At 37.4% G+C, this 1,063,964-nt stretch overlaps 8 protein-coding genes, 1 non-coding gene and 1 pseudogene across 18 annotated transcripts; 6 read left to right on the top strand and 4 right to left on the bottom strand.

Moving 5' to 3' along the window:
• Positions 1 to 37,556: 37,556 nt before the first annotated feature.
• BHLHE41 (basic helix-loop-helix family member e41) lies at positions 37,557 to 42,289 on the bottom strand. The gene is given in 6 exon segments (XM_020965099.2): positions 37,557 to 40,161; positions 40,163 to 40,470; positions 40,911 to 41,022; positions 41,344 to 41,451; positions 41,755 to 41,818; positions 41,956 to 42,289. Coding segments are annotated over 6 exon segments (1,521 nt in total). The 5' UTR covers positions 42,018 to 42,289; the 3' UTR covers positions 37,557 to 39,294.
• Positions 42,290 to 60,871: 18,582 nt separating this feature from the next.
• Positions 60,872 to 60,976, top strand: LOC144455272 (U6 spliceosomal RNA). The gene has a single exon (XR_013483993.1). It is a non-coding gene; the product is annotated as a U6 spliceosomal RNA (small nuclear RNA).
• An 82,899-nt stretch (positions 60,977 to 143,875) lies between these two features.
• LOC110193375 (NEDD8-activating enzyme E1 catalytic subunit-like) lies at positions 143,876 to 145,284 on the top strand (annotated as a pseudogene).
• Positions 145,285 to 169,305: 24,021 nt separating this feature from the next.
• On the top strand, positions 169,306 to 216,696 carry SSPN (sarcospan). Its single transcript, XM_020965118.2, has 3 exons — positions 169,306 to 170,065; positions 206,429 to 206,515; positions 214,341 to 216,696. The coding sequence occupies exons 1-3, from the start codon at positions 169,460 to 169,462 to the stop codon at positions 214,704 to 214,706; spliced, it is 1,059 nt and encodes a 352-aa protein (XP_020820777.1). The 5' UTR covers positions 169,306 to 169,459; the 3' UTR covers positions 214,707 to 216,696.
• A 140,716-nt stretch (positions 216,697 to 357,412) lies between these two features.
• ITPR2 (inositol 1,4,5-trisphosphate receptor type 2) lies at positions 357,413 to 866,758 on the bottom strand. The gene is made up of 57 exons (XM_020965011.2): positions 866,057 to 866,758; positions 782,797 to 782,867; positions 743,239 to 743,354; positions 738,469 to 738,555; positions 736,883 to 737,041; positions 728,668 to 728,766; positions 726,909 to 726,992; positions 725,903 to 726,049; positions 724,314 to 724,409; positions 703,708 to 703,752; positions 684,129 to 684,280; positions 682,543 to 682,642; positions 681,655 to 681,815; positions 676,077 to 676,218; positions 674,160 to 674,321; positions 671,974 to 672,146; positions 663,595 to 663,714; positions 663,293 to 663,478; positions 661,237 to 661,488; positions 660,095 to 660,239; positions 659,088 to 659,238; positions 638,571 to 638,764; positions 635,592 to 635,721; positions 634,023 to 634,080; positions 632,824 to 632,989; positions 631,559 to 631,732; positions 610,535 to 610,624; positions 610,296 to 610,421; positions 607,328 to 607,450; positions 604,948 to 605,148; positions 599,827 to 600,078; positions 596,355 to 596,480; positions 585,849 to 585,977; positions 585,076 to 585,196; positions 575,110 to 575,300; positions 569,140 to 569,282; positions 567,627 to 567,735; positions 521,681 to 521,783; positions 520,626 to 520,813; positions 512,069 to 512,252; positions 510,974 to 511,230; positions 509,916 to 510,116; positions 508,141 to 508,251; positions 501,073 to 501,168; positions 498,731 to 498,850; positions 466,648 to 466,755; positions 461,942 to 462,134; positions 451,316 to 451,441; positions 446,687 to 446,862; positions 439,083 to 439,247; positions 437,819 to 438,014; positions 424,238 to 424,330; positions 414,564 to 414,694; positions 412,931 to 413,096; positions 405,895 to 406,055; positions 363,795 to 363,956; positions 357,413 to 361,855 (listed from the first exon to the last, which is right to left on the bottom strand). Exons 1-57 carry the CDS (start codon positions 866,146 to 866,148, stop codon positions 361,769 to 361,771), a joined length of 8,097 nt encoding a protein of 2,698 aa, XP_020820670.1. The 5' UTR covers positions 866,149 to 866,758; the 3' UTR covers positions 357,413 to 361,768.
• SMC1A (structural maintenance of chromosomes 1A) lies at positions 640,662 to 645,140 on the top strand. Its single transcript, XM_020965012.2, has one exon. The coding sequence runs from the start codon at positions 641,085 to 641,087 to the stop codon at positions 644,784 to 644,786; it is 3,702 nt and encodes a 1,233-aa protein (XP_020820671.1). The 5' UTR covers positions 640,662 to 641,084; the 3' UTR covers positions 644,787 to 645,140.
• Positions 866,759 to 928,677: 61,919 nt separating the features above from the next.
• On the bottom strand, positions 928,678 to 960,692 carry INTS13 (integrator complex subunit 13). 3 transcript variants are annotated; one of them, XM_078154980.1, is made up of 18 exons: positions 960,447 to 960,604; positions 960,036 to 960,189; positions 958,157 to 958,391; positions 955,854 to 955,928; positions 951,799 to 952,001; positions 951,330 to 951,410; positions 950,431 to 950,521; positions 947,511 to 947,639; positions 945,317 to 945,401; positions 942,021 to 942,110; positions 941,712 to 941,801; positions 940,221 to 940,399; positions 939,370 to 939,540; positions 938,297 to 938,451; positions 937,810 to 938,040; positions 935,831 to 935,970; positions 932,827 to 932,962; positions 928,678 to 931,366 (listed from the first exon to the last, which is right to left on the bottom strand). In XM_078154980.1, the coding sequence occupies exons 3-18, from the start codon at positions 958,379 to 958,381 to the stop codon at positions 931,327 to 931,329; spliced, it is 2,121 nt and encodes a 706-aa protein (XP_078011106.1). In that variant the 5' UTR covers positions 958,382 to 958,391; positions 960,036 to 960,189; positions 960,447 to 960,604; the 3' UTR covers positions 928,678 to 931,326. The 3 variants fall into 3 exon arrangements, with proteins under 3 accessions (XP_078011106.1, XP_020820745.1, XP_020820744.1); XM_020965086.2 differs by lacking the exons at positions 960,036 to 960,189; positions 960,447 to 960,604 and adding an exon at positions 960,615 to 960,692; XM_020965085.2 differs by lacking the exon at positions 960,447 to 960,604 and having other exon boundaries at positions 960,036 to 960,284.
• Positions 960,693 to 960,979: 287 nt separating this feature from the next.
• Positions 960,980 to 992,509, top strand: FGFR1OP2 (FGFR1 oncogene partner 2). 6 transcript variants are annotated; one of them, XM_078154993.1, is made up of 9 exons: positions 960,980 to 961,070; positions 970,867 to 970,923; positions 972,310 to 972,449; positions 972,925 to 973,061; positions 976,963 to 977,080; positions 982,364 to 982,506; positions 986,390 to 986,503; positions 989,203 to 989,316; positions 991,221 to 992,509. In XM_078154993.1, exons 4-9 carry the CDS (start codon positions 972,927 to 972,929, stop codon positions 991,356 to 991,358), a joined length of 762 nt encoding a protein of 253 aa, XP_078011119.1. In that variant the 5' UTR covers positions 960,980 to 961,070; positions 970,867 to 970,923; positions 972,310 to 972,449; positions 972,925 to 972,926; the 3' UTR covers positions 991,359 to 992,509. The 6 variants fall into 6 exon arrangements, with proteins under 6 accessions (XP_078011119.1, XP_020820749.1, XP_078011117.1 ...); XM_020965090.2 differs by lacking the exon at positions 970,867 to 970,923 and having other exon boundaries at positions 960,985 to 961,070; XM_078154991.1 differs by lacking the exon at positions 972,310 to 972,449 and having other exon boundaries at positions 960,986 to 961,070.
• Positions 992,510 to 993,419: 910 nt separating this feature from the next.
• TM7SF3 (transmembrane 7 superfamily member 3) lies at positions 993,420 to 1,035,414 on the bottom strand. 2 transcript variants are annotated; one of them, XM_020965087.2, is made up of 12 exons: positions 1,035,144 to 1,035,413; positions 1,017,892 to 1,018,046; positions 1,017,115 to 1,017,265; positions 1,016,463 to 1,016,583; positions 1,012,842 to 1,013,013; positions 1,010,792 to 1,010,969; positions 1,006,074 to 1,006,160; positions 1,004,539 to 1,004,619; positions 1,003,190 to 1,003,342; positions 1,000,785 to 1,000,882; positions 999,353 to 999,515; positions 993,420 to 997,376 (listed from the first exon to the last, which is right to left on the bottom strand). In XM_020965087.2, the coding sequence occupies exons 1-12, from the start codon at positions 1,035,232 to 1,035,234 to the stop codon at positions 997,114 to 997,116; spliced, it is 1,713 nt and encodes a 570-aa protein (XP_020820746.1). In that variant the 5' UTR covers positions 1,035,235 to 1,035,413; the 3' UTR covers positions 993,420 to 997,113. The 2 variants fall into 2 exon arrangements, with proteins under 2 accessions (XP_020820746.1, XP_020820747.1); XM_020965088.2 differs by lacking the exon at positions 1,003,190 to 1,003,342 and having other exon boundaries at positions 1,035,144 to 1,035,414.
• Positions 1,035,415 to 1,052,119: 16,705 nt separating this feature from the next.
• MED21 (mediator complex subunit 21) lies at positions 1,052,120 to 1,060,118 on the top strand. 2 transcript variants are annotated; one of them, XM_020965048.2, is made up of 4 exons: positions 1,052,120 to 1,052,226; positions 1,056,589 to 1,056,703; positions 1,058,390 to 1,058,490; positions 1,059,263 to 1,060,118. In XM_020965048.2, the coding sequence occupies exons 1-4, from the start codon at positions 1,052,185 to 1,052,187 to the stop codon at positions 1,059,437 to 1,059,439; spliced, it is 435 nt and encodes a 144-aa protein (XP_020820707.1). In that variant the 5' UTR covers positions 1,052,120 to 1,052,184; the 3' UTR covers positions 1,059,440 to 1,060,118. The 2 variants fall into 2 exon arrangements, with proteins under 2 accessions (XP_020820707.1, XP_020820706.1); XM_020965047.2 differs by lacking the exon at positions 1,052,120 to 1,052,226 and adding an exon at positions 1,052,523 to 1,052,701.
• The last annotated feature ends 3,846 nt before the right edge of the window (positions 1,060,119 to 1,063,964 follow it).

Raw genomic sequence — 1,063,964 nt, 5'->3', positions numbered from 1 at the left:
GAAAAGAAAAGATTAAAAAGCTCCAAAACAGTAAATGGGGTAGGATGAAATAAATAAACATAAAGGGAAAATCTCTCAAATTGAAACAAGATGTATTAAGAGAGTTTTCAGAGTAGCTAATAATCTCAATGAGAGAAACTAAGGAACAAAAATGCATATCTATAAAAATGGAATTGAAATCAATGAAGAAGAAAGACCTGTGAATAAAAGAGCCAATAGTCTTGATGTTTAGCCTGGAGCAGATTCTGAGGGTATGATGACTGTCTTCAAGTATTTAAAGGTTCATGATATTCTGTGGGTTCACACTCCCTTAAAACCACAGCTCAAGAACTCCAATAAGTTTATTAGTCTGCTGGAAGATGCAATTAAAAGCAAAAGTCATTTAATGAAATAGCATGGTAAGAAAGGTAAGATATTTTACCTCATAAAGCTAGGGCACAAGCTCCTACAAAGACATCATTGGAAAGAATGTTCAGACGTAGATCATCAGGGAATAGGAGGTAGTCACAAGCAGGGAATACATGGTAAGGGAAGATGTTTAAGAGTTCAGCTTACACTCTAATGTCTTGTCACATTGAACAAGTATTTTACTTAAGTGTTTACTATGTGCCAGTCACTGTGCTACACTGAGGATACAAAAGAAGAACCACTTTCAGGGAGCTCACATTTGAATGGGAGAGACAATATACAATTATGTACATGCAAGATATATACAGAATAGATAAAATGTACCCTCAGAGGGAAGGCATTAGTGGAAGAGGTTGGGTCCAGGAAAGACCCCCTGAAGAAGATGAGATTTGAGCTAAGTCTTGAAGGAAACCAGTAGGTTTAGGTGAGGAGGAAGAGCACTGGGGAGGAGCCACTGGAAAAAAAAAACAGTCAAGAGAATGGAGTATCATGTGCAAGAGATAACAAGGCCAGTGCCACTGAATGAACCAGTTTGATGGCTATGTGTATAGAAAAGGGACTGTATACAGTTTTGTGAAGGTAGAAAGGATAAGACTTGGCAACAAATTGAATTTGTGAAATGAGTGCAAGAAATTGTAAATTGAGATTGTATATTTGAGTGACTGGGAAGATGGTGGTGTGGTGTCTGCACATAAAGAGGGAAGTCTGGAAGAGAGGAGGGTTGGGAAGCAAAGAAAGCAGGCTGTGTTTTGGACATTTTGAGTTTGAGATGCCTGTGGGACGTTTAGCTCAAGGTGCCCAGGAGATGATGACGTGAGCTTGGAGCTAAGAAGAGAACTTAGGGCTGGATGTACATCTGAGAATCACCTGCATCAAGGTCTTTGAATCATGGTGAAATCATGTTATTCTACTGGACCCACTCTCCACTGGTCTTTATATTTCTTGTATTTCCTGGTGCTTTTCCTTTACACTGTACTGTACTCATTGCTGCCACCTACTGGGCATTGATATAATCTTTAGCTGAGGAGCTACTTCTCTATGGGTGTTAAATCTATTGAAATTTCATTTGGCATCATCACTTCCTAATATTTCAACATTATGTTTCTATGGTTCCTGACCTACACCTTCCCAGCCTTTGGCAAATAGCTTATGAGCTATAAGCATTTAAATGAGATGTGTCATAGTATAAAAATCTAAATGTCAACTCCGACCATTTCTTTGCATGAACAGGCCAAAGGGGATCCATACAATGTGCTGAAGACCTGCCCACATCCTATAAAAAAAAATGCAGAGAAAAAAAATCAGAAAGAAGCACAGATAAGCAAGACAGCTTTGAAAACTTCAGGTTGTACTTATTATACCCTTTAAAAGAAAAGTAAGCTGTCCATAAGAGAGACCAGCAGTTTTATGCACAGTCCTCTTTTTCTGTCCTGCTAGGTGCATGCAAATATATATCCTATTTGTTATTTATTGATTTCAGAATAAAATTTAAAATTACAAATAAAGTGTGGGGCAGTTGTAAAGAAGGCTTTCAGGTACAACAAAATCTCAAAATTGGCAAACTCAACAACACAGACAAATCACAAAAGACTCACCTTAATTTTTATCTATTGACTCTCCTTTATATCTCTTCCCAGACATTGTCTAAAAAGTAAACAGCCAGAAAAGATGGAAAAAATGAACGGACTAGATAATCATACCTTGAAAATTAAGAGATAATTCAACTAAAATAGGGTCAGGCAGTGCAGGTCCAACCATTCCAGATACTATGCCAATCTCAGTTCTCCACTACCTAATGAGCTTGTATCCTTTTGCAGCACTCCCTCTAACTTCTGTTTTGATTAGTAATCTTCATATATTATGATTTTTCTTTTTTTGCCAACTGAAATTGCAAGGCAGACAGGTGGTGCAGTGGATAGAGCACCGGACCTAGAGTCAGGAAGAGCTGAGCTCAAATCCATGCATAATTGTGTAATCCTGGGCAAGTCCCATAACCTCTATTTGTCTCAGTTTCCCCAACTGTAAAATTGGGATAATAATAACACCTATTTCACAGAACAGTTTTGAGGATCAAATAAGATACATTTAAAAAGTAATTACTTAGTACAGTGCCTGGCATATAGTAGGTGCTATATAAATGCTTACTCCTTTTCCCTTCCTCTCCCCCCAGATTTGATACTTTAGTTTAATAATACCTATTTTATACTTCAAACTTTTCCTCTTCTTTAATTTTAGGATCTTTTTCATATTACTTAATTTTTAAATTTGAATTTAAAACAATTCAAATTTCTTAATATCAGAAATCTATCCAAACTAAGAAACTTAGGTCCAGTACAGATTCAAATGATAATTGCTGTGGATGTTCTCATAACACTCAGAATTCATTTTAGGAAATGATTGTGATAACATTGCTAAAAAGAAATAATTGTGCCTTTTTACTTTTGTTTTCAATCTTTAGCTGAAATCCCCCTTATTTTTTGTTCCTTTGCATTGGAGATAAAATATTTTAACTACTTTATTCCAAGGCCACCCATACTTTATATTCTTAGCTGCTTTCCTGAAGTACACACACACACACACACACACACACACACACACAGTCTTTTGAATCTATTCTTGTTGCTTTCCTCCTAATCTTTAGTACATTAAAATGGCTGTGTTTGTACTTTTATTACCATTTGCTCAATTTTCAAGATTTGTGGATAGATCTTACCAAAAAGAAAGCCATGAGTTACCTTTTTAAATTTTCAAATTATATACTATTGGGGGGAAAGATTCTTTCTCCTCAGTTTTCATTCTTACATATTTCTTAACATCTAGATACTTTGTTGCATAGCATCAAATCCTTAATCACATTCTATAAAAAATATTTTCTATTTCCAACTCAGTTTTTTTGCTACCTAATTTTTCATTTCACTTTACTGTCTCTCTTTTCCTTCCCTCCTCTGTCTCTCTTTGTCTCTTTCACCCCTCCCTCATCTGTCTTTCCACTCTCTGACTCTCCTCTTTCTCCTTTCTTTCTGTCTCTATTTTATCGCTAGCATTCAGCCCAGTGTCTGGCACAAAGTAGGCACTTGCTGGACTGACTACTGCCAGTTCATATGGATTCATGGAGATCTTGTCTCTAGGCATAAGTGATAGGGGATCTTGTTCTTCAATTCAGAACATACTCAGGTATTCTAAACAAGCCCGTGTTTGGGATGGCACCTCTTCCTGTTTTGTGTCTTCTTTCCTTTGGCATAGGGCCTTGTGATATCTTGAAAAGTTGGAAGAGCCACCAGAGAGCCAGTGGCCAAAGATAGGAAGGAGCTAATCCCAAAAGGTGTCCTGCTTGACTCTGTCTACCTTTAGATTGACCTAGTAACTGAAGTGTTGTGTCCTTCAAGCAAGGGAGCAACTCATGCTTCAGACATGCTTCTGAAGTCAGATGGCAGGAAAAACGCTTGTAGTTATCACTTTGATCTCACTCTTCCCAGGAACTTAGGTATAAGAGGAGGGAAGATGTCCAGGGTGAGGGTACTTTGGTTTTTGCTATATCTTCAAAATAAATATTCCTTTGTAAAAGCTATTTGACATTACCCTCAAGACCATGGAACCTTTCCATTGGACTTGCAGCTGAAATCTTCTATTTATGTTTTCTCCCCTCTTAGAATGTGAGTTACTTGCAAGTAGGAAGTGTTTTACTTTTCCATTTATATTTCCAGCTCTTAGGACAATGGTTTGAATGTACATAGTAAGCATTTAATAAATGTTTTGTTCATCAATATTAAGGAAATATTAATGGATTATCTGATATTGAAACACTAATCACTGGCAATTGGCATTAAGGAAAATAGACTGGAATAAGGGCTTTAGAGGCAGGCATATCTCAGGTCAGCAGCCAGTTAGTTCAAGTTTGATGTTGGTATGAAATGAGGTGCTCACAGATCATTAAGCAGTTAAGAAAAGGAAGCTTACTTAGCCCTAGCATAGAATATTCAACAAAGATTCTGTAGAACTTAGCTTCCATAGATGTGGCCCCAATTATCTCCATATAGGAAAGCATGTGGTCAGCAGGGCAATGTGTGGTGACTCTGACCTCAGTCAAGTCTGAAGGTCCCCAACTCTATATGGGATGCCAAATCAATATGGTCAGAGGCCATCAGGAAGTTGTGTCACAGCTTGAGCCTTGTCCTACTCCCAGGCCAAAGTTCCTGTTTTATTACCTTTTAGGGAAAAATAAACTAACTCAAGCTGTGTGAGGCAGGAAGGGAGAGAAGAGGAAACTCTGGTAGATACTGATCCTATCACAAAAGGATTGAGCCAATAGCAGGAGATCACCTCAACCCCACAGTGTTGCTCCCCGGAGTGGGAGACATAGCTACTGTCTAGGCACCTAATTTGCCAGTGTGTGATTTAAGACAATGACCACCCAGAGCTTATATGGCCTTTTATTTATTTATCATTCATTTATCTGGTGAGGCCAGGGGAAGCCCCATTTCTTACTGATTTTGCTAATTGTGAAGAACATTATTCTTTTTGAATGAATGTCATTTTCCCTCAGATAACATAAAAATTCAACAACAAAAAGTCATAGGCCATTAGTGAGTACAATTTCGAATACGTATAGGTTATTGCTGGACATCACAAAATCTTTTCGTGGATTATAAAGAAACCCATGGATACTGAAATTCCAACACTCCTTTGAAATCTTGAAAATGCAGTGTGATGGCTCATTTAAAATAATGAGGCTATTTCAAATGAGTTCTGTGGAGTAAGTTCACTTGATTTTAAATATATACTCTATTTCATTCTCTCTAATAGCCCTATAAACATTCTTCTCTTAGTATTTAAATCAGAAGAGTTATTTTGAATAAAAAGCTGAAATGATTTTTCTAACTTAAAGTTACATAAATTTAATACATTAAAGAGCATTTTCTTTTAAATTAAAAGTAACTGCTTCAGTTAGGGTATGAAATGAAAATCATTATAATGGATTTTCTTTTTTATTTAAATAAAAGGTTTTTTTACATACTACTGAAATTTTTGGTCAAAAATCGAAATCTTTTATTGAAAAATTTATCCTTTCATTGCCATACCATTCCCATCCCAATTCTTCCAACATACACCAGGCTCACACTTGCTTCTCAATTAACTATGTTATTCTTTCTGCCTGCCTGGATTGTCCTTCTTATCCTCTACCTACCCACAGACTGAAACTTTGAAGGCCCAGTTCAAGTCCTCCATCTTCTGCCAAGCCCTCTGAATTCAGGATAGTATAGTGGATTCCCCCACCTCTTAGTATTATTTTATTATTCCCCTTTATCTATTTTATGATCCAACCAAACTGACTTCACTTTCATTACACATGGACATTTCATTTTTTTGGCTCTGTAACCTTAGTCATACAAAAAGCATTTAGTAAGAATTTACTATATGCTAGGCATATGATGGAGATATTAATGAAGGCAGAAATATGGTCCCTACCCTCAAGAAGTATACATTCTAATGAGGGTATAAACATGCAAATAACTTAGTTACGTATAAGATATACACAGTATAAATGGGAGATTATCTCAAAGGGAAGGCACTGGGAAGGAGGGGCAGGGTAGGGAAAGCCTACTGGAGAAGGAGACTTGAAAGGAAGCTAGAGAGGGTAGTAGGGGCAGAGGTGAAGAAGAAGAAGAGCATTCCAGGCATGGCGGACAGCCATTTCAAAAGCACAGAGTTAGGAGGTGAAATATCATGTGTAAGGAACTGCCAAATAGGAGAGTTTCATTAAGCCCTGCACAGACTTCATGGAAGGAAGTAAATATGTAAGAGGAGTGAAGCTAGGCAGTGTATAAGCTGTGCAGAGCTTTGAATGATAAACAGGGGACTTCATATTTGATAAGGAGTTGCTGGAGTTTACTGAGTTGGGGGAGGAGGGTGACAGGATCAGACCCATACTTTAGGAAAGTCACGCTGACAACTGAGTGTAGAATGGTTTGGAGTTGGGACAGACTTAAGGCAAGAAGACCAACTGAAAGGCTATTGCAATATTTCATTTAGAGAGGTGATGAAGTCTTGTACTGGTGGAACCTTTGTAACTGCACCTCGTGCCTCACTTTCACCTTTGAGATCATTAGTTTCCTTCAAAATTTAGCTCATGCTACTCCCTACATGAGGCCTGTCCTACCCCATCCCCAGGCTCCCCCAGAAATTACCCTATCTTTATTTTGTATATTCTTGGTTGTACACATTGTCTCATTCTATAGAACATCAGCACCTTGTGGGCAGGGACAGTTCCATTTTCTTTGTATCGCCAGAACCAACCTGATATATAAGAATGTAATAAATGTTTATTTATTGACAAACAGTCCTGGCTCTCGAAATTAGTGCCTTTTGTGATAAGTTAGAAGCTGCATCACTTAATGAAAGACAATCCATACATAGAAATTTTGATATCTGAAACTAAAATGTTGAAGGACCTTTGGTGGGGCGAAGTGGGAAGGGGTATAAGTAGGCTGCTCTGTGGTCTCAAATGGATGGACTCTAGAGTGTTTTCATTTGGGGCTAATTTCCTAAGAGGAGTCTCTGACTTTGATCTAGTTGTTGGTCTCACTTGAAAAGTGAGACCTAAAAGCGTGCAATAACCCAAAGGTGGGGATTTTATTTTTCCTTACTTATAAAAAGGAGGCTCACTCTCTTATTTGGGCCATGAGGGGCCTATTAGCTTTCTCTGATTCTCAGATCAAGGCTCCATGAGGTTCATGAGATTAGAAGCTAAACTTAGCAGTCTTTGAGCCTGGATCTGTGATAGGACCTTTTTACCTGCTAAGGTTGAGGAAGACCTTTGGATGGATGCTAGATCTGTGAGTTTTTTGTCAAACAATGGAGGTACGCAGAAACTGGATCAATCACAGCATTTCTAGGGTCAAGGAGCCACAAATGCATAAAATATAAATTTGGCAACATTTTGGTTTGGTGTTAGGCAATACAGTGTAGCGGATTGAAACTACAGTACGGAGTCAGGGTGACCTAAGTTCAATGCATCCTGGCTGTGTGACCTCAGACAAGTCACTTAATCTCACAGTACCCCAATTTATAAGATTATAAATTCCAGAAATATTTTTAGAGTACATTTCCACATTAGAAGTTTCCTATACCACCAACGGAATCACATCCATTCTCTCTCTCTCTCATTCCAATACAATACTTTTTCTCTGACTAAAATACAAAAAATAATGTGTATGTCTATATAATATGTACCCATATATGCTTTATGTATACATACATATATATATATATATATATACATATATATATATATATATATACATATATCATGAGGAACTGATCAATGAGTGCTAAGTCCTTAGAAAATGTGTAGAAATACCCTTCCTGGTGGGTTACACAGAGCATGTGAAATCCTGCCTGGTTTCAAGCCAACACATGCAGGCTTAATGGACTTACTTCTGGCCATGAATAATTGAGGGGCTGGTGCTATGTCATGGTGAGGAGTTTCCTAATTTACTTCAGTGCTGGAAAGACTAATGGTGTAGTCCTAACTGAGTTCACATATAAAACGATTGACACACCCTTCCCTCTGCCATTTTTGTGTTTTTTCTTCCCAGAGGCAAGCAAATCTGCTCTGAGCTTCCAAATGGGTGAAGAGGGCATGGAAGTGGCTCATCTGCCTTATTTTTCCATATAGATACCATGAGTCCATTAACATATGACACCTCTAGATTTCTTTTTGCTTTGTGTTGTTTTCCTGATCTTAGGTAAAAGATTATCTAGAGATGGAATAGTGCAGGTGAGTTTTGAAAGTTGGAAGAACCACCAAAGGTGTGGCTGAGTCTAATAATGAACCAGCCCTGAGGAGCAACCTGTTTGACTCAGACCAAGTGAATCCATCAGGGCAGCTGAGACACTGTCCTGTAAGCAAGACAATGATTCATAATTCATCCATTGTCCATTCCACACCCAGAAGTGAACTTGGAGGATACTCCTCTAGGGAGAAAAGGACTCCAAAGGCCAAGGGATAAACCTCAACCACACTTGTTCCCTACATATTGGTTTCACTACATTTGGCAAAGTTCACCAGCAATGGAAGTTTCATATGATGGCCACAGCTGTCTTTCTGCACCCCATGGATGAAGATACCTACTATGTTGATGGAACCCAAGAGCATTCAACATTATTTTTCTCTGTCTTGGTCATATCTGTGACTGTGTCTTCAACTTGCTCTCTAGAACAGAGATTCTTAAACTTTTTCCACTCAAGACCCCTTTTCACATTTCAGCAGTGTTTTTTGGTGCTACATGGGTGTGATGGCATGCACAGTGCAAAGTGCACACGTTTTGTCTTCAGAACCAAAGCTGCAGTGAAGTTGCATGATGCAACATGGGCAAGCATTGCCAGAAACATCTTGGATTCATTATACATTTGATTTTTGATTCATTTTTGGTTGTCATAAGTTCAGAAACCTTTTACTGTTACCAATTTTTTTGCAACCCCACGGGGTGGCGGGCCATAGTTTAAGAAGTTCTGCTCTACAATGTTGATCCAAAAACACCTGCCAAAGGGGAAAATCTAACTCCAGTTCAGAGTCTGAAATAGCCAGTCTCTTTCTGAGGTGGAAAGAGTATAAATCCTCCAAATCTATGCAGCCGTTCTGAAATCTCTCCTTGACCTGCAGTAATTGATCTCAATATGTGGCTATGCAAAAATAGAAACAAAAGCCAATCTATTATTGCCCTCAAGGAACTTATATTCAATAAGACAAAGATAAAGCTTCAGGATTTCTTTTTAGTAGATAATCTTTAGGTTTCCATCCCTTTTAAAGCTTTTCTTCCTGGAAAAATCATTATGAACCAAACCAAACATTTTCAATGGATTTCTTGATGTTTTTCCTATATCAGTTGTCTGAACTTCACCTAGTAGAATGCAGGGCCCACTGCTTTGAAGAGCAGGACACAGGCTTCATCCAGCTACTTATTGGACTTCATAAAATGGGTTCATGTTGACTTGCAACTTTTAGTGTTATATTTACAAAATTCCTCCTGCCATATTATTACAAAGTGACTGCAGTACATACCTGAAATACAGAACACCAGAGTAAGCCAATTTTTATTAAATTATTAGAGAACTAAAATTTCATTGAAATGGAAGAGGCAGATAATATTTTCAACTATATATATACACAGAATTTTAATTAATCATTACCGTTTATGTTTTAACCATAAGTTTTTAAATTGGTCCTTTTTTTTTTTTTAAATTTCATTCTTCATATTGAATTTAGTAAAGGTGCCCATACTCATTTTGTCCCCTAAGGTCTTTTTCTCCGCAAATGTAAAAAGTCTTACACAAGGGGGCAGCAGTTACCCTTGGTATTTTAGCTACAATAACGTAAAGAAAGAGAATTGGGTGAAGATAACAATAGCAAAGGAGAAGTGCCAACTAGTTGGAGCTTTGGGTTTCCTCTTTGGTTTCATTTTAGTGTTTGTAAAAGTGGACAGGTTTGATTACCCCCCAACCCCCAAATTTTCCTTTGTCTGCCAAAATAGAAGCAACAATAATAATAGGAATATATTTTATTCATAGCACTCAGCTCAGTCCTGAAGTGCAAAAGTGAAAATGTCTCAAAGGTCCCCTAGCTGATGATTTCCAGTCAATGGCACAATTACTGCTAAATGAAAATGTTGGGCATTTTAAATGTGGGAATATTTTCATAAAACAAATCTAATAACTCATTTCACAAAAGTCTTGGGGCAGCTATCAGGCAATTATTTCTTTGTTATCCACAAAAAAAAAATCACATAAATTGAAAGGGATAGGAAAAGGACTATGATTTCATTGGAATAAAGAATTCCCTAGTGAGGAAACTCCCTCTATCAATGAGGGTCTGCACCTTCTCTGCAATCTATAGTCACAGAGAGTTACCTGGAACACTGATGGCTTGCCAAGGGTGACAAAGCCAGAGATTGGATATGAACTCAGATGTTCTTGGCTCCAAGGCCGGCTCTTTATTCACCACCTCACTCTGCCTCTCTTAAAAATTGAAAACAAATTTAAAAACCTAAGATTCTGTAAATCTTTACAAAACTCATACCCAGCCATTCAATTTTTTTTGTATGCTCTTAACTAGAATGCCCTGAAGAGGAATAAAGGTCCTATAGAGAGAATTACTGGAAGACTATTGACTTACTGTGTAGACTAGATTATACAAATAAGATATATCATCAGCAAAACAAATGTTTATAAAATCAATTAATAGAGATAACCACCAAACAGCTTACTTAAATAATCAATGTTGTAAGTACTGTGTCTCTGGGAAAAACTGCCACAAGGTCTTTTTAAGTCTATGTTTCCAAAAATTACCTCACATTATGTTTTCTCCTTCCTTAAGCCCACACCTCCAATGAATAGCTGCTACCAACTAAGCTGGTATAAGCATTGATAATCTCATCATTAAGTTCATCTAGGTTTGTGCTCAAATGTCAGCTAAGAAAAAGATAAGAGCTGTTATTACTTTTACCTTAAAAAGGAATCAGCATAGTGTTAAAGAATATGTGGCCTTCGATCACTATGTTAGGCTCATGCCTGATGAGGCAGATTTTAAAATGGCCCAAGTTTGTAGTTTAAAAGTGTAGTTATTAAATGACCTGTAATTATGTCCCCTAGTAGGAGAGCAAAAATCCCTAACAATGTGCTAGAAGGGTGTAAAGGGGTGGGTTAAAATCTCATTTTTATACTTGGAAAGGCTGCTCTTTCCTGTGTGTCTCCTAGAATTATCCTCTATGCTATGAACATAGCTTAGGACACCAAGAAATGTAAAAACAGGGTCAACCACAAATGTTAATGAGAAATAAGATTAGGTCTGTTAAATGTAATCTTTAACAAAAATTTTAAAAGGACATAATTAGAAATGGGCACCCATCATATCCAAAGGGTGGGCTGGAGCCAGATGGAACTGGTTCTCAAGAGCCAATAATTAAATTTTCAGTGTGAGCCTTTACACCACAGAAGTTGGCAAACATTACAAGCCAGGGCTTGATTTATTGTTTTGTTGATTGTCTAGACTTAAGAAAGTGAAGGGAAAAATGATAATAATGCAAATTAAACTTAAAAGTGTCATTTTTACACTTTTTCTCCAGAGAGTCAATTGCTAAACATTTACCCCATGCATCCAGCTGAAGAAAGACAAGGGGGGAGGTTTCTTGTATCTGTTTTTCTCTTGGTATTCCAGGAACCAGAGAAAGTGCCCTTGATTTTAAAACAACAATAACAACAACATAGTCATATACTTCTTCTCTTGTCTCTTTATAAGTCATCTTTTATGGTCTCTCATGGAGACCTAAAGGGTTTGAAGAAGGTAACTGCAGATATCACTACCACCAGCTGCCAAGGTCACATTGCTGTTTCATTTCTCCCTAGGAAGCATTGCCATCTCCCTCTTCTTTCCTTGTCATCTGTCCAAAAATTCTCAAAATTCCCACTGTACAAGAGGAAAACCCTGTCCTCCAGTCCTGATCTCACATTATCTTCCTTTCTTTCCAAGCTAGGGGAAAAATACAATTCCCAGGGTTTCTGAGGACAGCCCAAGCCTTGCCTGAAGGCTATCACAGTACAAATATTTATAATTATAAATATTAATTATTTAAGCACATGCCTTTGTGATATATTCCACACAGTATCTTGATACTTAGTAAATATTTTAAATCTTAATTTAAAGTTTTTAAGTTTTGCAAATACAATATAGATGTAAGTTTCAGTTATGTGGCATGGATACCAGTTCTGTAGCTGGTATCTATACAATACCAAAATAGCCATTTTAGTGGTGGAAAAAAATAAATTCAGTAAAACACACACATACACACTATACCAAAATAGTCCAAAATATTAATGTAGTTTGTGTCTACACAATGCCAAAATAGTCATTTTAGTAGTGGAAAAAAATCACTTCACTAAAAAAGAAAGAAATGGAACGGTTGGCATTATTGGGGGGGGGGAAGTCCTCCTTAGAGGCCACAGCTGATTTTGAGCCTTCACTTTAACCTATGAGAACACAAAATAAATATTTATGTACCAAGGAGAGCCGAATTTCATGGCATTAAAAAATATACATTTATACATATTTTAAAGTAATTATAATTTTTTCCTGTGTGCTGTATCTTAAGCACCTGTCCACATTACTTATTGCCTTCAATGTCTACTCTTAGTTGAAATTCTGCTCATAAGATATGGCTTCACAGTACCTCACCACATTGATCAATGTACTCCAGGCATAGTCTAGTTAGTTAACTTGCCCTTTAAAATATAATGTTCAGAAATGAAAAATTTTCCCAAGGTGGTATGACAGTGCACATAATGTGAGACTATTAGCTACCTTATACTTTTTTTAATGCAGTATAAAATTTTATTGGTGTGTTAGGGAAAGTTATATCATACTGTTTGCTCATACTGAGCTTCCAGTAGGCTAAATCCCACCAGTTTTCTTCACGATGTTGTCAGTGCTCCCCTATCCTGATTATGTATTATTTCTTTCAACCGAATGTAGGACTTTATATTTATCCACATTAGATGTAATCTTTTTAGATTCAGTTTATCATTTTTGTAGACCAAAACCCTTATAGTTACTGATTATGTCATCCAAAGGATTTATTGTCCTTTCTAGGTTTGTGTACTTTGACAATTGAGAAGCATGCAATCTTTATCTTTATCTAAGCTAGTGGTAAAAATGTTGAACAATACAGGGCTAAAGACTCAGCAGTCCACTAAACTTTTCTACCCAGATTGACACTGGCACATTAACAAACATATTTTGGGTAAAATTTTTCAACCAACTGTGAATGTAGCCTACATTACTCCATCTTGACTTTGACTTTGGTAAGTCTTGTTCAAATACAGTCACTCAATATCTGTCACATCTCTCTGCCTAGTAACTAAGAGTAAAGTAAGTTTGGTATAACTTTTCTTTATGACCATATGCTGAAATCTCTCAAGTATTAATAAATCACCAAATTTGTAGTCAGATGACCCGGACTCAGTTGCTGCCTCAGTTAATGCCTGTGTGTCCTTGGGCAAGTCTCTCCAACTCTCTACTATTCATTTTCTTCAACTGTACAATGAGAGGTTTGGGTTAGATGATCTTCAAGGTCACCTCTAGTTCTAAATCTGTGACTCTATGAAATCTTTCTAGTAACTAGGAGAAAAGGATCATAGATTTAAAGCTAGAAGGGAATTCAAAGGCCATCTGCTCCTTTCCCCCTCATTTTAAGGTATCAAGTAGCAGAAGTGACAACTGAGCCTAGGTTGTTTGACTGCAAATTGAACACCCTTTCTACTATACAATGCTATGCCTCAGGTTTCTCATCTATGAAATGGTTTATCTATAAGCTTCCTTCTAGGTCTAAAGCTTGATGTAACAGGCATGATCCTTTAATTTTCTAGAATACCTAAGCCCTAAATACTATTATTCATTGAATGAGAACAAAGAATCTTTTTCTATGATGCAATGGACCCATAGAACAGCTGTATAATGGACAAGGAGTTTTCTGGGAAGATGGAGATGAAGGAATAATGAAGAACTTTGGTGGGTTCATGAATACAAGGAAGGAGAATAATCTGAATCAGCATGGGGAATGCAGAGGCCAAGCAAGCTATGATTACTATTTGAGGCAAGTCAAAGCAAGCTCCTCCTCACCCCCACTTCCAGCTGTGGACTTGAGCTAAATAAGGAAAAAGAAGTTTTGAAGGTCATTTTGAGGCCTTTGGACCAGGCCAGAAATTGAATTTTAGGAGGAAAAATTTGTAAGAAACTGAGGATAAGGTGAAGGAAAACAAACACAAATTGAAAGACAAAGCATTCAGTTTGAAGGATCATGCAACTTGAAAAAAAATAATAATAATCATCTTCAGGAACCCTGCTACCAGGAAGGCTGAAGCTGGGGGCTAACTTAAGCTCAGGAGCTCTGAACTGCAGTATGCTAAACTGGTCAAGTGTTTGCAGTGTATTCTAGCACCCATGTGGTGAACCATCCAGATCAAGAAGCCATGAGATTATCTACAGAAGAGCAAACTGGCCCAGTGCTGAAATAGAGCAGCTCAAAACTCCCACACTGATCAGCGATGGGATTGGGTCTGTGAATGACCACTGTACTTCCAGCCTGAGATAGGGAGAGATGGTTCCAAAACAAAACAAAACAAAACAAAACAAAAAAGTGCTAAAGGTCTTAATAAGGCCCCTGTGGGGTGAGTTGTAAATAACTACAAAAATAACTTTTGAAAAGTAAGGCTGAGAATCTCAATCAAGACACACAGCAGGATAACTTTCGCAATGTGTTGTATTGAATGTGCAATGTTTGTATTTCTTCTACTGTGAAGTAATTGCTATCTATGTTCCCAGGCTGATATTCCTCCTAGAAGAGAAGGTCAAGGGACTCAATGAATAACTAAATGTTTCAGGTTATTAGAGATAATAAAGCATTCCCTTTAATAAATGAAAGCATGGCTTCAACGGAGGAAATGGATCCAAAGTGGGCTCAGGAAATTTGACTTTTGTCAAGAGAATAGAGAAGAATGTCACATACAGAGGAGGAAGAAAAAGAAAAAAATATTGTAAACTTGAAGCTACGTATTTGTGACTCTTACTAAAGAGGAAAAACGGAAATGCACTCAGAAAGAAACAGCTTCTTGTCTTGGAAGGAAGGATAAAGTAGAGACACAGAAACTTTCAGATTAGAGGGCATGTAATATGGCTCAGAGAAAGAAGAGAGTAGTGGTGGTTGGCATAGACACATGAAAAACATTTCATTAAAGTGTTCTCTTAGATAATTTTTAAGGTGAACATTTATTGAACAATCAAATATCAAGGGCATTATTTTTTTATTTGTAAAACTAGAAAACTAAAACAACTTAAAACTTAACAACTAAATTTTACTTTAAAACAAAAATAAGACTAAAAATAACAATTTTTTTGACAATGGGTTATTCCTCTGTACACCCAAAATACCCTATATCTTTAGGTTTTTAAAGTTTTTTTTAAAGGTTTCATTGATATGTTTTGTTTTCACATTACAAACATTTTCAGATTTTCCCCACTGTATGTGAGCTCTTTTGTAACATATTAAAATGATTAAGTAAAACTAACAATACAATGCTCTCATTTGAAAGTTCATGCAACATTTTACATCTGTAATGCCCTACCCACCCTCTATTTTTCAAGGTTTTTTTTTAAACTAAAATCTATTTTCTCTTCCTCTCTCCTCTAGCCTCACTGAAAAAAAGGTGAAAGGAAACAAATTCTCTGTAATAAATATGCATAGTTAAGCAAAACAAATTCCTTTCTTGATTGTATGTAAAAATACATCTATATCTCATTCTCTACTTTAAATCCATCACCTCTCACTGTCAGGAAGTCAATAAGCATCATCGTTCTCTGGAGTCATGGATGGTCATAGTATTGATCATCATTCTTACAGCTTTCAAAGTTGTTTGTGTTCTGGTTTTTGTATAAAATGTTCCTATTCTTAGAGACATCTAGGTGGCACAGTGGATAGAGCATTGGCCCTGGATTCAGGAGGACCTGAGTTCAAATCTGGCCTCAGACACATAACACTTACTAGCTGTGTGACCCTGGGCAAGTCACTTCACCCCATTGCCTAGCCCCCCCCCCAAAATGTTCTTATTCCTATCCTTCATTTTTCATCGGCCTATAAATTTCCAAAATTGTTTGATTTTGTAATGTTAGTATTATAGTATAAGTTGTTCTTCTGGTTCTGCTCACATCGCTGCACACCAATTAATCATCTTTTTATGTCTCTCTGGAATTATCTGTCTCTTTCCTTTCTTACCACACAATAGTATTCCATCACAGTCATATGCCACAATTTATTCAACCATTCCTCAATTGATGGATATCCCTTTAGTTTCTTTTTTTCACCACTGCAAAAAGAGCTACTGTAATCTATTTTTTTCATCTCTTTTAGTTATAAGCCTAGCAATGGTATAGCTGAGTCAAAGATAGCTATTTGTTGACCTTGATAACAACAAAAAACAAATACGCTGTTTTCCCAGGACAGGTATCTAAGATATAATAGAAAATTTCCTAATATTTGTCAAATGGATGACTATGACCCACTTCAATTATTTAACGACTTCTTTTTTGGCCCACTCATTCTATCGAATGCCATTACTTAGTTGTCATTTTGTTTGTGTTCCATGTAAGTTCCATGTGATATCTATATTCTTTATTTTTCCTGCTTAGAAGATGCCATATCTCTTTTAGCTCCATTTTTTTTGTTTGTTTTTGTTTTGTTATTTAGGCAATTGGGGTTAAGTGACTTGCCCAGGGTCACACAGCTAGTAAGTGCCAAGTGTTTGGTCTGAGGCCGGATTTGAACTCGGGTCCTCCTGACTCCAAGGCTAGAGTTTATCCACTGTACCACCAAGCTGCCCTAAAGTTGTTTCTTTTTTTAATGGATTTTAACCACCTTCCTATTTTGTTGGTATTTCGTGCAGTAATTTAGGTTTGTTTATACTATGTTGACCCTAGTCTATCCTCACAAGCTCATCTCTCCGCTCATATAACTGTACAATCGAAGCAGCAGAGATACATGGATAATCACAACTCACAGTTTCAGAAAGTTAGTCCCTGGAGAGAGGTGGTAACTTAAAGGATTCCTGAAAGCACAAAAAAAAAAGCCAGCTTTTGAGACAGACAGTCAGACCCTGGAAAATCAACTGAATAACCCACTCCGCAAAGATATCATACTAATATGAGTTGCATGAGGACTCTACAAATAGAAAAAGGATTTACAGCTCCTACAGTACTAGGAGTTGTGAGGTACTATGCCACAGGTTTTCCCGGGTCTGAGCCTATTCTTCCTAGGAACATAGTGTGTAATTGTGGGAGAGTGGGCCCCACAGTTTATGGAGGAAGTGTTTTATATCTACTCTTCTTACCATGCCATCCTTGGTATATGTATCTACTGCCTGTTTGTTATTAGGAAGCTCACTAATGGTACGATAGGAGCGACAGTAGTAGGGTGGTCTCCCATGACGTAACCCCTAGAATCCAAGAGTAATCACTTCCTAGGAAACCAACCCACAGTTTGGAGATATAGCCACAGTGGATACTAAAAGTTTGGTGGGTTTTTTTTTCTAGACCTGTGATTTCATTGGCATATCAGTGAGGAAACTCCCTTGATGAATGCAGATCAGCAGCTGTATTGCAACTTAACAGTCTTAGAGAATGACCTGGGGGCACTGACTTGCCCAGGATAATCCATTCAGTATGTTCCAGCTGCCACACTTGAACAAAGATCTTTTTTACTGCAAGGTTGGTTCTCTATTCATTATTTCTTGCTACGTCTCCAAAATAGTCATAGCTTGACTTTATGTGATAGGAAAGAAATGGGGAAGGAGGCCTGGGAAAGTGGGAATCCATTGATTGGGGAAATGTCTGAAAAATGCACATAATGATTATATTATTTTATTATTCTGAACTTAAATACCAAAAAAACATTTCCATATACACAGCTTGAACACACACACACAAAACTGTATATAAAACTGTGAATCTCCATTTTATAACTCTTGGGTTTTTGTAAGGAAAAAAAAGTTAATTCCATGTTAGTTTCAAAACTATCATGCTCATCTGTGTTTTCCTGTCCAATTCTGTGCATTAAAAAAAGTTTCAATTGGCCTCTTCTTTCTCTTTGGCATCACTATTGCTAACCTCACCTCTCTACCCCATCCCAATCAAACAAGAGAAAGAAAAAAAAACACTCAACTTTGTAATAAATAGGCTTAGTCAAATGAAAGCAATCCCCACAGTGGCTATGTCCAAAAATGTATGCCTCTGTACCTTGATTCCATCAACACTGTCAGGAGATGCATAATGTACTTCATTGTGAATTCATGATTGGACATTTTATTGATCAGTTCTTAGTCTTTTAAAGTTGTTGGGTTTGGGGGGTTTTTTGTTTTGTTTTGTTTTTTTACAATGATCTTGCCTTATATAAATTGTTCTGGTTATGCTGCCTTTATTCTGATTCAGTTCATATCACCCAGGATTACCTGAAATTGTCTCTGTCAGAATTTCTTAACAGGAAAATAATATATTTTCCTCCAAAACCCTCAGAACAGAACCAATCTATCCCTTCCTACCCCCAGGCCCTGGTCCTCTTTTTCTTATTCAACTCCCTCAATACCCTTTGAAGACATTAAGGTTCTGAAAGAACATTTGTTTTTTTCCCCTTTAGAATGTTAGCACTCTATCATCATATAACACTTTCCAATTGAGCAAATAAATTTATCTGTCTAGATTTCTCTTAAATCTTGTGTTTGTGTTTCAAAGTTTCTACTCATCTCTGGTCTTTTCATCAGAAATGCTTGAAAATTCTTTACTCCATTAAAGCTCCATCTCCCACTCTACCCCACCCCTCACCTCCCACTTAGCTTTGAGAGTCCTTGATTTTAAGCCTATGTCTTTTTCTTTTTGGAATATTGTATTCTAAGGTTTCTTCTTGTTTTTAATAGAAGCTGGTGGATCCACCTGTGGTTCCTTGATACTTAAACATTTTTTTTCCTGGGATCTTGCAGCAGTTTTGCTTTGATGTGGAATCTCTGGATTTTGGCTATGATATTCCTGGCTGAAAAGTAGAATACAAGAAGGGGGTATATTCAGAAAAGATTATGATATAAAAACTCCCTAATATACAAACAAAATACATCAATAAAAGATTTTCCTAGGAAAAAATTCTTAAGAATTAGAATTATCCCAAAGTAGACTAAAATGTCTTGAAAGGAAGTGGGTTTGCTTTCACTTGAGATCTCTGGGCAGAGGCCAGAAGGCCCCTTAACAATATCGTATACAGTTTGTCAGGTAGTAATTGAGCTAGATGTCATCTAAGGTCCATTTTGGGATTTCTGAGAAAAGGTTAAAATTCAATCACTCCTTCTAACCACTTTCAGAATCTGTAAGTGAAATTCAGAAATTGGTTGTTAACTTCTTTATTTATATGTGTTTTTGTTGGAAAATTTCAAGTGGTAGTGATTTGATCAAGTATAACAGAGTATACAAAATACCACATGAGCAAAGTTGAATAGAATGTCAAGATGAAAATCAATGATTTCCTTAAAATAGGAAATTATTTAATACAATGAAGATTTATGAGCAGACTCCTACAAAGAAATCATTAGGGTTTTAAAGCTATCTTCCTTTACAATTTGGTACCCCCTAAATTTTACACTTTTGTCACTCCATTCATGCTCCCCCTCCCCCACAACACCAGAATAAAAATGTATTTCTTCAGTCAGATGTGTGGAAATGGTAATATTCATGATGTTAACGAACTCTATAACCCAAATCCTGTTCTCCAAAGCAACGGAAAATGGAACTCATTCTTAAATAGTATTATATTCTTCTTAGACAGGATTACATTTTGGGGGGGGTGGAATTGAAGTTAAGTGACTTGCCCAGGGTCACACAGCTAGTAAGTATCAAGTGTTTGGTGTGAGGCCAGATATGAACTCAGGTCCTCCTGACTGCAGGGCTGGTGCTCTAGCCACTGCACCACCTAGCTGCTCCTAGGATTACATTCTTAAACAGTAAAGGCAACATGGCATAATAGGTAGAGAGCTTTCCTTGAAGCTAGGAAGACCTGAGTTCAAGAACTGCCTCTGACACATCCTGTCTGTGTGACCTTGGGTAAAGCCACTTAATCATTTCTCAGGACTCTAAGAAACTCTCTAAGGCTATAATTTGCAGAGAAGGTGTTGCTGATCTGCATTGGTGAAGGAATTTCCTAACCTAGGAACTTCCTAAACCTATGAAATCATAAATCCAATCACTACCCCTACTTGTGCATACTTCTCAGAGGGAAAATTATAAAATTACGCTTTTGTATATATTGTTATCTTGGCTTTTACAAAAAACCAAAAGCTTGAAAATTTGGCTGATGGAAAATATGACAAAATGTAGAGTCTTTAAGTGATGTCAAATGTCCGAAGCGATCATTCTACAGGTCTTCCAATTCTCCTTTCCCCTTGATATTTTTTAGTGAATAACTGTTTCCTGATTATTGATTATCCCAATATAATTTTTTTAAACTCTTTCTCACACTAGCTCATCCTATCCCCATTAATGTGGTGGTTAATCAGAGTGAACTTCAAGTAGGAGGCAACCTGATCCAGTGGAAAGATTGAGGAGTAAGTAAAAAACCTAAGTTTTGTCTATGTGACCGTAGGCAAGTTGGGAAACCTATCTATGCGTGTTTCCTTTTCTGTCAAATGAGAATTTGACATGAATTATCTATTATAAATGCTTCACAGAATATTTATGAGGACCAAATAAGATAAAAAAGTGAAAGTACTTTGAGAGAAGCTTGAAAGCACTACAAAATGTAAAGTGTAAATTAAATTAAGATGTTTACTAATTATTATTTACCATGGGCTTCCAAAATGACTTTGCAATAAAAGAATGAATCCTAGCTACTTAAACATCTATTTTGTTTTTATTTCTTTTTACCCTCCATTTGGTTCCTATTCAGATGCCTTGGAGAGGTAAGTACGTGATCCTGGTGTTTGAGAAGTTTGCTAACTGACTACAAACACTGGTAAATACTCCTAAATTGGAAAATTTTTGAGTAAGGGCTGTTAATAATGTAAGTCTGTCATTTGAGGACTAGCCAAGCTAAATTTTGAACAGGTTCAATAGGCAAAAGGCAGTCCAACTGAGTGATATATTTTTCAATTAAGGGAACTCACCAAGACTGGCTATTAAGGGATTTTGATCAACATCCCTAGAACGAATAGCTTCAATGACAAAATTACAGTAATAGTATTGAAATAAGGACCCCACTTTTACAGAAAGAAAATCTGCAAAATTAAATGAATAGAAAATGCATATAATTACAAATTAAGAATTTTTTTAAAAGACTTGCTTTCAAAAATAGATTATAAACCAGACTTCATTAAAATAATGAGACTATATAGATTTTTGGTCATATCTATTAGAGGTAAGGATTAGATAATAAAGGGAAACATCTTGAAAAAATGGGCAGAAAAGCTAAACTCAAAATGAAAGAATGGAAAATGCCACAACTGGATATGGTTCTCTTCATCTCTTGAAATATGACTATAAGAAGTACTCTAAAAGGAAAAGGGATTTTCTCGTGCCTCAGTCAGATCAGAAAGCAGTTTTGGTGTGTCCCAATACGCAATGTTGTGGTGGAAGCTGGCCGTGGTGGAAGCTGACCCAACTTTAAAGCCTAGCCAGCTGATTTGGGCCAAATGTGACCCGGAGGAAAGAAGTGTTGATTCACCCAATCAAGCCCTTCACCTCACAGGCGTTGTTGTTCAGTCCAGTCAGATTCTTTGTAACCCCATTTGGGGTTTTCTTGACAAAGATACTGGAGTGATTTGCCATTTCCTTTTCCAGCTCATTTTACAGATGAGGAAAGTGAGATAAACAGGTTTAAGTGACTTTACCAGGGTCACACAGCTAATAAGAGTCTGAGGGCAGATTTCAACTCAGGAAGATGAATCTCCTGACTCCAGGCCCCAAATTCTATCACCAAGTACACCAACAAAAATGCAGGTACAGGAATTTGGCCCTTCTATTTTCAATCACTTCTATTATCAAGAACACAATACTAATCAGACAATAAATGTATATGACAAGAAGACAGTTACATCTTTGCATATTTAACTTAATGTTTTGCCCTTTAAGAGATTTTTAATACATAAACAAACATCAGGAGATGTTTGCAGGGCAGTAAGATTACCCAATCACTTGATGCATAAGGAAAAATGAACGTGACTTACATTTTTAACATGGTCCTTGTGTTATAGTTTTACTCTGTACCTTTAAAGTAGTCCTTTAAAGGTTATCTATACAGTCTACAATCACTCTGGTAATGTCTTTGCAAATGCTCTGGAACCTGGCCAGATATTGCTGGCAATACCCCTAGGCTACTTTCCAAAGCATAAAGTAATGTGGCCCATTATCCAAGATTACCAGAATTGTATTTTTGTAGTGTGGTGATTCTTTGCTTTTGCAAAATCCCAAGATGTATTCAATGCCTTTAAGAGGTGTCATGAAATTTTCCCAAACTGGTCAAAATAAAATTCATTTCAATCACTTTAAAATAAATCTATGTTACGCACTATTTTAAGCAGAGTAAATTTCCACAGAATCAAATAGTATGGTGTAGCATATTTAAAGTTTAGGAATTTCTGGAACAGGGTTTGGAAACTTCAAGTGAGAGAGGGGGTTAGCCCAGTTCCTTTCCTGACCACTTTCTATAAATGACTCCTCAGTTACTCCCCATATTTGTTGTCCCCTTGGTATGCTGTTGTAAGTTACATAATTGTCTACACAGGATCAACTCTGTGATGTACTATCTCTTTTACTTTATTCATACTTTTGACAGAACACAAATATATTTTAGCATGATTAAAAGCAAACGTCAAAATTCCCCAGGTGCCTAATTAATAGGATTTGAATTTGCATGAATCTGAACTCATGGAAACATGAAATTCGTGTAGTAGGGCAGCTAGGTGGTACAGTGGGTAAAGCACTGGGCCTGAGGCCAGGAAAAACTGGTTTCAAATCCAGCCTCAGACACTTACTATCTGTATGACTGGGTAAGTCACTTGTCACTTAGGCTCCGTCTGCCTCAGTTTCTTCAAGTATAAAATGAAGATCATAATAGCACCTACTTTATAAGGTTGTGAGGATCAACTGAAAGAATATTTGTACAGCTTAGCAGTGCCTAGTGCATAGTAGGCCCTCAATACACAGCTTACTCCTTTCCCTGCCATGTGTAATCTATGCCTTTGATTGCCTTTTGAATTTTTTTTTGGGGGGGGGAGAGAGAAAAAAGCACAGATTAGAGAGAGAGGCAGAGAAGAGAGGGAAGCAGAAGAGAGGCAGAAGAATGAGGAAGAAAGGGAGGGGGAAGTAAAGGGGGGAGAGGGGAGGAGACAGGCAGAGAGGGAGGGGGGCAAGGGGGAGAGAGGGAGAAAGATGGGGAGGAATGGGAGGAAGGAAGGGTTCAGGGGGGGGGGACAGAGCCAGGGAGTGATTTGATTAGAATCCTGAAGGAAATCAGAGAAACTGAGGCACGGAGGGCCGGGGATGGTAAGGGGGCAGAGGCTCCTAGTGCAAAGACACAGAACCGGGAGATCGGAGCGTCATGTTGGAGGAAGGAGTCCAGAGTGGGTGGGAGAAATTAAGGGGTAAGAATCCTGGGTACGTAGGCCGCGTCCAGGTTACCAAGGGCTCTAAGCGCCAACCCCAAGAGCCTCGGAGCGGCGGGTGGAGGAGGAAGGCGTGGGCTGGTGCCAGTGTCACTCGTACGCCGGAGGCGCGGGGGGGGGGCGACCGGCGCAAAGGCAGGCCCCGGTGCCTGAGGCAGGGCCGCCGTCCCTCCCACGTGAATTAGCGCGCCTCCCTGGCCCCGACCGGGGTCACCGGTCAGTGCGGGCGCTCCTGTAAAACGGGGGAAGGGGGGCCGCGCCCTTGCTCGCACATCCCGCTCCTGGGGGGCCGAGCTCCCGACAGCCTCCCGACGCCGCTTCCGGGCCGCCGCCCCCCTGCCGGCCTATCCACGTGTAGAGGCTGCCTACTCGGGTGTTTTTGTCTTTTTTTTAAACTGCTGAATCAGACAAGTTTGAGGAGTTTTGAGTCCAAATAAACAGCTGTAATGGGGACTAAGGGGCGGCCCTCACAGTCCGCGCCGGAGAAGCACCCTGGGGACCAAGAGCCGGACCCGCCCCCGCCCCTCGTGTCCAGCCCGGACACAGCCGGCTACAGCCTCACCTCGCGCGGCAGCGGCAGCCGCCTGAGGAGGGAGCGCATGCGCAGCCGCGCCCGGCGAGGGGGGCCGCCGCCGCTTCCCCTCACGTGCAATGCAGCGTGCGCCTCCGCATGGATGAGGACACGTGGCCCCGTCTGGTCCAGCTCCGCTCCCTCGCCTCGCCTCGCCATAGGGATGTACTTTGAACCAGGCTGGGGGAGGGGGGCGGGTGGCTGGATGCTGAGGGAATGATATCATCAGCAGATTTATCGCTAGGCAACATAAGAATGCTTCTCTCCTTCCAGTCTTTAGAGCTCTTTAAAGATAGAAAGGCTGATTGCTTTATTTTCCCCCTTCCCTATTTCCCTCACCATTTGGGGGCCTCGAACAATGAATTTCAGAGCTGAGTGATCTTTACTGTTTTAAAGGAATATGCCGCTGACCCTGTGCTGGGTATTAATGTAGTGCGTATAGTAAGCAATCTCTGCATGCTCATGCAGCAATCCGAGGGGATGCACGCAGGCTTATTCACCTATTACATCTGCTTGTTCTGTATAGCTCTGAAGATTAATGGTGCTTGATATACTGCATAGCATAGATGCCATTACCTGTGTATAAAACTATACACTGAAGCCTCACTACAATGACATAGTCCACTGTCTATGCCTTAGAGAGAGCGAGAGAGATGAACATCAGAAAAGTCCTAACAATGGTAGTGGTTTGTTTTGTTTTTTTAACCTGGCAGCCATGGTAGAAGGAAACGATAACTGGATTTGAGGTCAGAAAGCCTGTCCTTGAATGCTGGCTCTGGGTTCCACTCTTGGCTCTGACAGTACCTGTATAAAGCAGTTGATCTCCCTAGGCTCAGTTTCATAGGATCACGGATACAGTATTGGAAGGAATCTCAGAGGCTGTCAAGACTAACCCCTTTATTGTACAGAGGAGGAAACAGGCACACGAGATTGACTGGTTTACTGAGGTCCTCTGACTCAAGAACCAGTACTCTCATTGTGGTATTGTTTCTTCTTTCTTCAATGGCAAAATTGGGGGTGATAATTCTTTCACTACCTGTTAATTACTCAACAAGCATTTATTAAACACAGGAGCTATGCTAAGCACTGGGGATACAAGCCCAATAAATGAAATAATCACAAAGCTCATGTACCTTCATTCTAATAGGGGAAACATAAATATAAAGTGAATATATACAATGTAAATATACAAAGTAGTTAAATGCAAGGGAGGTAGGGTACTAGGAGTTAGAGGAGTCAGGAAAAACTATGCAAAACATGGATCTCTCACTGGATAAGGGAAATTAATTAGGAAACTGTTGTAATAATCCAGATAAGAGGTGATGATGGTGTGAACTAAGGGGATAGCTGTGTGAGTGAAGAGAAGTCAGAGTGAAGGTGGAGAAGAGAAGATTTGGGAACTGATTGGGTATTTGGGGTTAGGGAGGGTGAGGAGATCTGAATAATGCTGAGGTTACAAACCTGGAATACCGGAAGGTTGATTGTGCTTTTGACACAAATTTGAAAGTTTGGAAATGGGACAGTGGAGGGGGGAGATAATGAACTCAGTTTTGGTCATGTTAAGTTTGAGATGTCTCTGGGACATCTGGTAGGGTATGTCCAATAGGTAATTGGTAATGGGAGACTGTCTACTGGCTCATTCCCTACTGCCTACAAACATCTCCTCCGCCCTGACAAACCCTCACATGATCCTTCCATCCCCCATAACTCTCAACAACTTTTCTGCCCTTTGTAGGTAAACAAAAAGGCCATCTACAGTAGGTGCCTCCACTTTCTCTCCTCTCACACAAGCCCTTGCAATCTGGATTCTGACCTTATCATTCCACTGAAACTTCTCTCTCAAAAGTTACTAATGTTCTCTTAGTTGTCAAATCCTACTCTTTTCTCAATCCTTATTCTCCTTGAACTCTCTGCAACTTTTGACACTGTTGATCACTGTCCTCCTTGATGCTCTTTTCTAAGTTTTCAGAGCACCTCTCTTTCCTGGTTCTCCTCCTACCTCTCTGACCACTCCTTCGATGTCTCTTTTGCTGGATCCTCTTTTAGGTCATGCTCTCTAACTGTATGTTGTCCCTTTGGGTTCTGTCCTGGGCCTTTTTCTCTTCTCCCTCTATACTATTTCACTTGGTGGTTTCATTAGCTCACAAGGATTTATTTACCATCTCTATGCTGATGATTCTCAAATCTATTTATCCTGCCTGACCTCTTAGCTGACCTCTTGCATCTCTAATTGCCTTTCAGATATCTCAAAGTGGATGTTCAGGAGAGAGGGAAAGGGCGAGGGAGAGGGAGAAGGAGAAGGAGAAGGAGAAGGAGAGGGAGAGGGAGAGAGAGGAGAGAGAGAGAGAGAGAGAGAGAGAGAGAGAGAGAGAGAGAGAGAGAAGAGAGAGAAGAAGAAGAAGAAGAAGAAGAAGAAGAAGAAGAAGGAAGAGGAGAAGGAGGAGGAGGAGGAGGAGGAGGAGAGGAGGAGGAGGAGAGAGGAGAGGGGAGGAGGAGGAGGAGGAGGAGGAGGAGGAGGAGGAGGAGGAGGGGGAGAGGCCTAGAATAGAACCATGGGAAACACCCGCAGTTAATTGGCCGAAAAGATGGTGATCCATTAGAATATAAACTCCTTGAGGGCATGGTCTTTGCCTCTTTTTGTATCTCCTACACTTAACACCTGGCCTGCAACATAATAGGTGCTTAATAAATGTTGATTCATTTATTGATCCAGTAACAGTGACTGGAGTGGTCGGATTTGTAGGAGAAAGTAGACTCAAGAAACTCCAGAAAAGAGAGAGTAATGAGAAAAGGGTGGTTGATTGTCCAGTACAGCAGGTAGACGAAGGAGGCGAGCTGAGAAAACACTTGGTGCCGGACTCATTGAAAAAGGGATGGGGAATGATCTGGGAGTCAACAGTCACCATAATACCTACCTCACAGGACTGTTTGTGGGTATCGAATAATATAATATAAAGTACTTTGTAAACCAACATAGAACATTGTTGATGTCAGATTGTAGCTCTAGTTCATCAGCCAGAGGATGGAATAAAAAAACATTGTGGGACTATAATTGATATTACAGAGAATTATAGAGAAGCACTAATAATAGGTGGTGAAGTGGATAGAGTGCTAAGCTTGAAGTCAGGAAGATTCATCTTCCCTGAGTTCAAATCCAGCCTCAGACACTTCCTAGCTGTGTGACCCTGAGCAAGTCACTTAACCCTGTTTGCCTCCGTTTTCTCATCTGTAAAATGAGCTTGAGAAAGAAATGGCAAACCACTCCAGTATCTCTGCCAAGAAAACCCCAAATGGAATCACAAAGCGTTGGACAAGACTGAACAACAAAAGCGTAACAGCCGTGTGTGTGTGTGTGTGTGTGTGTGTGTGTGTGTGTGTGTGTGTGTGTGTACAATTCATTGCTGAAGGTTTTCAACTTTATGGAGTTTCAAATACCATCCGGTTTGGCCCCTCCATCTTTTCTGTTTCTTTTCTGTTTCTTTCCTTTCCTTTCCTTTCCTTTCCTTTCCTTTCCTTTCCTTTCCTTTCCTTTCCTTTCCTTTCCTTTCCTTTCCTTTCCTTTCCTTTCCTTTCCTTTCCTTTCCTTTCCTTTCCTTTCCTTTCCTTTCCTTTCCTTTCCTTTCCTTTCCTTTCCTTTCCTTTCCTTTCCTTTCCTTTCCTTTCCTTTCCTTTCCTTTCCTTTCCTTTCCTTTCCAGATGAGGAAATGGAGTCTTAGAGAGAGGAAGGTCACATTGAAAATTAGTGACAGAGTCTAGCTGAGTACACTGGTCTTTTAACTCTAGTCCAGTACTATTTCCATTATTTGTAGCACCCATATGCAATATAACATGGAAACACACAGAGAGAACCTCAAAATAGGAATCATGGTGACTCTTCAGTTTAATAAATCTCTGGATACTTGGGGTTAAATAACTAAGAAAATCTTTTCCTCCAACTCCAGAGTCTAGTTCTGGGCCAAGACCTGAAAAGAGTATAGTCAGATTGGGAGAAGCATGAAAGTCTGGTTCAGGGCTAGATCACTTCTATTCTAAATAACCCATGGAAATTTAGGATAATTTAGGGAAATATGTCTAGTGTTTTAAGCCCTGGAATAGGTCTTCAGTTTTGCAGTTCATTCCTAGAAACATCCCCTACCTTCTAGTCATCCTCTGGATGGCTAATAACACTGTCTCCATGACCTTGAGCCAGTAACTTAATCCCTCCAAGCTTCAGTTCCTTATCCATGAAATGAAGGCATTGGGTTGCTAGATGACCTCCAACATTCCTTTGAGCTCTAAATCTATAATCCTGTAAACTTAGATGGGGCATCTAGGTGGTGAGGTGGATAGAGTGCCTGGCCTGAGGTCAGGAAGACTCATTTGCCTGAGTTCAAATCTGGCCTTAGACACTAGCTGTGTGACCCTGGGCAAGTCACTTAACCTTGTTTGCCACCATTCTTCATCTGTAAAATGAGCTGGAGAAGGAAATGGCAAACCACTCCAGTATCTTGCCAAGAAAATTGCAAATGGGGTGACAAAGAGTCAGACATGACCGAAACAACTGAACAACAAGATAAACTTAGAATGTATCAGCCTTGGACTCAACCAGAATCATTTTAGTATTTATGCATAGAAATGGGATGAAAAACTGAACCAGTATACTTTGTGATTTGTAAACCAAAGAGGACACTTAGGAATCCCTCAAATAGACAATATAATTTCATAGTGTCTGAAATTTCATTGTCTCTGGAATTCCAGGGTACATGCCGTCATCATTATTTACTTTTTAATGTCATACTTTCAGAAAGTCTGATTATACAACCAATAATCATCTTTCCATCACCATCAAAGTATGTATGTACACATTCATTGAATCTACTGATAATGCATTGTCTTTACTATTACCTGCCAAAGCCTCTAATATTTTCCCTTCTACTTCCCTTACCTTGAAATGTGTATTTGGAGGGGAGAATAGGATAGGGATATTAAGCTACTTTTTCTTTTCCAAGAAGAGGAGGCAAGAAGGAAGTAATGTAATTTTTTTGCAGGGCAAAAAGTATCCATACCTTTTGTAACAGAAAACATCAACTATGTCAATCCATTCTAGGAAGAAAATGATGGCCAGATCAGGTGTTCTAGTGAACTTTAGTACCTAGGACCACCCAGGTAAAGAGGGAGAATATATTTTCCTAGGATTCATGATGTCATTTCCACTGATTCCTTCCTTCCTTCCTTCCTTCCTTCCTTCCTTCCTTCCTTCCTTCCTTCCTTCCTTCCTTCCTTCCTTCCTTCCTTTCTCTCTCTCCCTCTCCTCTCTTTCTTTCTTTCTTTCTTTCTTTCTTTCTTTCTTTCTTTCTTTCTTTCTTTCTTTCTTTCTTTCTTTCTTTCTTTCTTTCTTTTTCTTTCTCTCTCTCTCTCCCTCTTTCTTTCTTTCTTTCTTTCTTTCTTTCTTTCTTTCTTTCTTTCTCTCTCTCTCTCCCTCTTTCTTTCTTTCTTTCTTTCTTTCTTTCTTTCTTTCTTTTTCTTTCTCTCTCTCTCTCCCTCTTTCTTTCTTTCTTTCTTTCTTTCTTTCTTTCTTTCTTTCTTTCTTTCTTTCTTTCTTTCTTTCTTTCTTTCTTTCTTTCTTTCTTTCTTTCTTTCTCTCTTTCTCTTCCTTCCTTCCTTCCTTGGCAATGGGGGTTAAGTGATTTGCCCAGGGTCACACAGCTAGCTAGTAGGTATCTGAGGCCAGATTTGAACTCAGGTCCTCCTGACTCCAGGGCCAGTGCTCTACCCACTTCACCACCTAGCTACCCCCTCCATTGATTTCTTTTATGTGCATCACAACATACACATACAATTCATTGGAATCTCAATCACATATACAGTGTGGGTAGATACACAGTGTCAGGGCAGATGTGTGGAGGTAACCTGATATAATGAAAACACTTAGAGTTGTTAGATGTGGTAGAGTCTCCAATAGTTTTTAGATGTGTGACCTCTGATTAGTTGTATGACCATGGGCACTTCACTTAATTTCTTTAAGACTCAGCTTCTTCATCTATAAAATGGGTATAATGATATTTGCCCTACCTACAGAGACAGCTAAGTGATTCAATGGATAGAGCTCTGGGCCTGGAATCAGAAAGATGAGTTCAAATCCTGACTCAGACACTACCTGTATGATCCTGGATAAATCACTTAACCTCTATTTGCCTCAGTTTCTTCTACTGCAAAATAGAGATGATAACAACACTTACCAGTAGGGTCGCTGTAAGGATCAAAGATAATATTTGTGAAGTGATTAGCACAGTGTCTAGCACATAGTAAATGCTATATAGAACTTATTCCCTTCCCCTGTCCTTCACTACCGTATACAGTTGTGAGGAAAATGCTAAAAAATTGAAGTGACTCATTGCCATTCATCTCTTCTCCAATGGGAGAATATATATATTCATTACCATCCTAACTGGCAAACCCAATGTTAAATGATGGGAGAATAAAAAAGACTTGGATTCTTTCTTTCTACCATGTCCTTCACTTTGATAAGTCTCATAGAGTCAATCCTGCTATAGCACGTTTCAGAAATGTGAATTTGTTCCAACACAATGGATATATTTGGCAACACTTTGACTATAACTTGAATTTTGAGTTTGAGGCTTCTTCCATAAGAAACATCTTGAATGCAGAAAACTGTACCACTTTTCAATAATTAATAGACGGCACTTCCACAAGGAAACTTGTCACGGTAAAGGGCCATTTTTATTGCATATGTTCTGGTGAAGTGTAGCTATGTTGGTGTATATGGGGTGTTCAAGGAGGAAAAGCACCTCTGGTACCAAGGCTTGCCAAGCCCTTTTCAAGGCTGCTCATCCACCTATGGTGTCTACCTGGCACTCAACTCTCGCCCATAGCTCTAAAAAAGCTGTAAGTATGTCCAGTGGCCGCAGCCTGGTAAAACTGTCTTGGAAGACAAGTTAAACCAGGTTAAGGGTAACTGACTCATCCGTGAGTTGGGGGGTGTCTACCCCAAGGATGTGAAGACTCCCCAGCAGAATGAGCACAGGACAATAATTTGTTCCAATGGCCATGAAGCTGGCTGAAGTTCTGTGAAGGGATTAGGGCTTGGTCAGACATCAAAGATGCCAAGGTCATCTACTGCATACTGGGCCATCACCCATTGTCTTGACTTTTATGTTGCCACTGGACTTTAATGACTCTGGAAGAGAGCATGAGGCTGACAACTTTGTGCAACTCTACCTCACTTCAATCTAACTCATAAAGCAGTCAGGATATTACCCTATGATTTCATTGGTTCTCTTAGAAAATGAAGGACAAACAGCAATAGCTGCAAGTGGAGGAGGGCTGTCCTGAGCCACCCTGACATGGCCTCCACCTGAGGTCCAGATTTTCAACCTGCCCAATTTACAGGAGACTTTGCCAGGCTCGTGGGAACTAGGGCACAGGCCAAGCAGCATCCTGAAGCTGCCAACACCAGCACTGTTTATTGTAGTATTAGTGTATTGCTTAACCTTTTTGTGTATCAAACTGTGCTATTGGATTTTTTAAGAATTAGGTTATCTTTTTTTATTGTTACTGATGAACTGACTGTAGTAGCAAATTCTAGTTGGCAAAAAGCCAGAGTTGAAAGCTATAACTAGTAGGCTGAATACTAGAAACAAGCTTGATGATTACCCCAACATCAGTGTACTTTAGGTAGCTAGGTGGCACAGTGGATGGAGTGGTGGGACTGAAGTAAGGAAGCAAGGAAGACCTGAACTCAAATCTAGACTCAAAAAGTTATTCTGGCCTCTGTGTCTTAGCCTGTGTTTGCTTCAACTTCCTCAAATGTAAAGTGGAGGTAATAACAGCATTTATCTCTCAGGGTTGATGTGAGGATCAAATGAGATGATATTTGTAAAGCACTTAGTATAGTCTCTGGCATATAGTAGGTACTATATAAATGCTAGCTACTATTAATTATATATCTTTTCTGTACAGTGTTTCCTGGTGGAGTAATACTAGAAAAAAGAAGGGGTGGCCCTTCATGTCAATTAAATTACTATGTCTTAGATTTATAACTCATGCAGTTAGAAAAGGGGGATAATAGCTATTATCCTGGTACTTATGTAATATTAGGAGACCTAGAAGAAAGCCTTCAACGTGCTGGGTGGATCCTTATGAATAATTTATGGGGGAACTTAGACACAGTAGTATGGGGGGGAAGTCATGGATGTGTTGCAATCTAGATCATAGATGCATAAAGTATTGAATTCAGAATCAGAATCACAAAAATCTCAGTTAGAAGGGATATTCAATATCATCTAGTCCAATCTATATTTAACCAAGAATTCCTGATACATACTCAACAGTATTCAGACTTATGGGGCAGCTAGGTGGCGAAGTGGATAGAGCACCGGTCCTAGATTCAGGAGGACCTGAGTTCAAATGCAGCTTCAGACACATAACACATACTAGCTATGTGACCCTGGGCAAGTCACTTAACCCCATTGCCTAATCCCCAAACAAACAAAACCAAACAGTATTCAGACTTAGAAGATCTGTCGTCATTCAGTTATTTTGTCAGTCACATCTGACTCTTTGTGACCCCATTTGGAGTTTTCTTAGCAAAGATAATGGAGTGATTTTCCATTTCCTTCTCCAGCTCATTTTATAGATGAGGAAGCTGAGGCAAACAGGGTTAAATGACTTGCCTAGGGTCACACAGCTAGTAAACATCTGAAGCTGGATTTGAACTCAGATCTTCCTGACTCCAGGCTCACCACTCTATCCATTGCACAGCTTGTAGACCATTTCACTTGCGGATAGCTCTGACTCTTAGGAAGTTCTTCTTTATATCAATCCTCAATATGCCTCTTTGTAAGTAAGCTGGTACCAACTGAACAACTCTGATTTCTTTTCCTCATAACATAGTTATCAGTATGCCACAGTGTTACTACTGGTGGTAAGGTTTCTTTATTTGTTACTTTATTTAGTGGCATAAAGCTATGAAGTCACTTTTGTTATCATGTATTAAAATCACTTAAGGACAAGAGAAACATGAAATACTTGAGGGACTTAAAACACTACAAGTACTACAATTTGATGACTGTTTGGAAGTTAGTTATCCAGCAAACTCAATTATCTAGAAATAATCCAAAAATACACAGAAGCACTCAAAATAGATGTAATAAAATCTATGTCTTACAACTCAGGCACTTTGCTTCTAGCAAAGTTACATTAGCCCCTCCCTTTATGTGTATTCACCATGACTTTAGACACATTCTAATCTACTCAGAGAAAGGATTGGTTTTAGTTAGATTTAGGTTATTCCCAGGTTTAACATTTAAAAGCTGTGTAGCGGTCACTTAAATTGCAAGTCTTAACATCTTCATCTATAAAAATAGGATGATACTTGTAATATTGACTTAACAGGGTCATTGTGAGGAAATACTTTTGTAAAATGCAAAAAATTTCTATATACTGGAATTATCATCACCACCACCACCACTATCATCATTGTTATTTTATTACTTGTGTATATTATTTCCCAGCCCATAACAGATTAGAAAAAACAAATTAGAAAAAGGAGCTGGTATACTGACTGACAATAGTAAGAATTCCACTCCAATATACTGAAGGAATACACAGTATATAGTTATTATTCAGTTTTCTTCCTTAAAACTTCAAAGTAATACCATTTAAAAATAATTGGTGACTATATAGGTTTGTTTGCCCAATAGACTGAGAATTTTGGTGAGATATATCCACTTGACAATTCTGTAGAATAAAATTTTAAAATACAGTCTAACTTTGGGTAACATAAATTTGGCTCTATCACTTCATACTGAGAAAGCTTCAAGAATCTCCACTTAAAGTTGTGAACTGGTCCAAGCATTCTGGAGAACCACTTAGAACTATGACCAAAGGGCTATCAAACTGTGCATACACTTTGATCCAACAAAACACTACTAGATCTGTGTCCCAAAGAGATTTAAAAAAGGAAAAAGGACTTACATGTACCAAAGTACTTATAGCAGCTCTTTTTGTGGTGGCAAAAAGCTGGAAAATTGAGGGGATGCCCATCAATTGGGGAACAAGTTGTGATCTGTGATTGTGATGGAGTATTATTGTGCTATAAGAAATGATGAGCAGGATGGTTTTAGAAAAACCTGGGAAGACTTACATGAACTAATACAGAGTGAAGTGAGCAGAACCCAGAGAACATTGTTCACAGTAACAGCAATATTGTATTATAATCATTTGTGGAAGGCTTAGTTACTCTGATCAGGACAATGATCCAAGACAATTCCAAAGGACCCATGATGAAAAATGCTATCCAACTCCAGAGAAATAACTGATGAACTCTGAGTGCAGATTAAAACATACTTTTTCACTTTTTTATGTTTCTTGATTTTTCTTGTTTTTTTTTCCAACAGGGCTAATATGGAAATATTATTTGCATGATTTCACATATATAATTGATATCATATTGCTTGCCTTCTCAATGGGTGGGAAGGAGGTAGAGAATTTGTAACTCAAAATGTAAAAAAAAATGTTAAAAAATTAAAGAAAAAAAAAGAGAATTTCCACCTGAAAGTTAAAAGAGGTTAGTCTATATGCTCCATCATTTCTTTTTCAAATCTTAACTGACAATAGTTTGTGAGCAAAGGAGTATACAGAGCAACCCTGATGGAATAGGCTTCAAGCTTACTTTATGTAGGACTATATAAAGGTCTATGTTATACACATAAACCATGCCATATGGATTCCAATTAGCAGCAAATAACAATCTGTTAGATATTATTAGCTACTTGATATCTTTCATGATTCCTGTTAAAATAAGTATTTTAATTTAAATCACTTTAAGAACTTTTTTTTAAAAGGCCGCTTGTCAATAGTCCTCATGGTTTGCTGGGAGAATTAGAGTATTTCCCTTAAAGACCCAATAGAATTATCTCTATTTTGGTCAATGTAGGTATTCGAGCCACTAGTGCAGCTCTCAACTCAATAGATAGTCTTCAAGAATTTCTGTAGCCAAAATAATCATTCTATGACTGACTTTGTGATTAAGCATACATTGGCCAACTTTAGTGATGAAGCTAATGGAAAGCTAGGCTGCTTCTCCAACAAGAGACATATATTCCTGAGGTCCATGCTAAGGCCCTCTTCAGCTCTAAAATGATATTCCATTGAACTCATTCAAACTATTAAATACCTCAGTAAGTTTTGACAGAATGCTTCCCCATGTTGCTTTGATTCTTAGTTTTTATTTACAGCCTTTATTCTGATGGCTTCTTTATGCTTCCACATTTATATAGTCCCATTAATGTCATAAATCAGGGCTCTACTTCTGGAAAGACTTGAAGTTTTGTGAGGCAGTCACTGCAATGTCGGTAGGGGGAGCACTTTTTCTATAAAGCACGTAAGTACTAGCCATCCTGTGAAATCTTCCTCGTCTTTAGGATGAGATTATGAAGTACTTCATTAAAATTAAGAATTGCTATATCCCCTAGAACAGTGTGGGTACAATTATGCTCATTCTATGTTTGCAACATATCTTATAATGTGACAAGTAGATGATGTATTCAAAATTTTTTTATAGAAATTATCTAAACCAATATGTATTATTCCTATCACTCCAATTCCATGGTAAGACCATATTATTTTTATTTTAAAAGAAGATCAAGGAGCTAAAACATTCTGGAATTGAAGATGGATATATAGTGCTGGGCCTAGAGTCAGGAAAACATGAGTTCAAATCTGACCTCAGATACTGTGTGACCTTGGGCAAGTCAATTAATCTCTGTTTGCCTCAGTTTCCTCCACAGTAAAATGGAGGTAGTAATTGCACCTACTTTCCCGGGTTGTTGTGAAGATCAAATAATATTTTAAAGCAAATAGCACAGTGCCTGGCACACAGTAGGCACTTAATAAATACTATAATTATTGTTATTATTAGTCCCACATTAACAATCAACTAGCTATGTGATCTAGGGCACTTACTCTTCTGATCCTCAGTTTTCACCTCTGTAAATTGTAAATAAGACTTATACTGCTTATTTCACAAGATTTTTGTGAGCAAATCATATAAAAACTATAAAATGTTTCATCAGTATGAATTACTATCATATGCTAGGGCAGCTAGGTGGCATAATGGATAGAACACTGAGCTTGGAATCAGGGAGAGTCATCTTCATGAATTCATATCCAGCCTTAGACACTTAGTAGCTGTGTGGCCATAAGCAAGTCACTTAACCCTGTTTGCCTCAGTTTCCTCATCTGTAAAATGAGCTGGAGAAGCTAATGGAAAGATCTGGGTTCAAGTTCTGCCTCTGATATATCCAGGCTGTGACTGTGGGTTTAACCTCTCAGTGGCTTGAGGCTCTACAAGACTTATGTCTGTAAGGCTGAGGCTATGTAACACATATCTCTAAAGACTATATTATACATGAAATTCCTTCTGGCTAGGTAGAGGGAGTTTCTATGCTGGTAGTTTCCCAACAATAATCACTCACACACACATACATGTTCTAAAATTCTACTTCTCTGCCTCACTGTGGTATGGGTTCTCTGAGTCTTTTAAGTCTATATCAGCAGAGCAACTCTAGTAGTTCTTATTAAGCTGTTAAGTTTCAAGGATGAATCCAACAACAAAATCAGACTAGCTATGTTTGGAGAGATGCCTTACCAGGCAGTTGGCTACCAAATGATTTTTTTTTGTCAAAATAACTCATAAACTATTTACTAAGTAATAAACTACATCGGGGGTTACTTACAGTGTTGAATATAGATCTTTTGAAGCCTTATGGTTATATAAAACAGGATGTTAGACTGGGATAGGACCTTGAGATCACTTAGTCCAGCATCCCTTATACTACAGAGGAGGAAACTGAGGCTTTGAAAGGTGAAATTACTTTCTCTACATCATACTGCAAGTGGCAAAACAAGAGCCTTAACCCAGGTCTCCTGATGACCAGTCTCACAATTTTTCTGGATTTATATGTAGTAGCACATATTTGCATGTGTTCACATGAATGAAAAATACCAAACTCCATGAACATAGGTGGTCTATCCAGTGTCAGACATCCCATATGAAAATTCAATTAATCATCCAAATATCAGGTAATTCAGCATCATACAGACAAAACAACCAGGTGATTGATGAAAATTTCTACTTTTCATCCAGATGTGTCACTATCAGGTGGACACACACCCAGAAGGTAGTTTTAATAGAATAGAAAAGGATGCTAACAAGCAAACTTGAAGCAAAGTTGTATACCTGAAAAAGTCATAATGACTTTTATTTGTGTAATGATACTAGTACTAGTTGTACAGTCCTTACAATTTGTTAAGGTAGGATCTTTAATTATTAGACAATCTCATATTGCATATTAAATTTTTTATTACTTGGTAAGAATTTTAAAATCACAAAATAGTGTGGAAATATTTAACTAATAGAATTTATGGAGTGCTGGAAAATACTGGAATATAAAGATCAATTTTTAGTATGCCACATACTAAACTGTTCTAAAACAGCTGGTTTCTTGCAGACAGTATTTATTTTTTTAAATAATTTAAGACAGCATAAGCTTGTACCAAGCATAAGCATTGTAACAAAGTGCAACTTTTCAGCAAATCCTCCCCAAAAGATATTAACTCAAAATATCATTAGCACATATTTTCTCCCTACAAAAATAGCATGTCAGACATCAGTAATAGGATGTATTAACAACTATTTACACACAGCCAACTTGTAGGCTAGTAAGATTTAACGTTGTTTAAACACAGCGTTTGAGGCAAACAGTAGCAACAGCAGCAGCAAATGCACCAAACTGACTAAAAGACCCAGATATTTTCTTCACTTGTAGTCAGACTGTTGTGTCTCACCTCTTACATAACATTCAAGTGAGATTTCTCACAGTGCTACCTTGGCAACAAACTAAAAATATCTAGACAAGGTCTTGGTTTAAACCTTATTTTAAAAGCTTTCTTTGTGATCATCTAGTATCTGGTATGGTCTCCAGAAAGGGAAATCATAGTAGCTGGAGACAGAAAGGCCTCATGGGGATTTATGCCACACCTTCATAACATTTTTAATCAACACTGACTAGTTCAAATGTCTCTATCAGCTTTTGGATTGTATACAATTTAGAATTTAGGATAATTTTTTAAAGAATATTAATTTTTTAGAATTTAGGTTTTTCTTAGTTCAGTGCACAGACTTTTTTTTTAACAGCAAGATTAAAAAAAAACCTCAGGAACATAATGATTTCAAAACAACAACAACAGCGTGGGTACAAATGCACTTGCTGTAAATATATTTCTATTTTGTCTAAGAGGAAATTAAGGTAAGTCTGATTCAAGGTCCATTTCTCAGTAAAGTGCTAACAAATTGTACTAAGGGTGCTTCTTACTTTCCTCAACACACCTTCCCCAAAGTCAAGTGCAAGTCAAGAAGTGGAACCTGGAAACACTATATATATGTATATAAAACCACTCAAAACAAAGTGCGACATTTAATTGGGAGAGAAATTGTATCTTTGCTTCTCTTAAAACAAAACTACCCAACAACAGACAATGTATGGATTCAATAAAGTTAAACATTATATACTGAAGAGCAAATTAAGTCTAAAAGATCCTCATTACCAGTTTGTGGAGACCCCACTCAGAGTAAGCAGGAGCTATTTGGGGACAGATACAGTGGGTTAATTACTGGATGCTGTAACCTGGCTCCAAGCACCTTTTTTTTTTTTGAGTGTATACCCTCTGTTTCAGTTACCTCCATTACATTCCAACAGATACTACAGACCTGCCAGAAGTGAAACTTTTCAGCTATATTAGCCCTGCCTTACTCATGGATAATGCTCAACATCTTAAAACTGTCACAGTCCAAATGGAGGTAAAACTTAAATAGTTGATTTTTTAAAAGACAGTAAACAAAACAAAAATAAAAACACACCCACAGCGCAGGATCTTTACAGCAGCCCGGTTGGAGGAAGGGGGGAGGGGACTGAGGACACACAGGAACTTGAAATCACGCAAACAAAAAAGGGTACTTTTAAGTATTACTGTTAATATTATTATGATTAACCACCCATCCTTCCAGCGAAATGGGAAAGCTTTCAAGGGTTTTCCTTTCCAGGCTGGGAGGAATCCCCCTGAGAAGACGCCTCCAGGTCCGAGCTCAGCCCAGGCTCTCTGGAGGAAGCTGCGAAGGGGAGGTGCGCGAGGGGGTGAAGGGGTAGGGGAAAGTGCTGGTGGGGGGCCACAGGAGAAGCCAGCTCCGGAGGCAGGATGGTTGGAGCCGCAGCGCTCGCCTTCTCAGGAGGGGGCGAGAGCACCGAGGACAGGCAAGGGAAGGCAGCAGCGGCCGCCGCCGCCGCCGCCGCCGCCGCCGCAGCCTGGGCTGGAATGCCTGGGTAAAGCAGGGGGATGGGGGCTGCCGCAGCAGGGTACAGGTATTTTTCCAGGTTGCTCTTATCCAAGAAAGGCTGCATGTAAGCAGCTGCTGCCGAAGGGGAGATGAAGTAGAAGGGTAGGCAGAAGGGGGCCGCCGCTGCTGCCGCCGCCGGTTGCCCAAAGGGAGTCCCCCCGCCTCCTCCAAAGGCCACTAGAGAGCTGAGCAGTGCGGCGTCGGGTCTCAGCAGGGCAGCGGCCGGATTCGGCCCCAGGAGAGCTGTGGCCGCGCTGCCTCCTGGACTGCTGCTCTCGCCGCAATCCAATTTCATTCTCTTGGGCTCTGGGGAATCTTCCCCAGGGGGCTCCTGCTTAATGGTGACACGACTTCCCCCAAGGGCATGGTATTTCTCCCGGTCAGGCCGGGCCTCGCCCTCCCCACCATATCCGCTGTCAGTGTCCGTGTCATTCTCCCCAGCGAGTTCAGAGCTAGGTTGAGTCCTCTGAATCACAGGGACACAGTTTGTCTGGGGCTCCAGCTTCTGTACGGTGCGATCCTGAGAGGCGTTCACAGACAAGAAGGAGGAGGGGGGGTGTTGCGATAGAAGAGGAGGAGGAGGAGGAGGAGGAGGAAGAAGAAGAGGTGGTGGTGGTGGTAGAGGAGGAGGAGGAGGAAGTGTTTCCTTTGCTCACAGGGACCTGTTGAGTCAACAGCTGGGGGCTGGGTAAGAACTGAGTGGAAACGGAGTGCAAGTGGTTGATTAGCTGGGCACATCTCTGCTCCCTGGGCGTCCAGCTTTCAAACCGAGAAAGGTATTGCATGACTTCTTTGGCGCATGTTTGAAATCCCGAATGGAAAGAATCCAAGTCGGCCTGAATGGGAGATTTCATAGATCGCTCCCCTAGGATGAGGAAGACAGGATCGGGGAATGGGAGGTGGTGGGTGAGGGAAGAAAAATGGCAGAAAAGAAAAACACTAACGTTAAAGCATCTGGCTATCACGTGGGCACTGGGCATTGACTAGTGTGCTATAGGTCTGTCTTCAATAATCAATAACCTGCTAAGTTCACCAGTTGCTATGGTATTGGGAGGGGATGCCATTGCTCTAGAATAAAGAGACAAACCAGAGTGAAGCTTTGACCACTACTTAAAATAAAAATCTGCCTCTTAGGAATTTTGAAATCTTTAATACCAATAAACCATAACTTCTAATGAACAAGTTACTCTTAAAAAAGTAAGCTTGACATCCCACAGAGGAGGGAAAAAAAAACCCTTCATGATTGCACCTCTATGGGCTAAGAGCAAATAAATTCCTGTGTTGGCATTCCTCAAACTGACTTACCATTTTGTAAAGCAATTATCTTCTGATGCTGCTGCTCTGTCAAGGCTGTCAACGCCTTTAAATGTTTCAAAGTTAATTCCAAAACTACTGCTTTCTCCAGGTGCCCTAGAGTCTGTAGTGGGGCAAAGAAGAAAGGGGCTTGTGGTTATTTAACAAAATACATTTGGCCCCAATAGTTTTCCATTCATCACTGGGACTTAAACTCCCTTTGAAAGAAGTATTTTTAACCTGGCTTACTTATACAAGGCAGGTTAAAAATGATTGCGTGCGTTTTTCGTGAGCACACATCATTCAGCTGAGTTTGTGGCAAACTCTAACAATACACCATAAGTTACTGTCAGACATCAAATATTTACATTTATTCTTAAATCTGGAGGAGTTTCTTTACCAGACTGTTACAAATCCCCATAGTGTAGAAAGGAATTTTACTTACCGTCAATTTCAGATGTTCTGGCAGTAAGTCTTTAAGCTGAGCAATGCATTCATTAATTCGGTCTCGTCTTTTCTTTTCTATCAATCTGTGTGGTAGTTTGTAGGTCTCCTTAATATATAAAAATTGAGGAAGAAAAGGAGATCAATACTATATTCAACCCACCAAGAACATATACTATATGACAAGGCAAGATACCTCTTTCTACTGTTCTGTACTGAACTGCAATTAAAATGCAGGTATAGTGTGTTTAACCTTCCCTTATGCAAGTTATCCGTCAAGCTAATTAAAATTCATGGTTAGGAGCAGCCAAAAGGTTGAAGTATTGTTGCAGTTTAGCGATCTGCTTTGAAGTGAAGAACCCTAATTAACTATCCAGGCAGGTTATGAAGATCATCAGAAACTTATTCTTACCTTGCTTTCGTCTCTCTTCATTCCCCTTTTGGGTTTACACATATACAAGGATGAATAGTCCAGTCTGCAAAACAGAAATAAGCATCAAATACCAATTCTGGGAGGATCTTTGCTCTCTCCGGCTTCTTACCACTTTCTGGAGAAGATAAGAGAAGAAAACAGAAGGCGAGACAGATATTCGTAAGGGTGCGTGCACCTTACCCTATAAAATCTCTATGTTCCATTAACTGTCTCTCTTGCAAACGAGAGATTCCTTCGTCCATGTTTGGCAACAGCTGCTGGTTTCTTTTTTGTTGCAATTTTTGGGGTTTCGTTTTCTAATTTGCGGGACAGTGCTCCTGGGAGATCTTGGGGAAAATCTGTGCGCCTCCAGCTCTCCCTCTCTTCCTCTCCAGTGCAGCAGTGTTTAAAGTGTGAAGCAGTTGATCTCCCTCTAGCCTGACTCAAATCTTTCTCTCTCTCTCTCTCTCTCTCTCTCTCTCTCTCTCTCTCTCTCTCTCTCTCTCTCTCTCTCTCTCTCTCTCACACACACACACACCACACACACACACACTCACGCGCGCGCACACCACACACACACACACATACACATAGTGCTGATAGTTCGCACTCGCTCTGTTCAGTGTTTGGCCACAGGGCACGCGCGTCGCCAGCCAGACCAGCACCCAGCTCACGTGCGGAACGTACCATCCGCGGTCCAGACTGGGGGGAGGGGAAGGAAGGAGGAGGAGGAAGGGCAAGAAAGATGAGGAAGGAGGGGGAAACTAGAGGGACGGAGGGCGAGGACAGACTGGGAGAAGAGGCTGGGGCACCTGATTAGGGCACCAGCAAGGAAAAACAACTTTGGCCAAGCTATTCGCCTTCTAAAAGGCGGGGAGGTGAAGGCAGGAGGAGGCGAGTGGAGAGGACGGGGTGCGGGGGAGCCAGGGCTTCCTCTCGCACGGAAATACGACTCCTTGGGCCCGTCATTACTGTGCATTAACATGGCTTGGGCTGTTCCACCGCCTACTCTGCTCTCCTGGATCTAAGAACGAGAATTGTCGTAGGGTAAACTTCGGTCCCGAAGAAGATTTTTGAGAATTGTTTGCTCAGAGACCAGTGGTGGCAGAGGAAGAGGGAGACGAGGGGAGACCCTTTGGCTCCAGTGGGGTCTCATGTGCCAGAGGAACCATTTGTAATCCGTTCCCTTTGGAAATAAAGAATAATAATTAACATCGTAGTCACAGGGTCCGAATGTCGTAATCCAAATGTCTTTCCGCAATATCTTGTCCCTATGCCACCTAAACTTCCCCTAGCACCCGGAATTGCGGAGTCCCTAATCACGACAGCCAATGAGACCAGGAGGTTTGAGTCCCTTTTCTGCTTTTAGTTCCCTGGAGAACACAGGGGGGAAGGGAGGGAGAGCTGAAGGATGCCACCCGAGAGGGAATACGCCACGGAAAAACTGCAGAATTAATCATTCTAAACTCTGCTGCCTTTCAGGGCCTGGGGTATATGCGCCTCAGCCCTCCTCCTCCCCTATTCTCCTCATGAACACTGGAAGTGTGCACAGCCCACGTTTTACAACCTCTGGCACCTAAAAAGCCTCTTTCCTTAAGCCTGTCTCAAACTGGTACAAGCACAGGGCTAGCAACGTGATCCGACTGGCTGCTGCCACATCACTGTGCTGGGAGCCCGTGCTGGGCTCGCCTCCGCTACCGCCGCCGCTGCCGCTGCTATCGCCTCCTCTGCTGTACTCCAGAGAGGGAAGGGGGGAAAAAAAAAAGACAGACAGAAAGAAAGAAAGCCTAGAGCACCTAAGTACAAGCCGGATTACCTTTTCCCTAGAGCGATCCTCAGGAAAATGACTCACTGCTAGTGAAAGTAACCAGGGATTCGAATTTAGTTGCGCATTACCTACGCCTCAGGGTGCAGCACAGCGGCGATTTGGAAGGGGGCAAGTAGGTAAAGGGAGGACATCTCGGAGTTGGGGGCGGGGGCTCCAAACCGAAATTCCCCCCCCCCACTCCCCCGCTATGACTACTGAGGGTAGTAGCTGTATGATAGCTAGTCAAGGATTCTTCCTTCTTGCTTCCAGTGTAATGTTTACATTCTCCCCAGAGCGATCTCCGAAGAAATTAATCATTGCCTGGGAACCAGGATGAAAGCTAGCGTAGGAGCAAGCGGAAGGAGCGAGGTCTACTGCTTTTCCTACGTCCCGACCCTGCTCGGTGTATGGGTGGCAGGGACAAGATCTGGGTCGCTGGAAGCAGCGTCTGGCTGGAAATCATGAGCCTGCAGCAACTTATTCTTTTTTTCACCTCAAGGAGCCGCCGCTGCCATCGAACCAGCTTGTCCTGCTGCTGCAGTCACCCAGCCTCAGTGAAGAAGAAACCATCTGGCTTGATAACCAAGGTGGCAGCAGGGCTGTAACCAAGGCTCTGCTTGTTTGAGAAACTTCTTTAATGGACCCAGTTAATTTGTCTTAAATGTTTTTTAATTCTGAGGTTTCATTTTTTCAAAACTATAGTTGAGAAACTGTTTTTAACTCTTTCATTCACTGGACCGGCCCCCCCCCCCATCCTAGGTGGTTTGGAGAGAAATTATATTTTGGGGGAGAGGGCAAGTTGGGACTTCACTTAGCATTCTTTTGTCATGACAATTCACTACACAGTAAGAGAAACTGGAGTATTGCCTAAATTTTCCTTACTAAATAAATCACTGGTAAAGTCTTTTAAGGCAAATATTTCTGAATCAATTCAAGGATTGAGGTTAGAGAGCAGTGAATTTATGTTTGGAAATTTATTTCATGAAAGTGAATCCCAGAGTATACAGTAAAGATAAAATAAGTGCTGGATTACTGAATCCTTTATGGAATAGCCAAATCCATAAATACAAATGTCCATAGTAAGGCACAATGTAAGTAAATGAAAGTTTGTTTTAAAAAAGAAGCTAAAAAAAGCTGAAATAATACACGTGAGTTTAGCTGACAGAGAAGTTATGGAGAAAATTAATAATTGAGTACTTTAAGTGTTATATTCAGAAGCACATGGCTGCCCACAGGGCCTTTGGTCAGAAACCTCTGGCTGCATACCTGGACTTTCACACTTGTATCCTTCCTTTCTCCTCTCATTTTTGTGTCCTTATTCTAACTGTAAAAATAGGTCTTCTTAAATTCTATTCCAAATTCTTATTGCTCCCTGGCCTCTTGCATTTATCCTCCTAAGTTTCTAGTATTAGCTGCTTCAGTCTTATTTTTCTGAATGGGGAGAGAGGCACATGAACTGCTGAGCTAACATCAGGAAGAGGCAAATATAAGAAAAAGATAGGATATAAGTACAGGTTCTTATGAATCTCAAGCTCTGAAGTCATGAAGTCAAATGTCTTAATAAATACCTCTTTGCACAGTTGAAATGATGGAAGGATAATTAATGAAGTCCTACACTTTGAGCTGGAAGGGAAATAGCTCATTTTTACAAATGAGGAAACTGAGATGCATAAAGGTTAAATGAGTTCTTCAAAGTGGTTTAGTAATGACAGAACTAGAACTCTAATTTGACTTCTGATTTGCAGTCTGGGGTTAATAATAAAATGGAAGTAAGTTGCCCAATGATCATTTATCAGATATATTGTAGAGGTGATTCAGTTAAGGGTTCCATCCAATTCAATTCTATAAAATGCCTGCTGTGTGTAAGACTAGGGGATAGACATTTTTAAAAATGACACTATGCCTGAACTATAGGAGCTTATACCTACTTAAGGGGTAGGTAATTTTCATTTCGTGTCCTACTCTTTGTGACCCCATTTGGGGTTTTCTTAGTAAAGATACTGGAGTTGTTTGCCATTTCCTTCTCCAGCTCATTTTGCAGATGAGAAACTGAGGCAAATAGGGTTAAGTGACTTGCTCAGGATCACACAGCTGGCCTAAGGCCAGATTTGAACCCACAAGATGAGTCTTCCTGACTCCAGGCACACTCTGTCTACGGTGCCACCTATCTGCCCCGGTAAGACTTACTTACAGTTAAATACAATACAAGGTAGAATGTGATGGGGGCAAAAGAGATATCCAGGCAAAGTTCTCAAAGCATATTTGAGGAGGGAAAGAATTTGAGGAGTAATGTTATATTCAGGAAGTAGCATCTGAGCTGAGCCTTGAAGTAAGAAAATGATTCTGATAGGTAGGAATGAAGTAGGAGTGAATTCCAGAGATGGCATGGGAGATATGTTTGGGGGAAAACCAGTAATCCAAATTTCCTAGAACTAGTGTGTGAAAGGGAATGAAGAGGGTCATGAGTTTGTATTTTATCCTATCAATTTGTAGTTTCCAAAATAGGGGCCAGGACACCTTGAGGGGAGTGATTGTGACACCCTATGTAAGTGATAAACGAATTGGAAGATAGAAAGACCAGTTGAATATAATCCTCAGCGCAACAGTCAATTCTTGGGCTTATCTACAGCACAACCATGCTCATAACTCAATTCTCCCTCCTTTACTGTGAAAGCTTTTAACCTTCCTATTCTGAACAGGGGCAAATATAACCTAAACTAACCACTACCTATAACAGTCTGCCATTAGGATATTCTTCTTTTAACCCCCCTGACTCTAATTAATCACCTTAAGACTGCATCGGGCACCCTTCAGTGTTGGGTGGGACAGAATGAATAAGCATTGATGAGTTGTGACCTGTATCAGAGCTATCATTACATTATCTATTTCCCCAAACCCACCTATTTTCCAAGCGTTACCATCATTTTCCAAGGCATCACTGGACTTAGTCATATAAGATTTACATACCCCAGTGCAATTTTCAACTTCTCACAATCCCTCACTCCATATCCATATATCTTATCAGTTGCCAAAGCGTTTTATGTCTACCCTCATCTTTCCCTTGTCTCCATCTGTGCATAAAACCACCCCATAGGTTAGACCTTTACCTTTTGTCTAGGTTATTTTCCTATTTGGTCTCCCTGCCTCATCTCTCTCCATTCTAGTCTATCTTCAATATAACCACAATGATTGTCCTGAACTCAGGTCTGAGAATGCTGTTTTCCCTACCTCCCTGCCTCTCCCCACCCACATTCAATAAACTCCAGGGGCTTCTTATTGCCATTAGAGTTAAAGATTATTTTTTCCTTATCTTATTCTTCTAACATTTTTATTTTCTGTGCAAGTATTTTGTAATGTACGTAATTATTAGTATAGTAGTACATACATATAATTTATAAATAAGTAAATATGCACATGTTCAGTTCCATGCTACACAACCTTCTGGTGATAGAGATACACACTTTCAAAAGTTTGGAGACCACTGCTATAGATAATAGGGAGCTACATGAAGACTTCTGTTCAGGAGGGTGACATGATTGGACCTGTGCCTTAGAAGATTGTTTCGGCAGCAGAGTGGAAGATTTACACTTTGAGTCTATTCGTACTATTTCCATTGACGTTAATAAAACTCAAACTCATGTGAAAGTTAACGATAAGGTTAAATTTTCCCCAGGCTGAAGGTTGTTTAATTGAGAACTGGAATATCTATCTTTGAGGATCTTTAAAATATGTAAATTCTTTATCAATTGAGGATGGCTTAAAGGCAGGCCTGCTGCAAGCAAAGGGGTTACAAAATGAGCCCCTGCTAGCCTACAATTATATAACTGTGTGATGCTTTGCTTTTGATTAAAAATTCTCAGCTTCATTCTTTTAATAACTGAGAGGAAATGGTTTCCACTGTTTTTCTATGGTTCAGTAGTGAAATGACTACCTAAGAAGAATGTAATGAAAGGCAATCTTTGCCTCAAGTTCCTCCCCCTCCCCTAACCTGTGTATTCCTCTAAATCACAGAATCAATATACTTATCTTGCAATCTTTGGAAGAATCTATCTTGTTTTATTGTTAAATCTTAGATTCTCAAATGAGCAGAGAATGGCTAAGTTACTGGAACTCTTTTTGAATTCTTGGCTGTGGCCAGTTTTCCAGCAGAGTGGATGTGGGACCTGGGTCCACACGTGAACTGCCAAAGCAGCCTGAGAAGTACCCAAGCCTGTGGCCTGCCTGGGCTATGGTGTCCTGCACCAGCACTATGTGACTGGCATTCAGGAAAAAACAAAACAAAACAAAACAAAGCACCATGAAATGAAGTATACCCAGGTGATACTTTTTATTCTTATTAAGTATGAAGATTGGAGTTACAGTGATTTTCTTAGTATGTATTTATCACTCTTAAATACAGGAGTATTGGAAAATTTCACAAAAGCCTTTTTCAAGTTGATTTTTAGTGCTTAAATCAAACCATGGATAGAAATAAGACAAAGATCAGGAATTGGTGAGCTCTACATTGTTCCAGACAAACAATTGTCATGAGAACATGGTTCCAGTCAGACTTTTGTCCATTGCCTCTGTCTGTCCTCCGATCTCCTTGTCTTTCTCAAGACCCACTGCACTGGGGTGGGGAAGGAGTCTTGTCATGAGAAGCACCAGACAAAGAAGGGTGATTGATGGAAGGTCAAGAAGCCAAAGAGATTACCAGGATCTCTATATAATTTAAAAATACTGCTGTGGTTGTTTATTGAAAGTACTAGGTTAAAATTCCAAAATAAGGGCTGCAGGTTCCCCATTGTATATTCAACAAAATGGTAAACCAGCACAAGTAATACAGACGTCTCTATTTAATTTGTGGAAGAATGTAAGTCTTTGCAAAGGCTTCTAACTATCATGTTTTGCTAAATATAATGTAATGGAATAATTCTTTATACTTAGCTTTATAGTACTCTGCAAATATTTTACATACTTATTAATCATCAAATAAGAACAAGGGGTATTCATGAAACATATTCTTTTATAATTTAAACCATTCAAATTCATAATGTAGATTGTAAGATCCTTGAGGGCATGGACTATCTTTTGCCTCTCTCTTTTTTTTTTATCCCCAGGGCTTAGCACAGAACCTGGCATATAGTAGGTGTTTAATAGATGTTTATGGATTGATTGATCTAAGCACAGGGTAAAAAAGAAGTACAAAACTGTCCCCTGCTATCAAAGAGCAAATATACTCCTTGGGGGAGGGGGCAACATGCAAATAACTATGTATATTATATGTGTATATATATATATATATATATATATATATATTATACACACACACACACACACACACACACACACATATATATAAATAAGGTCATCTCAGAGGGAAGGCACTAACTGTGTGGCTTGAAGGCATGAGATCAATAAAATCTTTCCCCAGAGAGATCTCTTATTAGACCATGGAAGCTTGTAGACCAATAGCTTCTCCACAGCATCTCCAATATCATCCAAGCCTTCACTTGAGAACCTCCGTTGAGGGGGAACACGTTACCTTTCAAAGTGATATCTATTTGGATAGCTCTAATTGTTAGGAAGTTTTGTTTTCTTTTGAGTTTAAAATACATAATGAATACATTAAAAAGGTACAAAAATATTAAATAAGAGCTGAATGAAGGTTGTTTAAAATGGGAATTCAGAAAGATCTTCATGGGGGATGTGCCATTTGAGTAAGGCTTTAAACATAGGTATGAATTCAGTAGGGGGAGAGAGGCATAGAGAGCAGTGTGATCTTAGAAAGGGTTAGAGATCTGAATTATGCACTTAGGAACAAAGATTAACCTATTGATAGGATCAGGAGTTTATAACCTGTGAACTTTAAAAATATTTTGACAACTCTATCTCAATATAATGAGTTTCCTCATAATACTTTGCAGTACAGCTGTAAACATTATTTTAAGGAGGAGTCCATAGGTGTCACCAAAAGGCCTCTATGACACATAACAGAAGGATAATAACCCTAGGATTTGAGCATAGTGTTCATGCATAGCAGCAACATGAAGCAGTGTTGTGCAGTGGTTCTGTAGTCAGAGGACCAGAGTTCAATGCCTGGGGGATCCTGGGCAAGTCACTTTAAGTTCCTGGGCCTTGGTTTCCTTCTCTGTAAAAAAAAAGGAGGATAGATTCATTGAACTCTATGGGTCCTTTCAGCTCCAAATTTATGTAAGGTGCCTGGAAAGCAAGACTTAAGCAAAATAGTACAGAACTTTGAATTCTGACAGAAGTGTTCATTTTTCTTGGCATATAGTAGGAGACTTTTGAGCCACAGAATGGCCAGATTTGTGCATAAGGAACATTTTCCTAGCAGCTGCATGAAGAATGGATTTTGGAAGAGGAAGAAAGTTAAGACCTATCTGGAGGCTATTGGGATGGTCCAGACAAGTGTAATGAGATCTTGTCCTAGGGGAGTGACAAATAGACCCCAGAGGAGAGAGATGTATGTGAGAGATATGTAAGGGTAGAATTAACAAGGATTGGTAACTGATGGCATGGAAAAGGTGAGGAGAAGGAAGAGTCAGAGATAACTTCAAAACTTCAAATATGAAGTGATAGCATATATTGAAAGTTTAAGGGAAAAGAACTGGTTTTGGCCTTGGGGAGCTCGTGCTGGTAGGATGTCAAGATGGAAGTGTCTCGTCAGCAGGTAGAGTTTATTACCATCATAGCTTTAGGGCTGGAAGGAATATTTCAAGTCATCTATTCTGTTTGTAACACTGGCCACCATGGCCCCCACTGCCTTAAAGCATTTCACTGCCTTACATTTCATTCCTCCCTACTGGTTCTCTGGTAACTTAAATGGGGTCTGGAGAGATCTAGGCTCTCTGCCAATGGTCTTCACTAATGGTATTTCCTCAAGTATACTGTGATGGGTGTTTTCTACCCCAGTTCCACTTAACCACTAATAGACAGATTAGATTCTACAGAACAATATTTGTTTCAAAGGTATAAATCAAATATATAAACAGCTTAGCTCAGTTCCTATAAAGCACAATTACAGTTCCAAGTTCAAAACACCCATTGGGCTAGAATCCTAGGTACCATGGTTTCTCCAGGTTTCCCTACCAGGCTAGCTGAATGCAACATTCCTCCTGAAATCTTACTTCTAAGATTGCCATGACTGGAACTTGCTTGTCCAGGGGGAATCACCGCCAGTACCTAAAAATGAGGACAAAATAAAACAGATGAAGACAAATACCCTTAGCCACAGGGTCTAAAAGGAGTGGGGGAAGGGTACCTCCCACCCCAATTCGGTTGATGGTACCCACACTGTGAGTAAACTGTGGTCCTCACTCTCTGGACACATCAGGAAAGACAGTATAGAGGAAAAGAACATGAGGCAGAAATAGCAGGTGTCTCAGTTTCGCATGTTTCAATTATGCAGCAAATCAAAGAAGGCTACCTCCACCCACATGGTAGAGGATACAATATTGAGATCCTCCATGTTAGATGATCTGGGCAGACTCCAGAGGCAAGCCCCCATCACATACTGTTTCACAGATGAGGAAACTGAGGTACAGAGAAGTTAAATGGCTTGCCAAAGTCACATAAGTGGCAGATCTAGGATTCAAACCTAGGTCCTCTCACTCCAGAACCAACATTCTATCAATAATACCAAAGTGAGTTCCAAGTCTGAGGCTTGGGAAAGATAGGAGGATTAGAAATGTAGATTTGGAAATCATATGCATTGAGGTAGGAGTTAAAACCTTAAAGTTGAATGACCTTGCTCAGGGAGAAAGAAGAGAGAAGGTCAAGTACAGACCCTTGGGGATACATACTGGGAAGTAGATGCTGAGCTAGTACTCAAAAAAGGATTCATAAGAGATGTAGTAGAACCAGGAGAATATGGTATCTCTGAAGTCAAAAGATAAAAAATGCTATAGTTGTAGGGATTGATCAATAGTGTCAAGAACTACAGAGAGGTCAAGAAGTATGAGTAACTACCAAACAGGCCATCTGAATTGGCAATTAGGAGATTAATAATGACTTTTGAAAGAGTAGTAGACACATAAATAGTAAGGAGAGAATGGGGCACTTCTAGCAGATAATTTGTTCATGTGGGTTAGTAATGAAAGGGAAGCATAAGATGAGATTACCATCTCATTACCTGGGCAGGTCAAGTGAGGGGGGTTTTGTTTTGTTTTTTAGGACTAGTAGATGTTATGTTTGCAGGTACCTGAACAAGAGCCAGTAGAGAATTTATTTCATCTTGTTCTTACCATATGTCAGGAACACAGGATGCCATACATCCAGAGCAAAGTTGAAAAATTCTGTCAGTCACGCAGCTTTTAAATTTTATTTGTACCAAACAGCTCTAGGCATCTTTGGTGTTCTGAATGCACTTCTTTGATATCTGTTCTGCAGAACAAATACTCAAGTGATGGATCAAATTTTTACTCTGGTTCTAGTAGCTATTAGTTGTCTTTCTCACCCATTGATCAGAAGTCAAAGTGTTACATGTAGTGAAACTAAGGTGTTTTTCTGATCCTCTTCTTCCTACAGGAATTATGAGATTCCTTAGGGAGTTACCCCAGTTAGCCTTCAGTTTAGTAAGAGAAAATTGACCACAGTGTACAGTGTGATTGAAGAACAAAATAAGTAAAATTGAATCCCCCATTTTCCCTACGTTTTTAATGATGTTTAAAACAGTTCCATTTTATTTTTTACTTTTTAAAAATTTCTTTGGTTTTCATGTCACTTTTATTTCCAAATATCCTTTCCTCTTCTACTTAGCAAGACATATTTTATGACAAAGGAAAAAAAGGTAGCCTAGTTCAATGTTCAATGTTCCAAACCCATAGTTTCTCACCCCAACAGATCCATTCTAGTTAGAGTTGTACCCAAATCACATAACTTGCCAACATTTTAAAATTCCTTTCATGAAAACGCTATGCATTCTCTTTAATAGCTATCATGTCACTAATTTTTAAAATGTTGTAGAGAACTAGGTATAAAGTATTCTTAAAAGTAAATATTATCTGAAATAAGCCATGAAACACAAAGTGGATTTCCTAAACTAGAGAAAGGATCTTAAGAGTGAACGATGAAAATAGTTCACATGTGAAATGTGTTTACAGTTGTAAAAGGTAAAATTCATCCTCATTGTAAAGAAAATAATGGATTACCTAAAATAAATGTGCAATTTGATACCTAGCAGCAGAATGCCTTAGACAGATCAGATTGGCTCTTGTGAGCCAATTGTTAAATTTTCAGTGTGAGAATTTACATGTTGAAAATTGGAAAATACTACATCAGGGTTGATTTATTGTTTGGTTGATTATGTAGACTTAAGAAAGTGATAGAGAAAATGTTAATTATTCAGATTAAATTTAAAAGTGGGTTACACATACTTTTTTTGAGAGTTTATTGTTAAACATTTACCAGCCTACTTCTTTCTGGAAGGTACTTCATTTTTTAGAAGACAGTCTGCTACACAGAACCTGTATCTGCACAACCTCCACTGTAGGCAAAATGCTTCCTGATATTTCACAGGGGGATCAACCTTAGTTGGTGTGTGGATGCTTTTACAAAAAACAAAAACAAAAACTGGAAGGAGAAACAAAAGCGATTTTTCATTGTATTGTATACGGTGACCTGTATGATGACCTATAGAGGAGGTAGGTGAGTTTAGGAACAGATCACATACTGGGTACACAGACATAATGCCAATTATCCAGATGTTTCCTGTATTTTTTTCCAAAACAGACTTTTTGAATTGCTTTAATGATAACTTCATGCTTCAAAATGTGGGGGTACCACTAAGGCAAAATTCTATTCAGGATCTGATTATCAGTAATGGTAATCCATCATGGAATTTGTGACCAATAAGAATGGGAAGGCTGTGAATAAGTCAAATATTAGATTTTGGGAAAGGAGATTTCAAAGGGTCCAGAGGAAGTATAGGTAGGATCTCATGGACTAAATCTCTAGGGAGAAGTCAGTCCAAGAGGGATGAGAAACTTTAAGAATGAAATTCTGAAGGCAGAAAGGGAAGTAATTCTGGTGAGGAGGAAGGGTAGCAGTTATCTGAGGGGACCATATGGATTCACCAGGAACTTACTCATCAAATTAAATTTTTTTTAAAAAGATGAATGCGGAAGATGGAAGCAAGGATTGTCAACAAGCATTTATTAAGAATTTATGTGCCATACACCAGAGATACAAATAAAGGCAAAAACATGGTTCTTTTTCTAAAGGAGCTCACATTCTGTCAGGGGAATCTACAAACATATAAACAAATCTATTCAGAATGCATACAAAGTAAATACAAGGTAATGTTGGGAGGGAGAACACTAAGAGCTGGAGGATTGAGTCTTGAAGGAAACAAGGTATTCTTAAAGATGAAGATGAGGAGGAAATGCATTTCATCATGGAAGACAGCTAATGCAAAGGCATGGATGAAGAAGGTGGAATGCTATGTTTGAGGAACAGCAAGAAGGCCACTTTGAATGGAATGTAGAGTACAGGAAAAGGAGTAATACTCTAGGATTGAAAAGTGATTGAAAAAGTTGGCTGATGGCAGGTGGGGAAGAATTTCAAGTGCTAAACATATTTGGTCCTAAAGGTAAGGAGGTGCCACTTGAGTTCACTGAATGCAGGTCAGATCTGTACTTTAGGAAAATCACTTTGGCAGCTCTGTGGAGGATGGATTGGAGATTGGAGAGATGGGGCCATGAGACCAATTAGGAGGTGATTGAAATGGTCTAGGCCAGGCAAGATGTAATGAGGACCTGATTTCAAGGTAGTGTCCACATAACAAGAGGGAAGGGGCTGGAATGAGAAATATCAGAGGTAAAAACAATAAGAATGAGAAACTGAATGAATTTATGGGATGAAAGAGAACGAGAAATCGAGTATAAACTGAGGTTGTGGACCTGGGAGACTGGAAGGATGGCAATGCTCTCAACAGAAAAAGAGGACTTTGGAAAAGGCATGGTGATAGTAGAAAAGCTAATGTTTCAAGTTGGGACATTTTGAGGTTGAGAAGTCTAGTTGAGGACTGAGAAAAGGCTATCAGATTAAGCAATTGAGATATTATTAACTTTAGAGAGAGCAGTTTCAATTGCATGATAAAGTCTAGTAATATTGTAAAAGGCGAGAAGTGAATGAGATGGGAGGAAATGGAAGCAACTAGAGTAGACAACTTTTTCTAGCAGTTTGAATGAGAAAGGTAGGAGACATACGACAATAACATGAAGGGATGGTAGGGCTTAATAAGGATTTCTTAAGGATGGGGGATAGTGGTGCATTTATGGCAGTAGGAGAAATACTAGTAGATAGCAGAGAAATTGAGAGAGAGAGAGAGAGAGAGAGAGAGAGAGAGAGAGAGAGAGAGAGAGAGAGAGAGAGAGAGAGAGAATGGGTGTAAATTTGGTAGAGAAGAGGACAAGATGCTATCAAAGTTAAATGAGGAGGGCAAGGATAAAGGCCTCTGCTCAAAAATGGAGCAAAGGAGGAAAGAATGGGTGATGTTAGGGGATTTTGAGAGCTACTGAAGGGGAGACTAGGGAGCTCAAAGAATGGGCTCTATTTCCTCAGTAAAGTAGGATACAAGGTCCTCAGTTGAAACAGTGGAAGGGGGGGAAGTGAAGGATCCTTAAGCAAAGATGAAATGGCTTGGAATAGTCTCTACAAAGAGTAGGCTAAGGAAGAGAAAAAGGATTGCCTTGCAGCAATGATAGCTCAACTGAAATTATATAACACATTTGTAATGGCCCCAGTCAGCTTGGTTTCATGACTTCTTCCAATACTCTTTAGTAGCATATAAACAGTAGTAGAGGAAGTCGATGGCGAAAGTAATCTAAGGTTGGGGTTTGGCAAGGCATGAACAGTGAATGGATGAGGGATTCAGAGTTAAGTTGAATTAGTTAACTAGAGAGTAGCACAGTGAATAAAATTGCGGGGCCTGGAGTCAGTAAGCCCTGAGTTCCAGCCTCAAACACTAGCTGCACAACCCTGGGCAAGTCATTTAATCTCTGCCTCTGTTTTCTCAACTGTAAAATGAGGCTAATAACAACACTTGCCTCACAGGGTTGTTGTGATGATCAGAGGAATATATTTGTAAGGCACAGAGCCTGGAACACAGTAGACACTGTAAAAAATGCGTGTTCCCTCCTTTCTCTTCCCCAAAGAATCAAGATGAGGAAGGTATAGAAGTAAAGTCAGAGCAGGGGCAATGGTCTAAGAAAAATACTTAGCTTGTAGATATTGGAGATATGGGTTCAATAAAAAGATAGGAGATTATGCTTGGGTGAGGGAATTTTTGAATTTTCAAAAATGAAAGTGCAATCCTTTTGAGAGATGGTGAGATAACAATTGTGACTATCCCTGTGTGTGGCTGTGGTGGAGTGGAGGAGCAGGTCTTGGGAGCCCCTCTTGAGGAAGTGGGAGGTCATTTGAGAGAAGCTGTTCTCCTTTAATGGGTAACAAATATGTGGAAGTATTTGTAAGCCAAGCAATACTTAAGCTTTTAGGATCTAATCCATGCAAATTATTTTATGTATAAATTTGCCAGAAATTAAAGAGGGTAATAATAATGGTGGTAATAATATCTGGCATTTTATATGGGTTTATCTTGTACAAATTTTACATATTTTTCTCATTTGACATAAACCTTTCACATAGATACTGTAATTCACAATAATGATACCAACTAATTCATGTTGACCTCTGAACTAACATTGACTTCATTGAATAATCACATAATTGAGCATAGTTAAGGAAACTGATCTTTATACATGGGGCTTTGTATGAAAATGATTCAAATTAGATAGCATTCCAATGAACTTTTAAAAACGAAAAGGTAAATGAGAACATTGAGGCATGGGGTCTGAGATCTCACTCTTATGTAGGCTTAGAAAAAGAGGATACAAGGGTTTTATCGTTGTTGTTGTTGTTGTTGTTTTAAGCAGTCACCCCTTACATAGAGATGAGAGGAGGGAAAAAAGACAATTTACCTGAGCAGAACCCATGAGGAAGGCTTATAAAAAGGAAATGAGTAGCAGAGGTGAATATTTCTTAGAATGAACACCACAGGTAAACGTTATTCATACAAATAGGTAATGTGATAGAGTTGGGTGGGAGAGAAGGGATATCCTGTACCACCCTCACATCTAATCTGAGCAAGGGAAGTATGTGTCAGGTGGGGATGGGTATCACAATAGAACCTTGGGCTGAAAGGTGGGATGTTGTCTGTGAAGGGAGATAGAAATCATGATGTGGTAAGAAAATAAGCCATAGAGACCTAATGCTAATTTTAAAAAACATAATACAATATAATTAAATGGAAAAAGGCACAAATTTAAACAATTATAACCTTAAATGTTAATGGTCTAAACTGGTCCAGATAACAAAGGAGAATGGCAGAATGGATGAGAAAACAGAGCCTCACAATTTGCTGCGTGAAAGAAAAACATTTATAACCTAAAGACATATCTGGAATTAAAATGAGGTTCCAGAATAAAATGTATTATATTTTAGGAGAATTCAAGAAAGTAGTCTTGATATTGGGTAAGGTAAAAGTCAAAATAAACCTGCCAAGGAGGACAAATTGGGATGTTACATTATACAGAAAGACTCTGTAAATATTGAAATGTTATCAATATCGTTCAGCAATATTCATTGTTAATCAATATATGAACTGCAAAGCATAACATCTAATGCAATACAAACTTTGATAGTAAGATAATTTTAGATGCTTTTAACATTATTCTTTTACAACTTGATAAATATAACAGAAAGATAAACAAGATGGAAATTATAGATCTGAACATATTTTATAAAAATCAGATTTCATAGACTTATGATGATTATTCAATATTAAAGAATTATTTTTCAGCATTATACAGTATTGTTCACAGAAGCTGGTCATGTGCTAGGCCAGGAAGAACTGATAAATGTAGGGCAGAAATATTAAATAATCCTTAACAGACAATAATGTATTAATATAATCATCATTAAAGAAAATAAGATCAATAATCCTAAATGGAGACTAAGTAACACTATCCTAAATAATGAGTGGATTAAAGAACTCATCACGGAAATATTTAATAAAGATTCCTTAGGAAAAATTTATATTTTTGAAAATATGCATTATACAAAGAAAAAGAGACACTAAAAGAATTAAACATGCAATTTAAAAACTGGAATAGATAGAGATTAAACCATCAAAATAAACAATGATAATGGCAAATTCACAGTGAATAATGAGGAAATAAAAGAAAATTATCAGAAGCTACTAACCACAACTATATGCCGGCAAGATTGAGAAGGAAAGGGATGAATATTTACAAAAAATAAAATAAAACTGCAACCAGTGTTTCTACACCAAGACTGACTAGTCCATAAGTGAATTCCTCCCAAAAACCCTCTTTCTGCACCAGGTAGTTAAATGATTCACCAAAATAGAGGGGGGAAAGCATTCTAACATGGCATTCTCCATTTAGAAAACAAGTAAATATTATTGATACCTAAGTCAGGAGGGGATTCATCAAAGAAAGAGAACTATGCACCAATATAACTAATGAAGTAATGCAAAAAAAAGTTAAACATAACTTTAGCATAATTTGTAATGTAGAAACACTGTAAATATTCTGCACTTTTAATAGCAAAAAATAAACAATAACAACAAATCTCACATGAATATATCAATAGATGTCCTCACAACTGTGGATAGACAAAGTCATAACAATAAATGGGTTAGAAGACATTACAAAACACAAAATAGAATAATTTTAAAATAAAATTTTAAAGCTTTTAAACAAATAGAATCCATTCAGGTAGAATAAGAAGAGATATTGTGAATTAAGGGGAAAAAATTCTACATCAAACAGATCTGTAGGGAAGATTTCCTACCAAGATTGCTGCCTGAATGGAAGCAGAGTACACAACTCCCTCATACTTTCTGACTGAACAATGATCAAGAAATCCAGTGAGAAACTACAGTGACTACTTCTACCCCTAAATATCACAAAAATTTGTAGTCCAGCACAATAAGAAAGGGGGCTATCAGCAAAGCCAGTGACAGCACAGGCAAACAAACTCTTAGCCTCTCAGGACAACTAGAGAAAGCATCAGAAATGTTGTAAATCCATAGAAGCATCCTTGGAAGTCCTGAGGAGCAGCACTGACTAATTGTTCTAATATTTCTGATTGTCTCATGGAGTCATTGACTTTTGGGTTCTATTCTAGCTTTCAAGTAGTCTGTTACTTGGACAAAGTTTACTCCTTTCTCTTCCAAACAATTCTTCCTCCATTTTTTCTTTCAAGAGCTTTTGGGTTTTTGTTTTTCACTAGGTAAAGTGGCCATTCTCTGACTCATTTCTTACCTAGCCTTAATCATTCAATGGGCATTGCCTCAGTCAAACTGAGATCTGTTAAAGACCTTAGCATAAAAAGACCATGGCCTCCTACTGCATCTAGGACCATCTCTAGTCATTCTGATCTATATATTGCCACTGGACCCAGATGGCTCCAGAGGAGAAAGTGAGGCTGATGACATTTCATAGCCCTCCCTTACTTAAATCCAATTCACATGCATGTCATGGCATCACCTCTTTGATGTCATGGTCTTATTCGAGAAAGAAGGACAAACAGCAACAACAAGAGTTTTTATTTTGTTTTTCATCTTTTGTTTCATTTTTCCAGGTATTCTTACAGTCCTTATGGAAAATACATTTCTTCTTTGAGTTTTTGTATGTAATTTTGTATGTAATGAGTTTTATATGTAATATAATTACATATATGAGTACATATATACACAAATATATATATATATATATATATATATATATATATATATATATATATAAATGTGTTTATATATGTACTCATTTAGTGAAATAGAGGACTTTCAAGTATTCCTGATGAAAAGACCAGAGCTGAATAGAAAATCTGACTTTCAAATACAAGACTTAAGAGAAACACAAAAAGGTAAACATGAAAGAGTAATTGTAAGGGACCTAATAAGTTTAAACTGTTTACATTACTATTTGGGAAGATGATATATGTAACTCCTAAGAACTTTATCATTTTTAGAGCAGTTAAAAGGCATTTACATAGAAGGCACAAGAGTAAGTCAATAAGAATAATCTCAAAAATATAAATAATGATGATCTAATAAAAGGATGATCAAGAAAGAGGTATGCATTGGGAGCAAGGGGAAGGGAGAGGAAGAACAGAGAAATTATCTTACATAAAAGAGATGTATGAAGAAGAGCTTTTACAATGAAGGGGCAAATGGCGGGGGTGGGTGATGGTCAATGTGTGAACCTCACTCTCATCTAAATTAATTCAAAGAGGGAGGAATGTATATACACACTCAACTAGGTCTAGAAATCTATCTTACCCAACAGGGAAGTAGAAGAGGAAAGAAATAAAAGGGTAGGGAGTGACAAAAAGAGGAAGATGGAGTAAGGGAGGCATTGGTCAGAAGCAAAGCAGACTTTTGAGGAGGCATAGGGTTAAAAAAGATAGTGTAAAGGATAAACAGAAGAAAACAGAATGAAGGGAAATGTACAGCTAGTAATCATAACTATGAATGTGAATGGGATGAACTCACCTATTAAGTGGAAGCAGATAGCAGAATGGATTAGAAACCAGAATCCAACAATATATTGTTTATGAGAAACACACTTGAAGCTGGAAGACACACACAGAATTAAATTAAGGGGCTAGAGCAGAATTTATTATGTTTCAACTGATGTAAAAAAAAACCCTGACGTAGTAATATTGATCTCAAACAAAGTGAAAGTAAAAATAGGCCTAATTAAAAGGGTTAAGCAGGGAAACTACATTTTAATAAAAGGCACCATAGACAATAAGGTAATATCAATACTAAACATATGGACACCAAACAGCATAGCATCTAAATTCTTAAATGAAAAGTTAAATGAGTTATAGGAAGAAATAAATAGTAAAACTATATGAGTGGGGAGCCTCAACTTTCCCCTCTCAAAGTTAGATAAGTCTAACCATAAAATAAATAAGAAATATGATAAGGAGATGAGTAGAATTTTAGAAAACAGATATGATAGGCTTCAGGAGAAAATTTAGTGGGAATGGAAATAAGTAAACCTTTTTCTCAGCTGTACCTGGCATCTTCACAAAAATTGACCATGTGTTAGGGCATAAAAACCTCACAAATAGAGAAAAACAGAAATATTAAGTACATCCTTTTCAGACCATAATGCACTAAAAATTGTATTCAATAAAGGGATGTGGAATCATAGATTCAAAATTAATTGAAAAGTAAATAATCTAATCCTAAAAAAATAAGTGAGCCAAGCTCACTTTGGCAGCACATATATTAAAACTGGAATAATACAGAGGAGATTAGCATGACTCCTGCACAAGGATAACACACAAATTCCTGAAGCATTCCATATTTTTATAAGAATACAAGCCATTCCCCAATTGATAAATGCTCGAAGGATATGAACAGGCAGTTTTCAGATGAAGAAATAAAAGCTATCTGTAGTCACATGAAGAAATGCTCTAAATTATTATTGCTTAGAGAAATGCAAATTGAAACAACTCTGAGGTACCAATTAAATACCAAAATGAAATCCTGAAAATCAAAGGAAAAATTAGTAAAATTGAACATAAAAAAGAAAAATCCATTGAACTAATAAATAAAACTAGGGACGAGTTTTATGAAAAAATAAAACAGATAAACCATTGGTTAATTTGATTATTAAAGAAAGAAAGGAAAAAAAACCAAATTACCAGTATCAAAAATGAAATGGCACCATCAATGAAGATGAAATTAAAACAATTCTTAGGAGTTGTTATGCCCAATTATACGCCAGTAAAGCTGACAATGTAAGTGAAATGGATGAATATTTACAGAAATATAAATCACCCAGATTAGCAGAAGAAATAGAATACATAAATAGCCTTTCTTAGAAAAAAAGAATTTTAACAAGTCATAAATGAGCTGTCTAAGAAAAAAAATCCCCAGTGCCAGATGGATTTACAAGTGAATTCTACCAAAATATTTAAGGAACAATTAATGCCAATACTATATAATTTGAAAAAATAGGTAAAGAAGGAGTCCTACCAAATTCCTTTTATGACACAAATATGTACCCTAAACCAGGGAAAGCTAAAAGAAAAAAAGAGGGAGAAAACTAGAGACCAATTTTCATATTGAATTTTGGTGCAAACATTTTAAATAAAATGCTAGCAAGGAGATTATAGCAATCTGTCACGAAGATCATACACTATTACCAGGAATGTTGGGCTAGCTCAATATTAGGAAAAGTGTCAGCATTATTGACCATATCTATAACAAAACCTCAAAAATTATATGATTATATCTATAGATGAAGAAAAAAAACCTTTTACAAAATACGACACTCATTCCCATTATAAACACTAAAATTTTAGCAGTAAGTGGAACTTTTCTTAAAATAAGTAGTATCTCTCTGAAATCATCAGCAAGCATTATCTGTAGTGGGGATAAGCTAGAAGTCTTTCCAATAAGTTCAGGGGTGAAGCAAGGAAGCCCATTATCACCAGTATTATTAAATATTGTACTAGAAATGCTAGCTATAACAATAATAGAGGGAAAAGAAGTTGAAGGAATAAAAATAGGCAACAAGAAAAAAACTACTGGGGGCAGTTAGGTGGCACAGTGGATAGAGCACCGGTCCTGGAGTCAGGAGAACCTGAGTTCAAACTTGTCATCAGACACATAACATTTACTAGCTGTGTGACTCTGGGCAAGTCACTTAACCCCAACTGCTTCACCAAAACAAACAAACAAAAAAACAAACAAACAACCCCCCCCCAAAAGTATCACTCTTTGCAGATGATATAATGCTATACTTAAAGAACCCTACTGAATTAACTAAAAACAAAACAAAACAAAACAACTAACTGAAACAATTAAGACCATTTGCAAAGTTGCAGGATATAAAATAAACCCATATGAATCATCAGTATTTCTATATATTATCAATAAAATCAAGCAGGAAGATATGGAAAGAGAAGTTTTATTTAAAATAACTTCAGACATTATAAAATACTTGGGAGTCTACCTGCCAAGATAAACTCAGGGGCTATATGAATACAATTACAAAACATATTTTTTCATACAAATAAAGACAGATCTAAACAATTGTAGAAATATTAATTGCTCATGGGCAGGCTGTCAATATAATAAAAATAATAATTTTACCTAAATTAATTTACTTATTTAGTGATATCCCAATAAAACTACCAAAGAATTATTATATAGAGCTAGAAAAAATAGTAACAAAACTCATCTGGAAGAAGAAAAGGTCAAGAATATTAAAGGAATCCATGGGAAGAAAAAAATGTGAAGGAAGTAGCTTACCAGTTTCAGATTTCTTTTTTTGTTTGTTTGTTTTTTGTATTTTTTTTCTTTTTTAGGCAATTGGGGTTAAGTGACTTGACCAGGGTCACACAGCTAGTTAAGTGTCAAGTGTTTGGTCTGAGGCTGGATTTGAACTCAGGTCCTCCTGACTTCAGGGCCAGTGCTCTATCTACTGCTCCACTTAGCTGCCCCATGCCAGTTTCACATTTCAAACTATATTATGAAGTGGTAATCATCAAAGTAATCTGGTACTGGCTAAGAAAGAAAGTGGTGGATCAGTGGAGTAGATTAGGTACACAACATGCAGTAGTAAATGATCAAAGATCCAAGCCTTTGGGGCGAGAACCCATCATCTGACAAAAATTGCTAAGAAAATTGGAAAGCAGTTTGGCAGAAACTAGGCATAGACCAAGATCTCTAACTGTAAACCAAGAAGAGGTAAAAATGGACATAAAGGGTGATATCACAAGCAAATTAGGGAAGTATGGGAAAATTTACCTGTCAGATCTGTGGATAAGGGAAGAATTTATAACCAAACGAGATAGAGAGCATCACAGGAAGGAAAATGGAAAATTTTGGTTAAATGAAATTTAAAAGCTTTTGCATAAACAGACCCAACACATCCAAAATGAGAAGGAAAGAAGGAAACTGGGGGAAAACATTTACAAGCTTCTCTGACAAAGGCCTTATTTCTCAACTGTATAGGGAATTGAGTCAAATTTATAAAAAATAAGAGCCATTCCCTAACTGATAAAAAGAAATCCAAGCTATCAATAGTCACATGAAAATGCTCTAAATTGTTATTGATTAGAGAAAAGCAAATTAAAATAACTCTGAGGTACAATTCAAACTGATCAGATTGGGTAACACGACAGAAAAGAAAAATGATAAATGCTGGAGGGGATGTGGATAAATAAGTACACTAATGCACTGTATGTGGAGTTGTGAACTGGGCCATCCATTCTGGAGAACAATTTGGAACTATACCCAAAGAGCTATTAAGCCATGAACACCCTTTGACCCAGCAATACCACTATTAGGTCAGAATCACAAAGATCATAGAAAAGGGAAAAGGACTGATAGGTACAAAAATATTTATGGCAGCTTTGTTTGTAGTGGCAAAAAATTGGAAACTGAGGGGATGTCCACATAAGGGAATGGCTGAACAAGTTGTGGTATATGATTGTGGTGGAATACTATTGGGCTATAAGAAATGATGAGGGGTATGGTTTCAGAAAAACCTGGGAGGACATATGAACTGATGCAAAGTGAAGTGAGCAGAACCAGGAGAACATTGTATATAGTAACAGCAATATTGTAATGATGATCAACTATGAAAAACTTGGCTACTTTGATCAATACAATGATCTAAGACAATTCCAAAGGACCCATGATTAAAAATACTATCTACCTCTAGAGAGAGGACTAACGAATTCTGAGTGCAGATGGAAGCATACTTTTTTTCATTTTGTTTTTGTGCTTCTTGCTTTTTATTATTTGTTTGCAATATGGCTAATACGGGAATATTTTTTGTATGACTTCCCATGTATAATTGATATCATATTGTTTGCCTTCTCAATGGGTAGGAGGTGAGGGGGGAGAGAATTTGGAAATTAAAAAAAATTTAAATGAATGTTAAAATTAATTAATTAAAAACAGAACAGTGGTCTAGAGAACATGGAACCCTGCTTTACCCTGATCTAAACTACACTCACACTGGTTACCATCATGTCCACAGTCACTTCCAAGAAACTTCAGTCAGGATCACACAAGACGTAACAGTTTCTACTAAAAAATCAGGAGAAATAATTTGAAATACAATATTTTAAAAGGCAAAAGACATAGGCTTACAATCAAATAGGCTTACTATGAGAAGCTGAGTATAATCCTACAAGGAAAAAAGTGGATTTTTAATGGAATAGAAGATTTTCAAGCATCTCTGATGAAAAGACCAGCACTGCCTAGGAATTTTGACATGCAAAAACAATAATCCAGAAAAACCTAGAAAGGTAAATGTATTTTGGTCATTATAATGGGCTATTTGATGATGTTATGCTAACATTCCAATAGAGGAAAAGGAAACAATTGTTCCTTCAGAACCTTAATGTCTTCAAAGGGTATTAAAGGAGAGAAGAAAAATAGAGGACTTGTCATTGAGCTGATTCTGCTCTGAGGGTTGAAGAGGGGAGAATAAATTGAATAAGCAAAAGGATAAAGTAGGGGGTAGAACTTGTTATTTCTCATAATTGAGATACATGAGAAAAACGGTATATAAACATCATAGAAAGGATGGGGAGAGCAGGCATCAAATGAATCTTACTCCTACATGAAATGGAAAAAGCAGGATTGTACACATACACGACCCTTTTGGAGCATAAATATATCACAAAGGACAGAAACAAGTGAGATTGGAGGGTACATTAAGAGTGATATAATAATGGAGAGGGAATAGACTCAGTTCTATTTTTAATCTTCCTGACTCTGAAGGGAGAATTAAAAGGAGGGAAAAAGCAAAGAACCAAAAATCTAAGGAACGCCCATCGGTTGTGTAATGGTTAAATAAATTGGTGGCTTATGAATGCAGTGGAATATTATCACACACTTAAGAAACTATGAAAGAGGTGATTGCAGAGAATTCTGGGTAGTATAATGATACAGTGAAGTGAGTAGCACCGGAAGAATAGTTTATACAAGGACAACAGCATCATAAAGAAAAACAACTTTGAAAGACTTAAAACTCTGTTCAATTCAATAATCCATGTCTGCAATGCAACGGTCTCTCCAGAGGACCTGTAACAAAACATGTTATTTATCTCCTGACACAGGGGATGGATGGTGCAGAAAGAGATATAAACTTTTTGGACATGAGCACCATGGGGATTCATTTTGCTTGATTATGCCTATATGTTTACAAGAGTTTTTTTGTCCTTTTATCCATTTAAAAAATTGAGGATGGCTTTACGAGGAGAGGTACAGCAAGCCATACTGTTTAAAAATAAAGCAAGTCATTGTGAATTTTTCTTAAATGCAGAGAAGAGAACAGAAGGAAGTATGGAATGACAGGACACTGTTGAAAATAATACATGGAATTTACTATATACTTAAAAATCCCAAGAGTTATGAAATAGAGATACATGGTTTCATGTGCATCCTCTTTTTGTATTTTTCTATCTATATAGAAATGCAGTTTTATGATATTTAAGTGCAAAATTTTAAATGAAATTAAAAACAAATTTATGGGTGGCATGCAAGGAGCATGTTTGTCCAGGGCACACATTTACAGGGGCAACTCACCATGCCTTCAACATTTTAGGGCTGTTGATGTTTTCTGGCAATGTCATAGCAAGCTTTCTTTATGCTGGGATCATGTGGTATTCAGTCTCTGCCAGGTAAATAGTCTCTGTGGAACATATGGTCAATGTGCAATCTCTTTTGGCATGGATCCCTGCTGGCAATACATGGCTACTGTTTGAAGGTGCTCTACGAATGTTGCAGTCACAACCTTTCACTCACAGGGTAGGTCTACTGGGAAACATTTATCATGAGTATATAAGTAATGATGTGATTCAGTTCTTTTAAAGGTATGTCGTTGGTCAGTCTGCAAAGGTATATTGTGTGATGCCAACATTTGGTTTCATGTTTATAAACTATCATAAAAGACTAATTCTTAGCACCTCCATCTACTTTTTTCCCACTCTGTTACTGATACTCTGCAAATGAAAGTGGGTCATATAGGGCTAAAGAACATTTTTGAAATTTTACTTTGTTTCTGAGGTTGCCATGGCAAAAGTATTCATTGCACAGTGACCGAACTATTGATGTTATAGCTAGATTTTTCCTCAAATAGCCAACTGAGTCTCTGACCAGCATCTTGCTTGAAATCTTTCTAGCATTGCAAAAAACCTGCTAGATTTATTGACTTAGCCTTTGAGAGCCCAAGACCCCAACCATACAATGATGAGAAATTGGAGTAGAGCTTTCTATAACTCTTTCTATATGTAAATATTTACCTCATTCAGTTGAACAAATATTAAGTTCATACCATGCGTAAGACATTGTGCTAGAAATTGGGAATACGAAGACAAAAATGAGATTGTCCCTGCCCTCGGAAAACCTCCATTCTATAGGAGCAATATAACAGGAACATAATTTTTTTAAAAAATAAAATAGGAAGGTGAATGGTAGAAGGGACAAACCTAAAAGTTCTAAGAGAGTTTGAAGTGGGAGAAAGCATTAACATTTGCAGGTATCAGCAAAAGCCTGAAAGAGGGGTTAACACCAAAGCTTGGCCTTAAAGGATCTTTAAAAGTTAAGTTGAGAATGAATACATTTTAAGCATGGGGAATAGTCTCTCCAAATTCATTGAGGGAGGAGAAATAATGTCAAATTTGAAGAAGACTAGATAATCTAATTTGGTTGGATAATGCAGTATTTGAAGTGTAGTGTGAAATACTATTGGAGACATGCATTGGTGATAGATCATGGAGGGATTGAATTTTCAGGCTAAGAAGTTTAGATTTTGACTTAGAGGCAATGAAACAGAGTTTTTGAACAAGTGAGTGACATGGTCAGACCAGTGCCTTGGGAAGGTGACCTAGGCAGCCACATGGAAGATGGAGAGGTGGTAAGAAGACATTAGAAGGCTATTGCAATAATACAAGTAAAAGGTCCCCGGATTGGAGTAGTGGTTGCAAACAGATGGATGGGAAAGATTTTGTGAAGTAAAAATTGTCAGTGTGTGGGGTGAGAGATAAAAAAGATCAAGAATAATCAAAGTTCTGAACGTGAGTGACCAGGAGGATGGGGGTGACCTCAACAGAAACTGGGATTTATACTTAGCACAAGAAGGAAAAAGCATGATTAGATAGAATACAAATATCTCAGATAAACTTTCAAATAATAATTAGTGCACATTCACATACTCTCTTATGAGAATAAATTAAACCTTGAAAGCAGTACTGCTTTTTTCCTTCTATCTTATCCTTCTTGTGCATGCCTAGTAATGATAGGAAAGATTTTAAGGAAAGCAGAAAAAATCTTCAATTTTTCCATTTCCTTTGCACAATGAATTGTTGGCAAGCCTCATGCTGGGCTGCCCTTTCATGCAGGTGAAGCAGACAGCTGCCCAGGTGGCATGATTTGTGAGCTGTTGCACCATCCTCTCTGCCACAAAGAAATTTTCCTCTCCTCCTACTAGACCTGAAATTCCTCTCATTAACCTCCTTCCTCTAAGTTAGACAACAAAAAGAAGGGAGATTTCAGAAGATCTTGCTTCTAAAAAGATGAGTCTTAAAATGCATATATAATTCCGAAGAGGAAGACTGTAGGAGAGATGCAGGAAGGATTTGAGTGGGAAGGGTAAGTGAGTAGAGGAGGGAAAGAAGGGGAAGAGAAGGAAGAAGATATTCTAGGTAGAGAAAACAATGGTAAGTAATGGTACAAAGGTAGAAAATGTGAGGGGCATATTCAAGGGAGTTGGAGAGCATCCAATAGTTCATCTTAGCTTGAAGGGGAGTGATGAAAGTTAAAGTCAGGGTCAACTTGCTGGAACCCTTGAATGATGAAGTTTAGACTTTACACTCCTTTTCTATATTTAAAATCAAAATTTTGTGTGTGTGTGTGTGTGTGTGTGTGTGTGTGTGAAAGAGAGAGAGAGAGACAGAGAGACAGAGACAGAGAGAGAGACAGAGAGACAGAGACAGAGAAATAGAGGAACGATGAGAGGAGAGAGAAATACAGGTGTATAATCAGTTTATAATTTTCTCTTTTAGCATTTTATGTTTTTGGCAATACCTGTGTCCTGCAATATTTTAAGCTCATTTTCGTGTTCTTTCAAGCATGCTGTGCTAAAAAAAATCTATGTCAGGCAAGGGCATAGACTCAAACTGTTATTATAGTGTATACTTTTTAAAAACTATGCTACATCATTAAGAAATTCTCTGTGTTGTACTGAAGTGTGACATTTCTATTTTGAAAATATCTTTAAAATAAATGAAGACTTGACAGGAATCAGAATGGCCAACAGCTAGATTTGCCCAATCGTTTCCAGCTAATCTAGTGCAATTACCATTCTCATCTATATCATCACACAGTCCTGCTGAGTGCAGTGTTCAACTGCCCTAAGTTTTCATCAGAAATTCTCTTTATCCCACCTCCAAGTACTATTCCTGATTAAGGGATACATTTAAAAAAAACTTAAGCAATGTCAGCCTTTAAAGGAATAATTAATTTTTCTTTTGGAATGTTTATATTATGTAGGAAAGTACTTACTATGAATTGATGGATTTGAAGTTCACGTTCTTTACTTTTCATAATGACCAACTTTAATTTGCCTGTAGGTACAGTAAAGTTTGTATACTTGACAGGAAGAATATTGTAACTGTGTGTGTTTGTGCAGGGGTATCCTGAGAGTGATGTGTAAAGGATGTCCCTTAGAGAGAATTGAGTATGACATTCTATAACTGATTCTGGTCTGCTAACCACATGTTTAGGAAATAACCTTTGGATTGGCTCTGTGGCTGCAACTGGAGGGTGATATCTACTGCCATTGACTCAAGCCCCCACCAATTGGGTTCCTCTCCTGTTAGATGCCAGTGAATGACTAATATCCTATTCTATTTAACCTCTTAACATCAATTTGAAAATACAGCAAGAACAAACATACAATTTCTCCCAACACCTCAGGGCACACTCTCCATTATACCACTTCTGTCTCTGGGGAGAGTATGCTCACTCTTAGCCAGTTTCTACATGAAATTGATCCCACCAAGTTCACATCCAGATACAGCATAACATGAATCTTAGTCTTAGCTGCTGCTAGGTTGGGTCTGAAGGTCACTTCCAAAGGTTACTCTTTGCCCCTCAGGACATTGAAGCTGAGCTGGCTCAAAATTCAAATTCTAGGACAGCAGGTGAGTACCTCTCCTGACCTTTTGAAACTCAGAGGTCAGAATCTCCAATCCCTTCACCTAAAACAAAAATAATGAATGAAGAGACGAACAACTGAAGCTTACTTCACAGAGCCATGTGGCACAGAGTACTGGACCTGGAGTCAGGAAGATCTGAGTTCAAATGTGACCCTAGGCAAATCTGACTCTGGCTAGCTTTGTGACTCTAGGCAAGTAATTATTCTTTGTCTTTCTCAATTACCTCAACTGTAAATTATTAATCGATATTAGAACCTACCTGTAAGGATTGTTGTGAGGATCAACTGTGATAATATTTGTAAAGCACTTAAGCATGGTGTCTGATATATAGAAGGTACTAAATAAATGCTTTTTCCTTTCTCTCTCTCTCTCTCTCTCTCTCTCTCTCTCTCTCTCTCTCTCTCTCTTTCTCTGTCTCTCCCACCTCCCTCCCTCCTTCCTTCCTTCCTTCCTTCCTTCCTTCCTTCCTTCCTTCCTTCCTTCCTTCCTTCCTTCCTTCCTTCCTTCCTTCCTTCCTTCCTTCCTTGTTCCTTCCTCCCTTCCAGCTGAAGGCTTGTTAATGCCTTTTGATATCCCCCCACAGTTGCAGCTACAGGGCCAATCCAAAAGTTATTTCCTAACCATGTGGTTAGCAGACTAGAATCAGTTGCAGAATGTCATGCTCAGTTCCCTAAAACTTGAAGCTTGAACCAGGTCTTTCTTGTTCTAAGGCTGGCTCTTAGGCCATTATACCATGCTCTCTCACTTATGATTATGTCAATAGATAGAGGAAAAGTTTTGACAAAGTACAATATTTATGCTAAAAAAAACCCTCTTGAAGTATGGGCATAGAAAGATGTGATCAAAAGAATATCAAAAGCTAGCTTTGTATTTAATAGGGAGAAAGCTTTCTCAATCAATATGAGTAAAACAAGAATGCTCCTTTCCCCACTGTTAATTGACATAGGCCTAAAAATTCTAGGAATGTAATAACATACACACACAAAAATCGGAGGCACAAACATAGGCAAAGAGGAGACCCACATGCTTATTTACAAATGGAATGATGAGTTATATATGTAAAGGGTAGGGATATTGTTCTTGTTTCTATAGCTTTTTTTTTTAATGTCCACATGGATCTGTCTAAAGATGGTTCACAGGCAGGCAAGAATAGACATCTCTAACATCTTCTCCTCCCACCCTTCTATAAGGGAGACTTTGATTTTTACCAAGAGGGGAAGCAGGAGGTTGGGGCCAGAGGCTGGCCATTCTGCTTTCTTCAGAGAGAGGGGGTACTGGGCTAGAATTATATCTATTTGCTCCATTAAATATTGTTAGAGTTTGGTGAAGGGGCAATACTTTATTAATAGACCAGGCACAAATCAAACCACAAATCAAATAACAAAGTATTTTATTAGGACTTAGTGGCTAAGTAAATAAAAAGGGAAAGAAAACCAGAATCATTATTTGCCCCTCATACAAAAGAGAGTACACTTTCCTATAGATTTACATTATGTTGGAGAAGGGTTTAGGGCCTAAACCTATTCCTCAAGCAAATCCCTAGATAACTCCCAGTCTGAGATGAAGGAGGGTTTGTAAATCAGTGCCAGTGATAGCTTGAAGGCTACTCCTTGAGTCATCAGTGCTCCATCTCCCAGCAGCTAACTGTGCCTCCTGAAGCTTCCTGGCAATCAGGAAGTCACCTGCTCCTGGAACTGTTTCTGTGGAGGTTTGGAAGCTTTCTACCTGGATGCTACTGCTGCTCTCAACAGCTGAAGTTTCATTATTGCTGTCATTGCTCTTTATAGCTATTGCTGCCACTATTGCTTCAGGGAAGTGTCATCAGTCCTTTGAGTGACACCTCCTGGGCCAGCATGCCTCAGGGCAAGTCAACATATTTTTTTGCTCTACTGTTAGTCAGCCTGGCTGCTGCACAAAAGGCCCACTTAGATTACTGTAAGGTCTCCAGACTCACCCTTCTCAACAAGATCCTAGCCCATATTCTTGGCTCAATTAGGTGATTGAGTTTCCATTCACCTCTTTCCTGACTCAGAATATAGAAAGTGTGTTCCTTCCCTGGTCAGCATCTCCTGCTGATTTTTTCTGAGGTTGAGAATAAGCACTCACTCCATTTGCCTTTTCAACTCCCCTACTAAATAGTGCAGACCATACAAACTTGGCTTGAAACTATGATAAGCTTCATATGGTATCAGTCTCCCTGGGAGGGGAGGGATTAAAGCTCACAAACTCTGCTATTAATGTTGGCATCATGGTGAAGCCCATGGCCCTCCTGCAATTATCTCATTTCACCTTTCCACTGACACAGATTACAAAACAACTTGTTTTGTAGCTAAGAATACAAAATCATTTCACATTTATTCACAGTAAATACTAGTCGCTCATTTTACAATGATAAAACTGGGGTGCCAAGAAGTTTTAATGATTAACCAAAGATTGCCTATTTTCAGCTGCTGAGTTAGCCAGCAGAATCTGGCAGAAAAAGCACTGTATTTGTGCTTCTGATCTGTTTGGTCACTTGCTGACCATGTGACCTTGGACAACTCAATTAATCTCTGAGATTCAGCTTATTTTTCTATAAAATGAGAAAGATATAATGTGCCCTACTTACTACACTTACTACTCAAATGAGAAAATGTAGACATAACACTATGTAATCATAAAGTTCTACATAAATGTTAATGATTATTTTTATTATTATTGTTTTTGTCTTGTTCTCATCTAATTCTATGGAGTTGTTAGAAATGACCCTTGAGACGAGTTGCAATCCTATTGTTCTTTTATGTTTAATGTTCTGTGAACTCTTACACAGGTGAATAAAATGACTGCTTTTTATAATTTAATACTAGTATTGAGATGTGAGCTCAATTTCTATAGGCTTACTGAAAGTATATTTGGGATAACTACAGGAGCAGGAGAGCGATGATGATGATGGTGGTGGTGGTGGTGGTGGTGGTGATGATGAGCATGATGATGATAGCAGACTTTTGCTGCTAAACCACATTCAGCAGTCCTATGTATATCTCCCCACGCTGGGTGGCTCTACTGGAATATGTAGGTGTATTGCAGTGTGTGAGCAATACCCCTTACATGCTCTTGTGGATGAATGCACCACATCCCCACCTCTAATTTTGCTTTTTACTCATTACCTTATAAATTCTTTTTCTCTCATTGGATTTAAAACAATCTAGCAGGTATGATCCATGATTACCTTATACATTACTTAAAATGTAGTTAACAGTTCCATACAGAATGACATTTTACTTATGTCTTCTCAGAAATGTCTGTTCATCTCTCCTCTAAATGCAATAGTTTGTTGAATTTGCTTCAGAATGATAATTAAAGTTTCTCAAATCTCCCTCAGAAATTCTCCTCACAATGTCTTCTCCCCAGAATACAAGTTAACTTACACTTCAGTTCTCCTCAGGACTCAGACAGTTAGATTCCCCCAATTCCCTTCTGGAATGGCAGTTAAACATCATTTTCTTTTTTTAAAATTTTATTAATTTATTTTGATTTATCAACAATCACTTCCAAGTGATTGAGTTTAAAATTTTTCTCCCCCTTCCTCCCCACCACCCTCCCCCAAGATGGCACACAATCTGATACAGGCTATATATTTACATTCCTATTAAACATATTTTCACATTAGTGAAGTTGTAAGTAAAAATTAAAACCAATAGGAGGAATCATCAGAAAGAGGAAACAAAACTCAACAGAAGAGAAAAAAAATGATAGCTATTCAGCTTCCATAGTTCTTTCTTTGGATGTGGAAAGCATTTTCCATCACGAGGCCTCTGGAGATGCCTTAGATCCTTGTAATGCTGAGAAGGGTTAAGTTTATCAATATTAGTCATCGCACAACGTGGCTTAAACATCATTTTCTTCAAGGGTCTGTGCAGCCTCTTCAAGATGACACTTAACTTCCCAAGTTCCTCACAGGTTTATTCTCTAATGGCAGTTAACTGGCTAAATTTCTCATAGACTGTCTCCAATGGTAGTGAACTGACCAAGTATCTTCAAGAAAGGTGTTCTCTCAGTCTTCTCTCAGAGCCTCCCACAGGATTCTTTAAAAATTCTTTAAAGACTTTAGCAATCCCCCAAGTAACAGTCAGTCCCCAGGATCCTTTATGAGTTATTATCCCCATTTTATAGTTGAGGAAACTGAGGTGAAGTGACTTGCCCAGGATCACACAAGCTAGTAAGTACCTGAAGTCAAATTTGAACTCAGCTCTTCCTGACTTCAGGCCCAGGGCTCTCTCCACTGTATCACAGCTGTTTCCTCTGCCAGAACAAACTGGTACTTATACCATTGATGCCATTGATCAATGATTGTGGAATAAAGCAAGCCTATTCCACCACATCTTTCTTCTTATATTTCTTTGCACCTTACAGCTTTATGTGACAGAGAGTCATGAGTTGAAGCTATTGGTACTGAAAGATTAAAAAGAGACTCAATAGTATTTGTGAGGGTGGAACTGAAAACAGAAATCACAGAATCTATGAAAGAGTGAGCCATAGATAGGAGTTATTATCCCCAAGAAAAGGAAGGGATAGATAGCATGATTGTCCTTAAAGGGTTTTGTAATAGTTGTGCAGGCAAGCAAGTAATGTGGCAACAATGGAGGAGTGGGTTAGAAAGAGGAATCGTGGAGTCAGAGGGAGAAGGCACACAGTTCCTAATGAGTAAGAGGAGACAGAGCGTTACAGTTATGTAATGAATCAGGGAGGGAGGGAGTAGGTAGGTTTTTAAAGACATTTATTTTATTGATACTTTGAAATTTTTATATCACTGGCATTTCTAGATATGCTGCCCCCTCTTGCCACGATGAGTCCTCACTCATAAAAGAGAGTCATTTAAGCAAAATATACTGATATCTCCTGAGACTGTAAGCAACATTATGCATCTACAATATCTGCCCATCCATTGCTCTCTGAATGTTACTCAATTTGAATTTTTCGGAGACTATAGTGCTCCATGCCTGACAGTTATAAAGCAGCATTGGTAGAACACTGGTATTAAAAAGAGAGGTCTTCACTGTTTTCTTAAATCATAATATCATTCTATGATATTCATATCCTGTAATTGGTTCTGTCATTGCCCAGTTTATGGGCACCACTTTTATTTCCAATTTTATTTTGCTGCCTCAAAAAGTGCTGCTATTATAAACATTTTGGTATATACAGATCCTTTCTTTCTGTCCTTGTACATATTTCCTTGGGATACATACATACAGTAGTATACCAGTAAATGTTTGACAATGGCTCTCTGGAAAAAAAAATGTATACTAGACATGCTTTTAAATTTAATCTTCATTACTAACATTTTCTCCATCACTTTTCTAAGTTTAGATCAATGAAATAATACATGAAGCCCTGATTTGTAGCATTTGCCAGTTTCTGAGGTTTGAATGCGCAGACTGAAAATTTAACACTAACTCTTGAGAAAGCATATGTCCAGGTGTGGGAATATCTGTGTCAAAGAGAAGATGGAAATTTAAGGAGAGGACACAAAAGTCCATTAGGATGTAAAGGTTTTGCCAGTATAGAAGTTGAAGATCTTTGAAAATGAAACAGAATCTAGTATTAAGGACAGGAGAAGTTGGGATGAGAAAAGCCAAAATATGACACCTACATAGAATGATGACAGAGCAGAGACACCACTGGGACCCATTTTTTTCTTTTTAAAAAGAATTTAGAGGGGCAGCTAGGTGGCACAGTGGATAGAGCTCCAGTCCTGGAGTCGAGGACCTGAGTTCATATCTGGCCTCAGACACTTGACAGTTACTAGCTGTGTGACCCTGGAGAGGTCACTTAATCCTGATTGCCTAAAAAATACAATTTATTTTGGACTTAAATACAAAATGACAAAAAACCCCACACCATTTCTATGTCCATAGCACAGCATAAAGAGAGGATTCAATATAAAACCATGAATTTGCATTTCAGACTGTTTACTTTAAAAAATTATGTCATACTTCACATTGTTTTCAAAACTACCCTGCTATGCTTCTAAGTTTTCTTTATTCTCTGCTGTGTACTTTTTTTTCTCCCTCCCTTCTTGCTCTACCCTAGAGAAGGCTACAATTAAACACACACACACACACACACACACACACACACACACACACACGCACGCATGTGTGTGTGTGTTTGTAAAACCATACTATACATACTTCTATTTATCAGTTCTTTGTCTTCAGGTGGATAGCATCTTCCTTCATAGGTTCTTTTTAGTTGATCTGAGTATTTTTTGATACTTAAGATGAAGTAGTTATTCAAAGTTGTTCTTAGAATGAAATTTCTGTTAATATTTATAACATTTTCTTGGAACTATTCATTTCATTCTTCATTATTTCAAGCAAGTCTTTCCACATTTTTCTAAACTCAACCAGGTCATCATTTCTTATAGCACAGTAGTATTCTTTCAAAATCATATACCACTATTTGTTTAGCCATCCCCAACTGAAGGGCATCTATCATTTTAGCCAATCTGATACATGTAAAGTGATATCTCTAAGTTGTTTTAATTTGCATTTCTCTAATCAATAATGATTTAGAGCATGTTTTATGACTATATATGGTTTTGATTTCTTCATCAAAAACTGCCTATTTATATCCTTTGGCCATTTATCAATTAGGGAATGACTTGTATTCTTTTAAGTTTGACAAAGTTCTTTATATATTTGAGAAATGAGAACTTTATCTGAGGCTGTCTATAAAATTTTTTTCCCTGAATTTTCTCTTTTCCTTCCAATCTTGAGTACCTTGGTTTATAAACAACAATCTGTGAGTAGGGTACTTTGGTTTCATTTGTACAAAAACTTTTTAGTATAATCAAAAGTATCCAGTTTACATTTCATAATGCTCTTCATCCCTTGTTTATACAGAAATTGTTCTTCTATCCACAAGTCCAATAGGTGATATGTTTCATGCTCTCATTTTCTTCTGATCTCTGTCTTGGGTCATGTATCCATTTTTGACCTTGTCTTGGTAAATGGTTTAATATATTGGTCTGTGCCCAATTTTTGCCAGACTGCTTTTCAGCTTTCCCAACAATTTTTACCAAATAGTGAATTCTTATCCCCAAAACTTAAATCTTTACATTTGTCAAACACAAGGTTACTATAATCATACTGTATATTGTATGTCTACTCTGTTCCACTGATCTACCTTTCTATTTCTTAGCCAGTACCATAGTTTTTACCATGAGATCTGGTACTGCTAAATTTCCCTCCTTTACATTTTCTGTTAGTTTTTAAAAAATTCTTGACCTTTTGTTCTTCCAGATGAATTTTTTATTATTTTTCTAAGTCAGTAAAATCTTTTTTTTTTGTAATTTAATTGGGATGTCATTGAATAACTAGATTAGGTAAAATTGCATTTTTATTATATTAGCTTTGCCTACTCATGAACAATTAATATTTCTCCAATTACTTAAATCTGACTTTATTTGTATAAAGAGTGTTTTATAATGATGTTCATGTAGTTCCTGGGTCTGTTTTAGCAAGTATACTCTCAAGTATTTTATACTATCTACAATTGATTTAAATGGGGTATCTCTTACTATCTCTTCTTACAGGGTTTTGTTGGTGTTATATAAAAATGCTGATGATTTATGTAGATTTATTTTATATGCTACTACTTTGCTAAAATTATTGATTTGTTCAACTAACTTTTTAGTTGAATCTTTAGGATTTTCCAAATGTATCATCATATTATCTGCAAAAAGAGACAGTTTATTACTTCATTTCCCATTTTGATTCTTTCAATTTTTTTGCTCTTATTGTTATTGCTAGCATTTCTAAAAATATTGAAAAATATTGATCTATAGTGTAGTTTCTCTGTTTATCTCTTTTAATGATGTCTAGTTTAGCTTTAACTTTGTCTGAGATCATGATTGCTACCCCTGCTTTTTTATATCAGTTGAAGCATAATAAATTCTACTCTAGTCCTTTATTTTAACTGTGTGTAGCTCTCGTTTTTAATTGTTTCTTGTAGACTACATATTGTCAGATTCTGATTTTTAATCCATTCTGCTATCCATTTCCATTTTACGGGTGAGTTCATCCCATTCACATTCCAAATTATAATTACTAGTTGTGTGTTTCCCTCCATCCTGTTTTTCCTCACTATTTATCCTTTTCTTTCTCTTTTTACCCTGTCTCTCCTCAGAAATCTAATTTACTTGTAACCATGACCTTGCTCTCCTATTCCTTAATCTACCCATCCTTCTAAGTGTCCCTCCCTTATCCTCTCCCCTCATTCTTCATAAGTCCCTCCCTTATCCCCTGTGTCACCTCACCCTCTTATTTCTTTAAAAATTTCAAAGATTTTTATACCCTTCTAGATATGTATGTTGTTTCCTCTTTAACCTAGTTCTGATAAGAATGAGGTTCCAGCACTACCAGCCCTCCACCCCCATTTGCTTCCTCTGTATCAATTCTTCCTTTCATGCCTCATTGATATGAGATAATTCCTCCTTTTTACCTCTCTCCACCAGTTTTATTTTTTAGAATCAACAGACCATACTCAGCTCAGCCCAAGTCCTTCTTTCAAACTACCCAAGTAATGATGTTAGTCTTAAGAGTACTGATAACATTTTCACATATAAGAAGTAAAGTTTGACCTTATTGAGTCCCTTATAATTGGTCTTCAATGTTTACTTTATGTTTCTCCTGCATCTTAAACTTCAAATTTTCCACTGAGTTCTGATCTTTTTGGCACAAATACTTGAAAAATCTTTCAGTTCACTGAATGTTCATTTTTTTTCATTCAGTATTATACTCAGCTTTGATAGGTAAGTTATTTTTGGTCACAACCCCAGCTCTTTTGCTTTTCAAAATATAATGTTCCAGGCCCTATGGTCTTTTAATGTAGAAACTGCTAGGCCTTGTGTCATCCTGATTGTAGCTCAACAGTATTAAATTTTTTTTTCTTGTTGCTTGTAGTATTTTCTCCTCAACCTGGGAGCTTTGAAACTTGGCTATAATATTCTTGGCTATAATATTCATCCCGTGATCTCTTTCAGGTGGTGATTGGTGGATTTTTTTTTTCTTTTTGGTGAGGCAATCGGGGTTAAGTGACTTGCCTAAGATCACACAGCTAGTAAGTGTCAAGTGTCTGAGGTTGGATTTGAACTCATATCTTCCTGACTTCAAAGCCAGAGCTCTATCCACTGGACCACCTAGCTGCCCCTTTTTTAAAAATTTCTATTTTGCCCTCTCATTCTAGAACTTCGGGGAAGTTTTCCTTAATAATTTCTTGTAATATTGTATCCAGACTTTTTTTGATTACATCTTTCAGATAGTCCAACAGGTGTTAAATTGTCTCCCCTTGATCTGTTCTCCAAATGAGTTGTTTTTCTAATGAGATGTTTTACATTTTCTTCTATTTTTTCATTCTTTTGATTTTGTTTTATTATTTCTTCATGTCTTATGGAGTCATTAGCTTTCCCTTGCCCAATTCTAGTTTTCAAGGAGCTATTTTCATCCTTAAGTTCTTGGATCTCTTTTCCCAACTGGTTGACTTTCTTTTCCTAACTTTCTTGATTTTCTTGGGTTGTTCTTATTTTTTTCTCCTAATTTTTCCCCCATCTCTCTTACTTGATTTTTGGAGTCCTTTTTACATTCTTCCAAGAACTTTTTTTGGGCTTGTGACCATTTGATGTTTCTCTTTAAAGTAAGACTGGCTTTCTTGGCTTCACTATCTTCCTCAGAGTATGAACCCATATCTTCTCTATCCCCATAGTAGCTGTCTATGGTCAGGTTCTTTCTTTTTTGCTACTTATTTTATTTTTGTTTAATTTTATTTTTAGCAGCTTATTGTAGTCAGGTTCTAGTTCTGAGGTGAGGAGAATGGTGCCTCACATCTTTCTCACTGTTATTTTCTGAGCTCTGCCTGGCAGACCTCACTCAGGTATTCCTCTCTATCCCTAAGCCATGGCCCACAGCCAACAGGGTCCCTGCCTTTCTGCTACCACACTTACCAGGTATGTGCACACTCCTTCTTACCCATAGCCACCGCTCTGGACCTTGTCTAGTCAGTGCAGCTGGGCCTGGCATCCTGAAACAGTGGAGGGTCCTTAAATCTTCTCCTACTCAGCTTTTGGACCTCTATACCCCTACTCCCCCACCCCACATTGTCCTTACGGTGAAAGTTTCTGTTGCTGAGGCTGTCCTCTGGGTTTGTTGTTTGTTGATTCAGCAGTCTGCTCAGAGGTGTTTGCATTTCACTTGGACCAGGCGCCACCCCTGGAGGTTGGGTCTTTCCAGTTGTCTTAGGAAGACAACTGCTTTACCCCAACTTTTCTCTATGTTCACTTAGAGGCCATGTACTGTCTTTTTATTTTTTTTGGGGGGGGGAGAATTTGGAGAGCCTGATATTTTCTGACTTATTCCTCCATCTTCCCAGAGTCAGGCCCAGTTTTAAAAAAATAGGAATATGGATCTGTGATCTGATTGATATGACAAATACCTTCAACAATGCATTTCCCAACCCATCTCATTGCCATCCTGTGAGATTCTTGTCTATCTATCATTTTCCTACAAGTTGGTCCATCCAACATTCTAGGACACTATGTCTTTTTATCTCCATGAGTTTTTCTTTGTACCTGTCATAGGACCAGCCTGTCTTTTTTTTGCTCATACATTACTTTGATGACATCTTTTACATTGGTTTATGTTGACTATTTGTTTGGAATGTGTTGTAGTCTGCATATACCCATCATATACCTGTCTATTTTCTTCTAAGTAATCCTCAATTCTGGGGCAGCCAGGTGGTACAGTGGATAGAGTTCTGAGCCTGGAGTCAGGAAGGCTCATCTTCCTGAGTTCAAATCTGACTTCAGATACTTACTAGCTGTATGACCTTGGTTAAGAGTACTGATAAATTTTCACATATAAGAAGTAAACAGTATGACCTTATTGAGTCCCTTATAATTGGTCTTTAATGTTTACTTTGTATCCCTCCTAGATCTTAGGCTTCAAATTTTCCACTGAGTTCTAGTCTTTTTGGCACAAATACCTGAAAGTCTTTCAGTTCATTGAATGTTCATTTTTTTCATTCAAGATTATACTCAGCTTAACCCTGTTTGCCTCAGTTTCCTCATCTATAAAATGAGCTGAAAAAGTAAATGGCAAACCACTCCAGTATCTTTGCTAAGAAAAACCCAAATGAGGTCATGAAGAGTTAGACATGACTGAAAAACAGGAACAGGAGCAACAACAATCCTCAACTTCAATTCTTTGGAGATTATAATGTTCCATGACACCCTAGACAGATAAAATTGCCAGAAGAATACTGGTATTAAAAATACAGGCCTTCATTTCAGGGAAAAGTTTGGAGTCACTAAATGAACTTTGCAAATTCTGAAAGGCAATACTATTAGCACCCTTCCTCCTGTCAAATTCTGGGCCCAGAGCATTGTTCATTTGTAATGTTTACCCAAAGTATGAACATACTGGTGGATGAGCCCTATGAGTTGTCTATCTAATTGCATATCATAATTTGGGTGATAAGCATTCTTCATCTACTTTTTTTTTTGTCTGGTGAATGGCTAAATTTTTTAGAATGATTTTTATTTTGGTCCAGAGCTGTGATTTTATAAGTGTAGGGTTAGGAAATTCTCTCCACCTGTGAAGACAGACAGCTATTTTGCAACTCAGTCATGGAGTTGTGTTTGGGTACTATGAGGTCAAAAACCTGCCCAGGGTTCCATAGCCAGTGTGTCAGAGGCAGGACTTTGAGGCCGTGCTGTCTCTTAGTGACTTCCAGTGTCTTCTAGGGCTTGATGTAACATCATCTGAAAACGAGAGTATCTGGAGGAGTTTACTATCTATAGGAAGCCCCTCTTTGATTTGGCCTCTGAACTGCATCTCATGTCAAAAAATATTTGGTCAATATATGACTCCCTGTTTTAGGCTTTGCTAGGTTAGAGAGTCATTGAATCTTGTGTAATTCTTATATGCATGGGAGACATCTTGTTGGAACCTTTAAGGTGGCACTTTGTTCTACTGTGTCAAATAGTTTTTGTTATACTCAATAAACAATAGGCACAGGGGGATTGTGTGTTTTCTATATCTTTGTGTTAATAAATTGTGCTGTCAATTGTGTTAATAAAAATTTGGTCTTCTGCACTGTTTCACTTATGTTAAAGTAAGCTTGCCTGTAATAACTTCATCAAGGATGCCCCTTGATGCTTCTTTTCTCATAAAATTTCATGTAGATGGGAAAGTAAGAAATTTGGCTAGAAAAAACACAAAAAAGAGGAAAGCAAAGATGATGAGGGGTTTTAACCACAACAAGGCAAACACCATCTTTCTTTCCTTTGGCCCAAGAGGTACCCAACTAATACTGAGAGAAAAAGAGCAAGTGATCATTTATTAATTATCACAATACTTGCTTGATGATGATAATGATGATATGATGAAAGATGTGGTAAGGCGAGGGAGAAAAAGAAATGCAAAATAAAGGATGTGTTTCTGTCTATGGAATAGATGTCTCATAGGGCAGCATAAAAAGAATGAGTTCATGGCCCGATGAATATGAAAGAAGTCCCAGAAGATATATGAGTAGTGGGCAAGAAGGATGGCAAACATACAGAATAAATTAAAAAAAAAACATTCAGTAGAAAGTAAAAGTGGGAGAAATTTCACAATAGCTGGAAAAAAGGGTTGTCTTAGAAGCAGCAGATGTCCCACATGAGAAATGTTCAGAAATGAACAGCTGGGTAGCACAGTGGATAGAGTGCTGGACTTGAGTCAAAAAGATCTGAATTCAAATCTTAACTCAGATATTTTTCTAGCTGTGTGACCTTGTGCATGTTACTTACCTCAGAGACTCAGTCTCAGTTTCTTCATCTGTAAAATTGGATTGGATCTATCTTACAGGGTTATTGTAAGGGCCAAATGAGATAACATATGCAGCTAGGCGGCACAATGGATAGAGCCCTGGGTTTGGAATCAGGAAGACTCATTTTCACGAGTTCAAATGTGGCCTTACATATTTTCTGCTTGTATAACCTGGGGCAAGTCACTTAATCCTGTTTCTCTCAGTTTCCTCCTCTGTAAAAAGGACTGGAGAAGGAAATGGCAAACCTCTCCAGTACCTTTGCCAAGAAAAACCAAACAGGGTCACGAAGAGTTGGACAGGACTAAAACAACTCAACGACAATATGTAAAGTGCTTTGTAGATCACAATCTTCTATATAAGAGCTATCTATTATTATTAAATAAAATCCATTTTGAGGAGTAGCTCACTGTGTACTTCTAGTGATTTTTATTGTATTGGTTCTGGAGTCTAATTATAGATCTGTGACTATTGGTGGCAGTCAGCCTGCAATGGATCATTATATCATGTGAATTGTAGTAAGTCAGGTTGAATATTTCCAGGAGATGAATAGTTTTTCTTGATTCTTATTATTTTCTCAAAGGTATCATAAATAATAATAATAAGAAGAAGAATATTAAGAACAACAATCCTAGAACATATAATTTTCTATGAATGATTTAGACAAAGGAAAAAGGCCTCCAATGGGAAATGAATACTTAGTTCACATGCTACTTTAATACATAAAACTGGACATTAAACATTTCATGTAGAAGTGACATTGGGGAATATCTGAACAAGTTGTGGTATAGGAATGTAAAGGAATACTATTGTGCTATAAGAAATGCTGAGCAGGTGGACTTTAGAAAAACCTGGAAAGACATACATGAACTAATGCTGAGTGAAGTGAGCAGAACCCAGAAAACATTGTACACAGTAACAGCCACATTGTGCGATGACTAACTTTGATGGACTTATTTCTTAGCAATGCAAGAATCTAAGACAACTCCAAAAGATTCATAATGGAAAATGCTGTCCACATCCAGTAAAAGAACTATGGAGTCTGAAAGCGGATCAAAGCATATTATTTGCTCTCTCTCTCTCTCTTTTTGTTTTGTTTTTTGTTTCTTCTTTCTCATGGCTTCTCCCATTGGTTCTAATTCTCCTTTACGACATGACTAATGTGAAAATAGGTTTAATATGAATGTATATGTAGAGCCTATATCAAATTACATGCTGTCTTGGGGTGGGGGGAGAGCAGAGATGAGGAGAAAATTCAGAACTCAAAATCTTATGGAAGTGAATATTGAAAACTAAAAATAAATGATTTTTTTAAAAAAAGAACAGCAATAAAAAAGAAGTGACATTGGAAAAGCAGTAGAAAGAAAGAAAAATTCAGAATTCTTTTACCAGCAACAAAATTGTGAGGCAGGCAAAATTCTACTGTTCCCTTACTTACCCTTGCTTTCATCCACTTCTCCACATCCCTGTCCCTCAAAGACATATTATATAGCCTATTTCGTGGCTCTCCCATGCCCTCACCTAGTTATTAACTAATCTCTGCTAAGATGGTACTGATAGCTAACAGGATTAAGCTGTCCTGACCCTAACAAGGGATTTTGCATTTTAATAAGACTCTTGAAAGCCAAAAATAATTCCTCTTTAATGTTGAATTTCAGACATTAGGCCATGAAGAAATATTTGGGGTCTGAGGAACCTTACAAGGTGCCCATCAAAGCATAATCTATTTGTAAAGCCATTCCTTCCCTTCAGACAGAAATAGCTTTAAAACTTAAGTTCAAGGAACAAGTCAAAAACTGAAGAGAGAAAAGGACACTTGCTGAGGAAGGATAAAGATTCAAGGATAAATGGGAGAATTGGGAAGAGAGGGAAATTGATAAGAAGAAATATAAGCTAAGTAAGATTTGCTGTTCTTTTTAAGTCATTTTTCAGCCAAGTCTGACTCTTCATGACCCCATTTGGGGTTTTCTTGGCAAAGATGCTGGAGTTGTTTGCCATTTCCTTCTCCAGCTCATTTTACAGATGAGGAAACTGAGGCAAACAGGGTTAAGTGGTCTGCCCAGGGTCACATAGCTAGTAAGTGTCTGAGGACACATTTGAACTCAAGTCTTCTTGATGCCAGGCCTAGCACTCTGTTCACTGCACCACCTAGCTGCCCTAAGTAAAATAAATTAGTGCAGCAAAATAAAAGGTTCATAAAGCAGAGAAAGGATATTTGACTGTCAAGGTGCTAATAAAGTGAGAAGGTGCTAACAAGGTGGGTAGAATAAAAAGTAGTAGTTGAATACAGTTTACTAAAACAGTTCTCCTGCAGAACTATTAATAAGTATGGTAAAGGACTTGGGATTTTCTTTTTGTCAACTATGGAGAGCAAAGGGAATTTGCAGCGACCTACAGAGAATGTGTGATGTCTGTATTTTTGCTCCTGCTAACTGGTTCTTATCTATTATCAAAGTGTAGGCTAGCATCTGTCCCAGAGAACAAGGCAAAGGATTTTGGAGAATATCTGACCTTTCAGGGAAATTGTTCTCAGACAGAATGAAGAATTCCTTTAAAAAATGGAAGAAGGGTTTCAATGTGAAAATAAAAATGGAAAAGGATCAAAAAAAGGCAGAAGGTAATTTTGACCAGTTTTGGGAAATTAGAAGGTAGAAGACTAGACCTAGGGGAGAAAAAGAAAATGGACCATATGTCACTTGAAGTGAAGTAACAAATGTGAAGCATTTCCCAAAGAGGAGGAAGTTGTTTGTCCTCCCAGGAATGACATCATGGATCCATAGTTGCTATCAGTGTGAGATCCTCTAATAGGTAGAAAGGAAAATGATACTGGTAGTGAGAACTGATGACTCCCTGCTTCGAGGTACCAAAGCAGATCTTTGTAGATTCATTCACAACAATAGAGACTTACTGTCTTCCTAGGACATGTATCTAGAAAATGACAGGAAATCTCCCAAACCTGGTCACCCTAGATGTCTATAACCCACTTTTGGTGATCTACATGGACACAAATAGTACCACCAGAAAGACTTTAGAGAACATAGCTAAGGATTTCAAAAGCTTGGGCAAGAAATTAAAGACTGTAGGGGCATGAGAGACATGTGTGATCTCACAGGTATCACTGAAACTTGAATGGGATGAGACCCATGACCAGAATATAGTGTTGAAGGATTATACCTTATTCAAAAGGAAGAGGATATGTAAAGGGAAAGAGAGTGGAAGACTTGAGTTCAGATCAAATTATGCTCTACTTTACTTTCTTCACAATTACAGTTACAAAAAATGAAACTATAAGTGATATTAATTATGACTGGAAATCAAAGCCAGTGGTTAAAAAAAGGCTCAGGCTTATCCTATTGCTATCCACCCCATCATCCCCTACTGCTTCCTAGCTGGGAATTGGGTATGTGTGTGTGTAGTTTCGGAGAATTGGCAGATCAGTAGTTCCTAATTAACGAATTGGTTTTAAATTAGATTTTATGGTCCTCAAGTCCTTTGCATTTTAAAACTTTGAACCTGAGTGGTTAGATTAAAACCTAATTTGTCCTTCGCTTACAATGCTTCAAATACTTGAAGATAGTTATGATTCCACCCTCAATTCCCAGACCTCTTTGATTCTTCTCCTAGCTAAACATCCCCAGTTTGTTCAGCTGATCATCATGTGGTGCAGATGCATGACCCATTAGCAATCTAATTGCCCTTACTTGGACATAGGCCAGCTCATCAATGTCCTTTCTAAACTGTGGCACCCAAACAATACTCTAGCTGTCATCTGATCAGGCCACAGAACAAAAGGATTATCACATCCTATCATGGAAGCTCTGACTCTCAGTGTAGCTCAAGATCAAACCACCTCTTTCAGCTGCCATGTCACAGTGTTGACTTACTGAGCTTGAACTCAACTAAAACCCATTGCTCTTTTTCAGAAAAAAGAAAAAGATTGCTCACCATGAATTTTTTTTTTAGCCCAAGCACAAAACTTTATATTTAGCTCTATTGGAGTTTCTCTTATTAGATTGATTCCAATATCCTAGACTGTCAGCATATTTTTTCAATCTGCCATCTAAGAAGACCATCTTTGTGGAATCTACAAATTTGAGAAATAGATTATCTAGGTAATTAGGTGGTACAACAGGTGGAATGCTAGACCTGGAATCAAGAAGGCCTGAGTGCAAACACTTACTAGCTGTGTGGCATGAGGCAAATCACTTAATCTCTATCTACCTCAGTTTCCTCATCTGTAAAATGGTTTTAATAACATGTACCTCTAAGGATTGTAAGGATGAAATGAGATATTTGTAAAACATTTTCCAAACCTTAAAGCACTATGCAAATGCTAGGTATTATTATTAACAATAAAAATACAATTATAATCTATGATTTTATCCAAGTCACTGATTAAAATATATAGATCCCTGGGGCATTCCACTGGAGACCTTCTTCTAAGTTCACATGAAACCATTAGTGATTACTCTATAAATCCAGCCATTTATAGTTCTGATTCTTTCTAAGTGTACTGATATCTTGTTCAAATCTCTCAATATTTTCTCAAGTATAGCATGAGATACATACTATCAAAGGCATTACTAATATCTAGTTTAAAAACTCTATGTACAGAATTCCCCTGATATATCAGTTTAGTAACCCTAGTTTGATTGGTATGGCACTGAATAAATGAATTAATTTAGGTAGAATTTTAATTTTTGTTATACTATTACATTATTTCATATAATATAATTTTAATTTATTTATTTATTAAATTTATATTAAATATTATTATATATTACATTTTTGCTTACCCATGAACAATGAATATTTTCCTAATTGTTCAGAATTAACTTTATTTGTGTGAAAAGTATTTTGTAATTGTGTTCATATAGGCCCCCAAGTTTGTCTTAACAGGTAGACCCCCAAGTATATTATATGGTTTGTAGTTATTTTAAATGGAGTTTCTCTTTCTATCTCTTCCTGCTGGACTTTGTTGGTAATATATAGAAATGCTGATGCTTTATGTGGGTTTTCTTTATATCCTGCAACTTTGCTGAAGTTAATTATTTCAACTAGTTTTTCAGTTGGTTCTCTTGGCTTGTCTAAATACGCCATTATATATGCCAAACGTGATAGTTTTGTTTCCTCCTTGCTTATTCTAATTCCTTCAATTTATTTTGCTTCTCTCTCTCTCTCTCTCTCTCTCTCTCTCTCTCTCTCTCTCTCTCTCTCTCTCCTCTCTCTCCTCTCTCTCTTTTTCTTTTTTGCTTAGGTGATCAGGGTTAAGTGACTTGCCCAGGGTCACACAGCTAGTAAGTGTTAATTGTCTGAGGCTTGATTTGAACTCAGGTCCTCCTGACTCCAAGGCTAGAGCTCTATTCACTGCCCCACCTAGCTGCCCCACCCCCTTTTGCTTCTCTTTAGCTAGCATTTCTAGTATAATATTAAATAATAGTGGTGATAATGGGCTTTCTTGCTTCACCTCTGATCTTAGTGGAAAGCTTGCTGATGGTTTTAGATAGACACTACTTATTTTAAGGAAAGTTCCACTTATTCATATATGTTTTAGTGCTTTTAATAGGAATGAGTGTTGTATTTTGTCAAAAGTTTTTTCTGAATCTATAATCATATGATTTTTGATGGTTTTGTTATTGATATGGTCAATTATGTTTATGCTTTTCCTGATACTGAACCAGCCCTGCATTCCTGGTATAAATTCCAACTGGTCTTCTTGGTGTATGATCTTTGTGATAGAATGCTGTAGTCTCTTTGCCAGTATTTTATTTGATTTTTTAAATCAATATTCATTTATGGAAATTGGTCTATTGTTTTCTTTCTCTGTTTTTGCTCTTCCTGGTTTAGGTATCAGCATCACATTTGTGTCATAAAAGGAGTTTGGGAGGACTCCTTCTTTGCCTGTTTCCCCAAATAGTTTCTATAGTATTGGAATTAATTGTTCTTTAAATGTTTGGTAGAATTCACTTGTGAATCCATATGATCCTGGGGATTTTTCCTTAGGGAGTTCATTGATGACGTGTCCAATTTCTTTTTCTAAAACAAGTTTATTTAAGTTTTCGATTTCCTCTTCTGTCAATCTGGGCACTTTATATTTTTGTAAATATTCATCCATTTCACTTAGATTGTTAAATTTATTGGTATGAAACTGGGCAAAATAGCTCCTAATAATTTCTTGAACTTCATCTTCATTGGTGGTGAATTCACCCTTTTCATTTTGATACTGTTAATTTGGTTTTCTTCTTTTTAAAAAACAATCAAATTAATGAATGGTTTAACTATTTTATTTTTCCCCCATAAATTGGCTCCTAATTTTATATATTATTTCAGTGATTTTCTTATTTTCAATGTTATTAATCTTTCATTTGATTTTTCAGGATTTCCAATTTGGTGTTTAATTGGGAATTTTTAGGTTGTTCTTTTTCTAGTATTTTTTTTAGTTGCATACCTAATTGATTGCTCTACTCTTTCTCTATTTTGTTAATGTAATTCTTTAGAGAAACAAATTTTCCCCAAGTACTGCTCAGGCTGCATCCCATAAATTTTGGTATGTTGTATCATTGTTGTCATTCTCTCTAATGAAATTATTGATTATTTCTACGATTTGTTCTTTGACCCACTTATCCTTTGGGATTAGATTATTTACTTTCCAATTAATTTTTAGTTTATGATTCTATATCCCTTTTTTGAATGTAATTTTTCTTCCTTTGTAATCTGAAAAGCATACATTTAATACTTTGGCTTTTCTGCATTTGTGTGAGGTTTTTATCCCTAATATATGGTCAATTTTTGTGTAGGTGCCATGTACAGTTGAGAAAAAAAAAGGTATACTCCTTTCTATTCCCATTCAATTTTCTTCAGAGGTCTATCATACCTAATTTTTAAAAAATTCTATTCATTTTCTTAATTTTTCTTGTTTATTTTTTTTGCTCAGATTTATCTTGTTCTGAGAGGTCAAAGTTGAGGTTCCTACTAATAATAGTGTTGCCACTTCTTCTTGTAACTTATTTAACTTTTCCTTTCAGAATTTGTATGCTATATCAAATTTGATGCATATATGTTTAATATTAATATTACTTCATTTATTATGGTATTTTCTAGCAAAATGTAGTTTCCCTACTTACCTCTTTTATTTAGATCTATTTTTTGCTTTTGATTTGTCTGAGATCATGATTGTTACCCCTGATTTTTTTTTTTACTCCAGCTGAGGCATAATAGAGTCCACTCCAGTTTCTTACTTTTACTCTGTGTGTCTATCTCTGCTTCAATTACGTTTCTTGTAAAAAACAACAACAACATGTTGTCAGATTCTGGTTTTTAATACACTCTGCTCTCTGCTTCTGTTTTATGGGTAAATTCATCTCATGTACATTCATGTTATGATTACTACCTGTATTTTCTTCCATTCCATCCATTATCTTCTCCCTCCGTCCCTCTCTCTCTCTCTCTCTCTCTCTCTCTCTCTCTCTCTCTCTCTCATCCAGCCCCTCCTCAAAAGTCTGTTTTGCTTCAAGCCACTGACTCCTTTAATCTGCCCCCCCCTTCTCTTATCTCTTTCCCTTCCTATTTCCCTGTTGGGTAAGTTACATCAATATCTCTATCTATGCATCTATTTATATTCATTTTTTGAACCAATTTATATGAGAATAAGGTTCACACAGTTATTATCCTCCCATCACCACCATTTCCCCCTCCACTGTAAAAGCTTTTCCTTACATGCCTTTTTTATGAGAAAAATTTCCCCTTTTAAACCTCTCCCTTCTCCCAGCATATACCTCTCTCTCCCTTCTTCATTTTTTGGGGGAGATTATTCCAGTTTAATCATAGTCAACTCACAATCATGCCCTCTATCTATGTAAACTCCTTTCAACTTCCCTAATAATGATAAAGTTCTTAGGAGGTACATGTATCATCTTTCCATATAGGAATATAAACATTTTATCTTAATTTAGTCCCTTATAACTACTCTTTCATGTTTACCTTTTTATGCTTCTCTTGAGTCTTGTGTTTGAATGTCAGATTTTCTGTTCAGCTCTGATCTTTTCATCAGGAATGCTTGAAATGCCTCTACTTTATTAAATATCCTCCCCCCCATCCCAAGAATTATATTTTTTTTCATTTTTTTTTTTTTTGCTGTGTAAGAGATTGTTCATTGTAATCCTAGCTCTTTTGCCTTCTGGAATATAATATTCCAAGTAATCTGCTCCTTTAGCTTGGAAGTGCTAAATCTTTTGTGATCCTGACTGTGGCACCATGATATTTGAATTATTTCTTTCTGGCTGCTCACTCTGGAATTTGGATATAATATTCTTGGAAGTTTTCATTTTGGGATCTCTTTCAGGAGGTAATCAGTGGATTCTTTCAATTTCTATTTTACCCTCTGGATCTAAGATATCAGGGCCATTTTCCTTAATAATTCCTTGAAAGGTGATATCTAGGCTCTTTCTTTGAGCATGACTTTTAGGTAGTCCAATAATTCTTAAATTATCTCCTCAATCTGTTTTCCAGGTTAGTTGTTTTTCTGAAGAGATATTTCACATCCCCCCCCCCATTTTTTCATCCATTTGATATTGTTTTATTATTTCTTGATGTCTCATGGAGTCATTAGCTTCCACTTGCTCAATTCTAATTTTTAAGGAATTATTTTCTTCAGTGAGCTTTTGTACCTCCCTTTCCATTTGGTCTATTCTACTTTTTAAGTCGTTCTTTTCTTCGGTGAATTTTTGTGCCTCTTCTACCATTAAGCCAATTCTGTTTTTTAATAGGTCTCGGGCCACGCTTCATTTGATCATTGTTTGGGCTCAGATGGCACAGAGTGACTGTAAATAGTAATTGGTTCTATTTTGGCCAGAAACCCTGAAGGTCTTCCTTTCCCAGATTAATTTTTTTTGACTAGGTAAAAGAGGTCATTCTTTGCCTGATTTCTTACCTAACATTAATCATTGAATGGGTGTTGCCTCAGACAAACTGATACCTGGGAAAGATTTTAGCTTAAAAAGACCAAAGTCTTCCACTGCATGAGGGTCATCTCCAGTTGTCCTGATGTTATCTTGCCACTGGACCCAGTTGGCTCCAGAGGAGAGTGAGGCTTGTGACTTTGCACAGCCCTGCCTCACTTAAATCCAATTCATTTGCAATTCATGACATCACCTTTCCCATGTCATGGTCCTCTTAGAGAACGAAGGACAAATAACAACAATCCTATTTTTAAAGGTGTTAGTTTCTTCAGAAGTTTGTGCCTCTTTTGCCAAGCTGTTAATTCTCTTTTCATAGTTTTCTTGCATCACTCTCGTTTTTTCCCTCAGTTTTTCCTCTACCATTCATCCCTTTTTGTTTTTTGTTTTTAACTTTTCTAGCAATTCTTATTGGGCTTGGGTCCAATTACCATTTTTCTTTAAAGTTTTTTTGTAACTTTTTTCACTTCGTTTTCTTCTGGGTTTATGCCTTGGTCTTCCCTGCTACCACAGTAGCTTTTAATGGTCAAATTCTTCTTCTTCTTGTGGTTATTTGCTCATTTTTCCAACCTATTTCTTGACTTTGAACTTTATATTAAAGTTGGGCTCTACTCACTTGGATGTGGGGACTTTTTCATGTTACTCTTTTCAGAGCTAGATCTGGAGGTCTGCAAGTTTTGGGTGCTTCCAAGGTGGTGTGATCCTGGGAGAAGTATGGTCACTGCTCTCCCAGTCTGCACTCTTGTCTTTGCCCAGGAAGGGCCCTTGGTCCTCTATAGCTGCGTGTACTAGTGCATCTTTTTGCTTTAGAACTGAGACCAGGGCCTGAGCTTCCTTATAACTGACCACAAGCACTCCTCTCCAGCCTGGAGCTACAACCCAGAACTGCGTATAAGCAAGAGAGTGCTTATTTAATTGTGCCAATTAGCACAAGCTGTATCCAGTGCCAGAAAAGGGTCCCCCATAGTCTCTTTCTGAGCAGTTGTCTGACACCCTCACTGTCTCTGGGCTAGAGCTCCCAAAGCTGCTGCTACAGCAGCTCTGAGTGTGTGTGTGTGTGTGTGTGTGTCTTTGTGTGGTCTCTGGACAGACCTCCACCAGACATCCAACCTGGTGTTACAGATTTCACTTTCCTACCTCTCAAGTTTTCATAGGCTGGAAAAATATCTCACCCTGACTTTTTGTTGGCTCTGCTGCTCCAAAATTTTACTTGAGGTATTATTTTAAAGTTTGGAGGGGAATGTTGGAAGAGTTCATTTGGGCGACTGCCCCTAATCCGCCATCTTGGCTGCCTCTAATTTCATTCTTGAGAGTTTCACATCCATTCTGGACTAACTTCCTCTATAGAATTTTAATTCATGGAATTCTACCCATTCTTTCTCTGATTCCTTTGAAATTGGGTCTTCCCCAAACTGAGGTCGTGTTTCAGACTATTCCTGTATTTCCTCTCTATTAGAAATATTAAGAATGAAAGGGTACATCTCCCACTATTTTTTTCTTTAGGAATCAGTTACTGAGAATTAAATCCAGAATAGAAATTTCATTTTCTGGCTCCTTCACCTTCTAAAGGATGAAATTATTGTTATTAAGGCAAGTCATAAAGTTGTTATTCTGCTTTAGGAGAGAAGGAGCTCTAGTTGATGTTTAGATAATTGCAATCACGACTGTGCTCTAGGTTTGGCGCAGATGAATTCTTCATCCATTTCATCTTCTGGTCCAGGGGGTCTATAGTATACTCTGATTACAAAACTACTTTGTTTTATCTTTTCATTGATCTTCACCCAAATGCTCTCTACTATCCTTCCCTGCTGGAGTTTATCTTGTTAATTTAGAGTGAGGCAGCTAGGTGGTACAGTAGATAGAGTGCTGGACTTGGAGTGAGGAATATCTGAGTTTTAATCCTGTCTCAGACATTTACCAGGTGTGTGACCCTGGGCAAATCATTTAAACTTCTTTAGCTTCAGTTTCCATTTCTGCAAAGTGAGGGTAATGGCATCTACTTCATGGTTTTGTCATGAGATCCAGCTGATCAAATGAGAGATCACAGATGAAGACCGGTGTTATATAAATGTTAGCTACTATTAGCCACCCTTTTTTATATTTTTTTGTCTTTTTAATAAAGTACACCCATTTAGAGCCATATTCTAATCATAAGTTTTATCCCACCAAATCTTAGTGATACCTGTGAGATCACGTTTGCTTCTTGGGTTAAAACTTTTTGTCCATTTTGCTTTTTGGCTAAACTTTATGCATTTAGATATTTGAGGTTCATTGCTGGCTCCTTTCTTGGATTTTGTGTCCTGTGAATTTTTGCGTATTCCAATTTCTATTCTTTCATTCTAGCTACTCTTTTTTTGTATTCTAATTTGATGGGTTTATATAAGCATTTTTCTCCCTCTACCTATCCTTTTTTATTTAGTTAGGCTTATTAGACACTAGACAAATAAATTCTTGCTAGACTTTGTTAGATGTACTCCATCTCTGACCAAAAGACTGTCATTCCTATATTTTAAGCCATTGTTCAGAAATTCAAGTGTCTTTATCAAAAGCCATTTTCTTAGTCAGCTGTTCATTTCCCTAAGCAGTTTTTCCCTTCTCCATCACTACTAGCCTTCAAAAGGCAGCATCAATGAAACTACCACTTGTATTCCTGGCCTCATTTTCCCGCTTGTCTTCATTACTTTTCCCCTAGGCTTTGTCATTTTTGTTTGTTTGTTTGTTTTCTTTTTTTTATTAATTTATTTTGATTTATCAATAATCACTTCCATATGCTTTTGAGTTTAAAATTTTTCTCCCCCTTCCTCCCCACCATCCTCCTCAAGACAGCACACAATCTGATATAGGCTATACATTTACATTCCTATTAAACATATTTGGCTTTGTCATTTTTGCCAAAGTTCTTTAGTTTCCTTGTGTGAGAATCATTTCTGCCCCCTGTGAATCATGAGAAGTGAGTAATAATCATCTGTTTTGACAGATCTTGGGAGGTTCTCTGCAATGCCTTGGATATATGCTCGGATGTGGACTTTGCTATTGTTGTTATCAGGTTAAAAAAAAAACTGCCTTTATACTCCCTGAAGAGTTACCAAACATCATTATTCCCTTTTTCTTTGTTGGATGATATCACCCCTGACAGTACCTATGGTTCAACTTTATCATTCCTTGAAAGACAGGATGTTCTTTCCTTCTACTTCAGAAAAAAGCCTCAGATTAAGGTTGGGTTTTTTTTTTCACTTTAAGTATAAAGTGCAGTGGTCCTTCTTCCCTTCTTCTGTATGACTTTTTTCTGCTCTTTAACCTTTGGATACAATGTAATACCACAAAGATTTATTAAACACTTACTCTATGTCAGGCACTATGAAGTACTGGAGATATAAATAAGAAAAAGAAAGACAGTCCCTGGCCTCCAGGAGCTTATAATCTAATGTGGGGAAAATACAGAAAGCACATGTGCCAGAGGGTACCCAGCACTGGGACATGATCAAGATAAGGATGGAGTTCAAACCAAGCAGAGCAGCTGGGGGCAAATGAAGAGATGTTTGGGGTTTTGAGCCCTCTATAAGGGGAGGCTGTGAGAGGAACTTTTTGCTTGCCCTCCAATCAAAGAAGGAAAAGCAATTGAGGGTATTGATGAGGCATGACTATCAAAGCTGAAACAATGTCTATGATGACGAGTTTCCTAATGATGGGATCATCTGGTGACAAATTTATCCTAGGAAGAACACAATGATCATGACGGAGTTGAAGCCAAACTGGGGGCAAATGAAGGCTCTATCACTTCAGATGCTTGGAAGATAAACCTTTTATTTTCTTGCATTGAAACCTACTTCCTTTTTCTTATTGTTGCTAAGTAGCTTTCCTGACACGCTAGAATGTAGAGAAGTATTTTTTGAGCTCCTTCATCTTATTTTGTTGCGGTGGAGATTGACTTGAATTTTGAACAGAGATGGCACTTGGCAGCGGGCTGAAATTCAAATATCCCACCCTCAGGACAAGTCACCACACAATTTTCTACCTGTCCATTCTGATGGAGCTTAGCTTTGTTTTCCAAAATGCTTGTGGATATTTACAACCCACCTCCTAACCACCTCATTGAGACCTCCTTAGCTTTTTGTCATTAACAACTTGAAACCATACAAATGGTCTTGGCCTTCTTTTATTAGCCTCATTTGTTTTTACCTGCTTATTTTTTAATTTAGTCATTTGTTCACCAAATTTGTTTTTAATTACCAGTTTACTTACCTTGCATTCTAACTTCTTATTGAATACTCTTTTAGTTCTTTCTTCTCAATCCTTTTCTTCTTCTTTTGGATGGAGCCCTTTTCCTTCTTTGGCTTCACTTGTTCTTCAACTCTCCCTTTAGTTTGTTCAAACTTTTCCATCAAAAATTTAATCTCTGGTCTTCAATAACAAAGATACAACAGATAAACTTGTTTCACAATCCTTTGATCACTGACATCAAATGAAGCTTAAAACAGGAATCTGTTCTCATCAAAGGCTTTTGCTATAGCCGAGCAGGAGACCCAGTGCAAGGCTCAAGGCAAGGAGAGATTTCCTATACTTGACACGCTAAGAGTGACATATGTTTTATTTAGATTGGGCTGGGTGCCTTTTTAAAAGGTCTGAGAGGCCATTCTTGGGGATCATCATCAGCTTGGCTTCCTTGTTGTGTAAGGCATAAAAGGCCTAGCCTGTGGGTAGTAGGTGTTATGGCTGTTAGTGGAATTACCACGGCTCTGCAGAAATACCTTTTTTTGACCCAGCAGAGCGGGTTACCTTTAGTAAATACAGCGTCAGCACAGAGTTTTATCTGAATTACTCTCTTTTTAACCTTAGAGATTGTATCCTTTTAATCCTATTATGTCCCATGAGCATCTCATTGCCTTCTAATCTCAAGCCTGAATCACCAGACTGTCCTAGAGAGGTCCTCCAGATGTTCCTTCCTAAGGAGGATTTTGTGCTGATTGCATGAAGCCCAGAAACACTGAGGAATCTCCTAAATGAGATATGCAATCATTAACTGTGCACATAGGAAAAAACAAGTGATCATAATGTCTAGGCTCTGATAATCAGTTCGATGGATTATGAAAAAACTACAGAGCTTTTCAGTCTATTGTCTATCTATCTAGATATATTACCTATATATAATTATATATATAGTCATTATATTATATTATATTATATTGTATTGTATTAAATTATATTATATCATATCATGTCATATTATATTATATAATTATATTATTATGTTATATTACATTACATTATATTATATTATATTATATTATATTATATTATATTATATTATATTATATTATATTATATTATATTATATTATATTATATTATATTATATTATATTATATTATATTATATATTATAGACAACATATCATATATCATATATAGTCATCATATATATTATATATAGTCATAATAGCTGTCATCTATCTGCTTATGTATCATTCTGTCCATGTATGACTATATAGAAGGAAGGAAACAAAAACTTATTAGGTGCTACTATGTGCCAGGTACTGTATAAATATCCCATTCAATCCTCCTAGTGGCTCTGTGAAATAGGTGCTGTTATCATCCATCCATTTTGTTGTTGTTGCCCAGTTGCGCCCTACTCTTTGTGACCCCATTTGAGGGTTTTCTTGGCAAAGAAAAGTTTGCCAAGAGTGGTTTTCATTTCCTTCTCCAGGTCATTTTACAGATGAAGACCTGAGGCAAACAGGGTTAAGTGACTTGCCCAGGGTTACACAGCTATTAAGTGTCTGAGGCTGGATTTGAACTCATGAAGATGAGTCTTCCTGATGTCAGGTCTAGTACTCCACTGCGCCACCTAGCTGCCCATCCCCATTTTATTTTTGAGGGAATAGAGGCAGGCAGAGGTTGTAATTTTCCTAGGGTCACACAGCTAGGAAGTGTCTAAGGACAATTTGAACTCAGGTCTTTCTGATTCCAAGTCTAATATTCTATCTCTCCATCTACTGAGCCACCTAGCCACCTCTTTCTTTCTGTCTCTATCTCTCCCTCCCTCCCTTTTCTCTTTCTCTTTCTCCCTCCCTTATTTTTTCCCTCCCTTCCCGTCCCTTACCCTCCCCCCCATCTATGGGCTATTTGTTTTGTATATCTATCTATATCTATATATTTATGTATGTCTGTATGTATAATGTGTGTGACAAACAATGCAAATAGATAATGAATTGAAGAAGAATAAAATATTAGACTGGATCAACATTGGGAAATTTTAAAGTTCATTGAAAGACCACAAGTTTCTTCCTGAGTTAAAGTCCTACATTCTTTCTTTATTTTTTATTTTTATTTTTTTAGGCAATTGGGGTTAAGTGACTTGCCTAGGGTCACACAGCTAGTAAGTGTCAAGTGTTTGGTCTGAGGTTGGATTTGAACTCAGATACTCCTGACTTCAGGGCCAATGCTCTATCCACTGACCACCTAGCTGCCCCAAAAGGCCCACATTCTTAATACCCATATTCCTTGGGTGATGTCAGATGGCTGTGTCATAGAACACTACTGTTTCTGATGAATTAAATTTGAGAGTTACCCAAGAGCATTAGAGAGGTACACATTGGGTAATGTGCACATAGCAACATATTACAGACAAGGAATTATAAAAGAACTAATATAAAGGATGTCATCAAAGAAATGTACAATCTGCCAAGAAGTTGGGCTAGTCACATGACCAGAGCAAGGGACAGTGAATGAGGAATGAATGAATGAATTAATTAATTTTTAAAAAGTATTTAGGAAGTAGTTACTATATGGCTCAATGCTTTGCTGAGTACTGGGAATGCAAATACTGAAATCAGAGTTTCTGCCCTCAAGAAGTTTATATTCTAATAAGGGGATACAACACATATAGGGGAATGATGTCCAGATTTGGTCTGGAAAACTACAAGGTTGGTAAGTAGAACAATCAGGCCGTTAGCTGACATACCTGTACCCAGAAACAAAGTTAATATCAATTTGATCCCAATTCCTAGAGTAAGAGAAAGAAAATTGAGAGAGCATTTAGGAGGTGGCAAAGAGGAAGCTGACTGGGATGAAGATTCATGGTCTCAGAGTGGGAGTTGAGAGCTAAATGGCTTTTTTTTAGCTCCTTCTGGGCAGTTTCTGGGAGGCCTGTTTGCTAGGATGGAGTAGCAATAGGCAGCAGGACAGAAGGTAGCAGAAGTAAAGAAGCATGGTCCCAGAGAAGAAATGTCGTAAGTCATGTTCAGTGCTTGCTATGCCTACTAACTTCTGACTTTTCAGCAGGAAAAAGGCTACTGAGTCATTGGTTTGCTTTTGTCCTCTTTCATTTCTCAATCCACATTTTTGCCATGTTCTCCACATCTTTCTCTGCACTTAGGTATCAGGCTAAGCCTTGGTTTGGAATGTTTTAAATTTTTGATAGAATTTTGTTACCACTTAATCCTTTGCAACAGATGGCTCATGAGCTGCCATTATCTTCATGCTCTTTTTGCTTATGCTTATCATGAGTATTGAAATGTGAGGTGCTCAAGTGTCCCATGAAATGATGCTTCTCATTTCCTTTGGGTAGATGCAATATCTCCTGAGTAAAGGGAGTTAATCAGGGAAATTTTGAAGCAAAATGGAGATAAAAAAGTCTTTTTTCATACTTAAAAATTGATACTTATAGTAATATATCTGAAAAATAATTTCATATTTAATATTTTAGAGAGAGAAATGTTGCTAGCATCAAAATTTTCTCAGAGGAACACAAGTAATAACCAGAAGAATTCAGGGATCCACAAAACATAGTGTGTAATGCAGATCTAAGACAAATTGCACTGATTTCCTTTAGGCAATATTTAATTCACATTGATGTACTCACTGAAAAATGACCCATATATTGTATGTGGTTCCTCTTCTTGTAGGTTTATGGTGGGGGGGAGATAGAAAAGGGGGTAGGGTGGGGAACCAGGACCTGTAACTTCATTGGTTTGGTTTAGGGAACTCTGAGGTGACAAAACTTTCTCTACCAATATAGGCTAGCTCCTTCTCTTACAGTCTTACAAGTGACTTGCCTGAGCCACTGAGATGTTAAGTAACTTACCCAGGGTCATGCAGCCAGCATGTGTCAGAAGCAGGACTCAAACCCAGGTCTTCCTGACTTTGAGGACAGCCCTCTAGCTGCAACACCATGCTACCCCTCACACATGCACATGCTTATGAAGGACAGCCAAACATTATAGGAATACAAAACTGATGGTTTAACTGCAACTCTAGTTTCTTTAGAAAGGAATCTTCTTTCTAAGGAATCTTATTATTCTTTCTTGGTGTCTTCAGTATTTTTCATGTCCCCCCCCCAAAAAAAATGAGAAAGAATGATTTGGCCACTTGTCTCATTCTTTACTCCTCTATTGAGCTGCCATACATTTGTATTTAAGACAGAGGCATTTTTTTGGTTTTTGACTCATTTGCTTTACAATTAATTTCAAGGACAGAGCTAGAAATGCTTGTAATTTTGTCTGTGTCTTAGTTTGTAAGTTTTTAGAGGGCAAGGAGATTGGGATGATTTCATCTTTCTAAACCAGTGGGCCATAGTACTTCTTATAGCTCAGTGCTCACACACAAATAAGCAATTAGTCAATGTTTTTGGATGAGGGGATAGAGATCCCAGAAATCCCAAAATAAGTCTCCTTCCTCTAAGATACCACCGGGCCCCATTCATGGCCTACTATACTCTCCTAATTTATCCCTATAAAATGGTCTTTTGCTTAAAAATGAGCCTTCAGTTTATCAAAAAAGTCAATTTACATTTTTAGCAGGCCCAAGTAATCACTGTAATCCACACACACAAATAACAGCAGTGCGTGAGTTTGTAAGACAAATTGCTCTGCTATTCAACACAACTACCAAAGCAAACTCATCTTCACATCAAATGCTGTCATTCATTTTGAGAAATTATACCCACAGCAACATTCAATATAAACATTATGAAAATACAGTGGCTTATTTAGTTTTCTTAACAAAAAACATCATGTTTCCATTTTCCTTTATGTAAGCCATCTCTTCGTCCTTTTAGCATCTTTTCCCCCTTACTGATCACCTAAACTGATATAGCTTCCTAGCCCTTTTCAATCCTGAAATTAACATGTCACCAACCTAGATCCATTCTTAACTTCTTACCTTGGTCTGTGAATACCTGTCACTTCACCTTATAACCACAAACATAAATACTCCATTTACAGAGCATTACACACACATACACACACACACACACACACAAAAAAACCCACATACAAAAACAAAAGCTCCTCTTCACAAAATGACTACTACCAAATGTGAGACAACATTAAATTTACCCTCACAAGACCGTTCCTTCTTTTCACAGGACAGGTCATCTAACCCAGCTTTCTGTCCATTGAACTTTCTAAAATATCTTTGATAAGTGGTCAGCCCAAGAGCTGGCAAGAATTTTAAAGATCATTTGGTCCAAACTTCCATTTTCAGCCACTGAATATATGAACCACCCATGACTGATGGTTTCCATTCATTTCTTAAAGATCTTTGGGAATGGAAGTTCAACAACTTCCTTTGGTATTCTATTAAAACATTTTAATTCCTAGGGACAAAAAACCCATGATGTAGTGGGGGGGGAAGCTGTAGAGTATTCTAAAGAGCACTAAATTTAGAGTCATGCTATTTACTAACTGTGTAATCTTGGGAAAATCATTTCAACTTTTCTGAGCCCTGATTTCTTCTTTCTTAACATCAGGGAAGTAATACACAGATTGATTCAATATTTATCAATATTGAATTATAATAATTAATTCTGCACACTCTGTGTATAGAACACTTTGCAAGTGTAATGAGGGCTTTGCTGTATATGCCTAGGTCATTCAATAAGGAGGCACACTGATTTTAGGAGAAGACATCCTGCATTCCCCTATCATGAGGGTAGGAGTAGCCTCCTTGAATCAGCTGCACGGCCAGAACAGTATGCATCATCAAAACTGCCAGACAGAGTCAGTCTCACTCTTTCCTGCTCAGCCTCCAGAACCAGTGTTAACCTTCAGTGTGGGTACCAGGTACTAAACCAGTGAGGGGGAAGGGCTTCTTTCCCCTGCTCTCTCTTTTACCCTGTGGCTCCAAGAAATGGACCTGGGGTCTCTGTTCTGTTTCATTGTTCTTCTTAGATTCTAGGTGTAGATGTAATTCTCATTGGACCCAGAATTGAGCCATGGCAACATCAGAGCCAGGTTACAGGCAGGATGTTGCAGCCAGCTAGCCTGGCAGGGAAGCCCTGAGAAGCCAGGGTGCCTGGGACTTGAGCCCAAGTAGGGTCTTGAACTTGGAAATGAAACTGTGCTATGTAGGAACTGAACTAAACTATAAACCTAATTCTCTTCTCCTCCCTGGAAACTGAGGTGGTATGGGGTGGTGGTTAGGGATCAAGGATTATGCTCTATGTGTTGCAGAAGCTAATCTGGCTGTTAAGTGATTAAATGGCACTGGAGTGCTGGGGACGCTTGAGGGAGCATCAGCGGTGGCTGGCGGAAATAGCAGAGCCTAGAGAATACTGGAGGAGAGTGGCCTTCAGGCAGTGAGGGCAACAGTAGTCAGTGTTATGCTAGGAACTAGGAGAAGACAGAAAAAGCGTAGACGTGAAATGGCTTTGCCTTTGTGGAGATTATAATATATTGAACTGTGTGTACCTCAAAGAACTGGTATGAGAACCATATGAAATAAAAACTATGAGGTTCCATATAGATGTCAGTTAATGTTACGTATTACATCATATATTTGTAACAAACATCTCTTACTTTAATTTAAACTCTCTCCTGTTTGATCTTCCATGTAAAAGTGTCATATACCTTATTCTATGCCAATCTCACTTGTGACCCAAAGTCCCTGGGCTCCCATGGACCTAGTCTATTCCTAGGGGCCTGACTCCCTGAAAGGCTAGTTTCCCTCTCTGGCTCATGTCTTAACCCCAGAGATTTATTCTGGTGAAATCTTCTAAATAAAACTTACTAATGGTTCACATTTGCTTAGGTACAATATGCATAACCAGTATGGGACAGCCTTTATTTCACCTGCCACCAAAATGCATAAGATGCAAATAACTCACCAGAGCTCAGGTACAAATACATGTACTCAAATCACCCATTAGACTATCCTCCCACCCCCAACCTTGGAGAAGATGAAGACATTTTTGGGAACTGGTGAACAGATACTTCCCATTCACAGCAGACTTGCATCATCCAAGCAGTATTAGGGTTGGCAGCATCCAGTTCTCTCTCTCTTCCTTTTCCCTCACTGCCCGCCCCCCTCTGCCCCATGGCACAGGGTAAGCACAGACATCTATTAATACTCTTCTTCTGAAGATCACCATGTTATTACTGCAGGGGTGGGAGACAAAGAAATTAGTTTCTTCTCTCCCTTGGCTCCCACTTCCAACCTTGCTGTACTTTAATATAGAAATCTAATGGAGAGATCCCAAAAATGACATCTCAGATCCGTTTTACACAAAGGAAAAGACCCCCAAGCATGTCAGCGATTAATCATCTTGGGTCCATGTGAGTCACTGGTAAGGGATAAGTGTAGTGACTTAGGTCATACCTGATTAGCCCCTATTACATTTTGATATTTCCAGATAGGATCTATTGTCTATCTTTTGGGGGGATTTTTGTAACTTTTCTCCCTACCCTCCAAGCATCTAAACAGTATTCTAATAAAATTATGACCCATGCGAAAGCAGGGTATAAAGAAGAACAATACTTACCAGCCTGTGGCTTTTAATATTTTAAGTATAAATATGAGGAAATATTGCATAATTGTTTGATAAACTGTTTTGTTCAAATGTGATTAAAATGTCAGGAAGAAAAAAGGTCAAAGATTCTTTAGGAGACAGTTTGAAGGAATTGTACAGTAGGAGGAATGCTTGCCAGAGTCCTCTGCCATGTGGGCTAGACTAATTTTTTTTCCTTAAAAGGTACTGAAAGCATCCTCAAGATTTAATTGACTCAGGGGACTAAAGTCTCCAGCTGTTTGACAGTACTTCTTGATCCTTCACCATGGCACAAAAAAGCCGTGCTGAGCTCCAGCTCCCCCCTTATTGCTGGACCAAGGCATCCTATAGGCAATACAGAGGTAGGGTGACTGCCCTCAGGTAAATCACTGTAGCATCTTAGTTAAATATCACTCCACTGCCATGATTAAGTACATCTCCGTTTGTTAACGGTCAGATCTTCTGTGAGTGTTTTATTTTACACTGCTAACAAACATAAATTACCAGAAGAGGGGCCTTGAGCCATGCCTTTTCTACAACAAGCTAGAGGAAGCCTGGTCATTTGGCTAATGAATAAATCTTAAGCAATTTAATGCAAAATATCACTTACATCAAAGCTGAGCTAATTAGTTGGGAGGAAGGAATTCACTGAATGTGCATTTTCCAGATTACAGTGAGGCCATCTTTGCAGAATAACATCACTGTACCTGTCTCTGCTTTATTTTCTTTGTTTTGTTTGGGCTTATGACAGAAAAAGAACATTGGAGTATCTTTGATAAGCTGTAAGTATGTAGTAAAACCTACTGATACTGTGGCAGCTGGGAAGCATAGTGGATAGAGTGCCCAACGGGGGGTCAGGAAGACCTGAGTTAAAATTTGGCCTCAGACACTTATTAGCTGTGTGACCCTGGGCAAGTCATTTACTGTTTGCCTCAGTTTCCTCATCTGTAAAATGAGCTAGAGAAGGAAATAGCAAACCACTCCAGTCTCTTTGCCAAGAAAACTCCAAATGAGATCATGAAGAGTTGGACACAACTCACCACCACCACCACCAACAACATCAACAACTGATACTACTCTGAAGTTCCATAGCACAGACCACATTGACGTGTGCACACACCAGGCCTGAGATGTTGGGACACCCAAACTCAGAGAAATTGAAAGGGTTCTCTCGGTTCTAGGATTCTATTTTGAAAACCAACCCAAGCTTTTCTTTTATACCTACTATAAGGAAATTGTGACTGGAGAGGTATAGAACCTGGGAAGGCTCTTTGTCAGAGATCCACAGAGGAGTTTATTGAATTTCAATAGTTGGTGTGGTCTGATTAACAAAACATGAACTATTTATATGCCCCAGCTTGGAGCAAGACAGTAAAGGAATACAGTTGAATGCAAAAGTTAGTCAAAACTACTATCAAGAACTCCTGCCTGGTTAATGACTCAAGGTTGCATAATGTTAGAAAAGCAAACAGCCCTCTGCCCACGTTGAAATGAACGGTAGTGCTCTGGAAGGGCCTCTGACATTGGGGAGTGTACCTTGTACTGCAGAAGCAGTTTTTCCATTTCCTGAAATTTTCCCTTGCTGCGCTCTGCCTTGTAAAGGAAGAGAGCAAACTCATCCTTTCTTGTTGTCAACCCTGTTTTTATTCCCTGCAAAACCAGGAGAGCCTAGACAGGTCAAAAGAATAACCTTCCACCCGACAGGCAGAAACAAGCTTATTTATCAAATGTCTCAGTTCAGTCATGCCACCTGAATAAACTTGAACACTTCTTCTGAAGATATGTAAATGTTCTCCAGACCTCATAGCCAACAGTGTGCATACACCTGAGCAAAGCTGAAGGGAATTTGGTTTGGACTCTAAACAATTATTCTTTTTATTTTGAGAAAATGGCTGTTAATTAAATTATGATATGTGTTTAAAAATATAGTATTATTTCATTTTAATACTGTAAGCCTTGTAAGAAAGCTGGATAAAATAAATAATCTAAGTATAAAACATTAGCAAGACTAAATATAGAATTGGCAGAAATGATCCAACTTGTGTTTACCAGGCAGGGTTCCTGGGAAACTTAATCAGGTCACATGAAAAATACAACATGTAGAGGGAAATGCATTTAGAAATCATCATATAAGTGTTTAATCCTTGGAAGAGTGAAGGGAGTAGTCAGAAAACATAAGGAATGCCATACTGAGTCAAACCATTGACCCATCGTGCCCTGTATTCTGCTGTGATAGAGGGTGACTTATGGGACAGCATTAATAGTTGTCTTTCACATCATGCCTGTGGGGATGACAAATACCTAAAGCAGTAAAATTGCAGCTCTTGGGGACTTCATCCTCACTGGGCCTCCCAAAGGCTATTCCAGGGTTAATTTTATAGGTCAGAATCCTTTTGAAATCATAAATCATGAACCCTCATTGATGTGTTTACTTTAACTAGTAAGCTAGGGGAGGTATCCTTTACCTCAAAGATATTTAATGAAATAGTCACATAGCAAAATAAAAGAATATCCCCCTCTGGAAGTCTGGAACTCATTCTCTCACAAATACACCCTCATTAGGAAGAATGAACATGAATAGGGGTTTCTGCAGTATAAACAACTGGGGAATTCTTGGGGCCAGGGAACGCTAATGAAAAGACATGAATAGTTATGGAATATTTGTGGCCAGGGCACCTGCTAGGGAGGTAGTACAACTCATACTTGTGCTTTTGCTCAGCTGAATGCCTTCTGGTAATATCATTACACCTTATCTGCTTGCTCTTCTTCCTTTCATACATTGTTCTCTGATGGTCCAATACAGACATTACAGTTTAGTGCCTCCTCTCTACCATACACTATTGACTGCCAACAAAAATCCTGGTCAGGTTCCCACAGTGGAACACCTGGGGCTCTCTTGCTCATGGTTTCCCAGAAAGCCAAGCTGAATTTTAAGTCCTTTGTATATCACAATTATCCTTAAACCTAGCTCATGAGCCCCCACCAATGTGTTTACTTTTATCAGTCAACCAGTAGACACTGTTAGTTCAAAACAAAGGCATTTAATGAAATAGCAGAGTAATAACAATTTTAATAGAGCATTTTACCTTCAAATTAAAGCTCACTGTCCCCCAAATAGCACTTTCAGTGGCAATAGGATCATGGATTCAGAAGTCAAAAGGACCTTTGAGGTCATGTAGTACAACCCTCTGATTTTATAAATGAGTAAACTTGAAGCCTGATGAGATTAAGTGATGCATGAAAAGGAAGTTACTAGCAAATCTGGAATTCAAACTCATCTCCTCTGGCTCTAAATCTATCATTCTTTCTAATATACCACTGCTTCCCACATGACCATACACACAGGGGGAACATATATGGCTAGGGCATATATGAAGGAGTATGCTTCTGACATTGCAGAGCTTCCAATGTTTTCTCGTGGTGTTGTCACACTGCCCTCTGCTGGGCCTGCTCCCATTTAGGCATCATGCCTTTGTTCCAGTTGGCCATCAATCCAGCTGCCTTAAGGTTTACTAGATATGTTGTGCAATATCCATTAGTGATACAGTGATTAATTAACCTCTCCTCTAAAAGAGAGCTACAGCTCTATCAACCTACTCTTTTTAACTAGTTCCACCATCCTCTTAGGGATATTATGGCTGATGGTAAGCCTTTTTCTTTTAGGGAAGGGCGTTAGAGTCTTTAGCTAATGTATCTTCATGGTAACATGATACTCTGATCCACTGTGGGTGTTGTGGTTAATAAGCCTCTCCTCTGTAGGGGAGAGCTAAAAGTCTCCTTCATCAGTTCTCTCAACTAATGATTATTAAACTCTTCAATTAATGACTATGAAGATGTATTTCCATCAGCTGGGCAGCTCACAGAAGACATTAGATACCATATGCTTGATGAGATCATCTTTTCTTTCTTATGTATCCTTTACTCAGCTACCACAGTGATCTTCCTAAAGTATAGCTCTGACCATGTTACTTGATAAACTCCAGTGACTCCCTCTTACCTTCAGGATGAAATATGAAATCCTCTATTTTGCTTTCACCACCTGATCCCTTCTTACCTTAGAGTGTATTTATATTTTACTCCCTTCTATGTACTCTATGATTTGATGACACTGGCCTTCTTATTGTTCATGAAAAACAACATTCCATCTGTCAATTCTGTGATTTTTCACTGCTGTCTCCCATGCCTAGAATACTCTCCCTCTTCATCTCTGCCTCCTGGCTTCATTGGCTCTCTTCAAAATTTAGCTCAAATTTCACCTTTTGCATGAAGCTTTTCCTGCCTCCACTTCTCCAATTCTAGAGCTTTCTCTATGAAATTACCTCTTATTTACACTGCATGTATTTCTTTTATATCCATAATACTTTGCATGTTGTCTTTCCTATTAGAATGTGAGCTCCTTGAGGGCAGAGATTATGTTTTTGCCTTTCTTTATCTCTCCAGTACTTAGCACAGTGCCAGATATATAGTTGTTATTATTAAGTTGTTATTGTTAGGTTATAGGTTAGCTAGGTGGCTAAGTGGATGGAGTGCTGAGCTTGGAGTCAAAGAATCATATTCTTGAGTTCAAATCTGGCCTCAGATACTTACTAGCTATGTGACCCTGGACAAATCACTTATCCCTGTTTGCCTCAGTTTCCTTATCTGTAAAATGAGCTGGAGAAGGAAATGGCAAAGTACTATAGTGTTTTTGTCAAGAAAATCCTAAATGAGGTCATGGAAAGTCAGACCTGGCTGAAAAACAATGAAATAACAACAATTGTTAGGTTATAAATGTTAGTTCTTGTTGATATAACTTATGGTCACACCCATTTTAGTTCACAGGCTTTTTTCATATCCTCTAGGCTAAAGCAAATATCTTCAGTATTCTACTTCCTCAAATGGTAAAGGAGCTAAGTAAAATGGTAAGAAAACTACTCTCTTATCATGCTGTTCTATGCACTGGCTGGATTTGTTAGAGAGGTCTAAAAAGGCCAGTGACCTTTTTCCACTTTCTCCCACCAAAAACAAAATCACATAGCTTGTTATCACTATGAAACAAAATCTTAAAATTATGATTAAATGGGCCTTCCAATCCCTTCTCTCCACATAATTATCAATCTCTTAGTTCCTAACATAATAGGAAGACAAATTAGACCAATGCCACAGATATGGAAATGGGGAAGCCTAATAACATCCATTATTTTTTGAATATATACTTAATAGTTTTTTGAGCAGGAGTATGGAATGGTTTAGGAACATTAATCCGTTTGCACACAGGATAGCTTATAGGTAGGGGAGATACTGGAGTTAGAAAGACCAATAGCAAGCTGTTGCAGTAATCCAGATGAAAATGATGAGATTTGGACTAAGGTGGAAGAATTGAGAAAAAGAACAAAGGGATAAATCTATCTGATATCCCTCAGAGATGGGATCTAAGAGATACAGGAAAAGAGAAAAAAGTCAAAAAGGACTCTAATGTTTAAAGCCTGGTTGGCTATGAGAACAGTACTTCCATTAGCAATAGGAAGTTGGGAAGGGGAGTTAATTCAGAGAGAAGATGATGAATGAGTTTCAGATATGTTTATTTGGAAGTAACTATGAAACATCAACCACAAATCTTTAGTAGGAAGCTGACTGTTAGCAGAAACAATTACTCATATTTAAATAGTGTTTTTACCAAACACCTTCTTCACAACCTCTTGAGATGGGTAGAGCAGGTATTATTGTTACTGTTTCAGAGATAAGAATGAGCTACAATGAGGTCAGGTGACTTGTTCCAGGTCACAAAGCTAGTAAGCGGCAGAAAAGGAACTTGGATTCTAAGTCTAAGCTTATTGATCTTTTTATTATCCCACCCTTCCTCTAGAAATATGAGGAAATTTCTGAAAGACAACGTTATGATCAGAAAAAGTATATTATTTTGCATTTCTCTTAGGAGAGAGATATAGATGAGAGATGGGTTTCTTGCATCGAGTTGGAGCAGAGATGTAAGAAGAAATTTTATACTATATTATACTATACTACGCTATACTATACTACGCTATATACTATACTACGCTATACTATACTATACTATACTATACTATACTATACTATACTATACTATATATTTATACTATAACTAAACCATAACATAGAACCTTACAGTTGTAGCCACATATCTTCAGCTGAACAATCTCTCCAATTTCCATCACCTTCTCCTTACATGTCTCTGCTCTTTTTGGGATGTCGTTTCTACAGATGATACAGTCTTTGCCTAGACAATGAAGGGCAAATGTACTGAAATAATGTGCTGAAGAAATGAAAAGCTTCACTCATGTAAAATTAAGAGTCAAATATTCATATATGTAAATTGCAACAAATACTTCTAAGTGCTATACTCTTTTGAGCTTAGAAAAAATTGGGCTAAAAATCAAATCTTCAGCCAACACTTACTGACTCCCTGCCACATTCAAGGCTATGCGCTATGGGAACAAGGTATCTGCCCTCAAAGAGTTTACAATCTATCTGTCTCATATATAGATTAATTGAATTTAAAGCCAAATGTTAGATGCTATACATTAATGTATGTATGTTACATGATAATAGAATATATTTATCAACATATTAATGTATTGATATATCAGCAAAATATCAACATATTTAAATTTACTATTAACATACATGCCAATAATATATTAATATAACACATTAATACAATGTATTAATTGAAATTATGGTACATTAATGCATATGTTAGATTATTTATTGTGCTATGTAATAGGTAATATATAACATACTATGTTGTTGTTGTTCAGTAGTTTCAGTCATATTGGGCTCTTCCTGACCCACTTGGGGTTTTCTTGGCAAAGATACTGGAGTGGTTTGTCATTTCCTTCTTCAGCTCTTTTTGCAGAGAATGAAACTGAAGCAAACAGAGTTAAGTGACTTGCACAAGCTCACACAGTTAGGAAGTGTCTGAAGTCAGATTTGAACTGAGGTCTTCCTCACTCCAGGCCCAGTGCTGTATCCACTGGGCCATCTAACTGTATAATATAATATGGTATGATGTGATATGATATGATATGATATGATGTGGCATAGCATGACATGACGTAAAACTCCTTGGGAAAGGGTACTTTGTCCCCATAGCACATAGCCTTGAACATGGCAAGGAGTCAGTAAGAGTTGGTTGAATAAATGAGTAATTCTTTCATTATACCAATACTATATTATATTCATTCAAAGACACTGAAGTAAATTTCAGAAATGTGGCACTATTTTGAAGGCCTTCATTTATTTATGGAACCTCAAAGAGTAGATTGATGAACATTATTGTATTCTCTTCATAGTAACAAAGCAATATTAAGAGTTCACACACACATATTCTTAAATTGTGTTCTTTACTCCTTTTCTCTAATCATCTATTGTTATGACTCAAATTTTCCCTTGGTGGTGATTGCCAATTCCAAGTTGGATAGGTATAAAGCGCTAGTTACAGTTGCAAGTTTGTTATTCTAAAAGCATATAGTTCCAGTTGTAGAATCTTAAGTGTTGTGCAGGAATAGATTCCAGAGGAATTCAGGAGCTCAGAGCCCAAACTAGGCTAAAGCTTTTGAGGGCATTGTGCCTATCACCTGCTGGAAGTTCTGTCCTACCTACCTATCTTTCTCTGTGTTCCCTATTGTGCCCAGGCTAGCATGAAATTTCAGTTTATAGCCTTGCTCCAATCCAACTCTTGAAATCCATTTCCAAAGTGATGATGAGCCAGTATTGTATTGAATATTATCAGTTATGGGATTAACTAATTGTGAAGTGACCCCTTGCGTTGTTAGATTGCTCAAATTATGTTAGAAAATTCTTTCTTGCTGAAATCTGCCTTCTTGTCACTTTTACCCTTTGTTCTATAGTGGGACGCAGTGAAATTTAGTCCACCTGATCTGCATAACCTTTCAAATAGTTGGTCAATAATATATTAATACAACACATTGATATAATAGACTAATTGAAATTATGATGTATTAATGCATATGTGTTATATTATTTGTTGTGCTATGTAATATATTATATATATAATATATAATTTATAACATATATACTATGTTGTTGTTCAGTCTTTTCAGTTTTGTTGGACTCTTCCTAACCCCATTTGGGGTATTCTTGGCAAAGATACTTAGTATCCCCAATTACCTTAACCATTTCTGGTTTAAACAAAGAACATCTCAGGGTACTGAAAGAGCTGTTAGATGTAATTTCTGAGCCACTTTTAGTGATCTTTCAAAGATTGCTAATTAGAATTAGAGAGTTGTCATAGGACTACAGAAAACCAGAAGAGAATTGAGTCTGTAATCAAGAGGCCATTGAGATTGACATTTATTCCTAGGAAAATTCTAGAACATATTGTAGAAGACTGGGCCAGAAGAGAAACAGAAATGGTGATTACAAAGAGCTAGTATGGTTTCACTGAGAACAGGTCCTGTCAGACTAATTCCCTCTATTTTATTTTATTTTTTTGGACTAGACTTCGTATATCGAGAGAATGCTATTGATATAGTTCATCTAGATATTAGCAAATTTAAAGTTTTTGGCTAAGTTTTTCATGCAAAGTTTCTCACTGAAGTAACATGGTGGTATAGGAAAAGGATTTGGAGTCATTCTACCCAGATTTGAATCCCAGTTTTGCCACTTACCACCTGTATGTACTTGGTCAAGTCCCTTTACCTATGAGACCTCATGTTTTTACTTATAAAATGAGGGGTCTGTTCTAGAGGATTGTGAAGGTCACTCCTATCTCCAAGTCTTCTGATCATTTATGGGTAGGCTATTCCTGTGGAAAAGAAGTGGAAATGTGGGTTAATATGATGATAAATGTAGGTGTGTTTGTAACTGACTGAATAGCTACTAAAATTTCACCTTCTAACAAAAGTCCTTTTCCAGTTTCCTTTCTCCCTCTGTTGATTATCGTCTGATCTTGTTTATACATAGTTATTTGCATACTTTCTCCCTTATCAGACTGGGAACTCCTTGAGAACAACTTTGTATCTACAGCTTAGCCCATTGTTATTATTGTTGTTGAGTTGTTTCAGTCATGTCCAACTCTTTGTGACCCCATTTAGGATTTTCTTGGCAAAGACAGTGGAGTAGTTTACTATTTCCTTTCTCCAGTTCATTTTACAGATGTGGAACTGAGAAAAACAGGGTAACTTGCCCAGGATCACACAGCTAGTAAATATCAGAGGTCACATTTGAATTCATGTCTTCCTGACTTCAGTCTTGGTGCTCTACCTACTTCACCACCAAACTGCCCTATACATTGCCTGACAATAATTGCTTGTTGACTGACTCACTAAATTATTTTATGTCAATTGGGAGGAGGCCCCTAGAATCTGTACTTGGCCCTTTTGCCTTTTGCAATTTTTGTATTAACTTGGCTAATGGCTTAAGTAGCAGTCTGGTCAAATTTTCAGATGATACGAAAGTGGAAAGTATAGCTGGCAAATACATTGAGTGACAGCATTTGAAAATGCTTTGGCAATCTACAACACTAGACTAAATCTGACAAAATGACATTTGATCAGGATAAATTTAAAATCTTGGGCCTGGGTTTAAGAAATCAAATTCATATGTAAAAGATTGGTGAAATCTGAGTAGGCAGTAGTTTGCTTGGAAAAAAAAAAAGACCTGGGGAGTTTATTCATCAACAAACTCAATATTATTCTATAGAATATGGAAGCCAAAAAGATTATGGGCATTTCAGGCTGTTGAGAGATATATAGTTATCTCTTCTACATTACAACTTTCCCCATCATGGCTTTGATATATCACAAGTCGGTATAAGAAATTAAATGGGAATTTTCGAGGAGGTTTGCAGAAGTCAGACAAAATGCAAAGACCAGCAAATATCACAGAAAAAGTTTAAAAACTCAGAAATGCATGAAACGTATGTATAGTATTATATAATATCAACAAATTTTATCTTTAATACTGTAAATACCCCATAAAAGAAAGAGAAAAAATTCAGACTTCACTGATTTGGAGAAGGGGCCAAAAATTTTTACACAGATCTTCTAGATCATGGGGTACTGTATCCCTAATCCCCATTATGTGGAAGGGATAACTGTAGTTTCCAAGACTAAGAAGGTGAGAGTCACTTTATATTCTGTCATCATCAGGCTACAACTGTAGTACTGTGCTCAGTTCTAGAGGCCTGGTCTAAAAAGGCCATTGATAAGCTAGAATCTAGAGGAAAACAACCAGAAAGATGAAGGGTCTAGAGCTCAGGCCATGTAAGTTTCAACTGAAGGGGTTAGAGATGTTTTACCTGGAGAAGAGATAAGATAAGAAAAGAAAAGTCTGTAGTGTAGAACAAGGATTAGACATGTATTTTCTTGGCCTCAGAGGGTAGAACTAGGAACTATGGATAGAAGTTGCAAAGAGGCCAATTAAGGCTTGATATAAGGAAATTTTCCTTTCAATAAGAGAGATACACAACCTCTCAAGATCATAGTATCACCTTGCACTTGTACAACTTATCTTAGGGAGGAGGCAGGGGAGAGAGGGAAGAAGAAAACTTGCAACTCAAAATTTTTAAAAATGAATGATTAAAAATTGTTTTTTACATGTAATTGGGGAGAAAAGTTAAATATTCAAAGCTTTAAAATATAAAAAAAAGATTTATAGTAAAAAAAAGAACAAAGGAGCACAGGTGATAGATCTATATTTAGAAGAAATCTCATAACACACTCACCCTACCCTCTCTTTTACGGAATGGGAGACTGAAAAAAAGGGAGGATAAGTGACTTTCCCAAGGTGACATAGATAGTCATCAACAGAGGTGGGTTTAAAGAACCCATGTCTTCTGGCTCTTTGCATTAGTGGGTCCCTCCCCACTTGAGGTCTTCAAAACACAAGGTAGATGATCAAAATGTTGGGTATGATGTTACAGATGATTCTTTTACAGTCCTGGTTTGCACTACATGATGCCCTCTGAGATTGTTGGATTCTGACTCATCATCATCCTGATCACCTACCTTAGTTTGTGTGTTCCTTTTCCCTTCCTTATTAAAGTTTCTCAGAACAGGGGATGTCAGAACCATTGCTCATTCCAGTTTCCATTTACTGCACTTCTCCATCTGAATTTTCTCTTAGTTGCCATTTTATACCATTCAACTCTTTTTGGTATTTTTGAGAACTATCTATTCAATGGCTTAATGTGAGATTCAATCCTATAAAGACCTTTTTAGCATTAATTAGATGTGCCTCCTTTTACTGCTCTATCCTCTCCTATCCCCAGTAATAGAAATTGATTTGAGGGCAATGATGATAAAATGACTTGTAGGAATGGAGAGAGAAGGAACAGTCTAAGATTCAAAGGAGTAACTTCATTCCTCAATCAAGACTCAGTGAAATCAAAGATCAATTTCAAGTAAGGAAGGAATAAAATATGTCTTTAAAGCAAAACAAAGCAAAGTTGATTTCTAATTCCCTTCCTTCCAAGGTAAACCACTATCCCTCCCAAGGATATGCCCCAACCGGGTGCACTCACAAGTCTTGTCTTTAGACCTATTGTCCTGATCATGGCAGAGGATAGTGAGGAGAAACTCGAAGTAGAAATAAAATTACACCAACAATTCAAACACCCTTCATGAGAACCAGCTGAAGTGTAAACACATTATGATCACTGGAGATCTGAAAAAACTAAAGGTCTAGATCTGGGTGGTAATAGTGTCTTTCCTCAGATAAAGTTGGTGAATCTACAGGTAGCCAAATGGAAGTTTAGTGGCATAAAAAGCATTATTCTATATCCCAAGGAAGTGAAGAAGGCTTAGAAAAGAGCTTTTTCTGGAAAGAATCTACAACTTGTTAATTTGTAGTATTAACATTTATTTTCTCAGTGCATTTGCACTGAGCATATCTGATATCAAAATAATGCATAGACAAAAGACAAAGTTAAGGAAGACTTTTTCCTTTCATTGACATAAGGATGCTTTCCTTTCCAAAGTGTATAACATTTCTAAGTTATTCTTGGCATTTGTAGATTCTCTCGTAGTTGTTGTGTCTTCATCTTTTTATGTTTCAAGGAATTTTGAGAATAGATATTTAATAATTTGAAACACACCTTTCCTATTATCTGGTTGTGTTTTGTTTTATTTTGTTGATTGTGGATCATATTTTAATATAGGTCATCTGTAAATGTGGTCAAACTTCATTCTCAAGTTTGGTCTATTACATTTATTTAAATAAAAATTTAAAAAAACTGTAGTCTTTTAAAAATTCCATAGTTTGTGTTAAGAGCTTTATTTTGGTGGGGAGTAGACCAGACTTACGATTACATTAGGATGGGGAGCTCCCAGTGAGGACACTTCCTTTACCATAGCAGATCCCCAATTTACAGTCTTGATTTATGTGCTGAGATGTTAAGTGATTTCACCAGGGTCACACATCTATTATCAGTCAGCCAACAACAAACATCTGAAACATTCCCATGGAAGATGTTTGGGATGCAAAGACAAAAGCAACAACTTTCTTGCCCTTGGGCAGCTTACAGGCTAACAAAGGAAGATGAACAGGAACATCTCTCTATCAAAAGGGTTTAGGAGGACTGAGACACTGTATCTTCTCTCTCTCTAATAAAGGGCCCCTCTGCTCTGGACCTGCACACACAGTGAATAGGTTTAGTCTAGAGGAGCCTGCCCACTTAGAAGACAGGTTGGACTCCCTTATTCTAACCAGTGAACAAAAACTACTTAAACTCTGGGTTTGACTAAGGATTGGTGCCTTCCCAAGGCAGAAACCAGAAAGGTACTAACATATAACATGAATCAGGTATGGAACAGGTATCAGTTTCTTAAACACAAAACATTCACAAGTGCACTCTGACAGAAAAAGTAAAATACAGTGACTAATAAATTATAACTACTGTCACATTATTCTAGGAGTTTGAAACTTAAAACGTTCCAATATATAAAGCATGTGGTGAAACTGCTGACTAGGCATTTTTACGTTTCCCTTTGGCTCATATTGTCCAAACAATTCCCCCAAGGTGAGTGTATTCTTGTGGGACAGTCAATGGCTTGGGTTTATCCTCTTGTTGGTGGTTGTTTTCTCTGATGGAGCAACTACTTTTGGCACCAGTATACTAAAACCAAGAGACCTACACCTTTCAACTTCTTGAATTCAAGAGGTTGCCTCCAAAATTGAAAACATCCATCTCAGGATCACTGTTTCATCACCTATGTTCTGACAAAAAGAGACCGCCAGAGGCTCCTCTAGCTTGACTGACTGAGCTCTAGCTCAGTTCTAGTTCTCTAGAGAGAAAGAGATTGGCTCTAGCTACCATGTGATCCATAGTAATTATGCTGCCAGGTGGGGGAAAGAGTACTGCCCCTCTTCTACCCCTTATAGGAGAGACTAGGATAGTCCTGAAATGATCTGATGCTTCTGGAAGAAAAGAGGAGAGATAGCTGAAACCATATCTCTCTCTTTTAAAGATCCATTGAATTTGTGGCCAGTAAAGGAGTTACTTTATCATTACCAAAGTACTCAAGTCCTTGAGTTCTAAGCCATACCACATGGTCAATTAGAAGCAATCTCTGTACATGCTCCATCCCATAAATGCATACACATATGCATGCATGCACATATATATTATATATATATATATATATATATATATATATATAAAATATATATATATATATATAAAATATATATATATAAAAATATATATATATATATATATATATATATAATATGGACATGTATGAATGTGCGTGTGTAAATGTGTGTATGTGTATGTGTACACAGGAGAATTTTGGGAGAAGTGACTTCATTTGGAGTTTTCTTGGCAAAGATTCTAGAATGGTTTGCCATTTCCTTCTCCGGTTCATTTTACAGATGAATAAACTGAGGCAAACAGAGTTAAGTGACTTGTGCAGGGTCACACAGCTAATAAATATTTGAGGCCAGTCAGGTCTTCCTAACCCCAGGGATGTCGTTCCATCCATCATGCAACCTAGCTCCCCCTCATCATGCCATACTGCCTCTCAAAAGATTAAATAGTAATATGAAATATGTAATGTCTGTGATTTCTACATGAAATATAGTTTTTACAGTGATAATTAGTATGTATGATAGGAAGAGATTTAGTTAAAAACAACAACCCCCCCAAAAAAAAACTTCACCACCACAGAAAGCAAATGTCCAGATGTGTGCCACTGAGGAAATAAATCTGCCTTTTCATAACTTAGTAAAGATGATGTGAAAATAAATCATCCAATACTATTAAGTAGGAGTCATGAAAAATGTTATGCATAGTTTGAAGGCCAAATTTCCACTTTGAACTAACTTTCAAAACATCATGAACAACCTCTCTAGTTTCTCCATATTATCTGAAGTTAAATATTTATGGATGTAAAAATTTATTATAATCCTAAATGCCAAAACCAAATAATTGAAAAAACAGACAAAGAAGAAAACAAAATCTTTTATAGAACCATTAGCATTTAATGAGATGAAACCAAAATATCTGTACAACAAATAATAAAAAAAATGCTCTATTCTATCCCCTGCCAAGTGTCCATGAAGTTCTGCCAGACTTGTGTAGTTCTGGTTTTGCTGATTTTGCTTTTCCTCACTTGATATAGAAGTGGGTTCAGGGCAAAAAAAGGGCAGAGCACAGGTCAGGACAGTAGTAAACACACATCTCCTTAGATCATGTCATTTCGGAAGAAGTGAAAACTTACAGACCCCTAGAATTAGTTCTGAAAACAACTACACAAAAAAACCTGAAGCTTAGGAAAGTGCCCCCTCCACTCTGGAAGTAGAGCCCCACTTTAGGTTGGAGTTAAAAGTCAAGAAAAAGGCTAGGGAAAATGAGCAAACAGCAGAAAAAGATCCCGACTATAAAAAGTTATTATGGTGAAAGAGAAGATCAAAACACAAACTCAGAAGACAACAAAGTTAAAACTGCAATATCCAAAGCCTCAAAGAAAAAATATGAATTGGTCTCAGGCCCAAAAAGAATTTTTGGAAGAGCTCAAAAATGATTTTAAAAATCAGATAAGAGAGGTAAAAGAAAAATTGGAAAAAGAAATGAGAATGATGCAAGTAAACAATGGAAAAAAATCAATAGCTTGGTAAAGCAAGCACAAAACATATTTTCTTTTATATTTAAAATTTTCTACTTAAAATTTATTTTCTTAATAAAACCTTAAAAGATAGGATAGGTGAAATGGTAAAAGAGGCACAAAAATCCACTGAGTAGAAAAACTCCTTAAAAAGAAGAATTAGCCAAATAGAAAAGGAGGTCCAAAAGCTCATTGAAGAAGATAATTTCTTAAAAATTAGAATTGGGCAAATGGAAGCTAATGACTCCATGAAACATCAAGAAATAATAAAGTCAAAAGCAGGCCTGCACAACTTTCAGCCTTCGAGCCACTTATGGCACACCAAAGGATTTCCACTACATACAAAGGAATTTTTCCTCTACATTTTCCACAGGCTGCCCAAAATCCTTTGGAGTGCTGCAAATGGCTCGAAGGCCATAAATAGCCTGTGGGCTACAAGTTGTGCAGGCCTGGTCAAAAGAATGGAAAAAAGATAGAAGAAACTAGGAAATATCTCCCTGGAAAAACAACTGACATGGAAAAGAGATTGAGAAGAGATAATTTAGGAATTATTGGATTTCCTAAAATTCATGATCAAAAAAGAGGATAGACTTCATCTTTCAAGAAATTATCGAGGGAAACTGCCCTGATATTCCAAAACCAAAGGGTAAAATAGAAATCGAAAGAATCTATTGACACTTCCAGAAAGAGATTTCAAAATGAAACCTCCCAGGAATACCATAGCCAAATCCCAGAGCTCCCAGGAACTTTCTCCCAAGAAGAAAGTACAGCAAGCAGCCAGAAAGAAACAATTCAAATATCATGGAGCCACAGTCAAGATAACACAAGATTCATCAGCTTCTACATTAAAGGACAGGAAGGTTTGGAATATGATATTCTGGAGGGCATGCAACCAAAAATCACCTACCCAGCAAAAGTGAGTAAACCCTTCAGGGAAAAATGAAAATTTGTTGAAATAGAGGACTTTCAAGCATCTGTGATGAAAAGACCCAAGCTGAATAGAAAATTTTACTTTAAAATACAAGACTTAAGAGAAGCATTAAAAGGTAAACAGGAAAGAGAAATCATAAGGGATTCAATAAAGTTAACTGTTTACATTCCCATATTGGAAGATGATACTTGTAACTTCTTAAGAAATTTCTCATTATTAGAGGAATAGACAGAGGGCACAGGTGTGAGTTGAATATGATGGAATGATATCTAAAAAATAGAAGTAAAGGGTGAGAAAGAGGAATGCACTGGGAGAAGGGGAAAGGGAAAGGTAGAATGGGGTAAATTATCTCACATAAAAAAAGGTATGAAAGAGCTTTTATAGTGCATGGGAAAATGGGAAAGATGGAGGGGGGGCAGCACTTGAACCTTATTCTCTTTGGAACTGGCTCAAAGATGGAATAACATTCACATTCAGTTGGGTACAGAAATCTATCTTATCCTATAGGACAGTAGGGAAGAAAGGAATAAGAGGAGGGGCTGATAAGGGGGCGTGCAGACTTGGGGAGTCAGTAGTTAGAAGCAACACTCTTTTGAGGATAGACAGGGTGAAAGGAGAAAGTAGGTTAAACAGGCAGAAAAATAGGATGAAGGGAAATACACAGTTAATAACTGTGAAAAAAATTTACAGCAAGTTTCTCTGATAAAGGCCTCATTTTTCAAATATATAGTGAATGAAATTTATAAAAATAAGAGCCATTTCCCAATTGATAAATGGTCAAAATATGTGAACAGGCAATTTTCAGATGAAGAAAGCAAAGCTATCTATAGCCATACGAAGAAATGCTCTAAATCACTGTTGATTAATGTAATGCAATATAGATTAAAGCAAATATTTGCTCCCTGCCCCACACCTCTCAGATTGGCTAACATGGCAGAAAAGGAAACTCATGCATGTTAGAGGGAATGTGGGAAAATTGAGACATTACTGTACTGTTGGTGGAGTTGTGAACTGATTCAACTACTCTGGAGAGCAGTTTGGAACTATGCCTAACATGCTATAAAGTCACTTTGTCTCAGCAATACCACTACTAGGGCTGTATCCTAAAGAGATTTTTTTTTTTTTGGTGAGGCAAGTGGGGTTAAGAGTCACACAGCTAGTAAGTGTTATGTGTCTGAGGCCAGATTTGAACTCAGGTCCTCCTGACTCCAAGGACAGTGCTCTATCCACTGTGCCACCTAGCTACCCCCAAGAGATCTTTTTTAAAAAGGAAAAGGATGTATATGTACAAATATATTATAGCTTTAAAAAATATTGTTTATACATTTATTATATATTATATTAATTATTAATCTAACAATAAATAGTATATCAATAGATTGTATATAATTAATAATAAATTATCAAAATATAGTATATGTTGATTACACATAAATATATTATAATATAGATTTTTATAGCTTCTTTTTATGGTGGCAAAGAATTGCAAAATGAGGGAATGGCCGAACAAATTGTGACATATGATTGTGATGGAATACTATTATACTATAAGAAATGACAAGTAGAATGCTTTTAGAAAAACTTGGAAAGACCTACACGAACTGATGCAAAGTGAAATGAGCAGGACCAGGAGAATGTCGTACACAGTAACAGCAATATTGTATAATGATCAACTGGAAGTGACTGAGCTCTTTTCAGCAATGGTCTGCAATAATTCCAAAAGACTTATCACAAAAAAGGTTATTCATCTCCAGAGAATGAACCAGAAGAGCCTGAATGCAGATTGAAGTGTTTGCTTTTTTATTTTCCTTATTTTTCTTGTTTTTTTTTGGGGGGGGGTTGGTCCGCATTTTCTTTCACAGCATGACTAATATGGAAATATGTTTTACATTACTGCACATGTGTAACCAAAATCAAATTACTTGCCTTCTCAAGAAGGGGGGTGGGGAGAGAGGGAAGGAGAGCATTTTGAACTCAAAATTTTAAAAAATGAATGATCTAACATTTATGGCAGCTCTCTTTGTGGTGGCAAAGAACTAGAAATTGAAGGTATGCCCACCAACTGGGGAATGGATGAACCAGCTGTGGTATGTGATTGTGATGGACTACTACTGTGCTATAAGTAATGGCTCATTGGCTGTTGAAAAACATGGATAGACCTGTATGAAATAATGAAGAGTGAAATGAGTAGAACCAAGAGAATATTGTGTACAGTAAAAGCAATATTGTTTTAAAAACAACTTTGGGGAGCAGCTAGGTGGTCAGTGGATAGAGCACTGGCCCTGGAGTCAGGAACACCTGAGCTCAAATTTGTTCTCAGACCAGACACTTGACACTTATTAGCTGAGTGACCCTGGGCAAGTCACTTAACCCCAATTACCTCACCAAAAGCAAACTGAAAGCAAACCAAAATAACTTTGAGTGCCTAAGTCATTTTGACTATTATAAATACCCAGATTAACTACAAAGAAACTATGAAAGAAGGCATTATCTGCATCCAGAGAAAGAACTGACAAATAGAAGAACATATAGAATGATTTTACATATTACATACATATTTGTGTCTATTGGTAGCTATCTCTAGGATGGAGGGAGGGAAAAAGGGAAAAAATGAGAGTTATATGATAAGTATTGCATATTTAAAAGGAATAGCAAGTTGTACATAAGAGATTTGCAATTTCATGAGCGATTATCTTTTTTAAAAATTCTACTATGTTATGGAAATGCTTGTTATTTCATAAAATAAAATTTAAAAAGAATTAATTTTAAATTAATGGATTTCAAAAATGAATATTAAAATGTTTTTTATGTATAATTGGGGGAAAATAAAATATCAAATATATTTTAAAATAATAAGAGCAGTAAGATCAAAATGCTGCTTAGAATAAACATAGTTTTCAGTTGAAGGTACTGGAAACAACCCAAATCTTTTAACTTATAAATCCCTAATTTAATATGAGAGAAAGAATTGTTTCTGTCATCCTGAAGCTAGTTTTCTTCAAATTCAAGAATTTGGATTTGAGATATCCTGAGGTCCCTTCAATTTCTAAATTCTGTGAAACTACAATGCTACTGACCTGTTGTCAGTACAATATGAACTGTAAGCTTTCTCTAGTAATGATATAATGGAATGTTTGTACCAACCCTTCAGTGGAAATATAACATGGCATAATAGAAGGAAAAACAGACTTGGAATCAGTACAGACTTGGATTTCAATCTTATTTCTAACATTTGGTAGTTATGTGACCATAAGCAAGTCATTTAATATCTCTTACCTTCAGGTTTCTCATCTCTAAAATGAGGACAATAACACCTGAAGATGCCACAGGGTTGTTGTTGTTGTTGTAAGGCTCAAGTGAGATAATGTATGAGATAATGCATGTGTAGAAATTGAAAACCTTTCAGTGCCATATAAATGTTACTTATTATTGTCTGATGTTCTCTCCCAATGACTTCTTGGAGCCAGTGATGTACATTTGCTAGATAACTGGCCTAAGTAAATGGGACTTGGATACTTTGATGGACCTGTGATCTTGGTGATTTGGATATTTCCTCCAGTCATGACAGAGATCACAACCCAACTAGACTCATCCAACTTGTGCAGCTCTTGTCCCATACATCAAAAAGGTCTACTCAAGGTGTTAGAAGCCTTCCTCTAGACTTCTGGCTTATAATATCATGAATATATATTATGTAACATACTAGATATCATAATATCATGAACACTATTGTCCATTGAGGATGCTTTTTTGTCTATTAATGATACTTTTTTCTTTTAATCAGGTGACTGACTTATTCCCCACCCCCCATGTCATATATTTCTCAGGGGGAGAGGAAGGTGAAAGAATACACATTTTTAAGTGCCTGCTATGTTTCAGGCACTGTGCTAAGCATTTTACAAATAGCATCTCATTTGATTCTCATAAGAAGTCTGTGAGGTGGGCGCGATCATAATTCCCATTTTACAGTTGAGGAAAGTGAGACAGAATCTGTGGCTTGCCTTTGGTCACATAGCTAGCTAGTGTCTGAGGCCACTTTTGAACTCAGATCTTCCTGACTCCAGGCCCATTGCTCCATTCACTGTACTCCCTAGCTGACTAATACCCTTTACGTCATTTTTTCCTTTGAAATTCCTTATTAGTGTAGATTGGATTGGAGCACTTTTCATGGAACTGGGCATGTGTATTTTAGTTCAGTGAGGAGGGACGTATCTGCTTTGGCCCCTTACGAAAGGGCATGCCCATCCAGAGGTTTCTGATTTGTTCTTTGGTCCCTGTGATGCAGATGTTACAAAAGAAGACTGGTGACTTATTCTATACCCAAAGTCTCAGGTTCTGTCATTTTGTCTCTACTTTGAATTAGTTGCTTGGGAATCTGCCAGTTGTTGCTTGGACTTCCTGATCTTGAGGAATGAATTTCTCTCCTCTCCTCCTCACCAGCAGTAGCTTATGGCAGCTGTCCAAATATAGTAGCTACATTCAAATGGCAGTGAGAACATATGCTCGTCTAGGTGAGGCTGATATTGGATTTCAAATCTCTGGCTGCTTCTTCTATTTTGTGTTACTTTCCCTGAACACGGGTCACCAAATAGCAATCCTGAGTGACTGGTGTTTCTAACTGTGGTGATTGTGGGTTTGAGAGGTCTGGAGTTCTTGGGTGCTGACTGGCAGCGAGAGGTGCTTCCTACAATTAAGATGCTCCTCAGAGGAGAGGACAAAGACCAATGTGATCATTCTGTGACCTGAATGCCCATGCCGTGATGTGGCTGGCCAGAAGACCTGGACCTTGAGTTGCTCTTCAGACAGTGCGGACTGAGGTAAAAGTGAAATCTGTTTAGGAGTTCCACAGATCATCTGAGAGATTTTAAAGTGTTTGACAATATGTGCTTATGAGTCTTGTGTTTTAAGCATTTCCTTCAAAACTCAGTTCAAATCCTACTACCTCTTCCTGACCAATGCTATTGCCTACCCACTGACATCACTTTTCCTTTTTACTGTGTATATCTTGCATATGTAGTTGTTTGCATGTTATATCTCCCTTACCCCACCCCTGTTATCTCATCAAATGAGATATTTATAATATTTTTAGCACAATGCCTGGCACATAGTAGGTGCCTTATAAATCCTTACCCCCTTCCCACTAGAATGTGAGCTCCTCATGGGCAGGCACACTGTTTTTCCTTTCTTTGTATCTTTGGCACTGAACATTGTTCCTGGCAAATAGTAAATGCCTAATAAATCCTTATTGACTGACTTCTATAGAGGGGGAAATTAATAGCTTCCTTATACTTAATGTCTACTACTCTGTAAATTGAATAACTTTTCTGGAAGAGATTTTATTTATCTTCCTCCCTCTCTCCCTTCCTCCCTCCTCAAGTATAGGCCAGCTATTAAGCTTCCTTTACCACAAAAGAAATGCTTAGAAAGTCTCATAAGTGTACATTAACACATACTTAGAACACAAACCCACCTCATTATTACCATATTATATTCTTCTGGAAAGCTGAGGTTTAAAACATAACACATTTTGTGGGACTGATGAACAAATCTCATTTTCACCTCTGAACCGCATTTGTCTAATCAACTCACAAATTGGGATCTCCTGGCTAGCCATGCCCTAGCTTGGGAATTCTTAGTCCTTTACTCTGTAGCATGCCCTTGGCACTGATCATCTTCTTCAAGAAGTCATAGAGATCTCTTCTGTTGAGCAACCAGCCCCCAGACCCAGGATCTCTTGAACTCATGGGGCTGTTTCCAAGCTTGGAAAAAACCATCTCAGAACTGCTGTTCAGATATCTGTGCTCAAGAAATTAAACACAGGGCTGAAAAGGCAGCTGGGGACTTAAAATCCAATCTCAGACTTACCTAGGCAAACACATGCTATCCCTGTCATGTTTGAGCATCATAGCTGCTAAGGATGGAAGGGAGAAATTTTCACTATTATTCTCACACACATATACTGAAGGTCTCTGTGAGAATTTAAAAAGTCCTGACATGATTGCAGATGGAAAGGGAAAGAAAGTTCATTATTCCCTTTGGGGGAGATATTGTACATGAGCCATACCTACGTTTAATTGAACAGATTTTCTGCAGGATTCCAATGTGATCATAGAGAGTGTGAGACTATTACAATCTCCTCTCTTCAGGGTTCAGATTACCCGAAGACTGAACATAATCTATATGAGTGCACAGCCAAATACCTTGTTGTGGAAAGTGGTCTCATTTGAGTTATAAGTGAGATTGCTAATGTGTTGCAGCCCACTCACTTCTATAGGCAACCCCTCCCCATTAGATCTCTGTTATTGGGCATAACCCTCTGCCAAGGGTTCCCGCTGTCCTAACTGGCAAGTCTCTGTTGGACCACTATTTCAGGAAAGTCTTTGTCACTGTGCCTCGCTTCACTCTCCACTTTCAAGCCATTTCCTTTGCCACTTTCTATATACCATTTAAACTCAGTTCTCTCAGGAAATGTTATCTTAATAATTTTTCTTTCTCCTTTCTTTGTCCTTCACAATTAACAGTCTCTCCAGAACTCTCAGTTTCCTCAAAGACTCCTCATAGACTAACAATTAAACGGAAATTTTCATGATTCTATTGCCTTCTAAAGATACAGAAACAATATCTGTAATCCCTAGCAAAGATACTATTGAAAACTGGTGTGACAGAAAGGTAAAGTTACCAATACCTTTTGAATCTTGTACATTTGTAAGGTATAGTCAGAGGCAACAGGCAGAAGAAGAGACCTTTATTTCCTCTTCCTCTATACCACAGTTTAGAAAAAAGACATTAATAACCATAGAAACATAAACCTTCATAGCTACGTGGAAAAGGTAAATTTTCCCTACCTAAATTTTCCTTGTGATATCTAAAAGCACATTGCATTTTTCCCCTCTTCTTTAACACCTAACATTATTGTGCTGTGTTAAATAAATGAGCCATTTTAGTCCGAATAGAGACTCTGGGTTGGGAGAAATCACTTTTGAATGGTGTATATAAAGAGCTTGAAAAGTGGGAAGTTAGTGTCATTGTTATCTTTTCTATAATCATCCTGTTTGAAGCATCCGATATATTGCTGGGGCTCACTCTGCTGAAAAAGCACCTTGAGCTCAAAAATCTATTTATTTAAGACCATTTGCATAAATTGAAGATAAAGAAGTTGAATAAAAGAGTGAAGGGATTATTGGAGAGATATATAACCATCATAGGAAGGAATTAAAATCTTTCTCAAAGCAAACAATCTCTGTACTCTGCCTATAGGTTCAAGAGGATTTGTTTGTACTCCCCATTACAGTTCCTTCTAGGTCTGCTTTGCTATGGCCAGATAATATAAAGAAACTGGACAGAAGTTGTTATAGCAAGTGAAATAGAAGGGAAAAAAGCCAAGGAATTCTATCTGAATTCCACAATACTTGAGGAAAACCATATAGTGCTTATCTAAAGGGAAGCTATTTTCTTTCTCACTCTGGTTATACAATCAAGCAAAATATTATGCCCCAATAAGTTGTTTTGAAAAGTGGTGTTTATTTTTTGTTTCTTTGTTTAAAATAGCTGTTTTGGTTATATTATCCAATATGGCTGGGGAAACCTTTTTATTTTGTTCGTTTCTTTCGTTGCAACTTCAGCATTATCTTCAATTTGAAGACCTGATACCTATGAGAATAATGCATTCAAAGAAAATGACTGTTCAGGACCACAGACTTTGAAGTTTGCAGTCTGTGGGCATTCTGGCCCTATTCTCAGGAATATTCAATTCTTTGCTTATTTTCTTAATGCTGCGAAGAAAAACCTGACAATTTATTCTAAAAGCACAATTTTATAGTTCAGTTTACCAATGTTTCTTAGGTAGTCAATGTCATCTGAAAATGAAAGACTGGGAAATAGAGGCATCAATCACATGCTCATGGTTTAGGTATTATTGTCTGGGATTTAAAGAATGCTCATAAACCTATTCATGACCAGACTCAAAAGTATCCTCAAGCCTGACAGAAGGGATGTCAAATAAGTTCAGCTTGGCACATTGCTAATTACTTCACAGGCACTCTAAACAATTTCAGTGACTCCATGATCTCACTGCTTTGAGATCCCCACTTGTACAGACTGAAACTCAGCCACACCTCCCATTCTGTGTGATTCCTGTCCTAATCTTTCAATATATTTACCCTAGAAGATCTGCTCAATGTACTCAGGACCTTCCTCTGGTCATTTAACTATTGCACAGATTCATTGCAGTAGACAGGCTTAAACCACAGTGCAGCCCCCTCTCTTCCTCCTCCATTCTGTGGTACTCCCCAGCTTGCAATTGTAAGTTCGATTACCTGGGGGCTGACCGTTCTAGTTCAAGGTAATCTGTGCATCTATACCTCTAAAACTATCCCTCCTGAACGCTATCCACCATGAGTTCATTTCAGTGGGCATCCACTTGGCCAAATTAGCCTAAAGCAAAGGCATTTACTGAAGTGGTATCTTTCATCCCTCATTCTTGCTAAATGACCTATCCCCTCCCTTTTCTGATCATATGTGTCCTTAATGATGTTTTTATGCCATTTCACTTTATGCCAGCCCTCACTGGAGATATGCTGCACTCAGCTAACATTTGCAATACATATTTATATCACTCTTTGAGTCAATTTTTATTCTTTTGAGGAGTGTAATATTCCATAATTTATAGTCATACAGTCATTTGTAGTCATACTTGAAGAATATTGGCTTATAAAAATAGATGGAGTTTTGTGCTAGCAGGCACAAAGTGGCATCACTATGTAGTTTCCCAGATGCAATTTACCCTTACATCTTTCTATTAAACTCTAGGTCCAGCTTATTTTCTATCTATAGCACCTAGCCAATACATGTATTGGTAGACCAATTCAATGCAATGCCTTTTCAACTGCATGCCATAATTTGGGCAAAGTATACCCCTCATACATTTATCTGTGTTTTTTTCTTTTTGTATGAATTACTAGACCAGTTTATTTGGAGTCAGGAGGCCCTGTAGTGTTCCAGGGACAAAGATACAGATATAGATAAGATCATATGAAGTATGTTTAGAATTACTGAATGATTCATTAACAAATTAGAACCTATATATCCAGTTAATTTTTTTCACTTTTAGAGTAGTCACCATAAGAGGCTATACACTTATTCAAGTAATATAAAGATTGAACTAAATAGTTTGAAATGCTCCACCTGAAAATTCCATGTTGGATTAGATTTTAGAGGTCATTTAGTCCTACCACTACTACACACACAATCTTGTCTAAAACATCCAATTTCTGTTTAGATATATTCAAAGATGAAGAACATTACCTCTTTTTTTGGTAAATGTCTTATTGAAGTTCTTTTCTTTTGTCAAATCACTATCACTTCCCAAGTCATGCCCCCCGCCCCACAAGGAGAACCCTCCCTTGAAACAGGTAAATACAGTCAAACAAAATAAATCAAGTCACTGACCATGGAAATGTATGCCTCATTCAGTACCTATTGTTCACTACCTCTTTGCAGAGAAGCAGGAGGCATTGTTCACTGTCAGTCCTCTGAAATCATGTCTGGTCATTAGCATTGATCAGAGTATAGAAGCTTGTCAGTGTTGTAGTCCATTACATTCTTGTGTCACCATATAGATTGTTCTCCTAGCTCTGCTTACTTGACTCTGTCCACATCAGTTCATACAAATTTCCTCAAGCATAACATGAGACATTCTTGTCTCTGAGATATACTTCTTGGTTCTTGTCAACCACATGGAAACTTTGGGGCCAGCTTCATTACTGAGGAAAGGGTTTGCAGGGGGAGATCATAAAGAGTCCTCTAACTGGTTGCATTGTTAGAGTAGCTGATGACTCAGTGGGTATACAGAAGAGATTGACCCCTTTGCCATTTCTGAGTATTGTTCAAGCTACTTTTGAGCTGTGTCCCAAGAACTGGCGTCAGGAAGGAGTGACTGATTCATTCCCTTACTCCAGCCTTCACGAAGCTATTATATGGTAGCTGAAATATACGTTCTACCTGGGCTCTCCTGAGCTAGACTTTGTGCTAACTCTCGTATTTCCCGAATGGATGATCAAGCAGGAACCTCAAGATGGACACCCCCAGGACGTGACCTTGAAAATTTGAAAGTTCCAGAGGTCTGCAAATGCATGGGCAGCAGGGTCCACTGGACAGTACTATAGTCTTTCCTTGCTCACTGCCCTGCTTATGGAAAGAATCAACCTAGGAAATGATTGACTGGCCGGGGATGTTAATGAGACCTGGTCAATTTCTTCACTCAACACTTCTTTTTTCTTTGCTATCTGATGAGCATTGTTATTCTTAAATGGTTTTTTTCCTCATAAATTGCTTACTTGTTTGGATAGCACTTTTAAATTTACTTGCTCTAGATTAAAATTAAGATTCAATCTTAACTTAATGCATTTTTTTAGGCAATTAGAATTAAGTGACTTGCCCAGGGTCACACAGCTAGTAAGTGTCAAGTGTTTGGGCTGAGGCTGGATTTGAACTCAGGTCTCCTGACTTCAGGGCCAGTGCTCTATCCATTGTGTCATCTAGCTGCCCCGTTTCAATCTTAATTTAGTTCTGAGTGCATAGGTTGTGTTTAGAGACCATGGATGGAGGAAGGCAGTGACTATTTGAATAAACAAACTTTGACAGGTTGGAGATCCTTATTTCTGGCCTGGCAATCAGAGGTCACTTGTGTCTGGAAGCTTTGAGCATTCGTAATTTTTATTGATAATATATATTTTTAAAAAGAAGAGCAAGAAAAGGGCCCATGTGGGTTTCAGCAAAAATTTGCCCCGTGGGGCTAAGCAAGGCACCTTGTATAGGCAGAACAGTTGCTTTTGAACATGGGTACCTGAGTCTGGGCAATATTCACTGTACAATGGAAGAGAGGAAGGGGATTGTGGAGAGAGAGAGGTGTAAGCAGAAAGAAGTATCTGAAACCAAATCCAATAGGTAGAAATGGTCTAAGATGGATTAGTTCCTTCTCCAAAAGGGATGGGGAAAAGTCCTCTTCATCCTAATTGCTCTGTTGATATCTGTTGGTTGAGCAAATTTCACAAAATTCTTCTCATGCACCATATTGTGTGGTGCTCTAATATTACACTCACACATACCAAATTTACTCCGCAGCTTTCCAATCTATAAGCACTCACTTTCTTTCTAGATCTTTGCTACTACTACAAAAAATACTGCTACAAATATTTTTGTTTATATGGAAACTTTCCCTCTTTCTTTAGCCTCTTTGGGTATATGTCCTAGTAAAAGTACAATTGGGTCAAAGAGAATTTATAGTTCAGTGATTTTTTAAAAAGTATAATTCCAAATTGATTTTCAGGAGGGTAAGATTAATTTATAGCTCTTTCAACAATACGTAAGTATGCCTTTTTTTCTATAGCTCCTTTCCTCCAACACTTGACTTTTTCATTTTTTGTAATCCTTGTCAATCTGAGGGATATGAGGGAACCTTATCTCCTCGGTTATTCTACTCCACTTTTCAATAGTTTTAAGAATTTCTTTCTTACACATAACTGAAATCTCTCTCCATGGATCGTTTCCTATTAATACTGAATTAGCAAACAGAGCTAAGTCTATTTCTTCCTCCTCATGGCAAGCCTTCGAACAGTTGAAGAAAGTGATTGTAACCACACTTAATCTTCTCTTGTCCAGGCTAAACCAGTTCCAATTTCTTCAAATGAAGGTTTTGAGGTTCCTTACCACCTTGGTTGCCTTTCTCTAGATATATTGCAGCTTGGTACTGTCTGTCCTAAAGTTAATTAATTGAAAACAACCTTTTTAGATCTGGTCTGACCACAGGAGAGCATAGTAGCACCATTACATCTTATTTTCCGGACACTATACTTTTATTGCAGCTTAAGATTGAATTAGGGTTGGTTGGTTAGTTTTTCAGATGCCACTTCACTTTATTGACTAAACTTATGGTTTAACAAGCTTTCAGTTTGCTAAAATATCCAGGCCTTTTTCATAAGAATTGTTGCTATCATCTATTGCCTTTTCATACTTCTGCCATGGCTCTTTAGAACCTAAAGGCAGGAAGTTAGAGTTATCCTATTATACAAGGTGTCCCAAAAGTCTTAGTGCAAGATATAATCGTTTAGTGCTTCATTAAGACTTTTGGGACACTCTAGCTTTAATTCAATTGGACTTTACCAAGTATTTCTGGCTTTTGATTTTTTTTTAATCCTTATCTTGCTCTGTAATGTACTTAGTACATTTATTCACTTTGTGTCACCAGAATATTTGACCAAAATGCTATCTATGCCTTTCTTCAAGCCATAGATAAAAATGTTAAACAGAATAGGGCCAAGGCAGAGCCCTGTGGCACAGCACTGAGGGATGTAACTCCAGGCTGACATAAATAAATTAATCAACATTCCTTGGTTCCAGTCCTGACCCAGGATAAGCCTGATATATCACTGAATCATGCGAGATACTGCAAGAACCAAAATATGGTAGCAAAAAAAAAAAACCCAACTTTATTTAGAGGTGAGAAAGATAAAAGATTAAATGGGTGAATTCATCTTTCTAGTAGCTGGGAACAGCTCAGACAAAAATCTTGAAGAATGACATAACAGACCAATGTCTTTGCCTCGGTTGAATAGAGGCTTCAAACAGCTTAATTAGGTTAGGCCTTCTTCATATGCAGATTGCCTGTAGACTTAAACCTAGAGGTCACTTGGGCCTCTGGGCAGTCGTTATAGACTAGTAGAGGAGGTTGAAGCCACTCTCAGTACAGGGCTAAGCAGGTGCTGAGGGCTTTTCTGTTTGAGTTCAGGCAGCTGCTAACACTACAGTGAAAACACCTACACACACATACACACAGAGCCTTTTGTTCACCCTTTCTTAATGTATATAGTCTTTTGCAAATTCCTAGTGTCCTACAATAATTCATTGTAACGGCCTTTCATTTTGTGCACAAGGATGTCATAAGAGATTTTTGTCAATTCTTTGGTGAAATAGAAACATACTATGTCTGCCACTCATTTGGCCATAATAAACTTCTGGGCTTGAGATATACTACCAGAATTCATAAGTCGTTTTTCCCCCATGGAGTATGGAAGCGACTTACTGGAAACTTTTGATATGTCATGTGTAAAGAAATTGGTTCTTTGAAAACTCAGGGAGTGGTGGTGAATGTTTAACAACCAGCTCTCCAAAGAACAGTTTGTGTGATACTCTTTGAAGCTTAGTCTTCATCATTAACACTTTCTCCATGGCTTTCTTAAGTCTAGACACTCAGCAAAACAATCAAGTATTTGCTTATTTCTGAGGTGAAATCTCATATTAAAAATTTAAGGATAGGCTCTCTGGAGCTGGCTACCAGTACTTATAATAGGACAAAAAGCTAATAATACAGGGGGGGAAATTCTAGAAAAGTTCAGAAGCATTTGGAGCCCTTTCAAGCTGTAATTCTTTAGCTCTGGCTCTCCAACATCGTGTTTGGTGAGTGCTACATGTCCTGAGCTCTGCTACAAAAGTTATTTCTCTTTCATTCTTCCCAACATGTGAATAATAATCAGTTAGAAATCACTCACTAGTGTGTTGTTGTGGAAGTAGATAGATTTTAATTAAAAGCAGCAGATAAGGTGAATGTTCGTACATGTTGGCTACTTCCACTGGTAACTAGAAAGGGAAGAAGTGTCTAAGAGATAGAAGGGTTTATTGCCCCCTGGGCAGAGGGGCAGATAAGAAGGAAAGAGCCATGTGCTATTAATGAGGGTCACAGGTCATAGGTCACTGGCTTGTTCCTTTTGTCTTTACCTGGTCACAACAGTCCTTGATTTGGATGTTCTTCCTTTACCTGGTCGTTGTTTTATTTCACGCTGTCCTGACCCTCACATCATGAAGAGTTATAACTCATCTTCCCCAGGTTGCCATCATCATCTCTTTCCTGAGAATGCCCAACACCAAAGACCAATTCCCTGGCCTCAGAGAAAGGAATAAACAGGCATATATCCCCGGTTGTCTTTCTCTTCAGCCATACCTTTGAAAGATGTAGCCAAGACTGAATTACACACATACATACACATTTGTATATAATTATATTAATAATTGAGGCCTTCCTCTCTCCCTTTTCGGAATCTTTGTGTGTCAGAAGTTTGTATCACCGGGGCCTGTAGAATATGATTGGTCATTAATTTGTAGCAACCTAGTGGAAAAGGCCTTTATCAAAAGGCCTTTGATTTCTCTGGAGAGAACTAACCAAAACCACCCCTTGGCAATAGCCTGGCAATTTAGAAGCAGAATTCCCTGGGAATGATCGTGCCCATAGTAATTGGCTATTATCTCATATACTGGTGCAGTTTTGATTGCTTCTCTCTCTCTTTTTGCTCTTACCACTAAAAAACAGCTGAAAAGCTCTTACCCAGCCTCTCCCTCCTAGAACTCATAAAACAGCTCTCAATCAAATTCATGCAACAAGTGGCCCTAATTCCACTTTCCAGTGAGTAAAATCGTCATTTATCTTTTATGAGACTTTGTCTGTAATAATGAAATGCTGACTGATTGTTTGTGACTAATTGGAGTTGACAAATTGGGAACTATCTAAGGAGAACTTATGATGTTGAAGCTGTAGTTATAGGCTTTACAACTTTTATAAAAGCTTGGTCCGAGTATGGACAAGGTGTGGTATGTATTTGGACAAATATGATACACAATGTCAAATTAACTATTTTAGAGTACAAAATATCACTCGCTATTTCACTATTCACTATAATATCACTATTTCCTCACAGATCCCTAACATACATTGCAGGTTACCATAGAGAAATACCGAGCTATAGCAGTCAGGTTGCTTTATCTACCAGTCCATAAGGGTCTCACATCTGTCACTGACACACACACTGCCATCAGGAACATATCCATGGCTAACTTTATATCACAGAATCATCACTGTCCCAGCCTTTCCATACATGGTCTATCTTAAGACCTTAATCAATTTAGAGTAGAGCTGATGGTAAAATTTTCTAAAGGAGGCGAAATAAAAGGAAGCACAGACACAAATACATGTGGAAATTCACTTAGTTAACCAGATTCCCCAGGACTGCATGCACAGCTCTGTACACACAACTCTCACTTGGCTCTTTCTCCCGCTCTCTTGTCAACCTGTGTAATGGCTAGTTTAGAAGTCTGAGTCCAGAAGTCTTCTTTTATAGGAGACCAATTAGAAGGAAAGGAACTGATATTGTCATCAGAGTTACTAGCAACAACTCTTGCTTTTTTGCTCCAAAGATAAATTGGATTGTCTTCCTGTCTTTGGTCAACATAGTCTAGAAACCCTACCAAAGAAGCAGATGTGGTTAGTATATCACAACTTGTTAATGATGAGTCCGTATGGTCTCTTGGTGATGAGCTTCTAAGTACACTTAAAGGCACTAACGTGTCAAGATAATAAACACTTATTAGGTGCCTACTATATGCCAGACTGTTTGTTAGAAGGACAAATACTGACGTTGAAGCTTAAATACTTCAGCCACATAATGAGAAGATGAGACTTATTAGAAAAGACCCTGGTCTTGGGAAAGATTGTAGACAAAAGAAGGGCATGGCCAAGGATGAAAGGAATAGATAGTGTCATAGAAGCAACAAACATGAGCTTGGGAGATAGTGGAGGATAGAACAGCCTCATGTGCTATGGTCTATGAGGTCATGAAGAGTCAGACAAAACTGAACAACAAATATGCCAGAAAAATCTGTTAAATAATCTCATCTATGATTTCTTAGGGAGTAACGCCAAGCTCATTTGTTCAGTCATTTTTCAATTAGGTCCTCTGTTTGTAGTTTTCTTGGCAGAGATACTGGAGTTGTTTGCCGTTTCCTTCTACAGCTCATTTTACTTATGATGAACTGGGCAAACAGAACTGAGTGACTTGCCCAGGGTCATACAGCTTGTGAGTGTCTGAGACCATATTTGAACTCAGGAAGATGAATCTTCCTGACTCCGGGCCCAGAACTTTATTCACTGTGCTACCTAGTTGCCCCCCAAAACCAAATTTGCTGGCTTATCAAACGCAGGATATAAGTGCTTCCTTTTTCTGAAACTGAGACATTTTCCAGGCTCCAATCCTGCAGCACCTATCTTGTTTTCCAGAGCATCTCAGAGATCACCAATAAATATTATCCAGCAGTTACATTCCTTTTGGCACTGCCTCTCATGGCACATTCTTTTGAATGGCTTATGTGGTGTTAGATTTTCATTCTTCCCAGGTAGACTTGGTTTTTGGGAAATGCCCAGTTATTCAAAGCCAAGTCTAGTGAGTGATCTTATCAGTGTTTCATCTTACTCTCCCCCAAAATGAATACAAAAACACACATACAACAAAATAAAATTGGGATGTAACCAACTAAATTCTATTATCCATAAGACAGTTCTGAAAGAAATGTTAAAAAATAGATGGAGTAAAGATAGCATCATTGGAATAAGTATATAACTTTCTAGGGTGAGCTCTTTAATGAGCAGGACTCTTTGAGATGTAGGAGTTCAGCCAAGTTAGGTAAATTAGCATTGTTAACTTTGAAAACACACTATTCTTGTTTTAACAATCTGTGCCATTAGATTCATATGAGACACTTGTCCTTCTAGACAGAATTCTTCCTTTTTCAAAAAATTGTTTTGGAAGATTTTATAATATACCTAAGAGTAATCCATATATGTGTGTGTATGTGTGTGTGTGTGTGTGTGCGCGCGCGTGTGTGCAAGTATATAAATGAACTAATAGTAAATTAATAGAAATAATTTACTAAGCACTTACTGTATGCCAAACAGAGTGCTACATACTGGGAATACAAATACAAAGGCAAGTCAATCCTAGCCTTCCAGAAAAGATGCACATCTAGGGAAGCAGAGATTACAGATTAGAGTTTTGGACTGAGAAGTCAATAAAATGGTGAGTGGAACAATAGGGCAATCAATTGACATACCTTTCTATGAAAACCTATGTGGTTTGGAAAGAAATCAATCATTCAATCTTCTTAGTCATCCAATTAGTACAGATTTATTGAGCATCTATGTTCCCAGCATTGTGTTAGATGTTCAGAGGTACACAAAAGAATCTTAAGATGTGTTCTTTGCTCTCAAGGAGAATGCAACATGGTGGAGAAGCCAAGGCCAACACACCTGTGACACAATTACATCTATAGTATTTTACAAGTTTATGAAATAGGAAACAATATAAATTAGTCTCATTACTCAATCTTAAATTGTTTGATGCAGTATTTGATAATACGGTAATTAATAAGTATTCAAGAAGTTCAAAGAAAGGGCAGGTTGCTGTTGGCTAGAGAAATCAGGCTTAATGGAGGAGTAAATACTTGAACTGAATATTGTCATTCAATTTAAGTTGTATTGGATTGAGCATATATTTTTCTATGAATGCCATAGACAATTTTCTCTAGTCTCTATCCTAAGAAAATAAATGTTAGGAAACATATGAGACAAGGTTTAAGATATCTTACTATGTAAACCAGCTTACGTAGAAAAATGCAGCATATGTTGGACGTTTGGATAAATAATACTGTAGTACTGTGTATCAGAGATAATTACTGGTGATTTTGTTGTTGATGTTTGTCATTTCAGTCATGTCCAACTCTTCATGACCCCATTTGGGGTTTTCTTGGTGAAGATACTGGAGTGGTTTGCCATTTCCTTCTCTGGCTCATTTTACAGATGAGGAAACTGAGAAAAACAGGGTTAAGTGACTTGCCCAGGGTTACACTGATAGTTAATGTCCGAGGCCAGATTCAACTCCAGGCCCAGTATTCTATCCACTGCATCACCTAGCTTCCCCATTAGATGACTTGTGCAGCAATTAATACCTTCTTCTTTAATAAGCATTCACCCAGAAGAAAAAAACTCATAAAAAATAGCTAACAAGATGTTATCAACAGTCTCTCCCAGGATAAGAGAGAGAAAATGTTTGTACTCTGAGAACAACCGAGTTTAGTTTCCCAAATTAGATAACTGGATCTATAGTTTCATTGACATAGATACCCTTTCCTGGAGTGATCCACAACTTTGATTCCACAGAGATTGTGATATTCTGAAATTTGCAATCCTGTGACATGACTGCGTGAACATTTGTGTTGAAAAGGAGAGCATTTGTGCCAGAGAGCAACTTGGGATCACTAAAAGCATCACTGAAAATCCCAAGAGCAATTCAGTCTGCTCTCTTCTATTCAGTTTTGGGTCCAAATCCCAGATCATTTGAGGTGACTTTCCCACATAAATTTTTAAAAATATATTGACTGCCCATGCAACTCACTGGATAAGAGGCATTTTTATACACTTGTTAAAGGTATAGATTGTTAAAATAATCTCCTTTGAATAATTTTGGCTGTCATTGAAAAGGCCCTGTAATGTTCTGTCAGGGTATGATGCAATGAACTTGATATCCTATGTGATCAGTAGAATCAAGGACCTCACCATCAATGGACTCCCCCTTTCATTTAGACCCCAAAGGAGACATTCTCCATAACAGTGGTGAATATCTTTGCTAAACATACATCGCCTTGTTTAACATCTCTGTTGTACTTCCTCTAGGTTACTTACTCAGCTTGCACTAGAATACAGAAGTTAGATCTAATTATCTACCCTGGGGTGTGTGGGGCAGGGCAGTGGGGAGGAAAGTTGCTAAACACATGCATGCTGATTGAGAAGATTATCCAGATTTTCATAAGTGTGAATGATACTCAGTACTCATTCTCAGATACATGACCCAGTACCAAAATGTTCCAATACAATTATGTGAGATGGGGAACTCTGAGAGACAGAGGTATGCTGTGAAATAAACATTGGATTTGGAATATGAAGGATGGGATCTGATCTCAACTATGTAGGCTCTTTGACTTTTGGAAAATGATTTAACCTTTCTGGACCTCAGTTTCCTGATCTGTAAAAATGAGGGTGGTTACACTAGAAACTCTCTAGAATTATTCCTAGCTCCAAATCTGTTTTACCCATGTGTTTGAGGAGATAGATATCTAAGGCATAGATATAAGACACTACATAAATCTGATCTTTGTGATAAGTAAAGCCAATTTGGATTTAATAATAACCTATGCACTTGTAAATTACATATCCACATTTAGTTGGCATTTTAGAGATATTCTTTTTTATTTTTTTTGCTCTTTGGTAAGGCAATCGAGGTTAAGTGACTTGCCCAGGATCACACAGCTAGTAAGTTAGAGATATAACACAGAAAAGCAGCTTTGTACTTTACGTGGCTAATAGGGAGTAATAGAGAAGCTTTAACAGCTTGACACTGTCCTAAGATTTTGAGGACATCTGCTCTATTTACTTTTGTGTCACACCTGAACAACATGTAGCAGTCAGCATTCTTAATGTTATATTATATGTTATATGTTACACATATACATAAAACATAAAACATGTATGTTATATTAGTGTTATATTAAAATACGAACTAACAATTGACTAAATTTGAAAAATGCTTTCTCTGTACAAATTAATTGTTATTGAGCAAATGCAAAACAAAGAAAATACATTTTGGATACAAGATAGCTGGAACTCTAGCAAATTTAAAAATTTTATTTAAGTCTATTAATAAATTTTATTTTGAAACAACAGCAACTCCTTCCTCTCCCCCAAAAAACTCCTCCAAAATAAAGCTAGACAAAATACATTCACCTCACCAAAAACAGTTTATCAAACGTTAATAGAAAGGATATGTATTCTTTGAATTTGATGGTATTTTAAGTAGAGTTTTTTAGTATTTCCACGTTGACTTTATTTGTGATACAGTCATATATGTTGCTCTCTCTGGTTTCTCTCTTCTTTCTCAGCGTTAGTTCATGTGTTTCTCCGTGTTGTTCTGAATTATTCATATTCATCATTCCTTATAGCACATAAAATGCAATTAAATTCATATGCTTTTGTGATCCCAGTGAGTTTTAATCTGCCTAAGCATCACTTTATTCATCATTAAAATGGGAATAGTAATAGCATCTACCCCACCGGGTTGCTGCAAGCTATTTCTATCCCACTCCCTATGATGGCTATTTCAAACCCTCTCTTCTCTCCTCAAACTTCCCACACCATGTCTACCCTCCATTCTTAAGGCTAAGGCCCTCATTTCATCATTTACGGAGCCAACAGGGGTCTTTTGCTATGAGCTCTCTTTTCTCCCCTCTTCTATGGCTCGTAACCAACTGACATCATTACCCATCATCTCTTCCTTTATTCCAGTGACTCTTCTCACCTCTACATGTGCCTCCCATCCTTCCCCCACCACCACCACCATATCTTCCCTAGCAACTTGTGCCCACATTTATCCCCTCCCTCTCTCTTACCCTGAATCTTTCCCAGTCTATTGGTTTCTTCTCTGCTGCCTACAAATATATACAAGGCTTTTTCCTCCTTCAAAAGCCTCTTTTTGATCCTGCTGTTCTCTCAACCTATCATCCTACCTACATGTTTTCTCCCTTTCTTAACCAATTGCTTTTTAAAGCCTATCTAAACTTCTTGGCTCTACTTCCTCTCTTCTCAAGTCTTTGTGGTCTGACTTCTTGCCTCATTTCTCAACTGAAAGTATTCACTCTTTCCAAAATTACCAAGAACTCTTAATTGCCAAATCTGATTGTCTTTTCTTAATCTTCACCCTTTTTCTTTTGGACTTCTTTGCAACACTTGGCACAGCCCACGCTCTGTTCTCCAGGATACTCTCTCTTCTCTGAGTTTTTCTGACCCTGCTGTGTCTTAGTTCTCCTTCTACCTGTCTGGCTACTCCTTCTCAGACTCATCCAGTCTCTTTTCCTGGATTATTACCCGTATCTCACACAAAAATGTAAGGTATGGGTATGGATATGCCAGCAATACCTTCCTACGTCCCATTCTCTCCTCTCCTCTCCTCTCCTCTCCTCTCCTCTCCTCTCCTCTCCTCTCCTCTCCTCTCCTCTCCTCTCCTCTCCTCTTCTCTTCTGTCTCTCTCTCTCTCTCTCTCTCTCTCTCTCTCTCTCTCTCTCTCTCTCTTTCTCTCTCTCTCTCTCTCTCTCTCTCTCTCTCTCTCTCTCTCTCTCCTCACTCACTCTGACTGATTTCATCAGTTCAGTTGGATTTAAGTATCATTTCCATGTTGATAATTAGATCTATAGCTTAGTTGCTTTCCTGAGCTCCAATCACACATTACAAACTATTAGACATCCTGAAGTGTATGTCTGGAGATATCTCACTCCTCTACCAAATGCCCCTATTTCTTTTGACAGCAACACTATCCATCCAGTCACCTAAGCTTTCAACTCTGTTTCACCCTTTACTCCTCATTCTCTCTCAACCCACATAACCTATCAGTTGCCAAATCTTATTTCTACCACCACATCTCTCATATCCATCCTCTTCTGCTTACTCATATAACCATTACCCTTGTTCAGGCCCTCATTACCTCTTCCTTAGATGTTTGCAGTAGCTTCTTAATTGGTCTTCTTGCCTCAAGGCTCCCACCATTACAAAACATCCCACAAATAACTGCCAAAATGATTTTCTGAAAGCACAGTTTTTAGAATGTCACTCAAAAATTGTTATATGCTTACTGATCAATATGTAAAAAGCCTTGCAAAACCTCAAAATGCTATATAAATGAGCTATTATGAACATAGAGCATAATTTCTTCAGCTATTCCCCAAATGTTGGGTTCATATTTTGTTTCTAGCCTTTTGTTATCACAAATTACGCTGCTAGGCATATTTTTGTACATATGGGCCTTTTCTGGCTATCATTATCTTCCTTGCAAAATAAGGGCAGTAGTGGAATCTTTGGGTCAAAGGATATGAAAAATTTTGCAATTTTTCTTGCACAATTCAGCATTGATTTGTAGAGTAGTTGGACAAAGTTATAGTTCTATAACAGTGAATTAAAAGGATCTTCCAAAAATTAATTTCTTTTACCATCTATATTGGTTTGATGGGTGCAAGGTGATACTTGATATTATTTTAATTAATATTTGTTCCAACTATTAGTGATTCTGAATATTTTTTTCAGATGGCTTGCATTTCTGCTTTTGAAAACTATCTACTCCTAACCTGTAACCACTTGTCTATCAGAGAATGGCTCAAATTTACATGACTGTTTAAGTTGTCAATAAATTTTAGTTAGAAGATTGTACCTGCTACATTTAACGCAAAATTTTTTCATGATCTGTATCTTTTCTCTTGATTCTAGCTGCTGTGATTTTGTTTCCATATGACAAAGATTGTTTATTTTGCTTTTTAGGTTCCCTTCTGTCATATGCCTCATTATGAATTTTCTCTTATCCAGAATTGTGAATCACTAAAATTTTCTATTCTCCTTTCCCTTGTTTATGAGGTGACTTTTTACATTTTGTTTATGTATTTGAAATTTATTGGGAAATAAGGTGTGCTGCTTTATATCTATTTTTAAAGCTATTTTATGGTTTTTTCAGCAATTCTCATTGAATAAAGAATCCCTTTCCTCTAATTTATGTTCTGAAGTTTATCAAATATGACATTATTATATTTGTTCATTTATATGTCTTACTTTCCTAATTTGTTCTACTGATCTATTTTTCAATTTTTAACAGCCAGTTCTAGATAATTTTACACATATATGGCTTTGTAATGTATGTTTTCATTACATCTTTTGATAGATTTGACCTTTTATGTCCTCTTCTGTCATTTGATAGGCATAACAGCAATTCTATAGATGTGATTAGTAATTTTTCCCATGGTGTTGCCCAACATACACATTGAATATCTCTCCAATTACTTGTATATGTGTTTCTTTCTTTATGTGAATTTATCTTGTACTTGTATTTATGTAAGTCCTATGTGTCTTGGTAAATTAATTTCCAGATGTTTAATGTATCATTATATCCCTTGATATACCTGACCTTTAATTTCTTTAGTTATCTCTTTGGTAATTTGATAGCTATGGTGATAATTCTGTAGTGAGAATAGTATAGGCATTTTTCCTATGCTAGTAAAGCCTGGTCATGAACACTGGATGTCTCTTCAATTATTTAGTCTTATTTATGTAAAATTTTGTTTTTCAGCTCTAGTTACATAAGCCCTGTCTTAGTAGGTTAATTCCTAGATATTTAATGAATTTGTGCTTATGTTAAATTAAGCTTCTCTTCTTATCTCCTTACGAACACTGAATGTCTCTCCAATTATTTAGGTATATTTTAAGAAAAATTTTTTTGTGGTTTTGACTTTTTATACTTCAATAAATTTATTTTTTAAAATTTCATTGATGAATTTTGCTTTATTATAATGATCTCTTTCAAATAAACCTCTCTCCTTCATAGAACCTTCACTTTAAAAAATTTAGCAAAACTCTCTGATAGTTCAATTGCAATGGACATGACATGTAACATTCTGTAATACTCTACCATTCCTTAACAGAATGAAAGAAGTATATTTCCACTCCAGTCACCTGGAAACAACATCATTTATTGTATTTTAATTACATTACAATTTAGTGTTCGTTTTTAAATTTACATCATTATAATCATTGTATATATTGTTCTATTTCTACTGTCTTCAAAATACGTCAATTTGTATGAATCTTCTCACATTTCTTTGAGTATAATAATGGACGGGCCAATGAGAGTCTAGTCCTGGGAGCATAGACAATGGACTCACACGGACATTTGGTGAGGATCCTTTTAGTAATCAAATAATGGCAGCTCTGCTCTCCTCTTTTAGAGCATGTACAATTGTTATATGACTGTTTCCAGTCTATTTACTTTTCAACTGGGTGCTGAGGTGGAATTCAATGCTCCAACAACAAACTCCTGCAAGAGTAAATCTATCTCTCTTTCTTGGTGGTGATTGAGACAAGGACTGCTGTAAACCTTCATGTAGTTGGAACAGTGCCTTCCTCATGCCAGCTCCCTATTTTACCACCTGAATCAAAACATGGGTAAGAACATAGCACCTCTGTTTCTTTACTTCTTTGGGTCATTCTTTCCTCCTCTTAAGTGAAGAATTGATGGAGGTAGAACAGATTAGACTGCAACCTTGTGAGATTAAAAAAGGTCAAGAGAGACACCTTTGTCCAATGATGGGCTACAGATACTAGAGATTATGGCAGCCCAGCCTAGTGAGGAGTAAAACCCCAAGTGGCCTGATTGACCCAGCATAGAATTGAATTAGTGACTTCTAAGAAATTGTTTTCTCCTGAAACAAAGTAATGTACTAAGCAAGAGGAATTTGTTCTTATCAGTATCCAAAGTTGTAAGCTCTTGAAGTCAACAATATGTTGTTAGGCATATGGCTTCTCCAACATGTCAGAGGGCTTCAAGGATCTCTTCAGGCATTCAAATGTTTGTACTCATGCTTGTATCTTTGATCAATGCTCCTCAGTCCTGGGATCTGGCCTGCCTCTGTGCTATCTCCTGTCACAAAACCGTACCAAGGCAGGAAGTATGGCTGAGGTGGCTCATGGTAAGGGGGGAAACAATATGGTGGATAGCAGGGAGCCAATGGCTGTTGATAGTGGATATGGGAATACTGAAGACTTGGGAAGGTCACAGGAATTATTTTTAAAAGTTGCTCATCAACCTAGACATTTCCACCCTCTGCTTTTAAACGGAGCAGTGAATTCTTTATTTTTTGTTGGATACACATAATTTGCTAGTCATTGGGGTGAGAAGATTAATATAAAAACTCCTGAAAAATATGACATTGTCTCATTTTAGACAAATTCATATAATAGATATAGATACTATAGACATTTTCAATCTAAATAAGTAATTTTTGTTTAGGCCTAGAGATGTTGGAAGACCTAAAGCCTAAGGTGTTTCAGAATTTCTTAATGACAGAATTCCTAATTGCTCTGTAGTTCCATATTTCAACAAGATTCATAATTTTGATAACACTTTCTATAGTCAATTTCATGTCATTGCATATACTCTAGACTCCATCATCTTAGAAGATTGATAAACAGCATGTTGATATCATTTCTAAATTATAAAGATAGCATATTAGAGCCAAACTCCATTATTATTTTGATAGATGGAGGAATAAGAAATTATAAAGGGTAATCCTCCCTGAAATGGCAGCCAGTATTGAATTTACCTAGAATTTTATGTCAAGTTATTTTTCCACTACACATCATTCCATCTATGTCCAGGCTACTAAAACATCGTATTGAGTATGCAAGAATATTGCAGTGGCCCAAGATACAGTCTTTTGGAGAGGAGGTTACATTATATGGAGATGATACTGATCATATTCAGTGAATTTTTCCCAAAATCTTTAGGGAGAATATCACAATTTAACATTAGAGGTGTTGTACATAGACTAACTCGAAGAGAGATAAAAAGAATCATTCCAGCAGTGGCTTCCCACAAATATTGTCATTGCAGCTGAGTGTACCACTAATTTTTAAAAATAGTAACAAGTATATGTGTGTGTGTGTGCATATGTGTGTGTGTGTGTGTGTGTATATATATATATATATATATATATATAATATATATATATATATATATATATATATTCCCTTTGATAATTACTTGGTATTCACTGATGTAGATGGGCTGCACACACATACATATTTGAAGCAGAGAATTGTCCAGATTGCAGCCAGCTTCCCCAAAATATAGTTTCCTTTGTCTGTTAAACTGGAAGAGGTTTTAGATTATCTTATTAATAATGCCTCATTGCAAATAGAATCACCAGTCATCAGATCCATATTAGAGGAAAAGAACATTTTTGCTTGTAGATGATAGCTTCCATTGAAAAATGAAAACGGTCAAATGTGTCTAAGACACTGAAAACGTTGGGACTTCTTAATGGACAAGAATTTGTCATTGCCAACTTTACTATGCCACAGACTGTGCTGTTCAAACATCATTTTCCCACTTGAGAACAATAAATGTTTGGATAAAATAAGATAAATTTCACTGAAAAATTGTGTCCTGTGTGAATGTTCAGAATAACCTAATTGATGCCCCTTTTAGTATTGGCATTGATCAAATTTGACTTTTATAATGAATTACTGTTTCTTACTTCCAAACTATCCCTATAAGCCATAATTTACATGATGATCATACATTTGTATCAATGTGTAGATTAAGAATCAGAGAGATAAGAGGGAGGGAATGAAGGAAGGAGAGGGAAAGAGAGACAGAGAGAGACAGAGACCCACACAGAGACAGAGATAGAGAGAGAGCAATAATATCACTGCTATTTAACTTTAGGAAGCAAAGGCTATCTTGTATGTGAGGGTTTGCAAATGGTCAAACTGTAATTTTCAAAGTTCAGTTGAACATATGAATATACATATACATATATATATATACACACAAATACATTTTAAAAGATTAAGACTTTAAATACCATTTTGTAAGTTAGATAAATAGAGCCTTTGAAGACTTAGATAGTTATAATATACTGAATTTAGAATGTTTCCTGCTTGAATTAATATTCAGTTGATTTCAACTATCTAAATATTAAATATTACAGATTTCTTTGTCCTTAGTATTTTATAAGTAGTATTTAATTTGACATTTATCCATGAAAATTGAAAATATTATCCCACATATTTATTATGCTAATATATAATGTTGGAGTCAGAAGCTCACTGATGTTCCATAACAGAACTTACTGTATGAACAATTTGGTACTATTATATTATGTACTAATAAAACCATATCTTGTCTAAAAACAACCCTGAGAGATAGAAGTTTGCACTTACATTTTGCAACTGTTTCAAAGCCCTCCAACAATCTCATGTAGATATACTATAGGAGACATGTCTCCCTCTACTTATGAAGCACTCAGGTCACAGGGCTGTCCCTCACAAAAACTGCCCCAGGTATGGCTGGAAGTGAAGTTACACCAATATCCAGCATTCCTCATGATGCAGAAATTACTATTGCATCCAATCCAACAGGCATTCACATAGCCACTATGTGTAAAGTGTAGTGCATGTGAAAAAAAATGAAAAGATTAAAAAAATTATCACATTTATCACCATTCATCCAACCACTTCTCAATTTATGGATATATAATTCGTTTCCAGTTTTATAATACTATGAAGAGATGGTATATTTGGGACCTTTCTTTAATATACTCACCAGATGGTAGAAACTCAATAGACATATCATTAAATGGCAAAACAATATGAATAGTTGGTGATTTTTCTTACATAATTCCAAATTGTTTTCCAGAAAAATGCACAGTTCTATGAACAGTGTGTTAATGTGCCTATTTTCCCTCAGCACCCACTATCCAATGTTGACTATTTTAACCTTTTCCAATTTTTGAAGTTTAATGGGCATGAAATGAAGTCTTAGGGTTTTTTAAATTTGCATTTCTCTTATTAGACTTGAAGCATTAACAGAAAATTTGATTGTCTATAGTTTGTATTTCTTCTTTTGAAAACTGTTTCTTTATAACTTTTGATCTCTTATAGGTTGAAGGACAGCTAAAAATATTTCCCCTCCACATAATTGTGAAAGATGTAATCTTCAGTTCTTCTCTAATTTTTTTTATAGTATCACCATACTTAGATGGCATAAGATACTAATTCCAGTCTATTTTTTAGTAGATTACTCTCCTGTTTCCCCAGCAGTTCCTATTAAATATGATGCCATTACCACTCCCAATAGTTTATGTTCTTGGATTTAGCAATCACTGAATGCTGTATTCATTTACTTCTGGGTCTTGCTTATTTAGTTTATTCCACTGATCTGCTTTTCTGCTGTTTTAAAAATCAGTACCAAATACTTTTGATAATTATTGTTCTTAAATAATTTGAAATCTGGAGCTCTAGGCTCTTTTCATTCTATGTTTATTCATAATTTCCCTTGATGTTCTTGAACTGTTCTTCCTTCAAGTGCGTTTTGTTATATAAACTACTCTCAGTAGTTTTGTTGGCACAACATGAAACCTTAAATTAATTTCATTATTCTCATCATTTTTATATTAGAGAATTATATGATTATTGAATATCTCTCCAATTATTTATCTCTTCTGTTAAAGATAGCTTTGTTTTGTATTTCTATTATGCAAGTTTGTTAGTTTAACTCCAAGATAATTTATGGATTTTTATAGTTATTTTGAATGGAATTTCTTTTCCGTCTTTTCCTCCTGTTTTTTTTTTCTTTTTTCTTTCGGTTAGATATTTCAAAGAAATACTGTACTGATGACTTTTGTGGATTGATTTATTCTGCTACTTTAATGAAGCTACTTATCATCTTGATTAGTCTTTGTTGATTTTCTAGAGTTTTCTAAGTAAGCCTGATCACATTCTCTGACCCTTTGTATGGGAGAACCTTCAATGCTCTTTTCCAAGCATGAGCAATATTGACTCATAAACTAGAAAAAAGCAGCGGAAGGTAATACCATTTTAAAAAAATGTTTGGCAAGAGACCAAATAAGTGAGGTCACTATGAAGAAATTGAAGAATTAAAAAAATAGAACAAAAAAATAGAAGAAAAATGGAAAAGACAAGATTTTTTTTAATAAAAATAAACATTTTTCACCATCAAGGACAGTCAGTTCATCACACCTAGACTCTTAACAGTCTTAGACATGCTTATACAGAAGGTAGAAATGGTTCTAAAGAGAATAAAGATAAGAAAAGCAATTGTATTAAATCAAGTATACTTTCATATGTGTTGGGTATAGAAGAGTTATGAAGGCACTGAGGAATTAATTCACAGAGTATCTGAAAGGCGGAAGACATGAGAAAGTCTCAGCTATTACTAATACTGGGAAAAAGTGACTAAGAAAATATCAAATATGAACCTGAACATCTATTTTTCCAACTATACGCAAATTTCATGAGAATAATACATCTGGAGTATTGTTGATGAGTTCCCTGGATGTCTCTCACGCAGACATAAGAATTATGAAACAATTCCATGAAAGACAGCATAAGAGAGATGACTTTGTTCAGCAACCCTCTATTCATTGGTAGAAAAAAAGGTGATACAACTGGGAGATATACACTTAGCAAAAGTACTTTGTTGCTGTGATGGAAGAGTGCAGTGTGGAATCCAAGTTTAAAAGGGATTCCTGGGGGCAGCTAGGTGGCGCAGTAGGGGGCAGCTGGGTGGCGCAGTGGATAGAGCACCAGCCCTGAAGTCAGGAGGACCTGAGTTCAAATCCAGCCTCAGACCAAATACTTGCCACTTACTAGCTGTGTGACCCTGGGCAAGTCACTTAACTCCAATTGCCAAAAAAAAAAAGGATGTCTTACAAATAGTTATATCTTCTAAGATATTCTTGTTCATAGGTGACATGTTGGTCATTAAACCCTGGGACATTGAAAAGATTCTTAAATGGGATCCAAAACCACTCAAAAAAGTGACCTAATCTTCCACATATGAAAAATCAAGTAGGTAAAATATGCTTATTGTCTAGACCAGTGCTCTTCAAATGTGGTATGTAAGCTAACCCATTGGGGTGCATTTTGTAGGACCAATCAATCTGAAGATCTTTCCTCTTCATGAGAGCCAGTTGTGGAAAATGTCTCAATTGTAACCCCATTATCCCTTCACTGGGGCACTGTGATATATGCTGGGGAAAAGATGTGCATAAACTAGGGGATATGAAGGAAAATTTTCCCAATTGTGTTTGAGCAATTACTGTAGGTAGGTGGGTCACAGTTATAGTTGTCCTGAGAGACCCCTACCTTCCTTACTGCTTTTCTACCTTATCACAAATTACTTGTTTACTTAAATTATTATTCTTTTAGTTTATCTATCTATCTATCTATCTATCTATCTATCTATCTATCTATCTATCTATCTATCTACCTACCTACCTACCTTTAGTATGGTTCAGAATCTTTCTTAGTTACTTCTTCCTTACCATCTCAACCTCTTGAATAAAATTTATTTATGGTACCCCTTTTGTCATTCCCTGTTATGATTCTTTCTATTTCTTTTTCTTATCTTATTCCTATTTATTGCTAGGATTTCAGATAAAATATTGAATAATATTGGTGATAATAGGCATCCTTGTTTCACACCTGATCTTACTGGGAAGGCTTCTAGCTTATCCCCATTAGGCTTTTAATGGTTTTAGGCAAATGCTTCTTATCAGTTTAAGGAAAAAATTCATTTATGCCTATGTTTTCAAGTGTTTTGAATGGAAATTAATATTGTGCTTTATCAAATGCTTTTTGTGCATCGATTGATATTATCATTTGATTTTTGTTACTTTTGTTATTGATATAATCAATTATGTTAATAGTTTTCCTTATGTTAAACCATCCTTGCCTTCCTGATAGGAATCTTGCTTAGTCATAATATACAATCTTTGTAATGTGTTGTTGTAATCTTTTAGCTAGTATTTTATTTAGGATTTTTGCATCCATATTTGTTAATGAAATTGGTCTATAATTTTCTTTCTCTGTTTTTACTTTTTCTGCTTTAGGTGTTGGTATCATATTTGTTTCATAAAAGGAGTTTGATGGGACCCCTTCTTTTCCTATTATTCCAAATAATTTATTTAATATTAGAATTAGTTGATCTTTAAATGTTTGATAAAATTCACTTCTAAATCCATCTGGTCCTGGTGCTTTTTTCTTAGGAAGCTCATTTTATGCCCTGTTCAATTTCTTTTTCTGAAATAGATCTATTTAGATATTCTATTTTCTCTTCTGTTAATCTGGGCTGTTTGTACTTTTGTAAATATTCTTCCATTTCACTAAAGTTGTTAAATTGATTGGCATAAAACTGGCAAAAAAACCTCCTTATAATAGCTTTCATTTCATCATTGGCGGTATATTATTCTTTTTATTTGTGATACTAGTCATTTGGTTTTCTTCTGTCTTTTTAAAAATCATATTAACCAATGGTTTATCAATTTTATTGATTTTTTTAAGGCCAACTCCTACTTTTATTTACTAATTCAATGGTCTTCTTACACTCAGTTTTATTAATTTCACCTTTAATTTTTAAGATGTCCAATTTAGTGTTTAATTGGGTATTTTAATTTGTTTATTTTCTAGCTTTTTAACTGCATACCCTAGTAATTTGTCTGGTCTTTCTCTTTTTTTATTGATATAGGCAATTAGAGATATACATTTTCCTCTGTTTGCTGCTTTTGCTGTATCCCACATGTTTTGATATGTTATTTCATTATTGTAATTTTCTTTAATGAATTACTGATTATTTCTATTATTTGTTCTTTCACCCATACATTTTTAAAGATTAGATTATTCAGTCTCCAATTAGTTTTTTAATGTTTGCATGATCCCTTATTAAATATAATTTTTATTGCATTGTGGTCCATAAAGGAAATATTTAATATTTTTGTTTTTCTGCTTTTAGTTATAAAATTTTTGTGCCTTAATATATGGTCAATCTTGTAAAACCAGGTACCTCTGAATAAAAGACATATTACTTTCTATTTTCATTCAATTCTCTCCGGATAGCTATCTTATCTATCTTATCTAAATTCTATTCACTTCCTTTACTTCTTTCTTATTTATTTTTTGGTTAAATTTGTCTATCTGATAGGGGAAGATTAAAGGCCCCCACTATTACAGTTCTACCATCTATTTCCACCTGTAATTCACTTAACTTTTCTTTTTAAAATTTAGATGTTTTGGTATTTGGTGCATATAAATTTAGTATTGATATTGCTTTATTATTTTTGGTACCTTTTATTATAATGTAGTCTCCCTGTTTATCTCTTTTAATTAAATCTATTTATTTGACTTTGATATCATGATCACTACCCCTGCTTTTCTGGCATTTGCTGAGGCATAATAGTTCTACTCCAGCCCTTTGTTTTACCTTTGTGTGTATCTCTCATTTTTAAATATTGTCAGATTCTAATTTTTAATCCATTCTGTTTCCATTTTATGAGTGAATTCATTCCATTCACATTCAAAATTATAACTACTATTTGTGTATTTCCCTCCATCCTATTTTCTTCACTACTGTCCTTCTCAGACTCTTTTTACCCTACCCCTCTCTAGTTTACTTCTAATCACTACCTCCCTATTCCACACCCTTTTAAAGAATCTCTCCCTCTTCCCTTATCCTCCTTTCCCTGTTCTACTCATTCTTCTAAGGGTCCCTCTCTTCTTCTTCCCCTACCCTCCTAAATCTTAACCTACACAGCTTTCTATACCCACCCCCTTATTGTGTTCCCTCACCCTCTTATTTCTTTATAAATTTAGAAGACTTCTATACCCTTCTAGAAGTATGTGCTGTTCCCTCTTTAGCCTAGATCTGATGAGAGGAGGATTGCAGCACAACCAGCCCTCACCCTGACCTGATTCCTCTGTATCAGTTCTTCCTCTCATGCCTCATCTGTGTGAGATAATTGCTCTTTTTACCTTTTCTTATACAATTTTGCTTTTTTAGAATCATCACATCATACTCAGCTCTTCCCAATTTTTCTGTTGAACTACCCAATTACTAATGACAATCTTAAGCATATGGATTACATTTCCACATATAAAAAGTAAACAAGTTGTCCTTATTGAGTTCCTTGTAATTGGTCTTTAATGTTTGCCTTATATTTCTCTCGGATCTTCTATGTCTGATTTTCAATTAAGTTCTGTTCTTTTTGCAACAAAGTCTGTCAATTCATCGAATATCCATTTTTTTTCATTCAGGATTATACTTAACTTTACTGAGCAAGTTATTTTTGGCCACAACTCTAGTTCTTTTGCTCTTCAATATATAGTGTTCCAAGATTTGTGATCTTTTAGTGTAGCAGATGCTAGGTCTTGTGTAATTCTAATTGTGAGTCCACAGTATGTGAATTGGTTTTTGTTGTTGTTCCTCCTAATATTTTCTCCTTAACCTGAGGTTTTTGGAATTTGGCTATGATATCCCTGTAGGTTTTCATCCTGGGATCTGTTTCAGGTGGTGATTGGTGGATTTTTTTCTATTTCTATTTTCCGCTCTTATTCTAACATTTCAAGACAATTTTCTTTAATTATTTTTTGTATTATTGTATCAAGATTCTTTTTCTGATCATAGCTTTCAGGTAGTCCAATTATTCTTATATTTTCTCTTCTTGATCTGTTTTCCAGATCAGTTGCTTTTCTTGTGAGATATTTCACATTCTCTTCTAATTTTCCCTTCTTTTTATTTTGTTTTTATTATTTCTTGCTCTCTTATAATGTCACTCACTTCCCCTTGCCCAATTCTAGTTTTCAAAGAATTGTTTTCTCCCTTAAGATTCTGGATGTCCTTTTCCAGTTGGTTGACTTTCATTTCTAATTTTCTTGGTTTTCTTGGATTGTTCTTATTTTCTTTTCTAATTTTTCCTCAATCTCTCTAATTTGATTTTAAAGTCCTTTTTAAGTTCTTTTAATATCTCTTTTTGGGCAGGTGACTATTTGATAGTACTCTTTGGGTGAGGTTTTTTTTGTTTTTTTTTTTGCTTCAGTGCATTCTGAAGAGGAATTCTGATCTTCTCTATTCCTATAGTAGCTATCTATGGTTGGATTCTTTCTCTTTTGCTTGCCATTTTTATTTTGGTTTTGCTTTTTTTTTTTTAATTTTTAGCAGCTTGTTGTTATAATCACTTCTAGTCCTGGAGTGTGGGGGCTGGTGCCTCTGGCCTCAGGTCCTTCTTACTGTTTTTTTTTGAACTTTGTCCAAGGCCCAACCACAGCACTGCTTTCCTCCTCTAAGCCACAGCTTGGGCTCCCAGGCACACTATGCTGGAAATGCTCTTGCTCCTTGAGGAACCTTCAGTGGCTGTAACCTTCAGTTCTTCCCTCTGACCAGGAACTGAAACCAAGAACTCAGCTCTCCTGTAAGTGCCCACAGCCAGCAGTGTCCCTGCCCCACAGCTTCTGCACTTACCCAGAATGTGCTGGTTCCTTCTCACCTTCAGCCAAAGCCTGGATCACATTTGTGTAGCACAGCTGGGCCAGTTGTCCCTTGGTGGTAGAGGGTTTTTCAATCTTCCCTGCCTCAGATGTCTGACCCCCCACGCTGTCTGTGAGGTGAGAATTCCCATGGCTGAGGCTGGGGCTACCTCCCCAACCCAGCTGCCCCAAGGCTTGTTGTTTGTTGTTTCGGCCAAGATAGCCTGGAGATTTTTGCATTTTACCCAGGCTGAACTCCATCCTGGGGTCTTTCCTCTGATCTTCTCCAGTTGTCCCAGAAGGACTACTTCTCTGCCTCAATTCTTGTTTATTTTTGCTGCTCTACGTTCACCCTGAAGCACTATTTTGTCTTGTTTGTGGAGGAAATCTTAGAGCTTGGAATTTTCTGACCTACTCTGCCATCTCCCTAGAATCCCTCTATGATACCTTTTCCCAAGAAGTTTAATTTATTTATTTCTCCTCCTTTATTTTTCTATTCTGACATCTAGTCTCTTATACATGCAAATGAATTTGAGTCAGAATAAAATGTAAAGGAAATAACCAAGATCTTTGCTTTCTACTCACCCAGATAATGTTTCCACCCTAGGGATTAATTTTTTTATTCAACCTAAATATCAAAAAAGTACATTTCCATGCAAAGAGAACACAAAAAAATGGATTCTATTTGAAATCATGATTCTCCACATCAATCCATTTGTTTTATTTTTTAAAGCCTATAATAAATTCTATATGTTACTTTCAAAACTGTCTGACTTGACTTCCTTCTGAACTTTCTTTTATTCTCTTTTGTGCATTTTAAAAATTGTATTAACAACCCACTTTTTTGGCATCACTATTGCTATCTCCCCCTTTATGCCCTAACACCTTGAATTAGTCAACAGAGAGAAGGAAAAGAAGACTTGTAAAAAAATAGAATAACAAGCAAAACCAATCCACTGAAATTGTTTATTGCATTGATCAGAGGTAAGTCTTTTAAAACTTTATTTTAAAACAGTATTACTGTCTTTGTATAAATTGTTCACCTGGTTCACTCTGTCATTTCATATTACTTAGAAGCATTTGAAGTTATCTTTTTCATCATTTATTAGGGCACAATAACATTTCATTACATTCATACAGCACAGTTTGTTCAGTTATTCCTTTAGAGTTGTATTTTGACCAGTGAAAAACCTTGCTTTTTCCCTAGAATGAGACGGTTGGGTTTTTGACTCTGGATTATAATTTAAATTCTATGTCTTCTTCTTTTCCTGACCCTTTTATCTATATTAAACCATTAGCCCCTTAGATCCTTTCTTTCCTTGATAATTTCTCTGGACTTTTTTTCCAGACAATAGCATTGTGGGTTAATGTGTATAGACATTTCTTCTTAATTTTATTCATTAACCTTATATTTCTTATTGCTGCATGACAAATTTCCCCTCTTTTCCTTTCTTGACTCTTTATCACATGTCCCAAAACATCTATTTCAAACCTTCTCTTCCTCTTCTCAAGCTATGAACACTGGTGCCCCCAGCAAACGACCTGACTTCACACTTTACTGAGAAAATTGAGACCATCTATTAAGGCTTCCTATTCTTGCCAATTTATCCCAAATCCCCTCAACATCACCCCCTCTTATTCTAGTCTTTTTTGTTCTTTGTTCATTCAGTGAGTCTTTGACAAAGTAGGACTTGAAATCAGTGAATAATTATCTAGCCTCTTTGAACTATTCACACTTGTTTACCTCAATTAAATTTGTCTGTTCCTAATGCAGTTAAAATATGTTGCTCATTCTGTTTTCTCAAAAAGAATGTTTGGAAGTCACAAATTCATTTCCAATTTTGTTTTTTCCTTGTAGAATTATGCTCACTTTTGCACAATATGCTATTGTTGGGTTCAAATTATTTTCATTTGCTTTTCTATATACAGACAGTTCTCACTTTATACATTACGATAATTTGACTCCCCTCCCAGACCTGGCTCCAACTCCTGGCAGGCTGTAGCAGGGTCAGCAGCATCAGCAGCACTGATACAACCTCTTCCCCCAGCCCCCCCTCAGAGGGATCCTCTTTTTCTGGAGTTGCTATGACTGTGAGGTCACAGGCTGCCAGCTAAAGAGCCACAAAGTGTGGGGGGGAAATGAAGGGGCATGAGTCCCACCAATGGAGAAGTCTGCTGAACTATCCACATATGTTATGCAAGAACTGATTGTATTATATTCTGTTCTTTCAAAAAAATTTCCCTTTTATCATGAGTAGTCTTGTATGATTTTTACTAGAATTTCTTTCGTATAGAATCTTTTTTTTTTCCCTTGGTCACTTGAAATATTTTCTCTTTGACTCAGCAGCTCTGGAACTTCTCAATCACATTTCTAGATTAATTAAATCTGTAGCTTAATGATAGGTGACCTCTTAGGTCATCTAACATATATTTTGCTCTTAGGTTCCAGGAAATTTTCACCTATGAGACCCTGAAATGCAGCATTAATTTTTACATTAATTACATTTTGGGGGGAACTCAATAATTCTAAATGTATTTCTCTGAACTTTGGTTTCTAGGTTAGTTTTTTTTTTAGCTATTTCATCTGTTCTCCCAATTATGCTGTCTTTTGTCCTAACCTTTTTTTTATTTTATGCCATCAAATTTTTGTTACCTCATTGATTCTGTTTTTCAGAATGTTTACTGCTCTGCCAAGCTGTTTCAGCTTCTATTCTAAGACATAGATTCTCATTTCATGTTTTTAATGGAGCTCTAATTTCTTGTCCATTTTTCAGACATTTTATTAGATCTTCTATCCACTTAAAGGTTACTTTTGGCTATTCAACTCATTTATGTTCTAATAGCAATTATTGAAGAATCAGTTTCTTCTTCTGGTAAAATTCTTGGCATTTATTGTTGTACCCTATAATATTTTTTAGTTACATTAGAAATTTTTTTGTTACTTGCTTATTTCCTCAGTTTTATTGCTGAAATTTTTTCCTTTGGGGGTTTTCTTTGTAAGGATTTCTTTGCTTTCCTTTATAGAAGGCCTTTCCTAGACACCATCTTCCCCCCTCCCAGCATTAGTGTATTATTATTTCCTCAAATAACATTGTATTTACTTTTTTTGTACAAAAATGTTAACACATTGAATAAATAATTTTGGTGTAGTTATAATTACATAAGTGATGTATGGAGAATATTGAACAAGAAAAATTTACAATATGATAAAATATAATTCCATAGCTCAGAATTAACACTTTTCTTTTTTAAAAAAAAAACACTTATTTATGTTAAGTTTTCAATATTCCTTTTTATAAGATTTTGAGTTCCAAATTTTTCCACCTCCCTCCCCTCAACCATCCCCAAGACAGCAAGCAATGTGATATAGGCTATACATGTACAATCATATTAAACATATTTCCACATTAGTCATATTGTGAAAGAAGAATCAGAATAAAAGGGAAAAACCATGAGAAAGAAAAAACAAAACAAAAAAGACAGAAAATAGCATGCTTCAATCTGCACTCAGATTCTATAGTTCTTTCTCTGTATGTGGTTAATATTTTCCAACATGAGTCTTCTGGAATTGCCTTGGATCATTGCATTCCTGAGAAGAGCTAAGTCCATCATCACACAATGTTGCTGTTACTGTGTTATTGTATTTACTTTCAATCAATACTAATGCTTCTACAATTTTTAATACCAAATTTTGTTCCATACTAATTGTTAAGGGTTGGATCAGGCATTTGCAAACACTAAGCACTTAGTGGCCTATGAGAACTTTATAAAATGTTGCTTGAATATATGTGTATTTGTTGTTTTCCTCAATACAATGCAAGTCCCTTGAGGACAGAGTTGGTTTTATTTTGTCTTTATTTTCCTAGGGTCAAGTGCAGTGTCTGGTACATAGTAGGAACTTCATAAACGGTTGTTGATTGATTGTTGATGCATTTTTAGTTGTTTTGAGGTGATGAAGTAGAGCTCAGCTTATAAAAGGTTTGTGAACAGGGAAATATTGTGGTTAGAATTATGCATTAGAAAGATTAATTTGACAGCTTTAGGACAGGAAATTTGGATAGGGGAAAAGACTGGAGGCTGGGAGACCAATTTATCATGTATTACACTTGCCTGGGTGTGAAATGATAAGGCCCTAAACCTATTTGGTGTCAGTGTGAGTTTGTTGTTCACCCTTCATTCTCAATAAGGATCAATGACATCAGGAGGGCGATGTCTTCTTGACTTGCAAGTGAACTGGATTTAAGTGAGGCAGAGCTTTGCAAAGTCATCAGCCTCACCCTCTCCTCCAAAGTCATCAGAATCCAGCGGCAAGACATAGGTCAGGATGACTGGTGATGGCCCTGGATGCCATGGAAGATGCTGACCTTTTTTAAACTAAGGTCTTTCCCAAGTCTCCGGTGCCGGTGTGACTAGAGAGGAAGGGATGGATATGAACAGTATGGAAGAAAGAGAATCAACAGGACTTGGAAAATGACCAGGTCACCAGGTCTAGCTTCTTTTTGAAGGTAGCAGTAGTGCAATGAGCAAAAGTCCTGGACTTGGAGGCAGGAAAGGTTCAAATCCTGGATCTTTCATTTAGTAGTAGTGTTACCTTGGGCAACGGATTAACCTATCAGGGTTCAACTTCAGCATCTACAAAATGGAGATGAATATACTTACACCAGTTCCTTCACTAGGATGTTGAGAAGGAAGTTGCAGATCTTAAAGTCATATATAAATGTGAGTTGGTATTACTATTAAAAATACCCTTGGTACATGGAGCTTGCAGGATATGAAATACTCTTCATAGCTTTGATTGTTTTAAAACTTCAGAAGTACTGTGGCTTACTGTTTTGTTTCTAGATGCATTTCCCAAAGAAACTTAAGTTTCAGAGGACCCCTAGGTTTCTCTGGCCTGGATCCCTAAAGGATAAATGTTTCAAAACAACAGAACTTCAAGACAGCTTTAGACAATAATGATGCAAAGCTCAATTTTTAGTTATTTTCCCCTCAAAATAATCCAACACCTTTTACAAATTACTAGGCAGTTCAATTTAACTGAAAAAAAATTGGCAGTTCTGAACTATGTGATCAGCCTATTGCATCTTTGTTTCAGCTTTGTCTCTTTTTTTTCCACTGACATATATTTGAAGGTTATTGCCTAACATAAAAACGGTGTGGTGGCATTATTCATTAATTATGAAGGACCTTTATTAATCATGAAAAGTTCTGTTAAACTATGTAAATAGCTGGTTTCTCAGTGTATATATTGCTAATATGTTAAAGACTTTCTCACAGCTTCTTTAATATTTGTCAAATTTCTTTTTCCTTTGGTAAGATAGGTAATTTTCTTTCTTTCATTTACCATTTCGGCATAGACTTAAGCTATTGTTTTCCCAGTAGCAATGTACAGCTGTAAGAGTTGGACTATAAGGAAGGCTGAGCGCTGCAGAGTCAAGGCTTTCCAATTATTGTGCTAGAGAAGACTTTTGAGAGTCCCTTAGACAGCAAGGAGGTCAAATCAGTCAATACTTAAAGAAATAAAGTCAGACTATTCACTGGAAGGTTAAATACTGAAGCTTAAATACTTTGGCCACATAATGAGAAGACAGGACTCACTGGAAAAGACCCTGATATTGGGAAAGATTGAGGGCAAAAGGAAAAGGGGATGGCAGAGGATGAGATGAATAGGTAGTATTATGGATACAACAAACATGAACTTGGACAGACTTCAATAGATGATGGAGGACAGAAGGGCCTGGTGTGCTGGTCCATGGGGACATGAAGTGTCCAACACAACTGAACAACAAAAACAGTATGTTGTCCCATGTCCCATAGTTTCTACTATTGTGAATATGAAAATACCACCCTCACCACTGTCAGCAAGTAATGTGTGACAGTAGCCACTGAGAAGATTCACCTGTTTAATGAGAAATCTAGCCAATGTAAGGCTGCCTCAACTAATAATTCATGATTTAGAGACTGAAGGATAAAATAGGCAATTGTGATCAGTTGCAATTAGCTCTTAATTTGGTCATTCACTTAGGGGGACTGTAATCTAGTTGGAATGAGTTCACCCCTACTAATTCAGTTTCTGATGTCTCAACCAGCCAGTTCAAAATAAAATCTCATTATAGGTATTTTATGCATGCAAACAGTGATTCCAGGAGCTCCCTCTCCCACTGAGGACTCTAGCTCTGGAGTTGCATGTACTATTACCCCATAGAGAGGGGATCAGACTTGTGTCCTTATCTTCAAGTCCCAGTAAAAATCTCTCAAAGTTCAGACTAGCATTTAGAGTCTCCTCGAAAGGGATTAGCAGATTGCCTCCTCCAAACATTACTCAATGGACAAAATAGGTATCAGATAGCAATTATATATTTCCTCCATCAGAAAAGAAATATTTAAAACCCAAAAGATTCCTTAAAAAGTATTGATAAATACTTAAAATATGAAATAGTTATAAGTCACTTCTGTTATACTCTCCTAGCAGATAGGAAAGACTTGTTGGATTGCTGAACAGGTTTCATTTTCATTTCAGCTTTCATTGTCTGCATAACTATTCAAGGTGCAGGTTTTCTGGTCAGTCAGGTCATGGCATGGGATTTTAGGTGTCAAGATGCCTTTTTCAGCGGTCACCCCCTTCTCTGAGAGGCAGCACAATCCCAGGAAGCACCTTCCACTACCAATCAGTATCCAAGAAGTCCCAAATTATCATACTCTTGAGTTGAGTGCCAGGGCTGGAAATATCCACCTCTCAGGACCGCTGTGCAATCATTTGCACTCAGGGAAAGAACTACAAAGCAGAAGAGGCAGCCTGGGAATTGAGGTCCTATCTCAGGCTCATTTAGGTCACGTATTCTTGCTGTTAGAGGTATTTCACTTCCATTTTTGCTGTTGGGAAGGTGGAAGGGACAGAAATCTAATTTTTCTCATTATTGTCAAAAGGAGAACTCTAAGAGACTTCAACAGCATACTCATATGAGAGGAAGACACAAAGAAGCAGAGACAGTGCTTTCCTTTTAGCACATACCACATTACAGAATGGATAGCTTCCTGGCTCAGTTGCCAGTTTGCTGACACACCCTAACCTAGGTCATGGAAACTAAGTAACCAAGTAGGAGCCACTGGTTACATATCTATTTTAGAAAGCATATGTGACCTACCAGCAAAGGCCAAAGAATCAGCTCTTTTCCATACATGCTCCCTGAACTGGCCACCACCACATTCTTTTCTCAATTAAATGTCTGCTGAATCCAGCAAATTAACTAGGGTGCTTTTGGCAAATCTGTCCTTATTCCAACCTCTGGATAATTCTCTGTAGACTTGGAGAGGCTAAAGTATTGTCTTTTTGAATGTCTCCCCCCAGTGCTCTGTGCTAAATAGTTTCAGAAATGTCTATGTGGCACTACTTTTAATCATCTTCTGATTGCTAGGCAATGAATCCCAGCAGTCCATTAAGCACAGTTCTTAAACTATCCCCATATTAACAGTCTTTTGTCAGATTCCAGACCTACCCTAACTGGTGGATTTGGAGATTACAATTATCTCCAAATTCAGTGTTATACAAATTCAACAAGCAAGCAATATTTTACAAGGCTGTCAAAGGCTACCATCTGCCCGGTACTTGGAAATGCCTGCTCAAACCCTTAAACCCAAAGCAATTTGGAAAGAACAAAATTTAGGATTAAAACAAAGCAAACAATACTACAAAAAAATTAAAGGAAAGGAAATAAAATCAATTTTCTCTTTTCAAATTAAAGACTAGTCCCAGTTAAGCTCCCAGAACATATAGGTCTCTTCCAACAGGAGTAAAGACTGGGTGGGTGTAGGGGGTTGGGAGGTGACTAGAAGTCACATTTTCATCCTTCTGGTAAGAAGCTGAACTTTGCTGGGGGAAAGTTTCTACTATGGGTCTCTTCAAATCATAGGTACACTCACACCTTTCATCAATAGCTCCTTTCCAACACATGAAAATCTAGATAGAAATCCAGACAAAATCTGAGTCTGCAACATATAGGGCATCCCTCTTTTCTACAATATATCCCTACAAAACTATAAGGTACAACATGTACAACCTCATCTGACAGTAAGACTAGAAATCTAAGTAAAAAAGAAACTAAATTTAATTCAACTACAACTATGTAGACTTCAAAAAGAGGATTTAGCACATGGGATGAGTTTGAATCAATCCTTCAAATCCTGGACAGACCTCCAGGATATTATTGGCAGCCTAACAAAGTCCCAGCTCCAGACTCAAGGTTCAGTCCTGGGGGTGCTTGACTTCTACAAGAAAGTAGTAAGCCTTCCCCACCCTCCTTGTGCTCCGTGGTTCATTATGATCCTTGGAGTTCCAGGAAAATTATCTTTAAGCAAAGCTTAAATATGGCTCATGTCTAAGGTCTCCCCTAAAAGGCCTTAACAGGTTAATTTCTGGAAAAGGGTACTCAGTGTATGAATTAGATATTATGCACAGGGTAGCTATTTCTCCTTCCCTTACTTGCTCCTTTCTTCTTTCCTTCTTTTCTTCCTTCTCTCTTTCTTAACTTCTTTCCTTCTTTCTTTCCTTCTTGCCTTCTTTCTTACCTGCTTTCCTTCCTTCCTTCCTTCCTTCCTTCCTTCCTTCCTTCCTTCCTTCCTTCCTTCCTTCCTTCCTTCCTTCCTTCCTTCCTTCTTTCCTTCCTTCCTTCCTTCCTTCCTTTCTTCCTTCCTTCCTTCCATTTTTTCCTTCTCTCTTTCTCCTCCTCCTTTTCTTCCCCCTCTTTTTCCTCTTCCTCATTGCCCTGGCTGCAAATGCAGCAGCCACTCACAGGCCCAATCCCAATGCTTATCAGCATGGAAGCTTAGACCTACTTCAATTTTTCCAATCAGGACTTATTCACCCAGCCTCTTGGCCTTCCATTCCCAGAGGCTTGCCATGTTTGCACCAGAGAGTATGGTTGGTGTTAGCCTTTCAGTGGCTCAGAATTCTCAAACTCCAGTGATCCACCAGCAGAAGTCTCTACCATTAGGAGAGATTTCAGGTATGTGTCACCAAGCCAGAATATTTATTTCCTCTACCACAAAATAAATGCCACAAATGACTCAATCATAAATTAAAAATATGTAAAACATGAGAGGTTTTGTGGGCTTGATGAACAGGTGTCACGGTCACCTCTGATCTGGACTGCCTGTGCAAATCATACATCCAGAGCTACTGGCATGCCAGGACAAGGCATGAGGTTTAGTCCTTCCTTTGCAAAATCCATTGACTGCGGTGCTCTTCTCCTCTGAGGAAACACTGCAGTTGCTGGAATCAATTCTGGATGGCAATCCGAATTCTTGATTCTGGAGCTCCTGAACTCTCAAGTTCAGCATCCTTCTCTATATTAGTGTTTAGTCATTTGTACTCAGAGATAGATAGAGAGGTATGCATTTATGAAGCACTTAAGTGCCAGACACTTTGTTAGCACTGGGGATACAAATAAAAGCAAGCAAGACAGTCCCTGCTCTCAAGGAGTTTATATTCTTATTGGGAAGACAACATGTAAAGGGGCATTGGAAGAGGCAGGGGTGTACACATGAGAGGCCATGGATACAGATGTCCAGAAAGTGCTATGGAGGCTTGAAACAGAGCCTATCAAAGTCCAGAGTGATTCCAGAGAGAAACACAAGGCAAAAAACAAAAACAAACCAAAAAAAAAAAAACCAGCCAGGGACCTGAGGTATAGTCTTAGGTTGACTTAAGTCCTGACTTCTACGTGTGAAGTTGCCACAGCTGCCCTTGGGAAAGGGAGGAAAATCCTTCCCTCCCACACACACCAGAAGTACCAGGGAAAGTTGTCGGAGTACCAAAATTAGAGTCCCAAAGCACAAGTTTTTTAGCCCTGAGCCCTCTGATCACAAGGATGAAGGAGGCATCTTGCATGCTTAAGCAGAGGGTAAGAGCATATGTCCTAATAGGAGGGACCAAAACAAACAACCACCTCCATGCACGTGGAAGATAGCTTCTGCTACACATACACTGGTGAAAAGTCTTATGTGAGTTCACTTCCATCCAGTCCTCTGGGAGTTTGTCCAACCTGTCTTTTCTTCCTTCTCTCATTTTCTTTTTTAAAAACAAATTTTATTGCTAGGTTTAAACATTGCCAGTGTTTCCCATTCATTCTCTATTGGCACTCTCCCCACTGCCTACAAACATGAAGAATCCTCAAGTAACGATCTACATCTCTCCTCTTTTTCATTATCAAATGGCTAATAAGTATTTCTATCTACTGCCTCTATTTATTCACCACTTGCTTCTCAGCCTCTCAAAATCTGGATTGTGATCCCACCACTCTGCTGAAATTGTTCTCTCAAAGATTACCAAAGCTTCACTTTAATTTAGCTGCTATTTGTTAAGTACTGCCTGTGCAAGTCACGTTTCTAGGCACTGGTGCTATTGACTGTTAAACACAAAGGCCTTTTCTCAGTCCAAATCTTCTTTGACCTCTTTTTAACACTATCACCCCATCCTCCCTGGGTTTTCATGACAGTGCTTTTTACGGATTCTCATCCTGCCCATTTGGTCATTCTTTCTCCATATATGTTGCTGGATCATTATCTGTCTCTCATTCTGTAAACATGGAAGTTACCCAATGCCCTATTCCCTTCTTTCTGTATGCTCTTTCCCCTTGTGATTTCAGTTGCTTCTCTGGTTTCAATTATCATCTCTACATAGATAACTCCAGAATCTATATATCTTGCTTTTATTTCACTAATTTTTCTCCTGAATTCCAGTCTCACATCACTAAACATTTCTATCTGAATCTTCTGCCAGTACCTTAACAAAAGGTTTCAAACAGAGTTCAACTTGTAAACATACCCTTCCTTAAAATTTCCTCTACTTCTGATGAGGACACCACCACCTTCCCAATCACCAAGGTTAATTACCTGGGAGTAACCTTTGATTCTTTTCTTTCTCCCACCCCACCCTTTACCTAATCAGTTCCTAAATTCTAAAGATTCTTCCTCCACATCATCTTTCATACCTGTCTCTTCTCCATTCAGACTGCTGCCACTCTAGTTTAGACTCATTATCTCTTTCCTGGGCTATTGAAATTGCCTTCTAATTGGTCTTCCTTCTAATCACTCTCTTCTCCAATCCATCTGTTATGCAGATGCCAAAACAATCTCAGTAATCCACAAGTCTAACCTATTGTGTCCCTACTACTGCCTCTAGGACAAAATCAAATTTCTTTAGTCTTTCACAAAATCACAGTAGTTGAGTTCTAAGAGACTTCAGCAGTCATGTAGTCCAACCTATGCCTGAAAAGGAAACCCCACTAGCACACATCAAACAGTCATAGAGCCTGTTTCAAGACCTCCAATGAAGAGACAACCTCCTCTCAAGACAGATCCTTCCACTTTTGGATGGCTCTTGTTTTTCCCAACATCGGTCCTAAATTGACCATTTTGAAACTTTCATAGACTGCTTTCAAATAATTTAACATAGCTGTGATGCTCTCCCCACCTCAGTTTTATCTCTTCCGGGTTGAACATCACAAATCCTTTTAATTTATTCCCAAATGATATGGACTTTGTTGCCCATATCAAGATATTCTCCAGGTTATCCTTCCTGTAGTATGGTATACAAAACTGAACACAGTATTCTAGAAGTGATCTGACAATGGTACCATGGGACCATAATGATCTTATTTCTGGAAACTATGTAGCTCAAGTTTACATCAGCCTTTTTAGCTTCCATTTTGCACTATTTTCTCACATTGAGTTTGCAATTCACTAAACTTCCCAGATCTTTTTCAAATAAATTGTTTTCTAACCATGCTTTCTCCATCTTCTGTTTGCTTAGCCCATTTCCTAAATCAAAGCGTAAGATTTTACATTTATGCCTATTAAATTTCATCTTATGAGATTCCTTCTCATCTTTTAGATTAAGTAAGATCTTTTAGGACCCTGATTCAGCCATTTAGCATGTTAGTTATCCCTTCCAACTTTGTGCCAGCTGCAAATTTGATAAGCATGCCATCCAGTTAATTTGCAAAATGCCTTTATCTTAAGTCATTGATAAAAACGTTAAACAGAAAAGGCCAAACACAGATTTCAGGGCACTCTTCTGGAGACGTGCAAGTTGACATCAAACTCTGCGTTTGACCAATTCAACTAGCTCTGAATCCATCTAATCATGTTATCATCCAGCCCCTATATGACTTTTCCATAAGAATAGCTTCAGAGGCTTTGGCAAATACTTCTAGGTAAACTATATCTAAAACTAGTATTTCCTTGACCTACTAGGCTAGTAACCCTCTCAGAAAAAAAGGAAATAGTTAGTCTGCCATCATCTGTTCTCCATCATCACTGCCCCCTTTTCTAGATATTTACCACTAGATGTTTTTCTAGAAGATTAACTCATAATCCTTTCTAGAAGTCTGCACAGAATTCAAATTAAGCTCACTTGCTTATGATTTTTTCCTTCCATTTTTTGAAAATTTGGAAAACTCCATTCCTGTGGGATCTCCTGTCCTCTATGATCCTTTAAACATCACTGACAGAGGCTTAGCGATGATGTCATTTAAACAATGTATTGTTTAAGGCCCTCCACAATCTGTTTCCAATCTAAGTTTCCAGCCTTTGTCTATACTGCTGCCATGAATACAAACTATATTCTAGGCAAACTGGACCACCAGCTGTTTCCCAAAGTCAGCATTCCCCCTCCTGAATCTCTGAATTCTTATAAGCTGTGCCTCATGCCTTCCTCCCCAGCAGCTCTTCTTTTGAGGATCTTCTTTCAAAGCTCTCCTGAGATGCTATGTCCTCTGTGAAGTCTTCCATAATCCTGCCCCCACCACTTCTGCCCACTCTTTAGAACTCTTTCCTAAGACCCAAATTTTCCTGCAGCACTTTGTGTGAGCTCTCCTTTGTCCTTTTCATTCCCCATCTTGCGTTTATTTGGGTTTGTTTCATCTGACCATCACCTATAGTACACTGTAAAATTCATACATAAACACTGTGTATGGCCAGGCAAATGGCCTGGAAGGCTTGATGTGATGCACAGGCCTTATTTCCCTCCCTCATCTATTTACATGTTGTCTCTCCCATTAGAATGTAAACTCTTTGAGGGCAAGGACAATGTTTTCACATTTCTTCGTTTCCTTAGCGCTTAAAACAATGCCTAGAACACAGGTCAATAATTAATAAATGCTTGTTGGCTAAGTGCTCCAGAAGAAAGGTATAAATTACTATGTATAAAATATAAAATCAGAGCATTTCCAGTACTTTTTATTTGTCACAAATGCTGCCTTTAAATTTTGATTTGATTTATTAAGGATAATATTGTTTGACTTCTTTATAAAAATGGTTACATAAGGGGCAGCTAGGTGGCACAATGTATAGAGCTCTGGCCTTGGAGTTAGGAGGACCTGAGTTCAAATCTGACCTCAGACACTTGACACTTACTAGCTGTGTGACCCTGGGCAAGTCACTTAATCCCGATTGCCTTGAAAAAAAAAGGATATAATGTACATATGAGGGAGAGAATGATGATAATGATGATGATGACGATGAAGATGTTAGGTGATTCTTGGTAGTATATCTTTTCTTGAGTTGACTGAGAAAGTTGTAACAAGAATTTCTTTAATCTGAGGCAAAAAACAAGTGATGCTATAGCTGCCTTGGAAGGAATGGAGTCTAGCCTGATCACCCTCACCTCCCACCCCCCATGGAGGTTGAAGGGAAAGGAGAGACTGGTACAGGGGACCTTGGAAATGGCACTCTAGGTATGGCAAGTGTACTATGCCACATCTCTGAAAATGGGAGTCTGAGGGTGCCAACTTCAGTGACACAGGTCTCATCCCTGAGGATGATCCAGTGTAGGTCTGTGAGGTAAGGTATGGAGACAGGAATGAACATGTAAAGGAAATATGCCACCCTGGGAAGGAAGTGCCCTTCCTCTAAATCAAGACACCCTGGGACAAAGTCCCATTCACTCTATGCTAGTTAAGGATTTTGAATAAGCTAGACCAAGATCATAGAATCAAAGGATTTTTGCAGCAGACATCATCTAATTCAAACCTCTCATTTTATAAATGAGGAAATTGAAGGTTGGAAGGGTCATAAGCAAGGGTTAAACCCAGGTTTTCTGACTCCGAATACAGTCTGTGAGAAGGGATTTTTTTCCTCTCACTTCTCAGCAATGTAAAAAATATCATGATGAGACTATTTCTTAGTATTCTCATTAAAAACATATACTTTCAGTCCTGAAATTCCACATGCTTCTGTTGTCTATGTTTTCTTTGGCACTAAATTTTTGACTAGTAGTTATATGACAAGAATAATGATTTAGTATTTGGCACAGGATACAAATCCCAAATTCCATTTTCAGTTCTTCACTGATTTGCTGTGCAACCACTTTGCACCTCAGTTTCTTCATTTGTAATGAGGATAATATTCCTCACAGCGATATTGTAAAGAGTGTTTAGATAATGACATATAGATGATCAGGTCAATACAAAGTATGATAACTGTCTTAAAAATATTGTCCAGCGTCTAGAAATATGAGATAGATTATGATTATCATAGTAGCTTTACAGATGTTTAAAATCTAATAATATATATCAATCAACCAATAAACATGAATTTGTTAAGCACCTATTATGTATCTGTCACTGTACCAAGCACTGATATATATATATATATAATACATATATATATATATATATATATATATGTGTGTGTGTGTGTGTGTGTGTGTGTGTGTGTATAAACACACACACACACACACAAATATTTGGGTGGGACCTATGATTTCATTGGTATAGAGAACTCTCAGTGAGGAAACCCACTATACCAATGAAGGTGGCTATTTCTTCTACTACCACTTACAGTCTTAGAAGTGCCTAGTCTTAGAGTAATTACTAAGAGGCTGAGTGTACTGCCCAGGATCACATAACCAGTATATGTCAGAGGCAGGACATGAACCCAGTTCTTCCTGACTCCCAGGCCTGCTATTTTTTTTAATTACTCCATGGTTTCTCTCAGGAGCTCAGCATTCAAAGACAAGGAACAAAACTGTCCTTACCCTGAAGAAGCTTATATTCCCAAGGCGGTATAGGGAATTTTTTCATTCAGTAGTGGAGGACTGAACCTAATAAATATTTCAATATATTCCCAAAGCATTGCAACATAGCCAGCTTTGTCTAATCTTCAGAATTATTCTTAGTTGTTAAAAGCAATGGAAGACTTTCAACATATGCCTTTAATTTTTCAATTTCAGGGCTGAAAGGGAACCTAAAGGCCATCCATTTCAAACCCTCATTTTTACACATGAGGAAATTGAAGCCCAGTGGAATGTACTGGTTCCCCCAGGTCACTCAGCAAGTTGGTGGTAAGGCAGAGACCAAAATTCAAGTCTCGGCTCTTGGGCAAGAGCTCTTTCCACTATACTAGGGACCAGATATTGTCCCAGTTAAAAAACCAAAACAAAAGCCATGGAAACTGCTTTGCTCCCCCTCTCCCTACTCTCCTAAGTCCTGATTTGGAATAACCACCTATTCACTGAACTATAATGATTTAAATATTTTGTTTTTACAATTAAACATTTATTTTCTCTCCATCTCACCTTCCCCATCTCCGCTGGAAAAAGAAAAACAAAATTCTTGCAACAAATATGCATAGCTTGAGGGCAGGAGCCTTGTGGGGTTTTTTGTTTGTTTGTTTGTTTGTTTGTTTCAACTTGTGCCTTTCTTTGTAACACCAATGCTTAGCACAGGGCCTGGCACTTGGCGAGCCTTTAATAAACACTGTAGACTGACTGATGCAAAGTGAAGTAAGCTGAAGAAGAATCCTTTAGACATCATAACAACATAGTAAAGGCAAACAAGTTTGAAAGACTTGAGAACTACAATGATTTTAACATTCCTCATTCTTCTTGGTGTCTTTCCCCAAAATGCCCGGAATCTCCCCTCTCACTGTCTCCAGCTGCAGTCTCTCTCTCTCTCTCTCTCTCTCTCTCTCTCTCTCTCTCTCTCTCTCTCTCTCTCTCTCTCTCTCTCTCTCTCTCTCTCTCTCTCTCTCTCTCTCTCTCTCTCTCTCTGTCCCTGTCTCTCTGTCTCTGTCTCTGTCTCTGTCTCTGTCTCTGTCTCTGTCTCTGTCTCTGTCTCTGTCTCTCTCTCTCTCTCTCTCTGTCACACACACACACACATACACACACACACACACACACACACACACACACACACACACACACACACACACTCCCTCCCACTCTCCTATTGCATGTCAGAAGCAGCACATGCTGTTCCTTCCCGGGGGCTCCCAGGACCCCCACGCTGGCTCCTGCGCGTGTGTCCACTCGGGTTCCCCTGCAGCCCCACACAGACGCTACGTCCCCTCTCGTTGGCAGTTCGCTATCCCCCTCGATTCCCCCTCTCCTCCGGGCTCCCTGTGGCATTTGGAGGCTCCCACCGTCTGCTCCAAATGTTTTCCATATTTGTTCAGCCTCCGTGATTCAAATACCGGGAGCGGCTCAGCCTGCGCCCAGCCCAGTGAGTTCCTGGGGGCCCCGCAGCCCACCCACCCACCGGCCATGGGCCAGAACGAGCAACCACCAGCCCCCAACGCTCCCCAAGGCAAGCCGAGGAAGGGGCCAACGGCGCCCGCCGGGGACGGGGGCACAGCGTCAGGGGCCCAGAGCGACCCGGGGCCGAAGAAAGGCAAAGGGGACCCCAAAGCGTGCCGGGAGGAGGAAGCCCGGACTTGCTGTGGCTGCCGTTTCCCGCTGCTGCTCGCCCTGTTGCAGCTGGCCTTAGGCATCGCTGTGACAACTGTGGGCTTTGTTATGGCAGGCATCAGCTCTTCCTTGCTAGTCAGAGAAACTCCATTTTGGGCTGGGATCATTGTAAGCATAAAGTCTGTTTTCCCTAAGTGCGTTTGCCAAACGTGAATGCAAACCTGCATGGTACATTTCAGACTAACTAACCAAACTTGCATGCCCGCCGCTGCCCCAGGTCTGAGCTACTCTAACTCGCATCCTGCCTTGTGATTAGAACCTGATTGACTTTTTCATGGGGAAGCTGCCGGGGGTCCACTCTCTGGCTGGTTTCCCTGAGTGCCAACAAGATGCCTGAATAGAATGTCGGGAAGCTGTGAGTGTAACTGACATCCAGTGGGGCAGATCGATTGATCACACTGAATCTTCTCGACAGCTTACAGCAAGTTGGTTTTTTTGTTCTCCTTTCTCCCCTCTCTAATGGGCAAAGGAGTCAGACCACAGCGGCAAAAACAATTCTAATAACGTACATTTACTAGAGGCATGTTCAGAGAAGGACTGTACTCTGATCTTCCACAGTGGGAAACAATCCATTTTTTTAAAAAGCCCCAAACTTGAGATGAAGTTCCATCAAGTTAGCTTGTTTAAAAAACTGTCAGCCCAAGCCAGAGTATGCTGTAGCTGAGAGGAACATAGCCACATTTCATTGAGGGACCAAAGCCTCTTGGATGAATCATGGGTGGAATTACTGACAGAAGTATATTTGGGACTTTGTATGTATGTTATGCATGTGTATTGAGCGAAATACTACACAGCCATTATTAGAATACTGTCTTGCTTAAATGCACATGCCTGGCATGACTAAATTGTGTCTTCATTTCTAACTTTGTAGTCCTTTCTAATCACAGTTTTTCAATCTGTTTTTTAAACCAGTAGTTGATATTAAATGGATAAATTCATTTTTATATGTAATAAATTTTTAAAAATCTTAATAAAACAAATCAGGTAAATATGACCCATTTAGAGCCCTAATAGTGATCTATTAGGTATAGATAATTAAAGGTGAAGATAAAGTAAATCATTACTGTTTTGAAGATACTTTGAACTTCTGAACTTATGAAATTTTCTTTATTAAATCAGCTACCACTGAAAAATATTCAACTTGTGTGCTTATAGTTCCTACAAAAGAAGTTTTTAAAGTAAAGTGACCTTTAAAAACCAGACTTTGTACCAATATGCATGGTAGATCCAATTACTTTATTACTTATTCAAAATACTAAGAAAAAAAGTCTTTGCTATAGGATTGTGGAAACATTTAAAAATAATATACAAGAGAGTGCAAATAGAGGTGTGAATTCTACTCTTGGTTCTGTCACTAAATTTGTAAACTTTGGCAAGTCATCTGGCCTCTACGGGCCTCAGTTCCCTTAGTTTAAAATGAGAAGACGGCATCAGATGATTTCTAAGGTTCTTTTTAGGTCTCAAGTCCTGTAATTCTATGTATAGATGAAGAATATCTGAGGGCATAATTTCCAGCCTCTTTTTTTTTTCAGCACTACTTTAAAAAGCTCAGTCCTTAAAAACTGGAAAAAAAAAGAATTAGAAGGGATATCTAGTATCAAGTCACACAATCTAAAATACGCATTATAGCATCCTAAGATTTAGGTAATTTTCTGAACCAACGTTATCATGATTTTAAAAAGCACAGCTTGAGCTATTAATTGCATGGAGTTATAATAAATGTGGTAAAATAATTTTTAACTTTGATTCTTTCGAAATGTGCATCTCCAGTGATATTCTTTTAGCTTAAAATGGCGTACTTTCAAAAGAATGTATTTTGAGCAAAATATTATACTGGTTATACTCAGAAATTGGTGAAGAAGATTGCTTTGAGGGCATTTTAGCAACAAATATAGCATGACCCCTGGGATGTAATGTTGATAGCTACCTCAGCCCAAATATGCTTGTAGCAGACCTTGAAGCATTGCCACTATGGGTTCACCTTTTCTTATGTCCATGCAGTCACTACTCCTGGCTTTCCAGGAAGGAAGAAGGACGGAAGATTATTAGTATACATTTCCTAGGAGTAGGGCTCTGAGAGTGAGTTATTACTAAATAAATTGTAAGTGGCACCACCTGATCGCTGGTCCTATAGACGTCATTAGACTTGCTCCATTCCTAAAATTGGTCTGAATCAGAAAAAAAATGTTTTACTTTAGTCCTCTCTACTACCCCTACTTTATTTTCAGACTAGGCTTTATTTTACTGTTAGCTAAAATGTGAGAGAGAGTGTCAAGCAGGATATATGTATTGTTGTTCTTCAGTTGTTCAATCATGTCTGACTCTTTGTGACCCCATATACCATAGCATGCCAGGCCTCTCACTGTCCATGGAGTTGTCTAGGCAAAGATACGGGAGTGGTTTGCCATTTACTTCTCCAATGCATCGTCTTTTGTCAGAACTCTCTGCTATGACCTATCAACCTTGGGTAACCCTACATGGAGTCAGAATTTCATTGAGCTATACAAGCTCTTCTGCTATAACAAGGCAGTGATCTGAGAAGGTAGGTTATGAATAGGACTCCCTAAAACTGTCCTGGGATGATCCAACAATGAATTTAGGAGAAAGCCACCCAAATCATCTTCACCATCTTATAAAAATGAGCTGGCCCAAATTTCTAGGGAACACAGGTCTAGACAAGACCAGTGCTAGCCAAACTCAAGGAGTTAAGACAGAACCTAATTATTCTCAAGAGTTCAAGCTTAATGCACCTCCAAGACCCGGTTTATGGTTTATGTCTTACCTTGTGGCTTCAGTGTACCCATTTTGTTTTTTGCTGCAAGTAGGTTACCATAACTCTATTGATATCTTTGTATAGCATTTCTACAACAGATCACGTCTGTCCAGGCACATGATTGTAATTGTGTGTGTGGGAAACTGCCCCCAATGGTGCAAATCAGTAATTCAGCTGTACCTTCCAGTCTCAGTGAATGCCTAGATATGAAGTGACTCACTTGTGCTCACACAGCCAGAAACAGGACTTGAACCCAGGTCTTCCTGACTCTAACATCAACCTTCCCTTCATTATGCCATGCTACCTCCCACATATTTTGTATCATTCAAAAATTTCACTTTCAGTTGTCTTCAGTTTTTGGAGGACTCAGTGTGCAATCATTAAGATGTGTGTTCAATGACGATGTCAGACCTTTGTAAGGTGAAATTAGAGATGTACATATAGAAAGTAGCACGTAGGAGTATTATGTGTAATCATTAGGTTCCCTTGACAGTTATAGTAAATGGCTATTTTTAGATTAAGCCATACATACAACTATTCCCCACTTCTAAAATATACCTCTGAGAGACCAGAACTTGGAAAAGAAAACACAGCATAGCAGCTGTGCAGGAGATAGAATATATTTTTAAAAGCTTTTGTATGATCATCTTTATTCACTATCCATTTTATGGGTAAAAACTCATTCACATGGATTCTGATTCAGACCATGATGACAATGTAAAGAGGATATAAGCCCTTCTGAAGATGAACTTTGTACAATCAGAGAATCATAGAAAATCATGGTTTTCTCAGCATTTCATTCTATTAATAAATTAATTGGTTGGGTCTAACAGAGTACACATTGAAGTTCATTCACCATTCAGAAGTTTGTTGGATAAGAGCACATTTTCTTTTATGATAGTGTGATCCAAAGTCAAAAAAAGCAGGAATTTCAAGAATTTTGAAATTGTTCACATCTTATTCTAATTGAGAGTTCAGTGTTTGAGGATAGATTTAGCATGGGGCCATTAGTGCTTCAGAAGGTTTCTAGTATAATCTATTAGTTTCTATTCTATCTAACCTATTAGATTCTAAAATAGAATCACAGAACTGAAAAAAAAATCCCAAAGAGATCATCAGTCTTCTTTAGTTATATGTCCTTATCACATCTGTCAGGAGTGAATACTTCTAATTAGACATTTTCGCTCACACAAATATTTTAAAAGCTCACTTACCTTTCATAATCACTTAAAATGATGTATTTTCTTTGGTATCTCTACATTAAATCATTTTCACAGCACACTTGTATTTCTTAGCCCCAGGCTAAGAATGGTGGTAGATTTTTAGTGCATGTCAATCTCTTGCACCAAATGGTGAACTTCTGTGAGAAAAAAAAGAAATTCCTTAGGCCTAAGGTGAAATACCTTAGGTGTTTTTTATCCTCACAATACCACACCATACACTAACAACATTATTTCTTCTTTATGCCATTCCTTCACTTTATTATCTAAGTCTATAAAATACAGTAGTCCAGCTAAAAGTTATACATTTTTTTTCATATTGCAACATATTACATTTCCAGAGGCAGATATAGCCTCCTTTAAAGAAAGCCAAATATATGAAATCTGAACTTAAGGAATCACTAGTGTCCTTACAAAAAGAATCACCATAGACAACTTTAAGTACCAACCTCCCATAATTCATTTAAAATTATTTCAAAAATTAAATATCTGTACAACTTTTCAGGTGTATTTTTTATTCATAAAACAAAATATCTATGCAGTCCACATGATCTGGCTAAAGATGGGTCACATAAATTATCTATAATTTTGAAGAGACTAAGTGATATTTCTAGGTTAAGTAACTTGGTTAGTATCAACAAGAGTGAAACAGCCAGGATTGCATGGAAGTTGTGGGTTGGTCCTTTGGCAAGTCAATAACTGATTCCAAAGAGTCAAGCATGGCCCTTAGGTTGTACAAATGCAAGACTGGGAGAATTGTAGTGTCCTGGGCAGAATTAGGGAAGTTTCAAGAAAAGGAAGATTTTGAGAGAAGATAATGAATGCTGGTTTTGGACATGCTGAATTTAAGATGTTTGTTGGACATCTAGGAAGAGATATGCAGCAAAGAGTTGACAATGTGATTGTGAAGTTCAAGATAGAGATTAGGGGTGGAGATACAGACTTAGGAATCGCCCAAATAAGGAACCTATTTGAATCCATGTAGGTTGAAGAGAGCTCCCCAAGAGCTCTTTCTTTGGTATCTTCCCAAGAAAGTGAATATAAAGAGAGAAAGGAAGAGTGCCCAAGGCAAAGATCTAGAGAACATCCACATGTAGGAGGTAGAGGATGAAGAATGAACTAAGGATTTTGAGGAATAGTTATACAGTTAGGAGAACTAGAAGAGTATAGAATCATGGAAGCCCAGAGGATTCATGAGGAAAGAGTACTCAATAATATTAAACAAGGTCATGGAGGCTAACAACTTTTTTAAAAAAAACCGCCATATTGACCAGTTAAGTTGTTGGTAACCTCTGAAAAAAGTTGTTTCAATAGAGAGGCTGAAACAGAAACAAGGGAATGAGAAGTGAGTGGGTGGTAATGAAATTAAGGCAGCAAAGGAAGATGATTTTTTTTTTGCAATTTTGGCAGTGATAGAGAGGAAAACAATAGCTTGATAGCTTGAGGAGGTAGTGGGGTCAAGTAAGGTTTGTTGTTTTGTTTTGTTTTAATAATATGGTAAGGAAGGCAGAAGGGGAAAACCTGAATTCATGGAGAAATGGAAAGATGAAAGGGAAGAGCTATCTTGAAGGAAATGGGAAGGGATGGGATTGGGGACGCAGGAAAAGAGGTTACTCTTCACAAGAAAGGCTTCCCTTTCTCAGTGACAGGAGCAGTGAAGTAATGGGTGGATGAAGATGGAAAGGTTTCTTGAAGTAAAGCATTGGGTTTAAGAGAGTTTAACGCGGAGAGCCTCTATATTATCAGTAAAGTAGGAAATAAAGGCTTCTGCTGAGAGAATTTGAGATGGAGCAGGCATCAGGGGCTTGAAAAGAGAAGAGAAGGTTTGCAAAAATTGCTTTGCAAAACGTGACAGAGTTTAGGATGAATACAATCTTTGCTGTGTAGCAGTAAGGGCCCAGTCGAAATCAGACAACATTGATTTTTAGTGGACCCAGTTGACATGATGTTGTAACTTCCTGCAGTAGTACTCAGAAGCATTTGAGTAGGAACAGAGAATCAACAAGTCATTCATTTAATTAATCAATAAAAGTTTATTAAGGGCCTACTAAGGGTTAATCACTAGGGATGCAAAGACAAAATGAAATGTTCATGTTCTTGGGTAGCTTTCAGGATAGTGTAGGGGAGAGGTTGATCCAGAGTTCAGGATTGGCTAGGCATGAATGGTGATGGGATAAACAGATAAGGAAATAAGGCATTGAGAAAAGTGCAGAGGGGCAGCTAGTTGGCGCAGTGGATAGAGCACCGGCCCTGGAGTTTGGAAGACCTGAGTTCAAATCCGGCCTCAAACACATGACACTCACTAGCTGTGTGACCCTGGGGAAGTCACTTAACCCCATTGCCTAGCAGAGAGAGAGAAAGAGAGAGAGAGAGAGAGAGAGGAGAGAGAGAGAGAGAGAGAAGAGAGAGAGAGAGAGAGAGAAAGAGAGAGAGAAGTGCATAGTTGAAATGGTAAACTATAGGGTCAAGATTGGGAAGAGAAGAAAGTGATACAAGAACAGGAGTGCTAGATTGATAAGAATAGATAGGAATGGAGAGGTTGAAAATTGTAGTGAGAGAAAAGAATAGGTTTTGAAGGAGTGAGGCAGAGGGAGAAATGGAAGAGCAAGGAGATTATCATGGTCAGAATAGAATTTCTGATTTCAGAATCATAGAGGTGGCATAGTTATGGGTGATGGTGAGATATAAGATGTGGCTGTGCCTAGTGGTTCTATAGATCACAGGAACTGAAGAGATTGTTACATTAGGAAGCCAGTGAGTTGGGAGGGACATTAATGTGTATACTGAAAACAGGTGCAAACAATGTGGCAGTAGTCAACAGATCTTGTCAACTAATTGGAGATAGTGGATGAAAGAGTGGGAAAAATTAAAGATAATAATAGTGTTTTGAGCTTGGATGTCTGAAAGGATTGTGGTGACTAACACATAAGGGATGTTGGATAGAGAGGCAATTTGGTGGGGAGTATGATGAACTCAACTTTGATTGTGTAGTCTGAAGCCTGGCTGGTGATCCAGGTGGAGCTGTCCAACAAGCAAATGAAAATGGACAAGTCTTTCCTATACTTCATACTATTAACAGCTAATCCTTAAATCTTTGGGGCTTCTTTTTTGTCTAGTTTAACTCAAGACGTCTCTCCAGATTGTAGGGAGAGATTATAGCTGGATATATTTATTTCTATGCCATCTATGTAATGGTGACAATTTAACCCATGGGAGTAATGGAAAGGAAAAGGAGTATATAGATCAGAACCTTGGAGGACATCAATACAGAGGTGACTGTAAGTAGATAATGAATCAAAGAAGGAGAATAAAAAGAAGCAGTCAGACAGGTAGGAGGTCAATCAGAAAAAAAAAAAGACAGCATCACAGAAGCCAGGGAAATAGAAAATATCCAGAAGGAGGGGTACTGATCAAAATTGTCCTTTTTTTTTTAACTTAAAGGCTTCTACTGATTGAAGAATTCACTACCGCTCAAAGCAGCCCATTCCATTTTGGAATACTATACATATGACTAATACTTTAAAGAAAATTATCTTACAGTTGGATGAAAATTTTTATTGGTAATGAGAATGTATTAGAAAAAATTCAAAGTAGATGACCAATCATTAAGCGCATTTAGTGGAGATTTATACTGAATTATATAGGTAACTAGGTGGCACAATGGTCAGAGTGTTAACCCTGGAGTCCAGAGTGCCTGAGTTTAAATCTGACTTCAGATATTATCTGTGTGACCCTGGGCAAGTCACCTACCCCTGTTTCCCTCAGTTTCCTCATCTGTAAAATGAGCTGGAGAAGGAAATGGCAAAGCACTCCCCTATCTTTGCCAAGAAGATTCCAAACGAGGTCATGAAGAGTTGGACATGACTGAAATGACTACTCAACAACAATATTGAATTGGCTTCTAATTTTAAGATTTTGTGATGGCAAAATTCAGTTTGATTAAAATAAGAGTAATCCAAAATAGTTTATGAAAATACACAGAAAAAATTGAGAGTTGTGAGGGGGGGTGTAATGATTGTCAGAACAGTTTATTTGGAAATATTCTTTAAAATGAGAATGCCATTTGGTTTAGAAAATTTAGACATTTCCCCCCCACTTCTATGACTAGCCTCTAAAGAAGTCAATGTAGTGCTTATGTAATGAGGAGATTGATTCTAATCTTCTCCTTGGTTCTTTTACCTGTGGTTTTCCTACAAGAGATTTCTCTACTATTTTTTTTTTACCCTATAGTGAAACAGTGTATCATAGAGGATAGAGACATAGACGAGAAGCCAGGAAAATGTGGGTTCAAGTATCTATCTGACGTGTAAAGGCTGTGTGGTCCTGATCGTGTCATTTAACCTCTTAGCTATTTGGACCCCTCTATAAGCCTATCACTTACAGAAAAAGTATTAACTTTCATAAATGGAGAGAATTTCATTACCAGGAATTTTTCTCCACTAATTAAATTACAGGTCTAGTTCCCTAGCCTTAGTGCAGATATCTGACATTTGAAAGGTTAACTTGAGGATTTGATCTTTAAAATTTTTGAGATTATTATACAGAATTTTAGTTTTTATATTCAAAATACTAATACACAGAATTAAGGGCTAAGCAAAAATAATGCAAAATACTCTATACCTCCCAAACACAATTGTAAACCTATTTATGTATTCAGGTGTTGCCTGGTAGCTCCCATTGAAATAACCATGTCCTATGTGATGGTTTTTGCAGAAATAAAGTCAAGCATATTTTAAGTTTATTGAAAATGGTTTTACATATCTCTTTTGGTATACCTCCATTATTTTGTTAACCAATTGGGCATTTGTTGTAAGTAATTTCCAGCAATGTTTAGAGAATATGACTGTGTTATGTGGAGATTTTTGTTTTCTGATTGTAAAGTGGGCAGACCTCCACTAAAATTCTGCTCTGATGCTACAGTGTGATATAGAAGAGAGTTTAGGTCCTTTAAGGCTGTGCTGGTGAAGCCCAAAAGGACCTACCCACCTACAAAAACTCAAGTGCAGGACTTAGGATGGATTGACATCCAAAGACAAGCATAGCTTGTGCAGAGGTACTCATCACCTAAAAGTAGGCCAACAGCTGGTGAATTTCTTTTAAAAAAATTGTAAAGCACTTAGCACAGTGCCTGGCGCATAGCAGGCACTTAATAAATGCTTGTTTCTCCCCCCTCCCCCATTTTTTAAGGTCGCAGCAACACCTAAACAAACAATTTTACTGAGCTGTGGAGAATTGGCATTGAGATCTAGTTGTTAGAAGAAATATCCACGTAGATGAGCTCATAGGTATTTTGCAGTATTGAGAATATAATGTAGGGTGTTCTTAAAAGTGACTTCAGGGAAAAAGAAAACAAGAAGATATTTTTAATCTATTTTGCTTTCACCTAATTAAGGTCTTCTGAGGTTGTTGTGGATTAACAATTGGGGTCAAATACGCGCCAACTTTTTCTCCCTCTGCAGTGAAAACAAGAACCTGCATTTCCTTATCCAGCAGTGCCCTGGACTATCAGGACTGTGTCTGCTTTAAATTTGGTCTGAGGAAAACAATTATATAGGCAATGTGGTGGTACAGTGGAAAGAAAGTGGAGCTGAAATCAGGAAAACCTGAGTTCAAATCCTGCTTCAGATGCTTTCTTAGCTGTGTGGTCCCAAGCAAGTCATTTACCATTTCTAAGCCTCTGTTTCCTCATCTGTAAAATGAGGGGGCAGACTCAGTGGCATAATTCTAGACTTAGAGTTTTCTTGCCTTTAGCTTTGACAAGATCTTTTCTGAAAGCAATATTTGCTACCTAGCTACATCACATAATTCAGGGTTAATATCAACATTGAAGAGATCTATGGAAGAAATCAGGTTCAACATGCATGCTTCTATATTACTACAGGAAAGAAATGAATTAGTAATTAAACTCTACCTGGTGTCATTTCATTCTGAAATGAAGTTCATTTTTAGGTGTGCTGCTTAGTAAACTGAAAGAATCCTAGACATAAGAGTTCATTGTGAACTTATACTTCAGGATGTCTCTTAACTCGTTTATTCTCATTAGGAATAGTACCAGCACAGCCAGGTTCCCTCATAGACTTAATCACCACAGAAAAGGTGATTTTCTCCAAATAAAATTTAATATTAGAAGTAAGATTTGTAGCATGTAAAATATTCAAGTTTGTTGCAGGGACACACCCTGTTTCAGCTGCTCAGAAGAAGGTTCAATTCTGTGGGGACTGAGATTAAACTTGGCAATGGTAACCATCAGATGCCTGAAAGAGAAGGCTCAGTGGCTCCCACTGGTTAATTTTAAAGTATGATACTTGGTTTTAGGATATATGGGAAAGAGTCCACCTACATGCATGGAAATAACTGATTTTTCCTTTTGTGTGAAAGGTATGAATATAGAAACTACATCATTTTTTCCTCAAGCTCTTTTCTCCAGCTTGTTTATTAAAGTATTAGAAACCTTGGTGAATGACATAAGCAAGCTAAACATCTCCTGTTCTCTTAAAATTAAGAAACTGAGCTAGCAAGCTGATATATGAAATTATTGTTGTTTAGTTGTTTTTCTGTTGTGTCTGACTCTTTGTGACCCCATTTGGGGTTTTCTCGACTGGAGTGGTTTGCCATGACCTTCTCCAACTCATTTTACAAATGAAAAAAATTGAGGCAAACAGGGTTAAATGACTTGCCCAGGGTCACACAGCTAGTAGGTGTCTGTAGATGAGTCTTCCTGTCTCCAAGCCCAACACTCTATCCACTAGGCCACCTAGCTGCCCAATATCAAAGTATAATGAAATATAATGAAGTGTTTATGTTGTAACAGCAGTAAAATATTCTTCCATTTTCAATTACAGTTTGGCCAAATTTAGATAATAGTAACAATAGTTGATACTTATAAGCTTAAAATTTGCAAAGTGCTTTAATACATTATTCTCACTTGAACATCACAACAGTGTAGTATAGGTGCAATTATTATCTCTTGCCACAGATGAGTAAATTGAGGCTATGAGAGGTTAACTGATTTGTCTAGACTCAGCTCATAAGCGCGTGAGGTAGGATTTAAACTCAGGTCTATGTGACTTCAAGTCTAGCACTATAGCTGCTTTGCATTAATTAGATTTTTTTTTAAGTGAGTAAGATATACCACAATAGTAGCTTAGGCATATTAGCAGGCACATAAATTCTTTAAGATGTCTATGGTATCATTAAACTATTTATCCAGTATGTTAGCCCATTAATCATATCCAGTTAGAAATTAGAACTATACAAAAGTGGAATGGATAGCCTTGTTTTCCCCTTCACTTTGTATCTTTACCCAAAGATTAGATGGCCATAGTTCAGACATTGCAGCCCTTGGAGATCCTTTTCAAAGTGTAGGTTATACTGAAGTCTGTTGCAGCTTGAATTGTATGGTTTTGCCTTGGCAAGACCACATCTGGAAGGTTATGCATAATTCTGGACAGCACAGTTTAGAAAGGACATTGTGAAGCAGAAAGATGGTAATGACACCATTGGTGCCTGGTATGACCATATCCCAAAGGGAGATGAATCAGCTGCCTCTGGAAGGAGAGAGTTGTCCCTCATGGGAGGTATTGTGGATGTTGTAGAGGTCACTCTTGCTCTGATTTGTTTGGGAAGGAGATGAACCTTGAGATCTCTTCCTCAGAGATTCGGTGAATTGTCCTCTCAGCCTCTTAGGAAAGGAGAACAGATAGCTGAATTACAAAATCATGGAATTGTAGAGTTGGGAGGGACACAAGTGTCCTCCTAGTCTCACTCATATGCAAAAATGAATCTCCTGCTATATTGACATCAGACCATTAATGACCAACCATTGTTTTGAATGAGCTTCTTGCAAAATCCTCATTAAGTAGTGGATAATAAACCCTTTTGTCTCTAGCTGAAGACAATGCATTGAAAGGCAGTGCCCTCTTCACCCACAGAGTTTTTGAAGTTCAGGGGAATCCACTTCTCATGATTTCTTTGTTTATGATCCATGGGTGTAGTATTTTCTTGTTCTTTCTTTCTTTCTTTTTTTTTTTTGTAGTGATTCTAAGTACCAGGTTACTGTTGGTTATTCTAAGCAATGGCTTTGGGTAAAAATCCGGAAAATTTCATTGAATGTGTTTTATTGTGGCAACTGTTTCACTCATATTACATTTTCCCTCTATTTTATAACTTTTCCCCAGTTACTTTCGCACTCCTGGTACTAAGCAGATTCTCTTTATCTATAAAATGAGTCATCTAAATAGTGAGCTGGTTTCTCCTTTCTCTTTTCGTCAATTTCTGAACAAATTTGAAATACTGGAGGGTGAAGGTACAGGAGAGAAATGAGTAAAAACCTGTCTGATTTCCTACTTCTCTGTACCATTTAATCTCAGTTCCCCGAAAATATCATGGGGGAAAGCATTCTGCTCTTAAAAGTAAATTGGGGTGCATATATCATGGCTACTGCAATGTTTCCATGTCAGCTTTAGGAACATATTTATTTAGGTTAGATATTCTCTGAGCTAAACATTGCTAGAGACACAGGAACTGGGCATCTGTCCTTCTAGTATAATTAGGCTAAAAAAGGATAATGTATTCTAGGGCTGAGTTTCATGTGAGCTGGCAAAAAGCCATTAAGATGACTAGACTCCAGGCCAATGGACCAAAAATGACGTATGCTTGTTCACAAATAAATCTGCTCATTTTTTTGGTGGAAGATCCATGGGGACTGTATTAGCCTAGAAACAAGCACTTCCCTACTTGATTGTCAATGCAGAAAGTATTGAAAGAGAAGGAAGACAAGACTGCCAGGATTCTTGTTTCAGTCACATCCCACTCAAGTACTGTTTTTAAAGGGTTTGATTCAGCTCTCATTGTAATGAACAGTTTAAAGAACTTTAAGGTACTTTATTCTAAAAGAAGCCTTTCTGTTATATGAAAGATACTAGCAGGTGACAAGGGAAGAAGAAAAATGACTAATGTGCCAACTAGACCCTGACTGGTGAGAGAATTTGAGTTGTATTACTAGAAAAATCACCCCACCCATCATTTTGTGATTGTCAGATGTATCACATTAGATTCGGCAGAGAGGTCTTATCTCACAGCAAACTCTGCCAGTAAAGCTGTGTCAGACTCTCTTCCAAGGCAGAATAGTATTTCCTTCCTTCTCATTTCAGTTGAGTGGGTACCTTCCTTTAGTGATAGAAAACCTCACATCTAGCTAGAGCTTACCTAACCCAGTGACATGCACATGATGGGGTATCCATAAATACTTTGATGATGACAAACTGATTTAAATAAGCTAAAAACAATTTGCTTCCTGCCCCAATCCGAAACTTTGAATCAGAACATTATATTTTACAGATTAGGCATTCAGATATATTTTTACACATTCCTCTCATGTTCCTACACAGCCAAGCTCTGAGGCAAAAACAGTCTATGAGTCAACACATAGCAAATTTTCCCAAGTTGGCTTGTTCTTTTCATTAACAAAGTTTGGGGCTGATTTTCAGGGTTTGGGTGGCTTATAAGTTGAAATGTTATTTTGAAAAATTAAGATTTGATTATAGTAATTTTGAAGTTTTACATAGCTTCACATATATTGCTTTTATATTGAAACTATGTAAATGGCTTGACTCTCATCATTTAAATTCATCAGCCATTTATTAAGTGTGAAAAAGACAGTTCTATGTTCTGGGTATGATACTAGATGCTAGATAAAAATTTGGATCTAGATACCAAGTCAAAAGAAGAGATGGTGTAGGACCCTAGTGGGGGGATAAGGGTAAGAATAGAAATGACAACTTACTTTATTGGCATAGGGAGCTCATGAGGTGAGGAGATTTCATCTATCACTGCAGGTTGGCACTTTCTCTGCAACTTATAGAGAGTTGCCTAGTGCACAGAGAGGTGACGTGAAACCTGTCCTGGGTCACACAACCTGTACGTGTCAGAGACAGGACTTAAACACAGTTCTTCAGGGTTCCAAGGCCAGCTCTGCAGCCTCTATACATGTTATACTACATAGTACAAGGTTATATAGTATATATATACATATATATACACACATATACATACATCTATACATAGATGTATGTATAGATATATTTGCATGTATATATATACATATATGTGTGTGTATATATATATATACATATACATACTATATAGTATATATATACATATATATACACACATATACATACATCTATACATAGATGTATGTATAGATATATTTGCATGTATATATATACATATATGTGTGTGTATATATATATATATATATATATACATATACATACTATATAGTATACACATTACTGCTAAAAACAACCTAAATCATGGTAAGTGCATACAAGTGGTACAAATGTAGTGTTAAATAAAGTCTGAGTGGAGATAGAGCAGAAGAGGGAATCATGGAATGCTTTGTTAAAGAGGTGACATATGAGTTGAATTTCAAAATATGGGTTGGAATTCAGAAAAGGGAAGGGGAAAAGGCATTCCCAGAATAGGCAACATGGTGAGCAAAACTCAGGGCATATACAAGGGACTCCAGTTTGACTGGGATTTAGAGTATGTGCAGTGGAATAATATGAAAGAAGGCTGGAAAGCTAAGGTGGTTCTGGATTTTCTACCAAAGACCTCCAAACTCCTCACCCAAGTCCCAATTCACTGTTATTTGCTCCTCATTCTTCTGCCCTCTGTCCAATATACAGATGTCATAAAAATCAGGATATCAAGTCATGATATTTTGTCATGAAAACAAAGGGGAGCAGGATATAAAGTTCCTTCCCCTGGCTACCTTGCCCCTTTCCCTGATACTCATCCATGTCAAACCTACAGATCCTCTGTCTCTATTCCACACTTACCCTCCCCTTCCATTATACCATATGGAACCACCATTTTATTGTGTTTAACTGGCCTTCCTATTAGACTACTCACACTTTTTCCATTTTCTTGCAGTTAAAGGAAACTAGCTTCCCTCAGAAAACACTGCATTCCAGGTCACCCGTCCCATAACAGATGCACCTTCCACTGTTGCTCTTATGTTTAGGAGGGGTTTCCCCTACCACGCGCATTCAATGACCAATCCTCCTTTGAGGTTCTCTCCATTCAGATTCATTATCCTATTAGATCCTGGAGCTCTTATATAGAGAGAAGAGCCCTGGAGATCATTCGTGCATTCTTTCTCCTTCCTCAAGTAGTTCAGTATCTTCTCTACCCCAAACCCTGCCCTTTTATTTGGAGACTTTACCTTTCAGATGATCCCCTCATATATCTTTGTGTCCTAATTAATCAATCTCAACTCCTATGATCTGCATTTTCCTTCCACCTCAGTCACAGACAGCGCTGGTCATACACTTGATATTCTCAGTTATAAATGTTCCACTTTCATAGGTCATAACTATGAAACTATAATCTCCTGTCCTATCTCCACACCGCTCCTAAATCTATTTTTAATCCTCTCCACAACCCCCAGTTACTTCATCCCTCTGATTTTCTTAGACCATCACCCCTGCTCAGGCTTCACTTTCCTCTTAAAATCTTGCTCTGATAGTTAACTAGTACAACTTCATTGTCCTTTACTCTTGAATCTCTTGATCCACTGTCCTATGGCCACTTATTCTTTCAAAATTTCAGCTCTGGATCACTCCCACTATCTGCAACTTAGTTGCTGAATTCTGATGGAGGAAGTCATGGAATCTTGCTGACTGGGTCCACTACAAAATCCATTCTCAACGGAGACCTCATAACTATGTGCCAGCACTTGCATCTTTTGTGACTATCACACCGTCTAAATCTACAGCATCTGTTCTAAGCCTTCTCTTCTTTACTCATACCATCTATAACACTACTCCTCCCTTTCTCAGTTCAGAGAACTTAGCGTTAACTGAAACAAAATCAAACAACTTAGGTGATACCTTGAAAGTTTCTGTCTTCCCAATTCCATACTTCGAATCACCTCAAAATCAGTCCCCTTTCTCTCCTCCTTCATTCCAATCTTGGAGGCACGAGTGGTTGTTCTTACCAATGCCAAGCCCTTTTCCTGCGTACTCCAATAATTCACCTCTTTGGTCACTAATTTTGTTATCACTAACTTCTTGCCCCTACCTAAAAAAAATTCAGGATTATTTTGTCATTCACCCTTCTCTCTAATTTTCAACCTCTCTGTGCTGCCCCCAGATGCATCCAGATCTCTTCCAGTCTTAAAAATCCTTAACTATTATACCCTCAACTATCTTCTTCTATCTTCTTCATTTCACATGCAAACTCTTAAAAGGAGGTTTCTATAGTCATATTTCACACATTCTTACTTATGTACATTTCCAACCATTCAAATCTCACCGCCCATTGTATAGCACCACCTGAATGTCCTACAGGTATCTCAGATTCAACGTGTCCAAAACTGAACTTGTTATCTTTTCAAGCTCACAATCCTCCTTCTAACTTCCTTGATAATGTTGAGACCATCATTCTTCCTGTCATCCAGGTTTGCGCTCTACCATTTGCCCTGACCTGTGGTAGGCTCATCAATTCATACTTGACTCTCCGCTCTCACGCCCCACATCCAAGAAGCTTCCAAGTTTTGTCCATTCTGTGTCTACAACATCTCTTAAAAATGTCCCAGTTCCCCTCTCACACAATAACCACACTAATTCAGGACCTCATCATCATTTGCCTGGACTATCATACCTACCTTCTAACTGGACTGCCTGAATTCTACCTGTATTCCATCTTCCATAAATGTGCCAAATTGATATGCTTAAAGCATAGGCCTGACCATGTCAGATCACTTTTAGTATAATATATAAACTGCCACAGTTGGCATTTAGAGACCTTCACAATCTTGCTCCAGACTACCTTTTCAGGTTAATTACACATTATTTCCCCTCACGTACCCTGTGGTCTTGCCAAACTGGCTGTCTTGCTATTCCCCTCATTCAACAGCACATCTTTCACTTCTGTGCCTTCACAAGGGTTGTCTTTGTTAAGATGCTCTCCTTTGTCTCCACATCTTTGAACTTCTAGTTTTCTTCAGGGCTCATCTTAAATGCCAACTCCCTTAGGAAACCTTTCTTGATTCACCCATTGTTAATCTCCTTAGCCGTCACCTAAAAATTTCAAGGCTATTTTGTAAATATCCTTTATGAATTAGCCTGTGAATATGATATGTCCCTCTAGTGGAATGTCGGCTCCTTGAAGGCACATTGTCTTTCTTTTTGTTCCTATCCTTGATGCCTAGCACATATGTTCAGTACATAATGTTTGCTCAATTGTGATAGGGCTGGAAAGCTAGAGTAGTAAGAGGTTTGTGAATTTTTCCTCTTGGACAACTACCTTCTCTCTCAATACCCTCTCTCAATACCCAATACTCAATACCCAAAGACCCAGTTTGTCATTCATCTCTCACATTTTTCTATGTCCAACACACATACTCATACACAAAAAAATCAGAATGTTTTGCCCACATTACCCTGAAAATTGGAGGTAGCAGGCTGAATATATGATTTTTTTTGTCAATAGTAACTTACCGACTTTGAAAAGCACTATTTTATGCAAAATGGCTCATGAGGGCAGGACTGAAGGAGGGAAGATGGGAGCCCCCTCTCCCCCATGTGAGGGGGCATTGGGGAGATAGCCCAGAGCTGAGGGTGGTGGTGCCCACTTCCCTCTCTCCCCTCCCTCGAGGGGCTGGACTCAGGTTAGTTTGGGGGTAGGGGGGAGGATCAAGGTGGGGAGCCTCCTGCACTTTTGCCCTAGGTTGGGGGGCAGGCCAGGGTATGCCCCTTTCCTCCTTATCTGCCCCCCCACCAGGCTGTACTTTCTAAGAAGGCACTTCCCCTGTCCCCCACCGCCACCCCTGGAACAATACATGTTGATCCTGTGCAATATTTCTTACTGTGCTGAGAAGCCTCGAAGACCAAGATTAAAGCTGTTTTAACACACACACACACACAAAGAAAATCACAAAGCACTCTATAAATGCAAAGATATTTGTATGATTTTATTGTTATATTTGAATTGACATTAATTAATCTCTGCAATTAAGAGAAAAGTTAGACCTAGTTAAACCTATAAAGGAATCTTAGAGATTATCTGATTCTTTGTTTTCCAAGTTCTTTTCCCTCTCACATCACAGAATTTCACTGAAATTTTGCAATAACATGATACAGTAAACATAAATAGTAACACACTAATAACACATATGATATGAGTTATGTAAGAATACATATAATTAGAGTGGGAAGGAAATGTAGATGCCATCTGGTCTAACCTGAATAATGATGGTCCCCTCCAAAGTATCCAGCCTGTGTTTTAAGATTAATAGTAAATGGAAGTTCACCTATAACCAAGGTTTCCCATTCCATTATTGGGTACCTCTAATTGTTAGAAAGTTTTTTTCTTTATACCAAGCCTAAATTTGTCTCTTTGAAACTTTCCCTTCGTTTTGATCTCTAGAGCCAAGCAAAACAACAACAATGATGATGACGATGACTATGAAGATGATGGTGGTGGTGATAAATCTCACATTTATGTTTTAGTTTAAAGTATTTTGCTAAAATTAAGGTAAACTATTTTTAGTACATTCACCTGTATATTAGCACTATTTTATAGTTAAGGAAATGGAAACAGCTAATAATGTACAAGCCCAAAACTTCCTGACTCTACCTTAAGTACTTTTTCCATTATATCAAAATCTTTCTATGTTTGATTGCTTCTGGATTGTGCTTACTTTATTACGCTGATAACTTCTCTCTGTATGTATTTTTTTTTAAACCAGTAGCAAAGAATTTTGTTTTTTACTCCTTCATTATATATAGTGAGATCTGGTAATGCTTCATTACCATTCTCATTATTTCCCTTGAGATACCTGACATATTCTTCCAAATATATTTTATAGTTATTTTGTCTAGCTCCATAAAGAAACTCCTTGGTAGTTAGATACATTTGTAAATTAATTTATGTAGTGTTATACTGTCTATGATATTGGTGCAGCCCAGCCAAGGACAATGAATATTGTTCTAATTATTTGACTCATTTCTTTTAAAAATATTTTATTGAAACTTTTTCTTTTTTAACACAGTTGCCGTTTTCCAATGATTTCCCCCTCCCTACTCCAGGAAACCTTTCCTTGTAACACATAAATATAATTAAGCAAAGTACATCAGCAAATTGGTGATTTCTGAAAGTGTGTGCCTCATTCTCCACCTTTTGTTTATCATCTCTTTGTTGGTAGGCAGGAGTCATTCTTCATCATCAATTCTTGTTAACTCATTATTAGTCAATGTATTGATCAGAGTTGTGAAGTCTTGCAAAGTCTTTATGTATTCTGTAGTTTTTTAAAAATGTAATTTGTTTTCCTATCTTTTCCTGATGAGTTTCCTTAGTAATAAACATAAAGGCTTATGATTTTATGGCTTTATCTTATGATCTTTTAATTGGGATAATAGAGTTTTAACCTCCTATTAATCAGTTATGCTGTTCTCCTTAGTCCAAATTAAAGCAAAATAAAAGTAAAATAGTTTTCCTTTCTTTCCTTTACTAATTATTATCATCTCATCCACTCCAACTAACAATCCTTTTGGTTCTTTGATGTTTCTCTTTGTCCAATATAGCTTAAAAACATCGTTTTTCTTGTCCTTAGCCAGCCTTAGATCATCCTCATTTTTCTACCCTTGATACTGTGCCTCACATGTATTTCTGTCTCTAGAGTCAGAGGATCAAGGTTAAAATTTTTATTCGAGTCACCTAACCTCTCTTGTCCTCAGTTTCCTAGTCTTCAAAGTAGGAATACTTATATTTAAATCTTACACCTTACAAGATTGTTCTGAGGACCAACAGAGAAATTGTATATGAAGTACTATAAAGTACAACTTGTTTATCCCCCATGTAAGTATAACCTATTATTGCATCATTTCTCAAGAGATCTATGATTTCAAATTTGTGAATACTTCCCCACTAAAACAGATCACAGCTTCTCCAGGGCTTAGTAGATTTTCTTTAGGAGTTGCTCTGGTGAAGAGATGATCACCAAGCAATCTATCTTTTGGTGATCAAAAGCAATTTTTACCATTATTTGGTACCTGTGTACCAAATTTTGAGGCTATGAATAAGAGTAGCTGACAAAATATAAATGATGTTGAATGAAATAGGGAAATTTTCAGTAGAGGTGGGTTTAGGGGGTAAGATGATGAATAGTACTCACCAAGAATAACCAAGGATATTTGACCAAGCTGAAACTCAGCACCTGAAAATCTCTTTGATGTAATACTTAAGGAAAGAACATTAATAACAGTTACTCTGATGTGTGTGTGTATGTGGGTAGGGTTTTACTAGAAAACCAGCTAAGATTTTGAGTAAAGATCCAGAAAGCCAACTAGAAAATGGTTTCAACACATTACTAATTAGCATATTTCAAGGCTGAAGGGCATTAATGTATAGAGAAACACATTTGTGATTTTATTTTCTTGACATCAACACTTCCATAAACAACTTCCCAAAAAAAACCTTTTAAAATTCTACTCCTTGATTTAATTTCAGTGCCTACCCTGTGCTAGGCATTGTGCTGAGGATACAAGAATAAAAGCAACTGGTCCTTACCTTCAGAGAGCTTACATTGATGTAGGGAACAGAAAATGGTATAGTGTGTTTGCTGGTAAGTAAATCAAAGGAAATTTTTTTTGAAGGAGAAGGTATTGACTAAAAGGATTGGACAAGGCTTTGCCGAAGAAGGGTGATATATGATCTAAGCCTTTAAGGAATATAGACATTCTGAAAAACAAAGATGATGGGGAAGTGCTTTCAGAGAAGGAGGTGGATTTCTGAATCTTGGGACTGAAATTTGTGGAAACAGAGTATATAAGGGGTAGCAATATCAAGGCAAAACTGGAAAGACAGGATAGAATCATACTGTGGAATGTCTCAAATGAAATGCTTAAAACTTTGCATTTTACCCTAACAAATCTTTTAAAGCAACTTTTGAGCAAGGAAGTGACATTATTTGAACTTGTGCCCTAGAGAGATTATTTTGGCAGCTGTGAAAAAGATAGAGTGGGTAGGAAGGAGGCTAGAGATAGGTAGTTAGGAGACAATTGCAATAGAACAGATGAAATGAGATAAAGGTCTAAACTAGGATGGTGTACATGTAAATAGAGAAGAGAAGAGAGATGTGAGAGATGTTATGGAAGTGGAATTGACAAGACATGACAGCTACCTGAATGTGGGAGGTGAGGGAGAAGATGGAGTTAAGGTTGATTTTGAGGCTATGAATAAGAGTAGCTGACAAAATATAAATGATGTTGAATGAAATAGGGAAATTTTCAGTAGAGATGGGTTTAGGGGGTAAGATGATGAATAGTACTCACCAAGAACATGTTGAGATGCTGATGGGACACCTAGGTTGGTATGTCTAGTAAGAAGTTAGTGTTGTAGGACGTCAGCTCAGGAGAGAGATCGAGCCTGAAATAGAGATTTGGGAGTCATTTTCATAGAGACGGTAATGGAATTGTGGTTCTCATCAAGGCTAGAGATTATAGAATAAAAAGAGAAGACGGTGAAGGATAGAAACATTATAGACACATATTTTGGGAGACATGAGTAAGGTGATGATGGGGGAAACCCAGAAATTAAACGGAAAGGAGCATTCAGATAACTACATGCATCCATTTTCCATGGATCTGGAATACTTCATTAATATTTGTGGGCCAAAACAATTCACAATTTCTTCTGATATTAATTTTTGGATCTGTAGAAGCAAGATGATATTTAAATTGAGCATCAGTTTTCAAAAATTAAGTGCTTTTCTTTGAAATATTTCAATAACCTAATCAGAGGAACACACACTACTCATTGTGGCTACCACAACTTGTATTTCCTTGGTAGTAAACAGTAAAGCAATTTTAGAGTGATTTTTATTAAAGAAAAAGATTAGTGCTAAAATTCTTAGATTTTTAAAAAAATGCTTGTCTGGATAGTGTAGCCATGTAAGCTCTGAGGATTTTTGTTCCTACTACCACCCTTACAGAGAAGTCAGATCCTGAGTCCGACTACATCTCTCCCTCAGAGTTCTGAAGGTACAAGAGAGGGGTTGGGAATGCCTTTCTCTAATGCCGTCAGCTTGGGTCCCCACTGGTGTGCTTCCTATCAGTTAAGGATCATTAGTCAGCCAGCCATAAGTAGGTTTTAGAAAGAAGTATTTACTAAGGTACTAAAATAAGAACATTTGCTCTAAAGCATGCTCCCCAGGGCTGTGATACACTCTCTCATGAACACATAAAGAGTCCCAGGAAAAGTAGGCTCAAGCATAGAGAACACATGGAGAAAAGAGACACAGCTCCTGGCTGCCGAAAGTCCTTTTGTCCTATTCATGGAGCTCCCCTTAAGCCTGGTGAAACTGTGTGCTGACCTTGGCTTCCAATGCAGACATGACCATTGACTACTCTGGGGATATTGCTAGAATACCAATGGGGGGATGTGGAAAGCCCAACATTCTCTGGATCCAGCCTGCCAATCTGAAAAGAGGTTGGGATATGCTGCTATTTCTTCTTCTTCTTCTTCTTCTTCTTCTTCTTCTTCTTCTTCTTCTTCTTCTTCTTCTTCTTCTTCTTCTTCTTCTTCTTCTTCCTATTCTCCTCCTTCCCCTCCACCTCCTCCTCTTCCTCCTCCTCTTCTTTTTCCTCCTCCTCCTTCTTTCTTCTTCTTAACAAATAACAAACACAGAAGAATATAAAGTCTCTGATCTTTCAGTCAGTTCTGTGATTGCAAAGATGTAGTCTACCATAGTATTTTGTTCATATTTTTATCAAAGCTATCCTTGATACACATATAGTTATTCTTACAAAGATTTTGTCAGGATTAGAAAGTGGGCAAAGGGTCGGTTATTCTTGACATCCTCTTGATCACCTTTTTTTCAGTAGTTATATTATCTGCAGGATTCCCCCCCATTCTTTTATTATCTTCCCTCCTCCCTCCATATATGTTATAAAATTACTATTTAGTGATTTGAAGATTGTGTTATCACCTGCACAAATTTGCCCTGTTCTAGTCTGGTCCAGTCATTCTCCTTGACTCCATCTTTTGAAATTTCTATTTCCCTTATTAGAGACCACAGCGTTATATTCCAACTGTGATGGTCCCACTGTCACTGGTAATGAAATTAACTTGTTCTGGAAATACTGATATATCTGTACCATTTTCCTTTTATTTGTTGTCTCATTTGCATTTTTAAAATGCCATTATTTAAAGATGAATTTATACCTTACCTTTCTTCATTTAAAGATGAAATTTAATAGGGTTAAATGCAAAATTACACTTGGGTTTTTTAAAATTCCATAAGTACAGAATGGAATGGACATAGCTATATAATACTTCATGTGAAAAAGACCAGCTAGCTTGCTATGAGTTAAAGGTGTGTCATGGGAGTGAAAAAAATAATATGACCTTGGATGTCATTAATAGAAATTTGGAGTCTGGAAAAATGAAGATGATAGTTCCACTATACTTCATCCTGCTCACACCACGTCTGCAGTATTATTTTCAGTCCTAGGTGACACAGAACTGTTCCACCTTTCAGAGTTAAGTTGCCAGGGTTCTGGGGGGACTCAAAACTGTATCATATTAGAGTCCATTAAAGGAACTCATAATGTTTAATTTAGAAAAGATAAGACTTGGGGATGGAGGATGAGTCCTTGACTTTAAACGTATGGAAATTTGTCATATCAAGAGTTAATTCTACTTAGTCCCAGAGAGTAGAACCAATAGGTAAGAGCCACAGGAATTCAGAAAAATGACAGAGATGATGATGATAGTGATGTTAACTTGTACAATGCTCATGGGATGTGGCAAAATGATACATTAGATCACCCAAGAAATTACAGATAGTCCCAAACTATCAATTAACTATGGTGAGCCTATTTATGTGTTTTGGTATTAGGTCCATTCCTAATAGCAATAAAGAGAAAGGTTCTTTTTTCCATTTTAAATGGGTAGAATTCAAACCCACAAAAAAAAATTCTATTTAGTGAGGCTGTTGGAGCTAAGACCACTAATATAAGCTGTTATCCAACTGGCAAATTTGGGTACAAGCTAAATACAAGTCTTTTATAGCCGCAATAATTTCACTGCCTAGGCAATTCCTTTGTAGGAAGTTTTTTTGAGTTGGGTTTAACTAGCTGATCCTATCCTTTGGGCAAAACTACATGAGGGACTATAATAACTCTGGGCACAGCCTGGACTGTGGTTTAATACTGTACGAAAACTGTAAGGCTCTACAGAGAAGACCTGATTAAATCTGTCTTTTTTTTTGTTCTGTTTTGTTTTTGAAGCACCAGTGAAACATATTATGGCATATTATTTAAACCCAAGTAAACAATATAAGCAAAATGCCCTTCTCAGTGACTGCATTACATTTTAAAAAGTACAGAATATTTAATTTATCATTTGTTAGTAAAGGATACCAAATTGCCATGGAAATCCAGTTAAGTAGATGAAAGTTCAGAGAAATTTTTGAAAATTATCATTCAACGAAACAGACATAGGTCTGTTCCTACTCTTGTTGGTCAGTTGGTTTTAAACTGTAATGTGATAGTCACAAAATGAGACTATGTTTACTGAATTAAAGAATTTAAAGCCTAGAACATGGGAATAATATTAGTGGTGATAAAACTTCCAGAAAAAATGCACATTAGGGATATATGAATGCAAAGAGTGGGGAAATAAGGGGAGGGGAATGGCAGGAGGAAAAAAAAGGACTATTAAAAGATTTGACAGGAAAAGGTTGTTTTCCCCAGAGAGCCCTGTCAGATACTCTTGTCGACCAAAAAGAAGAAGAAGAAGAAGAAGAAGAAGAAGAAGAAGAAGAAGAAGAAGAAGAAGAAGAAGAAGAAGAAGAAGAAGAAGAAGAAAGCAAATGAATTGGAAGCTGTATGTACGTAACAGGACCAGAATATAAATGTTCATGGCATGGAAAGAAGTTAATACCCATAAAGTCATTTTTTAAAAATGTTTGAGAGTAGAAAGATCTTTGGGCATTACTAAAATGAAAAGGGGTGGGGGCAGCTAGGTGGCAGCTAGGTGGCAGCTAGGTGGCGCAGTGGATAGAGCACCAGCCCTGAAGTCAGGAGGACCTGAGTTCAAATCCGGCTTCAGACCGAACACTAGACACATACTAACTGTGTGACCCTGGGCAACTCACTTAACCCCAATTGCCTAAAAATTAAAAAAAATTGAAAATGAAAAGGGGGCAAACTATTGATGAGGTCAATTTGTTCTGAATATTCCTGACTCAACAGCTAGGCATTCACATCATCTTTTGGATACTGATACTCAATAGAGAGAGAGGGTGAGCTGGATAGGCCAAGAAATAGAAACAAATTTTGTGACAAATAGTGTGAAACAAATAGAGTGACAAACTGTATGTAACTAGAACTAAATGTAATGTCTGGAGAAGAGTGGGGCAGGGCTTTCTAACTAAATCTGTATTTCTTACTGAGGGAGAAAGAGAGACAGGCAAAGAGATAGAGACACAGAGCACAACAGAGACAAGAAAAATATGTCTATCTATTGGCAAAAAGTAGAACCTAAATGCCTCTGTTTGTTGTTTCAGCTGAATGATGTGCAGGGTGTCATAGAAAGCTAGAACTATTAAATACACACCCAAATGCATCTTGATATCATCAATGGGATTATTCCCTCCCATAATGCAGATCACAACTCACCCTGTGTGATTTTTGTCCATGTCCTTCTATAAGTTCAAAACAAGGGGTCCACCCAGTGCGGTCCACCCAGTGCGCTAGGATCTAAGAGGAGCACTGGAGTTGCTCTCCCTCACCATGGCCACATAACCAGCTCATCTCTTTCTCCTTAATTTCCTCGTGGGCATCCTTTACTTACATTCTTTAAATTCTTATTTGCTGTACATTAGAGTGTGTTCATCACCAACATGCACCTCTCTGGTACTCTATATGATGCTTATCTTCAGATCTTTGGAGATTTTTATGTTAGGTGCCTTGTAGCCATAAAACAACTCTAGAAGAACAGTGGTGTTAAAAAGTTGGGATTTTTGCTTCTAAGACGAGTTTGATGTCATTATAGTAAATTTACAGTTTTCTTAAGGCAACCCAGCATGCCTTCCTCCTGTTTAATTTAGGGGCTAACATAGTGTTTATTTATACTGTGTGTCTCTAATATGTACGGACATGGAAAAAAGACCATTGCTTTTACTGATACATAGGAAACTACGAGATGAGACAACTCCTATCAATGAATGTTGACATTCCCTTTCTCTGTAATTTATACTCTTAGAAAGATACAAAGAGCACTGGGGTGTGTGTGTGTGTGTGTGTGTGTGTGTGTGTGTGTGTGTGTGTGTGTGTGTAGTATGACTTCTTTTCTATTTCATAGGTTTTCCATTACCCATTTTTATTCTGACTGAGCTTGAATAGTTCAGAAATAAATCAACCAAATTGGCAAATTTGACCTAAATTTATACATTATCTAAGTAAACATTATCTAGATATGAATGTATAGCTATAGATATGAAAATGACTGATGAGCTCTATAGGTCTCCCATCAAACCAAACATCATAATTTAGACAAAAAGACATTCTTTATCCACTTGGTTTTTCTGGAGTAGGTAGTTGAACCAAAATCTTTTGAATGGCTATGTATCTCTTCCAGAAGGTTTTGCAATGTTTATGGTCTTGATGCAATCAGTACTTTATCATTTGCAAATAGGTACATCTATAGGAACCCATCATTCATAGAAACTCCTCCTTCAAATTGGATTTTGTGTTTGATCTATTCCATCATGACATCAAACACCCTTAGGGATTATGCCTCTTCCTGTTTTATGACTCATCTGATATTTCTGATGAGAACATCAGTGAACGAGTTTGTCTCTATGATTATATCCTTTCAGGAATTTTGAATGATTTTGATTTATTAATGGGAAACACCTAACTTGAAGAAGGAACATTTAGGATAGCATTTTGCTCTACTGAATCAAGAGCTTTTTATAAATAATCAATGGGTAATAAGCACAGGAAGATTTTTGTATTCTTTCAGTCAATTTTCTATAAAGATTTGATCTACTATGAAATGGTGTGAAATTCTGCATGTTTCCTACAAATATTCTCATTTCTTCATGTGAGTGTAGATGATTCTTATTTTTAAAATGCATGGTAAAGTGGGTTTATAGGTCTATAGAGGTTGATGGTTGGGTATAAATAAATTCTGAGATTTTTTTCCACTTATTTTTTCTTTGGCATCTTCATAAGATATGATGGGAATTGATACCTCAGTGCCCTAGTACGAATACTACCTGTAGTACAGATCTTCTGTATATACACTTGACCTAATCTAGTTGCTTTCTCCATCTTTGCTTAAGTAATCTGAGACTATTACATTAGATTTCATGTGTGGTTCTATTTTCCCTGATGATGAACACAATTTTAAAGTGTTTGCATTTCCATTTTCCTTTTGTTTATTATCTTATTATTTTCTTCTTTAATTGCCTTCAGAATGATTTTACTTAGTTGGGCCTCTTGCCAAGTTTTCTTTAAACAAGTTTTACTTATCACTGCTTCTTTTTACGTAGTAACATTGCTTATAATCTTTCATTATTCTTCTCTGTAAGATTTTTACAAACACGTTTATAGGCTAAACCACTAGGCTCTTATCTCTCTAAGCTAGGCAAGTAAATGAAATCTTTTCTGACTGAGGTTCTTTTTAGTTTATTTTTATAGTCTCCTTTTCCTGGCAATTGATTTAAATAACTTAAAATAATTTATAACATTATTATAATTGACAACAATATTTTTCTTTCTTTTGTTGCCTATTTTCATTATTAATTGCTTGCTTGAATATATTAGAATTCAACTATTTAAGATGTGTCCTTGTTTAAAATTTTTATCCTTTTCACTACCTTTATTCTAATTTTGATCTTTGCTCTCTAGTTGGTGGTGCACAGCTGATTCATGGATAACTCCTAAATTAGTAATGAGTTATTTCCCATGTGGGAAAATATAATAAATTTCATTTTTGTGATGTTATTCAGTGCTTGTCAGTTCCAATACCTACTGATTCTTTTCTTTAAAAATATTCATCATATAAAAGTAGGAAGTTTCTGTGTAGTCCACAAGTCATGGACCAATGTCTTTTCTTATTTCTGAACCATATTCTCACTTATTCCCCTTTGCATTGAAATCATCAAGTATCAACGTACTTATTAATTTAATTCGGAGGGTCTTATTGTGCTCTTCATGGACTTTCTCTACCTCTGCATATTTTGAAACAGATTTTGGTAAATAAATGTCGATCATCTTCACGTGGTTTTTTTCCCAATTCTTTTCATGAGCACCGCGAAACAAGATGAATAAATATGTCATGAAATGATGTTTCTTTTGTCCCTTGGATGCACAATAAAAGCAACCCCACCAATTCCTGTATTTGACTCTCCAAGCAGTACCTGTGAACTATCCTTCCATTTAGCAACAACTTCCTTTTGGGGGTTTTATTTATAGCAAACATGTTAAGACTGACATGATCCTGTTCCTTTACGGGTAATTGGACAAGGACCTCTTTTCTAGAATACCAAAATTGTTAAACTTGATCATCAGTCTATAAAAAAGTTGTGTGATTCTTTGCATACTCTACTCTCTCCAGAATCGCGGGTGGTCCGGTGCTTCTATATTAATAGTAACAGAAACAAAGTAGCTATGGTGATGATTAGCTATCCTTCATTATCAATATCTTTAAATGGACCAGAATTAATTGTTTCAATTGTACACCCTATCTTTTTCTCATTTTCATTCTTTCTTCCAGCTTTGTACTAATTTTGATCTTTGCTTTAAGAAGTCAGTGGGAAAAATTTTTAAATATGAAAATTTGATTACAAAAAAGAAAATAATAATTTTTAAATAAAAAATAAGATTTAAAAAAAATTTAAAAAGAAGTGAGTGGTCTGGCCATGCATTGACAGCAGATTCAGAAATGACTCCCACATCAGTAACAAGTCATTTTCAGTCCATTAATATATCATTAATCAACTTCATCAGATAGAATGGATTTTAAATGTTATATAACCTTCTTTGTTAAAAAGCATAAAAGCACCAGACATCACTTATAAGCTGAATTTCTTATCACTGCATTAATTCAATCATATATATGTTATGTATAGGGTTTTTCAGTCTTATGCTTCTTAATGCAACATATTTCTTATTTAATTTCATGCTTTATGATACCAACTGCTTGTCCCCAGGTCCTGGTTTCTGGTCAAACACATGACTCCTTGAAAGCATCACATAACTACTTTGTTCTGGTTCCAGAGGCCTCACCTAACTATATCTAATAGGAGCACTGACCTAAACTCTAGGAAGGCTGATGGACATCGGCTTGGCAGGTCTCATTGCTGATTAAAAAGGGGTCTTTCCTTCCCCTCCTGGGAGGTCAAGAGACCACGTCTTCCTGGCACTCGTGTCTTGCCAGCTTGGGATGTGAAATGCTTAGTCTGGCACCTGAAATCTGGTTTCTTCCCTGTGGCCAGAAAACCATTCCCATTTCCAAATAGGTGGTAATATAAATACTACTCAAAAAATGCTTACACTTGAAGCAATAAAGAGTTCGATAATAAAGTATGCCTTTATTATTGTCTCAATATTTTGTTGTTGTTCAGTCATGTCTCTTTATAGCTCAGCCTTAAACCTTCTCTGGTCAATTCTGTCTTCCCTCTTTTTTTTTTTCTTCTTGGCTTCCATAGGGTCCTGTGGAATATCCATTCTATTGTAAGAAAACTTGTCTATAGCCTTGACCTTTTCCACAAATGCTTCTTTCACCTGGCTCTAAATCAAATCAAACCCAGCTTCCCATGGTGGCACTATCACTAATGGTTCTGAACTCTCCCGTAAAGGCTGCTCTTTTTATCAGTCCACTTACTCAGCTCACAAGGAGAGGAGGAGGAGTTGGCATGAGCCTGGCCCCCCACTGACTCTTCCGGATCATTACTTCATCTTTATCATTTGACAACCTCTCTTTTAAAAAAAAAATCCTTCATTATCTGTCTATTATCACCATTTCTCCATCTTTACCATTATTCAGCCTACAGGTCCCCATGCCAGTCCTTCAAATTCCTTAATAACTTCCAGTATCTCACTATTAATTCTTTCCACTTAATCTTCTAATATGATTCTTGGCAATTTCAACATCTACTTCAGTGACCCATCTAACATCTTGTTATCCCAGGTCTCTTATGCTCTCAGGTCTAGTACCATCCAATTCTACTTTATTTTAGCTCCCTAGTTAGTCAGCAAGTATTTAAGCACTTACTATATGCCAGACCCAACTCTTTGAAGATCTCTATCTCCAAAATATCAATCCCTAAAATTCTCTCCTAGACACAAAGTGTATATTCTTCCACCCACCACATGCCTTCACTTCAACTCAATTTGCTCTTTACTTTCATTGAAATGTATAGTCACTTAAGCTCTCCTATTTTCAACTATCAGTTTGAACCAGGGAAGTGAGACCTTATTTCAGTATAGTATCATAGCATGTTAAAACTCTTTTGACTTCCTTGGCCTCCTTCCCTAGCATATATCTCATAGTGAACTATTTCATGGTTGGCATTTTAGAAAATCTCCTCCCTTCACTCAAGACCTTTGTTGGACTTACTTTGTCAACCCCTATTATTCACTTTTTCTGTTTTTATTTCTAACTTCACAAGGGTTGAAGCCATGTTGAAGATGCCTTCACTTCATATAGTTGCAATTTAATTCATCTGAGCCCAAACTGCTATCCAACAAAGTCTTTCATCTTTTATTGATTCTCTATCATACTCCCTACAGTGAAAGTTCCAAGCCCTTCCTAATCTCCCCAACAAAATCCCTCTCATTCACTGCCTACTTTACTACAAGGATGGAAGGAATCTGAGGTAAGCTTTCTAATGTCTCCCCAACCCATCCATCCATAAATCTAAAAACTTCTTTTTACTCTTTTCTTTTGTCTTAGAAGAAAAATTGGCCTTCTTTCTTGCTATCACTTATCCTTCCACATTTTCTAATTCCATCCTTTCCCAATTTCTCCATTAATTTATTCATTAACTCCCATGTCTATGTTTGTTGTTGTTATTGTTCAGTCATTTTCAGTCATGTCTGGTTCTTTGTAACCCCATTTGGGGTTTTCTTGGCAAATATACTGGCATAGTTTGCCATTTCCTTCTCCAGCTCATTTTACAGATGAGAAAATTAAGGCAAACAGAGTTAGATGACTCTGAATATTCATCCCTAATGAGAGAAATTATTATTTCTTTCATATGCTAATAACTAATTATTGAATTAGGACCAAGGTTGTTCTCCTTTTTTACTTCCTCTTCCAGAAATCAACTAGTGTTGGAAATCTTAGGCATAGACTTAACCCAATCTAAGATCTAATCAAAGACAGTAAAGAAATTCTAAGTTTAGGTGAATGAGTGGATTCTTGCTCACTGTGTTTACTCAGAGTGGTCTGGGAAAATGTGGATTCACCTTTTATCAGATGGATGATATGGAAATTGAGTAATCTCTTTGACCAAGATTTGGGTATTCAGTGTCATGTACCCCAAGGCCCTCATTGAAATAAGCCCACTTCTTGTTATAATATTCATTCTTTCTTATTACTTGTTAATCAACCAGAACTGATTGTCACTCTTGGGAACACCCATCCTTCTAAGGGCATACAAGCATTGAGTGGGTTCAATGAAGGGTCTTTGGCATTTGAGAGTGTCATTGATCCTTTTATTAATTAAATGACTAATTACTCAGAAACTACATCTCTCAAACTTTTAAAATGTCATCTCTCAACTGAATTCTAGACCAGCACTTTCTTCTACCTGCTGAACAGCTTCACCTAAATGTTCTTCTAGGAGTTGTAGTTCAAAATAGACCAAACTGAACTCATCATCTTCTCCCCAAAACCTTCTGCTGTTGCTGACTTTCCTACGTTTATCAAGTACCACTCGTGCTTGACACCTCATAGACATCTTTGACTCCTCTTTTACCATTGCTCCTCAATTTAAGTCATAGCCTATCTCCTCACTATCTCTGGAAGTACTTCCCTAATTTACATTACCTTCATATACATCTTATTTTAGTCACTAATTACCTCTCACCTGGACTGCTGTGGTCTCCCTTTCTCCATTTTCCCCTCCAATCTACCATTGTAATCTTTATTCATAGCTTCAATTATGTTACTCCTCTGCTCAAAAAACTTGAGTTGCTCTCAACTGCAAACCAAATAAAGGCAAAACTCCTTAGATTATTTTCACAACCCTCTTTGGTCTGACTCCAATTCATCTTTCCAGACATCTCTCATATCATGCCTAGGATTCTGCCAAATTCACCACTCCACAAGCTTGCCCTGTTCTCCCCTACCTCCAAACATTTGCTTAGGATATGCTGATACCTAGAATTCTATTCCTCCTGCCTGATCTGTTTTCTTAAAATCTTATTCATGAAATGAATAATAATAATATATTGAAATGAATGAAATGAATAATAGTAATAAAATCTTATTCATGAAATACCTCCTCCATGTCACTCCCAGCTGCCTCTGTTACTCTCTTATCACACTCCACACTACTTTGTATTTATTTGTGTATATTTCCACTAGCTGTGAACTCCAAGAAGGTGAATCAAGTCATATATATTTTAATTTCACTGAGTTCCTAGTGCAGTGCTTCATAGAAGCACAGTAGAAATATAATAAATGTTGAATGAATGAATGATACTGTACAATAAATATTTATTAAGTACCTACTATGTATCAGTCACTGTGTTAAGTTCTGGGTATACAAATAAGAAAAAGATTGACAGCCACTGTTCTCAAGGAGCTTACAATTTAATGGAAGAAGATGCAAAAAGAAGTCCAAAAGGTATGTGGGGAGTGCCAGAGGGTACCTAGTATATGGGGCAAAATGAAGATGATGATGGAGTTGAAGCCAAGTAGAATAGCAGGCAGCAAATGAAGAGATGCCTGGGCTTATGAGCCCCCTTTAAATGGAGATTATGGGGGAATTTTTTTTGCACCGCTTTTGGTCCTCTAATCAGAGAGGCAGAAACAACTGAGGATATTGATGAAGCATGAGTAGCAAAGCTGAAGCAGCCTCTGTGATGATAAGTTTCCTGGTAATGAGTTTATCTGGTGATAAACTATCTTCATTCTAGAATGAATCTGAAGTGACAGGAAAAGTTACTAAATTTCATAATTTTTGTATTAGTCAACATATATAATACGATGGCATTGTATTTGTATATATTTGATTTCTATGAATTCAATTATGAGAGAGCAGGAGAGACAGTGTGTGTGTGTGTGTGTGTGTGTGTGTGTGTGTGTGTGTGTGTGTGTGTGTGTGTGTGTGTGTGAGAGAGAGAGAGAGAGAGAGAGAGAGAGAAAGAGAAAGAAACTGCCTTTCCACTCAAATGCGTATGCTACACAATGAGTGTAACATGGGAAGGCAAATTTATTATTCCTTCAGTTACAGAGTTAGAACATCTCCCTAAATGTAGTATGATTCTAGAATCTCCTCTTCAACACATCTACAATCTGTTCATTCTTTTTAGAGCTACTGATTGCTCTTAATTAGTGGATCTATTGATTGGTCTAACTTGGCCTTTCTAGCACTGCTGGTTAGCAAGTTGGCCTCTGGTGTGTTCTCTTTGACTTCCTTCTGTCTTCTCTTGAGTCATGGTGAAGCAGGAAAGCAGGTGAAGCAGGTTATGAGGGGCTGTGATCACTCCCTAATATCATTACAATTAGGTATGAAGTCCTTTCAAGTATATTTTCTCCCTCACCATCAGTTTTCCTGCTACCTGTTCTCTACCTATTTTTGTTCTCTTTTTTTCTTTAATAGAAGTCCTAGTTTCTTCTTTACTGATCAATAGCTTATATGAAATGTGAAAATAAAATTTACATTCAATTGTTTGCAGATCTCTCTGATCTCTAATACAGACTTATTGTTATTATTTATTATTATTTAGGCAATTGGGGTTAAGCAACTTGCCCAGAGTCACACAGCTAGTGTCAAGTGTTTGGTCTGAGGCTAGATTTGAACTCTGGTCCTCTTGACTTCAGGGCCAGTGCTCTATCCACTGTACCACCTAGCTGCCCCCCGACTTATTTTTTTTTAAGGAATCCCTAGTCCCTTTGCAACTACAACAGTTAAAAGATACTTCATGAAGGACATAAAAGATTTTTCAGGGGTAATTTCCATTCCGTGTGATTTCTGAATTAAACACTGAGTTTAGAAGGTAATCAGTATAAGATGCATTGTATAAACGTCATTTCTGGAATAAAATTTGACCTCCTATAGAAGTTTCGAATGAAGTTTTTTGGAATATTGTAGAAGGCAGAGACATGTTCACATAAAGTTTCTTTTGAGTGATAAGAAAATCAATTATAAACAAAGCTACAGAGGATTATGTAATAGAAAGATTTGTTCAGGTGGAGGTACAAAAAAAAAAAATCAGATTCATAAGGTGTTGCCAATTATACTGATTACTAAAATGTGAACTACTATCAGCATTGAAAACCATGGGCTGCAGAAATTTATTTTATGGGAGAGAATGCTACTGTATGGCCAAGATACTAACATCTAGATTTTCATTAGGAACAGAACCATTCCTAATAAATGCCTTAAAAGAGCCTGACGCCACAACATTATCGAATGTTCCAATTTGAAGGGGCCTCAGAAGCCATTGAGTTTTACTCACTCCTGAAGAAGATCACCTACAACATACTGAAGGTTAAAAGTGATCAAACCAACTTTTCCTTGAAGACTTTTAGTAAAGGGGATCCTACTATTTCATAGAAACAGCAGACCATTTCATTTCAGTACAGCTCTAACAATTCCTAAGTTTTTTTCTTCTACCAGGCTAAAATTTTCCTCTTTCCAATATCCATGCACTATTCTTAGTTATGTCCTCCAGGGCCAAGGAGAAGAAGTCAAATAGTTCTTGTACATAAGAACCCTTCAATTATTTGAAGATGGCTATCTTATCTCCTCAGAGCTTCTTCCATTCAATATAAGGACCTCCAGTTCTTTCAGTCAACCCTTACGTGATATGAGTGAGGGGTCTTTCATCATCCTTTACTGCTCTCTGAGGTAGCACTGAAACAAACTCAAATAGGTACTTATCATCCAGTGTTATGGTATCTGTAAATCCTTAGACCTCATCAGATTTAGCCCTAAAATATTCACTAAAAAAATCCATGAATGACTTGTAAATGGCAGCCATACCTTAGTTCATCATCAACATATATAACTTAGGCATCATTACCTTGTATAGCTTTCAGTCAGCTAGAGAACTGCTGTCTGTCCAAGATCTTACCGCTTTGTTTCCTGTACAGAGCTTTCTGGTCCATTCCAATTTGGAATTACTACTAACTTTTACTATTTACTAAATAAATACTATTTGCTATTTACTAAATAATTACTATTAAATCATGCAACCAATACTAATGATGCAAAAACTTTGGAAAGATTTTGGGATACAGAGAACATTTGGCATTTGGATTCATGAACTAGTAGAAAGCTCAACTCACATTTTTTTTTCAAGCTGATCATATGCATTAATTTCAAAGATTAGAGCACCTACCAAAAATGTAATGAAGGGAAAGAAGGAAATTTGCATTCCCTTAAAAATGTCACATTGGTTTATACTTTGGGAAGCTTTTTAACAGAACTGTTAACCTAATAGGAATTATGGTTTAGGTTTGAAAATAGCCTCAGGCATGAGGAATCCTGAGTATTATTAACTGAGATGCTGAATGACTTGCTAGATGACTGTAGACGACTCACCCAAAATCTTTCTTCTAGTAGCACATTTGTCACAGAAGGCAGTTCTATTGTTTATTTTTTCTATTATAAAACTAGCTTTCATAAATGCTTTTTGGCAGGGTAGAGAGAAGTGAAATGTGGTGTTGAAGACAGGGAGTTAGCCTTAGAGCCAGGAATTCCTGGGTTCAAGTCCTGGATTCAATCATTAAGACAGCTATGATTCTTAAGCTTTACAAAATCTCACGTGGATAGATGTATTATCTTTGTAAATTTAAAGGTCTCCAAAGTGCAATGGAAAGAACTGCTAAATGTTTATACATCATAGGATCGCTGAAAGGAACCTCAAAGATCATTGAGGCCAACTCCCTCATTTTATAAATGAGGAAACTGAGGCATAGAAAGGTTAAGGTATTTTCCCAGGGTCATACAGCTAATTAATGTCTAAAGCAGGATTTGAATCCAGAGGTCACTGACTCCAACTCCAGTACAACCACATCCCCCTTTGAGGTTGATTTTACTTTGTTTCTAAACAAGTTTCCCCAAGTCAAGGTGAAGGAAAAAGCACAAGTACAGGTCATTAAATGAAACAAATAGTTCCATTATAAAGATGTTGCCAGTGAAAAACAACTGGACATATGTCATTAGGATACATGACTTATCTTGACAGTGTTCCTTTTCTATGTACTTCATTGCAGGTTTGCGTGGTGTCCTATCTTGGTTTGTTTATGCTCTGTGTCTCATATCAAGTTGATGAACGGACATGCATCCAGTTTGCTATGAAAGTAAGTCGTGGTTGTTTTTTCCTCTCATAACATTGCTCAGAAGGAAGCACATGAGTGGCTTCCTATACAGCAAAAGACCAGCCACAAATTGCATTTTCCAGCAGCCAGCCAGCTAAAGAAATGCTTTGGGAGAGCACAATTACATGCAGATCCACTCTCCAACAGGTTAAGACTGGCTACCCAATCAATCAATCAATCAACACACCCAAAGCAAGAACTGGGAAAAAAAAGACTCCCCCCCCCCAAAAAAAATCTCAGGCTGGATTAAAAAGTTATTAGTAATTTCCAGCAGTTAGATTGGTATGAAGCAATTAGTCTCACTAAGAGAACTGCTGATGTACCTTCCTTTTTTCTTACCAGAAGTGGACTATGGGTGTGGAATATTGCACACATTGTCAGATATGGCTAATGTTGTCTAATGTTGTGGAACTGCTTTTCTTAAGTACTTTGTGACAAGGGATAGCTCACTGGATCCAAGGAAAGATATATTCAGAAATGAAGGTGATGCATGTTAAAACAAAAGATACCACAGGCTTTATAACACTGGTCCAACAACACTGGGCTGATCAAAAACCTTTGCTGAGTTTCTTATTACCATATATACATATATACACATACACACACACATATACACGTATGTGTGTGTATACACACACATATATACACACATATGTACATATATACACACAAATATATATTATATACCTTTCTATATGTACTTGTTAAAAGGAAGAATCACACGAATCTCCTCTTATGAGAGGGCTCGTGGAATTTTTTTTTGTAAAAAGCACATTGTGTACATTTACAGTAGCTTATCCCAAAAGGGGATGAGAAGAGGAACATGCAAGATTTAGCAGCCAGATGTGTTTTCATTAGCTGAGTATACTTTTCCTCTGCTATGGACAGTGTATTTGATTGGAGCAGAATCAAGTCCTTGGCATTTCCATTGCATAGTAGAATCTATTCCAAAGGGTGATGTAGACACACCCTTTTAAAGGGCTTAAGGGAACAGATACATAGTGTTCAAAGAAAGGAAAATCAAATTCCTACATTTCCTCCACTGCTTTAGCAGTAGAGAACACAAAGGTTTCTTGTACTGTTGGTTTTTTTCTCCTGTCATACTGTTCATTCTTCTGCTCTAAGAAAAACAGATATAAATATGCTATGTATTTTTAAAGTCAAAAAAAGTCATAAATGACTAATTTGAAAATGTCAGAATTTGAGAAAACAAATGTACTAATATATATATTTAAACAGATTACAATTGATCATGGGAGATGAAAGACAATGAACTGTCATGCCTAGATTTTTAAATTTTACTTTCGCTCTATACTAGGAATCTTTAACTTAGGGTGTAGATAGATTGCAAGGGATCTATGGATGGAAAAAAAAATTTGGATGGAAAAAAATCACATCTTTATTTTCACTAACCTCTAACTTAAATTAAACATTTCCTCAACTATTTAAAAATGTTACACTAAGAAGGGATCCATAGGCTTCACCAGATAGCCAGAAAGGTCTATGACACTAAAAACATCACGAATCTATGATTTCCAGGGTTGGGGAACCTGTGGCCTCCAAGCCACATGTGCCTTTCTAGGTCCTTAGGTGTGGCCTTTTGACTACATCCAAGTTTTACAGAACAAATCCTTTTACTAAAGGGATTTATCAGGCTCTGTGTTTTACAGAATCCCTTTAGTAAAAGGATTTGTTCTGTGAAGTCTGGATTCAGTCAAAGGGCTATACTTAAGGACCTAGAAGGCCACATGTGGCCTGGAGACCACAAGTTCCACACCCCTGGTCTCCATGGTTTGACATTTGAGGATTTACTTTAAATTTAAGTTAGAGGTAAGTGAAAATAAAGATGTGATTTTTTTCCCATACAAGTTCAGAGATCCCTTGCAATCTATCTATGTTGTTGTTGTTGTTGTTTGCCCTTCATTCTCAAAGAGGATCTTGACATCAGGGAGGTGATGCCATGACATGCAAATGAATTAAGTGAAGGAGGGCTGTGAAAAGTCACCAGCTTCTCTCTCTCCTCTGGAGCCATTTGGGTCCAACAGCGAGATATAAATCAGGACAGCTGGAGATGGCCCCAGATGCAGTGGGTGACCTTGGTCTTTTTTCTATGGAAAGGTTTGAGAACCACCACTCCAGAGTAGCTTATTGAAATGGGCTGAAATCAGTTTCAACAAAGGCCTTGTGCAGGGTCTAGTAGGCCAACTCAATAGATGAACCTGTCAATTTATAGGTGCCCACTTCACCTAGGCATACATGACAGGCTAGTATCACAATGGACTTTAAATGTTCTCACCATGACCCCAGGAGAGGGCAGAAATACTAGCAGAACCATCCTGACATTTGTGCAGTATTTGAAAGTAAAAAGTGAGGGACGGGGCAAGTCCTCCAGTGTCAGCCAGGTGGAGAATTCCACACTAGGAAGAACTCGTTAGCTCACATTTTTCACTTTCGACAGGCATTGACAAATACTGAGGCTGCATTTCTCCACTCCTCAATGTGACTTTCTGTGACACTCTTTGCCAGTTGTCTAAAATGCACACTGTAATTCGCTTTAGGTTTAAAATAAAATAGAGGAAACCCCCAAGTTTGAAGAAGTCCAGCAAATCCCAGATGGCTTCTTTCGTGCCTGTACTTCTGTGGTATAGAGGCTATAGGTAACAAAGGGCATCTTTCTTCCCACGACATCTGATATCTGTAATGTCACAAGCAGAGCAGACTGGTCTGGAATAGTTTGAAAATTTTTCTTCCCATCTATTCCAAATAGCCATCCTTTGGGGTGGTTGACTGCTTGTGACACTCAATTGGAATTTATCATTTTCCTCTCCCCACTTCACTCTCTTCATTTTTTTTTGTGATTGTCTTTGGGCTCCCTCTTTCTCTCAAATTTTGGGGAAAAAAGTCTCTTCCAGGAAGTACATTTTGGCTCCTTGGCAGCCTTTCCACACCAGGTCTGCCCTTTGCCAAGCTGCCTCTGGGGCTGTCATGGGATTTGTCTGCTGATGTCAGCCCTGCCTTGAGCTTCCAGGCATTATTCTCTCTGGACTCCTCCCTTAGTTTTAAGAAATGCATCCATTTTCATGTGGCTTGCAGGCACATTCCCGGCAAATTCCTCAGGAGGGTATTTATGAGCAAATTACCTTGTGCCCACATTTGGGAGATATTTTGGTAGCTCTGCACTGGCTGAGGATGAATCTTCAGGTATGGTTTAAAGGAAGTCCCTTTACTATCCCAGCCAGAGGGGGAGGTAATTAAATTTAAACAGTACCACCCTTATCCTGAGGTCACCCTCATTGTAAAGCTGCAGTCAGGGTCTAATTAAATTCAGGGGGAGCTGTGGCTTCTAAACAGAGATGTACATTCTAAAATTCCTTTATCGCAGTAGGAGGGGAGAGGCCACAATTCTCCAACAGGCCTTGCTCTTCCTCCCTCCACATCTCCTCCCCCAACCCCCACTCAGCTGACATGTCAATTGAAAGATTGATGTTTCTTAACAGTTGCAAGACAAATATGTCCTGAGTTTAGATTTTATCAAGATATATTTGCCTGGCTTTCCAAGGTCATCACAAACACTTTTATTGACAGTTCATTCATGTTGTGTAGGTAAAACAAGAGGCTTGGTTTAAAATTGCAGATTTTAACTCAGAAGCTTGTCGCTGTCTAGTCTAAAGATAAATGTTGTAACACTAAGGAATACAGGCCACAGGCTTATTTTGATTAACTAAATATTTTTTATTTTAAAAACTTGTTGCTGTGACTCCTACATGAATTCAAATTTTGACGTATAAGAATCAGATTCAATATATGCAACATTCATGGACATAAATAAATTAGTTTTTAAGTGTTTTATAGCACATGGCAGACTGAGGAAATTTACTACAAATTAAGCAATCAGTGATTTTATGTAACCACATTATTTCATATCACATCTGTAAATGAAATATGTACAGTTACTTCACGTCTCATAAACACTTGAAAAAACAAAGACAATGTGGTACAGCAATGATATTGAGAGCCAGATGCTATTTCTACACACTGTGTGAACTTAATCTTAACCTCTCTGAGTTAAAATGTCTTCATTAAAAAAAGGAGACTGTGCCTGTTTCCTTCCTACCACAGATGTATATTGGGATTATTATAAGAAAATAATATGTGTAAAAACCCTGAATTACTTGCAGATTGGGCACTAGGGATAATTATTATAAATTGCTGCAGGATATGGTCCAGATGTACATTTTAAGAGGTCTTATGCCTAAGGCAGGGGAATGGGGGGAAAGTATAATTTTTGCTATTTAAGCTACAACCAAGTGTTGAAAATGAAAATGGTTGGGAAGAAGTTGGCCAGAGACACACATAGGAATTCTGGCACCTGGGGCAAATCCAGAGTTTTGGTTTTTGGTTAGTTTTTGGTTTTTGTTTTGTTTTTTGGCTATGATCTCAGATGTTACTCTTGTGTATGTGATTGAGGTAGATTGGAAATAAAGGTTGAGGGTATTGAGAAAGTCGAGGAACTGAAAGTCCAGAGTATTTGAAGGAAGTGGTAGTTGGAGTCAGAAGAAGACTAAAAGCCAGTTATAGAACTCATTGGGAGTTAGAAGAGTGATCCAGACAACAAGAATATGTTGGATTGTGGAATGACCTTTAAAGGAAGAGAAGTAGTTGCTGAATGCTAATGGATGAGGGAGGGTCTGAAAGTGAAAAGGGGAACAAGGAGTATGTGAGCTCCTCTTCCCAACCTTCATGTTAACAAACGTGAAAGAATGAATAGCTAGACTTGGGACAGGACATGTTATCTTCAGGAGAAATATAGGCTTTGGTGAGCATAAGAAGATAGAAAGAATCTAGAAGGACCATATACCAAGGATTGTGGATTTAGACTTGAAAGAGACTTAGAGGTTATCTTTTCCAACCCTTTCATTTTACAGATGAGGAAACAGAGGCCCAAAAAGTCCAGTAACTTGCTCAAGGTCACAAGCACAGTAACAGTGTGTGACATTTGAACCTCTGAATCTAAATCCAGTGACATATCCACTGCATTACAACAGTGTAAATTTCTGAGAGGGCAGGGCTGAAGAGGATGGTGACTGGGAAAAAGCCTAAAACTATATTCACTGTCGTGAGTGGTTGGAAGCTAAAGGGCCATTAGTTAACTATCTTCTTGTTGATCTCACACTCTTGATTCTAGCTATCATGAATGGTAAAGGGTCCCCAGGCCAGGTAAGTGGCACCTTCTATCTAACTCCACTAGGAAGTGGCTGTAGGGCACTGTGGGGATGGCTGCCCAAGGTGGTCATTCTCCCCATGATAGCCCCAGTTCTATGATTCCTTTTACCCCACCAGGAAGCATAGGAGGACAAGGTGAGAAGTTAGTTATCTGATCTGAATCTTAATTGCTAATCTTGGCAACATATGGGCAACATATGGGCAACATTCATACCCACATGTAGGCAGCATAATTATTTATATGCTTAATGTCAAGAATTCATAGGGCTGAAGCAACCTGATGTTTTCAGCCTGATATCATAAAAGCAATATTTTGCCTTTTAGCACCTTAGCATCAACCACTTTGTATTTCTCTAATATATATCTCTAAGTGTAAATAGTCTTCATTCATCTTGAAGAAACAAAAAGAATGTTTAGCAGGCTATTTTATGGAAGAGGTAACTTGGGCAGATGACAACCTCAAAGTGTTTTGAAAATTAAACATTATAGATGGTGATACTGTGATCATTAAGATGCCCTCAAATATTCAGTTTTGGCCTCAGATGAATATAGTAACTCCTGTGTTTTTCAGCCCCACTAAGACCACCAAACTGGAATCTGAAAATATCAGTCCCTCCCGTATCCCCACCCTCCTATTCCTCAAAACCCACACACTCAGGTCTGTAACCTGATTAGCTAATGGATAGTACTAACCAGTAGAGGAGGTAGTACAGATGCAAATACAAACCCACCAGGGCAAACTGAGCAGGAACTGGGGGTTAGCTCCATCCCAGCTGCACTTTTACTTCAATTTCAGTTTTCCTAGATGCTGTCCCAGAATGCATCATTTATTATAAGGGAGGTGGGAGAAGTGAATGAAGTGTTACAGTATGTGAGTCCAGCCACCCAAAACAACAAAAAAATTGTTGTTTATTGTTGTTGCCACCTAGTTGGTCAAAATTTTGATCTAGATTTTTGATATGATATAGAGCCCCCCAAGCTAGGCCTAGGCTAAGTGAATGAATGGTTCAGATAATAGAGTCTAGAAGTGAACTAGACACTAGACATCAAATAGTTCAAACCTCCCACCTCTTTTACAGAAGAGGAAAATAAGGCTACAAAAGCATATGTAATTTGCCCAAGATCACATAATTCAAGGATAAGGAATCTCTGTGGCCCTCTAGGTTCTCAAGTGGGGCCCTTTGGGTGAATTCAAGTTTAGGTTAGAGTCAGAGGGTTAGGGTTAGGGTTAGAGTTAGACTCTACCCAAGTTTGGATTCAAAGGGCCACACTTGAGAACCTGGAGAGCCACATGTGGCCCTGAGGCTGCAGATTGCCCACTCCTGTAATAGTTTGTATAATTATCAGGAATGGGATTTCCTTATGCCTCACCATCGCTGCTGCTTCCCCTTAAATTTCCATAATGCTTCAGGGCCAAAACTAGGACTCAGGTCTAATTGTTTGTTCTGTTTTGTTTTGTTTTTTCCAATTCAAGGGCCAGCATTCTTCTGTCTAGGCTCATGGTTTTCAGATTTTTAGTGGCTGTAGAATGTTTGCTCATTAATCTTTTGTATTCCCAGAATTGGGAATTCTATTGGAATGAAGCCCCAGAGGTGCTGGGGCAGACATAAATTAAGCATGTCCACTAGAATCATGTACTAAACCAAGCCTAGTTTCATTGATGTGGAGCTAGTGGCCTCAGTACTATTACTTTTGGCTGAAGCTCTGTTAGACCTGCAGAAACCACTACTGTATTTCCTACTCTTGTTTCAGCCTTAATATCTGGGGTTCTTGAGGTTGGAAGGATGTTTTTACCCCTGAAACAGACAATATCTGTCTTTCAGGGTGGCCAGCTTATTTAATGTTTGCCCATCACAACAACTGCAGCATTCATACGTGAACAGCCCTGTCATAGATTAACACTATTCATGAAACACTCCAGCCTCTGTCAAGCAAATGCAGATGTATTCCAGGTCACAGACAATAATAACTAGCATTTATTTGTAATATTATTCATAATAATTATTATTTATATATTATTTATAAGAAATAGCACTTTAAGGTTTGCAAAGGACCATGCCTATGTTATCCTATTAGCTCTACACTTAGCTTTTTCTGAAGCATTGTTATGTACTGAAGACCATTATTTCAGAGACACCAGGGCATTACAAGATTATAGATTTAGAGGTAGACTAGGGCTATAGAACAGCCAGACAACTAGGTGGCACAGTAGACAGCGCTATGGAGTCAGGAAGACTCCTCTTAGTGAGTTCAAATCCAGCCTCAGACACTTACTAGTCACTCAACCCTGTTTACCTCAGCTTTCTCATCTGTAAAATGAGCTGGAGAAGGAAATGGCAAACCACTCCAGTATCTTTGCCAAGAAAACTCCCCAAAATGGGGGTCATGAACAGTTGGACACAAATGAAAAAAGACCGAGCGACATACGGAATGGCCAACGAGTTCACCCCTTTCATTTTACAGATGAGGAAACTGAGTTCCTACTCTCCAAGAACTTCTGGGAGGAGGGAATGAGCTTCGTGCTTTGTCTATAGGATGAACTGCCTTGTCTAACTGGACATCCTTCCCACTTTCTCTCTTACAGCTGTTCTACTTTCTGATGAGTGCTCTAAGCCTGGTTGTCTGTGTGCTGGCTGTGGCCTTTGCTGCCCATCACTACTCCCAGCTCACACAACTGATCTGCAAAAACACCCTCGATTCCTGCCAGTGCAGAATGCCCACGTCAGACCCCCTCAGCAGGGCCTTTGTTTACCAGGATGTCAGTGACTGTACCAGCATCACCAGCACTTTCAAACTCTTCCTACTCGTCCAGATGGTTCTCAACTTGCTCTGTGCCTTGGTGTGCTTGCTGGCATGTTTCATGATGTGGAAACACAGATACCAAGTCTTTTATGCAGGCGTCCGGTTGCACTCCCTAACTACTTCTGAAGGCCAACAGCAGAAAGTCTAATTTTTTTCATTAAAGATAGGGGGAGGAAACAACAATTTACCAAAATTCTGGGCAAATGGAAGACCTAAGAGTTAAACAGTAACAAGAACATTTTTTGGGGCACTGACTAATGTGCATCGGATCTCAATGAATATATTTTTATATATTTCAGTAATATTATTTCTATTGCAGAAAATTTTGATGGGAAAAAAATCTAGAAAACTATAGGATTGTAAAAGTATAGCTCAACAGATTATCCCAATAAAGCCAAATCTTGCTTATCTACAATGGGTAAGGAAAATAGCAATCATTAAAATTTGAATATAGTCCTTAACTGTCATTTTACTCAATAACTTTAGGCTTTTTAGGCAGCTAGGTGGCATAGCAAATAGAGTGCCAGGCATGAAGTTGGGAAGATCTATCTTCCTGAGTTAACATCTGGCCTCAGACACTTACCAGCTGTCTGACCCAGGGCAAGTCATGTAACCCTGTTTGCCTCAGTTCTTCATCTGCAAAATGAGCTGGAGAAGGAAATGGCAAACCACTCCAGTATCTTTGCCAAGAAAATCCCAAATGGGGTCACAAAGAGTCGGACACAACTAAAACAACTCAACAAAAATTGATATTCTAAGCCCTAAAACAAAGCATTGCAAAGAGACCCACTCACAAAATCCCAGAAAAACCCTCAAAACACACCCTCACAAGCTTCTTCTTTTCCTGGCTTCCTAAAGGGCCAAGAGCTTCTTGAGCAGGACTTACACCGTTCCCTATAGATACATTTATTTTTCATCTCCTGTCATCCAGCAGTGAAACAAATTCAAAGGTGGGCCTCAGAAGGAAAGGCAGGCAATAATAGCCCTGGATAAACCATTGACATAATCCTAAGAAATGAGAGGACAAAAGCCTTATCGGTATAAGGTATCTAGTACTGGTGACCACAAATGTTTGGTCAACTGAGTTACTATGAATTGCATCTCCAACAGGTATGTGCTTAATTAAAGGCCTCTACTGGTGACTAGCTCCTGGAAAACTGAAAAATGACATTAGGAACACACTAGAGGTTATTTTAATAATTACACTTGCCTTCTATTGCATCAAACAAATAGTTACAGCTATTTTTTAGTAAATTGTTGCTTATAATTATGTCCAGAAGTCTGCTTAATTAAACCTGGGTGCAATTACCGTGACATTACTAGTATTCCTATGAATTGTACTTATAAACAGAGGCCAAAAAGGGCTATTTTTCCTGAGAGCCAAGCTTTACAAGGAAACAAGATTTATAAATAACTCGAGTTAAAAAATAGATATATATTTAAACACAAATAGAAAGGAATTACAATGAGAAATGTTAGTACTGCCAGTGCATTTAAAAACTGTCTCGGTAACTAGTCTCCTGAAGAATAAAGAATGCCATATGTTCATAAAATACTTACTATGTAATCCTATTACCCATGTACTGGGGGTCCCAAATGTTTTAGTGCAGTTTTAAGCTATCAAAACTGCTAAAGCTAAGCTTAAAACTACATTGAGACTTTTAGGACACCTTCCATATTCAGTTACTTTTAGGAATCTGGGCAATATTTTAAAGTCCTTTCTCAAGTCCTTATATTAATGATAGTTGCATTTAGGTTTCTGTGACCCTATATACTATCAGTACTACATAGTGGCATTCATTCATCCAACAAGCATTTATTGATCACCCACTGTGTGCAAAGTGGTATTAACATTCTGTAAATTTCATGTACAAAACCTCTTTTTAAAATTGAATTCCATTCACTACTACGGTATCATCATTTTCAGGAAGGCACTAAAAATGGGGAGTGAGGAGGCATAACTACAAAAGAACATTGCCCGTGTAACACTTATGTTAGCATGAAACCATACATTCAAGTTTTTCCTTCAGTAATCCCCATATACTTTTTCTGTTAGTATTCTCAGCCAGCTACAAAAATGGCAAAACTTCTACAAAACCTTTTGTGACTTGGAAGACCAATAAATAATTGCAATATGATTGTGAAAATGAAGTCTCTTTCTATGTAATGCCAAATATCTGGATGAAATATGAAAATTTCATTCAATCTCCCAGATACGTGCAAATATCTAAATTATTTTAGCTGAAAACACAATTGCTTTTTTTTAAACTTTTTATCCAGTTATCTTGACATTGTGTAGATAGAGCTCAGATACAAAAGTAATAGGGAAGCGTTGGGGTGGGAGGAGAGAAAGAAATAATAGGAATAGTCTTCTAGAGATGGAAATTTGACAACTAAGACTGTATCTGTGCTGCACCAAGCATCCTCACAGTTAACTGAATAACGACTCACATTTATGTAGCACTTTATGCTTTGAAAAATGTTTCCTTCACAACAATCTTTAGAGGAAAAGAGAAAGTATTATTGTCTACATTTAGCAAAAGAGGAAACTGAGGCATAACACTATTTAATTGTCACACTCTCAGAGTCTGAAGAGATCTCAAATACCATATATTTCAACCTCAATCTGAAAAAAGAATCCCCTCTACAACATATCAAATCCAAACAGCTCTTTGTTTGGAAACCTTGAGTGGGGCAGGAGCAGGAATCAGGACTCCCCAAGGCAGTCCCTTCCACTATGGAACATCTACATGGCTTCCTGACAACTGTTACTGAATAACTGAAGAAACAATCCAAACTATACAATTCATTAGCTCAGGCATAATAAATGGGTAAACAGATTCTTCAGTCAGTCCAAAGACTCTGACTATAGAGTGAGATAGATTTTTTATGTATTAAAAACAATTAACCAAATAAGGTCAATTTTAATTAAAAGAAAATAATTAACTTAAAAAGTTAAGTTAAAATTAGGTAAAGATTTCTAACTGGAGGAAAGATTAGAGACTTTCCAAGTTGGGAGTGGGGAAAGCAAACAGGTACAATTCCCTGAAATCAGAAAAAGAGGTGTCCCACTCCCCCCAAGTGTCTGTATTCAATCAAAGGAACATGTAAACAATAATTGATTGACCGCTATGGAACCAGTTTTCAGACAAGACATATGGGTTGCCTGAGATACATAATTGTGAGGAAACTTCTTGCATCAACCTTTGGATCTGATTGGGTGTTTTTGGTCAGCAAAATCTATGTCCTTAGTTATTGGTCTCTGAGCAACAGGTAGAGGTGGTCCAGCTTTCTAGCCACTCAGGGCTAGATTCAAACAATGCAATAAAGTTTTCTCACAATTTCCATAACTGAATAAAGTTTTCTCACAAGACAGAAACGGACTAGACCCATCATTGAAAAGAAAAGCAACTGAAGACAATCCCAAAGGACTAATGATGAAACATACTATCTACCCCCAGAGAAACAACTGATACTGTTTGAATAACAGACCGAAGTATGCTATTTTTCACTGTCTTTCTTTCATTGTTTTTCTTTTACTCAAGTCTTCTTGTACCAAATGACTAATATGGAAGTGTTTTGCATAAAAGAGGAAGGGGGGCAGCTAGGTGGCACAGTGGACAGAGCACCGGCCCTGGAATCAGGAGGATCTGAGTTCAAATCTGACCTCAGACATATAACACTTACTAGCTGTGTGACCCTGGGCAAGTCACTTAACCCCATTGCCTAGCCAAAACAAAAAGCATAAAAGAGGAAGGAAGGAAGGAAGGAAGGAAGGAAGGAAGGAAGGAAGGAAGGAAGGAAGGAAGGAAGGAAGGAAGGAAGGAAGGAAGGAAGGAAAGAAGGAAGGAAGGAAGGAAGGAAGGAAGGAAGGAAGGAAGGAAGGAAGGAAGGAAGGAAGGAGGGAGGGAAGGAAGGAAAGGGAACTGAGCCAGTTCCAGAATTAATGGAGTGAGAATCCATCACAAGATGGAGTGAGAATTCATTCAATTCCCACACAACTTCCACCCATTGCTTCTAGTTCCGTCCTCTGAGATCAAGCTGAAAAGATCTAATCACTCTTTGATATGACAGATCTCGAACTCTAAAGCCAGCTATCATGTCCCTCCTTCTCCCACTCTACCCCCTCCCCACCAAAAGATACATCCCCTCCTCAGGCTAGTCATCCCCACTTCTTTCAGGTAAGCCTCATATACCATGAACATGAATCCCTTCACTATATTCTTTGCCACCCCCTGCACATTTTCTAGTATGCCAATGTCTCAGCTAAAATGTTGTACCCACTACTGAACACAATACTGCAGATGTATTGACCAGGGGAGAGCCCTCAACATTACAGTTCTCTTCATGAAAATTAAGATTGGAGGCCAGATCACAATGTGGGCCAATATTGAACTTGTATTCCACTAAGTCCTCCCAATTTTTTTCAGATGAACTGCTGTACCTCCCCTCCTGACAATTTAAACTTGTGAAGTTGTTTTTTTTTCAATGCTACTCTATGAAACTTTACATTTATCACTATTCAGTTCTATCATATAATATCCTGCCTGATGTTCTAAGCCTGTCAAGATCTTTCTGAATCCTTACTCTGTCGTACATTGTATTAGCTCCCTTCTCAGTTCTGGGTCATTGGCAGATTAGATAAGCATGCCATCTTTGTTATTACCTAATATCATTAATACAATGTTAAGTAGCCCCAGTCCAAATCCAAATGCTCAGGTAATCTTCTCAAATTGACAGGAAACTATAAATAACTACTCTTTGTGTCTGACCATTCAGTTAGTTCCAAATCTACTTATATTATTTTCTAGCCCATGTTTCCATCTTTTTCATAAGAAAAATGCTTTACTACAATCTAAAGAAACACCATATCTATAGTATTCCCTTGATTTACCAATCTAGTAATTCTCTCAGAAATGGAACAGAGGTGAGTCTGGTGTGACTTGATAGAGCCTTAATTGGCTTTTCCTCTCCTCCTTTTCAAACATTCTCTCACCATCCCTTTAAGAAGGTTAGGGGTTAGATCTGAGATTGCGTTGGTAAGGGAGTTCTTGCATGAGGACTTCCCTCTACCAGTATAGGTTGATGCCTTCTCTATAATTCGTCATCTCAGAGGGTTGCCTAGAGCACTAAGAGGAGATTAAGAGACTTTCCCAGGGTCAAAGAGCTGGTATATATCAGTTGGTATAGTTATCCCTTCCACATTGTAACTTTTCCCATTACAGTTTCAATACATCACAGCTCAGCATAAGAAATTAAATGGGAATTTTTTGGGAGTTTTGAAGAAGCCACAGATGACATATGAAGACTAGCAGATGACACAGAGCCTATGACCAAATACGTAACCCAAGTTTTACGATAAGGTAGTATAAACACCCCATTAAAAAAAAGAAAAAAGTGGACTTCTCTGATATGAAGGGAGGGCCAAAAAATTTTACGTGGATTTTCCAGATGGCAGGGGCACTGTGCCCCTAACCCCTGTGATGTGTAAGGGATAACTGCATTTGATCCCAGGTCTTCCAGGCTCTGAGTCTTGTTCTCAGTGAATGCCCTGATACCTCTTTTTATTGATACCTTTTAGAATTCCTTTTTAGTGCTCTCCCATCTAGGCCTCCACTGGTTTCAGGGTTTATCTCTGGAGAATCAAATCACTCTGAATACTCCAAGTGAGTAAAGAAAAAAAAATCTTATGTGAAAGAAGAGAAGGATTTCTGTGCTTGAAATTCTTTGTATATTGATAAATTTAAAAATCATGTTGTATGAGTAACAAACTGCTTTGGTCTGTCTTTGAGGTATTTTGATGTTGTGTTTTGAAAATATTGAAGTTATAATAATGGCAACAGAAAAGGAACAGATACACAGCTTACACTCAGCAAAATGTCACTTTTTTAAAATCTGGCAACAGGCCGAGATGGTGACTGTCTTTTCAAAGTCCTGTGATGTTAAGATTTGCACAGTCCTCCTCCTCCTCCACCTCCTTCAAGAGCATTAAATGAAACAAGACTTTAGAAAAAGGGAACAGCCGGGACTTGGCACTGGCTGAGATAGGAGGAATACAGCAGCCTAGATCTCCAGACTTTGTAAGTGAGCCCACTCATTCAGACCTTGCTTTTTCACGTGATTACCATCTGTGCCTCCCCAGCTTCTTCCAACTCTGTGTAGGCAGCTCCTTGGATTCATGCCTGAAAGCAAAGCTCTACCAGGGCCCTGGAAACTGTAGTCAAGTAACAGACCTAACTTTTATTCCCTCCACTGGATTAAAAAAAAATGGAGATGATCTATTCTGAAGGAAGATTCCAGCTACCAAAATCAGTGTGCTGCTCAGATGGAGATAAATCTTTATGGACTATTCTTTATTCCTGTACACATTAACATTTTAATATGTCTCCCAAATAGATCATAAATTCGGAGTTTAAGGGACCTTAAAAGTAATTTAGTTCAATCTCACTTCACAGATGGGGAAACTGAAGCTCCAGAGAGGTTAAGTAATTTGCCTATGGTCATGCTGGTAGCAAATGGTAAGAACTGGGATTTGAAACAGGTCATTTGACTGTGAATCTAAAGCAGTACCTCTTTATGCATGCTGTAAGTTTGGAAACTCATTAGAGATTTTAGCAAAGGACCTGGGCGGAAGATCTACTGGGGAGACATTGAGAGACAATAGCTGAGTGGTTTTTATGGATATTCAAAAAAGGGCTTAAGGGACACTTTAAGAAACTGTCATCTCTATGACAAAATATACCTTGATTCTTTCTATGACAATCTCTTTGAGCTACTACTCCATAGACACAAATGACTGGAGATCATGGCCACCCAAGTGTACTCAAAGATATCTGTCTGGTTCCAGATGTACATGGACCATTTGTCCAAGGAGCCTTTTGAAGAAAAGGGGAGGGAGGAGAGCAAAATGGAGAGGGGGGAAGGAAGAAATAAGGCCACTCCACCAATTGTGTTAGTTCACATGAGAAATGCTCATTTGGAAGTATCCTCGTATCGTACGCATGCAATGAATACCTTAATCATTTTCTTTCGCTTTTCCAGCATCTTATTATCTCAATTGCTTAGCTCCATTGTGGTCTGCTAATTAAATACTGTAGAGGCACTTTCATGCTCTTAGTTTATACTTCTGGCATAGAAGAAATGGTTAACAGAAATTGAAGCTCTTCCTACTTATTTAAGGGGGTTATTTTTAAAGGGGACCTGTGTAATGCATATTTCCTTTGGTAATAAAACACTTTCATATTCTCTTAAGACATCCATGTCTGAGCAAAGCTATTAAGACTGTGCTTAAAGTGACTATGCACAGGACATGAACTGATACACATACAACTCTCAAATTAATTTCTTCTTTAAAATCTGAATCCTGAGCATACAAGAGCTAATGCTCATTTCCACTCTTTTATTCCAGCTGCTATCTCTCTTTTGGCACATGTTCCCAAGGCAAATAAGGAAAAGTCTGACAAAGGCACCTTGAACACCAGTTTTTCATTTAAACATCTCTACTTGAGTTAGAAATCTGGATAGGTGGCAGCTGGAAAAAATGAGAGTGCACTGCATAGCAGTGTTGTATAGTAGAAATAGTCCTAGATTGGAGTTGGGAGATCTGGGTTCTAGCTGTATGGTTATAGTTAAATCACTTAAGCTCTCTGGGCTTCAGTTTTCTCATAGGAAGGAAGGAAGGAAGGAAGGAAGGAAGGAAGGAAGGAAGGAAGGAAGGAAGGAAGGAAGGAAGGAAGGAAGGAGGGAGGGAGGGAAGGAAGGAGGGAAGGAAGGAAGGAAGGAGGGAAAGAAGAAAAACTTTTTTCTTTTCAATTTAGCTATAGGCAACATGATGGAAAGAGAAGTTTTGCATGAGTGGGAGGAAGGGACAAATTGAAAGGGGAATTTCTGACAGGGGTCAGATTCAATGGGTTACCTGCCTTGGTTTGGCCAACAGGACCCATGGTCAAGTGGGCTTGCTCCTTGGGACTTTTTTCTCTTCTGAAGATTACAACTTTTACATAGAAAAGTGGTTAAATTTTGATGGCTATTGTCGGCAATTTTCATCATGACAACCTCAACAAAAGTAATATTTGAGGAATAATACAAAATAATCCTCAAATTAGAAATATTCCTTTTTAAATGGGAAAGGGAAAGCAAGTTTGTGCAGACATCATTCTTTCTATGAATAGGGAACCACAGACTACAAGACCTGGAGGAAACCTGAGAGATCATCTGGACCAGGGGTCCTTAAGCTTTTTCCTGTTATGGAGCTCTTTGGCAGTCTGACAAAGCCTATGGACCTCTTCTCAGAAAATGTTTTTAAATGCATAAAAATACACAGAATTACAAAAGAAGCCAATTAAGAATCAAGTTCACAGACCACAGATTAGGAATCTCTAAATTCTAAACCATCTTCGTGATTTTTCAGCGAAAAAACAGACACAGAGAAGTGATTTTCCCAAGTTTGCACAGCTAGTCAATGGCATGACTGAGACTAGAACCAAAGTCTTCTGTGGTCCTTCTTCCACTGTACCATACTACTTTAGATACAGTATAACTTCATTTATTCAGCTCCTCCTACAGTTCTCTTGATTCAAAATATTTTTCTGAGGGACTTCCCCACCTCCTTGATCAGGCAACATACCTGTCATGTTGGAATTGAATGTTGAAAACATTCCAATGAACTAATTAAGACCACGGGATACCTCCCCTTTGAGATGACCTTTTTTGCCCTTCTCCCAAACCAGGGAATAGTCCTCAGACACCACTATGTCATCTCAGTTGCCACTTATTTGTTCAAATGTTTATACATTGGAACACATTTGGTCCAAACCAATTCATGTGTGAGTGTGCATGTGTGTATGTTGGACTGTAACATAGCGTAATCTATTCTAATTCATGAATCCAAAAGGAATTTCTTCTAAATACTAAGTTGAGTGTTTCAGTCTCTAGGCTGAAAGTGAAAAGAAGATGAATCTTTAAAATTGTGCTAATCTCAAGTATAAAAAAAGTATTAGTAAAGAATTTAACATTCCTTTTCTTTTTTCATATATATATATATATATGTATATATATATATATATACATATGTATATATATATATATATATATATATACATATGTATATATATATATATATTTGGGGGGGGAGTTAATCGAGGTTAAGTGACTTGCCCAGGGTCACATAGCTAGTGAGTAGCATGTGTCTGGGGCCAGATTTGAACTCTGGTCCTCCTGACTCCAGGGCTGGTGCTCTATCCACTGCGCCACCTAGCTACCCCTATTCCTTTTATCTTAATTAAGTTTTGCCACCCATGTACCTTGGCAAATCTAAAGCTTTTATTCCATCTTGAGTGACACAGAATGAAAAAAAAATCATTGATTTTGGCCAGAAATTATTAATCCCTTTCCAAACCCCATTTGAGGCTATAGGTCCACAGTTTCTTCTTTTCCCCAATTCCATATTTCTAATCACCTCAACATCATTCTCTATAATCTCCCTCTTTGCTCCAGTCTTGGAAGATGGGTCATCCTTTTCTTTACCAACACCATTCTACCTACTAGCATCCTGGATCCCACCCCCTCCAATCTCCTCTGAGATATTCCCTTTTCTTCCTCATTTTCAAGCCCTCTTTACCCACTGGCTCCTTTCCTCCTTCCCCAGCCTTAAAAAATGATGACAACAACAACAATAAAACTTTACTTTACCATGCTTCCAAAAACTCTTGTCCTTTTCTTCCCGTCACAGTCAAACTCCCAGAGAAACCTGTCTTCACAGTTTGGTTGGTTAATTTTATTGGACTTTTTTTCCTCTCTTTTTAAATGCTTATTTGTTAAAAGAGATAATTTCCTGGGTTAAGAGAGGAAAGAGGCTGAAATTTGTTATGAAGAAACAAAGGTGATTCAAAAGCAAAGCACATCAACAAAATACCTTTAAAAAGACAAAAATAAGTAAGAATAAATTAAAATACCCCCCAAAAGAAAGAAAAATATACCTCCATTTATTATCTTTTTTTTCTAATTCTCATTCATTTCTCAACCCCTTGAAATATAGTTTCCTTCCCACCACTCACTCTTTGAAAGGTCATTGATAAATCCGTTTGCCTTTTCTTAGCCCTCAGCTTTCTTGATCACTCTTTAGCATTTGACACTATTGACCACATTGCTCGTCAGTCTACTCTTTCCTCCCTGGGTTTTCGTAACATTCTTCTGTCACTGATTTCCTCTTACCTGACCTTCCTCTGTCTTCTTTGCAGGATCGTCAATGAAATCCCACCCCTACGTGTGATATGTATACCATGGCTCCACTGGACCTGCTCCTCTGAATTTTTTCTCCATGATATTATCAGTTCTCATGAGTTCAACTATGATTAAAAATAATGCCCATGTCTGCATAGCTAGATCTTACCTCTTTCTTGAGCTTCACCTCTGGATCTCCAACTGCCTTCTAACTAGTTTCCCATGGGTGTTCAATAGCTATCTAAACCCAGTATGCCAAAACTGAATCTTCGCCATTAAACGCTCCCCTCCTCTTAACTTTCTTATTTCTATTGAAGGAACTATCATTCTTCCAATCACTCCTTTTTGCAACCTAGAAATCATCCTTAATCATTATTCACTCCATATATCCAAACAACTCTACTTCCCATATGTTCCCCCTTACCTCTACCTATTTCATAACTATCCTAGGCCAAGCCTTTATCACCTCTTACCTGGACTATGGCAATAATCTCCCAGCTTGTTTTCCTGGATCAAGTTTCTGCCCTCTTCTCTAATTCATCTTCCACGTAGTTCACCAACTGATATTCCTAAAGCACAGGTCTAACCCTGTCACCTCCCAGCTCAAGAAGTTTCAGTGGCTTCCTGTTGCCTCTATAAATTTCTCTGCTTGACATTTAGAACCTTTCATAACTGGCCCCAGCATACCTTTTCAGACTTACTGTGCATCCCTCTTCTTCATAGACTCTACATTCAGTCAAATTTGTCCCAATTGCTATACTTCATACATGAAATTTCACATTTTCCCACCTCCATGCCTTTGTACTGGCTATCCCCTCTTCCTGTAGTATTCTCTTTCCTCACATCTAACTCTTAGGACCTTTAGCTTCCTTTAGGGCTAACTTAAAATCCACCATCTTCAAGAGGCCTTTCCTGATTCTTCCAGGTAGGAGTGCATCCCATCCCAAATTACTTTCAATTTACTTTGCATGCATCTTTTACTTACTTATCTGTAACAATATTATATGTCCTGACAGGATGATGTAAACTCTCAAAGGTGGGGACAGTATTAGTTTGGGATTTTTATCCCTGGTGCCTTGCATAGTGCTTGTCATATAATACATGGTTCTTGGTTAATGGGTCGACTTAATATATTGTTACAAACTAGGAGAAAAGTTATTCCTGAGATACTTTTAATCTATGAGAGATTTGTTTTAAGATAGTTTTTTTTTTGGTAGGTGATGGCAAGAGGCCACAGACTTAGAAAATGAGTAAGAGGACACAGAAAATTCATAATATCAGAGTTATACAAGTCACTTAGAATAATCTTTATTTTCTTACTGTCTAATTGGAAAGATATTCTCAGAAAATGGAAAAGAAGGGGACAAACATTTATTAAGCTCCTACTATGTGCCAGGCACTGTGCTAAATGCCTTATAAATTTTATATCATTTATTCCTCACAATAACCCTGTGAGTTAGGTGCTATTATTATTATTCCCATTTTATAATTGAAGAAACTGAGGCAGACAGAAGTTAAGTAACTTGGCCAGGGTTACACAGTTAGTAAGTGCCTTAGGTTGAGTTTGGGCTCAGGTCTTCCTGACTCCAGGCCTTCTAGTTGTTGTTTATGTGAAAGATCATGAAAAAGTAAAGCAATCCTTACATTCATATACTAGACAGTGACATTTTCTTGAGTAAAAAGTGGTTTCCTATTTGCCTTGGGCAAGAGACAGGACAGCTTTACATGTCTCCAAGTCTAGTCTTTCAGTTCAGTTGGTAGCCAATGGTGAAAGCCCAGGATCTAATTCTGAAAAGGGGCCAAAATGAGGTGTTAAACTAACTGAAAAAAAAATGAGCCGTCCCGTTGATTCCTTTATGAGGTGCTAACAAGTCCCTCGAGTGCATTAGAAGGGGATAAGATGAAGAATGTTTGATCACACCCCCAGGTGACCTTTAAAAATCAATTCAGTCAGATTGAATAAGACAGAAGTCAGTCTTGAAGAAGAACTCAATATGGAGTTGCAGAGAAAGGGAGACCTAAAGAAAGTTATGTGAAACAGAGTGGAATCTTCAGCAGAGGCTCCAGATACCAAGAAAAGGGATAGTATTCAGCAAGTGGGCACAAGGGATGTGAAGAGAGATGCTGCACTGCTGCCTAGTGTTTCACACTACCCCAGACCACAGACCCCAACGTGATAATCCCGCATTTCCTTTCTCCTTTAGACTGCCTCACAGAACCCTGAAACCATTCCCTCTGAGCCCTGGGCAAAAGTATTTACTCTTTATTTTAAACATGCACTTTATCTTTATAAACAGTGTTTACCACACACATTTGATACTCAGGATGTACTTGTTAGAAATGAAGTTGGTTGGATACAATTGAGAGGGGAGCATCCTCAGAAAAGAGAAAGAAAAAGATTTATCGTGGAGGATTTTTCCCAGGGTGATTTTTTCTCTAGCTGGGGTTCAGATCTGAGAAAAAAAGATTCAGAAATATCAAAACTATCATACAACTTTCCATCTAGGCAATGAATTGCAGGGTATGGGAGAAAGGTAGGAAGAGCTAGAAAAAACTACTCACTACACTGCACCACCCTACATTGTCCTAAGTTACTCTGCCTTCCTACACCATCTATCCTCAGCAGCATATACCACCCACCACCAAAATACATTCTAAAATGACTCGGGCTAAGGGCAGATCTAACAGTGTAAAGCTTGTTTTTGGTAAAAATAGGAAGTTTGGTGCAATAGAAGAAATGTGAGCTTGAATCAAAAAAGCTGGGTTAAAATGTAAGTTCCAATGTTTACTAGCAGTGTGACTATGGGCTAGACACTCATCTCTGAAGCTCATTCTCCTGATCTGTAAAAAAGGGATAATAATACTTGTACTTCACAGAGTTTTGTGGAAGAATCTTAATTAAGGTTGTGAGCTGTTAGTTGTAGATATTTGATTCTTCTCCATCTCCCCTTTTAGAGTCTCTTTCTTGCTTCTTGAACTTTTATCACTCTCTAAAGGAAGACCACCATATCTGCTCCCTACTCACCTCCAATCCCAGTTATTCCTGTTAAGCCCTAAAAAGAAATTAATCCCTGCTAAGGACTCTTGGAAACATTCGTGTTTTTTATTCTATGCAACTAAATTTAACTCAGCTACATAAATATTTATTTGTGTGTGTGTGTGCCTGCTAAGCACAGAACACTGTGCTAATTCAGAGGAAAATATAAAGTTTAGATAAAACTTAATTCCTGCCCTCATGGGGTTTACAGTGTGATAATTTAGGAGGCAGCAAGGAACAGCAGATAGTGTGTTAGACATGCTGTCAAGAATACGTGGGTTTTGCCAAGGAGAAAATACTACAAGCAGCCAGAAAGAAACAATTCAAGTATTGTGGAAACACAATCAGCATAACACAAGATTTAGCAGCTTCTACATTAAGGGACCACAGGGCATAGAATGTAATATTCCAAAGGGCAAAGGAGATAGGATTACAACCAAGAATCACCTACCCAGCAAAACTGAGTATAATCCTTCAAGGGAAAAAATGGTCATTCAATGAAATAGGGGACTTTCAAGCATTTCTGAGGAAAAGACTAGAGCTGAATATAAAATTTGACTTTCAAATATAAGACTCAAGTGAAACACGGAAGAGGTAAACAGGAAAGAGAAATCATAAGAGACTTATTAAGGTGGAACTGTTTACATTCCTGCATGGAGAGATGATATTTTTAACTAATGAGTCCTTTGTCAGTATTAGGGTAGTGGGAGGGGAAAAAATTATATGTATGTATACATAGATAGAGGGCACAGGGTGAGTTGAAGATGAAGGGGTGATATCTGGAAAATAAAATTAAGGGGTGAGAGAGGATTATACTGGGAGAAGGAGAAAGGGAGAAGTAGAATGGGGTAAATTACCTAGCATGAAACAGACAAGAAAAGGCTTTTACAGTGGAGGGGAAATGGGGGAAGGTGAGAGGGAATGAATGAATCTTATTCTCATAGGATTTTGCTTAAGGAGGGAATAACATACAGAATGGGGTATGGAAATCTATCTTATCTTACAGAAAAATAAGGGGGGGAAGGGGACAAGAGAGCAGGGGGTTGATAGAGGGGAGGGCAGACTGGGGGAGGTGATAATCAAAAGCAAACACTTCTGAGGAGGGACAGGGTCAAAAGAGAGAACAGAATAAATGGGGGGTAGGTTAGGATGAAGGGAAATATACTTGGTTTTTCACAATAGGACTACCATAGAAGTGTTTTGCATGACTACACATCTATAACCTGTATTGAGATGCTTGCCTTTTCAATGAGGGTGGGTGGGGAGGGAGGAAGGGAGAAAATTCGCAACCCAAAGTTTTAAAAACATATGTTAAAAATTAAAAAAAAAATTGAAAAAAGAATGTCTTGCCTATAGCAAGAGCTTAATAAATATTTGTTAAATTGGAAAAAAAAAGAATACCTGAGTTCAAACCCTTCCTTGGATACTTATTAACTATGTGACCCTGGGTAAGTGACTTAGTCTCTCTAAGCCTCAATTTCCTCATCTATAAAATGGGAAAATAATAGTGCTTACCTCCCAAGGATTTTATGAGGATCAAATGAGATAATATATGTAAAGTTCTTTGCAAACCTTTAAATGCTCTGTAAATATAAGTTTTTATTAGCAAGAAATGCACATATAAAAATAACTCTAATAAAATATAATATACAACTTGTGTTAGTCCACTTCTGTATCTCAAGGAACAGAAACATAATCACACTCACCTCTAAACTAACCACGGGAGTTATTAATAATAAAGAAACCACTGTGGAACATCTCCTCATTACAAAGTGATATAAGAGGACATGTGCTTTTGCCTCAGCACTATTCTTGGGTCCCAGTCTTGGCTTGGTTTTGGGGAATGAAGCTTCACCAGTTGATTGCAACTACAGGAATCTTGATTATAGACTGATTTGTAGAAGCCTAGGGAAGAATGGGGAGGAGCATGCTCCATAGAGTTTCACACTATGGTAGAAAATAGGAGTCTCAAATCCTTCAAAAATGCAAAAGTCAACAGTAGTTAGACAGTATACCAATGAAGACTAGTTCAAATAAAAACAAACATTGGTTGGTAGTATCTACTAAAGATATGTGTAGTTTCAATCACTGGGGCTCCATTGATGGTCCTTCCATCAGGTTTCACATAACAAATGAGCCTAAAACAGTATTACTATAGACTGACCATACTCGTGAAATCCAAAATAAAAGCATAGAAAATAATGCTGGTGATAACAGAGTAAATTTAGTGCACCCAGGAAATGTTTCCCACCAGAAGCAAGAGTTCAAAGTTGTTGTCTTGTTCAGTCATTGATGTCTGTTACTGCTTATCATGATTGTTAGCATCTGCCACTGGTGGAGAAAATGCCTCTTGTTGTCCATAGGCAGCCGGTAGGGATATTGAGGGAGAAAGGTTGCTTCCAATTGGCTGGTTCATCAGGGAAGTGTCAATGGATATCCTATCACTCAGTCTTTGATTGTTTGCTGTTTGGTTTTTGTTTATTTGTTTGTTTGTTTGTTTGTACTCTGGGATGATCAGGCTTGTCTAATAAATGTCTAATGAAAAGAGAAAGGGGTGGGTTGGGGAATATCTGTCTTCTCACATTCCTATACTGAGAGGGAAAGCCTACACATAGCCAAACCTTGCCTCACAACAACAGCTACTGGTTGCATAAATATATACATCTATATATGTGACTATATATGTGAATACATAGAAATACATAGAAAACTTAGCCACAATAGGATAGGGATATTCAACAAGGTTAGGCATTGAAGACACCTGGAGTTGATTCAATTGGTGAATCTCCCTGGCCTGAGTTGCCCATCATTTTCCATCAGCCAAGCATCATCTCTGATGAGATGCCTGGAAGTGATGTCGGTAGCCTGAGCCTTTACTCCTCCGAACCAACCAAGTCTCAAAGATGGTCTCAATACCTTTTAAGGAAATCTTAGCCTAATTTTCATGGGAGTGAGGGTTAGGATATTGCTCATGCCATATTGTTCAGGATCTTTAATGATGGAGATTGGGCCAGATGGGCAAAGTCAAAATTACTAAAAATCTTTGTTAATGCGAGAACATCCTTTAAACCCGACATAAGGGCCTGCTAAAGTCAGCTCTCCATGAGGTGGTAAGGATATCTTCCTTCCATAAACCCTGTCCTTCACCATTACAAGGTTGAATGCCCAGCAAGACATGAGCACAAGCAGCTATACCTGACACACTGTGACCTCAGTCTTACCGGCAGTATCTGATAGGTCCCTAGCCTCAGTACTGCTTAATATATTTACCAGATAGCTGCAGGTTTTTCTAAACTTGAAAAGCATAATATGTTTCAAACAGTAGGATTTCTAGAAATCATCCTTCAAGCAAGGGTAAGAAAAATATGAACAAATGAATAACACTAACAGTTTATGATAATATAACACTGAAAGGCATAAAAAATACCTTTATCATTTTACAAGTCTATGATGTAGGGATTGTAGGCAGCATTATTTTAATTTTGCAGATGAGGAAACTGAGAGACAAAGACATGAAGTTTACCCATCATTATGCTGATAGTAATTAGCAAAGTCAGGATTCAAGCCTGGATCCTCTGGCTCAGAATCAAGCCTTTTATCACCCTTTAAATTCCTGGGGCCCAGCACATCTGGAACCTTGTAGACACACAGTAAATGTTTATTGAATTGGATTACAAATATTATTTCATGTAAATTCAGCTGGACCTTTATCACTGCACAAGAGGTCATTTCTAATGGACCCCTGTTCCTAACCTTCTCTCCTCTTCTGAAGGCTTCCTACATCTTTGCTTCAGTCTCTCTTCTTTTTGCCCAGGGGAATCTTTCTACTAATATTCTTAATCTCTTTCCCTCTCTCTTTATTACCTCTTTCCCTCTCCACAGCCTTTCTCTCTTTCTCCTCCCCTCTCTGCTTCATTCTGTCTCTATGTCTCTATCTTTGACTCTGTCATTCTTTTTCTCTCTCTTTCTCTGCTTTCTTTCTCTATTTGCAGCTCTGTGTCTGTCTTCTTATTTCTCTCCTTGTGTGTCTGCCTATGTATCTCCATTTCTTTATATCTGTTTGTATGTCTGTCCCATCTGTCTTCCTGTCTGTCTCTGCCTGTCTCTCTGTCTCTGACTGTCTGTGTCTCAGTCTCATAATAATAAACACACACAGAGTTACAAAAATTCACTTTATCCAACAGGGAAATAGAAAGGAAAGTGTTTAAGAGAAAGGGGTATGGGTGGAGAGCAAGAGGAACAGTAGATTAAGGGAGGAACTGGTTAGAAGCAAAACAGACTCTTGAGGAGGGGGCAGAGTAAAAAAGAGAAAGATAAGTATAAGAAAATTGGATGAAGGGAAATACACACTAATCATAATTGAGTATGAATGGAATGAATTCACTTGTGTACAGTTGAGAAATAGGTGTACTCCTTTCTATCCCCATTCAATAATCTCCAGAGAGCTATCATATCTAACTTCTAAGATTCTACTCATATCGTTAACTTCACCCACAAAACAGAAGAGGCTAGCAGGATGGATTAGAAACCAGAATCCAATAATATGTTCTGTTTCTTGAACTGGAAACACACACATAGAGTTAAAATAAAGGACTGGAGCAGAATCTATTATGTTTCAATTTAAGTTTAAAAAAAAAAGAGGCATGGGTGGCAATCATGCTCAGAAGAAAAAGCAAAAATAAACATAAACAAAAATTGACCATATATTAGGGCACTAAAAATCCCATATATGCAGATAAGCAGAAATATCAAGTGCATCTTTTTCTGACCATAATGTAATAAAAAAAAATTACATTGAATAAAGGGTCTTTGAAGCATGGATTAAAAATTATTTGGAAACTAAATACTCTAGTTCTAAAGAATGAGTGGGTCAAAGAACAAACCATGGAAACAACCAATAATTTCATTAAAGATAATACCAACAATGAGAAAAAATACCAAAATTTATAGGATGCAGCCAAAGCAGCACTTAGGGGAAACTTAATATCTCTAAACTGTTACATCAATTAAAGAGAGAAAGAACAGATCAATAAATTGGGCAAGCAATGAAAAAAAAAACCCAGGAAAACAACACATTTTAAACCCTCAATTAAATATGAAAAACATAAATCTTGACAATTAGAGCAGAGATTAGCAAAATTAAAAGTTAAAAAAATTAGCTAATAAAACAGGAACTTTTTTTTAGGGGGTGGGAATAAAATAGATAAACCATTGGCTAAGTCGATTAAAGGAAAGAAGTAAACCAATTTGCCAGCATCAAAAATGAAAAAAGTAAATTCACAACCAATGAAGAGAAAATAAAAACAATAATTAGGAGCTATTTTGCCCAACTATATGCCAATAAAACTGATGATCTAAATGAAATGGAAGAATATTTATAAAAATGTAATTGCCCAGATTAACAGAACAGGAAGTAGAATATTTAAATAGTACTATCTTAGAAAAAAGAAATTGAACAAGTTATCAATGAGCTCCCTAAGAAAAATGTCTAGGACCAGTTGGCTTTACAAGTGAATTTTACCAAATATTTAAAGAACAATTAATTCCAATATTATATGAACTGAAAAATAGGCAAAGATGGAATCCTATCAAATTCCTTCTACGACACAAACATAGTCTTGGTACCTAAACATGGGAGAGCCAAAATAGAGAAAGAAAACTATGAACCAATTTCCCTAATGAATACTGATGCAAAATTTTTAAATAAAATGCTAGCAAGAGGATTACAGAAATATATCACAAAGATTCAACACTATGACCAGGCTGTATTTATACCAGGAATGCAAAGCTAGGTTAATATTAGGAAAACTGTGAGCTTAATTGACCAAATAAATGACAGGAACATCAAAAATCATATCATTATATCAATAGATGCAGAAAAAGCTTTCGACAAAATACAATGGCTATTCCCCTTTTTTTAAAAAAATACTAAAAGCGCAAGAATAAATAGAGCATTCCTTAAAGTGATAAGTAATGTCGATCTAAAACAAAGACTGAGCATAATAAATAAAAGTCAGAAGCCTTTCCAACAAGATCAGGGGTGAAGCAAGGATGTCCATTATCACTACTATTACTCAATATTGTACTAGAAATGCCAACTTAAAAGAAAGACAAGAAAAAGAAATCGCAAATTGAACTATCACATTTTGAAAATTGAAGTCTGTCATAGTTGATCACACAATGTTGCTCTTACTGTGTATAATGTTCTCCTGATTCTGCTCACTTCACTCAGCATCAGCTCATGTAAGTCCAGGTTTTTCTGAAATCCATTTGCTCATCCTTTCTTATAGCACAACAGTATTCCAGTATTCATATACCACAACTTGTTTAGCCATACCCCAATTGATGGGCATCCCCTTAATTTCCAATTCTTTGGAAAGGGGCATATTCAAGAGATGTTGCAAAGGTGAAATTGACAGACTTTCACAAAACACAGATATGGAAGCTGACAGAGAGTAAGGACTGACATCTAAGTTGCAAGTCTAAGAGATGGAAAGGTTATGATATGCCGGGCAGCAGTAAGAATGTTTAGAAGAATGGAGGATTTTAGGGGGGAAAATAATGAGTTCAGTTTTGGATATGTTGAGTTTAAGATGTGTACAAGACATCTGATTTGAAATATCTGAAAGGTAGTTGTTGTGGATGCAAGACTGGAGGACAGCAGAAAGGTTAGGGCTAGATAGGTATACTTGAGAATTCTCAGCATAGAGATAGTAATTAAATCCATGGGAGCTGAGGAGATTACCAAATGTAGTATAGAGAGAGATGAGAAGTGGGCCCGGGACAGAACCCTAGGGGATACCCATCATTAGTGGGCATATCTGAGATAAGGATCCAGCAAAACAGAGTAAGGAGTGGTCAGAGAATCAGAAGAGAGAGATATCACAAAAATCCAGAGAGAAGAGAATATTAAAAAAAAAAAGGCAATTAACAGTGCAGTCAAAGGCTGTAGAAAGGTCAAGGAAAACAAAAACACATGAAGAATAGTGGAGATGGGAGGCAGATTGCAAAGAACTGGGGAAAGTGTGTGGTAGGAAGTAGGAGTCTCTGGTTGCATACAAATTTTTCAAGTTTTGCAGTAAAGGGAAGAAGGTATATGGGAGAAAGGAAGTGGATGGGAATAGAAGAGTCAAAGGAACAGGTGTTTTTTGTTGTTGTTGTTGTTGTTTAAGCTTATCTGTTTACAGACAGATAAGAAGGAGCCAATAGAAAAAAAAAAGAGATGGATAAGAGGTTATGATTGCTGGACCAAGACATTAAAATAATCAGGACATGGTTAGCAAGAATAGCCTGAACAAGGAGTTCAGCTGTGTTTCTTTGCCAGAGCCATAAAAAGAAGTAGGTGATGATTTTGAGCTTTGGGTAGTAGAAGAAAAAGTTTAAGGGAAAATGCATCATATGGATTTATGGACAACTAAATTGTGGATAGAGTGCCATGCCTGGAGTCAGGAAGACCTGAATTCAAATTTGACCTCAGACACTTACTAGCCAAGTGATCCTGGGCAAGCCACTTTAACCTTGTTTGCCTCAGTTTCCTCCTCTATAAAATGAGCTGGAGAAAGAAATGGCAAACCATTCCAGTATCTTTGCCAAGAAAACCCCCAAATGGGGTCGCAAAGAGTCTGACGCGACTAAAATGACTGAACAACCATCGTAAGGCCTCAGTCTTTCCTGTGAAGTAGAAAGCTAATTCATATGTGACTACAATTAGGGACTGGAGAAGAGACTGAGACTTAATTCACCCATGCCTGCTTAAATATTTCTTAAAGACAGGGTAAAGACCGGTGACCCAGGAGGTAGAAGAACACTCTCTCATTAAGGGGCCTCAGTTCCTCTCAAGCAGTCTGGGCTCATTCCTGCAGAGAACCTGACTTCTAAAAGAATAGATCAGACTCCTCTCATACTCTCTGGTTCATTATGTCTCCCTCCGGAAGCCCAGGGAAAAATACTTGAAGCCTAAATTTAACTCAGGTCTTAGGTCTTCCCAAAAGCTATTAAGAGGACTCTGTCTAGGGGCAGCTAGGTGGCACAGTGGATAGAGCACCGGCCCTGACGTCAGGAGGACCTGAGCTCAAATCTGGCCTCAGACCAAGCACTTGACACTTGCTAGCTGTGTGACCCTGGGCAAGTCACTAAACCCCAATTGGCCAAAAAGAAAAAGAGAACCCTGTCTAGAAACGTAAGAAATGTATAAAGTAGGCCCGGTAAAAAACTGCTCTTTTTTTCAACACCAAAAAAAAAATATTAAAAATAGAAAAGACTCCTAAGCATGCATCACAATTCTTAAAGCATGATACAATAACCCATAATTCCTACTAACCTCTCTTTGAAGCTTGATAGTTAAAACATGAAGTCCTTGCTGTTCTTCAAACATGACATTCCATCTCCTGACTCTGTAACTTCTTCCCTAGCTATCCTCCATTCCTGGAATACTTTCTCTCCTCATCTTCACCTCCTGGGCTCCCTGGCATCCTTCAAGACTCAGCTCCAATGATAGCTTTTTTACAGGAGACCCTTATCAGTACCCCCGGCTGCTAGTCACTTCTCTCTGGGATTACCTTTCATTTGTACTCTATCTATCTTGTTTCTGCAGTTATTTACATATTGTCTCCCTCATTAGAATGTAGATGGTGTTTTTTACCCTTCTTTGTATCCCCAGCACTTACGTTATTTTCTGAGACATAATAAGACATTAATTAGTTCTGCCCAGTTTTAATAAGACATTAATAAATGCTTGTTGACTGACTGACTGATTGACTTGGTGGGACTGCTAAATTTTCACCTCAGCTTTTAGGTCTCTGAGCACTTGACTCACGGACCTTATCTTCCAGGAAGCCAGGCCACAGATTGGGCTAATTTCACAAAAGGTGTCTCCTTTGATGATTTCTTTCAAAAATCTTCTGCTGGGAACCAACCAGCACTAGAACATGAGGAGTCTTAGAAGCCTGTTGAAAAGGCTAGAACCATCCATCTCAGGATTGCTGTTTGGTTACTTCTGTGCAGGGAAACATAAAGCAAAAGAACTTGAGATTCAGTCTCCGGCTTACCCAGATAAATACATGCATTCTCTGCCATGTGGACGAAGCCTGCTCCCCATTCCATGAGGTGGCTGCTATTACCCTAGAAAACCTCCAACATTCAAAGCAATAAAATCTTTATGATATCATGGCAGGCAAAAGGGATGGCATTTTGAGGGCAGAGCATCTCACTTTTGAATCACAATATGATATATTGATATATATGTATGTATACATATATATATATATAATATATATGTGTGTATATATATACACATATATATAATATATATGTGTGTATACATATACACATACATACATGTATATATATATATATGTGTGTGTGTGTGTGTGTGTGTGTGTGTGTGTGTGTGTGTGTGTGGCCATCCACTCTGCCTATTTCTAAGTCTGGCTACGGCTTCAATGGGCAGCCAGGTGGCACAGTAGATAGAGCAATGGGCCTGGAGTCAGGAAGACCTGAGTTCAAATCCAGCTTGAAACATTTAGCAGTTGTGTGATGCTTGGCAAGTCACTTAACCCTGTTTGTCTCAGTTTCTTCATCTGTGAAATGCGCTGGAAAAGGAAGTGGCAAACCACTCCAGCATCTCTGCCAAGAAAACTCCAAGTGTGGTCACCAAGAGCCAGACATGACTGAACGACAACATTGTGACTTCAACAATGGCTCAAGAATGTGTCTGGTTTAGTGGTTCTAGAGGTCGCAGAAACTGGTTGGAGTGGAGGACTCCCAAATGCTGAGAAAGGAAGGGGTTCTCCCCTCCCACTGTTTCAGATAAAACCGTACACTCCCAAGGGGTGGGTGAAACTAGGCAGAACTAGTAATATGAATGAACAATTCAGTCACTCCTAAAATTTCCACCAGTGCCAGGCCTCTGAGACTTCTTTGTGACAACTCACGGAGGTTGACTAACTTCTTCCTGATCCCCAGGCCTCTCTATTCATTTTCTACTGAGTAATTTCAGACATTAAACTCACCTTCTTGTGGCGGTCAGATGAAGACGTGTCTACCAATAAGAAGGGGAAATGGTTCACTTCACGTTGAAAAACTCCCCAATTGTAATCTATGGCGGTTTATTTTCCTCTTCACAAAACTTGTGCTCCCCCCCCCCCGCAGCCCATTGTTGTGGACTTGTGGTTTTTTGTCTCTTTTTTTTCTCTTAGATTTTATAGCCCAACATGCCTAAAGCCAAGAGACTTGGCTTGGGGCCCCCCACTGAGTCAGAGTCTGGACTGGGAAGCCTAAACCCAGAAAGCTCCTGGCTCAAACCTTCTACTTTAACTACCAGACCACACAGTGGCCTGTGTTCAATCCATTGGCTGAAAGTCCTCCCCCCTCTTTGTTTGGAAAGAGACATTGTCTTGCATAATTTGACAACCTACTAAATAGTCCATTGTCTCCCATTTTGGGGAAGCTCAAAATAACTTGTTAGTGTCTTATGACTGATTACAGAGCTGTCATTTATTAGGTTCTAGAGCCACAGTGCATGGAGATCTCTGGGCTGATCTTCAAAACAGATCAATAATCCGCGTAAGAGAATTAACAACTTCTACTTTTTTATCATAAGTTGAATTTGAGGTGTGGGAAATACTAAGAATACTTCATCCATAGTTCATAGGCCTTTACTCAAACAGCACAATAGTTATTTGTAATTCAAATAAGAAACCAAGAGTAACCAATTATGAACAGGTTATTATTTTTTTTTTAATAAATCAGATTTTGATTATCAGCTGTTGAAAATGGAAGGTGTGGTCACCAGAGGAAACAAATACATGGATGATGACCTCAGTATCTCTTATCCTCCCGGGTAGAGCATTATTGCTTTACTCCTATTGGTGGGTCATGAAATCAAAAAATAGTAAAAGGTACCCTGATTTCCAACAAGCCAGATGAGCAGAGATTAATGGACTAGTCATTCTTGTCCACTTTTGTTTTCTATGAATCTCTGATGAGTGCAATTGGGAATTACAATCATTTCTTTAAGCCTAGCACCTCCAAAAGAGAGTATACCTCTTAGGATTCAATTAAAAACTTAAGCAACCTTGCTCAGTGTTGCCAAGGAGCCCTCACAGTCTGAGGCAGGCTGTGCTGCCTGGTATGAATAAAACACATTCTGTATTCAGTGACATTTCCATCTGGTTCAACTGAAGCAGCAGCCGTGGGGAGAGAGCCAGAGGGAGAGAGGGAGCAGCCTACTGCTGCCTGCCTTCTCCTCCCTGTAGACCGTGGAGTCATTCAAGGGGTCCCTCAGGGTCTACTGTCATTCCTTCCTGTGAAAGCTTTTTTTTTTCTTATCAAGGCACTAACTACATGACTTAATTGGGTATGGAGCTAAATTTGGTTTGCAAAACAGAAGATTCACGTAGTGCCTTTGAGTGCCCCAGCAAAAAAAAAAAATTTTTTTTTAAAGAAAATATCTCATGTCCCTCTGGTAACTGCAAAAGAAACATTTCCAGACAACTTGAAATTCAGAGGCTTTTGGGGAGTATATTTATAGAGAGAGAAGGAGGCACCTGGCAAATGCCATCTCTCCTCTCTTCACTTCATCCATGCAGTTCAGAACAACACGAGTAATTAACCTTTACCAATCTCAGTTAACTGATCTGAGGCCAGTGGCTTCCTCCTAAAAATTTAGAAGATTTAGTTCAAGTGGGTACTACTAATAATTTCAAAGACTATAGGAACTAGATCTGTGATTTTATTGATAAAGGAAACTCCCAGATGAACTTCTTTTCACAAAAGCAGATCAACATCTTTGCAAATTACAGAGAGGCACCTAGTTCGTGAGAAGTTAAATGACTTATCCAGGGTCACACAGTCAATATGTATCAGAGACAGGGCTGAAAGCCAGCTCTGCCTAGCTCTGAGGCCAGTTTCCTATCCACTATACCCCACTGCTTTTCACTACAATGCCTTTAGGTTTCCAAAGCACTTTTCATACATGATTTCATTTGTCCTCACAAAAGCACTGATGTAGGTATTAATATCCTCATTTTACTAATGAGATACTTGAGGATCAAATTGTTGTCCACAATCACACAATGCAGGTTTCAAACTCAGGTTTGAACAACTCCATGATCGACCATTTTCCCACAACACCACCCACTTTCTCTAGCCTATTCAATGCTAAGCCCCTTTAAAAGGGACCCTTTTAAAAAGTTCCCAAAATAATAAGCATTTTTTAAAAGAGGGTAGAATATTATAGGTAAGGTTGGCCAAGCTAGCAAGAGGCAGGGCTGAACCTATACCCTACTTCTTTAAATGACTCAGTCCTTCTAATGTGAAATGAATCTTGGAATGTCAGCTCTTTTAAAAATAAAGCTCCATAGTAATTCCAGGGAGGAATTATAACCTCTCTAAGGGCAGGGATTTCAAAATGTACTCAGTTCCATTCACTGTGTGGCTCATTATCATGGCATATTCACATGGACAAGACCAGTGTTAATCCTAGTGGGATGGTAGGCCTAGGAGTAAACCTCTACCTCCTCCAATTTTTATATAGAAATGAAATTATGTTACAATGAACAACCCTGGACTGCTTTGAAAAGATGAAAATTCCCTAGAGGGTAGCCTGAGGTGGGGAGAGAGAGAGAGGGAGACAGGAGACAGGAGAGAGAAAGAGAGGGAGAGGCAGAGGGAGAGGGAGAGGAACAGTGTTGGGGGGCAGGTTAGGTGTCAGTCTCACTCCATTTTGTTGCCAGATAAAAGGTTTTTTAAAAAGGATGATTGCATGTATAATAGCCGCTGGTCTTTTTCTCCAATGCCAGATGGGAAAAAAAATGCTTAACCTTCCTCCCATTGTTGATTGCCTTCCTGTTGGTTGCCTTATTTTGCAGAAGAAGAACTGAGGCAAACAGAGTTAAGTGACTTGTCCAGGGTCCCACAGCTAGCAAGTATCTGAGGCCAGATTTCAACTCAGGAAGATGAGTCTTCCTGACTCCAAGTCAGGTGCTCTATCCACCTAGCTGCCCAAAGGAATACAAATACAAAGAATCAAATAATCCCTATTCTCAAGGCACTTACATTCTACTGGATGAGGTAACAAGAACATCTATAACTATGAAGAGAAAGCATATAAGTAAATACTCAGATGTTAAATCCAAGGGTAGTTTGAGCAGCAGGGTCTTAGCATGTGGGAGTGGGGAGGAGAAAGCTTCAAGCAGAAGGTGATGCCTGAGCTGTCTATCGAAGGAAGGAGTGCTGCACACCAGGTCTGAGGATCAACAGATCCTCAAATGGGAAATGGAATGTTGTGTTTGGTGGACAGAGAGAAGGACAGTCTGGCTGGATCTCAGAGTGGGGTGGAATAACGCCCAATGATACTGAAAAGATAGGTTGGGACCAGGTTGTTAAAAAGGCTTTAAAAGCTAAACAGAGTTCATAATTTATCCTGGAGGCAGCAGGGAGCCAAGCTACTGGAACAACAGTAGCTTGTTCTAATAGGGAGGATTGTCATTGTTGTAAGCATATTGCATATCTATTTTTTTATCCTTCTTTTCTAATTTGGTATTGATTTGGACCTTTGCTCTAACAAGTCAACATGTTAGACTACACACAAATGGCTGATTCAGAAATGACTCCCATTTTGGCCACCCATTTCTTGACTAAATCAGACTCACAGTTTTATACTTCCTGATTCTGTCTCATGTTTTCAGTATCCAGCTCTTTCCATGTCTTTTTCTGAAGATAAATACTTTATACTCATGAGATCATCAGTAGGGGTATACCCCCAATGAGTGGACAACCAAATATTCATACCTTCATATTCAGTGTAGTTCTCCTCTATAGATCCTTTACAATCTATTTAGTGTGGTAGCAACCTTCCTCTAGGTCTCTGTACGATATATGGATACCCAGATAGCACTCTGTTTATGTGTTAATCTTTTTTTTTATAACATAGTATAATAAAAATATGATTGTACATGAAACTGGAAATCTGTTATGTACAACTTGCTATTCCTTTTAAATATATAATAAAATTCTCATGTACATTTCTCTTTTTACCTTCCCTTCCCCCCCCCCCGAGATGGCTATCATTAGACACAAGTAGGTATAAGTAGATCTGTATCTATATGTGTGTGTAAAATTATTCTATATACACTTCTATTTATCAGCTCTTTCTCTGGATGCAGATAACATCTTTCTTCATATGTCTTTCATAGTTAATTTGGGTATTTGTAGTAGTCAAAATAACTTATTCACTCAGAGTCATTCTTAAAACAACATTGCTCTTACTGTATACAATATTCTCTAGGTCCTGCTCATTTCACTCTTTATTATTTCATGCAAATCTCTCCATATTTTTCTAAGATCACTTAGCTCACAATTTCTTATGGCACAGTAGTATTCCATCAAAATTATATACCACAACTTGTTTGGCAGTTACTCAATTGATAAGCATTCCTGCAATTTCCAGTTCTTTGCCACCACAAAGAGAGCTGCTATAAACATTTTAGAACGTATAGGTTCTTTTTCTTTTCCCCTAATCATTGTTAGAAATGGACCTAGTAGTGGTATTGCTAGGTCAAAGCATATATAGGTAGTTAAATAACACTTTGGGCATAATTCCAGATTGCTCTCCAGAATGGTTGGATCAGTTCACAATTCCACCAACAATGAATTAGTGTCCCAATTTTTTCCACATGCCCTCCAGAATTTGTTGCTTTCCCCTCCAATCATTTTAACCATCCTGATACATATAAAACAATACCTCAAGTTATTATGTAACTATAGCTTGTCTCCTTTTCTGATCATACCTTTGCAAATAATAAGAGAGGTCTTTTGTCTTCCTGGTACATGTATGTTTTTTTTTTAAAGGCAGTTGGGGTTAAGTGACTTGCTCAGGGTTACACAGCTAGTAAGTGTCAAGTGTTTGGTCTGAGGCCAGATTTGAACTCAGGTCCTCCCGACTTCAGGGCCAATGCTCTACCCACTGTACCACCTAGCTGCCCCTTGGTACATGTATCTTGAGACATGATAGAGAACTTCCTAAAACTTATCTAAATGGATTACTTCCATCATTTTCTGCTGATTCACATATGCATGAATGATATTGCCAGGAATCTAGAAAGGACTCAAATAAAATGGAGGTTCCCAATCAATGGTGAAGTTGCCCAAGTGAGTTGCAAATGAGGATAATGTTGTGCTAGTTGCATTAAGCCCCAGAACATTACAAAACCTCATAAATGAGATCCCTAATCACCTGGAAAATTTCAGTCTCATTTACCAAGCAAGGAAAACCAAGTGGATAAGGAATGCCTGTGTGTATACCATGGGACACAGTCTATATAGTTAGACCATCAGTACGTATATCTTGGACAGATGCTACAGTTGGAACATGAACTAGCCTCAGAATTGAATTGAGAAGGGAAGTACCCTGGATTATAAAAAGAATTGCTGCAATTATTTTTAATGAATCCAAGATTCTCCCTAGAACAAAGGCCCAATTTTTAAAACACCAATATTCTTCTGGTGATGCTCCATGGCGATTAATCATGGAAAACCACAGTCTCTGGAGAATGAAAGTTGTGGGTAACACAAATGGCAGTGGATAAATGCCTGTTTGGCATAAATAATCTGCTCTTACCAAGAACTGTACACCAGGAGACACATGAATGATGTGAACAAAGAGATACATGAATAAAAAAGAAGGTAGGTCATTATTTAACTGCCCGCACCATGTCAAAAGATTTAGAGAAAGGCCCCCAGTATGTTATGCGGACCTCTTGATAAAGGCAGCTAGGTGGCAGAGGAGATAGAGGGTTGAGCTTGGAGTCAGGAAGACCTGACTTCAGATCCTGCTTCACACACTTACTAGCTGTGAGACCCTGGGAAAGTCACTTACCCTCTATTTCTTTACTTACCCTCAGTTTCCTCATCTGTAAAATGAAGATAATAATAGTAATTCTATCCCAGAGTTGTTATGAGGAATAAATGAAATGATAATGATAAAGCCCTTAGCACAGTGCCTAGCACATGGTAAGTACCATATAAATGTTAGCAATTATTATTATTTATAGAAGGACAAGAAGAAGAGTCACATAAGATGAAAAGGTATGCTTTGGCGTCTAGCTCTTCTTTTAGAGAAAGTAGCCACATCAGTGAGATCACAGATCCATCAAAATATTATTATAGTAATGTTTAGTAAACATCTAAAAATGCATACGGTAATCACAGAGCCAGCATAGCTTTGTCAAGATCAGGTTATGTGAGGACAACCTCATTTCCTTTTTTGGCAAAGTAACCAGGAATGTGGATCAGATGCATTTTACATCATAAGATGCACTTTACAAAATCTCTCTTGTTATTCTTGTGTGCAATATGGTGAGCCTAGATGATAATATACCTAGATAGTTCATTTTTAGTTGACCGATTAGACCCACAGAGTAATTGTTATTAGTTGACTGTCACCTTGGAAGGAGATATTTTATGGAGTGGTGCAGGAATCTGAACACATCACTGAGTTGTTTTGCATTGTTAGTTCAATTCAACAATTATTTATTAGGTTCTTATAATATATGTCAGGCTATGTGTGAGATGCCGGGGATGAAAGGACAAAAAGGAAACAGTTCTGGCCATCTAGGAGCTTACATTCTAATGAGAAGTAAAGAAGCAATATGTGTACTGATAAGTAGACAGGAAAGATATACAAAGAGTTTGCAAAATAATTGTTTTTTTTAAGAGGAAAAGACCAAAGACTGGGGAATCAGGAAATATGGGAGGTGACATTTGAACTCAGACTTGAAAGGAGGTAGATTTTACCTTACCTTAAGAGGGAAAAATGATGAGCCACCTCTACGAAGACAAGGAGGTTAGAGATGGAATTTCATATACAGGGAACAGCTAGCAGACAAACCTATCTGGAATGTAGAATGTGTGAGGAGGTGAAATGTGAAATAACTCCTGGAAAGATCTATTGTAGCCAGATTTTGAAGGTTTTTAAATGCCTAAAAGAGGAGGTTTTTTGTTACAGCCTAGACATGGCAGAAAGCCATTGAAGCTTCTTGAGCAAGGGAGTAACATGGCCAGGATATTGATTTTAGCAATGCCAATTTGACCATTTTGTGGAAGATTGGTTGGAGAAGGAAAATGCAAAATTCAATTAAGAAGCTATTTTAATAGTTCAGCCAAGAGGTAATGATAGACACATTTATCACTGACTTGAATAAAAGTATAACTGATATAGTGATCATATTTGCAGGAGGGATAGTTAAAACACTGCATCATCAAATGAGGATGCAAAAAGTTGGGCTAAATTTAATAAGATGAAATTTAATAAGGATAAATATAAAGTCTTACCCAGGTTTTTAAGAATTCAATTTATAAGAGTAAGATGTGGGAGACATAGCTAAACAGAAGTTCTCTTTAAAATATCTGGGGGTTTGGTTGATTTTTAAGCTCAACATACACTAACAGTGTGATACAGCAGGCAAAAAAAGATAATTCAATCTTATGTCATATTGAAAGGCATAGTATCCAGGTCTAGGGAGACAGTTGTCTCTGTCCTAGACCAACCACACTTAGACAAAAAATTTTTTTCGTGTCTTTTTAATTCAGGGCATCACATTTTAGGAAGGACATTGATAAGCTAAGAAAAAGTCCAGAGAAGGGCAAGCAGTCTAGTAAATGACCTTGAGATAATGTCATATGAATGTTGGTTGGAGGAACTGATGATGCTGAGATTGGAGAAAAGAAATCTTAGAGAGGCTATGAAAACCATCTTCGAATATTTGAAGAATTGTCATATGGAGAAAGGATCATATTTATTCAGCTTTCTTCCAGAAAGTACAACTAGCAAGTTGCAATGGGTTGTCTTTGAAGGTGGTGCGTTCACCTCCCCATTGGTTTTGAAGTAAATGCCAGATGACCACTTGTTAGGTATGATGTAGAGAGGATTCTTGTTCAGGTACACATTTTGACTACATAGCCTCTCAGAGTCCTTCCTACTTTAAATATTCATACTAAGCATCCCTCATTTGTACTAAACATCTTGCCATGGAGTATGGTATGCTGGAAAGATCACAGAGTTTAAAGCCAAAGGTTTTTGTTCAGTCATTTCAGTCGTGTCCAACTCTTTGTGACTTTATTTGAAGTTGTTGTTTTTTTTGGGAAAGATACTCCAGTGATTTGCCATTTACTTTTCCAGCTTATTTTATAGAGAAGGAAACTGAGGCAAATAGTATTAAGTGATTGGCCCTGGTCGCAAGTGTCTGAGGCCAGGTTTGAACTCAGGTCTTCCTTGCAGATCCAGTGATCTACTGCACCACCTAGCTACCCTAACAAATAAGTATAGTCCCAATAGTCTCTGGGACACAGAGAAATGCATGATGGGAATTGAAATCTGTGGATGAATTGTGATCATAGGAATAACTCTTGGGGAAGGCACTGGGGGTAGCTGGGTATGGTTCGGTTTTGTTTTGGGTTTGGTTTTGTTTTAGTCATTGTTGTTCTTTGAGCTGGACGGTGCAGTTTCTCTTCCAGAAGCAAGGAGAGAATATCGGCACATCCTCAGTGCAGTCTGCATTACAGTGGTCACGTAGAACAAGAAGGCCAGGTTTCAGTCTCTGCCATGGAAAGGAGCCTCTGTGTGATCAGATTATGGATCCACTGGAGTACTATAATGTCCACTTTGTAACAATAAATTAAGAACAAACAACTTCTAAGGCTAAGACCTATGATTGATACAATAACCATTCACAGTTCCAGAAGACCAAAGATGAAACATGCTGTCTACTACAGAAAAGTGAAAGGGATTAGAGTATAGAATGAGCCATATAGATTTTTGTGTATAGCTATTGGGGGAATTCGTTTGGCTTGACTATGCACATTTGTTACAGGGAATTGGTTTTTTTCTTTTTTTCTCATTACTAGAGGGGAAGAGAGAAAAATAGATTTCTGTTTATTCTTTTTAGACATAGAAAATTGGAGGATACTAGGGTTGTGAGCTGTAATTGTATGTAATGTTAAAGAAAACACACATACATATACACATACATCAATAAAAAGGACTAGATCAGTCAATGCCAGAGTTAGACAAAATCTTCTGACTCTTTTTTCCAAGGAAAGTGTGGGATAGTGGAAAGAGCAATGAAATGCAAATCAGAAGTCAAAAAAATCAACCAGTTAAGGGAAGAGGAAGGGAACAAGCTTTTATTAAATAAATACCTGCTATGTGTCAGGCACTGTGCTAATTGCTTCACAAATTGTATATTATTTGATCCTCACAACTCTGAAAAGTTGGTGGTATTATTATTATTATTATTATTATTATTATTATTATTATTATTATTATTATTATTTCCATTCTCTACATGAGGAACCTTAAGTAGAGGTTAAGTGACATGACCAGGGTCACACAGCCAATAAATGTCTGGGGCTGGATCTAAACTCAGATCTTCCTGACTTGGGACCAGTGTTTTACACACTATGCCTCATAGCTGCCTACTATGTGCCAGGAGCTGGGGATACAAAGACAAAGAATGAAATGGTCCCTATTCTCAGGGAGTTTACACCTTCCACTTCCTGTATGCATGAACTTGTGTACTTACTTTGCATCTCATGGCCTTTATTTCCTTCTATAAAACGTGGGGTTTGGTCTAGGAATCAGGGGTCGGGAAGCTACTACCTCGAGGCCACATGTGGTGGCCCTTTAGGTCCTTGGGTGCTGCCTTTTGACTAAGTCCAAGTTTTACCGAACAAATCCTTTTATTAAGGGGATTTGTTCTGTGAAGTTAGGATTCAGTCAAAGGACCGCACTTGAGGACCTAGAGGGCCACATGTGACCTGCAGGCCTTAGGTGCCCCACCTTTAGGTGATCTCTAAGATTCATTTTAGCTGTAAAATCCCACAGAGCTATTCATGCCCTCCCAAACTGCCTATCCATTAAGCTCTTCAGGAGAGCATGAGAGTCTGGACAAGAATCTAGACATATCTGGTTCCCAGACCTGAATGCAGAAGTTCTATAAACTGGCATACCTTGATACACCTACAATGAGGAGTTAAAATAAACTAGATTTGTACTGATATGAGTACAATGGGAACACAGAAAAAATTTCTACTGGTTTACAGTCAACATTATTTTAAGGAGAAAAGGATAATTCCTAAGAATTATAAATAGAAATTAAACACATAGCCAGAGCCAAGTTAGCCCTTCTTTCTGTTGAGGGAGGGAAGGAGAGAAAGGGAGAAGGGAGGGAAATGGGGGAGAGAGGGTGGGGGAAAGGAGGGAGAGGAGGAGAGGACTAAGAGAGGAGGAGGGAGAGGAGGGAAGAAATGGTGGAGGGAGGAGGAGAGAGACAGAGATAGAAGAGAAAGGGAAGGAAAGGAGACAGAGAAGGAGGGAAAGGAGGGAGAGAAGGATGGAGGGAAGAGAGAGAGAAGAAAGGAGAGGGAGAAGGAAGAGACAAGGATAAGAAAGAGGAGAGGGGGAAAGTAGGGAGAGGGGAGGAGGAAGGGGAGGAAGGGAGGAAGGGGAAGAAAGAGGGAAGGAGGGGGAAAAAGGATGGAAGGAAGGGAGAGAGTGAGAGAGGGAGGTGGAGAGGGAGGTAGGGAAATGATTAAAATTTTGAGCTTGCAGGACTTGGAGTATGGTGCTGTCATGAACAGAACTAGAAAAGTCAATAAATGGGTTTGATTAGTGTGAAAAGAGGAGTTCAATTTATAGATGTTGAATTTGAGGTACCATCCAGTTGAAGAAGTCCAGCAGGATTAGCATTCACAGAAGTAAGTGCTAGAAATAGAGATTTGGGATTCATTTACATAGAAGTGAAATTGGAGGCCAAAGGAATGACTGAGATTAACAAAGGAGAGCACAGCATATTAAAGAGAGAAGGTTGAGGCCAGAATGAATAGCTACATTTAGAAGATCTACATCTAGTCTAATGCCTACATTTAAGAGGAATGATGAGGGAGAAATGCTTGCAATGGAGGAAGAAAAGAATTGGAGAAGTAGGGAGGTAGACACAGGAGTGCCATTTCATATAATGAGAAAAGCCTTTTAAGAAGTCAGGTCAAGGACAAAATACCTGCCTTGGAGGCAAGAGGACCTGAGTTCAAATCCAGCCTCAGACACTTACTAGCCGTGTAAGCCTGGACAAGTCACTTAACCCTGATCACTGGAGGAGGAAGAGGAGGAGGAGGAGGAGGAGGAGGAGGAGAAGAAGAAGGAGAAGAAGAAGAAGAAGAAGAAGAAGAAGAAGAAGAAGAAGAAGAAGAAGAAGAAGAAGAAGAAGAAGAAGAAGAAGAAGAAGAAGAAGAAGAAGAAGAAGAAGAAGAAGAAGAAGAAGAAGAAGAAGAAGGAGAGAAATCAAATCAACAAGGATTTGTTAAGCACTTACTGTGATTTGGTCAGATTTGAACGCAGGTATTACTGACTCCAGGTCCCATGCTCTCTATTCACTGTGCCACCTAGCTACTCCTACCTGGAATATACCTGGAGTGAGAGGGAAAGGAGGGAGGGAAGCATGGAGGGAAGAGAGAGAACAAGGGAGAGGGAGAAAGGGGAGAGTTAAAGGGAGGAGGGATGAGAGGGGGAAAGGAGGGAGAGGGGGAGAAGGAAGAGGAGGAAGGCAGGAAGGGAGGAAGGAGAAGAGAGAGGGAAGGAGAGGAAAAAAGGAGGGAAGGAAAGGAGAGAGTGAGAGAGGGAGGTGGTTAATAAATGCTTCTTGACTTAAAGTAAGGTTATCTGCTAAGATGAAAGGAGGCAAAGCATAGAGGTGGTAATAGGTTTGAGTAGCATGGTAAAATGTATAGAATGTGATGGCATCAGTAGGTGAAGACTAAGATAGATTGTTGATTTATTCTTCCCTGATGAAAATAGGTAACAATAAATGAACAAATAAGCATTTATTAAGCACCCACCTAAAAAATCACCTTTGCCTAAAAAGGTAAGAAAAATTTTATTGCAACTCCTATAACCCCGATTCCTTAGATGGACAAGGGAATAGAGCACTGGGCCTAGTATTGGGAAGACTCAAGTTCAAATTTGACCTCAGATACTTACTAGTTATATGACCCTTAGCAATTCACTTAACCTCCATTTGCCTCAGTTTCCTTATCTGTAAAATGAGAAGAATAATGGCCCCTACTTTGGAAGGTTGTTGTATGGGCCAAATGAAATGATAATTATGAAGAGCCTGGTATATAGTAAGCATTATCTAAATGTTAGTTGTTATCATTATTATTGTTTTTACTACCTAATGATTGTCATGAGATCTCAGAGATGAATGGTCTACGTGGAAGAGAACTTTGAGGTACATTATTATGAGCTGTTTGCCCCCTTCCACCCATAGAAGTCATCTATTTTAACCCAAAATGAATGCTAGAAAGAAAAACTAATTTGCCTAAAGTCACATAGCTTCTTCTCCTCCCTCTCTTCCTCCTTTTCTCCTTAATCTAACATTCACTGTAAACCAGTAGAAATTTTTTTCTGTGTTCCCATTTGCCTGATACACATATGTATGTATACATGTCATATGATATATATACACATATTTTACTAGCTAGCATTTATATAGAGCTTTCAAATTTGAAAGCATTTTACCACATCCCATTTGATCCCCAAAGCAACTCCTTGAGAAAAGTACAGTTGGTATTCATTTTAGAGATGAAGAAACTGAGGCTGAGAGAGGTGAAATGACTTTCCCAAAGTCATACAGCTAGGAAATGTCTTAGGTAGGATATGAACTCAAGTTTTCCTGAATCCAACTCCATCATTCTATACACTATGACATCTAGATGACTATATAATATACATACACACACAGTCTCTCTCTCTCTCTCTCTCTCTCTCTCTCTCTCTCTCTCTCTCTCTCACACACACACACACACACACACACACACACACATACATACACACACACATATACACATACATGTAAATTCTATTAGAATTTGGCTCTTTGAGAGAACTGTATAAATATTTTTAACCAATGTTCTGAGACTTCAACAAATGTGAAAACCTCTATAATAGACAACCCAGAATAAGTGATAGAGACTTCTTCTCAGTTTTGTAAAATCTCTAGGAGACCATCAGGAAATTAATTCTCATCTTAATATTTTTTATAATTCAGAAGTTTTACTCAAAAATATTCCTTGAATTTTCTTCTCCTCTGGAAAGGACAGGCATCCTTCACATACATACAGAAATGAGGTAGGCTAACTATGCCCAGTAATATATAGAGTGGCTGCTCAAATTCCTGCCTCAGGAAGTAGGGAATTCCCTGTCTGAAGAGGTCATTAAACAGCAGTTAGACAGACAAGTATCAGGGGGATTTTTAGAAGGGATTCGTGTCAGAGATTGGACTTGCCATTTATCACTGCTGTCTTTCATCTCTAAGGTTCTATGACTCTTTTCATTGTGAAACAGGAATCACTGAAGTGTTGATCCTTTTTATTCTGTTGCTGGGTTGTGGTTACATGGTGATTTGCTATTACCAGTCATGTTAAAATAAGTGCCACTTTGAAGAGCAGTAGATAATCATGTTTCCCTTCCCTTGCCCCAAATCTTTGAGACCCTAGAGAAAAGGGGAGAGGAAATTTGTCTTTGTATTTGTTCCAGATTCTCGATTGGGATATAATAATGTTGGTTTGACCTGAGAATGAGGAATCCCATGTCCTATATTATAGGGCCCTGTGTTGTCCACCAAGCATTACCTCCTATCAGTGAGTATTCAAATTAGAGTTATTTCTAGAAAGAAAAAAAAAGCTTTCTAGTGCAGCTGTGTTTCTCAGAGAAGTCTTTGATAGGTCTCATTTAACATCTTCTAGACTTTAAAAATGTTGAATATAATTTACCATAAAAACCTCACTTTCCAATTCACACATATAAGAATGTAGTAGAGGTTTATCATGGGAGAAAATATAGCACCAATGCAATGGATTTTTCTTCTGACAGACAAATATAATAAAGTTAGGGATGTGGGGTGACTTTATCTCCTTAGCTTACCTTTTGTTCTAGCTTAAATTCATTTGTATGCTAAACCTGGGAGGCTCTTAGGAATGTCAAATGCTAGGTGAGATAATTGTCTAGAAGAGAAGGATGTGACAAAGAGTTGAAAAGAAAAGGTGTTATACAAATGCTAATGCCCAGCAGAGAATATACACCCAACAGGCATCACAAGACTGCTGGAGACCAGTGAACAGTGCCCATCAATCACCAACAACTACCAGGAGAGCAGAAGAGCCATGCTCCTAATGGACGCGCCACATCTGGATGGGGGGTATGCAGGAGGGAGGGAAGCCCAGTGAAAGCAGCTCAATATTGCCAGAAGATATAGTCTTCAGCAGAATCAGAGGACTACTTTGTTTCTCTGTGTGCTTGTCATACATATTTCTTGTGCTATCCCTCACACATATTCTCTAAGCATGCCTGCTTTATTCACTAATAATGTGCACATTTTGGGGAGAGTGTACCTCCAAATTTAAATTTCCTTGTGACTTTTTTATGTTATTTCATTAAAAGTTTTGTTTTGAATTAATTGTGTACTCTAACTAGAAAAAGACAGAAACATAACAATGAGAACTCATTTTTGTTGTTCCTTCATTACAGTCATGTCTGACTGTCTATGACCCCATTTGGGGTTTTCTTGGCAAAGATATTGGAATGGTTTGACATTTCTTTCTCCAACTTAGTTTACAGATGAGGAAACTGAGGCAAACAAGGTTAAGTGACTTGCCAGGATTATACAGCTAATAAGCATTTGAGGCCGGATTTGAGCTCAGGAAGATGAGTCTTCCTGACTCCAGGCTCAGGGCTCTATCCACGGTCCCACTCAGCTAGGATTTTGAGTGGAGGTGGATCCACAAAGTACCTTCAACATGGAATAGCCATTCTAGGGGCCCCATGTTTGATAGAAGTGCCTCAGAGACCAAAAATGCATTCTATTTTCACACAAAAACTAACCCAGCAAAGGTCTACATTTCAGGGTTTTTCCCCCAATTGTCTTATTGTTAATATGCATGTAGAATTATTATAGTTGTTTTTCTGTCCAACTTCCTTTGTTCTTTCCAAGCTTGGCCACCCCCTCTAGGGAGGCACAGACTTGCATTATTAAGGACCTCCAGGGGAGTGGTTGGAACTAGAAATATAAATAACTCACCTTTATATATCACTTTAAGATTTGTATAACACTTCCCTCACAACAACCTGGAGAAATACACAATGTGTGTATTTTTTATAGCTGAGTAAATAGAGGCACAGAGTGGTGGAGTAACCTTTCCAGGGTCACACAGGTAATTGGTGTTGGAGTTAGGAGTACAAATTCAGGACCTCTGACTCAAAAGTGAGTGCTCTATTTACCATACCTCATCACCTCTGACTTGAGAACATCCATTGGTTCCATCCTGAGGGAAAAGGTTCAGTTTGCAAGTAATGAGATATTTCTATTCTTTATCAGAGCCCTAATCCTTCTGACACTGGGTAATTTCATTTACTGGGGTTTCACTGGATTTGTCAGGTGGTATCATATAATTACTGAAGGAAAACTATTGGTATACTCCAAGGGTATTTTTCAATTGCTTCTAATTGGCCTGACATGTATAAACTTCAACAGAGCTATTCTTTTTTAGGAAGAAAAATTAATGTCTAGGCTTTCCTGACAACAATGTGTGCAGAAACATATTGCACAGAAAAATCTCTCTGCTTCTGCCTCAATTTCTATGTCTTAATAGCTGTCTCTTTGTGCTCTCTCAGCTGTCTCTCTCTGTCTCTCTCTCCCCCTCTATTCAAACAAAAGTACCACGTTAATGGCACAAAACCCTAAAAGAGCAAGCAAGCTGCCCTTTTCCCTAGCCCTACAAATAAGGGAACAGTCAAATGCATGTTTGGAAGCTCAAAAACACTGGACTTTGAGCCAATAGGTAAAACAGAAATAAACACCTTCATTAAGCCACAGTGCTAAAGCAGATAGGAGTATTCATCATCTCCTTGACTTGAAAAGGCCCCCACCTTCCATTTCTCAGTTGCAAAGAAAGTGACTAATACTAAGGCAATAGTGGGGAAGCTTTCCACAGCTTTGAGGCCCAACTCCTCCACTCTGTGTAGGATCCCTGGCAACACCACAGACAGAGCAGGGAAAGGCAAGGGTGAAGGCAAATGATAGGATGACCTGAAATTTGACACAGCTGCTGAACTTTCTTTTCATTAGCTTTAAATTATATCCATCTTTAGTCTTTTCATTGCTTGGTAAGAGGAGGAAAAAAGAATACAAGGACAATCTGTCTGCTTTTAATTTGATTACCAATTAGCATCAATGGAATCAATTTTGCCCCACTCCCACAGCAAGAGGCTAGACATACCCCTGAACCTTTGCCCACCCTGCCTCCATTTCTATCTCACTGGCCTTTCCATTCCCTCTTTCTCCTAGTTAAGAGACGACCAAGAGTGAGTCTGCCTTTTCTGATCTTGACCTGCCTGTCTTTAGCCAGGGTGATTCACAGATCACAATACTCTAAGATAAATAAGGGAGGATTGCGGGGATGACCGACCTAGTGTTCTTATTCTTTCTGGCAGTTTTGTTCATAATATCCTCAAAGTGCCTTCAACAGAAAAACCCAAAAGCATTTGGTTCATTAAAGTGAAGTATTTAACCCATATCCCCAAGTGGAGACCAGTGTGACTAGTGTAGTGGAAAGTTCTAGACTTGCAATGAGGTATTAGAAATCTGTTTGCTTGAGTATCCTTGACAATATTAAAACTTTTTATTGAAACTTCATTATACAACTCTGTCTTAGAAAGAGCAATTGAACAAGTCATAAATGAGTTTCCTAAGAAACAACCTCAGGACCAAACAGATTTACAAGTGAATTCTACCAAACATTTAAAGAACAAATAATTCAAATACAACATAAATTGTTAAAAAAAAAATAGGTAAAAGAGTCCTACCAAATTCCTCCAAGATACAAAGATGGTTCTGATACCTATGGGGAGAGCAAAAACAGAGAAAGAAAACTGTAGACCAATTTCCCTAATGAATATTGATGTAAAAATTAAAAATAAAATACTAGCAAGGAGATTAAAGCAATTTATTCCAAAGATCATGTACTATGACCAGGTTAAGTCTATACCAGGAATGCAGGGCTGGTTCAATGCTAAAAAAAACCACAAGCATAAACCATATCAATAACAAAAACAACAAAAATCATATGGTTGTATCAATTACATGCAGAAAAAGTTTTTCATAAAGTAAAACCCCCATTCTCATTGAAAACACTAGAAAAATTCATTACAGATAACGTGGATAAACTCAGTATCATTGGAATTCATTAGGTACATAATATACAGAAGCAAATGATCACAGTAACATTGTGTTTGATAAATGTAAAGATGTCAGCTGTTGGGGCAAGAATTCACTACAAAAACTATGGGCAAAATTGGAAAGCAGTCTGGCAGAAATTAGGTATAGCCCAACCTCTTAGGCCATAAATCAAGATAAGCTCAAAATGGGTACATGATTTAGACATAAAGGGTAATATCATAAGCGAATTGTGGGAGCACTGAAAAAAATTACCTGTCAGATCTATGGATAAGGGAAGAGTTGGTGACCAGCAAAAGACAAAGAGGATTAGTCAGTAAAATGGGTAATTTTGATTAAATTAAATTAAAAAGGCTTTGCCTAAGTAAAATGAATATTGCTAAAATTAGAAGGGAAGTACAAAATGGAAGAAGGGGGAATTTACAGCAAATTCTCTGATAAAAGTCTCTTTTCTCAAATATATAGGGAACTGAACCAAATTTATAAAAATTTGACAAATGATTAAGTGGTCAAAACAGACTGTTTTCAGAAGAAATCAAAGCTTTAAGTAATAACATAAAATGCTCTAAATCACTAATGATTAGGAAAATTCAAATTAATACAGCTCTGAGGTACCACCCCACATCTAAACAGATTGGCTAAGATGCCACAAAAAGAGAATGACAAATGCTGGCAAGGAAAACAGGGACATTAATGCACTGTTGCTAGAGCTGTGAACTGGTCCAGCCTTTCTGGAGAAAACTTTGGAGCTACACCCAAAGGGCTATAAACCTGTGCCTATTCCTTGGCACAGCAATATGCCAGCAATACTTCTACTAGGACTATACCCCAAAAAGAATCAAAGAAAAAGGAGGAGGGCTGATCTGTTCAGAAGTATTTATAGCAGCTCTTTTTATGGTGACTGAGCCTAAAGTTAGTAACTTTCATCTTCTTAAGCTCAAATCTGGCCTCCGACACTTACTAGCTGTGTGACCCTGGGCAAGTCATTTAATCCTGTTTGTATCAGTTTTCTCATCTGTAAAATGAGCTGGAGAAGAAAATAGCAAACCACTCCAAGATCTTTGACAAGAAAACCCCAAAAGAGGTCCAGAAGAGTTAGACATGACTTAAACATGACTGAACAACACCAAAACAACAAAGCACTGATAGCTGAGGCAATATACATCAATTGAGGAATGACTGAACAAGTTGTAGTATAAGATTCTGATGGAATACTATTGTGCTGTAAGAAATTATGAAAGGAATGGTTTCAGAAAAACCTGGGAAGACTTACATAAGCTGATGCAAAGTATAGTGAGCAGAACTGAGAACATTGTACATAGTAATAGCAATATTGCAAAAATAAAAACAAATTGTGAAAGAGTTAGTTCCTCTTATCAATACAATGATTCATGACAATTCCAAAGACTCATAATGAAAAATACTATCCACCTCCAGAGAAAGAACTGAAGAACTCTGAATATAGATTGAAACATTTTCTCTTTATTTTTCTTGCTTTATTCTTTCACAACATGGCTAATGTGGAAAAATGTTTTGCATGACTTTGTGTATATAATGGGTATCATATTTCTTGTCTTCTCAATGGGTGGGAGAAGGGGTGGGCAGGAGAAAATTTGTAATGGAAAATAAAATTTTAAAAACTTCATTATCATTTAGCTACTTGGAATGGGGGCATAATAATTCACTCCTCCACTCAGCTCCAGCCAGAAAAAGGTCTCAGAAAAAGGAGATGGTATAGCATTATGGAGCTGGATTGAAGAAGCAGCTTTCTGTTGTTGGTACAACTGTATCTTCTGGATTCAAAACTTTCTAATCCCTTAGAAAGGGATAGCAGCCCCTATGCCCCTTCCCTCCAACCCGACCTCAGATTTGGCAGAGAACCTAGAATTCTTAAACCGCATTTTCCCTCTTAAAACCTTAAAGAGGTTCTGTGGAGCAAGCTACATAGAGACTCTAAGAAGAAGGAAGGACATAAATACACAGATATTCTGCTCATCCCTTCAGTTCTCACTTTCTGGTGAACAGAGCTTTCTTCCTAGCTTCTATTAGGATGTAGAGTAGTTGATAGCAGCTACTCCTTCTCCATTATTCTTCCTACAGGGCAGAGAAGCAAATAGTGCCTCCCTCCTTCCCTCTCTCTGTCTGTCTCTGTCAGATATGACATTTATCTGGAATGTCATTAACCATACAACATCAGAAGTTTGAATTACCCTTCCACAATTCCTTTTTACTGTCTCCTATAACTGAAATGCTCCCCAGCCTCTTGGCTTCCTTCAAGATTCAACTTAAACCAGATCATCATCATCATCATCATCATCATCATCATCATCATCATCATCTTCTTCTTCTTCTTCTTCTTCTTCCTCTTCTTCTTCTTCTTCTTCTTCTTCTTCTCTTCTTCTTCTTCTTCTTCTTCTTCTTCTTCTTCTTCTTCTTCTTCTTCTTCTTCTTCTGGCAACTGAAGTTAAGTGACTTGCCCAGAGTCACACAGCTAGTGAGTATTATGTGTCTGAGACCAGATTTGAACTCAGGTCCTCCTGACACCAGGGCTGGTGGTCTATCCAAAGTTGCACTTAGCTGTCCCAAAACCACATCTTCTTCAGAAGACCTTTCCCACCCTCATTCCTCATGCTAGTGCTATCCCTGAGATTAATACATACTATATATATATATACATATATATGTATATATAATATATGTATGTATATATATACACACATATACATGTGTATGTCTGTATGTACATGTACATATACATACATATATGCATCTGTATATGTATGAATACATATGTATATAGACATAGACACTGAAAGTACATCATAATTTGAATGATATCTCCCCCATAACCTCATTAAAATGTGAGCTTTTTGAGGGGAAGGACCATTTTTTTCTTTTCTTAGTATCCTTAGAGCTTAGCACAGTGTCTGACACATAGTAGGCACTTGATAAATTCTTGTTTATGCCCTGTCTATTGTAATATTTATTTGCAGGAGAATGCCTAGGGTTTGGGGTAGAGGGGGTGTCACATTCAATTACTACTTTTTTTTCAATGTTATAATGTCATACCATTAAATATCTTTGCTTTCAACTATTTCAACTATTTGGCTGACTGCTACAAGTGAGCAATGTACAAGGGTTTGTAAGTTATGATTTCAAGTGGAAGCAGACCCACATTATACTTTGAATCTAGGGTAGATTGTCTAGGATGATTCACATGCAAGTGAGGTTATACCAGGTGCTACATAAGACATTATCTTCAACAGAAATATATCAGCTTTCAGCTCCCAGTAAGTTTATATTAAGAGAATCTGTTCAGTCTTAGGAATCCAAGATTACAGTTTGTTGGTATCTTACTCCTTTTTAAACCTTAAAGTTTTTTACAAATGGCAGGGTAGGGGAGAATTGAGGAGGGACGGAATGAGGTGCTTCCTAATGAGAAAGCCAATTGTCATAGCTATGTCCTGGAAAGCCTATGATCCTCTTTTCTAGAGCCCCAGGGTATTCAGACATTTGGTTCCTACCTCTACCCAATGCATGACACATATCTGCTATTTGAGACAACTCTGCTCTCAGTCTTGCACTAATCTTCTGACCTGAAAAGACTCATACCTTCCTGGTCTCCTATCCATACCACTATACAACCCATTATCATGTCTTTTTTTTTTTTCTGCGTTTCCTCTCATAGGATTAAGGTATCTGTGGGTGAAGAGAAAAAAAACAGGCCAGAATCTCTGGGTTTTCCTTAACCACTTGCAAGAAACTAGGGAAGCATCAAAGGAACAAACTAAGAAAAGGGCTAAATTCTGATTCCAAAAATATTTCCTATTTGTTTTTTTCAGCAGCCTGGCTGTACCTTCTAGACACAGAGTTGCCTGCGGCACAAAATCTATGACCACCCAGCCAGAGTGCGTCAGAGACAGGACTTGTATTCAAGTTTTCTTGCCCCCCCAAGTTGGCCCTCTAGCCATTATGTCATGCTGCCTCTCAAGCATTTATTAAGAAGATCAAAATTAGAGTCATTTCAGATTTGACGCTTTAGATAAAGATTTAAAAGGCTTGCATAGTGTGGTTTGGATTGGCATGGGAGAGAGAGGGGGTAATCATTGCAATGAGCTCTTGTGATGAAATTACCATTTCCACACACAGGACCCATTATGCAGGCTCTTAACCATACTGTTTTTTAGCCCTAAATCTTCTTAGACGTTCTAATGTAAGTAGAATAACTAGGGGAGAAATAATCACCATGTGCCACAGCTAAGAAGGGAGAGCCAAGGATCCCATGCTGAACTCATATTCTATTATTCAAAATATCATATTTAAATCTCAGAAATTACTATCATAAGAGAAGAACTACAAGTTACATAATTAATCTACAATGGTAGAAAGCAGCCATGACTCCCAATGAAGTCCAAAAAAAAATCCTCCCTATTGATATGGCCTTTTTGTTGTACCAGTGTACTACAAAACTAGTACATTATAAAAATGTCATAAAAATAAAGTTTTTCAAAAGCTAATGACAAATGAAGGTTTTTATATGCAAAAACATGAATTCAAGTTATTCCGTTCCTCTGGACCTATTCGGACAACAATATTTCAGTAGAATGTAAGCTGTTTGGAGGTCACTTATGTTTCATTTTTGTGTTTATAGCCCCACTGCCTAACGTATTGCCTTCCACTTTTTTTTTTGTTTCCATCTGTGATTTTATTGGTCTAAGAAACTCCTGGTGAGCAAACTCCCTCACCCAATACAAATCAACGACTGCTCTATAACTTACAGTTTGAAAGAATTACCTGGGACTCTGAGAGTGAAAATGACTTATCAAGAGTCAAACTGGCAGCATATGTCAGTGGGGGAACTTGAACTGGGGTCTTCTTTGCTCTAAGACTATCTCTTTGTGCACTATGGCATCCTATCTCTCACCTTGAATGTAGTAAGCACTTAATATAACATTTGTTCAATTTAATTGACTTGAGAAATATGCCAAAATATATATTTCATTCATATAAATATATAAAATATAAGCAAAAGAAAATATTTTGCTTTTGTAAATTAAAAATATGAGGAATGAAGAATATAAAATTTTATCCTAAGATAGCTAAAATGATATACAGTGTATCTCAAAAGTCTTAGTGCATTTTTTGGACACTCTACATAGATGATTGCATTGGCAAAAAAAAATGGAAGTTCAAAGGCTTAAAAATAATCAATACCAGCAATATTCACAGAACTTCCTGGATAAAGTAAAAAGGTAAAAAAAGGAAAATAAATAATATTTTTTAAAAATCTAGTTCTAGTTTCTATATTCATTAACCTGAAGAGAAATGTATCAGGTTTGAATGAATAAATAAATAAGAATGAATAAAAACCAAAAGGAATTGACTACAGTATATGGTGACTGTACAACACACAATATTGCCAAAACACATAGGTAAGATGGATTTATAATTTCAGATTTTATTTTAAATATTGCCTCCAGTGAAACATGAATTTTGATAAACTCAGTGGTAAGCAATTGTGGGGGAGAGAAGGAAGGAGGGAATAAGCATTTACATAGCACCTACTATGTGTCTGACACTATTCTGAGTGACTTGAAAATATTATCTAATTTGATCAATTTTTAAAAATATTTTTCATTCTTCTGAATGGTCACATTAATGCTTACCGACAACTGAAATGAAAATATATTAATTGCAGAAAATAAAAATAAAAATTTAAACCAAGTGAGGTAATGTTGCAAATTGTCCACAGCTGTGGGATATTGGGCAAGATATGGAACAGTGGGTGAATATTCCAGAGAGGTGGACGTCAGTCAATATGAACAAAAATATTATAACATATAAAGCAATCTAAAAATAGAGTTATTGCTTCTGTGGGTAGCAAGTTCCTTATCACTAGAGGTGTCCAAGGAGAGGATGGATAACCATTTGCTGTATGTATTATAGAGGGAATTCTTGTTCAACCATATGTTGGACACTCCAACTTTGATATTTCTATATATTCAGATACCTGTCATACCCTTGGAGATACGCGTCAGACCCATTAGTTACCAATTCATATGGTCAGGTAAAATTTTAGAACTTATTATATTTTCAAGTGTGGTTTAAGGAGCTTCCCTGAATTAGGAATAAACTGTACTTTCTGAAATCTTCGGCTATAATGTCATCTCTTTCTCAGAAAAGAATGAACACATGCTCTTTTAGTCTAAGAGCCAGGGACTTTCCTCCAGCTCTTTTAGAAAATTAGCTGCCCCTAGTTAAACCATGAGATAAATATTAGCCTTAAAGGGAAAACTTGAACAGAAATTTGGCCTTTTTTCTTTACACTGTGACCTCTTTTCAGAGTTTTAGGTAGCAAGCATTTCATCTCTAGTAAGAGATTATGTCCCAGAAGCCAAGCTCATTAGGATCCAGAGCAGGATCCTTCCAGATACCTGATGTCTTAAGTTGTAATATTTTCTTTGGTCCTTACTTCTTAGTACAGAGACTTGAGTATTTTTTGAGACCACACTCTAGCTCATATCTGCCTCAAGATTTTAATCTCTGAAGGCTAGACTGTTTTATCCACATAAGGGATATTTACTTGATAAATGTCTTCGGAGTTTTGTGTTCCTTAGTTGTTTTTTTTCCAACTCCAAATTCCTTCCTCTCTACTATGCAGATGAGCAGACAGTTACAGCGATAGGGGGAAACACAGAAACAAAGCTAAGCCCAAAAGAGAAGGTCAATCTTCCTATACTTTTCTAGATGTATTCTTGGTTCTTTCCTATGTAGATATATATGATCAACCCAAGATTAAAGGAGATTTGAGCTCATCCTTTCTTCAGTAAGAAGAGAGACAAAGCTGTCTGCTGGTTCTCTTTCAATCTTGTTCTCTTCCAACCACTCTCTTCAATATCTAGGTCAAGCTCACTGACCATGGTTATCTCCCAAGGCTCTATCCTGGGTTCTCTTCTCCTTCTACATTTCATTTGATCTCATCAGCTCCCATTGATTCAACTTCATCTCTATGCAAATGATTCTAAGATCAATTTATCCAGCCATAATTTCTCTCCTGAGCTCAGTCTCACATCTCTAATTGCCTATTGGACATCTTAAACTAGATGCCCCACAGGCACCTTAAACTCAACATAGCCAAAATTGAACTCAATTATCTCTCCCCCTACACCTTCCTCTAACTTCTCTATTACCACCATCTTCCCAGTCACCTAGACTCACTCCTAGACTCATAGTGGTTTGCATCTTAATTCCCCCATTAGGTTGTGATCTCCTTGAGGCAGAGAGTATTCCCCACACGCACACACCTTTTTATCATCAGGAGTACTTGGCACAGAGCTGATGTTTTTTAACTTGACATGAATAAACCCAGGTGGACATATAAAGATGGCTTTCCTAGAAAATTCTATTATTTTTTTATTCAGTTTTCCCAATTATTCACCATTTTCAGCAAAAAACAAACAAACTGTACATACCGTAGGTATATTGCTATTAACCATATTTCAGGAATATACTTTGTTGCCAAAGTTTGGGTCCTTGTGATAGACAGTACTGTAGTTAGGTATTACTATAGATTTGTACTAACTTTTGTTGTGGTGTTCAGTTATGTCTGACTCTTTGTGACCCCATAGACCATAACATGCCTCCACTATCCCCCAAAGTCTGTCCAAGCTCACGTTCATTGCTCCCATTGCATTATCCATCTATCTCATCCTCTGCCATAGCTTTCTCCTTTTGCTTTCAATCTTTCTCAACATTAAGATCCTTTCCAATGAGTCCTGTCTTCTCATTATGTGGTTAAGATATTTAAGCTTCAGCTTCATAATTTGTCCTTCCTATAAAGAGTCTGAATTAATTTCCTTAAGTATTGACTGATTTGATCTCTTTGCTCGCCAAGGAACTCTCAAAAGTCTTCTTCAGCACTGTAATTTAAAAGCATCAATTCTGTAGTACTCAGCTTTCCTTATAGTCTAACTCTCATAGCCATACACTACTGGAAAAAAACATAGCTTTGACTATATATTTGTCATCAAGGTGATGTGTCTGCTTTTTAGAATGCTGTCCACATTTGTCATAGCTTTCCTTCCAAGGAGCAAGCATCTCTTAATTTCATGGCTACAGTAACCATCTACAGTGATCTTTGAGCCCAAGAAGATAAAATCTTACACTAATTCCACTTCTCCTCCCTCAATTTTCCAGGAAATGATTGGACCAGTAACCAAGATCTTATTTTCTTTTTTATGTTAAGCTTTAGGTCAGCTTTTACACTCTCCTCTTTCACCCTCATCAAGAGGCTTTTTAATTCTTCTTCACTCTGTCATCAGAATGGTATCATCTGCATATCTGAGATTGTTGATATTTCTCCCAGCTACCTTCATTCTGGGCTTTGATTGTCCAGCCTGGCATTTCACCTGATCTACACTACATATAAATTAAATAAATAAGATGACAATATTCAGCCCTGTTGTACTGCTTTTCCAATCTTAAATCAATCAGTTATTCCATGTTTGGTTCTAACTGTTGCTTCTTGGCCTACATACAGGTTCTTCAGGAGACAAGTAAGATGATGTGGTACTTTCATCTCTTTGAAGATTTGTCACATTTGTCATGATCCACACAAAGTCTTTAGTGTAATCAATGAAGTAGAAATAGATGTTTTTCTGGAATTCCCTTGCTTTCTTCATAATCCAGCAAATGCTGACAGTTTGGTCTCTAGTTCCTCTGCCTCTTAGAAAACTAGCCTGCTCTTCTGGTAATTCTTGTTTCACATACTGCTGAAGCCTAGCTTGCATATTAAGCATAACTTTGCTGGCATGTGAAATGAATGCAACTATTTGATAATTTAAACATTCATTAGCATTGGCCTTCTTTAGGGCAATAACATAAACTGATCTTTTCCAATCCAGTGACCACTACTGAGTTGTCCAAATTTGTTGGCATATTGAGTGCAGTACTTTGACAACATCATTTTTAGGATTTTAAACAGTTCAGCTGGAATTCCATCACGTCCACTAACTTTACTGTTAGCAATGCTTCCTAAAGCCCACTTGGCTTCATTCTCCAAGATGTATGGCTCTAAATCAATAACCATAAACTGCGGTTATCTACATTGTTTAGATCTTTCTTGTGTAGTGCTTTTGTGCATTCTTGCCACATCTTCTCGATCTCTTCTCTTCTATTTTTGTCTTTTATCATGCCCATTTTCGCATGAATCATTGCCTTGTTATCTCCAATTTTCCTGAAGAGATCTCTTGACTTTTCCATTCTATTGTTTTCTATTTCTTTGCATTGCTCATTTAAGAAAGCCTTTTTTAAGCTCTCCTTGCTATTCTCTTGAATTCTGCATTCAGTTAGGTATATCTTTCCCTTTCACCTTTCCCTTTCTCTTTTCTTCTTTCCTCGGCTATGTGTAAAGCCTCATCAAGCAGCCATTTTGCTTTATCGTTGTTCTTTTCCTTTGAAATGTTTTTTGTTGCTGCCTCCTGTATGTTATTGGGAACCTCTGGCAATAGTTCTTCAGCCACTCTATCAGAATCTAATCTCTTTTAGGTCATACCTATATGGTCTGATGGTTTTCTCTACTTTTTTCAGTTTAAGTATTAATTTTGCAATAAGCTCATGATCTGAGCCCCCAGTCACCTCCAGGTCTTGTTTAAACTGACCGTATAGCGTTTTTCCATCTTTGGTTGCTATTACTACTTCACAATAAAGAAAGCACTTTGGAAGCCAGGAAGCACTCTATAAATGGAAGTTACCATAATCACTATTCCTATTAATACTAGCAATAATAATAATAAAACAGGAAAATTCACTTTGATTTCTAAGAGCTGGGGAAAATCACCACAGCTAATAATCTAACTCTACTAAAGAATAATCCAATTTTGAAGTAAAATGCCTAGAATGAACTTCTAGATTACAGCTTGATTTTACTAAGTAAGGTTTGTTGATTTGTTTTATATTTATTGGACAACGACAATGTTCCAAACCCTAGTATAACATAATAAAAATATACATCTTGCTCACTAACAACTTTTCCACCCACCCAATCTAGACCTGTGATTTCATTAGTATAGAGAATTCTCAGGGAAACTCCTTGTATCAATGTAGATTTGCAACTGCTCCACAGTTTGTAGTCTTAGAGTGCTGCCTGGGGTTGTGAGAAGTTAAGTAGACTGTTCAGAATTATCAAAACCAGTACTCTAGTGGTAGGACTTGAAGGCAAGGGAAATGAAAGATAAAATTTTCCTTCCAGAAGCTGCATCAACTGAAGCCATATGATGGTTGTTCATTTATTTTAGTCATGTCTGACTCTTTGTGACCTCATTTGGGTTTTGGGTTTTGTTTTGTTTTTTGGCAAAGACTCTAGAGTGGTTTGCCATTTCCTTCTCCAGCTCATTTTATAGATGATAAAGCTGAGGTGAACAGGGTTAAGTGACTTGCCCAGGCTCCCACAACTAGTAAGTATCTGAGGCCAGATTTGAACTCAGGCCTTCCTGACTCCAAGCCTGGTGCTCTATCCACTGCCAAATTATTTAGCTGCCCATTATAAATAGTGTTATAAATATGTTTGTTAAATAATGTTATAAATAGTGGGGAGTTTTTTCAGGTCAGCCTATAAATGCTTATTTAACCCATATAATGGATGAGTTTGTACATTTGCATTAAAAATAAAAATACTATTATTGCAAAACTAGTGATTAAACAAAGCAAAAAATTTAACATGATTTTTTTTTATTTAAAAAATGTTGGGACTGCAGCAAAGGTTGGTTTAGAGGAGATTAAGAAAGTAGGCGGAGATGTTCGTTCTGAAAGGACTTTAGGGTACCTAAAAGGATTTTGGATATTGATAAAATTGTTTCATTGTTGAATTTTATTTTCTTTTAAAACTTAAAATTTCTTTTTCCTTCATACAGATATATTATACATATGCATATATATACATATGTTCTCTGTCACTACACTTATACTTATTGGTCATGATTAAATTTTCTTCAGCAGTCAAATAGAAAAGTAAAGGAATGAGAAGAAGAGGAGGATAGGGATAGAAATAATTTCCTGAGGGAATTAGGACATAGTAGAAAGAGTAGGAAAGGAGGAAGAGGCTTCAAGAAGAAATCTTTTTAGTGTTTAGATGCCCCAGGAACTTTGTGTCTTCTTCACAAGGTTTGAATTCCCCTTTCTCAGTGTTCCATCCATGAAGCCTTTGTTCTGACATGGACTCAGATTCATGGAGAGTTCACACACTTGTGCTAAGGGGCTATACAGAGACATAAATTTGACTAGAGATACCTGCACGTCTGAGCAGCCTCTCCAGGGAATAATATATTTCCCCTAGAGCGAAGATACAAGTGATAGACGAAAACACAAATCAACAAAGAGATATAAACCAATGGAAAAGTGAAAATGAGAAGAGAAGGAGGTACTTCCAGACAGAGATGAAAAGGGGAAAAGGGATAAGCACAGTAGGGAACAGTAACATAGAGAAACAATCTAGAATCATCCTTTGATTGGTACCATAATTCATGTAGACTGTGGGGGTCTTGAGAGAAGGTGGGGCTCACAAAAGGGAAGGTTGTTACTCTCCTTAGTGACTGAATTATTTCCACTTGCAGAAGATCCCACATAATGAAGTACTTTAAGTCAAGACAACTGGATTGGTTCCCAAAGAAAGAGGTCTTCTGAAGAGAGAGAGTTTGTGCTCTATTCTTGAAACTGAATTATTTCTGATAGTGGGAAGGAGCACCCATACAGCATGGAGAATTGCTTAAGTCCTTGGGGGACATTAAAACCAACCACAGAAGAAAAGAGAGGTATCCTAGTAGGCTTGGGTGCATGTCCATTTTGTGTCCTTTACTATTGCCAATAAAACTGGTCCTACTCCTGATGTTTGGTTAAGTCTGAGTGCTTGTATGGGAGCTAATCTTCCTTGGAAGGATGCAAAGCAAATTCTGATGTTCTGGGAAATTTCTTGAGGGAGATCAGAGGTCCATGAACCAATAAAACTTTTGAGAAAACATCTCAAAATAAATCTGGTCTCTCTAAAACCCAATTCTACAGCCCTGAGCCATGAGTTAAAGTACTTATATGTATGTATGTATAAGTATATATGTATGGGTGAGAAATATGTTGTCTGAGTTGAAATTAACTGTTAAAAAGCTATAAAAGGAAGTGGAGATGGGGTAGTTTGACACATACACAAACACCATGGTGATTAAAAAAAAGGTTGTAGAGAGCAGACAATTTTCTAAATTAGTCACTAGTTGACATCTTTAGCTTAGTGCAGTTTGGTTGCTATCACGATGGCTGAGGAAGGACGGTATACAACCAGATGGAATGTTTGCTAGTTGGCTGTTCATAACTGGAGTAGAATCTATATTAGCTTCTAATAGGCACATGGGGCTTTCATTCATCACTTAAACTTCTTTTTTTGTAACAAAGTATTGAGCATGGATGAACTTGTGATGCAAAATAAGGCATACATTTTTCTATATAGTCAACTTGGGAAGTTGTTTAACTTTATCCATATTTGTCACAAGGGCTTTCTTTTTCTTTTTCGTTTTTTTCCCCCAATCTGTGGAGAGGAGGAGAGGGTGGAGGAAGGCATGAGAAGTGGTTAGATCAGAGCAAATAGGGATAGAGTATCAAAAAAAAAAAAGAAAGAAAGAAAAAGAGGGCATTGGTGGATAGATAGATGTGTGTAAGTATACATATATACATAAATACGTATATATATATGTTTGTATAAATATATTCATAATTTTTTTTCATGCAGAGATAAAATAGGAGAAAGGCCAGAAACAAACACAGTTTTGAAAACTACAGACTGAATTTAATAGAGATCTGTAGTTTCATCCTCTTTTTCTATTCTATGTATGCAAACATCCATTTTATTTGGTGTTTGTTAAGTTCGGAGTTCAAAAGCTATGCCAGAAAAGTATAAGTTCTGGTAGCTCCTAGTAGGGTGAAAAGGTTTCAGCTATTGGTCTAGAGATGGACTGACCATGCATGTCTGTACTTCAAGGATGAGCTTAATTAAATTCAGAGAGGCTCATTACCAGATTGGCTTCAAGGTGACAAACTCTTGGCAGCAGTAATGTTGGAAGTCCAAGTCACAGTGCGGCTGCAGACTGGATCTGTGGCCCACACTGATGAAGTCACAGGTTATCGAAGTAGGCATGCATTTTCCACCGCCATCTACCCACTTGTACATCCAGATACAACTTTATGAGAGACAATATGGAATAAGTGGCTAAAACACTAGATTTGAGTCAGGAAAATCTGGAATCAAATTTTACCTTGGGACACTTACTAGTTGTGTGACCTTAAGCAAGTCATCTAACCTCTCACCCTCAGTTTTCTCATCTGTAAAATGGAGATGATAATAATAACAATAATAATAACTGTTCTGTAAAGTACTTTGTAAATCCTAAAAAAAGTGAACTATTTTTGTAAATATGAAGAATTCAAGTACCACTGAATTCAATTCAAGAATTCAAGAAGAATTCAAGTGATTTGAAGAAATGCTGAATGAGACTCCCTACTGCCCAATATTAATCTTATCACTTGTCATCCCATCATTACAATTTCATTTGCTGAATCTTGAAAACTTTTTTTTAAAGATTCTTCTAATAATAATAGTTAACATTTATACAGTGCTTGCTATGTGCCAGGCACTATATTAAGAGTACTTTATAAGTATTTCATTTGATCCTCAAAACAACCCTGCAAGGTAAGAGACATCATTATCCACATTTTATAGGTGGGTAAACTGAGGCAAACAGAAGTTAAGTGACATGCCCAGGGTTACCTAGCTAGTAAGTGTCTTAGGCTAGATTTGAACTCAGGTCTTTCTGACTCCAGACCTTGCACTCTATCCACTTCATCAGCTAACTACTTGGTAACATGCAAAGATCCCTGGGAAGTGGTCAACTTTATCTGTTAACACTATAGTGATTAGCTAACAGGTTATTGGGAGGATCAAATGAGATAATATTTTTAAACCACTTAGCACAGTTCCTGGCATATAGTAGGCACTTAATAAAGGATTGTTCCTTTCCCCCATCAGCAAGATAAACTGGAAGTTAGAACCTGCAGGACTGAGACACAGAGTAGGGCTTTGGGGTGAAGGTGCACATGCAGCAAAAGGGAACTGAAATCAAAGAGAAAGAGAAGGGCCCTGGTTGGAGAAATGTTAGGGGAGGTGCAAGAATGAAACAAAGATCAAATTTTAATTACTTGACAATTTTCCCCACTTCTTGATTTTACCTGGTCTCCTCTAGGAACCACATCCTTCTACCCCTCTGCATTTCTAACCATCAGGGAGGTCATAAAAAGCAAACATGAACACACCCAGTCAATCCCTTCCATTGTTGTTCATTCTTTGTTTTGGAGGACCAATGACATCATGATGGTGATGTCTTGACTTCTACATGAATTGGATTTAAGTGAGGCAGAACTGTGCAAAATCATCAGCCTTACTCTCCCTTCCAAAGTCATCAAAGTCCAGTGGCAGGATGAAAATCAAAATGACTGGCAATGGCCTGGGATACAATGGATGACCTTGGCATCTTTAGTGTCTGACCAAGCTCTAAGCACTCCACAGTGCCTGCTTCAGCTGCTTTCATGGGCACTGGAACAAATTGTACTCATCTGCCCCTTCTGCTGGGAGAAGTCTTCACATGCTTGGGGTAGACATCCCCATAATTGATGCCTCTTCCATTAAAAGGTGGCTAAAGATATTCCAGAAGTCTTATTTTAAAGGATGTTTGTTCAGATTCTGTGTTCCTGCTCTCTCCTCCCTAAGATTGGAACTAACCTCCTGGTGCACCTTAGTGAAGCATAGCATGGGGCAGCAGAGGTGGCTAAGGGTTGCCACTTGTCTGCTGTCCAACAGGCTTACTACCAATGAAAGAGGGGGTGAAGAAAAAGATCAAAGGAATGGAAGAATATTAGCTAGGTTAGCTGTGCCCCTGATAAGGCTGTAAAAGAGATGTGTGGAGAGAAGGAAGGAAAGGGTAGCATGACCAGGGCATTCCTGAAATAGTCACCTGGAAATGGCAGTCACCAACTAACCATACCAGTTGTAGCTGAGGCCCTATTCTAGCCATCTGCTCTTGATGGTTGCTTAGCCATTTTATTTGTCTTTGATTAAGGCTTCATAAAGGAGGTAGCAACTGAGCAGGCCTTGAAGAAAAAGAAGGACTTCAGCAGGTGGCAGTGAAGAGGGAATGCGTCAAGGGCAGGCTGAGGCAAAGGGCTGAGGGGAAGAGAGTGCAGAAAAAAAGATTAGGGGACAATGACAAAAAGTAATGGAAGATAAGGCTGGAAAGGCAGGTTGGGGCCATGTTAGGTGGCACCTTAAATGTGAGGTATAAGCAGTTTGCATTTTATCCTACAGGCAAGAGGAAGCCCCTGAAGATTTTTGGAGCAGGAGTTTTATTGTCCAAGCTGTGTGTTAGAAAGATTCTTTTGGTGGATGTGAAAAAGATGGATGCAAGAAGGGAGAGATTAAAGACTTGTAGGGAGGCCAGTGAGAAGACTATTGCAATAATCCAGGTGAAAGGTGATGAGATTGAACTAGAGTAGTAGAAATGGGAGTTCAGAAAATGGAGTGTATATGATGAGATTTATTATGGATGTGGAGTTGACAGAATTCAGTGCCTGCAGGAATTGAGGGAGAAGGAAGAGTGAAAGACGATTTCAAGGTTTTAAGTCTAGGTGACTTTATTTTATTTTTTTTTTCTGTTCATAAATTTATTTATTTTTAGTTTTCAACATTTACTTCCACAAGATTTTGAATTCCAAATTTTCACCCCATCTTGCCCCTCCCCCCACGCCAAGATGGCATGCATTCTAAATACCCCTTCCCTAGTCTGGCCTCCCTTCTATCTCTCCCCAGCCTTCTCTTATCCCCTTCTATTTTCCTGTAGGGCAGGATAGATTTCTGTACCTCATTTCCTGTATTTCTTATTTCCCAGTTGCACGTGGAAACATTTTTTTTAAACATGTGTTTTTAAAACTTTGGGTTCCAAATTTTCTCCCTTCCTCCCACCCACCCCCCTCATTGAAAAGGCAAGCAAGTCAATACAGGCCATACATGTGCAGTTATGCAAAACATTCCCATAGTAGACATGTTGAAAAACTAACTCTATTTCCCTTAATCCTATCCTGCCCCCCCATTTATTCTATTCTTTCTTTTGACCCTGTGCCTCCTCAGAAGTACTTCCTTCTGATTACCCCTTTCCCAGTCTTCCCTTCTCTCTATCATCCCCTGCTCTCTTGTCCCCTTCCTCCCCTATTTTCCTGTAGGGTAAGACAGATTTCCGTACCCAAATTGAGTGTATGTTATTCCCTCCTTAAGCCAAATCCTATGAGAATAAGATTCCCTCATTTCCTCTCACCTTCCCCCATTTCCCCTCCACTGTAAGAACCTTTTCTTGTCTGTTTTGTACCCCATTCTACCTCTCCCTTTCTCCTTCTCCTAGTATAATCTTCTCTCACCCCTTAATTTTATCCTCCAGATATCACCCCTTCATCTTCAACTCACCCTATGCTCTCTGTCTGTCTGTCTGTTTCTGTCTGTCTGTCTATCTATCTATCTATCTATCTACCTATCTATCTATCTATCTATCCATACATATAATTTTTTTCCTCCAACTACCCTAATACTGACAAAGGTCTCATGAGTTATAAATATTATCTTTTCATGCAGGAGTGTAAACAGTTCAGCCTTAGTAAGTCTCTTATGATTTCTCTTTCCTATTTACCTCTTCATGTTCCACTTGAGTCTTGTATTTGAAAGTCAAATTTTCTATTCAGCTCTGGTCTTTTCATCAAGAATGCTTGAAAGTCCTCTATTTTACTGAATAACCATTTTTTCTCCTGAAGGATTATACTCAGTTTTGCTGGGTAGGTGATTCTATCTCCTTTGCCCTCTGGAATGTAACATTCCATGCCCTGTGGTCCCTTAATGTAGAAGCTGCTAAATCTTGTGTTATCCTGATTGTGTTTCCACCATACTTGAATTGTTTCTTTCTGGCTGCTTGCAATATTTTCTCCTTGACCTGGGAACTCTGGAATTTGGCTACAATATTCCTAGGAGTTTTCCTTTGGGGATCTCTTTCAGGGGGAGATCAGTGGATTCTTTCAATTTCTATTTTGCCCTCTGGTTCTAAAATATCAGGCAGTTTTCCTTGATAATTTCTTGAAAGATGATGTCTAGGCTCTTTTTTTGATCATGGCTTTCAGATAGTCCAATAATTTTTAAATTCTCCCTCCTGGATCTATTTTCCAGGTCAGTTGTTTTTCCAATGAGATATTTCACATTGTTTTCTATTTTTCATTCTTTTGGATTTGTTCTACTGTGTTGTGATTTCTCATAAAGTCACTATCTTCCAATTGCTCTATTCTAATTTTTAAGGAAGTATTTTCTTCAGTAAGCTTTTGGACTTCCTTTTCCATTTGGCCAATTTTGCTTTTTAGGTCATTCTTCTCCTCATTGGCTTTTTGGACCTCTTTTGCTATTTGGGTTAGGCTATTTTTTAAGATGTTATTTTCTTCAGTATTTTTTTGGGTCCCCTTTAGCAAGCTGTTGACTTGTTTTTCATGATTTTCTTGCATCACTTTCATTTCTCTTCCCAGTTTTCCCTCTACTTCTCTTACTTGCTTCTCAAAATCCTTTTTGAGCTCTTCCAAGGCCTGGAACGGATTCATATTTTTTTTGGAGGCTTTGGATGTGGGAGCTTTGACTTTGTTGTCTTCTTCTGGTTGTATGTTTTGATCTTCTTTGTCACCAAAGTAAGATAATATAGTCTGACTCTTTTTTCGAGGTATGCTCACGATCCCAGCCAATTACTTGAGTTTTAAATTCTTTGTTAAGGTAAAAGTCTGCTTCCAATGTGGAGAATGTACTGTCCCAAGCTTTGGGGGTTTGTATAGCTGTTTTCAGAGATACTTCTAGGGACCTGTAAATTTTCAGTTCTTCCAAGGTGGTATGATAAGAGCCTGTACTCTGGTCTTTGAGTGACCGGCCACAAGCAGTCTTTTCTCTCTTGGAACTGTGAGGAGAGTTTCCTCTTCACCACCACTACAAGCTCCACTGTGCCAGTGCTCCTCCTCACCCTAGGACTGCCACCCAGAACTGTTACCCAGATCCAAGCACCAGCAAAGCAAGAAATTCCTTCCTCAGCACTGGCAAAGAGATCCCTGCAGTCCCCTTCTGATCAGCCACTTGATTCCCTCTCAGTCTGTGGGCCAGAAGCTCAGGCACAGCTCTCCATGCTCTGTGCTCTGGAACTGGCTCTGACCTAGCTCTTCTCTCACCGAAAAAACAGACTTTTCCCATTGACCTTCTAAGTTGTCTTTGGCGTTCGTGGATTGAGGAGTCTGGATGCCACCACAGCTGCCCGCGATTTGGTCCTCTGAGGCCTGCTTCAGGTTCCTCGCGGCCTGCTCCGAACTGCTCTCTTCTTACTGCCCGACACAATATGCCTTTCTGATCAGCCATCCAAGCTGTCTTGGGCTGGAAATTTGTTTTACTATGTCTTTTCGTGGGTTCTGCTGCTTTAGAATTTGTTTAGAGCCATTTTTTTTATGGGTATTTGGAGGGGTTTGGGGGAGAGCTCAAGCAAGTCACTGCTTTCACGCTGCCATCTTGGCTCCGCCCCCCTCTAGGTGACTTTAAAGATGGTGCTACCATCAACAGAAGTTGGAAATAGGGTAGGTTTGAAGAGGGGCAGTTGATGAATTCAGTTTGGGGCATTCAGGATTGAAGAGGCTCCTGGACATCCAAGTAAGAATGCCCAGGAGACAGCTGGAAATAGGAGATTGGAGTTTGGAGGACACATTGGCCTGGCTATATAGGTTTAGGTGCAGAGGGAGCCAGCTCAAACTGGCTCATTAGTGCCAATTGTCAAATTTTCAATGTAAGCATTTACAGCACAGAAATTGGCAAATGTTACAAATCAGAAGTTGATTTATTGTATTGTTGATTGGCTAGACTTCAGAAAGTTATGGAGAGAATGTTAATAATGAGGATTTAACTTAAGTATGTCTTACGGGTACTTTTTTTTTTTGAGCACACTTCTGTAGAAGCCATCCATATTGCATATTGGCATTAATCTGGACTTGCGATTTCATTGGTGTAGGGTGAAGAAACTCACTCTACTGATGTAGATTAGCAACTCATTGTAATTTATAGTCGTAGAGATTGGACTTGAACTTTGCTCTTTCTGACTCCAAGGAGAATCTTCTATCCTTCTAAGCCATGGGAGTAGATTCACCAAAGGACAGAGCTCACATAAGGCAGCTTAGACGTTCAAAAGAGGAACATTTCTCCAGGCGCTTAGTCTCCTAATAGTCTTGAATCCTGTCTGTCAACCCAGATTCTAAAGCCTTTGTCCTATATGTGAGGTGTGAGGTCTTCTATACAACTCTAGCAAACAAGAATCTGGCAAAGATAACCTAGCCAAATGATTATGGCTTAGCATTACTACCTTAGTTGGGTCAGAGTTAGACAATACCCCCTATATGAGGATGCAGGTCGTAGCTACAAGACCATATGCCTTTTACCACTAAGGAGGGTCTTAGGTAATTGTCTTCTGGCTCCTTTCTCCAGGACTGGCTGCTGCCTCCTTCCCTCTATTCTTCCCCACACCCATTCATTGAGCTTCCTCAGTGCCTCCATTTTCTTCTTGTCTCAAAAACTGCTTTGATATCCTTTATTCACACTAACGTTTAAACCACTAAGTGAAGCCTGAAATTCTTGCCCCTCCTAAGAGTCTTTGCTTATCAACCAATCTGGAAGACTTAAGCAGAAAGGATAAAGACAGAGCATTTGAAACTTAAGCCTAGGTCTTTTCCTAGTGCTCTTCTCACCTGGACTTAAGGGAGGTACCTCACAGTAGTAGACACTCCTGGGGAAGGAGAAGGTTAAAGTCTTGGGTTCTTACCACCTGCCAGATATGCTGAGGTTTTTGACCTGAACTAGAGATTGGACAACATTATTTCTGGGATCAGTTCTAGCATTGAGTCTATGATTCTAGTCCCAAATTGGCTACCAACCTCAATGCCAAGCTAAGTTTACTGTTTATTTTATACTATAGAAAATGCAGATCTTTTGAAGATTTTTAAGCAGAGATATAAGATGTTTTACCTCTCCTATCCAGGTCTCAGTTTTCTCAATGTGTACCACGAGTGGATTGGATTAGATGATGTCAAAGAGTCCTGCCAGCTCTAACATTCCATCTGAACACAAGCCCATTTACAACTATACTTAGATTGGTTTCCACTTAGCGTTCTAAATGTTTCACACTTGCCCTTCCCAAAGTTGTCTCAGAAAGGAAGGGGGACAAAAGATGGCTTTTCCATACATAACCATTCCCTTCTCCTTTTCCTTCAGTTTTCATGCTGAGAACAAATAGATTCCCAATTCCTTCCTCTCTCTCCACAGCCTAGAACTTGGAAATGTCACTTAGATGCCCTAGGTGTCAGTTTTCTCACCTATAAATGAGGGCCTTGGACTCCAGTTACATATCTTTGATCTTGGGGGAAAAAATCTAAAAACACCCACTCTGGCAGACATTGTTTTTGAACATTACATATTCTTCCTAGATTTGTTGAGTACAAATTCCCGTAAAGCAGTGCTCTTATCCAGGGGTATGCTGGAGCCAGTCTGAGAGCTAGCTAACTGTTAAATCTTCAGTGTGAGCATGTGCACCTGGGAAATTCGCAAATGCTACCAATCATGGTTTGATTTTTTTAATTGCCTAGACTTTAAAAAGTTATCAAGGAAATGTTAATAATTCAGATTAAGTTTGAAATATGTACTGCAAACTCCTCCTCCCCACCAAGGCCAGTTGTTAAATATTTACTAGTATACCTTTGGTATGCCTCTAAAAAACAAGACAAACAAACAAATAAAACCTCACACCCCTACCCTGTCCACCATGAAGTAGTTTTCAATAAATATTAAGTAAGCAGGAAATCGTTTCATTGAATCCAACATATTTCTTAGCCCCTGCCTTCCATAGTCAGGACATTTCTGAAAGATGGTATAATAGTAGAATAGATGTGATAGTACATAGGGTGAAAGAAGTCAACTTCAAAAAACAAATAGATCCAAGTTTTTTTTTTTCATAGTTCCCATGAAGCAGCAAACACCCAGACACTGTTTTAAGTCAGGGAGTTTCCAGGATTGCAACTGAACTCCCTGGCTACAAGCCATGGTTCCAAATAGCATGAGTGGGTGAGAGCTGGATGCTAGGGCTTGTGTCAATATTTCCAAGTTTATGATACATTTATTATATTAGGGTTTAGGATTGTACCTGTGGTATTTAACATATTTTAAAATGTTCTCTTTTGCAAAATACTCAAGCATTGATTTTTGGTGTCTTTTAGAGTGCTAAGAGAAAGCATGGCATAGTGGAAAGAGAACTGGCCTCAGTGACCTGGGTTCAAGTCTCCCCTAGGAGACATCATGATTATGTGACCCTAGGCAAGTCATTTAACCTATCAAGGGTCTAGATAACTCTCCAAGACCCTAAGTGGCAGAGAAGGTCCTGACTGGCTTTGGGAGAGGAAGTTTTCTCACCTGGGAGTTCCCTATGCTAACAAAATCACAAGTCTAGTCCCTATCCATTTAAAATATAGGTTATATTCCATGTCATCTAAACCAACTCCAAACTGAAAGTCAAGAGCCTGAGTTCAAGGTCTGACTTTGCTATTGTATGTGTGACCTTGGATAAGTCTCTTTACCTTTCTGGGTCTAACCTTCTTCCTCTGCAAGAGCAGGGGGTTGGATTCAGTGATCTGGGAGGCCCTTCTGTATCTAAAATCCTAGGGTTATTTAGTGAGTTTTTTTGTGTGTTTAGTTCATTGTTATATCTTTCTCTTGAATTAATACATGAGACATACAACTGTTTTCAGCCATCCACCCACACCTGAAAGTCCTAGGTGAGGACAAACACAAGGGGAAAATCTACCCTAAACACTCCATGAGGAACAGTTAGTGCTGTCAGAAGTTGGCTGGAAGTGCCCTATTGTATGTATCACACACTCAGTCCCTGCCTGTAGCAGAAGGGAAAGAAATCAAAGACAACTTTGAAAAGCAACTCAAATGTAGACACTCCACCCTGCACTGTGTACAGCCAGCAACAGGACCAGATGTTCCTTCCATATTTCACTTTGTTTAGCCAAAGACGAAAGAAAGAGAGAAACAAATAAAAAGAGAGAGAGAGAGAGAGAGAGAGAGAGAGAGAGAGAGAGAGAGAGAGAGAAGGAGGAAGAAAGAAAGAAGTAATAGAAAGAAAAAAGGAAGGAAGGAAGGAAGGAAGGAAGGAAGCAAAAGAAAGAGAAGAGAAATAAAAAGAAGAGAAAGAAAGAGAGAGGGAGAAGAGAGAGAGAGGTGTTTTTGGATAAAGCAACTCAGATTCAGCTATTAGTCTGAAGTTCTGTGTGGCTATTTTTCCTACTTTAGTGTATGATACTTGATTCTCCACAAGAAAGAAAGCATAAAAATAAGCCTTTCTAATGCCTTTAACCAACTGTCTAATGCAGTACGTGGGGATTCCTTCCTGAAGTTGAAACATTTCCTCACAGCCAAAGTATAAGATCAATTACCGTTATTATGAGGATTTAAAGTGGACTTACATTTTTTTAAACACCCCCCCCCACTACCTCTGGTACTTGTCTGATTATTCCTGAACTGAGAGGTGGCTGGGGTCCAGGTAACCAGGAGGATCATGGGGCCAGCAAGAAGAATGCGCCCTGGGCAGAGCTGCAGGGTGTGTCTGTTTTGCTTCTAGACAGCAGTCAGGCCCCGAATGGCCAGGCTTACCCACTGTGTGACCCCAGGACAAGTCACTGAATGATCTTCAGGAGCATACCCCATTTGCCCCCTGGCAGATTGGTCAGCGCTTAGTGATCCTTTCGTCCTACTTAGCCATCTTGAAAGGTTATTTTCCCATTTTAATTCCTTCCTTAGGAAATTGAGGGCTTTTAATGATAAAAGGAAAGGGTAGTTACTTCATCCCTCTTCTTTCCCATAACAGATTTTTTTTCCTGCAGATTTTCCCATCCCAAAATGGGGTGGGATCTGGGCACTGAGCTAGATACTGATTGTGCCTACCTAAAACTGAGTGGATTCCCTCAATTCCATGTGTTCTGCTGTCCAGCCTTACCCCTTACTTGATTTCAGGGTTAGGTTTCTTGTGCTTGCTGGGATCCAAGCATGTCTGATTTTAGCAGCTATGAGTCTCAAGTCTTCCCCAGGGAGGCTGCAGCTCCTTACAGGTCAGCAATTTCACTCATCTCCAGTTCTCATCAAAACCATGGCTCTCCCAGCTCTCTAGTGCTTGTTAAGTCAGCCTTCTACAACGTCGTATTTCTTTTTTTTTAAATTTTTCTTTTTTATTTTGAACTTTAAAATTCTCAACTAACACGAACATTTCAATATACAAAGAAGAAGCAGGAGGATTGCATAAGAAACGGAATTATTGATATATACGGTTTTTCTTTTTTTAAGAAGTGTATGAGGAGGGAAGGAGAGAGAAAAAGAGATAGATACAAAGACAAGATATACATAAAGACAGATGATATAGATATAAATACGCAGCACCCCCTTGGGGCTGCATGGTGGAAGGGCCATTCATGTTGGGCCATGTTGTTGTGGTCGAGTGGTTTCAGTCATGTCTGATTCTTTGTGACCCCATTTGATGTTTTCTTTGCAAAGATATTGGAGTGGTTTACCATTTCCTTCTCCAGCTTATTTGACAGAGGAGGAAACTGAGGCAAACAGGGTTAAGTGGCTTCCCCAGGTTCACACAACTAGGAAGTATCTGAGGCAACATTTGAATTCAAGTCTTCCTGAGATCCTAGGTGGCCTGCATGCATCACCTAGCTGCCTGATGTTGGGCTCTGAGGACTCATTTAATTGGCTGCAGAGCCAGAACTCTTCGAGTGTGTATAAAAGGCAATCTCTGACCCCCACCCCCCACCCCAGCTCTGTCTTCAGGTCTCAGCCGGTGCCTTACTTGGCTCTGCAACACTGCCATGGATTTCTATCATTGGACCTCTGCTGATTCTTCTGACCTTTTGAAACATGACCTGGACCACTCCCCTATCTCAAAACTAATTCACTTAAGAGGGAGAAAGAGCAAATAAAAAGAGGGAAAGAAACTGAGTCAACATGTGTTCCTGGACACAAGGAGGAATTGAGTGTGATAAGTGGAATCAGGAGTTACCTTTCTTCCCACTCAGAGGTTTACAGCAGTTCTTGCCTCGATCCCACCATGAAAGAGAAATCTCCTTTCTCCACTGAAGCCTTCTGTATACACTCTCAGCTGTAGCTCAGCAGTTCGTTGTAATCCTGCCTTAGATATTTACTGGATATGTGAACTTGGGCAAGTCACTAAACCTCTGTCTCCCTCAATTTCCTCATCTGCAAAATGGGATTAATAATAATACTACTACTTCCCAAGGCAATTGTGAGGATAATGTAAGATAATATTTGTAAAGCAGTTTGCAAACCTTAAATCACTATAGAAAAATTCTTTATTATTATGATTATTAGTCACCTTGTAGATAGAAAAGTCACAGAAAAATTGAGCATTCTCTGAATCAGAGGTGGAGTCCCTCAATTTTACATCCTCTTACTTCCAGAAGCAAGCTCACCAAACTCCCCCTAGGGACTGGTAGCAGGGTGAGCCCCCGGCATGTTCTGGAGATTGCATTCCCATCGTCTAGTACTTCCATTACATATATATTAAATTTAACAACATAGTAACAAAACTGTTCCATTTGTCTGTGTCCCTTTGTGCTCTTTTTTTTTCCTGAGCGTTTATAAAACAACATTTTATTGATGCTTTTTTGAACATAAAAATTTTTACCCATTAATCTACCTCCCCCACTCCCACATAAGCTCTCCCTTGTAACAAATACTGGATATCCCCTTCTTTGCTAGCATACACCCCCTTGAGGTCTAATTGGTTGCAAAGCTGTAGGTCAGTACGTTCTCTCATCAATGATACCTTTCCTGGTCCATTTCAACTGACTGCATGGGGGCAATGCAGAAGGTAAAAGTGGCTGTGAAATCGCCCACGGATACAGGTCCCCAGCTGGTGCATGTATCCAGAACAAAATGATGAGAAGATGTCCTCCTTTTCATCCTTTTTTTGCAAGCTTCCTGTGAAATTTTTTCTTTGTCTAAAACAGGTACTTCAATAGTTTGATGGATGTGTGGGCCCACCAAAGTGCATGGTCTTTTCCTCAGTTCGGGGTACAACTCATCCATGCCTTCTTCTCTTGAGTGATTCTTGCAACCCATGAAATTGGGTCCAGAAATAGACAGTAAAATTTCACCTTACCAAATTTGTTCAAGAAAAAGAGAGAAGAAAATCTACCTCTTTTCCTTCTTTACAAAGAAGGGGAGGAAGGGGTCTGGAAAATTGTATATTTTATCAGTCTGAGATAATGTGTTAGTTATTTTTGCTGACTTGCTTTTCTTTTTTTCTTTCTTTTAAAACTTTTGCTGTTGTTGTATAAGGTACAGCTTGCTGGGGAGGGGCAGGGGGCAGGGTTGTACATAGAAAGAAAGTGATAGAAAAACCAATGAAAACATTTTTTAAAAAACCCTTCTCCTTGATTCTTTCTGTTCCTTGGAAGTGATTTCCTTGGAAATTAGGGATTGGAATGTCTGGGTTTGAGGTTATGACAAGAGGTCATCTGGTCTAGCCCTTACCTCCTCCCAAGAATAATTTTAAAATTATGACCCCACCTCCTCAAATAACAGATAAACAATAGCCTTTCTTTTCCTTAGCCATTAAAACTCTCCTCTGTGTCTATGGCTTCCAATGTGGTAAAATGAGCATATAAAAGCAGTTAATTCTCTCTCCCTTCCTTGGAAATTGTCTGTCCTGTGTGGTCCTCCTTGGGTGGGTCCTTGGGCATAGAAATTTCATGCCATGTTTCCTTGTCTGGCAAAGAGCACTGGGAAAGTCCTGCTTCCCAAAGCTTAGCTCAGGCCCAGCAAGAGATAAGATCAGAGATGTTACAGCAGGGCCCCATTCTAACAAGACAGAAAATACAAGTTATTCTAAACACTAGCCTTCCTGTGCAAAAAACCAAAACCGAACAGCACACCCTCTCTGTTGGGTCTCTCCTCCCACCAGGGTTTCTCCCCTTGTAAAGATTGGTATCATATGGTGAAGAGTCATATCACTCCAGGCAGGCCTTTCCCCCAGTAAAGTTCTCTCACTTTCAATTACCCAGGCCAGCTGTAGATCTGTAACACAGCCATTGGGCTCCTCCTTTGGAGGAGGATGTGGAATCTTTTGGTGAGCTTAACAATGAGTCACTGCCAGATTTAGGGAGCAGACACAGTGAACTGTTTGCATTATTTCAGCAGGAACTTCTAGTAAAGGATGCTGATGAGTGAAGCGATGCCTCAGGAGGTCATGGGCCAAAAAAAAAAAAGAGTTTTGTCCAGAGGGAAACCACAGAAACCTCCAAAGTGCAGATCCCCAAAAGTGCCCTCACATCCAGACTTTGAATGGTATGTACCTCAGAGGCATGGGAAACTCAGCTGAATACCCTAAGAAGGGGAGGTCCGCTGCTTCTTCCTGCCTCTGGGGGTGTTGTAGCCCTCCTCCCTCCTCTTCTCAGGCTGGATCCAGGATGCTGCGGTGAAGACTGGAGCTGGAGAATGATTTGAATTTTTTCCCCAAATCTCCCAAAGAATACCTTTAACCTTGTCATATTTTAACTCTAAAAGAAAGCTGGGCAAGTGGTGATATTGAGGATTCTTTTTTTTTTCCTCTCCCCAGAGGAGGGACTGAGTTGTTAAGTGACTTGTCCAGGTTCACACAGCCAGTCTGCATCAGAACTGGGGTTCAATACAGACCTTCTTCACTATGAGGTCAGCTCACTCTCTCCACTGCATCAGGGGTGTCTCTCAAGGTTAGAGAGACAAACGACAAACTATAATGGAACGTGCAAAAGCAAACATATTCCTTCTCTACAAATCCCTCAGGAATCCCTGAGAGCTTTTCATAAGTTGTTTTTTGTTTTTTAGGCAATTGGGTTAAGTGACTTGCCCAGGGTCACACAGTTAGTATCAAGTGCTTGTGCTGAGACCAGATCTGAACTCAGGTCCTCCTGACTTTAACGCCAGTGCTCTATCCCCTTTTCATAAGTTTTAAAACATCTACAACAAAGGCAGCATGAAAAAAATCACTGGCTGATTTCAGTTCTTCCAAGCAAGTAATCACAATTTTTACCAAGACCTCTTCCTCAGTGCCAGTGTGACTTACTTTAATGGCTGTGGAAACAAAAAAATATTAAAGTTAGGAGGCTCTTTTTGTTCTTGTTGCAATTTAGATGCATCTGACTCTTTGTGATCCCATTTGGGGTTTTCTTGGCAAAGATACTGGAGTGGTTGGCCATTTCTTTCTCCAGTTCATTTTACAGATGAGCAATCTGAGGCAAACAGGGTTAAGTGACTTGCCCAGGGTCACACAGCTATTAAGCATCATTTGAACTCACAAAAATGAGTCTTCCTGACTCTAGACCCAGCACTCTGTTCACTGCAACTAATCTACCAAACCCATTTTACAGGCAATGATAACGGTTAGCATTTATTATTCAGCACTTGAAGGTTGGTGAAGCACTTTCTACATGTTAATTCATTTGGTCTTCCTAATAACCCTGTGAAGTAGCTTCCATTTTACAGATGAGGAAACTGAGGCAGAGAAGTACTAAGTGCCTGAGGCAGGATTCAAACTCAGGTCTCCCTGACTTCTAGTCCCACATCTGAACCACTAGCTTCCTAAATGAGGAAAGTGAGGATCTCAGACAAGTGACTTGCCTGAGGTCACACAGCTAGTCAGCTTAGCCATTTACCAATAGAAAGAAAAAACACTAGATTTGTATCCAAAAAAACATAAGTTTGAATCCTTGTTTGGCCTCTTGGAAAGAATGCTGAATTTGAAATCAGAAGACATGAGTTTAAATGTTGGCTCTATCACTTGCTGTCTTTGTGATCATGGACAAGCCACTTCATATTTCTAGGCCTCAGTTTCTTCATATGTAAAATAAAAGGGTTGGGCTAGACCATGAAGGAAGTAAAGTCTCTTCTACCTCTAAATTCTATGATCTGATCCAGCCCTTTTCTGGTCTATTTCTGCCTCCCATTGAGTATGACTTCAGCCTATGTGTGGTAATACCCCAGGGTTCTTGACCAGGCTCCTCTTGTCTCCTCTCTCTATAGACTCTTTTCTGGGGGTCTCATCAACTCCTACAGATTCAGCTAGGGACTCCATGCAGATAACAAATCTTCAGATCTAGCCCTCATCTCTCTCCTAAGTTAAATACCTAACTATCCTAAATTTCTGCCTGTTGAATGTTTCTACTTGGATAACCTAGAAGCATTTCAAACTCAACACATCTAAAAACAATATTCATGACGATCCTATGAGCTTTTCCCCTATAATTCTCTCTTCTCTCCTTTAACTTCCCTAATTTTGTTCAGGATAGCATCATTCTTTATTTCCCAGGTTCAACCTTGGGAATCAACCTTGGCATCCCTCTCACTCACACCTCATCAATAGCCATTGGTCAGTCAGCTTGTCTCTTCTGGGACCACAACCTTTCTCTCTCTGGTCCCCTTCTCTGTACTGACATGACTACCATTCTAATTTAGTCCTTTACCACCAGTCAACTTGCCTATTGCAATAGCCCTTTTATATTTTATTTTCCCCCCAATTACATGTTAAAACCATTTTTTAAAACATTTTTAAACATTTTTTAAAACATTTTAAAGTTTTGAGTTCCAAATTCTATCCCTTTTTCCTTTCCCCCTCCCTGAGACAGCAAGCAAAATAGGTTAATGTGCAACCATGTCAAACACGCCTTTTGGTCAGCCTTCCTATAGTCCACCTCTTCCTTGTCTAATCTACCTTCCACACAACTCCCCACCTGATTCCCCTAAAGCACAAGTCTGACCATGACTCTCCTGATGCTCAAGAAGCCCAATGGCTCCCTATTTCCCTTAGGCATTTAAAATATTTCATGATCTTACTCCAATCTAGCCTTTCAGGCTGATTAATCTCCCTGATGAACTCAGTATCTCAGTCTAACTAGCCCACTTGCTGCTTCTGCCAGACAACATCCCATCTCCATCCATATGCCTTTGGATAGATTTTCTCCCCTGCCTAGAATGCTCTTTCTCCTCATCTCTTTCTCTTCAAAGACTTGATATAATAGCTAATGCCTTGCATTCATATAGCATTTTCTGTGTGCCAACCACTATGCTAGAACTTTCCAATTATTATCTTACTTGATCCACTTAACAACCCTGAGAGGTAAGCGTTATTAGTATCCACATTTTACAGAAGAGTAAACTGAGGCAACCAGAAGTTAAGTGACTTACCCTGGGACACACAACTAGTAAGTATCTAAGGCTGGATTTGAACTCAGGTTTTTCTTTTACTCCAGGCCCAGTGCTCTACCCACTGTGCCATCTAACTACCTTAGTAACATCCAAACTTCAGTTCAAGTGCCATTTCTTACCAGAGGTCTGTCTTGATTTCCTCCCATTATCAATAAACTTCAAATCACATTTTAACCTACTTCATAAATATTTTTATTTATCTGAAAAATATTATTTCTTTCAGTAGAAGGTAGGCTTCCTGAAGTTAAGGACAGTTTCATTTCTGTCTGCTTAGCACAATATGCACATATGGTAAGTACTTAAGTACTTACCTACTTAAGTAGGTACTTAAATGCTCATTAACATTTTCTTCTGGGTCAGAGCCTCTGAAGGATTTAGTCTTTCCTCTCACACTCTTCCACAAAACACACAGGGATAGATTCAGTATTTTCTTCCCACATGGCCCAAAGGCCTATGCTCTACTTTTGAATACATTTATGGAAGCCCACCTCCCATAAATCCTAGCCTGGTATTCTCCAAGCCTCAAAGTGAAAATTCCTTTGCCAAGATAAAAGCACTAGATATGCCAAGAGTGTTTTTAAGACTCCTGGTGATCCTGTGTAGGTAGGGTTTGTGGGGATGCACAATTTCATAGTGGTGTTAGTGTAAGCTTACAAATTCATAAGTCCCCAATTCTGAAAATTTTAATTTTAGACTTCACCAGAAGCCCATCTACAATTGGGCTTGCATTAGAAAAAGAAGATTGAGAGTCAAGACAATTATTTCATTTAAGGGGAAAAAAATGAATCAAATTCCTAATTTTGAGGATAAAGAAGGCTTTCAGGGCTTGCTTTGATCCACTTCACTCTGTAATTGCCTTGGCTCCACATTCCCCTCAGCCTGTATGGGTATGAGCTCAGTTCCACATCAAAAGCCAACATAGCATCTCCCTTCGAAAGTGGATCTTTGCTGTCAGACTTGATTATGACTCTCTCCTGGGGGAAGCCACCACCAGGAACATCTGGGTTATCTCTGTTAGAGGGAGAAATTTTCAAAGTTTTCTTTGAACTGGTCACTTAGTCACTCCCTCCCTTTCCTCCACTGCTCACCTATCAGTAGGGCTCAGTGGGCTCAGTAGGGGAAGCTCAGTGGGGGAAGAAGCAAGATGCAGAGGGGCCAGTGAAAATAATATTGTAACAACCAACCTAGAGTGGTGGGCACATGAGTAAAGAAAAAGCTAGGGGAGAGAAAGAAATGTTGTGGCCTGAGAACCAACAAACATTGGCATCTGATTATTCATTAGGTGTGAATGAGAGAGAAGTCAAGGCTAAATCCCACATGATTCTTATTTTCTTATTGAAAGTCTGTAACAGTCTTTCTGGATGAGCTATGCTTTGGAGGTTAGTATCATGAAGGTTAGACAAAAAGCAATTCAATTTCTTAGGAAATACAAATTCCCTCTGCAAGAGAAGATTCTTGTTGGCTATATAGACATACAGCCAGGAATTCAGCTAGGTACAGAAACACAATCATATTGCTCCTCTTGGCATAGCCTTTGGACTTAGATCTATTTGCATAACAGATGCAAAGCATTTTCACTGTAGCCAGTGAAAATAATCCACTGGGTAAGACCTACATAGCTCTGTGGAGTTTCATTTCAAAAGGGCTCTCCCACCCCAACCAAAAAGAGTTGAAGGTACAAGACTCCAATGGAGAAGTTAAGCCTGGAATTGCATGAACTTTCCAACCCTAAGTCAGAGTCAGCCCTGACAAAGAGATTGCCCAGGAAGACAAGGTTAAAAAAAATTTTTAAACTTGAACTTACTAATGATGTGTGTCCCAAAGAATTTGACCACTGGAGTGAGGAATCTCCTCCTGGAAAGGAAATACCTTTTCTAGCCAAGGCTCATAGAAACAGACAAACTTCCTTACTGGAGAAAGCCACAGAAGGCTTTTTTTCCCCCCTTTTCTTATGACTCAGTGTATTATTTCTGTTTTTCTAAAAGAAATTGAACAGAAATGCCTTAACTAAAGAGCAGCAGCAGAGCCCATTCCTCTTCTTCTGAGGATAAGGCAGCACCCCAGCTGAGGCCTCTAGCTGAAGCCTAAAGCTGGAAGAAAAGATAAGCACAACCTTGTGCCCAATAGAACCATGGAACCAATGGACTAACCTTGAGCAGAACAGCATGAGACCACCAACATATGGCAGACAGTATGTCATAAGTAACTGAGTTTACACTTTAATATCACGTGTGGAAGAGATGAGATGCCTGGCCAATTGTGTGTCATATAAAAAAACAAAGGGGAAAAGCCCATGGAAAGCAATACAATGAATCATTGGAAGATACTGGTTGTCCTGCAACATTGCAGGTATAAGTGTTCATGTGCCCTGACTATACATACCTCCTCCACGAAATTGTCATAGCCACATATGTCCTCTATGTCCCCTTCAATATATTTGCCCTGGTCACAGGCGTCCCCTATGTGTATTACCTTCCACTTGTGTTTGCCACATGTGTTCATTCATCCCATTGACAGGTATGTGTGGAACAGTGTGACCCAGGTCACACAGGGGATCAGGTTTATGGAGAACTGCTTTACGGCTACTTTTCTTACTATCTTATTTCATTAAATGGCCTTGCTTTGAACAGATTGTGTCTTGTGGCTCACTAAATTCATTGGTGGAGGCTTATGAGCAATGGTTTCTACATGTACTCAGACCTCCACCCCCCACCCCCTAGAGTACCTTAAGTCTTATATTGAGGACTCACTATGGGGGTTGGGGCATGCTCCTTATGTGCCAAGGTTATGCTGCAGAATCAGTGACCCGGAGCAAATCCCATTCCTTACCCATTCTTTGTTCTGTTCTCCTTGTTCTAAGGGCCCCAAGCAATTCTTAGTTTAGCTAGGAGAGCTCTTTCAGAAGGGCAGATCTGATCGCTTAGATGTGTTTCTTTTCTTGAAAAAACGTTAATTTGTCCAGTTTTGTGGCTTTTTCTGTGGAACAACATTAGCTCATCCAAGTCTGTGGTTTATTTGAAAACGAAATTCCAGTAAATCTTTCGCACCATCTGGCAGTGTAGTGATTGGCTGGGAGAAGCCACTGCATACACAAGAAAACAAAGAGGAAAAAAAACCTACCCCAAGCAGAAAGACTCACTATAAGCCCAAGACCCAGGACAACCTGACCAATTCTGTCCTGGGAAGGCTCTGCCTGAACAAGAGCTGACCTGTCACTTCTCCAGAGAGTGCCAGCTTGTCTTAAGAGCTAAAAACCCAGAACTGTTCCTGAGGCTTCCAGCCTTTCCATAGGAATAGTTTTCCAGGAGGATCCCTGAGCTATTTAGACCTTTTCAGGTAAAGTTTGAACCATCAGAGAAAATGGGAAATCATTGGGAGAAATGGGAAATTTTAAAATCAGTGATTGAATTATTTAAGAACACATTAAAATCATATTGCTTTGGTGAAAATATTGTTGATAACTATTTGGATGTTTTTAAACTATCATTGTAGAATAGCTCTAAAGTACAAAGAAGTCATCTAGTCTAACCTCCTCATTATATATATGGGGAAACTGAGCCCCAGGAAAGATGAATGATTTGCCCAAAGTCACACAAGTGGTTAGCATCAGAGACAAAATCTGAACCCTGGCCTTCTGGCTCTAAATCTTATCACTGTAACACTCTTGAATTTTCAACTTATGCAGAGAAAGGTCATTTCTTTATTATCCGTAGTATGTTTTCTGAGATAATGAATGACACAGACCCTGGGAAGAATGTTGCTCAGCCCTATTTGAGCCATGGTCTTGAGTTTCCAAAAAATACTGCTTTTGGAGCTGTCACACTCCCTGCAATTTGGCCTACAAGGATATCTGGCATAAATTCACATCATTACTGGCCAGGCCACATTTGCTGGCAGCTAGATCCCACAGTAGATAGAAGCTTGGATTTAAAAAAAGGAAGACTTGAATGCAAATCTTGCCTCAGACACTTAGTAGCTGTGTGGCCCTGAGCAATGTTTCTGTACCTCAGTTTCCTCAGCCATAAAAGGGGAACAATAGCATTTACCTCACAGGGTTGAGAAAATCAAATTATATACTATATGTAAAGCATGTGTAAAACTTAAAATACTTTATTAATATTAACTATTATTATTATGACAAATGATAGCACACAATTCCTCAGTACTTTAAGGTTAGCTAATACTCTTCCTAAAAAAACTGCCTCGTGAATCAGGTAGTGCAAGGACTGTTATCCTGTTTTCAGAGATTAGAACCCCACAGAGTCTTATTCCTATGTCTCAGTGTGGTGTAGAGGGGACCAAGGGTTCTTGAAGACTCTGCCCCAGAGTACAAATGCTAGAAGGTTCTACCATGCTGAAAAGATTTTGACCATGATACTAGCAACAAGCTGCATCTCCTCAATATGGGCCAGTCTAGTTAAGTGCAGAAAGGCTCAGCCCCAGGTGACTGGGCATATGTTGATTAATTCTCTGGCCACAACAACCCACAAAACAAAGAAAAACACCAAAGACCCATATTCTTTCGCAACCAACTTCATCTCCTGCAGTGATGGTGAAATAGTTATGGGAAAGGGGATGGAGGGTGCTAAGTTTTGAGTATGACTATATATACATTAGCTTAATGGTTGGAATCCTAAATGTGAGAACCTTATCCAGTGACCAAAGGGAGGAAATCATAATAATATCCACATTTTCACTACAAATGAAATTAGAAATCAGAAAGAAGTTATAGATGAATGAAAAGGTAGCTTAACCCCTCTCTTTGGAGAGATAAGGAAAGGAGTGGGCGACACAAGTTTTCTCATGCTTCTTGCTCAACTCACCTTGCATTAATTTTGAACAGCATTTGTAAAAGAAGACTACTACAAAAATAATTACAGCTTATGCACCCATATCTGTTGCAGAGGACAGAGAGGTAGAAGAATTCTATAAGGAACTTAGTGATAAAATCCTCCAGATAAAATCAACACATACATTAATAATTTGAATATGTGATGGCCTGAATATAAATAGTCAAGAATACTGAAAAATATGCAGTGAAATATGGCTCAGAAGTAAGAAATGAAAGAGGTCAAAGGTTCATAGATTACAAAGAGGCTTTGTGCACACAGTACATCACGAATATTTTCTTCAAAGAAAGAACTGAAGAGCATTGGACAATGTGAGTAACAAGATCACAAGAAAAGAAATAGATTCCCCTCCCTGCCCCATGGATCTTTTTTATTTTAATATGTATTGGCTTCATGTTTTTACATTGTCTTCATTTTTTAATGTATCACTCTTTCCAAGCCATACCTTGTAACAAAGAGTTTTTAAAAGTTAACAAGAAGAGTCAAGCCAAACTAACAGTGGTGTCTGGCAAACAGATGGAATATTCCACCATACCCACAGTCCTTCACCTCCACAAAGAAGGGAGAGAGGTATATTTTCTCACCTCTTCCAAGGCCAACATTGGTCATGACAACTTGGCCCCAACCTACTTCTCCAATCTTATTTGTTATTCTCCTTCCCATGCTCTATAATCTCACCAAATTGGCTTTCTCGCTATTCTTCAAACAAGCAGTTGCCCAACTCCATGTACTCTGTTCCTGCAATGCCGTCCCACTTAGAATCTTTGTCTCTTAGAATCTTTGATCAAGCAGCACATTCTACATAAAGCCTTTTCTAATCCTCAGTCAGTGGCAAATCCCTTCCCCCTCCATTTATTTTGCATCTCTTTTGTGTACATCTTGCATATATTTACTTGTATCTCTTCGGACAAAACATAAGATCCTTGAGGGCAGGCACGATTCCATTTTTTATCTTTGTCTTTTAGCATCAAACACAGAACCTGGCATAACATAGTAAGTGTTTATTGGCTGATTGTCTGCTAATTATACCATACTCAATTTGGTTTTGTTTTTTTGGACTTTTCGTTTACATTGTTGTGGTTATTGTGTATATTTTCTTCCTGTTCTGCTTAATTCTCTTTGCATCCTCTCATGTTTCACTAAAATCTTATAATTTCTTCCATTGTGTTAACATTCCATTATATTCATGTACCATAATTTGTTTAGCCATTTCATAATTAATGGGCATTTACTTTATTTAGATTATATCTTAATAGAAAGGAAATGATTGGTTACCAATATGAGTCACTTCTCAATTAATCGTGTGTATAATAAACATCAAAATCAGTACCAAAAGAGAAGATATGGTGTGTGATTAAAACAATTCTAACTTGACTTATTTAAACAAGCTGTTGAAGCTGAAATATGGGAAATAGGGGAAAGAAACAGACATCAACAGACTATCACCATTTCTTAAGGACATTTATTTGACGTAGATCCATCACCACAGAGAGATCAAAAGTGCTTAGAAACTGCCTTCACCAGTAAACACTTGATTCTCTTGCCAAACAGAGAGATGTGGTAGCCAAAGGCAACAACAGTTTAGAATATAAACTCACTTGCAAAATATTACGGAAGATGATGAAAGTTTATAAGCCAATATCAGCCTCATAAACTAGACCCCAAATGGCGGGCCAAGTTTATAGCAAGCTTGGCCAAAGACCAAATTAAGTCAGATCATTCAGATAACCAGAACTGAAAGAAGGAAAACAAACAGATGAAAAAATGGAACAGCTCTATCAAGATGACTGTGACAAATAGCTGTTTACTAATGATAGCAGGATTTCCATATTTGAACATTAACATCACAGTATCCAATGTGCTTCATGATGATGAAAAAACAGCATTAAAGAAAACAAAGAACAGTTGAACTAGACCAATTATACATAACAGATATTTGTGGCAGAGGGAATCAATTTTAAGAGCAGTGAGAGGAGTCTATTTTGAAGTTATCTGAAAGAAGAAAGGATGCTAAATGCTTAGGGGTAAAAAACATGATGTTTCTAGGGAAAGATTAATTAAGAAAATAATAATAATGCATACACCTACTTTCCCATCTCCAAAAAAGCTTTATGAAAACTAATCTAAATATGTGTGCATGTATGTATACATATATGTATGCATATGTATTTGTTGTTGTTCGGTCATTTCAGTCATGTCTAACTCTTTGTAACTGCATTTGGAGTTTTCTTGGCAAAGATACTGCAGTGGTTTGCTATTTCCTTCTCCAGCTCATTTCACAGAGGAGGAAACTGAGACAAACAGGCTTAAGCAACTTGCCCAGGTTCACACAGCTATTGTCTGAGGTCAGATTTGAACTCCGGAAGATGAGTCTTCCTGGCTCCAGGTCTGACATTTTACCAACTGTGCCAACTCGATGCTCTATATATGTCTGTATATGTAAATGTATATGTAAATGTATATGTGTATGTATATGTATATGTATATGTATATGTATATGTATATGTATATGTATATGTATATGCATATCATGACACATACATATATATGAGAGACAGAGAGAAAGAACAAGCTTTCACAAATGATGGACAGCAAACCACATATTTACAGTAACAATTGACTAAAAGGCACAGAGAATACTAAACCCCACTGTGATGATTGCTGGTTGCCTTATAGAAGGCATTTAATTCTGTAGAGCAAAATACTAACTTAAGGGATTTCACTTCTTTAACAAAATATGTTGTGCCCATATGTTGAACTATTAAATATTCTTTGAAAGATGAAACAATCAAGATGTTTTTCAATAATCATCTATTAACATCAAATGAGGCATAAAACAAGGAAATGTATACATTATGGTGTAGTAGAGTGGTGTCAAACTCAATTAGAAATGGGAGCCATTAAAATGTACATAATGATACTTGCAAACCACATATTGGTCTAGTTTTGAAATGTAATATCTACTTCAATTATTTTACTTCATTATTTTATTTTAGTATTTTCATTTTTTATTGTTGTTAAGTATTACCCAATTACATTTTAATCTGGTTTGGCATCATAGAGCAGCCTGTGGGTAGCTCTGTTAAATACCTTTGGTGTAGTTGATAGGGCACTGCATTTGGAATCAAAAAGACCTGGGTTCAAAGCTTGTCTCAGACACTTACTAGCTGTATGACTCTGGGCAAGTCACTTAACTTCTCTGTGCCTCAGTTCCTTTATCTTTATCTGCAAAATGAGGGAATTAGACTTGACCTCCAAGGCCCCTTCCAACTCTATGATTCTATGCTCACCAAAGGAATTTGCAATTATCATGGAGAATCTCTAGTGCAAAATCCAAATGGAAGACAGATTTCCTAAACTATGAATGAATGATCCTGATCATAAATGACTGTATACTGATTACAACAAGCCCAAGAGTATTTTAAATGAGATTCCCAATCACTCAAAACATTTTATGTTATTGACACAGGAAAAACCAAGTAGATGCCTGTTCTCTGGATTGTGTTATGTAGCTGGATAAATAGCCCATTGAGCCAATCCATCAGAATGTATGTCTTGGACAGACACTACAGATGGGGCATGAACTGGGCCCAGAACCGTACAGTGCTCTTAGCTTCTACCTACAACAAAAGCGTACTTTCTAAAAATCCTGATCTTCTTACAAATCGTGGAGTACCACAGTCTTCAAAGAACTAAAGCTGAAGGTCATCCAAAAAGCAATGGAGAGATACACAGCAGGCATGAGAAGCCTGTAATATATTTCCAATGAATAGTTACACAGAAGAAACATTAACAACATATTAAAATATATGGCCAAAAAAAGGTTTAAGGGAGCTCAAAAGCAAGGAGATTAATTAGCTGGGTTATCTAATAGCCCTAACAAGTGATCACAAGGGTAAAGCCATCTGCTGAGAGATAGGGGATAGGGACAACATCAGCGGCTTGAAGAGAAAAGGGGCAAGGTTTGGAATAGTTGTCATAGGGAGTGTGACAGGGAGTCAATTTTCATTATGATATACTCAAGCTGGAGCCAGATTCAAATCTCAACATTACCACCTACTCCTCTACTTTAGTCAAATAATTTAACCTTTCTTAGCCTCACTTTCATCATCTATAAAATGAGGGTGCTGCACTAGATAACCTTCAAGGTCCCTTCCAGCACCACACTTGTGATTCTATGATCTTTCCATTTCTATAAAGCAGTGGGGCCCAGATGTTTAGATAAGATAAATTTGTTTTATGTCTTCCTTCACCAAAGTTCAGTAGCTCTAAAGAATTTTTACCCAGAAATGGAACTTAGCAGGTCATGAACAAGGGAATAAGAGATTCAAGAATGGAAAGATGTGCATCAGCCCTGGAGTCAGAAGGACCTGAGTTCAAATCTGGCCTCAGACAACATAATACTCACTAGCTGTGTGACTCTGGGCAAGTCACTTAACCCCCACTTCTTCATCCAAAAAACAGGGAAAGAGGTGCTTTGTGGAACTGACTAATAATGGGATCAAGACTGTGAAGAGAGGGATATGAGTCCAGAACAGTGTAACAGTAGTGATGAGCTGAGACAACCAGGAGGAATGGAGGGACCAAAAATCACTGTGAGCCTGAAGAGCAGGTTTAAGAAGAGAAAAGCAATGAAAGAATTGGATGATTAGAATAAAACAGGGGAATTTCTGCATCCGGTATATTTGAAGTGATGTTTTTGGGTGACGGTGGTTTGGGACCACACCTGTGGGTGGCTGAGGTCAAGTAGAGGTAGAAGTCATGGGAACTGAGGAAGTTTGATGAAGCCAGAGCTTTTAAAGGATCATCATGTATACTGAAGCCACCAAGGATGGTGGCAAGAGTCGGGAAAGAAAGATTATGAGATGACAAGTTGTTGTTCATCCTTCATTTTTTAAGGGAACCAATAACATCCCAGGATGATGTCTTGACTTGTTTTCGTGAATTGGATTTAAGAGAGACAGAGTTGTACAAAGTTATCAGCCTCAGTTTCCCTTTCAAAGTCATCAAAGTTCAGTGGCAGGACAACAGTCAAGATGACTGGCAGCGGCCCAGGATGCAGTGGTTAACCTTGGCATCTTTAATGTCTGACCAAGCTCTAAAAGCTCCACAGTGCCTGCTTCAGTTGCCTTCATGGCCATTGGAACAAATTCTTCTCATATGCCCATTCCGCCTGGGGAAGTCTTCTCATGCTTGGGGTAGACATTTCCGTAACTCAAGTATTGAATGTACTGAGGAAGAAGAGAGAATGGCTTAGAGGTCAGAAGATGACAGCAACAGAAATCCAGGTGAGCTGGTGAGTGAATGAATGAACGAATGAAGTGAGTGAGTAAATAAATGAAAAATAATTTATAAAGTTCTTACTATGTGTCAGGCATTGTGCTAAGTATTATAGATACAAATACAAAAATGGTTCCTACTCTTAAGGAGTTAACATTCTAACAGGCAAAGACAATGGGAAGTGGTAATTAGGGAGAGATGGTTTGGCCTGGGAAGTCACAGAAATGGTAGCTGGAGTCACAGGAAAATTGATTAACATTTCCTTCCCAGGAATGGAAAGTATTGATTAGATTATGATTCAGTGAACTAGAGGTATAAAATACAGTGTTGAGCGCTGAATGAAGATGACAGGAGAACAGCATAGTGGCTCTGGGTCTGGCCTAGATAGGGAGAATTCTCACCAATCAGGAATCCAGGGACATAGGGTGAGAACCAGAGTGCAGGGCTGGAGGCAGAGGCTGGAACAAGGACTTGAAAATGGTTGGAGAGTAGTGAACTGCAAAAGAGGAAAGATTGCTGAGTGATGCTGGCAGACAGAGGGTCTGGAAGTGGCAGTAGGGCTGGCATTAGAGGAAATAAAGTCAACACTGGAGAGTGTAGCAAGGGACATGGTATTTTCAGGAGGAAACAAGTTGTCTTTGAATGCAAAAAAGATTAAAGTTAGAGGAAGAGGTTCCAAAGAACACAGTTGAAGAGGAGGACAGAATGGGGATAGTTAGGCCTAAAGTGGACAGGAATGAGAGCATGGGCAAAGGTAGCAAGGAAACGGCCTTTTGTCTTTGTCAGCTAAGTGGCACAATGGATAGAATACTGGACCTGGAGTAAGGAAGACCTGAATTTAAATCTTGTCTCAAACACTTCATAGCTGTGTGACTCTGGGCAAGTCAATGAACCTCTACCTCAATTTCCTCAACTATAAAATGGGAATAATAATAGCACTTACTTCCCAGAGCTGTTGTGATGATCAAGATATTTGTAAAGCACTGTACACAGTGCCTGCCACATAGTAAATGGTTATTCTTTTCCTTCCCCCTTCCCTTTTCCTCTAGACTAATCTGAATCATATTGAATCACAAGGTTTTGAGGAACAAGAGGTGAGCATTGCAGGATCCTAGGACCATAGATTTAGAGCTGTAAGAACTACAGACCATTGAGTCCAACCCCTTTATTGTACAAAAGAAGAAATTGAGAGGTGAGGTGAAATCACTTTCCCAAGGTCACACAGCTAGTAAGTATCTGGGCAGGATTTGAAGCTGAAGTCTTGATGCCTTCAAGTCAATTATTCTATCCTCTACACCATATTGCTTGTTTATAAAACATCTCTATAGATTTCCACTAATATGAGGACATTCATTCCCCCATTCCCCATCCCCAACTTGCTTGCATCAGAGGAAGACTGAGGTTTATGGTGGTTCAAACTTCCTGAGCTGAAGAAAGCCTCTACAGACCTTCTCATTTGTTTGCAGGGGAGAGGGTTTATGCCTGTCAGGAGGGGTTTTATCACCATTTTTTCAATTATCAAGCATTTATCTTCCTTGCTTTACAACCTCTTCCTTCTCCCCTGCTTAAAAAACAAAATCTTGCAACAAATATGCGTAACCAAGCAAAACAAATTCCTGTGTTAGTCATGTCCAGAAACATGTTACCTTATTCCGCATAGTTAGTCCAATACTTCTCTTTAGCCTGCTTCATCCTATGGAATCATAGTTGATCACCAAGCCAAACGAAGTTCTTAAGTCTTTCAAAGCTGATTGTCTTTACATTGTTATATATTATTAAGTTGTTCTGGTTCTGCTCACTTCTCTCTGCATCAATTCATACAAGTCTTCCAGATCTCTCTCAAACCATCCCTTTTTATCATTTCTTACAAGAACACTAGTATTTCTTAGGAGTGTCTTGCCATGAAAGAGGCCTCTCTCGTTTATTGACATTGGCTAGGTTCACAGCAGAAAAGAAATGTAAGAGGCTCTTCACATCCCATTGCTCAGTGGAAGCTGCCTTGACTGATTGCAAGAAAGGGCCCTGCCCTGGGGGCCTGAGCATCAAGGATCTGAGCTTAAAGAAGCAGCACTGACTCTGCACTCAGAGGGCCTGAGTTCAAATCCAGCCTCTGATGGTTATTAGCAGCGTGACCAGGTGAGTCTTTTCAGAAGTATGGGCCTTCATTTCCTCTTTAGAAAAACGAGAACTGTGGACCCTGGGTTGTTTGAAAACCCTTCTAGTGCAAGGTTTGTGAGGCTATCAGTGGAAGGAAGGAAGGAAGGAAGGAAGGAAGGAAGGAAGGAAGGAAGGAAGGAAGGAAGGAAGGAAGGAAGGAAGGAAGGAAGGAAGGAAGGAAGGAAGGAAGGAAGGAAGGAAGGAAGGAAGGAAGGAAGGAAGGAAGGAAGGAAGGAAGGAAGGTGAGAGGCAGGGAAGGAAGGAAGGTGAGAGGCAGGGAAGGAAGGAAGGAAGATCAATCAACAAATATTAAGCACTAATTCTGTGTCTGGCACTATGCTAGGTCCTGGGGATACATCATCAACACGATACCATATGGACTCTCTAAATGGTGGATTTCCCTTTTGATTTGAGTAGACTCTGGTTTACACTCAATGAACAAGTATACCTTTGGCAACTATCACATTCAATAGGACGACCAAGATGACCAAAAATAAGGTAGGATTGTTATAAAAAATGTCAGGAGACAAGGAATCCCAGGTCCTGTTTCCAGTTCATATGTTGGCACATTCTTTGTCTATTGGCAAATCATCCAATCCCAGGTGGGTGCACTTGCTTATGTATGGACTTTGTCCTAGGCCCCTTACTCTCCTCTGTCTACACTCTCTTTTTGTAATGATTCTATCAGCTTCTGGGTTCAATTATAATCTCTCTACTGTTAATTTCCAAATCTACATTTCCCATTCTCATATTTCTCTTGCACTTTAGTCTCAGATCTCCAACTGCCTATTGTCTACCTGGATATCCTATTGGCATTTTATATTCAACATGCCCAAAATAGAACTCGTTGCTTTTCCTTAACTTTCCACCCCTCTCCCAAACTTCCCTATTTCTGTGGAAGCCACCACCATTTTTTAATTACCAATGTCTTCCTAGACTCTTCACTCATGTCTAATCAGTTGACAAGTCTTCCTGGTTCTCTTTCTCAACATCTGTTCCCCTTTCTTCACTCACACCCCAATCACACTAGTCCAAGCTCATATCACCCTTCATCTGGACTGTTACAGTAGCTCCCTCACTGGTCTCATTGCTTCCAATCTCTTCCCTCTCCAATCTATCTACCACACATCTGCCAAATTGATCTTCCTCTATCATGGCTCTGATGTAGAAACATACCTGAAGTAGCCCTCCATGGCCTTTAGTTCAAATCACTAACTCCTCCATTCGTTATTTAAAGTCTTTCTTATTCTGGCTCCAGCTGTTCTTATCAATACAGTACACATTACTGTCCCACATACACTCCAAGCTCCAATAAAACTGGCCTACTTGTTCCCCATGCATGACATGCCATCCCCTGTCACCATGTTTTTTCACAAACCACCTCAATACCTGGAATCCTCTCCCTCCTCAACTCTGCATTTTGAAATCTGTAGATCCCTTCAAGGTTCAGCTTGGGTGCTGTCTACTTCAAGAGACTTTTCTTGATTCTCCCAGTTATTAATGCCTCCCTCATTATTGTATATATTTTGTATGCATCCTGTATTTACTTATCTATGAAAATGTTATATCCCACCAAATATGTTATATCCCACTAGAAGCTCCTTGAGAGTAGAGATTATTTCATGTATTATATTTGTATACCCAGGACCTAGCACAGTACCAGGCATAGAGTTGGCATTTAACATTTGTTGGTTGATTAACTTTGGTTCTAGTAGTGTAAAGGTGATCCTTCCTTCCTCCTTGCTTTCCTCCCTCTCTTCCTTCCTTCCATTCTCCTTCCCTTCCTTCCTTTTTCCTTCCCTTCCTTCTTTTCTCCTTCCTTCCTCTCTCCTTTCTTCTTTCCTTCCCTCCTTCCTTCTTCCTTCCTTCATTCCTTTCTTTTTTTCCCCCTATTTCTTTATTTTTTTGGTTTACATTCATGCAGGGAATCCAGTAAGGAATTTCCTCCAAAATTGTGGATCAGCAACTCCTCTATAATGTATAAGTTTAGAGAATTGTTTGGGGACACTGACAGATTAAGTGAATTGCCCAGAGCTACACAGCTTGGATGTGCAGAGATGGATGGAACTTGGACCCATATCTTCTGAATTCCCTCTTCCTTAAGTACTGTACCTTACTGTCTCTTTGAGTTAAAAAAATTCTCAGGAGACTTTTCCATTTTTAATGACCTGGTAGAACTGCAAACATAAAGGATGTCTCTTTGACAATCTATTGAGCCTGGCTTCATTACCCAGAGAAGCTTTTGTCAACAGCTCTTGTGGGAATTATTCAGAAAAGTTTTTCAAGGGACTCATAGCAAAACCTCTACACAAAATGTAACTCAGGGGAGGAGGGCATTCAGATGTTTTGTTTTCAAGTTGTCTGAGGCAATGGAAATCCAGAGGTGGTGATGTTGGTGCATGACCCTAGGCAGCTCAGTCAGAATGAAAGTCCATGGCTAATAAAAGGCACCTTATCTCTCAGTGCTCTGACCCTGAAAAGCTAGACATGGAGTCTGAGAAAGTCTGGGCCATGACTATGTGAAGATTTTTTTCCAGTGGTCCCCAAAAATAACAACCCCCACAATAAGCATTTGTTGAGTGTCTACCACATGCTGAGCACTGTTTTAGAACACAAGTGTTTTAGATCTAGAGCTGGAAGACACTTTAAGGGTCATTTCATACGACCCTCTTATTTTTCAGATGAAGCCCCAAGAAGTTAAGTGATATGTCCATAACATCAGGGAAGAGGTAGAAGCTTGTAGCAGTCGGGGAAGGCTGGCCTTGTAAGAGAGGTGCTACAGCAATGTGGCATAGGGGTCATAGTTTGAGGCTAGGTGGGGGAGTGAAGACCAGCTGAAGAAGGGAGGGAATAAGCATTAATTAAGCACCTATTATTTTACAGTATAAAACACTACACTAAGCACTTTACAATTATTATCTCATTTGATCCATATAAAAACCTGGGAGGTAGGTACTATTATTATCCTTATTTAACAGTTGAGGAAACTGGGGAAGACAGAGTTTAAGTGACTTGCCTGGGGTCACATAGCTAGTAAGTATCTGAGTCAGGATTTAAACTCAGATCTTCCAGACTCCAAGTCCAGAGCTCTGTACACTACACCACCTAATTGCCTTAAAGTTCTGTGCTTGGCCTTGCTGCTTCTGATAAAATTTAATAGCAATAAATGTAAACTCTTGCATGCAGTAAATATCAACTTCATAAGTACAAGAGAAGGGCTTCGGATTTAGTGCCCTGTAAATTCAATGCAGGTCAATAGCGGAATATGGCACGCAAAGAAAGCCAATGCAACTTGGCCAAATTTTTGCCTTTGTTGTTGCTGTTGCTGTTGTAACTTGTGATTTTCTCAATGTAGGAAGTTCCACGTGAGGAGGCTCTCTTCATCAATGCAAATCAGCAACTATTCAGCAAAATTATAGACTTAGAGAGTTAGTTACTTGAGTCACTAGAAGGGTAAGTGACTTGGCCAGGGTCACACAGCCAGTGTATCAAAGGACTTGAATCCAGGTCACCCTGACCCCAAGACTGGCTCTCCATCCACTGGATTAATCTGCCTCAATAGGTTACATTAATAGAGGTACAATGTCCAACACTGATATTTTCATTGCCTCTGCCCTAATCACACACCTTGAGTATTGTGTTCAGTTCTAAGTGTCACCTCTTAGGAAAGATGTTCACCAGCTGGAATCTGTCCAGGGGAAGCCAACTAAGACAGGGAAGAGCGTTGAGCTCATGCTCTGTGAGGAGTGGTCAAAGGAGCCGGGGATGCTTAGCACTGAGCAGAGAACACTCGGGAGGACATGATAGCCTCTTCTGGTATTTGGAGTATTTAAAACAGTATCATATGGAAGAATGATTAGACGTGTTCTGTTTGGCTCTAAATGGCAGAACCTGGAGCAGTGGTCTAGTATTGCAACTGAGGCTTCATGTAAGGAAAAATTCCTTAACAATTAGCATTACTCAAAAGTGGAATGGGCTGCTTTGGGAGGTAGTGGGGAAGTTCCCTGCCACTGAAGAACTGTATGAATTACTTGTTTAGTTTGTCAAGGGATGAGAGGTATGGAAGAATCTCATTCAGGGTTGGCAGTAGATTTAGAGACAAAAGACCTGGGTTCAAATCCAACTCTGTACTTTACTACCTTCTCTCATGGCCTCAGTTTCCTCATCTGCAAAATGAGGAAGTAATTGACTTCTAAGGTAACTTCAAACTCTTAAAAAAAACCACTTTGACATTATAACTCTGAGATTGTGTGTGTGTGTGTGTGTGTGTGTGTGTGTGTGTGTGTGTGTGTGTGTGTGTGTGTATACATGAATACTCAAAGGACTCTAAGTGTGGAGAACCCTCTCTATTAATATAGGTTGCAACCAGTCTATGATTTAGTAGATCAGCCTTAGGGTTGCCTCAGGGTTGGAAAGGGGCCATTTGTCTGCAATGAGATTTGAACCTAGGTCTCCTAGACTGTAATCCCAGTATTCTACTTTGTTGGACTACCTCACGTTCACTCCAGGGATATGTGTCTCTCTGTCTCTCTGTCTGTTTGTATTTGGGGGGGAGTTGTTATATTGAAATCAAAACAGAAAATCCTGATGAATAGTTAAAGTCATCTCCTCTTAATTTTTATCCCTTATCTTCCCCCAAAATGTTGGTAGACAGTGTTTCCAGCCAGTCACAAATACAGATGTAGCTCCACTGGAGGCTGGGAGCATTCAGGAAGCTGAGACATAGTCCTGGAGAACTCCAGGCATACTATCCTCTTTATTCCTTGTCAGGAAAGATTCAGCCAGCATAACATCCTGGCAATTACTTGACCCAGGGATCATTAACAGATCTGATGTCTCTCATCCCCTATCTCAAGGTCAATTACCCCACCTATTTGGTTCACTTTTGGTTAAAGTGGGCAGATTTTTTTTTTTGAGGGAGGACAAAGGGGTGAAGGTGGGAAGATCAGCACAGGAAAGGTGGTACTTAATGTAGGTAGAGGCATCCCTGGGAAGACTTCTGGCTGATGGTTCTGTTTAGAAGCTACCTGAAGGACAGCAGATGGAAGAAAGATGATTGACTAGGAATCTCTGCAGGTGATGCATAGAACACTTGGGAATGCTGCCCACCTCCTAACACTAGCAGGAATGGATGTCAGATGATTGATACCTAGCCATTGCCTTTCTCAATCCTTGAAGAAGACCTATATAGAGTGCCCCAAAACTCTTAGTGCAGTTTTCTGCTGCTGCTAGAGCTCAAAACTGCCCTAAGACATTTGGGATACCCTGTATAGTTCAGGGTTTGGAAAGGAGAAGAGGATGTCCATTTTCACTTTACCAGTATCTTGAAACCAGTATTGCTCCCAATGCCAAGCATACCGTCTCTATCCCCTTCTTTCATGCTTCCAGTCAATTCTGGCCTGCTCTTCAATTAGCAGAGATGGGTGAGCAGAGATCTCTAACCATATGCTGGATCTAAGATCAGTTTCATGGATCATGCCGATCTGCTTGCCTCATCGATCACTGTCACCAGGACTAAATAGGCTAACTCAACATGGGCAGAGGGCAGTAATATGATGTAGATGAAAGAATCCTGAATTTGGAGCCATAGAACCTGTTCAAATACTGTCTTTTTTTTTTTTTGGACGAGGTAATTGGGGTTAAGTGACTTACTCAGAGTCACACAGCTAGTACATGTTATGTGTCTGAGGCCGTATTTGAACTCAGGTCCTCCTGGCACTCTACCTATTGTGCCACCTAGCTGCCCTACAAATACTGTCTTAATGACTTACTAATAGTGTGACCTTGGGCAAGTCACCAGTTAACCTGTGCAGGCCTCGATTTCCTTATTCATAAAATGAGTGAGTTGAATGAACCAAGGGAGGTAATATGGCACCCTAAATGGAAAGTGCTGGATTTGAAGTTAGAGGAGAAGCTAGGCTAGAATCCTGCTACTTGAAACCTAAACTACTAAGGCAGCTGGTGGCACAGTAGACAGAGTGCCTCAATCTGGAGTCAGGAAGTCCTGAGTTCAAATCCAGCCTTAGACACTAGCTGTGTGACCCTACGCAAGTACTTTACCACAGTTTGCCTCAGTTTCCTCAACCATAAAATGGGGATAATAAGAGCACCTTTCTGCAAGGTTGCGAGGATCAAATGAGACAATATTTGAAAAATATTTAACCTCGTGCCTGACACATAGTAGAAGCTTTAAAAAATGCCAGTTTACATCCTTTAGAGACCTCCCTCTGTGACAGGCAATAGCAATAGACACTTCTGACGTATTCTCCATGCCCTAAAGCTTGACCATCTCTGGCTTCCTCCTTCTCTGACCAAGGAAACACTCTGGAAGCTGTTTGTCCCCCTCATGTGATTTCCAGTCACATCCGTGATACTAAAACCAGAACTGGTTTACCAAAGCCTGGCCGTGCAGTCTGGTGTCCCTAATTAGGCTTTACCACAGCAGGGAGGAGGAACAGCTTCTCAAGCCCAGCATGTGACTGGCACATGCCCTGAATGGGGAGGACTGACGATAAGCTTTTAGGACACTTTCCTGAGCAAACGAGCTGTATTTGTGGCAGCAGTAAATTCTCTCCAAACCACCCCTCCTTCCCCACATCCCTCCTTTGGAAACACATGTACTCTGTATGGCCAGAGTAAAACTTCAGTCAAAGAAGTGTCTACCGATTCCTTCCAAGCTATAATTAAGGGGGAGGTTCATTTACCATTCCAGAGACTGCCATAATCAATTATATCACAGAGCAATCCTCTGGATCATTATATATCTATCTGAGAACCGGTGCTGTTCATCAACAGGATTTCTTTTTGTGTCAAATTTCTGATCACAGACTTCTTTTTTGGAGTGGACGTGCCCTGCCAATCTGTTTCTTCCCAGTTCAGTTAATTGCTGTGTATTGTAGCTATATGCTTGGGTAAAGGTAGATAGACTCTCCCAGGTCAGCATAGTGGAAAAAGGGTTGGATATGGCATTGGAGGACCCAGGTTCTAATTCTAGTTCTGCCACTTACAAATTATATAACTTATGGGAAACTCATCTAACTTCTCTGGGACTTGGTTTCCTCATCTGTGTAAAGGTGAGCTAAAAGCTCTATTAGAGCTGATGTGAAAGGCCTGACAATAGGACTAGAGAGGTTCGAAGTCCATACATGGGTAATGATGAGGCACAGCATAGCCTTCAGAGATTAAAACTGGGAGGCATGTGGAATACTTATCAAAGCTAGAATGGAGTCTCCAAAAGATAGACCCAATCCCCTGGACCAGAAGTTTAGTCCAAAGAAATATTAAGCCTGAAAACATTAGATAGCTGGTAGAATACTGCATCCTAATGAACTGATCACCTGGGATGAATAGTTTTTTGCTAGAGGTGAAATGGCTTCTAAACAAGACTCTGTAAAGAAACAGAAAGTTCCTTAAAAACAAGAGAGAGAAAGGTGATTTCTATCCTCTTCTTCCCTACCCCTTTTCCAATCCGGTGGCTGAGACTATCTTGGCTGCTGTCGTAAACACACACATACACACACACACACACACACACCTTTCAAACTAAAAGACCATGACACTCTTCTCATGAGGAAGAGACAGCATCACAGCCAAAGCTGTGTGACCATTAGACCTATGCCTGACAGCATCTGATGAAGGTCACATGGCCAACAAAACAACAATTGGCAGAGCAGTATCCAGTAAGAGTCTGGCCGAGACTATATGTCCAGCAAAGACCAAAGGAGAAGAGTCAGGAATAACTCAGAGGAATCACTAGAAGACATTAAGAGCTCTGTAGTGTCAGAGGTATGAGTTACCCCCTTCATATTCCTGTGCTGGACACACATGGCCCCACATGTGTGCCCCTCCACGTAAACCCCCCAGTGGCATGTGCTGCTTAGGGGTGTGCCTCTCCATGAATGTTCCCTACGTGTGTCCCCTCTCCCCACTGAGTATGCGTGCATTTGTGGAAGGATATGCCCTAGGTTTATGGGGGAAATATTTTATTTGCTGCTTTTCTTGCTATGCTGTTTCATTGGCTGACTACTAAGTAAACACACTGGTCAGTGTATGTGAATTGTGGTTAAGTGAAGCTGGGGGCTTCTCCTCCAGTGACCCACCTGGTTAGTTGCGTGGGAGGGAAAACGTTTCTAAGCACTACATCGGTAAAATGAAGAGGTTCCACTAGCTGGCCTCTAAGGTCCCTTCTAGCTCTAAGTATAAAATTATCCTGTGATCCCTGGGGTTTGGAATGGCATTTTCCTTCCCCAGAGAAGGGATTCTCTGTACAAGCTAAGTTGGCAGCATTCAAGCTTGCTTGAGGTTGGCACATAGGCCATCAGAAATCATCTGAATACCAACCTGCCAAACTAAGGCAGTCCTGTGGTTCAGGGATTTATTGCTAACAGAAGAAAGAAAAGAGAAGCTAGTTTCTTAACCCTAAGATGCCAGCAATAAAGTAAGCAGACATTCAGTGGGAGAGACTGGGTCACTGCCCCTATGGATCTGCTGCCTAATTCCTCCTGCCTGTGTTCTTGCCTGCTCTCTGGGACTGGGCAGCACAACCTCTTCTGCTACCGGGAGCAGGTGCCGAATTTGGGTGTGGAATTTCACAGCCCAGCCTTGGGGTCTGATGCTGCCATGGCAGCTGAAGCAGGGGAAGGGAATCACCACTTAGCTGCAGCTTCAGGAAGGGGAGAGAGGCCCCTCTTGGCTTCAGATTTCTCAGGGACTAGGCCATCCATCTCCTGGGAAATGGAGCCTTCTACTACAGCCCTGCAGGGAAATTTTATGGTGGGTGACCCAGCGGCCCAAGCTGCCGCTGCTCTTTTGGTTGTGGGAACCGCTTGGAATCTTTCCCAAATGCTTTCTGCCCTAATCCTGTAGCTCCAAACATGAGCTGCATTTGTAATGAATCCAATAAGTAACCAGAATGATAGGACTGGGACAGGGCCAAGGAAGTTGCCGGATGCTCTTGTTCCCAAATGGCCATTATTGTTGAACATTGGTTCCACACTACAAGCTTGGGGAAGTATCCTGAACAGAGGTTCTGACGCAGAAACAGATTTTATAGCATAATTTAGATGCAAGCTATGCCCCTAAAGGCATTGGTGGGCTCCAAGAAAAGGCAGGAAAACAAGACCGGGGTTTTGCACCAGTTGCCAGAGTACTTGGAGGTCATTACACTGTACATCATAACCCTGACTTCACTGATGACAGCAGATGCTTCCTGGCTGGAGCCTGGTCATATGGCTCATTCTCCCCTGTCCCCTTCTATTCTTTCTCCTTCTCAGCTTCTTTCTGTTGCAGAGGACTACTGAATATGGGATTTTAGGTCCCTCAAGAAAAGAGTCACTTTAAAAAATATCTTTAAATATCCTTCTTCTCCTCTCCTCTCTTTTTTCCCTCCCTTAACCACCTCTCCTTTCCTCTCCCTCTTTCCTCCTCTCCCTTCCCCTTCCTCTCTTCTCTTCTTTTTTCCTCTCCCCTCCCTCTCTCCTTACCTTCCCTCTTTTCTCCTCTCCCCACCCTCCTTCTTTTCCTCCCCTTTCCTCTCCTCTCCTCTCCCCTCCCCTCCTTTTTTCTCTTCTCTTCTCTCTTCTCCTTTCCTCTCCTTTCTCCTCTCCTCTCCTCCTCTCTTCTCTCCACTCCTCTACTTCTCATCTCTTTTCCCTTCTCCTAGAGTTCAGAGGATGGTATCAGAAGAGAGGGCAACCCTCAGAGTCTAGACTTTCCTCCCACAGAGACTGAGAGAATGATGGGTCATTGGGAGGGGAAGCAACAGAACCCTTTGGGGTGTCACTCTGGGAACAGTTTCTCTATGCACAGGTTTGTGGAGGACCATGAGGCAAAGTACAAGGGTGGTGATTGCCATGGGAAGGGAGCTTCCCCACCCCATCCCACCCCCACACCAGTGAGGAAAGACCCTTCTCCAAATTATGTTAGTGCCTGGGGCAAAACTTTTCAGTCCACAGTTATCATAGCTATGTTTGCAATCATGTAGTGAATCCTGAAATAGCATTGATACAGAGTGAGAATTTAAAAAGCAACAATAAGAGTATTTGAATGTGAAAATAAGACTACTCTCAGAAGTACTTCTGTCTTCCTGGGTGACTTCGGGCAAGTCATTGCCTGGGCCTCAGGCAGCACAAGGCAATAAGCATTTATTAAGTGTTTACTATGTGCCTGGCACTATGCTAAGCACTGAGGCTATAAATGCAAGCAAACAGAAAAGCAGTTCTTGCCCTCAAAGAGCTTACATTCTAATGGGAAAAGGTAAAAGTCAAAAAGGAGCTGAAGGGGGTGAGATGAAGGTACCAGATGGTGCCATAATGTTAATGTCTGGAAAGTCAGCACAACTGAGAGGGGATTGAAGGTTGGCCAACATGGGTCCCTCTCTAAAATGGAGGTCCCAGAAGAAATTCATCAATGGGACAAGGGGGCTGGCAAGGTTGATGGATGCTTTGAGGGGAGGTCCCGGTGCCTTGGGAAGTTCTTGGATGAGTCTACCGCAGAGGCAGGTGTTGAAATCCAAAAAGTTTTCTCACCTATAAAACAAGAAGACTGGACTCATTGGCCTGTGAGATCCCTTCTAACTCTATGTTTATGATTGTATGGGTGTTCCCTTTAGGGATAAAACCATGAGTAGATTTAGAGATTATATATTCCAACTCTCATTTTACAGAGGAGGAAACTGAGTTTCCAAAAAATTAAGTTAAATGATGATGAATATGAATTGAATGATGAAAAGATGAATTTCCTAAAGTCACAGAGCAGAGCCAGGATTTAAACCCAGTTGCTTTGACTCCAAACGTGCTTTACCTTAGAGAAGTATCTTAGAGAAGCCCAACCCATCCACTGCTGCCAGAATTAGCTTTCTAAAACACTATGATCATGATGCTTCACTGATCAAAAACATTTTTTTCCCTTCCTTTCCCCTTCCCTTTACTTTTCTCTTTATCACACATCCTCCAGGCCAGGAATATAGGTAAGGGTTACTCACTGTGGCCAGTCCATTTCTGATCTGGGCAAACTCTGCCCTCCTTGGACAACACAGTTCTCCTCCCCACTCCTGGGGGCTCACCTCATCAAAGTAAAGTACTCCAAGTTAAGAACATCTGAACTAGACAGTCCCTTCCACGTTTGGATCTATGATCCTAAGACTTACTTGGCTGTGCCAGACCATTTTTTATTAATATTTATGAGCTGGGCTGATGTCAGAGAGAGAGAGAGTTAGGAATAATCAATGGAGAGCTTGGTAGCTTCAGGATGTCAAGAAAATGGAGGGAAGGCCACATTCTGTTGGTGACCTTATGGGAGAATATGGACAGAGTCACTCAGGATGAGAAGGTATGGATGGGTTATGTTCATTGTGGATGGGAATACCCACATTGATAAGGTCACAACTCACCTGTTTGACAACCAAGTTCACCTCTCTAGAGCCTCAGCCTCCTCATTTGTAAGAAAAAAGGAAGTTGGACAAGATGACTTCTGAGGTCTTTCTACCTCTAAATCTTTGTATACCATGCATGCTATCATGATTCAATGTAGTACATACATACTTATGTCTTGTCTTCCCAGCATGGTTGTAAGTCCTCTGAACATAAGGTCTCTATCTTACATGTGTTTTTATCTCCCACAGTGTTTCTCTAACACCCCATTCCCCATTTTCAGTCATTTTGGCTGTGTCTGACTCTTCATGACCCCATTTTGGGGGTTTTCTTGGCAAAGATACTGGAGTGGTTTGCCGTTTTCTTCCTCAGCTCATTTTGCAGATGAGGAAACTGGGGCAAACAGGATTGTGACTTGCTGAGGGTCACCCAGCTAGCAAGTGTCTGAGCTCAGATTTGAACTCACAAAGATGAGTCTTCCTGACTCCAGGCCCAGCACTCTTTCTACTGTGACACCTACCTGTCCTGCCTACAAAGTTCCTCCCAGATACACTAGTAGACGCTCAGCCCATGCCTGTGAATTTGATGCCCCTGAAGTACACCTTAGGTTTCCATCCCTAAAAAGAAAGAACTAATGTCAGGGTGGGGTCCTGAATGAATGATTCAGGAAAACAGAAAAGGCTGGAAAGTGTTAGGAAAGCCAGGGAGAGGTTGGGAAAGGCTGCGGGATCTCCAAATATAGTCTAGAAGCCAGAAACATAGGCTGGAGGTCTATAAGAGCTATAATGGTACTCCTTGCACAGCCCTCCCTCACTCAAAACAAAGTCAAGTTCAAGTCATGTCATCATCTCCCTGATGTCATGGTCCTGTTTGAGAACAAAGGACAAACAAAACAACAATAAAGCTGAACAAAGACCTAGAGAAAAAGGCCTATTGAAAATAAATCAACAAATCAGCAAACATTTATTTATTACCTACTATGCATTAGGCACTCTGCTAGTTGCTAAGAATACAAGAAAAAAATGGAACAATCCCTGCCTTCAAGGAACGTATATTCTAGCAGAGAGACAAAATACACATAATTTAGTATATTCAAAAGAAATACCAACAAGGTAAATTGTTTCTTGAGGGGGAAGCCACTAGACATAGAGTGAGGGAAGGGATGATCAGGAATGGCTACAAGTAGGACTCAGTCAATCAATAAACATCTATTAAATGTCCACTACGTGCCAGGCGATGTGCTAAGTTCTTGGGATACCAAAACAGACAAAAGACAGCCCTTGCCTTCAAGGGGCTCATAATCTGAGTTTTAAAGCAAATCAGGAATTCTAAGGGGATAGGAAAGGAGAGGGTCCATTCACCTCAGTCAAGTGGAGCATCAGTACAAGGATGCGGAAATGGGATGTGAATTGTCCCATGTGGGAAGAACACAAGAAGGGCAATATCGATGGGAAAGGAAGGATAAGAATTCTGCACTGAGACTCTTCTGCCTGTCTGTGCTCTGGGGACTTTAGAGCTTCAGCTTGACTTGAGCCAGCTTTCTTTCATCTACTATACATCTCTCAGGTCCAAGTGAAGCCACAAGGATTTCATGTCTGTGGGGTGCAGAACAGAACAGAAGGGCCATGCTATCAGATAGTCAGTGTTTTGTGAAAGTTCTGTGAAGCAAAGGAAAGAAGGATACAAGTATTTATTAAGTTCTCATTGTTGTGACTGTTGTTGTTGTTGTTGTTGTTGTTGAGGTATGTCCACCTCTTTGTGACCCCATGGACTATGCTATCCACAGGGTTTTCTTGGCAAAGATACTGGAGTGATTTGCCATTTCCTCCTCTAATGGATTAAGGCAAACAGAGGTTAAGTGACTTACCTAGGGTCACACAGAAAGTAAGTGTCCATGGCTAAACCTTTCTGACTCCAGGTCCAGTGGTCTACCCACTGAGCCACCTAGCTGCCCTATTAAGTGCCTGCAATCTGCTAATCATTGTGCTAAGCACTTTATAGATATTACCTAATTTGGTCCTCACAGAAACTCTGGGAGGTAGATGCTATTTGATCCCCATTTTATAGCTGAAGAAACTGAGGTAGACAGAGGTAGCCCAATGTCACACAGCTAGAAAGTGTCTGCATTTGGATTTGAACTCAAGTTTTTCTAAATCCAGACACAGAGCTCTATCCATTATGATTCCTAGTTGTCTCAAACGGTTAGCAAGTCTACCAGCTCTGGGTTTTGGAGTTTGTTCCGTCAACTAAAGAACTCTTGAGACTGCTGTGGACACAACACTCCTTTTTGATGATAAGAATGATGAAATTAAGATTAAGAATGAGAATGATAACTCTAAATCTACCCCTCATTCAATGTATAGTCAAGGGGGGAAGAGGGGGAAAATGATACTGTACATTTGTACTGGATTTACAAACTGAAGACCTGAGTTCAAATCCTACTTCTCATACTTGCTACCTATGCAACCATGGACCCCTCTAGGCCTCAGTCTCCTTATGTATGAAATGAAGGGTTTGGACTAGATGGCCTCAAAGTTCCTTTTCAATTGCAAATCTGTGTTCAAATGATCCTCTCAAAGGCAAATGATTTAGCTCAGTTCCTTCATCTCTGAACTGGTAATGAATGTTCCTAGCATACTTCTCCCATGCGTACAACACTTTTTTACCAGCCTAGGCAGAGGCATGTTATTAGCAAAGAGAATAGTAGTTGGGGCAAGGAGGAGGTCTTTTTAAAGAAGGTTTCTGAATGTGTCAGACCCCTAATGCTAAATTTATTAATGAGTCATTTTCCTAGACCAGCAGGCACTGTGGGAGAAAGTGAAAGAGGAAGTCATAAGCCAGGGTCTGGGTTTTTTTGTTTTTTGTTTTTTGTAAATGTGTCTTGACTGTCTGTACACCAGAGTGTAGTTTGATGAGTATGGCTTAGGCAGGGCTCTGACACCAGAAACTTTCTGCTGGTTTATCCCCTGTTCAGAGAAGCTTCTAGGAATCTGGAGCCTAAATTTCATACTCTTAACTCTTAGAAAATTGGGGATGTCTATTCACTTGCTTTAGTAAGGCTCTAGAATATGTGGTACTTAATACATAGCTCCTGGTGGTGATGCTAATTTGCCTCACAATCCCTACCCTGCTTTCTTGATGACAACCACCTTCATTTCTATCATGCACCAGCTGCCCAATGATTTGTCTGTTATCTTGGCCTCATTAACAAATTCATTGCTGCATAGCCAAGACCTTAACTGTATTCTCTTAATTATCTGTTCTCTCTTTTTCTGTCTCTTACTCTCTCTTTGTCTCTGTCGTCTCTCACTCTCTTTCTTTCTCTCTGTCTCTGTCTGTCTTTCTCTCACACACACACATACACAGTGTCAGGATCCAAGACCATCCCTCTCTTTTTACTATTAGGAAACACTCTTTTCTAGAATCAAGGCTCAGCAAGCAAGCTGTGCCAAGCCTGGCATGCCAACAATCCTTTGCATTCACTTTCTGGATGAATTCTGCTACAACTAAATCACAGAACTGATGGTCCCTGAGCTTGGGCAAGCACCAAAAGGCCCCAATGTGAAGCCCTGCTACTAATGGACTTTTTGTTACTAGACAACCTTGCCTCACTGTTGCCATTGTGCCTTGCTACTGTTGCTACACTACACTGTTTGATTCTTTCTCTAGCCACAAATACATAAAGCAAGGCTTAGCCCCACTGCCTTGAGTATTCTACTAGAAGAGGCCCCAACATATGTGTCTAATTTCTCTCCCACAATGGAATAAAGAAAACTTTTTGCTTTTAACCTGTATGAGCTATTTGGTATTTTTGGAGTTAACAGTGTTTGCAAAACCTCTGTGACTCTTTGGTCATTTGTTACCAGAGTTGACAAAAGGAACACATATACCCCTTGTTATCTTTAATCACCTGGACCACCTCCAATTTCCTCCAATCATTCATTCAGTTTGTCACTAAGCATTTATTAAGTGCTGACTATATGACAGGCACTATGTTAAGTGTTATAGATAGACAGAAATTAAAACAAAATACTCCTTGCCTTCAAGGAGCTTACATTCTAATAGAGGAGACAACTTGAAATACATACAAATGTATGTATGTGTATAGTTAGTTAGCTAAAAGAAGACCTCAGGCCCCAAAAGAGGGACTGTAAAATGAAGCAGAGTCTGATCACAGATTACAAAGCATTTATTGTCTGAGAAAAGGATTTCAAGAGAGAGATGATCCTGTAAGGAAGCAGAGAAGGAGAGAGTTCTCAGCGGCTCAAAGGGGAGTGGAAACAAAGTGAAATAATATTGTTTCTAGAGGAACAGGGAGTAGGGGTTAAGGCGAGTGGGACATTTGTAGACACAATAAGCCAAGATATTTAGAAAGTCCTGAGCAAGGGAAGGTCTTGAGTCTGCAGCTGCTGCTGAAGATTGCTCTTGAACTGTTTGGTTTCTGGCAGCTACAGGCATCTCCAAAAAATTCTGCTAGAGTTCACTCACAAAGGATCACTGCTATGTGAAGCAGCTCTGAGCCTCAAAAATCCTTCTAATTGGCTGGTTGCTGTATAACTCTGTTGTCCTGCTCCTCTGTGAAGAAGGGAAGTTCTAACACATTTTATTTTTCGTTTGGCTAGGCAATGGGGTTAAGTGACTTGCCTAGAGTCACACAGCTAATAAGTGTCAAGTGTCTGAGGCCAGATTTGAACTCAGGTCCTCCTGCTCCAGGGCTGGTACTCTCTCACTGCGCTACCTGGCTGCCCCTAACACATTGTACAGTCATTACAGAGGGCTCGCTTGCGCTCGCTCTCTCTCGCTCTCTCTCTCTCTCTCTCTCTCTCTCTCTCTCTCTCTCTCTCTCTCTCTCTCTCTCCCTCTCTCTCCCCCTCCCTCCCTCCCCACACTAAGATGCCTCGTCCCCTTGACTTTTCACTGTGTCCAGCCAATTCCCAACTCTGAGCCACCCCAGCTGTCTTTGTTCTCTGCTTACTGACTTGAGGACAAACAGAAGAGCAAAATAGAACAATCAAGACCAGGTTTAGTACAAATTGAGGTTTATCCAGCTTCTTCTTAGTCCTACACATTCCTCAACAACACTCTAACTCATTTCTCATTATCTAACTAATCTACTATCCTTATGTCCCTTTCAAAGATTCTCAGATCTCAAACTGACACCCCTCACACTCCCTTTCCTTCTTACTTCCTACTTAAATTCAATTTTTAAAAAATCAGAGATACAAAAATGAAACTGCACATCCTCCCTCCCTTCCAGGAATTTATCATCTAGTAAAGAGGATTATACATTTATACAAACTATAATGTGACAAATGTATTAAACAGGTCCAAGAGATAAAAAAAAAAGATTGGAGAAGAGAGAAATTATAAAGACAGCATGATTCAGTGAGAAGAGTACTGACTCTGAAGTCAGAGGACCTGGGTTCAAATTCCACTTCTGATGCTTCTCTTTGTGTGGCATTAAGCAAATGACCTAACCTCCCAGAGCTTCAACTTCCTCATCTGTAAATTAAAGGAGTTGGACTAGATGGTTTTTCACTTTCTCTTTGTGATCCTGTGACCTGTAGCTGAGGGCCATGGGGAGAGTGGGGAAGTGCCTTGAGCTAGCCTTGGGGCTGACAATGTTTGACTCCAGAGTGTCTGCCTCCTGGAAAAAGGAATGGTCTCATTGATAATACAAGCATTAGGCTTGATAACCAAATTGAACGCCAAAAGAGGATACAAAAAACCAAACTTGATGGTCCCTGGAAAGTCTGAGCAGTACTTGCTTCTACTCTATTGAACAACAGAGAGGTCTGATATCTTCCCAGAATGTGAGCGAAAACCTCCCAAGACTTGTCAGACCAAAAGTCTACTACCCACTCCTGGCAATTCTCAGGATACAAGGAATCCAGAAAATATTGCTATAGATGATGAAGTCTTGGGCAAGAGGCTGAGGCATCATCATATGATAAACATAAATCTGGAAGGGAGCTTAGAAATCATTTAGACCAACCTTCCCAATTTTTATTGGGAAACTGAGGCACAAAGAGTCTAAGAGACATATTCCAGTCCATTCCAGCAGTTTGGGGCCTTAGAGGAGGCTTTTTGTACCAATAAGCCCTTGTTATTTACTCTTCATTTTAACTTTCACAAAGGTAGGCCCAAAGCCTGAAATGAGAAGCACTGGGGCAGGGACATGAAGAAACAGGGACAAAGGAAGATGGGTTCAGGGTAAAGGATATATCCAGGTCTTAATTACCAAAGAGGTTATCTGTCACAAAGACAGAGAAAAGCCATGAATTTTATGGAAAGAAGGTGGAGTTCCACTCAAGTGCATCAGATCAGATTCCTACTCTTGATGTCATAGACAGGGATGTGCAAATGATTGGCAGCAAACTAACTAGGAAAAGCAAGCAAGGGGTATAGAAGTGTCCAGCATGGAGACAGAATTTTTCAGAAAAGAAGAAGATAATGGTTCCAGGTTGGAGGAAAGAGGTATGGGTGTGTACATGTATGTGTGTGTGTGTGTGTGTATACACACACAGACACATATGTATATGTACATATATCATAAATATATGTATGTTATAAATGAAAGATTACATAAAATACTATAAGGGAAGTCATTACAGAAGTGATGGCAAGCTCTCAAAATAAAATTCTTAGGACATAATTCTGAAGCATAGGAAAAGGGGAAGTTGTCTATGGAAAATGGCTTTGTCATTTACTACTGTGTAACAAGACCTCTTTGGGCCTCAGTTTCTTCATTTGTAAATGGAGGAGCTGGGCTAAATGACCCTTAATGCTTTCTTCTAGCCCTAAAACTATAATTCTATGATCTGACCAACTCAGATTTTTTAAAAGACGTACGCAGAAGTGGGATGTGAGAGTAGGCAACAAGGCGTAACTGAATATGTGGTATGGTTCTTTAAGAATAGCATTGGGGTAGTTAAAGCTCAGAATAATCTGAGGCTGGTGAAGAAAGGTAAGGACAACAAAAAGGCATGGATGTGTGTGTGTATGTGTGTGTGTGTGTGTGTGTGTGTGTATAAAAATATATAGTAGGAAAAGAGAAGAATCAAAGAAGAGAAAGGACTGCTACTTGGAATAGATGGGATGTTTATAACTGACAAATGAGAGAAGGCAGAGCTACCCAAAATTTATTTCTTTCCATTTCCTCCGCAAGGAGAATAATCTATGGATTGGAAAGGATAGAACAAAAATAGCTAATAGGGAGTTGATTCTTGAGACAAGAATGAAATAGTAAAAGAATACCTTGCTGACCTTGATCAGTTCAAATCACCCAGATAAACTATATTCCAAAATACTAGAAGAAATAGAGATATGTTTGCTCAGCCACTGTCAAATGATCATGGAGAAAGGGAGAGGTGAAACAGGTTTTAAGAAAAACAACTGTTTCAATTGTAAAGAAAGAGGAGAGTCGAGCATGCAAACTCTCAGCCAGTAAGCATGACATATTCCTGGCAAAATAATTATATATGTTTGTACATATATTATTCTTATTATTAGAAGGATGGTTAGTGGACATCTGGCAAAGGAAAGCAGTAAGCACAAAGAATCTACATCAAAAATAGTTCATGGCAGACTAACTTCATTTGACTTTTTAACGAGGTTACTAAGCATGTAAAGGAAATACAGTCACTTAGCTTTTAGCAAGTATTTAACAAGGTCTTTAATTTGCTCTTGTTAGCAAGATGGAGAGCTGTGTGCTCAATAATAGTTGGGATTCAGAACTGTTTAATTCTCAATACCACATTTTCAGGAGTATCTCAACAAGTTAGAAAGTATCTAGGGGAGGGTTTAAAACTGATGCCTTCAACTCAGATGAGTTGAAGGAATTGGGGATGTTTAACCTAGAAAAGAAAAGACTTGAAAGGACATGAGAGCCTCCTGAGGAGCTGTCACCTGGAAGAGAGATTAGACTCATTCTATTTGGGCTTAGAGGATAGGACTTTACGCAATAAGTGTAAATTTCAGAGAACAAAGTTTAGACTTCATGGAAAGAAAAACTTCCTAACAATTAAATTTGTCCATATGTTTTTTCCTGTAGATTCTAGCACAGTAGAAATTCTAGAAAAACAATTGAATTTAAAATGAGAATTATATATTTATATATATATATGCATATATATATATAGACACACACAATTTATATATAAGATATATAATTATATATATGACATACATACACACATGTAAGACTATATATGTATGTGTGTATATACATATTATATATATATATATATATATATATATATATACACACACACACACACACACACACACATATATGACACTGGAAAGTGTCTTAAAGGTCATTTAGTCCAACTGCCTGCTCTTTAGAGATGCGAAAATTAAGACAGAAAAAAGTAAAATGACTTGTCCAAGATCACACAGTTAAAAAGTGAGAGGCAAGATACGAACCCATGTCCACCAACTGCATTCTCTCCACTATGCCATGCCAACCTAAATGAAACAGTGAAGTAATCAAAGTTTGCATCATATGGTCCCTCCATCCTTGAGTTACTGCTTCCTTCTGCAATTTTCTAACTTCTTATGTCCTTTTAAAGCAATTTTGTTTTGAGGTTTTGTTTTATTTCTTTTCTGGTAGTTGTTGTGGTTTGAGATTGGGTCTCCCTATCCCACCCAGGCTGGAAGCAGTGACTACTCACAAGTCTGATGCCACTTCTGATCATCATGAGAGCTTTTTTCTACTCCATTTCTGACCTGGTCCTGTTCGCCCCGACTCAGGCAGCTAAGTGGCACTTCTCCATAAAGCCCTGCTTTCAGGTGGTCACCATCTTGGTGCCAAAATTTTAGCCAAACTTAGTGCAGACACCCAGTGGGCTCAGCCTAAGGCAGCATGAAATTCCTGAGCTCAAGTTATCCACCAGTTTCAACCTCTCCTTGTAGTGTGGTTTATAGGCCTGGGCCAACCAGCTCAGATTGATAAATGTTTTATTGATTTTTTTTAAAACATCACTGTCACTTCCTAATGATTACTTGTCTTGGCCAAGAATCTCTCCTTTGCATCAAATGAGTACTGTTAAGTTAAACAAATCAACACACTGACCAAGTCTGAAAATGTATACTTCATTCTATATCTATCCCTCACCAATCTCTGGGCCAAGTAGAGATAAGACATTCTTCACTATCACTCTTCTGAAGTCAGGACTGATCACTGCATTGATCAGGATTCTAAAGTTTGTCATGGTTGGCTTTTGCTTCTGTTTTATATCCTTGTTATGGTTGTTTTCTCATTTCAATGGTGTCCAATGCTTCATGACCCTATTTGGGGTCACTACAGATACTGTAGTGATCTGCCATTTCCTTTTCCAGCGGAGGAAAGTAAAGCAAGCAGGATTAAGTGACTTGCCCAGGGTCACACAGGTAGTAAGTGTCTGAGGCTATATTTGAACTCAGGTCTCCCTGACTCCAAGCCCTGCCCTCGATCCACTGCGCTAGCTAGCTGTGCTTATATTACTGAGGTCACTATAATCTAATTCTGTTTATTTGGCTCTGCATTCATTCATAAAAACCTTTCCAATTTTTTATCAGAAAATTTATCTCTGCTGTGGTCATATATCTAACAGTTAGGGAACACAGTCTCACATTCAATCACAGACAGCTACATTTACAATAATATCTGCATACTGTCCTGCATCCTATTTAAAGACAACACACTACAGGCAAAGTTAGGTGGTGCAATGAAAAGAACATTGGGCCTGGAGTTAGGAAAACCCGAGTTCAAATTGGACCTTGAAGTTATTAGCTGTGTGACTCTGGGCAAGTCACTTAACTTTGCCTTGCCTCAGTTTCCTAAATTGTAAAATAGGGATAATAACAGCACCTACCTTTCAGGCTTGTTATAAGGATCAAATAAGATAATATTTGTAAGGCATTTGGCAGCACAGTGCCTGGCACATAGTAGGTGCTATATATATGTGTATTTACTTTTCCCACACACACACACACACTTTCTTTCTTCCCGATCAACTTTCTAGAGTTCTAACTTAGATCTTCTTCTTGTTGTTTAGTCATTTTCAGTTGTGCCCAACTCTTTGTAACTCCCTTTGAGGCGGGTTGTTGCTGTGGTTGTTGTTTTTATTTTGACAAAGACACTGGAGTGGTCTGTCATTTCCTTCTTCAGCTCATTTTACAGATAAGAAACTGAGGCAAACAGGGTTAAGTGACTTGCCCAGGATCACACAGCTAGTAAGTGTCTGAGATTGGATTTGAACTCAGGAAGAGGAGTTTTCCTGATTTCATGCCAAGCACTTTATCCATTGCAGCACCTACCTGCCCTTAGATGGTCTAGCTTCCTGAGTATTTTTTTCTAAGAATGTAAGATTTGCAAATGTGTTTGTGAAAAAATAATGATATGGTTCATTCAATATTTTCATTATATAAAGGAAAAATATTTTCTTTTAAAAAGAATTAATAAAAAGTAATTACTCTCCATGAATTGTAAGTCAATTGTGGTAAGCTTATCCCTCCAATGGAACCAAAACACCATAGATTTCAAGCTGGAAGGGACCACAGAGTTTATCTTGCTCAGACCCCTCATTTTCCAGATGAGTAAAGTGAAACTCAGGAAGGCTAAATGACTTGCCCCTGGGGTTACATAGATAGAAAGTGTCAGAAGCAGGATTTGAAATGAAGTCTTTTGACATCAGAGCTAGTGTTCTCTCCACTACTTCATGCTGCCTCCCTTGAAAGGTTATTCCACAAGGTGGAATAAAGCTTTGGAACTTTTATATCATCTCTTTCCTTATGTCATTCTAAGGCAAAACCAATATTTTTTCCCAAGTTTTGCACTAAAGGACAATTATGGCCATTGAAATTTTATTAAAAGGAGCAATTCTTGTTTCTCTTAATTCCTTCACAAAAGGTACCGTAATCCCACAAATGGCCTTGCAACATCACTCATATAAATACTCTAGCCACTGAGAAACCCAATAGATCACTGATAAAGCCAGTAAACAGAAGAAGAAATTTACTGATCTTTGGTTGTATTAGCCTAGAATAATGAAACCAAAACCTGCCATTGGAAATTGGAAATGGGATGAAAGTCCTTCTATAAAATATGTTCCATTCACTCTGTAGGCCAAGTAAGTTGCTGCTCTATAGTGTTGATGTTCATCTATCATAGATGCAATAATGAGAGATTCCATGATGACACCATACACTATTGCTGAGAATGTAAGACACAACCACCAAGGCATACCCCATGAAGCATGTGCACCCAATGTAATCTGTTCCATTTCAAACTGGGATGTTCAAACATTGTAAATGGGATCATCTGTTGTTGTTGTTGAGTCATGTCCAACTCTTCATGATGCTATTAGGGGTTTTCTTGGCAACTCATTTCATAGATGAGGAAACTGAGGCAAACAGGGTTAAATGACTTGCCCAGGGTCCCACAGCTAGTAAGTGTTTGAGGCCGGATTTGAACCTAGGAAGATGAGTCTTCCTGATTCCAAGCACAGTGCTCTATCACCTGTGCTACCTAGCTGCTCTTATAAATGGGATACGTTACAACATTCCATATTGGTGGCCTTTAACAGTCAAAATTTACTACCTGTGACTCTTTGGTCACTCTCTCCAAATCTTTCTGAATTCTTCATATTTGTCATTCCTTACAGCACAATAATATTCTACTGCATTTATTGGCCACAATTTGTCCAGCTTTTCCCTCTAGTTTTTCCCTACTGAAAAAACATGTTGCTATAAATATTTTTGTACATGTGGGACCATTCCCTCTGTCTTTAACTTTTCTATATAGTATTCTTGTTACTACAACATCTAACCATGTATACAGATTTTTTTTCATGAATCAAAAAGCATTTATTAAATGTTGGAATTGTTCTGCATTGTTTTCTAGAATGGCTGGACCAATTCATAGCTCTACCAACAGTGTCTCATATTCTCTTTTGTCCCAGGGCACTCTGCACCTTCTAGATGCCCAGGGCCTTCTGCTCAAGTATTACTTTAACTTGGCCTTCCCTAAACAGCACTCTATTGTCCTTGATTTTTTTCCCAACTTCCTTCCTGCCCCAACACACCCATCATGATTTGTCTGTACCACTTCCCATTAAATCAGAGTTGTGTTAAGTGGAAGGCTCTTCTGAGAAAGATATCTAATTTGAGAAAAGGTGACATAATGAAGTAGAAAGTACACTGGATTTGGAGTCAGGTAACCTGGGTTACTGCCAGCTCTTTCCTAACTGTGTGACCTTAGAAAACGATGAAGATGATGATGATGATGATGATGATGATGATATCTAGCATTTATATACTGCTTTATGGTTTGCTTTACAAATGGTATGCTTTACAAATATTGTCTCATTTTATTCTCACAACAATCCTGGGAGTTAAGTACCATTACTATCATCATTTTATAGCTGAGGAAACTAAGGCAGAAAGAGGTTAAGCAATTTGCCCAGGATCTCATAGCTAGTAAGTATTTAAGTCTGGATTTGAACTCAGGTCTTCTTAACTCCCAAGACTAGCCCTCTATCAGCTGTACCTCTATGGGCCTCAGTTTCTTCATCTGCAAAAAAAAAAAAAGGTTGAACAAGATGGCCTCTAAGGTCCCTTTCATCTCTAAATCTCTCATCTTATAGGCCTATTGTCTGTAAGGTCCCTTTCAGATCTATCATGGTAGCCAATCATGGTTTAATATGTTACTATACTCAGGAAGCATTTACATTTTATATAACAAAATATTTAAAGCCTTAAGTTCCCACGGAGTGATTAATGGTAGCCTTTTAAAAACCATGGAAGATTGGTCAGAGTAGGATTTTTTTGAAGGGGCTGCAGTGGGGAGGAGGGAGCTTTCAAATGTGCTTCATATCAACCCTGCATAAGGCAGGTTCAATGTACTTCCATTTAAAGTAGACCCTGAAGGGTCCCCTGAGTCTCAGGGTCTTCCCTAAAAGAGCAAAGGGGCCTATATATTTCTAATGCAACTTCAGGCAAGGACAGAAGCCAACTCTGCTCAGACTCTTCAGAGACCAGGAAGTTTGTTTTCTGGCATTCCTTTTTGGTACTTTGTTTGATAATTAGTCTAATGTTCAGATTGTCAACAAGATCGTTCCTTTTCCAGGAGATAAACATTCAGCAATCACACCATTAGTCACATGGGAGCCTATTCCTGGGGCAATACAGGTTTTTAACTCCTTGTCTTCCTGTTAGGAAGGGATAGCAAAAGAAGAATTCCCAGAAAACAAGAAAAAACCTAAGTGCCCTTCTCAAGAGTGTAACTACACTAGCATGTGTAAAAAGTGAGAATTACACTAATCCATCATCTTTGGGGGAAAAAATCAATCCATTGTTCTGGAATTCTCTGTCTCAATTCTCACTCAGCCATCTTAATTTTTAATAACTTGCCTTGTAGCTAAACTCTTGAGCTGTGTTTACTGTCATGGATAATATATCTGTGTCTGACATACTGAACCACCTACTAATTTAGGGGGGGGAAATAGTCTAAGTTAAAAAAATAGAGTAATGAGTAGAATAATAAACATTAGAGATGGAGGATGGTAAAATGGAGGGAACATTAGAAATGGTATTGGAAGAGTAATTGCTTTGCTACTTATTAGCCACATGATCTTGGGCAAATCATTTCATTTCTCTGAGCCTAAGTTTTCTAATCTGTGAGATGGGAGGAAATTTTACTGTAGGCAGCTACAGCGGATAGAGTGCTGGACCTAGAGCCAGGAAAACCTGAGTTCCAATTTTTAGCCTCACACACTTTATAGCTATATGACCTTAGGCAAGTCATTTTAACCTCTGTTTACCTCAGTTTCCTCAATTATATAATGGGCATAATAGTATCTCCCCCACCCAGGGTTGTTATAAGGATAAAATGAGATAATATTTGTAAAGAGCTTTGCAAACCTTAAAGTGCTAGATTTGCTGTTGAGTTGTTCAGTTGTGTGCAACCCTTCATGACCCCATAGACCTAGTCCACGGGAATTTCTTGGCAAACACACTGGAGTGGTTTTCCATTTTCTTTTCCAGCATATCTCCATTTTACAGATGAGGAACTGAGGCAAATTGGGGTGCTATGTCAGTACTAGCTATTATTATATTACTTTCCCTACCTACCTCAGAAAGCTGTTGTGAGGATCAAACGAAAAACTTTCATGAAGTATGTTAAGTTTAAAGTATATTTTTCATACTTTGCTTTCAAAAATATGTTTCATACAGTGCTTTATAAATGCCAGCTATTATTAACACTATTTGGGACAGTTAGGTAGCACAGTGGATAGAGTACTGGCCTGGAGTCAGGAAGACTCATCTTCCTGAGTTCAAATCCAGCATCAGATACTTACTAGCTGTGTGACCTAACCTTGTTTGACTCAGGTCCTCATCTGTAAAATGAGCAGAAGAAGGAAATGGCAAACCACTACAGTATCTTTGCTAAGAAAATGCCAAATGGGGTCACAAAGAGTCGGACATTACTGAACAGCAATATTATTAACAATGTTTATTAAGGAAGGATTACGGTATGTGGCTATATACATATAGGTAACAACATATCAATATGTACATATGGATACACCTTCTATGGGAGATAGCATAATATAGAGCAAAGGTGTCAAAGTCACAGCCTTCTGGCAAAACCATTGTAATTAGGAAATGTTTAATAAAACAAATAAAAATACAGTACAACATAGGCAATGTTAATTGTGGTTTTCTAAGTTAATATGTAGCCTCTTTCTATTTGAATTGGACATCACTAGCATAGAGGATAAAGTGTATGCCTGGAATACAGTAGGTACTTATAAATGTTTATTGGTTGATTGATTGACTATTGGACATTGAGTCAGAAGACCTAGCTGTCCAATTGGGCAAGTAACAACTTCTAAGAGCTGTTACTTATTTCTTCTGTTTCCTCATCTCCATGGGAATAATAACACTGGTACTACCTATCTCATTAGGTTGTAGTGGAAAAAAAAAACTTTACAGTATATAAATGTGAGTTATTAACATATAACAAAATCCCTGACTAAAGCCCTTCTATGACTCTCTGGAAGAGAGAATGAGGCTGACAACTTTGCCCAACTCTGCCTCATTTAATTCCAAATCAAGCTCAAGTCAAGACATCATCCAGGATGCCATAGGACCTCTTCATAAAAGAAGAAAGAACAACAGAACAACAGCCACAACTCTGATACTGCATTTTGGTGGCACAGTGACCCTGGGTTCTTGAAGGCTGTCATTATACATTCTGACAGGTTATGCCAAACAATAGCTATGCTTTTTTATACATAAGAAGACATATACAGCCAGAAAGGTCTTAAGTACAAGCCTGAGAATGCACTGGGTGTCTGTCATCCAAGGACCAACCTATTCAAGTACAAAAAGGTTCCTTACCTGAAGGTTGATTAATTTTTTTCTTCCATAGCATTTCATGATAACTGCCAAGAGAAATAACTACACCAGTATAATCATGGATCTTTGAAAGTATTGAAGCTACTCATAGCATACACGCTCTCCTTCAACAAGATGTCTCACATATGCATTTATTTAGGTCATATAAGACTCCCTGAAAAATGCAACAACTGGAATGAATAGCTTTGTTTGCTGACTCTCTCATTATTAATATCAACTCATTATTAATATCCCAATTGCCTCACTCCCCCCCCCAAAAAAAGAATTTGAACAGGATTCCATTTACAAGGCAGCTAGGTGGTGCAGTGGATAGAGCTCCTGTCTTGGAGTCATGAGGGCCTGAGTTCAAGTCCCACTTCAGACACTTGACACTTACTAGCCATATTACCCTGGGCAAGTCACTTAACCCCCGAAAGCCTCACCAAAAAAGCAAAAACAAAAAATAGCATGGCATAAAACAGAGGGGTATATTCTCCCTAAAGGTGGGTGCCACTGTCTTCCGTCTTAACGGTTGTGTAATACAGAGTGCAAATATGTTTTTTTAAAAAAGATTCCCTATAGATAATAAGGTATGTCCTTCAGATCCTCTTATTTACAGATGGCATTTTGCTGATTGCTTTGAGACTCAATATTGAAGAATCTCCTAAATGAAATCTATGATCACTCAAAAATCTTTGGCTTCGCTGCCTTCATAGGAAAAGCAAAGCAGATGAAAGTTATCTATTTTCCAGAGCATGATATGCAGTTGGACAAAAGTCCATTGAACTGCTACATTAATACATATATCCTGAACGGAGAGCAAAGATGAATCATGACGTGGGTCCAGAATTGACTAGCAGGAGGAGAGCAGTGTAGTACTTTTAATGATCCCAAGGTGCTTCCTGAAAAAACAGTGTCCATCTTTTTAATACCAATATTCTTTTGGTGATGTTATGTGGCTATTGGAATGCCATAGTTTCCAAAGAATGATAGTTGTGCATCCCCCAAAGGGCAATGGGGAGATGTAGTTAGCGGAATCATATTACTAATAAATAACTGCGCACCAAAAGAGGGATATAATATAACATCAATGAGATATATGACCAGAAAAGGAAGTGGGGTGGTCATTTAATGAGAGTAAAGGCTAATGGACAGTTCATGTGCCCCACTGTACCCTTTTTATATCAAGATCTTGAAGGAAGGAAGCATTAATTAAGTACCTAATATACAGCAGACACTGTGCTAAGCACTTTATAAATATTATCTCATTTGATCCTCACTCAACTCTGGGAGGTAAGTACTATTATTATTATTATTCCCATTTTACAGTTGAGGAAAATGAGGCATTTAGCTGAGGTTAAGTGACTTGCCCAGGGTCACACAGTAAGTTATGAGGCTGAATTTGAACTCAGATCTTCCTGACTCCAAGTCCAGTGTTCTATCTACTGCACTACCTAGCTACACTAGACACTAGGAGTACTGAGTCAACCTACTAAGAATAAATTAAAGAGAAGATATGGTTGAGTCTCCCATAATAAGAAAGCATGGATGGATTGACAAATTCACAAGTGGAATAAGAACTCATATCAATGTAATCACAGATCAATCAATTAATAAGCAAACATTTATTAAATGCCCTCCTATGTGCCAGGTAGTTGGGGCTTTTTTTAATTAACCTTATTTGTTCTAGTTAACAAAAATATTTGGTCTCTCTCTTCTCTGCCTCTTTGGATAAAAAGAGAAAAAGAGAAACAGAACCCTTCTAACACATATGTATAATCAAGCAAAACTAATTCCTTCATTGGCCATGTCCCAAAAAATATATGTCTCAATTTCAATTTCAGTCTCCATTACTTCTCTATCTCGAGGTTAGTAGTAATGTCATTCATCATTGGTCCTCTGGAGATGTGGTTGCTCATTACATTGATAGAATTTTTTTTTAAGTCTTCCAAATTGTTTGTCTTTGAAATGTTATTCTATAAAGTTTTTCTCCTGGTTCTGCTTATTTCACTCATTGTCAGCTAATACAATCTTTTCCAGGTTTCTCTGAAACGTATTTCTTATAGCACGAGAGTATTCCATTATTTTCATAAGCCATAATTTGTTCAGTCTTTCCCTAAGTGATGAGCACTCCCATAGTTTCCAGTTGTTTGCAAATACAGAAAGAATCAACATAATTATGTTTTGTACATATGAGTTCTTTTGCTCTTTCATCGATCTCTTTAGAGTATAGCCTAGTAGCTATTGCTGAGTCAGAAGTTATGTATACTTCAGTAAATGTAGGGGCATAATTCTGTTTTCCATAATGACTGGATCAATTCACAGCTCTTACACAATGTATATTATTGCCTATTTTCCCACAGCCCCTCCAACATTTATCATTTTTTATCAACTTTACCAATCTGATGAGACAAAAATGGAACATCAGAAATGCTTTAATTTGCATTTCTCTAATTATTAGTGTTTTTGGAACATTTTATGACTATTAATTGTATGAATTCTTTCCTTTGAAAACTGCCTTTCATATCCTTTGTCCATTTATCAGTTGGGGAATGACTCCTATAAATTTGAGTCAGTTCCTTATTTATCTTGGAAATGAGACCCCTATCATACTATAAAAAAATTTTCCCTGCTATCTGTTTTCCTTCTAATTTTAGATTCAATGGGTTTGTACAACAATCTTTAAATATTATGTAATCAAAATTGTCCATTTTATTTTCTATAATCCTCTGTATCACTTGTTTAGTATAAGCTCTTCCCCATCCATAGATTTGAAAGGTAATTTCTTCTTTGCACCTCTGATTTGTTTATAATGCTGCTCTTTATGTCTAATTCATGTGTCTTTTTAGAGCTGATCTTGTTATGCCATATGAGATGTTGGCCTGTAACTAGTTTCTGCCAAACTGCTTTTCAATTTTTGTCAAATAACAAGTTCTTACCCCAGTAGCTGATGTCTTCAAGCTTATCAAGCATTAGTCTACTGTGCTTATTTGCTTCTGTGTGTTGTGTGTTTGATCTACTAAATGATCTCTTTATTTCTTAATCATTTTTAAAATCATTTTGATGATTATCGCCTTGTAATATAGTTTGAGATCTGGTACTGCTGCCCTTCTTTCTTTCTCCTCCTACCCCCGCTTATTTCCTTTGATATCCTTAACCTTTTGTTCTCCAGATCAATTTTGCTGATTTTTATACCTTTATGAAATAATCCATTGGAAGCTTGGTTGTTATAGCACCAAGTACATAAATATTTTAGGTGGTATTGTCATTTTTTTATACTGACTTGGCTTAGTCATGAGTAATGAATATTTCTCCAATTATTTAGTTCTATTTCTAGAAAGAGTGTTTTGTAGTTATATTCATATAATTCCTGTGTATAATTAGGTGGGAAGATTCTTAAGTATTTTATCTACTCTGTAATTATTTTAAGTGAGATTTCTCTTTCTGCTGGATTTTGTTGGTAATATACAGAAATGTTAATGATTCAAGTGAATTTACTTTATATCCTTCAATTCTGCTGAAATTGTAATTTTTAAAGTAAGTTCTAGTTGACCCTTCAAGGTTATCTAAGTAAACTATTATCTGTAAAAAGTAATGATTTTGTTTTTTCTTTGCCTATGCTTATCCCCTCAATTTCTTTTCTTGATTTTCTGTTATAGCTACCATTTTTAGAACTATATCAGATAGAAGTGGTGATAATGCACATCCCTGCTTTACCTCTTATCTTATTGGAAAGTTCTCTAATTTATCTCCATTGCACGAAATGCTAGCTCTTGGTTTTAGATAGATGTTATCTATGTTAAGGAAAAGTTCATTTATTCCTATGTTTTCTAAGTTGTTTTTTTAAACATAAATAGGTGTTGCATACTGTCAAAAGTTTTTTTTCTGCATTTATTGATGTAATAATTTTATTGTTGCTATTCTCATGATATGGATTACTATGTTAATAGTTTTCCTCATATTTAACAAACCTTGTATTCCTGGTACAAATCCAGCCTGGTTATAATATATAATACCTTTGGGATATTGCTGTCATCTCCTTGCTGATGTTTCATTTAAAATTTTCATATTGGTTCTTTGAAAAGACTAACAAAATTGATAAACCTTTAGTTAATCAGTTTAACTAAAAAGAAAAGGGTAGAAAATTAAACATATAGAATTGCAAATGAGCAAGGCGAAATCACAGGAAAACTGGAAGAAATAAACAGAATAACCAGGACATATTATGCACAGTTATATGCTAACAAAACTGAGAACATAAGAGAAATAGAGGAATACCTTTTAAAAATATAAAATGCCCAAATTATCATTAGAACAGATAAAGACTTTCAGTAACCCAATCACAGAAAAAGCAACAGATCTAGCTATAAAGGAACTATGAAAGGAAAAACTCCTGGTCTTGATGACATAGGAGAATTCTATCAAGAATTTTATGGATAAAATTAAAGAACAATTAATACCCATACTTCACAAATTATTCTCAAAAATTGAGAAAGTCCCTTACCAAAATCCTTTTATGAGACAAATATAGTCCTAATACCTAATCCAGGGAAAGATAAAACATAGAAGGAAAAGTATAAGCCAATATCATTAATGAATATTGTTTCAAAAATTTTTAAATAAAATCCTGTCAAACAGCAATTTATTCAAGAAATCATTCATTGTGATCAAGTGGGATTTTTACTAGAGATGCAAAGATGACTCAACATCAGGAAAACAATCAACATAATTAATCATATTAAAAACACAAAACATCTAAAACCATATGATTATCTCAATAAATGCAGAAAAAAGCCTTTGAAAAAATGTAGTACTTACTTTGGTTCCTACAAAATATAGGTATAGAGGGACCTTATAAATATTATGCAAAGCATCTATCTAAAATCAAAAGTAAGTATTATATTTAATGGGGATATACTAGAACCTTTTCCAATAAATATAAGAGTGAAGAAGGGATGTCAATTCTCCCCATTGTTCCTTGATATAGTTCTGGAAACGCAACAGTAACAAGAGAAGAAAAAGAAATAAAATGCATAAAAATACATAAATAGGAGATAACACTATTCCTATTTTTGATGATTTGATGGTATACTTCAAAAATTGTAGAGAATCAGTAAAAATATCCATTGACAATTAATAGCTTCAGCAAATTTGTAAACAAACTGTCAAAAATCAACAGCATTTCTATAAAATAATAACAAAACTCAAGAAGCAATAATAAAAAGGGAAATCCAATTCCAAATAACTAAAAAATGCATAAACATCGGGGCAGCTAGGTGGCACAGTGAATAGAGCACTGGCCCTGGATTCAGGAGGACCTGCGTTCAAATCCAGCCTCAGACACATAACACTTACTAGCTGTGTGACTCTGGGCAAGTCACTTAACCCCACTGCCTAGCCAAAAAAAAAAAAAATTCATAAACATCTAGCAGTCAACCTACCATAGCATGCAAGATACTTGTATAAATTCAATTTCAAAGTATTCCTTAAATAAAGAACAATTTTTAAAATACTTTTTCAAAAATTTTATCTGTATTGGTTCTTTTTTCTTTTTAAGAAAAATCTATTTATTCATTTATTTTTCATTTTCAAAATTCACTTTTATAAGATTGTGAATTCTAAATTTTCCCCCTCGCTCCCTTCCTCCTCCCCAAGATGGCATGTAATTTGATATAGGCTATACATGTACAATCATATTAAACATATTTCCACATTAGTCACGTTGTGCAAGAAGAATCAGAACAACAGGGAAAAATCATGAGAAAGAAGAAAAAAGAGAAAATAGTATGCTGTGATCTGCATTCAGACTCCATAGCTCTTTCTCTGGATGTGGAAAGCATTTTCCATCATGAGTCTTAAGTCCATCAAAGTTGGTCATTGTACAATGTGGCTGTTACTGTGTACAATGTTCTCCCAGTTCTGCACACTTCATGTAAGTCTTTCCAGGGTTTTCAAAAATCCACATGCTCTTCATTTCTTATGGAACAATAGCATTCCATTACATTCATATAACACAACTTGTTCAGCCATTCCCAGATTGATGGGTATCCCCTCAATTTCTAATTCTTGGCCACCACAAAAAGAGCTGCTATAAATATTTTTTGTACAGGAGTCCTTTTCCTGTTTTTATGATCTGTTTGGGATACAGCCCTAGAAGTGCTATTTCTGGGTCAAAGGGTATGCACATTTTTATAGCCCTTTGGGCATAGTTCTAAATTGCTGTCCAGAATGGTTGGATCAGTTCACAACTCTACCAAAAATGCATTAGTGTTCCAATTTTCCATATCTTCAACATTTATCATTTTCCTGTTTTGTCATGTTAGCCAAACTGATAGGTGTGATGTGGTACCTCAGAGTTGTTTTGATTTGTATTTCTCTAATCAATAGTGATTTAGAGCATTTTTTAATCTGACTATTAATAGCTTTAATTTCTTCATCTGAAAACTGCCTGTTCATATACTTTGACCATTTCTCAATTAAGGAATGACTTATATTCTTATAAATTTGACTCAATTTTCTATATATTTTAGAAATGAGGCCTTTATTAGAGACACTAGCTATAACAAATTGTTTCCCAGCTTTCTGCTTTCCTCCTGATATTGGTTGTATTGGGTTTGTTCGTGCAAAAATGTTTTAAATTAACATAATCAAAATTATCCATTTTGTATTTTGTCATGTTCTTTATCTCTTGCTTGGTCATAAATTCTTCCATTCTCCATAAATATGACAGGTAAACTATTGCTCTCCTAATTTGCTTATAGTATCACCCTTTATGTCTAAATCATGTACCCATTTTGACCTTATCTTGGTATACAGTGTAAGATGTTGGTCTATGCCTAGTTTCTGCCATACTGTTTTCCAGTTTTTCCAGTTTTTGTCAAATAGTGAGTTCTTATCTTAGAAGCTGGAATCTTGGGGTTTATCAAACAGTAGATCACTATAGTCAATGACTACTGCCTTACGTACCTAACCTATTCCACTGATCTACTACTCTATTTCTTAGCCAGTAACAAGTAGTTTTGATGATTGCTGTTTTATAATACAGTTTTAGATCTGGTGTGGCTAAAATAAAGAACAACTTGAATAACTAGAGGAATATTCAGTGGGCATGGCTACGTCATGCCAATATAATAAAAATGATGAGATTACCTAAATTGATTTACATTTAATGTTATTCTAATAAAATTACCAAGGGCATACTGTAAGAACTTAATAAAATCATAATAAAATTTATTTTGAAAAACAAAAATATCTAGAATGTCAAGGGAAATGATGAAAAGAAAAAAAGAAGTAGAGCTGAGGGGAGAATAGCACTTCTAAATGTCAAACTATATTATAACACAACAGTCATCAAAAACAATCTGGTATTGATTTAAAAATAGAGAGCTCTGCAGAACAGACTAGACAAAAGAGAATCAGAAACAATGGAACTCAACATTTTGATATTGTAGAAAACATGAGTTACCTAAAAAAAAAAAACACAAAACCTCATTTATTTGAAAAAATATTGCTGGGGAAACCGGAAAACAGTCTAGCAGAAATTAGGCTTAGACTAACACCATGTACTGTATTCCACGATACATTCTAAATTAACATTCAGCCTTAACATTAAAGATTAAAAAAAAACTAGAAAAGAGGCAGATTATATGTCTCCTACAGCTATGGGCAAGAGATAAATTCTTAAACAAATAAGAGAGGCAATTATAATAAATAGATAATATATAATAGTATGTTATAGATAATAATATAATAAATAGATAATAGATATAGTAAATAAACAAAATTACTATAAATAAAACATAAAATAAATAAAATTATTGTAGATAAAAAAAGATAATATAAATAAACAGATAATAATAAAAATAGATAACCATTTACATGAAACCAAAAGGCTTCTGCAAAGACAAAATCAATATATTTAGTGTGAAAAAGGAAGTGGTCAAATGGGGAAAAAATTGTATAAAATTTCTCTGATAAAGGTTTGGCTTCCAAAATATACAAACAACTAATAAATATAAGCTTAACAGCCATTTCTCAATGGATAAGTGGTCAAAGCATATGAACAGACAGTTCTCAAAAGAAAAATTGCCACATATTTACAACCACATGAAAGAATGCTCAAAATTGCTAATAATAAGAGAAAAGAAAATCAAAGCAACCCTAAGGTTTCACATTACACCTTGAAAAATGGCAGATGACAAAAAATAGCAATTTTCAATGTTGGAGGGGTTGTGCTATGATAGGCACACTAACACCTTGTGCCTTCCATTTCCTGCAGGGTGCAGAGTGTCCCCTGAGGGAAAGCTGCTAGGGGCCAGGCTGGGCCTTTTGCTTGCCCCAAAGGACCTCCCATGTACAGGGAACTCACCACTTCCTCTTGCCACCTTGTAGTCAGGCTTTTCAGATAAGAAATCCACAAATCACTTGTTAGCACCTTGTGCACACCTGTGCAGTATGTCCCCTGAGGTAAGACTTCTTAGGGCCAGGCTGTGAGTCTTCCACCTACCCTAAAGGACCTCCCTATGTGTCCACCACTTTCTACTGCCACCTCAGGTAAAGTTACCACACCCTAGTGCCTTGTGTCATCTGCTGCTAGGTGTGTCTCCTGAGGAAAAGCTGCTGGGGACTGGGGTGGCATCTTCCATCTGTCCCAAAGCAACCACTTCCATCTGTGAGAGCACAAGGCAGATTCTATCTCCTGCTGCCAGTTCAATTTCCCAAATGGAATGTGACAAACCGCCAGTGCAAAGAATAGTGGCTCTCCCTTTGACTTTAGAATTCCCATCCCTGTCCTTTGAGGGTAGAGAAGTGGTGCCCTCCACTCAATGATGAACATTCTCACCTGGTCATAGCCTTCACATCCCAGTGAATCTGAACTCCTGCAGATTATCATCCAAACCCCATTCCACACTCTCTACCCCTTGATTCCTCATTCCCATTCCCTTTAACCCTTCCACCTCGAAGTTTCAACCCAGTCCTTCCACTGTGCCCTCTAGAATGCCTGTTCCATAGGCAACAAACTTCCCTTCATCTTCCTACTCCTTCCATCTACTTACTCTTACTGAAATTGGCTTTCCTTTGATGATACAGACTCCCTGGCCACCCTTTGAAATACTGGCTATAACTTTACATTTTTTTTTAGGCAGTTGGGGTTAAGTGACTTGCCCAGGGTCACACAGCTAGTAAATGTCAAGTGTTTGGTCTGAGGCCAGATTTGAACTCAAGTACTCTTGACTTCAGGGCCGGTGCTCTACCCACTGTGCCACCTAGCTGCCCCTATAACTTCACTTATTAACTCTGCTCACTAGTCAAGACAGGGGAGTTGGAATATTCCTTGATCCTCATTTCCACTTCCAGATTTTCTCTCTTCCTCCATCACTCAGTAACCTCTCTTCCTTTACAACTCATGCTATTCATATCTACTACCATTGGGTAAAATTCTGGTAGCTGTTGTCTTGGACCCCCAGGTCACTTCTCTTCTTTTCTCAATGAGATCAAAACTTGTCTTACAATTTTTTCATTTCTCCTCAACTCCTGACCTCATATGGGGGACTTAAATATACATATTAGTTCTTCCTCAAATGCTCTAAGCACTCATTTTCTCAACCTACTCATCTCCCATGAGCTACTCCTCCATCCCACTTCAGTCACACACAAAAATGGTCATATCCTTGACCTTTCCATCACCCACAAATGTATCAAGAATTCTGAAATCCCCTTATCCAAATATAATCTATTGACCTATCTCTCTGCCTTCCCTTAAAAAACCCTATTCTTCAACTATACTGTGACCTCTAATCTCTTGACCCATCAATTCTCTCCCAGGCCATCTCCCCTACTTCAGTCACTCTCTCCTCTGCTCCCCATCTTGAACTCTTTGGTGAACCAATTCTATACCAGACTGTCCTCTTATCTTGAATTCCTGTTTCCTTATCATATCAGCAATCAGACTCAGTCAAGTCTCAGTCTTAGAAACTGCCACTATTCATTGCTTTCACTCCTATATACATGCTGCTAAACAAAGGTAGAGAAAATAATACAATTGTTCTGACTGGTTCCACTACAAATTTACATTACATAACCTCAACTGAGTCCTCACTGCTGCTAAGCAATCCTAGGATATTTCCTTATCAACTCACTATCCCCACTTTCCATAGCAGCTCTTCTAAACCTTTTTATCCCTCTTCAAACCTCCATTGCTCCTTCTCCCCCCAGTTTCAAGTGAGAATCCTGCCTCATATTTTACAGAAAATATTGAGGCCATTTGCTGTGAACGTCCTCTCTCTTCTCCTCCCTTCCTCATCTCCTATAATTCAAATGCCTTCTGCCACTATCTCCGCCTACCCCACATCTCACATGATGAAGTGGCCTTACTCCTCACCAAGGCTAACCCCTCTACTTGTTCAAGTGATTCCACCTCAACAGATTGCTCTCTTTTTCATCCCTACTCTTTCACTTAATTTCAATCTCTTCCTGTCTACTGGATCATTTTCCACGTACTTACAAGCATGCCCATGACTCCTCCATCCTGATCCTTACTTCCCTATTATCATTCTGTATCTCTTCTGACCTTTGTAGCTGAACTCCTCAAAAAGGCAATCAACAATAGATGCTTCCACTTTCTCTCCTCTCACTCTCTTCTTAACCTCTTAAAATCCAGCCTCTGAACTTATCATTCTGCTGAAACTGCTCTGTCTAAATGATCTTAGTTCCCAAATCCAATGGCCTCTTCTCAGTCCTCATACTCCTTGACCCCTCTGTAGCCTATGACACTGTTGCTCATTCCCGCCTCCTTGATAATCTCTTTTCTCCAGGTTTTTGGGATACTACTCTTTTCTGGTTCTCCTACCTGACAGCTCCTTTTCTAATCATCTTCCAAATCATAACTGTAGGTGACAGTAAGGGTTCCATCCTTGGCCCTTCTCTTTTTTTCCTCTATACTCCTTTACTTGGTGATTTCATCTCCTCCCATGGATTCAATTTCATCTCTATGCAGATAATTCTCAAATCTACCTATCCTATCCCAACCTTTCTCATAACCTCCAATCACCTCTCCAGCTGCCTTTCAGGCATTTTGAACTGGATGTCCAACAGACATCTTAAACTCAATAAATCCAAAACATAACTCATTACCTTTACCCCATCCTCCCAGTCCCCCCAGTTGTGAGCAACTCACAACCTAGGAGTTATCTTGGATTATCTCTTATCCCCCATATCCAATCTGTTGCCAAGACTTGTTGATTTCACCTTTGCAACATTTCTCATATACCCTACCCATTTCTCTTCTGCTGCTGACACTATTGTAGCGCAGACCCTCATCACCTCACACCTGGATTATTGCAATAGCCTGCTGGGGGGTCCTTCTACCTCAAGTCTCTCCCTACTCCAGTCCATTCTCCATAAGGCCACTAAAATGATTTTCCTAAAGCATGGGTATGACCACATCACACACACATCTTACTTCCCAATAAACTCCAGTGGTTCCCTATCACCTCCAGGATCAAATGCAACATTCTCTATTTGGTATTCAAAGCCCTTCATAACCTAACCCCATCCTACACACACTCACACACACACACACACTTTTCTAGTCTTCTTAGACCTTACTCCCTACCAGGTACTCTTCAATCCAGTGACACTGGTCACCTTGCTGTTCCATGAAAAAGATACTCCATCTCTCAGGTCTGGGCATTTTATCTGGCTTTCCCTCAAGCCTAAAAACTTTTCCTCTTCTGCTTTACCTAGTGACCACCTTGGCTTCCTTTATGTTCCAACTAAAATCCTACCTTCTACAAGAAGCTTTCCCCATCTCTCTTAATACCAGTGCCTTCCCTCTGTTAATTATCTATATCCTGCATATAGTTTGCGTTATATATCTGTTTGCATGTTGTCCTCCCATTAAATTCTAAATTCTTTTGGGGCAGGGACCATCTTTTGCCTCTTTTTGTATCCTTAGCACTTAGCACTGACATATAGTAGGTACTCAACATATGTTTATTGATTGATTGGTTGATAAATACATTGTTGGTGGAACTGTGTGTACAACCACTTTGGAAAACAATTTGGAATTATGCAAATAAAATGACTAAATGTCTATACCCTTTGAACCAGAGATTCCATTACTTAGTTTATACCCCAAGGAAGTCATTAATAAGAAGAAAGTCCCATAACTACCGAAATATTTATAGCAGCACTTTTTGTGACAGCAAAGAATTGGTGAAAAAAAGTAGGTGTCCATCAACTGAGGAATAGTTAAACAAATTATGGTATGTGAACATAATGGAATATTTCTATGCTGTAAGAAATGATGCATGTGAAGAATGGAAAGATCTAGTTGAACTGATGCACAGAGAAATAGGCCAAGCCAAGAAAACAATATATACAAGAACTATAACAATGTAAATGGAAAGAACACAAAGAAAGTGAATGAGGAAGGTGTGAGGAGGGCTGAAGGTTTGGTATTGGTGCAAAATTTAGCAACCTGCCTATGGCCTTGAATTCATTAGTGCCATGATCTAATCACACAAGCTAACCAGTTACCAGATGTCCAGCAGCACAGATATACCACCAGATAATTGTAGTCTCCTCTGGGGTAGTACTGTCTTGGCCAGGTTTCAGCTTTTCAATAGAGTGCCTAAACTTTAAATTGGATTAATATAATAAAAAGTAGACATTCCCATAAGCCCATAAAATTGGTGACTCACCAGTGGCCACTGCAAACATTGTGGGAGTGTTTCCACCTCTTCGTCATTTAATTGAATACAAATAAACCATAAAGAATTAGACTCAGCAAACTTTGTGACCTAGTCCAATCTGGCTGCAGTCTAAGTAACTAGCTCCTGAGTCTCTGGAGGGTATCAAATCTCCCTTCACATGGCTGAAATGTTTCAGTCACATACTTTTGAAATGCTCTACGAATTACTAGCTGCAAAGTTACATAAAGGAAAAAGAGGTCAGGATACTGCCTCTCCTGATATTATCTCTCACCAGCAAACCCATGGGGAATCCCTATGAGCCAACCATCTCTAGCATTTGACATTCATATATTTCATGTACAAGAAGAGATGGCCTTTATTCCAACATAATGGAATCATTACAAAAAATGTGTTCTCTGAGAGCTGTGACATGGAATCTGGACCAAGGTTCAGGAGCCTGAGTGATTTTGATTAAGACACTAGCTGTATGACTCTAAGCAAACCATCTGACCTCTCTGTAATTTGTTGGCCCAACTGTAGAACTGAATCAAGGGCAGTAAGGAGTTCAATGAGGTACAAAAATGGCATTATGATCCTCTTGGCTCAGCAGCAGAACAGATCCCAGGCATGTCAGGTACAGATGCCCCACCCATCTGGTGATTCGAAGCCATACCAAGGGTTGTACTTATTTGGATTATTCCTTTTAAAATCAACTTAAATATACACATATAGAAAAGAATGTCTATGTCCATGAGCTGAGATTTGACCAATTCTCCAGCACCTCAAAGATCCTGTGGCCTGAGGGGGGAAAAAAAGTAGAGTGTATGTGTGTATAAGAGAGAGAAAGAAAATGATAGAGACTGAGAGACAGGGACAGAGACAGAGAGAGACAGATAGAGAGACAGAGAGAAAGAGAGAGACAGAAAGAGATATGGGGGGGGCTTTTTCTGGGAATAATAGTGAATATGGGTAATATCATTCCTTATTTTTTAACCTTAATTACCACACCACAATGAGGTATTGAGACACGAGACAATGAGAGATTTAAACATGACTATAATTGATAACAATCCAGCTATATATTAGCCATCATTTAGGAAAGCAGCTCCTATAGAAAGGAGACCTGCCATCCCCACCAACTGCCAACCAAATGCTACTCACATAGTAAGTGCTCCTTCCTCTCTGGCTAAAGCAGCAGGGTACCCTGAGGGAAAGACAGGAGGCAAAATGTGCCATGAAAGCTAGATTAGGGGATTTCCGCTTCCGGGAGCCAAGATGGTGGAGTAAAAAGTAAGTCACTCTCACCATCCCTTATTAACCTCTGAAAGCCAAGAAAATATTGCCCCAAGAAAAACTCTGGAATACCTGACCCAGCAGAAAGATGGGGTGCAGCAGTCCAGTAGTCAGGTAGCTTGAGGGATTTATGAGAAAGGCCTCCTTTGCCCTGGGAGAAGGGGAGCAGTATAGAACAGGAGACACCCCAGCAAGCTAGCAGAAAGCCCTACCTCAGCATATCAGGAGACCCTGAACCCAGGTGGTAGAGCAGGCAAGCACCAACACCAGGACCCCCTAGTACCTCAGTATGGGCAGGGGAAGCTGTGGAAACAGGCTCAGAAAACCACCACGTGCCACGGCGTTCTCTGGCAGCCAAGTCTCCCAGCGCCTCAGCAAAACTCTGGGAAGTACAACCCCAAAATTCTACCCAGGCAGAGAAACATCCTACAGCAGTGAAACATCCATCTGCAAGAAGCCGAAGCAAGCGAAAGACCCACGTGAGCAGGCAACTTCTAGGGGCCAGACTACCCAATTCTACCCCTAGAGTTCCAGTGTTGGTGATTCCAGCCCAACACCAACAGGTAAGCTGCCAGAACCCTACATCCTCCAATTGCCAGCACCAGAGGCCCCAACACACAAAGCCAGTGACCAGGCACAAGAAGCTTGGGTCAGTGCTCCCTGCTCCTTAGCAGGAGAGCTCAATTTTTTTAAAGGCCAGGAAATAAGCAAACACCATGAGCAAAAAGAAACATACCATAGATTCTTATCATGAGGACAGTAAAGATCAAGGCAGAAATTCTGAAGAGGACAACATTGTCAATAAACCCACATCTGAAACCTGAAGAAGGAATATGAACTGGTCTGAAGCCCAAAGAACCTTCTTGGAATAGCTCAAGAAGAATTTTAAAAGTCAAACAAGAGAAGTAGAAGAAAAATTGGGAAAAGAAATGAGAGGTATGCAATAGAGAGTCAATAGCTTGGAAAAGGAAGAACAAAAATTAACTGTAGAAAACAATTCCTTAAAAAATACAATTGGCCAAATGGGGAAAAAAGGTACACTAAAGAAAACAAGTCCCTAAAAAATACAACTGGCCAACTGGAAAGCTGAACCACCACTACCACCTTGACCACCATCTGCCCTCACACCCTAATGCAGAGAACACAGGACCCTGAATTCAAAAGCCTTTGGAATAGCAATTTCCAGCCCAGCTTCTGAAGTCATCATCCTGGAAAGCAACCCCTGCAGAAATGAAGTCTGGCAATTACTCCTGCTGGTGCTATCGATACATCTACAAAGTCCTAAGTGTTGTCAGATAGGTCAGTATCAAAAACCTATATGATTTTATCAGTGGCAATGATAAAGAATAGGCATTACCACCTATTTTACTAATGCGACCCATGGACCATGGGACCTTCCCATTTCACTTAAAGCTGAAACCTTCCATATTTTTTATCTCTCCCATTAGAATGTGAGATCCTAGGGGCACCTAGGTGGCCCAGTGGATAGAGTCCTGGCTTTGGAGTTAGGAGGAACTGAGTTCAAAATTGACCTCAGACACTTAACCCTTACTAGCTGTGTGACCCTGGGCAAGTCACTTAACCTCAATTGCCTCACCAAAAAAAGCAAAAAATTTAAAAAAAGAGAAAAGAATGTGAGATCCTAGGGAGCAAGGGCTGTATTACTTTTCTCTTTGTCTCCCCAGTGCAGCACTTTGCATAGTAAGCAGAATGCTAGCACAATAAGTATTTAATAAACGTTTCACTTATTCATTAACTCATGTATTGGTAACTTATCCTACTTACTGAAAATTGTGGATCTAGAATTGAAAGTGACCTCAGGGACCACCTAGTCTCACCTCTCCATTTTACAGATGAAGAAACTGAGGCCCTTTAAGATTAAGTGATTTGCCCAAGGTCACATTGAAAGTATGAGGCAGTATTTGAACACATCTCTCCTGACTCAAGAATCAATACTTTTCCCACCACACCACAATGTCTCCCTAACAGGGCAGTTGGTGGGGAAAGTATCTTGTAATCTTTAAAATTTTATATATATGTAGAGATATAGATATAGATATATATATATATATATATATGTATATACACACACACACACACACATACATATATATATATAAAACTGAATTGTTGTTATTGCTAATAATAACAACCAGATTATAATTGAAGGCTTGGATATATAGATTTGGGAATTATTTGCATAGAGTTCATAATGGGACCAATGGGAGGTAGTGAGATTAACAATAACATAGAAAGAGAAAAGATGGATCCCTGTATGTTCCTTAAGGACAGGGATGACATCTTACTTAAGGAAAGTAATATGGTGGTAAGAATCATAAACTTGGAGTCCAAAGACTTGTTTAATAATAATGAGGAGGACGTTAGGGGAGGAAAAAAAAGATACTAGTAATGACAGTTTTGTGACTCATTTTTTCCAGGCACATAACATATTAGTCCTGGGACAACATCCCTTTGTTGACTGCATTTTGAGCCCAGTGTTGCATCCCAACAAATTAATATAAGAAAAGTTAAAAATGTCCTGTGGCATCAGTGCAGGCTGGGTGTACATTAGGTAAGTTTCCCATTTGGGGCACTGCTGTGGTAGACGCAGCATATACTGGCTCATTTTCCATAGTCCTTGAGTCTGCCAGAAGGCAGGACATCACTTCACTAAATAACCAGGAAATATGTGACTCTGCACCATGTAGTGCAATATTCAAGCCATTAGCCCAGTTGTCGCATCAAAGTCTGTCTGAAAACATGCACAAATGATCTCTTCATCTCCTGTGCTGTTCTGTGCAGCTGGGAAGGCTTTAATAAAAAACAAAACAAAACAAAACAAAAACAAAAACAAACCCCACTGCTGGCCAGATTAAAAAATGATATGATTTGGTACATGTCTTCTTTTCTACTCCAGCCCTCATCCCATTGAATACCTTGGTCTCCCAGTTTCTCAGTTTGTTCAGCTCCCATGATCCAATACCTCAACCACATGACTCCAAAAATTACTAAAAATAGGAAAATCTAATACTAGCTAAGCCCCAATCTCCACATTCATAAAGCTCAGACAAGCAACATTCTGTGGTCACTCAATGTATTATGTATAAAAAGAAATGGAAAAGAAAGAAATCAGGCACTCTTGCCTGGCATATCTGGCACCCTTCTTCTGGTCATCCCTATCAACAACTCTTTACTACCTTCAGATAGGAAGAGGGATGAGGAAAGAGGTATTTATGTGTATCCTGGACCCCCAACTCCAATTAGATCTTAAAGTTTAAATAGGAAGGCAAGTGTAGCATTGGGGGTGGGAGTGGGGGCAGGGCACTTTCCCTCTCTAGGACTCAGGCTCCTGATCTACAAAATGAGGGACTTGAGCATCCAAGGACAGGTCCATTTCAGCTCTAAATCTCCATTCCTAGATCCTCAATCTCTTCTTCTTAGATTCTTTCCATCTTTTGGTACTTAATGAAATCCAGCTTTCTCTTAAAGCCAAAAATGTTCTTGGTGTCTCCAACCCTCTCCAAGGTTAGCTGTTCTTTCTCTCATACCCCTTGCCACACAAAGCCAAGAAGAGTCACTAGCATACCCTTTGCTTCCCCTGTCACTTTCAGGTACTCTGTGACCATCATTGTTGCTGTTGAAGAGGACCTTCATTCTTGAAGAGTACAAATGACACCAGGAAGGTGATATCTTGACTTGAAATGGAATTGGATTTAAGTGAGTCAGAGCTGTGCAAAGTCATCAGCCTCATTCCTTAGAATCTTCGGAGTCCAGCGGCAAGACATAGGTCAAGACAACTGGCCTTGGCCCCAGATGCAGTGGGAGACCTTGGCCTTTTTAAGCTAAGGTCTTTCCCAGGTCTCAATTTGTCTGAGGCAATGCCCATTCAGTAATTAAAGGCTAGATCAGAATTGAATAGTAATAGCTGCCCCCCCTGGGAACCCAACTGGCCATTTCAAATTGGGCAATGTGGCTGTTTCCTCCTCCTCCTTGTCCTTTTCCTCCTCCTCCCCCTCAGTTCACATGGAGAGTCATACTTTTACACATGGGTACTCTGCCCAAAGGAATATAAATTTTGATAATTTATACTTCACAAGGTACCTTGGGTTTAGGGGCTAGATTTTTTTCTTCCGTAGTTATTTATTCTATCATTCCTCCCCACCAAAAAAAAAAAAAACTGGGACAATCTTTTGTCTCATATAGTTTTTATTTATGATTTCTTGAAATATAGCTCTAAAAAAAAAACAGGCTTTGTTAAAACCCGTAGTGATCCAAATGGAGCTACTTGACTATGCCTTTAAACCCAAACCTCTCTGGTTTTTACTAATTGGCCAATAATAGGTGCTCATTGCTCATAGCAAGCGTGTTCATTGTTTGGAACTAATGGCCCAGAGTGAGTGTAAATAGCAGTTGTTTCTGTTCTGGCCTCAGACTCCAAGGGTCTTCCCTTCCCAGACTGATTCTTTCATGAAGGCAAACTAGCCCATCTTTTGCCTCAATTCTGACCTGTCCTTTAATTACTGAATGGGCATTGCCTCAGACAAACTGAAATCTGGGAAAGACCTTAGCTTAAAAAGGCCAACATCTCCTACTGCATCCAAGGCCATTGCAAATCATCTTAACCTATGTCTTGCCATTGGACTTCGATGACTCTGGAGGAGAGAGTGAGGCTGATGATTTTGCACAGCTCTACCTCACTTAAATCCAATTCACTTGCAAGTCAAGACATCACCCTTCTGATATCATTGGTATTCTTTGAGAATGAAGGATGAACAGCAACAATGACCATCATTTGGCAGCTAGTTCACTTCTCTTAAACTTCACTATATCTGTGGACCTTGAAGCCATTTGCCCTCTGCCCCAATAAATTCAGTATCTGATTCATAGTCTTCTTTTCTACCCCAGCTCCCATCCTGTTAAATAACTTGGCCTTCCAGTTTCTCAATCTTCTCAATTCCCATAATTCTTGCCTCTAGTCTACCTCAACCACATGCAGGAATGGTCAAACTTCAGACACCCTATTCCTTTCACATTCCCCCTTACCCTCAACTCAATTAAATTTACTGGAGGTGCCAGAATTTCTCATTACAGTTTTGTCTACGTGGATGAAATTACAAGTCTGGACTTTCATTTAAAAAAAAACAACAACTTCCCTGAGCATAAAGTTTATGCCATAAACCAACTGACGGCATTAAAGAGTTAGCCCCAAAGCATGCTAGATGATAGAGAAGGAAGACATTTACTGAAAAAGAAAATATGAATGACTTATCAAAATTAAGCTAAAAAGTGTATGACACTGGGATAAATGAAAGCAGCACCTCAAGCTCCACAACATCCCTGTTGGGTACAGACCCAGTACCTATGAAGAGAAAGAAGCAACTTTATTTCCATTTTATGACTGAGAAATGAAGTGACTTGTCTGATATCATTCAAAAAGTACCTGTCAGAACCAAAAAAATGAAAGCAAAAGCTTGATTTTTGTTTCTACTACTTCCCATCCTCCACTTCATTAATATGCAAGCCAGAGGACAGCCATGATGGCAGTGGGCCCTAAGGTATATGATGTTGCTGCTAATATCAGATGAGACAAAAATGGCTTCTACATCCTAGATCATGAGCTGAAGAGGTCAACTTTGCTGTTCACAGAGAAAGAAAATTTCCTTCCTGTAGGCAGCTCCTGCTCTAGGAATGTAGTTAATCCTTTAAACTTCTCTTGTTTTGATTTTGGTTCTAAACAGTTAGGATTTAAATTTTTAATAATTCATTTAGTTTTCCACTACCAAAATATGCATTGGGTAGTATCTCCTGGACCATGTCTACATTGGCCATATAAATCACGTGTTGCTTAGCAGAAAGTAATTTATTTACTTGACATGTACATGGCCCATCCGCTTTATTTTTAAATATAGTATATCAAATAGCTTGCCACAGCTGCCACTGCTTTTAATGGGTCAGACACATCCAATCTCGATAGCTCAATGAAAATGTCATGTCATAAAATGGAGGGCAGATGAGAAGACTCAGCACTGAGAGAGTGGAGAATGAATTAGGGGGGAAAAGTTAGTGAGGTAGGATTCAAGAAGAGGTCTAACTTTCTGGTATTTTACAGGGGATCATATGAATACTTCTCATTTAACAGATTAGAAATAAATTCCCATTGGTTGATGAAGGAGTCCTAAAATAGAATCTTTGTCCCTGAAGGGCACGCTCTCTTGGTTTATTATTTCCCCAGCACCTAGCCTATAGGTCATGAAATACATACTTAACAAATGCTTGTTGATTTGTTCCATGAAAAGTTTTGCACAAGAAGGATTGCTATTTGTTGGTTGTCTCTGGAAAGTATTCAAGGATGATCTGTATGTGGAATGGCAGAAAGAACCAAAGATCAAGTATTCTGCTTTCATTGTTCCACCTATGTATTTTCCAGTGCCAACATCTACGCAACAACCTTGCATTGACAATAAAATATAATTACATACATATATCCATGTATTACAAGAGATGGTGTTATACATTATATATAAGAAATACGGATGTAAAATTTTAAAGCAGGCATAGTTTCCCCTTCCCTAGGCATCCCTGTTTGATACCTTTTTATTTAACACCTGCCTGGCACTATAGCTAGTCATATTTTACCAGTTCAACAAATACTTATCACATTCAAGCTAAGCCAGAAGAACAGGATTTTGATCTTGCTCCTATGCTTACTAGTCATGTTGCCATGGACAAGCCACAATCTTTTGAACCTCAGTTTCCTCATATCTAAAATGGGGATAAGAAAATTTGTAGCACCTACCTCATAGGATTGATAGACTATTTTGTAAATTTTAAAGTATTAATATAAGTGTGAGATATTGGTAATATTTTTTATTATTGTTATTAGGTACCCAGCAACTAGTAGGCTCCATTGCTATGATTACTATCTCTTACTGCACCTTACCCTTTGGCCATTGAATCCACTCAGGGACAGGTTTTCTGTTCCTCCCAAGGTGACAATTAGCTAATCTGATCTACCTATCCATGCTCAAGTGCTAATTATATACAGTTATCCTTTCCACATCACCAGGGTTAAGTACATAGTGCCACTGCGATCTGGAAAATCCAAGTAAAATTTTTTGGTCCTCCCTTCATACCAGAGAAGAAGCCTGATTTTTTTTCTTTTTCTCTTATGGGGTGTTTCCGGTACCTTATTGTAAAATTTAGGTTAAGTATTTGGTCCTAGGCTCTGTGTCAGCTGCTGGCCTTTGCATGTTGTTTGAGGCTTCCACAAAACTCTCCCCAAATTCCCATTTAATTTTTTATGCAGATCCATGATATATCAAAATTGCTATGGGGAAAGTTGCCATGTGGAAGGGATAACTGTAATGTCAGAGCTAGAAGCAAACTTAGTGAACACAGAAGGATAAAAACTGCATCTCCTAAACACTCAAAGCCCTCACTCTCCTTCCATTGGTGTATTTTATACAGCAGAGTGCTGTGAAATGTTTAACAACCAGGTCTCTGAAAAAAATGTACATATAACATACTTTTAAGTTTAATCTGCATTATTTACATTTTCTCCATCACTTTCTTAAGTCCAGACAATCAAAGCCTTAAATCATGCCCTGATTTGTAACACTTGCTAATTTCTGATGTGTTAGTTCTCATGATTCAATCCAAATCAGCTTCAGCACACCACTGATTTTATATGTATTTTACTATGAATAAGCAGTCAATGCCTCTGCCTTAGTTGAAGGGGATAACACATTCCCAAAGGAGAGACTTTGGAGAGTTGTCTGGCCAGGTAGGAGAGGATAATAGCACTAAATCAGGTCAGTGAAATGTGATGTTTTCTGGAAAGGCCCCAATGTGCCCTTTAAATTGGTCTGTGCTGGTGGCTGCTGAATTTCTGATAAATAGGGACAGTCCTGAGATTACACAAGGCATGACTATAAAGTAATGAAATGGATTCCACCTGAAGAAGGCATCCTCAGGATTTAGTTATATCATAAGTGTATTTGGGGAGTGTGCGCATACAAGGTCATGCTACATTAATGAATCAGAATCACAGAATCTCAGAGCTGGAAGAAATTTCAGAAGACAGCTAGACCAAACCATTCCTGGAAAAGAATTTGTTACAATAAAAATGATGATGATGATGATGATGATGATGATGATGATGATGAAATATTGACATTATGTATGATATATATGATATAATGATAGTGATTATCATAGCTAGCATTTATATAATGCTTTAAGGTTTGCAAAACACTTATACCTGTATTATGTCATTTCAATTATTTCATTACTATTTCCCAACAACCTTGTGAGGTAGGCGCTATTATTATTAAACCCATTTGACAAATAAGCAGACTGAGGTTGGGAGAAGTTAAGTGATTTGCCTAGGATCACAGAATAGTAATTATCTGAGGAAGGATTAAAACTCAGGTCTTCCTGAATCCAAGTGCAGCACCCTAGTTACTACACCACCTGACTGCTTTTACAACATCCCTGAAAAGTGATCATCAAGACATTGCTTGGGCAGCTAGGTGGCACAATGGATAGAGCACCAGGCCAGCAATTTATTAAGCACCTACAATCTATTTGATGTCCATCTCTACAATATCTTTCAACCCCATTCTCTTATCTCTATTCACACAGCCACCACCAGGCTCACTCTTATCATCTCTCACCTGGACAAGCACAGTAACCTCCCAGTACATCTCTCAGCCTCAGATCTTTCCCCAGTCCAATCCAATCTTCACATGGCTGCCAAGGTGATTTTCCAAAAGCACTGAGTGTTTGGACGCATTTTCCTGATGCTGATCTTCTTTCCTCACACCCTCAGCTTTGGGGAATCTTTACCTAAAAGAAGACAAAAAGTCACTGGGCTTGGATTGGTCTCTACTTCCTGGACACAGCTTCCTGATCATCTAGGGACTGAAAAAGTTCCAGACACATGGAGTCTGGGCCTCTCAGATTTGGTAGTTGAGTAAGACCACATGAGTTGCCATGGCCCAAAGAGCCACGGTTGTGGGTGGGTGAGTTGGAGGGACACAGCCTGGCTCCCCACCTCCAGAGTCCTCCTGATGTTACATGGGGATCTCATCCTGTTGAGGCAGGGAGCAGGGGCCTACTAAAGCAAGTGAATTAGCTTGGTGAGTACTGGAGGAGACTGTCCAGGAGAGGGAAGAAGGTGCCAAAGCCAACTTTCCCTTAATGTTGTTCTGTGGAAATTGGACTGCCATCATCATAGACTGAAAATAGAGAGACTGCCCATTCAACAGTTAGAGGCTGGTCTCTCAGCTTTCAGGGACCAAACAAGCAATGAGAACCAGTGGAGCTTATGACTGCACAAGTGAAGAAATCTCTCTAACCCAAAAGTTCCACTTCCAGTTGAGATAGGAGACAAAAGACAGGAGGAGAACAGACCTGGGGCAGACATGGGGGAACTCTTGTAGGGGGAAGAAAGCTTCAGGCTAATCCTAGAACAACTGCCAGAGGAGCAGGCCTCTAAGTTAGGCCTTCAAGGTCTCCAAGGTGGTTCCAAGAGAACTTCAAACAGAAACCAGGGGAGTTCCTGGATCAATGGCTCCTGAAGGTATACTCTAAAGGCTCTCCTCCCTTTGACTTCCATATCCTACACCAGGGAAACTCTTAGAGTGGATCTACTTTTACAGAACCAACTAAATTTATTAAAACCTCCCAAGGGAGAATGTGCTTCCATCCTTTTTTGGGTGGCTAAATTGGGAGTGATTTGCACCTGGCTTTGTAAAGATGAATTCCCCTTGCAGCCAGCTCTCAGAGGCGGCTCTGCTAGGGAAGGAGTGAAGTTCCTAAAGGAAACAGATTTTATAGACAGGATTTATATGCAGTGCTGGGGTGGGGGAGAGTAATAGCCTGCCAAGATCTATGCCCAGCCTGTCTCTAGGGCAATTAGATTCCTGCCTTCTGGGTGGAGTCCCACCCAAATGGCTCCAGAGTTTAGCTATGGGTCTATCCAGCCACACAACCAGGCAAGTGTGAGCCGCTCAAAGGGTGAAATTTGAGCAGGTGGTTAGGACTACTGTGGCTTGGGTGAATTCTGCTGTTAGTGTAAATAGACACTCTGGGAATAGGGGGAGAAGCCACAAAGTTGCTACTGCCCTGCTAGGTGGTCAGAGGGAGTTAATATCATCCCCAGGAGGGAGAAACCAGGGGTTGATAAGAAAGCAATTGATGGCCAGCCCACAGGGTACAAAGTGCTTGTAAAACTGAACAGGGAAATTTAGTACCAGGACATCAGGGGCCCTTTAGCCCCATCAAAGACCCATGCATCTGCTAATGCTTCTGCCCCACGTGAATCATTCAGGGGAGACTACAAAGGGCAGGCCATAGAGGGAATGATTATTAACACCTAAGTATGTAGGAACTTTCAACAACCTTCAGGCTTGTTACTATGGGTAGGACCTAATGGAAACCAATAGAGTTACCTGAACCACCCCATGTTATTAATATCATACAATATCTAGTCTCCGGGGAGGGTGAAAGAGATTTTTTCTTTAGTAATAGAGATGAAGGAAGCTGAAGTACTTCATCATATCAGCTCTCCTTACAACAACCCTGTGTTACCTGTGAGGAAGGCAGATGGTACCTGCAGCTTACAGTGGGCCACAGGGAACTGAATAAGTCATCATGGCTATCTCTACAGCTGTTCCTGATTTCATCATTGCTGTAGACCAAGTAGCCCAGGGCCAGGGTGGGTGGTATGGGGCTATCAACTTTGCCAATGTTTTGTTCTGGTTTCCACCGCCGCAGCCCCCCCCCCCCATTCCTGTGGCTGGACCTAGTCAGGAACAGTTTGCTTTCACCTGGGAAGGTGTTCAATACATCTTCACTATCCTTCCCCAGGGCTATTTAAATTCCCCTTCATATCGTCACATTATAGTAAAGTATCTCACTCTCTTAACCCTTTACAAGCTGGCCTCTAACCTTATTCCACTGAAACTGCTCTTTCCAAAGTTACCAGTGCCAGTACTTAGCTACCAAATCCAATGACCTTTTCTCAATTCTCATTCTCCTTGACCTCTCTGCAGCCTTTGACAATGTTGATTATCCTCTTCCTGATACTCTCTTCTCTATAGGTTGTCAGGACACTACTCTTTCTTGGTTCTCCTCCTACCTTTCTGACCAACCCTCCTCAGTCCTTTGCTACCTGCTCTTCAAGATCATAAATCTAACCACATAGGTGTCCCACAGGGTTCTGTCCTGGACCCTCTTGCCTTCTCTGCTACTCTACTTGGTGACCTCATCAGCTCCCCTGTATTTAATTACCATCTCTATGCTGATGATTTTCAATTCTACGTATCCTGCCCCAATCTCTCTATTCAGCTCCATTCTCACATCTCCAATTGCCTTTCAGACACACTGAACTTAAACATCTTAAACTTGACATGTTTAAAATGAAATTCATTATCTTTCTCTCTAAATCCTCTCCTCCTTTTACTTTCCTGATTATTATAGAGGGCAATACCATCCTCCCACTCTCTCAGGCTCACTACCTGAGTGTCATCCTCAAATCTTCACCAACTCTCACCCACCATATTTAATCTGCTGCCAGGACTTGTTGATTTCACCATTTTATCATCTCTTATATATGTCCCTTTCTCTTCCCTGACATTGCCACCACCCTGGTCCATGCCATCTTCACCTCGAACCTGACTATTGCAATAGCCTGCTGGTGGATCTGTCTGCCTCAAGTCTCTTCTCACTCCAATGTATTTTCTGTTCAGCCACCAAAGTGACTTTCCTAAAGTAAAGGTTCTGGACCATGTCACCTACCATACTCAATAAACTCCAGTGGCTCCCTATTGCCTCCAGGATCACATACAACATCTTCTGTTTGGCATTCAAAGCCTCTCATAACCTAGCTCCCCTCTACCTTTTCAGTCTTCTTAGACATTACTCCCCACCAGGTACTTTTCCACACTCACCTCCTTGGTGCTCCAGGGACAAGACTTTCCATCTCTCAGGTCTGGGCATTTTCTCTGGTCCTCCCTCATGCCTGGAATATTTTTCCTCATCCCCTGCCCACTGGCTTCCCTGGCCTCCCCTTTGAGTCCCAACTACAAACCCATCTTCTACCAAAAGTCTTTCCCAACCCCTCTTAATTCTAGTGCATTCTTCTTTCTTTATAGCCTGTTTACACATATTTATTTGCTTGCTTTCTCCCCACCTCCCGCTAGATTGTGAGTCTCTTGAGGGCAGGGACTGTCTTTGCCTCTTTTTGTACAGTGCCTATAATAAATATTTATTGATTTATTGTTACTTATTGGTACTCAGAGACCTAAAGGGGTCTCCCTTCCTGAGGACACTCATATTGAGCCGTATGAGTTGCATACCACTACATTGATGACATAATATTGACTGGGCTAGAGGAGGCCATAGTGGCAGAGCCCCTAAATCAGATGTTGTTCCATCTGAAGGACAAGGGGTGGGAAATCATGCATAAGAACATCCCTGGTCTAGGCCCCTTCATCGGCAGCGGGTGGCTGGAGCCAGGAGGCACCGGTGGCGTGGGCTGCCGGCCGCTCCGTGCTCTATGTGAACTGATGGGGCCGCTTGGGCCGGCCTGGTCACGCAGCGACCCTTGCAGCGGCTGAACTCCCCCTCGCACTGGCCGGCCAGCTTCCCCAACGTGCGGGCCCAGCGGCCCAGCTGGGAGGCCTGCAGTTAAGACGTGACTTCCTGACCGCTGAAGAGCTGGGGCGCACGTCGTGGAGACTCTCGAACCCTCCCTCGAGCCTGAGGAGGGGCCTCTGAAGCGCCCCCACTCCCTCCTCCGGGCCGCCTTCGGACCCCGCTGCTTCCACCCGTGGACCCCGCTGCTTCCGCCCGTAGGGGCGTTCCCTCGAGGGCAGCCAAGCCTTTCTGCTGGTGGCTGCAATTAAAGCAACTGGCCGAGCCTCAGCCCTCCGGGGCCCCCGAGGTTATCCTCAGCGGGGCGGGGGACAGGGGAGGGGAAGTTGTGGAGCAGGAAGGGCGACGTGCGAGAATGTGAAGACAACCGCGCTCGGAGTGGAATGCAAGGCACTAGTGTGGGACTGGAACCCTGTGGGATGGACGCCTCATGCACACAGTGACCTCCTTCTCAAGTGTTCTTATTCTTGTGCTGGGTGGGAGACTGTCCACAAGGATGCCCGCGCTGGGGTTGTTTAGCTTCAGCTGTCCCTCCCCAGAGGGAAACGGCACTGATACAACATGAAGGTGACAATCACAGAGGGTGGCTCGGAAGCGGAGTTCCCCTCTCCACCACGGCCACACTCAGTAGCTAAGATCCTTTGTCAACACTTGTTTGGGGTGGGGTGGGGCAAGAGCAGCAATGGGAAGGATCCCATTCTGGGTGACTGGCATTTTCCACACGTGGACGCAATGACCTGGGTCAGTTTACCAGGGGAAGGGCCAGAACCCTTATATAGTACCTGCAGTTGGAAGGGAGGAGCCCTCATTGAAGGAGATCTGTTTCAGAGGAACCACTGGGCTCTGTACACTTTCTGAAACCAATCTCTAATGGATTCTGTTGGGAAAGGATGGAAATATAGCCTCCCATCACCCCATGGTATATTCTCCCACATCCTATGTCTTTGATGGAAAGCTGCTGCTGGTGGGAGGGGTCTAGATTCATTCCTCTTCTGTTCCTGGAGTAATAATGATTGACCCGACCAATTGAGACTGGATCTAAACTCCAGGAAGACTTACCTAATTGTCACTTTAGACATCACTTCCTTGAGGCCTATGCAATGCCACTGCTCCTGGTGCATTTAGGTTGAGTTAGTGCGAAGAGTTTTCAAATTAGGAACCTAATCTTCTTCCATCTCTTGAAATGGTGGATGGAGATTATCTCAAAGCTTTTCTCTGAGAGAAATAGACCAGCTATGGGTCCCTTGTGCAGAAAAATCACAGGGTAGTTAAATTAGGACAAGAGATGAGGCCACAAAAGAGAATATGGAAGCATAGCTGGGTTTGTAGGTAGATACAACAACCACATACCACTTAGTGGCTTGGGAGTTAGGACTCCTACTACCCATGTAAGGTAACAAGTTTAGCCTTCAGTTTATCCGTCTTTCAAATTGCATTAACTTTGGTCTTAATAAAGTTCTGACCCTTTTATAAAGTAAGAGTAATATCTGTCCCATCCAAATTGTAACAAAATGTACTTATGAAGTATTCTGAGCTTTCTGTAGATGGGTACCTAATAAGAGTTTAGTGTTACTTTTGTTTGAAAGAAGGTGGTAATGTCTGATCCAATTCTTGGAAATGGAGCCCTAGAATCCAAAGTGAGTGTCTGCAAGAAACCAGACCATTAGTCTGAAGCACATGCAGAACAGCACAAAAGAACACTGAGGCAGCTTGAACCAGAACAGGGGACAAATTCCCAAGAAAACATATAAATCTACATTTGCAAAGTTGTGATTTCAGTCCATATTTTACCACTTATGGTTGTGTGGATAATGGGCTTAGGTTACAACTTTCCAGTTAGTTTGTTTCCTTAATTTGGATTTTGTTTCTTGTTAAAATAAATTAATTTTTTTAAAAAAACCACAGTGGATGAGGAAAACCCTGAGGATTCCAGGCTCAGTCTGAATATGCCACAGACACTTTCCCATAATCTAAGAGCAAAACCCAGAGATTTATTGAACTTTGCAGGTTTTAGAGAAGATGCATTCTCACCCGAAGTATACTGATAGCCTCCAATTACAAGTTACTCACAGCTTTGCATCTCTCAAGTGGGGCTCAGAATAGGCTACATCTTTAGAAGATATAAAGCAGGCTGTTCAGCAGTCTCTCCCTTTGGGCCTTTGTGATTCTGCAAGGCCCATGTTTCTAGAGGTGTCTATCAATAATGACCTGGCTGAGTGGCACCTTTGGCACACACGAAAGGGTGGCCAGAATAAGTGTTAGATATCTGGAGCTCCAAGTTCCTCAGAATAGTCACTTGCCATAATGCTTTTGAAAAGCAATTGCTTGCTTCTTGCTGTGTTCTAGCTGTTACTGATCAGATGACACAGAGTCTGGAACCTTTGTCCAGAAGTTGTTATTTTGGGTGGGTAATGCAAGGTGGTTCTTCCATCAAGATGAGTAGAGCACAGGAGGCTTCTACTGCTAAATGGAAATGGTACATTAGAAATCACATTACCTGTATCCATCCCTCTGATATTAGTGCCCTTCCCAAACAGGTGATAACTATGCCAGAGATTGAGGTCTTCAGTCTAGACTCTGGAACCCTGCCTTCTCTGCTGGCCCAATGGGTCCCAACCCATAAGGACTGATTCCTGAGCAACGTCATTTTACCTGGTTAACTGATGGTTTCCTCTGTTACAAGACAGGTATATGTAGCTGGACTTCAGCTCCCACTAATTTGGTAACAGGAGATATCTTTGGGAGTAGAACCCCTGGCAAATTCTTCTAGTTGGCTAAGCTCCAGGATTCATGGCTGGAATGTGAGAGAACCTGGAGGGATGAGGTAGAGAAGATTTTCATCTATACTAGCTCCTGAGGAATGGCCATTGGTCTGGCCAAGTGGTGTGGGGTCTGGAGAACACAGGATTAGACAGTCAAAAGCTTTGGGGTCAGGACCAATGTAGGTATTTTGCTGATACCTCCCACTGCATATGTTTGTGGGGCATGCCAGCACCCATCAGAAATATTATATGCTAAACAATCAGGTTGAAGCTTGTTACATGAATAGCAGAAGTTGGGAAGAGGGTCCAATATAAATTTGGACTTTTGGGTGGTAATACCATGTCCTGCTGGACATAGGATCATTTGATTCACCTAACTAAGGGCAAGTTAACTATTTCAAACCCAAGTGGCTGCCAAGCTGGCAATGACACTCTACCATCTGATGGCAAGAATTTTTCCCTGTTGATCAACAGCTTTATCATTAAGCATCTGATTGCCCATTTCAGGTGTCCAACCTCCCAGAAGCCATGTCTTATGATAAATCAGTGCTACCCTGGAAGGGCTCTCTTATCCAGTTTCTTAGATCTAAACTCTGGGAAGACTTACCTGAATTTTTTTAATGACCTATTTTTGGCTATAGTTCTGGCTCACCCTCTCCAGCTCTTTCTTATTCTTTCCCCAGTACAGAGTTGCCTTTGCCTCAAGGTCCTTGCGCCTTCATAGGGCTCTATGTGTAGCGTGTGCTCAGGGAAGACTAGTAACTCTGGTATGAAGGCTGCTGAGCCCTTTACAGGGCTGCTTTCCACCTTTGGTGTCCACCTGATCCATCTAACTCTCACAAGTGGTTCCAAGAAGCTGTAGCATGCACAGTGGCCACACCCTGGTAAGCTGTTTAGGCAGAAGGGCTAAACCAGGTTGAGGGTAATGAGAGATCTCAAACCTGTTGGTGAGTTAGCTGATGTTTACCCCAAGCACGTGAAGACTTCCCCTGGTGGAATGGGCAGATGAGAACAATTTGTTACAATGGCCATGAAGGCAGCTGAAGCAGGTGCTATGGAGTGCTTAGAGCTTGGTTAGACATCAAAGATGCCAAGGTCATCCACTGCATGTCGAGCCATCACTAGTCATCTTGATTCTATCCTGCCACTGGACTGTGACGACGCTAGAAGAGAGAATGAGACCGACGGCTTTGTGCAATTCCAGTTTATGCATGAATCCAATTTATGCACGAATCAAAAGACATCACCCATACAATTTTACTATTTTTACCTATCTCAAAGTCCTGTGGTGACAAGCAAATGAGGAAGCAGCAGATGCAAATACATTGGGAGCTATAGTCACAACCCTGCACACAGGCTGTCCAGGCCAGGGTCTTCTTCTCACTGGAAGCAGCAGTGGGATTCAGCAGCCCCCTGGGTACCTGAGCAGGCTTTTAAGGATCTCATTGCTCACCTCTTGGTGTGAGGAAGGGGCTAGAAAAGATGGCCTAAAAATTGTCTGCTTATCCAAAACTGGCCTAATTACCACAGCAGGCAGGGATCCCACCCTGCAGTCAAAACACAAAAAAAAACGTACAACTTTTGCAAAGATGATTCCACTCGCCATCAGTACATGGACTATGCACATGCTTATCAACAATACAAAATCCAATGGAACATAAATAATATGTGGTTTTCTAAGACAGTATGTGTCTGAAGGGATCCTTATGTATGGTTTAATGGACTCTTTTGTATTTGAGTTTGACATCACTATTTCAAAAGATACTTAGGACCTTGTTACCAAAAGGTGGTATGTGATATGAACAGTGTTTCCCTGATACAAGTTTTTTCTTCCCACTCATACCATTGGGAACTTTTACCTGAACTTCCTGTCAGAGATAGCCAGCGTGAGGAAGACCCAGGACAAAGCTTCCCCTGGGAAGTGATTGGCCATGGCTTTTTGACACAGTTTCCTGGTCATCTAAGTGCATAAAAAATCCCCAATCACAAGAAGTCTGGGCCTCTCAGATTTGATGGAGGCCTAAGACCAATGCGAGTCACCACACTCTGATGACTAACTGATCAGCCATGTTTCCAGATGGTGAAAAGGAGGGCTGCATCCAGAAAAGCTAAGTGCCACTTTAGCCCTGTTACATATTCTTGCTGTAAGGGTAAAGTAAACCTCCTTTGTTAAATGTTCAATGTCTTCTGAGTTCAGTGCCTCACTTCATGTCGCTCTGATCCACCCCTCCGTCATTCAATAACTCCAGTAATTCCCTGTTACTCAGAGGATCAAAACATCTCTTCACAACTTGGCTCCTTTCTATCTTTAGTGCCTTCTATGAACTCTACATTCCAGCCATAATGGCCTTTTTACTGTTGCTCACACATGACTTCCCAGCAAGCAATTCCTGACCACCACCTCCAAAACATGCCAACATGGACTGGCCTTACTGGGTGCATGAGTTGCATATCAATTGTGAATTGTCTCATTTTGTCCACATTTCTTTACCAGCTCATGGGAGAAAAGGCCAGAGGGCAGGGCGAGAAACACAAGGGGGAGATGGAAATAGATGAACTGAACTCTGAATTGTCTGGAGCTTTGAGAACTGAGCAACCAATATGCTATTTGGAAATTGGAACTGGGATATGGTTAGGTAATAGATATTTTATTATTTGTTGTTTGTTGTTTTTATTGATTCTATGAAAGTAGACTACATAAAAATGTATTTTGTCTCTTTTTGTGGAAGTGCTTCTATTATTCCAGTGGTAAAGTAACAGCACATTGCTTGGCACAAGTGCTTAATAAATGTTTATTGACTGACTGATATGCCTAGGGTTCAGTGAAATATGATTAAGGGAGATAGCAAGTTTTTGTAGAAGTGTGAGCTAATTCATTTTGGGTAAGTCCATACTAACTACGTGCACAATATATAGCCATCCAGAGGTGGATCTGGGAGCTAGATGGTCTGTGAATCATAGAAAGCCTGGCACTTCCTCCATATTCAGAATAGTGTGGTGGGGCACCCTAAGGTTGAGCATGAGACAACCAAAACCAGATCTTCCTTGTTGAATAGGATCAGAAGAGTGGCTAGCTTTGCCACCTAGTCAGTCAGTAAGACAGACAGAACCTAGTAGTTAAAAAGACATAATATATTCAGAGAAGCATTGATTTCTGTATTGACTATAGGATCACAGCTCTTGAGGTAGAAACAGCCTCAAAGGACACCTATTCCAATCTGCTTGTTTTACAAATGAGGAAACTGAGGCTCTGGGAAGTCAAGTGACTTGCCCAAGGTCATACAGATAGTAAACAACAGAACAGGGGATTTGAACCCAGGCTCTCTGACTCTAGAACCAGCATTCTTTCCATTGTACCATGCCAAAAACACAATCTTTCCATAAGATGTCTGAAGTTTGGAAAGCAACTCTAATTCAGAGGAAAATTGTGTTCTTTATAAGTGCTTCAGCTCCTTTCCTGAAACTTATTTGTAGTTTTTGTATCCATTCCTATGAAGTTAATCAAGTGATCTGCTTTTTATTGAGCAAGAGCCGATGTGGTCTGTTGATCAGGATTTATTCCATTGGTTTTTTAGGGCATCAGTTCTTTCACCTTTTTGGGGCCGGGGGTGGGGGGAGGAGAGGGACCTGGATGAGTGATTTTATCTGTGTAGAGAAATGCCCATGGAGGAGGAAGTGGCAAACTACTTCAGTATCTTTTCAAGAAAACCCCAATGGAGTCAAGAAGAGTAGGACTGAAATGACTCAAAAGCAGAGGGAAGTGCCCTAAACAGTTGCATATGGGCACCTGCTCTGCAATGTATCTTTTAGTGAATTGTTAGGGGTTATGAGAAATCGTCATGTAACGAGGGTTATATGGCCAGCCAAAATATGTAAGAGGCTAGAAATGGGGCAGGGGGAGGGGATATAATATCTTTCCAACTCTATCCTACACCACAGCTGCCTCTCTTATTATCTTATAGTAACTACTTCCTAAAGCATTCTTAAATTCACACTTGATGGTTAAACATGATTTGTTATATTAATTCTAGTCTCAGCAACATTTATATGCCTGTTGCTCCAACTATCTACTTATATTCAAGTGTGCTAGTAGTCCTATACTGAGCACATAGTAAACAGGGCTGCCTCTCTTTTCTCCTGGTTACTTCCCAGAATGCACAAGTTCCATCCCCATCTACTCTCACATAATTATTCTGTGCCCTAGGGATGCAAGGTTCTCTGCACTAAGGCAAGAACTACAAACCAAGGAAACAGTCCAGACTTTGATTAGTCAGCTGAGAACATGGCTAGAAGGAGATCAATTAGTTTTGACTTGCATGAACAATCTTTAACTAGAAACTGGATTCTGACCACCAATTGAATGGATTTTGGTGCTCAAGGAAAAGAATCTTTCTTGTAAATTCATTTAAAACATGACAAATCTTGTTAAGCATGTAATTCATTTATTACAACAGTACAGCCTCTCATACAACAGAAAACACTATCTCATCTAAGAACATTTTAATTAAAAAAACATATTTGTGTGAAGTTCTTAGGTTTGGAAATGGAGCAAGGGAATAGAACTTAAAATGGTCAAACTATTTTATTTATTGAAAATTACATTCATCATTCCATCATGTTTTAAAAAACTAACATGGGTTTTAATAGTCAAATATTTGATTTTCTTTTAAGCTGTTAAGTTCAAAGATGCTTATTTTTATTTTGTTAAATTTGCATTAATATGAAGCACATTACTCACAGGCATACCAATTGCATCAAGGTATGCTTACAAATGTAAAGCAGTTATTTACACACACATACACACACACTCCAATTATCATCCTTAAGCTGACATCAATATCTTGGTATATCTATTTGTGTTAAAGGACCTAGGCTTTCCATTAGCAACTGGAGGAAGAGAAGGAAGTAACAGCAAAGCAAAACTGAATAATATTTATAAACTGTGCAAGTGATAGTCCTGTTGATGGCAAGATCTCTTTTGGATGATAAAACTGAAGCAAACACGGTAGGCAAGTGTTATCTGATGAGGGGTGTTGGTTTTGAGATCTCAGGTTGCTTCCAAATAGCAATCTTCCACAAGAAGATCTCTTCCTGAGAAAGGAACTGTTTATGAAGCAGGAATGAGAGAGAATGCTAGACAATTGAAAGAGTAGCTGAGGATTAGTATTTCACATCAGTGCAAACAAATAAATTTGTTCTTTCTCTCCATTCAGAGAGTACAAAACTTCGTCTTATGGAGGAATGGTATTGGTTGCTTAAGTTGTATGCAAGGGAATCTGCAGTGTAGCTTAGCTATGGTATAGTGAGTGGCAGTAGCTCTGGACTTAAGACTCACAGAACCTGAGTTTGAATGGAGCCTCTGCTTTCAATTCACAGTGGACTTTGATCAAATCACAAAACTTCTCTGGGCTTCAGTTTTCTTATCTAAAAAATGAGGGATTAGGTTATGTGATCTCTAAAGTACCTTCCAGCTGTAAAATCATAGTGAGATCATAATCTCACCTTTCTATGTCTTGCCCTGCACATCCCCAAGACGGTTTTCCTTCTTTTATTAAATAATTTGAAAATACTTTCATTAGCAGGCATTTTTCTAATACTGTTTATAACCATCATTGGCTAGAATGACTATCTTATAAAATATTTAGGTATGGTGTGATTTAAAGGTTTAGTCAAGAGTAAGGAGCAGTTGAATCAATTGCAATAGTTTGTACCTCAGAGACTGAACAAATGAAGATCTCTTTTGTCAGGATAAGGAGCACTTGCCCTGATGGGCCCATATCAAGGATGTTCAGAGATTTGATTCACACACACAAACACACACACACACACACAAACACACACACACACACACACACATACATGCACACCATCTTCCTCAGGTGCTACCAGCAGCATCTCACTGTCGTCAGGAGCAAAGTTGATTTTTTATTTATTATTTTTTCCTATGTGAATGTATATTTTAACTTTTATTAGAAATTAATGAGTTTTGAAACTGTTACAGTGGTGCCAAACTCACAGAAATGGATCACAATAGTCCACTGCATATTGACTTAGAAAACCACAAATTAACATTATCTATGTTGTATTTTTATTTATTACATTAAATATTTCCCAATTACATTTTAATGCCTTTCAGGAGTTTTGCAGGCTGGGTATTGAACTGAAGCATGGTGGTTGTATGTGACATCTTAAAGAATTTGAAATTCAATTTCTATAACTGACTTCCACGAAAGTCCTGCTTTGCTATCTTATGGTAAGATGACCCTGAGCCCTTTAAGACTGTATTAATGGAGCACAAGGCCCTGGGAGGTCTTATCAAGGTGGCATAGCTTTGAGTATGGGCCAGTGGGCCAGTAATTGATTCTCTGCTATCAGAGGAAAAGCTTGGCTAAGTTTGGTGGGGCTCATCACAAGTAATGATGATGACACTGATTATGAAGATGACCTTCACAATCACTCAAAAGCGCTTAGTCTACTATCCACACGTAAAACACCAAACCAAATAGCTATTATGTGCTATTCAGTTAGGTGACCAGTAGGAGTCAGTGTGGTACAGTGGAAAAAAGCATTGGCTTTGGAGTCATACAATTTGGATCAAATTCCAGCCCTGACACTTTGCTACCTGTAGAATTTTGGGGCTGAGTCTGCTTCCTCGTCTATAAAATTAAACGGATGAGAGAACCTCTAGGGCTTTTCTACTGTATGCTTCTATGACTCCAATGAGCTTATCTGTCAGTACACATTCCTCACCCAGACACTTACAGATGAATGAGGCACTGTACTCTGAATTTAACAGGAACAGAACAGGCCAGATTGCATTTGGGAAACTGTGCAATGCTCAGAATGATTCCTTTTCATGGAAAAGTCAATTCTGAAAAATGTCATCACTATTCTTCTAATGATGTTATATGTCCGTGAAGCATGGGATAGAACATTCTCTCAAGAATGAAAGGTATGGGTCATCAAAAGGGTAATGGAGTCACGGTGGGCTTGACTAAGATGTAGGATATTATGAACAAAGTATTGTGCAAAAAAAAAGCAACACAATAGATATTATCAAAGGACTGTTGGACTGGAAAATAACGTGAGCTGGTCATCTAGTGAGTGAGATAAATCTGATGGATTGCCCACGTGATTCACTGGTACCTAATACATTATTGAGAGATTTAGGAGGCCCTCTACATATTGGGTGATCCCCTTTGTGGAAGACGTATAGAGAAACATGAAAAAGTTTACACAAGATGAGAAGTTGGGTTTCAATTTGCACAGTTGGAAGGGATACTCCCATGTCAATGAGAGCAGAGAACTGTCAAAGTATTGTGGTAGCTTATGAAGATTGCCTACATGGGATAGAAAAGTTGAGATTTGCTTTAGTAATAGTAAAAGAAGTTACCTATACCAATGGGACCATGAATCCTTTGAAGTACTGAAGTATTCTATAATTGTATATATGGGACAAAAATGTTAAACCATACAAGATCACCAAGCTCTCAGCTCTATAACATTGCTCTTATTTTTCTAAGGTTTTATTATCTGCATCTTGCCATAACATGCTAAATATGATATTTATAAAAATAATCTTGTAGAATGAAGGAGGGCAGGTAAAAAAAATTAGTTTTCTTTTGTCATTTGGCCCTTCTAGCTAGTTCTGAATATTCTTTTATAACTTAATATGAAAAGTATTTTTCCTTTGGGAAGGGGTTTAAACATCTTCAATATATTTTCAAAACCTTTGTTCGATAGTTAAAATTTCAACTAAAACCAACATTTTATCTCATTTTCCATAAACTTCTTGGCTTCTCTTTTCAACTAAAGGAATAGCATAAATAAGACTGCTGATTTCCTTAAGCATTGCATGCACAAATCAAATTACTCCTACCACGTGCATATAAAATATAATCCTACTATTTTAAGTCCCTCAAGATTTCTGTCATCTTTAGCCTTTTTAATTTTTCAATCTCAATCTGAGTTTTAATAGTACAGATGTATTCAAAAAATCTTTCTATGGAGCTTACTTTGGGGTTTTTCTCCTATTTTTTAAAATCTTAGAATATAAATAACTACAAAACACATTTCAACAACAAGGTAAGTAAAAATTTCCATTTGCAGCCACATTAATGGAGAACATCTGAATCCAAAAAAGAAAAAGAAAAGAAATCACTTTTCCAGTTAGGTTGTCAATGTAACATGCATAAGCTCCAAAGGATTAAATTTCCACTGTTGTAAATCCATTGTGCTTCATGTTATAAATAAGAAAATTGCCTTGTGACAGCTAAAATTCAGTAGCATTAACAATTTTTGCAACTCTCATTGTTTTTCTACACTAGTAGAAATTAAATCATAGCAACATTATTTCCTGTGTCCCCAACTTATTTACTATAATTAACAGATTTTTGCAGATGCTGTACCACTATGGCAGATATTTGATACAGTGAGACAAACCTGATTCCTATTAATTTCTATCTGCCTTCCTTTTCATCCTCACCCTGTTCCTCCCCAATCATTCTCTTCAACTGAAGATATTTCAGGTTGCTTGAAGAATGTGTAACATGTACCCCAAAGTACTCTTTGTAGCTATTATATTTTCATTTGTGGTCTTCTCAACCATGAAAAACAGTTGTAAATTGTTCCCAGAGCAAAACCACTTAACATCTTGGCACTCAGTTGTTTTTAAGTTTGTAACAATAGGCACTGTTCACTCCCCTCGATCTCAGTTCTTTTTTCCGCAATCAAGCAGGGATACTGATGAAAGGCTAGTCACGGCTTCCCCCCATGGTATCAGTGCAGTGGCATGTGATGATTCACATGGGGTGTGTTTGATCCAAGAAAGCCCAGTCTCTGCTTATTTTTCCTTTGTTCTGTCATCTGTGGTGGGAGGGGGAAGGGGGAAGGAAACAGAGGGAGAGAGAGATAGAGAGATAAGCTGATTTTCTCAACTATTAATGAATACTATTGAGCTGTGATAGATAGGCATGGCTTAATTTTTTTCTAACATCCATACGTTGCTAGGTGCCACAGAGAAACATATACATATGACTAATCTTAAAAGATATGTCTACCAACATTCTAACCTGCAGCTAGGAAACAGGAGACAATGATTCCTTTAATATATAACTATGTCTCACAAACGTATAAGAAAAAATAATGGAGATCAGACCACATTTGTGATTTCATTGGTTTAGGGAAACTCCCTATATCAGCATGGATCATCACCTTTTCTTCAGCTTGCAGCCTTAGAGTTGCCTGGTGACCCTGAGAGGTTAAGAAGCACTAAAAGTTGCCAGTCTCACATATAATAGATGACATACATATAACCCAGTTCTTCCTGATCCTGAAGATGACTCTGTGCCTGCTAAACCAACCTACTACTGTAATAAGTATGTTAAGAACAATGATTACAGCTGTTATTAGAAATATAGTTATTATTAATATGGTGCCACGCAAGAAGGAATTGACTTGTATGACTAGAACATAACCAATGGTGTTCTGCTTTCTTGGCTGATTACGCCAGAGAAAATATTATCCATCAAGACTCAAGCTGGACCTGTGTATTTAGTATTAACTTTTTTCCAGCCTTTGAAAGTAACTCCCTGGAGGGTAAAGAGCTCAGTACTATTGCAAAGCTGCAAGTAGAATGGTGCACCTAGGGCTGGGCCCCAGACACCATCATCCTCAGGATGTAATTTTACCTCCAGGGGAATGCACATTCCACCTCACCCCTCCAACTCATCCCAGGGTCAGCAACCTGACCCCGATTCCAAAGCATCCAACATCTTGTAGCTGTCACACCTTTTCTGGTACTGATCTGCCCTACCACAGCACTAACAAAGTCAGCACTAGCTCTCTCCCAATATACTCCTCTACAATCCATTTTCATTTTGCCCTCTTAGAACCTTCTATTTGTTACACAGTAGGAAGATCACTGGATTTGGATCCAGGGGATCTGGGTAACTGTGAATATGTCATTTCACCGCTTTGAGTCTCAGGTCTCTCATCTGTAAAATCAGAGGATTGGATTAGATGACCTCTAAGGTTCCTTTTAGATCTAAATCTTTAATCATAGTTTCCTAGATCTCTTCTCAGAAGCTTCCCATCTTCTGGTGCTCACAAACTCAAACTTTCTCTTAAAGGAACAACATCTTTTGGCACCCTTTCCAAGACTGGATGTTCCTCTCATACTCCCTGACACACGGGGCCAGATGAAGGAGTTTCTGTATCTCTTGCTCTCCCTGCCATTTTCAGACCATCCCACTTTGATGGGATGTTGTGTCATCTACAGAGATGACAACCATCTCTTCCTTCTCCTCTAAAGTTCATGCTCTCATGCCCAAACTCTTGTTGCTGACATCTATGGACCAGGTCACTCTCCCTCCTCTCTAATAAGTTAAGAACCTGGTTCATACTCTTCTCCTTTACCCCAAAATATGGCCTCCAAGCCCCCCAACTATCTCATTTCCCATGACCTCTGTCTAGTTTACCTTAGCCATGCAGAGTAGTGGTCATTCCTTATACTATCCTCTAATCCTCTCACCTCTTTACCATACTCCCACCCCTTGCCCTAATTCTACTTAATTTCCCCCATGTACTTGAATCCTAAGTTAAGGCTTTGCACTGTTCTCTTGAAATATGTGGTTTTAAGAGGGAACTTTGGTGTTACTGACCAATATGGAAGATCTTGATCAGACCTAATTTTGTTTCATCCACTGTACTTCAAGGGAAAAAAATCCCTTTTGATAAAGTTTTCTTTCCAAGAGTCTCCTGGTCTCCACTCCAGGCACGCTCTACCCATTTTGTTAACACTTACCTGTTCCTTGAGTTCAGCTAGCTGACCAGACAGCTGTTTGACCAGACTCATGGTTGATTCTAATTTCTCTTGCAGATTTCTAATTTCATTTTGCTCGCTGTCACTTTCATTGCTAACTAGAGACATGGCTCGCATCCGAGGAAACCAGTCCAAGTTCTTCTCCTAGAAAGACATATACAAAATCAAGCAAAGAAGACTGGGCCCAGTGTAAAGAGCATGAGATTTTAGAAGCAAAACACACACAACAACTTCTGCTCGTTGTAGTGAACATGAGACCAAAGTTTGCTCCACATGTCAAGGTTAAGGTGTGAAGTGTTTGGCCTGACATTGATCCTGTCATTGCCAGGCAGACAGATTGTGAGGGATTAAGTAAAGCTCCCTGTGGGGTGGGGAGGAGGAAGCAGGTGAAACATTCAGTACAGTGCCATGAACCCCGAGGCTCCCCGTGAATCTTAATTGGAAGAGGATGATGTAGGGTCTGGTCTGGAGGCTGAGAAAAGAGATCCGTGTGTGTGTGTGTGTGTGTGTGTGTGTGTGTGTGTGTGTGTGTGTGTGTGTGTGTGGGTACAGTGTGAGCTGTTTCCTGCCCCCTGGCAATGGGAATAAAGGCAAGAGCGTAGGATGGGGGAAATAAAGGAGTGGCAACACAAATATCTCAACTTTAGCCAGCCACCCACCTAATTCCACCCTCCACTTGAGTAGCTCTGTCTCTGAGCTCAGCTGGGGGAAGAGCAAAGTGGCAGGGCATGGCCTCAGGTTACTCAAACATTTGCCTCTGCTTCATTTAGAAACATTTCATTACAGCCCAGCAAGTTTCAGAGTTTCAACTTCCCCAGAACACAAGGAGACTTTTTTGGGCAAAAAGTCTAATTTTTTCCAAGGTGGGGGTAGGGGGGGAGAAGCTGGTCCAGTAGTGGCTCATTACCCCTCCAGCTCTTTCTGATAGCTTCTCCTCAGGAACTCTGCTGGCCTATTTGTAGAAACTGTTGACCTTGGGGATATTTCATCTATTGACAGCCTCTGAGGTAAAAGACATCTTTCCCTCCCTCCATAGAGCTCACTGCTGCTTAGATGTTATTTTCTGGTGGCAGGAAATACTGCTGCTGTGGCCAATTGTCCTTCATCTACAGGTAATTTAGAGAAATCAGAAGCTTGAGCTGGCCTCACACAGGAAAGAGAGAGGGCCTAGATCCATGATTTTATTGGCATTAGGAACTTCTGGGGGAGAAATTCTCTCTATCAGTTCAGATAGGCATCTTCACTGCAACTTAGACTTGAGAGCCCTGCCCAAAGCCACTTGGTGTAGGAGGTAGGACCTGAACTCACTTCTTTGTGGCCTCTAGGCCATCTCTCTATCCCCTACCCCACACTGCCTCCCAGATATATACATGCACAAACCTACAACGAAACCAAATGCAGCAAACTACATTATATCTACACATGCAACTCCCCTTCTTGGCTATACTAGTATAGATCCTTTTCAGCCTAGCAGCAGCTCCTGAGACACTTACTACCTGAACTCCTGCTTCTGATCCAGACACCGCCTTCTGCCTTTGGCTGTTCGCCTCAGCACCTAACTCCATGTCTGTGCCCTGACACTTCTGGCCCCAGTGTCAATCTTTCCCCCTCCTCCACATTCATACTGGGATTACTGAATGTCTTATTCCTTCCATGTTCCAAAGTCCTACCTTTTCACTGGCTGCCCAGCCCCTACCACCACCCCATCCTGCCCTACCCTCTTCATCTCTGTCTCCCAGATTCTTTGGCTCCTTCAAGAATCAACTAAAATCCCAAATTCAACGTGAAACAGTGCTGTTCCCATTCCCATCCCCCAGTTCCTTCCCTCTGAGATTACCTTCCTTGGCATGTGTTTGTGTGTGTGTTTGTGTGTGTGTGTGTGTGTGTGTGTGTGTGAGTGTGAAGGGAATAAGCATTTATATAGTGCTTAATATGTGTCAGACACTGTCCTAAAAGCTTTTACTCTAATTTGATCCTCACAACAACCCTGTGAGATAAATGCTATTATTAGTATCATCACCATTGTACAGTTGGGAAAACTGAGCTGAAGGTCAAGTGATTTGCCTAGGGATTCACAGCAGGTAAGTGTCTGAGGCCAGATTTGAATTCAGGTCCTCTTGACTCCAAGCCCAGCATTCTATCTCCCTCACCATCAAGTGTTTACCTCTCTTTCTCTCTCACTCTCTCACTCTTTCTCTCTCTATCTGTATTCAAATATCTTGAATGTACATAGTTATTTGCATGCTGACTACTCCATTAGAATCTAAACTCTTTGAGTGCAAGGATTTTGTTCTTGTCTTTTTTGTATCCTTGGGCTTAGCACAGAGACTAGTGTTTTATTTTTAAATTTTATTTTTAATTTATGGAATAAAACAAGCATTTCCATAACATCGTACAATAAAGAAAAGATAATTGTACATGAAATTGCAGATCAACTATGTACAACTTGCTATTCCTTTCAAATATATAATAAAATTATCATGCAAATTTCTTCCCCCCCCAACCCTAGAGATGGCTACCATCTAAATGTGTCTAAACCATGTGTCTAGACAAATAGGTGTGCGTATGTATGTATGTGTGTGTGTATATGTAAAATCATTCTATACATACTTCTATTTACTGTTCTTTCTCTGAATGCCAATAGTGTCTTTCTTCATATGTCCTTTATAGTTAATTTGGGTATCTATTTATTTATTTTATTTGGCTAGGTAATGGGGTTAAGTGACTTGCCCAGGGTCACACAGCTAGTGAAATGTTATGTGTCTGAGGCCAGATTTGAACTCAGGTCCTCCTGAATCCAGGGCCAGTGCTTTATCCACCATGCCACCTAGCTGCCCTAATTTGGGTATTTATAATAGATGAAATAACTTATTCACTCAAAATTATTCTTAAAACAATGTTGCTGTTATTGTATACAATGTTCTCCTGGTTCTGCTCATTTTGCTTTTCATTATTTTGTGCAAGTCTTTCCCTGTTTTTCTAAAACCATTGAGCTCATCATTTCTTATAGCCCAGTAATATTCCATCACAATCATATATCACAACTTGTTCAGACATTTCCCAATTGTGATGTATACATAAGGAAGAATATCCTGGTAATACTTGAAGGGTGAATTGAAGGATGGAGAGAGTCAAGGCATAAAAACATGTAAGGAGTTTACTGCAATTGTCCAGGTAGAAGACAAGAAAAATGGATCAAGAATGCAGGTGATGAGATACCTCTTCCTTTGAGACAGAATGGAAAGAGGAGAGATTGGGTTATGACACTGAGAAATCCTGAGCAGAAAAGTTGAGGGAGTTGCTGTAAGATAACCTCAATCTTCTCAATTAAGTAGTCAGTCAGTCAACAAGCATTAATTATGCACTAGTCACTGTGTACTCATTTTTCTCCAGAGGCTCCATGATGCCTACCTAACCTTTGCCTGTCACTCAAGGCATTTTCCACTGGCTCACCATACTTTTGTCATATTGTTCCCTTCCATATATTTGCTCTGTGATCTATTTAAACTGGAACCTTTGTCTGTCCTCTGAATGTGCTCCACACTTTCCTGTCTCTGTGCCTCTGCTCATTACCTATGATTGGAATGAATTTCCCTCCTTTCTTCACCTATTATACTTAATGCTTGTTGGACTGAACTAAATTGAAACTGCCTGCAGAAAGGAAAACAGTCACTCCTTTGGATCAGTTTTGCAGATGTGCTCATTCTGTGGGGTGTAGTCTTTACTTTTTAAATCTTCTGGACCCTAGAAGAGGATTGGGATTCCTAAAACAGTAAGCTGCCACCAGTTCTGGCCACACTTCTTTGAGGAAAATAGGAGTATCACCTACTGCCTTTCTCTAATGTAAGTACTGGAGGCATGTAGTGATTAAAAGCATCTTTTTGGTTTAAAAAAAAATAGGGGAGGGGACAGATCAGAAAGGAAATAAACTAACAACATTGAAAGAAACATGACATACAGAGTTTAAGGCAGTGTCCTAAGGCCTACAGCAAGTTTCCCTAGGTAAACCTATGACCTCTCTTCCTTTCTCATGTTTTACTGGAAATTTTAAAAGTTGTCAGCATCCTTTTCCTTCCTTCTCCCCATTCCTAGGGAGAGAACCTTTTCCAAACTGTCAATCAGAAAAAAGCAATGGGTCAGTAGTTGTATGTGTCCCAATCTTCATTCCTAAAGAATATATTTCATTTTCTAAGAATTTGAAGGAAGGACTCTTGGGTAAATTCCATTTGAAAATTCATAGCAAAGCATGGACAAGGATGAAAAAAGCTAGAGAAACAACAAGCTGTTGCAATGAAAGGAGCACACAGCTACACAGCAGTTGTATTTCATTCTATATGTAGCAGGGAGCTACTGAGGGTTTTGAGCAGGGGGAAGGAACAGTCAAACCTGCTCATTAGCAAGATTGTTTTAGAAACTATGTGAAGACTGGAGAAAAGTGAGACTGATGGCAGAGAAATCAGTTAGAAGGCCATTACAATAATCCAGGTTAGAGGTGAAAAGAGCTGAACTAGGGTGCTGGTGGTATTAGTAGAGAGAAGGGGCTAAGATGGGTAGTATCTAGGGGAGTTTTAGGAATAGGAAGACTTGTACATGTTTATACACAGCAAGGAAGGAAACAATAGATAGGGAGTTTGAAGATTAGAGAAAGTGCAAGTAATAATGGATCAATTTGCTGGAGAAGACAGTAGGATGTATATATATATATATATATATATATGTATATATATATACATATATATACATGTACATATATACGTATATATATGTGTATATATATATATGTGTATATATATATATATATATATATATATATATATATATATATATGTATATGGGGGTTGGTCTTGATGAAGAGAATAGCAACCTCTCTATCAGAGACTGAAGTAAAGGAAGATATAGTAGGGATGATATAAAGGAACTGTGAAATACATATAGAATAGAAGAGAATGTTCATAGTGAATGGCATCTATTTTCTCTGCAAAATATGAAAGGACTTCATCTGAGAAGGTATGACAATGTCAGCCAGTAAGTCAATAACAATGTGATGCTTTTGCGATCTTGAGGAAAGAAAAGGTTTGGAAAAGTTTCTGTGCTAAGTAGGATAGGGAATAAATTAGGAGGAGGTGGAGAATCCAGGTGAGATTAGATAATGACCATTTGTACTGGATTCCATCAGCATGGTTGCTGGAACCTTATGTGGTACATTTTCTGTTTTGTTTTTAAATATATTTGTAATTTGCTGGATCCATAGAACTGTAAATAAAATTGATAATACAACACAAAAAATATCAGAATGATCAGAAATAAATCAAAATGGAAACTACTTGTTATCATATTTGCATTTCTCTTGTACATAGGATTTAGCATTTGATTATTGATGTTTGTTTTACCTGCAGTTTTGGTTACTTTTACATTCTCTTTTCTTTGACATGTCAAATTTGAACACATTACCTCGCCACCCAAAATTCCCCTTCCCCTTAACTTCTTTATTTCTCTTAATAATAGAATTGACCACTCAATATCTTTACCTGAAACCTTGGAGTCATTCTTCACTCTCCCTTACAGCCAATCGATTGCTAAGTCCTGTGGTTTCTGCCTTCGCAATATCTCTTCCAACTGTCACATTTGTTTACCTCCCACTGAAACCACATTTGCTCAGGCTATTATTCCCTCCTACCTAGACAACTGTAATAACTGGTCTTCCTGTTTCTAGTCTATCTCTTATCCAAGTCATCCTTCATGAACTCTCTCTTCTTCATGTCAAAGATACCACCATTCTTCTAGATTCCCAAGTGGATAATGTTGGCATTTTCCTCTTATCCTCTCTCATACCACTTATCTAATTATTTGCCAAATTTTGCTGTTATTACCTCCAAAACTTCTTCATATTCAACCTCTTCTCTCTACTTACACAGCTATAAGTAAGACTTCAAGGCCTTATCCTCTGCATCATCAAAAAACAATGCCATCTATTATTATAATTCTTGTTTTGAAGAACACCTTGAACTGCTTTGTAAAATCCCAGAATGCCTCAGAAACAAAATGGAAGAGAAAGAGTTCATACTAGGGAATTTTAGTTATACCTTTGCTGTAGAAATTGAAAGATTTAACCACAGAGGACATTCACTGGTCTAAAGGATATCATTGGCCTTACCACGTTGACCTTTAAATCTGTATGCTATTCATCACAAGAGTTCAGTTTGTTCTCTACTTTCTCAATGTACATATGTATAGTATGTCTTATGATTATGCACATGATCATTAATGGTGAAGTAGTTATTTTGGTTAGTATTAACTCATTTCCTCATTTCATGGAGAATGAAAATATTTGACTACTGGATGGTGTGAAGGGAAGTTCTGGAAAATTAACCATTTTGTTAAAGGTCATAATTTTAATTCCAATAGCACTAGCAAGTGGCGATTCCAAGTTCTTTAAATGCAAAAGCCAAAAATATCTTAGGAACAAGGCTAACCAGTCATGTCTGAGTAAAATCCCTTGAAGGGACAAAGAACAGTCTTGGGCCTCTTTCTTTTAAAGAAATAGTACCATCCTGATGTATTTTTATGTACATATTCTATATCCTGATATGCAATACATATTATATATTTGTATTATATATATATATGTATATTATATATATCTTGATAGAATATAAGCTTATTGAGAGTAGAGATTATTTGTTTGACTTTTTGTATATCCAGTGCCTAGCAAAATGCTTGGCATATAGTAGGTGCTTAATAAATGATTACTGACTGATTCTGGAGAATAGAAAGACTACCAGGTTTAAGTTAAAAATATAAAAAAACATTTTGGAAAAGGGGTTTAACTTGGTTCATATGGCCCTTGAAGGCAAAACTAGGAACAGTGGGCGAAGTTGCAGAGAGAACAATTTAGGCTTCATAGAGGAAATTTCCTAACAATCATAGTTTCCCAAAAGTAGAATGGGCTGCCTTGCGAGAGAATGTATTCTGCATCACACCAAGAAAAGTTAGATGACAATTTTTCTAACATGCTGCAGAAGGAATATTTTTCAGATATTGGTTGAAGTAAGTAGTTTTGAGAGGTCCCTTATAACTGAAATTCTGTAGTTTCATTTTATATTTATTAAAAATCTGCTATATTTTAATAAGTAAATTATGTCATTAAGACTTGCCCCTTAATTGATTTTAATATATGTTGGATATATAATTTAGAAAGTTGTTTACATAAAAATGACGGGGCACAACTCAGTATGATTCTACAGTATAACATGGCTTCTAAAATACCATGCTCTTTCTTTAAATTTCTTTAAGTATAGTGTACAAAGCACTCAATAATGGACATACCTAGCATGAAACATAATGGGGGAAGCATGCCTGAGCCAAAGGTCAAGAGACATATTCTACAGTCATACAATCCTAATACTCTCATTGGATATATTGTGTTCAAGCAGATACTTAATGACCATCTCTTAGGGATGCTGTAGAGGGAATTTCTGCTTTGGGATAACAGCTGGATTAGATGATGTCTGGGGTCCTTTCCATCTTTAAATTCTAGGATTCCATTTTGGCCCTAACTAATACAGAATGGTTTGCCCAAAGTTTTCCACATGCATGTGTGTGGGTTCCCTGGCCCCCAAGAATCTCATCTATCTGGAAAACTCCAGGTAACTCTGCTCTAAGCAACCTTAAAAAATAGAATTTTGGTGATTCAAATTGTACTGTGCTTCAGATGACACAATGCAATAACCATTTTGTGATTTAATCATACACAATAATTTTGCCCAGTGCAGATTCAGCTAATCCACAATTTGATAAAAATTCATCCTAAACTACAAACTAAAATAGCTTTTCCACAAATCCTGTTTGACACTTTAATATCAAGATCATGTATGATAACCAATCTCCATTGTATACAATTATAAGTAAGGGAGTTAGGAATTGGGATGCATCTATGTGCAACTAGATGCATAACTCAAGGAAAATAAAAAATTGATAGCAATTACAGATAAACATTTATGTAGGAAAAAAACACTAAAATACTGCCCAATATCTTTGCAGCTAGTAACCACCAGAAATCTCTTTACCACAAGACCAAGACTGGAATTGAAAGATAGAATTAAAGCCTGTATTTAGTAACTGCCTTTGTTCTGCTACTGCTGCTGTTGCTGTTTGAACTCAATTATTTTGAAGGTTACAGGGTAAGATTTGATTTACACAGTATAACACAGAATTGAGAAAATTTACTAAAATATTATGAATTTATTTTTTGAAAAGAATGAAATTTTAATTAAAGAAAAACACAAATACTATTAATAACCACTAAATCTTAAAAATACCTATATTGGCTCAATAAAGGACAGCCTACAGTTATCATCATGTAATTTTATGTTGTGAAATGTACTTTTAGCTTGTCAGTTCACCAATTAATATTTTTAGCCTATCTGATTTTCTGACATTTACTTTAACTATCCTCTCCATTGCTTAAACTATTTCTGATTCATTAGCTTTCTCAAAATTCATGCTGAGCAAGAGAAAGATAACATGGATGACCCAAACAGTGACATCTTATTATGTCACTGTTCATCAGGAGACTCTGACATATTTATTTGATGATTGTAGTTGTATGAAGTGTTGAGTATTAGATTAACTAATACTATTCAAATACTGTTCCAATCAGTGGTGTGATCAATACCCAATTGGGCATCCAGAACACCTAGTGGGAGAATGCAGATATAACTAAGGAACATAAGTATAATATTTTTCACAAAGCTGGATTGGAAAATCCCCAAAGTAGTAGCAAAGTGAATCATGAATGAGTGAATCTCTGCAATGTCGTATACTAATGACTCAGTTAGGGGTGATATGATAGCTGTCTTCAAGTATTTGTCACCAGGAAGAGGGATAAGATTTTTTTTTCTGCTTGGCCCTGAAGGGAAAATCTCAGAGTAATAGGAAAAAGTTGCAGAGAGGCAAATTTAGGTTGGATGTATGAAGAAACTTCCTAACAGAAGGGATCTTGGAAGATGGTGGACTTCCAGATTTACTGGAGGTTTCCAGGCAAAGGGTGGCTGATCACTTGTGCCTGGAATGTTAGAGAAGGAATTTTCTTTTAAATATGGTTTGAACTAGGTGGCCATGGAGCTTCCTTCAAACTCTGAAGTTTTGTGATCCTATGAAAATGTTACCACAAGGCCTTGTTATAGAAATATCTCAAACATTAGTCAATAGCTGCTCTTTCTATTTGCTCATGACTTTCCCTTGCTAATCCCTTGGTTTCTGATCTCATCACTGCAAAGACACTACTCTGTTGGTTCACCAATGAACTCCTCACACTTTTAAGTCTTCTGGGAAATTCAACTAAATATGTTATCAATGGCTTCAAAAATCCTAAAAATAATTATCAGTTAGCTGGTATATGGATAACTGAGTTCTAAAAACACTTATTCAGGAAGACATGCAAAAGTCTGAATGGCTTCACACATCCAGTGCACAGTGGTATACTAACTTTCTAAAGGCTGTGGGATTTTAACTTTATATTGTTTGAATTCAATTAAATGAATATTGACTATATATGTACTATGTTGAGAACACTGTGTTAGATGCTGGGAGAAGGGAGGTAAAAATATTAAATAAGACACCACCTCAGCATGCAATCTCAAGAGTTTATAATCTAGGAGGCAGATATAATAAACACACAAATAACTACAATAAAAAGTAGAACGTAAGTATGTATTAGAAGTATACCAAAATTACTATTCAAAGTTCACAGCAGGAAAGCCTCCCAACTTCTAAAACAATTTCATCAGTGTAACCTATGACCTTCCCTAAACAGTTGTCAAGATAAGGATTAATGGTGATGTGTTCTTGGAACACAGTAACCCAAGCAGCTATGCTTGGTGAAATATAACTCTTGTGGGAAGAAACCCAAGCAGCTGCAGTACCAAGAGTAGAAATAGGACAACTTCAGGAAGAGTGAGCCGGAGAAACTATAAGAGACGTTGAAACTTCAAGTGATAAGAAAGAGCTTTGAATTGCTATGAATGCTACAGCAGAAGGAATGACAGCCTGATGGCTAGCAAGAAGAAACTGGGAGGCTCTTTTTGAAAAAAAAAAAATATTTCTAGGTAATCACAAATTGAAGAGGCTGAATTACAAACATCACTAGGCTCTGCAAATAGCAATTATAGTCACAAGCCAGTCTTCATATGTATGCAGTGTGGAAAGAACTGCTGATGATGCAGAGTTTGCTTTCATTTATATACCCATTTTTATATTACTCAATAATGCTTTACTTTTCATTTTTATGGCAAGCCATTAAAATGTAAGGATTTTTATTCATCACAGAAATGGAAACAATTCTTAAGGATGAAACTCAGTATAAAACTTCAGACACAATGTAGAGCCTTCCAGATAGAACTCCACAGAGTGCTGTGACTGGTAGATGGAGAAAGCTGCATGGTGTTTTCATCTCCACTAAAGTCCTCACTAGTCCAATCTTATTCTGCTGTGACATGGACATGATCTTTGATTCATAAAGCTATACCAGCAGAGCACAAACTCTGATAAATCTTACCAAGGTGCAAAATCTTCTTTATACGAGGCAGCTATATGGTACAGTGGATAAAGAACTGGCCTGGAGTTGGAAGAAAAGTTCAAATCTAGTCTTAGACACTTACTAGCTGGGGCACCCTGGGCAAGTCACTTCATCTCTGTTTGCCTCAATTTCCTCATCTGCAAAATGGGGATTTTAATAGCACCTACCTCCCAGGGTCGTTGTGAGGATCAAATTGGATAATAATTGTAAAATGCTTAGTCACTGACTGGTATGCAGTAAGTGCTATATAAATGTTTATTATTATTATGGTCTCACCATTGGACTGTATAATCTGTTCTACAAGGGTAAGCCTCACTAAGTTTGAAGGGATTCATTACAGGTTGGCTTCAGGAAGCTGAATTTTTTTGGCCATAGCAACTCTCAAAGATTACTTCCTAAGTCATAGGGGGTCATGAATTGTACTGTTGGAGAAAATACTCACACTCAGGAAATCACAGACCCTTAAAGAAGTACTTTCATATACTATGAAGTAGCTTGTGACAGCCCTACTCTCTAATGAGCCCCAGTCCTGCATCATTAATTGCCTTCTTGGACATCTTGAACTGAATATCCTACAGGCATCTCAAATTCAACACGTCTAAAATAGAACTCATTTTTCTTCTCAAACTCTCCCCTCTTCTGAATTTCCCTATTACTTGTTAAGGGTACCAGCATCTTCCCAGTCATCCAGGCTTGCAGAGTCAGTGTCACCCTTAACTTCTCTCCCACTCACCTCCCACCCCCACCATATTCAATCTGTTGTCAAATCTTGTCATTTCTACCTTCTCTTATATGTCTCTATCTCTCTACTCACAGTCACCATACTTTGTTAGGACTTTGTCCACTCTTGACTGGACTATTACAATAGCCTTCTTACTGGTCTCTCCGCCTCATGTCTTTCCCCATTCTGTTCCATTTTCTGTTCAGTGACCAAAGCAGTTTTCCTAAAATGCACGTCTAACCATAATGGGCTCCAGTGGCTCCTTATTACTTTGAGAGTCAACTATAAAGTCTTCCATTTGACATTCAAAGTCCATCACAACATGGCTCCTTCCTATCTTTCCAGTCTTCTCCCCTCTACAAACTCTACAATACAGCTACATGGACCTCCTTGATGTTACACTACACTCTTATTTCCTAACTCTGTGCCTTTGCATTGACTATCCCCCATACCTCAAATGTTCCCTGTCACATCTATTTCTTACATGACCTGGCTTCCCTCATGACTCTGCTCAAATCCTACCTTGTTCAGAAGGCCTTTTCCAATTCTCCCTGCTGCTTATACCTTCTTCTCTCAGTTCATTCTACATCTATGTGATATATCTCTATATATGTAGTTTTATACATGTTGTCCCTCTATCATAATGTGAGCTCCTTGAGAGCATGGACGGTGTTTTTGCCTTTCTTTGTGTACTTACCAATTAGTACAGTGACTGGCACATAGTAAATACTTAAAAATGCTTGTTGATTTATTTTCATTTAGTTGTTGTATTGTTATTTAGCATTTCACATACATACCTGTTCCAGTTGTCTTTCCAAATAGAACATGTACGTATGTGAAATGCAATAGCATGAATAAATCTATCCACCTATCCATGCATACAATCAGCTAACATTTATTGAGTATTTGCTATATAAAAGGCACTGAGCTAGTAGGTTTCATTAAGGAGGTTAAATGATTTGCTCATGTTCACCCAACCAAGTGTCACAGATGAGATTCATATCCACGTCTTCTAAAGCCGGCACTCTTCATTATACTTTAGTGCTAGGCACAACTGTCTTTTTGGATAAATATTGAACTAAATGTTCTGTAGGCATCTCAAACTCTACATGTCCAGAAGATAACTTATCATTTTCTCCCTCAATCAACCTGATGATTCACAGGGATTCTTGGCCTACTTTTTGATAACCACTGACTATAAAAGTTCTAAATCATTGAGCTCATGACAGGTTCAAATTTCAGTTCTGCTACTAATTATCTGGATAACTTTAGGCAACTCATTTAACCTTTCTGGGCTTTAGTTATCTGAAAAATAAAGAAGTTAGACTAGGTGATAATTAACGTTCTTTTTGGCTATTAAGTTCTAAGATATATCAAATATGGTAGAATCTCACCTACTTATTTTTGGCCACTCAGATCTTTGCTTTACCCAAAATAGTTTGCACAAGAGTAAAAAGTGGGTGATAGAGCATGATAATGATTTGGTATTGCTTCTCCAAACTAGCTCCAGCCCTTTTCTCTGAACACACATATTCCCAACTCAGTCCCACTATTTAAAACTATCTACTGCTGTCCCTATCATCAGTGTCAACTCTTGTCAGCAGCAGGCATGTTGCCAGTAGCTGCTCCAGGGTTGTGGTGTATAGAGTGCATGACTGACAGTGTGTGGAACATTAATAGTAGTAGCAGTAAATAATCTTGGGAGCAGAGCAAATAGTCTGAGCAATGAACCTATTTGTGTTTATATTTATTTTGACTGCATATGGTCTTAAGTAATGAAAATGCTTGAAGTTTTACTGTACTATTTCAAAGCAAGTTCAAAAAGATACAGAGAAAAGAAGGCAGGACAAAGATGACAAAAGAAGGGAGGCAAAGAACAGTGAACAGTGAAAGTTGAAGGGGCTACAGAAAGACAGGCATACTAATGGACTCCTGGTGGAGCTGTGAAGTGGTCCAATCATTTTGGAAAGCAATTTGGAATTATGTTAACAGCACGACTAAAATGTCTGTAAATTTTAACCTAGAGATTCTACTACTGGACCAAGAAGGTAAAAGACAGAAATAAAGGGCCCATATATACCATAATATTCAAGGCAGCACTTTTTGTATTAGTAAAGGTGAAACTAGGATGAATGCTGACCTTCCTTTCCCTCTGCCTCTACCTTGGACCCAAGCTAACATTCCAGTTTCTGCCTTGGGTTCCTAAGATCCTGACTGGTAAGAGTTATTGATGTCTAGCCTAAACCAGGCCCTAGCATGATGTTAGCAGGCCATCTTGACATCATGCCAGTATGCATACTCACTTATTCCCACTTCTAGCCCCAATCCTACTCTTTTCTACCTCTCTATCTGGGTAAAGTAATCAAAACAATAGAACCATTTAACCAATGAGGCAATCACTTACCTTACTCATCATCCCTATGCCTATCAAGACCAAAATATACCTTCCAGTCTTTCTCCTGCTTAGAGATCTGAATCTCCATCAGTGTTGTATTCAGCATAAGATAATACATTTTAGAAAGAACACTTTTTCACATAGAGCACAAGCAAGGTGGTAAAGGGGCCCTCAATATCATGACATATGATAATCAATTAAAAGAACTGGACATAGTGATCTTGGAGAAGAGAAAACAGGAAAAAAACATGATAGCTTTTTTCTCATATTTAAAGGGCTATCATTTGTAAGTGAGATTAGATTTGTTCTATTTGGTCATTGTGGGCAGAAATAGAATCAATTAGTGAAAAGTTCAAAGAGGCAGATTTTGGCTCAATTTATAGGGGAAAAAAAACTGCCTTGGGAGGTAGAAGTGTGAGCCTCAACAAAGATCTTTGAATTTTGGATAATAATCCAATGGTTATATTGTAGAGGGGAATCTATTTCATACAGAGGTTGGATTAGGTAGCCTTTGAGGTCCCTTCAAAATCTGAGATTCTGCTATTCTATCAAACAAACATTAAAGTGAGAAAGAAAAGGGAATAATAAGGGTGGAGTAATAGAGTATACAAATTTATTTCAATTCAACCACATTTATTAAGTTCCTAATCTGTGTAAGGTACTCTGCTTGGTGATGGGGATTTAAATACAGATTTTAAGAAAACATAATATAAGACAAAGAGCTTACATTTTAATCGAGGTGGGGTGGGGTTTACAACATTTATACAGATTAGTGTAAATCTTCCTGTGCTAAGCATGTGCATCTCCCACCCAAGGGGTAAAAGCTAATTCAGAATACTTCAGAATGCTGTAAAACTATTTACCCTACCCTGCACTGCCTTGTCATGTGCACAAATTCATACTAATAATGCTAGGCATTCCTTTGATTCACAAAATGAAAGCAATGTAATTTGCTTTATTACATAACTTCTTGTTGAAATTGTGCTATATGGGTCAAAATGGAATATGGGGAGGAAGATAAGAGCTATACTGCTTATTATGGTATTTTTAAAAGCAGAGAGGACTTATTCAGCAGGTAGAGAATATTTAGGCAAAAGGTTTGTAGTATTCTGTGTTTTCCTGGGAAACCCTTTCCTCAGTGTTAACAGTGAGCACTGACATAGAAGAATTACAATCAAAGCTAGAGGATTTTAGTTCAAATCCTAGCTCCACCATTCCCCAATTGATAAATGGTCAAAGATGTGAATGGACAATTTTCAGAAAGACAAATCCAAGCAATCAATAGCCCTATGAAAAAATGCTCTAAATCACTAATAATGAGAGAAGTGCAAATTAAAGCAACTCTGAGGTATCACCTCACACACACATCAGATTGGCAAAAGTGACAAAAAAGGAAAATGGCAAATATGAGAAGGCTGTGGAAATACAAGAGTATTAATGCACAGTTGGTGGTTAATGGGGAAACTGGTTAACTGATTAAACTGGTTAACAGGGAAAAATTGAGGGTAGAGAGGACCAATGTTTAGCTTCTTGACCACAGTATTCAAAGACCTACAACATCCATGAAATTAGTGGAAGGTTAAATAAGCAAAAAAGAGCAGCTACCCTAAAAAGAAGTTCCTTTAATTCTCATATCCTATCAGTGGTTGAGCTTTGTTTATACTTCTTCCACATCACCTCTCTCATATCATCAGCAGTTCTTTCCAGCACCACAGCCACCACCGTACTTCAGTCCCCAATTAATCCATATTCATTTCTCTGCCTCAATTCTATCTTATCTCCAATCCATCATCTGTACTGCTGCCAAAACAGTCTTCCCAAGGCACATCTTTAACCATGTCACTTCCCTGATTAAAAATCTTTGGTAATTTTGTATCATCACTAGGATAAATATAAACTTGTTGGCCCAACATTTAATGCCCTCTACAATATTTTTTAAACAAGCATTTATTAAGCACCTATTTATGTGCTAGGTGCTTTCTAAATATCTCATTTGAGGGGCAGCTATGTGGCACAGTGGATAGAGCACCGGCCCTGAAGTCAGGAGTACCTGAGTTCAAATCTGGCCTCAGACCAAACACTTGACACTTACTGGCTGTGTGACCCTGGGCAAGTCACTTAACCCCAACTGCCTAAAAAAAATGAATATCTGGGAGGTAGGTGCTATATTATCTCCATTTCATAGATGAGGAAACTGAGATAGATAATGGTTATGTGACTTGTCCATGGTCACACCACTACTAAGTATAAGAGGCTAGATCAGAACTCAGGTCTTTTTAATTTACATCTCCTGTTCTAAGACTTTGCATAGTCTGTCCATCACGTCCAGAATTCACTTCCTCCTTACTTCTGGTTCCTAGAAGCAGAACTTCTGATTCATTCAAAGCTAAGCTCATGTTCTTCCTCCTATGCAAAGCCATGACTGATTGTCCTCCCACTTCCCACCTGTTAGTGTTCTCTACATCCTCAAATAGCCTTGTATTTATTGATCTGTATTCATATTATATCCCCCCACCCAAAAAAGAAAAACAGAATGTGAGCTTCCTGAGGGAAATGACTATTTCATTTTTGTCTTTTTTCTTCCCAGACCTTGGTGTGCCCTGTACACAGTAAGTGTTTAATAACTGCATGCTCAGTTGAAATGAATGTGCACTACCTAAGGATTAAATTTTATTAGAGATACTCTGATTTTCAGGCAACTTTTTGGTCCTTTAGAGCCAAAAATCAGAATGTCTCTATTAGTCAGCACTTTGCTACTTTGAACAAAGTCACACAATGTCACAAATAGATTCAAACAAAGGGATTCTGTATAGCTCTTCCATTTTCTGAAAGACGTATTTATTAAGCGACTCCTATGTACCAAGCACTGTGCTAGGCTGTGGGGATACAAATACAAAGGATTAATCCCTACCTGCAAGGAGCTTATATTCTAATGGGTAAGATAACAAATACTATATAAGCACACACAGAATAAATATAAAGTAAATATATATACACACACACATACACACAAAGTAGTTCAATACAAAAAAGTTTGGAAAGGAGGACACTAGTAGCTGGGAGAATCATGAAAAGCTTTATGTAAAGGGTGGATCTCTCACTGGAGTAGCAGGATTTGAGGCAGATCAATTAGGAGATTATTCCAATAACCTAGATGAGAAGTGATGAGGGAATGAAATAACGTGGTAGCTTTGTGAGTGGAAAAAAAAAGGGATTGAATGTGAGAGATGTTGTAGAGGTGGTAATGCCAAGATTTGGTAATTGAGGAGTCCAGGATAATATTGAGATTAAGAACCTTTAAGAACAGAAATATGGTAGTACCTTCAATAGAAATGGGGAAATCTAGAAGACGAAGTAAAATTTTAGACATGTTGAGTTTGAGATGTCTCTTGATCATCCAGTTAAAAAGAGCTGGAAGGCAACTGGTGACATGGGCCTGAAGCTCAGAGGGAAGACTAAGGCTGGATATATAGATATTAGCATAAGGCTAGGAGAACCAGCTGCACACATCAGGTCCTGCTCTATTGTCGTAAGGTTCCACCCTTCAACTGAATAGCACAACCAAAAATAGTTAAGTTCTTGTGACATTACCGCTTGCAGCCACTGAGTTAAAATTGACCTTTAATTTTATCTAAGTCAAAATCTCTAGTGTTGTCTTGAAATAGGTAATGAAATACCTATATACTTGTTGGGAACCACTTTTGGCTTGACCATGACATTATGCTTGAAAATTAGACTATAATAAGGGCCTGCACTTTGCCCTACTTTGTGCTTTCCATATATTGCCAGTTAAATGTATGCCTGTTTAACTGAAAGCTGACCAGACTTTTTTAATGCCCAATAAACAGGATTTATTTTGATTTAAAATTCATTGCTAGGAATGGAAAACTGATGGTGTTGCTGGTATTGGTGGCCAAGATTTCCAGAGTTCCTTCTAACCCAGACTTATCACTTGCTCTTCAGTAATGGTTTGCTATGTCTTGTAAATTTCATCCAGGCAATATTAATATATTCCTTTGTGACTGCTGCAATGAAGAATCTAGCAGATGCCTTGATTGCTTCTTTGTGTGAGAGTAATAAATGTTTTTTATCAGACATTTTGCTGGCTCACCCCAAAGTTTAATGCTTATTTGGAATTGCAACACATTTAGTGTTTTTATTGTTACTGATATTCTCACATTAAAGGGAGCCCTTTAAATTGAGAATGCAGTTTGAAGTTATATTAGCCACCAGAATGATGATAGCATCCATGCGACATTATTTGAAGGATATGGTACTGATTTATATCCCTTGTCATATTTTATGTTTCTCATAAGATTTAACATAATTTCCTGTGATCCCTGATGCTCAGGATTTGTTCCCCACACTCCTCCTAACATCAAGCTTCTACTCAGATAAACTCTCTTATACTTGCAGGAAGATGGGAGTAATTTAGAGTCATAGCAGATTTGCTTTCATTGCTTATGCTGGTTTAGAATGTTAAATGATCAATAAGTACTTGAGGTAAAAAACAAATAAATAGAAATGTTATAGTAAGATACAAGTGCCTTTAAATGGAACTGATATATATATATATATATATATATATATATATATATATATATATATATATGTCTATTTTTTTAAAAGATAAATTGGCAGATGATTGCTTACTTTACAAAGAGTCACCATACAATATCAATTGTTGGGGTTTTTTTGTTTGTTTTATTTTGTTTTGTTTTTTTGGTCCAGACCTCTGATTTTATCAATGTAGGGAGCTCTTCTGTGAGGAAACTGCTTTAAGCAATGCATTATCAGCATCTGCCCTGAAAGTTACATAGTTTTAGAGAGCTGCCTGTGGCATTAAAAAGATAAAGGTCACACAGCCAATATTCATCACAGGCAACCCAGGTCTTCCTGATCCTTAAACCTCCTCTCTATATATTACGCTAAACCATCTTTCCATGTAAATTACTCCACATTTAAAATGTTACAAAATTGTACTTTTGCACGGCTTTTTTAGGAATACTTCTCTAATATAAAGATACTCCTATATTTTGCTGATTAATGCTGACTTTACTAAAGTTCTATTCAATTCCCTCATGATGGTATCTGGGTTCTCAAAGGCTATGCCAGGTCCTGCCATGTTAGAGGCGGGTATTGATTAGGGACTTAGGACAGACTGAGTGTGTGTAGTCCAAGTACTAGTCTAGCTAAGTGTGGAAACACTCATCACCAGAGAGTTGGACATGAGGTGAAGGTGTCTGGCCACAGTAATACAGAAAAATTATCTACTGAGTCACATGGGAGCTTATGGTGTGTGTCACAAAGGGAAAGCTCATAGAAATGGCATCATAGATATCTTGAAGTATTTAGGTAATTAGTAATCATCTCCAAGTTTATCAAAGTACTTTCTCCAGAATACATCTTAATGGAGTTATGGGGTTTTATGGAATCAAAGTGAAGACAGCAACGTGCATTTTCATATAGGACTGTTAATTGCAAAACAGCACTTTACTTGTTACAACACAACGAAGACTTAAGGGCTTTCTTCCAAGAGTCTCTCTTGCATATATTAATATCATAGAAGAGTCCTTAATAAGCACAAACACAGAAGGAATTTTATTCAATAACCCCTTCATTAATTAATGTATTATTTAAAAAAAATCAGCATTGAACATCAACACCATCAACTAAGCTCAAGGTAGTAGCTATTTACATTTAAACTTATTTTAATACATAAAGCATCATCACAATTTTTCATTGCCTATAATGAGACTTTTGTTCATTCATTCTCATTTAATTTCCTTCTTATATTTTTGTAGTTATTATACACTCCATTCTTTTTTTTTTGCTTCTGCTTTTTTCTTTGTGTGATTTCATAAGTCTTTCTCTATTTGTATTTCTCATACTTGTTAGTCTAAATTGCTTGACAGTATTCTATTATGTTAAAATAATATCTTTACTTGATTAAATATTTTATTAAGATGTCCAACATCTGTTGTTGTTGGTTTTTTTCCTCGTAATTTGTGCACCAATGCATGAACTATCTCCACCCTGTAGTTTTGATCATCAGATTTAGCAACAACAATAAAATCCTTATACAACTTGCAAGTCACCAGTAGTTTTTTAGTGCACTTATTGTTTTACTATCCCACAGTTTGATATCAATATCAAAAGGAGACTTAAGAGAAAATGTGGTATTCATGAGCTTCTGGACCTTGGAGTTCACACCTCCTACTGGTAGAGCCCTAAAATGGTGATTGATACCTCTAGATTCCACAGCTTGAATACATTTCCTCACAAAATTGAATCTAGCTTCATTTCTTGCTAATAATGGCAGGCACAGAATAAATTGGTTCCTTTCCATCCATTGCTTCAAGCCATAGTTTCCTATTTACTTCAAAGAAAGCTTGCAGTGTAATGATTCCATGTCTTTCAACCACTTTTTTGTCAAAGCAGAATTGTTTGTCAATTGAATTTGTCTTTTTTCAGATATAAGATTTGAATTTAAACATCTCTGGTGAGGTAGTGACAAGACCATTTACTTTTCCACTGGATTTCATTTCTGAAAAACTCATTGTGAATGTTTTGCTTCCCTTCTTTAGCCATTACTCTATTGTTGGATATTTTAAGTTGCTTCCAATTTCGCATTTAAACATAATTTTTCCATGAAAATTTTTGGGCAGAGAACTCTTTTTTCCCTATTTTTTGACAACACTTTTAGAGCATATTTTCAATGATGTTAAGTGATGCTCCTAGTTCTGATTTCTAGAACCAAGCAAGTCTAATTCTTTTTCCCTGTCATAGCCCTTCAAGTGAGTGATAGCTGTCATGTTCCCTCTAAGTGTTTTCCTAATTTGGGAATGATGGGGTGCTTGGACCCCAATTTCTCCCTAGCTTCAGACACACTATCCCTGGCAGATCCCCCCAGCCCAAGGACACTGTGCCTAGCAATTACTCATAAGTGGGCCCAAGCAAGACACTTATCTCTCTCCCTGGTGCAGTTACACAAAGCTGAGTGTGAGAGTGATGGGCTGCTCAGGCCCTAACCCTAAGATTATGTCTCTGGTGGCCTCCCAATTTCTTAGCAGGCTCCAGTCCTGTAAGAAAATTTCCTCTTGTTGCAGAGCATTCTCTAAACAGGACAGAGAGAGGGGTGCCTGGTCCAAGGATTTTTGTCCCTGGCTGACCCAAGGACTCTTCGTTCCACCCCAAAGTCCATGCCTCTGACAACTCCCTCAATGTCTGATATACTCCTTACACTTTCCCATCTATAGCTCCCAAAGACACCTGGACCTTTAAATTACCTAATCAGTATCCCTGGCATTCCTTTCCCATAACCCTTTTCCATATAAACCTCAGCCCCATCCTCGTCTTTTGCAGGTTCCTTAAGAATCCTTGCCCACTGAAAAGCGTAACAATAAATCTTTGCCAGCTTGACATAAAGAATGCTTGAGTCTGTGAATTCATTCCAGAAAACCCCGTCCTGTACTCTGGTCTTTGAGGAGTGTCTGAACCTCTCAGACTGCAACAAGAAATTCTACAATTCTACAATGTTTTGAGTGATCCTTTGTTGCTCCCTGAGCCAAAGACACAACACAAATACTACTGATGATGTTGTATTGAGGTGAAACTTAGACAATCTCTGAGGAGCTAAAACTATGGAAACCCAAAGGAAACAGAAAAATAGTTAGTGGGGATAAGTAGGATGCAATAATTTTCCTTTTTTTCCCCCAATGATATCCATTCTCAAGAAATAACATAAAGGCTATTATCAAAGAAGGACATGATCAGAAAAAGAAGTGGGCTGATCATTCAGCAGAAGCAAGGACGGGCTTAAGCATTCTACTGACGCCTACACAACTTAAAAAGAGGAAGGCCCTCAGCACAGAAAACCTCCGGGAGAAACTGGACAAGAACTATACAGGTTAAGAACGCATAAATGAGTGGCTACCTGAACTGATGGAGGGCATGCACACCAATGAAGTCAAAGACTCATTAACGTGTTAACCAACATACATGCTTCTCTATTATTTTAAAGCTTGAAATAAATTTACTTCAATTTATTGTTTTACAATATGCCAAAAACATAGGACAAAAATAGGCTGACTTCCTATAAAATAATGCATAGATGTTGCTTGTAATCTTCATGAAATATAAGTTTTCAATTAAAAAGCAAATCTTTCCTTTTGGAAATTTGAAGGGATTCTTATAACAATAATTTAATCTGAATGCTTAAAACATTTAACACAACATGATATTCTATGTGTCTATAATTTAGTGGCTTATTACTGGAATAATTTCATTTTCCAGTAATACAAGATAATCATACAGATAATATTAGAAGGATTAGCAATACTGTTCCCCTTACTTCATTTCTTCCTTCATTCAAGAGACATACCAATGTTTGCTATATGCAATACACTTATTTAAATTATTCCTCTTATATTGCTAAGTAAAGATAGCCCTGTGTTTACTAATGTATTTTCAAGTTTATGAAAGAAATGTATTTCTCTATGCTAATGTGCTTCTTCCTGCATTAATCTGGCCTTTTAATTTTGCTTCTTGACACCTAACCCCACCTTGATTCAGAAGTCCTACTCTAATGCCTCATTGTGGCATAGTTCTTGAAGGTCTTGCAAAAAGAGCATAAGGTCTGTCAGGTTCTCCCACATTGGAATAGCTTCAAGTATGGTTACGGCAATCTAAAATTTGCAGAATGCTTGGATAGATTTTCATCTTTGTTGATGAGATTAGAATACCTACATCAATGATATATTTAAGTATTACTGTCACTCTACTGTTTCTATTTTTTTTAAAGTCACTGTTTGATAATGATGTACTGTAACAAGCTTAAAGGCTAATTATATCACATGGAAGGAAAAACATCTCAAAAAGCAGTAATTATCTATATAAGTTTTAAGTAAAGTTATTACATTCTGTACAGCTCTATTGGAACACTTGTCCCCAATTCATCTGCTAACCTAAATACATTTTATTATAAATTCAATGACTTTATGTTTTCTTGTTATAGAAAATGTCCCCATACTATGTGTGTATTTTTCATTGGTAGAGCTGTGATGATCAGATATCAAAATGGCTGAAGTGCTTTCTCTTATCTTTATTCCATAAAAAATGTGAATGTACACCAGGTTTTGCTTTTTATTCACTGTTTCAATGGAAAGCCCCTACTCATTCCACTACCACACCGCCTATGCAGCCAGCAAGCCTTCTGCTTTAATAGCTCTTTAGTGTTACAAAGAATGAAAAGAGTAAACATCTTTAACCACGAGCACTACCCTTTCTACCTATAGCACACAATGTCCTTAGATCGACAAAGCAGCAAACTATGGCAATAGTATAATCATGAGGTTATAGGGGCCTTACCAGGGTGGTGGTGGCATTAGAGGAGTGAAGGAGATGGTTGCAACAGGCCTTGGCAACAGATTGGGTATTGGGGGTAGGATGAGAGTGAAGGTTGAAGATGACACCTAGTTTGTAAGGCTAGGGGACTAGGAGGATGGTGGTGCCCTTGACAGTAATAGGGAAGTTTGGAAGGGGTAGAGCTTAAGGGGAAAGACAGTTCAGTTTTGGACAGAAAACTAAGACTTACAGATGCGAATTGCATCTCATTGTTTGATTCAGGTTCAAAGATTTGCTCCCACAAGGGTCTCTCCTTTTCCAGATTGTCTCTTCTTTGACTGGAAAGCTTTGGCATACATATCAATTCTCATTTCTATCCAAAGTTTACCAGGAGTCACCCATGACTTGAACTCACCTTCACTACTCTTATCCTTCTTCTTATCTCTATTGCTGCTCTTCAGATTCATATTTAGCAGTCTACTTTTTCAGCTAATTCCCCATCTCACCTTGGCCTTTGCTTAGCCATTCCTGCTTAGGACAGGCATATATCCCCATGCCAGATATATACCACATCTGTACTTCTGGAAGTGGGTGTAGTCTCTGCCTCTAGGTAAGCTTGGTACCTACTAAAGTACCTACAAGGTACTTCTAAGTGTCCATATGGAGAGGACTCATTGTCTGGGAGACTGAGACAAAAGGAGAGAGAGAGAACGAGAGAGAGAGAGAGAGAGAGAGAGAGAGAGAGAGAGAGAGAGAGAGAGAGAGAGAGAGAGAGAGAGAGAGAGAATGTCAGGATGAGGACAGAGAAGGTGTGAACTTTGAATGGTTAATACTGTAGGCCAGGCTGGTCTGCCAGTCAGAAGCCTGAAGGAGGAATTACTAACTGTTCGTGAACTGGCTTTAAAAAATTGTTTTAACCTAGACCACCAAGAAGCTATATTAGTGGTTTGAGCCTTTGCCTCTGGACCAATTAAGTCTCAAAAGTGACTTTTTTTAGAGATATATTTTTACTAATACTGTTTACTTTTTATATCATCTACATTTTCCTCTGTATTCTTTTGCCAACCTTTTTCAAAGAACCAGCCCTTATAATAAAGTATAAAGGAAGAAATAAAAAAAATATGCAAAACTAAACAATATATCAATAATTTCTATCATATGCTTTATCCCACATCAATGGTCCCCTGACTCTGCAAATGAGCAGGGGAAGGTGTCATCTCATTTCTCTTCTTTGAGACCAAACTTAGCCACCATAATTTCACAATATTTAATTTTGAATTGTTTTGTTGTTCTTCCCAATAACATTGTTAGTTATTGTATTTGTTGTTTCTGTTTCTGCTTACTTCATTTTGCATCTTTTTGTATGTCGTTCCATGTTTCTCTGTATTCCTCATACTCGCTGCTTCTTATAGCACTGTAATATTGCACTCATTTTTATACCACACTGCATTTAGCCATCCCCCAGTTTACGGGCATCTAATCTGTTTCCAATTCTTTGCTACCCCTAAAAGCGCTGTTGAGTCATAGCACTTATGCGAATCTCACTGAGATAGTCAAAAACATTTTATTCAAAAACATTTACAGTGTCATAGAAAGTTTAAGAACCCAGAAAACAAGTTACTCCTGTTCTGTTTCTCATTTAGGCAACTATGGAGAGTACACTTTGCTGAAACATTTGTTTCAAAGGAGAAAACACAGTTAACATTCTCTTCTAGAAAGGTTGTCTATACTTGTTGTTCTGAATGTAAAGAATTTAAAACAATTCCATTTGGTGTTGCCTGTTGTTATTGTGAAGAGTTGAAGTTACTGACTTTCAAAGAGTGGGAAAATATTCTAGAAACAATAAATTGTCTGACCTTATTAACCCAGAATTATGAGTGCTGTATATCCTTGAGCAAAATAAGAGAATAACCAAAGATAATTACTTAATCATATATAAATTCAAACAATTGCTATTGAACTGCAGTTAATTAAATATGAGAGCTAACAGTTACCTTTGGAGATTTTTCTAAACCCAAACTCTCCAAGTTATACAACTGTAATACAATTCCCAATCTATTGAATTTTGACTGTGTAGTAGTTTCTATTATATATAAATTGGATGCATCCAATTTACAATCTTTGATATATACTTTTATCTCCAAAAGCCCTTTGAGGCAATTGTGTAAAGTACTATATCAAAGATTATTGTTAGAAATATGGCAAGATTTCATGATGTAAAAAATACATCAATGTCATTTAAATTGAACAAAATGGTTCCTACTTTTCCATATGGCATTTTTTAACCATCTTCTCAACAAATTTGTTCAATAAATACTGTATAAAACAAACATTTTGCACTTTGTCCCACAGATGCAATTTGCCAACTTGATTGATGTCTTTTTCTATAGCTAATCTGATTTCCATATACTCTGTCTTTTCCTTTATTAAAGATGACATAATCTCAGTTTCTATCACACACACACACACACACACACACACACTACAGAGAAAGAGATACAAAGGCAAAGATGGGAAAAGATAAGATTTCATGAACCAGCTTGGCAACCAAATATAAAAATCTGACAAAAACTCATAATGCAGATAGGAAAGATAAATGGAGCCATTTAATGAGATGAAAAGAAATCTGCAAGCTGATACAAGTTGAGTCTGAAGGACACTTGGATTTTCTACTTAAAAATATTTAGAGTAAGTTGTAAAAAGTGAAATTAACAGTCGTGGAAAGGCTTATTCTATTTATATTATTTTACTTGCAAACTAACTAAATCAGGAACTACATCCTCATCTGTTCTTAAATGTTTCTACTTTTGTTCCTTTATTAGGCCAAAATAGAGCCATAACCAGGGGTCAAAGTCCCAGGTGCAACTGAATCTAATGAGAGCCAAATCGGCACAGTGGCTGTTAAAGGCAGGGATTAACGGCCATGCAGGGGAGAGTGAAAAAGGACAGAGTTGAGGACCACCAACACTCTTTGCTTTTCCAAAGAATGCACTCTGAGGAAGCTAGAGCCAGGCATTTTCTCCTCCTTTACCTTCTATTGCTCATTCTAGCTGTCCCACCCATGCCCAAGCTGGAGTCAGTGAGAATCAGAATGGTAAGCACACCTTAATCTTTAAACCTCAAACACAATGAACTGGGTATGTGCAGAAAGGGGAATGGTAATGCCACTATGCTTTCTAAGCAGAAGTTTATGGGAGGCTGGGACTAGGAGATAGGAGCAAGATTAGGAACACTAGAAGTAAAAAGATCTGGGTCCCAGAATAACCAACACAGAGAGGCAGGAGTGGGGTAAGAGAGGGCATTTAATTAGCATTGGGAACTCCTAAACATAAACTTCTAACCCCTCCAGCTTAATTTATCTTTTCCCAAAAACTCTTCCTTCTTCCAAACTTCTCTATTACTGACAAGGGTACCACCATCCTCCCAGTGTCCCAGGCTTACAATCTAAATATGATTACTGCTGATTCTCTCTCGCCCCTCATATCCAATATGTTGTTAAGACCTGCCTATTTACCATCATAACATCTCTAGCATATGCCTCTTTCTCTCCACTGCCACAATATTGGAGTAGGCCCTCATCACCTTCCACCTGGAATACTGCAATAGCATGTCAATTGGTCTGCCTGGTACAAGTCTCTTCCACCTGTAATTCACCCTCCACTTAGCTATCAATGTGATATTCCTAAATCACAAGGCTGACCATGTCACCCCTTCCCAAGATCAAATACAAAATCCTGTTTGAGGTCCAAAGGCATTAAAAATGTACCCCCCCCCCCGACTTCTTACAACTTACACCTCACCATGTACTCTGGTTTTCTTGTTGTTCCTCAAACAAGATACTCTAGATCCTGAGTCGGGACATTTTCATTGGCTGTTCCCCATGGTTGGGATACTACTCTCACTTCTCATCCCTACCTCCTGGTTTCTCTGGCTTCCTATAATTTCCAGCTACAATCCTATCTTCTACAAGAAGCTTTTCCCATTTTCTCTTAATTCTAGTCCCTTACCTCTTTTGATTATTTAATTTTTGTCTTGTATATAGCTTGTTTGTACATGACTATTTGCATGTAATCTCCCTTATTTGATTATGTGCTCCTTTAGGGCAGGGGCTATCTTTTACCTTTCTTTTTATCCCCAGCACTCAGCATTGTTCTTGGAATGTAGTAGATGCTTAATGAATGTTTTATTGATTGACTGATCAAAAGGGTGAACTCCCCCGATACTCCCTCATGCCAGTGTCTGTCTGCCATCCTTTCCTACTCTGAACTAAGGGACCCTTTCTGGCCACCCTTCTCAGGTGCAAAAATATCTAGTTTTAGTATTGATCCCCAAATGTCTTTCATTAGCAATATAAAATAATATATGAAAGTGAGGAGTAGTATATGTGTTTAAAGACAAAGGGATAAAAAGGAAGCCACTGGCAGGGGTTGTTGAACTTGTTCTAACTCTAACTTGTTCTCTCTTGCCATTCGCATTTACCTGATGCAGAGAACAGATACATAATTAACCCTCAAAATAGTGAATGGTTGCTTTCTGATAATTTAGATGGTTTGGTTGGACAGGCATCATATGCAAGTTTAATGCTTACAGACCTGTAATAACACTCAGTAAATATTATCAGTTAAATTAGCAGAGTGTTTGTATGTTTTCAAAAAAAGTTTATGAATACAATGAATATTTGATCTATGAGGGATCTTAGACAGCATTTAGCCCAAAAAGTTCATTTTATATGAGAAATTTAAAGCCCAGAAAGATGAACTGATTTTCTAATGGACACATAATGAGTTAGTGGCAGAACCAGAAGCTGAATCCCAACGTCTTGATTCTTAGACCAGTGTTCTTTCCACTATGTCATGCTCCTTTGGTGACTTTGGGGTTAGAAATGATCATAGAATCATGCATTTTTTGAGTTGGAAGGGACCTAGAAATCAACTAGCTCTGGAACCACAGAATGTTAGAAATGAAAAGAACTGAGAGTTCAACATATATTTCATTTAGTTAAATTCCCTTATTTTGTAGAAAAGGCAACAGGTCCTTAAATGTAAAATGAATTGCCCTTGATTAGGTAGCTTACAGATTGTGACTAGAACCTTTTTTTCTAATTCTTACAACCCATGCTTTTTACAAAAGGGAGAACACAGATCAACTGGCCCTTACTAACAAGTGGCCTCATTTGAACATGATCTGAAAAAAATAATAAGGTATATAATATTAAGGTGATTTTTAAAAAAGTCATTTTAGTCACTGTCAGTCTAGCCTAATCAAAGAAAACAGAACAGATTACTTCCTATTCATCATAACACTTCACATAATCAGTACAGGTAAGATCTTTCATTGTATTTTTACTAGCAGAAATTATCTTAAGAATAGAATGGGGGGGCGGAGCCAAGATGGCAGAGTAAAAGCAGTTAGTTACCTGAGCTCTTCCCCAAACCCCTCCAAATACCTGTAAAAAATGGCTCTAAACAAATTCTAGAGCAGCAGAACCCACAAAAAGACAGAGTGAAACAAATGTCTAGCCCAAGACAACCTGTACGGTTGATTGGAAAGGTCTATTGTGCCGGGCTAGAGAGAAGCGCAGTTCAGCATAGGCCATACAGGCAAAAACCAGGCCTCAGCAAACCTGGATCATGCCAGAAAATCATAAAAAACAAGTCAACAGCCTGCTAAAGGAGACCCCCCCCAAAATGAAGAAAACAACACCTTAAAAAATAGACTAATCCAAATGGCAAAAGAGGTCCAAAAAGCCAATGAGGAGAAGAATGCCTTAAAAAGCAGAACTGGACAAATGGAAAAGGAAGTCCAAAAGCTCACTGAAGAAAATACTTCCCTTAAAATTAGAATGGAGCAAATGGAAGTTAATGACTTCAGGAGAAATCAAGAAATTGTAAAACAAAACCAAAAGAATGAAAAAAATAGAAGACAGTGTGAAATATCTCATTGGAAAAACAATTGACCTTCAAAACAGATCCAGGAGAGATAATTTAAAAATTATTGTACTACCTGAAAGCCATGATCAAAAAAAGAGCCTAGATATCATCATTCAAGAAATTATCAAGGGGCAGCTAGCTGATGAAGTGGATAGGGTGCTGGGCCTCCGGTCAGGAAGACTCATCTTCCTGAGTTCAAATCTGGCCTCAGACACTTTCCTAGCTGTGTGACCCCGAGCAAGTCATTGGGGCAGCTAGGTGGCACAGTGAATAGAGCACCAGCCCTGAAGTCAGGAGTACCTGAGTTCAAATACGGCCACAGACCAAACACTTGACACTTACTAACTATGTGACCCTGGGCAAGTCACTTAACCCCAATTGCCTAAAAAAAAAAAAGAAAAAGAAAGAAATTATCAAGGAAAACTGCCTTGATATTCTAGAACCAGAGGGTAAAAGAGAAATTGAAAGAATCCACCGATCACCTCCTGAAAGAGATCCCCAAAGAAGGATCATGTTACATCATGAATTACATCATTACATCATGAATGTAATGGAATACTATCATACAATAAGAAATGATGAACAGGCACATTTCAGAAAAACCTGGAAAGACTTATAGGAACTGATGAAAAGTGAAATGAGCAGAACCAGGAAAACACTGTACAAAGTATCAGCAACATTGTGTGAGGATCAACTATGAATGACTCAGTTCTCCTCAGCAACACGATGATCCAAGACAAGTACAAAGACTCATGAAGGGAAATGCTATTCATATCCAGATAAAGAGCTAGTGGACTCTGAATGCAGATCAAAGCATATTTTTTTCGCTCACTTTATTTTTTCCCATGTTTTTTCCTTTTGATCTGTTTCTTCTTTCACAACTGTGACGAATATGGAAATATTTTTATATGATAGTACATATATAAACTATATCAAACTGCCTACCATTTTTAGAAGAGGGGAGAGGAGGGAAGGAGGTAGAAAAATCTGGAACTCAAAATCTTATAAAAATGAATACTAAAAATTTTCTTGACCTGTATTTGGGGAAAAAATAAAAGATCAGTCAAAAAAATCACATTTTTCCAACCGAATTGAGTGCTATTGAAAGCTACTCCACTACAAGCTCTGGAAACAGAAATTCTCCAGAAGCTTCCAAAACAGGGAGAATCTAAAAGCAAGAGAAATTTCCTAATTCCCTTTGAGCCATTTCACTTGTATGATTTTGAAGGCATGGCTTCCAGATCAGAGAGTAAAACTTAGAAAGCCAGAGAGAATGAGGTATAGTCATGTGGACAATAAACAGGTCAGTAAAATTTAGAAGTCATATTCAAATATATGTCATTTTACACAGCTCATGCCAATGAAAAACATGAAAATATATAGGGTGGGGTTTTTTGGAGGGGGTTTTGGTCACTTCTGATACATAGGCCATATTTTAAAATATAAGTATCAATTTATTCTTATGTGTATTTTAATGAAATGGGGACATTACAACTAGCAAATTCATTAATTAGCATATTTTCTTATTTTGTCAGATAAGAATATCTGGATATTTTATACCAGGTTCTCCTATATTCATTATATTCAATACTATGTGTCCATAAAAGATATTTTACTTTTATTGGATCATAACCAGGTACTACTGATATTATTATCTCCATATTACATATGAGAAAATTGAGGCTGTGTCTATGGTTATATGCTTAAGCTCTGGAGGCAGGATTCAAACTCATGTTATCTTTACTCCAAATCCAGCACTCTCTTTATTATGCCACACTATTTCCCTTTCATTTAAAAAAAATAGTCTTAACAACAACAGCAGACTTTAAACAATAGATAGATAGTGTACTGGACTTGAAATCAGAAGAACTGGATTTAACTCCTGGCTCTGCGCTGTGTCACCATAGGCAAATCATTCAATTCTCTATGCTTTGGTTTCTCAGCTGCAAAATGAGGGAAATATTAGGTATGATACTTATCTTAATGGGTTGTTATGAAGTAAGTACTTTATAAATCATAAAATATTTGATAAATGTGAACATTTTATTATAGATATGCTTTCTATGCTTTTATCATATAGTTGTAAACAGAATCATGTTTTAAACAAAAAAAAAAGTAAAGCAAGCAACAGTGAATCAATTCCCTTTCTAAATGCTCACAAACCATCTATTAAAACACATGCACTAGGATTTCACCAGGATAAAATTTGCCCTATACTTCAGCATCTTTCCTATTCTCTATAGCAAATCATAGCTAATCTAAAGCAAATCACAGCTGCCAGTTCTTTGTAGAAGCAATATAGTATATTCAAAAAGGTGTTAGATTTGGTGTCAAAGAAGATGGGAGTGAATCTCAGCTATGGCACTAACTAATTGTATGTTCATGGGAAAATCACTTCACATCAATTTCCTCATCTGTAAAAAGTTGGTGTTGGACTGTCCTGTCCCGCTCTTAATTATATGATCCTACTGTAGGATGCAGTTTGTTTAGGTATTTAGTATACATATGTGCTCTCACTCTCTCTTTGCTTCTTCAATTCCATATTAACAATTTTTGTTGTAGATTTTTATATCATTCTTGGAACAAAAAAGCTTCCTCTTCTTCAGTGGATCCAACATCACTTTCTACAGGAAGCATCTCATGTATATTACATAGTTTGAAATGTTTAGTGATCATCATTCTTCCCTTTCTTCTCTGTGTTTTCTTCTTTTAGCCTCCAACCTCCTGACATCAGTGATAATCTTGGATTTTTCCCTATTAATTTTCTCTTTGATTTTCCTTTGACATACAATTAGCATTTTTGAAGGAACTCTTTATTATCCCTGATTATGTGCAGTGTGAAGTGATAGGACTGGTATCTACCAGTTCATTATACTTCTTCTATACTCTTCTTGCTATACTTGCTATACTTTCCTCTTAAGAAAAATTATTATTAATAATCAATGATTTGGGGAGATCCAGAGTCCTCCCCTTTTTTTAAAAGTCCTGATTTTCAAAAGTTCAGTCTCTTGAAGGGTGTTGCTGATAAAGAAATTGTTCCACCCAGGTCAAGTAGCTGTGTTCTGCTTGTGTTCTGCTCAGGCTTGGGTGGGGCATAAATTCTTTGAAAAGATTGCCCAAGGCTGAGGGGAACTTAGAGATGGATGGCATAATTAAAATTCAGGTCCAGCCCCTCATTGTAATATTCATTCTCTTATTAATTGTTAACCAATCAGAGTTGATTCTCACCCTGGGGAACACCTACTCTTTGAAGGGCATATTGTGAACCCACCACCATGAGGGTCTTTGGTCTAAGAGAGGTGGGCAAATGGTTATCCTTTTATTAATAAACATGCTGGCCTAGTGATTAATCAGTCAATTAGGCAAAATTCTTAGATTTTTTATTTTCAGAAATTCCTGTAGACAAAATTATATATTGATTTTGTCCTGTTGGTCCTTCCTTCTTGCTAAGGACATGACTAGATGTAAGCCTAGGGCTACATACGTAGAAGAAGACTGAGGAATGTGGGAGAAAGTATATCAACCTTGAGGGAGGTTAGTCAGTTTGTGGTCAGCATGGAAATTTGAGGATAAACAAGACAAAACAGCCATCAAAATTGCTTAAAGCTGTTTTCTCATGATATGACTGTGACACAGCAAGGCTATGCCCACCTCTAAAGAGCTACAGGCTCATGAAGGCACTCATGAAGTTGGAGGTAAAGACAGAGTGGACCAACTTGGGAGACAAAAATGGCTGAAGGAGGACTTAACGCCTGATTTGAAATATGATGGCTACGCTCAAAAAAGGAGATGGAGACCAGATGGGTCCCCAAATCACAGAGAGAGAGAGAGAGAGAGAGAGAGAGAGAGAGAGAGAGAGAGAGAGAGAGAGAGAGAGAGAGAGAGAGAGAGAGAGAAGATTGAATTATATGAATGTAACAATACAGAGTAGCACAGGGTTATTTTGATCCATCTGTCCTATCACTGAATATTCAGGGCAAGATGAATTTGCTTTTGTTTTGTCTGTTGTGACCTCTTAGAGGTCTCATATACACACACACACTCACACACACAAAGTTTGGCCATAAGTAGATAGACCTTGAGGCTGCTTACTCATTCTTTATTAGAGTGACCAACAGGATGGTTTTAAATCTAAGCTCTAAACTTCCATCTCTTTAAACTCTTGAGGTTTGCTTGCCCATAGACCCAAAAAGGTCTGGGCTGCTGGATCTGGGAAGATATCAGAAACCCAGCCTACATGAAAGCTATTTGCTAATGTGTTTGAGTTTTAGTCCTCTTGCTTCTATGATTATGTTTAAAGAATTAGTTATGCCATGAAAATATGGTCTACTCTATGATATATGTCAGTGTTCCATTGAAACTAAGAAGTTAAGGAAAGCATGTGGAATTTTCTCCTAGTGGATAGGGATATAAGCCAAAATGATGGAGCTGAATAAATCTATATATACCACATCCCTAGATAAATCACATAAGCCCTGACTTCTTTCTTTCCCCCAACCCCCATAAAATGAGTAGAATTTCCAAGAGGTAGCCAGCTCTGTGAGAACCACAGAGAGCTTGGTATTTTACCACAGTGACCTCTGGTATTGAATGGGGATATATAACCAACAGAGTGGGCACAGGATTGTCAGCTAGTAGTCCTCACCATTATTAGGTAAGATTGTTAGTGGCTGGACAAATTTAGATATCATAAATTTAGAGCTAGACATGATCTTAGAGATTGTTTCACGAAGAAACTGAGATCAAGAGAGGTTGCCCAAGTAATACAGGTTACTAACTTGCAGAGCTGGAGTTTGAACCCAGACCTTTTGATTCCATATCCATTGTTCCTTCTACTGCACCATGATATTCCTGCTAATCTATCTTTATATTTCCAAGGAAATTAGACTGTCAGCAGGACCTTAACACAATAGTGTTATTTCACTGTAATTATTCTTTAAACTAATTACTCATAAGGAGATATGGGTTATGTCAGTCTTCTAAAAGTCATTAAATAAAAGTTGTATGGCTTTACGGGATATACTACTTCTTCCCACAACTTGCATTTTGATAGCATCTGTTATCCTTTGGAAGAAAGCCAAACTTTCAGAGTAAATGTACCAGTCTTAACAACGTGAACATTATTATTCCAGAAAGCCAACTGAGATTTGAACAAGATCTTACAGTAATGACCAGAATTGGGAAACTAAATTTTTCCTTATAACAACAAGATAAATTCTTTTTATTAAAGTTATGGAAATCACAGATATGAATATCCCTTTATAAATTTAAAATAAATATTTTAGGATGCATCTTTGTTTCTAAGAGGTCACAACATACAAAACAGAAGCAAATTCATCTTGCCCTGAATATTCAATGAAAGGACAGATGGATCAGAATAACCCTCTGCTACTCTGTATTGTTACATTCACATGATTCGGTTTTATTTATCAAAATTGAGTTTGGAAATGACCATGTCCAATATACTCATACTTCCACATATCACAGGATACCTGGAACCTTTCAGAGTTGGTAAACTTACTGATAAGAGGCTATTTTTCCATTTCAGGATCCTCAGATCAGACACCATTTTTTTCCTTTATAATTCCTTTTATCAGTAGTAGAAACTACAGGAGTACAAATCCTTGACTGTGATTTGTTTTTATCTAGGCAACATGGGCCAATGGAAAGAATACTCTCTCTGGAGTCAGAAAACCCAGGTACAGATCTCACTTCTTAAACTCCCTTTGGAGATGGGATATGCGGCAACTACTTATGCAACTGATAAGAACTCTGTGTCTTCAGGAACTAGAGGTACAAAAAGCCCAGAAAAAAAAAGTTCTTGACACCAAACTCCTTTAGCACAGTCAAATGGTTCAAATTCAGTAACAAATGTTTTTTTTTCAGTAAAAATATCATTAAAAAAGATGCATTACCATCTGGTTTTCCACTGTACCCCAAGAACCATAGGACCTTTCCATCTGATTTACCAATGAAACCTCATATATGTATGGTCTTTTCCATTACAGTATGAGCTACTTAAGAATGGGGACTGTCATTCTTTTGTATTTGTACTTCCAGAACTTAGCACATAATAAGTGCATAAAATCAATCTATCAACAAGGGCCTACTATATGCCAGGCACTATACTAGGCACTGGGGATACAAGAACAAAGAATGAAACACTCCCTTTTCCCATGGAGCTTACATTCTAAGAGGGGAGACAAGTACATATAAAAATGCATATGGCATTTAATTTATAATAAATATAAGATAAATAAATACAAATATAGACAAAGTAGTTGAATACAACAAGGAAGGACACTGGTAGGGGGATTAGGAAAGGACTCCTGAAGAAGATGGTGTCTGAGCTGCATCATAAAGAAGAGAGGGACACTATGAGGTGATATGAAGAGGGAATGCATTCCAAGCATGAAGGATAGCTGGTACAAAGAGATGTGACATAAAGTGTTGTGAATGAGAAACACAGAGATAACTAATTGGATGACTAGCAGAGTGTGAGATGGGGAGTAATATATGATGAGGTTGGAAAGACAGGTTGTATAGCATTTTAATACCAAAACAGAGGAATTTTATCCTAGAGTCAATAAGAAGTTGTTGGAGATGGTTCAGTAGAGAAGTCACATGGTCAGATGTGCCTTTAAAGAAAATTACTTTGGCAGTAGTACATAGGATGGAGTTTAGTATTGAGTGACTTGTGGCAGAGAGCCCAATTAGGAGATTGTTGCAATAAGCTAGGTTAGATCAGGGAGATGTTATGAAGACAATAATGGCAAGATTTGGTAAATTATTGGACATGGGGTGAAAGACAGTGAGAGGAGGATAATGCTGAGATTATAAACCCGAGGCACTAGAAGAATGGTGTTGCCATTCTTTCAGGCTGAAGGTATGACCTTAGACAAAAGTAATGAAGTTTTGGAGGGAAAGATAATGAGCTCAGTTTTAGACTTACTGAGTTTATGATGTCTCTAAGTTTTAAATGTCCATTGGGCAATTGGTGATGCTTTCATTTATTGCTTTGTTACTACCTTGTGTCACTCAACCTCCTTGGGCCTTAGTTTCCTCAACTATAAAATCAGGAGGTTGGAATAGAAGTCTCTGATGTCTCTTCCAGTTCTAGATCTATGATCCTATGACATATTCAAGTATTCCTCCAATTCAAAGGAGCTCTGAATAAAACTAAAAACTTATGCAACATTGACATAGTGGAAACATGGATTTTTGCATGATTTTTGGTTGTTACTGTCTTTTAATATAAAGCAGCTGGAAAGATTGTCTTCATGTTATGGAAGAAAATATGCCTTTCAAAAAAGTATCAGCTATGCTTAACTTAGTATTATTCAGTAGCTAAAAAGTCCAAGTCCTTAAAGAAAACCAAAGATAATAAAAACAAAATCTACTATGTTCACTTCCTTCTGTTTTTGTTTTCATTTTTTTGGGGGGAGGTAGGCAATGGGGTTAAGTGACTTGCCCAGGGTCATACAGCTAGTAAGTGTTATGTGTCTGAGGCTGGATTTGAATTCAGGTGCTCCTGAATCCAGGGCCAGTGCTCTATCCACTGCACCACCTAGCTGCCCCAGTTCACTTCCTTCTGAAGAATGTTTTTCTACATTTCTGGCCTTCATTTCTAGTTAGCTACTTTACTAGCTGGCCAGGCCTCTTCATTATAATTTACCTAGTCCTTTTCTGAAAGCAGGTTTAGACTTCTCTTTGGAGATATAACAAAGGTTGATTTTTTTTTCTTTCTTTTGAAAACAGAAAGAGGATTGGAATGATTTTAGTCCTTGGGAGAAATTTCATGTTTCCATTTGGCTCTGTAAAAGCATCTTTGCTGTTGAAGTTCATCTCTTTCCTTCCTGTCATCATAAGGCAATCACCTTCTGCCTATTCAATCATCAGGAAAGCAGGAAGAAAAACCTGTACCCTGACTGTAGAACGGGCTTTTGAAGGACCCTTTCTATATAAGTGCACAGTGCATACTGCTTGTTGATTTGTTGTTTTAATGGAACTAGATGTTAAAGGGTAGAAACAGCATGGATCCTCCTCCTCCTCCTCCTCCTCCTCCTCCTCCTCCTCCTCCTCCTTCTTCTTCATCTTCTTCTTCTTCTTCTTCTTCTTCTTCTTCTTCTTCTTCTTCTTCTCCTTCTCCTTCTCCTTCTCCTTCTCCTTCTCCTTCTCCTTCTCCTTCTCCTTCTCCTTCTCCTTCTTCTTCTTCTTCTTCTTCTTCTTCCACTAAGGTCCATAGAGTTGGAGTGCCTTTCTTAAGATAACTATTCTGAATCTAAATTGAGGTTTTCTTGACACTAATACAGTGCCCCTTCCACTATACCACATTACTTTACAATTTCTGACTCATCAGATGGCAACCTGTACACCATTTTTGTCAGGAGAACAAATTAACTACCTACCTTGCCCTTTTTTATTTTATCTCCCCTCTGCCACATGAATTTTTAAAATATAACTTTGGAAAATCTCTTGCTCTTCTACAAAATGGCATTATAGTTTAATGGTATTAGTACTAGAGGAGATGTTAGGAGACAACGACTTAATTTGGGGTTCTACCACTGACTTGCAGTGCATGCCTCCCTTAATCACCATTTCCCAAATATAAAATTGGATTAGAAAGTTGGCATTTGTTTACATGGAAAAAAAAATAGTAATACATATATTTAACACACATAGAAATTAGAGATAAAGATAAAAGAATTCTGGCCAGAGATTAAGCAAAGATGTCTCTACCTAGAAGCTTAAGAATCTCCCACCATATTAACATTCATAATGTGGAAAGCGAAGAACTGATATGTTGATTTCTTGATCCAACTTTAGAATAACAATAGGCTGTCCTCCTTAAAGTGTAAACAAGTTTTTAAAATCTCATGAAGTTTTTAGCTCTTTAAATTAGGTTTTAGTGGAATATTGAGCAGTTACATAATTATACCCAATTATATAATTAGTATAAATTATAAAATAGAATCAGAACACTTAATTTCATAGATGTGACACGAAATTATCATAGCAAATGGTGATAATGGGTGCTGCATGTGCAGCACAGATTTCCAAAGACTTTGTGTCTTTGATGAGCCAAAATACTTTCCTCTCCAATAGTTATGACCTGAAAATATGGTTTAACTAAACAAAATTGCTTTGGGGTTGCAGAATGACAAAAGAACATCTGGAAACTTGTTGATTCTTTTTATCCCACATGTAATTGGGGATAAAAGGAGTAGGTAAATGGGTCTCTTTTCAATTTAATTAAGCAGGAAACTGCCCTGAGTCCTGGCTGATAATGATAATATGGTATTCATCCTCAAAAAGACAATAGAGTTCAAGCCCTTCATAGTATAATTTAGGAAACGGGCTCAGGAGTAGTATGGTGACTTGCCCAGAGAAAAGGAGCTAGCAAGTTGGAAGGCTAGGACTTAATACTAGGTCCTTACTACCAAGGTTCTCTGATTCCAAACCCAGTTGTCTTTGCAATATATAGGGCATTTTATCATTCATTTCTTCATAGAACACTCTCCTAAGCAGAGAAAGAGATATGAATCAGTATAACTAAAATGATCCCTAACATTCAAGATCTTACAATCTAGTACAGAATATCTATGTACATAGTATATTACATACATACACAAGTGTGTGGTTAGACAGCAGTTTGTCTGCAAAAGATCTGGAGAGTTCAGTGGACTGCAAGCTCAATTAAGAGTTAACTGTATGGTATGACACTCAAAAAAAAAAGCTAACATGATTCTGGGTTACATTAAGAGAAGTATAGCTTCCAGGGATAGGAAGGGGACAGTCCCACTATACTACACCCTGGTTATATCACCTCCAGAGTACTGTGTTCAGTTCTGGGTACCATAGTGTATACTGATAAGCTAGGGAGTATTTAGAGAAGGATATCCAGGATATAAAGGAATGGGCATTGAATCTATATCATATTAGGATTGCTTAAAGGAGCAAAAGTTGTTTAGCCTAGAAAAAAAGGATAATATAATAGATATCCAAATGGCTATCCTGTGGAAGAGGGATCAAACATTTTCTGTTTGGCCCCAAGAGGCAGAACCTAAAAGCAGTGGGTGGAAATTGCAAAAAGACATGTTGAGCTTTTTATAAGGAAAAACTTCCTTCTAACTAAAGCTAACAAAGTGAAATTGCTGCATTGGAAGGCGGTAGGTTCCCACACACTGGAGGGAAACTGAAGACCAGGTTGTTATGTTTTTTGTTATGAGTTGGGTGGGTGGTCTCTGAGGTCCTTTCACTCTGAAATTTTGTGATTCTATGATAGGTCTTCATTAAAATATATATACATGCATGGCAAGAACTTAAGTAAAAATGAGTCAATTAGCAACACAAAACAATACCATGTTGGTGTCATGAGGTAATAAATATATGATTAGCTTTAGTCATACTCGAGGAAGAAAAGCCAGATTACAAGGATTGAGGGGAATGGGAAGTGGGGAAATGGAGATACCTGTTACAGACATCATCCAAAGAATTTTGAAGGTAAACGAGAGAAAAATAAAATGGGACAGTAGGTGGATGGGTTAGAATCAATCAATCAATCAATAAGACATTTATTAAGTGCCTACTATATGCTAGACCCAATGCTAGATGCTGGGGATTCAATACAAAAATGAAACAGTTACTATATTCTCTCTCTCTCTCTCTCTGGCTAGGACCTTTGAAAAGGCTTGAGCATGCTTCTAGGCAAATAGGAAAGAGCCAGATGAAAGAGAAAAATTAAAGATGCAAGAATGAGAAAGGATGACTGCTGGAGCAAGGTTCTAAAGGTAGAAGTAGGAGGGAATGACATTATGTGGGCCATTGGTGGGATTAGCCTTAATGAAGAAAAGTAATACCTTTTCTCTTCTCACAGGGAAGACAGGGAAAGAAATGATGCTGCTGAGTTTGGGGGAATACAAATGGGGAACTAAGGAAGTTCACATCAAATGGTTTTAATCTTATCAGTAATGGAGGCTGAGGAAAAAAACTCAAATGATTCTATGCTTCTGTAACCCTGAAGCTCTGGTCTCAGAAGGTGCCCCATCTTAATTTTGGTTAACAGACATCTTAGTTTTGAGTTTGAAGGCAAGAAAACTATGCTTTGAAAATTCTGTTAATTTTTCAGACCCTACAGTTCAGAGTTCTTACCATTTAGACTAATGTAAAATGCATTAGTATATTCTATCAGAAAATTCCAATTCCCAGAGCCAAAAGATTAATATATTTTCCATGAATATTAATGTGGATGCTGGTATAAATATTCATAGTTATAGACTCACATTGTTAGAGTTAGAAGGAAACTTGGAGATTAATTTATACAACCCCCTCATTTTACAGATGAAGAAACTGAGGCCCTAAGAGACTAAGGGATTTATTTGGTCAAGGTCAGACAGCAAAGCAGTGGCAGGATGGAGACTAAAACCCAAGTCTCCTGAATTCCAGCCAAGTAATATAATAGCAAAGAATAAAATTCAAATAGTTGAGGTAAAAACTTTGGGGGAGGGGGAGGCATGGCATCCCAAAACTTAGCTTTTCTGATTTCTCTAATATAGGCAGGATCATTTCCTAAGAACTACTTAAGCCTTTTTGTTTTCCTTTATATAACCCCTTGAAAGTTGTATCAGATGATATAGTTTTAAAATTTCATTCATAACTCCACTTTTACAATAAAAGTCTACCTGTTGCTAAATTATGGCAGCCCCTCCCAAAATTACTTTGTATATGTAACCCAGGATGCAAGTTCATTTGCATAAGACTTTCCTCTAATATGTCTAACTGTCATCTCCTTTAATAGAATGGAGAATTAGTTTCTCTGAAGAATTAAAAATGAGTAACACAGACAGCAATGGAAAAGCTCAGAGGCAGGCAATACCATATTGTATACACCATACTGTACAAAAGGATGTCATCAAAGAAATGTGTCCTAGAAACAAAAGATGGGCTGTTCCTAAGTCCAAAATAAGGGATAATTGATGGACAATACAAGGGCTATATTAATAACCTTGAAGTGTTAGGAAAAAGTGAGGAAGGTTCTGAGCACGTTCAGTAAACCCTCTTCAGTGAATCTAGAGGAGGATATGAGTTGCACCAAAAAAAAAAAAAAGGCAAGCATGGATGAGCTATGATTTGTATCATGGGAGGGAATATCCAAATTCATGAGCTCATCTAGCTCATAGGAACAATAGTAATCACCAAGTACTTTTCTATCTCAAGAATTTTTTATGTTGCTGGTATAGGTACTTCCTTCACTGGTACAGATGGCAACCACACTAAGTGACAGTCTTTTTCAGTTATTGTGGCATTTTAAACGTGTGTATCTATTGATCTAGCTAGCTATGAGCTGTTATTTAATAAGTATGGGGAACTTCTGGTATAGAAATTCTCTTCACCAATGGCAATTCAGCTATAATTTATAATCTTAGAAAGCTTCATGAGGCACTAAGAGGATCAAAAAATTTAACCACAGTCATACATCCAACTGGTCAGGTCAGAATCAATTGCTTGCAAGGAGGTCTTCACAATATCAAGGCAGGCTCTCTATTCACTATATCATATTGCCTCTTGTTTATGTAGAGCATGGTATGGTAGCTAGTGAGCCAACCTTGGAGTCAGCATGGCCTGGCTTCCTGAGCTCTGACTCACACTGGTGAGGTCATTTATCCTGGGCAAGTCATTTAACCTCTTGGTGCTCTAGCAACAATCTAAGAAATATAAGTGGCAGAGAAGGTGTCAGTCTACATTGTTTGAGGCACTATTCTCCCTATACCAAAATAACTACAGGTCCAGTCCCTATCCTAGTCAAATGCATGTAAATATGTTTCTTTCTAGAGAATGTCAGCTTCTGCAGGGCAGGGGCTGTTTCTTTTCTTTTCTCTGTCTCCCAACTGCCTAACATAGCAATACACACTTAAGAAAAAAAAAACTTGTTGACTGATTAATATGTAAATAATCAGTACTAGTGTTCCTTCTATATTAGCAGTGTCATTTCAAACTTTTCAGTGACCATTTTTGGAATCCTTCCATGTTGAAGATGGGACTGGGCAAAACCTGAAGTGACTATAAAACAAAACAGAATCACTAAAATTCAACATTAAAATTTTTGGATGACTTACCGCAATCATTTGAGCTACATAACTTTCAGGTCCAGTGTATTCAGTTGGGTCTTTAACTTTCACCAGAACTATGAAGTACAAATAATGCCACATATTGTGTTCAGACTTAATGTGCTCCTCAAATGATACAGTTTTATTATCAAACTTGTCTCTCTCAAGTCCTGAAAAAATGCACAAAATGTGAAAAATGGATAACTTGTAATTTAAGCAACAAAGCTCTTACAAATAAAAAAAGTGAGATATACATATATTTAATTACCCTAATTAAAAGCAATATAATCATCTTATATTCATTTAGCACTTTTAGATTTACAACTTTAGAGCAAATGCTACAAATGACCTCCAAAGAAAAGAAACATGATACTTGTGAATCTTACACCTGACTTTTTTTCATGGGTTATTTTTTTTTACATATGTCATTTATTTACTAAGAGCAAAATATCTTCAAAAAGCATACATGCCACTTGGAGGTAATTTTTAGACTATGCTCATGTAAAGGGTGGCATGTTAGATATGGAAATAAGTTTAAGATAAAAGATGCATCAATACTAGTGAGCAATGTCATTTTATCCAGGATTAGGAAAACTCATAATCTTCACGAATTTTTGATTTAGCTGCAAATTTGTTCTACCAGATGACAGAAAGTAGGTATCTGCGAGAGAAATGTAAACTATTTGTAGTTATCAAAATGCAATGAAATAGAAGCCCAAAGATCTGGGCTTCAACTACAGTAGGAATTATAAATTTATCCAGCACTCTGGAATATTATTCTCTGGCACTTTCAGTAAAAATCGCACAATTTTCAGAGTACATTTTTAGGTCCTAGAAGGATACTAAGAATAGGAACTAAATAGTAAGGCTCCTTTAAAAAAGTTGAACACTGGAAAGGAGTGAAGCAAGGGAAAAAGAAAAATATAGAGAGAAAAAGACTGAATTTCCAAAGAAAACGGAATATTGAGATTCATTGTGGTTTTCAATTTGAATACTGGGGATACCTCCAAGCAGCTGTTTCTATTCTTCATTCTGATATCTAGTTTTCTACATGAAACCTAGAAAAATTATTGAGTTTCTCTGGATTTCACATGCCTTATTAGAAAAATAAAAGAATAAAATACTTTATAGTCATGTAGAAGACTCAATAAGTAATAAACGAACAGCATTATAAAGATTGTTATAGAGATAATACTTCAGTTAAAGTTAATAAACTAATTAAGTGCCTACTATGAGAGGCAGCACGGTAAAATAGATGGGGAGCTGGCCTTGGAGTTAGAATGACCTGGTTACTTTACATCTACTTTCTATGTGTCTTGCATGTACCTATTTATATTCATTATATAATTCCATTAGAACATAAGCTTCTTAAGGCAAGAGACTGTTTTTGCATTTATTTATATTCCTGACATGGGGTAGGTACTTAATAAATATTTGTTGATCGATTGCTTAGGCTCATGTCTCTCCTCTCATACATATTGACTGTATAATCCTGGACAAGCCATTTATCCCCTTAGTGTCCCAGGCAACTCTTTAAGGCTGGTTTTCAGAGTGGTTATTAAATCTACATTGATGGAATGAGCTTTCTCACCAGGTAGTTCTCTAAACCAATTAAATCACAGATCTGGTGAAAGGTGGAGGGGGGAAGTGGGGGAAAGCACTGCTGATACAAAGAAAAAGGAAACAGTCCCTGCTCTCCAAGACTTTATATTGTATTAGATAACATATCTAACTAAAGTTGACTAAATATTTATTAAGCACTTACTACACTAGATGAAAATAAAAGTCTTGTTCAATGAAGACCAACTATCCCCTTAACTCATTAGCTTTCTTTGTATGGAAAACATGGAGTGTGAATGGCTAATGCTAGAACACCTGACCACCTTATTAACATGAATATTTTATTGTAGCAATTTTCATTATGATGCCATTAAAGGTCTATACATATAAATGATTTAATAATAATAATAGTTAATATTTTTATAGCACTTACTAGGGGTCAGGCACTGTGCTAAAGCTTTACAATTATTACTTCATTTGATCCCCTAACAAGCCTGGGAGGTGCTATTATTATCCCTCATTTTATAGATGAGGAAACTGACACCGAAGTTAAGAAACTTGCCCAGGTCCCCCAGCTAGTAAGGGTCCAAGGCCAGGTTTGAATTCTGGTCTTCCTGCCTCCAGGCCCAGCTCTCTATCCACTGCAACATCTAGCTGCTTTAATTAATACAGCATAAGAATATGTCTTTCTTCTCCTTTAGGGAACTATGTTTAGCAGATCTGTAGGCAAGTGAACAGAGGGTGCTGAGTTAGAGAGAAAGCAGGGTTACCTGAAGTTGAGAGATTTTTGCTGGGATCCTACCTGTATATGATCAGTTAATCTCTGATAGGACAGATATCTGATGATGGCAAATTAGACAAAATCAAAAACCAATTACTTCTAGGAGATAAATAATTCCTCTTTTTTATGTTATCCAATTCATTTTCTCATTATGGTTCTATAATATCTGGTGTACTACAGTACCTTTTCTGGTGATTTCTCAAGCTCCAATCATTTAGAAATAATATTCGGATCATAAACAAAATTATTTTCTATGCTCACTCCAACTACATCACTCTCCTAAATAGTTCTCTGAAGACTTCTTTCTGAGTCAAATGTGAACATATCATAATTGCCTTCAAATGAGACAAGCCCTATTTACTCTATCACTGTACTCACTACACCCTTTTCTAACTCTGACCTTTGGCCAATCATTATATGGGAGAACTTCTGTCTTCTTATTTCTCATATTATGTAATCTCTCTTTAAATTAGCACTTATGTACCAGCTCTTCCAGGATGCTCTCTGAATAATTCTATCCATTTTGTAACACATTTTCATAACTCTTAAGCCATTCTTGTAATTGCTATGTATAGAGAAGTTACAAATAAAAAAAATTAGGAACATATCTCCTGTACTTTAATACTATTTTAGAGCAAGCCTGGAGTTATCTGGGAGATATTTAAATGTACAAAACACTGCATTTACTCATACACATTTATATTGAGATGCTTGTCTCTCTTATTTCTACTTTTAGAGTAAGGCCTTTTAAGCACAGGGACCCTGCCTAACTTTTACTTTTTTTGACACATTGAGCATGGATGCTTACATTAATTCGCTCAACAAATATTTATTAAAAGACTTTTGGATGCAGTACATTATTCTAGACCCTGTGAGGCATCTTCAATCCAGCATCCAGCTCCTGCCTCTGCCTCTGGCCACCAACCTACTTGACTACCAAGCTAGAGAAAAACCAAAGGCCCCCTTCCTCTCCAACTCCCAAACACCAAAGGGAGAAAATAAAAATTATAATCATCACCATCATCATCATCTTCTTCATCATCATAGTACTTATACAGATTTTTAAATTTTGTAAAGCACTTTATATTTTACCTCATTCATTCCTCAACAACCTTATTCAGATAGGTGCTATTAATATCACCATTTTATAGATGAGGAAACTGAGACTGACAAAAGTTAATCATCTCCTATTTGCTCTATAGAATATATACAGAACAAAACTATATTAGATATATATATAATATACATATATATACATACACATATAGTTTATACATATTTGTTTGCTTGTTTTCTCCCCCATTATATTGTGCTTTCCTTTGAAGGCAGGAACTATCGTTATATTCCCAGCCCTTAGCAGAGTGCTTGGTACATAGTATGCTCTAATAATTGTTTACTGAGTGACCAACTAACCACCTTTTCCTCTTAGCTACTCTCTCTTCCCTGGGTTCTTGTGACAGTGATGTCTCCTGGTCCTCCTACTACAAGTCTGACTAATATTTCCAGGATCATCTGCTGGATCGTTATACATTTCATTCCCCCATACACAGGTATACTCCAGGGCTCTGTCCTGGGCCATCTTCTCTAATTGATTTCATCAGCTTAACAAGACTCTCAGATTTGCATATTGAGTCCTAATCTCCCTAGTGACCTTCAGTCCTGAATCTCCAACTACTTTCTCAGTATCTCCAGATAGGTATCACATTAAGTTTCTCAAACTTAACATGTCTAATCAAATCTAACTGTTACTCCCCCAAACCCCCCCAAAAAAACCCCCTACCAATCTTCCTAATTGCCCTTTCTGTGTCTAGGGTACCACTGTTTCTTTAATCACCCTGATTCACAACCTAGAAATCAACTTTACTCTTCCTTTTCCCTCACCTCTCATATCCAATAAGTTGCCAAATCTTGTAAATTCTACCTCCATAATATCTCTTTCTTTCACCTCCTTTCTATCCACACAAGCCCTAACCTAATTAAATCAAATTACACCTAATTAAAGCTTTTATTAACATTCAACTGGACTATTATAATAACTTCTTAATTAATATCCCTGCACTCAGCCTCTCCTCTCTTCAATCTATCTCCCACAAAGCTGCCAAATTGATATCTATAAAGCACAGTTTTTACAAAGTCGCTCCCCTTCTCAAAATACTTTTATGAGTCCCTATTGTCTCTTGGATAAAACAGAGAGTCTTCTGTTTGGTGTCCAAAGCCCTTCACAATCTGGCTCCTACCTTTCCTTCCAGGCTTATTACACATCATTGACCCTTAAGCATTTTACATTCTTGCCAAACTGGTCTACTTACTACTGCCTATATGTGACACTCTATATCCCATCTCAGTGCTGGAATACACACATTCTTCCCTTCTGCCTTATAGAAAGAACCTCGAGTTCCTTTCGTGTCACGTCCTACAAGAGGCCTGTCCTGACTCTTGCTATTTTTAGTCCTTTCCTTCTGAAATTGCTTTGTTATCTGTTTTGTATTTACTTATCTGTGCCCATGTTGTTTTGTCCCAATAGAATATAAGCTTTCTTAGGGCAGGGACTGGTTCATTTTTGTCTTTTTACTGCAGTAGCTATCACATGTACTTTGTACATGGTAGGTACTTAATAAATGCTTGTGGAGTTGAACTGAATCCAAACACACACATATATGAGTGTAGGCAGATATGTCCACATATGTGTAACATGTGTTCATAATACATATGTGAGTACCTGCATGTGTGTGTAGACACATGTTTATACACTGCAGGTGCCCATTATATGCGTATATGCACACACACACATATGTCTATGTCTAGGAGGTTTATATTTAGATTTTTTTTTCCTACATAGGAATCATAAGATTTTAGATCAGAACCAAAAAGATCATCTAGTTCTTTGAGAGATGAGTAAACTGAAGTACAGAACTTAAATGACTAGCAGATGATCATATAGGTAGCAAATGACAGTCAGGATTTAATCCATGTTGTTTAACTACAAATTTGGTTTTCTTTTCCTCAGATCACACTACTTCTAAGAGATGTTCATAAATTACTGCAACAAGAGCCAATATGTGATAAATGCCATATAAGCGTTATCCGCCAGTACTAGAAAGATTCCAAAGAAGAGCTCACTGCCTGATAGGATGACTAGAGGAGTTTATGGAAGACATGACAAGTTAGGACTTAGGAATGGTAGGATTTTGATAGATTCATAGGCTGAGATTGAGATAAGAGAATTCTAAGCTAAAAGAATAGTATTCACAATAGCAAAGAGGTGACATATAGATAAATTCTGAAGTAGAGGGTAGTATGTGACAACAGTAATATTTTGAGGTGGAGCATAGGAAGCTAAAGAGTTCATTTCCTTTATCTTCTTGGTAAAAAAGAAAGTAATGTTGTGGAAGGTATAAAGAGAACTAGGAACTTGAATAAAGTGTTGTTTATTAGTTGTGTTCAACCCTTCATGACCCCATTTAGAGTTTTTTTTGGCAAAAATACTGGAGTGGTTTGTCATTTCTTTCTCCAGTTCATTTTATAGATGTGGAAACTGAAGCAAACAGGGTTAAGTGACTTTCCCAGGGTCACACAGCTAGTAAGTATCAGGGCCAGATCTGAACTCAAGATGATAAGTCTTTCTGATTCTAATACCAGTGCTCTATCCACTAAGCCACCTAGCTGCCTTGAATAAGGTAGAAAAAAACTAAAATGTATGTTGGGGAAAATGTTATAGGGATTAAATGAAGTGAGTAACAGAATTGCTGAATAGTACTAAAGGCCTAGTTATTATATAATATTAATTTTTAATGGATTCATGGTTGAAGGGCAAGCCTTAGAGCTAGGAAAATCTGGGTTCAAGACTCATCTCTGATATATCTTGGTGGTGTGACCCTGAGAAAGTCAACTTCTCTGCTCTAGGCAATTATTTAAGAGTATGTGCTGTTCTGCATTAGTTGATGAGTTCCCAAAACTAATGAAATCACAGGTTTGGTCCCTATCCCAATTGCCATAGCTTCATAACTTTCTCTAGCAGTTTTTGGCATCCTGGAATATAGATAGTAAATGGCAGAGGAAACCATGACATTAAGGAATATCAAGGTTTGGTAAGGAATTCTAAAATATTACAAAACATTACTGAAATTTCTGGCCATAGGGTCCAGAATATGTAAGGGAGGAAAGTAAAAACTGACAGGGGAATGATTTATTAAGAGTATAGATAGATGTCAAGAAACTAATGGTCAAGATGAGAGGGAAGGGCAGGTTCAGTAGCAGTGAGGTTGTGAAGGAGGTGGAAAGGCAGGTAATGGTGAGAGACAGAGAACTCTATATTTGAGATCGTGGAAGTAGGCACCCATGGAAACCAAAATGTCATTTTGGGTGACTTGAATCTAAATGTTATTCTAACTAAATGTAAAATCACTCAAGTATTTAACTGACATATTAATACATTAAAACTTTTCATACTTGTCATTAATGAATTATACCACAGAGTCAAAGAATCACACAAATTGTATAATATTAACTCTACTAACAGGGGGATGGGAGTTCATTCCTATTTATGGAATGTAAAAACTTCAGGCCTAGTTAATCTAAACTCTGACAAGACTTGAGTATAAAATCATTTTTTCAAATCAGCATGATAAATGGTCATTACTCTATTCAGACAGTCTTGCTGAGTGGCATCTTCATCTATTACTTTTGTATCTTAGAAACACATACCACAGATGAAGCAGGTTGTCTTCAGAATTTCTTCCTTTTTCTGTTTTTCACTTCTGAGATCAGCAAATGTATCAATGATAACACCAAAAATCAAGTTCAGAACAATAATGATGACAATGAAGTAAAACAGAAGGTCATAAACCACTCTAGCAGCAAACAAGGGTTCCTGAAATAAAGACAGTATTTTCACGGTGATTATTAGTCAAGCCAAGGTTCCAGGCAGTACATGAAATACATGACAAAGCTAAGGGATTTTTTTCCTTAAAAAGGATGGAGAATTTTCCAGATATCCATATATTGTTCTATTTCTTTTTTTAACTTTTAGTTTTATTCCTTCAACTTATAGTTTTATTCCTCCAATGAAGTGGTTCTCTTTTTAAATACATAATTAGTCTCTGACTCCTTTACTACAGTGGTTGCACCTTTTGCATTTGATATTCACTTTTCAGAAGTAGAATTACAGTTAACAGGTTCAAACATCAGCATCCAGTGAATGAGCATTTCTCATTACTTTAAAGATGATCTTATTCCCTGTAAATCTCTATATTAGAGACTGTTTTCTTGTTCTAATATTACATTGAAGGCATAACCTAGTTTAAGTCTTATTTCCAATAGGAGGAGAGAATTTTTCTTCATTTCCAAATATATTCACACCCCACACACAGTGTACTATATATACTAAAAGAGACTTTAAAAGAGGGGGTAAAAGCAATTATACAAAACCAACACACCAACTGAGTCTTGACAGTATTGGCAATATTTCATGACTATAGCCCCAAACTTCTTCAAAGAATTAGATGGAGAGAGTGAATTTTCTCAACTTTTTTGGAGTTAAAAATCAAATAAAATTGGAAATTTTTAAAAAGAATTATATGATAATTAAAAGAAATAAATAACTACAAAATACTAAATCTTGAATATCTCTCAGAGATCATACAACTCAACCCCCACAGTTCAGACAAAACCAGTGTTGCATAGTGGACACCAGTTCTATTAAAGAACAAAAACATAGGCATAATTTCCTAATTATAATATACAAATCTAACAAATAAACATTTCTCAAATCCTATATTAAATAGATGAAGGAATCTTCAGGTTTTTAGAAAATCAATGCTTCACAGCATCTTCCAGCAAAATTTTTTAAAATATTACATAAATTGGCTTTTATTTGCCTTTAGGCAATCACTAAAATTTATATATAATTTAGGGTTTACAAAGTATCTCATTACAACCTATGAGATAAGTAGCACTGGCATTTTCATCATCATTATTCTACCCACTTCACAGATTAAGAATCTGAGACTCAGACATTAAATGACTTGCCTAGAGTCTTATAGCTAGTAAGTGTTAGAGCTGGGATTTGACCAGTTATTTTAATTAAGTAAATTAACTGCTTATTTTATTGCTCATGTAAATAGACCTCCTTAAAAAATCTTTTATGAATTCCCCTCTATCCATTTTTTACAGAACAATGAAAATATTTTCCCCTTGTAATATGTTTCTATATATAGTGTGGCTGACTTCAGATAAAAAAAAAACCAATACTGTTAAAGTCCTTTCTATGTATTATAGAAATTTATATCAATTATCATGAGGTTCAGAGGATTCACTTTGTACTTTACTGTACACTTACATCTTTAGAAGGCTTTCTCAGAACATCTCCTACACCACCACCATTCCTTAGGCCCTGGTTTAACACAGTGACAATGCACATCAGGAGTGTGTCACAGGTACGTTCTATCCCATCTTCATCATCTTCCTCAACTACAAAAGCAAATACATTCAACACTGAAAATAAAACATTTTCAATATATCATCTACATGTTTTCTAAGAACTTTACTGCAGCATTTAAAATTTTAGGGGTACTGTTGCCACTAAAGTCACACATATTGTTAATTTTAGCAACAGTAGCAGGCACTTTGCATATGGATCAACCAGAGCATACTGACCACTTGGCACATATACAATATTTAAAGAGTTTTCTACCCTTCTAGAGGAAAGTAACAGCTGATAGAGAAAAATAATATAATAAAGTACATGATGCAAGTAGGCTAAGAATCAGACTGTGTAATTAAGTGCTGACTGAGAGTGAATTCTTTAACACTGCCTGCTCATTTGTATCTTCTTGTCTAATGGGCTGAATTTTTTAGATATTTGCTTTGCCAGTTGGATCTCAATTACCTGGCATTCAGTTTTGACTGATAAATGTAGTTCTTTGTCTGGCAGATTTTAGGTAGGTAGGTGGGTGGGGAAAAGAAAAAAATATATATATACCATGACAGAAATATCACAAGACTCCAATATTTTAAAAATGAAAACAGAAAAAAATATACTGTATACTATATTTTATGTACTCATAAAATGTATGATGATTCTTGGTGATTTAGATTTAAGAATGAGCATCATATATGAAAACTATTGTTTCCTTTATGAAATAAATAAAACAGTAGCTAAGTAGTTATTTGGAATTATGTAGCAAGAGCCCACTAGTTTAGACTGGGGCTTATTAATCTGGGCCTGGTAATTTGTTGTTTTTTTAAAATGTTCTGATAGCTATATTTCAATATAATTGGTTTCTCTGAAACGTATGTATTTTATTTTGTGTAATTAAGAACATTATTCTGAAAAGAGATCCATAGGCTTCACCAGATTGCCAAAGGGGTCAAGGACACAAAACAGGTTAAGGACCCCTGCTCCAGGTAAACCATCATATCATCTGCATCCTCCTCATTTTCAATTCCAGACCCGTCTCACTGTTCATTACTAGAATATGTACTGATGTTCCTCTTTTGGGGCTATGTATCCAACTACATATCATAATCTAGATCACTTTTCATCCACTTGGTTTTTCATGTGTAGAATTATGTCAAACTCTTTCAAATGATTATGTTTCTTATTTAAGATACTGAGCAATATTCTACAACTAAATACTCAACAAAATTCCATTTTTAAAATAGAAGCATTTGGAGGATTTCACCTTCTATAAGGAATCACTTCTATTTGGATTTTGATGGACATCTTCACTGATAACTGCAAACACATCCAGCATACATCTCCCTGTTTCTTCTCCCCTCCAACTGCTGGTGACTGCCCTCCCAAACCATCTTGTATTTAACTCCTTTGTATATATTTTTATTCATTCACTTTATACTTATACTGCATATATTTTATATGCACTTATTTTCTCCTTCAAGAGAATGTGATCATTACCAGTATGGATTGTTTCATTCTTTGTACCTGTGCCCAGAGCCTAACACAATGCTGGGCACATACATAGTAGTTGTTTTAAAAAATTTGCTCTTTGTTTCTATGCCTCACCAGATATTAGTAATCAGAGGGTCATTGTAACAAAGTTGCCTCTCTTGTTCCATCCTTTAAGAGATCTTAAATGATTTTGATATATAAATATATAAAACATAGATACATATATATATACATATGAACACTTTGTTGGAGGAACTTTTAAAGGAATGTTTGGTTCTAGAAAACAAAATCCTTTTTTAAAAAAATATTTTATTGAAATATTTTGTTCATATTCACCTATATTTCTACATATAACCCTCCTTTATCCCCTACCCAGAATCATCCCTTGTAATAAATAAATAACAATTCTGCAAAATCAGCTAGCACATCAACCATATCTAAAGCATATGCAATATTTCACACTTATAAGTGTGAAAAGAAGAAAGGAGATATATTTTCTCATTTCTTCTCTGGGGTTAAGCTTATTCATCACAGCATTCATTGTTGCTTCTTAACAATTACAGATGTTCAAATAAAATAGACTGCCTTAGGAGGTAGTAGATTCCCTCTCACTAGATGAGATATTCAAATAAAGGCTGGATGACTATTTGTTGGATTACTGTAGTAGGGCTGTAGTAGGGATTCCTTTCTGGGAGATGAGTTGGACTAGAAGGCATTATATACCTCTTCCAAATCTAAAGTTCTATGATTTTGTGACTCTGTATTCCTTATTGCAATTGACTCTATCCATTGAAATTCTGTAGGAAATGGTAATTATTGATGTTGACGTCTCTTCTTTTATTCATTTCCCATTTTTAGCATAAATAGCTAGTTTAAATAGGTCAGCCTAGAGTTGACTTTATTCACTATATTTACATTTTTGCTCTTCTACTATAGTATTGATTTTGATCTTTGCTCTAACAAGTCAATTTCTTTGTCTTATTACACAAATAACTGATTCAGAAATGACTCACATATTAGTATTCAGTTGTTTTCATCAGTTAAAAATTAGTGGATTTCCCACATAAATTTCATTTGTGATGTTTTTTGGTGCTTTACATGTCTATTTTTTCCTGACTTTTCTCAAAGTATTTAGGATATATAATCATGAAGCTTCTGTACAGTCTAGAAGTCCTTGACTTCTTTTTTTTTCTTACTCCTTACTCATGTTTTCCAACATATATTTTTAGTCTTCCAACTTTTGTACTGAAGTCACTATGCATTAAATTATCATTTTTAATTTGGAGGCTCTTATCAAATACTCTGTAAAATTTTTTTACCCCTTAATTCTTTGAAACAAAATTGGCACATAAGTAGGAATTCATTTCATGGTAGTCTTTTCATAAATGTTTATCAGATAGTGTGTTCCTTATATGCTTGATGAAACCAGGTACTCCAACTCCTTTATTTACTTCTCTAAGGGGAAACTGTAAATTATAATGCCACTTAGCAGCAACATCCTTATAAATTCTAATTTTATTTATAGTGACTATCTCAAGATTTATATAGATCTTTTTCCAGCAGCATATTGAACTCTTTTGTACTGGATAAGGATGCCACATTTAGAATCCTAATAACTTAATGTTCCTAGATGGTGTATAAAAACCATGATTTTTTGTATCTTCTGTCCTCTTTTTCTGCCACTGCCACTGCAAGAAGGCAAGAGGTAGATGAGAGCCAGAGACATTTAATTTTTTTCCTTTTGTTTCTTAGATTCCCATAGCTAAAGATTTCATCATTGAATATCCATACTGCTAGTAATGAGCCTCTTTGGACTTTACTAGGCTGGATGCAATAAATCTTTGCTAGGTCCATACATAATCTTGATAAGAGTTATTTATACATCCATCAAGGACATACTTTATGAAAAATGAGAAGAAAACTGTCACTCATTTGAAAATGATACTTATATATTAGACCCCATTTTACAGACTAACAACTGACTAAAAGATACAGAGAATATAAAATCTCACTGTGCTAATTGTTTTTAACTATTAAGAAGGCTTTTTCTTTAGTAAAACATAATGTTGCTATAAAAGATCTTCTCCATCATGTCCCCCTTTAATAATTAAGTTGATAAAATTATTTGATAGGGTACAAAATCTTTGATAATTCTCTAGTTATTAATATCAAGCAAGGCATAAAACAAGGAGAAATGCTCAACAAAAATGACTGCCACTCTCATGGAGAATGTCCAGTGCAGTATCAAAAATGGCAGAAATATACCTTACTATTAGTGAAAGTCTCCTGGTGCTTATTATTTACATATGATTGACTTGAGACTGGAATACTGTAAACCTCCTCAATAAGAACCAAAATCACTCAAAAGAGTTTGATCTTACTATAAAGGAAAATTATATGAATACCTATTTTTCAGACTATGATACACAGTTAGATAAAGAGCTATATTGCTGATCCATCAATGTAAATATCTTGGCAAGTTATTGAAGATGAATAGTAACTGAGGCCAGAATTGAAAACGAGGAAGACATCTTGATTAATTTGTGAAATTATGTAGTACTCTTAATGACCCTGAGTATCTCCCTGAAACAAACAAAATCATCTTTTTAATACCAATAGTCTTCCTGTGATGATATACGGATGTGAATCATGGAATACCACAATATTCAAAGAAACAAAATTGAAGCTTGCCCAAACACTTGACACTTACTAGCTGTGTGTGACCCTGGGCAAATCATTTAACCCCAACTGCCTAAAAAAAAAGTCATTAATGCTCCAGACACTTGACACTTATTAGCAGTGTGACCCTGGGCAAGGCACTTAATCCCAATTGCCTCACCAAAAAAAAACAAAGTCATTGATGATCTTTGAAAAAACAAAACAAAATTGAAGCTTTTCCAAAGGTGCACCAGCAAAGATGTGCAGTGAGCTTAAACAGGCCACAGTATATCAGTGGAGAACTGCACAAAAGAAGCCATATAAAAGTCAGTATCAATAAATATACAACGGTGGCTTGGTCATGTAGTATACACAAGGAATAGTAGACCTCCTCTGCTGGTACCCATATAGCATCAAAAGACTTAGAGGAAAACCTCCAGAAATCCTCCTGTGGAGGATTTAGAGAAGGACATGAATAAGAGTTGCACAGGATGAGAAATTATGGATGTTTTTCAAGATCTGTTATCTAAGAAGTATCCCCATGGATGGGATTCCTGGTAAACTAAGGTACTGAGTTGCAGCTCAAAAGGGCATCCAGTATTCAATGACACAAATATACAAAGCATAGCCATAATTGCCACCTACTAGGACTGTCCTCACATTATATGCTTCATGTTCCCTCAAGATGGAAGTCAGTCCCATAGCCCCAGTATGGATTAAATATAATGTAGAAGGGGATGAAAAAGAAAGGGATCTGGCATTTCAGGAGGTGCTATGAGCCATTACAAAGAAAAGCTCAGTTGGCCACATACCAGCCATAGAATTAAGCAACCACAGAGTGAGAAAATTTCAAGAGTGCTAAAGAAAATTGCCCTTGATTGTCTGTCTGTCTGTTGTCTGTCTGTCTGTCTCTTTCTCTCTTTCTCTCTCCCTGCAAGCCAAAGGCAAAGGGAACAATAAAAAGGGGTTGGTCAAAACTGTTAAATACACAGAGGTTAAAGAAGATGAGAACTGAGAAAAGACCCTGTATTTGCTGATTAAAAAGTCATTGATAGGGGCAGCTAGGTGTCACAGTAGATAGAGCACAGGCCCTGAAGTCAGGAGGACTTGAGTTCAAATCCGGCCTCAGACCAAACACTTGACACTTACTAACTGTGTGTGACCCTGGGCAAGTCACGTAACCTCAACTGCCTAAAAAAAAAAGTCATTGATGCCTCAGACACTTGACACTTACTAGCTGTGTGACCCTGGGCTTAACCCCAATTGCCATTGATGATCTTTGAAAAAACAATTTCCATGATATTGTAGTAGAAAAGATATCATAAGGGGGACTAAGGAGTGAGGGGAATGGTGAAAAATAGGAGGCACGAACTAATTTTTTTTAAGTTCAAATCTGACATCAGGGGATAATAGGGACAATTAATTGCACCTACCTCCCAGTATATTTGTGAGGATAAAGTAAGATATTTTAATGTGCTTTGCAAACCTTAAAGCACTATATTAATGCTAGCTACTATCACCATCATTAATAATAATAAAAGTTCATAACCGAAAGGGAGGAAAGATAGGAAGGAAAACAGTTGATACGCTTTTGGGTTTTGTTTTTTTTCTTTTGGCTTGCTTTGTTAGGACTGGGGAAACCTGAATATGTTTTTAGGCAGAGGGAAGAAGGCAGTGGAGAGCAGCACACTTGGAAAATACTGCTGCAGGTGCTACAGTCTCCACCTCCTCAGAAAAGACCGTGGTTACTGTTAATGTATCTTTAAAAGAGAGATAACAGAACCTTAATGGGTGAGAATTTGCTGATATCGGGGAAGCAGTCATCATGAGGAGAATTCTTGAGACTTTAACATGTTACCCTGAAAAACTTGAAATGTTTTACTGTGTTTTAGAAGAGTCTAACATAAATTCTTTCCTAAAGAGACTTGCACAGCTAACTGCCATTGAAGAATGAGTTTGTCAGAGACTACTGAAATTTACTGTGATCTTTGAAAAAGTCTAGAGACACAACATAAGAGAACTGAGTTTAATTCTTATTTTGTGTAGAAGATAGTCTACGTAGAATTCATCATGAGAATTCTTGAGACTTTAAATTGTTAGCCAGAAAGACTTGAATTGTTGAACTGTGTTTTAGGGGAGTCTACCGCTGTAGCCAATTGTTTGTTGTGATTTTAGCTGTGGATTTTCTCACAACTGATAGACTGCTAAAATATTAATTTCTATTTGTGCTTTCTTTATTACATTAATAAATTATACAACTAGTAAAATTGATGTTTGTTTAAGAATATGAGGCCTATCCTGAGATTGATGTATCCAGCTTAGGGGGGAGATCTTGTGCCATTTGTGCTTTGGAATGAGCCCCTAGCAACTACTCCAGTACTTGGAGAAGATGATCACTGGCAGGAGCCCAACTGCTGGACTAGCCTACCAGAATACATGAACCTGCGCAGAGCCACGGTGAAAACGAAATGCTTTTTCAGCAGCCTCTAAAAATATTTCACATTATGATATCTTAAATATTAAGACCCTGGGAAAGTATAACAGTAGTTATACATCATATTCCTGCTTCTTTAAGTCTTTGTTAAATATGAGTTTGTGAGTCTCTTGTGTTAAATATTTCTTTCATATCAAAGAAATAGATGTCCTATAGCTGATTTACATTGCACATTGAGTAATTTTCCATTCCCTGTTGGGGAGATCCTAGACCTTTTTCCCTAATCTAGGGCTTCTAGGAAACTTAAACATTGGCCATCAAAAATAATGGCATTTAATAAATACCGATCCCTTGGGTATATGATTAGCTAACACAGTCAGATTTTAGAGAAGCTCAGAAAACAACAATTGTCATTAACATACTATAACAGCATGAATGTAATTGCAAATTCCTTCTCTGGCAGTCTAAAACTTTCGTCAGAAGCAATTCATTATAGAATTGATTCAAATCATTTATAACCACAAGAAAAGGAAATCACTGGACACCTGGTAGGAAATCAAAATGAATAATGGTGTTAATCTTAGATTTTTTTTCAATCTTTTCTATCAAAGCAAAACACTTAAACATTAATGCATTTTTGTGTTCCCTTCTCCCTTATACCCAATTTGTTTTCTAGCTGAAAATTATCTTGATGATGGCCAATTCTTCCACAGCTTTGAAAACTTCCTCAGAAGTAGACTTTGTTCTTTTCCCAGGAAAATTTTTTTTTGTTTTTCTTTTGTAGCCAAGAAGAAAGAATGAACAATAGCAAAAGACATCAAATTCAAGTTTTACTTCACAGATGGTTGTCGAATACAGTACAAATTTTCTGACCATAAGCTTAACTTTAACCCACAGAAATTATCCTTAGGACCTGATAGCTGAGCATATCAGTATAAGTTTGGGACTTTTTTCAGACAGTCTGATTATTTATGCCTGTCTGTGTGTGTAGTGATTTTGTGATATGGTCCTTCTGTCTACAAAATAAACTAAGGCCTTCACAGTTGCTCACTAGGGTTTGTAAATTAAATTTTAATACTAATCTTTTGTAAAGACATTTCTCATGTAGAGTGAATGTTTTACAAAAGACTTTAGCTTTCATTGTGCTTTTAAACCAATGACAGATACTATAGATGGCAAAAATTAACAAATTAGGTCCATCTATTTATGAGTTTCCATTAAAGTGAATTTTATTGACACTGGATTAAACACCAAAACAAACACAAGAGTAAAGTGATCCCCTAAACAACCAGTCACCAGTTCAAATTCTTCAATACCTACCCCAGCTGTTTGAAATGTCATAGGAAAGTCAATGTTCTCTTCTCTTGTTTTTCTTGCCACTGTCCTTTTGAAGACACTGGATTACTTGCCTTGGAAGCCTTCTTCATTGGGGGAGTAAGATGTGTGTGCTTTCATCCACTAAGATATGAAGGGACCCAGAATAGGGCAAGGGATCCGTTTCTGGTATTCCTATTTGTTACTTGTATTACATTTTTTCCAGAGAAAAACGGGCAATTAAGTTCTATAAGGCTCTGAGTACTGCACTATATGGTTATTATAGCTTTTCTGAGCTGACCTGAGAGCACAATATCCATTTTAACAGTCTGATATATATCATGTAATTTAACCCAGAGATGAGATAACTGAGGCTTGGAAGGATTAAATGATGTGTCCAAAATCACACATCTGTTTTCCAATAGAAGAATGGCTTATGATTATGACAAAAGTGAGATATGAGGAAATGGCAAGCTATAATGGTTGTTGCTGCTGCTGTTGACCCATGTAGGCAACAAAACTGTGCATTTCAATCAGTTCTGCACCAGCTGACACTATGAGACTAAGTAAATATTCACAGGAATGCATTCTACTTTCGGTGTAGGAGCACTGGGAATCAGCTGAACTGCTCTGCTCCACCAGCCACGTGTACATACAGCTGTTAGTAAAGCTGTAGTTTCCAGTGCTCTTCCTGTGTGAGATCCCATTGCTTGTTTCTGATACCTAATAGCCCTGGTCTCTGTACATTTCTAAATTATTAGAGCAAGAGCGTATTTCAAATTCTGTTAAATAAATAATGATAATAACATCTGACATTTGTCTAACACCTTATAGTTTACAAAGCAGTCTCAGATAAATTGTCTAATTTGATCATCATAATACATAAACAGAGTAGGTATTATATCCATTTTACAAATTACTCCATTGAGCCTTAGGGATATTAACTTTCTTTTTTTTTTTATAGTTCAGATTTTTGCTCTGCTCTCTCCACCCCCTTTTTTATTTTTTAGGGATATTAACTTTTTTGATGGTTACATAGCTAGTAAGCGGTTAAGTGGACTGGATTTGAAATATCCAAAGGTGGGGAATCCTTTTATTAAGGGGATTTGTTCTGTAAAATTTGGACTCAGTCAAGAGGCCACACATGAGGACCTAGAGGGCCACGTGTGGCCTCGAAGCCACAGGTTCTCTGTCCCTGAATGGAAAAGAGGGTTGGCCAAATGCCTTAGCCCTCAGTCTTTACCCTAAATCTTGCCATGAAATGCTTAAAGTCACCCATCTTTTTGTTTTCTTAGCTGTAGAAGTACCCCTTGTATACCTAAACATCTATTAGCATCTACTTGATAAAACTGGAAAAGCTGTCTCATGTAAATTATTGGCTAAATCAACTTTTGTAAGCTAACCATTAACCATCATTTGATCAGGTCCTACTTTTAAAAACTGCTACCTTTTCCCTTTGGGGCCAAGAGAGAAGAATCTAGCCTTTCTCCTTTCTAATCGTCCTCCATTTGCTGGAGGAAGGTTTAAAAGCTGCTGACTTCTGCCTCTTTCATGTCTCTTCTCCTCACTTCCTCCACTTTAACACATCATAAAATGACTGTACTATCACTCTATAAGAGTTAATAATATTCATCATGTAAATACAAATTTAGAAATATCAAGTTCTTTTGTTGTACCAGTCCTCCCTTCTACTAACCTGTACTTGAAATTGGTATTGTGGGTGAGCAATTCTCCTTAGTACATGCTCCCATGATCGAAGTTAGAGTCATTGTAGGAACTTCAGTACTACCTGTCGTAATAGAAAACAAAATGGTATAGAGACAAAAGAGACAAATGAGATCTAACTCAAATATGTATTATATTGGTGTATATCTAGAACAGATCTCATCATCTTTTCCCCAAAACTCATCACTCTTCTGAACCTCACTATTACTGTTGAGAGCACTGTTATCTTCTGATTACCTAGATCATTCTCAGTCATTCTCAACTCCTTACCCTAACTGATCTCATCTCACATATCCAACAAGTTGATAAGTCTTGTCATTTCTATCTTCAAACATCTTTCCCTTAGTCCTCTTTTCTCCACTCTCACAATCCCCCACCCCAATTTAGGCATTCATCACATCTCATTTGGACTGCTGTAAAAGCTTTCTAATTGTTTTCATTGCTTCAAGTCTCTCCCCATTTCAATCCATTTTCCAACATACCTGTTGAAGTAATTTTCCTAAAGTATAGGTGTAATGGCTGAATTAGTCAAAAAGCAGTAAACACTCACTGTGCGCCAGGTACTGTACTAAGAACATTAAATTCCAGTGGTTCCCTATTACTTCCATGATCAAATATAAAATGTTTTCTTTAGCATTTAAGTTCTTCATAGCATGGCCCCTTCCTACTTTTCTAATACTCTTCTTCATATACTCTACAATTAAGCTAAACTGGCTCGCTTATTGTTCCTCCCACATGAAGCTCCATTGTCCATATTTCTACCTTTACTTCAGCTGTCTATCATAACTGGAATACTGTCTTTTCTCACCTCTGCTTCTCAAAATCTCTAGCTTCCTTCAAAACTCAGCCAATGACACCCTCTGCAGGAGGCCTCTCTGAGTCCTCCTAGCTGCTACAGCCCTCTACTCTAAGTTTACCACCCATTTATTTGGAATGTGCATGTGTGTGTGTGTGTGTGTGTGTGTGTAATATGTGTTGTTATATATAGGATCTATACATAGGAAATTGTAAAGTCAGTAAATAGGAATGATTTTTGTCTCTTAATTTATGTTCATGTTTCTAATTTACCTCACTAATCTCATTCTATCACTCTCATTTTCAAAGCTATATCAAATAATAGTGGGAAAGGGGAAGGGGAGATCCTTACTTTACCTCTGTATTTATTGGGAAAGTTTTTAGTACTTTCTTATTGGCAAGTGATACTAGCTTTGAGTATGACACACAAACATATGCACATAAATACACATATATATCATACATTGGCATATGCGCTCTCTCTCTCTCTCTCTCTATATATATATATAATATATATATACATACAACTATTTATTTATATGCTGTTTCCTCCCATTATGCCTGCTCTAAATGAATTTTGTTATTTTATCTAATTCTATAAAACATGTTCGTGATTGAGTAATATGATTATTTTCATTATAATTGCATGGGCCATCCATGAGTAATGAATACCCAATCAATTATTTAAGTTATTTCCCCCCCCCCGGTCATTCAATAAACATTTATTTATTTTTTATTAATTTATTTTGATTTAACAATAATTGCTACCATATGCTTTTGAGTTTAAAATTTTTCTCCCCCTTCCTCTCCACCACCCTCCCCAAGATGGCACACAATGTGATATAAGCTATTAAGTTATTCTTTATTTCTTTAAAAAGAATGTTCTTATAATTGTTGTTGTTCTTGAATCATATCAGTCATGTCCAACTCTTCATGAACCCATTTGGGGTTTTCTTGGCAAAGATCCTAGAGTGGTTTGCCATTTCCTTATTCAGTTCATTTAATAGATGAGGAAACTGAGACAAACAGGGTTAAGTGACTTGCCCAGGGACACACAGCTAGTAAGTGTCAGGGGCTGAATTTGAACTCAGGAAGAGGAGTCTTCCTGTCTTCAGACTTGGCACTCTATCCACTGAGCCACTTAGCTGCCTTGTGGAATATATCATTAATTATCCTTTGAAAGTTTGATAGCCTTCATCTCAAAATCTAGGTTATGTCTTCCTTACTTTGATCCAAAATCTGCCTCCTTATAACTTTCACATATCAGTCCTAATTCTGCTTTCTAGAGAACAAATCTATGTACTTGCCAACATGAAAACCAGTCCTTCAAATACTTCATATACCTTTTAAATCCCCTATTCTCCAGGTTAACCAACTTCAATTATCTTTTACATAATAACAATTCTAAAAACCCTGGTCACTGCTCTAAGCTCCAATTTGTCAAAGTTCCTTTTTAAAATGCAATGATTAGAACTAAGCAAAGTAGTCCAGATACAAACTGATCATTAAAGAGTACAGCTGGACTGCTTTTTCCTTTAAAACATATGTGGAAAAATGCAGCCTAAGATCTAATTTTCACTACTTTGATAATCATGTTGAGTCATAAGAAGTTTGAAGGCAACTGGTACTATGAAGTCTTTCTTCATGTGAGTTACTGTCAAAGCAGGGTTTTTCCCATCTATAGGTAAAGCAATAATAATTTTTGTCTGCAGAATAATAGGCAGGAAAGATGGGAGGAGGGCAAGGGTTTCAAAACAGAAACCTAGGGCACTGGCATACAAGTTCACGCAAGGAGGAGCTTACCCTTGAAGATAACTGAGTAGCTTCCAGTCCCATCCAAGAAGCATTTTTTTTCCTTTTTAATAGTATTTTTCCCAATTACATATCAAGACAATTTTTAGCATTCATTTTTACAAGATTTTGAGTTCCAAATTTTTCTCCCTCCTTTCTGTCCCCTCTTCTTAAAATGGTAGGCAATTTGATAGAGGTTATGCACGTGCTGTCATGTAAAACATTATTTCCATATTAGTCATAGTTGTGAAAGAAGAAATAGATCAAAAGGGAAAAAAACACAAAAAAAGAATAAAGTGAAAAAAATAAAGTGCATGCTTCAATCTGCATTCAGAGGCCATCAGTTCTTTATTTGGATGTGATAGCATTTTCCTGCCTGAATCCTTTGTACTTGTCTTGGATCATTGTGTTGCTGGGAAGAGCTAAGTCCCTCATAGTTGATCACCACACATTGTTGTTGATACTGTGTACAATGTTTTCCTGGTTCTGCTCATTTCACTTTGCATCAATTTGTACAAGTCTTTTCAGGTTTTTCTGAAATCTGCTTGTTCATCATTTCTTACTGTACAATAGTATTCTATTACATTCAAGTAGCACAGATCGTTCAATGATTCCCCCATTGATGGGTATCCCCTCAATTTCCAATATTTTGCCACCATGAAAAGGGCTGTTATAAATATTTTTGCACATGTAGGTCCTTTTCCCTTTTCTATGATTTCTTTCAGATACAGATCTAGTGGTGGTATCGCTGGATAAAAGTTTGGTTGCCCTTTGGGCATAGTTCTAAATTGCTCTCCAGAATGGTTGGATCAGTATACAATTCCACCAACTATTTATTAGTGTCCCAATTTCCTCACATCTTCTTCAGCATTTATCATTTTCCTTTTCTATCATATTAGCCAATCTGATAGTTGTGAGGTGTTACCTCAGAATTGTTTTTATTTGCATTTCTCTAATCAAAAGCAATTTAGAGCACTTCTTCACATGCCTATAAAAAAGCTTTGATTTCTTCATCTGAAAACTGCCTGTTCATATCCTTTGAACTATCTATAAATTGGGAAACGGCTTGTATTCTTGTAAATTTGACTCAGTTCTCTATATCTTTGAGAAATGAGGCCTTTATCAGAAACACTTGCTATAAATATTGTTAACAGCTTTCTGCTTTCCTTCTAATCTTGGTTGCATCGGTTTGTTTGTGCAAAAGCTTTTTAATTTAATATTATTAAAATGATCTATTTTACATTTTGTAATGCTCTCTATCTCTTGTTTGGTACTGAACCTGTAACTTGCTTAACTTCTCCTTTAAGGATTTGGATGCTAACTGAAAGTCTCATTCCAAATAAGGAACGATGTTTGTTCTGCTCCCTGATTTCTGTATGGCTGAGCATCAGTAACAGTCAGCCAGCAATTCAGTGAGAATTCATATGGCAGCCTGTCTCTCTGGTGGTTATAGCATAGTAGTGCTTCCCAACATCCCTCTTCCATGCCACTTTCTGTGTCCATGAATCTGTTGGCTAGAAATACAAGACTAAAGGTGCCTCTCTGTCACTAAAGGAAAACAAAATTCAAATTGTCTTAATTTTATTTTAGACTGCCATAGTATGGCAAATGTAAGATTGTTCTATTTTTAGAGGCATTTTAACCTCTATTTTTGGGACCAACTTTAATACAGACCAAAAACCTCCTGATTTAACCAGATTCAGAGATTCAAATAGACGTTCCTATTTGTTGTTTCTAAACAGTTTCCTTGTGTACAATGCTAAAACATTCTTTATTCCACAGCAGTGTGGAACAGATATGAAGACTTAAGTCTACAGTTGTGTTTAAAAACTACCCTGCTTCTAGCATATAATCCCAGTCCTCATTCCTATTTATTAAGCATCACACTACCCAGAAACACACTAGGAAGTGTGAAGCTGAATGAAACCAGTGCTTTTCATTTAGATCTTTACCGAAAGTATCCTATATAGTAGGATACCTTTTTCTAGCTTTTGGTCAAATAAATTTTACATAAACTTAAAAAAAAAGAATTTGGATGCTATATCACTTAGTGCAAATATTTTTAGTATTGATACTGCTTCATTGCTTATGGTACCTTTTAACAAGATGTACTTTCTTTCCTTATCTCTTTTAATTAGGTCTATTTTTGCTTTTGCTTCATCTAAGATCAGGATTGCTACCCCTGCTTTTTTTTTTTTACTTCAGCTGAAGCATAATAGATTCTGCTGCAGCCCCTTATCTTTGCTCTGTGTATGTGTCTCTCTGTTTCAAGTGTATTTCTTGTAAACAACATATTGTAGGATTTTGGTTTTTTACCCACTCTGTTATCCATTTCTTTTTTATGGGAGATTTCATCCAATTCACATTCACAGTTATGATTACAAACTGTGTATTTCCCTCCATCCTATTTTTCCTACTGTTTGTCTTCTCTCTCCTTTCACCCTTTCCCTTCTCACCAGTGTTTTGCTTCTGTTTATACCTCCCCTGGTCTGCCCTCTCTTCTGTCAGTTCTCACTCCTCTCCCCACCTTTACTTAATCTTCTCGGCTCCTACTTTCCTATTGAGAAAGATAGATTTCTATATTCAACTGATAGTGTATATTATTCTCTCTTTGAGCCAATACTGATGAGAATAAGGTTCAAGCAATGCCTATTACTCACCCTCCCATTCTTCCCTCCACTTTTTTGCACTCCATGTGAAATAATTTACCCCATTCTACCTCTCCCTTCCCTCTCCACCCAGCATGCTCCTCTTTCTCATCTCTTATTTTCATATCATTCCCTCAAATCACCTTATACCCATACCCTCTATCTATGTATATTCCTTTTAATTTTACTATTAGTGGTATAATTTTTAAGAATTACAAATTTTAAGAAATACAAATATCATAACCAGGTCAACTTCATTGAATCCCTTATGTTTTCATTCCCCTTTTTACCTTTTTAGCCTTCTCTTAGGACTTGACATTGGAGATCAAATTTTTTTGTTCAATTCTAGTCTTCTCCTTATGAAAGCTTGGAAACCTTCCATTTCATTGAATGACCACTTTTTCCCTTGGAGATAATTTCACCAACTAGGTGATTCTTGGCTATAGTCTTAGTTCCTTTGTTTTCCAGAATATCATATTCCATCATCTCTGATCCTTTAATATTGCAGCTGCCAAGTCCTATGTAATCCTGATTATGGCACCCAGATATTTGAATTGTTTCTTTTTGTCCACTTGCAGTATTTTTTCTTTGCCCTGGTAGTTCTGTAACTTGGCTATATTGTTCCTTAGAGGTTTTTTGGGGGGATCTCTTTCCTGAGGTGATTGGTGGATTCTTTCAATGCCTATTTTGCCCTCTGCTTCTAGGACATCAGGGCAGTTTTCCTTGATAATTTCTTCAAAGTTTCTGTCCATATCCTCCTTTTGATTATGGCTTTCAGGTAGTTCAATGATTCTGATATTGTTTTCCAGGTCAGTTGTTTTTTCCCATGAGGTATTTTACATTTTCTTGTATTTTTTTTCATTCTTTTGAATTTGTTTGATTGAGTCTTGATGCCTCATAGAATCATTAGCTTCCCCTTGCCCAATTCTAACTTTTAAGGTGTTGTTTTCCTCAATTAGCTTTTGTACTTTTTTTTCCATTTGGCCAATTATACTCTTTAAGGAGTTGTTTTCTTCAGTGAATTTTTTTTATCTCCTTTTCCATTTGGCCAATTCTACTTTTTATCAGTTTTCCAAGCTGTTGAGCTTTTCCATAATTCTCTTGCATCACTCTCATTTCTTTTCCCATTTTTTCTTCCACCTCTCTTATATGATTTTAAGCTCCTTTTTCAGCTCTTCCATGAGTTCTTTCTGCTTGAGACTACTTCCTGTTTTTCTTTGGGGTTTTGACCATTTGTGTTTTGACACTGTTGTCCCCTTCTGAATTTGTGTCTTGATCTTCCCTGTCACCATAATAACTTTCTATGGTCAGGTTCTTTTTTTGTTGCTTTTTGCTCATCTTTTTGTTTTTGGCCTTTTTCCTTTCTTTTAAATTTGAGCTCTGCTTCTGGAGTGAAAGGGGCACTGTCTTAGGCTTCTTGTGCCAGTGGATGAAAGCCTGCCTGTTTACCTGTTGCTGCATTAATGTTGTCCTGAGGCCCCTCAGGGACCATCATGTCTGGTGCTGTGCTGAGGGGATATGGTGAGGGGTGGCAGCCACTGCTGGAGGCTGTAGGGGTTTGTCAGCTTACCTGGTGCTGAGCTGGAGTTCTAGTGGTGGTGTCTGGCATGTGCTAAGGCTCAGTGGAATGTTTCTGCATTTCCCTGGGGCTACACTGAAACAGGTGGAGGTCTGGACACTGGAAGATGCCTGTTTGCCTGGGGCTGTGCTGAGGCACATAGAGGTCTGGCCAATGAAGGATGCCTGTTTGCCTTTTTAATTCTAAAATTCTATGATTCTCTGAGTCTCACATTCACTTCTTGATAGTCTAAACGTTGGCCAGACATGAACTGATGAGCAAGTTCTTGACCTAATATCCTGGCTGGAGGATCAATGCAGAAGATGGCCTGAAGCACAAGTACTTCTGAGAAACCTCTCTTTCTATCAAACTTTCTAGGTTTCCCATGTGGCCAGCCAAGAGTGAGCAGCAGAGGGACCTGATCTTGTGCAGGGAGCAAGAACAGATGCCACTTGGAAGCTGTTGCTCACCACCTAGTGCTGGATCACAGATTCTGGATGGAAACAGGAGGGGACTTACACATAAGGGTAGCTTTCCAAGGTAAGCATCCATTGGAAGCCCTCGGATGTATATGGAGCAAGGAAGTACAGAAGTACCCAGCAGCTGTTTGACCTGTCCTGATGAGGGAGCAGAGTGTGTGTGGGGATAGGGGGTGGGATGGGGAGGAAGGTGTTGGGTCTCAATTTTAGCCCCCAGGCCAGTCTCAAACCTGGAATAACCAGATCAGGAATCCCAGACCAAGGGGAATCGCAGTCTTTGCATTCTGAACCTGAAGAGCTTTCCAGGTGACTAAGTCCATCAGTGCCCTATTGGATTTTCTCCTATTGCATATTTTCTGATTCTGTCCCCTCTGATTGTGGTTTTCTTGGGGGTTGGATCTCAAAGAATCTCAACTTCCTCTCACGCTGGGCAATTCAGGTTTCACCAGCCAAGATCTCTGTCCCAAATGACTTTTAGGTGGACAGAACTGACCCCAGATGGATGTTGAGCTCTTTCCCTCAGGCTTAGTAGAATGCTCCCTAACACATGGTATCCTGATCTGGTGTCCTGCCCCCTTCCCTCTGTTCTTCAGTTTTCTGACCTGGCAATGGCAGTTCTCTGAACTGCCACACTGGTGCTTATGGGATTGTCTGCCCTGGCCCAAGTAGGTCAGGGCTTTGCAGCACTAGTGCTGCAGGGCTGCCTGCTGCCATTGTAACTGCAGCTCCCAGTATGCTTTTACTTTTAAAGGGTGCTGGGGCACTGGCTGTCTCAGAGTAAACTTCTGCAGCCTGAGCTAGGTAACTGGCATTAAGAAGAATGGGGGGGGGGGATTTTGTTGCAAGCTGTAAGGTCCTTGAGTTTACTAAGTACAACCTCACTGCAGGCAGCTGTAGCATAGGAGGTAGGGGAGAGGAGCTGAGAGAACTTAGGATCAGTGAGCTTCAGTTTATGGGTTTTTGTGTTTTAACCTTCTTTTCTGTATTTGGTGTCCTAGACCATGGACATAGATAAAGTTGCTTTATCTTTGGTGCACAAGTTATGTTTTGGAGATGTTTGAGATCAGTGAAAATATCTAGTCTTCCATCTTGTTGCTCACATGATCCAGAAGTATTTTCCTTCCTTTCTAACCAGACCTTTCCTTCATATTCTATCCAGTTATTTGAACAAACTAAATTATGCATGATAGTGTTCAATATTTTAGATAAAATATCCATGCCTCTTTGTTCTATTGCTGTCCATCTCTTTCCAAACCCTAGGCCTGGCCTACTCCCACCATGTGCCTTCTCTGTTCCTATTCACAAGATGAAGAATGGAGCTGCAGGAATCTCACAACTGTTTTGACTGGTAACATTACAAATTAATATCATCTGACCTCAACTATGCTTACATTGTCGCAAGGCAGTCTATCCTTCTCTAATTGACTGTCTATTTCATTCTCCACAGCAGCTATTCCAAACCTTCTCTTCCTTCCTCAAGTCCCCCACATTTCCATTCCTTTTAACCACCTGCCTTCCTAGCTGAGGACTTCCGTTTGTTTGTTTTTTACTGGGAAAATTGAGGTCATTCAATATTAGGTCCCTCTTCTCATACTTTTCAAACTCAAAACCCCTTGATATCATCTACATTCACTCCCCCTTATCAAATCTAGCCCTTCTACATGTCTGCTTGATCCAACCCCTTCCCGCCCTCTTCAACAGAATTCATCCTCAATCTTTTACTTTCTTAAATCCTCAACCTTTTCATATCTATTTTAAATATGCCAAGTCTACTTTGTCCTTAAAAAACCTGCCTTCACTGGATCCTACCATACCTTCACATTATCACCTTCTATCTCTCCTATGTTTTTCAAGCAAACTCCTTGAAGAAGCTATCTACACTCACAGCCTTTTTTGTTTCTCCTCTTCCTCACTCCTCAATCCTTTGTAGTCTGGCTTCTGACTTAATCATTCAACTGAAATCATTCTCTCCAAAATTAATAATGATTCTTGAATTGTCAATGGTTTTTTTTCTCAAGCCTCATCCTTCTCTACCTCTCTAGTTCATTAGACATTGTTGACCACCCTTTTCTTGTGGATATTCTTTCCTTTCTGCTTTTTCACGACACTGGTCTCTTCTGCTTTTCTTCCTATCTATCTTACTACTCCTTCTTAATCTGCTTTGCTGGCTCATTATCCATATCATATCTCCTAAATATGGAAGTTTCTCAAGGTCTATCCTAGACCCTCCTGTCTTCTCTTTCAACACTGTCTCTTAGTAATCTCAACAGCTCCTTAACAGCTCAATTATTTCTATGCAGATGATTCATGAATCTATATATTCATCCTCAGTCTTAGACCAGAGCTTTGGTTCCACATTACCAATTACCTTTTAGACATGTTCAAACTTGATGGCCCAGAAGTACCTCAACCTCACATCCAAAACTTAATTATCTTCTCCTAACATCCCTATTTCTGTTGAAGGAACCATTTTCCTTCTAGTCTTCCAGATTCATAACCATGGCATTTCCATTAGCTCCGCACTCTCCTCCACCCCACATGTCCAATTAGTTACCAAACCTTGCCATTTCTATCTCCATGGCATCTCTTGAATCTGATTTGTTCTGTACATTCACACAACACACAGCTACCACATTATTTCAGGTTTTCATCACTTATTTACTCTATTATTGTAATAGCCTCCCCAACTAGTCTTGGTGTCTCTTGTCTCTCCCCACTCCAATCCTTCCTACACGCTGTTTCTCATTTGCTTTTCCTTAAGGATAGTTCTAATCACATCACTCCTCTACTCAATCAAGTCCATTAGCATTCTATTGCTTTGTAGTATAAAACATAAACTCCTCTGTTTATCTTTTAAAACTCTTCACGAGATGGCCCAACCTATCTTTCCAGACTCATTTGACATATAATCATGCCTCCAAACCCCCCAACTCACACCCTTGTCACCACATTTTAATATAAGCTCTTTGCACATAGAAATTACATCATAATTTTTGTAGCTTAGCACAGTGCCTGACATATAAGTAAGTGTTTTGTTTATTGAATGATTAATTAAAGCCTGAAACTTACTTACTGTACATGCCTTCAAAGCTAACATTTTTAATATGTCTAAGCCAAACTATTGTTTCAGAAACTCAAGTGATACATTCTATGTCTTGGTCTCACATATGCTATCATACAAAATTTATCATTCTTTTTAGTAATATTAGCTTATGTAGTCATGCTATTTGCATATGTTTTTCATTACTCACTAGCTCCCTCAATAAAAATTCATAAGTGATTTTGTTAAGAAACTTGATTTTTTATTCTAATCATTTCATATCATATAATAACTAGAAGGTATTTTTGTTCCTATAGAAAATGGTTCATGTTCACAATACATGCAAAAACTCAACTGTATCTGAGATGTCACTGATGTGAATACTCTCCAAAGATACATATCATTATCCATTCTTGCCCTATGTGACTCTTGTACTTCCATAAGTTCACAATGTGGGGAGGGGTTCCATCCAACATGCCAAGCAGTTTCTTCATTTTCTATTGATATCATAAGGGTACCATAGAAATACACTTCTTTCTTTTTTCTTCCTTCCTTCTCTCCTTCTTTCCCTCCTTACTTGTCTCTCTCCCTATTTCTTTCTCTTCTTCCTTTCTTCTCTCCCTCCTTTCCTTTCTTCCCTCTCTCCCTCCTTTCTTCTTTCCCTCCTTTCTTTTTTCCCAATTATTCAAAAACATTATTCTCAAAGGAAGTAGACAGGATCCCTTGGACCAGACTGACAAAGAGGAACAGGAGACAAAACCAGTTAAAATCCCTTGGTCTAATTTTATGTGATATTCTAAACAACGGGCATTCTACATTCCCTTAGTTTTTCTTATGTGTATGCTTAGGCAAAATTCTTTTGATTGGTTCTGGATCTTTTGCAGAAAGTTCTGCAAAGTTCCTGCTCTTGCTATAATCAACAAGATGTCACGTCATCCACAAACTAAAAACACTAGGAGGGCCTCACTATCTATAAGAATTCCTTCCTCAATTTCAACTCTACACTGGCTCTCCTACACAATAGTAGTGAATACCTTTGGCAAGGATATGTCTGTCTTCTTTCATGCCTCACCTGATATTGGTGATCATCAAACAAAGTTATTTCCTTTCTAAAGCAGAATAATGAAGTTTTTTAAGGATATTGCCACATTCGAAAAAGAAATGATACACATTTTAAATGCACTCTATCTGTCTTTCTCAAGCCCCACTCACCTGAACTACCTGGACTCTACTCCCTGGGTCCCTGGGCTCTGACAGGTGGTAAACTTTCACTTTATCTTGTCCAGAACCAGTCTTCCACATCACTGCTTGGCCACTTCCAAACTATGCCACCATACTCATACCCCCACATCCCTGCTCTCCTTTAATCTCCCAAAATCTTCCTCCATTAGAATATAACTTTCTTGAGAGCAAGAAGTGCCATGTCTGCTTTTGGTATGCCCAGTGCCTAGTGCAGTGCCTTAGCACATAAATACTTAATAAATGGTTTACCACTCACTCACTCATTCCTTCATTCATTCATCAGACTCTACATTGAATATGCTGACTTGATCAAGCTACAAATCTAAGAAGTTGTTTGAATTTCCAATATTCTGGAGACCTTTAAGCAAATTCTAATTCATCATTAGATAAGAAATGCAAGTCTTTCAGGACAATTTTTTTTTCTTCAAATAAATCAGGGAAATAACTTGTACAGAAGATAAAGAAGGCAACATTCAGTCATTAATTTAATAAATGTTTATCATGTACTATATGTTAGGCACTGTGCTAGGTACAAAGGATACAAAGACAAAAATGACAACAGTCTCTGACCTACCTAATTCCTTCTTCTCAGGATCTTTTGCTGGTTCTCATCTAGGTTATGCTTACCAACCACATATATCCAAAAGTCTCTCTCCCAGTCCTCTTTTCTTCTTCATTACTATTTCACTTGGTGATTTCCCATAGGTAAAATTAACTACCATGTTTTAATTTATTATCTCTATTCAGATGATCCCCAGATCTATAAATCTATCCCTAATCTTTATGCTTAGTTCAAGTCTGTCATCTCCAACTGCCTATTTAGATATCATCTTCTTCCTCATCATTATCAGCATAATTAGCATTTCTACAGTGCTTTAAGATTTGAAGAGTGCTTTAAATATATTAACCTATTTAGTCTCCACAACAACCCAATGAGATAGGTGATATGATATTCCTCTTTTGCAGATGAGAAAACCAAGACATGAAGAGGCTAATTGACTTGCCCAGGGTCATATAGCTAGCTAGTCACTTACTAGACAAACTCATTCTATCCAAAACAAAACTAATTATCTTTTCTCCAAAATCCTCTTCTTTTCTCTACTTCTTTGAGGATAGATACCACCATCCTGCCAGTCAGAAATTCACAACCTCAATGTCATCCTTGACGTCTCTCTAACTTACTCCACACATTCAATTTTATTGCCACATCATTGTTTCTACCCTCACAGCATCTCTCAAATATGTTCTCTTCTCTCCATTCACACAGCTACCACTCACGCAGGTTCTCATTACCTGACACCTGGACTACAGCAATAGCCTTTCCTGTCTGAAATCTCTCCCCATTCCAAGCCACTCTCTACTGAGGTGGCAAAGTAATTTTCCTAATATGAAAGTCTGACTAAGTCACCATGGCTACTGGCTAACCCTAAATGCCTGATAAATGGCACCCTATTACTTCCAGGTAATAATATGAAATGCTTTGTTTCACATCTAAATCTCTTCACAACTTTGCCCCCTCCTGCCTTTCCAGTCTTCTTACACATCACTCCTCTCTATGAAATCCATGATCCAGAGACACTGGCCTTCTTAAGGTTTGTTGTATATGACACTTAATCCCAACTTCTAAAACTGAGGCAGACTCACTTCTTCCAGAACCCTATCCACAGTGCCCTCTACCTATGTCTGCCTGACCCCCCATTTCTCTCTTTTCCCCTCTCTCTGTCTCTTTTTCTCCATGTCTCTCTCACTTTCCTCCACCTTCTCTTTCTCTGTCTCTCTTGCTTTCTGCTCTCTCTCCTTTTCCTCCTCTTTCCTTATCTTTATACAGAGAGGCAGAGTCTGTCATGTCAGTAGTCTTTCAGCATTGAATAAATCCATGTTTCCAGAGAAATAAAGGACAAAAATTTTACCCATTAGCTTTTATCTATAATATAGTTAACAAGCGACAGAGGAGTAATATTCTTCCATCAGAAGAGTGATTTAATGGTAAAAGAAATACCTGTAATAGGTGTTCTGTTTTTCAGCCTATCCACCTCCATAATAAAGTCATCTTTCAAAAACAGGAATCCAATAATGGAGAACAAGTAGACGAGGATGAGAGCGAGGACTGCAGTCAGAATAATGGAGCGACCATTTCGGGTGACACTCTTTATAACATTGAGCAAAGTCTCCTCTCTGTACACCAAATCAAAAAGCTAAAAATGTAATAGAATAAGAGAGGAATAAATAAACATGAGAACAGCACACAAACAGTAGGTAGAATCATTCTAGTTAATCCTAGGAAAAATATTGACCCCAAATATCTTATATGTGGGAGAGTACAAGCAATTTTAATATTTTCATTTAAGGATAAATTTAATAAAACTCTTTGATAATATACTACACTGGTTTGATAAACAATCTAGTCAACCGAGAAAGAACATACAAAACTATAACAATCTCAGTATTAGATCTAAATAATGTTTTGTATCTAAACAAAAAGATTATGCTTTAATTTTATCATGCATACTTGTGAAGTATGTGTTACAGTTAAAAGAGAGAATGCATGCCAGCGTATATAGAAATGACAGATAATTAGCAAATCCATTCATTATGATCTTGTGTTATTTCCACTCAACAGAGTTTTTCAAATGATATCTTCATTGTTATTCTGTACATTAAAAAATATGAAAAACTTTCTACACCTGTAATTATTGTTGTGAACTATAAGACTTCAGGAATTCAAATAAGCTTGTAAATTCTAATATCTTTCCTTTCAAAGTTCTATATCTTCTATCATAGAATTTTTCTGAATGGAAAAGAGAATATGAATTTGGCAGTACACACAATTCAAACAATTATTTGCCATACACTGTGTAAATCAGTGTGCTAATGCAATAGGATACAAAGACAAGTTGCACATCAAATAAATTTAGCACAGAGGTTAAGTACTTTATAGCTTCTTAGATTTAAAAGGTTGTAACTTGTATGAGAGTTTCTAGGAAAAAAAGACCTTAATGAAAAAGAGCTCCTAGTTCTGTTCTTATCCATGTATTTGTATCCATGATTTGGATGGATTGTCAGGCCCTGACAAAAAATAAATAGAATCAGATGATATAGAAATTGATATCTATGTGTACATGATATAGATATAGATATACACACACACATAGAGAGAGAAGTGTATGTATATAGAGATACATCTATATCATATATACACATATAAATAAGAAAGCGTATTATGTACATAGATCAGACACTGTCTTTTTTAGATAGGTACTCACCAAGAAACTGTAGAAGAACTCATGGACAAAGAGACCCAGCATGCAGACCAAGACATAAGCCACATGGTAGAGAAAGGCCATGTCCATGATAACTGCTCGGTACCCACGAGTAAACGTTCCACGATTTCCAACAAAGCTCACCAGAAATACTATTTTATTACAAAGCTAAAGGGGAAGAAAAAAAATAAGATCTATTGCATTCTATTACCTCCTCACATAATACTGCCAGGGGAATACTGTCAGAGGTAATTCATCATTTAATGACACTATTATTGTATCTTCTTATTTCTCATTGTATGACTTCTTTTTTTGTTTGTTTTGTTGGGTTGTCTTTTTTTTTTTTGGCTAGGCAATATGGTTAAGTGACTTGCCCAGGGTCACACAGCTAGTAAGTGTTATGTGTCTGAGGCCGTATTTGAACTCAGGTTCTCCTGAATCCAGGGCCGGTGCTCTATCCACTGCGCCACCTAGCAGCCCCTCTTTGTATGACTTCTTAAACAATGCTTATACATAACTATTTACACATCATGTACAGAAACATATATTCATACATACAAATATATATCATATCCTTTGCAACTTCACATTGATAAGTGATATGTAGCACATTCGTATATTGGGCTTGCAATAAAGGAATTACCTAATTTTGTTTAATTCTAGAATTTTATTACATTGAAAGTTGTTTTCAATAAATAAGTACAGTATTATTTGGAACTTCAAAATCCATGTTCTTGGTATACTGTAGGTGCTAAATAAAGGTTCGTTGATTGACAGTTCTAGTGTCTTACACAACACAGTAAAAATACCAACTCATTGAGCAATTGATAAATACAAAATATTGGTAAAAGTATGAATGTTTTGCATTTATGGAAAAGACAGCCTCCTCCTTGAACACTTCTTTGATCCCCTCAGATGAAAATTATTTCTCCTTCCTTGTAATGAATATTGCACTTTCTTTAGATGTCTCCTTTGTCCTCACATTTACCTCATGTCAAACACATTGATATATGTCTTTATCCCCCCTATTATATGGCAAGCTACTTAGAAGAAAGAAATGTATTATTTTTCTTCTTGAATAATAACAGCTAGTATTTATATAACACTTTAAAGTCTATGAAACACTTTACAGATACGAGCTCATTTTAGCCCGACAACAATCCTGGGAGGCAGGTGCTATTTATCCCCATTTTACTTATGAGGAAACTGAGGCAGAAGACAGTGGTAAAGTGACTTGCTCAAGGTCACACAGCTGAGAAGTACCTGAGGTTAGATGTGAATTCCAGTCTTACTGACTATAGATCCAGTGCTCTATCCTTTGCCAAAATTTTTTGTTATCAATCAGCCAACAAGCATTTAATAAGTACCTACTATATTGCCAGACACTATGCTAATTAATAGGGTCACAAAGACAGAAAAGAAATTGCCCCTATACTCAAGAAGTTTATGTTCTAACAGAGGAAACAACATATACATATACAGTTAAACATCAATTAATCCAACTCAATTCAGCATTTATTAAATACCTTCCATGTGCAATGAGACAGACAGAGTGGCATAGTCAATAGAGGGCCAGCCTTTGGAGTCAGAAAGGCTGTTCTCCGGTTCTGTCTCACACACTAGCTATGTGACCATGGCCAAATCATTTAAACTCAGTTTGAAGTGACTCAGACAGTCCTCTAAAATTATCAGTTACCAATGAGTTATCCATTTTTATTGGTAGAGAAAGTTTCTTTACTGAGAGTTTCACATATATAAATCATAGTTCTGAACCTCTACGTCTCCTCTGACTCCCAAGCCCCACAAAAAAACACGTAAGTCACAGTGATTAATAATTTCTGGAGGTGGTTAGATTGTGCAGAGTTTAGTTGACAGTAATTTGTAGTTGGTTAGTCATAACTGATTCTTCATGATCCCATGTATCATACTGTCCATGGGGTTTTCTTGGCAAAGATACTGTGATGGTTTGCCTTTTAGTTCTCCAGCAGATTAAGGCGAATAGAGGTTAAATGACTTGCTCAAGGTCATACAGCTAGTAAGTGTCTGAGGTCAGAGTTGAACTCAGGTCCTCCTAGTTCCTGGTCTAGTGCATTATCCACTGAGCCACCTAGCTGCCCTGTTAACATTAAAATGCTATATAACTTCTGTTATCACTAGCAACACTATCATCATTATTAAGTGCTAATAATACCTAGCACTTATTTCCCAATGCCCATTTCGCAAGAATCATTTGCAATGGGAAGGTCAAATATTTTTAGGGCAGCAATAATAGTAATTCCTACAAGCTGACATAATAGCTCACAATCATCCCTGCCATGACCACGGCAAAGAAATATAATGCTCTCCTTTCCTGCCTCTCTTATACAACTATTCCTTCAAGGTTGCTTTTGATATTTTTAGTCACAAGAAGGTACTAAAGAGATAAAGACAACATGAAATAAAATCTTTTTAAAACTTCAAAAACTCTTCTAAGCCAAGGGACAACAAAATTATTAATTAAATTATTATAATTAGTATATTAATTCTATCAGGTTAATAACATATTTGAGGTATATTTTATTATATTGGGGTTCTTTGTAATAACCATGTATAGCACATTTATGTCCATTTTATACGACTTATAAAAGAGACAGTATGGTGGAAAAAATAATGAAATGAGAATCATGACATTTCCTTTCTAATCCCAGCTTTGCCCCTTAGTTGCATGTTTCCTTTAATTAATTCATTGAGTTTTCTCTTCTTCTTTTTTATTCTTCTCTGCAAAATGAGGAGGACGATAATTTTTAACTTACTTCCTACCAGGTCTAAGATTCATCTTTTTCTATGCCATGCTCAGTAATGGTGGAAAATTTTGAAGTTACTTAAGGCAATCATGCTATTTTCTCAGCAGACATTCTGTGAGCAAGCTGTTTTAAGAGTAAGAACATAAATTAATGGGTATGTCTGTGTGAGGAAGAATCACTGAAATACTGTTCTATGCAATTGAGTACTTTGACACGGTAGAACATATTCAGGGAGAAGAGATAAAATGTGTAACAATACCTCAAATAAGTTTATAGAAACATCAAAAGCTGGAGAAAATCAAAGCTCTGTATATAAGGTGTGAATTATGAGGTCATACAAAAGATAAAGAATAGTAGACATTTGTTTTTATTAACAATGTGAGTAAATCAGCATATGAGGCTTTGAACAAATAACTACATGCATTACTCTAATTCTCTACTCGAGTCTTCCAGCGTCTCCCTGTAGCCTGGAGGTCAGCCTAGGTTTATGAAGCCTATGAAGGAAGCCCTGGATACAATTCACAAAGTTGGCACAGAGGCACAATAAAGTAGCAGTAAGGACTTCAGCTTTCCAAACATGTGCTGTAGCTTTCATTATGAAAAGCAGAGTACCCAGCCAAGATTTGACATTCTTTTATGCTATTTTAGTCTTCAAAAAGCGGAGAAAGCAGTAAGGGAAACTACCAGTCTGGACCTGAATCTAAGCAACATTGAGGACAAAGTTACTGGCATAGAAATGATGAATAGCTTAGGGGGAACTGATCATGCCATATTAAAACTTGTGATAAGGAAGTGGGGAGGAAAACTGATATAATATAATAAGATGCACACTCTGAATTCAAGGAAAATGTTCAGGTAATTTAAAGAAAGTATAGGTAGGCCCAAAAGCCGAAAATTATAGAGGGAAGGTTTCCTCAAGAGGTCTAGTATGTTTACAAGAATAAAATTCTGAACACATGAATGATTTAAATGTTGGGAAAAGACCAAGTCATGGTTAAAACAAATATCCAATGGGTAAGGGCAGATAACTGATAATGACTAAAAAAGAATGCCATGGTCCTGACAATGTTAATTTTAAAATGATAAAGCCCACAATGAGCGAGAGCTAGTGATGAATGTAATGGACAAAAACAACAACAACAAAAAAGGGCTTTTTAAACATGTTAGGAACTTAATTATGTGAAAATGTCTTCTTTATTCATATGGATACCTAAAGATTATAAAGCCAATTTCTTCATAAATCCCTGCATTTAAATCCATAGATGTTTGTTAGGCAAGCCTTTCTAAATTACTCATATAAAATTTTAGAATTTTAAAAAATAAGCAAATTTCTAAATGTCTAATTCCAATTATAAGAAGGAAGGCTTATGGGAATTAGGGTGAAGGAGGGAGTAATATTTCAGAAGACTGCCACGAAAATAAAAGGTATTAATAAAACAAACAGTGCAGCAATAAAATTAAAAAACAAAAATAGACTTGCAGAGTAAGAATAGAAAGAATTTCATGGGTGGATAATTTAAACCACTATATGCCTTTTGGATCCAACATTCAATAATAATAGAATGAAGAGTCAAAATTTTATTATAGCACCATTAGTCTAGCTGATTGGGGTATACGTGGGATTTACTATTAGATACGAGCTTTAAAACATTTTCAGGGTACATACACTAAGCATGAACAAAGCACGGGCCAAGTATGTTGGCACATCTGGGAGAAGCATTACTATTGGTCTCTCCTCCTAGGGAACATCTGGCTCACTTCCTACGCACACTTATGGTACAGAACTTCACCAATTTGATTCAGGAATGCTTTCTAGGATTCCATAAAGACATATTATTTCTAAAGCATAGTGCTACGAGCATTGCACAACAGTCTCATTCCTCTTAGTTTTCTCTTGCTTGAAATGACTCCATCTTTTGCAGCATTTGAAAGAAATGTATCTATATTTGACAATATTTTCACCAAATTAAGTTATAAACTAATATGAACCTTTTTCAATTTGACCAACCATTTAGCTTTCTGAAGTCTGTAAAGAAGATAACAACAAAAGAATCATCAGAAGAAGAAGCTATTGCTGATAGTGCTAGTTGAGAAATGGGACCAACTAAACAATTCCAAGTGCCAAAAATTATAGTTTTGGTATGTGTTTATTTTTCCTTTTAATTCAGCTGTTTTTCTTAAAAAAATTTTCTTGATACTATGGATTTTGTTTGACACTGTGGATATTTCAGGGCCTCATTAATTCAATCACAATGAGTCCATGAAATTCAATTGCTCTATCTAATATAACATTAATAATTTTATTTTATACATACATAGTAATTCACAAGTTTTTGCAAGTATTCTGACATTTACCTTCTTAATCTTTACAACAGCTCTGTTATATGGGCAGGGTAATATTATTATCCCCAATTTACAAATGGGGGAATTAAATTTTCTTACCTCAAGAAAGGAGAAGTGACTTGCCTAATGTCACTTAGTAAGTTTACAGGCAGTAGAAATCAGATATTATATTTACTTGTCCAATGGTTTTTTTTCCCACTATAGTATACTATGATATCTCTACTTTGCTATTGATAATTCTTCTCACATTTTGGTCTTCTTTTCATAAACTAGCAAAAATAACACAATGATGTTAAATTCTTTAAAGTTCAATAGCCTACAGCTTCATTTACACTAAGAAATAATTAATAGTAAATTTATAAACTTTCATATTTCATATACCAATATGGTAATTTTATGACTAAATTACAGCTTGAGGGTTATAAGAGAACTAAAAAAAATTAAATATTATACACTCCTCCTAGGGGGGAAGATGTATTTTCCATGACTAGAAAGTTAGCAATAATATAACATATTTAATTGAACAAGGTTTTACTCTAATTGTTTAATAATTAATATTAGAAATCTGAAAATTATCTTTGACACTTGCCTTTCCCTTACTTCTAGTATTTAGTTACCAATCCCTAATGATCCTATCTTGGCAAAATCTCTCATTTATTACCCTCCTCTCTACTTCTGCTAACCCCTACCCTACTTAGGGACCTCATTACCATTTGTCTAGATTTCAGCAACAACCTTATGATAGTGATTCCAGGGCAGGTAGGTGGCACAGTGGAAAGAGCACCAGCCCTGAAGTCAGTAGGACCTGGGTTCAAATCCAGACTCAGTCCAAACACTTGACACTTACTAGCTGCGTAACCCTGGGCAAGTCACTTAACCCCAATTGCCTTAAAAAAAATGGTGATTCCAATCTTTATTTTCTCTTCTATCCAATTCTATCAAAATCTTGAGGAAGCGAATGTTGGAAACTAAACCGTATTGCTAACTATGAAAAACAAACAGGCAAACAAATAAAATAATTAAGTAAAATAGCTATTAAAACTTAAAATTGTACTTAGGCTTTTGGGACATCCTATACATTAGAATGCATTAAAGTGATTAAGCCCTTTCTTTAAATTAGTTTAACTTTAAAAAGTGATAATAGCCCAACAATGGCCACAATCAGCCTTGGTGACTGACACAAAAAACAATCATTGTGCTTTAGAAATAATTTACTCCGACTTAGTTTTGAAAAATGCAACTCAGGAAAACATTTCCATGATGTATAAGTCTGGATGACAAATGAAAAGCTCTTCCAAAAGGCCAGCAGTAGAGTTGGATCAAAGACAGGTTATGTTCTACCAAAGGATGCTAGAAGGGTCATGCAGAAAGAATGGTAGACAATAGCTAAAATAAGATCTCATGGAAACAAATAGCTAATGGGGATGCCAAAAATTTGGTGGGATTAACCAGTGGTCCAGATCTTCATATAGAAATAGTTAGCATGGGATTATTGGTAGCATAGTGGATAGAGCAGTGGACCTAGAGTCTGGAAGACCTGACTGCAAATTCAGCCTCAGATACCGAACTAATAATGTGACTTTGGGCAAATCACTCAACCTGTTTCGCCTCAGTTTCCTTAACTGCAAAATAACAATAATAATAGCACTTACATCATAGAGATGTTGTGAGCATCAAGTGAGTTAATATTTGTAAAACGTGCTTTGCAAAGTGCCTGGCACTTCATAGATGCCAAATAAATGCTTATTCTCTATATCTTCCTAGGTAATTTTATGCTTAAATAATGTTGAATTACACTAATCTAAGTGAATGATGATATATTAATTAATATTGCATAAGATCTTTATCTCCAAGAATTGAAGAATAAGTTGTTTTGGTATTGAGTAACTGTTTTAGTTAACCATAAGATATACCACACATGCTACATTGTGCCTGTGCTTATAGACCAAAAAAATAATAGAAACAGAGGAATTTCTTTATTGATTCAGAACCATGATTCATCCAGCCTGGGCCTTGGTTGCCAAAAATAACCCCCAAGGACATGCTGTGAGAATACATGGCAGCTTCTCTTGGATATTCTGGATATATCCAAATCTATTTTGAATCCATTGACATCTCCTGCCAATATTCTTGGAAAGTTCCATAAGTTTATTTCCCATTATGTGAAGTAGTTATAAATTCACCTTGCTCAAATTTCACCTTCAGCTTTCCTAGATGGAGAATTCTAAACTCCATAATTTGTTAATTGATTTATAATCAGTTAAATTATGACAATCTTCTTGTCTTTCTTATGTGGTAAAATATATCAAACCCTAAAACTTTAATGAAAATAATTGAATCTTTTCTTCATAACTTTTCCTTTCTGGTTATACGGGTTCCAGATGAATGAAAGTGTATTATATGTACATATACCAAAGTATATGTTTGCATTTTTACAGTAATATTTGTTTAATTTAGAACATTGTAAGCTTAAGTACTTACATTAGCAGCCCCAAGAAGTATCAACGTAGGCCCAAGTCCTATTGTATATATAGATCTGAGCATTATAGACACAAGAAATGGTCGAATACCAAAAGGTTTAGGGAAGAAAAACAGCATAGATGTACAAACTGCAACTGCTATCCAAAGGAGGACTGAGAACAATGGAGAAAGTGTACCTGTAAAATAGAAAATTTTTTTTAAACGAAGGAAGAAACAAGATAGTGTTATTTCATTTACTGTGTCATTTTAATAGGTTGAATCAAACCATAGAACACTTTCATAATAATTCCAGTCAAGACTCTATATTAAAGAAGAAACTTTTTTAGAACAATTCCCATTCTTAAATTTATAAGATAACATAATTAATTTCATGCTGCTAACATTCATTGGTTAATGAAGCATCGATTAGGTCTAAGAATTGCTCAGATGAGACATTTTGCTTCTCCATAAGAATGATTTGCTAAATCTTTCTGTTATGCATGTCTTATTAGGAGGTTTAATTTCAGTCTCAAGATTAATGACAAAAAAATGTAATCCATCTGATACGTGCTATTATGGTCATATCTTCTTTTTTTCTCTAATTGTGAAACAATTACAGGTGGCAAAGGAGGGCTCAACAATGCAGAATCCTATTTCTTTAATAAAATACATAAGGAAATTTAATGCTTTTTTTCATATGTGTCTGAGTCTGGATTTGAACTCAGGTCCTCCTGAATCCAGGACTGGTGCTCTATCCACTGCGCCACCTACCTGCCCCAATGCTTTTTTTTTTTAAGTAAAGAGGATCTAATATTTGTGAAGTCACCTGATCCAATTTAAGCCCTGGCAGAACTATGAAATATTTTACCAAGAAGACCAAAACTGTCAGCTGACCCAAAAATGTCACAAACTAAATTTATTATTGTTAATATATGTTCAAAATAGTAGTTTTAATATTTATTTTTTCCCTTTGAAATCAGTGTAATTAATTCATTGGTATGTGAAATACATTGATGTATTGATGCAAAAAAACTCCCTCTGATTGATAGTTTTACTGTCATCATGAAATTGGAGAAATGCATTAGGGGACAACATTTATACCTCAGACATGTGGCTATAAGTTGAGGTACAAGTGGAAAACCAAGAAGCCTGAGACCTTGTGCTTGTTTTCCTTTGGCAAAGGTCTCATGACCACTCTAATCTAATCTCTCTTGGCTACACCTCTGCTTACTGTTTTAAAATCTTTTGTTTCTACATAGTTAAGTGCTATAAAAGTTTGTACTGTCACTGAAACCTTGGCATTATCAGGGTTTTTGGCACCAATATTATCTAAATCTTTATTATGAAGTGAGTTTCAATACTTCCAGTCTGTAGGAATGAGAATTTTGTTAGCTGTAAAATAATCTAATAAATTAATAGCATCACTTTGAATTCTTAAAGTAATGTTTTAAATTATTTTATTATTTTAGTCATGAAAAGAAACAGGATAATTTTCTGGGAATTGAATCTCTTATTGCATTCCACAGAACCAATGCAGGATGGGAAGAGGGGCTCTCGTTGCCTTTCAAAAAAAAAAAAACTGATTATTGATATTATCACTTTCGGTTTGGGGCGCAAGCCATATTGGTACCATAACCACATTTAATGCTCTGGGGCTCTGATGACAGTTACATGAATGTCAATTTATGCTAATTATGATTTGTTAGTTTCTTGATATGTATACATAAAGCAAGACATAAACCGTTACCAGCAATTCAATTTTACATGCATTGAGTTCATTGAGTATCCAAGCTTTTATTAGTATGAACTTTCTCAGTAGATAGAGAGGTCCTCATCACTAGAGATGCTCAAGCACAGGCTGGATGACCACTTAACCCCAAGAATGTTTTAGAGGGTATTTATTGCCAAAGATGGGCTGGACTAGCTGACCAAGTAATTTCAAGTACAGTACAACACTTCAGCACAATAAAGATCAGAACAGTTATGATACCTTTGTCAAAGAAAAACTACTATAAGGTCTTTAGAATGTCAGTTGACTGCCTCAGTTTATAGACACGGATCTGAGATGTGTGTGCTGCCCCCTTATGTATTTCTGCAACTTCAACATGACAGTGAAACTAACATCTAAATCTTAGATACACTGATTCCAGGGTTCCCAACATTTGCTGAGAGGAGACAGAAAACCAGGCATTGAAAGCTTCTGCATTAGCAGTTTTCTCTGCCTTCCTTTGCATGTGCATGTTTAACTGTGTAACCTGAACTTTTAGTCATTCGAGCTTCAGAATCCTCCCCCCAACATAACCTCACACGAGGTTTCTAAGCAAAAGCCACATGACCACTTTTAGATACGTTAGAGAGGGATTTTTGTAAAGTACAGGCTGGACTAGATGGCCTCTTAAGTTCCTTCCAATTCTGAGATTTTGTTACTTTGAGCTTATTTTACCCAGGTATTCAGTAACAAACCCTCAGAAAGTCTAGTTCCTCTCTCAAGTATCTCTCATCATCTTTGATTCTTTTGAATCTTTTAAAATAATAAATTTGCTACACATTGTAATTCACAGGACACACCTACTTATTCCCTAATTTGGCATTACTGTTATATATATTTCCTCCCAGAAAATTCCAGTTAAAAATTATATTTAGAAACTAGAACACATGTCCCTCTGAAGAAACTTTTTATTACCCTTAAAAAATGGATAGCAAAATAACTTTTATGTTCTCCCCAAAATCTTAGATATGACATGTTAAAATAACATAATATTTTGGAGTTATTGTTTTCCCCAGACCTAGATGATATTTGTGTGATCACACTTGCACCCCATCATCTCACCCCTCCTGACATGCAACAACTTACCCCAGCAACTATAAACATATACATACACTCTTTTGTATATATATACTGAAGATAAATGCAATCCAGGTCAGGTAGGACTTTTATAATACATACTATTACACAGGGATTTCCTAAAGTACAGATGCAATCATGTCTCTCTCTCTCTCTCTCTCTCTCTCTCTCTCTCTCTCTCTCTCTCTCTCACACACACACACACACACACACACACACACACACACACACACACCCCATTAAATAAACTTCAGTGGTTCACTATTGCCTCTAAGACCAAATACAAATTGCTCTGTTTGGCATTCAAAGCCCTTTGTAACCTAGCCCCCTCCTAACTTTCCAGTCTTCTTACACTTTATTCGCCAACATGTACTCTGCAACCTAGTGACACAGCCCTCCTGATTATTCTAGAAATAAAACACTACATTTCTCAGCTCCACGAATTCTCTCTGGCTGTCCTCCATGCCTGGAATGTTCTCCCTGCTTTGTTCTCTCTGGCTTCCTTGAAGTCCTAACTAAAATCTCATCTTTTACTGGAAGCCTTCCCCCATCCCTTCTTAATTCTAGTGCTTTTCTTCTGTTAAATAGTTTCTATTTATCCTGTGTGGTTTGCATGGCACATATTTATTGGCATTAGATTGTAAACTCTTTGAAGGCAGCCACTTTCTGTATCCCAGCACTTAGCACAGTGCCTACCACTTAAGCAGGAGCTTAAGAAATATTTATTGATTGATGTTTCCAAAGGTGCTCCTAAGAGTAAATGCTCTCTGCCTAGCCCAGCAACAACTGCTGCTTCAATGGTTACCATAATATCAGTTCTACCACATTACTCTCTCTATCCACAGTCTTCCATCTTTGAGTGACAGATGGACCTCATTCAGTCTTCTACCCCTTCTACCTTGGGCCCTCTAAGATACACGTATTTTAGCCCCTAGGATTTCTACCTTCTCTAGAAGAAGCATTTGCTGAGTAAGCTGTCACTTCAGTCAAAGAATCCTTTCATAGCTTTCCTATTTATACAAATACCCTCTGTTTTCATAACTCCTCCATTCTATGCAGAGAAATGGGGTAAAGTAGGATACAACCCAAAGAAATTGTGGTGGTCAGGTACTGTATTTCACCACATAATCATCACTACCACATAATCGTCACACCCTGGTGGGTTTTTTTGTTTTGGTTTGGTTTTTCTGTTTTGTTTTTTTTTAATCCAAAAAATTGATTTATAACCCTTCATCACATAATCATCGTATGGTATAATTCTGTTCATCATGCCGCTTAAAAGGTAAACAGAACAGCAATGGATTCACCAGTGGCATAAGGATACATGTTTAGCTCTCGTGCATTGCAAGCCACCAGTCTAGAATTCTCAGCACATGCACGTTGTCAGTACTCAATTTTAATATATTCTTGAGCATTCTGTGCATCCTAATCTTGCACCAAAGACAGTTTAGTAATAAATTATTTTTAAATAATACCATCTCAATTTTTTAGAAGCTTCACATAATGGTTGCACCCCACTTTTGCAAAATTTTGACATAAAATCTGCAACAATTATGCAGTGATATACAATAAGTGGTGGGTTTGAGCAAGAGGGCCTATATATATGTCTATCTGGTTTATGTTTCCTTTTAGGGACTAATACACACACACACACACACACACACACACACACACACACATACACACACACACCCCATGGTGTATATTTGAACTATTAAGTTCCAATCCATAAACAATGAAAATGTTAACATCTTTTTTTCCAGAACTGAAAAACATGTATTATTTAATGAAATACAAATACTTACCTTCATCTCCATCATCTCCAAATGGGTAGAAAAGAGCAACAGCTAAATTAATGAATACAGCCAAATTGAATGAAATGCTTCCCCAGAGAGATATGTGTCTAGAGAACCAGAACAGTGCAGGGTTATCTGGAAGAAGAAAATTTATTTGTTACAAAGGAGACCTGCTACTTGGGTGGAGGGGGAGAGGATTAGAGACATCAGAGGTAGTAATAGTAATGCAAAAAAAAGAGAATAAAAAAGTATCAATGAAACATTTTTGAAAATTACACATTGGTAGTTAGGAAGATAAAAAGGGGACACAGACACAAACAAGCAGGGAGTTTCAATACTACCATGTTAAATTTAATTTATATTTTATATAACAGATGTTCATAGTTTTATAAACAATCTTTTTTTCTGTTTTTTATATAATGAAATATTCATATTTAAGGTCATAAAATAAAATTAATGTAAAAAGAAGGCATCATGTATTATTGTTTTCATATTCAATGAAGTTTAGATAGAAATGGTCCTGGGACAAATCACTGTCCATCTATTCTTTTATGTTTAATGTCTGCAGACTATTATACATAGATAAAATGATTTTTTTAATTGATCAAAAGTATTATTCTATAAATTCCTCTTCTCTGGGAAAGTCACTAAAACATCTTCAGGACAAACTCCATTAGCAAACAGGAAAATGGCCATGAACTTGTACTTCAATCCTATGTGATTTTGATTCCTTCTCCTAAAGCTTTGCTTTCCAAAGGCTTTTAATTTCACATAGATATGGAGTCTGGATGACACAAGTTCAAACCCAGCCTCAGACATTTGTTAGCCATGTGATCCTGAGCAAGTTACTTAACCTGTTTGGCATCATTTCCTCAACTATAAAGTACAAAAGATAGCATTACCTACCTCACAGAGTTGTCGTGAGGATAAAATGAGAATATGTTTAAAATAACTAACTCCTAGGAAATACCAGTCTTAATATGAACATTTGGAATTATATGTTGAACTGTAAGAAATCTGCTAAAAAAAATTGAATAATACAAACAAAACATAGGGCCCATAACACTAAGGAAACTATAGAAAAATGAACAGTTCCATGACTAGAAGAAAAGAAGAGGATTCATAGACATTCTTATAGGACATGACAAAGGGAAGGGAGCAAGCACTGATTAAGCACCTACTATGTGCTGGGCACTGTGCTAAGAGCTTTACAAATATCTCATTTTATGCTTACAACAACACTGTGAGGTAGGTAATGTTATTATTATCCACATTTCACAGTTGAGAAAACTGTGCCAAACAGGTTAAGTGACTTGCTCAGTATCACACAACTAGTAAATGTGTGAAGCTGGGTTTGAACTCACATCTTGCTAACTCCAGGCCCAGGACTGCTCTATCAAATTGCCTAATTTTAACAAGTCAAAAACCTGCAATATTTTTGGAATAAATTTACATCATTGAGCAATAATCAAGATTGATAACAGGCAAATGCCACTGTATTTGTCAAATGTTGTTTACCTCTACCTATAGTCTTTGAAAGCACTAAGATCTAAGAACAGAATAGACTGTCCATGAGTGACATTCACATAAATTTAGGCCCCAATATATTGACAAGGAAGAATGGAATAAATGGCTGAGTCATGCAGATTTGTTTGTGGGAATGAAGGGTTTTATGGTGGCAATTCAACAACAAGTCAATTGTCATGAGGAACTACAGAAGTTATCCTTAAGGCTGTCAGACTTAGCCATCAAATAAAAATGTGCAAGGGAAAGCTTGAGAGAGTGCAATAAATCACACCAGGCTATACATATTTATTGCCCACTGTATTTAAATACCTAGCAAAACATGATGTGGTGACTCAGATTTTATATCCAAAGCTTATTTTCTTTCATTAACAAATCATCCTATAGACCTCAAAAATAATATGAAGAACTCAATCAATTAAACTTTACTGCATCAGAATGTTAGCATATATTGGATTGGCACCCATTATCACCCAGATAAAATATTGATTCACAAAAATTAGAGAACAATGTTTAAAATAAATATTACCATCCCTCAGTACTCATAATCCCCAACCTACATGAAATAAAAAGCTTTCAAATGATAGGTCAACAAGCATTTATTAAGCTCCTATTGCCAGCCACCATACTAAGTATTGAAGATAGGTAAAAAAGCAAAACAAAAATACCAGTCACTGTTTTCATGAAGTTCACCATGTACTGGGGGGGAAAACCATGCAAACAATTATGTACAAACACATGATACAAGATAAACTGAAAATAATCCCAGAGAAGGCACTAGGATTAAGGAGAACTGGGAAAGACTTCTGAAAGAATACGAGACCATACCTGAGACTTGATGGAAGTCAAGAAAGCTAGGAGTTGGAGATGAGGAGGGAAAGAGTTTCAGGAATGGGGGACAGCCAATGAGAATGCAAATTATAGAGATATGGCTGAGAATATAAAAACGATGTGGGAACAGGATGAGATACATATCATACCTGTTTTCTTGTCTGCTACTGGAGCTATAATGAGAATGCTTTCAGGGGAACTACATAGAATGAACTTATATCCTAATATTTTTTTAATGTGAAAAAGCAGAGTTTTTTTAACCCACTTGTGAAATAATAATAATGATGATGATGCTGATAGCCTTGCATGTAGTTTATAAAATGACTAAGATCCAAAAGTGGAACAAAAAAGACCCTTCATAGCCAATATCCGTATGAACTCAAGCAACAATATGTCAATAGTAACACTGAACAATGCAATGGATCAGTAATGAGGATCTGTTTACAGAAATGAATGGGTTTATTATAGTGATGTAAGACCAGTATTTACTACCTGAAATTATAGAAAAGTCATCCTCAGAGAGCTGTGACTTATTGACCCATGGAGATATTTTAATCAAATGATAGATATTGTGCTACATATTACTGAAGGCTGCAAAAATCTACTACCTACTTAGTATCTAGAAAGATAAAAATGAAGTGATCAGAATGATACATCAGAACATTATCCTTCATAAACTAGCAGGTGATGATTAGCAATTGGATATACAAACTTTATGATATCCTTGAAAAATCAACAAACTGTACCAGAACCAGAATATCAACACAGACAAAACTGTTACCTTCAACTAGTTCCACATAAAACTGATCTATCAAAATTTTAATTTCAACTTTTAGTAAATATTCTTAGCACAGTGTCTAGCACATAGTAGATGTTAAATAAAAGCTAGCTCCCTTTCCCTTCCCTTTTGTCATATACTATAAAGATGCCTATGAATCTTTTTCCCTTTGTTTTTCTATAGTTTCCTTACTGAAACTATTTTGCTCTCATATTTTGCTAATATTGTACAAGTTTTTCCCAGGTCTCTTACAGTTCAACATATAATTCTAAACGTTTACATTAAGACTGGTATTGCATAAATGTTAGTTACTTTAAGTATGATCTTCCAATTCAGCTTTGGTTTCAGAGTACAAAGAAGTCTCCGTGTGTGTGTGTGTGTGTGTGTGTGTGTGTGTGTGTATGTGTGTGTGTATGTATATGTGTGCGAGTGTGTGTGTATATATAAGTATATATACATGAATATATTCATATACATAATTAGATATTTTGGGTTGAATTCTTGAATTTGGAAACCACACTTAACAGCAATTCTATTTAGGATAGATGATAATAGATCTAAAGCTAGGCAGTCCTATAATGGGCTTAAATTATCTCCCTGAAAAATGCCAAATTTTTGATGAATTGTCCTTGACATTATTGTACTGGCGGCATGTTTTAAATAGAAAACAGTTCTCTATGGACAACAAATACTCTAGCATTTCCACTCTACTTTATATAGTTCCCATATATGAATAAAACTAGTATAGAACTGCATCAAAGGTTTTGTAAAAATAAACAGTGGTACTATATATGTGGTAGTGCTTTTGGACAGTTTAATCAATAATTATAGAAATGATAATAAGTTGCTTTTAACATGTCCTGGGAATTTTTGGCACACATTTTTTGTTCCTTGGCCAATATTTATATGTATTTATAGATTTTTAAAGTAACACTAGCCTTGAATTTTTATTATTTATAAAAATACAATCATCTTGGTCTCTATAAGTGACTTCTAAGTACAAAAGCATGCCTCTACCTCACTTCCTAGCCACTAACTCCAAACTTATCCAGTCATCATTCCTACTAGAACCTTACTCTTCTGCTAGAACCATTCTGGCTCTGAGAAGTGACCTTTACCTTATCTTGCAAGCAGATAGGTGGCACCACGGATAGGGCACTAGGTTTGAAGTCAGGAAGACTTCTTTCTGAATTCAAATCCAGCCTAAGATGGTTACTAACTGTGTGACCCTAGGTAAGTCACTTCACCCTCTTTGCCTCAGTTTCCTCCTCTGTAAAATGAGCTGGAGAAGAAAGTGGCCAACCACTCCAGTATCTTTGTCAAGAAAACCCCAAATGGGGTCCCAAAAAAGTTGCATATGACTGAATAACTCTTATCTTGCAAAAACCAGGTCTTTACTTGCTAGACACAAGATCCAAACCATAACACTTCTCATCTTCCTTCCCAGATCCCCTTTATGTGATTTGCCCCATCAGAACTTAAGTTCTTTGAGGAGAGGTACTATTTTGGTTGCTTATATTTTCATCCCCAGTGCTTAACACAATGTCTAGTACATTGTAAGCACTTAAATGCTCTATCTATCTATCTATCTATCTATCTATCTATCTATCTATCTATCCATCTATCTCTCTATCTATCTACACATCTGTCCAGAAGGGTTGCTGGCGTTCTCATCCTTTGGTAAAAGTTATGTCATGCCTTAAGTTAAAAAAGGTAGGATCAGGCTTACGTCTGAAAGGAAGCTGGCAAAGTGCCATGCTAGTAATTCATGCACCACTGTGAAGAGTTTGTGCCAATATTTATGCATTTTACCCAGCCCCCCACTTTATGGATTGTCAGATAACCTAGAATGTCAGTTACTGCCCTTGATGTAATAGTTCAGTTGTTCAATACATTAATAATGCCTAAGCTTTCTGTTTATTGTTTGAGCCAACTTAAATTTTTCTTGAGTCAACCTTTTTTCAATCATAAAGATAACCAAAAATTTTCACCATTCTCCTTCAGAGAATTCTCTCTTGCCTATGATTTCTTTATATGTTTATATATTTCTCAACTCTCTGTAATAAAGTTTTTATTGATGTTGTTTATTTTGGTACTATTTTGACTTCCTGTATTGCCTTAACCTTTTAACTTTTGCTTTTAATTGTTAAGGAAATTCAGAATTTCTGATATGCTTCATGGTTCTATATTCCTTTCCACATGATTCTTTTTCAGTATTCATTTTCTTCAGCATATACTAGTCAGATATTAATGCAATCTTCCAATGTCTTTTCGTAGATCTTCAATAGCTCTCTCAAATTGTTTCTTCGTGGTATTTGATGCCTGTTTTATGAGTACTCCTTGATACCTTTCCTTGAAACTCTTTTCCTCCCATGTTTTGTTTTGGTGGGTTTTTTTTTTTTAACCACAGAAGTAGCTGCTGCTATCAAACACAAAAAGGACTTCCAGAATTCTGGTCCAAGTATGCTCACCTCCTTTTCAAAATAATTTCAGACTTTGTGGCAGTTTTTTGTCAACTGTTTTGTTATTGTCTCCAGGGTCTTCAATTTCCCTTTCTTCTTTAGTAACGCCTTGATTTCATCTCTTTTAATCTAATGTAGATGTAAGATTGAAGTTGGTTTTTTATGATTGCCCTTCACTGCTGAGCACTGATTTTCCGCTTCCGGGAGCCAAGATGGCGGAGTGAAAAGGTAGTCGCTCTCACTCTCCCCTATCAACCTCTGCAAACCCAGAAAATATCAGCCCAGGGAAAAAAAAACCCTGGAACACCTGAACTAGAAGAAAGACAAGGAGCAGCAGTGAAGTAGCCCAGCAAATGGATCTCTCAGTGCCTCAGCAAAAACAAGGGGCCCCAGGCGGATAAGTACCCTGCAGCATTCATCTGAAAGGAGGTGAAGAAAACAACCTAAAGGCTTCCTAAAGCCCGGGTCTTGCTGATTCCAACCCAACACCAGGTGAGCTGTAGGAAGCCTCCAATTGTGAAGAAATCCTGAAGCCCAGGTGGTAGAGCAGGCAAACACCAACACCTGGACCTCTGAGTGCCTCAGTGAGGGCGGGGGAACCGGTGGAAACCAGCTCAGAAAACCACCAGGAGCTCACACTCCACTGCGGAATCTCCTGCATTAGCAGAACCGAGGGAGACAACACTGCAGGGGGCCCCAGGCAGATAAACATCCTGCAGCACCCATCTAAAAGGAGGGGAAGAAAGCTGAAGGAAAGGAAAAGCAGGCAACCTAGAATTGCCTGAAAGTTCCAGCCTTGCTGATTCCAGCCCAACAAGGTAAGCTGCCAGAAACCTACAGCCTCCAATTCCCAGCATAAGAGGCCCCAGAACAAAGCCAGTGACCAAGACCTAGGCTCCCAACACAAGAAGCTTGGGTCAGTACCCTCTGTTCCCCAGCAGGAGAGCTCAATCTCTTTAAAGGCCAGGGAATAAAGAAACACCATGAGTAAAAAGAAACGTACCATAGATTCATATTATGAGAAGAGTGAAGATCAAGACAGAAATTCTGAAGAGGACAACATTGTCAACAAACCCACATCTGCAACAACAAAAGGGAATATGAACTGGTCTGAAGCCCAAAAAGCCTTCTTAGAAGAGCTCAAGAAGGATTTTAATAGTCAAATGAGAGAGGTAAAAGAGTCCTTCAAAAATACAATTGGCCAGTTGGAAAAAAAATACACTGAAGAAAACAAGTCCCTAAAAAACACAATTGGCCAATTGAAGAAGGAAGGACAAAAACTAACAGAAGAGTACACTGAAGAAACAAGTCCCTAAAAAACACAATTGGCCAGTTGAAGAAGGAAGTACAAAAACTAACAGAAGAAAACAATCTGTTAAAAACTAGAATTGGACAAATGGAAACTAATGTCTCTATGAGAGAGCAAGAATCAGTCAAACAGAAACAAAAAAAAAAAAAAAATAATGAAAATGTAAAATACCTCATCAGTAAAACAACCGACCTGGAAAATCGACTCAGGAGAGACAATTTAAAAATTATTGGACTACCTGAAAATCATGATGAAAAAAAGAGCCTGGACAGTATCTTTCAGGAAATCATAAAGGAAAACTGCCCAGAAGTCCTAGAACCAGAAGGGAAAATAACCATAGAAAGAATCCACCGATCACCACCTGAAAGAGATCCCAAATTGACAACGCCAAGAATATAATAGCAAAATTCCAAAATTACCAGATGAAAGAGAAGGTGCTGCAAGCAGCCAGAAAGAAAGAATTTAAATATCATGGAACCACAGTCAGGATTACACAGGACCTTGCAGCTTCTACATTAAAAGACCACAGGGCATGGAACATGATATTCCATAAGGCAAAGGAGCTTGGAATGCAGCCAAGGATCAATTACCCAGCAAAAATGAGCATCATTTTTCAAGGGAGGAGGTGGATATTCAACGAAATAGGAGACTTCCAAACTTTCCTGATAAAAAGACCAGAGCTCAACAAAAAATTTGATCTTCAAGTACAGGACTCAAGAAGGACTTAAAAAGGTAAATGGGACAGAAGGATACAATATGTTGTTAATAAGGGGGGGGCTGTTTAAACCCTACAAGGGAATATGAGACTTGCAACCCTTGAGAACTGTATTGTTATTACACCTTGTTAAAGGAGTATACATAAAGAGGGTGGATATTAGTTGACTTTGATGTAATGATAAAAAAAAATCTAATCAAGTGGGTTAAATGGATCCAAATAAGTGGATCAATCTGATCTTAGAAAATGTACTGAAAAGGAGGAGGCAGACAAGGGTAAATTACATTACAGGAAAAGACACAAAATCCTATTACAGCAGAGGGAAAGGGGGGGAGCATTGTTTGAACCTTACTCTCATCAGATTGGCTCAAGAAGGGCATAATATAATCAGTTAGGTATAGAAATCTAACTTGCCCTATAGGCAGTAGGAGGGAAAAGGGAAAGAAAAGAGGGAAAGAAAAGGGGGGGAGAAGGGAGGGAAGCAGCAGTAAGATAAAGGGGAAGAAAAGGGAAAGGGATAATAAAAGGGGGAAGGACTGAAGGAGGCGGTGGTCAAAAGCAAAACACTAGTGAAGGGGAGAAAGGAAAAAGGAGAAAGAAAAGCATAAATAGGGGGAAAAAGGATGGAGAAAAAGACACAGATAGTAATCATAACTGTGAATGTGAATGGGATGAACTCTCCCATAAAACGGAAACGGATTGCAGAATGGATTAAAAACCATAATCCTACAATATGTTGTTTACAGGAAACACATTTGAAAAAGAGTGACACATACAGGGTAAAGGTAAAAGGCTGGAGCAGAATATATTATGCGTCAGCTGAAGTAAAAAAAGCAGGGGTAGCAATCCTGATCTCAGACAAAGCAAAAGCAAAAATAGATCTAATCAAAAGAGATAAGGAAGGAAACTACATCCTGCTAAAAGGCACCATAGACAATGAAGTAATATCATTACTAAATATATATGCACCAAATGGTATAGCATCCAAATTCTTACAGGAGAAGTTCAGGGAGTTACAGGAAGAAATAGACAGCAAAACTATACTAGTGGGGGACCTGAACCTCCCCCTCTCGGCACTAGATAAGTCTAACCACAAAATAAACAAGAAAGAAGTTAAGGAGGTGAATAGAACATTAGAAAAGTTAGGTATGATAGACCTCTGGAGAAAACTGAATGGGGATAGAAAGGAATATACTTTTTTCTCGTCAGTACATGGCACATACACAAAAAATTGACCATGTACTAGGGCATAAAAACCTCACAATCCAATTCAGAAAGGCAGAAATATTAAATGCATCCTTTTCACTGCTGAGCACTATGTTGTTGCATAACTAGATTCAAATCCTTGTTTTGCTATTGTCTAACCGTGACACTGAAGTAGTCACTTAATCTCTCTTTTCTCATCTGCCTCAGTTTTGTCATTTGTAAAATGAAGGGGCTGGAGTAGATACTCTAACTTCCCATCTAGCTCTACATCTATGATCCTAGACTCCTCTAACATAATGAGTGAACTCATGGCAGCTGTTGCTCATGGAGGACTTTTTGATTCCATTTTTGGAGCATAGCATTCGATAGGATCCATCCAAAGGTAAACTACTTCCAATTATATTAGATAAATTTAATTATTATTGTTGATGCCATTTTTATTACTGAGAAGTGCTGTAGAAATCCAACAAAAATAATTAATTACTATATGTATATATGCATATATGTATATGGTACACAGAATTTTCAATTGAACTTAAAGTTTTACATGGGATAATAATAAAGGGAATGGTTCTACATTTTCAATTATTCTATAAAATGTTTTGAAAACACATTTCACAAATTCATATTCAAAAATGGTGTTTTGTGGTGCTGTCAAAGTATTAATTGGCAAATCATACTTATTAATTTATTGCTTACTACTGTTTAGCAATGAACAAATCAAAATTTCTAGAATCTATCATTTCATCAGTATAGAGGGATCCCTCCAACCAATACCTATTATAACCTCTCCATTCCTAAAAGGTTCTATGATTTAAAAAATCACCAATGAAGTCAATTGTAAAGTTATGATCCTATTCTACTTAGTGACACCAAGGTCAAAAGTTGGAAAATACTTGCCATAACAAAACACTATTCAAATCTAGGATTCTTGCCAGCTTGGAAGAACCTTCCCAAAAGTCAGAAAAAGCTAGCATCCTTTCATTCTTTGATGTCCAAAATCATAAGACCACATAACAAATATATCCCACTTCCTGGAAAAAGAAGTCTTCAGTTTTATGAGCCAGGACACCACTTTATATCTTAGATGTCACTAATGGATATTAGGTAATAAAAGTCAATATTTATGCCTTAAGTTTTACAAACTTGGTAGATTTTCTGAGGATAGGTAGAAAGACAGGGATGTGAACTGAACAGGGTGAGAAAGCATAGATGGGTTCTGATCTACATTGATGCAGGGAATACCCAAATTCGTGAGGTCATCGATGTACGTAGGTATTGAACTAAGTTTTATAATCAATAATCCAGCTATTTCACTTTATCTGACTGTAAGCATCGTATTTTAAGATTTGTATGATTTAGTGAGACACTTTAAAAAATTTAGAAAATTTGCTCAATCACAAGACAATAGAGGAAGAGGGTGCTTGCTCTTTTTCTATATTCTATTCAGTTTGTTAATGACCATTCAAGCCCTATTCAGTGAACATCAACTCTGCAGCTGTTCATCTTTCTGTCTGACAATGAAATGTACAGCTGCTACTTTGCAATACATAATATTTACAAAACTAGAGGACTGCAGCCAAAAGACTATCTAATTAGTCAGTTTCACATGTTTTCTCTCTTTTTTCCCTATAGTAAGTGGCAGGTGTCTCCATTTCAGCAGTAGGCTCAGTTTATAATCTTAAGCATGTAATATCAGACTTGGAAGAAATACCAATTAAAAAGAGGACTGTTGCCATGAAATATGATTAAATTTATTATTCTCATACATATAACAAAATAATTTTATTTCATCAATTAAAATACTCACTCCTGATTTTTTTCTGCCATTTCATTTCATTGTAAAGATCTTCTGTTTGTTGGAAAAAGTCATTCACTTTGCTTCCTTGTTCATCTCTCTCAGTCATGTTGAATACACGACTTTTAGATTCTCGAGTGAGGTATTCACATATATTTGGAACAGGGAAAACAATCTGTTCCATAGTTCTATCATGACGAACAATCTGAAATATAAGTTTGTGGTATCTTTAGATTTCTAAGCACTTGAATCTAACTCTACTTTTCTTCTTTTAGTCTGAGTATATATAATATAAACTCTGAAACTGAAGAATTCAGTTATATGAAAAATATGCATGATGCTTGATGCTTTCCCCCCAAACAATAAGAATTAATGCTTTTTATCCTTTCTGAATTAAAGCTATGTTTTGGCAAGCTTCATAGTTATAGTCTCACTCTGACTCAATGTATAAAAAGGATTGCTTTAAAGATAAAAGATAAGGGGAAAATAGGATGATGTATAGAAAATATAGACACTGTTCTTTGAAAGGCCTTTGGTGATTAGTAGCAAGTTATATATCTAATAATAATTCCACTGAGAATTCTTCAAGGGAAATAGGAAATTTTATGATGCCTCTATTATACTTGGAAAGTATGAATATTTTGCATTATTATATATTATGAAGTTTCATATTTTTATACTTAGAACTATTCGGTTAGCCTGCAATGAATTTTCTCTGTATATGTGTGCTATAGGTTGCTAATGGATGAATTCTGCAGATTACAAAAAAAAAATTCTGAATTTTGTTTTACTAATTTTATACTCCAAAAGACACTTAGGTGCTAAAAAGAAGTGAAGGTCCCCTTAACATAAAAGCTGCCAAAGTGACTACTTTCAAGTGGTGTGGCTTATACTAACCACTGAAGAATTCTACCCAAAAGATTATAATAGAAAAGTATCAGTTGTTAGATTTCATTAAAATATTGTTTTGATGTCATATTCCAATAAATAAATACCACTTTCCAGATTTCATAACACCAAAATTTGACTTTGTATTAAATTTATCTTCATATTAGTCTGATCATTCCTACAGTTTGCTATGTCTTTGATGGCAGTGATCTTATTTATGTATCATCCTCCTCAGTACTTGAGCCAATGCACTGCATTTAGTGGATGCTTGATAAATATTTGGGTCATTCAACAAAAATTAATTCAATTCTTATCATCTTCAGAGCACTGTGTTCAATGAACTAGGGAAAATAAAACATTCTGATAAGCCATGATTTTTGCCCTCATGAAGCTTACAGTCTAACAAGGAGATAAAAAACAAATACTCCAATCTTCCTAAAAAGACTGCTATGAAACAAGATAATTTATATTGTGTGATATGAGTCTCTAGAAATGTTATATCTTATAAAACACAGGTTCCCAAAGTCGGTAATACTGCCTCCTGTGGGGCATTGGAACTATCCAAGGGGGCGGTAGTGGCCTTGGGTACAATTGGGGAATGTTAAATAAAAATAAGAGGGTGGTGGAAGCATAAGGAAAGAAGAGAATTGTGAAAAACCATCTGTGTATGTTTCATCTGTTGTGTAATAGAGTTAAAGTCGTAGTGATCACATTATTTTCCAAATAAACACATGAAATGCAAGTTATAACCAATTAGTCAAGTCTGCCAACAGGTCTTAAAAAGCAAATGTTAGCAGGCAAATGTGTTGGGCATTGTTGGGAAGTCCAGCATGCATCAGCGCAAATATAGGCATGTAATGACTTGTTTACAATACGATACTACACGGTTATATGACATAATGTTGTATCAACAAAATTTCAATGCAGGAAAAAAACCATAAATTTATAATACATTATTCAATTTAAGATGTGTCATTTTAAATATATATATATACATATATAAAATATTTTTTTGAAATGACACAAATTTTTTTAAAAACATTAGAGGGTTTTCCAAAGGGGTACTGAGTATTTTTTTTTAAAAAGGGGGCAGTAGGCCAAATAAATTTGGGAACTTCTGATATAAAAGCTTCATTATTTAAATCAAAGTACATATTTTTGTATTCTTTGTAAAACATAAAGTCAGGCACATTTACATACACCATGGTCTTATTAATTCTGACCTCCCTAATTTGGAATCTGATCATTCAGACAAGCACTGAGCTAAAGCTCTTAGAATGTACATGTACTATGCAGAAATGATTGGTGAAAACAAAATTTCAGGGTCATTTTTTCATATTTCTAAGGGGGAGGAGTGTTTTCATGTATTAGAGAAGAACTTTTGAAAGTTTGGAATGTTGGAATGATAGCAACAATTTGACAAGTACAAAGTTTCACCTTTAATTTCAAAAAATTAATTATGCAAGCACAGGATTGGAGATAGCTGACCTGAAAGCAATTCATGTGAAAAAGGCCTCCGGATTTTAGTTGACCACAAGCTTTGTGTCTGCTAAAAGGATATCATACTCTTAGTTTGCATCAATAAAACTGCACTGAGTGATTTCACAAGAGATAATGAATCTATTATACCTATGACATCTGTAATGTTATATTCAATTATGGGATTTGCATCATAAGATATTAACAAACTAAGGACATATGGGAGTGACTGATCAGAATGAGAGAGAAGTCTGAAAATCATAACATATGAGTAATGGTTGAAGACATGAAGGTGTTTAGCATAAAGATATGATGAATGGGGAAGATATTAATGATCTTCCAATAAGTAAAGTGTTATATGGGAGTAGACATATAAAGTTTCTACTAACAGAAATAGTACTAGGGGAGGACAGTTTTAGGGAGGCAAGTTTCTGTCCAGTATAAATAATTTTCTAGTAATTATAGCAGTCCAAAAATGAAATGTTGCAAGTAGAGAATTCCTCTTAACTGGAAGCATTCAAGCAGAGTTTGGATTATAGTGGTAGGGATTATTGTACTGAGTTGCCATTTGGAATTTTAAGATTTCTTTCAAGTCGAAAAGTTGAATTTAGATTCCAAGATTCTGTTATCTATAGTCAACAGATTGATGTGATAATTAAATATTTTTTCATCAAATTCATTACAGTAGTTCTTCAGAATGTCTCTAATGAGCTATATATATATATATATATATATACATATATATATATATATATATATATATGTATGTATGTATGTATTTTTTTTTTGCTTTTTGATGAGGCAACCAGGGTTAAGTGACTTGCCCAGGGTCACACAGCTAGTAAGTGTCAAGTAATGAGCAATATTTTAAAACAAATTTGTTACTATTTGTGCCAGTAATAATGAAACCAATAATAAAATTTTTCTCTTTGGAATTCTTTTTTTTAATTCTATAATACAGAATTTCATTTGTTCAAAATGATTTCCCCTCAGATAGACTAAATGTATACTATTTCCAAAGATGTAAAATTAATTAAGTTGAGAAAGTATTACACATTGGACTAGATGATCCTTGATATCCTAACTCTGAGAATGTGTGAATCTTTGCATTTGGGGTATGACATATGGACAACTGAACACTTTTTTTATGGAGATAAAACTTCCTCTCTCTTTTTGCAATACCAAATGGAAACATTTTTCATTATCTGGATCTTGGAATGCAAAAAGGTCCATATTTCTCAAAGAACTTTGAATCTTGGACTTTTTCAATGAAGAGATATCCTGAATTCCAACTTTCTTCCCTCCAGGAAGAAGGGCAAGCTGTGACTTTTCCTTATAGCAAAGCATAAGTGATCTCAAGTATGGCCAAAAAAATTGTCATCAACTGTATGGGTAATAAGGAGAAGTAAATGTTCCTTTTTCATCTTTGGAGAGCACTTGTGAAAAAGCATTTCATTGGGAGCCAGAAGACTTGGTTTCAAATCCTAGCAATGTTACTTCTCCCTTTGACCTGAAGGCAATTTACTTTACATAAAGGGACTTTAGTTTCTTCACTTGTCAAATAAGTGGATTGGACTAAATTATCTCCAGGGTACCTTTCATTTCTCATTCCTCCAATCTATCATGTCTCATATTGTACACTTAAAATAGCCTCTGAAATGAATATGTATGGATATAAATTGTATGTATGGATATAAATTAAGAATAATAAATATCCATTCCTCTTTCCACTTTTGTCTGATTAGCTTTGCTAACTGATGTCAAAATGATAGCTTAGTGATGAAAAGCATGTTTCTCACAGTATATCTGTATTGACTTGATGCCTCTTTACTTCTACCTTTAAATGTCTAACATGAAGATGGGGTAGGGTAGGGCTAGATATTGGATATTGAAAATGGAAATAGTTCAGTTAGTCCAAACTCAAAATATCTCAGTCTCAAAATATTGTTGGTCCTTTCTCTGTTTCTTTCACTTGGAATAGTTACTTATAAAATTCTCAAATTCTAATTCAATGGGCTTTTTGCAATTTAAAATAAAGGAACCACTAATAGATTAATGTTTTCATTAGTTACAATGCCTCCTTTAAATACTATTGCCCTGTTATCATTGTTTCCTTTGAAAACTTTTCTAGTTTGTAACACTAAGGGCTAGGAAAAAATAAAATCTCCAACTTTTAAAAGTGTACATTCCTATTTCCCACATATCAATCCCACAGGATTTTCTAGCATATGTATAAGCTAAATCATTTAATTCTGTTTAATTTTCCTAGAAATATTTGAGGATGGCCTAACATTAAAAATAAAATTGTTTCTTTTGCAGTTGTCCTCATCAAAGAAACAAAAGTACATTACTTCAATTTGTGCCGTATGGTTAGCATAATATTTCAAAGCTTCATCTCCTTCCTCTGGATCAGATCCTGGTTTAAGCATCTGCTGTAATGCTTTATTATGACGAGCCAGCTAGAAAAAAAAATTAAAAATTTAAGTTTATTTCTTCAGGCTTACAGTGGTAAGTGTTGAAGCATATTCTTTAAAAAAATTGTTGTCTGTTATTATGTCATCACCATCTCTAGCAATCCACCTCTCCCTGTAAAAATGTCAACAAATTACAAAACAACTTCACTTAAACACTTCATGTGATCATGAAATATATAAATATTTCATTATCTGTTTTCCAGTATCATTACTGGTTTTTCCAGTTTTTAGTTTAGCAACCTTTTCATTGTCAGTTAGTTTTTCATGATCTTTTTATTCATATTGTTACAGTCATTATGTTCACTGTTCTCTTGGTTCTACTATTTCACTTTGCCTCACAGAAAGCTTCCCAAAGTTTTTTAATTCTTTCTCTATTTTGTACTGAACAATAACATTCCATTACATTCAGTGATTCTCACGTAGTTGGGCACTAGATTTATTTCCATTTCTTTTCTATTAATATTTTGGTAGACATTTTATTGGACCTTTATTCCTATCTTAGATCTCCTTGAGGTATATTCTTAGGAAGGGGATCACAGGATAATGAAGTATATTTTTCAGGTTATATTTTCAAATTAACTTTCCAATTTGTACATACATCCACATAGTTATTGAGGTTTAATATTGATTAATTACAAGTCTAACAAATTCATATCATCCTTTTTGTGGTTGTTTTTGTTAGGACAGCTACATGGTACAGTGGATAGAGTGCCAGACCTAGAGTCAGGAAGACTCATCTTCCTAAGTTCAAATCTGGCCTCACATATTTACTAGCTGTGTGTCCTTGGGCAAGTCACTTAACCCTGTTGCCTCAGTTTCCTCCTCTGTAAAATGAGCTTGAGAAGGAAATGGCAAACCACTCCAGTATCTTTGCTAAGAAAACCCCAAATGGGGTCACAAAGACTCAGACATAACTGAAAAATGACTGAAAAAAAAAATTACAGTTCCAACAAACTCATCATATCATGCTTTTTATGTAGAACAAAACACGCACATTTGAAACATGTAAATAATAAGGTCTTAATAACAAACCAGTTTAAATAAATGAATCTTCCATCTTAATGAAAACATGCTTCCATTCACTGGAAGAAGAAAAAAAGTAAGGATACTTACTTCTTTTGTTGGTGTAGTACTGCTGGAGTAAACGAGACAATTCTGAGCTAGTCTATCAGAAAAGATCCTTGTTACCCTTCCTGGTCTGGCCCCAACTCTTTTGAGAGGTGATCTCTCTTCCAAAGTGTAACTAGCTTCTAAGATTACAAACCAGGATAGCTCTCTGATTCCCTTTAACTATCCAAAGATAAATAGAAATAGGATCCCCTACTAAGCATCCCTTTTCTTTCAAGAAGCATAAAGATGAGGCACCAAGACCCAAATAAAACCAAATGGGTGAATTCTAAAAAAAAAGATACATCTCCATGTAAACAGAGAGTGGGAAAGGCCTCCCAAAGCTGGGGATGAGGAAGTCTCTGATTCTTAGGCAAGTAGTTGGGGTAGCAGATTGAGTACCATACTTGCAGTCAGGAAAACCTGCATTTAATCCTACCTCAGAGACTTACTAAGCTGTATGACCCTGAGTAAGTAACCTCTGCTTCAGTTTCCTTATCTGTAAAATGGAGATAATAATAGCATCTACTTCACAGGGCTGCTGTGAAGACCAAATGAGATAACACAATCAAAGTTCTTTGAAAACCTTAAAGCACTAAATGCTACTTAATAGCTATCTGCAAGTGTTCTAGCTGTGGAACCCAATAATATTTCCCAATTATTACTTGCCCTAAGTGAGCAGAGGCAAGTAGCCAGGTTAAACCAACAGCATCAAGCTATGCTTTCTATTAATCTAGATAGGGTATTTAACCTTGATGAAGATGGGAAAGTGTTCATTTTTAAGAATATTTTCCACTTGAGTGGCCTTACTAATTTTCCTCTCTATACATTTGTACTATCTCTGTCCCAACATGCCAGTTTTCTCTACTAAATACTCTAGTTGTAGTGAGGGTTAAGGAAGGAGAGGAAGATGGCTTTTGCCCAATATATACAGTTGTATTTATTAATTATCAACTGCCCATGTATCTATATATGTGTGGGTACATAATTCAATATCTACAATTGAACATTATGCATGGAAGATGATAGATAAATGTAAGCATACAATAGTTCATTTGAAATATATACATATATATATATATATATGAAAGCTCAACAAGAGTCAATAATGTGACATGATAATCCCCTTAAAAAACTAACGGGAAGGATATATACACATATATATGCATATCTGTATGTATATGACCAGACATTTTTTGGAAGGTGAATTTGGGGAGAATACTGTAGAGGGGAGAGACTGAAAGTCAGATCAATTAGGAGACTATGCTGTATTCCACATGAAAGTTTATGAGGGCCTAAGCTGGGGTGTTGGCTATATAAGTAGAGAGGGGTATAGCAACTAACTAGATATGGAAGTAAGAAGGAAAGAGTTAAGGATAAAGACAAGGATGTGAATCATGGTTGAATGAAAGAATAGTAAGGATGCCCAAGTATTTTGTTGAAATATTTCAACCTCTTCTATCCTCCAATTCATCCTCCACATAACTGCCACAGTCATCTATCTAAAGCATAGATGACCATTTATATACTCATATACATATTATATGTGTATATCCATTGGCTATCATGTCATTTGCTGACTCATATTGAGTGCATGTGTATGTATAAATACATATGTATACACACATATATATGTATGATATATACAACATACATATATGTATGGATATATACATGTATGTATATATACATGTGTATATGCACATGGTACATGTTTTACATGAACTGCTACATAGCCACATTTGTTAAATGTCTATTATATATAATGCTCAGTTGTACATAATACATTTTATATACATACATGTTCACAAAGATATAGGTGCCTAAGCAGTTGATAGCTAGTAAACACAACTATGTATGTTGGGCAAATGCCACTTTCTCTTCCTTCCTCAGTCTTGATCAGCTAGAGCACACTGCAGACAATAATGACAAAATGAGTCAGGAACAATAGTGCAAATGTGCAGACAAGTACAAGAGAAACAAACGGAGTCATGCAAATTAAAAGTGCCACCCCATTATTCAAAACATTCAATGGCTCCCTATTACCTCTAGGATGGAGGGTTTTTTGGTGTCTAGGACCCCTCTGGGAATCTGATGAAGCCATTAGGCTCCTTCTCAAAATAATGTCTTTAAATGCATGAAATATAGAAGATTACAAAGAAAAGCTATTGTATTGAAATATGGTTAAATATTTTAAATAAACGAATAGGCCTATATTAATAACTATTTCTCTAGGATACAACACAGACTCTTCAGGTTAATATTTAAAGCCCTTTCCAACTGGCTGCAACCTCTAGCTCCTAGGGCACTGCACATCACTCCTATTCATACATTCTACATTCCAGCTAAACTGACCTACTTGTTCATCGTGAAATTTGGTCGCCGTCTCCAGCCTCTGTGCCTTTGCCCAAGCATCATACTTGAATGTGCTTCACCCTCACCTCTGACTCTTACAATCTCTAGGGTCTTTCAAGGTTCAGCTCAGGTACCATAGCCCCTTACTGACTGACTGTCCCAGTTGTTAAGTTCTCTCTTCCTCCTCCAATCATCATATAGTACATGTTTACATGTTATATCCCTCCAGTAGAACATAAACTCCTTGAGTGCAGGAGGATTGTTTTCTATTTTTTTTCTACCCCCAGAACCTAGAACTACATCTTGTAAATAAGAAGTTCTCAATAGAAGCACTACTGAAGACGTTCAAAAGAATAAACACATGGCTTTATTTTAAGTGTTATTGATGACTTTGGGTTTTTTACACCACAGTTACTTCCCAACTGTTTACCCCCTAGAACCTTTCTTTATGAAAATATAAGTCACGTAACACCAACTAACAACTGTCTCACAGCATATGTGACATTTTGTACCCCTAGTCTGCCACCTCTTTAGCAAAAGGAGGGAAGAGTGTGTCCTCATATGTCCTTAAAAGCAAGGGTTGGTCATTATATTTAACCTAACTTCAGAGGCCTCTTAGTATTTTTATTTTTATTATTGTAGTTAGCAAATTTGTTGTTCTCTTGGTTCTGTTTTCTTCACTTGTGAATGATGTTTAAGATAATTTCAAAAGATGTATTTCAAAAATGCTTTGAGCAATAATAATGTAATTGGAATGTGCATTAGTTTGCTGTTGTTGCTGTTGTTGTTGTGATATGTGATTTCATTAGCACGGAGAACTACCAATAAGCAAACCATCTACCAATGCAGGTTAGACATTGATCTATGACATAGCTTTAGTTTTCCGAAGCTCTGAGAAGTTAAGGGAATCGCTCATGGTAAGAGAGCTAGTATGTGTCAGAGTGAGAGCTGAACCCAAGTTTGTTTGTATCTGAGGCTCTCTACCCATTATTCCATGTTGTCTCAAAATATACTCATAGCCTCTTGAAACTGATGAAAGATCACATTAATCTGTTGTCTTGAAATTTTTTTTAAAAACTCAGTCTCATTTTATAACAATGCATTGTGTTGGCAAAAATCATTGCAATGTTTATATGTGTGTGTGTACTTAAAAAAAAATCAGCTTAGTGGGCTAAGCACCTGATCAAAAATTCAGTGTCATCACATCCTAATTTATATCTGTTTATGACTTGCTTTATGTAGGATATACGTGAGTCTGGTCAAATCAGTCTAGGTCCCTTTTCCTTCTTTCCAGCTTTTTAAAAAGGGGAAAAGCAGAGAACTGTGTTCAAATATCAGGTGATGGAAATAATCCAATTGTCACTGAGAAATCAAACATTTCTCACAACTTTGCAAGCCAAGGTATAAATCAAATTGGCATTTCATAGCTAAAGTGTAACACAACTTTGTTTTTTGGGATTTTAAAGCAGAGGACTAAGTATCAAACTAATTGATTCCATGTTCTAACTCATCTGTACATAGTCCAATGAATAGCTCTAATTTTCAGCAATCAAGGTATGCATATATGTTAGATATCACATAATGTTTAAAACTTTAAAGAGTATACTTCCACATAGAATATTTTAGATAGAATGACTTAGTCCTTTTATGCTAAAGGGAAAAAATGCAGTTTCTAAGGGAGGAATCTTTGACTCGGTCATACTTTTCACCTGTAAACTGTCATGTTACCTTTCTTACAATACACTCTGTAAGAAATAAATAAATAACAGAATACTTAAAGAAAGTCATAGCACTATTATTAGTCTACTCTTTGGAATTCAAAGTTGAAACCATTTGGCAAGTTACAGTAATGCAGAAGTGGCATATCCATGGAGAGTGGTCAGAGTGAGAAATCCAATTTAAACCCTAATTAAAAACTGACAAGCAGCTAATGAAGATACTCAGTGATAGGCAACCCATGAAACCTAACCCTATTACTTAAAATGACCCTAATAATCGTACTTGGAATTAAATGGCACTCACTTCAAGACATGGTCTGGAAGACTAACCAACAAAAAGTTTCAAAAATCAATTTTAGCAGTAATGAGAGACTGAACTAAGAATACAAATCTATGTTAAAAAGAAGAAATATCATTCATGGAAAAATTCTAAATTTGATAATAATGGCAGTTAGGTGGTATAATGGATATAGTACTGCACCTGTAGTCAGAAAGACCTGAGTTCAGAGTTAGCCAAAGACACTAGCTGTGTGACTGTGGGTAAGACGTTTAACTTTTGTCCACCTTAGTTTCCTCAATTGCAAAAGGGGGACCATAACAGCAAGTGCCTCACAGAGTTGTGAAAATCAAATGAGTTAATATTTGTAAAGCTCTTAGTAGAGTGTCTGGCACATAGTAGGTACTTAATAAATATTTTTCCTCTATTCCCTTCTTCTAATACACAGGAGATAATGAGATCACTAATGACATAGCAAAGAGAGAAAAAGGAACAGTACCCAGGACAGAACTCTGGAAGATACCTATAATTAAGGGGGTATGACCTGGGTGAAGATCCACAAAGAAGACTGAGAAAGAATAGTCAGACAGGTAGGACGAAAACAGGGTGAGTAATGTCAGGATAACCTAGAAATTAATATTAATAATAGGGACTTATATCCTGCATTAAGATTTTTCAAAGAGCTTTGTATATGTTAACTCATTATCATTAAATTATTATGCCCATTTCACAGATGAGGAAACAGGCACTGAGTGGTTAAATGACTTACCCAGGGTCACACAGCAAAGAAAGTTTCTGAGGCAGGATTACAACTCAAGACAGTGCCATCTAGCTCTTCCTAAGACTTCTATTCAAGGAGGACTCCCAGGCCATATCTCATTCCTCTCTAGACTACACTCGGGGCTTTCTCTATGAATCTCTTTCCCTCCACTGAGTACATTTCCCCTTTTCAGTTTCCTTGTATGTATTGTCTTCTCTCATTAGAATGTAAGCTCCTTGAGGGCAGAGACTCTTATTCTTTCTAATCATATTTATATTTCCAATGCTCAGCACAATACTGGGACATAATATAATGTTATATATAATATATATAGATTTTGCTGACTGATATATATATATATGTGTGTGTGTGTGTGTGTGTGTGTGTATACATGTATATATAGCACATACACAAATATGTGCATATATACTTCTATGTGCATATACATATATATATACAAATTCTAACTATAACTTTGACATTTACATATATTTGTATTAAACAGATAAATATTTCTACATGCTATACGAAATACATGCATAATATGCACACAGAGAGATTTCATACTCTTAGAAGCTCCCAGCGCAAAACTTTCCCTAGCAAAAACAATCCCCATCTGCTCTGCAACTTACAGTCTTTTTTTTTTTTTTGGCTAGGCAATGGGGTTAAGTGACTTGCCCAGGGTCACACAGCTAGGAAGTGTTATGTGTCCGAGGCCGCATTTGAACTCAGGTCCTCCTGAATTCTGGTCTGGTGCTCTATCCACTCCGCCACCTAGCTGCCCCACCAACTTACAGTCTTAAGGAGCTGCCTGGGCTACCGAGAGGTTAAGTCACTAATCAGGGTCAAATAGCCAATATATGGCAGAGATGAAATGTGAAATTTGTCACATCTTCCTGACTCTTTATCTGCTACCTCACTCTTCCTCTTTAGGTAGGCATCTGTATCTGTATCTGTATCTGTATCTGTATCTGTATCTGTATCTGTATTTATATCAATTGGCATCTAGGCAGGTGGGATGGTGGGTAGAGAACTAATCTCAGAGTCAGGAAGACATGGGATTAAGCTCTTCCATGGCATATACTGACTCTGTGATACTGTGATACTAAGACTATTTATAGTACAGTGGAAATTTCACTCACTGCCACAATTTCATATATCATCTCTATATAGATAATTCCAAATTTATACCTCCAGTTCTGAACTCCAAACCCATTTCTTGAAAAGTTTACAAGATCTCTTCACTTGGATGTCTAATTGGCAGTTCAAAATCATATCCAAAAAAGGTGCTTATTCATTTCCTCATCACAGTGCCTGGCACATAGTAGGTGCTTAATAAATATTTATTGACTGACTCATAATCCACTTCTCCTTTTGATATGGCTATTTCTTGTCAAGGAATTCACTCAGTCTCTCACTTACACAATCTTGGTATTATCTTTCACTTTTTCCTTTACCTTACATTTCATATGCAGTTACCAAGTCCTGTTAATTCTATCTCCGTAACATTTCCTATATTGTTGCTATCCATTCTATTCTATTGGGCAGCAAGGTGGCATAGTAAATAAAGTGCTTATCCTGGAGTCAGGAAGACCTGAGTTCAAATATGTCCTAAGTCACTTAATAGTTTTGTGTGACCCTGGAAAAGTCCCCCTATTCTTGTAAACCCCTCAAAGAGGTAGGATGTTACCACTGCCAGATCATCAAAAAGACCTTCCTTCCTCTATTTTATTCCCATTATAATCCCTCCTTCACTGTTTGCCATAATAATCTTTTTTATTCATAGATCTGGTTGTATTACTCTTCTGCTCAAAATTATTCATTAGCTCTTAGTCTACTCAGTTAACTTCAAACTCTTTCCTTAGCATTAAAGATTATCCATAATTTTGAAACTCTTGAGTTGTTAGCCATATTTCATACTAGTCTTTTCCAGGTTTTCTATGCTCCAGATACATTTAACTACTTACTGTCCCCTAAATACTTTCCTGCTTCCATGCCTTTTCTAATGTTGTTTCCAGATGCCCTCTTAGCTACTGAATTCTTCCTTGTTCTTAAAAGCCTAACTCTAAGGCCATCTCCGTTATAGAGATTTATCTGATTCCCACCCTAATCTTTCAGTTGGCAATAACCTTCCCCCAAATATCATACCACTATTCAATACAATTTCCCATTATGGTTATTTGTGGACAGGAAGGGAATAAGCATTTCTATAGTACCTAATATATGCCAGACACAGTGCTAAGCACTTTATAAACAGTATCTCATTTAATCTTTACAACAACCCTGAGAGGTAGGTGCTATTATTGATCCACTTTACAATTCAGGAAACTGAGGCAAAAAGAAGTTAAATAACTTGCCCAGGGTCATGGAGCTAGTTAAGTGTCTGAGGCCATATTTGAACTGAGTTCTTCCTGATTGTAAGCCCAGAACTCTATCTAATGTGCCATCTAGCTGCTCATGTATATATGTGTCATCTCTCCCTATTAAACCCAAGTTTCATGAGGGCAGGAATCCTGTCTTGTTCATACTTTTATGTTCTGTACCTAGCACAATGTCCTGAACAAACTAAGTACTTAATAAATATTTGTAAAATTGAGTCCCACTTTTAGAGTATCGGTCCTCATATCACTAACAAGATGGGAGGAAAAGAGGGCATGAGAATGTCACAATTAGGTAACGTACCCACATAGAGCCTAAGCAAGCCCAGCTATGGATACCTAAAGTAGATTCCAATGATTCAAAGCACTGACAAGTTGCACCCTTGGAAGTGATAAATTTTCAGGGATAAGATTACCATTGAAGTCACCAAATATGTGAACTGAATTGAATCTTATGCCAGGATCCCTCTGTAAGAATCCTGAACAGACTTGTCCTCACTTGGAGAAAATTAAGAATGAACTATAGGAGCTCATTTCAGAAGGGAAAAAAAGAGCTATGAATCACTACATTTGCATGAATGAATAAGTATTTGCAAAGTGCTTTCTGTGTGCCAGGCACTGTGATGTGTGCTGGGGATACAAATGCAAAGGTGTAAGTCCATTCTCTCAAAGGGTTCACATTTTTAGGATGTGACAACACATAAAGGCGGAACAGTGGCCAAGGCAGGATATTTTGATCGAGGAAGTCACAGGGATGGTGAGTAGAACAATAAGGCAATGGATTAACCCACTCTTTCAGAAACAGAACATGAAATGAGAGGAGGGAAGTGCTAGAGAGTGGCAGAAAAGGGAGTGGGAATAATTTAGTACTACAAAGCAGGTAGAAAAATGACCAGGATAGGAAAGCATGGTTCGATCTGATGTAGGATAAATATATTGAGTTCTTACCAATCAGGAGAGGCAGGCCCCAAAGTTCCAGAGTTCCTCCATGTTTTCTGGAAGAACCACGGGGAGGGTGCTGCAGTATCAGCAGCAAGTCAGAAAATTAATACTATATTAATTTTGTTTTCCTGCCTAAATATTTTCTCAATATCAAGTTGATAACTTAAATCTTCTATAGTACCTGTCTATCCCAATGGCTTTAACTACACTGTAACTGTACTGGATATAATTCATTTGGTGCCTCTTTAAGACTGATTTCTAATACCACTTCATAGGTTCTGAGTCAACTCAGATGTAATGAGATCTCTGAGTGAAAACAAGCAATAATTTTCCTAAGCATTAACAGCATTTGAATGATAAGCATGTTAAACTCTCATCTATCTTTCCTAGACCAGGTTAAGTAAGCAGGAATAGCACACACGAGAACCTTCTGGCTGTTCCGTTAGTCAGATGACAAACAAATGTTCTGGTAAGCAAAGTCTCTTCAACAGAAAAGAATGCAGTAGTTTGAAGAGAACATTTTTAAAAAATGCTTCCGGAAATAGGAGCAAACTGGTTCTGGCCTGTGGCACTGCAGTCAACAATCATTTGCAGTCATTCATTCCCTCCCAACCATTTATTTGCCTCAGCATCTGGCTGTCACAGCAGTAGGCCTCTTGTAAATGAAAAACAAAATGAAATGTAGAATCTCAGAGTTGGAAAGAGACCTCAGAGGTCATCTGGGCCAATGCAAAGCATGAATCCTGTCCCTGTCCCAAAACAACATTCCTAGCAAGTACTTATATAGCTTCTGTTTGAAGACATCCAGTGATAGATCAGATCATTGACACATTTGTAATCACTAGAAAGCTTTTCCTTACATTGAGCAGCAACGTGCCATTGTATAACTGACTTTGTATACTGCATTGTATAGTAGCTAGAAAGCCACTGATCTTAGTTTCCAAGACCAAGGAGAATAAATATAATTATCCTTCCAGATGACAGACCTTCAAATATTTGAAGATAACTATCACATTCCCCTTACCAATCCCTGTGTGCATCCTCATCTAGTTTCATAAACACTGGCATATTCAAAAGGATGGAAGGGTCTGCTTGCCCCTGACTGGTTGATTTGAAACAAATTTCACTTCCCTTTGCCCTTCTGTGCACACCCTTGCATCAAACGCTGGGGCCACATGGAATCAGCCAGTCATATTAGGTAGGACTGATTTTGTTTTGCTTTTTGTTGTAGATGCCACGTGAAATCCCTCAGCTTCAACAGCTGAGACTTGGGTGGCCTGGCTGATGAGCACATGAATGCTTTCAGCCTTTTTGTTGGGTATACCACCAATGGTTTGTATATGAAAAGTAAACACTATGGTTATATTGAAGAAGCATGAGGCTGTATCTGTTCCTTCCCAGGGATTTAGAACCAAACTAACCATTTATGCAGCATTTCCTGAATTTTCAGTTTAGTTACACTAGCAAAAAAGGAAATGACGATAGGCTGGCATGACCTATTCTTAAGTGAAATCGTGCTGGCTCACAGGGATGACCACTTCTGGGCACGTAGAAATGGTTCGTGTTCTGGATTCGGACTGGCTGATATTCCCCCTGAAGTCCCTTCATAACTTTTAGCTTCCATGTTTTATTTTGTTTTTCATTTTAAAATTTTCCCTTGCTGTCACAACTAAGTGTCACCTCTCCAGTAAAGTATTTCCTTATGGCCTTGGTTGAGAGACATTTCCCCCCATTTGGACTTCACACAACACTTTGTTGTGTCACTCACTAACTCACTTGCATAACATTTTATATTATAATTATCTATCTTATCCTACTAAAGCCTTGGGGACAAGGGCCTTATATTATCTAAACTTTGTGTCTCCCTCTATCTTTTTACCAGGAAGTGCACAATGAATATCTGTATTATTATATTATATTGGCCCTGCTAAAGTGGTCAAATAACCAGAAGATCTTGGGATTCACCATTCTGTTATGTAACTTCTGGAGGGAACAGGGATCTTAACTAAGACTCCTGGCAGAAATTTTTGGATTTCTCATTTACCTTCCATGAAAGAATGCAAACCACACTTTACTTAATATTTCTCAGTTTACCAATATGCAAAAAAGTAATACTATTAGCAATGCTAACCCAAAGAAAAGAAAGTATATATAAGGTTTTAAGTTCCTAAAATAACCTGAGATCTTGAATTGGAAAAAAATGACTCAAGGGTGAAGTATTAATGGTTTTATATTGGACTATATTTTATACACGACACAAAAATGCTTCATTTATTTTTATGTTGCTCATGCTCCTAAGTAAATTATAAAGTGGACAAAATGTTTGGAATTACAGTGATTATTTCATAACTGTGTCATCTCCTCATACTGTCACTGTACTCGGAAATTCAATGTGAAATACATAAATGACTCAAATAAAAAAAAAGAAGTAGAGAAAAAGATGAGCAGTGAGAAAGCACCGTGATGATTTTTAAGAACTCTAAGATCCACTGTTGGAAAGCATTTTCAATTTTAGGTTCCTATTTTGGAAACAGCAGACCGGTAGCAACATGTCTTTACTCATTCTTTATCTGTAACTATTTAATTAGTAACTTCAATTAAGAAAAAAGAAAAATAATTTTGTTAATTTTTTTTTTAGTTCTCCAAACCAAAGAAAATAACTGCTTAATGAATTTCAGTGTTTCACAGGCAAATCTGATGAAAAAGGAAATGAGGTGATAAGGCAAATTTCATCCCTCCCTAAGTAAGGTTCTTGATCAGGTATAAAAGATAATTTTAGTTTAACCAAACTGAAAAAAAGACAATGAGTTCTATACAGGAAATTTTCATTACTTGCTTTTTCTGAAGTCAGATATATATATTTTTTAATGTTAGTGAATCAGAAATTAAATGACTGATGCTAGCTTTAAAGAAAGAGAGGAACTGGTTAACTACTATCTCTATTTTACTCAAAGTGTAGTCAATTTAAAGACTATGCATAGGGGTTGAAGGGCTGGCTTCAGTAACAGAAAGAACTAAGTTTGAGTCCTATTTCTGATACATACTTTGTGTGATCATGGGCAAATCATGCTCAATACGCAAAGCAACTCTCTACAGCATAAACAGCTGATCTGTACCACTAAGACGTTTTTCTGTACCCTGATTTCCACACATAATAAAATTATAGGTCTTTGATCTGCATCTAGCACCACCCTGCAAATAAACATCAACTTAATTCAGTGATTTTTTCCTTGTTTTTTTTTAACAAGCAATAAACATAATCACCAAAGGAAATCAGTTTTAAAATACAGCCAACTCTTTTCTAATTTAATGCTGGTGCTGGAGAAAATGTTAATAATTTTATCACTAATTTCGTCAGCTTTGTTATAAAAAAATGTGCAGAATTGTTATAGTGTTGTATAATAATATCTGGAGTTATTATTTCTACATAGGATTTTTTAAAAAACATTGTACAATGAGGTACTTTTTTAAAAAAAATACATCTCATTAGAAAGATTGACATCATTCCCATTCCAATGACAAAAATCTATTTTTTTCCTAAGAAAGATTTACTAATAATACCCTTGTAATCATTTACATACATAACAGCCTTTCAAATCCCTAAATTTCTTTGTGTTTATTTGGTAATTGATAAAGGGGAGGACTAATATGAAAGGCGACAAATCCAGCAAGGCTATGAACATAAGAATTATTGGGTGCTATCTTGGGAGAAAAGGTAACATAGGTCAAGCAATGGAGAAAGTTCCTCTGGTAAATTTTAAACGTTCTATTATGAGAATATATCTTTGGCTAAACGCAAAGAGAATACTGGACTACAGCAAGATCTGACAAGGGTTTTTCACAAAGATGACTGCCTCACAAAGTGTCTTCAACATTGTAGGCACTCAACAAATATTTCCTGAATTCCCTTAAGAAACCCATAATCATCTTCAGAAACCATACACCTTAAGAATTCTTTCACATTCCAGATTTTTTGCATCAATATTACCTATTGTAAGACATGCACGTGTATTCACAGAATCAAGTAAATATGAGAGCACTAGAACATGGGATATGGGTAATAAGATGAAAACTGCAAAGGGTAGAAGAACAGTTTCATTAAAACATCAGTAAATTTAATTTTCTATTGAAAGTATGATCAAATGCATCCATTTACTCTTTTTAGAGTTTATTTATTGGACCACTTATAGAATCCTGTGGTAATGTAGTATCTAAACAGTGATGCTATCTGGGGTTCAGGTAACACTACACCCTAATAAATCGTAAGACGGGAGCTATGCATACTTCACAGATTGGTCTTTGCCAGTCTGCAGAGAAAAGGTTCCACAGCAACTTCTGAAGCCAACAATATTCAATTAGGCATTGTTCCTGTGATCCTTTGATATATTTTTAAAGGATGATAATCATTAAAAATGAAGAATTTTAAGTTCTGAAAAAGTCATCAGCCTGTCACATAAAAGATCTGAGTTTTCTCAAGAGCTTAGACCCTCAGACTGCTCTGAATGGTGTAGTGGTTAGAGTGGCAGACTTGGACACAACAAGCCCTGAATTTGCTGCTTGGGCAGATTATTTAACCTCTTTCAGGCTCAGTTTCTTCACTTGTAAAATGGGAATGATACGTAAAGTGTTTTGCAGTTCTTAAGGTTTATATAAACGTTAGCTATTATTATCATTAATTATTATTATGAATGCTATAGTGCTGAGGAAAACAGCTGCTCTCAACAATTGCCCTGCCCTAAGACAGGACAGGGCCTTCATCTACACCAATAAGGAGAGAGTCCCATACCAATGGGCCTTGGGAAAGGGATTACATATAAAAATGTATTGTCATTTGTATGTAATAAATCTGGATCTGTTATCTGTTACTGTTTCTTTGCATCTGTGAATATCTTGGGACAGGTATGGTGGAGAAAGACCTACATCTAATTGAAATCAAATAAGTATAAATAAGATGCTTGTTAGATGGAGAAAAAAATAAGGAATAAAGTGATTTAATAAACCCCAATTCTCTAAGAAAAGATTATCAATAGAATGCAATTTGAAAAATTCTCCTCTAAGTAATTCAAGTTCTTAGCAGTTTGATAAGTACTCCCTTTGCTCCCCTGCATTTTCACGACTTAAAAGTTTATACTTTATGGCAAGCTTCTCAATTGTTACATTTTTTGTTTGTTTTTCTAAACTCTAAACTAGACTAATCAAACTGACCTGGACATGGAGCCTTTATCAAGGGTCCCAGGATGATCACATAAGTATATTTAATTAGTAGAACTACTATTTTATAATCCAGGCCTGCACAACTTGTAGCCCACCAAAGGAATTTAGACAGCCTGCAAAAAATATAGAAGAAAACACCCTCTGCATTTTTCACAGTCTGCCCGAAATCCTTTGGTTTGCCTCCAGCCTGCAGGCTGCAGGTTGTACAGGCGTATTAAAGCTGATCCTTCAAAATGTTGATTTATAATTCCCAACCTAAAAAAAAAGTGAGATTTTTTTAACATGGTACAGTATCTGTAACTCATCCATGTTAATCTAATTTCTTTACTGTCCCATACATGACTTTCTTTTTCCTGCCTCCACACATTTAATCATTAGCCTAGTTAGTATGCAAGGCTCCTCAATACTCCTCAAGGCTCCAAAGTATCCTGACAGCTGTTTTCCATACTACTTTCCTTTATATACTCTACACTCTTCCAAAATTGTGCTCCCATATCTGTTTGCTCACATCATCCTCTTTGCCCAGAATATACTGTACCAGCATTGACATTTCTGCCTGATAACATCCTATCTTGTCCTTTAAGGCCCTGTTCAAATGTTACATCTTCCATGAAGCTTTCCCAAATTTCTCTCAGCTATAAGTTGTTTTTTTTCATTCTCCCCTGAAATCTTCACTTTGTTGATGTTTCTCTTTTGTATCTGTTGTATTTTGTACGATGGTTATTTATGCACACATAATCTATGACAGACCTAGCACTTTCCTGATGCAACTTTTTTCTGCCCCAACTTCCCTGAAGCAGTTTCCTACCGCCATGCAACCTGATGATGCTTTCTAGTCAAGAAGTATAAAAAGTTACAACCCCATACAGTTGGGACTTTCTGGGTGCCATCCCCTAATCACTTACTGACCAAGTATGTTTCCATACGAAGATGAGGCAGGACATGTCCAGAAAAGTTGTGCCTCTTGTGGCATATTCTTATTGAACTAGGGCAAAGTAAATGTTAAATGTTCTCTGACAAGTGCCTCATTTCATCCCAATATTGAACCTAAAGAAAGAAAATGCTGCTGATTTTAGAGCCATGCTGACATATCTCTTTCAATAAACTATAAGCTTTTAGGAAGCTTATTTATCTTAGTAGCCATCAGTGCTTAATACAGTCCTTTGTGCATTTAAATATGTGCTTAATGTAATTTACTTCTGTCATTCTCAAAAGTAGGTCCTCCCCACTCCTTTCTACCAGTTTCTGTCCATTAGTTTCTTCAAGAACTAACCTAAAATTTGCTTCCCCCCAAATCTATGATGATTATATCTATGACATAATCATAACCCCAGCTTACCCTACACTAAATATGATATAATAGAAAGAAAAAAAAAGGAACATAGATTTATAGCTGGTGGTCTCCAGTTTAGTGCATTTCCCCTCTTCTTTTTTGGTGCTTTTAGTACTTTCTTAAGGCTTCTCCAAGTCTCATGGCTTCACCTCGGTTGGGCAGGGGAAGGGTAAAGTAGGGGCGGGGAATGGGTGAGAAAGAAAAGGGAAGGAAATAAGCATTTATGGTGCCTAGTACGCAGGAGTGGGGAACCTGTGGCCTCAAGGTCACATTTGGCCCTCTAGGTCCTCAAGTTTGGACCTTTGACTGAATCCAAATTTCACAGAACAAATCCTAAGCACTGTGCTAAGTGAAGTGCTTTACAAATATTATCTCATTGGATGCTCACAACAACCATGGGAGGTAGGTGATGCTATTATCACCATTTTTACAGTTGAGGAAACTGAGGGAAATGGGGTTAAGTGACTTGTGTAGGGTCACAGAGCTAAGTAAGTGCATAAGGTCATATCTGAACTCTCATGAGGGAATATGTGAAAGGTAAATGGGAAGAGGTGAAAGTGCTTTTCTCTAACCTCATTAGGAGGTACTTACATATAAGAAAAGTGAATGAAATTCAGATATTCTAACTGATAAATGAAGGCTGTGGATCTTTAATCAAGACAAAAGAGTTTTAAAGTCTGCACAGCTGCTTGAAGGACCTTTTGGGGGGGGGGGCATGATGGAGCTATAAGCCTAACAAAAGAGTTGGCAATATAATAACTAAGACCCAGGCATGTTGGCGTGGGCTGGCTCATTAATAAAGAATGCTAACACTTTGCTTGAAGAATAGTGGAGACAGTAGTGGGAAGTGATCAGCAGTTGCCCAATTAGGAATGGTGAGGAGTAGGGATTGTCAGAAGTACAGTAAAATAATGGTGACTCCAAGCCTCAATAGGAGTGAGAGAACCAGCAATGTAGGCTAGAAAGAGAGAGATGTCATGGAAACCTGAAGACCTGGAGAGAGAAACAGGAGAGAGATAGAGTGCCAAGAGGACAGAGAAATTGGTGTAGATCAAGTCTCAAAAGAATAAGAATAGGGAAAAGCTAAATGTTTTTAAAAAGGAAAATGGCACAATCAGACCTATGCAAAAACAAGAAAGATTATTTTGTGATGTGAAAGATCATTTGGAGAAGAAAGAGACTGGAAAGAGCAGAATCATAACTGATGAGGAATACCAGTATTTTGGCCCAGGATGTAGAAATTAGAGAGTGTTGACAGTGCTTACTGTCCTTCACAGCTTCAACAGAAAGAATAGAGCTTAGTACTTACTTAGTTAAAATGGAAAGTTACCAGATGGCCATCTGGCCCAGCCCAGTTCCCACTTTCCAAACTCCATGCCATGCCTGTGACATGTTTCTTGGCACTTGCTTTATCATAGTTTGTACTACTTTCCCCAATGCAAAAAAAAAAAAACCCAACAACAACTGCTAGTTATGTTTATGGGAGGCAAGGAGACCAATCATTCATCACAAGAATCCATGAAAGTGAAAAAGAGAAGCCCAACTGATACAGCAACGATACGAATAAAGAGGAGGGAGTAAATACAAGGAGATATTGTGGAAAATGAAATGGATAGTATTTGAAAACTTGCTGGAGAGGGTGGAGTAGGGAAGGAAAGGGTAGAATCAAAACTGAAGTTGCAAGCCTGGATGATGAGAAGAATAAATGTTAGTACTTTCAATAGAGATGGACAGGCTTTGAAAAGCCTTGGGGGACATTCTTTGGACCAAAGATGCATCATGGTACAACGGAAAGTGCACTGGGTCTGGAGTCAAAGGACATTGATACAAATCCTTCCTCTGTCAAAACCTCCTCTTTTTATGGTTGAGGAAACTAAAGCCCAGAGAAGAGGATCTAGGGTTCCCTCAACCACAAAAAGAGGAGGCTGTATTAAATGGCCTCTAAGGTCCCTTATATCTCTAAAACTATGATTATGATGATCCAATGAACCTATTGGTACCTTAGAAATTGTTCGAAGCCATAGTTTAAAATGATAGCTTGAGTACTGACAAGGGACTTGCCAGCTGGACTTCTTCCATGAGGCATAGGTAGGTAATCACATGTATTGAATAGGATAAGGGTTTTTGTTTTGTTTTTCACAGTCAGATTTTGGGTAACTATTTTGTTTTCTGAAGTCTAGCTCTTGGGTTCAGTAATTTGTCCTCAAGCACAGTTGCCTTATAGTGATTGTCTCACTTATCTGAGCTACATAAATTTTTTTAATGCTTCTATTAGTAATTATGAAACTAATGTTTTGTACATAGTAGGTGCTTAATTCATGTTTGTTGAATTGAACTGAAACAGTGTCAGGGCCAACATTCTGAGGGCAAAAAAAGCAAAACAATCTTATCTTGTGCTTTATTATACACATCTACCATAATGACTGCACTCCTTTTCCAACATTAAATCAGGAGAGACTATTTCCATCCATCATCGTAATATTCTACCCCTAGTCTATTGACTAAAAAAGTATTAGTTGGATCCTTGTGTCCTGCCAAACCACTACAAATCATATATTTATACTCTGTGTCTACAAGATAAAGTATCAGTTATATGTTTGACCTTTCCTCATTTAGACTTGAAAAACAAGTTATTCAGTAAGCACTGCAGGTATACATATGTAGACACACACAGAAAATATAGTCCTAGGGGCCTGGGGTCAACATTCTATGCTGACTTTTTTCCTCTAGGCTTATCTTTTACTTTAATTATCATATGCCTGCTTAATTGGATTTATGTTTCTCTAATTCCTTAATTATTACTAAGATTTCAAATAAGTAAAAGAACAATTATAACATGATCCTTCAAACTTTATGATAGTGTATACAGTGAAAAGCATTGATGTGAAAGGACCTTGGTTTCAATTCCAACTTGTCAATGTACTACTCATATGACCCTGAGTAAGTCACTTTACCTCTGTAAAACTCTGGGAGTCACTTCCTCATCTTAAAATGTTGGGTTTGGGCTAGATTACTTGTACCACCACTTGTAGTTGTAAAACCTGTAGTCTTGATACTTAGGTGAGGGGTTGGGAGAAGGTTAGAATGTTGATTACATTTTCAACTGGCTACTGTGCTATTAGTGTCATTGTGTTTATCAATTTTTCTTTCATCAATTTATAATTGACAATAATACATAAAGGTTTAAAAACAAATTAGAGATCTTTACACTATCAAATTATATAATTATACATCAAGTTGCCTCCTAGAATCCATATAAATAATGATTCAATCCAATACATATCCAAAATACTATCCAATACCCTATAGGCTGGACTCCTCACTGTCCTTTCAACCAATATTAGTCATTCCTTCCTTCTTGTTTTTGTTTAGGCTCTTCCTCCTAAATAAAATTCAATTGATATATAATTCATTCAGTACTTGCTGTTGGGGACACTGAGCTAGGTTCTCTGGATACAAAAAATAGATATGAAAAAGGGCCCATTTTAAAGGAGTTTACAATCTAATGTAAGGAAGGCCATATACATATACAAATAACCATCATATCTAAACAGTAATACGGGATTTCCCAAACTCTTGAGACACACTGCATAAGTGCAAAGGATCTATCTAGGAAAATGCTATGAGACAATAATAGATTGGAATTTGATATAAGTTATCAAATAATTATTAAGCACATACCATGTACCATGCATTTTACTAGGAGTTGGGTAAATTTAGAGCTGGAAGAGACCTCAGAAGTCATCTTGTCCAAATCTCTCATTTTAGAGAATTGACTGGTCTATAAAAATTAAGTGACATGCCTAAGAGCACTCAAGTAGTAAGTGTCACAGCCAAGATTTGAACCCAGTTTCTCTGCCTGCAAATCCCATACCTCTAAAAGCTGGTGATAAGGGCAGGAGAGATGAAGGATGTGTCATCTGAAAAGTTTCCATGAGAAAGTGGAGGAACAGAAAAGGAACATGTCCTACCTTCCCCCACTCTCTGCTTATTTAGATCTTACTAATCCTACAAAGGCTATCTCAGGTACATCAGTCTACAAAGTCTTTTCCCAATATTTCCAGATAACATTGACATTCCTGTCCCCACTCTACCCTTTATTGCCTTTGCTATACATTTTGGCATTTCATTATATCCACCTATAGTAATGAACAAAACATGCTGGATTTTAAGTGAAAGAATCAGAGTTTGGATCCTATCTCTGCCACTTCCTACCTGGACGTACTTGGGCAAGTAATTTAACCTCTTCAGGCTTCAGTTCCCTAATCTATATGTAGTAGGGTGATAGAGAGAAATCATGTTCAAACTGATGAGGCCTTCAATCAACCTGATACAGGTTTAAAGAGGCATTCCTATAGAATCCCATCGAGTTGGTTGGAGGGCTTATATACCCTAGCACTTTATTGATAGGATGGAGGGAAATCCTGATTAATCTCTAATAACTGGGGTTGTCTTGAATATGACTAATGACCAAGGAAGGTACAAGGAATAGAGTGCCTGTGGTTTTTAAGAGGAAGATAAGAAAATGTAGTCTCTGAGAGACTATAATCTCTAAACCTCCCAGTTCTAGCTGCCTTATTCTGTCTTTCTGTTTTCTTTTCTGAGTACAACTCAACAACTGGTAATCCTGAGAAATGGATATTTCTAGCCTTAGGGGTTTCTTATTCTACTTGGGTAATTAATTTGAGAGTTTCCTGAGTCAAGTCCTAGCCACACAAAGGGAAAAGATTTTCTAAATAGCAGACTTTCCAGACAAGGAGCCATCAATCAGCAGGGTCATCCTGTAGATAGAGGACATTTTATACAATGGTTAGCCAGGAGTTCTGGACCTTTCCAAACCTCCATGATAATTGCTGTGAGTTGTTTTGACAACTCAAGTCTAAGTTAAATTTTAAGTATCTGTTTATCAGCCCCATAAAGGGTTTTTAACTTCCAGGGAAGGGAGAAATATGCAGTGTAATGGACTACTTGAGTAGTTTATGTTTCCTGTATTTGTTGATTAGTGCTGTGAATCTTTTGCATCTTATTCAGTTTCTGACGTGGAGAAAATAAAATAATGCCCAACACTTGATATCCACAGTAAACATTGAGTACCTTTGTGGGAGGGAACCCTATTACATTTGAGAAGACCCAAAATATAAACCTTATCTAAACTTTCTTTTAGAGACTTCCCTGGAATTTTATTCTGGAGCTAGGGCCTTAAAGTCAACATGACTGAGGAGAATATGACTTTTTAAGGTCAGGCCTTAAACCTGCTTCATGTGAATCCAAGACTCCCTTGTGTGAAGACTTTGGGCCATGACCAACATGTAAAAGGAAAGAGTCAGGCTACATAAACTTTGACGTTCCATTCAGCTGAAAGTTTATGAATCATTCATTCTTATAATTTTGTCTTAGAGTTGCTAGGTTTAACTTAGCATAGTGTCTGGCACACAGTAAACACTTAAAAGAGTCAGAAAAGCATTACTGGAGCATAATCTTAAAAATGGCAGAATGATTATCTATGGGAATCCAAGGCAAACCGTTCAACATCACAGTAATACAATTCTTTTCTTCGACCACTGACTCCAAAGAGGACAAAGTTGTTCTATGAATATCTATGAAGACCTACAACATCTTCTAGAAATAACACCAAAAAAAAAAAAGATGTCACATTCATCATAAAGGATTGGAATGCTACAGTAGGAAATCAAAAGATAACTGAAATAACAAGCAAGTTTGGCCTTGGAGTAGAAAATGAAGGAGGGCAGAGACTAATCGAGTTAAGATAATTCACTGGTCACAGCAAACACCCTTTTTCAACAACCTAAAAGGTGATGCTACATATGGACATCACCAGATGGTCAACATTGAAATCAACTTAATTATATACTTTGCAACCAAAGGTAGAGAGGCTCTATATAGTCCATTAAAACAAGAGTTGTGCTTATTGTAGCTCAGACAACGAGCTTCTTATTGCAAAATTTAGACTTAAATTGAAGAAAGTAGGGGAAACCATCAGACTATATAGGTTTGACTTAAATAATATCCCTTATGAATATGAAGTAGAGGTGATGAATAGATTTAAGGGATTATATATGGTAAATAAAATGCCTGAAGAACTATAGACAGAGGTTTACAATACTGTACAGAAGGCAGCAATAAAAAAAAATCCCCCCCAAAAAAAGAAGAGCAAGAAAGCAAAATGGCTATCTGATAAGGCTTTAAAAATAGCTGAGTAAAGAAGGGAAAGGGAAAGGAGAAAAGGAAAGATATACCCAACTGAATACAGAATTTCAGAGAATAGCAAGGAGAGGAAAAAAAAGGTTTTCATAAATTAACAATGCAAAGAAATAAAAATGGAGGTTTAGGGAGTGTCATTTAAAATTCTTGTATTTAAGATTTTCACATACAAATTGAAATTATTTGCCACTTCAGAGTGCCATTGCTGTATTTGGGTTTCTGACCTCATCACTCAAATGAAATTTATCTCACCAAAGTTACCAAGAATCTAATAACCAAAAAATATGACATTTCCCCCTGCCCCTCAGTCCTCATACTTTTCAACCTATTTGTTGTATCAGGTACTGTTGACAAACCCTCCTTCTATATACTCTCTACACTCAGGGTTTTCATGACATTGTTCTCTCCTGGTTCTTCTCCTGCCTGTCTTAGTCACCTTTGTGGGCTCATCATCCATGACTAGGTGTAGCCCAAAGCTCTGTCATGAATGCTTTTCTTTTCTCACTCTATAGTCTTACTTGCTGACCTCATCTGCTCCAATAATTAATTACATTCTTTATGCAGGTGATTCGCAGATCCAGTCCCAGTTACTCCCCTGATCTTCAGTCTCACATTACCAATTGGTGACATACCAAATGCAACACATCCAAAAGAGAACAAAGTTCAAAAAGCAATTAATACATATGTCATAAATATGATCTCAATAATTGAGAAGGAAATTCTTCCACCAAAATAATCTATGAGAGAGATATGGTCCTTATACTTAAATTTGTACCCTCTGCTCTTGTTTTGCTCCCAAACTACTTTCCATATGCTATGCTTATTATTCCCATACCTTTTTCTCACACTATTGTTCTGCAATGAATTTAGCCTTCGTATATATCACTCCTCCCTCCCTTTTAATATGCTATAATTCCTTTAGCAATATACTCTAGTTCTGCATTCTTCATGAAGTTTCTCCATAGTAACTATGGACAAAATTATCTTTCCTTTCCTCTGTATTCATACAGCATTATATATGTACTAAATACCATACAATACCACTATCAGAGAGGCAATTGACTAGCACAATAAAGATCTAGGCCTAGAGCCAAGAAGATTTGAGTTCAAATCTGACCTCAGATACTGTGTGACCTTGGGCAAATCACTTAACCTCTGTTTGCCTCAATTTCCTCAACTGCAAGATGGTGATCATAATAACACTTACCTCTCAGGGTTGTTGTGAAAATCAAAGGCAATAATATTTGTAAAAGCACTTAGCACAGTGCCTGGTACAAAACAGGTACTTATTAAATCTTTCCCTCCCTCCTTCCTTCCTCCCTCCCTTCCTTCCACTGAGTGATAAAGCAAGAAACCAGGTTGCAAAGGCTTGAAAATAGACCTTCTAATTTTAATTTTGGTTTTCTTCAAGAAGCAAAGTTCAAGAGTAACAATGACTTTTTTATACTGATAGCCATCTTTCATACCCTAGTAGTCTGTGTATATGTCTGTTTCCAGATGACATAATAATTAATTACTTTTCATTCCAGCAATGTTGAATTTTAATGCCTGCACTATTGTTTCCTCTGCCTTTTTTCCCTGTTTCCTTCCCAAATTTAACTCTAAGCTCAGGGTCCTCCATTTGGAAAACTGGTGGTTTTAGACAGTCCTATATCTCTACTTTCTGAAACTGCCAATAAATCTCAAAAGAGAAAGGATGGGAGGACAGTAGCAGTGAAAATAGTAGCAATTATAGCTGTGGGACTTCCTTTGTCATTAATGAAGTTTCACAGATTCTCTGATTTTTGAAGAGAACTTTACTTTTCTGAGATATAATCATGCCATATTTATTTTAAAGGGCATGGCTATGAATATTGTAAATGAACACCTAGTTTTCATTTTTGTTGAAACAAAACAATATAGTTGTTGTTTGTTGTTTAGCCATTTTCAATCATATCCAGATCTCCTGACCCTATTTGGGGTTTTCTTGGCAAAAATACAGATGGTTTGCTATTTCTTTCTCCAGCTCATTTTACAGAGAAGGAAACTGAGGCAAACAGGTTAAATGACTTGCCCAGGGTCACACAGCTAGTAAGTTTCTGAGGCTGTATTTGAACTCAGGAAGATGAATCTTCCTGACTCCAAGCCCAGCACTCTATCCACTGCATCACCTAGCGACCCTAATACAATAAAGTACTGATCTCAAATGATTTAAAATATTTTCATTACACACATATGTTACAAACATATCTCTTCAGGTATTCTATTGTGCTAATATACTGTAATCAGTACTACTTCTTTACTTCACTTGTAAAAGGAACAAGATGGGCTTGTAATTATCTGTGAATGATTTTAACTGAGTTATGATTACTTTATTTCATGTGTTGCAAAAAAGTAATAAAATACCTTCATTACAGCTCATACTAAGAAACAGGGAATATAACTGAGCTTTTCAGATCTTAGAGACATTTTCAGCATGTTGTTTTGGGTGATAGCATACTAATTGTCATAATTATATCCTTGTTTTCTGAGCTCCATCAGTCCATTAATAAACATTTATTAAACACCTATTTTATGTCAGGTACTGTGCTAAACACTGAGGGATACGAATACCAAAAAAAATACATTTCTTGCCCTCAAGGAGCTTACAGTCTAATGGGGGAAAGCAATATGCAAAAGGGAACTGAAAAGTCTACGGGAAGAGGCAGGAGTTAGGGAGGAAAGTGAAGGTACATGAGCAGACAGGTAGGAAATGAAGAGGAGTTTTGCAATGTCACTTCACACTTTGCAAAATGGCAAAAATCAATTTTTAAGATGTTGTCATTCAATATTGGGGAAAGAAAAATATTTAAATACTTAGTGGAGTGGTGAATGGTTCAACATTTCTGGGTAGATATTTGTAATTATACCCCCAAAAAGTGACTAACCTATTTATACCCTTTGACATAGCAATCATACTACTGGACATAAACTCTAATGGGATCAAAAAGAGGGGAAAAAATACACACACACACACACACACACATACACACACACACACACACACACAGTCATAAGAACATTATGGAGGTAAAGGACTACTATAGCAGAAATTTGTATAGATTGTTAGAAGTCAATGACCAAGATTTTTAAGCATAATTTTTTGTTATGAAAAATGGTTCAATTTTGAGGTGGGAGAAAGGAGACTATACCTAGAAATGACTATGATATAAAACCAAACAGCCTCAATTAAGCTTATTTTTCAAAAACAAATTAATTAATCTGACTCAAAAAACAAATAGCTCTAAAGTAAAGAGGAATAGTATTTATGTTTTACTAAGTTACACTAAGTTCTCAATAAGTAGAGATTCAAAGAAAAAATAACTTTGCCACAAAGACTATACAAAACTCCAGAAAAATAAAGTTAAACATTTTTTTAAAAAAATGAAACAGAAGCTCTATGTGAAAGAAATGGAAGGAAAATGAACCATACCCTCAAAAATGGACCCCCTGAAACCTAGAATAGGCCAAATAGAAATCAATGATTCTATGAGCTGGAACAAAATCAACAGATTATAAAAACAGAAGAAAATGTAAAATATTACAAAAACAATTAACATAGAAAATAGGTCTATGGGACATAATTTAAGAATCATTAGACTTCCTGATAACCATGGTTTAAAAAAACCCCTAGATATTATATTTGAAGAAATCATAAATTAAAACTTCCCAGCCCTATCTGAACCAGAGGGCAAAGTAAAGACTGAAAGAATACACCAATCACCTCCTGAAAGGAACCCCAAAAGGAAAAAATCATGGCATGTCACAAGCCAAAATCTGGAGCTCCCACAATCAAAGAAAAAAAATGCTACAAGCATCCAAAAAAGCAGTTCAAGTACCAAGGAACCATAGTGAGGATCATATATGACCTGACAGCATCTACTTCAAATGAGAGGAGATCCTGGAATATAATATTCCAAAAGGCAAAAGAGATAGGCTTATAACTAAAAATAATGTCTTGAGAAGCTGAGTACAATTCCATAGGGGGGGAGAAATGGATCTTTAATGGAACAGAGAAGGCTTTCAATTATTTCTGATTCAAAGATCAGAACTAAGTTTGAAAAGTAAACAAAAGAGTCAGGAGAAACCTAGAAAGGTAAATTTATTTGAGTAATTGGAAGGCTTTAAGAAGATGTAGTGCTAATAGGGAGAGAGGAAACAAGTATCACTTCAGAATCTTAATGTCTACAAAAGGTACTGAGGGAGCAAAAGAAGAAAAAACACAGGTCCTGGGGATGGACTGGTTCTATTCTGTGCTATTCTGAGGATTGGGAAAAGGAGAATGAGAAGGAAAAGTAAAAGGAATACACCACTGGAGGAAAAGGAAGGTAGAACCTACTATTTCTCAAAATTGGGGTCCAAGAGAAGAAGGGTATACAGATATGGAGGAAGGAGTGCGGGGAACAGGCATTAGATAAACCCTATTTATTTGAAACTGACAAAGGAGGGTCAAAAACACATACATATACAAATAGTTTGGTGTGGAAATATATTAAACAGGGACAGCTAGGTGGCACAGTGGATAGTGCACCAGCCCTGCCGTCAGGAGGACCTGAGTTCAAATCCAGCCTCAGACACTTGATACTTACTAGCTGTGTGATCCTGGGCAATTGCCATTGCCTACCCAAAAAGAAAAGAAAGGAAAGGAAGAGAAAAGAAAAAAAAAAGAAATATATTAAACAACAGGGAAGCAAGGGAGAATGGTGACAGTAGTGGTAAGAAAGAGATTAATAACAGGAGAGGAAAGCCACAAGCAAAATAAACTTCCTGATCCAGAATTAGGGATTAAAAAAAGAAAAATGAAAAGTAAGGAACTATAATCTAAGAAGGTTTCTTAGGCATCTAGATGACACAGTGGATAGCGCACTGGGCCTAGAATTAGGAAGACTTGAATTCAAATACGGCCTCAGATACTTATTGGCTGTGTAACCTTAGACAAGTCACTTAACCTCTGCTTGCCTCAGTTGTTCAATTGTAAAAGGGGGATAATAATAGCACCTACCTTTCAGAGTTGTTGTGAAGGTTAAATGAGATACTTGTAAAAGCACTTAGCACAGTGCCTAGCATATATTAGATGTTATATAAATAATTATTCTCTCCTTTCCCTCCTTCAGATTGCCTCTCACACAACTGTGAAATGGCTGAACAAATCATGGTTTATGAAAGCAGAAGAATAAGAAGTGATGAAAGAAAGTGATGAAAAAAGAATAAGAAATGACAAAAGAGACTATTTCAGATAACACTGGGTAGAACAAACTGAAGCAAAGGGAAATAAGGATATCGAGATTGAAAGATTTAAGAACTTTGATCAATGACCAATCATATCTCCAGAGGATCTATCATGAAGAATATTACCCACTTCCCAACAAAGAGATGATGGACAAACTGCAAAAAGAGACATTTTTTGGACAAAGCCACTGGGAATCTGTTTTGCCTAACATTGTTTATTTGTTACAAGAATTTCTTTTCCCTCTTTCTCTGGGTTTTTAATTTTAAGAGAGGAGATTCAAGAGGTTTCGCAACAGTGAAGGAAGAAGGAGTATATTTTTATATTTAAATTTAAATTTTAAATTTGTATATTTTTAAGTGTATAAAAAAAGATCAGAATTCAGTTCAGAAGGAAACATAGATAAGCAGAGACAGTTTTGAAAGTAACATGTAAAATTTATTATATATTTTTTGAAGTGAATTATATATTAAATGAAGATTTATAATTTCATAGAGACTCCTCTTTTTTCTGCTGTGTATGGAAATGTTGTCTATTATTTTGTGTGTGTGTGAGTCAAAACAAAAAAGATTGTTGAAAAATCACGTGCACAGGAATGTGGCATAGTGGACAGTACGTCAGACTTTGAATCAGAAAGATGTGAATTTAAATCCCATCTCCAATACTTATTGGCTCTATGACCATGGGCGAATAATTTAATCTCAGTTTTCTCAGCTGAAAATGGAGTAAAAATTCTTGCAGTGCTCTCCTCATAGGGTTATTATGGGGCTTAAATAGTATATAATTCTTTAAAAGAACTTTGCAAATATTAAAACACTATCAGTTATTATTACTACTACTAATAACAATAATAATAACAAATGTGTTATTGCATGGTCTCCAGTATAACAGCATATATAAAAGCCTATCTGCTCTCTTTTCATACCTTCCATGAAGGAAGTCCTTGATCATTCTGAAGATTTTTCTCATAAAGACTATGTGGCAATGAGTTTAAGATCAGAAGAACAAAACTACTTAATATTTACCAAACACCCTGAATATGGTCAGCATTCTCTGCTACATTAGAAGAAAAAGTATCTTTACTGAAGGGAGGACAAGAAGAAAGATAAAAGAGAAGAAATAGAGAAAAAACTGAACTGACAAAACAGAGGTAAAAAGGGTAAGAAAGAAGAAAGGAAAGGTAAAAAAGAAGACAATAAGGAGAAAAAACAAATCAAGAAGATACAACTCTCTGTGTTTTAATGAATTTCTCTGTCTCACGTTGCAACAGTGCGACTTTAAATCTTCCCTTGTGGCTCATTTATAGTTTTAGGCACATCCAACCAGACTTACAAGAAGCATTATTTGTTTCTGGTAAGATCACTCACAGGAAGGGGAGAAAAGGATGTAGTGGTAGAAAAATGCAGAACTCTCTCACTGTCATTTAAAAAGTACTACAAAAATCGAAAGCCTCAGTACACCAGAATAAACTGTCTGCACAAAAGTTCATTTTTTCTTAAAGAGAGGAAGTTGAATCTAGGTTTTGGAATTAGTGAACTGTGCAAAACCAACAGAGCTTTGTGGTCAACTGCAAGTCAGGAGGCAAAGGGTTCAATACATACTCCACAAACAATGAAGTTTCTCCTCATCTATATTAACATTTCTACCCATGGTAATTTCAGACCATTCAATAAAGCATATAACCACAATTCATTGCTACTATGTCTAGTGGGGTTAAAGAACAACTTAAGCAGCAATGACAATAAAAGAACTAGGCAACAATGATTTGCCTCTCAAGAAACCGAATGTAATATCCTGCCCAGCGCATTCCTGCCCCACCCAACACAGAGAAATAAAAAAGTCATGTTAAAATAGCATCCAGCCCAATGGTCTATTTTCATGTACTAAAAATGATTAATGTTCATGAAAAGTGGAAAAAATTCATCTCGCAGAAAATTCATCTTAAATTTAGGAATTCAACTTAACAGTTACTGACATTTTTAAAAAAAATTTTTAGGCAATTGGGGTTAAGTGACTTGCCCAGGGTCACACAGCTAGCAAGTGTCAAGTGTTTGGTCTGAGGCTGGATTTGGACTCAGCTTCTCCTGACTTCAGGGCTGGTGCTCTATCTACTGCTCCACCTAGCTGCCCCCAATTTAACAGTTATTAAGTTCCCACTGTGTGCACAGTACTACTCTAAGCAAAGTCCAGATAGGCCTGGATTCTGGTCATGGAAGAATCAGTTTGGAAGGTAGATAAGATATGCATGTAAATAAAGAGAACACAAAGTAATTTATAAGAGAATAGCATGGCGTCTAAGTAAAATTTGAGGTCTTTGAGGCTAGAGAATGTCTCAATTTTTTAAAACATATAAACAAATCTCATCTCTATCATAAGCCTATGCTGGCTGATGACATGGCAGTAACAGTGGTAAATCCACTATTACCAGTTGAGACTCAACACATACCAACTCAAATTTGACAAACTTCTGCTTATCATATTAAATAATCATAACTGCACTAACATTCAGAGTCAGCTGGAGCAAATTCATCACGTTAGTCTTGTTTTTGCTGAGTTTTGTTAATTCCTATTTGAACCTTTTCTCATTGAAAGTAGTGGATCTATTCATATGGGAGTTTTACTTGAATATAGGCTGTGGTTGTGATTTGTTCCTTGTTTTTAAAGAGGACCATGACATCAGGGAGATGAAGACATGACTTGCAATTGACTTTGATTTGAGTGAGGGAGGGATGTGCAAGGTCACAGGCTTCACTTTCTCCTCTAGAGCCATCTAGGTCCAGTGTTCAGATATCAGTCAGGATGACTGGAGATAGCTCAGGATGCAGTAGGAGACCTTGGCTCTTTTAAGCCAAGATCTTTTCAGGTTCTCACTTTGAGCGAGACAACACCCATTCAGTGAATATGCCTCTTTAAGAAATGAGTCAAGGAATGGCCCCTTTACTAAAAAAAAAAAAATAGAGGGGAAGACTCTTAGGGTTGCTGGCCAAAAGAGGGGAGGGGAGTGGGGGGAGGGGAGGAGAGGAGAGGATGAGCTGAGTTGCCCAACTGGAACTGGCCAGCTGGGTCCCCATTCAGGCAGCTCTGACTACTCACAGGTTGTAGTTTGTCCTTTGTTCTCATGACATCAAGGAATTCCACTATTCCACCCTGCCCAGTGGCTCTTCCCAAAATTTTCATCCCCCTTCAAACCTCTCGTGGCTTCCCCTCTCCCCACCCTCTCAGCTGAGAAACTTTCCTCATATTTTACAGAACAAATTAAGGCCATTCACCATGATATCCCTCTTTCTCATCTCATATCACTCATATGTCTTCTGGTACTATCTCTTCCTTCACCTTTATCTCACATGATGCAAGTGGCCTTACTCCTTACCAAGGCTAACCCCTCTACCTGTTCAAATAATTTCATTCCATCCTGTCTCCTCCAACAGATTGTCCTCTCCATCATCTCTACTCTTTCACTTCTTTTCAATCTTTCTCTGTCTACTGATTCATTCACTACTGCCTACTACATGCCCATATCTCTTCCATTCTCAAAAAAATATCACTTGACCCTTCCACCACTGATAACTCTCATCCTTTGTCTTCTGCCATTTGTGGCTAAACTCCTTGAAAAGGCCATCTACAGTAAGTTCTTCCATTTTCTCTCCCCTAATTCTTTTCATAAACCTTTGAAATACAGCTTCCAACCTCATTGTTCTACCAAAACTGTTCTGTCCAAAGTTACCAAAGCTCTCTTAGTTGCCAAATCCAATGTCCTTTTCTCAATCCTCATTCTCCTTGGCCTCTCTGAAGCCTTTGGCACTGTTGATCACTCTCCTCTCCTTGATGTTCTCTAGATTTTCAGCACCCCACTCTCTCCTGGTTCTCCTTCTACCTACCTGATTGTTCCTTCTTGGTATCCTTTGTTGGATCCTAACTTAGATCACAACCTCTAACCATAGGTGTCCCACAAGGTATTGTCCTAAGCCCTCTTCTCTTCTCCCTCTCTACTACTTCACTTAGTGATCTCATGATGTTCCATGAATGTAATTACTTTCTTTATGCTGATGATTTTTAAATCTACCAATGCTACCTCAAACTCTCTGCTGACCTACAATCTTGTATCTCCACCTGCCTTTTAGATATCTCAAACTAGATATCTAGTAGACATCTTAAACTCAACAAGTCCAAAGCTGAACTTTATTTTTCCCCCTAAACCTGCCCCACCTACTTTACCTATTGTTGCAGAGGGCAAAGCCAATCTCTCCTTCAGGTTCCCAGCTTGGGTGTTATCCTTGACTGCTTACTATCTCTTACCCTCCAAATCCAATATGTTGTTAAGGCATGTCATTTTCACCTTTGCAACATCTCTTGAATACATTCCTCTTCTACTGACTATCAAAGAAACCAAAGGGAAAAAAAAGAGTTACCTGATGGGCCAGAATGTAAATATTATGTCCAACATCTTTTGGTGAAATGCCATCATCTCCACGATCATCTTCATGGTCACATTCCAAACCCTGGTTATAGGCATTCTTCATGACATCCACCTTTCAAGGAAGTCAATATTGTGAATAAATATACTGGAAAGTAACATACAATAAAATTTATTTTAAATTGCTTACAAGGAGTGATCCAAATTAAAATTTGGAAGATTTCTTGAGGTTCAAAAAACATAAGAAGAATCTAATATAAAAAAATTCCATTGAGACAATTTTTGTTTAAATAATGAATATACTTTATCATAGAGTTTTCCTTCTTTTTTATCTAAAAAAATTTGCCCTGACTTTGGATTTCAATAGTAGACAAAATTCCAAAAAACAAAACACAAATAAAGAGAATCTGAAGCCTAATTTACTGTTCCTCTCCAGTCTCCATTCTTGTCTTTCTGGACTTTTTCTATTATATCATAGATACCTTTTCATCCTGGAAGTTCACTTTACCCCTGGATTTCTTACACTGGAAGTAAACTCAGTCCCAATAGCTTCTTTGTCTGAATGGCTGTTTCCTCTCAGAGCCTCTTTTTTAAGGAAAACATTCAAGTCAGCCATGTCTTCATTCTTCTCCAAGCTCTGTTCCTAACTGTGGACTTTCTTTACCATATTCTCACATGGTAGAGGAAGATCCCTTCTTCCTTCCCCTCTTCTTTTAGCTTTTTGTGGGTGGGTGTGTTGTCTTCTACTGCTAGAATGTAAATTCCTTCAGAACACAACTATATTTATGCTTATAATATATTCCCAGAACTTAGTACAGTTCCAAACACAAAGTAAGTGCTTAATAAATGTTTGTTGACTTGACTTGATGAGTGATGCAGAAACAAGCCACAACTCCATCTGTACACTTCAACTACTAAAAGCCATTTTTAGCCTGTAGAGAAGGAGTCAAGGTGTAAGGAAACAGTGTGGCTATTGCTGATATCCAGCGGAAGATTCCAGTTGACTGTACATAGGATCAAATATCTTAAGAGGGAATAAGTATTTATAGAGCACCTACTATGTGCCAAGCACTATGCTAAGTATGTTTTACAAATATTATATCATTTGATGCTCACAACAACCCAACAAGGTAGATGATGTTACTATTCCTTTTTACACTGAGGAAACTGTGGCAGAGGTTAAGTGACTTTTCCAAGGTCACACAGTTAGTAAGTGTGTGAAGCTAGGTTTAAACTCAGGTCTTCCTGATTCCAGGCTTAACCTGGAGACTAAGTACCATTCCCAGTGGTACTTGATTCACTTGGTGCCACTAAATTCTAATGACTTACAATAACATTTGTTATGCATGAAGTCTATTTAATATACCAGCTAGAAATATTCTTTTTTGGCAATTCATAAAAGAGATTCTCTTTCAGCAGTAAAAAGCCAAGGGATAACAAGTAGGCCACTTGACCTATATAATTGTCCTCTAATTAGTTGAGTTCCATTCAACAAATATTTATTAAGTACCTATGATGTGCAAGGCATTATTCTAGAAACTGGAAATACAACAAAGATGAAATGAGACAATCTACCCTCAAGGAGTATATAATCTAGTAGGAAAAGATGACTTGTACACAAATACCTCTAATATCTTTTCAAAAGAGCAGTCATTTCATCAGTATAGGTATCTTCAACTCTCCAATGATACAGATTGTAACTCTTCCATGTCTTACCAGAAAGTTTTCACAAATTCCTGTGGTTGCTTATAAGCCTCTCTGTATTTACTTAGGTTGATTCTCCAAAGACAAAATACAATCACTGTTGGATGGTTTTCCAGTGTAGCAACATTTGCCAGGATTTGCTATAGGCTGGAATTAATTTCAAGAACTAGGCTGCCCTAATGATGTACTTTAATTCTCCTTTTAGCCAAGAATCTCACAATGTTTAACTGTTGAAATGGTAGCACTTTTTTCATTTTTTTACAAAGACAATGTAAATGCAATATTTTTCAGTGCAAACATTTCTGATACTCTCAAAAACACTGCTAATATCAAATTCAGGTAGAAATTTTTTTCTGACAAAAAAGAAATAGAAACCAGATAACATTTAAAAAACTATTTTAGAAAAGCATAAAATGAATAAAAATAATGAAGTCATCAAGGATGAAATCATGAATGCTGTCCTTTAAAGTGTTTTGCATGAATTAGTACTCTCCTGACAGGACACAGCATTGAACTCCGACAGCATTATTAAGCTAAATAAACAGTCCTTCCAAAACCTTTTATTTGTTTGTTTTTAAAGCCATTCCTTTTATCCCAATCAAGATTATCATGGATATTCAAAAGTTTTCTTACCAGTTCCCTTGGTCTCATGTTAAAAAGAATCCTCTCCGCATTTTCACTGTCATGTCTGCTTTCCATAATCGCCAGCAAAAGCTTAGAGGCATTGTTCTAAAGATACAGACCAAGTGAATGTGAATTTTAAAACTATTTCATGGATTAATGATTCTCTGCAACTGTTTTAACTGAGATTGTGGAGAGCAATATTTTTTATCTGAAAAAACTTTAAACTGCTCATTTCTTTTGTCTTGCATCTTTAAACAGCAATTTTCACATTAATGACAATACAAAGTAAAAGTAACAAACTGGGAAACATTATAAAGGATATTTTAAATATTGAAGAAATGTGATTCAAATACAAAATTGGCTTTGTGTAATGCATACAAATGAAATATTCTTTCTTTTACAATGCTATTTTCTAAGTAGCTTTTGTGACTCCTTTTTATTATGACAATAAAATTAATAGGTAATTATAAAGTGTTTTATGGAAAAGATGTATTATATAAAGTGGTCTTTTAAAAAAATTAACTATAATTATATATACATATATATATATGTGTATATATATATATATATATATATCTCATATATTCATTAGCCTTCTAAGTCATCCTGAACTCATAGAGTAGAAAATAAAATCGTGATTGTTAACATTATGGTTATCTCAAGGAGTTGTCACAGACATCAAATAACTTTGGCACTTCAGTTAAAGCAGTCAATGAGTTTGCCTAATAAGACAGTGAAATAGCCCTTATATTTCTTTTTGTTTCACAAATTTGTTTATGGATGTCTTATGAATCAAATATCCTAACTGGAAATTTCAAAATGTAGCAGGTATTCATACATCCCTGGAAACGGACTGAGAGAAATAAATCATTAGGAAATAGGGAAAATGACCAAAAAAAGTATGAACATACATTTCCCTAAATCCCCCCAAATTTCCTTTTTTTCCCCATCTTGTATGCCATTCTTTCCGTGCTTCTGGGTAGCCATGGATGGTCACTTTTTGTTCGCTGTTTACTGCTTACTGTGGCATTACTGTGGCTGTATCCCAAGTAGGAAATATCAAAAGACAAGACGGAACAGATCCTAGAAAGCTGTATTGTCTGAGTGACAGTGCAGAACCCAATATTTCCATGACAAGACAGGCCACTGTTCTCAGTATTGCAGAAGGAACCAGACTGCCAGCTTCTGTAAAACCTGATAGTGATATCAGCTGAAAGGCCAATTCAAACCACCTGAGGCTTTTCCTCTTTTCTAATTGTGGAGAAGCAGCTAGGGCCAGTAAACCAGGAACTCCTCCTCTTAATCCTTTAATCACCCAGGAAAAGTTGGAGGGAGGGAGGATGTGAGTGGGCAAAGAAATTTATTCAGTTTTGTTATGCAAGAATCCTTTTAAATTTGTTATTTAATAAACCACGTAGCCACTGAAAAGTTAATCACCTTTGTCTAATGAATGAGACTGGTCAATGCTGAGTAAGAGATTTCCCAAGTGTGGAGTGGGGGCAGAGCAAATGAGAAAGCCATATAAAAATATTTCTTAATTCTCATATTTCAGAATAACATTTCATTCCTTTTTCCTTAACCTAAATTTTGAACGCAGCTAGCAAAGGTAATTAAACTGATCAAACTGTATCCACAGGAGGAGAGGGCGTAGAACTTGCAGCCAGCACCCTCTAGTGAGCAGTGGCAGAAAAGCATACTTTGGGAAAACTTGCACATGCACAGAGTAAGATATTCTCTGATAACACCTGACTGATGATATACATGTAATGCCTTCAGGTGAACAAATTAAATATTATACTCTCTCACCAGTTAATTGATAGCCTGTTTTTCTGTAGCTGCAGAAAACAGGGCTACAAGACAAATATGGGCTGATATTGTAACATCTCGAGTGCCACCTGGGACATCTCCCACCAAGTTTATAAGTACCTAGCTCACACTACTGTCATCAAAAAGTTTGTATGTATAGAGAACTCAAATGCAATAAAGAGAGGTCAAATGTTTTAATATTTCAGGCAGGTAGGAAGTCACTTTTTTCAATAATACTAACCATTTTCATACAATATTAAAATGGCAAATAAAGACAAGTTGAGTAAAACATTCCTTCTATAAAATGACATTCCTACAAAAGATTCATAAGTGATGTAAACATTCCATCCTATGCACAGTCTTGATTGGAAACAGAGAGAAATAAGTTTAAAATGCCTTTAAATTGTCTCTACAAATCACTAAAGCCATTTTAAAGATGAAAAAAATTTTCCAGTCCATTTTATATTAAGCAAATTTCTCTCTGCTAACCATCCCCACACCCCTGAAATATAAAGGAGTTTTTGCTTAAAACTGTTTCACTTTAACATACTAGATTAATTCAGAATCATTTCTATGTCTAAGTATTGCCCAACCATCTTATTCTAGATCATACAATGTTAATGAAAATAAGAAAAAGAACAATAAACAGCAGCAGAAAGGGGGCGCAGTAGATAGAGCTCTGGAGTGGACCAGCCCTGAAGTCAGGAGGACCTGAGTTCAAATTTGACCTCAGACACATAACACTCACTAGTTATGTGACTCTGGGCAAGTCACTTAACTCCAATTGCCTCAGCAAAACAAACAAACAAACAAAAAAACGATCAGGAAGAATTCATGTGTTTTAGTTATTTCTGGATTAGGGGTGATGGATCTGTGCTGGTCTATGCATATTCTCTTGTGACCAATGGCAAGCAGCAGTCCAGTGTCTAAAGTGTCCTGTAGGATATGGTGTGGACAAGACTGAAGCTGGAGAGAAGAAAGCCCCACACTCAAAATCAGAAGACTTAGGTTGGAGTCAAAGCTCTGTCATTTACTACCTGGGTTATCTTGGACCACAGAAAGGGTAGCTTACCTTTTTTTCCTGAATCTTTGGTTCCTGACTGTAAAACATATATAACAATACTTGTACTATTTACCTCAAACATTTTTATGAAGAAAATGTAAACTGCAGAATGAAGGTGAAGTGCCATTGTTGTTATTAATTCCATGATCATAATTTATATCAAACTATACCATTATGAATGAAATCTAACAAACTGAGTACACTAGTTGCAGACTGGGTAGGTGGGTAGGATTAATAATGGAGTTACAGAATGTTATTGTGAAGAATTCAGAAAATTATTTCAAATATCAATTTTTAAATATTACACAAAGGATCTGTGATTTTGTTCAAAGGGAGCACTCCCAGAGTGGGGACTTTCCACCAATGCAACCATCCTATAAGTCTTAAGTTGTTACTTGAGGTACATTGATACTAAGTGACTTGTCCAGAGTCATTAAGCTAGTAATTATTAGAGGCAGGATTTTAAACCAAGCTTTCCTTACTCCAGGCACAGGACTCTATTCACTATAACATGCTCCATCTATTTAAATTAAATTTAAATTTAAAATTGTTAATATTAAGTTAAAAAAATTTAAATGAGGATGAAGTGTATATTTAAATAATAAAATTGTGCTTATAACACAAGTATAAGCAGTAAGATGCAGTAAGCTATGGATAAAAAACCTCAGAAGTAAATATTATTAGGCAAAATGTCACCTTTGTGATGGGTTGACAAAAATGATCTAAGGCTGAGGCTTGGCATAGTGCAATTGGTGGAATGATAACACCTTAACAACATGTGACATTGCTACTACCTGAGAGTATTTTATTACGATTATCTGTGAAACACTAAACATTTGTAAATACAAATCATGTATCCCTCACGACTCTACATCTCAGCAAATATGTGTATAACCTTAGAAGACTGTTTTTTAAAGTATTTACTATAGTTACATGGAAAATTGTACTTTATAAATTGTAAATTCAATCTAAAGACTTTCTATTATAGATGTATCTATTTTGTATTATATATATATATATGTATATATTCCTAAAAATTATATATAAACTGATTCTTTCACTATAGATACTCCTATATGTCATTTTGGACTGATACATTTTTCAACATTTCACAAAAGTTCTTCTGTAAGGGACATCATGGTATGAAGGTAACTCTTGTTTATGAAAAGTTTTACCAGTAAAATAAAAGCTGTCAACATTTTGAGTATCATCCCAATTATAGATTACATATGTTATGCATGTAGTCTGAGGACCAACCATAAAGTTAAAAGAAATTTACTGTAAGAAGGTAGACCATCTGATTATGAACTTTTTCAGTCACAGTAACTCATAAAGATCTATTAAGGCACAGAGGGAATAGGATCAACATCAGGACAGTATCTATTACTAGTGTAAGCACAGATCTATGAGATATTCAAGTATATTATTCAGTGTTTTCTGCATTTACCTTATGATAATTAAAATATTTCAAAACATGGAGCTGTTGAAGTATATAATATGATGGGGAATTATAAAACCAGTGTCCATAATTTTTTTATAAACTTAATTTTAGAGTGAAATGTAAAAGATTCTACTAGGAATCTAAATTGAGTTGCATTTTACATAAGTACAAGCAGTTAATTAATTAAATAATCAAGTCAAAGTGCTAATCCAGTCAAGGATATGAGTTAAATCTTTATGTGAGTGAAATTCAACCCATTCCCTAATTATAGGACCACTGATTTAAAGTTAGAAAGAACATTTAATCTAAACTTATTATTTGTCATAAGAGGAAATAAAGGCTAAGAAAGGTTAGATGTCTTTCTCAAAGTCTAGCAAGTAGTACTGCAAGCAACTTGGATTCAAGTCCAAATCTTCTAATTGCAAATTCATTATTCCTTACACAATATATACCTTACTTACTACTGAAGATGGGCAGCTATTAGAGTTTAAAGGTTTGTTAAAATTCCCTCATTTTGTAGATGGAGAAGAAAGGTGAAGGGTCCTTCCAAAGCAAAAGTAAGTTAGTGGCCTCAGATGTAGTATTCAAACCCTGGCCTCTCTGGTGCTCTTCCAATCATGCCTCCCTAGATAAATTACAAAAGTGTGTGTTTTTGTTGTTGTTCAGTCATTTTCAGTTGTGTCCCAATTCTTCATGACCCCATTTGGTGTTTTCTTGTAAAATACTAGAATGGCTTGACATTTCCTTCTCCAGCTAATTTTACACATGAGGAAACTGAGGTAAAGTTAAGTGACTTGCCCAGTGTTTTACATCTAATAAGTGTCTGAGGTCAAATTTGAACTCAGGAAGATGTGTCTTCCCGACTCTGAGCCCAGTACTCAATTTTTTGTGACACCTGGCCACCCTACTGTGTGTATACCTTATTTTACATTCATCATTTTTATTATATGGAAAAAACTTTCCATTTAGAGAGTTAGTAAAATTTTTACATATGAAAGAGTCTATAGCAGGGGTGGGGAACCTGCAGCTTTAAGCCCATATGTGGCTATCTAGGGCCTCAAGTGTGGCCCTTTGACTGAATTCAAACTTCACAGAACACAGGATTTGGTCTGCAAAACTTGGACTCAATCAAAAGGCTGCACTCAAGGACCTAGAAGTCCACATGTGGCCTTGAGGCCACAGGTTCCCCACTCTTGGTCTACATTTGAGGATTTACTTTGTTTATCTAAAACATAAATTCCTAAATATGAGTACATGGCTTCTTGCACACATTCATTTGTATAGTCTCAACAATCAGATAAAGAAAAAATATTATTTGCTCTGCTATTTGAGTCATGACAGATCCTATTGCTGGCAAGTGTTTTAATGGCTTGCTTTAAAGACATCATTGAAAAGTCAATATGTAAAATTACTAATGGTATTTGGGATGAATGTGATCTAAAGTGAAAGACAGCAACTCGATAGGACATAGAGAGTGATAAAACTAAAATAAAGGACTTTTACATATTCTAATTAATGATGATATAGTTGATATTAGACTTGATAATCTAAGCGAAAAGGTGAAAGGATCAGTTAATGTTTGGGTTTCTTGTTCTTCTCTACATAATTAAATTAAATAAAACATCATCAAAATGAACATTGCTTCAAATCTTACTTGATGTTAACAGCAGCTTACATATTGTACTTAGATTACTTCTATCAATCTTGCAGCTAAAAATACAGCAATACTTGATTTTTTGCAACACATTTGAAAAGTGTAGCACCAAATTTTTTAAAAAGCTTTATTTCTATCTTTTATTTTAACCTCAGAGTCATCCTGTGTATACTTCCCTCAACGACTTCGCTACCTACTCACACCCACTACTAGTTAAACTTCCCCTATAACAACAATGAAAAAAGTTAAGCAAAATCATTTAACAGTGACTATATCCAACAGCATAAGCAAGATTCTACCCCCATTGTCTCCCTATCTCTCCAACAATGGAGAGAGGTACATTTATTCCTCTCTTATCTGGGGGCAAGTATGATAATTATAACAATACAGCGTTCAACTGATTTTTGCTTTTTTTTTTTACTTATGCGCTTGTATTGTATATACTGTTTTTCTAGTTCTATTTCCTTCTCCCTACATCAGCTCCTACAATTCTTCCAATTTTCTCCATATTCATTATATTTAGCATTCTTATACACTATAATATTGTATTATATTCATATGCCCCAATGTGTTTAGCCATTTCCTAACAGATGAGCACTCATTTTGCTTCCCATTCTTTGCTACAACAAAAAAGTCCTGTTATATTTGGTATCTATGGTAACAAAGGAAATACATTTATATATTTCACCTCCTGGAAGAATAAACCAACAGTGGAATCTCTAGATCACAGGATATGAACAGTTTAGCCCCCTTTTTTGCATAATTCTAAATTGTTTTTCAGAATGCATATACCAATTCATAGCTCCAACAATAGTTTAGTGTAATTGGCTGCCTTCATTCTCTTTGATAGAGATGATTTAATCTTTTACCTTTGCCAATTTGCTAGGTGAGGTGAAAGTTCAGAGTTATTTTAATTGGCATTTTTCTTGTTATTTGTGATTTATAATAATTTTTTGTATGCTAGTTAATGTTTTGTAATTTCTCTTTTAAGAATTGATTGTTAATTTCCTTTGACCATCTATTAGAAAATGGCTTTTGTGGACCTCAACTTTCCATGATAATTTATATTTAGAATTCTTTTTCTTTCTTTACTAAGTATAAAATTTTAGATACCTTTAGCTGCAACACCAAATCCATGCGATATTTACCAAGAGGGTTTATGTCATTCAATATCAGTGCAATGATGATATCAATGCCATTAGACTCATGAGTAGCAATACAAGTCTAGGAAACAAAATGTTTAAGAAATAACATTCACTTTTCAATATAGTGATTCTCTAAGCAATGTATAATACAGAATCTCTAAATAGGCAGTGGGGCATAGTGGATAAAAAGCTAGCTTTTAAGTCAAGAAGACCTGGTTTCAATTCCTGCCTCTGACACATAACTGGCATGTAGGGTAAGTCATTTTACTTCTCAATGCTCTAGGCAACTCTTTTAAGATTAAAAATTCCAGAGAAGACACTTACCTTCTGTGGTAGAATTTCCTGATTTGTGAGTTCTCTACACCACTGAAATTGCAGATCTAATCCCTATGAAATCTAAAAGCCCTATTTACTCCATGTTCTATAGATACCATTTTTAAGTAAACTGTATAGAATTTCAAAGCTGAGGAACTTATCAAATATTCTTTCAACAAATATTTAAGTTACTATAACAAAATTATGTGGAATTAATTTTATTTCACAGAACTTTTGGGAACCTAAACATAAGGAGTATTCAAGTTTAAATAGACTATGTGATAGATAGTGGCACCTAGCATCAAAGTATGATAGATATTAGAGCTGTTGCTATGTTAAACGTTTTATATCAAGAGAGAGACAGGCTATGTAAGTATGCACATGGTCTGACCTACCATATAACTGAACCCATGACATCATCCATTTCCTCATTGTAAAGTTTTTGTTAAATTTAAAATACATAGTGTTCTTATGGTTTTTGCTTTTAGTTTTAGTTTTGCATTTTTGTTTGTGGTTTTGTGTTTGTGTTTTGTTTTGGTTTTGGTTTTTTTGTATTAGTTATATAGGAAAATTAAAATTAGAAAAAATACCAGGCAAAGCTCCCAGACTTCTTTTGGGAGTTCTATATACACAACATAGATGAAGATTTTGCTCAGTATATAGGCAACAGCAATTGCTATATTAAAATTCTTTTTTATAATAAAATTTTTTTCATTTATTTTTCCATTTCAAACATTAATGTTTGCTCTTATAAGTTCCTCTTATAACTTTCGCGTTTTTACAAAAACCTATGAAAAGTCTTTAAAGACATTTTGGTGCGAGATCACATCTCAGAGTTCCACATTCATTATTATAACTCTAAAATGCTTAAGTGCATCTTGAAGTCTCTGGGTACATGCCCGGGTGTCATGAGATCATTCTCTCCCCTTTTCTTTCCTTCCCCTGTGTGTACCTTCTGTACTCTTACAGTGAATCCCTGATATCTGACTAGAGACCTGAATCAGGGCCAGTCATTTTGGAAGAAAGGCTAAAGTTTGCCTTGGAAGAACACTGTAGGATACTCAAAGTGTCTGATTCAAAGAGCCAAAGAGAGCCTGTTCCAAATTTTTGAAAAAAAACCATAAAAAAGAAAAGCAAAGAAAGGCAAAGAAACCTTGCTTCTTCCAAAGAATTGAATTTTTATCTGACACCGGTTCATGGGAATTTTCCTTTAAAGTCAAATTAAAAAATAACATGGTAAAGCATTCATTTGTCTATAATTCAGTATTTGTATGTTCAGATAGGAAAGGCGGAAGGTCTGATGAGGCCAAGGGAAAGAAAAATCACTTTTAAAAGTACACAAATAATTGATTTGCTCAGTAACTTGCTTCTTTAGCTCATAAGTCAGTCATAACTTCTTTTAAGCTTGGGGCTATGTTTTATAGTTACCTGATTTTCATGGCATGGTCCTTGGCAATATTCAGTTAAACTCTCCAGGGTCTGGTTGACTAGAGCTACATTCCTCTCATTGATATACAACCCCAACAGACCCAGTCCTCCAGTTGTACTTCCACAAATGCAGTCTAAGAATTGAAGAGTCTCACAAACAAGGTTATAATTTGTTTTGTTGTTTTGATTCCTCAAGAAGTTCTGAAATCAAAGTAATACAAATAAGTAAAAAGAATCACTGCCACATTCATTTTCATTTCTCCATACTCTTCATCTCAAAAAGCATCAATAGCAGAGGTGTATCAAATGGCTAATTATTCAGGAATGTCCAAATATTTTAGATTTCTACAAATTCTTGCCTCAAATGTTGTTTAATATTACTAATACTCTTAGAATAAGTATTTCTAAATGTCACTATTTCCAAAATTTACAGAGAACATAGTTTGAAAGAGACATTTCTAGGCCAGAATTTCCCAGCAATGTTCTGTTTGATGTAGGTTCCATGAGAAAATTTTAGTGCTATCAATATTTCCCCCTCTAAAATATTAAATAAAAATTATTTATTACCAGACATGTACATTAGATAGCATTTACGGGTAGAAAAATAGGTTTGGTTTCATCTACTTTTCTCTGAAATTTCCCTGGCCCCTTTTTTCATTGCAGAGGATATTAAATACCTCCAGATTGCCTTCAGACCGAATTTATGGGTTCTGTCAAAATTTTTAAAATCCTGAAGTATTCTATGGCCAAATTAGTTCTGATGTAGGTTAAAGAAAAAGAAGTACACTATAGAAAGCTGTTTTTACTAATTCATTTTAAGAAAATCCTTATTTTTAGATCCCTTCTCTTTACCCCCACCTAAAGGAAAACCATTCATATTGGTTCATTATGAAAGCTTTCTCTCTTTTCTCCACATAACAAGCAGAATCAGGTTCTTTCAACATTTGATCACTTTCTGACTTTTACTCACATTTAAGTTACAAAACTGTATATTCTAGTCTAAGATTTTTAAAGCACAATACAATCCACTTATTGGTTCAGATGACAGGACATCATACCTGTAGTTCTCGGTTGTGATTCTCACAAAGTAGTTGAAGAAATCTCAGAATCGGTTGCATGATTGCAATAGTAGGGGTCATCGTTACTTCATCAGCACTCTTTTCATCTGTATTTCCAGCATCTGTTCCTGTGCACATAAGATCTATTTCTGGATCCATTTCTCTTCGATATACACAGTATGCTTTGGATGTTGCTGAAGATGCTTCTGTTAACTGTCCTTTCATTCCCTCTTTTAAATGCAAAGATGGATCTCTTACTGAAAACAAAATAATTCTCTTATTCTTACTGGGATAATTTCACCTTGCATAATGAAAATAGAAAAACATGTTAAAAACAAGGAAATTATCATGGCACCCAAGTCTTCTTTGAAAACAAAAATCAACTGAAATTCAAATGGAACACAAATTATAATCATAAATTATAGATTCTCCAAGTTGAAAAAAAAAGGGCTCAACATTCCCAAACATGTTATACATGTCAGCAGACATATATAAAAATAAATGGAAGAACAAAATGTGGCAAACTTCAAAACATGACTTGTTTTGGGTTTCAATATCATTTCCTTCCTCCATATCATCTCAAATAACAAAAACCTTTATAGCACAGTGTAGAACTTATAATCACTGTTATATATATAAGCACATGATTTTCACAAACAGCTTTATTAATAAGATGGTTAAATTTGAGCTGATTAAAAATGGTCATTTGAAATATGGCATATATTAATTATATTTCAATATGTTATATAACATTCGAGTCACTAGTATCCATAATGATGGTTTCTTTTCTCAAATTTAGCTCCACAGTACTAATTCAAGTATGCATTTCAGGAGTACAATGATTTAACTATGAATATTCCTGATTGTGGTAATGTTTTGCAAGATGTGACCAAGATATGGATCACAAGTACGTAGCTCAAGAGCTCTCACTCTCTTCCCTCCCTTAAATCCAATTATTCCCTTTTCCTGTTCCCTGCAATATGCACTACATATACCTACACACACACACACACACACACACACACACACACACACATATACACACACACATTATTATATTATTGTAATATACACATGACTGAAACTCATCTTTACCTCTTATTCTTGGACTAGATGCTATTAGATCACTGTCATCATCCTTCTTCTTGCTGCCTAAGTCTATGGTATTCACTGTCACAGTTGATCGTATCTCTTTCTGGGCAGCCTTCATATGGTCATATAAGACTTTAAAAAACTTTTCAGATTTTTTTTGTTCATGCAATTGCTGGTAAGAAGAATACTGCCAGAAAAAAAAAACATATACTTTAGGAGAAATATTTAGTGCTTCATACTTGTAACAAAAGCACTGCAGAGAAAACTATACATATCAGATACTGGCAATGATAGTATTACAAAGCAACATGTTCTTGCCAGTGTTAATACTACTAATGTTTTGTATTTGCTTGCTAATTTTGCTGCTAATTATAGATTGTATCACTATCTACTTTCTATCCAATTATGTTGCTAGTAATTTTATTATTATTAATAGTATATATTTAGGGTTTTCTTTTTACCTTTTTTCATTTATAGTCATAAATTTGTATTTAAAAGGTTATCAAGGGCATCATACAAAATTATGCACAATACACATGATTCACATCCTGTAAAACGTATCATTATGTTTTTTATCTTAATCAAAAAAAATGTGTTAAGTGTTTATTACACACTGAAGCCTTACTATCATGCCAACCCTTGAATATATATATATATATATATATGATTCCTCTTTCTCAAAAGGTTCTTTCAAAGGTCTAGTGTTAAGACAGATATAAATTTTTGATTCAACATAGTCCCTGTCCTCATGAAACATAAAATTTAAGGGGACAGGGACATATAAAGATAACTACAATACACACTAATGCATGATGTGAGAATTAAAGAGGGCTTGGGTGGGGCGGAGGTTGTTTGTTTTTTATGCTATGTGAAGTCTAAGGGAAAAGGTCACTACTGATAGGAAAGCTTCATGGAGGAGGGGACATCTGAATTGGACTTCAAAGAAAGAAGAGAAATTCATCCCTAGAAGAATAAGAAGGACAATATTCCAGACTGAAGGGACTATAAGAGTATTAAACACATAGGTGGCAAAGTAAAATATGCCGGGGGGGAGGAGGGAAGAATACAGTGCACAGAGTGGTATCTCAATAACAATACACACTTGGATGGAAGTAAGTTATTAAACACTTTCTTTATGCCAAGCTTTGCACTAAGCTGTGGGGATACAAATACAAACAAAAACAATCTCTGACCTCAATGAGCTTACGTTTAATAGGTGATGACCTACATTAATTGAAAACTGTGTCCCTGCCATGTACCTTCACTCTCTGTCCCTGCCATATATAATTTATTTTTAGTTTTCAACATTCACTTCCATAAGCTTTTGAGTTTTAAATTTTCTCCCCCTCCATTCCAGCCTCCCTCCCCAAGACGGCATGCAATCTGATATAGGCTCTACATATGCATTCCTAAACATATTTTCACATTAGTCATGTTGTAAAGAAGAATTAGAACCAATAGAAAGAACCACAAGAAAGAAGAAAAAAATAAAACAGAAGAAAAAAAAGAGCAAATTGTATGCTTCGATCTGCATTCAAACTCTTTCTCTGGATATGAATAGCATTTTCCATCATAAAACTTTTGGAGATTACACAAATCACTTCTGCCCCATCCCATGGTACACAAAAGTTAGCTACAAGACAATTCAGCTCTGAGACTCTAAAAAGACCTGAGGGGTGGGGGCCAGAAGGGAAGAAGGAACAACAAGAAGCTCAGAACCAATTTTGCTCCCTCCATGACCTTGGGCAAATCAGAAGCCTAAGTTTCCATTTCTTTTTCTGTAAAATGAAGGTTGAATTCAGTGATCTCTAGATATCCCTTACAACTAAATCTGTGATCCTACCAAAGTTTATGAGAAGGAAGTTTTTCTGGTTTTTATAAGTAAGGGCACAGATTTAGAACTAATGAATGAATTCAAGACAGCACATTTTCAGTAATTTATAAGGAAATAATAGAACAAACTACTTAACTTCTTTTGAACTCAGTGTAAGAGAATTAATATGGTGATGAGTCAAGTAGCAGGCTGTAAGTATAGTTGGTAGTTGTATTTGTCACTGAAAGCATTTAAGGGGTACTACTCCCACCTTGTCACATACACCTACATGCTCATCCATGGGATTGCTACAGACGGAAAAGCAAAAACCCAGTTACATATGTGGTATTATCCTCAGTAAGTAGAATAGAATTTCATCCCTGTTACACATGGAATATGGTATAAAACCTTCATATATGTAGATAGGAAAATAAGCAAATAGGTATATAATATACAGGAATCGGTGTTTTTTCAGTCACTTTCTGGGGACAGTAATGACTGAGGTATTTTCCACATCATGAGTATCTTCCCCTCTTTTAGATACCTTGAGAATTAATCCCTCAATGTCATCACATGCATCATAGATCTTGATTCTATACAATTGGTCTAGTTCAGTTGTTTTTCCCAACTGTTCAGTACCAGTTCTATCTTTTCTACAAACATATCTAGAACTGTGATGTTACCGTACTTGGTGGTGAAAAATCTTGTGATTCTTTTCTTTCATTCATGTTTTTTAATCTTCTCTTAGTTTCTTCTTTAAATGCCTTCAGGATGACTTTGCATAGTTGGGTTCTTGCCAAGTTTTCTTTAAACTGTTTTTACCCTCCATTGTTTTTCCTTTTGTTTTATGAGGCAATACTGATCATAATCCTCCACAATCCTTCTCTATAAGACTTCATAAACAAGTATATATTTGAAACTCTCCTTGACTTCCATATCTGTCTTCTTGGCAAGTAAGTTAAATGCATGCTTACTAAGATAGCTTTTAGGTTCTTTTAGTTTCCTAGTTACAGCAATTGATTTGTATTAGTTAAAGTTTTACATGAAATTATTATAATTCGTGTTTCTACTCTTTCCTCCATCTATATCATCTTTTTGTCATAAATAACCTAATAGTTGGATTGGATTTGTTTTTAACTACATTCCATATCTTTTCCTCATTTTTAATCTTTCTTCTAGCTTGCTGTGAATTTTTATCTTTGCTTTAATAAATTGGTAGTATAACTGCATACAGATAGTTGATTCAAGAATGATTATCTTACGAGTAACAACTGACTCCCTGTTCATTAAAATATAATCCATTTTAGTGCTTACTGTGTTCAAAGAGTTCTGTTGTTTTTTGCTTGAAGAAAGTATTCATGATCCCTATGGATAAGGCTTACTTCAAGGTAATTTTCTTTGGCTAGTATAGAACTCATGTGTCCATACTAAGTTATCTTTTCTTTTTTGCCAAGTTTTCTGCCACTTCCATATTTTTGAATTCCAAATCTGTCACTGCCTTTACTACTTTGTGGATAATTTTCATCACAGATATATTCTAAGTTGTCTACTCTATTGTTTGTCTTCATTTGTTCTGCTTTGAGAACACTGACTTCTGTCCTTATTTTCATTCTATTTTCTTTTAAAAGTTTTATTTATATTTTGAATTATTTTGGAGTTGTTCCATGATTTATGAAGAATCCACAGAATTATCTTTTTCATTAGGGGGTTTAGCTCAGATTGATTGATTGATGGATTGAGGTCTTTCTAAAAAATTTTACTAATTTTTTTCCCTTTGTTTTTATGAGTCTTTCTCTTTTTCTGACTTCATCTGTTTAGAGAGCTCCTGATGAAGAAACTACATATATCACTGAAGAAGAGGAATTATGCTGTAATTTATATTCATGGAGAGTGACAGGGGCAATGAGAGGTTAAGTGAATTACATAGTCAATGTGTATAAGAGGCAGGACTTGAATCCAGTCCAAACTTATAGCAAAATTAGTTCTCTATCTACTGTACAACAATAGATTCACATTAGGAATCTTTAATCTTTTAGTGTCACTTCATCTCCTTTTTTTTTTATTTTTCATTTTGTGTCCCTTTGGCAGTCTGGTGAAGCCTATGAACCTCTTAGAATAAAGCTTTAAAATGCATAAAATAAATATAATTACAAAAGAAATCAATTATATTGAATTAAAGATGCAGTTTTTCCCAAGCAAGTTTACAAACTCCCCAAAATCTATTAAAGATATCCTTTGTGTGTCCATATACCCCAGAGGAAGAATTATTAGTTTTTGAACTTTTTGTCTTTTCAGCCTCTTTGGTATATCCCCATTAGTTTGTCTCCGGCTTCCTTCCTTAATCTATGGATCCTCCACTGCTGCAGCATACTCCTTTTCTCCTAGAAAGCTACCCAAGGCAGGGCCTCTGCAAGTAGAGATGAGAGTGGAACTTAGTCGGTTTCCTTCACAGAGTACAATTCATGAGAAAAATACTGATGCCAGCTATGCTTCTGGCTCCTTTTCTCTTGTGGCCATCCTATTGAAAATAAGCCTCTTCATACTTAATTAGTCTGGTCCTTAGAAAACAGGCAGTCTATTTTCCAAACCATTTTGTTCTAACTTTTAAAAATGTTTCCATCATGTTGTGGTTTTTCATTTTAAGGATATTATACCATAGACCATAATTTGAAATAGAACAGGGACATCCTGTCATGAGATCACATATGACAGAGTCAGAGTTGAGAGGAACCCTAAAGATCATCTAGTACATCTCCATTTTACAGAAAAGGAAACTGAGTTCCACAGAAGTTAGGTGACACTGGGCAAGGTCTTCTAATTTAAAATCCAATATTTCCTCTACACCATACTACACTGACTGTTCCTAACCTCCTCTATCTAATCAGTTGCCAAATCTTGTCAATTCTACTTCCACAGTAACTCTCACATTGGCCTCTATTCACATTATCACTGCTCCAGTTGAGACTCTCATTACTTCTTGCCTAGACTACCTTCACAGTGTTTCAATGGGTCTTATCACTTCCAGTCTCTACTCTCTCCAATCCATTATCCACACCACTACCAAAATCACCTTCCTAAACTACAGGCCTAACCATGCCACTTTCTTATTCTAAAGTTTTCTGTAGCTACCTCCGCTAGGATAAAAGGCAGACTCCTCAAGCTCTCCACAATCTAGCTCTCATCACTCTTACCAGGTTCAGGGCACATTGTTCCTCCTGCCCCCTTCATGTGCTCTATATTCCAGACAAACTGGCTAGTACTTTTGTGCAGCCTGCTCTGCATGTCCAGAAATGTATGTCTCATCACCACTGCTTCTCAGAAACTTTCTCTTCATTCAAGGCTCAGCTCAAAAAGCATTTTCTATACAAAATCTTTCAGAACCATACGAATTATTGATACACTCTCCCCTCCCCAAATTACTTTGTGTTGATTGCCTCAAATTATCTAACAGCAACTTTCATTCCTACTGTAGGACTCTAGTAGAATGTAATATTCTTAGAGAAGGAACTATTTCATTTCAATGTATCCCCACTGAATAGCCCAATATTGTTAGAACTAAATAAATGCTCGATTAAATTATCAAAAAGGTATCACAGAAAAATGTAAATGGGACTAGAACTTAGTATTGATAATTCTCCCCAGTATAAATTCAGCTCTTTCAAAGGTGCACAGAATCTTTTCAAAAAAAAATTCAGACTTTTTTAAGATGTTATTTGTTTTCATATTACAAACATTTACAGATTTTGTAAATTTTGTAAAATCTTACTTTGTGAGAGGCCTCTTGTCACAATGGAAAATAGCTAAGTAAAACTAATAATACAGTGATCTCATCTGGAAGTGAGTACAATGTTTCACATCTGTAGTAGGTCCCATCTCTCCATTTCTTTAAATTAACAGAAATCTTTTTTCTCTCCCTCCCATCCCAACTGCATTAAAAGAAGAAGAAAAGAAAATCAAACTCCTTATAACATATGCATAGTCAATCAAAACAAATTCTCTCATTGGCTATATTTAAATATATATGTGTATGTCTCATTCTATCACCTCTCTGTAATATATAGTATGTTTCATCATCAGTACTCTGAGATCAAGAATGGTCATTGTACTAATCAAAGTTCTTACAGCTTTCAAAGTATTTTTGTTTTCATAGTATTGTCATTATTATATAAATTGTTCTCCTGGTTCTGCTCATTTCATTCTTTATATGTGGATAAAAATCTCCAAACTGGTTCATTTTTATAATATTGACCTGATAGTATAAATTGTTCTCCTGGTTCTGGAAGACTTGTATTCAAATAATAAGGTTCTGCCACCTACTCCCTGTGTGACCGTAGGCAAGTAAATTGACCTCTGTGGACTTTGAGAGGCTTACATCAGATGATCTCTATGATCCCTCCCAGCTCCAAATCCATAATCCTGTTAACTAGAGACACAACAGAGTTTGAAGTACAATGGGAGCAAGAAGCCTTAAATATTATGATGGAATTAGGATCTTATGTTCTTAGATTTATAGTGGGAAGAAGCTGGAAGAGTTGGAAGGTTCAAAATGTCATCCAGTTCACTCCATTCATTTTACAGATGAGAAACTGAGCTTCAGAAAAATTAGATGATTTGACCATGGCTATACAGGTACAAAGCATCAGTAAGATTTGAACACCAGGTCCTCTACCTCCTAACACATCACTCTTTTCACTGCATCAAAATGCATCTTACTAGTTTGATAAAACAAATTCAAGGCTGGTATTAACTACATCCATAATGACCTTCAAACTTGACCTAATATAAATGATGGGAGACAGTATAATGTAGTAGATAAAATGCTAGATTTGGAGGCAGACACTATGGGTTTGAACCCTGGCTCTGCAAGATGGTACTCAGTACTACTTATTCTCAATAGCCTTGGACGAGTAGTTGAACTTCTCTAGAATTTACTTTCCTCATCTATAAAATAAAAAAGCTGCATTAGATGACTTCTAAAGTCCCTTCCAACTCTAAATCTATTATAATTCTGTGAAGGAAAGAACTATTATAGAATATTCTTGTTTCCACTAAAGCTCCAATCCAACTACAAGCAATTCAACAACAATTCAATTCAACAAAAATTTTACTAAGTACCTACTTAATACCATGTGCAAAGCATTGTGCTAGGCACTGAGGATATAAAGGTGAAAAAGGACACAGTTCCTTCCTTCAAGGAGCCTAAACTGCCCTAGGAAGAGGGAAAGCAGAGGGGAAAGTGGCAATATTCCAAATACACAAATAAATAACATGGTGAGGAGTGGAGGAAGGATTAGACAATGTACTCTAGGAAAATTTAAAGGAGATATTTTCATCTGGAGAGACTAGGAAAAGATTCATGACACTTTTTTTGTGCCTTAAAAAAAAAAGGAAATTTCAAAAGGCAAGGAATTGTGGAAAGTGCATTTCCATATTGAACACCACTAGCATTAATGCAGAGGATAAAATAGAAGCAAAAAAGGATAGTAAGTCTGTTTGGCTAAAATGAAGAACACATGAAAACAGATAATATAAAATATGTCTGTGTCATTTGTTGAAATTACTAGGTTCCACTTTTCAGCATATCTAACTGAATATGAATGTCCCTGTTCTTAAAATCTTTAGAATATATTGTTGCTTTTATACCCCATATTTCAGGGGAACAGATTCTATAATGGCCATGTGTCTGCCAATCTGCAGTAACATGGTCTGATGGGCTGTGGGGGGCAGAGGTGAGGAAAGGAAAGAGACAAACATCATCTTGGGCAGGATTTGTGTGTGTAGCAAGGAGCCTGGGGTTGTTTTCCCAGAAGCCACCTGGATCCTTGAAGTGGAAAGTACAGCTTCTGGAACCTGATCAGCAGATTCCCCTATTAGAGATGAGCAAAAGCCAAGCTGCAGTGGGGAATCTGGCAGAAGGATGGAAGAATACTGCACTTTTCTATGGCACTGAAACATCCTCCTGTGCTTAAGAGTGAATAAAGCTGATGTTATTTCCCACAATGACACTTCCACAAGACCAAAAATGTGGAAAATTATAAAACTTAGCAACAAAAATATTTATTTCACAATATAAATTCATTCCTTCTAGGCAGAAACTCAGATAAACCCATTCTTTAATTTATTTCAAACTTAATTCTAATAATTAAGTATGTAAGCTATAAATCAAATTATTCAGTGCATTTTTTTATATAAAGATCACATATTTAGAGTGGGGTTGGACCTGAGAGGCCATTCAGTCCAATTTAACAGATGAGGAAACTGAGCTTGGAGAATGATTTGCCTAAGATCACATAGATAATAAGTGGGAGAGGTGGAACATTAAATCTAATACTCTTTCCAAACTGCAGGTAGTCATTGATCTGCAGAAACATTAAAATAACTATAAAATGGAATTCAGTGATTTTGGGGTGCTTATTGAAATTACTGTTTTATGCATGAGATTAAATTTAATTTGGAGTGAAAGAAAGACAAAGGCAAATTTATTATGTTGTAAGAAATCTAGCCATGTTCCAAAGTGATTAATAAATGGTGGCATAATATTTAGAAGGAAGATATCTAAATAACTTTAATGAATGATGTGTAATATTATGAAAGTAAATAAAGTACACTAAGAATAAAAATAACACATAGATTATGTACCAAGAAGAAAAAATAGAACTGGAAGAAAAATGACACTTTTTCTTTCTTCTAGGACAATTAGATTATATATGAAAATATAATAATGAATAAGATGGAAATGATGAGTACCTGCGTTTGAGCATTTCCTCCTTCAAGTAATGCAATGCCAAGCAAAATTCCTTCAGAAAAAATCTTGTCATTTTTGGTGTTCACTATAACATCAATGACAAGTTCAGATGCACCTTCTTTATCCAGAAGACACTGAATATCAGATACTGATATCCCCATCTTATCTGAATCTTGTCCAGAAAAGTTTCCTATGTGTAGAGCAAATGTAGATTTAAAAAGCCAGTCATTACAACTTTCCAAAATCTTTTTGAGAAACATATGAATTTTTAACAATAAGTTTCCTTGTTCTATTTAACATACATAGAAAATCTGGCTAAAATCAAATTTCAAAAACAAAACTTTTTATTCACAGCCTATATCCAATAACTAAAAATAGTTTCCCAGAGAAAATATTACTTTCTTTCTGAATATTTCTGAATAATGAGGAAATTAGTTGTTTTCATTCTCCATATTAAGAAATTTTGGCATAGGGAATTAAACTCATTGCCCAAGGTCATAAAGCATGTGAGTTAAAATCAGATTTAATCCTTGATCATTCAAAGTCTTACATTTTGAATAATAATTTCATGAAGTAAAATTTGATTTTATTAAAACCAATCATGGTATTACAATTCAAATAAATATACTAAAAGAAAAGTAAGAAAAATTCATCAATCTCTATGAGTTATTCTGATTATTTTATGAATCCACAATTCAACAGTATGATTTTTTTTGTTGGCACTCTGTATATGTTCCTTGTGAAAATAAATATTGTGTAATATGCCATGTTAAAAAAAAAGTATCAATGTCAATATTTTAGAGCAGCAATACCATTAATTTACACCTCAAAGTTTCTGAAAAGAGAAATTTAAGAAATTACTGAATTAGGGGCAGCTAGGTGGCACAGTGGATAGAGCACTGGCCCTGGAGTCAGGAGGACCTGAGTTCAAATGCAGCCTCAGACCAAACACTTGACTAGCTGTGTGACCCTGGGCAAGTCACTTAACCCCAACTGCCTAAAAAGTTAAAAAATTAAAAAAAGAAATTACTGAATTATCTCCCAGGTTTTTTTTTACCTTGTCCACTTTTGCTGTAGGTCCCTGACAGAGGTCCATTCACACCAGTCCCATAATCACCTTTAAAATAACGATTTAACAGTATTTTCCTTAATGTATTCCCCTAAAAAAAGTAGAAAGATCTGTTATTTACTTATTTTAAACAATAAAAGTAAGAAACATAAGTATATTATGATATTAATTCTTAAGAAAATGGAGGAAAGAGGTAATATGGAATAGGGGATAGAAAACTGGCTTTGGACTAAGAAAAACCTGATTTTAAGTCATTTCTGACATATACTAATATGTAGACAAGTCACTTAAGCCCTCAGTACCCTAGGCAATTCTCTCTAAAATTATAGATTACAAAGCAATTGTTGATCCTCTTACAAATGGCAAACTATCTAACTTAGAGATATAGAACATGAAGGAGTAGAAAGGATGCTGATTTGGAGTCAGATGAGCTAAATTTAAAACTTAGCTCTGCAAATTACTACATATGTGACCTCGAGCCAGTCACTGAACCCCATTGGGCCTCAGTTTTCCATCTATAAAATGAGATTAGACGACAGGACTTCAAAGGTCCTTTCCAGCACTTAGTCTATGCTCCAGAACTGTCTAAAGTTCATAGACAAATACACGATTTGTCTATGGTCAAATAGTTAATATTAGAAGTTGAACCTTTCTGTGTGGCTCAAGGCCAGGATTCCATTTATGTTACCACATTATTTCTTATGTGTGTGACAGGATTGTGTGTATGTATATGTGTTCACACGTGTATATATAATATATATATATATATATATATATATATATATATATATATATATACAACAATTTTGATAGACAAATAGATGCATGTGGGAATATGAGGAGAGGAGAGGAGAGGAGAGGAGAGAAGAGGGAGAGAGAGGAGAGGAGAGGAGAGGAGAGGAGAGGAGAGGAGAGGAGAGGAGAGGAGAGGAGAGGAGAGGAGAGGAGAGGAGAGGAGAGGAGAGGAGAGGAGAGGAGAGGAGAGGAGAGGAGAGGGGAGGAGAGGGAGGAGAGGGGAGGAGAGGGGAGGAGAGGGGAGGAGAGGGGAGGAGGGGAGGGGATGACTGGGTATATTAGCTTGATTTTATATAGCAGGCTCTGTGAATATAAAATCTCACCTGATTTTCTATAAACCTAAAAATTCTTTTATTCTCCCCAAGATAAAATTTATATTAAAGCTCAAATTATTGATTCTGAAACAGTTTAATAATGTGAACTTTAAAAAAAATAATGATCGGGGCAGCTAGGTGGTTCAGTGGATAAAGCACTGGCCCTGAAGTCAAGACTTGAGTCCAAATTTGGCCTCAGACCAAACACTTGACACTTACTAGCTGTGTGACCCTGCGCAAGTCACTTAACCCCAATTGCCTAAAAATAAAAAATAATAATAATAATAATAATGATCTCTGTCAATATAAGATGTACTACAAGGCATGAAGGTGGTAGCATTAGCCATAATGGTTACACTGAGAGATAGTACTACCTCTAAAGGAAAAACTAAAAGTTTTTAATGCGATAAGAATTGTGTAGTGGCAACCTTAATTAACAATTCTGTATTAGGTAACTTACAACCCCAATGGATGCACAGGATCATATACTTAGAGCTGGAAGAGACTTTAGAGGCCATCTAGATGAACCCTTTTATTTTATAGAGGAGATACATAGGCAAGAGAAGTCAAGTGATTTGCCCAAGATCACATAGGTAGCAAGCAGCAGAGCTGATATTCAAACTGTGGCCCTATAACTATAAATCTAATACTTTTTCACTGTACCATGCATGCCCAATAAAAAACTTCTCAATTGGCTGATTGTGTGAATTATGTCAGCCCTTTCTTTCTATGGTTTTTGATGATTTTGTCCATGAGAAGGACAGCTGCTGTAAAACCTTTTCAGCTGGTGAGATTATACCAGGGTCAGATCCCCACTATCAGCATTTCCCCATTCTTTCTCTATTGCTTGCAAAGCCAGTCCTGGATAATTCCCAATATGCAATTCCTCCTGACCTTTCCTACTCTTTCATGTAGAAAAGGAATGCAGAGATGGAGGGGCATTTGACATTTTTACTATGTTTTAATAAACCATATGACTATAGAAAAGCCAAATATCAGTCTTAGAAATAAGACCAGACAACAGCAAATTTCTCATTTATCAGTGATAAGGACTCTAGACCTGTATGGATTATTCTTTTTTTTTTTTAATTGTAATGATATTTCATTTCCATACCCTTAGATCACTGGTAAGTCTGGAGCTAGCACAACCTGGTGAGAGAAAAACAGATGTAACCTCCAGAAGGTAGGAGAGAGAAGAACTTTGTAGCCTGAATACTCTCTCTAGTAGGGAGTGAACTTTTGGCCCAGGCACATATTCTAACAAAATGACTTTAGTGTAAGCCATATGGTTAGGAAATTATCATTCTTTCTGCAATTTATTACATGAGAACTTGCATTTTTGTAGGCTCGAAGGAAGCAAGGCAGAGCTAGTGTGGATTTCTAACAGTGTTGCAGTACCTGCCATGTCACCTCATGGAAGCTACTTTGTGCTTACGCAGCCTGTACTACTATCATAGTAGACTGTAGCAAGAGCTAGCACTTAAGATATGAAGTTACAACAGAATATTTCCTAAGTCCTCACTAGGATTAATATGTTCCTATGAACTGCGAATCATTTTCCCCTTATTTTACCATTTTAGTGATAGAACTTGCTTTAATATATTCAGTATGACTTTTTAAAAATAAGACAAATGTTTGTTTTCTGTTCTCTTTACTATGTATAGGTCGCTCAGTACAAACATAAATACTTCTTCAGTGACAGTTAAGACATTTATTAGTCATCATCATCATCATCAAAAAGAAAAGTGATTATAATGTACTTTTCAAAAAAAAGTTATTGCACAGTTGATACAGCACCGCCCCTGGATTCAGGAGGACCTGAGTTCAAATCTGGCCTCAGACACATAACACTTACTAGCTGTGTGACCCCGGGCAAGTCACTTAATCCCCATTGCCCAAAAAGAGGGGGAAAAAATGGTTATGAATTGGTCTAGCCATTCTGAAAACCATGGGAATTTTCTGGAACTATACTCAAAACCTTTTAACACAGCCTTACCACCCCAAAGAAATCAAAGAAAGAAGAAAAGGATTTCCACATACAAAAATATTTATAGCAGTTCTTGGAGAATGGCTGAACAAACTGTGGTACAATAATATAATGGAATATTATTGTACCATAAGAAATGATGACATAAGCAATATCAGAGAAAACTGGGAAGACCTTTATAAACTGATGCAAGGTGAACTGAGAACTAGGAGAATAATTTATAACAGCATCATAAAGAAAAATAACTGTGAAAGACTTTAAAACTCTGATCAATTCAACGCTAAATCACAAATCCAAAAACATGACAATGAAACATATCGTTCAACTCCTGAGAGAGAGATAAACCTAAAATGCAAAAAGAGTAACTCATTTTTAAACAGGCTAATGTTAGCATTTGTTTTGCTAGACTATGTAGATATGTATTGAGGGATTTTTTTTTACATTTGCTCAGTTGGTGGGGGAGGTAGTGGGATGGAAAGATTCATTTTCAAAAAACTGTGTTACTTGAAAATCAATTTTTAAAGTAAACTAGTAAATCCTTTGTATAAAAAAAAAGAGAGAAAAAGTAGTTAAGTGGCAATGCCAACAATATAACCTGAAATAACATTCTTCAAATAGTCCCAAGAGACATAACAACATCCTGAGTGTCAGGAATGGCTTACCATCATATTAACTGCCATCTTTTTTCAGCAATCATTACTAAAGACACAATCCCTATTGCTTAATATTTTAAGGCTTCTACTTCGTACTTACTAGCACAGGAGAATGAGGAGTAAATAGAGCACAGCTGCCTAACACTTATATAACACCCAAAGTGGGTTTTGAAGAAACAATGATGCGTAACGACTACATTGTGACCCATAAGTACCACTGCCTTACAATTTCTGCCAATAAGTAGGGAGGGCAGAAAAAAGTAAAAACAGATTTTTGAATTTTCTTAAAAGAAACCAGTCTGAATGGTCAAAGGATTGATCTCTCCAAAAGTAAAAATATTTCTTCAGAATCAAGTAAACACAAATTTCACTGTTAATTTCATTATAGTAGATTATTTTACATCAAACTTACAAAGTATGGAGTTGATGATTTGCCACATTATGCTTTGTCACAAAGCATAATTTAAGAGATCAAAGATTTCTTAAAATATCTTTTTTGGTTGTATTTTGATTGTATTAATAACAGTTCATGCTGCTTACTAAGTATGCCACAACCATCTATGATTGGAAAAAGCATGTAGAATTCAATTTCAAGTAAATGTTATTAAATAAGATTAATTCCATTAAGTGTTTACCATATGCCAGCACTGTACTATATGCTAAGGATACAAAGACAAAATGAAACAATCCCTTCTCCTCAAGGAATATATGTTCTGCTGGGGTAAACCATATGTTTGCTGACAAGTAAAACTAATTATAAGGAGTAGGGGAGTACTAACTGAGGGAAGATTGCCTCTTGCAAGAGACGGTACTTGAACTGAGTCTTGCTTGAATGGAGCTAGAGATTCCAAGACGAAGAGAGTAAGAAGTTGGCTGGTACAATGGATAGGGCTCTGGACTTCAAGTCAGGAAGGACTGATTTCACATCTCAACTCAGATACTTACTAGTCAAATGACTTTGGGCAAGTAATTGTATCTCTATGTCACACAGTTTCTTCATCTTTAAAATTAGGTGGATTGAACTGGATGGATTTTAAAGTATCTTCCAGCTCTCAATCTATAATCCTAGGAACAATCAAGAAATAGGAGATATAGAGGTAAAGATATAGAGCAGGAAGATGGTATGTCATATATAGGAAACAAGTAGGTCACTTTGGCTGGAACATAGAATGTGTTAGGAGAAATAAATGGTGCAAAAATCAGCCCAAAAGAATATGTTTGAGTCAGATGCTTAAGTGTCTAATAGAGCAGTTTATATTTTATCCTAGGGGACCATTGAAGCTTTTTGAACAGGAGAGTAACATGGTTACACCTGTACTTTAGCAATATCGGTTTGTTAGCAGTGTGAAGGATCAATTAGAGCAGGGTAAAATTGGAGGCAAGGAGACTAATTAGGAGGCTATTGCAATAGTCCAGGGGAAAGGTAATAAGAGCCTCTACTGGAGTGGTGGCCATGTGAATGGAGAGAAGGGATAAGATGAAAAAAATATTATAGAAACAGATGCAACAAAACTTGGCAATGGACTGGACATACGAAGAGTGAAGTAGAGTGCAGTCAAGAATAATTCCAGTGTTGCACACCTGGCTGACTGAAATAAAGATTTCAATAGACATCACTAGAAAATTCTATCTCTATATTTTTTTGGTCTGGAACTGTGATCTCACTGGTGGAGGGAATTTCATGTCTGAAAACTCCCTTTCCAATGCAACTGTTCTATAACTTATAGTTTTAGAGTTGCCTGGGGCACTGAAAAATTAAGTGACTTACTCTGGCTCATGTTATCAGTACGTGAGGAGGAGAGCACATAGCTCTCAACATATCCATCTCTAGATCTTTATTTTCTAGTTTTTGTTAAAGATTCTCCCATAGAATAGTGTTCATCATTAACTTTAAATTCTTGCGATAGGTCCTATCTCATTGTTTGATAAAAGTTATAAATTTATTGACAAAGTGCTCATATAAAAAAACATCTTTTCTTCTATTGTTGGGCCTAGGTGTAGAAAATAATACTTTTCTTTTTTTGGCTGGGCAATGGGGGTTAAGTGACTTGCCCAGGATCACACAGCTAGTAAGTGTTATATGTCTGAGGCCAGATTTGAACTCAGGTTCTCCTGAATCCAGGGCTGGTGCTATATCCACTGCGCCATGTAGCTGCCCCAGAAAATAATGCTTATTACAGATCCAGGCCCAAGGACAGCTATGAAGTTAAATTTTAAGTTTGGCCTCTAACCCCATGATTACCACATGATATAGATCTTGGAAGCAGGAAACTTGATAGGAAGCTCATAATGTACATAAGGAAGTGAGACTACCTTCTATATATATAAGGAAGAATCAAAGGTCCAACTTTAGGTTACTGAGGACTTTGAGGACCTACATCACATTCTTTAGTGTTCAAAGTGATCAAGATCAGCAGCAGGCATAAAGCTAAAGACCCCATGTGTGTCTGGTGGAATGCCACCAAAACTGGAAATCCCCTGAGGTTCCTCGGCAACTAAGTTCTTTCTCACTTGAAATAATAGTAATAATGATAATAAATAATGAAATAATAATGAAACCAATGATACCCCAAAGTTTCTTCCCAATAAATGTTACTTTAAATGTATAAATTTTATGCATGAATTATTTTTCATTCTGTGATATGGCCAATGACTGATTACAAAAGATACTCATTTAGAAAGCATTTGCTGCTACAAGGGAATTTCTTGAGAGTAGGTACTATCTTAACCTTCTATTTGTATCCTCAAAACTTGACACAGTGCTCCATACATAGTAAGCACTTGATAAATGCTTCATTCATTCATTCTTCATAATGATTTATAGGATTGAGTCAAGAATTATTCTTTCTAGAACTTTCTAGAACTGATGCACAGATAAGCCAATTAGTCTTCACAAACTATTATTCTTTTGATGTTAGAGGTAAACAGAATCAATTCATGAAGTTGTAGTATCAAAGATTAAAAAAAAACTTTTGGTAAAGTGATTTGGTGCTCAAACCATCAAACTATACACTCTTTTGTCCCTTGTGTTCAAAGCTTTTTATTGCCTTAAAGGTTCCACATAATAACACAATGTAACAGTGCCCTAAAATGTCATGCCACAATCCCTGAGCTGTTTTAGAATAATAGCCACAGGACAGTTAGATGGTGCAATAGATAGAACACTGGCCCTGGAGTCAGGAGGACCTGAGTTCAAATCAGACACTTACTAGCTATGTGATCCTAGGCAAGTCACTCAACCCCAACTGCCTCAAAAAGAAAAAATAGAATAATAAAAAAAGATAAAAAAAAAAGAATGACCATAATAATGGAAACGACATAGGAATCAATGTGTCTTAGGAATCAACAAAAATGGAAAAAGTAACCATAGAAAATGTGTTTATCTCCTGTAGGAAGCATGACTAGTGTGAAATTATCATTTAAAAATTTTTTAAATCCTTGAATGGCTTATGGAAGTACAACTCTGAAGGAATGACAACTTTGAATTGTTTTTTTTGTTAAACTATTACTTTTATTTGCTACACAAGTCTTGCATTTAATTTGAGTGTGTCTGGGAAACAGATGTATTATGATGGCAAATGTTTTGAATGTTACATCTGTTAGTAAAATACAGAGAGGCTTAGACTGCTAATTAAGTATGAAATTGTATGGGTCGATTAGGAACCAGTTTCTTCTTAAAACTGCCTGATGTTCAAGGTACAATAAATTGAGTTGGTTTCTGGGAATATTTGTGTCCTGACCTGTGTGGGAAGGCAAACCATCGCACTGAATATAGGCTAGACAGTTTCCATGGATACCTCACACTACTTTAGGTGTATAAACTAAATATTATAAACAACTTCATGGAAATTAGAGTACAAGTCTCATAAACATGTTAGGAAAAATAATTATCATCCTCGAGAAAGATACTGCAATTTGCTTTTTGATATATGAACGGTATTTTTGGGGACAAAATAAAAAGTTTAAAAGTTTCTATAAAGGGAAAGAGAGAGTTTCAAAATATTATCATTAACTCCTCAGTAAATCTCATATGATTTTAAGATGACTGATATGTGCAGGCATTAATTACATTAAATTAGCCAAACAAAATTTCATTATCCTGGCCATGGGACTTTCTATTTTTCCCAAATGAATGTACAGTGTGATGAAAAATACATCACCCCATTCCATCATTTTCCTTCTTCCTATGACCCAGGACCATACAGCTTCCATATGAAGTTTAAAAGCTGGTGCTATTTATCTACTATTTCAGATTACTATAAATAAAGCTTCATTATGCCACTCCAACTCTTCCTAAAGACAGGGGACAACCATACCACGTTTCATTTGATTCATGTGAGGTTATTGATGGAAAAGTGGGAAGAGTCACAGGCCTTTACAAACATCATGTCTTTTGTCTGACAAGGAAAAATTTTATTGTCAGTATTCTAAGGATAACCATTGTCCATTAAACTCCACCTCATATTGCCTAAGCCAGTCTATTCATGGTTACATATAGCTGCCATGAGGAATACAGAAGAGCATTGATCATTTTAATTAAAGATATAATGAATCAAAGCTAAAGTATAACCAAATGTAGCTTTTATTTACACTGCTGTCTATGAATCCTTATATCAATGTCCTTTCTGCCTAACTTAAAGACAGCATGCTGTAGCAAAAAGCTTACTAACCTTGGAGTTAGAAAAACCTAAATTATTGGGCTTTCTTTTTAATAACTCTGAATGAAGACAAATTCTGCGCCTGTTCTCCCATCTAGAAATAGTAGGGGACAGGGATAAAGAGCACTGGATTTGGTGTCAAAGGACCTGGCTCTGAACCTTGGATGTGCCTCTCCTGTTGCATTTCCAAATATAACCCTGACCAAGTCATTTAACCCAATTTGGCCTCCATTCCCTTATCTGTTAAAGGACAGGGTAGGACTAGAAGCTTCTAATGTCCCTTCTAGCTTTAAATCTATAATCCCAGGATCCTATTACATCTGAAAGGGGGGCTAATAATACTTGCATTTCCTTCCCTAAGAAAATCAAAGGGCAGAGGTTTGGGAGGTGGGAGGAGTGGTGAGTGTGGTCCTGTGATTTCATTGGTGTAGGAAGCTCCTTGGTGAGGAAGCTCTTGCTACCAAGGAAGATTAGGGACTGTTTTATAGTCTTATGTAGTATCAACTGAGAAGAGGAGAGGTTACATAATTTGTCCACGGCCACAAAGACAGGAAATAGGTAAGATGTAGTGTTTGAAACTCTACCTCCCTAACTCTGAGACTGGCTCTCTACTCACTAAGTCACATTGATTAGCATAAACGTACTTAGAACACTATGAAGGTGAGCTTGGGTGGGCGAGTGGATAGAATGCCAGGCCTAGAGTTAGGAAGACTCATCTTCCTGAATTCAAATCTGGCCTCAGACACTTAATAGCTGTGTGACCCTAAGTAAATCACTTAACTTTATTTGCCTCCATTTTCTCACCTGTAAAATGAGCTGGAGAAAGGATAGTAGAGATTATCCAGATTATATATAATTCAAACTCATGGGTTATGAATCCATGGAGCATGGGCTCATGTTCATAAGGCCTGATGTGAAATTGAACTACCAGTCAGTTTAGAAATAGGATACTGTTTCATTTGTTTGCCTTTTTATATTTCTGAAATATTGGATCTTTAACAACCCATTAAGTTCAACCTCACCATTTTAAAAATAAGAGAACTAAGACCAAGTAGTATTAAGAGGCTTGCCCACAGCTATTCCAAAAGCATCTAGATTTCACAGTGGTAGAAGAACAATTATCAAATGTCTGAAAGAATGATTATCAAGTTCTGAAAGTACTCTAATGTTCCTAAATTAAAAGTAAACTATACAATGTAGATATTTCTTACTCTTAGAATTAAGATACAAAGTTTTGTCTTCCAGTGTGTGCACATGTATAAGTATATGAATCAAGTATATGAGCCAAATTCCTGAATTTCTCAGTTCATGTCCCAACCTGTCCATTAACTGCAATATTCAAAGGTATATATTTAACTAAATATGGTTTAGGATGGGATTTCTTGCTTCTTTAAAGTGATAAATTAAGGAATGAAATGGTTATTACTGGTCTTTCTAATAAAGTCAAGCCTAATAATTTATAAGATTCCTTACAGCAATGCTTATGTTCCTGGGCTTTTAAAAATATGCCTCTCAGAATTGTATAAATCAGCTTCTAGTCTTGCTAGAAGTGATAATTATCAGAAAGTAAATTACTAAAAATTTCATTGGACAGTCTGTTGTTCTGACACAAGCTTTCACAACTTTGTCTGGAAATAATACCACATCAAACCATTTTGGGTGTCTTACATAACAACTTACAGTAATTTGAAACCTGTCAGCTACAGTGACTTGCCACTGTACGTGCAATTATACCACCAGAATACAGACTTCATTTCATTTATTTTCTACCTACTGCCAAGAAACTGTTTTAAAGAGAAAATTAATTTTGGAGTTTCATCGTTATTTCAATTTAAGAGACTTTAAAACTATCTCAACAGTATCCAAAAGAGAAATAAGATTCAAATAGGGACTAATGCTAAAGTGTCTCATGGGAATTTCTCAGTTAAAACATGAGTTAAAAACTATGCTAGAATCTAAAGAAAACCACATGATATCTTCTCCTTGGATTTTCAGCAAAAGATTTCCACATTAAGCTACAAGAAGTCAAAGAAGTTATCTACTTTTTTTCATCAGTTTGAAAGAGGAGATTGTTAGTTAAATGTAAAAACATATCAGACTGAGATGGGACAATTTTATAATATTCAAATTAAATTCTGTGTCAGCAGTCATTAGCATATTCTTCACAGTCAAAAGTAACATGACAGCCAGTAGGAAAAAGAAACACAGTACCAGTAAAATATTCCTCACACTACATGTCAACAGTGAGAAGCAAAAGATGTATCTATTCTTTAAGGTAGAAAGCTCTGAAAAGGTAAAATGATAATTGTTACTCAAGAAATTGCCCCTCTAAACAAAGTCACACCCATATACAGTTGTAATGTTAAAACATCAAAGAGCAAGGGAATAGAAAAAGAAGGGGGAAAGTAGCCTCTCTTTCACTTTCTGCATTAAATAAATAGAAATTCTTTAATTTTATATACTTTATTCACATTTAGGAGCAGCTTGGTATAGAGGATAGAGCCCTATACTTGAAGTCAGAAATATCTGAGTTCAAATCCCACCTCAGATATTGGGCATACCACTAAATTTCTCTGGTCATCAGTTTCCTCATCTGCAAAATGAAGAAGTTAGACTCAACAGATTCCGAGGCCTCTTCCAGTTCTCAGTTTATGTTCCTATATACTTTACTTACTTTATTTTATTTACTTTATTCTACTGTTAGTCATAATACAGATAGTCAACCACAGTACCTAATGCATTTTCCTATTCCTTTGAAAGCCTGGAATTATCTACATTTTTATAAAAAACCACACATGGGTGCATGGATCTATAAAAATAACAATAATAACAGGAATAGCCCTTATTCATTTAACTATTTAAGGCTGACAAAGTGCATGCCTCAGAACAACCCTGTGGAATAGGTAGTGCAAACACTATGCCCATTTTCTAGGAGAAGTCATTGAGGCACACAACTAGTTAATGGCTGAAGTAGAACTCAAATCCAGGTCTTTTAGACCCTCAGAACTCTCTCCACTGTCCCATTTTCCTTTTTTATTCATTTAGTCTCCTGGAGAGTCATAAGATATGCAATCCTTTCTCTGATGGATGTTTATGGTCCAAACTACCATTTCATGAGGTCCCCAGGCCATGTGCACATCTTCTCAGTTCCATCCTCATTCACTGAACTTCTCTACCTCCATGCCAGTAGCCTTCTCACCATGAAGATACATTTGCCCTGTGGTCCTCTGTTCTGATGGGTGAGTCCCTGGTCCAGATCACCATTTCTTGAGAGGCCATGTTAACTTCACTCCCACATTCTCTGGACTTTTCTACCACCTCATCAGTAGCCTTGCCTAAGTCAGATGTCCTCTTTTTCCTCCTCCCAACTTTCCTTTATGTGCTATCTTCCCCATCAGAATGTAAGCTTTTTTAGATAGTAACTATCTTTTTTTACTTGTATTTACATTCACAGAACTTGTAAATACATTGTTCCTGTCACATAATAAACCTTTAATAAATGCTCTACCTAAAATTGTTACCATAAAATTATAATCTTACAACTTTTAGTTAATTTTGAAGTAGTAAAGATGCACTCAATTACTGAATATCTCTTACAAAATCCTACTTGTTCTCTATTAATATCCTCATTATTATAAAAATTTAGTGACTTTAGAGTAAAAATGTGCTAAAGTGGTCTATCTTTAATGTGCTCAAATTTTGATAGAAATTCTAGAAAATTACTTCCCATAAGCACTTATAAAATGCTGATTTCATATTTTATAAAATACATGAAGACATTTTTGTGGCTGACAAATTTTCAACACTGATATTCAAATCTGACATGAATCTGAAGTTTATTTCCAAGGAGTAGTTTTATTGCCACCCCCAACAGATTAAGAAAATGTAAAACATCACATACAGGTGTCAAGCATTTTTTTTTAATATTTCCTTTAAGTATAACAGTTAAACGGTTCATCATCTACTACTTCTTAATGTATAATACAAATGGCATAATTTGAGTATAAAAACCATATTTGTATACTGTTGTATGTCATTATACTGTGACTGCTGAACTACTAATAGCACGTATTTTAAAAGCACACACTTTTCAGAGTTGCTATTATTAACCTGCAACTGTCAAAAGTACTCACATTCATTATATATCTTTAGAGTCCTTTCAATAGCATTTTCGCATCTTATACTGTGGCCATCAGTGTGAGGTGCCAATAACTTTATAAAGCCATTGTTAGTCATATGAATCAGGAGAGTCTTTGAAAATAATAAAACAATTTCAGAAGATGTCCAGAGAACTCATCACAATAAGGGGTCATATATCATCATTCAAAGACGTAGACAGGAAAAGAAGTGAATTCAATTATGGTAAGCTAAGGAATGAGTTAATCCTTCCCTTTCCCATTTTTTTTTTAGATGTAGCATTTGGTTAAATTCACTGATAATAATGAGCAATCCCTCTATCACCAATTCATTAAAGCAACTCTGAATGAACTCATTAACAAAGTTATCTCATCTTGTGTTAAATTTAAGAGCCAGAGGCCAGTCTTCCAATGTCATTTTTAAAATCTTATTCTGATTATAGCATTTTGACTACTAGAAAATACTGCTATATATCCACAAATGTTTTACTCCAATGAAGCTGTTCCACAGCACATATTGTGGAAAAAACACTGGACTTGGAATCAGAGGATAGGATTTCAAATTCTACCTCTGTTACTTATTACATATGTGACATTCAGTGAATCGTTTGACCGCTCTGAACTTCAGCTTCTTCACCGGTAAAATAAGCAGGTTTGGACAAGATGCTTTCCAAGGTAGTTTTCAGATCTAAATCTATGGTCTTACTATTTAATGAACAGAGGATATAACAGTTACAAAGTGATCTTTCTCTGTAATATAAAGAGAATTGTATACAATATAAATAGAAGTGTATTAACTTCTATCATAAACATTATAGATTTAGAACAGAAAGTCTTTCTAAAGGTGATCTCATTGAACCCCTACATTGTAGAGATGATTAAAGTAAGGGTAAGTAACTTGGCAATAGTCATACAAGTAGTATCAGAGCTAGAAATAACCTAGAAACAGAAGTAAAATTATATGTACATATATGTGTCTGTTGGTATTACATGGATTCAGCTTAAAAGGAAACATATTTTAAAAGTCTGGCATTTTAATGTGACCTGTGGAGGCTTAGCTAAATAGACCCCACTAAGCCACTAATAATGGCCTTCTTAAACTGAATATAATATATAAAGTTATATTTTAAAACAAGCAAGTTCTTGGAAAATAATAAAAAAGAACAGGAGTATAGTAGAAAGAGAAGTGAACAGAAGGCACAGGGTGTGAGTTTGAATCCCAGCTCTGTCACTCACTATGTGACTGGCCAAATCATTTACCCTCTCTGGGCCTCTATGTCTTCATCTCTAAAATGAGATGAAAGGTTCCTTCCAATTCTATATCTACGATCTTAAGATCCCATGAAAGCTTTCTGTAAGAAGAAATAATAACTACATTCTGCTGTACTACATAATGGCTTTACCTCAAACTAAATTAAATACATGTCTTATCTTTCTTCATATACAGAAATGAAAGGACATGTCTTAAGATTTCAGTTCCCTCGGTACTTTCTTAGTGCTTAGGCAGCTCTATTACTCTTTCAAAAGGTCAGAAAATGAACATCAACTTCTCTTCAGGGCTCCTTGTTGAAATTTCAAATCCCATTTGGAAGGAGCAGAGAGGAAAAGCAAAATGCCTATCATCAATCTCGGTCACAACCCAGTTGTTCTTCAAGTGCTTATTAGTAAAATAATGCCTTATCTTCTTCCCTGGGATTCACTTTTTAGGATATTATTTGGCTCTCCTTTATCTTTTTGTGAAAAGATAACAAGAGTTTCCATTTTTAAAATATTTGTTATTTTAAGCTACTAGGAGTTAACTTCTAATAAAAGCTATTAATTATTTTGAGCCACTAAATATCATCTCAAAAAGAAAATAATTTTAAAGAATATCATCAACATGCCACCTACATACAAAATTTTTAATTCCTGTCCACTAATATTCATTATAAAAATAGTCAACATAATGATTTCTTTATTTTCAATTATGAGCCAGGCCATGGACAAGAACATTTCCTCAGTCTGCAAAACAGTTTCTAAAATATTATGCTAAAACATACTAAGACTGAAATCTTACTGCTGTCGGAAACAAAATGTTTTATTCTCCACCTCTAAGATTTTTTCCCCTTATTTGGCCAAGTTACATAATGCTTAATTTTAGCTCTTTAGTGCCACAATGATATATGTGCAATGCAAACATTCGTGTTGGAATTACAACAGCAATTTATCAATTCATGTGCTACTAATCAACCCATTTGCTTTCTAGTGTATAACAGTAAAAGCTTATCTCATGCAGACTCACGCATCATTCAAATCAATCTAATTGAATTTCAAGGCCAAGAGCATTGCACAACACGTGATATGTGTCTCCAATGGAGCACAGTGCCAGACACTGCAGGCGTTACATAATCACATGCTGTTGTTGGCTGGGAAGGACAGCACTCTCAGTCACCTCATCGACTTGGCAGTTGGTGTCTCCTCCAATCATGCCCTGCAGCTTTAATCTGCACACAGTGTTCACATGTACAGTCACATGTTTTGAGACCTTCACAGCAGCAACTGAGAATGGAACTATTTTGCTACTAGTAGAAACTGTTCTTTAAAATCACTCATAAGGTAAAGAAGATTGTTATCAAATAAAGGACTATGATAAAGCTTTTAAGAAAGCACACACACACACACACACACACACACACACACACGCGCACACACACAAATGTCCCTAGCTAATATTCTCTCCTTTAAAGCTACTGCTATGCAATGTCATGATTTCTATTTTAAATTTAACTTTAGAACTACAATTATTGGGTCACTTTGGGAGGTAATACATTCTCTGATATTATACTTGTGCCCCTTCATTTCTAATAGCTGGTCATTGTTTAATATTGGACAGAATGGACAGTATACATCTTTTACCTTGAGATATAAAGTTTCTTTAACAGGTCAATTAGGGAAGATTTAATTAGTAAGTATGAAGCACATGGTCCCTAAGGTTGTCCTTCTTTCTGAAACTGAACATGGATATACATACATATGACATAACATTAAAATAATAAATAGATGTACATAGATCTTTTTCCATCTTTCTCACACATGCCCACAGTGTAAATCTGATAAGCTATAACTTACTAGTTATGAAGAGGCAAATAAAAACATATAAATATATTTTAAGATTCTACCTTGATTCCATTTTTGCTTTTAGTCAGTTTATTTTTAACACTGCCAAAGTACAGGATTCTAGATCCTGGATCAGGTCAATTTCCATAGATTTGATCAAGGAAACAAACACTTCAGCCTACATAGTACTAGCCTTAGTGGATAAACTTCTGAATCCGATGTTAATCAATAACGAAAGAATCTTTTCAAATACATAATAAGTTCATTAAAATTTAGTATGTCTTTCTTCCTCCAAACCAAAACCAAATTTGGATAAATTTATATTGACATTCAAAAGACAAATTCTTTTTCAAGCAGTACTTACACAGCCTTTCTACCATGTTTCAATGACTCTTTTATTCACAAAGTCATGGACTTCTGGAGCTGTCTGTATTTCAAAATAAAAACTATGGCATAACCAGCTGACCTACCAGTAAGTTTCCAAACTGCTAAGAGAGAAATGTAAATCTCAGTACTAGGTGGCACCTAAGGAAATTCACTCTGGTTCAACAGGAGGAATAGAAAAATGTTGTCTTGCCAGAATGCAGTTACCTTTCTGGTGAATAAGGAACAATGCTAATTTGTTGCTTCTTAGGTTACTTCACAATGAGAGGATAGGGACAAAAATGTCCATGATTCAAAATAAGAAAAAAGAAACCTAAAGGAAGTTAGGATGGAAAAGTATACTGTAAGTCTAGTAAGGTGTGCATTCTTTTCAGCCACACAAACAACCACAATATTATAGTAAAAAAAAAATTCCAAAGTTCTGAATTTGAAGGAAAAGAGCACTATCTAATTGAAGTAAAGGAAAAAAACCCCACTGCCCTTTACACACAGAAGTTCTTATTAGGCTGTACACTAACAGAGTTACACATTTTGTTGCAAAATATATGGCCCCAAATACTAATCCTGTGCTACATTAAGGCATAAAAGGAATAAAGTGTTGTAGGAAAATGAAACATTATATCTCACATAATTCCCTTGTTTTATAAAAAGGGAGAAATAGATGCCTAGGAAAAAACAACATAGACAACTTTAAAATGCATTGTTTATTGATTTTGCTTATTTGTTTTTTTTTTAAGGAGAGCAAAATGTAGAAATGCAGGATTTCTAAACTTATGGGAAAGGATCATAGGAAATGTATGGATTACAGAACAGAGATCGTCTCACATTCTCTATTTCCAGATCCATAGATCAGGTCCATATTACCTCCTACCTGAACTTTTATAATACTCTCCTAACTGATTTCCCTATATCTAATTTATCATCTATCTTATATACTATTGTCAGGTTAACCTATTTAAAATACTTTAACTCTGCTCAGAACCTTCAACAGTTCCTCCACTGTATTCAGAAAATACTTAAACTTAAACCACCCATAATTTGGCCACACTCTACATCTCCAATTTCTCTTTTCACTGTCCCTCTACTTGAGTGCTCTATTCCAGTCAAACTGGAATACTCTTATTTATGTAGTAACCTACTATGGCAGTGTTATCATCTCCAAGCTTTAGGTCATGACTTTCAAAAATTCCCTACAACCAACACCACCCTTCTCTCTGCTTATCTAAGTTCTAACCTTCATTTGAAGTCCAAATTAAGTCTGTTTCACAAAACAACATAATCACACAATTTTGGAACCAGAAAAGACCTCAGAGCTCCATGGTTCACAACCTGTACTTAAAAAAGAATTCCCACTACAACATTCCAGATAAGTGGTCATCTAGCCTATGCTTGGAGACCTCCAATGAAGCTAAAGGCCTCCATGGATGGCATCTTAGAGTTTTTTGAAAGCTCTAATTGTTCAGGAAGTTTTAAATGACATCAAGCCTAAATTTCCCTCTTTGCAACTTCCACCATTTGCTCCTCATTTTATCTTCAGGGGACAGAAATAACAAGTCTTACATAAATATAGCCCTTTAAATACCTGAAAATGTTACCATGTCAACCTCTGATCCTTTTCTTCTCCAAGTTAAACACATTCATTTCTTTCAACACAGGTACATATAGAACAATTTGGAGTGTTTTATCATTTTTATTTGAGTGTCTTTTCATTTTGAGTGAAACTCAAGTTGTCAGAATTTCACCTTCTTGGTTCTTCTGACCTTTGAAGAGTGAAATTATCATTAAGACCATTAAGTAGCAAAGAGAGTATTATCTTGCCTCTGCTTATGACAGAGTTCAAACAAATTTCACTATAACTGAAGCCTCATGTTACTGCTATATCATGATTCTTTGTGATCTACTTAAATTTCTCATCTATACTCAGATGACAAAATCATTTTTGATCTTCCTCTACTGATAATCACTCTAAAGTTCTCTAGCATGCCTCATTCTTCTGATTACTTTGTTTCCTCATGTAAGTATATCTTCTTAATAAACAACAATATCCCACCCTTGTCTTCTTTCTTTTGAATAAGCTATACTCTTCTAGAAACATTCTAGTCAAGGATTTCATCCCATCAAATTTAAATATCTGTAAGGTCAAAATTGACTCGTTCCATCAGAATTTCGAGTTTATCTTACTTTTTGTCACAAATTAGCCTTCTCTAAACCCATACAAATCTATAATTATCTTTCCTCAACTATATTTGCACTTAATTACCTGTTATTAATTGTTTGGTATTCAAACTATATAGACTTATATTGCTTTTTTGTGCATATGGCCTATCTGTCCAAATGGACTGCAAGCTGAATGAAGGCAAGGGATAAGTTTTATGTCTTTATTCTTCTGGTTCATAACACAGTGCCTTCCCTTGCTCATGGTAAGAAGAGTGCTAGGAAAGAGTCAGAACTTTATTAAGTTCTAAAAATACTATACTGACAATGAGGAGGCACACAACAGCCTACATGTCTACAGTCTAGTATGCATCTTCATATCATTCAACTCAGTCTATTGAGGATTTTATTCTATGCATTTCTAATTTAATTAAAGAAATCGCTGGGAACACAGGATTCACATTATAGAAATTTTCTTCACAATTAATTTTCACAATATTCTATTTTGTAAAGCACAGGATAGCCAACAAACATTGTTAACTTCTTAAAGAATTAGTTTAGTGTGTATCATAGCAAAGCAGCTTTCTCTAAATTGCCTTATAATGGTGCCAAAATGCTGAGGGATATATTAATTTATCATCTCTTTATAATAAATCAATATCAGTTCTAACCTAATTAGGAAAACTAGTGTATTGAATTTTTACAGACTCATGGCACCTAAAACAGTCAGATATAACCTAGTCTACTTGCCTATCTAGGAAATATTATACCAAGAAAAAAAAGTATGTCTTCTTATTCTCTTCTTTAGGGAAGAAATTCCACCATACTCCATCCTCCCTCATCTCATTTCCCCCAAGCCTTTGGCATCCTATTCCAATATTAATCAGACTTAAAGAAACCTGCTATTAGAAACTTACTTGAGAATATCACCTAAGCATGTTCAAAATTACTCTAAAAAAGATAAGAAATATATGAGATTGAAAATATAATATTTATATTCCTTCAGTATATCTGATTTATAATTCATAGAATTCCTTCTCTCTGTAAATTAAAACTGTACTTATCCCTCTTAAAATTGTTTCCTTTAAGTTCACAAAATGTCATAGGCTGGTGACTTGAAATAAGAAAAACAGTTTCTAAACTGTCACTGATTGGCTTATCTCCATGTATTTAGATTGAATAAAATCCTCAAGAATATGAATAACATGTTTATCTAACAACTTTTCATTATTCCTATAAATGTATTTGCACACACTGTAGTCACAGTATTTGTATTCTACACAAACAGGAAAAAAAGAAGTCAGAGAAGAATGGCTGAAGAAAGTAGAAAAGGAAAAGAAAAACAAGATTATAAAATGGCTGGTTGTAGGAAAAGAAATAAAGGAAAGAAGGAGGATATAAACTTCAACAAATCTGGGTGTCTGTGAGTTTTGAGGCAAGGGGAAACCTGTTTATATCACTCAGTATCACCTCTTGCCACTGAGTCGGACCAAGGTACATTCACACAAGCTTGGTGGCTTCTGATTGGCTGAAATTTTACCAAGATTTTCTAAATGAACCACGAACAGAATTAGAGCACATCCAAGTGACAGCATAGAATGTTCTGAGAAAAACAAATGCCATCCTTGGGTAGAAGATGGATGGAGAGCAGAGAATAGAGCTGGAGCTATAGGCTAGACTGGAAAATGGCCAAATCAATGTGGCCAAGATCAGTTCAAAAATGTGTGGGAGATAGGATAAATTTGTAGCTCACAACTACCCAGATCATTATGAGTAGATGTAATCTGCATTTTATTATGTGTACCTTTATTTGTTATTTCTCAATTTATTCTTTTCCTTTATAAATTAACCCTGTTAAAACTTCATCTGGTCTTGAAAATATATGGCAGAGGAGTAAGGAAAAGAGGAGACAGAAACTTGGTGCAATGAGTGTGACAGAGGCTTGGGAATTAAGGGTTAATAAGCAGAGTATAGCAGGATCTTACTCAGTTAGTAAGAGGGCACAGGGATCAAAGGAGTGATACAGAAAGTATAATATTAAAAGCTCTGAGACTGAAGTAGAGCCCCTGGGATAAATTTTTCCATCTGGAAGGAATGGTCTCTCACATCGACTTAAAAAGCAATTGTTTCTATTCACGACAATGCAAGATACATCAGTATCATATTGTTTCTTCCCTTAGTAGTCCTATGGCTGCCACTGTCCAGTATCTACCAAAGAGGAATGGAGCTGGAGTTATAACTATGCCTAAAGGCATCTGGTAGATAGAATACTAGGCCTAGAGTCAGAAAGACCTGAGTTCAAATCCTACATCATACATTTACTAGCTGTGTTACCCTGACCAAGTGACATAATCTGTTCACCTTCATTTCCTTCGTTAAAAAAAATGGGGATTATAATGGCACCTGCCTTGTAGAGTTGTTGTAAGGATCAAATAAGATAATTGCAAAAATAATGCTTGTACCTGGCACATAGTTGGTGCTACATAAATGCATATTCCCTTCCATTCCCTTTATGTTGGACCCAGTCACACTGTTTCTATTTTACCACTGCCAGTTTTATGTTAATGAATTATGTTTCTCTAAATTCAGAGAGTCATACACCTTAGAGTTAGAAGTGAATACAAAAGATCATCTGATCCAGATTCTGCCTTCAGCTAGATAAGGTGTCATTACGCTTATTTTACAGATGAGAAAATTAAGGCCCAAAGAGTTGAAGGAACTTGATTAAAGCCACATAACTAGAAAATGAACCTAGGTCTAGCTCTTGTGTTGTCTTTCATCTTTGCACTCCCAGCACCTGATACAATGTTGGATAAAATTAATTGAGGCTTTGAGCTCTCTTTCTTGGTGAACTCATCAGCTCCTATGGTTTCAACTGTCACTGCTAGGATGATGATGCCCAGATTTATGTATCATTAACCAGCGTCTCTCCTGAACTTCAGTCCTGCATCACTGACTGCCTATTGGACATTTCCAACTGGATGCCTTGTAGGCAGCTCAAATTTAACACATCCAAATCAGAACTTTCTGCCTTTCTCCCCAATCCTTCCCTTCTTCCTAACTTTTGGATTTCTATTAAGAGCACTGTTCTTCCAGACATCCTGGTTGGCAGTGATGGAGTCATCTTCCTACCATTAATACACAAGCAGATGCCAAGGATTGTTGATTCTACCTCCAAAATATATCTTTCATCCATCAACTTCTTTCTGTTTACACAGCCATGATTCTAGTTCTAGTCGTTATACTTTCTTTCCTGAACCAATCATCGCATTAGCCCCCAATTTGACATACCACTCTAAAACCTCTCCCCTTTCCATTCTATCCTCTACATAGTTGACAGACTGATATTCATAAAGCTCTAGCCTGACTAGGTCACTACCCTGCTCAAAAAGCCCTAGTAATTGGTCCTCTCCTTCTTGCCTCTAAGACAGAGTTCAGACTCCTCTCTTTGGCTCTTACAACCTTGATAAGCTGTTGCACATCTCTTGCCTTCATGAATTCTGGGTTCTCACCCAATTGGCCTGCTGGATATTTCTTAAATGCAGTATCCAATTTCCCATTTCCAGTAACTGCATAGAATATCCCTCATACTATGAATGCCTGAGCTCCTTTTTGTCTTCTGGTAGAACTGCCAGATTCATTCAAAGCTTAGTTCAAGTATCATTTCATACTTAAAACATATCCTAGCATGCTACCCATATCCAGTTGCTAGAGCCTTCCCCACCAGAAATTAATTAGAAGTTTGCATTTAATTTCCTCTAAAACTATCTAAAAATAGAATGTAAGATCCTTGAGGGCAGGAATTGCTTTGATTTTGTTTTTGTGTTCCCAGTACTTAACATAGTACCTAGTACATATTAAGTGTGTAATAAATACTTGTTTCATTAAACTAAATTGAACCACTAATTCTATTGTCAAAAGCATGACATCAGAGGAAAAAAAATAATTGATAGTAGAAGACAAAAACAAATCTTTTTAGACTAAAGCCTTTTCTGTTCAAGTCTATTTTTTAACTGTTAAGTTATAAATATTTTTAAGTTCAGGTAAAATTGCTGAGTCCTAATTATTTTTTACAAAATACAACAATTAGAATGAATTGTTTTTACCTTAAATTTCTTTTAAAATTATGATAAAAGATAATGGTTTTTAATGGTATTAAGTAAGTTATTTCTGTTTGTAGTTTTCTTGAACTACCATAAATATTCATTGGTCTTTGCTAATATAACTCATTATATTCTGCAAACTGAACTATCTGATGCAACTATGAAATACAAACAAGGTGCTGCTCTACCATATTAAATCTGAAGATGATATTTCAACAAATGTCCTTAAAGTCATGGCAGTCAAGAATAAAATTTTCTGAGAAGAGTCTATTTTCAACCAAGAGTGTGCCACACAGAAATACATATGCTGTCATACATAAATATGTGTGTCAAATTCAGAGGGAAAAAAAAAAAGGCAATCTAAATTAAACCAGAGCTGGAAAGGTTAATACCTTTGACAGGCAGGAAAATTTCTGAATTTGCTCCATTTCTCAATTTTTGTGTCGCAGGTTTAACATTGTTATTATAATTATGATTCTTTTATTGAAAGAACAGATGGAATTTCTTTTGCTTGACTATGCCTATATGATAAAAAACCAAAATGTTTTTCCTTTTCTTTTTTTTTAATTAGAGAGGTGAGATAGGAGAGAAATAAATATTTGTTAGTTGAAAAAATAAAATTTAATTAAAAAAAAGTTCAATATTAAATCTGAATTTCCAAAGTGGGGGGGGGGGGAAGTTCAGTAGGCTCTGAACTAGCAGTTCAATGTGTATCTACATCACTATTCTGACAGGTTTTATTTCTAAGATATCTCCATAATTTTCCATGATTGTGTTTTGTAGCTTAAAATGTTTTCCTGTAGTCTCTCTCTGACTCTTTCTAAACATATACACACTTAGAATCATGCATATCTACCTAAACACAGAAATAGTACTAGAATTTATCAAATTTTGGGGCGCAGTGGATAGAGCACTGGTTCTGGAATCAGGAGGACCTGAGTTCAAATTCAGCCTCAGACACATGATACTAACCAGTGGGTGACCCTGGGCAAGTCACTTAACCCTGATTGCCTCACCAAAAAAAAAAAAAAATAGAATTTATCAAATCTCTTAGCTGTTAAACCATCTACCCTGGCTATCTCTCTCCTAGCCCTCCCCATTTTCCTAGAATAAAATTCCATTCCCTGGTCACCCCTTGCCTACATGTATTATCTTCTCCTATTAACTTATAACTTCCTTTTAAAGTTTGTCTCTCCAGATGTAGCACAGTGTTTGGCACATAGTAAGCATTTAATAAATGCTTTTTCTTCCTTACATTCATTTATTCATGAATGTGTCCTAAAGCAAGAAAGCATCCTATGTGACAGGTCTGACTACGAGTGAATGAATGAAGCATTTATTAAGTTCTTAATATGTACAAAGAACTGTGTCCGGGGTTTACCCTCCCCCCCAAAAAAGTGAGAGAGACCCTGTTCTCAAGGAGCTCACACAAAAAATGGAGGAGACAACACATAAAGGAAAGTTCAGCTACAGAGCAGACAGAAAGGTCAAAGAGCCCTAAGGTACAGCAGTGTTTCTAGATGGCAAGACTGAAGGGTCCTTGGACTACATCAGTAAGTCAGATGACAATGCTGAGGATCTGCAGGGCATAGAGTCAGGGAAGATGGTAACGTCTAGTGACCTTCAAATTCACTAGATAGAACAAATTTGCTGACTTCCATCCCACCCAAGGTGTGTGAGAAATCAATCAGGCCACAAGGGTTCTAGGAAGGCCTCAGCCAAGAGAAACATTGAAAATGAAAGGCAAGGGAAAGGGATCCTTGGCAATGGCAACTCTTGTGACCAGCCTATCCTTGATGGGCTCTGGGATGGCTCAGGGCCTGGAGAGAGGGAAATGCTAATGGCCTGTAGAATCACATACAAATTCCTGTTTAACATTTAAAGCCCTTCACAATCTTGTTCTAACTTATCTTTCTAGGCTGGTTACAGTTATGGTTTAGTCCATAATACTCCATCCCACTCTCCTTTCCCTGGGGAAAAAAAAATACACACTCTACGGCAGCATAATATAACACATACAAGCAGAATTGTCTATCTGTATCCTGATATTAGAGAAATTTTATATATCTATATCTATATATATATATATATGAAATTCATATTGGAAATTCTTTAGGCAGTTAGGTGGCACAGTGAATTGAGCTCTGGGCCTGGAATTGGGAAGACTTAAATTCAAATCTAGCCTCACACACTTAGCTCTGTGACTCTGGGCTAGTTACTTAACCTCTCTTTGTATCAGTTTTCTCAACTGAAAAATGGGGATAATATTCATACCTATCTCACAAAGTTGTTATAGGGATGAAATGAAACAATATTTGTAAAGCACTTAGTACAGTACCTATGCACATAGCTTAGTGGTTCAGTCATTTCAGTTCTGTTGGACTCTTCGTGACCCCATTTGGGGTTTTCTTGGCAAAGATACTGGAGTAGTGAGCCATTTATTCTCTAGCTCATTTTACAGATGAGGAAACTGACAAGGTTAAGTGACTTGTAAGTGTCTGAGGCTGGATTAACTCATGTCTAGTTCTGACTTCAGGCCTGGTGCTCTATCCACTTCACCACCTAGCTCCTCTAGTAGGTGCTCAATATGTGCTTGATTTTTCCTCCTTCTCTCCCTTCCCATGCTTGCAGAATCAAAGCATAGGCTCAGACTGACAATAACAATAATAATTATGATCTTAAAATATGTTACATAATGTTTGCTTGTTTTAACATCAATGCAAAATCAATCAACATTTTACTAAGAGATTATAACATACCAAGCACATATATAAAAATCAGTACACATGAAAAAAATACAGAACAGAGGGGGCCTTAAAATGAAAGGTATTAGCAGTTGGGGGAATTAGCAAAGGCCTCCTTCAGGAGGCGTAAATTAGGCAAAACACAATTCCAGCAGTCAGGGACAGTTAGCGTAAAAGTGAGGAAAGTGAAGGATGGATCAATGTGTGTGAGGAACAGCAAGTAAGACAGTATAGCTGGACCGCAGAGTTTGTGAAAGGGTAGAGGTGATAAAGACCTAAATTATGGTGCTGGCTGTGTGAGCAGGAAAAAAAAAACCTAAAAACCCACACATTTGAGAAATGCTGTAGAAAAAGAATTTACAAAATTTGGCAACTGATTAGATATTTGGGGATAGGAATAGAGACGAGTTGAGGAAGACATCAATTTCAGGAATCTGGTAAACAAATTTGGCTGACAAAAAGCCCTAACTCTTTTTCCTGTAGGCCAATCAAAACCAAATTTAATGTTGATGAGGGTCAGTATGGTTCATAAGAGACAGTAATTTCATAGCCAAAAATGTAAATGAACATTTTTTCCTATGATTTCAATGTCATTATTTTAATACTTACAATAGAGCAGTCCAGTCAAGTAATGAAACAAGGAACTCTTAGAAAACATAGAGCAAAGCTATCCTCTCTACATACTGTACTAAAGGTAAAAATCAAATTATTGATCAAATCCAATGTTGAAAAAATAGCTGTTTGAGGAAGTTCAGATCTTTAGGCAGGATGATTAGGTGTTCTGTCTGTCAGAAGTGGTAAAATACTGTGTTCCAAACTAGTGACTAATACAGAAAAGTAAATTAAAGAGTTCTGTCAAGGGGCCATAAAAGCACATACCTTTGTTACGTTTGGTTCTTTATTCACAGAGAAAGAAACTTTTTTTGGCCATTGCAAGAAAGAAATAAAGCACAAAAAAAGAAGAAAAGAAGCTTTAAAAATGATGCCAAAATACTAATGATTGTCATGGGTAATGGTAGAATAAATCAGGTATTGCTGTGCTTGACATTTAGCTTTTTAAAAAGTGACATGTTTGAGACTAGACAACATCCCACATAAAAGAACTGATATACATACATATGTGTGTGTGTGTGTATGTGTTATGTTAAGGATGATATTTATAGTTCTTAAGAGGTGACGTAAAGCTAGTGAAATTTTTTCTACCATCATTAAAGGACAGATCTTGACAGAGAATGTGAATGTTGTATTTCCTGTGAGACTTTGATATGTGCATTATATTTCCTGTCAGATTCTTTCCAATTACTCTCTCAAAAGAATATGGTAAATCTAAAGCAGAAATGGTATCTGACAAGAACCTAATATTATGAGTAAGTATCTTTATGTGACCTGTGTCCCAGACCTCTTCAAGACCTGACCACCACTCCTACCCCTTAAACCTTAGACTCACACATACCAGTTGTTATCTTGGGGACTGATCCAAAAAGGTCATTTCCTCAGAGTTAATAATGGAAGATCCCTAAACATAGCTAATGAGTTAAGTACCTGAGTCATAATTTTTCTTTCCTTCCTAACTCCTCATACTAGGGAACTTTAACACATGTTGACTCTCCCTCAAACACACTTCCCCAACCAATGTGCTTCCCATGACTTGATCCTCCACCCAATCTCAGCCACACACAAAGATGCTCATAACTTTAATCTTGACATCATCTTGACACAAATGTACAACCTCCATATTCAAGAATTCCAAAATTGCCTTATATAACCATGATCTATTGATTTCCCACCTCTCCTTCAGTCTTCCCTTACCAACTCTACTTGTTGTACACACCATGACTTCTAGCCCCTTGACCCTTCAATTGTCTCCAGGCCATCTCCCCTGCACTAGCTATTCTCTCCTCTTCTTCCCATCTTTTGCTCCCCAGATGAACCAATTCAACTCTATAATGTACTCTTTTCTTGATTCCCTCATCTCTTTATGATTTTGCTCATTTTGTCCTGCCAACCTTCAGCTTTGGTTCACTCCCACCATCTACCACCTTTGCTCCTAAACACATACTGTTGAACAATGGTAGAGAAAATCATGGAATCATTCTGATTGAGTTCAACAAAAATTTATATTTCCCAACCTCTGCTGGGCCCTTACTGATGCTAGGTAATCTTTCTATACCTTCCTTATTAACTCCCTATCCCACTACAGGGCTCTTCCAAACTTCTTCATCCTTCTTCAAGCCTTTATGGCACCCCTCTCCCCATCTCCCATCTCATCAGATGAGAATTTGCCTCTTATTTTACAGAAAAAAATTGAAGCCATCCTCTTTGAGCCCCTCCTTCCTCATCTCACATTACTCATATGTCTCCTGCTACTCTCTCCTCATTTACCTATCTCAGTCATGATGAGGTGGTCCTACTTCCTATAAAAGCCAACACTTCTTTCTGCTCAAGCAATCCCATTCTTTACTCTCTACTCCAATAGTTTACTCTCTTCTGACACTGCCACACACACACACACACACACACACACACACACACCCCATCACTTTTTTTGAGGCTCTCCCTGTCCTATAGGCTCCTTCCAAAATACCTACAAACATGCCCATGTCTCCCCTATTCTAAAAAAAAAACAAAACTTTCACTTGATCCTTCCATCCATGCTATCATCCTATATCTCTTCTGCCCTTTGTGGCTAAATTCCTTGAAAAGGCCATGTACAATAGGTGCCTCCACTTTCCCTCCTCTCACTATACTCCTATCCTCTTACAAGTCAGCTTCTGAGCTCATCATTCCAACAAAATTGATCTCTCCAAAGTTACCAATGATCTAATTGCCAAATCCAATGGCCTTTTCTCAATCCTCATTCTTCTTCTTCACCTCCCTGAAGCCTTTGACACTTCTCCTTAATACTCTCTTCTCTCTAAGTTTTTAGGAAACCACATTTCTAGATCTCCTCCTACCTACCTGATCATTCCTTCTTAGTTTCCTTTGCTGGATCCTCACCCAGAACACATCCATTCCATTGGGTTCTGCCCTGGGTCCTCAGCCCTTCTTCTTCTATACTTCTTCATTTGGTTATCTTCCAATGGATTTAATTATCATCTCTATGCTGACAATTCTCAAATCAACCTACGCTGCTCTAAACTTTCTACTGACTTGCAATCTCACATCTTCCACTGCCTGTCTGACACCTAAAACGAGGTTCCAGTAGACATCTTAAACTCAACATGTCCAAAATGTCCCCTTAAGTCCTACTCTCTCTCTCTCTCTCTCTCTCTCTCTCTCTCACACACACACACACACACACACACACCCCTTTCCTATTACTGTAGAAGGCAACACTGTTCTCCAAGTGCCTCAGGCTCACAAGGTAGATGTCATCTTTAACTTCTTACTATGCCCCGACCCTCATAGCCAATCTGCTGCCTTTGTGCTATCTCTTGATGTCTACTTTGCTCCTCTGTCACTCCTACCACTTTTCCAGGCCCCCATCACCTCATGCTTATACTACTATAATAGCATGCTGGTGGGTCTGCTTGCTTTATGTCTCTCTTCTCTCCAATCTATCCTCCATTGAGCTACCAAATCTATTTTTCTAAAGTGCAGGTCCAACCATATCACTTCCTACTCAATAAATTCCAGTGGCTCCCTACTACCTCTAAGTGAAAATTCAAAATCTTCTGTTTGGCATTCAAAGCCCTTCAAAACCTATCCCCTTCCTACCTTTCCAGTCTTCTTATACCCTACTCTCTGCCACACACACTACAATCCAGTGTCCCTGGTCACCTTGCTGTTCTATAACAAAACACTCAACTTCTTGACTCTGGGCATTTTCTCTATCTCCAATGCCTAGAAAGCTCTCCCTCCTCATCTCTGCTTACTGGGTTTCCCTGATGACTTCCTTTAAGTCTTAATTTAACTTCCATTTTCTACAGGAAGCTTTTCCCACACCTCTTCCTTATAACGCCCTCATTCTCTTAATTATTTCCTATTTATCCTGTATGTAGCTTGTTTGTACATATTTGTTTGCTTTATTGTCTCTCCCATTTTATTGTGAGCTACTTGACGGTAGGGACTATCTGTTACCTCTTTTTGTATCCCCAACATTTAACACGGTACACTGCACAGAGTAAATGCTTGATGAATGTTTATTGGCTGTGGTTAAAATGGGGTTCCCATCTCCCATCCAATAATGTCAGGTAGTAATTTCACCCTCCAGAAAATTCAGAAGATGCAAAGGACTCATAGGGGTCCACAAGCAAATATAGAAAAGATATTAGGGATTCAAAGGACAGATACAGAAAGCATGCAAATAGTTCCCTTCCCAAAGAACTGAAATGAGGGATACCATTAGGGCAGTATTCTGACATCCCAGTGAATCCCCAGCTTCCCCCAGAGCAATACACAGTCTCTCTAAGATTTGAGGTATCCCCTAGGGTTTGAATGCTTCCTCTCCAAAGAAAAATATTATTCAAAGCTCCCAAAAAGGTACCTTTCTCTTCAGACCTACACTGTCCTAACAACTCACTGTAATCCTAGGGGACTAAAATAAATTTAAATATCTCATCATCTTCCCAGGTCAAGGCTCTACTCTCTGCTTACAGGGGTTACACAAGCAATACCTTTCTTTCTCCAAAACAGAACACTTATCTTTTGAGGAATGTCTTCAGGCAGTCTATCAGACTCTAGATATCTAGTCTCTGATAAGTGCTCAGAGAGGGATACAGAAAGGCTGAGGATGGACTCTGCTAAAAGTCTTTTTTATCTCTCAGGTCCTAACTAGACATCTTTGGAGAAACCCATTTGTGATCATTCCCCTGTATGCTCAACAAGGGACCAATTACCATATTCTATAGAGGAAAAGGAATTCTTATCAAAATGCTGATCATGGGGCAGGTAGGTGGTGCAGTGGATGGAGCACCATCCCTGAAGTCAGGAGGACCTGAGTTCAAATCTGACCTCAGACCAAACACTTAACACTTACTAGCTGTGTGACCCTGGGCAAGTCACTTAACCCCAATTGCCTACAAATAAAATAAATTAATTAAATAAAATAGAAAAAGAAAAATGTATATTAAGGGGGCAGCTAGGTGGTACAATGGATAGAGCACTGGCCCTGAAGTCAGGAGGACCTGAGTTCAAATCCAGCCTTAGACCAAACACTTAACACTTACTAGCTGTATGACCCTGGGCAAGTCACTTCACTCTAATTGCCTAAAAAAAAAAATGCTGATCACCCCCCCAAACAAATATAGACATACATAAATACACACACACACACACACACACACACACACACACACACACACACACACACACAAACCAGTGGTAAAACACTTCACATCTCACACATTAAATTAGGTCTCCTACCTGAAGAGGTCAGAGTTACCTAGGCTGATTCTGGAATATTTAGTGTATGGGTAAGGTTGAGTCTAATTAGGGAAGAGAGAGCTAGGCAAATTTTGCACAAGCATTTCATCCATGGTATTTATTCAGTTGAGTGATATGAATAAGAATTTTTAAATGAATGATTCTGGCGAAAAAGAAAAGTTTTTTTCAAATTAAAATTGTTACCATACTTTTAACCTGAAACTTTCACACACTTTACTATTTTTCAATTACATCATCACACACTTCCTTCAGGATGGTACAATACATACAAACAAAAGGAATGAAATTCCAAAAGAACAACTTATGTATCTGTCAGTCAAGATTCAGAGCTTCATATTTATGAAAACAATTGGCAAACAACTTTACATGTTCCAAGAAAGAAAAATGTTGCAGCAGATGTCTTGTCAAGAGGGTACAGACTGCACGCTTTCATCCATATGTTTTATCAGCCTTGAGAAAGATATGCTCAATCATTTTTTTCTTAAAATTCTCAAAAACACAAAATACCCACATGTTAAGGTATAGTGAAATAGAGGAATTATTTGTGATGCAGTGATGAACTAGGATTTGGAATATCATTTACAAAAGGATAAGGTATCTTTATATATGAAAACTATCCTATATATGTTAAACTCCCATATATCTTCATATATTAGGAAAGTTGAGTTTTATACCAAAAAAAATGGCATGGTGAAGGAAGGTGATACAAATAAGAAACTGAGAGAATAGGGAGAAAAGACTTGAAATACATCTCTCTTAACCTTTGAGTGACAATATAAAACAGAACCCGAAATCTACTGGTCTTTTGAGTATAGAGTTCCAATATAGAATACAGAACCATTGCTACCTTAATAAAGTTAGACAGGTTATGACCAATTTTCCTAGGCTGGTATGTCACAAGTATATTTCAAGATAAAAGATGGAGAGAACACTGAAGTCAGAAACACTAATGCCAGAACACTAGACAAAGGGGAAGGAAGCAGTGCAGGTTGTGCCCACAAATCAACAGCAGGCCTTGGGGTAACTGAATCTGCAGCAGCTCTGGCTTCTGGAGGTCACAGTTGGTAAGGGGGTCTGACACCTGGTTGGGCAATTATAGGGTCCCTTTGCTGGCACTGGGTGGAGGACTCTGTTGCATTGCCCTTCCATGTATCCAGATTGAGTCCCAGGGCAAGAAGGAATACTAGCACACCAAAGCTTTTGGCTGCAGGGGACCAAGAACCCTGGTCACAGTTCCAGGGCAGAAAAGAGTGCTTCTGGTTATCCACAGACCAGAGCACAGGCCAGAAGAGTAGTAAACACACCTCTCCTTAGACCATGCCACATGGGCAGAACTGAAAACTCGCAGACCCTCCGAACTAGATCTGAAAACAGCTCCACAAAAAAATCTAGATCTTGGGACAGTGCCTCCTCCACTCTATGAACAGAGCCCAAGTTAAAAGTCAAGAAATAGGCTGGAAAAATGAGTAAACAACAACAAAAGAACCTGATCACATAAAATTACTATGGTGATAGGGAAGACCAAAACACAAACTCAGAAGAAGACAACAAAGTCAAAACTGCTACATCCAAAGCCTCAAAGAAAAATATGAACTGGTCTCAGGCCCAAAAAGAATTCCTGGAAGAGTTAAAAAAAAAAAAAGAATTGTAAAAATCAAATAAGAGAAGTAGAGGAAAAATTGGGAAAAGAAATGAGAGTGATGCCAGGAAATTATGAAAAAAGAGGCAATAGCCTGGCAAAGGAAGTACAAAAAAATACTGAAGAAAATAACTTTTTTTGGGGGGCAATTGGGGTTAAGTGACTTGCCCAGAATCACACAGCTAGTAAGTAAGCCAGATTTGAACTCAGTCCTCCCAACTCCAGGGCTGGTGCTCTATGAAAATAACATTTTAAAAAACAGAATAGGTCAAATGGTGAAAGGGGCACAAAAATCCAATAAAGATAAGAATGCCTTAAAAAGTAGAAGTGCCAAATGGGGGGGAGGGGAAGATACAAAAATTCTCTGAAGAGAAGAACTCCTTAAAAAAGTAGAATTAGTCAAATGGAAAAGGAGATACAATTCCTTAAAAAAACAGAATTGGCCAAGTAGAAGCTAATGACTCCATGAGACATCCAGAAACAATAAAACAAAGTCAAAAGAATGAAAAAAAAACAACAAGAAAATATGAAATATCTCATTGGAAAAACAACTGACCTGGAAAATAGATCTAGGAGAGAAAATTTGAGAATTATTAGACTACCTGAAAGCCAGGATCAAAAAAAGAGCCTAGACATTGTCTTTCAAGAAATTATCAAGGAAAAGGGCCCTGATATTCTAGAACCAGGAGGTAAAACAGAAATTGAAAGAATCCACTGATCATCTCCTGAAAGAGATCCCAAAATGAAAACTCCCAGGAATATTATGTAGGAATATTACAGAGCTCCCAGGTCAAGGAGAAAATATTGTAAGCAGCTAGAAAGAAACTATTGAAATATTGTGGAGCCACAGTCAGGATAACACAAGATTTTGCAGCTTCTACATTAAAGGACTGGGGGACTTGCAATATGATATTCCAGAGGGCAAAGGAGGTAGGATTACAACCATGAATCACCTACCCAGCAAAACTGAGCATAATCCTTTAGGGGAATAACAGATATTCAATGAAATAGAAGACTTTCAGGTATTCCAGATGAAAAGATCAGAGCTAAATAGAAAATATGACTTTCAAATGCAAGACTCAATATAAGCATAAAAAGGGAAGTAGGAAAGAGAGATTCAATAAAGTTAAACTGTCCACATTTCTACATAGGAAGATGATACTTGTAACTCCTAAGAACTTTATCATTAGGGCAATTAGAAGGAGTATACATAGGCAAAAGACATGGGTGTGAGTTGAAAATGATGGGATAATATCAAAAAAAAATAAAATTAAGAGATGAAAAGAGGAATTCACTAGAAGAAAAGGAAAATGAGAGGTAGAATGGGGTAATCATCTCACATAAAAGAGGTGCAAGAGAACTTTTACAGTGAAGGGGAAGATGGGGGAAGTGGAGTAGGGAGTGCTTGAACCTTATTCTCTTCAGAATTTACTCAAAAAGGAAATAACATACACATTCAGTTGGGCATAGAAATCTATCTTACCATAAAGAAAAGTAGAAGAGGAAAGGAATGAGGAAAGTGAGGGGGAGGGGCCAGAGGTTATAGAAGGGAGGACAAACTGGGAAAGAAGGTAGTCGGAAGCAAAACACTTTTGAGGATGGCTAGGGTAAAAGGAAAGAGAGTAGAATAAACAGGTGAGGGGGAACAGGACAGAGGGACATAACATAATCATCACTGTGAAAAGATGTTTACAAGTTTCTCTGATAAAGGTCTCATTTCTCAAATATAGAGACAACTGAGTCAAATTTATAAGAACAGAAGTCATTCCCCAATTTATAAATGCTCAAAGGATATGAAAAGGCAGTTTTCAGATGAAGTAATCAAAACTATAACTGTATGAAAAAATGCTCTAAATTACTGTTCGTTAGAAAAATGCACATTAAAAGAATTCTGAGGTATCAATCTGATACTTATCAGATTGACTAATATGACAGGGAAAAAAATGACAAATGTTGGAGGTGATATGAGAAAATGGAGACAGCTAGGGGCACAGTGGATAGAGCATCAGCCCGGAAATCAGGAGGACCTGAGTTCAAATCTGACCTTAGACACCTCACACTTACTAGCTGTGTGACCCTGGGCAAGTCACTTAACCCCAGTTGCCTAAAAAAAAAGGAAGGAAGAAAGAAAGAAAGAAGGAAAGACAGAAAGAAAGAAAGAAAGAAAGAAAGAAAGAAAGAAAGAAAGAAAGAAAGAAAGAAAGAAAGAAAGAAAGAAAGAAAGAAAGAAAGAAAGAAAGAAAGAAAGAAAGAAAGAAAGAAAGAAAGAAAGAAAGAAGGAAGGAAGGAAGGAAGGAAGGAAGGAAGGAAGGAAGGAAAGAAAGAAAGAAGAAAGAAAGAAAGAAAGAAAGAAAGAAAGAAAGAAAGAAGAAGAAAGAAAGAAGAAAGAAAGAAAGAAAGAAAGAAAGAAAGAAAGAAAGAAAGAAAGAAAGAAAGAAAGAAAGAAAGAAAGAAAGAAAGAAAATGGAAACAATGCACTGTTGGTATAGCTGTAAACTGATTCAACCTTTCTGGAGAGCAATTTCGAATTATGCCCGAAGGGCCATAAAACCATGCATACATAACCTTTGACCCAGCAATACCACTACTAGGTTTGTATCCTAAAGAGATAAAAAACAAAATGGTAAAGAACCTATATATACAAAAATATTATGAATATTTTATAGCTGCTATAAGTAGCTCTTTTTGTGGTGGCCAAAACTTCAAAATTGAAGGATGCCCCTCAATTAGAGAAATTGCTGAATAAGTTGTAGTATATGATTGTAATGGAATATTATTGTAGTATAAGAAATGATAAGCAAGATGCTCTCAGAAAAACCTGGAAAGACTTACATAAACTGGTACAAAGTGAAGTGAGCAGAACCAGGAGAACATTGCTCATAATAACAGCAATATTTTACAATGATCAGTTGTGAATGACTTAGCCATCCTCAGTAATGCAATGATTCAAAAGACTTATGATGGAAAAATGCTATACATTTCCAGAGAAAGAACTGGTGGAGTCTGAATACAGATCAAAGCATTTTTTTTTACTTTATTTTTCATGGGGTTTTTTTTTTGGTCTGTGTTTTCCTTCACAATGTGAATAATATGGAAATATAGTCTGCATGACATGTATAACCTATATCAGATTGCTTGCCTTCTCAGTAAGGGGAAACAGGTGAAGAGAGAGAATTTGGAACTCAAAATTTTAAAAAGTAAATGTTAAAAATTGTTTTTACATGTAATTGGGAAAATAACAAAACATTAAATAATAAAAAGCAACTATCATCCATTTTGAGAATCGCAAGAAGTCTAGGGGGTGGGTGCTATTATTATCCCTGTTTACAGCTAAGGAAACTGAAGCAAACAGAAGTTAAGTGATTTGGCCAGGGGCACAGGGCTAGGAAGTGTCTGCGGCTGGATATGAACTCAGTTTCTCCTGACTCCAGGCCCAGTGCTCCCAGGTCCACTGGGCCACCCAGCTGACTTTAGAACAAAGTTTCTAGTGTTACCCTCGCTTCAAAAGTCTTTGGAAACATATGCCATGGCACTTCACAAAATTCAAGGTATTTTGCTCAGTCATTTTAAATGGAAATGCTTTTTCATTAATGTTTCCTAATTGTTAGGTATTTTTCAAGCAATACATTAAGTTATAATTGCAAAGAGTATGCACAGTCTAACGTAAGCGTACATTATCAGTAGACGGCATAAAGCCTAAGACATCATGTGTAACAATATAATGAGACATGGAATCATGCCCTCTGGCCAATCATTGTGTAGAATCTAAAGAACAAATGTAAATTATTTAGATGTTTTGTTTCAGGGCTCATTTTCCTCAAGGGCACAGATCCAATCAACACTGCCCCATTTCTCCGATATTAGTCATGAGCTCTTGGATCTATCTGAATGGTGATTAAGTTACCATATAACTGCTTCACCCAAATGTCCACGTTATTTTTATTTATACAACAGATAACATGTATGTTCTTGCTCTTTTCCTAAATAAATAAATGTAAACCATAACTTGTATGGATCATGTAATCTGTGATCCATAAGAGACAAAAGATGATTAGGTACTAAGGACTGAGACATCTATGTAAAATTCAAAATGGATGTGTTGGGTTTTTTTTAAATCAGATCAAGTTCTGAAAATACTAATATATGAAGAAACTACTGATGATGACAATAAAGATTCATTAAAAGGTTAATATTCAAAGTAAAAACTAAACAGAAGGAAAAATATCTCCTGTTTATATGATTGAACTGGCATGCTGTGAATTTATGACAAGAGAAGCTGTCACTTTGACTGTTATTTCTGAGGCTCTCAAATATACCCATAGAGGGAAAGGTGCACTCACAATTCTTTTTGTTGGTTTCACAGGCTAAGCTATATCTAGATTATCATGTAACAACAGATTTGTACTTCCACCGAATCGACCACAACCCCGAAGAATGAGAAGGATATGTACTAAACATAGCCGCTGTGGGAGATGGCTGTGGGAAGAGGAAATGGACACAACACAACTCTTACACTCCTCCACTTCCTGCCTTGGTTGTCTTCCTAGTGGGTCAACAACACACCAGACGAACACACAGACACACAGACCACTCATGAAAGCCAACAGTCTGAGTAACTCAGAAAGCTATACCTTTCCTGACTTGCTGTAGTCTTACCTGAGGCAATTATCTTCTCACTGATAAATACAATCTGCCTAAAGGTCATATAGCAAGTCTTACAGTCTATCATAGGATCATAGGATTACAGCTAGAATGGACATTACAAATAATCTAGTTGAACTAACCCCATTTTAAAGGTAAGGAAGGGAGCAGGACATATGTCTAAGCTTAAAACAGAACTCAATCACACACCCCACCCCCATTCCAAAATCTAAAAGACCCAAATCAACTCAATGGCTCCAGCATGGCAGATCTACGAATTGCCAGTGCTGGGCAAGAGAACTAAAGAACTGAGGAGCAGGACAGGACACGGGGACAGAACATCCTGTATGAGGGTTATGTGATACTCCACTAAGCCTGAAGAAAAGAGCTCAGCACTCAACTGGAGCCAGTTCTGTCCCCTAAAAAGTCACTTGTGACAGAAATCTAGGTTGTGAACCCCGAATTGCCCAGCGTCAGAGGAATCTGAGTCACTCTGAGATCAAGACCCCAAGCAAAAGACAGTCATCAGAAGAGACAGTCAGAAAGTATGCAATAAGGGAAAATTAGCCAGGAAAAAAAATCTGAAATTACCAAAGATCTCAGGTAGAAGAAAATTCAAAGACCTTGAATATAAACAGATTAAACAAGCAGGTAAACTATTAACAACCAAAGAAAATGTGTTCTCCAAATCTAAGAAATGAGTTCAGGCATCTAAAAATAAATACTGCAAAACAAAGGAAAGTGATCTAACACTTGATGAGACAAAGAACTCTGTGGAATTTTAGGAGAACATGGAACTACAACACATTATTCCTGAGTGGTTTAAAAGAGAAATTATAACTGTGAGAGGAGAATTTATGGCCTGCTCAACAAAAATAATGGGTAGAATAGAAAACCGGAATCTTCGATGGCAAATTTCGCCTAAGAAACCAGAGATTAATAACAGATCAAGATACAAATATACAGAAATGAAGGACAATCTAGAAGAAAAGCAAAAAAGCAATTAACATTAAAAGAAAAAACGCTCACTGAAGCAAAAGATACTGACCTTGAAGACATTATTACCAGAGATAACATAAGGATCATAGGTCTTCTGGAAGAATACAAAACAAAAAACTAAGCACCAAAATGCTGGAAATAACACAAGAGAACTACAAAGTTTTCTAAAGGTAGAAAATGGAAAAAAAAAAAAGAAAGAATTCATTGATGGTCTCCAGAAAACAAAGGGCACAAAATCCACTTATACCTATACTCTGGAATCTTGAGGATAACCTACTCATCCTCCCTACAACCTGAATGCATCTAAACTCTTTTTCTCCAGCTCCTTCTTCTTTATACCAATAAATGTAAATATTATCATTTACCTTTTCATCCAGATGATCACTGAACTAGACTATCAGATCTATTAATTTGGCTCAGTCAGCAAAAACCAAACTCCCTGCTAACCAACACTTAATTCACTTAAATACCTGCTAATATCTCAGCAAAACACCAACACAGTAAATCAGACCTCAAAGATGTTGAAATGCATTGATATTTATAATTGGCTTTTTTTTTAAAATCCACCATAAAGCCAGTGTTTCCTGTTTATAAATTGAATCTAATAAAAGAAATTTATGCAGCCTGCCTCTGATAAGTACTCTGTAACCTTGGGCAAATTATTTAATCTTGCCAGCCTCCTTTTCTTCATCTACAAAATGAGACATTTAGACTTAAAAGTCTCTGAGGTCCCTTCTCCATCTAGATCTAAAATACTACGGGATGATTATAAATTTCAGAGAAAAATTTTGGTGGAGTCAGGGCTCTGCTAAGTTTCTCCTTCCTTCTGTCCTTTATCATGTGGAGGAGACAACCTATTAAAGAGTCTGACAGCAATCAGAACAATAAATTCAAGAAACAGACAAGTTAAACAGATCCAAGTGAGAAGAGGTATGTAATGCCATGAGCACCTGCAATTGAATCTACATTGTTTTGAAAGCTGAGCTCAGTTAAAAACTGATGTCTAGGAAAAACCTAGATAGAGCAAGAAAGTATGAGCATACCAGAAATAATTGCAAAGAGTGGCTGAATACAAGAAAATCTGACTTCTTATCCCATCATCTTCTAATGTATGGGCCTCAGGAGCTAGACAAGAGACCAGACCTGCTTGCCCAAAAATGAAAGCAGTTCATAGAACAACAGTACCTAGAAATGTTCCCCTTGGATATGTGGAAGGTTGGGAGACGAAAGATCATAATAATCTGCTGCAAGGATACCAGCAATTTAAGGGACAGAGCTGTCCTCTCCTACAAATATGGACTAGATGGCTACTTGTATGTTAGATACACTTAATATGGGAAGGTAGATTTGGTTCAATGAAGTTGATGCCCACAGAACTGGCATCAGGGAATGAGGACAAGGCCAGCAATAGTGCCCTAGGTACTGAAGATGCTAATACTGACCTCATTAGCAATTATTTATAGGTCCACTCTACCTGGATTAAAAAGACCCCCTTGAGAAGGAAATTAAAACACAGTGTTTATCTGCACCAAAAAATGGATGCTATGTTACAAAATGGATCACATAATTATGTACTAGTCATTCTATGAACAACATTTGAGAAGGGGAAATGCCTTTACAGCCTATGAAAGCACTAGGACTCTGTGGATCATCCTAGGATAATAGATTTAAAACTGAGACCTTAGAAATGATCCTGTCCAATTCCCCCATTTTGTAGATAAGGAAACTGAGGTCCTAAGAAGGGAACTTTCTTGCCTAAGGTCACATGAGGTGTGTGAAAGTTAGTCAAGATTTGAATCTAGTCCTCAAATCCTAGATACAATGCTTCTTTCATTATGCCATGCATGGACTGAGTGATATATGGACTGAGTGATGAGAACTGTCCATATATGGATTACATTACAGTGATCATCAACTTCACTAAGGAAATCACTGGTCAAGATAGTGTAGGAACCTTTGCTTTGTATTTATCTCTAAAGTATAGACGTTATTTGGAATGAACTTCAACCTTTTCAAGGTTTAACTGAATGCTGCAAGCAGCAATCTGGGACTCAATATCTAAACACTTTGACCATTTATGTATCCTTTTGTAGAAACTTATAGGACAATTGTAGCAAGAGAACCCAAGAATGGGGATCTTTCAATTTGGAAGGAAGTTCAAAGAAGTCTGATTTGGCTGACTTTCCAGTGCCTGAAAAACAGAAAGGCAGGAGAAAGGCAGCAAGAGGACAGATGTGTTCCCACTATACAAGTGGAATGTGGAATGTGCCCAAGGAACAACCCATAAATGTACCTCACTGATTTGCAACAGAAATCTCAGAAAATTGCCTTCGTACAAAGAAAAGTCTCAGAAATCATCTGAAAGAACTAGTGGCTATCATCACAGAGTCCATGAGTCTTTAAACCTCATCATTATACTGTGAGCTCCTTGAAAGCAGAGACAGCATTTTGCCTTTCTTCGTATGTCCAGTGCTTAGCACAGTGCCTGGCACATAGTAAGCTTATTGTTTATTGTTTATTGATTATTATTTAGTTTATTGAATAATAATTAGTTTATTGACTTAATGTTTATTGACTATTAACTGATGTTTATTGTTTATTGACTATTAACTGACTGGTACTGGAAAAGAAGACAAAGATCTGGACATGTATAGATTACTGGAATTAGAACTGGAGATTTAAAGTGAACCAGTACAACATGCCAAGAGTATACTATGTCAGTACTGTTTGCTAGGTAGAAAATCAGCTTCCAGTATTGGATTTATATAGTGCATAGCAGATTCCAATAGCAAAGAAAGATAACGACAAAAGAGTCTTCATCTATCCAACATAATTCTTCCACTCTGAGACTATGCCACAAGGCATCTTGGGGGGCACCTGCCTCTTTCTACAGCTTATAGAGAATGTAGTTGGAGACATGACCTAGATTGTGAGGTCCTTGAGAGCAGGACTACATTTAGTCATTCATTGTACCACCCCTACACCTCCACACCCCCAATTCCCCTCCACCTCCCCCTGAGCATAGCAGAATTTAGTAGGCACTTATTAAATTCTTATGGACTGACTGGATATATGGGTGTAGCTGGATAATCTTGTTATGTTTGGAAAGACTTTGGAAGAACATGAGGAAGATTGATGACAGTGTTGAATTTATTGGAAGAAACTGGTCAGATGCTTATGGTTTTATGTAATTCAAGGTAAGAAGGTTTCCTTTATCAATGTAGATCAAAACTTTTCTGAAATTTAGAGACTAAAAAGTTGCCTGGGGCACTGAGAAGTTAAGTGACTTATCTCACTTATAGGTCTCACAGCACACATTCGTCAGAGGTGGAATTTGATTCTGAGGCCACCTCTCTAATAACCACATTAAACTTTTTCTGATTCACTGCTTCTTTAAAAAAACACACACTCACACACACTCTCACTCACAAGCATTTTACATGGATTATAAGTCTAAGAAAGGGTTGCTAAACTTCTGCTGGTCTTTTTTAAAAATAGTTTATATTCTCACATCTAAATTTTAAAGGATGAAGAATGAACTAAATAAAAGAGAAAGTATATTTTTAATTTTTAGAGTAAATATGTAATTGAACAATACAATTTTTGAAACATGTCCCTTCTACTAATATGCATGGTGTATCTATTTAAGAAGAGTATCTTCAATTTATATACAAAAGTCCAAATCTAATCATATTAGAGTATTACTTTTCACAAAAACAAACTAAAAGGAAAATAATAAGTAAATAGGATTAATTCATTATAATGATTAAATATAGGTGGCTAGCTAAATAAAACAAATTAAATTAATTTAAATGTATATAGGTATATTGCCTATGCTAAACATATACTGCTATCTATTTATTAATGAGTACCTGTGATGTCTTACTAAATAACACACTGACAAGTATTTATGAATTGTTAAACCACTGTGAAGTCATTTGTGCTATACAGACACATCATACCTAACACTGATTGTTGGGACTGCAAAACACTTTAGAGACAACAATATTTAGACACACATTTCTATATGATAAAAAGGACAACAGGAAGAATGATTTTCAAGAGAGTAATGTCACTAGATCACAAAGCACAAAATCATATTATCACTGGCCATCTGATTTATATCTTGAATGATCAACCAAACATCATTATAATAGGATTTCAGGATATCACAGTAAACCATGACTGTAATGTACTAGTAATAAAACTGTGAAACAACATTGATGAAGACAACACTACATGTTTATGGGTTGCTTATTTGTAAATCTGGTCCAGAAGTCATTTCATGAGCTTGGGGAAATTCTGGGGTTGAAATTCCTTCCTTCTATGAATGCAAATCGGCAAATTATATGTAATTTATATTCCTTGAGAATTGGCTGGGGCATAGAGAAACTGTTACTAGTCTACTATCCTACAGCAATCATGAGTCAGAGGTAGGCCTTAGATATAAGTCCCTCTGACTCTAAGGATTGCCTTTTATCTACTACATCATATTGCCTCTGTAATTTTAAGCATACTATTGTCAAATTCTTCCATTACAAAATAATATTCTGAATTATCATCAAAACATATATTTGGGGGGCAGAGCCAAGATGGTGGAGTAAAAGCAGTGACTTGCTTGAGCTCTGCTCCAAACCCCTCCAAATACCATAAAAAATGGCTCTAAACAAATTATAGAGCAGCAGAACCCACAAAAAGACAGAGTGAAATAAATTTCCAGCCCCAGACAACCTAGATGGTTGATTAGAAAGGTCTATTGTGCTGGGCTGGGAGAGAAAGGCAGTTCAGTGTGGGCATGAAGGCCTCAGTGAACCTGGAGCAGGCCAAATCACAGGCAGCTATGGCAGTTTCCAGACTTCTCAACCTACGTTGATCAGAGAGGGATTGCAGGGATCTCTTTGGTGGGGCTAAAGCAGAACTCTCTTCCTTTGCCTGTGCTTGGATCTGGGTCACAGTTCTGGGTGGTGGTCCTGGGACAAGAAGGAATACTGGCACGGCGGAGCTTCTAGTAGCTGTAAAGAGGGAATCCTCCTCACAGTTCCAAGGCAGAAAAGAGTGCTTGTGGTCACTCATAAATCACAGCCCAGGCCAGGAAAGGAGTAAACACCTCACCCTTGATCATATCACCTTGGAAGAACTGAAAACTTACAGGTCCCTAGAAGTATCTCTGAAAACAGCTGCACAAAACCCCGAAAGCTTTGGACAGTACATTCTCCACACTGGAGGCAGACCCCTACCTTAAAAAAGAGTTTAAAACTCAAGTAATTGGCTAGGATCATGAACAAACAATGCAAAAAAACAGCCAGACCATAGCATCTTACTTTAGTGACAAAGAAGATCAAAACCTACAACCAGAAGAAGACAGCAAAGTCAAAGCTCCTACATCCAAAGCCTCCAAGAAAAATATGAATCAGTCCCAGGCCTTGGAAGAGCTCAAAAGGATTTTGAGAAGCAAGTAAGAGAAGTAGAGGAAAAACTGGGAAGAGAAAGAAGAGTGACACAAGAAAATCATGAAAAACTAGTCAACAGCTTGCTAAAGGAGACCCAAAAAAATACTGAAGAAAATAACACCTTAAAAAATAGCCTAATGAACAGAACCAAGAGGACTTTGTACACAATAACAGCAATGTTATGCAATGACTAATATTATTAAACTGAACCCTTCTCAGCATTGCAAGGATCTGGGACATCTCCAGAGGCCTTGGGATGGAAAATGCTGTCCACATCCAAAGAAAGAACTATGGAAGTCGAATCTCTATCACTTATTTTTACCTTCTGTTGAGTTTTGTTTCATCTTTCTGATGGTTCCTCCTATTGGTTTTAATTTTTACTTACAACTTCACTAATGTAAAAAATATGTTTAATAGGAATGTAAATGTAAAGCCTATATCAGATTGTGCACCATCTTGGGGAGGGTGGGGGGGGAGGAGGGAGAAAAATTTTTAACTCAAAAGCATATGGAAGTGATTGTTGATAAATCAAAATAAATTAATAAAACTTTTTTAAAAATAGCCTAACCCAAATGGCAAAAGAGGTCCAAAAACCCAATGAGGAGAAGAATGCCTTAAAAAGCAGAATTGGCCAAATGGAAAAGGAAGTTTGAAAGCTCATGGAAGAAAATACTTCCTTAAAAATTAAAATGGAGCAATTGGAAGCTAGTGACTTTATGAGAAATCAAGACACTGTAAAACAAAACCAAAAGAATGAAAAAATAGAAGACAATGTGAAATATCTCACTGGAAAAACAACTGACATGGAAAATAGATCCAGGAGAGATAATTTTAAAATTACTGGACTATCTGAAAGCCATGATCACAAAAATAGCCTAGACATCATCTTTCAAGAAACTATCAAGGAAAACTGCTCTGATATTCTAGAACCAGAGGGTAAAATAGAAATGGAAAGAATCCCCAATAATCTCCTGAAAGAGATCCCCAAAGGAAAACTCCTAGGAATATGGTAACCAAATTCCAGAGTTCCCAGGTCAAGGAGAAAATATTGCAAACAGCCAGAAAGAAACAATTCAAGAATTGCGGAAACACAATCAGGATAACACAGGATTTAGCAGCTTCTACATTAAGGGACCGCAGGCCTTGAAATATAAATATTCTGGAGGGCAAAGGAGACAGTATTACAGCCAAGAATCACCTACCCAGAAAAACTGAGTATAATCCTTCAGTGGAAAAAATTGACATTCAGTGAAATAGAGGACCTTCAAGCATTCTTTATGAAAAGGCCAGAGCTGAATAGAAAATTTGACTTTCAAATACAAGACTCAAGAGAAGTATAAAGAGGTAAACAGGAAAGAGGAATTATAAGGGACTTATTAAGGTTGAACTGTTTACATTCCTACATGGAAAGATGAGCTTTATAACTCATAAGACCTTTGTCAGTACTAGAGTAGTTGGAGAATGAAAAAAGTTATATGTATACATAGATTGATAGATAGAGGGCACAGGGTGAGTTGAAGATGAATGGGTAATATCTGGAGAATAAAATTAAGGGGTGAGAGAGGATTATATTGGGAGGAGAAAGGGAGAGGTAGAATAGGGTAAATTATCTCACATAAAACAGACAAGAAAAGACTTTTACAATAGAGGGGAAGTGGGGGAAGGTGAGAGGGAATGAGTGAATTTTATTCTCATCGGATTTGGCTTAAGGAGGGAATACTCAATTGGGAATGGAAAGCTATCTTACCCTAGAGGAAAATAGGGGGCAAGGGGATAAAAGAGTGGGATGATGACAGAAGGGAGGGCAGATTGGGGAAGTGTGTAATCAGAAGCAAACACTTCTGAGGAGGGACAGGGTCAAAAAAGAGAATAGAATAAATGGGGTGGGGTGGGATAAGACAAAGGGAAATACAGTTAGTTTTCCACAGCATGACTACTATGGAAGTATTTTGCATGACTACACAAGTATAACCTGTATCGAGTTGCTTCCCTTCTCAATGAGGGTGGGTGGGGAGGGAGGAAGGGAGAAAATTTGGAACCTGAAGTTTTGAGAACAAATGTTAAAAATTGTTTTCACACGCAACTGGGAAATAAGATATACAGGCAATGGGGTATAGAAATGTATGCTGCCCTACAGGAAAATAGAAGAGGAGGGGAATAAGAGAAGGGCGGGGGGTGGGGGGATAGAAGGGAAGGCAAATTAGGGGAAAGGATATTCAGAACGCATGCTATCTTAGGGTTGGGGGAGGGACACGATGAGGAGAAAATGTGGAACTTAAAATCTTGTGGAAGTGAATGTTGAAAACTAAAAATAAATAAATTAACGAATCTTTAAAAAACTTTTTAAAAAATAAAATATATATTTGAAAGAAAATATAAAAACATACAAAAATATAAATACTGAATAAGAACCATTCCTCAAATGCTTCAGAACTGAGGTTAAAATCTAATAATGCATCTAAGTTATTCATAGATTACAAAATATAATATATGCTGACTTGGAGAACTGAAGACATCTATACATGTGCAATATCTATAATGTACAATATCTACAATGTGCAAAACATCATGATATGCAATAGTTGTAGAACACTCAAAGCTTACATTATTTTTTAATTCAAAGTAGGGGCAATTAAGTTATTAACAAAATAAAAATTATTACTCAAAATATCTGGTCTGAAAAAAATATACTAATTAGTATGTAATGTGGCTAATTGTATAACAGCTTATGGTAACTGAGAGGTTACTGTACTCTGAGAGAGTCACTATTTTTAACTACGAAGAAGGTAGAAGTACCTCTTCCACAAAGCTATCTTTCTTCTCTAACATTTCTCGTAAGGTCTGAAGAATTTTAATGCAGAGCTTTTCTTCTTTCTCCATGAGCTTCTTTGTATGATTAATCAATCTTAAAAATAAAATGATAAGAATAACAAGAATAAATCTTAAATTAGAATCTACATTCTCTCTAACTTTGTAGAAATATCACACAAAGAACAAACTATAGTCATATTAATACTTGAGAAAAAAAGCAAAGTAGCTATTTTTAAAAGCTGTAAAACCAAACTTCAGATTACTCAAATTTTTCCAACATTTAAGTAATAAACTATGCTTTTATCCTAAAACATACTATTTTACCATAAGTTCATATCTCATCCTCAATATCTACAATAGTAGCTTTCAAATTTAGTATTTATAATGGAATATTTCTTTCATAATTTTTCATTGTAAAATTAATCTTTAAAATGACCCTAAGGATTATTCTTCCTATTTTATGGGTAGAAAAACTGACCCATAATGCAATAAAATGACATAACCACAGTGATTTGAATATACATACCTTCAAGTCATGAAACAAGGTTACTTTCCAATCCATGGATGAAAGTGATTCAAGCCAGGAACATGATATACTCTCACTCCATAAGTAACATGAGGGGCTGTCTTATATAAACATATATATACCTAAGCCCCTGTCAAAGAGTTCTGCATAAAGCAAGTACTGTATAAATTTTTTTTTCAGTTATTTTCCTTCACTCATCATTAAAATGTAAAATTTTAGGGTAAAATATAGAGAGACAACATATGAGTGTATCCTAAAATTCATAATAAAACAAACAAATGAAGCAAGCTATGCAACATAACATGCAATATAGCTTTAAATAAAGAGAATTTTTTAAGGACATATGATATAATCACACTGGAAATTAATCAAGATAGTCACTTTGCACAATTCATTTGAACTTCATAACAAACATTTATAAAGCACTTATTCTACATTCTCGTAAATTTTAGTTTAAAAAAATTTCTTCCTGCTCTTTCCTCAAAATTTAGTTTTACACTCACCTCATTAACATTTTGGGAGTATGAGTTAAAGCAGTGTGGCATAGTTGGTAGAGAATCAGCCTCAAATTCATGAACACCTAGAAATAATTCAAGTCTCTGACACATTGGCTACACAGCTCTGGTCAGGTCACTTAACCTCTCAATGCTCTAGGAAATTCTATAAGACTTTAAATTCCAAAGCAAGCATCAAACCACACAAGTGGAAGGGGTTTCTTCATGGAGACTTCTTTATACCAATAAATCAGAGGTCTTGTCCAAGAAAAAAGTTATATTATACAAATTTCCAAGTATGTTACACATTTTCTATCTTACTCATTATGAATTACAAAGTAAAAGAGAAACCTGGAGGATGTTTTCCAAATAATAATACTCAAAACTTAGAATTAAAGCAATAAGTACATTAACTAAATCCCAGATCCTTTCACTTACTTGGACATGAAAGCACCACATCCCAGATCCTTTCACTTACTTGGACATGAAAGCACCACATCTTATCCTTGCATCACTTCCCTCAGGAAACAGAAGCTCTGGGCTGTACAGCACATCAACCAATACGGAGAATTCAGCCTGCATCATTGGGCTAAACTGCTGTTCTAAAGAGCCGACTACATCCTAAGGAAGGAAGTGGAAGAAACTGTAGGTGAAACTTCAGGTTTCCAACATACAAAGATAATGAGTACCACCATATCTGGTGTCAGTATCACATATGGCCAAGAATTATAGTCAGGCTTTTATAATTTAAATTATTTTATGTATTTATGTTTTGTCTCCCCAACCAGTTAATAAGCCTCCTGAGAACAGGTTATTGTGGCTATTCCACAACACTGGATTGCTGAGTTTGAGAGTATCTGAGTCTTGCTTAGCTATTCTGTTCTGGGTATTTATTTTGCTATTTTTCAACCAGTACTAAATAGTGTAGTTTTGATTATTACAGCTTTATAATATAGCTTAGTGTCTGGAAGTAGTTCTCTTTCATTCTTACTACTTTTTAGTGTTCCTTTTAGATTCTAGACTTTTTTTGCTTCACATGAATTCATTTATTTTATAGATATAGGTGTTTTTGTATATAAAGCAAACTCTTGGTAATTATATTGGTATAGCAATAGTAATAAATCCATAAAATAATTTAAATAGTATTATATTGATATGGTCCCAGCCATAACAATGCCCTTCAATTATTTGTCTTTCAAGAGGTAGAATTTTTTAAAATTGTATTTACATAAATCCTGAACGTGGCTTTGTAGATTGATTTCCAGATATTTTATGCATTTTGTAGTTATTTTGAGTGGGGTTTCTTTTTCTATCATTTCTTTCTAGTTTTGTTATGGCAATATGGAAATGTTGGCTATTTCAGTGGATTCATGTTGCATCCTGCCTTTTTACTGAAGCTATTAATCTCTCAGTTACTATCCTTGGTGATTCTATGAAATTTTCTGAATAAAGAATCAAAGCATTGCAAATACTAATAATTTTATCTCCTCTTTTTTCATATTTATGCCTTTAACTTCTTTCTCTTTTCTTATTGGTAAAATTTAATAGTGGATATCACCCATTATAAATAATACTACCTTTGGGTTTAGATATACATATTTTTTGTCATATTACAAATGGTCCTTCAAGGCTTATGCTAAAATTTTATTGTTTTTAGCACAAAAGTATATGTGGCACAAAAACAAGATGTATTTTTACCTCAAGAGAATTTTTTTTAAGAAAACAAAATCAAGAATGAAGGGAAATAGTACTTCCAGACCTCAGACTGCATCATAAAACAAATCCTCCAAATGATTTGGTACCAGTTTAAACAAAGAAATAAAGAAAAGTTAATCAATGGAGGAAACCAGATATCAAAAACATCACCACAGTGTTCAATAAACAATGAGGCCTAATCCTCCTGGCCCCTTGTACTTGTCATAATCTCTTGCCCTTCTTAACACCATTATATTCTATCTCTACATCTCTTCTGCTCCCCACCATCAACACCACTCTGAAGGCTGGCCACTTTGTCTGAGAAGCATGTGTCATACAACCCTTCTCCTAGGACAACATACAGTCTGAGAAAGCACATCTGTCACATGAAAATGGTAGTGCTCTAAGAAGCATATTTCCTAATAAGTTCTCAAACGAAAACCCCATCTCACATACCCTACACCCTGTGGGAACATGGTTCAATTTAACAAACTTTTATTAAACACACAATAAATACCAGGCACTATTCTAGGTGGTAAGGATAAAAAAGATCCTGTGATTTTCTCATTCTGCAGTATCTCTCTCTACCATGCTGGTCCCCTTCTCCCATAGCTAGAGTCTTGTCAGGGCCTACATTTTGAAAGAGGGGCCCAGACTGACCAACTTCATTTCCCTCCTGCTTTGCTTCAAACTTTTCAAATATCAATACAGTCCCCCCACTTGGACATCTCCCCTTTCTACCTCTACTTTTCAGTTCCCCCTTGTATGTTGTCTTATCCTTATTAGACTGTAAGCTGCTTGAAGATAGGAGCTGTCTTTTTTAATTCCTTTATTTGTAGCCCCAGAACTCAGCACTTTAAAAATTCTTGCCGCCTTGCCTATTGGAAATCCATTTGGAAATGTGCAACAGGCAGTTGGTGATGTAACACAAGAGCTCAGGAGGACTAGGGCTAGATATATATTAATTTGGGAGTCACCTGAACAGAGACAATAGCCAAACCCACTGAAGCTTATGAGAACACCAAGAGAGAGTGTAGTGAAAGAAAAGAAGAAAATTCAGGACGGAAACTATTCACAAATAAGGGTTAGGGTATGGATGATGATCAGGCAAGGAAGACCTAGAAGAGACTGCCAAGAAGAGAATCAAGAGACAGCAGTGCCAGAAAAAAAAAAAAGTACCCAGAAAGACTCAGTAGTCAACACTGTCAAATGCTTCTGAAAGAGAAAAAGCCATTAGATATATAAATTAAGAGGTGATCATTAATCTCAGATTAAGTACATTTTGCACATATTTTTCTTTGTTTGCTATATTGTTCACACAGAGAAATTATAGAGATAAAACCTACTCAACCATTTTGCCAACTATATTTCTTATTCTTTAACATAAGGAGAAATTTTCTGGTCATTTGAAAACATGAACGAATGCTACTATTTTTTCAAAAGGCTTTCTGTGTGCCTATGATGATGATATAGAATTTATTTCTGTCTTGTCAATATGATTTATTAAATTGACAATAGCATTCTAAGGCTGCCCCGCATGTCTGGAATGATTTTCATCCACACTTCTACCTCCTTACTTCCTTCAAGATTCAGTTCAAATCTAACCTTCTACAGAAGGCCTTTTTCCTCTCTCTCCCTCCTTCTAGTGTCTTCCCCATGAAATTACTTTTCATTTTGTTGTTGTTCAGACGTGTCCAATTCTTTGTGACCCTGTGGATCATAGCACTCAAGGCCCTGAAAGATCATCTTCCAATGTCATGTCTTCTTAGAATTTTAATACTGTCCATGGGGTTTACTTGGCAAAGATACTGTAGTGGTTTGCCATTTCCTTCTTCAAGTTTTGTGCAAGCAAAGATTTAATCACTTGCCTGAGGTCACACAGATAGTATCTGAGGTCAGATTGGAATTCTGGTCTTTCTGACTCCAGGCCCAATGTTCTATTCACTGTGTCTCTACCCAGTGCTCTATCCAGCTGCTGCACATATCTAGTTATTTACATATTGTCTCTCCCAGTAGAATGTGAGTTCCTTGATGGGGGGAGACAGGGGGAGCATTATTGTATTTTGTTGGTTTTGCCAGTGCTTACTATAATACTTAGTACATTTTAAGCACTTAATAAATGCCTAATGACTGAGTGACAGTAATAACAGGTAAATGTTTGTGATGTGATGCTAAATCACTTTTTTTAGTATTGCATTAGGTGTTTTACACTGATTTGTTAATGACTTAGAGCTGTGTATTGTAGTGGATAGATAACTGGGCATAGAGCAAGGAAGATTTGTGTTCATATCCCATTTCAGACACTAGCAAGTAACTTTATCAAGTCACTGAACCATTCTGTGCTTCTTTTAAAAATTCCCTAGGGCTTATTTATTAAGTCATAAATGGATTACAATCTTCCATCTACATCAGTTCAAGGAACTCTTACACTGAAAATTCTCCATACTGACACAAGCAAAAATCATTTGGGTTTTCATGTATTCTTTAATGGCATGTCTATAGTTTCCTTTCTCAGCTTATCTTTAAAGATAAATATTTTACACATTGAAGGAATTGTGTAATGTATTATCTTTCTTTACATCATGAAATAGTTGGTAGTACGTTGCTTTTTAAAAGGATTTTTTAGCAAATTATATGGCTCTTCAGTCTCTCATCTTTGTCAAATATCAAGGCCACTCCCCCTGTTGTGATTTGGAAATATCATAGTAAATTTTAGATTACTCTTTCAGTTTAAATAAAATTAAATTTCTCTGTTTTTTTATGTAAACTTAATTTTAATCCATTTTATAATTTTTTTTTATTTTAGACAGTTTATTTATATATAGCATTCTTAATATTAGGTTTTTCCATTCTTCAATTATTCTCTTCATATTTTCTTGTTCTTATTTCTGGTATTAATTCAAATAGAAGTATCCTAAATAAAATTAATGTCATATTAATAACTATATAGATTTATTTAATCTAGACTTCACTTTTATCACAGACTTTGATTTTCTATTCTGCCTCTATCCCCTCTTGTTTTCCCTTCCTTTTTTCTATTTTTCTAAAACACTCTGGTGAATCTTTTAGCATTTTAGATAATACAGTGCTCTGATGATTCTCCCCTATTGCCAACAATTGTTTTATCTTGATTTAAGACATGTAAATTATTTTAAATACTTATCTTTTTTGGCTAGAAGGCTTGCTGTTGTTCAAAGACTTCCATTAAGGATACAATTGGCCCTCAATTTCTTATTATTTTAGTAATGGAGTTTAACTGAGTCTTCAGAAAGTTGAATTCGAGTTTCTCTTCTTTTTTTAGATGCTGCAGATCCTTCCAATTTTCACTGTTGCTTTTCCTTTCACCACTTCTTGAAAGTCTTCTTTAATAGTTTCCTTGAATATAGTGTATAGACTCTTCTATTTTTGTAAATTTCTTGAAACTCAGTCATCCTTAGGTGGTTGTATCATTAGCTTTCCTCTCAGTCTGTTGCTTGAATCTGTCTTTTTTTCTAATTCTTCAAATAATTTGAAGATTTCTGGGCCAGTTTTTCAACTTAATTATTGTTATCTATATATGATTTTCCATTGTAGAATGTCTGTTATTGATTATTTCTATTGATTTGAGTTTTTCAATTATATCCTCCATATTGGCCATTCTAAAAGTGTGCAGACAAGTGAGAGGATAGAACTAAGAGAACAGTGTCCATGAAAACCTAGAGAAAAGAGAAAATTCAAGAGGAGAGGATAGACAAAAGTTTTAATGCTGTAGGGAATTCAAGAAGGATGAGGATTGAGAAAAGGCCATTACATTTTACAATTAAGAAAACATTGGCAACTTTGTAGAGAGCAGTCTCAGTAAGGGGCCAGATTGCCACAGAGAACAAGAGAAGAGGAACGAGAAGTAGCCTATGTAGACAGCTTTTTACCAGAGAGTTTGACTGAGAAAGGAAGAAGAGTAGGACAATGGCAGCTGGTGGGAATGGCAGAATCTTGTGAAGTGGCTATAGTGAAGTAGGGTCCAGTGATCCTTCTAAAGTGAAAAAAGTAATGGCTCTGTAGTCAGACTTGGGTTTAAATCACCCTCTTAATACTACCTATATGAACTTGGGCAAATCACTTGGCCTCCCTTAGGCCTCAGTTTCCTCATATATAAAATGAGGAGTTTAGACTAAATATTAAGGCTCCTTCCAGATCTACATCTATAATACTATGATCTAGCAAGTAATTTATCCTTTCCAGATTTCAATTTTCTAAACTGCAAAATGAGGAAGTTGAACTAGATGACCACTAAGGATCTTTCTCACTTGAAATCTATGATTCTATCAATGTAGCAAATTTCATAATTCTTCCAATATCTCATGTTTAAAACTTCAGTGTCATCTTGGAGATGTCTTCCCCTTACCTTCCACTCAATCAGTCACTTCTATCAAACATATCTCTGAAACATCACTTGCATCTGCATTATCCTTTTCAACCACATGTGCTACCACTCTAATTTTGTTTCTTATTACCTCAAACTTGCACTACTACAATTATTTCCTAAGTGGTAAAGTGATTCTGTCCCCCCTACCTTTTCTGCCAAATCCGTTCTACACACTGATACTAGCTCAATCTTCCTACAGGACCACTTAGATTATGTCATTTCCTTGGTCAAAAGTTTTCACTAGTCCATACTGCTTACCAATAAGTTCATTTTACCCACCATTTTGCATCACAGTACCAAACATCAATGGTGTTATCTCACTACAAAATATAAATTTGAAATATTTACCTGCAACTTTTCTATTATGTTCCTATAATCCCATGCTGGTCCTCCAAGAGCTTCTTTAAAGCGTGGTCCACTACGGGCTGACATTCTCCATCCCAAGGCTGCTCTCTGTACCATATTGGAATGGCTCTTCATGAACAAAGTATTGACTTGGCTGTCCAAATCCACTGGAATTGCAATGCCACGATTCTTCGCTAGGGAAAAAGAAATTTGAATCTTTTCTATCTTAATCATATGAAGGGTTTTTTTAATATGTTATCAAAACAGATCAATAACTATATGCCAGCAAAGAGAAAAAAATGACAAAAAGCAAACAAAAGCTAATTTTTAAATGCATTCAAAAAAGCCCAGAAATACTGAAAGCTGTTAGCTAAATCTAATTTTATATCCACTATAGTATAGGTTTCAATATTTCCTCCATAGTCATTCAATCATTCATTCATTCAAACACTACTCTGTATGTTCTGTTATGAGAAATATAACTGTTCAGTCACAGAACGTGACTAATTATGGTTTTAACAGAAAACTGTAAAGAAATACAGGAATTACTATGCACAAATATACTAGTCATACTACTTTATCATAGGCATTGAATTACTACAATAATTCATCTGGGCCAGCTTCTATTCTTGGTAAAATGATAGAATGAGAAAAGAACTGTCCTATTACTAAGGAAACATTTCAGAGGTAGTTAATAATTTATTTGTATGACAATTATTCAGTTTTTTCTTCCATGAGTTTTTGAGTGATGCAGCAAGTAGTATTTTGGGAGGATCATTTCAGTTTAACCACATATCTGGCCCAGAAACATAAATTCTGGCATACCAACAAACATGGTACTGTATAATCCTATTAAGGATCTGGAACTAAAAATTGTACTGATATTTAAGTAGTAGTCTAACACTATAACTTCTTTAACATTTTTAACTAATTGAAATTATGAAAAATAAAATAAAATAAATTAGGACTACTCTTCTGTTCAAATCTGATTTGATTCCTTTAAAATTAATTCCCAGTTCAAAGAGCAATGTTAAATGATATATTCACAAAAACTCTGGTGTGTTTTCTTTATAGTTTGAAAGACATTAATCTTTCATGTGTCACACTCATTATTTTAAAAACAAAATATATGTAAATATTTTTTAAAATTGAAAATCAAATGTCAAAACCCATATTTACTTTTCTCAGCTGGCATCAGCATATGAAAATACTATATAAGAAACTGAATCTCTTTCTACAGGATTAAACCATTACATTTAATTTAATGGAGTAAGCTCCATCCCCCAAAACCATTAATTTGCAAACTACTGCTCAGGATGAGAAAGTTACCAAATTTTAATTTTTAATCCCCAGCCAATAAATTGCTCCATAATATTGGCAAAGGCTTTTAGCCTGAGAGTTCCTTAATTTTCAAAACTAAAGTCTATTCATTAAAAATTCAAAAAGGTATTTGGTGACTTGATGATTCATGTTTGATATGCACTTCACAGTACATCAATATAAAAACACTTAGAAAACCAAATAAACAAATTATTAGCAAGTGTTCAGTTATATATATATATATGTGTGTGTGTGTGTGTATGTGTGTGTATATATGTGTGTGTGTGTGTGTATATATATATATACATACACACACACACACACATCTACAGGTTAACAGGTATGAAACACATTTGTCAACTGCATCTTTCTTAGGAAGCTTAATTTTACTTTTTTGTAATAATCTACATTTGGGGGGAAATATAAATTTATCCAATTACAATACATCATATCTCAGAAAGGGAAGGAACCCAGAGGTCATTTAGTCTAAGCCATATCTGAACAAGAAACCTCTCTATTAAATAACGTACATGTTATCTTTCCATTTTGAAGATCCCTGTTCACTTCTGGATAGTTCTAACAGCAAATTTCTCATTATATTACATCACATTACATCCCTTTGCTACTTCTCTACCTATTTGCCAATCCTTTCTTTCCCCTTGGATGTGGTTCATCTGGGCCAAGTGATTTGAACTTATCAAGGGCAGGAAGGTATTTTCCTATCTCCTGACTTGAGTGTCAGCTGCCTATTAACCATTTTTATTCTTTTCTATCTAGTCAAAGTGAAATTAGAAGGTAAGCAACACTTAGAAGCAAAATTAGAGGTAAGAAACACTACATTCTCTCTGTTTGTCCTATCAATCATAAGTCTCTTTTTTAATCCTTCACTTGCCCTCATTATAGCTTAAAAACTAATTTTCTTATTCTTAGTATTCCTTTCAACTTCATCTCATTTTGCTCTAGAAAGTAGTTCTCATACCAGATCACATAAAACTCTTCTATTTTTCCTCTAGTATCTGTCTTTGCATCTATAATAATATCATGAAAAAGGAGGAAGGTATGTTTAGTATGAGAAAGTAGGGGAGATGAAAGGAGAGAAGGTTAAGATTGGAAGTAGGAATTTCAAATTCCTCAATTTAGGAGGTCATGTAATTCCCAAGAGATTGTGTGTGGCTAAAATGGGATAGAGAATCAGGTCACTAAAGCTAAGGAGGTCAAGTTGGTAGTAGGGTTGACAATATAAATATTTAAGTCCCTGAGGATAATGGAAAGGCATGGGAAAACAAGACTGTAAACCAGGTACTAAAGTCATTGAGAAAGTTGAAAGAGAGTGACCTGTAAGCCAGAAGACGACAGCAACAAGGATGAGGAGAGAGGACAATATAAGCATATTGTATAGGCTAAATCTATATAACTAACACAAGGTTATGACACTAAAGAAAAGCCCATCAGTTTTGCAATATACAAAGCCTCTAAAGTTCTAAAAAGCTTACAAGTTTCCAAAAGCAAAACTGAAAAGCTCAGGATGACCAGGACATATACTCATTAAATTTGTAATAACTCATACTTTCAAAACATTCATTATTCAGGATTTTAAAGATGTGTGGCAACCTAAGAAACAATGAGCAATGAATACCATAAGAGAATTGTGTCTCAGATATAGCAAGAACAGTACTTCCTGTGACAGTTTTTCCTCAAATCCCTTACTAATTTAATTCACTAGCTCATTATCTTCTTCCTAAATTACATAAATAAAAATTTTGCTGTAGATATTTAACATAAGATGTATTACGTTTGTCACTGATGTTCTAGAAGACAGCAATTGCATTTAGCTCAACTTGTACTACAAGCAAGCAGACTTCGGCATTTTTGTATAGTTCATATTGGATTGCTACACAATGAGGCTGAGAGATGTTATTTGATAATGGTGCTTGCTATATTCGCTGGAACTGTTTTCCCAATTTAGAATTCCATTAACAACTCACTAAACAAAAAGAAAATCTCTTTCAACTTAAAAAAATTTTAATTAAAAAAATCATTTATTCTCTACTGTAATTTAAACTCTTTTCACTCTGTAATACTATTGTGCTATAAGAAATAATGAACACGATGTTTCATAGAAACCAGAGAAAACATGTATAAAGTGATGCAAAACAAAATGAGCAGTACCAAAAAATAATTTATATAATAATAACAATATTGTAAACATAAACAACTTTAAAAGATTTAGAAATCACAATTCAAGAGGGCTCGTAATGAAACATGCTACACACTCCGGACAGAGAGTAGATGCACTCACTATACAGACAGAGGCACATTTTTTGTTTTGGTTGTTTGTTTTTTACATGACCAAAGTAAAAATTTGTTTGGCTTCACTATCTGTGTTTGTAACACATTTTGTTTTTCTTGCTTTCTCAACAAGTAACGGGAGTAGGAGAAAGAGAATTTGGAACCTGAATTTTAAAAATAAATTAAATTTTAAAATTCTTCTGACTTATATAAGCTAGGGTTTTTTTTGTTTTACTATGTTTTATTAACATTATCCTATATTAAAATATGTATGTATCTTTCTTGCAAATTCTTGACAAATCTTTACCCAGCCAGCCTAATTACCTTAATTCTATTATATAGCTGGCACTTCTGAAGACATGACTTGTAAGGGGTAAGAGGAAAGAAGGGGAGAGGAGGGAGTGAGTAGGGCCATTGGTAGCATCACATGTAGGGATCTTGAGCTGAGCTTAGTGTCCAGCTATCATAACTTTCCTGTGCTGTCCCATTCTAGAATAGTTGTGGTTACCTGTAGACTAGAATTCAGGGCTTCTTAAACTTTTTCCACTCACAAGCCTATATGAATTCCCATGACGCACAGTTTAAGAAGCACTGAACTAGATCAATATCCATGTTTTTATTTGGTTGCCCAAAATTCCTAGGAATGAAGAGGTCAGCTAAGGTTTCATCTCATACTCAGCAAGTTGGAAAAAATAACAAAAGATGAGAATAATCAATATTGAAACAGTTATAGAAAGAGAGGCAAACTAATGCATTGTTGATGGAGCTGCAACTTAGTACAACCATTCTGAAAAACAATTTAGAATTATGCAAAAAAGGAATTGTACATTTCAAAATGGCCATACCCTTCTGCTAAGCATATACCCCAAGATGGTCAATGATCAAAAGAAAGGCTCCTGGGGCAGCGAGGTGGTGCAGTGGATAGAGTTGCAACCTTGGAGTCAGGAGGACCTGAGTTCAAATCTGGCCTCAGACACTTGACACTTACTAGCTGTGTGACCCTGGGCAAGTCACTCTACCCTGATTGCCTCACAAAAAAAAAAAAAAGAAGAAGAAGAAGAAAGGCTGCATATATACCCAAATATTTATAGTAGTATTTTTTGTGGTAGCAAAAAATTGGAAACGAAGTAGATGTCCAATGATTGCAGAATGACTAAACACACCATGGTACCTAAATGTAATGGAATTTTAGTGTGCTATAAGAAATAATGAACATGATAAATATAAAGAAGCATGGGCAGACAGATGAAATCACAAAAAATTAAGCAAGCAGAGCTAAGGAAAAAATATACACAAAACAATTGAAAATGAAAATTTTAAGATTATAAAGAACAAGACATGTGAGAAGATACCCACATACATTCCTTTGCAGAGGTTGGACAGGGGTGGGAAGGTGCCCAAAGGTGTAGAACATTGCATAAAATTTCAGATGTTTTTATGAATTAATCAGTTTTGCTGAATTCTTTCCCCTTTTTGTTATGTAAAAACATTTTTATAAGGAATGATTTTCTAGGAAGGGTGAAGAAGAGACATATAGGGAAAATTTAGGCAATGTTAAAACAAAATATGTCTTTAAATAAAGAATGTATGGGCCCCACCCATGCCCTCTTGCCTGTACTTCTTGTTACTTACCTCTGTGCTCATTTTTATACTAATCCTTCTAGGAACTGAAAATGCTAATATCACTTACAAGTTTCTGTAATTTTTTTTTAGCCTTTACCCCTACATATATGAATTTGTAGGTGTTATGACCCATCAGTCATATCTAAATAGTCGACTCCATGAAAGTTGAAATACTTTTGACATTCTTATAAAGTTTGCTACTCTTGCATCTATGTAAGTGGCTGTAAATTGTGTGCATATACTCTATATTTACGTTATCTTTTCTGGTAATTTTTGATTGAACTGTTAAAATTCAAAAATTAAAATGTTTATGCAAAAAAAAAAAGAACCTATGGGCAATTCAATGATCCATGAGAATTGCAAAGGACTAATGATGAAAAATGTCATCCACCTCCAGAGAGAGAACTGATGAAGCGGAGATTGAAGTATGTACTTTCTCATTTTTTAAATTTTTCTTGCCTTTTGTTTTTGCAAAATGGCTAATATGGAAATATGTTTTGCATGACTTCACATGCATAATGGATATCATATTGTTTGCCTTCTCAATGGGTAAGGGAGAGTCTAGAGGGTGTGAGAAAATTTGAACCTCAAAAATTTTAAAATTAATATTAAAAATAAATGAGCAAACAAACATAATTTAAAAGAAAAAAGAATGAAAGAGTCAGGGTCTATGCCCAACATAAGCTCTGAGAGGAAAATCCTCTACAGGATTACATAGTGACTCCAGGAAAAGGGAAAATAATTCTAGAGCTGAATGGTTCTATGTGCAGCTGCTCACTTGCATGTAGTATCATTCTTTCAGCATTCAGCAAATGTTTAAGCATCTACTATGTACAAAGTGTTACTCTAGGCACTAGTGATGCAAATAAAAAAGAAAAGTCATATAGCACCTCTCCTTTAAAGCCCTTACAATCTGGTTTCAGCCTGCTTTTCTAGACTTATTACACATTACTCTTCTTTATAGTCAATATAGCCAAACTGGCCTACTTGCTGTTTCTCACCCATGAAATTCCATCTCTTAGGTCCATGCCTTGGGATAGAATGTACCTGAATGCAATTTCACCTCTCACTTACCTCTTAGAATCCCTCATTTTCTTCAAGTCTCAACTCAAAGGTCACCTCTGACATAAGGCCTCCTCCTCTATCACTGCCTCCTTCATCCCACAAAATTACCTTGAATTTACTTTGTATACATCTTTTTACATTTCCATCAGTGAACAATGTTGTTTACATTAATAGAATATATGTTCCCTGATGGAACACACTATTTCATTCTTTGCTCTGTATTCCCAGGGCCCCGCACATAGCCTGGAACACAGACAGTACTTAATAAATATTAATGTATATATTAATATGCAAACAATATAGACCTTTGGTTTTACATACACCTGAGCTTATCTTTCTAAAAACTATCTTGATAACACACTTACATCAATTCTGTGTTTGTTAAGACTTTAAAATAAAAAAAACTTTTTCTACCACATTAACATTTCCTGCTTAATCATAAAATTTTGGCCAATAGAGAAAGTTTGTAACTTGATAATAAGTAATATGCTACACTGACAGACTTATTGCACATTTAAAACCCCCAAAGACACATCATCCTATGATGTAAGAAATGAGTTTGCTGCACAGTATGTATGTATTACTAAAGTCAGAGTTCAGATAGCAAGCACAACATGAAATCTAACATGTGATTCAATATTCTTAATTTCCTGCTTTTTAAGTACTGCTGATGATCAGCATGTTCTCCATGCAGTGTTTAAGACCATATGGTAGATTTATTTTTCCCCACTGAATTCAGCTCATTAAGGCCTAAAAAAAATTACCAGGTTCAATCATTAAAGTGTAAAATACAAGGACGTATTTGCCAGGCTATCTCCTTGTATTTCCAGACCTATTACTTACAAATGAAATATCATCATCACTTATCAATTTATGCTATATTTCAGAGCTGCTGTTGAAAAAGCTATTTAAATTGGTTTAAACATAAAATAGTTTGTGGCAAACAGCACATAGATTTCAAACTCAATTAGTTTTCAGTAGTGATATCAAGGTTAATTATTTTGTGATCTTATTAGCCTAAGTGTTGGTAGCCTGAAACATAAGTGTGGAAGACGTTACATTTAATATTTTAACTGCCACACGAACAGGTTGCTGCTCTGCTGCCACACCCGCTTTTCTACTTTCTGAGAAGTGCTGCCACCAGCTTTGAAAGTCTGCAATGCTGTCCTCTTTGTCCTAGTGGAAATAGTTTGACTCACAATCAACAATTTCTCTTCTGCTTTTTCCAGTTAGTGAACAACTAGAAGAAGCAATGATCCCCAAAAGCTGGCTGGCTCCATCAAAGAATAAGTCATGCTGGACTAATCTTGTTTCCCTTTCTGACAGGGTTATTATTACTAAACTATTCTATAGAAAGAGTTTGACTAGATTTTAAGAAAGTATATGATAAAATATTTCTGACTATTCATATGGGAATATATGAAGGGATGTGGGCTAGATAACATTACCTTTAAATGGGTTTGAACATGATTGAATAGCTAAATTCAGAGAAGAAACTAATGGTCAAATGACAACTTGAAAGGAAGTCTCAAGTGAAGAAACTCAGAGATCTGTTATTGGCCCTGTACTGCCCAATGTTTTTATCAATTACCTGGATAAAGGTTTAGATGGCAGGCTTATAACTATAATGACACAAGGCCTAGAGGGATAGGTAACACATAGGATGAGAGTTCAGAATCAAAAAACACAAAATGTAATAAGATAAAATTTAAGTAGGAATAAATGTGAAGTCTTACACTTAGATTAAAGAAATTGTCTTCATGAGTACAAGTTGGAAAAGACATGGTACACAGAAATTTGTTTGAAAAAGATCTGTGGGTTTTGGTGGACTGAAAATTAATATTAGTCAATAAATTCAATAAAAGCTAACAATCTTGGGCTGCATTAAGAAAGTCACAGTTTCCAAGAATAAGGAGCTAATAGTCTCACTACACTTTGATGTACTCAGACATTTGGAATTGTTTTCAAGTCTGAGAGCCACATAAGCTGGAAAGTGACCAGAAGAGAGCAAGAAGGATGGTCAAAAGTCTTGAGTCCACGATACACTGTTGTTCATCCTTCGTTTTCAAAGAAGACCAATGACATCATGGTGATGTCTTGACCTGTGAGTGAATTGGACCTAAGTGAGAGAGAGTTGCACAAAGTCATCAGCCTTACTCTCTCTTCCTAAGTCATCAAAGTCCAGTAGCAAGACAAAAGTCAGGATGACTGGTGATGGCCTGGGATGCAGTGGATGACCTTGGCAGATGTCTGAAGAAGCTCTAAGAACTCCATACCACCTACTTTAGCCACATTCATGGCCACTGGAACAAATTGTTCTCATCTGCCCATTTCACCAGGGAAAATTTTCACATGCTCAGGGAAGACATCTCCCTAATTCACCAACAAGTTTGAGGCCTGTTGGCTACCCTCAACCTGGTTTAGCCCATCTACTAAGACAGTTTACCAGGATATGACTACTGAACATGCTACAACTTCTAGGAGCCACAGGTAAGAACTGGGTGAAGGTGGACACCAAAGGTGGAAGAGAAGCCCTGAAAAGGCCTCAGCAAGCCCTCACAACAGAGGTGCTAGTTCTCCCTAAACACTGCACATGCCCCATGATACATAAATACTAGTTTCAGGAAGTAATAATGTTTATCCTGTAGAAGAGAAGATTCAAGAGAGACTTGATAGCTAACCTCAAGTATCTAAAGGGCTAGCATATGGATAATGAATTAAATTTGTTCCCTACAGGGTATAATGGTCAAAATTTGCAGAGCTACAAATGTAGATTTGATGTAAGGAAAATTTTCATTCCAGTTTCCTTCTATAACTTTGAGTTATCCAAAACAGTAATGAAATTCTTCAGGAGGGAATGGGTTATACTCACTGGAAGAAAAGATTGGATTACCATTTGTCAAATACTCTGTAATAGTGGTTCATTGTTGGTCGCAGGATGGACTAAAAGGTTGCTGAGATCCCATCTTATTAAAAAATCTGGGATTCAGTAACCATCTATCATGGGATAAGAGCATTACAGGTTTAGAGATGGAAAAAAGTTTAGAGGCTATCGAGTCCAACTCCTCTTTTTACAAATAAGGAAACCTACCCCAGCATCCCAAGAGGTTTTGCCTCCATAGCACATTTTTTAGGGGTTGATAACCTGTGAAACACAATATGAGATCTGCAAGGTCAGGAAGCCTACCTTCCACTTCTAACTCATCAAGTCCCTGACGTGCAACGGACACTCAATAAATGTTGCTGATTAGAAACAGAATACAAAAAATAAAAAACTTTTTAAAGACTTACTAACAGATGGAACTATAATTAAGAGAGTTTGTTCAATAGAAAAAACAATTCCCTAGTAAATTTTAAGATAGAAGCTAAGTTACTCTGTATAAAATCTTAATGAGATATTTTGGTTTAAGGTAATAAAAGAGAACATAGCAATTAATCTTAAACGTAAATGTAGAAAAAAGACCGATGTTGTCCCCCTGACCCAAAAAGGACATACAAGAGTAAAGAAGGGTTTTTTTTTACTCTAATTCATTTTCATAAAGCTAAACCTACTAGCAAGATTCTCAATTATAAGGCTACAAAATAGAAAAGCTGTTTTTGGTGTCCATTAGCTCCAACCAGAGCCACCTTAAATATATATAAGAATAAGAAAAACTTAACACTTTAACATACCCACTTCAGCCAGTGTTTTGATACATGATTCCACTGAGGCTTTCTGTACCGGGTTTAACCAGGTACAGTTGTAAATTCTAAAGGCAGACTGAAGCAGTTGAATAAAAACTGGTTGATGAGTCTAAAACAGAAAGGAAAATACATAAAAATGCTAGTGAACCTTTAAAATATTACGCAGAGTACCTTGAATTTTCAAAACCTTCATCAAAATGCAATTAGTTCTTTAATTTGTGCTATTATCACAAATTTAAGCAGGAAAACTTTCCTTAAAACTAGCTATATGGACTGAAGAAAAAAATATATATATACATGCATATATATATACTAGACAGAAATCCTAAAATATTAAAATATCTATTATCTTAAAAGTACAAATTATTTTCATTTTGAATAGAAATGTTTTTCACATAATGAGAAGGTAGAAAAGATAAAATGGGAGTTATATTTAATACATTTCCTCTAAAGAGAACAAATTTAAAATGATACATGTATGATTATACCTGTTGATTTATGGGATAATATCATTAATATTACCTTTTAGCACATAGACTAAATTCAGTCTACAAGTTCTCATATGTTAGAAAGTGGCGGGGGAGGGGGCGTTGATACTATATGGCCCTTTCACTTAAAAGAAGGCCTAGCAAATTCATACAAGTTCATAATTTGTACTATACATAGGAATGACTTTCTGACCAAAAGAAATGAATGGAAATACTTGTCCTTCCAATAGAGGATTAATTAGTTTTCTATTATAAGACTTTTGCTTGACTTACCTGAAGGCTTGTGCTGTTGTCTGAGAAGGGAGAATTAAAGAAGCCACTAACAATATTCATGATTGGCTCTGTTACACACTTTTCTAAAAAGGTGTCTGCATGTTTTCTATCTGTAGTTGTATTGCAAACCTACACAGGAAATTAAAAAGTCTGTAATGCTTGCACACAATATTTCAATCACAAATCAACATTTTATAATACAAATACATATTCCCTCCAAATATATTTAAAATATAAATTAACTATAAATATTTTTATTTGGCATTTAATGTTGCTATTTCCCATTAAAATCTCAACCTTCCAGACCTTTCATTTTTCTGGATTTTCTTCAAAACACATTATCATTTCCTCCTTGAAATAAATTTCTTATATGCCACCAATCTATTCCTTTCTCACCAATATCCTTCAGCCTGTGTAATTCTTACTCACTCTGCACTCCATTAATTAAATTTGCATTTCCAGAAACATCATTTTCCTTCTACGTTTCAGTATTTCAAAGTTGGAGAGTGCTGCCTCTGCTGATGCAAATCACAACTCTTCTGTACTCAGTAGACAACCTTTTTGAAATTCTTATGACAGGAAAATTCATTATCTTATGGCCAACCTAGAATAGATAGGCTGGTCCTCCAACACCAGAATCATATTCAAAAGGTTTTCCAGCATGTGCTCTGCTAGCACAGCCTTCCTCCTCCATTTCTAACTCTCCTTTGTATGCTATTCCTAGTATTAGAATGAAAGCTCCTTGAGGACAGGGACTGTTTTGCTTATTTGTATATTTATCCCTAGTATTTATCACAGTGCCTGGCACATGGTAAGTACTTAATAAACATGTCTGCATTCATTTCTTCATTCAAGGCTACTTCCATATTCATAACGAGGCATTATAAAAGATTTACCTCTAGAAATGTGGACATGCTAAAATAACAGTATGAATAAAATAACATGAGAGTAAAAAGAATAATTAAATATGACCAATCCCCATTTTAATTTCTCTTCAACCTCACTTAAAACATCTAGGCTATAGTAAAGCTATATAAAGGCTATATTGTAAAGTAAAACAGAAAAAATCTAATTAAGAAAGGAAGAAGAGACTATTAGAGATTTTTTTTAATTCTGAATTTTCACTCAACATAAATTTAGTAAATGCCTACTATTTGCAGAATATTATCCTAAGCAATATTATCCTAAGTTACCTTATTAAGAGGTAATAAGGATGTAAACCAGGGTGGTGGCTCTGAATAGAATCTCATATACACAACTGTGAGTAAAGTATCATGGAAAATTATAAAGACTGCTGCCAGAGCTCTAGATATGAAGGAAATTTAGAAGAAACAGAGGAACTAACTATATTTTATTGAAATAAACCTTTATCTTAGGCTGATACTATAAGCAAACTGGGAGAACAAGGAATAGTTTACCTATCAAATCTATGGAGAACAGAAGAATTCATGACCAAACAGGAGATAGAGAACATTATGAAAAGCAAAATGGATAATTTTGATTACATTAAATTGAAAAGTTTTTGCATAAACAAAGCCAATGCAACTAAGACTAGAAGGAAGGTAGAAAATTGGGAAAGAATTTTTATAATCAGTCTCTCTGATAAGGGACTCATTTCTAAAATATATATAGAGAATAAAGACAAATTTATAAGAATACAAGCCATTCCCCAATAGATAAATGGTCAAAGGATATGAACAGACAGTTCTCAGATGAAGAAATTAAAGCCATTTATAGTCATATGAAAAAATGCTCTAAATTTTTATTGATTAGAGAAAAGCAAATCAAAACAACTCTGAGGTACCATATCACACCTATCAGATTGGCCAACATGACAAAACAGGAATATGATAAATGTTGGAGAAAATGTGGGAAAATTGGAACACTAATGCATTATTGGTGGAGTTGTGAAATGATCCAATCATTTTGGAGAACAATTTGGAACTATGTCCAAAAGGCTATAAAAATGTGCACACCCTTCGACCCAGCAATAGCACTTCTAGGGCTATATCCCAAAGAGATCATACAAATGGGAAAAGGACCCACATGTACAAAAAATATTCATAGCAGCTCTTTTCATGGTGGCAAAGAATTGGAAACTGAGAGGATGCCCATCAATTGGGGAATGGCTGAGCAAGTTGTGGTATATGAATGTAATGGAATACTACTGTGCTATAAGAAATGATGAACAGGCTGACTTCAGAAAAACCTGGAAAGACTTGTATGGTCTGATGCTGAGTGAAGTGAGCAGAACCAAGAGAATGTTGTACACAATAACAGGCACGTTGTGCGATGACTAATACTGATAAACTTAACCCTTCTCAGCAATACAAGGATCTAAAACATCTCCAGAGGCCTAGTGATGGAAAATGTTATCCACATCCAAAGAAAGAACTATGGAAGTTGAATCGCTATCTTTTTTTTTCTCTTCTGTTGAGTTTTGTTTGCTCTTTCTGATGGTTCCTCCTATTGGTTTTAATTTTTACTTACAACTTCACTCATGTGAAAATATGTTTAACAGGAATGTAAATATATAGTCTATATCAGATTGTGCGCTGTCTTGGGGAGGGTGGTGGGGAGGAAGGGGGAGAAAAATTTTAAACTCAAAAGTATATGGAAGTGATTGTTGATAAATCAAAACACATTAATAAAATAAATTTTTAAAAAAGGAAAAAAATTTAAAAAAAGAAATTAAAAAAAGAAATAAACCTTTATCTTGCTTGATACACATTGTTTACTGAACAACAGCAGCTTGAACCCCATGTAGACCACATGGTGATTCTTTGTTTGGACCCTGCTTCCACTGCTGACACTTTTAGTTCCAAGAGTCTTCTGTCAGTTCTTAACCTTGATTTGCTTTCAATTCAGTATTCATACTCATCTGTACATGAACCTTTTAACTGCAACCATACCCTCTCTTGCCCTTTATCCAATTCAAAGTAAATTTGGTCAATCTCATGGACCCCATTCAATCATAGCTCTTGACAGACAGGACCAAGGTAAACAATACAGAACTGGGGAAAAGGGTAATAAGAAGGTTTCAAAGAAAGATCCATCTGGAAAGAATGAAAACTTTTCCACATGTACATAGAGTAAATAGGGCAAGAAAAGTCAATATTAGAGTTGGAAAGTGTAGAGTGAAAACACAAATATAGCTACCTGTTCTAATCCTGTGTGAGGCAACTAGGTGGCACAATGGATAAAAAACTAGGCCTAGAATCAGGAACACCTAAGTTCAAATCCAGCCTAAGACACTTCTAGCTATGTGACCCATGGTAAGTCACTTAACCTGTTTGCTTTAATTTCCTCAACTATAAAATGGGAATAATAATAATAATAATATATAACTCCCAAAGTTGTAAGGAGAAAATGAAATAATATTTGTAAAGCACTTAGCATAGTGCCTGGCACATAGTAAGCTTTAAATGTTAGCTATAATTATTGATACCATGGTTATGATTATTATTATTATTCCTTATATACCATGAAACATGAGGTATAATAAAATATGTTTATTATATTAACTAAACTCTGAACTTCCAAGGGAAACAGTGAGTAAATTGCTAAATTTAAGAGACATAGTAAAGGAAAATATGGGGCAGAACCAACATAAAATAGTCACATATATGCGTTCAAGTATCTGTTCCTCTGGCCCTTGGCAAATCAGGATTAGCTTCTGCTGGTAAAACGACTAAACTAGAACTAAACCTCAAGATGCTCCCAGCAACAACTGGAAATTAGTCTTCCAAAGGGACATCATAATTGTGACTTTTTGTTTCACTTTTAAAAAATTCTCAGTGACTCATATAGTGCTTCACACAGAAGTATATTTAATGATTCTGTTACATTAAAAACTGTGTAGAATTTGTTTCTCAAATTATTTTGACAAAAGTGATTCTGATGATAAATTTCAAGATAAAATAAATTTGCATTTCATTTAATTTTAGGGCTTGGGTCCCCTACAGGTCATTTCAGTGGGCAGCTGAGACTATTCTCAGGCCCTTATATCAATGTGAAAACTCCAATTAAATTCCAGATTCTCTTATCTTTCCTAACCTTCTACTCCCTCCCCCAAACCAGTAACCACTGTTTAGAATTTCAAACATTTCTTAAATGCACAAAAATATTTAGAAACCAAAAAAGTAATGTGTAATCTAGCAACACTGGATCGAATATGAATATTGTTTTTTAAAATGTATTCTAATTCTCAATGAAAAAAATATGTGAATCAGTGATAAGTGATACAATTCTATAAAGCTGATGAAACCAACTATGCATTTTGAATTTCTTCCTTTTCTCTCTAGCTAACAGAAGCTATATTTAAAGTTATGGCTTCCAAAAGGACTTTGCTTAAATGGACCATCTAGCATTAGTCATAAGCATCAAGCCAAAGAAGTCTTTTCGGTCCCATTACATGAAAAAAGAAGGAAATATGTTTCAAACTATGAAACCTTTGTTCCATAGCTAAGCTACACATAAGGAGAGAATGGCTCGAATCATTTTTCTGAAATTGAAACAAAGTGATTGTCCTGGTAAACAGTGACATATTTGACAAACCATGTTATGTGAGCTTCTTAATGGGTATCTGGTTGTACATTTCAGTGCTGCCAACATGTCACTTAGAGGTATTTTTGGTTGTTATCAGATCTGAAATTTAATGACAAAATTGGGTACATCTTCAAAGGAAAAAGAAATCTGTGGAGAATACTTCCCATAGTGCATTGATGTTCTTTAATAATAAAAACTCAAAGCACCAGACTTACCCACCACTGCAGTTAGCCCAAAGAAAATCATTTCCCACCCTCCAAACACCTCTTTTTGGTACACTGAAACATTGAAGATCAAAAGTTACTTTCTGCAAATGATCTGAAAGCTATTTAACATCTTTTTAGGGATTCAATAATTACAGTAAATCATCTAAATTTGGACTACCAAAAAATAATTTACTAGTAAGCACAGTATGGTTCCTTTGGTGGGAAGGCAGGGAAAGAAAGAGGTAGGAAGGGAGACATAGCCTGAGACATACAGTTTTTAATAAAATGGCTATGTCTTACCTAAAGTTCTGTCCTCAATGTCTAACACAGTGTTATACACACAGTATAAAGGATTATAGGTATAAAGCTGGAAAGGACTTCAGAGGCCAAGTCCTTCATTTTATAGATGAGGAAACTGAGGCCCAGGAAGGTGAAATAATTTTCCCAAGATCACACAGTATCTTGCTTACTGAATGCTTGTTATTATTGCTATAGAGTCAGACTGCAGAATGGGTGACACTTAATAGTCAATTATTTTTCTATATGTTTTCCACATTTTCAGCTGGACCTAGAGGCAAGAAGACCTGAATTCAAATACAGCATCAGATATTTAACAAGCCATGTGATCCTGGACAAATCGTAGCCACTTTCTGAATCCGTTTCCTCATGTATAAAAGGGGGGTGATGATAATACCTACTCCCCAGGTTGTGGTGAGAATAACATTAGATGTTTACAAAATACTTCACATATCTTAAAGCATTGTGTTAATGCTAGCTGTAACTAGCTACATGATCCCTCTTGGAGCTTTAGTTGACACACCTATGATATGAGAATACTGGGCGAACTGTTGTCTTCCAATAGTAAAATTACATGGATCTGTGATTTGCATACAAATAAATATACGACATCAACACACATAGACAATATGTATACAATACAGACATTTATGTGTGTTTTGTGTAGAAAAAGAACCAGAGACAGGTAAGTTCTTCAAGTCTAAAGACATTGCTATTGGTAGTGTTTTATCCATGAGGTATTGTCATTGAAAAGACCCAAAGTCCTTTTTACATTTACTACATATTGAGATTCTTCTCATGTATATGGCTGTACAGAGTCCCACTGTTTGCAAGGACTATTAGCTATTTACAGCTCTGCTGATTGAACAACTAGAACCACAGTGTTGATTAATAGCTCTGTGCTAAGTAGAATGCCAGAAGATTCCATCCTTGGCTCTGTCCTGTTCAACATTTTTATCAATTACTAAAGGCCCAAAGCTGGAAGAGATAAATATTCAATGTAATAAAATGGAGATTAAAAGATCTCATCTTGATAGACTGAAACACTGGACTAAAAAATCAAGATGATGAAACTTAACAGAAATAAGAGCTTAGTACACAAATACTAAATGGGAGTTGGGGTGGTGAGTTGCAAACAATTCATGTGAAAAAAAAAATCTTTGGGCCTTCACAATATCTCAGAGCAAGAAGGGATCTCAGAGGCATGAGGAAATGACATCTCCCTGTATGCAAATCTGCTCTACTACACTTAAAAATGTTCATTCAGACTCTGAAGTAAAAGAAAACCTACAATCTTCTAAAGCAGCCCATTTCACTTTGGAAAAGCTCTAATTCTTAAGAAAGTGTCTTTACAGAAAGTCTAATTTTCCTCTTTACAACTTCCACCCTTCAGTTCTACTTTTTTCTACTAGAGGTATGAGGAACAGCCATCTTGTGCATAACAGCCTTTTGATGACAGCAACCACCCTCTTCCCCAAAGTCTTCCCTTCTCCAGTCTAAGCATGCCCAATTCCTTCAATGATTTTCATAGAGCAAAAACATATTCTATAGATCATCACTATCTATCCATGTACTCTGTAGGTATCTTGTATGTACCTCTTTATTTACATGTTGCCTCCCCATATAGAATACAAGCTTCTGGAGGTCAAGAATGTTTACTTTTCTTTAATTCCTAGGATATAGAGTGCCAGATACATAATAAGCACTTAAATACTTGTTAACTGACTAGCTTCCCAAAATGGCATACAAAAAACTGAACACAATTCTCCAGATATAGTTTGACAGGAGCAGAGTACAGTAAGACTATCACTTCTGTCATGCTATATATGAGGCCTCACTCTCAAAACAACCTAAGACTGGTAACTTTCATGACTTGACTCATACCAAGTTAAAATATAAGGCTTGACTGCAAATTTGATATGAGTCAACAATCATGTGGCCATCAAAAATTTTAAAAAGCTTAAGTTACTTTTAAAATAGTCTATAGACTAATATGGAAATATGTTTTTCATGACTGCACATGCATAACATACATCAAATTGCTTGCCTTGCCTTCTCAATGGAAGAGGGAAGGAGAGAATTTGGAACACAAAATTTTTAAAAACAAACGTTAAAAATTGTTTTTACATGTAACTGGTGAAAAAATAAAATATTTTTAAAAATGATTTGGCCTTTGAAATTAAAAAAAAATCCACAGGGAAAGAAAAATAAAATAATCTATATTGTGAAAGGCAATCCCAGTATACTTAGACCACATTGTCCCTTCAAATGTCCCTACAAGATGGCCTAACAGGACCCATCTTTGCTGCTGGACTACTCACATATCTTAAATGAGCTGAAAATCACTGTTTTTCTCCTGCTCAAGAATCTAGGCCTTTCCATATAACCTGCCTATCTGTCCTCCAGACCCCTGGCACTGTCACCTGATCTACTAAGGTAACCCAAGGAATCCTGAACTTTTGCCATCCCTTAGAACTAACAGTCCTTGGAATCTGCCCTACAGTTCAACCTTCTTTTGGATGTTGTTTCCATCAGTTAAGATTTTGACCTCAGTAAGGGCAGAAGCTGTCTCAACTTATCTTTTTATATCCGTGGCATTTAGCACTAGAAGATATAAACCCTTATTAGTAAGTGCTTAATAAATGCTTTTGATTCATTCATTCCTTCAATTGTGTGGCAAATGCGAATTCTCAGCCTCATTCTGTGGAACATGAGACTGCTTCTTTCACATCTATGGGAAGAGTCTCATAGCTATCACATAATCTGAAGGGTTTAGTAGTCCTTCCTTCCTTTTCTTTCTGTGGCATTCTTTTACCCTGCAACAATGGTAAGGATTCTCCTCTATCTGTTCCGATGATTTTTACATTTTGTTTTCCTATTGGAGTACTTTTCAAGGAAAATGTCATTCTCCCCATTAATGTAGAAAGTATAGAGGTTTTCTTCACGACTTCTCACTTTCTTTTCTAGCAGGAATACCATCCTGAATTTTGTTCATTGTTGTTGTTGTTCAGTCATTTCAGTTTTGTCTGATTCTCCATGACCCCATTTGGGGTTTTCTTGTAAAACACACTCGAATGGGGTTTCTCATTTCCTTTTTCAGCTCATTTTATGATGAGGAAACTGAGGCAAATATAATTAAGTGACTTCTTGGCCAGAGTCACACAGCTAGTAAGTGTCTAAGACTGAATTTGAACTCAGGTCTTCCAGACTCCAGGCCTGGTGCTCTATTTACTGCGCCACCTAGCTGTCTGAATTTTATTCATACATACAATAACTTTTATTTGGTACTGGCAGAATTCTGGGCTTAATTCTGGATGCTGCAATTTTACAAGAGAAAACAATAAACTGAAGTTTCTAGGAGAGATAGACTAAAATGGTGAGGGATCTGGAGGTCATGCTGATTTAAGGAACACTTGAAGGAACTAATATTTAGCTTAAACAAGTGAAGACTAAGGGAAGTCATGATGACTGTCTTTAAACATTCAAAAGTATCTAATAATAAAATAGACTCAGACTAGAGGTGGTGGTATCATGAATATAATAAGAGAAGCTATGATAAAGGACAGGTTTTACAAAGATTAAATTTAGCAAAGTAGAAGAAGGTAATGAGAAAGTTCAAGGAAGGATCTTCAATCTGTTTAATCTGTTCAATAAAGTAAGAGGCTAAATATATGCCAAAAGTGATAGGAGAGTTGTAAAGTTCAAGGCTGAATGAAATGGGAGAAATGGAAGAACAGTAGATTGTATTGTGAGAGAAGAATTCAAAAGTTCATAATATTAGAGGTGGAATGGTAAAAAACCACCAACTGATGATGAAGCCTTCAGTGTGAAAAGCTTCTCAGATAGCTAAAATATAATGAAGGTGAAAGTCACAAGAGCTGAGTTGTCAAAGGAACTGTGAGGATAAACAAGACATGAATCACTGATACCATTCCTTAATAGGAAGGATAAGATGTCATTAATGACATGACATAGTAAGTCATGTTATCATGAAAAATCATTAAGGCCTCTGGAGAATTTTTCTGAGTTCAAATCTGCTTCATAATTGCCAGAGATCCAGGTTTTTGATGATATCAACTGGGAATGGAATGGTTTATCCACAGGTACAAATCTAACATAAGCAACTGTACAAAGGTAATGGGATGACTTTGGGCCTCATGAAACAAAAAACGTGGAATAGTAATGTGCCTCACTTCAAAAGGCTTCCTATCTATTCACAACAAAGATTATATCCATTTTACAATGTAACAAATTAAAGAATTTCATTTGGAAAATCTTTAACTTTGCCTTTGGACTACAATAGTAAGATAGGCAACTGGGTCATACAGTAGGTAAAACATTGAACCTGTACTCAGAAAGACTTTAATTCAAACCAGCCTCAGAAACTTAATAGTTGTATAACCCTGGAAAAGTCACTTAACCTCTGCCCTGCCTCAGTTTCCTCATCTGTAAAATGGTGATAATGCTTGTACCTACGTCACAAAGTGGTTGTGAGGATAAAATAAAATAATGGTTGAAAATCACTTTGTAAACCTTAAAATGCTACATAAATTCTAGTTATTATTAAGATATTTGTGATATGAAGATGGCTATCTAATGGCTGGTTCCAGCCAAACTTCTGAGAAAAGTTTCAGGGAATAAACCTAAAAGTAATAAGCTTTAGATAATTAACCCAATTCCTCATTCTTTCTGTTCAAACCTTCACATAATCGGGAGAGGAAGGTTGGTATAGTGGCCTAATTGAGCTACAACTTTATACGCAAAGGAACAGCACACAGAAGAAAGGATAAGAAAAAGATTTAAGACCAAGTCAACATAGTTTGGGGACTTATGACCTGAAAATGCTAGGGAATAATCTTTCCATTATATTTTGTGTTGATCAGATCTAGTCTTAACTATGGAATTTTAAAAAGATATATGGAGAAACTGAAGAGGGTAAAAGAGAGACAAGAAAGGGAGAAAGTGCCAATCTGCACTGTTATAAGGAGTTTCCTTATCCATTAATTTCTCTTTATCAATGAAATTATAGGTCCAGTCCCTATTCCTAAATACAGACTAAATGCAAATCAGTAATCTAAACTAGCAAAAGGTTCTTTCCATTGGACCTTTCCTCCAACCTATTTAAAATGACCAGATCAATAGCTATGTATAAAAATATCAAACATCCACATGAGAAATGGGAAATGTAGATAATTAACCAGATAATTTGCTGTAGTTTTTTTTATTCTTACAAATAGAATTGATTACACTTGTCATTTTTAATTCAGAAGCTTAATGCTTTATAGACACATTTTTAAATTATGAAAGGATAAAAAATAACCACAACTCTTATTAAACACTTCCACTTGTTCTTAGTGAAGCATAATTAAATGTTAATGCTTTTTAAAGTTAGTGCAAATTCTATTGCTAGTTCAATTATCTTAATTAGATTTCAAAAGTCTGTCAGAATACTTACCCTTGCCATATCAACAAGAAAGTTCTCAAATAATTTCCAAATATGGTTACTAGTGTAGATTTCTTTCATTTCCACTTCAGTATCCACATAACAGTGATTAACAAAATTCACATATGCGATCTTAACCTGCAGAAGTATCAAATACACCCCCCCAAAAGTTATCCTTTTCGTACTCACAGCCAACAAAATAATTTAACAAAAGGACAATTAAATGTTCTTTAATTACCATTCAAACATATTTCAATAATTGTTTTTTCAGGAGAAATACATTTTGAGGATAAGGGTTTGTTTTTATTATCTGAAAAGGTAACAAATGCTATGACAAATACATTTAAGCTCTTTGTCAAGAGTCTCAAAGTGCTTTCAACATTTTTCAAGTCCAGAGGGAATGAGATAGTGTTTGTGCCTTCAAGCCCAAATTTATAGTGACAGTGTTATAATATTCGAGGTACCTAAGCAAGAGAGAAACAAAGCCTCTTCTCTAGAGAGGATAGGGATACTGAAATTAATATACTTTTTTTTTCCACATGAACTTTTTAAGCTTCGTGACCATCTTCTGGCTATTCTGGCTCACCAAGTAACCTACTGCATGACTAACAGAGACAGCAACTATACTTTTTCCAAATACTTTCAAGTTCATTCCTACACAAGGCTACTTGGAGGCAAACAAGAAAGTCACTTTTTGAATAACCAAAATTGGGGAAATTTAATTTTACGTTATAGATACTATATAAGATGGTAATTTGCTTACCACATATTCACCATATCAATAATGTATTAAAATACCTAAATCAATTTTTAGTCTCATAGATGTAGATATTCCTTTTAAAAGTCCAAATCACAACCTAGCTATACCTGCCCAATTTTTTGTAAATCTTGCCCGTGTCTTCACATGAGAGATCTACTCAATGTGCTGGATGGTTTCTTGGCCCTCCTTCCTGATATCAGGAGGGTAACAATGGAGCCCCCAGGCTATCCACAGCTTATCTCTCACTCTTATCATTGACTAGTCCATCTTTCTTATCATTCATTTCTTTTTTACTTTCATTCATTCATACTTTTCTTACAATTTTTATTCATAGTTCCTTATTTATTATGTGTTTTAATTGAATTGCTTATAATCTTCCATTAATCCTTCTCTGAAAATGACTTGAGTTTATTCTAATATTATAAAAAATGACATGACTTTATTCTAAATCAGTGTGTCCTTATTTGCTATATCTCTGTATTTGCAAGTAAGGCAGGTAACTTTAGGAGTTATTGTAGGGGTGGGCAGGGCTTGTTCTTACCTTACCAATTGATCACAGAATTACTCTATGTTCAGCAATACTTTAAAAAGGAAATTATTTCAATATACACTTTGGAAATCTTCAGATTAATGACACTGATTCAGTAGTTAAGCAGCTTTGGTGAATACATAATAAAGTCATTGTCTACCTGCTCTATCATCAGAGTCAGATCAAAATTGTAAGGTATTGACAATAAAATGCTAAGAAAACATACAAATAGTTCTGTAACAACTAATTATTCCATATTTTTAGGGATATATCAGTGCCATAAAACAAAGTATGTTTTGTGTGTGTAACACACACACACATGTTAAGGTTTATAAAGCACTTTCTATGTTATCTCATTTGATACAACTCTAGGGGGTAGGTGCAATTATTACCTCCATTTTTATGGATTAAAAAAACTGAAGCTACAAAAAAAAAAAACAACCGGAAGTTGTGATTTATCAAGTTCATACAGTTACTAAGAGTCAGAAGTAAGATTTGAACTCAGGTTTTACTGACTCTACCATGTCATGTGATTCTGCTATGATATGCTGTTAATTAGTAAGTATTTATTGAGTAACTGCTATGTACTTGGAATTGTATTGCAAGCAATGGAAAATATAAAAATGTCAGAGATGGAAGTTCAAGGAACTTATAACATATTTGGGAAAAGAATGTTTAAATGCAAGAAACGATTACCATAAAATACTCATATAGTATAAATTTCCCTTAGAAAATTATGGTCTAGGGGCAGCGAGGTGGTACAGTGGGTAGAGCTTAGGCCTTGGAGTCAGGAGAACCTGAGTTCAAATCTGGCCTCAAACACTTGACACTTACTAGCTGTGTGACCCTGGGCAAGTCACTTAACTATGACTGCCTCACCAAAAAGCAAAAAAAAAAAGAAAAGAAAATTATGGTCTACCTACAGGTTAAAAAAGGAAATTTCCTTCTTTTTCCCTTTTCCCATGGTGATAACTTTCTCATCTCTGGTTCCCATCACTGGTTTAATCTTGACATTGGGAGAGGTGGGTAGCAAACAGAACCTTCTTGAAATTCTCACTAACTTGCCCAGCTATCCTTAACTTTCCTTCTTTTTCCTTCTTTTTAATCTCATGAACAGCCAGTGGAAAAAAAAAAATATTACGTGGTTATAATGGGGCCAGTACTGTGCTTGGCACTCTGAGGAAACACAAAAATGACAAATGACATTATACTATCTCATAAAGAGCTTGTTATCTTGTTGGGAAGATGACTATTACAAAATTAGAAAAATATATCTAACAGTCTATAATGATATTCTAAATTATGTGCTATAGACTATATTTGTTACATTTCAAAGATTATTAATTAGGACTAGAATTTTATGGAGGAGACAGGAATTGAGCTGAGACTTAAAGTACAGAAAATATTCTAATCAGTTTTATATCAAAAAAGAAAAAAATAGTCAAAATTTAAAAGTTGATTTCACAAAAAACCTATGTATCCTTTCTAGTTGCCACAAGATTGGTGATGAAGTGATGATTTTTTTTTTGTCCACAGCAACTCAAAACTCTGCCCAAATGAATGGATGGTAAAGATCTCTATTGTTAGAGGGAATACCCTCACTAATTTAAATTATCGTTTTTCCAACACATATCCCTTAATGTTGAAATTATATAATTCCTATATTTGAACAAAGATACAAATACTCAAAGTAGCATAAACTCAGTCTGCTTTTGGATAATTTTTGGACCTATTTATACAGTTTAAAATTCTCTATTATTTCTAAACTCCGGCACCACTACATAAGTAATAGCTATTTTATATAATGCAAAAAAAATGGAATGCACATAAAAGCATCTATTTTTATGTTTCTCAAGGCAGTATTTTAATTTTACAAAAAAATTAAAGGTTTAATAAGTGCAGAATGTCTGTCCATGTTGTATTAAGTAATCCTTAGATTTCAAGAAATTGACTTAATAGTATAGTGTTTAAAAGTGCAGTCACTATTACACAAATCTATCGTCACTAATTATATTACTGAAAAGCAAACTGTTTTTGAAAGATCTCAATGATTCCTTTAATTATGACACTGAAGAAAAAGCACAGTATAGTAAGAACCAATATCCTGAGCAATTTTATTCTTCTACAAATACTATCAGAGTTCTAAAAGTGTCACTTTTTCATTCATAATAATTCTTCAGCTTTCTAAGGCTTACCTCAGGAATGCAGTCATCATGGGCCACTACTCTCACTATATCATCCAGGGGCAGAAGAGAATTGCACTTGATTTCAGTATATACATTTTTTCCCTCAGTACATGCTGCCAACAATTCCACAAGTGTTACATGGTAGGCTAAAGGTCCACTGTCATCTCCTCGGTCTCTCTCAGAACACATCATTTGTAGAAGGATAGGAAATGATGCTCTATCATTATAAAATACCAGCACATCTTCTCCTCCATTTATTAGCTGAAATAAAAAGATTTTTTAAATCTTTAAAAAAATTTTTTAAAGATTTGATCTTTTCTGAAGTATGCAAGACTGTAGCAAACACAGGCAACATTACACAAATTTTAATAAATTACGTAAACAAAGATAAAGACAAATGTTGCATTTGTCTTGCACAGTACATTCACATGCAAAATAATGATGTAAATTCCATCAAACTGGTACATGAATTAGGGAGTAGGGAGGAGTTGGCACAACTGATTGATACACTGAGAAAGTATGAAAACGTGTGTAATATATAATTCCTGTAGAACTCCCACCTCCACAAAGTGATAGGATGAGGGTATATTCTCATCTCTTCATTTGACTCCCACTTGATATTTATAATTTTGTTACATTTACTTTTAATTCATTGGTATGTCATGGTCCTTTTCATTTAAATTGTTGTACTTACTGTATATACTGTTTCATTGGCTCTGCTTACTTCAATTTGCATCAGTTCATATAGATCATTTCATACTACTCTATATTCATTACAAGCATTTCTTACAACACAATAATATTCCATTACTTTCTTGTACCACAAATTGTTTAGCCATTCCCCAATTGATGGACATCTATTTTGTTTGTAACTCTTGGCTATTACAAAAAGTGCTGCTATAAAGATTATTATAAATATTATTGTAAAGATAAATTCCTTTGTGGTATAAGTCCAGTAATGGAGTCTCTGGTTCAAAAGGCCTGGATATGTTAGGCCTTTTATTTACATAATTCCAATTTGCTTTTCAAAATGTTTCCATGTGTCTATCTTCCAATTCCCACTCCAACTTCGACTGTTGCCATTTTTTGTCATTTCTGCCCATTCTCAGGGCATGAGGTAAAACCAGAGAGTTGTCGTAATTTGTATTTCTCCCCAATTTTTTTTTCAAGTGCAAGCCAGTGAACTAAACTTAACTTTCTGGGAAAAATTCCAGAATACTGGATAATAGGATCATGAATTTAGAACTGGAAGATATCTTAGTGGCCAATGAGTCTGTCATCTTCATTTTGCATGAGAAAAATGAGTTACAGAGAAACAGAAGATAACACTGCCAGGAAGTATTTGAGGAATCCTTTTCAGATCATGATGCAATAAAACTTACATTTAACAAAGATCTGTGAAAAGATAGATTAAAAATTAATTGGAAACTAAATAATTTAATCCTAAAGAATGAGTGGGACGAAGAACAAATCATAGAAATAATAAATAATTTCACTGGAGAAAATGACAACAATAAGACAACATACCAAAATTTATGAGATGTGACCAAAGCAGTATTTAAGGAAATTTTATATCTCTAAATAACAACTTATCTCAAGGATAATACACTATGATCAGGTAGGATTTATACCAGGAATGCAGGGCTGGTTCAATATAAGGAAAACCATCAGCATAATTGATCATATCAGCAATAAAACTAACAGAAATCATATGATTATCTCAATAGATGCAGAACAAGCTTTTGACCAAATACAACACCTATTCCTATTAAAAAACACTAGAGAGCATAGGAGTAAGTGGATTCTTCCATAAAATGATATCAAAAACCATCAGCAAACATTATATGTAATGGGGATAAGCTAGAAGCATTTCCAATAAGATCGGGGTGAAACAAGGATGTCCATTATCACCACTGTTGTTCAATATGGTACTGGAAACGTTAGCTTTAGCAATAAGAGAAGAAAAAGAAATTGAAGGTATTAGAATAGGCAAAGAAGAAACAAAACAATCACTCTTTGCAGATGATATGATGGTATACTTAGAGAATCCTGGAGAATCAACTAAAAAACTAGTTGAAATAATTAGCAACTTTAACAAAGTTGCAGGATAGAAAATAAACCCACATAAAACATCAGCACTTCCATATATTACCAACAAAGCCCAGCAGCAAGAGATAAAAAAAGAAACTCCATCTAAAAGTACTGGAGACAATATAAAAAACTTGAAAGTCTACTTGCCAAGGCAAACCCAGGAACTATATGAACACAACTACAAAACATTTTTCACAAAAATGAAGCCAGATCTAAACAATTGGAAAAATATGAATTGTTCATGGGTAGGCCAAGCCAAAATAATAAAAATGACAATTCTACCTAATTTAATTTAGTTATTCAGTGCCATACCAATCAAACTACCAAAAATTATTTTTAGAGCTAGGAGAAATAATAATAAAATTCATCTGGAAGAAAAGGTCAAGAATATCAAGAGAATTAATAGAAAAAAAATGTGAAGGAAAGTAGCCTAACTATACCAGATCTCAAACTATATTCTAAAGCAGTAATCATCAAAACTATCTGATACTGACTAAGAAACAGAGTGGTGGATCAGTGGAATAGATTAGGTACACAAGACTCAGTAGTAAATGACCATAGTAATCTAGTGTTTGATAAACCCAAAGACCCCAGCTTTTGGGACAAAAACTCACTTTGATAAAACCTTCATTTTATGGCAGAAACTAGGTAGACCAACATTTTATACCACATACCAAAATGAGTATATGATTTAAACATAAAGGATGATACCATAAGCAAATTAGGAGAATAAGGAATACTTTATTTGTTGAATCTATGGAAAATTTATGACCAAACAAGAGATAGAGAGTATTACTAGATGTAAAATGGACAATTTTGATTATATTAAATTTAAAAGGTTTTGCACAAACAAAACCAATGCAAGCAAGATTCTTAGAAGGAAAGCAGAAAGTTGGTAAACAATTTTTATAGTGTGTCTCAGATAAAGGCCTCATTTCTCAAATATATAAAGAACTAAGTCAAATTTATAAGAATACAAGTCATTCTCCAATTTATAAATAGCCAAAGGATATGAATGGGCAGTTTTCAGATAACAAAAATAAAAGCTATCCATTGTCATGTGAAAAATTGCTCTAAATCACTATTGATTAGAGAAATGCAAATTAAAACAATTCTGAGGTAATACCTCACACCTATCAGATTGGCTAATATGACAGATAAGGAAAATGATAAATGTTGGAAGGGATGTGGGAAAAGTGAGACATAAATGCACTATTGGTAGAGCTGTGAACTGATCCAACCACTCTAGAGAGTGATTTGAAATGCCCAAAAGGCTATCAAATTATGCATATCCTTTGATCTAGCAATACCACTACTAGGTCTATATCCCAAAGAGATTAAAAAAGAAAAAGAGGAAAGGACTTATTCATACAAAAATATTTATTAGCAGCTCTTTTTGTAGTGGTAAAGAATTGGAAATTGAGGGGATGCCCATCAATTAAGGAATAGCTGAACAAGGTGTGGTATACGATTATAATAGAATATTACTGTGCTATAAGAAATGATGAACAGGATGATTCCTGAAAAATCTAGAAAGATTTCTATGAATTTGTGCAAAGTGAAATGAGCAGAACCAGGAGAACATTGTGCAAAGTAACTGCAATATTGTACGACGATCTGTGAATGACTCATGATGAAAAATTATATCCACCTCCAGAGAAATAACTGATGGCATCTGAATACAGATAAAAACTTACTATTTTTCACTTTCTGTACTTCTTTTTCTTTTCTCCCTTTGGGACTGTGTCTTCTTTCACAACATGACCAATATGGTAATATGTTTTGCATGACTGAACATGTATAACCTATATCAAATTGCTTACTGCCTCAGGGATAGAGAGGAAATTTGAAACTCAAAAGTTTTTTTAAAAGAATGTTAAAAATTGTCTTTACATGTTAACTGGGGGAAAATATTATTTTTTTAAAAAAGCTGACTATTTATTAAAGTGTCTCACTTCTCAGCCCTAGTATGTTGCTTGGATACAAGATCAATGTGGCTCAGTGTCCAGTACAGGTTAAAAAAAAATTTCAGTAATGACAAAAAGGATAAAATTCAGTGAATAACTGTCATTTGCTACAGTTTAATATTGGATCTTAACAAGGATTTTTGAAGAGCATGAAGGAAAAAATTCTGCATATAACTATTAAATTACTGATGGATCTCATTTGCCTGATTCATATTTTTAAAATTTGTTTTTGCAAATAAGACAAAACAAAAACTATTTTTCCAAGGGCTGAATTATTATGCTTGAAACATTAGAGAAAAGCTAGAGTTCAACATATCACAATTTTTCTATTATCATCAATGAAAAAACTACACTAATGAAATCTGTTTCAGCAGAACCAGGAGAACATTGTAGACAGCCACATTATGGGATGACTGACTTTGACAGACTTGGCTCTTCACAGCAACACAAGAATCTAAGATAACTTCAAAAAATTCATGATGGAAATTGCCATCCACACCTAGAGAAAGAAATATGGAGTCTGAATGCAGATGGAAGCATACTATTTGCTCTCCTTTTCCTTTGTTGTTTTGTTTTATTGCTTCATTCTTGTGGTTCCTCCCATTAGTTCTAATTGTTAGTTCTAATTCCTATGACTAATGGGAAAATATGCTGAATATGAATGTATAAGTAGAGCCTATATCAGACTGTATGGCATCCTAGAGTGGGAGGGAAGGCAAAAGTGAGGGGGGGAGAAAATTTAAAACTCAAAATCTTATGGAAGTGAATGTTGAAAACTAAAAATAAATTAATTAATTTTTTTAAAAAAGAGAGATCTGTTTGGATTGCCACATGTTTTACAATACTAAAATTTTAAATGAATAAAGAATAATCACTTTCATAGAAAACAGGAAATAAATCCAAAACATATTATCCTACATTAGATTAATGACAAATACGTATCATGAAGTGTTTGTCATTTTGAGATAATCCTATTTTATAAATCAATAACACTTAATGTTTTCCTATGTTCACAGAATTAGCACACATTAAAGATTGTATGAAGCTGATTAAATATAAATGGCGAACATACCTCTGTCATTACCATATCTTGGCATTTTTTTACATATTTGCCATCTGCTTTTACAATCGTTTGCAAAAACCTCAGGTATTCTACATGGCGACCATGTGTCTCAATACAGTGTACAAAGTGCTGCACGACTCTCTCACTAATCTCATTGCACAGATGGTAGTTGTTCATGAAGATGTGTCTCATCGTTTCTGCTTCAAGAAGCTAAAAGGCAAGGAAAAAGGACTTGTAATTCTGACATGATGAATAAACATAACATGCATTTATATGGTGCTAGATAGATCATCTCATCAGATCCTCATGATCATTCCAATTTTATATATAAGCTTACTCAATGAGTTGAAATCCAAGTCCATAGAACCTTTTGAAGTGGCAGAGTTGGGACTCAAAACTGTTTCATTTAAGACTGGAATCCTTCTACTACACTACTTCTCAATATTCACTTCTAATCTTACTCCTTTCCTTATTTGAACATTTTTGTTACTTAACTGGATGGACTTGAGACCTCATCAATATGAGTACTCACTCCAACAGTCCAGTTCACAACACATGTGCCTCTTATGCATCTTTCCACCAAGTATCCACCTAACATTCTAAGGCATTTCTTTAGGTCTGCTAAAATTATATGGGTCCTGTGAAACACACAGGATAGTCATTTATTATCTCTTACTCTCACTCTATGACTGGCACACTTACTTCTCGGGTCATATGTCAATTTAATGATCTCTTCTGTCTTCATTATGTCCACCATGCCTATTTCCATTGTCCTTTGAATGACCCATAATCATGATTTTTTGGCATTCCATGATTTGTGGAGGAACAATATTAGAGTTCAAAAGATGAGTTTTTGTTTGGGGGAGAAACTTGAGGTCACTAAACATGCTGTTCAATTTCTCAAATACAATTCGGCTACTTTATTATTGTTACTTAATTCTTCATTCATTATCTGTCTACAGTGTCCATCCCACCCACATATGTGTATACATGAATGTGTGTGTATAAACACACACATACACACAAACACACACATTGCCAGACTAATTCTAGAGCATGATAGTCTGAACAATAGGAATTCATCATCCATTTGGCTTTTCCCATATGGGTAGTTAGGTCAAGCTATTTTGACTAGCTATGAACTTCATTTAGGTAGTCTACAGTGTTTTAAACCTTGAAACAATCAGCAAAATGTCTTCCATAAACAGGAGCATCTGGGATACCTCACCATCTATGTGGAGCCCCTCCTTCCTAACAGTGGTAAACACCTTTGGTGAGCACATCTCTCCGTTTCATGGCTTGCTTGTTCTTTATACAAAATCACACTAATTTTCCATGCAGGTCTGTACAATTGAACAAGATTGCTAGCCATAAAAGACTTGAATACATAAAGTAATTTGGAGGAAATAACATTGCCTGACAGAAGCAGCTGGTTTAACGCCATAAAACTTGACAAGCTGACTACACTATTATTGAGATTCATTTAGCTTCCTATATTACAAATTTAGTTTCTGTTTCCCTAATGGCCAGTGGACATACTTACAGATTAAGCAAATCTGATAATACTTGTAGCCCTTCTTTATTAATTTTATTTGGAGCAAGTTCATTATTATGACATAACCTTTTTATAGAGGCAACAAACTCTGTACATATAAATGAAGTTTCATTTGGCCAGGTAAAATTCATGCTATTTTACTAATTTTTCACATTATTTCTTTAAACAAAATGAATGGAGTTCACATTTAAAGTTGATGGTCGATGGAGGACCTACAGAGTCCAAATTTAGAGGTGATAAAATTAGTAGATTTAAAATAAAGGCAAGTAATGTTTTTCCTCCTATGTCTCTACTATTTTCAATTTGAATGGTAACTTTACTTTTAGACTTGAAACTTCAGTGATACTTTAAAAAAGTATATTATACTAATTCAAATTTGGCTTGAAATGAAGGAACTGAATTAAAATTGTGAATATTTTGTGTCATATGCTAAATGATCTGAAATCATAATTCCAAATATGCTAGATTACATTACTTTACTGCCAAAGATAAAATGACTAATCTTTTCCAGGTCTCGTTAGTTATCTGGCTCTAGAACTGTGCCAGACATATAAAGTTCTATATTCTGAAGGAATTATAATCTTGAATATACTGTAACATGGTACAACAGAAAAAACTTGGAATTTTGAGTCTGGTTACCTACATTCAAATAGTGGTTCTAACATTTGCTACTACTATGTTAGCATAGGCAAAGTATTTTATCTTTCCAGGCCTCAATTTCTTCATCTGTAAAATGAAGGGGCTAGACTAAATGACCTCTAAGGTCCTTTCTGACTCCAAACCAATATCCTATAAACACACTGACACCTTCACTAGATGTCATTAAATACTTACACCAGGAGTTAAAAACAAATTGAGATGTTTGTGGAGAAGAACTTGATTCTGAGGATTTCCCCGACAGAAATTCTGTAGAAATGTATGAGCTAAATTCATCACTTCATTCATCTTTTCATCAGACTGTAGATTAAAAGGTTGAAATATAATGAAATATATAATATTTGCATATAATGTAAAGAATAATAAGGAAATATACTATAAAGAAAGCAGCATTTGACTATACCTATAAATTTTTCAGTAATTAATCAATTAGTTAATCAACAAGTATTTATTAAGCCCCAACTAGGTGCTATGGATACAAGTACAAAGAATAGAAATAATCTCTGCTTGCAATGAGCTTACATTCTAATGGGGAAATAACAAGTACCTATAAAAACATATACTGCATCAATATAAAGTTAATAAGTACAAACATATGCAAAGGAGTAAAATTCAAGGTAGTTTCAGGGGATGAGAGCCACACTAGCACCTGGAAGATCAGGAAAGGCTTCATGCAGAAGAATGTGCCTAAGCTACATCTTAAACTCTAATGGCTCCCTATCACCTCTAGAATAAAATATGAAATTATTTATGTGTCATTCAAAGCCCTTCATACTCTGCCCCCTACCTTTCCATTCTTCTTATACTTTACATCCACCTTCTGGGCATTTTCACTGGCTGTACTTCATGCCTGGAATTCTCTCCCTCTTCATCTACATCTCCTACCTACCTTTGTTGCTGTTGTTCAGTCACTTTTCAGTTGTGTCAGATTTTTTGTGATGCCATTTGAGGTTTTCTTGGCAAAAAATACTAGAGTGGTTTGACATTTCCTTCTCCAGCTCATTTTACAGATGAGAAAACTGAGGCAAACAGGGTTAAGTGACTTGCCCAGAGTCATATAGCTGTAAGTGTCAGATGCTGGATTTGAACTCACAGAGGAGTGTTCCTGACTCCAGGCCTGGCACTATAATCCACTGTGCCCCCTAGCTGGGCCCAAACTACCTCAGCTTCCTTCAAATTCTGGCTAAAATCCCAGATGTTCCCAATCCCCCTTAATTCTTGTGCCTTCCCCTTGTTTATTATGTCCAACTTATTCTGTATGTATCTTATTTGTACATAGCTATTTGAATGTTTTCTCCCTTGTTAAACTGTGAGCTTTTTGAGGGGAAGGACTATTTGTTGCCTTTGTATCTCTACCACTTAGCAGAGTGCCTGGCACATAGTAGGCATTTAATAAAAGTTTATTGACTGAATGACTAATTTCATGAAGGAGATGTAAAGAAGTTGTTTATTGCAGCCATGGAAGATGAACACTCTTGTGTGAGGAACAAAGAAAAGGCAAATTTGGCTGGATCATAAAGTGCAGGAGGGGAATAATGTCCAATGAGACTGGAAAGATAGGTTGGGGTCATGTGTAGTTCTTTAAAAGTGAACAAAAGATTTTCTATTTTACTCTGCAGGCTGGGATTGATAGAATAAGAGATCCAAATGATCAGATATGCACTTAAGGAAAGTTACTTCGGAAGCAGTGTGCCTATCCCAGGAAAGACTGGCTTAGTGAGAGATTTCAGGTAGGGAGACCACTTAGAAGGTGGCTGTAATAATCTGGGAGAGAGGTGATGAGGGAACTGAGGTGGAAGCTATGAAAGTATAGAAAAAAGTCCAATGTAAGATATGTCACGAAAGTAGAACTGGCAAGATTTTGCAACTAATCATATATATATGCAGAGTAAAATATGAGGACAGGGTCTATTTTTACCATAAGGGGGAAAAAAAGTACTCATTCATCATAGTCACAAGTGGTTCCTCACTGTTTATTTTCCCTCTTCAAAGGCCTTATGACCTGGATAGGTGTCTGTTTATCCATGTCACTATCAACTGGAACAAATTTGGTAACACAACCAGAAATCTGAACAGAAATTCCAAAGCTAAGTAGCCACAAAAACAAAAAAAAAATAATTTTCTTCTCAAATATAGTGTGACAGTGAGAACAAAGTACTGCATGAGGAACTTATGCTATTGTTTACAATGTTGACCATTTGTCAGAGATATCTTAGAAAGGATTCCTACACAGATTAGATAAAAAGTGGATCTAGATAATCTCCAAGAATTGATGATTCTGTTTTTTGACTATTATATAGACATCACAGATTCCATAACGCCATTTAACAATACTAAAGAGAGATTAATTTCACAAATCAACATGCTGAATTCTTAAGGATCGCTTAATACAGGGAATCCCTTGCTTTGTATGAGAACTCCTTCTACTAACCTAAGGAAACTCATAGGTTAATTCCTAGGAAGTTTCCTGAAGTTAAATGATTCACCCAAGGTGACAAAGCTATTAAGTTCCAGAGGTAGGATTTTAGCCCACCTTGCACCTGTACACTATTCTGCCTCAAATTAACCTCAATAATCAATAAGCAACAACAAAAATGTCCATAATTCCTTACTTTGAAAAAGGAAATCCCTTGTCATTTCTTCTTCCACTATTCAAACTGGGGTCATTTAAAGTGCACTATGAGGCATTTCCAATACTCATGAATAAGTACTGAACTCCTATATTAGTCCCAGGAGCTAGCCCAAGGATGGCAGCACCTGACCTCAAATCTCTTCAATAGCACAATAGCTCATGAGAAGAAAAGAAAAGTTCTACTCTGAAACCTGATGTTTCTGTGAGTTTTTTCATCATTTTTATTTTAAGTGCTACTGTCTCTAAACAATCCAATAGTAGAAACTCAGAAAAGCTTAAAGTAAAAGGCTTTAGAGGGGTGAGAAATGTTAAAGCTGACTTTGTAATAGATAAACATTGTACCATATGTCAATCCCTCTACATTACAGACTCAAAATGGCATGCATAATAAACACAGGTTAACTTTTTTTATTTCCTCTTAGAAATTTTTTCTCCCTAATGGCTTAGTTTAATCATTACTTGATCACTTTGGGAGTATTCATACATGTTGCTATAAACAACTAAAAAACAAACCTTTTCATAGGGTATTTGTAGAAGGTCTAGCACCACTGAATGAGCCCCCATGTTTTTAAGCAAACGTTGATGCTGATTCCGACACTTTTTATTCTGGACACAGAGTTTACTTAATCTGATTAAAATCTAGGGGAAAAGACAACATCAAATGAAAATTGAACTAGAAAATACAAATTAGAACTGTAAGCTATTACCAAAATGTGACAAACCACTGTGGAAAATACTTCACATCTACAAACCTCCTTTACAATCTTGTAATTGTTGCTCTTATTACTGTCAATCTGAGGTTTCTTGGTTCCATCTTGTACTGGACTTAAAATATTTGATTCCTAGAAAGAATAAAAATATATACTTTTATACAAAATGTCCAAGATTCAAGACAACTTCAGTGTTGTTCTTTACTTCATTCAACACACCTCTGGCTTAAATAAATAATGCAAATCAGCACTGGTCCCATAGGCTTGAGGTCTAAAAGAAATTATAATACTGAGAAATAACAGAAAATATTATTCAAAGCATTATTAGCAAACTTATTTATGCTACTGATAATAAATACATGACTGTTTTTTTAAACTATATGTAGGAGTTAAGGACTATTAAAGATTTTAAGGCAGTAAAAATGTTTAGGGGGGCTTCAAATTTTTTTCTTAACCTATCTGAAGCAAAATTCAGTAAAAACAGAGTAAATGAACACATAGTAATAATTCAAAATACTCCAAGGAAAGAGAAAAGTACAACTTAACCTACGGATTCTCAGCCAGGTTACCATGACACCCTAAAGAGTCATGACCTGCAGACAGAGTTATATCAGCAACATTTACAGAACAATAAAAATATAGAATATATTTTTTTCAAATACTACAGGCTTAAAAACATAGAAATCTTCAAATTTTAATTATTTATAAATACTAAAAATTAAATTATTAATTAAAATAGCAATGACATTGGAAACAAAAAATAAAAGCACTCTACCTATTTTAAATATCAAAAAGGCTTACCCTAAAAAAAAAATTAAGAATATAAACGAAGGGCTTAGTTTTAGTGCCATCTCTGTTGCTAACTACATGACCTTGAGCAAGTCACAATCTCGCTGAAATGGGCAGAAATACAAGTGGCAGAAATAGGACTAAAACTTAGCCTTGAGCCCTTAGTCTATATATGTTAAAATGAGGGTAATAATACCACCTCACACAGCTGCCATAAGAAAAATATCCTGTAAAGTTTAATGGACTATAGAAATGTGAGTGATTTATCAGTCACCTACTATCTAAGCATTTAGCACTTTGCTAGTAGTTATGAGGGATACAAAAGTTGTATAAGAAATGGTTCCTGCCCTGTGTATTACAATCTAGCTGTGCAAATAGCCATGAAATGTATTAGAGAATACACAAAACAATAAGAAAAGAGTTAATACTAATAACATAAGAGAAGTGTTTATACAAATTCAGAGAAAGGAGAGATCAGCATGAACTGGAGTAATCAAAGAAGAGGCACTGGAGCTGGACACTGAGGAATGAATATATGATTTGTACGCATATAGGGCAAGAGGAAAGGTCTTCTTGACAGAGGAAATGGCAGGAGCTCAGGCAGGAATGGGCACACGGTATTCAGAGAATGGTGAATAGACCAGATCAAGGAGTGAAAATTCAACAATAGTAGGAAATAAGGTTGAATAGGTAGGGTAGGCTAAGATTATGGTACTAATTTGACTTACATAAGATAAAGAGAATATAAATTTATAAATCTGAAGTTTGAGAATGAAACAGAGTAGTCGAGGGAATTCAGTGAGATCCGCCTAGAGCATCTCCCATGGAGCTGGGAATTAACTCTAGCCCCTTGCTAAAGGAGTTCATGACCTAGCAGCTCCTAGTTGGTCCTGTGGTCCCCACAATCAAGGTACTTACTCAAAAGTGATTTGTGACTAAGTCAGAAAGATTTAATCCCTCACACACACATACATCCATAAGAGTTATAGGGGAAAAAAAACTACATAAGATGTAGAAAAGTTGTAGATACTACTACAAACCACTAGCTTGAGCTTGTTCCTTTGGGATTATGCAAGTTCTTCCTTGGTCTTTCAGCAAAGAGAAAGAGAAGGAGAAATCTGTCTCCCTTCTGTGTTTCCAGCAGTAATATCATCTACAGTCACATAGCAAAAAGAATATGTGCTTGCCTAGGACAGCATGAATTTCTGGCATCCTTCTTCTGCCCCTGTGCACGTGGTCTGTGATAATTAATCAAAGATACTGAGAAATGGATGTTTATTTGATAAGTCACCCTGAAGGTTTCCTGAGTAAATATTGGCATGCAGATGGGAGGTAATTTCTGTAACTATACTGCTTCTCAAAAGACAGTATGACCATTAAAAGGCTATGATCACTAAGAGGATCATCCTGAACCATGAAGGTATAAAGAGCCCTGCTTGACTGGCAGAAGATCTGGACCTTGGAAGCTACCTAGCCAGTACAGAATTGAGGTAAATGTGAAATAGATATTCAGCAGCTCTACAAAGTTGACTTTATTGCTGAGAGAGCACAGTCAATGTGATGAGTTATTGTTTAGTGTTTTAAGTGTTTAATGTGTACATATAAGTTTTTTCTGTTTTAAGCATTTGTTCCCATACCTGGTATCAATTCTGTATCCTGAATACCTTTCTATAAAGTATTCTATTAGTTCCTTATGGGAAGACCTAACACGTAAAACATATCTATACCTTATTTTAAAGATAGTCCTCAGAATTTTGCTTTGGGATAGGGGTACAATTAATCTGAAGTCACAAGAAAGCACAACTCTCCTCTTTTAACAGTCAGGCTTTCATCAGCATTAAACCTAGTTTGTGTGAGTCTAGGGTTTAGCAGAAGATTAGCAAATACAACATTGATTTTTTTTAAAATGTCCTGGAATCATTATAATATGATAAGGATATCATATGATTTTATGAGAATCTCAGTTTTGTGTTATTTCCAAAATATAATTATTCACATCTTAGCTTGGGAAGAAACAAGGTATTAATAAAAACACTCAGAGAACTGTCAATCAACTATGCTTGTGATTACCTAAGTTTATCAAAATGTTATTTACTTCAAGGCATTTCCCATGAAAGAGTAAACACAATTAGAAGACTATAGTTGCCACTGAAACAATTCTGATTTAGTCTATTAGCTATAGGAAGGTAGTAGTAGTAAGTCAATTATCACTAATATCTTTAATTTCATCCTTCCTTTCCATTCCTACTACCACTATGCTAGTTCAAGTCTTTATTATCTGTCACCTACAAAGGCAATAATCTAACATTTCTTTGCCTCCAGTGTAATTCAATTTTACAAGCACTTAGTAAGCACCTGCTGTATGTAAGGAAATATTATCTAAGATGCTGAGAATATAGAGATGAAAAATGACGCATGCAAACTTCAACTACTTATCCCATATAATATTGCCAGTTTAATACTCTTCAAGCACAGATCCGATGTCATTCCTCTGCTCAAAAAGAAAATTGTAATAGCTCCCACACTGCCTGGGAAGTAAAATCCAAACTTCTCATACTGGAATTCAAGGACCTATATAGTAAACAGATTGCCTTCTAGTCTATCTGCCCTTCTGGATTTATGTCCCATTCCTTTCCTGACAGACAGAAAAACCAAGTGCCGAACTCATATCTATGGCATGTTAAAAGTGCAAGAGAAGGTCTCCAGTAAGTTTGCTAGATCTTCAGAGGATTTATGGAAGGCTATTAAAAAGAATCACAAAAAGTGAGAAAGTATGAATTGCTTTGCTATTTGCATCAAAAGAAAGACTGGCCCTTTGTCAGAGAGAAGTAATGACAGAGGAGCATAATACAAACCTGTGTTCTATCTCTTACTTTGCCATTAACTACCTACAGTGACTTGGCACACCACTAAGGCACACCAGCTTCTGTCTCAGCTTCCTCAGCTATAAAATCAGATGTTTGGCCTAAGGATCTCCAATGTCTCAACTTGCTTTAAAATATTAAGACTTGATGAAAATATTTTTTAAAAATTAATCATAGAAGAAATCAAACAAAATTAAGTATGTAAAATTATGTATAACCTTAGAATTATAAGCGATTATTATTCCATCTCTGTGCTATTATACAGACTGACCTCAGTGCCTAAAATGTATGCCTTTATTGTTTCCGCAACTCTGAGTCCCTAGCTTCCTTTAAAGCATAATTCTATATAACACAGACATAAGATATCAGCAATTATCAGAATTAATAGGAAGTAAAAATGAAGAGGAAATAGTGAGGATAAAGATAATAGATATGAAAGGTTAAAAAAATCTAAAAAAAATTTATAATCTTATTCAGTATTAGATATACTGCAATAGACAGCATCATCTATAACATTATGGGGCAGCTAGGTGGCACAATGGATAGAGCACTGGCCCTGAAGTCAGGAGGACCTGAGTTCAAATCTGCCCTCAGACCAAACACTTGACACTTACTAGCTGTGTGACCCTGGGCAAGTCACTTAACCCCAATTGCCTTAAAAAAAAAAAAACCAAGAACATTTTCCTCTCTGTCAAGATTTTTTTCCTCTAGAATTAAATACTCCTCCCCCATCCCTTAGCCTCTATAACAGTGGTATCAGACTCAAATAGAAATGGGGCCACTAATCCTGTATATAAGAATCCCTCCCTGCCACATATTGACTTATTTTAAAATATAGTATTACCTTTATTTTATTGTATTTTCATATCATTAAATATTTCCCAATTACATTTTAATCCGGTTCTAGCCAGTGTTTTACACCTCTGCTAGACATCACCACTTTCTCTCAGCCCTTCTCACGGATTAAAAGCTTATAATTATACATGATCTAAAACTCTCATTATGGCTGTGTACCATGTATAACAGACCAATGAAAATAGTTCCTGCTGGAAATCAAAGGATCATTGTTCTGGAGCTATATGTAAGGGATCTCAAAGGCCATCAGCTTGAACCTCCACATTTTACAGATGAGCAAACTGAGATCCAGGCAGGACAAGGGATTTAACAAAGATCAAACTGGCAGTAAGTAGGAAAACAAGAATTGGAAACCAGGTCTTCTGGACTCCAAAGCCAGTACTCCTTCTACTGTACAATGCTGCTTCCCTATGGCTTCATGTTAAATAAAAAAACTAATTTAAACCACACATTTCCCTGAAACATGTCTCTGAGGCAGTATAGTTCTTACTCCCCTCCTCCGACTTTTCCAGTCTAACGAGACCTGAAACTGTTTCGGCCCTACTCCCACTCCTGTGCAGCTCTGTAACCCAGTGACACTGGTAGCACTTGCTCTTCCTCAAACAAGACACTCCATCTCCCACCTCCTAGCATTTTCCCTGGTTGTCTCCTATGAATAGAATGCTCTCCCTCCTCATCTCTACCTCCTGGCTTCCCTGGCTTTCTTCAAGTCCCAGCTAAAATGCCACCTCCAAGAAGACTTTCTTGAGCCCACCTAGCATTAGCTAGTATCTTCTGTCTGCTGATTATCTCCAGTTTATCTTATGCATAGTTTGTTTGTACATAATTATTTGCATGTTGTTCCCCACATTAGACTGTGAGCTCCATGACAGTAGGATAAATAGTAGAGAATCTATTAATAAATATTACTATTGATTGCTTACATAAGAACTTTAACCTAAGTATTTCTTTCCAGGAGTGTTATTATACATATTTGGAATTTCTGGAGAGTACTTAAAGGATAAAGAGGAAAATAGCCATCTTTGACACAGAGTATATGGACTCTACTGAAGTTTTTCTTCAGCATTTTACCAAAATAGCATTATTAATAAGGCCACTAGTCTAGGAACGGGGGGGGGGGAGGAAAAAGAGAGGGAAGATGGACATTAAAAAATACTAAGCATTATATTCAATCATGAGAGATTACAAAACAAAATCAAGAGTTTAAAAATGCATACGTAAACAAAATCAATGTGGGGAATACATAGATGACAGCCCAATTGGCTAGGATAAATGGAACTATTTATAAGCCAAAGGAATATGAGATCAGTGAATGAGACAACTGAGGGGTGTCTGTGTGTGCGTGTGTGCACATGTGATGACAGGGTGAATTTTTTTATGAGAAAGTAGAAATTGCAACAAAAAAAAAAAAATTTCCCCTTGCATGCTCACATGGGTGAATAACTATTAACAAAAGCATACTTTTTTTTTCTAAAAAAAAAAACCAGATTATTAGAGAAAATGGAGCTAAGAAATTACCAAATCTAAACAGACTATTAAGAATCCTGATATAGAGAGAAGATATGTCTGATATCTATCAACTTTCAGGAAAATGATTTTTAAAAGATTGGCAAAGTTTTGGCAGATATATTTCATTCCATTTATCTGATAAAGATATGAAGAAAAGCTGTCCCTTTGTTTTAACAATTGTAGCTTCTGGTAAGATTTAGGAAAATACAAAACTATGCAATACATTCCAGAAGAGGGAAAATGTAGAAAATACTAATCTTCATGAGAAGAGAAACAGGAAAAAATTGACTTTAATAACTGAAGATGGTCAAAATTAATAATGAGTTCATAAAGACAATTATAGCTGTCTCTGAGGAGTCACAGGAATAATTTACCTTAATTCCTGGAAAATAATTCAAGTTGACTGAACTGAACTGAATCTTATTACTACCCTTTATACACTCTCCATCGCAGTCAAACTGACCTATCTCTTTTAACAGCAGGCATTGTTTTATTTTTGTCTTTGTTACCCTGGCATCTGGCATGGTTCTTGGCACATAGTAGGCATTCAATAAACATTTATTAAATTGAATTGAGTTCATGTAGATTGAACTGACATTCCATCTCTGTGCTATTACACAGACTGACCTCAGTGCCTGAAATGTATGCCTTTATTGCTTCCGCAACTATGAGTCCTTAGCTTCCTTTAAAGCATAATTCTATATAACAGACATAAGATATCAGCAATTATCATATGGATGAATTTACACTTTGAATATTACCCAAGCTGCTATTTAGATCAACCAAAACTTCTAGTTATTTCCTATTGTTTTGTATGAGAAACAGCTATTTGGGGGATTATGTAAACAGAATTTCATGAGCTAAAACATATGTTACCAGGTGGCCAGCTTGAAAAGTTTTGATACATTGTGGCTAATTAGGGGCTATACTCAGTTATTAAAGGTAAGTTAGAATTGGTTAGAGGATAAACATATTATCCTACATCCATCTCTCTGTGCTATTGTAAAGGTCTAATTACTTAGATGTACATACAACTATTCTGACGCAGAATAACATTATTATTAGGGTCATTATTTTAGGAGTCAGAAGACATAGAATCACAAAACGTTAGAGCTAGAAGAGATCTTGGAGATCATTTGGCCAAACTCCTCTCTCCACCTCCCCTTTATAGACAGGACCACTAAAGTCCAAAAGTAAGTGACTCGACTGAGTAATGAGAAATTTAAGTACTGTTTAAAAAGGTAACTCCTTATAGAAAGTTGAACTTCTCTATATTTTTAGCCTGAACCTTTTATTCAGAAATTACAAGTTACTTTATGCTATTTTTAAATTAAATTTTATTTTTAGCTTGAACTTAATCATTCAAAAACATTTCAGTATACAAAAATGACACTTGTAAAAGAAGCTATGAACTTTTATGTAATTATGTATATATGCATATATAATTAGGTGTGATAAAATTGCTCTATTTGTTTATATTCCCTTCTGCACTTTTAAAAATTTAATTCCATGTATCTTTTTAAATGCTTCATTGATGCGTTTTGTGTGTTTGTGTGTGTGTGTGTGTGTGCATAAATCACTGGCCAATATCTACCCCCCCACCATCTCCATTTCCTGAGCAGAACGCCTCCCTTGTAATAAATATGTATACTTCAGCAATACATTGGCCATATGTGAGAATGTATATCTTATTCTGCATGAATTTTTTTAACTACGATTAATCAAATATTTCAAATTTGTATGCCATTAGACCAGCCTACATAGTACAGTGACTGTAGTCTATCTGATAAAGATATAGTTGGACAGAGGTGTCATAATCAATAACTAAATTTAAAAGTATACAATGGAATAAAAGAAAGCACTTTAGGAAACTATGGAAAACACTGCTTTTTGTGCTACTTGCCTAATACTTCTTACTCTCCAGTTCAAATAAGTTCCACCTAGAAGCATCCTTTACCTAGTGATGACAATTATCTTTTTCTGGCATTCTAATAAGTCAAAAGTAAAATCTGGCAAGAGGTAAAATAGGCAAGGTCAATGTGAACTCTGTTTGCACTGTGTAGACAAGCTAGTGATACCTGAGGGAAAAAAAGATTTCAAGAGTCTTTTCTGGAGAAATCTGCCTGACTGTTAACTTTCTTCTTAGTGAGTCAGTTCATAGATGTCAAATTAAAGAAATGAATAGGCAGTCAGTTAACAAGTATTTGTTAAGCACTTACTATGTGCTAGGAATTTTGTTAAGCACTGGGGATACAAAGAAAGGCAAAAATAGTCCCTAACCTCAGGAAACACATAAATAAAACATGTCAATAATTAGGTATGTATAGTGTGTGTGTGTGTGTGTGTGTGTGTGTGTGTGTGTGTGTGTGTGTGTGTGTGTGTGTGTATAAAAGATGGAAGACTGAAAGGAGAAGATACTAGCAGCTGGAGGAAACTCTTCCTGCAGAAGGTGGACATTCTTGTCTTACTAATATAGTCTCAAAGGACTATCAAGTCATTGAGTTTATCTCTCTCATCTTACAAACAAAGACATTAGGGTCCATAAATGGTAAATTACTTGCCCAAGATCATACGGGTAGAAAGTAACAGAGACAAGAACTGAATCTGACCCCAAGTCTTGCCTCCAGATGAAGGAATCTTCCCATTGCTCCACTCAAGATAGAGTATGAGTAGGTGGTTTCTCCTGGCCTAGTGGTTTGAATAAAATCAATCTATTTTTTTCTTCATAAAACTGTGCTGAATGAACAGATTTGGACCATAATGACAAGTCATTATAACAAGGTTTCTGGAGTTACTCTCCCCCTTTTCCCATTAAGAAGTTGACAAGTATTCCAACTTGATGAATTAGTAATTGTCCTCTGTGCTACTGGTACAATATCTACTTGTCACACACTGGCCTTTGAGTTTCAAATCTTTTAATCTGAAACAAACAATGGTATAATCTCATGATGCTTTGAAAGATCAGTTTAATAAAGAGAAATGCTATAAATATAACAGGTAATATAGAAGCTGAGGTTACCGCAGACCTGTTAACAGTCAACTCCTAACACACAGAGGGCAGATCAACATAAGGACGATGTGACCCCTGATTTTAAACTAGTGTCTCTGGGATTTAAGGGCATCAACTAATAAACGTACTTTCACCCCTACCTTTTTTTCCCAGCCTAGACTGACCACTGAGAACAAATCAGTTTTTATATTATTGGAAGTGTTTTCCTTAGGGCTGAAATAAGGAATTACATTAATCCTTTCTGTAGCACTTTGGTTTCCAAGCAAGCACAAAGCTTGACCATTATGTTTAAAAACAATGTCAACAGTGTTGGGGGTATGGGTGTCTTTGCAATGGTTTGTTAACAAAACAAAGGATTATTATTTGTGTAGATCTGTTAGTATGCATAATGCCTGCTTCTTTTTGGTTACATTGATATGAGATTTTTTCCTGTTGGCAGAAACTTAAAATTACCTTTTGCTACTGGATCATTGGTCAACGAAAATTATTTTGTTATTTATGAGTTAAAATGTTGGAGCCATCATTGGCTTTTCCCTATAATTCACTTGCTATAAATAATCTGTTACTAAATAACATTTTCCTTTTAAAGATTGCTTGGGTTTACCCTTTTCTCTCTATTCCAACTGTCAGTGCCCTCATGTGCTATCTCTTAAATGAATTCACATAGCAGCCTTCTAACTATCTCCCTTTTCTAATCTATACTGTATCATTTTTATCATGTCACCCCTCTTATTCAAGGATCTATACTTCCTTTCTACTGCCTACCAAACCAAGTACAGACTATTCCCATTCCCACCCATTTTAATTTTTTTCTTTGGTGACGTTTGGGAGATTTTTTGTACTATTATTATTTCCTGATACGGATTTTTCCCAAACTCCAACAAAAGAAAAAAAACACTTCCTTTGTAAATAAAGAAAAACAGTCAAGCAAGACTGACATTAAATTACATCTACATACACAACATTTGGTATACATAGCTAACCTCATAAAATTAAGAGGAAAGAGAAGTATTTCATCATCTGCCCTTTCAAACCAGTACTGGTTATTGCATTTAATCTAAGTTCAGCTGCCTTTTAATGTTGTTTTCATTGAAATTTTTGTACCAGCTAAACTACTGTCCTGGTTCTGCTTACTTCAGTGTGAATTAGTTCATTTAAGTCTTCCTAAGTGTTTTTTCTAAATTGTTCATATTCATTATTTAATATAGTATAATATTATTCCATTACACTTATATATCACAATTGTTTCATCCTCTCTCTAACTGATACACATTTTGCTTTCAGGTTTAAGCTGCTACAAAAAAAAATGATACTAGGAATATTTTTGTACCCATTGCAGCTTTTTCTCTTTGACCTCCTCTGAAGTAAGTATCCAATAGTGGAAGTAATGGATCAAAAGGTATAACAGTTGAGTAGTTTTTTTCTTAATTCCAAATTGTTTTCCAGAGTGACTGGACAAATTCTCTGCTCCATCAAAAATATATTAGTGTACCACACTTCCAACAGCTCCTCCAGTATTACCTATTTTTATCTTTTAGCATCACAGTCAGTTTGATGAGAGTGTAGTGAAAACTTCAGGGTTATTTAGATTGATGTTTCTCTTATTAGTAGGAATTTGAAGCATTTTTTTCATATGTTATTGATGGTTTGCAATTCTTTTGAAACTTTTGTTCATATTCCTTCCCTGACTAAATTTCAGGTCCCGACATACTTTATCCCCACCCTACCTATTCAACTTTACTTCCTATACCTCATTATATATGGTCTTCTCATTGTCCTTTACAAATAATACATAGATTCATTTCCTGCTCATCTTTCAAAGACCAGCTCAAAACTAGTTATCTCTCTGACCTTAGAAGACCCTCAACTTTTCTAGATCAGAGTTTCCTCTTCTAAGAAATAAGGAGGGAGGTTAGACAATCTCTAAAATTCCTTCCAACTCTAAGCTATCCTTATAGACCCACCTTCTCAATAGAGGCTACCCTAGCACTTAGCACAGGGCTTAACATGTGAATGCCTGACTAACTGAATGACTGATAGATTCCCCAACTACTTCTGCCCAGTGATCTTCTCGTTTATCTAAACTCTAATTACACTTACAGGCACCAATACTGGCAGTTAGATATTTAAACTTATGTGTTTATATAATTATTAGTTGTGGATTAGTTCTATCTCATCATATATGCTCTAAGACCTTCAGAACAAGGAACATGTCTTAGTGTATCCACCACAAGGCCTAGAGCATAGTGCTGCCTACATAGGAGATACTCAAAAATAAATGATTGCTTTATATCAATATGAACAAGACAATACTTGTAGAAGCATTTTGCAAACCTTTGAGGTGCTATACAAACATGAATTGCTTGTCAAAACAACTTTGTAATTTAGTGACTGACAAACATTAACTAAGCATCTATAGTACCATGCCAAAATATATTAAGCATCTATGGTAGGCCCTTGTGACTCAAAGTCAAAAACAAAATGGTCTCTGCCTTTGGAGTTTAAATTCCTTTAGAAGGATACACACCTAAGTTGGCTAGGGAATTATCTACCTTTCAAGTAAGGAGAAACCAAAGCTGTCTTAAGGAAAATTTGAGCAGATGAATGGAACTAGGGAGAGGTAAAAAACAGTTTTGTGGAGGAGGTGATATTTGAACTGAGTCTGGCAGTATAATACAACAAATCCATATGGAATAGGGATTACACTTGTGATTTCACTGATATAGAGAACCATTCCACCCCCACCCCCAGATAAAGAAACTTCCTCCACCAAAGCTGGTCAGCACTTCCTCTCCAATTTATACTCTTAAGGATTTACCTGGACCATTGAGAAGTTAACTAGGGTCACACAGTCAGTATGTGTTAGAGAGAGAACTTGAACCCTGCTCTTACCCAATTTCTAGTCACTATGCCATGCTGTCTCTCATAGATACACCATATGAAACATTTATTAATGTGAAAGGGATAATCTGTAAAGAATACCTTCTATTACATTAAAAAGTAATTTTTGTAAATGTTTATTATATCTATAAGAATCCCAGGGAAGTAGTTTTCCTGAGATAATAAAACCACTAAAAGACTGGAGATACCTGGATACATATCATGACTGGTTATACCCCCATGACAGACACTGTCTATCATGACTTTCCACAGGGGCAATGAAATCATACTGAAGATAGAGACTTGTGTTATTTATTGGATATCAGCTGCCTTGTTAGGTGGCACAAACTTCTTCAGAAGGCAGACTGCATTTTTCTTAAGGTTCAGGAAAGTGAATATTTAGTGAGGACTGAAACTTTGATAGAAACAACATCAATTACTGTCACTTTAATCTTATAAAATGTCTAATGAGAAGGCTTCTGAAATAAAAAGTCATTGACAATATGAAACAGAAATAGTAGATCTCCATGTGATGCAGTTTGGGGGTTCAGGGGTCCTGGGACCCCAAAATCACAACACGCAGGTCCTGTCCCAAAGAATTCAACCCAAGCCTTCTTTCAGCCAAAGACAAGGTTTATTGAAGATCCATCATATTGGGCAGACTCTTAATGAGCCTGTCTGAACATGGGTAAGCAGTGGATAGATTATAAGAATCTAAGCATCTTAATGGAGACAAGATGGATCTTATATACAGAAAGCCTGTGGGAGGGATCTAGGAGTGGCCAAGTAGTCCATGAGGTAATAGAATTACCAAGGGTGGGAAGTAGCCTGGGGCCATAGGGACTCAAGACAATTGGAGGGGAGATTGGGTGTAGCCACAATGAAAGGCCAGTTGATATACACCAGAGATTTGGCCATGTGGGAAAGTCCAGGGTTTTTCCTTTCTGAGGCCCAGATCCCAATCCCATCACATGCATCTCCAACATCATATAGGGGCATAACACTAATCAGATTTTTTTTAACTGGATCTGTAATTTTATTGCTGATATTTTATTGTTGTAATTTCTGATGAGAAAAAAATTTCCCCCACCCATGCAGGCCAGCAACTTATAGTCTTAGAGAGTTATCTAAATACTAAGAGGTCAAATGACTTAGCCAGGGTCAACAAACTAGTGTTTGCTTATCTTTGGATAAGGAGGATCTTTATGTATTCACTGTATTACTGTATTCACAAAGGAATGGCTGCCTTTCCACTACAATGGTACATATAGATCTACTTAGTTTATTCCACTAAATATCACTTTATGGGATAAGCTCCACGAAGCTTGGACACAAAGCAGATTTCACATTTTCAATTCCACCAATAACTCCTGCTTGAAAAGAGGGTCAGTTTGTGTCTATCCTCATTTCCCAGCACTTATACCACAATGCCTTGTGTTTATTAAATTATCACTGAATTAAATTTGTATGGATTAATAAATTGTTTTTATTAGACTACCAGTTCATTGAGAACAAGGATTTTGTCATATTTATTTTATCTAACAGTGTATTACACATAACAGGTATTTTATAAGTGCTCTTGAATGAACTAAGTAAATACTACCTTCCCATAAATTTCCATTTTAAAAGCAAAAGTGTATTCATTTCAAAAGAAAAAAAAATTTTGATTAAACTGAAAACTTGCTTGGTGATTAAATGTTGGTCAACCTCATGATAGGCTAGAAATTTATTATGTCAGCAGTATAATTTTTTTAGGACTTTGTAGTATTTTTTTTTATTTATAATCATTATTAACCTTCTAAGAACACATGGTTTGGTTTGTTTTTTTAAAAAATATGGCACTCTTCTGATTTTATGCATACATGACCTAGAATACAACTTTTTAAAATCTGCTATCTAAAATAGTTAATACAGTTAGGCTGTATACATTGGGCTAAGATAGTTGACATGCATATTGTATCAAAATAAGTTCAAAGTTTGAAATGATATAAATTCTTTTCCTAGACTATCAATAGGTATTATATCATCAAGGCCACCCAGGACAAATTTCCCATTTTACAGATGAGGAAACTAGAGAGCCAAACAGGATGGGTAACTTGTTCAGGGTCAGAAAGGTAGTCAGTAATAGTCAGAATGTGAACTTCTGTCCTCAGATGCCAAAACTAGTTCCTTCTTCTCTGCTGGTCTCCTCGCTTACAAAATGGAGATAAATATCTTACTGGAGTTGATGTTGTAAGGATCAAATGAGTGACTATATATAAAGCACTTAACAAAGCTTTTTTTAAAAGCCTGGTATAAAGGCACTTAATATTTATTGACTAATTGATTAGTGTCCAGAGCTTGTGTGCAAGTGAGATAGGCAAATGAATAAAAACAAAATAAAGAAAACAAGTTAAAAGATTTAGCAGCAGTTGTGGATCTCAGGGTTTTCCCTCAGGTCATTCTTAGAAAGCTTCAATCTTACTCATGTTATGTGCCACTGAGTTTTCTCAATAAAAGAGAGTTTATTTACAAGGGCAAGATAATAAACCATACACACAAATACCAAGGAATCATTATCTTAAATTCACCTCAATCGAATGTAATTGATAAAACAATAAGGAAAATTATTTTTTCACAGGTAGGTTTTGAAATCAGAGAAACCCTTTTCCTACAAAGTTTTGCTGCACCAAAATGTATTAAATGTGTTGCTATTAAGAATTGGTTAAGCTTTAAAATAGCTTCATATGCCACATGAGAACTTGGACAATCATTCTATTGAGAAGCTATTCCTCGAAGGCATTTTTGTGTTTTGCTTATTAGTAATAAGAAATTTATATGAAAACAAGATCACATTAGCCCTTAGGTGAATAGCTGTTCCTAATACACATCCATCATTTGAAATTGCAATTTTCTTTAGATTCTCATAACAACAATTTTTGGTGAAGAAACAATAGTTATGACAGTCAAACTCCAATACAACAAATTCCTTACTTTATTTCAGAAATGATGATTATGATGATGATAACAATGATGATGATGATGATGATGGCTGGCACTTATATATTGCTTTAAGGCTTGCAAATCACTTTATAAGTATTATCTCATGTTATTCTCACAACAACCCCAGGGTATAGGTAGTATTATTAATCCTATTTTGCAGACGAGAAAACTGAGGCAGATCTGTTAAGTGACTTGCCTAGTCACATAGCTAGAAAATTACTTGAGGGAAGGAAAAAATAGTTCAAAGGACAAGGGAAAACATCATAAAAAGCATAAATGATACATGAGATAAATTACTTCTAAACAGGAATTTCAAAAAATTTTCTTTTTGATTTGTTAACTAGGAAGTTCAGTTTAGGATATTTATCTATTCATGCATCTGAAATACTTCTTAAGAAGTAATAAAAATGTATCTACAATGAAGACTCAGAATAATACCCAATTAATCTGGTAAGCTATAGGAAGAAACATATATTATATGTTGAATACTTAAAATATATTATAAGGTCTCCAATCATTAGGATGAAGCAATGTATGAATTTTAGGTACAGTAATTATACACCATATTGTTTTTATAGTTACATACTGTTCAATTCTTACACCTCAACCAGTGAAGAGAGCTGGCAGGTAGGCGTGAAACAACTGCTAACAGTCCTATTCAACTGGGTCCCAAGAACTCATCAACAACAACTTAGGTGATGAGGAGATAGACAAAAGAGCCATTAGGACAAAAAGTGGGATTCAAAATCTGTCTACTCCACCTTAAAGGATTCAAGCTTGGTTACTGCTCAACCCTATCTCCCTCTCACTTCCAAGAACACTAGTCTAAGGACTGACTGTGTATGGTGTCAAGGGTACAGAAAGAGGAAATACATTATTAGGTAAGTAGAATCTCAAAATATCTAACTTGGTGGGGAGCTCAAATGTCATGTACTCTAAGGCATATAGGACCACATATATCATTTAAAACATTCTTGAGAGTTTTGCTTCCAGGAGCCAAGATGGCAGTGTAAGAAGTAAGTCACTCTCACCCTCCCTCACTGACCTCTCAAAGCCCAGAAAATATTGACCCAGGAAAAACCCTGAGCCAGCAAAAAGATAGGGCACAGCAGTCTTTTACCCCAGGAAGCGTGGAGAATTAATGGGAAAGGCTTTTCTCACTCTGGGGGAGGGGGAGCAGTATAGGATTGGAGACGTCCCAGCAAGCCAGAGGCAAGCCCACCTTAGCATACCAAGGGGAGATCCTGAGACTCAGGTTAGTGGAACAGGCAAGTGCCAACACCAGGACCCCCAAGAGCCTCAGTACAGGAAGGGGAACTGGTAGACACCAGCTCAGAAAATGACCACAGGCAATGGCATTCTCCAGTAGTGAAATCACCCGGTGCCTCAACACACCTCTGGGAAACACAATTCTAGAAAAAGAGCCCAAGGCTGACAGAAATCCACCAGCAGCGAGACATCCCTGGGCAAGGACGGGTGACCAGGAACCAAACATTCAAGAGCCAGGCCTTGGTGAAGAGGAAAAGAAGCTTGGGTGAGTGCCCACTTCGCTCCATCAGGAGAACGCAATAGTTCTGCTTTGTAAAAAAATCAGAAAATAGGCAAACACCATGAACAAAAATCAGAAATGGAAAATGAACATATATTCTTATTATGGGGACAGGGAAAACCAAGGCAGAAATTCTGAAGAGGACAACATTGTTGACAAATCTACATCCAAAACCTCAAAAGGAAATATGAACTGGTCTGAGGCCCAAAAAGCCTTCTTGGAAGAGCTCAAGAAGGATTTTAAAAGTGAAATAAGAGAGACAGAAGAAAAATTGGGAAAAGAAATGAGAGGTATGCAAGAGAGAGTGAATAGCTTGGAAAAGGAAGGACAAAAATTAACTGTAGAAAACAAGTCCTTAAAAAGTAAAATGGGCCAAATAGAAAAGGAGGTACAAAATCTAATAGAAGAAAACAACTCTTTAAAAATTAGAATAGAGCAAGTAGAAGCTAATGACTCTATGACAGAATCAGTCAAACAGAAACAAAAGAATGAAAAAATACAAGAAAATGCAAAATACCTCATTGGTAAAACAACTGACCTGGAAAATAGATCCAAGAGAGACAATTTAAAAATTATTGGTCTACCTGAAAACCAAGATGATAAAAGGAGTCTGGACAACATCCTTCAGGAAATCATCAAAGGAAACTGCCCTGAGGTCCTAGGACCAGAGGGCAAATTAGTCATGGAAAGAATCTACTGATCATATCCTGAAAGAGATCCCAAATTGAAAATGCCAAGGAATATAGTAGCTAAATTCCAAAACTACCATATCAAAGAAAAAATACTGCTAACAACCAGAAAGAAACAATTTAAATATCATGGAACCACAGTCAGGATTACACAGGACCTTGCAGCTTCTACTTTAAAAGATCAGAGGGTCTGGAATACAATATTCCATAAGGCAAAGGAGCTTGGATTACAACCAAGGATCAACTACCCAGCTAAACTGAGCATAATCTTTCAGGGGAGGAGACAGATATTCAACAAAATTGGGGACTTCCAAACCTTCATGATGAAAAGACCAGAAATCAACAGAAAATTTGACCTTCAAGTACAAGACTCAAGAGAAGTACAAAAAGGTAAACAGGAAAGAAAAAACAACATCATATTATCAATAAGGGCAAACTGTTTACATCCCTACAAGGGAGGATGACACTTGTAACTCTCAAGAACTGTAATGTCATTATGACATTTAAAAGCGGGTATACTTAGACAGAGGGCTTTGGTTTAAGTTGACTTTGATGTGAAGGTAAAAAATCTAAATAAGTGGAAAAAAGGGATTGTACTGGGAGAAGAAGAAAGGAGGAGGTAGACAAGGATAAATTACATCCTATGAAAAGGGACAAAAGCCAGATAAGTAGAGGGAAAGAAGAGAGGGAGATGAACATTATTTGAAACTTACTTTCATCACATTTGGTTCAAAGAGGGAATAACATAATCCGTTAGATACAGAAATTAATTAAGACTGTTAATTAAGAAACTATTGAACTAATAAATAAAACTAAGAGCTGGTTTTATGAAAAAACAATAAAATAGATAAACCTTTGGTTAATTTGATCTTAAAAAAAGAAAGAAGAAAACCAAATCACTATCATCAAAAATGAAAAGGGTGAATTCACCACCAATGAAGAGGAAATCAAAACAATAATTAGGAGCTATTTTGCCCAACTGTATGCCAATAAATTTGACAATCTTAATGAAATGGATGAATATTTACAAAAATATAAATTGTCCAGATTAATGGAAGAGGAAATAAAATACTTAACTCCATTTCAGAAAAAGAAATTGAACAAGCCATCAAAATCTCCAGGGCCAGATGGATTTACAAGCAAATTCTATCATACATTTAAAGAACAATTAATTCCAATACTACACAGACTATTTGGGAAAATAGGTGAAGAAGGAGTCTTACCAAATTCTTTTTATGATACAAATATGGTGCTGACAAACCAGGAAGAGCTAAAACAGAGAAAGAAAATTATAGACCAATTTCCCTAATGAACATAGATGCAAAAATTTCAAATAAAATATTAGTAAAGAGATTACAACAACTTATCTTGAGGATAACACACTACAATCAGGTAGGATTTATACCAGGAATGCAGGGCTGGTTCAATATTAGGAAAACTATCAGCATAGATGACTACATCAACAACAAAACAAACAAAAATCATATGATTATCTCAATAGATGCAGAAAAAGCATTTGACAAAATACAACACCCATTCCCATTAAAAACACTAGAGACCATAGGAATAAATGGAGTCTTCCTTAAAATGACACAGATCATCTACCAAAAACCATCAGCAAGCATTATATGCAATGGGGATAAACTAGAAGCATTTCCAATAAGATCGGGGTGAAATAAGGATGCCTACTATCACCACTGTTATTCAATATTGTGCTAGAAATGTTAGATGTAGCAATTAGAGAAGAAAAAGAAATTGAAGGAATTAGAATAGGTAAAGAAGGAACAAAGCTATCACTCCTTGCAGATGATATGATGGTATATCTAGAGAATCCTAGAGAATCAAGTGAAAAATTACTTGAAATAATAAACAAATTTTGCAAAGTTGCAGGATATAAAATAAACCCACACAAATCATCGCCATTTCTATATATTACTAACAAAGCTCAACAGCAAGAGACAGAAAGAGAAATTCCATTTAAAATTACTACAGACACTCTAAAACATTTCAGAGTCTAGCTGACAAAACAAAATCAGGAACTATATGAACACAACTACAAAACACTTTTCATGCAAATAAAGTCTGACCTAATAATTTGAAAAATATCAGTTGCTCATGGATAGGTTGAGCTAATATAATAAAAATGACAATTCTACCTAAATTAATTTACTTATTCAGTGCCATACCAAGCAAACTACCAAAAAATTATTGAGCTAGAAAAAAACAATAACAAAATTCATCTGGAAGAATAAAAAGTTCAAAATAACAAAGGAACTAAAGAAAAGAAATGCAAGCGAAGGTGGCCTAGCTGTACCTGACCTTAAATTGTATTTATAAAGCAGCAATCAGCAAAACTACTTGGTACTGGCTAGGAAATAGAGTTGTGGATCAGTGGAATAGGTTAGGTATGCAAGACACAACAGTCAATGATTGTACTAATCTACTATTTGATAAATCCAAAGACTCCAGCTTCTGGGATAAGAAATCACTATTTAGCAAAAACTGCTGGGAAAATTGGAAAAATGCATGGCAGAAACTGGGCATAGACCAACATCTTACACCCTATACCAAGGTAAAGTCAAAACAGATACACGATTTAGATATAAAAACTGATACTATAAGCAAACTAGAAGAGCAAGGAATAGTTTACCTTTCAGATCTATGGAGGATGGAAGAATTTATGACCAAACAAGAGATAAAGAACATTATGAAATGCAAAATGAACAATTTTGATTACATTAAACTGAAAAGTTTCTGCACAAATAAAGCCAATGCATCCAAGAATAGCAGGGAAGCAGAAAATTGGGAAAGAATTTTTACAACCAGTGTTTCTGATAAAGGCTTCATTTCTAAAATATACAGAAAACTAAGTCAAATTTATGAGACTAAGTCATTCCCCAATTGATAAATGGTCAAAGGATATGAACCAGGAGTTCTCAGAGAAAGAAATTAAAGCTATCTATAGACATGAAAAAATGTTGTAAATCACTATTGATTAGAAAAATGTAAATCAAAATGACTCTGAGGTACCACATCACACCTATCAGATTGGCTAATTTGACAAAACAGGACAATGATAAATGTTGGAGAAGATGTGGGAAAACTGGATCACTAATATATTGTTGGTGGAGTTGTGAAATGATCCAACTATTTTGGAGAGCAATTTCGGGCTATGCCCAAAGGGCTATAAATTGTGCAAACCCTTTGACCCAGCAATACTACTACTAGGTCTGTATCCCAAAGAGATCATAAAAATGGGGAAAGGATCCACACATATAAAAATATTGATAGAAGCTCTTTTTGTGGTGGCAAAGAATTGGAAATTGAGGGGATGCCCATCAATTGGGGAATGGCTGAACAAGTTGTGGTACATGAATGTAATGGAATGCTATTGTGTTATAAGAAATGATGAGCAGGAAGAATTAAAAAAAAAAACTTGGAAAGATTTACATGAACTGATGCAGAGTGAAATGAGCAGAACCAGAAGACCACTGTATGCAGTAACAGCCACATTATGGGATGACTGACGTGGATAGACTTGGCCCTTCAGAGTAACGCAAGAATCTAAGACAACTCCAAACGATTCATGATGGAAATTGCTATCCACACCCAGAGAAAGAAATATAGAGTCTGCATGCAGAGGGAAGGATACTATTTGCCCTCCTTTTCCTTTGTTATTTTGTTTTATTGCTTCATTCTCATGGTTCCTCCCATTAGTTCTAATTGTTCTTTACATCATGACTAATGGGAAAATATGTGTAACATGAATGTATATGTAGAGCCTATATCAGATTGTACGCTGTCTTGGGGAGTGGGGGAAGAAATGGGAGGGGGAGAAAATTTAAAACTCAAAATCTTATGGAAGTGAATGTTGAAAACTAAAAAAAAATAACTTTTAAAAAATAAACACTATCAGTGAACTAAAATTTTAAAACAAACCTCATTTGGCTCTTCTCCCCCTTTTACTTGACTTTCACTCATTTCACCATTTTCATAGGTGCTACTCTTCTCAACCCACAGCTCAGATTTTTCTACAGTCAGTCGTAGTTGGTCTAGGTCAGCTTTGATTTGTTTGTAGTTGTCTACATCTTGATTAGATACCAATAATTGTACCTAAAAATAACATAATTTTATTTGTTAACTTGTTTATGTATTTTTCCCCAATAAGTTCATTAAGAGCAAGGGCTGTCCTTCTTTTTCCATGTAGTCCCAGTACTTAGTGAAGTGCTTAGCACATGGTAAATGTTTAATGAATGCTTTTTATTTACTCATCTATTCATTGTTTGGAAGTATCTAACAAATACCTAACAAAATTTCCACACCTCTTTATTTCTTTCTTTGTAATAAGCCTGGTCCATTTGCCAGCATCTTTGAGCATACCTATAGATAAAATCATTGGCTTCTTAAACTTATCTGACCAACATGTTCCTTAAGAAACACCTTTATGTGATGTTTCAAAGTATTTTTTTGAATAGAATATTCTTCAATATTCAAATATGAGTATTCTTTCATAAGTCGCTTTTTATGGACTGAAACCTCTGATTTTATTGGCCTAGAAAATTCCCTATGAGGAAACTCCCCCACCAATGCAGATTAGACAGTATGCTTAAACTTATTTCCTTAGCAAGTTTCCTGGGGTGGCAAAGGTTAAATGATTTGCCCAGAGTGATACAGATGGTATATGGCAGAGGTCAGATTTGAACTAGATCTTCTTGACACCAAGCCTGGATCCACTATTCAACACTGTCTTATTAGGAGAAAATGTTCCTGCAAATTCTGGGAACTATATTAAATGCTTCTAACTTGTATGTAAGACATCAATTAAAACTAACTTGTGAAACACGTTTATTTGTGATAGGCTACAACTTGAAGCTAAGCAAAACTCATTCATTTGTCCTTAAAGGCAGAATGAGACCCTAGGAAAGGCAAATAAGTCCTTATAACACTGCAAACAGCATGATATAATGGTTAGGACAGTGGGCCTGGAGTCAGGAAAATCTAGGTTAAAACTGTGCCTTAGGCACTTAGTTCTACGACCTTGGGCAAGTCATTTATTTTCCCTAGGTCTGTTTCCTCATCCATAAAATGAAGAAGTTGGCCTCAAAGGCCCCTGTGGTCCCTTCTAGCACTAAATGTATGTTATAGTATGAGCAACATGTGTAGAGCTTCCCCTAATGGATTCAGTGGTGTTTAATTAATCTTACCTGTTTAAAAGCCTGTAAAACTTCTGCCCTTTGACTGAAGTGCTTAAATAGCAACTGCAGGGCTCCTGATAGCAAAGGAGGATAATCATGCATGATCAGATGAATAAGAACTCGTAAAAATGTTCTTCCTCCTTCATCATCAAGTTGCACTGGATTTTTTTCTTTTCTATAAGGTCAAACATAATTTTTAAGATACTTATAGTTACATAGTACTTTTTCTAAGGAGCTTAAACCTCTTCAAATATGTTATCTCATTCAACACCACTATTTCTTATCTTAGAAAGTGAACAGACATTTATTATCCCCCATTTCACAGATGAGAAAACTAAGATGTGAAGAAGAGCTTTGTTTCTTGGCACAAGTTAACACTAATATAGGTATATATGGTAGGAACTAATATTCTAATATTAAGATGATACCAACTTCCAATGAACAAGGAAATTCTTTAATGTGAAAACACCAATGTAGTCGCAAGCTATATCATAAAAACAAACAGAATCAATTGGTTTTTTGAAACCAAATCCTTAACACTGGAAATGCAGATCCAAATAATCTTTTCTCTCTAATAGCCAGACATTTTTTACAGAAAATTTAGGACAGTGAAACTAAAAAGATCTTAGGTCAAAATCTATAGGAAGACATGTATAAGAAATACATTAATCCAATACTCAAACATACTATTTTTTTAGCTACTATTAGAATTTCAGGAACTAAAAATAGTAGAATGAGCTAGAGGCACTATACTTCTGGAATCAAACTTACGTAATCCAAATGACAGGAAACAAATTTATCTATCCTCCATCAAAACAGAGATAACAGTAAAATAAATTATTTTTAAATTCAAATTTTAAAGATATAACATTTTCTGAGTAAGGTAAATTTTGTAACATGGGGAACCTACGGGTAATTTCTTATTTTGTAGCTGTTTGAGAAAATGTAGGTAAAGCATTTAGGGAAAAGTGCAATACATCTCTCATCTAATTCTTTCTTCACCTGATTAAAAAAAATGTCATGTAGAAAAGAGGCTACAACTTTGATATAAAGAAGAATATAGTTGCTTTTTTTTTAAATCAGGTCTGGAAAGAAGGAAGAAATGAAATACATGAAAATAAACAGATCAGTATTAAGTATCACTATCAATCTGAATAAAAAGATCTCTTTACTATTAAATTGTAAAAAAATGCAAGTGGTAACTTTACCTCCCAGCAAACATAGTCTCTGCCTGAGCTGCAATTTCATCTATATCAGGAACAATAGCTGCAAAGATAAAGGATACAAAATGTATTCTAATCAGGAGTCATAATTTGTTTTTAGTATTATTAAGCTGCCTAATAATATTTCCTATTTTTTTAAATTTCCCTATGCCAACAAAATTATTAAACTGTATGTAGAGGATAAAACATAATTAAATATTTTAAACTCATAGATGACAAAATTTAAAAACTGAATTTTAATTTTTACTAATTTATTAAAAATATCCATTTGACAGTAGTGCTATGTGCCAGCTGCTGGTGTGATCAAAATTTAAAATATTGCAAATGTGCAAAAAGATGGAATTCTTATTCTTTTTTTTAAAAAAACAAACAATATTATTTTATATTCTACCTACAAACAAAAGGGTCTCTTGACAAAAATTAATTTTTAAAATCTACTTATCCATTACTTTTTCAATATAATCCAATCATAATAAACATTTCTCCCTGCCCCACATTGGTTTAAAAAATTTATGATAATGGGATTAAGCTTTATACACATTTTCCTTGACTTCAGGCTATGAACTCCTCAGCTTCAAAAAGAGAAAAAGAAAAGAGAAAATAAGAACAAAATAAATAATATATCCCATCTACTATTTTGACAAAAGAAATAGATAAATCAAACTTGCCTAGAGGGTAAGGAAGTAAAAAAAAAATGGAATATAAATGTTGCTAAACCTTTCTACAGAAGCTCAGAGTCTGGGATCCAACAAGAGCAATATCAATGTTATTGCAACTGTCAGTCACCTTCTGGTGTTTCCGTGTTATTCTTGGAAATTTTGCTTCCTTACACTTCAATGCTTTGAGAAAATATAAGAACAAATTCCATAGGAAATATACCCTTCCAAAAAATGACTTTTAGCTTAGGCAAGCTTAGCACAGGCTCTAGTGACATTTGCTTTAATATTTATTCCAGTCACTGGTTTTGTTCTCACTTCTCTTTATTAGCTGTCTAAACTTCATTCTAATTCCTTCTACATGCTACATCCTTCTCCTCCTTAAATTCTTGACTTTACTTTGGAAGAGAATAAGGTTCAAGATGTGACTGTGGTTAAAAGATGGATGCTGGATCCATATAAATACTACAAACTTCAGTTTCCTGCATAGGGACTGTATTATAACTGATCAATTTTTCAATTTAATTGTTACCAATTGTCTATAATTTTCATATGTTCAACAAGCAAAAAGCAGTATTCTGATATTTCTTTGTATTTATGTAGCTTTCTATATTTATAGAATAGTTTGCAATTATTTATGGGCTCCTCTTTTTTTTTTCCATTCTCACAATAATCTCAGGAGATAGATGGATATTCCTACACCTACCTTTTCAATGTGAAAACTGAGACATGGAGATACTGAATGATTTGCCCTGGTTCTCAAAGCAAATAATCTTTTTTACAGCTGAGATTCAATTTTACACATTATTAGGGCTCTTTGTCATTTTTAATAAGTCAGGGACTTTAAGTATCTTCCTAAAATTTAAAGATTACGAAGAATCTCTACAAAAACCAATACCTGATGAAAGTGGTGTGTCAGAGGAGGTAGTAGTGGAGTTTTCAGGATTTTCATTGCTGTCTCCAAATTCTTTCTTGTAGATAGACAGCATATATGAGATTCTATAGTCTAGTCTAACGCTCAGAATAAACTGTAAGACACAGATTGAAAACAATATATAGTTTTCCATAAACTTTTTTATATCACTCATTACTTTATTTAATGATACATTTGATTATTTAGTAAACCTCAAAAGCCTAACAACAATATAAAGTATCAGAATGCTAAATAAACTAATTTGAGGGCTTACTTTTAAATATTAACAATCCAATCCAGTAAATGCTCATCATTAATATTAAATTTTAAAATGCCTTTATTTCCACAAATACTATAAATAGCACATTGACTAGAGTCAATAAAAATTGAATGCATTTTCTGGGAAATACAAAATAATATTTGTTTTATATGACTTTCCAATTATCTTCTACTGTAGTATAAAAGCACACCTGTTTGGTGAAACTTTCCAGATGAAGATACTGAGTTATTCTGTTTGAAGTGATAGTGATGTCACATTGTCACCAAATAATAGGTAGATTTCTCTACCAGAGGAAGGATGGTGGGAATCAAGTCCCTTGTTCAGGCACACAAAAAAAGCATGTCTTTCAGCTATAATAGCTATGAAAGATCTACATGTCCTCCCAAGTTTTGATGTCAGATATCTCTATGATTCAACCTGGGAGTCAGGACCAAGGTTCATAGCCTAAATGGAGCATTTCTTGTCAGGTACATGTCATATAGCATTAAAAGTGTCCAGGAAAAGAACAAGATTTGATAAATGTAACTAGGATTTTTTTCATTTTTCTACTTTAGTGTTACGCAAAAGATCTATTTTTTAACTGACCCATTGACTGTAGACATCAATCAACAAGTATTTATTAAGGATAATAAGATCATCAGTTTAGAGCTAGAAAGGACCTTTAAGGACATTTGACAAATGAGACAACTGAGGACCAGAAAAAATTAAAAGACTTGTCCAAGATTACACATTATGATAGAGGCAGGATTCAAATCCAGGTCGAAAAACAGAGATAAAAGCAACTTAAAGAGAAAAACAGTGCCATGGGTACAAATGCTTAAGAAGAAACACACTGAGAGGCCATGGAGTGTAAGCATGCCCCTTAAAGAGACAAGCTTCCCAAAGGCAGAGGGGCTGCAAGGCATTGTTGTCCATTAGTTCACATATAAATGATTGCTTTTAAGGTTTTAAAGGATAAATAGCTGCTTCTGTTACTTAATATTTGCATGAGCAAGTCACTCGATCTGTTTCCTCATCTGTAAAATGAGGGAGTTGGACTAGGTGTCAGCTCTATATCTATGATCTATAAATTAGAAATCAAAGACTATTTGGGGACCATGAAGAAATTATATGTCATCTGTCTGTGCCCTATCTGGCAGAACTGTGGATTTGACGTTTCTCAGCCTGTGTTAAGGATGGAACACTACTCACAAGATGTCCTGATTTGAGGAATTAGTAGGTATCAATTAACCATCAAGTAATGCAGTAGGCATTGTTCTACCCAAAAGTACAAAGAAAGTAACAATCCTTTCTCTAAAAAACCTTACATCCTAATGAGGATACATGAAGTACATATAAAAATACAAACAGAGCCAGGATCCTCCTGCCACGCTAGCCCCAACCAAAAGTCACCATCCCAGAAAGCTTCTATAAAGTAGAAACCTGGCAGCTGCTTCTTAAGGGGCTGAAGTCACTGCCTCCTCAAAAGGCTACATCTACTGAAGACCCAGTAAAAAAGTTTGTGGCACCATCCAAAGGTTTAAGGTCAAAAACAAATGTGGTTTTATCAGTGGAAATGACTATTAAAGAAGATGCATTAGTGTCTACTTTGCTGCTGCCCTCAAGGGCCAAGGAATCTTTCTATTTGACTTGCAGCAGAAACCTCCCATATGTGATGTGTTCTACTAGAATGTGAGCAAACACTGAGATCTTGAGAGCAGATACTGTCTCTACCACTCTATTCGTATCCCCAGTGCTTTGCACATAGAAAGTTCTTAATAAATGCATATTCATACAGCATAAATATAAAAATGATATACACAAATACATAAAGTAGTTAAATACAATAGAGTTTGAGAGGGAGGGTACTAGTAATTGGAGGAATCAGGATAGGTTTCATGCAAAAGAAAGTGTTTAAGCAGTGCTGTAAAGAAGAAAGGGGAAAGACCTTAGCTCAAAAGGGCCCTTTCCAGTTGTCCTGACCTATACGTGGCCACTGGACCCAGATGGCTCTGGGGGAGAAAGTGACTTTGCACAGCCCTCCCTCACTCAAATTAAAGTCAATTACAAGTCATGGCAAAGAAGAATGGGATTCTATGAAGCAGAAGTAATGAGGGAGTACATACCTGCCAGTGTAAAGGCATGAAGTCAGGAGATAGTTTCACGTGTAAGGAAAAAAAAGAAAAGGCCAGCTGGCTGTATTGCAGAATGCAGGAGGGGGAATAATGTTCAGTGAGGCTAAATGTGTTAGCTACCCCTCCTACTTTTACATTATCTATGTCAATAAATAAAATCAAAAGCTGTCAGACCTAAATTATTATAGACTTGGAGTTGTCATGGGTTTTCCTTGCTATCAAATACCTTTAAAATAAAAAAATAATAATAATAAAGTATGTGTCATATCTTAAGTAAAAAGGAACTGATATAATATTGAATAAAAGTTAATGCTATTATGAGACATACCATATTCACAACAAATAAAATAATCTAAAATAGATGAGCATTCTTTACATGAGCTTACATGTAGCAGGTGGCAAGGTTAGAGCAAATGTGGGGAAGAAAGGGGAAATGGTAATGGGAATAGCTCTCACAATCTCTACGTATAGTGTTTTATTATTAACAATGGTTTTCTTATTTTATATGATCATCAGGCAAACTTAAGTTCAATTAGGCATTTGCTATATTGTTTTTATTAAATTCTTTACCTGTAAAATTTCAATTATTTTTAATTTTGTGTCCATAACAGTTATATCCTCATTATCAGTAGGACTTGTTTGCTTGATTGGGTGGGTGCTAGGTTGTACATCAGGTACAGACATGGGAAAGATAGATCCCCTACTGAGTACCATTTGGGTCATCATCTCTCCAACACCATGGATAGTTCTCATAACATTATTTCCTGGAAGAAGAAAATCACATAAGCAAGCACACATAGTATACAAAGAGTTATAATATCCATCAGGTAAATAAACATTTAAATGTGTAACAAGGAGAATATTAAATGCCATTAATAATCATATTTATGTGTGTATATTTACTATGTACATAGACACACATATATACATACATATATATACATATATATACACACACACACACACACACACACACACACACACACACACACATAAAAGATGTGCCGGTAAAAAATTAATATTCCAATAAGAACCCAAAAGTTCAGGTAAATATTTTATTAGAAAATGTTTATTTTTTTCAAGAAGCATTTTAAATAGAACACTAAAGCTGTTAATAAGTAGTTCTGAGAACATTCAAATAAGGTCCTCATAAAAAAAAGATTAATAGAAAACTATGATTCCTGATCCTTTCTTCAAGCAAAGGTTCTCTTTGCAAAAAACAAAATATACTAATTATTGACTGCTTCAATGACTTAGTTTTAAGAAAAATATCCTACTGAAATTGAAAACTATTCAAAACTCACAAAAATCAATTATGTTCAGAGTAATTACTGGAAAAAATTAGTGACAAATATGACAATATTCAATGAAGGCTCACTTCCCATCTATTTCTTTTCCTGTGTATGTCTCCACACTGGTATATTCGTTGGTAAAATGACAAAAATTCCACCATTGAGTGCCAACAATTCATTCAATTCCTACAGTTCACATGTTCTTCCCTATTCTTGAGTTCCTGAGATAAGCAAATTTGATTCAAATAAATGATTATCTTCTTTTCTTTGTAGTAATGTTAAATTAAATATGTCCTCAAGGAGCCGGGCTCTGGGCAAAGACGTAAAGGATAAATATCCAAAAGATGGAAAAGCAAAGACAATGAAAATAATTTGCCAGAAGGATTAAGTGAATCTTGATGGTTTTTTTCCAGGCTCTAATTATCATAGATTTCAAAACTCTGAAAACTTGGTGGCCCCATACTGTGAAAAGTTAGCACTTTTTAAAAAGGATCCATCCTACTATATCTTTAGAGAAACGATGTATACGCAGGAGGGCAGAGTAAACAAGCTTGGCAGATCATTTTGACAGCCCTGGGACAAGATGTATCCCACGAGGCTAAACCATAACAAAGGAGTCTGGGGAGAGATCTTGCTACGGGAGCTGGAGGTAACCCGAAAACCTTCAGTCAGAAAAATCTGCCCACAAAACGCCTCACTGTCAGTGACATCTTCCAATTCCTCGCCCCCACCCTCACCCCCCTGCTCCTTACACAGGAGAAAAAGAGAAACTGGAGTGGAAGGGGGGCGGGGAAGCTCACACAGACATACAGAGACAGACACAGACACACACACACACACACACACACACAAGCGCAGAGACAGAGAGCAGAGAGAAAATCGGTCTCCCTGGCCGTCTGAGAAAAGCTGACGGGTAAGGGGAGGAAGGGGGGGGGAGGAAAGGAAGGGGTGGGGGGAGGGGAGGAAGAAGGGAGGGAGGGAGGAGAAAGCGCGCGAAAAAGAGAGTCAGCCTGTCTGTCTCTCTGGAGGGGAAAGGGGAGGAAGGAAAAAAAAACGTGACAGAAAGAGACACAGGCAGACAAAAAGAAATAAAGAGACAGAAACTGTCTAATGAGAAGAACTGTGAAGAAGTTGGCGGAGTGAAGGGAGAGGGAGAGGAAGCTCTAGAGACTGACAGACTGGCGGGAGAGACAGGGAGAGGAAGTAGCAACAGAAGCCAGGGGTGGGGCTGAGCGTAGGAGGGGCGAAGAACCGCTCCAGCCTCCCCACCCCTTTTGCCCCCCGCTGGCCAGCCAGTCTGCACTTGCGCAACAGGAGCACAAGGCGGGAGCAAGAGAGCGGGATGACGACAAAGGGGAGAGTCCCTTCCGCTTCACTCAGCTCATTTGCGCAGGCGCAGAAGGCGAGGAAGTCTTGAGGACGCTAGCAGCGGGAGGGGTCTTCTCCCCTGGCCCTTCCGGGAATTAGGAGCACACAAGCGCACCACGCTGACTAAGAGCAAGCGATCCAGAAAGAACTGGCTTCACCCTGTTCGTCAGTGCACACGGCAGGCAGGCGAGTACTGGAATCTGGGGGTTTAATTGGAGTCCCGCCAGTCTTCCTGCGAGCGAGCGCGCACGTATGTGCGGAAGCGCGCACGACCCCGCGCACCACTCATCTCGCGAGACTTGACTCGCGCCCGGAATCCGGGTGTTTGTGTTTGCTCCTGGACTCGCTTGGCCGCGCGCGCCTGCCTGCCTCCGCCTCCGCGCTCTCCGGTGCTGCAGCCCCGACTGCCTCGCATTGCATCGCCATGGGCTTTCTAAAGCTGATCGAAATCGAGAATTTCAAGTCATACAAGGGTAAGCAGATAATCGGGCCCTTTCAGAGGTTCACAGCCATTATCGGGCCTAACGGCTCGGGGAAGTCAAATCTTATGGACGCGATCAGTTTCGTGCTGGGCGAAAAGACCAGCAATTTGCGTGTTAAGACTTTGCGGGATCTGATCCACGGGGCCCCCGTGGGCAAACCAGCTGCCAATCGTGCCGCGGTCAGCATGGTATATTCTGAGGACAGCGGGGAGGACCGCACCTTTGCCCGGATAATTGTGGGGGGCTCCTCGGAGTACAAAATCAATAACAAGGTGGTCCAGCTACTTGAATACAGCCAAGAGCTGGAGAAATTGGGCATCCTCATCAAAGCTCGGAACTTCCTAGTTTTCCAGGGCGCTGTGGAATCTATTGCTATGAAGAACCCCAAGGAGCGGACAGCCTTGTTTGAGGAGATCAGCCGCTCAGGGGAACTGGCCCAGGAATATGATAAGCGGAAGAAGGAGATGGTAAAGGCTGAGGAGGATACCCAGTTCAATTACCACCGAAAGAAGAATATTGCAGCTGAGCGCAAAGAAGCCAAGCAAGAGAAAGAGGAGGCTGACCGCTACCAAAGGCTGAAAGACGAGGTTGTTCGGGCCCAGGTGCAGCTGCAGCTGTTCAAACTGTATCACAATGAGATGGAGATTGAGAAACTAAATAAGGAGCTCACTTCCAAGAACAAGGAGATTGATAAGGAAAAGAAGCGCATGGACAAAGTGGAAGAAGAGCTGAAGGACAAGAAGAAAGAGCTAGGCAAAATGATGCGTGAGCAGCAGCAGATTGAGAAGGAGATAAAAGAGAAAGACTCAGAGCTTAATCAGAAGCGGCCTCAATACATCAAGGCCAAGGAGAATACTTCACACAAAATCAAGAAGTTGGAAGCTGCCAAGAAGTCTCTGCAGAATGCGCAAAAGCAGTACAAAAAAAGAAAGGGAGATATGGATGAATTAGAAAAAGAGATGGTGTCAGTGGAGAAGGCAAGGCAAGAGTTTGAAGATCGCATGGAGGAAGAGAGTCAGAGCCAGGGGCGGGACCTGACTCTGGAGGAGAACCAAGTAAAAAAGTACCACAGGCTGAAGGAGGAGGCAAGTAAAAGAGCAGCCACCCTGGCCCAGGAGCTAGAGAAATTCAACCGGGACCAGAAGGCTGACCAGGACCGGCTGGACCTGGAGGAGCGAAAGAAAGTTGAGACAGAGGCCAAGATCAAACAGAAGCTTCGGGAAATTGAAGAGAATCAGAAGCGAATTGAGAAGCTGGAAGAATACATTACCACCAGCAAGCAGTCTCTAGAGGAACAGAAAAAACTAGAGGGAGAACTAACTGAGGAGGTTAAGCTTGCTAAACAGCGCATTGATGAAATCAACAAAGAGCTGAATCAGGTGATGGAGCAGCTTGGTGATGCTCGCATAGACCGCCAAGAAAGCAGTCGGCAGCAACGCAAGGCAGAGATAATGGAGAGCATCAAACGCCTCTATCCTGGTTCTGTGTATGGCCGTCTCATTGATCTGTGCCAGCCAACACAGAAGAAGTACCAGATTGCTGTGACTAAAGTGTTGGGTAAAAATATGGATGCCATCATTGTGGACTCTGAGAAGACTGGCCGGGACTGTATCCAGTACATCAAGGAACAGCGTGGAGAGCCTGAGACTTTCTTACCACTTGACTACCTAGAAGTGAAACCAACAGATGAGAAGCTGCGGGAACTAAAGGGGGCCAAGCTGGTGATTGATGTGATTCGCTACGAACCACCGCACATCAAGAAGGCCCTCCAGTATGCCTGTGGCAATGCTCTGGTATGTGACAATGTTGAAGATGCCCGGCGCATTGCTTTTGGTGGCCACCAGAGACACAAGACAGTGGCACTGGATGGGACACTTTTCCAGAAATCTGGTGTCATCTCTGGGGGAGCAAGTGACCTCAAAGCCAAAGCCCGCCGCTGGGATGAGAAAGCAGTTGACAAACTGAAGGAGAAAAAAGAGCGCTTGACAGAGGAGTTAAAGGAACAAATGAAGGCCAAGCGAAAGGAGGCTGAGCTGAGGCAGGTACAGTCCCAGGCTCATGGCTTGCAGATGAGGCTCAAATACTCCCAGAGTGACCTAGAACAGACAAAGACTAGGCACCTTGCACTCAATCTGCAGGAAAAGTCCAAGCTAGAGAGTGAGCTGGCTAACTTTGGGCCACGGATCAATGACATCAAAAGGATCATTCAGGGTCGGGAAAGAGAGATGAAAGACCTGAAAGAGAAGATGAACCAGGTAGAGGATGAGGTGTTTGAGGAGTTCTGCCGAGAGATTGGAGTTCGCAATATTCGTGAATTTGAGGAAGAGAAAGTGAAGCGGCAGAATGAAATAGCCAAGAAACGGCTTGAGTTTGAGAACCAGAAAACTCGCCTGGGTATCCAGCTAGATTTTGAGAAGAATCAGCTGAAAGAGGACCAGGACAAGGTTCACATGTGGGAGCAGACAGTGAAGAAGGATGAGAATGAAATTGAAAAGCTCAAAAAGGAGGAGCAGAGACACATGAAGATAATTGATGAAACTATGGCCCAGCTGCAGGACCTCAAGAACCAGCACCTGGCAAAGAAATCTGAGGTCAATGACAAGAACCATGAGATGGAAGAGATTCGTAAAAAGTTGGGTGGGGCCAACAAAGAAATGACCCACCTGCAAAAAGAGGTAACTGCCATAGAGACAAAGTTAGAGCAGAAGCGGAGTGACCGTCACAACCTGCTGCAGGCTTGCAAGATGCAGGACATCAAGCTGCCCCTGGCCAAGGGCACCATGGATGACATCAGCCAAGAAGAAGGGAGCTCCCAGGGAGAGGAGTCTGGGAGTGGCTCACAACGAACATCCAATATCTATGCCCGTGAGGCCCTCATTGAAATTGACTATAGTGATCTCTGTGAGGACCTAAAGGATGCTCAGGCTGAAGAGGAAATTAAGCAGGAAATGAACACACTGCAGCAGAAGCTGACTGAACAGCAGAGTGTGCTGCAGCGCATTGCAGCGCCTAACATGAAGGCCATGGAGAAACTGGAGAGTGTACGTGACAAGTTCCAGGAGACATCAGATGAGTTTGAGGCAGCTCGCAAGCGGGCCAAGAAAGCTAAACATGCCTTTGAGCAGATTAAAAAGGAACGCTTTGACCGTTTCAATGCCTGCTTTGAGTCTGTTGCCACCAACATTGATGAGATCTACAAAGCCCTGTCCCGCAACAGCAGTGCTCAGGCCTTCTTGGGGCCAGAGAACCCAGAGGAGCCATACTTGGATGGGATTAACTACAACTGTGTAGCCCCTGGCAAGCGATTCCGGCCCATGGACAACCTTTCTGGTGGGGAAAAGACTGTAGCAGCCCTTGCTTTGCTCTTTGCCATCCACAGCTACAAACCAGCCCCATTCTTTGTCCTAGATGAGATTGATGCAGCATTAGATAACACCAACATTGGCAAGGTTGCCAACTACATAAAAGAACAGTCAACTTGCAACTTTCAAGCTATTGTCATTTCACTGAAGGAAGAATTTTATACAAAGGCCGAGAGTCTGATTGGTGTCTATCCTGAACAAGGGGACTGTGTTATCAGCAAGGTACTGACATTTGACCTTACCAAATATCCAGATGCCAATCCTAACCCCAATGAGCAGTAGTGCAGCCTAGGGAAGGGGGTGGGACCTCAGAGCTGTAGGTCAGGATTAGTTGCCTTAACTGTCCAATTTGGTAGAGAATCATGTTGCAGGCCTACAAGATGCAGGACATCTACACTGTTATAAAGAATCATGGTCTTTATGCCATTTAAGGAAGCATAAAGCAGTATGTAAGAGGCAGCAAGTTGCATTTCTGCACTGGGGTGGGGGAAGATGAGCCTGGTTACTTCTCCCAACCTCCAGTGCCTGTTTAAGAATTATGTTGGAAATCTTTCTTTTAGAATAAGGGTTCTTAATCTGGTGTCTGTGAACTTGTGTTTGTTTTTTAAATATTTTGATAAATGTATTTCAATATAATTGGCTTTCTTTGTATTTTATTTCTATGTATTTTATGCTTTTAAAAACATAATGTGGGAAGGGATCCACAGGTTTCACCAGCCTGCCAAAGGAGTCCTTAACACGAAGAAGGTTTAGATACCCTGTTTTAGAAGGAGGGAAAATTTCCAGTGTTTCTTAGACATATGGTTGTTGGTAATGTTTATGGGCCCTCAATGTTCAACACATAAACATTAGTGCAAGTTTTGATTTGAGTATATGCCTGCCTTCGGGAGATAATTTTCATCACTAACATAATAGGCCCTTTATTATTCTTACTACTGATTTTTTCAAATCCTTGTTGATGAAGTCTGTATCTTATTTAGATTTGCATGGAATATAATTACTTAATCAAAGTTATATTCTACAGAAAATTATCCCAGACAACACATTTTCTAAAAACCACATCTTGTCACTAATAGATTAAATAAAATTCTGAGGCCAAAACTAAAATAATATGTTATCAGTGGAATTAAAGGCTTCATTACTCTAATAAGAAGGCCTTAGTTGTTGGTGATGAAAAGCAATGTGATATAATAAAAGGAACACTGAAATATAAGTTCTAAATTTTCTCATAGGTAAAATGGGGATAATAGTATAGGATGTCCCAAAACTTCTCAGTGCAGTTTTAAACTATTAAAGCTCAAAACTTCACTAAGATTTTTGGGCTTCCCTTATATATATATATATGTCCATACATTGTCATGATGCTGTTCTTATGATCATATGAAATAGAAATTTGTAAATAGTAAAACACTGTATAATTATTGTAAGAGTTGCTTAAAGAGTAGAATATTACACAAACATTAGTCATGTGAATCACAGGCTTACTAGTCTGCCATTGGTTTTCCATTCCTAGTGATTTTCATTATTCCCTAATAAATGTCACAGTTCTAGATACTACAGAAGGGTAGAATTTCATATATTTCTTTTCAATTGTACAGCAAAAAGTAGCCTTGAAAAACTCCAGATGAAAAAGCTACCTTACTTCAGTGTCAGTTACAAATACAAACAACAGAAAGACTATATAATCATAAGAAATATTTTGCTGTGTTTACTCCTAACTCAGAAGCAAATTTAAATTTATAGGGATAAATTTTGCTCAGATAAATACAGGAGGAAAACATAGCAGTTAGGAGGATAAAAAAGGTAAGCAATGACTATGGAAAACAACAATATAATATAAGCAGTTCAGGATTTGGTATAGGAGGACTTGAGTCAGGATCTACTACTACTTAATACCCATATGATATTTGGCACGTCTCTGAGCCTAAGTTTCCTCAATTGTAAAAGGAGGGGTTTGGACTATGTGATATTAGGGGTCCTTTACACTTCTAAATCTTTGAGTATAAGAGAAAGATTTAGAAATTAAAGAGACCCAAAATTTCATGATTATGTCATAAAATAATAGAAAGCCAGTAAGATTTTTACACACAGAAGTCCTATTCAGACTAAGGGGAAAATGCACAAAATACCAGGGAGTCAGTCTAGATAGTGCTCAGACTTAAAGGCAAATTACACTCTGAAAAAATAAAGAATGACAACATAATTCATTTGGAAGAACGAAAGATGTAGAATCCAAAAGAAATATGGAAAAGTAGAAATGAAAGATGAGCAGCACCTCTAAAACTTATAAAGCAGTAGTAGATCTGTGAAACAGACTATATGATGAAGAATTAGAAATAATCCAGCTGAATAACTCAGTATTGAATAAATCTGAGGCCATAAATGACTTGAGAAACAACTCCCTATTTGACAAGGACTGCTGGGGAAATTGGCAGGCAGTTTTGCAGAAATTAGTATTAGACCAACAGCTTACATAATGAAACACAATAAGGTACCAAATGGATATACAAACTTGCATATAAAAGGACTCCCTGTAAGAAAAAGAAGATAATGAAATCAAGTATACCTCACAGTTGATGGTTAAAGGGAATATATTTAAATAATGTATACAAGTGAATCCAAAAGATAAAATAGATAATTTCATTTACATTGATTTGAAAAACTTTTGTATGACCTAGCTAGAAAAGAGAAAGTATTGATTAGGAAAAAAATGTTTTTATGTCAAATAGCTCTTATAATTGTATTATGGCCAGTATATGCTGTGAATTATCAAATGGATAAGATCAATGGATAAGTGGTCAAAGGATATGAAAAATATTTCAAATAAGGAACAACTATGTATATACTATTAACCATATGAAAAATTGTTCCAGTTCCCTAATAATGAGATAAATGCAAATCAAACAACATTTTACCTAATATTCAATAAATTGGCAAAGATAAAAAATAGGGAAATAACTAGCCTGTGTTGGTGGAGCTAGTGGAGATGTGAACTGATCAAACCATTTTGGAAAATAATTTATTATGCTAAAAAATTTGTCTAAAATATCCATACTCTTTGACCCAGAGATCATACTGTTTGGCATAAGCCAAGGAGATCAAAAAAAGAAAGATCTCACAGAACAAACACCTGGAAGCAAAATAGCCATGGTAATAAACATGAGGAGTTGTTACTATTCAGTAATATGATGGATATCAAGAATTAGGAGAAATATGAACTGATGTGGAATGAAGTAGAGGGAGATAGGTACAAAAAAGCTATGATGTAAATGAAAAAACTAACAACCAAAAATACTCTCAAAAAACAAAAGTGCTGCAGAATTTTATAAGAAGCAAGTTTGACCTTAAAAAGAAGTGAGAAAGTATACTTCCCTCTCTTCTTTGCAGAGGTGTAGGACAACAGGTTGCAAAACTGTTTGCTGTCAGACAAAACTGATATGCTGATTGCTTTTGCTAGTTGGGTTTTTTTGTCCTCTTTTTAATACTATAAGGGATGGCTCCATGGTTGGAAAAGAGTAAGGGTATATTGGGAAATGAAGGTGTTCTAAAAAATTTTTAATACCAATAAAGTGATTTCTTTTAAAAGATAAAGGAAAGGTAAAGATTTTTTTAAAAGGCAGTTGTATCTAGTTGCCTAACTTTACTGAAGATAGATGTCTTTTTTTATTAGTCACAATTGCCCCCCCCAAAAAAAGTCTAGAAAAATCAACATCCTATACTTCTATTAGTGTAGATCAAGAAGTTTCCATCTCCAGTCACAAAACTCCTGACTAGAGCCCAAACGTAATTAAAATGTAATTGGGAAATGTCTAACAAAATATATAAAAATACAACAACCTAGATAATATTAATTTGTGTTTTTCTGGGTCAGTATGCTGCCTGCAAGTTTGATTTTGATACCACTGGTATAGCTATTCTCTCCACAGATGCAGATCACAATCCCCATGTATCTCAAGAGACTATTTTATGGTTACTGTGAACAAAAATTTTACCATCTACTAACTGTCTGACAATGAGCTTGATATTGTAAACTTTAATTTGACCAGAATAATGATTTGGGCTTTGAGTTAGTTATTCCAATAGGAAGGAAAGATGAACCAAAAGTGGCAAAACTTCAGATAGACTTAAAAAAGGACACAGGACAAAAAGTTAAAAATTTTTTCTTGTTATTTCATTTGGTTCTATACTGTGAAATTCTAAAGGCTTTATGTAATGTTTTAATCCTTATTTAGCAGATGTGTTTTATCATTTTTGTTGATAGCATTATATTTACAATAAAAAAAATTTTAAAGCAGCATCAACTCTACTTTTGTAAAAAGTAAATTTAGTATACGAGATGTGTAAAACATATTCAGACATTTGAGATTTATAATAGTTCATAAAGCTCCAGGTTAAAAATAAATTTTCTCTAGCTTCATTAGATTCTACTTTTATGATTTTATGATTTTGTGATTTTATTTAATGATGTAATATATAGGAGAGATCTTTGGCACCTGTCATTTTTCTTTGTACAGTAAAACTGTGGTGAACTATCAGTTACACTCGTGGAAAGGAGGCAGAAACCTTAAAACTTCCCTATTTCTGTCAAAGCTCCTCTCCCATTTGTTCAGCGTCTCAGGCTCACAGTCTCAGCATTATCTCTGACTCCTCACACTCCCTCAAGCCCAAATACCAATCAGTTGCCAAATCTTCTGCTTTCTCTCTTCACAATGTGGTTCACATTCAGTCCTTTCTCCATATTGATTCCAAACCTACCGTGTTCATTCAGGCCTTTACCACACCTCCTTTAGATTATTGGCAGTAGCTTCCTAATTGCAAGTTTCTCACCACTGCTGTATATCCTATGCACTGCTACAAGCCTGCCTTTCCAGCCTCATTGGACCTTATCTCTACCCCCACCCCCATCCACTTCTGCTCAGCCAAACAGCCTTTCTGTTTCTTCACTTCCAGTATTCTGTCTCTTGCCTCTTGTGTTTTTGGAATGGCTGTCCTCTGTACCTGGCATGTACTCTCTCCTCACCTTCACTTTAGACTCCTCTTCCTCTATGATCTAGGTCAAGCACCATCTCCTGCATGAAGCCTTTCCAGATCCCCACACCTTCTATCCTTCCTCTCTCCCAGGATTCTTTGTGTTTACTTTGTAAATTTACCTTGTAATTACTTTATGTATACACTTAACTTTTGACGCTGTGTATATTTTCTATACGTACTTATCTCCCACATTAGAATGTGAATTCATTGAGACTAGGAGTTATTTCAGTCTTATATCCCCACCACTTAGTACAGTGACACATAGAAACAATAAATACTTGTTGACTGATAGGAGCCATCCAAGGTCAGAGTTGTAATGGACTTTTAAGATCAACTTGTCCAAACATCTCATTTTACAGAAGAAAAAGTACTTAAGGCTCAGAAAATTTAAACAAATTTACCAAGGAACCTAGAGCAGCTAGCGTACAGTGGATAAAGCACCAGGCCTGGAGTCAGGAAGACCTGCATTCAAATTTGGTCTCAGGCACTTAGCAGCTGCATCACCATGGACAAGTCACTTAACCCTCATTGCCTCAATTTCCTTATCTGTCAAATGAGCTGGAGAAGGAAATGGCAAACCACTCCAGTATCTTTGCCAAGAAAACCCCAAATGAGGTCACAGAGAGTCAGACACAACTGAAAATTACTGAACAACAACCAAGGAACCTCAGAGGTTCTGCAGCCCAGAGGTGAGTAAATTGCATACATAGTGTCAGTGCTAAAATTTGAACCTGTGTGCTTTGACACCAAATCTAAGATACTTTCTACTGCGTCATGCTATAATAGCACTTTGTTTTAAAGCCCAGATCTGCTCACTTACTGTGACTTTGGTAACTATGTAAGCAATTTACTTAACCTCTGGGCTGCAGTTTCCTAATTGGTAAAATGAGAGGATTGAACTAGATGATCTCTGAGGTTCCTTGCAGCTCTAAATCTATGATCTTAGGATTCCCAGTGAAGTGCATGAGTACATGAGAAGCCTTCTTGTTTCCCCTGTCCCATCACCTGCCTCTCTGTCTGTCTGTCTGTCTGTCTCTCTCTCTCTCTCTCTCTCTCTCTATCTCTCTCTCTCTCCCTCTCCCTCCCTCCCTCTCTGTCACACACACACACACACACACACACACACACACACACACACACCCCTCTCCATCTCTTATAAATACATGACTTGATGGAAACAGCACCTTCTTTTACATACAGCAAAGTTTTTCCTTTCAAACCTTCCATGGAACAGTTTTCCCTCTTGGCAAATAACTGTTTCCAATACAAAAGGGCTTCTCAGCATGTAGAGTTAACAGAGAAATAGATTGTAACAGAGCTACAATTAAACTGTCAATAACATTATCCCCAAGTAAAATCTGAGTAACTGCCAAATGTCAAACTCCAAAGCAAGATTTACTCCTGATGAATCAAATCTAACTCTATGCTTCTAGATGGTTACAGATTAAAATCATAGAAGTTTTTAAATTAAAAAGATTTTTACTTACACCCTCATTTCAGAGATGAGATAACCAAGGTCCAGAGAGATCATGACCTGTCTGAGGTCCTACGGCTAATTATTGACAAAGCCTGAGCTAAAACTTAGGCCTCCTGAGTCCATTATACCATGTTGCTCTCTTAAAATTCATTTGCTACTCTACCATTCCTGGTGTTCATAGCACTGAAATAGAGTCACTTGTTAAACTTAGTTACTTGTTTTCCCTTCACAACTACTTACAACCCTGTGCAATAAAAAGCAACCATATTGAACTACTAATTTAGTGTTTTAGGAAACAAGAAGCCTGAGTTACAGTCTTGAATTCTGCCACTAACATTTTGTTTTTTATTCAGTAGTCAGTACTGAACAGAAAAAAGTTTAGAAAATGTGCTTTCTTCCTCCCATCTTAATAGAGCTTGAGGACTGCGTGTGGAATGTCACTGGCAGACAAGGTTGCTGTGTTTTACTGTTCTGCTTATTTTTTTCTCTTGAAGTCCTTGTTAAAGGGGGATTGCTTGCTGGGGAAAGCAAGGGAAGGCTATTCTTGGAAATAAATATTATATAAAAACAAAAGGCATCAATAAAAATAAGAATTTTTTGGAGAGGAAATAATATCCTTTCCCTCCAAAGAAAACAATGTTTTTTCCACATAATTTCCACACAGACATTGTTATTTCTTCTTTCAAACAGCTACTACATGGTCTAACTAGGCTTCTCTAAGCAGAACATATTTTGTCTACCACAGCAGACAAGTTAAATTAAAGGAGTTGACCGGCTGCTTACCACTGGCTAGGGTCATGGGAGAGTAGAATTAGTCATTACTCTAGCGGCTAAAGCTGAAGTTTAGCCCAACACTCTTGTCCCTCCCTTCCTCCTCATCTCTCTGTCTCTTTCCTCCTACAGCCTGAGAATGATAGGCTGTGAGGTATACAGGACATCTTCGAGGGTGTGTGGGAACACAAGCGCAATCTGAGGCTATAGCAGCTGCCTGGTTCTTTTCCCCCTTAGACCAAAGTTGCTTGGACCCTCAAATCCAAAAGAAAAGGAGAGACACCTAGTCATCTTGACATAGACGTGTTAATAAGATTTGTAAAGAATCCTAATTTCAGGCAGTATGTTCATTAATAATCCCAGGAGAATTTTTTTAACATCATTCCCAAATTCTGGAAAATAAAATATTTTTAAAAGGTAGTGCAATGTGGTGTAATGAATGAGCTAGGCTTAAAGTGAAGAGACCTGGTTTGAATGTTGGCTCTGACAATCTCTCATCCTCTTTTCTCATCTCTATCTAAAGGATACTCTATTTCCACTACTTTATAGATGGTTCTAAGGAAAGGGCTTTGAAACATGACGTAAATGTTTACATCATGTTATGCTTCACAACCAAACACCACAGACCTGTGTCACCTGTATGAATGAGCCTTCTCACTATAACACTTATGGGTAGCTAGACTGGTGATGGACTGAGTCACAGAAATTTTGGTTCCAGTCCTGCCTCAGACACTCACTTTCTGTGCAACTCAGGGCAAATCACTTGACCTCTCTCAGTCTCAGTTTCCTCATCTGTAAAATGAGGGTAACAATAATAACCTCACAGGATTTTGGTGAGGATCAAATTAAATAACACGTAAAGCAAAGGTATCAAACTCACTGCAACAAAACTCCCCAGTACAGCCCAAACAAGATTAAAATGTATTTGGGAAATATTTAACAAAATAAATAAAGATTCGATACAACATAGATAATATTAATTTGCTGTTTTCTGAGTCAACATGCAGCCCATTTGACAGCAGTGATGGAAAGCATTTTGGAAAACTTAGAGAACAATATAAATGCTAGCGATTATTAGCCCTAGAGTTGAGTCTTTGTAAGCCTGTAATCAATCCATCGTAACCATTTTTTTCTTTTATGAAGTCACAGTACACAGGAGTTAAACCTACGTGGGTAATTTCATTCTTGCTTGGACTCTTAACTTTGAACAATTTTACATTGCTTAATTTTTTTATACAAAATATCACTCATTTATGAAGGATTAAGGATTAGCACCTAAAAATACACATTTTACTTTAATTCTTTATTGCTTACTTAACACTCTTTGTAAGGAACATAAACTTCCTGTAAGTCTTATCAGTTTTTATAGTTTTTCTGCAGAATTTGTCATAAAATGTACAGAATGCACCATGAACAAATGATTTCTGCATCTGCTTTATTAAAGCACATGCTTCTGCCAAGCAGCACCATTAATTCCATAATATTCTCAATCAAAAGAAAAAAGTATAAAAGCCAAAAGAAAGTGACAGACAACTAAAGGAAAAATTATTGTTCAAACAATGTTTTACAACCAGGAAAAAATAGCTAAACATCCTGAGGTATGTCATCCTCAAGTAATTATCTCCCCAAAGGTCTAGGCCAGTCTATAAAAGAGAAGTTTTGATGTGCCTCTCCAAAGAGACTTAGACACTATTTTGCTCAGATATATACCCACAAAACCAACAATTTAAAGGAAATACATGTTTACAAAAATATAAAATACCCAAATTAATAGAAGTAGATAATTACAGAGGAAGAAATTGAACAAACCATAAACTTCCAAAGGGGGAAAAAAGCCAAAAAACTCCAGGACCAGAAGAACTGAATGAAATGAAGCCTATCAAGCACTTAACAAACAATTCCAATATTACATAAATTGTTTACAAGAATATCCAAAGAAAGGATCCTGCCAAATTACTTTAGTGACACAAATACGGTCCTAATACATAAGCCAGGGAGAACCAAGAAGGAAAACTACCAGTATTCATAATGAACATAGATGAAAAAATTTTTTAAATGTTAGCAGACAGACTAATGCAACATCATAAAGATTATAGATGATTTCTAAAGACATGGAAAGACTTCTGTGAAGGGACAGCAAGTGAAATAAGCAGAACCAGTACAATTTATACTGTGATATTAGTATTATAAAAATGAACATTTTTGAGTACTTATAAACTAAGGAACAATGAAATGAGCAGAGCCAGGAGGACAATTTATGCAATAACAACAAAACTGTAAAAACAGCTTTGAAAGCTGTATGATAAGTACAGTGACCATTCATGATTCCATTCCAGTAATGAAGCATGCTATCCTATATAGAGAGGTTATCAATTTAGGGTGCAGAATGAGACATGCACATATACAATCCCTCAGCCATTGAGGAAATTCGTTTTGTTTGAACACCTTTTATGTTGGTGGGAGTTCTCTAATGGATTAGGAGGTAGGAAGGAGGGAAAATAGATTTCTGTTCATTTTTTATCTTAATAAGGGGGGTGGTCAGGATGCTACAGATGTGAAATCTTGCAGGTACCTTCAGATGAGGTCACTATATTAGATTTACTTTGTTGCAAGAGACCTCTCAAAAAGAATAATCTGTAAATGTGATGTAGAAACAAAACACATCAGTCAAACAGAAAGAGAGGAAGAAAGACAGAAATACTCATCAGACCCTGAATTATATCTCTTCCCTAGTCCACAGGCACACAGAAAAAAAATATTAGGAAGGTTAACTGCTATCACCTATGCTTTTTTTATTCTGTAAATAGCCTCTTCAGGTCATAATTTCATCATATTGCATTGATTGTCTGATCTTTCATATTTAAAAACACCCTCCTTGATAACAATACACTGATTTCAGCTTTAAAGTGAGATATTTTATATAAGGATCTTAAATACTGAAAAGCTGCTTTAAAAAGCTCACTTTTTTGGTTTTTTTTTTTTAACAAAAAATGAGTGCAATTTCGAGTACAAAAATTGACTAAAGTCAGTCATCTCTGTAGGTAAGTGGGCTTTAAGGAATGCAAACTTTTTTTTTAAGCTTCAAAACCATCTCTTCCCAGGTTCCAGTCCTTTAGCCACCCACTCACTACATGCATTTAAAAGCAGCCCTTACCATTTTATGTACTAAGAGTGACTGGGTGCTTAATTAGTAATCATCTGTATATATAAGGAACTTAAGAAACAGTTGGTGTCTATGAAAAAGCCTATTTCATTGTAGCACCTGAGTAAAGAATCACAAAAATCTAACTAGAGAGTTATGAAGAGCCTAAACACCAGAACAGGAACAATGTCAGTTCTTTTCTGATCCTCTGCTATGCTCATAGTTTTCTTTGATACCCTGATAAAAATATCCATTTTTATAAGATGAGGAGGGGACCATTACAAAGATACTGGCTTCTGCCCCTCAGAACAAAGGAGAGAGAGAGTAGCTTCTTTGTGCGAAGGAGAAGCTTATCTCTATTCTCAGTGGCATTGAACAGTCAGGACACCTGGCACCAGAAGCTTCTTAAAGTCAGCAACAGTGTTTCTCAGCTACCATGATTCTTCATATCTAACAATTTAGCTTCTTAATCTTGAAAATGGAGAGGAATAATGAGAGGCCCCTGTCCCATTTCTCTGGCCTTTCAAGCAACATGTTGAGCAGTGAGACTGAAAAGGTAATTTACTCAATGAAGAGCTCTTTTTTGAGTGACTGCAATGTGCAAGTTGGTAAGTGCTGTGGAGGAACAAGTTGCTATGTATCAGAGAACCAACCCTCGAGAACTTTATAATCCAACAGGAGAGAGAAATAAGATATACGTAAAATAAAGGCCAGAAAAGGCATTACAAGTGATGCAAAGGATAGGAAGGAAAGTTCACTTCTAGTGGATGTGAACAAAGAAGATTCATGGAGAAGGGGGCCTGTTAGCTAAATCTTGACAGAAATATAAGATTTTATCATTATTAATAATAATAATAGCTAGCATTTAAATAGCTCTTCGAAGTTTGCAAAGCACTTGACATATTATTAACTCATTTGATCCTCACAATCCAGTAAGATAAGTGCTATTATCATCCCCATTTTACAGATCAGGAAACCGAGACACAAAGAGATTAAGTGACCCACCCAGGATAAACACTCCTGTGAGGCACATTTGAACTCAGGTCTTTTGGACGCCAAGTCCTGAAGTCGGGCACCCTCTCCACTGCTTAGCTGCCTATTTTGACAGGTAGAAAGAAAAAAAAAAGAACTCATTCTGGGTAAAAGGAGTAGTGTGAAGAAAAATGCAAAGATTTGGGAATAGCAGCTAGACTGTTTGGACTTGGGTAGAAGGCATGTGTAGGGGAAGAAAGGAAGATAAAGGACTGAATAGCTAGGCCAAGACATAGCCAGCTCCAAGGATCTCAGAAATGGCCCTGTCTCTTGGATGTAGTTACTGCCCTTGCCAAGAATGAAGACAAGAGTTAGGAAATGATGAAAAGTTTTCCCCTCTTTGACTCTCAGAAAACATAGTGATGATTCTGTAAGCTAGAATTTAATATTCAAGCATAATCCGTATGTCAGACAAGCAGATAGTAATAGGTATGACTGCATAATTTTTTTTAAAGCCAAAACATTAACATATTTTCAACTTGGGCCAAGTATTCTACTCTGGCCAAACTTAAGTTCAGCCATAAATTAAACTTTGACTTGAGAACTGGGAGAGTGTTGTCCCTTTAGCCTGAGGGAACCTAGATTCTGAAACCTAGGCTTGACATAGGTCATGTTATACACTAGACTTATTTAGGTAGGATTTACTCCGTCTTTCCTGACATGTGCCTTCTTCTCTGATGTCAGAAAACAGGCCCACTCCTGCTACAGTAATATCCTGAAGTACTCTCTCCCTGAGTGAATGTTATCAATGTCACAAATTGTTCAAAGCTCTACAAAAACTTATTATTTATGATTTCTACAAAAGGGATATTTGCAAAGCATCATATAGTCACAAACATGCGTTCTATTTGCTGGTGTCTGCATTTGCTTTTAACTTTTATCAGTGACAAAGAGATACACTGCTTGACATAATACAACTACCCAACAGATCAATTACAATGAAAGATGCCTGTGCATTTTAAATCTGCTGCAAGAGCAAATGCTAAGTATTAGGAAAAGCAAATTGGCTCAACAACATAGCATGCTGTGAGTAAGCACACTTATTTGGAAAAACAATATTTTTATTTTCAAATGAGGTTTATAGCCAATGAGAGGTGCTAGCTTCATATTTGCACAGATTAGCATCTTCTGTTTTCCTGCAGAACAGGCAGAGGCAGTGTTCTCTCCCTGTGTTCCTCTATTATTGTGCTTCAACAGTTTTCTGAATGGACCACCCCTAGGGAACAAATAATAGATCGGGCTTAAAGCCTGGTAGTTTCTGTGGAGACAGCCAATTAGTAATAACTGTGATGGTGAACAGGCAGACACTAGGAATTAGACCGAGACCACCAACCAGTGCTCAGATGATGGCAACTTCCACCCATACTCAAGGGGTATGGGCTGAATATTAACCAATGACCCAGAAGGGAAGGAAAGAAAAAAAATTTCTTTAATTGCCAGTTTCCTGAGCTATTCATCTTCTATTTGCAACAAATACTAATTACTGACATTTAAACCCACTGCATTGGCCATAAAACCTCTTGAATACTGTCTGTGTACATCCTATTTAAAGTTGCCACCTTTGGGGTTGGAACAAAGCAGAGCCCCAGGAACTGCAGGCCTTTTCCTTCCAGTCATGCCTCTTCCAACCCACTGCATCTGACCTGCCATTTCATCATGGAGTGGGGAAAGAATTTTTCTCTGAAAGCTGTACCCCTACTGTGCTGGAATAGAATTAGTATAAGGAAAGTTTGTGAGAAGGCTAATTAAAGTCCTGGTTTAAAAAAAAAACCTAATCAGATACAAAACAAGAATAATAAATGTCAGCAAAGAGGCTTGGTGAACCAAACCTAGGACAGTTGATACCAAGAGACTAGACAGATCTACAAGGCATGAGAAGGGTAGGCAATTGATAAAAGTTCCAGAAGTGGACACTAGAAAGAGGTTTGTATGTGTATATGAAAATCAAGAAAGTATAGCAGTAGGTAATGGGTAAAAGTCCAGGCATCAGGAAGGGGAACAGGTAGGCATTCCAGCAGACAAGCAGAGCATGACCTGGTAGCGGTCTGGCAATATCCAACAGGAACTCAAACACAGGGAGCCATGATTAGAGAACAGGGCTTGTTACAGAGCACGAGGGGACATCCATAATTGATTGGCAAGAGATGTATGATGAGCTAGAAAATGAGACTGAGGCGAAGCAGCCAGCCAAGCAGGAGAAAGAACAATGTCTTAGATGCCATTCATTTGATGGAAAAGAGCCATCAAATTTAGCAATTTAAAAATCACTTGGCAGCTTGGTAGGATGCTGTTCGTTTGGCGGGGTTGATTGAAAGGGATTGGTTACTAAGAGAGTAGAAGGAAAAAAGGAAATTAAAGGCAGTGAGGGCAAGATGACCCTTTCAAGGAGCTGATTGATAAAGGAAGAAGAGATACACAAGACAATAGTTTGTGGGACTGCCATTGAATATTATGGAAAGTGGTTTGTAAAAGAGATGTTTAAATAATATTCACATATCAGGTGTCTCTAACAGAAATTTGTCTATTCTATTGCCAGCAAGCAGGTAGAGAGGGCAGGGAAAGCAACTGGTTCTTTAACTATCAGGGCTATTTAGATCCTAATTGGTACAATGATATATTGGCCATATATCAGTGGCCAACTGCTGAGCACCAATTAGGTACTACACCCAAGGCTTGTTTTCTAATGTCTTCAGAGGCTAGACACAGAGGTTCTCTACCAGAATCCTCTCCCATAGCCTCAGCCAACTAGTCAGACATCCAGGCAAGACTGAAGTAGCACAGAATTACAGGATTCTGAGAATTGGAAAGTGACCACTGAGTCCAACCTAGATTTCAGTCCCGGCTATACCACTTTCTTGCCCTGTGACCTCAGACACATCACTTAACAATTCTGAGTTTCAGTACATTCTGCAAAATGCAATAATAAAATTATGATAGTCATCTTATAAGAGTATTGTGAGAAAAATAGTTTTAAATTATAAAGTATTATTTAAATATTATATTCATATCCAAATATGATCACACATTAAATTATTTTAATCATTCATCTCCAAATAGCCAGCAAGAAAAACCACTAACAATCATTAAAGAATTTTTTTATCATGCTTATTGTTTTCTCCACGTTTCTCACCTCCATCTTGAAATTTGCTTAATCTTTCAAGATATGATGACATGGGTCCCTGTACAATATCCAGAATAGCCAGAAGTGTTCTTGTCAGTCTTAGCAACTCACTGAAACTATAAAATCCAAAGTAAATAAGATTTCGAGCCAGGTGCACCACCTTTAAAAAGTGAGAGGAAAAGAAAAACTCAGAATGAATGTAATGAACATGGAAATACTAAGCATATTCATTATTTTTAAATACTTCTCATTCTTTAAAGACTAGTTAAAAAATATTCCATACTAAAGCTAAAATATAGATTCTGATTCCCCCCAAATCTAGATTTGTCAGAATGAAATCAATTTACTGTTAAATTTAAAAAACAGATAAAAATTTTTGAGGCAAATTCAGGTTGATTAGATAAATTTAAAAAGTAATTATTTGTGTTTTTGAGATGCATTAGCCCATTTAGTCCAGTCTTTTAATAAATGACTGTCAATGAAGTAAACAGAACCCAAGGATTTTCACTAAAAAGAAATATGACTTATTATTTTTGGTCAGAAAATGTTACTTCCTGTGCTGCTTTGTTATCAAGCAGAGAAAGCATGACAGAGCAAAGATCCAGAGATCTAAGAACCTCTCTGACATTGTCCCAAAGTTGTCATGTATGGCAAAGCATGAATAAATTCTAATTCACTATGAAAAGGAGAAGAAGCTATTGCTACAGCTATGTAAAAAAAATTGTTAGGTCACAGTGATCTGTATGCTGAAATGACTTTGCCCATTAATGTAAGAATGACTAATGAAGGTGATTAATGAAATTGTTATGATGACCATAAGCCATTAAGATTTAATAATGGAATCCAAAACAAAAGAAATAAGTAGTTGGTTTAAATATGAATTTTAATCAAATCAGATGAAAGGCTCAAATCATCATATTTTTCATCACCTTCTTAATTCTCTCACCTAACAAACTGCCCTCTCTCCAAAAGGCAACTTATTGCTTTCTTTTTTAATATGAAGAAGTGTAAAGTACCTCAAAGGTAAGCTTGTTTTTTTCTTTATCCCCAAAAGGAAATGGTTGGTTTACCACCTCTTTCAAATATTCTTCAACAAATTCCATTGTCAGTGCAAATTTCCTCTTCATATCATTTCTCGAAGAGTCTGTAATAGAGTCATATCTGCAAAGATCGACAAAGGGAATCAAAATGAAGTTGTTCCAGGTACTGGTTGTAGACAGGCTTTAAAGTACACAAATATACACTCAGCTGTTGTTTTAGGTTAAAGCATAAGTGTGGAAACTTGCCTTTGTGTGGTTTCCATTTTCAATAAAACTGAATTGTTCTATTTATTTTCTAGAAAGTGTCTTGTATTTCTTTTCCTTCTATTTCCCCCTTTTAATGACAATGCATATTAAAAGTAATCTTTACCAAAGATGACAGAACTGTCCGTACATACTTTGGCCCTAATATTCCACTGGTAAGCATACATCTGAAGGAAGTCAATGACAAAAAGAAATGCCTGTTATACACCAAAATATTCATAATAGAACTTTTTGTAGTAGCAAAGAGCTAGAAACAAAGCATATGGGTTTTGGCTATGCAAGTTGTGGTATATAAATGTAATAAAATATTACTGTGCTATCAGAGAAACACGGGAAAACTTATATGAACTGCTGCAAAGTGAGGTAAGTAAAACCAGGAGAACAACATACACAATGACTACAACAATGTAAATGGAAAGAGCAACAAAATAATCAAAATAGAATGATATAAAATTATAATGGCCAAGCTTGGTCAAAAGAAGAAATATAAAAAGGCCCCTCTCCCTGCTTCTCTACAGAGGCAGGGGACTATAGGGATGGAATGCTTTTAAGCTGTGAGAACCTTTGTGATAAGTTGGTTAGATTTGCTGAATTGCCTTTTTTGCCCTGATTTTATGCTTTAATATAAGATTGCTCTCTGGGAGAGGGTTGGGAAAATGTAAAATTGGGAAATATAGGTGATATAAAAACAAAATATATCAATACAAAAATTTATAGTGATCTTGAACAAAAAAAGTGACATATTTGAATATGTAAGGTTAATAATCTGAATTAGGGGAAAAAAAGACCTTATTTATGGAATTTTCATCAGAGTTGCAGATATTGAAGCTTTGGTGAACTTTTATTAGACTTACTCATATATTGTGATCTTGGTAGGTATTTCTGTCCAAAGTCTTGCATAGCGAACAGGTACTACTGATTCTTGAGGATCTCTGTCCACATGCATATGAAGCATAAGGCGACAAAAAGAGGCTCGCAGATCATATGGCAGACTTTCATCTGACATACAGCGTAAGATCAGATCTACTGAAAGCTGAGTAGAAATCTGGTTTATGGCTAGATATTGACGATCCAAGCACATCCTTGCAAAGAGGTTCAACTGATACCTTAAAAATATTAACCATTACATTTTTTGATTCATCATATGAGAGTTTCTTAAATACATTAGCATATGTTAGCATTCCTCATCAGTTCCAGTCCCATATTAATGAACTGTCAATTAGATAATTCAAACTGGATATACCACAGGTATCTTAAAATCAGTGTGACACAGTAGAACTCTTCACACCTTTCCTCAAAAATCTACCCCATTTCCTAACTTTCTTACTTCTGTCTGGTCCAACCCCTACCTGAATTATGAATGTCCTCTATTATTTCCAAATAAAAATCATAAGGGAATTGAATTCTTTTAATAGCAAATGAAATATCTAAATTAATTCAACAACAATTCAAGCAAACATGTATTGAGCATCTTAATGCAAAGCACCATCCTAAGTGCTATAGATATAAAGATGAGATAGTAAATTTAAGATAATTTGAGAGGAGAGTGAGACAGGTGAGGGGGATAGGAAGGAAAGAAGAATGCAATGGCTAACAGAGAATCAGAGAAATCTTCCTAAACTTAGTAGTTTACAAGCTGAGTCTTGAAACAGGGTAACAAGTCAAAAAGGTAGAGTTGAAAAGAGATTGAATTCCAGAGAGACAGTTGCTGCTGCTGCTGCTGCTATTTGTACTTCATTCTCAAAGAGGACCATGACATCAGGGAGGTGATGCCATGACATGCAAGTGAATTGGATTTAAGTGAGGGAGGACCATAAAAAGTCACCAGCCTCACTCTCTCCTCCAGAGCCATCTGGATCCAGTGGCCAGATAGAGAGACAGTAAGGTACAGTGGAAAGAGTCCTGGAATTATAATCAGAAAGATCTAGATGTAACATAGACCTTCACTCATACTTTAGTTGCTAGTAACCCATCCATTCCTCCCCCTGACCCCACCCCCATACATAAACAATTTACTTTGTATATATTCTGCATTTACTTATTTCTGTACATGTTTGGTTTTTTTCCCTCTAATAGAATGTAAGCTCCAGGGCTCATTTCATTTTAGCCTTTGCATCCCCAGTACCTAGGATAGCAAATCATAGATGCTTAATAGATGTTTATGGACTGAATGAACAAACCAGTTTCCTCATCTGTAAAATAAGGATGATAATAATAATACCCATAGTATCTACTTCATAGATTTTTTTTTGGTGAGGCTCAAGTGTAATTATATATAGAGTGCTTTTAAAACTTTCAGGCATTGCATAAACTTCAGTTATTATTGTTGTTATTATTATTCCAGGCAAATGAGATGGCTGTGTGGATGTATGGAAGCAACAGATAAAATGTTGAAGTCCTTCACATACTCAGTCAGGAGCTATAGACTGTTAATGGGGATTAAAGTAAAATAAAGCAGGAAAGATTATTCCTGTATCCTTTTGATTTCATGTTCCCTTCCTTATTACTTCAACATTTGTAGCATTAGAAGTACCATAGTTTTAAATTGCCTGGGATCTTTAAACATTGCAAATACAGTGAAACTGAAAGCAATCTATATTCACATTTAAAAAAACCTTGTTTTGCACAATAATTCAAAACTTTTAAGTGATCAGAAAAAAATCATGCAAAACAATAGTTTTGTTTTTGTTTTTTTAAAAGTTTTAAAATATTCCATGTACCTTCACTTCTACACTTTTTCAGTATTTTCTTAAATATTTTAATTCTTAATATTTAAATATTTAATCCTTAAATCCTTAAATATTTAAATAATTCTAAAATATTTTAATTTAATTTTTTTAGTCCATGAATCTGATCAAATTGCCAATAAGCATTTGAGATCATGAGTTACAGTTCTTTACAATACTTGACCTATAATAGGTGAGGACTTCTAAATCAGCTTTTGTGCCTTCTTTAGCCTCTTGTGCAAGATGCCGGATAGCTTTGCCATGAGGTTCCTTATTGCTGTCAATCCAATAAAGCCAGACTTCTTCATCATCAATATCATCTGGGAGGATGGAACATTCCAAAGGATTGTCTATTTGCATGGAAACCAGCCTTCAAATAAGTAACACATAATAAAACTATTAATAAACTTAGATAACAGCTGTGATAAGGACTATTATGGAGCTGAATAATAAGCTGAAAAGAATGTTTCTATCATAAATGCTTACTTGGTTTGAATGAGAATATCAGCATTTCCTGGGCTCAGCATAAATTTACAGATGAGTTCTTGAGTTACTGGTATAGCAGTTGTATTAGAGACACACAAGTCTGATAAATAATCCAAAAATCTGATCAAAGAAGAAGATAATGTTGAACAGAAAACAAGGAATTGTACTAATGAAATATTAATTACAACAAATTCATTTTTCATATGTATGCTTTTGTAATCTTTTTAGGTTACCATACTTTAGTACTGTCACTGGGCCCTACTGTACTACAATGTAGGGTCACAGAAGTGACCCTGGGTTCTCAAAGGCTATGTTCCCAGAGTATAAACTCTATGAGATTGTGCCATTCTAGAAAGGCTTTGAGGATGGCCCCAGCAAATGAAAGAGATAGATTTACGAAGAACCATTCAGCCAAATACAGAGAGGTTCACTTCCAGTAGGCTGGCCACTGAGTGATGAATTTTTTGACATAGCAAAACCAAGAAACAATGGGAAAATGCCTCGTAGTTCTTTGCATCTTGTGCTTCTGTAGGAACAATGGTGAAGTGGTAGAAAGGAGTACAGAGTGTTCTAAGAATTACACAGGTTTAGGTGGATTTTTTGGTTTTTTTTTTTACTGTTGGTACTATAAATGTGATATATTTATACAATGACCAGTGAGTAGACATACTGACAGAAGAGCTGAATAATATCAATCTTGACATTATCTCTACAAATGAAATCAGAAGGGAATTTGAGCTAAATGAAACGAAGGGTCATAGGTATCCCTTGGAGAGGCAAAGAAATAAGTTGGCACAGTAATTTTTAATCATACAACCAAAGGCAACAAGCATCAGTATTTCATGGTATGTGTGGTTATCCCAAAATGCAGTACTGTAGATAAGAATTTACAGAAAGCCTCTCATGAAAATAATTGCCATTTATGTGCCAATATTGGTTACTAAATATAAAGAAATAGAGAAATTCAACAAAGAACTCAATAGGAGCCTCCAAATTAAATTGATATATAGTCTAATATTTGGGAACTTCAACCCAAAAGTGGAGGAAGGTAAGGATGGCAAGAAATGTTTGGGGAAACATGGTTTAGGTAAAAAGGAATGAGAGAAGCCAAGACTTTATGTCATGAACACATACTTCAAGAAAAGAATTGGAAGGGAATATGGTAAGCACCAAATAACATTACAGAAAAGTGGAATGGATTATATTCTAAAAGACTTGTTACTGATGTGGGAGTTATCCATAAATTACCTGTCTATGTTTAGTCACATTACCAGTTTATCAGGGTAAAAGCATTAGAATTAGTGTAAACCAAGAGAAAAAAGTAATAATGAGAAAAAAGATATGGCATATAACTAAAACAACTTAATTTAAACAAGTAATTAGCTGTAACAAATGGTAAATGGACATCAAAATTGCTTAAATACTCATTTGCCACAACCAGAAGATGAAAAAGAGATCAGAAAGTACTTTAGCCAGCTCACACAATCAGCTTACTTGTGAAGCAAAGAGAGATGGAAGAGAAAGGCAAGACTGGTTTAAAATAGAAATTTGGCAACAAGCATTTGCTTGTTGTGCCTATTATATGAACTAAGAACTAGGGATAAAAAAGAAAGGTAAAAACATAGCCCCTGCCCTCAAGGAGCTCATATTCCAATGCAAGAGACACCATGAAAAATACCTATATAGACACAAGATATATATATTCAATGTAAGTGGAGGGTAATCTCCAAAGGCAGGCACTAGGATAATTATGAGCAGTGAAGAGTAAAACCAGATTAAAAACAGCTTGACAGGAGAGCTAACCACGTAAGCTCATATCAGAGTAAAGACAAAATGAAGAGATGATAGCAAAACATCTATGAAGATTGGATAACAAACATTTCATCATTAAGTACAATAGGACCACTGTTTTTGGACCCTAAATTCACAGTTCCAGATGTGCTTAGAGGGAAAGTTAAAATGGCCATATTGGGAACAAATATGGGAAAAGCAGCCAGACTGGACCAAATGTTTGTGGAGAAGATCTATAATTTTGAGAGTGTTAAGGGATTGATATACAAGCCATCTTAAAGAAGAAAAGATATTAAAGGTTAGACAAGATCACAGACCTAATTAACACCAAAAAAAAAGTCAATCAAGGAAATATCAACAATTACTGACCAATATACCTACTTTCTCACCTACAGAAAATCTTTATGCAAGTCAGATAGATAAATAGATATAAATTACTGATATCCTCAAAGGTGATATTAGCAGGGAACAAGCAGTCTTCCCCAAATAATACCATCAATGAACTATATTATGCCACCCTCCCACTTACAGCCACCCCATCCTCAAAACAGATCTCCAGAAAACATGCCTGGGAAGGGCTACGCCACTCTACTCAGCACTCACTGGAGCCATATAGACCCACCTTCACCCTGGCTATTTTTCACCCTGCTGCCTATGGTCACTCTACCTTCTCAGTAAGACCTCAACAATACAGTGTTACCTGTAAATCATTTCCTCTTAAAAATTGCTTGTTCAGCGTTAAAAATTAAAATGGTTTCTATAAGCTATTTATCATAGATGGATATTTAGTCAGGGTTATGAAGAGATATCTTGCTTGTATGCAAGATTTATTGAGGGTAAATTGCTTTAATAAGCACCAGTGATAGCTTCCCTCACCCATTCATTTCAGTTGCTACCTCCTGTAGTAGATCTTTTCTGATTCCCACACCCTGTTGATGATGTTCCAAATTATGGTGCCAAATCTACATATTTTGTTCACAAATTCTACTTTGTAGCTTGCAGCTGAACAAATCAAGCAATCTTTCCTGTACCTTAAATGCAACATGACCAAAAGTGAACTTATTAGCTTTTCCCCGAACTCCTCCTCTCTGCTTAACTTCAGTCTTAACTGTCTAAGGTACCACTGTTATCCCAGTCACCCATGCTTACGACTTAGGTGTCATTTTCAACTCTTCAGTCTCACTCCTCTATCCAATCTCTTGCCAAGGCTTGTAGATTTTACTTTGGTAATAACACTGGTATACACCCTCTTTCTTTTGATACTGCCAACATGATGTAGGCCCTCATGATCTCATATCTAAATTATTACAGTAGCCTTTGGGATTGGTCTGCCTGCCTCAAGTCTGTTCCCACTCCAGTCCATCCTCTATTCAGCCATCAATCTTAGAGCAAAAGTCTGACCATGACATCCCCTCCTTAATCATTAAATCCAGTGATTCCTATCACTTTCAGGATTAGAGAGATGATCTGTTTGGAATTCATGTTAGGAAGGATCTAAATCACTAGGCTTGGTATTTCCTAAAACCATGAATTGACTCTCCTTTCATCTCTTGCTTCCATCTATCTCCTGGCACCCTAATCTGTATCCTACAATTCCTCACCTACACCTGACTGAAAAGGAGGGGGACATCTAGCCCCCTGTACCAGCTGGGGAATGCCACTGCATTCCCAGCAACCTCTCTAGCTTCATAAAACTCTACATTGGTTGCCTCACTTCCACCCCTAATCAAGCTACGTTATCATTGCCTGGAACAACCCCCAACAAGAAGACTAGACCAAAACGCTAAGAAAGATCATAACCTACCTAAATTCATTACTCAATGTTTAACATACTCTTATCCCGATATGCTTTTCCCATTCCACAGATTCTGAACCTTCTGTTATCATTCTCCAAGCCTTTTTTTCTTTCTCCCCATTATTCCTTTATTCCATTCCCGTCAACACCCCCCACACACACAACATCCTACTCTAAAGCTACCCACCCTTTCCACTGTACTCTGGAATTCTTGTTCCATAGGTAACAAACTTGTTTTCATCTTAAACCTTTTCCTTTCTCACTTTTTCCTCTTGCACTCATTAAGTTCTGACTCCCTCAGTGATGCAGCTTCCCTGGCCACCCTTTCCACCACTGGACTAACTGCACTTTCATTCATACCCCCCAGATGCACTGATCAAGGTGGAGGGATAGGAATACTTGCTCCCCATTGCGTCTTCTAGGCTCTTCCTCTACATCTATCACTAAGAAAGCTGTCTTCCTTTAGGTTCATTCAATCCACATTTATCAAGATTCTAGTAACTGTTATTTATGGACTTCTAGGTCACTTTCCTTCCTTCCTTAATAAGTCCAGTGCCTGGTTCAGTCTTTCTCTCCTCCCCAACTCCTGCCCTCACACAACATACATATTGATACTCCCTGAATCATCCTAATCTCACAGTTCTTTATTTTACTCATTTCACATAACCTACTCCTCCAACTCACCTCAGCTACACAAAAACGGTCCTACTTTTGATCTTGCCACAAACAAGTGTTATACTTCCGTGTTTAAGAACTCTGAAATTCTTTTATCTGATCAAAATCTGCTGTTATCCTACCTCTCCTGTTTTTCAACTCCTAACCCTGTTTGTCATCATCACTGTGACCTTTAAAAATCCCTCCTCCACCCCTCAATTCTTTCCCAGGCCATCACTCCTGCACTAACTACACTCTCCTTCTTCATCTTGACCCCTTGGTGAATCCACTCAACTTGTCTCTGACTCTCTGTTTGAGTCCTCTTCTCTTGAATCCCTTGCTCCCTTATCCAATTGCTGATCATGCCCTGTCAAGCCCCAACCGTTACTTCAAACACACACTGCTTCTCTGCTTGCTTATATACTGCTAAAAGATCCCTGAAAAAAAAAATCACAAACTATGCTGACAGGGTCCACCACAAATTCATGTTACACAAGTCAACCAGGCTTTCACTGTGGCAAGGCAACTCTTTTATACCTCACTATCACTATCTCACTGACCACAGCTGCTTTTCCAAAGCTTTTCTTCTCTTCTCAAACCTATCATCTTCTTCTTCCCTCCACCCTTTCAACTGAGTCTTAACTCATACTTCACAGGAAAAAAAAATTGAGGCTGTGTGGCAAAAGCTCACTCTTATCTCCTCCTCTTCAACTCATATCACTCAGTTGCCTCCTGCTGCTACCTCCTCCTTCAACCCTATCTTACAGGAAGAGGCAAACTTTCTCTTTGCCAATGCAAACTCATCTCCATGCACAGCTGATCATATCTCATGCTATCTTTTCCCTTAGAATGCCAGTTTTATCATTCCTACTCTCACCAACTTTCAGTCTCTCCCAGTCTACTGGCTGCTTCCCTACATCATTCAGCTAAACCTGCTCTCTCTGATGATGTCTTCATATCAAATCTAAAAACATCCTTCTTTACCTTTCTGTAGCCTTTGACATGGTAAATCACCCTGTCCTTCTTGATTGCCTTTTCTCTCTAGGTTTCTGTAACTCTGCTCTGTCCTGGTTCTCCTCCTGTCTGATCTCTACTTCTCGGTCTCCTTTGCTAGACCTTAATCTAGGTCACACCCACTAACTGTGGGTGTCCCCCCTGCCCCAGGCTCTCTCCTATTCCCTCTTCCCATTCCCTCTGTAAATTTCACATGGTGATCTCGTAAGCTCCCAGGTATTCAAATATCATCACTAGGAAGATGATCCTTGTATCTACAACTGCCTCTTTGTTAGTTTGTTTGTTTTTGCTTTTTGGTGAGTCAATCAAGGTTAAGTGACATGCCCAAGGTCACACAGCTAGTGAGTGTTATGTGTCTGAGGCCAGATTTGAACTCCAGTCCTCCTGACTCCAAGGCCAGTGCTCTATCCACTGTGCCACCTTGCTGCCCCTCCAACTGCCTCTTTGATATCTCTACTTGGATATCCTAAAGACGTCTTAAAATCTATCCAAGACTGAACTCATTGTCTTTCCCCAAAAACCATCTCACTCTTTCAAACTCCCCTGCTATTGTTGAGGGAATTATCATCCTCCCAGACACTTGGCGTGATCATCCTTGACTACTCATGCCCTTTGTACCATTTCCCACTTTTCTCTGACACCACTCCCATTCACATCTCAACATCAATGGAAATTTTTTGAAAGAAACAGAGACAGTGGCAGGCAGATAGGTGACGTAGCGGCTAGAGCACCAGCCCTGGAGTCAGGAGGCCTGAGTTCAAATCTGGCCTCAGACACTTACTAGCTGTTTTACCTTGGACAAGTCAAGGAAGGAAGGAAGGAAAGAAAGAAAGCATCCTGTTTTATTCCTCAGCTACATTAATGGCCTTCTGATCACTGAATGAGATTATTTCTGTTGTATCTTTCAAGGAATCTTGATTGGGAAACACTTTGTTAGAAAAGATCCCTGGAGGTGGTATTTTGCTTCGTGGTATCAGATTCTTTTTCTTCATACTGAACAAACAACCAGCACAATGGGTTCTTATATTCATCACATCTTTTACCCAATTATGAAACCATAAATATGAATGAATAAAAATCATTTATTTAGCACTCCATATGTGCCAAGCACTGTGCTAAGTAATGAGGAAACAAATACAAAAGCGAGACAGTATACTCTCCCAAACTCTTCTCCATTATGATGAAGGACATCTAGTGCAGAAGCCAAACGGAAGAGGATTTCTCTGTTGATAGTGAAGTTACCCAAGATACTCCTGTCTTAGGATGGCATTGCATTGGTTGCATCAAGCCCTGAAATATTTCAGAGCCTCCTGCACAGATCTGCAAACACTCAAAAGAGTCTGACCCCACATCAAGTGGATGAATGATGTCTGTGGCCCAGATTAACTCATGCATCTGAATGGAAAGCCTGCAGAGCTTATCCATAGGGACATCTACCTGGGATGGACAGTATAGATGGACAGTCAGCTAAGAGGTGAACAGGAAGCTAGATTGCTCTTAGAAACCTGCAGAGTTTTGGAATGAAACCATGTTTTCTATGGAAGCAAAGGGCCCTTTTCAAAATTTCAAAGTTCTACGAGTGTTACCATCTATCAGTGAGACATGGAATATAACAGTTTCCAAAGAATTAAAAATTAATGACACAAAGAGGGCAATGGAGAGGGACATGGTACATAGGAATACGTTGCAACAAATTACTAATGATAAACTTCAGAGATGAACAGGAGAAAAAGATGTCAACAAGGGAAAACACAGTAGGAAGAGAACACGGGCTGGTTGTGTGGTGAGGACAAAAATCATCAGGTATGCACTCAGGCTGCTCCACATGCACCCTCACAATGGCAGAAGAAAGTGAGAAAATCCTCCAGCACACTGGGTGGATTCCTGTGGCAAACTTATGGGAAAACAGTGAGAAGAATCACCTAGAATAGTCAGGCATGAATGAGTTGTGCTCTTTATTACTGAAAGACCAAATTAATAAGATCACAGACCTTTTTCAAGATGGGCCAAAGCTGTGAATAGAGCACCAGCCCTGGAGTCATGAGGACCTGAGTTCAAATCCAGCCTCAGACACTTGACACTTACTAGCTTTGTGACCCTAGGCAAGTCACTTAACCCCAATGCCTAGCCCCCCCAAAAAAAATGTTCTTTCTTTATGGAAGTGATCATTGATAAATCAAAATAAATTAATTTAAAAAAATTTTTTTAAATGGGAAAAGCTGCTTGGATTACATCATACAAAAAAAATTTTGCATTCACCTCAGGTGAGGAATGTTGGCCTTATAGAGTCAAAAAGACCTAGTCTCACCCTCTACAACTTATTTTCTGTGATAATCAGTATAGTAATTTTAAGCAATTCAATTAACTTTTCCACAAGTCACTTATGACATATGTTAAGGGTGTTTAATGATAAAACATTGTACACTTGAAAGACCACCTGACTTAGAGGCAGAAGAGATCAATTTATTAACTCCTGCCTCCTTTTACTCATTATAAGACCAGGACCAAGTCATTGAACTCTCAACTTCAGTTTACTCATCTGTAAAATAAAGATAATAGCACCTATCCTGTTTAATCTCACAGGATTATAATGAGAGTCTAATAGGATAATGTATATAAAAGAGGTCTGAAAAACTCAAGTAGGCTACAAATAGAATTCATCATTACTTCATCTGGTATCAGTCTACTCAAAGACTGTGAGGAAGTCACATATAACTCTGTAATGGGCTTTAATCACTTATGATGGAGCCACTTTTTAAGAAGATATAGATAAGGAATGGACTTGTAATTTTATTAGTGAAAGAGTGCCCGAGATGAGAATTTATTCTACCAGTGCAGGTCTGCATCTACTCTGTAGCTTATGAGTCTTAGAAGGCTGCCTAGAGCACTGAGAGAGGGTAAGTAACTTGCCAAGGTTTACGCAGCCAGCATATGCATTCTTTAGTATAGGGATGAGCATTAGTATTAGTGGTGATATTATTTTAAACACAACATACTTTTTTTTTCAAAACAGGAAAGAGAAATAGGTTGACAATCTAGGAAAGCTCTAATAATATAAGTTCTAAAAGTAAAACCAAAAGCCAGTCTCTGTAAGAAAATAACATATAATGTAGACCATTTCAAACCTTGGCTCACGGTTCCTCCGGAGTAAATTGACAAATGTTTCAATTTCTTTTGCTGTGATATGTTTTTCTAGTAGTTTTCTGTTGTTGTGCAACAAAGCTGTGATGGTGTCCTCTGCCAAAATATCATAGCCAATCTGGGACTGCATGACACAGAAGTTCTTAGCAATATATTCCTGCCAAAAAAAGAAAGGGCCCAGGATAATTTTTAATGCAATTCAATTCAACAACAAAAAAAATTATTAAATACCTACTAAGAGCAAGGTACTGTGCTAGAACCCAAAGTGGTAAAAAATGGAGCCAAGATATAATTCATAAGTATGATATGTTAATTTGTCCAAATTGAATAAAAATCATCTTAAAATATATTTAAAGAGAGCAGCATTGAAAAATTAAGTAGCTTAATAGAGAAAGCAAAAAAAAAATTGACATAGAGCTGAAATCAAATTATAAAGGAAAATCTCATAAAATATAATGTTTAAATATCTTATTATTACTAAATACTTGTCAGGGAAAAACACAATCTAATTATAATTAAATATTTTACATGATGAAGCACTTCAAGAATTGACTGGCCTAAATCCAACTGGTGGTTCAATTTACTATTATTTGTTACTTATTTTATTATTTATCATAGGAGACACAAAGATTAGTCTTTTTAGCTTGCCCCCTAAAGTGACAATATTGCTATGATTTATGAATCAATTTTTTTGCATAATTTTGTTGTTGTTCAATTATTTTGTATAATTAGAGGAGTGAAAATGGTTAATGAATATACAGGTCTTTGTTCCTAATCTTTAGGTATGTATATATAAACTGTGAGATGTTACATACAAGATCTCAGATGGATTTAGATGTTTTGTGGTTTTGTTTTGTTTTCAGTAGGTGTTTCTATAAAAGTCACAATTAGGAAGGGAGCAGCTTCAAGTTTTCTTCATAATATCTTCAAGTTTTTAAAAGTTATTTTGAGTAAAATAATATTATTGTTAGCTCTTAATCAGATGTTCTTTAGTCATAATTTTTGTTACTTCACACATATACTCCCATTTAACTCCTCTCTAGCTCCAAGTTTGGGCAAACTGTGCCTAAATTCACCAATTTTTATTTCTCAAGTTCTACTAATAACTGAGATATTATTATCTTAGAAAAGACATCCCAATACACAGAATTTTCACTATCCTTCTCTGAAAAAAAAAGCATAAGCATTATTTCTTATAAGTAAATTTAATGCATAAGATTTGTAATTAACAGGATTTATAAAGTAGGAAATTACTTTCCTTCATGTTTCATAATCTGAAGCTTGAAATTTAAGGAAATTTTAGGTAATATGTGTTGGAATATGGAAGTCAATAGAGGTGACAAATGATGCCCAGCATAATAAATATGGCTATGGTTTACTTACTAGATGCATTCCTGAAAAGTTACATGCAAATTGATTTTTATAAATCAACCACTGTTTTAACTACACTAAGAGAACCCATACTTTAAAGGGAATACGTAGTGAATTTTTCTGTAAAGGAAAGAATCTTTGGTGTAGTGTGCAAAGTCACCCCTTATTTATATGTTTAGGAATTTAGAAGTTTTGCACAAGAGACAGTCTTAAGGTATCCAGACAAAAAGGTAAGGAAAGGGGCAGCTAGGTGGTGCAGTGGATAGAGTACCGGCCCTGGATTCAGGAAGACTTGAGTTCAAATGAGACTTTGAACACATAACTTACTAGCTGTGTGGCTCTGTGCAAGTCACTTAACTCCAATTGCTTCACCAAAAAAAAAAAGTAAGTTAAAACCTAGTAAATACTAGTTCAAAGTAAGAAATCAATTTTCGGTACATTTAATATGGTGGTAGAACTATTTAGGTTCACAGAATTTAGAGCTGACAGAGCTATTAGATGTCACTTAGCTGACCTCTTCTGGTTTTTTGTTTGTTTGTTTTACAGGTGAAACCCAGAGAGTTTACCTGACTTGCTAAGTCACAAAGGTATTAAATAGTTAGGTAGGATTTGAACCCATGTCCTCTGACTTCAAATCCTAAGAACACTTCTAAGATATTTTGATCCGTTCAAAATATTTAAATTCAAATGTTAAATTCCTACTTTGGATTAATCTATATGTCATATAATAGTAGCAAAAGTCATTTTAGATTTCATTTAAAAAGTAAAAATTCATGAAGAAATTATCTAGAAGTCCAACCTGATTTTTCCGATAGTCCTGCTGAGAATGTCTAAGAACTCGATAGCAGAGCCTCAGCATGTACTTGTAGGGAGCATATCTCTGGTCCCCCAGATCTTCAAGTCTCAGCATTGATCCTTCTCCCCCTTTGTCCTTAAAGGGAGCTTTAAGAATCCCAAACACCTATCAGGAATAAAAATTAGCTGTTTAGAAAAAAACTGTTAAAACGTTTTTTTAGCCAGCTAGCTGTTACCACACTAAATTTCATCAGATGAACTTTCTTATGGCATAGGTTGAGTTCATTTCAATAAAGGACCTAAATATTGCTAAGCATTGCAATTCCACTGCTATTACAAAATTTTTGGGTGTCACATAACAAAAATTATTATTTTAATAGATGCCTTATATGTATTTTGTTCCAAGTGAACATGTAAGAAAATGGCCTTTTGCAAAATATGCACACAGAAAGTGTATGTGATCCTGTGATACTGTAATGCACAAAGATATATACAACTAAGAATATATTTTTCATCTTATAAGCTATTTAAAAACCATTATTTGTAAATTTTTTTCTACTCCAACTATGACATAATATAAAAGAAATCCTATATTTAATATGGCACATGCAAATACACACATTGTTTATGGGAGAGCTTATTTCTTTGTCATATACAAAGAGAGCATGGCTGAAAACAATTCCTATTTCATAGGTATGTACTGAGAATGACAATTTCCACACATTGTCACATGAAAATGGTCCTTTGACTTATGACTCTAAGTGCTCTTTGCAATATGAAAGGGTTCATGAGGAATAACAAAATTACTGGCTAGAGCTTTGAAAATATAAGGAGTTAGCAATAATAATTCAATACAGTGACGTGCTTTTAGCAATACCGACTCAGCCAGATTCTCAGCAGGTAAAGAACTTGGGGACTCTGAAAGATTCATCTCCGCTCTTTCAGCACAATGCACTGACATGAGCAATACATGCTCCACCAATGAGAAAGGACTTTGGAAGGAGAATTTTATATTGTAGCTTAAGAGATAGCAGAATAAACACATGCATAATACATAAGCACTATACATTAAAGGCTATTGAATTTATAACACTTATGCTGTTGAAATACGGTGTCTTAAATATGTTAACGGGCAATTTAGGTGGCACAGTGTAAAAGAATGCTAGGCCTGGAGTCAGGAAGACCTGAATTCATACCCGGCCTCAGACACTTACTAGTTGTGGACAAGTCATTTAACCCTGTTTGTCTCAGTTTCCTCATCTATAAAAATGAGCTGGAGAAGGAGATGGCAAACCACTTCACTGTCTTTGCCAAAAAAAACCACAAATGGAGTCACAAAGAGTCAGACACGACTGAAAAGACTGAACAATAGCAAATATGTTAAATGTTAAAAGGCCACATAAACCCTTACCATCAATTTTATTAAAATAATAAGAGTGCTAATGGCAAAAATTACTTTTCTCCGAGCTGATTTTGCAATCAAACTTCCAATTTTTAATTGTATTCACTAAGGCAAACCTTACATCTATATGAGTCTACTAGAAAAGAGTTCTACTTGATAACAATATATAAATTTTCTTCCTTTTCCAAATCATACAAAATTGCATGAACTAGTAACTATCTTCTCTTTTATATGCCTTCCTTAGGTTCATATACATGGGCCATGACAAAGGAACATATTTCATTAGTGAACAGCTATTAGGTGAGAAAAGAATGAATAAAATATTAGTTTCATTGGGCATGCATTTTTATTTAGATTCACATATGAGTTGAGGGAACGAAGTAGAAGAGTTCAGAATATATCATGCACCTGGAAATTGTCTAGTAGCCTACCTAGAAATTGGGCCAGTCAGCACAACAGAGAAGATCTGACCATGACGCTTAGTCACACAGATAAAATATTGCATATAAAACAACTCACTTGTGCCAATATGTTCTGCTCCCGCATTAATTTTTGCCTTTCCCTGTTTGGCTTAGTGACTATCACATCCAGAACATCTTGTCCATTATTAGGTACATCAGCAACAAAGAAAATGAGGTCCTCCAATAACTTTGTCACAAATCTATAGAAAAACAATAGAGAAATGTTATCGTGTGGTAGGCTTAACTTTAGGAAATAATTTTACAAAGAAACACCTCATACCATAGAAACCAAATCAATGTAAACCAAAGGTAAGAGAGTATACAAAGATGAAAATTCTTGAGTCTGCGAAAGTGGAAATCTCATATGGGACAATTAGAAAGAAACAGTGACAATTTAGGATTCACAGTTACTCTTCCCTAGACAAAAATAGCAACAACACACAAACAAACACACAAAAATCCCTGCAAGCCTGTTACACTGGTTGAGTTGCCAAAGTAACTACCAACAGCATGATGCTTTGTGTGAAGTCTATCCGGTGAAGCACCACAATTTTGCTGAGGGGAGCACAGTTATTTTCCAGAAACTCTGAGATTCAATCCCAGTTCTGCACCTGACTCATGGCATTGCTTCTTCACACTCTCCATAGCTCAGGTTCTTCAACCTACAGAGTAGGGAAATGACAGCTGACTTCCACAGAGACACTTAACTGTAGACAACAGATCAATGCCTCTGAGCTGCTTGTATGTCTACAATAATGCATAGGGATGTGATGATTCAAAGGCTTTCTAGGAATGTTTGTGATGAACGTGTTCAATTTCAAGGTGCTTAAGTAAAAGCAGAAGGAAATGTGGCTTACTTAAAAGATAACTTCTCACGAAAAGGAAAAATTTCCATAGGACCGTAGCTCAAGAGCTGGAAGGGACCTCAGAGGCCATTTTGGCCAAAACCCTCATTTTGCAGATGAGGAACCTGCTGCCCAGAGAGGCTGAGATGTCTCACAGTCACCCAGGTGGTGAGTGTCCAAGGTGGGATGTGAACCTAGTTCCTCTGAGTTCTTTCCACTATACCTTCTTAAGGACTATGAATGTATACATTACAGGTCACAGATCATGGATCACAGGACCAGAGGCTTAGAGCTAGAAGGGAACTCAGAAGCCTATTATTTTATATGGATAAGAGAAACAGAGACCTAGGAAAGTTATGACTTACCCAGGGTCACACATGTGTCAAAAGTGGGATATAAACCCAGGTTCTCTGGCTCTAGAGCCAATATTCTTTCCACTGGACCCTACTGACTCCTAAAGGTATTGGGGCAGCTAGATGGCATAGTAGGGCACTGACTTGAGTCAGGAAGACCTGAGTTCAAATTTGACCTCTGACACTAGTTGTATGACCCTGGGCAAGTCACTTAACCCCAATTATCTCCAAAAAATTTTTTAAAAAATTTTAAAACGATGTTGCTACTGAGATTTCTTTACAGAGAAATGTTACGACAAGTGAGTGCCTGGACAACTAAACCCAAAGCCTCGAGACCCAGTAATCACATAGCCAAATACCTGCAACTGTGAACAACAGGAATGTTAAAAATGCCTTCAAAGAAATGGCATATGTCATCCTGCAAATAATGACACAGGCAGAATATAAGGTCATCGTTTCCAAACATGGTGGATAGGAATACTGGAAGTTCTCTATGGTTCCTAAGAAGGTCTTAAGTATCAGGAGATATTTTCATCTGCAGAATCACCTGTATATATACCCTCTAAAAAAAAATCAGACATGAATATAACATATGAGCGTGAGTAGCTAGCATGAGGAAGAAGAATTTCTATACAGAGAAATACAAGTTCACATTCATTTCTAAGAAAAGAACATGGGAAAAAAATTGAAGATCTTAGAGCCAAATGGATTTTTTTTAATTGCTGAACAAAAAAATTACAAAAAATAGATAATTAAAAAGAAGCAGGATTCAATAACTGACTCACAAGAAGTGACCCATGGGGCAGCTAGGTGATGCAATGGATCGAGCACCGGCCCTGAAGTCAGGAGGACCTGAGTTCAAATCCGGCCTCAGACCAAATACTTGACACTTACTAGCTGTGTGACCCTGGGCAGGTCACTTAATCCCAACTGCCTAAAAGTAAAAAAAAAAAAAGTGACCCATGACAAAAACGAATAACTGAAGAAGCAAATGACCTAGATCATTACAGAGTTTATAGCATAAGTTTCCCTAAAGAACATGCCACTGGCATTATCAATAGTGAATACAAACTCATTTAATCTACTCTATTTAGCAAGCTTCCATCCACACCATGCTTCCCATATCACTCAGCCATGTATCTTATCCAACTGTTATCTATCTTGCCTACATACCCTTCTTCCTTTCTGCTTCTTGCTCTAGGCACAACAATAAAATCAACACTACCACTGCATATGGAAAAAGCCCTGTGGATCACCAATTCTTGGACTATCCAAACCAAAACTCCTTTCCCTGGCAGACATTCCCCTATATGTGGAATCTCCCACTAGAATATAAGCGCCTTAAAATCAGAGACTTACTCACTTTTACATTTGAATCCCTAGAACTTAGCATAATGCACAAAACACTGTTGTTCAGTCATGTCTGACTCCTCATGACCCCATATGGGATTTTCTTGGCAAAGATACTGGAGTGGTTTACCATTTCCTTCTGCATTAAGGCAAACAGAGGTTAAGTGACTTGCCCAGGGTCACACTGTCAGTGTCTGAGGCCACATTTGAACTCAGATCTACCTGAATCCTGGCCCAGTGCTCTGTCTACTGAGCCACCTAGTTGCCTTGCACAAAACATGGTGTTTAACAATTTTTTTTTGTTTAGTCATGCATTTATCGGAAAATATTCTGTCAGGCTGTGGGTCACTACTAAAACAACAAAAAGATTTTATAAAAATCTATGTTAGTGGTTTTAGTTTACAAATTATAATTGAAATAATATATTTATGTTAAAAGAACTACTTCCATATGATTCATCATGAAATACCAGCCACATAGCTAGTAAGTGCAAAAGATGGTTTTTGAACCCAGATTCTTTAATTCTAGCACCAAAAGTCCTTCCCTTAAACCATGCCATCTCCTCCTGACTAAAAATACCCAGGAACTAAAACTACCATGGAACTGCACACAGATGAACACATTACAAACCTTTTCGGTCTTTCATTAAACTTCAGGCTTCCTTGAATTCTGCAGATAAAACATGTAAGGGGATCACAGGGTGAGAAACCTAGAACTGAAAGGAACCCCAGAGGTCCTTGACACTGATCTCATTTCTCAAAGAGGAAAAAGCAGACCCAAGGAACTTGAGTGATCTGTCCAAGGCCACCTGGTAGCAAATCTCAGAGGCTGGATTTGAACTCACGCCCTCTGAACCAAAGAAGATACTTTATCATAGTCAGGACAGTTAATGTGCCACAACAGAGGAACGGACACGGTTACCGAAAGATCCTGGTTCAAGGACTGACTCTGACTAGAACTAAGACCTAAGACCGAGAACAAATCACTCCACCAGTCAAGGCTCCAAAAATCAAAGTTGGTGATAAGCATTGCTGGAAAAAGTTCCCACACAAAGTCTGAATCAAAAAGGGGAAAGAGGAGGCCTAAGAGGGAAGATAAGTTGTTTGATCTGCAAAACTTAAAACGCTCTCACTTGTAAAACAGTAAACGGCACTTTCAAAGATTTATTTCAAAATTTTATTTTTCATGTAATATATGTATATTCATGTATTTTATAAAATAATGCATATATATGTTTGAATATATTTGATAATGATTTCTGAAGTTTTGTTTTCCATGCAACACATGTAAAAGATACATGTCTGCATGTATATGTTTATACACAGATGCACATATCCATATATGTGTACATATAAATGCATGCACATATACGCGTGTGCATGTGTGTGTGTGTGTGTGTGTGTGTGTACACACACTCAGCCACAGACAGCTAGGTGGTGAAGGAATGCTCCCTGATGTCAGGAAGATATATCTTCCTGCATTCAAATCTAGCTTCAGACATTTACTTGAGCAAGTCACTTCACCCCGTTTTCCACAGTTTCCTCATCTGTAAAATGGGCTGGAAAAGGAAAAGGCAAACCTCTTTAGTATCTTTGCCAAGAATATTGGGGTCACAAAGAGTTTGAAACAACTGAATAACAATGTGTGTATGTGAGTGTATACACACGCTGTGTTCAGTCATTTTTTCAGTTGTGTGCGACTCCTTGTGACCCCAGTGGGGTTTTCTTGGCAGAGATACTGGAGTGATTTGTTGTTTCCTTCTCCCACTCATCTTACAGATGAGGAAACTGAAGCAAACAGGGTTAAGTGACTTACCCAGGATCATACAACTAGTAAGTATCTAAGGCCACATTTGAACTCAAGTCTTCCTGACTCCAGGCCTGGCCTGTGCCACCTAGCTGCCCGCATATATACACATAAAGGATTTATTTCTAATTAAAGTGTCGTTTCACATGTAATACATATGTTTGTGCACATATAGGTACATGTGTGTCCATGTAGATATGTACATATGTATTGCTTGTTTTGGGGTACAGTTTAATTTTGCATGTAATCCCTGTATGTGTATACATATATGCACATGTGTATATGTGTATATATTATGTATACAATTTATTTTGAAATAAAGTTTTATTTTCCATGTAGTACATATTTGGTTCTTCACTTTTGGGACTTCATGTTAGAACATTGCAAAAGGGAAAAAGACAAAGAACTATAGTGATTTTTCTCACTCTCTCTAATTCTCAGTTCAAGGTACAATGATCCTGATCCTGTGACAGGAAAATAAGACTGAGAGATATATCCAACGGGCTTTTTGATTCAGTGCCGGGCACAGAGCTGAGATGTGTATATGGGCTAATTTGAAGAATCAAATTATGCAAAACCTTTTCTTTTTAGTGGTCCTCTGCAAGGTGGATCCCAGTTCTAAAAACAAGTCTTCCCATTTTCCTCATAATAAACTAAGCACTTAATCCAACAAACAAAAGGGAAACAAAAAAGGCAACTGTTTCTCAATTTAGCATAAAATATGAAAAGTATCCCATATGATGTTTCATTTTAATTTATTGACAGTGCTCAAAGAATCATGTGCTGTTTTTCCTTTTCACACAGAGACAGAGATGTGGTGACACTGAGCTTAATCTTAATTCTCTCTTAATCATTTCACTTATTTGAAGTTTGTGTAAGAGTTGATAATTGACTCTCAGTTACTTGGATGGCAAGTCAAGTCAAGATTTATTAATGGCCTACTATGCACCAGGCACTATGCTAAGTGCTGGGGATATAAAGAAAGGCAAAAAATATCCCCGCCCTCAAGGAGCCCCCCATCTAGTGGCAAGACAACATGCAAACAACTATATACAAACAAGAGATATACAGGAAAAATTGGCGATAATCTCAAAGAAAGGCACCAGCATTAAGGAAGACTAGGAGAGACGTCAGCTGAGACACGAAAGACACCACAGGAGGCAGGAAGCATTGATGAGAAAGGAGAGAGTTCCAGGGATGGGAGAAATGGGAGGATGCCAGTGAAAATGCCTGGAGTCCAGAGATGGAGTGTTGTGATGCAGTTTATAAAAGACTCACTGACCTTCTTTCATTCTGAGTTATTGCTCCATTCTCCATTTTTTTAACCGTGGATGCTAAGACTTTGTTTGCATCATTGGCAAAATCTAAATCCCGGACTTCGGACAGAGGGACTGACACAATGGCAAAAGCTTCCTTATCTTCCTTTGTTTGACAAGTTCCAATCTATAAATGTGGGTCATTGTTAAGGTCAGTTTCTTTTAGTTACTGCAGTTTTCTCTGAATTTTTCAACCATAAAAATCAGCAATGGATAATCACAGTACAAGTCACCCACATTAAACAGCCGGGCCACCCTCTTTCCATAGCCACTCTTCCTGCCCTCTGACCAGTGCAGTGTTTAGAACAGTGTCCCCTCTCTGCACACTACTGCTAATTTTCAGTAGGATTCCAGGAGATGTACTTCTAAGGTACTCAGCCGTCTGAACCTCGGTTTTCCTCATCAATAAAATGAGGCTGATAAGCTTCTACCTAACAATATTATAAGGACTAAATGAGATCGTGTATGTGAAAGTGATATAGAAAATGTCAAGTGCTATATAATTGTTACTTATAATCATTACTATTATTCTTCTCTCCCTTACAGAAAGAGAGCTAAAACTTCAAGAAGTTAAGTCAACATCAACTTTTTTCTTCTATTACACTGGGGAGGGTGGTAAATGCAGATCTTTTCAGGTGAGTGCTGGGAACTCTGGGTAGTCTGGGAACCTGTCTTTGGAATAGCAAGCTCAATCATTTCAACTCTTTTAAGAGAGGACAGGCTTTAATTTTGTATTTGAGTTTCAGTAATCATTAATAATGGTGAAGATGGACTATGAAGAAGAAACTGACCATCCCTTGATACAGTTTACCCATTGTGTGGTTCAAAATAGAAATAACATCAGTATTACTTACCTTCAGCATCACAGGTCTCTCTTCATCAGTGTCTATAGGGATACTGGTGCTGGTTACCCATGTATTAGTACATAAATGTCTCAGCCGAACATAGGAGTTCCTAAAATCAAAACAACATAAAACATAATGTTCAGTAAAACTTCTAAATCATTCACATACCTCAAATAACATAACTAAACAGCAATTAAAAGTAATTTACACTGTAGACATACAAAGTGTCCCAAAATTCTTGGTGCAGTTTAAAGCTGTAATGGTTTGGAACTGCACTAAGACTTCTGGGACACCCTGGCTCTTCTAATAAAATCTCAGTAGCTCATTTTAATTGGGACTCGGATGATCCGGTATCTTCAACAAAATTGTAATTGTAGGATAATTTTAAATAAAAGTAGTTTCTTTACCTTAAAATAAGGATAGAAATAAGAACTGAACCTGTGATTTCATTGGTATAGGGAACTCCCAGGTAAGGAAATTCTACCAATAGTACCTTCTCTGCCACTTGAAAACTTACAATTGCCCAGAACAAGGAGATTTAAAGTGATTTGTCCCGGATTACATTGCCAGTATATATCATAGGAGAGACTTGAACTCATTTTCCTAGCTTCAAGGCCGGCTGTCTATCCTCTATGACAATACCAAGCATAGTCATGTGCTCTCTTTATCTTACAATACATATAGTAAAATTAACTAAGTTAACATAGTGTTGTTGAATGGAGATTCTTAATTATGATAGCTCATATCAATATATTTCTAAGGTTAAAAAAAAAGCCCTTCTATTACAATAAGTCTGCCCTTAAGAGATCTGCTTTGACTAATAAATACAAATGATTTGTAGTCAGCATCCCAACTGGTTAGAGAAAAAGAGACTTCTAAAGTGAAAAAATTCTCTTTCCTTCCCCAAAAAATGAACACTAAAAAGGAAGTTTTTCCTCCAACAGAGAGGAAAACTCTTTGGCAATGAGGCTGGTGCTGGAGACGGGCTTTGAAGGACATGGGAAGGAGAACAGAGCAGGGAAAGACAAGGAACTCTGGGGCAGGGCCGCAGCCTACATCCTACAATCAGGCTAGTGAGATGAGTGGGAGGAGATTTCTTTTTTTCTTTTCTATAATTCTCCATCCTCTTCCAGGAAGGGAGGCTCTCGTTGTTAGCCTGAGAAGGTTCACATCTAGAATGAGATTGGAATCAGATGGAGTGGTAACAGGCAGGTAAGCTATAATCAACAGGTGCCTCTGCCCCACAAAACACCATTCTGTTGCTTCTCATTAGAAGTGTCCCCTTTTCCCCTTAATGGGAGAAGGATGACCCTGGAAGGGAAGGAGTGGGCCCAACAATATTAAGTAAGAGCATTATGAAGCATTAATTCTGAAGCATTCTTTCTATCTGTCAAATCTTAAGTACATTTCAATTCATTTTAAAAGTTAATTAATCTGTTTATAATGGCAAGATCAATATTTCATTTACTATTTGTTTACTTACAATTACTTCCTAATTTTAATTCAATAAAACTTATTTTGTTTCTTTACTCAATGGTGCACTGCTTTAAAGAAATCTCTTTATCCTTCCTCCCCCCTCCCCCCTTTTTTTTTACCTTGGCACTAGGCAATCAGCTCTCTGAAGAGTAGTAGCATCTAATTCAAAGAGCGATGCAATGTCATTTCCATGTGGTACAGAGACCAAAGTATACATAATCTTCTCCCCTGCTTGGCGTTTCTTCTTTGAAGTAGGAAGGTCACCATCTCTCTGTTGATAAGGCATAAGGGTTATTTGCTTTTATCAGGCTCCATTGTAAACTCTCCAATTAACTTGGAAGGCAGCAAGGAATCCACAGATTATTTCACATAAGAGTACAAAGGTGTCTGTTGCAAAATAATGCTCTCACATCATCCAAAAAAAAAAAGTGTTCCTGGGCCCTGACACACTAGCTTTGAGACAACTATTATCAACAGTAGTAAGTCAGAAACTCCTGAGAGGTGGTTTGATCCAGGTACGTTACTAAGGCAACAGCAGTCACAATAATATACTATAATTTGGGGTCACTTCCCTTCCATTAGATATAATTACAGGGTAATCTTGATCATTCTATAGCTTTTTAATATAACATGGTAAATATCTTAGGTTTTCAAAAAATGGAAGTGCAGGCAGAGATGGTTTTCAAGAGTTTGCTACTATTCCCCAGGACTGGCCATCATCATGACATTCACATTAAAAGGAGGGAGATCAGCAGCTCTACTTCCTTTGGTCCAGTAAAAAGCAAAAATTAGAGGTTTGGGGGGAAAATAAATCAAATGCTATTAAAGTTCCAAAATAGGACATGCTTAAATCCATTAGTTTCTTGGAACATAATTGTAGGAAGGAAGCTTGGGGGAAGAGGATGACATTAAAGAGGCAAATGCACGGGCAAAAAGAGAAAAATCCAACAGATATTTAAAATGAGATTACTCCACTTTACACAGCTGTTAAAAATTAGATTCAGGCTCATACAAAACTTATTCAATCATTTCCTATGTATCCTATGCCAGGCTAACTATTACTTGTTTCAACTACCAATAGTTGGACTTAAAAGGTCAAAATTTATAGAATTAAAAACAATATAAAATAGTAGAAATTCGAAAATACATCAAGTAACATGTCTCTATCAATAAAGGAGTTTGGAAAGTGTGTTTACAAGTGACAAACATAAGGAGTATCACTCACAATTGTGGAGATTGGTGATTATTTACATAGGGAGACCAATGAGGTTTGCCAATGGTAAGAATGCTGAACAAAACCTCATATTTTGTTCTTGACAGGGCAGTTTTTCATAATAAAGGCAAGAATTTGAAGCAAAAGATTTAAAGTGGGGGTGAATAGCTGCATTAGCTTTATCTGAAAACCTAAGATATATTTTATATATGTGTGTATGCACATGTATGTATGTATATGTATATGTGCTGTGTGTATGTTTATACACACTTAAGTATTTCAATGTAATTAGTTTCCTTAGTGTAATTCTATGTACTTTATTTTATGCACTTAATAACATGACACCAGAAAGGAATCCATAGCCTCTACCAATTTGCAAAGGGGATCCATGAGACAAAAAATATTAAGAACCCCTGATCTAAGTTTTTCTTGCTCTCAGGGTTGATTTGTATGGCAACTGGGAGTTTAATGGGGGCTGAGGTAACCTCCCCAACCCAACCCCATACTATTTTTGGTAGTTTTGTTGGGTATAATCATTTAAATTGTCTTTTCAAAGGATATATGCTGAAAATTGGAGATCTAAAACATGTTAACAGAAACTCTCTAACCCAACTTAGATGGTTGGTGGGTGCCGGAAACCATGAACAGTACCCATTTTAAAAAAGCAGTACCAAAAAAAAAATAATACAGGTTTCACACCAGCCTCAAGGCTTCTCCTGGATTTTGCTGACTGCTTAAATAGGTGCTCTAGAGCTATGTGAACTAAAACAGCTTAACCCTTCTTTGCAAGGGAGAGGCTTACCAGCAGCTACCTCCCAGTAAAGGGAGCAGAGAGGCAGATGGCTGAATAGTTAGAAACCAACAGAGAGCTGGTGAGAGTAGTTCAATGAACAGATCAGATGACAGGAGGAGGAACAGAGACAGAATGCCCAGCAGCAGAATACCTTGCAGTGAACATAATACTATCACAGAGTTGGACTTATAGCTATCAGTTGCCCCAACAATACATGTGCACTCACCACATAGAAGTTTCCCACCCATGCCTCATCTATTCCTTTTCCCTATTCATCTATGTTTCCTCTGAATGTACACTTGTCACTGGTGGTGCGGTAATGTGAGAATGTAACCCTGTAAGTCTGCAGTGGGGGGCAAATCTTTTCATGTTTCTTAATGTATTATACTGTTTGATTAAATATAGTGTTCTCTAAACAAATATGTCCTTTCCCAATAGCCTAGTTAAAGTAAATGCATTATTAGCTATGGTTTTAAGTGAAGCAAACAGAATCTCAAAACTAGAATAACAGTTTATTGGGTGAAAGGGAGCTACATTTAGAAAAAGAAAGAAGTAAATTGTGTTTTTATGGATATTTTCATCAAATACCATTTCCTACCTCATATTATAAAGCCCTGCAAAAATGTAGGAGAAAAGAAAGTATGGAGGCAATTACCCAGCTATTTAAATTTACAGAAGAATAATAGCTAACATTATATAGCACTTAAAAGTTTGCAAAGTACTTACGTGTGTGTGTGTGTGTAGATATGTATACACACATACATATATATATATATACATACATATATACATATATGAACTATTTTATCCTTACAACAACCCTGTAAGGTAGATGTTATTATTATCTTCATTTTACAGTTGAGGAAACTGAGGCAGACAGAGATTAAGTGACTTGCCCAAGGTCACACAGCTAACAAAGAGGCCAGATTTGTATTCAGGTCTTTCTGACTCCAGGCCCAGCACTCTATCCACTGTTCCACCTAGCTATATTTGACAATTAATTCAAGAGTCTTTGTAATCTTGAACAAAACAGTTCCAATAGAGTGGTAGTGATGCAAACCAGATTACAGTGGAGTAAGGAGTCAGTGGGTTATCAGGAAGTACAGGCTGGGAGTATAAGTCTATATTTACAAGGAATTAAAGAATCAAAAGCAGTGAGTTTAGACATTTTTTCAGGAAAAAGAGAAAGAATATAACACATAAGCTTGAGAAGGGAGCAGGGCAGCCAGGTGATACAATGGATAGAATACCAGGCCTGATGTCAGAAAGACCTGAGTACAAATCTGACCTCAGACACTTGCTAGGTGTGTGACTTTGGGCAAGTCACTTCATCTCTGCCGCATTTTCTTCATCTGTAAAATGGGGATAATAACAGCACTTACCTCTCAGGGCCATTGTGAGCATGAAATGAGACAATAATTGTAAAGCACTCAGCATAGTGCCTAAGACATAGTAAACAGTATCATATAAATGTTAGACATTATCATTATTATTATCATCATTATCATTATTGTCACTTGTCTGTGTTCTTTTTAAGGATAGAAGAGACCCAAGCATATTTGTAATCAAAGAGAGAAACTGAAGGTAGAAAAGCAGGGAAGAGTGAAGTATGAAGGAAAAAAACAAAGCAAAACAAAACAAAACCAGCCTGAGTAGAAGGCTTCCCTAGAATTCACTTGTACATTCTCTTCCCACTTCTTCCTGGGTTAACCTGTCCCTCTATTCTCTCCTATCCATATCATCTATTCTCTTCTATAACTTTTCTTTCTATCGTGCACTGTCAAAATCACTTATATCCTTTGTGCTCTTTCCATCAAATAGGAGAGAGAGTAATAGGCCACATCGGATCGTTTAGAATCAAAGTCTATTGGTCAAAATTGTTGATATGCCAGACCGGTCAATACCATTACAGTACTGCTGCAATTTCATTTCTTTTTTAAACTTAAAATGATAAATTTTGTTTTTTGAAACAACAGAAATTTAGTTTCCTTTTCAACCCTCACCCTATTGGAAAAAGAAAAAGGGGAAATCAGTTCCTTGTAACAAATATGCCTAGTGGAACAAAACAAACTGTACATATCTGTATGTATATAAATATGTGTGCATGTATGCATGTACACCTATATACACATATATATATGTAGGTGTACGTATATAAAAATCACTCAGCATCCTAAACCAGTCACCTCTCTCTGTGATGGATAGCATGTTTCTCATCAGTCTTCTAGAATCATGAATGCTCATATTGATTACAATTCTTAAGATTTTTCGTAGTTGTTTATTTTCACAGTGTTACTATTGTATAAATGATTCTCTGGGTTCGGCTCACTTCATTATTCAGTAGTTCATTCCCATAGCCAGAATCTTCCTTAAGTAATGAAGAAATTTCAGACAGAGTCATAGAAGCTGCTCAAAAAACTTGATAAGTAGCCCAATTGTTCACCATCAACCTCAAAAATTGGTTCTTATGAAAGAAGTTCATCACCCAATTTTGAGACAGAAGTGACAGCCAAGCTAACCAAAATTAATGAGCTAGAGTATGTAAATGCTGAGAAGAAGCTATAATCATCTGACCCTCTGAAGGCAGACATGAGCTCATGGTCATGAACTTTCCCTCAGGCAGGTAAGACTCAGAAGACTCAAGACACAACTATAATCTCAGTCCTTTGCATTCATCATCTACAACTCTGAGAACTAAAGTGAAGAATTGACCTGCTGGCCTTGAGGGCAGAACACAGTATTTAGCGATGGTCAACACTCTTTTCTTAAGAGAGAAAACTGGTGCCTTATGAGTAATGGCAGATGTTACTTATGTGTTATGAGTTGAGGGGTATGTAAAAGGCCTAGTGCCCCCCAATAATTTCCTCATCAGTCTCTCATACTGAAATATAACTAATACTGATTCATTCCTTTTAATGAATGAATCTAGAAGGCTTTAGGTGTGGGTCTGGAAGGCTTTTGGTTTTCAAGATTTCCTTAAGAAAATGAAAGCACTCCCAGGAAGTGAAATTTGACTGTTCCCAAGCAATGCCTGATGATGGAATGAATTTAGATGCAAAGCATTTTGCCTAGTGCTAGGGTTACAAAGACTAACCTTCAAGAAGCTTACAATCTATGCCCAGAAGTTTACACCACACACAGACAGGTCAGAGAGCAAGACCATACAAGCTGGACCTCAGACTGCAACTGGGGAGAAAGGCATTTATAGGGGAAGCTGGAGGGTACCTACTTGATTTCATAATTTTATGAAGGGCTGCCAGTGGTCTCAAAAATCAAATTCTTTTGCCTAGTAGGCAAGGCTCTCAAAAATATGGCACCTCCATTAGCTCATATAACACCCTGCCATCTATACTATACTTCTATCAAATGAGTAGACTCTTCATCTCCCCAATATACCATGCGCTGTTCCACTCTTTCCCATGCCTTTTGCTCCTGTTGTACCCTATACTTGGCATGGCCTCTTTCACTCTCCTTCCCCTCTCCACTCATTGAATTCTTATTCAACCCTTTAAAGACCATTTCAAAAACCAACTCCTCCAGTAAGCTTCCTCTGTTCCATGACACTAACAACTTTCATTCTCTGACAAAGATCTTTGTTTTACAACTTCCTAATCCATTTTCTTTTCCAAGACAGCATGCATTGGAAAAGACCCTGATGTTAGGAAAGATTGAAGGCAAAAGGAGAAGGGGATGGCAGAGGATGAAATGGATAGATAGTGTCATGGAAGCAAGGAACATAAGCTTGGACAGATTTTAGGAGAAGGTGAATCATAGAAGGGCCTAACATGCTATGGTCCATGGGGTCACGAAGGTCAGACACAACTGAACAACAATCCATTTACCATCTAATAATAGGTATAATAGTTGCCTCAATCTTCTTATTCTTCTACAAGACGGTAAACTCCAGAAAGGCCATAACTCCATAAACTTATCTACACTTTTACATCTCCTTTAGCATGTAGCTCAGTGCGAGGCACACAGTAATATGCCTCCTAACTCCACTCCCATGGGCCCTTTCTCCCACTTTTCTTCCTGTAACCACCATTTGGGGGGAAGGCCTAGATCAGCCATCTTTCATTCTCTGGGCTTCAACCTTATTCTTTAGTTGCCCCCTAATTCTAATCCTTCCCAATCTTTTTCTCATAGGTGCATTCTTTCCAGAACCTCCTTCATAAATACTTGTTGACTGTCTGACAATAGGTGTGATGTAGTCTTGCCTCAGAAGGTCCCTTCCTTTCAGAAACATATGGAATATATAGTGTAAATAATACATAGTGTCGGTGTAGACCCAGAGACCTAAGGAACTTAACCAATCCTATGGATATCTTTCTTGATCTTACTCATAACATATATAGAATTCAAAAGATGACTAGGATCTCCTTTTTACCCTAGATTGTTGCATATAAAAAGGGCCCCAGACATTTTTGCCTACCAGAGTATAAAACAAAATTAATGCTAACCTCTGTGGCCACTCAGAGCCAGCTTGTCATACTGGGCAGGGCTGGTTTCCTCAAACTGCTACAGAGCTAGAACTTGACTGGCAAACAAAACAGATTAGCATATGCATCTTTTTTTTGTGTGTACCACAATTATTTGCATATTATCAGTAAAATTAGCTACTAATGATAGGATGTGGAGCTGTTTCTGTTCCTTGAGATGCAGTCAAACAAAAGGGCTTAATGTGTTTGTTGAATGAATAAATGAAATCGTACCATGTAAAAGGTGAACCTTACTGGCTAACCACCTCTTCCTTTATCTGAACCCCATTTCCTACATGTACTACCTTCACACAAGGGAAATCAACTGAGAGATGATCCCAATAGCAAATGAAGCTGTTACAACAAGATGCTGATATTAAAACAGTTTTCCCCCAAAGGCTCTCGGATCTTTGATTGTCATATATTGTACTGTATCTACATTACTGTGTTTAGATTTCATTAAATGAGAATTATATGTAGTACTATGTGTAATATGGTAGTAGTGTTGATTATGGAAGGAAAAAAAAGAGGAAAAGAATAACCTTCTAGGGAAATATATAATCAAGGAAATTAATAACTGGAAAGCTGTGATAACAAGAAAATTCTATAAAAGATATCATTAAAATGAATATAAAATGGAGTAGAAATTCAGTGCTTTTAGAACTAGCACAAAGAGCCTTCAATATGATATGAATCTTTTCAAATATAGTAAAAAAAATCACTAATTTGTAATAACTACATATGATCTATCATAATTCATGGAAATCTGAATTATTGAATTTTTAAAATAATAGTGTTACTGTAAAGTATGAAAATAGCTTTCAAAGAACAGTACACTTAGTAAAGTTTCTTGGGGGAACTGGCATCATTTATACTTTGTATATCAATTGTTTATATGCCAATAGGTACTTCCAAATGATATAGGGATGCTTGAAAATAATGTTATGTTGAACAATCCTTATAATCCTGATTCTATTGTAAATTTCCTCAACCAGCTCTTCTTTCACAGTTTTTTTTTTAATATCATATTATTCTACTCTACATGGCAGACATTCCAGGTATCCTACTAGCTGGTTTCTGAATTTCACATGCTACCTCTCACCTCTGTGCCCAGTGCATAAAATGTAATTCCTCTTATGACAGAGACTAAGCAAGAATTAGATTTAATATAAGCTGGAGTTTTAAAAATACAAAAGGGCAAAAAAAGGATAAAAAAAATTTAATTTAATTTAAAAAGGCATTCTAAACTATGGTAGAAAGCAGAAATGCAGGCAGGCCTTTTGTATGTTAACCTATTTTAGTGGGTTCTTAAAAGATCAGGATTTTCCTACAGATCTAATGGACCCAACCTCACAGATTATATGAGTTGAAGTTCCTATATGAAAAGTCAGAAGAGTAAATTCATTGCTATCTTTGTTCCCACATATCATAGAAAGGTACCAGGCAACACAACAGTTATCCTTCACTGTTGACTCACTTGTGAGTCATCGCATTTTTAGCAAAGACATCACATTACAATTCTGCTCTTAGGAGCCAGAGAGACATTCCGTAAGAAACAATGCATGTGTTTTCAGAGCTGACTCAGACCTGTGTGCAGGAACAGAATAATAATGGGCCAGCATCTGTCTCACTCACTACAAAATCTCCTCCCAAGTGGTCTAACTGTTGACTTCATATAACCAAAGACACTGACATTTTAAACAAACACTTAAATGAGCTCTTTCTCCTGTTACCCTTTTTCTTTTAATTAAAAAGTTATTGTTGAGGTATTTCTAATCCAACCCCCTTTCCTTCCTTTTCATGGGGACAACTTAGGCATGCATGGCTAAATTTTTAACTAAGGAAAGTTTTGATTTGGTTTTTGTTTCATCCAATTTCATCATCTGATATCTAAAAAGCAAACCGCCTAGAATGGAATTTTCAATTATGTTTCTGGGTGGCTGCAAAGTGTCTCTGTATGTATAATTTTGCATTAAATTCCTATTTAGATATAGACCATGTGAATACACCTCAAAAAAATCTTCAGTTTTAACACAAATTTAGTAAATGCTCAGGATTTCAGAAGACTCAGGGCACAATTTCATAAGATAATAATAACCATTATTTTTATTACATGATAATAATAACCAGCATTTACATAGCTCTTTTAAGGCCTGCAAAACACTTTACAAATATTATCTCATTTTTTGTCTTCATTACTCCTGGAAAGAAGTGCCATTATTATCCCCATTTTACCAATGATGAAACTGAAGCAGGCAGAGTTTAAGTGGCTTGCCTAGGATCACATAGTTGTGTCTAAGGCTGGATTTGAATTCAAGTCTTATTATGTCTAAGTCTAGTACTCTATTCAATGTGTAACTGAGCTACTTGATCTTTTGTGAAGGAATTAATGAATTTCAGCTTCCCAGCTGTGCTTGACATTGTTCCAATGTTTATAGGGTCCCTGTGGATGCTGTACATTTGTGAAATTGGAAATAATAGACTCCTTTGCAACATAAATATACTAATTTGGAGCTAATAGCAGCTCTGACACATAGCGCTACATTTTTGATGCATTACACATTAACCTTTGAATTTTCAAAACTAGAAGGAAGCTCTTTGGTCTAGGTTTCAGATTTACAAGAAAGCCTCAACTGGGCTTTGGAGGGACAGCAGAGGGGAAATTACATAAGAAAATATTTGCATATTCACAGTGAACCCAATGTTACTGGAACCGAGACCTGAGATTCATGTATTCTCAGTTAGGAAATGTATTCATGTTTCACTGACTGAAAAAAAAACCTACAGCTGCTCCATTGCTTCATTTTCACTAGACAATTATTGGTAAGTAGCAAACGCTCTATAAAATAAGAGCTCATAATGTTAGTTTTACAGTTTCCCATTCCAAAACCTGCTTATATTTAAGCAACGGATTTGGGAGGGAGGGAAATCTGCAGTGCCCAGCTGTGCCTTTGTCTTCAATGAGAGCCAGAAGGCAGTATACTATTATATATAGTAGCATTCCAAGCTACAGTAACAAGAGTAGATCCAACACTGTGGTACAGCTCTGAACTACTGACATACTGCCATACACACCTCCTTCTCCTATACTTTTCTTTCTCAGATCTTAAAGACTGAATGATAGGAACACAAACATACACAGTGACTACAACAGTAAAAATGGAAAAAACATCAAAAAGAAAAGCTGACCCTTGTATAATTATAATGACCAAGCCTGACTCCAAAGAAGGTAGGTGAGAATGTACCTCCTCCAGTTCTTCTTTGCAGAGTTGTGGGAATACAGACGAGTAAGATGTCCATTAGATTGTGAGCTCCTCAAGGGCACTTTTGCCTTCTTTTGTATCTCCAGCACTTAGCACAGTGCCTAGCATACAGCAGGTGCTTAATTAATGTTTATTGATTGAGTGTAACACTTCATGGACTGCAAAACTTGATTAGCATGGTGTCTGGCACATAGTAAGTTCTTAATAAAGGTTTGTTGACTGACTAGTTAATGCCCTACTTAGTTTTGATGAACTGGTTTTTTTCCCCCACTTTTAAAAAAAATCTTTCATTTATAAAAGATGGCTGGGAGGGCACGGCAGAGAGATACTGAGAATTAAAGGTGGTATAAAAATAAAATATATGGATAAAAATTTTAGAAGTGAATAAAAAAGTTATATGTATATTAAAAAAAAAAAGCTAGGGGCAGCTAGGTGGTGCAGTAGATAGAGCACTGGCCCTGAAGTCAGGAGGACCTGAGTTCAAATCCGGCCTCAGTCCAAACACATGACACTTAAACCCAACTGCCTAAAAAAAAAAAAGCTAATATGTGTCTGAGGTCTGATTAGAACTCAGGTCTTCTTGATTGCAGGCCCAGCCTTCTATCCACTGCACCCACCTATCTACACACAGTAGCCATGTAATACATGTTTGAATTTAATTAAATTTTTTAAAAAATACAGATCAGGGGCTGACTGCTCTGAAAGATGTTAGCCCCAGATCAACTTAACCATAAATTATTCAATCTTTTATTCATTAAATATTTATTGAGAACTTACTGTGCTAGGTGCTTTGTGGGATTCACAGATATCAAAATATATTCCAAAACACAATATTCATTTTTTTTTATGTGACATTCTGACACCTACTATTAAAGGAGAGGATTTTGTTTGGGAGTTTTATAGCAGTCCTTGCCAATTGCAATATTTTTTTCATTCACTCATTCAACATGTAAGCAGCTATTTTGTATTGCTAAGTACAAAAATGAAATATAGGTTGTCTATATGACATCAAAATAGGAAGTCAATTGAGTTAGAAATCTAATTATTCATCCAGAGATTTTATCTTCATGACATGATAAAACTACTTGAATGACTTGAGTAAATTTGACAGATATTTTGGGATCATTTAGACAGCTAGGTGGTGCAGTGGATAAAGTCAGAAAGTCCTAAAGATTCATCTTCCTTAGTTCAAATCTGGCCTCAGACACTTACTAGCTGTGTGACCTTAGGCAAGTCACTTAACTCTGCCTCAGTTCCTCAGCTGTAAAATGAGCTGGGGAAGGAAATGGCAAACCACTCCAGCGTCTTTGCCAAAAAAAACCCAAATGGGAGTCACAGTTAGACACAATTGAACAACAACAAAAAAATGTGAAATCATATTAAAAAAAACCTTTTTAGTTTTTCTAGAAATACTAAAAAATAATAGTTCTCAGATCTAAAAAGTCCACTTCCTGGTCTTTTCCCTTTAGGAAATTGGGCAGGACAAAAAGTTTTCATAGGGAATTGGATTAAGGGTGGTACCAAATCATGGAACAAAGAATAAATCTAATTTCATTTAGATCAGTAGCCTTCACCCACCAGAATTGATTGGACCCATCTAAAAGCAGTCTCTTCTATGTTTGTCCCCTGAAGCATTTGGCTCAAAGACTCACATTTCTTCATAGGGAAAGGATTAAGACATTGAAGGTAGGAAGGAGGTCTCTTTGTTTATTCTAGGAGAATATGTAAAGGGATTGTTCAACTAAAGAACAGGGAAGAAACTGTTGTTTTTGGAACTATAATTTAATGTATTGTGATCTTTTCCTCCTTCAAGATTCCTATAAATGTCACTTCAAATCATCTTTGGGATAGAGATGTGAAAGAGGGCATGGGGGATATATGCCCCTTTAGACATCTCCTCCAAACCAGAAATGGCACTACTATTAGATTAACCTTAAAAAAAATTTTTTTCTTCCCAATATACTATTAATAGTTTTTCTTTAACACTAATAAATGATATTTCAATTAAAATTAATTTCCCAATAATCTAAAAGTAAAGGCTATTATGTTATGTTATTATTATATTATATTATATCATAGGCAGCTAGTTGGCACATTGGATAAAATTCTGGGCCAGTCAATAAACATTCATTTAGCACCTACTATGTGCCAGCCACTAAGCTAAGCCATCTGTGTGACCCTGGAAAAGTCACTTAGCCTCTACCTGATTCAGTAGGTAACAGCACCTACCCCCCAGGGTTGTGATGAGGATCAAATGAGATAATATTAGTAAAGTACTTTGCAAACTTGAAAGCACTATATAATTGCTAGCAATTAAACTAGAGTAGACCATAACAATTCATTTAAATAACATCACCAAGTTCCTAACATCCTCTTCACTGGTCTTCCTGCCTCCAGTCTCTTCAGGTCTTCCTCTTGGCAGTCTAAGAAATATTTCTAATATTGTATATGATCACGCAACTACTCTTCTCAAGAATTGTCAGTTGGCTCCCCATTGCCTAATGAATAAAGTTGAAACTCTTCATCCTACTAGTCAAAGCCCTCCACAGTCTTACTCCAATCTACCCCTTGCCATACCCAATACTACTTACTCCCTTTCACATTCCTCAAGTCCTATCTCAGATGCCATTTTTCCATGACACATTACTTTACACACCCCACCCCCACATTATTTGACAAAAGTAATTTCTCTCCTCAAACTTCTCAGGCATTTTGCCTGAGTAGGGTACTACATCTATGTGGGCTTTATAAGGTAGGTTGCTGAATGAACTCATGGGGACTAGAGCAGTAAGGGGTCAATGGTATGGATATAAGGAAGGTATTGGCCAATTCAGATATGGATGAAATGCTACCTTTTCCACATACTTACCAGAAGCTACTGGAAGAGCTAATAAAGTTTGCAAAGCCTAATAGACTTTCATTTTCAGTGTTTAGAACTAAAGGGCTTGCCTAATTTATACCTTATATCATCTTTATGTAAATATCTTATCCTCATTATCTATTAGCTTATAAACTAGTTGAGGACAGTCAAATAACATGTCACTTTTCATCTTGGTATGCCCAGTAATTAGCACAGTGCTTTGTTCATATTCTTGAATGTTTCTGTGATTTTATCAATGTGGATACTCCCTCCAAAAGTGCAGATCACAGCCCTTCTGCATCTTTTCAAGCTGCATGATTCTTGTCTTTGTTTTGCCATCAATCCTCCATGAGAGGTCCACACAACATACTGGAAACCTTTCCCTCATTTTCTTCATGTCACCTGGGCACCAATGTAGCACACAGACTGTTCATATCTTATTGCCTGATCTTTGCTATATTACTGGCCACCCTCTTTCTCCAATTACAAATCTCTTTAATGATATAGCTTATGCTGCTTTTTACATGCTATTTGTTATTGACAATACACTGAAGCCTATCCATTGCCCTCGGTATGAGCTACAACTTTGATGCCTTTTGTATTAAAAAATTATGTCATTCATAGTTATATAGCATTGCCAGAAAAATAAAGATATATTTTTTAACTCTTTCATTGGGAGTGATTAAATGCATTACGTAGTTTCTCAAAAGCAACCCAGCTTTGTCTCCTGGTTCAATTCCATGGTCAGTACAATGTTAGTTTGCATTATCAGTCCAAGATATACTTACTAATGGATTAACTCTATGGTCTCTCTTTTCAACTGTATATCATATATGGCCGAAATGCAACTGTGCTTCAACAAGTATTCTCCATTCACTTTTTCTTATGTGGATGGTGAAATTGAACTGATGAGAAATTTTGGGTACCATTGATTATTCATAAATTTAGAGTGGGAAGGAACCTCAGAGGTCACCTAGTCTGAGTCCCTCATTTCACAGATGAGGACACTGAGGTAGTGAGAGGGCCATGCCCAATATGACACTGGTGAGAGATCTGGGGGTTGAACCCAGGTCCTCTGATTTCAAATCCTAGATTTTTTTCACTCTGCCACAAAGGCTCTCTTAGGAGGTTCTCCATGGTGTTCCAAGGCTTCATGCAATCAGCACAAGGTCATTCACAACTATGAGTACCTGGAGAACCTCATTTTCTGTCTCAGATTTCTCCATAATAGAGGCACACACCTTTAGTAAGCCTTGCTCTCCACTTTCATGTTCCACATATTAATCAAAGAACAGTTGAACCAAGTTTTATCTGTTGCTGCATCTATCAAAGAATCTTATACGATCTTAACAAATTTATAGGAGACATCACAATGAAAGAGAACCTTCAGGCTACACTTTGCTCTGTTGAATAAAACATTTTTTATAATCAACAAGCAATAGCATAGTCAATAAGCTGTTCAGTCAATTATGTGACTATGTAAAGATGTAGTCTGTTATCAAATATTGTTTACAAAAGCCTGTCTATTCCCTTTCTATATTTTTACTAAGGAAAATCTTAATACCTGTATAAATTATTCTTAGAGATTTTGCAGAGATGAGAAAGTAAGCATATAGGTCAGAGGGGAGGGAAATTTTTTTGATCACCTTTTAGTAGCAATAATATCTGTGATTTTTTTTCTAATTGTTCAGAATCTTCAGAAATCTTGACAATCAATCTCTCAATGTCCTCCAAATGTTTTTTGCCTTCACTATGGATCTCCTCTATATAGATTTAATCTAATCCAGTAACTCTAGATTTGATTTTTTTAGATCTCTTTATATTTTCTTATGTAGTACATTACAGACTGTAGTGTCTACAAATATGCCTGTATCTTCCCCATCCACAAAAAAACCTTACTTGATCAGTCAGTCAATCTTGATAGCTACTGTCCTGGATCTCTCCTCCATTCTGTTGCTAAACTCCTTGAGAAGGTTATCTACAATAGGTGTCTCTACTTCCTTTCTGCTCACTCTCTTAATTTTTTGAAGTCTGGCTTCCCACCTAAACACTTAAATATAATCTCTTAATTGCTAAATCTAATGACCTTTTCTCAATCCTCAACCTTCTCAACCTCCCTGCAGTCTTCGACACTATTAATCACCTTCTTCTCCTAGACTCTCTCTTCTAACTTTTCATGACACTAATCTCTCCTGTTTTTCCCCCTACAAATCTTACCTCTCCTTCTCTGGAAGATTATAAAGAGATTATCTATGATAAGAAGAATCAGTCTCTGGAGAAGATAGAGATGGGATGAGATCAAGGATTCATGTAAAGGGATTTGCCTTGCCTTGGTAAGAGGGACCAGGTGGTCATGAAGGCAGAGATAGTGGAGAAGTCATCTGCAAGATATGAGATGAGGAGGAAGAAAGAGGAGCTATTATTAAATGGTTTTATTTTTTCTGTGAAGTATGAGCAAGATCCTCAGCTGGGAAGTGAAGTCATGGGAAACTTGAATAGGGACGACAAGGTTTATAATGGTCATTGTGGAGGGACAAATGGATTAGGGAGCTATAAAAGGATTTGTTGTAACTAGGGCCCAGGTGAGATTATATAACATAAATTTATCATGTACCCATGATTTCCACCATCTCCATTCAACTGCTCACAAATAGGAGTGAAGGTAGAAGATGGTGGGAATAATCCTAGGTGGGAATTGGTGAGGCATGATTGTCAAGAACAGAGGTTCCCAAAAGATGGCCTACTGCCCCCTTTTCAAAAGAAAATTACTCAGCATCCCCCTGGAAATCTACTTTCTTTAACCCTTTAATGGTTTGGTTTTTTAATGTATGTCATTTTAAAAAAATTTAAAATATTTTGAATGATGCATCTTAAATTTAATAGTTTATTGTAAATTTGTGCATTTTTTCCTGCATTGAAATTTTGATGGTGCAATCCTGCCAATGCATGCTGGACTTCCCAACAATGTGAAACATGCTCACCTGCCAACACTTGTTTCTTAAGACCTGTTGGTGGACTTGACCACTGATAGGTTATAACTTGTATTTTGTATGCTTATTTGGAAAATAATGCAATCACTACAACTTTAACTCTGTTACACAACAGATAAAACATGTACAAATGAATGGTTTTTCAAAATTTTCTCATCTTCTTTCCTTATGCTTCCACCAACCCCTTACTTTTATTCAACATCCCCCAATTGCACCAAGGCTACTACTGCCCCCTTCTGGATAGTTCCAGTGCCCCTCAGTGGGTGGTATCGCTCACTTTGGGACCTTCTGGTCAAGAAGGTAAGGAGGCAAGCATTTGAGTGTAGATAATGCCATGGAGTTGAAATGATTCACCAAAGGTAGAGATAGGGAAGGAAGGAGAGCTTAGAAGGTGCAGAGTAATGGCCTGAAAAAAAGAACTGAAGGATAGATAGACTAGAGATCACATTGAGAATAACGATAAAAGGTTATAATCAGATAAAGGAATTTCAATACTATGTACTCTGTAACTGTGATGGGTGCTAAGAGTACATACTCTCTAAGACCTTTGGTTTAATACAGATGACAGATTAAGAAATTATAGCTGCATCAATGATCAGTCTTTTCCGGTCTGTTAGAAAGGAATTAGTTTTATTTTTGTGATATTACTCAATACTCAACATGTTTAGTCCCTCTAACTCTCTCTTTGAGAAAGCATTCAGGATTACATAGGCTTCTTCATAGGTTACCACCCTTGGGCCTCTTCTGTGCATTGCTACTGAATCATATTTACCCATATATGCCCATGCTTTACTGAAGTCACTGAGCATTAAAGTTAAAGTGACATCTTCTTGCTTTTCTTCACACATGACATTTCATCTACTAACTCCATTTTCAATGGCCATCCCCATGCCTGGAATTTTCTTCTCCAACACTTCTATCTCCTGACTTTCCTGGCTTCCTTCAGGTCCCAGCTAAAATATCCCCTCTTGCGAGAAATCTTTCCCCACTTAATGCCAGGGCCTTCTCTCTGAATTTGCCTCCCATTTATCTTGAGTAACTCTTTTATATACATAATTATTTGCCCCTTGTTTCCCCCATTATTATGTGAACTTCTTGAGGTCAAAGACAGCATTTGGACCTTTCTCTGTATCCTTGGCACCTAGCATATTGTCTGGCATATAACAGACACTTAAGAAATGCTTGTTGACTTATTGACTTGACAAAAGTTCATTCAATATGAGTGTCATTTCTTCATAGCATTTTTCTGCTGCAATTATTTTCATTGTGGTTTTTTTTTTTGCTGTTGATTTGGCTTCTTTCACATTGCTCCCCTTCACAAACTCTACATTCTAGGAACACAAGACTCATCTTTCCTCAATATTGTTCTGTGCCCTCCCACTTCATTGATTTTTTTAACTTCGATTTTATTTTATTTTCAGTTCTGAATTCTCTCCCTTACTCTTCCTTCTCTTCTACACAATGAAAAGGCAAGAAAATAAGAAAAACAAAATTCATTACAATTATGTACAGTCATGCAAAACAAATTCTGAATTAACCATGTCTCCCTCCTTCCACTAAAAAAAAAAAAGGAAGGAACAAAAGAAGATATAGTTCAGTCTGCACTCCCCTATCAACTTTCTTTCTGGAATTGAATAACATATTTCATCAAGAATCTTTTGAAATTGTGGTGGGTCATTGTATTTATCAGAGGAGTAGGAGAGTGAGAAGGTGGATGTTGGCTGATAAAAACAAAATTTATGTTCATATGTATATATGTATATGTGTGTGTGTATACATATATATATACATACACACACACACACACACACACACACACACACACATACACATATATATATATAAAGAAAACTTGGAACTATACTTAACACAATGACCAGCAAAAAATTCCTGAGGACTTATGATTAAACACAGCTCACCCCCTGAAAGAGAAGTGGTACACTCAGAAGCACAGACTGAGACATATTTTTTTAGACATGGCCAATGAGAAATTTTGTTTTCCTTGACTATAAATGCTTATAAGAAGAATTTTGTTTTTCTTGCTTTCACAATGGTAGGGGTGGGGAGGAGTAGGAGAGCGAGAGAAGGCTGATCCTTGTTTGAAAATAAAATTTAATTAAAAGTAATAAAACTAAAAACCAAAGGATAACATCAAGTATAAGCACTAAAATATGAGGCAGCTGAGAATCCCACGAAATGTCTTTCTTGTTGCTTTGGAAGTATGATAAGACCAACTCTGACAATTGTTTCTTGAAGCACCATCTTCTGTAAGAAATCTTTCCTGCTCTCTCCAAACAGTACCCTCTCCTAACCTATCTTGTACTGAATTATATGTATATATAATATGTGTATGTGTGTATTATATGTATGTATGTATATGTATGTACACATATAAACAGATACGTACATACACACATGTATGCATATATATTTATATATACATGCACACAAATACATATAAACCTACTCTGTGTATATTTTACATGGACTTATTGTCTGCTCAATTAAAACATCAGTCAAGAAACACTTATTAACTGTCTACTATGCCTTAAGCACTATGTTAAGCACTGAGGATACCAATACTGAAAAAAGAAAAAATCCTTGCCTTCAAGTTGCTAACAAAAGGAAGACAATACACAAAAGAAAGGTAAAAGGCAGAGGGAGAGATATTCAATGAAGTATCATCTTGGAGAAATCAAGTCCCAAAGTAGTATGGGCAGGTGGGACATAAGGAATTGTGTCTCCTGAGTCCCCTTCCACAGTGAGATTTTGGAGTACATGGGTGGGCCCTCCAATCAGAGGGGCAGAGGGTAACGCTGAAGGGTGAGTACCAAGTGTGACTCCATCTTGCAGGATGATTACAATCCAATGATGAGATTCATGGGGCACAGTGGATGAGTCAGAGAGGTCCCAAAGGAGTGCAGAAAGGTGGGAAATGTAATGAGGGTAGGGATTCTTTCACACTTTGTACTTGTATCCCTGAGGCTAACACACTGAAACCTGGCACATAGTATGCTTAAAAAATGCTTGTTAAATAATTGACTGATACTTCCATTTACTTGCAACTCCTTCTTACCATCTGGTTTAATTTATAGCAAGAATGTTAATATTGGCATGATTTAGTTGCAGCAATATTCCCATTCTCTAATCACTCACTGGACAAGGATTTCGTCTTTAGAGTATCAACTTAATTTTGCACTAATGAATGGTCTAAATTTGTTGTTCTCAATACCTTTGCCTCCATTTTCTTTCATATTTCCATTGTTATTGCAGCAACATTGTCCTTTTTTCCCCTTCATTGTTTCATTTCCACAGCCAAAGAATTCATTCCGTAGTGACCACATTTCTGGTGATGAGCCTCCCTGTATTTATCTAGGTTGGCTCACAGAAAAGCAATGCAGTTTGCTGCCAGGACTGCATTGGAAACCTCTCCAGCATGGCAGAAACTGCCAGAAGTTGGGTTCTGCTGGCGTAATCTTTGAAACCCAGAATCACCTCTACACCAAGTTGAGGTTTCAGAGTAGGACAATTATTTTACCTTGTACATATTAGTCACTTAATAAATATTTGTTGGATGTTGACTACTCAGTGAATGTCTTCAAAACAACACACAGTCATCCTTTAAGCCACTGGAAAATTTCAGAGTTGTAGAAAATCAGGGTCATCAATAACTATTGATGTCTCAGCTTCCCACCATAAAGAAAGAGTATTGAAGCCAACTGACTACCCAAACATCTGACTTTCCACCTATGCTGAAAACAGGTCATGTCACATGACTTTAATCCTTGTCTTCTCTCTTCCAATCTCTACATACTTCTGGGGAAAAGCCCTTGAATCAAGCCAACTTCAGTTTCCTCCAGCTCTCTGTTATATCTATTCATAAACCAAAATGAGCTTCTAACTGCCAGAATCTTCTCAGTTACTGAAAATCTTCCCACAGATATGCGTCACATCCTAATCTTTTCCAACCACAGAAACATACCTTAGTCCTGTTAGCCAGACTTCAATTTTTCTGCTCAATATTCAAAGACTAATATTTGCAAATATGAAAAAAAAAATCTACACTATATGCTTCCTTTATTTTTTTAAAAGCCTACTTACCATCACTTTTCCTTCATTATTAGCATCTCGATAATCAGGATTGAGCTGAAAAAAAAAAGATAAAAAAACTTATTCAAATTTTAAATTAATTTTAAAGTCATTCATCAGAGTTATTCTGCCCAGAGTCTAAGCAATGGTTTCTCTATTGATAGGAAGGTCTCCAAATGTTCCTATTTGCAGATAAAACTATACAAATCTCAAAGAACTCCAGAACACACCAAAACAAAAGTCCTTAAATAAAATGCACAGGAATCCAAAATAGATTCAACTAACCACTCTCATAGGAGAAGCAAAAATAGAGAGAGAAACATTGGATAGTGAATAGAGAACTGGCCTTAGAATCAGGAAAACTTGGGTAAAGTTCTGACCTGGTATCAGAACTCCAATATGCACTAGCTGAGTGATCCTGGGAAAGTTACTTGGCAGGAAATTTTAGTTTAAAAATCTATAGTGAAATATAAATTCCTAAATGTCCCATAGGATTGATAGAAGTCATCTCGGCACTGAATATCCTTGAAACTGACAATATACTAATAACTAAGCCAACTGCTTAGGGTCCACCTACTTGCCTAGGGCAAACAAATTTCCCTAGCTCACAAAAGTTAAGGAAATTGTTTGTTTTCCTTCAATTATTTGACAGCAGAAGGTAAAATGAAGGGGTTAGATTCTGGGTCTCAAAGTCTATGATCTCATAAGGCCAAGAGCTCTTAATCAGAAAAAGGAAAGTCAATTTTACAAGGTAATCACCTCTTAATTAGCCCCTTTTAAGTAAATGCAATGCTATCAAGGATCAGATGAAATCAGATTGTTATATTTTCCTTTGAATGTCAGCAAAGCCCAATACTTCACTGATAGATGGCTCTAATTTGGAAAGTGATATAGTGAATCTCATAAGATGTCTCAAGGGCAAGAACCTAACTTGCTGGGGATGATTTTTAACTGCATTGTGTTATTATATCAACATAGTTTCTATCCTTTTGAATACTTCAGGACTCCCTGTTTTCATGGTACAAGAGAAAATACAATAGTTTTGCACAGAACCATAGTGGGTCCTGAGCAAGTCCTGATCTTTATTCTATCTGGGCTTAAGAATAGAAACTTATTTAAAAAAAAATAGAAACATCCCACATTACATCTGGGGATGAGGCAATGGCATGGTTGTCTGGATAAGAAGACGGGAGACTCAGGAGGGAAAAAACACTAGTTAGACTGATCTTGTTGTTATAGGAAGGAAAGAAGATATTTTCCAACCTTTAAAAATATAGTAAGTGGCTATGTGATGTAGTGGCTGGGGAGCTGGGCTTGAAGCCAGTAATACCTGATGCAAGGCTGACATACCAACTCCTAGACCCTGGGGATGTCATTTAACCTCTCAGTAGATTCTGTAAGTCTGAAAATTGTAGAGAAGGTAGGGCATTGATAATGGGAGCTTCCTCTTCCTGGGGTCCCCTATATCAATGAAATCCCAATTCTAGTCCTTCTCCCTATAAATATAACATACGTCTTCAGAAAATGGATTTAACGCATATATTTTCTAGATACTCTCTAGGTCTACATATTAAAACTGCTTTGAAATAAAATAGTTGAATACAGTTAAACAAGTAGTTATTTTGAAATATTAATCTTTTGTTTACATTTCAGACTTTTTTTAAACTAGCTTTTAAGAGAAAATTCAACTGTCATTTTGTAAAAGCTCAAACCAGTTGCTGTTGGTATCACATCCTAAAGCTAAGAGCTATAAATTGAGAGTACTTATAAAACTCTTCACTACTCTGTTTGACTTTAAGTCCTTTCTTACTAAATCCAAGGTAATAACCATCAGTAATCCTAACTTTCTTCTTCTTTTATCCTCCTCAGTCACAGCCTCTAGAGCCAGAAACACTGATTTTATTGCTGTTCAGTAGTTGCCGTCTCTTCATGACCCCATTTGGGATTTTCTTGGCAAAGGTACTCGAGTGCTTTGTCATATCCTTCTCCAGCTCATTTTACAGATAAGGAAACTAAGCCAAACAGGATGAAGTGACTTGCCCAAGGTCACACAATTACTCAGTATCTGAGGCAAGAATTTGAACTCAGAAAGATGAGTAGTCTTCCTGACTCCAGGCCCAGCACTCTGAGACATGTAGCTGCCCTAAATGGTACTAAAATGGTACCATGTGACAACACTGTCCAATCCTTGGGACCCCAGACTTCTATCACCACACCTGCCCCTACCCCCAATTCCTGGTACTCCACCGTGTGGAAAGAGAACACTGCACCAACACACACTGGGCATGGAGGCCTAAGAGACAGGCAGTGGGGCAGAGGGGGAGGTACACTGTCCTGATAGACAAATAAATACAGGACTCACAATATCTAGCTGACCTCAGCCATATTTCAAATTCTATCCTAGCCCCCTCCTCAAAATCAAATACCTCCACTGCTCCTGGAAAGGGTGTGGCAACCAAATCTCCTAACTCTCTAAAGTCCATACTAGTGACTTCTCAAAACAAATCACTACACCTCCCTTCCTAGCCACTAAATCATCAACAAGCATTTTATCAGGCACTTAATTTGTGTCAGGCTCTAGGAGGAGGTGAACAATAACGGAGACAAAGGATAGCCACAAAAATAAAGCATTTTCAGTACCTTCCAAACAGGAGGGGACTGTCTCACTTTTATACTTTTGTCTTAAAGCAATTAGCACAATTCTTTAGTAAACAAGTAAATGCTTTTCCACTCTTTTGTCCATTCACCAACCTCCATCACCACTGGACTGCAAAAGGTACAGAACTCAACTAAGTGATAGCTATGGCTGCTAAACTTGCACTTCTTGCTCCCAGGATCCTAGAGATTCAGAGAATCTGTCTCCTACAGAAAAGACCTCCATCCTCTGTACTCTCCCAGTACTTTTATACTCCTAGGATTCTTCCTTTCATTTTCGGCCTCCTTCTTAATTGTTGTTATTTAATCATTTTTCAGTTGTGTCTGACTCTTCATGACCCCGTTTGGGATTTTCTTGACAAAGATACTGCCCTTTCCTTCTCCAGCTCATTTTACAGATGACGAAACTGAGGCAAACAGGGTTAAGTGACTTGTCTAAGACCACACAGCTAGTAAGTGTCTGAGGGCAAATTTGAGCTCAAGAAGAGAAGTCTTCCTGACCCAGGCCATCTAGCTGCTCATTTTGGATTGTGAATTGGGTTTTCTTTTCCCCAAACTTTAGTGGTATCCTTTGTTTTACCAACACAATTTCTGAATACAGTGCTCCAATCCCTACCCAGTAAGCCTTCCTTTGAAACAGAAAAAAAAAGATAAATAAAATCAAATAATCCTCCATCTTTCCAACAAAAAGGAAGGAAATGCATTACTCGTCTCTTCTCCTGAGCCACACCCACTTAATTGTTAAAAAAAAAACTTCTCTACATTATCCATCTCTTCTTTTCATACTTTCTATCTTCTTGCACTGAATTAAATGTACCTCTGTAAAACACTGCATCCCTGTCCACCTTTCTAGTAATAGATGCAAGGTTTTTTAAATTACTATAATTTACTATAATTTCTCCTATCTGTGAAAATCTAATTTAAACACAAATAATTGCAAGTAGATATCATGGTTTTACTTTGAAATAAAAATTTTCATTCTAGTATATGCAAGTGCTCTTCAGTCTTTCTTGGTCCTTCAAGATATACTTAAATTCTAGTCCTCTAATAAACGTTTACTCTCTTAATTTACCCAAATAGAATGGAAATTCTTTGAAGGCAGTAACAATTTTGTTTTGTCTTTGTATCTCCATTGCACCATCCCTTATCAAGACAGCCTAAAATTTTGCTAACTTTTTTGGCTGCCAAAAATACTGCTCACTGCTACTTAAGTCAATCTCTTTAACACCAATATCATGCAATACATGAGCAGCCCATCTATTTTTGTCTTATTTGCTATATATGAAAAATCCATTTCCTTTTTCTAGTCATACAGGCCTCTAATGATATATTTTATACCACTCCCCACAGGCAAATCATCATTGGTAATATTCTGTAGATTACTGACACCCACCACAGGTCCTTCCATTGTCCCATGCATTATTTGTGATCTTGGTTCCCCTAAGATGGGGAATCCATGATTCATGGCCATCTTTCATCATTGAAGTACTACTGTTATCAAAGATGGACTTTAGTGGCAGTGATCAGTTTGGGATACAGTTTGATCTCATCTCATCCTTCTCAATTCTGGACATAGTTCCTTGTACACTTGAACACACACACACATATATACATATATAATATATCTATAATTATATACATATACACACATAGTCACAAATATATACACTTCTAAAACCATATACTTATAGAAGGAAGGGAGACAAGTATTTATTAAATGCCAACTCTGGGATAGGCACTATGCTAAGCACTTTGCAAATGCCTTATTTGATCCTCACGACAATCCTGGAAGGGAGATGCTATTCTAATACACATTTTACAGATGAAGAAACTAAGGCACCAAATGGTTATGTAACTTTCCCAGGGTCACACCGTTAAGTATCAAAAGTTGGATTTGGACTCTGTTCTTCCTGATTCCAGGTCTGGGGTTCTGTCAACTATGTCACTTCACTGCCTCTATAAATTAACTCAGTGGGCTATTTGTCTAGATGCATGTCATTATCTGTGTAATACATGTTTTTCAGCATATGAATATATATATATATATATATACATATATATATATATATACATATATATATACATATATATATATATATATAGGAAAGGTTGCTATACCAGAAGTTAGGAGACCTAGAATCAAGTCTTGGCTATGAAACTTGCTAGCCATGTGAACATGGGCAACTCAATTGATTTCTCTAACTCTGTTACTTCATTCGTCTAATGTCAAGACCATGGAAACACAGGTGTTATTTTCACTGTTGCTGCCAATTTAAGGCAAAGCATTCAGAAAAGAAAGACACATTTGGGAAGCGAACATTTGGTTGAAAAGATGGTGTCCAACGATGCAATATGGATTTCAGGACCATAGCTTAAAAAGAATGTTAGATTCCTACAAGTGATGGAGTACAACCAGAAAGGCTGATAAAAACATATTTGTCTACAGTCTTGCAAAATCAAAAAGGCTTTGAACAGAAAAAGGGAAAAGAAAACCACTTTTGTATAGCCTCCATTTGTGAAGAAGCAACACAAATGGCCAATAATTCAGAGGAGAAAATATGCAAGAAAGGAGCCTTCAATAAAATCTATCGCCTCAGACATAAAAGCAAATATGCAAAATTTAGGTATTAAAGTGAATTAATTGGAGATCCTATGGCAAGAAAGAATGTTTGACCTTACAGACATCACTAAGCTTTGGTAGTAAGTGACATATGACTCGAATATCACTCTGGAAGAGTATATCTTATGCAAAAGGAGCAGCACTATAATAATATTAACACTAGCTAGCATTTACATAGGACTTCAAGGTTTGCAAAGTACTCTACAAATATCTCACTTTATCACAATTCTCAGAGGTGTTATTTTTATTCCTATATTACAGATGAGGAAACTAAGGCAGGTATTGGTTAAGTGAGTTGGCCAGGCTCACAAAGCTGGTAAGTTTCTGAGGCCAGTTTTGACTTCAGTTCTATTGACTTCCTCATTCCAGGTTCAGCACTGTATTTTATCTACCATGACACTTAGCTACTAGCACGTCTGCCCCTAGCAGTCCTACACATTAAATTAATAAGATATGAAAGGAAACACAGGAACTTGAGAGGTGAAGCATGGTGGAGAGCATTTGAATAAAGAACAACAAAAACAGAAAGTAAAGTAGTACTGGCATTTGAGTATGTTCCAGATGTCTCCAGATGTCTCAAATGTAGACAAGAAAATAGATCACAAGCTAGGCAGAGAGATGTGACTGTAGTAAGGTGGGGCTTCAGTCAAAATCCACACATCTGCTGGAGTTCTCTCTGTGTGTCTTCCAAAAGCACTACGGAAGATAATTTCTTGACTTCCCTTAATGATAATTTCATCCTCCAAAACTACTATTCTGGCCTTGATTCTGACCTATAAGAAGGAATTGATTGATGAAATGAAAATGATAGGAACCTTCAGAGAAGGAAAAAGTAAGCATTTCATCTCTCAGTTTAGGTTTAGGATAAAAGAAGAAGGAGAGAAAAGCAAGTTATAATGTGACATATACCCTAGATTTTTAGAGAATATATGGGTTTAGAAAAAAACTACAGCTAGGATTTGATACACTAAATACCTCTAAAGGTCTGAACAGGAGAAATGAGGAGGTCTCTTAAAAAAAATTCTAATAAAGAAATTGGTGTAGATGTACTAGAAAATCACTGTACTGTAAATGTACTAAAAATCACACTAGATTTTTAAAAGACATCTAAAGAAGTGGAAGCAGGCAGGAGGATGAATATATAAGCATGATAAGTTTCTGTAAAAGCTCAGGATGGGCTGAGGCTGGCCAGGCAAGAGATAAAGACAGCAAAAAGATGGTGCAGTTTGCAGACACATTGGGAGAAAGGAAGATCAAACAATGGAGAGAAGGATAGATGGAGTGGACAAATGACAACAGGGAGAAGGTTAGAACCTTTCAGTTCGTATTTGCTCCTTTTTTTCTCTGCCAAGAAGAATATTTTTGGGTGGGAAAGGACAGCACAGAAATAGCTAATGGGGAGTTGAAATCCAAGATAAGTAGGAAAATAATGAGAGAACAACTGACAACATAAGATGATTTTAAGTCATTGTGCATCCCAAGGTACTGAAAAAATTCAGTTGAATTTAATAAGTATTTAGTTAAATACCTGCTAGGAGGAAAGCACTGGGCTAGGTATGCAAAGCAAACCAAACCAAAGCAAACCAAACAGAAAAGAAGTTCACACCTTTTAGGAGCTTACACCCTACTTGATACAACATTTACACCATTAGCTAAATAAAAGCCAATTTGAGGAGGCAGAGAAAACTAAGAACCAGGAGGTATCAGGCTTCCAAAAGACAGCTCCTAAAACAATCCCTTGAAGGAAGTGGAAGATTTAAGAGGGAATGCATCAGACAGGCAAGAAATAGAGCCTCTATGAAAACACAGATGCACAACAGTGAACTCAGAGTTTGGAAAATGGCAGGAAGAGAGTTTGGTTGGAAAGTAGATTGTGTGAAGGGGAATAATATGAAATAAGTTTGGAAACAAGCTAGTGCTAGGCTATGATGAATTTTAAATGCTAAAGAGTATGTGTTTGATTCTAGATGCAATTAAGGAGTCACTGAAAATGCATTAGCAGGGAATTATGATGGTTAAATCTGTGCTTCAGAAATATATGTAGATATATATGTAACCAGAATACATGAATATGTGTATATATACACACATACCTGATGATTTCACCTTTATAGCTATATCTTTTACATAGTAATAGATAGATATTAATATAGATGTAAAGGCAAATAGATATAAAGATATAACAAGTAAGATGGAGATACTAAAGATATAAGAAAGAGAAAGGATAATTAAGGGAACAGGGTCCCAGAGAAGATGGTAAAGGATAGAATTCAGGATATAGGGCTGAGTTTACAAAAGGAACAGGGTCATCTCTTTTTCATATACAGAAATTCCCTAAGGCTCTAGCTTTTTCTCTCTTTTCTTTTAATATTCTCTCTACTAGAGATGTCAATTATCCCCAGGGCCCTCTTCAATCATCCTGATCTATATCTTGCCACTGGACCCGGATGGCTCCAGAGGAAAAAGTGAAGCTGGGGACTTTGCACAGCCCTGCCTCACTTAAATCCAATTCACTTGCAAGTCATGGCATCATGGCATCCTGTTGTCATGGTCCTCTTCAAGAATGAAGGACAAACAACAACAATTATCCCTACAGTGTCAATTATTATAACTGGGTGACTTCCAAAACTTGAGCCCCAGTTTTGATCTCTACCCTGAATTCCAGTCTCATATATCCAGTTGCTTGCCGGACATCTCTATTTGGGTATCAGACCAGCACCTCAAGCTCAACACATCCAGAGTCACATGCTCCCCAAATTCCAAACACATTTCTTTCAGTGAATGACATCATTACTCTCCCAGGCACCTTGCTTTGAAATCTGAGACATCTTTTGTCCTTTCACCACATTCATTCATTTGCCAAGTCCTATTGATTCTATGTACACTATGCCTCTTGGCTCCATTCCATCCCTTTGTTTCCATTCATAATGCTATCCTAGTTGACTACTAAAGTAGTTTCCTAATTGGTCTCCCTTATTTCAATTTCTCTCTATTGCAGCCTATTTTATGCAATCCTTCTTAATCTCAATATGCACCTCTGATCAGTTGTTATTCTAGTGTTTAAGGCATTTCAATAAATCCCTATCGTCTACCAAAAAAAGCCCAAATTCCTTAGCCTTTCATCCAGCCACTCACATTCTAACTCCAACCTGCCTTTCTACCCTTTTTCCCCATACTACTCAACTTCACACACTCCATGTTTTAGTCACTCAGTCAATAAACATTTATTAAGTATCTACTATGTGTCAGGCACTGTGCTAAACACCAAAGATATAAGAGAAAAGACAGTCCCTACTCTTAAGGAGTTCACAGTCTAATGTGACAGAAACATGTATACAACCATGTACAAACAAGCTATATACAGGATAAATTGGAAATGATCAACAGAGGCCAGGCACCAGAATTAATTCTAGCAGCATGAAAGTGAAGTGGCATGTCAAAGCAGATAGCCTGCTTTTGACTCAGGAAGACCTGTATTCAGCTTTACCTCTCACACATACTGCTGTAACCTCTCAGTGCTTCCAGTGACAGATCTCTAAGACTACAAGTTTCATAGAAGGCACCAATCTGCATGAGTAGAAGGTGTTTCCTCATTACTAATTGTCTATACAAGTGAAATCACAGGCCTACTGTTTCAGCTAGACAGGACCCAAACTTATCCCATTCTTCTCAAATCATTTCCTATTCCTGGAATGTATTTCCCTATTCCCTCCTATCTATTAAAATTTTCTACCCATCCTTCAAAGCCTAATTCAAATGTCACCTCCTCCTTTAAATCTTTCCTGATTCTCCAAGCTAGAAATAATCTATCACTCAGTCCATCAGTAAACATTTGTTAAGTGCCTACCATGTATAAGCACCGTGCTAAGCACTGGGGATACTTTTCATATTCTAGAATGTATTTATAAAGATTTATTAACATGTCTTATCTCTCTGAGATTATAAGTTTCTTAAGAGCAGGGAACATGTTTTTATATCTCCCACAGCCTAGCATAATGGCATTCGAAAAGTAGATAATTAATGAGTATTTGGTGAATTGGATAGAAAATAGGAGGCAAGGATAAGAGAACAGGTAAGTGCAGAGATAGAGATATCTGAAGGTTGTTTCTGTTTGTCCTTCATTCTCGAAAAGGACCATGACATCAGGGAGGTGATGTCATGACAATCAAGTGAATTGGATTTAAGTGAGGTAGGGCTGTGCAAAGTCACCAGCCTCACTTTCTCCTCCAGAGCCGTCTGGGTCCAGTGGCAAGATATATATCAGGATGACTGGAGATGGCCCTGGGTGCAGTGGGAGACCTTGGCCTTTTTAAGCTAAGGTCTTTAACAGTTCTCAGTTTGACTGAGGCAACACCCATTCAGTGATTTAAGGGTAGGTAAGAAATGAGACAGAAAATGGGCTCTTTTACCTAGTCAAAAACAAACAAACAAACAAACAGGAAGGGGAATACCCTCAGACTTTCTCTGGAGGTAGAGAAGAGGGAAGATAGGGAGCTCAGGATTCATGGTTTCTATCTTCTTGTTAATTAAGGAGGCACCATCATTTGCTGAGAGCATTAAGAGCTGAGAGATGGAAGGGAAGGGAGATGTTCTGGAATCTTCATTGTGGGGAAGTGTGTTCCAAGGAATACAGGGGTAACACACCCAGCCAAGCAGCAGTAAGAGCCCAAATGAAATGAGAGCATGAATATGTCATGGGCCAAGTCATATATTTTGGACAATGATAACTAGATGCAACATGTATATGCTCCATCACAGCAGGAGTTGCTGGGTTTAGCTGAAAAGAATTTCACTTGTGTTTAACATCAAATTAACAAATCCAAGGACAAATGTTGTTCATTAGAAAGTTGGACTTGAGGTGCATGAGTGTAATTTTCATTTTGTCTTCAGCAAGGAGAGATGCAAAGTGAGGAATGCACATAGGAATAACAGACAGATTTCTCTGGGGTTGCTAACTCTGGCTGTGCTTTGTGTGCTGGGTAAAAGAACAGTAACCAAGAGTAAGAAAGGATACCAAAAAAAGAAAAAAAAGAACAACAACAAAACCCCAAACCAGGTAGCAGGCAGGACTGCAAGTCAATTTAGCCAGTTAATCCACTCATTTGCAAGTGACTCTGTCTGCACAGTGCATTAAATAATATTAGATTTTCGACCATCAGTATCACCTTCTATGCAACCAACTAAATGGACAGACCACCAACTTTTTTTTCCTCTACATATTCAGAGGAGCCTAAGATGCCAGGGGATCTTTCTCCATCAAGATCCAGTCAATTGCCCTCAAATTCAGGTAGCCAACATAGGAAAGGGGCTTGAAACACTGACAGGGAGAGGAAAGGAGCTCGGGGAAATGTTTGAAATCTCTTCCTAATTTTGGTGACTTAAACTCTGCTAGTGCTGAAGCCACACTTGGATGACTTCCAGTTTCACAAATGCTGATGATTCAGCAGCACCTCCTGCAGGGCCGGCAGCAGCTCCCAGTACTTTTCCCACAGTGGAACGTCAGCTGCCAACCATATTAAGGCTTTCTAAGCTTCTGCTCAATTGTCCCTATTGCATTTGCAGCTTCAGAAACCTCCTACACAGGTAACATCTTCCTGAAGTCGCATACTTCCTATGTTAAACACCTAAAAATTATTGTTCCCCCAAAGACTTCTTTGTGGCCAGTCACCTCAAAGCTCACAATTTAACCCTGTAATTTCCAATGCATTTTTAAACAATTCTAAATGGAAAATAGCTGCAATATCCCATCTAACACAATAGAATCAAGGCAAAACAAAATAAACATGGGGGCTTTTAATCTCATCATATTTTTCCATTTTCCTTACAGAAATAACACTACCTTTTCTCTGATGAATTGTCTTTTAGCTCCATGTAGTCATACAAAGTTTCCTTATGTATTTTTGAATATAACATATTTGTCCCCTCAACGGGCTAGCATTCCAGATCCTCCTCCCTTTGATCTTAAAAGCAGTCAAGAATAATGGAAAGATCAATAACTCTGGAGTCAAAAGTACTGGATTCAAATCTGACCACTGGTGATTACTAACTGACGAGACATAACCCTCCTAAGCTTCAGTTTCCTTATAAGTAAAATGAGGCCCAGGAAGTACCAACAACACCAACAATGTAAAATGAGGCTATTGGCCTTACTGGCCAAGGTTCCTTCTTGCTCTAGAGGTATAATTCTATCACTAAGTATAAAACAGCCAACCCACGGTGGAAAGAGTCAAGTGACCTTTAGAGTCAAGGGACCCAGGTTTCAATCCTGGCTCTGCTCCTTATTTATTATCTGTGTTACCTTAGGCAAATCACTTCCACTCTCAACTTGTTTCCTCATCTATGAAGTGATTTAATAAATAAGACTTAGATCACCCCTAATATCCCTTCCAGCTCCAAATCTGTGACCATATCATAACACTATATTGTTTCCTAACAAGGCTATTGAAAACTATTGTCCCATTAGGAGGCTTTGAACTAACACAGGGGTACTTAAGTACCACTACAGAGTATAATTTTAAAGAAATTAATTAATTCTATTCGAAAAACCAAGAGGTGAGTGTTTACTGCCATCTGGTGGTTGTTGCACCTATTTACAGATAAACAAAGGTTTTAAAGAGTGACATGCAGAGAACAGAGAGCATAGTAACAAAATATTGATTTTGTGTTATCTATTCCATTATATTTTGGGGAAAAGTCATTAAAGAGAACAATTCCAATTAGTGTATGAGAAGTGATGACTTTTTAAATGTTTATATTTTATTTCCTTAAATCAGATCATTAATATGACTGAAAATTTTCCTCTCTGATCTATGATTTCATTTTAAGAAGCTTGTCCTGACATCACCTTCCTGGTGTCATGGTCTGCTTCAAGAATGAAGGACAAACAATGAACATGGTAAGAAGCTACCCATGAGGAATTCCATCTCCTTCCATTAGCTCGCCTGATAAGTAAGAGTCTTAGATCAAGTTACCTGGGGCTCAGAACCATTAAGCAACTTGCTAAGTGTCACACAGGCAAAGGCTAGATTTAAACCCAGATCTTCTGGACTCCGATGCTGGCCCTTTATTCACTATGCCACAGTACTTCTCTCGACATTTTTCTAGTACTTTACATTTTTAAGCCCATTAAGGTTTACCGAGTTTATGTGACTTGCCCATGGTTACACAGCTAGTAATGTCTGAGGTGGGGTTCTGAACCAACATCTTCCTCACTACAAACACTTCTTTTCTATTAGAATATCAAACTTTTTAAACTGAGTGAAGGGGAAATCTCATTTATATTCATTTTAGTAATCTGAAGTAAGGGGGCAGAATTTGAACAAAATAGTGTCTTTCTCCTATAATCAGTGCCTATCCTTAAATATTCTCTGAAAAGCTAGATACGAAATAGGTATCTGATAAAGAGGAGAGGGGAGAAGAAGAGAGGGAATGAAAGAAAGAATGAGTACCAAAAGACCTGGGATGTTGCAGTCCTGAGAAACAGCAGCACAACCCAGACCCTGCCTGTTTGTAACAAACAAAAACAAGGTAGTTCTTTTTGGAGAGGGGGAAGAAGAAGGAAGTTTCAAGTGAATAACAATGCAAGACTTCAAAAAGTGGATGTGAATGATCACATACACTAGAACAAACTCTAGATTAGTTTTGATGTAAGCACAATTCACCTTAATCACACTTGTAAAAATTAATAAGACAAGTAGAAGCATCAGTAAATATGAAGGACAGGACAATAGTATATATAACACGGTAACATGTGTATGTAATAGATATAATTAATACCATATTGATTAATACATATTATTTAACATTATATAGTAATGTAATACAATTAATATATAACACATGTAACGGTTACATTTGTAAGAGTGAATTCAGTTGTTTTGTAGTAGAATCAGAGTCAGGAGACCGGAGTTCTAATCCTGGCTTTGCCGCGAATGACCTACATGATTTGAGATAAACTGCTCAACCTTGATGAGTTTACTTTTCTTATGTCAGTTGACTAAGTCAGGATGACCTTTAAAGTACATATCATCACCACCACCAGCAGCACTATTTCCAACTCTGTGATTCTTTTTCCTTCAGAGAAGACAAGTCAGTTTTGAAAGTAATTAGTCATTTAACCAGAGCGTTCCTCTTATAGGGTTCCACGAGTATTTATCCAGTCACCAATGCTGCTCAACAGTTTGGATGAGGCGCCACAACAATAAGACGTTTGACCGCTATACTTCTTTTAACTTGAATAATATGTCTCATGACACTGTGATTCCTAGCTGCCTTAGAACTCACAAGAACAAACAAACTGAATAAAAAAGAAGGATTAAAATCGTGGCAAGAGATAAACACCATTCTGTACTCCCTCGTACTTTGTTGGATGTTACTCTTATATCTTAATGCATGCATATTTTATCCTCCTCCTTGGACTGTAAACTTCTCAAGTTTAAGAGCATCTTATCACCAAAGAGGTAAGATCAAATCAGATGACCTATGTAAAGCATTTTTAAAAGTTTCAGAGATCATATGACTGTCAGCTGTCATTATGACCATTATCTCCTTTTAAATAACCCATCAGAATACAGAACCCACTGAATACAGAAGTCTTCAATAAGTATATATTGAAAGGCAATATAGGGAAACTAAGCAATATAGCAGCTATGATTTTTATTAGTTTTTCTTATCTATGTTGAACTTTAGGGTTACAGTTCTTTATATTTAAGGTAAGATTTATCAAAGTTTTCATAGATATTTGTAATTATAACATGTCTGCTTAGAGGCAACTTAGATAACTTGAGAACCATGATTCAAAACCTATTCTGATTTTCTCATAAGTGTAATGCAGACTGAAAGTAATTTCTGAGAATGATGTGATGTTTTTCCAAACTCACAGTGGCTTAAAACGGGATCTTAAAAATGACTTCACCTGTAGCTCATGTTCTTCATCTAAAATAGGAAATCTTTCACCTACCTGGCTAGAGTTTTGAGATTAACTGTAGTGCTTATAAATTAAAGTACCTAAAGCTCAAACATTAGAAATCATTTAGTACAGCATTTTGATTTTACAAATGAGGAAAGTAAGGTCTAGAGATTAACTGATGTGCCCAAACTCAATACTTAAAGCTCTAAAACAGTGAATAAACGTTTACAGTAAAACATAAGAATAATAACACTAAAGCACAATGCAATAGCTTAAGTTAAACTCAACATTTACCTTTAGATAATAAAAAATTACTTTGCTATCCAAAAACTCTGCATTTCTGTTCCAGAAAACTTTATCACAAAGAGACTTAGAAAAGATAAGCAAGGTATGTAGAATGTTTTGGGGTTTTTTTTCCCATAATCCAGGGTATGGATAATCTTTCTGAACTGAAAGACTATAGATAAGCACCTCAGTAAAGCTTTATCCAATTGATTAAGAGTTATCTCACTCACAAAAGGTGTTAGCTAGTCCATTATATAAATCACTGAAGCCTACATCTAGCTTACGTGCTATGCCTGAAATATGAATTATACAAAAGCAGATCAGGGGATTTGGGGGAGGGTTATCTTTAATACTATCACTATGCAAAATTCATGTGTCAAAGCACAGTAGTTGATACTTTCCATACACAATAAATAACACAAACTTTTCCCCCCCAAGTTTTTCCCTCTATGGAGTATACTTGCAGGCTAACAAAGAAATGCCATTTCTGAATATTTTTCAGCATAAACTAATGTAGGTACAACATATATACCAGAAACTCTATGTAAGTGTCAAGCACAGCATAATCCAATTTACTGATGATTCCCAGGATACATTCAAATAACCCCAGATACTTTATTTAAATGTATGTGTGCAGCTGTGGTTTTATAGAGGAGGGAAGGAAATACTTTAGTATTACCACTACATACACACATAGTCACAAGGTTAATCTTATTCAAATCTGCTTTCATCAGGTCACTTTCCCATTTAAATATCCATAGTGGTCTTCTCCCATTTAGATCAAGCTAAATCTTCAGGCTGTTCCTCAAAACCCTCAACAAATGGATTCCCCACCTATCCAACTTAATCTCTTAGTACTTCTCACCATAGCAGCTCCCTTCAAATTAAGACTCTCCCTATACTTTTCCAGATATATATAGATATATATATATATGTATATATGTATGTGTGTATATATACACACACATACATATACACATGTGTGTATATATAAACATGTATGCATGTATGTGTGTATATGTATACATATATACGCATGTACATGCGTGCATGCACATCTTCTTAATTCATAGATTTAGAGCTGGAAGAGATCCTAGAGATCTAGTCCAATGTTCTCCGTTTACAGGTGAGCACTGGAAGCCTTGAGAATGTAAGTGATTTTCCCAAGGTCACACAGGTAGGAAGTAGAAATGTCAGGTTTTGGACACAAGTACTCTGGCTCCAAATTCAATAGTCTTTCTACAAGATCACATAGCCTCTTGTTTCTCTACCTTTGCTGTGTTGTTCATGACTGAAATGCTCAGCCAGCTCTTCTCTGAATATCCACATCCATTAAATAAAGCAAAAGGCTTTCCTTGACTAATCTTAGCTTTACATTCCTTAACATTTAATGAATAGTTCATATTAATTATTTTTCACTTGTTAATCTTCTTTTCTAGTTGTTTCTTACATTCTCACATTGTCTTCTATACTAAATGATAACTGTGGACAGATTGTATGTATTAGGATGGGAAGTAGGTTCCTACTTCTTCCATATGGCAAATTTTGTTTTGACACATCATTCAAAAGCCCATCATAATTATGAATGAATTACCCACAATGTGCAATGCTGAAAAACATTCAGTGAAATAGCATGAAAGAGTCTCTACAACTGATTGTACCTGGAAACTTACACATTAATCATTTTCCACTTGTTAAAGCAAAGGATGAGCATGTGCTTTTAAAGTTAGGAGACTATTTTCTACTTCCTTTGCCTTCCTCAGAGTTGGTCATACATTATGAAGAAGAAGAAAAAGAAGAAGAAGAAGAAGAAGAAGAAGAAGAAGAAGAAGAAGAAGAAGAAGAAGAAGAAGAAGAAGAAGAAGAAGAAGAAGAAGAAGAAGAAGAAGAAGAAGATGATGATGATGATGATGATGATGATGAAGAAGAAGATGAAGACGGCAACAATTCCTATATCAATGTATTTGCCATAATCTGACAACAATTCCTATAACAATATATTTGACATAATCCTAGATTTGGGTTCAGTTTGGAGTTGGGTTTTGTTTTGGTTTTTTTGGTTGATTTGGGGGTTGTTTTTTTTTCCCCCAGCACCTCTGTACTTCTTCAGCTATTTCAGGGAGTGTACAGAAATTCTCTGAAAAAGGAAACATTTTAACTTTGGGGACAGAAAGATAGAATGTAATCCAACAGAGCTAAGATATCTCAGTTCCAGGGAGTTTGGAAACCTCTGTCCTGTAAACTCCATGACATGAGGAAAACCTGGACAAGTGAAAGAGAAAACCCATTCAGAACAAAATTACTGCAACACAACTATCATCTCTAGGATTGTGCTGAATTGTGTCAGGTTTCTATCAGCTTTCTGCTTTAGAGCTCCACTGTCTTGCTACATTAATGTCAAGAACTTGAGAGAGCATTAGTCCATGATGCCTTTTAATCCTGCCTGACCCAAACAATGTTTACATCATATTTTCATAAAGATTTCAATGATAACAATTATTAATTCTGCAGAGTTTTTGACATCAAAATTTAATAGAATGGAAGAATCAGTTACTCTTTTTATCACAGCAAGTTAGAAAAGAGAATCCCAACCAAGCTTCTTTCATCATTTGCATTTGAGCACAGTACACACACACACACCCAAAATGTTCTTACATAAAATGTCATAGGTCAGTACAAAGAGATCATCACTATCCACTACACTCTTAAGAAAATTCCACCCCAAATGAACTAATATTTACATTTAAAAGTAAACCTGCGGTGCTGTCTTCCAACAATGTTCTTCTTGCAGTATATACTCTTCTCAATAGTCAAAGTTTAGGCTTTATATGTAATTGTATTACTTACTCTAAAAGTACTCAATAAGTACTCATGTATTAATATACTCATGTGTGTTTGTCATTCATGTTAAGTAAAATTAACATAATACTTTATTCCAAACAATCTCTTTAAGAAAGGGTCTGGGGATAACCTCTTGTAATGCTTCACACCACATAACTGGTAGCATCAAATCACATAAACTGCTCTCTACAGTTTTATTATTATTTATTAGTGAACCAAGCTGTCAAAATCTCTCTTCTTCATCACTGTTTCAGCCAGGCCCCTTTCCTTACATTCACAATCCACCAAAAAAAATTACAAAGCCTAAAGTTCTAAAAAGATTTAAGCACTCACTCTTTTACCTTTTGAAGGACATCTAACCAAAGCAGTCAAGTGGTACAGAATATACAGCACTGGGAAGACGAGTTCAAATCTAGCCCCAGACATTTCCTAGCTGTGTAACCCTAGGCAAGTCATTCTCAGTTTCCCCAGCTGTAAAATGGGGAAAATAATAGCACCTACCTCCCAGGGTTGTTGTGAGGATCACATAAGATAACAATTGCACTTAATAGTAAAAGCATTTAATGCAGTGCCTGGCACTATATAAACTTTAGCTATTATTATTATTATTACCTATTTGTTTCTGATTTTTCCAATAATCATTCATTTACATTAACTGACTGCCTTACTGCTTCTTTTCATTTCAAACTTTAACTTGAATGAGGGTGATCTCAAATCATTCAGAGTAGGAAAAGCTGTTATGTGTCCAAGCATGTGTTTCATTCATTCATGGATTTTGATAATGAGATGCTTCTTACAGCAGAGGAGAAACCCTGAATGCTCTCTCACTAATCAGACAACCACAGAACCCCAAGAAAACTGAAGATATTTATGGGCAAATGTGTGATTATGGCACACTCAGATCTTGCTCTTTCTACTTTTCCTTCATACTCCCACCAAAACACACATCTACACACCCAATAGAGAGTTGGTGGCAAGAAATATAGAAGAAAAAGTAATTTTCCATTTTGAGGTAGTGAGATGCTAATTCACAGCAACATTATGTCCAATTCTACCACCACCACCATGGTTCAGGCCAAAATATTTGCTAGGACAGCTGCAATAGCACCCTACTTGGACTTCCTGTCTTCTCCTCTCTCCAACCCATTTTCCACTTAACTAAAAAATGACATTCCCAAAACACAGGTCTGACTTTGTCACTCTCCTATCCAAAAAGCTCCAATGGCCCCCTATTATCTCTAGGATGAGGGTTATTGATCTTTTTGTGTCAAGGACACCTTTGGAGAATTGATGAAACCTAGAGACCCTAAATGCATGAAATAAAACAATAAGATTACAAAATAAACCAATTATGTTGCAACAGTCATCAAAAAAGATTTTTAATGTTCACAGCCTCCCCGTTAAGGAACCCTGCTCTAACATGTCCATTTGGTACTGAAAGCCCTTCACAATGGGCTCCAGTATTTACCCTTCCAGTCTTCATACACTCCCCTGCTGTTTCTTTTCACAATATTCCATCCCTCTTCTCCCCACTTTTTCATAGTCATACTCAGGATGCTTTCCCTTCTTACTTCTACTTCTCAGAATTCCTAGATTCTTTCAAAGTCCAGTACAAGTAGCACTCCTCCATGAGCCCTTTACTAATCCCCTCAACTGCTAATGCCCTATCTTAACATCATATTTTTTTATTTACTTATATATACATAGGCTAATTTCCTCTATAGAAAATAAGCTCTTTGTGGGCAAGGATATTTCATTTTTGTTTTTATATCCCAACACCCAGAACAATGCCTGGCATATAGCAAAAACTAAATAAAACCTTATTGATTTTGGCACAACCCGTGACTGGAACCTCAAAATAAAACAGAAAATGTATACAGAGATATAGGATAAAGGAGAGGGGAGTATAAGAATATTACAGCACTTCTAAAAGAGATCCCTCCATATTTATATTTAAAAGGAAGTGACCATTTTTAATGAACACCAATTTTAACTTAATCAGTTCTACTATTTTTCTGGAGTTATTTTCATACATCATCTACATAGCCTTTTAATGGAAAGGAGGGGGAGAGAAACAGCTTTGTAATTCTAAGATTTTATTGACAGTTTAGGGGCAGCTCAATGTCTCAGGAAACAAACCCTTTCCTCTCCAATGACTCAGAAAATGAAAACCACCCACTTAGTGCAAGACTGGCAACTGAAGATAAACTTGAAGAGATCTGGGGCGTGCTACATTAAACAATGAGCTAAATGTGTACCAAGTCAGAAGGGTACTATAAAAACAGGGGTGCTTTTTTTGTAATAGCAAAGAACTGAAAGCAACATAGATGTTGTTCAACTGGAAAATAGTTTAACAATTATGGTACATGAATGTCATGGAAAGTTATTACACTTGAAGAAACGATGAAAATGAAGAATACAGACAGGCATGGGAAGACTAACATGGACTGATGCAAACTGAATTCAGCAGAACCAGTACGTACTGTTTGCATGTTTGTTTGCATGTTATCTCTCCCATTAGACTGTGAATTCTACATTCTTTATATCCTCAATGCTTAGCACAATACCCAGCACATAGGAGGTGCTTAATAAATGCTAGATAACTAAGCAAGAAAATAATATGCACAATAATAACAATGTAAATAGAGAAAACAACATAAAAATCAAAGCTTAACACTATATAACGATAATAAGCAAATTCGTCTCTAAAGAAGAGCTATGGGAATACTTTCTTTCTTTGTAGAGGTGGGGGACTATGGATATAAAGTACTACAAATACTTTGAACTTGTTTGAAGTATTAGTTTCGCTGAACTGCCTCTTTTTTCTCATTGGTCTTTATTCTTTGTTACAGAGGCGACTCTCTGGGTAGGGCATAAGGATGGCTGTGTTGGGAAATGAAATGATAAAAAAAAAAGATAGAATTTTTAAAAACAGTGGTACTAAATCAGATTTTATAGGGTACATCATAACCAAATTAATTACTCAATTCCATTTGCACTGAAAGAAAACAAATTAAGCCTTATGAAGTAGTCTTATGGTGGAGGTTAGGAATGACATTGTTTTCCTTTATGAAAAAGTGAAGTAAAAAGATTCTGGGTTTTTTTACCTATATAAAAAAAGCCTATGTTCAGAACTCCTTTTTTAACAGAAATTTTACTGCCTCTACAGGAAACTACCAAATTCAACTAATGATTGTCTACTCACTTGCACAATGATGCAGAGAATCCAACTCACTTTGGAATTGTATATTCTGTTCTACTTTGAACACACAGAACCAACCTAAGTATTACTGGGGCAAATATTCTTACCTCTGCTGCTAAATAATTTCCAGTTGCCAGATGTTTGAATCTGAATAAACTGTTCCACTGTCCTGCTCCCCCTCGGCATGGATCATGATGCACCACCTATAGACCAAGACAATGACAACCACAGCTAAATGATGTCAATATTCCTGGTGAATTACTGAAGACAAGGAGATTAAATTGCTTGTCCTAATATACTTTAAGCTAACTATTTCTAATAAAGACAGCTAGGTAGTACAGTGGATAGAGTGCTGGGCATGAAGTTAAGAAGACCTGAGTTCAAATCTAGTCTCAGACACTTACTAGCTGTGTGGCAATGGGCAAGTCACTTAACCCTGTTTGCCTCAGTTTCCTCATCTGTGAAACGAGTTGGAGAAGGACATGGCAAATCACTTCAGCATGTGTGCCAAAGAAAAACCCAAATGAGGTCACAAAGAGTTGGACATGACTAAAAACAACTAAACAACAACAAATTCCTAATAAGAAAATGGAAAATTAATGAATTGCAAAAATGCTCTGTAATTGACAGGCAAGTCACAAAAAAAAATTTTGACTAACCATGTATCATATTACATTCATAATTTATATTTGAAAATAAGGCCTTACAGTCTGGAACCACTTCAGGAGAGCCGACTGTTAAATTTCCACTGGGACCCTTTATACCTTAAAAATCAGTAAATGCTACAAATCAAGGCTTGCTTTATTGTTTTGTTGATTGTCTAGACTCAAGAAAATGATGGAATAAATTTTAAAATGTAACATGCATATATTTTTCTTCTGGAGAGTTGATTAGTAAACATTTATCAGTACATGCCCTTTTACCTAAAGATGAATTTCTCAGGATCAAAAGTCTACTACTGGAAACATGGTGTAGCTTCCCCCCAATTGCTATTCCTTTAGAACTTGTCCAGATTCTTGATTTAGTTTCTGGGCCTTTTCCTTTTTCCAGGCTTGCTCAGAACAGGAATAGAATCTTAGTTTAGTGATATCCAGGATACCACACTTTGAGTTGATATAACAATGTGTTGAATATTTCCCAAGTCAGCAATATCACTATGACAATAGTGATTGTTGTTGTTCAGTTGTTTCAGTTGTGTCCAATTCTTCATGATCCCATTTGGGGTTTTCTTGGCAAAGATACTGGAGTGGTCTGCCATTTCCTTCTCTGGCTCATTTTACAGATGAAGAAACTGAGGCAAACAGGATTAAATGACTTGCCCAGGGTCACACAGTTAGTAAGTATTTGAGGCCAGATTCGAATTCAGGAAGATGTCTTTCCAACTCAAGGCATGGCACTGTATCCACTATACTACCAATTTCACCTAGTTTTAGATAATAGGTTTTTTATTGTATGTACACAGCTGCTTATATGTTGCTTCCCCCATTAGAATGTGAGATCCTTGAGGGCACAGGCCATATTTTTTCTTTTCTTTGTATTCCTAATACTTAGTACAATGCATGGAATCTAATAAGTACTTATCAAATGTCTGTTGTTTGATCTACTGACCATTCATGAACAATGGATCTAACAAAATATCTGGTTTATATTTGTCTTTTCTTTGTAAATTATTTAGAAGGGAAATAAATTTACATACCTCAATTTCCCAGAGTGCTTTAGAACTTGTGGCAGACGTAGCTGATTGACGCAAAGTTGTCCGAAGGAAAATATGTTGGATTTTCTCATATTCATCACAGGTCAGAAACTTCTCTTGTTCTGCATGAAACAATCTAACAACATCACCCTAGAAAAATAAATAAGTGACATCTTTATTTCCAAACAATTAAGCGGATGCTCTCAATTCACAAAGAAAGCCAGTGAAAGGAAAGTTTCTGAATCTATTTGATTTGGGATTATGACAAAAATAACCATTTATCATGCCTATCCAGTGGGGACTACAATACTTTCCCTTATTCATCTCAAGAGGCTGTGGTAAGTTTTAACTGGAATGTTTGGCAATGGATTCTATACTTCAGAAGTCACATTGAAAGTTGTTGAATGAATTCAAGGAGTTGTATGAGGGGTCTGTCATCCAGAAGCAAAGAAGGAGAATCTCAGGAAAGAGTAAAATGTCTAATACATCTGAAGTACAGCCACTTCCTGTGACAGTGGAGGAAACCAGATACTCATGTTTTCTTTGCTCCCTTCAAGCACCTCCCTCTATTCTTCCTGGAGGGTGTCCAGGTCAATCAACTTTCTTCCTTGATTTCTGTGCTGGCTCTATCCAAGCCCACTGAGAGACATAAAAGCTAAACTTAATGGGCAAAAAACAGGCCATCTCTGGCACATTTGCTTCAAATGACTAGATAACATCATCACCATAATAAAATGATTATGATAAACGTTATCATTAATCCCTACATTTGTATGACACAGTAAAGATTTCAACCTTCAGGAGGCATTGCAAACACTATCCCCATTTTACAAATGAGGAGATTGAAGCTTAAAAGTATTATGTAACTGGCCCACAACTAGTAAAGATCACCTAGGCCAAAGAACAAAAATTAAGATCAGTAATAAATATATTAAATTGTTTTAATCAATGATTAGGTGTGCATATAACTAATTCAATAAGAAAACCTTCATTTTCCCAAACTACATACCCCTTTGAGTACATCTTCACGATAGCAACTGAATTTCATGAACAAAGTGATTTTCCAGCTAGTGTTGCAATTAACGGCATTAACCTATGAAAGAAAAAAAAATGTATAATCATTATAAAATATCTAATCATGTTCAATAATATAGTATGAGGCTTTATTTTAACATAATCAAGGAACAAGCACCTTTGGTCAATAGAGCATGTGTCCCAGTAAAATGATCTTCCATCATGGGTTCTCTATTTTCTATCTATGTCTCTGTTTGGTATCAACTCCATGAAACATCACGCCCTGGTGCTGGGTACCTGCTGGCATCGCTCCCTTTTCAGCTTCCTTTTGTGTATTGTCTTCCTCCATTAGATTGCAGGCTCCTTGAAGGCAAGGACTGTCTTTCTTTTTCTATTTTCCCATCCCCTAATGACTGGCTCATAGTAAGCACTTTTTAAAAATGTTTATTGAATTAAATTCCATAAAACAATTAGAAAAATTGCAATTTAGGCCCTACTTTTGCAGGCTCACCCTTCACTTTACCCTAGTTTCTGCCCAGATGTGCATTCCACAGAACAGAAACAGATTTGCTGGGAATTCAGTAATCGGTGTGACAAGCAGGATTTAAAAAAAACAAAATCAACGCTCAGGGATGCCCTATCACATTACAACAAGCAACACCACATAAGAAAGCGACACCTGGGTGCAAAGCGGGTGAGGGAGTGAAGATACAGTGGAAAGAGAATTCTCTCCACATTCCTTCTCTCTCACACTTTCATGGATATATAACGTAGTAATGTAGGCTAGTAATGTAGGAACTGCCACCAAAAGGCTACCATGCCAAGATATACCCTATCCTACCCCAGATCTAACAGGGACTTCATGCTTGCAGCCAGAGTTCATGGGATCCTAGCCGAAGTGGATGTTGGTGACATGAATTTTTTCCTTTTCTCCTTGAAACTTTAGCTATAGGAAGCAGGTAGAGGTTCCCTAACAAAAGCATTTGGTATCTCCCAATTACAAGTATTGAAGACAAGGGGTACAGGAAAGAAAGGGGTTTAGTTCCCTTGAGAAAAGTAAAGTTGTGAACACTTTTTCTTAATTAATGGGATATCTGCTACTGTTGGGAATGGAGCTTGCTGACCCTTAACCTTAACCACAGTCTCTTGACATTTCATTATTATGTCTTTAAATTCTAATTTTTTTTTGCAGTAAAGATAGTCTAATCTATATATAATGTGACTGCAGATTTCCTTTTGGGTCATGCAAAGTGAGAACAGAGATGAGAATCTTAATGGGAAATGAGACATGAGCTATATTTTTTGGAGATTTTCCCAGAGTATTGGGTGGGGACAAAATAATGAGCCAAATTTGTGATAAATTTATGAAACATTTTATGTGAATGATTTTAAACCATAGACTGAGCCTCGAGGAGCCAGGGCCAACAGAGGAAGGGCAGGTGTCCGAGTGGTTAGGAAAGTTATTTCAAATGCATCTTATCCATGTAGAATAGCTAACTGACCCCCCCCACTCTAGAATGGAAACTACATAACAAACTACCAGTATCAGGAGAAAGGAGATGCGGGATTCTTCACTACCATCTAACAGGGTTAAATATGCAATGATTTGACTTTAGTGTCTATTTTTTTTTAAAGCTTAGTTATGTATGGTACTGGCTAGTTTTTCATGAAGACAGCACCTAAAGAAATTATGTGTATGGAAAAACAAATGCTATACAAATATCCCACATTCAGTCTCTCTTCCTTGAACCTACCTCTTTACATCCTGGATTGTCTAGAAGTTCTATGTTGCTCGCATGTAGTGGCTGTCCTGCATTGACTGGCATCAATACGACTTTATCACCTACAACAATCTAGGGATCAAAAAAAAAATGGAAATTGAAGCAAGCTAGATTATAGAATCACTGGTTCTTTAGGGCTCAGTTTAGAAGCTAAAAATAACTCCAAAAATAAACTTAGTCATTAACCAGACACCAAGCTATTTTTTAGTTCGTTGTGGTTCCCACCCCCTATCCTACTTTTTGACATCTTTGAATACATGTCATATAACTATTTTCATACTGGATAACCATCTGGATTCAGATACCTAACAAAAACCTTTCAACTTCTAATTGAGGGTAGTAATCACAGCTTACATTTACAGAGCACTTATTTGATTTGATCCTTACAACAATCTTGTGAGGTAGGTTAGGTAGTGTTGCATAGGCTTAGTGCATAGAGTTAAGAAGACCTGAGTCAAGAAATGCTGTCCCTGACACTAGCTCTGTGATCCTGGGCAAGTCACAACTTCTATCAGTCTTAGTTTACTTAGCTGTAAAATGGGGATAAAAATGGTATCTAACTCAGAGGACTGGTGTAAGGATCAAATAAGATAATATTGTATACGTAAAGTGCTTTCCAAACTTCAAAGCATAATATAATGTTAGCTATTAGTGTTGCAAATATAACTATGCTCATTTTATGGATGAGAAAAACAAGGGTCAGGATCCAAGTGACATGACGTGTATACCTAGCAAATGGCCGAGACAGGATTTGAACCTAGAGTTTTCTGACCTAAGTACAATGTTCTTTCATGTTATCATTTAAAGTAAAAAAGGGAGCTCTCAGTCCCTCTATTCTAAGTCTGACATCAAATTACTACTCTGAAACTAAATGGATGTGTCAACAAATGTCACCTTAGTATAATTTTCAATAATTCTGAAACATACACATAAAGTATTTCATATTTAAATGTGCTCAAAAGATCAAAAATTAAAAGTATTCTGTAATGAATAAAATGAGTAATTTAGTAAACTAGCTCTTCCTTATGATCTAAGAAACTTCTATTAGATATTTTAATATCACTATTAAGAATGAAACAGCAACTGTACCTTTTGATTGAGTCCAAATTTTATAGAACAAATCCTTCTATTAAGGAGATTTGTTCTGTGAAGTTTGGATTCAGTCAAAGGGCTGTACTTGAGGACCTAGGGGCCCACATGTGGCCTCAAGACCACAGGTTCCCTACCCCTGTCCTAGGTCAAAGGTTCTCAAAGTGCGATCTAGGGACTAGACCTTTTCAGGGGATCCATGAAGTCAAACTGTTCTCGTAAGAATACTAAGATGCTTTCATTTCTAACATGGCAAATACCAATAGATATAACTCATATAAACAAAAGCTCTCTGAGTCAGCAACAATTTTTTTTAAAGTATAAAGTGGTTCTGAAAGCAAAAAAGTTTGAAAACTGCTCCACTATGGGAAAAAAAAAATTATTTTAGCATACAAGAGCATTCCAGAAGTTTTGATCCAGTTTTAAGCTACCAATGTGCTAAGACTTTTAGGAGACCCTTATAAGGAGAAAACATGTTTATAGCTTGGTCCTTGTGTCTTTGGGTTCACTTTTACCTAATATTCTCCCAGAAGATCTGATTAGCAGTAGAAAGTTCATTTTTAAGATACATGGAATCATGGAATATACTGGAGCTGGCTTAGTACTGACTCTTAAGAGACAATTGTTAAATTTTCAGTATAAACATTTATACCTTGGGAATCAGCAAATGCTGTAAGTCAAGGCTTGATTTACTGTTTCATTGGTTATCTAGACTTAAGACAGTGATGGAGAAAATGTTAATACCGTAGATAAAATTTTTAAATGTGTTGTGCTTTACATTTCCTCCCCGCAGAGAGCTGGTTACTAAACATATGCCACTGCCCCGTGCATGGGATTCAAACTGATTGTAGGTAAGCTGCATCGGAGGACCGAGATGACCTAGTCTTACGAAGCTAGTTGATGCTATCACTCCTGCAAGTTTTATTTTCTCATCTTCAGCAGTTACAGCATTGAGAACTAAAAATTATGTTCCCCAAGCCATGAATGACTGTTTTACTTGTTCTCTCTAATACATTTATGTTAATTAAATTATTATTAAATTTAATAAATCATTAATTTATTAATTATTAAATATTATTACATTAAATCTACATCTGTCTATTGCTTTATCTAGCTCTTCTCCTCTGGGAGTCTCGCATGAAACAGAGTAGCACCATTCCTGCAGCACCTAAGTACTTTGTCATAATACCTGCTCACTAACACACCAAAAAAGAAAAAAAGAAAACCCTGCTCTTTTCATAGGCAGCTAGGTAGCATAATCAATGGAGTATTAGGTTTGGAGCCAGGAAGACTCGTCTTCATGAGTTCAAATCTGGTCTCAGACACTTACTAGCTGTGTGACCCTGGGCAAGTCATTTCACCCTGTCTGCCTTAGTTTCCTCATCTGTAAAATCAGCTACAGAAGGAAACAGCAAACCACTACAGTATCTTTGCCAAGAAAACCCCAAATGGAGTTGCAAAGAGTCAGACATGACTGAAATGACTCAACAATAACAATTCTTTTCATATTTTAGTGAAGTCTTAATCAGCCCCATGTTAAGTAAATCCTGTCTCTCCCCCCACCAATACATCCAGATTTCATAGTTCTAATCATATCACACACACACCCTCCCTAACTCTAAAACCTTCAATAAAACCCCATGGACTTTTATTTTTCGTTGTTTTTTCTTTGTTTTGGTTTGGTTTTTTTAGGCAATTGGGGTTAAGTGACTTGCCCAGATAGTAAGTGTCAAGTGTTTGGTCTGAGGCCGGATTTGAACTCAGGTCCTCCTGACTGCTCTATCCACCGCTCCACCTAGCTGCCCCCCCCATGGACTTTTTAATGAAGTTCAAAATCCTTAGTTTGGCATTCAAGGTCTTCCACAATCTGGCTCTGACCCAATTTTCCACCCTTATCTCATACTTTCCTGATTTCCCATGCTGAAAGCAGTCTCACCCTCTTAAAAACTCAAAAATATTTTACAGACTTGCAGGTTCATATGCAATCATCTTTTTTTATTATACTGTATTATGGAAATGCTTGTTTTATTCCATAAATTAAAAGTAAAATAAATTTTTAAAAAACTCAAATAGCACCTTGATAGTACCTCTCACATATTTGCATCCTGCTATTTTTTATCCTCTACTATATTTTAAGCTCCTTAAGAACAGGAACCATATTTCATTTATCCTCTCTCCCCCAGTGTCTACTCTATAGTGCCATGAACATAATGTATATGTAATAAATGTGTTCTAAATCAATGAGTAAACATTAATCAGACAACCATGTATAACGAATCTTGGCCAGTCTTAAAATCTGTGAGATCCTACTAACTAAAGGCAATGGGATGTTCTTCTCAAGAATTTATAAATTGATTTAAGCCCTACCAAAGCAGAGTTCCACAACCTAGATCCAAATCAAGCTTTATACCCTACCATACTTCCTTGTATATAACTGGCACTTGGTAAACATTTACAGAACAAATCGTTAAGTGAACAAATGAATAAATGTTTTTGCTAATAGCTGTTGCTGCCAGCATTGCAAATAAAGATCAGTAATTTAGGAGAGTATTGTTCTATGGTTTGGGGCAGTAACTAAAATTTGCAGGACTTGTCCAGGTTTATCACCTTATCTTTTCAGCTAAGTAGCAATTGAGCCATTTTGAAACTCAAAATGAGCTATCCCAGTGGACTCAAGCTTGTTTTTTTTTTTTTGTTGCTGAGTCCCAACAATACATACCTATATTTCACTAAAATCCTACTTCAGTACATCCTTAGAGCAATTCTTTTACACTGCCAACTTGTAATTAACACACTTCCACTCGCTATAAATATGGTAGCTATCTGGGCATCTATAACATGTGCCCATCTGATTAAAGCATCATTTCAACGTTAGCTACAGTCCAGGAAACCCCTGGTTTTGCTATTCACTGTTAACTTCAAACTAAGAATAATAAAAAATTGCAAAAGATCCCAAAGTGACATATTTGATAGGTCTAAGTTTCAAACCCACATAGAAAGCAGATTATTTCAATCACTCTGTAAATCACTGATTTGTCAGAGAACTTGATATACCCTATTTGCCAACATCCCAAATAAGATGGCTCAAAAATTACTTTTCTATCTTCTTTTCTCTCAGCATTGCTGAACAATCTTCTATGAGGTATAACTGAACTGATGGATAACTTGGAGTTACGTGTTGCCAACGAAAATCATACGCTGCATTGACATAACATATCTCATCTATGCCCCTTTCTCCCCTCTGACACTGCCACCACACTGGTACAGGACCCCATTTCCCCATTCCCAGACTACTGCAATAGTCTGCTTGTTTATCTCCCCGGCACAAGCCTCTCCCCAATCCAGTCCATCCCCCACTCAGCAGCCCAAGTGATCTTCCTAAAGCATAGTTCTGACCATCTCCCTGCTCAGTCAACTCCAGTGGCGTCCTATCACTTTTAGGATCAAATAGAAAATCCTTTGTTTGGCATTCAAAATCCTTCATAACCAGGCCTCTCCCTACTTGCCCAGTCTTCTTATACTTTACATTTTCCCTGCACATACTCTGTGATCCAGTGACACTTGCCTCACTTGCTGTTCCTCAAAAAAGACACTCCATCTCCTGACTGGCCATGTTCACTGGCTGTCCCCCATGTATGGAAGGTTCTCCCCCCCTCATCTCTATCTCCTTCAAGTCCCATCTAAAATCCTACCTCCTGCAGGAAGCTCTTCCTGATCCCTCTTAATTCTCGTGCCTTTCTTCTGTTGACAATTTCCAATTTATCCCATATAGAGCTTGTCTGTACCTCGCTGTTCACATGCTATCTCTTTGGTAGATTACAAGGTCCTTGTGAGCAGGGATTGCCTATCTTTGTTCAGAAGAGCTCAATGCAGTAACCAGCACATAGCAGGCACTGAATAAATGTCTATCGACTAACGGGCTTTTACATGTAAGTTGTGATAACTGAAAGTAGACTCATCTTCAGGCTCATGGTCAGTTCATAAATCTGTCCTTCCTTTGTAAGCACAAATCCAATGAGGTATTGCATATCTTCAGGAATCACCTACAAAAGCTCATTGGTGATTGTTACAAGGACTTTGGGCTATCAAAATTCATTGAACTTATAATTTCCCAGAATTTCATAATTCAACAAACATTTAAGCATTTAATATACTATGTGGCAGGCACTGTGCTAAGTGCTACGGATACAAATACAAAAGTAAGAGAGTTCCTGTCCTCCAGGGGCTTATATTCTACAAGGGGACATGTTCATATGTCAATTCAGGTTATATATTAAAAAATACATGAGTGGGAATAAGCATTAACAACTGGAGGCTTCTTGAATGAGGCAGCACTTGAACGGATCCTTGAAGGAATCTGAGGATCCTGAAATGAGGGCAAGCATTCTAGGCACGGGAGACAACTTGTGAAGGTTAATCAAGGTTACACACAGAGCAAATATCACAGGTGGGATCTGAACCCACATTCTCTTAAAACAAAACCTACGTTGTTTAGACTGTGCTACAACACAGAGGCTTTCTCCTAACAGTTCAGGATTTCCATTCAATGAGAATCAAAGGACCATCAAAGCTCACTATTTGCAACCCACCATCAAGGAAATAAAATGTGTGTCTTTGAGGATCAGTTCCATGCAAAAAATGATACAACAACAAAAATAAATTATTCTAGATGAGTATTTGTCAAAATTAAGTATGTCAAGTACTATAATTTTTCATGTGGCTCCCTCAATAGCTTTTACAATAACTGTAGTTAAAGAAAGGTTTTCTAACATGTTGAAAATTGAAAAATAATGGTTTTCTGACCTATGAGGCTGCTTTTTCATGGGGATACTGCCATCCTATAAATCTCCATGACACATTCAACCTGTGCTATTGTTTTAACAATTATTGTTAACAACCCCAAGAGTTTCTGCTAAGTTTGTAAGAATGATTATCATCAACCTGAATACTACTTGAAATAATTATCAACTTGAATGCCACTTGAAATAATGACTGAAAAAGTAACCCATACTGACACCATTTACAAGTATTTTGACCCTTACATTCCCCTATTCTCATTTATTCTTTTTTTCATGACATTAGCACAAATTGAGCAGTTATTGAACTACATTATGAAATACCATTTATTAAAAAAATCTTCAACCAAATTATAAAATGTTTCTATTTCAAAAGAATGGAAAACACACCTAGAGAGAAATAAACATAACAAATGAGATTAGTAATATGACATATATAATGACTAGGATGTGCTTTATATTTTCACAGCAACCTTAATCACACATAATTATACATACAAAAGCTAACACACTTTGTGACTAGCAAAAAAAAAAAAGTGAGATTATTTTTTAGCCATAAGCAGTGTGGAAAGTTGTCACAGCCATGCCTTTCAGAGTACATCTATATGAATATCACTTCTTTGCTATATATAATTACCGCATCTTACATATTAAGAAAATCCATATGTTTAATTTTGGTCTTTGCTTATTGTTTCCAGTAAAAGTACATATATTTATTTCAAATAGTTCATTACATTCAACTCTCTAATAACTTTCTAGGTGTTTGGGAGCAATAAGAAACAAAAAATAAAATAAAATAAAATAAAAAATCCCAAATCTCCATTTTAGCCAAAGATTTTAAACTATTCTCAATCTTCAGAGCTTTAGTTCTTTATGTATTGTTGACCTGCAGATAGAAGTCTTATTCAGCAATTAAATGGACAAAAGAAATTAGCTAAGGACATAGATTGCCCACAACCTAGATAATCAGTCCCTGAATATTTGAGAGTTGATTGTAATCAACAACACAGTACCATGCTCAAAACACACATAAAATACCTACTGGATGAAAAAATAAATAAATAAAGGGGGCTTTAAGATTTTTTTTAAGAACTCAAGAAAATAAAATTTAAAGTGCATTACATTCCTGCATGCCATGCTTCACTCAACCTTACCTATAGAGGTTAACATCAGATAATGGGTTAACCAAATTAAACCATCAAGCTTGTGTCCTGTGGGATTGAATTAGTACTTCAAAATTCACTGAAAGTACAGTTCAACTAGAAAAAAATGTAAATTACCAAAACCTTTACATAATATATAAAAGTATTCATCAAAGAATGAAACAAATTCCAAAAGCAATGATATCCCCTCTATTTCATTGATTCTAAGGCATATATGCTTAGCTTGCAACCTATCCTGAAAGTTTTCTATTCATCACCAAAACCACTATTTTTAAATCACTCTTTAAGAAAGTGATGAAGTATCACAACTGTACTATTAAATTACACATGTTATTTATTCACAGTCACCTAACCTGAAAAGTTTTTTTAAAACTTCATAGTGATTTATTTTCAAACAATATACATAAAACAAATGTACTAAACATCTATTTTAGACGTATTTGCAAGCTATGAGCATATACCCATCTATGTTTTCTCATACATCATATCTTTTTTTTAAATAATATTTTTCTCCACTTACATGTGAAAATAATTTTTAACATTCAGGGTTTTTTTAAGTTTCAAGTTCCAAATTCTAGTCTCCCTCCCTCCCCTCCTCCCATTCTGAGATGGCAAGCAATCCAATATAGGTTATACAAGTCTTATGTCATGTCTTAAGAAACCTATTCTTCTCAAACTCCAGGACATATGCTCATTTAGAATAATAAATTGATAATTCTCTGGAATCTCCTTGTTCATTCAGGAAGAGAGGAAGTAAACATTTTTCTAAGCCTAACTTCTCACTCACAAGGTCACAGTTTGACCTTGTTCTCTCTAAAATCTATAAAGAAATCTATAAAGATTTAGAAATCTAAACGTTTTTTCTGAGCATCAACCTTAGTAGGTGTTAAATGTAGCTAACCATATACTCCCTCACCAAACCTAGCTGGAAGTTGGATTGAGGGCTAATCTGATTTTTTTTTTGTTACGCTTTACTCATATTTATTATAAACAAGTCATTTTAAGGCATGTAAAAATAATAAGTTGAAGCCCCCAACTTAAGTATTCCTAGCATTACACTTTTCCACTCTATTGATTATAAAGAACTGTAATTCTCTTTGCAAACAAATCTTTTTTCCTTTTTAGGTTACATTTACATACATTGTCACCTTCACTCCTCAGTTTCCAAAAGGGATGAATATAAAACCAAGACCCTTCATTTCCTGCAGCATCCAAGGACACCCGCATGGCATTCTTCTCCAGTAAGGCAGGCAAACGCTTGTTGACGGTTAGGTATTTGTTGCTTTTTATGTGCAGTAGCTGTTAGGAAAACAAATAATCTCAGTTTTTTGCATATCCATTTTTTTCTTTTCTTTTTTTTTTTTAGTGAAGCAATTGGGGTTAAGTGACTTGCCCAGGGTCACACAACTAGTAAGTGTCAAGTGTTTGGTCTGATGCCAAATTTGGACTCAAGTCTTGACTTCAGGGCCAGTGCTTTATCCACTGAACCACCTAGCTACCCCCATTTGATAATGTTTTGTACTTGGGTCATATAGATATCCCGAGGTAAGTGTGGAAGGAAGGAACCTTTTCACACCCACACTTGACTTAATTCAAAAAACATTTTTAAACAGCTACTGTGCTGTTGTCCTTTGCTAAGACACTGTACATATATTCTTTTGACCTCTATTGATCAATTTTTTTCTCAATTACACCTCTCTCAAAAGTACCCCACAAACTAAAGTGAGAACAGGATTTTTTTAAAAAAGGAAAACTTCAGAAATATTTTTACCCACTCAAAGTAGCAAAATTAAATAAAGCCCATGAAATTGGAATTAAATTCTTTCACCCCTCTTCAAACCCTGCATATAAAAGAAGTTTAAAAAGAAGATACCTAAATAATGATATTGTCCTTTTTTTTTATCATAAACCAAAGAATACATTAAAAATTCTGCATAAAATGTGCAAAAATAACATAGTTGGGCTCAGTCACATATATAGGTCAACTAATAAATAAAATAGGCCTGCTATTCAAATTAGGAGAAGAGTGTCATCTAACATTTGAAAATTGTCATCTCTCTAACACTATATAAGAAGGTGGAATGGATTTAATCTTCAAGCTAAAAATGAGGAAGGGTTTCTATTTTCACATATTTTGCATAAGATAGAGGCTGGGCTTTTTTTCAACTTTTCAATCAAAGTTTTGTTTCATTACATACCCAAAATTACATAATAGCTTGGTGCATCTATTTGTACCTACACAACATTATTTGACGCAGGCACACCTTCAAACAGATAAAGTTATGATACATACTATGTTAACTAAAAACATCAAAACACTGCCACAACAATTCATACGTGAGGACATCAATTTAAATTCTTCAAAATGTTCATGTTCTATTATAGTTTATATTTAGGACAGCTAGGTGGGACAGGAGATAGAGCGCTAGTCTGGAAGACACTGACCTCAGACACTTACTAGCTGTGTGACTTTAGGTAAGTCACTTAACCCTGTTTGCCTGGTTTCCTCTTGTGTAAAATGAGCTGGAGAAGGAAATGCCTAACCACTCCAGTATCTCTGCCAAGAAAACCCCAAAAGGGGTCACAAAGAGTTGGATGTGACTGAAAACCTACTGAACAACAGCAAAGATTTATATTTAAGGAAAACTTAGCCCTTCCCTCCCCAAATTACCATGAAAACTTTAACCTTTTTTTTAGGAAGAAAAATCAGTAAAATAGAGACTTACTTGTATCACATTACTATATTTAACAATTTCTCCCAACAGCTTCCTATTCTCCGACTCATTCTGTTTTTGTTCCAGCTCTGCAGCATGCTGCAAAATAATTATCAGTTCATCAATAAGAAAACACAGTATCAAGGCTACCGTACCTGACAAGAAAGCTCTTTGACGTGAAAATTGGCAACATGAAATGATATTTGTGGCTCCTGTGATCCTCTAAGTCCCCTGGGGTTTGGAATCCTTTCAAGAAAGTTTTGGCCACCTTCAACCCTACTTGTGAATTCAAGGGTAACCTGAAGCTTCCCTACATTCAGTTTCCTCATCTGAAAATGGTGGGGGTGGGGGTAATAACAGTATGTATGTCTCAAGATTATTGTGAAGCTCAAATGAAATAGTATTTGTAAGATGCTTTACAAATCTTAAAACATTATACGGATGCTATTATTCTTATTACTACTACTACTACTACTATGACTACTACTATTATTACTACTACTACTTCCACTACTACTATCGCTACTACTACTACTGCTACTACCTACTACTACTACTACTACTACTACTACACGTCTTAAAGGCTGAAATGTTGATTTGTGGGGTAAAACTTACTTCCCTCTTATCAGAGGGCCTTACCTTGAGGGCCCAAACCTACTTCCTCCCATAGGAAGCCCATTTCCTAAGATCCAAAGCCCAGAAATCCGTCTGAGTCCCTGGTGTCTCTTATTCTTGTCTTATCAGATTTCTAGAAAAGTACATGGTTGGTAGGGAAAGGAGGAGAGAGACCATCTAGCTTTTTGACACGAATCTCCAAAGTGAACTCTGGATCTGGAGCTCTCACCATCAAGCTTTGATTGTAGCATCTGCCAACATCCAAGGTGTAAATAAATGCTCACAATTTCTGTCTCTGTATCCTCAACAAGTCACTTAATCTCTCTGAGATAGTTTTGTCAATTATAAAATGAGAGAGCATGGACTGGATGATCTCTAAAAGTCCTAATAAGTGTTTTTAGGGAGTTGAACTCCAAGATCCCTTGTGGATCTTATACATCCTTGAGACAGTGAGTAGTCTGCCAAGTTTTTTTGAGATGGCAATGGGTGAGGTCTAAGTGAGACCTGGGCCTCAATTTTTTCAACTATAAAATAAGAGGGTTGGGATGGATGAGCTCTAAGATTCCTGGTAAGATATAAATCTACAATTTCCATAATCCTATCTCACCAGGTAAGTATCCAAAGGACAGCCATGAATGTTAACGAAATCGTCTCAGGTGAGAGTCTAATGCTTGCTTTATACCTTAACTCTAGTAAAGGTTCAGGTCTATACTGTGCTGATAAATGTTTAACAATCAGCTTTCCAAAAATGCAGGACATGCAACTTTAATCTACATTATTGACACTTTCTCCATCACTTTCTTAAGTCTAGGCAATACAACAAAACAATAAATCAAACTTTGATGTATAGCATTTTTCAGTTTCCAGGGTATAAATGCTCACATTGAAAATTAGTGGCTTTCTCAAGGCCATATAAGCTGGCTCCAGCACACCACTAATTCAAGGATATCTAATGAAAGGAACTTTATAAAGAGTCCATATGGCAGCTCAGGCAAAGTTAAGGGTTAATTTGACACTACAAGACTTACTTCATCTATTAGCTTAGGGCTTTGACTGAAATGAATCTATGGTGGTTGAGCAGTTTTAGGAAAGAAATTTTTTTTAATGTAATTCTTCTAAACACCTATTTCTGTAGGACCTACAACCAAGGCCTCCAACATTCCCTATAGATCTAAAGAATTTTGGGGAACCCAGGTAACTGGGGGAGGGATCTAAGCATGAGCCAGGATTTATCGACCTCATATAAGAAAGTGGTCAAATAACTGAGAACTTAGAAAAATGTCTGCTGTTCTGTGGGGCTAAGATGTACCTGTTGGCATAGAAGTCTCAGGTTTGGAAAAGTTTTACAATATTTTGCAAACAAAAGATTTTGAAAGACTTAAGAACTCTGATCAATGCAATGATCAACTATGATTCCAGAGTACTCATAATGAAACATGCTACATACTTCCTTACAGAGAGGTGATAGACTCAGAAGATAGATTGAAACATATCTTTTTTAGAGATAGCCAATGTTGAAATTTGTTTTGCTTGACTTTGTTTTCTTTCTTTATTTTTTCAGTGGGGGAAGAGGGAAGGACAGAAGACAGATTTGGGTTCATTGAAAAAAAATTGGAAAAAAAAGTATCTACTCCAGGTCCCATAATGATCCTAATTCCTGACATTTACATACATGTTATTTCATTTGAGCCTCACAACCAACTCAGAAGTAGATGATTAATCAATAAGCAAACATTTTTAAAATGCCCATTGTGTGCTAGGCACTGTGTTAGGGATAAAAAGACAAAAGCAAAAACAGTACCTGCTTTCAACAAGCTTATAATCTAGTCAGGAAAGATGACATGCACATAAATAGGTATGTACAAACTATATAAAAATAGAAACAATATTATTTAGGGGGTGAGGGGAATGAGGCTAGTAGCCTGAGAGATCAAGAAAAATCTCAGATAGATGGCGTGCTAAAGCTTAGACTTGAAGGAAAGTGGGAATTCTGAGAGGCAGAAGTAAGGGGAAATGGGGAAATAGGATTAAGTGACTTGCCCAGGGTCACACAGCTAGCAAGTGTTTGAGGTTAGATTTGAACTCAGGAAATTGAGTCTTCCTGACTCCAGGCCTGGCACTCTATTCACTGAACCACCTAGCTGCCCTGGAGGAGCCTGAGGAGTAGTCAACAAGGTAGTAGAACCAAGAGACAGTACAGTCAAAATTCTAGAGAGAAGAGAGTAACCAAGAAAAGGTAATCAACAGTGTCAAAGATTGCAGAGGTCAGAAGGAGGAGGATTGAGAAAAGGCCATTAGATTTGACAATTAAGAGATCACTAATTGGAGAGGATTCTGGGAAGATGGCAGAGAAAACTTTTGACTCTCTAAATATCCTCCACAAAAAAGACAGAATATCACCTCGAAGGGAACTGTAGAGTAGTGGCAACAAATGAAAAATCAGGGCAAAGCAGTTGTAAATCTTTCCAGGTTTTTCTGAAATCGGCCTGCTCATCATGACTTATAGCACAATAGTATTCCATTACATTCATATACCATAACTTGTTCAGCCATTCCCCAAATAATGGGCATTCCCTCAATTTCCAATTCCTTGCCACCACAAAAAGAGCTGTTATAAATATTTTTGTACATGTGGGTCCTTTTCCCTTTTGTATGATCTCTTTGGGATATAGACCTAGTAATGGTATTGCTGGATCAAAGGGTATGCACAGTTTTATAGCCCTTTGGTTCCACCAACAATACATTAATGTTCCAATTTTCCCACATCTTCTCCAACATTTATCATTTTCCTTTTCTGTCATATTAGCCAATCTTATAGGTGTGAGGTGGTATCTCAAAGTTGTTTTAATATGCATTTCTCTAATCAATAGAGATATAGAGCATTTTTTCATATGACTATAGAGAGCTTTAATTTCTTCATCTGAAAACTTCCTGTTCATATCCTTTGACCATTTATCAACTGAGGAAAATTTTTCTTGTATAAATAAAATCTATGCAGCCAAAAATAGAAGGAATGCAAAAAACTGGGGACAACTTTCATAGACAATCTCTCAGACAGGATGTGATTGGGTTGGAATATTGCTGCGTAGTAGGAAATGATGAGGTAGCTGATTTCAAAAAAGACTTGGACTTACGAAGGAAGATGCTATCCGAATTCAGAGAAACAAATGACAAGTCAAAATAAGCATAGGACAGTCACATATATGCGTATGAGTGCGTGTGTGTGTGTGTGTGTGTCCATGCTTAATTGTAGCCTTCTTTAGGGTGGTTTAGGGGAGGGGAGGATAAAGTAAAAAGTGCATAGTAGAAAATAAAAGAAAACATATGAGGAAGAAAAGAAAAGCTGGGCAGTTTTTAAAAGTGTGTATTTATTATATAGATTTTCTTAAAATGGGGATTTATTATTTTATATTGAATCTTCTCATGTTCTGCTGTGTGCATAACATTTTTTTCTCTTCTCACTTTCTATTCAAGCTTAAAATATATTTTAAAATTGTCAAAAAAAAAAAAGATCACTAACAACTGTGGAGAAAGCAATTACCATTGAATATTGAGGTTGGAAGCCAAACTATTAAGAGTTAAGAAAGCAAGAAGAAAGGAAATAGAGTACCTATTGCAGCTAGAAAAGCTGGGTAAGCCTGTAGGCTGGTTCTTGAACTGATACCCTCAGACATGAAGAACCACCTATAACAAGTAAAGGAAACAGCTAGCAGGTCATAGTTAGAATAGAGTATGGGAAGGGAAGTAATTTGAAGTAAAACTGGAAAGGTAGATTGGAAACAGATTGTGAAGGGCTTTAAATGCCCGGCTAAGGATCCTTTATTTTTCCCAGAGGCTATATGGACACACTCCAGCTAAGGTTAGATTACTCATCCTTACTCCAGACTCCAAATGTTCCTCCACCTAGTATCACTGAGAATCTCTTCAGTGGGTTTTTGGTGGAGTTTTCTTCTCAAAATTCTCTGCTGCTCTTACATGCCAGGAAATGTTAAGTGGGCACACCCTATGACTTTAAAATCTCATCCAGTTTCAATTTTTTTTTCGTTATTTCAGACATTTATGACCTGATTAAAAGTTTAGAGTTATAGAAACCAATAGAAAAGATTTCTATTCTTAAACTAATTCTAACCTGAGGACTCACAAATAATAACCTATAATGAGCCTTACCTGTAATTTCTTAAGCAATGCTGCTTCTGTGTGGTTTCCTTGTTTGGCCTGCTTGGCTTTCCAGTATTGTTTTTGTGCAGAATATCGGTTCATAGGGCATACTTTAAAAAGGCAATCTGTAATAAAATTTTTAAAATAAGAAGAATGGTCAATGTCAAATAATTTTCTCAAATTCCTACAATAGCCAAAAGTTTTTATGCTATACTGTTATAATTTTTTAAAATACAATACATCCATAGCACTCAGCTTAGAGATCACCTTGCCCAACTTCCTCATTACTCAATATTATTTTAAAAGAAAATGAACCTGAGAGACCAAGCCAACACAGCAGCATAGAAGGACGGAGCACAGCTCTGCTCCTGCCACATCTGCTCCAACAATGACCTATGAAGAATGCCAGAGCGAAAAAAGGATAAATGCTCGATAATTGAAAAAAAATTTTAGAAAAGAAACCCAATTAGTCGTTGGGAGATAAGCATTTTTTAATCATTACATGGCTACCTAATTTCAAAACTGGCTGGTTTCCTATAAGTGACTTCTTTGGCCTTGCTCTGTTCACTTTCAACTACCCATTCCTTGGGGCCATCTTCCACAGCCAAGATGAAGTTGCATCACAAAGGTGATCAAGGTTGTCCCTTGCCATTACATACCCATCCATGTTCCATAATAAGTCACAGAAAAAAACATTCTGAGGGAATTGAGTGGTAATGCAGCATATGAGAAAGCGCCTTGGACTAGGAGTCAGGAGATGTGGATTCCATTGCTAGGTTTAAGTTCCTCATCTATAAAATGAAGGAATTAGGATGAGATGCCCAGCATTCCTCACTGTCCTGATATTCAAAGAGTAGTCACTAACAATTCAAAGTCAACCTGGCAGGATGTTTCCAGTGGAGTGCTCCAGATATCTGTGCTTGTCCTGTCCCATTCTTATCACTCTCAAAAAAAAAAAAAGGTAGAGATGATAATTATCAAATTTGGAAAATAATATAAAGATGGCAGAAATAACCAACATACTGGATAACAGATCTAACATTCGATGATATTCTTCTTCCTTTTTTTTTTTCAGGCAATTGGGGTTAAGTGACTTGCCCAGGGCAAGATTTGAATTCAGATCCTCCTGACTTCAGGGTCTGTACTCTATCCACTGTGCCACCTAGCTGCCCCATTCAATGATATTCTTGACAAAATCACACAATCATAGATTTAGAGGTGGAGGAGAACTTAGAGGATATTAAATCCACACCTCTTGATTTATAGATGAGGAAACTGAGGACCAGAGAAGTTAAGTGACTTTGCCCAGGGTCACACACCTAGTAAATATTTGCAACAGGATTAAAACTCACATCTTCCTGACTCCAAGTCCAGTGTTCTATCCATTATGCTATATTTCCCCTCAAATATAATACTCATTTGTGTTAATAACTAAACACAGGAATAAACTGACCTTTCCTACAGTTTTGAAGATATATTTAAAACTAAAAGTTCGCGTTTCTGTCGCGACAAAATACTGGAAGCATTCCTAATAAAATCAGGGATAAAACAAGGATGCCCATTATCATTATTATGTAATACAACACTAGAAAAAGTAGCTATAGCAAAAAGGAAAAAAAAATTTTAAAAGAGAGAATAGTCATTGGTGACAAATATAGCTCTATTTGTAGAGCTTATGACAATTTACATACAAAATGCTAAATAATCAGCAAAAAATTAATCAAGATAATAAATAACTTCAGCAAAGTAATAGGACACAAACTATAATATCCAAGATAAAAGTCACTAGGATATGCACATGCTGTGAATATCCTGGTGATTATATATACAGAAGCTGCCTTCACCAAGTAAACCACTAGTTTGGAATAACACCTGCATACATAAATATATTTACATGAATATGCACATGTATATATGTATAAGTATATGTGTATGTGTGTGTATGTGTGTGTATGTATACAGTGTGTATGTGTGTGTATGTGCACTGGTAGACACCTGTGATTTCCTCAATGTAAGAAGCTGTCATTGAGAAAATTCCCTTTACCAAGGAAGAACAACAATTATTCTGCAATTTAAGGCCTTAGAGAGTTAACTGGGGCATTTAAGTGACTTGCCTGGGGTAACAAAGGCAGTATGTGTCAGAGGCAGGCTTCAATCCAGGTCTTCCAGACTCTTAGGCCAACCTTATATCCACTACACCAACCTGTTTCTATTTCTTTATATCAGAAATATAATTGGGAAATATTTAACAAAATAAATAAAAATACAACAGAACAAAGATAATGTTAATGTGTGGTTTTCCATTTCAAAATGCTGCCACTGGCAATCCTTAGGTATGGTTTAGTGGTCCCCTTTCTATAGGGGCTTGACACTACAGCTTTAAATCATTAACCCCCTCAGCCCGGGGGCTTGACACTACAGCTTTAAATCATTAACCCCCTCAGCCCGGAAAAAGAAAAAAAACAAACTAGTAAGCATAGCAATAATAGATAGCTAAAATAATAATGGCTGACATTATGTAGCTCTTCAAAGTTTACATACACACAAGCACAGTCTCATTTCTCATTTGAGCCTCACAAAATCACTCAGAGGTAGGTGACAAAGGTCCTGGTATTATTATCTTCATTTTATGGAACACTATGACTGGGAGAAGTTAGCTGACTTGTCCTTCCTCCCAGAAGATGGCTTTAAATGAGATTCAATTTAAGTAAATAATATATTACAGCCCCTATTATTCAATTTCCCAAATAAGGAAGGTGACTGAGTAGCCTCATCTGATAGGCTCCTCAAGATACCAATAATTGTCACCCTAAAGCTCTGTAAAACTCTATGTATACCCCTTTGTTCCAATGACTTCCTAATCATCTGGCAATTGCCTATTAGCTGATGCCAATTAGACTTTTTATCTTCTAGCCTAGCCTCTTGATTTATTGACTCCAGTCAAAAGGACCAAGGTGAGAGCAATTACCCTCTGGGAGGATCTTCAGTAGTCTAGGTTGAAGAATTCCTGAACACTCTCAATGCAGCCTATGGTATGCATTTTACTGCCACATCACATTTTTGACTCATATTGAAATTGTGGTTAATTAAAAGCCATCAGTTCTTAACATGGGGTGTATAAACATTAAAAATATATATTGTGGTTACTGTATTTCAATATAATTGGTATTCTTTGTAATCATATATATTTTATGCATTTCTAAAAAGTATTCAGAAAGGATCTATAGATTTCATCAAACTGCCAAAGGGGTTCATGATATAAAAAAAGGTAAAGATCATTTTCACATTAACTTTTGTTTAGCCACACTTTCCCCAAAAAGTACTTATTGATTCTAGCTCAGTATTCTATCTTATCAATGTCTTTTTTCATTTAATCATCCAAAGTATTAATCCAGCCACATTAGACTAATATCACTGGCCAAGTTGACATTCCTATCTCCTATATCTCTTCGAATCATTTATAAATATTTTGAACAGTAAAAAAATACTGTTTCACAGAAAACTCCACTGGAGACTTCCCTCCAAGCTGACTTTGATCTATTAAAGATAATTTTTGGATCCAATTACTCAAACAACTGTAATATCATGGAATTCCATTTCCCACCAGTTACACTGCTTTTGAATTTTTTTGGACTTCTCTGTTATGTCTTCTTCCTACAGGGAATTCATCATCGGGAAATCTTATTGTCCTGACTGAATCAGCTTTGGTAGTAACATCTCACCAGTACACATTGCCCCTCTCATTGGATCCTCTAGAGGCAGAACCATGAGCTCCAAAGCTTCCTTTAAGGAGGGGGCCCAATATAATCACCTCTCCCCATTTTCCACCAGCATTACTGGTTTTGAACTTCTTTCAACTTCTCCATCATGCCCCATACACCATATACTTTCTTCCTCCTCTCACTACCTTTTTCAGCTTCCTTTTATTTGTTGTCTTCCCCCTTAGGTTATAAGCTCCTACAGGGCAGGTAGGTACTAGCTTTCTTTTTATTTGTATTTGCATCTCCATCACTTAGCATAGTGCCTTACATATAGTGCTTAATAAATGTTTATAGAGTGATTGACTAGTTCACATCTATCTTGTCTACAGGGATAGCATGAGAGTATTTATCAACTGCTTTGGCATAATTCAAGTGTTCCATATCTACAGCATTTCCTTAGTCTAGTAGTCCTATGGGTGGGGGAGGGGGTTGGGAATGAAGTTCATCTGACAAGAGCCAATATAAAGATTATTTTTCTTAGAAGAAGGGATAAGACATGGTAGATCTCTGCGGTAAGGATCCAGTGATACAGGGAACTACAACATCAGGAAACTCCCTCTACTAATCTAGGTCAGCACCGTCTCTGCAATTTGGAGTCAGAGAATTGCCTAGAGCACTGGGAGATTAAATGATTTGCCCAAGATCGCGAAGCCAGTATGTGTCAGAAGCAGTTCTTGAAACCAGGTCTACCTGGTTGCAAAGCTAGCTTTCTCTCCATTACAAAATGCTACCTTCTCAGAAGAAAAGAGGAGCAAAATAATAACAAATAACAATTTAAATAATGCTTTAATGTGCAAAGAATGTTGCATATGGTATAATATCTCTTTTGATCCTCACAATAACCCCAAGAAGCACTACAGGATTATTATCCTCATTTTACATATGAGGAAACTGAGGCTCACTGAGTTAAGGAACTTGCTAGTAAGAGTCAGAGGCAAGAGGGAAACTCCAGTCTTCCTCATTCTAAGTCCAACACTCTTTTCATTACCCAACTAAGCATTTCATTTCATTCACCAGAGCAATCCATCTCTCCTATGATCTTTCTCTTAACCTCAACATATATTGACTAGTTTTTCAATGTTGCTGTCCTTAATATTCATCCTACACTCATCTTCTTCTGAGCTTTAGTACTTCTGACACTTCCTACAGTATTCACTACTTTTTGGTCTTCACCCTTTAAGTACTTGCCTATGCTTCATCTTTTATACATGTCTTTGTAAAAAACAAGAAATCTAGTTGGGCAATGATTTCCCTGTATCAGTCTCTTTCAGCAGCTCCTCACTGAAATCATTTCTACTTGTGTCTTTAAATTTTAATTCATGAGAGCTTCCCATCCCTTATAGGAGGACCTTCCCTGCAAATTCTTAGGCCAATGGATCTTACCTGCCTCTGAATCTTCAGAATTCTAGTCTCCTAGAGATTAGGGTGCATTAAGACTATGCCTACATTTCTTCTCTTTCTCTATCACAAATTCTCCCATTGTTTCTCCTTGTTGGTTAGAATTCAATCCAGAGAAGTTTTCTTCATTTCCTTGCCTCCATTTGAAGGGATTAACTTATTGTTAAAATCAAATATAAATTTATTAGTTCCTCCATATTTAGCAGAGAGTTCTAGCAAATGTATATAGAGTTTTCAGTGCTACATTATTGTGATTTTATGCCATATGTAAAATCTTCTTTCCCAAAATGCTCATCTAATTCCCCCTGCCTTTTTTTTTAATCAGTAGATGATCTGTGGTATTCCCCCACAATAACATCACTTCTGTTCCTCCCCCAACTAATACTCACCCGAATACTTTCCACTATATTTCTCCCCTTTAATTTACAGAATCAAGACCCTAGCCTATCTTATTTTATTGTGCTTCTAGAGATACTGACATCACTGCAAAGGCCTGTGGGTATAAGTATTACTAACCTAAAGAAACTATGGGTGAGATGTGCTTCCACTAGAAAGAATTCTGTCTTCAGGCAGGACAACAGAAAGTGCCTGCTCAGTACTTTGTAGTTCTGTTCTTAGATTGTTTCAATAACAATTTGGTCACTGTGCCCTGTTGGCTACACATACTTTCATCAATCTCCTAATTTTTCACTTTTCTCTCTCATCATTGTCTTACCCTCCATTCACCTTTCAACTCTGTACCACCTTTAACTTAGTATTTATCTTCTTTGTGCAGATCTACAACTACAACGGCCATTCTCTACCTGGGAGGAGAATATGGCTGTGACATCTTTGTTTGTCTGTTGTCCAATTATTTGGATACATGCCTTAGCTAAACCACAAAGATGAAGAGGGCTGAATTAATTCCTCTGTGGGTTCCATGATTCGCTCACAGGAGTATATCTTTTTTTTTTAGGATCATAGGTTTTATTAATTTATTTTTAGTTTTCAACATTCACTTTCATAAGCTTTTGAGTTTTAAATTTTCTCCCCTTCCCTCCCCAAGACTGTGTGCAATCTGATATAGGCTGTACATATACATTCCTATTAAACATATTTTCACATTAGTTATGTTGTAAAGAAGAATTAGAACCAATAGGAAGGACCCTAAGAAAGAAAGAAAAAAAAAACAGAAGAAAAAAAAGCAAATAGCATGCTTTGATCTGCATTCAAACTTCATAGTTCCTTCTCTGGATGTGGATAATATTTTCCATCATGAGACTTTTGGAGACATCTTAGATCCTCTCATTGCTGAGAAGAGGTAAGTCTATCAAAGTTAGTCATTGCACAGTGTGGCTGTTACTGTGTACAACGTTCTCACAAGAGTATATCTTAATATACAAGCCTACTCTTCTACCCCTTTTAGCACTTCTGCTCCTTTTGAATAAGAAATAGAGCTATGTTCCAGCCCCATCCTCCAAATCTCAAATTTGTGTGGTTGCATTAAGATCTCTGTCATTTTATTTTATTATTCAGATTTTGAACATTTATATTACATTACTGGTGAGGGTACCACCAACCTCCCATTCACCCAGGCTCACAATTTAGGAGTCATCCTTGACTCTTTAGTGTCTGTCCCTCTTCATATCCAATCTGTAGTCAGGTCTTTTCATTTCTATCTTTCTAACATTATGTGTATATGTGTGTATACATATACATATACATATACATATACATATACATATACATATACATATACATATACATATACATATACATATACATACATACATATACACACACATATTTATATATAGCACCTTCTTCTCCTCTGACACTACAACCACCCTGGTATAGGCCTTCATCACATCATGCCTGGACTGTTTGGTCATCCTGCCTCAAGCTTCTCCCCGCTTCAACCCATCCTCCAATCAGCTATTAAACTGATCTTCCGAAAACAGGTTTTGACTATATCAGTCCCAACTCTCACCCACCCAAACACACACACATACAGAGAGAGAGAAAAAGAGAGAGGAGAGAGAGTGAGTTAGTTCAACAATTCCAACGGTTCCCTATTTGATCCTTCTAGGATCAAATATAAAATACTCAGTTTGGCTTTCAAAGCCCTTCATAATTTGGCCCCTTTCTATATTTCCAGTCTTCTTACACATTACTCCCCTCCATAGGCTATAATCCAGTGACATTGGCCTCCATGCTATTCCTCACACAGGATACTCCATATACTGACTGAGCATTCTCAACGTATTCTTGAATACTGTCTTGTTAAGAGAAATGGTTGTTTAATGGATAGACAGCTTCAAATCCAGGAAAAACTAGGTTCAGATCCTGCCTCTGGAAATTACTGGCTGTGTGATGGTAGGCAGATCACTTAACTTTTACTGTGCCTTAGGAAACCCTCTAAGACTATAATGAAGAAGACTACGATGAAGGTTGCAATCTGCATCACCTGAGAATTCCCTGAACTCAGAGGTACAAGCCTCTCCCCATCTTTTCCGTTGCTGTTCTTCCTGCATGTCCTTCTCTAGAACACTGGTGTCAAACTCAAACAGAATCAAGGCCACTAAACCCTACAGAAGGATTCCAGCACTTAGAAAAGCCACAGTTTATATATTTCTTTATTATTAATACACCAACACATTAAAATCAGATCAGAACTACATTTTAATCTGGTTCAGGCCATACTCAGGAGTGTTGTGGACCTCATGTTTGACATATTTCTTCTCCAACTTCGGCTAAACCAGTTATTTTTCTTTTCTCTCCTTCAATTTCAACTTAAAACGTTTTGATCAGAGTTGCAAGCTTCCCAGTCCCTGTGAGTTATACGTAATTCCTGGATAACCGCTTATCATTCTTATATTTTAACCTGTGGCCCAAAAAACCAAATTGGATACTACTTTCTTAGCCAGCTGTTCACTTCTCAAAACTCTCTTCTGAATTTCCTACTTTTAATCAAGCAGCCGTGATTTTTTTCAAAATGCCGCCTGTGCACCCAAGATATTTCTCAGTAATAATGCACCAACAATCCCACTACATTTCTTCTTCCTCTGATCTTTATCATTATCAAACAGCAGTTGTAAATACATATGTTCACTGAATTTACAAAAAAACAAAAACAAAAAACGAAAACCTGCTTCATCCAGAGGTGGCCCAGCTCCTTACCCAACAGGAAAAGTCTCATACTGATTACTGTACTTAGATCCATAGTTGAGTGTCCTTCCTTACTTTCTCTTTGTCACATTCTTTTGCCCTCCTTCTAACCTACTCACCCAAGTAAGAATTAGCTTGATTGTTTCTCTTTTTGATTCCTCCTGAAAGCATTTTTTCTATTGTTTCAAAGAACACTTCCTTTCCCTTGTAACCCTTAGGGAATAGAAATGTATTTCCCCACCATCACTTTCACTTTTCCTCGCCTAGGACAGAGACCTTTGAGCTAAGCTTGGATATTGCTTGTTATAGACAGAAACAGAAACAGAAACAACCTCTCTAAGAAGCTCCACAGAAAATGTTGTCTTGGTCTCTATGGCTGAAAAAAGAGTGAAGATCCTTTGGCTTTTTTTTTTTTTGTACCTCTCTTGACTATGGTTGTGGCAACTGCCTTAGCAAACTGCCTGTTTGCCATAACTGTTCATTATTTTGAATGCTCTATCACTGGGAACTCAAGAATAAGGCTTGATTTATTTGTGGTTGGTTTCCTTTGCACTACTTAGGAAAGCACAATTTTCTCCCCCTGCCTTCTGGGTGCTGCAATTTTCCATCTCCCCACTTTTAAGCTTCCTTTTGTATAACATCTTCCTCCATTAGATTATAAGCTCTCTGAGGGCAGGGACTGTCTTTCTTTTTCTTATTTGTATCCCCAGTGCCTGGAACATAGGCACTTAACGTATTGTATTATATTATGTTGTGTTGTGTTGTTCGCATTGAATTGCATTGTATTGTATTATATCTGGCAAATAATCTACAAACAGAAACCAGTTAATCAACAGAAAACCTATCATACAAATAGAGATCCAATCATCGGTGTGATTTCATTTTTGTATCTCTAACACTTAGCAGAGTGCCTTGCTCTGCTCATAATAGGCATTTAATAAATGTTTGTCAAATTGAAGTATTACCATAATAAGCAAGTCACAAACAAGATGCTATCTCTGAGACAGTGTAGTGCAGTGAAGGGCCTGGCTTATGATCTTCCAGGTCCTGTTGACAAGAGAGACCTAGCTTCAAATGCTTTCTATTGCTTACTAGCTGTGTTGACCATGAGGAAATCACTTAACCTCTGGCTGGTTCAGTTTCCTTATCTGTAAAATGTGGATAGTAATTTAATTGCATCTACATCCCAAAATATTTTGAAGGTAAAATGAGATAATATTTGCAAAGTGCTTTGTAAACCTTAAAATACTATATAAAAGTTATTATGATTATTATTAAATGAGATAATGTTCTCAATCGTTGTGGTTTAGTAATGTCTGACTCTTTGTGATACCATTTGGGGTTTTCTTGGCAAAGATATTGGAGTAGTTTGCCATTTCCTTTTCTAGCTCATTTGACAGACAAGGAAACTGAGGCAAACAGAACTAAGTAACTTGCCTAGGGTCACACAGCTAATAAGGGTCTGAGGTCAGATTTTAACTCAGGAAGATGAGTCTTCCTGACTCCAAAGAGGCACTCTATCTCCTGCACCACCTAGCTACTGGCAGTGCTTGGCAAACCCTAAATACTTCAATGGATTAGTGATCTTATTAAAGTGAGTATTCCTTCCTACAAGGAAAACCAACTCATCCATGACCTTTCATCCTTTCTGATCACAAAAGGGCATGTTTTTATTCAACAATCTAAAGAATCTAAAACTTAATCAAATTTATTTTTTGAATTATAAACTAAAGTTTACTTTAAAAGACAAACAAAAACACTCACAAATTTTTTTAGAGAGATACTGTGGTTTGCCTGGGCACACCCTGTATTTATGCCTGTAGAAAAGATTCTTCTAATTCTGATGTTTACCAGACTTTTAAAGGACATTCAAATACTCATTTCACTGCTATGCCTAAAAATTATATAATATATTTAAGTATCATCACCCTATGGAAAAGGAATCAGAAATGTCCATTTTTCAAAACTCATTGGGCTAAACAGCAATCTCCATATTTTATAAAACTGATCAAAAAAGTTAGCTATACATATCTTTAAGGTCTTAAAGTATTTTTCTTTTCTTAAAAAACAATAATTAACATGGCTTCTTTTATGGTTTGTAACCATGAACACAAAATAAATATTTATCTGTCTCCTCAGTGCCTGTGAGAACCATCATTACCTTATTGATTCCTGATTTTTAAATTACTAACATGGATGAGGAAATGTCCTATAAATAACTGTGAACACCCGCTCTCCCATTTGTAGGTTCAAGTTGTTATTTGATAAAAGCCTATTTGGAAAGTCACGTGTACCACATGCATGTGAACCAGGCATGTGCTTCCTGCTTCATTACCTGGCAATGTATAAGTGAAATAAGAGAATTAAACTGGTGATCCATCTGTACTTGGCAAATTGACTTCAAAACCTAGCTCTTACTTGCTATATAATAACAGCTGGGGAAGAGACTATTCTAACTTGTCAGAAGTCCAAGAGGATTTAAAGTGCCTCTAACCTACTTCCTGTTTTGTCTGTGCTGCATCAAACAACAGTTGTCAAACTCTGCTTCCAGAATAACTCAATGCCCCAAAGAACGATTTCAGATAAAATGGAACCATTATAATCACGATGTAATGCTAATCTGCTACACCTGCAAAAAGGCAAGATGAGTCCCTTCAGCTCCCCCACTGCAAATCTAAAGGTATGGTATAGCAGAAATGGTGCTGGTTTAAGAATCGATGGCGTTCAAATCCCACATGTGCTACTTAAAATCAGGGTGACTTCGAGAAAGTCACTTGACCTCAGTTTCTTCATTTGTAAAAGGATGAGATCGGATACATGATGTCTGAGAACTCTGCCAGCTCTAAATCTATGCTCCCTATGACTTTATAACCTAGCTTTATCCACTCCCAACTCATGAACCACCCAGGGGCTGTGTATTTTTGACTTTGTAGTTCCAACAGACAACAGCATCATTGTTTCCGTTTCCATCTCCTTTAGGAAGCAAATGTTTCTGGCTACCTTCTAAACATGCCTCACTCATTCTGGCAACAGAGCTGGTGGGGAGAAAAGTTCAGAACACATTCACAAACAGCCCCGATGTTGTTGACAGTAAAACAATCAATAAATCCCTCTTCAACTCCTCCCTTCAAAGCATCTCTAGAACAGTGTCTATATAACACACTTTGGTCTCCAGTCCTTCAGCACCAGCTTTATGCTGGGCAAAGAGATGATTAAGATACTCAGCTCCCTAAGGTTTACTTACTGCATCCAGCAGCAAGGGGCAACAGCACGTGATTACTTATGTAAAAGTACATAACTCTGATGCTACACCCAAGATCAGCACGCTGTTTTGGGGAGGTAAATACTCAAAACATAGCCTACATCCAAACCCGATAATGTTACTCTCTTAGTAAGCATACATATAAATTAAATAGGGTAAAAATGCTTCTTTAAAACACTAAGCCAAATAAATGACAGTACCAAGTACTTAAACATTCTCCATATCCATACGTTACCTCCTAAGCCTCCAAGGAAGTTAGAATCTAGTTCCCCTTCAATCCCTGTAACTCCCCAGTACAAAGAAAGATGGATGTGTAGCATTTGCAGTGGTTTGTTTCCCAAAGTTTGGATCAAACTGAAGATAAGCTAACAGTCCTTTTCTTGTCTCTGTTGTCACCCTTATCATCTCCATGTGAGATTCATGATATCATGGCTGCCATCTCTGTAGTCACCATCTTCCCAACCATAGTTCTCTTCTAACAATACCCCAGACTCTCTCAGCCATACTTTTCAAACCCCTGTACTATAGAGCCTTTTTACCTAATCACCATGTTGTGGGTTCAAGCACAGCCTTCTGTAAAATATAAGTCAAAATCGCTCCCCTAATGAGCAAGGCTGATTGGCCCCAAATATTTTGGGAAACTGAGTCCACAAACATGACCTCTAGAGTAGTTTAAACATAAACTTCATAAAATGTTCTACAGACTACAAAAATGTTTGCTTTGGGGGTTTTAAATTCAGAAATATGACCTCATCTAATTTTCTCTAAGACAAAAATTTCAGTGACAGAAGTTTACAAATTATTTAAAAAAAAACTATTCTTCAGTGTAGTTACTAGTGCCACTGTATGGAGAAACTGACTTGACTCCTACTTTTTGGCAGACAAGCATCCAGTTTTTTCAATCCTTTCTCACCCCACCTTATCAAGTCTCAAACAGACTCTACAGCAACTTACTCTTATATGTTCTCAACTTCTAAAATTAGACTTGTGTACTTTGCTAGGGGAAGTATTTAGATGGCTGTTCAATTAAAAGTTGCTGGGCAGCTAGGTAGTGCAGTGGATAGAGCACCTGCCTTGGAATCAGGAGGACCTGAGTTCAAATCTAGCCTCAGACACTTGATACCTACTAGCTGTGTGACCCTGGGCAAGTCACATTAACCCCAACTGCTTCACCAAAAAAAAAAAAAAAGTTGTTCTGAGGTCCCCTGACCCAGGTAGTTTATATATGTGTGTGTGTGTGTGTGTGTGTATATATATCCCAAGTAGTTTTTAACTATAATTCACTAGCATTTCAAGACTCCACATTTTAAAACACACACTCATACCAGAAGGATTGGTTGCATGTAACACCAAAACTCTCAATAAAAACTGGCAGTTTAGAGAAGCTTGGATATTAGCTACTGCATGAAATGACCAATCAGGCAATATTACAAGAACAATGGTTTAGAATTAGCCCGTTTTGTTTTTCACAGCTAGAGAAGGAAATTAAACCTCTCAATAGCTCATTTAGAAAGAAAGAATCGCCGACATTTTTAGCCAATTACAAATGCTCCAGGGTAGAATAAATACAGCAGTTTGAAGGGTGTAGCATGTTTTATCCCATATAAAACTGCTAGCCACAGATCAAATCAATGTTTCTTATTCATACACAACTCAATTTGTAACAGTTAGGAACTAGTTTAAAACTCTAATGAAAAATGTTTAATTTGGTTGTAAATATTTAATCTGGATAAAATCAGGGTAAGTCATTTCCTGATCTCCCTCGCTGTAGTACCTTCCTTCTGTTAATCTCCAATTCATCCTATCTATATCTGGTTTGTACAGTTGTTTACATGTTGTCTCCACCATTAGACTGTGAGCTCCTTAAGAAGAGAGGTTGTCTTTGGTCTTTCTTTCTATCCTCCACACTTAGCACAGTGCTTGGCATGCAGTAGTAGATGTTTAATAAATGCTAGTTGACTGACTGACTCATTTAGGGGGCAAAACAATTTCTGAAAAACTAGGTAAGTGAGGAATTTTGAGAATTCAAGTGTTGCTAGGATATTGCTTAGAAAAACTGAAAAAACCATTATTGTAGGTAAATTTCAAGTGTGACTAGCAAACACCACCATTATTGTGAACATCTGATACCGTAGGGAAGACACAAGGACATCAGAAGCAATGGTCTGGGAGTTTTCTAGTTGCTCTCAAATATTAATAGAGAAAACTGAAGCCTTTTCTTTAGTTGACTCGGAAATAATCAGAGAACTTGAGCAAGACACTTTGAGATAATTAATTCAAAAAGCATGCTGGCACCAAAAGTCCAAAAGTTATTGGCTAACTAAAAATAAGTGTTTTTAGGCTATAAACTAAGATTCAGGCTATAAACCAGGATTCAAAGTTGATAAAAAAAAAAAAAGAGAGAATCTCTAGATTTTCACAGTTTAGATTCAATCTATCTAACAAATCATTTTTTTTCTTGCCTCATGTCCCAACTTGGGATTTTCCCAGGGATCATCAGAATACAATTCACATATAGGTCTCTATTTAAAAAAGTGATGGGGGGTGGTGTTTAAAGAGTCCTCAGCTCCCACATAAGCTTTTGGGTTAACAATTCATTAAATACAGGATAGGCCTTGACTAAAAATTCAAATAAAAAGGACTCTCCACTAAGCCCAGGGACAGTCAAGACCATTCTCCTTCCCTCTCTAGTGGGCATACAACTCTCTCAGGGACTACCCTAAGGCTGAAGATCCACCATAAGAGGAAAGCATTCAGGATTGAAGAGTCAAATAATCCGGCTTGATGGTAAGTCCTTCCACTCCCAGGATCCTATGTAGTCCTCTGAACGGCAGTTTTTACCTTGGAAGTTAGTTCTCTTCCTTGCTAAGGAAAGGGTCATTAGAGAACCAATCCCTTCCCATCTTAAAGTTGCATGTTGTCATAACTCATAATACCAGTAGAGGTCAAGGTCCAGGTTTTTGCCTTCATGCTATGGTTCTGACCCTTGCTGCTCTTCAGCTATGGTCCATATTCCTGCTTTGTTCCAGAACTCCCTTGTCCAAAAACTCCTCTGTTGTTCCACTATGACCCTGTCAGTCATTGTCATTTCAATGGTCATGTGGTTTCCCAGGCATATGGAACCCAATATTAAATCAAATCATGGCATGTGGGCTTTGGTGCCATGGAGACAGAAGTAATTGAAACTTGTAGCTAAGAAACAGCTGAATGAACTTTCTAGTTAGATATTCTTTGACCTGATCACTGGAAAATCTACCAGACTTTGAGAATACTTCCTTTCTGATTACACAACCATAGTTTCAGTCTACTAATAAATTCATTTACACTTTTTATGGCATATAAACGGGCTGGATATATCCATCTCATTCTGCCATCCAACAATAAACAATGGCATATGCAGTGTGGATATCTCGTCACCTTATAAATTGCCCAGATACTCCTACACACATGCATACACACCTTCACACACACTCACACTTCTTGTACTTACTCTAAGAACAATAATCAAACAATATTGCCATTGCTACTGAAAAGGACACGGCAATCTACCTCCTTACGGCTCCACTCACTATACTTGTAACTGCCTAAACAAATACTCTGGCTGCCACTCACCTTTACATGTCATATCCCCCTATTCAACTTAGGTTTCTTAAGGCCAGAGATGACCATACTTTTGCATTATGTTTTGCATTGTTTAAATATAATATTTTTTTGCATTAATATAATAACAATAACAATAGCTAGCATTTATGTGGCAAGCATTGTACTAAGTGCTTTATAAATATTATCTCATTTGATTCTCACAATTTCCCTAGGAGGTAGATTCTATTATTATCCCCATTTTACAATTGAGGAAACTAAGGTAGAAGCTTAAGTAACGTGCCCCAGGTCACACAGCTACCAAGTATCTGAGGTTGGAATTGAACTCAGGTCTTCCTGTCTCCAAGACCTAGAGGAAAGAATACTGGATATCATAGTACTTGTATCTTATTCCCGATTCAGCCCTAAATCTGCTCTGTAATATTGATTACCTGATTTCTCGGAACACTATGAAGACAAATGATATTACTATATAGGTTAAACACCTGAAGCCCTTCAAGAAACAAGTGATTTAATTTTCATGGGAAAAAAAAATTAATCACGAGTACCAATAACTAAACAACTGTCAAAACACAGCCTAAAATTCAACAAAAATTACAAAAATAATTGACTACATTAATTACTTGGTTCACATTTTAAGTATATGTATATGTGAATTAAAGACTAGGAGAAATCTCCATCATTTACTGGATATAAAATGGGGAAGTTAAAGGTGAATATGAAAATATATATGTGACTCGTAAAATTAATGAATAAATCATTGCTAATAATATTCAATTTCAATGTCAAGTCAGCCATATGCTGAACATTTTTTTGATTTTAATGTTTTTTTTTAAAGCCACATCATGGGGCAGCTAGGTAGCATAGTAGATAGAGCACTGGCCCTAGAGTCAGGAGGACCTGAGTTCAAATCCAGCCTCAGATACACAACACTCAATAGCTATGTGACTCTGGGCAAGTCACTTAACCCCAACTGCTTCACCAAAAAAAAAAACAAAAACCAACATTGAGAAAACAGAATTTGCCACAAGAAAATGTTGTGATATTATAATTGCCCACTTAATTTCCCCTTTCACAAATTATTATAGTATTCATTTGGTAAAATACGGTAAACAGACTGAAAAAGGAAACTTTGGTCTGCTGATTATAGTTCAAATTAACAAATAAGTCTAAAAAAGTCATTCTTTAACAAAAGACTCTGTATATGTTTAAATTAGATTCCATAGTAAACATGCATTATTAAAAAGGATAGCAAGTAAACATCTAGAAAGGGAAGAAGGGATCAGAAGGAGCTATCATGGCTTCATCAAAAAACAAGTTATGCCAAACTAACTTCATTTCCTTTTCTAAATTAATAGATCACGGACAATTCTGTAGACATAGATTACCTAGATTTTAGCAAAGAATTTTGCGATATTATTGTTGTTGACTCATGTTATTCTTATGGACATGATGTAAAGGTATGGAATAGATGATGATTGTGAAATTAGATTAGAATTAATTGAATAGATGGACTGAAAGAATAGTTATTAATGGTTTGTTGTTAATATTGATGGATATCAACTAAGTAGAATTCCCTAGGAATCAGCATTTGGTCTTTTGTTGTTTAATATTTTTATCAATGGCAGATAAAGGCATACATGAACTTTTTATCAGATTTGCAAATGATGCAAAGTGGGAAGGAGTAGCTGACATACTGGATGGCAGTGTGAAGACTTAAAAAGATTTCTAACAGACTAGAACACTGTACCAAATAAGATGAAATTAAATCACAGAGAGCATATCCAGTGCTCAGCACAGTATTCGGCACATAGTAGGCACTTAATTAATGTTTATTGACTAAAATTCAAGACAAAGGAGGTATGGATAACAGTTCATCTGACAAAGATCTGAGAGTTTCAGTGGACCACAAGCCTCAAAATAAGAGTAACCCACTGTTTCAAAAGTGTCTCCTTCAGAGGGATTAGAAACTGTTACTGTCCCTTGAAAGAGCAGAGAAGCTAGAAGTCACAGTTGGGAGAGTGGAATAAGTTTAATTTGAACCTATGAGATAAACTATGGAGAAGTCAGAAAGAAAGAAATTGAAGAAGACTCTTTTTGTTAGAACTATCTTAACTATTCCTTTATGAAGTAATATTATAAAGAGAATTTTATGCAAAGCAAAAGGAAAGGAGGAAAGAGACTCTTGGAAGAGAGGGCAAAGAGACTGTTTCCTGTCGAAGACAGAAAGAAACTGGAAAAGATAGAGAGAAAGAATTTTTCTTTCTTTCCTCATGAAAGCATTCACCTTATAAAGAGGATGAAGAGGATTCTTGAGAAGAGACTCAATTTGTCATCTTGAGTGGAACTGAGTTCTCTGAAGTCATCTGTAGATACAGTGAGGGTTTGAGATGACTCTGTTAGCTTTCTCAGAGATAAAATATTATAAGTAATTATATCTTTGTTATTATTTATTTTGCTATCAATGAATTATATGTTTAATATCTTTGATCTCTATTGATCCTAGGAGATTAGGGATTTGACAGAGAGAAATTAGGATAGCTATAGAGAGATACCAGAAAGGAGGTTTCTAGAGTTTATTAAGGAAATAATATTTGATTAGCTAGAGTGGGGGCTCTAAGTTGATTGAGAAAGGTATGGAAATTTAACAAATGAGGAAATATCCAAACATAGCCCTGGATTACCCTAAGGCTTGGGATAAGGAGACTAAACATGGGAGCAGGTAGAGTAGTTGAACTACAAATGAGTCTGTTTGACTCCAAACCCCATAACCCTGCCATAAAAGCAAACAGCACAATTCAACAGCCAACAAAGCTATTATGAGAAGCACAGAGTTCGAGAACCTAAGGAGATGGTGATCCCACTGGTACTGAGCCTTATCCAACCACATCTGGATTACTGTGTTCATGTCTGTGTACCCTATATTTTAAAAGAATATTGGTGGGTGGAAGAGTATTCAAACCAGGGTGAACAGTAGTGAAGGGCCTTTTAGATCATGAGATAAGAGGAATAGTTGGAAAACATTGTAGATGTTTAGCCTAGAAGAAAAGGATTCAGTAGAGTTCTCTAGAAGCACCTGATACACCACTGAGCTCTAATGTGGAAGACCCGAGTTCAAATATGGCCTCAGATACTGACTGCGTAACCCTAGCATATCACTTAATCTCTGGTTGCTTCCAGTTCCTCAACTATGAAACAGGAATAATAACAATACCTACATCACAGAGTTGATGTGAGGATCAATGAGATATTTGTGTTTTTAAAAAAAGCTCTTGGCATAGTGCCTAGCCCATAATAAACACTATATAAATGCTTTTGTCCTTCCTTTTCTCTTCAACTGTTTGAAGGCTATCACATGGAGGAAGAATTAAGTTTGTACTGTTTGGCTCCAGAAGGAAGAACTAGAATCAATGAGTATAAGTTACACAGATAAAAATTTAGGATTGATATAAAAAAAAAACTTCCTAAAAATTAGAGCTATTCAAATGAGGAATAGATTATCTAATAGCATAAAGGGTTCTCCTTCCTTAGAGGCCTTATAGCAAATAAGATGAATACCTATTCAGCATATTGTAGAGGGTTTTTTTAAAATGGGTTGAATCACATGATGTCTAAAGTCTCCTTTAATTCTAAAATTTTGTGCTCCTTTTACTTACTACCTCCTCCAGAATCGAGCACCCCCATCTCTCTAAATATTCAGTCTACCCCCTCATTGGTTCCTTCCCTTCTCCCTGTTAACATACTCAGGTTTCCTCTATACTAAACCTTTAGGATATAGCAACCCTCTCACTCCATCTGCTCCTTCTCCAAAGTAAATTTTATTGGGGGTAACAAGAAAGAGTAAGAAGAAACACAAATGTGGCAGGGGTAGTTGAGTAGAGGTCAAGGTTCAAGAGGACTGGGGACAATGGCAACATGGCTCTTCCCTAGGGTTGGCTGTTCAGTCACAGAATCATAGAATTTGTGAGTTGGTGGTGACCTCATTTGCCATCTGGTCTAGTCCACATTAAGAAAGGATTTCCTCTAAGGAGGAGGTACTCAGTACTTCTGGAAGCAGCCTGTCCCACTTTGGGACAGCTCTAATCATTAGAAAGTTTTTCATGACATCAAGGCTAAATATGCCCCCTTCAAAACTCTTCTCCATTGCTTTTGATTTTAAGGCTGTATAGAGCTGGTCTAATCCTTTCACTTCAAAAGCTTGAAGACAACTATTATGTCCTTCCTCCCAATTCCTCTTCCCCAGGTTAAATATCCCTTTCTTATCTGTGAAGGGATAGCCAAGATCAGAAATGATCAGAGATCCACCACCAGATTAATCTGACCAAGAGTCTGATTATTTCACTATCTTGCTCACACACTTTCAATAGTTCTCTACTGCCTACCAGTTAAAGTCTAAACTTGTTAGTTGGTTTGGCATCCAAGGATCTCAACAATCTCCTTCCAACCTTCCTTTCCAGACTTATGTCTTTGGCTGCTTTCATGTATGCCATGCTAAAACCAAACAGAACTATTCACGCTGTCCAAAATATGTTTCCTAAACTTGAAACGTCTTTCCCCCCTCCTCCAGATAAAATCCTACCTAGCCTTCCTATGGCCCAGATCAAATGCCACCTCTGAAAGCTGTCCCTGATACTCTCAGCTTTTTTCCTTTAGGTGTCCTAAATGCCTTTGGACTTCCCCAAAACCTGCCTTCCTTTTTTCCCCTTCCAATTTTCACGCTCTACTTTGTAACTAAATTCTAACCTTGAGGGCAGGGAATTTATTCACCTTTGTACCCCCCCTAAAACACTTAACATAGTAGGATGCATTTAGTAGGTCTTCAATAAACATTTGATGAATTAAATAAACTCACTCTCTTAAATGAAACATTGTTCATTTAGAGCAATCTCATCATTAAAGTAAAAAAAAAGTCTGACGGTTAAAAGGGAATAATGATAATTTATCAGCCACAGCTTGCCTGTTTCTGCATCAGGTTTAGGAAATAACAGTCCCTTCCCCCAAGGAACATGTTTTTGCACAGCCGAGACTTGTGTAAATGTTAAAATGTTATGTATCTTCCTTCCCACAAACCTCTGGCTCTTCTCTATACAAAAGACCATTCATTCGAAAGAGCACTAATTAACTGTCAGAGAATTATGGATGTTTAATATGGAAAGGAACCTTGGAAATCACTTATCCATAACTCTCTTCATTTTAAAGATGAAGCCCAAGGAAGTGAAGGGTTTTATTCAAGGTCATACTGCTATTTAAGTGGCAGAAACTGGAGAAGAACATGTCTCCTGACTTCCATTCTAATGTTATTGCCACTCAAATGCCCTGCCCTTTGAGTGGTTACTGGAGTTTTGTTCTATTTTGTTAAGGATTACGTTATCTCATCTATATTCTTGAAATATTTAACAGCTTTGAGAATTGCACAGCAATTCTCAATTATCTAGAGGCTGTTCCTCAGGTTTGGTGATTTTAGCAGAGCCTTCCTCCTGTTCCTTCTAGTGGCCTTGACTTTGAATTCTTTTACTGATCATTAACCCCTTCATCAGAGTAACCTCTGATGAAAGGAAAGGAAAAGAATAATCAGATGAAAAATACTGGCTAAGTCTAAGTTGCTGGAATTTGCAGATTTCACTTAAAATACACTATATATAGGAAATGTTTTTTACATGTTTTTAAATGTCTTTTTAAGTGGGGGGTGAGGGATCTGAATTGACTAGCAATCATAGGAGGGCCAGATCTGTTAGCTACTAACAAAATCTAATTGTACCTAGAGGGACAAGTTATATTTCTGTCCTGGAAAAAAAAAAAGGAGGCGAGAACATTTCCAACATGAAAAATCATGACATTTGGGCTGTTAAAATAATGAAAAACATGTAAGCTTTTTCCACATACAACTATACAGTTGCTGAGAAAGCAAAATACAAATAGAAGAATTTTCCTTCATCTAACTTTCATTTCATTGATATAGTGATATTAAATTATCCAGATTATTTTAAGAAACAATTTGGGTACAACACAATACAATAAAAATCTTGGGACCCACGGCTCTTGATGAACAGACAAGATTTCCAAAACGCAAGACCTAGCAAAAAGAGAATGAGTACATAAAAATTGCCCCAGCATGAAGTAAGACCCCTTCCCAAACCATTACACTGAAGAGGTCATATTTTACCAGCATTGGTAAGCAATTCTAAAATCCTAGTTTAAATTTTGCACATGCTTGCAACAAATACATTAGCATGTTTCTCTTTTAACTATTTTCTCTTTCTTCTCCCCCAAGGGCTGCTACATTAAGGGCTAAGATACAACAGACAATATTATCACTATTCACTTTATGAATTAAAGTTATGAAAAGTAACAGCAAAAAATACAATGCGTAACTGCGCTTCCTGAAACATGCATTATCTATTATGAAGTAATATTAACTATTAGAAAATAGTAGTTTTGTCTGACAGAAACACAGGAACTTCATGTCAATTCCCAGAATGACTCCCAGCTTACATTCACTTGGAGGGTCTCAAAAGTACACAGATTATTGATTTGAAATAATAAAAGTTTCCTCATCACTTGACAGGTACTTTTCTGTTAGATTTGTTCCTTTATTTTTCTTCTCTTCTGTGTTCTGAAAGTTCAGAGGCACTAGTACTAGTGCCTCTTCCTGCATCAAACAAAGGCAGAATTCACCTGGATATAGTCAATACCTACAGACTCTTGGATAACTCACACCTAAAAGGTACTATTTAATGAGACAGAGAGCAAACAGCTTCTGCCTTAGGATCAGATCCCATCTGGGATTGCTACTAATGTTCTTTTTGACTTTGACCATAAGGACTTCAGACATTGATCACCTAAGCCTTGGGTAACTGCCCAGCAGTCCTTGCCTTAGCTGATGTCCCTGGACTTCACTCATTGCTTCCCATCTTTAATATTTGCCAGATCCCTCCTGTTTAGCTAGACTCTGGACTCTGACCCCCTTCTGTGCATCAATGTCCCATTGCCAACCACACCTGAATGAGAAAGGGAGTCAATACCTGGAAATAGAGCATAACTCAGAAACTTTATTAGAATTGTTGTTGCTACTGTTGAATAGTTTTAGTTGTGCCTGACTCTTCACAACCCCATTTGGTATTTCCTTGGCAAATGGAGTGGTTTGCCATGTCCTTCTCCAGCTCATTTTGCAAATGAAGAAACTGAAGTAAATAAGGTTAAGTGCCTTGCACAGGGTCACACAACTAGTAAGTGTCTGAGGCTGGTCTTCCTCACTCCAGGCTCTATCTATCCACTGCACCACCTGGCTGCCTTATTATTAAAATGCTTGGGTTCAAACCTAAGCAGTACCTTTTTTTTTCACCTTTTATATCATATGCTAAATGATGATTACAGCTTTTTTTCTTATACTTCCTGATTTCAATTAATAAGCATTTATTAAGTACCTACTATGTGCCAGGTTCTGTGCTTTGGCTGTACTTTAGCTTAAATGTAGCTCAGGCTATCTTAAGATACAGAAATTCACCCAATGCTAGCAATTAGAAGAGGAATTTTGGGTGCAAATGGGAAAGGTATTCTCAAAATTTTGATCAAAGTATGTAATGGTCATTACTGAGGCTAGCATTAAGAGTTAGGAAGCTATAATCAACTATAAGCAAGCAGCTAATTCAGAAATGACTCCCATGCTGGGAACCAGTCATTTACTGTTAGAATATAATCAAACAGGATGGGTGGGCATGAATGGGTTGTGAGCTGTATTGTTGTCACAGATTCATTTGGTTTTTGTTTTTAGCAGTCATATCATACTGTGGGTTCACATCACATTGTGGTCAACCAAAATCCCTAGATTGTGTTCACATGAACAAACCAAGGTGTAAAACCTGCCTGCTCCCTGCCTTTGTCATTCCATCTCAACAGCTGTTGCTACTTAACAATCACCTTCACACACTTTGGGTCAATTTAATCTCAAGATGAGAAATATGAGACTTAAGGCTGACTCAATGATGGCCTACTAGGATTCTGTTTCATGATTTCTGTGATGTTTGGTTCTGTTTCATGATTTCTGTGATGTTTTTCAATACAGATAATGACCAGCACCTTTCATCTCTTTTCCTGAACAAATGATACACAGGCATAAGGTTTCTGTATTATCTATAAGCCTTTCTTATATTGTCTTACTCGTGACTACTGTTCGCCAACATGTTTTTCAACATCCCGCCTTATGAAGTCTTAAGGTGTATGTTGATTTAATTTAGAGAGTTTTAATCAGTTCTTTCTAGAATTTCTTTTACAGTGTGAGATTTGATGCACAGGGTATAATCATCTTCATAGCGGTCATTTTGCAAATGATTATTATATGACCAAGTAGTAGGTAGTGGATGGTGCAGTGGATTGAGTACTGGACTTAGGAAGATCTTCATTCAAATCCTGCCTTAAAAACTTACTAGTTATATTATCCTAAATAACCCACGTAATCACTTGTAATTTCAATTTCCTCATCTGTGAAAAAGTAATAGCACCTAACCTCTTAGGGCTGTTGTGAAGATCAGACGAGATAACATGTAAAGTACTTTGAAAACCTTATAGCACCATATAAGAATAAGCTATTATTATCATAATGATCCCATGATGTCTTCTTTACTCCCTTGGATGAATGATAAAGTCAACTTCACCAATTTCCTTTATTTGCCTCTCCAAGAAACCTTTGTAAGTTTAATTTGAGAATATTAAAACTGATGATTCAGGAATTGTGTTTTAAAATATATATTTGAGAATTGGGGAGGGAGGTTGAAATTGGTGACCTCTAAATTTCCTTTCCACTCTAAGATTCTAGGTCTTTACCTTATGACTGACTGTAAAAAAAAAAAATTTGGCAGAGAGGACAAGGCAAAAAAAGGGAATAGAGTTCATGACCTCCAGTTATTTAATGTAAGCTGAAAAAGAATTCAAACCTGCTTGAGCTGTATTTACCCAAAGATGTTTTAATTGGGCTTTATCTAAACTAGTATAGGAGGGAGGAGAGCTTTCTTTTGCTTTATCATTGTCCCCTGGCTTTAGAAAATGCTGATTAATCAGCTGTTTCAAACACCCAACAATTAAGATTTTTAGAAATACAATTCTGCTGTTTATCTGCTTTTTGGTAGTAAAAGGAACCTACCAAAATTTCCTCCCCAAACAGTGCCATGGGGATAGCATACCCAAAAATGGAAAAGCAGATACTAGGCACGCTGCTATAATAATGTTGGTTAAGCCAACCAGCAAAGGAAGAAATGGCTATGCTGTGACACTGTAGAACCCCTCCACTGATCTTCAACCAAATGCTCTCTCCATTTGGTTCCTAGATTTCTTCACATGAGTATACATTCTTAACATGCTACCCACTCCATTACCTTATCGTTCTTCCTCTTTTTTTAAACTAAGTTGTACTCTTCTATGGCCACAATCCAGTCACAGGTTCCAACCACCTGAGCCTCAGGTCAGGTTTCCTTCCTTGATTGTTGCATAAACTTTGTTGATGATAGGCATTAAATATCTCTTACTCTGAAATAAACTGTGTAGTTATTTTGTGGGATTCAGCTTTGAGGATATACTAAGTTTGAGACCAAACTATTCCAAGAGTACTGATCTCAATAGACTTTGGGGTGCATCAACAAGCAGGGGTGGTTTCCCCCTCTTCTAGCAGCATTAATACAAGTATTTATTATGATCAATCATTCTTCCATTTAAGATTTTAATACTGGGCTCAAATAAAGAATGGTATCCATAGTGACTGTCCCTGCTACCATTATCATAAACATTGAAGAATTATAAATATTAGATTAGAAAAGACCTGCTTAATAACTAGCTTCATTCTTCTAGTTCAAACATGCCCTCTTCGATTAGTTGGCTCTAGAAAATGGCACAGAATTATCACTACAAAAAATGTGAGGGAAGATTCCCAAAGGAAGAAAGCCCTCTCATGAGAAATAAGCAGCTACAGAACAGTACATCATATATCAGGCATGGCTGTCCCCGGGCCTAAGGTGGTATCTTCTCATAATGGAATGTTCCAACTCCAGCCTGGTTGATTTTTTTTTTAATCTTCAGTTGAGCTATTTAACAGCAGGGGATAGTGGTGTAATTAGAGAAGTTTTGAAATGTGGGCAGAGCCAAAGGGAGCATGAAGAATCCAGAACCATTTTCTAGTAGTTAGCACACCTGGCACATAGTAAACATTTAACAAATACTTGTTGACTTTTCTGAGGCTTAATACTCCTGGACTCTTTTACACAAATTGATCCAAGTATCAAGTACTGATCCATTTCACACAGCCCTGTATAATGTGCTCTCGACGTGTCTGGTCTAACAAGTGAGAGAATCAGAAAAGGCCCATTAAAGAAGCTTGTATTGTCACAGAAAACGAAGAATGGAAACTCTTTTCAGGTTCCAAGAAGATATCAATAACTAAGCATATTTTTTAAAAACCTACATATTTACTTTGTAGCATGCCTCAATCTGTCTTCTAGGGAAATGTGACATCCTTAATTATCTCAGTTCAAGTTATTCAAACACTTCAGAAGACAACACGTACCATATTCCATTCTGACCCCTCAGGCCCTTGGACTCTTGTCTATTCTCTATGAAAATACCTGTGCAAAAGGACTTCCCAAGCATCAGCTGCTAAGTTTTCATAATAGTATCATTATTCATTATTCATGACATAAAAGAAATCATTAGAGAAGTGTATGATTAGAAAAAAGGTCACATGGTGATAAATACCATGTACAGCCTGAGCTCTCCATGAGTAACCATGCAATCAAAAGAACAAGACAAAGGTGCCAAGTATGCTAAAGGTGGCATTTATGGTAGATCAGAGCACAAAGAGAGACCAGTCATATGAGATGGAAAGGTCTCAATGGGTTTCAATCTGCACTGTTGGAGAGAGGACCCATATCAATCATAGATCACAGATTAATCAATGAGCATTTATCAATCATCTAGATAGAGCTCTGGACTTGGAGTCAGGAGGACCTGAGTTCAAATCTGGCCTCAGACACTTCACACTTACTAGCTGTGTGACCCTGGGTAAGTCACTTAACCCCAACTGCCTAGCAAAAAGGAAAAAAAGAGAAGAAAAAAATCAATTAGGAAGCTATTAAAATAGTCCAGGTAAGAGATAAGAGTCTGAATTAGGATAGTTGTAGTGAAAAGGGGAAAAAACAATAAGGAAGAAAGAGAAGAGATTAAGTAGAAGTGGCAAGAATATATAAAAGAACTATACAAGAAAGATCTTAATATCACCAGTTATCACAATGATGTGGTTAGTGACCTAGAGCCATACATTGGAGATTGAAGTCAAATGGACCCTTAAGAAGCATTGCTAACTATAAGACTAGTGGACGCAATGTAATTCCAACTGAGCTAATTAAAATCCTAAAAGATGATGCTATTAAAGCATTGCATTCAATATGCCAACAAATTTGGAAAACTCAACAGTAGCCACTGGATTGGAAAAGGTCAGTTTACATCCCAACCCTAAAGAACGGCAATGCCAGCATTGTTGGTGGAGTTGCGAACTAATCCAACCATTTTGGAGAGCAATTTGGAACTATGCCCAAAGGGCTATAAAAATGTGCATACCCTTTGACCCAGCAATACCACTTCTAGGGCTGTATCCCAAAGAGATCATATGAATGAGAAAATGTACATGTACAAAAATATTTATAGCAGCTCTTTCTGTGGTGGCAAAGAATTGGAAATTGAGGGGATGCCCATCAACTGGGGAATGGCTGAACAAGCTGTGGTATATGAATGTAATGAAATACTATTGTGGTATAAGAAATGATGAGCAAGCAGACTTCAGAGAAACCTGGAAAGACTTGTACGGACTGATGCTGAGTGAAGTGAGCAGAACCAGGAGAACATTGTACACAGTAACAGCCACGTTGTGCAGTGACTAACTTTGATAGACTTCTCAACAATGCAGGGATCTGAGACATTTCCAAAAGTCTCATGATGGAAAATGCTATCCATATCCAGAGAAAGAACTATGGAGTTTGAATGCAGATCAAAGCATACTATTTGCTCTTTTTTTTCTTCTGTTTTTTTTCTTCTTTCTTGTGGTTCCTCCTATTAGTTCTAATTCTTCTTTACAATATGATTAATGTGAAAATATATTTAATAGGAATGTATAGGTAGAGCCTATATCAGATTGCATGCCGCCTTGGGGAGGGAGATGGAGAGGGAAGGGGAGAAAATTTAAAACTCAAAAGTTTATTGGAAATAATGTTGAAAACTAATTATAAACTAATTTTTTAAAAATTAAAAGAATGGCAATGCCAAAGAATGTCCCAACTACTGAACAATTGCACTCATTTTACATGCCAAGCAAGTTTAGGCTTAAGATTCTGCCTGCTAGGCTTCAGCAATACGTGAACCAAGAATCGCCAGAAAAGCAGACTGGTTTTCTAAGAGGCAGAGAAACTAGAGACCAAATTGCCAATATTTGCTGGATTACTGAGGAAGCAAGGAAGTTCCAGAAAAACATCTACTTCTTCATTGACTACAATAAAACTTATGACTATGTGAATCAAAACAAATTGTAGCAAGTACTGAAAGGAATGGAAGTACTAGATCATCTTACTTGTCTCCTGTGAAACCTGTATGCAGGTCACGAAGCAATAGTTAGATCTGAACATGGAACAATTGATTGGTTCAAGATTGGGAAAGGAGTATGACAAAGCTCTATATTGTGACCTTATTTATTTAATTTATATGCAGGCTGCATCATGCGAAACACCAGGCTGGGCAAGTCAAAAGCCAGAATTAAGGTTTCTGGGAGAAATAGCAACAATCTCAGATATGCAGACAATACCTCTGTGGTGGCAGAAAGAAGAATTAAGAAGCCTCTATAAGGGTGAAAGAAGAGAGTATAAAAGCTGGCTTGAAGCCTAACATTAAAAATAACTAAGATCATGGCATCTGGTCCCATCACTTCCTGGCAAATAGAGGGAGAAGAAATGAAAGCAATGTCAGAATTTATATTCTTGGGCTCAAAGATCACTGCAGATAGTGACTGCAGACATGAAATTAAAAGATGCTTCCTCCTTGGAAGGAAAATTATGGCAAAACTAGACAACATACTAAAAAGTAGAGATATCATTTTGCCAATACAGATCCATATAGTTAAATCTTTGTTATTTCCAGTAGTCATGTTTGGCTGTGAATGCAAAAGAATCAATGTTTTCAAATTGTGGTGCTGGAGAAGACTTTTGCGATTCTCTTAGATAACAAGGAGATTAAATCAGTCATTACTTAAACAAATTAATTCTGACTATTCAATGGAAAGACAGATACTGAAGCTGAAGCTTAAATATTTGACCACATCATGAGAAGACAGGATTCATTGGAAAAGACTCTAATGCTGAGAAAGATTAAAGGCAAAAGGAGAAAGGGATGGCAGAGGATGAGATGGATAGATCATGTCATGAAAGCAATGAACATGAAGTTGGACAGACTTTGGGAGATAGTGGAGGACAGAAGGGCCTGGTGTGCTGTGTCTATGGGGTTACTCAGAGTCAGACATGCCTGAATGACTGAACAACAAACACAAGTGAAAAGAGAGAGGTGTTGTATGTAAGAGATGTTATGGATATAGAATCAACAAGAAATGGCAACTGATTGAGTGCAGAGAAAAGGGGTGAGTGAGGGCTTAATTCTTAGGTTGCAAACCTGGGAAACAAGAAGAGTGGTGGAGCTCTTAACAAACATATGGGAAGTCAGGAGGAAGGGTTGGTTTAGGGGACAAGAATAACTTTAGTTTCGGACGTACTGAGTTTGAGATACCTATGAAATATTATCATCCAGCTGGCATCTGGAGATGTGAGACTGAAACTCAGGAAAGAGATAAGGTAGATTTTGGGAGTAATATGCATAGAGATTATAGTTAAATCCATAGGCTCAGAGATGGTTAGTGACTTGTCATAGAGCAAAGATTTGAACACAGGTCTTCTGACTTCAGTTCATTCCTTCAACAAGATTACATACCTACTATATGCAAAGCACTGTGGTATGTGCTGGGGATACAAAAACAAAACACAACCTTTGTTCTCAAGGAACATATGATTCACTGATAGTCCATTTAGAATGTGATTAAACAGAGAAACACACACATGAAAAGAATTCTCTCTATTACTATCTTCCAATCCACTTACCTTCATTAAACTATAAGGACTGTGAACTTTAAAAAGAAAAAAGTAGAAAAATTGTGGCAGATAAAAATAAAATTTTACAAATTAAAAAATATATATTTGTGAACACTTATTTTGAAGAAATCTTCCATTCAATGTTGTCTTGGCTTGGTGATGAGGAGTGGTATTTCCTATAACTTAAATGCTTTGTAAAAATAAGGAAATATATCAAGTTACGGCCTTATAAATCTGTCCAAAAGAGATATGGTGGCCTCTTCTACCAAAAGATTAGTCACTGCTCTTATGGGACATTATTTGATAATATCCAAGAATAAGAAATGAGACATTATGTTCTTTCCTCTTGCAAAGATGAATATATCAAATGATACTAGACACTGATGCTTTCCTTTCTTTTATTCTTGGACAAAAATAGAAAGAAAGAATATGAGATACTACTAATATCAACTGGTCTAACTGATGTACAGATTTAACCTCTTTTCTAATCATTACATTGTGTCATTTCTATTTTGTGTGTTGAATTCATCTAAAAGATATAAAGCAATTCCTTTGCATTACAGACAAAGAAGTTAATTTGGGGTGTCAATTCATGCATACTTTGACAAGTTGCAAAATGGTACAGAATTATTCTTCTACACCCCAATTTCCAAAGCTGAAGTCCTTCCTTATCAGAACATTCATTACCAAGAAATTGGGTTGGAGACTGTGTAAAGGGAGAACCTTGAAAGCTGTGAGATGCAGAAAGAGCTTTATGGTCCTGTGGCTACAGGGGTATTGCCAACTCTTCCCAAAAATGAGTTCAAGGTGTCAGAAAGGAACTTCAGGTATAGTGTTGTTTCTTGTAGAGCTTAAAAACTAGCCTGGGTCTAGCAAACAAATTGAAAACTATTTTTGCTGAGTGCTTGGAAATTAATGAGTTGATATAGAATGGAAGATACGATTCGGTGGTTGTGCAGGTGTACAGCATAGAGGGGATTTGATAATAGGATCTTTAAAAAAAATGAATAGCAAGTAAGGCATGAATTAAACATTAAGTGTGTACAACGTCTGGTAGACAGAGATAGAGTGAGATGATGAATGGTAGAACAAAAATGGACAAGGAATACACCAAGTATGGATGCATGAGGACAGGAGGCAGAAGAGGGTTCTACTGCCCTCTGCCCTCCCTACACACAGTATGAATACTAGTAGGGAAAGCTGTGATGAACTTGTCTCATATATTACAATATCTCTGAACCACATGTCTCTCTAAAATCATCGTACAAGATTTCAGACCTAACGAATAAAGGGGAGTACCAGAGGGTGATCCAAAAGCATGAGTTTGTTACTCACACCCTGTTTAACTGAATAGCATTTGCACAACTAAAGCTTCACTAGATTCTTGTCTTTAAGAACAGAAATGATAAAGATGAATTTCACACTAAAAAAATCCTCATCTGCAAATATAGATGATGACAGACATGTAGAAGATACAAAGAGAGTAATAATTATGCTATTTAGTATCTAGACATTCATACTTAAGTGTAAACAGTTATAAATGAATGCTTATTTGGCTTAATTCAAGTAATTTTAAAAATTTTTAAAGAAAGTTTCAATTTTTAAAATTTTTAAATGAATTTTTTTTAAATGTTAAAGGAAATTTATTATTTGAATAATAAAATAATAGGTTACAGGGTTTACAAAGCACTTTTAATACATTATCTAATTTTGACTCTCAAAATAGCCCTGTGAAACATTTGGTAGACTGGCTTTTGATCAAAAATTTCTCCAAAATTTTTCCACTACTACCTGGCCACATCTCCTCTATTCTTTATAGGTGATTTTTTATTACAATGAGTACAAGAGTTTGAATTTATCCTTATTAAATGGTTCCTCATTGCTTTATTACACTGAAGACTTGAAAATACCTTAAAGGTCATCCAGCCCAATCCTTTCATTTTACAGAAGAGGAAACTGAGGCCCAGAGAAGTTAAGTGACTCACCCCAAATCAGGTAGTAACAAAACTGGGACTTCAACCTTTGTCCTCTAACCCCAAATCCCATACTCTTTTCTATTATAACTACCATGCTGTCTCTCTAGATTTTGCTAGAACTAACTCATCATTCTAGCCAGCTGAGATCTTTTTACATCCTGATTCTACCATTCAACACAACAGTTACCTTCCCAGCTTCATGCCATCCTAAAGTATGATAAGTATACAAACCATGTTCTCATCCATGTCAGATAAAAATGCCAACCACAACAGTGCCAAGCACAGCACCCTAAAGCAGCAGGATACTGCCTACAGGCAACATAATGCAGTAGAAAGACATGAATTTCCCCTCCATTCCTTCCCTATACCTCAAATCTAACATTTACTTCTTGTGTGACCTTGGACAAGTGGCTTCAACTCTCTGGCTTTCAATTTCCTCATCTATAACATACTGGGGTTGTACTAGACTTAATGTTCTTTCCAGCTCTTGATCTATGATCTACATCACTAAAGATGTGCCTCAGATTGACATCAATCCATTAATCAACACTGTTAGACCCAATCACTCAAGAAGTATCCAAGGCCACCTAACTAAACTATCCTCTCTCACTCCTTCTTATCCATAAGGATAAGGAAGGCTTTATCAAATGCTTTTCTGAGATACAGAGATAATGTGTCTACCACATTTCCCTGACCTATTAAACCATGTCAAAAGAAGAAATGAAAGGAAATGAAAATGAACAATTTTAAAAAGAGGAAATATAAATTGTTGATAATCACTTAAAAAATTCTTGACCTTACCAATAAGCAAAGAAACAAATTAAAAGACCTTTGAGGTATCATCTCATGCTCATCAAATTCTCAAAATAATTTAAAAGCGTTAAAACTCCATGGTGGTAAGGTTGTGAAGAAATAAGTATATTCATTTATTGCTAGCAAAAATGAAAACTTGTGAAATCTTTCTGAAGGAGAATCTGGCAGTACATAGCAAAATTTACTTACATAATCATACTCTTTGACCCAATAATTCCAAAGTTGGATTATATCTTTAGATATAGATACAGGAAAAAAAAACTATCTGTTCAATGACTTTCACGATAGGATTATATAACATTACAAGGAAAAAAACTGAAAGCAATGTTCAACAGGATGGGCATGGCTAAATAAATTGTAGTATTCATACAATGAAATATTATAATACAAATAAGATCGATAAGAATAATTATTATTCCTATGTTATTCCCACTCTATAATGTATCCATAGATCAGTATTAAACTTGAGTGCTCTGTAGAGGATCTTCTGACAGCATCCCCTCACCCATGCCTTGTATGGCCCTTCTGGACAAAACTACAAAGAGGAATGGGGATCTATGGCCTCCACTTCATGGCTTGACTCAGCCATGACAGGGAACACCAGGCAAAGGCAATTCTCAGGCAAGACATAGTTCTCTAGATAGCAGGTGCAAACGGGAGTGTAAGTTCTTTCAGGGCTCAGGCTGAGGTGACATTGACTTTTCTGCTACATTTCATACCTCCTGATGAGTATTCTTTATAAGAAATAGTTTGAAAACATTTGTAAAGCAAACTCTGCCAACCTCTAGCAATGTCTGTAGTTAGAAGTTGGAATATTTACCCAAAGAACCACATACTATTAACTAAGGCACATGATGACTGTTCGAAGGTCTTTTGACAATACTAACCCACTGAATCAACACCTGAAAAGCAAAGGCAGTTTGTCTGCATTTACAAATAGAATATTTGCACAAATAAGCCTTAAATCTAAAAGCACAGGTATTAAGTAAACTTGAATAAGCAAGCTAGATCTTCAGAACACAGGCATTCAACATTAATTTTGTATAGAATACTAAAGCTTTTGCTAACTGGTTTCTTGGGAAAGAGTAAAGGAAATAAAAGCTGTAAGCCAACAGACATAAAAGTGAAAAAGCACTCATTTAGTCTTAAGATATTTTACTTAAGATTTTTAAGCATGGAAAAAATAAGTTGGCCTTTTTGTTTTTAACATCCTAAGGAATAACACATTACATTGCAATATTAGCGCCATCTCATCTTCCCAATTTCTTTGCAGAGGTGAGGCATTATAAGTGTGGAGCACCCAATATAAAACTAGATTTTTTTATATGTTGGTTAGTTTTGCTGAAAAATTTTCCCTCCTTTTTTATTTTTTCCTATAAGGGATTATTCTATGAGAGTGAGAACAGGACTACACTGGGAAATGTAGGTGATATAAAAACCAAAGATATCAGTAAGTTTTATTTTGAAAAAAGACTAGAGCCATCTAGAGGTGGTTCATCTTCAAACAACTCCTATTTAATTCCATGTGGGATATTGAAACAGGGTGTGTTTTCAATGGTTCTGGTGCTTGGGTCCAATTCTATAAACAGATAGTCTCTGCTTTGCCTAAAGGACATTCCTGAAAACTACACTAGAAAGATCTTTGTATAGCAGATTCAAGGAAACAGTTAAAACCTTCTAAAATCATGGATTTTAGATATATCAAAGAAAGAAAAAATGCTACTGCCTATATCCATCAAGCTAGATTTCATATGACATCGGAAGAAGAAAAGCCTTAAAAACATTTAGAAATTCACAGGAGATTAAATTAAAAAGGAACCAACAATTAAACATATGGCCTGGGGGACTAGGAGGATGGAGGTTCCCTCACCTCAGCAGTGAGAGGGAAGTTAGGAAGAGGGAGCATTTGTGGGGAAAGAGAATGAGTTCACTTTTGGACATGCTAAGTTTAAGATGTCTCCTAGACATTCAGTTCAAGTTGCCCAATAGGAAAAAATGGAAACTGTACCTGTGGTTTCACAAGGATCTTATTAATTGACCTATATTTTTAAAAGGCATGTGCAAAAAAAAAAGATGAAAACAAAGGGCAGCTGACAGAGGCTTAGATTAATAATAACTAATCATTTTACAGCACCTTTAAGGTTTACAATCTTGTATACATTATATTTCATTCAATCTTCACAGAAACCCTACAAATACTGCAGGTAATATTATTTCCATTTTACAGATAAAAAAACTGATGCTCATTGAGGTTAAGTGACTTAGAGAACACAGCTTCTAAGTAGTGAATGTGGAATTGGTATCCATGTCCTCTTGCCTCCAATTCCATTGTTCTTTCCATTACACCAGAATGGATATGAAAGTATGGTCCAGTTGTCTAAAATAGTGATTGTGATGAGAGCTAAAACTCAGAAGGAGTAGAGGTTGATGAGCAAATAACAGAAAACATTCATGCTTTCTTGTTTGTTAGGGGTTTTTTTCTTTCTTTTTTTTTAAGCTAAACTGGGGAAAGAGGAATAACCAAAAAACGTACTAAACTACTGCTCAGCATGGATGAGATGATAAATAACAAAGAGAAGGAAAATCTCCCCAACTCATTATGCTTCTGTTTCTTTGCCAAGGAGAAGATCCTTGGAACGAAAAGCACAGAATAAGAATGTCTAATAGAGAATTAAAACCCAAGCTAAGTAGAGAGGTGTCAAGATTGCTCCTGGCTGAGTGTGATGAGTTCAAGTGACCAGAGTCAAATGTACCACAGAGCCCCGAGTATTAAAGGTCTCCAAGGAAGTGATGTTGTGTTAGTTGAAATTTTGGCAAATGAAAGGATCCCACAATGCTAGAGAAGAGCAAGTGTAAGCTTGATTTTCAATTAAAAAAAAAAGGAAGAGAATGCAATCTACAAAGTGTAATAGGTTAGTGACCTTGATTCTGATTCCTAGAAAAATTCTAGAATGTATTACTAAAAGCATTGCTGCTGAGCATCTAGAAAAGGAAGAAGTAATGGTAAAAATGCAAGCATGGCTTCATCAAGAAAAGGTCATGAAAGAAAAACATCCTTTTTTGATGAGATTAGTAGTCTGATAGATCAGGAGAATTATAGACAGACAGACAGATAGACAGACAGATAGATAGATTTGTTGTTTAGTCATTTTTCAGGCATGTCTGACTCTTCATGACCCCATTTGGGGTTTTCTTAGCAAAGATACTGGAGCAATTTGCCATTTCCTTCTCCAACTGATTTGACAGGTGAGGAAACTGAAGGAAACAGAGTTGAGGGACTTACCCAGGGTCACACAGCTAGTAAGTATCAAGCCAGATCTGAACTCAAAAAGAGGAGTCTTCCTGACTCTGAGGCCCAGAACTCCATCCATTGTGCCACTAGCTGCCCCAAAAAAGAAAGAAAGGAGAAAAGAAAGAAAGAAAAACCGACAGACACATACATATGTGTATAATATATATGTAGTTGACTTGGATTTTAGTAAAGCATCTGGCAAGTCTCTCATGCTATTCTTGTGGAAAAGCTCAAGAAATGTGAACTATATATAAAATGTAATTAAGTGTATTCTGGTGAATAAATGATCTAATTGCAAGCTGAAAGGAGAATTCAGTACAATTTCCTAAGGTGTCTGTGGGTAGCAGCAGACCCCAAAATGCTATGATCAGAAAACATTCCTTTAAAAAATACAGGAAGAACTTTTCATCTTCTGTTATTCCCAGCTTGACTTTTATGTATTTAACTTATCACCTTCTCAGGTCCAACAGCTCTAAATGCAAATTTATCTGGCGTCAGAAATGTATTTTAACAGGCCTGAACATGCTCAGGATAGAGAATGTTCATAGATGACAGAGAAAAAACAATACTTGGCTCCCATTTTGTTTCTTTCTTCTTTGCACAGAGGAACAAACCTCAAAATGCAAGTGTAAGGATAAATGTGATTAAGAGGAAGCTGAATCCCAAGATGGGTAGAGATGTCAAAAAGAACCTAGCTATTCTAAATTATTTCAAGCCTCCTGGCACAGATAGATTATATCACAAGGAATTAAGAGAACTTGAAAAGGAGACTGCAAAACTACCACTGAAATTTTTTGGGAAGGGAAAGAGAAAGGAATAAGCATTTATATAGCATTTACTATGTGCCAGGCATTGGGTTATACAATTTTTACAAATATTATCTCATTTGATCCTTACAATAGCCCTTTAAAGTAGGTGTTCTTATTATCCCCATTTTACAGCTGAGGCAACTGAGACAAACATAGGCTGAGTGATTTGTCTAGAGTCACAGCTAGTGTCTGAGGCCACATCTGAATTCAGTTCTTCCTGATTCTAGGCCCAGTGCCCTATCTACTGCATCACCAGTAATTTGGGAATTATTTAAAAATAAACACACACATACACATAAACATACACATGCTCATATGCAAACACATATACACATTTGATGTATCAGATAGCCAAATGTCAAAATTTTTAAAAAGAGGATTTTGTATGATTTAAAAATATGCATGGACCATTATTTTTAGAGGAGAGCTTTTTTTTCTTTTTCTTTTTCTTTTTTTTGTTTTTTGGCTAGGCAATGTTGTTAAGTGACTTGCCCACGGTCACACAGCTAGTAAGTGTTAAGTGTTTGAGGCAGGATTTGAACTCAGGTCCTCCTGACTCCAGGGCTATCCACAAGGAGAGCTTTTAAGGTGGTGTTTTGCTCTACCAAAGCAAATCCTTTTTAAAAATGCGATCTTATATGCTCTCTACCTGTCTGTATTCTATCTATAACTGTGTGATGTAAAGATGTAATATGCTAGAAAACAGAATTTTCAAAAGCCTGCCTCATCCCTTCCCAAAAATTTGATCAAGAATGCCTCAAAGTACATCTCAAAGACTTCATAGAGATGGACAAGTAGATAAATGCATCAGTAGTTATAGATATTTTCCTAAAAATGTTTTTCCTTGATAATAATAACACTCATGGTTTTTTTCATGCTTTTGTTATCATCTCTTCTTTCAAATACCTGGAGAATCAAGGCTGGAATGCTCAAAATTGCATCACCTACATTAACGTCCTCTGTGTATACTCTAGCTTTGTTTGTTTGTTTGTTTTTAAATACATTTCTACTTCCTCATGCAAGCACATCAGATACTGTGATGTTGGGGTCTAAATATGGCAGCTCCATTGTTATTCATGAGGAAAATAATTTGTTACAGAAATCTTTGCAGATCTTTCCCACATTTTTTTCATTGCCCTTCTAGTTTCATTCTTGTATACCATTAGGATAATTTGACTTAATTGACTCTATCGCCATATTTTCTATAAATTGTTCTTCCTCATTGATACTTTAATATTATTAATAATACCACTACAGGGGCAGCTAGGTGGCACAGTGGACAGAGCACCAGCCCTGGATTCAGGAGGACCTGAGTTCCAATCCTGCCTCAGACATTTAACACTTACTAGCTGTGTGATCCTGGGCAAGGCACTTAACCTCATTGCGTAGTCAAAAAAAAATAATAATAATAATAGTAATAATAATAATAATAATAATACAGTTGTACGTGAAAAGTACCACAGGTTTGGGGTTTGTTGCTTTATTTTGGCTTTTATACCATAAATCTTTTTTTTTCAGCTAAGAATGTTTTCTCTAAAAGTCTCATAAGAAATCTTTTTCCAGTCAGTCTAATTTCAAAACTCTATTTTTAGGCAACTTTAAGCAAAATGACTAAGAATCTAAAATGTTTTCAAAGATCTTCCCTTTACTTTTCAATATTTAAAGCTGTAACCATCTAGTCTGGAAGAGTTTCAGATTTCATCAACAAAAATTTACACCAAATACTGAAAAAATTTAGCATGAAGTTTTTAAAGTTGATGTGAGGGAGAACAGTTATGAACTAGGTAGTGCCATACATACAGCACTAATGCCGGAGTCACAAAGACATGAGTTCAAATCCAGCCCCAGACACTTATTAGCTGTGTGACCCTGTGCAAGTCATTTAACCTCTTTCTGCCTCAGTTGCTTCAGCTATAAAATGGGGATAATAATAGCACCTGCATCAGAGTTGTTGCAAGGATCAAATCAGATATTTCAATAGCACTTGTACCAGTAATTTCAAATTCAAATATATATATTTAATATGAAGTACCTATCTTGGCCTAAATACTATTTAATTTTTTTCTTTCTTCATATATTCCAAAGAATAAGTGGAAGGCTGGACAATATGAGTTGAGGGACTGCAAGCTAGGTTGGACAAAGGTCTGAAATTCCCAATCTGAACCATCAGGTTTTTCTCAAAGATCTATTAGGAAGAAAACGCCCCAACATCATTTGAGAATCTATTTCAGTGTTTCATCTGTGATGGCTGAGAAGACACCAAAAATCTCTTCTGCTGGGATTTAGGCAAATAAGATTTTTCTCTTGTTAGCTGAGGATATTTTTCCCAAAAAAATATTCTAGGGCTGAGGTTTTCTCCCACTCATATTGTAATTTATTAAGCAGAAAATGTATGAAAAGGTATCATTTCCAGCCTATTGTATTTGGATTTTTAGAAGAAACTGGAAGTGAAGATATAGGTCAAGAGAGCAAAAACGGAAGGTCTGGGAAAAAAAAAGTCAAAGTCAAAAGAAATCCTAAGGGGAAAAAAAGGATGTTAATTTTGAATGGAAATAAAATTCAGAGAAAAAACAAGAACTTACAATGAAGGAGAGATAGTAAAGGGAGAAATGTCAGAGATAATTAAGAAGTAGGGTGAATTTTTACATTTTCATAAATGAGGCCATATTAATACAAAGCACTTTAAAGTTTACAAAGAACTTTCTTCATCAACTCTAGAAGCATGAGTATTGGCTACTTCACAAAAGATGAAAATGAGGCTAAGACAGGCTAAGCCTAATCCAGAATCACAGCTAGCACATGTCAGAGGCAAGACTTGAACCCAAATCTTGCCTCAAAGGCCAGCCCTCTGTCACCTATGCCATCTTTTCTCACACCAGAACAAAATGTTTCCAAATTTGTTCTGCACAAACTAAAGGCAGTATGGAATAGTGGAAAGAACCATGGATTTAGTCACTGGAATCGTCTCTCAGTGTTCCAACCAACTAAATACAACCAGAAAAGGCACAGAACAGTTTCTGATTTGCAGCAGAAGACATCATTTTCTCTGTGCATTCCCTATACCAATGAAATCACAAATCCAATCCACCCCCAAAAAAACTGGGTCGAGGAGAGTGCATATTTTTTAAAAATAAAACTTTTTAAAAATGCTTTAATTTATTTTAGTTATCAATTCCTACATATTATATATCCAAGAATCTTTCAGTATACACATAGGGGTATTTTGACCATTCTACATATTTTATAGATTTTGAGGCATAAGGAAGAAGAAGTTCTAAAACGTTAACACAATGAAACAACTAGTTTCAGGTCAGTCTATATAAACACAACATTAGTCTACTACTTACCTCTGAATTTCTTGGGAGGGTTGGCAAGGTCACCTGCTTCTGGATGCACCACACATCTGTCATCCACTAGCCTACCGAGAGAAGCATATTTGCACTATTAGTATGTTGTGGATACGAACTAGAAATACATTGAGGTTAAAAGGAAAATGACAAATTCTGTAGGGGCTGCAGGGAAATAGGCCTATTAAGGCACTGACAGTGAAGCTGTGAATTGGGCCAGCTATCCCTGGAAGGAATTTGAAACTAAGCCCCAAAAGTTACTAAACTATACATGCCCTTTAATACAGTCATCTACTAGGCCTACAATAAATAAAGGCTAGCACTTCAGGGGAAACAACATGCACGTAGAATTATAGATTTAGAGCTGAAAGGGAATTCAGATGCTATCTAGTCTAAATCCCTCATTTTACAGATGAGGAAACTGAGGCAAACAGAGTTGGGTCATACAGCTAGTAAGTGTCTGAGGCCAGATCTGAACTCAGGAAGATGAATTTTCCTGACTCCAGGCTGGCGCTCTGTCTACCGTGTCATCTAGCTGCCTCTGTGTCACCTAGTTGCCCCACAAAATATTTACTGAGAAGGAATTAGCAGCTGCAGGCATTGCGAGAAGCCTCATGTACAAGTAAGCCCTTGAGCTGAGCTTTGAAGGAAACCAGGTGATTGCAAGAGGCAGAGGTGTAAAGAGAGTGATAATACCAGAGATATATCCAAATTGAAACTTTTGCTTTGAAACAGAATTTGGAAACCAGAAATATCAATCTGTGTCATCAAGTAAACTTAGTAAATTTATTTAAATTTATATATAGTATTATTAAACTAACTTTAAAAACTAGTAAATTTATACTAGAATAGCCCTTTGAAAACAAGTGTAATTGAGTGAATTGAGGGAGTAAAATTGAGTGAAAATAGTGGCTTTAGACTGATTTGGTCACCTTGGGCAGACATTTCCTAAGTGTCACCACATCTACATGATCTAAGCTCCTCAAAAATAAATGCTTATTTAGTCCGGCACTATGGTTCTTCCTTGGTTTTTAGACATACTTAGTTACAGGTCTGATGCATTCCCATTGGTTTACTAAAATGTGGTTTTGTAAGAGCTGCCAGACACGCAAGAAATTCCTTTAAGAGTTCTTAGAAGTTATTTTCTATAAAACAGGAAGTCACATTGGGCCAAGAGAAAGTATAATCAAGTATAATTCCAAGTTCACCCTGAAACTCAGCAACCAAAAGTATAAACCTAAGTAACAGAGCTATAAGACAAAGGGAAATTGTTCTCTTCATTCAATGAGAACAGCAAAACCTGATCAAGAGATGTCAAGAAAACACGACACACAATGGTATTGCAAAGCATATACTTACTATCTTCATAAGTCCTTTTTGGTATTATCACCCCCTACATACTCACATACTCTCTCTCTCTCTCTCTCTCTCTCTCTCTCTCTCTCTCTCTCTCAAATTCATCCATTATTCTTTTCCTCCTCCTTCAAAAATTCTCATTGCCGTTGCTTAAATGAAGTAGGAGAAAAGAGAAAAAGGGGGTAGAAGACACTGAGAGGAAACATGGAGTAATGGAAAAAGCCCTTATCTAAATAGTCAAGATCCACTTAGACTCAAATCCCAGACTAGTCACCTACTATCTGTGCGTCCTTGGGCAAGTCATTTACCCACTGGAATCTGTTTCCTCACCTACAAAATAAAGATGATAATTAATAATAATGATAATGATAATGATGATGCACTACACACCTCACAGGAGTGCCATGAATAAAGTGCTTTGTAGACTCTAGAACTCTCTCTGTATGTGTGTCCTTACAACGATCTTCACAGACAGCTCATCAGCTTCCTATTTCCAGGATGATGATTGCGAAGCCAGGCAACAAAGGACCAACATGCCATGTGTGCATCATTGCACATTACGTGTGTATGAGTATTACCCCCCTCACCAGTCCCAACATAATGAAAACCATGGCAGTGGAAATAACCAGTGAAAAATCACCTGTTAAGCAGTGAGTGGCCAAAGGTTTTCGATTGTTGGCTAACTATAAATGATGACACTAGAACATTTAACTATGTGTAAGCAAAAACAATATCAGGGAGTGAGCTACATATTAAGGGCAGGTCAGAGAAAAGACAAAATGAAATGGTCACACATATGCGTAACACACATAACAGATAATGTTACATACACATATGTATATATATATATATGTATGTACACATACCTACCCACATGTATATATGTGTATATAAATTTACATATAACATATATATCTTCTGTACAAAATATAACACATGAGAATTTTTGCCTCATAAGTTTATTAGCCTCTGATCAGGAATCTGCACCCTTTAATGTATGGGCAGGCACAGCTTCATAAGTAACACCAATTTTCTCCCTAGTCAATTCTCTGACCTCTCCTTAAAGGCACTGCAAATAATGCATGATGGGTTGAGTCCTTTGGTCTCACCTATTACCAAAAGAAACCCCACGGAGTAAAAACACTTGGGATTGCCTCCTTGCTTCTATGCCTGTAGGCTACGTGATGCTAAATATTTTCACTTAATTTCTACACTTCAGATTCCTTTGTAAACTGGAAATAATACTGGCACAGAGGATGCTCATTATCCATGTCCTCACAGTTGCCAGTTACAAGACCAGATTTTGCTTTTGTCTTGACATGCAATTTCTTTGATATAGGAAACTCTTAATAAGGAAACTCCTAGAGATGCTCATCAACTGTCCTGAAAACTTTAATCTTTTTTTACATAATAATTTTATTTTTCCCCAATTACATGTTAAAACAATTTTAAATTTTTTTTAATTTTGAGTTCCAAATTCTATCCGTCTTTCCCTCCCCTCCACCCCAGATGTTAAGCAATCCAATGTAGTTTAGATATGTGTAACCATGTAAAACATTTCCATATTAGTCATTTTGTACTTGAAGAAGACTCAAAAAGGAAGGAAGGAAAGAAGGAAGGAAGGAAGGAGGAAATTGAACAATGAGTGATAAAGTCGGAAAGGTTGGCTGGAATCAGAGCAAAGAGGGCCTTGAATCCCAGGGCTTGAAAGAAGTCAAACCCATGCAACCAAAAAACTATTAGTCACTTAATACTGATTGTCAGAAGAAAGAAAGAAAGAAAGAAAGAAAGAAAGAAAGAAAGAAAGAAAGAAAGAAAGAAAGAAAGAAAGAAAGAAAGAAAGAAAGAAAGAAAGAAAGAAAGAAAGAAAGAAAGAAAGAAAAAGAAAAGAAGAGAAAAGAAAAAAGCAATAGCAGCAGAAAGATAAGCAGACCAAAAGAAAAAAAAACCTAACTAAATTATGAAGAAGCCTCTCCTAGGCTCATCTTTTTTATTTATTTGATTATATTTTAATAGTCTTTTTTTTTGTAAATATGGGTTTTTTAAATTTTTTAAATATAAATTTATTTATTTTTAGTTTTCAACATTTACTTCCACAAGATTTTGAGTTTCCTAGGCTCATCTTTGCCTCTCCAGCTTCCATTTTCGATTCAGAATTCAGATTCCCACCCCTGGGCCATTGGGCTATGATTACTGAGCATTCACTTTATCTTGCCCAGATCCAGTCCCCAGCATACACTCCTCCATGCAATGTCATTCATTCTTCCCACTACCCCCTCCATCAACACTAACTCTGAGAAAAGTAATCAAACCAACACTACCATGCCTGGAAAGGTCACTCATTTGTCCTACGATATGACTCCAATCATCCTTCCCTCTGACTTCACTGACCACTACTACTCCATACGTGTTGTCTTCTCCTATTAGAACGTGAGCTCCCTGAGCGCAGGGACAGTCCTGTTTGATTGCATTCATATTCCTGGCACTTAGCACAGTGCCTGACACATAGTAGGCATTTAATAAATGCTTTTTTATTCATACATTCATTCATCATGCTTCCTTTCTTTCTCCCCATAAGATCATTGGCTCAAGAGCTAAAAGGGAATTTGGAGGTCATTTTATCCAATATTTTCATTTTACAGATGAGGAAATTGAGGTCCTGAAAGGTTAAAAGGCATAGCTTGTAAGTTATTAAGGTAAAATTTGAACCTACATCTAAATCCAAATTCAGTGTTCCTTCCAAATACTATAATGCTTCACTATTAGAACTTAACTATAAATTATTTATTTATCTTAACAGTTACGAAATGGAATTCACATCTTAAATCTTTGAAGCTGCTTAAAGACAATTCTGTACATAAATGTAAGTGAAATTCCAGGTTCTAAACACTGACCAAACTTGTCAGAATAGTTAAAAAAATGCATAAAATCATGTCTTCATAGGAAAGAGTCATAATAAGGCCTATAACTGAAGCCCTCTAGGATTTTTTTTTCTCTACATGCACAAAATAATATAGTTGTTTGCTCAGTACTATGGATACTAGTCACAATTAAGAAATAAATATATTATTTTTCCCAAGACTCTTCTAAGCTTTTCTTTGTGAAAACTAATGTTTCAGAAAACATATTTTCTATTTCAGCAGGAGCCCTGAAATAATTGCATATAGCACCATAAGCAAAATTCTAGGAGTTAAAAGATGAATAATGAAAACAGCACTTTTTTAAGCCCAATAAAAAGAAACTTCATGCAATGGATATTAATCACTCTTCTTCATCTAATATGTGAAAGTAAAGCTCAACATCATAACTTTCAGATTTAGACATTACTTCAATTAGGAATGATACTACTTGAGCTTAGAATCTTACTACTATTACAGTACAGCATAAATAATATTTTGCTTGTACATAATATGCTTTCTTCAAGACACTATAAATATGATCTTGATTTTCTCTCATAAAATCCCTTCAAATGCATGCAAAGGAAACTGTGTTATTCAGAGCACCACAGCTGATAAAACCAAAACACAGGAAAGTTAAATGATTTCTATGTGACCACTCAGCAAATCAGAGATTAAAAAAAAAAATCCTGCATCACTGAAATTTTCAAGATCCCTAGTGGGCATATTAACTTCTTAAGATAACATGATTTGTATTTTCCAGTTTTTAGCCATCAAACTAAATGAAATTGTTAAAATTTACATCTGAAAATAACTGGCATTATGTAGGCAAGGAAGTACAGGAGCAGCCAACCATATGTTTGGGTCATTCTGTCATTCAAGATCAATTATGTCGCCTCCAACTTCCCCAAGTGAAAGTACTTCAGTGGGATTCTTACTCCAAAACCAAACTGCCGTGTTCCTAGCTATCTCAAATAAACATCTCTTATCAAAAACTGATGTTGATAACGTTGCATAAGTATTTAAGGGAACATTTAAGACCTTATCCTATATTTTTCCAAAGTAGAAGACAAACGATACAAATAGAATTTGTAAGATAGGCAAAGTTCTTCTTGGATCCTTTTGTTTTATGGTGGAAATTAAAAAACCACAACAATCATAGATTGCTTCTTATCCAAAACTTCTGAAGCCCTTCAGGCAACTGGCTTAGGAATGATGTATGAACTCTAATATTTATAAACCAAACACATGCTCAAAGCAAATAATTTCCAAATCACTCACATGAAAATGTATGCAATGAAGATGCAAAGTTCAGTTTCCAGATACAATCATTTATAATCTACAAAAAAGTATACTAGCATGTTGTAAAGAATTTAATTGAAATAGTGAAAATTTATTTTGGACATATTGCTAAAGAATCTTTGACAATATTAAGATAAGTATTTAAAAAATAGTATTCCTTTGAGACCATCATATTTCACTGTACTATTTTTTGTGTGATGCAGATCAGGTATAGAATGGTTCTTTTTCAAATAGTACATTAGTAATATAACTTGGACACAAAATAATATGTTGCTCTGCTATTTTACCCAGATGTCCAATTAAAAACAAACCACTCTCTATCCATCTGCCTTCTAATTACTCTTAATTTCTTTAACTGTCAAGGGAATGCCAAAAAGCAAGACAACAAATTCACCACTTCCTTTTCTCCCACACTTGAAGACATAGGTGCCATAAAACAAATTTTCTCTAAATTACAATCATGACAAATTCAAAATCTTATGATATGATTTTAAATGTGTTAACATATGACAAATTTATGATATACAAGAAGTCAACTCTAAAAATGCACCTTTTTATTGAAAAGCCTTCTGCCCATAAATTCTAACCAAAATCTAATCTAAGGATTATCAAATTTAATGAATTGAACATACCAAATCTATTCTTGGTATTAAAAAAAAAAAGATGCCTCACCAATAGTCTGGCCACAAAGAGATGGATCCTATGGTCATAGCAATCTATGAAACAATTTTTTAAAAAAATTTTAATGGGCCTCAGTCTGTCTTGAGAGTCATTCCTCTGCTCCTATAATGACTATGATGGGGTGACAAAGGATGCTAGCTTTTAGACTATCTATAAAAACTAACAGTACTTTAAATGTGAGTTCTTTGTCCAATGACAAATGACATATTGTTCAAAGAAATGAACCAGAGGAAGTTGTAAGGTAAAGGAATGCGTGGGTCGAAGCTTTTCCTTGGAGGTGCTAAGAAGGAAAGCAACACAGTTGGTTTCATAGTATGCCCAAAGATAAAAAGAAACCACTTCCTGGGATACTTGGTCATCTAATCTCTAACCCATGATTAGGATAAGCAAAAGGATTATCCTCAAAATAATCAAACTTTAAGGGTCAACATCCATTGCAGATAATAAAGACAGAATGGTAGAGTGGAGAGATTTAGAATCACTGGATTTGGAATCAGAAAACATTGGCTTGAATCCTGATCTTGCCACTTCCTAGCTGTGTGACCTTGGATAAATCACTTAAATCCTCTGGGTGTTGAATCCCTCATAGGAAAAATAAAGTATCTCTAAATTTCCTTCTAACTCTCAATCTGTGATTCTTTTACCACCATCACCACCACCCCAACAAGATAAAGACATGCAATGACCTTGATAAGATGCTCTAAACCAAGTCAACATATACATTGATAGTGATTTCAGTTCGGGGTGGGGAGGGGAAGGGGAAAAGAGAAGAAGGAGGAAAGAAGGCTGGGTATTAATACTGACCGGGCAGCAAAAAGTATGTAGAGAAATATGATTCAGGACTGAGAACAAGATTTGTAGTTGACTCAGAAATGGAATTCTTATATATCATAAACCTTTTCTTCAAGTAAAAGTTGAAAGAAACAGACCACAGTGAGAATAACATGACAAAAAGTGAAACTGACTATCTTAAGAGACAGGAAATGACTGGTTACTGGTATAGGAACTGTATCTGTGGGAACAGACTATTGACTCCTTAGAGCAAAAGGTCAAAATAACATAAAATTAGAAGAAAGAAGAAAAATGAGAAGACATAAAACACAGAAATACACAACTATTAAGTCATATCTCCATTTTAATATCTGAATATTTTCATTTGGAATGAAATTTATTTTCAACCATTAAGCACTACAAGTTGATACTAAATCCTAATGTCTTCTCACACACTTGAACCACCTTTTTTTTTCTTTTTTTTGTTTTTTTTTTTTTGGTGAGGCATTTGGGGTTAAGTGGCTTGCCCAGAGTCAAACAGCTACTATTATGTGTCTGAGGCCATATTTGAACTCAGGTCCTCCTGAGTCCAGGGCCAGTGCTCTATCCACTGCACCACCTAGCTGCCCCTTTGAACTACTTTTTAAGGATATATTTTTTGTTTTGTTTTTGACCTTGTCTTGGAAAAAGAAAAGCTTTTTGTGAGCAGTAGCCTAGAACTCTCCCAATCAATACTCTGGCTCACATGAACTAGATCAAAGCCTGGTGCCTGACTCTCTTTGGCTTATCACACCTTCACTTGGAGCTTATTACAGTTAATTACCAAATACAGCTCATGTCTAGCTTTCCATACATATATATAGAAATACATAAATACATAAAATATGTATGGAAATACATTTTTAAAAGTATGGAAATACATAAATAAATACATAAAATAGGTCCCCAGCTCCAGCACAAGCACTCAAGGTTACAATATGAGTAATTGCTAAAGGATGGCCTTTATTTCCCTGCACAGATAATAAGGAAATGCAGAGGACTCATGGGAGTCCATAAACTGACAAAGAAAACATATAAAGCATTTCAATAGCCCATAAGCTCCTCTCAGAAAGAGGCTTCTCAAAAAGCAACACTCTTTCTTTTGCCCAAATTACTAACTATACTATCAATCGGATGGCAAGGTCCAGGTCCATTTCAACCCCAAGTCTCTGGTCTCCTTCCACTGAACTTCTCCAAGTCAGAGGAGCAAAGCTGGCAATCTTCTCCCTTCTCCAAGAAGCAAAATGTTCAAGAACCTTCCTTCTTTCTAAAAAAGCCAGAATTCCAGACTCTTGAACTTAAGGCTACCCACAGTTCATTTTTATAGATAATCAAAGCAGCTCCCAAGGCTGGCATTGCCCCGGAAATCTCAATTCTCTGACTATAAGGCTAGATGACAGTATCATGCTGCCTAGGGAATTAAAAGACTTCTTTCTGTATACAGGAAGTTGGCGTACAAGAACACTGTCCATGAACTCTTCTTTTGGGCCAAGTCTGCACATGTCTGCTTCTGCGATATGCTTCTGCATGAGCTCTATAATTGTCTTCTCTGGTGCCATGTTTTGGTCTAGGAAGGTCAACTTTCAAATTTCCAGTCTCTAAAATGTGCTCAAGGAGTTGTGAGCAAGCACATTTAGCTTCCATGAACTTCTGCCCCAAGACACCCATTACCAGTTCCTGGGGAGAGAAGATTACATGGATAGGTTACCCTCTACCACTACCCAACACATTTCTGTTCTGCTGTTCTCTGTTCTGTCTGAGGAAGGAAAAGGCAAGAAAAGAATGCACCTTCTTTCCTCTCAAAAGGGAGTCTCACACCTTATAAATCAGCCAGTCAATCAAAAGAACATTTATTAAGCCCTTATTTTGTGTGCTCTGGCACTGTCCTAAGCACATCAGTTTAATCAGAGAGCTTATCAAGAGGACTCCCCTTGTCAACCATCCCTTATACTCACACTAATTTAAATTAATTATTGTAATACAGCATAACAATGTATATCTCAGGCAGCATGGTATAATGCTGTAGTTCCCAGCATTTTTGGTTTCACAAACCCTTTTCAGTGTATTTTGAAAAACGTATTGGGAACCCCCTGAGTAATTCAATATACTGCTCTAATATTCTTTCAGATGTATTCCTTAAGTACTTACCATAAAAAATATGAAGGAAACTGTTCCAGACAATCTGCATCTCTAGCTAGAGATTCACCACCCATCACTAGATTATGTACCCCCTTTCCACCAAAAAAGCCTCCGCCTCCTTTTTTTCCTTAGAGGATTATAATTGCTGTCAAATACCCTTTCAATACACAACCTCAGAGGAAATTTCCCACTCTTGTACCAAAACTCACTCTAGGAAAAGGCCAGTGTCCACCAACCCTTATTATACCTCTGGTACAATATTAATAATAATTTCACTGTTAAAGAATATGACTGCGCCATAAGGAATGATACCTATGAAGAATTCAGAAAAGCATGAGAAGACATAGGAAGTAACACAAAGAGAAATGAATAGAACTAGTAAAAAATGTAGACATGATGACTGCAACAATGCAAATGAGGAAAAAAATGAAACCACCACTAGATATTTATAATGACCAACCCTGACTTCACATTCAGTTGATGTGATGGCTAGTTATGCTTAAGTGTGTGGGGTTTTACCTTTCTTGCTATGAGGGATCACTTATTGGGAAGTAATGGGAAAGGAATGTGTTTGTAAGCGAAGGTGATATATAAACAGAAAAGAGAAAAAAATTTTTAAAGGCATTTGTGGGGGCAGCTAGGCGGTGCAATGTATAGAGTACCAGCCCTGAAGTCAGGAGGACCTGAGTTCAAATCTGGCCTCAGACACATAGCACTCCCTAGCTGTGTGACTCTGGGCAAGTCACCTAACCCCAACTGCCTCACCAAAAAAAAAGAAAAAAAGGAATTTGTGTCTGAAAATGAGATTTTAAAAACAAAGAGTAACTCATGCCAGAGTAACTTCCCTTCCCATGTTTTTTTTTTGAGAAGGATATGCTAAAAGACATGTCATACTGGATTTCAGCAAGACATCTGACAAAATCCTTTACCATTTCTTAGAAGGTGTGATGAAGAGATATGGCCTCTATAAGAATAAAGATATATGGATACTGAAGTCTTTGGTTATCTGCACGACTGAGTTCATGGGTCAACGTCAAGCTGAAAAGACTCAAGAGGAGTGTCCCAGAGCTCTGACCTTGACCTAGTTCTGTGCAATATTTTCATCATGAGTTGAATGAAGAAATAGATAGCATACCTACTGAATGTGTGGTTAAAATAAAATTTAAAGGGATAGCTAGTGATTCTTATGATGAAACTGAAATCCACAAACATCTTCACAGATATATTGAAGCTGAAGTTGAATTTTCATGAGAATAAACGTAAAGTCTGAGAGATTTTTTTTAAAAAGTAATTACACAAGTATAGAATGGGAGAAATATAGCAAGAAAGTGGTACAAACTTGCAAAAAAAAGCTAGTCAATTATATTTTTTCTATGTTTTTGCACCACATTTTTTTGATGAGAAGACTAAAAATAATTCCATGCAAGAATGAGCTGAAAGATCTAGTGATATTTGGCTTAAAGAAAAAAAGATTTTCTGGTAAGGAAAACAGCAACTGCTCTTTAATTTATTTATAATCACCTTAGAGAGCTGTCAGGAACATTGATCTGAATTAGCAGAGGGAATTTCCTATCCAGGTGTTCCCTACACCCAAAAAATCAAAGGTCTTGGACAAAAAAATAAAAATAAATTTTTAGCTATGCACCATGTAGAGCTTTCTCAGCTACCACTCTAGGACTGCTAAACATTGTTACAGAAAGGGATGAGGGCAGCTAGGTGGCACAGTAGATAGAGCTCTGGCCTGGAGTCAGGAGGACCTGAGTTCAAATCCAGCCTCAGACACTTGACAGCTATGTGACTCTAGGCAAGTCACTTAACCCCAATTGCCTAAAGAAAAGAAAGGCATGAAGTTTTTGCTCATGTGTTCCACGTTAAATTCATTTCATCTAACCTCAGGTGTTACTCAGCAGTTCATCTCATAATAACTCCCTCCCTATTGTGTACTTGCCCAAACCTAACCCCTCAACTACACCTCCACCATCTTCATATTTCAAGCAGATTGAGATTAAATTCTCTTAACTTTCCTGTTCTCTACTTCAGAACTTCTCTGTATATTCATCTATCTTCTATTTCTTTCCCATCTCAAGAGAAATGTGTCCATCATTTCCAAGTCTAGCTTTCTATCTGTACTACTGATTTCTACCTCATCCATCCATCATTCCTTCTCTCTTGCATTTTCAGCTCCTTGCATTTAAGCTCCTTCTCATCTGCCTACAGACACGTTTAAGTATCCACTCTCCTAAATTACAACCTTTATTTGATTCTTCAACACCTTTGAGCTACATACTATTCCATCTCCTTCTTCTTTCTTTCACTGCCAAATCTGTAGCATCTCTTCTCAACTACTGCTCATCCTCAGCTCTTATATTCTAACTTATGTCCATATCATTCTACTGATCTGGTTTCTTGATGGTCATAATTATCAAGTCAAATGGTGTTTTCTCTGTCTTCATGTCCCTTGACCTTTCTGCTGTCATGTAAATGATAGTTAATCCTCCTATTCCCAAGGCATCTATGTCATAGAAAATCTTAATAAACTATGGTCTCAGGCCCTACCCTATAGTACATTATTCACTCCTGACCACCTGCTCTGGTTGGTTCCACTGAAAATTGTTATCTGTGAGACCCTGGGAAAGTTGTACCACCTTTGTGTGACTCAGGTTCCTTAAATTAGATGATCTTTAAGGCCCCTTCCAGGTGTGAATGACTGTCATACTCAAAATCAGAGAAGTTCCAGCTCTACATTTTATGAACCTATAAGGACTAACCCACTTTTACCAAAGAGATTTCCTTGTTCAAGCCAATAACTAAATAATGCTGCCCCAGGACCATAAATGGGACCTGAGAATGCATATTCTCCTAGAAATAATAATATAAATTATGTGTAGGGTTCTCAGGTAGCCCACATAATGTGATTAAACTATATAGTACTACTACTACTAGCCTGGTTCTGATTTGATTATTTATTGACCTGGAAAGCGGTAGGAAGTGTCAGAAGAGTGGCAAGGCAGGTACAAGGTGGCAAGGGAGCTGGAGTGCCTGGCCTGAGATAGTAGCCACATGTGAGGCACTCTCCAATCATGACTTCAGGATCTCAGACCTAAAAGGGTTAAAGTTCCAGAGAGAAAAGAGCTAAGTCCTTTGGGGTGTGAGCTCTGTTCCAGATGGCAAGGTAGCCAGTGAGAAAGTACCCAGGGATTAAAGTGCCCTTATAGTACCCTACTTCCCACTGGAGTACTAAGGTCTGCTAGGACAGTGCTTCATGATCCAAATTTTCTTACTTTCTTCCAAGGCCAAATGAAGCTCCTACCCATTCCTGACTTTAGTTAGCTAAGTTCAAAAAGAGAAGCAGCTAATGGAACTAATTCACAAGAAAATATCAATGACTCAAACTCAAAATCAGAGAAGTTCCTCGTGAGAAAGAATCTCAGAGGTCACTTAGCATCCAGTTGAAAACCTCTAGTTACTGGGACCTAATTGTGCATCCTCTCCTCAGCACCCACCACAAGGCCAAGCAAAACTAATCTAATCCTCCTATGTGAAATCCCTTCAAATATTTGAATACAGCCTTTTTATCACTAACTTTTTTCTTCTCCATGTTAAATATCCCAGTTATCTTCATATGGTTGAGTCAATTCATCAATTACAGGTCACCATTCTCTGGACACATTCCAGTCTGCAAACATCCTTTCTAAAATGTGACATCCAAAATGGAACACAACAAGCCATACATAGTCTAAGTTAGAATACAGCAGGGCTCATGAACAACAAACATTGGTTTGATGGTGGTGGTGACCTTTTAATTTACCCAATGATCATTTTAGCTTATCTGTTATGTCACTGTGTTGACTCACATGGAGTTTACAGTCTGCTTAAAAAGAAGAAGGGGGGAGGGGAGGAATTCACATGAGATAACCAGATATGACTATCCCATCTTGTCCTTGCACAGTTAACTTTTGGAACTCAAAATTATTACTTTCCACTTAACATTAATATTGGGAACCCAGAGACAAGACAAGGACAGACTAGAGACAAGTGAGGAGAAGCAGCTTCAGGACTCTACAAAAGCACTGATTCTGAAAGCCCAGCAGAGAGCTACACCTAAGCTAAGGAGGCACTCATGAGGCTTCTATGAAGGGAGAAAAGGACTTTTAGGAACCAGGAGCTAGGTGTGGTGCCACTTCTCAGGTAACAAGACCTCAGATCTGAGTGCACTAGCACCCTGAGTCTTCCATCTCCTGCAGGGTGTCCGCTGAGGAAATGCTGTGAGGGGCCAAGCTAGGTATCTTTCATCTACCCAAAGTAGCCAGCACAAAGCGTCTGCCATCTCCTGCTGCACCTATCCTTTATGGGTGCCATGTCTCCCCAGCCCTGTCATTCAATGATGAACACCTGGTCATGCCTGTCATACCCCAATAACTCTGAAGTCCTGTAAATCATCATCAAATGCCATTCCACAAATCCACCACCCAAGTCCTCATCATTCCCAATTCCCTAATCGTCCCCCACTAAAGTTTAATCCTAATTTTACCCAGCCCTTCCACTTGTGCCTACTGGTATACCCGTTCCATAGACAACAAACTTCTCTTCATTTTAAATCTATTCCTCTCCCATTCCTTCCATCTACTAGCTCTTACTGTAACTGCTTCTCCCTGGTGACAAAGCCTCCCTGGTTACTCTTTCCAGTACTAGCTGCACCTTTGCTCATTCTCCTTGGTCAAGGCAGTGGAGTTGGAATATTCCTTGCTCCCCCATTGCCACTTCCAGGTTCTATCCCTTCTTCCATCACCCAGTAACCTCTCTTCCTTTGAGGTTCATGCTAAATTAATCAAAATTCTGGTAGCTGTTATCTATGGACTCCCAGGTCTTTTCCCTTCTTCCCTTAATGAGTTTGATTCCTGGTTTTACAATTTTTCTCTCCTTCCCAATTCCTGCCCTCATACTAAGGAACTTCAACACATCTATTGATTCTCCTTCCAATACTCTAATCACTCAGTTCTTCAATCTACTCACCTCCCATGAGCTACTCCTCCACTTCAGGCACAAAAATAGTAATACCCCTGACCTTGCCATTACCCACAAATGTACCACCTCCATGTTCAAGACTTCTATAATCCTTGTATCCAATCATAATCTGTCGGCTTTTCACCTCTCCCTTTATCTTTCCTTATACAACCCTATTCACATAGTGACCTCCAATACCTTGACTTCTCAACACTCTCTTAGGCCATCCCACTTGAGTCAGCCTCTCTCTCCTCTTCTCCTCATCTTGCCTTCTTTGTGAATCAATTCAACTCTATTCTGTCTTCCTCTTTCAAATCCTTAGCCCCCTTATATAGAGCTGATTATGCTCTATATCAAAAGCCAATGTCAGCTTTTGATCACTCCCACCATTTGTCCCCTTTGGTTCTACACAAGTGCTGCTGAATGAAGGTGGAGAAAATCCTGCAACTGTTTTGTCTGGGTCCACTCCAGATCTGTGTTACACCACCTCAACTGGGCGAGCTCTCACTGCTGTTAGGCAATCCTACTATACCACCCTTATCAACTCACTATCTCACTCTCCACAGCAACTCTTTCAAATCTTTTCATCCCTCCTCAAACCTCCTATGGCTCCTCTCTCTACTTTCTCAGCTAAGAACCTTGCCCCATATTTTATAGAAAAAAAATAGAGCCATTTTCTTCGAATTCCTTCTTTTCCCCTCTTCCTCATCTCCTATCACTCAGGTGTCTTCTGTCACTCTCTCCTCCTTCACCCTTATCTCACATGATGAAATGGCCTTAACTCCTTACTAAGATTAACACCTGTGCTTGTTCAAGGGATCCCATTCCATCCCATCTCCTCCAACAGATTACCCCCTTTCTCATCACCACTCTTTCACTTTTTTTCAATCTCTTCCTCTCTATTGGTTCCTAAGCCCACCCTCTTGCCCCCCTTTCCCTATTACTATAGAAGGCAACACCATCCTCTCAGTCCCTCAGGCTCACAATCCTGGATTCCTCACTATCTTTCATCTCCTATATCCAATCTGTTGCCACGTCTTGTCAATTTCACCTTTATAATGTCTCTCACCCCCTTCTCTCTCCTGACACTACCACCATTCCAGTACAGGCCTTCATCACCTTGTCCTGATTATTGCAATAGCCTGTTGATGGGTCTGCCTGCCCCAAGTCTCTCCCCACTCCAATCCATCACTATCCAATCCATTCAGTCACTAAAGTGATTTTCCTAAAGCAAAGGTCTGATCAAGTCATCCCCCTACTCAACAAAATCCAGTGGCTCCAGGAGCAAATACAAAATGCTCTGTTAGGTATTCAAAGCCCTTCATAACATAGCACCCTCTGACCTTTCCAGTCTTCTTACACTTTACTCCTTGACACTTACCCTTTGGTTCAGTGACACTGGCCTCTTGGCCACTGAATAAGTCACTCTCTCTCAGTTCCCAGCATTTTCTCTGGCTGCCCACCATGCCTGGAATGCTCTCCCTCCTCTTCTCTAACTACTAACCTTCATGGCTTCCTTTAAGTCCCAACTAAAATTTCATCTTTTATAGGAAACTTTGAACCTTTCTCAATTTTATGCCTTCTCTCTGTTAAATATTTCTTATTTGTCCTGTATTTAGCTTGTTTTGTATATATTTGCTTGCATGTTGTCTTGCCCATTAGATTATAAATTCCTTGAGGACAGGGATTCTGTTTTGGCTCTTTTTGTAGTGCCTAGTACATAGTAGGCATTTACTAAATGGTTATCAATTGACTCATTTCACCTTACTAGATTCAGTCTATCATTCTGTCCTGTCAAACAGTTCTGAATCTAACTATACTATCATCCAGGCCACATCTCTCCATTACTCAAGAGATGTATTGGCATTACACAAGAGAGCAACTTCATTACTCTCCATTACTTTGACTTTATCAAATGCCTTGCTGCAATGCAGATATTAATAGATTTGTGGCAATCTCCTGAACTACTGGTATAAAAACACTGTGAAAACATGAAATGGCACTAGTCTGACATGATCTGTTCCTGATGAACTCATGATTTTTTCTCCTAGTGATCACCATTTTCTATCTAGGAGTTCCCAAATCATCCCTTTAAACAATTCACTCTATAATTTTACCCAGAATTAGTTAAACTCTACCCTAGAGGCTTCAATCAATTGTTTCTTCCTTCATCCAATAGAAGGCAAATTCTGAATTACTTCTCCTTCTCCTTAACTTCTCCTGGCGCTCTCTCTCTCTCTGTCTCTGTCTCTGTCTCTCTCTCTCTCTCTCTCTCTCTCTCTCTCTCTCTCTCTCTCTCTCTCTCTCTGTCTCTCTCTCTGTCTCTCTCTGTCTCTCTCTCTCTCTCTCTCCTTACTTTCCTCCCTAACCACTACCTGTATCCCCATCTTCCCTCCTATTCCATGGTGCCTTCTGGAACCTTCACATTTCCTACAAAAATGAGATAACATACGTAAAGCACTTTGCAAACCTTAAAGTATCATATAAATGCTATTATTGTTGTCATCATCTTATTGATCTTCACCCAACACACTTTCCAAGAATAACCCGTCAATTTACAAAATGTAACTAGGTTTGAACATCATGGAATTGTGACGTGAAGGCAGTAGGGCAATCAGAAATCTATTTGAGAATTACTGAGCATGGACACATACTTCCAAATGGAAAGTACATAGGTGCTGCTCAAAGAAAGGAAGAAAATATGCTGGTTTGAACCAAGTTAACATTTCACCCAAGTTGAAGTGTTAAACATTTATATGTCAAATTATGGCAGAATCTCTAGCTGGGATCAGATTGTAGCATCTTTTAATTCAACTTAAAAAAAAACATTTATTAAGCATCTTGCCTTGCAAGATACTGTGCTAGGAGCCCAAATAGTATAGATTGGCTCTCCTTAATGCCTAGATTTATTTGATAAACGCATAGCCCTTACATAAGGGCTTCAGCTTTGCAGATCTAATAATAAGTTTCGCTTTTTGATCATATACATACACATATATATTCTTCCAATAATTGCCAGTAGCTATTTTGAACTCTTTTCAGTCAGCAGAAAAAAAAGATATGGATCTTATTTTATGAACTTGTTTCTGAAGGTAATTGCCCTATTTACTCAGATTTATAGAATCCTTTTGTTTTCAATTATTAAACAACAGCACTAACAGAGGTATGAACTCTACCCTTCTAGTAGACCCCTTCTCCATTCACTAGTTAAATGCCAAGAATATTAAGTACAAGTAACTACAAAACAAACATTCTATGGGAACCACAAAACCTCTGTTTTCCCAACCACTGTTTCTGTGCTTATCCCCTCTATGCATTGTTGGCAGGATGTTCATGTTCATTAAGCAGTTAAAGTTTTTCCTGAAGGAAAAAGTAAGCCACTTTCATCACCTAAGCTGAACTCATTCTGTTAAAGGAGTTCCATGATGTGTGAGGTTCCACATCCTTAATGCAGGATTAACAGTTGCTAATTCAGACAATTTCTACACTAATTTCCCCATTAACAAATATTAAGATCTTGACCAACGGCACAGGTAGAAGAGGAGCTGTAATATGCCACAAAAGAACTACCATACTTGCAACACTGTATCATTGAGACTCCATGTCATCACATGTTTACAAAAACTACCAAGAAAACCACAAGATAACCATTGTTTTACAAGGTTCTCTTGGAGGCCAGTCAACACCTTCTCTCTTCTTTCTGTTCCTACCCTTCCTTTTGGCTGCTGAAAATAAAAGAAGTCTCTAATTCACTAATGCCCAACTTTTTTTAGACAACAGGATGGAGAATTTTTCTACATTACATGAGGAATATGTTTTAATAACACTTTTAATGCTTCAAAATTTATTAGTAATGCATGGTACATTTCAAGTCCTGGCTCTGAGACTTAATATCTATATGGATCTTCAGCTCATCTTTCTGGGTCTCAGTTTCCTCACCTGTAAAATTAGTTCAATCAAATGGAATTTCAGTTCACTTCCAGCTCTAAATCTATTATTCCATTATTATTAAAATTGAAAATAAATTTCATTGTCTGTAATACTTAAGTCCTTATGTGGCTCCTTAAAAATATAATAACTACAGATTGTCAGTTAGAAGAAATAACATTGGAAAAGCTAAAATCACAAAATCATAGAATCTTAGAGCTTTAAAGGACCTTTAAAGATTATCTAATTCAGCTTCCTACTGCCTGAGTACTTCCTTCTACAACATGCCTGATTTGGGGTCATCTCACCTGTGCATGAATATTTCCGGTAGCAAGGAACCACTAGTTCCCAAAACTAACCATTTCCCTGTTGGACAGCTCTAATTGTTAGGATGTTCTTCCTTACATTCAGGTGAAATCCACCTCCCTGTGACTTCCACCCATCGGTGCTAGTTGTTCTTCATGATATAAGACAAAACAATCCTTTCACATGACAGTATATATAACGTTTCTTCTGGATCTCCTGTAGGGCTAAATTTAAGGAGTTCTTCATCCCTTCCTAATATGACCTGGCTTCCAGAAACTCCTCTCTATTCTGGTTGACCTCCACTGTCCACAGTCTAGTTTGTCAGTGCTCTTCTTTAACACTCCTATCCAAAACTGAACCCAGTGCTTTAAGTAAATAAACCCTACTTGCATTAAATGCAGTGTGGCCAAACCTCCCTTGCTCTTGCCACTCCCCACCTGTATAAGCTGCCTAGGAAAGCATTAATGCTCTTAGCAGCCACATTACACTCAAATTGAGTTCTAGTCAATTAAAAAAAAATACACTGGTGTCCAATCATGTTTTTGTCACTCTCTGCTTATGTACTTGATTTTTTTGAACACTGATACAGAATTTTACATTTATCCCTGAGACCAACAAGGACAGGAATTTGGATAATTATCAGAAAAAATATTCTCTTCTACTCATTACATAAGTTAAAAGGGTCATTACATAAAGAAGAAAAGAATGGGAAATAGATTACTGAGGCACAGCCTAGAGGATCTTGAGATAGAAAGACAGAATAAACCTGAAGCAATTATGAAACTGTCTCTATCCCATTTTGTTTGGCTTAACGCCATCTAACTATATAATAAGTAAAAGTATACTAGAATCAGAAAGGTGAGAACAAACTTAAAAATAATCATTTGATACCAGCCAGAGTGACACTAAAATCATTCGTATCTGTTCTTTCCTTTTAAATTTCCAGAAAAGAGCTGCTAGTGGTGATTCACTCTGTAGCCATCAGGACCTGCCTTAGAAGGCCCTTTGGTTTAATAGTTCTAGCTCCTCTAAGAAACAGCAGTTTAAGAATTCAACTCACCACCTCCTGGCAAATCACACATTAAAGAGAAGCCGTACCTAAGAGGAAGCAGTTGGCAAGAGAAGTTGCCTGGCCAGAAAAACCTCTGACAACTATAGATCAGTTCCCACAATCATTAAAAAGGACAAAAACAAACAAAAAAAAAAAACAAAAAAAACCTGCCCCTGTTCTCAGAGAGCTGCCGGAGGGCAGAGAAGTTACATTGTTATTCGAGCACACATGACTACCTCTATTTTTTTTTTAAACAACATGGTATGATGGTATCTGAAAGGCACCAGAAAAGTATAAGGCTAATATAAATAAATAAGCAAAGACTTTTATATTTTCAGGTAATTGAGGGCCACTGTTACAAATATTCTTCCAACAATTAATTGACTCTAACAGGTTAAATAGCCAGAAAGCTCCACTGGTAACCTTAAAATGTAAAAAGTCCTAGAGAAAGGTCTCAGAAAGTTTGGTGTGCCCTCATTGGAGAATCTAAGGAAGAATAAGATCAAGAATTGCACAGCATAAAAAAACATGCATCCAGATTATCCTGATGGAAGTGGGTACCACACCTGTAACATCACTGTTCCTTTTAAGCAGTGATAAAAGCTGTCAAGGAGTTGACTGCAAGGCCAAAAGACAAAGATTAAGACTATCATTCAGTGCAAACTAACAAAATGATAAATTTATTTTAATTAAAATCAATTAAAATTTAAATTAATTAATTAAAAATTTAAAATTAATCTAAATTAAAATAAACTTAAAATAAATAAATCTTTGATAAATCTTTGAAAAAGAGAAAGCAAAAGGGATATGGCTCAAGAGTTGAACTAAAGAGACTGTCATACCTGCTAATAACAGAATTCAATTAATGTGTTGAGGATCAAAGGCTCTTATAGAGCACTTTAATACACACAGGGAACCACTGAAATAATGCCAGGAGTTACATATGTTCCTGGCAAGGGTCTTATGTTCTAACCTTTTACAAGAGGTTTAAAAAACAGACAGGTGGTGGCTACTACCTTCCTAAGATATTTTAATGTAATTTTACCAAATACATGGGAACGAATTAGATGAACTCTGATTGCAGACTAAACAATCCGAAGACTGGTAGAGTATTTAAAAAAAAAATCCAAGGAAAGAGAATAAAGAGCGGGAAGGATGAGAATAAGTCAAATGATATATGTTAAATCCAACCAAAAACCTTGCGGTAAGAAAGGCACAAATTGAAGGTTTTCCACATACACAATATATTTTATAGGCCACCTTCTAACCAGCTGTGGTAGAAGCAGCACATTATTGGCAAATGAACAGGAGGATATCTGTAATAATGTCACACTACCACTCCAAGTCCCTATAATTTGGTCTGGTTATATGGTTATATGTCTCATTTGTTACTGAAATCATAAAAACCTAAAGGTGGTATGCCCTTATATTATAATACAAATAAATTTCTGAAGATATATACTTGCTTCTGCTGAGAAAATAAGCCCCCAAAATGAGTTAAAGTCAAATTTTAATTTAAAAAAGCACCAAACGAAATAGCCACTGAGATTTAGCTGTTTCACATAACATGTTGGTGAATACATTCATAGGGTTAGCCTAATCCTCCTTTCCACTGCTTGAAATAAGTCAATCAAGTAGCATTTATTAAGTGCCTACTATTTGCCAAGTACTGTGCTAAGTGCTAGGGAGACCAAAAAAAAAAAAAGGCAAAAACCAGTCCCTGGCTTCTGTGAAGGGTCTTATGCTTTTATGAAGGAGTTCACAGCATAATGAGTAATAATAATGAGTAACATGCAAATAACTATTGGATAAACAAGACAGTTACAGGGTAAACTGGAGGTGGTCTCAGAGGGAAGGCACTAAGATTAAGGAGAACTGGGAAAGGCTTCTTACAAAAGGTAGGATTTTTAGCTGAAATTTGGAGGATGAAGATGAAAAGGAAGAGCATTCTGGGCATGGGGGGGGGGGGGCCTGGGAGGAAGATAGCCATGGGAATGAAGTTGAGAGTTACAATGTCTTGGGTGATGAAGAGGTATGTAAGGGAGAGTAAAGTGTAAGAAAACTGAAAAGAAAGGAAGGAACCAGGTGATGAAGGGCTTTAGAAGGCAAAAAGATATTTGATCCAGGAGGCAGTAGGGAACCACTGGAGTTGACTGAATAAGGGGAATGATATTGTTAGATTTGAATTTTAGGAAAATTATTTTGACAGTTGAGGGGTGGGGAGAGACTTAAGGAAGGGAAACCAACCAGCACATATTGCAATAGTTCAAGCAGGAAGTGCAAAGGGACTGTACCAGGATGGTTACAGTGTCAGAGCAGACAACCAGGGAATGTGCTAAATATGTTATATATTAGTATAGGGTACTCAGAGAAGACTAGCACCTCTGGTGTGAGGGTTTGCCAAGCCCTTTTCAGCACTGCACATACACCTTTAGTGTCCCCCTGGAACCTAACGCTCTTGTGTGGCTCCAAGAAGTTGTAGCACATGCAATGGCCACACTGGTTTTACAGCCATGTTGGCAGATGGTCTAAACCAGGTTGGGGGTAACTGACAGGCCTTAAATCTATTGGTGAGTCAGGGGTATGTCTACACCAAGCATGTGAAGACTTCCCCTAAAGGAATGGGAGGATGTGAACAACTTGTTCCAATGGCCATGAAAGTGGCTTAGAGCTTGGTCAGACATCAAAGAGGCCAAGGTCATCCACTGCATCTTGAGCAAATCATCTTAACTTTTGTCCTGCCCCTGGAACTTTAATGACTCTGGAAGAAAGAGCGAGGCTAACAACTTTGTACAACTCTACCTCACTTAAATCCAATTCACTGGAAAGCCAAGACATCACCCATCACATCGTGATGTCATTGATCCTCTTCAAAAACAAAGGACAAACAACAAAGGTAGAAATAACAGGTCTTGATGATCAGATATTGAGGTGAAGAGACAGTGAGGAGTTGAATGACAATTAGGTTGTGAGGACAGTTGTATCTTCAGTAGGATTTGTGAGAAGTCCTATCAACTCATCACAACAATATCTTTTGGATGAAAATGACCAATGTAGGAAGGGATGCAGTTTGAATTGGTCTATTCATTCTAGAAAATAATTTGGAATTACACTAAAAAAGTCACAAATGGGTATATCCTCTTTAACCTAGTAGTACCACTACTAAGCACAAACCCAACGATGAGCCAAGATAGGTCCCATTTAAAAATATTTTATGGTAGCAAAGAACTGGAAGGAAAGTAGGTAAACATCACTTAGGCAATGGGTAAGCAAATTATGGTGTATGAATATGTTAGAATATAATTGCATCGTAAGAAACAATGAATTCAAAGAAACTTAGGAAAGCTTGAAGGAACCCATATAACCTAAAGTAAGCTGAACCAAAGAAACAATTTATCTGATATAAATAGCTATTGTCAAACCCTGAAAATAAAGTGACCAAAGAGTCACAGAGGTTATGCAACTGCTGTTAACTCTGAAAAATACCAAAGAGCTCACAGAGGTAAAAGCCCAGCAGTTAACTCTGAAAAACAAAATAAAAATAAAAACAAAGAGGTAACAGTGGTTATAAGCTCTCTCTCTCACACACACACACACACACACCCACACACACACACACCCCTTTCTTTATTCCATTGGTGGAGGGAAACTAGACACAGGCTGGGGTCTCCTGATGAACAGGAAATAGCCGAGAAAGAGTTCATAACTCTGATCAATGCAGTAAAGCAGTGGTGACAGAGTCAGATACAAACATCCCTGTGACCACACATTGACTTAGAACACCAAAAATTAAAATCTATTTTGTATTTTTTTATTTAATTTGTGAAACATATCCCAATTACATTTTAATCTGATTCTGGAGCTCTCCAAGGTTCTGCCACAAGGTTGGCACCACTGCAGTAAAGGACTGAATCTGAAGAATCATGAACTTAGAGCTAAGAGGAACCTTAGAAGTCATCTGGTCAAAGCTCCTAATTTTACTGATAAGACAACTGAGGCACAGAGAAGTTCAGTGAATTGTCCAAGGTCACAAAGATACTATGTCTGAGGCAAATCTGAACCCAGGTCTTGCTGACTCCAACTCCAGTTCCCTCTCTATTCCACCATATTGCCTCCTGCCCCTTGGTCACAGTAGTGGGATATAGGTATAGAATGAAGCATATATTGTCAAATACATACATTTGTTTTGCTTAACTGTACTTCAGGTGGTTCAGGATAGAGCACTAGGCCTGGAGTCAGGAGGTCCTGAGTTCAAATTCAGCCTTAGACACTTACTAGCTGTATAACCCTGGGCAAGTCATTAACACTGTTTGCTTCAGTTCTTCATCCATAAAATGAGCTAGAGAAGGAAATGGTAAACCACTCTATTATCTTTGCCAAGAAAATCCCAAATGGGGTCACAAGAAGTCAGACATGACTGAAATGACTCAATAACAATAAAAACTTTTTTTAAAAGGAGGGCTCTATTGAGGGGAGGGTAAGTCACTTGAAATGACAGTAATGTTTAACAAGAAAATCAATAACACTTGTTTTAAAAGAACAGACCAAAAAATGCTTTTCCTGCATCTATATCCAACTCTTAATTCACATTGTCACCATCTCTGTTTCAAGACTTCACTTCTTGCCTCCATTGCTATAAAACCTCCTAACTGTTCTCTCTAATCCATCCTTCACAAATTGTTCAAATAACCTTCCTAATGCACAGATCTAACCAGGTCACTTTCCTGCTCAAAAACCTTCAGTGCCTCCCCACTACCTATGAGATAAAATACAAACTCCTTAGCTTAGAACTAAGTTTCTCCACAATCTGGTTTGGACCAACCTTTCTAACCTTTTTTCACCTTACTCCTCTTAATACACTCTATAGTCCAGCCAGCCAAACTTCTAGCTGTTATTCAATCTTGTTCAACTGTTTCCTGATCTCATATCTTAATGCATGCTATGTACTACCCCTGAAGTGCCTTGTCAACTCATCTAGACTTACTGAAATCCTTCTTTTCCTTCAAAGTTTAAAACAGGTGTCAATTCTTCCATTAAGCTGTCCCTAATCCCGACAGCCCAAAGAATATTGTCCCTCCCCAAGTTTTCCTGGATTTATCTGGTTCTTTCCTTCGCCCTCAAACCTATAATTTTCTGTATACACATCAGATCTTCCCAAATAACAGCTGATATACACACATGTACATGTGTACATATGTATGTATTGTAGGGGGCCATGGGTGTGTATATAGCTTACAAAGTTTATCTCACCAGGTTCTCGGGAGAAAAAAGTGATGTGTAAACTTTAAAATGAGTCATATGATATCTGTGGTCTGTGTGTATACACACATGCACATGTGTCATGTATATATTATACATGTGTATTGTATATATGTGTTCCATATATGCACATAATATATTGCATGTATGCATTATATGTATTGTAATTTTAAGGAAGCATGAGATCTTGCAGAAGGTTGATAGTACTTGACAACTGATCATGCATATCAGTAGCTAATATTTACCTAGTCTTTTAAGTCTTGCAAAACATTTTATATGTATTGTCTGTAAAATGAGGAATTGGCCTCTAAGGTCCATTCCAGCTCTCGAACTGTGATTCTGTAATCTCATTTGATCTTTTTTTTTTTGAGGCAATCAGGATTAAGTGACTGGCCCAGCGGTCACACAGCTAAAAAGTATCTGAAGCCAAATTTGAACTCTGGTCCTCCTGACTCCAGGGCTGGTGTTCTACCTACTGAGCCACCTAGCTGCTCCCCATTTGAGCTTCACAGTCCCTCAGTTGAGGTAGGTCCTACAGATATTTTTACAAATTCAGAAATCAAGGGTCAGAGAGGTTAATTTACTTACCAATGGTCATATAAACAGTAAGTATCAGCAGTGAAATTTGAAACAAGGCCTTTCTGACTGCAAAGCAGAATACTCTATCCATTGTGCTACACTGTTTTCTTCCTAATAAAATTTAAATTATTTGAGGACAGACACTATCATTTTTAAAATTGTAGCAATGTCTAGCACAGTGCATTCTTCATTAGAAATAATGATAATAATAGCATTTATGTAGTGCTTTAAAGTTTATAATACACTGTAAATGTTATATCATTTGATCCACACAACACTCTGGGAGGTAAGTACTAAAATTATCTCTATTTTACTGATGAGGAAACTGAGGCACAAAGAAGTTAAGCAATTTGCCCAGGGTCATACAGCTAGTAAGTATCTAAGGCAGGATTTGAATTCATGTTTCTTGAACAAATGTAAAGCAAATGAAAAGAACTTACATAAAATTAGGCTGGACAGTTAAACTGATGCCAGATTGTGATGAGCCTTGAATGTTAAGAAGTTTGGATAGCATTCAGTAGGCTACTGAAAGTTTTTGAGCTATTCGAGTTTTCTGAGCCAGAAGATTACATAGTCAGAAATCTTCAAATAGGGAATGCTGGGTAGGATCACATGAGAGCAGGCTATTACAATAGTACAGGCAAAGGCAAAGGGAACCCAGACTAAAGAGGTAGCATTGGTCGGCAAAAGGTTTAATAAGGAGCCATAGTGGAGTATAATTGGAAGGAAGGCAGGACTAAGGTACAGGAAAACTGGATCAGCGTCTAAAGCCACGACTAGAGCAGACTGAGTGGGCTTTCACTCAGTGGCACAGATAGCATTGCACTCTTTCTGCAGCATAAAAGCCTCTAAGTTTAGCACATAGTTAATAGTAACAATTAGCTTAAGTAGGGAATTATCTAGTGTTGTAAGGAAGTTATGGGCAGCTAGGTGGCACAGCGGATAGAATGCTGGGCCTGGAATCAGGCAGAGTCATCATTGTGAGTTCAAATCTGGCCTCAGACATTTACTTAGCTGTGCAAGTCACTTAACCCTAGTTGCCTTAGTTCTTCATCTGCAGAAGAAGCTAGAAAAGCAAATGGTAAACTACCCCAGGATGTTTACCAAGAGAACCCTCAAATGGAGTCACATAAAGTTAGATGTGACTGAAACGACTGAATAGCAAGGAAGTTATCGGGTAGCATGCACTTCATCTATGCCATGGCCACATACCAAAAGTGACTTCTCCGAAACCTAAACCTCCTTTCTCCTTTCTGTTTCCTTGTGTCTGTTTCCCACACACCATGAGGCACTGTCATGGAATTTCTCTACCACTCATTGGATTGCCCAGGGTGCCAAAATTTCTGGTTTGGGTCCTGTTAGAATACCAGCTGAGAGCTGCTTGCTCTGGGATTAAGACCAAGTCAATGAACCTCTCTCAACCTGTTTTCTCATCTGTAAAAAAGGCAAAAATCTTTGCATTGCCTACTTCACCAGGTTCTTGAAAATAAAGTGTTTCTTAAACCTTTAAATGAGATATATACTTAGAAATAATATCTATACTTATATAATTTTAAGGAAGCAAAAGATACTGCAGAAGGTTGATAGGACTTTACCACTGGTGAAGGAAATTAATAGCTAACACATGTAGTATTTAAAGTCTTGCAAAGTACTTTACATATGTTATCTTATATCAGGCACATATAATGATAATAGCTTAAATTTATATAGTGCTTTATGGTTCAAAAAGTACTTTGCAAATATTATCTTTCTTTATCTTCACAATGACCCTGAGAGATGGGTGTTATTATTATCCCTAGTTTACTGATAAGGAAGCTAAGGCAGACAGAGGTTGTGATTTTCCCAGGGTCTCACAGCTAAAAACTATTTGGATTTGAACTAAGGGAGGTGTTTCTGACTCTAGGGCCAGCACTCTATTCACTCTAGGCATCGCCTAGCTGCAATAAATCCAGGTCAGTTGCATTTTTGTTTTTGTTTTTATTTTACAACAGCAAGCTCAAAGCTGATTTTACACAGTTTGAAACAAAGCAACAAAAAACCTATCTTCTGAAACATTTTTTTCACACACAGAGATCTTGCAAACCAACATAGCCATGATTGATGATTTCCTGTATTAACCAAGTTTTAGAGAAGCCTCTTTAATTCCCCAACTTTAGAGTAACATGGAAGCAGACAAAGTTTAGTAATTAATTCACCCCCTCTGACCCAACCAAGAGGAAGGTTCAAAGAAGAATAGCCAGCCTCTAAAGTTTCCAGTTTTCAACTAGCACTCTGGCATATCATTCATAACTGCAAATTACAGGCAACAAATGTATCCATTAGAAGACTCCAACAATTCTTTGACAGTATGGTACCTCTGGTTTATATACTGTCAGCTTTGTCATAGAGAGGACATAACTATTTAGGGAGAAGTGTGGCACCCTCTTCAAGGATTAAACTCCTGACACATACACAGGGTATCCCCCCAAAAATAATACATTTCTCCACTACTGCCTGGCACATGGTAGGTGCTTAATGAATGTTTACTAATTATCCATCTACCTTTGATCTTGTTTAAGTCTTATCTGAAGAATCTGTGGGAAATAAAAGAATGAAAAAGACTTAAGTCTCATCCAAGATGCGGGGGTTCCCAACATCCTGCTCTCTCTTTGGTTCTCTTACATAGTACACTTACTTTTGGTGCACTTACATAGTAATAAATAAGGCATTTTTTTTAAATCTTAGAATCATAGATCTGAGCTTGAAGTGCCCTCAGAATCCAGCCAGTGAAATCCCCTCTCTTTACAGATAAGGAAAATTAAGCCAAGGTAGTAAGGTAGCATCAGAGTTAACCATTTGAACCCAGGTTCACTAATTCCAAAGCCAGTGCATTTCCCATTGTTGCCTGTGGCATTATCAAGGAAAACACTCATATCACTGCCATACTTGTATGAGTCTTTACATTTTCTAGGGGCTCTCTGTTTTTCTATCAAGAGTTGGCTGAGATAGGGGACATAGCATTGAGTTATGCTACATACTTTTCACAGTAGCCAAGCCCGAAGTCAGGGTTTCCAAGATCTCTTTCTCCCATCCCCCTCTCCTCCTCTGCCTTCTTCCTCCAAACTTGCAGAAAATCTCATCCCTAAAGTCCCAAAACTTAAGTGTAACCATTTGGCAGAACAACAGGCTGTCACTAGGCCAACCTCCTAGCATGAACTTTCTTAGTGTTTCCTAAAGAATTGCTAATCAGCAAAAAGTCTTCTCAAATAAACTTGGAACTGTAGGAAAAAGAGAAGATGAGATGAGAGAGGTTTTATTTGTATTTATTTAATAAAACATTTCCTGTCATTTATCACATTATTACATAAAGAGCCTTGCTCAAAATTATGCCTTCCAAGTTTTATTGAATGTAGGTAGATAAAGAGGAATCCTTTGACCAAATCAGAAATTTCCACAAAGATATGACCTACTTTCCATGCCCTACTCATTTTCTAAAAACTTCCGATCAATTTTTTAAAAAGAGGACACTTTCTGCCAAAGTATAGAAAGTCTGAAATTCACCTATAGTACACAAAATGTCAGTAGCTTCACTGATGTCAATTGGACATTAGGCATTAAGATTTATCCAAATCCCTTCTTTAGTCACATAGGAAAGGAGCTTACAACATGTGTACAAATGAAGTATGTAGGTGGCATAATGGATAGATTACTGGACCTAGAGGCAGAAAGACCTGATTCCAAATTCAGTCTCAGACTTACTAGCTGTGTGGCCCTGGGAAAGTCACCAACCTCTCTGTTTGCTTCAGTTTCTTCAACTGCAAAATGAGGATAATAATAATACCTACCTCCCAGGGTTGTTCTGAGGATAAAATAACATTTGTAAGATACTTAGCAAAACTTAAAGCACTATATAAATGCTAGCTATTGTTCTTTTCCTATTCATAGGACACTATGGGCAATTAGCCCAAGTGAGGTCATAGCAAAATAAGATTTAAAATCCACTGGGCAAATGTGGTTTGTTAACACTTTTCAAATCACCAGTGCCAAAATGCCAATTGATTCAATGATCACAAATCATCCTCTTTTTTCAGAGAGTCACTGTAGTGAAATGGAAAGGATACTGCCTTTAGCCTGAAGACCTAGTTTTCAGTTTAGCCTTGGCCACATACTAGATTTTTAATGAAGGCATTTAACTTCTTCTTCATGGTGATAATACTTTATAAACTATATTTGGGATAGTGATATAAAAAGGGGAATGATTATTATTTAGAATGTCCTATAAGCTTCCTTAGTTCAGAATTTATTGTACCTCAGTCAACATTTGCTTTGGTAAGGCTTAGAAGCATCTAAGTGGTGCAGTGGATAGAGCACTGGGCTTGAAGTCAGGAAAGACCTGAGTTCAAATCCAACCCAGATACTCATTGTGTGATCCTAGGCAAATCACTTTAACTGCTATCTGCCTCAGTTTCTTCAACTGTAAAATGGTAACAGCACCTACCTCTTAAGGTTGTTATGAAGATCAAATGGATAATATTTATAAAATACTTAGCACAAGATGTGGCACATAGCAGGTGCTTAATAAATTCATATTGCCTTCCTTTCTTTGGGTGTGATGGAAAAAGCACTAGATTAGGAACCTGGCAGAAGATCTGGGTACCTCCCTCTCCCCTTCAGTTGACTACAGCCACAAGGTAGGGAAGTCATTCTGGAGAAAAATCCCAGAACTACCATGGGGCCATGTTCATTGAGGAAAAGATTAAATCAGCTTGAATAAGCTTGGAAAAAGGCAGCTAGGTGACACAGTGAATAGAGTGCTGGGCCTGGAGTCAGCAATACTCAACTTCCTGAGTTGAAATCTGGCTTCAGAGACTTAATAACTGTGTGACCCTGTTTGCCTCAGTTTCCTCATCTGTAAAATGAGCTAGAGAAGGAAATGGCAAACCACTCCAGTATCTTTACCAAGAAAATCCCAAATGGGGTCATTTAAGAGTCAGACATGAACAAAAAATGACTGATCAACAACAAAAAGCTAGGCACAGCTAGATGGCACAGTGGATAGAGGTCCGGTCTTGGAGTCAGGGAGACCTGAATTCAAATCCAGCCTCAGACACTTGACACTAGCTGACCCTGGGCAAGTCACTTAATCCCAATTGTCTCACTAAAAGGCAAAAAAAAAAAAGGATGCTGAATGGAAAGTGGAAAAAAGAAATGAGATTAAAGGAGCGACAAGATAGAGCAGTAGTAGCAGAGAAGTAACAAGTCTCAGAATCCAGGAAGTCCTGATGTATTCTTGAGGAGCCAGGGGCAGAGGATGTCACCTCTCTACCAAGGCTGCCAAAGGGAGCAGGGACAGAAAGCCAACTGGAGAGGTAAGTCGCAGACCACAGGCAGAACAGGAGATGGGAATCTTCATGACTCTAGACTAATCAATCAAACAATAAAACGAGACCTTATTATATACCTAATTATGCCAGACATTATCCAAGGGGCTGAGGATACAAAAACAAAAACAAAATGGCTATTGCCTGTTAGGAGCTTACATTCTATCAAGGGAGATAATGTGCGCGTATATGTCTATTATGTTGTTGGTCAGTCATTAGAGTCATGTCTGACTCTTTGTGACCTCCATTTGGGGTTTTCTTGGCAAAGACACTGAAGTGGTTTGCCATTTCCCTAGCTCATTTTACAGATGAGGAAACTGAGGCAAACAGGGTTAAGTGACTTGCCCAGGGTTACCCAGCTTGTGTCTCAGGCCAGATTTGAACTCAGGGAAATCAGTCTTTTTGACTCCAGCAATCTCTCTCTAGCTGCCCCCATTTGTGTGTGTGTGTGTGTGTGTGTGTGTGTGTGTGTGTGTGTATAAAACCCTAAGCCTTCATCTCCCTCTATTGCCTCACATCTATTGCCTCATATTTATTTTGTATATTTTTGTTTATAAACACATATACATGTTGTATGTATAATCAAAAATATGCAAAATAAATAATGTGGCAATTGGGGGAGGGGATCACTAGTAGCAGGAGGGATCAAGAAAGTATTCATATAAAGACAAACTTTAAGGCATCGGGGGATTCTATCCTAATCAGTTAGCAAATATCCTTGCTGGCCACTGAAAGTATGCCAAGAAGAGACAGAAAACCAGATAGGTCTCACCTTGCCTACTCGTGCACTACATAAGTTTTCCCACCCCCTCATAAATATTTCTTAGGAATTTCCTATCCAATCCCCCATCTAGGAAGACATGAGAGACTGAAACCTTTTGTATATGGGGACAAACTCTCCTCGATTCTCCTCCTTGTTATTTACATTACTTGTCCAACTTAATTGAATGCAATTGCTATTGGATTGGTGTCTTTGTTGTGAGATGGTACTAGAGTGTTATGCTAATACTGGAGTTATGTACTGTAAATAGTGTATAATTATAGTTGACTATTAGATGAGGATCAGATATGATTTGCATAAATGATTACTTAAAACAGTCACAATGAACCTGGAAAAAATAGCAAGGGACTCTAGAGCTGAAATGCCAGGACACCCATGTTATATGAGCTGCTGGTCTGAAACAACTTTATTCAGGAAATAGAAACATTAAGCTTGCCATTATACTTAGCATCACTGCTTATAGGGGCATGAGAAGACCACTGCTAAAAAGATAGAGTTTTATTTTAGGAAGAAACTTGGGCTCATTAAAGGTACTGCATGAATTCCCAAAGTCCAATCCACTCTTTTCTTCCTCTTTAATTCTGGGCCAGATTTATTGTGTGCCATTAGTTTCTATCCAAGATGTGATACGGATAGATCAGATCTATAAATTGTCTGTCATAGTCTAGACAATAAAGTGTCTTTTATCTACTTAGGTTTTTTTTGTGTGGAAAGTTAGGCTGAACTCTTTTGAGTGATTATGGATCACATTTGGATGGTTCTTCAGTATTCTTGAGCAGGGATTCTAGAGTTTAGTGAAAACAGGAGTACCTGGAGGACCTCACAATCTATAAAGAATCCTTCTCCCATTTAGGCACTGTGCTGAAGAATCCTCCATGACAAAGGCAAACACCTTGGCAAATATAAGTCTCTCCCTTTTATGCTTCACTCGATATTAATAATTGGAAGATCATAAAAACACATCTCTTTCATTGCATCTTTCAAAGAATCTTGAAAGATTTTGACATGTATGCAATGAGAAGACATATGAACTGATCCAAATCAAAGTAAACAACAACAAACCAATCAAATCTGAATGCTATGAAATTATCATGATCAAGTTTTATCAAAAGAAAATAAATGAGGGCCCCTCCCACATTTCTTTGCAAAGCTAAGAGACCATGAGTGTGGAATACTACATAGTCAGACTTTTTCAATGTGTTGGTAAGTTTTATTGAACTTTTTTTTTCTCTTATATTCTTTGTTATAAAGGATGGAACTCTTGGGGGGAGAGAGGGAAAGGATATATTGGGAAATGTGGATGATATTTTTAAAAAAGCTATGAACAAGAGTTTATTTTTTTAACATGCTGCAACACCTTTTTTGGAGGAAAGCCTTTAAGGAAACATTTTGCTTTTTTTAATCAAATTATTTATTTGTTTCTTTAATGTAGTAAACAAACAGTAAGCAGCAAAAGCTCTTGTTCTTTATACCTTTAAGTCAACTGTATGACTATGAAAATGGGGTGTACTGTAGAATATGGTTTATTAAAGCCTGCTCATTCCCTTCTCCTCACAGCTTCATCAAAGATGTCCTCAACATGTTGAGAAATTACTACCATAAATCATAAAGATTTTGGATTGGTGTCTTTGGTGTGAGATGGTACTAGAGTGTCATGCTGTACTAGAGTTATGTACTGCAAATAGTGTATATCTGTAGGTAATTAGGGAAATTGTATTGATAACCTTTGTTTAGTAGTAATATGCAATTATTCAAATGGATCTGTAATCCTGTTGAGGGAGACATTTCCTCTCATTATTCAGATAACAATCCAGCCATACTTCTACATAATGTAGTACTCTTGTCCACATCCTCCCATAAATTTGCCACTGAGGGTCCATCCAATGTGCAGGAAGGCGCCTTTGCTTTCTGATATTGGGAAGATACCAGACTATTCACCAGTTATTCTTCACTCTCACAAAACCAGTTCATCTAGCTCAGTGCCTGGCAGCAAGAAAGCACTTGAATGCTTAAATAAATACATTTCTTCCAGGCATTAGGTATCCTCTCCTCATTCAGATAATAATAAGAACTATTTCTCCACACCTTCAAAATTGTGTTACCTCCAGCCCAGACCTCCTCTGGTATAGAACAAGAAAAGCTCTAAAATTTGAAGGGGTCACCTAAAGCTAACCCTAATCAAAGGGTAAATCTTTTCTATAGCTTCCCTAACAAGTCCATACTCTACTTGAATAATTTTCAAACAGTCTTATTAGGTAGTTCTTTCTTACATTGAACAGTCCTGCTGCCCTATACTTTCCAATCCATTTTTCCCGGTTCATTCCTCCAGAGCCATATAGAATAAATCTAATCTCTCTGGTACGGCAAACTCTTTCAAACAAGTAGAGCTTGATTTTTGACAAATTTCTCCTGAGAGGGAAAAACTTTTAAACCACGTGGCTATCTCAAAGTACAGAAATGTTATCTTGCTAATGCTTCTAACACAAAATTATGTGAAGATCCATGTACCTTCCCAGGCAAAAGGACATCTCAGAGAGAGGGCAGGAGTATCAGCAGTTCATGGAAACTCTTAAAAGTACATTCTTCTAAAGTCCCCTCAACAAGCTATTGTTTCCTCTTCAAAATACTTTCTAAAAGGAAGTAAATGTTAACACTGAAATTATATTTGAGCTGACTGATACAAACAGAGGCAAATTCTTGCTGGATATTAGGAATCTTGATGTTGCGCTAAAGTTGATACAGTGAAAATGTTTTCATTACATCAAAAGAATAGCAATCATCAGACCAATTGAGTAAATACCAACACTGAATAACTATAATTTAGAAGCTTGAAATATCAAAGTAATGCTTAAACAAACAGCTAAAGACCTTAAGTAAAAAAAGCAAACAGATAAGAGATAAGAAGACTTTAACTACCACTATACATCCCATTAAACAAATAACAAATTAAAACTTGTTTTAAGCTTATTGCATTCCAGTATTGATACAGTAAAACATAGCTTTGCACATCATCCAAAATTATTTTTTCCAAACCCCCATTCATGCTTGATTTTTTTCCATTACCTAAAAGGTAATATTTGTGTATCATTTTTATCGCTATTAGAGGCAATACATAATGAAACTCATTTCAAAGAATATTTTTTCTACCTTAATCATTTATCTGTTATTTGTTTTTCTTATGTTTTGTAGCTTATTATCTCCTCTGTTTTCCTCTTTTTAAACATTATTTTAGAGGTGTTTCAACAATTTTATTATTGTTATTATTACTGAATTAAACCAGAAAATGAATGTTGGAATTAATTGAAAAAACTGATACCTGGAGCAAAATTTCAGAATGTAAAATAAGTCTACAAAAATCATCAGCATTTCTATATATTACTAACAAAATGCATCAGGAAGAGATAGAAAGAGAAATTCCATTTAAAATAACTACAGAATGTGTAAAATATTTGGGAATCTTATCTACCAATACAGACAAAAGAACTATGTGAATAAAGCTACAAAACATTTTTGTGGAAAATAAAGACAGACCTAAGTATTTGGCAAACCATGAATTACTTATGCTTAGACAAAGCCAATACAATAAAAATGACAATACTACTTAATTTAATTTATTTATTCAATGCCAAACCAATCAAGTCACCAAAGGATAACCATTCAGAACTAGAAAAAATAATATTGCAATAAAAACAAAAGATCAAAAATCTCAAGGGAAATAGTACAAAAAGGGACAGCAGTGGATACAGCACCAGCCCTGAAGTCAGGAGGACCTGAGTTCAAATCCAGCCTCAGACCAAACACTTGACACTAGCTGTGTGACCCTGAGCAAGTCACTTGACCCCAATTGCCTAAAATAAAAAAAAGAATGCAAAAAAACAACTGGGAAGAAAGGGATCTAGTAGTACTAGATCTCAAAATATACTACAAAGCATTAATTATCTAAGCCATTTGTACTGACTGAGAAATAAAGAGCCAGATTAAAAATGCAATATACAGAAGCAAATGTTTGCTTAGTCTTTGGTAAAGTGAAAGACTACAGCAACTTGGATAACAATTCATTATTTGATAAAAACTGCTTAGAAAATTAGAAAGCAATATGGCAAAAACTAGGAACAGATCAACATCTTACACCATGTACCAAAATAAGCTCCAAACAGATACATGACCTAGATATAAAGAGTGACATCATAAATTAACTAGAGAAGCAAGAAATTACCTTTTATATCTACAGAGAGGGGAAGCATTCATGACCAAATAAGAGATAGAGAGAATCACAGAAGACAGAATGTACAATTTTGAATGCATAACATTTAAAATTTTCATACAAACAAAACCAATGCAGCTAAAATTTGAAGGAAAGTAGGTAACTGGGAAAAATATTTGAAGCAAATTTCTTTATAAAGGTCTCATACCAAAATATATATGGAATTAATTATGCTGCATCAGTTCATACAAGTCTTCCCAAATCTCTTTGAAACTATTCATTTCATCATTTCTTACAACACTATAGTATTCAATCACATTCACATACCATAATTTAGGATATTCCTCAACTGATCATTATTTCTTATAGCACAATATTATTCTGTCACATTCAAATACCAGAAATTGCTTGGCCATTCCCTAAATGATGGGTGTCCCTTCAGTTTCCAGTTCCTTACTACCACAAAAAAAGCTGCTATAAATATTTTTATACATATGGGTCCTTTGCCTCTTTTTTTTTTAAGGCAATTGGGGTTAAGTGACTTGCCCAGGGTCACACAGCTAGTAAGTGTCAAGTGTTTGGTCTGAGTCTGAATTTGAACTCAGGTCCTCCTGACTTCAGGGACAGTGCTCTATCCACTGCCCCACCTAGCTGTCCCTCCTGTGCCTCTTTCATTGATCCTTTTGGGGGATAGCCCTAATAATGGTATTGCTGAATCAAATAGTGTGCACAGTTTCAAAACTTTTGGGGCATAGTTATAAATTCTTTTCCAGGATGGCTGGACTAATTCACAGATCCACCAACATTGCATTAATGTGTATTTTCTGGCAGCCCCTCCAATATCTGTCTTTTTCCCTTTTTGCTAATTTTAATAATCTGATATATATAAAATAGAAACTCAGGGTAGCTTTAATCTGCATTTCTCTCATTTTGTGATTTGGAGCATTTTTTTCCTATTGATTTCTTCCTTCAAAAATTACCAGTTTATAGCCTTTGACCATTTATCAATTAGAAAATGGCCATTTTAAGAACTATTATCAAAGCAATGACTAACCATCACTCCAAAGGACTCAAGACGAAACATGCTACCCACCTCCTCACAGAGAGGTGATGGAGTCAAGGTGCATAAATGTGTGTGTGTGGTGTGTGTGTGTGTGTGTGTGTGTGTGTGTGTGTGTGTGTGTGTGTGTGCGTAATATGGCCAATATGGGAATTTGTTTTGACTATGGATATTTATTACAAGGGTTTCTTTCTTTTTTTTTTCCCTTGGGAGGGAGGTGGTAGGGAGAGAAAATAGGTTTTTGTTCATTGAAAACAATAAAATCAAATCTATTTTTAGACACAGAAAATGAGTGGGCTTGATAAGATTAATTCTAAGGTGCTTTAAACTCAAACATTCTTTGAGCTAATGATTTCTGTGAAATAAAATTCATGCTTCAGAAAAAATTACATTATATTTCTTCAAATAATATTCCCACATACTACTTTGTTTAAAGATCAGTAATATTAGAAATATAAAGAATTTACTCCCAGGCTATGTCTACATCACAAGTCAAAAGAGGATCCAACAGCTAGCACTTCGACATTGCAGCAGCATTTTTGCTAAGCATGCAGCTGAACTATCCAATCCATCCTAATAAATTTTGAGGTATGGAGGCTTCTCAGAGAACACCTCTGTGAATAGAATTGGATAGATCAGTTGTTTTAAAAGTAAAAAATTAGAAATCTTCCTGTCTACAGATAAGTATCACTAAGCAAGTTACATTCCTAGAGACTTCATAATGTGGACTTAACCCACTCCCAAAACCCCAGAAATTATTTCTTTTTCCCAAATTAAAAATCAAAATGTCAATGCACATGTTTATTTCTTTATCCTACAAGTAATTCAAAAGCACAATGGCTTGCAAATTTTAGCAACAGAAGCCAAAGAAGGCTGGATTTGGAATCAGGGGACCTAGCTCCGCCACCAGCGGACTGCCTGCGTTAACTCAGCCAAGCAAATTAAACTGTTAGCCTCAGTTTTCTCATCAGTAAAATAAAGCAGATAGACTAGATGACCTCTCAACTCAATTCCAGCTCCAAATCTGTGATAAAATCTTCCATTTTATGGAGGGTTTTCAACACAAATTTTAAGACCTTGGAAAAAAGTGTTTTTCTTTTAGTGATTCTATCTCATGAGAAAAACAGATTAGTAATCTATATCCTCAAGGTATATATGTGAATATGTAAAATATGGGCAAAAACTAATCCCCTCGATTACCAGTTTCCAACCTCCAAATTCTTCGGGCCAGTCTTTTCAATTCTGTTGATTTAAGAGAGGTGCAATTTTTAAGGTCATCAGTGGATGACTTTCTTTTTAAGAAACTCAATGACTTTTTCTTGTCTTCATCTCCTCAACTTCTCAGAAGCGTTTGACACCCCTGAATACTCCCCCTCCTTAATATTCTCTTCATCCTTACACATTAGACACAGATACGGTAGTCCCCTAGTTCTTCTTAAAGTGCTATTTCTCAGTTACTTCACAAGTTCCTTGCCTCATTTTGTTTCTAAGTGCAGATGATATCCAAGTTTCTGTCGTACACCATTTTCTCTTCTATTTCTACATTTTCTCTCTCAGAACTCTCATTCCTTTGAATATCACTTCTATGCAAACAATACTCAATTTCTCATCTTTAGTCGCAGCTTCTTCAATGTGAGCCCCTAACTCACATTTCCAACTATTAAACATCTAACCTGGGTATCCCATCAGCACCTCAGAATTATGTCAAAAACTGCACTCCTCGCTTTCCCACAAACCATGCAGCCTAAGCCATCTGTCATGAACTCCCTTTACTCACCTATTCCAAACCACAAAACCTTACATCATCCCCCATTCTCTTCTTTTTGTTCCAGTGTCTGATGAATAGGTGGCTCTTCTTGCCAAGGCCAATTCCTCTAATTGTGCCCCTTATCTCATCCCATCCCATCTCTCCATTCACACAGCTCCCACTTTAATTCAAGCCTTCAACACCTTTCATCTACATCATTGCAACAGCCTGTTAATTGGTTTCCCTGTCTCAAACACCAACACTTCTTATACACAGCAGCCAAAGTAATTTTCCTTAAGGCAGATCTAACCATATGACTCCCCTTCTCAATTAACTCCTGTGGCTTCCTATTGCCTGTAGCATAGAATATAAACTCCTCTGTTTAGCTTTCAAAGTCGTTCACAATCTAGTCCCAACCTATCTTTCTAGCTCCATTGGACAATACTCCTCCCATACTCTGAAATCCAGACAAACTGGCCTTTTATCTCTTCCTTCCACACAACACTCAATAAATCCTCTCTGTGCCTTTGCACATGTCCACATGCCTGGAATTCACTGCCTCCTTACAGAATACCTCTTTTTTCTTTAAGATGCATCCCAAGTACCATCAACCGCATGAAGCTTTACCTGATTCTCTTTCCTAAACTACGTTGTATATATTTCTATTTATTCACACTATATTTACGGTGTGTGTGTGGGTGTGTGTGGGTATGTATATATATATATACACATATACACATACATATACATATACATATACATATACACATACACATACACATACACATACACATACACACACATACACATACATATACATATACATATACATATACATATCTCCCACATTAGAATGTAAAATCCTTGAGATTAGGGATTATTTCATTTTTTATACTTGTATCCCCAATACCAATACAGTGCCCGGCAAGAAATAGGTATTTAATGGCTCATCAATTGGTCAACTAATTTATCCCTTCACATCTCTCACAATTTGCCCCCTTGGTTATTCTCCATTTCTCCAATCTTACATCTTTCCCTATTGAATCATTGCTTCAATACTTACATAAAGTTCTACACATCCTTTAAAATAAATTTCATTTCACCCTCCCATCCCCTTAAGCTATCTTATGTCTCAACTCCCTTTTCCAACCAAATTCAAGGGAATGTGAGATGGGAGGGGAAAGAAATTTTTCCATTAGTTGCTTTTACTTCTCAACCCTCAAAATTTGGTTTCCAACTCTATTTTTGACTGGAATTGCTTTCTCCAAAGTTATCAGTGATCTCTTAATTGCTGAATTCAATGTTCATTCCTTGGTCTCTTCCCTAATGGACCTTTATGAGTCATTTCACACTGCTAAACACACGCCTTCTTCCTGAATATTCTATAATTTCTGAGTTTTCATGACACTGCTCTCTCCAGCTTCTCTTTTTACCTGTGCTGGCTACTCCTCAATCGCTTTTGCACATCCTTCCCTCTAACCTGAGGTGTTTACGCCCAAAGTTTAATTCAAAGCTTACTTCTTTTATATTCTCTTTCTCTTAATCAAGTAATAAATATTTATTAAGCACCTACCATACACCAGTGGAGGCAGCTAAGTGATGCAGCAGATGTAGTGCCTGGGCCTGGAGTCAGGAAGACTAATCTTTCTGAGTTCAAATATGGCCTCAGACATTTACTACTGGCTGTGTGACCCTGGGCAAGTCACTTAACTGTTTGCCTCAGTTTCCTTATCTGTAAAATAAGTTGGAGAAGGAAATAGCAAACCACTTCAGTATCATTGCCAAGAAAACCCCAAATAGGATCATGAAGAATCAGACACAATTGGACCACAACAATAACAAATATGTCAGGCACTGTGTTAAATGCTGGGGATACAAAAGGAAGCAAAAGATAGTCCCAGTCCTCAAGGAGCTCAAAATCTAATGGGGAAGACAACACACAAATATCAGGACTAATAGAAAACATTAGCAGAAGGATAGCAATAGAATTATGAGAGAATGGGGAAGGCTGCCTGTAAAAGAAGGGACTTTTGTTGGGACTTAAAAGAAACCAGGAAGATCAGTAGGAGAGCATTCCAAGTATGGGGGGCAACCAGCAAAAATGCTGGGAGCCAAGAGATGGAATATCTTGTTTGTCAACCAGAAGACCAGTGTCAATGGATCAAAGAGGACATGTTGGGGAGTAAGCTATAAGAAGACTGGAAAGGCAGGAGAAGGCTAGGTAAAGAAGGATTTTGATTTTATAGACAGTTTATCAGATAAAGGTCTCATATCTAAAATATATAAAGAGCTTTGTCAAATCTATAAGAATACAAGTCATTCCCCAGTTGATAAGTGGACAAAGGATATGAACAGGCAGTTTTCCAACAAAGAAATCAAAACAGTTTATTGTCATATTAAGAAATGCTCTAATTGTTATTGATTAGAGAAATGCAAATTAAAACAACCCTGAGATATCATTTTATACCTATCAGATTAGCTAAAATTATAGAAGGGGAACATGAAAAATGGTGGAGAGAATATGGAAAAATTGCGACACTAATTCATTGTTGGTAGAATTGTATAATGATCCAACCATTTTGGACAGCAATCTGAAATTATGCCCAAAGAGTTATTAAACTACCTATACCCTTTGACCCAGCAATACCAAAACTTGGTCTATTTCAAAAGATGATTAGGGAAAAAGGAAAAGAACCTATATGTTCTAAAATATTTGTAGCAGCTCTCTTTGTGGTGGCAAAGAACTGGAAATTTCAGGGATGCCCATCAGTTGGGGAATGGCTGAACAAGTTGTGGTGTATAATTGTGATGGAATACTATTGTGCTATAAGAAATGATGAGTTCAATGCTTTTAGTAAAACATGGGAAGACTTGCACAAAATAATGAGGAGTGAAATGAGCAGAACCGAGAGAACACTGAATAGAGTAATAGCAATAAGAACAACTTTGAGTGAATAAATTACTTTGTCTATCATAAATACCCAAATTAACTATAAAGGACATATAAAGAAAGATGCTATCTACACCCATAGACAAAATTGATAAATAGATGTATGTATAGAATAATTTTACATACACACACATACACACACACACACCCCTATTTGTGTCTAATGGTAGCCATCTCTAGGGCAGGGGAGGGGGGAGGAAAGAAAAAAAAGAAAAAAATTTACATGATAATTTTGTTGTATATTTTAAAAGAATAGCAAGTTAGTAGTATAGTAGATTTGCAGTTTCATGTACAATCATCTTTTTTATTGTACTATGTTACGTAAATGCTTGCTTTATTCCATAAATTTAAAACAAAATTTTAAGAAAGAATTTTTTTAAAAAAAGGACTCTGAATGCCAAACAGTACATTTTGTATCTGATCCTGAAGGCTATAAGGAGCAATTGTACTTTATTGAGTAGGTGGGTGCCATGATTGGACCTTTGATTTAGGAAATCACTTTGTCGGCTGAATGAAGGATGGATTGGAGCAGGGACAGGTCTGAGGCAGGCAGAAGGTTATTGCAGTAGTCCAGTCGTGAGGTGAAGAGGATCTACACTACAGTGGTAATTATAGTCAAGTGATGTTGTAAGGTAAAATTGATAGGCCCTGGAAACAGATTGGATGTGGGGAGGAAGGATACTCTCTAAGCTCTTCATGTCCATGGGATCAATTGTTATCTCTGTCCGGAGGACTTCAAAATCTATGTATCTCCTCTTAATGTCTCTCCTGAGCTCCAGTGCCAATTAACTGTCTGCTTGACTGTTCAACCAGGACATCTGAACAGGCAATTCAAGCTCACTATCTGTATTAATGTAGGTTTCCTGAGGGCAGGAATTATGTCATCTTTGTCTGAATATTCCCAGTATGTAGCACAGTGCTTGGCACCCAGTACACATTCAATAAACGTTCATTGGTTGACCAATTGATTGATGTACAAAACAGAACTACTGTAACTATCCTTCACCCTAAAACTGATCTTTCTCCAAATTTCTCTGTTTGTTGAATGCACCACCATCCTTCCAGGAATCCAGACTTGCAACCTTGAAGTCATCCTTACCTCTTCTCTCCCCCTCATTTCCCACATGCAATAGGGGCAATATTCCCCTAAACGGTTTCCCTACTCCCATTCTCTCTCCCTTTCCAGTCTATTCTCCATCCAGTGGCCAAAACAATTGCTCTTAAATATACATCTGACCCTGCTCAAGAATGTTCCAGTTTCCTCTAACTTCCAGGGTAAAAAACAAACTCCTCATTATGTTATTTAATGCTCTTCACAATCTGGCTTCAGCCAGCCTTTTCAGATTTACATTCTATTCCTTCACTTCACATATCTTACACTCCCATCAAATTGGCCAACGTGCTACCTCCCAGACTGGGCACTTCATCTCCCATCTCTTTGTCTTTGTAGAGGCTGTCCTTCAGCTTGGAATGCCCTCCTTTCTCACCTCCACCTATCAGAATTCATCATCTCCTTCAAGGCTCAGCTCAGTGGCTGTCTCCTAAGACAGGCCTACACAATATACAGCCTGTGGGCCGCTTGCAGCCTGACAAAAGATTTCAGTGGCCTGTGAAAAATGTAGGGTTGACACTGGGCACTCTCCTGTTTGTCACATGACCCACAGCAACCAACTATAGTCTGTCTCTAATCTAACCTATCTGCCCTGAAGAAGTTTACAAGTGGTGCAGGTCTGTCCTAAGAAAAATCCTTCTTAATCCCCGCAGTTGTTAATGTTCTCTCCTCCTCAGATTATATTTTATTTACTTACTCAGGGACATGCTGTTTTGACATTTAAAAAGTTCAAGAGACATAATTTCTGGGTAATGACACTCCTGAACACCAGACAGTGGTCTCACATTTTATATGTTCTTGGAACAGTGGGTGTTTCTGAGAGTGGCCATCAACTCTGATTGGCTAACAATTAATGAGAGAGAATGAATATTACAATGAGAGATGGATCTATTCTAATGAGGGGCTGGGGGAATGTAACTTTGATTATGTCATTTACTTCTAAATTGCCTAGCCTCGGACAATCTAATCAAAGAATTTATCCACATCCATACCTGTGTAGAGAGCACAATGGGCTTCCCCACCTAGGTAATTGAGGGGAAAATTAATTCAATCTCATTATCAGTAATGTAACCTACAGGCTTCTGAAAAAATCCTGATCCTAATACACTAATTGATTATTAATATGAGATCCAACCAATTAATATGTATCTAACCAAGAGAATGTAAACTCCTTGAAGACAGGAACTGTTTAGTTTTTATCTCTGTATCCCCACGCCTAGCACAATGCCTGGTACTAAACAGTGGTTTTTAAATGTTTATTAAATTATTAAAATTTTATTAAATTTATTAAAATTTAAATTTTTATTAAATTATTAATTAAATTTTTATTAAATTTAATTGTTTATTAAATTAAATGTTTAAGAGTTTATTAAATTTATTCAATGGAAAACTTAGTTGATCATTCTGCCTTTTCTGATTCTATTAGTGATGCCAATATTCTGCAAATCTCCAGGTCATCATGAACTTTTTCTTTTCCCTCCCATCAACCAGAGCTGTCACTAGGAAAGCTCTAACACAGTTTTTTATACTAGGACAATCACATTTAGAGGGTGAAAAAAATTCAAATTAAATTCTTGTACAATTTTAAAATTTGCTACATTTACAATCTTGACAGCATTTTCGGCAAAGAAGCAATTTACTTTCGCACCTAGTTAGCAAAAATTAAGTAGGAAGCAACTCCTTTCCTCATACAATAGAGCTGCAACCTTTCCTGAACCAGCAGGCCAGCCAGAAGTGACCTCTCCCCAAGGCACCAGACTGGAGGTCAGGAAACCTGGACTTCAAGATCCAGTTCTGCCCCCCACTAATAAGTTCATGTTACCCTGGACACCTCATTTTTACCTTCTTCCAATTCATCTGTTAAAAAAAGGAGATAACAATGCTTGCATTACGTATCTCACAGGGTTGTTGCACTTATAAAATCATAAAGCATCATGTAAACATGAGCTAGTGGTAGTAATACCTCCCTTATGTACTTGTATCCTATTTTACATAATTTCACATAATTATAACTTTAAATAGTGCAAATTCAAATATCTCAGACCACTGCAGGAGATCCATTATTCACACTAATTGGGACCTAGCTTTGCTTTTGGTTTATACTTGTGTATATGTCTTATCTCCACTCTAAAGTTAGAGTCCGCTAGAAGTCAAGTACTCCCTTGTTGGGAGTCATTTCTAGTCTATATCTGATCTATATCTGGCCACTGGACCCAGGTAGCTCCAGAGGAGAAAGTGAGGCTGGTGACTTTGCATAGCCCTCCCTCTGTTAAATCCAGTTCACTTGCAAGTCATGGTATCACCTTCCTGAGGTCATGGTCCTCTTCTGGAAGGAAGGACAAACATCAACAATTCCTTTGTTATTGTTTTTGTATCCCACTCAGTGCTTAGTATATAGCAAACCCTCAATGTTGAACACCCTGCATAAAGGAAGGGGGGCAGGGGAGTTGTCCTTTCTCGTAATAAGAAAGAAAAAAATAGAAACCTCACAAGCCAGCCAGTCCAATCCATACACAGACAAGATTCTTTACAATACTCCAAACAATGGCAATCCAACCTCTGCTTGAAGATCTCCAAGAGTGAAAGGAGGTCCAGTACCTCCCAGGACAGCTCATTCTACTCTGGGGCATTGCTAATTACCAGGAAGTGTCTCCTCACACTAAGTCCAAATCTGCCTCTCCTCAACTCCCAGGCATTTCTCTTTTTTCCCTCTTCCACATGACAGCCCCTCAAATATCCAAAAAGTTATGTCCTGTCCTTCTACCCACCATCTCATCCACCCACCTCACACTCAAGTCCTCTCTTCTTCAGGCTAAACATCCCCAGTTTCTTCAACCCACTCTCACGTGGTTTGGTTTCAAAACAATCCTAGTGAATAATGTTGGAACTAGAAAGGCCTTTATAAAGCAGCTAGTGCAAATGCCTCATTTTACTGGTAAGGCAACCGAGCCCCAAGATCACAGGGCAAGTTAGTGACAAAGCTGGGACTTCATTCCTACTTTAGTGCCCTTTTTCAGTCCATAACGCTGCCTTATTTTTAGGCAATTGGAGTTAAGTGACTTGCCCAGAGTCACACAGCTACTAAGTGTCTGAGGCCGTATTTGAACTCAGGTCCGCCTGACTCCAAGGCTGACAAACACTGTCTTATTGATACTGAAAGAGGCAGGGTATTAACTTGGAACAAATTTACACTAACTAGGTACGAAGAAGATTTTAATTAATTCAATTATCAAATAGACTCATTGGAAAAATGTAAATTCAGAATTGTTTATGCACTATTCCTTGTCATCAGAATGGGTTCTCCCACATAAATGAATTTTTCAAATATTTGAAGTTTATCCTTTTAAGTCTTGAAGCTTTTAATTTTTTAACTTTTTGATCTAAATCATTCTCAAATATGTTACAGTTAGTCAATAAACATTTCTTAAGCAACTGTGTATCAAGTACTATAACAAAGAAAGGCAAAAACAGTCAGGCCCCACCCCAAGGAGCTCATGATCTAATAGAGTCTAATGGAGTCTGATTACAAACTTGCCTACCTTAAAATAGAACATATTTAATATAACCTTTGCTTGATCACTCATGACTTTTACTACAAACATGAATTATTGCACTGTCCTCTAATATAATAATACCTTTTTTTTTGGCTAGGCAATGGGGTTAAGTGACTTGCCCAGGGTCACACAGCTAGTAATATAATAATATAGTAATATAATAATACTTTAAAAGGCTACATGTCCTCATATTCAATGATCCAATCAATATTCAGTGACCCAGTTTCCATGGTCTTTAAGTTCTTCGTCTGCTTTCCATAACTTTTTTTTTCTGATGGTCAAAGTGTCAGCTATAACTTCTCACTGTTGTCTCTTCAAGTCAGCCGCTGTCACCTACTAATTTGCTACCTCTAATCTGCTGTATCCTGGGACACAGCTGGGTGCTACTAGGTGCTGGGAGAACTCTATTAATGGTATGACTTGTTAAAATCCTATAAGGAACAGAATTAATAGGCTCTGAGATACGGAGAGCCCTCCTTGTGAAATGAAGGTTTCCAAAGCAGTTATTTTTGAGGCTGTTTTCCCCCATTTAATTCTGGGTTCATAGCTCTCGTCCAAAGGATTGAGAGTTGTTAGAAGTCTGACCTCCAGGTAAATGGGGCTTTTCTGGAATATGCTCAGGTATAACTAGAAAGTGAATTATCTAAATGAGTCTTGTCATCTTGGAAAACAAAACACTTATTCCAATGGTACTGCCATTGTTCAACACATTTTTGAGGTCCCTTCAGAAGTCTCTTCCTAAAGATGTATTCCAAAAATGTACTGAGAAATGGCAACATTATTGAAACAAGTAGTAGAGTTTTCCAAGATAACAGCTTGGAAGGGAATATACTCATTTGCATATAGAAATGTATGTTATATGGGCTTATTTTGCCATGTAAATATACATTTAATATATATATGTTACATGGATATAGTTGGATATGTAAATATATATAATATATGTATTACCTCTGTATATTCCCATCTCTCTCCTCCATTTCAAAATGAAACTTCTAGAAAAAGTTGTCTAAGACCCATTGCCTCCACTCTATCACCTCCCACTCCCCTCTCCCTTTTCAATCCAGCTTCTGTCCCAACCCCACAACTGAAATTGCTCTCTCCAAGGACACCAGTGATTTCCTATTTGCTAAATTCAATAATGACCTTTTCTCAATCTCATCCTTTTTGACCTTTGGACAGCACTTTACTGTTAACCATTCCCTCCTCTCAAATTCCCGATAACTGCTTTCTCCTGATTTTCCCCTTAACCATCTGATGTACTTTTGCTAGATCGTCATCATTCATCTTCTGCTCTGTTGTGAGGGTATGTCTCAGATTCTCTATTTCCCTTCCTATTTCTATACTTTCTTAGAAATCTCATCACATATCATGGGATAAATTACCTCTCTGCAGATGACTTAAAATCTATATATCCAGCTCTAATCTCTCTTCTGGGTTTTAGTCTCACACCACCAGCTAACTGCCTGTAGACATTTCCACCTTTATAGCCGATAGGCTAAGTCCAAAAGAGAATTATCTCCCCTTAAACCCAACCCTCCACCTCAATTCCATATTTTTGTCAAGGAAATCACCATCTCCCCAGGCAGTCAAATACACAACGTCAGTCAACCCCACCTAATAACTCTCCCTCACTACCCGTTTCCAAATGTTGCTGATTCTCTCTCCCATTGTCTCCTCTCTACTCACATGGACACTACCCTGCTTCAGGCCTTCATCACCTCTCTCTCGAACTTCTGTAGTAATAACCTTCTAAATGGTTTCCCTGCCTCAACTCTTCCCACTCCAATCCATCCTCCACACAATCTGATGGTTCTAAAACATAGGTCTAACCATATCACTCTCCTACTCAAGAAGCTTCACTAGTTCCTTCCTACTTGAAGGATAAACTACAAACTTTGGTTTGTTAATGAAAGCCTATAACAGTCTGGCTTGAATAGATCTTCCTAGGCTAATTTCACATTATTCTTATGTTCCAGTTTCTTATACTCAGCATTCCATTTTTTTAAAAAAAATAAGTTTTACTTCTGTTCTTTTCAGCTTGACAAACACCAACATCAACAACTCTACATACAAAGAAAAGAAAAAGAGAGAATCTGAAATCACAAATCTCTATTACATAGCTGTTGTTTTTAAATATACAATACATTAAACACAGTTTCAAAGATGTCCTATTTGGATCTCCTTCAAATACTTCCTTCCGATCTTTTCTGTGCATTTTTAAGTGCTTCAGTGACCCTCTTTTCTTTCTTATTTTCACTTGTTGATCATTTCAGTTCCCATAGGCTCAATTATCATCTCTGTACAGATGATTTTCAGATCTATTTATAACCAATCTTCATCCTGAACTCCAGTCCCACATTACCAACCACTTAATGGACATTTCACAGTGTATGTTCCATGTTGTTGTCGCTGAGTCGTTTCAGTCAAGTTTGGCTCTTCGTGACCCCAGTGTTTTCTTGGTAAAGATACTGAAGTGGTTTACCATTTCCTTCTCCAGCTCATTTTACAGATGAGGAAACAGAGGCACACAGGGTTAAGTGACTTGCCTGAGGTCACACAGTTAGTAAGTGTCTGAGGCCAGATTTGAACTTAGGAAGAGGAGTCTTCCTGACTCCAAACCAGGCACTCTATCCACTGTGCCACCTAACTGCTCCTGAATGTCCCATAGTTTTCTCATATTCAACACATCCAAAACTGAACTCACTAACTCCCCCCACCCATACACACTCCCAAACCTTCCCTTATTCCTAACCTCCCTCTTACTGTCAAGAATACCACCATTCTCAATCACCCAGGCTCACAGCCTAGATGTCATCCTCAACCCCCCATATCCAATCAGTTGCTAAGTCTTGTCTTTGCTACCTTCACATCTCTCATATATGCCTCCTTCTTTCTTTTGACACCTTGACTGCCACCACCCTGGTGCAGGCTCTCATTGCCTCATGCCTGGACTCCTAGTCCTAGCCTGCTGGTTGTTCTCCCTTCCTCAAGTCTCTCTTCACTCCAGCCCATCCTCCATTCAGCAGTCAAACTGATCTTCCTAAAGACCAGGTCTAACTATGTTCCTCTTCATCCCACTCCCCACCCCCATTCAATCAACTCCAGTGGCTCCCTATAGCCTCTGGGATCAAATATAAGACCCTCTGGATTTTAAAATTCTCCATAACTTGGTCCCTTCCTACCTTTCTGGTCTTCTTGCACTTTATGCCTTCCCCCACCTCCCAAGTATTCTGAGATCCAATATCATTGGCCTTGATATTCCTTGAACATGACACTCCCAACTTCAGGTATTTTCCTATAACGTTCCCCATGCCTGAAATGTGCTCCTTCCTAATTTTACCCTTCTGGCTTCTCTGGCTTCCTTCAAGTCTCAGGACTTTGGTCCCACCTTATGAAGAAGCTTTTCCAGGGGCAGCTAGGAGGCACAGTGAATAGAGCACCCACCTTGGAGTAAGGAGGACCTGAGTTGAAATCCGACCTCAGATACTTACTAGCTGTGTGACCCTGGGCAAGTCATTTAACCTCAATTGCCTCCAAAAAGGAAAGAAAGAAGAAGCTTTTCCAGATCACCCTTAAAGCTAGTGCCTTCCCTTGAAGATTATTTCCAATTTAGCTTGCATATAGCTTGTTTGTATGCAATTGTTTGCATGTTGTCTTCCCCATTAGACTGTGAACTTATTGAGAGTTGCAACCGTGTCTTTTCTTTCTTTGTATCCCCAGCACTTAACACAATCACAGATATAGTCAGTGTTTGCTTAATAAGTAAATCTTTGTTCACTTGACTTATTGACGACACGAATATGAGTCACACAGGAAGAGAATGCAGGAATGGGTTGCAATCTACAACTTTGGAGATCTATGAGATCACAAAGAGTATTAAAGTATTTTGTGGAAAACAATGCATGAATCACAATTATATCTACATTGTCAAAATAATTATTTACTTTCAAAACATACTACCTTTGGGGGGGAAGCCGAAACTGAACTTGGCATTTACCTGATACAGGGATCTTCTTGTAAATAAGCTCCTTCCACAGGGGCAACTAGTTGGTGCAGTGGATAGAGCTCCAGCCTTGAAGTCAGGAGGACCTGAGTTCAAATACAGCCTCAGACACTGGATACTACCTGTGTGACCCTAAGCAAGTCACTTAATCCCAATTGCCTCACCAAAAAGCTAAATAAATAAATAAGTTCCTTCCACCAATCCAAACTGATACCTACTTTGCAACCTAAAGTTTTAGAAGTTGTCTGAGATACTGGAACTTAAACAGCTTGCTCACACAGCCAGTATGTGTTGGAGTAAGGACTTGAGACAGGTCCCAGTTCCAAGGTCAGCTCTCTATTCACTATTCCACACTGATTTGCTTACTTCAATAAATTAGCTTTAACTTTAGTTTATTTAAATAATTTAAAGTTTATCAGAATTAGCAAAATTTGTCATAAGAAATCATGCCATTTGACAGGCCTTTAAAGGTCAAACCAAAAGCCTAGATCTGCCAAGACATTAGAAGTGAGAACTATGTTTCTCCTTTAACAGTTAAGAATGACCTCATTTTCACTTATCAGTAAAGCAGACTTATTGTTCTCATGAGTTTAGCGGTAGAAAATAACTTTCAAATCATGGCAAACAAAAGAAAAGTTGTTAAGGTACTTTTATATTTTTGCTCAACATTATAGATACGATTTTATGTTTTAAAAGCATTTTCATTTTATAATTTATTTGTTTGACTTGTAGCTTCATTTTATTATAACAAAAATTAAAATTTAACCGGTGAGAATATAATAAAACTTATTTTCCTAATTTCTTAAAAATGAATTAAGACTGCATTTATTCCTTTTGAAGTCATCAATACAATAGAAAATATATTAGAGAGGCAAATAAGTGGCCATGTTCCTGTGATACTGGCTCTGACCTTGAATACGGCAGCCAAACAAAAGTCACTGTTCTTTGAATCATTAACTTTTTACTCTAGATATATAATGTAGCTAAGTTTGATGATTATGGGTATCAGCAATTTCCAAGTCACTACCTTCAAATGATATTTTATGGTTAACCTAGATTCATATGGACATATTAATAATTTGAAAAAAGTTAACATTAAGTATCTTCTAGCTGAAAATAAGCATTGTCACGGTTATGCTTCCATATGTCAGATTTATATTATATTTAAGTTATTAAAGCTTAATGGTGCACTAAATCTTTTGGGGACATCTTGTATATAGAATTATAGCATGTTAAAGGTAGGAAGAATCTGATAGATCATTTCCTCAGTCCCCTTACTGTTGAGTATGATGGTAGCAGTACTATAATATAGTTCAAAATTATCTTTAATATTGCATATGCTTCTTATTTTTTGCTTTATTTCCCAGTTCTGTTATGTTTGGAAAGATATCAAGTAATTCTTCACTTTTTCAATGATACCTACCATTTTACAGCTCCTAAAATATTTCAAATTCTTAAAACTGCAAAAGTTTCCAATTTTTTAAACCAGACATTAGACAAAATGAGCTTCACCTTTCTAATATGTTTAAGAGACAACAGACTGTCCCTATATGTCTATTCTGTTGAGGAAGAGATAACCCTACATTTCAGAGGCTAAATTCAACAAGCTCAAATGCTGATGGGTTTTACCATGCTGGAAAGTCACAGATTGTGTGCCACAGTCAAAGACCAACCTAGGTAAAATCAGAGGGGATTATCAGCACATGGCTGACCACAGCAACTCATAAACACCAGGTATGTGGAGCAGTTTCAATCTCAGTGAAGGGCAGTATCCATACCAACAGTCACCTATCTTCTGAAGTACTGAAGAAGCCAAAAAATACTCTTCAATCAATACTAATCATAATAACATAAAAAATCAAAATCAAAAATGCCCCAAGTTTTAAAAATAAAAACTACAATTTACAATTCAATCTATTTTTATACAGTTTTGCTAGTGTGCTAATCTAATTTTTATAAAATTTTTGCTTATGTCCTAACCACCCTCTATGTTTTACTTCAGTATAGTTTAATTTCTGGGTGATATGCAGATTTTATCTAAGGATAGTCTCTGCCAATATCTGACAGTGGTAGAAGGATGCCTCTTCTTTGCTCCTGTCTCCCTTTCCAAAGCCAACTCCTTTCCTTGTACTCTTTTTCCTGTTCTCTCACACCTCTTTCTATAATTTGTTCCCTCAGACATGCCCTCTTTGATCTTCCTCAATCTATTTGGCTCCTTCTTTATTGCCCATAAACATACTGAGGTGTCTCCCATCCTTAAAAAAAAATTTTTTTCACTTAACCTTTCTATCCTCTCAAACTATTCTATATTTTTGCTTCCTTTCACAGCTCAACTCCTGTTAAAAACTTCTAGTTCTCGGCACCTTGCCTCCACAAAAAAAACAAATACACCCAAACTCTTGCAACCTGGCTTTTGACCCTATTCTACTGAAACTGCCCTCTTGTTAGCAATAATCTCTTACTTGCTGAATCCAACGGCTTTTTCTTTTCTCAGTCCCCATCCTTTCTCACTTAACCATTCTACTTCTTGGAAACAATATGATTCCTGAATCTTCAGAACAGCTCTCTCTCCTGTTTCTCCTCCTACTTGTCCTTCTCCATCTCTTTAGCTAGATCGACACCCACATATTGCCTAGTATGCATGGGGGCACCCTAATGCTCAGCTGGGGTCCTTTTGCTTTCTCTCTACACCTTTCTCTCAATGATGTCATCCATTCTCTTGGGTTGAATTGTCACTCTTCTAATCCCCTAGGTGCACAAACTCTGAGTCATTCCCAACTCCTCACTCTCCCTCACCACCTATTGAAAACTCAGTTTCTGCCTCTTTCTGATCCTGTCTCCATCACATATCTCCCATCAGTCTTTTCTTTTCACTTATAATGCAACCACTCTAGTTCAGACTCTCATGAACTCTCACTTGAACTACTGCACTTTATCTCCATGCTGCAGGTCCCTCCCCTCTCCAATCCATCCTCCATACAGCCTCCAAATTAACATTTCTATTAGAACGATTTGAAAATGTCACTTTCTTGGCCAAGATGGCAGAATGAAAGCAGCAACTTGCTTGAGCTTTCCCCCAAACCCCTCCAAATACCTATAAAAATGGCTCTAAACAAATTCTAAGGCAGCTTAACCCACAAAAAGACAGACTGAAACAAATTTCCAGCCCAAGACAACCTGGATGATTCATCAGAAAGGTATATCTCACCGGGCTGGGAGCAGAGCACAGCAAACCTGGAGCAGGCCTCAGAGGACTGAATCTCAGGCAGCTGTGGAGATTTCCAGACTCCTCAATCCACAAATGCCAAAGACAACTTAGAAGGTCAGTGGGAAAAGTGTGTTTCTGAGGTGCTGAGAGAGGAAGGCAGGGTCGCAGCTCCATTCCCAAAGAGCATGGCCCTGGGGTGGGCAGCTGCTTCCTGAGCTTCGGGCCCACAGACTGAGGGGGAATCGAGTGGCTGATCATAGGGGGAGTGCAAGGATCTCTCTGCTGGTGCTGAGGCGCTTTGCCCGTGCTTGGATCTGGGTCACAGTTCTGGACAGGGGTCCTTGGGTAAGGAGGAGCGCTGGCATGGTAGATCTTGTAGTGGCTGTGGACAGGAAACCTTCCTCACAGTTCCAGGGCAGAAAGGAGAGCTTGTGGTCACTAATAGACCACAGGACAGGCCAGGAAAGGAGTAAACACCTTGCCCCTTATCATACCACCTTGCAAGAACTGAAAATTTATGGGTCCCTACAGCTATCTCTGAAAACAGCTATATAAACCCCCAAAGCTTGGGACAGTACATTCTCCACATTGGAAGCAGACTCTTACCTTAACAAAGAGTTTAAAACTCAAGTAATTGGCCATGATCATGAGAAAGCAGGGCAAAAATAGTCAGACTATATTATCTTACTTTGGTGACAAAGAAGATCAAAATATACAACCAGAAGAAGACAACAAAGTCAGAGCTCCTACATCCAAAACCTCCAAGAAAAATATGAATCAGTCCTAGGCCTTGGAAGAGTTCAAAAGGGATTTTGAGAAGCAAGTAAGAGAAGTGGAGGAAAAACTGGAAAGAGAAATGAGAGTGATGCAAGAAAATCATGAAAAACAAGTCAACAGCTTGCTAAAGGAGATGGAAAAAAAATACTGAAGAAAATAACACCTTAAAAAATAGCCTAACCCAAATGGCAAAAGAGGTCCAAAAAGCCAAGGAGGAGAAGAATGCCCTAAAAAGAAAAATTGGCCAAATGGAAAAGGAAGTCCAAAAATTACTGAAGAAAATACTTCCTTAAAAATTAGAATAGAGCAATTGGAGCTAGTGACTTTATGAGAAATCAAGACATGTAAAACAAATCCAAAAGAATGAAAAAATAGAAGATAATGTGAAATATCTCACTGGAAAAACAACTGACCTGGAAAATAGATCCAGGAGAGAGAATTTAAAAATTATTGGACTATCTGAAAGCCATGATCAAAAAAAGAGCCTAGACATCATCTTTCAAGAAATTATCAAGGAAAACTGCCCTGATATAGTAGAACCAGAGGGCAAAATAGAAATTGAAAGAATCCACAGATCTCCTCCTGAAAGAGATCCCCAAAGGAAAACTCCTAGGAATATTGTAGCCAAATTCCAGAGTTCCCAGGTCAAGGAGAAAATATTACAAGCTGCCAGAAAGAAACAATTCAAGTACTGTGGAAACACAATCAGGATAACACAAGATTTAGCAGCTTCTACATTAAAGGACCACAGGGCATGGAATATAATATTCTGGAGGGCAAAGGAATAGGATTACAACCAAGAATCACCTACCCAGCAAAACTGAGTATAATCCTTCAGGGGAAAAAATGGTCATTCAGTGAAAAAGAGGACTTTCAAGCATTCTTGATGAAAAGACCAGAGCTGAATAGAAAATTTGACTTTCAAATAAGACTCAGTGGAACATGAAGAGGTAAAAAGGAAAGAGAAATCATAAGAGACTTATTAAGGTTGAACTGTTTACATTCCTGCATGGAAAGATGAGACCTTTGTCATTATTAGGGTAGTTGGAGGAAAAAAATTATATGTATGTATAGATAGATAGATAGAGGGCACAGGGTGAGTTGAAGATTAAGGGATCATATCTGGAGAATAAAATTAAGGGATGAGAGAGGATATACTCAGAGAAGAAGAAAGGGAGAGGTAGAATGGGGTAAATTATCTCACAAAAAAAAAACAGAAAGAAAAGCTCTTACAGTGGAGGGGAAATGGGGGAAGGTGAGAGGGAATGAGTGAATCTTATTCTCATAGGATTTGGCTTAAGGAGGAATAACATACACATTCAATTGGGTAGGAAATCTGTCTTACCCTAGGAAAATAGGGAGAAGGGGACAAGAGAGCAGGGGGATGATAGAGAGGAGGTCAGATTGGGAAAGGGGGTAATCAGAAGAAAATACTTCTGAAGAGGGACAGGGTCAAAAGAAAGAATAGAACAAATGGGAGGGCAGGATAGGATTAAGGGAAATAGAGTTAGTTTTTCACAACATGTCTACTATGGAAGTGTTTTGCATAACTGCACATGTATAACCTATATTGAGTTTCTTGCCTTTTCAATGAGGGTGGGTGGGTAGGGAGAAAGGGAGAAGATTTGAAACCTAAAGTTTTAAAAGCATATGTTTAAAAAAAAATGTTTTCACATGCTCCTGGGAAATAAGAAATACAGGAAATGGGGTACAGAAGTCTGTCCTGCCCTACAGGAAAATAGAAGAGGAAGGGGATAAGAGAAGGGGGGAAGAGACAGAAGAGAGGGCAGACTAGGGGAAGGGATATTCAGAATGCATGCCATCTTGGGTTGGGGGGAGGGGTGAGATGGGGTGAAAATTTGGAACTCAAAATCTCGTGGAAGTAAATACTGAAAACTGAAAATAAATAAATTTGCTAAAAAAAAAAAAAGAAAATGTTACTTTCTTGATCAAAAATCTTCAGCAGTTCACTATTGCCAGGAGAATAAAATACAACTCTTCTGTTTATCATTTAAAGTTCTTTATAATCTGGCTTTTCCCTCTCCTTCCAGACTAATTCATGTAACTCCCCCATCACCTGTTTGCTGTGACCCATACAGTACATTCCATGTTCTGCCTTAGCACAGGCTGTCCCCCAAGCCTGAAATGCCGTCCCTTCTCACTTCCACATTTCAGACTCCCAAACTTCCTTTGAGGTTCACCTCAATGTAGGGCTACCTTCTACATGAAGTCTTTGCTGATCTCCCATCAGACTTTGCCTTCTCCATTCTACAAAATTACTCCAAATTTATATTGACTTATCTGTGGACATATTGTTTCCCTGTAGGCAGAAACTACTTTGTTTTTGTATCCCAATACCTACTGGGGTGACTAACACATGTTAGTCTCTTAATAAATGTTTTTTGAATGAGGGAATGACAAATCTCTATTCTTGTTTCTCTATTCCTTAATGTCCATTCAGTGAGGACAATAAAATAGACCCTAGCTCCTAAATCAAAATCATTTATAAAACATTAAAAAATTTAGTCTTCTTTAATATCAAAATAGACATAAATCTTCAGAATTCAAATTCTTCAATGTATTTTCAATATACAGTCTGTATTACCCTGGTTTAGATTATATCATAGGTTTTATAATATAATACATTGCATTGGGTATGTGCAGGAATATGACTCACTTTTCCCAGATGAATAAATAATGTTTAGGTGACTTTACTGAAGCCACAGAAGTCTACACTAATTTTTTTTTTGGTTAGGCAATGGGGTTAAGTGACTTGCCCAGTGTCTGAGGCAAGATTTAAACTCAGGTTCTCCTGAATCTAGGGCTGGTGCTCTACCCAGTGCACCATCTACCTGCTCCATGTCCACTAATTCTTGAAGCAGGTCTCACACTGCCAATATGCCTTGAATTATTTTGAGAAAAAAAAAAACTTTAAGAAAATTAACAGGCAGTTTTAGAAATAATTCATTGCAATTAAGGAAATACCTTCTTATTCTCACAAATTCTTGCAGGGAAGTGATGAAAATGTCTGCATCTTAAGGAAATAAATCATTTAACAATAAAATGGAAATGGGAGGGATTTATTGTTTTAATGGTCTACTTCTGAAAAATAAAGTGGGTCAGCCACAAGGCCAAAATGATTCTGCAATTAAGAGGTTTAAATACATTGAACTGACAGCTTTTTAAAATTAGTGTTTTTTTATGATACAGATAACAGACATGGCCACCTCTGGTGAATGATCAAATTCCCCATTTATCTGTTTTATCAAGTTTTGCACTCTGAGTAAGAGGCATTAAATTAATTGAGATTGAGATAAAGATAATGATTTGGAAGTAGCCAATGCAGGAATTTGTTTTGCTTGATTATGGATATTTGTCATGAAGATTTTGTTTTTCTTTTTCAGTTAGAGTAGGAAGTAGGAAGGATCTAAAATAGGTTTTTATTCATTGAAATAATTAAATTAAATTTTAAAATCACTTGCTATTTCTTCTAATAAGTAATCATAACTTAAACCATTGGAGAATATGAAAAAAGGCACATGAGGTCTGAAATAAATTAGTGCATTTATTAATCATTTAAAGTTTTGCTATCAATATTCTTGAGAATGTAAGAAATTGTTGCAATTAGACTCCAGTTTGGTAGAACTATTTGCCACAAATTTGCCCTCCTAGAGGGCAGGGCACTTTTAACATAATTGGTGTTCAATAAAAATGTGCTTTTACTTTTCTCTACACCTTTCTTTCAATTTATTAATGCTATAAGGAACAGAAAACATTGTCAAACCACTGGTGCCTTTGCTTTCCATGATCATAAATCTAGTATTGTTTCTCAGTTCTAAGGATAATGTAATTGTTCCAAATCAAATGTCAATATGCCAGTTATATATAAGGCATGCCTGGGCTGTGTAGAATAAGAACTCTTTAATTGCCAGTGATTTATTGGCATAATACCGAAAAACTACAATCAAGTATAAAAATCAAACAACTTTGTCCTTTATTTTTTGAAGTGTGAAAAGTTCTGGGTACTATGTAATTCACTTCCAGTCTTCTAATTGTACTATTACGTCCCCATTCTCAGGCTTCAAGGGACAATTTCCAGGCAGCCTTGGGAAAACTCTAAGGTGACCACAGACAAAGGAGTTGAAGGAGCCCTGATAACTCTTGCATGTGTACATATTAAATAGGCTTTCAATAACTATGTCCTAATTGACTATTGTCAGCAAGGGAACTATAAGACTGGGGCAGCCAAGTCTCCTCCTTATCCTGAGCCTTGAGGGATGCTAAAATGACAAAAGAAAAGCTGACCTTTGGAGCTTCAAATAAGGTAAGTGTTTTTGTTTGTATTTGTGTTCTCAGGGGAGAAAGGAGAGCAGAGAAAGGGAGTGGAAAATTACAAGATAAAAATATTTGAGAACTTTTCTAGGTGAAGGAGTATCCACAAATCCATATTACCAAAAACTTCCTTTAATCTTCCATAGCCCACACAGCTGCAATTATGTAAATAATTCTGGAAGGAACAACAAGGAGTAGGGGGAGGGGAATAGAATTTGAGCCTGAAATATTCATTGCATAAGTTCACTAGATAATTGCTCTTTTTCTCATTGAACCTATTGACCTTGCATTTTGGAACCCTGTCCTATCTCATTTATCAATAATCTCACCAAACAGGATAAGAAGTAAATAGAAAGGGAATTCAGTGAAAATGGCAACCAAGTTAAAGCTGCCTGCTTGGTAGCAAAGGAAAAGTGATTATTATATCCTTTGGGAACTCATTGGGAAAAACAAGAAGCTGAATTACTTCTTTAAGTATTCACAACTGTTTTTAATAATCTTCATGTCCAAGAATTCCAGAGGGGGGTGAGGAGGAGGAGGAAATGGAGGAGTAAGTAGGGGATAGGGAAAGAGAGAGGAAGGAAGGAAGGAAGGAAGGAAGGAAGGAAGGAAGGAAGGAAGGAAGGAAGGAAGGAAGGAAGGAAGGAAGGAAGGAAGGAAGGAAGGAAGGAAGGAAGGGGGCAGCTAGATGACACAGTGGATAGAGCATGGGCTCTTGCAGTCAGAAGAACCCGAGTTCAAATTCAGCCTCATTTACTAGCTGTGTGAACCTAAGCAAGTCACTTAACCCTGATTGCCTCAACAACAAAAGGGAAGAAGAGACAAAGAGACTGGGAGGGAGAGTATGCATATGCTTGGATAAAGTGATTAAATATCACAAGATCCCAGGTACTTTATCTCTAGTTTTCTGTGATATAATAAAAGGAATTAAAATTCCAGTAATTCTAAAAGAATTAAGCCCAGCCTGAAATAAATTGCAGTTATCACTTATCTCCCCCACTAGATTGGGTCCTGGAGGTTAGAGATTGTGTCTTACACATCTTTGTCTCCCCTACAGTTCCAGCCTTTTACATAAAGAGCACTCAACAAATATTTAATGAGTGAATATTACAGTTAAAGTTCCACAGTAGTTTAATTTCCCAACAGTAGCCTGAGGGACTGTTCGATGTAAGCTGAAATACAGGAATACATTCACTTGCCTACCAGAGGCATAAATACCTTTCTTCAGACTGACGATAATTTCATTATTCACAGCACAAGAGGAGCAGGGGATTTCCCTTTATCTTGAGTTATACAGAATAGCAACAGGCCCATTCAGAACAAAGTAGGTCTGTTTATCAAGATAATGTCACAGCTAATCCATCCATTTGTTGATCAGAGGATCTCAGATTTAGAACAGAGTCTAGTCCAGGGATGGGGAACCTGCGGCCTCGAGGCCATATGTGGCCCTCCAGGTCCTCAAGTGCCATCCTTGGTCAACTCCAATTCCTTCACTTTACAAATAATGGCCCGGAAGAGGTTAAGTTGCTTGCTCAGGGTCAGAGTTAGTTAAGTGCCCCAGCCCAGTGCTCTCTGTGCTCTCACTATGCCAGCTGCCTCCATTAGATGACTGCAAGGTGGCAAAAGCTTTTTTGGGTCACTTGAGAGCATCTCCTCATGGAGGCTATGGACCTTCCCATTGACACCTCATCTAAAGGACTAATGATGCTTCCTGGAGACATATTCCCCAGCCAATCTCATGAGCTTACAGGGCAGTGAGCCTTTAGTCACTACCTTACTTTCTTCTTTCAAATAGTGAAAGAAGAAAGTAAAGGAGGAAATGACTCATGAATTATTTCACTGTTCAGGCTAAACCAAGCATCCATAATTGTTCGGCATCACTGACCAAGCTTCCATTTTTCCATAATAAATGCAAAATTACCAATAATAACTAATATCAAACTCTATGGTTGTTTTTATAGCAAACTACTGCTTAGTCTATTAACATGAAGTTTTTTATGTTACATTCCCTTTCTGCCAACCATGACCAGTTTAGTATTTTCAGAAGCATCTGGAACGGCACAGAGGTTTGATGCTTTTTAAAGGAATTTTTATTGACTGGTGATAACACAACAAAAGAAAATGAAAGCCTCCTTAAAAACATGTAATTTTCTAAAAGTATACTCTGAAAACTGTCATATATAGACTAATGATTTTAAAGAATAAATCCCAAGGAGGGGCAACTAGGTGGCACCCGGTCTAGAGTCAAGAAGACTCACCATAAATTCAAATCTGGCCTCAGACATTTACTAGCTGTGTGATCCTAGGCAAGTCACTTAACCCTACGTACCTCTATTTCCTCAACTGTAAAAGGAGCCGGAGAAGGAAATGACAAACCACTCCAGTATCTCTGCTGAGAAAACCTAAATGGGGTCATGAAGAGCGGGACATGACTGAAAAACGACTGAACAACAACAAAAATCCCAAGGAAAGTACTATACTCATTGAAAGGATGAAAGTCTGCTGCCCAGGAAAGACAATACAGTCTTTCCCAAGCTCCACAAGTACATTCTGACATGACAAATTGGGAAAATAGATTCCATTAACATACTGTAACTTGTATAAGAAGAGCCACTGCCAATTTTACCTTATTTTATACCCATGTGTAAAACCACAACTTTCTATTCCTAGAATGGGTTAAAAATATAGATCTATGGCTCCCCCATCTAAATCCTGTAAAGTGCTTGTCTAAACAGTCTCTTGACTATAAGAGTTTCAAAGGGAAAATATGAATGTCACACATGCTCCTTAGGCAAGAAGGAAAAGCCACTTTTAAACTCAAGACAGCAGCCCACAAATTCTATTCTCCCATCAAAGCTTGAGGAATGAAACCTGTTTATATAATAGAATTCCCTGCCAGAGAAGAGATTTTCATGATCTAGTTTTTTGTTTTTGTTTTTTCAAAAAAAATTATTAAAGGAATAATTTTTCCTGAACTTTACCAAAAAAAAAATCTCTTTCAACAAAATAAACTCACTATTCACCCCTTCAGAAAGTTTCTTTGTACTTGAACCAAATTAAAAGTTCACATAGCTCCCCCTTCTAACTGATTGAATATTGGAACACTAAGATATGTTACCTTGTATCTTTCATAACTTTCCAGGTACTGTTCTCATTCTGGCACATTTTATTCAATGGTTCCTAGCAAACTCGAGACCCAGTCATACCAAAATTGTAAACCTCAGGGGCAGCTAGGTGGTGCAGTAGATAGAAAACTGGAATCAGGAAGACCTGAGTTCAAGTCCCACCTCAGACACATAACACTTACTAGCTGTGTGACTCTGGGCAAGTCACTTAACCCCAATTACCTCACCAAAAAAAAAATTATAAACCTCATTGCAACAGGAAACAAATTCCTGTTACTAGAAGGAACCTCAGTTGGACCTTCTGGTACAATCCCCTCATTTTATAGATGCGGAAACTGAGACCCAGATAAAGTAAACTGCCCAGAGTCATAGGGCATAGTAAACATTAGAGGCAGGATTTGAACCCAGATCCTCTTACTCCAGAGCCAGACTTCATTCTCATGCATCACACAGATACAAACAATAATCCGACAGTTCAGCAGACATTCGTTAAGTGCTTACTTTGTGCAGAGCACTGGACTAACCTCTGAGTGAACACAGAGTTGAAATATGACAGGCCAGACCTCATGGAGCCTGAAGTGGGGAGGAGGGTAGACGATGAAGGGGCAAGGAGGGAGGTTCAGGTACGATATAAATGATCATGCTATGATGAGTGCACATTAGTGCGCCATACATCATAAGTGCAGCAGGCACCCTGTCTACATGCTGTCTGCTTCAGAGGCTTCGCAACCAACTCTGCTCCATCCCAGGATCCAGGCCACCAGCATCTGGCCTGTCCACCTGAAGGCGTTCCAGGCCAATCACCTCCTGTCCAGGCCAGGTCATACATACATTCCTCTGATCCTGCTTGTTCTGAGGTGGGCCTCCTGAGCCTCACAGGGCTCAATATCACCACCTACCACAAGGCTGGACCTTGAGGGAGGGTCTGTTTTGAACAGGTTAAGCACTCTCCTCCCTCAATGAATCTCTGCCTGGATTCATTCTTCAGCGGGAAGCATACTTTCACCCCATCCTCTGCCCCCTAACTGCTCACTCCCTTACCCTCACCCAACTCAACCCTATCCCTAAATGTCCTTCTCCAGATCTACATGCCCCTTCCACTGTGCTCTTTGAAATTACTCCTCCATATTTAACAAACCTGCTTCTATCTTTAATCTTCTATCCTTTCTCACTCTATCCTTTGGCTCTCAGTAGAGCCTGGCTCTCTCCTAATGATGCAGCATCAAAAAGCCAGCTTGTCAATATTGGTGGCACTCACTCATACCTTCTCTCCCTGCCTTGAAAACACACTCATTGGTTGTAATGAGGGAATCAGAATATTCATTGCTACTACCAGACTCTCCCTCTACCACCATCACTCAGTAACTTTTCACCCTCTAAGGTTCATTCAATCCAAATTTAGCACCCAATCAAGGTTCTGGTAGCTGTTATCTACCAACCCCCAAGACACTCTGCTTCCTTCTTCACTGAGGTTAGTACTCTCTCTATCCCAACTCCTGCCTTCATATTAAGGGGCTTCAACATAAATATAACTATTCCTTCAACCACCCTAACTTCCCAGTTCTTAAATCTACTCAATTTCCTCCACTCCATCTCAGCTTCATCAAGACTGGATCTTGCCAATCTTGATGAAGCTAAGTGGTACAGTGGATGGAGTGCTGGACATGGACTTGGGAAGACAATTTCAAGTCTAGCCTTAGACACTTACTAGCTATGTGACCCTGGACAAGTCATTTAAGTACTTTTTGCCTCAGTTTCCTCAACTATAAACTGGGTATCATAACAGCACCTACCTCCCAGAGTTGTTGTGAGGATCAAATGAGAAAATATTTGTAAAGGTGATTAGCACAATACCTGGTACATAATACGTACTATAGGCTATTATAGTAGGCTAGCTCCCTTCCCAGTCACTACTGTTCCATTGCCATGTTAATAAACTCCAAAATTCTTTATCTTTGATCATTCCATCTTTCCTTCTGCCTTACAATCCCCAAATTTATTACTCATCTTCACTATGACCTTCGATCTTTCCACCCTTCAGTTCTTTCCCAGGCTATCACCCTTGCACTGGCTACCCTCTCTTTCCTTCCCCATCTTGAGCCTTTGGTGAATCAGTTCAATTTTACATTACCCTTTACAAATGAGTCCCTTATGGTCTTATCATATCACTGATCATCCCTCCACAAACCCAATCTTGGGTTACTCCTACCACTCATTGCTTTCATTCCTATTCACCAGACATTGAACAAAGCTTGAGAAAATGATGAAACTGTGCTGAATGAGTCTTCGACAATTTTTTGTAACACTCTCAATGGGCTGGCACTTCAGCAAGGAAATGTTTTTATACTTCCCTAATCAATTTGTTATCCCACTCATCACAGCAGCCCTTCCAAACCTTTTCATCTCTGCTCAAGCCTTCCATGGTAAACCCCTCTCTCCCACTCTCTTCATTTAATCCCTTCTTACTTCACCAAAAAAAGTTGAGGCCCTTTGCCATGATGTCATTCTTACCCTCTTCACATTTCACACTCTCAGTTGTCTTCCCTCACTATCTCTTCCTTATCTCTGTCTGACACAAAGAGGCAGCCCTCCTTCTCAACAAGGTAAATCCTTCCATTTGCACGGTTGATCCCATTCCACCCTGTCTTGTCCAGCATATAACTCCCCCATTAAACCCACTCATTCATTAATTTCCATTGTCTCTCCACTAATGCCTACAAACAGGCCCATGTCTTCTCCACGCTCAAAAAAACCCTACCTTGATGTGACCATCCCCACTAGCTATTGTCCTAACTCTACTCCCTTTCATGTATAAACTCTGTGAGAAAGCCACCTAAAATTTTTGTCTACACTTCCTCTCCTCTTACTCTTTTCTAAATCCTATTCAGTCTTCCTTTCAACCTCATAATTCTACCAAAACCACTCTCTCCAAAGTTACTAATGATCTCTTAATTGTCAAATCTATAGCTGTTTCTCAATCTCCATCCCTTTTGACCCCTCTGCAACCTTTGACCCTGTCAATCACCTTCTTCTCCTGGATACTCTCTCCTCTCTAGGTTTTTGTGACACTGCTCTCCTGTTCTCTTCCTACCTGTCTGACTGCTTCTTTGAAGTCTCTTCTGCTTGATCTTTGCCCATGCTATACCCATTAATCATGGGTGTCTTCTAAGAATATTTCTTGAGCCATCTTCTCTCTCTAAACTAATGGGTTTTAATCCAGAACCCTTCAAGTTCATAGACATCTAGATTTCAGGGGATCTGTGAATTTAGGTTCTTTAAAAAAAAATTAACTATTTCAATACAATTGGTTTCTTCTATAATCATGTGCTTTAGTTTTTGTATTTAAAGACATTATGTTGGTTCATAGGTTTTACCAGACTGCCAAAGGGATCTGTACAAAAAAAGTTAGGAACCTTCACTGTCTACTGTCTTACTTGAAAATCGCATTAACTCACATAAATTCAATTATTATTTCTATGCACATAATTCCTAGATCTATAGATCCAGCTCTCACCTCTCTTGTGAACTCCAGTCTCATGTCACCATCACCACTACCTTAAACTGGATATCTTCAAGACGTATCAAACCCAACATGTCTGAAACAACTCACTATCTTTCCCCAAAAAACCCTCCCCTCTTCCAAACATCCCTATTATTATCAAGAGTATCATCATGCTCCTGGTCACCCATTTCTTTCAACCTCTGTGTCATCCTTAACTCCTCAACTGTACTGACTGTACAGCCTCAAACTACTGACAAGTCTTGTTGCTGCCCTCACAACATCTCTCCTGCATATCCCCTTCTTTCCACTTACATAACTGCCACTCTGACACAAGCCCCTCATCACCTAATGCCTGGACTATAGCAATAATCTTCTGGTTGGTCTTCCTGCTTAAGTCTCTCCCCATTCTTCAATCGACTGACAAAGTGATTTTCCTAAAACATAGGCCTGATTATGTCACTCCCCCTCCTCAATAAACTCCAGTGGCTACTACCTCCAGGATCAAATATTAAATCTTCTCTTTTGCTTCTAAGGTCCTTTCCAATCTTCTTAGATATCTTTTCACATACTGTAAAATCCATCGACACCAACCTTCTGGTTGTCCTCACACAAGACACTCCATCTCCTGACTTTATTGACTATCTTCCCTGACCTCCTTCAAGAAACAGTATAAATTCCCCCCCTTCTCCAATAGGGCTTTTCCCTTCCCTACTTCCCCCCCAAAAAAAATCCATTCCCAACCTGCTCAACTGAAAGTGCTTTCCATTTACCTTCTTTATATCTAGCATCTATAATTTCTTGCATGTTGTCCTTTCCATTAGAATGTGAGTTCTTTTCAGGGCAGGGAATATGATTTTGCCTTTCTTTGCATCCCGACCACCTGGCTCAAAAGTAAGTGCTTAATGAATGCTTTTTGACTGACTAACTGGCTAAGTTAGACCCAGGCAAGGAAAAGTCATTCCTAGCTGGGCTCCAGGGCTCCATGGTATAGTTAATATTTGGGGTTATGCTTTAAAAGATGGATAAGTATTGGATTGCCAGAGACTGGGTAGGAGAAGAAGGAAAAGCAATCTAGGTCTAGGGAGGGCCACAAAGATAAAGGAACATGAAAGTTAGGGCATTGTCCAGGAGCAATGGGCAAGCCAGTCTTGTTAGAGCATAAAATACATGGAAAGGAATAGTATAGGGCAGGTTCCCCACCCCTGGTATAGGGCTATTGTAGTACTAGATTGTGGATAGCCTCCAATGCTAATCAAAGTTTAATTTTTTCATAACAGGCAATAGGGAAATACTGAAGGGTTTTCAATGAATGACATAAGCCTATGGATGCTGTGGGGCATTAATGTGAAGAATTATATAGGATGAGGGATAACAGAAGCAGTAAGATAGGTGACTGGGGCTTGAAATAACAAAGGGTGTTAGAAATGGGAGCAGAGAGGAAGAGACAGATGAAAGGGAGATTACAGAGGTAGACTGGGTAGAACTTGGTGACTGGTTGAATAGTGATGCGAGAGAAAGGAAAGAATCAGGGATAACAACCTTCTGTCATCCAGGTTTACAAGCCTGAAGTCATCTCGAGCTCTTTTGACTCTCCTACACCCTGAACTTCCAATTAGCTGCCAAACCTTGCCAATTCTAACTCCACATTTCATATCTGTCCCCTTTTATCTGCTAAGGCAAGGACCACTCTAGTTACTGCCTCTTGCCTGGACTATTACAATAGCCTTCTAATTACTCTCCCTCTTTCAAATCTATATCCTTTCCAATTATCTTCCACACAAATGCAGGAGTGAAATTATTACTAATACAGGAGTCTGGTCAGGTCATTCTCCTCCTCAAAAAGTTCCAAGACTCCTTTTTGCCTCTTGGATAAAATACAAACTTTTCCATTTCACATTTAAAGATCTTCACAATTTGGTTCCTAAGCCTACCTTTCTAGGTTTATTACACATTAGGAATCACCTCCCTCCCTCACTACTCTATATTCTAGCCTCAAGGTGTCAACCACACTCCTGAGTGTGGCACAAACCAGATTAAAATGTCTGAGAACGATTTAACAAAATAAATTAAAATATAATAGAACATAAATAATGTACATGACATTCCATCTCAACTTGCCATGCTTTTGGACAGGCTTTCCCCCATAACTTGAATCTATTCTCCCCTCACTCCTACCTCTTTGTATCCCTAGCTTCCTTGGAGGTTCAGCCTAACTATCCTCTCCTCTATGATCTCTTTCCTGATCTATTGGGGCCTGCCCAATTATTTGTATTTCCTTCATGTTTTATATTTACTTATGTGTGTACATATTCCCCACCCTACCTCCCCACTAGGCCATAAACTCCACAAGGACAAGGGACCTTTATATTTCCAGTGACTAGCACAGTGCCTGGAATACAATAGGCACTTAATAAATACTTACACATTGATTGTCTCATTGGTTGGTTGGTTAGTTGGTGATGCTGATAGAAACAGTGAAGTCACAAGAAAAAGCTGGTTTTGAGAGAAAAGTAATAAGCTCAGACAGATATCCAAGCATAACTTTTTATATTATCCCTAAATAACTAGCAAAAAATAATCCTATAGACTCTCTCTTCTTCTAAGGTGCTATTTGGACACCATCTTGTACATGAAAGCTTTTCTGATTCTCCCAATGGCCAGCACCCTCTCTCTCAAAGTACCCTGTATTTAACTACTTTGTATGTGAATGTATTTATATTTATTAACTTTATACTTATGATACATTGTATTGTATTATGTTATGTTATATTACATCATATTATACTGTGTTATGTTGTATTGTAGTATAGTATAGGATAGTATAGTATAGTACTTGTAATATCCCCCATTAGAATAGAAGCTCCTTGGAAAGACAGATTGTTTCATTCTTTGTACCTATTCCCTGAAGCCAGCACATAGCAGATGCTCATTGCTGTTCAGTTGTGTCTGAGTCTTCGTGACCCCATTCAAGATTTTCTTGGCAGAGATACTGAAGTGGTTTACCATTTCCTTCTCCAGCTAATTTTACAGGGGAGGAAACTGAGGCAAACAGGATTAAGTGACCTGCTCAGGGTCACACAGCTAGTAAGTGTCTGAGGCCAGATCTGAACTGCCTGGAACTCTATCCTCTGCACCATCTAGATGCTTAATAAATGTTTGTTGATGGACTGATTGGTTGATTGATATCAACACCATTCTTCCTGGTCCTATTTTCTTACTGCCTAAACTATCCAAATACTATAATATAAAGCCTGGCATGATGCTTGTTTTCCAGTATTTAGTTCCATGAAATCATGTATTTGAAGCTGGAAGAGAAGGGAATAAGCATTTTTATAGAACCTACTGTATGCCAGGTATTGTGCTAAGGACTTTTTACAAATATTAACTCACTTGAACCACACCAAAAAACCCTGAGAAGTAAATACTATTATGATCCCCATTTTATAGCTAAGGAACACTGAGGCAGACTGAAGTGAAGTGGCTTCCCCAAGATTACACAGCTAGTATCCAAAGCTGGATTTGAATTCAGGGCTTCCTGAGTCCAGGTCCAATGCTCTATCCAATTCACCATCAGCAGCCTAAATTAGATCATCTTGAAAGCCAATTATCATCTAATCCAACAGTCTCATTTTACAGATAAGAAATGGAGGGTTGAAAAGGTTAAGTGACCACTCAAGGTCACAAAAATTGTAAATATTTGGACTAGAATTCAAATCCTCTGTCTCAAAAGGCTGTAAGAACTCTTTCAACTACAACACCTAAGGCCTTTCTTCAAAGAGGGACTATGCTTGTTCCGCTTGGCCCCAGAGGGCAGAGCTAAGAGTGAAGAGCAAAAAGACCATGGAGGCAGACTGAAGCTTGATGGAAAAGAAAGCTTCCTTGCAATTAAAACCACCAAAAGTGGGATGGGCTGCTCCCAGAGGCCACAGGCTCATTAGCAGAGTTCTTAAGCCAAAGCTAGGTGTGCACTCGTTAGGAAATATTACAGAGTGGATTCTCGTTCATATACTGGTTGGACTAGATGGTCTCTGGGAATGCTAGTTCTGAGATGAGGAACCTTCCCCACACACACACACACACTGTCTAAACTCAAGTGGAGAGTTGTTTTGTTTTGGTTTTTCTGCTCTGACTACATAGCAGCCTGTCAGCTGATAGCCCCAGGTGGTTTTCTGAGCCCTAAACCACTGGAGTTGTAAAAGCTCTAGGATTGGTTCTGAGTAACACACACACACACACACAGAGACTCTCTGTCATTGTGTATATCTCTTTCCCCCCTTTCTCACTCTCTCTCTTTCTCCTCCTCCTCCTCCTCCTCCTTCTTCTTCTTCTTTTGCCACTGATACTGCTTCTCTCTCTCTCTCTCTCTCTCTCTCTCTCTCTCTCTCTCTCTCTCTCTCTCTCTCTCTCTCTCTCTTTCTCTCTCTCTCTCTCTCTCTCTTTCTCTCTCTCTCTCTCTCCCCACCCCCACCCCAAAGCGGTACACCAGGAGTCAGGAAGACCTCACCTGAAATTCTGCCTCTGGCACTTACTACCTATGCAACCTAATCCAAGTTTCAATTTCTGTTTTCTTTCTTTTTTGTGACATAGGGATAATCACAGCACCTATATCAAAAGATTGTTGTGAGGACTAAATGAGTCAAATGAGTGATACGTAAATGCTACGTATAATAATAATAATTACTATTTTTCCCACACTGACTTCTAACAATGAAAGAAAGGAGCCTATTTGACAGAAGTCTCCTAATATCTCAACTGTCCCAGTAAGCTCCTATCTGTTATTGATAATCATTGATTAAACATAATTTGAAGTCATTAAATATCAGAGGTTGTGATGGGAAAGGAAAGAGGCCTTGGGTCAACAGGAAAGTTGATGGGAAGAGAAAACAATAATAAGCACCCTAAATCATAATAATAATGGGGCCGCTATATGGTTAAGTGGCTAGAAAACTGGACCTAGACTCATCCTCCTGAATTCAAATCTGAAGTCCCTTAACCCTGTTTACTTCGGTTTCCTCATCTGTAAAATGAGCTGGAAAAAGAAATGGCAAACCACTCCAGTATCTTTGCCAAGAAAACCCCAAATGGGATCATGAAGAGTCAGACACGAATAAAACAACTGAACAACAAAATCATAATAATAACTAAAATTTATATAGTGCTTTAAAATTTTCAAAGAGCTTTATAGAAATTATCTCATCATAGTTACCCTTTTAGATTGATACTACAGCTATTATCATCATCTTAAAACTAAGGATGCTAAGGATCAGAGAAGTTAATCAGAGAAATCACAGAGCTAATAAGTACTGGGCATAGAATAAGAATCCAGGGCTTCCTAATTCCAGGTCTAGAACTCCCCCCCCCCACTAGAACCTGCTACTGCAACACAATGCTAGGAAGAAGGAAATGAGAGAGGAAGAAAGGGAGGAAGGGAGGCAATTCAACTGTAGGGTGAAATCTTCCCAAAAGCAAAATCTATTCATCAATTAATTTATTTAGCATTTGTGCAGTGCCTTAATCTGAAAGGATTTAAGATAGCTCTGTATTTTTCAATGTAAGAATTTTCCAGGAATAGTCTTTTGGGTCATTTAAAACTCAGCTAGACAAAAGGCTAGAAAAGAGAACACCACATTAAAGACCCTGGGAGAAATAGGAGGAAATAATATTCCTCAGTTTGTTACAACTATAATTCAGAAATCCTGGGCAATGCCAGTTAAAGAATAACTGCAAAGGAAAGTTATATGTAAATTTTTATAAGCAAAGCATTCAAAATTGGGTAACTAAAATTCAGTAGACATAATCAAAACTACTGACAACCCTAAAGATGAATGAAAGAGAACAAAGAGTCAGACTGAAAAAACTGGGTTACATTACTTAACAGGAAAATTTCCCCAAACTGATACCAGTTGATAAACTGGAACAATGCAGTTTAATTATTAGAGAAAGTCCTAACATCATTGTAACTGCACAAATTCATACTAGTCTAATAGTCTCACACTGATTTACATAATTATGTTGTATTATACCATAATCAAACAAGTAATACACACATACAGACACACACAAATATTTGTCCACAGCCTTGAAACAAAGTCAATCTTCCAGCACGATGATTATAAGCTTAATATTAAAAAGCAGGCACTTTGTAGATAGTAGTCAAATGCATGGAGAACAGGAATGGCAGAAGGAAAAGTTGGAGCTTTTTATTCTATCTTGGGCACTTTCATTGGCTTTCCTTTGAAACTGAACCAATTCACTTAAAACCTTAGTGTAATAACTCATAATTCCTTTAATTCACTCTAAACTATTCAGAAACATAATCATAGGTTGCAGGACCAACAATCTAGTGAACACTGTGCCCAAACCCCACCAATCTCAAACACCTCCAAAAAAGTATAATTATGCACTAGATATAAAGCAATTATAATTGAATACACAGAAGAAAAAAGAGATAACCCTGACAAGGTAAAATCCTTAGAACTAATATAGGAAAACATTAATCTCTGAAACACTCACTCAATGTACCCCCTTCTACCAATTTCCATTCTCCCATAGCAGGGATGGACAAATTGATGTGTAAGCTTGTTCCTTGGATTCATATTTGTGATTTCCTTCTACTAGAAGGTGGCAGCTAGGTGGTTCGGTGGATAGAGGACTGGGCCTGGACTCAGGAAGACCTGAGTTCAGATCCAGCCTCAGACATTTACTAGCTGTGTGATCCTGGGCAAGTCACTTAACTCTATTTGCCTCAGTTTCCTCATTTGTAAAATAAGTTGGAGAAGGAAATGGCAAATTACTCCCAGTATCTTTGCCAAGAAAATCCCAAATGGGGTCATGAAGAGTCAGTAAATAAGTACAATTAGCAAAGAAAGAGTAATGAAATAAATTACTCCATGTTTAGAGGTTTTGTTTTGTTTTTTTAAGAAAAAGAAAAAAGACTGAACATCACAGTAGAAAGGAAATAGGGAAGGAGGGAGGGAAGGAGGGAAGGAAGGGAAGGAAGGAAGGAAGGAAGGAAGGAAGGAAGGAAGGAAGGAAGGAAGGAAGGAAGGAAGGAAGGAAGGAAGTGAATCAAGAGGGATCATCAGGAGATTTTTTTTTAAAGCCAGAATTTAAAGGAATAGAAGGGATGGTGGAATTCAGCAAAACTGAAGTGCACGTTGATCCCCACAGTCCCCTTATAGGTGAATCAAGGTATCTTTTAGGGACAAAATTGCAGAGTTGGAAGGGGCATAAGTGGAGAGAGAGAAAGTGAAGGAGGGAAGGAACCAGGTGATGTACATTTAATAAGACCACTGATGAAGATGGAATGGATGATGTCTGCTCCCATCTCTCAGAAAGAAGAGATCCTGCATGGGAATAGATGAAATGGCAGAAGGAAAGGATTGAAACTGGAGAAATGAAAGGAGTTTCTCAACCCAGTGAGGGAGACAGTTGAACTGAATGAAAAATACTCCCTGGCGGAAGAGGAGGTAGATGCCTGGGAGTGTCATGATGGATTTAATTTAGGAAGAGTTGGTACATTGGGAGATGATCTTCTCTAAGAAAGCACTATGCCTCCAAAAACAACATCTTACCAAAGGAGAAGGAATATGTGTACTCCTAGGGGAAGATAACTCCCTGAAAGATGGAGGCGGGGAGAAAGAACATGTACCCCAAGATGAGAAGTCATAATCAAAGGAAAGGAAATGATACTGAATAGAGTAGGGGATAAAATTAGACTTCATCATTATGGACAAAAGGTAATTTCTACTGTGAGACCCTGCTTCTATCCATATTTACTTCCCTCATAAGTTAATACTTCTAGGAGTAAGGCACACAACAGAAAAAAAACGGCAAGATCTATAAAATCAATAATTTTGAAATTGGTTAGAAGAGGGCATTCACATCTAATACCTCAGAATCTTTAAATCCCTGAGAAATAAAAAGATATTAAAGAAGGAATAAATAAAGATCACTTTATAAGTGAATGAAATTACAGAATAAACAAGAATAGATTTAATGAAAAGGAAAAAAACAAAGAAGTTCTTAGAAAAAGGCACAGGAAAAAAAACTAATACAAGAAGTTGGAAAGAAGAATAAGAGGGGAGATTTTTAAGTAAACATTTAATCAATGGGACAAAAAGAGGAAGAAAGAGATAACTAAATAAAAGGAAAAAAGAAATCAGTAGTTTAAGTTAAATCTGAAAACTAGGGAAAGGGTTGACAAATGAGGGAGAAGGGGAACCGGGAGGAGGAAGTGGTGAGAAGAAGAAAGCCTGTGGGAATAGGACTGCATCAAAATAGTCTTGCCAAAACTAATCACAGGGACAAAGTATTGGCTTAAAGAAAAAAAAAGTATAAAAAAAATTTTAACTGAGATACAAATATGGTATAAATAAATAAGCACATCTATCCTACACAAATTATTCTCCAAAATTGAGATACGAGATAAATATTGTCCTAATACCTAAATCATGTAAGGTTAAAGCAAAGAAAGAGAATTTGTATAAATTTGTATCTGTATCATTAATGAATAATGACTCTAAAATTTTAAATAAAATCCGGGCAGAAAGATTACAGCAAATTATCAAAAAAAAAAATTCACTACAATCAATCTGTATTTGTACCAGGAATGAAAGGATGGTTCAATATTATGAAAAAATTAGCATAATTAAATATACTAAAAACTGAAGATATCCAGAACTACATAATTATATCAATAACTGCAGAAAAAAAGTCTTTGACAAGGTATAATTACTTATGCTAAAAATCTTACAAAGCATAGACATAGAGGAATCTTTTCTTAATAGATGATAAAATTCATCTATTAAAAACCAAAAGCTAGGGGCAGCTAGGTGGCCCAGTGGATAGAGCTGTGGCCTTGGAGTCAGGAGGACCTGAGTTCAAATGTGGCCTCAGACACTTGACACTTACTAGCTGTGTGACCCTGGGCAAGCCACTTAGCCCCAAATGCCTCAGCAAAAACAAAAAACAAACAATTTTTAAAAACCACCCAAAAGCTAGTACTATATGTAATGAGGAAATAGGCACTTTGTAGTAAACAAAAGTAAAACAAGGAAGTCCTCTTTCCCTGCTTTTATTTGACATTGTCCTAGAAATGCTAACAATAGCAATAAGACAGGAGAAAAATAAGCAAAGAGGAGACAAAAATTATAAAATTCTAGGAAATCAGTAAAGAAATTGAAGCAGACAACTAATAACTTCATTAAACTTGCAGTCTACAGAATAAACTGACTTTAAAAATCAACAGTATTTCTGTAAAATAATGACAAAATTCAAAAGATCATGATAGAAAGATAAGTCCCATTCCAAATAAATGCAAAATGCATTAAATATCTTGGGGTCAATCCACCAAAGCAAACTCAATACCTTTCTAGAATTATAAAATGCTCCTTAAAGAAATAAAGAACAATTTAAGTAACTGAAGGAATATTCAGTGTTCGTGGCAGGGGTACGCCAATATAACGAAAATGACATTACTGAAGTTAATTTATAGATTTGGTGCTATACCAATCAAACTATCAAATGGATAATTTGTCAACCTAGATAAGATGATACTGAAATTCATTTGGAAGATAAATAAGCTAGACTAAAAAAAGAAATAATGAGAAGAGGTAGGAATGAAAGGGAATAAATAGCATGGTCAGCCCTCAAACTATAGAGCCCATTAAATAGCTTAAAATAGAAAAGTAGAAGAAAAATCAGGAATAACTGAACTCAATAACCCAGTATTCAATGAATCAAAAACTTAAACAACCTAGGAAAGGACTCCTTATAACAATAATTTCTTGGAAAACTAGAAGGCAGTCTAGCAGAAATTGGGTTTGGAACAACATCACATATCATGTACTAAATACATTTTAAAATTAATATGGGAAATAAATACCAAAAATCACATCATTAAAAAATTAGAAAAGAAACAAATAAGCTATAGCTAGAGAGTGAATTCTTTTTTAATAATTTTTATGGATATCTTTTGGTTTTCTACATCACCAAAACTTCTCCTGGTGTCTTTCCCTCTCCCTCTACTCAGAGCCATACTATATAGCAAATATGTTTTTTAAAAAATGAGAGAGAAAATCAGAAAAACTGCTCAATACATCTAAATAGTTTGAAAATATGCACAATGTACCTCACCCACAAACCTACCAGGGTCTTCTCATGGCCTTTATAATTTCGCCATGAGGAATGGATTATTAGCCAGAAAAAGGGATAGAGGTAATTATAGAAGAATTACATGAAATTGAAAAGGTTTTGCATGAACAAAACTAACACAACTAGAATTAGAAGGTAAAATGTTAACTGGGGAAAAAAATCTTTTTATCAAATATTTGATATGGGTTTCATATTAAAGATATATAGGCAACTAACAGAAATATATAAAAACAAAAGAAATTTCCCAATAGATTAGTGGTCAAAGAACAGGAATAAACAGATCTCAAAGGAAAAATTGCCAACTATTAATATCCATATGAAAGAATGTTCCAAATCATTAATAATAAGAGAAATGAAAAGAAACCAACCCTGAGGTTTCACCTAACAACTAGCAACTGGGAATAGATGATAAAATATGAGAATAATCAATTTTGGAAGGGTCATGGAAAGACAGGCACACACACTTTGTTGATGGCACTATGAATCTAACCATTGCAGAAAACATTGTTTTCAGTTCTTTTGAATAATTCCAAATAGCTTTCCAAAATGCAAATGTAAACTAAAATATTTGCACTGGCACATTTTGTGGTATCAAAGAACTAAAATCAAAGTAGATACCCATCAATTAGAAAATGACTAAATAAACTTTGGTACGTGAATGCAATGTAATATTACTGTGCTATAAGAAAAAAATGAACATTAATCAAGAATTCATCATAAGAAGCATGGAAACACTCGTATGAACTGGTACAAAGTAAAATAAGCAGAAGTAGGAAAACAATAAACACAACAATGTAAATGTCGAGATCAGCAATTAAACAATTGAAACTGAAAGAAGAAAACTGAAAGAAAGGAAGATTTGAGAATACATCTCCCTTCTCTTTTTTGTAGAGATGTTGGACCATGGGCAAGGATAATTGCATATAGCATCAGACTCTTTCAGTATTTTGGTTAATTTTCTTGGATTTTTTTTATTTTCCTTTTTCTTATTCTTTATTTTAAGAGATGGCTCTCTTAGGAGGATAGAGAGAAAAGGAAACATTGGGAAACGTGTGTGATGTTAAAACAAAAGTTACCAATGTATTTTTTAAAAGATAAAGAAACATAAAGAGAGCTTGGTTTTCCATGGCATCTTTCTTACTAAGAGGTAGCTAAATGTGTAGAATATTGATGTTGGAAGGAACCTTAGAAGCTCTTTAGTACATCCCCTTATTTTATAGGCAAAGCAGCTGAGACAGAGAGGTTAAGTAACTTGTCCGAGGTCACATAGTCCTGAAAGAGCCACAACAAGCCCTCAGCGACCTTGACTACCAGGTCAGTTCTCTATAATTCATGAATTCACCCTTCCAATAAGATTATTATGATGGGGGGGGCAGAGATATCTATCTTCTCCATTCTTTAGAAGCACAAGTTCAAGCACAGAGAATAAATTTTTGTGTAGTATAGTTCTTACTTCATTTACAAAAAATCCACACCAGTTTATTAGATTGTAAGCACTTTGAGGGCACAGACTATTTTTTTTTTGCTTTTTGGTGAGGCAATTGGGGTTAAGTGACTTGCCCAGGGTCATACAGCCAGTAAGTGTCAAGTGTCCAAGGCCATATTTGAACTTGGGTCGAGGACATAGACTTTTTTAGTTCTGTGTTTGCATACTCAGCAGCATTGAACAATGCTTTGCATGTATCACACACTGAATAAATGCTTGTTGTATTCAATTGGACAATTAAATAAAAAGTAATGAAATAGCATGAAAAGTCAACAGGACTCTATTGCAATGCTTTTTTTTTTTAATCAATCAAATGCTGGAGGGTGGGAGAATACAACAAATGGCTGAACAAATTGTGGTACAAGGATGTAATGGAATATCATTGTGCCATAAGAAATGATGAATACTAATTCAGAGAAACTTGAGAAGAATTTTATAAACTGATGCAGAGCGAAGGAAGTAGAACCAGGAGAACAATTTATTCATGCCACAACAATGAAAAGGAAAACAGCACTGAAAGACTTCAGAACTCTGATTACTCCAAGGGACCACAAACAACTTCAGAAGACTGATGGTGAAGCCTGTCTCCTACCTCTTGGCAGAGAGTTACTAGAAACAGAAAATGAGGCATTCATTTTTAGACATGGTCAACATACTGATTTATTTTGCTTCACTACATTTATTTGTTACAGGGAGGAAGGGGTGAGTGAGGAATCAATGGGAAGTGATGACAATTATATACATTAATGTAACACTGTTTAAGTCAACAGGAAACTTTCCATTTTGTTTGTGCTTTAGCTTCCTGGGAATATGTAAAGGTATACAAAAACGCAAAGAAAACATGTATCCAAGATACTAAAATCAAGTTAGAAAGTGGAAAACCTACCCACAGTTTCCATGATTCTTTTTTTTTTACTTCTACTACACCCAATAGAAGTATTAAGTAGGCAATTCTAAAAAGTTATAAATGGTATTTTCTGTGGCTTGTACTGTAAATTTTTTTAATTGCTCCATTAATTCTGAGGACAAATTGTAGAAACAGAAACAACAATAAAACCCTAAGCAGGAAGGGCTCAAGATAACAAAATTTCCCTGATCTATTTCCAGCATGGCCATCCACAAAATTGCATGATGTCTTAAACAATTAGGAGTATGCTGGTAAATTTAACTATCAGTTCGCCAGGAGGAAAATGTATGTAAAATACACTTTTTAAGTGTAATCTTCATTAATGAGTTCTTAAGTCAAGACAATCAACAAAAGAAAAAATCAATTCCTCATTTGTGCCATTTGCAGATTTTCAAAGTGTGAATGCTCACAACAAAAATTGAACAATGGCCCTCCCCAGACTATTCAGCTGGATCCCACATACTCCTTTAAAAAACTTGTCTGTTCCTGAGTTCCTCTAGCAATAAATAAGGTTATTCTTAGCTGTGACCCATCTTGCAGAAAGATATAAGAATAAATAAAACAATCATGTCTACAAATCAAGTCCAATTTTGCTCAAGAAGGATGCTATGATATAAACATATAGATACATACATATATTTTATATATATATATATATATATATATAGCTGCATGCATTAGGAGTCTATTCAAATGCATTTTTTTCAATATTTTAAATTTTATTTCTTGGAACTGAATACTCTATTTTAAAAAGAATAAGCCAGAGTAGTTGTTTAAAGGACACAGCTTAATAATTTCAAATTTTACTAAGAAGTTACATAACGTTAGAGCTATAAAGAACCTTTCAACTTACTCAACACAAAATAATAATGATAATAGCAATGGAAATTTATATAATATATAATAATTATATATTTATATAATATATAATCTCAGAAGACTATTAAGTAAGTATCACAGGTACTATTATGCACCTTGTACAGATGAGGCAGGTAAGTGGCACAATGGATGGAGCACTGGTCCTAGAGTCAGAAAGACCTGAGTTCAAATATAGTCTCAGGCTCTTACTAGCTTTGTAACCCTGGAGAAGTCACTTAACCTCTGTGTACCTCAATTTTCTTAACTATAAAATGGGCTTACTATAGAACTTACCTCATAGAGTTGTTGTAAGGATCACTGTGCCTAATAAGTGCTTGCTCCCCTCCCTACAGTTTAGAAAACTTAGTGTTTATCCACAATCACATAACTAATGAGAGTCAGAGGTAAGATTCTAATTCTAGTTTTTTCTGACTCTACTTCTAGAGTTTTCTTTGAATATGACTGGTGCTTTTAAGATGCATAATCACAGGACACTGGCATTTAAAGATTAGATAGAAAAATATGAGCCAGTGACTATAGGATGTACTATACTGATCTGAATCTTATTTACTATGACACATTAAAAAACAAAAAAGGAAAACATTCACAACTCCTAAATTAAGGCAATGCTGGAGAAAGAAAAGATTAGAAGCATCTCTAATAAAGGGAGAGGATGAACTGGAGCTTTGGAGTTGAGGTAGAGTAATCACCAGTCCTCTTCTTTCCTAAACCTAAATTTTCCCCTATAGCTGATAGTGAAAATGTCTATAGGACTCCATTAATTATTCAGCATTTCCTTTTCCATTTGGAATAAATTCTATTAACGTGGTTACATGGAATGGGTCATTTTAAAAGAGATTCCATTATGTTTCCTGAGTTCATTGTTTTCCACTACTGAAAATTTATATGTGTGTGTGTGTGTGTGTGTGTGTGTGTGTGTATGTAGCAGACTTTGGGAAATATTAATTTAAAAATAATTAATTATTGTTTTGATAGGGTTTAGAGGATATCAGACAAAAAGAAGAATAGTTAAGTTTTATTATTCTTAGCCCAGTTTTATTTTGGATTTCTTAGCAGTAGAGAACTATTCTAGGATCTAGGTTACCACACCATTCAGTGAAGACCAGAGATTATTAACAGAACGGCACCATTATCATTTAGTAAGACTCAAATAAATTTCTACAGGATTATATTTTAAGGCAGATTTTACAAGGTGATATACCAAATCCAGGAACTCCATTAGCATATACAAATGCTAAGAAAGTTGGCTGAACTACAGAGTGGTCCATCTCAAGGCAAGAACATTTAATCAATGAAAGTTAAACTCCAGCCAATATAAGCATTTTTAATGACCTTCCTTACCACAGAACCTACCTACATAACGATACCATCATATTATGCATTGTAAGACTCAGTTCATTAGCAGGAAAATAATACATTGCACAAACATACTCTGAGGATAACACAATTTCAAAACACAAAAAGCAAACAATATTAAATATTAGGCAAGTTTTCAAAGAAATCTGTTTTGGAACATAACAGAAACAAGCTCAAGAAAGTCAAACACTCCTAAGATGACTCATCACACAGAAACAGACTACGGAGTTGACATGCTTAATCTGTTTATAAACATTAAGGGTAAAATATTTTCTTGATAAATGAAGATTTGGTGATTATAAACTTCAATTCAAAAATCTCTTTAAACTTATCTACTTCTGTTAAAGGGTACCACCAACCATCCTATCACTCAGTTTTGCAAGCTCAAATTCAGCCTGGACTCTTCCCTCTAGCTCACCCTCCATATTCAATCGGTTACTAATTCTTGATAATTCTGGCTGTGTAATATGGGCTTACGTGACTTGCCTCAGGTTACACAGGTAGTATGCATCTGAGGCTGGCTTTGAATTCAGGTCCTCCTGAATCCAAGGTGGTGCTCTATCCACTGTACCACCTAGCTGTCCCTTGCTGTGCAGTATCTTTCTCATCCACCCCCTTCTCTCCACTCACACAAATACCACCTTGGTTCCAACCCTTATCATCTTTTGCTTACACTATTTCAATAGCCCCTAATGGTTCTCCCTGTTCTATCCCCTCTCCCATCTATCCTTCTATGCATTTGTCAAAATAACATTCCAAAAGCAAAGAACTCAGTCAACTCACGCTCCAGAATTGTCAGTGGCTCCCTATTGCCTCTAGATTAAAATACTAACTCCTGAGCTTGCCATTTAAAGTACTTTACAATCTATCTCCAGGGTGCCTTTCCAGATTTATTTCATACTACAGTACTCCCCTTCATGCATCTTGAATTCCAGCCAAATTGGCCCCTCAGAATTCCCTGAATTTGGCATTGTATCACCTATCTCTACAGACTGTTCCTCATGAATGTTTCCTCACCTGCTATTAGAATCTGTAACTTTCAAAAGGGTTTAACCTAGATGTCACCTTCTACAAAAAGTCTTTCCTGATGCCCCTGATTACTAGATCTTTCTCTCATCTACATTATCTTGTATTTTATCTGTTTAGATGTTGCATCCTGCAGTAGAACTTAAACTTCTCAAGTAAATTTAGAAACTGATTTTCATTTTTGTTTTTGTGGCTTTAGTGTCATGCACCTAGTTTAATAAATGTTTGTTCAATTGAATCAAACTATTAACAAGATCCTATATCAGCCTGTCTTTTCCTAAAACAAAATTTTAGTCTGTTCATTGTCCACAGGTATAGCAGCTATAAATCATAAAGCCTCCTTAGCATTTATGAGACCCATCTAAGGAATGTAATGGCTACTGCATGATGAATATCTGAAGTTTATGGGGAGTAGTTAGGGGTAGCAGGGGAGGAGGGTCACTCGGCAAGACTTCGTTGGGACCCAGAATTTAAACTTTCTTCACTATTTCTGTCAAAAGCTATTGCACCTCACCAAATGAAAAATGTGCAAACCAAGGTTCTTGACATACATAATTTATTTTCTACATCACTACAATTTAGTAAGCACAGAACATTGCTTGTACAATAACCCATTATGGGGGAGGAGGGTACATTGCAATGGGACCTATCAAGCACTATGGCAATTAGATTAATCAGACTCTCAATACTGAGCACAGTAGCGTTGGATTATACCATTAATTATGCATATTCAAATACTGTGGATGTTAAATTCTGTGACAAGCGCAGTAAACAGTACTGCATACTGCATATAGTAACATCCTAAAAAGTGGTAACATCAGTTCCACAGCATTAATAGTCCTTATTTTATTACATAAGTGCTCACAGAAGCATACAGACATTTCTTTTTGTACCATATCAAGATTTAACCCATTAATAAATTAAGCAAAAAGTTATTCATCAAAATTAAGGAAGCCAGAAAACTCTGACTGCTTTAATTAATGTTTAAAGCACTTCTAGCATGAGTTCATTCTAATAGCACTTTATTTTTTTCCCATTCATAAATCAATGGTGGATCTCAAGAACTTGGAATTTTGTTTAAATCAAAATTCTTATTAAGCTCTTTAAAAGCCCAGAGCCTGAAAGATTCTAAACTTGATCTGAGTTTCAGAAGCAACAGAGCAAAAGTAACTGCATCATAGTTGCCGGAAAAGACCTAATGTGCCATCTAATCCAAACTCCTCAAGTTTTATAGACGCTGAAGCCGAGGGTCGGAAAGGTGAAGGGATCTGCCTAAGGTCATACAGGTAGATGACAGAATTTGAAGTCAAGTCCTCTGACTTCAGAGTCTTCGATCTTTCCATTGCACCAGGCTGCCTCCCTTGGACAGCGTGGACTTAGAAGAGAATCTCGGAACTATTAGGTGCCCATTATAAAATCCTCAGTTTGACGTTCGTCATCTGGCTCTCTCATTGCACCCCAACACACGTATGATCGGCCATCCAATGACACTGGCCTTCTTACTCTTCCTCGAACAAGGCAGTCCATCCCTGAACTTCAGGTATTTCCCTAGCTGTCTCCATGCCGGTAAAGCTCTCCCTCCCCATCTCCGCCTGTCGGCCGGAGAGGCTTCCTTCAAGTCCCAGCTAAACTCCCACCTTTTGAAAGAAGTCTTTTTTGATATTGTCTCCCCCATTAGACTCCTAGAGGGCAAGGACTGTCTTTTGCTTTTTTTTTTTGTATCCCCAGAGCTTGGCACAGTGCCTAGCATATAATAGATGTTTACTGACCGACTGTCAGACTCTTTAAGAATTTCATTATAGAATCACCTAGTCTAACCCCAAAGGCTGCGGGATTGGCCACCTACCACGGGCAAAAAGAACTGAGCTGGGAGAAAGGGGGAAAGTCCAGGCGGTGACTCTGAGTGTCCTGGATACCTTCAAAGCATCCCGAGGTCACCTGAGAATCTAGGGTAATTGAGTGCTACTTCAAGCATGGAATAGATGGGGGAGGGGAAAGAAGGCGGGGTTGGGAAGCAAAGATGGGAGGAGGATTTATTTTTTCATCAAAAGCCAACATTTCGGCAAAACAACCTTCGGAGAAGAAGCCAGCAAAGAAGGTGAACTTCTTCCCCAGGCCTGTTTGAGGGCTTCTGAATCACTTCCTCCTTTGATCTGTCTCTCCACATGAGACTGTGGAGTTGCAAGAGAAACAGTTCTCCACAAGCAGCTTCCTGTGCTCTGGGGTAAAGCTCTGAATCCTCAGCTTGTCAGATCCGCGGGTTCCTCAAGTCTAGGGGGGAAGGGGTGTCGTAGAGGGCGGGGCGGTGCATACAGTCTGGAGAAGATCCCCCAACCCTGGGAAAGCCCAAAGAAAAGGAAGGGGAAAAAAAGACAGAAAGAGAGACTGAGACTGTGTTCCCCTGCCCGAGCCCCTCTCCTTACCCCAGGGTGCTGATGAAGCCGTTGACGGAGCCCTCCGCATACAGGGACACGATGTCCCCGATGTATAGAAAACTGGACATTTTGTCAGACATGCTGTCTCATTTTCTAAAGTGAGTGCTCTTTTTTTACTGCTTTTGCGGAGGATCCCCAGACGCCCCTTCGATACCCTCTTTCCAAAGATCTGTAGCGTGGCGGAGAGGGACCAGCGAGGAGTGGAAAGGAGGCAGGCGCCCCAGCTAACGCGGGAGGGATGGCCAAACTGTCTCTGGGCGTGGAACTCGGCCCCCAGCGCCTGGACCTCCCGGGGAGCCGGGCATGAGCCAAGCCTGCTGCCTGCCCCTCCGCAGCTGCTGCGGCCCCAAGACAACCGAAAACCGCGGGCGCGCCGGCAGAGCTCTCGACTGCAGCAGCGCCTCCCGGGCAGGTTTCCTCTTCCTTTCACAAGTTCTGCTGAGTTTTCTCTCTTCCAGCACCTTTGCTCCTCCTCTTTTCTCTCCTCCCTTCTCTGGCTCCCCTCCTTCCCTCCCCTAGACCCACAGCTCCGCCTGGTCTCTGCCGGTGCTCTTTAGGTGTGCGTGTGTCTATGTGTAGGTATGAGTGTGTGTGCGTGTATGCGCGCGCGCTCGAGCGTGTGTCGCTTTGCCTCGGGCGAAATTTTTGACCAGGTTGGTGGTGCCCATTCGACAAGAAGGAGGAGGGGACCCACGGCCAATCAGAGAGCGGGGGCCGCAGGAGGAGCTGGGTTGAGAGATGGGGGAGGGATGGAGGGGATGGGGGTGGGGAATGGAAAGGGGCGGAGACCTATCTGCACCGGGGCTAGCCTTGGGGCGGGGTAAACTGGAGGGCTAGGATAGTTCTTGCCCCTACCCCACTTCTACCCCGCCCCTTGGAAACTGGAGAGCCATCTCCCCCTCCCACCCCATTCATTCCCCACCCAGCTCGGGGTGCAGCGGACTGCCCTCTCATTGCTCCCCTAAGTTTCACGGAAATATCAGCCTGGAGAGGACGGGGAGTGGCCATCTCTAGAGAGGCCGGCCCGTAGGAAGTTTTCCTTTTCCCCTCCCACCCCAATGTCGCCCCACTGCGGCCTCCTCCCCTCCCACTAGCCCAGCCTCCCCACTCTTCCTTTGGCTGGCTTCTACAACTCAGTAGCGTGCTAGCGACTTGAGCCTCCAAGCTTTCTCCTAGCGCCCAGGGAGGGAAGAGAGGGGCAGCTGGGAGAGAGAATGGGAGGAGAGAGCTGTGGAAAGGTCTAATTTAGATGGAAAGGCGTTTTGGAGAAAGATGGGAAGATAAGAGCAAAGAAGTAGATTCTGATGATGAGACAAATGTAAGATTGAAGCGAAGAAATGCGAGTGGTAAATGACAGAAAGAGACGTGAGGATTTCTGGGCCTCATTTCACATTCAGGGTGAGGCACTGGCCAATATAACTTAACACTTCAGATCTTGGCATCAGCAAACGCGAGCAGGGCAGACCCACGCTGGCGCTTGCGGCACGTAGGGGTGTCAGACTGTGACTGGAATGCTCAATGTAGTGCATACTGGGTGAGATGTCACTTTTTCCTCCCGCTACCTAGTTAATCCCGGCAGCAAGAAACAGTGAAAAGAAACTGGTTGCGGTGAAATTTAAATTCCAACTCTGACGTTTACTACCTGATTGACAGTGGGCAAATCACTTAACCTCCCTGGGCCTCAGTTTCCTTATCTATAACAAGAGAGAAATTATGCGAGTTTCTGAAGTCCCTTCTAGGTCTATTTCAGGGCGTCTTGAGCTTTTTTTGTGTCATGGACTCCTCAAAATAATGTTTTTAAATGCATAAAAAACATAAGATTACCCAGGAAACAAATTATATTTAAATAAATTTATCAACATTTTTTTCTTTTAATTCAGAGACCCCAAGTAGCCCCTGGCTAGATCAATAACCCAAAATCCTGAGATGAGTCTCAGTGTCTATTCTAAATCCCCGGTTTACTTTATCACCCTTAATTCAACAAGCACAAAGTCTTTGACGACTTGCTTTTGTTTACATTTAGAAGTGCTGACTATAATAGTTGCGGTGGTTATAAAATAAACTGAGTCAGCTATAGAAAAGAAATGGGAAGCTTGACAAGTTTCCCCACCTCCTTTGTTGGTACTGGACTCTTTACCTTATATCATTTATTTTAAAAGTGTTTCCCTCAGGCATGCTGATGGAAACTGCAGTTCCAACAATTCTGAAAGATAACTTGGAATTACAAGAGAAAATTCACTAAACTGTTCATACCCTTTAAACCTGCAATCCTACTATTGGGCATGTATCCAAGCAGGTTAAAAACAGAAAGATCCAATACATACATACATACTAAAATATTCATAACAAGACCATTTGTAAAGATGATAGTTGTCTAAAAGCTTAGATTAACTGATCAGGTGGCCTTGGAATAAGATAGTATTTGGACACATCTTGGTATGGATTTGCTGCCTCTGATTCCCCTTGGCAGCCCAAGATCCAGATGTAACAAGAGAAGGATATCATTAAAAAAAAAAAAGCTCTAAATATCACCATTGTATAAATATATTTGTTCTTCTGTATATTTACCTGAGGTTCTCCAGACCCAGATCTTAATACCTGTTTTCTTTCAACAGGTGATGCCAGACTAACATTACTTCCTTTTTTTTAACAGGGTTACTAAACTGGTAGCTCAGGGAATACTGTAAATATCCTTTCTCTAGATTTGATCAAAGTATTTGATAAAGCATCTCATAAGTATTCTTGTGGAAGATAGATTTAAAACTGGAAGGGCCCTTAGAGGGTATGGACTCTAGCCTTCTCATTTTATGTTTGTTTCATTGGGTTTAGTTTGTTTATTTGTTTGTTTTTAGGCAATTGGGGTTAAGTGACTTTCCCAGGGTCACACAGCTAGTTAAGTGTCAAGTGTTTGGTCTCAGGCGGGATTTGAACTCAGGTCCTTCTGACTTCGGGGTGTGCCACCTAGCTGCCCCCAACTTCTCATTTTATAGTTGAGAAAACTGAAGTATAAAGAGGTTAAGGGACCTGCTCAGAGTTCACACAACTAGTCAGTGTCTGAAGCAGGATTTGAACTCAGATCTTCCTGGTGCCAATTCCAAATGCAATAAAATACATTCAGAAGCAGACTCAAAGAATAATAATTAATGCTTTAGTATCAGCTTAAGGGGATGGAAAAGAGGAAACAAGCATTTATTAAACACGGACTATGTGCCAGGCACAGTGCTAAATGCTTTACAAATATTATCTCAGGAGCAGCTAGGTGGTGAAGTGGCTAGAGCACTGGTCCTGAAGTCAGGAGGATCTGACTTCAAATTTGGCCTCAAACCAAACACTTGTCACCTACTAGCTGTGTGACCCTGGGCAAGTCACTTAACTCCAATTGCCTTAAAAAAAATTAAGATTTTCTGTGTGACCCTGGGCAAGTCACTTAACCCCAATTGCCTAAAAATAAATAAACAAAGGAATGAACAAACAAACAAACAAACAAATAAATAACAAATATTAGCTCACATTGGCAGAAGGTCTACAGTAGAGTGCCTCAAGCAGCTATGGTTGGCACTGGTCTATTTAACATTTTTGTCAATAACGTGATAAAAACATAAATGGCATGCTTATCAAATTTGCAGATGACCCAAGATGGCAGAGAAAGCTAACACATTGGATAATGGTGGTATTATATGTGTCTTTTTTCCTATAAATTTTGTGGAATTCCTTTAAATTTTCTCCTATAGTTGATAAGCATTTGTTAAATGCCTACTATATGCTTGGCACTGTGCTAACTCAAAAAAGAATCCTCACTATACCACATACCCAACAAGAGGTCATCTGGCCGCATTTAGATCCTGTTATTCCAAATCGTCTTCCAGAATCACTGGACCAATTTGCAGCTCTACCAACAGGAAAGCTGGGTAGAACAGGGCTAGACTTATTCCCATTTATAGAGTTCCTTTCTTGAATAGCATTGCATGTGGTAGCAGAGGCCACACAAACTCCAGGGCAGTGATTTTACTTCTATTACCATTACAGTGGGATGTATGGGGTGTTCAAGGACTAGCACCTCTGATGTGAGGGCTTGCCAAGCCTTTTCAGGGCTGCTCATCTACCTTTGGTGTCTACCAGGCATTAATCTCTGACCTGTGGCTCCAAGAAGCTGTGGCATGGGAAGTGGCCACACCCCAATAAACCCTCTTGGCAGACCAGCTAAACCAGGTTGAAGGTAACTGACAGGCCTCAGACCCTTTGGTGAGTTGGGGGGTTACATAAGCCAAGTATGTGAAGACTTCCCCTTCGTGGAATGGACAGATGAGAACAGTTTGTTTTAACAGCCCTGGAGGAGGCTGAAGCAGACACTGTGGAGAGATTGGAGGTTGGTTAGACATTGAAAGCACCAAGATCATCCATTGCATCCTGGGGCCCTTGCCAGTCATCCTGACTTTTGTCTTAGCTTCGATGACTCTGGAAGAGTGAAGCTGACAATTTTGTGCCACTCTGTCACACTTAAATCCAATTCATCTACAAGTCAAGACATCGCTCTGTGATGTCTTTGGTTGTCTTGGAAAAAATGAAGGACAAACAACAATTCCATTAGAGTGGCACACCAGGAAGGGGGATGGGGAGCTTTTAAATTCTCAGTATTCATCCTTATCTTTATCCATATCCTTAGCTTTTGAAGATAAGGATAAATGTAGAGTCTTACAGAAGTTCAATAGGGTCCCTTTACAAGGAGAAAATGGGGCAGAGTGAGAAAGGCCGTAGTTGAACAGCCATTTGTCTGAAAAAGATCTGGGGATTTTAGTGAACTGCAAGGTCAATATGAGCCAGCAATGTAATAAGTAATATAAATAACTCCAAATATAATAATATTTAATAATAATAATATAAATACTCCAAAAAAAGCTAATGTAATCTTAAGAGAAGCCTAGCTTCTAGTAATAAGTAATTGATAGAAATGCCTTGATCATTCCATCAATTGATATATATATCCATTCTATGGGAATTTTTATATTTCTCATCTGGAAGAAATGAGAACTAAAGTGAAATTCAGGATGTCAATGATGAACTGAAATGTTTTGCCCAGCAACACAAATAACTGAAACCATAGCTATGATGTATAAATGTAGAGTTTGAAACTGAATGTTGTAAAATTAGACTGACCAAGCCTTGTTCTAAAGAAAAAGAGAGATGAGAATGCACTGCTTCCCTTCTTTGCAGAGACAGGTAGACATCAGTGTGGAGGGTTTTCCAACTAAAGTTAATAATTGGAGCAAAAACAGAAGCAGAATGTCTCTACTGTTTGCACAGAGAACAATAAAAAAAACCTAGCCTTATTGGAATGTAAGTTAAATTTTGAGAAATAGTTGGGAATATGGTTGGACAGATAGAATAGGACTAAATGATAGAGGTCCTTGAAAGCCAGGCAAAGTGGTTTGGATTTGATACAACAAACAGTAGAGAGTGATTGTATATTCTTCAGTAGGAGAATGATTTGATGAACAGTGTTCTAGAAGGATTAACTTAGGAGAAGGTAGCATGGATTGCTTGGAAATAGAGAAGTATGTTAAAGTAATCTATGTGTGGGAAGATCAAGGTATGTATTAGAGAAGAGACAGTATGAATGGGGCCAAAAGAGCAAAGCTGAGAGCTAGTTTGAAAGAAGAAATAACCGAACTTAGATTGGCTATAGGGGAAGAGGGAAAAGTCAAAGGTGGCTTTACAGTTTCTAGCCTATAAGACTATAACCAACCAGCTCAGCTAAGTTTGGAAAGACCCACAACCAAGTTAGACACAGAGGATGAGTTTTTCAGGTACACCAACTCACAAAAAACACTGAAGGGAAATAATGGGTACTTAACATTCTGAATTGAGGAAGCTAGGTGGCACCTAATTAGAGCACCCTGGGGCTTGGAGTTGGGAAGACTCAAGTTCAAATCCAGCCTCAGACACTTACTGGCTGTGTGACACTGGGCAAGTCACTTTTTTGCCTCAGTTTCCTTATCTGTCAAATTAGCTGGAGAAGGAAATGGCAAACCACTCCAATATCTTTGCCAAGAAAATCTCATTGACAGTATTGGCATACTTTAAAGCTTTTAGAGTAATGTCTGGCATATAGTAAGTGTTAGCTATATATTAGCTATGCTTATGCTTATTATTATTATTATTATTTTTATTATTATTATTATCATCCTCCACCTTACAGACTCTCCCTCGGAATGGAAAGCTCTTCCATTTAAAGATGGTGCCCACAACAACTAAATCTCATTCCTTTCCAGGCTGTACTTTAGACTTCCTCTATCATTCTTGACCTTCCCTCCTTCCCCCCCCCCAGCCAGGTACCTTTGCCCACCCCTCCCCTCTTCAGCTTCCTTTTATGTGTCACCTTCCCCATTAGAATGTAAGCTCAATGACAGACAGGATTATCTTTCTACTTGTATTTGTATTTCCAGCAATTAGCACAGTCCTGGCATGTAATAAGTGCTTTATAAATGATTGTTGATTTGACTTAACCAATAGAATAAATTGTCAAAAAGGCCTGAGCCAAAAAAAGCATGAAAATGTGAGCATGTATGCACAGCTCTCCTACTTTCCCTTAATCCAACATTCAACCCAGGAATTTTGGCTATATGAGCTCCATGATGCTGTCTAAAGCCTCCCTAATCTTGAAAATTTAGGTTCAATTAAGTATCTTGATAGATTTTTACCTACCAATCCACTCTCATATAAGCACTTCCAAAAAAGCAGAATATATTGATCAAGCATACAAAATTAAGATGTAAATTGATCAATTTCAGGAAATTTTAGCTTAAAAGCAATATTCAAGTTATTTGTCATGAAAAATGGGAAATTAAATCAACTTCATTTCAATTCATTTAATGTGTAACCATTTGCAAGGAAATATGCCAGGTACTGGGGATATGAAGATGAAATAAGAGGCTGTCTTCAGGGAGCTTACAGTTTAGAAGAGGGGAGAAGTTATTTATCCAAATAACTGCAACACAAGGAATCATGGGGTAGAGAAATACAAATTCAGTTCAATTCAATTATTTAATGTCTGTTGAGCACCTACCATACTGTAAGTCCAGGCTTAGGTGCTGGGGACACGAAGACAAAATCAAAACAACTTCTGCCCTTATGGAGCTAACATTCTACTGGGATCCTAGTCAGAGAATTTGGAAAAGGCTGCATGAAACGATTCACAGTAGAGGGAGCAGAACAAGTAGAACAAATGATACGATGCAGAGAAAAACAAAAGAAAGACATTAGCACTCTAACCAACAAAATAACCAAATATGAATCAAGAAGAGTCATGAATCCATGCCAATATGAGAGTTGCTAGAAGGATCTGCGAATGCTTAGCCTACAGCAGAAAACATTCAGTGAGGACATGGTAAACATATTCAAGTGTATGAAGGGCTGTCTTGTGGAAGGAGGGTTAGAACTGTTCTGTTTGAGGGCTTGGTGGTGCAGTGGATAGAGCACTGGCCCTGAAGTCAGGAGGACCTGAGTTCAAATCCGGCCTCAGACCAAACACTTGACATTTACTAGCTGTGTGACCCTGGGCAAGTCACTTAACCCCAATTGCCTAAAAATTAAAAAAAAATTGAAAAATAAGAATTGTTCTGTTTGGCCTCAGGGAGCACAACCAGCGCTGCTGGAAGTTGGGAAAGAGGCAAATTTAGACCTGATGTCACAAAAATCAAAAAAATCTGACATTTAGAGCTCTCCAAAAGCCAAAGGAGTGGTGTTGGAACATATTGAGTTCCTTTCACCGAGGGATTCTTCTAGCAGAAACTAGATTTCTACTTGTGGGATATTTCATAGTGGGGATTTCTTTTTTTTTTTTCTTTTTCACAAATTGGACTAGATAGCCACTTAAGTACTTTCCAGGTCTAAAATACTATGATTCTGGGGGTTCTGTCACGGGAGGTCTGTGATCAAATTTGGCTGGAATATCAAGTATATAAAATGTTGTGTTGTTTGCTCTTTGTTCTCAAAGAGGACCAATGATGTCACAACCACAACGTCTTGACTTGGATATGAATTAGATGAGTATGGCAGAGCTATGCAAAACTGTCAGCCTCACTCTCTCCTCCAAAGTCATCCAAGTCAAGTGGCAAGGCTTGACATAAGAGGCTATATAATGTGGAGTAAGTTTGGAGAAGTCAAAGAGAGACAGATCATGAACGCTCTTGAATGTCGTGATAAGGAATTTCAATAACCAATGGGGAGCGACTGAAGTCTTTTTTCCATAGAGAGGTGACCTTATCAGAGTAGTGCAGGGAAGTGCTCACACTGTGACATGAAGAATGAATTTCAAAGAGCAAAGAACAAAGAATGAATGAATGATGAAAGAAAAAACATTTATTAATGACTTACTATATGCCAAGCACTGTGGATACAAATGTAAAAGCAAAGACAGTCCCTGTCATTAAGGGGCTTAAATGTGTAGCAGCCTGCCCAAGTGGGCTGGGTCCCTTGAAGGACAGCCCTGGGACACAGTCTAAAGGTGAGTGAGGGAGACATGACTATTAGTAGAGGATAGAAGATGGGGACAGAGAGGAGAAAGACTTTAAATGTCTGATGGGATGCCCCAAAGCTGCAATCATGTGATGAGGAGCCAGCACCCCAACATGCCCTTTGATTTCCCAGCACCAGTACCCCAGAGACTGCTCAGAGTGTGTGGGATCATTATCTCATTCCTAAATTGCAGAGCATCCTGTTTTATATTCTGTCTCCTAAACTAATCTGTATGTGTGCCCTAATTACTGTTTTACTACTTGCTTTGATAAATGTTTGTTCTCTAGCCATGATTATAACAGACGAGATGGTTTTAGGGAGCCCCCGGAGATAAAGCTGTTAGCTTCACAATCTGAAGCAGGACTACTTCACTTCCCCCTTCCCTGAAGTAAAGAGAAAAAAAATAATTTTTATTCTGATCCCCTCCAAAAGAACCATGCCCCAGTCTGCAAATATCTAATATGTGATAAAAATAATTCTAATTTGGTAATCCTCTGGAAGATCAAAGAGCAAAGGAATGATCACCCAGTTGCAAACATCCTCCTCCACAAAGATGGAAATCCCATCTCTCCAGAGAAGTGGAGTAGAAAAGTCTAGATCAGATCTATCTATAAATACAATCCATGCTACACATTCTAATGGGGAAATACACATAAGGAAGTGGTAGCCATGGAGTGGCACTTTGGTCTAGAAGCTACAGAGGTGGTCAGTGGGCCCGTAGGGGAGTACATTAACACACTCCATCCAGGAACAATGGAAGAGTTGATTTGATTGTGAATTGGAAACAAAGGGTTAAGCAGAGAAGAGTCAGTTGAAGAAGAGACTATGAAAGAGGTATCAGGAAAAGAGGAAGACTGGAGAAAGAGTAATGCAGTGGAAAGATCACTGAGTGTCAATGGACCTGTACTGGAACCCCTAGCTCTGGTAATTACTATGTATATGGCCCTTATTAAGTTATTTTACCTGTATGGGACTCAGTTTCCTGATCTGTAAAATGATGAGGTTGGGCTAGATGATTTCTAAGGTTCTTTTAAATTCTAAATCTTATAATTTATTAAACGTAAAGAAAAGATGTGAGAAATATTTCAGTGGTATATCCAATAGCACTTTACAAATAATTGGATCATCTGCAAACAAAATGTCATGCCCCAACTCTCCCTCCACTTTGGTCTTGGCTCCTTACTTTTTCAAGTCAAATAGTTTTCAGTTTGGCAGCTGATCTTGACGCCATTTTCATCCTGGTTGAAAGCATCTGACCACAACATGGAAAACATCAAGCTAAAAAGCATGGGAGCAAGCACTCAGCCCTACTTTACTCCATTGGTGACTGGGAAAGCATAACAGCATCATCCTTCGTCCAGAATCCATGCAAGCATGCCATCATGAAATTGACATATAATACTGATGAACTTCTCTGAGCAACCACATTTCACCATGATCTTCCACAAGCTGAGATACACCAGAGTATGGATCGATTCCCTGCTGCTTATGCTAATTTTGGCTTGACAATCAACCAGGGGACCCACATGTACAAAAATATTTATAGCAGCTCTTTCTGTGGTGGGAAAAGAATTGGAAATTGAAGGAATGCTCATCAGTTGGGGAATGGCTGAACAAATTGTGGCATGTGAATGTAATGGAATACTATTGTGCTGTAAGAAATGATGAGGAAGCAGACTTCAAAAAACCTGGACTGATGCTGAGTGAAGTGAGCAGAACACTGTACACAGTAACAGCCACGTTGTGCAATGACTAACTTTGATAGACTTAGCCCTTTTCAGCAATGCAAGGATCCAAGACATCTCCAAAAGTCTCATATTGTAAAATGCTATCCATCCAGAGAAAGACCTATGGAGTTTGAATGCAGATTGAAGCATACTATTTGCTCTTTTCTTTCTCCTGTTTGTTTTGTTTCTTCTTTCTTGTGGTTCCTCCTATTGGTTCTAATTCTTCTTTGTAATGTGACTAAAGTGAAAATATGTTTAATAGGAATGTATATGTATAGCCCATTTCAGATTGTGTGCTGTCATGGGGAGGGAGATGGAGAGAAGGGGGGAGAAAATTTTAAACTAAAAAGCTTATAGAGGGCAGCTAGGTGGCACAGTGGATACAGCACCGGCCTTGGATTCAGAAGGACCTGAGTTCAAATCTGACCACAGACACATAACACTTACTAGATGTGTGACCCTGGGCAAGTCACTTAACCCCATTGCCTAGCCAAAAGAAGGGGGGAAAAAAAGCTTATGGAAGTGATTGTTGAAAACTAAAAATAAATCAGTTAATAGACAATCAACCAGGAAAACCAGTGGTTCTCCACCAGCCAGCACTGCACTATCCATATGTGGAACCATCAGTTACAGCAAATGGAAAAATTTTGAATGCTCTGGATAAGTTCACTTACCTCAGCAGAATATTTTCCATGGATATCCACATAGATGATAAGATTGACACATGCATTGTTTTGGAGGCTCTGAAGTAAAGTATGGGAGAGAATGAGGTATTAGGCTGCCTACCAAATTGAAGGTCTACAGAGATGTGCTGGCCTCATTGTTGTATGCCTGTGAAATCTGGACAGTCTACTAGCACCATGCCAGAAAATTGAACTGCTCCTATTTGAATTGCCTTAGGAGGACTCTGAAGATCACCTGACAAGATAAGGTACCAGACACTGAGGTCCTCTATCACCCTGATCTACCAAGCATTTAGATTCCACTGCAGGGAGTGCAACTCTGAATGCCCAGAGTAGTTTTACCTAAAAGACTGTTTTACGGAGAACTCACACAAGGAAAGTGCTCACACAGAGGTCAGAAGAAGTGGTACAAGGACACTCTCAAGGTCTCTCTGAAAAACTTTAGTATTGATTGTGAGACACGGGAGATGCTAGCACAGGACTGCCCCACATGGCGTGCCTGCATCAAAGAAGGTGCCGTGCTCTAACGAGCAAAGCAAAATCTGCAGTAGCACAAAGGAAACATGAGATATGCAAATCTGGAGATGTCTTCATCCCAAATGTGCAAATGGACTATTTGTGCCCAACCTGTGGTAGAGCCTTCTAAGTTCTTATTGGACTAATCAGTCAGAACAGAACACACTGTACCTTGACCCCAATATCATGATGTCATTGAGCCTCTTCAAGTAAGAAGGATGAACAAATAATTGGATATAGGGAACTACATTAATAAATATACTGGGAACTGTATTAATAAATCCCAGCAGCCAATCACATAACCCAGATGTGCACACAGAATGTGGGTAGATGAGGCTCTAAGAGACCCCCTTCACACACACACACACACATGCACACACACTGTTTATTGGACACTAAGAACAGAGTTCTCTTCTCTTCCCTCAAAAACTGAGAGCACTTTGATGAGATGAGAGTGGCTAAAGGGAACCACATTCCTTCTCACTTGCTTGTTAAATAGGTACTGGCTCGTTGCTTGCCTCTCCATTAAACTAATAGAAAATTTATTTTCCCTTTAGAAAAAGGTTGAGTTTAGCAGGGAAGAAACTGACTGCCTACAAGCTGATTGTTGTGATTATTGTTCAGTTCTTTCAGTCATGTCCAACTCTCTGTGGCCCCATTTGGGGTTTTACTGACAAAGATACTGGAGCGATTTGCCATTTCCTTCTCCATCTCATTTGACAGATGAGGAAACTGTGGCAAACAAGGTTAAGTGACTTGTCCAGGATCATACAGCTAATACATATCTGAGGCTGGATTTGAACTCAGGTCTTTCTGACTCCAGACCCAGTGGTCTCTCCACTGCCTCACCTAGCTGCCCTCTCATAACTAGCTGCTTAATCATTTGCAAGCTCTTTGTCTCTTTTCCTATACTTTCTGAAACAAATGATCAATTATTTAAGCATTAAGGCATACAGTAGAGGGGTGATAGAGATACCTGGCTTATGTTCTACCAGACACTGACCTATAAAATATAGCTCTACCTTTGATGGTGTTTATGTGATTTTTTTTTTTAGTGTAACACCCTCTCTAGTCTAGTTTACTCCCCCAACTCCCACTCACTTTGACAGGTTGGGTCCCCAGAAGGAAGCTGACTTCGATTCTCCTCTTGGTTTTAGGAATAATTCTGAGGGGATGGGGTTTCTAGTATTGTGGCCTACAAGCCCTCATTAACAACTAGTCAGCATATGTCAGTTAGCTTTTAGAATAAGGATTTACTGAAAATGTAGAGTATAAACTATTAGTACAAAACATAATCCCCCCAAAGTAGGGGCACACTTTCCCCTGGTCCCTGGGGAGAGTGGGTTCAACCTTAAAGTACAGTATGATGGTCATGAGGAACACAGAACACATTTGCCAAAAGGGTACTTCTGATTTCTGGCCCCAGAAGTCCTTTTCTCCCTTCATAGAGTCCTTGTGAAGTTCCTCTTAGGTGTTGCTCCCTGTTGGGTAGTCAGTCAAATTGGGTTCCAAGAGATGGTGCCAGTAATGAGTCCATAACCAGCATTTCTTTCTGCCACAAGATGTATCACTCCCTGAAGCTGTCACAGGCCTTAGGTGACTATCTTTCCACATTTATATACTGGAATTTCCTATGTCATCAGCCACTACTAATCCAGGGGCCACACTACTAACTGTCTCAAATTATCAGTGGGACCCTGATGGAACCTCTGGACTTATCAAACTCATCAGGTCACCTGGGCACTCCCACCTTGAAATATTAATTTGCCTAAGATCAGGAAAAACAATAAATAGAAGTAGCCTGTGCTCGGGATACATGGCAGCTGGATAGAGGAATACAGCCAGCTACCCCTTCCTCTCAGGCAGTCAAAGCATCAAAGAAAGAAATTTGAGGGATAGGTGGTCCATCCCTTTTGTATACATACTCAAATTGCAGTTCAGCTATCCTGAATCATTTTTTTTTCTGACTGTTTTTAGCTTCTCCAAGTCACTCATGGTAGAAAGCCAGCTCCTCAAAGTTTCTACCTTATTAAGCTATAAGTAGGCAGAAAATATTTGTTTATGCTTCAAGGACTATCCCCAATAGGCAAGTCTAGACATGCTGCATAAATTAAGAGTGGTTCTTGATTATTTAAGAATACTTATTCAAGAGGTTAGGGACAGCTGTGTGACACAGTGGATAGTGTCAAGCCTCATACACTTACTAGTTGTGCGACCCTGGGTAAGTCACTTAACCCTGTTTGCCTCAGTTTCCTCATCTGTAAAATGAGCTGGAGAGGGAAATAACAAACCATTCCAGCGTCTTTGCCAGGAAAACCCCAAATGGGGTCACAAAGCGTTGGACACAACTGAAAATGATCGAATAACAGATTCATACAGTTATCTCTTGTGGCTGGTCATGACAAGTAGACAGCCAGAGTACTCCACTGGTGGCCCCATGATGGTGAGAGAAAGCAGAGAAGACCTCCAGTACACTAGGTGGGCTGCCTGTGATGAATGTTTGGAAAAACATGGACAAGAATGGGATGAGAAGGATAGGAAGGCATGGAAGGGTTGGGATCTGCATGACTAGAGGAAGCTACTGAATTAATAAGACAACAGATCATTTGAACATTTGAGTACAATGTGTCTCCACGCCATGACAACAATCTCATACATTTTATTTTTCTTTCTGTTAACTAGTGGTGTAACAGACGAACCTGTGATCAGGCAGGTTGGGAAGAAAGGGAGACTGATGAGATTAGCAGAGTACCACTAAATGACTAAAGAGAAAAAAATTAGTTGAACTTTAAACAAAGTGCTGCCTCACTGTTGGCTACTTTTCCATTTCTTCCAATTATGTCTAGGTAACCATTGGGTTTCAGTTGCGCGATGAAATATGGACTCTTTTAAAAATTATCAATTCAGTAGCCTTAGAATCCAGTACTATGCTTATAAATGTTTAACAACTAGCTCTTGGGGAGTCCCCACAGCAAGTTTAATCTGCACTATTAATACTTTCTTAGTTCTATCCAATCAACAAAACAATAAGTCAAGCCCTGATTTATAGCGTTTGCTGATTTCTGAGGTGCAAATGCCTCCACTGAAAATTCAATAATTGACCCTCAGAGCCAGCTTGAGCACATCCTTGCCTGACCCAACCCCATTCTCTCTTCCCTAGTACCCAGAAAGCAGTCTGCCAACAAAACCTAATGGAGTCCAGGAGTTATTCCTGAAATACCTCACCATATTTCCCCTAATTTGGTTCCCTCTTCTTTATGAATATCATTTGAATTCCATTATCACAGATTCTATTTTGTTCTCTAGTTGTCTCATCTGCATGTCTTGCCTCCCAATTAGGCTAAGCTGTCAGAGAGTAAGCTTTGTGTCTTATGCTTCATTTCATATTTAATAATGCCCAGAACAGTAAAGAGCATACATTATGTATTCCATAAACACCTTTTGTTTTGCTGTTACACTGAGCACTATAATTATCTTGCCACTTATGTTCTTTACGTGACAGATGAGAGTAAGGGTTATTTCTTTCCATGGTGGCAAAAAATACCTGGAAATTAAGGGGTGCCCATTAATTGGGGAGTGGCTGGACAAATTATGATATATGAATATAGTGAAATAAATTTATGCCATAAGAAATAATGAACGAGAAAGTTTCAGAGAAACCTGTGAAGACCTTGAATGAAAACTTGAAGATTTGGTGCAGAGTGAAGTGAGCAGAAACAGCAAAGCAATTCATATTGTAGTAACATTGCACAAGTCTGAAAGACACAAACTCTCAGTGCAGTGATCAGCAAAGATTGCAGAGGAGCAATGATAAAAAAAAATATTACCCACCTCCTGACAGAGATGAACTTGGTCTTTCAGTTCCCATTCAAGGAACAGGATTAACTAAACAATGAATATAGGACAGGATATATTTAACTCATTCATGAGCCCATGAACCATCAAAATAATTCCCCTTCCTTCTCTTGTAAGAATCTGCCTAGGTTTTACATAGTCTTCCAATTTTATACTGATCCCCTAGAGTTAAACTATACCCAAAAGCAGGAAAAGAAATATGAGTTGCTAGAAAGAAGTACCACCATGAGAAGTCTCCAAGACTGAACCCAGTGTATGTGAACTTAAAACTTTGGTATGGGTTATATTGTAGGCACTTTCTGGGATCATTGACTTTCTTTGGGACCTAAGCTTTCTATACCAGCAGTAATTAAGTTTAAATTGACCTTTGCAATAAAGGAAGGCATGAACCTAGAAGGACATTATACAGTTGTATGTTGGGGGTGAGTGGCCACCATTACTTCTGAGTTATTAAAGACTCATTAATGAGTATGGATCCTAACAAAAGATTTTATTTGAGAGGAGTTCCTGCAGACTGTAACAAGAGTACCACTGAAAGTCCACTGCTATTGACTCTCTAGGTAACTATAATCTAACATGAATGCCTCAGGGATACAGAGAAATATATTATGGGAGTTGACATTTCATAGATTGCACTGAACCTCTAGAAATGCAGTGATGACTCAGGGGGTGGAAAAATGGACTTTGATCTGAAAAAGCTTGATGGTGGTTGTTCCAAGAGGAGCAATTGCTGTAATACAGCATTATGACATTCTGTGGGACATTCAGGAGAGAGGGACACTACTAAGAGGCGCTTTGAATGAGAATTCCATCCAAGGTAGTAAAATGGTTTGAATTTTCTCTCTGCTTACTGCATCTATCTCTTCAAATCCCTAAGAAAAGGGTTATAGCTGGATTGGACTAGAGCTGAACTCAGCAAAAAAGAAGATGAATTCTTAACTCACTCTTCCTTCTCTGTTTTGTCAGCAAGCATTTGCCACACAATGTTTCTTTTTTGTTAAGCTATTCTTAATTCCCTGTTTTTTACATAAAATTACAACCAGCCATAAAGATCATGTGATCTGTGATCATTTTTAATTGCAAACAAAGAACTGGAACAGAGGGAGCCAATAAATGGCTGGGATTTGGTACAGAGAAAGGAAGGCGGATGTCTAAGCTTCTGTCTAAAATAGCTAGAGTTTTGGTTCCGTTATAATTCTAGCTTGCAGGCTCTGAGCTGTAACTAATGAGACAATATTATAGTTTTGATTTTTTTTTAATGACAATTTCTGATATATTTTCTAAGAGTAGATTTTAAATTGGAAGTGAGTCTTCTGCCCTTCAGATTAAATCCATAAGCCAAGCATCCAGGGTGGTCTGGTAAGGGAATTGGGAGAACGTGTGCCCCATTTTTTCTTTTCTCCTCCCTACCTCCCACTGTTTTCTTCTCTTGTTTGTCCAGTAGAAGGATAGGACTGTGACTTTATAGCTCAGCCTGGTGAGAGGAGGAAGGCATAGTTGAGGAAGAATGACTATGCCCCCAAATTCCAAAGTCAGGGATCCCAAAGAGTATCTCTTACTTTCTGTTCCCTTGAATCCTTTCCAGACAGCAATACCTGCCGGTCACAGTAATATATTGAGGAAGATATTCAGGAAAGATGACAATGCTGCATTAAGTGAGCTGTCTCATACTACCAAGTCTCTTCAGAGGGAGGTCCAGAAGGCAGGTTAACAAGCCAGGGTGCCCAAAGGTACTCTGGTGTAATTTGTAGGCACTGCAAATTTTTTAACTGAGGGAGAAGTAGTGAGTATGCCCAAATACACCCCTAGAGTAGCCCTCAGTTCTCTACTTTCTCTTGAGCAAGGTATGAAATTCCCAGGAAGAAGTCAACTGTTTGATAAGACATTCATTCTTACCTTGTTCTGGTTAATTATTGCCTCACCAACACCATACTGATGATTGAGTTCACATTGTTCACATGCCTGAGTTTCACTATTGGACTTGGCCTTTAAAAGAGAGTACATCACAGACTCTAAAGGCTAGAGATCTGGCAAGATAAAGGCGAGACAGAAGGAGGAGGTTGGACATACGAGAGAGTGGGGGCACACAAATGAATACTATTCCTTGGACAGGTTATGTGGATGGTGCAAGAATAAGAAAGGGAGTTAACTCTCTGGCAAACCTGGGTTCTTTGCCTGTTGTTGGGAAGGGAGTAAGTAGCTTGGCCAGAGGTTGGTACTACAAGCCTAGAGCAGAGATATAGGCCTCTGAGTAAAGAGGAGAACACTACAGAAGTGGATTACTCATCTCCCTAGCAATCTGAGTGTTTTTCCATGGCAGAAGTAGCAGGACAAGTCAGAATGAGAGTATAGGTCTTTGGGAGACAAAAGTGAACCAGCATGGTTGGTCGCTTGACTGTTTAACAATCTAAGTTCTTTACTTTCACAAGTGAAGCTCACCCAGGATAGGACTATATAATTCAGGAGGATAGTATTGGGTCTCTGTTATAAACACTTGTCAACTTCAATAAAACCAGTCATATTTATTCATTGTGTGTGCATGGGAGCTAAGGGTCTTTTTCCTATTGGGGAGTGGGGGTAGATCTAGACACAAGTTAACTTCTGATGTTCCTAGGGGAAATCCTGGTGGGAGCAGAAGCCAAAGACTTGGCTGATAAGAGAAAAGCTCTCAAGGCTAAACACAATCCTAATGAGCTCAAAGCTTCAGTACTAAAGCTTCTACACAACTGCCTCCTAATGAAATTTGTTCCATTATTAGACCATTCTAATTGTTAACAGATTCTTTAATATATCTACTCACATGTACCTCCTTAAAGCTTCTATCCACTGGTCCTAGTTCTTTCTGCTGAGGCCTGGTAGACAAGTCTAATTCCTTTAGGCAGAAAATAAACATTTGTTGTACCTACTGTGTACCAGACAGTATGCTAAGTCCTGCCACAAGTTATATAAGAGACTAAGACATATACAGTATCCATATTTTCTCAACCAAAATAACAGGACATAGGACATGATAAAATATTTTTCAATATCATTGAATCATATTTTCTGAAATATTTACATGTGGTTTATAGCTATAGTAAATTAGATGATATTATTTAGGTATAGGGAGGAGATGTGTAATTTCATTAATATATAAGGGAACTCCTTCTACCAATACAAACTGATACCTTCTCAAACATTTAAGAATCTTTAGAGTCTAAGAAGGTAGGTAACTGGCCCAGGATCATACATATACATGTCAGAGGTAGATCTTGAACCCAGGTCCTGTCTCTGAGGACAGTTCATTATTCATTATACCACTATTTCTCTCTGTAGGGATCCATATTATAAATAGTAGGTAGGTTTTGAAGATTACCCTAATAATTCTCTTTTATACTTCTAAGGGAAAATACATAAATATATGGAAATAGTGGAGGAGGGAAACCATTCCTTCATGGGGTAAACCAAGATTTTAGAATGCTTTGTTTGGAGTTTTTATGGATGGGGAAAAGGATGGTGGGAGGTGGCAGATGTCTCTGGAGAGAAGGACCTAAAAAATATAAAGACAGGAGGATTTCTTGCACTTCAAAATAGTAACAAAAACCCATATCCTTAATGTGATGTTATAAGAGTGATTTTTTCCAAAGCCATAAAAGTTGGGAAACTTAGAATTAGCTGTTGAGAAGATTTGATAACCTCTCCCTTGATTCCAGGGTTTACACGAGGCCTCTCCCTGCCGTGCCCAAGGAAAATGTTCACTTTGCTCTGGAAAAATGAAAACCATATACAGTACACTTCCACCTTTAAAGTATTTTAGTAGTTTATTATTGTCTGACAGTGGCTTTTTATAGAGGACCTACTTTTTAAAAGCCTCAATAACCCTATAAGATCAGAATATACCTACTCTGATAAGAGCAGATCAAAGATTAGAATATTGTTTTTGCTTTTTTTTTTCTTCCCATGACAACTTTATTGGTGTCTGGGGTCTGCAAATTTTTTGGTACCATGCATGTACATTCCAAGACAACTTTGCAACCAAACTCAAGGTATAGTCTGTACCTTTGTCTTAGGCCTTAGGCTAGGCAAGAGTTTGTCTGTGTTAAGCCATTACAAAGCTTTCACCAAATTTTAGTCTGCACCATATTGAATTTTGAAGTGAATTGAATTGAATGTTGACGCAGAAATTCTGGCTATAAGATCATATACCTAGAAGGAGATCTGCAATATGAAGGGACTTTAGAGGTCATTTAGTGGAGCTACCCCCTTCCATTGATTGGAAGACTGAAGCCCAGCAAGCCTAAATGATTTAGGGTCATCGATTTAGAGGTAGGAGAGACTTTAAAAGTTACCTATTCTATTTACAGAAGAGAAAACTGAGGCCCAGAACAGGTAAGTGAATTGCCCAATTTCACATAGATAAACTCATGGCTTAGAGGGATTCAAACTAAGGTCCTTTGACTCCAAAGCCAATATTTATTCCACTGCAGTCGGTCAACAAACATTTATTAAGTAGCTACTATAGGACTATGCTAAGCACTAGAGAGACAAAGAAAGACAAAAGGCGTATTCTCCATTTGAGGACCTCCCAGTCCATTGGAAGAGGCAGCATAAAAATACCTATGTATGAACAAGATATATGAAGGATGAATCAGAGATACTCAACAGAAGGAAGGCACTAGCATCAAGGGGGATCAGGAAAAGCTTCTTGTAAAGAGCGGGATTTTAGCTTGAAAGAAAAGTAGGGAAGGCAAGAGGAGGAGATGAGGAGGGAGAGCATTCCAGACATGGGAGACAGTTAATGAAAGTGCCCTGAGTCAGGAGATGGCTTTTCTTGTGCAAGGAACAGCAAAAGAATCCAGGGTCACTGGATTGCAGAGTATATGAGAAGGAGTAAGGTGTAAGAGGACTGGAAAGGTAGGAAAGGGCTTTGAATACCAAACAGGATTTTATATTTGATCTCGAAGGTGATAGGACAACTAGAGTTTGTCAAGAAGAGAGATGATACTGTTAGGCCTACACTTTGGTGAAAATCACTTGGACAATGAAGAGATAAATCTTTAAACTCCCCTTAAGCCAATAGAAATATTCACCTAAATAAAAAGGCCTAAAATCAGCATGACAAAACTTGCTCAAATCAGTTTTCCTTTCTCCTAGTCTCAAGGACTCCTGAAGAAGAGTTATGTGAACATCCAGGTCTCAAATTCCAGAACTTCTTCAGTGATATGAAGAGCTATTGGCTTAGCTAACGAAGGCTAGTGGGGAGGTTAAACGTGAGGACAAGTAGTTATGGTCATCTTAGAACATTTTGATGCACTAAAGCCTCAGCCACAGTGGTTTACTTAAGACACATGAAATAAAGCTTGCAATTCTAAAGGTTCCATTCCCTAAATGATAAATGGCCAAAGGATATGAATAGGTAGGTCTCAATGAAGGAGATCCAAGTTACCAACAACTATATGAAAAAAATACTCCAAATCACTAAGAATGTCTGGAACCATGGCCCCCAAATCACTACATTGTGCATACCTTTGACCCAGCAATAGACCTCTACTAGGTCTATGACCCAAAGGAACCAAAGAAAGAATTGAAGGACCCATAAGTACAAAAAAGATTTTTGGCAGCTCTTTTTGTAACAGAAAAGAGCTAAAACTAAAGGGGTGCCCATCAAGTAACAGCTGAACAAATATGAATGTAATGGAATAATGGCATGAGATATGACAAAAGGGATGGATTCAGAGAAACCTAGGAAGACTTGTATGAACTGATGCAGAGTGAAATGAGCAGAACCAGGAGAACAATTTATGCAACATCAATATTGTAAAGACAAACAACCTTGAAAGATTTAAGAGTTCTGAACAATTTGATTACCAAGAATGATTTCATAGCCTTACCCACCCCCTGTCAGAGAGATGGTGGATACAAGACCAAGAACAAGGCATACTGTTAGGACAAAGTAGGAATTAGTTTTGCTTCACTATCATATTTTTATAAGGGTTTTGTTTTTCTTTTTTTTCTTAAAAATTATGAATAGGGTGGGAGGAAGGGAAAAATAAATGATTGCTAATTGAAAAATAAAATAAAATGGAAAAAAATCAATTCTAAGAGGCCACTTGATAGGGAAGCACCTTAAATGCTACCTACCTTATAGGGTTGTTGTTAGGAAAGTGTTTTGTAAATATCAAAATGCTCTAGAAATGCTATTATTAACATTCATAGTAGTAAAATAAGTTCTTGAGGTATAAAAGAATTATAGGGAATATGGACTGGCCTATGATTTCATTAACATAAGGAATTCCCAGGTCAGAGAATTCTATCTACCAAGGCATGTTGGCACCTTCTCTGCAATTTATTGCCTTAGAGAACTGTGTAAAGGACCAAGAGGTTATGCTACTTCCTCAGGGTCACACAACCAGCACATGTGAAAAGTGGTTGAACCCAAATCCTCATGACCCCAAGACGAGCTCTCTATCTACTACACCATAGGAGCCTGGAAGAGAAGCATTCAGAGACTTTAATCCAGTGTTTTGCCCACTCTTGCATGAACCCATACTATTTTTCAATGATTTGTTCTATCACAGCTGTTTTTCACAGACCTTCATTTCTCCTAAGGGATAGACACCTGCTGCAGAGTTCACTTCCTGCCCACAGAGTTTGTATATAAAATAGGGTTACACAAAACCAAGTTTTGAATACTTTTTCTCACTTCCTTGTAGACTACTTAAGAGTCAGACTTTGTACACCAGAATTCCTATGGAAATGTACAAATGACTCAAGGGGATGTGGTTATGGAGGGTGGAAAACAATACCTTGTTAAGATGCTGCAAAAGTATTCAGTGGCTAAGAAGTCACTGTCTCTGTGGGAGCTCTGTGAAGAAGATAGGCACCAGAATAAGTGTTCCATTAGACTAATTCACAACTCCCACCCAAGGCTAACCTGATGTATATCACTTTTCATTTTTTCCAGTCTGAGTCTTATTGTATTCTCTTCAACCATGACCAGGTCAACACATGCCTGACCAGGTACAACAAAACCTAATTGTGTTGCCATCTACGTGACATTTTTTTAAAAGATGGAATCTAGCGGCACTGCTGTCACAAGGAACAAAATTATATGTGTAGCCATTTTCTAATTCTCTATTTTTGTTGTTGTAAGGCACAGGAAGACATGGCATAAATATTCTTTTGGAAATGTAAATGTTCTTACTGTTATTGAAAATATCAACATATCTTAGTAAGGCCTAAAAACTATTTAGATGTTTTGTTTTGTTTTTCCAGAGGAGAGTACAAACACAGTCCCCAACTGCTTCGAATTATTCTCTCAAGTTCCTCATTTTGGGGGAAATCTCAGGCCCATCAGGAGTGCAATGGATGGGCCTCACTCTGGGGAAACCACCTTCATGATCACCCCTGCCAGGTTAAGTATTATATCTTAAGGGAAAAGATAAATATTTACAGCCAGCATTTCTGTTGAAGGACTAATTTCTCAAATATATAGAGAACTGAGTTAGACATAAGTATACAAGTCATTTCCCAGTTTATCAATGGTCAAAGGATATGAACAGGCAGTTTTCAGATAAAGAAATCAAAGCTATCTGAAGTCATATAAAAATGCTCTAAATCATTATTGACTGGAGAAATGCAAATTAAAACAACTCTGAGGTATCATCTCATACCTATCAGATTGGCTAATATGGCAGAAAAGGAAAATGATAAGTGTTGGAGAAGATATGGGAAAATTGGGACACTAATGCATTGCTGATAGAATTGTGAACTCATCCAAAAATTCTGAAGAGCAATTTGGAACTATTTCCAAAGGGCTATAAAATTGTGCATATCCTTTGATCCAGCAATACCACTACTAGGTCTATATCCCAAAGAAATCATAAAAAAGGGAAAAGGACCCACATGTACAAATTTAGTTATAGCAGCTCTTTTTGTAGTGGCAAAAAAATTGATATTGAGGGGATGCCCATCAACTGGACAATGGCTGAACAAGTTGTGGTATATGAACGAATGGAATGCTATTGTGCTATAAGAAATTATGAGTGGGCAGATTTCAGAGAGATCTGGAAAAACTTACATGAACTGACGCTGAGTGAAGTGAGCAGAATGAGAACACTGTACACAGTAACAGCAACACTGTGAGATGATCAACTATGATAGACTTAGCTCTTCTCAGCAATACGATGTTCCAAGACAATTCCAAGACTCATGGTGGAAAATGCTATCCACATCCAAAGAAAGAACTATGGAGTCTGAATGCAGATTGAAGCATACTATTTTTACTTTTTTTGGTTTTTTTCTTTCTTGTGTTTTTTCCCTTTTGTTCTGATTCTTCTTTCACAACATGACTAATGTGGAAATATGTTTAACAAGATTGTACATGTATAATCTATAATCAGATTGCTTGCTGGCTTGAGGAGAGGGGAGGGGAGGAAAGGAGAAAAATTTGAAACTCAAAATCTTATAAAAACGAATGTATGAATATTGAAAACTATCTTTACATGATCTTTTACATGGAAAAAAATGAAATAATATTAAATGGGGTGGAATGGAGGGAAGGTAAATATATGTATTCACTTTACAAGTTTTTGGTAACAGAACTCCATCTGTTACTGTGTGTATACTCATATACTCAAATAGATCTGCAATCTCACTGAAGTAGATATTCCCTCCAATAATACAGATTGTAACTTATTTTTGCCTGAATAGCCTATGTGACTTTTGCATATTCTCCCAGAAGTTTGCTGGGAGGGATCCACCCAAATGGAATTTCCTGTCCTCGACAAAAACTAATGCCATGGCAAGTTTAATACCAAAGCTCTGTGATAGCTTACTATATGTGCTATGAGTGCTGAAGGAAGCAACCTGAGAACATGAAATATACCCAAAGGAGTCAGGGTATGAACCAAGATATAAATTGCATATTTTAAATTTTAATATTTTATTTCATCTCTTGTACTAGATTAAATTGGCCAACCAGGAGTTATTAAAAAAGAAAATAATAAAGTCATTTCCCCATCAAATTTGGATTTATTTTACTAAGGTTGGGGGAGCAGCCCAGGTATTTTCAGACTTGAATACCCTCTGGTGGCCAGTGGAAATACTTCAGGCTATATTCAAACGTGTCTATACCAAGTGATTGTGCCTTGAGAGACTAAAGAGACCCTGATGGATAGCAGAAATAAGACATTAGCAGATGACTAACTCAAAGTTAAGTCAAACTCTTGGCTAGATAATCAACCCAGTAACAGCTTTCTTCCTGAATAGATAAGAAAACTGAGCAGAGTGTATAACACATTTGATCTAATCCAGCTGTTTTTAGGTACTTTACTTTTTTAAATAATATTACTATCTCCTCTCCTCTCTCTCTCTCTCTCTCTCTCTCTCTCTCTCTCTCTCTCTCTCTCTCTCTCTCTCTCTCTCTCTCTCTGTCTTCCTGTCTCTCTGTCTGTCTCTCTCTCTGTGTCTCTGTCTCTGCCTCTCTCTGTCTCTATCTCTCTCTCTCATTCCCTCTCTCTCTCATCATAAAATGTTTATTATGAAAATTTTTGCAGATTTTTTCCCCGTATTTCTCCTGTTTGTTGTCCTTCCAGTTTCATCCTTAAGTGCCCTTAGGATGACTTAACTTAGTTGGGTCTCTGATCCAATTCTCTTTAAACTGGTTTTGCCCTCCATTGTTTCTCTCAGTGGTGGAGTAAGGCAATAACGCTCATAATCTTCCATCATCATCTTCTGTAATATTTTAAGAACAAGTTTATATTCTAAATCTGGGTTGCACTTGGCCATCATATCTCTCTGTTGGCAAATAAGGCAAATGATGGCAGACTAGAGCACTTTTTAGGTTCTTTTGGTCTCCTTTTCGTAAAATATTGAGTTCATAAAACAACAATTAAACAGATGACTTCTGTTTGAAATTATTGTTTTCCATGTCTATGCCCTTTCTTCTGTCCATATCTAATTCTTCAATCATCAGTAGATGAGAATAATGTTGTTTTCATTTCATGCCATATCTTTTTCTCATTTTCAAGTTTGTACTTTTTTATCTTTATTCTAAGTTTGTGGTCTAAGTATACACTGACAGTTGATTTAGGAATGACTCTCACATTGGTAACAAGCAATTTCCTGTCTGTTAAAAGACAATCTTTCAATTATTTTTTGTGATATTCTTCAGTGTTCAGCACAGTCAGCTTCTTCAGATTCCTTTCTTGAAGAATTTGCTGGGCAGCTAGGTGGTACAGTGGATAGAGCACCAGTCCTGAGGTCAGGAGGACCTGAGTTCAAATCCAGCCTCAGACCAAACACTTGACACTTACTAGCAGTGTGACCCTGGGCAAGTCACTTAACCCCAATTGCAAAAAATAAAAATAAAAATGTAAAAAAAAGAAAGTATTTCTGATACATATGCATGAGTCTTCTGTGTTACCTACAAATGTTTGCTAAGTCTTGTTCTCTATCCTTATGCCGTATTTTATAGGCAGCCAAGGTGTTGCAGTGGATAGAGTGCTGCGCCTGGAGTCAGAAAGACCTAGATTCAAATCTTGCCTCAGACACTTACTAACTCTGTTGCCTTGGGCAATTCACTTAATCTCTTCCTGCCTTGATTTTCTCATCTATAAAATAGGGGTGATAATTATGGCACCTATCTCCCAAGGTAGTTATTAAAGATAAAATGATATGTTATTTGTAAAGTTCTTTGCAATGTTGAAGTGCTATTTAAATGTTAGCTATTATTATTTTATATTTTTCAACATATTTTTTGCCATTCCCCACCGTCATAGAAATTGCTGAGTAACAAAGGACATATTGATTTAATCTGGGGTAACTTACTGAATTCCTTATAGATTCCCTCATCATCTTCAACAACAAATATTGGTCAATAAATTATAATTATTTTCATGGTGGTCTTTTGGCAAACACTTATAATAACCACTGCAATATGAAATTACTAGCTGTCTCATGAAATTATCTTTCTTGTTGCTTTTGGACATATGATAAAACCAACTCTCCCAGCTTTTAAATTTTGATCATCCAAGGAGAACCTGTAGGTCATTCTTCGATTTAGCTGCAATTTCCTTCTTTTGGTCTCATTTAGAGTGAAAATGTCTTTGGTTCCTCCAATAATATATCCATATGTTGGTCATTTGACATGGAACTTAGTAAGATCTATAAACAATAAAGAATTCTACCATCTATGTGTATATTATACTTACAAGTACTAAGTTATAAAACTTTTTTCCATTGCTTATCCTAAATAGAAATATATGCATATTGTTGCTTCTCTGAGTAATGTATTGTGGTTGTCCTTCGCTCATGAAGAGGACCAAAATGACATCACTATGTTGGAGTCAAGGTACAGTATATCTGACTGTGGCTGATCAGACCAATATGAGTTCAGAATGCTCTACCACAGGATGGGCACAAATAGTCCATGTGAACATTTGGAGTGAAGATGTCTCTAAATTTTCACATCTCATAGTTCTTTTAAGCTACTGCAATTTTGCTTCACTCATAGAGCACAGCACCTTCTTTGATGTGGGCATGCCATGCCGGATGGTTCTTTGCCAGTGTCTCCCATGTCACAAATCAGTTCCAAAGTTCTTCAGAGACACCTTGAGAGTGTCCTTATATTGCTTCTTCTGACTTCCACGTGAGTGCTTGCCTTGTGTGAGTTCTCCATAAAATAGTCTTTTAGGCACACCTATGTTCAGCATTTGGGCTACATGGCCAGCCCATCAGAGTTGTGCTCTGTGTAGTAGAGTTTGAATGCTTGTCAGTTCATCTCAAGAAAGGATCACAGTGTTCAGTACCTTGTCTTGCCAGGTGACCCTCAGAATCTTCCTAAAACAATTCAAATGGAAGTGATTCAGTTTCCTGGCCATGGTACTGGTGTACTGTTCAGGTTTTATAGGCATACAACAATGAGGTCAGCACAACGTCTTCAGTTTGATAGGCAGCCTAATACCTCTTCTCTCCCACACTTTCCTTCAGAGCCTCCCAAACACTGAGCTAACTCTGGCAATGCATATATCAATTTCATCATCTATGTGGACATCCCTAGAAAGTATATACTGCCAGGGTAAGTTAACTTATTCACAGTATGCAAAATTTCCCCATTTGCTGTAATAAATGGTTCCACAGATAAATGGTGTGGTGATGGCTATGTTTTTTGGTGTTAATTGTTAGGCCAAAATTAGCACAAGAAGCAGAAAATCAATCCGTACTTTGTTGCATCTCAACCTCAGAGGCTACATTTAGTGCACAATCATTTACAAGCAAAAAATCACGCACCAACTTTCTCCTTTAGTTTTGCCTTTTAGCCTTTTCAAGTTAAATAATTTATCAGTGCAGTAGCTGACTTTGATACTGTTTTTGTCCTTGTAGAAGGCATCTGATAACATTGCTGAAAACACTAGGCTGAAAAGACTGGGAGCAAGAACATAACCTTGCTTCATTCCATTGGTAACTGGGAAAGTGTGAGAGAGCATTGTTCATTATCCAGAACCCGTGAAAGCATGCCGTTATGAAAGTGATGTATAATACTGATGAACGTCTCTAGGCAACTAAATTTTGACATGATGTTCCTAAAGCCCTCACAACTGACAGTATCAAAGGCCTTGGTCACGTTGACAAACATTATGTACAAACCTCTATTCTGCTCCTGGCATTTCTCCTAGAGTTGTCGGGCAACAAACACCATATCGACCATTCCTTGGCCCTTTCTGAAGCCTCACTGGCCCTCGGGTAGATGACCATCTTCCAGGTGAAAGATCAGGATATTAAGAAGGATTCTGCTGAGAATCTTGCCAGCAATCACTAAGAGAGAGAATCCTCCTCTGATTGTCACAAGACAATCTATTTCCTTTATCTTTATAGAGGTGGACAATGGAGGCATCGTTGAACTCCTGGAGGATGACCTCTTTTTGCCATATGACTCTAAAAATGTTGGTCAGCTTTTGTGTGAGCAGTAGAGCCCCTACCTTGTAAATCTCAGCTGGAATAGAATCAGCACCAGGTACTTTGCCCCGCAAGAGGAGCCTAACTGCATTAAAAATCTCTTCTTCAACTGGAAATACAGCTAGAGAGGGATTGACTTTAAATTGAGGTATATGGTCGGTGGCTTCAGCATTGATTGATAATGGTCTGTTAAGAACACTATGGAAGCGTTCAGCCTATCTCTCCAGAATCATGTCCTTATTACTAATCAATGTGGCTCCACCAGTGCTAAGTAGTTGTGATGTACCAAAAGTCTTTGACCCATAAATAGCCTTCTGGGCATCATAAAAGCACTTTGGATTGGTAATATCAGCATAAAACAAATTGTTCTCATCCTCTCATTCCTCTGGGGGAAGTCTTTGCATGCTCAGAGCAGATAGCCCCCAACTCACCAAAGGGTTTGAGACCTCTCAGTTACCCTCAAGCTGGTTTAGCCCATCTGCCAAAATGGTTTACCAGGTTGTGGACTCTGTTCATGCTACAATTTTTTGGAGCCATGGGTGAGAGTTGAGTGAATAAGGTGGACACTAAAGGTAGAAAGCAGTCCCAAAAAGGGCTTAGCAGCCATCTTACTAGAAGTAATAATCTTCCCTGAACATACACCCTGAGTAATGTGTATTTTATATAAAAATGTATTTTTGTTGTTCCTGTTCTATTGCTTTAATAATTCCAGAGTTTCTGGTTAAAGTTACTGAATTAACTTGCTAATTTCTTCATTCTACAATAGTGGAAGTCTAGTGATGGTCCTATGTTGAGAGATACTTGTACTTTTTTTTCTTTTGGTCCTTTTTTTCTTCTTTTCTTCTGTTAGTGTTTAAGATTGACAATTTCTTTAACATGTAATACAAATGTTAGAGCCTTCTAAAAGCAGAATATGCCATCTCAGGAGGAAGTGAGTTTCTATCACAGGAGGTCTTCAAGCAAGACTGAATGACCACCTGGGGGGCAAGGAGCAGGTCATATTACTCAAGTACAAGCAATTCTGCTCAAGCAAAGATTGGATTATATGATCTGTATTCCCCTTCCAACTTCAGATTCCATTTCAATGAATAAGCATCCTTTTTAAAAAGGCTCATTGGTGCTCTAATTTTTTTTGTAACACTATCATTTCCCAATGACTCATCCATCCAATAGATCCTTCCCTTGTTATACATAAGTACAGTCAAGCCAAAAAGAAAAAAAGTAACAACTCATTCACTACCACAAAAAAACGCTCCGTACCAATTGTCCATGACCTCTCTGCTAAAAGCTATAAGAAACAAATAAACATTTCTTGAGTTCTTGGTAACTCTAAGGAAGACAATATAAAATAAATTCACATTTGTATAGCACTTCATATAAGAAAAAAAAAGCTGGTTGTCATAACCACCTCATGAGGTAGATAGTACATGAATCTCATTTTACAGATAGGAAAACTGAAGCTGAGAGAGATAAAGTATCTCTCTCAAGGGGATTCAGCTGGTAAATTTTAACCCAGGTCTTCTGGGCATTTGAATTGTGTTTTCCATTACATAATCTACTTTTTCTCTCCTCATTTCTTTTCTCTTGACCTGATTTTCTCTCCCCTCTCCACTACACCTCCCCACCACCCAGCAGCAATGTCAGTTTGCATTTGAAAAGAGCACAGCAGTGGGAGACATGCTTGCCTAAGTGAGATTTCGTCCTTCATTGGCATCTCTTGCTTTTCTATTTCTTTTTATGAACACACATCAGCAACTAGCAATACTGAGGAAAGGACATTCTCAGCTTGGCAATTACCTTCTTGTGAGTTTAAGAGTTCCTCAGTTAGGTGCTGATCTGCTCACATAGACTTTGTGAATTGCTAGGACAGCACAGGTCTGAAGTGAATGTGAAATATCTGTTCAGCAGTCCCACAAAGGATTTTTACCTTGTGGGGGAATATAATGAATACAAGAGGTCTTTTGAATGTTTTATATTTTCTGTATTTATTCACATATGCTTTTGTATCCTTTGCATCTAATGCAGGTTTTTTTTTTTGGTAGTGAAGGAAATAACAGTTATAACTTTTATTATAACATAAATAACAGTGATCTCCACATTGTACAAGAAGTATCCTTTCTAGAGGAAATCCTAATACCCCTATTTTGGAAGAGGTCCTAGGCATGAGCCGTACCTAAACTTTATTTTAGAGATGTCATTGCATTTTACAACAAGGTGAGAGCAGAATAAAAGGGAGAACTTGGCCTCCTTGGAGTCAGGACCTTCAAGATGGCCCTGGTCTAGAGATTCTACTTGGGATACACAAAGACATAAATGAAATAGCCCCTGCCCTCAATAAGCTTACATTCTATTTGGGAGGAGGGAGTGGTATATAAGTGCATATAAAAGTACATACAAAATAAATACCAAAAAATTTCAAGGTAATTTTGGTGGGGAGGCACTAATAACTGAGGAAATCAGGAAAGGCCTCATATACTATTGTATACCTGTTAAACTGTTGTACACCTCATGCTGGAGGTGGTGTATGGGCTGAACTTTGATTCTAAGAGGAAGCAGTGAGAAAGGAGTGCATTTCACACATAGGAGTTGGCCTGTGCAAAGTTCCAGAGCTAGGTGATAGAGGCTAAACCAGACTGTGAAAATGAATAATGTATAATGTAAGTGAGGGAGTTTGTGATTCTCCCTCCCCTTCCAAATGAATGGATGTAGTCACAGAATTTAGTCCTAGATGCTGAAGCTTAAATGTGATAGCATGATGCTTACCAGCCAAGACCAGTGATTCCTTTACAAAGTAAGAACACCCCTGTGAATGAGAAGGGAATAATTGCTGAGCAAAAAAAAAATAGCCATATCCCTGGGCAATTTAAATAGCTAAGTCCTAGAGGGTCAGAAGGAGTGCAGACTCAGAATTTGTGGAAGGTAGAGGCTAGGGGAGACAGGAGGATATTTTTCTCTCTCCCCACAGGCCATGGCTTCTAGTAGCGACTTGCCTTAAGGAACACACACCATTTAGCAATTACAGGATTCCTAGGGTCAAGAGAATTTGAGAAATAATTGAAGAAGTAGAGACACTCTAGATTAATGTGAAAAAGAAAGTCACTTGAAGGATGAAGCAACTTCCTGGCAGCAAAGAAGGGAGCTAGATATAGACTCAAGGGAGAGCTAGGCCTGGCCTTTGAAAGTAGAGCTATAAAGAGGTGCAGACAGACCCTGAGAACCCAGCTTAGCAACCTACCCATCTAAAATACTATATCCAAGAGGAGCTACATGAGGGCTACAAGAGAAAAAGAACTTCCCAGAAATTGTAAGTTACATTTGCCGCACATGTATCCTAAATGTGTATCTCACCATCATTGTGCTCTAACTTTGAGTCCACTCTTTCCAAGAATGCTGTGGGAGAATGTGGCTTAGGTTAAAGAAGTGAATGTTTTATAGCTACTGTTTTTACTATGCCATCTTAGCCAATGTCTTTGGTTGACTATTAATGTAAAACATACTGGTAGGGGCTCATGAGCTACAATAGTAGGAGTGGTCATCCATAAGGCACACCTACAACTTCAAGATAGCCACCCAGCCTACAAGTACAAATACAAATTGTGGGAGTAACCCAGAGGGAGAGCTGCAATAAAAACGTTGGAAAAATAGATTGGAGCCAGATTGTAAGTGACTTTAAGTACCAAGTATGGGTAGCAGAGAAAGTTAAACCAACTCCATTTTTGTCTGCATTTCCTCTATCTTGCCCTTGACCCTGATTGTATTACAACCCCCACCCTGTCTGGCCTTCCTCACTGCTAAAAAAACAAGGATAGTCCTGTTTATTAGAGATAGCTAACCTGAAGACTCTTTCCTGTTACTAGCCCAGCAACAGACTTATATAATAACGGGATACAACGTCCCCTATTCCTACCCTGCAAACCATCAGTTTTAGCCCTTTCCAATCCAAAAGTCCCCCATATCCAATTCACCTCCTGCCTAAACTGAAGAGCAGCTAGATAGTGCAGTAGATAGAGGTACTGGGCTTGAAGTCAGGAAGATTCATCTTACTGAGTTCAAATCTGGCCTCAGACATTTACTAGCTGTATGACCCTGGACAAGTCACTTAACCCTGTTTGTCTTGATTCCTCATCTATAAAATGAGCTGGAGAAGGAAATGGAAAATTCCAGTATCTTTACTAAGAAAGTCCCAAATGGGGTCATGAAGAAACTGAACAACAATATAAACTTTGTCTTTTTGTTACTTCAAGGACAGGTGGGGCTTCCTTGCTGGCAAACTCAATAAACCCTCATTGATGCCTAAATTTATGGCAAAGAGTTTGGTATTGGATTTGGTTTTGGTTCTGGTTCTGATTTGTTGTGTCACCAACAATTTTACCTACACAAGTGAAACAGAGAACTGAGGCATTCATCAAACCTGCAAACATTTCTTTACATTTTAATTTGTTTATAAATAAAATAAATAATAAACATATGTAATATAAAAAAATAAAATAAATTTGTTTAAATCAAATTGATAAATTATTAAATTATAAAAATGTTTAAAATATGACTATACATGATTTATCAGCAACTTTCAGTTTACTACCCATTAACTTGGATTCAAACTATATAAAAGATGAGGGTGGAAAAATTCTATGCTTCATCCCCTAAACCCTCAGTTATCATGTCCCTACATACAATGGAGGTTTGATATCAAAGTATTAAAATTTAATCATGTGCTTTGGTAACAATATTTTCCTAGACCTGATCTAACCACAGGATGTCAATCATGTCAGTGAACAACTTTTCTATATAGCTTTAGAAATTGAAATTTTTATCTCCCTCCATTTTTGACACTAAATCTCATTTGAGTCAGTGTATCTTTGAAGGGGGGAATGGCAAACAACAGGAACAGAGGTGGAAAAGGTAGGGAGAGAAAGAAAGAAAATGAATAATGGCATACATCTCAATAAAAAAAATTAAACTTTATTACTTACTAATAGTTGTTTTCTTGGCAATCCTTTTAGAAGATAATAAAATTGTGTTTCTTCTTCAAGTTTATTAACATTCTCATCCCCTACTCCCATTTTCTACCCTACATTTTTTTCCACCATCCTTCAAGTAAAGGATGTGTAATCTGTCCACTTTCAGAGGTTGTAGTCTCTGCTCTTTGAGATGTTTGGGGAATCAATAGAGAATGACCTCACTTTAGAAAATTCTTCATTTCTCTGTCCCCAGTAAGTCCCAGAGTTATACCACTGTATTTTCATTTAATCAGAAGAGGAAAATCACATAGATTGAAACACTGGAACAAAGCTTTTTATTTTTCCCCTGCTGGATTTTCTGTACTATTGCCATTAACCTTAGAAATTAAAATTATTCCATGCCATCTCATTACCCAAGATAAACCAGATGAACAAGAAATTCCTCATTCATCAGTTTTGCTTTGGTTTTTTTTTCTTAGCATAATCGTGCTCTAAGATCTATCAGAGGGACAAAGGGTGTGACAGAGATCATTAAAAGGACTGAACCCTTAGCTTTGAATTACTCAATCCTTTTATGAGAAATGAATCAGGAAACATTAAACACTCTCAATTTCCCCAAGATAAAAATGCCTTATCCTCTTTGTACACAAGATCTTTATCTTTTACCTATTCACTTACTAAAAATGCCACACATTTTTGTAGCACATAATAGCTAAAGAAGTTTTAAAATACAGACAAATATTTTAACAGTGTCTGTACATGAAAGGAGCATGGAAAAACAAGTGATTTGCTAATCATGGCTGTCCAGATCAAAAGTGGATTCTCGGCTTAGCCCTGCCTCATTTACCATTTTACCAACCACTTCTCACAGTAGACCATGAACTTTTATTTATTGGCTCCACTATCTGTGCCCTTTTCAGTATTGACACAGAGAGACACAGAGAGACACAGAGGGACCAGAGGAACTCCATTGTGGAGAAATCTTGCTGTGTTTCAAAAAGGCAGTGAATAGGAGGTACAGAAGGAGCAAAGGAACACAGCTAGAGCTGGGATGAACCCTGGGCCCTACTCTTGTACCTTGTTCATGGAAGAGAAGGCAATTAACCTAGGTTCTCACTGCATTTGGATCCAGTCCCCAATTGTCAAACTGGTCCATCTTTTCTGAGATAGTGCATTATGTAGAAGAGAATGGTTAAGTCAGGCTAAAAGAAGGTTGCAGAAGCTTCACTACCATGGTCTGGGGTTGTCTTCTCATTTTCCTCAGTATTTACACTATGTGTATAGCACTGACTGCTAAAACATCTAGGGAAGGTGTCCACATATGGCTTCCAGCCTTTATAGACCCAGGACACAGACTAGATGAGATTCTAGAGGTGCACTTGGATCTTAAAGAACCAAGTATCTGGTCTTTGTTAAGTGAATGACTAATCTATACATGCTGATACTGCTGTTGTTGTTAGTCCATTTTTTTTTAATCTTTCATTTTCTTTTTTTTTTAAGGCGATCGGGGTTAAGTGACTCGGCCAGGGTCACACAGTTAGTAAATGTCAAGTGTCTGGTCTGAGTCCGGATTTGAACTCAAGTCCTCCTGACTCCAGGGCCTACGCTCTATCCACTGCGCCACCTAGCTGCCCCTGTCCTTCATTTTCAAAGAGGTCTAATGATATCACAGCATGAATTGGAATTAAGTGAGGCAGAGCTGGGCAAAGTCAGCAGTGTTAGAAAATTCTTTATTGAGTTCCTTCAACAAACATTTATCAAGTGCCTAGATGTGTTATGTATGTCAGGTAGGTGTTAAGGATGAAAAGATGAAAAATGATTCAGTTTCTGCCCTCAAGGAGATTATAGTCTAAACAAGATTTAAGACCCAGTGGTCCATTTCCACTGTACAGAACTATGGAATTTCTATTTGACTATATTTTGACTATATATCTTGAACTACTTGACTGTAACCTCCTAAGAAGTAATAGATAGAGCTTTGGACCTAGAATCAGGAAGATCTGAGCCTCAAACACTTACTAGCTGTGTGACTCACTTAACCTCTATTTGCCTCAGTTTCCTCAATAAAATGAGGATAATAATAACACCTATCTAGCAGGGTTGTTGAGAGGAACAAATGAAATAATATTTATAAATAGCACTTAGCACAATGCCTGCCACATAGTAGGTGCTTTATAAATGTTTATTCCCTTCTTTTTCCTTTCTCTCTCCCTGGACCTTACTCTTTCCTAAACTTATTTTCCATCTTCACCCCAACCTCCAGTGACTCTACCCCCACCCCCCGAGTTCCTAATCTATCACCCTTGCTTCAAAATCTGGATATTACAATTTAATAAGTTCAGCTTTCCATTCTCCTCTAGCATCCTTGTCCTGCCACATACCACCACCACCACCCCTTTCCAAACCCCAGCTCTAGATATCACGGAATCTAACCCCTGCCATCTGCTTTCTTCAATCCTACTCTTGTACCAGTCAGTCTTGGATTTCTCCCCACTCCAGTCCAGCCTCCTCTCAGCTTCCAGTGATCTCTTTAAAGCACAGGTCTGACTATGTCACCCTCCTACTCAATAAACTGTAGTGGCTCCCTATTACCTCAAAGGTCAAGCATAAAATCATCTCTTTTTCTTTTTAAAGCCCTTCACAACCTCATCCCTTCCTACTTTTCCATTCTTCACACACTTCCAACTCCAAACTCTATGCCTTCTCTTGGGCTGTCTCCCAAGCCTGGAATGCTCTCCTTCCTCACCAATGCCTCCCGGCTTTCCTGCCAACCTTCAACTCTCTATTCAAATCCTACCTTTTGCAGAAGGCCCTTCCTGGTCCTCTCTGGCCCAACCACCACCCTGCCCCTCAGACACTGTTAGTGCCTTCCCTCAGAAATCACCCTCCATTTGCATTGTGTGGAGAGAGAGAGAGAGAGAGAGACAGTGAGAGAAAAGAGATGGGGACAGAGAGAATTACACAAAGTTTTATATAGAATATACAGTTATTTACATCTTCTCTAACCCATTAGAATGTGAACTCCTTGAGGGCACAAACCACATTTTTGCTTTCCTTGGAGGGCTTAGCACAATTCCTGGCACACAGTAAGCACTTAGCAAATGATTTTTGACTGACTCTTCAGGCCATTTTCACTACCACCTTCTTCCTGTTCTCAGTAAAAGATCTACTTTTTTACTTTACCTAGAAGCCATCTATTAAGAGCTCCCTCATTTCCCCAGTCTTAAGTATCAAATCTCCTCAGTATCACCCCCCATTTCTTTCTCCTATACACCCATTAAGACAAAGAGGAAAATGTATACCCTTGAATCCCTCCCTTCCCTTCTCTTAGTGCATTTTAAGCTTTGTAGCTGAAATAGCTTTATATTTGTCCTTAATAGTTTAAAATAGCACTAAGACTTTGGGGGCCCTGTTTTAGCACTTTGGGGTTTCCAATCCTGAAAACAACCTTATGAAATAATTGCTATAGGCAGCATTATCAAATGAAGAAACTGACTTAGTAACTCAGGTATTTACAATCTAGTAGAGGAAGTGAGGCATGGAACCACATAACTTAACTACAATGAATTAACTGAAAGTCAGAATGTGATAAGCACCAATGAAGATAAAAAGAGATTGCAGAGAACTTAAGTTTGCCTCAAATAATCATTTTTCTTCGAATCACTACAGAGACCTCATTAACAGGAGGATTAAAACAGCTGAACCAGAGGCTATAAATTCTTCTTTTTTTTAAAGCTCCATACCTTCCTCATTTTCTAATGACCTTCATTTTATTTCCCTTGACTTCTCACAGTTTCTGCCTGTTGACTCAGTGGAAATTATTCAGAGATCAATCCTGGGAATAGTGACACCATGGCTCTTATCCAAGGAGCTTACTTTCTAAGAATAGTTTTTGCCATTGTTCATTATCATTGCAAACTTTTTTGCTCTTGTCTGTGTTTCAAGATTTCTCCATTGTGTTATACAGTGTAGTAGATAGGGGACTGGACTCAGTGTCCTGAAGATCTGGGTAGAAATCCCACTTCAGACACTTGCCAGCTGTGTGATCCTAGGCAGGTCACCTAAACATTCTATTCCTCAGCCTCCTCATCTGTAAAATGAGGGGATTGGATTTGATGGAGTGGGAGGACCCTTCCAGCTCTAAATCTTTGATCTTATGAGTCCTTCAGGAATTTAATAAATCAGAAACCCTAGCCTACATATCTAAGAACCAGAAATTTTGCCTCCAGAGTTTGGGGCCATTACCACCCATCTAATTGTGAAAAGATGATATATTCCTAATTTGGATTCAGTTCAACTACAGGAAAAATTAAAGACAAACCTATCCAAGTTAGCAAATTGACAGCTTGCTCAAAAACCAACATTTACCTTGTGTCTCATTAAACCTTTGCTGCCCAAAGGGCAATGGAACTGTGCATACCCTTTGATCAAACAATACCACTACCAGGTCTGTATCCCAAAAAAAAATCATAAAAAAGGGAAAAGGACCCATATGTGCAAAAATATTTATAGCAGCTCTTCTTTGTGGTGGCAAAGAATTGGAAATCAAATGGATGCTCATCAATTGGAGAATGGCTGAACAAGCTGTGGTACATGAAAGTAATGGAATGCTATTGTGCAATGAGAAATGATGAGCAGGTAGACTTCAGAAAAACCTGGACAGACTTACATGAACTGATGCAAAGTGAAGTAAACAGGACCAGGAGAATATTGTACACAATAATAGCAACATTGTGGGATGAACAACTATGGTAGACTTAGCTCTTCTCAGCAATACAATGATTCAAAACAATTGCAAAGGACATATGACAGAAAATGCTATTCACATCCAGAGAAAAAACTATGGAACAGATTGAAGCATACTATTTTCACTTTATTTTTTCATGATCTTTTTCCTTTTGTTCTCTTTCTTCTTTCACAACATGACTAATATGGAAATATGTTTTACATAATTGCACATATATGACCTATATCAAGTTGCTTACCATCTTAGGGAAGGGGGAAGAAAGAGAGGAAAATTTGGAGCTCAAAATTTTTTTTAAAAATGAATGTTAAACATTGTCTTTACGTGTAATTAGAAAAAATAAAATACTATTTAAAAGAAGAAAAAAGAAAAAAAATTTTGCTGCCTGGCAATGAGAACTTTTTTTTTCCTGTGATCCTATTTTCAGTCTATCAACCAACTACAATTTATTAATCATCCATTATGTGTCAGGTACTCTACTAAGCATGGTGGGTACAAAGAAAGGCAGAAAATAGTCCTTGCTCTCAAAGATTATCCAATTATTTCAGTTGTGTCTGACCCTACTTGGAGCTTCCGTGTCAAAGATACTGGAGTGGTTTGCCATTTCCTTCTCTACCTCTCAGAGGGAACTGATGTAAACAGGGTCAAATGACTTGCCCAAGGTCACACAGCTAGTAAAGTGTCTGACAGCCAGATTTGAACTTGGAGAGGTGAGTCCTCCTGATTCCAAGCCCAGCGCTCTATCCACTGTGCCACCTGGTTCTCAAAGAGCTCATAGTCAAATCGGGAAGAAAGTGTGTAAAAAGCTATGTACAAATGAGATAAAGACAGGATATGGGGGGGGGTTCAGAAGGAAGACACTAAGAGTAAGGAAGCATAGGAAAAACTTTTTGCAGAAGGCAGAATTTTAGCTGAGACTTGAACAAAGCAGAGATGAGGAGTCAGGAGACAGAATATTTGCAAGGAATATTAAGGAGGCCAGTATCTCTTGCCCATAAAGTAAGCAGAGGGAGCAAAGTGTAAGACTGGAAAGGTAGGAAGGTACTGGGTTGTGAAGGGCTTTAAATGACAGAGGACTTTATATTTGATCCTAAAGAAAGTAGAAAGCCACTGGACTTCATTGAATACCAGAGTGATACAGTCATACCTATGTCTTAGGAAGATCACTGACATCTGAGTAGAGGATGGACCAGAGTTGGGAAAGACCTACCAGTAGGCTATTGCAATAATCCGGGCATGAGGTGATAAGTTTCTGCACTAGGATGGTGGCAGTGTCAGAAGACGGAAGAAGGTATATATAAGATATGTTAGGAAGGTAGAAATGACAGCACTTCATCAATCAGCATTTATATAGTGCCTGCTACGTGCACTGTGCTAAGTGCTTTATATCATTTGATCTTCACAACGACCTTAGAAGGTAGATACTATTATTATCCTCATTTTACATTTGATGAAACTGAGGAAAACAGAGATTAAGTGACTTACTCAGGGTCACACAGACAGTAAATGTCTGAGGCCAGTTTCAAACTCAGGTCTTCCTGACTCCATGCCTGGCACTATGAAGCTGTGCTTGATAACAAAGGCTTATAGATAGAACTGAGACATTAAGAGAATGATATAAAATCAAGATGTTAAGAAAAACACAGTATAAATAACATGAATGCACCCTTTGACCCTGAAATTATTAGACTTTGTGTTGTGATTCTGTAACTAGTAGCAACTGACAACCAATGACAAAAACAATTAGGGAAAAAATAATCAGCAGGAATGCTGCTCATTGTCATTTAAGCGAAATCATTTCCTTTCTTCAGAATCCATCTGGAAATGTTATCAGGGCAAAACGTTTGCTGTAGAGTATCCTAAGGTTCAATCACTCAGTGCAGGACAAACAGAGGAAGCTATTTTGTCATAGATCTGTCAGTCATGGAAACAGACTTTTTCTGTTCATTCTCAAGCAAGGATAGACAGCTGTTCAGCTGCTGGGTAAACTAGCATAACAGTTTAGTTTCCAACAAGTGCCAAAAGTTTGCCTGCTGTTTATACTAAAAATATTATTCATATTATTCTTTTTTCTTGAAGCCTTTCTGGGGCAGTAGAATGCTAACAGTGACATAGCCAATGTGGAGACTCTAGAAGAGTGTCTCTAACATCTCTCTGAAATCCAATATAGGGACTCCAGATATAACTGATTGTTCAAATAATCATCAATTTTCAATTACCCATAATAACGGAGGGAAGACAATAACAGATAATACATAATAATACATAATATCCAATTATTTTGTTTGATTTAGGAACTCAAGCAGTTTAATTTACAATATGTTTAGCCTAGATGTATGTCATATCAGTCATGTGTGTGTGTGTGTGTGTGTGTGAAAGACACAAAAAGTTAGTCAGTCAGTTAGTTAGTTAGTTCGTTAGTTGCTGGTAATTTTGTAGGGGGAAAAAGCCAGTTGGTTGTTGTGGCAATATGTACATACATTTTGTACATATGGGACACATACATAGCAAGATACAGACTCATATTCCTCTCATGGCCCCATTTTTGGTAGCCCTTCCTAACCTTACTACGAAGTACAGCAGAGGAAGTCAGAAATAATCCACAAAGTCACTTACGGGTAGTCATGAGATGACTCTATTTTGACGTTTCGTGTATGGAACTATGACCAGAAAGGATCTCCCTCTCTGGATTGTCATTCCGCCGCTTTCAGCCTAATCACCTACTTTCATTTGTCTCATCCTGAGCTTTCTCCTCTCCTTCAAATCACTCATCAGTCATATCCTCCTTCGCTCTGATCTAACAGGAGGAGTGGGGCCCTTCTTGCTGAATCTAAGTCTTCCATCTATATCTTTGCTGCCACTCCACTCCTGGCTTCTTCATGACCTTGCTCCATTTACTTGACAGTCTCTTCTCTCTTACATCTTAATTCTCTTGTTTGCTACTTATTTCTATCCCTCTGCCTACAAACTCACTCCAGTATTCTGAAAAACCTTCTTTTGTCCTGTTTGCCTTCTTAAGCCACACTCCCAAATGTCTCCTCAGCTTTCCTGACAAACTTATAGAAAGAATACTTTAGAATCACTCTTCACTTCATCACTCACATCTCTCAGCCTCTGGTAATCTGGGTTTCATCTCTACTCTTTGCAAGGTCAGTAATGATCCTTCAATTACCTAATCAATTGGCTTTTTTTTTCTCAGTCTTCATCTTCTCTGAACTGTCTGCAGTATTTAAGATTCCTTTTGGAAAAATTTTCTTCTCCTTTGGTTTCTAGAACCCTGTTTTAGCCTTGGTTCTGATGGGGTGCTTGGGTGCTTATGTTTGGGTGCTTGTACTTGGACCCCAATTTCTCCCTAGCCTCAGAAACACTATCCCTGACAGTTTCTCCCCAGCCCAAGGACACTGTGCTTAGCAATTACTCATGAGTGGGCAAGACCCTTATCCCTTTCCCTGGTGCAGTTACAAACAGCACCTGAAGGAATTATTAGTTTGAACTGGCTTTGCACTGGGTCATAAAGACATACTACCACCCTACCTCATTATCTACATCCTGGGCTCCTCATTAACTGTATTCTAGACTTCAGACATATATATACTCCCTACATCTATCTTGTCAGACAAGACATACATTGGTGGCAGACTGGACAGCTCTCAGTTACCCTGAACTCTAGTTAACTTAGTGACGTAGCAGGCCTAAGACCACACCTCCATGTGGCCCCCCCCTTGTGGACTTTTCCTAGTGAACTCTGGGTAAAACACCTGCGAAGTAGGTACAAGAAGTGCATGTTCTTTTAAGAACTGACCACTACTTAACCACTCCCTAATCCCACCCTGAATCACCTACTTAGCATATTTGGCACAAGGTTTATTGTATTTTATCCTATATAAACTTTAACTGTACCACTCTAACATTGCAGGAATCCTTAAGAATCCTTGCCCGCTAAAAAAGCGTAACAATAAACTTTGCCACCTTGACTTAAAGAATGCTTGAGTCTGTGAATTCATTCCAGATGACCCATCATGTACTTCAGTCTTTGAGGGGTCACAACCTCTCAACCTGTCATACCGCAACAGTTCTCTCCAGCTTCCCTTACTAGTTTCCTTTCCTTCTTCTGCTCCATACATGGGCATTTCTGTCTTTATTCATGTTCTCTTATCTCTTCGTAAATTCTGTTCCTCATCGACCCATCACTAGCTTCTATGATTGCATCTGTGCAGATGACATCTAAATTTATAGCTCCATCTGGTCCTCTGCTCCTGAGGTCCAGTCCCAAATTTCCAACTGCTACATGGATGTTCTGCCAGCACCTCCAGTTCAGGATTTTAAAAATTAAACTCATCATCATCCCCATTCAATCTGCCTCACCTCCTAACTGTTCCATCATTGCTGACAGCTCTACTATCTTCTTAGTCATTCAGGCTGAAAACCTTAGCATCACCTTTTACTCTGCCCTCTCCCATACCCTTCACAGCCAATAGGGTGCCAAAATCCTGTTGATTATACTTCCACCGTAACTGCATCTCTTCTCTCCTTTTCACTCCCATTGATACCACCCTAACTCAGACTCTCATTATCTTTCACCTGGAATATTGTAATAGCTTCCTAACACATTTCCATGTCCAATTCCTCTCCACACCAATCCAACTTTTACACTGTTACCAAAACAATTTTCCTAGTGCACAGGTGCAATTACATCACTTTCTAAAATTTTTGCAATGGCCCCTGATCCTAATGGGATAAAACACAAATTCCTTATTTTAGCATTTAAGGCTCATCACAACCTGGCTCCAACATACTTTTCCAATCTTGTTTGTTGCACTCTATCTTCCAGGGAAGATGGACAGCTAATAATGAGAGCTACCATTCATAGCGCTTTAAGATTTGCAAGTGCTTTACAAATATTATCTAATTTTATCCTCACAATAACCCTGGAAAGTGGGTGTTATTTTTTTTTATCACCCTGTTACAGACACTTTGACTATAAATCCCTCAATTTCTTTTTAAACATATTTTACTCAAAATTTCTTTCTAGTTCACACACGAGGGTTTTTGTCATCTGGAATTCAGCACAATGGATGGGGAGAATGTTTTTCATGTTCTTCTGTTTATATACATGTTTATGCCTTGAATCTTTCAGGTGTAGATTAAACCTGATGTCATTGGAACCTTCACTATATGTCAAGCACAGTATATAAACCAACTAGACAGTACGATAGGTAGAGCTCTAGGCTGGCAGGAAGGTATGAGTTTAAATCTAGCTTCAGACACCTACTGTGTGATCCAGAGCAAGTCATTTAACCTCAATCTCCTCAACTGGAAAAAGGGGATAATAACAGTACCTCCTTCCAAGGGTTTTTGTGAGGATCAAATAACATATTTGTAAAGCACTTAGCACAGTGCCTAGCACATAGTAGGTGCTTAATAAAGTTTGTTTCCCCTCTGCAAGAGTCTGTTTCTGGGAAGTATAACTAAACCAAGATGATCTCATTCGAGCTCTATGACAAAATTCACAGTTCTCCTTTTTCCTAAAAATCAGGTCCTTCACTTCAAATGACTAAATAGAATGTGGCTTTAAAAAGAACCCTTGCTGAACACAGAACAAGGCAATATTCTCTGAGCCTCTGGAATTTCCATTTGATTAGGAAATGACTACTTGTTTAACTTTAAGCCTTGCTTCTCAGGATTTTTTTAATATTTGAAGACCTCTCGAGGCTACAATTTCGAAGAAGAAGAAGAAGAAGAAGAAGAAGAAGAAGAAGAAGAAGAAGAAGAAGAAGAAGAAGAAGAAGAAGAAGAAGAAGAAGAAGAAGAAGAAGAAGAAGCATTTCTTACTAGATGATTCCCAAGGCCCTTTCAGCTCCTGGTTGAAAATAACAGTAACAGGGACAGCTAGGTAGCCTAGTAGATAGAACACCTGCCGTGGAGTCAGGAGGATCTGAGTTCAAATTTGGCCTCAGACACATGATATTTACTAGCTGTGTGACTGTAGGCAAGTCACTTAATCTCGATTGCCTCACCAAAAAAAAAAAAAAAAGGAAGTAATGGCAATGTTCTTTAGAGTTTACAAAAGGCTTTCCTACCTTGTGAGATAAGTAGTGAAAATATCACTCTCTCATGCTACAGAGGAAGCACCTGAGTGAATTGCTTGCCCACAGTCACAGGGCTGGGAAACAACGGAACAATTACTTGAGGTCTGTTCTTCTGCCCCCAGGTCCAATATCCTATTCTGCCAGACCATACTGCTTCCCAGTAATACAGCCTTCCTTCCTGAAATTACTCTTTTCAGTAGTACTGCCAGTTACAAATAGCCTACTACTTGCTGACGCAGTCTAAGTGATTGATTGTGCAAGACGTTGGTATTTTCCTACACCATGCCTCTTCGTGCATCGACCTGGCTTTCTCTCACTCCCTTACAGCCTCACCCTTTCTTGTCTTAGAAGCCATTGTCTGCTTGACAGGAAAAATGTACATTAGTAAGCACAGTTACCAATTATTCAAGAGATGGGAGTGAAAGCAGAGCTAAACCTCAGATAAGGAACAGTTAACTATGTAAAATTTTCATTGAAGCTATTCCACATTCTGCAGTTTCCTGGCAACTGAACAAACATTAATTTAAGTGCATTCAAATTGAGCAAACATCTATTAAGCACCTGGTGCTGAATACCAGGAATACAAAAGCAAAAGCAAAATAGTAGCTGCCCTCAGGGTGCTTATATTCTTCTTGAAGGAATGTGACATGTGCACCAATAAGAATAATACAAGATCATTTGAGAGCAAAGACTACTAACTGGGGTAATCAGGGAAGGCTTCAAGAAGGAGGTGGTACTTAGATTAGTCCCTAAAGTCAAACAAATGTTAAGAAGGCTGAGGTAAAGAGAAAGTGAATTCCAGATATGAGGGGGGAGGTGTGATAGAGAAACAGAAGAACACAGGAAAAAGGAGAAATAGAGATATACACAGATGAATAAGTTCCATAGTTTGTTCATTTGACTATATGCTATAAGACTTCTAAATACAAATCCAGTTAAAAAGCTACATAGCAACAAATCCACCTTGAAAGTTCTAAATTGTGTTGCATTGCTCTAAATGGTTAGAATGCTTTAATCTAATTGAATAATTCAAATATTGCCCCTGGGGCCCTAGAAATCTAAGTAGAGACTAAAGACACAAAAGTGTTCCAAGAAGTCTACCTTAGGAAATTCAATGCGTGTTGGTTTGCTACAAAATGGCTAGAATTTTGGAACTCTAGCTGAAGGAGTCAAGAATTACTATAAGTAACATGAATCAAAGTTCATATAACAGATAGTCATCTATCTAGCAACAAATCTACCATAAATTTAAAAAAAAACAACTCAATTCCAGTTTGTGTTGGACTGCTCTAAACAGCATAAATGTTTTAACTTCAGGTAAGGGATTCAACCACTGGTACCTACTAATATGAGAATACCTGTGTATGTGTGTATATATGTCTGCGTATGTATGTACATTTATATACAACTAGATTACAATAAGTCCATTCATATCATTCCATTATGCTTTTGTTTGCTTCCTCTAGGGAAAATGTTCTAATTCTAGCTGAAGGAATAAACTGTTATTTTTAGGAATCAAAGAATATAAGTTAAGGACATATAGAAAAGAGAGGAGGGAAAGGGGAATAAGTATTTATGTAGCACAGTACCCTGGGCTGTGTTAAATTCTTTATAATATTAGCTCATTTGATTCTCACAACAACTATGTGAATTAGATGCTTTTATTATCCTCATTTCACAGTTGAGGAGGCAAACAGAGGTTAAGTGACTTGCCCTGGATCACATAGTAAGCATCTGAAACTGAAAGTGGAATGACTAAAAGTGCATCCAATACTGGAGGGGATGGCAAAGGATGCAGTGTCTTCTGAGGGAGTCTGGTTTCTGATTTCAAAAAGATGGAGGAACATGAGAGGAAGGAGTGTAAGAGGAACGACAGTTCGTAACAAGAAAATAGGTATTCCATAGGACACAATAAAAAAGGAGAGTAGAATGGGATGCTGATGCAGGCACATTAGGACAGATGTGGATTGGTAGGAGGAGAGAGGGCATGGAAGCAAGTGAAAGGAGTCTCATCCTGGTCACCCAATGTCTTTGAATCACAGGGATTCTAAGCGGAGCCATCGAACAGTACATTGCTACCCATCCCAATAGCAATTGTAGCATAGGCTTGTTTATCATTCCCTGTGCAGGAGATGGAGGGACACGGGGAACAGTATATAGCAAGTCTCTGATCCTGCCTGCTGATCAAAGGTAGAGGTCCAAATTGAGAACAGATTAGTGTGGGGCAGAGTCAAGATGACAGAATGAGAGGAAGTATTTTTGCCTAGTTCACTCATCACACCTGCTCTACAACAACTTAGAAAAAGCACCAGATTGAATTCTGATCAGGAAAGCCAAGAAAAAGTCACAGTGAGACATTTTTCCAGACCAGGACAGCTTAGGAAAACAGAGAGGTCTTGTAACACTGGGATGAGGGCTGGACAGGAGCACCTAGTGATGGTGATGGAGAGCATTGCAGCACCAAAGGTCAGAAGCACTAGGGCAAGAAGCGTCAGGGTAGAAAGAGATTCCGGGGATCCCTGAACAAGTGCTGAGCATAGGAACAGATGCCATCTGGCAGCTGTATTGCCCATTACCCAGAGATCCAGAGTAGAGAGGAGCAGTCATGAGCAAGCATGGCCCTAGGTGAGTACTGAACAAGGAACAAGTAGCAGAAGTGTAGCTGTATAGCTATGAGCCCAGAAACAGAGCAGTGACACAGTTCTAGCCTTTAGCCCAGCATATAAACCAGAAGTGAAATAACCAGGGCAGGAATGTCCCAGACCAGAGGAGGACCAGCAGTTCAGTTGCTCTTAACCTGCACAACCTCCCAGCAGGCTAACAATGACTGAGTCTAGTAGCAGCCTCCTGAAACTCAACCATTCACTAGAAAACAGACTGAAACCTGGGTCAGGAATATGCAGGACTCAAAGTAGGGGGGCAGTAAACAGACCTTTCCTCTGATCACACCACTTTGAAAGCGCTGAAAACATAACAGACTCTGTAAGTGTCTGGAGCTGTGGAAGAAGCAGGACATAAGAGGACAGAAGCTCAGGGCAGACATCCCCAATAACAATGAGCAGAGCCCAACATTAACACAAAGTCCAAAGTCAAGAAGTAGACTGGAAGAATGAGCAAACAAAAAAATAACCTAACCATAAAGAGCTAGGGAAGCTCAAAATACAAACACAGAAGAAGGCACTGACTTGAAAACATCTACAAAGCAAAGACACAAAGAAAATGTGGATTGAACATAAACCCAACAAGAAGTCTTAGAAGAATTCAAGAAAGAGATTTATTTTAAAAAGAGCAAACACTAATTTTAAAAAGAAAATAAGAGCAGTAGAAGTAAAAAATTTAAGAGAAATATGAGAGCTGTGTAAAACCGACATGAAAAGAGAATTAATAGCTTGGTAAAAACTTTACTAAAGAAAATAACTCCTTAAAAATCAGAATTGGCCATGAGACATCAAGAAATAATAAAATAAAATCAAAAGACTGAAAAAATAGAAGAAAATATGAAATATCTTACAGGAAAAAATCAACTGACCTGGAAAATAGATTGAAGGAAAATTATTTAAGAATAATTGGACTACCTGAAAGCCATGAACAACAGTAGAAAAGAACCTACACATCATATTTCAAGAAATTATAGAAGAAAACTACCCATATATCTTAGAACCAGAGAGCAAGAGAACAGTTTAGTGATAATTCCCAAAGCAAATTTATTTTAGAAAGGTTCTCAGAACATTCCACACAAGACCTCCCTGATGACTCATTGTAGCTTGAGGTGACCTAGGTCCTTGAAGCCTATGCCAATGAAATGCATGTTCTGGCAGGATCTACTAAGCTGGAGAGTCCTCAGGTATGGGCCTGGCAAAGCATTGTGTGGTTATTATCCAAGGATCAGACTAGTAAAATATAGAGAAACTCATAGGAGTTTGGACACAAAGCAATGGATTTTTCTGTTGCAGCAACTCATGAATACTGACTTATTAAGGATGAAATCTGTTTTTGGAGAGGATAGTACCCAGATTAATGAAATCATAGATCCTTGGCATTTCAACATATAAATTACCAGAAAATCAATGCCTATCTCTAGCTTTAGAGCACTGGGCACTGCCCAGAAAAAGGACAACAAGTCATATATTGCCTCCTCTGTGTTAACACCACACACCTGCCCAGCTATAACAGTGGGAGTGCTCCCTTTCCTACCAAATAACTGCCAGAGAAACAGAATCTCAGACTGAAATCACCATGCCTCATTTACTAACACTGTGTTACCAGGGGTTACTATACTTCATCTGAGACTATTTTAAAACTTGCTTTGCAAATTCAGTGAGAGAGATCTGTCCTACAAGGAAATCTCAAGAGCTAGAAGATCCTAGGTGACATTGATTTATGACGGTTCAAGAGAGATGAGTTAGAGCTGAAGTCTCATTTTATCTGTCTATTACAAAATGCCTATCATCACTGACTACCAGACTAGATTCAAGATCGTTATCATTGGTCTTTTGGGAACGGGTAATGTGGTTGACAAAATGTCTATGAAATTTGGAAGAGCTGGTTGGGTTATTTTGTTTTGAGAGCTCATCTTGTATTTATTAGGAAATTGTTCCAAGAAGACCAATTAGACCTGAATTCAGGATTCTTTGTTTTCCTAGCTTCTTCAGTGCCAGCACTACATTGAAGAGGAGGTGAACAAAACAGTCACTACCAACTTTTCCTAAGTAACCACTGTATGTAGAGCATTGGAAATGACAAAGAAAGTGGCAGTCTGCTTTCGTTTTCCATTAAATGATACAGAATCTGCCCTGAATTGGCATATGATAGGATCATATATTTAGGGGTGGGAAGGGATCTTAGAGGATATTGTGCACAACCTCCTCATTTTACAAAGAAGGAAACTGAAACCCAGAGAGATTAAGGGACTTGTCCAATGTCTTATCCAGTCGAAGGAGACCATAATCCTCTCATCTGTTGTGCTTAGAATTATCAGGGGCCTAGGACTCCTAGACCCGGAGATATTAGAGGACCCATCCCTAACTATCAGAGGTAACTCAGAGCCTCCAAACAAATCTAGCAGTTGAGGACAGGATTCTGGAGGAAGATTGTTTCAGTTGAACTGTCTTATTTTTTAATTTCTGATAGCCATTTTTTTTTCTGGTGTGGAAGGTTAGGCTGAACTCCGAGTGATTCTAGATCTCTCTCTTGGGAGGCTCTAGAATGTTGTAGGGTGCTATATAATAAAACATCCACGCATCTGGACAACCTTATCACACCTTCAGAGAATCTCTCTTTTATTTAGATACTACGCTGGACATCTTTGTGAGCACAGGTCTTCTCCATTTCTGTCTCAATATGAGTAATCAGAGGGGAAATAAAGAAAGTTATCTCTGGTCTTACACCTTTCAAGGAATCTCATACAATTATGACGTACTTAGGAGAAATTTTGCTGGACAAGAGTCTATAACATTGAGTTTCACTCAGCAGAAACAAAAGCTTTTTTAGTCAACAAGCAACAAACATGGTGGAAGCTTGTATCTTCTCCCCCTTTCAGTCATTTATGTGACTATAAAATGGTCTGCTCTAATACTGGGAAAGCCTGGTTATTACTTTCTCAAGTTTACTTCAAGTTTACTTTTCAAGAGTTTGTTATTCCAATAAAGAAGTGTGCCATGGCCTGGCCTAGAATCAGAAAGACTCCTCTTCCTAAGTTTAAATCAGGCTTCAGTTGTGTGACCCAGGGCAAGTCACTTAACCCTATTTGCCTCAGTTTCCTCATCTGTAAAATGAGCTGGAGAAGGAAACAGCAAACCACTCCACTATCTCTGCCAAGAAAACCCCAAAAGGAGTCATGAAGAGTGAGACATAACTGAAAACAACTAAACAGAAAAGCAGTGTGAAAGTAGGTATACGGCTCAGTCTAAGCCAAGTAATATTTTCTTCATCACTTTTTACTGAAATATGAAAAATAAAGAATGAACTAGACTTCAAAACTTCCAAAGCATTTTTTGTGATCTTGAAAAACTGTATCAGAGGGAACTGTGGAAAGATGGAAGTGTGTATTAGTGCCTTAAAAATCCCAGATCCCCCACAAATACCCCAGGAAGGCCCTAAAAATGATCAAGCAAACAGAAAAAGAAAAAGCTGTGTACTTCTCTATCTCACCCAGTATAAAATAGACTTTCAGAATCCTGTGGAAGTTCTAATCAAAGACATTCTCCAAGCCTGGATAGGCAGAAGGCAAAGTGCGGATCCAGAATAAGAGGCAAGGTCAGACCAGAACCCAGGTAGTGCAGCAAGAACCAGGCAGCTCAGTATCCAGGTAGGCCCACCAAAAGAACCACAAGAGAAACACAGCTTAGCACCTAGCAATCTCACATTCATCTCAACAAGGAAACAGAAGGAAACCGGGGGGGGGGGGGGGGGGGGGGGGGGTAAAGTGTGCAGAGTAGATAAAGGAGTTGTGGTGAACAAAATAAACTACATCATTGAGGCGTGTTACACGAAGAGAGGATTAACAAAAATAAATAAATAAAGAGTAAAAACCTGTGACCAGGGATGGGGCAAGGGGAAAAGAGAGGAGGAAACAGAGCAATTCAATTGTAGATCACTGACACCAAGCAAACTTTCCTTCATCATCTTCTCTTTTAAAAAATGGGATTGGGGGACAAAGGGAGGAAAAAGTACAAAAGGACAGGTTAAGTAGGGGTAGCAATACACAATCAATTATTATGAACATCAATATGAGTGGGACAAACTGACCCATAAAATGGAACAGGATAGCAGAATGAATAAATGGAGCTTAATAATAAGCTGTTTACTAGAAATGCATTTGAAACATAAAGTTTTACACCAATAAAGGGCTAGAACAAATTAATCATATTTCAAACAAACTCATAAAAGGAGAAGTAGCGATTATAATTTCAGATAAGGCAAAAATAAAGATAGACATAATAAAAAAGAAATAAGTAGAGAAATTATATTATTCTTAAAGGTATCATAGGAAGGAAGGGAGGAAGGAAGGAAGGAAGGAAGGAAGGAAGGAAGGAAGGAAGGAAGGAAGGAAGGAAGGAAGGAAGGAAGGAAGGAAGGAAGGAAGGAAGGAAGAAAGGAAGGAAGGAAGGAAGGAAGGAAGGAAGGAAGAAAGGAAGGAAGGAAGGAAGGAAGGAAGGAAGGAAGGAAGGAAGGAAGGAAGGAAGGAAGGAAGGAAGGAAGGAAGGAAGGAAGGAAGGAAGGAGGAAAGAAGAAAGGACGAAAGAAGGATCACTGAAACATTTTTTTTAATGTGCAACAGAATAGAAGGAAGGCCATAAAAGAGCCACAGTCAAGCAAGATAGCTTTGAAAGTTGTCTTACATGTTGATATTACATACTTTAACCTAATTTTTTTTTTTGGTGAGGTATTTGGGGTTAAGTGACTTGCCCAGAGTCACACAGCTACTGAGTGTTATGTGTCTGAGTGTTATGTATCGCATTTGAATTCAGGTCCTCCTGACTCCCAGGCTGCTGCCACCTAGCTGCACCAATCTTACATATTTTAAAAGAAAAGCAAACTCTATATGATAGAGATACACAGTTGCATGTACGATCTTATTTTTCTGTTGTTCCATGTATGCGGAAATGCCCGATTTACTTAGTGTCTGTAAAGTTCAGAATAAAAAAAAATAAAAAGAAAAATATATAAATGCAACAAGGACACCACCCATCTTGCATTGAAAAGTGAGTACTGTCATGTATAGGCAGATGGTATCTTGGATGGCCCTCAGTTGAAATTCCTATATTCAGCCAGTCCAAGACTACAATCTGTCTCTAGAGAAGGCATCTCCAAACTTATTTTGATTGTGCATCCCTAAAAACATTTGAGTATGCATTCCAATGTGTGTATATTAAACTAATTTAAATGTCATATCCTACTAATTCTCAATATAAAGCTATTCCCATCATCTACTTTCTTTAGTCCTACTGTTAGGCTATTGAATGCCCTTAGAGGAAATCACAAAAACATGTCAACTGAGTCCACTTTAAATTCTTGTTATCTGATTCCAAGTCTTCACTACAACACAATTTATTTTAATTCTCCATTGATATTTCATCATATTTCCTGCAGCAGGGGTAGAAAACCTCAGCTTCTCTTTTTAAGGTCCAATTTCACCTTCACTTCCTTACCCCAGCAGATGATCTCCTCTTCCATTTTGCCAAGAAAATTGAGGTCATCCTTCATGGTTTCCTACATCTTCCCTACCTCATTTTCTACAACCCCTCTTACCCATTCTTTGTCTTTGTCTCTGTCTCTCTCTCTCCACTTTCTACCTAACTCATCTCAGTTACCAATAAACATGCCCAGATTTCTGACATATATCAAAAACTTTCACTTAACCCAGCTAGCCCCTCGAGCTACCTTCCTTTGTTACTCCTCCTTTCACTGCCAAAGCTCTTTAAAAGTCAGCCAAACATACAGCGTGCCCAATTCACCTTTCTAATCTTGCCTTCTCCTACTTGTTTATTTTCATGACAAGACCTGAAGGATCTTGGAAGGGCTTAGGGAAGTTGCAGAGTAAACAGTGTTGTTTCCGTTGCTATGACTGTTATAAAACAAATTGATTCAATCTAAGATCCTTCTAAAACCTTTATTTATTGGATCACACAATGCCTAGAAAGAACCTTAAAGATCCCTTGCTATATTAATTATAACTCAGAGTGGCTTGCTAATTTAGCTTCAGAACAATGATACATGAGTTTTAGCTGAAGAGTTTCTATTTTCACTAAGCCTTTATCAGAATGACAGATTCTAATTTCCTTTTAGACATCAATTCTTTTGTTCTAAATGTGGGGCAACTGACAGTTTGTGCAGGTTCTCTCTCACTTCCAGAGACATATGTTAATTCTACCTACTTCATAGGACATAAAGATCTATTGTTCTGTTCAGTTTGGTCAAACTTCCACTGAAGTAGGATATTTGTCATATTGTCAATCATTCTGATGCAATCTGGGATAAATTCCTGAAGGGTAATTTCTAAGATTTTGGTTGCTGTAGGTCAGCCATTTTTCAGTCAGGGTCAACTCTTCACGACTCCGTTTGAAGTTTTCTTGGCAAAGATACTGGAGTAGTTTGCCATTTACTTCTCCAGCTCATTTTACTGATGAGGAAACTAAGGCAAACAGAGTTAAGTGACTTGCACAGGGTCACACGGCTAGTGAGTGTCTGAGGCCAGATTTGAACTCAAGAAGATGAGTCTTTCTGACTCCAGGCCAGGTAAGCTATCCACTGTGGCAACTAGCTGCCCTGTTCAAAGATTTAGATTTGTTCTATTTTCCTCAGGGAACACTCTGGTTGGTGTTCTGGCAATAAGTATTAAAATATATATACTATATACATAATATGTATATTATATTCGTCAAATACTTCACTCCCTGCATTCTTCATCAGATCCTTCCTTAGTATTGAGTTCTAGCTTCAATATTCAAAAGCATTTCTAGAATCATGAGAAGGTCCTGAGGCAAACAGAAAAAATGGTTTGAAGAATTGGAAAGTGTTTCTCATCAGTTAAAGTAGAAAGCATTGGGGTTAGTTACCTGGGGAAAAAAAGGTTTAGGAGTGACTTAAGTGTTAGTTCAGACCTGTAGTCTCATCAGTGTATGAAGTGCCAACGTAAAGAGACTTTCTCCCCCAGAGGAGATTTGGGGGAGATATTCTACAACTGCATTTATACAGCACTTTAAGGTTTGTGAATGCTTTACATAGGCTATCTTGCTTGAGTCCCCCAACAACCCTATGAGGTAGGTGCTATTGTTACCCCCCCATTTAACAGATGAGGAAACTGAGACTGAAAGAGGTTAAATGACTTGCCCAGGGATGCACCAGTCAATTAGGCAAATGACTGAACATACTATGATGTGTAATGAATATAATGGAAATCTATTGGTCAATAAGAAATTACAAATATGAAGAATTCAGGAAGACTTTCAGGAACTTATAGAAAGTGAAATAAGCAGAACCAGGAGATCAATGGTGACCAATTACATGATAATCACAATAATGTAAAGGAAAATAACATTGAAATACTTCAGAATGTTGAACAATGCAGTGATAAATCATGACTTCAGAAGATTAATATGGAGCCTAGAGACATAGGCAGATAGATGGTGGACTACAGATGCAGAATGAGACATATGTTTCCAAAATGACCAGTGAGTGCATTGATTTTGTTTGGCGACTTATTTGTAACAAAGGAAGGTTCTATTCTGGGTAGAAAAGATGAGGAAAGTTATCATTGAAAGGTATCATCTTAACATCATTGACAATAATGTTAAAAAAATTTTTAACTATTTTAAAAATAAATAATAAAAAGATCACTATTTAAAATATTGTAGTTTATGTATAACATCAGTTGTATATGTTGAGGAGGCAGAGAAATTCTATGAAGAAATCAATGATACTCCATGTCAATATAAACCTTGATACCCAGGAACTTCAAAGCAAAAGAATGAATGAAGATGAACTATATATGTTGAGAAATGTGGTTCAAAAGTAAGAAATGAGGAGCAGCTAGGTGGCACAGTGAATAGAGTTCTGGCCTTGGAATCAGGAGGACTTGAGTTCAAATCCAGCCTCACTTAACACTTCCTAGCTGTGTAACCTTGGACAAATCACTTAACCTCGATTGCCTCAGCCAAAAAAAAAAAAGCTAGAGAAAACCAATTGCAACTGATATTTGATTAATCATATACCTGCTTACAAATCTCTATTCCCATACTCCAAAAAAAAAAAATTGAGAAATGAGAGACACCAAGATTTGTAGTCTACACAAAAGCCTCAAATCCATTTTTCACGAATATCTTCTTAAAAAAAAAATCAGTAGATGTTGGACATGGCAAATACTGAATGAGGTCACAAAAAATAGAAATGATTTTATTATAATGGTGTGAAAATGAATTGTTTCTGATCTGGAAGTTATTCTTGTGTATAAATCAGACTACTTGTTAAAACAAAATCAAAATAAGTACAAAGCTAGAAGAATGATTTTATTCTCATTTTTATATGACAAAAAATATGACATTGAATTAAAAGAACTCCAAGCTGAGGTATCTAAATAAACTGATGACGCTAAGGAAAAAATAGGCACTAGAAGAAGGGAAGAACATTAAAAATCATCATTTTTTATCTTTTGTCTATTGTCCTTAACAGTTTCATTCTTTCACTATAGTTTCATTTTTGCATTCTTCAACTAACACTTAAGTCACTCCTTGACTTTTCCTTCACCAGGGTAATCAACCCCAATGCTTTCTACTTTAACTGATGAGAAACACTTTCCAATGTTTAAAATATAAACATTTAAACTGATCAAAAATGAACAATTTCAGATAGAAGTCTGATGGAATTAATAAGATCAAATGGAACCTAAAAACCATCTCATTCATCAAAAACTTGACAAATGTCAAAGAAAGAGCTATGGCAGCCAAAGTTAACAACAGTCTAGAATATAAACTCCTTAATAAAATCTTAGAGAAGAGGATGGTGAAAGATTACGAATGACATTGCCTCATAAATAGTGAGAATTAGTGAAGGAAAAAAATAGTTAAAAGAAACCCTGTTAGACAGTCAACTAAGTAAAGTCATCCTAAGGGCATTTACGGATGAAACTATTAGGACAATGGACAAAAGATGGAAAAGATCTGTAAATTTTTTAAATAACAATTCTTTTCACTATCAAGGTCACTACTGAAGTTTCACATCACCATTTAGAAGCATTCATAAAGTGGAAACGCTACTGAAGAGAACAAAAATGGAAAAACAATTTGACTAGTCCAAGTATACATAGAGGAGGTCTGTGCTGGAGGCAAAACAATTTTGAGGACATTAGACATTGATTCTCAAGGTATTTCAAGGCAGGGAAGATACTTTAGTCATGGAAAAGCTATTGGACTTTATTATTAAAAAAAAAAAGATGATCAGAAGAAAAAAAAAGTAACTACTGACCTATATTCCTACTTTCCCATCTACATGAAATTTTGTAGGTATAATTAATACATACATTAAGAGCATCCTTGATGAGGGTAGTAGAAGGGAAAAGGAAGGCATGCAAAATGGATATTCCACAGTGGACTACATCTTTTACTCTTAACATAATTGACTGAAAGATGTACCACAAGGTTCCACTACATTCATTGCTTATAGATTTTTTTAAAAAAACATTAGATTTGGTAGTGCAAAATGCACCTTAAAGGCTCTCCTCCAACACAGTGTCTCCCACACACGTCAAAATCATGCAAAATTATTTGCTGGATAATGACAAAATAATTTTATTCAATGACTCTGATTATATCAAGGGAGGCATAAAACAGGGAAACAGATGCTTGCCAAAAGTACTTACCAAGAATCTATGTTGGGGTCTGTGCTGTTTGAGCTTATTATTAAATTATTATTATTGGAGCTTGTTTTTGACCTGGCAGAAGAGGCATACTTATCAAATTTGTAGATGATGCAAAGCTGAGGAGATTGCTTTTATGTTGGATGATAAATTTAGGATCCAAAAAGATCTTAGTAAGCTAGATCGTTGGGCCAATCTTGCCAAATTGAAATTTAATAAAGGTAATACGTTACACTTAATTTTTTTAAAAAATCAACTTCACAAGTACAAAACAGGGCAGATATGATTATTAGGTAGCAGTTAATCTGAAAAAGATCTGATGACTTTTGTTCACCAGAAATTCGATATGAGTCATCAGTACAATATGTCAGTCTGAAAACTAATGCTATTTGGGGCTATTTTGAGAGTCATTGTGTCCAGCACTAGGGAGGTGATAATCTTAGAGAATTTTCTCCAGGGCAGACCACAACTAGTGTATTGTGTTCAGTTCTGGGTAACACACTTTAAGAACATTGCTAAATCAGAGAATATCCATAGAAGGTTGGCCAATTTGGTGAACAGCCTCAAAAGCTGTTGAATAAATTGAAGATGTTTATTTGGAAGGAAAACCTTCCTAGAAATTAGAGCAATCCCAAAGTAAAATAGACTTCCTTAGGAGAAAGTGGTTTTCCCCTCACTAATGGTCTATAAGTGATGGTTGGGTGACCACTTGGTGAGCATCATATAAAAGGGACTTTTGTTCAGGTTGACATTGAACTAGGGTCCCTTCCAACTAGAACTCTTTAAGCAGTGGAGAGGGGTTGAATAGGGTGACACAGCTAATTTGGGGTCAGAGCTGAGTTTCAAGCCCTGACACCAGGTCCAATATTTTCTCCACTATCCTTCACAGTCTCTCATCAAAACTCACCTGTTACACCTACGGCCAGCCTAGCCATGGAAACATATCATCAACATATGAACAAGATCCTGGAAAAGAAAAAGTATAATCAATTCTTTTTTTACCCAGCAAACAGGATGGCTGTGTGAGAATAAGAGAAACAGAAACCAAAACTCCACATGCCAATCAAGTCGTTTTTGTTTTTGTTTTAACTGAAACAAGTAGCATTATATCATGAAGGCTGAAGAGATAGGTGCATGTTTTGAATTCAATTGTGCTTTATTTATGACCTGAGATGTCTCTAAAGACCCCCCCCAACCCCAAACAGTATAACACACACGCTTGAATTTGCTGACTACCACAACAAATCAACTCAGATTATGTTTTGCATAACAGCTACAGGGAAAATGGAAATTTATCCACGAGGACACATATCATCACTGAAATGCAGTAAGCTGCCTTGGCAAATCAAATTTGGTTACAGTTAACCTTCCATCAGTAAGCCTCTAGTTTTGCATTAGGTAATCTCATATGAAACCAAATACATATCAAAAAGAATTGTATTAGGTTTCTAGGATGGCATATAAGAAAACTGATGAGCTCTGAGTGCAGATTGAAGCATACTTTTTCCACTCTATTTTTCTTGTTTTTGTGTGTGTGTGTTTTGCAACATGGCTAATATGGAAATATGTTTTGCAAGATGTCACATGTATAATTAATATATTGCTTGTTTTCTCAAGGGGTATAGCAGGGGTAAGAAGGAAGGAGAGAATTTGGAACTCGAAATTTTTTTAAGTGAATGTTAAAATTTTTTAAAATGTAATTGGAAAATAACAAAATAAAAATACTTTAAATAAATAAGAAAACAAACAACATGCACTTCATTTGAAATTTCCTCTTTACCTTACATGTAAAACTGAGGCAAAATAATATAAATGATATTTGAACTAGACCTACAATCCATCAAGACCATTCTGTCTCTGACAGTGATACCTTTTGTCATTCATGATACTACCTTCAAAAGTTAGGGATGTACCTCCAAACTATCTCTGTGTCCCTTAATAATATGCTTAAGATGAATTATTCGTTTCTTCAGTCATTGTTTAGTCATGTTTGACTCTTCATGACCCCGTTTGGGGTTTTCTTGGCAAGGATACTAGAGTGGTTTTCCATTTCCTTCTCCAGCTCATTTCACAGATGAGGAAACTGAAGTAAACAGGGTTAAGTGACTTGCCCAGGGTAACACAGCTAGTAAGTGTCTGAGACCAGATTTGAACTCATGAAGATGAGTCTTCCCGACTCCAAGCTTGGCACTCCATCCATTTCACCACCTAGCTGCCTGAATTATTCATAATTTTACATAAATAGGAACCATTTTTAATGAGTCAATCTGCATGTTAAGAAAAAGCAATAGCTTATCATTAATATGGTCCTTTATTTATAATGTTTTATTTTAGCATGGAGGTGTCACCGGGTCCTTGAAGGCTATTTCAGGAGAATACATGCTTCAGCAGGTCCAGGTCCTACCAAGCTCAGAAGACTTTCAGTATTGCCCTAACAGACAAGCTGTTCCTCTAATGTCCAACAACAACGAGCCTATTTCATGGTCAGACCTGAACTTTAGGAAAATCATTTTGGCAACAGAATAGAGAAGGGACTAGTGGAAAGAGACTAGCACGGAGGGACCACCCAGACTTCCATCATAACAGACCAGGCATGAGGGGATGAGAGCTTGCACCAGGGCAATGGCTATCTGAGAGGGGACACATAGAAGAGGTGTTGTCAATGTCCCTCTTGTGGCTAAGCAGTAGCCACCAAAGTCCTGACACATTTGTGAGCATGATTATGTATTGGGAGCTTCCTGAAGTCCTCTGGAGATGCAAGAGTTTGTGCTTCCTATAAAAAGGGTTTTATCAAAGAAAAAAATTTTTTTTAATTTTTTTAAAAAGTAAAAAATGAAAAATGAAAAAGAAAACAAAAACAAACAAAAAGAAATGGTTTTATCTTATGAATCTGGAAACCACTCTTCCAGAAAACTTGACTTAGCACTTTTCAGGTCCAGGAAGATGCCATGTCCACTTTCAGCCTCTCGGAGTCAGGTTCACCACGTGGTACCATTCTGGCAAGAGTCCCCTCTCAAGGAGAGCTCATTGTTTATTTAAGTAGTGCGTCTGCCCAGTCGGCCCTTTCCAGAGCTATCAAATTCACAAGTGCATTTAGCTACGTGAAAAATGGGGCTTGTGTTAATAGGAATGTTAAGGTAGATCCTATATCAGATTGCATGCCGTCTTGGAGAGGGAGGGGGAGAAAATTTAAAACTCAAAAGCTTGTGGAAGTGAATGTTGAAAACTAAAAATAAATTAATAATTAAAAAAAAGAAGAGGCTTATGGACTAAAGTGTATGGTCTTAGTGATTTACACTGAAACACAGAATATTGATCAATCAATGAACTGTTGAGAATGAGCACAATTTTTCCAGAGTCACAGAGGCTGTTCAAGTGCTTATGCCTCAGTCATACACCTCAGAAATCCAACTGAGGACAAGACTAAGGTGACACTTCTGACATTAACACTGACCCAAGACAAAGTGGTGGGATTTACTTTCCCCTACTTTGCCACACTTTTCAGTGTCTTAATTAATGTGTTCACAATAAACTATCATACAGGATCACAAAGCTAGAGCAGGAAGGGGTGCAACGGGGAGGAAGACTTGAGTTCAAATGTGCCCTCGGACACTAACTTTGGACAAGTCACTTGCATTCTGTTTGCTTCAGTTTCTTCAACTGTAAAATGGGGACAATATTAAATAGTACCTACTTCCCAGGGTTGCTGTGAAGATCAAATGAGATAATATTTATAAAGTGCTCAGCACAGCCTAATACATAGCAGGTACTACATAAATGCTATTTATTGTTATTATTACTTATCAGGAGGGGAATTTAACAGTTTGCCTCAATTTCCTCATCGACAAAATGAGCTGGAAAAGGAAATAGCAAACCCCTCCAGTGTCTCTACTAAGCAAGCCCCGGAAAGGAATCACGAAGAAGAGTTGGACACGACTGAAAACAATTGAAGAACAATATAGGACGCCTCCATCCTATGCACTTCACTACCCATTCTCTCTTCCACCTCTTGCAACTGAATTTCTTCCATTTCCTTTCAGCAGAATTTCTTCCTGAAGTTCTCACTGAATTTATTCTTGCAGGTCACCAGTGATCCACCATGCCACCTAACTGCCCTCTCCTTTTCATATATTCCTTTTATTCAATCTCAGCTACCCAAATTATCGGAAACCACTTGCCCCCCTTGTCTTCTGTATCATCTCCCTGATCTCACAATGACAGTGTCACCTTAACCTGGTCCCCTACCAACACTAAGGATAAATCTATTCAGAGTAAATGAATTGTATTGTTTCTCATGAGAGGGGAGGGTATAAAGCATGGGATGAAATTTGAAATTTACCAGTAAATGTTAATTATTTCATGAACTGTGCCCCATCATGACTATGTCCTTAAGCAAGCATCCAACCTTAATGTGCCTCAACTTCTTGAAGAAAGGATTAGGGTTCTGGCCAGCAGCCACAAGGCTGGCATTTTTCGACCAGCCCCCAATCCATCTGATCATTCCTGTTCATCAGACATAGTTGAATTCTTCTCCCTCACACTCCCCTCCTATGAATTACTAATGGAAGGCTGGAGACTTGAAATTTATAGAGCTAGTACATGGAAGCAATAGGATTGTCAATTATTGGCCTGCCTATTCAATGTATGTATACAAGGGAAGGGTTCTTAATTTACATATTTGCCCATGATATTTGCCAATATATAGTGGATGGAGACAAGTGTCATCAGATGCAGGGAAAGTGGGGGCCAGAAACCTGTTTGTGTGTACTTCATAAACATTGTGACATTATGAGAAGTCACTACTTACCTAATCTAAACAATTGTGTGAATGGTTCCCAGGGCTGAGATGGACAATCACAATCTTAGCTAGACTAAGAATTAATGTGCAACCCTTAGGCAAAACAGATTCACAAAAAGGCTGAGTGAAACAATGTTCCTTAAGTACCTAAATCCTTGCACAACAAATATAAAAAAAGTTACTACTCTTCTATTATTATTGACAATAATCATTTTGTTGTTGAGTCATTTTTCAGTTGCATCCCACTCTTGGTGACCTCATTTCAGAATTTCGTGGAAGGTAACAGATATTACCATTTCCTTCTCCAGCTAATTTTACAGATGAGGAAACTGAGGCAAACAGGGTTAAGTGACTTGCCCAGGGTCATATAGCTAGTAAGTGTCTGAGGCTGGATTTGAACTTGGGAAGAGTCCTGACTCCAGGCTTGGCACTGTATCCATTGCATCACCTAGTTGCCCAATGATAAAAAAATAGCTAACATTTATATATTTCCTACTATGTGCTAGACACTGTGTTAAGTGCTTTACAATTAACTGTTATCTCATTTGAGCCTTACAACGATACTGGGAGGTAGGTATATTATTATTCGCATTTTACAGATGAGGAAAACTGAGGCAAACAGGTTTAAATGACTTGCCCAGGGTCACACAGCTAGTAAAAGTGTCTGAGGCTGCATCTGAACCCAGGTCTTCATGGCCCAATCCAGCATTCTATACACTACCCCACCTACAATACATAAAAGGGAACTGAAAAGCAGGGGCCTGCAGAGGGAGGGAAGACAAAAGAATCTGTACCTGGGGAGGGAGCACGGTGGAAAGTCCTGGAAGGGATGACTGGGCTGTCCTCCTTAGGGAGGAGCCATCCAAACAGAGGGAGAAGCTGCAGGGGCAGACAGTCCTTCCTTGCGGCCATGTGGTTCTAGTGAGCTTCAGGAGGAAGACGATTCTTGGTATACTCTTGATGGGCGCCTTCTTAAAGGGGTTACACTCGCTTTCCTCTTGAGTGTAAAAGAGTACTAGTCCTGATCTATGTGGCCACTCTGAACGAGCCATCAGTTCTGAGGAGGCCTGACTTCTTGGTGCTACTTTATCTCAAGGGGCCAGAATGGACAACTGGGGCTGTGGGTGGCCAGCAAAGCTTCTGAGCACAAACACGTATCCTTGTATCTTCCATGCACACACACACACGTACCAACAGAGCTTTGTCTGTTGTCATAAATTTAATAGTTAGAAAATGCTTGAATTCATATTTCTGTTCCATGGTATCTAGAGCCAGACTAACTAAAGCAATATTCCCTTATGTGAGTCACTTATCAAAGATCCAGAACATGAAAAAGAATCAGGAAGTCAGAGAGACTTCTGTGTAGCCAAAACAGACATCATAAAGTTCAGGGGCTGAAGACTGAGTCCAGAAGAGACGTAAATATATCTACACTTTTGTCCAGACAATGGGAGATTACATTTCCCCCTAAAATCATCTTTATTTAGACAATTGCTTAGTTTACAATAAATCTTAACTTCCTAGGTTGTATAAGGAAGCATATGCTTTTTTCTAACCGCTCTACCTGAGGAAAGAGTAGTCTTTTCGCTGACGCTAACATTGTCAATTACTCACACCCATGGGATTTTCTGCCCCATCTTTATAGCATTTATAAACATGTAGCAACAAGTATTGTAATAATCATTTATTAAATGTCTATTTGCTAGGACCTGTACCAAGCACTTTACAAATATTATCTCATTCGATTCTCACAACCCTGAGATTGGTACTATTATCATCCTCACTTTACAGATGAAGAAACAGAGACAGACAAGGTTAAGTGACTTGCCCAGAGTCATACAGCTAGGAAGTATCTGAGGCCATGTTTAAATTCAAGTCTTTCTGATTTACAAGTCCATGGCTTTACCCCCTGCACCACTTAGTTGCTTGTCAGGCAAACTGTTTGATTTACTCTCATTTCACAGGATCTGCCTACAAATTTTTTGTAAAAAGCTCTTGTTCTCTAATTATACTTATTACTTTAACTCCAAATGTGCTAGAAATAGCACTAACACAATTCAGTGGTGCCTTATAAAGCATACTTGAGGGAAAATGAAGGTGATGCACATTGCTGAAGTGAGGTAACAGCAACAATCAGAAGAACAAATGCAGTGCTATCTTCAAGGGTTCAAGTCATCCATAAACTTATTTTTAAAATATCTCTGTAGCACTTAGTGTAATTTCTGAAGGCAGATGTAAAGTTTTTAAAAATCCATAAATTTACTTATTCAATTAATGAGTTCTCCAACATTAGTTTTCCTTCTTTTAGAATAGGCTGTTGGAATACTGGCTATGTTTTGGAGACACTAAGACTTATGTTCACATGTCCTAGCTATTTCTGAAGTACGCTGTCGTATTTCTGACGTACACATATGTATATGTATGTGTACTTATATATCAGTTCAACTCTTCTGTGATAACACTGAGATCAATGAACATCTAGATTTCATCACAATTTTTTTTTAACTAGGCAATGGGGTTAAGTGACTTGCCCAGGGTCACACAGCTAGTAAGTGTTATGTGTCTGAGGCCGGATTTGAACTCAGGTACTCCTGACTTCAGGGCCGGTGCTCTATCCACTGAGCCACCTAGTTGCCCCAGATTTCATCACAATTAAGAAAACATAAAAGCTTCAATTAAGAATTTTACATAGGGACTTCTAGTTAGTGCAATCATAGAATAAAGCAGAAGTACATACTCAGAAGCTACTCTGGCATGGTGGCGGAAAATAAAACCTGGCTACTTTTAAATTTAGAAAGTTATCTACATCGACCATATTTTCATGGAAACACCAAAGCCTATGGCTCTATGCATGGATTGCCTTTGTATTGAAAGGCAGAGAACAGACAAGTTTCACAGCATGGGTAAAGTTCAAGTAAAGAATGTTTTCCTTTTTCTTTAAAGACATAACAAGGGCAGCGAGGTGGCACAGTAGATAGAGCTCCAGCCTTGAAGTCAGGAGGACCTGAGTTCAAATCCAGCCTCAGACATTTGACCCAAGCTGTGTAACCTTGGGTAAGTCACTTAACCCTGTCTCACCAAAAAAACAAAACAAGATATGACAATTAAAATTGGATTGGTAATCTAGACTTAGAGAAACTGCCTCTTTTCACTGGCAGCCCTAAAACTATTATTTGTCAATATTCATCTTCCAGCTGAATAATCTTTAAGAGAACAAGAAGCCCAAGAAAATCTAGAGCAGTGGGGAACTCCCTAACCGTACAGCACTAACATTCACAGCACTTGTCAAAGCTTTGAGATTTGCTCAGATTCCGGCCTAGAACGTTTATATCACAGCCTTTAAAAAAAAAAAGACATCTTCTAATCAATGACAGGAGACACAGTGGCATTCTCAGTACTGATTTCAAAAAACTAGCCAACATTACTAAATACTATTTTCCAGAACAATTTAAAAAATAAGAGCAAATGAGAAAAGCTTTGTTTTAAAACAGATTTCCCTGAAAACATCAAACATAAGACAAAAAATTGTCATGTTGGCAAAAGATATAAAACACAATTGCTGACAGACAGCACAGTACCTTGCATAGTAATTAGTGTTTGCACAGTAGTCTGCTGAATGCTCAAAGCTTAACAAGCCAGATTAAAATCATGGCTATCTATTAACTCTCATAATCTTAGAATATTTCAAAACATTTCTAAAAAAAATTCTAAAACCAGCTTTGGCTAAATAAGTATAGCAATATTTTTAAATTTTAAAAATTCTCCAATATTTTATTTTAAAGATATTTTAACAATTTTATTTGGCAAAAAGATACAAGACCATCTTTAACATTTCCAGAAGAAATGCTCTTTACTTTAAAATGCATTTATGATTTGTAGGACAAATCCCATCTGTGAATCCTTCAGTTACCATGTGCCAGTTCTACATCTTGTATAAAAAGATCAAATTAGATGAAATTTATAAAATTGTAAAAACCAGTCCAGGCAATGTAACTATACAATCTTGCTGAAAAAGTACTAGTATCAAATCTAGCATAAAACAGTTTATGCCATATACTAAGGTTTAGTTCTTCAAGTCACTGCTCATTGCCGGCTTGCTTTTCCATTTTCTGTTGCCTCCATCCTGAGAAAAAGAGGAACAAAGACGTTGGAAGAAGAAAACATCTAAAAGATGGTCTTACTCTTTAAATAATCTTAATCTTTCGAAACTAAACTAAACTAAATTAACAAAAGTCAAATCTCAACATATTGAAATGACCAAAGCAAAATCCTACTACTTAATTCAAGGATTTTTCTCTTCTTTCTTATCGGTAAATTTTCAACTGCAATTAAAAAAAAATTTACTAAATGTCTGCTAGTGGAAGGCACTAATGATACAATGTTCTGCCATCAAGGAACAAATATTCTACTAGAAGAACACAACATGTACATAGATAAATACAAAGAAATTTCAAGAACAAAGAGGGCACTAATGACTGAGGTGGGAGCTCGAGGGGGAAAATCAGGAAAGGCCAGGAGTAGGAGGTAGCACCTGAGCAAGATGGAATGTGTTGTACAGGGAACAGCAAGCAGGCTGGTCTAATTAGAACAGAGAGCATGAAGAGGGGGAGCCAGACCATGGAAGGCTTGAAAAGAAATTTATCTTCAAAAATAGCCGAGAAACAAAAAAGTCTGAATCTTATTTGAATTTAAACCTAACTCTCCCAGTAAATGCTACTGCGTTAAAAAGAACAGTATTTCACTTTATCCCTTTATATCTTATGGCATATTAGTGACCCTCTTCTATAATTTCACAAAGAATTCTTCTCAGCATTTTTAAAAGCTATCCTCTGACGGGAAATGTAAAAAAATTCTACATCTGCCAGCTTTAATAATCTTTAACATATTAACAAAAGACTAAATTGATTAATCATTACTGACCTCTTGGCAGTGTTTCACACTGGTAATTCCTCCTCCCTGGGATTCCTGTCGCTGCTCTCTGCTGGTTCTTATCCCCCTGTCCTCCTTAGTTTCCTCTGCAGTATCATCACTCGTGTCTTACCCCGCACATGCAGGTGTAGCTAATGGCTCTAAACTGGTTTCTTTCCCCTGCTTTCAACATCGTCTCTGTTGATCTCATCAGCTCCCATGGATTCAACTATCACTTCTCTGCAAGTTACTTCCAAATCTATTTATCCAGCTCTCTTTTCTCTCCTGAGCGCCGGTCTTACATCTCCACCTGCCTGCTAAGACATTTCCACTTCTGATATCCCAATGGTACCTCAAATTCAGAATAATTCAAACAAGGCTCACCACCTTTTCCCACGACTACTACTGAAACAGCTTGCTAAATGGTGTCCTAATGTCAAGCCTCTCCACTTTCTAATCCAACCTTCACATAAGCTGATAACTTGATATTCCTAAAGAACAGGTCTGACTCTTTCGCAGTCCTCTTAGGAAGTTTCAGTGGCTCCCTACTGCCTCAAGGTTAAAATTATAGACCACTCTGGCATTTGAAATGTTTGCTTAGTTGGATTTCTGAAGGGAAAGGAAGCTTTTGTGACAGTGCTCATTCTGCAAGACACTGTATTCAATAATACAAACCCGTTTTCCTCTTTAAGATGTTGATATAATTCAGCTCTATTGTTGACAGAATTCAAACGACCAACAAATTCCTGGTGTTTCCTGGAGTTGGCAGTATTAATTCTATTACTCCACAAAGACAGCAAGGACATTGGCCCTAATTAAAAAAAAGGGTATGGAAATTATTTCAATAACTGACTCAATTTTAGACTTGTCAAGCATGTGGCAATGTTATCCTATTTCATAAAATTCCAAGAAAAGAATAAATTATCCTTATATTATAGCCATTTAGTAAAGAATGCTTTACGACAACTGATTAAATAAAACGGTTTTTCTGAAAAGAAAAAAAGGAAAAGAAACATATAAACTATTTCCTACCCACCAAGTTATCTTCCCCTCATTCAAAATAATTTCTCTCTTCTAAGACATCAAATTTAATAAAAATGGTTAGGAAAAAGTATTTTCACTATTTTCAAGCAATTTCTTAATTTCTCTATGTAGGACTGAAGTTTGAGAATACAAAAGTATATCTTTGTCTCTACTGATAAATACCTTCACGATTTGAGTGAAGAGAAAAATAAAGCAACTGAAAAATGCAACTATATGGATTCAAAAGAGGACACTGAAGTAAAACGTAAAGAAAAAAAAATATGGCCAAGTAGTGTCCAAGATGACTAGTAGATTTGAAATCACACTTGTTTCAATTTTGTAGCTACCTAAGCTTCACTTGACCTCTCTCAAACACAATTTCTTCATCTGCAAAAACTATTCTTCACAGATATGTAAGGAAAATGCTTTATTATCCTAAAAGTTGATATAAAGGTGAATTATTATTATTACAAGAAGTTAAACTCTATCTAAAGTTTTTGTTCCCCACAGAATTACCCTCAGAGTATTTTGCTAAGAGCCTAAAAAGAAAGGAAAGTTGCTATATTGACAGCAAAGTAGACGTCCAGGTTATCATGAATAATTTTCTTCCCTTCTAAAGCACCAGAATATGTTTTAACATATGGGAAGCTTTCTTTATCTCTACTTCCAGGGTATAGTTTATTCACCTTGAAGAAGTACGCTATCTACAATCCTCTTCTCCCTCAACTGTGGTACTTTGGGCCCTTAAGAAATAGTGGCACAAAACTAGTAATGGCTAAATATGTTGATATTGTCAAATAATCTACAAAAAAGCCACTAAATGATGTCAAATACACGCTGACCTTAAAGTATTCAATTCAAAATATAATTTCACTTCCTCCCAATAACTTACCTGAGATGTTAATTTATAATATATATTTATTTACAAATCCATATGCCAGAAAATACCACAATTAATTAAGAAGATCTATATTAATGCCATACTTCACTAAGAGAGAGAAAGACAATAGGGGAAGGGACTGTGTCTCTGTTTTTCGCCTTTTTTATTTCTAGCACTAAACGTTTGTTCGCTGACTGAAAACAGGAGGAATAGGGATGTTTTTCAGTTTATCACACAAGCTCTATATTTATATTTGTTTTAAACTGTATTCTAGTGTTGATTGTGATAGAAAACAAAGTACGAATCTGGAAATTTTAGAATGTAGAAGATGAGAAAGAAGACCAAGGAGGAGACAAGAAAGGAAGATGAAGAAAGGCTCACTGGACCACAGATGTAGAGCTGGAAGGGACTTCAGGGGACTCTCACATACAAAACTGTGGCCAGGAAACTTAGGTGCTTAGCTCAAGTCTACACAACTAATAAGCATCAGAGGTGTTCAGGGTGCATGGCCACAGGCCTCTTTTAAGGCAGGGCAGACTCAAGGTTTCAGAAGTGAAGCCTAAGCAACACAGGCTTCTCTGAACTCTTCAAATTAAAAAAAAGAGAAAAAAACAAGGCCCCTGGCAATGACAGTGTGGTCAGCTGGCCTCCATGCTTCTGCTCCTAAATCCAAGGCTAGCCTCTGGTAAGGAGCATCCTGGCTCAGTAGAAAACTAGACAGACTGGGGAGTTGGGAAGATTGTAGGCTGAATTCCCTTCTAAAACTTACTAGTTATGTGCCAATTGGAAACTTGGCCCCCACAGTGCCTTTATTTCCTTCTTTGTAAAAAGAAAAAAGGGGAAAAAAAGGAGCACTAATAGAGCTGTGATGAGACTCCAATGAGGTGATACAAGTGAAAATACCCTGCAGATCTCAAAGCGCTATGAAAATGGTAGCTCTTTTGACTATGGAGAATCATGGCATCCAGATTTAGAACTATAGAGACTGGACAAATGCTTAATTCATTTTCCTGCCCCTCTCCTTTATAACAAGACCTACCAAAAACAAAACAAACAGAAAAACAAAACACCAGTTACTTTCAAGTTAGAGGCATTTCTCAAAAACTTACCTTCTTACCTGCTTTGTGATGCCTATAATTCCTTTAACAGGGACAGACAGCTTATTCCATAATTAGAATTAAAAGGTTTAAAATGCAAGTAAAGATTTTAAAATGCAATGAGTAAACGATAAATTGCTTAAAACTCATTCACACTAAAATAATCAATGCAAATATTTTGTTCTGTTTTTTAACTAGGAGTTATGAGGTGGTCAACAAGTAAGGGGAATGATTGAAGTAAACAGAAGGACTGACATTTGGGGAGGAGAAAAATATAGAATGAGAGAAATGGGAACAAAGAAAACTAATAGAAAAATGTCTTGATTCTGTAGACAGCCAGTCTTGTTCACCTTCAACAAAAAGGGAATAGGTACGAGGTATTTTTGTCATATATGGCTGAAATGCACACAGTCCTACCTTGCATAATTCATAAATATTTGGTTTTGTTTTTACTTTAAATTGGACTTCATTACAATACTTTGTTCTCAAAGGAAATTAATGGTGTATCACTATAATTCTCATTCCAACATTTTTCCAGGCAATGACTACAGACTTCAAAATCGAAGGTGCAGCAGGGAGGTTTTTTTGTTGCCTCAAACAACAAATATCCATTTAGATGCTGTCTGAGATGACTGCATTCTAAGAACCTCTCACAACAGGGTGTCCCAGCTCTTCTCACCTTTGGACTTTTCCACAGGTGGAGTTTCATCCATTTCAACAAGAGGCTTCTTGTTTGGAGGTTCTGGAGAATCAGGAGAATCTTTAATAACCTCTGCTTCAGCTAATTCTTCTTTTCCACGTTCTAAAATTCCTTTTAATCTTTAGGAAATTCAAACAGTGAATTTTAAGGCACACTTTTTAACGTGATTCTTACATCAGCCAGTCTTTGGAAATCGACATTTTTCTACATAGGATAACTTTAAAACAAAAAGACATGCTCCTCCTCCCCTCCTTCCCCAAATCTTTATACCTCCAACCATACACATAGAAAATGCATAAAGTGATAGGAAGTAAAAACCCTTAATCTCAACTTGGGCAAAATAATAATTATATGAGTAGGATTAAATGTTGTTATGAAACTTTCAAAATACTACTTAAGAACTCACACAGAGCAGTACAACATAAAGGAAAAATTTTTGAAAAACTTCAGAACTGGGATCACCACCAGGACACATGAGAAAGTGTGCTTCCTACCGTTTGGCAGAGAGGTGATGGCACAGGAGACCTGGCCAAAGTGCTGATCTGTTTGGTCTGACTACAGTAATTTGTGATAAGAGAGGGATTAGAGGTGGGGGAAAGGAAGTTACTAAGTAGTAACAGTGATTACAGAAAAAAAGGAAAAGAATACCAACAAAACAATTTAAAAATAATAAAAGCAAATAAAGCTCAGAAGGAAACAATTCAGTTTCATATACGATCCTCTTTGTCCTTTGAAGGCTGAAATGTTTAAGTTTTATTTTTGTTTTTAACTTCATAATTGAGAAAAATAAAAACAAAATGTAACTAAATCAAAAATTGTTTTAAGAGGCTTGAAAAACTTAAGAAAATCTAAAAAAGTAAATTTACAGACAGAAACTAACTCAATTTTAAGAATAACTTTAAAACTGCTTCTACCAATTTAGGAAAAAAGGCAAAACTATTATTCAGACTTTTCCCTCTACAATCTCTTAGGTTCTGAAAGTTAGCAACCAAGACCCCTCCTCTCCTGAGGCAGAGTTAGGAGGGAAAAGCATTTCTGGGACACATAAGAATTTCTAGGATACAAAGGATATGAAGAGAAGAAATTTTCTTTGTTGAGAAGATAAACCTATTTTTACATGCTACTGATTTCAGTTCCCTCAAGTAGGAAGAAAGGAGCCCCTTCAATTAAAAACACAAAACACATCAAAACAAAACACCCTAAATTAAAAGTCCTCAACCACACTGTTATTACTTCCACATGGCTCAGAGCCTCATCTCTGGTGGGGCAGGAAAATTATGCACATGCAAACAAATAGCCAGTTGAGCAGTTAACATATTTATAATTATGGATTACTTTTTTGCTCAATTTATCAAAATTTAATCTTTATTTCACTAAACAGTACAAGAATTGAGCAGACTATTAAGGGGACTGTGCAATTAATAGCAAGAATGGTGCTATCTTACATAACTTCAACTTCTAAAAAATATAAATTCTGATCCCTACTTTTCCCCCAATTTAAAATGACAATAAACCTAACTGATAAAGCAATCTCTCTCTATATATAATTAGGGAAAAGATATGTATGACACTGAGCAAGTTACTGTAGTATGGGGGGAAAGGACTGGATTTGGAGTGAGAAGATATGGGTTTTCACCAATCAACTGAATCCCGGCACGGCACCTCCCACTTCCTGCAGGTACGATTTTGTGAATGTCACTGAAATTCTCTGCACCTCTTGTTACTTATTTGTAAAACAAAGGGCTTGTACTAGATGTCTCTAAGGTCCCTTCCAGCTTTAAATATGATTATGACGGTTAAAGACAGTATGGCTGAGAGAATGCTATATTACACAATGATAAAACTAGATGAAATAAACTACTAATAAGTAAAATGTTCGAATATTCAAATGTGTGGTAGGCAGAACGTGTCACATGCCAATATACTCTACGGTTCATTTATTAAATTTTAAAAGTCACCTCTCTGAATCTTGCCAGGACTTCTCTTGCTCATAATCTTTTGCCACCTTTTCTGATTTGTCTTCTTTATCTTCTCTCTTCCTTCCTCGTTTCTTCCGTTCTTCTTCTTCTGGGGGTTTGCTCCGACATGCCATCAGACATTCTAAGACTCGCTGATGTTTCTCAGAGTTGTTAATATGAGCTCTGACAAGGGTTTCCAATTCATTCCACATAATACGATACTGCTCATCTCTGCAGTAAAGAAATACAAAACAACTTTTTTCATATAAAATAGAACACACCAGAGCTAAAATGCTATAAAATAGTTAACCAACACTGAGGAAAAAAAGAAAGGAAATGATAAACATGGCATTCATTTTCTCCTATGTGACACTTATTATGCAACCAATTACATTATTTGATAACCAGAAAAAATTACTGTAGTACAAATGTTAACCTCTTACAATTTAAATTATTTGAAAAGAATTAAAAAAAAATAACCAACTACCTTTTGGGGCCTTTTCCTCTTGTACCAACTGTGGAAATAGGCAGAGGATCATTTTTTCTCTCCATATCAACTAAGTTGTAAATTGTTTTCTGACAGTTTAACACATCTTCATCTGTTAAGGATTCTTTGACAATAACGCTGGCTAATGGAACTACCTATTAATTAAAAAAAAACTCAAATGTCTTGAACAATCAAAGTGAAATATTTTGTATGATTTTAAATATTTTAAGAGTCAAGACCCAACCTTCAAGCAAAATTACAAATAGCTCATTAAAAAGTCATATTCTCTATTTAATGGGGGGGGGGGAATATAGCCATGCTCCCTTCACTAAAACATTGTTTAGATGAGATTCTTGAATACAAACAATGAACTGGAGATTCCCAAAGAGGTTGTGATATAGATAGTGATACATTTATGTATCACTATCTATATCACAACCTCTTTGGGAATCGGTTTCCTTAGTTGTAAAATGAGAAGGAAGACTACAGGGTAAGGTCCTTTCTAACTCTAAAATTATATGTGAGTAACTGTAGAATTACTTATTTCATAGAAATGGAAAGTTAGAAATTTTCTAATCTAAAAGTTCTCAAACTTTTTTGTTTCAGAAACCCTTTACATGCTTAAAAATTACTGAGAACCCTCTAAGGAGGTTTTATTTATGCAGGTTTTATCAATCATTATTGACCATATTAGAAATGAGAATGTCAGCATAATTAAGAAAATAGTTGTGATATGATAGATTCCCTGAAAGGAGCTATTACAGAACTGCTGGTTTAATTTAATCCTTTTATTTTGTATACAAGGAAACTGAGGCCCAGAGATGACTACCCTGAAGTTATACAATCAATGCATGACCAGCCAGGACCAGAACCCAACTTCCTGACTCCCATACTGGTATTTCTTCTACAACAGGCTTACCTTCTACTGTATATATTCCACAGCTGGCATCCCTTATATTGATCAAAATAAGTTATACAATTGTTACATAATAAGTTAATTATTTATCATGCTTGGCAAAACTGTGTAGCCAAAACAGAAAACTGACACTGTGCAACAATTTAAAATTACTTACTGCTTGCATGTTGAAGATGGTGGTTTGTGAAATAATCATAGGCCAATAACGAGTATGTTTTTCTAACTGATCTTTTGCTCGTTCCAAAGGGACCTCAACACTTCCATCGATTTTATATCTGGGGTCTAGAAAAGGAGTTAATCTGTTTTCCCTCATAAATTCACCAAAATCCTAATGATAACCAAACAAGATAAAATTAGAAACTATATTTTCTAATTTACACAGTATGGATTAAATGTAATAACCTCTCTTAAAGTTTATGTTCTATGACATGCAATGAAGAAACACAAGACACTATCGTTTGTTTGTTTTGTGTGGTGTGTGTCCAGAAACATTTCTGATAAATCTAGATAAATATCTTGAAAAATGTCTGTGTATATGCACATACATATATACTTATATGTGTTTATATGCATATATACATATACACTCATATACTCAAACATATAAAGAGATCTGAGCCAAAACTAAAGCTATGTTGCTATGTTTGGAGTAAGGAAATCTTTAAAACATGGAAAAAATAGGGCTGCATTTACATGTTTTGAAGGCTAAAACCTCTGAGAAGTTCAATTTCTTTAAAGACAGAAAATGAAGCAATATAAAATGCTAGGCTAAGACTACTGACAGAGTTTTTTGTTTCCTACTAAAGTTAAAGTGATTATATGACGAATATACAGTTATCATTAAATATTTAAATCAATCTTATGGGCAAAACTATTTACTTCACAAAAATAACTAAGCAGAAGCAGAATCAAACAAACAAAATCAAGCCATCTTACTCAGAAAAGTCCCTTTAACAGCCTGGCAAATTCAAAACATGGAAGTAGTACTCATAGACATTAGAGTCTTACTGTAATCCGGTAATCTGTAACTCTCCCACCACACCCTTCACTAATTGAAGGAGGATCTTCTAGAATGGATCGAGAACTGCTCAAGACGTGCAAAAAAATCTCTCCTCCATGGCTACTAAGCATATGACTAATGACTTTGGAACCTGATTTTCGTGGCTGTTCCAGTAGAACAGAACGACCTGTCAAGAACAAGATCAGCAAATTAACTCAAATTGGTGATTTTTTCCTCTTTAAACATATTCCTGGGTGATTCATTTCATTCACCCAACCACAGGTTTTATCCAGCAGGTCTTTTCCCTTCCAGGTTTGTCTTCTAGCCTCAGTTAACTGGTTACTCTAATTTTTCAGATTTATATAAAGGAAGCTATCGAAGTTTAGTGTCTGGTAAAACATCTTATTGTTCTTGTTGGTTTCATAAGTCATTTGGACACCAAAAAAGCAAAGTGACAGCACTTTTGGCCAGCCTCTAGAAGAGCAGCAACAAAAAGGGAAGCTCCCTTTCATTTCACGATGCTTCACTGTTACCACAAGCACCTAAAAGTTCTGAGTTCTAGCAGCTACTAAGGCTTTTCTGAATGAAGTTTATGTTTCCATCCTGTTCAAAGTACCATTATCATTTCTAAAAGGAAATTCTTTTGGAGGTTTCTGCAGTGGAATATAGCTCTGAGCAGCTGCATTCCTAGAAATATTCAATATTTAATTCTAAGACCTTTACTGAAATCTAAATTCTATCCTCCCAATGCATAACACAAAAGTAAAATTAAATTTACTACAAGGCTACATTGTTACTCTTAGTTACTTCGATATAATGCACGAGAGGCAGGGCGACTTAGTAGACAGAAGTCCACTAAGTCCACTGCCTTGAAGTCATCAATATCTAGGTTCATGTCCTTCCACATACCAACTGCAAGACTACCAGCAAGTGATTTAACATCTCAGTGTCCCCAGGGCTACACATAAGACTAAAAATTACAAACATGCATTGGTAGAATGAGTTTCTAGGTCAAGAATTCCCTACCCTGATCAAACTGCAGATCAGGACCAAAAAAAAAAAAGGCTTTGTGCTATAAAGTTGACTAAGTTCATAACAATTTTATAGTTTAGGAAAAAGCTATTTTGAATCAAAAAAGTAATTCTAATTTATTTTCCCCTTCAAAATATTAATTTGAAATCTGAGGAACAACTAAAAATCAGAAAATATTTTAGTCATAATGTTCATTAATGAAACATAATACTTGAGGAAGATCAGAAATACAAATCATTTTCTGAATCTCTGAAAAATCACTTAGGTGAGTTCTTTAATGTTTAAGTTCTAAGAAATAAGTGCGAAAAAGGTTAAAAGGATATAGAGGGAAACAATTTTCCAGACCTAGATCAGATTTTAGAATCTGTTAGCAAGTAACTGTGGTGAACTAGCACACCTACTTCAAAGCATTCTCATTTATAAAATTACACATGAAATTATACCAATGGAAAAAAGGAAAAAGTTACCATTCAGAAGAAAATTAGTAAGGCAGGAGGAAGGTCTGCTGTTCACATCTACAGGTGAAATTCTATATGCTCCTGTGCAATAATGTAATTCTGAAACACAAAGTAAACACTAATGTGAATAAGCATAAAGCAACACTTCAATTTAAAGAGGGAGAAGTTACCTCCCCCATGACCTTTACAATAATGACTAAAGATGAAATAAAAAGAATTAGCGGGGAAAAAAACCTATTTATCATTTTTTAAAATATCATAAGTATCTTATAATTTATTTCTAATATCTTATTTTGCTTAATTATTTTAAGTACTTACCAACATTATTTGTCCTTGGTGTGCACCATTTCAGTGTTACTGTTTCTTTAAATGAGCCTTCTCTACTACTGCCACCCAAATGGAGATCACCTTTAACGTATCAACAACAACAAAAAAAAAATGTAGATGAAAGTACACATTTCAGTTTTCTATGTAAGTTACCAGGTTTAATTCAACAAATATTTTCTAAGGGCCTACCACATTCAATGCATCATACTAGAGAAATATTAAAAGCAAGTGCCTTCGCTACATAGGGCATACCAAGTCCACACAAAAGAGATACCAAGTCACTGGGGGGGGGCGGAACACTAACAACTAGAAAATCAGGAAAAGACTCTTATAAGATGGCAGCAGCACTGAAGCTGAGCCCTGAAGTGAGCTAGGGCTTACCAAAGCCATTAGAAGGGAAGGAGAGTATTATGGAAGGAGAGTATTCATACCAGGCATGGGGGCAAAAGCACAGAGGCACAAGATGGACTATCATGTAGAGGGAAGAGCAAGTAACCCAGGCTGATGAGAAGATGCAGAGCATCAGTCTAAAGAGAAGGGCTGGATTTTGAAGCATTAGCAAACAAAGGAGCATATTTTCGCTGAGAGGCAAGAGGCAGCCATGAAGCCTTCTTGAACAGGGAAGCAGAAAGACCGATGAATGGAAGCTGCATGAGAGCAGGGGACTTTTCACTTCTAGTGGGTTATGAAGTCCTGTGTGGGCAGCCCAAGAAGCCTAGGGACTTCTTCTCAGAATGTTCTTACGTGCATGAAATAAAATCCACACATTACAAAAGAAACCAATTATTCTGAAACACAGTTATCAAAGTTCACAGACCCCTTGAAATCTATCTACAGAACCTTTGGGGCCAGACTCCAGGCTAAGAACCCATGGATTAGAGAGCAGAGAGGCTTCAGATGCTGTTGCAAGTCTATGCAGGAGGCAATGAGGGACTGGGCAATTTCTGGAGCACTAGCAGAGGTTCCTCACTGAGCTCAGATTGTCCTACGCACAGACACACTAAAGACAGAAGGCATCCAAGTGGCCAGACACTTTCCCAAAGGCAATCGAGGAATTACAAAGGCAGTCTGATTCTTGATCCTCCCTACCCTGGTAAACTCCAACCTCTAACATCCTTATATGACATTTTACCACTACTTCTGTGCTTTGGCCCAGGCTACCTTTCGGGTCTGGGACAGACACCATCAGTGGCATGATGGAACTGATATCAAGCCAAACCTCAGAATCACGATGACCTGGGTCCGAGTCCTATCTCTGACACATAATAGCTATGTGGCCCTGGACAAATGACTTAACCTCTTGGGATTCCCAGGCAATTAAGCAAATCATAAACTGCAGAGAGTGTGCAGATCTGCACTGCCAGAAGGAATTTCCTCATAGGGACTCCCAACAGTTAATACTATCATGGATCCAAACTCACTCATCACTCACTCCAAAGAAAGAACTATGAAAGTTGAATTGCTATTTTTTTTTCTCTTCTCTTGAGTTTTGTTTCCTCTTTCTGATGGTTCCTCCTACGGATTTTAATTTTTACTTACAACACCACTAATGTGAAAATATGTTTAATAGGAAGGTAAATGTATAGCCTATACAAGATAGTGCACCATCCTGGGGAGGGCAGTGGGGAGGAAAAGGGAGAAAAATTTTAAACTCAAAAGGATATGGAAGTAATTATTAATAAATCAAAATAAATTAATAAAATTAAAAAAAATAAACATAAATATTCAGGGGAGCTAGGGTACTCTTTAATAAAATTCATATATCATGCAAAAAAAAAAAAAAGAAATAATGATGGGGTAGCTAGGTGGTACAGTGAATACAGCACCGGCCCTGGAGTCAGGAGGACTCAAGTTCAAATCTGGCCTCAGATACAACACTTGCCAGGTGTGTGATTCTGGCCAAGTCACTAAGCCCCAACTGCCTCACCAAAAAAAAAAAAAGTGAGGGAGAGAATGGATATCTGCACCAAAGGAACTCCAACCAATATTCCAGGTCAAAGTTGTACTTACGCATATGTGAATTATGGGACAATTATTGGGGGACAGCTAGGTGGCGCAGTGGATAGAGCACTGGCTCTTGAGTCAGGAGGAGCTGAATTCAAATCTGGTCTCAGAACAGACACATGACACTTACTAGCTGTGTGACCCTGGGCAAGTCGCTTAACCCCAATTGCCTTGTCAAAAAAAAAAAAAGATGATAACAACAGTGATGATAATAGCTAGCATTTACATAGCACCGGTACTTACCTGTCAGCACAGCACGACAGACAAGAGACTTAGGATACAATCTGCTGTGACTAGAAGTGGTCCCTGGCAAACTATTCAAATCTGTGCATGTGCTACAGGAAAGCTAGAGCCATTCTGGTTCAAAGCACTTCCTGGTGGTTTACAAAGAAACTGGAGTCTAAGCAGTATGAGTAGCTATTCTAACCCCAGATACCAGCCTTCTTAGTGCCCATGTAAGGCAAGCATTTTCTATAGCAAAGAGAATTCCTGCAACTTACATTAGGAAGCTGAGTGGATAAAAAGCGGCAATTGCTCAAAATTTAAATCAGATTTTTTTTAAACTCCAAATTCACTTCTATAACAGTTTGCTCACCTCTAAAATTAAGAATTTGAGCAACTGCTCAACTCAAAAATGCATTTCAGTTCTAGACATTTAAATATTTAAGAATTCATTCAAATATTCAAACTATCACTATTACTGACCTAACTGTACAACTGTGGACAAGTAACTTAAATTCTCTAAGACTGTTACCTCATTGGTATTTAAAAAAAAAAGAAACAAAGAAAAAGGTGATAATAATAATAACAGTAATAGTAATATAGTACTTGTTTCATAGGGCTATTGTGAGGTTCAAATGGGATAATGCATACAATAACTTTGCAAACTTTAAGGTGCTATATGAATGTTATCTGTTATTAATTAAAACCAAACTATGCATTGTTATTCCAAAGTGAAATAGCCTACATTACCCCCAAAATTAGTCCACACAAGACTTTTGTTAATGGACTTGGAAATCAAATGACAATGGGGAAATCACAAAGAGATTTTAAAACCCCATTTAAAAAAATACACAGAGCACTTCAAGGTTCTAAGAAAACTGGAAATTGCTGGGAACCAATAGTACTTGCACACTATAAGTCCTTAAGAGTTTGCTGAATGAACAATTTTATAGGTTAGCTTCCAAGACTAAGAAATGTACAACTGGTTTTAACAAAAGTTACAATTTTAAATGTTTTTATTATTATAGTCTATCAAAACCAATTCACTATGTTTTACTTACCACTTTTTAAGAAATCTACATGGGCTTCTTTATGATGAAGTAATTCTACATCATAATTGGCAGATGTATTTGCATGTTGTTCTTCCTTTAATTGGAGACATTTAAAAATCAGTTTCCTCATACTATTAAATAATTAATAATTTTGGCTTTTGCTTGAAGGTGATAAACGGTCAAATAGATTAGAAAGGGGTAAGTTCTAACTCTGCAGTAGTTTGCTCAGTGACTTATTTAAAGATGCAAGAATTTTTCCCCCAATGTAGAATCTAATCAAGAAAAATAATTCTCAAGAGTATTAGGAAAAATAATCTCATGGTTATCGTATCAGACCTAAAAGAAGCTCCTGCCTCTGGAAGTACTGAAGCAAAGGGGTCAAGGCCACATCCAGCCTACAATATTCCAAAGTGTAATAGAACTAGATTAAAATGTAATTGGGAAGTAATTAACAAAATAAATTAAAAAAAAAACATTAATGTTACTATGTGGTTTTCTAAGTTAATATGCACCTGCAAGGATCCTTATATAGGATTCAATGGCTCCCTTTTCTATTTGAGTTTGACACCACTAGCTAAGAGTATTACTTTTGCTTCCAATCACTCTTAACTAGTATTGCTTCTTGGGCACTGCTCAATGTTAAAAGGTTGTACACAAAACTAACAAGTTAGTTTTACCATCATCATAACACCTTATATTTCTACAGTTTACAAAATACTCCTAAAAATATTATCCAATTTGATACTTATAAACAACCCTCTGAACTAGGCAGACCAGGTATAAATACCTTTTTTTTCCCCATAAGATGACACATAAGACACTTAAGTCACATATCTAGTAAGATGCAGTCTTAGAACTCTAACCTAATTCTTGTTCCTAGCCCATGTTTTTCAAATTCTCAAATATCCTACCATAGTGACCATTCCACCAATAAAACCCCAAATGGGGTCAAGAAGAGTCAAATACAACTGAAACAAGCGAACTGACCATTCACTCAAAATTGAAAATAAAACTTTTGGCTAAAGATAGCATCTTTAAATAGCTGCAACAGATGAGCAAGCACCATAATACATCAATTAGCAAATACAGAAATCATCATGATCTTAAGAACTTGTGTTCATAAAATAGTGAATACAAACTCCAGCACACTGTATTCTAAAAGATCCAAAGTAGAAAAGTGTCACATCAACAGCACACCAATCCTATCAATAAGACACAAGCAAACTATATGCCAACCTAAAATTATTTTTTTGTTATGATGTACACTGTAATCATATTTAAGATATTAAAGCAAATCAGTTCCACTATATTTGCTAACTGCTATATACAAAAGATTATACTGAGGAAGCACACATTTTCCATTGAGGGTCTAGCCCATGTAATTCAAAGAGACTCATTTTTCCTTCTCAATATTATTTAAAGAAAAAGAGCTAAAAAGACTCCTGTCACTTTTTCATTCATATTACTATTCACAGTGTGACAGCAAAAATGCTAACTAGATAATTAAATCACAATTTAATGATGGAATAATTGGCATTCATATATAGTATAATGGATACAAAGAGCCTCAAGAGTCCTAAGAAAATACACCTCCAGCCCTTCATGGGAATAGAATTGGGGGCAGAGATCATTTTAATTTTATCTGGGTATTCCTAGCATCTTGCTTAATAAATGTTTGTTGAACTGAGTAATAGATGTACAAAAATTCAATTCTTCCTAACATTAGGATGCAATAAGCCAACTGAAAATCATGGCTTATTATTTTGTGATCAGTATCTATTAGTTATTAACATCTTTATGTTAAATGGTTAAGAAAATTACAGAGGAAAGAAAAGCTCCACTAGAACGCACAAAATGAGAAAAATCTAGTAACACAGCTATCAGGAAAAGAATCACAGACACAGCAATAATATGACATGAACAGATTAGATTTTGTACAAAATAATATGAACAGAAAAAATTTATATAGTCTAATCTTAATTGGTGAAATAACAATATGGCATTTTGTTCTGTGATCCTTCAAGGCATATATCAATAGTTACTGACCTGGTCACATACAGTGAATGTGGGCTAGCAAAAAAAGAAAATATGATATGGAGAGAAAAAAAATGCAAAGATCCAATTAAAATAAACAGTAAACTTCATAACAATTTTTTAAAATAGGAATACAGTCCCTCCAAGATGAGAAAAATTTTTATCTTACCTTCATTGGTATATTGGTAATAGTGGTAGAAGCCAAATCAAAATGTTGCTGTACTAAAATGTTCAATTTAGTAGCAAGGTGCCGCCCTGCTCGAACACTATGCACTTCACTGGTTAAAACTGGAGACAACTACAAATGATAAATATTAGAGAGTATTAGTGAATTAGAATCTGTCACTAAATACTTTATTTTTTTAAATGCTATTTTCTAATATTGTTTTATAGAACTTAATAAATTAAGACCCATCTAATTAATTAACATTACCACTTATTTTGTTCCTAAGTTTTCTTGGTTTCAAGTACAAATGGAATTCAAGAAAAAGAATATAAATGGAAAACAAAGCAGATATTACAAAATGGTCTTTTAGGAAGACTTTTTTTTTTTGGCCTACAGAATGAAGCGTTCGTTGTTCACATCCTCCTACTGGGAATGGTCTGATAGTTTAAAACAAATGTTTCAAATCACTAATAAAAGGAAAACAACTTAAAACAATTCTGAGACTTCATCTTACAGCCACCAAACTTGCAAAGAGGATAAACAGAAACAGTATTGGAAGGGTTGTGGAAAGACAGGTACAGTAAAATACTGGTTGGTGGATTTGGGAAGTAGTGCAATCTTTTGTGCAAAACAATCTGGAATCATTCCAGAGAAGTGACTAACCTTTTCATATCCTTTGATCTAGAGTCCACACTATTAAACATACATTTAAAAGATCAAATATAGAAAGAAAATATCATAAATAACAAAATATTTATAGCAACATTTTTGTAGTAACAAAGAACTGGAAACAAAATGGCCACTCCATAACTGAAAACAGGGTTACAGAGATCAACAAGAATTTTTTAAATGTCTCTGTGCGATGCAATTACATACATGTGTCCTTACTCTCAGGGAGCTTAACTCCATGACAGAATATTGGGCAATAAATAAAAAATGAGGGATTCAGATAAACCTGAACATATGCACTGATGCATGGTAAAGTTAAGCAGAACAAGAACAACATACATAATGTTACTAGGCAATAATGTAAATGTAAAGAACACTGACAAGAAGCTGAATGATGAGTAATAACTACAATGACATTTTCTTGGTCCAGGAGAGAAGAGAAGCCAGGGACTAAAGGTACAGAGGGCTACGGTCAATGTCAAATATAGTCACAGTAACTGTTATTTTTGCTTAAATGTTTTTTTTTGTTACAAGAGATGGACAAATGCTGGGAGAAGAAGGGGAAGTTGCTTCACCTAGAAATTGCTGTGATGCAAAAACAAAAAATCATCAATAAGACATTTAAAAACACCAAACAAACAAAATGTGTTGTCCACAACAACTTATTAAACCCATCCACTCAGGTACAGAGTGCTACAATCTGCACCAATGGAATAAAGAACCACACTGCTAAAACCTACAAACACTCTCTCACAAAATTAATGTACCTCCCAATTAGAAAGAGAAACTGAGAACAAAAAAAAATTTATTCAATAAATGTAAAGATAAGATACCATACTGGTTTAACGTATTAGCTTTGTTTAATTTTCCTTGTGAAAAATAATGAACAAGGTAGTACAGTAGATAGAGAGTTAGACTAGGAAGACCTGCATTTGAATCCTGCCTCAGACACTTACTACCTTTGTGACCCTGGGCAAATCAGTTCACCTCTGGGAGCCTCAGTTTCCTCATCTGTAAATAGGGGATAATTATAACACCTCCTTTATAGGACTGTTGTGAGGATCAAATGAGATTATATAAAGTGCTTTGCAAACCTTAAAATATTACATAAATACTAAATTATAAACTACTAAATTATTACTTATTTCTGTCAATTGCAGACAGTAACATATTTCATACGCATGAAGATCTCTAGGTCAGAGATGTATAAAAAAATTCTTTTTAAAAATAAGATGCTGAGTAGGTATCATTTAAATCTACAATATTCCTTTTCTTCACTATCATGATAACATTAATTATAGGTCTCTTTCACATATTAGATCACTGATCCACTTAAGCAGAGCTGTAATCTCATCAATGTGTGCACTCCTTCCAACAACGCAGATTACCACCCATACATCTGCACATCCTGCAAATCACTAGTCCACGAGCCCCCATTAAGTGTGGCCTAGAGGGTCCACTGGGGCTTCCTCCATTTCTCTTGACACCACAAAGTACCCAATTCACTGGTTTACCAATCATTTTTTGTTTATATACTTCTTTGATGACAGTTGCCAAAAATTTTTGGCAAAAGTACATGTTGTTGGGGGAGGTAGGTGGCGCAGTAGATAGAGCACCAGCCCTGGAGTCAGGAGGACCTGAGTTCAAATCCAGCCTCAGACACACAATCACTTACTAGCTGTGTGACACTGGGCAAGTCACTTAACCCACAAATGCCTTATCAAAAAAATAAAATAAAAATACATGTTGTTTTATGCCTTGCTTAGTATCAACACAGGGTCAAAGCTATCTTTATTGTCACATCACTTAAAGAATCTTTTAGGCTCTTTACGCTATCCAGAGGAGAGACTTTATTGGTAGACAGCCTTTAAGGTGGCACTTAAGCACAGTGGCACTTTTATGTTCTTTGAACTTTTCAGCCAATCCTATGATTAAAAGGATGTGGTCTGTTTTAAAAATTATTTGTGATCTGCCTTCATCAATAGAATTCTACTTCCACAATTTTAGTTACAATTATGCCAAAATGATATCATGTGAGCATATGGATTAATATAAACAAACAATATAAAAAAAACAAAATGTAACAGGAAAACTGGTTTAAAATAGTTTTTCCTTCAGGGAGGATTTCTTAGGAGTAAGTTTTCCATTGTAAATGGTTTCAGAAATATAGTAAATGTTTAATGCAAACTTCATACTCATCGTGTATTATTTACAACCCATAACCTTGCCTTTGGTAACTTACTTAAGACCTTACCTCCTTTTTAGGACGATCTGACACAAGACTATCTTCACCAACTGGGTAGGTATGGATCAAAACTAATTCACACTTTTGGATCTGCATGAGACTTAAGAGATAAATGTTTTACTTAGAATATCAGAATACAGCATATATTTTCTTCATGTAAAGAAAAGCTAAATGTCTCCCATTTCGTATGTATATTTCCATGGAACTTACAAGGTATAAAAAAAGTACCAGAGTAGATATTACGGTTATTGCAAAGACTAAGTATTTAAGAAATTTTCATGTCCATACAAGTTCAACAATTATAGTCAATTAATAATTATTTAACATGTACAGAATGATTTATTGTATGTTAGAAGCCAAATCAGAGGATAAACCTATAAGATAATTTCCTAGATGTTTACTACAGATGCTTTTATAGAAAAAAATAGATATTGCTATACTAAAAGACAGAGGAAAAAGTTTTCATTAATAAACCTTTTCCTAACGATTCACTGGCCATAACTAGACAAGACTTCTCTTGCTTTACGCCCACAGTAACTCTTAAAAATATAGACATTTGGACTCCAAGTGCATAAAACTCAGTAGCATTGCTGGCAATTTGCTGGTCTCTTAGAATCCAAAAGAAATAGTACTCTAAGGCCAAGAAAACTATAACAGAGAAGATATTTGCAGATTTGACCTTTTAGCTTCCCTCCCCTCTTTAAGAAGGGAACAGCTACAAAACAAGCACTGATGGCTATGAAAATATTGGGGAAAACAAAAGGCAGAGGGCCAACAAGTTATATGAGAAATATGTTAAATTAGCTGAGGGACTTTGTTGTTTCTAACTGTTGCCTTTAAAATACATAATTGTTATTTCCCAGGGTTCTGTTAAACATATACCCATGCTCTTTGCAGTTTATACTCACTGATCTGAATTAGCAGCAAGTTTGTTATGCTCATGAATGGTTTCTTGAACACAGTCCTCAAGCATTCTTACGTGACTATCACTATGGATTAAAAAAACAAAGATGAGCATAAGAAACCACACTTCAAGAAATTCAGTTTTTAGAAAAATCTAAATCACACACATATATATAAAATTACAGACACAAAACTTTTAATGATAGATCTTAGAATATTTCAACAAAATACCACCATAAACAGCTTAATGTTAGAAAATGTAGCCAATTCCAAAGAAATAGATTGGACAATATTTGTATTTTAAAAATCAATTTCTACTTCAAAAATCTCCTTTAAAAAAATGGCTATTTTGGCATAGAAGATGTAAGCTCTGTAACAAAAGGACCATTTTCAACTTAATTTTTAAGTTATTTCTGTAGCATTTTAACAAAAATGCAAATAAGCACATTATTATATGTTTTGGAAATTTCACACCTTTTTGCATTAGTAATACAGATTATTCGTCCTCTATTTCCAACACGTTCTGCATTCTCCATGAGCATAGTGCGAGCTTCATGTTGATATTCAGTAATTTTGCAGAGGGTTTCCACCGCTGCAACTAGGCCATGCAAGATACTGCAGCATTCTGGATCTGCACGAGGATTAGGTGGTCCAACAGCAGCTAATGCAGCCATTAACTAATCAAGACAAAAGGGAAAAAAAACTGGTGACAAGTGTGGAATCAGAACTTTAGGTCTATCTTATCTGGTTGTGCTTCTAGAGAACCTGACATCATACAACAGATTATGAGTAGGCTAAAAATTGCAATTGTCTCTAGGTAATACAACGGAAAGTGCTCACTCAACATGCCACAATCAAAATTATCCATTAATATTTTACCTTCCTCAGAATATTCCATATCTCTCACTTGGCCACTGAGTCTTTCCCAGAATTATATGCCCTTATCAAACTACTGACTTTGTACTTCCCTTTCCCAACTAATTTTATACCATCCTCATTTGATTTTTTTTCAAAGATTATAAATTGTTTAGCTATAGTAAACTATGATGGGGAATATAGTTATGATGTGTTTGAATGTCCATGATCCAGTTCTTCTTTCATACAACTAATAAAAAATTGTTTTGGCTAAACCAGAAAAATACAGACTACTGAATCATCTCTTTAACATAAGTATACCCTCATTCTTCACAGATTACGAGATTGAACAAAAAGAGCCTCAGACGTGACTTTAAGTGATTTGCCCAAGATCACACACATAGTAAACCACAAAGCCAGAATCCAAACCTGACTCCAAATCTAGTACTCTTCCCAACGTACGATGCTGCCTCCCAAATTTGTTGAATTAAATTGAATACTTCAAACCAAGTTGGCATATACCTTGGCGCAGAAGGACGAGCAATAAAAATTAGGATTCAAGATTAAGAAATTAAGAGTTCAAAAGCCTTTCAACAGCATTATACAGTGAAAAGAGCACTGAATCTGGAGTTACATAGGTCCTGGGTTGAACAAATCTCATTTGCGATTATAGGCTAGTTACAAATTTCCTCAGCTGCAAAATGAATAGTTTGGGCTAAATGGCCTCTATTATCTTTTCCAACTCTAAATCTGTGATCCTGTGATCCAGAAACTCACACCAGAAGTATCACACACATTTTTGATAGGAAGGTCAAGAAAGTCACTAGACTTGGCAAACACCTGACTTTGTAAATAACGAAACTAACTATATATCTCAATAGGTAGAAAGTAACCAGTTACTGACATAGGTGTGATTTCATAATCAGCAGCTCATGTGCACCTACATCACTAGGAGGAACAAGAGCGGGGGGCGGGGGGGTGTCACATGAATGGAAAAAGGGGACGGATATGAGATGTTGTAGAAATAGAATTGACAAGACTTGTCAAGTCATTGAGCATGATGAATGAAAGTGAGGAATTGAAGATGACCACTCAGTTGGAAGGACAGTAAAACCCTCAAAAGAAAAAAGGGACACTAAAAAGTAGGTTTTAGGGGAAGATTAATACATGCATGTTGTATTGGACATAAGTCTAGGTTGTCTAAGGAACACACAGCTGGAGATGCCCAGTAAAAAGCTGGGCACAACTGGACTATGAGAAGTGATGAGATCACTGACAAGGTATAAAAAAGGGCTCAGAAAAGATCTATGAGAGTGACCTATTACTAATGGAAGATCACAGATAATGATCTAAGAAAAGAGACTGAGCAAAAGACAGCAATGCCCCTAAAACAAGGGAACAGTGTCTAGGAGAGGGAAATAATCAACAGTGCCAAATGATCCAGAGAGTGCCAAATTATCCAGAAAGATAAGTACTAAAAAAGTCACTAGATCTAGTAATTAAAGAGACTGGCGGAAACCTCTGAGAGAGCAGTTTAAGTTGACCAAGTGATGAGGACAGAAGCTGCTATGTCTCTTTTATACCTCCCCCCTCAACACACACCCATGGTGAATTCATATGATAAAGGAGTATAAGCTCCCTTATTTCTCTCAGAAAGAGGCAAACCTGAAATAGAATACCACTTCCATGGACAATAAATTTATAAAGTTAAGTATTGTCTACATGCAATAAAGTCTGAATGCTATTTTATCTGTATTATGAATGCACTCACATAAAAGCACAGCCTTAGTATACCTTCAAAGACAACTGCATCCAAAAAAGGTGTCAGATACATCTGTTGCTGGGGGGAGGGGGATTTCTCACAAACATTTCAATTATTTTGAAATCCAAAAGAAACAATATAATGAAAAGATCTAGACTTAAGAGGGTTTAAGGTTCGAGGTCTGTGAGCCTCAGTCACCTCACCTATAGAGATAATATCAATACTTTTTAACAAATGGGCTTAACATAAAGAAAGCACTTTACAAAAGCTTAGTTTGCATATATTAACCATTATCGTTAAAATTCCTTACAGCTCTAAATTCCATGACCCTATGATATCCAAGTTTTTTTTCCCTTTTTAAAATGTTTTATTTATGCCTTTTGTTTTCATATCAGGGTTATTTCTTACCATTCCCTCTCCCCCTCCCCCCATGAATCTGTCCTTGTAACAGTTATGGAAAATTAAACATTCCACACCCATAATCCCCACTTCTCTACTGGAAGGAGAAAGAACACCAGTCCTTTTATATGAACCTCACAGCAGTCATTCATTCATTCATTTATTCAATAACCATGTATGAAATGCCTACTTTGCATCGGGCACTCTGCTAGGTGGTGGGCATGCAAAGATAAAATCTAAACCATATTCTCAAAAAACCCAGACATTCTACCGGGGGGAGATAACAAATACTTGTTCATTCATTTCTGACTCTTTGTGACCCTATTTGATGTTTTCTTGGCATACTGGAGTTGTTCGTTATTTCCTTGTCCAGCTCATTTCACAGATGAGGAAACTGAGGCAAACAGGGCCAAGCAACTTGCCCAGGGTCACACAGCTAGTAAGTATTTGAGCCTGATCTTGAACTCAGGTCCTCCTGACTCCAGGCCTGGTGTTCTATCCACTGTGCCACCTAGCTGCCCACAAACAACAAGTACAAAGATAGGTCAATAAGAGAAGATATTGCCTTGGCTGCTGGAGGGAGTTTCCTTATCCAGAGATCTCCCTGTGCTAAAAAAAAAATCATGAGGTCAATCCCATCCCTGTGATACACAGGTTCTACTTGGCCTTACAGCTTCCATTAGAGCAAGGATATGAGTTCATAGTTTACAGAAAATGGGTACCTGGAAAATTAGGGCAAGCATGAACTTTATTATTATGCAGTATAGCAAACAGGGAAAGAATGGAAAACGACACACATATATATAATATGGCAATACAGAAACTTGGCCACACAGTGCCAAGGTCACTCAAGTGTGGGAGATGTGTATTGTGGCAGTACCTCAGTGGAAGTATATACTGGAGAGTGCAGTGGTAGTAGGGTGGTGGTGGATGTGGGGTGGGTGCAGGGGATCAGCAGGCTGAAAGCCTCATCCAATCAAGAGTCAAAGTTACTCACAGTATCAGAATGAGTCAGGGTAATGGAAAAGTACAAACTGTCTGTTATGGCTTACATATTTATGATCATTAGCCTAAGTAACTCAATATTGAAATCCTATTACTTGTAACTACAAAATTAAACAATGTTTCAAACATGACAATTATCACAACACATATTCCTTGATTGCTGCTCTCTGCAATTAAAAAAAAACCAATGGAGATGGAATAATTTTTTTTCTGAAGTTTTCATTAGTGGCAAAACTTCAACACGAATGACTTCAATTATGTGTTGCAAGTATTTGATTCTTATCTGTTTCACTTGCAAAAAATATTCACAGTGAAAATACAATAGGAGTCAAAATATTAAAAACTGGTGTTTTCCCAAACAAATCAAAGATTAAATATTTGGGAAATACAACTTAATCTACAAGGTTTACAAGATTTCGGAATTCTAGTTTTTCATTTCAAACACCATTATATTATCTGAATATTTTGTTTTCTTCTCAAATCATCACATTTCAGAAACTAAACATACCTCCTGCAAATTCTGATCTTCTTGAGTCCAAGAATTTAAAACATGAGGTCCAGAGTCACTAACAATGAAATTCACCTGAAAAGTTACAAAGTTGTATTTAACAATTACACTCAAATTACAAAAAACATTTGTTCAAGGACTAGTCTGACTCACAGTTACCAAACAATTACATGGTAGTTACATAAAAAATTTCCTTCAATCTAAATATAAAGGAAAGATATAGATTTACAGTTATCCTTTCTACATCGTGGAGCAGTGCCCCCTCAATCTGGAAAATCCTTGTAAAATTTTTTGGCCCTCCCTTCACACCAGAGAAGAAGTCTGATTTTTTTTTTTCTTTTTCTTTTCCCTTCACACCAGAGAAGAAGCCTGATTTTTTTTTCTTTTTCTTTTATGGAGTTCTTACAGTACATCATTGTAAAATTTGGTTTGATATTATACAACACTACAGATGTATTTTATGCATTTCCAAGCTTCTAAACTTTTTCCTGTTTTCAAGTCAGGCCTTTGACACATACAAGCTCTGTGACCAGACTCTCTCAGTAGCCCAGTCAAACTCTCTAAAGATAAAATCGCTAATCTACACTGGTAAGGTAAATTTCCACATAAATTAAATCACAAGTCAAGACCATAAAACAAAAAATAAAAAGAAATGTGTGTGTGTGTGACACACACACAGACAGACAGACTTGGAAAGAAAGAGAATGGTTAGGAAACAAGTTAGGAAATATAACTTCATAATTCAAGACCAGTTCAATTTTGCTAGTATCTGTGTCTAGTTTCCCATTACTGTGTGCTCTAGTCTCTGCTCTTTTCCTTTAATTGGTCTTGGGAACCATTCTTAAACTAACCGCTGCTCCCTCTCTTAAGGTTTCTCTGGCACTAGCATCACTTGTCTTAGGTAGGTACTCTATTTTCTGGGCACTTACAAGACACTTAGACGGACTTCCTTGACTTTAAACAATGTTTCTTATGACTCTGATACCCCTTCTTGAGGTCTATCCCATGACTGATGGCCAATCCATATTGGTATAGAAAGTTTTCTCAAACAATAGTTTCCTATACTGATGAAATCACAAGTTCATTCCCTTCCCTCCACTAAAAAAAAAAAGTCACAGATATCTTTGTATCTGACTTCAGAATACAGCCAGATATGCACACCTGACCCTCACATTAGACTGCACAATATCCACCTTACTTAAAAATATATGAAACCCAGCTAAATAACTAAAGAGAGAGAGGTTCCTTCTGTCTTCTCCAATACTACACAAAGCAAAAAATAAACAAATAAATAAAAATCCACTTTTGTATAATCAAGCTAACATTCTTGAAGATATAATCCTGAATCATGAGGAAAATGTTAACAGAAAATAACTATTATCAATCCTCCATACGCCTTTAAACTAATAGATTATCCTAATTTTAAAAGTATTTTCACTAAAGGCCCACTATGATGCCCCTTAGCAGTGTAAAGAGAATCCTGCGGTTTTCACTACACTGTGTAAGTTCTAGCAGCTCCCTACAAGCTAGGAAAACTTCAAGGTAAGTCCCAGCAAGAGACTGTTCACAGACTAAGCACAGAGAAGTTCATCCCCAGAAGGTTATTCATCAGATGATGAATTTTTTTCTACCACAGCAAAGTCACAAAAAAAAAGTCTACTAAATATCATGACTTACATTAGTCAAGGGAGAACAAACTAGTCTACTTACTGTGTCCCCCACAGGCCATGGAATCACTCTTGACCAGGTCTTTGCCCAGGGTGTCCTAGGCCTGGAATAATCTCCCTCCTCAAATCCATTTCCTGGAGGCTTTAGGTTCTTTCCAAGTACAGCTCAGCTGTTACCTCCTACAGAAGACCTTTTCTGAATCCTCTGGTTGCCTGGGCTCTATATGTTTTGTGTACATCTATGTGCATATGTAATTTCTCTCCAATGGAATATAAGCTACTTGAGTGCAAACCCGGTTTCACTTTTTTCTTCGATTCTCTGGCATCTAACACAGTGCCTAGTATGAAGTAGGCATTCAATAATACTTAAGTATTTGAAATGACAAGATCATAACTCACTGAAGTTATGATACTCTTTGGAATGTAATTTTCCTAATACTGCCAAATTCTCCTGGTTTAATCATGCAGTCATCATATATTAATCTCAAAGAGATAATTCTTACACTAAATGGAATACAAGAAGTACCATGACCTTTTCAGTCTAAAGCAATACCAATATAATTAAAATATGCATATGCAAATAAAGTATATCTCAAATTCATGATTTCCAGCACGTCTGAGACATCGAATACTTACCAGCTTTTTGAAAGGAAATATATCATACATAATCCTACAGTATTCCATGGAGGATTCTACTGAGCAAGTCCACAATGATTTAGATATGGGTGCCAGTGGTATGATTCCTTGGGTCCTATTTTTCACCAACATGTCAAATTCTACATGTTGTCGGCATGATTCTGCCATGTATGGACAATGATCCACAACAAATACCGTTTTATGAGACTCAGAAAAAATTTTCATTTTTTTTTACCTGCAAGGAAATAGACATATTAGATGAAAAGCAAACAGACAAATTAGATGAAAAAGTAAACAAATCTTGATTAATATCTAATTTCTCCATAATGAAGACTTGGTAAGGAATATAATATTCATGTTACAAGTTGGAAGCATAATTTGACAAAGTCTCAACTATAATCAAAATGTTTCTCAATTTTTGGTATAAGCCACGTTATGCTGGACTTTTACTCTATTACAGTTGGAAAAAGTAATCTTTATATTAGCTTTTTCACTGAATTTGTCACTGGACGTAACATTTTGGTGCATATTTTAACCCCTAGGTCATTGTGTCCTCAAAATATATTCAATGTTAACAATTTTATATAGTCAGCTATCCATATTCAACCCTTCCATGGTTTGCAATGGAAAGTGCACTGGTCTAACAGTCAAAAGAATTGAGTTATGGCTCTGTAACCCTGTGCAAATCACTTAGCCTCTTTGTACACCAATTTCTTTTCTGTAAAATGGGTACAATGCTTGTACTATCTTATGCATTTCTCTAGCATTTTTACAAGGGTTTACAATTCGCTTTTTTTTTTTAAACAAGAACTCTGCAAGGGTGGTTGTTCTTTTTTTTTAACCTGACCTATTATTTCATGAGTTTAAGAATTATCCAATGATGAACTCTTATCAAAGCTGATTGGCCCTTGCTCAGAAACTTAAAGTCTTCCAGATTTGCCTGGGGGACTGAGAAGTGACTTGCTCAGGGTCACACAGCCAAATGATTCAGTGGTGGGACTTGGAGATTTTTCTAACTTTGAATCTTCCTATTCAGTGGAGGTAAGAGATAGACAGTGCAAATTTAATTATCACTATTTTACAGCTGGAGAATCTGAAATTCAGAGAAGGTAAATTACTTGTCTGGGGTCCAGTAAGGATGTGAACTGAAGTCCATACCCTTCAGGGTGGTCATGAGAAAAACGTTTTTATAAATTTAAAGCACTATACTGATATTATCTACCTATGATAATAAAAAAAAACTACCTTAAAGTCAATACTTTCAGGCTTTACTCCTAAGAAATCATGAATAAATGTAAAAATTAAGCTAGTTTGACCTTTTTTTTTTGCAACTTCTGATGACCAACAAAATGAACAAAAAGCAGCTAATGAGACAGGTGATAAAAGGAGGTTTGTAAGAGACCAAATCATATTAATCAACTTCTAAAAAACTAGAAGTTAACTATCTGATGACTTTCCAAAGCCAAATCTACACAGATATAACCTAAATCTTAAAAATATGATTTGCTAGAGCCTACTATAAAAACAGGTTATCTGTTTTGTTTTGATTTTTTGATCACGGGCAATTTCTTCCTCACTAAAAAACCAACCAAACAAAAAATCCCCTATGTATATTTGAAACTGATTAAACAGACTACCTCAGAAAGGCATATGGCAAGGAAGCTGAAGTGTTCTTCAAAAAGAACCTTTCTACTTGATAGAATTTGTTTCCAGAAGCTATTTGCATTTCTTGCTCTCGAGTATTTCAGTTTCATACAGACCATATCTGCAAGGAGGCTTTTTTACAGAATGAACCAGATATAAAATCTCCAGGAAAAGCAGAAAAGGGGGAAACCGCGAAGTGGGTGGATAGGATACAAACTTCAGGAGATTGGCTTACTTTTATGCCTGGTCCTGCTGTGGAAACGAGCCAAAGGCTAGGAGCCACAGCCTCTCTGGAATGGGCTGCTGAGGGTCAGCAGACGGCCAAGAGTGTCTGCTACCACCGAGAGGAGAGCATCGTATTCATCTTCTTGCACCCCGGTCCCTTTCCACTTTCATACATACACAGACACGCACGCAAAAACACAAACACATTCGCGCGGCGCGCGTGCGCAGTTCCCCTAATTCCCGCCGCCCCCCCCCCGGTCGCTCCCCTTAGCCCCGCCCCTCCGGCTCCTGTCGAGCTCCCCTCCCCCTCAGTGGTCAGGAAACCCAGGCCACGAAATACCGAAAGGGGGCGGAGACTGGGAGGGAAAAAAAAAGTCTCGGCCTCTACGGGCTTTCTCCCCGACTGAGACCCCCTAGTCACCCCTTGGAGTGGATGGTCTGGGCCGTCGGGGCACCCCTGCTAGCCTTGCAGCACGAACCGCAGCACCGGCTAAAACGCATCCAGCCCCCAGAGCGCAGAGGGGCCCCCCCCTCGCCTGTTCTCTCTCCGCCCTGCTTTAGTTCCACTGGCAACGCTCGCGAGACTCACCGAGAGTCCGAGAAGAGCGAGAGGGAGGGAGGAAGTGGAGAAAAGAAAAAGGAGGGGTGAGACGTTCTGTGCCTCTCGCGGGAGTAGTCCAAGAGTGTCACCGGTCAAATCTCCGCGCCGCGACCCAAAAGGGGAAAGGGGCACGGGTAAAGAAGTCTCGCGAGGTTTGAGGCGCTCTCGCACCTCTCGTCCCGCCCCCCTCCCCTGCTCCTCTGGCGCGGGAGGTAGTGTGAGCAGTCCGCCCCACGCTCCGCGATGGGGGGTGGATCCGGCCGCCTCCCCTCGCTGCTGTCTCTGCCCGGCTCTGCCGTCACCTGCTGAGGGGACCTCGCCCGGCGCTGCGGCCCCGTAGAGACGAGTAGAGCCCGGCCCTCCGGGGGCAGCCGGGGCCCCGCCGCCAGAACCCGCCCACAGCCCGACCCGGAGGCGGTGGCGGAGGCGGAGAGAGAGACGAGAGTAAGTACCGGCCCCAGCGGCTGCGGGGGAAGGGAGAGGGGGCGGACGGCAGGTTGGAAACCTGGCTGGCCCCCCGTGGGCGGGGGCAGCCCTTCACCGGCGGGGGGGGGGGCAGGGAAGACCAGTCAGCGCCTTAATCCTCTTCCCGGGCCTTGCCTTTTCTGTTCCCCGGGGCCGGGAGAGGCCCGGCTGGGCCCCTTCGGGCCCCTGGGTCCAAGCCCTCCGCGTGTCAGAGGTCCCCCGGGGAGAGGCGTGTGCGCAGCTGATGTAAGATACTGAAAAAAAGAAAAAGGTGTCATGGGCGTAGAAGGTGTAACCCTGTCATTGTTAAAGTGTACATACCCGAAGTCATGGTATTTGACTCCTGAATGACCCAAAGTGAGCATGATCCAGCTCTCTGCACGGTGCCTGGCTTGTGGCAGGCACTTCATAAGTGGCTTGCCGTCTTGGATGCAAGATAAATATTGTCTTCACTTTTCTTTTCAGTGAATCGTTAGCACAGTGTCTGGCACATCATAGGAGCTTCACAAATGGCTTATTGGCTTGACTGATACAAGATAAATACTGTCCCTGGTCAACTTCTGTTTTATTCAACACCTGGCACATGGTAGGGTGCTTCATAAGTGGCTTGCCGTCTGGTCTTTGATACAAGATAGATGTTGTTACTGATCAGCTTTTCTGCCCTGTGAATCGGTAGCACTGTGCCTGACACATAGTAGACACTTCATAAATGGCTTGCTAACTTGTCAACTTTTGATACAAGGTAAATATTGTCACTGGTGGAGTTTGCTTTTCTCTGTGACTCAGTAGCTGTGCCCAGCACACAGCAAGTCAGGAAACATTTATGTGCTGTGCTAAGCAATGGGGATACAAAAAGAAGCCAAAGACGGCCGTCAGGGAGCTTGTAGTCTAATGGAAGAGGTAACATGCAAGCAAATATATACAAAGCAAGCCATGGATGTGATAAATAGGGAATTATTAAAAGAGGGAAAACACGAATTAAAAGGGGTTAGAGAAGGCTTCTTGTACAGGGTGGGATTTTGATTGACAACTTAAAGGAAGCCAGGAGGGTCAGTAATTGGATCGTAGGAAGAAAACCATTCCACTCCCATGAGTGATAGCCAGTGAGAATGCCAGGAGTATCTTGTTCATGGAAGTTCACGAAGGGAAGTAAGGTGTAAGAAGACTCGAAAGGTAGGAGGGGGGTTAGGTTTCAAAGGTATGTGGATACCAAACCAAGCATTTTGTATTTGCTCGTGGAGGCGATAGGAAGCCACTGGAGTTACTGACTAGCAGGGTGACAGGATCAGATCTGTGTTTTAGGAAAACGACTTTAGTGGCTAAATAGAGGGTAAATTGGAGTGGGGAGAGACTTGTGGCAGTCAGACCCACCAGCAGGCTATTGCAGGCATTAATAAATATTTGTTGAATTGAATTTAATTGTAAAAAGGACTGGATTGAGAGTCTGAGGATCTAGGGTCAAGTCAGGCATTTGAATGCCTCCTAAGCGCCAGGCTGTTTGGAGTGCTTGGAGTACAAAGAAGGGTGAAAAACAGCCCCTGTTTCAAGGAGCTAGAGGAGGGGTGGGGAACGTTTGGCCTCCAGTCCACAAGTCCAAGTTTTATGGAACAAATCCTTTTATTAAGGGGATTTGTTCTGTGAAGTTTGGATTCAGTCAAAAGGCCAAACCCAAGGACCTAGAAAGCTGCAGGTTCCCCACTCCTGAGCTAGAGTCTAATGGGGAAGACAATGTGTAGACAATTACATATAAACAATATATACAGATTAAATTGGAGCTAATCTCAGAGGGAAGGCACAAAGACTAAAGAGGACTGGGAAAGGCTTTTTTGCAGAAAGAGGGAATTTAGCTGAGACTTGAAGGAAGCCAGAAAGCCGAGATGAGGAGGGACGTACTAAGCATGGGGGACAGCCATGCTCAGAGTGTGAGAGAGGGAGTTTCCTGTATCAGGAGCATCACGGAGACTGATGATCATTGGATCGGATAGGGGAAGCAAGTTTTAGACTGGAAGGGTAGGAAGAAGCCAAGCTATGAAGAGCTTTAAAAGCCAAATTCAAAACCTTTCTTTGTCCCTTACTATCTCTGTGACTTTGAGCAAGTAACTTAACCTCTCTAGACCTCAGTTTCCACATATGTAAAATAAGAGGCTAAACCAAATGGTCTCTAAGATCCTATATGGTAACTATTCATGTTTATGTAGCAGTTTAAGCACTTTAGTCACAACCGCCTTATGAAGTGGGCACTGCAAGTTACTATCTTCCTTTTTTATAAATGAAAAAGCAGTATCTAAGCAGGTAAGTCCCTTGCACAGTCACACAGGTAGTAAGTAGCTGGAATTTGAACCTTAGGTCTTTTTACTGTGGGCCTAGCACCTTTTCCACTATACCACCACATAAAGTCCTAGTATTAAGCTAGAGGGCATTACACTGTATTGTGTGTGGCACTTTCCATCAGTATCTTTAAGAGAGAGGAACAAAAATAGCATATAGATCAGAGAGAGTTGAGGACAAAGATTTCTTAGAGTTAAATAGGATTTAGGACAAGAAAGAACCCTAGAGGTGTTGTAATACAGAACTTTCATTTTACAGATAAGGAAGTCCCAGAAAGATCATAGGATCAATTCACACATCATAGACGAAAAGAACCAGATTCCTCCTACAGATAATCAGATGTTGATGGTAAATTGTTCTGACGTTTCTCCTCCCTTCTCTAGGCAGCATACAGGGCAAGAGTGTCCATTAGCTTTCTCATTCCTGGGCCTTTGTGCACAGGGGAAGTTCAGTGTTTTAAGTTCATTGAACATTTTTAAGTGCCTGCCATTTGCAAGTCATTGTGCTAGATTTTGAGGGAGATAAAAAGATAAATAAGGAGGTCATGATTCTAGAAATTTATGATTTCTAATGTTTTTTTGGAGAACTTTTTAATAACCGTACTGAAGAGTTTTAAACTAAATAGCTGATAATATGTTACTTCTAAACTTAAATCAATATTCACTAGGTTTCTCTCTGATGGACGGTAGATTGAATAAAGCAAAAAAAGTGACTGGATTTCTCTTTAAATTTTTCTTAATCAAATAAGAAAACTAAGCAGCTGGCAACTACTATTGAGGGTGGGTGTTATGTTCTCTTTTATCAGAAACAGAATGTGCTGAAGCCTCTGCCGAAAGTGTCATTGTGCATGTTGTAGCATTAGGCTATAAGGTAGATGAGAGGCAATGTGGCTAATCCACAAACAACTTTCTCTTATTAAAAAATTTGTAATTCATACTCTTGAGGGAGAGGTCTAAAGGTGGATCCCAACTAATTAGCTGTTTAAGATAAACAGATAAATTTAGATAATTTATCTTAACACAAACTTATCCAAATTGGGGGACAGAGAGGTTTGAGAGTTTGTGAAAGAATTTCTCCCTTGCCCCCGCTATGGTTTGTTATGAAATAGTATTTTATAGTTTAGTTTTAAACAAGGCAAATGTATATTATTTTTTAAAAAGAAGCAGTGTTAAGGTGAAACTAGAGGTGCAAGCATTGGAGTCTCAAAGGTTTGGGTTTAAGCCCTGCCTCTGACACATACTGGTTACTGTGACTTCTTTTAAGTCAACTTATCTTCTCAGTGCCCCAGGCAACTCTGTAAGACTATACTTTTAAGGCTAGTTTCGATTTGCTTTGAAAAGAGTAACTTATATTAATGAAATGATAGGTCTGGTCCAATAAAAAACAACATACATACAGTACTTTCATGTTTTGCGGTTTCACTTACAGGAAATGAATATGCAAGTGGTAATGGTTTCTGTACCTCTCTAAGCATTTATTTCTGGAGTGTTAAGTTACTCAGATAAAGTTATTAGTTTCTCTAGTTCTCTTCCCTAAATAGATGGGTTTGAAATTTTTTAGTATTATGTAGTATAGTACAACAAATGCCCTCATTTGTGTTAGCATTTGTTATCATGTATCCAAAATTTTATTCTTGGTTTTGGGGAACTCATGAGATTGGCAAGAGAATAATATTTAAAGTAATTGCCAACAAATTTAAGTGGATTATGTACTTATTAGACATAGATATTAGCTTGAAAAACTACTGAGTCTTCCTTTTTTTGATTGAAATTTTCTTTTTTTATTCAGTCGACAAACATTTCAATATAGAAATAAATTTAAAAGATCATCTACAAAACTGTGAACCTCTGTCATATAATTTATTTTAGGAAGATATTAAATTTAACATCCCCTTTTCCTTTTGTTCACCTCCCTACTATATTTCTTGTTTTCTTTAGCTGTCTTAAAAATATGGTTCATCAAGTGAGATAATGTTCATAAAACTCTTTGCCAACCTTAAAGCTGCTATACATGTCAGATGTCAGTATGAAGTTTTGTTTTTGTTATTTACTTAAAAAAACTTTGGGGCAGATATCTTATGGAAAGAAGGTCTTGAAATTTTTACTTTGTTTTTTCTTTCTCCTGGGCAGAGCTAGCCTGATCTAATACAGTGGCTAAGGAACTAAATTAGTAAACCCTTATTTAGAAAATACAGGCAGGTAGGTGGCACAATGGATAGAGTACCTGGCCTGGAGTCAGGAAGACTCATCTCCCTGAGTTCAGATCTGGCCTGATAATACCTGTGTGACCTTGGGCAAGTAATTTAACCCTGTTTGCCTCAGTTTCCTTATCTGTAAAATGAGTCAGAGAAGGAAATGGCAAACCATTCCAGTATCTTTGCCAAGAAAACCTCAAATGGAGTCACAAATGGGGACTCAACTGAAATCTACTAGTCTTGCTCTTGGGGTTTGAGTTTTTATAGGGGGTACTAAGGACCCTATTAAAATTAGACAAATAGGTCATTCTCAGAGGTCTGCTAAGTAGTTAAGCATTTGATTTGAAATGTTTTCCTTTATTTTTCTAAAACTGCCCATCCCAAGTCAATTTTAGAAAGTATAGTGTATTGTGATTTTTAAAAATTGTTATATGCCTTATAATCCACAGTTCCTTTCAGTGTTTGCATATTATTTTTTATCAAATACACTTTATTACTCACAGTACCCAGCATAATGGCCACAGAAGTGTGTTTATGATGACTGTTGGTTGATTAATTTAAGCTACAGTAAATCTTTGTATCTAAAAATCTTTGTATTCATTGAAGAAATATCTGTTGAATAGCTACTATGTGCAAGGTACTGCTATTCCTTATGGGCTACCAGAGTAAATAAACCATATTCCCAATCCTTGAGTTTAGAGTCTAGATTGGAAAATAACATGACTGTAATATAGGCAAGATACAAGAGAAATAAAAATAGTATCCACTTGACTTCTGAAATAAATGCGAAGATCCTATTTAGGGGAAAAACATTTACAGCAGTTAGATCACATTTGAATTTACAAGTAAGTGTCCAATTAAAACATAATTTTATGTCACTTCATTTGTCAGTCTTTACAATATAGTGGAACTGTGTTACTTCTATTTTTTTTATATTGTTGATTTTTCATTCATAATATGCCTATCCTTCATAAAAATAATAGTATATATAACATGCTTTAAAATTTACAAAGTGCTTTACATACATGGTAGGAGCAGCATCTACCAGAGTCCCCCACCACGTGGGCTGGTGTACTTCTTTTCCTTAAAAGTTACTGAAACCATCCTCAAGACATAATTGCTTCAGAGAACTAAAGACTGACCAGTGGAATCACTTCCTAGTCACCTGAGTACAGAAAACTATAGGTATTCCAGCTTCTCTCTGTTGTTTGGCTGGCAGACCACTGTGGGCACCTCAGAAGCAAGGGGATCTCTGTTCCTTTGTTGAATATCTTTCTCCTGCTATGACTTTGTAAATCTCTTTTTGTTAGAGTTATATGAACTAGTAGTGTCTCATTTCTTATAATATTGTACCTAAACTAACAGGGTACCTGCTAGAGTGGAGCCCAGCCCACAACAACTATTTTTTTAACTAGACCTGTCAATATATTGTTATAGGAAACTGCCATTAAGAAAAGTCCCTCTACTGATGCAGAACAACTACTGTTCTGTAATTTAGAGAGCTGCCTGGAGGACTGAGATGTTATGTGATTTGTACATCTTGTGCCAGTCATTGTTTGTGTCCAAGGCGGGTCTTCCTGACTTCGGAGCTATCAGTGAAGACTTCCTGACTATTCTAGCTAGCCTCATTATTATATTTCTCTAGTCTTCGGCCCTTATCAATATTTACAATACAATTTTTAGCACTTAATTGTATGTTGTCTTTCCTTAGATTTACTTATACAACTAGTTTATAACTGAGACATTTATTGAGTACTTTTATTATATGCAAGGCATTGTGCTTCAGGGAGTACCCTAGAAACTGTCTCAATCTTCCAAGGCTTAAGTGGGATTGGGGGGGGAGGGAGCTGGATGAGATTACAGCATTTACACAGATAAGTAAATAAAAGATAATTTGAGTGGGAAAGAGAGAACAAATAATGGGGGGGAGGGAGAAGAATCAAGAAATACTTCAAGAAGGACATAGCACTTGATGAGACTTGAAGCAAACTAAAGATTCTGAAAGACACAGGTTAGTATAAAGTACATCTCAGCCTTGGGAGATCATCTGTGCAGAGGCAGAGATCAGACATGGAATGCTAAGTTGAGGAAGAAACAGCCAGAAGGCCAGGTTTTTTGGAATGAAAGGGAATGATATGAAATATATTTAATTGAAAAGATATGCCAAGATTTGTACCTCAAGATTGTCAAGAACTTTAAATTATAGTCTGAGGAGTTTGTAGTTTCTTCTGAAAGGATTAGGGAGCTAGTGAAGATTTAAGCAGGAAAGTATGGCAAGACCTGTGCCTTAGCAAGATTATTTTCATAGTTATGCATAGAATATATTAGACCAAAATAAAAGCAAAAGAAGGGAAGATCAATTAGCAAGCTACTGCAGTAATCCAGACAAGGAATTATGGGAATCTGATTAAGGGTGGTGGGTACCTCTGTGAACAGAGAGAAGAGGATGAGTGGGGAGAAATGTTGTGGAGGCAGAATCTACAAAATGGAGACCAATTGAATCTGGGGCATGGAGAAGATTGACGAGTTAAGAGCTGCTCAGTCTGGGTAGCTGAGAGTGATAGCAGCCTCAACAGAAATAGCAGTTTGGAGGAGGGATGGGTTTGGGGGAAAATCAGATGTTCCATTTTGAATATGTTGAATTTGAGATGCCTATGGAATGTACAAGGGGGAGCAGTTCAGCAAACAGTTGATAATATGCAACTGAAATTCAAAATAGAGTTTAGGACTGGATATAAAAATTTAAGAGTCATCTGCATTAAGATAATTGAACTCACTGAAGATGACAAGATCAAAAGAATGTTTAGAGAGAAGTGCTCATGATAGAGCCTTATGGATGCCCATATTTATTGGGCAAGACATGAATGATGATTCAGCAAAGGACGAGAAGGAAATGAGTCAGGTGAATATATAGGTGACCTAAAACAAAGCAGGAAAAATAATGTCTAGAGCTGCAAAGAAGCCAAGAAGAAAGGTCTGAGAAAATGCCATTGGATTTAGCAGTTGAAGTTATTGGTAACCTTGAAAGTAACTAGGTGAGACAATATCCTGGATGAACTGCTGGCTGGGCTTGGAGTCAAAAAGACCCAAGTTCAAATCCAACCTTAGATACTTACTGGGGGCAACTGGGTGGCACACTGGATAGAGAACCGACCCTGGAGTCAGGAGGACCTGAGTTCAAATCCAGCCTCAGGCACTTGACACTTACTACCTGTGTGACCCTGGGCAAGTCACTTAACCCCATTGCCTAGCTCCCCCCACCCCCAGGGGGAAAAAAAAAGATGCTTATTGGCTGTGTGACCTGGGCAAATATTTCACCTCTATCTTCCTCAGTTTCCTCAACTATAAAATGAGGATAATAATAGCACCTTACAGAGTTGTTGTGAGGATCAAGTGAGATAGTATTTATAAAGCATTTAGCGTAGTGCCTGGTACACATATTAGCCCCTTAATAAATGCTTGTTCTCTTCCCTTTCTGCTTGGAGAGAGCAGTTTCAGTCAAATTAGTGTCATCAGAAATCACATTGATAGTTTCAATAAATGAGTAGGAAGTGAGGAAATAGAAGCAGCCTTTCTAGGTATTTGGTTCTAAAAGGAAGAATTTTTTTTTTTTAGGATGGGCAGTGGGGTTAAGTGACTTGCCCACAGTCACACAGCTAGTAAGTGTTATGTGTCTGAGGCCAGATTTGAACTCAGCTTCTCCTGAATCCAGGGCCAGTGCTCTATCCACTGTGCCACCTAGTTGCACCTGAAAGGAAGAACTGAGAATCCTCCTCTTGGATTATAGGAACTCAACATAGGTCTCAGTGGAGGGCCCTTCAAGGCAATTGATTTGCCCTCACCTACCTCCAAACGAGAAAGAAAGAAAAAACAAAACTCCTTTTACAGACATATATATTCAGTCAAAATAAATTTCTATATTGTCCATGTCCAAAAACAAAAATACCTCATTCTGTATTATGAAGTCTTCACGTCTCCGTCAGGAGGTGGGTAGTATGGTTCATCATCATCTTGTTCTGAATTCAGTCTGTCAGAATTATTTGTCTTTATTGTTCTCCTAGTTCTGCTCTCTTTACTCAGCATCAGTTTATACAAGAGTTACCAGGTTTCTCTTAAACCATCCCCTTCATCATTTCTCACAGAACAGTAGTATTCTGTCCATCTTTATAATGTAATTTGTTTATCCGTATGTCAATGTATAGGCAATCCCCTCAGTTTCCAGTTCTTCACCATCTCAGGAAAAAAAAAAGGGGTGGGGGGAAGCTGTACATATGTTTGTGTATCCTTAGTTGAAAGTTTGTTTGGCTGAGGACTAATCCATCCCTTAATCTATTATCTCTCTAATTCCCTTGTCCTTCCCGTTTCTCTGTAGAGTGACATCTACTTCTGTACACAACTGTGCATATGTATATTCTTCCCTCCTGTGACCTTTTCAGATGAGTGAGGTTTAGGTCTCAGCTGCCTCCTTCACCACTTCTCTCTCATTTGTATAGACCTCTACTTAGTTATCCCAGTTATGTGAGATAATTTTCCCTTTCCTTCCTTTGCTTTCCCTCTCTTTCTGTTGTTCTTATAAGATCATCAAGATACAACAGAACCACTTCTGAGCCTTCTGACTGATTAGGCTCCTTTATGACTCCTAATGATGACAGAGTTCAGAAGGACACATATATCTCCTCATATTAAAATGGAATCCATTTATCCTTGTTTAGATCTTTCTGATCATTCATTTTTTACCTTTTTATGTTTCTTTTGACTCTTATGCTTATTCTTCAGAGTTTCTACATGTATATGTATATATATGTGTATATTCAGTTGTGCAGTACAGTATGTGTATGTACACACACACACATACATATATATATGTACACTTGTATATGTGTGCGTGTATATGTGCATACACACATATACTGCATAATTGGCCTGAACTTCATTCATGTGAAACTGAGACAGAATAGCATATAATCTAGCTGGTAAGTGTCTGAGGCCAAATCTGAACTCAGATTTTTCTAACTCCCTGCCCAGCACTTTTATGCAGGATATTGTCCCACCTAGCTGCGTTCAACTGTTGATCCAATGGCATTTTGACAGTTCTCTTTTTGGTTTCTTTGCAGCTTTGAACATTACCCACTATAATGGACTGGGGAGTTTAGAATATGATATTCTAGAAGGCAAAGTATATTAAGTGGTGGCTGGTAAAAATGTGTATGATTCTGACTCTGGCTCTTCAACACTTGAATTCTTTCTTTCCAGCTGCTTGTAGCATTTTTCCATTGACTGGAAGCTCTGGAATTTTACTAAAATGTTCCGGTGAGTTCTCATTTTGGGGTTTCAGGAGGTGACTGATGGATTCCTTTTCTACTTTACCCCCTGGTTCTCATTGATCTGGATAGTTTTCTTTTGTGATATCTTGGAATATATATATAGGCTCTTTTTTCAGTCATGACTTTCAGGTAGTTCAGTGATTCCTAAATTAGCTCTCCTTGATTTGTTTTCAGTCTTTTGACTTTATTTTAATATTTCTTGTCTCATGGAGTCAATAGCTTCTATTTGGGCCGTTCTGTTTTCAGAGAGTATGTTGCTTGGGCAAAGTTTTATAGCTTTTTTGTCAAGCTTTTTATTCCTCTTTCAATTTCTTCCGTAGAAAGAAAAAAAATCATCTCTTCCATTTTCCAATTTTTTCCTCTAGTGTTCTCATTTTATTTACAAAACATTTTCAATTTTTTAAAAACTCTTGCTTCATTTCTTCTAGGAATTCTGGTTGAATCTGTGCCCAAGCTGTGTTTTTCTTTGAGGTTTTGCTTATAGCTATTTGGTCTTCTTCTGGATTTGTGTCTTGAGTATCCCTATCAAAATAATAGCTTTTTACAGTGGGATTCTTTTGTTTGTTTGTTTTTGAGCTTGCTTATTCTTCCAGCTTACTTCCTGTCTAGATTCAATATTAGGACTAGGCTCTTCACACTTCTGGAGGAAATACCTAGACTGGTCCTGTTGCTCTTTTGTTTGAATATAAATGTTGTAGTATTCCAGGATCTCAGGGCAGTTTAAGCTGGTGACCAACAAGCATTCAGTGCTCCCAAAGTGATCTGATCCAGGGAAAAGTCTGATCGCTGTCCCCCGGGTCCAAGCAGCAAGCCTGTGGGCATGCCCACTTTATTATTTTCATAGACTACTGTTCCACTCAGCCCCTATTCATTAGCTGGAAAGTTCTACTGGTTCACTGAAAGAACTGTCAGCTCCCTTTGGTCTGGGATTCCTGCCCTGGTTATTCTTCTGACTGAGCTAAAAGCTGGAACCGAGATCTCACTTCACCCCTGGTTCCTGAGCCACACAGATGTTGTTTGCTTTTGAATTTGTAACTTGGTTGGTATACAGCCAAGGCCAGGAAAAGCTCCTCACCCTGGAATGCAGTAGGCGTCCTCAGTCCACCCCCAGTTCTGTGACCAGCAACTGGGTAGCGGTCAACAGCGCTGTCAGTCGGCACACAAGTTTAGGCCCCTCTCTGCTACATCTGGGGCCTCTTCTTACCCTGTTTCCCTGTGCTAGAATCCTCAAGGTTAGCTCCTGTTGCCACTGCCCACAGACTTCTTTGTCTCCCTGTTCTGTTGTGAGATAGAAAAATAATTCCCTGTAATTCTTGCCTCACTGGAACTCTCGGGTTTCATAATCAGAATTCAATCTGATATGTTTTTCTAGATCTCTTAGAAGGAGTTTTTTGAAGGGGAGCTTGCTGTCGTTCTTCCTGCTACTCTGTCATCTTGGCTCTGCCTCCCCCAACTCCACTTTGACCATCCTGTGACACTCTACCAAGCCATAAGTCTGCAGCCTCCCCCAAGGTTCTGCTCTTGTCTTTTTTCATTGAAGAATATTAGGATGGGGTAAGCCTGTACAGAGATGGAAACCAAGGAGGAAAGAGCAGTTGATGGTGCAGGGGAGTTTTGAGTTAAGAAGAGAGGAGAGGAGGAAAGTTGTTTCTGGTTCTGTTATTTTAGTATGACTCAGTAGTCATATTTTGGTCCTACATATTACTGCACATATTTTTGTTAGTCCTTAATTTTATAAACTGTGGGTGGTGGTTTTTATATTTTTGTAGAGAAAACCTGAGGACATGGTTAAAATAGAATGACAAAGATATCATGTATCACACAGGGATGCCTCTTTTCTGGAGAATGAACCATGCTGATACAGTGTTGTTTTAGGGCTTATAACTAAATGCCACCAAAAAAAAAATCAAAACAAACTTGATGTTACTATATGTAAGGTAGCAACCATAGAACACAAACATGATTTTACTTATTCCCTGTCCTATAGAAATGAGCTGCACAATTGAAAAAGCTCTTGCAGATGCTAAAGCACTCGTTGAACGATTAAGAGACCATGACAATGCAGCAGAATCTCTGATTGAACAAACTACAGCTCTCAACAAGCGAGTAGAAGCAATGAAACAGGTTTGTACGTCTTTTTTTATTACTTCATTATAAAAGCAAACATTCATTTATTTTAGATGTATCTTGAGCTGCATCAGTGTTTAGTTAGTACCTATTTGCATCTGTAATTCTCTAGATTTAGGAGAGGACAAACTACTCCTAGAGGGCCCCTGTGAGCTAAGAATTAGGTTTTTAATAGGTTTTCGTATTTTTAAACACAATAAAACTTTATTCAAAAATGTGAAAATCATTTTTAGTAGTCCTAGAACTTAAAAGTAATTTGACATTTTGAATTAAGATCTTAACTTTAAACATTGGTCTATGTAGCTTATAGCATTTAATGTTTACTTTCAATTTTAGCATATTTGGGTACAGATAGTCTCACCTACTTTTTCTTTATAGTTCGGTTTCATGTACTTTTTCTGCCAGATGAAGTTTGGTGAGTGACCTTCAAAGCTGTCTAGTCCAAACCCCTCATTTTACAGAAGACAAAACTGAAATGTAGGAAGGTTAAATTAAATTTACATAGGCAGTCAGCTTCAGATGTATGTGAACTGAAATCCTGTGCCTCCAGAGTTTTTCTGCCGAGCCTCCTATTATAATGTGTATGCTTTTATAAATTTGAAGAGGTAATACATTTTGTCCCTGCTGATATACCTGTATAAAAGTACAAGAAATTGATATTGCTTATGACTAAGAGTGACTAGATAATTCTTTTTAATAATAGTTCTGCATAGTACATGGATTTCTGTAGCCAATAAAAAATGCACTGTTAGAAAAGTACTATTATAATTTTTCATTGTGGCAGTCCTTTCTAGAACATGGGCTCTTTAGCACTACTGGCATTAAAGCAGGATACACTTAAAATGTTAAAAATACACATGCATATTTTGTCTTCTTTAAAATAGGATATTTACAACTAGTAATATGCCAGAGGCATAGTATTTCCAGTACTAGAAAGTTATTCAAGTACTCTTGAGTACATACCCCAGGGTTCAGTGTTCTGATGTTTCCTAATAGTTATTTTTTTGTCCTGGTAGAAGTTCATTGCCTTCTCTGTTTCCATATAGACAAGAAATCAGCTTCTTACAATAGGCTTATTTATAAATTGTAAGAAATATGCTTTCCCATGGAAACACTGTAGTTAAGTTCCCAGGTCATGTGCTTGGCAGTGTGAGAGGGGAAGGAGCCCCAGTAAGACTTGAGAATATGGCTGGTATTGAGGTGGTTTACATTGGTAGGAGATTCCTAGCCTGTCCAGCTCCTCAACTCTGAAACTCCAAAATATAGGCCAGTACTTTCTTATCTCTTTTCTTCTGGGGGGAGGGCCTTAAATATTGTTTCATGAACTTTGAATATTCTTAATTTTAAGCAAATTCAATTCACAGAATTCCAAAGTTACAGAATTATTTTTCTTTTTTAAAATTTTCTTTTTATTCTGTGCTAAACTTTTCCCTTCTCTACCCTGCCCCCACCCACTGAAAAGGCAAGAAGTTGTTTTTGTTGTTGTTCAGCCATATCTGGCTCTTCATGCCCCCTTTTGGGGGTTTTTCATGGCAGAGATACTTGAGTGGTTTGCTATTCCCTTTTCCAGCTCATTTTAGAAATGAGGAAACTGAGGCAAACACAGTTAAGTGACTTGCCCAGGGTTACACAACTAATAAGTGTCTGAGGCTGGATTTGAGCTCAGGTTTTCCTGACTTTAGACCCAGCACTCTGTCCACTGCCCCATCTAGTTGCCCTCACAATACCAATAAAACATATGAAGTCATTCAAAACAGATTTCCACACATTAGCCATGTTTGGGGGTGGGGAGGGGTTGGAATTAGAATAAGAAAAATTTAAAAAGAGAAAAAAATGTGCTTGAGTCTATACTCTGAGTCTGTCAGTTCTCTGTCTGTTAAGTGGGTAGAATTTTTCTTCATGAGTCCTCTGGAATTGTCATGGATCATTGTATTGATCAGAGTTGCTAAGTCTTTCATAGTTAATTATCTTTACAATCTTGCTGTTTCTGTTCTCTTGGTTCTATTCACGTCACTCTGCATTAGTTCATAGAAGTCTTCCCAGGTTTTTCTGAAACTATCCCCTTCTTTTTTTACAACACAGTAATATTCCATCACATCCACATATCATAATTTGTTCAGCCATTCACCAATTAATGCATATCCCCTCAGTTTTCTGGTCTTTGCTATCACAAAAAGAGCAGCTTTAATATTTTTGTACATATGGGTTCTTTTCCTTTTTCTTTGATCTCTTTGTGGTATAGACCTAGTAGCAGTATTTCTGGGTCAAAGAGTATGCACAGTTTATACCCTTTTGGGCATAGTTCCAAATTGTTCTCCAGAATGGTTGAACCAGTTCACAGTTCCACCAACAGTATATTAGTGTATCTTTTTCCCATCTCTCCTCCAGCATTTGTTGTTTTCCTTTTCTGTTTTCTTAGCCAATCTGATGGGTGTGAGGTGGTATCTTTGCATTTCTTTGATTATTAGTGATTTAGAGCATTTTTCACATAACCTTTGATAGCTTCAGTGTTTTCCTCTGAAAACTGCCTGTTTGTATCCTTTGATTATTATCATTTAGGGAATGGCTCTTTTTTTTATAAATTTGACTCAGTTCCCTGGTTATAGAATTTTTTTAAAATTAGTTTATTTTGATTTATCAACAATCACTTCCATATGCTTTTGTGTTTAAAATTTTTCTCCCCCTTCCTCCCCACCACCCTCCCCAATACAGCACACAATCTGATATAGGCTATACATTTACATTCCTATGAAACATATTTTCACATTAGTGAAGTTGTAAGTAAAAATTAAACTGGTTATAGAATTTTAAAAGGAGGAAATCCTCATTTTATAAAATCTCAAACTTCCAGCATAGAGATTTGTAGATTTTAATACTATGTAAGGTCAGTTCTATACTGCTGAAGTATAATTTTGCAGCCCAGCTCCACTAACAGCAAATTCCCAAATCAGAGTTCCAGGAGCAGTTTCTAGAGAATTGGGGTCATTAGGCTAGGAAATTTTTCCTTTGTCCCCAGTAGTCAAGGGAAATCACAGCAGTAATAGACTGATGTCATAGTTGGAAAAGTGCTGCAAAATACACAAGTAGTAAACTACAATCCCCGGTATACTTTGGGGATAGGTCAAAAGTTTTCATTTCAAGGCTGTGGGAACTGTTTTCTTGAGGAATGCCACTCTGATTTCTCAGTATAAGTCAATAGTAAAATATAACTTACTTTTCAGAAATTTACCATATTGCAAGCTTTTCAAGAATATGTAAAGAGACTCATGTAGTATAGTTTCTAACAAATAAAATAATGAAACAGACTAACATTTACATTTGTTATTGTAATTATCTGAAACAGTTAATACACCTTCCCATCTCTAGTGATATAAGTTCTGTATGTAAACAGTTCAATGAACTAGATGTAAAAATGACTGATTAATTTTTCAAATTGATAATAAAAATTATATGAAAAGAGCTGAAAATATGTTGTCTCATTTGCATGTATCATAGGAATATTCACAGAGAGGCACTATGCCATAGTGGATATAAGGCTAGCATCAACCTCTGAAAGACATGGGTTCTATCTAGTCTTTCCTTCACCGTATGCAAGTCTTGTAACCATGGGAAAGGGTTAACCTCTCAGTGCACCAAGCAGCTTTCTATGAGTTATGGATGAATTGCTAAATTATATTCATGGAAAGAAGGGAAATTCCACCAGGAGTTCCCCTGTGCTAGTAAAATCACAGCTACTGATCTCACTCCCCAAAAAAGGGCCATTCAGAGAGTAAATTGCTTATTGATTTGTAAGAAATAGTGTGTAACTGACATCAAAAAATTAGGTTCCAATTTTTTTTTTAGCAAACTGAATATTTCTTTTATGAAATTATTTTTCTCCTTCAATCTTTACAATTAGTATCAAGAAGAAATTCAAGAACTTAATGAGGTTGCAAGACACCGACCACGTTCTACATTAGTTATGGGAATTCAGCAAGAAAACAGACAGATCAGAGAATTGCAGCAAGAAAATAAAGGTAAGTTAAAGTGCTTCTAATTACGATAAATTAAGAATGAAACCTCTTCAGTGGCTGTGAGACTGGATTGTTTTCTGAATTTAAAATAAATCAATAAGTTTTGATTTATTATAAGCAAATATTGATATAGCTAATTGAACTTGCTTTGCAGTTATTTACTTTTAAATAAATTAATTTCAGTACACTAAATGTCATGATATTTTTGTCATTTTAAAGTCTACATCAGAATTCTTTGTCCATTTGTTACCATTCATTTCCCCCTTGTGTTTATACAATAGAGTATATTCTGTTTTTCTGGTTCTGCCTTAATTGCTTTGCATTATTTTCCAGTATCATAGAATTTTAGAGTTACAAGGGAATTCACTGGCCATGTAGTCTAGCCCATGCCTGAATAAGAATCTCATCTACTGCATAATTCCTCTCCTCTCATTCCTTTTTTTCCCTCTACTCCCTCCTTCTCCCATTGAGAAGGCAAGAATTAAAATACCCATTTTGTATATATGAAGTCATACAAAATATATTTCCACATTATACATGTTCTGAAAGAAAAAAGGCAAAGAGAAAAAGTATGCTTCAATCTTCACTCTGAGTCAGTAATTTCTCTATCTGGAATAGATAGCATTTTTCTATCAAGAGTTCTTTGAAATTGTGGTGGATCATTGATCCAGTCTTGCTGTTTCTGTATAAATTTTTCTCCTGGTTCTGGTCATTTCACTTTGCATCAGTTCATATAGGTCTTCCCAGGTTTTTCTGAAACCATCCCTTCATCATTGCTTATAGCACAGAAGTATTCCATCACATTCATATACCATAATTTGTTCAGCCATTCTCATTCACTTTTCAATCCTTTGCAGTTTGACTTCTGACTCCATCACTCAGCTGAAACTGTTCTCTCTGAAGTTAACAGTTATCTTGTAATTGCCAAATCTGAGGGCCTTTTCTCAGTACTCATCCTTCTTGACCTCTCTATAATATTTGACACTATCCACTACCTTCTTCCCTTAGATAGTCTTTCCTCTCCCATTTCCTTCCAAATTTCTCTATTTCTATTAAGAAAACCACTGTTCTTCCAGGCACTCACATTCACAATCTCAGAGTCATCCTTTACTCCTCATTACTTGCATCCACTCACATAGCCATTACCGTAGTTTAGGCCTCCATCAGCTCCTCCCTAAAGCATTAAAAAACCTCCTAATTGATATCCCTGCTTGAGGTCTGTCCCACTCTCCTGGCTGTCTTCCACATTTATGCGAAGAGGAGAAGCACACTTCTGAGTATATCACTCTCATACATATGTTGCAGGTCAGTCCACAGTGGACTGGAGGAGGATTAAGAGGGTAGTGCCAGATGCAAAAGAGATTGCAGGATAGAAGAGTCAAAGATAACTCCAAGGCTTTTAGGGTGAGATGACGGCATTTCCCTTAAAAGAGAAATTAGAAGAGGGGTCGTATTTGGGGGGGGAAAGATGATGAGTTTGGTTTTAGACATATTAAGAGTAAGGTGCTAACATCCAGTTGAAAATACACAACTGGAACTCTGGGGAGATACTAGAGATGGAAATGGAGATTTGGGAGCTATTACATAGAGGTTGTATTTGAAACTTTGAGATCACTGAGGGATAGTGTGTAGAGAAGCTAGTATAGGGCCCTGGAAAGAATCCTAGATAACACCTACACTTGACAGGTGAGAAGAGAATATAGAATCAGCAAAGCATAAGTCAGAAAGGCAGAAGGAAAATTATAAAAGTTCTTTGTCATAGAAACCTAGGGGAAAATGTGTCTGGTGCCTTTGAGAGGTCAAGGAGAATAAAAAGCAGCATGAGTTCCCACTTGATAAATGATCAAAGGATATAAACAGGCAGTTTTCAGATAAAGAAATTAAAGCTATCTGTAGTCATGAAAAAATGCTCTACATCACTATTGATTAGAGAAATGCAAATCAAAACAACTCTGAGGTACCACCTCACACCTATCAAATTAGCGAATATGACAGAAAAGGAAAATGATAAATGTTGGAGAAGATGTGGGAAAATTGGAACACTAATGCATAGTTGATAAGAGTTGTAAACTCATCCAAAATTCTGGAGAGCAATTTGGAACTATTTCTAAAGGTCAAAACTGTGCATACCCATTGATCCAATAATACCACTACTAGGTCTATATCCCAAAGAGATCATAAAAAATGGAACAGGACCCACATGTACAAAAATATTTATAGCAGCTCTTTTTATGCTGGCAAAGAATTGGAAATTGAAGGAATGCTCATCAGTTGGGGAATGGCTGAACAAGTTGTAGTATATAAATGTAATGGAATAATATTGTGCTATAAGAAATGATGAGTAGGCAGATTTCAGAAAAACCTAGAAAGATGTACATGAACTGATGCTGAATAAAGGGAGCAGAACCATTGTACACAGTAACAGTGACATTGTATGATGATCAGCTATGATTGCCTTACTTATTCTCAGTAATATAATGGTCTAATACAATTCCAAAAGACTCATGATGGAAAATGCTATCCACATCCAAAGAAAGAACTATGGCGTTGGTTTACTTATTGAAGCCTACTATTTTCACTTTTTTTTCTTTCTCGTGGTTTTTCCCTTTTGTTCTAGTTCTTTCACAACATGCTTAATGTGGAAATATGTTTAATATGATTGTACATATGTAACTTATATCATACCCTTTGACCCTGCAATACTACTTCTAGGTCTGTATCCCAAAGAGATCATAAAAAACAGGAAAAGGACCCACATGTACAAAAATATTTATTGTAGCTTTTTTTGTAGTGGCCAAGAATTGGAAATTGAGGGGTTCCCCATCAATTGGGGAATGGCTAAACAAGCTGTGGTATATAAATGTAATGGAATATTATTGTACTGTAAGAAATGATGAGCAGGCAGACTTCAGAAAAACCTGGAAAGACTTGTATGGACTGATGCTGAGTGAAATGAGCAGAACTAGGAAAACATTGTACACAGTAACAGCCACCTTGTACGATGACTAACTTTGGTAGACTTAGCCCTTCTCAGCAATGCAAGGATCTAAGACAGCTCCAAAAGACTTACAATGAAAAAAGCTATCCACATTCAGAGAAAGAACTATGGAATCTGAATGCAGATGGAAGCGTACTATTTGCTCTCCTTTTCTTTTGTTGTTTTGATTCTTCTTTCTTGTGGTTTCTCCCATTGGTTCTGATTCTTCCTTACATCATGAACTATTTCTAAAGGTCAAAACTGTGCATACCCGTTGATCCAACAATACCACTACTAGGTCTATATCCCAAAGACATCATAAAAAATGGAACAGGACCCACATGTACAAAAATATTTATAGCAGCTCTTTTTATGCTGGCAAAGAATTGGAAATTGAAGGAATGCTCATCGGTTGGGGAATGGCTGAACAAGTTGTGGTATATAAATGTAATGGAATAATATTGTGCTATAAGAAATGATGAGTAGGCAGATTTCAGGAAAACCTAGAAAGATGTATATGCTTAATATGAATGTATAAGTAAAGCCTATATTGCACACCGTCTTGAAGAGGGGGGAGGAGAGGGAGAGGAAGAGAATTTGAAACTCAAAATCTTACGGAAATGAATGTTGAAAACTAAAAGTTAATAAATTGTTTAATTTAAAAAAAACTTGTATCAGATTGCTTGCCATCTTGGAGGGGGAAGGGGAGGAAGGGAAGAGAAAAAAAATTTGGACCTTAAAATCTTATAAAAGTGGATGTTGAAAATGATCTTTACATGTAATTGGAAAAAATAAAATACTAGTAAGAAAAAAAAGTTAAAAAGGTGGGGGTAGGGGCAGCATGAGCACTAGATTTGGGGGTCAGAGGACATAGTGTTTACTACTTATGTGACAAAGTCACTTAACTCCTTAGGGTTTCTTCATCTGAAAAATAAGTGCTTCTGGTACATGACTTTCAAGGTGCCTCCCAATTCTAAATCTACAGCACTGTTGATGGAAGCATGAAGTCTAACTGTTCTGGATAGCAGTGTGAAAATAGTCATAGCCTTCTTTGTGGTAACCAAGAACTGGAAACAAAGGTGTTGTGTTCATCCATTAAGAAAGGGCTGAAAAAAAACTGGTGTATAGATATCCTGGAACATTATTGTGCAGTAAGAAATGATCAATGTGGGGAACTCAAAGAAACATGAGATTTGAATGAATGAATGAATGCAAAGTGAAGTGATGAATTAATAACAAAAAAAACCCATTTGTTAAGTGCTTACTATGTGCTACCCACTCTGATAAGCACTGAGGATACAAACAGAACAAGCTAGATAGTCCCTACTCTCAAAGGGAAAGCACTATTTTAATTAGAGTAAGCAATATATATATAAGACAGTTCAGCTCCAGGGCAGATTAAAAGGCCTGGCAATATTGAGGGTCAGCAGCAGACCAGATGACAATGCTAGGGGTTGGCAGAGCAGAACCTGTGTTGTTACATCCTACCACATCAGGCCCAGGACATTGACCATCCTACTTCAACTGAGGATATTGAGAGTTTTGCAGCCACTCATATCATTCATTCATTCAGTAAGCTGTATGCAGGATACTGTGCTAGGTCCTGAGAAAGATACAAAGATATGATTCCTGCCTTCAGTGACAAGTTGTGTTTATCTAAGTCTTTTCATCTCTTAAATTAAATCAGATGGAGATTGCAGATAGTCCAGTTGGGTAGGAAATGAAGGATCAGACTGTAGGTGGTTTCACAAGCTCAAAACTTGAATTTCAAGCCCAGAAAATTATACATTAGTAGGAAGTAATAGGGTCAGCTATTTGTTGGCCCTGATGGATGATCATTCTCCTACATATATGTATATACACCCTTAGTGAGAAGTGTGGATTTGCATAGGGACCATCCATGGGTTATACACAATGGAAGTATTTGTAAGAAGGGCACACACCAAGAGGGGCAGGTCATGCCTCTGATGTTGTAGCATTGTTGGGGTCTTCTAGAGATGTTACACTGCTCTCTACTGACAGTGAAATTTATGCTACCCATTCTTAAGGTCCCTTAATACCATCCATTAAAGATACTTAGTAAGCTTTTTCCCTGCAGGGAGAAGATACTGCTCAGCCAGCTCTTTCAGCCAGCTTCACCTTCTTTTTCTAGGGTAAAATAATTAATGAATAATCTTTTTTTTGTTTGCATTTTCATCAAGTTTTAACAAAAGACATCTTGCTTCTTAGAAAATGATTTCTTGTACCAAAAGGATTACTTAGCCTTTTTATTCCAAAATTTGAATAACATGTATTTTGATTTTTGATAGAATTACGCACATCTCTTGAAGAACACCAATCTGCTTTAGAACTCATAATGAGCAAGTACCGAGAGCAGATGTTTAGGTTGCTAATGGCCAGCAAAAAAGATGACCCAGGTATTATAATGAAGCTAAAGGAGCAACATTCCAAGGTATTTTTTTTTCTTTTTACCTAAACTTCTAAAAATGAAAAGGGGAACTATGGGTTAAGTTTATTTGCTTTGTTTTGTTCAGATTTTAAAAAAATACTCATGAATAACAGCAGCTTCATTTAAACATAGTCTTTTCAACTGTGGTTTCTTCCATTTCCATTCTTTATCTCCAAATTTGCAAAGTGTTTCTCTCTCATGTTTGATCTCCTGCCTTAAATTCTGATGTTTACTTTTATCTTTTGTATGGTGTATTAAAACAAAGTCTAGTTAGGGAAATACAGGTAAGTCTTTATTCAAAATTCTATTTTTCTAAGATGTATTTAAATAATATTTTGATCTTCTGCCTTTGTGTATTTCAAAATGACTTCCAGAAAATGAAAATACTGAAAACTCTAGGGAAAAAAAAACAGCAAACAACACAATGGTGACTTAATTCAGAAGCACTTTAAACCCTTGAGACTCATCATGAGATACTTATCTTTAAGTACTGAGACAACTTATTACTTATTCTAGAGGAACTTAATTTATCGGCTCTCAGAATTTTAGCAATTGAAAATTCTGGACAAGAATTAAAGGGGTTTTGATCCAGAATTTCTTTAACAATAGCCTTCATCTAGGTCACCAAGAAGAAAATAGGATTGTCAGATTTACCTTACTTTCTGTGAGATGAAAAAGCAGGAAAGGCAGAGTATGCTTTTAGCCATTTACCTCTTTAGACATCCATGGTTCTGTTGTCTAAGAAAAGACTGGGAAAATAGACTGGCTAATACTAACCTACATTCTTAGGAGATTGTCATGAAGGATAATCATAATTAACATTCCTCTCTCACAGCTGAAAAAATGAATCACAAGATAAACAAAAGGGAAGATCTAGAACTGAACAAACTGTTAAAATATAGAGGTAAAAGACTTACAGTGCCTTCTAAATGAGACCACTTAAGAAATGTACGTATTTCTAAGCACCACATGGCACTTTTATAAAAATAGATCCTGCATTGGGGCACAAATTGCAAATAAATATAAATGTACAGTAATATTAAATGTCCATTGTGGATCATAATGAAATAAAAATGATAATCAATTTATAGAACACAAGAAAAGATACAACCTATAGAGATTTAATATCCTACACAATGAGTGGTTCAAAGAACAAATCATAGAAACAATAATTATATGAAAGACAATGATAATCATAAACAACAGAAATAATAATTACATGAAAGACAGTGATAATGATGAAACAAAGAGACTATAGAACTGATGAATCCAATTAAAAAAACTATAGCTATTCAGTTAAAATATGGCTCTTGGGGAAAAATAAACTAGATAAAACTTTAATTTGATTAAAAAGAAGAAAGGTAAGTCAAATTAACAAAAATGAACAAGTAAAATCACAATGCAAAAGAAATAAAAACAATTATCAGAACTTACTGAATAAAGTTAGATGTCAACAAAACTTGGAATTCTATGTAATAGAGGATTATCTACAAAACTGTAACCAATAATAGATGTAACTATTGTTATAAATATTAACAGATGTAATTCAGAAAAGGAAATTGAACTAGCAGCTATTAAGGAACCCCTGGTCCAGAAGGATGTACATACATTTAACTGGATTAAAAAGAACCTATGTTGTTCTAAAGAATTGAGAGAGCATTTTTTACCAAATTCCTTTTTTGGAGAAAAATATAGTCCTAATACCAAAACTTATTAATTGTCATTAGATTGTGAAAGGCAAAGTCCCTGAAAGACAGGGACTTGTCTTTATGTCTTTCTTTGTATCCCCAGCACTTAACACAGTGCTTGGCACGTCATAGGTTACTTAAGAAGTATCTGTTGGCTGACTAAACTGGGAAAGCATAAAGCAAAGAAGAGAGCTATAGACCAGTATCACTAAGGACTATTTATTTTAAAATGTAAATTAAATCCTGGCCAAAGAATTGTTGCAATTTATCCAACAAGTCATTCCCTGTGATCAAATTGGATTTTTAACATAAAGACTCTGGTCGCTCAACATAAGGAAAATGAACAATCACTTTTGAAAATCCCAGGCCACATAATTATTTTAATAGCTGCCTAAAAAGCCTTTGAAAAAAATACTCTATTTACAATACTCATTTTTGCTATTAAAAAAAAACACTACAATGTATAGGCATGAAAGGATCTAAAACCAAAAACTAGCATTCCCAGTAAATCCAGAAAAGCAACGATACCTCCTTTTCCCGCTATTATTTGGCATAGTTCTGAAAATGTTTGCAATAGCACTAAGACAAAAAAGAAACAACAGACAAAAAGGAGGCCAACTGTTTTTGTCCTGTTGGCAGAGGACAAGAGAGTTGACTGAGAAAATCCTAGGAAGTCAGCAAAGAAACTAATTGAAACAATAGCAGCATTAAATCACAGGCTACAAAATAAACTGATAATCAATAGCAATTCTGTTTAGTAATAACAAAAGCCAGTTAAAATATTAATGATTAAATTCATCCTAACTGGGTTGCTATCTAAACTATGCAACAATTGACTGAATAAAAGTTGTCTTTTATACTTTTCATGGCATTTAAAATATAAGTAATGATTATTGGAATGTCTTTTTAACTATCTGAATTACTAAACTATAGCATTAAAGGCATTAATTTAAAGTATTTCCTTGTTTTTTGGAAATAACTTTGTGCGCTTAGAGTAAGAATTGCTATTACCAAATGATTGGCCATTAGTTAGTTTTTTGGGCCACAAGGGGAAAAGGTCTGTGAAAGTCCTCTGTGTCACCGAAGGGGATACTCAGATTGAAGAAGTTATAATTTTTTTGCATTTATGAGGCTGAAGATTGGAAGAATGCAAAACCTAAAAGCCAAGGAGTGCTTAGTCTTAATAGCTTTAAAACCCCATATGTAGTTCTTTAGATAATCTGTATCACAGGAATAATTAATAAATAAATAAATATTTAATTCAATAAAACAATAAATTGAATAAACTTGCAAAATCTAGAATGGTACAATGCAAAATATTATCTAAATGTAATCCTTGGAAATTCAAGTAGCATTCTTACTGGACATAAAAATCCAACTGTTGCCAAATAAGGTAGTGCTAAAAGCATATAATGTTTACATTAGAAAAGGTTAGTGGTGAGTCAGCGTGAAATTATTGATAAGAAAAATGTAATTCCTATGAAGTCCCAAAATACCTTACATTTTAGAAATGACATATCTTTTGAAATATTTCTACCCCAGGACAATAAAATTTTTACTTGTCTGGAAAAAAAACAAGCAACCAATCCTAACAAAGACTCTGCTGAAATCTGAGATGCTAGACTTCCTAGTCCCATCCAATAGTGACTATAAAAGAAATAGGTTGAACTGAGATTGTACCACTTACCCTGATCTCTTTTTTAACAATTAGACATTATTTTTTAGTACTCTTAAACCTTCCTTTCACAATGCAGAGCTACTCATCCAAAGACCTGATATCAGTCTTCTATAATAATTAATTATTTCCTTTCTTGTTTTTAATTCTAACTAATACATATTGATGTTTTGTGATTTTGATTTTTACCCAAAAGGAACAACTTTTAAAATATCATAATTGCAGCATTTTGGAACAAGCAATCCCTCCCTTAGGGCTACACTCTGCTATAAATATATGTGCCCACAATTAAGTTTTTGAGCACATATTTTGATGTTAAGTGGGAAGCTGGGAAGGGCTGATTTTTTAGCCTAAATAATGACTAATTTTTAATCCTTTTTTTTAACCAATGTCTTTTTTGGAATTCTTTAAAAAAATTTTTTTCAAGTAATAAAGCAATTGGCTAACACGCATGAACTAACTCATTCAATTTTTAAATTACGGATCATATCCGTATTAACATTATGATGACTCTGTACTACAGATTGACATGGTACACCGTCACAGCCCTGAAGGAATCTTCCTTGGTGCACCTCGACGAATCCTTGAAGCATCTCAACATGGACTGGAGAGAAGGCACTTGGAAGCCAATCTGAATGTACACTAATAAAACAATTGACTTTGGGGGATTGGTTGGAGAGGGGGGGTGCCAATGTTTGATGTTTTTAACTTTTAACATTGGATTTTAAAATAATGAAATTGCCAAATTACTAAAAATTAATTAATAAAATATGCTTGTGACTGCCAAACAGAAGCATGAAAGTGCAGAGTATAGCCCCCCACTCTCATTCATTCTCATGATATAATGTGTACCATGTATTGCAGAACACAGCATATTAGATTTAAGGTTATATAGCATAAAGTAGAATGAGCCTTCCGTTTCTTTGCTTTTGTTGACTGTTGCTGCATAAAATTTTAGAAGTTTTTGTTTTTTAAGAACTGTTGATTAAAGTCTTGTTTTTGTACTTATGGGACATCAAAGGAATCATTTTCTTGACAATAATTTAAGCTGATTTATCAAATAGTTTTGTGAATCAAATAATGTGCATTGAGGGATAATTAAGAAGTTAAAAATCATTATTTTAGGATTCTTAGGTTGCTTTTCTACATTTCATAAGGTCACAGTTAGATAAAGTGTTTCTTCCATTGTGTCTTAAATCTGTTGCTTCAAGGTCAGGTGTGTCATGCCTTTAAATTAAGTAGAAGGTCCTAGAGATTATAAAGGATTGATGTAAGGGACTGAGGAATTCATTGTCTTGTAGGGACTCATAACTTTTCCCCTTATTTTTAAAATCACTATTAAAAGCAGAAGTGTTGCCTTTCATGCCTATTAAAAGGCCTGAAAGGCCTGTGGCATTTTCTTTAAAGATTTAAGTATTTATTTACAGACCATAAGTTGTACTGCCATCTTGAATTTCTCTGGTTTCTAGCCTCTAAAGTTCTTAACTCCTGTAATTTTAAGTTTGGTATAGTCTGATTACTTTCTAGGACAATTCAGTGTTACTAAGTGCTTGAGGTATTATTAGTATACAGTTGTATTTAGAAGTGGGGAAATTTGACTGGGGTTTAGAAATGTGCTCTACATAAATTTTCCTTGTAATAGAACTTGCTGTGGCAGAATTTGGAATGTAGCATATTATCTTTCATGCTTCTATTTGTTTTTTGGTTTTTTGGTGAGTCAATTGGGGTTAAGTGACTTGCCCAGAGTGACACACAGCTGGTGAGTGTTATGTGTCTGAGGCCTGATTTGAACTCAGGTCCACTTAAGGGTGCCTAGCTGCTCCCTCATGCTTCCATTTGGAAGCTGAAGTATTTCCCTCACATGGGCTCACCTTGAAATTCAGAGTAGGTAGGTTTGATGAAATAAACCTAAGAGTTAGTTACAGAAATGTTAGTTTGATTGCTGTTGTGGGTTTTCTGCCTCTACTTATTTGTGAATGTTACTTCATGTTTATTATCATAGAAGTACTTCCAGTTGTCTTTGTAAAAATATTGCATCCTTGGACAAGTTTTTCACGAAGTCATAATCAGAACCATCAATAACATTTTTTTTATGTGTAGCTTTTCCTACCAAACTAATGGATAAGCTTAGCCTACATTTTCAGTTGGCCAAAAAAGTCACATGATTGAGAATACTACAGATGTACCAATTTTCCTTATGTGTTCTGTCAGTTACTACAGCGGCTAACTAACATTTATATGGTACTTGTTGGTTATAAAATATTTATTAAATACATCATTTCATTTGACCTTCACAGTTCTAGGAGATGGTAATAAAAACATTCTCATTTTATAGAAAAAAGAAAACTGAAGCTTGGATTATTAATAATTAATAGCAGCTGACATGTAGCTGTATAAGGTTTACAAACCACTTTGTGTACATTATGTGTACATAAAGTATGTGTATGTAAGGTATTCATTTGAGCCTCCTAAAAACTCAGCTGTTTTAGGTAATGTCCTCCTTTTATAAATGAGGATTTAAAGCAGCGAGGTTAAGTAACTTGCCCCCCTAGTTATACAGCTACTAAGTTATACAGCTAAGATTTAATTAGAACTTATTATTTCAAGGCCAATATTCTTTCAACTTTACCACACTGCCTCTTGTAGTAGACATGGATCTTTGGGACCCTAGCTTAAATTTCCAGTTTAAAGTATAGCTTGTTTTAGAAGATAAATTATAATTCTTTTTTGGTTAACATTTTTAGTAAAATATTCCTTAATTGCCAATCAGAAATTTTAGTACATCAGAGTTATTCATAAGGAAAATGAATTATATCTGAAATTATGGCTTTTTCATTTTTAAGATATTGTGAACTAATTTGCTTCAATGTGATTATGAAAGTACAAATTTACAAACTGAATAATAAAAAAATTTGCAGAGAAAATCATACTTGGGGAAATAAAGGTAAAAGTAGGTGGTAGAATCTGTTTTAAGTATTTCTTACTTTTTCAATGAAATTAGTCCATTATGGTATTAGAAAGAAAAAACAGATTTGGTCTTTTTTTTGAATTAACAATGTAAAGAGGTATAAACAGGATGAAAATGTAATTCTTTAACCACTTTTTTTTTCAACCCAATTGAGTATGAGTTAAATGAGTTTGCTCTTTGTCTTCCATTAAAGTATATGCATTTTAACTTGACAGTGCTATAAACAAATATGTTTGACAACTTTTAGAATATAAATTTAATATGGGAACACAAAGTAGGGGGAGGCTCTGGAAATATTTTACATTAACTGAAGAAATAATATTGTGATCTGATAATTCTTTTTCCCTGTTCCCCCTCTTATTTTTAAGGAATTACAAGTACACGTGGACCAGATTACCGAAATGGCAGCAGTAATGAGGAAAGCTATTGAAATTGATGAGCAGCAAGGTTGCAAGGAGCAGGAACGAATTTTTCAACTTGAAGTAAGTTTTAAATTCTGAATATAACTTGAAATAGCCAGTGCTTAAATAAAAAAATTTTGTCAAGAGGGAGCAGTGTAATGTAGCACCTCTTTGGCTTTTGAAAAGTGGCGACTATGTTTCAGCTAGTGATGAAATCTAATTGATGTTTAGGGGTGAATAAGTCTTTTTGAATCTGAACAACTTAAGGGTGCCAGCTGTTTAGAAATGTGTTTTTGTACTCGAGTATGAAATATTTATATATTCTTCTCATATGGATGACAGTCATGATATGTTAAATACCTTTAAACATAGATCCTCTTCACTATATAAAAAGTTTATAAAGTCTTCCTGTTCCTGGTTTGGACCAGAAATTATTTGATAGACCAGTAGTAGTAATTAGTGATAGCTGATTTTAAAAACACCCCTGTTAAATTTCACCAGATCACTATACTTCATACACATTTAAGTTAGTATTTTCTTACATCATTTTTATAAGTTCTTCATTAATAGGCACAACATTCTTTCTAAATCTAATTACATTCTTTGCTGGGATATAAATGCTTTGGGAACTTAGTTTCTAGCTGCAGAAATATGAGCCATTGTTCTCGAATTCAGTGAATAAGTGTCTCATGGGAAAAAATCATTTTGAAACTAGTGTAGTTATTTGATGACAGATGGCCAAGTACGGTTTGTCTCTTTAATGAATAGCTATGTTCTTTATGCCACTAAAGCATAAAATAGGACTAACAAGGAAATGGTTAAGTCAGTCAATGAAAGGTTGAAGTAAAACTCTTGAAAATAAACATGACTGGGGCAGCTAGGTGGTGCGGTGGATAGAGCTCCAGCCTTGGAGCCAGGAGAACCTGAGTTCAAATGTGGCCTCAGCCACTTAACACTTACTAGCCATATGACCCAGGGCAAGTCACTTAACCCAGATTGCCTCACCAAAAAGCAAAATTAAAAAAAAAATCACTTTAAAAAAAAAAAAAGAAAATAATCATGACTAGAAAAGTTGACGTTTAAAGTTAACCACCAAATTTTCCACTAGTAACCAACATTGCTTTTACTAAAATTGCAAACTACCCAACAGCCTTTCTTTTCAAGCATTTGTGAGGGATTTCGAGGGAGGCAAAAAGAGTGGTTTCTTAGCACTATACTGTAGCTCAGTTTAAGAAAAATATTGGGAATTCTAAAACAGGTTCTAGTCCCAGGATAGGGTTATACAAGCATGTGCCCTTGAAACTCAAGTTTTTCTCAAAACGAGGGGGTTGGACACTATAATCTTTAAGTTCTTTTCAGATCTGAAATTAACATCATTTAAGAAATACGGTGCCATGGGAAAGAAAGTAGAAGTTATGGTAGGCAGTATACATTCCTCCTACCCCAGAAAAATACGTTCTCCTGAGGTAGGCTGGTAGCTCTGTATATTCTTTAGTGTACTCTTTTTATGTGGGATAGTTTGGCATTAATGGATAGAGGGGCTGGCCTTGGAATCAGAAGAATAGACTTTATTCACATAGAATTATGGGAGATGGAAGGGACCTTTGAAGGCATCTAGTCTAGCCCTGTCGTCTTGTATTTGAGGAAACTAAATCCTAAAAATGTGTTTTGACATTCTGGCTATATGGCCACAGATGGATAAGTCCCTTAACATTTCAAGGCTGTAGGCAGCTCTTTAAAACTGTAAGTTATAGGCATGTTACTAACTTGCATTGGTGGAGGAAGTTTATATAACAGTATACCTCTACTGATGAAATCACAATTCTAGACCAAAAATATGTGCATAATATTTTTGCATTTGTGAAATGTTTTTGATTGGTTACTTCTACATCACATTTCCTTTTTTTCCCCCAGAAACTTTACCTTTCATAGTACGCACCTTGATGTATGTGTGATATTTGATTTTGTTATTTATATTCTTATAGCAAGAAAACAAAGGCTTGAGAGAAATCCTTCAAATAACTCGAGAATCATTCCTGAGTCTCAAGAAAGATGATGCATCAGAGAGTACATCTTTGTCAGCATTGGTAACCAGCAGCGACTTGAGCCTGAGGAAGAGCTAAAGAACATGGAAAATCACTGAGCTTCTATTGCACAGCTCCTAATACGGAACCAGGGTTTACTTAAAAAATAGTTAATGAATTGAGCACCAGAAAAACCACAATCTTAAATCAGCCCTTCATTTCATTCTTTTTACATTATGTGTAGTACACTGGCAAATGACATTTTAAAAAGATGGTAGCAGAAGATCAATATTCGGTTGTCATTGACTTTGTTATTCCTATTAAAGTTTTTAATGGGAAAATGGAAACTTTAAGCCATTGTTATTAGATAAATTAAAGTTCTCATATATAGAAACTACTGATCGTACTAGGCCCCTGCCACACTGTTATTTTTCTTAACTTTTTTTATCCAAACATTAAATATATATACAGCTCTACATAAAATTTATGCAGTTATACCATTTTTTAAAAATCCACATTTTCTTAGCCTGGACTTAAAGAAAAGGGAGTGTGTCCATTCCTAAATTTGATCTCTATTTGATATGAAGGCCAGCAAATGGTATTGTATTTTACATGTACTGGGCCTGCCTTTACATTTCTTAAGAAATGCCTTTCAAAGATGTCGGGCTTATCCAAAAACTTTTAAAAGATTGATAACATTTTGGCTCTGTGGCATAGGCCATAAATTGTTCTTCAAGACAAGATCCTAAGAGGTGCTTTTGTTTTAGCCAGCAACATACCACAGTTGATCATGACATTTTGGGGAATAACTGTCTATAACTTACTGAAGGTGAAGAAATGTAGAAACTATCTTTTCAGTAATGAAAAAGAAAGCTATACTACTTTCTGAGAAAGAAAACCCTATAGAAGGCAAGATTATTCAGTAGGTTGAACTACTACTTTAGAGGGGGAAAGGTTAGGTTTGGATTCCTGAATAAATATTAATTTGGTCAGGTTTGTTTTCTGGTTGATTTTAGGAATATTAATCTATCCGTTACCCAGCTGTCTCAGTTGGAAGGCCTGATATAGCAAGCCAGGAATAGAGAGATTTGAAATGGGCAAAAAAAAAACAACCAATATTTATTTTAGCCTTGTTAATGGTAAACATCAACTTTCACCTGGTTTATAAAAAGAAACCTTTATTCCTTATGACGGCTTGTTTTTCTTATTAGATACCAACAGGAGCAAAGAAACTATAATTGTGGGTCTCTCTGAATCTGCCCTTGAGCTCATCTGTTCCCAATAACTTTCAGATTTTTTATGGCCATCACACTGAAACAAGTATTTGGGAATAGTTCATTTTCTTGGATTTTATAAAAACTGCAAATTATTTACTACCACTGTGGATTTTCAAAATAGACAACCAAGTAAAGAAGTAATTGAAATTTGGGCCGTTATTTAAATCAACAATATAGTAGAAACTAAGCTTTCTCAAATTAGCACAGATTGCAAGTTCCATTTAGATCCTCTGTTGAAATAATACTCAGCAGAATCTGTTAGTGTGCGAGGACTTACATATTGTTAAGAGCAAAAGCTACAGTTGTTTACTCAAATTTACCTCCCCAAACCCCAAACATTGGGTGTTTTTATTTAAAATAAAATAAAACTTTATTCCAGAGGCCTTACTGAAAATTTCCAATAAAAAAATATATACTTTTTTCCTTAAAACTGTTTGGTAACTGTCTTCTATCTTATTTTGATTAAGAAGCAGTACTTGACTTGGTGGCAGATTTCTCCAGATAATTTTGATTTTATCCCATTTAACTTAAGAAAATAAAACAAGCTGCACTGTTAAGATTTAGTATGTGGCAATCTTGAGGCAGCTATTATTAAAAAAATGCTTGATGGGTATTTTTGTAAATAAAGTTGTGATTTAATTTATCTCCTCTTGACCGTCATAGATATATTGTGTTTTCTGAGATTTAATTTTAGGGTTTTTCAGAGTGTCATTTTGTGTAATAAGTTTTCATCACATACGCATAATTTTTGTAATCCAGAAGCTTGAAATGTGTATTTGGAATGTGTACTGTATAATTTTATCAATAAAGATGATTGATAAAATTAGTATTATTTTTCCAATAACTTAAAAAAGAAATGCATAATTTTTCTTGTTCTCAAAGATTTGTCAGTCAAGCATTTTATTAAGAACATATACATGTGTATAGTCGTACAGTTCATAAAGGCATTCCTCACAACAAATTTGTGAAGTGGAGATGATCCTGAGGTTAGGTGCTGACATCTACACACCTCAGTAGTTAAAGTATCCCGGAAGTATAACTCACACCCTGGTCTACCATTCCAAATCCATCCCTCTGTGGATCAACCAACAAGTGTTAAGCACCCATTATGTGCCTGTCATTGTGCTAGGGATACAAGTACAAACAATGAAATAGTCCCTAATTGCAATAAGTTTACATTCCCAAGGTGAAGCCAACAAGTACATTTGTAGCAAAGTGGACAGAAATAAACGCCAACCATAGCAGGTAGGTTAGGTGGGAGAGCACTAGCATCCAGGGAGATCAAGAAAGGCTCTCTGCATGAAAATGGTGCCCAAGCTGTACCTTAAAGAAGAGAGGGATTCTGAGAGGGAGGGCATTCCAGACATAAGATTTGGCCAGAGTAATTACACAGAGAAAGGCTTGGATCATACGGTGCAGCAAGGGAAATGATGTCCTAGAAAGCCTAGCTGGGGCTAAGTTGTATAGACTTAAAAACTGAAGAGAGGAATTTCATTTCCAAAATTATAGAGGCAGCTAGGTGGTGCAGTGGGTAGAGCACCAGCCCTGGAGTCAGGAGGATCTGAGTTCAAATGTGACCTCAGACACAACACTCACTAGCTGGGCGACCCTGGGCAAGTCACTTAACCCCAACTGCCTTTAAAAAAAAAAAAAGATGAATAGAGCACTAGAGTCTTTCCAGCAGTTTCAGGGACTCTGCTTCCCAGTGAACCAGCCCTAGCCTAGAATATCTTCCAAGCTGAAATATGGCATGTTGGAGGGAGAGACTGCCCATTCCCATAGGTGTCCTACAAGTACCAATAAAGCAGGTTTACTAACACTAAAGCAGAGCCATGCTTACAAGCAGTCACACTGTGAAAAAGCAGGAAAGCCTTCCCGCTAAAATGAAAGAAAAAACCCATATCTGGTTACCTGGATTCCACAGGTGACCTCTTTCAGCCCCAAACCAGAACCATGTTCCACCTGTGCAACAAGATGGCCCAAGTTAAGTAGCTAGATATATACTACTGAACCTTCTGAAAGTAGGTATTTAATAAATGTTTATTGATTGTTTTTAGCACCCTCACACTAAAGTGTATTGTAACCTGCTGTCCCCAAACTGAATAGTGAATGATAGCCAAACAGACCCTATTTTAAAATAATTCCAAACTTGACAGTATTTTCAAGGTCAAGTCATGCCACCTAAAGACATGTATTGTAAAAAATGGCCTATAATATTCTTTCCTTGCCCTCAACATCAGTCAGCAGTCAAAGATTTCTTATTTATCAAAAAACCTAAATTCATATATGATAAGACAAAAGCCAGTTTTTACACTATAAATGAAAACAGGCAAAAAAAAAAAGTCTACCAATTTACTTACAAAAACCTTAAGTGCTATTTGCATAAACTGGAAGAAGAAACCTCTATTAGAGCATACTGAGTTTACTATGTATAATACTGGATGGATTTAAAATTTAAATACATTATCTAATTCACACTTTTCGTGAAGGGGGTAAGAATCCAGATATCAAGTTTCACAGTTAAATAAAGAACATGCTTTATTCTAATTTTTTTCTTCCAAAAATGGGAACAGATAAGGTAAATAGCCTGGAGTAGGGTTTTTGGAAGCACATATTTATTATAAAAAGATATACAAATTTCTGCTTTTGATTACTCACAAAATATTATGACAATCTGAAAGTTAAACAAAATGTGTTTTCTTCCTTAATTAAGTGCCCTACCCTTACAATCCCTAGCTAACAACAAACCTTGACTTTACAAATAAATATAAGTGGAAATGCATCCCATAGGCAAAGGCCACATGCTTAATGTAAAAAAGGGGAGGGGGAGGAGGGGCTTTTGAAGTGTAAATTGTTATCCCTGGGCCATAAAAGGTTTCAGAATTCTATATCTGAATGAGGTTCATTTAAATCCAAAAGGCCATTGCAATGAGGTGATGTTGGACAGTAGAGACAATTAGTACAAAAAACTCATTTATCTCTTTTTTTAAATTTTCCAAGACTATTTTTAAAGGTAGAAATTAAACAAAAACTATCCAATAAAGAAAACAGTACCACAAGGATGGTACTACGAAAACTGCTGAAAGCTGCACTGCTTCAAGCAGCAGTAGTTAACCCATACATAATCTTGTGCAAGAAATTCCAACTAATTTGAAATTCACACTGGTGAGTCAGTCTCCTGTCCATTATTATGGCAGAACTGGGACAAGAGGCCGGTTGGCTTTAGCAGTCCAGGGCATAGTGCCTTCTTGTGGCGGGAAAAAAAATGGCTCTCAGACTACAAAGGAATAAAACTCAAAGTTGGTTGTGTCCCAATGCTAATGATCTTCATTAAACATCAGCCACATCTTTAGGGTGTCACTGGATTTCACCCCCCCCCCTTCACTAAATTCACTTTCAACCACCCAGGTAACAAGAGCTTTGAGGAAGAGACTGTCAGGCAAGTTTTTATATATTTGTACCAACATAAGCTAATAAGTCACAGCATAACTTTGTATGATTTTGGGGAAAAAAAAGATGGAAGCTAAAGAGTGTAAATTCTTTTCTAAAAGAAAAAACAAAACCCATATGTTCTCAAACAACATTTGTTACAAGTTTTCAGTGTTATGCTGGAAATGCCCATAAAAAAGGCAACACTGGATGGACATTTATTTGGATTTTGAAAACTAAGTCATCAGGCTTTGTTATCTATACATTTTTATCTCTTTTGAGTCAGCTGAAACATCAGAGATGATGGTTCTAATTCAAGCCAAAAAGTAAAGGTTGCCTTTTCCACAATATAGTCTAATGAGAAAGAGTACAGACGTCTAATGAGAGAGAATAGGGAAGCTCATTCTTCATTACTGGTCAGCTTCTGATAATTAAATGATTTTTTCCTCATCCCTCTATATAGTCTCTAAAATTTAAAGTACACCCAGTACACTTTGTATGTACTGACAGTGGGTATATTTCAGGTCCCTAGACCTCCAGCAACCACAAATAAAGATTCAGTCTCAGATTTGCATAAACCACCACCACAATCGGACAAATTAAAAGAGAAAAAATTAAAGGGGTTTGGAGAAATATTAAGGGATTTCAAGAATGAAATGACAATGGGCCTTAGCATACATTTCTTCACTTCATATCCCCACCAGCCCACGTACTTTTCCTTCCTTATTACCTATATTTAATGGATTAAGCTGAACATTAAACTCAAAGCTCTCTTTTCAAATAATTTAAAAATGGGAAAATGCTTCCTTACCATCAACAGACATTTCCTGCCATCTCACTCATTCCACACCATTCCCGCCTCCAGACACTCTCCTCAACAGTGTGTAGACAAAACTGTAACTGCCTCTGAACACCACTTTATCATGAGAATGTCCTGAAGGCACGTCAAACCTTGTGAACAAGCACATGGAGACCTACACAGCCTAACACGCTATCCCAGGCAGTACATGCTGGCTGACCTTCAGACACTCTATGGATTTCCTAAGCAATCGAGGCATAGCACCATAGCTGACAGGCATTGCTTCAAACATTCACACCGATTTGGTCCTTCGGAGAAAAGGGAAGCAATGACAGGTCGCCTCCTCCATTCACAGTAGCAGAGGCGTTCTTTCTCCTGCTGCCTCCTCCCCTTGAAAGAACTGCTTCACCTGTGTTAATCTGTTATAGAGTCTCTCTCTTAGTGGACGAACATGGTAGCTGGGATCCAGAATGTTGGTGACTCTGCGTTCCCTTTCGCGCTTCCACATTTTATATGGGTGGGGAGGGAAAAACGGTCGTCCCCTCTCTCTCCGGATCTGTAATGTAATTCCACTCACTGCCAACATTCCCCAGATAGCCAGAATAACAAAGTCTATAAAATAAGAGAGACACAGAGTTCAAATTCATAGTTTAAAATCCAACAGATTTAAATTCAGTTTTCTCATCTGTAAAATGAGGATAATAATAACACTTCCCTCTCAGGTTCAAATGGATGAAATGAGATAATTGTAAAGCCCTTAGCACAGTGCCTACCTCGCACACAGTACTCGCTATATAAATGTTAACTATTATTATTACTGAGGCAGCTAGGTGGCACAGTGGATAGAGCAGCAGCCCTGTTCAAATGTGACCTCAGACACCTAACACTCACTAGCTGTGTAACTCTGCGCAAGTCACTTAACCCCAATTGCCTCAGCAAAAAAAAAATATATATTATTATTACATAATGCATTAATTTTTTTAATCTTTTGAACAGCTACCACTATAATGGTCAGTGACAAGGACATAGTTCTTAGGACACATTTTGCAGACACTGAAGGCAAATGTTAGGGTCCACCCCATTCTCGACCACTTTTATTGCTACCTAAGTGGATGGGAGTATAGGTCCCCATCACTGACAGCAATAGGTCTTTCTCACATCTTTTGAGTAGGTAAAAAGAAACAGAACGTAACCGATTCACTTTAATATTTGTTGTTTGTTATAACTTCTTGTAATTTGAAATAAATGAATTACATGGAGGTATGACTAGGATGGGGGTGGAAGAAAAGGTTTACAATGTGGACACTGCTTCAAAAACTATTTACGGAACACCTATTAAAGTCTCTGTTCATTTTTAAATCTCCCCATTCCAGTTCTCAGGTTCTCAGGCCCTTCCAAAGGCAAACCAAGAAAGAGGGTTAGACAAAGAAGTAACTGCTGGTATCCTAGAAAATCAGATAGATCCTAATTGTGCCTATATGCTATAGCACAGACGAGCCAATCAGAAGAAATAAAATAGCTAATAACTTAGTATTTATACAGCACTTCAAGGCTGGCAAAGTACTTTAAAAATATTATCTCATTTAAACTTCACAACTCTGAGAGGTATGTACTATTATTCCCATTTTTATAGATGAGGAAACTGAGACAAACAGATTTTAATTGACTTGCCCAGGGTCAAAGTAGAAAGTAACTGAGGCAGCATTTGAATGCAGCTCTTCCTGATTCCACCTTCAGAACTCTAGCCAGTATTTCTTGTTGTTCACTCATTTCAGTTATGTCCAATTCTTCATGACCCTATTTTGGGGTTTTCTTGGCAGAGATAATGGAGTGGTTTACCATTCCCTTCTCTAGTTCATTTTTACAGATGAGGAAATTCACACAAACAGGGTTAAGTGATTTGCCCAGGATCACACAGCTAGTAAGTGTCTGGGGCAGGATTTGAATTCATGAGAATGAATCTTCCTAATTCCAGGCCCAGTTCTCTATCTACTGCACTATCCACCTGCCTCTAATATATACTAACCAGTATACCATCTGAACTGAACTGAACTGAATACCAGGAGTAAAGAAAGGGAACCCACAGAAAAATAAGTCAGCTAGTTCCTATGCAAACAAACACCATAAATGGTTAATTTAACAAAAATGTACTAAGCATCTACTATGTGTAATACACCCTCAGAGCTCTATATGGAGCTGCTTTTATCTCTTACTTCCTCTTCCTAAAGTTGATTAGATCTTAACGGGGGGATGGGAGGGAGTGGCAGGGGTAGAGTGCAAAAATACTCAAACTGAACCCCACCACATGAATTTCAACTCTTTTCTCCCCAATGCCAAAAGTTACTGTTAACAATAAATTTCAAGGTCAAGTGTTTTGCAAATCTTAATGTGAACTGTTATTATAAACAGGCTGTGTTTGAAGGTGAAGGAGTTTCACCTCATCAAGTGCTTTCTTGTATTGTAGTTAGTTTTGAGCTGGCTGGAAACATTTACTTGAACTTAAAACTACACTAAGACTTTTGGGACAACCTGTATTATAGGTGCATGAGCACCGGCCACACCACTAGTCCCTTGGTTTAGACACTTACCATTAGTCTGAAAAGGCACGCTGGTGTAAGCTTTGTTGAAATCGGTGTTAACTGCTCTCTTAAGCACATTCAAAGTGATGTATGAAAGGCTAGTATAAAAATAGCTGTCAATGGCTAAGACCACGGAGTAGGAGCCAGTAATCCCACAAGCCAGTATGTTCAGCTACAAGAGATGATGTGAAAAACAGAGTCTTAGATTCCAACCTCCAAAGGAACATTGGCTCTCAGTCAAGTGCTAGCTACAGGAAGAGAGTCCTGTCTAACCCACAGAGGGTCACTGTAAGAAAGTCTTGAGACTTCAGCAAGGGTTATTGTCACCATGACAGACTGAGCTAAAAGCTTTAATCCACTTTACAAATTGCTTGCATCCTCATACTTGCTTGGACATATTCCGGCATCAATTCATTCAATAAATATTTATTCTGAATAAACCTTATTCTAAGATGATATTAACCTTGAGGGGGGACTGCAGTTTCCAGACAATTCCTATGTGGTATGGTGACTCAACCCCTTTTAATCAACTGCTTATTAAGTTATATAGTACCTTAAAGTTTACAAGACTGCCTCTTTATAACAATGCTGTGAGGCGGGTCATAATGTGTTTATCCATTTTATAGATGAGAAAACAGAGAGAGGTCAAAATGATTTGCAATTTCGATCATACACCAAACACCTTCTCCAATATGTCAAACTGAAAAAGGCCAAACTTTTGATAATGTTACTAAGCCACAGAATATCAGAGATTTGGAAGGTCCTCAGAGACCATCAAGTCTGACCTATACTTTACCAAAAATTGTTGTTGTTCAGTCATGTCCAACTCTTCATGACCCCATTGGGGGTTTTCTTGGAAAAGACACTGAAGTGGTTCAACATTTCCTTCTCCAGCTCATTTTACAGGAAACTGAGGCAAAGAGGGTTAAGTGACTTGCCTAGGGTCACACAGCTAGTAAGTGTCTGAGTTCAGATTAGAACTCAGGAAGATGTGACTCCAGGACCAGCCCTCTAATTGCTGTACCATTTAGCTGCCCCAAAAATTACCTCTTCAAAAATACCTGAAAAGTGGTTATCAAACCCACCTAGAGACCTCTAGTGAAGGGAAACCTACAACGACCCAAGGCAGCCCTTCCAATGTGGGACACACACACACACACACACACACACACACACACACACACACACACACACACACACACACACACTCTCACTCTCTCTCTCTCTCTCTCTCTCTCTCTCTCTCTCTCTCTCTCTCTCTCTCTCTCTCTCTCTCTAATCAAAATAGTCCCTTCAGGTACCTCTTTCTTCTTTTCTTCCTCATTTCCTTTTGTACCTTAAAAATGTCCCCCTTACTTTTTTAAACGAGTGTTTATTATTTCAGTACACAAAACATCAATGTCTAGAACCACACGAATAAAAATCATCATGACATACTTACAATTCTTAGGCAACCTATGAAAACTACAGGAATTGAAATGGCCATACAAGAAAAAGCCACCCAGAACACAGCATCATCGTGAAAAATCTTCAAGTCTCCTGGAAAAGAAAAAGAAAGAATTATTAGTCACAAAGAGTCCATAGGAAATCTAATCTTCTCAACATAAAGGAAACAGACAAACTTTACCTCCTTATACATTGTTGCAACTGAAAGTTAGAGACCTCAGATTTACAAGGTTTGGAAATGTATAAAAACTTGAAAAGGTGCTAAGTTATTTCTTTATCTTATAAGGTCTACATGTGCATGATTATACACAAACATTTTATATACATACACACACACACACACACACACACACACGTACACATACACATGTATATGTATTAAATATTCCTTTCCAGGACATTTTTAGATGTCCTGACTGCATAAGAAACTACCCATCCCTTAAATTTCAATTGAAGTGCCTTCCCCCAAGGAGCCATCCTTTAATTCCTCACCTTGGTAATAACAGCCACCCCCCCCAACCTCACAACATAATAATACATATTCATAAAAATGTTATGTGTATGGGTGTGTTCTGCCCTTATTAGATTATAAATGCTTAGCACAGTACTCTCTTCCCAGTAGGTACTTAATATCTGCTGAACTGAACTTTTTACATAAACTACAAAGGCAGCCCACATAAGTGTTGGGTTTGTTTTTTTAAACACCACCAGAAAGCACTGATAGAGCTCCTACTTTCTGTGTTCAGAACAGCAGGTAGAAATGCTACAAAATATAATACACGATCCTTGCTCGCAATAAGCTTAAACAACATAAAGCCATCTCTGTATCCCAAAGAAATCAAAGAAAAGGGAAAAGGGCCTATTTGTACAAAAATATTTAGGGCAGCTCTTTCTGTGACGGCAAAGAATTGGAAACTGAGGCGATGCCCATCAAATGGGAATGGTTGAACAAGTTTTGGCATATGACTGTGATGGAATACCATTATGCTATGAAAAATGACAAGCAGGATGGTTTCGGAAAACCTGGGAAGACTTATATGAACTGATGCAAAGTAAAGTAAGCAGAACCAGGAGAATTAAGTACACAGTAAAGCAATTTTGTAAGAAGAATCAACTGTGAAAAACTTAGCTACTCTGATCAAGACAATGATCCAAGATAATTCCAAAGGATCCATGATGAAAAATGCTATCTATCTCTATAGAGAGAACTGATGAATCCTTTTTTTTAAAAGAAGTAATGAATTCTGACTGCAGACTGAAGATACTTTTTTTAACTTTCTGTATTTTTAATGTTTTGTTTTCTTTTGCAACATGGTTCATATGGAAATATGTATTATGTGACCTCACACGTATAATCAAAATCAAATTGCTTGCCTTCTCAAAGAGGAGGGAGGGCCAGGAGGGAGGGAGAAAATTTGGAACTCAAAATTTTTTAAAATGATAGTTAAAAATTTTTTCTACATGTAAATGGGAAATATTTAATGAAATAATTTTTTCTTAAAAACCCAACAAGGGCACTAGCCCTGAAGTCAGGAGGGCCTGAGTTCAAATCTGGCCTCAGATCAAACACTTGGCACTTACTAGCTGTGTGGCCCTGGGCAAGTCACTTAACCCCAATTGCCTAAAAAAATTTTTTAAAAAAGAGATAAAGCTATCACCACATATTCATTATGCATCTATGTATGCCAGGCATTTGGGGAAACAAGACAAAAAAAAAGCATCACTACCCTCTATAGGAACTTATACTCTATTGAGGCAGAAAATATAAACATATATATTACATATATATGTGTGTGTATGTATATATGTATGTATATGTGTGTGTATATGTGTGTGTGTGTGTGTGTGTGTATACACACATATATACACACGCACAAAATATATACAGTTCAAGAAACAGGATTAATGCCCATGAAATAACAGTGAACGAGGCAATAATAGAATTAAATACTGAGCATCATAAATCATAAATGCCATAGCAGTTCAGAAGACAGGAAAAGCTGTGAATGGGGATTAAAAGATGAATCAAATGTAAAAACGTCTTTTCAAGCTAGAGGAACATTAGAAATACAGACACAAAAGCAGGAATGAGCATGTCACAATATGTTGGAAGGAGGCAGAGTACAGAGAGGTCTGCCTGACTGGATCAGTTCATGCATGCCAATGACTGGTGAGGAAAGGTAGGCAGGGCTTTGGAGACTATGGTTAGAGAGACTTGAGAAACTGGTTATAAATTCTTTCCCTTAAAAAAAATTATATAATGGAAGTCCACCCCTGTTTTTATACAACAAGTTAAGAATAGTTTTCCAATTCTTAAATACAATTTTATTGAATTTAATTTTTTAATTTAATTTAATTCTTTGAACAAAGGACCTAAACTACAGTTATAGAGTCTCCTACCTAGTGGAGTAAAGAAAGCCACAGATGAGATGAGGAATCCCAGGACTAGTCCAACACAGAGCATGCAAATCAGGATTAACCCAAATATCCACCAAACCATTACCAAGAGAATTCCACCAAGGCTTCCGACTACTGCAGTCAAAATTAGGCGATCTATTCAAAGAGTGGGGAAAGGAAACCATTTTACTCACATTTCAGACTCTATCTGCAGTCATGACTTGAAACAAACAAACTCAGCCTTAACATCTGTGACAAACTAGGATTTAACATCACAAGGCTCTTTAACAGCCCACAAAAACATGTCAACCCAGCTCATGGAGGAACTCTCTAAGAAGCCTGCCCCAAGATATGCTAATAATCATGGCCCTGACAGGAGCCTGGGTTTACAAAATCTTTCGACAGGTTTAGCACTAACTAGGTCAGAATCATAAAAATACATTAATTTTTTGTAACTTCCAGAAAAACTCTAGAAGCAAAGGCAAACAAATGCAGTTCCATGATAAACAAGGTGAAGTTGCCTCTAAAAACAAACATATTCACAACATGACCAACATGAGAATGTTTTGTATGTAGCACACGTATAACCCGTATCAAATTGCTTACCATCTCATAGGGAAGAGGGAGGTAAGGGAGGGAGGGAGAAAATTTGGAACTCAAAATCTTAAAAAAAATCAATGTTATAAATTATCTTTACATATAATTAAGGAAGAAATATTATTTTTCAAAAAACCCTGTGGAAGTAGTAGCTTGTAGGCAGCAGCCTACTCAACATTCTAATCATTACGCTGACACTATCTAGTGGTAGTGATGTTTTCTATTTTATTTTTATTCTGAATTTAAACACCAAATAAAACAGACACTTCCACATACACAGCAGAACAGAAAAAGAAAAGCATACATGAAAAAGCAGAACTCTAATTTATACAGCTTCTTTTCTTCTTTAAGTTCAACCTGTAGCTTTCTGAGCTGTCCTACTCATCTCTGGCATTAACCTTGAAGGATTACAATGTGATGGTGATCATAATACTACATTTACATCTATGCAAGGATACATAACATGCAACAGGCAGTCGGAACCTGTGATTTTACCGGTATAGGGAACTCCCTCTATCAATGTAGATCAGCAACTACCTGCAATTTAAAACCTTAAAGAGCTAAGTGACTTGTCTATGTATACAAGCAGTATGTGTCAAATGCCAGACTCAAACCTAGGTCTCCCTGACTCAGAAAGCAGCTCTTCATCCACTAGGCCAAGCATTCAGTATCAGCTGTCAAGGAGCCAAAAGAAGGCCAGAGAACTAACTCAACGTTTCCCCTCTCGACTCAGCAAATAGCTCATTTTTACTTACCATCATATTGAAGAAGAGTTAATCTTGTAATCAATATATAAAAAAAGAATCCCACGAAGATAAAGCCTATGAAGAACAGTTCTAAAAATAAACCACAAAGAGGAAACCACAGTTCAATACCTGGCATTTAAGTACACTGATGAATTTTTAAGGTTAACATTTTCTTCTCATTACCAGTATGCCCTTGAGCACCCAGCTCCTACACATTAGGACAAAGGAACAAGACAGTATTATGTGGCATAACAGAATTGAGCAGAATTATCAGCCATTCAATATTTTTAATCTTGAAACATGCCCACAGTAATGACAGTAGGGCACAAGTCTAGTCTATACAAATCACCTTTCAATTATCCTCTTTGTGAACGAGGAAGATTTATCATCATCTGAGCCTGGCATCCAGCTTGCTACCAGCACCCACACACAGACCACTCCCAACTTTGACAAGGATTACAAACTAAATTCTAGTATTAACCTATGCAAAATGAATTAGAGAAGTAAATTGGTTGATACATTGCTTAGTTTTGCTTAACTGATTTTTTTTCTTTTTTCAATATTTTGTTATAAGGGATGACTCTTTAAGTGGGAAAAGTACAACATGAGTTTACAGTCTACATCTGGCAATGAGATGATGTAAAACAAAAGATATCAATAAAAAATATTAACGTTTAAAAAAAGGGAAGTAAACCTGCACCTTCTGGTTCCTAAAGCAGTCCAAACCCAAAGATGTGATATCTGAATAATCTACTAACTATACCATTCCCCCTTTTAACATGAATAACCAAAAGAACTACACAACTTTAATGTAAAATCTAGTAATAATGTCTGGAGATGTCAAGGGCTTAGCAATAATTGCCTGCATATGGGAAAAGGTCTCAATTTGTCACATCATAAATTCATCATATTGTTCTTTCATATGACAGGAACATGATATGAGTACGAATGAGGCAACAATTAAGAAAATACATGGAGCTCTATCAGCTCACTCTGATTCGTTGGTTGAAAATATAATAGTGATTTTTTTTTCAAAGCCCTAATAGACTTAGGGATGTAAGTTTCAGTCAATTTCATCAGGATTCAGGATGAGATCACTGCTTATTCCTACCATCCCATCTATTAGTGTCAACTTTGGAGTCCTAACTTGCTCTCTACAAATCCATTAGTGGCCTGCATTTTTACAGGCACAGACCATGACAAATAAAACACTCTTTGGACACTGCAATGGGTATCTCATTTATGCAACACAAAATGCAACAATTATTCCCCCAAAAAACTTCACATTAATATCTAGTGATTTTAAAAAATAAAAAATTTCATCAAAAGAACTCTGCAACGCCACACAAATATGTGGTACCTAAACGAACCTTCTTTTTTGAGGGGAAAAAGTGGAATTCTAAGTGTCGAGAAAAGACAAAATGCAGAGCAATTCCTCATTCTCACACATTTGGTTAAATGTATAGAGATACTATTTGTTTAGGTCATAGAACACTAGTAACATTCAGAAGAGCACAGAAATATATTAAAAAGGTAGAGAATACCTGTTTTCCAGAATCGGTGTCCAAAGAAACAAATAAAGAGACCAAGAATAGCAAAAATGGTGAAAAACACTTTGGTTGAAAGCCTTCCTAGAAATAATTAAAATAAAATAAGAGTCATATTTGGTGATCATCTGAAATGCTATCCAGGTTTAATTAACAACTAGAAGGGCCAGGAGTATCAAGTGAAACAAAAACTTTGCTTTTCAATAAAAATCCTCATCCTACCATCTCATTTTCTTTACTATACGGATTTTTTAAAATGCCTTACATGAACTGACAAAGCTTGATGCTTTGAGGTCTTCTTAAACTCTTGTCCTTCTAGTGTTCACAGACCAAAAGGTCACAGGAAAAGAAAATGAACAGATCATATTCAATAGCTGCTATCTCCACCTTTAGCACAAGAGCGCAGAGCTGGAAGGTACTTTGGAGGGCAGGTCCAACCCCGATACGAACAAGAATTCCCTCTCCAGTCTATAGCATTCCCAAGTGGTCAGCCAACCTTTGTCTAAAGACCTCCACCATATCCTAAATGGCTCTAATTGTCACCAAATTTTTCAAGCCTCTCTCCATCTCCTGTCTCCCCACTGCTCCTAATTCTGCCCACTGGGTCAAAGCATAGCAACCTGTTTATCCTTGCAACAGCTGAGAGAGTTAGCCTAATGCCAGCACCCTGTTAGTTCAGGTTAAATGCTGGAATGAAATGAGGCTCTTGAAAGTCAGGGAACGATTCATAAAAAAGAGGTTTTATTTGCCCAAATACAGCAAAGTTATTCAACAAGAATGCCATGGCATTCAACTTATCTCAATGCAGCCCCTCTCATCTCCATCCAGAAACACATCTGGTCAGTAAGGCAGAATGTGGTGCCATCAAGTAAGAAGTGCCCTACTTTCCAGCTTGTCCATACCCTTTCTAAAATATAACAGTCAGAACTGAACACAATACTACAGGTTAAAAGTCTGACCAGGGAAAAGAACAATGCAATTACTGATGATTTTCCACGTTCTGGACACTATGTCTTTAAATGCAGCCTGAGTTTGTATTAGGGTTTTTGGCCACATCTCACACTGTCATACAGAGCTTACAGTCCACTGTAACTCTAAATATTTCCCAGAGGAACTGCTGTCAGACCATGTTCTGACCATCTTATACCTGAGTTTAAAAAAAAAAATCAACTTCACAAGCAAAGGATTTTACATGGGTCCGTATTAAAGTTCATCTTATTTGATCTGGACCAACATGATAGCTTTTATGCCATCCTACAGGCCCACAAAACAAGCACTTCATTATATTTTTGGACTTGATAAAATCATTGCTTCAAAGCACAAATCCAGAAAGCATCTACTAATACACTGGAAGTCACAGTGCTAAAAATTAAAACCCATTTTGCTAATTGCATAACTTTCGGTGAAGAAAGTTTTCTTCTTGTGTCTAACATAATTAATCATGAAGCACGGTAATTAAATGTTTCCTGTTGTCAATGAAAACCTGATCCCATGACTCTTACTCTCAAATTTATGGTCTAACAGCTTCTCAGAGATAAAACTGCTTGATCAAAGCATATTTTTTCATGATTTTTTTTTTTGGTCTATGTTTTCTTTCACAACACGAATACTATGGAAATATGTTTTACATGGCTGCACATGTATAACCAATATAAAATTGTTTACTGTCTTAGGGAGGGGAGAGGGGAGAGAGGAAGGGAGAGAATTTGGAACTCGAAATTTAAAAAAATGAATGTTTAAAATTGTTTTTACATGTTTCATTTTTACACGTTACAATGTTTTACATTGGGAAAAATAGATATCATTCATCAAAAAGAGATAAAACTGCTCCTTCAATTTGCCACTGACGTGCTAGTGACTTCAGAGTCAAGTGAAAAGAGAATGATCCTCTGATATATTTTTAAAACAAGGTCACCTATATTCCTCAAGCGTCATATTAAAATTCCTCATGCTTTCACAAAACAAAAAACCAAAATACAATTTGTCCCCCAAAGGTCTGTTTGTCGGGAATTGTTACCAGCCTGATTGTTTAGAACAGGGGTGGGGAACCTGTGGCCTTCTAGGTCCTTGACTGCAGCCTTTTGACTGAGTCCAAGTTTTACAGAGCAAATCCTTTTATTAAGGGGATTTGTTCTGTAAGTTTGGATTCTGTCAGAGAGCTGCACTTGAGGATCTAGAGGGTCACACGTGGCCTTAAGGGCACAGGTTTCCCATCCCTGGTTTAGAAACTCCTGTTTAGTCATGATGGTGGTTATCAACCTACCAGTGGTGAGGAAAGAGGGAGCTATAAGTTTACCTGCTCAGCCAACACACTTACCAATAAATCACGAATTGAGGGTACAGCAGCTTTCTATTTGTTGCTGGATCTTTTAACCCCTGATTCAAAACTATAGACCCTTTGAGGATAATCCAATCCAACCTCCTTATTTAGCAGAGGAGGAAAAAACTCAAAGGAATTAAGAGGGTTTCCCGAGGCCACACATCATGGTAATATGAAAGGATTCCCCCGAGTTGCAGGCTTCTATGAGACGCTCCCTTCCACCTCTGTTGCTGGTTTTCATTCTCTATTTCAATCTCTTTATCAAAGACATATTTTCTATTCATTTATTAATATGGTCTGATATTGATAAAATACTCAAAAAATTTCAAATGTTGATTAGTTGAAAAACTTTTTCAAGGAAACCCAAGACCTTGAAATTGAAAGGAGTTCTGTCCTAACCTGGGCAAAAACATCAGACATCTACCTCCCTCTTTTTGCATATACTGTCAGACTCTCGATGTGCTGGTTAATTTTGTTTAATTTTTCTTTCTCTTTTTTATTCTTTGTTAGAGGAAGATGGCTCATTGAATAGGAAAAGAGGGGAAGGGTTATTGGAAAACAGGAACATTGACACGACGTTGGTGAAGCTAGGAACTGGTCCTGCCATTCTGGAAAGCAATTGGGAACTATGCCCCAAAATTTATAAAATTCTGTTTTATCCTTTCATCCAGTGATACCACTATTAGGTCAACACCCCCAAAGAAATCAAAGAACAAGAAAAATGGTCCATAGATGGAAAAACATTTACAGCAACTCTTTTTGCTGAGGTTTTAAAAAAAAAGTGAAAATGGGGATGGGTCGGGGAGAGGGAAGGTGTTAACTAAGGAATGGCTGAACAAGTTATGGTATATCAATGTGATGGAATACTATTGTGCTGTAAGAAATGAGGAAGGGGATGGTTTCAGAGACATCAGAGAAGGCCTGTACAAACTAAAATAAAGGAAAGAGAGCAGCAGAACCAGGTAAACAATTTATCCCCCTGGCAATAACATTGTAAAAAGACAGAGCTTTGAAAGACTTAAGAACTCTGATAAAGGGGATGACCAATCATGATTCCAGAGAACTCAGGATGAAAAATGCTATCCACATCTTTTTTTTTAAATCAAAATATATGGTTTATTAGGTGGCAATTACATTACTAACATTTCTCTGAATCCACCCCTTTCCTGTCCACTTTTAGCCCAATATACCCGCTTTAAATTCCCTACAGGTCAATCAGCCCATTTCTTGTCATATGGCACAGAAAATCTGTCCAGTGTGTCTCAGCCTGCTTGCCCTTTTCCCAGTTGAATCCTCCTTCATCTGACTACAGACTTCACAACCCTGCTCCTCTCTGGAGGATGGGCATAGTCTGGGCCCAAGGATACCAACATCTCTATTAGCTGATCGACGAAGTGCTATCCACATCTTGACACAGCGGTGAGAGACTCAGGGTACAGAATGAAAGATTTTTTTTTCAGACATAGAAAATTCAGGAATTTGCATTGCTTAACTACACAATTTGTTAGAAGGGTTTTTTTTTTCTTTTTCAGGGGTAGGGGGAGCAGTGAGAAAAAGAGAAAGTAGCTTTTTATTCACTGAAAAATATAATTTAATTTTAAAAAATGATGAATCAATAATGTACCTCTTTCATTTGCAGATACATACCTTATTGAGTTTTTTTAACTAATAGCTACTAAAACTAAACATTGAAATTATCTTAGAACCATGTGCACATAAATAAAATGTATAAATAAATGTACATTTTTTTTTAAATAAAGAGGAGGTAAATTTGGAAATGAAGGTGATTTAAAAAACAAAAGATAAATAAAATTGTGGAAATTTTTTAAAAGAGAAATTTCTCTTTTCTCTAATCTCTAGGTATTCTCTAGAGCATTTCAAGATGCTAGCAAAAAATATGGAAAAGAAATGATATGTAGCCAAGGCAGAATACTCTGGGGGGAAAAGGAGGCAGGTCTTACTGGACCTAAAGGAAAGTGCTGAAGATCTAGAGCAGGGATAGAGAACCTGCGGCCTGGGGGTCTAGGTCCTCAAGCACGGCCCTTTGACTGAATCCAAACTTACAGAACAAATCCCCTTAATAAAAGGATTTCTTCTATAAAACTTGGACTCAGTCAAAAGGCTGCACCCAAGGACCTAGAAGGCCACAAGTGGCCTCAAGGCTGCTGGTTCCCCACTCCTGATTTAGAGTACAGTCATGGGTAAAGAAACATCAGCTGGGGAACAACACAGACAAGAAAAATGAAAACGATCACAAATTTAAACTCACTGGGGCTAAAAATATAAAATGACAGCAGGAACACCAATAACCATATTGAAATTCCTTATTGGCCGAGACCAGTCTTTGGAGGCAAAGGGTTCTTTCTTTTTCAGATGAACGGATTAATGCACTCACCAAGAGAAGAACAATTATCTAGGGTCGTATTGAAGCGACAGGCATATGTGTGAGCAGGAACGTAAGCAGTTGATGTATTTAAAATGGGGTCCCGTACAATCACATTATAAATTACACCCTGTCCTGGGACAGATGAGAAGTAAACAATGGTCTTATCACTAGATTTTAGGGTAGCAACCTGAAACAAAAAAATGACAACTTGATAACTTTGTGCCCAAAATTAAACAAAAACTCTACTCGACATATCACAAGCTTAACATGCCTGTAGTAATAACATTTAAATGACAATTCAATTGAAATCGTTTTCTACAGAGCAGACACCAAACGCTTTGGAGGGTAGAGCTTTTGCACCCCCCATTAGGAACAAGACTTAACATGGCATCTTCACGAAGCTCTTCCATAGTTTTTAAATTTTCATAACCTAGGCTGTGGAAATGATAGAAACAAAATCCATGAATGATATTTGAAGACAAACTGAATTGTCTTTTAGATCACCTGGGTTTCCATTTTGCAAATGCGCAATTCACCTCCTCATCTCCAAGTTTCCATCTTCCCTTTGTCACAGGAGCTGAACAAAACATTGTTCACCATTAAACAGCATGGTTCAACATCATATGACAATGCGCAATGCACTCATCCTAAACTCAGATGCATCTGTTTTGAAATGCCAATCATGAATTGCTGTTTCTATCACACACACACAACCACCTCTATGATGGCCTTATATGATACCACTAATACATGGATGTTTAACTATTCTAAAGTTTAATCATTTGCCTTCTAGATGATTTCAAAGTTTTAAAGCCCTCTGGAATTAGAAACTAAACAGGGACACCTGCCTATCAACCAGCTCACTGATAAACATTTATTAAGAGCCTACTATGTGCCACACACTGTGCCTATGCACGAGTATATCACTCTGAGGGTTAGGATTTTATCAATAAAAGCTTCTGCAGCTCAATAAAACTTGAGAATTTATCTTGCCTGCAAACATGAGATTATTCAGGTTCAAATGCTAGTCCCCCATTCCTTACGGAGGCAGAAATAAAAGTTTCACATTTGTCATGCTTGGCTTATTTTGAGCGCACTATATTCCTCAAACTCAACCAAAGGTTGTTTGTGGGTCTATTATGATGGTAGATAAATAATGCCCACATTGATCTTCTCTGTATCACTCCATCAGGTCATACCTGTTCTCAACTAATACTCATGCATTTTAAATAAGCCAATTTGCAACATGAAAACATCTTGGGATGGCATTAGTTAAGAATCCCAAAATGACAGCTCAATATTTCAAAGAGTTAAAGTTTTATAGGCAATGGGTAACGAGCTTCTCAGAGATTAATTAGGCTGGACTTCTGACAAAGGACCAACAATCCTTTACTGAACACATACTCACGGTCTTTCCATTTTGGTAGTACCCAAGCCTGTCGTCCTCTGCTAATATGACCTTCTGGAACCTGCTGTGACCTCCATGGCACAAGGAGGCATGAGAGTAAGGCTTTCATGGAGTAGTTTCACAAGATTAGAAACTAAATACAATGAATTCATAACCCTAAAAGGGCTAACCTTATCTTGGTGGCATCTGAAAAGCTGCTTTTTCTTTTTCTTTTTCTTTTTTTTTTTTTTAACTTTGCATCCCTCATACCATGCCACAGACTGGGCAGAAAAGAAAAAGGTGAAGCATTGCTTTCTACACTTGTTTTCACTGAATAGTATAAGTTGTTTTCTTGTTTCTGATCACTTTACTCTACATCAGTTCATATAAGCCTCCCTAGTTTTCTCTAAAAAGCATCCCCTTCATCAATTCTTACAGCTTGCTAACAATCCATTATATTCATATATCAAAATCTATTCTGCCATTTCCCAATTGATGAAATCCCCTCAGGTTTTCAGTTTTCTGCTATTAAAACTTTTCTACATATATGGGGTCCTTTTCTTCCTTGCTTGATCTCTTTGGGGTATCAAGGGTCAAGGAGTAGAATTAACGGATCAAAGAGAATGCCCAGTTTAGTGACTTTTAGGGCACAGTACCGAATTCTGCACTTACTTTGAAACCACTGGCTTCTATCTGAGACACCATAGACATCTTCTGCATGTGTCCTAGTAGCACCTCTTCAGTGAGGTTGTTCTCAGGCAAAAAATACTGATAGATATCATACCGCAGTCTCCACCTCGAGTCCAGGCCAGTCCCCAGATCACAGGGCAGAGGATCTGTGCCTCTGAAATAAAACACAATTACATAGAAGCACAGACACTCTTCCCTTACAACTTGGGTCTCAAACACAAGCAAAAACAGAAAACTAGCTCTTAAAATAATTTTACAGACTTAAAAGGAAAAGCTTAAAATTACATTTAAATTGTAGAAAATTCATAGCCCCACTTTTCACACTGAGAAATGGTAAATTCCATTTCTCTATTTAATGATCCATTCAATCCAACCCAACATGCATTTATTAAACACCTATAATACATAAGAAAGCACTGTGCTAAGCAGGGGACACAGAGATCAGATGAAAACCAGGACTATTTCCGTACACATAGGGCTTTTCTTCCTATCAATAACCTCCTTTGGGGTATCAACCTAGAAGCTGAATCACTCAATCACGGAATGTAATAATTTTCCAACTTTTCTTGTATTATTCCTTATGGCTTTTCAAAATGATCATGTGTGCTACAGTTACCCAAAAAAAACACTCAGAGATTTTCTAGGTATAAAGTGAAAGATTTACTATGTGCTCATGAGAAGCGGGTGTCTGCAGTCTGAGCTAAGCGAGGCAAGGCACAAAGGTCAGAACAAAGGTTATATAATCCTAACGCAGAGACACCCACCCACCACTGGCTGTAAATTCCCACTGGACAGGAATTTCAGCCTTACAATCTAAAACGCAAAAATCTACCCCAGAAATAAGGAATCTCATTATAATACTACCAATCCTAGCTATTTTATCCTTATTTAGCATTAGCCATTACCTAATACTAATGTAACAGTACAGATCATGTGTTTTTCTAGGAACTTGAAACTTGGGCCTATTCAGGCTAGCGTAACCAACCTTGAGTTTGTAACAGTCTACAAAACAGTCCACAAAACAGTCCATCTGAGAGATCTCACACTGTTTACATTGTCTTACTCAGTCAGACCAACTAACAGCTTTATCAGAAGTGAATAATAGTCTAAGTTTGCTTTTTAAATCATGCTAATCTAATCTATTCCACTTACATACTTTTTTTTTTAAATTAGCAGATTTTGGATAGTTACTATTTCATAATAGAATATGAAAGTTGTTTGGTTTTTTTTGGACAATTTCCCTTTATATTCTTGACCTTTTGTTCCTTCACCAGAATTTTATTATTTCATCTAATTATATAAAACATTTTCTTTCTATTTTCATTGGTATGATGGGCTTGCTGAGGAGTTTTGTAATATTGACTGTATTAGCTCATCATAGCCAGGAACACTAAATAATTCTGTTATGTGTAGATCTTCCTTTTATTTCTGTAAAAACTGGTTGGTAGTTGTATTTAAGTCCTTTATGTATCTTGCTAAAGTGAATAATCAGATATTTAACACCAAAATGTGTTATTTTAAAGGAAATTTACCCTTCTATCCATTTTACTGGTTAGAAGAACTATTGGAACTTATTTTTATATAAGCCATTCAAGTTTAAAACTGCACCAAGACTTTTGGGACTTGCTGGATAAAAATGCTGGTTATTTCTGTGGATTTATTTTCTATCCTGCTTCTTGGCTAAAGTTCTATTTTCTTAATTTGTGCTGATTCTCCAATGTTTTCTAAATATACTATACTGTTACATATTGTTACAAATGAAGATGGCTCTTCTTTCCCAATTCTTGGCCCCTTAATTTCTTTCTCATTGTTTCTTCTTTTACCTCTGCATTTATGTTTTCTATCTAAGCCCAAGGTTCCCAAACTTATTTGACCTACCGGCCCCCCTTTAAAAAAATTACTCAGCACCCCCCCGGAAATCTACTTTCTTTAACCCTTTAATTTTTTTTTAAATTTGCATCAATTCAAAAAAACATAAATTTTTTAAATGACACACCTTAAATTTAATAATTTATTGAAAAATTCGTGGGTTTTTTCCTGCATTAAAATTCTGATGATGCAATATTGTGTCATGTAACTATAGTATCATATAGTAAACAAGTCATTACATGCACATATTCCTGCTGACGCATGTTCCACCTCCAGACAATGTGCTACACACTCACCTGCCAGCACTTGCTTGTTAAGACCTGTTGGCGGACTTGACCACTGATCAGTTATAACTTGCATTTTGTGTGTTTATTTGGAAAATAATGTAATCACTACAACTTTAACTCTGTTACACAACAGATGAAACACATACAAACAGTTTTTTAAAAATGTCTTCTCTTCTTTCCTTATGCTTCCACTCAAGGCTCCTCAACTGCAACTGAGGCTACCACACCACCCACTGGATTGCTCCAGCACCTCCAGGGGGCCATTCAGTTCCTCAAAGAATCTACTGATTTAGCTATGCCAAGTCATGTCAGTATCTTCCTGCCTTTCTTTCAGCAATTTTTAAAAAATATCTATTTTAATATATGCCAGATCCTCCTTCATTTCTCTTATTGATCTTATAATAACCACAGTGGAGGGTCTCGTGGTAGATCTAGTTTTGCTTAGGGACATTTACCCGCCACAAGTGTTGCTGTTACACTGCTGTTCAGTTGAGTCCTACTCTTTGTGACCCCATGGCCCATCTCACACTAATATCCATCCTTCCCTCCAGAAGCTTCAATAGATTTTATATTTTGTTGGTCTTGTTTTAAATTTTTGTTACAGTTCAGCTGTTTCAGTTACACCCAACTCTTCATGACCCCATTTGGGATTTTCTTGGCAAAGATACCAGAGTGGCTGGCCATTTCCTTTAGGCAAATAAGGTTAAATGATTTGCCCAGGATCACATAGCTAGTAGCATCTGAGGCCACAATTGAAATCAGGTCTTCCTGACTCCAGGCCCATCACTCTCTATACTGTGTCACCTAACTGCCCACTATATTTTGTCTTTAGAATCCCAGCAACTAGCAGAATTCCTGAAACATATAGTAGGTAATTAATAAATGCTTAACTAAATGCATACAGTTCAAACAGACCTTGAGAATACCCCCTTTCTTTATGCCTTAACTACGATAACAATAATAGTTGTCACTCATACAGCACTTTAAGGTTTGCAATGTGCTTTACATGTCAACTCATTTAATCTTGTTCAGATCTGACCTCAGACAAGTGTGTAGCTATGTGAACCCGGGCAAGTTATTTAATCCTGTTTGCCTCAGTTTCCTCCACTGCAAAATGAGCTGGAGTAGAAACTGGCAAACCACTCTGGTATCTTTGCCAAGAAAACCCCCAAATGAGGTCACGAAGAGTCAGACATGACTGAAATAACTGAACAACAAGCAATTCTGTGAGGCAGGTGTTATCACTTCCATTTTACAAATTGGGAAACTGAGATAAAGAGAGGTTAAGTGACTTCCCCTAGGTCACAAGGCTAAGTATCTGAAGAAGGATTCAAACTCAGGTCTTCTTGACTGCAAGTCCTCTACTCCAACCAATGAGCAACCTTTACATGCAGATTTACAATACAGCAGCTTTTAATCTAAAAGAAACTTAGAGAGTTACACACACCTGGCATGTCCTAGATTTGCTGGGGCAAATTTGATAACTGTTTCATATAAATTATACTCCAAGTAAATGTTAGGATCCACATCTAAATCAAACTCCAGATTACAGGCTCCAGGGATAGGATCTAGAAGTAAAATAAACAGTTAAGTTATGAGAGATCATGTCCCTCGAATCCTCCAACCATGTACAAGTGCAGACAAGCAAAGCTTACAACTTTTTACAGCCCAACATTCACCTCTCTGAAGGTCAATGTCCTTCAGATCTCAGTTACATGGTACACCAGCCACTGAGGGAAATTTATAAGAGGGAAAGGGTATGGAGAAAAAGAGGGAAGACCAAAAAACTTACTTCAACACAGAAGAACTCTATGATGGACAAGAGAGAAAGATATGTCTCTTAATTTACAATTTCCAAGACAAGAGCAAAAATGTAGAGTTGAACACTCACCAAGGGCTGCTGGTGATTAATTAAAGGCTGGACTAAAATTGGGGGTCATTCATTAACTCTAACAAGGCTAATAATGTAACAGATCTTCTTTACCCGATGAATACCACCCACAGGAAACTGTAGACCGGTGAACTAAAAGAGTCATCATCAAGTTAAAGGCACTAACTGGGTTGCTGGAGGAGACTGTGTAGCTCAAACCAAGAGTTACCTTTTTCTGAATAAGAAAGTGGAATAGCCACACTCCAGACATCATCAGCATCAGAAGTCTCTAAGTACCAAGTACAAATACTCTGTTCTGGTCTAAGAATGGAAACAAGGCCTTTGTCCACACCTGTTCCTGAAGCATCTGGAGGAGGATTCTGGAAACGAAAGGAAAAAAAAAATAATCACCAGACAGCACCACCACCAACACCACAGACACAGTGAATTAGGCAATGTTGACTACAAATATGATCCACTCTTATTGGACATTCCCCACAATGTTAACACTACAAGCTAGTGGCTGGATAACAACTGGAGACCTTATGAAATGCATCTCAGCAAAGGCCACTATCAGAAGTATGAGGCAAGGGCCAAGTCGAAAAGAGAACTAAATTACGAAGGCATTCATTTTTTATAAGACAAATTCTCCGAACAAATATTCTCCAAGGCAGAACCTGCTTCCATCAATATCAACCAATAAATCAGTATTTATTAAGTACCTCCTATGTGCCAGATGCCGTGCTAAGCACTAGTGATACAGAAAGAGACAAAGTCCCAGCCCTTATGGAGCTTACAATCTAACTGATTATCTAATGGATAATCTAATCTATCAACACTACTCACTCACTATGGCTCAATCTTGATTTTAAAAATAATAATAATCCAAAATTTAAAGAGTCCATCATTTAGAAGGGAGATTTAGTTCTATTAGCATACACAAGATGTTTTCTAACAGATCCAAAGACAGAAATGAACTGAAACGAGGGGAACTCCTCATACAGACCTTGTAGAAAGAGACTGTTATGTTCTGGTACTGAGAATGTACTTGGAAGATTATAAATGTGACGTTGCTTGCAATGTGACGCAATACAGCTTCTTCTGGAAAGGGTCTGTTGAGCACAAAGTGTCTAAATTTCCCCAAAGAAAATTCAAGAAGACCTGAAATGGGAAGATTTTTAAAAAATTATTATTACATTTGCACTTCTACTATCAGCTGGTAAAAGTATCATGATAGGCATAACACTACACACACACACACACACACACACACACACACACATACATATTCACCTTCCACAAGATAAACAAATTGTCGTTTCTTGACCCAGTCCCTCCATAAGAGAAGAGATACTGGGGAAAAGATGGAAGTCAAATCTTCTGCCTCTAAATAATAACATCATTCTTCTGTTTCAAAGTCACTGGACCCTGAAACCTGGTCAAACAAGTATACCTACTATAAATAATTTTGGACTTATAGAACTTCCATGTCTCACTCACCTCAGTTTCTTTTTTTTCCCTTTTTCCTACTATGCTCTTTCTTTCCCCTCTTCCTATCTTAACTGGACAAAACATAGACTTGGAATATATCATAGTTATTCAGTAAAACTTTAATCTCTTTTTCATTCAACATTAGTTTTTAAAATTACTTCTTGTCCTCTATCCCCAAGAGAAAGAAACATTCAAAAAATATGAAAAGATTTTGAGAAAAAAAGTTTGCTTTTTTTTAAAAGGGAAAAGCTAAGAAAAGGTAAGAAGGAAAAGTGTTTTCCTGACTTTCTCTAGGCTTTAACTTCTCTAAATATATAAAGCACAATTACGTGCAACATTTTCTAATCCTAAATCACTTTTTATCTATAAAATATACATTTCAAGGTACTATGCATATTTTGATTTCCTCAAGGAAATTGAAATCTACAAGGGTGAAAAGACCTATAATTACTGCAACTTCAGATTTGACAAAATGAACAAAAATAACTTTAACGAAAAAGATAATGCTTTCATTATCCATTCTAAGATTATAACAAATGGTTATGACCAATAATATAAAAAACCAAGTTACAAGGAAAGAAGGGTGAGAAATAACCGTGTATGTCTTTTCTTTCTTTTTGAGTAAACATCACTTCTTCTGAAACCACACCCTGATCCCTTTGGGAAACAGGTCCAGGATACACCCCAGGGATCCTTCCTGTCTCATTTCTTTCCTGTTCCCTAATGCCTGAAGTAAGCAAGGGAGAAGGTGATGGGCACAGACAGAACTGCAAAGAATCAATAGTGAGTTAGGTGGACAAGGGGAGGGGGGAGGAACATACAGATGAGGTGGGTTGGGTGAGTCAAGGGTTAGTGACTCAGTAAGAATTAAGGCTGGAGTCAGTAGCCCCAGCTGGTAATAAGGTACATGGTGTGAATGTGTGTGACTGGATGGTGGGGCTGAGCTGTGCTCTGGGTCCCAGTGAGTCCCTTACAGTTTAGGCAGGATGAAAAACCTGGCCAAGTTTCTCTGAATGGAAAGAGGGTGCATGCATGTGGGTGAAAGGCAGAAGAAGGTGATGAGTAAATCACAAAGGGAACTACTTGGACCATAGGCCTTGAGAAAGACCACCATGATGGAGGGTGAAAAATCTGTGGTACCATTGCTGGGCGACAGCCAGTAGGGGCAAAACATGAAATGAGGATGTAAAAGCAGGTTGCAGCCAGATTGCAGAATGCCATGAATGCCAGGCTGAGTTTTTACTCATCACTGGGGCATCCAAGGACCCACTTGAGCAGGGGGGTGACAAGTACAGATCCGTGTCTTACGAAAACAGGAACAGAGTGAAGGAGGTAGAGAGGTACCGACTAGGCTATTCCAGTTGTCCAGGCTAAGGATAATGAGTGCCCTCACTTGGGGTAGGCTGTGTGGGCAAAGAAAGAAGATAAAGCCAATGGTGATTGGGAAGAAAATGCAATCAGCAAGAGAAATACCAAAGTTTGGAGTAGAAGCAAGTTGGTGGGAGATTTAGAATTCAATTTTTATAATATTGATACTGGGATCAATTCATAAGCATGTATTAAGTGCATGTTATATGTCAGTCACTTTATATAGAGACAAAAATAACACTACCTTCTCGACCTGGGGCAAGTCCTTTAACTTCCATACAGACATCAGTTTCCTTAACTATAAAAGAAATAGGTTGGATTCCATGACCTTTGGGTTCCCTGCCAGCTCAGGGTCTACAAGCCTAAACAGTCCCTGTTCAAAGAGCCTACACCAGGCGAGACAAAACACACGAGAATTTAATAATCTCAGGGGAGGTCACTGAAGCGGGGATTTCATACATAAACAAGTTCCTATGCAAAGTATTTTTAAGAGTATGCATAAGCAGTTGAGGTAGGTGAGAATTAGCACAGGCCTAATGTAGGAGGGGACGGCTTTCGAGCTGAGTTTTGAGGGAAACTAAGGACTTCTTAGAGAAAGGTGACAAGGGAGTGCATTCCAGCCTTGCAGAGGCATAGAGAAGGGAAACAATGTCATATGATGGCACCATATTGTGCCTTTCAAAATTAAAATCATGAAAAAAAAATTAATACTCTTTTTTTTATATTTTCAATCAAAAACAGGCTCACAGTAGAAGAATTCACAGAAAATGGAACGGTCAGTAAGAATAAACAAGTCAAATTAAAAACAGTAAACATAAATTGAAAACATTCCCAAAGTTTCTAGGAAGTAGAATTGGTTCTCTCCAGACTAAGATGGACTTTGCACATAATTGTTGAGAGGACTCATTTGAGGAAATACCTTGTCATTTAATTATGATTTTATCCTTAAATGGTTAAATGGAAACCGAGGCATAGTGTTCTATCAAATCATTCAGGCTCAACAAAATAGGAGGTAATAAGCTGAACAGATAAAAGCGTTTTAAGAAAAAAAAATTTCTTCAACTGACCTCTTTTCAGGAAGCAAGTCAGTCTGACAGTTGGAATCTATATACCACTTCCTTCTTTTATTTACTGATTTCCTGAAGATGACCCGAAAAAAAGGGCACGGGAGCCTCATGTGCCTTGAGGGGCAAGAACCAAGTAAAAGGAACCCCACAAAATGACCACACTTTGGGAAGCTACAGGCCAAGTCAGGAAGGAATAAAGATGTATCAAGAAGAAAAGCTACTCAGTGAATTTTACTTTTTTTTAAACCTACAATCCTTGACTTCTCTCAATTTGCTTTTCATGGAAATGACCTTGGCAAGTTAAGACCCATCAGCAATTCCCACTGGACTCAACGCAAAGCAGCACCAAGCTAAAAGCATCTTACAAATGATTGTGTATTTCACAACCATTAAACTATATGTGCTTTTGATGGTGTGTCACACATACAGGAAGACCCAGAAAACTTGCTACCCAAGTCCTGGCACTGTCAAGCGGTTCAAGATCAGAAACTGATACGCTTTTGTCAGAGGAAATGACATTAAAAAAGAGACACGGCCATCTATTTTGCCACCTCACTCTAAGGACCATGGGACCCATCCATCTGACTGGCAGCTGAAATCTCCCATATGTCCTCTCCCCCGTTAGAATGGGAGCAGAGCATTATTTCCGATGTTTAGTACAGGGCTTGTGAACACAGTAACTGCTTAATAAAAAGCTGGAATTACAAAATTGGAAATCACAAAAAATTGGAAATACAAAAGAATTAGAAGCAGATACTTAAAAAAAAACTGGTCCAGGTGAAATAATACTATGCTATTAATTTCCACCCACGGAGACAGAGCTAGCAAAGGCAGACGTCTGCCCTAAAGACAACACAGAGCATGTAGAAACGGGACAAAAGCTCATTCCTCTGAGCACATCTGAAAAGGCATACATGAAAAAGATTTCATGAGGTTTAAATTAGGTCTTATGACTTTGGGAGTAGGAGGCAGAGAAACAGGCAGAAGGCACATCAAACAGTATCTACAGAACAATTGTCTTGAGATTGAGTCCTGAGAACAGGCACAGTCTGAATCTTGCCTGTCATCAAGCAATAACTTTTAAAAAAAAGTTTTCCAGCAAGTCTTCACAGGAATCTATCTGATTCAGCAGCAAGAGGCTACTTTTCATTTAACATCTAAGCTCAGCTTTTAATCATCACTCATGGCTAATTTTTCTTTCCTCCAGTCCACAAATAAACAATGAAAACTAATCTACTTTTTTCTACTCCTATCAGACCCTAATTAGACCCTAAGATATTTCTAAACCCAGCTCATTATTTAGTATTTACTTATTTCTACCTCAATTTTTCTGATTTTTAAAAAAAATTCTCTCCCACTTGATAGTTATCCAGATGTTCTCTAGACAATGTGGTGAGGTGGAGGAGAGATATGGCCTTCAAAAACAGCTTGGGGAGCTCAGGCCTTGGAGTCAAGAGGACCTGAGCTCAAATTTGGCCTCAGACACTTGATACTTACTAGCTGTGTGACCCTGGCCAAGTCACTTGACCCCAACTGCCTCACCAAAAAAGAAAAAAAAACCAGTTTGGGAGTTTAAAGCCAGCCTCTGAAACATACATGGGTGTGTGTGTGTGTGTGTGTGTGTGTGTGTGTGTGTGTGCGTGTGTGTGTATGTGTATGAGAGAGAGACAGACAGACAGATAGAGAGACAGACACCCTGGGCAAGTCACAACATATCAGCCCCCAGGAAATTCCTTTTATAAACTACAAAACAGTGCTTGATCTGCACTGGTAAAAGAAAATCCCTCACAGAGAGTTCTTTACACCAATGAAATCACAGTTCTGGGGAAAAACAACAAAAAATTAATCTCAAACGTATAATGAAGACTGCGAATTAAGACAAAGAATTTAGATTCAACAAAAACAGGAAAATTGTCAATAAAAAAACTGTCAGTCACCCATTTCAATCTCCTATTTTCTAACTTCAACTCAAACAAGAAGAAGAAAAGAAGACAATCTTTGAGTTTATAATCTAGAAGAGATAAAACACACAAAGCAAAAATAGGGGGTTTTTTTTCCAATTTTTAAGAAACTGAAGAGGAAGAGATTATTTTCAATTGGGAGAAAGGAGGCAATCCAGGAAGATCTCATGGAAGAAGTGGTGCCTGAGATAAGGGGAATAAGAGAACAAACATTTTTACTAAACACCTACCATTATGTGCCAGGTATTATACTAAGTGCTTTACAAATACTATTTCATTTGATCCTTACAACAACACTGGGGGTAGGTGCTTTTATTGTCCCTAATTGACAGTTAAAGAAATTGAGGCACACAGAGGTTAAATGACTTGTCCAGGGGTCACACAGCTAGTAAGTGTCTGTAGCTACATTTGAACTCAAGTCTTCCTGACTCCAGGCCCAGTGCTTTATTCACTCCACCCCCTAGCAATCTGTTAGGTGAAATGAATTGTCCAGCTATACAAATAGTACATAAGAAAGCTGGGATATGAACCTGGGTTCCTTACACTGTACCTCTAGAGGCAGGAAGGGTAAAGATGGGAGCAGGAAAAAGCTAATACATCCACTTTAGCAGAATGCTTAACAGAGAACAGAGTGAAGAAAACTGGAAATGCAGGCTGGAGCCAGATCACAGAAAGCCTTAAATACCAAGCTTGTATACAAATTTATATTTTATCCTATCAAGTCCTTGGAGTTAACCTTGTATGCATCATGGACCCCTTCAACAGTCCAGTAAAGCCTTTGGAAACCTTCCTGGAGTAGTGTTTAATGAAGAGATCATAAAAAAGGGAAAAGGACCCACATGTACAAAAATATTTAGAGCAGCTCTTTTTGTGGTGGCAAAGAATTGGAAATTGAAGGAATGCTCATCAACTGGGGAATGGCTGAGCAAGTTGTGCTATAGGAATGTAATGGAATACGACTGTTCCATAAGAAATGATAAGAGCAGGCAGACTTCAGAAAAACCTGGAAAGACTGACATGAACTGATACAGGGTGAAATGAGCAGAACCAGGAGAACACTGTGCACAGTAACAGTAACATTGTGTGATAACCAACTTTGATAGAGTTAGCTCTTCTCAGCAATGCAATGACCTAAGACTCAAGATGGTAAATGCTATCTCCACATCCAGAGAAAGAACTATGAAGTCTGAATGCAGACTGAGCATATTTTCTCTTTTTTTTCTTTTCTCATGGTTTTTTCCTTTTGTTCTGATTTGTCTTTCACAACGTGACCAATGTGAAAATACGTTTAATATGATTGTACACGTATAGCCTATATCAGATTGCACACCATCTTGGGGAGGGGGGAAAGGAAGGAGGGGGAAAATTTAGAACTCAAAATCTTATAAAAGTGAATGCTGAAAACTAAAAATTAATTATTTTTTTTAAAAAGAATAGTGTTTCATGTCTATATAAAAAATGGAAGGAAAATACTAAATTCAGTTAGAGGTTAGTGAAAAGAAACAGGTAATATGTTTTCCACCCAAGTTCATGGACTCCCCTGAAATCTCGATGAAGCCCTCGACGATCCACGGACCCCAGGTTTAAAAAAACATTATGGAGCTGATGAAGATTTTTGAAAAGGAGTAGCATGGCCACGTGCATCCTTCCCCCCAAACTCCTTAAAAAAAAATCAGAATCACACCTACCCAGGGTCCAGATAGGTGCTAGTGTTCTTGTTCCCAACTTGTTCAATTCATTAAAAAAAGTTCTCTTCTCCCCTACAAACCTCACAGTACTGGTACCTCAATCCCATGGAAAGGCAGAAAAGCTTCCTGAAGAAAAGTTAACAACCTATGGATGCCAATTACTATTTCAAATGAGATAACATGCTTTGTAAACCTCAAAATGCTACGTAAATGCTATCTATTATTACTATTCCCTCTCCTTCCTCCCCTGAAATGAGTCTCCCCTAAAATACCACCAAAATAGGGTCACTGCCCAGGATATACCCCTTTTCCACAGCTGCTCACTGGCCCTAGATGCTGCATTGACAGCCGCCTACAGAAAACACTTTATGGTGGTTGAGAACTCAATATAAGAGCTGTTTTTTGAATATCTTTGTTACAGTCATTGATTACTTTCTGCAGAACCCCATTCCTTACCTAGCAGAGGGACCAAATAATGATATTTTTTGTTCTACCTATTCACACTATAGCTGATGTCAAATGCAAAGTTACTAGATTCCTTGCAAAAAAAAAAGCCAGAGTAACTGAAGCACCTTCAACAGTAATTTGGACAAGACGCATTACTACTGTAGGCTCTTGCCTACTGAGAACTAATGACTCAATTTCTGAAGTTTTCTTGCGTGGAGCCTACTCTGGTCAGCCCTTCCAACTCCCACTCCTGTTTCAAGGCATTGTGAAGTAAGCTTTTCTATTTTAAATGGGATACCTGAGCAAAAGTATGTTCAATTAAAGTAAGACAGGAGGTTTTTTGAAAGCCAAGGTGGTAAAAGGTTTCAGGGAAGGAGTGGTGGTCCAGCGCTAAAGAGAGATCAGGGAAAGCTAGGTGGTGCAGAGAGTCAGGAGGACCTAAGCTTAAATCCTGCCTCAGACACTTGACACTTCCTTAGCTATGTGACCCTGGGCAAATCACTTAACCCCACTGCTTCCAAAGAGAGAGAGACAGAGACAGAGACAAAGACACAGAGGCAAATGGAGAAAAGAGAGAAAGAGAAAGAAAGAGAAATCAAAGGGGATAAGAAATGGAAAAAGGCTGATCAGATTTGATAATTAGGAGCCAACTGGTAACTGAAGGGTGGAGTGAATGCCAGACTGCAAAGGGTTAAATTGAAAAGATAATTTTGAGGGAGCAGGAACACCAAGTTTTAACAGCGAAAGGAAAGAAAGGGCAGTTGCTGGAGAGTATGACAGTGTGGTATGATTACACCTCAGCAGTTTTGTTTGGTGTAAGTAAGGAGCCAGAGAAACTGATGATCAGGGTATGACAGATTTAAATCTGGAAGGGACCTCGTTGTTATTGTTCAGTCATGTCCAACTCTATGTAACCCTAGGTTTTCTTGGCAAAGATATTGGAGTGGTTTGCCAATTCCTTCTCTAAGGTATCCTGATTTTACAGGTGAAGAACTGAGGCAAATAGGTGTTAAGTGACTTGCCCAGGGTCACACAGTAAGTGTCCAATGCTGGTTTTGAACTCAGATCTGCCTGGTTCCAAGCCTGGTACTCTATCCACTGCACCACCTAGCTGCCCTGGAAGGAAACAGAGGATGTCAAATCCAATCCCGATTTTAAATGAGGAAACTGAGGCATAGAGAGGCTGAGACTTACTCAGGCTCACATATTTAGTATCTGAGATGGGATTTAGATCCAGGTCGTTCTCCTCTACCCACTCTGCCTCTTCAGTAAGATAGATGGAGCAATGCCCTTGAAGCTAAGAAAAGACAGAAACCTGAGAAGACATGACCCCCCAAAGCAGGTAGATAGAGAGGTAGCTAAGTGTGGAGTACTAGTGTGCTATAAGAAATGATGAGCAGATTGACTTCAGAAAAACCTGGAAAGACTAGCATGAACTAATGAGTGAAATGAGCAGAACCAAAGAACGTTGTATAGAGAATCAGCAACATTTTTTGAAGAATAACTGTGAATGAATAGGCTATTCTAGGCGTTAAAAATACTCAAATCAGCTACAAAGGACCTAAGAAGGAAGATGCTATCCACTTTCAGAGAACGGACTGATAAACATAAGTGTGAATAGCATGGGTTCATATACACACACATGTACATATGTATGCTTGTGTATACACACACACACACACACACACACACACACACACAATCTGTGCCAAATGGTGGCCTTCTCTAGTGAGGAGTAGAAAGGAAGGGAGGGAGACAATTCAGAACTTAAAATGTAACCCCAAAAAATTTAATTTTTAAAAAAAGAAAAGAAAGGTAGCTAAACAGTCATCTGCTGCAGGCCCTAGTTTCTACCTTCCTGGACTCTTCAAACATGTATCTGCCAAGAAAAATGGAGACAGGAAGGGTAGAGGGTTATCTTCCCCACAGCAGGCTATTCATATGGAAATGAATAAAATATTTGGTTGTGAATTTCACCCTATAAATGTATATTCAGCCTTCTCTCACTCCCCTCTCCCCAACCCAAGATATAAAAACCAGGCTAATCAAGGTTTTAAAATTATGCCCCACTTCTCCCTGATTCCCTTTTAAGAATTAAATCTCTCTCTGTACTACTGTCTACTAGAAGCTATAAACCTTTATCATAATATATATAGTTTTAGCTTCTCACAAAATAAATACCTGTGTGCCAAGAGTAGAATTTTCCTGGTTCAGCTTAAAAAAACAAACAAAACCCCCCCACCATACTTGTTCACCTTGCACATCATACCCTAGATGGCTAAGCCTGTTTCTCTTTCGACCCAAGCTTAATTAACTCATAATCTGCCCATAAAATGACAAAGCAATGTGTTTTTTCTTTCTTTTCTTCCTTTTTGACCCTTTAAAAGAACTACAGGGACAGCTAGGTGGCACAGTGGACAGAGCTCCAGCCTTGGAGTTAGAAGGACCTCAGTTCAAATCCAGCGTCAGACACTTAACACTTACTAGCTATGTGACCCTGGGCAAGTCACTTAACCCCAATCACCTCATAAAAAAAGCTAAAAAAAACAAACTATAGTCGTAGCCTTCGGAATGTACTGTATACTGTATTCTAGATGAATTACTGACAGGTACATAATTAAATAGAGAACATTCATTGGCTATCCAGGGACAGACAGACTGAAGAGCTCATTCTATCAGATTCAGAGCTGGGCAGGACCTTTGAAGTCGTCTGGAGCAGTGGGGTCAAACTCAAAGAGAAACAAAGGCCACAAAATCACAGGTAAGTATCCCTTCGGGCCACATGTGGTTTGTAGAACACCGCAAGTATTTATCTTTTTTTTTTAATTAAACAGCAACACAATAAAATCAGATAGAACTATGACTTAATCTAGTTCAAGTCACGTACAGGAGTGTTGTGGTCCACGTTTGGTCAGTGCATGTGTGACACCAGAGACCCTGGTCAAACCTCAATTTATAGATAAGGAAACTGAGCCCAAAGAGTTTAAGTAGCTTGCCCACGATAACATAGTAATAAGTGTTGCAGAATGTAGAACCTATATCAAACTGCATGCCTTCTCAATGAGGGGCAGAAGATAGGAACGTAGGGAAAGAATTTGGAACTCAAAAAAATGTTTTAAACGTTAAAAACTGTATTTACATGCAATTGGGGGGGAAGGGGAATATAATATTAAATTTTTTTAAAAAGAAAAATAATAAGTGTTGTAAGGCCAGGACTCCAACCCAGGTCCTCAACTCCAATAAAGTTTCCCTTTCTTTGACATTTTTTCTTTTTAATTTTTATTGATATTTGTTTTTACATCACTTTCATTTTCAAAAATTGAAGGCTGGTGGGGAGAGCACACTACCCAAAGAGCCAGAGTCATCTCTTGTCAAAAAAAATTTTTTTTAAGTTAAAAAAAAACTCAGTGAAATGCAAATTAAAATGACTCTGAGGTACCACCTCACACCTATCAGATTGGCTAATATGACAGAAAGGGGGGGCAGCTAGATAGCTCAGTGGATAAAGTACCAGCCCTGGAGTCAGGAGGACCTGAGTTCAAATCTGGCCTCAGACCAAACACCTGATACTTACTAGCTGTGTGATCATGGGCAAGTCACTTAACTCTGACTGCCTCACAATAAATGAATGAATGAATGAAAAAAATGAATGAATGAATGAATAAATAAATAGAAAAATAAACAAGCAAGCAAACAAATGAATAAATAAATAAATGACAGAAAAGAAAAATGATAAATGTTGGAGAAGATGTGTGAAAACTGGGACACTAACGCATTATTGGTAGAGTTGTGGACTGATCCAAACATTCTGGAGAGAAAACTGGAACTATGCCCAAAGGGCTATAAAACTGTGCATACCCTTTGATCCAGCAATACCACTACTAGGTCTGTATCCCAAAGATATCATAAAAAAGGGAAAAAGACCTACATGTACAAAAATATTTATAGCAGCTCTTTTTCTGGTAGCAAAGAATTAGAAATTGAGGGGATGCCCATCAACTGTGGAATGGCTGAACAAGTTGTGGTATAACAATGTAATGGAATACTATTGTTCTATAAGAAATGATGAGCAGGCAGATTCAGAAAAACCTAGGAAGACTTATATGAACTGATGCTGAGTGAAATGAGCAGAACCAGGAGAATACTATACACAGTAACAGCAACACTGTGTGATGATCAACTGTGACAGACTTAGCTCTTCTCAGGAATACAATGACCCAAGTCAAGTCCAAAAGATTCATGACGGAAAATGCTGTCCACATACAGAGAAAGAACTATGGAGTCCGAATGCAGATCGAAGTATACTATTTTCTTTTTTTTTTTTTGGTTTTTTTGTGGCTTTACCCTTTGGTTCTGTTTCTTCTTTCACAAGATGACTAATGTGGAAATATATTCACATGATTGTACATGTATAGCCTATATCAGATTGCTTAGCCATCTTGGGGAAGGGGGATGGGAAGGAGGAAAAAAAATTTGAAACTCAAAATCTTATAAAAAATGAATGCTGAAAACCATCTTTACATGCAATTGGAAAAAATAAAATAGTATTTACCAAAAAAAAAAAGAGCTCTTAACTTAAAGCGTTAACTGATTCTGATAGTAATGTCATATTCCACACCCACAGTCATCCACCTCTAACAAAGGAAGGGCTGTGTATTTTGCCTTCCTTGGGGGTCAAATGCTTTTGATTAGAGAATGCTTCTATTAAATGCCAATATAGGTGTCCCAAAAGTCTTAATGCAGACCTAAAAACTTAAAACTGCCCTCTTTTCATTACAGGGTGTCCAAAAAAATCTTAGTGCAGTTCTAAGCTTTACTTAAAACTGCATTAAGACTTTTGGGACACTGCATATCTTTGGCATCAGGTATTTTCCCAGGCCCTCTTCTGTGAACAGCAGGTTCACAGGTAAGAAAGAAGCCCACTGCTACCCTAGGGAAACAGAGGCACTTGAACCAATCCAATGAAACAAATATTTATTAAGCAGGTAATACATGCAAGGCAAGAGTCAGCATAGGTAGACAGAGTTAGCTTCATAACCAGGAAGAACCTCTCATTTTCCTCCAGGGATGGGGAACCTCTGGCCTTGAGGCCACATGTGGCCTTCTAGGTGCTTGGGTAAGGCCTTTTGACAGATTCCAAGTTTTATAGAACAAATCCTTTCATTAAGGGGATTTGTTCTATGAAGTTTGGATTCAGTCAAAGGGCCACACGTGAGCCTAGAAGGTCACATGTGACCTGAAGGCCACAGAATCCCCCCTCCTGTTAAGGCAACTCTTTAAAAGCATAAGATAAAGAGCAAGAATAAAAGTGCTTTAATAGACAGTTTCTTGATTGGGAGATCTTTCTGCCAAAGAAATCACAAGTCTAGTAAAATTATTAAAATGTGCAAGGCTCTGTGCTTGGATGTCGCAGGCACAAAAATGAAGTAAGATACTACCCTAACCTCTCTTGAGCTTCTTAGCTTATTGCCCAGTAGGAGCTGGGAGGCGCTCCTGGACCCTACCATGGAAAAGATCCAATTTTTCAACTGTGCGCAGATATCATGGATATAGGTAAGGGTCTGGGCCTGACCCTCACTGGGAAGACACTTTAAAGGGATCACAGACGTGAGCACAATTCACTCCATCAATACAGACTGCAATCTCCTATCCCGTGGAACTCTGGCCAATGTCCTGACATAAATCACAATGGATTGACCCTCTATGAAGACTTTTACTGGACCATGTGGCCAAGAGTTACACAGCATGAAAAAGCATGTGGATGGGAAACCTGCGGCCTCCAAGCCACATGTGGCCCTTGAGGTCCTCAAGTGTGACTCATTAACCAAATCCAAACTTCACAGAACAAATCCCCTTAGTAAAAGGATTTGTTAACAAAAGGATTCTAACTGTCAGAATCTCTTCTATTGGGGAAAGAGAACAGCCACATATTATCTCTCTACACACAGCATCAAAGGATCTTAGATTTGGAGCAGGATTTGAAGCTTAGAAACCAACTATTCCAAGCCCTTCATTTTGCAGATGAGAAAACCGAGGCCCAAAGAATAAGACCCAGTGACTTGTCCGGGGTCACAGAGCTGGTAAAGCGACCTTACCAAGAGCTGAACTTGGGCCCATTAATTCCAAACCCACTGTTCTTTCCATTGTATGAGCCTGCTGTTTCAGGACATCAATACGATCACACTCTGAGAATTTAAAGGACATCAATCCTGGAATATTTATGCAAAATAAAAACCTCAACATAAAAATGTCTTAATATAACATACAAAAATATATTATCACTATGATATATAGATATAAATATATTACATATAAAATATATAATTAAATATAATATATTAGAATATTAATATAACATACAAAATAACAAAAATATAAAAAATTCTTAATATAGCATATAAATGTTCAGTGTGAAAACTGGAAGTTTGGAGATTCAAAATATACAGTTATAAAAATTTAACTATAAACAGACTAAAGAAGAAAAGCACAACAGAGAAAATATGCTTCTGGCATGTTTCATTGCTAATTAGCATCTATATCAAAGTTCGAGGTGAATGGGAACTGCTATCATCATCATACAAGAGAAAGAGAATAGGGTTAATAGAAGGAATTATTACAAAGCTACTTCTTAACTTTAGTAAAAACTCTGGAGAGAGGACCAGGGGTGGGGAATCTGCAGTTTTGAGGTCACATGTGACCTCCTAGGTCCTCAAGTGCAGCCCTCTGACTGAATCCAAACTTCACAGAACAAATCCCCTTAATGAAAGGATTTGTTCTGTAAAACCTGGATTCAGTCAAAAGGCCACACCCAAGGACCTAGAAGGTCACATGTGGCCAGAGGTTCCTCACCTCTGTAGACTATCAGACTGATGAAATCTGGGGAAAATTTATGCATTTTTAATTAGCTATAAATGCCTGCCTAATACTCCATATCACCTACCCTATGTAAGGCTTTCTCCCACTCAAAGTTATCATAAAACATAATTTGAGCACCTTCTATAATATGCTTTTCCCAGTCCCCCTTAATCTTAGTGTCTTCCCTCTAATGTTGTTCAGTCATTTTTCAGTTGGGTCTGACTCTGTGACCCCATCTGGGTTTTCTTGCCAAAGATACTGGAGTGGTTTGTCATTTCCTTCTCCAGTTCATTTTACAGATAAGGAAACCGAGGCAAACACAGCCACTAGTAAGTGTTGGAGGCCAGATCTGATCTCAGGAAGATGAGTCTTCCTGACTCCAAAACCAGCACTCTATCCACCCCCCTTTCCTTCCCTCTGATATTACCCACAATTTATCATATACATATATATGTATATATATATATATACATATATATACACACACACATACAGAGAGACAGAAAGAGAAAGAGAGAGAGAGAGAGAGAGAGAGAGAGAGAGAGAGGATAAATTGACAAATTGGGGGGGTGTATATACATATATATATACACACACATATATATACATACATATATATATATATATATATATATATATATATATACACACACATATATTTGTTTGTACATAGCTGTTTGCACTAGATTACTAGATTATGAGCTATTTGAGAGCAGAGACTTTTCTACCATGTGCCAGGAAGCTCTTTATTGGGCCAACCTCATCATCCTCTAAGAGATCTCATCAGCTGTGGTTCTACACCAAATTACTACCCTCTTGTCTGACTGGACAGTGGGACCATGAACTCCAACCTCCAACTCAGATTTCTCCTTTCTCATCTGGCTGAACTACTTTGGAACTTCTCTTAAAGACTTCCACACCATACTCCTAGTCCTGTACTTCCTCCCCACGTACCAATCAAAAGCCTTCTTTTGTATGTTGTCTTTCTCTCATAGATGGTATGCTTCTTAAGGGCAGGGACAGTATACCTCTGTTTTTTCCTTTTTGGATCCCCAGTGCTTAGCATAGTGCCTGGCACATAGTAAACTCTTAATAAATGTTTACTAACTGTCTTTTGCCTTTCTTTCTATTCTCCAGCCTTAACACAGGGCTGGGCACATAGTAAGCACTTAATTAATGATAGGTCACTGACTCACTGACCAGCTAAGAGTCTATAAACTATAAGTCACCCCATCCTAGTGGATGGAGTACTGGACTTCAAGTCCTGAAAACTTCAGTTTTGGATACTGTGTGACCTTGGCAAGTTACTTAAGTACCTTCCATGAATTTCCTCATTTACAAAGCAGGGCTAATAAAAACTTGTAATAAAGACATCTGAGGCACTAATGAAATAATACTTTGCCAATGGTTCAAATGCCAGGCATGAGGCTACCTAACCTAAAGAATCCAGCCACCAGTTTTACGATCAACCCCACCACTCTAAGATGCACAGCCCATTTCAAACACCTACCTCTCTTTAGGCAGCAATAACATTGTTGGGAAGGCATTCTAAGTGCCAGTTGTTACGGACTTGGCATTTCCACCTCAGACTCTGGTTTTACCAGATGCATAAAACTCTTGATAATGCTTGCGCTAAATTAAGGTCTTTATTAATTTTCTTTATTCACCTTTAGCTCACATATACATGTCAAAATAGGTCTGGTTACTTAACAGTGGGTATAGTTAAGTTCCCTCTTAAGGAAATGCAAGAAGGGCCCAGAAGAAATGCCATAGGGAATCCAGATGAAGGGATAAGAAGGAAAATATCAGAAAGCTTCAGCAACGCTCAAATGTCATGGCGCTGTTGGTTTTGGTGGAAGGGTTTTATATGCTGGGGAAGAATAGACCTGTGACTTCGATGATGTAAGAAACTTCCTCTACTATGTAGATCAGCAACCTCTCTGCAAATTGGTTTTAGTTAGCAAAGTGCCTAGAACAGTAAAAAGTAAGGATTGATTAAGATCAAAGGCAAATTATGTGTCAGAAGGGAGACTTAAACCCAAGTCTTCCAGACTGGGGTGAGCTCTCTTTCCATTAAAGCCAGGAAGTCTCTTGCATCAAGTATTAATTAACAGCTTTTTGATTCAGTTCTTGAGCAAACTCTTTCAGGTTAAAAATAATGCCAAGTTTCTACAAAAAAAAAATGCCAAGTGCTTCTAATTAGTTTTGGGTTTGTTTGGCTTTTTTTTTTAGCTTTGAAGGGTTGTGTATAACATCTTGTTCCTGATATAATAGAAACAGCACTAGGTTAGGAGCCTCCAGCCCTGCCTGCATCACTAGACAGACGAGTAATCTTTAACAAGCTAGTTTTTAACATACAAGATCAGGATAAAATACCACCATGTGCTTTGCCACAGGGGCATCAAAGATTTAATGTGAGGATTTCTAAGGCTTTGAAGCACTACACCAAAGGTCTTGTGATATGTTTATAAACTGCTTTGTAGTATAAATATAACCTCATCTTCTTGAGACAAAGCAATGCACAAAAAAAGTTAGCATTCCCGATGGTACAACTCAGTTTTGCAAAAGCTGGGCATCTCTGAAATTTAAATTGTTCTGATTGTTTCATTTGCTTGCATTAAAGATACTCCTTCAAGCCCCAAATAGCTAAAGCAAGTTAACAGTGTTTAAAGGATTCTGATGATCTCTCCCCCAAATAGTATGAAGGGGAGGGAAAAAAGGAACAAACCAGGAATTGTCTGACTCCATGCACCAAAGCACATGACACAATTTATAAAGACCAATCCTCTGCATGACTTTTCTAGACATAGCAAATTCCTTGAAATGACTGCTCTAAGATGTAACTTGGAGGCTCCACATTTGGGGTTACCTCTGCGTTCTCGAGGGGCCCTAACCCCGTTATTTCTGCACCTGAAATAAACTAAGGTCCGGGCCCCAGTTTGGAGAAATGGCATGGAAAAGGCAGAAACATGGCTGATCCAGACCCTGGGATACCAGGTTCCCGGGAAAAAGAGCCAGAGGAGAAGGATTCTCAAGCTTCTGCCCCGGCTTTCTTGTACCGGCAGCGGGGACTGGGCTCAGCAGAGCCTTCCCGGAGGCCAGAGCCCTTTCTGAAAGCAACTGATCTTTCTTCCCAGGGTGGAAACGAAGGCCCCGGTCCCTTCTCCTCCCTAAGAAGCTCATTTCGGATCACCCAGCAAACCTTTTAAAATGCACGTGACCATTTTAAAATATAGCATTTTGTAATGTTTTAAAATAAAATATAAAATATGTTTCGTTGCAAGAAATAATGAATTAGCACGGCGCAAAATATACATATATTAAAGTCCCAGCTGCAATGGCAGGCCCCACTCCCACCCGGGGCCCCGGCTCGCTCCTTACCTACGCTGGAGTTCACCGGGGTCTCCGCCGCACTAGCCAGCACCAACCCCAGCCCCAAGAGAGCCAGGTGCAGGGACCCGAGCAGCCCCATGTTGGCTCACGAGCCTCGCCAGCCCGGGGCGTCCCAGCAGCCCCGCATCGCCGCCCCGCTGCGGGGCACCTGTCCGCCCCCCGCAGCCCCCCGCTGCTTCCCAGGACCAAGCTCAAGGCTTCCTCTTCCGGCGCTTGCCCCGGTCCCGGCACCCCGCGGCTCCGCCTCCCCCGGGGGGCGAGGGGCACCGAATGGCGCGGAGGGGCGTCTTCCAAGGAGCCGGCGGCTCCTCCCCCTGATTCCCAACCGGTCAGCGTGCTCGCTAGCCCTCCCTCCTGGGCCGGCGGCCAGCCCCGAGCACGGTCCGTCTCCCAGCGCTTTGCACAGTAGGCGCTTAATAAATGCATGCCCAGATGCAAGGGAAAAGGTGATCAGGGTGGCAGCAGGATCCTGGCGTTGAGGGGGAGAGGGGCCAGGTTGATCTAGATTTCCCAGGTTGCTGACCAATTTAACCGAATGCTTCCCCAGGGTTTTGCGGATCCTTCGTAGAAAGCCCAAAACTTGAAATGAACTCCGGGTTTCTCTCTGAACGTGTAGACCCCTCCACCTGTGAGCATTTAACTCTCTTATGAGGAGACGATGTTGGCTGGCCCAGCCTCTTAAATGCTGAGTACTTGTAAAGGAAAAGAAATGCACCGGCCGGGGCATATTGCTTTCTAGGATTGTTTTAAGATTGGTTTCATTTTGTGGTAGTTTCCCCCAGTTCTCCAAGGAAGTCAGTCGAGATGAAAAATCTGGAAGAAGAGGCCCTTTGTTACTGCTTTGCAAAATAGGGATTATTTCATCCTGGCACCTAGCATGTAAATTCTTAGTACTTGTAACCCCAGGGTCTAGCACGGTAATATCATAATTTATGGCTGGAAAGGACTTCATAAGGCCCCACATCCAATTCTTCCCAATAGTTTACAAATAAAGAAAACAGGCTGAGAGTGATTACTTGCTTAGGGTCACGCTGCTAGTAAGGTTCTGAGGTAGAATTTGAATTCAGGTCTATCCGATTCCCATTCCCAGGGCCTTCTCAGCCACCTAAGCATGGGCTTGATGAATCATAGGTTATTTGGACCAACTCACTGATTTCTTATGTGCTATAAGGAAACACTCTTTGGTAATCTTATTTATGAACAACATAAATTGCTGCTAAAATCAAGAACAACTCCAAATATAGAATGCTGTGCATTTATGCAACTGGACAGAAATTTTGGATACAGGGTTTGCTAAAGGCTTTGCCAGAATGGTACTCCATGGTAGGAAATATGTCATAATGGCTCCTGGGCAAAATTACAGTGTTATCAGTTTTCTTAGGCAACTTACCAACCCTTTTTTTCCTCCTTTAGCTAGTCATAACCTCCAGGCCTCAACTTCCTTATCTATAAAAAGAAAGAGTTTAGACTAGCTTCTGAGGCCCCTTCCAATTCTAGTGTTCCCCTTTTGTTCACCTCCTGATGGCCCCTCTCCCTCACCCCAGCAGGCACTTGGTGTTAAACTGACTGTTACACTCCTGACTGTCCATTATCCCACCAAAGGTGGTCGATTCTGTAGAAATAAATCAACAATAGACTATTCTCTCGGTGTGTGTGTTTATACATTTGGTAAAAGAGTAAGAGTAATTTTATTTATTTTGGTCATTCTGACATTCATTTACTTTATTGAGTTTAATCCCCTCATATTTGAAATTAAAATTGGGTTTTTTTTGTTTTGGTTATATTCCTTTCTCCTCAGTGCTCTAGGCAATTCTGGGGGCAGTTAGATGATTCAGGGGATAAAGTGCCACTCCTGGAGTCAGGAAGACTCATCTTTTTCAGTTCAAATCTGGCCTCAGACACTTACTAGCTGTATGACCTGGGCAAGTCACTTACCCCTGTCTGCCTCAGTTTCCTCATCTGTAAAATGAGCAGGAGAAGGAAATGGCAAACCACTCTGGTATCTTTGCCAAGAAAACTCCAAATGGGGTAAGGAAGAGCCAGACACAACTGAAAAAAGGACTGAACTAGGCAACTCCATGATTCTTAGTTGCAGAGAAGGTACATTTCTTCAACCATTCCCTATGCCAGGGAAATCCCAGGTATGGTCCCTATCCCTATCAGCTTCTATAAACTGAAATTTAGACAGCACCTTAGGATTCTATATATTGGCTCATTTGAGCCTCACAACAACTTTGTAAGGCTAGTATTACAGGGATAATGTTATCCTTATTAGACAGGTGAAAAAATGGAGGTTTACAGACTTCTCACAAAGCTAAGAAGCATTAAAGACAGAATTCCAATGCACATCTTCCAGATTCCAGGTGTGGCATTCTTTCCTTCATACTGCCTCCTTTAAATTAGCACTTATTCCTAGGTGATATGTTTTGGTTATACCAAGCTAACCTCATAGTCCTTTCTCATAGATTCCCCCTCTGGACCTTACCTTACCTCAACCCAAATTCCATATGTTTATTGCTTTTTTAAGTTCTCTTTCCTGGCCCTGATAGCTGCCCCAAAACCATATGAAACATAGAAGACCTTCTCACAAGAAATCCAAGTGAGAGGGTAGATATCAGCTGTACCTTCCCTAGCCTCCTAATCTGAAGTTTTCAGTTTTCTTTTGTATTTTCTTACCCCCAATAGATTGTAAACTACTGGAGGGCAAGGACTATCTTTCTTTTTCCTATTTGTGTCCCCAGTGCTTAGCACAGTGCCTGGAATATAGTAGGCACTTAATAAGTATTGATTGGCTATTATTGACTGTTGATCATTTATTGCCAAACTTCTTGAACAAATTGTCTGTACCCAATGCCTTGACTTCTCTACCACGTACGTCCTTCATGGCTCTCCGGTTCTGTATTGAAGTAGATTTTTTAAGTCAGGTATGAGAATTACATTTATCCTAATCAAATTTCATCTTGTTAGATTCAGCCTAATTATTTTTAGCTTGTCAAGATCTCTACTATTGATGGATCTGAAAATTAATCCACTAATTTGAGAAGATGGTTTGAAATCATAAGAGAAAACTCATAGGAATTCACACAATTTAAAGGAAAAAAAGTCCATCTATAACATTCCATTTGCCTAGCCAAAAAAAAAAAATACTACTTAGAGCCTGCTAGGTAGCGCAGTGGATAGAGCACCTGTCCTGAAGTCAGAAGGACCTAAGTTCAAATCCCATTGCAGACACAGGATACTTAGCTGTGTTAACCTCGATTGCCTCACCACAAATTAAAAAAATATATATATTCTGTATTGTTCAAATCCGGCTTCAGACCAAACAGTTGACACTTACTAGCTGTGTGACCCTGGGCAAGTCCCTTAACCCCAGTTGCCTTAAAAAAAAAAAGAAAGAAAGAAATTAGGTGGTTTTTAAGTAAGAAGTAAAGGTTTTAAAATAAGACCTTTAAGAGAAAAAAAATCTTGTTTCCGATGATCACTTTGTTGGCACAGGAAGAGGCCTGGTCTCAGGATGTGGTAGGACAGTAATATTTTTATTTTAAATCTTCACAGACTTGAATAGTCACCCAGAATGTTTAAGAAAAGGTCCTAGAGCATATAACTGGGCTGGGTGTCACTGGGAAGGGCAAATGCTAGTGAGAGAGGTATGAGCTATCAAAAGGAGCCCTCATTGTTTAGCCTCCAAAAGCTCCCAGCTGCTGGGAAGGAATGATAATCTTTCCCCCAGCCACTGGCTCAGGGCAGGGCCCTGCTGCTGCTAAAGGATAAGATTCTAACTGGAAATAACTGCTTATTAGAGAGAAAAGTGTATCTCCTTCACATGAGTTATTCAGTCATTTTCAGTCGAGTCTGACTTTTGGTGACCCTCATGTGGGGTTTTCTTAGTAAAGATACAGGAGTGGTTTGCCATTTCCTTCTCGAGCTCATTATCATCATCGAGGGTTAAGTGACTTGCCCAGGGTCACACGGCTAGTAAGAGTTTGCGGCCAGATTTGAACTCTGGAAGATGAGTCTTCCTGACTTCAGGCCCAGCACTCTATCAACTGTACCACCTAGCTTAAACCTCACCTTTGACATTTACTATGCATGTGACATTGGGCAAATCACTTAACCCTCCTGAGCCTCAGTTTCCCCAGGTGTAAAATGAGGGGATTGGACGAGATGGCTTCAGAATTCCTTCCCTTCTAGCTCTGTATCTATGATCCTGGTACATAATTCTTTAAGGTTTGCAAAGTACTTTGTATACATTATCTCATTCAGTCCTCACAACAACCCTGGGAGGTATTATTAATCTCATTCTACCTGACAGAAAACAGGCCTAAAAAGGATGAGAGGTTTGCCAAAGAACACACAAAATGATTATATGTTGGCCCTGGATTCAAACCTGGGTTTCTTTCAGTCTCCAGTGCAGTACTCTTCTATATATGCCGTATTATCTCAGTGAGTTATATAGCTGATAGCTGTGGACTGTCTGGCAAAATAAGTTGAAAACCTAGCCTGCATTCTAAATGTTAGGACTGCTTAGTTCTTGAAAGGGAACAGGAATCTAGGGAATAGAGGCAGAGAGCTAATTTGTTTTAAATGAAATCTGATTTATTTATTTATTTATTTAATAGGCAATCGGGGTTAAGTGACTTGCCCAAGGTCACATAGCTAGTAAGTGTCAAGTGTTTGGTCTGAGGCCGGATTTGAACTCAGGTACTCCCGACTTCAGGGCCGGTGGTCTATCTACTTCGCCACCTAGCTGCCCCCAAATGAAATCTGATTTAAATAGGAACATTCCCCTGCATATTGATTTAGAAAACCACAAACTAACCTTATCTATGTTGTGTTGTATTTTTATTTGTTTTGTTCAACATTTCCCAATTTCATTTTAATCTAGCTCTGGCCATACTACAGGAGTTTTATAGTGGGAGTTACCAATGATCCCTTTTTGTCCATCAGATAATATGGTCTTAGTCCTCATCTTTTTTGTTGTTGTTGTTGTTGAAGTATCTGTTACATTTGATACTGTTGACCACCCTCCCTTCCTGGGCATTCTCTCTTTTCTGGGTTTTCATGACACTTCTCTTTCCTGGTTTTCCTCCTACTTGTCTGACCACTTGCTCTTAATCTCTACTGGCTCAAAAATCCATATCACATTTCCTAAATGTGGGCATCACCCAAGGTTCTGTCCTAATCTCTCGCTCTGTCTTTCTCATGTCTGTATGTGTATATGTGTATCTATATGTGGTTAGAAAGTGGATGTGATGGGGTGCTTGGGTTCTTGTGCTTGTACAATTTCTCTCTAGTCTCAGAAATGCTGTCTCTGACAATCACTCCCCAGCCCAAGGACACTGTGCCTAGCAATTACTCATGAGTGGGCCCCAGCAAGGCCCTTATCTCTCTCCCAGGTGCAGCTACACAAAGCTGAGAGAGAGAGTGTGCTGGGCTGTTCAGGCCCCAGTCCTAAGATCATGTCTATGGAAGCCTCCCAATTCCTTAGTAAGCTCCTGTTTTGTGAGAAAACTTTCCCTTGTTGCAGAGCATTCTCTAATCAGGACAGAGTGAGGGGTGTCTTGTCTGGCTCAAGGAGTTTTGTGGCTGGCTGGCCCAAGGACTCGTCCTCCTGCCAGATTCCCAAGATCCATGCCTCTGACATCTCCCTCCCTATCTGGTATACTCCCTACACTTTCCCATCCATAGCTCCCAAAGACACCTGGACCTTTAGATTACCTAATCAGTATCCCTGGCATTCCTTTCCCATGCCTTTTTCCATATAAACCCTAGCTCCATCCTCAGTCTATCACAGGTTCCTTAAGAATCCTTGCCTGCTGAAAAGCATAACGATAAATCTTGGCCACCTTGACCTAAAGAATGCTTGAGTCTGTGAATTCATTCCAGATGACCTTGTCCTGTACTCCAGTCCTTGAGGGGTCTCAACCTCTCAGACCTCAACAGATGGAGTGCTGGGCCTGGAGTCAGGAAGATTCATGAGTTCAAATCTGGCCTCAGACACTAGCTGTCTGACCCTGGGCAATTAAGTCACTTAACCCTGTTTGCCTCAGTTTCTTCATCTGTAAAATGAGATGGAGGAGGAAAAGGTGAAACACTCCAGTATCTTTGTCAAGAAAACCCCAAATGGTGTCACAAAGAATTGAACATAACTGAAATGACTCAACAATAATAATATACATACATCTCATATATACACACGTGTATATTACATACATATATGCATATGTATACTGTCAACAATTTACCAAAAGTTTGGTCCAAAGAAACAAAATAGAATCGGTTTCCCCTTAACCAAAGGTCTGTCCAAAGAACAAACAGAATGGGGTTCACCTTACCAAAGATTTGAACAAGGAACAAACAGAATCAGTCTTTACATGTGCTATAAGGTGCTTATTTATTCTCATTAAGCAGAGAATCATGCATGATGGAGTCAGAAAATAATTCTGAACTCAGAGGTAAGCAAGCTGAAGGAGACCCTTTATATACTTAGAGCAATCCCAACTCAGGATGCCTGTGTCAACCAAATTATAGTCTCCATATGTGTTAACCATAATATGAGAAAGGAATTTCTTAATAAGATAGGTTTTAAATGCACTAAGATAAGAGAATGTCAAGGTGTCAATTTATATCATAGATCCAGGATGTCTGTGTTTCTTTTATCATTAACATGACATAAGAAAACCTAAGAAAAGTCCCATTATTCAAGATAGTGTCAGGTTTAAGGCACTTGGTCCTTGGCAGTCATAAACAGAAGAATGCTCCTGGTCAACTTCATCTGGCCAAGTAGTTGCTGACACAGGAAGGGACACTTTGGGTTCACTCAGAGAGCAAAGCAAACCATGTCTGTTATGCCAGAGCACACAAAGTATTATGATAGGTTGCTCAGAGTGAGCCAAAAATGTCTTTCTTCTGATTGGCCAATCTAGGTTTTAGGCCTTTCTCAGGTGATAGGGGTCCAAAATGGTTCACAATACATACCTGTGTGTACATACCTGTGTGTATATTGTCAATATAATGGAGACACCCTGTTTTCCAGAGCTAAGACCCAGCAAGTAAGCTGTGCCCTGAGGTTGGCATAACCTCTGGATCATCTCACCCTCTGGCAAAATCACATAATTATAGTATTGCTTTGACACACCAGGTGTTCTCTGAGCTCAGACAAGTTCTGGACAAGTCATGAAGCCCGGCTATGAATCAAACTTGTCACACTGTTGCTTTTACCCCTCTTGCCAGGGCTACAGGTAACTACATAATCATTGGTAGAAGTATTGAGATCTCTCCACACTAAGCAGGTTCCCCTACTAGGGGCAGGGCCCAGGCACATGTCTAATTTCCCTCCTTGCTTGCAAGCCTTTTCTCTGACTTTGAAATTAAACTTCTGTTTGATTCCTGATTCTTGTCTCTAGCCTGCTCTCTTCAGCTCTGACCATGCACAGGTTAGAGGCTGGTTCAGTCCAGTTGACAATATGTATATATCCATATATATGTGTGTGTATATATTCCCAGCACCACCCCTGAGCTTCAATCCCAAATAATCAATTGCTTAATGGATGCTTTAAGCTGGATATCTCAGAGACATTTCTAACTCATTATTTATCTTCTCTTTCTCTTCTAACTTCTCTCTTTCTTCAAAGGCACCACCATCATCCTCTAGGATTACAGCTTCATGACCTCAGCATTCTCCTGGACTCCTCACTGCCCCCTTCCCCATATATCCAAGCAGTCATCAGATTTTTCTCTCTCTACTTCCACACCTTCTCTCACATCTTACCCTTTCCTCTGCTCCAGCAGTTCTTTTAGTTCAGACTCATCATCTCCTGTTTAAATTACTGCACCAATTCCCTAATATGTCTTCCTGCCTCAAGTTCTACCCCACTACAGTTCAATCTCCATGCAGGCTGCCAATCAATTTTCCTTAAGTAGACCATTCCCCTTCTCAATTAACTCAGGGATATTTGGTTGTCTCTCCCGTAAGATATAAACTCTTTGGCTTAGCTTTTAAAGGGCTATGCAATGTGCCTCCAACCTATCTGTCCAGTCTCTTTGGACTCCACCTCCCAGACTCAACGATCCAGCCAAAGTGGCAGTTTCCTGTGTTTCTAAAACACAGGACTCTGTCTCACTTCTGTGTGCCTTTGCACTGGCCATTCCACTTGTCTGGCATGCACTTCCTAAGTACCTCTGCTTTCCAGGATTCCTTGGTGATCTCATTTGCTTCCATGGGCTTGATTATTATCTCTATGCATATAACTTCCTAAGTTATCCTGATTTTGCTCCTGAACATCAGACCTTCATCACAAACTTCCTGCCAGATATCTCCAGTGAAATATCTCATGGATATCTCAAACTCAGCATATGCAAAATGTATCTCATTATCAACTTCCCTTCTAAATTTGATTTTCTTCCAGTTTTTCCCTATTTTTATTGATAGCATCAATAAAATCACCTCAGAGATATCATTGACTCTTCCTTCTCCCTTATTTTTCATGTTCTATTAGTTGATAAGTCTCATTGATTCTATCTCCACAAAATGTCTCAAATTCCATTCTTTTTCTTTCCATTCACATGGCACCCTCCTAGTTCAGGCCCTTATGACCTTTGGCCTTGACTATTATAATAGCCTCCCAGTTGGTTTCCCAATTTCTAGTTCTTCCCTCTCCAATCCATTGTCTCATAGTTGCCAAAATAAATTTCCTAAAAAACAGGTCTGACCATGTCACTCCCCTGCTAAACTAACTTCAGACATCATAATGTCTCCAAGGTAAAATATAACTCCTCACCTCGGCATTTAAAGTCCCTCACAATCTAGCTCCAGTCTATTTTTGCAAACTTACTTCAAGTTATTCCCCTTTATACAACCTACATTGCAGCCACATTTGTCTTTTCCCACCTTGGTTTCCTATGTGCCATCTCCATACCTCTATACAAATTGACCCCCATGCTTGGAATATTTGACTTCCTCACTGATATCCCTTAGAATCTCTAGTTTTCTTCAAGGCACCCCTTTTCTATGAAATTTTTCTTGATCCCTGAAGTTATTAATTCTTTCTTCAAAATTATTGTATACCTTTTACATGTTGTATCAACTGTAGTAGAATGTAAGCTTACATTTACAAGAAGACAAGGATAGTTTTAATTTTTTTCTCCTTGCATCCCAGCCCTAGTATATTACATAGCTAATCCATAATCCATTGAGATCCATAGTCACTCAAAAGAGTTTGGCTTAATTATTCACATAGGAAAAATGAAATAGATGAGGAACACCTATCATCCAGACTATGAATTGAGTGGACAACCTATAGTTAATAGAATTTTCATGTTGGACAGACAATGCAAATGATCAGTAAACTGGGTCCAGAAATGTACAGAAGAGGGGCTGGATAGCCTTTGGGACATTGCAAAGTGATCCCAAGTTTTTGGTGATCCCAGGGTTCTCTGTGAAACAAAATTCCATCTTTTTTTTTTTTTAGCACTAATACTTCTGCAGTGATGTATGACTGTGAGTCACGGGATACTAGTCTCTGAATAGTTGAGGCTGGAGACCATCCAGTAGTATACTAGAGCCAGTTGGCACCCTCTCTTGAGAGTTGACTGTTAAATTTTCCCTTCTCACAATAATGTTTATAAATTCATAAAATAAAATATACAGGATTACAAAGGAAATCAATTCTATTGAAATAAAGATGTCATTTTTCCCATTCAAGTTCATAGACACTACCCCCCCTCCAAAATCCATCCATGGATCCATAAGTGGTGTGTGGACCCCAGCTTAAGAACCTGATACAGAATGATAGTTTGGGCAGATGGCAGGGTCAAGTGAAGATTTTTTAAATGAGTATGAGTATGTTTGTAGGCAGTGAGAAGGAGCTGGTAGATAAAGAAAGCCTGGTGATTAGAGACAGGGAGGAAATGGTCTGAAAGCATCTCAAGATGACAAGAGGAGAGGATAAATGTCACAAAGGCTACCTGTTCCTCAGAGGCTGAGAAAAGACAGAAAGAAGGGGCAGGTAGATGGTGCAGTGGATAGAGCATTGGCCCTTAAGTCAGGAGGACCTGGGTTCAAATCTGGCCTCAGCCTTGACATGTACTAGCTGTGTGACCTTGGACAAGTCACTTAACCTCAATTGCTTGAGAGAGAGAGAGAGAGAGAGAGAGAGAGAGAGAGAGAGAGAGAGAGAGAGAGAGAGAAGAGGAAGAAGAAATGTAGAGGGATTTTGAAGTGTGATGTAGGGGGAAAAAAGGGGGACCACAAAAGATGGCCTCAATTTTCTTAGTAAAGTAGAAGGAAAGGTCTTCTGGTAAGAAAGAGTGTTGTAAGTAAGTAAGGGTAGTGTTGAGGGCTTTAGGAGAGGAAGAAGTGGTTTGGAATAGCTGCTATGGGGAATAATCAGGAGACAGCCATGTGACTTCCTCTACCATTTGTAACAACATGTAAAGGAGTAAGGGAGATGTTAGGTGATGGGGGGTAACCCAGATTAGGACTTTGTAAAGATGAGAGCAGCAGCAAGAGAAGGGCAAAGGACTCTGAAATAGAAGGCATGGTATATTTGAATTCGTTAACCATAACTATAACCATAAAATAAAGACTTAAGGGAGGAAAGTGAGGCCAGACCAAAGGTAATGTACTGAGAGAACAGGGAGGAGAATGCCTGGATGTCATAGTAAGGATGAAGAATTGGTTTAGAAGAGAGACAGAAGGAGAGATGGATGACTTATGATCAGAAGTTATGATCAGAGAGAGGAATTTCTGTGTTGAAAATCATATAGCTAGCATAGTTAAGAGTGATAGTGAGATCTACTATTTCTACATGTGGTTAAGATGCAATGAAGGCATAGGTCATAGGAGGCTGATGAATTGTAATGCCAGTATATTTGATGGGGTTTCAATATGCATAATGAAGTCTCCAAGTTCAATGGTAGGGGTGGGGGTTGGAGTGGAGAGGAAGATTTTGAGCCAGGTTGCAACTTTCTTGAAGAGGTAGGCTCATCTGGGATCAGATAAATTACTACAAGGATTTGGATAGGGGGATATATACAGAAGGAATGAAAAAGAGAGACAGAGACAGATTGCTGAATGATTGGAGCAGAGAGTCATTCTAGAAATGTCAGGAAGAGCAGGAAATAGACCTCTTCCTTTCCTTGCCCTGTGTGTCAGGGAATATGAGAGAAAGTACATGTAGGACTGGAGAGAGGGTAGACAGATGTGGTGTCTTTTAAAGAGACAAGTTGCTAAGAGTCCAAGAAGGTGACAAGTGTTTGAGAGAGAAAGTGGTCTGAGATGAAGAGAAGTTCATGAAGGACAGGTTGGGAGTTATAGAGAATACAAAGGAAAGGGAAAGCTGAGCACTGTAAGGATTTGGGAAGAATAGGGCTAAGGTGAATAGGGATGAGTGACAGGGGAGGAGCAGTTGGGAAAGAGGATCTTCCCCTTGGTGGACGTTAATTTTGAATCCCTGGGGAATTAGGGGAAGAGAAGAGAGGCATTTGCTAAACCATAAGACAAAGAAGTACCAAATGAATAGTTCTCTCATGCTTAAGGGTCCAGCAGTGAAGGAGGGTGGACTCAAGGTGTGTTTTTCCCCCAAACACCAAAGAAGAAAGGAGAAAAGTTCAGGCTTTGGGGTAATTTCTGGGTATGGGGACCTCAGAGGCCTGAGCGAACACACAGTAGGGCACACTTTCTTTGCATCGCAATATGGCAGTCTATGATGCCCTGGTGTCTGGACATCCAAGAGTTACCAAGTTTGGAAGCATTATTGCTTTTCTCTGATAGTCCAGGGAAGCCAGGCACAATAACTAGGGCCTCCTCCTAGGATCAATGATGGAGAAAGGAACAGTAGCGGATAGCCAGGAGCCTTGGCATTAACGGAGGCCCCCACCCAGGTTTTCAATGTTAAAGGAAAGCCCAAAGAACAGGAAGAATAGGCTCAGCTGGCAAAGCTGGGCAGTGTGTTCAGGCAGTAGACTCTAGGGATAAGGAAGCTTTTAAAAACAGTCCCTGGGAGAGGTGCTGTTCTCCCCAATTCCCAGCAGGTGTTCTCTTTTGTCACCCCCTCCTGCAGCTGTGGATACTCCTAGGTCCCTGTGGCCTTTTTTTTCCCCCCTCTCTCTCCAAAGAGACTCTTTCAGCTCTATCTGCACAATACAGACGGAAGTTAACGTTCTGAAGTTTGGGTTCTTCTCACCATCAACTCAAATGAATCAGCAACCCAAGTTGTTTCTGAAGTCTCTTTCTAAAGCCTGTGCGGACCTCTAGACTCACTAAAGTTTGCCCAGGACATAATCCCACCCCTTTCACCTTGGTCTGTTACTGACACTGGATAAGGAAAGAGTGAATTCACAGTCTGAATTACTCTTTCATGGGTTTTCCATGTGATCTATTTTATGGCCCATGTTTAACTCCTCCTAGAGGTCAAGGAATTTAATAAAACATCCCAATTTCCCACCTTCCCCTGCCCCCTTCCCTTAATCCCTTAAGCTTCTGAGAGTACCTCTGAGGTCGAGTTGGATAGAGTTGACTCAAATTACTGGAAGCTGTTTCTGGCACAGTCAAGACATGACAACCAAGTACCCTCCCTCATTACTGCATACCAGTTGAAGGCTCGAGAAAAATTAAGCAATCTCTGAAATTGCTAGAGCTCCAACACACCTCAGAGGTTATCTAGTTCAACTACACCTCATTTTCCACATTAGGTAACAGAGGGTCAGATCTTCCCCAAGGTCACACAGGTAGTACATACTTCAATTTGGTGTGGTGGATGGAATTGAATACTAGACTTGGAGTCAGGAAGATCTGGGTTCAAATTTTGTCTTAGATACTTAGCTATGTGACTCTGGGCAAATCATTTAACCTCTGAGCTGATTTCCAAATCTGTAAAATGGGAATGCAGAATTGTGGTGAAGATCAAATGTAAAGTGTCTTGCAAACCTTAAAGCCAATATAAATTGTGAGTTAGTATTATTGCTAAGTGGTAGTTTTGTAAGATTCATGCTGTTTGCAGCAGGATCTGACTGGGCTGACTGTGTTTAGGTTTCAAACCTGGGAATTGATTCTTGGGGGAAGATGAGGCCTTAGCTCTTTGTTTATCCTTTTCAGGATTTATGTATCACCATAGTTTCAATTCTCACCTGTTGCCAACTTTCTTGATTGTTGAATATCTGGTGTGTCCATCAGGTAATACTTCTTGCCTTCCAGATGTTTGGGGGGGCACGCATGGGAATAGACTGAAGCCAGAAGTAAGCATCGTTGGTAAGAAAAGGAAGTAGTTCGAGGCAGGGAGAGATGGACTCAGAACAGTGTGACCAGATTGGAGAGACAACTTTCAGCGAAGATGGATGGTTGTTGGTTTCTTTGTTGTTTTTCATTCTCCATTGGTCTCCTTTAAGGCAACATCTTTCTGCCAGAAACTTGGTGAATTATAGGCCCACAACTGATGATAGCATGAAATAAATGCATGTAGAAGTGCAAACAATTTCCTTCTCTTCCCCTCCCCCCCCATCTCATAATCTCTCTGATTAAAACGGTAGCAACAAGGAGGACAATAGGGAAAGCAGTCAGGGCCACAGAGGGTGTTAGAAAGGATATCTAGGTAACCATAGTAGGGAAATTAAAGTAACAAGGCTATAATAATACTTCTGTAGTGTAGGGATTTTTAGCCTGAGGTTCATGAACGTGTTTTTTTAATATTGATTCCTGAATTTCAATATAATTGGTTTCCTTTGTAATCCTATATATTTTATGTATTTAAAAATGTTATCCTGAGAAGAATCCCTAGGTTTCACCAGACTGCCAAAGGGATCCATGAAACAGATAAAAAATGTTAGGCTCTTCTCATCTAAGGCTTGATGGTTTACAAAGTTCTTTCAGATACACAGTCATTTCATCCTCATTACAACCATATTATTTAGGTGGAGAAGATATTATTATCCCTAATCTTAAAATGAGGGCACAGTCCTCACACACAGCAGAGATTAAGTGTGTTACCCAAGGTCAGATAGTAAATAACAGGACTGAGGTTAGTTTCTAGGTTTCCAACTTTTTGGAGTCAGTGCTTCCCCCCCCCCCATTCCAATGAAAAAAGTATTACAAAGAGTATTAGTAGTTGGTGATTCTCTTTCTGAAACTAAAGTACCTGTTGATAGACTCGATAAAGACAATAAAGAAGTCTGTTGTCTTCCCAGGGTTTGCATCAAACAATCAACAAATATTTAATAAGCACCTACTGTGTAATAGGAATTAGGGATACAAAGACAAAAAACCTCTACCCTCAAGGAGCTTACATTCTAACAGTCAACCTGAACACGAGTATATAAAAACAGATACAGAGTAACATTGGAGAAGGTATTAGCCCCTTGGGGAGCTAGGAAAGACCCTACACAAGAAGGTGATGTTCCAGTTGCATTTTTGCAGGCTAAGTGACTTGCCCATGGTCACACAGCTAGTAAGTGTCAAGTGTCTGAGGCCGCATTTGAACTCAGGTCTATCCTGACTCCAGGGTCAGTGCTCTATCCACTGCACCACCTAGCTGCCCCTTCCAGTTGCATTTGGAAGGGAACCAGGGGTTCCAAGAGTTAGAGCTGAAGAGGGAGAGCATTCCAGGTGTGGAGGACAGCCAGTGCAAAGGCATAGAGACAGAGATGGGAGTGTTATGAGTGAAGAACAGCAAGAAGGACTGTAGGATCAAAGCCAGCACGGTTGGATTGTGGTGTGTGTGGAGTGCAGTAGTAAGAAGACTGGAGAGGTAAGACAGGGCCTTGCTGTGAAGAACTTGAAATTCCAGTTTGTATTTGATGCTAGAAGCAACGGAGAACAACTGGTATTTATTAGGTAGAAAGGTGACATGGTCAGACCTGTGCTTTAGGGAAATCACTTTGGCAGCTGTGTGGGGAGACCAACTGAGTCCACTTCGATATTTCAGTGAGAGTTTGAACCAAGTTGGTGGCTGAGTGGAGAGAAGTATATCTTCGCCAGATGTTGCAGACCATTTCCCAAGGAGGACCCAGAATGGTTAAAGGCCTTGGATACATGTCATATGGAACTGGGCATGATTAGCCTGGAGAAGAGAAGACTCAAGGGTAACCTGATAGCTGTGCTCAGCTCTTTTGTGGAGCCAGGAGAACAACTAGTTCTGTTTGGCCCTAGAAGGGAGAAGCAGGAGTAAAGGGGAGATGTTGCAAATTTAAGCTTGATGTCAATAAAAAGAGGAGATGGGTTCCCTCTCCTGTGAGGTCTTTAAGCAGAGATGGGTTGTCCACTCTTAACAGTGGGGATTCCTTTTGTTTAAGGATTGGATTGATGGTTGATAGGATTCCTTCCAGTTCTCAGATTCTGTGATTCTGCAAAGAGACCATTACTCCTATTTTTGGAGAGAGGAATAATCTCTTAGGGTTCATTATGATTGTTTTCCTAAGTATTTTGGTAAATTGCTGTATCCTATTTGCAGTATTTTACTTACTATATCCCCAATGGTATTAAGGCCCAGACAGTATTAGCTTACAATTTCCTTTTTTCCAGGTTTAGGCATCAAAACCACATTTGCCTCATAGAAGGAACTGAGTAGCACATTATCTATATTTGTAAAAAGTCTACGTAACGTAGGGATTGCTTGTTCTTTGAAAGGCTGGAAGAATTCATTTGTGAATCTGGTCCTCATTAAAGGCTTTTCTGAAGTCTCTTTCTGAAACTGGCATATTCAGGTTCATTTCTTGTTTTTGTCACTGAGCATTTAATATTTTTGTCTAAAAACCTTTACCCTCCAAAGGGAGCCATTCCTTGAAATAAGTAATAAGAGGGGAAAAAATCTGCAAAACGGTGTATCCACTTCACGTTTTTGTTTTCTACATTTACTTGATTATTTTTCTTATTGTTCCCTCTCCACATTGGCATGTGAACTTCTTAGGAGCAGGGACCCTGTGTTTGACCCTGTTTTTTGGCCCCTGAAGTGCCTAGAACACAGTAAGCCTACATAAACGTTGTTGTTCGTTGTTTTCACTATGACTGCTATGTGCCATGTACAGTTTACAGCATTCCACATCCATAATCAATCAACAAATATTTATTAAACTCCAGAGATTAAAAAAAAGATTGGCAAAAAACCAGTCCCAGTCTTCAGCTTAAGAACTCCTCACCTTTACAAAGAAATGGCTGACCCACTCATTTTCAATGACTAATTTTTGTATATATCTATGCATTCAAAATTGTGCAACAGAAAACGGGACCCAACAGACACATAAATGCCAGGATTTCGGGAGAAGCCGCACTAAACACTGATGACACCGTCACAGCTACCCAGTGCCCCGGCAGGGTTTGCAACAGAAATGTGGCCACGTGCAGTAGAAAGGTCAACATAGGCGCATTGCAAGCGGGAAGAACTAGGTTTCAATGCTGACTTGGTTGGTTAACCACCTGTGTGAACCTACGCAAAGCATCTACCCTTAGTTTCTTTCTCTGTAAGGCGGAAGCGGGGGAGGGCTGTAACTAGATAACCCAAGAACCCTTTCCTGCTCTACAACTAGGATCCTACGTCCAAAATAATGCTAGATAATGCATGTATTAAGCACTTTCTAAGTGCTAAGCGCTGTGCAAAGACAGTCCCTGCCCTCAAGCAGCTTACACTCCAAAAAAAGGGGAAGAATAATTCACTGAACTAGGTAGGTGGCGGGGAGATAAGAGTGCTGGCCCTGGAGTCGGGGAAGACTCATCTTCCTGAGCTCAAATCTGACCTTAGACACTAGCTGTGCAACCCCGGGCAAGTCACTCAATCCAATTAGCTTCCCTTTCCTCAACTGTAAAATGAGCTGGTGAAGAAAATGGCAAGCCACTCTAGCATTTTTGCTAAGAAAATCCCAAAAGGAGTCACGATGAGCAGGACGCGACCGAAATGACTGAACCACAATAAACTGGCTCTCCGCGGGGCAAGGGCCCCGCCCCCTTTCCGTAGAGCGGTCGCGCGATTGGTCACCCGCGCCGTCCAATCAGGCGGGAGCGGGCTATAGGAAGGGCTGCGGCATTGGCGTCTGCGCTGGCAACATGGCGGATCGTCTCACTCAGCTTCAGGACGCCGTCAACTCGGTGAGGAAATGGCGCTGGGGTCGCCGCCTCTTCCATTGCTAGGAGGGTAATGGGACGCTGGGGTCTTGGCGTTTTCTTTTACCTCCCGCAGCGGCAGAGGCTGAGGTGATGCGGTGAGGGAGATGGTGATGCCGATGCCGCCGCAAGGCCGAAATCCTCGGGTGGGCTGACCCAGGCTGCGGGGCAGGGGGGAGGGGCCGCGGCGTCGGCCGGCGTCGACTCCCCTCCCCTCTCCCTTCCCCCCTTCCCCCTCAGCGCGGCTGGGTCTGACCCGAGCATCCTTCCTTACGCCGGGGGGGAGGGGAAGGCGCACGGGAGGAGAATGCTGCGCGATATCCTGGCGGTCCGCGGTCCGGGGGAGGGTGGCTAGTGCGGCTGGCCCTCGGCCGGAGCCTGGGGAATGGCAGGGCCTGGGCTTGGACTTCTCCCGAGGAGGATTTTGTTTTCTACCCTCGGCTCCCAAAGAGGGCCCCAGGTATGCGAACACAGCCAAACCAGCCGCCTGCGCCACAGTAGAGGAACGAGGCCATTATGGGCCAGCCCCTGGGCTGACCGCATTACGAATGTGAATCAGTCAACACGTATTAAGCGCCAGCTGTTTTCCACGCGCTGTGAAGCGCCTACCAGATAAAAATAAACATTAAGCGCCCAGTATGGGCTGAGCACTTTACAGATGTTAATCAGTAAACATTAAGCACCTCTTATGTGCCAGGCCCTGTGCTGCTTTCAGCTATTAATAGTAAACATTAAGTTCCTTCTGTATGCTAGGCACCCTGCGGATGTTAATCAACGATCAATAAACATTTGTTAAGCACGTTCTATGGGCCTGGCATCCTGATAATAATAAACGTTTATTAAGAGACTACTGTGGGGGGCAGCTAGGTGGCGCAGTGGATAGGGCACCAGCCCTGAAAGTCAGGAGTACCTGAGTTCAAATGCGGCCTCAGACCAAGCACTTGGACACTTACTAGCTGTGTGACCCTGGGCAAGTCACTTAACCCCAATTGCCTAAAACAAAAAACAAAACAAGAGACTACTGTGTTCGAGGCACTGTGCAAAGTTGCTGTTCATTTAATACCAACAACAACTCTGGGAGATAGGTGCTAGTATAATCCCTATTTTACAGTTAAGGAAACTAAGGCAGACAGGTTAAGTGACCTGCCTGGGCACATACAACTTGGAAGTATCTGAAACCGAATTTGGATTCGGGTCTTTTTTTTTTTAACACTAAAAGTAGCAATTACCTTTGTTTAAGGTTACGAGTATGCTTTATGTGATGTCTTATCTCTGTTGGTCCAAAAGAGTTAGATGTATTGGTGACCCAGAGTTAAATAACTTTATTTGTGAATAAGCCTTATGTGTGTTTTCTTAGTTGTTTTTCACGGAAACTGTTAAAGTGGTTATTATTGTCAAGGGCAGCTTGTGATGGTGGGTAGAGGCTGGGACTGACATCAGGAAGACTCCTAGGGCCTCTCTTAACTAGCTGTGTCTCTGATTTGCCCACTTTGCTCTGTTTTGCCTCAGTTTCTTCAGTTGTAAAATGAGAATAATAATAACACCTATCTCACAGAGTTGTGAGGTTAAAATGAAGTAATATTTGCAAAAAAAGTTCTTAGCACAGTGCCTGGCACGATGTAGATCCTATGTAAATGCTTATTCCCTTCCTTTCCCTTATCTCTGTTTTAGAGATGACTAATATTGAGGCTGAGATGTTGTGTCTTCCTCTTAAATGACTGATTTGAATTCAGGTTTTCCTGAGTCCAAGTCTAGAGCTGTTGTCAACTGAGCCACCTAATTGCCAGTTAATTGGGCTTGCTGACAAGTGTGACAAGCAGGATGAAGAAGCTTAAGTTCTTGATCATTGCAGTATGATTGTTCAGCCAGGATTAAACTGAAGATGGCGCTGCAAAATTGACCTTATTTTCAGGTAATTTTATGTGTAGAAAAGGAAGGAACTTGTGGAAATTGAGGTGAAAGTGGAAGTTATTAATTTGACAGATAATGAGTCTATAGTGTATACACAGTCCTTCTAAGTTCTGCAAGATACAATTCTTTCCGTCAAAGAGCTTAGAGTTTAGTTGGGACAAACATATATACATTTTTTAAAATAACAGTTCAAAACAGTATACGATTAAAAGCCAACATGAATGCTGCTCCAGTCCTGTGGGTTTGAGAAAGTAGAGACTTGCTTGCTTAAGAAATGTAGAAAGGGTTCATGGAGTCTAAATGAATCAGAGGATGTAGTTTAGGGATTAATATTGGGTAGGGGAGAGATTATTTTGAGAGTTTTGAAAGCCCATCTAATATATTTGAATTTTATTTCGAGGATGATAGGAAACTACTGAAAGATTTTGAGCAGAATGATGACATAATGAAAGCAGTGTTTTTAAAAAATTAAATGCCGCTAATATACTGAAGGATTGTGAGACCAGAGACGTTACAAATCTATTGCCGTAATGTATAAGTGAGCAGATGATTAGGTAGTGGGAATGGAAAATAAGGGACAGATATGAGATATTTTGGAGGAAAAATTAATATTACTTCTTAACAATAAAAGAAGAGAATCATAAGGTTATAAAAGTAGATCCAGACGTTAGAGGCTGTTACACGCTCAAATATGAATCAACAATGACAGGGCAACCAAAAACTAAAATGATCTTTGACTTAATTAATCAATTTAGAGCTGAAGGGGACATTAGAGGTCATCTAGTCCAACCAACTCACCGATGAGAATAAGTGATTTGCCTAAGGTCTCACAGTTAGTAAGTACAAGCATATCATCTAGAAAAAGAGTGGTAGTTCTGTTGTGGGCAGCTAGGTGGTACAGTGGCTAGAGTGCCTGGCCTGGAGTCAGAAAGACTCATCTTCCTGAGTTCAAATCTGGCCTCTGGTGCTTACTAGCTGTGTGACCCTGGGCAGTCACTTAACCCTCTTTGCCTCAGTTTCCTCAATTGTAAAATGAGCTAGAGAAGAAAATGGCAAACCACTCTGGTGTCTTTGCCAAGAAAACCCCAAAATGGGATTATGAAGAGTAGAGAACAACCAAAATGACTCAAGAAAAACAAGTTGTGTTGTACTATATTCTGGTTACACCACATCTGAAAATTTATATTCACTTGTACTTTTTCAGAAGGACATTGAAAAATTTGAGGATCACCAGGATCATGCAGAGACTAGAACTGAATTGAGGTGCCTTGGGAAATATCGAGGTCCTCATTACTAGAGACCTTCAAGTGGAAGCTGAATGACCATTTGCTAATACTGTGGTGGTTAGTCTAGATGACCCTCTGACGTCCATAGGTGCCTTCCACCTCTTGAATTCTGTGATACGACCCTTAGATTTAGAGCTTGATGGATAACTGGAGGTGTTAATGGTACCATAGACACAGGAATGTCAGAAAGGGGAGTCATTTTCATGTGGAAAGACGATTTGGGCTTTTGCTGAGTTTAGATGATGAAATACCTCCTTTGAAACATCTGGTAGGCAGTTGGAAATAGAAGCTAGGTTGAGAGGTAAGGGCTGGAAAAAAGTTAAGAGTCATCAGCCTAGGGATGGCAGAGAACAGTTGTCACTTTGACACTGTCTAAGAAGCCCAGAGAATCAAGAACAGTCTGTGAACAACATATTTCTAGGTACCTGGGTGAGTTCTCATGATTTTTTTCCCCTCTACCTTTTTACTGTTGTGCCTGTCCTAAGCTCTGAATAAATAAAGCTGCTTGGATGCAACGTACATGAAACCTCTTCTACGTAACTCCAGGTCTGTTAATAGGTGTTTGCCTAAAGATAGTAAGATTTTAAACTTAGGGTTGCCATAAGAAGTGTTGAGAGAAACGGTCATTTTAGAGGAAGAGAGTTTGACTTGGAAAGAGTCTTCGAGTTCTGAAATTGGAGTTCCTTGAGTTCTGGCTCTGACATTGAACTTGTTTGATAACCTGGGACAAGTCATTTAACTCTGTTTCCTTGTCTTTAAAATGGAGGATAATGGTCACTTTGAACTATAAAACTATAGAACTGTGAGTTGTTAGTAGTAGTAGTATTCTTTCTTGACATTATAGCTCATAACCATATTGGTATTCATCTTAGTTATGATTGTAGTGCTTTCATACAGAAGAAAGTGTCTTTTTATGTAATTGTTTTGAACTATTTTGTATGATTCTTCACCTGTATAACATTTTTATGTAAGTAAAATACTGCCAGTTAAGTTCATCTGATTTATTTTATTCAGAATCTCTTTTGAAAAGTATCAGTAATTACAGTGCTTTATCCAGGGACCGTCACTAAAAAAGTGTTGCATCTAATATCCCTAAACTTTCCAAAAGTAACAACCCTGAGTCCCTAATCTTTTGCTAATCTGTTTCAAGCTTGCAGATCAGTTTTGTAATGCCATTGGAGTGTTGCAGCAATGCGGTCCTCCTGCTTCTTTCAACAATATTCAGACAGCAATCAACAAAGATCAACCAGCAAATCCTACAGAAGGTAGGTTCTTTATATGTTTTAATTTAACTTAAACTTTTTTAGTAAGGTATTTAGTTATATACATTTGCTCACAAGATCAAAATATATTGTCTTTTTATTCACATAAAATGTGTGAAGCTATTTAGGTTTATTTGTAATGGGTTATTATAATACATCAGTCTTGTGAAATAAGCTGTCCTTTTATACAACATTGCTGATCCACTGTTAGGTAGGCAGATGCTGTTAACTGTTCCCAGTAAAGGTAATGGATTTGTGCTTCTCTACACACTCAGTCAAGCCTGAGCATGCATTTTAGTAACAGTAGCTCTAGTGAAGGGTGTAGCCTGTAGCTGTGAATCACAGTGAAGCCAAAAAGCATTGAGACCATGGTTGGTACCATATTTTAACCGATTGACCTAACTAGCTATAAATTAATCTTGTTAGGTGGATTATTGTTATTCCCATTTCATCTAGATGAGGGAAGTATACTTGTTCTGATTCATATAGTGGATCAGAAACCTGATATCAGGTTATACTTTAATGCTTAGTCTTGTGAATGACACCTCTACTCTTCTGGGAGAATGGACCAGAAGTGGTAGAGGGAAGGACTTTTAAATTTGGTGAAATCTAGTGTTACAATCCATAAGCTGTTTCCATCTGTTTTATTTTAAAATTTTTAAAGTTTTTATTGAATATCTTTTGGTTTTTATATCACATTTTTTTCCAAGATATCCTTACCCTGGAAGCCCTACCCCATAACAGAGATTAAAAAGAGGAGGGAAAAGTAGTGAGTAAAACTAACCAACACTGACCATGTCTCACATTGTACACAGTATTCCATATCAATGACCCCCCCATCCACCCTTTGCCATTGAAGGAGGGTTTTCTCTCTGTTTTAATGAGTGCTTTGTGTTTTCTTCAAACAAACCTGAGAGTTTTTTGAAGTGACCTAGTTCTGGATATAATAAAAGTTGAGTTTCCTTATTAGAGTAGCTGAACATGTCAAGTAATCCTGTTAATTATATTTCATAGCAAATATAATTGTGCTGAAGTGCTCCAGTGCTGAAGATTGTAGCCCCTCTGTGCTTTCTCCTGTGTGACTTCTCCATGTTTTCCCTTAGTCCTCTATCTGCATCTAACATACTGGCCGTCTTCTTGTGGTTCTTGTCATATTATTTGTGTACCTGGGTGGCATTTGGATGGTCCATTTATTATCTCTCATTTTTGATACTTGACTGACCCATTTCTCTTTCTGGTCGGACAGATTTTTTTTTTTAATCTCTTCTGCCCTGAATTTTGTATGCAATTTATATTTGGTAATATGCTCCACTTTTTTTTATTTCTACCATGATATTTGCCTCTCCATTGCCTTTTCAATGTGAAACCTATTTTGCTTCCTTGAAGAGAGTGATTTTTCATTATTCATATATATATAGTATCAAAAGATTTTAATGTTAATTAGATCTGTACATGATAACTTATTCTGGACACTACTTGTGTTAGATTTGCCTTTAATTCCCAGGTTAATTAATAGCAGATAATAGCAATAAATATAAATTTCAGTTAATATAACCTCAGTAGGATTTGCACATTAAAATTAAGTTTTAAGAATTAGGAACCTCAGGTTAATTAACTTAAAATGTGTTTGGTTTCTGAGAGCTTCAGGTATTCTGTAATTTCCTAATAGAGTTAAATTTTTTTCTATAGAATATGCCCAGCTCTTTGCAGCATTAATTGCACGAACAGCAAAGGATATAGATGTTTTGATAGATTCATTACCTAGTGAAGAATCTACAGCTGCTTTGCAGGTAAGGTTCCTTCCTTCCCCCCTCCCTCCCCATCCTCTTTCCCCCATTTAAGAAGTGATTGCTTAACAACAGAAAATTTCTCAATAAGACAGATTAATGTATTTTTGATGTAATATTTAACACCTAGCATATGAGAGTAGACCTGGATTCTGCACTTGAGGGCAAACCTCAGTGTGCTGGATATGACAGCCCTTTCCTGGTTTTTAAGATAACCTCCATTTTTGTTAACTTTCTTAACAGATAGGCGATCTGGATTTGCATACTGTCTCAAATACTAAAACATCTGCTAGCTCCCTGATCATAGCAAGGCACTTGCCCTTTCTCGCCCTTAATATCCTCAGCCTTAAAATGAGGATAATATATCTATTTCATAGGCTTGTTGTGAGGAAAATGCTTTGAAAACCTGGAAGAATTATGTAAATATGAGTTATTTTCTCCTAATTAAAGGTGTGAGTAGGGTAGAAACCTGAATATGGTATTCTATTAACATTTAAAAATTATGAGTAGGGGAATCACCAGTAGATAGCTCATATTTGCTTTCAGAGGTTCCTAGTTTTTGAAAAGCTACATGGCAGAGTTGGTTCAGTGTATAAGATACTGACTAATTTTGCTTTTCCCCCAAGTCTGAACTTCATTGTATGGAAAGCCACCCAGATTTAAAAGTATATCAATTTATTGCTGAGTTCTTCACTTTTAACCTTCATTAATTACCAAAGTTTTTTCCCCCCTTTTCATTCTAAAAGCATTTATTTGCTTCCCCCCCTCCACTAAGGCTGCAAGCTTGTGTAAGCTGGAAGAGGAAAATCATGAGGCTGCTACGTGTCTTGAAGATGTTGTTTACAGAGGAGATATGCTTTTAGAAAAAATACAGAGTGCTCTTGCAGACATTGCTCAATCACAGTTGAAGACAAGAAATGGTACTCACAGCCAGTCTCTTCCAGATTCCTAGCACCAGAGTCCATACAGCACGTGGCTGAAAAATTGAACTGTTTTAAATACAACCTAAGTTCTGCATCACATTTAGATGTGAATTGTACCAACATTTGCAAAAAACATAAAGCACTGTGAGATGACTTATCTCTTTAGTAATTCTGAACAATCTTCCCATGTCACTTTTGATATAGAATAAGCCCTATAAAATGCTGAGTTGTGGTAAGTTTGTGAATTGAATCAGCTTTAAACTATTTTGTTGTCATTGTTTCCATTGTTATCTGTATAAAGTTAAATTTCCTTTTGCTTATTGAGGATAATCTTGCTTTCAGGGTCTTATTAATATAGTTAACTAGAGTCAGCTATAAAGTCCTGTGTTGAAACAATTTGCTGTCTCATTTAATTATTTCTACTGGATTGTAAATTCTCTTAGGGTAGGGAAGGGAGAGGGAAAGGAATAAGTGTGTATTAAATACCTACTTCATACCAGGCACTGTGCAGAGGGTTTTACAAATATCTCATTTAGATAAAACATGTACTGCCTAACTTTTGTATCTTCTGGGGCACCAACATAGTATTCTTCACATAATAGGTGCTTAAATGTTTGTTGAATTAAATTGGTTCCATAGTTTCTGCTCAATTTTAAAACCAAAATTCATTTTTTAAAAATAAATTTTTATTTATCTTTTTTGTCTTTACATTGCCTAGATTTTTCCATATCCTTTCACGTTTTTCCTTTCAGTCATACCTTATAACAGTTCTTTAAAAACAAAAAAAGAGGGGCAGCTAGGTGGTGCAGTGGATAGAGCACCAGCCCTGGAGTCAGGAGGACCTGAGTTCAAATCTGGCCTCAGATACTTGACATTTACTAACTGTGTGACCTGGGCAAGTCACTTAACCCCAACTGCCTCACTAAAAAAAAGAGGAAGAAAAAAAATTCAGCAAAATTTCTCAATACATTGAAAAAAAATCTTACATGCAATGTTCCATACCTGTAGGACCCTCTTCTTCACCTTTCTAGTTATTTACCCTGCTTCCTACCAAAAGCCATTTCTTCCCTTCATACCCAGATACCCTTTCACCTTATCCCCACACCTGTCTTCCCAAGATTTCCCTTTGCTCTGCCCTTCTGCTGTGCCCTCTGGGATTTCAGTTCCACATTCTATTCCGTTCTCTTTCTTGCGCCCATTTCTAACTTTTTTCCCTATATCACATAGCTCAGTTGAACAATTACAAAGTGCTATGTGATAAACACTATGAGTAATGTGCTTTTGGAGTTCTTAAAGGGAGAGATCTCTTCCAGCTGGGACAGTCTTGAAAGATTCCACACAGAAACTAGACCATGAGGATTTTGATACAGATGGAGGGCAGTGAAAAAGAATAGAATGAAAAAAAGTAGGAAAACACAAGCTACATTGTTTGGCTACCACATAAAGTTAATGCAGGGAAGTAGTGGGAATTAAGACTGGAAAGATAGTTTGGATCCAGGTTAGAGCAGTCTGCAAATACCTGGCTAAACGTATTTGGACTTCTGCTGGCATTTGAAGGCTTCTCATCTGAAAGTATATGATCCACTGTATCACCAGCTGCTGAGTGGAAATTTTGAACTGAATGACCCTTAGGATTTCCAAATTCAACATGTATGAAAGAACTTTATCTTTCTCTTAAAACCTGCCCCTCTTTCAGACTCCCTTGTTTTCCACTGAGGATACCACCATCTCTTCTAACTTTTGCAACATTCCCTACTACTTACTCTCTTTCACTCTTGTTCCTCTCTCACCAAAATCAGTTGCCAAGCCTTGTCATCTCTACCTCCACAACATCTCTTATCCTTCCCCTTCTTTTCACCCAAACCACAAGCACCCTAGTTCAATTCTCACCTTCTCTGTTGTAGTAATCTAATTGACTGCCTGGACACTTGCATTCCACCTTATCTTCCCTGGAACCAGGCCTCCCCATCACTCTGGTCATTTCCAAACCACGCTGCCTCGCATGGACCCCTTTCCCTTCTCTAGCACCCTTCCATGTGTTGTCCTCCCCAATAAGAATGTATGCTTCTTGAACGCTGGGACCATCATGCTTGTATTTGGATTCCTAGCACTTAGTATAGTGATTGGTACATAGTGGTACTTAATAAATCTTTATTGTATATCATATCTTGCCACTCATCTAGTCATGTACAATAATTGGTCTTCCTGGCTCAGATCTCTTCCCTTTCTAGTACTTCTTGCCAAAGGAATATTTCTAAAGTATGTATTTGCCTGTCATTCCTCTGTTCAATAAACTCCCGTAGTTACCTGTTGCTTCTAGGAGTGTTTTAACATGAACTTTCCCTAGCATTACAACCTGGTTTCAACCTACCTTTGCAGACTTATTACCCATTTTTCCCCTTTGTGTAATTTACTGGCCAGCCCAACTTCCTTGGTTTTCCTCACACAAAACATCCTATCTTTCCCTGGTATACAGTCCTTCCTCACTTCTGCCTCTTAGAATATCTCCTTTGTTTTGAAGCTCAACTCAAGCCTCTACACGAGGCCTTTCCTGATTGCCTTGAGTTGTTAATGCCTCTCCCGCCCCCCAAATTTCCTTGGGGGTAATTTTGTATCTATTTTGAATATATGTGAATGTATTATATGCTGAGATAGAGTAATCTCCTTGAGGGGGACAATGTCTTTTCCTTTTTGGTCTGTATCCCTAGCATAACTGCCATAGTAGCTGCTTTATAAGTGCTTGGTAACTAATCAATGATCAAAACAGTACTTGAAAATATAATCTGGTTGATATGAAGAATAGTTGAAAAAACTATAAATGAATGTGATGGAACATAATATTGTTTTTTTTTTTAATATATAAATTTATTTATTTTTAGCTTTCAACATTCACTCCCACAAGTTTTTGAATTCCAAATTTATACCCCATCTCCCCCCTTCCTCCCACCCTAAAATGGCATGCATTCTGAATATCTCTTCCCCTAGTCTGTCCTCTCTTCTATCTCTCTCCCCTTCTCTTATCCCCTTCCCCTTCTATTTTCCTGTAGGGCAGGATAGACTTCTGTACCCATTTCCTGTATTTCTTATTTCCCAGTAGCATGTGAAAACATTTTTTTTTTTTAAACATATGTTTTTAAAACTTTAGGTTTCAAATTTTCTCTCTTCCTCCCTCCCCACCCACCCTCATTGAAAAGGCAAGCAACTCAATATGGGTTGTACATGTGCAGTTATGCAAAACACGTCCATAGTAGACATGTTGTGAAAAACTAACTCTATTTCCCTTAATCCTATCCTGGCCTCCCATTTGTTCTATTCTTTCTTTTGACCCTGTCCCTCCTCAAAAGTATTTACTTCTGATTACTTCCTTTCCCAATCTGCCCTCCTCTCTATCATCCCCCTGCTTCTTGTCCCCTTCTCCTATTTTCCTGTAGGGTAAGACAGATTTCCATACCCAATTGAATGTGTTGTTATTCCCTCCTTAAGCCAAATCCTATGAGAATAAGATTCACTCATTCTCTCTCACCTTCCCATTTCCCTCCACTGTAAGAGACTTTTCTTTTCTGTTTTTTTTTTGTGAGATAGTTTACCCCATTCTACCTCTCCCTTTCTTCTTCTCCAAGTATAATCCTCTCTCATCCCTTAATTTTATTCTCCAGATATGACCCCTTAATCTTCAACTCACCCTGTGCCCTCTATCTATCTATCTATCTATCTATCTATCTATCTATCTATCTATCTATATATCTATACTATACAATTTTTTCCTTCAACTACCCTAATACTGACAAAGGTCTCATGAGTTATAAATATCATCTTTCCATGCAGGAATGTAAACAGTTCAATCTTAATAAGTCTCTTATGATTTCTCTTTCCTGTTTACCTCTTCATGTTCCACTTGAGTCCTGTATTTGAAAGTCAAATTTTCTATTCAGCTCTGGTCTTTTCATCAAGAATGCTTGAAAGTCCTCTATTTCACTGAATGACCATTTTTTCCCCTGAAGGATTATACTCAGTTTTGCTGGGTAGGTGATTCTTGGTTGTAATCCTATCTCCTTTGCCCTCCAGAATATTATATTCCATGCCCTGCGGTCCTTTAATGTAGAAGCTGCTAAATCTTGTGTTATCCTGATTGTGTTTCCACAGTACTTGAATTGTTTCTTTGGCAGCTTGTAATATTTTCTCCTTGACCTGGGAATCTGGAATTTGGCTACAATATTCCTAGGAGTTTTCCTTTGGGGATCTCTTTCAGGAGGAGATCTGTGGATTCTTCAATTTCTATTTTGCCCTCTGGTTCTATTATCAGGGCAGTTTTCCTTGATAATTTCTTGAAAGATGATGTCTAGGCTCTTTTTTTGATCATGGCTTTCAGATAGTCCAATAATTTTTAAATTTCTCTCCTGGATCTATTTTCCAGGTCAGTTGTTTTTCCAATGAGATATTTCACATTGTTTTCTAATTTTTCATTCTTTTGGATTTGTTTTACTGTGTCTTGATTTCTCATAAAGTCACTATTTCCAATTGCTCTATTCTAATTTTTAAGGAAGTATTTTCTTC

The sequence above is a fragment of the Phascolarctos cinereus genome, unplaced genomic scaffold (assembly GCF_003287225.1).
Source record: "Phascolarctos cinereus isolate Bilbo 61053 unplaced genomic scaffold, phaCin_HiC Scaffold_1;HRSCAF=81, whole genome shotgun sequence".
Taxonomy (NCBI): Eukaryota; Metazoa; Chordata; class Mammalia; order Diprotodontia; family Phascolarctidae; genus Phascolarctos; species Phascolarctos cinereus.
The sequence above is the reverse complement of the archived record's forward strand: the minus strand, read 5'-3'. Positions and strand labels throughout refer to the sequence as shown.

What these genes read in the sequence shown, in the direction of transcription:
- MED21 (XM_020965047.2), top strand. Translation starts at nt 1,052,627, where the DNA reads ATGGCAGGGCCTGGGCTTGGACTTCTCCCGAGGAGGATTTTGTTTTCT. An exon ending in ACCAGCAAATCCTACAGAAG is followed by an intron (nt 1,056,704 to 1,058,389) that starts GTAGGTTCTTTA and finishes TTTTTTCTATAG; the next exon opens with AATATGCCCAGCTCTTTGCA. An exon ending in AATCTACAGCTGCTTTGCAG is followed by an intron (nt 1,058,491 to 1,059,262) that starts GTAAGGTTCCTT and finishes CCCTCCACTAAG; the next exon opens with GCTGCAAGCTTGTGTAAGCT.
- INTS13 (XM_020965086.2), bottom strand. Translation starts at nt 958,381, where the DNA reads ATGAAAATTTTTTCTGAGTCTCATAAAACGGTATTTGTTGTGGATCAT. An exon ending in CAGATCGTCCTAAAAAGGAG is followed by an intron (nt 947,640 to 950,430) that starts GTAAGGTCTTAA and finishes TATCATTTGTAG; the next exon opens with TTGTCTCCAGTTTTAACCAG. An exon ending in CCATCTTCAACATGCAAGCA is followed by an intron (nt 938,452 to 939,369) that starts GTAAGTAATTTT and finishes TTTAATTAATAG; the next exon opens with GTAGTTCCATTAGCCAGCGT.
- FGFR1OP2 (XM_078154993.1), top strand. Translation starts at nt 972,927, where the DNA reads ATGAGCTGCACAATTGAAAAAGCTCTTGCAGATGCTAAAGCACTCGTT. An exon ending in GAGTAGAAGCAATGAAACAG is followed by an intron (nt 973,062 to 976,962) that starts GTTTGTACGTCT and finishes CTTTACAATTAG; the next exon opens with TATCAAGAAGAAATTCAAGA. An exon ending in AACGAATTTTTCAACTTGAA is followed by an intron (nt 989,317 to 991,220) that starts GTAAGTTTTAAA and finishes ATATTCTTATAG; the next exon opens with CAAGAAAACAAAGGCTTGAG.
- ITPR2 (XM_020965011.2), bottom strand. Translation starts at nt 866,148, where the DNA reads ATGTCTGACAAAATGTCCAGTTTTCTATACATCGGGGACATCGTGTCC. An exon ending in AAAACAAGCTTACCTTTGAG is followed by an intron (nt 659,239 to 660,094) that starts GTACTTTACACT and finishes CACTTTTTAAAG; the next exon opens with GTGGTGCACCTGGCTCGAAA. An exon ending in AAATAATTGAAATTTTACAG is followed by an intron (nt 635,722 to 638,570) that starts GTAAAGAATTTA and finishes TGTGTCTTACAG; the next exon opens with TTTATTCTGAGCGTTAGACT.
- SSPN (XM_020965118.2), top strand. Translation starts at nt 169,460, where the DNA reads ATGCTGTTCCTTCCCGGGGGCTCCCAGGACCCCCACGCTGGCTCCTGC. An exon ending in CATTTTGGGCTGGGATCATT is followed by an intron (nt 170,066 to 206,428) that starts GTAAGCATAAAG and finishes ACTTCATTGCAG; the next exon opens with GTTTGCGTGGTGTCCTATCT. An exon ending in GCATCCAGTTTGCTATGAAA is followed by an intron (nt 206,516 to 214,340) that starts GTAAGTCGTGGT and finishes TCTCTCTTACAG; the next exon opens with CTGTTCTACTTTCTGATGAG.
- SMC1A (XM_020965012.2), top strand. Translation starts at nt 641,085, where the DNA reads ATGGGCTTTCTAAAGCTGATCGAAATCGAGAATTTCAAGTCATACAAG.
- TM7SF3 (XM_020965087.2), bottom strand. Translation starts at nt 1,035,234, where the DNA reads ATGGGGCTGCTCGGGTCCCTGCACCTGGCTCTCTTGGGGCTGGGGTTG. An exon ending in CCCGGTGAACTCCAGCGTAG is followed by an intron (nt 1,018,047 to 1,035,143) that starts GTAAGGAGCGAG and finishes TTCCCATTTCAG; the next exon opens with GTCTTCTTGAATTTTCTTTG. An exon ending in ACACCGATTCTGGAAAACAG is followed by an intron (nt 1,004,620 to 1,006,073) that starts GTATTCTCTACC and finishes GTTTATTTTTAG; the next exon opens with AACTGTTCTTCATAGGCTTT.